This window comes from Sturnira hondurensis, unplaced genomic scaffold (genome assembly GCF_014824575.4).
Source record: "Sturnira hondurensis isolate 20B ecotype Veracruz unplaced genomic scaffold, ASM1482457v3 Scaffold0004136, whole genome shotgun sequence".
Lineage (NCBI taxonomy): Eukaryota > Metazoa > Chordata > Mammalia > Chiroptera > Phyllostomidae > Sturnira > Sturnira hondurensis.
Genome location: NW_028076767.1, coordinates 4,768,399 through 5,854,655, shown reverse-complemented (window position 1 = coordinate 5,854,655; position 1,086,257 = coordinate 4,768,399). Strand labels below are relative to the sequence as shown.

At 39.9% G+C, this 1,086,257-nt stretch overlaps 17 protein-coding genes, 5 long non-coding RNA genes, 4 other non-coding genes and 8 pseudogenes across 63 annotated transcripts; 19 read left to right on the top strand and 15 right to left on the bottom strand.

The window, feature by feature from the left end:
- Positions 1-10,209: 10,209 nt before the first annotated feature.
- On the bottom strand, positions 10,210-81,247 carry HYCC2 (hyccin PI4KA lipid kinase complex subunit 2). 6 transcript variants are annotated; one of them, XM_037043639.1, is made up of 15 exons: positions 81,170-81,247; positions 80,314-80,347; positions 66,695-66,794; positions 49,371-49,449; positions 48,444-48,545; positions 47,644-47,699; positions 44,066-44,245; positions 41,039-41,119; positions 37,908-38,023; positions 33,898-33,993; positions 31,164-31,280; positions 28,325-28,412; positions 23,004-23,163; positions 22,082-22,249; positions 10,210-17,590 (listed from the first exon to the last, which is right to left on the bottom strand). In XM_037043639.1, exons 7-15 carry the CDS (start codon positions 44,150-44,152, stop codon positions 16,989-16,991), a joined length of 1,515 nt encoding a protein of 504 aa, XP_036899534.1. In that variant the 5' UTR covers positions 44,153-44,245; positions 47,644-47,699; positions 48,444-48,545; positions 49,371-49,449; positions 66,695-66,794; positions 80,314-80,347; positions 81,170-81,247; the 3' UTR covers positions 10,210-16,988. The 6 variants fall into 6 exon arrangements, with proteins under 6 accessions (XP_036899534.1, XP_036899528.1, XP_036899529.1 ...); XM_037043633.1 differs by lacking the exon at positions 47,644-47,699; XM_037043634.1 differs by lacking the exons at positions 47,644-47,699; positions 81,170-81,247 and adding an exon at positions 81,003-81,158.
- Positions 81,248-81,345: 98 nt separating this feature from the next.
- On the top strand, positions 81,346-90,479 carry NDUFB3 (NADH:ubiquinone oxidoreductase subunit B3). 2 transcript variants are annotated; one of them, XM_037043641.1, is made up of 3 exons: positions 81,346-81,536; positions 87,070-87,217; positions 90,188-90,479. In XM_037043641.1, the coding sequence occupies exons 2-3, from the start codon at positions 87,072-87,074 to the stop codon at positions 90,342-90,344; spliced, it is 303 nt and encodes a 100-aa protein (XP_036899536.1). In that variant the 5' UTR covers positions 81,346-81,536; positions 87,070-87,071; the 3' UTR covers positions 90,345-90,479. The 2 variants fall into 2 exon arrangements, with proteins under 2 accessions (XP_036899536.1, XP_036899535.1); XM_037043640.1 differs by having other exon boundaries at positions 81,536-81,622.
- A 21,015-nt stretch (positions 90,480-111,494) lies between these two features.
- Positions 111,495-113,231, bottom strand: LOC118985245 (programmed cell death protein 2-like; annotated as a pseudogene).
- A 2,093-nt stretch (positions 113,232-115,324) lies between these two features.
- CFLAR (CASP8 and FADD like apoptosis regulator) lies at positions 115,325-156,099 on the top strand. Of its 8 annotated transcripts, none has more exons than XM_037043622.1 (10): positions 115,325-115,432; positions 126,574-126,994; positions 132,181-132,292; positions 134,083-134,218; positions 134,964-135,049; positions 138,096-138,153; positions 140,795-140,844; positions 141,544-141,625; positions 153,451-153,961; positions 155,749-156,099. In XM_037043622.1, the coding sequence occupies exons 2-10, from the start codon at positions 126,624-126,626 to the stop codon at positions 155,885-155,887; spliced, it is 1,545 nt and encodes a 514-aa protein (XP_036899517.1). In that variant the 5' UTR covers positions 115,325-115,432; positions 126,574-126,623; the 3' UTR covers positions 155,888-156,099. The 8 variants fall into 8 exon arrangements, 7 of the variants coding, with proteins under 7 accessions (XP_036899517.1, XP_036899520.1, XP_036899521.1 ...); XM_037043625.1 differs by lacking the exon at positions 115,325-115,432 and adding an exon at positions 115,728-116,160; XM_037043626.1 differs by lacking the exon at positions 115,325-115,432 and adding an exon at positions 116,167-116,547.
- CASP10 (caspase 10) lies at positions 141,225-205,857 on the top strand. 3 transcript variants are annotated; one of them, XM_037043631.1, is made up of 10 exons: positions 141,225-141,237; positions 160,421-160,586; positions 165,002-165,056; positions 166,355-166,708; positions 167,843-167,936; positions 181,275-181,410; positions 189,252-189,391; positions 196,232-196,340; positions 197,226-197,718; positions 200,768-205,857. In XM_037043631.1, the coding sequence occupies exons 4-10, from the start codon at positions 166,362-166,364 to the stop codon at positions 200,922-200,924; spliced, it is 1,476 nt and encodes a 491-aa protein (XP_036899526.1). In that variant the 5' UTR covers positions 141,225-141,237; positions 160,421-160,586; positions 165,002-165,056; positions 166,355-166,361; the 3' UTR covers positions 200,925-205,857. The 3 variants fall into 3 exon arrangements, with proteins under 3 accessions (XP_036899526.1, XP_036899524.1, XP_036899527.1); XM_037043632.1 differs by lacking the exons at positions 141,225-141,237; positions 160,421-160,586 and having other exon boundaries at positions 164,635-165,056; positions 200,768-200,873; positions 200,929-205,857; XM_037043629.1 differs by lacking the exons at positions 141,225-141,237; positions 160,421-160,586 and having other exon boundaries at positions 164,633-165,056.
- Positions 142,359-160,548, bottom strand: LOC118985247 (uncharacterized). Its single transcript, XR_005066083.1, has 3 exons — positions 160,224-160,548; positions 153,363-153,367; positions 142,359-142,368 (listed from the first exon to the last, which is right to left on the bottom strand). It is a non-coding gene; the product is annotated as an uncharacterized LOC118985247 (long non-coding RNA).
- On the bottom strand, positions 182,285-183,075 carry LOC118985246 (PC4 and SFRS1-interacting protein-like; annotated as a pseudogene).
- Positions 187,251-189,220, bottom strand: LOC118985244 (septin-10-like; annotated as a pseudogene).
- Positions 205,858-224,417: 18,560 nt separating the features above from the next.
- CASP8 (caspase 8) lies at positions 224,418-264,296 on the top strand. 4 transcript variants are annotated; one of them, XM_037043617.1, is made up of 9 exons: positions 224,418-224,515; positions 247,343-247,680; positions 251,216-251,324; positions 252,019-252,157; positions 253,305-253,414; positions 254,998-255,139; positions 259,334-259,835; positions 261,258-261,509; positions 263,477-264,296. In XM_037043617.1, exons 2-8 carry the CDS (start codon positions 247,376-247,378, stop codon positions 261,391-261,393), a joined length of 1,443 nt encoding a protein of 480 aa, XP_036899512.1. In that variant the 5' UTR covers positions 224,418-224,515; positions 247,343-247,375; the 3' UTR covers positions 261,394-261,509; positions 263,477-264,296. The 4 variants fall into 4 exon arrangements, with proteins under 4 accessions (XP_036899512.1, XP_036899511.1, XP_036899513.1 ...); XM_037043616.1 differs by lacking the exon at positions 224,418-224,515 and adding an exon at positions 236,088-236,436; XM_037043618.1 differs by lacking the exon at positions 224,418-224,515 and adding an exon at positions 236,443-236,970.
- A 261-nt stretch (positions 264,297-264,557) lies between these two features.
- FLACC1 (flagellum associated containing coiled-coil domains 1) lies at positions 264,558-300,081 on the bottom strand. 3 transcript variants are annotated; one of them, XM_037043620.1, is made up of 15 exons: positions 299,700-300,081; positions 294,183-294,337; positions 293,614-293,685; positions 288,453-288,501; positions 286,985-287,118; positions 285,096-285,189; positions 283,465-283,526; positions 279,806-279,903; positions 278,722-278,774; positions 276,930-277,029; positions 275,175-275,278; positions 271,683-271,745; positions 266,510-266,599; positions 266,285-266,394; positions 264,558-265,628 (listed from the first exon to the last, which is right to left on the bottom strand). In XM_037043620.1, exons 2-15 carry the CDS (start codon positions 294,293-294,295, stop codon positions 265,514-265,516), a joined length of 1,257 nt encoding a protein of 418 aa, XP_036899515.1. In that variant the 5' UTR covers positions 294,296-294,337; positions 299,700-300,081; the 3' UTR covers positions 264,558-265,513. The 3 variants fall into 3 exon arrangements, with proteins under 3 accessions (XP_036899515.1, XP_036899514.1, XP_036899516.1); XM_037043619.1 differs by lacking the exon at positions 299,700-300,081 and adding an exon at positions 296,973-297,403; XM_037043621.1 differs by lacking the exons at positions 266,285-266,394; positions 299,700-300,081 and adding an exon at positions 296,973-297,403 and having other exon boundaries at positions 265,510-265,628.
- A 5,377-nt stretch (positions 300,082-305,458) lies between these two features.
- TRAK2 (trafficking kinesin protein 2) lies at positions 305,459-369,208 on the bottom strand. 2 transcript variants are annotated; one of them, XM_037043613.1, is made up of 16 exons: positions 368,994-369,208; positions 346,168-346,463; positions 341,762-341,956; positions 333,180-333,256; positions 331,163-331,279; positions 329,722-329,931; positions 329,042-329,120; positions 327,460-327,590; positions 326,516-326,590; positions 325,304-325,438; positions 323,244-323,323; positions 322,734-322,937; positions 320,983-321,281; positions 317,674-317,940; positions 311,813-311,930; positions 305,459-309,309 (listed from the first exon to the last, which is right to left on the bottom strand). In XM_037043613.1, exons 2-16 carry the CDS (start codon positions 346,256-346,258, stop codon positions 308,613-308,615), a joined length of 2,775 nt encoding a protein of 924 aa, XP_036899508.1. In that variant the 5' UTR covers positions 346,259-346,463; positions 368,994-369,208; the 3' UTR covers positions 305,459-308,612. The 2 variants fall into 2 exon arrangements, with proteins under 2 accessions (XP_036899508.1, XP_036899509.1); XM_037043614.1 differs by lacking the exon at positions 368,994-369,208 and adding an exon at positions 351,041-351,145.
- A 188-nt stretch (positions 369,209-369,396) lies between these two features.
- Positions 369,397-391,905, top strand: STRADB (STE20 related adaptor beta). Of its 4 annotated transcripts, XR_005066079.1 has the most exons (13): positions 369,397-369,610; positions 373,466-373,563; positions 377,826-377,906; positions 382,319-382,418; positions 384,790-384,911; positions 386,581-386,689; positions 387,511-387,634; positions 388,856-389,027; positions 389,322-389,426; positions 389,585-389,829; positions 390,257-390,289; positions 390,528-390,570; positions 391,075-391,095. XR_005066079.1 is itself a non-coding variant. In XM_037043611.1 (12 exons), exons 2-12 carry the CDS (start codon positions 373,552-373,554, stop codon positions 391,219-391,221), a joined length of 1,260 nt encoding a protein of 419 aa, XP_036899506.1. In that variant the 5' UTR covers positions 369,398-369,610; positions 373,469-373,551; the 3' UTR covers positions 391,222-391,905. The 4 variants fall into 4 exon arrangements, 3 of the variants coding, with proteins under 3 accessions (XP_036899507.1, XP_036899506.1, XP_036899505.1); XM_037043611.1 differs by lacking the exon at positions 390,257-390,289 and having other exon boundaries at positions 369,398-369,610; positions 373,469-373,563; positions 391,075-391,905; XM_037043610.1 differs by lacking the exon at positions 390,257-390,289 and having other exon boundaries at positions 369,398-369,610; positions 391,075-391,905.
- A 3,591-nt stretch (positions 391,906-395,496) lies between these two features.
- Positions 395,497-475,550, bottom strand: CATSPERT (catsper channel auxiliary subunit tau). The gene is made up of 16 exons (XM_037044685.1): positions 475,314-475,550; positions 464,253-464,339; positions 461,033-461,084; positions 459,373-459,533; positions 453,389-453,511; positions 444,152-444,196; positions 443,185-443,253; positions 441,416-441,495; positions 437,729-437,875; positions 433,609-433,714; positions 431,042-431,108; positions 428,601-428,644; positions 427,207-427,497; positions 407,865-407,945; positions 402,742-406,221; positions 395,497-395,863 (listed from the first exon to the last, which is right to left on the bottom strand). Exons 1-16 carry the CDS (start codon positions 475,317-475,319, stop codon positions 395,576-395,578), a joined length of 5,127 nt encoding a protein of 1,708 aa, XP_036900580.1. The 5' UTR covers positions 475,320-475,550; the 3' UTR covers positions 395,497-395,575.
- Positions 475,551-478,203: 2,653 nt separating this feature from the next.
- TMEM237 (transmembrane protein 237) lies at positions 478,204-494,139 on the bottom strand. Of its 2 annotated transcripts, none has more exons than XM_037043608.1 (13): positions 494,046-494,139; positions 492,101-492,132; positions 491,499-491,509; positions 490,601-490,657; positions 488,293-488,430; positions 486,909-487,026; positions 485,972-486,129; positions 483,995-484,118; positions 483,583-483,774; positions 482,438-482,511; positions 481,705-481,798; positions 480,650-480,771; positions 478,204-478,833 (listed from the first exon to the last, which is right to left on the bottom strand). In XM_037043608.1, the coding sequence occupies exons 1-13, from the start codon at positions 494,082-494,084 to the stop codon at positions 478,766-478,768; spliced, it is 1,227 nt and encodes a 408-aa protein (XP_036899503.1). In that variant the 5' UTR covers positions 494,085-494,139; the 3' UTR covers positions 478,204-478,765. The 2 variants fall into 2 exon arrangements, with proteins under 2 accessions (XP_036899503.1, XP_036899504.1); XM_037043609.1 differs by lacking the exon at positions 494,046-494,139 and adding an exon at positions 493,328-493,436.
- A 596-nt stretch (positions 494,140-494,735) lies between these two features.
- Positions 494,736-541,108, bottom strand: MPP4 (MAGUK p55 scaffold protein 4). Of its 6 annotated transcripts, XM_037043606.1 has the most exons (23): positions 541,006-541,108; positions 539,861-540,031; positions 535,646-535,755; positions 534,593-534,714; positions 532,465-532,542; positions 530,232-530,312; positions 528,853-528,984; positions 528,122-528,203; positions 526,889-526,974; positions 525,296-525,367; positions 524,684-524,880; positions 521,925-521,989; positions 519,682-519,699; positions 516,351-516,389; positions 514,111-514,131; positions 512,779-512,793; positions 511,627-511,668; positions 509,376-509,546; positions 508,047-508,127; positions 504,858-504,951; positions 504,382-504,490; positions 497,909-498,043; positions 494,736-495,481 (listed from the first exon to the last, which is right to left on the bottom strand). In XM_037043606.1, the coding sequence occupies exons 3-23, from the start codon at positions 535,719-535,721 to the stop codon at positions 495,290-495,292; spliced, it is 1,908 nt and encodes a 635-aa protein (XP_036899501.1). In that variant the 5' UTR covers positions 535,722-535,755; positions 539,861-540,031; positions 541,006-541,108; the 3' UTR covers positions 494,736-495,289. The 6 variants fall into 6 exon arrangements, with proteins under 6 accessions (XP_036899501.1, XP_036899500.1, XP_036899497.1 ...); XM_037043605.1 differs by lacking the exon at positions 539,861-540,031; XM_037043602.1 differs by lacking the exons at positions 539,861-540,031; positions 541,006-541,108 and adding an exon at positions 536,279-536,416.
- A 2,096-nt stretch (positions 541,109-543,204) lies between these two features.
- LOC118985232 (uncharacterized) lies at positions 543,205-546,344 on the bottom strand. Its single transcript, XR_005066078.1, has 2 exons — positions 545,310-546,344; positions 543,205-543,371 (listed from the first exon to the last, which is right to left on the bottom strand). It is a non-coding gene; the product is annotated as an uncharacterized LOC118985232 (long non-coding RNA).
- On the top strand, positions 545,957-546,833 carry LOC118985231 (uncharacterized). The gene is made up of 3 exons (XR_005066077.1): positions 545,957-546,123; positions 546,317-546,319; positions 546,370-546,833. It is a non-coding gene; the product is annotated as an uncharacterized LOC118985231 (long non-coding RNA).
- ALS2 (alsin Rho guanine nucleotide exchange factor ALS2) lies at positions 546,630-620,088 on the bottom strand. 6 transcript variants are annotated; one of them, XM_037043595.1, is made up of 34 exons: positions 619,996-620,087; positions 607,561-607,636; positions 606,094-606,248; positions 602,387-603,324; positions 594,401-594,758; positions 592,681-592,849; positions 591,302-591,398; positions 585,632-585,709; positions 582,061-582,243; positions 580,020-580,191; positions 578,053-578,233; positions 576,056-576,121; positions 570,511-570,673; positions 566,504-566,635; positions 565,980-566,108; positions 565,538-565,608; positions 565,075-565,141; positions 564,518-564,720; positions 564,338-564,403; positions 561,521-561,619; positions 560,780-560,944; positions 560,333-560,444; positions 560,052-560,129; positions 559,137-559,270; positions 558,030-558,197; positions 553,956-554,073; positions 553,020-553,177; positions 551,820-551,942; positions 551,165-551,341; positions 550,282-550,327; positions 550,015-550,076; positions 549,327-549,476; positions 548,815-548,911; positions 546,630-546,877 (listed from the first exon to the last, which is right to left on the bottom strand). In XM_037043595.1, the coding sequence occupies exons 2-34, from the start codon at positions 607,578-607,580 to the stop codon at positions 546,839-546,841; spliced, it is 4,974 nt and encodes a 1,657-aa protein (XP_036899490.1). In that variant the 5' UTR covers positions 607,581-607,636; positions 619,996-620,087; the 3' UTR covers positions 546,630-546,838. The 6 variants fall into 6 exon arrangements, with proteins under 6 accessions (XP_036899490.1, XP_036899492.1, XP_036899491.1 ...); XM_037043597.1 differs by having other exon boundaries at positions 558,030-558,194; XM_037043596.1 differs by lacking the exon at positions 619,996-620,087 and adding an exon at positions 619,601-619,853.
- LOC118985230 (non-histone chromosomal protein HMG-14-like) lies at positions 595,674-596,727 on the top strand (annotated as a pseudogene).
- An 18,369-nt stretch (positions 620,089-638,457) lies between the features above and the next one.
- CDK15 (cyclin dependent kinase 15) lies at positions 638,458-720,271 on the top strand. The gene is made up of 14 exons (XM_037043594.1): positions 638,458-638,680; positions 639,408-639,557; positions 639,730-639,827; positions 647,232-647,311; positions 657,092-657,186; positions 657,921-657,983; positions 665,729-665,852; positions 667,427-667,547; positions 679,175-679,268; positions 685,961-686,024; positions 698,676-698,724; positions 705,062-705,201; positions 715,837-715,978; positions 718,382-720,271. Exons 1-13 carry the CDS (start codon positions 638,558-638,560, stop codon positions 715,944-715,946), a joined length of 1,311 nt encoding a protein of 436 aa, XP_036899489.1. The 5' UTR covers positions 638,458-638,557; the 3' UTR covers positions 715,947-715,978; positions 718,382-720,271.
- On the bottom strand, positions 697,071-697,203 carry LOC118986061 (uncharacterized; annotated as a pseudogene).
- Positions 720,272-727,625: 7,354 nt separating the features above from the next.
- On the top strand, positions 727,626-774,833 carry LOC118985846 (40S ribosomal protein S15-like; annotated as a pseudogene).
- Positions 774,834-810,960: 36,127 nt separating this feature from the next.
- On the top strand, positions 810,961-811,073 carry LOC118986021 (uncharacterized; annotated as a pseudogene).
- Positions 811,074-816,849: 5,776 nt separating this feature from the next.
- On the top strand, positions 816,850-818,660 carry LOC118985868 (uncharacterized). The gene is made up of 3 exons (XR_005066212.1): positions 816,850-816,956; positions 818,382-818,424; positions 818,510-818,660. It is a non-coding gene; the product is annotated as an uncharacterized LOC118985868 (long non-coding RNA).
- Positions 818,661-844,475: 25,815 nt separating this feature from the next.
- On the top strand, positions 844,476-849,269 carry FZD7 (frizzled class receptor 7). Its single transcript, XM_037043592.1, has one exon. It carries the CDS (start codon positions 845,441-845,443, stop codon positions 847,166-847,168), a length of 1,728 nt encoding a protein of 575 aa, XP_036899487.1. The 5' UTR covers positions 844,476-845,440; the 3' UTR covers positions 847,169-849,269.
- Positions 849,270-885,644: 36,375 nt separating this feature from the next.
- Positions 885,645-1,000,688, top strand: KIAA2012 (KIAA2012 ortholog). The gene is made up of 18 exons (XM_037043590.1): positions 885,645-886,094; positions 887,278-887,562; positions 911,793-911,976; positions 912,611-912,744; positions 915,428-915,596; positions 920,762-920,911; positions 926,823-926,993; positions 947,772-947,848; positions 961,082-961,219; positions 969,808-969,880; positions 985,334-985,424; positions 987,565-987,730; positions 989,288-989,393; positions 991,581-991,918; positions 994,224-994,426; positions 995,617-995,789; positions 996,585-996,804; positions 1,000,545-1,000,688. The coding sequence occupies exons 1-18, from the start codon at positions 886,011-886,013 to the stop codon at positions 1,000,681-1,000,683; spliced, it is 2,901 nt and encodes a 966-aa protein (XP_036899485.1). The 5' UTR covers positions 885,645-886,010; the 3' UTR covers positions 1,000,684-1,000,688.
- On the top strand, positions 909,859-911,187 carry LOC118985814 (mesoderm-specific transcript homolog protein-like; annotated as a pseudogene).
- Positions 1,000,689-1,002,922: 2,234 nt separating the features above from the next.
- Positions 1,002,923-1,028,672, bottom strand: SUMO1 (small ubiquitin like modifier 1). The gene is made up of 5 exons (XM_037043591.1): positions 1,028,522-1,028,672; positions 1,014,771-1,014,845; positions 1,011,608-1,011,685; positions 1,007,778-1,007,849; positions 1,002,923-1,004,089 (listed from the first exon to the last, which is right to left on the bottom strand). The coding sequence occupies exons 1-5, from the start codon at positions 1,028,531-1,028,533 to the stop codon at positions 1,004,021-1,004,023; spliced, it is 306 nt and encodes a 101-aa protein (XP_036899486.1). The 5' UTR covers positions 1,028,534-1,028,672; the 3' UTR covers positions 1,002,923-1,004,020.
- A 14,539-nt stretch (positions 1,028,673-1,043,211) lies between these two features.
- On the bottom strand, positions 1,043,212-1,043,782 carry LOC118985867 (uncharacterized). The gene is made up of 2 exons (XR_005066211.1): positions 1,043,472-1,043,782; positions 1,043,212-1,043,328 (listed from the first exon to the last, which is right to left on the bottom strand). It is a non-coding gene; the product is annotated as an uncharacterized LOC118985867 (long non-coding RNA).
- A 79-nt stretch (positions 1,043,783-1,043,861) lies between these two features.
- NOP58 (NOP58 ribonucleoprotein) lies at positions 1,043,862-1,070,454 on the top strand. 3 transcript variants are annotated; one of them, XM_037043587.1, is made up of 15 exons: positions 1,043,862-1,044,115; positions 1,046,600-1,046,676; positions 1,049,257-1,049,309; positions 1,053,916-1,054,037; positions 1,057,371-1,057,507; positions 1,058,948-1,059,012; positions 1,060,103-1,060,237; positions 1,060,978-1,061,123; positions 1,061,741-1,061,867; positions 1,063,094-1,063,257; positions 1,064,040-1,064,174; positions 1,064,410-1,064,471; positions 1,065,717-1,065,850; positions 1,069,709-1,069,866; positions 1,070,166-1,070,454. In XM_037043587.1, the coding sequence occupies exons 1-15, from the start codon at positions 1,044,071-1,044,073 to the stop codon at positions 1,070,214-1,070,216; spliced, it is 1,611 nt and encodes a 536-aa protein (XP_036899482.1). In that variant the 5' UTR covers positions 1,043,862-1,044,070; the 3' UTR covers positions 1,070,217-1,070,454. The 3 variants fall into 3 exon arrangements, with proteins under 3 accessions (XP_036899482.1, XP_036899483.1, XP_036899484.1); XM_037043588.1 differs by lacking the exon at positions 1,049,257-1,049,309; XM_037043589.1 differs by lacking the exons at positions 1,043,862-1,044,115; positions 1,046,600-1,046,676; positions 1,049,257-1,049,309 and adding an exon at positions 1,049,493-1,049,629.
- LOC118986055 (small nucleolar RNA SNORD70) lies at positions 1,048,618-1,048,706 on the top strand. Its single transcript, XR_005066288.1, has one exon. It is a non-coding gene; the product is annotated as a small nucleolar RNA SNORD70 (small nucleolar RNA).
- LOC118986056 (small nucleolar RNA SNORD70) lies at positions 1,049,406-1,049,490 on the top strand. Its single transcript, XR_005066289.1, has one exon. It is a non-coding gene; the product is annotated as a small nucleolar RNA SNORD70 (small nucleolar RNA).
- LOC118986063 (small nucleolar RNA SNORD11B) lies at positions 1,061,181-1,061,266 on the top strand. The gene has a single exon (XR_005066294.1). It is a non-coding gene; the product is annotated as a small nucleolar RNA SNORD11B (small nucleolar RNA).
- On the top strand, positions 1,062,014-1,062,097 carry LOC118986062 (small nucleolar RNA SNORD11). The gene has a single exon (XR_005066293.1). It is a non-coding gene; the product is annotated as a small nucleolar RNA SNORD11 (small nucleolar RNA).
- Positions 1,070,455-1,086,257: the final 15,803 nt, after the last annotated feature.

Here is a 1,086,257-nt window from a genome sequence, read left to right as displayed (position 1 = left end):
TATGGAGTTAGGATAAGACTGCTAATGGAATGAAGAGACAGGGAAAACAATGATCAGGCATAGAAGTGGGTAATGAGGAAGAAAGGAATGAGCCTGCTGGGATACAGTATTACCCACTAACAGAATGCTCATTCATTTGGATTCAGTCATTCATTCAACACGAAACTGCAGAGTTCCCTATGAAGAATAGCATGAAGAAATAAAATAGAGTCAGAGTCACTATAGTCAAGCCTCTAAATTACTAAAATCAAGTAGGTGGAGGTGTGAGGAAACAGTTCCATTTTTATTTAATTAGCCTGGGTACTTAAACTTTTGCACTTCCCACTCTTGTGGCAATGCCTGGATATACATCAAACCTCCATGTAACCCTCTGATTACTTCCTGGACTAAGGAAAGAATGTTCCCATGTTTAGGCCACTAGACAACCATTATCCAGACCACTAGCTGTCTATAGCAGGGGTCCCCAGCCACCCCCGTCCACAGTCCCCGCTTCCTCCAACCAGCTGTGGACCAGTACCAGTCAGTGACCTGTTAAGAACCGGGTGGGAGGGAAGCTCGCCTGAACTCTGCCTTCTCTCCAAGCACCTCTCCATGCCCACCCTGCCCTGAGCTCCACCTCCTGTTGCTCCTGCCACACACCCCCACCTCCGCTTTTATGGAAAAACCGGTCCCTGGTCCCCAACCAAAAAGGCTGGGGGACCTCTGATCTAGAGGATTATCATCTTGGACCTGTCCAGAGACTAAATGGAGGACCAATTCTTCTCAAATGTACTTTTCACTGTTAAAACTCAGCTTTTCTTGTTTCTGTGGATGACTCTGGGTGTGGCCTAGTTGTGCTTATGGTTTGCAAACCATAAAACCCTTGAATAAATCTTCATCATTTATTTCTAGCCAAAGCCACCACCAGACTCTTTTTAAAGAGTTCAAAACCTACTAAATAATAAAGGTGCACTATTAAGTGAGCCAACATAACTTCTGTCCTCACAGTAACTACTATATTGGAAGTTAATGAAAACACAACAGTGAGGCCCTGGCTGGTGTAGCTCAGTGGATTGAGCACGGGCCTGTGAACCACACAATCGGGGTTCAATTCCCAGTCAGGGCACATGCCTGGGTGGCAGGCCAGTTCCCAGCAGGGGACTCACGGGAGGCAACCATACACTGATATTTCTCTCCTTCTCTCCTTTCCTTTCCCTCTAAAGATAAATAAATAAAATCTTTTAAAAAAAGAAAAAGAAAACACAACAGTGAGGAAAATGCTGTGATATTGTAAGTCCAGTGTTTATTAGACCATAGTGTGGCAGGAATATCTAATTAAAGGATAGAAGGAATCATAATTTCCTTGGAGAAAGATATATTTAAACTAAATCTGAGAGTTGGATAGATTTAAGCCAAGGGAAAAAAAGGAGTAAAATTTTCCAGGCAGAGGGCCCAAATCAATATAGCAAGTGCATAAAGTACCAAGAAGCAAGTGCCAAGTTTTGGTCTGTTGTTATAAAAGGCTAGTTTGTACTGAAAAATGACTAGTCAGATTTGTACTGAGAGATTACTAGATAAAGGGGGTAAGAGTGGGAGCAGAGGGAAAGGAGAGATGGAGGTACAACCATTTTTGGAAGCTGTTCAGGACATCCAGCTGAGAAATTGAAATGACGGTAGCCTGGATAGCTTTCTCCCTGAATTCCAAACCTCTTACCTACACTTTTTTCTTCCTTATAAAAAAGGATTGGTTGAAAATGGAATTTAAGACAGTCTGTTAGGGTACATAACCCTCTGTCTTCTCAAATCACTGGCCATCTGAATAAAGCGCCCATAAAGATTTAATCCCTATTTCTGCTTATTGGTTCTGATAGTGACAGGCAGCATGAACACCAGGTTTTTTGGTTTCAGGTTTGAAATTTAGGGCATGGCTTTAAAAGTCTCTAATATAATCTGATTAAACATGGTGAATTGAACACTCTTGAAATGTGACTAAAATAACAAAAAAATTTTAAGTTGTTGAGGAACAAAGACTCAACTGAATAAGTTTAACTATCTAATTGGCTTTATTGCATGATTGCCATGAATTGATTGCCATGAATCTGGCAGCATTCCATCTAATAAACAGAAAGTTGCCCTAAGGAATTGCACAAAATGGAAGGTTTTTACAGGCAGAAAGATGGTGGGACAAGGAAGTTAAAGGAGTCCATTATTTCAGGCAAGTTGATACTTCCCACAAGGCAGGGGCGGAGTCAGGATTCTTATCAAGCAGATTACCTCACTAGTGCTGACCAGGAAATTCAAGGTTGATGGCTTTAAAATCCTACTCTTGGGAGAGGCTGAAATTGAAATTAGGTTGGTTATTGTCTCCATGAGAGGGATGGGATTGGACAGATTATGTGGAAGACTAAGAAACTTCTCTTTTGTCTCCTAGAATGATGGCAATTAGTCATATATCCCCTGGTTATTAAACACTTATAACACTAAATTTAGATTTAACACAAGTGACTCCATTTCAGGTCCATTGTTTGTTTTTAACAAAGTATAAACAACACACAATTAATATAACAGGCCCTGGCTGGTGTGCTCAATGGATTGAGTGCTGGCCTGTGAACCGAAAGGTTGCCAGTTCGATTCCCAGCCAGGAAATATGCCTGGGTTTTGGGCTGGGTTTCCCATTTGGGGGTGTGTGAGAGGCAACCAATTGGTGTGATCTCTCACACATCAATGTTTCTCTCCCTTTCATTCTCCCTCCCTTCCCATCTCTCTAAAAATAAACAAATAAAATCTTTAAAAATTTGTTTAAAGAACAGGAAAAGAAATGAGATAAATTAACAAAATTTTAGAAGATGTGCAGTGATTAGGCAAAACTGAATGAGCTAAAACCCAAGCCTGTGAAGGAGGATGCAAATAGGAAGCCTATTTCTGTCACAGAAGTCCAGGTAGTCTTAGGAATTAGTCTACAGGAAATTTAGAAGAACAGCACAGGGCTGAGAAATGGAGGGTAGGTTAAAATCAGAAACAAGGAACAATTAGTTCTCACATCCCTTGTCCTACTTAGCAGAGGGCCAATAAATTACAAGATGAATTACAACAGAGTAGGAATGAGAAGTCAAATTGTAATTGGAGAGGGATGGGATTAGACAGATTATGTGGAAGACTAAGAAACTTCTCTTTTGTCTCCTAGAATGATGGCAATTAGTCATATACCGAGAAATAAATCCTTGAAACCTCTGACTGAAAAAACCTGTGGGGGTTGAGGCAGCAGGCGAAACTCTCAGCTTCACAGGAGAGTTTGTTGGAGAGACCACCAAGGTCCTAAAATGTACACAAACCCACCTCGGAATCAGCACCAGCAGGGCCCAATTTGCTTGTGGGTGGCTGGGGAAGTGAGTGAAATCTGGCCTAGAGCCAAACAAATGGCATCGTTCCTTCTCAGATCCCTCCCCGACTTACAGCCCCATACCACAGAGATGGGGGTTTCCCCACCCTGGCTAATACCTAAGGTTCTGCCCCTTACTACATAACAGGCCCACTGAGACAAAAAAAAAATGGCCCAAATGACAGAACAGATTAAAGCTCCAGAAAAAATAGAACTAAGTGATGAAAAGATAGCCAACCTATCGGATACACAGATCAAAACACTGGTAATTAGGAGGCTCACAGAATTGGTTGAGTATAGTCACAAAATAGAGGAAAGAGTGAAGGCTATGAAAAGTGAATTAAAGAAAAATGCACAGGGAACCAACAATGAAGGGAATGAAACCGGCTCAGACTCTTCCTTCCTTTGGACCAGAAGAAAGAAAAAAACATTCAACCAGAACAAAATGAAAAAGCAAGATTTCAAAAAAAAAAAAAAAAAAGATGGGGAAAGGCTTAGGAACCTCCGGGACAACTTTAAACATTCATTACAACATCTGAATCATAGGGGTGCCAGAAGGAGAAGAGGAAGACCAAGAAATTGAAAACTTTTTTGAAAAAATAATGAAGGAGAATTTCCCTAATCTGGCAAAGGAAATAGACTTCCAGAAAGTCCATGAAGCTTAGAGAGTCCCAAAGAAGTTGGACCAAGCAGGAACACACTAAGGCACATCATAATTACATTAGCCAAGATTAAAGAGAAGGAGAGAAGCTCAAAAGCAGCAAGAGAAAAGGAAACAGTTACCTAGAAAGAAGTTCCCATAAGGCTGTCAGCTGATTTCTCAAAAGAAACCTTGCACACAAGAAGGAGCTGGAAAGAAGTATTCCAAGTCATGAAAGGCAAGGACCTACATCCAAGATTGCTTTATCCAGCAAAGCTAAAGTGCTTCCCAGATAAGGTCAAGCACTTCCCAGATAAGTGCTTCACAGATAAAGTGCTTCCCAGATAAGGTCAAGTTAAAGGAGTTCCTCATCACCAAGCCCTTATTATATGAAATGTTTAAAGGACTTCTCTGAGAAGATCAAAACTCTGAACAGTAAAATGACAACAAGCCCACAACTACCAACAACTGAACCCAAAAATCCAAAAACAAACTAAGCAAACAACTACAACTGAGTCAAAATTACAGAAATGAGATCACATAGAGGATTATCAGTTGGGAGGGAGTGGCCTGATGTATATTTGCATTGCCTCTGTCGATGAAAGAGCAGGCAGATCATGATGGTTTGTCACTTCTCAGACCTACACCTTCTGTAGCAAAAGGTTTATCCTAAGACATAGTGCCCAGGTATATCCCCTACCCTTAAGGAACTTAGATTCTGGCTGATAGAATCAGGCAATTTCAATGCAGTAACATGTTAAATGGAATCATAGAATTTTATGAGAACCGTTAGGAAAACTACCACTTAGCTCAGCCTGGCAGGTGGATGTTAAGGTGCAGATAGCAGAGGTGAGATGTATCCAGCTTCAAAGGATAGAGAATGGGGCGGAGAGGGATTTCAGGAAGAAACTATGGTAATACAAATTGGATGGGTGTGGTAGTACAAAGCAGAATGGTGTTACTTCAACCTTAAGTGAAGTAAGAATAATAGGGGGAAATGAGCTGGGAGAAGTAAGCCTCAGGCTAAGGAACATAGACTTTATCCTCTGTGATGGAACCATTGAATAATGGTTCAATGGTTATACCCAGGAGAATGATAGGTGTTTCATATCAAATACTAAGGAACATACATTTGAGAGGAACAAGGGGTCTAGTAAGAAGGCTATTGAAGCAATCTGGATATGAAGATGAAGACACAAGTTGTAGTTGTACTAGTGAAAGTGGAGAGGTAAGAATGGGTTTGAAGAAAAGACAATCTCAATAGAATTTGGAGGCTGAATATAGAGGTAAGGAAGAGGAAAGATAATCCCCAGGCTTTTAATTTGGTCGCCAGGACATCGGAGTATGCTGTCAAAGAGAGTACAGATAAAACAAAATGAGAGTCGAAGAACTGAGTTTGGCTTGGGGCATTTTGCCTTTGATGTGGCTGAGGGATATACAGTTATCTTGCAAGCCGTTGGATATGAGTTTGAAATTCATTCAAGAGGTCAAGACCTAGAAGAGAAATCTGGGGATCGTCAACACATAAGTTAAAACCAAAGGAGAAAAAATGAGAACTGCTCACAGATGTTAAGTAAAATAAAAAAATGAAGCAAGAAACCACATCTTCTGAGACAGGTAGTAAGGAGGTGAGGATAGTTGTAGAAATAGTTGATGTGGTAGGGGAGAGCAGGAAATTAAGAATGTTCTAACTTGATGGCCTTCATTTTATGGAGTTGAGGCGACTGAGAAAGTGGTACATAAAGTGATGAAGCATTGAAACAGAAACCGAAGGGAGTGAGAAAAGGGGCAGGCCAAGAAATTCAAGGACCTCAAAGTGTTGGGAGCCTAAGTTTTGGGCCAACTGAAATTGTATTGATGTGAATAGTGTTCAGTAACAGAATAGAGAAAGCAGATTTCAGCATTGATACGAATTAGTCTATTTTATAAATATTTATGGAATGGATTAATATCTCTTTCTTATATTGTTACACAGGAAGAAGGAAAGCTTCAGTATGAAGGCCAGAGGTTGCTAAAGGATTAAAGAGAGTTTTCAATGCTGATTGCATGAGAGAATTATCTGGGGAGCTTTTAAAAAACTGCTGATGCCAGATCACAATCCCAGAGTTTGAATGTGCCCTGGTCATGAAAATGTAAAAAACAAAATTCCCCGATGATTTTAATGTGCAGCTAGGGAGAACTACTGAGCCAGGGGGAATGAAAAATTGACAATAAAAATTCTTGTTAGATATGCTCTGACCAGTCTGGCTCAGTTGGTTGGGCTGTCATAGTCCTGCAAAGTGGAAGGTCACTGGTTATATCCACGGTCAGGGCACATGCCTGGGTCATGGGTTGGTCCCTGGTCAGGGCATGTTTGAGAAGCAAACTGATTGATGTTTCTCTTTTACATCGATTCTCCCTCATTTCCCCTCTCTAAAAATAAATTTAAAATAAAATCTATAAAATTTATTTTGTCAGATATGAAATGACCTAGATTCTATACACTAAACACATACTTGAAGCAGATGCCTTAGCAAATAATTTCTACCCAGATTATTTTTGTTCCTTTTTTCTTTACCCAGAGATTTTTTAAGATATCAATTTGATTTCAACCATAATCAGGAGAGAAGTGATTATTTCTATCTGAACATCTAACAATAAAGGAGAATATAGTAACCAGAGCCTCCTTCTTCTCCAGGATTTAAAAAAATTGGTTTTAGAGAGGGAAATGTTGATTTGTTGTTCCACTCCTCTGTTTTCATTGGTTGACTCCTGTATGTGCCCTGCCTGGAAACTGAACCTGCACCTTTGGTGTATGAGGACAATACTAATCAATGAGCTACTTGGCCAGGCTTCTCCTGGATTTTCTTGTACCAGAGGTCATAAAGCCCTAATATAGCACACAAAAATTAGTGGAAGATTTAGCAAAGTAAGCCTTAAAAAATGTACACATACTAATTCAAATTTTGGGAAACTAGCTTTAAAATATCTCTAATACAGCAAGTTTTAGTGTATATTAAAAGCCATGATTATAACAGCTGTTTTTCTTTAATTTCAAAGCATTTTATTTTGATATTATAAAGTTAGTTTACTAAAAAAAAACAAACACACTTGATCACCTTGCTCTATTTCCTAACTGTAATAGCTGTTAATAAGTTAATTATCTATAGATTTTTTAAAACCCTGTAATTATTTTACTTTAAGAAAATGGGAAACCTATGTTTGGGAAACTCCTACTCAATATTGGAGAGAATGAAAAATCTTTTTGACTGTAATAGTGTTTTTAGTTAAATTATATGAAGGGTTTTCAGGAACCTTCTAATACAGAAAGTATTAACCCACGTATAAAGGACACATGGACAAAACCAAAGAAGGGTTGGGTCAAGGGTGGGAAGTGGGAAGGGCCGGGGTTGGGGGGAGTCGTGAGGGGAATGGAGACAACTGTACTTGAATAATAATAAAAAATGTGAAAACAAACAAACAAAAAACTTAAGCCTGTACTAGTCAGCATGACCTGACCACAAAAAAATGTTTCCATTCTTAATGTGTATTAAACATTATCCTTTATTAAGATAAAGTTCCAAAAGTGACTGACTGGCCCACCCAGTGTGTTTTAGTTTGGTTCCACCCCTTTCTAATGTAACATCTTGAACAAAACAAATACTGTTTCCATGGATTATGTCCATCCTATATATTTGGATTATGGCCCAGGGCCAGATTTAAAAATGACTTTTCTACCCTCTCCCATGTAGTTTAAAATAAGATTAAATCATAAAATAATTGCAAGTCCAACAAAATTCTGATTTCCTCCCAAGCCATCTGGAAGCTTTTTTCTGGAGTGACTGGGGCCGAGGGCCTATAGTTTTATTTTGGGGAGTCTGCTTTGCTTTATTATGATCTAAACTAGCTTTTCTCAACTGAGGCAGGTTCCTTGTATGAATCATACAACAACTGTCTTCTCATTTCTCCCAAGAACAGTACATAATTAAGGATAATACACAACTAGAACCACTATATGTGTAGAAGTTTGGAGTATTAGGGCTTCTTTCATGGATTTAATTTGCCTGTTAGCAATCTAACGCTACTGAGATCCAATCTTCCTTCCTGTCCCTCACAGGAAGGAAGGGCCTTGGCCTTGTGGGAGTAGGGCAGGTGTACTAACACTGAGAATAGTCAACACTGTGTGAAGCAGCATCTTACGAGGTTAAGTGCACAAGTCCATGAGCCTGAGTAGGTTCAAGTCCAGTTCTATCACTTACTAGCTCTGTGACCCTAGACAGATGCACTTCCTTTTTCTTATAAAAGGAGAATAATAGTACTTAATGGATATTGTTGTATTAATTATTGAAGTAATGTATTTTCTTTAAAGTGTTTAGAACAGTGCCTGACCTATCCTAGCACCCAATTAGTATTAGTTGTTATCGTGTAATTCACATGGAAAAAAATCTTTAGCTCATAAAATATTGTGACCTGGACCAGAGTTGTGTGTGTGTGTAGGAATATCTTATTAATATTCACTATTTTATTACAATATCTTAGTGCCTTTTCTTTTTGTATTTTCTCTACATTTCCTAAGGTTTCCAAAATGAGCAAATATTACATTTTTGTTTAGATTTTAGAGAGGAAAGGAGAGAGACCTATTTGTTGATCCACTTATGCACTCACTGGTTGATTCTTGTATGTATTCTGATCAGGAATTGAACCTGCAACTTTGGTGTATTAGGATGATGCTTTAACTGAGTAAACTACCCAGCCAGGGACCATTACATTTGTAATTAAAGGAAAAATCTTAAACTGTCAACTGGTGAATTGTATTTTTCCTAACTAATGCAGATCCACAGTCAAGGAGAAAAGGAGAGGCTTGGTGAATTGTGTAATTCCATCCTCTTCTGGAACTGCTAATCCATGACAGATATAAAGAAACCCAACGTGTTCGATCTAGCTGGTATGGTCAGTGGTTGAGCAAACTGAAAGACTGTGGGTTCAGTTCCTGGTCAGGGCACATGCCTGGGTTGTCGGGTTCAGTTCCCAGCTGGGGTGTGTGCAAGAGGCAACCAATCAATGCTTCTCTCCCTTTCTTTCCTCTCCCTTCCTCTCTCTTTGGAATCATAAAAGAAATCTCATGTACTTTATATTGCTTGAGTATGAATAAAAAAGAGAACAATACCTGAGTCTGTGAGTAGGGAATAATAGTCATAAGGGAAAAAAGCACAAGAGACTTTTCTAGGAAGTGCATGAAAGGAAAAGAAAGACGGTCTGGGGCTCAGCCCTTCATTAAACCACTTTCCAAGGGAAAGCTAATGTATCTATTAGAAAACACAATGTGGGGAAGATGAAGATTAATGATGAAAGAAAACAGGCATTTTCAAAACACACTGCTGAAGGGAGTGTACGTGGTACCATAATGATGATGGCTACTTACAATGGCTCATGAAAGAAAATTTTCTAACATTTCAGTAACACAAACAGTTGTGCTTCACAAGCAAAACTGATTTATCTTAAGAATACATGGAAATCACATACTTAATTGTACTTCTCTCTGCAGTTAGCTACTTTAACATTCAGAGATAAAATTTGTATCTCAATAACATACAGAAACGTAAGGCAATATTTTATGTATTAATTTTACTTCTATCTTCATGTTCATTCTTACTTTTTTTTTCTTTTTAAAATATCTACGTATGGTTGCCTCTCATGCGTTCCCTGCCGGAAACTGGGAACTGGCCTGCAACCCAGGCATGTGCCCCGACTGGGAATCGAACCGCGATCGTGTGGTTCACAGGCCCGCGCTCAATCCACTGAGCTACACCAGCCAGGGCAGTTCTTACTTATTTTATGGTGCTAAATGTAGGTTTATATATTGCCTTATTAATTTTATAAATTACTTTTATTTAATAGGGTGTCATATGAATAAAAAGTTCAGATGTAAATAAAATAGGTCACTTTGAAGAAATGCAATAAAAATGCAAAAGATATTTTAAGATATAAAATTTAGGTTAAGATATAAAATCAACTCAGAAATCCAGTCAAAAGCCAAATAAAGCTGTATTTTTATACTGTACAAAAGAAAATTTACATTCTTAATGTAACTAGATACAACTAGGGAAAAATTACACATCTCTCAAGAAACACAATATTTAACATCTTAGATATGTTTCTGCATTGCAGACTGATCATTGAATTTTATACATCTTTATTTACAATACCTTAAAATAATTTTTCATCTCTGGAAGATATTTACAGGTCAACAGTGACTACATTTCACATTTCAACAATCAACAGTATTAACCAGTTCAGTAAGACAGTTAAGATAATGGCTTACATGCACCAATAAATATGATCTTAAATGTGCGGTGTTTTTTCTTCAGCTCTGAAAAAAAAATGAAGATTTTCACTAGCCCTAGGTTGAAAGGACATCAGTCAATGGAGATCATATTTTCTTCATGCCTATCACATTTAAATTTTCACCAGCACTATTCTCTGAATATTTGGGAAGTTAAACCAAATAGGTTGATGCTGGTTTAAAAAAAAGAGAGCTGATCTATATACTCCGTATCCTTTTATGAAGCAAACATATGAAAGTGGGTTATCTCCTTTTTACTTGTCCATTTTGACAGAGATCAAACTACATAATGCTCAAGTAGTTAGACTTCAGAAATTGTAGCACAGGAGAGCCAATTATTATGGGGAAAATCATTGCACCATAAATACTGCTTTACTTAACCACTTTAACATTATTTAATGTAAAGCCAGCATAATTTTTAGAACAAGAAAAAAAGATTCACTGTAAAATAGTTGATGTACTTATTACAAATATTTTAAACAAAAAGAGCATTCAGCATTATATCCCAATTCAGTTTAGATGATAAACCCCACAAACCTATATTAGTAATTGTTAGAAAACCAGTCTTCTCTTTCTAAGATAGCTGGACAGATACATTCATTATTTTTTAACTACCATCTGATATGGAAAAAAATAATACATAGAACCTGTTTGGAACATCAGTTAATATACAATTACACTTCATATTTTCCAAAGAAATTATTATTTAATAGCTTAAGTAAACCTTTTAGTTCTTATTGTTCTATACATTAAAAAGGAGTATTTCAGTTTTTCATAATCCAATCATGTTTTTCTGCAAAGTAAAAATACACCCAGAGTGATCCTGTGCATACATCATGTAAACATACCATTCTAGCCCATACTTAGTAGAAACAACTGCCACTGCCCACTTGAAAAGGGGCATCTCCATAATTTCCCCCTCAATTTTGCTTTTAAAAAGTCACAATATCATACGATTTATTAATTTTAGGAACTTGCTCACTTTTTTCTTCAATACTGATGGAATACAATCCTTAATCTGAGTTAAGGAGACATGATAATGTGTCACAGCAATAATATTTTGATTTAAGCTTTCACTGGTACTTTTGCTGGAAGTATAAGTGTTGATATTTTACTAATATAATAAGAACCTCAAGTGGAATCTTGTAGGTACTATATATTTATGTTCCAGATCAAAAAGTATTTTAATATCTATTTCCCTTAAGGCTAGAAAGCCATCCTTCATGTTAAATTCATCTCATTCCTTAACAATTAGGTACTTTAAAATTATATTTGGTTGAAACATTTTCTTTGGTAAATTTTGAAGTCAATGAAGATGTAAAGAATTTCCTCTGATATAATGAACACTAAGTTGCTGACACAAATATAGCAAACCAGATTAATAGCAATTCTGTAGTTGGGGATAGACTGTCCAATTAAGTTAATTTCTCTTTGAAAATTTAAAAAAATTGTATTTTACCTACTTCTAGATACATAATTATTTTTAAAAGACTCATTTATACTTTAAGCCACACCTAATGACAATTTGGGGGGTAAAGTCTGTATTAAGCATAATAATAGCAGACATTTGCATGTGTCTTAGTTTGTAAACATTTTCTCAAAATCCAAAGCAAAACACAGAACCTGCATTTCTGCACTATGCTGCCAGGTATTTCACTCACATCATTCCTGCTAGCTTTTATCCTGAATTGTCTGTCTTGCCAGACAATTTTCTCCAAATTTCTCCTGTGACCAATGCCTAAGAATACAAAAATACTGATGGGATTAAAGTTACCAAAATTTTGTGATTTTATGGTTAAATTTAGAAGAAATGTGCTTACATGGGCAGGAGATGTTTAGGTGAGGAGGACTCCCCTGATTCTCATGGCTTGGGGCCACCACACAAATTTCTGGCACTGTCGAAAATCTAGAACAGTGTGCGTACACCCTGGATGATTCTACAAATAGTATTTTCTGTGTATGTTCAGTGCCAGTATGATATACCCATTAGGTACATAACATAGGTAACACCTAAAATTTATGTCTTTCATTAGTCAACATAAACACCTTGGCAACAGAAAATCATACCAATCTACTAACACATTATGATTTCATTTGCACTGTTAAAAATTTTACACTGCATTCCATTTTCTTATAATCTGGCAAATATGCTAATATTTAGAATTTCAGTTATCAATAATATCTAGTTGTTTTTCAAACAACTTGTTTCTAAAAAGCACTTTAGAAAAAATTAAAAGTATTACAAATAAGGGCCTCAACTGACTATAATCATTCAACTTGAAAGATAAAAACCGTAATGTTTAACATAGCCATAGTATAGAAAAGTTGCTCTAAAATTCTTACAGATTTTCCAACCACTGGCACGACCTATTAAATATTTTTAAACTGAAAGACAAACATGTAACAGAAATACTGATTTAAAAAAACACAGAACAAAATTTACTTTGTAATCCAACATCAGAAATGGAGGGATCCTCCTTGCCAGTGTTTGTGTAAATAGTGTGCTATCCCGAGACACATACAGTTTTTTTATTTACAAATGAACATGCAGAGCACTAAATAAGACAACCAATTGTCAGACAACTAAAGTATTCAAAAATGGACCCATGACAAACCTCACAAAGTGAGGTAGGAAAAACACCCTACTTCATTAAAATATTCACAAATATAGTGCAAACAAACCAATCTGAAAAGTTATTTTCAGTATTCCAGTGTCTAATAAATAATTATAATTAATTTAAAGCTACTGAGTAGAATTTAAGAATATAGGTTGAAAATATTGAGCTTATATAGCTGAAACTACCACATTTAAGATATTTTATATGGTATATACACTCTGAATAACATGATGGTCACCATTTCATTACACATCATGAACTTTTGCACTAGAAACCTTTTTTAACCCAAAAGGACATGTTGCTTTCATCTATCTGCTCTAAGCACAATCTTTTGACATTAGAAATTAGTGGAATCAAGTTTCATCTTTAGTTTCCAATACTCTGTTGTGCAATACAATTAACTTGCTAGCTAGGTGACTGGGAAAGCTGGCTGATTCAAAAATTACTTTAAAATAGCTAGAAACACTGATCGAAGCCATTTCATTGGGTTTATTTTTGCACTTCAATAAATCCCCATCAATATAGTCAACTATAAAATGGCAGCATACACTGTTATGTGGCAGAAAATAGTAAGGCATAAATTAGAATAAGAAAAATGTATCTATCCTTATATCTATGGTATAGATACTTACATTTCTAACACTTCTCCATTGATGTTTAGTACTCTACATTTTTCTGGATTTAATACTTTCCTTAATGTGCTATATTCACCAACCACTAGTCCAAAACTGCACAGAACTGCAGAAGGAGGAGTGTTACGTAACACATTTACCAGAGTACGAGTAAAGGGAGGCAGTCGGGTGCTAATATGCATGTGACAGGAGACAGGAGTTTTATTCTGGCTCTGCTTCTTAGTTATGTGACCTTGGTTATGTCACAATCTTTTTGAGCCTCAGTTTCCTGAGGATGGATATGGGGGCGGAAGGAGTGGGTGTTAAGAGACTATCGAGATTATCTCTAGGGTCTTGGCTAGCACAGAAAGTCTGACTCTGTAATAAATAGGCACAGAAGAGTAATGAGGAGAATAGGGGTTGGGATTTCAAATTACAACCACCCCTCCAGCTTCTAAAGTATTTTTTATTTAAAAATCTCACTTCTAAGTTAGCTTTTCACTTTAGATTCTAGTTTGCTTTTTAGTAACATGATTTCAAACTAATGTCATAGAGAAGAGTTCCCAAAACCTTCAGATATTTCTTGATCCGACCTGGTACAGATGGCATCAAACTATTTTATTATAGAAAACAAGTATTTTCTCCCTAAACAGCTTTTCCACAGAAGAAAAAAATTTAAAAAGTTAGGAAGTATAAAACAAAAGGATGTTAAATTATAAAATATGAATATTGTTGGCATATATTTCTAACAAGTATTGTATATCTAAGAACTATTTTTGATTGAATCCAATAAATAATACAAATGAATACCAAAACTCTTACAAAATTTGACTTATGGTTTAAACCAACTCATCCCCTTCAAACAATATCTTGCACAGGAACTCTGTTGTAAAATCCTGAATGTAAAGTTTGAACTAAATTAAATGCTTCTTCATTGGGGCCAAATCATCTCTCTTAAGAGAATGAAACATAAATGTTAAAGGCCATGCGACATTAATGAGTTATGTGCACATAGAAAAAATATACATATACACACAGGTAAGTGAAATTTTCTAAGTTGAAAGTTTTCAAACCATCTTTGCAGATAAAGATTTCTAACAAACCAAAGGGATCTTATAATATTTATTACAGCTTTTGCTGTAATTTGATATTATTAGTTTTTTTAAGTGTGTGCTTTAAGTAAAACTTACAACATACAAACAATTCTTCAGCCTCCTAAATCAATTGGGCATTTCTGCCATAAAAGTGAATGACCTACAGCCATAGCTAAGATCTCACTCCCTGGTAAGTAAAACGCTCTTTTCCTTTCACACCTAAGCTTTGCTTTCCTTCTATGTTACAGATCTTTACATTTTACAGATCTTTATTTTGGCTACTTTTAAATTCATTTTTCTGATATCTCTTAGTTAAATTAGAAGGGATACCTAAAATATGTCTTTGTGATACACACACACACACACACACACACACACACACACACAAATCAATAAAGCTCTCTCAACTTTTAGCTTTATGCTGGACTTTGGCAATTTTGTAGACACTAGTTCAGCTTCTAGTTTTCCATTCTAAGATGAGCTGAAAAAATGTTACAGACCACCAAATTCAAACAAGCATTTTGCTGTCCTTATAAAGATTCGAAATCCCTTAAAAAACAAGTAAAACAAACAAAAAATCTCTTACAATTGAAAAAAGGGAAGGAGATTTATAGGTATGGGGAAAATGAAGCATTTTTAAGTTTTATTTATCAAAATCTATTGTAATTTTAATTGGTAGAGATGAAATTCTAAACTTTGTTAATTAGGAGAATACTTGCTTTCTATAAATTCAGTATGTATTTTTCACAATAAAATAAAAATGTCTAAATGTACAAAGCACTAATAATTCTGATGTATTTGTGGAAGGGATAACACATAGCAGTTCAAGTCACAATATACTAATTTTCAAAAACCAATATATTCTTTTCTATTTCAATCAAGTATTAGAACCTGAGACCCAGAAAAGGTCATAATGAAATCTTAACGAACCAAATCAGAATTTTTTTAACCAATAATGCATTTTTGTAGCACAGTTACCAAATGCTACTTTACATACATTCAACATTTACCTTACTGGCATGATCTCAAAGTTTTATAAAAATGAGAAACTTTTTCAGATATATGATTAGAAGGTACACAAATTGCATTACATTAAACACAAAGGCAGTGTGGTCCTTGTAGGAGAAATCAAGTCAGTACCCCCTGGTAGAAATGTTCTATAAAAATGTCTCACATTGAAGCGTCAGTGTTTTCAGCCAATTATCTGTCCCTGATGTATTTCCTTGGAGTATATAATATGTCAGGACTTCAGGTTTCTTAATCCAAAACATCTGACTGAACTTAGGTACATCTAGAAAGCAGCTGAAAGGGTTTCTCCAATAGTCTGACATCACAGAAAGTAGGTTGAGAAATCCCTCTCTTTACCTGAAGACGTACTTGTTCTACTTCAGTCATCAACTCACAAAGGAAAAGAAAGAAAACCAACCAAAACTTCCCCTCACATACACGATCCCACACAAGCTAAACAAAAACCACCCCTCCCTCCACAAAACCCCAGCACCAAAGTGTCAGTCATTCCTGGAAAATAGAACATGCCCCTTGGATTCTCTGATTTGTTAGTTGTTCAAACTTCAAGGACAGAAATGACCTTATGTCCTTGTAGGGAAGTGGGAAGACAAGTTAATGACTATAGAGCCATTGAGAAAGTGCATTATCAATCACACAATCAATTTAGAGCCCTGCTCTCCAATGGAGGTGGACATAACTTGATTTAAATGCCTCAGTAACTAAACTTTTGTGTCCTCGAGATAAAGGAGATGGGAGAAAAAGAGCCACTCTCATTTTAATGAAAAAGTGCAGCAGTCTATCACCTCTCCCCATGCTTCTCAAGAAAATGATTGCACAGACACAGAGAAGTCCAAAGTCATAGCAGAATCTCTGAGGCACTCCTGGTTAAGAGAGAAAAATATATGACCCAGTAATCATAGTTTATAGATTATGAGAACCCGTTTTTTCTTTTCTTTAAGAAAGCTAAAGAATCATTTCATAGGGATCATATACACCATTTCCTCTAATGTATCCTCAGTCTCACAGTGTTGAAATGGGACCGATCAGCCTACAATGGATTGCACATCACCCAAGGAGAAAGGAAGGCATGGGAAATGCAGACATTTTATACTGCTTCACAAACACCTTTACAAGGAATAGGTGAAGAGAAGATCGAGGAAGGAGGGGAAAGAAAACCTTATTGCTGTTTCCATACAAAATACAGTATGAACATACCTAAACTAAATCAAATCTGACTACGATGACCAATATTTTCACAATGTGGGATGAAGTTTCTTCTTGTACAGTGAAATGTTCAGTTTAAAAGGTAAGCAGAACGATAAGAGAGGATGTCAAAACTACACCTGGGATATTAGCTGCATATTGAAACTTGGGGATCGAGACTGCTTGGTTAAGGGAGCCCCTGGGCTGAGGAGCTCTTTACCTTCTCCAGCTTGACCTAGCCGGTCTTCCTGTAGACTGATAGTCGAGTATCGATTAGCATTGTTAGCTGCTAAATTAGTAACTCCCTCAGTGCCAACCCCAATGCTGGTACTTGCTTGACTGACATTTACATAGTCAAATGATTTACTTGAGGAAGCACTGGCTGTCCGGATTAAACTCAAACTATTGGTTTTTGGCACCACCTGGCCAGCAGGCAGGCTCAGGTGTTTCTTCATCGGTGTCAGCTCAATGGAATCTACACTAAGATCAGTAGGTTGCTGTACATACTGTCTGCGGACTACTGAATCTCGAGGGCTCTCATTGGATTTGATGGCAGAGGCTGTTTCTTTATCCTTGACTGAACGCCCAGTTGCTACTTTCTTTAAGCTTCCCCTCTGAGAAGAGGAGGATGGTTTGGTCCCAACTGGCTGACTGCTAAGGGAAGCCCCTGATGAAAATCCTTCATCTGCATCATTCAGGTTTACTGGCTCCTCTCCTCCATTTACACCTTCGGCACCTAAAAAACAAATCAGAAAGACTCAGCAATACCTAAATTAAATAAGCAGCAGCTCTGAATAACAACTCAACTGACTATCTCTTGGGTAATGTTTGCTTTGGTTGGCAATGGCTTTGCTATCAATACTTCCCCTAAATAATTTAAGGGAAGAAACCTTAATCTACACAGAATTCTAATGTTATTTGTTCTGTTTATTTAGCTTTAATTAGTCCAGTTTAAAAAAAAAAAACTATCCACAAATGAACTTAATATACTATGAGTATTTAGGAATAGAAAACAATTTTAGGTAAAATACAACATTTTATCATCATAAATCTTTATAATACACCCATATTAATTTTAAGTGACCATATTTATTTAAGAAAACAAGAACTTTTCCTCCTATCTCCCTTAACCCACAATAAAATTGACATCTAATTTCAGTCACCCAGAATAATGCCAAAAACATTTATCCCTAAAATGCCAAATCCTTTTTAACTACAATAAAAATTTGTATTTCTTCAACACTAACTGCTTCTAAATGGCTTTAAAACCTTTAACATGGAACTAGTAAATTTTATAATCTAAAAGTAAAAAAATCTTTATATTATTTCAAGTTACTTCCTAACTGTATTTTGTCTTATGGACAAAATGGACATATCTATTCACTGGTTTCCATATTTCCTTGATCAATTAATATAAAGAAAATATTTGGTTATCAGAGGGCAAGCTAGGGAACCAGCAGGAATATTTAAGAAGGATTTTTACTTTCTGTATTATTTAAAATTTTTAGTTTGAGATGTATAATTTTCATAATAAAAAATACTACAATGCCCAATTATGTTTCATGCAGAAACTGCAGTTAACAAAAGAGTTCTTTTCTTGGGATTTTCTAAGCAGGGGAGAAACATATATAATACATTCAGCTTGGGGTTTCCAGAAAGCTCAATTCTCTTACTAAAAGTATGAACAACATTCTCTTAGAAAGTAGTACATTTGTTTCCGTCAAAATTTGATAGCAGTGTGCTGCAACATTAAGTATGTTAACCAGACTGTGAAAAGTTTAATCTGAATCTATATACAGATATCAACATTATAGTTAAAATGTTAGGAAAGAAATCTAAAAAAATATTACCTTGAGATAGGGTTAACTAATTAAACTATACATGAAATATTTAAATACAATTTTTATTTAACATAGTACCTGAAAAAAATAAGAATATTTTCTTAATTATATTTCCTCATAGGGATTACTTATTTCCTTCCTTCAAAAGAAAAATGAAATCAGCTATCCTTAAAGCAAAAGGCACGTTGTTATTTTTATCTAGCAGTTTAATAATCTTTAGTCATGCAAAGCCATATGAAAATGCGGCTAACACCACTTCTCTCAACCCCTTATTCAAAACAATAGCATATAATGTATCTCAAATAAAACTTTAAATTATATTCATGTGATATCATCTTAGCCACTTACTTACAGTTCATATAAAAACTCTCAAATGCCCAAGAAAAGACAGTTACTGGTTCAGAATTAATATCAATAATATAAAGCCAGGAGTGAACAGAAATGTATTATTGGGTACACACAGACTTAGGAAAGGAGACTGAGAGACTTAGTGCTAGCTTCGGAACTGTGCCACATGCAGATCTGATGCACAAGCAACATGGCCATAAAAGAGATGTTGATAACATAGAAGCTACCATGCAAGAGAATCTACAGGTATTTCATATACCAAAAATGCTGTTTCAGTATAGAACACTGACTATACTTTAATCACAGGTATCCTCAGCTTAATAATTTTAAAGCCAGCTTTAAAAGTCACAAATAAAATGTTACTTGACAATCAAGTTAAAGACAGGTGATGGGCTCACATTCCCTTCAATTTCAACACACAGTAAATACACTTTTAATTGTAAAACTATTTAAAACCACATACTGAAAAACAGGTTTTCTTTTTTAATTTGTTTTTTTAATGCGTTCTTTTTTTTAAAAGATTTTATTTATTCATCTTTAGAGGGGAAGGGAAGGAGAGAAGGAGAGAAGTATCAATGTATGATTGCCTCTCGTGAGTCCCCTGCTGGGAACTGGCCCGCAACCCAGGCATGTGCCCTGACTGGGAATCGAACCGTGCTTGTGTGGTTCGCAGGCCCACACTCAATCCACTGAGCTATGCCAGGCAAGGCTGGTTTTCTTTTTTTAAAGGTCAATTACCAATGTTTATCCAAGAGCTCCAGCAAACTTCAGAATTACTAAAACTTTACATAGGTTTTAGTAATTCCCTTCCTTCCGTTTAAAGAAAAACTTTAAAGAGCAAAAGGTAATTGTGCCTCACAACTTTTTTCCTTTCTAATTTTCTCCCTGAGTGGTAACAATACTATTGATGGTCCAAAGGAGAGACAACCCAAAAAAATTTTTAATGAACTTTTCCATTCATGTCTACCTCTCCTTATAAATTTGGTGTCTACTAATACTGATTTAAAACTACAATTAATCTAGATAAAGGAAAAATAATTTTTGAGAAACTTCAAACACAATGAAGGAACTCACTCTTCTTTCCTTGTGGCTACACTCCACCCTCACAAACTGAAATTTTCTACTAGTGATAGGATATATTTAAATAGAATATTTTAATATTTAAAAAGAACTATCTTTTTGGTTCCTTTTTCAAAGTGTATGACTTTTGATGAACGGTAAGAAATGTTTCAACCTTATCCCATACTTTGTAGAATACCATCAACTGTTAATTAATATAGCACAGCTACATTTAGCACAAATACTCCAACAATCTAAAAATGGAAGGACACACACATTAAGTGGCTCATTTAGTCACCTAGAATGTTGAGAAACACCTAAAACCTATACAGGGTCCGGCAGAAGTAACGCCTGCTTGAGTGTGGCAGGTAGGGTAATAATATGGGTGTAATAATTTAGTTTTAATTTGAACATTTCACCTAAAATGTCATGCGATGTGCTTGAGTGTGATAGTGTTATGTTATAGAATTACATGCTTATGATTTTGTAATAGAAAAGGGGTGTTATTTGTGCCAGACCCTGCATAATTTTATTAACCAATATCACTCCAATAAGTTCAGTTTAAAAAAAAAAGAATGTTAAGAAATAGGATGTTGTTCAATTTACATTAACTCTGGGTTCAACATCTATTCATACACTTATTTTTATGCCTTTATACAAGACAAAACTGACTCCCAGAGATAGCAAAGAGACACAGAAAAGATGAAAAGGAAAGGCTGCACTTTTCACAGGATCTCGGTAAAACAGCACCAACTCTTTGGGTACCTAGATCATGCACATGCGACACCGGTAAAGGACATCAGGTCAATATAGGCGAATGGGCAAGGGAACAGAGGGTTGATGTACAATAAATTCTTACTGAGCATGCTCAAAATTTTAATGCACCAAAGAGCAAGAAACTTCCTTAAGATGGAAGTAACTGCTTCACGTGTGTTTGGTCTTGAAGTAAAAATTTGTACCCTATTTTAAAAGTACTTGCTATATTTCATAAATTAGTGTAAAGGTTCCACAATAGCAATACATTAAATAATGAAAAAATGCTTAAGCTACAGTTCCCTCTTTTGCAAAGCCAACTCCTATGGCATCACATGTAAAGCAGCAAATAAATACTTTCCTATAAGGGAGAAGTGTTCTTTTACAGATAGTGGCGGAGGTGGTGGCGGCGGCAGTGGTGGTGGGAGGAGATGGGACAGTGGGGAGTTTGAAGAGAGGGGATGACTCTTACTTTGAGATTCCTATGTTGTAGAAATAAGAATCTATTGGATACCTGACCTCTAAATAATACATTTCAATTCTGTCTGGGAGCTATATAAGATAATCATTACTTAGTAAATGTTTAATGTGGTGTGACTAGGCTGGTACATTTATAGAGGAAAGATGTAAGTTAGACCCAGGCAATTTGACCTGCAGATTATAAAAAGCCAATCAACACTGGTTTACTCTTTAAAGAGATAAGAAACTCTTGTTAATTGACAACCTTGGGATTAGAGATAAATTGCTGGCTCCACTTTAGTTCAATTTCTCAAAGACAATATATTAATGTGTTAAAATTATCCTTACATATTTTTAAAGAATAAGTTGCTGCATGGATTAAATCAACTCATAATGAGTAATAAGGCTCACGTTCATTGGGTGCATTTTTCCTTTCCTAATGTTAGAATAAACATGCTCAGTAATGAGAAAATTCCAAGCATTTGCAGACCTTTTGGAGACAGGCCGCTGCCTTGTTAGTAGCCATGCCAAGCTATTTTTGATTACACAGGGATGCAGACTCCAGGCCAGCACAAATGGTAACTGAAGATTGTACTTGACCTGGCACTAGGCATATGGGGATTTGTGCTTTGCAAGGAGGAGCTAATATACTGTGGGGTAGTAGAAACACACACTAGAATGGAAAGATGTTCTGCTTGGAGTTAGAGAGCCAGGATCCTTCTCCAGCAACTGCCTCACTGACTTCTGTTTCCTCATCTCTGTCCTACCCTCTGTTGTGGCTGCTGCTGAGTTGGGCTCCGGTGAGCCGTGCTCAGGGGTCCTGCGCACCAGCACCTCCCCCTCTTGCACACGTTTGATCCCTAGGTCAGTGGAGCCGTGTTGGGTCGGGGAGCCAGGAATACTCGAGTCAGCCTCGTTTGAGAAGTCAAAGCCATCTGGGATTCAACATATAAAATTTTAGTGCTTTCATGCTCCTCTATTCTTTTCTGAGCATTTTGACCCAGGCAGATAAGAGAATGTATATATGGATATGATATAAACACAAATGCTACTTATATAGTTACATGTGTGTGCACAGCATACACACACATAAGGCACATGTGAGGATGAACAATGTGAGGTTTGCATATGAATAGGATAGAAAAATAGGGATCATTAAAATGGTAATTAATATCTCTTAGGCAAGACAGGTTGACTATTCAAGTACCATACGACTATGAAATACTGCTGGATTCAGCACTTCTAAAACAGGAAAAGCAAAAAGAATATAAAAAATAATAGTAACTTCTTTTATGATTTCATGAATAGCCTGCATTATACCATGAGTTTGGCTAGTTGCACAGTGTTCTCCCACAATGCTCACACATGCACCTTTTTTCCATTATAGTAAGAGGCTTACAGAAAATTCTTTCCTATTGTTATTACTAGTTCAAAAAAAAAGACAAAGATTAACTTGATTTTCTGTTTTAACATTCATAGAGCGTTCTAAATAACATCTTTCTACTTTATTAAATATTGTATTAAAATAAATTTAGGCATTTAAACCAAATTTCTAATGCTATTTCTAAAAACTGAACAATTTTACTTTAATCATAAAGACTACTACAATATCATGTTCTAATATAGTCTATAAAAACAGTGATAAATTTACTTGAATCTGTGAGTGAGCTATAGGGATTCTGTACTCACCTTCTCTCCTCCATCTATGGCGACGGATGGAGGCGGTTGTAATCGCAGTCCGAGAAATCCGGGGCACTGTTGGAGTGACTTCTACTTTTAGTACTTTCTGGCCTTCTTGTGAAGAATCAGGAGCATCAAATGGTAATGAGTTTTTCATGGCGTTAGCAACCTAAAATGATAATTTAAGTCTATATATATTTACACTCTATATACAATTTGTACTTATTCTACACTTCTTTGTGCCCATGACTTTTTGAGTATGTATTTAAAACTTGTACTATAAAATATAAAAGAACAATGTGTCCAAATATTTGTATTTTTATTGTTCTGCATTCTTCTAGGTAGGCTTTTCAAATGAGAATTTCTTTTAAAAACTGTCAGTCGTCCTACCAATTCCTTGAAGTTGTTGACTTTCAAAGAAAAATCACATTCCAAAGGAAAACAATTGTTTAACATTTGAACCCTGACATGAGAAAAACTATCGTAAGTTTCCAATTCTTCAGATGATAAATAACACAAAATCTAATCTCTGATAAAAAAACTAGCTCCACTCCTTGGTTTCCATTATGAACTTTTCCCTAAGTATGTCTGGCATTTTGTCCCTTCACTTTTTGCCCTTCATCACTTTTGAAAGTAATTGTCATTTATTTGTTTATGTTTCTAAATTGGGTAGTACTAATGTGGCAAAGATCTTGAAATAGAAGTATTTATTTTTCTCACTCCTCCACTTAAACAAGGACAAGTGGAATGTAGCAAGCCTTCTCTACCAACTCAAACATTCTCTCCTGGGGGCTGTTCCAAGGTCTAGCTTGAGGGGTAGGGAGTAAGTCTTTCAATGTAGCCATTATTAGTAGTACAGATGATGTCTGTTTCTGTGCCAACTATTTCATCTACTTATTTCATCTGGCTCTAGATTTGAATAGAGAAGAAGAGTGTTATTTATTGGGTTCCTCAGAGATTCCAATAATAAAGAACTATGCCAGGCCTAGAGACTACAAATCTCTTTAACTCCATTGCTTTGGAAATGCCCCTTCTACATAATTTATAAAATAAATTTAGTTACAAAGATAAAAGTATGAATTTAAAGAGTCTCACAAATTATTATTATTTACAAGGTATTATTATTATAAATTTGAAAAATCTTATCCATTTGTTCTAATGTAACCCTTAGATTAAAATTAGAGATGATGACTTGGAAAACAATGGAAATTTAAAGTATAAAAAAAGATGTAAAGAAAATGGCTTTTATAAAAAGTATTATTTTAAAATATATTTTATTGATTATACTATTACAATTGTCCCATTTCTCCCCTTCACTCTCCTCCACCCTGTATACCCTCTCCCACCCACATTTCCCCCCTTTATTTCATGTCCATGTGTCATACTTAAAAATTCTTTAGCTTCTACATTTCCCATACTATTCTTACCCTCCCCCTTTCTATTTTTTACCTACCATCTATGCTACTTATTTTCTGTACCTTTTCTCCCTCTCTCTTCCTCCCACTCCCCTGTTGCTAACCCTCCATGTGATCCCCATTTATGTGGTTCTGTTCCTGTTCTAGTTTTTTTGCTTAGTTTGTTTTTGGTTTTGTTTTAGTTGTGGTTGTTAATAATTACAAGTTTCCTGTCATTTTACTGTACATGTTTTTTATCTTCTTTTTCTTAGATAAGTCCCTTTAACATTACATATAATAAGGGCTGGGTGATGATGAACTCCTTTAACTTGACTTTATCTGAGAGGCACTTTATCACCCTTCCATTCTAAATGAAAAAAGTATTATTTTAAAGTGCTGTGAGTAAAAAGAAACAATATTTTTAAAACACCGTTACAAAAATACTATACAAAGTTTTGAAAACAGAAAATTGCAAAGAAATAAAAATCATCCACAGTTGGATCACTTAGACAACTATTGGCATTTTCTATGTTTCATCTGTCCTGTCTAGATTTAAAAAATAGTTGTATACTGCTTTACAATTTAACACAAACTAGCATCTTTCTTTAATATAAATTTTCAAATACATAGTTTCATCAAGGAAATATATAACTTAATTATTCTCTGCTGTGGAACATTTAAATTTTTTTGATTCCTTTGAAATAAAAATAACAGTAATACTGCGGTTACAACACATTTTTAACATTTAAAGTAGTTCTATGGGATATGTTGCTAGCCATGGGATAGTGGGTCAAACAAAACCAACACTCAGTACAAAACTGCTGCTGCAGAGGGGAGTTTAGAGTTGCGCTACACTGCTACTGGGACATAAAGAACACCTTCCTTAGCCCACTACCAGATATTTGGTTTTATTTTTTATTTATTTATTATTTATTTAATATATTTTATTGATTATACCATTACGGTTGTTCTATTCCCCCCCTTCATTCCCCTCCACCCGCACCCGCACACTCCCTCCCCCACCATTCTCCCCCCCTTAGTTTATAACCACGTGTCTCAAGTTCTTTAGATTCTATATTTCCCCCACTATTCTCACCCTCCCCCTATCTATTTTCTACCTACCATCTATGCTATTTTCTGTGCCTTCTCCCCCCTTCTCCTCCTCCCACCCCCCTGTTTCTAACCCTCCATGTGCTCTTCATTTCTATGGTTCCACTCCTGATCTAGCTGTCCTCTTGGTTTGCTTTTGTTTTAGGTGTGGTTGTTAATAACTGTGTGTTTGCTGTCCTTCACTTAATATTTTTCATCATCTTTTTCTTATATAAGTCCCTTTAGCATTTCATATAATAAGGGCTTGGTGATGATGAACTCCTTGAATTTGACCTTATCTGAGAAGCACTCCATTCTGCCCTTCCATTCTAAATGAAAGTTTTGCTGGATAAAGCAATCTTGGCTGTAGGTCTTTGGATTTCATGACTTGGAATACTTCTTTCCAGCCCCTTCTTGCCTGTAAGGTCTCTTTTGAGAAATCCGCTGACAGTCTGATGGGTACTCCTTTGTAGGTGACTGTCCCCTTATCCCTTGCTGCTTCTAGGATTCTCTCCTTCATTTTAGTCTTGGCTAATGTAATTATGATGTGCCTTGGTGTGTTCCTTCTTGGGTCCAACTTCTTTGGCACTCTCTGAGCTTCCTGGATTTCCTGGAAGTCTATTTCCTTTGCCAGACTGGGGAAGTTCTCCTTTATTATTTGTTCAAATACGTTTTCCACTCGTGGCTGTTTCTTTCCCCCTTCTGGTACCCCTATAATCCGGATGTTGGAACGTTTAAAGATGTCCTGGAGGTTCCTAAGCCTCTCCTCATTTTTTTGAATTCTCATTTCTTCATTCCTTTCTGGTGGGATGTTTTGTTCTTCCTTCTGGTCCATTCCATTGATTTGAGTCCCAGTTTCCTTTCCATCACTATTGGTTTCCTGTGCATCTCCCTTCATTTCAATTAGTTTAGCCTTCATATGTTCCTCTAATTTGTGACTATGTTCCTCTAATTTGTGACTATAATCTACCAGTTCTGTGAGCATCCTGATAGTGTCTTAAATTGGGCTTCTGAGAGGCTGGCAATTTCTCGGTCGCTTAGAGTTATTGGCTCTGGGACTTTGAGTTCCTCTTGCGCCATCTTTTGGGCTGTTCATGCCTGTTAAGTAGCAGGATCGGAGCCCTAGGTTTTCACCAGAGAAGGGCAACTCAGTCGCTTGGTTGTGACGTTGTATGTGGGGGCGGGGTCAAAGAGGTACAATGGCTTCCCTCTGCCGCCCACTGCCACGACCCCCACCGGCACCGCAGCCACCACTGTCACCAGGCCCACGCGTTTCGTTCCACTGCACGCGAGTGTGCCACCGCTGTCGGCCCTCCACCACTGGGTTCGTCCCCTGGGGCCTGCGTGGTCCGTCTCACTGTGCGCGAATGTGCGACCTTAGTCAGTCTGCCCTGCACCCCGACTGGCTTTGGGCTGCCCGCGTGCCTAGCGCCTAGGTCGGGGGATCTGTCCTGCCCGACCCAGCTCTGCTGCTGGTTCCGCCTCTCTTACCATACCCGTTGAACGATTCGTAGCTGATGGACTTCCGTATAATTCCGTATTCTGGTCTTTGGGTGTGTTCTAGCTCTCCAAAACTTTTGTTGTAGTCAAACTTGGTTGTGGGAGAAGGCACAGTGTTTCCACGTATGCCTCCATCTTGGCGGAACCGGATATTTGCTTTTAGATCGATCATTTTATCTTTTGGAGATAGAGTTATTTTTTGTGGCATAGTATAAAATCTTTCATATAACCAAATATTAAATGGCTTTCTTGTCATGCTTGTTAAAAATATCCTATGCAGCCCTGGCTGGTGTGGCTCAGTGGATTGAGCGCGGGCCTGCGAACCACACAATCGTGGTTGGATTCCCAGTCAGGGCACATGCCTGGGTTGCAGGCCAGTTCCCAGCAGGGGACTCACGAGAGGCAACCATACAAATATTTCTCTCCTTCTCTCCTTCCTTTCCTCTCTAAAGATAAATGAATGAAATCTTACAAAAAAATCCTATGCACTGCATATTAATTTTGTTTTTAAGACTCTGATGGTTTTGAATTTAGATGTTTATATGGTTAAAAAAGTCATCAACCTTTTTTAGTGACTTGTCACATCACCTGAGCTTAGAAAGTCCTTCCTCCTGTAGAAATCTGAATAAATATTTATAGCCTTTCCCCCTCTCCTTCCTTAAAGATGTTTCTTTCCCTGTCTTTTTCCTTCCTTAAAGGAAAATATGTAATTCTTTAATTAATTTGAAGTTTATTTTGATGTATGGTAAAAGGAGAGGTTCTAAACCAACTTTTTAAAAGGTTTTATTTAGCCTTGGCTGGTGTAGCTCAGTGGATTGAGTATGGGCCTACAAATGAAAGAATTGCGGTTCAATTCCCAGTCAGGGCACATGCCTGGGTTGCAGGCCAGTTCTCAGCAGGGGATGCATGAGAAGCAACCATACATTGATATTTCTCTCCCTCCCTCCTTCCCTTTCCCTCTGAAGACAAATAAATAAAATCTTTAAATTTTTATTTATTTATTTTTAGGAAGAGGGGAAGGGAAGGAAAAAGGGAGAGAAACACCAATGTGTTGCCTCTTGTACATGCCCCCCGACCTGGGGCCCTGGCCCACAACCCAGGCATGTGCCCTGACTGGGAATGGAACCGGTGACCCTTTGAGCACTCACAGGCCAGTGCTCAATCCACTGAGCCATACAAGCGAGGGCAGATCTAAACCAATTTTGTCTTCATTCCAACAGTTAACCAACTGTTACTGTGGAATAAACCTTTTTCCTTGGTGATTTGGATTGCCTCATGTTACATATTAATTTTTTTACCCTCGACAGATATAATTATGTTTAATAAAAAGTAAATATTTTCACTTACCAATAGCGGTTGAGAAAAGAGTTCTAGCTGAGCTCTATAAATGATGTCATCAAGGACTTCCTGGCCAAGGTCCCATTGTCCATTATACCTAAGGAGAAGCAGATTGTTTACTATCTATAGCAAATATCTCTGATATTCAACAACAACCTTTTTATGTTCCATGTCCATTATTGTGATTCTAAAACAAGATTTTCAAAAATTTTCACATCATTCCATTTTTAAACTATCCCATTTTTAGTTACAGGAACAAAATGAAGATTTCAGATATTAATATTTAAAATAGCTTACACCTAGCTGGTGTAGCTCAGTGTATTGAGCATAGACCTGTGAAGCAAAGGGTCACAGGTTTGATCCCCAGTCAGGGCACATGCCTGGGTTACAGGCCAGGTCTCTAGTGGGGGCCAGATGAGAGGCAACCACACATTGATATTTCTCTCCCTCTCTTTCTCCCTCCCTTCCCTTCTCTCTAAAAATAAATAAACAAAATAAAAAAACAGTTTATAGATGTCTCTTCAATAAACTGGTTTTTATCATGTGTTGATATTTAGGGTACTTTATTGCATTCATGAAAAACTGGGTTATAAACTACATAGAGAGACACAGTTTTCCATAAAGAAAACCTCAACAATTTCTAGCCTCTAATTTAATAACTACTTATGTTATATTTTGGCTGTTTTAAAAAACTAAAAGGATTATGAATTATATACCAATAAATTGGACAACCTATAAGAAATGGATAAATTCCTAGAAATATACAACCCACCAAGACTGAATCATAAAGAAATAGAAAATCTGAGCAGACTGATTACTACTAGTAATGAGACTGAATGAGCAATCAAAAACTTCCCGATAAACAAAAGTCCAGGACCAGACAGCGTTGTGGGTGAACATTACCAAACATTTGAATAAGAATTATCAACAAACCTTCTCAAACTCTTTCAAAAACCAGAGAAAGAGGGAATACTTCCAAACTCATTTTATGAGGCCAGCATTAACCTGATACCAAAAACATGCAAGGACACTACAGGAAAATTACAGGTCTATATCCTCAATGAACAGAGATGCAAAATTCCTAAAAAGTATATTAGCAAACCTAATTGAACAGTACATTAGAAAGACCATAAACAACGATCAAGTGGTATTTAGCCCTGGGATACAAGGATGGTTCAATACCTGCAATTCAATCAATAAGACACCATATTAACAAAACGAAGGATAAAAATCATATGATCACCTCAATAGATGCAAAAAAGCATTTGACAAAATTTAATATCCATTCACAATAAAAACTCTCAACAAAGTGGATATAGAGGGGACGTACCTCAACAAAATAAAGGCCATATATGACAAGCCCACAGCTAACATGATACCCAACAGTAAAAAACAGGCTTCTCCTCTAGTCACTTTTATTCAACATAGTACTGGACAATTCTTGTAAGAGCAATTAAGCAAACCCTGGCTGGCAAGGCTCAATGGCTTGAGCATTGGCCTATGAACTGAAAGGTCAGTGGTTGGATTCCCAGTCAGTGCACATGTCTGGGCTGTGGACCACGTCCCCAGTTGGGGAATGTGAGAGGCAACCAATTGATGTTTCTCTCGCACCTCTCTTTCTTTCCTTCTCTTCCTCCCTCCCTTCCCTTCTCTCTAAAAATAAAGATAAAATCTTAAAAAAGAAAATCCTAAAAATTCCACCAAAGAGCTGTTAGAACTAATAAACAAACACAGTAAAGTAGCAGGATACAAAATCAATATACAAAAATCAGTTGTGTTTCTGTACATTAATAACAAACTGTCAGAAAAAGGAATTAGGAAAACAGTCTCATTTACAATTACATAAAAAAAAAAAACCCCAAAAACAAAAAACTAGGAATACCCTGACTGGTGTGGCTCAGTGGATTGAGCACCAGCCTGCGAACCAAAGTGTCATGGGTTCGATTCCCAGTCAGGGCACATGCCTGGGTTGCAGGCCAGGTTCCTAGTGGGTGGGTGGGGCATGTGAAAGGCAACAACACATTGATGTTTCTCTTCCTCTGACTCCCCTCTCTTCCCCTCTGTCTAAAAATAAATAAATAAAATCTTTAAAAAACGTATCTAGGAATAAGTTTAATCAAGGAGAAAAATGACTTGTACACTGTGCACTTATAGCTTTTATATAAGATACTGATGAAAGAAATTGAAGGACACAAATATATGCAAATATATTCCATGCTTATTAACTGGGAGAATTAATATTGTTAAAATATACTACTGAAAGCAATCTACGAAATCAGTGTAATCCGTATCTAATTTGTGATGGCATTTTTCACAGAAATAAAACAAACAACCCTAAAATTTGTGTGGAACCACAAAAGACCCCAAACAGCCAAAGCACTCTTGAGAAAGGAGAACAAAGCTGGAGGTATCATACTTCTGATTTCAAACTAACACAGTATTGGCATAAAACCACACATAGATCAATGGCACAGAATACAGACATTGCAAAGAGTATAATAAGTCTTAAAGTTCTCATCTAAAGAACAAAAGTTTGTAACTAACTAAGTGTGGTAATGGATGGTAACTAAACTTCAATTGATGTTTCTTTCTCATATTGATGTTTCTCTCTGTCTACCCCATCCTCTCTTTAAAATCAATAAATATATCCTCAGGAGAGAATTTTTTTAAATAATAAAAAAAATTAAAATGAAAGAGTACCGAGAGAAGTTTGTATTAGAAAAATAAAATAATGGGTCCATCATGGAGCAAAAAAATGCAGTGTCATGCAAGTGATAAGGAAAAAAAGAAATACCAGGTTTCTAAACATTAGGAAGAATCCTCCCAATTTCATATTCCACCTACTTACATGGCATAATAAACCCCTGTGAGGAGTTGCACCATAAATTCAGGATCCAATACTATGCGACCACAGAGTTCTTTCCAGTGTTTTTCATGTTGCCGTGGAAACCCACTCACACAAACCCTAGGAAAATATAGTATTTATCATGTGTGATTTCCTGTTTCATTGAATCAGATATTTTTGCTTTTATAAATTCCTCAAATATTTACTGAATACCTGCCATATTCTAGTAACTGTCCTGGGCCTCAGTATATAGTTGTGAATAGACAAAAAAGGAAAAATAAGTAAAAATAAAATCTGTGCTCTCATAAACACACACATTCTAGTGGACTATATCAATAAAACAACTTTTTCAAATAGTTGAGTCTTTCAAATTCATCTTTCTCTCTCTTCACAAAAATAAATGCATAATTTTCTCACATCCCAAATTTTATCGTGATGAATTAATGGGAGATAAAGCAAATAAAAGGACATTTAAACTATTGATGTCAGTACTATAAACAATCCTCTACCATTCATCTTTTTAAAAGATGCTTCCAGAAAATTATGCATAATAGTTATAAAAGGTTGTATCTATATTACTTTAACTAATTAATTTATTAGAATAACGGCAATGGTGAGTCCAGAAGATATATTTTAGTTTTCAGTGCATCACAGTCTCAGGAATTTTTTTCAAATTTCTGTTTACATATACATACGTTTGTAGCAGAGATGTATAATTAGGTGATCAATAAAAGACTTATAAGTATAAAATAGCATTATATAAGTATAAAATACGTGGGTAAAATATAATAGAAATTCAATTTCAGGAAGGAAATGAATAATAAAGGGTGGGGCAAAAGTAAATTTACAGTTGTATGGAAATACAATAATTAGTAACTAATAATAAAAGAATAAATTGTGTTTCATGTACTCACAACTGTAAACCTACTTTTGCTCCACCTTCTATAATGTCAGATTATTAAAGAAAAGCTTGTTCATTTATTCCTCAAATGCATGACGGTGAGCACTTAGATCACTGCAATATTCACTTTATGCACATCTGACCCAACCACTAGTTGTACTATGATGTCAATATTTACATATTATAAATAATACCAATTTCTACTATTTAAGATAGAATGAAAAAATTTAAATGTTAACTTAAAAATGTACAAGGAGTATACAGTTTTTCAAAATTATTTTATGGGATGTGTGAACAAAAGTTTGAGAACCATTAAACTTTGCCATCACTTCTGTTGTCAAGAAACTTTCTTAACTGCCACAATAGTGCTGCCAATTAAAGATTCAGCAGTTTGTTTTAATAAACCAAAAATAGTAACTTATAAATTTATCTGTAGATAGGTAGTAAGTGCTTAAACAGTTTATTCTCTTGATAACAGCATCTAGGTCAGAGACAAGAACTTTGTTAGTCATTAATCATGTTATTATAGGCAAGTGAAAATAATATACCTATGTTAAATTAAGATCATCTATAAAATCAAACTTACAGCTAATTTGGATTGGCCTTCCTCCAATTAGCAAATTTTAATTTTCTTATCAACAGGAGCACACTCTCTTCCCAGTAGCACAATAACATGCACTTGAACAAAGAATCTGTGGTGAACAGACCCCCTTGGGGGCTGGGACCACTATGATCTCTCCTTCCTGGTATTCAGGCCCTATGTCATTTTCTCTTCTTGAGCATGGGTGGGACCTGTGATTTGCTTCTAACCAATAAACCATGAGAAAGGTGATGTGATTTCCATGATTAGGTATATTTGATTATGTTATTTAGGAATGCAGTGCAGGTCTTTCTTCTACTTTGAAGAAGTAAGCTGCCATGTTATAGGTAGGCTATGTTGAGTGGGCCCACATGCCAAAGAACTAAGACTGGTCTTTAGCAGACAGCCCACAAGAAATTGAAGCACTCAGTCCTACAACTAGGAACTGAACTCTGTCAAAAGAAGTGTGTAATTCCTCAATCAAGCTTAAAGACTGCAAATCTAGCCAATGTTGTAATTGCAGCTTTGTAGACCTAAGCAAAGGAACCAACTAAGTCATATCTCCTGACACACTGAAACTATAAAATGATAAAGGTGTGCAGTTTTAAAGTGCTAAGTTTGTGATAATTTGTTATGAGGCAATAGAAAATTAATATATTATTTAACACTCTGGAGGGCTCAGTTTTCTCAAGTAAAAATCAGTTGAATAGTATGAACTCAGGGTTCCTTCTATAACTAAAATTCTGTGACTCTAAATGTCCTCCATCTCCAAACTGATTTCTATTACTTAAATTGTCTTTCTATAGTGGCTATTTCAGCTCAAGCCTGTCAAAAGTATTGGAAATTTTGCTTTAGCAAAAACTACAAAACACAAATACAAATGAGATATACAATTGGTACTATAACTAATTTCTTATACAAAGCAGTCATAGTTTATTTGTGAAACAGAGAAACCAGTTCACATTTCTTAAGACTTCCTTTACATATAAAAATTGGTGTATCACTAAACCACCCTAAGCTTAAGACACCTTGGCTAAACTTGATGTTCAGACAGAAAATACTTTTTTAATGCTGAAATATTTTCAAGAAGTCATGATACCTAAGATGATAAGGATTCCTACAGGAATATAAGCTCCATGAGTTTTATTTACTGCTATGTCATCAGAAGTTATAACAGTGCTTATCATAGAGAATATGCTCAATAAATATTTGTCAAATAAATAAATATGAAGGGTAACGATAATTACTTCTCTCACCTGGAGCCCATCCGACAAAGAGATTGATAAGATGAAGCAGGCATATATACAATAGCAGAATTGTAACACAACATGAGAAAACTCAGGACTTCAAACCTAGAAACAAACAAAAACAAGGGGAAAGGATTATAAACAATCACTTCTCCTAGAGATTCTAGTAAGTGATTTCTTCACTGGATGGTTATAACAACAATGCCTTAATATTGACTTTCATGATTTCTTAGTCTTATTACTAGTCTCTTCCTCAATGCTTCCCATTTCCATTTTCCTTTTTAAAGGTCATATCTCTTGCTGTCACTTATATTTTCTTCCTCAAAAAATAAACCATCATGGTTGAACAGATGACTCCCCTATCTACATTAGTCCACTTTCCTACTGACTGAATGATGAAATCCAAACTCATCATGGCATACAAGGCCCTTTACAATTCACCCTCAAACTCCCTCTCCAACCTTGCCCTCCGCACTGCCTACCACATACACCACAGTAAATCGGTCTTCTTCCCACTCCACAAATATGCCATAACCTTTCATAACAACTTACTTCTATGCTTGCTGTTCTTTCTTACCAGAACATACTTAGGAAACTCCTGCTAAGGTTTCAAGTCCTAGTTCAAACTTTATGACCTTAGACATAAAGCTGTTCATAATTCCCCCAGCTGAAGGAAACTACCATTTTTTGCCATGTATAATGCTCACTTTTTGCCCAAATTTTTGAGGGAAAAATAAGGATGTTTATTATACATGGGTATAATGATGACATAGCATGGGCACAACAAACCCGTGTATAATGCTCACAGAAACGTGGGTGTGCATTATACTCAGCAAAATACAGTATTCCCTTATCTGGGTAGCTCTAATATAGCCTTTATTCCACTGAATAATAATTCTGTCTTTATGTCTGTTTTACCCATTTGGTAATAAACAACTTTAGGGTAGAGACCCTGATTTATCATCTCTACCTCTAGTGTCCAACACAGTGTCTAATACATTATGATATTATAATAAATATTTATTGAATGAGTAAATGAATGATTTCCTAATAGTTACAATGTAACTAAGAAAGTGGCTCCCAAACCTGAATGAACATTATCATTATTTAAAGACTTTTTGGAAAAATACATTATTGTGTCTCAACCCAGACTGACCCATTATAATCTCTGTGGGCAGAATGCTAGGGAATTTGTGCTTCTAAAAAGCTTCCCATAGGTGGCGAAGAGTATATTGAAACTATTTGTACCATTTTTGCAAGTCTGAAATTATTTCAAAATAAAAAGCTAAAAAGTGAGTTGAGGGGAGGGGTAGGGGAAAAGGCAGAAAACTGTACTTGAACAAAAATAAAAAAATGTTAAAAAACAAAAAACAAAACAAAGCTAAGTTGAAAGTCTGACTCAAGAAGCAGTCATGTTCAGGTCCCTTCTTCCCTATATCGTTTGGTTTATTGAATATTTATTTCCTGAAATTTAAATTTTCTTTTCAGGAAACTTCTACCTAGAAACCACCAGGCACAACTGTGACATGGGGTGGGGGTTGAAGGAAAAAGAGACCATACTGAAAAAAATCAAGATTAAGTGAAACACACCTTACTGGAAATCAGGACCTCATGCGCTCCTTCCCCACCTCGCCACCAGAGTGCTAGCAGCTGGCCCTGTAGTTAACAGACTACAAGAGTTTTCTCTAGGGAGTTTGACCACCCTAAGAAGAAAGATCTAAAGACATGGACTTAGAAAATTCCCTAACTGAACGGCCCAGAGAACAATTGTGAAGTTGATGGTCAGCTATTAACATGGTAAAAGCTTCTCAACCTTTATTCCCCTACTCTTAAATTTAAGGGAGAGAAAAAATACCTGAGGAAATCCACTAACATGAAAACAAGATCAAAAACAAAAAAGTAGAAAAAAAAGTACAATTTCAAGGAATCGTAACAAAGAGAAAAAAACTCTGAACAAACCAAATTATCACTAATATTCTCAAAATATATAAGAGATGTTTCTATACAAAAAAATGCTCAGCAAAGCAAAACCAGAATCTGTTTTAAAAACCACTCAGAAAAGAAAAACCTTTATATATACAAAATAATTGCACAAATTAAAAACTTACACACACAAAAAAGAACTGGTGAAGTTAAGGATGTAAATAAATTAAAGCAGAAGAAAAGAGATGGCAAATAGGAGAGAGGACCACTCCAGGAGTTTCAACATCCAAATAATAAAAGCTCCCGAAGACAGATAATAAAAGACCAGGTAAAATGGACAGGCCAAACTAATTAATAAAAATAATTCAAAAAATCTTCTCAGCCTCAAAGACATAAATTTCCAAATCAAAAGAGTCCATTTAGTGCTCAGCACAATGGAGGAAACAAATCCACCCCAAGGAGTATCACGGTGGAATTTCAGAACACCAGGAACACAGAAGGCCGATCTAGTGCACCACCAACAGTAGATCCACACAGGAAAAAGACAGAAGGAATTTGGGGCATAAGAAGGAAGGAGATCCCAAGATAAGTGTGTACCAGGCAAAGAGGGTAACACGGTCCAGACTGGAGTAAGTGAAAAGACTTTAGGAGCTCCCTTTTCAGGAAAATAAAACAGAGAATGATCAGTATGTATGAAGACTTGACAGGAAATTATGACAGTAGATAGAGAACTTGCAGGGACTGGATTACAAAGCACATAATAAACAAAGAAAAAAAACAATTATGAACTCCAAGGAAAATAAAAAAGGTACAAAGGAAAGGCAAAGTAACCAGTTAATCACAAAGCTCAGCACTGAACAGCTAGCTCTGAATGAACCATGGTCATTCATAATAATGAGAAATCTGAATAATGAATTCCCCACAATGACAACATAACTACCTTGAAAATATAGGAGAATGAGAAAGATAATGGACTAAATCATTATCTTTCCTAGAGATATGTTAATAAATAATGCCTACAACTGAAAAAGTAAGAATCAGCAAGTTACTCAAAGATGTGGAGGTAAATGGTCAGTTGAAAGCAAGATTTTTTAACCCAATGCACTATTGGCATTTTGGGTTAGATAAGCGTTTGTTGTGGGGGCTGACCGAGGCATTGTGGAATGTTGAGTGACACCCCAACCTCTACACATAAGATACCTACAGTAGCCCCTCCTCATGCAGTTGTGATAATCTGAAGTCTCCAGACATTGTCGAACGTTCCTGGGGTGGGAGTGATGGGCCCAGGTCTGCCCTGGTTGAGAACCCTTGTTGAAAGGCATTACATTTGGGAAAGGAGAAATGGGAGAGGGAGCTGTTGAACGCAGTTTTTTATGATAAAATGTGTAGAATTAGTGCATATTTAACTTTGAAATATATATATGAATGAATATATTCTGATATAGTTGATTGCATAAAAAAACTAAAACATATGCAAAAACAAAACAATAACACAATGAGATATCACTCTTCACTTAGGGGTAAGAAGGCTATTATAAAAAAGGTGAAAAATAAGTGTTGGTGAGGACATGGCTGATTTCAATTTCTACCTTTTCCTTGAAATAAACTATAACTGTCAATATAAGAGCTTTCATTCATTGAGTTTTGTGAGTCCTTCTAGTGGGTTATCAAACCTAAGGGTAATTACAGGAGTGCCCCACCCAACTTTGCAACTGGTATCAGATGTGAGGGTATTTTTGTGGACTATGCATTCAAACTTCGCAGTTTGTCAAATTTCAAGTCGGTAGGTACTCTCATGAACCCATTCTACAATGAAGAGCAAGGTGTAGAGAGTAGATAAACTGCCCCTGAGAGTAAGCTTTTAAGTTTGGCTGACTTCATGCCTACACTTTCAGGTTTTACATTGCTTTATATAAGATAACCATAACACAGTAACCAAGCACTGAGTGAACAGGTATTTTACTGCTATGGTGTATTCACTCATATCACATATTTAACTTTTTGCCTCTTCCCACATCAAATCTGAACCAAAGTAGTTAGAGTTAACTATTAAGCATAAATTAACAATTATGACTCTCTACAGTTTTGACCATTACCGGTTTTGGGCAGTGAATGTCTCCCTCTGAGGATGAAGATCACTGTAAACAACCCTGATAAGATCGTGCTGACACAATGCTCCTTCTGTCAAAGCCATGGATCCGATTGTCGAGGGCTATAAAAATAAGGTAAGTATGAGACAGTGTCTCTAAAACAAACAAAAAGTCTGTACCAAATAATGATATTTAATTTTGTTCAACAAAAGGCAGCTTCAGACCATTTCTTTTTTTAAAAAAAACTCTTTCCATTTTTCAATTATATAAGCAGTGACCCCAAAACACTGGAGTTTATTTGTCAAAAGTTATATATTTATTCTTATGTTTAAACCTCAAGTCACCTTCAAAATACTACCCATTTGATGCAATACACCTGTGGAGATGTTTTTCCCACTGCTCAGTTTCTGAGCTCATTGATTTTGATAACTTTTAGTGCATCTGTTATTTTTTGTTTCACCTCTCCCACATCGGCAAAACATTTCCCTTTGAGGACCTCTTTTTTTCATCCATGGAAACAAAAAAAGTCACATGCAGCAAGATCATGCAAATAGGGTCAAAAACTGCTGAACATGCAGCATGGTGTGGGCAGGTGCACTCATAAATCACCCATCATGAAATGGGCAAATGAGTCGAAAGAGTCTTCAAAAAAATTCACTGAACCTGAATGCAGCCTCTCACAACACTGCCAGCTGGTACACTGATATAGATGGGTTCCTAGAACACTCACCTAGCAGGTGAGGCCTGTACTATAAGGGGTCCACCCTCCAGAAGATAATTCCAGGAGTTTCTGGGTCCTTCCTATTCTACAGCTATCAATCTATCTAGATATCTGTTTGTTTGTTTATTTACTTTTTAGAGATAAAGGAAGGCAGGAGGGGAGACAGAAACACTGATTTGCTATTTCACTTTCTTATGCATTCATTGGTTGATTCTTGTATGTGCCCTGACTAGGGATGGAACCTGCAACCTTGGCATGTTGTGACAACACTCTAATCAAGTTCTACAGCTGTTTTTGAAAATTATACAGAAAATACACTGATTTAATTTTTGAAAGATAGGAAATAAATCTCTATTTAGGACATAGATAAGAACAGTTGCTAAAAAACTAAAGATTACAAATACATCAATTTTAATTTTTTTGTACTCTACAACAGTGGTCCCCAACCTTTTTGGCACCAGGAACCGGTTCAGTAGAAGACCTTTTTCCACAGACCAGGCCGGGGGGAATGGTTCCGGAATGATTCAAGTGCATTACATTCAAGCTCACCTCCTGCCATGCAGCCCAATCCCTAACAAGCCCGATTGGTACTTTCTGTAGCACGGAGATTGGGGACCCCTGTTCTAGAAAACAAGCAGTCTTGGGGACTGTACATTCAAACTATGAAGTTGTACTAACTTCAGGTAGGTAAGTACTCCCATTAATCTCATTCTACAATGAAGACAGCAAGGTGCAGAGTTATAATTATAAAACACAAACAATATTGAAGGCTATGATTAAATGTCTTGATTGATTGATTGATTGATTTCACGTTTCTACAGTTAGAAGAACCATCCATTCATAAATGTTTCACTATCCTCCATTTTATTTCATAATATGATACACAAAACTTAATTAAAATTAAATTACTCAGAAATATTCCATGCCAGAATGAGTCCTGGCTAAACAAGAGGCACTCTATTTCCAACACACGAAGTCCCAGAGGGCTTTATTACATAAAAAAATAGCCTCGTAGAACTATGAAACAGAGGACACTGATTGTTGATAAGAAAATGGCATATAGTTGTTTTTTAAAAGACTTTTATTTATTTATTTTTAGAGAGAAGGGAAGGGAAGGAGAAAGAGGGAGAAAAACATCAGTGTGTGGTTGCATTTTACGTAACCCCTTCCAGGGACCTGGCCCACAACCCAGGCATGTGCCCTGATTGGGAATTGAACTGGCAACCCTTTGGTTCGCAGACCAGCACCCAATCCACTGAGCCACAGTAGCCTGGGCAGAAAATGGCATATAATTTTTAGACTACTCATAAAGTTTCTTTAAATGCTTTCCTCATGACTTTATGCATAAAAAGCCACTAGAGACCAGAAGCTTAATTCATAACAGATATTGTTAACGAGAAGATGCAGAAGGAGTTCAGCTCAACAGGAGTCATCTACCTACATGACAATCAGTATTTTTACATTGTTCAACCAAATAAATATAAACAAAAATCAGAAATGTAACATTAGCCCTGGCTGACGTGGCTCAGCAGATTGAGCACCAGCCTGCGAACTAAAAGACCACTGGTTCAACACCCAGTCAGGGCACATGCCTGGGCCAGGTCCCCAGTTGTGGGCCTGTGAGAGGTAATGATTGAGATGTTTCCCTCGCTCTTTGTCTCCTTCCCTTCTCTCTAAAAATAAATAAATAAAATATGCCTTGGCTGGTGTGGCTCAGTGGATTGAGTGTTGGCCTGCGAACCAAAGGGTTGCCAGTTCAATTCTTAGTCAGAGCGCATGCCTGGGTTGCAGGCCAGGTCCCTGGAAGGGGTTATGTGAAAGGCAACCACACACTGATGTTTCTCTCCCTCTTTCTCCTTCCCTTCCCCTCTCTCTAAAAATAAATAAATAAAATCTTAGAAATAAATATAATCTTTTTTAAAAGTGCAATGTTAATGAACAGCTTTAGAATGCATCAATTAGAGTCCTTCAAATGGAAATGAAATAATAAGTGATAATATTCTTCTAAGTAGTCATTTTCCCTAAAAATAATAAAACCTAAATAATCTACCATATCATTTTCTAATATGATTTCTAGTTAAAAAGTATAGAATATTATATGTCAACTGTAATAAAAATGTTTTAAATTTAAAAAATTAAGAAATATTTTTGAAAATTCAAAAAAGTAATAAAAAAGGCTGAAAATGCTATAGGTGAAGAATACAAAGAAATAAACAAGAACTAGAGGAAAATGTTCCATTAATTACTTTTCGTCTCTCTTGACAACAGCTTAACTTTATGTCACTAATAGTAAACATTCACTTTTAGGAAGTAAATCAGTACAGATGTATTAGGAATATTTATCTCCAGTAAGAAGGTAAATTTTATCTTTATTCAGTATAACTTTAAATAATTCTACCTTTTCAATCTTACTTACCTCATGGTATATTGAAGGCTTAGATAAGGAAGGGATAGTGAAAGACAGAACTTTATTGTTTCCATCTTTATCAGCAATTTCCTATAGTTAAAGAAATATACAAAGATAATGAAATAATCACAGGACTTTAAGAAATAATGCTTTCTTAATTTACCAAATATATCATTGGCAGCTGAGGAAAATTTTTATGAAAGTAATATATTAAAAAATATCACTACCCTAGTGTATCTTTGCTAACCTATTAGCAAATTTGTACACTTGGTAGTTGAATCATTCTTTGAAAGATTTGAGTGTAATACTAAAATAAATCAAATACACCATGACAGCAAAGACATAAATCAGGCCCACACCTCAATTTTCATGTTAAATTTACATACAGGTCAGACAGAGTACAAGTGATTTGATCTTTCAGTAGAAACATGGCTGAGTTAAATGGAAATTAAAGGCCTCAGCCAAGAAATCCACACTTATTGAAATAAGAAAAACAAATTATTCTAACACAGAATGAATCTCAACTAAAAATAACTCATAATTATTCAGCAATAAACTAATGACTTGAAATAAGCTACATATCGTGATAACCACTATTATTAGTCCAAGTGACTAAAAATAAGTTCACTTTTAGGCACGTAATTACTAAACTGCATGAAAATCCTTGCAAATTTTAAAAGCACTTAGGCTTTCAATGAATAGGACAATGGTGTCCTTTATTTCTACAGTCTCTGGCACATCCAAACTTCTACAGGTATCAATAAAAACCTGCCTACAGGTGCCTGCAATTAAAGGGATGAAATGCTCCTCCTGTATCAATCCCTTTCTCTACTGCCTCATTTTAGTTCTATGTTTCTTTTATAACACACATTAGCACACATAATGGACATACAATTCATAGAAAAGACTGTCCTTACTACACCTAACAGGAAGGTGGCCAGAGAGAGACTAAGGGGTTGAACAACATAAAAGAAAGAAAACAACTACCATCACCAAAACACAAACCCAAAAGGACATCCCTATAGGGCTCATTTCTGAGTTTTGTATGTCATAGGAGAGTACTAATTATATGTGAATTAATGGTCCTACCTCTAATTCCGGCAGGAAAATAGGTTTAAAAATTCCTTAGAGAGATTATTTAACTACTTTGTAGTCAAACTAGTTACTACCACATCTGGGCCATTGTGCCTCGCAGAAAGTCTATGGTAGCTAAGATGAATGGAGTTGATTAAGTTAGGCAACAATTTTTAACTTCTCTTCCTAAAATTTTAATTAATTAAGCCAAATACTTTTGATGTACATTCGTATTTGCGGAGAAGGGTGTTCTGAACTTTGTTTAAGCTGAGGACAATATAAAACTCTCCTGAGGCTATCTTAAACAAAGAAGTGCTAGGGAGGGAAAGGAAAAACAGAAATGAATATATAGAAGAAAACCAGTGTGATAAAAAATGAGAACCACAGAGAAGACAGAACACAGATATCAAATGAGTTAAAAGACAGAAGCCTGAGGTTATATTTCTGGCATATAATTGAGCATTTTTTTAATAATACACTCTATCTGAGATACCAAAAAGTAATTAAACCACAGCACTAAGTACTGTCAAGAACTTGTCAAGCTTTCCACTAGACAAAATATTTTTGGTTCATTTGTTCCACTACTGAATTTTACTACATTAATAAAATTAATAAAAATGTCAGCATAATGGTAAATTAATCTGAAACACTAAGTTCAATGATTAAATCAACAAACATGTACTGAGTACCTGTGTTAAGCACTAGAGAGGACACAGTGATATAAGAAACAAATTTCCTGCTTTTAAAGAAAAAAACAATCAGACAAATTAGCAAAATGGAGAATTTTATACCTAGAACAGCTTTTCATTTAAAAAACTCACCTTCAATTTGATACTACTGCTAATAATGATAAACATTTATCAAACACCACAGGCATGATGTTGGGTTTTTCTAATTGTTTTTAACCCTATAACAATGCTTTACTTCTGCTTTACAGAGGAGGCAACTGAAGTCAAAATATTAAGTAACTTGCCCAAATTTAAAACAGCTAACAAGTGGCAGGGCCTGGTTTTAAACAAAATATAAATGACTCTAAAGGCCATGTATGCTCCATTCTTCAGATATATGTCCTAGTGATGGAAATGTTTTCTAATTTTTAAAAAAGATTTTATTTAATTATTTTTAGAGAGAGGGGAAGGGAGGGAGAAAAAAGGGAGAGCAACATCAATGTGTGGTTGCCTCTCATGTGCCCCCTAATGAGGACCTGGCCTGCAACCCAGGTATGTGCCCTGACTGGGAATCAAACCAGCACCCCTTTGGTTTGCAGGCCAGCACTCAATCCACTGAGCCACACCAGCCAGGGCTGTTTTCTAATGATTTTTAAGGGATAATACTTAGAGGACCAAGTACTGGTGCAGAAGAATATTATTTATTGTGAGACTGGATATTTTATGAGGTACTTTATTACCTCTCAACTATATGATGCTTCAATCAACTGGGCCACCCGGCCAGGGCTTAATTATAAACCTTTATTTTATTATGTGGAGTGTTTGTTTATAAGGAATACTGAATACACAAAATATAAGACTTCAAAGGGCAGTTTCAATACCAATGTTCTAAAATGGGCACCATGAGAAATAAAACAGAAGAATAATGTTTAAGGTTCTTAAGAATTCCTCTGAAAAAGTTTCATAAACAATGTAGTATCAGAGACATAATACATTATCAAATAATTATTAAGAACAAATTTTAAAAAGTTTAAATGCACAGCATTTATAAATAATGGTCAAGTAAAATAACTTCAAGAAATAAGTCACAAAATACTAACAATACTGTCATTTATAATAGTTGTACCTATTTTATAAAACGTGTTATCAGCAATTACTTATTAAGCACCTCTGTATTCAATTGAATTAAGTCAAATAGATTATTCAGTAGATATTTCAATTTTTTCCTCTAAATATTCTTTAAGTACTGGTTCAGAGCACTTAAAAAAATCCAAAATTATCATTTTCAACTTACCAAATTATAAATTCCTAACAGAAGTGCTTCAATGCAACCATTACTTTGTCTGTCTCGGCTAACTGTAAGCCGTAAATAAACCCACATCAACTCTGGCAAGAACTGCAGTGTGAACCTCTTAAGTCGAACCTCAGAGCTACGATAGAGTTCAAACAGCTGATGGCAGACAGGCTCCAGGAGCTAAAAGAAAAATGAAGTGCATTAGTTATTTCCATTCTTTTGGCTATAACTGTATTTTTTAAAGACACATACATGTTTTCAAACTAAATTCTCAACACTAACTCTTACATATTTTGAATCAGTGCAACCAAAACCTTAATCTCTATGTAGAGAGACTATACACTAAACTGACCAATATACTAACTATAAAAAGTACTTTGTGTAAATTTAATATCAACATAACTTTTAAAACACTGTACTGTCAAATTATTAGATAATTAGTTCTTTAACCAATGTACCACACTTGTATTTAATGAGCTCCCTTTTCTTACCAACCCTTACTTATTACCCATTTTTTAAAAATATTTTATTTATTTATTTTTAGAGAGAGGGGGAAAGGAGGGAGACAGGGAGAGAAAAATCAGTGTGTGGTTGCCTCTCACACACTCCCTGTTGGGGGTCTGTCTCAAACCCCAGGCATATGCCCTGAGTGGAAATAGAATTGGAGACCTTTTGGTTTGCAGGGCAGCACTCAATCCACTGAGCCACACCAGCCAGGCTCACCCCCATTTAAAAAAGTTTCTATTGAAAGAAAATAATTTCAAGTAATCTTGTTGAAAATAAACTTTAAATATTCACTTGAGACTATTATTTAAACAAATTATACACCATTCAGTAGAGACAGGGATTTTTTTCAGTATATAATATTTAGATATCCAAAATGCTAGCTAGTATTTTAAATTAATGCTAGTAAATATGTAAAACAGAACAGATTATTTTTATGTTTGAAACTGACAAATTCTACTAATTGTATTTATTTGAAACATTTTAAAAAGGAGAAAATTATACAGAAACAGTTTTTCTAATATTTAATTGGGTAATTCTTCATATGATATCATACAACATGACTTATGAGGTACTTTATAACCTTGAAAGCTCAAAAAAATTAGTTTAAATAAATCTTCCCCCTTTCCCTAAACATGTACTGCCAATTTAGAACAGTTTTGTCAGAATAACTGCAGACTAAACAAAAGTATGATTTTTAAAATGTAGGCAAAACACTGACAAAAAATGATATTTAAAATTTAATACTAGCTTTAAAAATGAATTACTGACCAAATTATATGCTTACCTCTATTCTGAATGATTAAGATAATACATATACATTTGGAACCCTGTCAGAAATACTTATACATATCTGTAATAACCTAACACTCTAGAATAAAGTCATTATTTTCACAATTGTAAATTAAAAGTCAACGAATTCTACATTGATTGTACATATTACATATTTACATGCGTTAAGTTTAGCTCTTAAGGAACAACTCTACAGGTAAAAAAAATTTATACACACACATCCTAGTCTAGTAACGTCTAATCCTTTTATGTGAAATTACTATCACTGCATTTGAAATCTTAAAAAACATTCCAGCTTTCCTGTTACAATGAAGTCTAGATGGGACAATTTGCCCAAGTTACAGAAGTTAGTGGTGGAGGAAGACACTGCAATTCGGGTCTCCCAACACCAGGCTGATGTTCCCAATTACCCATTTCTTTTATTAGAGCAAAAGTAGAGTAGGAGGTGAGAGCTGTTTAATTACAAATAGTATATTCCACATAGTGTCAGTAATGAAGTCATAAACTTTTGAAAATGGTCAATTGCTGGCATCTTTTTAAAGTACTAACAATAATATTCAGGTCTTTTGGGAAATTAGAAAGTGTTGCTCTCATTATTTATTGAAAAATATATACAAGTTTTAAATTTACTCTTTAGTAAAAGACTCTAAAATTCCCTTCTCTAAATGTTATCATCCATGGAACAATTATGATTTGTTTGTTATAAGGATCTTAACTTCTGTTCCTCAGTAGTGAGAACTGCACTGGCATGTAGGAGACTATATTTTAATTAAGCATAACAAAGAAATATAGAGTAAGAAAAATTATCACTCGTTTTTTAAAAAATGGGGAGAGGGGTGGCTGGCAATCCAGTAACTTTTAATGAAATAACACTGCAAAATTACATTGTCCAAAACTTGCCAATGCTATCTCTTAAAATTGTTAATTCTTAGAGTATGTATCGGGCTGCTGTGTTCTAAATTTTCAGTATCATAAATGATGCTGACCTCCCCTAAATGACACTATCACCCACATCAAAAGGTGTTAAAAGTCATTATATTATCCTCTGGCTAAAAAAAAGTTTAAGAATAACTGACACCCAAATTTAGCAAACAGTTTGAAATGATAATTAGTACGAGGCAAACTATCTGATGAACACACTGAGACAGTTTGGGTGGAACAATGGAGACTGAAGCCCAATTTGGGTTAAAGAGAATGTGAGGTGAGGAAAAGGGGTCAGTAGAAACAGACTATATAAATAAGCAACACTTTATAAGGTTCACCTATGAAGAGGGACAGCAAAATGGGAGAGATAATAAAAAATAGGCAAATCAAAAAAGGTTTTTAAAAAATAGAATATGACTGTTTACCATATTCCATTCATCAGAAAAGGAAAAATCGATCATGGAGGAAAGAAAGGAGGTAATTGCAGGATTAATCTTTGAGGTGCTAGAGAAGATGGGCTCTAGGCCTAAGTGAAAGAGATGGCCTCCGATACAACCTGGGATACTCCGTCCACTGAATAGCAGGAAAGGCAGGAGAGGACGGGCAGAGATGCTGGTCCAGTGGTATATATATTTGAATGGGAAAGTAAGAGAGCTCCCAACTACTTTCTTATTCTTTTTTAATGGCATACAAAGTAAGCTGAAGATGAGTTAGGAGGGTAATGATGAGGTCTGACACGTTAACATTTTGAAGTAAAATAATGTGAATAACTTTTTTTTTATTGTCATAGCTTCCAAGTATAGCTTCCAAGTATGGTGCTTTTTACATTACACACTTGTTGAGTCCCAATGAAAATGACAGCGTTTCAGAATCACATGTTGCATTCACCATTCTTCTAATCAGTATTTATCAAGTGCTCATTATGTACATGATAAAATACTAGGTTCTAGGAAGTAGCAAATACAGAATATATGGCCACTGCCCATGAAGAGCTTACAATCTAAAGAGAAAGCATAAAACAAATTTTAAAAGCTTGTATGTTAAGACAGTACAAAACTAGGGGTGGGAAATACACACATTCATTATTCAAACAGAATTCTGAAAACTCCTGACCAAGGATATGGATACATGTATATTACCACATCTAAAGTTATAAAACATTCATAAATGCACAGCAAGAGAAAAAAAAGCAAATGAATCCTGCAACTGCTGCTACAAATAGCAACAGGTGCCAATCTAACTGAGAGCCAATCCAAGTTTAGGAGATAGGAGAGAAAGAGGTCAATAAGCAAGCTTTTAGTGATAAGACAAAAATGAAGATGCACTTTAAGTTAAGCTGCTGGTTAGGAGATGATTACCTGAACTTCTTCAAACTCACTCCAGTACACAGCAGAGGCACTCGTGGAGGCTGTATCTGGGAAGATAAGAAGCTACTTTCCTGTGTGTTCCTTTCATTTTCATTTTAAATCATACACGAATCCAGTGGTGACAAAACTGTATGTCACACTATTGTGTTAATGAAAAGATAATGTGTGTATTTTGCAAAAATTAACAAATAGATTCAATAGCTGCATTTTTCCCCTCTAATGACAAAATTGAATATAGGACACTCTTATTCTAAGTTTTTAAATCTTCACTATTTAGGTTAAAAAGTGCTTTCTCTGATCATTTTCAAGCTAAATTTACTAGTAGTATCATGTTACGTTCCTTACCAGTCTAAAGTTCACTGGTTAGGTGGTTATACACAGTTCTATATTGTCGATAAAATAACTGCAAACAATACTTCAAAATAAATAAATCTTAACCAGTGCATGGTTAAAATTTGGCTTCTAGAAAAGAAAACATTATAGAACAGAAATCAGAGAAGAGTTTCAAATTAAATAAATAATCTAAGTGATGGCCATTCAGATGAAGAAGCAAAACATACTCTTCTCAACAGTAAAAAATTTGATCAAAACATTTAAAAATATGAAGAGAGAAGGCATGGGGAAAGCCAAAGCAACTATCAGAATGAAAAACAGCAGAAAGAAAGTTTTTCAGTCCCTTAAGAAGGATTTTAAAAAAAGAGTAGGGAAACTACAAAATTTAAATATATGTGTTTTACTACACATGTTTCATTTTAGTATGCTGAAGTTATTTTTCTCATAAACTCTCCTACCTCATTATTTGAATCTTGAATAACTTTATAGAGGGCTGGTACCAGTGCTTTTTTCCGATGTAAAGTAGCTGCATAATTGGTGATTTGAGTATCAGGTAATGCCTAAAAAACATCAAAGGAAAATAAAAGTGAACTTAATATTTAAGAAGTCAGAAACTTTATTTTAAAGGAGTTCCTCTTAAAAATATTTGTAATAGAGCCAACTAAGAAAAATTAATTAATACAAGAAATATCCATGAATGTCAGTAAAACAAATTAAGCTATACAGGGTGGGGCAAAAGTAGGTTTACAGCTGTAAGTATATAAAACATAGATTTTATTCTCGTATTATTATCTGTTAATTATTACATTATTTATTTGTATTACAACTGTAAACTTACTTTTGCCCCACCCTGTATAAATTTAATTATTCAACCAAAAAAATGATTAGAAATCACATATCATGCCAAGATTTGCTGAAATGGCTCATCTTAAACTAATCTACTCTAAAAAAGTAGTGTAGGATGTATTCCAGTTCTTCCACGTTATGTTTACAAAACCCTCATTTCCATATTGTTCATAAATTATAGATTTCAATCATTGGTTTTCAATCAACTCAATGAAAGGTTTTAAATTACAGGAAATAAAATATAAGGCAACAGTCCTATTTCTAAGCCATATTAAAACTTGGAGGCTTCCCCTCTTTTATTCAAATAATTTAAAATTTATATCCCCTCAAAAATCCTAATAACTATTTTCATTTTTACATACTATCTTCTGATCATTATTCATATTAGTGACTTTTTGAACAGCTGCAATTATAGAAATGTTATTTCATATTTTGCCATTTCTACTTCATATTTCAGTCTCTCCAAAGAACACAAATCCATTGTCTGAATTACTGACATACAGAATCATATGATACATCTCAGCCCCAAGCCACTTTACCTTGAATTCTGATAACCATTCTTCCACAACACCACGTTCAGATCCCAGCATCTTCTTCTACTGTCTGTTACTCTTAACTCTGAAAGAAAAAAAGCACTGAATTGAGGAGAGCAATTCTATTTACAGAAACTACCAAAGGTAAAAGATGTGTACCTTTCACTAAAGAAGAAACTCATTTAGTATATATTTTAGAAGAGGAGGCTTACTTTTAGGTCAGAATTCAATTAAACCAAATTATTTCAAGAAAGAAATTCTATTTTTAATGGTATATTTGAAACCTATTTTCCTAATGCTTTTATATTTTGCACAATGATGTGGACACCAGCCTGCAGTGTCCGAGTCATTATGGATGAAATGAGACATTCACATGGACTACTACGTCCATGGAGGAAAATGGACAGCATGGCTTCTCTCTCAAGGGGAGTTAAAAGCCTTGGCCCTTGCCATGACCAGCCTTTATTGGGTTTCTCGGCACACTACATTATCATCCTCATTTACTATGCACAGGTTCACTTTAGGTGGTTACCTTTTACAGACAACAAAGGAGCCAATGCCGCTACTCACATCACAGAAGGATATTTGCAAATGAAAAGGCAATAGTGGTTGAACCGGTTACACTCATCCTTGGAAGGTTTAGCATGGATTTTAGGAAGTTATTTTGCAGTAAATGTTTGCCACAAATCCAGGTGAGGGAGTTTTTAGCAAAAGCAAGTCTCGCAGCAAGCAGTCCAGGCACAGTGCAGGCCAGATTCCCCATGGGAGAACCTATCCGTGGGCGTGGTCCTGTGTATCTCCGAGTGGGAGCTAGGCCCACGCCACACAGAATGGTCTCCTACAGCACAAGTATACTTTAAGGTGGCAAAAAGAAGTTTATTGAGTGAAATTAAACTTCCATTACCCAATGCACAGTCTGAAATAAGTTACACATCACAGAATAAACCATGCAACGGATTACAAATGTCAAAGGTAAAAAGTTAGAAATCAAGGGGCATAAACTTAGCAAACTGATTATAAATGTATATATACTACACAAAATAAAGCCTTTGAAGAAGGTAGATTTCTATGTTTTCTAAAATGGAAAAATGTCCAAGTAGAAAAGCAAGTTATACAATAGTATGTAAACTATAATTCTTTTAAAAATTTACATAAACTGTAACAACAAACCAATCAACCTGGAAGCATATACAGGCATGGGCAAAGCAGATTTACAGTTGTTCATATGAAAAAATACAAATAATATATATAACATAATAATTCATAGATGATACAACTGTATTATCTATTTTTACATTTCACAACTGTAAACCCACTTTGCCTGCCTCTGTATACACCAAACTTGAAGTGTCTGCCTCTGAAGGATTACTGAGATTATATTAATTATGTAACTTTGAATTATTAAAAAATAAATAAGCATGTATTATTTTTATTTTTAAAAGATTTTATGTATTTATTTTCAGAGAGAGGAGAAGGGGAGAGAGGGAGAGAAACATCGATTGGTTGCCTCTAACACATATCTAACTGGGGACCTGGCCTGCAGCCCAGGCATGTGCCCTGACTGGAAATCAAACAGGTGATCTTTTGGTTTACAGGCTGGAACTCAGTCCACTGGGCCACGCAAGCCAGGGCATCATGTATTATTTTAAAGTGAGAAAAACAATAAAAGGTTTTGGTTTTTTTTAAGTTTTTTTTTTTTTTTAAGATTTGATTTATTTATCTTTAGAGGGGAAGGGAAAGAGAAAGGGAGAGAAATATCAACATATGGTTGCCTCTCATGCGTCCCCTGCTGGGAACTGGCCTGCAACCCAGGCATGTGCCCTGACAGGGAATCGAAACATGATCCTTTGGTTTGCAACCCCGTGCTCAATCCACTGAGCTACACCAGCCAGGGCAAAAGGTTTTGGTTTTTAATTTGAGGCTCAAAAGGTAACAACTAGAAGAAATAAAGAACTTCTTGTGGGAAGAGTGAAGTATCCTCAAAACAACTTAAAGTTGCTTTACTAAAAAGACAATATTTCCTAAGAGTGTCTCGAATTCCACACTAAATTTCTACCTAAAAAAAGGGAATTGGATTTTCCAAATCTGCCCCCCAAATCCCAAAGATAAAAATATCCCTATATAATGCACTCTACCAAGTACTATGTAAGAAAGGAATATAAAAAGGAGTAATATATGACCTTTATTTTCAAATAACAAGTGTTCTTAAGATACACTGATAAACTGAAACAGAAAAAGAGATGGTAGAGAAACCTACAGATTAAAAGAGACATAAAAAGAAAAATCAATAACCAAAGTATGAACGTCATTTAGACTCTGATTCAAACAATTAAAAAGAGCATGACAAATGAAGGAAGTTGAACATGACAGATTATTTAATGATATTAAATTAAGGATTATAGGTTATTTTTATACTTGATAATTATATCATACTCTTTTAAAAACAGTGCTTATGTCTTAGAGATACATACTGAAATATTTGTTAGTGAAATAATGACTGGAACTCACTTTAAAACAATCAGGGACAGAGGGGAGAGCCAAAGGAGGGCAGTGCAATGGGAATGGATGAACTATGACTGGCATGATGAGCTGATAGCCACGGAAACTGAGTAATCGGTTACTGACACTTATGCCTCATTACACTATTCTCTCTACTTTGTTACAGGTTTGAAATGTTCCACAATGAACTGTAAGAAAAAATAAAGAATTGATGAACTAACTCTACATATAAATCATGATATGTAAGATATAAAGCAACGATTCTTAATCTTTTTGAAGAGGCAAGAGCAGAAGTCACAGACCCTTTCCCCCTTTAAAATATGAACTAAACTGCCCAGGCTGGTGTAGCTCAGTGGATTGAGTGCGGGCCTGTGAACCACACAATCGCGGTTTGATTCCCAGTCAGGGCACATGCCTGGGTTGCAGGCCAGTTCCCAGCAGGGGACTCACGAGAGGCAACCATACATTGAAAAAAAAAATTAACAAAACTATGGATCCCTAATTAAGAAAAAGATAAGTATGATGCTCACATGTATACGATTCTGCAAATAATTTTAGGGAGTTCATGGATATAATAAAGCCACAGTAGACATGGATCCCATGTTAAAACTCTTGCTGAAGAAATTAGACTCTTAAAAATAACTGCACAAAACAGAGTACAACTACACATTCAAATGATAATGTCCTTCAATGAAGTAATTTCATCAGGTTCATTCATTTATTATAATGACTGTTCAAATCACTGTCAGAATTCCTATTCAAATATCAGTTAAGTGGTACTAAATACTCTTTAAAAACTTGTTCACCTAAAAATGAATTTTGATAGAACTATAATTACTGTGCATTCTATGCAAATTATACCTCAATAAAAATAACAAGCATGTATTCACCATACATTATAATTTCCAGTTTGAACAACTGTCTAAATATGCTAAGGTAGTTACCCTGGAAGCTTTTCAAAACTCAAGCAGACATCTGAGCAAAGGAGAGTCTGGTCAGAAATTCACTGATCTATTCCATAAATACTTCTTTTTTTTTAAAGATTTATTTATTTATTTATCTTTAGAGGGGAAGGGAAGGAGAGAAGGAGAGAAATATCAATGTATGGTTGCCTCTCATAAGTGCCCTGCTGGGAACTGGCCTGTAACCCAGGCATGTGCCCTGACTGGGAATTGAACTGCGATCGCTCGCGCTCAATCCACTGAGCTACATCAGCCAGGGCTATTCCATAAATATTTCTTAAGTACCAATTATATGCTAGGAGTTGGAAATACAATGGTAAACAAAACCAGATGTAGACTCACTATACTGGAGCATTTATCTAGTGGAGGAGATTATATTTTTGCAAAGAGATATGTAAGAAGGAAAGGCACACAAAACCATAGAACAAAGGAAACTAACAGCCATGAAAGCAGAAGAGGCTTCTCTGAGTTAGTGCTTAAATAGAGATATTAAAGACCAGTAGGAGGAGTTAAGTAGGAAAAGAACACTCTAGAAAGAGGGAACAGCCTAAAGGTCATGTGGCAAATAATACAGAATTTTTGAAACGTCTGTTGCATATCTGTGAAATATGTCACTGGCATTTTAATAGGGATTGCATTGAATATATAAATTACCTTGGGTAGTATGGACATTTTGATGATGCTAATTCTTCCATCCATGAACAGGGTATATGCTTCCATCTATTTGTGTCTTCCTTAATGTCTTTCTTCAGTGTTATGTAGTTTTCTGAGTACAGGTCTCTTAACTCCTTAGTTAGGTTTATTCCTAGCTATTTTATTGTTCTTGTTGCTTTAGTAAATGGGATTTCCCCCCCAATTTCTGTTTCTGATATTTCACTATTGGTGCACACAAATGCCTCTGATTTCTGCATATTGATTTTGTATCCTACTGTTTTGACAAATTCACTTATTAGGTCGAGTAGTTTTTGGTGGAGTCTATAGGGTTTTCTATGTACACTATCATGTCATCTGCAAACAATGACAGTTTTGCTTCTTCTTTTCCAATTTGAATGTCTTTTATTTCTTCTTCTTATCTGATTGTTGTGGCTAGGACTTAAAATACCCTGAAGAGCTGTAGAAATTTTGAGAAAGAAGAACAAAGTAGGAGGGATCACAATACCTGTTATCAAACTATATTACAAGGCCACCATAATCAAAGCAGTCTGGTACTGGTGTAAGAACAAACATATAGATCAATGGAACAGAACAGAGACCCCAGAAATAAACTCAAGTCTCTGTGGTCAATTAATATTTGATAAAGAGAGCAGAAGTATAAAATGGAGTAAAAATAGCTTCTTTAATAGATGGTATTGGGAGATCCGGACAGCTACATGCAAAAAAATGAAACTCGACCACTAATTTACATCATACACAAAAATAAACTCAAGATGGATAAAAGTCTTAAATATAAATCACAACACCATAAAAGTCCTAGAAGAGAACACAAGCAGGAAAATCTCAGATATTCAATGCAGCAATATTTTCTCTGATATGTCCCCTAAAGCAAGGAACATAAAGGAAAGAATAAGTAAATGGGACTTCATCAAAATAAAAAGCTTCTGCACAGCTAAAGAATGCATCAGTAAAATAAAAAGGGAATTAATTCTATGGGAAAATATATTTGCAAATGATACCTTGGACAAGGGTTTGATCTACCAAATATATAAAGAACTTACCTGACTCCACTCCAAGAAGACAAACAACCCAATTAAAAAAATGGGCAAAGGACCTGAACAGACACTTCTCCAAGGAGGACGTACAGAGGGCCCAGAGACATGTAAAAGGATGCTCAGCATCACTAGCCATTGGAGAGATTCAAATTAAAACCACAATGAGATACCACTTCATACCAGTCAGATGGCCATCATAACCAAACCAACAAATAACAAGTGCTGGCAAGTTTGTGGAGAAAAGGGAACCCTCGTACACTGTTGATGGGATTGCAGACTGGTGCAGCCACTGTGGAAAACATTATGGAATTTCCTCAGAAAACTAAAAATGGAACTGCCTTTTGACCCAGCAGTTCCACTGCTGGGATTACACCCTCAGAATCCTGAAATACCAATTCAAAAGAACCTACGCACCCTAATGTTCATGGCAGCACTATTTACAATAGTCAAGTGCTGGAAGCAACCTAAGTGCCCATCAGTAAATGAACAGATAAAAAAAAAAAAACTATGGTACATTTACACAATGGAATACTACACAGCAGAAAGAAAAAAGGAGCTCCTACCCCTCCCAACGGCATGGATGGATCTGGAGAGCAGTACATTAAGTGAAATAAGCCATGCAGTGAAACACAAAATACCATGTGGTCTCACCTACAAGTGGAACCTTATCAACAAAACAAGCAAGCAAAATATAACCAGAGACATGGGAATAATGAACAAACTGACAGTAACCAGAGGTGAGGTGGGAGGGGGATGATGTGGGAAAAAAGGGGAGGGGTTGGCAAGGAACATGTATAATGGACATATGGACAAAGCCAAACGAGGGGTAGGATGGGAGGTTGGGATGGGTGGGGAGGGGGAGAAAGGTGAGGGGGAAATAGAGACAACCGTACCTGAACAATAATTTAAAATAGAAAGTGAATGAGGATTTTAAGCAGATGGATAGTAAGATTCAAGGTTTGAAAAGCTCATTTGGCTATGACACAGAGAAAGGCTGGTGCTCCTCTCAGAGCTAGCTACAAATTTAGTAGTATGAAGACTAAAAAAAACCCCAGCCTTACTGCTACCTATACTCTGAGAGTTCCTATGAAGTCTCTGGAAATTAAAAAACTTGAATGGTTACTGACAATAAAAATGGTTTTCATTTACAAAATACCTGAAAAATAAGGAAGCTAGGTTCCATTTTCATTAAGCTTCAAAAAAAAAGTATAAAAAGTTAATACAAAGCCTATATTAGTTACACAGGAAATAGTTTTTTAAGGGATATATTCTAACATCTTTTTTTTAAAAAAGAGAGTAAAGATTTTATTCACTCTCCAAGAAAGGAGAGGACCATGGTGTGATACACCAGCCAAATTCTCACATCCTGATCTTCCTTCAGTATTTCTCTTTCCTGCCCTCAGTGGATTGAGCACAGGCCTGCGAACCAAAGGGTCACCAGTTTGCTTCCCAGTCAGGCCACAAGTCTGGGTTGTGAGGCAGGTCCCCAGTTGGAGGTACATGAGGGGCAACCACACATTGATTTTTCTCTCCCTCCCTTCCCATTTCTCTAAAAAGTAAATAAATAAAATCTTTAAAAAATTTCCCTTTCCTCCCAAGTCTCTTAAAGTATAAGCAAAAGGGACTGTTTTGTTAATATTACTTATATCACCTCTTTCTTCTATCACCTCCTATCACTAATAAGTTCAGTGGTCCACAAAATTAAGAAAAAAAAAAAGACTGAATTTGACATTCTCTTTGAGAAGTACTATAGAAAAGGAAGTACTTTCAATGAATTTATTCTCATGTAAGGAAGAAAAGCACAATTTCACTGCAGTGGTGACAGAAAGGACATATTTTTCCAAAATAAACTAGGAACTTAAAAAAACTACTATATATCTACTGCTGGATATTAAGTTATAGATTTTTATTGTTTATTTACTGGAAAATTAAAAAGCTATTCCTGATCTGTACTTTAACTATTATATCTAATTACACTACCTACAAATATAAATTAATAGTTGATATTCAATTGTTAAATGATTTAAAAAATTTATTATAAATAGCATATGCCTGTAAAACAAAGGCACTAAGAAAGCCCAACTACTGCCCTGGGTGGTGTGGCTCAGTGGATTGAGCGCGGGCCTGCGAACCACATGATCGCAGTTCGATTCCCAGTCAGGGCACATGCCTGGGTTGCAGGCCAGTTCCCGGCGCGGGGCCTATTAGAGGCAACCATGCATTGGTATTTCTCTCCCTCTCTCCTTCCCTTCCCCTGTAAAGATAAATAAATAAAATAAAAAAAAGAAAGGCCAACTACTTACACCACCCACAAAGATAAACAGAAAAACAGAATCAACCACTTTAGTATGTACTTTTCTTCCAGATATACATTTATGTATATGAATGCATATATGAAAATGTTTGTACATATAGTTTAAATATAGTTGTGTATTCATCATACAGAGTATTCTATAATGTTCCATTTCAATTGTTAAAAATATATGTGAGACCTGCAGAGATCTTATTCTTTTTCAGTCATAGAGTAATTAATTGTAAGTAAAATCTTGTAACTTGTTAAATAATTGATAGATTGTTTTCCACTTTCTTATATTATTAAAAAATGCTGCAAAACATCCTTACACATATTTATGCATTTGTGTTCTCTTCTGTAGTATAAATTCTAAGAATTAAATTAGAAATTTTAAGGTCATAGTATATAAATATTAATATGTCCAAATATAAATTCTCAAAAAAGCATGATTGTCACATGTACAGAATAATCTCCTCAGCCCAGAATTCTACCTAAATACAAAAATTTCAATTGTTCTATATTTATTATATTTGTATATGATTTTTAAAACCATGACAATAAAAATTGGCATCAGAACATATGAGTACCTATAACCAAAACATTCAAAACTTAGTGCACAGCTTTTCCTCCTTGCCTGCTTGATGATTGGCCATAATCATGAACAACACAGTAGCTATCTGAACCAGAAGTTCATGATTAACAGACTACTTCAGTGGAAACAAATGGTCATTGACATCGTTCAGCCTGGGAAGGTAACAACAGTACCTAACAAAGAAATTCGGGCAGAACAAGTCAAATGTATAAAACAACACTTGATGCCATCTTTGCATTTGGTTTCGGAACCCATTTTGGTCGTGGCAAGACAACTGGCTTTGGCATGATTTAGGATTCCTTGGATTATGCAAAGAAAAATGAGCCCATACACAGAATTGCAAGACATAATCTACGTGAGAAAAAGATCTCAAGAAAACAAAGAAAGAAATTCAAGAAAAGAATGAAGAAAGTCAGGGGGACTGCAATGGCCAATGTTAGTGCTGGCAAAAAGGAGGAGGAAAGCCCTGACCAGTGAGTGTGGCTCAGTTGGTTGGGCATACTCCTGGCAAGGCGAAAGGTCGCTAACTGGATTCTCGGTCAGGACATATGCCTGGGTTGTGGGTTTGACCCCTGGTTGGGTGCTTATGAGGAGCAAATCAACAGATGTTTCTCTCCATCTCTTTCTCCCTCTCTCCCCCTTCTCTATAAAATAAATAAATAAAATCTATAAAAAAAAGATTCTTCAGTAAGTTTATTGATGTTAATTGTGCAGGTTTTTCATGCAAGGGTTAATAAACTGAGAACTTTTATGTGAAAAAAATAATACACAGGATGCTGTAATATATATGGAAGAAAGGGACACGGCAAAAGATATATTTTACTGTATTTTAACAATAACTCTGTTTAGTTGAGGCTTGAACCTTCTAAAGTTAAAAACCACATATATAGTTTACTCTTCAATAATCTGGAAGTTAATTTACAAGGTGACATGAGATTAAGATCTAACAATGTTTTTCTCCCAAAAGTTCTCAATTGTTCTAATAGTGTTTGCATGTTCATTTTTTTCTCACTAGCTTGAAATGCTATTTTTATCATATACTAACTGCCTCACATATATTTGAAACTATTTATGAGTTACATTTTCCTTAATTTTGAACAAGGATTAGATTGTTTTAAACACCGTGGCTTTACCATTCACCTTAATATGTAGTAAGTCCAATTTTAATTGTTTTTCATAAAAAGGTATTTTATTATTAGTGCCTGCTTCATTCTCCCAGATAAATATCAAGTTACTGATAAGTTTCTTGAAACTTAGATTGATAAATTTCATTCCCATACTCCATCCTTACGTGAATTAAATTCACAAATTAATTTCAAATGACATCTTCATCAGACCGAGTCATCCCACACAGAAAGAATCCTAACATTACTTTTCACTAAAAATCCTCTTATATATATCGTCGTATAAATATTTTGTTTTCTTCATACATGTCCACACATGTCTAGTGATGTTGATTCCTAAGTAGGTAATATTTTTCTTGCTGTGACTGTGATTCTTCTTCATTACGTTTTGTAACTAGCAATTGTTACACATAAAAATAAATCCTTAAAAAATCAAAATAAACAAGTTTTAAATAAATGTTTAAAACATTGGGTTGGCCAAAAAGTCCATTTGCTTTTTTCTGTAAAATAAAAGACACATTTTTCATTTTCACCAATAACTTTATTAATGTGGATATTTGAAATATTTTGGCCATCTTCTGCTATTGGCTTCTAGTGGGTAGAGGCCAGTATTGCTAAACAATAGCAATACTGCTAAACACCTTCCAATGCCTAAGACCGCCTCACAGCAAAAGAATTACTTGGCCAAAATGTCAATAGTATCAAGAAATTTCCCAAACCATTTATGGCACATTTCACCAGTCACAGCATCTTTCCTACCTACTGCACAAATCTTTTTTTGCATTTCAACTGTTTTTACCTTTCTTGAAATAAAGCATAAAGCACCAAAAATGTTCCATATTTTCTTCCATCTTCAATTATTAAAATAGCTACACAAAAATTCACCAATTTTGGTAAGCATTTTTTAAAATTCATCCTGATATGACAGCTGTCACAGTACAATCTAACAAAATTGTTTCAAGTGAAGTTAAAGACAGCTAAGCACTACTAGAGCCACTGGATGGAAACAAACAAACTAACTAACTAACAAACTTTTTGGCTAACCTGATACTGAAATGCTTTCAGCTGAGATTTCTGTTTTGGGAACAATTTATAAACTAGTAAGTTATCCTTTTGCTAACTATAAAGAATTAGAACATTTTAAAAATGCATACCACTGTTGTATAGAAAAGGGGAAAAAAACATCTACAATTGCTGATTTTCTTCAAATTCTCTACAAAGAGTATCAACTGTTTTTAAAGTAAAAGAGAATCCCCAGAAACACAAATCTTTTTAATCTGATATATATTGCATCAGAATCCCTATCTGGAATAAGGCCTGTAATACATATTTTGAAAAATCTCCCCAAGTAATCCTGATGACAACCCTCCAGTTAAAAAAAAAAAGAGGTATTATATCCAGGTTAAATGTCTCATTTTAAATTCCTATCTGTATCTCTCCTATAACCACAAATTTGGAGCACCAAATCACTTTTGTTTCTATCAATACCATTTAAAAATGACTGCAACCTCAATATCTTTTAAAAATATATAGTGGTATCAATAATTATAATTATTTGACTTTGGGTGGTGGGCACACAATGCAATATACAGATTGTGTTATAAAAATGTATACTTGAAACTTTAATATAATCTTATTAACCAATGTCACCTCAATAAACAAATAAAATCAAAACACCATCATATTTCTTGAGTTCTTTGATACTACTAATTTTAAGACAGTAATTTATTAACAAATTTAAGTAGAAAAGAAGCAATTATTAAAATAAAATAGGACTGACTATAGGACAAGAGCATAATCTTATCAGTAAAATCACATAGAAATTTTAAAAAATTATCTTTTATGTTTCTAGCCACCGTTGGTCTTTCAACTAGCTACTAGGTACACATTCCCAGCTCTCATTTGGCTGGAACAGACTCAGTTCAAACGCCAACTCCTCAGAGAAGCCTTCCCTGTGTACTTAAATTGGCACCCCCTACTTCCTCCTCCCTCCAATCCTTATTACTCCATTCATTTCCTTCATAGCACTTGGCAAAACATGTAATTATTTTGCTTATTGCTTAGTTATTATAGTCTTGTCTTTTCCACTAGAATCTGTACTTCATCAAAACAGGTGCCATATCACAAGTGCTAGGCAGAAAGCAGGTACTCAAACATCTACTGATTTAATTACTTGTACTCATGAACTCAATGACAGTTTTATTTTTGGCCATAACAAAACCTGAGAGTTCTGCCTGCATTTTCAACTTAAGCTTAATAATTTTATTTTTGAAAATTAAATATAGACAGAAGTTAACAGCTTCTTTAAAATCACTCACAAGCTTTGACAGGTAGATATTCTCCCAGATGCATGAATCAGTCATACCAATCTTGCCCAGGTTTGAAATTAAGAGACTGAGATATTTGCCAATTTTCTGTCTTTGAATTAATTGGCATGTGTCAGGCAATCTGCTGAGACAATTATTGTTCATAACAAACCTGTATTATACTATTATATTTTGTATTCATTTTAAGCTACAATTAGGGATGTAAATTCAATTAAAATTTCAACTCTATGTGGTGCTACTAATATCAATTGAAATGATAACTGAACAAATGAATACATAAAGCTAAAGTCTCGAAATACACAATAGGGCATGACTTACTGCTATTTCACAATTCACTTGTCTAGTTGCTGAAATGTTTATTCAGACAAGGCATATTCTTATTTCAAAAATGTTAAAATGTGACAAAACTGTCTTAAAAGTTATTAATGAGCCTATCAAGCATAAACATGGTATCATGTTTTCTATATTTTATCTGATTTAATGAGAGACAACAAAACAACAGAATCTAGTAGTCTGGAGCAGCAATTCTCAAATTTTTGTCTCAGAACCGCCTTTCAGTCTTATATTTTAACAGTTTATTAATTCATTTTAAGAAACATGGCCATTACATGTTAACATAAATAAAATTTTTAATTGAAAATTTACTTTTCCAAAACAAAAACAAATTTAATGAAAAAGTAACATTTTACATTTTTGCAACTTTCATAATTGCTTCTGTATGACTATATTAATCAGAGAATGACAGTAAAGAAGGCAAATACTATCCAAGTATTAATATGAAAAATCATTTTGATGCCATGGGCCCACATAACAGATTTCCAGGACATTTTGAGCATGGACTCTGGAGCAAAACTAAGTTTAAGGTCCCTTCCTCTAGCTATGTTTAAACCCTCTTACCTTACCAGCTATACTTAAACTGTCTGTACTTCATGTCTCTCATTTCAAAAAGAGATAACAGCAGTACTGTGCGTATGTCATATAGTTATTGCATATTTGGAACAGTTCTTATCATAGGGTAAACACCAGGTAAGTATTTCTTACAAGTATTATATAATTAATCTTCATAATACTATGTGCTATAAAATAGGTTCTGTTATTTCCAGCTAATAGATAAGAAAATTAAAGTATAAAGAGGTTGAATGACCTACACAAGGTAACACAGTTTAAGTGGCAGAATTCAGATTTGAATTTAACACCTACTGTGAAGCCTATGATTGAAAAAACTGAACTTCTGGCCAAGATGGAGGCCTAGGTGGAAACACTGTGCCTCCTCGCACAACCAACCTTGTGTAGGTCATTCAACCTCTTTATACTTTAATTTTCTTATCTATTAGCTGGAAATAACAGAACCTATTTTAAAGCACATAGTATTATGAAGATTAATTATATAACACTTGTAAGAAATACTTATCTGGTATTTACCTTGTGATAAGAACTGTTCCAAATATGCAATAACTATATGACATAAAGCTTAAAGACAACAAAGTTTTAGTAACAAAAACGCAACCAAAACACAGAAAATTGAATTGTACCGAAGTCCCACAACAATGAACCATTCAGCCAGACCAGTAAGAGGGAGAGAGCCAGCAGCTGGTGGAGCTGGGTCGCACAGGAAAAAGCGGCAGGACCGACTCAGGAGCCCAGGCAGCAGTTGGCAGATCCCAGGTGCGGGGTGGCAATGGGCAGACTCAGGTGGGGCAAAAGGTGGCTGGCTGACTGCGGTCACACAGTCATGTGCAGACAAACCAGGCGAAGGAGCGAGTAGTGAGACAGACCTTGAAGGCTAGGGCCCCAGCGATGGGAATTAAAGCCTAAAAGCACCAATTGGAAAAACTTTCGGGGTCAAGGTGCCGGGAGAGGCTCCCAGGCCCACAGAGAGTTTGTTGGAGAGACCCACAGGGTCCTGGAGGGTGCACAGGCCCACCCACCTGGGAGCTCGCACCAGGGGGGCCCAGTTTGCTTGGGGGAAGCAGCAGAGGGGACCAAAATCCAAGAGAGAGCAGAACAAATGCCATTGCTCCAATCGACTCCAGCCCCCACACACAGCCTCACAACTCAGTGACTGGGTCGCCCCTACCCTGGTGAACACCTACGGCTCCGCCCCTCATATGTAACAGGTGCTAACAGACCAAAACATTATGGCTCAAGAAGAACAACTCAAAGCCCCAGAGCCAATACTTCTAAGCAACAAAGAGATAGCCAACCTATCAGATGCACAGTTCAAAACACTGGTGATCAGGATGCTCACAGAACTGGTTGATTATAGTCACAAATTAGAGGAACAAATGAAGGCTAAACTAATTGAAAAGAAGGGAAATATACAGGAAACCAATAGTGATGGAAAGGAAACGGACTCAAATCAAGGGAGTGGACCAGAAGGAAGAAAAAAATGACCAAACAGAAAAGAATGAAACAAGAATTCAAAAAAAAATGAGGAGAGCTTAGGAACCTCCAGGACATCTTTAAACGTTCCAACATCCGAATTATAGGGGTACCAGAAGGGGAAAAGGAAGAGCAACCAGTGGAAAACTTATTTGAACAAATAATGAAGAAGAACTTCCCCAATCTGGGAAAGGAAATAGACTTCTAGGAAATCCAGGAAGCTCAGAGAGTCCCAAAGAAGGTGGACCCAAGGAGGAACACACCAAGGCACATAATTACATTAGCCAAGATTAAAATGAAGGAGAGAATTCTACAAGCAGCAAGACATAAGGGGACAGTCACCTACAAAGGAGTTCCCATCAGACTGTCAGCTGATTTCTCAAAAGAGACCTTGCAGGCAAGAAGGGGCTGGAAAGAAGTATTCCAAGTCATGAAATCCAAAGACCTACAGCCAAGATTGCTCTATCCAGCCAAGCTTTCATTTAGAATGGAAGGACAGATAAAGTGCTTCTCAGATAAGGTCAAATTCAAGGAGTTCATCATCACCAAGCCCTTATTATATGAAATGTTAAAGGGACTTATCTAAGAAAAAGAAGATGAAAAATACGAACAGTGAAAGGACAGCAAACTCACAGTTATTAACAACCACACCTAAAACAAAAGCAAACTAAGCAGACAGCTAGATCAGGAGAGGAATCACAGAAATGGAGATCACATGGAAGGTTAGCAACAGGGGAGTGGGAGGAGGAGAAGGGGGGAGAAGGTACAGAGAATAAGTTGCATAGATGGTAGGTAGAAAATGGATAGGGGGGAGGGCAAGAATAGTATGGGAAATACAGAATCTAAAGAACCTGTAACACATGGCCCTGGCTGGTGTGGCTCAGTGGACTGAGCACAAGCCTGTGAACCAGAGGACTGCAGTTCGATTCCCAGTCGGGGCACATGCCTGGGTTGCAGGCCAGTTCCCAGCAGGGGACACACAAAAGGCAATCATACATTGATGTTTCTCTCCCTCTCTTCTTCCCCTCTAAAAGATAAATAAATATAAACAAAAGGGGGGGAATGGTGGGGGAGGGGGAGTACAGGGTGGAGGGGAATGAAGGGGGGAATAGACCAACTGTAATGGCATAATCAATAAAATATATTAAAAAGAAAAGAAAATACATTAAAATATAATGTATTAATGTATTAATAACCTAGCCCCTTTCTTATAGCTCATACTATTCCCCCCACCATCTTCTATGTCCTGCCCATACTCTTCTTTCGGGTTCTCTATGGCTTTACATTACATCTTCACCCCAGGATTCTGGGTAGACTGATTTAGGACTGGAATGCTATTTTACTCCTGCTATTTAAATAGGTGGTTCTCACCCTGGTTGAGTTGCTACTCAGTTGATTAGAGTGTGGTCCCAATACACCAAGGTTGCAGATTCTATCCCTGGTCAGTGCACATATAAGAATTAGCCAAATCACTGAATACATAAAATAAGTGGAAAAACAAATCAAAGTTTCTCTCTCTCCTTTTATCTCTCTGGCACTATCTAAAACTACATACATACATAAATAGGTGGCTACTTTCAATCCTGTTAGTATCAGAAGACCTTCCTTGACCACTTTAGCTGTTCTTTCTCCCTTCTCTAGTAGTTTCCATTCCAATAAATATGGTTCATCTCCTTCCCAGAGCTTTGGATTTTGTACCTTGTTTATTAGACCTTATTACTTATTGTCTATCTTCTCCATCAGATTGTAAGTTCCATAAGAACAGGGTCCATTTCTGCTTTGCTCACATTTGAGTGTTCACTATGCACTCAAAACTAACAAGCCTACTATGGTATCAGGACATATATCAGGTACTTAATACATATTTGTTGAATCAATGAACCACACCACTTCCATGACCTTCAATAAATCACTTAAATTCTTCGGGCTTGTTTTCTACAATGATAAGTTACTTTCTAAATCTAAAATCCTATAAATATATTTTAGTACCTTCATTTGAAAAATAGAATAGTACTAGATACAGAAAAAAATTTTAAATATGTATTTCCTAACTAGACTCAGTATCTTTTAGTACCTGCAGGTAGCTATCTATGAACACAGGTATAAACACACCACAAACTTTATTTAAGCAAATGACATAGAATTCTGAAGATCATTTCTCCTCTTTTTTAGCACACCCATTCCATCACCTGGTATATATAAAAACTCTATAAAAGCAAAAATCAAACTAACATTCCAACATGCAGCTCAATTTAGCCCATACTGCCTTACTCCCAGTATATACAACAAAGAAGGTATCACAGATGATAATTTCCTTTTTAGGAACCATGGAAATGGCGACCTTTATTATCTGGTCCTAATAAAATATAATGAACAAAATAATGAACTGCTGGAACATGACCTGAAGGAGGTCAATAACTAATTGCTGGGGAGCAAACTCAGAGTACTTGTATAGTATGATAAGCTCTTCATTACCTACACAGATAAAAATTGTCTTAGCTGACAATCAGCATGTACTTTTCAGGAATTGTCAATTTACAGAGAATCAGAATATAAGCGATGGTACAGTCAAGTGGTTGAAGAGTATGGGCTCTGTCCAGTGTAGAGTCTGAATTCCAGCTCCACGACCTACTAGGTACAGGTCCTTGGGACACTTACTTATCTTCTCTTTATAAAATGGGGATACTATAAGTACCTATGTCAAAGGTTTTTTTTAAGATTAAATAAGTTACATCAGTGAGCAAAATTAACTATAACTGCTCTTAAGGGTTTCTGGTGGACCAAAAGTTTGAATAAACAAAGCTACACAAGTATCAGGACAACATATAAGAATAAAAAGTAAATTTTCTACTGCAAATTTTCAGAGTTAGGTCAAAGACTATTTAGATTAAGTTTGAAATTTAAACATGAAAATGTGGTGTTATTTGTAAATACCAAGTTCCCTAAGGAAAAACCTATAGCTATACTGTCCAATGTAGCAGGCACTAGCTGCAAGTGGCTATTTAAATTTAAATTAAAATAAAATAAAATGTAAAGATTTAATTCCTTAGTTTACTAGCTACATACATTTCAAGTGCTCAGCAGCTATATGTGGTTTGTGTCTCCCATACTGGACTGTACAGATAAAGAACACAGACATCATCATGGAAATTATACATGAATTTAGATATAGCTAAATAATACAGTTACACTGAGTCAATTGGATAAATCAATACCTGTAAAGTTTAGGCCACGAAAAGGTTAAAAGATACAACTATTGAAAAGAAAACACTTTCAAAAGTAAATTTCAAAATGCATTAAGATGTGATTATTTAAACTCTCCTAGGTAAAATTGCTTTAAAAATAGAAGATACCCACCAAAGATTACTAAAAATTCTAACCTATCTAACTGTATGGGAAATTCATGCTTGATCCTTTAAAAGTTAAATTATATAATTTTTACCTCTGTTTTGAGATCAATTTTCTAAAGGAGGAGGTGGCACAGGAATGCAGCACAATTCAAGTATGGAATTCATTTGTTGAGGCTTAAATATTTTCCAACCCTATAAAAAATGAAAACAGAAAACTGTAAAATACTGTAAAATATTCTCAAGAATGTAATACAAAGAAGAATAATTTTGGTAAGACATTTATAATGTAGTTTATCTAATTTAAAAAATAATTAGGGACTCAAAAGTTTCCATGATAGCTAGCATAAACTTTTGTGCTCTTACCAAACCTAACTAAAAAAAAATTAGACTTAGAGAGATGAAGTATGAGTTTTAATTTCATATTAGTCATTAATTATCTGTAAGACCTTGAGCAGGTTACTTAAATTTTCTGGAGCCTAGCTTGACTAATCTAGAAAATTAAGATATCCAACTAATAATTCTTTGAATCCAATAGTATACTGATTTCTTTCTCTCTCTCTCTCTCACACACACACACACACACACACACACACTCATTAAAACTTTAACATACACCCTGGCTGGTGTGGCTCAGTAGATTGAGCGCTGGTATGGGAATCCAAGGGTTACTGGTTTGATTCCCAGTCAGGGAACATGCCTGGGTTGTGGGCCAGGTCCCAAGAAAGGGATGTGCAAGAGGCAACCACACATTGATGTTTCTTTCCCTCTCTTTCTCCCTCCCTTCCCCTCTCTAAAATAAATAAATAAAATATTTAAAGAAAATTTTAACATACAGTATAAAAACAAGCTTACACACTAAGTTTCAATGAACATAAAATCATTTTAGATGAGTTTTATGAACTGAAAATTTTATCATTTTAAAAAGAACAAAAAAAATGCTATTACTTGAATTTCTGGTACAAAAAAGTTAAAAGTTTTTTTGTCAGAGAGCATCATTTTCAAATTGCTAATGGTATACTTTTTTTTCACAAACTGATAATTATTTTCATGTAGTTGTTGATCACATGATGTTCTACTTCTTTGATTCAAAACTGTCACACAGCTTTAAATTTAGTTTCTGAAAGAAAATTAACACTTTAGGACTTCCGCCATGATGGAGGCATAGGTGGAAACACTGTGCCTTCTCCCACAACCAAATTTGAATACAACAAAGGTTTGGAGAACAAAGACACAGCCAAAGAACAGAAAATTGAATTATACGGAAGTCCGACAACAACGAACAGTTCAACCAGGATGGTAAGAGGGGCGGAGCCAGCAATGGAGCAGGGTCGGGCAGGACAGATCCCCTGACCTAGGTGCGCAAGTGGCCCGGACCCAGTCAGGGTGTGGGGCAGACTGACCGCAGTCACACATTCGCGCACAGTGAGACGGACCACGCAGGCCCCAGGGGGCGAGGGCTGATGGCAGTGGCACACTCACATGCAGTGGGACGAAATGCACGGGCCCTGGTGACGGTGGCAGCTGCCGCACCTGTGGGGGCCACGGCGGGAGGCGGTGGACGGGCAGCCATTGCTCCTCATTGACCCCACCCCCACATACAGCGTCACAACCCAGCAACTGGGTCACCCTGCTCTGGTGAACACCTAGGGCTCCGATCCTGCTACAGAACAGGCACAAACAGCCCAAAAGATGGCTCAAGAAAAACTCAAAGTCCCAGGAGCCAATAACTCTAAGCGACCAAGAAATTGCCAGCCTCTCAGAAGCACAGTTCAAGACACTGTTTATCAGGATGCTCACAGAACTGGTTGATTATAGTCACATATTAGAGGAACATATGAAGGCTAAACTAATTGAAATGAAGGGAGATGTCCAGGAAACCAATAGCAATGGAAAGGGAACTGGGACTCAAATCAATGGAATGGACCAGAAGGAAGAACAAAACATCCAACCAGAAAGGAATGAAGAAATGAGAATTCAAAAAAATGAGGAGAGGCTTAGGAACCTCCAAGACATCTTTAAACGTTCCAACATCCGAATTATAGGGGTACCAGAAGGGGGAAAGAAACAGCCACGAGTAGAAAACTTATTTGGACAACTAATAAAGGAGAACTTCCCCAGTCTGGCAAAGGAAATAGACTTCCAGGAAATCCAGGAAGCTCAGAGAGTCCCAAAGAAGTTGGACCCAAGAAGGAACACACCAAGGTACATCATAATTACATTAGTCAAGACTAAAATGAAGGAGAGAATCCTAGAAGCAGCAAGACATAAGGGGACAGTCACCTACAAAGGAGTTCCCATCAGACTTGTCAGCGGATTTCTCAAAAGAGACCTTACAGGCGAGAAGGGGCTGGAAAGAAGTATTCCAAGTCATGAAATCCAAAGACCTACAGCCAAGATTGCTCTATCCAGCAAAACTTTCATTTAGAATAGAAGGACAGATAAAGTGCTTCTCAGATAAGGTCAAGTTCAAGGAGTTCATCATCACCAAGCCCTTATTATATGAAATGTTAAAGGGACTTATATAAGAAAAAAAAGATGAAAAATATTAACAGTGAAAGGACAGCAAACTCATAGTTATTAACAACCACGCCTAAAACAAAAGCAAACCAAGAGGACAGCTAGATCAGGAGTGGAACCACAGAAATGAAGAACACATGGAGGGTTAGCAACAGGGGAGTGGGAGGAGGAGAAGGGGGGAGAAGGTACAGAAAATAGCATGGACAGTAGGTAGAAAATAGATAGGGGGAGGGCGAGAATAGTGGGGGAAATATAGAATCTAAAGAACTTGAGACATGTAGTTATAAACTAAGAAGGGGAGAATGGTGGGGAAGGGAGTATGCAGGTGGAGGGGAATGAAGGGGGGGAATAGAACAACTATAATGGTAATAATCAATAAAATATATTTAAAAAAAGAAAATTAACACTTTAAAATATGTTACTTGAGTGCGATTTGTTTGAATACAAAAAATATATCAATAAAATTCTCTTGAAACTTAAATCATTAAATTCAATGGTTTTCAAACTAAAGATGTGTCAGGACTTCCTACTCCAACCATAGCAGTTCACTTTCTTATTTATTGGGGTCAGCAGAATCATAGTACTAATTATTCTAACAGTACTAACTAGTCTAACAGAACTAACTAGTCTTACAGACTACGATACTTAATATCATCAGTTCTCAGAAACCCGTATACAAGTTTATTACTCCTATTATCAAACCTCTCTAGAGCAGGAAGTATTTCTCAGTTGTGTTTGTATTTCTAGTTCCTAACAGGGCCTGGCACATGGTTAGCACTAATTCATGTCTACCAAATAAATGCTTTAACAGCAACAACTGGTCAGTCGGTAGCAGACTCAGCAGAGAAGTCAGGAAGCAAGTACGGCAATGATCACTAGTTCCCCAAGACAAGAATATCCACTCTCACCACTCTTAGTCAACATAGTACTGGAAGTCCTCACCACAGCAATCAGACGTGATGAAAAAATAAAAGGCAACCAAATTGGAAAGGAAGAAATAAAACTGTCATTATTTGCAGATGACATACCTTATATAGAAAACCCTAAAGATTCCACCAAAAAACTACTAGGACTGACAAATGAATTCAGTAAAGTACTAAGATACAAAATATCCAGAAATCAGTTGCATTTCCATAGAGCAATAATGGCTATCAGAAAGGGAAACTAAGAAAACAATCCCATCTACAACTGCATCAAAAAATTTAAAAACCTTAGAATAAATTTAACCAGGATGTAAAAATCTGTACTCAGAACATTATAAGATATGAAAAAAGAAGTTGGAGAAGATGCAATTAAGTGGAAGCATATACTGTGTTCATGGATACAAAAAATTAGCAGTATTAAAATGTCCATACAACCCAAAGCAATCTAGATAGGTTCAACTCAATTTCTATCAAGACACCAGTGGTGTATTTCACAGAACTAGAATATTCCAAAAACTTATATGGAACCACAAAAGACAAAATAGCCACAGCAATCTTGAGAAAGAAGAACAAAGTTGGAAAAATCATGCTACCTATATTAAAACTATACTACAAAGCCATAGTAATCAAAATAGCATGGTACATCTGGTCAAGATGGCAGCATAGATAAACACGGCTCACTTCCTCACACAACCACATCAAAATTACAACTAAATTACAGACCAACCATCACTCAGAACCATCGGAAATCCAGTTGAATGGAAGTCTGAAAACTATGGAATTAAAGAAACCGCATCCATGCAGACTGGTGGGAGGGTGGACATGCAGAAGTGGTTGGTCCCAAAAAATTCCTCTTAAAGAACCCAAACACGTACTCAGCTACTGAGACTCCCTCCCTCTGAGCTCCAGCACGAGGGTAGCAGCTTGAAAGGCACCAGTGACATACAGAAAGGAAGTGAAGGGTCTGGCATTAAGGCAAGAGCTAAGGGACAGCTTTCTCCCAGAGAGGCCACTGTCCCTATTCTGAACCTTCCCCTCACAGCGCCACAGAGCTGGCAGACAGGTACCATTATCTGAGACTCCATCAACCTGACTAACACTGTATGCCCTCCCCTGGAGATCCCGAATCTTCTTCATCCCACCCAACTTATGGGCCCACCCAAGCTGTTACAGAGACTTTTCCATGTGAATGACTATTATTTGCTCATGCTTCACAACTTCCTAAATCCTCTGAAACAAGCAACAGCCAGCCTCAGTGAGCTCCCAACTCCTGTACCTCTTGCTAAATGGCCCCAGGCCTGGAACTAGCTGCAGCCAGCCTAGATTTGAAATTTGTCTTCTCCTGGGAATCACCAAGCTCAGCACCAGCAGCAGCCAGCACAGACTGTTTTATAGCCCAGGCAGGGTGGCTCTGGGCCAAACATAGGTGGGGGCTGAGTACCCTGACCACCCAGAAAACCACAGAACCTGTGCACCAGGTGGATGGGTTAAGAACAGCATAGAAAACTGAGAAGCCAAAGAACTTATATGTACAACCCATGGACATAACTCGGGAGGGGAGCTGGAGAGTGGGGGGGGGGAGCTGGAGAGTGGGGAGTACAGGGAGGAGGGAGATATAAGAGAAAAAAATTGGGACAACTATAATAGCATAATCAATAAAAAAAGAACTAAACGAAAGGGAGATAAGCAATCTATCAGATACAGAGTTCAAGGTTTCTAAGGATGCTTAAGGAACTTAATACCATAAAAAGATCCAGTCAGAAATGAAGGATTCACTCACTGAAATAAAGAACAATTTAAAAGTAGAGAAGATGAAGCTAAGAAACAAATCAATGATTTGGAATATAAAGAAGCAAAAAACAACCAATCAGAAGAAGAAGAAAAGAGAATCTAAAAAAATGAGGATAGTATAAGCAGCCTGGGGGACAACTTCAGGTGTTCTGACATTTGCATCATAGAGGTGCCAGAGGGAGAAGAGAAAAAGCAAATAAAAAAAAAAAAAGGAACTCTATTAGAAAAAATCATGGAGGACAACTTCTCTAATTTGGTGAAGGGAATAGACCTACAAATCCAGGAAGAACAGAGTCCCAAACAAGATGGATGCAAAGAGGTCCACTCCAAGGCACATCATAATTAAAATGCCAAAGATCAAAGATACAGAGAGAATCTTAAAAGCAGTAAGAGAAAAGCAGTTAGTTACGTACAGGGGAATTCCCACAAGACTGTCAGCTGATTTTCCAAAACAAACTTTGTAGGCTAGAAGGGACTGGCAAAAAATATTCAAAGTCATGAAAAGCAGGACATACAGCTAAGACTGCTCTACCTAGGAAAGATATCATTTAGAATCAAAAGGCAAATAGATAGCTTCCCAGACAAGAAAAAAACAAAAGGAGTTCATCATCACCAAACCATTATTATAGAAAATGTTAAAGGCATTTTTTAAGAAAATAAGATTATCAAACTATGAACAATAAAATGGAAAAAAACATATCTATTAACAATTGAATCTAAAATGCAAACTAAGCAAACAAGAACAACAGAGACAGAATCATGGATATAGAGAAGGTTATGATGGTTGCCAGGTAGGAGGGGTTGTGGGGGAATGGGTGAAGAGGTGAGGGAATTAAGAAGTATAAATAGGTAGTTACAGAACAGCCATGGGGATATAAAGTACAGTATAGGAAAAAAGTAGCCAAAGAACTTGTATGCTGACCCATGGATATGAACAATGGTGTGGTGACTGCCTGAGGGAGTGGGGGCTGTTGGGTGCAGGCAGGCAAAGAGGGAAATACTGAGACAACTGTAATAGTATAATCAATAAAAATAATTTAAAAAACATTATGGTACTGGCATAAAAACATATAGTCCAATGTAACAAAACAGAGAGCCCAGTAAATACCCATGCCTTTATGGTCAATTAATATTTAATAAAGGGAACAAGGACATACAATGGGGTAAAGACAGTGTATTCAATAAATGGTGTTGGGAAAATTGGACAGATATATGCAAAATAATAAAACTAGACAACCATGTTCTTACACCACACATAAGAATAAAACCAAAATTGATTAAAGATGTAAATGTTAGACTCGAACCATGAAAATCCAGAAGGACAGACAGTGAAATCACAGACATTTTTGTAGCAACATTTTTTCTGACATAACTCCTTGGGCAAGGAAACAAAAAGAAAAAATAAAGGAATGAGATATCAAACTAAAAATTTTATGCACAGCAATGGAAACCATCAACAAAATGAAAAGGCAATCCACAGAATGGGAGAATGTATTCACCAGTACATCTGAAAAGGAGTTAATATCCAAAATTTATAAAGAACTTATGAAACTTAACACCAAAAAACCAAATAATCCAATTCAAAAATGGGCAAGGGATCTGAATAAATACTTTTCCAAGGAGGATATACAGATGGCCAATAGACATATGAAAAGATGCAAGATGCTCAATGTCACTAATCATCAGAGAAACACAAACTAAAACCATGGTATCTCACCTCATACCTGCCAGGATGGCTATCATCAATCAATCAACAAATAAGTATTGGCAAGGATGTGGAGAAAGGGAACACCCATGTCATGTTGGTGGGAATGCAGTCTGGTGCAGCCACTATGGAAAGCAGTATGGAGTTACCTCAAAGATTTTAAAAATAGAACTACTTTATGACTCAGTGATTCCACTTCCAAGAATTTAGCGGAAGAAACCCAAAACACTAATTCAACAGAATATATGCTCTACTATGTTCACCGCAACATTATTTGCAAGAGCCAAGATTTGGAGGAGCCCAAGTACCCATCAGTAGTTGAGTGGATAAAAGAGCTGTGGTAGAATACTACTTAGCCATTAAAAAAAAAAAGGAAACCTTGCCTTTTGTGAAAACATGGATGGACTTGAAGAGTATTATGCTAAGTGAAATAAACCAGTCAGAGAAAAGTCAAGTACCATATACTTTCACTTACATGTGGAATCTAATGAACAAAATAGAAACAGATTCATAGCTGTCAGAGGGGGGGCTGGTGGGGGTTGGGTGGAAAGGGTAAAGGGATTAAACCAAAAACCAAACCAAACCAAAACAAATCTCTCATAAGACAGATAACAGTACAGTCATTACTGAAGGGAAATGGGGGAGGGGCGGGTAAAAGAGGAATAAATGGTGACAGAAAGAGACATGAGTTGGGATGGTGAATACACAATACAATATATAGATAGTATATTATAGAACTATGTATCTTAAACCTATATAATATTATTAACCAATATGACCCCAATAAATTCAATTTAAAAATTTCAACCATGTGATTTTTCTCTTTAACCATAAATTGTTTATTAATAAATTTTCAAAGTTTCTAGCCCCCCCAAAGATCACTAGCCCCCACTTAATACAGGTCCCTATCCCAGACCCCACTGTTTTAGTCTATGTGCTCAGCTAAAAGCCATTTCTGAACCTTACTTATGGCCAAATGACTTAAGTCTGGATCAATCAGATCAGAGGAAATACTGTATGGGGAATTGTAGAAATGTTTCTTAAAAGTGTAAGGCATGCCCCCTTTGTCCTTTGCCTTTCTTTCTCCTTCTTTCTGCCTAGAACATGAGTGTGATCACTGGATAACCATTCTTTGATCTTGAAAAATAGAAGTCACATGCAAAAAAGAGAGGAGACTGGGTCTTTGACAACTCTAGAGTTGCCATATCAGTCCTATACAGCCAATTTCTGAATGTTTTTTCACGAGCTAAAAATAAATTTCTCTTTTTTTTAAAAGATTTACTTATTTTTAGAGAGAGGAGCAAGGAGAGAGAAAGAAAGGGTGACAAACATCAATGTACATGAGATACTTCAATCGATTGCCTCTTGAATGCCCCCAACTAGGGACCTAGCATGCGAGCCAGGCATGTGCCCTGATTGGGAATCAAATTGGCGACCTTTCAGTTCTCAGGCAGCACTCAATCTACCGAGCCACACCAGCCAGGGCTAAGTTGCTATTTTGTTTAAGCAATGGTTATTTCTTATCCTTGTTTCTAGTAGCCAACCACAATTTCTAACTAATAATATAAGAAAGAGACTCAGGCAACAATATAAGAAAGAGACTCGGGCAACAAATATGTGGTCTAAGATACCAACAGCCATCTCAGCTATGCTCCAGTCTAATGCTGATAAAGTGTGAGGTATTTCCACAGAAATGGGAGTAAAGAAGAAAGCAAGCCTGAACAAAGAGCCTGTACTCTGTGAAGGTACACCACCATTAGGTTCAGTTGGAGGTATGTTATTGCAGTTTAGTACACTGATAAGATTTCATAATACAGTACTATAATTTCTTGCCAACATTTGGGAATTATGTTTTAGAAAAGTAATTTGGCATATAAAACTATGACCATAAAGACCAAATTATATAAAAATAAGAGGTTAGGTTTTAACCTTTTCAAATAAAAAAATGAGTGACCTTTCTTCAGATTAACCTTCAAGTTTTTAGGAAACACTGCTATTGCACAACAATCAGATAAGGCTGATCTCTTACATACCAGGCAGACTACTTCGAGATTTCCAAATGTCTCACCTTGCTTGCCACTTGACGTCTTTTGTACTTGGGTATTTGATTTTACTATTAAGCCTCAGCAAAACTTTTCACAATTCTTATCGCAATTGTGTCATTTTTTAAAAAGAATTTATTTATTTATCTTTAGAGGGGAAGGGAAGGAGAGAAGGAGAGAAATATCAATGTATGGTTGCCTCTCATGAGTCCCCTGCTGGGAACTGGCCTGCAACCCAGGCATGTGCCCTGACTGGAAATTGAACCACGATCGTGTGGTTCGCAGGCCCGTGCTCAATCCGCTGAGCTACACCAGCCAGGGCTGCAATTGTGTCATTTTTTTAGACTGTTTTGCATCCTTAAATTAAGAAAATAGAAAATAGTCCCATCTCTCCATGGATCACTGTTATGGACATTTTTGCATCTCACTAAAATTCATATACTGAAATAGTAACCTGCAATGTGATTATATTAAAAGGTAAGGTCTTTGTTGGGTGATTAAGTCATAAGGGCAGGGCTCTCCTGAATGAGATTACTGCCCGTATAAAAAGAGGCACCCAGAGAGCTCTCTTACCCCTTCTGCCATGTGATGGCACAGTGAGAAGACAGACATCACAGAATAAGGAAGTGGGCCCTCAGCAGGCACACAATTTTCTTGTACCTTGATCTTGGACTTACCAGCCTCTAGGACAGTGAGAAATGTTTGTTGTTTAAGACACCCAGTCTGTGGTACTTTGTTATGGCAGCCCAAACTGGTTGAGACCGAGGTCCTTCCAACAGAATATGGTAAAGGGCCATTATATTAACATAAGTTCAAAGCCTAAGCCTCAAACAGGCCTTGCAGCTTCTACCTTCACCTGTTGAGAACACTACCCTGAGAAGCTTTATAAGGATGCCAGTAGCCTACTAGAGGATGAGAAGCCACACAGAGAAGACTGTAGCACTTTAATAACAGATAAGCAAGACCAATTGCAAACATGTGAGTGAGGATATCTTGGACCTTCCAACTCAGTCAACTTTCCAAGTAGATCCAACTGCATGGGGCAGGCAAATGAAACCAACAGAGGACCTGTTCAGCCAATCTACAGAATCATGAAAAATAATAAATCTTTTTGTCTCAGGTCATTTTGGGATGGTGTATAAGGCCGCAATACCAAACAAACTCTAAAACAACAATACTTAATAGTTTCTTGAAACTGAGAAAAATTACTTAAGATTTTTCTGTTTTTATCTTTAATTGACCTATTATAATATCCTGGAGGTCATGCTGACTCCAGTGTTTCATTCCACTATGATTAAAAAACAGAAATTAATGTATGAAGGTACCATGGGGAGACATTAAAAGAGTTTTGTGTGAAGTGACCACAATGTGATTGGTACTCTGGTTGCATTATAGAATGGCCTGGAGGAAAGAAAGACTGAGAATAAGGTGACCAATAAGAAGACTATTAGAATGTTCCTAGTGAGAGGCATAGTAAGAAGCCTGATATTTATAAGTAAATATCTATGCAAGTTAGCACAGGTCTGAATCATGAAAGAAATTATCTTGGTTTATGGAAAGCAGCTAAATGCCAAGTAAAAACTAATCCAAACCAAAACATTCAGCAAAATTTTTATTTCTGCTAACTTTAGCTCCTAAGTAGAAAATCTATCCCAGCTATGACATTTAAGAGTGAAAATTTATTGAGCTATAAAAATACTGGTAGATTTGGCAGCCCTTTCTCTCAAGCAAAAACTACTGTTACTGGTTCATAGCACAAGTAAGAGAGCTTTGAATTAGATCAATGATCTGAAAGTGGAAGTCGATGACGTACCATATCATCTGGAGATTTTTTTTCTTCAAAATATGTGTATCTACCTTCCTTCACATTCATCCTACCACTAAGATTCTGAAGGGCAGTGGAGATGATGTGTGTGTGCCTGTTTAAAAACACTCCTAGATTATTCTGAATATATATATATATATATATAAACTCCACTTTCACAGAGATTTTCTGAATTAGGTCCAACTCTAGTTTAACATTATGTCAATAGCAGGCAAAAGGAGCAGAGCTACAAAGTGACAAGGGTTCAGTAGAAGGCTCTGCAGATACGGGGCTGTAATCGCACCAGCTGTAAGCCGCCTTCAGAGCTTTCTGGGCCAGCTCCCTCCAGAATCCATTGTATCACATTTTGGACAACAGCAAATGTTCAGTTCATCATTCTGAGAAAAGCACATAGTCTACTAGCCAGATAAAAATGTAAAAAAGAAGCTATTTCGGGTACCAAAAAAACTAAGAAGCCATAGACATTGAAACACAAAAATTCATCTGTCCTTGCATGGAAAGAACAATAACAAAGCACTATTTTGTGCAGCTGTTAACTTTTTTGGACTCATTAATTTCTGCTCATGTTTCATCATTTTACTTACTATCATCGCTTTTTTATTATTTAGCATCCATTTTTCTATTATAAAGCTCAGTCAGGCTGAAAATCTTAATTATCCTAAAACTTGTTAAACTACTATAAGATGCCAGAACTGTATTAAGAACAATCACATAGACTAAATCTATTGGGTGTGAAGATGGCTTAAGAGTTGGATTTAAAAATAAGCTTTCAAGGTCCATTTTAGAGCAAATAATTATACTCTCTCACAGTCATTGTTTCAAATTCCTTATAGCCATTATTTCAAATTCCTTATAAGAGCTCCAATACTGAAATGTATCAGAAAAGTGGACCTCTGTCCAGGAAGCTCTGAGAGTCCCAAAGAAGGTGGACCCAAGAAGGAACACACCAAGGCACATCATAATTCCATTAGCCAAGATTAAAATGAAGGAGAGAATTCTACAAGCAAAAAGACATAAGGGGACAGTCACCTACAAAAGAGTTCCCATCATACTGGCAGCTGATTTCTCAAAAGAGACCTTACAGGCAAGAAGGGGCTGGAAAGAAGTATTCCAAGTCATGAAATCCAAAGACCTACAGCCAAGATTGCTCTATCCAGCAAAGCTTTCATTTAGAATGGAAGGCCAGATAAAGTGCTTCTCAGATAAGGTCAAGTTCAAGGAGTTCATCATCACCAAGCCCTTATTATATGAAATGTTAAAGGGACTTATCTAAGAAAAAGAAGATGAAAAATACGAACAGTGAAAGGACAGCAAACTCACAGTTACTAACAACCACAACTAAAACAAAAGCAAACTAAGCAGACAGCTAGATCAGGAGGGGAGCCACAGAAATGGAGATCACAGGAGGAGGAGGAGAAGGAGGAAGAATGTACAGAGAATAAGTAGGTAGAAAATAGACAGGGGGAGGGTAAGAACAGTATGGGAAATGTAGAAGCTAAAGAACTTGTGATACATGGACATGAACTAAAGAGGGGGAATGGTGGGGGAGGGGGTGTGCAGTGGGGGGGGATGAAGGGGGAAATGGGACAACTGTAATGGCATAATCAATAAAACATATTTTAATATTTTATTTATTTATCTTTTTAGAGGGGAAGGGAAGGAGAGAGGAAGGAAACATCAATGTATGGTAGCTTCTCGTGCACCCCCTGCAGGGAACTGGCCCCTGCCGGAAACTGGCCTGCAACCCAAGCATGTGCCCTGACTGGGAATTGAACCGCGATTGTCTGGTTCGCAGGCCCGCGCTCAGTCCACTGAGCTACACCAGCCAGGGCAACGCATTTTAAAAAATAAAATAAAACAATATCACAAAGGCAAAAAAGTGGACTCCTAATTATAATTAATAATAATAATTGGCTGTATAAGTAATCAGCCAATTATTATTTTAACTTGGACTAGTGTTTCTTGAATCACTTGATAATTTCCTACTCAATTGTTCAACTTTATTGCATTCTACGATGACACCTACTGGCCATTCAAAATCAGCCATTAGTTCTCCAAGACAGCTCTAGTAGGCTGATTACATAATAAGAACACACACACACACACACACACACACAGGCACCACTACATAGAAGCAGATTTGTTCACGGGTACTCACACTACTAAAATAGAAGCAGAAGAATTCTTTGTGACTGAGAGATAGTATTATCCTTGCAAAAAAGTAAAAAGGCAACGAAACACCAAGTGTCAACATTTTAATCAAAAGCATTGATAAATATCGCAGTACTCCCAACATTTCAAAACTAAAATAAACTCCAAGGATCCACCCCTCCTTACCAAATGATATTTAGACAAATAAATAAACTTTTGATTTAGGTTCTGGTATACACTAATATAAACTATTAATAGAAAATGAAAATTATAGTATACTTGCTAATACTACATTAGTCCTTATCTTCTAAGTAAAAGGCAACACTTCAATCAGCTTACATTTTAGCAATTTATAATGCTTCTTTTAAAACTGTTTTCCAGTGAGCTATAGAACCAAGTTTTTAATGTAATTTGTTCTTCCACAACATGCTTAATGAAATTCTTATATTAATTGTACATTTCATAGTGCAAGGAATGAATTATTAAAACCCAGGAAAAAACATAATAATTCAGTTATTTATGTCTGTAAATACATTTTACATGAGTCAAGAGGTTCACAAAGCATACTTTTTAAACCTAATAAATAATCCATAACTAGTTTCTCAGATTTACACAGGAAGTTACTTAAAAGATGACTTTTTTGCATTCCCCTTCTCCATTTAGACCACCACCTTATTTTCAGACCTCTAACATCCCCAATATCTAGGGGTAAAAATCTAACAGCGATTTTTCAAGTCATTTTCCAACCTGCACTTACCTCCCAGTATAGATTTTTGAGGCTCCCCACTTTCCTGAAGATGAGAAAAAAGAAGTATTTGTATTCAGCCTTGACCCTCAAAACAAATAAATTCATGAACTACAAAACGTGAACCTGGCCACGCTCATCTCAAACTAACGAATCTCTCAACCTAAGTCCATATTTGGGATAAGGTCTTCGTGACTATCCTATCCTTCACGCGTCTACGCTTACAGAGCCTGCAGGGCTCTCTGTAACCAACGAAAAAACTATTCGGACACATCAATAGGTTACCGGATCTCCTTTTCCAAAAGGGACAACCTAGTTTTTAGGGTATATAACAGCCAAGGGTTATATAATGTACTCGTGTAGCTTTTTAGGGTATATAACAGCCAAGGGTTATATATAAAGAGTTTCAGGGATCTGACGGCCAGCAAATATCTTTCTTCTTCGCTTCCTCTTCCCACCTAGAGAAAAGGCCTAGGATTTCTCTCGGGTGCCTGCAATGCCGCATCCTTTTATCTCAGCTTCGTGCAAAAAATTCCACGAACAAGACACGACACTGTCTTGTTCCCGCCTCCCTTCCCTGGTTGCTGGCTCCACCGCAGCCCCCCACGCCTAGGCACCCCCAGTCCCCAGTCGCCGTACTGGGCTCAGCCTCCACCCGCCTCAGCTGCCTTCTCCTCCCCACGACCCTCCCAAGCGGCTACCTGGTCTACGACAGGTTCCGGAACCACCGACACTGCGGCTACCACCTCCCCAAACCACCCTCGTCAGATCCTCTTTGTATATGCAGATTCCCATCTGCAGCCGGAGGAGATGAAAATCCCTCTTGATGAAGCCCTCTGCGTCTGCCAAAGACAGCGTAGCTACCTACCTGTCACCCCGCTGTCGCTGGCTTCTAACCGCCACCGCCTCCCGCAGCCGCCTGCCCACTGCAGCGCAATAACCAGCCCACCCACTGGGTGAGTCCAAGCTCTAACAACAGCCTCACTTATTGGCTGCAGGATGTCCAAGGCCCACCCCTCTGTTCAGTGGCTAAGGATTCCGGTCTCCAAGCAAGGAAAACAGCCCCTCTCTCACGCCCTCCTGCCCTCCGCAATTTATTTTTTTTTTTGAAGTTAGACTAGGGATGCACAGATGTGCGGAAACACTGTCGGCTTTCAACCCCCTTCGCATTACCTCCATAAACCCGTGATCCCTTACCGGAACGTTAAATGACTTCTTGGCTTTCCTGCCGAAAGGTACTCGAGATGACAACTTCCGCTTCCGTTTGGCTCCAGCAGGAGGGTTGAATATTGAATGTCCTGAGAGGTCAGATTGCTGTCAGGTAAATTAGAGAGTCGGTGGGACATCTTTTGAATGCGAATAAGAACGAGACTCTATTCTGGGGAATTTAGAAAGGGAGAGGCTAAATAAAGAAGGGTGATAAGGGAGTGTAGGTCCAGAGGGAAGGAGATGGAAGAACTAGCGGGAGAGAACTGTGAAGTCCCGGGGTGGTGAAGGGTGGTTGTGAAACGATGCTGGCAGAATTACTGTGGTCGTTAAGTCCAGATGTTTTTTTTCCTTCCCTTCCACCAGCACTGCCTCCCCTACCTCGTGTTTTTTGGTTTACCTTTGAATTGAATAAAGCCTTCATATCGAAAAATTATAAAGTAGGAATGATCGTAATGCCTGCCTCACAGATATGTGTAATTTTAAGTGAAATTCTTCTGGTACGGATGCTTTTGGCTAGCGTTAAAATGAAAAAAGTAGAGTACAAAGTCACATTCATTTTTGTGGTAACTTACTCTAAAACTTGTACTGTTTTAAAGTTGCATCGTACACAGATGCGGGGACCGGAAAAGACAGGAAAAGTCCATTTGTCTTTTATTTTCTAATGCTCTAATAGTATGCACAATTTTAAAAATGAGAGGAAATGAGATATATACTTGAGTCTTTGGTAAGCCATAAAATTACAGGTAATGAAGTGGCATCCTCTTATTCTTAATTAGGAATTCCAGTCCGTTTTAGTGGAGGTTGATCTTCACGAAATTTACAGGTTCACACCAAACATAAGTAGATAGCTTTTTAAAATTTCATGATTACATGGTTTTCTTTTTCTTCTTTTTAAAAATTTCATTTATTTATTTTTAGAGAGAGGGGAAGGGAGGAAGAAAGAGAGGGAGAGAAATATCAATGTGTGGTTGCCTCTCACAGTGGTCCCCACTGGGGACCTGGCCTGCAACCCAGGCTTGTTCCCTGACTGGGAATCAAATTGGCCACCCATTTGTGGCAGCCCCGACACAATCCACAGAGCTACACTAGCCATAGCTAGGTTTTTCTTTTTAAAACTAATTTCCTTGCTATTCTTGTTTGAACAGCTCTGAACTGGAAATAATCACCTGTTGTTGAGTCCTTGGCATAATTTGTCACTTTATCTAGTTTTACTTTTTATTATAAAGTATACATAACAGAAAGATGTATAAAACATACATATGTTTTAAAGAATTATAATTAAGCAAAGGCTTGTGTAAATGACCTTTCAGGTTAGGAAATAAAGCATTGCCTATGACTTAGAACGTGCATTCTCAAAAGAGGTAATTGACCTTCAAGCAGGTGAAAATTGATTTTGCCAGGATGGAAGGGGAGTGAAATCTTGGATACTATAATGGTTTATGCCCTTCCAAAGAGCCATAATGCATACGCACATATACAATATGTCTGTGGCATTAAAATTTCATTGGGAAGGTGGGTGAGAATGTGATAAGGAAAACAACTGTCCAGGAAAAGCTCCTCTGGGGTACAAGAATTAAAAATAGGTTGAAAAACACCACCTTAAAAGCTCCCTATAGAGCTCTGATTTTATCTCCTCCACCACTACCATCCTGACTTTGATAAACATTTACTTTTTTACTTTAATTTTCCATCTGATGCATTCCTAAAAAATGTGTTAGGTTTTTCAATTTATATTAATGGGATAAAAGTATATGCATTTTTTATGACTCACCCCTTGCCCATTATTATAGTTGCAAGGTGCATTCATACTGTTGCATGTTTTTCATTTTCTAATATTCTTTGGGGGACTATTTTATAATTAATCAGTTATTGTTGGATATTTGGGTGTTTACTGTTTGGGGCTACCATCAACAGTGTGGTTAAAAGATTCTTATAAAATATATCGATATCTACCTGCAAGAGTTTCTCTAGAGTAGTGTGTTGAACCAAGATCGTGTGGTTCGCAGGCCCGTGCTCAATCCACTGAGCTACACAAGCCAGGTCTCAAAATATTTTAAAATGTAATCAGTGTTAAAAGTGATTGAGGTATTTTTTCTTCATACTGTTTTCAAGTTGATGTAATTTATACTTGCAGAATATGTTTGTATGCTAAATTTTCACAAATATAAACACTTGATCTGTTTATTTTATGAAGTTTACTGTTGATAAAATAAATCCATATATTTTTCAATAACTAATTTGAGAATCTGTTTTTAAATTTAAATTAATTACAGTGAAATAAAAAGTCTAGTTCCTCAATTGCATTGGCCACATTCAAGTGCTAGTGGCTACCATACTAGCCGGTGCAGACTTAGAATATGTATACTGAGGAGTAGAATTGCTAGGCCATAAGGCATTCAAATGTTCACTCAGCTTTTCTAGGTCATGCCAGTTTTTCAGAGGGGTTGTGCTAAGTCATATTCTCACCACCAGGGTGTGAAAGTGAAAGGCACATCACGATGTGCTTTCTCTGTTTCTCACACTATTGCAAGGTAGCTTTTATCCTCATGTTATATGAATAAACTGAAATTTAGAGGGATTAAATGATTTTCCCTGAGTTTTACAGCAGTTAGTGGTGCATCCAGGTTTTAATGCCAGATCTGTGTAGCACCAAAGTCTGCACTTAAGTAGAATTCCAAACTGTCCCTCAAGTGGTAAGGATAAACAAGTAGATTGTTTTATTTATGGCTGTTCTGAAGTAGACATAATTTTTTAAAGGAAATGAAAAGTTTTCTGCAAATAGTGTTGTTCAACTTTTTGAAAGGCCATTGAAATATTCTATTTAGTACTGAAATATGTTAATTAGGTATAAGAGAAAACACATTACATTTATTAAAGAAAATTTGTTTAGGGAAAATTATGTATACTGTCATGTTTTCTTCAAAAGATTTATCTTCCAAATTACTTAATATTTTGAGCATAGTGATATAAAATTGAGACATACTATGGTAATGTTTTGATTTTTATTTTCAAAATCAAACTATTTTTGTCAAAAAAATTGATGTTTGTTTTGTATTCTCTTCTAAGTACACTGATACTCAATTAGGGTTAATATTCTAGATTTGACATTTGCCAAAATAAGGCAGATAATCTCTTCAAACATTTTTGGAATGAAACATTGCTTTAAAATATTTTTTAAAACATGGTTTGAAGAAGCCAAGGCATTATTATTGTTATTAAACCATTCTAAAAGTTTTTTGTAATATGGTACTGAATTTCAAAAGTCAGTCTGAAATCTAAAACTGTAATTTTTCCCTTTGTATTATTGAATCTACCAAATAAAAATGAAGTAATTAGCTCTGGCTGGTGTAGCTCAGTAGATTGAGGGGGGGCCTGGGAACCAGATGATCGCGGTTCGATTCCCAGTCAGGGCACATTCCTGGGTTGCAGGCCAGTTCCTGGCAGGGGCCAGTTCCCAGTAGGGGATGCACAAGAAGCAACCATACATTGATGTTTCTCTTCCTCTCTCCTTCCCTTCCCCTCTAAAGATAAATGAATAAAATATTTTTAAAAAATGAAGTAATTGATTAAATGTTTCATTCAAAGTTATGAATGTTGTAATTTTAACTTGTGTTTGGTGGATATTGGTTTTTATTCTCTTTTAAATGTGAAAATCATCAAGGTAATGTTTTGTGATATCTTAACATGTCTTTAGATATAAGTATTAAATATTAGTTTGTCAGAATTAGTATGTACAGTTTTTTTCCTATATTCTGGGAAATATTGTTTAATGAAATGAGCACTTTACATAATATATTAGTATACACTGTCTAATGATTACCATTATCTTCTAAAATGCAGTTTAAGAATCCTGCCTTATTACTGGACCTGTTCATATTTATAAATGCAAACATAATAATTATTTGATTTGGCTTTATTTCTGGAGAACAGCAATTATGGAACTGCTACTGCTAACCTTATATAAATTTACAGTGTAGCATTATTAATTTATTCCCCCTTAATTTGAAATTCAAAGCAGTTTAACTGGGTACTGAGCTGAAGTTTGTTTTTATATTATCTATACAATAATGCTAGTAAGATGTTTCAAATAGAGGAAGTGGAGACGCTTCCAGCCAAGATGGGGGCGTGGATAAATGCAATACTCCCATCCTCTGCAATCACATCGAAATTACACATAAAGTACAGAAGAACCATCATTCAGACCTCCTGAAATCTGGCTGAATGCAAGTCTTACTAGATTAAATAAGAAGCCGCATCGAGACTGGTGTGAGGGATGGAGACACAGAACAGGCTGGGCGTATATCTACAAGCCCCAGATAAAAATCAGGAGGGATATCTCAGCCTGAGTTACCCCCTGAGGAGCAGAGGGTCCCAGCTCCATACTAGGCTCCCAGGCTCAGGGTTCCAGTGCTGGGAAGAGAAGTGCCTATAACTTCTGGCTGTAAAACCAGCGAGAATTCTAGACAGAGTGCTGCTGGAGTCTGAGGCAGTTCCTTTTAAAGGGCCCGCACACAGGCTAAATCTTACTTCCTAAGCTCTGGCACTGGGATAACAGCTTCAAAGGCACCAGGGACAGCTTTCTCCCAGACAAAAGCACTGGCAGGAGCCATTGTTCCTTTGATGAACCCTCTCCCCACAGAGCTGGCAGGTGGGCACCATCAACCCGGCTATCACTGTTTGCTCCAACTTGAAAAATCCCTGAGATAACTCTCCACCAGACTTGCAGACCCACCCAAGCTGTTTCTAGTGGATTTTCACATGAATGGGCCTGTCTTAACTCAAGCTTCAGACTTTCCTAAAACCTCTCAAACAAGCAGCATCTAGCCTCTGTGTACCTCACACCTCTTGCTAAGTGGCCTCAGGCTCAACACTGGAGGCACCTGGCCTTGGTTTGCAGCTTGGCCAGGTGTCCTCCTGGGCACCTCCAAGCCCAGCACAAATAGCAGCCATCTGCAGATCCTTCTGTAGTTCATGCTAGGTTGCCCCAGCAGGACACAGGTGGTGACTGACTGTACGTCGTGGCTGGGAGGCCCCAGAGCTGGTATACCCCATGGACAGCTTCAGACCATGCAGTATTATAACTACCACCACCACAGGCCACATGCTCAGGCAGTGGACTCCATGAGCACCAAAACCCCACTGAAGCAAGCCCTGTTCCATAGGATCAACTCTAGCACAGTAGCTCCTCTGCTGTAGTCACAGCTGGTCCTCCCAGCCAGTCAGTCTGGGAATTAATCTCTTCAAGTGATGCCAACAGCAGTCAAGGCTCAGCTACAACAGGACAGTGCACACAGCCCACAGAGGGGCACATCTGGAGCACCCAGCTTGGGTGACTGGGGACGCTGTGCCACTGGGCCCTACAGGACACCTATTACACAAGACAACTCTACCAAGTCCAGGAGATAGCAGCTCTATTTTATAACATTTTATATGTTATTTTATAAAATTTCAACTCTGAATTTTCAAGTATTTGAATTGGTTCTCTTTTTAAAATAATAGTAAACTTGGTTATTTAATATCTACAATGAGCTATTTCTCTCTTATATTAATCTTCTATAGACATGGCCCATGGACATGAACATGGACATGAACATGGTCACAGTAAAATGGAACTTCCAGATTATAAACAATGGAAGATAGAAGGGACACCATTAGAAACTGTACAGGAGAAGCTGGCTGCACGAGGGCTAAGGGATCCATGGGCCCGGTAAGGATAATTAAATAATTCAGAATTTAAAGAATTTGTCATAGAGAATCAGTATCTTTCTTTTTTGATGTATTTCTCTTTTTAAAAAATCTTTGAAAATGATTTTTACACTAAAGTTTTGAAATCATTTTTATTGAACTATTTACATACAGTAAAATTCACCCATTTTAAGTATTTAATTTCATGAGTTTTGACAAATGTATACAATAATGTAACCACCACCACAATCATGATAGAGTCTATTTGTATCAACCCAAAAAGTTCCTTCTTGCCCCATTTCTATTCAGTGTCATCCTACCTGTGGCTCCTGGCAACCATTAATTTGCTTTTTGTACCCATAGTTTTCCCTTTCCTGAACTTAATACAGTTGCAGTCATACAGTATGTAGTCTTTGTCGTGAACACGTTCACATAGTATAATGACTTGGAGACTTATGCATGTTGTTAACTTTGTAGTTCTTTTTTTATTTCTGAGTAATATCCATTGTGTGCATATACCTCATTTTGTTTACAGTTCATCAGTTAATTGCCTTTTGGGTTGTTTTCAGTTTTTGACTACTGTGAGTAAATATGCTATAACTATTCAAATATAAGTATGTGAACATAATGTTTTTATTTCTCTTTGGTAAATTCATAAGAGTGGAATTCATATAATAAGTGTGTGTATGTTCATTTAAAAAACTGCTAAACTTATTTCCCAAAGTGGTGGTACCATTTTGCATTCCCACCAGCAATATTATGAGTATTTCCATTGTTCCATGTCCCCATCAACACTTAGTATTAAAGGTCTTTTAACTTTAGCCATTTTAGTGAATATGATACCTCTTTATGCTTTTAACTTGCATTTCCATGAAGACTGATGATCATAGTGATCTTTCCCAGTGTTTGTCATTTGTGCTTTGTGTGTGTTGGGGGGTGTGCAATGGCTGCTCAGATCTTTTGCCCATTTGTTGATCAAAGGTTTACACACCTTGTTTATCAAGGTGTTTGCCTTTTATTAGAATTATGAAAGTTCTCTCTGTTTTTAATATTTAAGTCCTTTATCAGATATGTTTTACAAATGTATTTATTTGGGATCTCATTGAATCTATAGTGCAATTGAAGATCACTGATATCTTAACACTGTAGAATTTTCTAGTTCATTGACAATTGAGACCCTCCAATTTTTCAGCAGTGTTTTATTGTATTACTTTATATAAAGTCTTGTACATATTTTATTAAATTTATCCTGAATTATTTCATATTTTATACTATTATAAATTATTGCTAATTGTTCTAATATATAAAAATACAATTGAGTTTTATATGCTGACTTTGCGTCATATTCCCTTGCTAAATTCACTTTTTAGTTCTAACAGTTTTTTTATAGATTCCTTAGACTTCTTAAATGATCATTTTGTGTTACAAATATAGTGTTATTTCTTCCTTTTCAATTTATAAACTTTTAATTTCTATTTTCTTTGCATTATTTTACTGGCTAACGCTGCTAGTATAATGTTGAATAAAAGTGGTATAAATGTACGTTCTTGCTTTTGTCCTAGTTGGTGGAAAGTATTCAGTCTTTCACCACCAAGTATAATCTTAGTTGTAGGCTGGTCATAGATACCTTTAGTCAAGTTGAGGAATTTCTCTTTTATTCATAGGTTACTGTGAGTTGCTATTATTATTATTGTTGTTATTAATGGGTATTGAATTTTGTTAAATTCTTTTTTGCACCTATTGAGATGCTCACATAGTTTTTTTTATTCTGTTAATATGATGAATTACTCTTACTGATTTTCAATGATTAAACTAAAGATTAAACTAATCCAGTCTTGAATTCCTGAAGTAAATCCTATTTCATCAGGATATATTGCTAGATTCAATTTTCTAAAATTTTGTTAAGAATATTTGAGTCTCTGTTTATGAGGGATATATCCTCTGTAGTTTTCTTTTAATGTCTTTGTCTGATTTTGGTATCTAAATGATGTTTGGTTAGCTCTCATATTTTCTAATAAGTCAGATCTTTAGAGTTAAGGGCTTTTATTCTTCATAACATGATTTATTTCCACTCACTTATCCCCAGCTGTGAGAGAAAAGTTTTTTTTCCACTAGAAGTCTCTGACATCTGTTTATGTCTTTGTTTAGGGTACTCAGAAGAATGATTGCCAGAGTAGGAAGTCAGTCTTCTAAAGCTCAAACTGCTATGACAGGGAAATTTATTAGCAGTGGTAATAATGTCCAATGTTACATACTCTCTGTGCCAAAATATATCATTCTTTACCCTGTTTATTCTTTGTAACAACACTATAAGGTAGATAGTAATCATCACTGAGTAGGAGAGGAAACCAACCCTGAGAGGTTAGGTAAGTTGCTCACCCTAAAAGATTGTGAATCCAGTGTAGGTGGCAGAGCAAAGATTAATACGCTCTGACTACTACCTCTCTCCATGATGCTGTAATGACTAGTATGGGCAAAGCCACACAGCTTACCTGTGATGCATAGGGTCAAAGAAAGTTTTACATTTGAGAATTTTGTAAAATCCTGGGCATTATGATTGTGAATGTGAAATCAAGTGTTTTTCTTCTATTTTGTATGTGAAACCTGGGCATAGAGATCTAATTATCCCACAGAAAGGTTCCTGCTATGGTCCACTTAGATTATCTTACAAGGTTGCATTTATGTCTGTTAGAAAGATGAAAATTAGCCCTGGCTGGTGTGGCTCAGTGGATTGAGTGTCAGCCCGTGAACCAAAAGGTCGCCGGTTCAATTCCCAGTTTAGGGCACACTCCTGGGTTTCAGACTAGGTCCCCAGTAGGGGATGCATGAGAGGCAGACACACGTTGGTGTTTCTCTCCCTCTCTTTCTCCTTCCCTTCCTCTCTCTAAAAATAAATAAATAAAATCTTAAAAAGAAAGGTAAAAATTAAATGTATTTTACTCAATTATGTACATAGTTGTGTGTGATTATAATTTTCCTTTTTTTCTTCTAGCAATGAAGCCTGGAGATACACAGGTGGCTTTGCAAACAATGTTTCCTTTGTTGGTGCATTATTGAAAGGATTCAAATGGGGATTTGCTGCATTTGTGGTAGCTGTAGGGGCTGAGTATTTCCTAGAGTCCCAGAATAAAGATAAGAAGCATCACTGAAGATGATATCTGGAAGTATCTTAGTGGCTTCTTAACTCTCATAAAAACAAGATTTCTTTACTGTAGCCCACTCATCTATGTGTGTGTCCATTAAAGAATACTAGTAAGATTTAATAAAGAATACATGTGCCAGTCTGTTTTTGTCCTTCTTTCAAAAAAAAAAAAAAAAGAGTGTTTCCAGCCATTCAGATTTGCTTTGGAACACATGGAGGCTGAGTAGTACAAGTAACAATGTATTCTGCTTACAGCAGGCAGCCAGCATATATCTGAACAAATGGATATTTCTAACAGGATGTTTTTAATTTTTAAATTATAAAATTTTCCATCTTAACTATTTTTTAGTGTACAGTCAGTGGTATTAAGTACATTCATTACGTTGTGTGATCATCACCATCATCTGTCTCCATAACTATTCATCCTTTAAAACAGAAAGTCTACGCCCATTAAAAATAATTCCCTATTCCCCCTTCCATCAGCAATCACCATTGTATTTTTCTGTCTTTGTGATTTTGACCATCTCTGTCTAACCATCTCATGTAAGTGGAAGCATACAGCATTTGTCTCTGTGACTGGCTTATTTCACTTGGCATAATGTCCCCAAGTTTCATCCGTGCTGTACAATAGATGGGTCAGAATTTCCTTTCTTTTTAAAGCTAAATAATATTCCATTGTATGTGCATGTCAAATTTGCTTAGCCATTCATTCATTGGTAGACTTGGATTACATCTGCGTTTTAGCTGCTATGAACACGTGAGTGCTCTAATAGGTTTTTAAATGGCCTTGTTGCTTTTACTATCTTCTGTAGCTGGTTTAGAGACCTAGATTACACTACTAAATACTGCCTGCACAGTTCTGGTTGACATGTCTATATATCATGTTCATTTGTCTTGTGATGTTTTCACTCTTACCGTAGTCCTCTTTCCCATGTTGTGAAAAGTTGGACAGTTTTTTCTGTATGGCTAACAATATACTAGATGTGTTCCCCACATCACTGAATTTTAAATTTTAATTAAATCTCTAAAGTTGAGACTTAAAACTGTTGAAGACGGCTACTATATTTTGCTTGAATAACAAAGCTAATATAAAATGAGTGTTTTTTTCTTTGTAAATTTTTGTTTGTAGATATAAACTTGAAAAATCACTAAATAAATGAGGCAGGAATTCCTAATAGCCATAAATGGAATGTGGTAAAATGCAATTAAAAAAGACTGAAAGAAGATGAGGAAAGAGTTTAACAAAATGCTGGGTAGAGGGAAGCAAAGGGGGAAAACTTGGGACAATTTAGTAGCATAAAATATAATCTAAAAATAGAACAAGTAGAAATAGCAAGATGGCAGATTTAAACTTAAATGTAAATGGTCTAAAATTTAAATCCTAAAACACTCCAATTAAAAGACAGATTGTCTTGTTCTGGCCAGGTAGCTCAGTTGGTTAGAGTATCATCCCTAAATACCAAGGTTGCAGGCTCAATCCCCAGTCAGGGCACATACAAGAATCAGCCAATGAATGCGTAAATAAGTAGAATGATAAATTGATGTTTCTCTTTCTCTCTACCACCCCCCATCCTTGCTGTCTCAAGTCAATACAAAATATTGTTTTTGCACGATGCTCTCAAGGTCCATCTGTGTCACAAATGGCAATATTTCACTTTATGGCTGAGTAGTGTTCCATTGTATATATTAGGTACCACATCTTAATAAAAATAAATAAAAAAGACAGATTGTTAACTTGGGCAAAAGCAAGGCCCAATTGTAAGCTGTTTACATGAAACCCCCTTTAAAGACACAGTGGGAACATTTGAGATCTTGCTCCTCAATATATGCTCATCAGTTTGGCTCAGATGAACTCATGAGAATTATGTACAGGTTTGGACATTTCTTACATCGACACCACAGTCTTAGAAGACCCTCACCAGGATCTAGGTGTAAGAGGTAGGCAAGAAGATTGATGGGTCACTTGATGAGTGGACAAAGAAATTAGGGCCCTTTATCCAGGAAAAGAGAACTCGGAGCAATGGTGTGAAAATAATCTTCAAATATTTGAAGGAAATCAAGATGGTTCAGTGAGGGATGGCAGTTACTTGTGACCATGAGGGGAATCAGCCTTTCCTGAAACTGATACTGTGGATTGCTAAGAGGAAAGGAGAAGAGAACCTGGGATTTTAATGATACGGTCCAGCTCACTGAATAGATCTGGCTGTGAACAGAAAAGCATGTGTCTTTGTGTCCTGGACTTCTTTCATACTGTGAACTTTGACTAACCTCACTGTCCTTAGCAAACATGAATGAAAACCTTCTAGTTGATGATTACCTGTATTCCATAAAAAGTAGCCATAAATATTTCTGTTAGTAAAGGCCAGAGTGGCATGACAACCAAGATAAATATCAAAATGGTGCTAGTGCCAATTGTAAACAATCATCCATCATAAGACCACCAGGAGGTATGGTCTCCAGCTCATACTGCATTCTTTGTCCCTTTGTCTTGTCAATCATTAGTACCTAAGGTATACTAGTAAACAGTATTCAACCGGTTTCTGGTAGTGAAGAATAATTTGTTCAGGATTGCTGGGTCATCTTTCTGCTCTGACCTTACATCCCTGTAAGTAAATTACCCTATGATAAATTCTGTTATATTTTAAAATATATTTTATTGATTATGCTATTACATTTGCCCCATTTTTTTCTCCCTTTATTCCCCTCCACCCTGCACAACCCCTCTAACCAGCATTTCCCACCTTAGTTCATGTCCATGATTTGTACGTATAAGTTCTTTGGCTTCTTCATTTCCTATGCTATTCTTAACCTCTTCCTGACTACTTTGTACCTACCATTTATCCTTCTTATTCCCTGTACCTTTTCCACCATTCTCCACCCTCCTGCTACCCACTGATAACCATCCAGGTGATCTCCATTTCTGTGACTCTGTTCCTGTTCTAGTTCCTGTTCTAGTTGTTTGCTTAGTTTGTTTTTGTTAAATTGTTACTTTTTTTAAAAAAAAAAGACGTCAAATCGGTGAGTGAGACCTACATTAACATGCTAATTACCTCTTGTAATTAAATTAGCTTTAGGCATTCACTTATCAGAAACAGAAGTTATCTTCTGGCAATGCATTGCTCTTGTTACTTTGGCTGCTAGCATTTCAAATCAGTGCCTCCTCACAGGTAACGTACCAATAATTACAACAAAAAATAGCTACTACTATTAAGAATTTTATCATGTATCCAGCCAGCTCTATGCCAACCTCTTATATTCATTACATATCATCTTAATCCTCAAACGACTCTGTGAGTAGGTACTGCTCACTATTGAAGTGAGGCAGTTATAAGCCAAGGAACGTGGAGGATAGCCAGGAACTACCAGAAGCTGGGAAAAGTCAAAGGAGGATTTCTCCCAAGAGCCTTTGGAGCGAGCACAGCCCGGCTGACGCCTCAACTTTGGATGTATGGTTCCCTGTGAGAATAAATTTCTGTTTTTAAAAAAAGGCAGGGTAAAAATAAAAAAATGGGAAATGGTATATTGTGCAAACACCAATTAAAAGAATATTGACAAAATAGATATTAGAATAAATACTGTCATAAGGAGACATATTTCATAATAATAGGAGTCAGTTCAATAAGAAAACACCCAAAACAGACCTCCAAAATATATGAAACAAGAACCAAAAGGAGAAACAGGCAAATCCACAGTTACAGTTGGAGATTTCAACATTCCTTTCTCAGTAATTGATAGAATGAGTGGGTAAAAAATTAGCAAGATCATAGAAGACTAGCTTGATGTAATATTTACAGACCACTCCACTGAAAAACAACATGCATGCTTTTCAAGTGTACCTGGAACATTTACCACAATAGTGTATTCTGGGCCATAATACAATATATTAAGAAGATTGAAATCACACAAAGTATATTCTCAGATCACAAAGATATTAGACTAAAATAACATCTAAAAAATCTACAAATATTTGGAAATTGGATAGCACCCATGTAAATACCTCATGCTCTAAAAAGTTTACAAAAAAATTAGAAAATATTTTTAACTCAATAAAATGAGAACAAAATATTTGTGGGATGCCATTAATAAAATTGACTTCTGGCCCTGACTGGTGTGGCTCAGTGGACTGAGTGCCAGCCTGTGAACCAAAAGGTCACTGGTTCAGTTCCCCATTGGGGCACATGCCTGGGGTGCAGGCCAGATCTCCAGCTGGTGTGCAAGAGGCAACCAATTGATATATCTCTCACACATCAATGTTTGTCTCCCTGTCTTTCTCCCTCCCTTCCCCCTCTCTATGAATAAATAAATAAAATCTTTTAAAAAATTGACCTCTAGCTAGACTGTTAAGGTAAAAAGATATAAAATAGAAATATTAGTAATGAAAGAAGAGCCATCACTACAAATTCTAGAGGCATTAAAAATAATAAAGACATTTTACAAACAACTTTATGCCAATAAATTTTGATGCAATTGACAATGTCCTTAAAAAGGACAAATTAACAAAGCTCACTCAAGAAGCAGATAACCTGAATAGTCATGAATAAACTCATTTGCTGGGTTAGGCAGAGGAAAGAGAGAAGTGCAGTGCTTAATGCATCGGTACTGGGGAACAACAGTAGTTTTGCTCTCCCATCTTGGAGCTGATTTTTCTTACCCATCGTAGTTTGTGCTAGAAGCAAAGAATGAAGTTTTTCTTATATTTTGTTAATTTGAAAATCATTGCCTGAACTCCATAGGAGCTGCAAAACACACAAACTACTGGCAACTGTAGCCATTACTTGGACTAGAGACAATTAATGCAATTATTTGTTCTTAAGATTTATGATCAAATCACAATAGAAAATAATGCTTATTATGTGTTTTCAAGGCTCAGAGTAAGCCCTGTAGATTGTGTGTGTGTGTGTGTGTGTGTGTGTGGGCGCGTACTAGTCCCAATTTGTATTTACGGCAAGTCCATAGTAAAGTAACAAAACCAAAGATGGCATAGCTAGTAAGTTTCAGAGTTAGATTTTGAATTCAGGATTGACTCCATAACCCACAGTAACCACTATATTATACTATCATGTCGTATGTGATAAGTACTATATAAGATGCCATAAAATTATTCTTTGGATCTTTTTTAGGGGAGGGGTTGTAGGTAAAAAGTTGTATTTTCAGTTCTTCTTTGTAACAATAATCTGGTTATGAGCAAGATAGTTTGTATGATACAGAATAGACTAATCGAGCACATTTTACACTATGAACTTTCATAAGGCCAAGTATGAAGATTGTGGGAAAATTCTAAAACCATAGAAATGCTAGTCAGAAAATTGGATAGCTATAACATCTCTTATAATCTTAAGTCAAAGGAACTCTATATCTAAAGCCACTCTATATCCACAATCCTTATGTATGCTAAGGAAAAGCAATATGGCTTAAAGAAATGGAGGACTGGACCTCAGGAGCTATAAATTTAATTCCTAGTTCTGTTACTAACCAACAGGAATATTTCCTCATACTAAAACACATCTTTGTGAGCTATGAGTGTGTTATAGGGGAAGATGAGAGGACCTGGATGAGTGAGCCAGCTATAACCTTACAAGCTCAAAAGCATTGCAACCTAAAGTATTACTACAAAATCATATTTAAGAGATGATTTATGATTCCAGGTTTACATTAGTTCCTTTGCTACAAAACAGTAGAATTGGTTATAACTAACCTCTGCATTTTGGATCTTTTCCTGGAATTACATACTTTCTAATTATGCTTGGTATAACCAGTAAGAATTTTTAAAAATCTGAAGTACAGCATGTAATATTTCACGAAAAGAGGAACTAATGAGTACAATAAATTTACTGTATACCTATACTTTGAAGGGAACTGTGTTTTGACATACCGAATGAAACAGATTCAGACATTTTTTGAAAGTAACACAAGAAATTCAGTGGCATTAAAAATGTGTACAAATACAAAAACATGAAAAGACTAGGAATTTACTCATGTGGAAAGGTAATATGGTGGAAGAAACAAATTAGGAGAAAATAAAAAAGGTAAAAAAGGGGTTTCAGGATACTGACATGATGGAAAGAGTAAAGACAAGCCCAGTTTGGTGCACAGTCGGGGTATTTACAGTCATCCACTTGCTGCTTCAATCAGATGCAGACCTTCACAATACTGTGGGAAGGAAGATGCTGTATATTAGGTGTTAAAGGAAATGCACAGTCAGTCTGCATATTAATGTGAAATTTGTTTAACTTCAGAGAGAGAGGACATTGGCAAGGCACACTGGAATAGAGGCTAGGTAGAAATATTCCAGTAGAAATAAATTGACTCTTAACCTTCATTCTTCTCTCTTTCTTTCCTGATACTCATCATATTTGCCATTTTTCTTTATAAGAATCTGGTTATCAGAGAACAGATTCATTTTCTAACACAGTGATCCCACAGATAGAAACATATAATTCAGGGAATGTGCAAGCCCACCCATTGGGATAAGAAGAAAACAATATTTAAACTTCTATTTATATATTTTCCTGTTTAACAAAAATGAATTCAATTTTGCTAATGTTTAAAATACAGGTTGAAAATTGGGATTTCCTTGGTGGAAAACAAGTGGTCACATAGAGTGTATGGTGGGTAAAATATTCTGAAGGGAAAATGAGAGCTCTACCCGCTGCAGAGAACAAAAAGGGACTTTTCAGCAAATTGTTACAGACTATACTTGATATGTGTTCATGGAACCTATTATCTACTACCTTTAACAAAACTAACTTTCATGAAGTAGATAAGTAGCTTAAGAAGATTTTTACAAAGAAACTGCTGATTGAAGCTACTACTGCTAATGCAAGAAGGGGCAAACAAGAAAATAAGAGCTATGAACTCTTTGTCAGCAACATTACCAGGCAAACACAATGATCTCATCATTAAAAAAAGTCAAGCAAAATAATAGTAATAATAATAATAATCAAGAAGACTAAAATATGGACTCAGACTCACTATCAGGAATACAATGAACCTTGCCTTAAGTGTGTATTGATTTGATATATTAACTGATGATAGCATATAGTCATCATGTTCAGCAAAACATTGAAAAATGTTTAGCCCTACCTGGGTCATAGCATCATCCCAATAGCCAAGGTTGTGGGCTACACCCTGGTCAGGACACATAAGAATCAACCAATAAATGCATCAATAAGTGGAACAACAAATCAATTTCTCTGTCTCTCACACACAAGAATTAACCGATGAATGCATAAATGAGTAGAACATAAATCAATGTTTCTGTCTCTCTGTAATCAATAAGTAAACAATTTTAATGTTTAATTTTTGTCTTACCTTTAATTTCTGTTTGTGTATTCTTAGAGTACTCAGATGATAGTATTTATATATTACATATAGATTGTTAAGACAAAGATGAGGGTAAAATGTGATTTCTCCCCACAGTATTCAGTGTCATTACAAAATAACATTCAAAGAACTCATCAGATTTTAAAGTGTTTTTTAAATGTATAGTTTACTATATATTGTAAAACCCAGGTAGATTAGCAAAAAAATTAAATGTTACTTTATACAGTTTCTCACTCAGTTGTCAACATAAGTTTCAAACTTTCATAGTGTAATCCTCATGGGTTCTTGGAATCTCTAGAGTTGCAAAGTATTCAAATTCAAAAAGGTACGCTGAAGAGAGCAGACTCTTCTAGCTGAGTCCTGGTTTACCTTCAATATTAGTTTGCAGGGGGGTGGGAATGGGGTGGGGGAGGGCTTACATGACTTTTTGTTTTTTTGCTTTTGCTTTTATTTCTGTTTTGAATCAGAACATCAGCTTCAGAGACTCAGAGGCTAAAACATGCAATGGACATTGCATTTACCTGCCTATAATTCTATCAGAAAGGATCTACTGCAAAGAGAAGGTTTATTTTAATTTTTTGTATTATGTTAAATATAAAATATATTTTGTATTTTATTTTATATAGTATTATATTATCATATATTGTAAATACGGGGTGTGGCAAAGGTAGGTTTACAGTTGTCAGTAGGGAAAATAATACAATAATAAATAATAATACAAGAATAAACTAAAAAGAAAAGAATAAACTCTATTTTGTGTACTCACAATTGTAAAGCTACTTTTGCCCACACATATAAAAATTAACAATTATTCAAAATGCTAACTCATATAAAGGTTAAATTTTATACCATACTTGATTTAATTACTTTTGTTACATATAGAAAATTTAAAACATGGGTTTAGCCATTAGAAAAAGACAAAATCCTTTGTCTCAAGCTCTGTACATTTTTCTGATTAATTTCACATGCCAAAAGATTAAACTCTCCTTTTTTAAAGTATTTATTTATTTGTGTCTAGAGAGAGAAGAAGAGAGGGAAGGAGAGGAAGAGAAACAAAGATGAAACAGTTCACCTCCCACTCTCCCCCAGCTGGGAATCTAGCCTGAAACCCCCACACGACCCTTGACCGGGAGTAGAACGGGTGACCTTTAGGTTTGTGGGATGACGCCCAACACATGGAGCCACACCAGTCAGGGGAGAGGATGAAGTAACTCTTTTGAAATGTTCTCACATGTTACAAAACTAACTGAAAAGAATTTTGGTTGTTGCTAAACACATGTTTCTGGGAATCATTACAAAATAAGGACATTATCTATAGTTCAGCTGTAAGTCAGAAGTTTTTATGTCATTGGAAAATGTTACCTATTTCCTTTTCTGTGTTAAAATTGAATGAATAATTCTTAATAATGCTCCAGTGCTCCCTAAAGCATATTATGGCTAAAAAGAAAAAGTCGTCTTTTAGATTTTTATCAGTGAGAGTCCTTGTAAATTATTAATTAAATCTCATTGTAAATAAAGTGTTTAGTACCTCCTACTCTAATTTTAATTACTCAGTTCCTAAACTGAATTTGGAAATGATAACAGCATTTCATTTATATTTTTCTGCTGACTTGATAAATTAATCAAACATCTTTCTTTTTTTTAAAGATTTTATTTATTTATCTTTAGAGGGGAAGGGAAGGAGAGAAGGAGAGAAATATCAATGTATGGTTGCCTCTCATGAGTCCCCTGCTGGGAACTGGCCTGCAACCCAGGCATGTGCCCTGACTGGGAATCAAACCACGATCGTGTGGTTCACAGGCCCGCGCTCAATCCACTGAGCTATACCAGCCAGGGCTTCAAACATCTTTCTATATTTACTTATTTTAAATACATTGGTCATTTTTACCTTTTACAGAATAACTAAAAAAATTTTCAAAGTCTTAACAGTATACATTTAAATGAATTGCACAATCAAGTGAGTGTTTTGTGATTATAGCTCTTCTTGTGCTGTATTTGGGATGTATTTTATTTCACTTATCCTCTTGCTACAGAATTTCCATGGGAAATACTAACAGTTCAGGGACAATACTGAAGGCCAGCTCTGAGGTTCACAGTAACCATAGCAATAACTGTCCTAAAAATAAAGAGTGCTTGTGTCAGCACAGATAGGATCCTCTTACTGAGGAAGAATCAAGTTCACAGGCAGTGGTATCACCTGGTCCTGGGAATCCCACTTGATAGTAACATAACACAAGAGCATGAGGGTTTAATACAAATATAAAGGCATATATTTAGTCCAAACTTTCTAGTGAAACATACTTAAAAGCTAAAACTATGTCTATAGATGCTAGATAACTTCCAACAAGGAAACATGTCATAATTCATATATTGAACAACACAGGGATTAAACTCAAGGTATTAATTTCAGGATATTAATTTCTTAATTCACGACCTATAAATGCTTCTTTATTTGTATTAGATCTGGGTTTATCAGCAATTGTAATTTTGATATACCAATTTCTACACTTATAAGTAAATGAAAGGACTTTGTACAGCCTTAAGACATAAATTTCTACTATAGCATTTATCATAATGCATCCCAATTATTCACTTATTTGTTTGACTTTCTCATTAAACTGTGGCCTCCTTAAAAACAGGGCCTATGCTTGTGTACCTGTGTGATAGGTAAATGCCTATTTAGGATGTCCCTGATGAATGAATTAATAGTTAGAAATCTAAAAGTACGAGTGAGGTAAGAGATGATTTGTCACAGATTAACACCTCCTTTATTAATCTATAAAGGTTCAGTGGGAATGAAAGAGTGGAAAGACATATTTCCCAAAGTGTTAGAGGCTCCTTGAACTCCAGTTGCCTATTAGAAAACTGAGACTATTTACAAAAGACCCGTGATGGTGACTTGGGTACATATTCTGAGATTAGAAGACACTTCCACAGTTCCAATCCAAGGCCGTTAGAATTGAGCTAGGCCTAAGCTTTCTGACATGTCCTACACAACCTTCTCTACTTATTGATGAGTTGGTGATAAAATACTAACCATCAAAGGTCCAGACCAACTTCTGCTAAAAGCAACCAATTATTGTATGGTCATTGCATGCAATAAATATGTCTCCTTTAACACATCGGTCATTTTTTGTTGTTTGTCAAAATTACAAGAAACTGAATCCCTGCATGCAAATAATGGGGCATGTTTGCCCAACCTGCCTCCAAGGTCCAAGGCAAGGAGCTCCAGGGAATTGCAACTAGAATAGAGGCAGACATCCCAACTTTTTTTTCAAATTCTATTCACTCACTTAAACATTTATTGAGCACCTCCTTTGTAGGAGGTGCTTATTCTTCTCTAGCAGGTTATAAATTCTTGAAAATCTTGCTTTATATATCCTTTTATCTCTTACAGAGTGCCTAACACATGGTAAATGTTCAACATATATTTAATATGAGTTTTTATAGTGAGCATAAATTCTTATTTAAACTTCTTATACACAATTACACTTTTCCCCCCATAGTGCTTTGTGGAAAGGAAATCCACAATAAATATTTACTGAATTGAACTGAAAATGTTGAAAGTAATTTTACTTTTTAAAAATGTTTGAATCAGTTTTTGTGAGGACTATACATTTCCCTTTTGCTTGACCACCTAAAATTAATCTTCAAAAAAAGAAAGAGCCCTGGCTGGTGTGGCTCAATGAACTGAGTGTCTACCTGCTAACCAAAGGTTCATCAGTTGGATTCTCAGTCAGGGCACATGCCTGGGCCAGGTCCCCAGTTGGGGGTGCTCAAGAGGCAACCACGCATCTACCTCTCCTCTTTTTATCCCTCCCTTCCCCTAGCTCTAAAAATAACTAAAAATAATTTTTTTAAAAAAGGAAAGAAAGAAAAGATAACTAAGAAAATAAAAGCACAACCATCAGATGTTAAGAGTTTTAAAATATGTCATTTTTCTACTCTATGTATACCACTCTTTTAAATCACAAATCTCCATCTTTATCAAACTGGATAATTTTACCTAAGTTATACATTGACTGTCTCTCCTTTTTATCTACTTACAAGCATTTATTATACTTGCTTCATATATTAAATAATTCATTTCTCCTTTTCACTATCCTTTAAGGTCAATTGATTAATATTACCAATGGTAATAAAATGTGTAATTTTTAAAAGTGACAAAATCTAAACTAAGTGGCTTGCACATGCAAACTTTGTGGAGGAATGTAGTGGGTTTGTGTGGCTGTCTTGGCTATACAAGAGGTGGCCTGAGTATATCCATGATAGAGTGAAGCTGACCTGGTTGTGTACATTATACAAACCATTCTCTTCTGTTCTTGGGATCCTACAGTCTCCAAAGGAGGCCGCAGGAAAACAGAAACATCTGTTCACTAGGCCACAAAGCACAGATTGAGCTTTAGTGCCAGAAGAAGTCCAAAGCTCAAAATCTAGCAACTGCTTTAATCCCAGGTTATTTTTCTGATTTCCCCACATTCCCTTAGAATTTCTTGGAAATTTTTCATGAGCATACTGGTAGGAAAAGTGGTTGGCCTATCTGGGATCAGTCCTGAGGGTTGGGGCAGAGAGCATTTATAAAACCAGGTCTGGAGAGAATACTTGAGAACCAAAGCCTGAGAATCCTGTCTAAGTAGATTGTGCAAGTAAAAAGGACATGAGCATAGATTAAAATTCATAGAGATAGCCAAGCCAGGCAGGCAAAATAAATGGAACAATTCTGAACAGTAAATGGCAGGTTGTTTGGATGAAATCTACTGACATCTGGTATCGCTTGAGACTGGATCTCATGTGTTAGGGATGATCAAATTCATTAGAAGAGTCTGGAATGGAACAGACACTAAACTTTATATTCTGGCAAAGTTCCAAGAATACTGTTTCTTTAACTCAGTCAGCTCCTGTCCAAAGGGAAAATTATGGGTCAGGTTAACAGGTCATTTATATCTGGGGGCATGTCACTAGATTTAAGTAATTTATCGTGTTATTTGATATAGTTTTATGCATGAGTCTCATACTTCGGGTTTTTGAGCCTCTTTGATAGTTTTTATCTAATTTGTAGTTTTCAACCATTGTTTCTCCAAGTATTTTTTCTGTCTTCTACACCCTCCTTCAGGGACTCCAATTACATGTATATTAGGCTGCTTGTAGTCATATTCCAGCTTCCCTAACAGGATTGATTTATTTTCTTTCCGTCTTTTTTCCCCCTGTGTTTTATTTTGGATAGTTTCTGTTGCTCTTTCCTCAGATGTACCAATTAATTTTTCTTCTTGATACAACAGATGATCTAATCTGTTGCTAATTATATTGGCATTTCTGGTTTACGGCAGCAGGAGAAACTCCAAGCCTCACAGGAGAGTTTGTCAGAGAGACCCACAGGGTCCTAGAATGTAAACAAACCCACCAACCCAGGAATCAGCATGAGTGGGGGTGCTGATTGTGGGTAGCAGGGGAAGTGACTAAAAGTGAGGTGAGAGACAAGCAAATGGCATTGTTTCCTCTCTGACCCCTTCCCCACAGACAGCACCACAACTCAGTGACATGGGTTGCCCCACCCTGGCGAATACCTAAGCCTCTACCCCTTACAATGTAACAGGTGTGCCAAGACAAAGAAACATGGCCCAAATGAAAGAACAGATCACAGCTCCAGAAAAAATACAACTACGTAATGAAGAGATAATAGCCAACCTAGCAGATGCAGAATTCAAAACACTGGTAATTAGGATATTCACAGAAATGGTTGAATATGGTCACAAAATGAAGGAAGAAGTGAAGGCTATGCAAAGTGAAAGAAAGGAAAATGTACAGGGAACAAACAGTGATGGGAAGGAAACCATGACTCAAATGAACAATTTGAAGCAGAAGGAAGAAATAAATATTCAGCCAGAACAGAATGTTCAAGAATTTTTTTAAAAAGAATTCCAAAAAATGAGGAGAGGCTTAAGAACCTCCAGGACAAGTTTAAACATTCCAACACCTGAATCATAGGGGTGCCAGAAGAAGGGGAAGAGCAACAAATTGAATATTTATTTGAAAACATAATGAAGGAGAACTTCCCTAATCTATCAAAGTAAATAGACTTCCAGGAACCTCAGAGAGTCCCAAACAAGTTGGACCCAAGGAAGGACACACCAAGGCACATAATAATTACATTAGCTAAGATTAAAGAGAAGGAGAGAAGCTCAAAAGCAGCAAGCGAAAAGGAAACAGTTACCTATAAAGGAGTTCCCATAAGACTATCAGCTGATTTCTCAAAAGACATCGTGAATGCAAGATGGGGCTGGAAAGAAGTATTCCAAGTCATGAAAGGCAAGGACCTACATCCGAGATTGCTCTATCCAGCAAAGCTTTCATTTCGAATGGAAGGGCAGATAAAATGCTTCCCAGATGAGGTCAAGTTAAAGGAGTTCATCACCACCAAACCCTTATTATGTGAAATGTTAAAAGGACTTATCTAAGAAAGGAAAGATAATCAAAACTATGAACAGTAAAATGACAACAAACTCACAACAATTGAACCCGTAATAAATACAAAAACAAACTAAGCAAACAACTAGGAACAGAATCACAGAAATGGAGATCTCATGGAGGTTATCAGTGGGGAGGGGGAAGGAGGAGAAGGGGGTAGAAGGCACAGGGAATAAGAAACAAATGATAGGTACAATATAGACAGAGGGCAGTTAAGAATGGTACAGGAAGTGGAAAAGCCAAATAACTTATATGTATGACTCATGGACGTGAACTAAGGGTGGGGGAGAATCCAGTGGGAGGGAGAGTGCAGAGGAGAGGGGAATAAAGGGGAGAAAAAATATTACAACTGTAATAACATAATCAATAAAATACACTTTAAAAATTAAAAAATGAAATGAAAAACAAATAATATCCTGAATATTTCCCTCACTCCAAAATTTTTCTCGTGTCCCTTTATAATCAGCACTTCTTACTAGAACCACTGATGTACTTTCTGTTAGTATAGATTTGTTTTATCTATTCCAGAAGTTTGAATAAATAAACCACACAGTGTCTGGATTCTTTCATTGAGCAGAACGTTTTATTCTGAAACCTTTTGTTATAAAAATGTGCAATCATAGAGCTAAGCTGAATTTTATAGTGAATATTCACATACTTACCACCAGATTATATCATTAAATTCTACTACACTTAACACATCTTATTTTTCCATCGTATATTTTGATGTACTTTAAGATATCAGTATATTTCCCCTGCACATCAGGCATAATCATCCATGTTGTTGCACAAATCAATTGTTTTTTTTCCTTTTTACTACTGAGTAGCATTGTATTGTGTGATGTACCATGCTGGCTTCTCCATTTAATAGATATTTAAGTTATTTCTGTTTTTTTTTTTGCTTGTTATGAGTAAAGCTGTTAAGAATGTCTGGATATAAGTCTTAGTATAAATATGTGCTTTTATTTCTCTTGAGTAGGTACTTAAGAGTGCTTTTTTGGAGGGTCATATGGTAAGTGTACTTTATAACAAATAGCCACACTGTTTTCCAGGTTTTTGTACCATTTGACATTTCTGCCAGCAATGCATTACAGTTGTAGTTGTTCCACATTCTCACTAAAACTTTGTATTGTCAGTGTTTCTTTAGTTTTGCCAATCTGGTAGGATATTAATTTACATATCCCTGATAACTAATGATATTGAATACATTTTCAGATACTTATTGGCCATTGTATAACCTACTATGTAAGTATATGTTCCAATCTTTTGCCCCTTTTTAAAATAGCTCATTTGTTTTTTATTATTCAGAATAGATATTATTTACATACTCAAGCTTTGTGTCCATTGGGAAATATGTGTTCAAACTAATTCCCCCTAGTCTATGTTTTGCTTTCTCATTTACTTAATGGTGGTCTTTTGAAGAGAAGATTTGAAAAATTTTGGTGGACACCATTTTATAAATTTTTTTCTGTGAGTACCTTTCCATGTCCTGACTAAGAAATCTGTGCCAGCCCAAGGTGGCAAAACTTCTTCTCCTGGGTGCCTCTAAGAATTTTATAGTATATAGCAATGAAAAATGAACTGTACCAACATATAATACAATGAATCTCATGAACATGATGCTGAGCAAAAAAGGAAAACCAAAAGAATAACATTTGTTTTCATTCACAAAGAGTGAAAAAACTGTCAGAACTAAGCTACACTATTTAGAGATGCATACATGAGTGGTAAAACTTATAAGGGAAATTATTATCTCTGAAGTTAGGACAGTGGTTACCTTTCAGAGGAAGAAGTGAGTTATGATGAGGGAGGAGCCCCCCGGAGACTCTGAGATGCTTCTGTTTTGTGCCTCAGGTGATGATTATCTGAACGTTCTATTAAAAAATTCGTCATTAGTGTGTGATTTATGTGTCATGCACTTTACTGAATTCTTCACATTTTACAATTTGGAAAACATTCAAAGAGCTCTAGCTTCATTGTTAACTCTTTATGATTAAAAAAAAAAACCCTCAATAAAAGCATTGGAAAATAGGGGGGGAAAGTCCCAGAAAGTAGAGTTAAAAAACAAAGAAGAAAAGAGAACATAGGAGGAAAAAATACAAAATAAATTCAGAAGACACAATATTAGAGGGAGAGGGGAAGAGAGATAGAGAGAAAGATGGAGAAGGAGAGAATATGAAAAATGGATGGGATAAACTACCAACTAAATACTTAAAGAAAGTCTCCGGGAACTGAAGGTTGTGTTTCAAGACTGAAGACCCTGAATGTCCAGCACAGTGAATGCAGATTGTGGGTGCAAAGCATGTATTGTGAGATTTCAGAATATTGAGGGCAAAGAGAAGATGCTACATACTTCTTATATTAGAATTCTCCAGGGAAAAAAAAAAAACAGAACAAACAGGATATATAGAGATAGTTTAAAAAAAGATTTCTTATGAGGAATTGTCTCATGTAATTATGGAATTTGACAAGTCCCACAGCCTGAAAGACTGAGGCCCATGAAAGCCAATGGTGCAAGTCCCAGTCCAAGTCCCAAGGCTTGAGAACCAGCAGCACCAATGTCCAAGGGCAGAAGAAAATGGATGTTCCAGCTAAGGCAGAGATAAAATTCATGCTTTCTCCTCTTTTTTTGTTCTAGTCGGGCCCCCCAAGGACTGGATTATGCCCACCCACCTAGGGAAGAGCCATCTTCTTTACTCAGTCTAACTATTCAAATGCTAATCTCTTCAGGTGAGTCATCACAGACATACCCAGAAATAATGTTTTACCTCCTCTCTGGGTTTTACCTCCTCTCTTGGCTCAGTCAAGTTGGCACACAAAATTCACCATCACGCTTCCAGAGAGGAAAGTGGGGAAAAGTTCACACATAAAAATAAGAGTCGAAATGACTTTGGATGATTCAATAGGAAAATTGATTGTTAGAAGACAGTGAGAGATCAGAGATCCCTCACTGATTGAAGGAGTGAGCGGAAGCTGCACTAAACCTCCTCCCAGGACCAGTCTGGAACTACAACTGAATTGTAGACAAGTCATCATGAATAACCAACTGAAACCCCAGCTGGAGAGTAGCCTTATAACCAAGGACAGACAGGAGAAACCACTTCACCATGAGACTGGGCACTTAAAATTACAAACAACTTTTCTTGCTCACCCATGTCTACTTTATGAAACTAGATGAAATAAAAATTTGAATAATAAAAAAGAAAACAATGGGAGGAATGCTTTCCATATTCTGAAGAAAACTTACGTCCAATTTAGCATGTGTTATCCCAGAGAGGGAATAATAAAGACATTCATAGATTATAAATTCTTACCCGTTTTCAGGAAACTTCTGGGGGCTATTGCTGCACCTTAATGAAGGAACAAATCAAGAAAGAGAATGACATGGGGTATATGATACAGAAGAGCCACATGTAAAGGAGATAAAGGGAATTGCCAAGTTAACATTTTAGGGAGATCCCGGGATGACAGCTGGACGCTCTGTGTAGAAGTGAACCAGTACAGCCTGAAGCATGCTCAACAGCTTTAGAAGTCACTTCTTCAGGAGCCTGAAATTAATAATATACCTTATGTATCAATAAATTGAGACGTGATTTGGATAACTGACAAAGAATCTAGCTAGGGTCAAATTATTTAGAAAACCAAACCAAACAAGACAATTATTAACTCCAGGGAAAACTAAAAGTTGCACAGGTCCTCATTTTGGTACATGTCTTAGCCATGACTATTGTTTGCATGATTATAGTTGTATAAGTACTAAAGATTGCTCTAACCAAAATCAGACTATAAGCATTTGGAAAGCTGGTGAGATGAAAAGCTTTGAGTAACATGAAGTGAAAGTTATGGGAAAAGAGTGCTATAGTCTCAAACCTAAAATAATCAAGAAGTAACAATATAGGCATGTTATTTAGAAAAGTAAATATAATAATCATCTAAAAGAAGTGATAGGTTACCTTTGAAGAGGGGTTAATTAATACAGAAAAAGCACTTTATTAAATTCAGCATTTGCCCTGACTAGTGTGTGGTTCATTTGGTTGGACACTGTCCCACAAAGTAAAAGGTCACCAGTTGGGTTCCCAGTCAGGGCACATGCTTGAGTCTCGAGTTTGGTCCCAGTCGGGGCATGTAGTACAAGAGGCAACTGATCAATGTTTCTCTCTCACATCAACGTTTCTCTCCTTCTCTTTCTCCCTCCCTTCCCCTCTCTCTAAAAACAAATAAATAAAATCTTAAATAAAATAAATTAATAAATTAAGCATTCAATCATGATTTTTAAAGTTTCTCTTCCTTCTTCCCTTCCCCTCCTAATAATCCAGCCCTAAAGCCACTATGTGGGGCAAGGCAAAAAAGGCACCCAAGCAGATGGCCGTCTTGTATGAAGTGTCAGGGCCTGAGCAGATTGTGGACAGTATCCATGCTCGGGGAGAAGGGTGAAAGTGGGAATGGTAATCTCAAATTTTTTTTGCCATTGATGTCCCCTCTTCTGGGAATTGCCTCTTTATATATTTTCTCACACACGTTTTACTGTACATTTTTCTTTTTGATTATAGTTTAAGTACAAACTCCTTATGTATATGTATACACACACATACATATACACATACACAAAGCAGTACCTTGGTACTTACTATTAATTCATTCTGGAACTCGTGACAAGTGCCAAAACCGATGAGTACCGCATGATGAAGCATTTACTCTTGCTGGGTGGTACTGTGACTCATACAAGTTCTAGCAAGTGTGACAAGTCCCAAGTGAGTGCCAAGTGCTGAAACATTTTTTTTCTTGTTAAAACATGATGTGTACAGGGTTTGATGAGATCTGGAGTCAACGAGTACTGAGGTATGAATATATATATATATATATATATATATACACACACACACACACAACATAGTATTTCCAAGGTTTATCCATATTATGGCATGTATCAGTACTTTATTCCTTTTTATGGCTGGATAATTTTTCATTGTGTGGATATACCACATTTTGTTTAGACATCCATCAATTGATGGACATTTTGGGTGTTTTTGGCTATTATGAATAATGCTGCTATAAGCATTTGTGTACCAGTATTTGCATGGGCATATAGTCATTTCTCTTGGGAGTGGAATTTCTGGTTCATATAGTAACTCTCTTCAATTTTTTGAGGACTGCCAGACTATTTTTCAAAATGGTTTCACCATTTTACATTTCTACTATCAATGCATGAATGTTTTAATTTCTCCACACCCCAAATACAGTACCTGACTTTTTGATTCTAGCTGCCTAGTTGGTATGAAGTAGTATATTATTATGATGGTTTTGATTTGTATTTCCTTGATGATTGATGATATTGAGCATTTTTCACGTACTTATTGGCCATTTGAATATTATCCTTGGAGAAATGCCTATTCAGATGTTTTGCCAATTATTTTATTTTTCTATTTATTATTGAGTTGTAAGTGTTCTCTATATAATCTGAATACAACTTCTTTATGAGATATAGAATTTGGAAATATTTTCTCTCATTCTATAAGTTGTCTTTTCATTTACTTGATTAACTTTGAAGCACAAAAGGTTTTAATTTTGAGGAAGTCCAATTTATCTAATTTTTCCTTCTGTTTCTCACACTTGAGCTATATCTAAGAATCCTTTGTCAAATCCAAGATCATTAAGTTTTACTCCTATGTTTTCTTCTAAGAATTTAATAGGTTAGTTCTGACATTAGAGTCTTTGATCCATTTTTATTTGATTTTTTATGGTGTAAGGTAGTGGTTTAACTGCACTCTTTTAAAATATTTTTATTGATTTTGAGAGAGAGAGAAAGAGAGAGGCTTGTTTATGCATTCATTGGTTGCTTCTTGTTTGTGTCCTGACAGGAAATCGAACCTGCCCCCTTGGTGTACAGGAAGGATGCTCTAACCAGCTGGGCTACCTGGCCAGGGCTCACTGTGCTCTTTTACATGTGGAAATCCAGTAGTCCCCACATCATTTGTTGAAAGAACTATTCTTTCCCCATTAAATGATCTTAGCACTCTTTTGTCAAAAATCAGTTCCATTTTATTGATCTACATGTCCATCCTTATGCCAGTACCACAGTACTTTATACTTCCTTTGTTAAATTTATTCTTTTTAAATATATATATTTTATTGATTATACCATTACAGTTGTTCTATTCCCCCCTTCAATCCCCTCCACCCTACACACCCCATCTCCCACCATTCCCCCTATTTAGTTTATGTCCACGTGTCACAAGTTCTTTAGATTCTATATTCCCCCACTATTCTTGCCCTCCCCCCTATTTTCTACCTACTGTCTATGCTATTTTCTGTGCCTTCTCCCCCCTTCTCCTCCTCCCACTCCCCTGTTGCTAACCCTCCATGTGTTCTTCATTTCTATGGTTCCACTCCTGATCTAGCTGTCCTCTTGGTTTGCTTTTGTTTTAGGCGTGGTTGTTAATAACTGTGAGTTTGTCCTGCTGTCCTTTCACTGTTAATCTTTTTCATCTTCTTTTTTCTTATATAAGTCCCTTTAGCATTTCATATAATGAGGGCTTGGCGATGATGAACTCCTTGAACTTGACCTTATCTGAGAAGCACTTTATCTGTCCTTCCATTCTAAATGAAAGTTTTGCTGGATAAAGCAATCTTGGCTGTAGGTCTTTGGATTTCATGACTTGGAATACTTCTTTCCAGCCCCTTCTTGCCTGTAAGGTCTCTTTTGAGAAATCCGCTGACAGTCTGATGGGTACTCCTTTGTAGGTGACTGTCCCCTTATCTCTTGCTGCTTCTAGGATTCTTCATTTTAATCTTGGCTAATGGTCATCAGGGTGCTCACAGAACTGGTTGATTACAGTCACAAATTAGAAGAACATATGAAGGTTAAACTAATTGAAATGAAGGGAAATGCACAGGAAACCAACAGTGATGGAAAGGAAACTGGGACTCAAATCAATGGAATGGACCAGAAGGAAGAACAAAACATCCAACTAGAAAAGAAAGAAGAAATGAGAATTCAAAAAAATGAGGAGAGGCTTAGGAACCTCCAGGACATCTTTAAACGTTCCAACATCCGAATTATAGGGGTACCAGAAGGTAGAAAGAAACAGCCACGAGTGGAAAACTTATTTGAACAAATAATAAAGGAGAACTTCCCCAGTCTGGCAAAGGAAATAGACTTCCAGGAAATCCAGGAAGCTCAGAGAGTCCCAAAGAAGTTAGACCCAAGGAGGAACACACCAAGGCACATAATAATTGTGTTAAATTTATTCTTAAGTGTATTATTCTTTTTGATGCTATTGCAAATGGAATTTTTTTCTTGATTTCATTTTAGACTGATCATTAAAAGTGTATAAAAATAAAATTAACTTTTGTGTATTGATTTTTTGACTTAATTAGGTATTAACCCATTTTTATTGAAGAAATATACACATACAAATTATTTCACTTAGCCCACCATTCAGTTAACCATTTCACACCTAATATGTATCTTTCCTGATTTCCGTCTGTGCACATACATATGTTCAAATATTTTTAAAAATATACAATCATACTAGGAATCCATCTATAATGGTGTCTTGGTGTTAATTCAGGTCTGTACCTTATTGGGTACAGGCCCGTATCACTAAAACTGTATAGCCTCTCACTGTACAGATACACCAAAATTTATGTAATTCCTTGTTACTGGGCATTTTTGTTTTAATATTTAGACATAGTACACAGTACCTAAAACAACATCTTTGTACCTCTCTCTGGTATAATTATTTCCATAGGATAAAGTCCTAAAAATGCAATTGCATGGTTTAAGAGATTAGGAGCATTTTTAAGCCTTTTTTACAAGGGTATTTTCACTATGTATCTGTTAACATCGGGCTTCCAAACACTTTCCTCTGTGCAGCCAGAGTGCCCAGGCTGCAGCTTTCAGCACAGATGAAGCCAGTCAGGACACTCAGGATCAGTCTGTCGGCCTTTAGGCAGTTGAGCAGCTGAGGCATGTCCTAGAATTCAAATACTACATGTACCACCGACATATCATTTTCTCCGGGGCGGGGGTGGTATTTTCACCAGAGATCCACATGGGGGCAAGCCCTCTGTCTTATCTGAGAATCTGTTCTTGTTCCAGGGCTATTTTAGTTTTAAACTTTGGGAAAATTTTATCTTCCCTGGATTCACATTTTGGCGTGGAATCAAATAATTCTTTCTCAGGTACTTCACCTGTGCTCCCTATAATCTCCACTTCACCTTCCCCCCTGGAAACTTCAGGTGTGATCTCATCTTCTGTTTCTGTGCCGATTTCAAATTCTGGAAGAAGGAAGTTGTGGTCTGGAACTGTATTATCCAAATTATCTGTCTACAAGCCTGCACAAGCCGTGATCTCCAGTCCAGAGTCTGGTGCTCCTTACTGCAGAGATGTGCCTGGTAACATCCAGGGCACGTCTTGGGCCTGAGCAGCCGCAAAGCCCGCAGAGATGGAGCCCCCCTCCCGGACTTGAGCTTGAAGGCACACGGACTCCCCGGTCTCTGGGGGAGGATCCTCCTGTGAATAAGTCATTTTTCCCTCCGTAGCTGATTTCTTAAAACGCTCAGGCCTGCGTAGCAGCAGGCGAGCGGCAGAGGAGGAAGAGGTTGTGGTGGAAGGCGCACGCACAATCGCGCAGGAGCGCCCACAGCAGCAGCATTTAAGTCGGTTGGGGCAGCACAGCCCGCAAGCCCAGCCCAGCCCAGCTCACGTGGCTGGGGAACTGCAGGCGGCCCCGCCCCCGCGAAGCCAAGCTTAGCCTCCTGTCACGCTGGTCTGCCTTTAGCTCCCAGACTGATTTGTGCATATTGATATTACATCCTGAAGCCTTGCTGAACTTGCTCATTAATTCTAATGGTTTGGTGGGGGGCATTCTATATACAAGATCATGTCATCTGTAAATAGAATTACTTTTACTTTTCCAATATGGATGTCTTGTTGAACAGAAGGCAGGACAGCAGGATTTCTTTTAATTGAAAATTTTCCGTTACCATTTAATCCCCTTATACACCACCCCCCATCATCACACTCTTTCCCACATCCATCAGTCCTTTTTATGATCCCTTCACCCTTAGCTGTCATCCTGTTCTATCTATGTCTGTCTCTAAACATTTTGCTTGTTAGTACAGTTTGTTCACTAGATTCCACATGAGTGAAATCATGTATACGTCTTTCTCTGACTGGCTTATTTCACTTAATGTTCTCCATATCCATTCATCCTGTCACAAAGGGTAAAATTTTGTTCTTTTTTTACTGCTAAGTAGTATCCCACTGTGTAAATGCCCCATAGTTATTTTATCCACTCATCTACTGATGGACACTTGGGCTGCTTCCATGTCTTGGTGACTTTAAATAATGCTGCAATAAACATAGGGGTGCCTATGTTCTTTCAAATTAGTGTTTTGGAGCCCTTGGGATATATTCCCAGATGTGGGATGGCTGGGTCAAAAGGCAGATCTATATTGTATTTATTTTCCATTACCATTTAGTCCCCTTATAACTGCGCCCCCCAGCAATCACCACACTGTTGTCCATGTCCGTTGAGTCCTTTTTTGTTTTTGTTCAATTCCTCCCTCCCAGCCCCCATTTTTAATATTTTGATGTATCTCCATACTTCTTTCCACAGTGGCTGCACCAACCTGCATTCCCACCAAGAGTACAGAAGTGTTCCCCTTTCCCCACATCCTCACCAGCACTTGTTTGGGAACAGCAGACTTGCTTGTCTTGTTCCTGATCTTAGGGGGGAAGCACCCAGATCTTCACCATTAAGTGTGTGGTTAGTTGTTGGTTTTTCATAGGTGCTCTTTGTAAAGTTGAGGAATTCCTTTCTATTCTTAGTTTGCTGAGTGCTTTTATCATTAAAGGGTGCTAAATCTTTTCAGATACTTTTTCTGTATCTATTGTCATGATCATGTAAATTTTATTTTTTTATTTCATTGATATGATGTATAGCATTAATTGATATTCAAATGTTAAACCAATCTTGCACTCCAGGTATAAATCTCACTTGGTCATGATGTATAATTATTTTTATATATTGCTGAATTTGGCTTACTAGTATTTTATTGAGAAACTTTGCATCTCTATGCTTAAGATAATTGGTCTATAGTTTTCTCTGCCTGTGATGTCTTTGTCTGGTTTTGGTATTATGATAATAAGCCCTCATAAAATGAGTTGGGAAATGTACCCTCCTTGTTCTGGGCTGAATTTTGCACCACTGCCCCCACCAGATTCATAGGTTGAAACCCTAACCTCAGTACCTCAGAATGTATTCAGAGATGAGGTCTTTAAAGAGAGGAAGTTAAAATGAGGTTACTAGGATGGCTCAATCCAATCTGACTGGTGTCCTTACAAGAAAAGGACATTTGGATACACTGAAAGACACTAAGAATGTGTGTATACAGAGCTAAGACCACATGAAGACAAAGAAAGAAGTTGCCATTGGCAATCCATGGAGAGAAGGTCAGGAGAAAGCAAACTGGATGATGACTTGATTTTGGACATCTAGCATCCATAACTGAGAAATAAATTTCTGTTGTTTAAGCTACCTAGTCTACAGTATTTTCTTATGGCAACCCTAATACACTCCTCTTTTGTTTTTTTGGAAGACTTTTTGAAGAATTAGATTTAATTTTTTCTTAAAATTAAAAAAATGGAATTCCAAAGTGAATCTGAGTGGGCTTTTCTTTGTGGGCAGATTTCTGACTAGTAATTCAATCTCTTCACTATTTTATAGGTGTGGTCCTATTGTCTATATCTTTTTGAGTCAGTTTTGGTAGTTGGTGTCCATTTCATCTAGGTTTTCTAATTTGTTGGCATACAATTATTCATAGTGTTCCTTTGTAATTCTTTGTATTTCTGTAGGATTAGTAGTAATGTCCCATCTTTCATTTCTGACTCTAGTAATTTGAGTCTTTTCCCACCCCACTGGGTCAATCTAGTTAAAGACTATCAATTTTGTTCACCTTTTTGAAAAAAATCAGCTTTGGGTTTAATTGATATTCTCTATTGCTTTTCTCTTTTATATTTCGTTAATTTCCAGTTTAATCTTCATTATTTACTTTCTTCTGCCTGCTTTAGGTTTAGTTTGCTTTTCTTTTTTCAGTTTCTTACAGTGGAAGACACATGAATATTACAGAATACACCACCGCATAACGACGATATGGACCTTGTGTGCTGCCACGTCCGCTCCAGGGTTTTGCTTTCTTTTTGTTTTGTTTTGTTTTGTTTCTGTGCTTCTCAAGCTTCCGGGGTAAGGAATCCTCCTGAAAGCACGCAGCGCCGTAGGACATGCCCCCGCGGACAGAACGGTACGTGGCCCCTCTCAACCCGCAACTCCAACCCTCCTCAGAGTCTCAGATCTAATTTTAGGTTTTAGTGTCCGTGTCGCCTACCGTGGCCCCGCTTGCCCCTGTCGTGTCGCTCGCCGAGCTCTCCAAACTAGCACTTCCTGCACCGGCCCTGCTGGGGTGAAGCGGGGAGGGGAGCGGGGCAAGGGTCCGGAGAGGGGTGGGCCTTCTGACAGGTGACTCAGTCTTGCAGATTCCTTATCTGTGGTTTGCCCCTGGGCACTGGCGGGGGCGGAGTCCCCCCCTCCGCCCCCGCCCGCCGGGCTCCCGGCCCCTCGCCCGGCTCTCCCCGCACCTCGGATTTTCAGATGCGCTTGCCGAGGCTCCTGGGATTCCCGGGGAGGTTCGCCCGATCCACCGACCAAATCATCTTGCGCCCACTGTAGCAGAAACAGGCCGCAGGTTTTGGTGGCAGGTCGCCAGCGTCCTGTAAACTTGGCTTAAGATCATTTTGAGAGTTGCTCAATACCCGGGGGAACTGTTCAAAAGATTTGTCCGTTTTCCTTTCGAGAAGTTGTTGAGAAAGACTTCCTGCTTTAATATGTGCGCGCGCTTGCATTTATGTGCAGGAGCCCCAGGCCTGGCAGGAATTTTCACTCTTTTGAAATAGCCTGAAGTGTTTCAGAGCAGTGTAATACTGGTATTTTGGAAAACTGCAAGAAAAAGTTGCCCTGGGACAGTTCAGCGTAGTAAGATTTTTGTAAAGCTTCGGATAAAACTTGATTTCAAGATGTTCTTGCCTGACGATGTCTGGATTTGGGAACAGCATGTTCTTTCAAATATTAAGTGGGTTGCAACAGAACAAAGGCCACTGAAATTCAGACTAAGGTTTTGGTTCAAGGAACAGAAAGTTCCAGGGACAGACCGTGAGTTCAAGGCCGCTGAAAGCTCTCATGAACATTTTCATTAGTTGACTTTGAAATTTATTTACTCAACGAGAGGTAGTATTAATACGGCGATAGAATAAGTCAAGCATTTTTGGACAATGGGCACATCCGGATAGTCTGAAATCGGTCAAATCGGTCACAACAGGCTCTGTCTGGCCCGACCTGCTTTACTTATGTAAGAGATTTCGGATAAGACGAACAGACTTCTGGGTATTTTCCCTCCGGTGGTTTACATAATCTTATGAAACGTTTCAGTGGAAAGAACAGCAAAAAACTTGACCCAACTCCAAAACCAACCAACAAAAAAAATCCCAAAACTTGTTTGCCTTACTGAACTTTTCAGTTTTTATGCTAACACTTGTGCTGTTTACAGCTTTGTAGTTCGGACGTTCGATTAAAATGGCGTTTTTGAAGACTTAATGTTTCCTAGTGTTTGTAACGGACATTTGCACTTCCTTTAACTATTTTTACGCCCAGTCTTAACACCGGCTTTCTTTGGTGAATGCACTGGCAGGCCCGCAGGAACTGGGTGCCACTCGCATGGTGGGGAATCTTGCGCAGGGGGCATTGGGAGGGTAGTCACTGGCCGGTTTTTAGTTTTGTTTTTTAAACAATAGCAGGAACCTACTAGAAGCTGAAACTAAAGTATGTTTTTGTTACTGAGACGCCCCGAGCCCCCTCGCCTCGGCCCTCAGGGGCTCGGTGGGCCGCAGCAGCGGCGCCCACTCGTTTTCCATCTGCTGCAGGTAACCTCGGGCGCCAGGGAGAGTTTACTATCCCCGAAAACAAGTCTGACCTTTGCAGGGTTTCTAGGGAGGGTTGCATGGGCGGCGCTCCTATGCAGTTTCGCCCTCGGAGGTGACGCGCAGGGGCTCCGCGCACACAGATTCCGGACGCCTACCCCAAAGGCCGTCTCCAACCCTCTGCCCCAGTTCCTCGAATTTTTCGACTTCGGTTTTTCGGAGCGGCAGGTTTGAGGGTGCCTTTTCGGGCGGAGATCCAGCTGGAAGAGCCGGCGGCTGCCCCGGCGTGAGTAGACCGACCTATGCCCCTGTGCTGACATCGCCGTGGATTCGGGGTGTCAGGACACTGTACCCCTTATCGCGCAGAAACAGCACTCCTAGTCACCTGGTGTGTCGCTTTTTTAAGTCTCCGGAATGGATTCTGTTTGGTTATTTCTTCCTTATGGAGGCCCCAAAGGCTAATTAAACTCGTGTTTATGTGCTGAAATGCCTCCTTTCCTTTTAATTCATTATAATCCTACCAATATTTATTAAGCTTCTCTGGAGGCAGAATTCTGGGTGCTGAGAACACAAAGATGGATCTGAACTTGGTTCCTCTGCTTTCCTTACCAGAGGGACGAGAAATACTATTTTTATTGCCCTGTTTCTCCTTATATTCAGCTCCTGTCACCTCCTGTGGGAAGACTTCACAATCCACCCAATGGGTTCTTTTCCCCTATAGTTTTATATACTCAGTGGCTATCTTTGCACTTAATAGGATTGCACTTAACTCCCTGTATTGTCATAGTTATTTATCTATTTATGTATGCATTTATTTATGTATGTTTTGGAGCCAGGGGAAGGGAGGGAGAAAGAGAGGAAGAGAAACATAAGTGTGCAAGGGATACATCGATTGCTTGCTTCCCTCTCACTCCTTCCCAGCTGGGAAACCTGGCCGGCAACCCAGACATGTGCCCTAACTGGGAAACGAACCTCTGACTTTGATTCTCAGGCAGGAGCTCAGTCCACTGAGCCACACCAGCCAGAGCAAAAGTTTTTTCCAAAGCTTTTAAATCAAATTGTATTATAATTATCTGGGTTAAAATACATGTGGAGTAAATAGAGGAAGTCCCCAGGAGTGCATTGCTTAAGATAGCCAAAGGTTACAATCTTTTTAAAAAAATATTTTATCGTCTTTTCCCATATTTTGTGTGATGTTTCTACCATTGCATTTCAGAGCTGCCGGGTTTTTTTTCCTTTTTCTATTAATATCTCTGCTTTTCTCACATGTAATTTCACTTCTCTCTGGCATCAATGTTTCTAATGAAAAAAATTTTTTTGTTCTAAAGACCACTTTTCTTGTTCTTAAGAATGTATATATCCACAGTTTATGTTTCATAAATCTGCTTGTTCAGAAGCCCAAATGTTTTTCTTCCTCAACTTTGTGTTTAGAGAAATAATTTTTTCTTTGACCCTATGCACGTACAAATGAATAAATGAATATATAAAATATATATATTCTTGAATATTTTTTTCCAGATAAAACCACTTTGCTCCCACTCCCACTTTGTACCTTGTTCAGTATTTGTTTCTCTGGTGTGTCTGTTTTTAGCCACTTTGTCTTTTTTGATCATTTAAGTTTTAGTGCAGAACAGACAAAACGTTTCTTCATTATTTTCCTCTTATTCTAGATATTGGATTGTCATCTTTAGAAATTCAGTACTTACGAAAGAACTAACTCTACCAGTTTGATACCACATTTCCTGCGTACTCAAGATGGTTTATGTCTTCTGCTATAAACTCTTCAATTGGAGACATTAACTGATTATATATATTTTTATTCTATATTTTATTTTACATTATAAATATAATATAGTTTCGATGTATATATCAGTTTTATAATTATTATTTATATTTATTTCAAAGTAATTGAAAAACTCTCTTGTAGCTACTGGTTCTAAGGTTTAAAATATTTCCTAGGGTAGTAGCATCTGATTTTACAAGTGGGAACTAAAGCTTCATTATTTACTTGTGAAATCTTAGAGTTTTTTTACTTGAACTTTTTTTTGGATTTCCCCTTTTCCTTATATATCTTTACTTTTTTTTACTTGAAGCATTCAAAAATAGTTTTAAAGTCAATGATCTTTGTTTTAAAGAGCCCTGGCTGGCATGGCTCAGTGGATTAAGTATTGGCTTGCAAATCAAAGAGTTGTTGGTTCAATTCCCAGTCAGGGCAGGTGCCTGGATTGTGGGCCAGGTCCCCAATTGGTGGTTCAATAGAGGCAACCACATGTTGATGTTTCTCTCCCTCTCTTTCCCCCTCCTTCTCCTTCTCTAAAAGTAAATAAATAAAATATTTTTAAAAAGAAAGAGTAGGCAAGAAACAAATATTACTTCAATTCAGAGAAGTTGCTTTATTTTTTGCCAAAGAATTGATTCTCGTAGTAAATTGATGAATGCAATAAATGCCATGCATTGTTCTCTGTTTTTTCTCAATAATGTGAGTGAATACAGCAATAGCTCATGGAAGATTAATTGTATATTACACTTACACCATCTTATACATGGTATTAGTCATTTTGATGGTGTCAGAAGACTATCCTATTTGAGAAAAAATTAAAATAAATTTAAATTTCAGCACTTTTGAGTTCATCTTAGGAAAATTATGCTACATGCGGATGACTGGCCTGGATGTTTGGGAAAGATGGAAACTTTGACACATAAATCGTACAGTTTTAGAATTTGTGATAAGTGCAGAAGACAAATTTTTAGCTAAAAGTATGAGGAGATGTACCTTTTGCTTAAAGGCCAGAGGATGTCTGGTGAGCATGGCTGGAGACATTGTATTCTACCAGCTCCCGAGATGCCCTGCATGGGGGTTCACTAGCACTTACATTAAAAAAACAGCATGGTTACCCCCATATAATTGTAAAAGCTTTCTTCTATAAGCTCTGTCTCCTGAATCTAAAAAACAAATTCCAAGTAAAATACCTTACTCCACCAGCAGCTACATCTTGCTTCATTGCAAGTTATGGAAGAATGAGTAGGTATTACACATGTGTAGGCATGCTGAAGCTGTGTAGTGTTGACCAGTTTGTTGGTTCAAGGACTAGGAGAGTGAGTTTGGCAGGCCTGGCCAGGCTACCACAGCCTGATGAAGATGAGTAAGAACTTAACCTATCTTCAAGGATGTTAACTACATATGACAGGGATCCAACTAGAATAAGATAAATGCCAGAAAACAGTAAAACAATGCTATAAAAGAGGAGGAGATGACCTCACTTGGGAATCAAAACAAGCTTAGGGAGGACATGCCTGGAAAGCTGGGATAGAATTTTACTAGGCAGAGACTGAGAAGAGGGAAAGAACTTTCCAAATGGAGGGGGGAGGGGAGAAGACTTAAGCAAAGATGTTGGGACAGAAAAACACTGTCTGGGGAACAGTGAAATTTTTATTTGTCTTGAGTTAGATTATGGGTTGGGCAGAGGTGGGATAAACTTTTAGGTGTTTGGGCTCTGTATGAGAAATTTGCCCTGGTGAAAATTTAACTTTGGTTAAGAAGGAGTGGGCCACTATATTAAATGGATTTAGCTTTAATGTCCCCAGGGACCCTGCTCATGTTTCTGTATTCAGTTTGATAATTCATGATCTCTTTTTGGTCTACATCCTTTCTCATTCTGTGATCTTTCATTCCCTTGTTTTCTCCAGCCTGGCGGTTGGCACCAGGGGAGTTACTGGAGGTCATGTTGTTGGAATTCGTGGGAGCTTCCCTGAGAGTCATGGGGCTGAGCCTCATCAAGGAACTTTATAAAATATACCTTCTAGTTTTATGTCATTTTATAATTGAGATTGTTCGTTGTTTGCAGGCAATTTGCTCTAATTGAAATGCACTACTTGTGAAGCCAAATAACTTTTGATGAGTATTTTTAGCTACTGATGCATAAGAATGACTAGTGACATCCCAAATTGAAATGTGTTTATACTCCAGGCTCAGTACATGGTCCGTTAGACTCTTGTTTGGTATATATCCGCATTTCAGGAATTTCAGAAACCTTGTGGTGAATAACCTCATTTTAAATATTTGTGGGTGGAGCACAAAATGACATTTCACAGTTGTGAGAGGAAAGATGGGTTCATCACATTGGCTGCTTGAATTGTTACTCACACAGCCCTGACCCCCAGGTTCTGTACACGAATGGAGAGGGAAGGCGGGTTCTGCTATGTTCAGGGTGAATGCACAGAGCTCCTGTGAGATGGCCACACTCTGTGTTGCCCACAGAGTCCTGTCACCCTTTCTCCTTTTTCCTTAATCCTCACCCGAGGATATGTTTATTGATTTTTAGAGAGGAGTAGAGGGGAGAGAGAGAAAGAGAAAGAGAGAAACATTGATCGGTTGCCTCCCGTGTGTACCCTTGACCAGGGAATCTAACCTACAACTTAAGTATGTGACCCAACAGGGAATCAAACCAACAACATTTTGGCCTGTGGGACGACATTCCAACCAACTGACTCAGCCTGGCCAGGGCGTGCCTTCTCCTTTATGCTTTCAGAAACTTCAAGTGACTCCCTTAGGGACTTCATGTTCATATCTCAGTGGATACTCCCAGACATCTGAAAGTTGCAGGTTTACATGCTGCTTTCTGCAGCTGGCAAGGCAGGCACGTTTCTGGAAACTACATTTGCTTCCCTGCTGTGGCTTGGTGGACATGACCTTGCCATGCCATGCCATGACCTTGTTTCAGGTAGACAAGGTATATAAAGAGTGGAATCTTATGTATATCTCTGGATAAGTTATGGTATGATGGGAACCAGTTATGCTGGCTGCTGTGCTGCTGATTACAGAGGCTATTGTGTGCTTTGGATACCAGATGGTTTGGAGCAAAGTTTACATTATTTGAGAAAGACTGAGAAGCCTGACTAAAGCGAACCACGTTTCACTGTCACCAATTAGAGTAATGCTGGATGCTAGGGAGTTAGTGTACTTGGTAGAAGGTGTTACTGACCCAGTCTGTGTGTGTTCTTCCCAGGAAAGCTTTACACAGCAGGAGATTCTTCAGCTGGCCTTGAAAGCTGAGAAGGGTTTTGCTCAGCAGGTAAATGGAAGAGGAAATCCAGGCAAAGGCACAGAGTATGCATAGGAAAGAACTTCTTGTTTGTTTGAAGCCAGATGGCAAGGTGTGTGTTAATGAGAGATGAGGGCAGGCACTGGACCACGAGAGACCTTGAATGTAAAGAAAATTGGAACTTGCAATGGGAGATGAGGAACCATTGGAAGGTTTGAATTAGGAAAGTGATATAGTTCAAGCATGAACTTCAGAAAGTTTATTCTGATGGGAGATTGGTTTGGAGAGGGTGAAAGCCATAGGCAGGGGGAACAGAAAGGCCAGAGGAACAGTCTGGGTGAGAAATGGGTGCTAGGGCACACCCTCATTTAATGAGCAGGTGCAGAAAGAGGGTGTTGAGGAGAGTCAGAGGTTAGAGAGGGACTGCCTGGGATATAAAGGTGTGAGGTCACCCAAGGGAGGAGGGCTTCAGGGAGGGGTTAGTCCATTGGTCCTGGATGTGGCCCCTGGGAGGTCAACAAGGCCTGTGCACCAGCACTGTCAGTAGGAATGAGACATTAGGGTGAAAAGAGGGAGGCACTCACCTCTGGCACAGCAATTAAGGATGTACTTAAAAACTCAGTAATCAAGATGAATAATATTTTAATGCAATATTTTGAAAAATAATTGACATTAGTGCAAAAAATCTACAATGAACAAAACATCAGAATTTAAAACAGAGACAGCATCAGAATTACTCATTTTCCCTTTGTTAGGGCCTAGTATGGCTCTGCACAGAGTGTCAATGTGCAAGGGACATGCAGAGAGGGAGGATGCGGATGGAGGCATATTGGGGAGTGAACTGAAGTAATTGAAGCATGGAAGCCAGACTCTTCCTTTATAAAGGCCCAGCTCCACTTGAAAGAAAAAAATAGAAAGGATGGTCCGTGTAGGGGATCTCAGGCTTAAGGATTTTTTTTAAAGATGGAAGAGACTTGGCACCTGCTTACTAGATGAGGGGAGGAGTCCCCTCAGGTAGGGAAAGATTGACAAAAGAGTAGGAGCTCATGGAGACAAGAGGGCCCAGGGAGAGTGGGTGGTTCTGGGCAAGCCCAGGGACAACAGGTGCCAGCCCCACAGTGGGAATGTGGAAAGTTGTGGGCGCTTGCTCCTCACAAGTGGCAGAGTCATTTGACAAGAAATCATCTGATGTGAAAGGGCACCAGTGGGTGGTGTTAGGGTGGAAGAAAGCAGTAAAGGTGGAGCCCTTGTGCGCAGCTGACCAAGGTCTTGTAAAAACAGTTGTGGAGCAGCAGCAACAGGGGGCCTGCTGAGGTTGAAAACCTCAGAGTGTGGTGTGATCTTTTTCCATCCCTTCAGCAAGATTTGCTACTCTAGACATGAATGGAGGAGGCTCCTCAGTGAGGATGGGGTGCTGGGGTGATGAGCCCTCCTGCTTTCCCAGGACTGAGGAATTTTCTGGGACACAGAACTTTTAGTCCTAAAACTGGAGAGAGAAGGAGGAGAGAGAGAGAATGAGAAAGAGAGAAGACATCGCGATGTGAGAGAAACATCAATTGACTGCCCTGACTGGGGATTGAATCACCTAGATATGTACCCTGGCTGGGGATCAAACCCCAAACCTGCTGGTACAGGGGATGATACTCTAGCCAACCAAGTAACAAGGCCAGGGCTCACTGCAGGTGTTCTCGAGCTCATTCCTCTCTGGGGCAGCCTCCTGATTCTCCACTGTCTTGGCTGGGACTCGGCCCTTCTGAGAGTCCCAGGGATCTTTCTCAGGAGCCCAGCCGAGAGCCCCTTCCTCCAGCCCTTGCAGCAATGTTGTAAGCACCTGTATTAAAAGCATTTCTGATGAAAATACCTGGTTTCTGTTTTTAATACCTGGCACCCTTTCTGTTAGCCAGTTTGTAGAAATTAACTCTGGTAATTTTAGAGCAGCTTTGTTTAAATGATACTTAGGACCTCCCCATGACTTCCACTTCAGAAATGAAACTGGAAGTGGTCTTAGCTTTAAGTCATTCAATTGTGAAGATCAGAAACAGTTTGTACTAGAATATGGGTGGGGGAAAAAGGAAAAGCATAGTCATTCAGGTGAAGTTTGATAGTTGGGAAGTCCGGGGGGAAAACAAGAAGAATTTTTAAAGAATTCTGAAGCAGTCACACAGATGCCAGTTGTGTCTGGCTGGAAAAGCCTTAAAATAGTGGAGTGAAATGAAACCGACATAATGTTGATCAGGAGGACTGGGCATTTGAAAGAAGGAAAGAAGAAGACGGGCTCACATAGCTCCTCTGTCCTTCCCCTGCGTGAGGCGGAGCAGGTGACTCCAGAGGAGGTGAGTGGATGCTGAGCAGGGCAGCTTCAGCAGGATGGAGCTGCAAGTGATGGGCAGTGTCCTTCCTCTAAAGAACTTATTCCATCTGCTGCCACCCTTCTTCACCCTCTCTGCCTTATCTTTCAAGAGTCATGTTAATTGAAATCTGATCTGTTCTTTTTGAGCATAACTTTGAGATGCCTCTAGGCTTTCTTGTTCTAAGGTTTATCTATACATACACCAAGGAAGCTCTGCAAGCATTCTGAATGCTGGGATATGTGAGTAGGGAAGAGACAGGAGCTAGTTTTTAATTTTAAAAACCTATAAGGATTCCTTTTGGTTTGCTATTGTTTCCTAATTTTATTGTACCGTGGTCAGAAAATGTGGTGTGAGGAGTATTTTAGTGTCTGCATACCTGTTGTCCAGCTTATGAAGCAAAATACTACAAATTCAGTTCTTTCCCCCGCCTGTGTTTTTATCTAGTCATGTTCCATTTATCTGGTTATAGAAAACAATTCAATATTTATTATTACTATGTATGTTTTAATATTTTCACTACACATGCACACACACAAAAACTCCCTAAACAATATATATGTTGGAGCAAAAGTAGGTTTACAGTTGCTTAAATGAAAAATAATACAATAAGTAATAAATAATACTGCAATGAACTCTGTGTTTCACGTACTCACAGCTGTAAACCTACTTTTGTCCCACCTTGTATGGTATTATTTTTGAAACATTTTGCCTAGGCAAAAATATTTATTTTGTTTGCTTTTTGTTTGTTCGTGAGATTCATGTAGTTTAGGTTCATTTTCAGGACTGCATAGTACTCCATTAAAGGACTATAACATTTTATTTAATCTCTTGTTGATAGCCTGGCCTATCACTCTACCATTCCCACCCATTTTTACTTTCTAACTTAATATCGTCCCTTTGTTTTCATATAAAATTTTTTTTCTACTTATGTATTTTTATTTAAGATGCCTCAAAACTTTTGTGGACTGAGATTATATATAAGTAAAAATAGAATAGATTTAGGGTTCCATTCACTAAATATAACTAGATAAATGTATAAATATACTTGTATGCAAATATGTAGCTGTAGCAGTAGTTAGCAATTTGCCTGTTGGGTTGGGTTCCCAATTATTTATTTGCTACGATTAACTTTTAACCAGACATGTTCTCTGATAGAAATAGACATAGCAGTCTCCCGGAACACTAACACTTTTTAAAATGGAAAACAGAAATGAAATTGAAATTTTAACGTAGATAGTGACTGTCATTTGCAGCTTAATATTTGAAAGAAAATCCTTTGCTTTCCAGTGGAAGAAACTAAGAACACACCGTAGCATGACCCTCCCACTGCTCCCACCCAGACCCCAGCCCAGGACTGGGATCTCCCCCCAGATCTCTGTTCCCCCTCCTTCCTGCCACTGGAACACTGGTAATTCTGGTCTCGCAGCAGTGCACGGAGAGGCAGGGGCTGTTGGCACCTTTGGGGGAGGAGGGAGGTGCTCCTGGTCTGAAGAGGTGATTAAAATTCGCCAGGGTTCAACTGTGTTGGCAGGCCCCCTAAGCATTCATGACGAAGCTCTGGTAAGGGCCTGGGACTTTGGGAGGATGGCAGTGAAGGTCTCTGCTTACAGGTAGAACGAAGGGTTGTAAAGTAGGAGAAACGCGGGAAAAGGGGATGGGGTAGGAACACATGCCTCTTTCTCCTATCATTTTTGTGTTCCATAGAGGGTCCCTTTTGCTGTGACCAGGCAAGGTCACTGGCTTTTTTTTTCTAGACAATTGCTTAGTCATTGGGCTTTTCCTCCCCCAGTGTGCTTCCCCCTTTACGATACTATGTGCTCATAATTTCTGATAAAGTATGTGGGGGCAGTTTTGGGAAAATTTGTCTCTGGTTTCATTTCATTTAAAATGTAAGGTATTTTCTTTGTATTGGTTTTCTATCAGTTTCTTTGTCAATTGAGGATCGCTTGTTGTAGACTTTACAGTATGAATCTAATCTGCTGAGCTTGAGAGTCCAGCAAGAAGGAAGAGCCCATATTTTGAGTTTTAGGCTTAAATTATGTTGATAAGAGGTTTTTAAAAATTCCCTTTTAACCATAGAACAACTTCATTGGAGAGGATTCTGAGAGAAATGAAGAAAGCCATCAGAAATGAAGTCAGTAGCCTCGGGGCCTCCTGTTAACTGGGCTGGAGTCTTATTACTGCACTTCCATGCAAAGACCCTCTACCTGACCTACATGATGTCGGCTGAGGTCATCCATCAGATCGAAGAGGCACTCGATGACGATGAGAAGGAGATGCTGCTTTTTCTGTGTCAGGATGTCGCTGCAGATGTGGCTGCACATAATGTCAGGGACCTTTTGGATAGTTTACATGAGAGAGGAAAGCTGCCTGCCATGGGCCTGGCTGAGCTGCTCTACAGAGTGAGGCGGTTTGACTTGCTCAAGCGGATCTTGAAGATGGACAAAACGACCGTGGAGACCTACCTGCTCAGGCACCCTCATCTTATTTCAGACTACAGGTAATCCTGAGACTGGGAGGCAGGATCCTGAGACTTCTGAACGAGAGAAATAAGGACAGTAAGAAAACTGGCCTCATCACTGTCTCTGCTCGCTGATCTAGCTGCTTGATGAGTTACTTCATTCCTTTAAACTCTTTGCATTTTTTAAAAGATTTTATTTACCATATTTTTTTGGACTATAAGACGCACCCCCCCAAATTTGGGGGGGAAATGGGGGTGTGTCTTATAGTCCAAATATAGCTTACCTGGCTCACTGTGTGGTGGGAGACGGCGGCCTGTGTTATTTATGTTACAAAATATTTTACCACATTTTTTGCTTCAAAAATTTTTTTCTATTTTTCTTCCTTTAAAACCTAGGTGCGTGTTATGGTCTGAAAAATCCAGTATTTACTTTTAGAGCAAGGGGAAGGGAGAGAGGAAGAGAAATATCAGTAGGTTGCCTCTCCTATGCTCTTTGTCAGGGGACCAAACCCACAACCCAGGCATGTGCCCTGACTGTCAGTCAGACCAGTGACCTTTTGCTTTGTGTGATGACACCCAACCGAGCTGCCTGTGTCAGGGCAAACTCTTTGAATTCTTAGATTGTATTTGCGTGAAGTAATCGGAAGGAATGGATGGTATGTGTTTGTCTGATGGGTATAACAAGCAAGATAGGAATTCACTAAAGACCTAAGGAATCCCTACCAGCCTCTGTGAGATATACAGTGGCCTTTGTTTCCTCGATTTTCTATGATGTCAGGCCTGGCAATTTTCTGACTAAGAAAGGGAAGTAAGTCTGGGAGTGTTTTTTCCTGACTGTAGAACTCTGTGAGCCCCTGGAAATTCCCACTGGTGTTTCCGTTGCTGAGGCAGCTAGTGAGTTGGGTTTCCTCCTTGTGAAGTTCCTGCATCCAGAGACTCTGGGGAGCCTACCTGGAACATGTCTGCAATTCACTGCTGCTCAGCCCTCTTCAATTCAGAGAGGAATGTCTGCTGGAGTCCCTTTTAGTTCAGACAGCCTTTAAATTGTTCCTTCCTTTTGTTCACACAATACTCTCTTGGAGCTTCTGGGGTGCACAGAAACCACCAGAAAGGCTGTTTTTGGGAAAATGAAGAGAACTTAAATTAGCAGTTCCTTTTTCTTCAGCCCATCAGCCTTAGTTATATTAATAGTGTATCTTTTGAGATGATATACATTATTAAAGCTATTTTAAAGAGAGTTGAAAGCAATGTGGACCTTGGAAAGTGGCCGAAACTTGAGGTCTGAAGGCCTGATTCAAGCCTCATCATATAGGCCGAGTCAGCCATTAATATTGGTTGGGCCTTCTTTTTCCTACTTGTAAGGCTAAGAATAATATAATTTCACAAGTTTGTTTGTGAGGATCAACTGTGATAATTTAGCTTGTGAAGTACCTTTTAAAACCATGAAGCACTTTAAAATGTAATTGATGCTGTTATTCTTGGTTATCTTCCACCTCTCCAACCATCATATATCTGTAATCAACCTTTTAGGAGGCACCAGCTGGGTTTTTATGAATAGGTTAGTGGGCCCTCCCTCCCATTCCTGTTTCCTGTCTATGGTGAGTGGAAGCAGTTGCTAGAGGCTTCTGGGCAGAAAGGCCAGGCAGTGGGAGGTGAGTGCTAAATTCATTTACTCATCTGTTCAGTAGGCCTTTTTGTGGGTTGACATGTGTCAGGTATTTGGGAAGTGCTAGAGCAAAATGAATGAAGACTCTTCTATCCTCAAGACTCTGAGAGTCTAATTGGGAAAACAGCCCTCTAAGCAGTGATGATAATTTTAAGGTAATAACACTAATCATGAAGTGTCTTTGAGCGCCAGCAAAGCGTGGTGGGAGCTCTGAATGGAAAGAGGTGACTGAGTCAGGAGGGGCTTTCTAGACCAACACATCTGCGGTTACAGTTCCGAGACTCTACGTGCCCTTTACCCTTTGAGTTTCAGAGTGGGCTGGACTATGCCCAGGTGTTACTTTGCTTTAGAATTTTGTGACTCAAAGAATGATGGTCACGGGGTCATCAGCATCACCTGGAAGCTCGTTAAACGGAGAAGACAAGATCACTTTCAGTCCTATTTCTGCCTTCGTCTTAGTCATTCAGGTTCTTTACTTATTTCTTCACAACTTCTAGGGGAGCTAGGGGATCTTCAGGGAAGTTTTTATTCTCTGAGTTGTTTTCAGAGCAGTTAGTGGAAAGAGAGGTACCATCTCCTATTGAAAAGTGGAGAAAAATGAGTTTCCTTAAGATTTTGGGGTGATCTAGGCTTTCAGTCTTATGGGGGGTACATTGAAATGGGGACAAGAATTTGTCTTTTTTTTAAAGATTGTATTTATTTGTTTTTTAGAGAGAGGGGAAGGGAAGGAGAAAAAGGGAGAGGAACATCAATGTGTTGTTGCCTTTTGTGCACCCCTACTGGGGACCTGGCCCAGGCATGTGTCCTGACTGGGAATCAAACCAGAAACCCTTTGGTTCACATGCCGGTGCTCAGTCCACTGAGTTATACCAGCCAGGGCAAGGATTAGTCTTTTTTAAAAAGATATATTTTATTGTTTGTGCTATTAAAGTTGTCCCAATTTTTCACTCTTTGCCCCCTTCCATGAAGCCCCTCACACTCCCTCAGGCAGTCCCCACACTGTTGTCCATGTCCATAGGTCATGCATATATGTTCTTTAGTGGCTACTCTCTTCCCTATATTTGTACTTTACATCCCATGACTGTTCTGTAACAACCAATTTGTACTTAATCCCTTCACTTTCTTCTCCATTACTCTGACACCACTCCCATCTGGTAATCATCAAAACATTTTTCTGTAACCTTGACTGGTGTGGCTCACTGAATTGATTGCTAGCCTGTGAATGGGAAGGTTGCTGGTTCAATTCCCAGTCAGGGCCCAAGCCTGGGTTGTAGGCCAGGTCCTCAGTTGGGGGCATGCCAGAGGCAACTGATCAATGTTTCTCTTGTACACTGAGGTTTCTCTCCCTCTCTTTTTCTCTCCCTTCCCCTCTCTTTAAAAATAAATAAGTGAAATCTAAAAAGAAAAAAAACATACTCTGTTTATATAAGTCTGTTTCTGTTCTGCTTATTTATTTTGTTTGTAGATTCAGTTGTTGGTAGATATGTATTTATTGCCATTTATTGTTCATATGTTTGATCTTCTTCCTAAAGAAGACCTTTCAACATTTCATATAACACTGGTTTGGTGGTGTTGAACACCCTTAGCTTCTTGTCTGGGAAGCTCTTTATCTATCCTTCAATTCTAAATAATAGCTTTGCTTTGTAGAGTAATCTCGGTTGTAGGTCCTTGCTTTTCATCACATCACACTTCTTGCCAATCTCCTCTGGGCTGCAAAGTTTCTTTTGAGAAATCAGCTGACAGTCTTATAAGAGCTCCCTTATAGGTAATTAACTGTTTGGGACTCTCTGTGCTCCCAGGACTTGTGTGTCTATTTCCTTCACCAAGTAAGGGAAGTTTTCTGTCATTATTTTTTCAAATAGGTTTCCAATTTTTTGCTCTTTCTCTTCTCCTACTGGCACTCCCATGATGAGTATATCAGTATACTTGAAGTTCTCCCAGAGGCTCCTTACACTAGCCTCAATTTTTTGGAATCTTTTTCCTTTGTTGTGTTCTGATGGGTTGTTTTTTGCTTTCTTGTATTCCAAATTGCTGATCTGATTCTTGGCCTCATCCACTCTATTGTTGATTCCCTGTAAATTGTTCTTTATTTCAATTAGTGTATCCTTTGTTTTTGACTGAATCTTTTTTATGCTGTTGAGGTCCTCACTAAGTTCACTGACTATTTTTATAACCAGTGTTTTGAACTCTACATTAGTGGATTACTTGTCTCCATTTTGTATAATTCTTTTTCTGGAGTTTTGTTCTGTTCTTTCACTTGGGCCATGTTTTTTTGTCTCTTCATTTTGGCAGCCTCCCTGTGTTTGTTTTTGTGTATTAAGTATAATTGCTACATCTCCTAGGGTTGGTAGAGTGGTCTAATGTAATAGGTGTCCTATAGGGTCCAGTGGCACAGCCTCCCCTATTATCCAAGCTGGGTACTTGAGGTACTCCTTGAGGAGGGTATACACAAGTATACACAAGTATACACAAGTATACACAAGTATACTTGTGTATACCCTCCTCTTGTAGTTGAGCCTTGATTGCTGTTAGCACATCAGAGTTCAGCCACTAACTTGTGTTTTGTCCCAGGTCATACAGCATAAACTACAAAGTGATCCAAAGATGGCTGCTACTTGTGCTGGGTTTGTAGGTGCCAGGGAGAGGCCAAGCTGTGAACCCAGGCTGGCTATTGCTAGTACTGGACCTGGGGCAACTTAGTGAGAGTTATAGGGCTCAGGGAGTCCAGATGCTGCTTGTTTGAGAGAATTTAGGAGAATTTTCTCCTGAAGCATAGCCAAAATAAGCCATTCATATGGAAAAGCTACTGGAAACAGCTTGGGTGGGCCCTATAGGGTGGGGCAGGGCCTCCGGGAATCACCAGCGTGGGGCAAACCATGTGAACACATTTGATGGAGTCTCAGATAGTGGTGCTTGCCTGCCAGCTCTGTGACTCTGTTGGGAAGGGCTCAGAAAATGAACAATGGCCTCTGCCAGCACCTCTCTTTAGAAAAAAGTTGCCTTCTAGCTCCTGCCCTGAAGTTTCCCCATATTGTCTCTGATGCCTTTTAGTCTGCTTCCCTGCACTGGAGCTCAGAAGGAATGAGTCCAAGTAAGTCTGTGCATGGGCCCTTTCAAAGGAACTAAGACTCCAACAGTTTCTGTCTTCCACAGCCTCAATCCCTGTTGGTTTTATACAGCTAGAAGTTATGGAGACTTATCTCCTTGACACTGGAACATATTGGGGGCATATTGTAGGGCTGGCACCCCTCACTCCTGAGATGTCCCTCCTGATTTTTATCTGCTACACATGGGTGTGGGACCAGCCCATAATTCCACAGTTGTAGGACTTCAGTTCTTCTTGATTTCTGATGGTTCTGAATGATAGTTGTTCTACAGTTCAGTTGTAATTTTGATGTGTTTGTGTAAGGAGTCAAGCTGTGTTTACCTTTGCCACCATCTTGACTGGGAGTCCAAGAATTAGTCTTTTAACCAATTACTGGTGTAGAGGAGGCACAGGCTCTTGGTGTTCTCATTGGGACTTGTATCTGAATTTTAAAGAAACTTGTCTGTTTTACAGAGTACTGATGACTGAAATTGGTGACAATTTGGATAAATCAGATATGTCCTCATTAATTTTTCTCATGAGGGATTATATGGGCCGAAGCAGGACAGCCAAGAATAAAGATAAGGTGAGTTTTTTTCTTGCTTCATGTTTCCAAGAGCCTGTCAGAAGTTGGAGGATACTCTCTACAGTGTGAAGAGAGGGAAGCAGGCATTTCAGCAGGGAGGCCCAAGATGGGGGTGAAGGCAGAAAGTGAGAAGAGTATGGTTTTTAAAAAAATGACTAATTAAAGATTTTATTTATTTAGTCTTAGAGAGAAGGGAAGGGAGAGAGAACAAGAGGGAGAGGAACATCCATTGGTTGTCTCTTGTATGCTCCTTGACTGGGGACTGGGCCGACAACCCAGTCATGTGCCCTGACCAGAAATTGAACAGGTGACCTTTTGGTTTGAGGGATGATACCCAAACCACACTGAGCCACACTGGTTAGGACATTGATTTTATTTTGTTTTGTTTTTAAAATTTTTTAATAATAACATGATGGTAAGAAAATTGGTTTATAAATTGAGAGGAAATAAAGTGATATCTTATGGTGTGGCCCTGTTTGTTTCTCTCAGCCATGTATTTTATCCTTTACCTTTGTTAAATTCATAGGCCTGGGTTATACATCAGTTTTCTTCCCAGTGTGACAGATCATCGGGTGTACAGGTAGTTTCATCTGCTCATGCTAAGTAGAAACAGGTGAGAAGTGGTAATCCACTCTCATCTTGTTCTCTTACTTACATGTCTTCCTCTTCAGCTAGCTCAAGGTCAGCGTAGAGTCATTAGGCTGCATGTGGAGATATGTCCTTTTGACTGATATATCCAGGGAATGGCAGAAGTAGAGATTTGGAATGAAAACTAGGTAGGGGTGAAGATCTAAGGGATGTTGTGATTTCTAGGCAAGTATTTAAATTTCAGTTGGCCTTATATGGTACTGCTGACCTAAGGACAGGCCAGGAAGAGCTCAGGCCTCTAGTATTTGACAGTTCATCCGTAAAGGACCTGCTTCTGAGAGTGAGTCATTGCTTGGGGATTTCCTCATGTTTCTCAATAATTACGGATTCTGAAATCCAGGAATGCAGAATGATTGTATGCCCCTACATCAAATGGAAAATAGGAAGGAAAATAAAAAAAATTGAACTCTTTTTTGTGTGTGTGTCCTCTAATCAACTTACCTCCCAATCATTTCTCCCAATCATTTATATGGATTTAATTATGGTTACTATATGTAAAAATAGATAGCACTTAAGAAAACAAATGTTAAACAGAAGGGAAATAAAACCAGAAGCAATGCCTGTTTTTGCAATATAGTTCTTTCACGATTGCTGTGGCCTGGGGTGAAGAGCAAAATGCCCTAACTTTGAGATTTTGCTACTTCATGTGCTCTGAGTTGGAGTGAATTGGAATATCCAGCATTGATTAAAACATATCTTTGGGATTTCTCTAGTAATAACCTTCCCCAAACTACCTTCTCTCTTACTTTTCTAGGAAAGCCCTTAGAGTTTTTAAGCAGAATACCAGCTTGACTTTCAAGAGAAAAAACTCAGGAGTATTTTACTGTATTTTTAGGCCTACTCTCTCACCATAGTCCTTGATGACACAAAATGGCCTAAGTGTCCATCTCCATCCTAGGTACAGGTTGGCCACCAAAAGACTTCTCACTACCTCTTTACTCAGTAAAATTCAGGAGTGTAATTAGCATCCATCCTTAGAGGGACTATCAAACAGAGAGATTTGGTTTAGGATCCCTGAAGGTCTGAAGATGCTCTCCACTTGCTGCCTTTTCTTGCTGTTATGAACCACAGCCTGAAGTTTTGCATCTGGGACTTAATAGGCAGCTCTACTGACATTTATTTCTTGTTGGTGCTTCTCTTAGAGTTTCTTGGATCTTGTGATGGAATTGGAGAAACTGAATCTGGTTGCTCCAGATCAATTGGATTTATTAGAAAGATGCCTAAAGACCATCCACAGACTAGACCTGAAGACAAAGATCCAGAAATACAGGCAGTCTGGTAAGCAGAATTTTGGCCTCTCAGTGCCTAAGTACCCTGTGCATGATAGATTCGGTTGGTAAATATTCATTGTCGGCTGGGTAGATGTAACAGAACTTGAATATTCACAGCCCCTGCTAGCCTATGATTAGGGATCATATCCCTTTATATCCTTATAGCCCAGATCCGCTGACTCCATCACTTCAGGCCCATGACCACAGAATCTTGGCCTTTCCCAACATGCCACCAAGCAGTTCTGAACTCTCCCACCTTCAGGAGAAAGTTTACACTTCCATTTTCTGCACCAGGTGGAGGTTCTGTGGAAGTTTGGGGCTTTTGAATTCATGAAAAATGGTGCCTTTTCTGTTGATAGCCCCTTCCTTGGTAAAAGGACCAGATTCACACTGGCCTTCTCTTCCGTGCCACCCCTCCCCCATTGTCTTTTATATGCAGCCTCAGCTTGGGCTCTGCTAGCAGTCTGCTGCCACCAGAGCCACAGCCTGAAGGGCATGGCTGACACCCAGTGATCCATAGATTCCCCCCCACCCATCCCCACCCCTAAATGAGTGATAAGAGTAGCATTTTTAGTCTGTTCTTAAAGACATTGGTAGAAGAGTCATCTGATCTGATATTTTGAATTAAGGAGGTTGCTGGAAAGGTTAGGGTATTTTCAAAGATGAAGATTGACCTTGGACTGAGCCATTGTTGAAGATTCACTCGATAATAATCGGAAAACCTTAACTCAGAACCTCTTTTCTGCTTACAGCTCAAGAAACAGGAACAAGTTATATAAATGCTCTCCAGGCCTCTCTCCCAAACCTGAGTCTTAAGGATCCTTCTTATAACTTAAGGGTGAGTCTGGAGCCATGTTATGGACCCAGCATGAAACAGCTTCAGAAAGTTAATTAAAATACACATATTCTCACATCATGTACTTTAATACCTGGAAAAATTTTGACAGAAATATGCATTTATTTTAATAAAATGTGTATAACTTCTTATGACTATAAGCAATCACATGTTCATTGGGATAATTTGGAAGACACAGAGAAATATAAACAAAGAAGAGTAAATTACCCCACAATGCAGAGATAACCACTGTAGTGTCACTGTGTTCCTCTCTCATCATTTTTGTATGTCTGTTGGTATATTACATTGAAACATTTTTTTCATTGTTCATTTGTTCCTTTGAAAATTTAGCCTTTTAAATAAAATTGGGCAGGACATGCCCATGGACAAAAATAATTCAAAATGGTACTAAAAGTCTTTTTGAAGTATATTTTCAAAAAGCAATCACATGTTCATTGGGATAATTTGGAAGACACAGAGAAATATAAACAAAGAAGAGTAAATTACCTCTACCCCACAATGCAGAGATAACCACTGTAGTGTCGCTGTGTTCCTCTCTCATCATTTTTGTATGTCTGTTGGTATATTACAATGAAACATTTTTTTCATTGTTCATTTGTTCCTTTGAAAATTTAGCCTTTTAAATAAAATTGGGCAGGACATGCCCATGGGCAAAAATAATTCAAAATGGTACTAAATATACTTCTTTTTGAAGTATATTTTCTTTTAGAAGTAACTGTAATTAACTATTTTCTTCTCTAACCATCCAAAGATAGTCTATACACATATCAGATTTCATTTTTGTGTTATGCATTGTTCTGATTTGGGAATTCTTGGAAATTATTCCATATGATCCTATGTAACTGCCTATGTTTAATCATTGTTTTAATGGTTACACATGGTTCTTCTTCTCGTTGTATAACAATGCGTTTAACCTTTTCTTATGTATGTGTATTTAGATTATTTCCAATCTTTTGTTACTACAAATAGTGCTTCAAAATAAATACCTTTGTATTTACCTCTCTGGGCATTTGCTTTTTATTGAGCTTATTTTCATGATTTCGGCACATGTGTTTTTGTTACTAAGAGATGTTACTGATTTGTGAACATAAAGATCACATAGTCACTTCTGGTTTTTGTGATAGTAGGTGGTGCAAGGCATTCTCAGAATTGTTCTTTGGTTAATTTCTCTATCCTGAGAAGTTAATCTTATTGTAATCTCATCCTCATCCCCGTATAAAGACAGGATATATCCCCATATATCCTGTTTTATTTTTACTATTGCCTTTCTATTTTGTTAATGAAAGTAAATGTTCATTGCCTATATAGCCTATTGAAAACTCAGATGCTCTGTGTGTAAACTTCTTAAATTTGCTGTATGAATCTGTGACCCTGATCATTCACTGATTTAGTAATCAGGCACTGTAGCTTAGGAATTCAGTGAATTTCTCACAAGACTTAGGAACTGAATACCTGGCTATGAACTCATACAAGCCTGCAAAAGTGCTTTAAAAGTTACAGTGGCATTAAATGACTCATGATACCAACATATTATAGAATTGAGTGCTTTTCATTTGATATTTTTCTTTTAAATATTTTATTTATTTATCTTTAGAGGGGAAGGGAAAGAGAGAGGAAGAGAAATATCAGTGCATGGTTGCTTCTTGTGCATCCCCTGCTGGGAACTAGCCCCTGCCGGGAATTGGCCGGCAACCCAGGCATGTGCCCTGACTGGGAATCAAACCGCGATCATCTGGTTCACAGGCCCGCACTCAATTCACTGAGCTACACCAGCCAGGGCTCATTTGATATATTTTTTGCAATATAATGCTTTTAAAATATATCTTTGATGTAATGTTATGTAGTTTTAATCGTATGTAAAAGTGAATGCATATCCATATGGGGCTTGAACTTCTATTTGGCTAAATCATTGGTTATTAGGGATAAAAGGAAGTTTTTTACATGTTTTTTCTTAGGATTTTAGTTATTTATTTTTAGAGGGGAAGGGAAGGAGAGAAGGAGAGATATATCAATGTATAGTGCCTCTTGTGCATCCCAGGCATGTGCCCTGACTGGGGATCGAACCATGATCCTTTGGTTCTCAGGCCTGCGCTCAATCCACTCAGCTACACCAGCCAGGGTGTATTTTCCTTTAATTTAGACACGCAGACTTAAAGTCATAGCTTAATGAACAGTCTACTTCTCTTTTTTGGCTATAATAGCTTCAGAGGAGAACTGTCATTTGAAAGCTGAGCGTATCAAATGACGGACAGTATGTGATAGGTGTGCCTTACACAGGACCTGTCATCTGAGAAGAGAAGGGATCGGTTCAGTCTTCATTCTCTGACCAATCCCACTGTAGCCCTCACAAGTGGTAGCTGTTGTCAAGAATCAAGCCCCTATGTGGCTTAGTATAGCTAGGCAGTTATGGAAAAACAATAACTGGACATTTATTAAGCACTTCCATACGCTAGGCACTATCCTGAGTATTTTGTATACATTTATCTTACCCCCAAATTTATAAGGTAGATACTATTACTGTCCTCATTTTGAAGACTAAGAAACAGACATATAGAAGTTAAATAACTTGCTTGAAGTTACATAGCCAGTAAGTGGTAGAACTGAGATTTATAACAAGGTTTGTCTGGGCTAGAATTCCTACTCTTACTCATACATACATTGTCTCTATGTTAAAGGATCAGGTTGAAGGTTAACTTGTACAGTCTTGGAATTTTTATAGTAACTCTACCATAACATCTGACTTCATTGAGCTGTTTTGAAACATTCTAACAATGTGTGCTAGTTTAGCATATTTACACATTAATTGTATTTTCACTTCTTGAAAAAAAGAGTTGCCTTGTTCTTTGGCTACAAGATACAGGATTCATGGAGTTAATGGCTCTCGTTATTCTTCTTTAGGTAATTTGACAGTGAATGTGGTATTTCCTTTTCCTGGGGTAAAAATCTTACCAAGATCTTTAAAGAGGTGTACTATAATGTGACTCTGAAAACCTAACAGGGAGTATGACCTTATTCTTTATATTTGAAGCTTCAGAATGGGAGAAGTAAAGAACAGAGACTCATGGTGAGACAGCCCGACATTCAAAGTAAGACGGACTTCTCTGTATGTTCATTCTTTATAAATGCTTGATAATTCCAGTACAAAGTGTTTTGTTCTTTAGAGTTGGCCATTTTCTTTATCTATACATTCTAATTAAAAGCCCTAAAAAAAGCAGTTAGACTACTAAAATGTATTCATTGGCATTTCTAGTTATTTACTGAATTCACTTACAGTATTTGAATTTAAACACCTCTTACTCTATCAGCTTCAACATCTTGGCTATATATTTTGTAGAAATGTGACATTTCTACCAGAAACAGAGCAGTAACTAGGCCATGTTAAACATTAAGCTAGCCACGATGATGAGCCATGTTAAGCCTAGTATGGTATAGCAGGAAGAAGAAAGGTTGCTAGGGTCTTTTATAAACCCATTTAATACATTATGTACTCTCTAGATGACATCCTCCTCCCCTAAAAAAATGCAATGAAAATCTAGTTATTTCTACCTGTACAATCTCTCTCCTCTTTCTTAAAATATCAGCAGTCCATCTCATTTTTTTTTTGAAGTGTATTTCTTTTGCTTGTCTTGAGTCCTCCTTTAAGGCTGAGACTCTGCAGTGGAGATGGTTGTGCTTCAGAACTCCTAGAGGCAGGCAGAGATTGACAGGCGGGTAAGGAGGGCTCGCTCAGTCTTAACTGAGGAGCCTGCACTTTGTCCTTTGTGCAGTGGAGATCGTGAACATTGTAGTAGGGCAGTGCTTTGATGGGAGCTGTCTTTGTGTGGCAGCCTAATGCTGCCCACGTGCACCTGGAAACAAAAGCATTTTGCCCAGATTAGCCAGATGGTGACACGCTTGCCTGTTGTTTCCTACCTAAAATTCCACTCTCCAGGAAAAGTTACTGAGAAGTAAATTAATTCCTGAAATGACAGCATTTTTTAAACTACTGGTGAGGTGGAAAGAACTAGCATTCTGGAAGCTGTTTAAAGGGATATAGGAGAGCTGGTAGATTTGGACAGGAATTAAAAACAATACGAGTTCTTTCCATTGTGCTCCCTAATGGCAGGTTGAGCCTTGATTGGAATTATACAGGTGAGGTAACTGAGGCTCCCCACACCCTTGGTGATACTTAGGGGAGCTATTTACCTGCTTTTGTCTGGACATGATTTATTTGCTAATGAAAGAAGAAAACATTCCGATAACTTGAGTGAAATCTAACAAAAGTTTAAAATAGTCACACCAAGTATTTATATTAATTTGGATTTCTAATAAGAGAGTTCATCATCATTTGGATGATGATGAAGATGATGATAACTCTAATTTATTAAGCTCTTACCAAGCACCTTAAACTGAGATGGATAGATATATTACACAGATTTTGTGATTTGATCATCTGTTACCTATGATTGCCAAAATTCAAAAAGATAAAATGAGATTTCCTCTTAATTCTAAGTATCAGACATAACCACTATTAATGTTTGATTTATATGCCTCTAAGGTTCTTATTTTTCACATGTGGATGTGTAAATATATGAACACAAATACATATTTTGAGTACATTGGATCAATATTATTTAATAATCCATTTTTACTTAATATAGCCTGTGTATCTTTTCATGTCAAATACATAAAGATCTCTCTTATCCTTTTTAATGTTGCATAGGATTCCATTATATGTACCATAATTTATTTATCCTGTTTCATCTTGGTAGACCTTTAGTTTCTTTCTAGTTTGGGACCGTTGTAAACAGTCATTCAGTAGATTCATGCCCTTGACATTTTTGCACACTTGCTCTATTATTTCCATTGGATAAACTTCTAGAAGCAGAATCTTGTTTTAAAGGGTGTTGCTAGTTGTTTTTTTAAGAAAGGCTGTTTCGACCTTTACAGCTTTGTGCTCATTTCCCCCAAATCTTATCAATTTAGACACTATCTTTGCCTGTCTTTAGACACTGTCTTTAGACATTATATCCCATTTTTGCAAAAATATTATAAAAGTGGATATTGGTCTGTTCATCTTAGAGATTAAAAAGAACCCTGAGACTGCAGGAGGGAACTTGCCCAAGATCACAAAACTTGCCAGTGATGGGGCTGAGCCAACCCTCTATGGCTTTAAAACTGGTGGTTTCTCTACCTCCTTGGTAGAGAAAAATGGGCTAATAGCCATTTTTATTTAACAAAATGTACTAAAGCCTAAAGGCTCATCTATACTTGCTAAGCTCAGCGTCCTTTATCTTGCCATTGACATTTTATTTTATGATCTCCCAGTATCACTGGACTGAGAAAACATGGCCATCTGTTCAGTCTCTAAGGCCTTGCGTGTTGTCCACAGTTTTAGTACATGTAGGAAATAGTGATATTGTTTGCAGTGAAATTATTGGATTCTTCCTATCAGGTTAAAAATTCACCAGTCACCTGGTCTTCACCTGGAGAAGGGCAAGGAAGAGCTTTCTTTTACTCGCTACTTCAGTAGTTTTTCTCCGTAACCCCTGTTTAAAATGGGGACTTAGGTTTTCTTATCAGTTTTTTGCTGAGAGGTTAGAACCTTGGGGCTGAGTATAGCTGAGCAAAGGAGATTGGGGACAAAAATAGAGGAAGAGACAATTGTGAAATGAGGAAATGCAGCCAGCATGGGAGTGGGCTTACTTCTCCTTCAGCTTTGTAAATGATTTCTGTCTCGTTCTCCAGGAGAACCAGTGAAGACATCCATTCAAGAATCAGGAGCATCTTTGCCTCAGGTACAGAATAAATGATCTGATTTGGTACTGTACTGTGTGCACAGTATCTGTGGAGTATACTGACTTCTTTAAAAATATCTGTCCATTAAGAATTGTTTTTTTGTGACAACAGTGGGATTTTGAGAGTGTTATTCTCCTGAGTACTTTTCTAGAGAGGAACCTTGTTTGTGGCAATGAAGTAGATTGCATTAGTGGAATGTAGGAAAATTCCAAAGTGTCATTTATCTTTTCAGCTGAGTGATTACTGAACAAACTAGGAGGCAGTGAACCTTGACTTGCTCTGGCTTTTCCTTAGGCTGATGACCTGTCTGTAAGGAGAGGCAATAGAAGGCCTTGTTTTGTTCTAATTTGGAAACATCTCACTTGCACAAACTCAGATTACTGAGAAAAAGGGTCATCTATCTTTTCTCTTTGTTTCAAATTATCTTTATCCTGCAAAGCTAAGACACATGCAAAGAGACTACAATTCTCATTAAAATTAAATAAAAACTTAAATAGCTTGTTGTCTTAAGTGCATTACTTGAATAGAGGAAAATTTTTATGTTAATGGGAAATGCCAACTGTGATGACTTCAGGCTCAGACGGACTTACCTGCTAAAGGAATGTTTAAGAAAATCCAAAAGAAAAAATGGTATATAGGTGGGACCTTGTGGAAATAGCAGTATCTAGAGTCTTAACAATCCCTGCTTTCTTTTCTAGCATATACCAGGAGAAAGATACAGGATGCAGAGCAAACCCTTAGGAATCTGTTTGATAATTGATTGCATTGGCAATGACACAGGTAGGTCTGGCTGCTACAGATTCACTGATGCCTCCGCAGTGAGATCGTGGCACAGGCAAACTGTATTCATCAGTGTGATGACGACTACGCTGATGTAACAAACCACTGCCACAATCTGTATAACGGGGAAATTTCATTTATACCACAGCCTACTGTGGATTGGGCTATACCCGATATTTAGTCAGGGCATTGACCTCTTTTCCCTTAGATTGTCAAATAAAAAATGACAACAGCCAACATAATAGTGTCTGGTATAAGTGAATCAAATTTATACCTATTTTTTGTCAGATCAGTAAACAATGTATTTTTCTGCTGCTGCAGAATTTTAGTAATTAGTTTATGTGTGCCATGAGATTAAAAAGGTTGAAAATAATTGCTGCGCTAGAGGGAGCTTTATTCCATGCGGTCATTTAGTGGCTTTGTCATCTGAGGCCTTAGAGTTTTCTGCAGGATTTTCTAGATCTAGCTGGTGGATGAAGGAAGTGCATGGTCTCACGGACATTTGGGAACCACGCCTCAGGGTGGTGTACATCGTTTCCACCCATATCCTGCTAGTCAGAACTCACTCATATGGCCCCATCTAACCCCATGGACTGGGAACATAGTCTAGCTGTGTGTCAGCAGGAAGCTCAAAGAGGATGTGGGGAACACAGAGCCTTTGTCTGGCACAAAGGCGTAATTTGTGAAGCTTAGTGAGCTTTAGTCTTGTCTTTCCATGCTGGATGCCCTGGCAGGGAGAAGTCCTGGGCCTCTGGGGGGTTGAAATGGAAGGCTTTCTGGTTGCAGTATTACCATACCTCATCATTTCCCCCACACAGACCAGGAAGCTTTTCTGGAGTACATTAAAGGTACGATAAATGAATGTTTTCTTAGGGGCAATGTATCACTTAGTCTGTCAGCCTGCACTTTGGCTGTTGCCCAGAGTCTGCTACCTGTATGTCACTATTATTTGGATCTGAATTGATTCTTTTATCCAATTGTTGTTGGATGTCTGACTCAAATGAGACCAGTCACTGGTGATGCATCGAAAAACAATGAGAAGAATCTAGATAAGTGGAATATGGTTAATTGTGTTTAATTATTCACCTCTTCTTTGAAGAGGTTGATCATTCTGTTTCCTTCCATATTTCCAACATTAAAAAAAATACATTTCATTGATTATGCTATTACAGTTGTCCCAGTTTTTGCCTTTTGCCTGCCTCCACCTGATATCCCCCTCCCCTCCAGCAATCCCCCCACTTAGTTCATGACTATGGGTCATGCACCCAAATTCTTTGGCTTCTCCATTTCTATACTCTTCTTAACATCCCCCTGTCTATTTTATGCCTACCAATTATGCTTCTTCATCCCTGCACCTTTGCCCCCATTTTCCCCCTTCCCTCTCCCAGCTGATAACCCTCCAAATGACCTCCATATCTATAATTCTGTTCCTGCGCTGCTTGTTTGCTTAGTTTGTTTCATTTTGTTTTTTAGATTCAGTAGTTAATAGTTGTGAATTTGTTGCCATTTTAGTGTTCATTTATCTTTTTCTTAAATAAGTCCCTTTAACATTTCATGTAATAATGGCTTGGTGATGATGAACTCCTTTAGCTTGACCTTGTCTGAGAAGCACTTTATCTGCCCTTCCATTCTAAATGATAGCTTTGCTGGATAGAGTAATGTAGCTTGTAGTTCCTTGCTTTTCATCACTTTGAATATTTCTTGCCAGTCCCTTCTAGTCTGCAAAGTTTCTTTTGAGAAATTATCTCATAGTCTTATGGGAATTTCTTTGTAGGTAACTTTCTGCTTTTCTCTTGCTGCTTTTAAGATTTTCTCTTCATCTTTAAACTTTGGCATTTTAATTACGATGTGTCTTGTTATGTTCTTATTCGGGTCCAACTTGTTTGGGGCTCTTTGTGCTTCATGGACTTGTATGTCTACTTTCTTCACCAAATTAAGGAAGTTTTCCTTTATTATTTTTCAAATAAGTTTTCAACTTATTGCTCTTCCTCTTTGGCGTCTCTATGATTCAAATGTTGGTATGTTTGGAGATGTCCCAGAGGCTTCTTATACTATCATTGTTTTTTTTTTTGAATTCTTGTTTCTATTTGCTATTCTGGTTGAATGCTTATTTCTTTCTTATATTCCAAATCATTTATTTGAACCCTGGCTTCCCTTCCCTTCCCTGTAGATTTTTCTTTATTTCACTCAGTATAGCCTTCACTTTTTCCATTATGTTCTTGCTATACTCAGTGAGTTCTTTGAGCATCCTGATCACCAGTATTTTGAGCTTGCATTTGATAGGTTGGTTATCTCCATTTCATTTAGATCTGTTTCTGGGGTTTTGTTCTGTTCTTTCATTTGGGCCATATTTCTTTGTATCCTCAATTCGGCAGCCTCTCTGTGTTTGTTTCTGTGTATTAGGTAGAACTGCTTTGACTCCCTTAGTAGCATGGTGTATTGTAGAAAAGCCACCAGTAAATTGTGTGGGGTGGAGCCTTAGGTAATCTCCAGGGCAGGGTAGGGCAACTTACTTTTCACTACTGTGTGGCTCTGTGTGGGAGGAGGGCTTGGAGAGGGGACAGTGCCTGGCTTCTGGAGGCTTGCCCAGAACTCATCCTGTCTCCAGTCACTTTACCCACTCCCCATATGTGACTGGCACTTTTTTTGCTGTTGTTCTGGTGCTGAATCCCAGAGTGGGTGGGTTTGCATATGTTCTAAGAGCATGCAGGCCCTTTAAATGGAGTCTCCTGAAAATCCCATAATTTCTTCCTCTGCCCAATCCCCACTGGTTTTTACAGCCAAAAGTTATGGGGATTTATCTTCCCAGTGCTGGAACCCTGGGCTGTGCAGTCAGGCCTTGCACTGGGATCACTGGTTCCCAATTTATCGCTCCCAATTTTTCTCTACTACAAGTGAATGTGGGACTGCCCATTCTACAACCACCACTTCTCCATGCCACACCTCATCTCTTCGCCTCTCCACCGGTTTCTGTCTCCACCCCTCCTACTTGTCTGGATGAATGTGGCTTCTTTAAATTCTTGGTTGTCAGACAGTTCTGGGTATTACTTGTTTTGAGTTTAGTTGTAATTCTGTCTGTGGTTGCATGAGGCCAAGCATGCCTACCTATGCCTCCATCTTGACCAGAGTCCTTTCTTCTTAAGGAATGCTCTCCTGGTCTCAAGTGGGCTCTGGTGGACATGGAAATTCTGTAGAAACCTCACTGCTGTGGCTCTCATGGCTCTCAGTGCATCACATTTTCACTTCCTGGAGAAGAGTTTGTCCTTCCTGGCTGCTTTGCTGGCTCCGAGGACACTGTCTTTCTGAGGCCTAACTAATCTTCCAACATTTTCTTAGAATGAGTCAAGAGGTATCTGTTAGGTTCATTTAAAATGTTATCATGGTGAGATTTATGGGAAAGAGAATCTAACAGAATATCAAATTAGCAAATACTAGGCTGAAAGTCCCAGTATTTCCCAGGCTAATTTCAGATGTGATCTGTTCTCATGTCCTATTTTTGGTTAAATACGACAAGTGCCGTTTCCTTAGCTATAGATAAATGTCCTTTCTTTGGTAGCCGTTAGTACCCATGTAAGGAAGAGGAGATATTTTCTCAATGAGTAATATATCCTGTTTTAAAAGAGGCTGTGTAGTTGACTTCTACTTTCTACTTTAATCAGTTCTGTTTTACTCATTAGAGTTTCCCTGGTGTAAGATGTATTTCTGTTGTATAAAGAGAATTATAAAGATAAGCCATAGCCTGCTATGGATTAGTGGCTAAAAGCCGTTGTCCATGCTTGCTTCCCTTGCTGGGTTGTAGGGCTCTTGCCAGCAAGGACTGAATGAATATTTGTATATTTCTGCATTTCAGCAGTATGGTTAGAGTTGGACCCTATAATATGACTACATGGGTGTGAGTCATGGGCATGTTCTAGCTTGTGACCTTGGGCAATTTTCTTCTCTATGTCTCAGTTTCTCTTTTGTAAAATGGGTTAATAACAGGACCTACCTCACAGGGAAGTTGGGAGAAGTGAGTGGGCAAAGGGCTTAGAGCGGTCCCTGGCACATTTTAAACACATACTAAATGCCAAATAATATTTTTCCAATTTGTTGTTTAATTTTAGTTTAAAATTTAGTTTAAAATTTAGCTTTAGTTGCAAACCACTAAGCTAAAATTTACATAGCTGTGTGCATGGTAAATGGAGTCTGATCCCAGATGAGTGGGGGCCTGAAGCCTGCACTGGTCTCAGCTGTGTAGGGCAGGTCCCCACAGACTAGACTGAAGTGGAATGGAAAAGACAACTTGAGAGGACATTAACTTCTGAAGAAATTCCCAGTGGGAAGCTAGGCAGACCACTTCTACCAGTCATCAGTATGAATGGGCTTGGCAGAGAAAGAGGATCTGAGTGCCAAGGCCAAGGCAGGGTGAGGGCAGGCAGGAAGTCCTGATCAGAAAGGTGGAAAGGAGGGTAGAACTGGAGATGAGGTCTGGGGCACTTGTGTCGCTGGACTGAGGTATGAGCAGGTTTTGGCCTCCGGTGCATTTTTACATCTGCTTCCTTGACTCAAGCCTCTGGGAACAAAACAAATAAAGGCTTGACATCTCTTATACAACTCCTTCTGGGCTCAGGTGGCTAATTAACAGGTAAGAAACAAGACACAACGCTTTACTCCCATCATGCTGTGGCTTTTTCCTGCCGAGGGGTCCCGGATCGTCACAGGCCCAGCTGAGACTTGGTGCAGCAGGAGAGTGTTGATTAATACGAACTGGGAGGCACAGTTTCTTCTCACACCCTCTCTGTAGGCCTCTGGCTCTTCATTTTCCAGCTGCCCTCCTGGTGACTTTTCACTGAGGCCTGGGGTCCTGGTTTGGTTGACAGTAGTCTTAATTATGCCCAGTACTCTTTATTTCCGTCTAAACAGTGGGGGTTGAGGGGGGCACTTTATCTGGAGTGATTATGAGGGGCTTCTTTGTCTCTTGCCTAGTTAACTTCATCATGTTAACATTGAACATTTGGGAGGATTGTAGGAGTCTGGTAATAAACATTGTTGCCAAGAGAAACAGGGGATCTGAAAGAACCTAACAGTCATACAATAATACTGACTTGGGAGTGGTAGTGATTAGAGTACAAAACTAATTAAAAATCTACCATGTGCCAGATGTTAGGGTGGTCGAGGCCTGTGAAAGAATTCATAGAGAAGAGAAGAAAGTGCAGAGAGCAAAGTTTTTTTTCCTTTGTTACTTTTGCAAGAGAGGGAAAGGGCTGGGTGTTGGAGACAAGCACCTGCCCGGAGGGGTTAGGGCTTTGGGCTTTCATAGGGTGATGGGGCGGTTGGAGAGTAGGATGTTTCCGCTGGGCTGCAGCTTGTCATCTTTGAATGACATGGATGTCATCTTTGGGTGCAGGGTCCTGGTATGTCCTGTTTTTTAAGTTTCTGGAGCATCCGTGCCTTCAGGGTGCTTCCAGCAATGTTTTAGTCCTGGGGATAAAGACTCATAAAACAATTAGGGTCAGTCATCCTTTGTGAGTCCAGCCGGCTCTGGCAAAGAGGGCTTGAGAAGGGGGCTTTTGTCCTGTCACCATGTACTTTCCTAATTCCTTTACATGGGTTCTCACTTAATCTTCATAAATAATACTGTAAGATAGGTACTATTGAAACCGCAGGGCTGGTGCTGGCTGTCACCACTCAGCCAAAAAGCAGAGACAGGGATTGGGTTATGATTGCACTTTTACTAATATCAGAAGCCAGCAGTCTGAGAAGGTTGTGGGTAAAAACCCTGACATTCATTTTACCTTGAGCTTTCAGAAGCAAGTTTATACAGGGGGCAAGTGGGAATTTGGGAAGGGGAATCACTCAGGGGGAAGCACAGACTTGCTGTTTGTCTCGGGAGGGGAAGCTGAAAGGGGATGCCCACAGCTCCTCCCCAAGCTGGCTCCATTTCTTCAGGTCTTATCTTTCCTGTTGGCATTAGGATGCCTCTCTTCCCCCAGGCCTGTGGTTGATAGGCTAGAAGTTACTGTACTCTCTGGTTAGGAAAGATAAAGTCTTCTAATTCACCGTTGGCTGTAAATTGCTCAAATTATTTGGCTTTGTTTAATTTTCAAACAACCAAAAAGTCTCAGTTTCCTCATTCCACTTGCCCAGGAATTTTCCTAGCTTTTTCCTGTACAGTCTATTATCCCCATCTTCAAGGTGAGCAACCAGAGCCCAGAGAACTCCCCTCCTAACTTCTCTACTAACTAACACAGCTGGGATTTGACAGCTTGACTCCAAAGCCTCTGCTTTTAGCTGCTTTGCTATATCATCTTGTTCCATGAGGGTGGGAAGCTTGTCCATCCCTTTTACTGTGTCTCCAATACCTGAAACAGTGCCTGGCACATAGGACCCCAATACATATTTGGTGGGTAAATGAATGGAAGAATATGTGCTTCTAACCTCAGTGTGTTTTTAAAGCCATTCCTTTGTATCTGCAGAATTTAGCAGACTCCTATACCTATTTTCTGTCCTCAAAAAAAGAGAGACTTTTATCCAGAGAGTATGCAGGTCTCGAAAACATTCATAAGTTCATTCTTCCTTTAATGTCATAAATGTTTTTAAAAATATTTATTTATTTTTAGAGAGAGGGGAAAGGAAGGAGAAAGAGAGGGAGAGAAATATCAATGTGTGGTTGCCTCTCACTGGGGACCTGGCCTGCAACCCAGGCATGCACCCTGACTGGGAATCGAACCAGCGACCCTCTGCTTCACAGGCCCACGCTCAATCCACTGAGCTACACCAGCCAGGGCTAATGTCATAAATGTTTATTGAGCACCTACTAGATGCAGAACAGCATGCTAGGCCCTATGTGAAGCATATATGGAGGCAATCAGATGGAGTCTGTTCTCAGAGCCACGTTGTGAAAGAGAAGGTGATTTTTGGAGTGGCTTGTTCTCAAGAAGAATCCTTAGTAACCTCTTCTTGGAGCAGATGTGAAGGTGTAGGGATTTGGGGCCAGTTCTCTCAGTTTGGTGGAATTAAAAAACAAGTCCTGGTGTTGTGTCATCTGTGTCAGTGACCTTGTAAAGTGAGGCCTGTGTCACATCCTGGTTCTTGCAGTGCCCTGACATAGTGCTGACTTTTGATCTTGTCAGGAATGGAGGAGTGAATGTCCTGCGTCACAGGCCCATGAGCTCTCAGCCTTGATCTAGAGCTCTGGTTGGTTTGTCGCTCCTGGATAGAAGATGGTGTTTGCAGATTAGGAAGTGTTTCCTCTTCCCTCTTCTCCCCCTGGCTCTTTCTGAGAAGCTTGGAGAATTTTCTGCACTTTTCCACCAAGCAAAGACTTTGCTTTTTCTAGCAGGTGCTATTTCCCATGTAAATCTTGAATAAATAAACTTCATCTTCTAGCAGAGCAACAGGAAATGCGAAAACGTAGAGGTAGTTTGCTGAGATTCTTTGCAGCTGCTGCTGACGCTTTGAAACAGGAAAAGACACAGGGGTTTGTGCGTGCCAAACCCAATAAGAGACAGGGATTGAATCTTTAGGGTCGGTTATGCAGATGGCCCGCAATCTGAGAAGACGGTGGGTCAGCACCCTAATAAAACCATCTTATATTTTCTTTCAAAGCCAGCCTTTTTATAACAGGGAATAAACGAGGTGTGGTGAGGGGTTTAGAAATTCAGGGAAAATTAGGTGAAAGAAACCGCAGCATTCTCATCCTGGGCAGTTAGCTGTTCCCAGGGGCGATGGTCGTCTGGAACACAGTGGCCCGGATGCCTCCACTTGATCCCCAGGCAGTAGTATCTAGTCGTGCTCCAGGAGGTCAGCTGTCTCTCCTGGGCCTTATGATGGGCCTTATCTGCAGATCTGGAAACAACAGATTTAACATATGCATTACCTACTAGACTTATTAACTGTTTACCTTAGACTAAAATGTTTCAACTCTTGAGTCCCCACTGTCACCTACACTTACCAGACCCACCCTAACTGCACTGCACAGCCTAACCCCACCCTTGCCTCGCCCCCAACTCATCATATTAGAAAGTTGGTTTCTGACAAACAGTTCAAGTTAACAAAGAAAGGGCTGGGTCAGGAGTGGAATTTCTGAGGAGAGTAGAATGAGAACTGCAGTGGTCGAAGTTCTATATTCTCCTCCACCCCCGGGTTTTTCTTCCCTATTTGTGGGAAAGGAAGCACAAGGAGGCTATGATGCTATAAAAGGACACAGAATCTGACTGCTCTGAACCTTTGTGGTTTTGAATATAGAGACCTGTCTGGGTTCTGTGGGAGAGGAACACTGTAGGCTCTGTGATTTGCCATTTGAGATGGCTGCCTTTGTGTTTTTTTAAATTACTATGTTATGGTTGTAAGCACTCACAGTTTGCACAGTGTCTTGACAGAAACCTCATGGGATCCTCACAGCCACCTTTTGAGAAATGTAGTGTAGGCATTAGTATTAATCGCAATTTATAGATGAGTAAACTAAGGCTGTAACTTGTCACGCTGTTACTACCCGCTTGATCCTGTGAAATAGCCTGAACTATCTCTGCGTTCTTGTTGACCCAACAAAGAACATTGCAGTTCCTAGCTGACATCCGTCACCATGCTGCCTCACTGTCTGATAGAGGAAGCTATGATATTAAGGGGAAATGTCAGCCTCAATGATTATAGGCAAGTCCCTTGAATGACTCTCTTTCCAGAGGGATATTTAAAGGATGCTCCATCTTGGTCTGAGGCCCCGTCCAGATTTGAGTTCTTATTGTCCTGTTCTTGGCATTGAGGACCTGAATGGGTTTTGGCTTCACCTCCAGCTTTAGCCTTTTCTCTCCTGTTTTATGTGGTAAGGACTTCTTGCCCTGACCTCAGATTCCCATCCCTTTCTCAGCCTCTCTGCTGGTGTAAGCTACTTTCTTTCAGGACTAGGCAAAGTTCAGACCCAGCAAGTAGGGTGAAGAGCCAGGACTTCAACCCAGAACTTGTAGTTCCAAGATGGGGTCCTCTTTTGCCCTGTGCTGTGCAGCTGCCTGCTCACTGTTGCATGACAGCTGCTGTTCCAGCAGGAACCTGCAGGAATGGGGAGCCCTGGTAAAGAAAGGAGGCGAGAGGCACAAGTCAGCATTTGTCCTGAGCTGACAGTTCCTCTGTGTGTCAATGTGGAAACACAGACATGGCTTTCTTCCTTTTTCTGTCTTTGGTTTAGCCTTTTTTATTTTTTAAAAATATTTTTCTGTCTTTTTTTTGTGACACTTGACATACAATATTATATTAGTTTCAGGTGTATAACTGAGTGAAAAGACATTATATAACTTACTAAGCAATCAGCCCAATAAATCTAGTACCCATCTGACACCGTACATGGTTATTACAATCATATTGACTATATTTTCTATGCTGTACTTTCCATCCCCAGGACTGTTCTGAAACTACCAATTTGTACTTTTAAAAAAATTATTCTTGTTTACTCTATTACAGTTGTCCCAGTTTCCCGGTCTTGTCCTCCTCTGCCCAGCCCACACCCTGCTCCCACAGTGAATCCCCACACCGTTGTCCATGTCCCTGGGTCATTCATTCATGTTCTTTGACTGGTCCCTTCCCTCTCTTCCCACCCTTATCTCCGACCCTTTTCCCCTCTGGCTGCTGTCAGTATGTTCCACGTTTCCGTATCTCTAGTTCTGTTTTCCTTGTTAGTTCATTTTGTTCATTAGATTTCTCACAAGTGATATCATATGGTATTTGTCTTTCTTTCAAGGACTTTGATAAGGGAGGAAATCTATCAGCCCAGAGTCGGTTTTGAAAGTGAACAAGCAAACCAAGCTTTGAGCCTGGTATTCCCCTATTTGCTTCTGCCCCCTAGAGGAGGAAATATTCCATGATTAGAGATAGTCGAGCCCTGAAGGAAACCGCTTGGGATGAAACAGCAATGGTGGAATTGAGGACCTAGTCCAGGTGTTCTTGATGTGCACTCCTGGGCTTCATCCTGAAGATAGTGCTGGGAACCGAGGCCTTGCCTGCCGCCTCGGAGCCGTTTCTGCTGCGCTGAGTTTCTGTGAAGACCTGCAAGTTATTTAATAGAATGTCAGCAACCTGTGTATCATGTCCTTTATTTCCCTGATAATACTTATTTATCATAGGGTTTTAAGGAGCTTGGCACCTTCTTTATACCTCTTCATCATTATGTGATATGCATAATTCATTTATTTCAGCTTTACCTGTGGGCTAGGCAGAGGAGTAAGTAGGCCCACTATAGTCTTAAGTCTTCGTTATTGCCATTCCCTTTTCCTGACAGGAGAGACTAAAGGACTCTGAGCTGATGACTTACTTATCTAATAATGTGTGCAAATCACTCCAAAATTTAGTGGCTTAGAAGACCAATACTAATATCTCTCCCAGTTTCTGTGCATTGGGAATTTACGAGTGGCTTAGCTGGGCTGTTCTGGCCTATAGTGTCTCAGGAGGGAGTGTCCAGATGTCAGCCAAGGTCATCTGATGTTCAAGTGGGATTAGAGGATCTTCTCAGGTGGTCACTCACGTGGCTGGGAGTTGGTGAAAGGCTTTCCTTCTTCGTGTGGGCTGTCCGCAGGACTGCTTGAGTGTTCTCGGGGCATGGCAGCTGGTTTCCCCTACTGTGAGCAGTTCAAAAGAGAGAAAGAACCAGGTGGAAGCCATATCCTTTTCAGGATCTAGCTTTGGAAGTCATAGTATCCCTCCTGTCACATACTATGCATTAGAAATGAGTTACCAAGTGTGTTTCACATTCAAGAAAAGGGAATATCTCTGTATTTTTATGTAGTACCTCCATTTATGTATTTCCTCTTGATGCTTTTCTGTGATGCCTAAACTAGTAGGAGATGGGATCCCTTTGTTCTGGGAGGGAATATGGGAAGAAATGTCTGTTCTAATTACTACTGTGTTGTGTGGTTTGGAGTGAATGCAGTGATAGGCTTCTGGGAGACCGTTCCCCAGGGGAAAAAGAGAGGGGGGCACGTAATCGTTAAGACATGGAAACAAACCCAGAGAAGTTCATGAGCTAATAGTGTGGGTGACAACCTGAATTAGTTGGTGCTTGTTTAGCCTCTGGGCTTTGGACAGAACAGTTTTTTTTTTTTTGCCCTGCAAATGAATAAAAACTGGAGGCATCTGTCAGACAAGGAACAGAAGCCAAATGGGTGAGTCAAAAGAGTGTGGAATTTTCAAGTGAGGAAGAGAAATATGTCTCTCCACTGTTAGAAAGATAAAATGATTCAGGAGGCTGTGTTTATTTCTCCAGCGAAGGTAAACTGACCAGATGGGAAAGAAATGGACTTCGCAGAGTGTCTGGGATTCCAAGGCTATAGAGACTTCTAGAATATGGACACAAACGTCTTAGAAAAGAGAATAGGAACTAATTGTCATTGAGCACCAGGAGCTTTATTTGTATTATCTCGTTCAGTCCTCATGGTGTTCTCATAGGGTGGGTATCACCCCTTCCATTTAGAGCTAGGAAGACCCACTTCCTAAAGATCACACTGCCCCTCTGCGTGGCTGGGTCAGCAGACACAGTCTGCTTTTCCTACTGCGTTCTACAGCCTCTGGAGTCAAAGTCAAAGTCATTGCTGGAAACTAGAAGAATCTCTGGGGACGCTGTAGGGAATCTTGGCCAAGGGTTCTCACTGCGTAGTCGGAGGTTACACTGGGAAGCAGGTCACAAGAGGAAGGAACTGCAGAGTCTGGAAATGACTCAGGGCCTCCAGATGGTCCCGCAGCAGGTGGCAGTGAGGGGTCTCGTGACCCATGCCACCCTTTCTGCAGCTGTTTGGATCTAGGTTTGGATCTGAGCTCTGCAGATGTATCCATCCTTACATACTTGTCTGTTTTTTTTCCCCCAGAGCTTCTTCGGAATACCTTCACTTCCCTGGGCTATGAAGTCCAGTGTTTCTTGCTTCTGACTATGAAAAGCATAACTCAGATTCTCCGCGAAGTTGCCCATATGCCTCGACACCAAGACTACGACAGCTTCGTGTGTGTCCTCATGAGCCGAGGGAGCTCCCACAGCGTGTTTGGTGTGGATCCGTCTCCCTCAGGTTTACCTTTAGATCACATCAGGAGGATGTTCATGGGAGACAAATGCCCTTATCTCGTAGGAAAGCCAAAGCTCTTTTTCATTCAGAACTACGTGAAGGCAGAGCACCATCCAGAGGACTGCGGCGTCCTGGAGGTGGATGGGCCAGCAGTGAACAACGTGGATTCCAGGGCAAGGCAGCCTGGGCCCTGTGTGGTTCACCGAGAAGCTGACTTCCTCTGGAGCTTGTGCAAAGCGGATGTGTCTCTGCTGGAGCGGCCCTCCATCTCGCCATCCGTGTACCTGCAGTTTCTCGCCAAAAAACTGTGGCAAGAAAGGTGAGCCACCCCGGCCATGGCTGAGCCCTAGACCACTCGTTTATTTTTCCTGCTACTGACATGGAGGCGCCCCTCTTGGCAGAGAGGAAAGAGGATTTTTCGTTCCCTGTTGGAGGTGCCTTAGGAGTGTGATACAGACCCTGCCCAGAGTATCAACACTTTGAGCTTTAGGAGGTCGCTTAGTAGTCAGCTTATAGTTTGGATATTTTTCTTCAAAACAAAGAACTTTTAAATTATTTTTTCTTAATTACAAAAGTAATACATACTCCATATTGAAAAAAAATCATTAAAAATAGAAGCTGAGAACAGAACATAAGAAGCAGTTATAATTCTACTTTTAGAACCAACCTCTGTTAATCAAATCTTGGTATATTGCCTTCCTGATCTTTTTTGGATACCTGCACAACCATATATTAGTATTTTTAAAGCCAAAATAGAGTCATCACCTACTATTACTTTATAATCTGCTTTTAGTCTTTGCAACAGTGTATCATAATTTTTACATGTCAGTATTCACATTTTTACAGTATTGTTTTAATGTCTGCACAGTAACCCATGATGTGGCTCTAACATAATTTACTTGTTCAGTCTTCAAGTCACTGGACAGCATTAAGCTTTCACAAAAAGAAAGTATTAATATCTTTCTAGCTCAGTAGTTGTGTTGACCTTTGTTTTCTTGGGGATGTTCCCAGGAGTGGGATCACTGTGTTGAATGACATGCATTTTTCAAAGCCTCTGATGCATCTTCTCAGACCACCCTCCAGCACAGTTCAGTCAGCTTTGTCCGAGAGCACCTGCGTCCCCAAGTTCTCATCGACACTGCAAGCTCTTATATTTTCCCAGTCTTGACAAAATTTTTTAGGAAGATTACTTATGTTTCTTCTTTGTTTTTTTTTTAAGATTTTATTTATTTATCTTTAGAGAGGAAGGGGAGGAGAGGAGAGAAATATCAATGTATGGTTGCCTCTCGTGAGTCCCCTGCTGGGAACTGGCCTGCAACCCAGGCATGTGCCCTGACTGGGAATTGAACCGCAATTGTGTGGTTCACAGGCCCGCGGTCAATCCACTGAGCTACACCAGCCAGGGCTTGACAATTTGATAATTAAAAAATGGTACCTGACTGTTCAGGCCTGCAAGTTTTTATTGTGTAGAGTTTTTGATATTTATGGGCAAGAATACTTTTTTAAGGGAAATATTAGTGACCTCATCTCCATTGAAGCTGATTGACCCACCCTGGAAACCAGAAGAATCAATGTAAGATTGATTCAGCTCAAATGTAAGATTAGCAATCTTTTTTCACTTACTCCCCAGTTATAACTTAAATTGATATTTCTGAGCCATCTGTGAAATGCACTCTGTTGTATCTCTGGGGACCCCAGAAATAGATCTTGTGGCCTGCAGCCCCCAGCCCCTCATTGGTGGTTCAGCAGCACAGGGGGTGCTAGAGCAGGAGCGACTGAGTCTGTCTTCTGACATAGACGCTCGGTGGGCCAGTGGTATCACTGGCTTTTTACATGAATCTTGCATTTGCATAGACAATCCAGGTGGGTCATCGTTTAGGTGGTGTGTCTCCAGAGTAAGACTCAGTGGTCCCTTGGGAAAGGGGACTGATGTCGCTGGTCCGAAGTGCTGCAAGCTTGTTTGAATCACTCATGAAGCAGCTTGTAGAGTAGAAATGAGCAATTTCAAAGCACTTTCACCTCCGTTGGCTTATTTCATCCTATGACAATCTGTCTTGTCTTTGATATTTGCATGGCATTAATCTTTGTCTTTCTCCTTCCCTCCAGAAGACGACCACTTTTGGAACTTCACATTGAACTGAATAACAGTGTATATAACTGGAACAGAGGAGTGTCTGATAAGGAGAGGTATTACGTCAGTCTACAGCATACCCTGAGAAAAGAACTCATCCTTTCCTGCAATTGAAAACCCAGTGACTTTTCTGGCTACAGAAACCAGCAGAGATTGAGTCAGGAGAAGAAACTGTTGGAGCTCCCAGCAGTTCCCCTTAAAGAACCGACACACACACACTCAGGTGTGCAGCTCCGGCAGTGGGGTGGCGCTGGAAAAGGACCGGCCACCAGGAGGAGAAACTGAACTGTCTGGCATCAAGGTGAGCAGAAACCATCGTGCCTTTTCTAAGATGGAAAAAATTCTGGAACTGTAGCCAATGTTACAGAATGTTAACTGCGTCGATGTTAACTAAAATATCTTTTTGATAGTTTCAGAAGGGTACAATGATGAATCATTGTGTTATTCACCAGAAATTAATTATTAAAATTTTATGTACTCATGGGAATGTGTACCTATAGGGAATTTTGAGTAAACTTGTATTATTTGTATTAATTGTATTATTTGTTTTGTTTTATACAGAGTGTATATTATTGTAATTAAAAAAATAAAAATTATTGTAAAGTGGTCTAGTTTCTAATATATATATATAAACACAATGTATTTATTTTATTTCAAACTATGTTGAAATAAATAGTAAAATAGTATTTTAACTGTGTTCTCTCCTTTCATTCATGGAGTCATGTCTCTATCTCTATGTCTTTGTAGGATATTTAAGTTGTTCAGTTTTTCACTGATTAAATGATGATAAGAAAAAGCTCTTTTTTGCTCTTATTTGGTAAGAACTTCCTACCCTAGACCTAGGCCTGTTCCCTTCCTAGTCCCTCTCTGGCATACCTCAATCCTCTTTCAAGACTGTGCATTATTTAAACTATCTTGTAACATTAATATCTCCCTTTGTCTTTGATTCTTCAGTCTAGCCAAGATTCGATTGCCCTATCAAGTAAAGTTTCTCTCTTTTAAACCACTGTCTTATGTAAATTTTAGGCAAGTGTCTACTTCTTCTTCTGCATTTCCTTCATTTCCTTCATACTTGCCTGCTGTCTGGATTTCACCTTAATTATTCTACCAAATCTACAGGATCCAAGGGTGCCATTGACTTTAACTACCAAACCAGTGGTTCTTGGATTCTATGGGGTTATTGTCCCCTTTCTACTCCTCCTCCAGGGTATTTTACTATATAAGTTGTATCAAGGACTTCTCTGGCCAAGTCTCCTTGGGATCTTTCTCTTCCTGATCTCTAACTGTGGATATTCCCAAGGATCATTCCTTTTTTCTTTTTCTTTGTGGACAACTTTGTAGCTTAAATTACTACTGTCATGCCTCTAACAGGATGTACCTTTCCGGCCCAGATTCGTCTCTTTAAGTTCAGATCTCACTCCGCAACTTTCTGGCAGATGTTTCCACTCGAGTTTCCTTCTGTCACCTCAAACTCAACCCACTCCAAACATTACAGACAACCCAGCAAACAAACAGCCTCTATTTCAAATAGTTCTTCTTCCTGTTGTCAGTTAATCACATCTCAGAACATCATTTTCACCCTCCTCCACCGTCTCTTCTTTTGCTACATCCAACAATTTTCCAAATCACGTTGTTTTGGACCTGTAATGACTTTTTCATTTCTCTTCGTTGGTGTACTTTCCCTGCCTTCATTACCTCTTCATTGAAATATGTACCACATCTTTATCTCTCCATCCATTCATGGGCACTTAGGTTGTTTCCACACCTTGGCTATTGTAAATGAGGCTGCAGTAAACATAGTGGGCCTCTTCATTGAACCAAGGTAATAGCTTTCTCACTTATCTTCCCCCTAGCTCCTCAACCCTACAATTATTTCATACATGGCAACCAAAGAATCTCCCTAAATACAGCTTTGTCACCTCCCTCCTCAAAACCTTCAAGATTTTCCAGTGCAGCCCTGACTGGTGTGGCTCAGTGTGTTGGGAGTCATCCCACAAACTAAAAGTTTGCTGGTTCAATTCCTGGTCAGGGCGCATGCCTGGGTTGCAGGCCAGGTCCCCCAGCTGGAGGAGTGAAACAGGCAACCAATTGATATATCACAAACATTGATATTTCTCTTCCTCTCTTTCTCCTCTTTCTAAAAATAAATAAATAAAATTTTAAAATCTTGATAAAAAGATTTTCCAGTGCATACACAATAAGATTGTGGTTGGAGGGTAGGATGAGGGATGGTGTGGAGGAGTGAAATCATGGAGAAGACTGCTCTTGTAAGTCCTGGAGTCCAAAGGCCCAGAGGTCCAGGAGCTCCAGTATCTGAGGGTAGGAGGAGATGAGCATCCTTATCAAAGGAGAGAATTTACCCTTGCTCCTTTTCCTTGGCCCCTTCTTGCATTAGATGCTGCCCATCCATTGACGGGAGTAGATTTTATTTACTCAGTCTACTGATGGAAAATGCTAATTTTTTCTGAAACACCCTCACAGACATGCCCAGAAATAATACATACTGGCTCTTTGGGCATCCCTTAGTCATTGAGTTGATAAATAAAATGAGCTATCACAAGGTTGTGATATGATTGTGGCATATCCTAAATCTCTTTTTCTTTTTTCATTGAGATATAATTCACAAATCATCACTATTACTTAATTTCAGAACATGTTCATCTACCTAAAAAGAAACCCCATATGACCCTGCCATGTAGCTCAGTTGGACAGAGTGTTGTCCAGATAGGCCAAGGTTGGGGCTTCAATCCCCAGTCAGGGCACATATAGGAGTCCGCCAGTGAACGCACAACCACGTGGAGCAAACAATCTCTGTCTCTGTCTCCCTTTCTCTCCCCATGCTCCCAAAAAGAATGGAAGAAAGAAAGAAACCCTTACCTGTTGGTCACCATTCCTTACTCACCCTGCTCCTAGTCCCTAGCAACCACTGATCCACTTTGTTTTTTTGTATTGCTTATTCTGAATATTTCATATAAATGAATCATACAACATAAGACTTTATGTATCTGACCTTTTTCACTTAGTATAATGTTTTCATCCATGTTGTGGAATATGTCAGTATTTCATTTCACTTATGGTTGAATAATATTCTAGTGTATGGATATACCACATTTTGTTCATTTATCTATTGATGAAAAGTTGAATTGCTTCCACCTTTTTGGCTATTATGGGTGATGCTGCTATGAGTATTTATGTATAAATTTTTGGGTGGATATATGTTTTTTAATTCTCTTGGGTACATAGGTAGGAGTGGAATTGCTGGGTCATATAGCAGCTTTATATTTAACTTTTTGAGAACTGCCGGACAGCTTTCCTAAGTGGCTGCACTGCTTTACATTCCCACCAGCAGTTTGTGAGAGTTCCAATTTCTCCACATTCTTGTCAACACTTGTTATTGTCTTTTTTAGTATAACCATCCTACTGGGCATGAAGTGGTATCTCATTGTGGTTTTTACAATCCCCACCTGAGGATATGTTTATTGATGAGAGAGAAAGAGAGAGACTGATGTGAGCGAGAAACATTGATCAGTTGCTTCCTCTACACGCCCGACCTGGGGATCAAACCTGCAGACTAGGCCCTGGCTGGCGTAGCTCAGTGGATTGAGTGTGGGCCTGTGAACCCAAAGGATCATGGTTTGATTCCCAGTCAGGGCACATGCCTGGGTTGCAGGCCAGTTCCCAGCAGGGGACCCGGGACCCATGAGAGGCAACCATACATTGATATTTCTCTCCCTCCCCTTCCCCTCTAAAGATAAATAAAAGAAAATCTTTTAAAAAAAAAAACCCCTGCAGATTAGTTTGTGCCCTGACCAAAGGACTCAAAGCTGCAACATTTTGGCCTATGGGATGATGCTCCAACTAACTGACCCACCTGGCCAGGGTGCATTGTGGTTTTGGTTTGCATTTTCCTAATGACTAATGTCGTTGAACACCTTTTCACATGCATTTTGGCCATATGTGTATCTTCCTTGAAGAAACATCTATTCAAATACTTTCCCATTTTTGATTGATTACCTGTTTTATTGTTCAGTTGTAAGTATTTATAAATTCTGGATACTAGTCTCTTATCAGATATAAGATTTGCAAATATTTTCTCTCATTCTTTAGGTTGCCTTTCCACTTTGATTCCCAAACTTTGTTTTAAAGTTTGGCATTGTCATCTCTTCAGATTTCAGACTTGTTCTATTAAACTTACCATTTGTTTCCTATCTTTTCCTTTGAAATATTTCTTGCTTGTTCAGCTCCCTCTGCAGATATTCAAATCAATTCTTACATCTTTACCCTGCCGTCCCCGAACTCTCGCCCATTCAGTTTTGGGTACTGGAAACTCAACTAGCCACCTGCTCCCACCATAGAGTCCACAGACTGTCATCCCTCATGAATTTTATCTTGGGAAGTACAGGTTCTGTGACAGTAACCGTCATAGTCATGCAGTGGAAGGAATGGTCACTTTTTGGTTGTGGATTTTCCCACCTTTGTGGGGGAAGTTTCAAAAGTCCCCTTAAGAATTTTCACAGGAGGGGAGAATATCTTACATGACTTTCTCAAGGTTCCTTTGAATTTGAATATGACCATTTAAAATGAGAACTAGATACAGAGTGCTATAAAAGTTACTGATTAAACTGAAGAAAGCTATGTTAGAACAAGGGTCATTTGAAAGTTTCAGCCTCAGAACCTGACCTTTAGTTAGTAGACTCCAGAGAAAAATAGGCATGAATAAAGTGACTGAGAGTGTAATAGGGAAGAATAGCCTGGCTGTCCATCTCCAAGCCATAAGGTCATCTAGCTATAGCTAGATTTCAGAGAAATCAGGGTGAGTCCCAAAAGAAAGTTCCCTCCAGACTTCCTAAAGAGTTAACTTGCAATTATTGGGGTGGAATTTTCTGGGCTATTGGTTTCTAAAGTAACTGCACAGCACTTTTTATTTTTCAGGACTTCTAGAAAAGTCTAATGCCTGGAACAGAGGAAGTTGAAACTGGGAGAGGGCCTGGGAAGTTGAAGTTCCATGTGTCCCCTTTATATTCGTTGAGGGTGGGGATTTAGACCAGAGTCTGGCTCTAAAAGAAAGCCAACTACCGCTACCACCATCCCCTCACAAAGCAGAACTAAAGAGAAACTGTCCAGTGTTTCCCCTTTGTCACCAGGGCAGTAGTTGACTCCCACCACTGCGAGACTATAAAGACTGTGATTGGCTTTTCATGTGGACCCAGTCAGGAAACAGGTGCTAAGAAATGTTTATTCTTTCCATCAGCTCACCATCAGTATGTCCTTGGTAATTACGTTCTAAATGGAAGGAAGGCTAACATGCTGAATACAAATCACATGGCACACAATCTCGCCTCTGCAACTTGGTTCAAGGGTTTCCCTTGAGTACTAGGAGCACTAGCGTAGAAGTTTAAGTTTACTTTAGGTGTCTCTATTCTGCCTCTACCCTTGAACCCTCTACCTTCTACCTTTAGGCTTAGTTCAAATACCTCCTCCTCCGAGGCAGCCCCATCTGGATTTATCCCTTGCTCCTTGAGTCTCCTGTGGCACTTGGGTGTAGCCTCATTGCAGCATCACTCTCCCCAATAGTTACAGACATTACATTATATCATAAATAGCCTTGGGATCAAGAGCATGGGATTAGGAATCAGAGAGGCCCAGGTTTGAATCCTAAATTCCCACCTCCTCCTAGCTCTGGGATGATGGCAAGATACTTTGTTCTCTGAACTTGATTTCCTCATCTACTGAATGTGTAAAATAGTGCTGACTTCAGACAGTTCATCAGAAAACAAGGGGTTAGCCCTGGCTGGCGTAGCTCAGTGGATTGAGCACAGGCCTGCGAACCAGAGGATCGCGGTTCGATTCCCAGTCAGGGCACATGCCTGGGTTGCAGGCCAGTTCCCAGCTAGGGGACTCATGAGAGGCAACCATACATTAATATTTCTATCCTTCTCTCCTTCCCTTCCCCTCTAAAGATAAAATAAATAAAATCTATAAAAAAAAGAAAACAAGGGGTTAATCAATGATAGTTATAATAGTTATTATGGAAGGCAGACTCTGTGTTTTATCCAGTTTATCTTTCTAACTGTGCCCAATTCAGTGCTTTACACATAAGAAGAGCTTGCTAAATATTTAAAATAATTGAAAAACCTATGAGCAAGTTAAGAAGTGATAGTTTCACCAACTGCCTCCTGATATGGCCCCCAAAATAAAATATTTATAGTTGAACAATTGAATAGAAGACCAAGATTGAGGTCCTGTCTATCTTTATCTTTTTTCTAATTGTGCTAATGTGCACATTACATGAAATTTACCATTTTAACTATTTTTCATATTTATATGCAAGTAGCTTACAGATATTTATTGTGCATGGAATCAGAAATTCTCTAAATCTTTATCCAAAACCTACCTTTAGGATTTAAAAAATATACATATTATTTTGTATTTAGGGACCTTGTTATATCCATTTTCTCTATTATTTTTTAATTTAAATCATTTTTATTTTAAATTGCATTTGATATACAATATTATATTAGTTTCTAGTGTTTACCCCAGTGATTAGACATTACATAACTTACTAAGTGATCATCCTGATAAATCTCGTACCCATCTGGCACCATACATAGTTATTAGAATATTACTGACTATATTTCCTATGCTATATTTTATATCCTAATGACCATTCTGTAACAACCAATTTGTACTCCTTAATCCCTTTACCTTTTCACCCATCCCTCCAACCCCCATTCCATCTGACAACCATCAAAATATTCTCTGTATTTAGCTATGAGTCTGTTTCTGTTCTGTTTGTTCATTTATTTTATTTGTTTAGATTTAATTGTTGATAGATATGTATTTATTGCTATTTATTTCTTCTCCTTCTTCTTCTTCTTCTTCTTCTTCTTGAAGACCCTTTAGCATTTAGTGTAATACTATTTGGTGGTGATGAACTACTATAACTTTTTGTTGTCTGGGAACCTGTTTATATGTCCTTCAATTCTAAATGATAGCTTTGCTTGATAAAGTAATCTTGGTTGTACGTTCTTGCTTTTCATTACTTTAAATATTTCTTGCTAATCCTTTCTGGCCTGCTGCTTTTAAGATTCTCTGTCTTTAAGCTTTGGCGTTTTAATTATGATATGTCTTGGTGTGACCTCTTTGGATTCATCTTGTCTAGGACTCTGTGCTTCTTGGACTTGTACGTGTACTTCCTTCACCAGGTTAAGGAAGATTTATTTCATTTTTTCAAATAGGTTTTCAATTTCTTGCTCTCCCTTCTCCTTCTGGCACTCCCATGATACAGTTGGTATGCTGGAATTTGTCCCAGAAGCTCCTTACACTATCCTCAATTTTTTTGGATTCTTTTTTTTTTTGCTTCCTGATTTTTTTCTTATATTTCAAATTACTGAGTTGATTCTCAGCTTCATCTACTCCACTTTTGATTCCTTGTAAATTATTCTTCATTTCAGTTAAGTAGCCTTCATTTCTGATTACTTCCTTTTTATGGTTTCCATGTCCTTTTTTATGCTGTTGAAGTTCTTGCTAAATTCCTTGAGCATCCTTATAAAAATTGTTTTGACCTTTGTATCCGGTAGTAGTTTGCTTGCCTCCATTTCATTCACTTCTATTTTTTGGAGATTTCTCTTGTTCTTTTGTCTGGGACCTGTTTCTTTGTTTCCTTGTTTTGGCAGGTTCCCTGTGTGTGTTCCTACGTATTAGGTAGAGCTTCTTTGTCTCCCAGGCTTGGTAGAGTGGCCGTGTGTGGTAGGTATTCTGTAGGGTCTAGTGGCACAGCCTCTCTGATCATCACCAAAGCTGCACTCCAGGTCCCTCATCCCCACCCTGTGTGGGCTGTGTATCCTCGCCTGTTGTAGTTAAGTCTTGATTGCTGTTGACATGTAACGGGAGGGTTTTACCAATTTCATGGATTTAAGTACATTTACATTGTTGTGCAACCATCACCACTAGGGTTTGTCTTTCTTTAACACTGAAGTTCTCCGGATGATGCATAGGATATAGAAATGGTACTTCAACACATTTGCTAATTAAACATCATAATTTTTACTTTTATTCAGAGATAAAATATCTTTCTAAGATTCTATATTTCTTCCCAGACTTAGCACATTTGAATTAGCTGAAATGTAGTGCAGTGACTTACAGCCAAACTCACTGATTTAACTTTTGGCTTTCTTACTAGGTCATTTTGTGATGTTGGAAAAATTACCTAACCTTCCTGTGTCTTAGTTTTCATGTCTTAAAAGGGAGGTCATGGCCCTGGCCAGGCAACTCAGTTGGTTGGACCACCATCCCACGCACTGAAAGATTGTACGTTTGATTCCTGGATGGGGCACATACCTAGGTTGCCAGTTTATTTCCCAGTCAGTGTGTGTTTGGAAGGCAACTGATTGATGTTTTTCTCTTACACTGATATTTCTCTTTCTTTCTCCCTTCCTCTTTCTCTAAAATCAATAAACATATCCTCGGACAAGGATTACAAGAAAAGGAGGCCTAAATAATAATATTTACCTTAGAAAGTTGGGATGATTAAGTGAATAAAGCATGCTTGGCACCTAGTAATTGTGGTATGTGTTAGGTATTGTTTTTATTCTTATAAAGTCTTCAAAGTGTCTTTCCTGCTGGACTGAATGCTCTGAGAGCAGAAACTTCATGAATTTTGCCCATTGTTAGTGGAGTTCCTTGCACATACCTCAAATTGGCTTGTTTTCACTCCTTCTCTTCTTTATTGCCTTAAAATTTTTTTTGTTTATTTATACATGGACTTATTGAGAAAAGATTAAGATGGCTTACTACTATTCATGGGCTTCTGGATTTTATTTTAAAACTTAAGTGAATCTGGGGAAGGAGGTGGTTGAAAAAATTGACACTTTCCTCTTTGACTGAGGGAGGGAGGTGAGTGACCCAAGGCGAAGGTCAGAACAGAAGTGCCTTCTAGTTCTTTTGTAAGAGAGATCGGTTTTACCAGGGAAAGAGGTCCTGAGCTCTAATGTGGGAAAGTTGCGGTCATGCCTTTAGAAGGCGCTGTTTAACCAGGATCATCCTAATGCCAGGGGCGGGAAGGGAAAGGCAGTGGTGACATCAGCAGGAAACCAATCTCAAGCCTAAGATTCGGTTTGCATTTCCATAGCCAGCAACAAGTCTTGAGTTTTCTCCCGCGTCAGTTGGAACTTTCTTAGGACTTGGAGCACACAGAGGATTCTAATTTCTTCAAAACTTTGTTTTCAGGCAATATCCCTAAGAACCACTTGCCTCCAGTGGATCAGTGGAATTTCATTTGAAGGTATGTAATTAACACCTTTGTCCCCGCTGGGGTCTTAGACGCCAGCATTTTCTTTCACTTCATGTCATAGAAACTTGCAGAAACTCTTGTTTTCAGTAGTGGTGCTATTTCTTCCTGGATTTATCAGCTTTCCTAGGGAAAAATGAACAATTAAAAAGCCCCAGGAAGGCTCCGGCATAGCCTTTAATGGCAGAAATATGCTTATCTACGAACAAGAGACGAAGTCTGGCTGAAAGATTTAGGTTCTTCAGAAAACTTCAAGGCAAATATATGATGTATTAGAAAGGGAGATGTCTCCAAGAAACCAAGACCCCATGGGTGATCACATTAAAATGGCATTTTTTGGTTTCTGTTTTCTAATAATATAAGTAATATGTGTTCATGGCATAAGATTTGAAAAACTCAGACAGGAGCCCAGAAAAACATTTATATTTTATGTAATTATATCAGCTAGATATAACCACTCTTTGTCATTGATGTTTTGTTTTTACTATGTTCTCTTTGCTTTAGAAAGTAGTTTCTTGTTCCTAAATAACTAAGTCTTGTATAGTGACTATGTACCTGTCCTTATATTATGAATAATACTACACTGAAATTTTTTATCACTTTATTGCTCCTTTTACTAGAATAAAATTCAATGTAGAAAATACCACAGTTTATGAACTGGTCATGTGGAAATATTGGTTAATTTGCGACTTTTTACATTGATTTGAGCAACTCTTGTCTAAAGCTTCCCTTTGTTTCTGGGATCTCAGCTGATGGCTGCTCTTTCTGTGGGTTACATACCTGTGCCGTTAGGGTTAACAATGTTGTCTTGTTGTCCCTGGGTTGGTAGGCACTTCGGAAATATACACCTCCAGATTGCTTTATTTCTAAAATGTAGGGCATAAATCTAAGTGCCATTTCTGCCATTCCTGCCATTTGGTGGGAATGAATTAAGAGCTCCAACTGGGACTCCAACCAGGAGCTGTTGTGCTGAGTTGGCCTCCATTCTGACCAGCTTCTCTGGTGGACACTTCCATTTCAGAGAAATCACGTTAAACGAGTCCCAAGAAAGTCTCTCTCCAGACCTCTAAAGAGTTAACATACAAGTATTGGAGTCCAGTTTTCTGGGTTATTGGTTTTCTTAAGTAACTGTCCAATAATTTTATTTCAGTAATTTTTACTTTTTAGCACTTCTAGGAAAGTCTAATAATGCCTGGAACAGAGGAGGCTGAAACTGGGAGAGGGCCTGGGAAGTCAAGGTGCCTTGTGTTCTTACTCTCTAACACACTACCCCACATCTCCACCTCTTTCAGACTGGCCATGTCATTTCAAGGTCAAAACTGGACTTCTAGTTCATTTGATAATAGAGCAAAGAACTTTCGCAGGAGGCTACTGGCTATTGATTCACAGCTGGGAGATAAAGAAGTAGAACAATTAAAGTTTCTCTGCCAAGATTTCATCTCCCAGAAGAAGCTGGAGAGGTCCAGCTCAGCCTTAGACGTTTTCGATCATCTCATAACAAAGGAGCTGCTGAGTGAGCAAGACCCCTTCTTCCTAGCAGAACTCCTATACACCATGAAGCAGCCCTTGCTGCTGAAGCACCTCAACTACACCAAAGAGCAAGTACAGAGTTTGCTGCCCACTCTGAAGAAGGTCTCTCCATTCAGGTGAGGAGGAGTCTGTAATCAAGAAAAGAGGGTTTTCCATTTTGAGTTCGTTCAGGTCATTGGGCTTTGAAAGGAGACTGGGATTAAGATCTCTTTCTTATCTACAACCTCTTTGGATTTTACAGTGATTTATAGTAGGAGATTTCTCAGCTCTAGGTACTAATGAGAGGAGAGGTCACGCCTCTCAGGGCCTAGCACTGGCTTCCCGTACTTTTGTTTCTTGCTGCCAAGGGAAGCTTACTTAAGCAGAGCAGGCCTACACTTTTCTCTTTTCCAGTCTCCGATATTGTTTCTTCTGTGAGCCACTGGGTGTGTCTGCCTTCAGTCATTTGAGAAGAATGCAACCTTGGAACAAAATAAGCAAAGTGAAAACGATGTCTCCAGGGTAGAGAGGGACATCATTTATGCCATGTCCAGCTACATTTTGGGTGGGGAACACAGAGAGGTAAAATGTAGACATCAGGCCTATCATGGTGACCTTAGACATCACTTTTAAATTGTCCACGGACGTAGTACCTACAGAGAACTTTACAAGAAGGAGACTTCAAAGTGTTATTTTACTTAATTGCCTGGGCAATTATGTCCTTCAGGCTTTACACTTGGACTGGCTTCCAGAATCTGAGCTATCCTTGGGTAAGTGAGGGGATTCTGGAAATCACTTTTTTTTTCACTTTGCTGTTAAAAAACTGATTTTTCAGAGACCAAGGAATGGTCTCTGGCATATAGAGACATTAGTGTGTGAATGAAATATTCAGTTTGGCTGGTTTTTCATTATATGGCTATCCAGAAGTTGGGAGAATGTCCTTCCTTTTTCAATAGTAGACTCTACATTGCCTGGCATTGTTTCTAAAGTGGAGTTGCAGGTGAAAGTCCATAATTGTATTTTATGTTTTTATAGCACTGGACTTGGAATCAGAAAGCCTGTCCCTACTGTTTACTTTGTTATCCAAATTTAATAGGTCACACTGAAGCTCAAAGTTTTAGTTTTGCAGTCTATAGAGTGGGATGAATAATTGTCTACGTACAGGATTGTGATCATTTACGTAGGAGAGAGCATAAGCAAAAGCACTTGATTCACTGTGCTGTCCTCTGCAAGTGTGAGACTTCATTAGTCTCTTTGGGTATCTGTCTTAGAAACCTGCTCTACGAACTGTCCGAAAGCATCGACTCAGATATCTTAAAGGAAATGAGCTTCATTATGAAGGAATCGTTACCCAAAATCCAGCTGGTGAGTGGGTCATATAGAATGGGATCTTTGTGAACATTGTCCCAGTTGGTGTTTGGGAAGAAGCTGGAAAGGTTTTCAAGATGGTTTGTTTATTTATTTATTTATTATTTATTTTGCAAGAAACAGTATATACAATGGTTAGGAACATTGACTTTTGTGTCAAATGGGCCTGGGTTCTAGTGCTGGTTCTTCAACCAGCTCCATATATGATTGGACATTTCTGAGTCTCCATCTTCTCACACACCACACCACTTTCTTTTAGGACTATTTTGAGGATTAGAGAAAATAATGTTCATAAAGCATTATCTTAAGGCCTATATTTGACACACAATAGCCATGCAGTAAATGATTAACTGCTACTGGCATCCACCGCATTTTATGATACAGAAATGTTCAGGGCACAACAAGGACACGAGAAGGTGGCAAATAATGGTAGAGTGGGAATTAGTTGATTGTCATCTACGTTAATTGAGACGTCTGAGGGAGTCGTGTGTCCTTTTCAGTGGACCCTGCAAAGTGTCGCCCATGTAAGTGTGCTGTGAAATTCAAATGAAACAATTTGAGGATGGGCTTTGTAAAGGGCCGTATAGATGTAATGTTTTTAATATTAATGTAATAATGTTATTTGCTAATATTTTTACTATATTGGTCACATTTGCCAATATTCTTTTTTAAATTATATTTTATTAATTATGCTATTAAGTTGTCCTGATTTTCCCCCCAGCCCTCCCCACTCCCTCAGGCAATCCCCACACCATTGTTCATGTCCGTGAGTCATGTGTATAAGTTGTTTGGCTACTCCATTTCCTATACTGTAATTTACATCCCTGTGGCTATTCCATAACCACCCATTTGTACTTCTTAATCCCCTCACCTCTTCACTCATTCCCCCATACCCACCTCCCATCTGGCAACCTTCAAAATGCTCTCCATATCCATGATTCTGTCTCTGTTCTTCTTGTTTGCTTAGTTTGTTTTTAGATTCAATTTTTGATAGATTTGTATATTTTTCCATTTTATTGTTCAATATTTTGATCTTCTTTTTCTTAAGTCCCTTTAACATTTAATATAATAATGGTTTGGTGATGATGAAATCCTTTATTTTTTTTCTTGTTTGGGAAACTGTTTATCTGCCCTTTGATTCCAAATGATAGCTTTGCTGGGTAGAGCAATCTTGGCTGTAGGTCTCTGCTTTTCATGACTTTGAATACTTCTTGCCAATTCCCAGCCAGCAAAGTTTCATTTGACATCAGCTGACAGTCATATGGGAATTCTCCTGTAGGTATCTAACTGCTTTTTTCTTGCTGCTTCTAAGATTCTTTCCTTGTGTTTAACCTTTGCCATTTTAATTATGATGTGTCTTGGAGTGGGACTCTTTGCATCCACTTTGTTTGGAACTCTCTGTGCTTCCTGGACTTGCATGTGTATTTCCTTCATCAAATTAGGGAACTTTTCTTTCATTATTTTTTCAAATAGAGTTGCAATTTCCTGTTCTTTTCCTTCTGGCACCACAATGATGCAAATGTTGGACCTCTTGAAGTTGTCCCACAGGCTAATTACACTATCTTCATTTTTCAGATTTTCTTTTCTTTTTGTTGTTCTGATTGGGTTGTATTTTGCTTCTTTATGTTCCACATCATTGATATGAATCTCAGCTTCATCCACTCTACTGTTGTTTCCCTGTGAATTGTTCTTGTTTCAATGAGTGAATCCTTCATTTCTGACTGGATCTTTTTTAAGCTGTCGAGGTCCTCACTAAATTCCATGAGCAGAGTTTTGAACTCTGCATCTGATAGATTGCTTATCTCCATTTTATTTAGCTCTTTTTCTGGAATTTTGATCTATTCTTTCATTTGGGCCGTGTTTCTTTGTCTCCACATTTTGGCAGCCTCCCTTTATTTGTTTCTGTGTGTTAGGTAGAGCTGCTTTGACTGCGTGTCTTGGTAGTGAGGCCTAATGTAGTAAGTATCTGGTAGGGTCCAGTGGCACAGCCTCCTCTATGACCCGAGCAGGGTACTTGAGGTGTGCCCTTTATGTGGGCTGAGTCCACCCTCCTCTTGTAGTTGAGTCTTGGTTTCTGTTGGCGGATCAATGGGAGCGAATCACCCAGGCCAGTTAGCTGCAAGGATTGGCTATGACCATTTACCACCAACCTCAGCCCTCTGTGCAAGATCAGTTGTGCAGGGGCAGGGTGGTGGTGCTGTGATGTGGTCTGTAGCTGTACACTGGGTGCACTGGCCCTGGGTTTTCCTGGGTGGTGCAGATCAAGGTCATTCCCTACCTGTGTTTTGCTCAGGGCTACTCTTCCTGAGCTATAAAGTAAGCTGAAATGGCTGCTACTTGTGCTAGGCTAGGAGATTCCCAAGTGAAGCCAAGTTTTGAATCTAGGCTGGCTGCTGCTAGTTAGTGCTGGGCCTGGGGCTCACTGAGGCCAACTGTTACTTGTTTGACAGGATTTAGGAAGCTCTGAATCATGAGTCAAGACCAACCATTCATGTGGAAAAGCAATGTGGGTGGGCCTGTAAGCTGGGTGGGGAAGAGTCTCTGGGGATCTCCAAGGCAGGCAAACCGTGTGAGCCAGGTTGATGGAATCTTAGATGTGGCAAAATTTGCCAGCTCTGTGTATGTGTGGGTTGGCGGGAGAGGGCTTAGAAAAGGGACAGTGGTCTCTGCCTGCCTTGATGCCAGATACTTCAGTTTTTCTATGTGCCACCAGTGTCTTTCAAGTGCTGTCATATTGCTAGAGCTCAGGAGTGAATCTTATCAGGTGATTTTTGTGTGTCAGTTCTTTAAGAGGAACTGCTTGGGGCTCCAGAAGGTTCTTCCTCTGATTCAATCCCTGTTGGGTTTTGCAGCCAGAAGTTGTAGGGACTTACCTTCCTGGCACTGGAATCCTAGGCTTGGGAGCCTGGTGTGGGGCTGGGACTCCTTGTTTCTGAGATATCCCTCCCAAATTTCTATCCACCACACATGGGTGAGGGATCAATCCTTCCATGTCTGTGTCCCTACTACCTGTCTGGATGGATGTCGTTTCTTTAATTCTGTAGTTGTCAGACTTCCATTCAACTTGATTTCTGATGGTTATGAGTGATGGTTTTTCTATATTTTAGTTGTAATTTTTATATGGCTGTGTGAAGAAGCAAGCCATGTCTTCCTATACTGCCATCTTTACTGGAAGTCACTACTATTTTTCCCATACTGGCAGGAAAGTAGCTGCATGTCTCTCTTCTGGGCCTCAAAACTTAATATACCATATATATTTTTATTTTGACTTCAGTAGCAGCTTGTGACAAGCAAGTTAAATTTCAGAAATACCATTTTCAAACTTTACCTTGTAACATGATTTTCATTGTGTTATTCAACCACTATTTTGATTAGATTCTAAGTTATGTAAGGTTTTATAACCAAAAAAGTACATGTAACATATGGAAGTTATAAAATGTAGCACTAAGTGAACAGCCACAAATTCCTCCAGCTTGTGAATGAGAACCTCACTGATGCTCTTGAGACTATATGTGTAGTCCTCCTATATCACATTCTCTCCAATCAACTGCTATTGACAATGTTTTTCCCCCTTAACCATAACTAAGGAATGGGAAACTGTTTTACATGTGGTAGTTCAAATGAAGACCATGTTGGTAATTCATTAAACATGTTTCTTGGTGTCAGATCTGTAGACCTAAGCAAGTTATTTCTCTGTTTTGGCCACACTCTTTGAGAACTTATCTTCTCCCTTTTAGAACCCTCAGGGATTTTAGCCCTTTGCATCCTTTGATTGGTCATCTCTAGAGGTCCCTTTCTCCCAAAGATTGGTTGTGAGTTCCTTGGGGGTGGGCACTGAGTCTACACTCATCATTATAGCTTCAGAATCTTGCAGAATCTGTTACAAATGATGCTGTGAATAAAAGCGTGAAAGAAAGGAATGATGCAATCTACTTCCTTCTATTTCTTTCTGAAAAAAAAAAAAGAGGTCCAAACACTTTCAGAGTATGTGATTTTACAATGAATAACTAGGGGGATTAGCAGGATGAACTAAACCACCACGATGGGGATGTGAAAAGATATAAATTCTCATCATTGTTGCCCTTTGTCAGAATCTATTAATTTTCTTCCTCAGATAGCCCCTGGAAGTTTTCGTATCCTCCTGTTATTTTTTTTCACTTTTTCCTTTTCTTTTTCCTTTTTTATTATTGAAAGAAAGCACCAAAATATAATATAAAAGATGACACACACAAAAAAACATACAGCTAAGTGAATTATTATAAGGCTAATACTGGACTTCTGGCCAAGATGGAGGCATAGGTAGACACACTATGCCTCCTTGCACAACCAAAATTAAGGACAACAAAAATTTAGAAACAAAAAAGCATATAGAACTGACAGAAAATTAAACTGTACGAAAGTCCAACAACCATTCATCCAGACCAATAAGAGGGGCAGAGTTGGCAGCCGGTGGGGAGGGGTTGCGGCAGGAAAAAGTGGTGGCTGGCAGACACAGGTGCGCAGACAGCAGTTGGCAGACCTTGGGCGTGGGGTGGCAACGAGCAGACCCAGTGAGGCATGCAGGGAAGCTGGCTGACCCTGGTCCCACATTTGAGTGCAGATAAACCAGGCAAAAATGGTCAGTGAGACAGACCAGACAACCCAGGGCCCCAGCGCCGGGCAATAAAGTCTAAAAGCACCAATTGGAAACACTTGTCAGGATTGAGGTGCTGGGAGAGACTCTCGGCCTCACAGGAGAGTTTGTTGGAGAGACCCACAGGGTCCTAGATCATACACAAGCCCACACACCCAGGAACCAGCACCAGAAGGGCCCAGTTTGCTTGGGGGAGGTGGAGGAAGGGACTGAAATCCAAGAGAGAGTGGACCAAGTGCCCTTGTTCCCTCTTTGACCCCACCCCCCACATACAGCCTCACCACCCAGCCACTGGGTTGCCCTCCCCTGGTGAGCACCTAAGGCTCCACCCCTCACTATGTAACAGGTGTGAGCAGAACCCCCACCCCCAAAATGGCTCAAATGGAAGAACAGATTAAAGCCCCAGAACCAACACATCTAAGGGACGGAGAGATAGCCAACCTATCAAATGCACAGTTCAAAGCACTGGTGATCAGGATGCTCACAAAATTGGTTGATTTTAGTCACAAATTAGATGAAAAATAAAGGTTACACTAAGTGAAGGAAAATGCACAGGGAACCAATAGTGATGGAAAGAGAACTGGGACTCAAATCAATGGAGTGGACCAGAAGGAAGAAAGGAACAACCAAACAGAAAAGAAGGAAGAAACAAGAATTCAAAAAAATGAGGAGAGGCTAGGAACCTCCAGGACATCACTAAACATTCCAACATCTGAATTATAGGGGTACCAGAAGGGGAAGAGGAAGAGCAACAAGTGGAAAACTTATTTGAACAAATAATAAAGGAGAACTTCCTCAATCTGGCAAAGGCAATAGACTTCCAGGACATCCAGGAAGCTCAGAGAGTCCCAAAGAAGTTGGACCCAAGAAGGAACACACCAAGGTACATCATAATTACATTAGTCAAGACTAAAATGAAGGAGAGAATCCTAGAAGCAGCAAGACATAAGGGGACAGTCACCTACAAAGGAGTTCCCATCAGACTTGTCAGCGGATTTCTCAAAAGAGACCTTACAGGCGAGAAGGGGCTGGAAAGAAGTATTCCAAGTCATGAAATCCAAAGACCTACAGCCAAGATTGCTCTATCCAGCAAAACTTTCATTTAGAATAGAAGGACAGATAAAGTGCTTCCCAGATAAGGTCAAGTTAAAGGAGTTTATTATCACCAAGCCCTTATTATATGGAATGTTAAAGGACTTATCTAAGAAAAAGAAGATAAAAAATATGAACAGTGAAAGGAAAGCAAACTCAGTTATTAACAACCACACCTAAAACAAAAGCAAACTGAGCAAACAACTAGAATAGGAACAGAACCACAGAAATGGAGATTACATGAAGGGTTAGCAATAGGGGAGTGGGAGGAGAGAGGGAGAAAAGGTACAGAGAATAAGTAGCATAGAAGGTAGGTAGGAAACAGACAGGGGGAGGGCAAGAATAGTATGGGAAATGTAGAAGCTAAAGAACTTATGACACATGGACATGAACTAAAGAGGGGGAATGTGGGTAGGAGAGGGTGTGCAGGGTGGAGGGAAATGAAGGGGGGAAATGGGACAACTGTAGTAGTATAATCAATAAAATATATTAAAAATAAAGATAGATTTTGGTAGAAAAATAAGAAAAAAGGTGAAATAAACAAAACAGAAAACCAACTTGATGTTAAACTCTGTCTCATTCTAATAAAAACAATATTTATCTGTTAAACTATTTAAAAAACTCCATATCACACACAATTTCAATAGAATTTTACCTATGTTTAATAATTATTTGACAAAATTTATCATGTATGTTGATCAACTGTATGGATATATAATTATAACTCAAATGAGAAAAATTTTATGGTTAAAGCTTTTTAGTAAGAAAAAATTAAATTTTAAAAAAGTCCAACTTAAAAAAATGGCTAATACCCTTAAAATCACTACTCAGGTCAAGAAATTGAATTTCCCCAATTATTCCAGAAACTCCTCCATTTGCTCCATCCCAATCACCGCTCTTTCCCATCCCTTAGAAGTAACCCTTGTCCTGGTGTTTATAGTAATTAGGTTCTTAGGTTTCTTTATGGTTTTATCACTTTTCTGTGCATCTCTAGACCTCAGTTTAGTCTTGACCAGTTTTTTTCTTTTGAATCTCCCTTAATCCATAGGTTAACCACCCCCCCCCCCCCCCCCCGCAATTCTATTCTTTTGCTTAAAATTTATCTGCTGAAGAATTCTAGGACAATTGGCCCCTAGAATTTCCCCTCATCTAGGTTTTGCTGATGTGTGTGCTTGGTGCAGTTCAGCATGCTCTTCCATCTTCTGCATTTCCTGCAAACTGGCAGCTGAACTCAGAGGCTCCATCAGACTCAGGTTAGATCCTTTTGGCAAGAACATAGTGGCCTTGTGTTGCATTCTCTCATTGGGATGTACACAATTCCTGGCTTTTTAAAAAATACATTAGCAACTGTTGATGTTTTATATATTGATTCTTTGGGTTTACAAAATGGGGATTTTAAAATTTCATAATTTTGTTTCTGCCTTGTCTATTATTCGGTTACCTGGAGATACAGTTTATATATCAATGCTCTATTCTTTCTTTTACTTGCCCGGTGTTTGTGATAATTGAGTGTTTTTCTGTCATTCTCTAAAAGTTATACATTAAAAAATATAAATCTGAATTCATAGATTTAAACATATTTGATGGGTTTCAATCCATTGCGATTATTATCCTTACTGAAGTTTTTAATCTTTGTTAGTTCTCTGTTTACAAGTAAATATATGTGTGAAAACCTATAACTCCCTACAAATGTCATTTTTGTCCCTCTAGAGTGACTATATGAATTTAGAACCCTTCCTTTTTGGATGAGGGGAATTCAGGCTCTTCTCCATTGGCTGGTAAAGAATTTATTTCTGTGATGAAATCTTTTTCAATTGCAACCTCAAATAATGCAGTCTTATTAATCCCTGGTATGAAAACCCAGGTGAGTTTCTTTTTTTTTAAGATTTTATTTATTTATCTTTAGAGGAGAAAGGAAGGAGAGAAGGAGAGAAATATCAATGTATGGTTGCCTCTTGTGAGTCCCCTGCTGGGAACTGGCCAAGCAGTTCACTTGTGATCACTCGTGATCACTCGTGATCATGTGGTTCACAGGCCCGCGCTCAATCCACTGAGAGCTACACCAGCCAGGGCCCAGGTGAGTTTCTGTACCAGGGCTTAATAAGGCTCCATTTTGTAAATACATATGGGACCTCCCCCAAATCGGAATTACGTTCTGAAAGGTAGGATCCTTGTAGTACAGGCCTCTCCCACTAGGTGACTGTTCTAGGAACCCATTTGTATCAGTGTATCAGCTGGCATTGTTGTGAGAGGCTGCATTCGGCTTCATTTCTTTTGAAGACTTTTGAATGCATTTGTTCATTTCATAATGGGTGATTTATGAGTGCACCTCCCCACACTGTGCTCAGTGTTCAGCAGATGTTGGACCACAAGGGCATGGCCCCTATGCCCTACCCTCCTTATTCACGTGATCTCACCCTGATGGAAAAAAGCCCTCAAAGGTAAACATTTTGCTAATGTGAAAAAGGTGAAACAAAAAATGGCAGAAGCACTAAAAGACATCAAAATCGACAAGTTTAAAAACTGTTTTGTGCAGTGGAAGAAACGTCTTGATAGGTGTGTTGAATCAAATGAAGAGTACAATAAGATATTTTGAGAGAGACCACACTTGCATAACTTTTATTACAGTTTATACTAATAATAATGCCATTTTCTAAATGACATTATTGAAATAGAAGTAGGAAATTGTTCTATTTTATTATTCATTTTTGTTGTTTATCTCTTACTGTGCTAATCTAGAAATTTAAACTTTATCATAGGTATTTCTGTAGAAGAAAGTGTATGTAAAGGGTTAGCTACCCTTTCAAGGTTTCAGGAGTCTAGGGGGCACCTTAGAATGCATTTAACTACAGATGAGGGGAAACTACTGTATAACACACAGGCACATACCATATATCCTAAGGGTCCGCGGGTTCTTGGAGAATTAAAAAACCAGGGGACTTGTTTCAGATAATAATTTTTTAATATGCTTGTATTTGCATTTGTTCAAAGCAAAGACTATTCAAATGACAGAATTTAAGTCAAATGCAGAATTTCTCAACATTAGAGGAGATTTCTGTAGTTTGAAAGCTCTCCGGGTTATTCTGTTACTATTCTTCTCCAGCTTTGCACATCCTTTGGCAATTTTTTCATTTTCTAGGTTTATAAATAAAATGAGACCACATTCTTTTTTTACACTTCTGATGCCGTGGACAGAAGTACTTACTCCCTACAACTGAGTGGAGGATGAGTTGCTTTTTAAAAGGAGTCCCTGATGTGCTGTCACTGAGCAATGATTTTGTCCACTAAGAATAAGCAGGGACTGTACCTCTTCTTCCCCATCTGTTTCTGCAGGTTTTAGACATATTCTTGAAGGCATTTGCTGCTACAAAAACATTCTTATGGTCAGCATTTCAAACATCTCTCCCTTGCTGAATTAGTTTTTAATTCATAAAAAGTTCATACTCGAGTAGCCAAATGATTTTATGGTTTTTTTTTTCACTTGGTATAACAGTAACAGGAGTTGTTATGTTTAGATGTGGCATAACCTGGTCAAACTCAGGAAAACTGTACTGCCTTCTCGGGTTCCGAATGATCTCAGCTTTATTTCAAAGGAAGTCTAATTCTTCACTCAAGAATTGTGGTTGAGTTATACACCTCAGATAATCCAGTTTGATCTCTGTTGGACTTTGGGATCAGGCCAACTTTCTGAAGTGTGTAAAGGACAATCTCTAAGCAACCCAGATGAGTTTCCATATTCGGGCTTAATAAGGCTACATTATCTGCAATTGCAATTGCAAAAGATTTGATCACAGAAATAAATTTGTCACCAGCCACTAGAGGAGAGCCTGAATGACCCTCAGCCCAATACGAAGGTTTCTTTTTATTTTTTAAAATATTTTATTTATTTTATTTTTAGAGTGAGGGGAAAGGAGAGAAAAAGAGAGGGAGAGAAACATCAAATGGTTGCCTCTCACAGGTCCCCAACTGGGGACCTGGCCTGTAACCCAGGTGTGTGCCCTAACCTGGAATCGAACCAGTGACCTTTCGGTTTGCAAGTAGGTGCTCAATCCACTGAGCCACACCAGCCAAGATGGGAGGGTTCTAAATTGATATGGGTGTGCTAGAGGGACACACATCCCTCAAGCACAAGCTTTGTAGAGTGTCTTAGGTTTCCTGTTTGATAGCTTTCATACACACTTATAGCACTAGAGCTGCCTTCAACTTTCAGGAAATCCATTTTCAGTGTAGCTATCGACATAGAATGATGTAAAAGGAACCATACACAAATCTACTAGCTTTTTAGAAAAAAAGCAAATCAAAAAGCTTTGTTCTTTTATTTTAAAATTTATTTTACATTATAGTTGACATACAATTTCTTATTAGTTTCAGGTGTACAATATAGTTAGTCAACATTTGTATACCTTACCAATTGATTACCATAATAAGTCTAGTAACTGTTTGTCACAAGGTGGTGTTCTTCAACTAGTGTAGAGACGCCATCTAAATTGTGTGTGTAGAAGTTGTCATTTAATAAACTTTCTACAAAGTATAACAAACTATACCTTGTCTGGAATTATGTCATAACCCCCTTTTTCCTCCTGATAGGATGCTGTCAAGATAGGAGCATCTGAAAAAAAAAGATAGGAGCATCTGTTTTGAGGTTCAGAGAGAACTTATTTGTACATAACCTACCACAGCACCTTGTATGGGGTTCTCCCCAACCCCTTTGCCCAGCAGATTGGCTTTGAATAAGTATGCCTTCACCCTCTCCTCTCTTGCTTTATTCTCTGGCCAAGCTGTGGGTGTGCTGGTGCTGCTTGTGGGGCCACACATACCTCTCTGCCTTTTGGGGTCTTTTACCTGTGTCTGGAATTTCTTGGAAATTTATAATGCCTCTTTTGATTGGGTGAGTTTGTAATTCTGGACTTTTCCTTCATCGTTAGCATTTTGAGTGACTTCTTTTTAAAAAAAATATTTTATTGCTTATGGTATTGCAGTTGTCCCAACTTTTCCCCTTTGCCCACCTCCTCCCAGCCCGACCCCCACTTCTGTAATCAGTCCCCACACTGTTGTCTGTGTCTATGGGTCCTTCATATACGTTCTTTGACTACTCCACCTTCTTTCAATCCATCAACACCTGCCCCCTCCTCTCTTTCAGCTGTCAGTCTGCTTCATGATTCTATGCCTCTGTTTCTATTTTGCTCATTAGTTTATTTTGTTCATTAGGTTCCTTTTATAAGTGAGATCATATGGTGTTTGTCTTTCACCAACTGGCTTATTTCACTCTAGCATAATAGTCTCCAGTTCCATCCATGCTGTCACAACAGGCAGGAATTCTTTCTTTCTTTCTTCTGCATAGTATTCCATTGTATAGATGTACCGCAGTTTTTTTTTAATCCATTCATCTACTGATGGACACTTTGGCTATTGTAAATAGTGCTGCTGTGAACATAGGGGTACATAAATTCTTTTGAAACTGGTGTTTCAGGATTTCTCAGGGATATTTCCAGGAGTAGAATCATTAGGTCAAAGGGCAGTTCCATTTCTAGTTTTGGAGGGAAGTTCCATTACTATTTTCCACAGTGGCTGCATCAGTTTGCATTCCCACCTACAGTGTGGTAGGGTTCCCTTTTCTCTATGTCCTCACCAGCACTTGTTGTTTGTTGATTTATTAATCATGGCCATTTTGGCAAGTGTGAGGAGATATCTCATTGTGGTTTTAATTTGCATCTCTCTGGTGGCTAGTGATGTTGATCATTTTTTCAAGTGATTTTTTTTATTTTTATTTTTTAATATTATTCAAATTTATTTCATTTATATAATACTTTTCATTGCTGCTCTAGATAGTTTTTGTCAAGCTTATAAATCTTTTTTATTGTTGTTCAATGATAGATTTCTCTATTCCCCCATTACTCTCCCTTGCCCTACCCACCCCCCACCTTCCACATGGAATGACTTCTTTTAAAACACACATTGTAATGAACTCTTCCTCTTCCCTCCTATGTTACTGCTCTAACTTTCTCCTTCCCTCTACAGCCAAGCTTCTTGAAAGGATAGTCTACACACACACTCTTTCTCCACTAACTCAACTCTCGATCATGTTCCAATGCATTCCAATATGGCTTCGGCTTTCATCACTCCAATTAAACTGTTTCTGCTGAAGCCACTGCAAACATTCACATAAACAGATTTTTAGTTTCTCACAATTTTTCCCATATGGTTTTCTTCATCTGAAGTGTCCTTTTCCATGTTGTCAGGGAAGGACTAGTCATCCTCCAAGATGCAATTCAAGTATCGCCTCTCGCACAGCTTGTGTGAAGCCTGCTGTGTTGAATAGATGACAAATAAATGAGTGGTATCACTGCTTAAGTCATCTTTGACTCTTCCTTCACCCACTGCAAACTGAGCTTCAAAACTCATCAAATTATAATTCAGAAATGTTCTCAAACCCAGTGCCTCCTCTGCTTTTCCACCACCAGCTTCAGACTAGGTCTTGTTCATCTCTTCACCAGAGTATTTAATCTTTCTGCCAACATTTTCTCTCTAATCCATCCCTCCTCCAACCTATCCCCAAGACTTCTGTTTAAAAACAAATCTGTTCATATTACTATTCTTAAAGCTACTACTGGCACCCTTTGACCCATGGCACGCTTGCCCAAACTTATCACATGCTGTGTGTGTTCTTTCACCACCTGATATCAGCCCACTGCTCCTGCCGTGATCTAGTGCTCTCAGCCATGGTTCGTACTCAAAGCCCTCTTCTCCATATTCCTGAACACACTGTCCTTTTTCAACTTTTCAGCCATTCAACACAACTGGAGACCTCTTCCTCATATCCCACTCTGCTGATAATGTTCAGATTCTGAGTAGTTCCTCTTTTTTGAACACTCTATTATAATTTTGTTCATATATGTTTTTTCATAACCATCTTAGTACACTGGAAAGCCCTAATCATGGAAAAGATTATGATGCCTTAAACTCCATGTGTAATTCAATATTAAAATAATACTAATAAATTTGCAGTTTTTTCTAGGAGTACTTAGCAGATTTTTTTCTTTTAAAATAGCAAGTGTAAAATTCTTTTAGAGCATTTTATGTTCATTTCCTTTGTGCCTCTGTTTTGATGCTGCTCTAATCTATTATATTATCCACAGCTGTGAGTTAAAAGTAGTGTAGCTCAATGGTTAATAAGAGAGATTTGACATCAGACAGCCAGGGTTCAAATACCAACTTTGCCACTTATTAGCTCTTTGATGGTGGACAAGTTATTGAATCTTTCTGTGCCTCAGTTGTTTTATTTTTAAAATGGTGATTAGAGTGGCATCTACATCATTAAGTTGTTTTTGAGGTTCATATGTAGCAAGCACTGTCTGGTGTGTGTGTGTGTGTATAAAAAACCTGGTATTTATTTATATAAAATCTGGTATTAATGTAGATTGTATAGAGATTGTATAGAGAAGGGGCATTGGTAATGCCCCTTCTCCCGCACTATTGAACTCCTCTGGGATAAACAACCTTCCTTATTCATCAATGCAAAACCTAGTGCCTGGTGGCTATGCAGGTAGTGTTTAATGAATGCATGAATGATCCGTAGGCAAGTAAATATGACTCCACTGATTCTCTTGCAGACCTCTCTAAGTTTTCTGGGACAACTGGAGAAACAAGCTCTAATAGATGCAGATAATCTGACGTTACTGGAGAATCTCTGCTCAGCTGTTGTACCTGTACTTACGGAAAAGATAGAAATATATAAAAAAGAGAAAGGTAACTAAATTATGCTTGCTTGCTTGCACCAGACCATGGGAATTCTTTTTTGTTTGTTTGTTTATTTAAAAAAGCTTTATTTAAAAATTTTGGTTACAGTTTCATTTTTGTTTTCTTAACAAGGCTATGTTTAATCTCTCAGGATTAAAAAAATAAGATTCTAAAGAATTAAGCAACAAAGGAATATAAAGGGAAGGGCAAAACTATCCCATTTTCTGGGGTATAATAACTATTCCAGTTTAACATCTAGCTTCAAAACAAAATTAATTTTTATATTTTCTGAATGAAATAGTATAAATTTAATAATAATAATAATATAAATTTCATATACATAATATAAATGAAATAAACCACCATCTTTTCAGCTTATTCTAATTTTCATACACAACACTTCATTTTAAGCTTGAAAAAAACTTTTGCTGACCTTAGTATGTAGTATGTACCTTACAGAAAATTAACAATGATAACACAGTAATAATGCCACTAATGAAGTCCTCAATTTAGAATCTGGAACATTCTTCCATCAAAGAGCAAGAGGGGGCATTCAGTCCAATGAGTCTGTCTCAAGATCTTCATCTCTTATTTGTTCTACTTGCATTTTCTTTTCAGTAACTGGATTATTGCTTGGAGCCGAAAATGAGATATATTTTTTTAAAGATTTTTAAAAAAATTGTTTATCTTTAGAGGGGAAGGGAAGGAGAGAGGGAGAGAAACATCAGTGTATGGTTGCCTCTGGTGTGTCCCCTGCGGGGAACTGGCCTGCAACCCAGGCATGTGCCCTGACTGGGAATCGAACCGCGATCGTCTGGTTTGCAGGCCCATGCTCAACCTACTGAGCTACACCAACCAGGGGGAAAATGAGATATATTTTTTATCACTGAAGATTACATGTTGTCTGGTGCTCAGTTTCCATTTGTTCTTCTTACTTGCATTTTCTATCTGCTGCTTCTTTCTCATGTTGGCCTTCAAGCATAATTCTTCCATGAATAGTCTCAAAGTTTCTTCCACCTTTTCTCTTCTTTTCACCTTCTTGATCATCTCCTTCCTCTTCAGAATCAGAGGTTGATGAAACTCCTGTTTTAGCTAAATTTTTCCTTTTTGATTCAACTTCTTTCTTCCCCTATTTTTTGTCTGGCTCTTTCCTTGGCTTATCTTCTTCTTTCTGACCCTCTTCCTCCTTTTAAAGCTGCTTTTTAGGTTGTTTTTCCTCTTGCTCCTTTTTCTTACTTTTGTCTTCTTTAGTTACAATGTCACTCTCTGAACAACAGTTCTGTTTGGGGTCTGCCTCTTAGTTTTGGAACCTTGACTTCTGTAGCTGCAGGGTGTCCTCTCTTAGGACTTACTTTTAGATTAGCAGATGCTATTGCTGTTGTCATTGCTCCTGCCTCCTCGATTTCTACTTGCTTTTCTGCCTTTGTCTTTCTTCCTCTTCTGGCAGCTTTTGAAGTGGTTATGTCAATTGCATTAGTCACATCCTCATCTGCTGGCTTTTTCTTTGTGGTCAGTATCTTCCTTTGAAACACTAATTTCTTTTTCTTCAGCTTCAACATCAGTGGATGCATTTGATTGCCTTGTTGATGCCTGCTGACTTGAAAATTTCACTTTTGGATTGTTATCTGTCTCGCATAAACCTTCATTAAAACATTTTTGTTTATTTGCTTTTCCTTATTTTCTGAAAAAGCAGTGCCATGAGTTCCAAAATAGAAAACGGGTAGTTTGTGGATGGTTTTACAGCTCCATTGGTAACTTCATCTACCTTATCTGAGAAACACTTTATCTGCCCTTCCATTCTAAATAATAGCTTTGCTGGATAGAGTAATTTTGGATGTAGGCCCTTGCCTTTCATTTCTGAATACTCTTTCCAGCTCTTTCTTGTCTGCAAGGATTTATGAGAAATCAGCTGACAGTTTGATGGGAACTCCTTGGTAGGTAACTGTCTCCTTTTCTCTTGCTGCTTCTAAGATTCTCTCCTTTAGTCTTGGGTAACTTAATTATGATGTGCCTTGGTGTGTGCTTCCTTGGGTCCAACTTCTTTGGGATTCTTCTTTGGGATTCTCTCAGGAATCTGGGATTCCTGAAAGTGTGTGTGTCTATTTCGCCAGATTGGGGAAGTTCTTCTGCATTATGTTTTCAAATAAGTTTTCAATTTATTGCTCTTCCTCTTCTCCTTCTGGCACCCCTATGATTTGGATGTTGGAATGTTTGAAATTGCCCTGGAGGTTCCTAAACCTCTCCTCATGTTTTCCAATTCTTGTTTCTTCATTCTGTTCCAGTTGGATGTTTATTTCTTTCATTCCAAATTGTTGATTTGAGACTTGGTTTTCTTCCTGTCACTCTTGGTTCCCTATGTATTTTTCTTTATTTCACTTTGCATAGCCTTCTTCACTTTTTCCTCCATTTTTCAACCATACTCAACCAATTCTGGGAACATCCTGGTTGCCAATATTTCGAACCCTGCATCTGATAGGTTGACTATCTCTTCCTCACTTAGTTCTATTTTTTCTGGTGTTTTGATCTGTTCTTTCATTTGGTCAATTTTTTTTGTCTCCGTGCCTGTTACATAGTAGGGGGCAGAGCCTTAGGTATTTGCCAGGGTGGGGCAACTCACATTGCTGCGTTGTGATGCTGTATGTGGGGGAGGGGTCCGAGAGGGAACAGTGCTGCTTGTTCCGCTCTCAGCTGGCTTTCAGTCACTTCCCCTGCTACCCACAAGTAAATTCCATCCTTCTGGTGCTGATTTCTGGGTGGGTGGCTTTGTGTACATTCTAGGATCCAATGAGTCTCTCCAATGAAATGTCCTGTGAGGATGGGAGTCTCTCCCATCACTGCAATACCCACAGATTTTTACAAAGTTTTTGAGGCATTCTTTTCCTGTGCTGGAACCCTGGGTTGCTCACTCTGGCTCACTCCCCAGTTATTCTTTCTGGCTTATCCACACACAAATGTGAGACTAGCCAGTCTACCCAGTCCACCAGCCACTGCCTTGGGGCCCTTCCTCTCTGCTCCAGCTGTGCATCTCAGGCCCTCCTGTTGGTCTGGACAAATGTTTCTTCTTTAACTCCTTGGTTGTTGGACTTACATACAGTTCAATTTTCTGGCAGTTCTGGTTGTTTTTAAATTTGTTGTCATTCTTTTGGTTGTGCAGGGAGGCAAAGTATGTCTACGTATGCCTCCATCTTGGCCAGAAGTCCCCTTTATTTCTCTTTCAGTCTCGAGATGGCCAATGAGGATAACCTTGGCAAAGGTTATAATCTTGGCAAAGATGTGGTTTCCAGGTTTAAAATCATGAGTCATGTTTCATGAGGGGCAATGACAGGGATCTGGATCCAAAGACCAGCAAGGAGGTGCGGAGTATGGACGGTGCAAGGGATACAGCAGGACCAACTGGAACCGAGGTTCTGGGGATGGGGCAGGAGCCCGAGGATGCCTCGGGGTATTCCAATGCACCTGCCATGCTGCAGACACTGAAGCTGGGGTGGCAGGCCGGCCACCACTGCCAGTGTCCATGCAAGCCACCTGTGCTACCATCTCCCTATAGAGGCATATCAGTGGCTCAGAACAGCAAGCACTGCTGTCACCGTTGCTGTGCTGCTCCAAACCATGGGAATTCTTAAACTGATCTGTCATGTTATAATTGGTCATTCTAATAATATTCTCTTGGGAAAGCCAGGACTCTCCTGAATTTGTTTATCCAACTCATTTATTGAATGCATACTTTGTACTAGACACAGTTTTAGAAGCTCCTCTTAGGAACTTATATTCTAGTGGGAGAAAGTGGTTTTAGAGAAATATCTTTTCATTATTATGTGAGAGCGAGAGTATAAGAAACCAGTTAGAATGAAATAACAAAAAAGGAGGCAGAATGGCATAAGGGTTATGCTAAGGAGTCAGATCACCAGGACTCTATGTATTAGTGGCCCAGAGGTCCTTTCCTCAGCGTTTTCATGTTTCACTTTTCTGGTCTATAAAATGGGGATAACGATAGTACTCTCCTCATGGTTTTTTTCTGAGGTATGAATCTGATAATTCATATAAGATATGTGTCTAGGACAAAGTAAAGCATTCAATACATGTTGCTATGAATATGTTTGTTGGAGAAAAAAGTCATAGAAACTTTCATATGGTATGCTCAGAAATTCTGTCAGAGAAGAAATTTATTATTATTATTTTAGTCCATCCTGTAAAAGTGTTATTGCTTTGGTATTATATAAAGGTAATGGCACAGAGCAGAAGCGAAACCTGGCTGCCTCATCAAATATCAAGCCGCGAAAATTTGTGTTTTTATGACTCTATTTCTCCACTGTTAAGCAACAGCTATCAGTAACCACACCCATATTTTAGTTCAGTGAGTCAACCTAGTGTGCAAATTTCTCTGCTTAAAAATGAAATGAGCCCAAAGGAAACTTCTCTTTAAGAATTCTACCAATGCAAAATGAATTGTGTAGTAATATATATTGTTAAATTGATAAAATTTCAAACCATAACTAAAGCAATGAATAAATGTATAATTTAAGTAAAAGTTATGAATAATAGAAATAGGTTTCTAACCATCAAGATTTCAAGCAAAATAAAAAGCAGGAAGTGGATGTTGAAAGTATATTATTTATAAACCTCACTTGAACTCTGATCACCGAGTTTTTTTCCTACACACATTGCCATTTTCCTGTAATGTGCCCACACAAAGTAAACATAGGGTGGGTTGTCAGATTATTTTGAATATCTGAAGTCTGCAGATGTCACTCTAGTTTTTATGTATAAATGCCTCCAGGAGTCTTGGGGACTGAGCTTCATATCAGAAGAATTCTAATTTTGATTTTTCTTTTCTACAACCTACCTGCTGTGTGATCTTCTCTGAATGTTGAAAAAGAAAGAAAAGAAACTCTTGTTTCCCTCTACTACTGTCATACCAACCCTTCTGGAACACTTCTGATCCCTGGTGTGTGCGTTTTTCCACACCAAACAATTCTCCAGTTCTCTGCAGACACCTACTGGATGTCCTACATTTAACTCAATTTTGACACTAAAAAGTTAGCACAGACCCTAAGGTCTCAGGACCCCAACACTGACCTCCACTTCAGACACCAATTACAATGAGTGGGACCTCAAATTACAGCATCTCTCCTATTTGGGTACAACCTGGTGGTTCTCATGATCCCCCCCTTGGGTTCAATATTTTGCTAGAATGACTCCAGACTCAGACAAACAGTTCACTTACCAGATTGCTGGTTTATTATAAAAGAAACAGCCAAATGGAAGAGATGTATAGGATAGGTATGGGAGAAGGAACATGGAGCTTCCAGGCATTCTCCAGACAATTCATCTTCCTCACACCTCCTCCCATTCACCAACCCAGAAGCTCTCTGAACCTCTTCAGTTAGGGATTCTTAGGGGGGATTCAACTGCAGGTATGATTGATTAAATCATTGCCCATAGTGATTAATTCTACCTTTAACCCCTCTCTCCTCCTAGAGGTCTGAAGGAAGAGTCTTCCAATCACATGGGTGGTTCTCCTGGGGACCTGCCCCCATCCTGAGTCTGTCCAGGAGCCTCCAACCACCAGTCACCTCGTAGGCACATGAAAGACGTCACTTCAGAGTCTAAGGATGTCAGGAGCTGTGTGCCAGGAAAGGGAGCAGAGGCCAAATATATATTTATTATTATATTATAGGTGTCAATTGATAGTTTAATAGTGACTTTTCTGTAGAAAGTGTCAATTGATACTTTTCTGTATAGGTGTCAATTGATAGTTTAATTGATAGTTTAATTTCCCAAGAGAATATTATTAGAATGACCAATTATAACAACTATCAATGGCTTAATTTTGCCATTGAGAGTGAAGGACTAGAGGATTGAAAGACCGTAGGTATGTGGATTTTAGATTTCTGCGAGTGAGTGTGAGCCAAAGACAAAGTCCATTGTATTTGATTGGGACACAAGCTCCCATTTGCCATTTGCTATATGTGGCCATTTGCCAGATATAGAATAAGTGACGAAGCAAATAAAAGCAGCAAGAAAATCACAGCATATTCTTAACATTTTAATAACTTCTGCTTGTAATTATCTTCTGTGATCTGGAACTTTTGTTTTAGCTAAAACTGGAGTTCTTGCAGTCCTTGTCCATCTTCAGGCTGCTACCCATTTCTGTAAAAGTCTGGTTCTGGTATACCTCAGAGGTAACTTTCTTTATAGAGACAGATTATTTCTTCTTCCAAGAGTCTTCAAGTTTCATTCTCTCTTCTTGGTGAACACTTTTAAGATGCTCGGATTTAGCCTGTACTTCTCCTTTAGCTTCTTCCAGAATGGCTTCTTTCCCTTTTACTCGCTGCACAAACATCTGTTTTGTTTCTTCCTTCCTCTGACGTTCTCCATAAAATTTGCGTCCTTTGGTTTTGTAGGTCTCTTGAGGACTGAGTGGCTTATTTTCTGGGCCCACGTGCCTATTTCCTCCAGTTTGAAAGCCTGTAAAGTTCATAGTGCTTAGTGTGGGTTTGTTCTCCCAGATCCTTCATGTACGTACAAAGGAGCATTTCCCAGAGCTTTACAAAGTCACAGTGGCTTTCAGTTTCCACTTGTACAACACCCCAAAGGTACTGGTGAATTTTGGCTCTCTTATTTCCAACTTTTAACTTATCCATACTTCTGTCAACTGATGATCATTGGTGCCAGTTTGAGACCAAGAAGAATCCCCAAATTGGGGTGTGGCAAAGAAGGAAACTTTATTCAGTGCAAACAGCGGTACAGCATGGCTGTGAAAATAGTGCTACATCGCAGCTGTTAAAACAGCAAGGCTCTGAGGCTGCTCCCGTGGCCCAATGGCCCTGGGGTCAGGCCTTTCTTCAGCTAGGCAGCTCCGAGATGGTCTGTTCCACTCTGCGCTGGTCTGTTCTGCTCTGGCCAGACATCTTTCGTGTCTCAGCTCTAGCCTAGGAAATGGGATCTTCAGTCTTTAAAGATTCCAAGCTAGAGAGGCACTGATTTATAAGGACAGAAGTCCCTGCCCCCGGTCCCTGATTGATCTGTCCTCATGGAAATGAAGACTGTATCCTCACAATTTACGTGTGAGGCTCCTATGCAGAAGTGGCTACTAGGCTCTGCTTTTTAAAATTTTGAGCCCAGTTAGCCCCCAGAAGCCATTCTTAGTTCTCATGGTTCACAGTATCTACAACAGCAAATAGCAAGTATCATTCATTGAAGCCTTAACTTTAGCCATAGTTTCATCATCTGTTGGGGACTGGTATATCTGGAGGCCATTGCAGACCAATTCACTCAGGAGCTCTATCTTAAACTTCTGTAATTCAGTATATTAGACATTGAATTTGTTTTGGCAATCACTGGCACCATGTTCACCTCACTGTCAAGGCTCTTTATGGTTAAGAGATCAAGTATCTTTAGAGAGTGCCTTGTTGGTGAAATGAAGTCAAGGCACACATGGATATGAGAATTGTGGTATTTAAAGAGAGAATGCTTACTCTTCAGTTCTTCTTGGAGACAGGTGTCAAAATGACCATTTATGTAGTCACTATATGTTGGTGAGTCTCTTCTTTGTTTATTTGGTCACCAAATCCCACTGTACTCACAATGGTCCATTCTAATTGAGAATTCTTGGAGATCATATGTCTGAGTTTTAAGTCTAACATGTGGGTAAAATGTGAAGATTCATGGTCTTCAAAATTAGTATTAAACAGTGTATTAATCAGCATTTTCCATTTCCAATCTCCCCAACACAGAAAATATTAAAACAGAAGGCTTGCTGAATGGATCTATTGACCAACTAATCAGGCAAACTCTTAAAACCAACATAGCCAGACATAGTTAAAAGAACGAATGTTTTCCTTTTGCAGAAGCTGAGCAAAGGCAGCTGCAGGCCAACGAAGTAGCAGCTTTCGAGGAGTGTGTCCCAGTGGTGGAGGAAGCCAATGGGGGCCAGAAGGAAGAAATATTTTCTGTTTCAGACATTGAGCAATTCCGTCAAGCCTTACCGGTAGGTTCATTGATGTGTTGGAAGATGTTTAACCATTCTCTCCATTGTCCACCCCAAACCCCCAAGAAGAGGTGGCAGTGGGGAGGGAGAGAGACACAGAGAGGGAGAGAGACTGATTTCAATGGCTGATTTCAAGTTACCAATATGGTATCAACTGTATTGCAGAAAATCTAACAGTGGCTCTCACTAGCTAGTTCGAGGCAACTCCGCTATCCTGCTCTGTTGTACTATGTCATCTGTTCTTCTCTTCGGGGGTTCAGTCAGGGCTGGCTTCATGGGCATACAGCCTGTGCAGTTGCTGGTTTGAAATTCTTAATAATGTATGAACTTTTTTTTTCACAGTGAGTTCCACAAATTATGTAGCCAGTCCTCATGAGAGTACAAGAACCAAGTTTCTGTAGTGCCCAGAAAAGGAAGGATGGGAAGGAGAGGGAAACATCAGGAGACAATGCAACCTGTTCCTCACCATGTGGTCATCGTCCCTGGGAGACATATGACATTCTTCCTGGGATTCGTTTCTTTCCAGCAGACTTGGGCAGTTCTATTTTCCAGCCTCTGTCAGCATCAGTGAAGTTACCTTGGCCTTGGAAATTTTTGGTTTTGTTTTTAATTGTGGTAAAACACATGTAACATAAAATTTATCATCTTAACCATTTTTAAATGTACAGTTCAGGACTGTTAAGTACATTCACATGGTTATGCCACCAATCTCTAGAACTCTTTTTGTTTTTAAAAACTGAAACTCTGTATCCACTAAACAATAGCTGCTCACCCCCCTCCCCCCACCAGCTCCTGGTAAACACCATTCTAGTTTCTATGAATTTAATTACTCTATGTACTTCATATAACTGGAGTTATACAGTATTTGTCTTTTTGCAACTGGCTTATTTCATTAGTATAATGCCCTCAAGGTTTATCCATGTCAGATTTTTCTTCCTTTTAAAGGCTGAATAATATTCCATTTTGTTTATCCATTCATCAGTTAACGGATACTTGGGCTGCTTCCACCTTTGAACGTAGTACAGATGCCTCTTCGAGACCTTGCTTTCAGTTCTTTGGGATATTGACTCAGAGGTGGAATTGATGGATCATAGAGTAATTCTGTGTTTTGTTTTTTGGGAAAACGCCATACTGTTTTCCACAGCAGCTGCACCATTTCTACCAGCAATACACAAACATTCCAATTTTTCCACATCTTTACTAACGCTTATTTTCCTGGTTTTTGATAGTAGCCGTCCAAGTGGGTGTGAGGTGGTATCTCATTGCGGCTCTGATTTGGACCACATCACCAGTGATTGGTGATGTTCGGCATCCTTTCATATGTTTGTTGGCCACTTGTATTGCTCATTTGGAGAAATGGGTTGTTTTCAAATTAGGTAGTTTGTGGAAGTTTTATTTTAAAAAATTATTTATTTTTAGTTATTTATTTTTTAATTGACTTTGTTGGGGTGATAGAATTTCATCCCTTATTAACCCTTCATGGGTTAATGGAATTATATAGGTTTCAGTGGTCCATTGACACTTTAAAAGAATACAGTTTCCTCCACCACTGTCTTTTATTAAAAGATGGAATTTGCCTCATTTTTGATGTGTGTGGTGTTTCCTCATGATTAGGTTCAAGCTATGTATTCTGGCTAGAATTTTACATAAATGGTATACATTTCTCAACATTATATCTGAAAGCAATGGTATCCATCTGCTCCTCATTTTTGATGCTAACTTCGATTATGTGGTCAACATGTTGTCTGATTTGTTCATTATATAGTTAATTTTATAGAATTACTATTTTCCTTGCAATTAATAAACAACTGTAGGGGAGACGTTTTAAGGTGAAGCAAATACACTACTTTCTATCAAAAGTTTCCTCTAGATGGAGCATCCACTGGTCATTCTTGTGTGATTGAGTAGTTACTATGTTGATTGAAAAGCGATGATTCTCAATCTCCTGTATTCTCTCTACACTCACAAGTCAACATTCAACATTATACAGCATTAAGCAAGAGCCCCTTTTCTTTTCTCTCACAGTTTCTTTTGCCCACTAAACTGAATTCTCCCCTACTCTTTCAAGTATTTTTGTGTGTGCTCAGATAGTGATGTGTATGTGCAACATACGTACACACAAACACACATGTTAGGCTTGGCTCTTTGTCTCTTAGAAAGTCAATAGTTTCTAAGGGTTGAGGCTCAGCCTTGGTCTCTAAGTGCTGTTGTCCTGCTGACATCGGATGACTCTGGCCACCGACAGATGAAGATAAAGAGGTTGTCAGGTGCTGGGAGGACAGGAGGCCTTAGGGGGCAGCACCTAACATTACATATGTTCTCATAGACTCTCGGGGTTGGAAGGCGTATCACAAGTTATCTAGGTAACTATGCCCCTCTGCATAAAGTGGGAAATAAAATAACACTTGGAAAATCATCTCATGGTTCATATGCACCCGCGAGATTTTCTTATATAAAAAAGCTCTGTGAACGACTGCATTTAATGGGAAAAAAACTGTATTTCAAGCAGTGTCCCCTAATTTATTCCAAAAGCAAGTCAATTATTTTCGAGTGTGGCATAGGATTTTCTTACTGAACCATCCTGGAAAAATGTAGAAAGACCAAAGACAGCAGGCAGTGGTCATTCATTCATTCCTGTCTGACACAAAGACTTGGTGGGTGCCAACGGAAGGTACAGCATCCTCTGAGAAAGAGAGCCAGGCAGACCTTAAAGCTTATTCTCCATCCCTGTTCTGGATGATTTTATCAGCACAAGGAAGTAGACAGACCAAGGAAACCTGGGGTCTGGAGGTGCTGGGCAGAGCCCACTTCTGCAACTGTGATTCCTCTAATTCCAGGAAACGTGCCCAACTGATTTTAAAGCCATCCAGATAAGCAGGAAATACCCTGCCAGGCCTTTGGATATTGCTAATAAGAACTCCAGATTTTTAAAGAAAGGGAAATGTGGCTTGCAAAAAGAAAGGCAGGAAGTCTTCCAAAGTGAAACTAAACTTCCTTTGCATTTGTTCCTTCAGAGCTGGGGAATTCTGCTGTTGTGCCCCTTGAGAATGAGGCAATGCACCTTTAGTCTGAGTTGAAGATAAGACGCCCTCCAGTAGCCATACACCTGGTGGGCTCAGCAGGGGGGTGTCCTCAGTGACTTGGACGTGATTTAAACAGGTCCCTGGTGCTGCTCACCACACAGCCAGTGGCAGGGTGAGCCCCTCCCCAGGTCACCTTGGTCATGTCCCCTCTGGGGCTTTCTGCTGGGGACTAAGGGAGGGGGGGTAGAGTGGTTGGGGAGGATGATGCAGAAAAGCTGAGGGTTTCAGTTTTGCGTTTAATTATATAGAACATTTAAGTAGGCCCAAAGTCAAAACTATGATAGAGTATACACAGAGAAGTCTGGATTGTGTCCTTGCCCCTCTGCCCCTCCCCCACAGGTTACCATTTTAGTTTTATGATTTACCCTGTTTTTTTGGTTTTTTAAATTTTTTTTAAAAAGATTATTTATTTATTTATATTTAGAGGGGAAGGGAAGGAGAGAGGGAGAGAAATATCAATGTGTGGTTGCCTCTCATGCATTCCCTGCTGGGAACTGGCCTGCAACCCAGGCATGTGCCCTGACTGGGAATCGAACTGCAATTCTTTGGTTCACAGGCCCATGCTCAATCCACTGAGCTACACCAGCCAGGGCCCTAGTTTTAGTTTTAAAAAAGAAAACCTACCCGTATCTCCTCTGTCATACCTCATTCTAAAAGAGGTGTCACACCAAAATACAATTCTTCACCTTACTTCCTTCATATAAGAGTATCTGCTGGAGAAGTTAATAGGGATCGCCTTCTGCATCCTACACTTACTGTGTGGATAGTTTCAGCCGCTCTCTGTTGGCAGACATTAGATTTACTTCTGGTGGTTAGAATAATGACTAAATATCTTTGTGCATATGTTGTATCATATTCCTGCCACTGTGCCATGGTGAACATTCCCCTTTGGAGGAAGGAAGTTGATTTTCTTCTTGTCACCTGCCAGTGACCTTTTCTATGGCTGGGGATTAGGTATCTTTCCTTTTCTGCATCAACTTTTTTTTAACAGTTTACTTATTAGGTTTATTATAAGGGATACAACTCAAGACCACCCTACATGAAAGAGATCCATAGGGCAAGATGTGAGAGTGAGAAGTAGCAGGGGGCTCCCATGTCTTCTCAGGGCACGTCACCTCAACGGATTCACCAGCCCATCAAGTCTAGATTTTCAACCCTCCTCCTAACTCTGTGAATTTCCCAAATTTTACGTATATCCTGTTTCCTCAACAGGAAGGGCCCTGGTAAGATGAACCTGCAAAGAGTAATGGGAGATGTTCTTAACACAATTTTTATAACTTGGATCACTATGACAGAAATAGATATATTTGATAACAATTATTCAAGGTGACATGGGAGACAGGTTACAAATTAGTGAAGAATTCATTTCTTATCTCAGTTGAGAGCAAGCTACTGAAGGCATGCATTATACCAGGCTTTTCTATGGGAAGATGGAGAGATGGTTTCTACTCTGCAAGGCTAGCATAGCAGCTTCTGGGGAATAGAGGCAACCCTTTGGAATTAGGTTGCTCTCTGCAGAGGGAAGGAATCCCTGAAAGGGCTGAAGCCCCAGGCCAGCAGCGAAGAGGGAGTGTTGAGTCTGAGAGAATAACCGCTATGGTGTGGTTCCACGTGCTGCTTGAAGACAGGGAGAGGCCGGAGGGAGGGACTTGGCGATGGTGTGTTTACTTTCCTGAATCCTTGCCCAGAAACGACAACCTCAGGAAAATATTTCAGAATCTGCCATTGGGCCAACCTGCTTATAGACAAGCAGGTTTTTGGTGTTGTCTCTCTGTGATGTGTAAAGTTTAACAGATCTAATTCCTCATTTTTTTCTGCAAATTTAAATTTCAGAGTGCAACATACTCCACTTTTCTGGAAATCTCTCTCTCTATCTATCTTTTTTTTTTTTCCTTAACTGGGAGGTTACATGATATGATGTTGGTGGGAGTTACCATCATAGAGTACTTGCCGTGTGACAGGCATTGTTCTAAGAGTTCTCTAGGGCTTATCTCTTTTAATCCTCCTATCACCTGGACACAGTTACCACTGTTATTGTCACTTCATAATGAGGAAACCAAGACCCAACAAGTCTAGCCTTTTGCTCTAGGTCATGTGGTTAGAAAGGAGTGGAGCTGGGATTTGATCCCAGGAGTCTGACTCCAGAGCTCGCACTCTAAAGACCTGGCTGTACTGCTGGGCAGCTATAGGAGCTTAGGCAACACCTTCACTTCCTTGAGAAATAAACAAGTTCTTTTCAGTTTTGCAATTCTGCAGTTTCGAAGTTTGGGCCTGGCTTCCCTGGAGCGTTACCTTCTTCCAAGGTGAGGAGGAATGTACAGGTGCTCCATGTGACTGCAGCTCTGGTCCTTTTTGGTGTGTTTTCAGGTCTGCGGGATACTGGGCTCACTCAGCCTGAGCTGAGCGCCCAGGACTGACCCTTAACCAGAGTTAATCACTAACTCAGGCCTCCTAGACGCAGGCAGAGTTTGCTGGATGCTACTGAAAACTGGCTGGTGGGAGAAGAAAAGCTTCAGGAGAAATTTCCTTGTTACTGTCATGTGACAAATAGGTCATCATTGGCTTCCTATCTATGATGGATTCTTATTCAGAGAAATCAGGGAGTTTGCAGCAACCTTTAAAGCACTGCAATCCTCAGCTAATGCCAAAAGCATGACTAAGTAATCCCAGAGCTATGGACTGACTTTTGTCCTTCCCAGATTGGGTCCCTGGGTTTTTTATTTCCTCTTTCTTCTTCTCGTATCTGGCCAGCCTCTCTGTAGCCAGTGACTGGTAAATGCTGATTCCACCTAACCAAGCTTTCCTCCATGTGAGGTTGACTCTCAACACATCCTGTGTAAGGCCATCTAAGTGTTTGGGGAAAGATATTTGAAGAATCTGAGTGCTTCTCTTTCTAGGTGACAGAGTAGCCCTGGTCTCCCTGGAGATGTAGGGACCATCTGTTTACATTCTAACTTCGGAAGCCAGCACAGCAGTCTGGGCAGTTTCCTCAGGGCATCTCTAGCTGGGGTCCAGCCGTTAATGACTTTGAGGGCTCAGAGTTCTTTGTGTCTGTCTTGGTTCTTCTTCCACTCTCTGTGGTTATCTCTGTCTTTCCCACCTTTTTTTATAACTATCAGAGTGTGTTGGCCTTGGGCTATGGAGGGGATGCTATTCCCCTTTAACTATTTCAAGAAAGGGAAATTTCTCTTGTATTGGCTGATGCCACTTCTTTCCTGCTTGGACTCAAGAGGTACCATGTTTTCAGATCATTCTAGCCACACAGAGGCCCTGCTGAAGTCAACCCAGATCATTTGTAATCGTCGGCTGTTTACAATAGCCTTCCGAAATAACTGCATGTATTTTACAGTTCCCAGTGTCATCTCTACCAAAGGGATTTCTCTGGTTTTGGAGGAATCGAATCACTCTGAATCCTACTATCCAACAAAAAAAATGATCATTTGATAGTTTTGTCGTCTTGTTAGATCCTTACTTATGGCTTCTTCACCTTGCTAATCCAAAAAGGAAGATGCTTTTGCATAAACCCTGGGTTTTCCAGAGTTAAAGTACATAGTCTGTGTTATTTAACACTAAGAACTGACATTTTGCAATTGAATGAGGTGAAGTCTGATTTTTAATCAGGGGCTGGCAATTGAGTAATTCCAGACCAGGGCCAGGATCTTAAGAATTCTCTGATCATTTAGGTGGTTGGTTAGAAACATTAAACTCTTAAAGTGAGGATTCCCTAATAAGTGGCTTTATCTCTTCTTTTTCCAAGGAGGAGGCTGTGTATAAGATGGATCGTAAATGTAGAGGCCACTGTGTTATTATCAACAACCAGAACTTCACCTCACTGAAAGAAAGACGAGGGACCCAAAAAGATGCTGGTAAGAAAGGCCTTAAGAGTATCTTAAGTTGGGGATCTTAAAATAATTTTTTATTTCATATTTTCTTTTGGTAATTTTTATCTTCCATTAAATGTAAGGATGATATTTTAAATGTTTCTAAGCCCTGGTGTTTTAGTCCATCCAGGCTGCCATATTAAACTACCAAGACTGGGTGGCTTATAAACAAGAAACACTTATTTCTCACAGTTCTGAAGGCTGGGAAGTCTAAGATCAAGACTCTGGTGTTCCAGTGTCTGGTGAGAGTGGGCTTCCTAGAAGGCTACCTTCTTGCTGCTCTAACCTCACTTGGCAGAAGAGGCAAGAGAGTTCTTTGGCGTCTCTTTACACATTCATTGCTCATGGCCTAAGCATCTTCCAAGGCTGCACTTTCTAATACCCTTCCTTTGGGGGTTAGGATTTCAACATATGAATTGGGGGGAGACACACACTTTGGCACCACAGCACCTGGGGTGTCACCAAGCGGCTTAAGGAATGACAAGAATCCCTGACCATTTACGATTCTGTGGTTTGGGGACGAGCATGCTGGGTCAGTATGGGAAAACCTTCATTTGAGCTCTGGCTCCACTGCTCACCAGGTTTGTGACTGAGGGAGACTCACTGGACCTCTGCTTCCTCATCCATGATATAGAATGAAGTACGGCTTCTGCGGACCCTCAGGACCATTGTGATAGCGCTGTGGGTACTATAAAAAGTCAGGTTACTTATAAAATTTTATTGTCGGGAAAGTAAAAAAAATTCCAAAGCTTCAAGCTATTTGCTGTGCAATTTTTATAACTATTAGCATTGTTTGACTAATTCATTTTATTTCATTTCAGTCAATTTTATTTCATTCCATTCTTTTCTCTCTCTCTCTCTTTTTGACAGACTTCCTGAAGCACGTGTTTCAGTGGCTTGGGTTCTTCGTACATATACATGATGATGTGACTAAATCAGAACTGGAGGAGCTTCTGAAAATGTATCAGAATCATGCAGGCCATGATGAAGGAGACTGCTTTGTGTTCTGTGTTCTGACCCATGGGAAATATGGAGCTGTCTACTCTTCAGATGAGGTCCTCATTCCCATTAGAGAGATCATGTCTCACTTCACAGCCCATCAGTGCCCTGCTCTGGCTAGCAAACCCAAACTCTTTTTCATCCAGGCCTGTCAAGGTGAAGAGATACAATCTTCTGTATGCGTTGAGATGGATGCTGTAGATCCCAACTCGACATACGCTCCCCTTCAGGACAGTGTTCCTGTTGAGGCGGATTTCCTTCTCGGCCTGGCCACTGTCCCTGGCTATGTGTCCTTTCGTCATACTACAGAAGGCAGCTGGTATATTCAATCTCTGTGTAATTATTTGAAGGACTGGGTCCCAAGGTAAGAGTTTCACATTGTTCTATTCACCTACCTGTTTATCCATCCATCTATCCACCTTCTTGTTCATCCATCTGTCTTTCTACATACCCATGCATACATTCATGCATCCACCCATCCATCCATCATAACATCTGTCCATCCATCCATCCATCCATCCATCCATCCATCCATCCATCCAAGCTGTATTGAACACCAGGATATAACTGGAAAGGAAGGTATGGAATAAAAAAAAAAAAAAGACACAGTCCCAGCCCTCAAGTTGCTCACAATCCAGATGGACAGACAAGTATGTGGGAAGAGCATCCCCCAGTGGTAAATACATATTGTAAAGCATGAGTGTTATGGGAACACGTAGAACTAGTACCTCGACCAGATTTGGAGGATCAGGGGAAACTTATTGAGGTGAAAGACATGTTAAGCAGAGGGAACAGTGTGAATAAAGGCATGGGGGTTTTACTTGTTCCTTCCACTATTCATTTAAAAGTCACTCAAATTTACTGAGTGCTTATGCGCTGCTTCAGACCATATTCTTGGATTTTTGCCTCTGCTCTGACAGATGCTCTCTGCCACATGCTCCTTACCTGGTACCCTGGAAATGGGCCCTTCACCAAGGCCTGGGCTGCCTCCTCTGCTGTTTCTTGGTAGCCCTCTTGGCTGTTTTAGCTATACTTGGAGGCCACTGGAACCTCCCTAAAAATGTCTCCCAAATTACCATCTCTGAGTTTCTGGAGGGGTAACCTCATTCAATTTTATATCCTGAGTGCCTGGCATAGTATCTGATACATTGTTGAGCTTGATCACTATTTGCTGGACCAATGAATGACTGATCAAGTCGACCTCATTCTTAAGGTCAGTCTTGCACATTTTTTCACAGCCTGCCAGATGACCTACTTTTGTGTTGCCCTTGGACCTTACAGCCCAAAGAATAGGCCTGAATTTATCTTCTCAGTCCTCTTCAGGAGCTTCTACTCCTGAGTCCCATTTCTAGAAATGGTCACAATGCTCTTCTGGGAATTTAAGACAGGGAATCAGAATTGTAGCCTTGAATTACCTAACCTTTCTCCTCTTCTATACCAACCTCTACATCCCCACCAAAACCATCAGAGCCCAATGTCCTATGGCTTCAAGGGGATACTGTGTGCCTGCTATACTGGTTACTAAGCCAGTGTCTAGAGGAATAGCTACTGTTAACACGAGAGACAAAAATCTCTTCTCCATGGAGCTTACAGTCTAGTGAGGTGAAGACATATAATACAAATATAAGTAAGTGAATATTTAAATTAATAAGATAATTTCAGGCAGTGATACCTGCTTTGAAGAAAGCAAAACAGGATAATGATACAGAAAGTGGGGGAAAGGAGCTACTTGAGAAGACTTCTAGATAGAGGAGATAGTTCAAGTGTGACTGAAGGCTGAGAAGGAGTCAGCTACAGGAAGATTTGGGGACAAAGGTAACAGCTAGTGTGAAACAGGATAGAAGGATTAAGAACCAGGCAGGGCCTGCATTCCCATCTGAAAAATAACGATGATGATGAGAAGTAGTAGTGATAATAGTTTAGCCAAAAAGTCCATATGGTTTTTTTCCGTAAAATAAAGTACACATTTTTCATTTTCACCAATAACTTTGTTGATTTGGATATTTTGAGTATGTCAACTATCTCCCAAGTGGTATGATGTTGATCGCTCTCAATTAATGTCTCAGTTTTATCACTGTCAACTTCAGCTGGGCCACCCAACCACGGAGCATCAGCCAGCAAGAAATTGCCAGCATGAAACTTCCCAAACCACTTTTGACGCATTTGATCAGTCACAGCACCTTCTCTATACACTGCACAAATCTTTTTTTTTTGCACTTCAGTTGAGTTTTTCCCTTTCTTGAAATAATAAAGCATAATATCCTGAAAATGTGTATTTTCTTCCATCTTCAATATTAAAATGGCTCTCCCCAAATTCACCAATTTTGATTTTTTAAAAATTCACACTGATATGACAGCTGTCACAATACAATCTAACAAAATGGTTTCAAATGAAGGTAAAGACAACTAACCACTACCAGAACCAGCTTATGGAAAACCAAATGAACTTTTTGGCAAAATCAGTACTACTAATGACACTAAAAATGATGGTCAGTGGAGTATTGTAGCCAGGGTTCTAAATGCTTTACATAAATTACCTCATTCAATCTCATGGTCGTCCCTAAAGTGAGTATTATTATGGTATTCATATTAGAGCTGAGAAAACTGAAGCATAGTAAAGTAGTGACCTGCCTAAGACCACACCATCAGTGAGAGAGAGAGCCATGATTCAGACTTAAGTCTGTCTCGTGGGCCTTTGCTTTCCTTCCAGTACTATATATCACCCACCCCTGGAACATTCATTATAGTAAGTACTACACATCCTGCAAGGCCAAGTTCAAATGTTATCTCCTCTCTGGAGGCTGTTTCGCTCCAAGCCAGAAATTCTGTTTTTCTTCTTTGAACGTTCAATGGAACTTTGGCCTTCTTTTCATATGGCATTGATCACATTCTGCCTTGTGTCATGAATTTGGTGTGTATGCTATTCTTGGTACATGGTTTATGTCTTCATTTTAAGTGTTTAAGATTGGGAATCATATCATATTTATTTTTGTATCCCTCCCCAAACCCAGAATTGAGAGGATATTATTAACAGTAGGCTCTCTTTCTCTATCCCCATCAGCTGCCTATTTTATCTATTTACCTACCTACCTATCTACCTATCATCTACCAGTTTGAAGGAAGAACATGGAGAAATAATTATATGTAAATTTCCTTTGTGGACTAAAAACATTAACATGGAAGGTGTAATTATTACAATTTTCTTATGCTATGAATGTAGAATTGAAAATTTTATATTGTTTAACATTTGTCTTTCAGTTTCAGAAGTATTTCTTTTATATTTGGCAAGATTCCAGTTAGAATCTGGGCATGTAAGGCTAGGAAGAAGACACATGTTTTAGGGTTTTATTTCTAAGACCTGGTACCTGATTTCTGTCTCCCGATTGAAAATATATTTTCTTCTCTGCCTGTAGACATCAAGATATCTTATCCATCCTCACTGCTGTCAATGATGATGTGAGTCGACGAGGAGGAACAAAGAAACAGATGCCTCAACCAGTTTTCACACTACGTAAAAAAGTCATATTCCCTGTGCCACAGAGTGAACTTTCCCATTTTCATACTACGTGAAAAAGTCATATTCCCTGTGCCACAGAAAGAACTTTTATTATGGTAGAGAGTTTTCATTGATTCTTAGACTTGAAAGGAACTTTCTCTTCCAACTTCCAACCTAGCTTAGGAAATCATTGACAGATAGTGAGCTGGTCTCCAGTCTGTCAGTCCAGTAATAAGAAATGCTCTATTTTCTGACACAGTAAATTCTGTTCTTTTTCCCCCCTTTCTAAACAAGTATAAATATTACAAAACTTTTTTTATCGATGCCTTGGCTTATAGTCTTGATTTTAGCTGTGCACCCTCAGAAAAAAAATAATTGGCCTTGGTTTGTGTATCTGTAAAGTGAAAAGTTGGGGCCAAGAACATTTTAAGGTTCCTTTTTGCTCTAAGAACCAATGTTCTTAGATTCCTCCTCCAAACGACCACTCCTTGTTATAATTCTGTGTTCCCTCTGTGTGGCCTTTTTTGGGCATTGGCTGATGATAAGATCATGGTTTATTGACTCTACTTCTGCTCCTCCCTTCCCAAGGCTTCCGTTCTGGGGGAAGGGAAATTTGGTTTATGCCCCACCCATTTCCTGCTTTCGTGTTAGGGCAGGTGTTCCTGCAGGAACCGGTTTTCTTGGACTGGGAAATGGACTGACAACTCTGTATAAAGAGAGACACACATTCAGCTACTCTGAGAGCAGAAACTTTACAACCTGACATTACTTCCCTGTTGGCCAGAACCTTTGACACTGGGGACAGACCTCTCAACTCAAACTGACTAAAGCAAAGAATAGATTGCATCTTTCACGGGAAAACACGAATGCATAGTGCTGGCTTCCAGTGAGGCATGAATCAAGACTCAAGTCTTCAGTACAGCATCTGTCTCTTGGCCAAGGGCCCACAGGATTGGCAGCCGCACTGTGCTGACTGCAGTCAACAGCCTCCCCCAACCTCACCCCCACCGCCCCCATCACAACACACTCTGCTCCTCTTGCCCCAAGGATGAGAGAAGCAGCTTGAGGAACTGAAGCTGTTCACGGGGAGTGTTGCTCTCTCCTTAGCCAGAGAGGTGTCTGGCTGTGCCTTGTGGGTAGGGTGGCTCTTGATGGAAGCCTTGACACTTAAAATTTAGGTTTTTAACATTTTTACATATGAGAACTCTTTTTTTTCAATTTCAGAAGGAATTTTTCTTTTTTATTTCCTGGAAAGAGGGCAATTGAAAGCGCAGTGGTTAAGGCCTTCGTATATAGATGAAGAAGCTGAGGGCCCAGGAGGCAGGGCAGTTGGCTACTGCCGTTCAGCCAGCTATTGTCTACCTGATGTTGTTTCCCATGTAAGTGAACTGGACTGTCGTGGGGCAAACAGAACTCTAGGAACACGTCCTTGGATATGCAGGTGCTCACAAAGATGTCAGGGAATGAAGAATTCCCTTGGTGATGTCTGATTTTGTAAATTATTTCTGTGAAAGTCAAATTTACTTATGGTGAACTTTCTATGAAAAAATAGAAGAACCTTGTTATAATGTAGCTAGTAGTCACATGTATTCAAATGCAGGTTGGCAAAGGAAATGAATCTAATACATAGGTCAGGATGGTCTTCCCAAACTATTGTTCATGAAAGTCAAAGCTAACAGCTGGTGATTATAGTCTTTGTTCCACTGGATATGCCCAGCTGTTGGCCATTCAGCAGACCACTGTGCAAGGGAAGCGTGGTGTGCTGCAAAGGAAAGAGCAAAGCATTTGCAGATGGAAGCCTTGAGTTTCCGTGTTGCCCTGTGACTCCTTTGCTCAAACACAATAACTCAAACTAGTTGTTTTGAGCCTTATGCATGAAGTAGAGAAAATATTATCTGTTGAAGAGATTAAGGATTATATATCTATATAAAGTTGGGCAAAAGTAGGTTTACAGTTGTGAGTATGTGAAACAGAGTTTACTCTTGTATTACTACTTATTAATTGTATTGTTTTCCATGAACAACTGTAAACCTGTTTTTGCAACATTCTATATATGTTTTAGATTTAATGGATATCTAGAGATAGTTATTTAGATATAGATAGCTAAACACATAACTATATATGTGTATACATACATATATATCCATTTAAATTTAACTGTGGTGCTGTGCATGTAAGGCCTTTAGATGGCACAGACTTTTGGTAGTAACCTAAATGGACATAGCAGAGTTTGAATTCTCTGACATCTGAGTCCAGCTGACTTTTAGCTGCAAACAGACACTAGCAATACCTACTGCCATCCTGTGACTGAGGAGCTGGCTCTTCCCTCACTGGTTCGCAATGTCTCCAGCAGAAACAGGCTGGCTCCTGGCTCTGAGTCCAGTTGGAAAAAAGCACTGCTGATGAACTCTCCGTCATCATGAGCACTTGGGGTTCGATGTTTGATTCCTGGGCCCAAGGTTTCTCTCATATTTCTGTTTTGCTGGACCTTAGCACATGTGTGAGATTAAATTCTAGAATCACAAGTGCTCCGTGACTCTCTTATCTGAGGCCTCTGGCCAGCACTTAGGAGTGACCAGGCCTTTATGCCTGTTGGTCATGGGCGTGTATACAAACACCAGGAGTGAAGTTGTTTTTGGTTCATTTTTCTTCAGTGGAGCATGTACACTCTTGTCTCGTGTGTGTGTGTGTGTATAAATTTAGAGTCTAGGAACAACAGGAGGTGACTTGGTCACGGCTGTTTGGCTATAGCCATTGTCTGTCCAGACTTTTATGAAGGAAATGGGCTGTGTGATGTTTCTGTATATTTTGTCTAGTTTTGCTCAACCTATAAAAGGTATAGTTATTTTTTCTTTCTTTCCCTTCTTTCTTCCTCAAAATAAGATACAAAAACATTCCTCTGTATCAAACAAAATAAGATACAAAAACATTTGGTAGAGTATTATGCAAATGTTAGTTATTTAATAATGGTGCTGTGGTTATTTATTATTATTAGAGCTATTAGTCACTACAACATTTTACTGGCCTCTGCTTTGGGGACTTACCTTGATGATGGGCAGGTTTGATATCAAGGAGATGCCCCTTAGCAATACATTATATTCTGCCAAGGCTCAGGTAATTCAATCATATAAGCAACTGGTGCACTGTGGATGCTGACCAATCAGAATAGACACTGACCAGCATAACACAATGGTAAATGCTGCTGAATAACAGCCTTTATCAATGATCAAGTATCCTCTGAGGTCAACCAAACTAGAAGTTTAGCTCGTTTTCCAGATAACTTTTGCACCATATCTAACTCACAAAGTCTTCCAGGTCAGATACTTTCTGAGTGATCTAGTCAAGTTGTTCATAACATGGAATTCATGGTCCCAGAGGAGTTTGTGGATTTATTCTCATGGTCTTTGAGCTTCCACCTTCACTTTTTAAATGTTGTCATTCCTTTTGGGTATTATTTTAAAAGGCAGTAGAACTGCGTCCTGGCCTTTCTGTTATGACCACTTTATACTTGAGATCTGCCACCATCTCTGTGCTCACATCCTGGTGTCCACAGAAAGTGAGGAACTTTACACTGCACTTTCAAAAAGTTAAATGGGGTGACATTGGTTAGTAAGATTACATAGGTTTCACGTGAACATTTTTTGATACATGATCTGTATATTGCATTGTGTGCCTGTACGTTGAACTTCTTAATGTAGCATGGGTGAGGGCCTATAGCTGGGGTTCCTCAGGTTTATTGTCAGGTGCCGGTGGTTAATTTATCTGAACCCTGCTCCAATCCATCCTCTCACCTATGACAGGGTTGCAAATCCTCCATTATCCTCCACCTCTGCCTGACTCTTCCAGCACGAAGGGAACTCAAACCACATGCAGAGTCTTGGATTTGGGAGCTTAAAACCGTAGAGACCCTGTGGTCCAGCCTTCAGAGTGTTCAGTGACTTGCTGAATTCTCACAGCTGTTCGTGGAGGATTTGCAATCCTGCATATCTACTGCTTTGCAAACTGCCTCCTGGTTTCACGTCTGGACAGCTTTAATTGTTCTTTTCTCTATTGGGTTTGAATCCACCCCCTTAGAATGTGCTTGAAACCACTGGTTCTCATTCTAAACTCTCGAGCTGTATCAAACAGGTATAATTATCCTCTAGGAAGGTGTAGAGGGTCTGGCAGAAGTAAAGCCTGCTTGAGGGTGCTTGCTAGTTAATAATACTATGGGTGTAATGATTTATAGTTTTAATTTGGACATTTCACCTAAAACATCATGTGGTGTGCTTGAGTATGATATTATTATGTTACAGAATTACATGCTTATGATTTTGTGCTAAAAGATTTTATAATAAAAATGGACATTATTTGTGCCAGACCCTGTATATTGTGAAAAGTTATTTAACTTTCTTTCTGGGAGAGTATGGGTTGTCAAAGTCTGCAGTTTTCTTTCAAGGTTGTGTTAAGAGTATAGTGACACATTTGTAACTTAGAACAGGAACTAATTAAATAGTACTAGGGGAAATTCCCTGTTTAGAGAAAGATTCATTTGTCGATAGAAACAATCATTTCTTAACATAACTTTTGCATATATGATTTATTAAAAGAGTTTTTCTATTAAAATATTAGAATTGTATTCTTAATTTTTTAACTTATTTTGAACGGGTAATATCTTTACATTGTGCAAACATAAGAAAATATAAAAAGATGCCCAAGAAAAGCCTCCCCTCCAGTTCTGTCTGCTGTATGCCCAGTCCTCCTGCCTCCTCATCTCACAAATAATGTACAGGTTTCTTAATGATAAGTACGAATATGTATGTATTTTAAAACAGATATTGCTTGAAGCAAAGTACATACACTGTGAAACTCACATATCTCAGTTGGTCTCATTTTAAGTGATTCTACGCAAGATGCTTGGGAATACTTGTACAATTCTGGAACAGTAATAACTTTATGAGCTTGTGGACTAATCCTTGTAAATAGTAGTAATTGACTTGCAAATAAATAAAGTGATCTTTTCCTGTTTTTCTCTGACTAATAACTTTGATTTTGCTTAATAACTTTTTTCCTGCCTACAATGTATGCTCATTGTGGAGTATTGGGGAGATACAAGAACAAGTAAAGAAAAAGTTCGTAATTAGTTCGTAATTCCACTTTCCTACACACTTTGCCATTATTTCACTAACTTCCATGTCTTCCCAGTCATGCAACCAGTAAACTTGGCTGTCATCAATATCTGTACTTCCACCCAAGGCTCAATTTTGAGCCTGCCCCTCCCTCTCTGACAACCACCTGCTACCTTTCCATCTGCCTTCCTTTAGGACCTTGCTTCCACAGTCTCCAGTGCCCGCCCTGCCCCAGGGCCTCTATTAGTCTGTTAACCCTACCTGCCATCTTTCCTGTGTCAACACCACCTCTTCTCTCCCTCTCTGCTCCCCTCCTTTCCTCTTTACCCAGCTACAGTGCATGTGTCATCATTAAATTCTCTTGCACCACCCTAAACACCCTTGCCTTTCCTTTGTTCCTACTCATGGGCAGCATCCAAACTCTGGTTAAACTCATGTGTCTGCTAACACCACATTTGTTCCGGAAGTCCTGGCTGTGGCTGCTGTGAAAACATACACTGTTCCAGACGGGTCTCGTTTAAAACCAATGACCACAAACCTCAAACAGGCTTTCATTGGTTCCTGGCAGTCCTGTGACACTTTTCCTAGTTGTGTTGTTCTTTTGTTCTCTTGGACTTTCTCAACTTCTTTTGTCTCCTCAGACCCCTATCTTCCTCTGCTCTCCTCACCGTCATTGGATGGTCCCACTCATTCACTAAGAGAAGCAATCAGAAGAGACGTCCATGTTCCATCACCAAGTCTCCTGCTCCACCTGCACTTAACCATTATTTGCTGCTTTCTCTCCTGTCAGCAGTGGGTGAGCTGTCTGTGCCACACCCACAAGTGCACGCCTCCTCCCGCGTAGAGACCATCCCACCCTGCTCACTCACGGACATCACCCCCGAAGTCCCCCTTCTCTCCTGCTATATTAACTTTCCCTTCTCTCTCAGATCTTCCCCTAGGCATACAAAATACGCTATGATTCCCCCTTCCTTCACAACCAAACCAAAACAAAATCCCCCCAATGCCCATCTTCAGTCAGGTACTCAGAAGAAGATCCTGAGAGGAGGATTCTTATGCAAGTGATTTGTTCAGGAATTGCTCTTTCGGTACAGGACAGGGAAGAGAAGGCAGGGGAGGCCGAGGCCACCCATGTCATCTCAGCCTGGCCTGGCAGGAGGAGTGCTCAGGGAAGAACGTTATGCTCAGAGTTCCATTCCACTGGAGGCAAGGGGACTGGGAGTCCGTCCTCCCTCACCCACACCCTTCGTTAAGAGCTGCCTCAGCTCAGGGAACTTCCGGTGGTCTGAGGGCAGTCCCTAATATGGTTCCCTCACACATAAGCTGGCAGGGGGAGGGGCGGTGCAAGGGGGATAGAGAAGGATGGGAAGAGACCTGCTGGGGGCACTAACAGCACCCTGCACTCCTCTGGACCCCACACCTCACCTTCCCACTCGTTACCCATCCTCAGGCCTGTCCCACATGCGCGGGGCCTGGGGCTGCAGTAAACTTGGACATCCATGAACCATGTGTCCAAATATAAACACCCAATAAACCGCTTTGGGATGACTTGAAAGGCCGGGTTAGAATTTATCATTTTTATATTTGCAGAGTGTCTGTCCCTTCTCTTCCCACCCCCAGCTCCTTCCAGATCACCTGAAACCCTAATGTAGACAAAAGAACATGAAAAATGTACACCAAGTAAGATCAGTGTTACCCTTGAGCTCAGAATGCTGTGGAATAATTTTCTATGACCCCAACCTAAACAGAGTTATTTCTTAAAAAGCCCCACCTTTCTCTTTAACAACCCACTAGGGATCTGTCATTTTGAATTATCCAAGTAAGAACACCCTTTCACCTCCTATTTCAAAATATCAAAAACAACACCAAAAAACTTCAGAATATGTATTCTACAATTGCATAAAATAACTAAAAGTCCAGTTAAATGTGGGAAAAAATGAACTGATAATGAAAAGAAAAGGAATATGCATGAACAATAAACATATGAACACACAATTTATTTCCTTAGTAACTAGAGAACTGTAAAAACAAAGCCTGCAGTGAGATGCTATTTACACTCATTGTACTGACAACACTTCCAACCCTGTCAGTAGGAGGCGCTGGTGTGGAGATGGAGCAGAGGGCCGTCTGTGATGCTGAGTGGGGAAATGCCAATCAACACAACCACCTTAGAGAACTATTGGCAATAACTGTAATGTTGAAGACCTGCACACAGTATGATCCAGCCAGTCCACTTCTGGGTCTGTAGCCTGAAATAAAGTTTTGCACCATATGCCCAGAGACGTGGAGAATTTTCAGAGTGGCATTGTGTGTAAGAAAAATGAAAAACACAAACAACCTAATCAACCTAAATATAGAAGGTTAGATGAATCTCAGTCACACGAGGAGCATTACTGAACTGTGAAAGAAAGTGAGCTAGAATTATTAGAGTGAACCATATGAAATGATCATTTCTCTATGTCAGAAAGAGTCATATATTGGCAATTTCGTATGGCTCAAATACATGTACCAGGGCACATTGCTTCCTAGAACTGGATGGTGATAGATATGAATATAGTGAATCTCTTCAATGCCACTGAACTATTCTCTTTAATATGGTTAAAATGGTAAATAAAATAGAAAGTCTATGTAAAAAAGAAACACAATCCTGAGCAAATGAATAAATACAATGTGATACAATTTATACAATGTTAAAAACACAGGTAGTATTCCTATATATTGCTTATAAATTCACACCTATATTGTCCAAATACAAAGATATGCATATGGGTGATAAATGAAGAGTTTAGGGTAGTGGTTACCTGGGGTGGGGCTAGGATTTGCGAGATGGGAGAGAAGAATGTAATGGAAAGAGTTGTGCAGAGGTTTCATGTTTTATTTCTTCAGCTGGGTGCTGAATCTGTGGGTATTCTCTTCCTTCTAAAATTGCATTGCTTGTCAGTGGTGATTAATGTCATTTGGCCAACAGATGGGGTGATTTCTCAACTGGTTGCACTGTGGAGCAATGGGCCAGGTAGGGGGTGTGCAGGGTGGCTTTGTCCTCTTGGTTGGAAGAGAGTATGTTCCTTCAATTCAGCACACGTCTGTATTTTTGGAGCTGGTTATTTCTGTGGTGGTGATATAATTAGCATTGCTCAAATAAGGATTAGGAACACTCACTCCCTTTTTTTGCCCTGGGCCACCTTTGTTACAAAGTAACCACCCTGGGAAATCTGCCTTGTCATGCCTCTGAGCACCCCAAACTTGCACGGATAAATTAGTGTAAATCAAATCTTCCAATGCAGACTCAGGCTGCTTCATCTGGGACCCACCCCTCCCCTGACTCCTACCCTATTGCTGCAGACATTTCTTTATTCCCAGGTGTAGAGGCTCAGCACTATATTGGATCATCCTACATGGCTGCTTATTTCATCACTTGAAAGAGTCTCCTTGTCCCCCTGCACACTCAGGCCTTCCTAAATCCCCAGCTCTGGCCAGTGAGTCAAGTCTGGGCTATGGGTGTCATGCTGCTGTCAAATTAGCAACTCCAGACCTTGGGTCTAGGCTCTTGCTGGTTCTGAAAATGGTGACTCCATGACAGTGACAGGGAGGTGTTACTGTCCCATTTTATAGATCAGAAATTCAAGACTCAGAGGAGATAAGTAATAAATAATTTCACACTGCTAAAAAGTGGGAAGGACCAAATTTGAACTTTATTTGGCTTATCTCCACCCAGCTCCAGAGGTCTGTGCTTCCTGTCTGCACCACAGTACTCTTATGAATGCATTTCCTGAGGAACAGTGGGGGTGGGGGTGGCTACATGCAGTAATTTCCATCCCATCCCCAGTCCTGGTTGTGGAAGCTTGGCCTTTCCACTTAAGTTATCACCCTACAGTGTCAAGGACAAGCCAATTTCATCAACAATTTCAGGTGTGTGAGAAATGGGCTTGGCCAGATTAAAAAATATTGAAGGAGGAAGTTCTGTTACTTACGAGAAAAGTGACTCATTCTGCCAGGAATTGAAAGCACAGCCTTCCATAGAAAACATGGGCTGCTTTAAGCTCCTCAGGCCCCTGACGTTGTTTCTGCTTTAGGTTTGGGACCCTTGCATGTGACAAACCCTTCAACCAGACCCCCCCACCCCCGCACCTCTTTTTGTTCTTTGTGTTTAGTAAGGGGGTTGTAATTTCTGGAAAGGAAAATGAAACTGATTCAGTGGCAGGAAGAGAACCCATGTGGGGACACTGAACAGACTATGCCACCTCCCTTCCCAGGTCCACCTTTGCTCAGATGTCTCAGCCCCTCCGGGGCAGGCGGGGCAGTGTTCAACAGTCCCTTCCAGAGGCTCGCTTCTCTGTTCCCCGCGCAGCCGCGCTACCTGAGATTTCCAGGGCCCTGACACAAGAAGTGAACCTGGTCCCTTTCCAGCCCCACCTTTTAATTTTGGAGCCATGGAATTTAGAATTCTGAACTTACCACTCTTTTATCATCTTATTGTTCACACTTTTTGTTCTTTATTTTTAACTTTTAATTGTAGTGTACATTCAATATTATTCTATACTAGTTTCAGATGTACATCATAGTGGTTAAAAAAAGTCATGTACTTTCCAAAGTGGTCCCACAATGTTTCAAGTACCCACCTGGCCCCACACATAATTATCGTGATATTATTGACTATGCTCCCTATGCTGTAACCTACATCTCTGTGTTCATGCTTTTGTTTCATATATATATGTATGAATGTATATATAAATGTTTATATAAATATTATATAATAAATATAAATTCAAATTTAAATATATAAACATATATGTGTGTGTGTGTCTGTCTTCCTCATATCATTGTAAACACCTTTTAAATTTTTCTATTTTATTTGGAAATACAACACAAGCAGGTGATAAAAATTAAAACAGTACAAAAGGAGAAACTGGGAAAAGTAAATTTCACACCAACCCCTGTCCCCCAGACCTCCAGCTCTTTCCGTAGAGGAAATGACCAACTCCAGTGTGTTGAGCCCTGCAGAGATTTCACAAAAGAAGAAATAAAAATGGGAAATGGAATTATGAAAAGATGTTCAATCTTAGTAATTGCACAAAACAAATGAAAACAATGAGATACTATCCCTTGGAATAATAAAAATTAAAGAAAAAGAGATTGGCAGGGGTGTGCGGAGATGGGCACTTCTAAGTACTACTGGTCCTATAAATTGTGCAGCCTTTGGGGAAAGCAATTCACATCTCTCAAAAACAAAAAGTGCAACCCTATACCAGAGTAACTCACGGGAAAAGCCGGCGTTCGAACGGCCTGTCACTACCTGAACCAATGAGCACAGACACGGATCGAATCTTTAAGGGCGCTTTACTCAGATGGCCAGCCATCTGAGAAGACTGGATTGTGTACACCGGGAGTCCGTCTTAATTTCCATTTTAAACCGACCCTTTTCAAAAGGAGAAGAAAAGTGGAGGTAAGGGGGTTGGAATTCAGGGAGAAAGTTAATCAGATAAAAGCGGCAGCCTTCTTTCATCTGGGTCCTGGGCGGTGGGCATCTCACCCTGGAGCACAGTGGCTCAGATGCCCTCTTAATGGCTGGCATCCTCCTGAGCACGAACGTGGAACTGCCTCTTGTCTCCTGGAGTCAGGCGGGTCAGACCTCCAGTTCTTGGAACCACAGCTTCTACATGCATTGATTACTCAGCTTATTAGCTGTTACCTAAACTAAAAATTTCCAACTCTTAAGTTCCCCATCAATTATTCTCCTAGAATTTCTTCTTCAGTTATAGTCATCTTTACAAAAACACATGTTCCGTCCTGCAGGTATGTAACAGTCCCCAATGAGAAACCACTGTCTCCTTAAATAGGGGAATGATTAAATACAATTTACAAGCTTTATAATAATATACTAGGCATTGAAGGTTAACTACTAAAAGCAAAATCCCTCTAGGGTGAGGAAGAGTACTGAGTAAGAAAGACCTGTGGAAGACTCTTCCCCACCCACCTTGTTGGGCAATCAGAGCTGGGTGAAGAATGTGTGGCTGTGCCCAGTGACAGTGGGGACGCTCACTGAGGTGTCATGAGCCAGAGTAGGTCTGCAGTCAGCAAGTGGGAGCTGGGGGGAAGGAGGGTGCCCTGACGGGCGACATAGTTCTCTGGAGGGTGAGCACCACTGAGTCTTCTGCAAGCCTCTGCAGCTGTGCCTGAAGAGGGAGAGGAGCGCACCCTGAACCAGGAAGTGAAGCCCGGGGATCTGCTCTGCCCTGTGCTGTCCCTCCAGCGCCCTCTGCTAACAAAGTCTGAAATCGTGGCAGCTGGCTAAGGAGACATTTTTCTTTTTTTATTTAATTCTTGTTCAAGTACAGTTTTCTGTCTTATATTCCCAGCCCTGCCCCCCCCACAGTGCTCCACACCTCCCTCCCATTTCCGCCCCCCACCTTAGTTATTGTCCATGTGTCCTTTATACTTGTTCATGTGAGTCCTTCCCCTTTTCCCCTGTGATTCTCTCCACTCTCCCCTCTGGACCCTGTCAGCACGTTCTGTATTTCAGTGTCATTGATCATATTTTGCTTGCTTGTTTGTTTTGTTGTTTAGATTCCTGTTAACGGTGATATCACATGGTATTTGTCTTTTACTGCCTGGCTTATTTCGCTCAGCATAATGCTTTCTAGGTCCATCCATGATGTTGCAAAGGGTAGGAGCTCCTTCATCCTTTCTGCAGCATAGAATTCCATTGTGTAAATGTACCATAGCTTTTTGATCCAGTCATTGACCGATGGGCATCTAGGTTGCTTCCAACTCTTGGCTATTGTAAATTGTGCTGCTATGAACATCGGGGTGCATAGGTTCTTTTGGGCTGGTGCTTCAGGGTTCTTAGGATATACTTCCAAGAGTGGAATTGCTGGGTCAAAAGGCACGTTCATTTTTAGTTTTCTTAGAACATTCCATACTGTTTTCCATAGTGGTTGTACCAGTCTGCAATCCCACCAACAGTGAACTAGAGTCCCCCTTTCCCCACAACCTCTTAAGGAGACATTTTTCTACCATGCAGCTCCAGTATCACCAAGCAGGATAAAGAAAAGATTTGGAGCTGAGAGACAACACCTTGACTGATACCAGCATAGGGCACACAGGTCCTGCTTTTGTGAATGAAAGAAATGGTGTTTGTGCTGTATGTACATAGGTGCAATACTATTATTTGTTCCTTATGCTGTATTTACTCTGCACGCCAGAACCTGTTCTAAGGATTTTGCATGTATTAACTCATTTTGTTATTAAGCTATTGTTGATTTTCAGATTAACCTTCAAATGCAGGAATTATTAATATTTCCATCTATGAATAATATGAATAGAGGAAGCACTGAGTTTTTATGTAACTTGCTCCATGTCACACAGCTAGTATGTGGCAGAACAAGAAACATTATGGCTTTGGAAGCACAGAAAAAAGATGAAAAGAATACAAATGTTACAGCTCTCTAGGCGGCACTGAAGAGGCCACAGGAAAAGCTCTCACTTTTTAACTGGTGTTTCAAATACATACAGTGATAAAACCACTACTTTTAATTTTGGCTTTGTATATGTGGGTGGGGCCTCTGTGGGAGTATTTTGCAAAGAACAAACTGAGGTAATTAATAAGTGGCAACGCCCCACGTAAGAAACAAACGTCCCACGGGAACCTACGCTTACAGCAATCTTCGGAAGGGGGGGCTCCTGGGAGGGAGCCTGAGCAAGGCTTTGCAAGAAGGTGAGTGACACACTCTGGGTGTTGTTTGCCCACTCACACTGCGACTGGTCTGAGCTGTGCCTGGCTATCTGCACTGAGCTGCCAGCCTGCCCTCCCCACCCCAACAGCTTCAGGGAGAAGGTGGTTAACTGCTGCCTGAAGGAATGGCTGCCAGTGGGCAAGGGAATTAGCACTGATGATGCACCGGCCTTCTGTAAGGTAACATGCAGCAGGACCGTGGATATTGCCTTACTTCCGGTAGCAACCTTATCAAGCAGTCACTATTATCTCTATTTTCTGGTGAAGCAAATGAAGGCACCCAGCAAGAGTCAGAGCCAAGATTTGTCTCCGGATCTGTCTGATCCCAATGTCCAAGTTCAGCTCACCACACCCAGCTGCTTTCCAGATACTAAAGGGCCAGACCGCTTTCCCCAGTCATCTGCTTCTGGAAGCCTGACCCTGGTGGTTGCCCAGCAACTTTAGATCCTTCCCTGGAGGCTGCAGGTCAAGGTGTCAGTAGCGGGAGAGCAAAGCCAGAGGTGCTGACATTGGCTTTCAACTCAGCTTCATGTCTTAACTTCCTTCTAGGAGCAGCCCTTGGGCTACATCCACTTTCACTGTGTGGGGTTGGGCCTGGGCAGCCTGAGCACAGTTGGCCCCTTGATCCTTGGGAACATTGAGGTGAACCTGGAATTTCTAGACGAGGTTGGAGGAAGTGGTGAGTACCACTGCTGTGCTCAGTCCAGACACCAGATTGGAGCTGGAGTGCATTGGGTTCTACCCACCTTCTCCTTGGTTATTAGTCTACTGTTGTTACCTGTGGGTGTGCAGGTGGAGGAGGGCAGTATTCAGCCAAGTTCTTGATATTTATGCTATGAGCTAGTGCTGTGTTCCCCTATAGTGTGGGGCCCCACAGCAGAGGAAGGACCGCCAGTGATACTGGGAAGTACACAGACATTACGCATTAGACAATGATGGATAATACAGCGTAAAGTTTTCCTCTTTATAATTTCCTTTACACCAGTTGGGAGTGGGGGGAATTCACAGCCAGTGCCAATGTATCTTGACTGTGTTTCAAAACATCCTAACTTCCTTTTTTGACAAAGGAGAGGGTAGGCAATGGTATCTAGCTTAAATTTTGTAACACTGTTACATTTTCTTTTTATTTATTTCACAACTCCTTTTTTGTAGCAAATGTAATGCTTTTTCATCTTTGGTAGCAACATGAACTTTTCTTTTTAACAACATTTACTTATTAAATTTTTACTTAAGTAAAGAAAGTGAATCAAATAAACATTAGACAAATAAAAGAATAAGCGAGTAGGGAATATGATAAAAATTGTCCATCATCCAAGAATGACTGAAGTGGACATCTTGGTGCCATTCATGCTGAAGGCCACACTGTTGAGAGACAGGACCTGAAATACCTAGTTCATGACTCAGCTATGCAAGCATAGACACCTTTTTTTAGGTTTTAAACTAACATTTATTTTTAAAGATTTTATTTATCTACTTTTTTTTAGAAAGAGGGGAAGGGAGGGAGAAAAAAAGGGAGAGAAACATCAATGTGTGCAAGATACACGGTTGCCTCTCACACATGCCTCCAACCAGGGACCGGGCCTGCAACACAGGCATAGGCTCTGAATGGGACTGGAACCTGCAACCTTTCAATTTTCAGGCAAGCGCTCAATTCACTGAGTCACACCAGCCAGGGCCAACATTTAAAACAGTTAACATGTCCATAGGATAGGAAACTGAGAAACACAAAAAACAAAGAACAAAGTCATCCACAGTAACAAGCAGTTTACATTGTGACATGTCCTTCTAGGTCCCCTGTGTGTATTTACACAACGAAGCTTCCATTTTTATGTGATTAAGATCATACAGTTAATGAATCACACTTTCTCAGACATCACGAATATTTACCATTGCAAAGACCTCAAGTTATATGATTATTTTGATAACCAAGAATGCACTATACCACCTCAGTCTGGAAGAAAAAATATGTAATCTTGCCCTTCTTGGTGACAAAAATTTCATGAAGGACAGAAAGAGCAAGAAACCTCTAGATAATGGCATTGGCTGAGTTACAATTAGAAAACTGCTTTCCTTAATGCCTAGTTAAAAATGAGACACAAAACAACAGAATACACAAAGCATCATGCTTCTAATAGAATTCATTATGACCCATACTTTTAAAACATTAGCAGTTTGTCACTGATACACTTAATGTATTCCTAAAGTACAGCCAAAAAAGGTGCACTTGTCAACTGTTATCACCACGATGCAACGTGAACACACCCCTCCCACTGTCCTTCTTCCTGCCCAGCTTACTGAGCAAATCCTGATGTCCATTTCCCAGAGATGGTTTAACAATTCCATGTCCGAGATGCCTCTTTTCTATTATTTATAACAAAAGGATATTTGCAAATTTGTTAATACACTAGCTCTACATTTGTTTTTGTTTTGTCATAACATTGTCATGTCAGGACAACTCCAAAGTAAATAAAGAATGGACCTGGTCCACAGTAAACACAGGTACTTCACAAAAACGTGTGTATAGACCTATGGCTCTAATCTCAAATCAGTTTCTAGAAATGGGGATACTAGCCCTTCCCCTCACCTTTCCTCTTCTCCCTCCCCTTCCACCCCAGTGAAGAAGCACAGAACCACGTGCAGCTCCCAGAGGCGGGTTAACAAAGACACTCCCAGAAGACTAACAAAAGGGCATTTGTAAAAGGATTAGTTTGCTAGCTCTACTTTTAATATACTTTAGACTTGACAACTGGTTTATCCTTGAATACATTGCAATGTTAACGAAAATGCACATATATAACAATGCTTAAACAGTCTGAACTCGTCTAAAGACCCATGGGCACAGCCCCTTCTCTCTGTACTTCCTTCCCTCCCCCTCCTCCACCATCCTGTGAAGGGTCCGCGGACTCTGCGAGACATTAAGTTTAACAATTCTATCCCCAAAACACAACCATTCCTATAAATTAACAGAACAAAATACTTAAAGGGTGTTATTTTAACTCTCTACTTTTTAACATATGTTGTGTACTTTTAAACATCTAGAAAGACGACATGTTTCAAAGAAGGATTTAAGTTTGGCCATCATAAATATCATGGAACAAACTGTGCAGAAGCAGCCCAGACTCTTTAGGAATGTTCTGGAATGAGCCTTGGTTAGCGATGAGTTCTTTTTAGGGTGACATGAAGGAATTCTTTTTCTATCTGAGCCTCACTGCACATGTGCGTTTTCAATCTGGGGAAATGAGGAAGTGTGAAAACAATGGATCGCTAACAACTGACTGGAAGTTGGTGGCTGTCCTTGCGGTGCACGGGCGTGGACACTGCTTACCAGGGGGACGCCCCCACCTCTCAGTCCTTCTCCTGTGGCACACTTTGAACATTTAAAGGTGTTTCTTTTGGTATTTAATTCCATCTTTGTATATAAAATGCTTATACTTCTGTTCCTCGATTAACCAGTTTTGTCATTTAGGATACGTTGTTAATTGTGTTAGCGAAATCCCCTATAGCTCTACGGCTTGCTGGTTATTGAGCGAGGTGCATGAATATCTCATTCCAGGGTTGTGGACTGTCTCCTTCTCATTCTGTTCTGATCACTTTTGCTTCATGTCTATTTTGTTTGATATCAGTTGGTACATCGTTCCTCACATTATATTTTCAGTGTGTCAGTTGTTCTTATGGGTATCTGCTACAAGCAGTGTGCAGTTGGTTTTTTAAAAAAATAAAATAAAATCCAGCCTTATCTTTAACAATAAAACAATAAAGCTTTTTAATTCATTTTTGTTTAATGTAATTATTGATATAATTGGGTTTGAATCTAATGTCTTTCTAGTTGGTGTTTATTTTTACTTGTGGCACCAGTTTACTTTTCTACACTTTTCTGACTTCCTTTCAATGAATTAAGTAATTTGAAGTCATTTTTTAAAAGTCCATCTCATCCTTTCACTAGCTAGTTAATTATACATTTTAGTTTCATCTTAGTAATTGCTTTCAACTTGCACTGTCCAATAATGTAGCCACTCGCCACATGTCTGTTTAAAGCAGCTTTACTGAGGTGTAATTAATAAACAACAAATGGCACGTGATGTGCATAACTTGATAAGGCGTATGTATGTACACGTGTGAAACCACCAAGGTAGTGGACGCATCCACTACCTCCACAGTATACCTTACGCCCCTGTGGCTCCTGCCTTCCTGTTCCTCCTCATTCCTGCTTCTTTGGGACATTTAGTGCTGTAAAATTTTCCTACGTACTGCTTTAGTGACATCCCCAAATTTTATGTTTTGCTTTTATTTTAATTCAATTCAATTCAGGATACTTCCTAACTACCTTTTGATTTTTTTTTTTTTACCCATAGGTTATTTAGAGGTATATTATTTAGTTTCCTAGTATTGGAGACTTTCCAGACCAATAACAAATTCCTGACCCCATGAAATTAGATATCCTATTGCCCAGTGGGAGGGTGATATGCAAAAACCACAGGTATTTTATGTCTGTGGTCCTTGCCAGACTGAATTCCACTACGTGTGGAGTAAATGTTTAATAAACTCATCAGAGGCCAGTGAATCAACATTTGAAAATTCTATTAAAGCGTCCTGTTTGGTCCAGTCAAGCAGATGGGGCCAATGCAGATGAGGAGAGAAAGTAGCTGGCAGGACGGACCCTGCTCAGGATTAATCTTTAAAGGAGGTAGTGGTGAAGAAGGCTGGGGTAAAATGGGGAGAAAGTTGACATTACGATGCATTAATTCTTATAAATACATGTATACCCAAAGACAATGCCTTTGGATAGAGGAGCTGAGGCCAAATTTTATATTTCTTCTTCTTATTTTTGGCATTTTAAAAATTATCTGATGTATGTAATACTTTTATAATCAGAAAAAAACTTTAATGATCAAAAAATTTGAGTGAGGTTATTAATACTTATTTATTTGTTTCTTGTGGGTTGGAGTGGGATAGCTCTCTAGGCAGGGTTCTGAGTCAGGCATAGTGACTGTCTGAGTTGACTGAAACATCCATGGTGGGATAGGCAGATTCAGGGGCCTGCGGTCCAGGAGGAGTGAGGCAGGCCCTGTCTTACTGGTGAAGGGCTTGAGAAGAAGTATGTACTGGAGCCGAAAGGACTCATATGCAAATGGCAGATTATTTTTTTCTAAATTAACCGAGGATATATTTTTAAAAGATTTTATTTATTTATGTATCTTTAAAGAGGGGAAGGAGAGAGGGAGAGAAATATCAATGTATGGTTGCCTTTCGTGCGTCCCCTGCTGGGAGTTGGCCTGCAGGGAACAGGCCTGCAACCCAGGCATGTGCCCTGACTGGGAATCGAACCTCGATCCTCTGGTTCTCAGGCCTGTGCTCAGTCCACCGAGCTACACCAGCCAGGGCCCTGAGGCCATTTTGAAATACATTTTGAACTGGTATATTTGGTTAATAAATGCAAGCAATTTGGAGCAGAATAAAGACACTCATGACAAACTCTGTTTTAATTACTTGACAATGAAGGGAATTTAGCAACTCACTTAAATTACACAAACAGGCCTTGGCTTTTTCAACAACCTTCAGCTTTCCTTCCCAGAGCAAAAATACCAAAACAGTTACTGAACTTCGCTTCTGTCAAGCATGCCTATCAAGAAGTGCATGGTAAAACACCAGGGTAAAGGTAAGGGAATGACCCTAATAAATAAATCTTGAATGCTCACCTAGATCTCTTTCAGGGCACGTTCTCCTTCAGAGTTAAAATATTTAAAAAATTATATGAAACAAACAAATAAAAAGAATGGTGTGACATGATTTTTCAGTCAAAAATAAATTTAGTTGAGACAGCATCAGGAATTTCTACCCTCCACTTAAATTTTCATAGTCTTTGGATCCCTTCATTAATTTCTTAACTCTTGGAGTCTTTTCAAGGTGTACGTTTCTTTTCTCTGACAGTGTCCTTTTCTCTACCTTTATGAAAACATCTAGCAAGGCTAACCAGGAGACTGAAATGAGCCATACTGCTTTTTTTCAATGTAAATTTTAATTGAAATATGACAGAAGTAGTAAAGAATACACAAGTTGTGTGACATGAACCACACTTTAACTTAAAAATTTTTCATTTCTTTTATTCTTCTCCAAACCGAGGGTCTTACACATTCTCGATGCAAGAAAACAGGCTGGTTTGTAAAGTCATTAGTTTACTTTGTACAACAATTATCCTGTCCTCTGGCTTCATCCTGGCTCAGCTCAGGAAGAAGTTAAGAGTTGAGAGCAGTCAGCTTTTTTGGTACAGTGCCATCGCCACCTGTGGGCCAGCCTTATGTGATAATTAGCCTTACATGTCAGAAATAAGGGGTTAAAAAGCTAGCCTGGGGAACAACGGAAAGAGGCATTTTGCATTCTCATCAAACAACTTTTGGAAGCAGGCTGTTGGCAAATAGAGAGCAGCAGAGGGGTCCTGACTGAATGTGTAAGAAAAACTTGGACAAAAGAGATACCCTAGGCTGTAGTAGTCAGGGTGGGCTTCCTGGAGGAAGCAGACAATTTTGTGTGGATTCACCCTTTGGAGTGTCACATGGAAAGAGTATTCCCAGCAGAGACAACAGAGAATGATGAACAAATGAGAAAGCTGAGTGGAACAGTAAGCTGTTATCAGGAACCCAAAGCTGAGCTTTAGTAAAGAGCTCTGAGAAGACTATTTTGGAACAAATGGAGAACTTGCTTTATTTGAAGAAATATGCCTTGAATACTTGGGATTTCACTTAAAATTTCTAAAAGTTATTTATGTGATAATTTCAGGGAGTAGTAACCTCCTCTCCCAACGTAGGAGGCACTTAAACTTTTATTCTCTCCGCTTTTCTGAGATGCATTGTTAGGTCTCTTCATCTTATTCCTGTGTTTTGTTGCTTGATTCGACTTTTTTTTTGATTAATAACTAACCTTTTTAGGCCTTCATAGACTCCTACCTGCTTACTTTTCTAATATGTTTCCTCTTTAATTCTCAGGTCTCTCAGGCTGATTGTGCTTTGGGTTCATTTGCTTTCCCTTAGTGATGACTTCCTTCAGTTTCCCTCCCCCCGCACCCGGCTTGATGATTTCCACCATTTTTGTGCAAGGAAATCTTCCCAGTTCAGGTGTCACTGGTGATAGGCCCCATTGTCTGTGAGCTTGCTCCTGAGAAGCTCCCACTGCAGCAGAATCATGAAACTTTTGACCTTGTCCCTGGTGGCCTCGGATGCTACCTGGTGTGGCATTGGCCTGTTGATAAAGGAAACCTAGTTCATGAAATCTGGCTCTCCTTTGTCTTTTTTTTCTAATACCAGGGAGCACCTAATTTTAGCTTTGGGGGAATTTTTGGTCCCTTTTAGTTACCTGTTCACCTGTCCCTCATGCCCTCCTGAAAGGTGAGTCTATAACTAAACAATCTCAAGTTATTTCCTAAATATTCTTGAAGTACCGTGTTATTGAAGACAAGACACATCTAGCAGGTGGGAAATAAGGCCTAGACCTGCAGTTGCATAAAGCAAACAGACTGAATCGTGGAGACGCAGATTTGACCCAGAAATGGTCTTCTCCTTCAGGGAGCGTTGTCTTAAAGAACAATAAAGAACAGAGAAAAATTGTAAGACCCTTCTCACATTCTGTTTCATTTTTCTGCTCCTTCCTTTTCCCTTCACTTCCAGGAAACATTGTCATCACCCTTAAGAAGAGCAGAAAATAATGACGCCTCCTGTCAGCACTCTTATTTACCTGGTGAAACAGCTCCAGCTGGCTATCTAAACAGGGAAAAAAGAATACAGGAAAAAAATTAAACTTACACTCTCTGTTGACCAGACAAACTATACATTTTTAATAATTAGGATATACATTTGTTAAGAGAAGAGCTATATGAACAGAAAAGTGGAACAGAAAAGTCGAGAGCCCAGAAATAGTCCCTAAAATACACCGAAGTGTGATGTGGGCAAAGCAACATCACAAATCAGCAGTGAGTTTGGGGATGTTCAATAAGCAGAGCTGAGACAACTAGTTAACCACTTGGACCTAAACACAGTTGTACAGCAAAATTAATTCATTAGATCAGGTATTTAAATTTAAAATAGAAACAAGTAAAACAAACATATTGAATTTCTTATCTCTGCATGGAAAAAATTTATTGAGGCCTAAAAGCAGTGAAATTGACAAAGTAATATAGAAAGTTATGATTTTATAAAGATGAAGCATTTTGGTACACTTGAAAGCCAAATATACCAAATAGACCAACCTACTAACCAAACAGAGACCAATACCAGAAATAAACTCGATATTTTTGAATACCCAAAGATTTAAAAAAACACATACACTTTCTCTCTTGCAATAAAGTGAAGGAAAACAGCAGAATTGGAAAAATAAGGATGCTAAAAGAAATAAATAAAAGCTGAAAAAACTTGTAGCAAGAATTCATGCACAATAATAAATGACAAATATAAATAAACAGTCAATTTATACACAAGAAAATTTATGCTACTAAAGCAGTAACAGAACATAGGGAAAGACATTTCCCGGGTAATTTAGTGAGGTGTAAGTAGCCCTGACTCCACAAGCTCAATGCAAGCAATTTACTTATAAGAAACTGAGCTTAATCCTATAATCATCTTAAAAGATTCTGAATATTTTTTTATAATTAACACCCTTTCATGATTTAAAAAAATGCTATGGAGCTAAGATGGAAGGAAGAGTCTGCAGCTCGATAAAAATATCCACCAAAAACCTAAATCAAAAGTCATACTTATTAGAGAAATTTTGTAATTATTCTCATTAAACTCAAAGTTGTCTGTTATTGATGCTATTATTCTAGACTGTTTTGGAGGTCCTGGCCAATCTAATGTGTTATACAACGTAACAAGTTAATTTAACTTGTGTATCTGGTGTGTTGAGGGCAGTGTACCTATGAGGTTGACCAGGTAAAGCCTCTGTAATTGCCTATGTCTGGGTCTGAAAGGTCACATATCGGATTTTGGCCTGGAGCCAGACTCTCAACATGATCTTTTGATTTCTTCAGAGCTCAAGGGAGAAACATAGGCTATCCCACCACCAACCTGAATGGGTCAGACATTGAGGGACTGTGTCAAGAACCAGGTAATTAGTTTGAGGTCATAATCAGTATTGCTCCCAGTAGGATGATTAGACTTGCCTGGCGGATTGAACATAACCACGAGTCCCACTGATGGCCAGGTCAGAAAGATGTTCGATAGTCCTTCTGGGTCTGCATTGGAGATCCAGGAGCTTTTTTACCTAAGCCTAATGGTGGGCTTTTCACTTTGCCAGTCTCATCGAACCAGGTGCAACACAAATCATCCTCAATCGCACAGACTCCACCTTGGCTGGCAGCAGGGAGCCGAGGCCTATGCAGGTACCCAGCACTACTTAGGCCCGGGAACTGAGGCTTGTCTCTTGTGCCCCCAAAGCTGCGGTAGTGCCAAGAATGATTTCAGCAACAGTCCAAGACAGGTTGTGCACAGCCCTTTCTAACTGAAGGACCCTGACAGTGGAAATAATTCCCTGGACTTGGTAATGCCTCCCATCCCCGCCCGGCAATTCCCCTGAGTAACAGGGTCCCCCTGGTTTTGATTTTCCATCCTACTCATTGTAGTCCAATACACTCAATAGGTGAGATTGTTTTGAATATTTGGAAATCTCTTATGAATACCCCATATACATGGTTACATTGCTAGAAAGAAGGCAGGTGAAGGCCTGTGATAACACTCCACAGGAAAACACATATGGCTGAGAGTGTAAGAATCATTGCTGCCATTGGAGTTGACCAGCCCAAAGTCATGCCCAGTGGGCAGGATCCTTGAGTGAAATTGAAAAGTTGGTGTACGACAGGGGCAAGTAAAGGGGAGGAGAAGGCCTTCACTACTGAGGATCAAAATAGCCCTAAAGCATGCCCCTTTGTTGAGATGTTCCAGTGCCCTCATCTCCAATAGGAGTAATCTGACACCTAGAAAGACATTTGCTCCTGTATTGTGAGAGTCCAATTGCAACAACACATTGGATCCAGAATAATAAGGTTGGGTAGGTGAAGTGCCAGAAAGGTCCGTGTTTAGAGAATTGTTTTTTTGTAATATTCAGCAGCAACACAATCAGGTATTTGTCTGTGGGGTTGGGTAGAGGGTGACACATACAGCAGTTTGTCAAATACAGGGCCAGAGCCACTTCCTGGGACAGGATGTGAATGAATTTGATTAACAAGTCACATAGGTTACTTTGTGGGAGAGAGAGGGGAAAGTTTAGATTCTTACCTCCCCCTTCCCCACAACCAAGCTCACAGGTCCGAAGGTACTCACATCCTGTCAGGTGGAGGGGCCTCTCCCTATGCACAGTAGGTGGACAATCTGTTCTACCCCATGAGCAAGAATTACACCTTTCACCCATCATCCAGGGTGGCAAACCCTTATACATATTTGAATGAATGAATGTACTAACTAGAATCCTGTAAGAAAAGTTGAGACCCTAAATGAAAAAAAAAAGCACATTACCACACACTAATTAAGTATTTGAACTGAAATGATCTTAGAGATAGTCTAGTCTAACTCCCTCTCTTTGCGATGTGGAAATTGACAGATAGCTAAATTGACCAGTCCAGATGCAGCCTGGGTACGTCACTTCTGGGCCAGTGTGCCCTGCTGAGCTCTGCATGCAGCCATGATACAGAAAATAGTGTGTCTCATTTCCTGATCAGAGCCCCACCCTCTCACACGGATTGTCAGAGTCTAGTCCAGCTTTGGAAATTTCAGAAGTTCTTTGCACTAGAAGGGTGTTCTTCATTTGACTTTCATTTCCAGGAAGAAGTATCTGCATTTGCCCACTGGTAAGATTTTTCCAGAATTTTGAGGATAAATCAACTTGTTTCTGGAATTGTCTAAGCTGGAGGTAATGGGGTATCTAGATAATACTTTTCTTTTAACTGAACATATATAAATCACAAGTTTGGTTCCTTGCAACTTTCAGCTCTGCTTTTTTGCAGGTGTGGCTAGATTTCTCAGTATAATCAACCACAACGTGTTAATGAATAACAGTCTCAATTTTTGAGCTCCAAACACCCTACTTACTTAATCACAGTAATTCATTCTCTCTTTTTTTCCTACCATTTAAATAATTAACTAGATAAAAATATCCAGCCCGGACTGGTGTGGCTCAGTTTGTTGGATCGTTGTCCTATAAACTGAAAAGTCACAAGTTTGAGTCCCAGTTGGGGCACATGCCTGTGTTGTGGGTTCGATCTCTGGTTGGGGTACATGCAAGTGGCAGCTGATTGATGTTTCTCTCTTACATAAATGTAGCTCTCTTTCTCTCTCTCCCCCCCCTTCCTCTGTCTTTAAAATCAATAAGCATGTGATGTGCTTGGGTGAAGATTTAAAAAACTATATCCTGAACAGTATTATAGAAAATGTAGGGCAAGAAAGTCATGGGGAACATTACCTTCTGTATTTAGTGTGCTGGGTTGTATTATGGGGGCTCTGTGTGCTAAGTAAATGACTCAGATCTGGTGCGAATGTGGCTGACGGAAGTGGCCATCATGCATATTCTAAAGTGGCAACATTATCAGGTTAGGTTTTCAGACTGCATGTTTCAATTAATACTCACTTCAAAATGAGATGCAAATTTTCCCTCAGAAAGTTGTTTGTAGGTTTTTCACTTTGGAGGCACTGAGCCATGCTATTGAAGAAGCTGAAATGCGGAGGAGGCACCATTATGTGATTTCTAGTGGCAGCCCCTTAGGTATCTGTTTATCATTCTAGCTATGTTGTTTTCCAACACCACTTTCATTTACCAACACATCTTTTTTAAAAAGTGTATTTTATTGATTATGTTGTCCCAATTTTTTTCCTTTGCTCCCCTCTGCTCAGTACTCCCCCTTCCAGCAACCTCCCCACCTTAGTTCATGTCCATGGGTCATGTGTGCAAGTTCTTTGTCTTCTCCCTTTTCTATACTGTTCTTAACACCCCCCCCACCCCCCATCTATTTAGTTCCTACCAATTATGCTACTTGATCCCTGCACCATTTCCCCCATCCTCCTCCTTCGCCCTCCCAGCTGATAACTATCTGCATGATCCTCATACCTAGGATTCTCTACCTGTTCTGGTTTTTTGCTTAGTTTGTTTTTGCTTTTAATTTTTAGATTCAATTGTTGGTAGTTGAGAGTTTGTTATCATTTTATGACTCACCAGCACATCTTGGAGATTGCTCTATGCCATCATATGTCTTCTCCTGTTCTCTGGCTGGCCTTTTGTTTAAAAAATTTGTTTTTACTCTCACTGAAGGATATTTCTTCATTGCTTTTAGTAAGGGAGAGAAAAGAAGGGAGAGAGGAAAGGAGAGAGAGAGAAACATCGATGCAAGAGAGAAATATCTATTGGTTTCCTTCCATAAGCACAAGGACCCAGGATCGAACACACAGGGACCAGGATGTAACCCGCAACCTGGCTTTGTGCCCTGACCAGGACTCAAACCCACAACTTTTCAGTTACAGAACAATGCTCCAATCAACTGAGTCACACTGGCCAGGGCTCTGGCCTGCCTTTTTACTCTCTTAATGGTATCAACTTTTGAAAAGAAGCTCTTAACTCTAATGTAGTACAGCTGATCATTTTCCCCTTATGGTTAGCACTTTTTGTGTTCTATTTAAGAGTCTGTTCACTAAACATTGTAATGACATTTTTAATTAATTAATTTATTTTTAGAGAGCAGAGAAGGGAGGAAAAAGGAGAGGGAGAGAAACATCACTGTGTGGTTGTCTTTCACGTGCCAACCCCCCCTACTGGGGGCCTGGCCTGCAACACAGACACGTGCCCTGACTGGGAATCAAACCAGCCACCCTTTGGTTTGCAGGTGGGCACTCAATCCACTGAGCCATACTAGCCAGGGCCAATTAATTAATTTTGAATTGTACTTCCTCTATTACCATTTATCCCCCCACCCCACAGTTATCACACTGGTATTCTTTTCTATGAGTTCTTTCTATTTTTTCTCTTTTATGCTCAATTACTCCACTCCCTCAATCACCCCTGCCAAAAGTCCTCAATTACCTATGAATCTTTCTCTATTTTGCTTCTTAGTTCACTTTGGTCATTAGATTCCAAATATGAGTGACATCATATGGTACTTGTCTTCCTCTGGCTTATTCACTTAGCATAGCATTCTCTAGGTCCATTCATGCTGTCACAAAGGGTAATTTTTTCTTTTTTATGGCTGAGTAGTATTCCATTGTGTAAATCTGCCATAGCTATTTTATTGACTCATCTACTGGTGGACACTTGGGCTGCTTCCAAATCTTGCCTATTGTACAAAATGTGGCAATGGACATAAGGGTACATATTCTTTTGAATTAGTGTTTCATATTTTGGGGGGTAAATTCCCAGAAGTTGAATTGCTGGGTAACTCCATATTACTTTCTGCAGTGTCTGCACCAATCTGCATCACCACCAACAGTGCGCGAGGGCTCCCTTTTCTTCATATTCTCACCAATAGTTGTTTGTCGACTTATTGATGATAGCCATTCTGACTAGTGTGAGGTAATATCTCATTGTGGTTTTAATTTGCATTTCTCTGATGATTAGTGATGTTGAGCATCATTTCCTAGGTATATTGGCCATCTGGATGTCCTCTTTAGAAAACTGTCTATTCAGGTTCTTTGCCTATTTTCTAATTGGATTGTTTGTTTTCTTTTTGGTGCTGAGTTTGAAAAGGTTTTAATAATTTTTGAATATTAACCCCTTATCACATGTATAAGTGAATGTGTTTTACCATTCAGTGGGTTGTCTTTTCATTTTATTGATGATTTCCTTTGTTGTGCAAAAGCTTTTTAGTTTGATGTAGTCCTGTTTGTTTGTTTTCTTTTGTTTCCCTTGCCCAAAGAGATACATCAGAAAAAAATGTTTCTATGAGAAATATCCAACTCTTGACTGCCTGTGTGTGTTTTCTTCTAGGATTTTTGTGGTTTCAAATCTAACATTTAAGTCTTTTTTAGTTTATTTTTGTGTGTGATGTAAGAAAGTGGTCTAGTTTCATATCTTTGCATGTATTTGTTCAATTTTCCCAACACCATTTATTGAATAAATATCTTTAGCCCACTGTATGTTTTTTCCTCCTCTGTCAAATGTTGACTATAAAGTCATGCACTTATCTCTGGGCTCTATGTTCTATTGCATTGAGCTATATGTCTGTTTTTATGCCAGAACCATGTTGTTTTGATCACTATGGCCTTATAGTATAGTTTGATATTAGGTATCATGATTCCTCCAACTTTGTTAATCTTTCTCAAGATCACTGTTGCTATTTTGTGGTTCCATATAAATTTTTGGAATATTTTTTCTAATTCTGTGAAATAGGCCATTGGTATCTTGGTAGGAATTGCTTTGAATCTATAGCTTGCTTTGGGTAGTAAGGACATTTCAACAATGTTAATTTTTGCTATCCATGAACACGGTATATGGTTTCACTTATTTGTGTCTTCTTCAATTTCTTTCTTCAGTGTCTTATAATTTTCTACATGTCTTTTATCATTGGTTAAATTTATTCCAGAGTATTTTATTCTTTTTGAAGCAATTGTAAATGGGATTGTTTTTTTAAAATTTTCTTTTCTGATAGCTTATTATGGGCATATAAAAGTGCAAATGACTTCTGGGTATTAATTTTGCACCCTGCTACTTTACCTAATTCATTTATGAGTTCTAGTAGTTTTTTTTGTGGACTCATTAAGGTTCTCTCTATACAGTATATGATGTCATCTACAAATAATGACAGTTTTACTTTTTCCTTCCCAGTTTGGATGTTTTATTTCTTCTTCTTGTCTGATTGCTATGGCTAGGACTTCCAGTACTACATTGAAATAAGAGTGGTTAAAGTGGACATCCCCATCTTGTTCTTGATCTTAAAGGGAATGCTTGTAGTTCTTGTCCATTGAGTATGATGTTGGCTGTGGATTTGTCATATATGGCCTTTATTACTTTGAGGTATGTTCCCTCTATTCCCACTTTGCTGAGAGTTTTTAAACATAAATGGGTGCTGGACTTTATTCAGTGTGCTTTGGATAAAGCACAATGAGTGCTTTGCCCAAGAAAGGTGGTATGGAGAATGACTAAGCACAGGGATCCTCGCTGCTGAACTTTCAGCTTTCTCTCCAGAGCCACCAGCCCCAGACTCTCCTCATGCAGCTCTAGTCTACCCTGCCCTCCATCCACCAGAATTCAGGGTAAGTGGCTGCAAACAAAATTTTGTGTTTTGGCACTTTAAGACGGTGGCTGTGTTTCTAGTCATCTCTCCCCAGTGGACCAAAACCCTGCTGCTTTTCAGAGCCCTCTGTTATGTGGGTGCCTTTCCTGGCTCTGGTGGTCTAGGCTGCGGAACCAGCTTGAGGTTTAGACCCCAAACTTCTCAGGGGGAGCCCTCCGCAACTGAGATTTGCCTCTGGAATTTCAGCTGCTGCCTGTGGGAGCCCAACCAGACATCCTGTGCCTCTGTCCTCCTTACTAATTAATCTCAATGTGCCTTCTTTGGTAAGTACTTGGTTTTAAGGCTTTTCTCCAACTAATCATCAGTTGCTCATTCTGGATGATTTTTCTATGATTTAGTCGTAGTTCTAGTTTGGTCCTGGGAGGAGGTTAGTGTAGCTTCCACCTACTCCACTGTCATTTTGGATCTCTGCTTCCCTTTTTATGTTTAGGTTTATGTTCCGTCTGGATTTGAATTTCTGAAGATAGAAGATAAAGGTTCATTTTATTTTTTATGGCTCTCCAATTGATCTGTCATTTATTATAAAGACCATCTGTTTCTTTGTTTCACTGCAGTGCCATTTTTATCCATTATCGAGTGATATTATATGTATGAGGCTTTTTTAAAGCAATAGCTTTAGGTTTACAGAAAAATTGAGCAGAAAGTAGAATTCCTATATACTGCTCTCTTCAAACTTTATTATTAGCATCTTGCACTAGTATGGTACATTTGTTCAAACAGATGAACCAACATTGACACATTGTTATCATTAACTGGAGTTTATAGTTTATAGTGTGCATTAGAGTTCGCTCTTTGCATTGTACAGCTCTCTTGCTTTTGCCAAATGCAAAATATCATATATCCACCATTACAGTGTCATGCAGAGTATTTTCACTGCCCCCTAAAAATTCCCTGGTTCCTCCTAGTGCACTGTTGGTGGGATTGCAGACTGGTACAACCACTATGGAAAACAGTATGGAATTTTCTTAGAAAACTAAAAATGGATCTGTCTTTTGACTCAGCAATTCCACTGCTAGGATTATATCCTAAGAACCCTGAAACACCAATCCAAAAGAACCTATGCACCCCAATGTTCATAGTAGCACAATTTACAATAGCCAAGTGCTGGAAGCAACCTAAGTACCCATTAGTAAGTGAATGGATCAAAAAACTATGGTACATTTACACTATGGAATTCTATGCAGCAGAAAGAAAGAAGGAGCTCCTACCTTTTGCCACAGCATAGATGGAACTGGAAAGCATTATGCTGAGTGAAATACACCAGGTGGTGAAAGACAAATACCATACGATCTCACCTTTAACAGGAACCTAAACAACAAAACAAACAAACAAGCAAAATGTAACCAAAGACACTGAAATAGAGAACAGGCTGACAGGGACCAGAGGGGAGAGGGTGGGGGGAATTTCAGGGGAATTTCAGGGGAAAAGGGGTAGGGTTTACAGGAACAAATATAAAGGACACATGTCCAAAAACTAGGGCGGGGGGTTGGAAATGGGAGGGAGGTGGGGAGGGATGGGTGGGTGGTCTGGGATGGGAGTAAAAGGCAGAAAACTACTTGAACAACAATTAAAATAAAATTAAAAAATTTTTTCCTGGTTCCTAACCTCTGGCAACCATTCTTTTTTTTTTAGTGTCTCTGTAGTTTTGCTTTTTCCTGAATGTTATATAGTTGGAATCATATAACATATAACCTTTTCACACTGGCTTCTTTCACTTAGTAATATACATTTAAGGCTCCTCCACATCTTTTCATGGCTTGATGGTTCATTTCTTTTTAGTACCGGATAATATTCCATGGTATGCATGCACCATAGTTTGCCATTCACCTATTGGAAAACATCTTGGTTGCTTCCAAGTTTTGCCAATTATGGATTATGCATAAAGCTGCTATAAACATTCATGTGCAGGTTTTGTGTGTTTTATGGAGGACATAAGTTTTCAACTCATTTGGGCAAATAGCTAGGACCATTATTGCTGGATTGTATGGCAAGACTATGTTTAGTTCTGTGAGAAATTATCTAACTGTTTTCCTGAGTGGCAGTGCCATTTTTCATTCCCACTAGTAATGAATAAGAGTTCTTGTCGCTCCTAATTCTCACCAGCATCTGGTGTTGTCAATGTTTTGAATTTTATCTGACTCTAGAAGGTGTATGATAATGTTCTATTGTCATTTTAATTTTCAATTCCCTAAAATCATGCTATGTTGAGCATCTTTTCCTATGTTTTTTTCCATTTGTATATTTGTTTTGGTGAGGTGTTTATTCAGATGTTTTGCCTACTTCATAATTGGGTTGTTTGTTTTCTAATTGTTGAGTTTTAAGGATTCTTTGTACATTGTGGATAATAGTCCTTTATCAGATGTGTTGATATTTTCTCCCACTCTTGGCTTGTCTCTTCATTCTCTTTTGAATAACAGAAGTTTTAATTTTCATAAAATACAGTTTCTTGCCCTGGCTGATGTAGTTCAGTGGATTGAGCGCGGGCCTTCGAACCACAGGATCGCGGTTTGATTCCCAGTCAGGGCACATGCCTGGGTTGCAGGTCAGTTCCTAGCAGGGGACACACGAGAGGCAACCATACATTGATATTTCTCTCCTACTCTCCTTCCCTTCCCCTTTAAAGATAAATAAATAAATAAATCTTTTAAAAACCACAGTTTCTTGAGTATNTCTTGGCTTGTCTCTTCATTCTCTTTTGAATAACAGAAGTTTTAATTGTCATAAAATACAGTTTCTTGCCCTGGCTGATGTAGCTCAGTGGATTGAGCGTGGGCCTTGGAACCACAGGATCACGGTTTGATTCCCAGTCAGGGCACATGCCTGGGTTGCAGGTCAGTTCCTAGCAGGGGACACACGAGAGGCAACCATACATTGATATTTCTCTCCTACTCTCCTTCCCTTCCCCTTTAAAGATAAATAAATAAATAAATCTTTTAAAAAACACAGTTTCTTGAGTATGTTGTTTCATGGATTGTATTTTCAGTGTTGTACATAAGCACTCATCACCAAATCCAAGGTCACCTGGGTTTTCTCCTGTGATGCCTTCTAGAAGTTTTAGAAGTTTGTGTTTCACATTTCTATCTGAGATCCTTTTTGAGTTAAATTTTGTGAAAGTTACAAGGTCAGGATCTAGATTCTTTGTTTTTTTCATTTGTTTTGAGGATTTTTGTTTGTTTGTTTTACAGGTGGATGTACAGTTATACCAGTTTCAATCTCACAAAAGGACTATCCTTTCTTTCAGCTAAGTCACTTCACCTTTCTGAGCTTTGGTTTCCTAAATGTCTTTGTAACACCTGTGCTGTCCATCTTAGACTAAAAAATGTAGTTACCGATGATGGCCAAATGACTTAGTAGGGAAAATGTTTTAAAACTGGATCGTGTTTGTCCTAGCCAGGTAGTTCAGTTGGTTGGAGTGTTGTCTTGCTATGCTAAGCTTGTGAGTTCGACCCCTGGTCAGTGCACAGACAGGAAGCAACCAATGAAGGCATAAATAAGTAGAATAGCAAACTGATGTTTCTCTTTGTTCCTCTTCCTCTCTCTAAAAATCAATAAATTTAAAAAAGAAAGTAGATTAGTGGTAGAAAATAGCTTAGGTCTGGGGCCCTGTGAGGAAAGTTGGAATGACTGCCAAAGGGTATGGGTTTCTTTGGGAAATAATGCAAATGTTCTGCATGTGATTGCACAACTCTGCAAACATATGAAAACCCACTGAATTGTATGACATGTGAATTATATCTCAATAAAGATGCTTAAAAATCTATCCTGCTTAACAAAAGTGTTCTTATTATATCATTAAAAGTGCTTGTGGATGGTGGTGATGGTTGCACAACAATGTGAATATACTTAATGCCACTGACCTGTACACTTAAAAATGGTTAGGATGGTAAAACTTATGTTATGTATATATTACTGTTATAAAAATTTTTTAAATGACTCCTTACACTTGTCCTTAGGGTTTGAGGTGCTCTGTATCTTGGGTAGGGACAGACAGTAAAGTAAGAACATGAAGGACTCTCTCACCTTGTCTATGTTCAGACCTTCAAGAAAATGTTGAAAAACCTAGATTGGTGACATGAATATTGGCATTGCAGCCCAACAGTTATTTCAGCCCAACAGTTATTTCCTCCTATCTAGATCAGTGGTATAAGTCTTAGTTGGCAGTAGTTTTTGATAAGTAGAGAGGGCAGGTACTGGCCACCAGCAAGTTGCAGAGCATACATGCTGAAGTTGGTGACTGCCTAATCATCTCAATACCAAAACAAAAATAAAAAAAAATTAAATCCCCGTGGTTAAAAACTTTTAAACAGCTAGTTGAGTCTCTTCAAGCAAGGCCCAGGGGGAGGTGACATAGATTGATTGGAATGCAATCTTTTTTCCTTTCCTCACCGCTTCCTGGAGGGTGTCTAAGGCCCAGAACCAAGCCCGATTGCTACAGTCAAAGAAGGGTGGGGACAGGGCTTGTTATGTGCAAATTAATGTAGAAGCAACAAAAAAAATGCACATTCAGATTTCTGCTTCATTGTCAGCATTAATCCTTGACTATTGTCCTGTGGATCAAATTCAGATGAATGGGAAGAGTGCGCTGCAGTGAGTTGAGAGACGGTTTAGTCCTGCTTGGCTTTCTTAGGGAGGCTTACAGATCCAATTCTGCTTTTAGCAGATCAGTAAACCTGACTCTCCAGAGCCAGCCTTCAGGTGGGAGCTGAGACTCAGGGGCTGGAAAGTGCTTGGAGATTCAGTCAAACAGGCTGTTCTTGCCCTGCACTAGGAGGACACCACCTCCCCTGAATCCTGCTGCTACTGCAACACCTGCAGGTTTCCTAGCTACCCGAGGATGAAAGACCACTCATTTTAATAACAAACAGACACAGACATATATCTCAAGATTGAGGCAAGAAACTGTTTAGAGCAAGAGACTTAATAGTGATCCCTGCAGATCACAACAGGAATTTAACTTCTGGTTCATGACTCACTAATTAATTATCCATCTTCCTTTTTTAAAAGAGTTAAGACGGGGGAAGCCTAGGATCAATACCTTACAAATGACAGAAGATGAAGCCCTGAGACACCCCCCTTTTTCTACAGTCATCCACAGCATCGGCCCCTGGATGCCCCTGTTGACCTTAACAAGTGGATAACCAGATATTCCTCCAGCGAAATGATTTTATTCAGGAACAGCAAAGAATTGAAATTCAGGACATGTGGTCTAATGGCCTATTGCATGCAAGTCCAGAGAACAAAAGACAGGCACACTCCTCTATGCATTATGGACTTGGGAGGGGCTGGTGTAAAGAAGTCTGTCAAAACAAACTAAATATTCAAAGTATAATGACTGTGCATTGGCTGAGCTGAGTCTCCCATTGGCCAAGCTGTTACTGGGCAAGGAGGGATCTCTTCCTCCTGGTGCAGAGGTAGTAATGTAGTACCACTTCCTGTTTGAGATGGAAGGTACTCCTCTTCCTGTTGTGAGGACAATGGCACACTTCTATCTTTCCGACTCTATTTTAACTGACTTTTCTGTTTATTAACTTTCACATCTCCAGTGGCTCATCCTTTTCTGCCAGGCTGGCCTCAGGTGCAGACTAGAGGATGAGCATAAATTCTTGAGTGAGACGATCTTGGGTTTATTCGCAGGCCTTGTCATGTGTCAGCTGATTGACACTGAACTTAGTTTCCTCATCTGTACACTATGTCTAATAATTAAAATAGCCCCCTTACAGATGTTGTGAATTAACAATGGTGGTGAATGTTTATTGAGAATAGTGGAAAGCCCAGGCACTACTCTAAGTGCCTAATCTGTTTTACCTCCCATAATTGTGCTCAGGTAGGAATTTCACAGCTGGGGCCTGACAACTGGTATTTTTGAAATTTCTCCTGTCAAGTTGAGAACGATGGCTGAATTCAGGCCATGGTTCTCAACATTTAGACAGCAATTAACCGTTCAGGGTCTCCCTGACAAACAGACCTCATTCTGTCACTCACTAGCTCACTTGGCCAAGTCTTTCAGCCCTTCCAAGGCCTCAGTTTTCTTATCCACAAGATGGGAACTAAAACAGCATCCACTTCTGAAGTGAAATGAGCTAGTTGAGGTGACTCTATCTGGCACATCAATATTTGATAAACATTAGCTGTTACTATTAGGCCAACTCCTTTTTCTTAGGTGACTGAGAATCCAAAGACCTTCTGACTTTTGTGCCTAGGTCATTCTCAATTAGTTTAAATTCATTGTTTTTCCAGCCACATTGTTTATTTCAAATCCTGATTATTGGGGGAAGGGAGGCTAGTATGTTATTGTGGGAAAATCCTGTGTTTGGTCCAACAGGGCTGGGCTGAATCTTTGTTTGAGCCTCAGTTTCCTCATCCATAACCTGGGATTAACAAAACCCTGCATTGCTGTGAGAATTAGAGATAATTCATGCAAAGGACACAACACCTAGGTTTTGCACTGTTGTCAATGTTTTGTTTATAAAATATAGAAGATGTGGACAAAAAGGAGGGAAATGTTTTAAAAAAATTCAAACAGGAAACAGGCAGAGCACGAGGAGCCGATGGAGAATGAAGGAAAGCTGGGGAAGGCCTGGAGCTCAGAGTCCTGAGTCACCTGGGTCACAGACCTCCTCCACATTAGCACCTCCCAGGCTTGGTGATGGACAGGCATTGGTGACTACCAACCTGAGAGCGTGGCCAGGGTTGCGAGCAATGTTGTTATCCCTGCATAGGGCTAGGCCAGACCCACCCCTGCCTTTTTGTGCAGAATCTCCCCACATTCCACTGGAGGCCTGTTTTGACCCGAGAAGAACCCCTGCCATCTGATTTGAGGAGCTGACCCTGGGCTTCAGTGCAGATCTGAGCTCCTACACGGAGGGACAATTCCTCCCCCCAGACTCAAGGGAAAATGGCATTTTATCTGCCACAGGAAGTCTGGAGGCTGTCTTTAAAAATTACAGGGGTTATTAGTACTAAATGTAGTCCACATAAATGCTTTCCAGCAAAGCGTGTCCAGCTTCCTGGTTGTCATCTCCCTCTTCTGAATGGTTGGAAATTGGGCATCTGTTCCTTTAAATAAGAAACATTTCTTGTGAGTCACCTCTGTTCTGTCTGAGAAATAAAGTTTATTATCTAGTTCTTTCTGTTGAAGAATTTTCTCTCTCTCTCACTGAACACCAGATTCTGCCCCTCTGCAGCAGGGAAACGCTTTCACAGTTTTCTCTTGTGATTTTTTTCAAGCCCCGCTGAATTTGCTGGTAAATTAAGAACAGAGAAACAGGAAGTGAGTATTGGAGGAGGCACAAGAGCCTGGTAGAAGGATCGAAAGTGAAAGAAAACTTCTTGGAGGCAACTCCATCCAACCCTTTCTTCCTGCTCTGTTTTAAGGGATTTTTCTCTGGTTGTGTGGACACGTCTTAGGAATGTGAGCATGTGGAATTAGGCAGTTCAGGGGCATCTTGGCATCGGGGACTTGGTGACTGAGATGTTGCTGGGACAGGGTGGAGCAGGTGAGTGCCTGGTGCAGAAGCGGCTTCTGGATATCACGTTGCTGGGACTTGCTGAGTGAGGACACCTGTGGGTTCCGCCAGGATCTTCTCTCAGAGCTACAGCCACTGGCCTTGCTACTTCTTAACTCTGGAAATCTCCAGTTCCTCTGCTACATTTCTTAGTCTCCTCAGGATCTCCTCAGCAGCCTCAAGTACAGACAGTGTCTCTCCTGCCAGATCAGTGTGGAGATTCCACAAGACTTTATTGTTTTAATTTTCTTTTCCATTCGGTCCTGGGACAGAGGACTGAGTGGAACCTTCTTCTCTCACCCTCCAGTGCCCCGGGGTCCTCGGTCTCTAAGGCCCACAGTCCCCTTCTGCCTCTGCCCCATTCGGGGAACTTTCCTGATCCCCACTGCCTCCTCCTTTTGATGGCTCCCCAAAGACAACTCTTTAAATCTTCTGATACATATCCCTGAATTGATCTGTATCTTGGCAAAATGTATCGTTGCTTTGTGTGTATACACTATTTTTTAACTATATGACTTGGAGCAAGTAAGTACTTTCTCTATGCTTGTTTCCACTTCATTAAACAAGTTCACGCTGCATCGTGAGGAGATTGTGAGGATGTGAGATGTGCATTTAATGACTTTCAACGGTGACTGGCTCTGTACCCCAAAGTGTTACCAATTATTGTTACAAACGTAGTGCTTGTATTAGTTCCTCATTCTTTTTCTCTTCTTTCTTTCTTTCTTTTTTTTTTTAAAGTATGTATTCTGTATATTTTGCCAGGCTCTACTTTCTACCACTGTGTAGTATTGCATGGTGGGCAGTCTCCCTAGTCCTACGTGAGGACTTGCCCTCCAGTCCTTGGCTTGGTCCAACCTACAAAACTTTTGCAACGTGATAGTTCTGAAGTAGGGATGTCATTGCTTTATTTTGCATTTCCTACATTCCTGACAAGCTGGAGCATCACCTCATACACTTGGGCTGTTTGAGTAACCCCATCGGGGAACTCCATATCCATTGTCTGTCTACAGGGTTTCTTTTTCTTGTCGATTTGCAGGAAACATGTTCTAGATATTATTAGTCCCGTGGCAGGTCCTGGGAACACGAACATGAAAAATGCAGGCTCTGCCCCATGAAGCTCAAAGCCTAGGACAGGAACTAGTCACAAAACGGTGGGACAAATGCTGAGATGGAGGCTCCAAAGGCATCAAGAGAGAGTTAGGGACACCTCCTGGCTGGGACTTAGCCACTAACAGAATTTCATTCTATTGCTGTGTTTTCACTCAGACTTGGGGAGCAGAAGCAAGTGGCAGCAAAGGACATCGATGTAACTATGGCACCTTTACCTAGCCCTGCACAGGGTTCCAGGCACCTCACTTTATCCTATTAGCTAGAAGATGGGTCTATGTCCCCTGGAACTCATTCCATCTAGGGAAAGAAAAAAGGCAGTTTCAAAGAGAGGTGTTTGATCTTTTTGTTGATGTTGTTTCTACTTTTAACATCAGAAAACACTTCAACTGACTCACAGCAAAAGGGCAGGGCTAATGTGTGTTTTGTTCACTGTTGTACCTCCCAGGCTCAGACCATAACTAGGGCCCCAGGATTTACTCTTTGGTAAGGCTGGCTGGTTGATTCTAGGGTTTTCTAAGTCACTGAAGGTGAGATCTGGTGGCCTTGGGGACCGTGGAGCTGGTCATTGTATTTGAGTGTGGATGGGAAAACCACAAGGTTAGTGGTGGGAGTTAGCAGACCCTCTGTGAGCTGTGGTGAGGGACCCCACCATTTCCAGATTTCAATATCTCTCAGAATTGCTCAATCAATATTTACTGAATGAAAACATTAATAATAAAACCAGAAAAATCTGTAAATTCCTGAAGTATGAAAAGAAAGCATTCTTAGCATTCAGTCCAACTTTCCAGTTTTGGAATATGGTAATGAGGCCCCTGAAATAAAATGATCCACCCATAGTCACACGGCCGGAGCCAAACGTGTTTTATGTTTCTAGAAGCTGTAGGAGGAGTTACTGGGTTTAAAACAGGAAGTCAGTGCTCTTAACCCTTCATTCAGTTTGCACTCCTGCCTTAGCTGCACGGGCCAAAACCAGCCAGCTGTGAGGGTCCCAGTATTTGCCTTCGGTAAGTCATTTCGGCCTTTTGAGGGGAAGACCTTTGATTCTAGAGTTTTCTAGGCTGCTGAGGTTGGGATCTGGTGTCCTGGACCCGTGGAAGTGAGCCTTCTATTTGAGTGTAGGTGGGAAAACCCTTTAGAACCCCTTTAGAACCTCCAGGCCCACAGATTCCAGATCTCAAGGCCGGTCTAGCTTAGAGTGATGCCTTCCTAGGGGGGTTTCTGGAATGCTCTGAGTACAGTGCTGTATAGAGAGGTCTTATCCTTATGCTAATGAAACTTGTTGAGGAATAGAAACCAAAATTTAGAACTCAATGGACTTTGCTGCTCCAGCGAACCCTTCGTCAATATATAGCCACCCACATATATATACACACTAACATGAACACACACACATGACATGCACAAGTCCTAATCATTCCGTTAGTTATTTTTTAAGAAATTAAGATAGTACAAAGCAGTACAGAGAATAATGGCAAGCATAAACCGACAAAATTGGAGTCCATACTTGTGGGGTTAAGCGTTTATAGGTGAAGTTATGAATTGTGTTCAGTTTGAAATTTATAGGTTTGGTTATACATTTTGTTGAGATTTGAACACTTTTACTAGGCTGTGTGAAAGCGCTGGTCTCAGGGCCCTGGGGTGAGTGTGTAGTGTTTGTGTGCAGAGTGGACATCTGGAGTTTCTCAGGGGGGTGGTCCTCACTTTGCTGTGGTCATCCTGGATGGGATGGAATAGCACGTTATTAGGAGTTGGGTCTAAGAGCCATTTTAGTGCTGTTGAGCTTTGAATGAGATACAGGTTTTTGTCTCAGAAGATTCATGTAAGTTTTGGATTTATTTTACCCAGTTATCCATATTCCTAGAAGAACTAGGATGCTGCTAGAATATCGCTAGAAGAATTGTTTGTAATTAGATGAAACTTATTTGTCATTAAATTGTGGCCTGTGAGGCAGTGGCGGGGTTGTGACTCTGAAATTTAGACACTGGGGTCTGCCTTCAGGTTACAGCACATACTAGCTTGGTTTGTGAATCTGCACTCGCTCTGCTATAGTGGATTTGTTAAGAATTTCTGTTTTTGTGTTTCAGGGTAGGCTTTGGTCTTTCAAAGTTTAAAAATAATTTTAATCTTTAAAATATTATGATTATATATTTTCCTTCACTGACTTTCAACTGCAATTAGAATACAATCATAATCTTTGCAGAGTCTGTCATTGAAACCTGCGAGTGAGATGCTCAAATCTGAGTCTGACTCATTTCTTATTGGCTTATTTTTAGGTGATTTTTCACAATTGTAAAGTGAGGATGATAATTGCAATTTTAGAGACTTGTAGTAAAATGAAACAAGAAAAAAATTGTATATTCATATGGATTATGTTTTACAAACATGTATTTCAACATGAATATTTATTTATAGTTATATTCTTTTGGCATAAATATATTATAAATATTTAATGTAATTATATATTATAAAACATTTAATATACTTATATGTTATGTAATGCAAATATATTTGTGTGAATTTATTGTTTACCAATGCTGTTCATAGATAATCCAAAGCAAAAGAAAACTTCCTGGAAGTGTCTCCATCCCCATCCTCTCCTCCACCTTTTGTGCATTATATATAAAATATTCAAATGAAAAATTTTTATCTATGTATATGTGCACACTATTGAATAAAAATGTTTAAAAATGTATATTCCTTTTGACTCTGTAATACTACTACTAGGCAATTACTCAGAGTGAATAATAACCAGAGAAATAATCAAGAAAATAATCAGAGTGTACAAAGAGATTTGTGTGTTAAGATCATCCTAAATGTAATCAGAGACTGATTATATAAATTATGATTCATTCATATGAGTAGATGCTTTACAGATTTTGAAATCCATACTGTAGAAGAAAAAATTAAGACATCAAGATGTACATGCAATATTACCAGTAGAAAAATACACTTATACCTCAGGAATATGATATGTTCAATTATAAGGGAGGATATATATGCGTATATATATTTATACACACAAAAATATTTGGTAGGGAAGACAGTAAAATATTAGGTGCTTATTTTTGGATGATGAAATTCTAGGTAATTTTAATTTTTCTCTTTATCTATTCTGTATTTTCTAAACTGAAAACAGTAAGGGTTGTTATCAGAAAAAATAATTGTGGTGGAAAACAAGAAAATGCTGCTTGTATTAGACTATTTGGTTGATTTTACTCTGTAAAATAATGTTTACAGATTTTGTTCTGTAAACTTTCTCTAGTGGATGCTCCCAGTAGCCTGTGCAAGCAACTCTCACTTGTTTTTTTTTTAAGATGTTGTTTATTTATTTATTTTAGAGAGGGGCACGGAGGGAGAAAAAGAGAGAGAGATGTATCTGTATGGTTGCCTTTCCTGCTCCCCTTGTTGGGCCCCTGGCCCACAACTCAGGCATGTGCCCTGACTGGGAATCTAACTGGCAACACTTTGGTTCATAAGCTGATGCTCAATACACTGAGCCACACCAGCCAGGGCTGTAAAATAAAGTTTTAATAGTGATTAGAACTGATTTAAAATTTGAAAGACACTGAACCTAATGGTACTAAACAGGGCTGGACCTTGCTTAGACCCATTCCAGTATATGAGTGAAAATGTGTCTTTAAGTAGAGATTTTAATTTAGATATATGTACATTTATAATGTGCATCGTAAAAAATTTAAATGGGGAAAAATGTTTCACTCTCCTGTTCACTCCTAGGCCTTCCCACACTCACCCCCAGGCCTCCATTTCCTCTCCTCTGCGGCAACTACTGAGCAGCTTCCTGTGTGTTTTGTTCAAAGATCTGTGACTATACAAATCTACGTACCACTCAATACTACATTATATAGATCACACATATCCAACTGTGTTGCCCTCTTCATTCTTTTTAATAGTTGAATAGAGTGCCATCAGATGGTTAAAGCTTATTTAACACTTCTAATATCAATTAAATAGTTGTTTCTGCTCCTTTGTTATTTTAAGCAATGTTGCCATGAATAACCTTCCATGTATATTTTAGTACACTGATATTTGAGCTAATGTAGGGGAATACACCTGGAAGCTACCTTGTGGGGTTGAAGGATATGCACACTTTATATTTTGAGAGATATGGCCAAGTCACCCACCTCTTTATTTTATTTCCACTGTCTCACAACACTGTATATTGCAAGTTTTGTATTTCACCAATTTGGTAGCTGAAAGTGGTCTTTTGTAATTCCAATTTGTTTTAAAAAATTTATTGTAAATGAGGTTGAACATCTTTTCAAATGTGCAAAAGCCATTGTTATAAAAATATAAAGCTACTGGTTCTTACCTTTTTCTGAACTCTCTGCTTATGATCTTTACCTGTTAGTGCTTTGGATGGTTGGTCTGACTTTCTCTTTTTCTTAAACTGCCTTATAGGACCCTTATTTTAAGAAATGAATTCATTTTCTATTATATATCATATTACTGTCCATATTTCCCAGTGCGAGGTTAATTTGTTTTTTTGCAGAATATTTTTGTTATTACTTAAAGACATTTATCAATGTTTCTTCAATGACTTTCAGGTTTTCTGTTATGCTTGGAGAGGTTCTTCACCTCTGTAAGATTATTTTTAAAAAATTCTCCTATGTTTCTTTCCTTAGCATTTTAATTTTAAAGGTTAAATTTTTGATCCATCTGCCCTGGATGGTGTGACTTAGTGGATTGAGCACGGGCCTGTGAAGTAAAGGGTTGCTGATTCGGTTCCTGGTTGGGGCACATGCCTGGGTTGTGGGCTGGGTCCCCAGTGGGGGACACATGAGAGGCAACCAAACATTGATATTTCTCTCCCACTCTTTCTCCTTCCCTTCCTCTCTCTCTAAAAATAAATAAATAAAATCTTTGATCCATCTGCAGCTTATTTTGATGTAAGGAGTTTATTAGGATTAATTTCAGTTTGTTCTAGAAGTCCACTCATTTGTTCTAATGCCATGTGTTTAAAAGCCACCTAAATGTGGATAACCTCTTTCATAGTGCGTTAGATTTGGCCATTTCTCATTGTTAACTTCTAATTAATATGTTAATTTCTAATTTAATTGTTAACTTCTAATTTACATGTTGATTTATAATTTTGTTGTTGACTTCTATTAGCCAGAGAACATAGACTATACAGTTTCTGCTTTTTGGGAAATCTGTTAAGATTTTCTTTGTGGACAGTTTTCACGAATATTTTGTTTGTGTTTGAATGGATGTGTATTTTCCACTGAGAGGAAATGCTTGTTAGATAGAGTTTGTCAATTTGTTACACAGGTCTTCTGTAGTCTTACAGTTACTGTACTAGATTTTTTAGTCTCTGAGAGAGATGTGTGAAAGATTCCTGCTACTTTGGAAAAAGTAACTTCTTTGAATTCTCTGAAGTTCTTTTGAAAGTTTAAATTCTAATTTTTGTGGGGTTTTTTGTTTGTTTAAATTATGTTTTATTTATGTTACTACAGTTGTCTCTTTGATCTCCTCCTTTCAACCCCTCCCCCATTCCATCAAGCCATCCTCATACCATTGTCTATATCCATGGGTTATGTATATATATTCTTTGGCTACTCTAACCCCTAGGCTGTACTTTACATCACCGTGACTATTCCGTAACAACCAATTTGTACTTCTTAATCCTTTCACCTTTTCCACCCATCCCCCTGATCCCCCTCCTGTCTGGCAACCATCAAAAAGTTCTCTGTATCTATGATTCTGTTTTTGTTCTGCTTGTTTGTTTATTTTGTTCTAGATTCAATTATTGATGGATATGCATTTATTGCTATTTTGTAGTTCTATGTTTTATCTTCTTCTTTCTCTTAAAGAAGAGACCCTTTAACATTTTGTGTAATAGTAGTTTGGTGATGATGAACTCCTTTAGCTTTTTCTCATCTGGGAAGCTCTTTATCTGTCCTTCGATTCTAAATGTTAGCTTTGCTGAGAAGAGTGATCTTGGATGTAGGTCTTTGCTTTTCATCACTTTGAATATTTATTGGCAATCTCTTCTAGCCTACAAAGTTTCTTTTGAGAAATCAGCTGACAGTCTCATGGGAGCTCTCTTGTAGGTAATTGCTTTTCTCTTGCTGCTTTTAAGATTCTCTCTTGTCTTTAACATTTGGCATTTTAATTATGATGTGTCTTGGTGTGGGCCTCTTTTAGGTTCATCATGTCTGGGACTCTCTGTGCTTCCTGGACTTGTATGTCTATTCCCTTCACCAAGTTATGGAAGTTTCCAGTCATGTTTTGAAATAGGTTTTTAATTTCTTGTTTTCTCCCTTCTTCTGGCAACCCCATGATGTGAATGTTGGTATACTTGAAATTGTCACAGAGGATCCTCATTTCGGGGAATTCTTTTGTCTTCTTGCTGTTCTGATTGGGTGTTTTCTGCTTCCTTATATTCTAAATCGTTGATTTGATTCTTGGTTTCATCTACTATACTGTTGATTCTCTGTAAATTGTTTTTCATTTCAGTTAGTGTATCCTTCATTTCTGACTGGTTCTTTTCTATAGTTTCCATTGCTTTTTTATGCTGTTGAAGTTCTCATTAAGTTCACTGAGCATTTATAACCAATGTTTTGAATTCTGCATCTAGAGATTGCTTGTCTCCATTTTGTTTAGTTCTTTTTCTGGTGTTTTGTTTTGTTCTTTCTTTTGGGCCATGTTTCTTTGTCTCCATGTTTTGAAAGCCTCTGTGTGCTTGTTTCTATGTACTAGGTAGGACTGCTATGACTCCCTGTCTTGGTAGCATAGCCTAATCTAGTAGGTGTCATTAAGGGTCCAGTGGCACAGCCTCCCCTGTCACCCAAGTTGGGTACTTGAGGCATGCCCACCATGTGAGCTGTGTACACCCTCCTCTTGTAGTTGAGCCTTGATTACTGTTGGCAGGTCAATGAGGGGGATTTACCCAGGCCACTCATCTGCAAAGACTGGCTGTGACCCCTGACCACCAATTTCTGACCTCTGTGGACCATCAGCTGTGCAGGGGTCTACCTCATGAGGCAGCACTTACTTCAGCAGAGCTCTGGTGCCCAGTGAGTTTACCCCTTGGGCGTATTGCTTGTGGAGGTGTTTGTGTGGTGGTGCTCCAACATGGTCTGAAGCTGTCCATCAGGTATGCAGGCTCTGGGGCCTCCCAGGAGGTATAGGCCAAGGTCAGCCATCACCTTGTTCTGACTGGGGCCAACTGGCATGAGCTACAAAGCAATCTGCAGTTGGCTGCTATTTGTGTTGAGTTTGAATGTGCCCAAGGGAGTCCAAGCTTTGAACCAAGGACGGCTGCTGTCAGTGCTGAACTGGATTGCCACTTAGCAATATGTACAGGGCATGCTGAGGCTAGATGCTACTTGTCTGAGAAAATTTAGAAAAATCTGAAGCATGAGCCAAGACAAGCCATTCACATGGAAAAACCACTGAAAACAGTTTGGGTGGGACAAACGGTGTGAGCCACGTCGGTGGTGTCTCAGATATGGTGCCCCTCTGCCCACTCTGTTGAGGAAGGGCTCAGAAAAGGAACAGTGACCTCTGCCAGCACTTCTGTCTGGGAAAAAGCTGCCCCCCAGCTCTTGCCCTAATGCTGGACAATACAGTCCCTCCCCATATGTCTCTGGTGACTGTCAATCGGCTGCTCTTTTGCTGGAGCTCAGAGTCAGAGAAAGGGGGTGCATGGGATCTTTAAGAGGAACTGCCTGGGACTCTAGCAGTTTGTCTTCCACAGCTTCCACCCCTATTGGTTTTTACAGCCAGAAGTTATGGGGACTTATCTTCCTGGCACTGGATCTCTGGACAGGGAGGGCCTAGTGTGGTCCCTCCCAGGAGGGAGGGAGGATTTCCCCGAAATCCCAGGAGGATTTTAACAGTAGTTTTATTTACACAGATAATAGCTGCATAGTTTCTCTTGAACACATCACAGGAAAAGGTAAACTCTTTTTCCCAACTCTTTACCCCCAAGTTGTAGTTTTCTCCTCCATTTCCCAGAAGGGACAACTTTAGAAATCTGGTATGTTTCTTTCCAGGGCTTGTTTTTACACAGATGTCTGTAATCACTGAAAATCTAATTGTATTGCTTTGATTATTTTAAAAAAGTAGATGTATGATTTTTTTTGCTATATTGCAACTTGTTTTTCTCACTGCCATCCTAGTATCTTGAATCTCTATCCATTTTTATTTCAGAAGGAATGCATTTCCTTAAACTCTACCTAATATTGTGTAGTATGACTATACTTTAGATTATCTAACCATCCTTTTATTACAGGACACATAGGATATTTCTGGTTGTTTGGGTTTACCCATCATGCTGTGGTGAGACTCCATGAACATACCCTGTTGAGCACACAGGTGTGTTTCTAGAGAGTGTGATTTGAGGAATGAGCTTGCTAGTTTGTCCCTTTGTGTGCCCAGCAGTTTTTGTTCATGGCACTTTGAATACATGCTCTTTGGGGTGGACCCCTTAGTGAAGATATCTTTAGTAAGTAAATGTATTTTTATGATAATTGATTGCTTTTGCAGTGAAAGATCTTGTCTCTGCAGCCCTTGTGAATTCAATGCAAAGTCTATCTTTCCAAGATACTGTCATTTTAGTTTCCTGAATTAAGAAAACTTGCCTAAACAATGCCGTAAGCTCTAAATTAAAAGGGAGAAAGAAGTTTTTGCCCCAGAATTCCAGTTCTAAGAAGAAAATAATCAGAGATATGTGCAGGATATATGAAAAAGCCTCTCAATGCAACATTATTTTTAAGAATAAAGAAATAGAAACGGCTTAAAATAAAATTTGATATATCCATATGCTGAAAAATCTAGAAACATTAAAAATATACCAAAGAAGAATATTTAATTATAAGGTTATAATTTTATTATAAATATTAAGTGGGGAAAAAACAGGTGTGCACATCCGGTTGTGCAGCCTGGTTCTAATTTTTACCTAAGTGTGTGCATGAGTGCTGTATGTAATGCTAATTGAACTGATGTTATAATTTATTTTATATGGGGGATAAAATTTTTTTATTGTTGAAACTTTATTTTAAATATTCACATTGTTTTTATAATCCAGATGTGGACAGGAAAGGGTTTTTTTTTAAGTTTCAAAAGCTTTTTGGACACTTTAAAAGTTCATTAAAGCTTACCTTAATGTGCAAGTTAAAAATATTTCTATTTTAACATCATATGAACAAAATATATGGGTCCTGGCTCATTACCTTTGACTAATACCTCTGAGCAATAGTTGGGATTTGTGTTTTCATTCAAGTAAATGCAGGGAGTTTTAAAGATCAAGGCTCCTATGTGCTTCATTTCAGGAAGGAAATAGGTCCACACAGGCTGAGGTCATTTGGGGTTAAGGGGAGTGCCGAAGGCACAGAGTCTGTGGAGTCAAGGAGATGATGGAGCTGGAGGAAAAGTTAAAGGTTTCCTACCTCAAGGTTCCCAAACGATATCTCTCCAGGACCACCTCCTAAGTTAAGGGTAGAGCCTGAGTAAGAGTTCAACAAACAGTTCTTCAGCTTTGCAAAGAGTCTGAAAACCATTACTACCAACTGAACTTTCATATTTATTACTCCTGCTGCACCCTGCTCACAACTCTCTGACCATGGACTAGTTTGTGTGCCTGCCTTCCCAAATAGGAAGCCTCGTAAGGGCAGGAGCTTGGCCTGCTTGTTTTTAATTCCCTGTATTCACAGAAAAATGTCTGACATGTGTTGTAGTAGATGTAACAGCATTTGACGCAGGAACAAACCTATTAATAGTACTTTTCTTCTTCATCTGAATATAATGTTGTCTTTTGACCTAGGCTACAACTATATTCAACTAACTCTGGACAAGTATGGATTTCAACAATTGTCTTTATGAAATTGGGGAGAATCTCACCAGTGAAGAGGTGGCCTTCCTCAAGTTCCTAAGCCTGGATTACATACCACAAAAGAAGCAGGAACCCATCAAAGATGCCTTAATGTTATTCCAGAGACTTCAGGACAAGAGAATGGTGGAGGAAAACAACTTGTCCTTCTTGAAGGAGCTTCTATTTCGAATTGGTAGACTGGATCTCCTGGAAAAGTACTTGAACACCAGCCAAGAAGAGATGAAGAAGGAGCTTCAGATACCGGGCAAGGCTCAGATCTCTGCATACAGGTGGGGAGATTCTGTATAATGTGAGCGTGGGGCGGTGTTTGGGGTAGTGGACACGTCTTTGTGGGAAGGTTGATTGCAGGTTGTTGATGTACTATGAATTTGGGGGCTCTGGGAAGATGTTTGACCAGGGCCAGTTTAAGAAATTTAGAGTCCTGGTGTATAATTCAGGGGAAAAAAAGCTAAAACTATAAAGTAAAATTTTTGAAGTGAAACATTACCTGGAAGTATGCTGACATTAAAATAGACTTTTAAAAATGTTTAATTCTCTTTCTGTTATGTGTCTATTATCTTGGTGTTTCTGCTTTGCTGATGCCCACGTTGTGTGCTTACTTTGTCTATTTTGGATAAAGCACCTCTTTTCACCCTGCAATCCTCCTCCCACCTGCTTGTGGATGAGTGTGGAAATTCTCAATGGAGTTTCAGGCTTGTATCCACACTTGCATTACGAAGTCCTCCAACGAGATGTATGCTGCCCGTTGTTCAGGACTGGCCAGGCCAGAGACTGCTTAGCCCCTGTGAGGCTGGCTACTGCTGAGAGAAAAACAGCGACTTGGGGGTCAGTTCTGCCAAAGGCCTTGCAGCTCAGCCTCTCTTCACCTGTGGGATAGTGAGTAAGCTAGGTGTGGTAACAAGTCACATTCAGTTACATCTTTGTAATTCTTAAAACTTTAAGTACAGAAGGGTATTACTGACTTCTCTCTTTCAATGTCTCCTGTTCTCAGACACTCCTTAAAGTTATTTTTAGCTTCCTTTCAGAAAACTTCTACTCAAGAATTGGCTATGGCCCATTTCACTGTCTCTGCTTGCTTCTCAGTATCTGTGGTCTGTGAAACATGAAGTCCTCAGATTCTGGCATGTTCTTTGTGCCAGAAGGCACAAGGAGATATGTAGAGAAATCTGTTTCTCTACTTGAAACTTGACCATTTTGATTTTAAATCAAATTTTAAAATGATTTTGAGAGACTTGGGGTATATGTGTGTTGCCATAACAAAGTATCATAAACTGGATGGTGTAACACAGTGGAGTAATTAATTCTCTTATAGTTCCGGAGGTTAAAAGTCTGATATCAGGGTGTCAACAGGGTTGGTCCCTTTTGGGGTCTCTACAGAGATCCGTTTTATTCTTTTCTCCTAGTTTCTGCTGGTTATAGGCAATCCTTGGTGTTCTTGTCTTGTAGACTCATCCATCCAATCTCGGCCTTCATTCTTCTCTTTGTGTTTGTCTGGATTTCCCTCTTTTTATAAGGCCTCCAAGTCGTTGGATTAGGACCCACTCAAATCTAGTATGATCTTATTTTAACGAGATCACAGCAGCAAAGGCCCCTTTTCAGACTAAGGTCACATGGACATGTTCTGGGTGAAGGTGAATTGGAAAGGATAGGGAAGGAGGACACTATTCAACACTGGGTAATTTTGGTTTAATAAGATTGTGAAGTTCTTCAGATTATGAGACTGATGTGCTGCCTACTGTGCTAAGAGGGCACCTTAGATTGTGAAGTTCTTTTAAGGAATTTTTAGATTAGGCACCAATTAATCTTAAAACAAACAAACAACCCCCCCCCCCCCAACCAGCCCCAGCACTAGGAAGGCTGGAAGGTTTCATCTTGTGCCCACCATCTTGGTCTTCTGGAGGCTAAGTTAGACTGCCATGCGAGTTGCACTGAGACCAACTGCCGATGCCAGACAACAGTCTGTACCTGCCTGTGGGGGGTGGGCCGAGACCCCTAACAAGGCAGGATCTTTCTGTTACAATATTCAGTGTGTTAGTCTGATCACAGAAGAGTCAGCACAAGTGTAGTCTACTGCTTCTTCATCGTTGCTAGTCATTAGCCAATAAATAAAAAATGCGCTGGCATGGTTGTGTTCATTTATATAAAACATTACCATAGGTGGCAAACACAAGGCCCGCAGACTGAGTCCGGGCCTCCACCTTGTTTTACTCAGCCCGGCACCTGGTTTCTATCTGGAGGCAATGCCAAGCTCCTTGCCCCTAGTGAAGGAGTAGTTACATGTATACAGTCCTAAAACTACAGTCCTAAAACTACTTGTCTTTGAAGGCAACAATGAGGCTGATGTGGCCCCCAGTGAAAATGAGTATAACACCCCTGTGTTAGACATTAAAATGTTCAAATTATAATTTCTGCTTATAAAATAAGTATCTTCTAACTTATCCAGGTTCATTTCTAGACAACAATGCTACAGGAAAACCAGTGGGTTTCAGTAATGAGCAAAGTAAGAAGGCAAAATACCTTATAATAAAGTTAAAAGGGGCAATAGCTTTTGACTGGACCCAGTCTTGGCCAAAGTGAGAAAGCTTTAATGAAATTCTTCTAGGGTAGAGATTTCATGAGAACAAGGATAGAACGAATGGTAATACCGAGTAACTTCTTTTTACACTATTTTTATTTTCAGACCTTTAATTTTATAATTCAACTTTGATGTGTTTTTGTATTGAAGTTATTTGCTTTACACTATAATAATGTAAAGGTTTCTGACTTATAAAACATTCCTTTGCTCATTGAACAAATATACCCCGAAAGCCCATCGCAGGTTAGGAAATAATACTGCCATGTATTGAGCACTAACTGTGTTGCCAAAGATTGATTTAAAACACTTCAGATAAACTTATTCATGCAATCCTCAACACATTCCAAAGGTGTATATATAGACTTATCTGCAGTCTATAATGAAGAAAAATGTGTAATTCGTCTGAAGTCACACTGCTCATAGGTGGTAGAACCAAGGTTCCAACACTGTTAGTCTGGGTCCCCTGCATTTAGACACTCACTGTACCTCACAATCTTCTGAGCTTGTGGCAACAAAAAGGTCATGGACCCTGCTCTCAGGGGACTTGGGCATCTTTGTAAACAGACAATTATATGTGTTGCCTTTGGGTGATCGAAAGGCACAGTGAGGTGGATGCACTGCTTGAGGTTACTTAGGCAGTGCTTGAGCTGTTAGTGGTTGTCTGGAGATAGACAAGGGAATAGGAGTGTGGGGGTACAGCACTAAAGGCGGGGTAGGCAGTTGGGTGTGTCTGGGGAACAGAGTGGGAAGGTGCTGAGGAGTGGCTGAGATGAGGAAGTGGGCTGGGCTCAACTCACAAAGGTCTGTATTCCTGAACTTGTGTGGCCTTCCTACTGCAGGTGATGACTAGGAGAACACTGACAAGTTGTAACTGGGAAGTGATCATCTGATTTGCATTTTTAAAAGCATAGTTTCTAAAATCAAAACTTATTTTTATTGCAACTAGATCTTGATTTTACAGCGAAGACAAAGGAAAATCATTTAACGACATTAACTGACGGACCAAGTTAGAACTTTACATTCTGTTAAAGGTAGGGGTGTCAGGCATGAGTCCATAGTCTTCTGTGTCACTACCCTAGCCTCTTTTCAAGGACTCAACTCAGAAATCATGTTATTAGCTAGCTTTATTTGAAGGGAGGCCCTTGGAATGAAATCCATTGTGATTCCATATACCAAATGGGAAATTATTTAAGAGAGCATTTCTCAAGTGTCTCCATTTCCCACCACAGGGTCATGCTATTCCAGATTTCAGAAGATGTCAATGCATCAGAGTTACAGTCCTTTAAGTTTTTTTTGAACAATGAGATCTCTAAATGTAAACTGGATGACAACAACATGGTAAGTCCTGGTGTCATGTTAAGACTTAGTCCTGAGGAAGAGTCAGTTAGAGGGGATTTCTGAGATAGCAGAGAAGGCTATTCCAGTAGAAGCAACCTGAATTCTCCTTTTTTACACATCTGGGCTGGAGAAGAAGGCTGTCAGGCAGAAGTGTCATAGGTGTGATTCCTTAGTATACCATGAAGGGCTGGTTGCATTCATTATCAGGAGCAAGGCAGTGTCAGGAGAAAAGCAGAGGCTGGCTGTGGGGGCACAGCCCAATGTGGGACCCTGTGGTGGCAGCTGAGATGTTTTGCCCGCTTCCGAAACAACCTGGAACTGTGTGTGTATGTATTGCCAGAGGAAATGCTGGGTGTGAGGCAGTTCCCAGAGCTGTCACCTTGGGGACCATGGCTGTTTCATAACTTTCATGTAAATGTGTGCACAGGTGGTTTCAGCACAGAGCCTGGGCCCTGGGGCTGATGTGGCTTCTTCTCTATCTTCTCACTTCTGTATTTGTGGACCAGAAACTACACAGTTACCTCCTTAGTAGTGTACTGGCTTTGTAAAACCAGCATGTCTTCTCAGGAGGGTCTGCTTGGAAAGCTAGGGTGGACCTTTTGGCTTGGAGAAAGTGAAAGTAAAAAAAAGAAATCTAATCTAAAAGCCAATATGGCCCATTTCCATCTTCCAACTTTATCTCTCCTCCCTTTAGAGCTTGCTTGATATTTTCATAGAGATGGAGAAGAGGGTCCTCCTTGGGGAAAGAAATTTGGACACCCTAAAACGAATCTGTCAACAAGTCAACAAGAGCCTGCTGAAGAAAATCAATGATTATGAAGAATTAAGCAGAGGTAGAAACAGCCCGATAGCTGTGAAACAGCAAAATGTACTTTTAAATTGACAAATCCCACTATGTCATAGTGTTTTTTGAAAAAAATTATTTACTTATTTTTTAGAGAGAGAGAGGAAAGAAAAGTGGGGGAGGGACATTGTTGTTCCACTTATTTATCCATTTATTGATGCATTCATTGGTTGATTCTTGTATGTGCCCTGACCAGAGATTGAACCTGCAACCTTGGAGTATTGGGATGATGCTCTAACCAACTGAGCTACGCAGCCAGGGGTGTCACAGTGTTTTTAATAAAAAACTGTGTTTCTGTTTCAATTCAGAGGTTCATAAAGAGCCAAAGTAAAATCAGCGAATCACTGTAGTGATTAATACAAATTTATTCTTGTATTTTAAAAAAGACACTAAAAAAGTTTGCAAACTGGAAGTATTCAAAGCAAAACATGGAATGGATCTCAGGAGTGAGAAAGCAGTGACCATTTATTCTTCACAGTGATTGGTTATGTTAGCATTTCCTCAGATGATAGGGGATTGGCCAGTGGTTACTTCATATCAAACTTGAAAAAAGATATGAAAAAAAAGTCCAAGTTTTGCTCATGATTTTCAGAGGCGTAAACCAGGTCAAATTATTCTTGCAACATAAGCTAAATTAAACTGTGCTTGTATGATTAAATTGGTTTTGTCTGAGCAGGAAGTTTTGTTGTTGTTGTTGTTGTTTTTGTTTTTTACATTTTAACACCTTGAAAGAAGTCGAGATGAATTTTCAAATGTTAATACCTTGAGATGTTTTCAAGAACTATTTAGCTAATTTACTCTTCAATATCCTCATTCCTTCCTCTCTACAACCTCTACCATTTATAACAACATTTTGATGGGTCTGCTGCTGAATCAGGTGAAGGCGTGGTGGCTACTTGTTGTCACCTTTAGTTATAAACTAAAAGATGTGTCAAAAGACCCAGACTGTGACCTCAGGCCAGCAAGTTTGAAATAGATGCAGAGTTAGACAGTAGTGAGAATGTTTTTATTCTGTGGATTCAAGGATATTGTGTTCAAGGCAGCCTGTGAATTTTCCTTTTAAATGAGACTTTATGTTGTCCTAGGTGCTACATGTTTCTTTCCTAAAGTATCCTGTCTGCCATGTCTCATTCCAGATATGTCTCCGTCATTTGTAAAGGAGGTGTCATTTAGGATGCTGTCAGTGTCAGACAATTCAAGAGAACAGGACTGCGAATCTTCAAAACAGGACAGTGCGTCACAACAGGTACAAGGAACCCTTCCGCCACTTCTTCCCTTTCACTGCAGATTCTAGTTAGCCTTGTTCGCTTCCAGATAAACTAGTAAGGGGATGATATTTAGTGAATATTTTGAGAACTGTAGAAAAACTGCACAAAAGGACAAGCTTAAAGGGAGACTTTTTAATTTAAAAATATGTGATCTCTTTGGTTTATTATGTATTAAGTTTCTGTTTTAAAACCAAAGACAAAGACATACACCCAGCTGGAGGGCAGAGAGGTGAGAAGTCTCCTACTGAACCCTTTCTGCAGCTGCATTGGCCTGAATGGGAGAGGGCTTTGGGGAAGCATCCAGCAGCACTGGAAAAAGCCAAGCTTGACATTTCAAAATGGTTTCTCCTTTGTGTTAGGTGTGGGTAGCAAATGCTCATGATCTAGCCATCTCTGCGTTCTCACCTCAATGAGCTGATGCAGGATAAATTCCCTTTCTAGACATAATCACTTCTGTTCATGTGACCTTCAGCAATTCACCAAACACATTCTGACTCATTAGCTCACTCACTCCTTTCTGTGGTGGGAAGCAGAGGAGTCCAGAGGGAGGCTTGAAGTTAAGCTTGAGAGAAACAATTTCTGAGTGGGCTCCTGAGCACACTACCAGACCTCTCTGTCTGAGAATCAAGGATCAACCAAAGTCATGTAGCGCTTCGCAGAGTAAAGCACACCACCAGTGCTGCCCCCAAAGAACAGCTAGGAATATTGAGTGCAAGAGAGATTAGATAACTTGATCAAAGTTTTAAGGTTACTTAATGTATACAGCCAAGAATTTTATGCCCCACCCCAGCCCAGAGCCCTTTTCTCTGCTTAGAGAAGCTTCATGGATTTCCCAAAAAAACTCTGAGTATCTGAGCACTGAAACAGTCCTGGGAGAAGAAGGACAGCCTCAGGCCACCATTGGCCGTGAGCGTCAGGTGCTAGAGTCTGGACATTGTAAGCCTCGGCACAGCCACAATCTGCCTGACCAGTGCATCTCTCACCTTCACTGTGGTCCTGAGAGCCCAATTAATACATCAGCTTTAAAAGTCCTCGGACACTTTGTCAGGTGTGAACAGCAGGCCCTCAGCTGTAAGCCTGAAAGCATGGATGAGTTGAGGAGATAGCCAAGGAAATCACACGCAAGGTCACAGAAGGGCGGCCCAAAGAAAACCTACGACATCCATTCTTTGAGCAACTCCTGACTGAGCTCTCACAAATTAGTAAGTCCTAGCTCCTGACAACAGATGTCATCTGTCTTGAGCAAAAATGCAAACAAATAATACATTGTGATGACAATATTAATGTAAGTGCAAAGTACTCTCAAGGCCCAAGTTTGGGACATTAACTTTATACACTAAAGGTGGAGCAGAAGTCTGAGAATTTTCCTGTTTGAGGAGAATAGGTAGAAACTAGCTAGTTCATTAGGGAAACAATGTGATCTTGGGTTGGAGCTGTGGAATGAGCACTTGCAGCCCACTCTGGTTTGGGGGACAGCCTAACCTTGAACCAGGGAGTTGTTTATTCACGTCTCGTGTTTGACCCACAGAGTCAACTCCTGGGTTGCATTTTTGTTTTTCAGACACTGGACAAAATTTACCGAATGACAAGCAAGCCCCGGGGGTACTGTGTGATCTTCAACAATTATGACTTTAGCATAGCAAGGAAGACTGTGCCCAAGCTTCACAACATGAAGGACAGGAATGGAACAGACTTGGATGCAGGTATAGTAGAACCAAAAAAGAAGGAAAACATTTCTAACACTTATGTTTTTATCGAAAGGGAGAACAAAAGCCACACCAACAGGGTCATATGTTTCAAATAAAATGGATATAACCACATTTTCCTATGGAGGTAAAGGGCATTCTTGTATTTTTGCTAGTTTTCTGCTTTTTCTCTTTTAATTTTGAAAAGTAAAGCAATATATATATATATAGATAGATAGATAGATAAAATATTAAATCTTATTAAAAAGCTTATACTAGAAAGCAGCAATAAGTTTCGCTTTTAATTCAACTAAATGATTAGCGCTTCTGTTGAATGTGTCAGGTATTACAATGTTGGCATCATGCCCACTTAGAGAAGTTGCATTTATAACAGAGACTGCAGCAAGTGTAAGTCCTCAATAGAAATAGCATTTTGTAAATGTTAAACTAGACAGAAACTATTTTGCTCAGCTTATCTCAGCTAAGATCGAGAGTGGACAAGTTAAATGAAAACCTAATTTTCAGTGTGTGGACACAGAAATGGCTACAACTAAAAGCAGTAATAGAAATAATCTGACCCAACCATTCTGATATTAATTTTTACTTGATCAAATAATTTTTAAAAGTCATAACATCAGGTAACAACTTATTTTTTAAGTTGAGTAAAACTTAGAAAAGTGAGGTAGGCTGATTTTATCATCAGGACTCTGCCAAAGGTCTCTGTTAACATTTGTTTATTCAAGCAAATCTTTTCTGTAATTTTAAAAAGCCACAGAGCATAAGTCCATTGATTACACCATTTATCACCACACATCTTGGTACTGAAGAAAAGGTTTCAGGTCTTTGATTTCCATTCATTTACTATTAAAACACATTTATTAAAATAATACTTGATTATATTTCTGACATTTCGTCAAAGGGTACAAGCATGCAGTTATGTAGGGTGAGGAAGTCTAGTGATCTAATGGACGGCATGATGACTATAATTAATAATACTGTATTAAGCCCTGGCCGGTGTGGCTCAGTTGGCTGGGTGTGGTCCCACAAACTGAAAGGCCACAGGTGTGATTCCCAGGCAGGGCACGTGACTGGATTGTGGGTTCAGTCCCCACTCAGGGTGCATGCAAGAGGCAACTGATCGATATTTCTCTCTCACATCAATATTTCTGTTCCTCTCTTTCTCTCTTCCTTCCTCTCTCTCTGGAATCAATAAAAATAATACTGTATTGAATACCAGAAATATGCCAGGAGACTATTTCGGGTGCTGTCATCACACATACACATATACTTGGTAACTATGTGTGGAGATACGTTATTAGCTTGTCTACTTTAATCATTTCACTATGTATATCATCATATTGTACACCTTAAGCACATATAATTTTTCATAAAGGAATCAGACAGGCAACCAGAAGATACTGAAAGACTTTGACTGGCTCTATGAGCACATTATGGGGGAAAATAACATTAAGCATATAGGAAACAAAGCAATACAAAAATAGTGCAATTACTAATTCCATGAAAGACAAATGTTTAATAAGAAAGGAAGTATAATTAAATAATACTATGTTTAAATAGCACTAGTAATACAAACATTGCTAATGATTGAACTAAACATGGTAAATAATTGTATAAGAGCACCAAAAGCTCATTACCTGTAATAGGAATTCAATACAAAAGTCAAACATTATCAATGAGTAAATAGTATACCCAAATTTATTACAAAATGGAGGTTAATTATACAAAAAAGAGTAGTTAAAAGTTGAAATTGGTTACCTTCATGGAACATGACTGGGTAATACGGAAGGACAGAGAGGGGGTAGTTTTTTTGCATAGGTCTTTTAGTTCTACTTGACTTTTGAAACTTTCATATATTGTATTTTTAAAATATATTTTATTGATTATGCTATCACAGTTGTCCCATTTCCCCCCCTTTATTCCCCTCCACCCCGCACACTCTCCCACCCACATCCCCCCTTTAGTTCATGTCCATGTGTCATACTTATAAGTTCTTTAGCTTCTACATTTCCCATACTATTCTTGCCCTCCCCCTGTCTATTTTCTACCTCCCATCTATACTACTTATTCTCTGTACCTTTTCCCCATCTCTCCTCCTCCCACTCCCCTGTTGCTATACCTCCATCTGATCTCCATCTCTGTGGTTCTGTTCCTGTTCTAGTTGTTTGCTTAGTTTGTTTTTGGTTAGTTTTAGGTATGGTTGTTAGTAATTGTGAGTTTGCTGTTATTTTACTGTACATGTTTTTTATCTTCTTTTTCTTAGATAAGTCCCTTTAACATTTCTATAATAAAGGCTTGGTGTTGATAAACTCCTTTAACTTGACTTTATCTGGAAAGCACTTCATCTGCCCTTTTATTATAAATGAAAGCTTTGCTGGATAGAGCAATCTTGGACGTAGGTCCTTGTCTTTCATGATTTGGAATACTCCTTTTCAGTCCCTTCTTGCCTGAGAAATCAGCTGACAGTCTGATGTGAACTCCTTTGCAGGTAACTGTCTCCTTATCTCTTGCTGCTTCTAGGATTCTCTTCTTCATTTTAATCTTGGCTAATGTAATTATGATGTGCCTTGCTGTGCTCCTTCTTGGGTCCAACTCTTTGGGACTCTCCGAGCTTCCTGGAAGTCTATTTCCTTTGCCAGATTGGGGAAGTTCTCCTTTATTATTTGTTCAAATAAGGTTTCCACTTGTTGCTCTTACTCTTCTCCTTCTGGTACCCCTATAATTTGGATGTTGGAACATTTAAAGATGTCCTGGAGTTTCCTAAGCCTTGCCTCATTTTTTAAAATTCTTGTTTCTTCCTTCTTTTCTGTTTGGTTGTTTCTTTCTTTCTTCTGGTCCACTCTATTTATTTGAGTCCCAGTTTTCTTCCCATCACTATTGGTTCCCTGTGCATTTTCTTTTATTTCACTTAGCTTAGCCCTCATTTTTCTCATCTAATTTATGACCAAATTCAACCAATTCTGTGAGCATCCTGATCAGCAGTGCTTTGAACTCTGCATTTGATAGGTTGGCTATCTCTTTGTCACTTAATTATATTTTTTCTGTAGCTTTGATCTGTTCTTTTGTTTGGGCCATTGTTTTTTATCTTGACGCACCTGTTATGTAGTGAGGAGCAGAGCTTTAGGTGTTCACCAGGGCAGGGGTCCCAGAGGGAACAATGGCACTTGCTCCGCTCTCTGCTGGATTTCAGTCTCTCTCCCCCCACTTCCCCCAAGCAAACTGGGCCATTCTGGTGCTGATTCTTGGGTGGGTAGGCTTGTGTACATTCTAGAATCCTGTGGGTCTCTCCAGCGAACTCTCCTGTGAGGCTGAAAGTCTCTCCCGGCACCTCAGCCCCAACAGGTGTTTTCAATTGGTGTTTTGAGGTTTTATTTCCCTGAGCTGGAGCCCTGGGTTGTGTGGTGTGTCTCAGTCCCCAGTTTCACCTGGTTTATCTGTGTGCAAAGGTGGGCCACCCAGTTTGCTAGTGGCTTTGCACACCACACCCCTCTACAGTCCACTGCCTCGCTGTGTCAGCCCGCTGTCACCCTGAGTGCCTGGGGTTTGCCAGCCACCACTTTTTTTGCCTTCATCCCTCCCCTCCTCTCCGCCCGAGTCTTCCCCTCCTACGGGTCTGGATGAATGTGTCTATTTGAACTCCTTGGTTGTGGGACTTCCATACAGTTCAATTTTCTTCAGTTCTGGTTATTTTTGTGTCCTAAATTTTTGTTGTCCTTATTTTGGATGTGTGAGGAGGCACAGTGTGTCTACCTATGCCTCTTGGCTGGAAGTCCCTATATTGTATTTTAACCATTTTGAGAGGTTTCAGAATAAAATAAGTATGAATCTTTTGTTCAAAAATCCTTTTGGTTTTTGTTTTCTGGCTATGTAAATTATACAAATTTTTTTTAATTGGTTTGGTAGTAAGCCTAGAAAATAGCTTACTGGTCTTGTAGAGTAGTTGAGATAAAACAACAGGTCAACAATACTGCTGTACTATACATCTTTTTATTTTTGTATTCGCCTCAAGACTCAGAAGTTTTTTCAGCAGGTGGCAATAACTGTTACAAGTTTATGGAATCCAGCCACTAATATAAAGGACCTTATTCTTAAGATCTGGTTCAGATTTTTATCTGATCAATGTTCTCTTTAGCTCTGGGCTGTAGTCTGGGAATGATTGTGGTATAATATGACTCTTTGTTTTTCAATTTTCAGAGGCTTTGCGTACCACCTTTAGTATGCTTCATTTTGAGATTGTGCAGTACAAAGACCTCACAGCAAAGAAAATCTGTGAGGTTCTGGAAGTCTACCAAAGCAAGAACCACAATAACAAAGACTGTTTCATCTGCTGCATCCTTTCCCATGGAGACAAGGGCATCATCTATGGCTCTGATGGGCAGGAAGCCCCCATCCATGAGCTGACTTCTTACTTCACTAGTTCAAAATGCCCTTCCCTTGCAGGAAAACCCAAAATCTTTTTCATTCAGGCTTGTCAAGGGGATAACTACCAGAGAGGTATAGCTGTAGAGACTGACTCAGAAGAAAAGGAAGACTATTTAGAAATGGACTTAACACTTCAGAAGAGATATATCCCAGATGAGGCTGACTTTCTACTGGGAATGGCCACCGTGAACAATTGTGTTTCCTACCGAAACCCCATGGAGGGGACCTGGTATATCCAGTCACTTTGCCAGAGCCTGAGAGAAAGATGTCCCAGGTAATTCTTGTCTATCCAACCCTTCATTCACCCATAAATGTCTAGCTGTGGATCATATAGCTGTATTTAGCCCAGGTCAGCTGCCAAGTGGGAGAGAGGACAAGTCTTGAGTTTACAGATAGAAAAAAGTGAGATACTTACTGAGGAGTTTCCTTTTTTGGTTTTAAAGATTTTATTTATTTATCTTTAGAGGGGAAGGGAAGGAGAGAGGGAGAGAAATATCAATTTATGGTTGCCCCTGCTGGGGACACACAATGTATCGTGTGTCCCCTGCCAGGAACTGGCCTGCAACCCAGGTGTGTGCCCTGACTGGGAATCGAACCGCGATCATCTGGTTCACAGGCCCGTGCTCAATCCACTGAGCTACACCAGCCAGGGCAGGAGTTTCCTTTTTTTAACACCTCAGAGGACAATCAGGGTATCATGTTGCTAGGAAGGATGGTGAAGCTCTGTATTTAGGCAGAAATGTGACTGTGACCATTCAACTGGAAAACTTCCAAGAAGGTTTCCAAAAAGGTATAACCTATTCCAACATTTAACATTCTGTAACCGTGTCAAAAGTTCTATAACAGCTAACCATCCTCAAACCTTCTTGGTGTATTGTGAGAGAAAAATACCAAAGAGTGGAAACCCTTTATAGTTTTACTTATTTGGCCTGCTCTGAAGCCACAAAATGTAGGAAAATATCCTTTTCTCATTTAAATTTCTTGTGTTTCCTTTAGTTAAATGATGGTTTTGTGAGTCACAGTTCAGCCAAATGCACACACAACTGACAGATAGGAAGCAACCTTCTGTAGGTTCCTTCTAGTTCTATTTATCATTACGTTTTAAGTGTATGAAGAGTGAGAATTTTCCATGGCAGATAAAGGAGTGAACCATGATTTCAACACCATGTTTTCATTTTGTGGTTCAGACTGTGAATCCTTCAAGGTTCAGGGGGTTATTTGCAGAGGTGGATAAATAGGTTGCCCAACTAAACTGATTAGAGGCTCGTGAGAAAGAAGTGAGGTGACTGCAGGAGACATTTGATTTTCACCTGCCTGAAGTTTGATTACATTACAGATGAACCCACAGAAGCAATGTCAATTTGGGGCAGAGGATGTTACAGGTCATTGAGGTGATTATGAATGTCAGTAACATAGTACAAGTCGTCGAGTGAGTACAGACTGGGAAGGGAAGAAACCAAATCTGATGTTAACACTGAGGTTTCTAATGGTCTTTAGCGATCCTGAGTAAACCAAAGATAAGTTATTGAGCTCTGAGACAACTCCTTTATTTGAAAAGCTGTGGTAGGTCTTGGTTTAGCAACTTTATCACTTCAAATGCCTGATGTTTTGAGAGCAGTAACTATCACAAGCACAGCAAGTAAAAGGGTTTACCAGTTGTTTTCCTAACAGATGGTCACAATGTTATGTTTTTCAGGGGTGATGATATTCTCACCATCCTCACAGAGGTGAACTTTGAAGTGAGCAATAAAGATGACAAGAAAAATATGGGGAAGCAGATGCCACAACCCACTTTCACTCTGACAAAAAAACTCTTCTTCCCTCTTAATTGATGTATAACACTATGCTTAATATTTTATTAAGATGCTGCTGTTATGCGTGTACTTTATGCTACTATTTACTTGCATAACACTAGGCTTAATTTAAATAATATTGCAATCCCTTGCTCTTGCTTTTCTTAAAATATATTTTATTGATTATGCCATTAGTTGTCCCATTCCCTCCCTTCACTCCCCTCCACCCTGCACACCCCTCCCCCACCATTCCCCCCTTTCCTTCATGACCATGAATCATAAATTCTTTAGATTCTGTATTTCCCATAGTATTCCTGCCCTGCCCCATGTCTATTTTCTACCTACTGTCTATGCTACTTATTCTCTGTACCTTCTCCCCTCTTCTCCTCCTTCCACTCCCCTGTTGCTAATCCTCCATGTGATCTCCATTTCTGTTTCTGCTCCTGATCTAGCTGTCTTCTTAGCTTGCTTTTTTTTTAGGTGTGGTTGTTAATAACTGTGAATTTGCTGCCCTTTCACTGTTCATCTTTTTTATCTTCTTTTTCTTAGATAAGTCCCTTTAACATTTCATATAATAGGGGTTAGTGAAAATGAACTCCTTGAATTTGATCTAATCTGAGAAGCACTTTATCTGCCCTTTCATTCTAAATGAAAGCTTTGCTGGATAGAGCAATCTTTGCTGTAGGTCTTTGGATTTCATGACTTGGAATACTTCTTTCCAGCACCTTCTCGCCTGTAAGGTCTCTTTTGAGAAATCAGCTGACAGTCTGATGGGAACTCCTTTGTAGGTGACTGTCCCCTTATTTCTTGCTGCTTCTAGAATTCTCTCCTTCATTTTAATCTTGGCTAATGTAATTATGATGTGCCTTGGTGTGTTCCTTCTTGGGTCCAACTTCTTTGGGACTCTCTGAGCTTCCTGGATTTCCTGGAAGTCTATTTCCTTTGCCAGACTGGGGAAGTTCTCCTTTATTATTTGTTCAAATAAGGTTTCCACTTGTGGCTCTTCCTCTTCCCCTTCTGGTACCCCTATAATTCGGATGTTGGAGCGTTTAAAGATGTCCTGGAGGTTCCTAAGCCTCTCCTCATTTTTTTGAATTCTTGTTTCTTCCTTCTTTTCTGTTTGGTCATTTTTTTCTTCCTTCTGGTCCACTCCCTTGATTTGAGTCCCAGTTTCCTTTCTATCACTATTGGTTTCCTGTACATTTCCCTTCATTTCAAACAGTTTAGCCTCCATATGTTCATCTAATTTGTGGCTAAAATCAACCAATTGTGTGAGCATCCTGATCACCAGTGTTTTGAACTGTGCATCTGAAAGGTTGGCTATTTCTTGGTCACTTAGAATTATAGGCTCTGGGGTCTTGAGCTGTTCTTGAGTCATATTGTTTGGTGTGATTGCACCTGTTATGTATGAGGGGTGGAGCCTTAGGTGTTCGCCAGGGCCGGGCGACCCAGTTGCTGGGTTGTGACGTTGTATGTGGAGGTGGGGTCAGAGGGGAAAAAATGGTGCTTTGCTCTGCTCCACTCTCTCTCAGATTTCTGTCCCCTCTGCGGCTTCCCACAAGCAAATTGGGCCCCTCTGGTGCTGGTTCCCAGGTGAGTGGGCCCGTGTACTCTCCAGGACCCTGTGGGTCTCTCCAATGAACTCTCTGTGAGCCTGGGAGCCTCTCCTGGCCCCTTGACCCAGAGAAAGTCTTTCCAGTTGGTGCTTTCAGGCTTTAATTCCCATCACTGGGGCACTAGCCTGAGCTGTCTGTCTCACTGCTCGCTCCTTTGCTTGGTTTATCTGCGTGCGAATGTGTGACCGCAGTCAGCCAGACACCCTGTACCCTCACTGGGTCTGCCTGTTCCCACCCCACGCTTGGGATCCACCAACCACCTCCACCTACGCTCCTGGGTCAGACAGAACCACCTTTCCAGCCTGACCCCGCTTTGCCTTGGACTCCGCCCCTCTTACCGGTCTGGCTGAGTGGTTCGTTGTTGTTGGACTTCTGTAGAGTTCAATTTTCACTGTTTTGGCTGCGTTTTTGTTTCTAAAACTTTGCTGTCTTTAAATTTAGTTGTGGGAGGGGGCACAGTGTTTCCACCTACGCCTCCATCTTGGCCGGAAGTTGCTCTTGCTTTTTTTGATGGCAGGAAGGGGAGAGAATGGGAGTCAAGACAATTTAATTTGTATGCAAATCATGCTCAAATAGCTTTGTAACAATGGCTAGATATTTATAGCCACAGTCATGATTTTAGTTGTACTTTTAATTTGATAAAAAAGCTTTTAAAAACTATAGTAGATACAAAAAGTATAGTAAGTTTAAAAAGAGAGTAACATCATAATGGTTCAAAAACAGTGACAGATGTATTTCACATGTCTCTCATCTGCTTTCAACCCATAATGATTCCATTTAATTCCCTTCAAATTGTTATTTTTTGTTTTGTTTTGTATTTTCAGTCCCTCTCTTTCCAAGTCATCCTTCACACTACTTTACAAGTCTGAGGGAAAAAAAGACTTTTCCTTTTTATCCATCTAGGTTCTTTGGCTTATCTGTTAATTAAATTGGCATAAGATAAATTAACAGAAGAAAAATTGTTAACTTTTATACATATAGGATAGCAGAGAAATCTAAGACACAAAGAAATGATTAAATCAGGCAGATTTTATTTTTAGACAGTGTAACAATAAATTTGTGAAGAATTTACAAGACAAAGAAGTTTGGCTTCCAATAGTAAATTAGAAAAGAAGCAGTGAGTTTTGTTTACAAAGCCTTCGCCATATTCCCTATCTCTGGTAATACAGTGGCTTCTACCCTCTTTGCACAGGACGGTGCTTTTCACATGGAAGATTTATTTTCAGTTTTCAGGGGAATAAAACAGGATTAGAGTGTCCATCTTACACTAACTTTCTCAAGTAACTTTAATTCAAAATAATTAATATTCCCTGAACCCCACTGAAAGTTGCTTTAAAATACAAGTTGAAGAAGATTATTTCTTACATTAAAAGCTTTAATGTAAGAAATTCTTAATTAAAATTAAAAATGTTTTTACAAATTTGCTATAATCTTTTTCCAAACTCCTTTTTCGGCCTTTTCTCTTATTGCTCTTATAATATATGCATGCTTTTGTAAGGTTTGATTTTATTTTTTGCTTTCAATGCTGTGCTTCTTCCATGCTTTTAAATTTGTAATTTATATCTATAGTTCACTTGAATTTTTTCAAATAAAATGTAATTTAATCTTACTGCTCCTTGGATGTTGTTTCGCTTATTTTGTTTTTAGCTCATGGCATTTCACAGGTAGAAAATATCTAAGTCACAGTTATTTCACTTGAGCCTCCCAATGTTGACTCACACAGTTGTATTTTTTAGGAAATGGTTGTTCATATTTAAAAATTGGGAGATGTCATGTAAAAACCAGAATACTTTCTTTTGAACAATTTAAATATTTGACCACATTGACCCCATGCTCCTGTATGGCAGCAATGGAATGAGGTCTCTCACTGCCCTGACACCCCAACCCCTCTACTGAAGCTGCTGCCAGTTACTAATTGCCAGTGTGTTTGTGGGGTCGTTTTTCCGTATGTCCAGCCCACTTCACTTATTTATGTTGCCTATCCTGTGGGCACTTGAATTCTAACAATGGTTTGGAGAAGGTGGTGAGAATCATCAGAAACTCTTCCTAAATTATAGTTTAGAAAACATGATTGGGAGGTGGGAGAGTGGGGAACACATGTAAAAAAGAAAGGTTTTTGTAATCAAACCAATTAATTCTTTCTTCCTAGCTAAATACCCCAGGGGGGCAAAAGGTATAGTCCAAAGAGTCAACATTTAATAGGAAGAAAATTTTCAGATCAGTGTCTTCACAAATAAATATGTAAAAATGGAAGAGAAAATGGTACACCCAGAGAAAGCTCAGCCCTAGGTATAGAGAACATCACTTCTCACAATGAAGAGTCATGAAAAATCTATGTAGTTCAGATGAGAATATAGTTCAAAACAGTCCCAAACACTTAGAGGAAAGCAAATGGTGAAAAGACCGGAGTAGAATCAAGGCAACCCCAAACCAAACTCATCACAAGCATTTCTCAAGAAAACCTCACATGAGTCCTCTAGGCTTACAGAGATGGTATTCCTACCACTTCTGATAATGGAGAACAACTTTTCTGCTCATAATTCTTATTTTTTGTTGCCACTATCTTCTACAGTCTCAGAATCATCCTCATAAATAGTAAAGGTTGATCTTCCAGATTGTTCTTCATGTATTTCTTCATTCTTGGCAATTATCTTTTGCCTATAAAGAAAGAGAAGATGTATCACTATAGGCTCTAAGGGTAGAAAGGGGTGTGAGAGAGAAATGTGATTTCATTCTTTCACTGGAGGCAGTTTCACACATTACTTGTAGTGGCTTTGATTTTAGTGAAATATATTTGGGTGACCAAATGCCCATATGAGGAATTTTTCTACTAAATCAACACAATGAATAACTTCCCTTTATCAAAGTATTAACCAAAATTTAGTTTAGTGATTTAAGATGCATCTTCAGGTAGCAGTATAATTTCTGACCTGAAGACAATTTCCACAGGAAGCAAATGCAGCTGCCTCTAAGGGTAAACCACTAATACCCAAACCCCTACACCCTCAGGGGAGATGGATTTAAAAATAACCTTCAGTCACAAAACTGAATACACTTAGAGATTCTCAGATAAATCTCACATGTCATTTTGTATAAAAACTAAGATGTAGGTAAGGAGAAGAGTCTAGACACACTCCTAGCACCATTTCAAACGAACTGTTCTGCCACGGCAGGTAAATACTGTGACCAGGCTCACAGAGAGTATCTTCCTCCTGAAAGTGGCTTTGCCTGGGTTCACCTTCACCTCTTCCTCATCCCAACTCCCTCTCACTTCCTAAAGACAAGTGAGTCATGTTTTTGTGAATCATTCACACCTCAGATGAATGTTTTCCTGTGTGAGGAGCTGTATGGTGTGTTTAAACTTCTCTTCAGATTCAGCAAGCTTGGTCTGGAGTGTTTTCTCCAGATTTCCCACTGCAGCTTTCTGAAAGACATGTAAATTTTAATAGCTACCTTTCCCAAACAAGAGCTGAAGGCAGAGCTGCACAGAGGTCTGGGATCCTCCCATGATCTCCCATCCCATTCCAGCCAGGACTCACCTCTCTCTGGAGTTCTATCTGGGTTTGGTAGAGGGTTGTGTTAAGTGATTCTAGGATACTAGCTTGAGCAAGCAACTCTTCCTCTATGATCTGTGTAAGAAGAAACTGTTTTTGGGATATCATGATGGTATCTACCCATTTATTCTCTTCTTTAGGTACCTGGGCTAGAATGAGAAGCATTAACTCTAGCTCCTCCTCCTCCTGCACCACTGAGTCACTGTGCCCTGTGAATTCTCCCCATTCTATGTCTCACCCGTCTATGCATACCCTCCTCTATAAGCCCACTGCCACTGCCCCAGAGCCAGCCCCCAGTGGATCTCACATGGGTTATCACAAAAACTACCAGTCTTCGTTTATTAAACAAGTAATTAAGTATCTACTGTGGATCCCAAATATATGACATTCTGGAAAAGGCAAAACTATAGAAACGGTAAAAAAAGATCAGTCAGTGGTTACCAAGGGTTGGGAGGGGCAGCGAAGAATGTATGGGTAGAGAACAGAAGAATTTTAGATCAGAGAAACCCTGTAGAATGTAAAACAAGAAGAATGAACCCTAGTCTAAACTATGAGTTTTAGTTAAAAATTATGTATTAATATTAGTTAATCAGCTATAACAAATGTACCACACCAAAGCAAGATATTAATAATTGTGTGGGAGTGGGGAGTGCATGGGAAATCTCTGTACCTTCTGCTTAATTTTTCTGTAAACTTAACAGTGCTCTGAAGAATAGGCTGTTAATTAGGGAAAAAACCCTTAACTACTGTATTAGTCACTAGGAATATTATGATGAACAAGATTAATATAACTCCTACTCTCATGGAGACATATTCTAGTGAGGGAAATATTAAAAAATTAAATAAAAGTAAATAAAATAGTTACAATAATAAGTCAAGAACAAACCCAGGATGCAGGTGGAGGACGTAGTGTAAATGATGGGAAGGCATAAATGTGGGATCTACTTCAGAAAGATGCTGAAGAAACTGTAACAGTGAACCAGATGGGGCTCACGTTTCAGGTGTCACCTCATTTAACTCTCATCCATCCTTACAGCTCTACCTATGTAATGAGGCCCCTCCCACTGTGCATAAACTTCAAAAGTACCCTCATTTACTGCAACTGCATTGTACAAAGCATGTCATTTTGCAATTTTTATTTTTTTATTCATTATAAAAATCAGTTGCTATTTACTGAATGTCTGAAATGTGCCAGTCAATATTCTAGAAACTGGGGATAAGTGGTAAAGAGAACAGACCAAAATCCCTGACCTTGTTGAATTCATCAGGTTAGATGGCTATAAGTCTGTGTGGAAAAATAAAACAGGGAAAAGAAAGTGTCAGGTTGTTTGGTGGCCCCTGAGAAGGTGGCATTTGAGTGAAGACTGGAAGGAGGTAAGGAAGTTAGCCATGTGGATATCTGGCAAAGAGTGTTCCAAGAAGAGAGAAAATCAAGAGCAAAGATTCCGAAGTAGGAGCATCCTGGCCTGTTAAAGAGACAGCAAGAAGTCCAGTGCCACTGGAGTGGCATGATTGAGGGGAACAAATCAAAGGGGATGAGGTTGGGGGAAAGAACTGCCAGCATGGAGTAGGTGGAACAAGCCCTAGAACCAACACAGGGTTGGAAATAGTTCGCATCCCCACCAGCCAGGGCAGGACAACCTTTCTAAATACACACAGTATTGAGAAGATTGCTCAGGAGGGTATTATCTCAGCAGTGAGGAAAAATTAACCCTAGACTAACGACTGCTGTAATCTGTCTAACAAAACACAAAAAACAAAACTTGAAAAGCTTAAACTGTTTCCAAGTAACTTAACTGATTTCTAAAACAAAGCTCAATGTTATTTAAAAGAATACAAAAATATTCAGCACCCAACCAGGTAAATTTCACAATGGCTGACATTCAATTAATAATTATCAAATCAAGAAAAAAATCCCATTTGATATAGTAACAAGAAAAATAAAATACATAGGAATAAACCTAACCAAGAAGGTAAAAGACCTGTACTCAGAAAACTACACAACACTGAAGAAAGAAATCAAGGTAGACATAAACATGGAAACATATACCGTGCTCATGGATCAGAAGAATTAACATCATCAAAATGTCCATACTACCCAAAGCAATTTACAGATTCAATGTAATGCCTATTAAAGTACCAATAGCATATTTCACAGACATAGAACAAACACTTCAAAAATTTATATGGAACCATAAACAACCCTGAATAGCTGCTGCAATTTTGAGAAAGAAGAACAAAGTAGGAGGGATACCTGATACCAAACTGTATTACAAGGCCACTGTAATCAAAACAGCCTGGTATTGGCATAAAAACAGGCACATAGACCAATGGAACAGAACAGAGAGCCCAGAAATGAACCCAAGTCTCTACGGTCAATCAATATTCAACAAAGGGGGCAGCAACATAAAATGGAGTAAAAATAGCCTCTTCAACAAATGGTGTTGGGAGAACTGGACAGCTACATGCAAAAAAATAAAACTTGAGCACCATACACAAAAATCAATTCAAGGTGAATAAGAAATTTAAATATAAGTCATGACACCATTAAAGTCCTAGAGAAGAACATTGGCAGGAAAATCTCAGATATTTCACACAGCAATATTTTCACTGGTATGTCCCCTAGAACAAGGAACATAAAGGAAAGAATAAACAAATGGGATCTCATCAAAATAAAAAGCTTCCGCATGACTAAAGAAAACAGTATTGAAATAAAAAGAGAACCAACCATATGGGAAAACATATTTGCCAATGATACCTCAGACAAAGGTTTAATTTCCAAAATATATAAAGAACTCACATAACTCCACTCTAAGAAGACAAGCAACCCAGTTAAAAACTGGGCAAAGAACTTGAACAGACACTCACCAGGGAGGCCATACAGAGGATCCACAAACACATGAAAAGATGTTCAGTATCACTAGTTATCAGAGAGATGCAAATTAAAACCACAATGAGATACCACTTCACACCAGTCAGAATGGCCATCATAAACAAAGCAACAAACAAGTGTTGGAGAGGTTGTGCAGAAAAGGGAACCCTAATGCACCGTTGGTGGGATTGCAGCCTGGTGCAACCACTATGGAAAACAGTATGGAATTTTCTCAGAAAACTAAATGAATCTGCCTTTTGACCCAGCAATTCCACTGCTAGGATTATATCCTAAGAACCCTGAAACACCAATCCAAAAGAATCTGTGCACCCCAATGTTCATAGCAGCACAATTTACAACAGCCACATGTTTGAAGCAACCTAGGTGCCCATCAGTAAATGAATGGATAAAAAAACTATGGTATATTTACACAATGGAATTCTATGCAGCAGAAAGAAAGAAGGAGCTTCTACCCTTTGCAACAGCATGATGGAACTGGAGAGCATTATGCTAAGTGAAATAAGCCAGGCAGTGAAAGACAAATACCACATGATCTCACCTTTAACAGGAACCTAATCAACAAAACAAACAAACAAGCAAAATATAACCAAAGACACCGAAATTGAGAACAGGCTGACAGTGACCAGAAGAGAGAGGGGAGGGAATTTCAGGGAAAAGGGGGAGGGGTTTGCAGAACAAGTATAAAGGACACATGGACAAAAATAAGGGGGATGGAAATGGGAAGGAGATGGGGAGGGCTGGTGGGATGGGCTGGGGTGGGGGTAAAAGGCAGAAAACTGTACCGGAACAGCAACTAAAATAAATTTTAAAAAAGAAAAAATTATCAGGCATGCAAACAAGCAAAAAATTATGACCATAATATTTCTAATCAATCCACAGAAATAGACCCAGAAATGACACAAGTGAGAGAGTCAGAAAAGCAGTTATAAGAATACACTGGATCTACCTTGCTCCCAAACCTATTCCTTTACTTTGTAAGACACTTCAGTCTGTTTGTCCAATAATACTGAAGCCCTGCATGGATTCTAAGATATCATTCCATTCTTTTGTAATGGCTAATCATTTCCCAAACATGTCCATTCTGGATTCAAATCAAATTCTCAGTGAAAGAAGACCCACAAGACACTTTGTGGATTTGAACAGTTTCCCTTCAGGTGTCTCCCACATGGAAGTCTCAGAAGGAGAAAGTTCCTTGAGGAGGCTGGGGGGTAAGGTACACTCAGAGTTTTAATGACAGGATTGGAGTCAGAGTTCCAAGGTGGCAGTATTCTACTTTTCAGAGGTTAAAGGAAAGAATCTGGAATTTTACTATTTAAGACCCTTTTGTGGTTTGAGCCATTCTAAAATGGAAGACATTTGATATTGAAGAGCACACAGTATATTGCTTACATATTTGTTGAAATCAGGCTCTAAAAAGATACCAAATGGCTTTGTTTTACAGATAGTTCTAAAGTTCTTTTTGACTTACTGCTTCCAGCAAACTCATCTTTAGCTTTTCTATTTTTTACCAGTTTTGAGGAAATTATTGATTTCATTGATTGACAGTATATGAGGTCTGTCCAGAAAAGTCCAGTTATTGTTAATATAACAAGAATGGTTTGCATGACATCAGTGTAATCTGGCAGCCAAGGAGAGTGGACTGGAATGTACATTTATGAACAATGATGACTTCACTGTACTAGTTAGTGGGGGTGATAGACACCTTCGAGTGAGCATGTGTACTGTGTGGCCATTGCATTCATAATGACTGAACTAGTAGAGCACTGAATCTGCATCAAATTTTGCCATAAGCTTGAACATTCTTCCACAAAAACTATTTGGGTGATTCAGAAGGCTGCAGTTATGGGCAACTGGTGATTGGCAGCTTCATCATGACAATGTGCCTGCTCATGCACCACATCCTGTGCAAAGTTTTTTAGTGAAACACCAAATCACCCAGGTCACTTGGCATTTCTATAGCCCAGATTTGGCACCCTGTGATTCTTTTCGAAACTGAAATTGACTTTGAGAGGGAAAAGATTTTAGACCATTGATGTAATTCAGGAAAATATGACAGGGCAGCTGATGGCTGTTGGGAGAACCGTGTGCCTACTTTGAAGGGGACTGAGATGTCATTGTCCTATGAACAATGTTTCTTGTATCTTCTTTAATAAACATCTCTATTTTTCACATTACATGGCTGGAAACCTTCTGGGCAGACCTCATATAATTTTTACTGATGTATTTATAAGATGCTAATTCCACAGGAAAAATGAGAAAGCTTACCTCTTTGGTCTTTTTTAGCTCCTCTAATAGCAAGGTGTCCTTTTCATGTTGCTTCAAGAGTTCCTAGAAATAATTTTATTTGGAAAGGTCAGCAGTGGGGTTCTGGAACTTCTTTCAAAAACTAGGAAAACCAGAATAGGACGGAGAAACATAATATTTTTTTAAAACATTTTATTTATCTTTAGAGGGGAAGGGAAGGAGAGGGGGAGAGAAACACCAATGTATGGTTGCCTCTTGTGCATCATCCCCTGCTGGGAACTGGCCTGCAACCCAGGCATGTGCCCTGACTGGGAATCGAACTGTGATCCTTTTGTTCACAGGCCCACACTCAATCCACTGAGCTATGCCAGCCAGTGCGAGAAACATAATATTTACCAAAGTTTAGATATTGGTTTCATGAAATACATGTTATAAACTAATGACATCACATGTTGATCTTAAATAATGGAAATCTTACTCGTGTTCAACATTAGTGCACTGACAAATATTAGAAAAATATTTTCATCAAAGGCTTTTCTTGCCTGTACAAAAATTTAATACTGTTAAATATACAATTCTCCAAAAATTGAACTTTATATTCAATGTAGTTCCAGACAAAATACCAGCAGGCTTTCTTGACAAGATAATTCTAAAATTTATATAGAAATACAAAGAATACAGAAAAGCAAAAGTAATCTTGAAAAACAAGAGCAAAGTTGGAAGATTTTTACTAGCTAAAAATCTTGATTTCAAGCTACAGTAATTAAGACAATGTGGTGTTGGCTTAATTAAGGGTAAATAGTTGAATAGAATGGAGAGTCCACCCCACCCCTCCCCAAATATAACAAAGACACAAAGGCAACTCAATGAAAAAAGAAAAGTGTTGTTGTTTTTTTTTTCAATAAATCACTCTGGAAAAACTGGGTGTCATTCTGGAAAAAATGATCTCTGACCTCTATGTTACATCCAAAAATTATTCAAAATGGATCATAGAATCATGGAAGCTAAAATAATAAAGCTTTTTTTTATTTTTTATTTTTTATTTTATTTTTTTTAAATATTTTATTTATTTATTTTTAGAGGGGAAGGGAAGGAGAGAAGAAGAGAAAGAGAGAAGAAGAGAAACATCAATGTATGGTTGCTTCTCGGGCATCCCCTGCTGGGAACTGACCCCTGCGGGGAACAGGCCTGCAACCCAGGCATGTGCCCTGACTGGGAATCGAACCGCGATCGTCTGGTTCACAGGCCCGCGCTCAGTCCACTGAGCTACACCAGCCAGTAAAGCTTTTTTTTTTAAAAAAAAAATGGGATATCTCCATGTCCTTGGAATAGGCAACAATTTCATAAAGAAGACACAAAAAGCTGTATCCATAAAAGAAATATTTGATAAGTTGACTGTTATAAAAATTTTAAACTTCTGCCCATTGAAAGAGAAGATGAGCAAAATGAAAAGGTACTTGTACAGAATATTTATAACCACAGGTTGGAAGACAGAATTTGGAACACATATATTTGACAAAAAATTTGTATCCAAAGTACCAAGTACTCCTACATATCAATAATAAAAATATAAATAACCCATTTTTAATATGGCAAAAGACTTGACATAATAGTTCATAAAAGAAGACACATATATGGTCCAATGGGCATATAAATAATTGTTCAACACATTTAGTCATTAGAGAAACCAACACTGTAATGAAATACCACTTCAGAACCATTGGAATGGTCAAAATGAAAAGATTATCAATGCCAGCTGTTGTCAAGGATATGGAGTACCTGGAACGCTCATATATTTAAGATGCAAGAGTGAAATGGTACAACTACAGTTGAAAATAATTTGGTAATGTCTCATAAAGTTAAACTTATAACTACCCTAGATCCCAGGAATAGCACTCCTAGGTATATACAAGAGAAATGAAAGCATATGTCTACAAAAGCACTTTACAGGATATTTGTAGAAGCTTTATAAAAGTAAAAAAATGGAAACAACCAAAATCTCCCCCAAGAGGAAAATGGTAAATGCATTATGTGATACTCCTAGAAAGGAATACCACTGAGCAATAAAAAGGAAGAAATAACAGATATGAATAACAGATAAATAAATTTCACAGACATTATATTGAGGATAAAGAAGCTGTACACAAAAGAGCATATACTGTACAATTCCATTCATATAAAGTTTAAAATAAGAAAAAATAATCTCTGGTGGTAGGAATCAAAAGAGTACTTGGCTTGGGACAAGCCTTAAGGGAGACGGAGATTAACTGGAAAGGAACAGTGGAGTGCTTTCTTAATCTGGGTGTTAGTTACATGAATATATACATTTGTCAAAACTCATAAAAATATACATTTAATATCTGTGCATTTTGTAAGTGTAAATCCTATATATGAGAGAGAGAGAAAAAGAGAACACCCATTTACAGATTCATGGTCAGTGTCATTACAGGAAGAAGAGATGCACACAGATGATAAAATCTCTTCCCACTGAGAGGAACTGCTACTGCTTGTTCAGACACCTGAGCTTTCTAGACCCTAGAAGCACTACTGCAGGGCACACCCCATCTCCTCATTATTGTTTTGCTCAGTAATATAGTGAATATCAAACATGGGCTCTTATCGGTGAAATTAGTGGCTTTTCAGTTAGCATGCCAGTTTGAAATAGGCTCTTAAACATGGAATATACAAGATATCTAACATATTTCAGAGACACTGTCCTCTCCACTTTGCATGAAATGGGTACAACAATCTAACAAGCCTATAGCTTGTACATTTAGGAATGGGGTCTAAGATTTGACTCTCAAATGACTCCCTTGACTCTGTGTCCTGCTGAGAAGCAGCTCTGGTTGCCTGATGCTGACTACAATAGTTACAGAACAATCACTGGAACCCACTTCTGTAATACCACCACATACACCTATGATGAATCTTTCATGCACCCAGTAACTCGGAGAACTGTGATACAACTGCTTGGACCTGCTGGCAAACACATGTTTGTATAGTAAATGCCCACATGTCTGAGATCTGTGGTCTGAGATCTGCTTTCATTATAACCTGCTATCAGTGTCAAGGTTGCAGTGGAGTGACTCACAGGAACAGCTAACCCTCACACCTTCTAACTTTTAGGTAGCTGCCTTCATTTACTAAGAGTTGTACATGACCAAATTTGCTTAGTTTAATTTGCAACAGTACCCTTTTTCTTCAGCCACAGTCAAGAATGAAAAGAACATTCAGAGACTAGTATTTTGGCAAAATAGGAAATTTTAGCATCTATTTTTCACATTCTGTTATTTTTTGTTAATTATAATTTTCATTCCAATAACCCTGTGGTATGGCTATCTAGATAAAGGACAGCAAGACTGTTAATCTACTTGCATATTTTCTGGGGAAGCTGGGAAAGGAGAAATATTCCTGGAAAGACAAAAGCTTGCCTAATCGCAGGGGCACACCTAGGAACTGGATGTCCCACCAAGACTACACATCCAACCATGGATGAGCTTTGGGCTGAGTTACCTCCTTCTCTCGATTGAGGTTCTCAAACACAGCACTGTAGGAATCACTTATTTTCTTCTTTTCTTCTTCTGATTCTAGCTCAAACTTTTTCGTCATCTTATTTTCTGTGGAGGTGAGAAGAAATCACATAGAGGTGTAAACATGGAAAAAAACAGATGCAGAGAAAAAACCAGCATATCTATAGATAATAGAAAGTCTGGACTGGGTCAAGGCCAAGGTGCTTTCAGCCCGGTGTTTAGGCTGATGCACACCTGGAGAGACTCAGGAGTGAGGCCGACATGGTGGTGGCTCTCAATCACATCAGCCGTGTGGGATTTATCTCTATTGTGTTTTGTTCTTTTTGTATAGTTTATTTTAGACCTGAAGGACCTATAGTTTATTTAGACTGTTGCTTATTATTTTGTTTATTCTCTCTGCTGAAGTAGCCACTATGCTTTCTTGAATATCTTTTCTCCAAGTATAGCTCTATGACTTTTCCAGCAATAAAATTTAATCTGTACTCTGGGCAGAGATAGGCTTAAAATGGTTTGGCGGAGAGGCAGTGGTTGGTGGGGGGGAGTGAACCTGTCAGCAGAGACCCAATCTACACTGAACAGGAGGAACAAGAAATGAGAGGCTAACACAGATTTCTTCTTCAGCGTTACGGTGCTGGGGATGGATAAGAAGTCAACTCCTGGCTTCACAGGAAAGTCTGGTCTGAGCTACACTCTGAGCAGCCCAGGCTGGTCTTCTAAAACTGGCTGTCACATCTTTACTTGGACTTTGACAACATGGAATGAGTGTAATATGAGTAGCTAGGAGTTTGGGAGGGCTATGCTACACCAGGATTCTAGGCAAAGCCTCAAACAGGAGCAGGTCCACATTTCATTCCCAGCCTTAACTCTGGGCCTTCATGCTCACTTCTAGTGGTCTAGCATCCCTAGTGGGGTAGGAACAGCCTTAAGAATTAACTTTCCCAGGCAGTATCTGTATTTAAATGAGTAATTTGTTAAAATCAACTAAGTTTGATATGAATTAGTTTGGGGTAGGATGTGGAACATGTCTGTAGAGGCCCCACTTCTACCTCAACCAGTCCTTTAGGCTAGGAAAGCGTCTCCACAAATTCCTCTCTTTTTCATTTATGAAGATGCTCAGCTGAGTAGGAGGCTCACCTACAGAGCACTTTGTATGATCCCAACTCTGTGCTAAGTGTGGGAAATATTAAAAATATATAGCAATATATAAATGCATCAAATCAATATATTATATACTTTTAACTTATACAATGTTATATATCAATTATATCTCAATTTAATATATATTTATATCCATATATATGTACCAAACATGGCTTACTTAGGGGTGGGTGGGAATATAGAATACAATTCAGTACAATGGATTATAGTGCCCCTCCCTCAACAACTGAATATTTAAAACCTAATTTAAGAACTTGTTTTCTGGAACTTTTGGATCAACCTGTATTTAGATAATAATCCCTCATTCTTACAGATGTCCCAAAGCCTGTTCCAGCCTACTGTGGTCAAACTTGGAATCGGTGAGTTTTGGAAGGTACAGGCTTGGAACCTCAGGTGGCTGAACTTCATAAAACACTCCATTCTTGTGTCACTTTCTTGAGAACTCCAGGCACCTACCATTCAGGAGTCTAGCCATGTGGCTCATACTATTAGTGAATCCATGGCTACCTTCCTTGAGTCGAGACTAAGCTTAATGGCAGTTTTTTGGTGCACCTGTCATCAAGAAGTCAGAAGTACTCACTTTGCTGTAGCAGGATCTTTTCCCGCTCCAACTTCTCATCCTTCTCCCATTCTGCCTTCTTCCTTGACCACTTATCTTCCATTTCATCATAAATGCTATCCTGTGGAGGCACAAAGGACTCATGAAGAAAAGGCCCCTGAAAAAGACTGCACGCTGGCCCAAGGCATAACACTGGGCCCTTTGCAGCCTTCTTCACCTGGGACCCTTCCTGGGGTGGGTGGGGAGGGGCAGCACAGGGTCCTATATGGGTGACTGGTGAAAGTAAATTCCAGCCCAGCCGTCTGAGAGCTAGAGAAGCCTCCAAGTCAGACACATGGTGTTTGCCCACTGGGACTGGGCTTCCTTCCAACACAGGTAGGGTTCCCCATGTTGAGGATTCTCATGTCAACTCCCTCTGAATTATGCGTAAATCACTCACAAATAGCACATGAATAAATAAGGGAAATTCCTAGAAGTTACTTTGAACATTTAGAAAACAATAGGATGTTTTTCAGAGAGTGTCCATTTCCTCAGCAAATGTAACTTCCTTTGTGGTTGAAGTTAAATAAGCCTAACCAGATGTCAGCCCCTGTGGGTTGGCTCAGACTTCCTGACGGTGGGACCTCAGGAGGGGAAAGGCCCATGCCCCAGATGCTGTCATAAAGTTTCAGAATACTGACTCCTTTCCTTGTCAGGTCAGTGGCACAATTCACACGGTGCTCGGGCATCAGAGCTCACTTGTAACTGTGGCCATTTAAACAGAGGTTCTCTAATCATCTTCAAGGCTGGTGGGCAGCTCAGTTTCCAGAGACATCACACTTTCTGAAGAGGCCCAGCTTAAAGCAAATACAAAGCATATGTAGGAAACTGGGGCAGCTTACCTGCTTATCAACCCGATACTTCTCTTAGGCTCCAGTCTATGACATTTTCCCTGACTGTAACAAGGTACATCTTGAAAAATGAGTTTAAAATTCAAGCTCAAAACTTAAACTGTGAGTGGTTCATTGAATTGCAGAGGTGGTGCTGGTGCTTAACTTGATTTCCTCCTTTGATAGGGTGATCAACTATCCTTGTTCGCTTGGAACTGAATTGTTTCCTGGAACTTCAGACTTTCAGTGCTAAAACCCCAAAGCCCTGGGCAAACTGGGATTAGTTGGTCACCAAAGGGCTTTGCTGCCCCAGCCCTTCCCGGTCCACTCCTTATCATCCATTTTTCATCCCCCTAGGAAGAAATCCTGCCCTAACTTTGTCCCTCGGCCTCCATCAAATTAGCTGATCAAGTGAATGGGTTACATTCTAAGATGAATAGAGCATCCCCAGGTTCAGCTAGTGGGAGTAGTGCAGTATTTCTGGATGGCAACTTGATGACTGCATCAAAGGCCTTTACAACGGTTATTCCTTTTGACCCAACACTTGACTAAAATCAAAGACGTCACAAAGTACACATATTAACAGCTGCTGTCTTGGGGTGATAATAGTTTTTTTCTTTTTTGTTGCTGTTGTTGGTTTTTATGCATTTCCTTAAAAAAAAAACACTGAGCAGGTATTACTTTTGTAATCACAAACATACTTTTCAATGGGTTCCTTTAGGGTCGAGATGCCGGACTTGCCACACATGGAAGCCGTCACAGTCCAAAGGTTCACTCTTCTCTCTGGGCCCAGTTAGTGTATGTCACTTAGGTCGAAGGATGCTAGGAATCTAATGAAATTGTTTTCTGGGCCAGAGCTCTAGATTCATCCCAACATCATCAAGCAAGAGACTGAGCCTTGCTTCTCTTACTCTCATAATCCAACAAGAAGCTCTGAATCTCACCTGATACATAAGAAACATAGTCTTCAAATACTTGTATTCCTTTCCCATTTCCTCTGGACAAAAGGAAAACAACAGCATCATCCTACTGTTCTGAAATGCACATCTTCAAATTCAAATGTGAGCTCTCTCACATATTCTCCCCACTTCAAACTCATCCCTTAGGAGGTAAAACCATGGTGTGCCTCAAGAATCACTCTCGAAGCTTATTAGAAACTCAGGTGGGGGTGGACATACCCCCCCTCCCCCAACCTACTGAATTGAGCTCTCAGAGGAGAGGTCCAGTATCTGTTGATAATACGCTTCTCAGGCATTATGATGGACACCAAGTCAGAGAACTAAGCCCCAGGGTAAACCTGAATCTTTGGGAGAAGAGAAACAAAATCTTATAGCACATACTTGCCTCTCTCTTTTTAAAATAGAATTTCTTAGTGTACATTGATTTTGAAAACAATGCATGGTCTCTTTTAAAAACCAGGAAGTCAGCAAGGTATAAATACCATCTTTCAAAAAATGAAAGGCAATAGAAAGAGAGAAAGTTATAAAATTTCTCCTTCTCTCTGTTGGAGATTAGTCTATAAACCCAGAATTCTGAAGAAGACACACTTTGTTCTTCTCAAGGGCAGCATAAACAATGGGATAAACGGCCAGTGCAAGTTACAGTGTATCGGTTAGCATTTAATGAAACATCGTCATTTTGCAGGTGATAAAACTTGCTGAATTAGAATAGTATTATATTCACAGAACTTTAAATATACTTTAAAAAGTGCTTTTTCATTCTGATAATGGCAAGTACTATTGTCCTCATTTCCCAGATGGGGAAACTGAGACTTGATATTAAAAACTTGCTTGTATCTCAAAACTTGGTCACAGGTCTTTCTACCTTCCTGGTGTAGGAAGGACACTGGTAGACATGGCTTCCCTCTTTTCAGTTTCATTCTCAATCACTCTTTCCCTGAGCTTCAGGAGGAAACTCTGAAAGTCCAGCTCTAGCCCATCTGTGGCCATGAGAGTTCCTCAGCCCTAGACCCACACGGTCAGCATCCTGCCCCTTCACCACCACCATTCTTCCAGGTCCTGAACGTACCTAGTTCTTCCTGGGCAGCCAACTTCTCTGCTTTCAAGGCTGCTTTGTAGTTGTTCTCCAACTCCTTGAGTTCTACTGCGTGAGCCTCTTTGAGCTCCCTGTGGGACCCCAGGAGAAGGCCACAGTCATCAGTGAAAAAAAGTCCAGAGTTGAGTTGTTATATTCACCTGAGCCCATCTCTCCTCCCTCACACAGGAAGCCAGTGGGCAGGCTGGGAGACCTTCACTTTTTGATGCATACTTTTGGCATTTATCCACAGAAGGGGGGAAGGACTCTTGTTTTTACCAATAACAACTCTGAATGGAGCTGGTAGGTGCCACAGATGGTCCCTAAGAACACAATCTTGAAACTGTGGGCTGCACTAGCTCCTAAGATGAGTGTTGAAATGAAAGGTTATATGAGTTGTCCAGCCAGGAAAAGACATGGAAGAAACTTTAATGCATATTATTAAGTGAATGAAGCCAATGTGAAAATGCTGCCAGTGTATGATTCCAACTATCTGTCATTCTGGAAAATGCAAAACTATGGTGACAGTCAAAAGATCAGTGGAGTGGTTGCCAGGGGTTAGAGGGAAGAGAGAAATAAACAAACAGATCATAGAGGATTTTTAGGGCAGCAAAACTATTCCGTATGATACTATAATGGTGGATACATGTAAGTATGCATTTGTCAAAACCCACAGAATGTGCCTGGGCAGGGTCGTAGCTCAGTTGGTTAGAGCATTGTCCCAATACTCCAAAATTGAGGGTTTGATCCCTGGTCAGGGCACATGCAAGAAACAACCAGTGAATTCATAAATAAGTGGAATAACAAATTGATGCCTCTTTCTGTTTCTGTTTCTGTTTCTTTTTCTCTTTCTCCACCCTCTCTCCCTCTCCTACATCTCTAAAAAATCAATAAATAAAAAAATTTTTTAAAACACAGCCAAGATGGAGGCACAGGTAGATACACTTCACCTCCACACACAACCAAAAGAAGGACAACAAATTTAAAAACAAAAAATAACCAGAACTTCCAGAAAATCAAACTGTATGGAAGTCTGGCAACCAGGGAGTTAAAGAAGAAACATTTATCCAGACCCGTAGCAGGGGCAGCGATGGGCAGCCAGGTGGAGAAGACTCACAGCAAGGCAGCGGCTGGAGGACTAGGGTGGGAGAGGTGGGAGCCAGCAGATGGGGTGGTCCCACATTTGTATGCAGAAGAACCAGGAGGAACAATTGGGGAGTGAGACAGAATATGCAAACCTGGGTTCTAGCATGAGGAAATAAAGCCTCAAAACCCTAAGTGTAAAAACCTGTGGGGGGTTTCAGGAACAGGATAAACTCCCAGCCTCACAGGAGAGTTCATTGAAGAGACCCACAGGGTCCTAGAATGTACACAAACCCACCCACACAGGAATCAGCATCAGAAGGGCCCAATTTTCTTGTGGGTAGTGAAGGAAGTGACTAGAAACCAGAAGGAGAGCTGAGCAAACAGCATTGTGCCCTCTCAGACCCCTCCCCCACATATGCAGTGACCTGAGTTGTCCCACCCTATCAAATACCTATGGTTCTGCCCCTTACTATATAACAGGTGTGCTGAGACACATAAATATGAAAGAACAGATCAAAGCTCCAGAAAAATACAACTAAGTGATGAAGAGATAGTCAACCTATCAGAGGCACAGTTCAAAACACTAGTAATCAGGACGCTTACAGAAATGGTTGAGTATGGTACAAAATAGAGAAAGAAGTGAAGGTTATAAAAAGTGAAATAAAGGAAAATATACAGAGAACCAACAGCGAAGAGAAGGAAACCAGGACTCAAATCAATGATTTGGAGCAGAAGGAAGAAATAAACATGCAACTGGAACAGAATGAAGAAACAAGAATTCTAAAAAATGAGGAGAGGTTTAGGAACCTCCAGGACAACTTTAAACATTCCAACATCTGAATCATAGGGGTACCAGAAGGACAAGAGGAAGAGCAAGAAATTGAAAATTTATTGGAAAAATATAATGAAGGAGAACTTCCCTAATCTGGCAAAGGAAATAGACTACCAGGAAGTCCATGAAACTCAGAGAGTCCAAAAAAAGTTGGACCCAAGGAAGCACACACCAAGGCACAGCATAGTTACGTTACCCAAGATTAAAGATAAGGAGAGAATCTTAAAAGCAGCAAGAGGAAAGAAGAGTTCCCTACAAAGGAGTTCCCATAAGACTACCAGCTGATTTCTCAAAAGAGACCTTGCAGGCAAGAAGGGGCTGGAATGAAGTATTCCAAGTCATGAAAGGCAAGGACCTACATCCAAGATTGCTCTATCCAGCAAAGCTTTCATTTAGAATGGAAGGGCAGATAAAGTGCTTCTTAGATAAGGTCAAATTCAAGGAGTTCATCATCACCAAGCCCTTATTATATGAAATGTTAAAGGAACTTATCTAAGAAAAAGATGATAAAAACTACAAACAGTAAAATGACAAATTCACAACTATCAACAAGTGAAACTAAAAAAACAAACCAAAAAACAAACTAAGCAAACAACTAAAACAGAAACAGAATCACAGAAATGAAGATCACATGGAGGGTTATGAGCTAGGAGGGGATGGGAAAATAGGGGAAAACGTACAGAGAATAAGAAGCATAAATGGCAACTACAAAACAGACAGGGGAGGTTAAGAATAGTATAAGAAATGGAGAAACCAAGAACTTACATGTATGACCCATGGACATGAATGAAGGTTGGTGAATGCCGGTGGGAGAAGGGGTACAGGGTGGAGGGGAATAAAGGGGAGAAAAAAATGAGACAATTGTTATACAAAAAAATTTAAAGAAACATAATGTGTTTTGGCAACACCAACCCTGAACTCTAATGCAAACTATGGATTTGGAGTGCTAATAATTTGTCAATGCAGGGCCATTCATTGTAACAAATGCACCATGGTAGTGTGGGATGTCAGTAATGGCATTGGCTGTGACAGTGTGGGGCAAGGGGGGTATGTGGGAATTGTCTACACTTCACACTTAGTTTTAGTGTGAACCTAAAATTGCTCTATAAAATAAAGTCTATTATAAAACAAATAAGTTAATTAATTTAAAATGTCTGCTTGAAAAAAGCAAGCTTATGGCTCAATTATGAAGACTTCTCTCCACCAGGGCTTCTGAGGCTACTCTGGTGCCCATCAGGTAGCAAGGAGGGGATTTTGTGGGTATTCTCACCCACACAGACAGCACACCTCATTAATTCCCCTTGGTTGGACTTTGGGGCTGTGGCTCCTGCCTCTCCTATACCTTCTTTTCATTTTGCCCAGGCCTTGATGTAGCAATAGGGAAAGTAGGAGGAGAAGAGGAGGAGGCTGGGCTAAGAACAACAGTTGTTTATCACAGAAATCTCATATAGAATAAAAAATGGCTCTTCTCAGGAATCAGCAAAAAAGGGAGATTGTAATGGAAATAAATAATTGAAAGAGAAAGTGCAAAACCAAGAATAACCCTTTCTGTGCTACATTTCAGTGGCCTCAAATCAAACCATCCTGCTCTCCACAGACATGTATACTATCTCTCCCAACTCCTTGCCACCCAATCCCATTTGGCTCTGTCTGAGATTGCAGTGAAATAAAATCCTGCAAGGATGCTGAGGACTTCAGGCCTTCAGTACACAAGGGCTTGTGCCAGAAAACATACCTGTTCTTGTTTTCAAAGTGCTGCTTCATTTCAGCACAGTGGAGCTCCATTTCATTGGAGAGCTGGAAATGAGGCCATCATTAGCAACATAGGATTGAGGACTCTACTCCCATTCCAGTCTGCAACTTCTAAGAAGCCTTCTCATTCATGGGGAACACCCCACTCCCTGAGTTTCTCCATCATTACTGAAGGAACAGAACAATTCCTGCCTTGCTCTTTGTTGTCTGGTATGTAATCAGTTCATAGTGCTGGTGCACGGAAACCATCTCTGTCACTACAAAGTTTTGTGAGCAGGTCTGGTCTCTGCTGGGCTGTAAACTCTTTGTAAGAGCATGGATACATAACTCAATTGAACAGTCATTTCTTGAACCAAGGGCTTGGCCTGGAAAAGCCAAAGAAGTTTAAGACACAGACTTGCCTTCAATGAACTGTAAATCAGTGTTAATAAATCCTCGTTGGCAGAATGGTTGTATCCCAGCAGGCAGGATTTGCTTACTTCCACTCTAACACATGAGACCCTCTGGTCACTGTCTCAGGAGGAATGGACATTTCCAAACTAGTTAGCACCTGCTGCCAACTGAGACAAGGGTTCAGGGCCTGTCCTTGTCCCTCTCTGACTAAACAGTGGCACCAGCACTACTCCCTTGCACAGGGTCACACAACAATTTGGGGTGTTCAGAGATAGGAGAATTTTATTTCATTTTTTTAGATGAAAGAATTTTAAGGATTACAATCTGACATCCCTCCATGGAAATAATTTCTAACTATGTTTTCAGCAGGACTGATGCTTCAGTGAGTGAAAATGAGTGTTTTGCCCAATAAAGGTTCTTTCTGTAGAAAGAAACCATAAACCTGGCAGTGTTTTCAGGTAAATATAGTAATGACTCAATAATAGGGGAGGGCTCAGTATGAGTCACAAGCTGGGTCCCTGTAGGATTCAAAAGCATCTGGGGGGGGATGAGAGGGTGAGGGATGAGCCTGCTGGGGATTCAACCTCTATAAGTGCGTTTCAATAACAACAGGAAGATGGTGGGGGGTTCTGATTATCACTTCAGACCAGGCCAGCTGCCACACCTGCTCAAAAGGGGAAAGAAGAGACTATAATAAAATAGATGTCAAAATCTAAAGAAAGTGTCACCAAAATCCCCAGGTAACACAGAGTGCAATTGACATCAGCAGAATCTGAAGTCTGGGTAGTTTCAATAGCAACAGGAAGTGGTCACTGGAGGCTTCTGGGTAGCTTTTGAGCAACACTGTAAGCAGTGACCGTGCTGGTGCCCTAAGCAAGAGCCTTCACAACCTCTGAAGCTTATCTCACCACTAAGCAGGAAATGGCTGGCATCCTCTAATGTGGAGAGGACAGTGGCACTGAACACACCTGAGGCATCAGGAGAATTCCCAGAAATTGAGTTAGGACTCGAGGAAGAACTTGAGTTCTTGCAATTATGGATGAGGATGGGACAGAGAAAGACCACTGGGTAACCACAGTCCTACCTTCAGAGCTCTTGCCTGGACAACATGGCTCCCATTAATCAAATCCTTGGCATCATGCCTGACAGATAGCAGGTGATCTGAAAATCTTGGTCTTTCTTATACCCATAGAGATGTCAGCTAACGTAAGGATGACTCACTGATTTTTCGGCAGACTGGTGGTCTCTGTTCATTTGCTCTATTATCATCGTCAGCTCTGAGATCTGCTCTTCTAGGTCAGTAATGATATCAGTCCTATGGGATAAGTAGTCCTTCAATCATCCACAGAGCTTGTACTTCATGCAAGTCAAGCCTCTTCCTGAGCATGAATGGTGGAGGCCTGGTGAGAGCCGAGCCATGTTGTACACCTATTCCACCATCACTCGGGTGGGAGAGGAGGAGTAGAAGAGTGGAGAGAAGGAGTTTGGCAGTAGTGTAGTTGAGCCTTAAACATGACCCTTTTGGTCAAGCTAGTCAGAACTGAGTGGGGTTTGGTTGCCTATTAATAGAAGGGAAAGAGGATATGTCACAAATCTATTAGGGTTTGACCTTGATTTAGTAATGATCGTTGAAATGGAGGGGAAGAATTTCAGAAAATTAGAAAATTAAAAGGTGGGGAATAAAATTGATGCTGACAGTGAATCAGACAAAAAAATGGGCCAGAAACTGGATGAGGAGGGGATCTAAGAGTGGCTTTCAGACTTGATAAGGGTTTTCTGTGCTTCTGGATCTGGAGCCTCCACGATGTCTAAGATTATTCAGCTGTATGTGTTTGACCTGGAGTAAACAGGGTGGTAAGCCATCCTGTGTGCAGTGCAACAGAGAGGAGGTCCTTGGTTCAAGAGGTTGAGAAAAACAAAAGGATGTAGGAGGAAAGGGCCTCAAAGTATGCAAAGAAGAAAGAGTATGAGAAGGTTGAACAATAGGGCACTCATAACACAATTTTCAATAAACAATACTCACAGCTTTACCAGGGAATAAAACAAGTATGGATTATGTATTTTGTTATGCCAAAACTGGTAACAAGTTTCTTATTGAGGCCAAGAAGTAGTATAGAGTGCTGGCCTGACTGTGGATACATGACCCATCTCCTTCTGCAGAGGGCCTTGGATGAGCAGGGCAAAGAAAACAACGCCTGAATGTTCCCACTGAGGGGAAGATAGAGACTGGAGTTTGTTTCTCTAGGCCAGATCAGATCAGGGTGGCTCCACACATAACCTCTCTCAATAGTGGGCTTATCCCCAGTCTGAATCCCTTCTCAAATCCCTTCCCACTGCTTACAGTTTGACAGTATCCTTTCTACATACTTACAAACAGTTAGGTGATTAGTCTGTGTGTGTGTTTTCTGTTGTTATTATTGGCCTTTTAAATTTTTGTCTTGGGAAAATACTTTTTCACAGCAATTTAAAGCCCAAGGAAGAGATACTCCCTGGGGGACCATTGCAATAGTGCAGAAAGGAAGTTACCCCATGGGGATGGAGAAAGTATGAGAGACTTTGGAGGTAGAATGAAAAGGATGTGGGGACTGCCTTCACATGGCATTATAGGATAGTGGGTGGGATTTGAGCAACAGAAAGGCTGACAGTGAACTCAACTGGGATGGAGTTAGGCCAGAGTCTTCCACACTGCATCTCCCAGAGGGAGAACTGAGTGATACCTTTGTACAAAATGAAAAAGGGAGGCATACTTGGGCTTCCCAGGACCCCTGACTTTACTCTGAGTTCTTGACCAACAAATTTGGACTATTTTATGAATATTTCATCAGTTCATTAGTTTCAGGAAAAATCACTCTCTAGTACGAATCGCACCACACCCGTCGTTTTCCAGATCAGCTGACTGACCTGACCTTCACCCCGATTAGAATGGGACTGATGGAGCAGAGGCAGTGTGGAGAGGAGCGGGCTTATGGCTGAGGCATGAACTGATGCTATAGAACCTCCAGAATAGGGACTCTGCAACTGGGAGTGGATGTTTGGGGCTTATCCTTGGGGCCAGGCCCAGTCAGGCAAGGATAGGAGTGGGGAGCTGGATGTTGGTGCAAAGACATTACCTGGAAATTTTCACTTTGTCCATGGTCTCTGATTTCAAATGCTTTTTCCTATCAAACATCTCATCTCCCAAGGTGACGGAAATTTGCTCCCTATTCCGAAAGAGGCGATAGCCAGGTGACACGTTGATTACTTCCTAAGCATCAAGGTGGAAGGTAAGATAATATTGCAGCATCCTGAGATTCCTCCAAGTCTACTAGTGCCCTACTCACATCTAAAAACACAGAGATGAGATGGGAGTCCAGCGCCCAAGTCCATCCTGTGCCCTCTCCCGGTTACCACTCACCTTCATATCTCTAGATTTCTTTCCCGAGGTCCAATTGCAAGATTCAGCTGGATCCAAAACATAACTGTTGACACCCACTCCATACTACATACCCAGCCCTGTTCCTCCTCTATGTTCTCCATCATGGCCAGAAGCCTGGAGGTAGCTGAGTATTGTGGAAATCACTCAGTTTTCAAAATTAGACAGGACTGAGTTTAAATCCTGACTCTGCCACCAACCATAGTTACTCAACATCTCTATGCCCTAGTTTTTTCTTCAGACAGTAAGGATAATAACTTCCTCAAAGGGATTAGTGAGAATAAAACAAAACTACATGTGAGAAAATGCCTAGCACAGTTAAAAAATGTTTTTTAAGTCAGCTTTTCCTCTGTCCCTTGCTAGATGCTAAGTTACAACAAATCTGGGCAGGGCTACCGGCCGTCACAGACCCAGAAACCACTGTGCCTCCTAGAGTTGTGCAGGACAGCTATGCAGGACACAAGCCCCTGAATTCATCGTCCTCTCCTCCTGGAAGGCTATGACATTTTTGTTTATTTTTTTCCTTACCATTAGGGATTACATGATCCTGTTCTAAGAGGCTTGGGGGAGAAAGAAAAAAATAGATAAAAGCAGAAAGTGGTAAAAAAAAACATCAATTATACCCCACCAAAGGGTTTTTTTTTTCTTCTAAAATGTAAATCTTACCTGGTCCTTTGCCTGTGTCAGACCCATAAAGGCTCCTGGACATCAAAAAGATCAAGACCAAACATCTAGGCAGGTGTTAAGATCCCTCAGGGATTGGTCCCCATCTCTTTCTCCAAAACCTCTTGCTCCTGCTCCCCTAGATGCCCTGATGGTCCTTCGCCCATCACTTGTGGATTTCCAAGTGCAGCAGAGGGTTCCCTGCATCGGGTATGTGCTGTCCCCTGGCCTGGACTGACTGCCACCATCTAGTTTCCCTGGAACATTCTCCTTGCCCTGTACAAGGCAGTAGAAAGGTAATTAAACATCTGGGGTCTGGCTGAGGCAAGTCTGAGTCCTGGTCCTGATATTTAGCAGCCGCCTACTATGAGGAAGGCATAGCACCTCCTCATAGGATCATTGCAAAGATTCAATGGCATAAGTACATGTAAAGGACCCATGCCCACACACAGTAGGTACTCAATAACTGTTAATCCCACCACCCTCTTTCCATTTTTACTCACACAAGGTAAATTATTGCTCTCCTCTTGTTTTCTTAAACGGCTTTTCACTCTGTAAGAGAAAGGTGTGCTCAGAAGCAACCAGAGAACAAAGGGAAGTTCCAAGCTCAGGAGCTATGCCCTAACCCCACCACTCATCTGTAAAAACTGTCATTCCTGGGATGATTTCTGAGGCCCCTTTCAGCTCTCAAAATATTATGCTTTAGAAAGCCGAGAATATTTAATGGTCCAGGGGTCATTAGTACACAGGTTGTGATAAAATGGCAGGTAGTAAAAAAGGCGGAAATCAACTAGTCACTAGTCTAATAGAACCATTCCTAAAATAAGGGCCATTCCTAAAATAATAAGCCCTTTGGAGTGAAGATCCAAAGGGTTCTCCTATGAGTGGTGCATAATCTTAAATGTGCACATTTTTTTAATGACACGTACTTTGTCTACACAACTGCCTTTCTTCTCATTTGCACCAGAATTTGGTGTTCTAGGATTCTGAAAAAGCCAGTTAAGTTAATTCAGGATAAGCAAAGTATTACTATTTTGAGATCTGGTGCTAATCCTGACCATAATGAATTTTTGTTTTCAGGTACAGAAACATGAGCATGATATCAGGTATCTAAATACCAAAAGAGTATTTATAAGTAAGTTCACCTAAAAGGTTGAAAGAGTATAAGAGTAACTACCTTTTGACATGCTGACAGAAACAGGTAGGTCTAGGTATATGATGTGGAGGCCTCTCCCCTTGGCACCAACAGGCCAGTATACTGACACATGCATGCGTACCATAGGGCAGCTGCTGTGGCATAGACAACTGAAACCTGCTCTAGAAGTTCCATTTACCCACAATCAAAACTACCACAATATCATTAAGGGTTGTGGAGTTGGTTGCCAGGGTGGGACAGGTTCAGAATCTGTGGCTGACTCTCGATGTGGTGAGTGGGGTTGGGAGGACTTTTCCTGGTAGAAGCAGTTCCATCTTAGTCAATAACCACCAGTCTGGTTTAGACCCCAGGAGGCCTCCAGAGAGTGTTAGCCACCCTAGATTTGGCTACGTTAGATATGACTACCAACCTTTGAATTTAACTTTCACTGGCAAAAAGAGTCTGTGTGTTAAAAAATGGGCATGAGTGAGCAATATACACTGATGATACAGTGAGGTCCACATGTAATTTAAGAGTTAGAACCATTTAAATGAACTTAAATCAACCATATGTTCCCAATTACAATGTCCACAATGATAATTTGGTCTGTTTTCTTTGAATTCAAGAAAGCCTTGTTGGGAATCACTGGGTCTCTTTAAAAAAGCTGACCACGGATTTGAATTTATGTCCTTTTTTTTGCTCTTAGTAAATGTTATTGGGCAAACAGACCTTCCACAGCATTGCATTGACTTTAGAACTTCTGGAAGGGTCAGAGTGTGCCTACATAGATACTCATTTTGTCAGATAATTGGGTTTCTCTCACTGAAAAGTAAAAGGTAGGATCAATCCAGACTGACTCATCTTTACTCTTTTTGTCCTTGTGAACCTGTTACTCACCTTACTCCAATTATACTGACCAAATTTTGACACTTTGTTGACAACAATCAACATTTTCTCATTTAATGAATTCAATGAATGGTTAATATATGCAAACCACAGTGCTTTGTACCAAGAGAAGTGGAACAAGAGTAAGAGATAAAAAGCACCTAAATACTGAAAATAGAAGAAAAAAAGTTAAGTGCCATAGAGAACGGAAGATAAAGTGATTTGCTAATTGTGTCTCTCAGGGGTTGAGAGCATCCAGCTTTCAACTGCCATTTTTCAAGGCTCCGGATATCATAAAAAACAAAAACAAAAACTCCCAAGAACTGCTGAAACATGGTTACAACAGTTGAGTTAGAGTTCATGTTTAAGAATTGAAAACTTTATACAAAAAGCATATTATATGTTTGCAAGAAAATCAGAGGATTCACAAACAGGATGTAATTCAGAGAGTGGAGATGGCATGTTTGAAGACAGAGCCCCAAGTTATAAACTGACTGGTGAGCAGTTTCTTCCTGTGCCCACTTGAAGGTTATGTCAATGTCGTCTACCTTAGCCTCTTCCCAAGAGTGAGGGCAGGAGCAGCGGGCCCTCCTGTGCCTGGCTGCTCCACTTCCCTTCCCAAGCGCTACCTGGGCAGAACTTGGAGGCCAGCTGACATGGAGTCTAGGACAGACTACAATGACCAAGTGTGCATTCTCTGAATTGGTCTTAGAGGATGGCAGGGAATAATTTGCCTTGAAGGATCTTCCAGGAAAGTTATAGATACAGTCAGCAGGTCTTTGATAGAGGATTTTAAAAACATCCACAAAGTGTTCATCACTGTGTTGCAAAGCCAGAGGAGGACAATACTGGCAAGGGTTAATGTTGGCAGCCAGAGTGGAGCTGTGGATGTTAGTGAGGTCCCTCCCAACAACAGGCACTGGGTGACGGAGGCCTTGAGCTTGACTATTAAAATGGAAGTTAGATAAGATCCACAGGTATGATCATGCAGGCAGGGTGCCAGCACATAGAAGACAGACAATAAGGAACTGTTTCACTCATACACAGGCATTTAGTGAATTCCTTGTTATGAATGGATCCAGTTCCCATCAGGCTTTGCCAGTACGACTCAACTGAGATCATTCCCTTTGCTGTCACCAAGATGCAAGCTACTATATCCAACAGTACTGCCCAGGCTTCATCTTAATTGACTAGCAGCAGTTTTTAAAACAGACGATCAGACCTTTCTTTGAATGCTTTTATCTTTTGCTTCTAGGACACTAGGTAGATGATTCTCCCTGGCCACTCCCTCTCCGTGTCCTTTCTGAGTCCTCTTGTCTTTCCCACCTCTCAACAGGAGTGCTCTGGGGCTCAGTTCTGCCCCCCTTCCTACCACTGTCTCTACTCCTTGCCTTGGAGATCTCACCTGGGTGCAGGGCTCTAAGTACCATATGCTGATGATTCTCAAATGTGTATCCATAGCCTAGACCTCTCTGATCTGTTCACCCAGCTGCTTACTTGACATTGCCACTTCAATATTAAGAAACAATTTGAACTTACTAAGCTCAATGCCCTATATATGTGCACCTCCTGTAGTTTTCCTCAATTGTAGAAAACGGCAACTCCATCCTTCCTGTTGCTCAGCCAAAAATCCTGAAGTCAGGATTGACTTTTTAAATTTTTTCTCATACATTATACCCATCCCATTAGCAGACATTATTGGTTTATACCTTCAAAATATATTCAGAATACGACCAGTTTGCACTACTGTTTCCACAAGGTCCAATCACCATTACCCCTTGCTTGGATCCCTTACATTTTCTCTGGTCTCCCCTGGCTTCTCCCAAGGCTTCTACTCTTGGCCACTGTAGTCCTCATTCTCAATGCCAGATTAGTCTTTCCAAAAATGTAAGTTGGATCATGTCACTCTTCCTAGAATCCTCTGATGGCTTTCCAGCTCTTAGGGGCTAAATGTTGTCCCACACCCCCAAATTCATATGTTCAAGCCCTAACCCCTGATATCTCAGAATATGACTATTTGGAGATAAGGCCTTTAGATAAAATGAGGCCACTAGGATGGGCCCTAATCCAATCTTAACAGTTGTCTCATAAGAGACATGAGGACAAACAGAGAGGCCCCAGAGATGGACATATACAAAGGAAAGACCATTTGGAGAGGCAGTGAGCAGACAGCCATCTGCAAGCCGAGGAGAGAGTCCTGAGAGGAAACCAACCTGCCAACACCTTGGTCTTCAACTTCCAGGCTCCAAAACTGTGAGAAAATAAATTTCTGTTGCTTAAGCCACCCAGTCTTTTTTTGTTGTTGTTATGGCAACACTACCAGATGATATAACATCCCTTTTGGAGCCAAAGTCTTTTTTACAGTGGCCAGCAAACTTCACTGTATAAATTTCCTATTGCTGCTGTAATAAGTTACTGTAAGTTTAGTTGCTTTAAACAACACCAATTTATCTTACAGTTTTAGAAGTCAAAGTCATCTTACTGGGCTGAAATCAAGGTGTTGGGAGGGTTTTATTCCTCCTGTAGGCTCTAAGAGAAAATCTGTCCCTTGCCTTTTCCTCCATCTTCAAAGTCAGTGACTACATCTCTCTGACTTCTGCTTCTATTGTCCCATCTCCTCTGACACTCTGACTTCCTCTTTCACATATAAGGACCTTTATGTTTACATGGGGCCCAGCTAGATAATCCAGGATAATCTCCCTGCCTCAAGTCAGCTGTTTAGAAATTGCAGATAATTCCATCTGCAATCTTAATTTCCTCTTGGCAAGTAACAGAACATGGTCACAGGGTCCAGGGATTAGGATATGGACCTCTTTGGGGACCGTTATTCTGCCAACCACATTTATTGTATCTGTTACTTCTCTGAGCTCATCTCCCACCACTCTAGCCTCACTTTCTCCATTCCAACCACATGGGCCTCTTTGCTTTCCTGAAATAGGCCAGATGTGCCAAGCAAGTTCCCACTCACAGCCTTTGAACTTGCTGCTTCCTCTGCCAGGAGTACTTGGCCCAGACGTCAGTGTGGTTTCTGCTGTCCTCTTTACAGAGGGACTTTCCCTGATGTCCATACATAAATAACTGTAAGCTCCAAGAAAGCAGAGCCTTTGTTGTGTTCACTGCCGTTTTCCACACCTGAAACACTGTTTAGCAACTAATAGATGCTCAGTAAATATTTTCCAAATAAGTAAACAAATGGAATACAAAGACTCATGGAAGACATAAAACTAAGTTAAATTTCTGAGTTTATAAAATGTGGGCAAAATTTTAACTATATAAGAAAACATAGAGTTATAATTTATATAAAATCTTAGACACAGGAAAGTAATCAGTAAAAGGATAAACACTACCAATGGGAGGCTCTTTGCCTGTGACAGGAATCAGGAATTGTACCCTTTTAGGGAAATGGTTATCAGGGCACCTCAGATGAGAGCTCATTTGTGGTCATTTTGAATGCTGTGGGTACAATGGGCCATAGAAGCTATATGTAGGATCTGAGGTTAGGAGGAAATTGCAGTAGGTTCTGGCAATTCTCTGACCTTCTTGGCAGGAATTAGTTCAAGTCAGGCAAGGGTGTAAAGGCCAAGGAGAAAGATTGTTGTATTCACATACTTCATTCCCAACCCAACAGGCGTGCAAATACTTACTTTGGGGAGACAGCAGTTTCTGTTGTTGGTTGGACATGATTTTGTTTTTTTGAAGCTGGAAGAAGAGTTAGACTGAAAGGAAAAAATAAATAGCAAAAAAGGAGAAAAATGGAAATTAAGAAGCCTGTTTTAGTACTCCCAGATGAGGTAGATCAGCACAGAGACCCAAAATTGAAATACATGGCTGACAACAGTCTTTTTGCAACCTCAGGCTGAATGCCTAGGCACTTGTTCACTGTTCTGGGGGGTCCCTGGGTTGGCAGCACAGGTTGTCCTCCAGTTCCCAAAGCTCTTCATCCCACATGGAGGGGTAGCTGCCATGGTCCCTTTGGTTGGAACCCCCGCTTTCTCTGCTCAACTAACTCTGAGACACTCTCATTTAAAGCGACACTAAACCTAGGCAGGACTGGCAAGAGCAATGTGCAGCTAACAGGCTGGCAGGTAAAGCTGTGCAAAGCTAGGCTTTCTAGCCCTCTTGGGATTTTTGCTACCAAATTGGTTTGAAAATCTTGTGAAAGAAAGAAGCCTGTAGATGGACCCCAAGCCTCCAGGCCATAGTCTATCCTTACTGGGGCTTCCCTGTGGAGGTCTTTCTTGGTGGCTGAGGTGTCTTGATTAGCTTCCGTGGTCCCAAGTTGCAAGGGTCCCAGCAGGTGCAGTAGACGAGAGGGCTGGGGTACATGGCAGGAATATGGAGCTGTCTTGGCTTCTAGGTCAGGAGGCCCTTGATGAATTATGGGGGGAAAACAGAGAGTTACACCAATTAGAGTCAAAGCAACAATATTTAGAGACAAATTGGGAAGAACCCAGGGAAATCCCAAAGCACAGATGGTAGATTCTGGAAGCTGTTGATCTGGTACAGCGAGGGTCTTGACTACAGAATCACACTTCATCCTTTGCCACCCAGAAGGTTTGACTTGAAAGCATTAAAACTTGCCATAACTGACTGCTTACTGTGAGCCAGGCACACAAAAAGTGGTCAATTATTTTTATTCCAATTTTGCAGATGAGGGTAATGAGGATCAGGGAGGTCATGGAGGTAGCAAGTTGCAGAGTTGGGAACAAACATAAGTCTGCCTGACTCCTAAGCCCTTGCTCTTCCATCAGGTCACACTAGCTCTCTAGAGAGTAAAGAGAAATTCTTACAGCAGGTTCTGCACAGAACTTTCTAGAAAATTAGTTCTGTTACTCAAATTAAACTGGGCCTCCCAGTTTTTTATTCCTGGCTCCCTGCCTGAATTACAGTCAAAACTCTTCCTTCTTGGCTCCATAAAAATAAAAACAAAGATCCCTATAAATTGGTATGAAAGACAACTACCAGATAAACATGATCACACTTGTTTATCTTTTTCTTTCCAGAATCCCACTAAAATCAGAGTTCAGGATTAAAAGAGGGTTAATCTCATCAACACAAAGAGAATGAGAGAGGAGACAATATTGCCCAAGTGACGTCAATGCACGTTTGGCACAATAACCTCCTCACTTCGCATACCATAAAATGCTATAGCCTATGTATATGAACTAGAAGGAACCAGATTCCATGTGCAAGACCCCAAGACTCAGAACTTGACACCAGTAGATCGTCTAATAATACTGATAGGCATTTCACAGATCTGTTGGAGCCTGTGGTAGGTCAAATAGTGCTCCTTCCCCCTCTAAACAACCATGTTCTAATCCCTGGAACCTGTGAATATATATATATTTGTTCCAAAGGAGCTTTACAGCTGTGATTAAGTGAAAGATCTTGAGATGGAGAGATTATCTGGATTATTAATGCGAGCCCAAGCTAATCACAAGCATCCTTATAAAAGGACAGTGGGAGAGTTAATCAGAAAATGTTCAGGTAGAAGTGATCTAGAAAGGGTCATGAGCCAAGGAAAGTGGTCAGCATTTAGAAAACTGGAAAAAGAAAATGATTCTTCCCTAGAGCTTATAGAAGGAACAAAGTTTTGTCAACACCTTGATCTGATTTATAACAATAAACCAGTGCTGCAAATTACCACTAAATCTGTGGTAATTTGTCACAAAGCATTTGCAATAAAAACCCAGAAAATTTAGCAATAGAAACATAGGTTTCATAGAAACCTAAGAAAAAAATTATATAATTACTCCAGGTAAAAAACTGTATAAGAAAGCAGATATAATCATAGCAAGGTACATACACACATATATTTATGTAAACATAAACTGATTTAACAAAAAAGTAAATTGTGACTGTAATTGGTGGGAGGGCAATGGCAGGAGAATGAATATGTGAAATCCTCATCTACCACAGCAGGAAGTCAATAGAGAATGTTTAAAATTGAAAAATTAACAAACAGAGACAAATTATTTAGAAGCATGAAGTTCCAAAAGAAATAGCGAAAAGAGTTGAAAATAACTGTCTCTAGGAAATCTCTAGAAAGCACACTGAGGAACATAACCAAGAAGAGGGGTGGGAAGAAATTGTAACATTTCATTAGTGAATTTTTAACACGATTTGATTTTTGAATGTCTGTGGATTATTTGATAAAAATTAACACCCAAAATGCTATGAGACCCAAGCGACCATCAGAAGCATTACGTCAACAGATTTAACTAAAATTTCTGTCAGTGACTGGTTTTCATTAGTTCACTGAAATAAATTTGCCTAAGAATCAGCTGAAAAATGAAAGAAACCTTTTTTTCTAATGTAACTGATGCTTGAGAAACCTAGTTAGAGCTAAATGGGACCATAACATTAAATCCATTTTTACAGATGAGGAAACTCAGACTCAAAGTCATGAAGTGACTCTGGGACACCTACACATGCTCACTTAAGAGCACAAATACAGCTCCTGCTGTGAGTACCATGCTAGATGCTGGGGATATCAAACATTTGCACCTTGCCTTCGGAAAGTGTGCAGGTACTAGGGTCGTCTCAGGAAGGGAACTGAGTGAGCTGTGGAGCCAGGACAAGAGATAATACCTTGAAGAAAGGTAGGATGTGCACATGGTCTGAGCCCAGGGTCGGTGTGGAGTGGAGATTAGGGCTAGAAAGGAGGCCAAGAGGCTGGATAAACAGCAAAGACCTAAACCCCAGGTGACAAGGCCGCCTTACCTGTTTGTGCTCCCTTGTGTTTGGGGCCCTAGCCAGGAGATCTTAGGGAGAGGAGGTCAGGGAAGCAGACGGGGTGCAGCACCCCAGGCTAGAAGACAGTGCCACAGGGGTTAGAATTGGGGTGACAATCTGAAAGGAGGATGCAGCACTAGCAAGAGTAGCTTTGCTTCTGCTTAGGACGTGGTATCTGCTTTTTGTGAGGACGGGCCAATGCTGAGGCAGAAGTGACAGGCGAAGGCAGGCCAGCTCCCAGCAACCAATTGCCCTCCCTCTTCCATTCCTGCCTGTCCGGACTGTACCATTCTTGAAGGCGTGGATTTTGCCATGTCATTCTGTGCCCCCACGGGGACTGGCAAAACAACTTGTACAAAACGCCTATTTGATAAATATTTGTTGCTGGATTATAAACTGGGTGATTATAACCACAGGGACCAGCTCAACGAGGAGAAAATGATCCACAGATGAAACTGCAAAAACGTAACGGTCATTACAATATTATAGATAATATTAAAAATTAAAATTAAAATTAACGCCAGAGGACCACAGGCGCCGTAGAGACCTCGGGACCGCCCACATCCGATGTGGCGGCGGCTGTGAGCGGCGCCTAGCAGAACCTGCGGATACAACTGAAGCAGCGCCTGCGGGCCATGCGCATCAAGGAGGGGCTGCTTCAGTACCCACTCTTGACACTTAAAGTCCAGGGACTGTCGCAGACACCTAACCTACGACCAGAACGGGGAACTCGCCTCTGGCCGCCGGGTTCAGCCTTGCGAGTCTGCGCAGGCGCAGAGCTGCGGCGCGCGCACGTCTTCCCCTGCGCCCACGTCGCGTACGTTTCCCTCGCGCGCCAGTGTTTCGGAGCGCCTTGGAATCCCTGAGGGACCGTGTCCGTTGGGTAGGCATCCCTGAGCGTGAGCCGGCTAGTGGGAGGGCGGGGTGGGTACGCCCCCCTTCAAGGGAGAGTGGTGTGATGAAGGGTGGCAAAAAAATTTTAAAGCTAAAATGTTACAATCAATGGAGTTTTTTACATAGATTTTATTTGACCACTTGAGAGCCTGTGGAAACATGAAGAAATGCTCATGCACAAAGCTATAAGATGGTATGTATGCAGTGAATACAATTATGTAAAAGTATGTACCTACACGAAAAAGGGTTAGGGAAGAATATATTTTAAAATGGCAATTAAATTGGGCCAGAATGTCAGGATTATGATTTTCTTCCTCCACAACATTGTTTACTAAAATTTTTTTTGAGCATTGGAGTCGGGTGGAACCGACTTTGCATATAGGTTCCTCTGCTTACCAGCTCTGGGACCTGAAGAAATTAACTTTCAGTTTCCTGACTCGGTTTGCTCATCTGTAAAATGGGAGTACAGTCCTCCCTTGGCAGTCCTGCACACGAAATGAGACCATGTCATCAAAGTTCCTGGCACACTGCCTTGCACATATTAGGTTCTCAGAAACTGGTAACTGAGTTTAGGAATATAATGAACCTCAGTGGTATTTTGTTTATGGAAGCTTTCCTTTCTAACTTTTGGGGGAGAATAGGTTTACTTTCTCTGTGAGTTAAATAGGCTGATTGTAAAGAAAATTATAATCCTAAGGAAGTAAATACTAACACCTAGAAAAGACCACTGGAGATATTTTGGTTAGGGTCTTCTAGAATGTTCTCTAGTCTAAAGAAATAGATTTACAAAATTGTCCATAAACAGGAACAGAATCTACTTAAATTGTAGTAATCTTTTTAAAAATTATGTCATGAGGTTCTTTGAATGTCACTATACATATATTATCTTTAAACATGATTACTGTGGAGTGACTTTTTAAATATACAAAAATAGAGAAGAGAGTATAATGAATTCATCAGTCACCTAGCTTCAGCAGTTAGAAGTTAAATTTGTAACTAATCTCATTCATATAGCCCACCTCTCCAACACCATCTTATTTTAAAGTAAATTTAAAGCAAATCTATAATTTAAATTATACTTAAAATCTTTAAAGCAAGTGTATGATTTGTTTCTATATCATCATGACAATTTCTGTTTTATTTACACATTTTCCTTTTAAATTTATTTTTTATATTTTTGGTAATTTTTTCTTTGCTTTTTTTTTTGTTTTGTATTTTTCTCCATTTACATTTTTTAACCAGTTTTGTTTTGAAAGTTTTGTTTCCTTTTTTTCCTATTATAAACTATGCCATGGTGTGTATTCATTTGCTCAAAAAGTAAAGGCCTCTCCCTCCAAACACCCATGAGTATGATACTCAGAATATTTAATAACCAGTAAGACAAAGTTATCAAATAATCAAAATAGACATGGGCTACAAGGCTGGAAGAGGGTCCTGGAGGACTCCACTTCTACCTCATATGCTAGGCATTAACCTCTTAGTTATGGGGGTGAGGAGTCATGAGGAAGTCTGGGGGTGCCAGGAGGAGGAGTCGGGCAACCCTGGAGGACATTTGAGGGCCTTGGACAATGTATACTTATAATCAGAATGGCAGTATTTCAGTATTTCGATAATGTGCACACCAGCTAAACATCAGCCTTTGATTTTATGTACTCTACCAAGAAGTAACCACTGTTAGTTTTTTTTAGTATCCTTCCAGGAATTATATATATAATGTACATATAAAGTCTTTAACATTTTTACATAAATTAGCATACTTTACACCTTATGGCATGCCTGGTTCTTTTTGCATAAGAGGTTATCTGGTAGATGTTTCCATATTAGCATAGATAGATCTAATACATTCACAGTGATGGATATTGCATTGTATGGCTCTAAGATTACAGGGATGTGTGTGCACGCATGCATGATGTGATTTAGGGTTCTTTTTTCTCCCCATTATTTTCCTGCCTCTTCCTGATGGTTTTACCTGTGGCTGAGTGGACTGAATGTGCCACCTGGTGGTTATCAGTGAGCCAGCCAAGTCTTCAGTAAGGTCACTGGTTAGTATTAATAATCAGAAAAAAATAATTATATAAAACATCTTTTCCAAAGAGCTTACCTTGGACTGCCCAAAGATTTGTTTTTCCCATATGGTTTCTTCCCACATCCAGAGTCTTAAAGACACCATAATGGTATAAAGAAATGGTTTTCCATCAACACAAAATCAGAATTCATTTTAGCTCAAATCCAGAAGTTCCAGAATTTAAGACTCTAGTGGTCGTTCCAAGTGATTGAAATTCCAAAGCAGAAATTGCAGAGTATGTGTAGAAAGACAGACTTCCAGTGAATCCAGTCACAAGCTTTTACAAAGGCTGAATTGGCATGAACACAAATGTCCTTTCAAAAGACAATCTAGTTTGAGTCTTCAATATTGCAATGAAAGTCAAAGCAGGGGAGAAAGTCACTCATCTAGTCAGACTTTCTTGAGATGGGCCTTGAGTTGTGAGGTTAGCCCTTGGTAGAAGGTTGGCAAAGGTTTGTTTCTTTTATTGCTATGGAAACAGAATGGCGGCACCTCATTTGCTCAGGCATTCTGCTCTTATAGAGAGAAGACTGGACGAGCATTCTCGAAGACATAGGACAAAACACACTTAAGCTATACTTTCAGAGGAAATAGAATTAAGCAGCACTCCTAGGCTTAATTGGCCTATGGCAGTAGAATGCCACATAGAATTGCCACATAGAATCCGTGATGGACTTTAAGCTTCTGTCATTTGCCCACAGAAACCTAAAACTCTAAAGTGGGCACTTTCATCCTTGAATTTCAGGCTTTGAAATCTGTAAAAGTGCAAATCTCCAAGAGTAGGAGTCTTTCAGTTGCTGGGAGTTCAGACTTTTTTTCCCTAAATAAGGCTGTTTTTTTCTCATTGTAGGAGAAAATACTTATAGACCAATGACTTTCATTATATTTTACTGAAACTCACTGTAGGAAATATATTTTACATACTTTGTAATAAAAAGTTGTATGAAATAATACGCTTATTTTATACTATTCTCATCTATTCTCTTTTAAAATGAAAGCTGATTATAAATCCACTAGATTAATTTCATAATCTACTGATGAGTTACAACCCATAGTGTGTAAACATTGTTTATAAATCCATCCATTCATTCTACTCCATATTATTATTTACTGCATAAATAATATGCAGGTGTGGGAATACACGAGGTCTGTCTGGAAAAAGTCCAGTTGAATGGACTGGAATGCGTATGTGTGAACAATGATGACGTCACTGTACCAGTCAGTGGGGGCAATAATTGCTATTGAGTGACCATGTGTACTCTGTGGCTGTGGCATTGAAAAATGACTGAGTGACTAGAACAATGAATCTGCATCAAATTTTGCCATAGCTTGCACATTTCCCTGCAGAAAGAAGGCTGCAGCTATGGGCACCTGATGATGGGCAACTGGTGACTGGCAGCTTCATTACAACAGTGTTCTCAGTCATGAAACTCGATGGAGTTTTTTGTTGAACATTAAATCACCAAGGTGACTCAGTCCCCCTACCACCTAGATTTACCACCCTGTGACTTCTGGCTTTTCCCAAACTAAAATCATCTTTGAAAGGGAAAGAGATTTCAGACCATCGATGAAGTTCGGAACAATGCAATGCGGCAGCTGATGGTGATTGGGAGAACTGTGTGAGGTCCCAAGGTGCCTACTTTGAAGGAGACCGAGGCATTGTTGTCCTTTGTACAATGTTTCTTGTAACTTCTTCAGTAAATTGCCGCAGCCCGCTGCAGCAAGGGTGGTCGCGAGGTGAGGCGAGGGACTTAAAAGAATGGAGAGGACCAAATGCTCTGCTGGCAAATGGCAACTTTATTCAAGGAACAGCTGTCTTATATACAAACTGCTAACGCCTGAAGCAAGACCGCAAGGAACTAGAAACAATGTTGTTTCTCAAAGTTCGTGCACTCCCTTAAGTTATCAAAAGGGCAAGATGTTCTCATAACCGTCTTGGAACATGACACCTATGCCAAAATCTTGTTATATCCTTCAAGGCTGGGAACGAGAAGGTTAGGAAAATGTCAAGGTACCCGCCGGCTCCAGGGACCAGAAACCAAGTTCATCCACCATTTTCACAGTGGAGAACTCTGTCCTTGATCCCCTGTGGCCTAGCAGGCCCCCACAGTAAATGTCTCTACTTTTCATAGCACGTGGCTGGATACTTTCTGGACAGATCTTGTACATGAGTTTCAGTGCTCCTTAGAGATTAGAGACTAGTTAGGGGAAACACAATAAATTGAATAAAAGCACAATGAAACTTACATTAAGGTCCTTACCAGATGCAATGGGAGTGTATCACAGGAATTTCTCTTCTAATGAGTCTGACACAGTTTTAATCAGAGAGGGGATCTGACTAGTTTTGCATGTTAGAAAGATCATTTTGACTGCAATGTAGAGAAATAATTGGAGGGACCAAAACAGGAGGCAGGGAACCTAGTTTTGTGGTCAAATGAGGTACAAAGGTGGCCTTAAACTAAGGGAGCAGCAGTGGGATGGAAAGTAGAGAGTATGCAACAGGACTTGATGATCAATTGGATGTCAGGGCGAGGGAAAGGAGGCAATGATGATTCCTTGGTTTCTAACTTAAATTGAGTAGATGGTGGTGCCATTTATTGAGACAGGAGAGTCTGGAGGATAAATGGGCTCAGGGGAGTAAGAGCCTCACTTCAGGCTTGAACATGTTGAGTTTCATTGGCAGTGAGACATCCAAGTGGTAAGGTCTATTACATGTTTGGGAATTCCAAAGAAGAATCTGGGATAGATACACTTTAGGAGTTTTCCGAAGTGGGTATTTAAAGCCAAATCTTTGAAGTGGCTTAAATCAAAGAGGTTCGTTAATTTCATGAACTACAAAGTATGGAGGCAGTGCTACCAGAGTTGAGGCATATTCAGCAATGTCATTGAAGAACTGTTTTTTTCCCCATTTTTCTGTTATGCCAACCTCAGTGTGTTGACTTAGGGTAGCCGTGGTTGTGTTGGCAGAGGCAAGTGGCACGAGATGTTAGATGGTGGAGTCAGACTGGACCTTAGTTCAGCAACCTTGGTACTTGAGTTCTGGCTAGGAAAGAATTCAGAGCCAAGACTCAAACTACAAGAGAAAGTTTATTTAGAAAGTCGCAGATGTTGGAGAAGTGAGCAGTAGAAGAAATCGGCTTGGGAAACAAGTTTCTTGCTTGGGAGGCAAGAAAAAGGGGCCCTTGGAGCTTAAGAGGGAAAAAGAGGAGGGGGACAGGAAAGGCATGCTCCCAAGGGGGAAAGCACACTGGGCCTTCTGTCCTAAGGGTTTTTAAGGGTGGTGATTTTAGGGGAGGTCTCAGAGGAGGATCTCAATAGAATGTTCCATCAGCTTTCCAGGTGTGCCCTTTCAGGGCTGCGGTCTCCACTGATTGCTGGGTGCCAAGGGAGGAGGTCATTAGTCAGTGCAGCTGGTCCTGATGGCAGCCACGGCATCACTTGTCTGGTTTTGCTGCTTTTCTGAGCCTAGAGCTAAAACATAGCTGAGGCCTAAATGTTATCCCTAAGGGTTAATGCTTAAGGGAGTAGCTGCGCAAGGGCCCACATGGGAGTGGCATGAGACCACTCGTCTGTCCCATTCCTCCTCCTAGGGGGTCTACCACATGATTAGCAACATGCCAAGGGAGGAGAGGACAGGGGAGGGCCCGAACTGCATAACCAGCTATACGAAAAGTCAGGGGGCCTAAACTGCATGGCCAGCAATATGCTAGGGGAGGAAAGGTTACCCTGGGGGTGAGTTCCCTGTTTTCCCAGTTTTGCCCATTGCTACCCACCCCGGGCTTTCCATTGTGGTGCTCTCCTGTACCTGCTCCATTGTCCTTGCTCTGCTCATGTATGTCTGCCTACCACAACTGCAAGTACCATGAGCAGATTAGATGGAGACAGACTTTAAAGGCTAGAAGGGAAAGATGTTACAAAGAGAATGATGGATAGATTTGACTAGTCATCTAGTCAAATCCATCTCCAGCTGGAGATCAAATATTTACTTTGTGTCTGTTTATTGTTAAACTTTATATTTAAATGCTCTCTTTATGATTTTAAAAGAGTAGGATTTGGGTCTTATGTGATCACTGGCTATAAACAAAGGTGAAGTTTCTGAAGGAAAACCCCAGCCACTTGACTTGGTCAAGGCTTAGCACTAATTAACCACTACTTGGGGATTTTTTTTCTTACTTTACTCATTTTAGACATTAGTACAACTCTGTCAGTTCTAAATGGCAGACAGGAAAGAAATGCAGGCTTTTGGGGGGCTAAGTGTAAACTGCTCTTTGATTGAATTTAGGAACATTTTGGCATTGCATTAAAGGTTCCTTTTTTCCCCAAAGACCCAGAAAGAGGACCATTAATGATTTTGCTAAGGCAAGACAAATACATTTTATGAAATAATACTTTGATTTTTATAATTTGCCTTTTTTTATTTTTTTCTCTAACTAATCTCACATCACCTTTGGTACATTTTCTCATACTTTCTTGAACTGAAGAACAAAACCTTTCATGTTATTGCTGATAACACAGCCTTGTATTTTACAGCATCTTTGCCAAAACTGCACAATAGCATTTGTTCATTTGAAAATTTTATGGCATTTGGCTCTTATTAAAAAAAAAAACTAATGAAAAACAAAACTTGATACTAGCATAACTCAAACTTAATAAAACAGAGATGGAAGTCAATAGGATGCTGAAAGTATCAAATCTTTACCCTCATCAAAAGATTATTGGACTTACTTTGTATATCTACTGAAAATGGTTTGTGAAAGAAAACACAAAGATGCTGGAAGTATCTCTAAATATTTTATCAAAGAAATAGAGACTCATGCTTCCTTTACTCTTCACAAAATGTTCACAATTCTAAATGGATATTAAATGAATTTTAAAAATATACTGCAACTAAATTGTGACAGAGAAGAGAACACCAAATAACATTTCCTATTGGAGTCTACTAAATTTTCAAATTCAGTTTCTTGGAAAGTTTTTAAATAGCTAAAACTTGTTACCAAACTAAAGGGGTCCATTTGCCGGTGTACATCAAAGCCCAGTAAAAAACATGAGCAGGAGTTTCCAGCAAAGAAAGCAAGCTTTATTTTTAGGAGGTGACCCAGGCCCAGAGTCACAGGTGAGCTAATGCTCAAAGACCTGGCTTCTAGGAGATAGGTTATATAGGGGAAAAATAATCATGACGACTAAGGGAGTTACAGTCCTGGTCTCTACGGTTGATCAACACTAGCGTAGGGGGTAGTTGGTCAGTGCTGATGTCAGCCATAGCCTTGCTTAGTCTGGTTTTGCCACTTTTCTAGGCCTAGAGCTGAAACAAAACAGACACCTAGTATTATCTCTAGTTTGATGGAAACCCTTGTCTCTGTGGTCACTCTTGTTCCTAAGACTATTTGATGCTAATCAGAATCTCACTACCCTGAGGGCTTAATGATTAAGGAAGTGGACTTGCAAGGGAGGAGGAAACCATTGAGTCAGATGCTTGATGAGGCCAGTTTGAATGAAAAGGAAAGGGAGAAAATTTCTGCTAAAGAAATGAAACTTCTTTGTGGTTACAGAATGAAGCTTCTTTGTTGATAAACAATACACTGTGGACACCAAGAAAAGAATTGCTTCACACTCCCTCTATTCTGTTTTTTAAAAATATCTTAAGAAAATATAGTAAAGATCTGTTCAGTACTTATGACTATTGTTGGTTTGGTTAATAGAGGTTGTTTTCTGTACAGAAAAAAAAAACTATAATGAAAAGACTTTATGCAGGACTATCTGCAAAAAGAACTGGGACAAATATACAGGAAGACAAATGAAAATTTAAGAAGATACTCATATTTATTATCTGATTTACATTTGACAAAGCAAAGCTGGGTGCCACAAAGAGCTGTTTGACAAAGTCAAGCCCAGATAGCAAACATCAGTATTTCCCCGGCTGCCCCAGAGGGTACTTTGCCACTCCTAGGTAGCTGTGCTGTGCAATGCAATCCACTCAGTAAAGACACTTGCTGCATTTGGAGTATAAGCCTGCAGGCACCCAACATCAAAGGAGTGGACAAACGAACACTCAAGAGCCCTGGTTCAGATGTCAAAAGTCAATGTTAGTAACTAACAAATACTACTAATTATGTACTAGAATGGTCAGAAAAAAATAAAACAGGCTTTGAATACTGTACATAATACACATTCAAGAAGTGGCTCTCATGACCTCTAACTTATTTCTCCCCTTTGACAGAATCTGTTCATTTGTGTCAAATGAAGACATATAGTATAAAACTCTTTTAAAAATTACTTTAACAATGATCATTAACTTTTCCCTAAGATGCATGCCTAAGATTACAGAAGATTTGGGATCATCACAATTCATGAAAACCTCTAATTCTGATCTTAGGAAGGTATCTTTCCCAGTATATCATAGGATACTCAAAAATACCTGCAGTATAATCACTGGAAACCTTAAAGGAGGAATAAAAGATTGGTGTTTCCTATACTGGCATAGTAGTACATACACAGTTGATATAGAAAACCTAAAATGTTAAGGAGGAACTTGCTACAAGGCTCCAGTTCTTCTTACTATGCTTTGCACACAAGTTGTTATAATAGAGATTCTCAGGCCATACGAAAAATGATTTTAGGCGGAAACTTCAGAAAACAGTAAAATCCAATTCAAGATGGAATTCATTTCTAGAGACAAGCATGCAACAGTATACAATGATCAAGTTTCTGGTGGAACGGCAACATCAATTTAAAACTTAAGTTGATTTTCTTTAATCAGATGTGCTTTATTTGGTGTGAATATGCCCTTGCCCTGTCTCCAAATTGATCATTTTAGCACTGATTACAGAAAAGTATACTAATTATATAGAATACTCCAGAATCTTATAGATATTTATATTTATATAATATACATAAATCTGACAATTTAACATTTTGTATTACTCTCTGGCCCTACACTTTACTTCCTGATGTCTTAGAAACTGGCAACAGGAAGATTACTTTCTTAGAGAATAAATAAAAAACTAAGAATCACCTAAAATAAGCACCCCAGAGTTACTTATGAAGTAGAAACTCAGACACCATTTTTTAAAAAGCAAATTGGGATATTATGGAAATATAACATCAGGAATTCTTCTGGCCAATGCCTACCACATTCAGGGACACTTAAATTCACTGATACACCTGATGAAATCTTTTCTAAACATGTATGTGTACCGTCTGCTGACCTCAGCATGACCGAGAGAAGAGAAAAAGGGAGGAGGATACTTTCACTTTCTGTTTTTAAGAAATTTATCTAGAAAAGCTTTGTTAAAAGATTACAAAAAGCATGGAAAACGCAAACATTCTTACCACTACATGAACGTGGGTTTTTCTACCCCTTTGAGCACATAGCTCTTCATGTAGGAAAGGCACCTCAAGAGGAAAGAGGAAGGGAACTCCTTTGACTTGGGAGTAAATATATTGGTGGGAACCAGAGGAGCAAGACTAATTCAGAAAATTCAGTTAAGTAACAACCAAAGATCTGCAAATTAACCACCAAAAAGTCAATGCCTCCCATTTTCAAAAATGAATTAATTAGCCCCTTTCCTCACCTCTCCACCATGCCTTTCACATAATGGTACTCTTCCTGAATGGCCCTGTCGAGATTAAGCCAGGTCAAGCACCCAGAAAACAGATCTATTTCTTCCCAATTCACAGCCAATTTGTCACAAGGCTGAAAACTCATTTCTCAAGGTTCATGTTGTTATTTCACATATTTTGTAAAAAATAAACAAAGAACCAGAGAAAAAGCAAGAGCTTTGACTCTCCCTTTAAAAAGTTCATTCTATAAATTCACAGATACCTAGAAAAAGGCAGATGTGTTTTAATTTTATTTTACATTTAAAACACAAGTCTCAAAGCAAGCACCTGGGTTTTTACTTCAGCTTAAATAAATAAGTTAATGTGCCTGAGAATTTTTGTGCAAATACATGTTATCTTTCATTAAAAATATGCATAGAACACTTTCGAAAAAGCTTAGTTGCAACCAACTTTCCTTATTAAAAAATGTACAGACATACATAGACAATCTCTAATTCCTACTGATTGTACTTCTGATTTAACCCCATCCAGCCTCCAAGGAAATTCAATTATGTTCATACTCCTTGGCCACTACACTTACCAGAAGAAATATTCTGAAAACAAGTTTACTTGATTCTAATTTGCCCGTATTTCCTTCTTAAAATAAATTCCTCCTACCTCCACACATGTTGTGTTTTAGGATGTTGTATAAAAATATAGATTTAAAAAATGAACTTTTGTTAATCACAAGTACAAAAGGAATTTGGGTGGTGTTTGGGCTCCCCGAGATTCAAAGGCCTGAAAACAGAAACCAAAATGAGAGTCTGCACTACTCTGATTTTATGAAAAAAGTAAAATTCCTTGCTTGCTAATGCTGTGAGCTTGCCATTTGATGGAAGTATAATTTAGCAAGACATCAACAGAGAAAACATAAGAGCCACCTCACTGTTGTCTCCGTAACAGACCAAGCTTACTCCAACCTTCCAGAACAGCTTTCTTTCAGCAACAAAGCTGTTCCTTGTCTCTTCCCACCTCCTCCTAACCTGGGTATTCTATGCCTATGCTCACCAAAAAGTAAATGTGCTAGTAAATTAAGTATTCCTGGTGTATTTCAATATTACTTAATTTATTTTCTGGTCACTTTTTATTTTCAAGACAAGAAAACCCAACTGAAGGAGTGTATTAAGTCTTTTTTCCTTTTCTGTCTCCAAATACTCATGACCCATTCATTTATACTTTCAATTTATTAGACCTCATTCATTAAAGCCTCCCTCATCCCAAATGTTTCCAACCTTTCACTTTCCTCTTTCCACATTCACAACCCATCTACAACATTCCTTTTCTGTCCATCAGACCAGACTACCTGTATCAGTGCAAATCTATCCTGCATGTGCTGATTTGTATAAGAGGTCAGTTATCTGCTGAATCTCGGTCCTCCTTCAAGATACCCATTTTGGATGAGGATGTGCAAACTGAGGTGCCAAAGCTACCCATCATGATTGGAAGACTCTGATTCCTTCTCAATCCACTCAATAAATTACTACCTGACTTTAAATAAACAGTAGAGTCTGTTCTTTGAAGACCAATTTCTGCCTCTTGGCTTCTTCCATTTTCCTGGGCATTGGGGGTCTTGATCACTCTGGCTATCCCCAGTCTCTTCAGCCTGTCTACTAAGTTCATCTTCCTTTGGCCAACATCAGGAGGGTTCTGGGAAGGTCTCAAGCCATACATCTCCTGGAGGAATGTTTCAGCTGGTCGGGAGGCCAAAAAATTTTCTGAAAGATGTACTCGAGGCTCAATGGGCAAAGGAGAAGAGCAAGGTGAGTGAGATGGTGAATTTGGAGGTGTGGAAGGGATAGCCAGGGCTTTAGGCAGAGGCTGAAGGAGGGAGTTTGCTGAAACTGGGCTATGGTACACTTTAGCAGAGATGCCTTGCTCTTGTAGAAGTTTGGCCAAGCTCATGGTGCTACTGCAGGTTACAGTGGAATCTCGTCGGTTGGTGATTGATTCACCAATGCTTAGTCTATAGGGCATAGCAGGAGAATTCACCGCCGTGTTTGATGAACTGCTACTGCTACTTCCGCAGGATAATGAAGGGAATCCAGAGCTTTAAAAAAATGCAGGGAAGACAGTTTAAAAATAAAAAGCCATCTCTAAGTCAGTATTTAAGTAATTACAGTAGTTATCCCCAGTAAATATAGAGGAATAGGCCAGTAACTGAACTCTGTGGTAGAGATCTGTGGAATGAAAATTTTGATGTTACTTCAATGACTGGCTAATTATTTGTAATTTGTAACTTAGTTATAAACTTACTGAAACATTTCATAGGATATGAAAGTTTACTATACTCAAATAATCTATTCTTAAGTTCTAACTTTATATAATTATGGGAATATAATTAAATTTTATGACAGAAATCAAAGAAATTTAAATATTAAAGACAGTAACCTCTAGAAATTTTTATTAGTATATCCATTCCAAAAAGTGAAATACTCCAAGAGACAATAACCTATGAGAAAACAATTAACATTTTAGAAAATACAATCTTTCATAATTAAATCAGATGTTCTTCAAAGGAGAAATTGATTTCTTTTTAGTCTTTCAATTTTATATTACTAAGAATAAAGTTCTAATTGCTATATTTTAATTTTCAAGAATATTAATTCCAAAGAGTAATAGTATAAGGATATCATCAAACAAATGTGTCTCAACCTTAACTTAGAACATATGTTTCTGGACAATTAAAACTTAAAGCTTTAACACCTATTAGAATCTTTCTTTTTCTTCTTCTCTTTTTTTTCTAACAAAGAAAAAAATTAAGCAAGAAATGTTGATAGAATGGGGAGGATATTTCTTTAGTCAATTTATCCCCCAATGTTACCATATTTAATAGGTGAACTTTCACTTCAAGAGAAAATACTCAGTATATGAAGATATCAAGATTTTTAAAGGTTATGAACAAAATGCAAGTGTAGAATTACTAAATAAACTTTCCAAAGTACTAACTAGTATAAAATAAGCAAAATACAAACAACTGACTGTTTGGTTAAACTAAAAATCTCTGAACTGATGAGGTCCATACACTGTCCTGTCAGGGTCCCACCTCCTTGTCCCTACTTTACAGTACAATTTGTCTGTTCTTTTCCAAGTTGTACACTTCATATGATGGCAACAACCTGAGTTGAGAGTCCCCTCAGGAACCAATTTTATAAAATTTGTTTTGTTGACTATAAGAACAATGTAGAGAGATTGCAGATATATCTGTTCATTACAGACTTTATTGAGATCACTGGATATCACCCAGATGCTTCCCTAAATAACTGATTTGCTTCTATCTAATAGACACTGTGAATCATAATGTTATTTCCCTCCACACCAGTAGCTGGAAGGTAAAGACTCAAATACAGGGCTCACCTTAGCAAGTATATAAAACTTTATGGTACGATTTTCACACTAGCTTTATTCCTCTATCCATTTTATAGCTTTACTCTTGATTATTCTTTGCTTTATTTTTCTTCTCTCCTTCTAATTAATAGTATCACTACAATGTTATACATATTTTTGAAGACTACCTTAGATTCTATTTGGGAGTTGCTAGGCTAGGAATAGCAGCAATATGGCTTATTAAGTTGAGATTCCTCAACTACATGTTGGAATATCCATGCTCTTGCCTGTGTTGTAAATACTTTGGCCTTGTCTAGAGGGATCTGGCCTTTGCTCTTAGCTTCTGGGAGGTAATCTATGCCATATCTGACAGAAGTGTCTTTTTTTAGGTCGGAGGCTGGCCACAGTAAATCCTGGGGTGGTCTGGACACACCCAACAGTTGTAGGTGGGGGCCTGGCCATGTCAGAAAGATTAACCATGTGAATTAGGGTGGTGGCTTTGGGTGGGTGGACCTGGAAGAAAAGTCAATCATAAAGGTAATCAATTAATCAATCAATCATCCTATGCAATGAAGCGTCAAGCAAAATCTGGACACTGGCTGGCAATACTCTGTGTGAACTATCATATATCAATGCGAGAAGTCATGAATCCTAAGGACAAGGGAAGCTTTGCAAGTGAAACCCTCCCAGACTCTGATCTATGCATCTCTTTCTTTGGCTAATTTTAACCTGTGCCCTTTCTTTGTAATAAACAGTTACCATGAGCGTAACAGCATTCAGTAGGGTTCTGGGTCCTTTTAGCAAATTAATTGAACCAGAGAGTAGTTTTGGGAATCCCATGATCTTGCAGGTGCTGTCAGAATTGAGGACACTCTGGTATGGAGAGGACTGGTTCTTTAATTCCATGATCAATTCTACTGATCACTATGCCTACAGTTTGGCTAACTGTAGGCATAGTCCCTGTTGGGCCATTTACTACCTGTCTGCCCTGCACTAGTCACATGAACTTTCCATGCCTCATTTTCTTTGTTTACACAACACATACTCACTTCCCTTGCCTGCTTCAAAGACTTATAGTGATCAAACAAGAAAATACAGTGTGAAAATATTCTAAAGACAAATTATCACAGAACATTAAAATTCATTAAAATGAAGGTAATTTTTAAAAGAAATTCATAAAAACATAGTTGAGGAAAGAAGTAAAGCCTCAAATTGCCCAGACCTACCTGGGGGTAACCTGAGTGATATCAGAGGGATGTAATATCCTACAGGTGGTGAAGGTGAATGTCAAGTTTGTGCATGACAGACACTTTCCTGGGTTTGAGGTTGCAACTGAAGTAGAGACTTTTAGGGAATCAAACACAAAATTGAAAGACCAGGTTAATAATATAAAAATTTCATTATTATTTATTAATAATACAGCACTTTTCCAGTATCATTTGTACAAAAATCCCCAAGTCTAAAATAAAATATATATAATATTGTATTAGTATTGATTGTTTGCATGTAGCCGAATCCTTCAATGCTTTTAAAAAAAACTAATTTAAAAAGATTACGAATAACTTAGAAATAAGAGAAAAACCCATTCTGAAAAAAAAAAAAAACCATTAACAACCACCACCAAGATCTAGTCATTCAATCTGTTTAACCAAACTACCCACTCCAGTGGTTCTCAAAGTTTACAGACCTTGTTGTAGGAGGCTATAGATCAAAACTACTTTCAAGCATTGCAAAGATACTATTTGCCTTTCCAATTGGGTTGGCATTTGCACTGCTGGTCCAAAAGTAATGTGGGGTAAGACTACTGACTCCTTAGCACAAATCAAGGCAATGGCACTAAGTTGTACTAGGATTATTCACTGTTGTCTACTCATAGCATTAAAAAACAACAACAATGGGGTAGTGAAGAGGGGTAGAAGGAAAGGCAGAAAACTGCACTTGAACAACAATAAAAAAATGTTAAAAACAACAACAAAACAAAATGTCAAATTCACATAAGAATGTCTTTGATGAAGCAGTAAAAAGTATTCATTAAATCTTGACTATTGAATCTTTTTTTATTTAGTTTTTCAAAAGATTTTATTTATTTATTTTTGGAGAAAGGGAAGGGAAAAAGAGAGGGAGAGAAACATCAATGTGTAGTTGTCTCTTGTGCACCCCCAACTAGGGACCTGGCCCACAATGTAGGCATGTGCCCTGACTGGGAATTGAACTGGCAACCTTTGGTTCACAGGAAGCGCTGAACCCAGTGAGCCACACCAGCCAGGGCTCTTGAATCTTTTTAGTATTGTGTGTGACAAAATGGGAAGGAAGTATTAAGAACTCTGTGGCTTACCAAGATACTAGAGGAAAAGCACATGTGCAACTGAGTTAAAATTTTTTGTGGGACACCATTTTCACTTGAAAGAACTAATAGACAAACCATTGTTATTCAGACTTAAATATTAGGCAGAAATTTTCTTAAAAATGAATGTAGTGAAACTGTCTCTTCAAGAAAAATAGATGACATAGATGAAATGGACTTAACTGATATAATAGAGCCCTTCATCCCCAAAAAGCTAAATACACATTCTTTTCAAATGCACATGGGACATTTTCAAAGGACACAAAACGAGCCTCAACAAATTCAAGAAAATTGAAATCATACCAAGCATTTTCTCTGACCAGGGACTGAAAGTGGAAACCAACCCAAAGGAAAAAACCCCAAACACCCAAAATCATGGAGATTGAACAATGAATGGGTCAAGAATGAAGTTAGGGAAGAAATCAAAAAGTTTCTGGAAACAAATGAAAATGAACTCATAACAACCCAAAACTTATGAGACACAGTGAAGGCAGTCCTGAGAGGGAAGTTCATAGCAATATAGGCTTACCTAAAGAAGATGGAAACATTTCAAACAAACAGCCTAACCCGACGCCTGCAAGAACTCAAGGAACAACAAAAAAAGACAGCCCAGAGCAAGTAGAAGGAAGGAAATAACCAAGATCAGAGCAGAATTAAATGACATAGAGACTAAAAGCACAATTCTAAGGATCAATGAATCCCAGAGCTGTTTTTTTAAAAGATAAACAAAATAGACAAGCCTTTAAGTAGGCTCATCAAAAAAGAGAGGACACAAACACAATCAGAAATGAAAAAGGAGAGATTACAACTGATATCACAGAAATAGAAGGAATTGTAAGAAATTACTATGAATTGTATGCCAAGAAATTTAAAAACCTAGGTGAAATGGACAAATTTCTACAAAAATATAATCTTCCAAAACTCAATGAAAAAGAAGCAGAAAACCTGAACAGGCCAATAACAGCAGATGAAATTGAAACAGTAATCAAAAAACTCCCATCACACAAAAGCCCTGGACCAGGTGGTTTCACAGGAGAATTCTACAAAGCTTTTAAGGAAGAGCTAACCCCGATTCTTCACAGACTATTCCAAAAAATCCAAAATGATGGAAAACTCCCCAACTCTTTTTATGAAACCAGCATCATCCTAAGTCCAAAACCAGATAAAGACACAACAAAGAAAGAAAACTTCAGGCCAATATCGCTGATGAACATAGATGCTAAAATCCTCAACAAAGTATTGGCAAATCGCATCCAACAATACATGAAAAAGATCATACACCATGACCAAGTGGGATTCATCCCAGGGATGCAAGGATGGTTCAATATTCGCAAATCAGTAAATGTAATACATCACATAAACAAAAGCAAAGACAAAAATCACATGATCATATCAATAGACGCAGAAAAAGCTTTTGATAAGGTACAATACCCATTTATGATAAAAACACTCAGCAAAGTGGGAACAGAAGGAGCATTCCTCAATATAATAAAGGCCATATATAGGAGACCTACAGCCAACATCATACTCAATGGGCAAAAACTAAAATCTCTTCCACTAAGATCAGGAACAAGACAAGGTTGCCCACTTTCACCACTTCTTTTCAATATAGTATTGGAAGTTTTAGCCACAGCGATCAGACAAGAAAAGGAAAGAAAAGGCATACAAATTGGAAAGGAGGAAACAAAACTGGCATTATTTGCAGATGACATGATAGTGTACATGGAAAATCCTATAGACTCTACCCAAAAACTGCTTGACGTGATAAATGAATTTGGCAAAACAGTGGGATACAAAGTCAATATCCAGAAATCAAAGGCATTTTTGTATACTAACAATGAAACAGCAAAAGCTGAAATCAAGAAAAAACTCCCATTCAATATAGCAAAAAGAAAAATAAAATACCTGGGAATAAACCTAACTAAGGAGGTAAAAGACCTGTATACAGAAAACTACACAACACTAAAGAAAGAAATCAAGGAAGACATAAACAAATGGAAACATATACCGTGTTCATGGATTGGAAGAATTAACATCATCAAAATGTCCATACTACCCAAAGCAATTTACAGATTCAATGCAATACCTATCAAAGTACCAATGGCATATTTCACAGGCATAGAACAAACACTTCAAAAATTTATATGGAACCATAAACAACCCCAAATATCAGCTGCAATTTTGAGAAAGAAGAACAAAGTAGGAGGGATCACAATACTTGATATCAAACTGTATCACAAGGCCACTATAATCAAAACAGCCTGGTATTGGCATAAAAACAGGCACATAGACCCATGGAACAGAACAGAGAGCCCAGAAATAAACCCAGCTCTCTACAGTCAATTGATATTCGACAAAGGGGGCAGTAACATAAAATGGAGTAAAAATAGCCTCTTCAACAAATGGTGTTGGGAGAACTGGACAGCTACCTGCAAAAAAATAAAACTTGAGCACTGACTTACATCATACACCAAAATAAATTCAAGGTGGATAAAGGACTTAAATATAAGCCATGACACCATTAAAGTCCTAGAGGAGAACATTGGCAGGAAAATCTCAGATATTTCACGCAGCAATATTTTTCACTGCTATGTCCCCTAAAGCAAGGAACATAAAGGAAAGAATAAACAAATGGGATCTCATCGAAATAAAAAGCTTCTGCGTGGCTAAAGAAAACAGTATTAAAATAAAAAGACATACAACTGTATGGGAAAACATTTGCCAATGAGACCTCAGACAAGGGTTTAATCTCCAAAATATACAAAGAACTCACACGACTTCACGCTAAGAAGACAAGCAACCCAATTAAAAAATGGGAAAAGGACTTGAACAGACACCTCTCCAAGGAGGACATACAGAGGATCCAGAGACATATGAAAAGATGCTCAATACCACCAGCTATCAGAGAGATGCAAATTAAAACCACAATGAGACATCACTTTACACAGGTAAGAATGGCCGGTGTAATCATAAACAAAGCAACAAACAACAAATGTTGAAGAGGTTGTGGGGAAAAGGGGACCCTAGTTCACTGTTGGTGGGATTCCAGACTGGTACAACCACTATGGAAAACAGTATGGAATTTTCTAAGAAAACTAAAAATGGACCTGCCTTTTGACCCAGCAATTCCTCTGCTGGGATTATATCCTAAGAACCCTAAAACACCAACCCAAAAGAACCTATGCACTTCAGTGTTCATAGCAGCACAATTTACAATAGCCAAGAGGTGGAAGCAACCTAGGTGCCCATCAGTAAATGAATGGATCCAAAAATTATAGTACATATACACAATGGAATTCTATGCAGCACAAAGAAAGAAGGAGCTCCTACCCTTTGCAACAGCATGGATGGAACTGGAAAGCATTATGCTGAGTGAAATAAGCTAGGTGTTGAAAGACAAATACCATATGATCTCACCTTTAACAGGAATTTAAACAACAAAACAAGCAAGCAAGCAAAATAAAAACAAAGACACTAAAATAGAGAACGGGGGAAAGCAACCAGAGGGAAGAGGGGAGGGAATTTCAGGGGAAAGAGAGGAGGGATTTAGAGGAACTAGTATAAAGGACATATGGACAACAACTAAGGGGGGTGGAAATGGGAGGGAGGTGGGGAGCACAGGGGCAGTGGGCTGGGATAGGAGTAAAAGACAGAAAACTGTACTTGAAAAATAATTAAATAAAAAATAAAAAAAATTTAAAAAAAGAAAAAGAAAAATAGATGACAGTACTTGCTGTCACTGACAAAATTTGAGCTTTTGAGAGACAATGCAATTTTGGAAAACTTGTATCTACCACTGAGAGCTTGAAAGCTTCCTAATACTAAAAGACTTATCTAGTAAGATATGTCATATAACAAAAAGTACCAACATTTGGAAGATCTGTACTTGCAGTGAATCAGTATTTTCCAAATGACCAATGCGTAATGTTACAAAATCATGCCTGGGGAAAAATGCATTAAAAAGGTAGGGTAGTCCAATAGATTTTAACACAACAAAGTATGAAAAGTTCACTGATAGAATTCATATTACTACAATATTGAATCCAATAGATTCCATATTGCTATAAACCTTAAACTACCACTTATCATATTTTGGTGTAAAATTAAAGAATGTCTGCAAATACCTGAAGAGACTATTAAAATACTCTTTCCTTTTCCAACTACATATCTGTGTGAGGCTGCATTTTCTTTGCACTCCTTAACCAAAACCAAAAATTACAAGAAATTGAATGTGGAAGCTGAAATGAGAATCTATCTCTATTAAGCCATAAATTAAAGATTTGCAAAATTGTAAAGTAAAACCATTCTTCTCACTACTTAAAAAATAGCTTTTTCATAAAACATATTTGTATCAACATGTAATTATTATTTTTAAGTGAATTAATACTTTTAGAATTTCTCAGTTTTCATTTGTAATATGGTAATTATCAATAGACACAATCCACATAGATAAGCTCTCTGGAATTCTCAATGATTTTTAAGAATGTACAGAGGTCGGGGGCCCAGAAAGTTTGCAAACCAGAGACTGAATTGATCTCTCTCTGCTTAATCTATTTATGTGAGCTGGCTAAGATAAGTAGAATTAGAAAAGCCATTAAATGCTATAGATCTTTATTATCTTACATTATGTTACAAGACTATGTACAATGCAGTGAGACTTAGTAGAGGTAGTCGGCTGACCACGTATTAAGTCAGGATGCAAAGCACACTAGTTATTAGACTATATTCAAGCACTCTTCTCACCTGTAACTGGACCGCCTACTGAAGTAATAGGCGGTAGAAAGATTCCTGTAATGGGCTTGGGATCTGGAGGTTTCTGTTCTACTTGGAGAGGTTGCTGAACCTGAAAAGTGATACCTTCCTCTTCATCCTCTTCTAAATCTGAGAGGTGATACATGGCATCCTTGGGCAACTGGGTAAAGCCTTTAGTGATAACACCTGGTCGTGGGTCGAGAATGGTTCCTAAATTTGGTTGAGCAAGCTGCTGCCAGTGGTGCAGAGTTTGTGATCCTGAATATGAAGACAAAAATAAACAAATAAATAAATGGCATGTTATAAATTTCTCACAATATTAAATCTTAAAGCAGAGCTAAAAATATATGTGTAAAAAATATAATAGAGGGGACTTCCGAGCCAAGATGGAGGTATAGACACACTCTACCTCCTCACACAACCAAAAGGACAATTTAAAAACAAAAAACAACCAGAACTGACAGAAAATCGAACTGTATGGAAGTCTGAAAACCAAGAAGTTAAAGAAGACACATTCATCCAGACCAGTAGGAGTGGAGACAGGCAGCGGGGCAGAGAGAACTCTCGGCAAGGCAGTGGCTGAAGGACCGGGGCAGGCAAGGCAGCAGCTGATGGACCCAGCGAGGTGGTGGATTACAAACTGGGAGGTCCCACATTCTCGAGCAAATAAACCAGGAGAAACAATTGGGGAGCAAGACGGACTTCGAAACCCAGGGTTCCAGTGTGGGGAACTAAAGCCTCAAACCTCTGATTGAAAACACATGTGGGGGACAAGGCAGCAGGAGAAACTCCGAACCTCATAAGAGAATTTGTTGGAGAGATCCACAGGGTCCTAGAACATACACAAATCCACCCACATGGGAATCAGCACCAGAAGGCCCCAGTTTGCTTGGGGGAAGCAGGGGAAGTGACTGAAATCCAGAAGAGCATGGAGCAAGTGCCATTGTTCCCTCTCTGACCCCTCCCCCACATACGGTGTCACAACCCAGAGACTTGGGTTACCCCACCTGTGAGAATACCTAAGGCTCCGCCCCTCACTACACAGCAGGCGCATCAAGACAAAAAACAATGGCCCAAACGAAAGAACAGATCAAAGCTCCAGAGAAAAATACGTCACTTAGTTAAGTGATAGAGACATAGCCAACCTATCAGGTGCACAGTTCAAAACACTGGTGATGAGGATGCTCACGGAACTGGTTAAATTTGGTCACAAATTAGATGAAAAAATGAAGGCTGCATTACGTGAAATACAAAAAAAAATGTACAGGGAACCAATAGTGATATAGGAAGGAAACTGGGACTCAAATCAATGGAGTGGACCAGAAGAAAGAAAAAAACATCCAACTATACAAGAATGAAGAAACAAGACTTCAAAGAAAATGAGGAGAGGCTTAGGAACCTCCAGGACATCTTTAAATGTTCCAACATCCGAATTAATAGGGGTGCCAAAAGGAGAAGAGGAAGAGCAACAAGTGGAAAAGTTATTTGAACAAATAATAAAGGAGAACTTCCCCAATCTGACAAAGGAAATAGACTTCCAGGAAGCTCAGAGAGTCCTAAAGAAGTTGGACCCAAGAAGGAACACACCAAGGCACATCATAATTACATTATTCAAGATTAAAATTAAGGAGAGGATCCTAGAAACAGCAAGAGAAAGGGAGACAGTTACCTACAAAGGAGTTCCCATCAGACTGTCAGCCAATTTCTCAAAAGAGACCTTACATGCAAGAAGGGGCTGGAAAGAAGTATTCCAAGTCATGAAAGGCAAGGACCTACAACCAAGATTAATCTATCCAGCAAGGCTTTCATTTACAATGGAAGGACAGATAAAATGCTTCTCAGATAAGGTCAAGTTCAAGGAGTTCATCATCAACAAGCCCTATTACATGAAATGTTAAAGGGACTTATATAAGAAAAAGAAGATAAAAAATACGAACAGTGAAAGGACAGCAGACTCACAGTTATTAACAACCACACCTAAAACAAAAACAAAAACAAAAGCAAACTAAGCAAACAACTAGAACAGGAACAGAACCACAGAAATGGAGATCACATAGAGGGTTATCAATAAGGGAGTGGGAGGGGGAGAGAGGGGGAAAAGGTACAGAAAATAAGTAGCATAGAGGGTAGGTAGAAAATAGAAAGGGGGAGGGTAAGAATAGTAAAGGAAATGTAGAAGCCAAAGAACTTGAACTAAAGGGGGGGAATGTAGGTGGGAGGTGTGTAGGGTGGAAGGGAATGAAGGGGGAAATGGACAGCTGTAATAGCACAATCAATAAAATATATGTAAAAATATAATAATAATAAAACTATTTGGTCTTAATATTTTGGTAAAATTTGAAAACTGAAGGTCTCTGTGAAAAACTGATAAGTTGTTGAAGATACAAATAATAATCTTTCTACTTCAAAAGTTAACTTTAAAAAGGACATCTAAAGCAGGGGTGAAAAGACAAGACAACACCCTTAATAGGAAATTAGATCAGAAGCAGTGTTGAGAAGGAAGATATGTGCCTCAGAGGATGTCACCCTGTGGTTCCTGTCTATAGGCCCTGTTGAATGATTATCCCAAGAATTTGTACCAGACGCAATGTCTAATTATGAGTATAGTCATTTCATCCTAAAAATGGCAACTCTGACAAATACTAGCACTGATCATTAATGAATAAAACTAAGATACAGAACCTTTGAGTTTGAGGGGGTCTTCATAGGTTTCCTACTCAAAGCTTTCTGTAATACATACTCTCTTGTGATAATAGCAGAGAATAATTTGAAGACTGTCATTTTCTATAAAGCAAAAATTTATCTTGAATTCAAGTTCTGACTTAGGAGAGAAGAGAAAATGAACTGAAATGAACAGACCTGAAAAGAAAAATAGAGGCACATATACCTCTAAGTAGAAGATATTACTGGGGTAAAGAACTCTTTTTTGAAAAGGTAGAGGTGAAGTATTCCAACTAGGTTACTTTTACTTATCATATCTCATTTATCTTACTATAAAAATGTCATCAATGATATTCCTTGGCAAAGGACAGGAAAAGCTTACTCTTCTTCCCTCAGCTTTATATTAAAAAAATAATCAGTAAAAGAGAACTGCTGGCTGATGACCTGGAGAATGCAGATCTTGTCATTCATTTTCCACAAAGTACTGCAAAGCACTGTCACCCAAACCTCAGTATTTAGGGATAATAAAGGTATCTTCTGCACACGGTGTTCTTATAATTACAATACAAATCTCAATTCTAGGAGAAGGGAAGGCCAATGAGGAGAATGGCTGAAAAATGGCCTTTGCTGATTTATTACCTTCAAGGGGTTTGACGATTTGTAATTTTTCAGGCATAAAACACCGAAGGCAACTGGCACTACTGAAGTCTGTGATCTCCGACTGGTCAGTGCAAAGAGAGGCAAGGCTCTCTGTGGGGGTGCCACAGCCACTGACCCCTTCTTTCTGGTCAGCCAGAACCTGGATCTTCCGCTCCCATTCTTCAGCAAAGAACTGCTTCTCACTTAAGTAGTTCTGTCGCCGCAGACTAAGGCGATGCAGGGCTGTAGCCAAATCACTATCCCCAGAGGGTTCCGGTTGAACCACCTTATGAATGTTCCTATGGGAAAGTCACATCACTGAGTAAGTCTGTAAGGGTCATGAATACAACCTACACTTCTCCGTTTTATAATGGTGAATGTTCAAAAGACTGATCTCAAAAACACAGTACTTTCTCTTAGGCATCTGGAATAAACAGTTACAGAAATAGTAACAACAAACCAAAATCATCTGTATTACATATCACTTTTATAGATTGTTTCAAGTGACTTCAGATAGGCATAAATATACATATTATATTGTGCTTACTAACTTTTCTATTTCATTTGATATATGAAATATGACCATCTATAAATTCAGTTTAGTCAAAAAATATTATCATAATCATGAATCTATAATACCTTTGATTACAAAAGGCACTGTTATTTTATGTACTACATTATTTTATGTACTACTCTGAAAGAAAAAATGCTACCCATTAAACTCTGTCATATAGCTGTAAAACATAATTTCAAAAATATTAAAATGTGAAAAAAACCTTTTCAAGCCATAGAATCCTCTATGGATATTATAGAATATTTAAAAAGCAAAGAACAAGACTTATAAATACTGCATTTTCATAGTCCCGTGACACACATTTTTTCACTTTCCACCACTTTGAAAATTAGAGGTATGTTACAATTGAATATCAAAAGAAGGAGCAACAAGCTGAGTTGCAGTTGCTCCTGGCTACTATGTGAGAATTCACACAGATCTGTTGGTTCAGCCTCCCCAAGTAAGGCAGTATTAATTCATAAAGCTACTGTGGGTGCAGAACATGATCATTACAGACAAGGCCATGCAATTGAAAATCCAGAATAATGATTTCTATGTTGGGAAAGGTTTCTCTCAGGTGCCAAACATTTACATTTCAAAAGCTTTCAGCTGACTTTCCAGTAATTGCTGTTTAATTTCTAGTTATGTGTACATCAGTGGACAGAATTACATACTCAGTTCAACGAAAGTGGAAAAATATCCAAGTTTAAACAAATAGGAAATTAAGAGCAAGCTAAGTTTTCCTCAACAGGTATTCATGCTTATTGTTTATCCTAAAGGCACCAAGCAGTTGAGATTATGAACATGGGTTATGAGGTGTCATGTGATACCATGCATAACTACCAATGACCAAACACTTTCAAACAAATTTGAATTTGAACATGAAGATTTAAATCTAAACTGTGACACACCAAAGAAGAAAGTAGAAAAGAATTTCAGAGTTTAATGCAAGCTCCATTCTGAATTACTTAATTAAATGTAGCATTTTTACTCCAAATAACTTTTATTATATGAGCGATCAGTCTTACCAACAAAGACATATGGCATCATTACTGAGTGGAAAATGACAGTTCCAGAACTTCCGTGGGAAGGCACAGAGCAATGCCAGAATTTGGGTATGTGAATCCGTTATGTTGATGCCACAAGAAACATGCCATGAAACTTAGATTTTTTCCCACTGCCATGACCTATGTCTTACCATGGAACCTCCTCCGAGTTGCTCCCCTGGCTCAGCAGTGTTTTGTTCTCTGTTTGTTGTAAGCCAGACTCAAAAGGTTTTGCTGTCATGATGACACTTGAACGGTTGGAGCCTGGAATGGCTGGCAGAGCTGGGAATAGGACAGAGCGGCCCCGTGTGTCATTGGCAATCCTGACAGTATCGAATACCCGTTTCTGCTGGGCTCTGTTTAAAAAGAAGTGTTCATTATTGCCACTCCCTACTGCTTAAGCGCTTTAGAAAAGAGATGTGTGTGTGTAACTAATTAAAAAAATAAAGCCACCCCAAACAGGCTCTAAAGGTTAGGACAGATCATTAAAAAACAAAATCCAGAACAAGAGAACTCCCACAAATGTGAGTATTAGGAAAATAACTGTAAAGTAAGCAGATTTACCACTGAATTTTGTAATACCTATCAGTTTTGATTGTGACTTCTTTTAAATTTCCATCCCAACGGTTGAGTAACAACTCATGTATGTGATGTGTACTTACTTTTGTTTACAGAGCAAAGAGTCCTCATCCAAACTCAATTTTTTACGCATGGTCCCCTCAATCTCAGATGCCAGAGATTCCTAAGAAAAAGAGTTTGAGATTCCTAAAATAATTATGTAAGAAGCCTGCTAGGAGAAATGATTTGTCCTTATAATTAATTAACAGAGTCTCCAAAATCCAGAACTTTTAGTGTTATAATACAAGAAATTCAAATATAGAAGAAAAGAAAGACATCCTGGAAATGTAACTTTTAAACAAAAACCAATGACTTTTGGGGGAAAGCAGTGACAAAACCAATATGATAAACAGAAAATATTACACGTGCAGACACAAAAATAAAAGGTACAAAAGGCTATAAACCAAAATGTTAATAGTGATTCTGTGGAGGGCAGGATTTGATGGTATTTAACAATTTCTTTGAACTTCTCTGTAACTTCTAACTTTCTATAATAAAACATGTACAGCTTTTATAATATAGAAAAAGCATTAAAAGAAAAATAAGCAGGCTTCTCCTTCCCCTGGGCAGAGGTGAGAATTCAACTAGCACGGCAGCATGCTCAGGGGGCTGCGCTGACCGTGACTGGAACTGGAGGTGCTGGTGTGAACAATATGGATGGAAAGAAAGATACAGAAGTGTGTGTGGGTGTGTATACAAGCATACGTCTATTTCTCAGCTCCATCTACTGAAGGGCCTGGAGGCAATGGACCCACAGCATCAAGATCTTAGATTCTAAATACCATCCCTCAGTAAAAGTAACCAGAGCAAGTTGGAGAAATTGCTGATTCCAGGACCGGGAAGGGGAAAGGGCAAGATGAACTTGAAGGTGATACCCCTGGCCATACCTGGGACAACTGGAATATATATAAAAAAAAAAGAGGTATAATCAATTGACTAAAATAGGAATATATGAGTCCATACTGAAATAACTTAATGAACAAATGAATAAATGAGACAGAAAAGCTCTAACTTACAAAAGAATGATAAATGTTGAAAACATGATGAAATTAGAAAATCACCATCTGGCAATTATAGTATTTTATTGATGTCAATTTTCTGACATTGGTGGTGGTAGTGTGGTTATATAGGAGAGTGCCCTTGTTTTTAGTGAATACACACTGATGAAGTATTAAGGGGAAATAGGGTGTATCTACAACTTACTGTTAAATGGTCCAGGAGAAAATAAGAGAGCAATATAGCAGATTGTAGCAAATGGTTAAAAACTGAGGAATCTAAGTGAAGCATATGTGAGAGTTTTTTGTACTATTGTTGGAACTTCATTCTAAACTTAAAATTTTTTCAAAATTAAAAAGTTCAAAAACAAAAATGTGCCCTCAATATTCTTCAGAAAATCTACCATGATTTAATTTACATTTTTAAAAAAATTTCACAGGATTACATGTACATGTTTAAGAACTAGATTGCTAGAATAAGCCTTTGAACCAACATTACAAATTCTGGCATACTCAGACGTTTTCATGAAATAAATATAATTCCCTGTTCCCATAGGGCCTATATATTTTTTTTTAAAGATTTTATTCATTTATCTTTAGAGGGGAAGGGAAGGAGAGAGGGATCGAAATATCAAGGTATGGTTGCTTCTTGTGTGTACCTCGCTGGGAACTGGCTGCAACCCAGGCATGTGCCCTGACTGGGGATCGAACCGCGATTGTGTGGTTCGCAGGCCTGCACTCAATTCACTGAGCTACACCAGCCAGGTGATAGGGCCTATATTCTAACTGAAGTTAAGTATATCAAGAAACTCAAGATTTATTATAAAAGATTTTAGATGCACAGAGCACTATTTGAATAAGTGGGATGAGTGGGCCTAGGGTAAGGATGACCCAAGTTTAAGGAGCTTGAGGTCCTTAAACAAACCTGAACCTAATCTCCCTGGGGTTTATTGCATATATTAGATATATTGCATAAGGTCTAAATCAAAGGACAATCCATATTATCTCTTCTTAAGATGCTTTACATCATCAGAAACTGTACCATTCTCAGGACAATGTAATTTTAAGCAAATTTCCTTAAATATATAACATCTTTCTCAGTTTGTTACCCCAGAAAAAGCTCCACATGACTGGGAGTAGAGATGAGCAGCAGGGCCAGATCTATTACGAAGTTCCTTTATTTCTTCTTGGGATTCATGTAACATTCCTAGACATTCCATATTCCTGTCTTGTAACTCATGCAGCTGAAAGAAAGGATGGTAATTAGTGCAGTTTATTATATTCTAAAATGACAATGGAAGGAAAAACACCCATTGGGATAAGTATTAATTTTATCCAGAGGGCTAGCTAAGTTTATGAATATAATTCATTTCAATACAAACACTCTAAAACAAACTAAGCAAGGAGAGTACATACATATTTCAAGCTGCCATGCTTGAATTATATATAAACACGATTTCTTAAAATTCCAAAATGTAGCTGGGACAACAATAACTGTCAGTTCAATATTTAATGCTTCATACATTTAAACAATCTTATAGAGGAAATACAATAGTTATGGTCAAGTCAGATTTAGCACACTGTTAGATATATATATTTTAAACATTATTCTGAAGTCTGTAAATGGTAAGACCAAGTCTATAAAGTATTGTATATGACTTCAGGGTGCTCAACTGTCCTAAACAAGTAGTTTCTTCTCCCTTGTTTTAGAACCGTTTTCACTGTTATATTCACAACATGTTAAAAGATATATGCTTTTTACAGTACATTTTAACTTCAAAAATTTCTTCAAGTATAGTATACACACTGTATTAACAGCACCATCAGGGCCGGGATACTTATCAAACATGTAGGCCCGCACATTCTAGGCCCTCATTCCAGACCTACTGAATTAGAAACTTTTGGGGATCATACTTGGGAACCTCCATTCAAAATTCACCCTGCCATGTGATTCTTATGTTTGCTAAAGAACCACTAAATTATATCTAACATATAGAATTTTTATGTAAGTACCAAATAAGAGATTTTTGCTATTTTTCCTGATATTTTAAAAACTATTGGGTTAGTTAAGGTAAACAGGTAAAAGGGTCACTTATTCCTAAAGAATCTTATAAAAGTCAAGGTTCTCCCCATTAGTCAATAAGGATGTTGCCATGTTATCAGTTTTAGGGATAGAATTTTTTAAATGCTTTACTTCTGAACTTTCATTATTTCATCCTGAGTCTTTGTTGTTGTTATTTTAAAACTTATTCACAAAGATGAAAGAAACTATTCATTCCTGCCCACCCCGTATAACACAAAATAAAGCAAGATTTCGTTACCTCCATTGTCAGTTGTTTTTGGGCATCCTTGGAAGCTTGTAGGTGAAGTCTCAGTTCTTCCTTCTCAATCACATGCTAACAACATATGATAAGAGACATGTGAAGCCTTCCCATATAAAATAGAGGCTACTCTCTTTAAGGGTGCCCCTCAGGGGTACAGCCTATGTTGAGGCCTATAAAAAGCTTACCTTCCAAAAGCCAAATAAGAGCAATAAAATGGGAAGAACACAAAAATCCATCAAGGTGTTCAGAGGACAATGAGCACAAGTCAATAATTCACACCCCGACTGGCTGAGGAAGACCCAACCCCCTTTTACTGTAACCAACCTCACCATTCTTTCAACATTATTTCTGTACATTATGGCCTGTTAACTAATAGGTGACTTTAGATAAACATCCTGTCTGCTTAAGAATTCTAGGAACTAACTTCAAAAGAAGCAGACTTCAGCCTTTAGACATTCCAGCTTTGGGAGATTTGCTGACCTTAAACCAGTTATCTGAACAGACTGTTAGCTTGCCTGTAGTCCTCTCAATGGAGAACTCTCTACCCCCTTGTTATGATTTCTTTGTTCTATTGTTTTCCCTTCCATCTCCCTCCTTACAAAGACCCCTGCCCATGTCCCACTGTTAAGATGGTCTCTGTGATGGGAGTCTGCCACCTTCTCAGGCACAAGGTGAACAAACCTTCCTTCCTTCTACCAGCCCTTGTCTCTTGATCACTGGCTGTTGAGCTGTGGGTAGCCAGCCTTGGGTTTGGTATCATTAAGGAGAGAAACAGTGACTTGAAAGCAGTTATCCACACTTCATGACACAGAGAAGACTAAAACAGTGATCACTGTAAAAGGGCAGGGACCCGCTTATTTTGATTAATCTAGTACTTAGCGCAGTGCATGGTATTAGGTCAGGGCTTAACAAACATCTGTTGAATGAAAGAATGAACTTACTTCTTTAAGTTTGTGCTGAAGATCTACAATCTGAGACAAGAGATTGGAGATCTCTTCTTGGTATCGAATCAGTTCATCACTCTTCCCAGACAATTCTTCAGTCATTTTGGACATCTGAGCATTTGTTTCACCTGAAAAACAAATAAGAATTTTAAAAATTAATATAAATGTAGAATAGGGGTTGGCAAGTTATGGCCTGTGGGTCAAATCCTATTTAAAACAAGCACTAAACTATCACAAATATATTTTTCTTTAACATAAACTTAAAAAATAAAGATTCTTTTGAAATAGGCTAATCTTAGGAATTAAATGAGGCAAAAAAGCTAAAAAGAGATGACTGGTAAAGGCAAGCTAAAAGTTTTGCTTCAATCTTTTCATTATTAAAAAGATACATACTTAATCTTTTTCTTTACGAAGGACAATAAAGTTTGAAAAGATATAGGTAAATTATATTTCTTCGCAAGTGCCAAGATGAAATCTCATTTATGTCTTTGAAAACTCTTCAGGGATGTGAATAAACTCCCACGAGCAATGAAAATTAAACTTAACAAGTCTAACAAAAGAGTGTTTCCAGAATGGAACAGTCACAATCCCTTAAACCTACTGACAAAGCTACTGAGATGCTTCTGTAGGAGATTTTCTGGGATACCTGTCAAACTGAACGGGGCCTCTAGCAATTCTTACAGCCTAACATTCTTGAATACATACGAAATAGAAACTTTAGAATTCCATTGGGGAAATAAATCTTTATTTCACATAAAATTTTTGATATCTAAACACAAGTGGCAGAACCATTTCTCAATGTCATATAAAACTATTTTTTAATTGACAGAAAGCCAACATTTCATAGGATGGCAACAAGAAGGAAGGAGACCAGGATCTGAGCTCTTGGGCAAGTAGTATCTTCTCTGCTTTTTAAAGTGTAAAAGGTAGGTAACGACAATGTAGATGGAGAAGATTCAATTTATTGGCCCTCTGGTTCTCTAATATTCCGTTATTCTAAGTGAACACATTCTGAGGTCCACAGCCCACAGGAACTGTGATGTTACATTCTCTCTTTCAACACAAAAGGTTATAAACATATAGAGAAATTGAGTATCTTTCTCCAGAAAAGCTGATCTTTTTCCAAATAATTTATTTTAAAAATTATTTTAGTTAACATTACATCAAACCAAAATATATTCCTTTATAGACACACAGTTGGCACTTAAAAAATTACACATGGAATGTAAGACCTGGCTTTACCACTAATCTATCCTTTTCTGACTATGGCGAATCACATTCTCTACAGGACTATTTTCTCATCAACAGCTTAAGAGCTTTGGTTTCTTTCACTCTTAACATGCTATAGCTGACAGAAAATAGGTCTTTATTTAATGATGATGGCAACTGAAACAAAGATAGTTCTTAGAGGTACATATGGTATTTTATGTACAGTGTGGGCTCAATGTGATATTCCAAGATCTCCAGTAATTATTTAATACTGTTTCTTGAGATGTTTCTACTAAAACCATTGATTTGTGAGTTGGAGATATTGCACCAAAGAACTGTCCAAAGGCAAACAGAATATGTTAATACTTACGAAGTTCTTTAACACAGTCATTGACAAGCTGTTGTTCCTTCTCTTCATAGGTAATAGTTTCTGTCTTTATGTGACAAGCCTTCAAAAAAATAGTATGTGATATCTTCTAATTGTTTTACAGTATTAACTTAAAAAAACCTTTAATCCTCATTTGAAAAGTTAATCATTTATAAAGCCTTTTCTACCATAAAATAAAGGTATGGAAAAGGATATGACAAACATTTCTCCCTCACTCCTCTTAGGGCCTTTGTAAATGTCTATTTATCTCTCCAACCCACACGCCACCCCCCATACATTTCTGCAGGGCTTAATCCCTAGCCTCAGTTAAAATATCACTTGCTCAAGCAGGACTTCTTTGATCCCCACCCCCATCATACAAGCTCACAGAACCTTGAAATTTTCCAACACAGTTCGTACCACAGTTGTATTTATTTAATTATTTGTTTACAAGCCACAGGATATATATTCTATGCTGTGGCTTTTTCTGTTTCATCTGTCAGCTTGCTATTATCCACTTTTTCAGTGGGATCTAAGAAATAATAGAAGGCAATAAATACATATGTCTTGGCTGTCACTCCGTAATTGGAATGTCAATAGTAATCCTTAGTTATGTCACATTTCACCTAAATGCCATCTGGGTTTAAACCGTTAAAGGAAATTGGGAATTAGGTTGAATGTACCTTGGATCGAAGAGCCATATTCTCTTCTTCCAGTTCCTTAAGCTTTTCTTGCAGCATGTCCAGCTGCAGCAAGCCTTGAGATAAGCTAAAGGACTCATTGAACCGAAGAGGTGTAGAACAGCTGGAATCAGTTTCACTCTCTTCAGAAGCAATGGAGACAATTCGAAGTAACTCATCTTTCTTGGATAGCTCATGCTGCAGCTGATTAACCTGCACAGCAAAAGGGCCTGACTTACAAGATGTCTTTTATATTGCATTCTTTAATATATGTAAATATAACTTCTAATTCATGAAGCAATTATTTCTCACCATGAAACAAAGTAATATGATTAGCTGCTAGATTTTATTGACTAAAGTAGCAAGTGCTAAAAAGAGAATAATAAACCTCAGATACTTCCTAAGCTACAATTTTTGAGCACTGACTCAACAAATACAGCTTTTTTGGTACTAGGTAAGAAGGAACGCCAATTTTCATGTTCTATGCAATAGACACATACAGGAAGAAATTTTCACATAAGATAATGATACATTTGCAGTTAAAAACAAAACAAAACTGAAGAAACTTCCAAGTATCAGAAAAGATTCCTACTTTAAATTCTCATCCTAAAGGCTTGTACTTTTAAGCTGTATAACTCCACATTATCTCCTAACTTTAGTTCTAGGAAATAAATATTGTCAACATAAAGGTTCAAATGTTATTAAATATAATGCATATATTAAGTATAAATGAAACTAGATAAAAATAGCAAATTTCAGAGTATCTAAAATTTAATCATTAAAGTTAATAGTAATTCAGTTTTCACTAAGAATATTTTTTTCTCCAATTTTTTTAATTAATTATTTTTCAAGTACAGTTTTCTGTCTATTACTCCCATCCCATCCCACCCCCCATTCTCCCCCCTCCCTCCCATTTCCACCCTTCTCAGTTGTTGTCCATGTATCCTTTATATAGGTTCCTCTAAACCCCTCCCTTATTTCCCCTGAAATTCCCTCCCCTCTCCCCTCAGAATATCTATTCTTTAATAAATACATTTTCAAAAATTTCTTCTCTTTTTGTTTGGATTTTTGCATAAAGATACTTCATTGGGTATCTATTATTTGGGTTATCTATAGTTTTGAAAAATCAAGTTAAGAAAAGATCACACACAAAGTCTACACAAAGGGGTGAGGATAAAATGTCAGAATCTAAGCAGGGTGCCACAGGTATGACAGGCATTGAATACAGGCTCTTATATTGACTGAGGTAGACTCACATAAGTATCCTCTGTACAGTATCATTTCATTTCTCTACTGGTTAGTTCAATGGTTACAAACAAAGTCCACATGTACTGGTATTATTTAGCGACTTACTGTCATCAATTCAGGGACACCCAGAAAAAGAAATTCCTCCACTGCGCAAGACCTAATTATTTCATGCTGCAAAAACTTATCAAATACTTACTTGATCAAAAGCTTGTCCCAGTTGCTCCTCCAGGGCTTCATTCTGCTCAGACAAGACATGGTTCCGCTTTAAGAGTGCTTGTCCAATCCGAGCAGCTAGCTCCAGATCACGATCCCTCTGTTAAAATGCCAAACACACTTTTCTTTGAGTTCCAACAAAATTAAATAGTAGTTTAGAGATTTCTGCAGTCGATTTTGCTAAACACAAAAGCAATGTTCCAGAAAGCATCAAGATTCATTTTAACACCCAGATACCAAATAAACACAAGGCCTGGCACACGGGTGGTATTTAATATGGGAGTGGGCAAAAGTAGTTTTGTAATACAAATAAATGATAATAATAATTAGTAGATAATAATACAAGAATAAATTCTGTTTCACATACTCACGGCTGTAAACCTACTTTTGCCCACTCCTGTATATGTTGGTTAAATGGATAACCACCATAGTTATAAATGAAAGAGGGCATTTCTTGATATTAAGTGAGATCAATCAACCTTATTAATTAGAATGTAGCAACCCAACCTTTAAACTTACAACTTTGGGGAATTAGAAAAATCAATGTAGTCTTTAAAACTGAGGATAGGATCTGGCACACAGTAAAAGCCCAGCAAATATTTGTTGAATGCATCTGTCTATCATGGTAATGATACAGAGAATAAGAAGCATAAATGGTAGGTACAAAATAGCAGGGGAGGTTAGTAAAGTATAAGAAATGTAGAAGCCAAAGAACTTACATGTATGACCCATGAACATGAAACTTACATGCATGACCCATGGACATGAACTAAGATGAAGGAATGTGGGTGGGAGGGTGAGTGCAGGATGGAGGGGATATAGGGGGGGAATGGGACAACTGTAATAGCACAATCAATAAAATATATTTAAAAGAAAAAATTTTAAAAAGCATGGTAATGATACAGAATTAGGTATTTAACATATGGGATCAGGTAAGTATGCTAAAAAGTCTCATTTAGGGCAAACTTACATGGATTGAGAGCTAGAGGCTTAGAGGAAAGCACAGTCAAGAATCCTATGGCAACTGGTGCAAGAATGATGATGGGAAATAAAATAGGGACAAAGATCTGAAAGTTTTGAAGCTACAAGGTTTTGCTTAGAGTTTAGAAAAAAAAAAAGGGTCTAAAGAAGTTGGTGGTAATGATGCAGGAATGACTACAGAAAAGCCAACCAAAGCAAAAGTTACTCTTTCTGGGAACATAGAAATCCCACCTACATGGTGGTGGTGCAGACTATATTCTGTAGGATAGGAAATTGTCAATACACATTTAACTGCCTTACATGAGAGTATGGGTTCTGCTTACATTAAAAACTATAAATAAAATTAAGCTTCTTTTCTTTCACTCCATAGTCCATGAAAACAAATTGATGGGTTATTTCCAAAACATAAGGCCCTTTTATTTTTAATGGCTAAGTGGCATATACAAAATAATTCTGGGGAGCTGGGGTGGAGGGAGAGAAAGAGTATTTTTAAAGAGAAAGACAGTCTTCCATAAGAGCAACTAAAATGGAAGTCTAAGGTCTTTTCCCTATGACTGCAGGTTGAAAAGATACACTATACACATTAAAAACATCATGGACAAAGTGAGCTAAAAAAATAATCCAAGCAGAGCAAAAATCTTTGGAAGATTCTCCAAACTGCAGGTGTAGATTTTCAATGGAACTGTTTTTTAAACAGGCAACTCTGCTCCAGATTCAGTAACAACATCTACTTTTCTGGGGTAGGGATACTGGCCAGCACCATTATAACACAAAAACAAACAAACAAACAAATAAGCAACCCCCTAAACCTTCTATAATTCCAAAACAGTTAACTTCAGGAGCCATTCTGCTTTGGAATGCCAGCTGGTATGCCAATTGTTCCAACTGTAACAACCTTATACTAAATAACCCACAGCCAAGACAGTATCAGTTTTCATTCAATACAAAAATTTGACAAATTCCAAACGATCTTTAAGTTTTACTTTTTTGTACTACAAAAAGAAAAAGTATATTCCTACCTCTGCCAGCAGATGTGTAACCATGTCGATGTCATTATAAGTTCTGGTCATCTGCTCCACCCTGTCTGTACCTAGAACTAAGATAGTTAAAAAGTGTTTATAGGATTTAGAAATAAGAGAAAAATTTTAACCATTCCTAAGAACTGAAAGATACAAACAACAACAAACCCTGGCTTTCACTAAAAGCTATTCAGAAGAATAAAAAATATATAAAAAGAAAGGGAAAGAAATGTTTCATTAGACAATCTGGAAACAGACTAATTATTACAAACAAATGTGTGTCATGCAATACATTAAGAAAGTATCATATGACTACAAGGCAGTCACCTCCTGACTATTTCCTCCTCCCTTGGTAAAATTAGAGCTTTGGCCCACTCACAATAGAGAGTGTGACCATGCATTAAGTCACCAATTGTTTTATATCCTAATCTAAATTAAAGTTACTGGGGGGCAAATAAGTATTGGTTTACATCCTAATCTACATTAAAATTAGTGAGGGGCTGGTTTTGCTATTACTAAGGAATTCATTTAGAATTCTATTGTGATTATCTCGATTATCATCACCTATCACTTGAGTTAATTTTAATAAACAAAATAGAACTTGTAGGAATTCTTGTAGCTCTGTTATGAACCATACTCCTTTTTAGCATCATTAAAAACCCTTTATAATAATCTTTATATCTATGCCTTTGCTATAAACTAAATTGTATACTACACCGTTACTTGCACAATCCAAGCCCAGTATTTCTGCACTTCATGAACTCAGGAACTGTCAATGCACTTGAATAATTTAGCCTCAAAGAGAAGCAGAAATATGACTCCAGTGATTCCACAATCACAACAAGCAACATCTTTTTAAGCTAAAGATTGATGCATAATACAAAAGGAATCTTCTTTTAAATCCTCTAATCCTCATCTGAGAGTGTATTTATTGATTTTAGAGGAACAGAAAGAGGGCAGGGGGAGAGAGAGAGAGAGAGAAAAACATTGATGAGAGAAAGATCGACTGACTGCCTCCCAGTCGTGCCCCAACAAGGGATTGAACCTGAAACCTAGGTATGTGCCCCCACCAGGAATCAAACCCTCAGCCTTTAGTGTATAGGATGCCGCTCCAATCAACGGAGCAACTCAGACTGGGCTACAAAAGGAACATTTTGACTTTGAAGTGCACTACATGAAACAGATTTGTTTCACTTAGATTTTTACTAGCTTGTCTTAAAGAAAACACAGACTTTGGAGCAGAAAAACTGCATTCACATATTTGAGTAAGCTTAAACAAATCACTTAACCCTTGTGAGATCTAGACTCCATATTTATAATATGGAGGTGATAACATTCATCTCACAAGGTCCTTAGGAGGTTCAAATACGATAATTTATTGAGCAAAACAGCTTAGTATCATACAACTATTTACAGTTATTCTCTTTAAACACAACTGGTATGTATGAAATAGTCCTGGTTTTAAATTCTCTGCAAATAATTAACTGAGTTGGCAGCAGATACTATGAGACACATTGTACTTTTATCTGAGCTTTTAATTCTCCCTAGCATAATTTTTAAAAGTGAATCTGGGAATTACCTAGACCTTAATTATTAACAATAATCTTATTGTTAATAATTGTTTCCTAGTTTAAGGAAAACAAAATGCTGGGTTGATGATATTAGGAGATGGCTAAAGAAAGTTTTAAATCAAATATAAGAAAATAAAACAAAACAAAATGAAAAAGAAAACTACCCCAAACAAAAAACTAAAAGGAAACAGTTACTCCAAAAGAATTTATATTTATAAGTAGAGAAACTGGCTCCATAATTTAACCATTAGGGATAGGGAAAGAGACATTTGGGTCTAAGAAATCTTCACAGCTTAATCTGGTAGCATAGCAGGAACAAAGGATTAAGGTGTATTTCAGGATTCTTGCTTGGAATACTGGTGAGGCCTAGGGTGCAGATGCAAAGCCTGGAACTGTTGCAGCTTTTTTAACATTAGGATGGGAAGCACAGCTTGGGATGAAGCTGGTACAGTAAAGGGCAGAATGCAAAAAATGAAGGAAAAAAAACTGCATCTGCAGTAACAGTATTAAATTGCTAGATTGGTAAAAAAAAATGAGGCAGACACATAGTGTGGTCTCCTACTTCTGGTCCTGATAATAAGATGAGGGTGAAAAAAATCAAGTCATATTATCTATGCTCTAAACTAATTACAGAAAACCAGCCAACAGCTACAAAACCAAATTTAAATTAGGGCAGTGGGTGTCAACTCCAGATTCTGATTGAATTGGTTTGGAGGCAACCCAGAGCACAGGTAGTAAGATCCCAGGTGTTCTGATGTGGAGCTAGGGATGAAAACCACTGACCCAGGATCAACACTGATAGCAAGAACCAGGAGTTCTGGAGACTGTGAAAAGTTGACATAAGTGGGGCCATTTTAAAATGGAGCCAGGCAGCCATTCCAGAAGAACCGCACTGCATGTCTTGCTCCTTGGAATGTCTGAACTGGGCAAAATAACCTTTGGACTGGGACGGACGGGGCCAGAGCAGCATTTTCTTCTAAGTAACTGTTTATAAAGCTAACAGGAGAGCAGATTTTCTGACTACAGAACTGAAAATCGAAGGAGATTCTTTAGAATCAGCACCACCATGTACAGCTAAAGAATAACTAAGCTTATTTGTACCTACAGACATTCCTTCCTTCTATGCACGTAATTACCTTCCTTCCCTTTCTCATAAAAACCCCTGCCTTTGCCCCATAATCGGAATACCATTTGGGTATCTGCCTGAATCAGTGCTTTCTGAACAGCAAATAAATGCTTAGTTTTAAAATTTTACTTATTTATTTTTAAAGCTTTATTTATTTTTAGAGAGGGGGATGGAAGGGAGAGAGGGAGAAGAACATCAGTGTGTGAGAGAAACGCTGACTAGTCACCTGATCAGTTGACTCTCGCACTCATTCCCAACGGGGACTGGCCGCAACCCGGGCAGATGCTCTAACGGGCCTCGGACTGCTGTCCTTTCGCTTTGTGGGACAAAGCCCAACCAACTGAGCCACGCCAGTCAGGGCTCAGATGAACGCTGGCTCTTACCTTGGCCTTTATTTTCAGATTAACAAGACTCAGTTAAAAAGAGTTTTATACAACTAATTTAAAAACTACATAACATGGCTTATATTTCATGACTGAACAGAGGTGGAAAGGAAGTGGCAAATTTAATTCGAAATAAAGCCAGTAAGTTAAAGATGTAAACAGCTGTGAGCTATATACAAGTCACACATAATGAAAGAGGAAGAGACAATGAAAGACAGTAATACATAAGAGAAATATTTAGAATAAAGCATGTTTTAGTGCAGTGTACTTCCTATAAATGTACTTCCTACAAATGCTTACCATCTGTCACAGTCTGAAAATTTAAAGCTGACTCTTAAGAAGTTAATCTCATTTAATGATCTCATTTTCTTGTATGAGGAATCTTGACTGAAAGGAATTATATGATATGCCCAATACCACAAAGTAAGCCACTAGAGGCAAAGCTGGGATAATAATGGGGTGATTAAAACCCCCACCTCACAGGGTCATAAGCTAAAACCTGGGTCTGCTCATTCCCAGTAAGGGGCTCTAACATCATCCTGCCATTTCTCCCACAGTGCCACCAAGGTCAAAAGGCCTTTATCTCATGAAGTACTAGAGTTCCCACCTGTTACAGAACAGCACAGATCCCAATTTTGTTCTTTAAAGAGTGACCATACCTACATACAAGAGAGACTGGAAGGATACATTAAAGTGTTAATAGCGGTTATCTCTGCGTAGGGATTATAGTTGATCTACTTTTTGTTTGTTTTTTGCTGGTTTTCCATGAAGAACAAATGTTAAAATTAACATTTTTTAATTTACAATTTTAAAAAAAGCTCTTGTTAAAATGTTTCAAAAAGCAAAAATAAGTTTTAAAAAGCTTAAATATTTATTATAGCAAAAGAAGTTAGATAATGCAACCAGAATTCTTTAATTTCTATGTTTTATGTGAAACAGGCTATATACCACCACGCCCCACAGGCTGAGCCACTTCAACTACACAGTTCCCGAATCAGTATCAGTCACACATGAAGGAAATGGATTCTTCTCTGCAGCCTGATAAATTCTGTCTTCTCGTCCTTATTACAATATTCCTGATAAGGAAGGACAAGTTGCTTGGGATGATTTCAGAAGTACTCAGAACAAAGCTCTTATATGTTCTCTTGGCATTTAGGCATTGTGATTAAATGCTTCTAAAACCATAGAAAGATTATTCACCTTAATTCTGTAACTAGGAACAAAGAGAGTCAAGCAGGCTGACTTTATTATAATCAATCCTATCAAATTTTTCCCCCAGTTCCTATTTTCCCCTCAGTTCTTGGCTGTTAAAATAGAAATATGTTAAATGGCACAGAAATTAGCAATGACTCTTGCTTGTTTCCAGACATGAAATTCCCTAATCTAATTCTCTCATTGGGGAGATGATAAAAATTTATTTTTAATTTTATTGAAGTATAATTGACATATAGATAAACATTTTTTACATAACAATTTTGTAACTTGGTTTTGAAAGGTTGTTAATTCATGTTCAATATTTTGGTATAATATTTAGAGAATCTAATATTCCTAAAAATACATATGTATAATATATATTTTTATATGTGGGAGTGGAGGGTAATGCATGTAAGCACTTCTTTTTTTCAGGATAAGAAATGCCAATGGTAATCCATTTTGATATCTCTTATTTATATGAGATGATGTCTGATTATTTCCTCAGATGTCCCCTTTTTAAGATTTAGAGTTTTTACCACAAAAACTAAAATTTAAAAAGACTTCTAATCTTTCATCACTCTCCAACTCTTCCACGGCAATAAGCAAAAACAAATAAACAAGAAACACATGAAACATAAAAACACCATCCACGTGGTATCGTAAAAGGTCCTGACAACTACAGACAGGCCTTCAGGTTTAAACTCCAAAGAAGTAATTGCAACTCTTGCTGTTGTAATACAGAGCACATTTCTGCAATACAAAAAAAACTGCCTTCCGAAGAACTAAGACAGACTAAAAAGGAGACTGATATACGAGAGTATGCCATCTAGGGCAGCCTTTCTCAGCAGGGATCCAGGGGGAATTAAGCCCCACAGATAATGATTTGAGTGACAATTTTTTCAATTCTCTCAAGGATAATACTTAGCTAGTGCATGATGCATAGCTGATAAAGTAACCCATTATACACAGATGTTTCAGGGCACAGGGCTTAATTCTTTTCTAGAACTAGCTGAGAAGGAAGGCTGATTTAAGGAATTACATATCTGTTCATCTCCATGATCTGACTATGGTTAATGTTTCCTGAACATTATCAGTTATAGTTCCTTTCCTGAAATACGGACCAATAATATTTGAGAGGAGAATTGAGGAAAAATATAACTACCAACTAGAAGTAATAATTTTTACAATGTATTTTTCTACAAAAATGTATTCCTAATTTTAAAGTTACTGTCATTGTGTAATGGCCATTTAGCTTTGTTTGACAAAGCTTTGTATTAGTGGTTATTAAATCTGATTAAATTAATCTGGTTATTAAATCTGTATTAAATCTGAGTGTGCATCAGCACTATCAGGAGGATGTGTTAAAACAGACGGCTATGCCCAACCCCCAGTTTCTGATTGTGTGCAGCACTGGGGTGGGGGCCCAGGAATTTGTCCAGGTTCCCAAGTGATGTTGACACCTAAAATAAAACTTATACAATCATTCTTCCCACCCTTTTTCTTATGCATTAGGAGTGGTGCAGGTGATTCCTTATTCCCAAATAAAGCATATCTTGAAAGGTAGATGAGGTTTCTGTTCTGAGCCTTTACATGAACAAAGAGTCCTTTCTGTCACGTGTGCTCTGACTGCACTGCTCACCCCACAGTTCACTCCAGGTCTCGCTCTTCATAAAATGAAGAAAAACCTTGGAGTGACTGTTTTGCATAGAAAACATCCTTTTGAGTGTCTTATACTTTGTGTATGGTGGGGACTAAGATGGAATTTTTTTTTTGGACCCATCCATTGCTCTTCTGTTCTATTTTAGAAATAAACAACCTCTTCCTGGTTTCTTTGGTGAACCTCCAGTGAAGAACCAGCATCATTTCATTCATGTGAGACAGGGTCCTAGTCCAAAACCTCGCTCATTTTTCCTTCTAAATTTCTCTATTTTCTTCTCATGGCTCTTTCAATTTCTTTACCTTATATAAGAGAGAACATACCACCTCCTTTATTTGTTGTGAAAATTCATTTTAATGATCATAGTATCTATGGGTATGTGTGGGAAGTAGAGATAAGAAGGGGCTGAAGTAGCACCAGGGTGCTTGCCAGGGTACATAATAATTACTTAAAACCAAAATCTTGAGATATCAAAGTGATAGAAAACTGTGGGAAAGGGTAAGAGAATGTTTTGTATCTTGTTTTTTAAAACCTTGGTCAAATTGCTAAATAAATCACTTATTTTCTACATTGTGAGATACAAATTCATAATGAAATTTATTTATATTTGAGTGCACTGTTAACCCAAAGAATTAACACCTGTAAAAGAACACTGAAATTAAAGTACAGACAAAGATAAAGTATTAGTGGACCAATTATATTCCCAGCTTATTTGCTTCTTGATCTTAGGTATATCAACATACAGTATATCATTTAATTTTCAAATTGCTGAAGTGAAAGTAGTACCATTCCACTGAAGGAACAGGATAGTTTTCCAGAACCTAGAAGGATAGATCTGTATCATCCTATTAATTTTAAGTTTTTCTTTTTTTAAAAAGATTTTATTTATTTTTAGAGAGGAAAATGAATTTTCTTCTCTAATAAGTGTAAAATCTAAAAATATTTTTTTATTTATTTAGAGAGAGGAAAGGAGGGAGAAAAACATGATGTGTGAGAGAAACAGCTATTGGTTCTCTCTCTCAAGGCCCCAACTGGGGACTTGGCCAGCAACTCAGGCATGTGCCCTGACTGGGAATCGAACTGGCAACCTTTTAGTCTGCAGGTCAGCATTCAATCCACTGAGCCACACCAGTGATAGTTAATCTTAAATTTTAAATTGTTCCCTTGAACATTATGGTTTGTTTTGTATAAAGTCCTAAAAACCAAGTTTTTAAAGATTTGCTTATCTTTTATTTTTGTTTTTTTAATATAAAATTCATCCTAAAAATAACTCCATTAAATCATGATCAAAAACATCTTTCTAACTACAGTTCCTCCCCACCCCCACCTCATGACTTACAGGACCAAGAACAAGTAAACTAAGGGATACTTTCTGTGTCACTTCATCAAAATAATCACAAACTAAATTTACTGTGATAAAATTTCACTCTGAAATTTCTCACAAATCTAAAAACTCATGGAACAAAGGGAAATGGAATTCAAAAACATTATTCCTTCAAAAAAGCATTTTCTAGAAAAGTTCAAGGAAGCAATTTCTCAAACTAGAAAGTTAAGAAAACTTTAAGAGTTATTCAGCTATTTTAAAAAATTATTGAGGACAGAAATACAATTTTACTTGAGTTTCTTGTTATTCAAATGCAAGTTTAAGCAATGTTTAGAATTATTTTTCTGAGCAGTGAATAACCTTGTTCTAGAAAACTACTATTAAAAGCAAGTTAATGATTACTATGAAAATGAGTATTTCACAATCATTCTCCAGCCGCAATCTTCAAAAACACTGAAGCACTGACTGGGAAGATGCCTAGGAGCTGAGGCAACCCCATACCGAATTCAAATGGAAGGAATTTCACAAACATATCAACACTGAATTTACAGACCTTTATAATATATTACAACAGCTATTATACACTTAACATTTGTATAAGGAATAAGAAATAAAGTAAGCCCAGCCTGAATGCAGATGTTTGGAAAGCAGTCAAAGGCAAAAATATCTCCATACTTTAAACAGCATCCAATTTAAATTGTCATTTCTAAGAGCTTGGCATAAAATAGATTTATTTTCAGGACAAATTTGGCTTAGCCTTTCACTGACATATTCTCTATGAGTTCTTAAGTAATAAAGTTTACTGTATAATGTACACTTATTTTTCCTTGGCATTACTAAAACTACTTATGCATCTAAGAACTATGCTTCTTAATAACTGACATAGTTTCTATAACTGTGTTTAATAGGGAAGATAAAGAGTCAAAAAGTAGATGGCTTAGGATATCAAACTGTTGGGATAATACATGTCAAGAGATATAAATAAATATTAAATTTTTAAATGATTTCACTACTTAAAACAAACAAACCAACTTTCCTTCCTACTCAGCCTGAGGAAGTATCAAGTAAGAGGTGGGAGAAGTGGGAACATCTGAATATGCTTGCAACCCTGGACACGACAGTCAGAATCCTAAGAACAACAAAACTTTCTGCATTCAGATGTAAGACAATCAGAATCATCACTTTGTGTTGTTAAATTAGTTCAGGTTAAAGTCAGCACACACTGAACAATGGGTAGGGATGCCAAACATTGTGAAAGTCAACACTGAGATAGTCATGATTTTTATTTCAATGGGCAAATTCTAAGAAGGTGAAAAAAAATACTCACTCATATAACGGAACGTCTCTTCAGCAAGGACTGGAGAGAGGGCACCAGAGGCATGATGCTGCCGATGTGGGGATTGAGCCCAGTCTTGGTTTTCGTATAAAAAGAGAGAGTCCACTTTTAGTCTATACTGGGGTAGCTGTTCTTCTAGCAGACTGACCAGCTCAACTTCAGGGAGATCTTCATTGGAGCAGACATCTAAAGAGGAGTCCATGTAAATGAATCCAATATATTTCAATTACTAGGCTACAGAGAAAGATCACTGAAATGAGTTTTGCAAAAGTAGAAAAATCAAAGATACATGAGCAAAGATGAATTCTCCACTGACGTTTAAAAAATGTTTTTATTTATTTATTTTTAGAGAGAGGGGAAGGCAAGGAGAAAGAGTGGGAGGGAAACATCAGTTCTCCCCCACTGGGGAACTGCAACCCAGACATGTGCCCTGACTGAGAATCGAACTGGCAACCCTTTGCTTCACAGGCCTGTGCTCAATCCGCTGAGCTACACCAGCCAGGGCTCCACTGACTTTTATTAATATATACTGGCACTATAGTTGGTCTTTCTCTGTGTTTCTTTGATTTGAGAACTTCTATAGTAAAAATAATACCATGAATATCTAAAAATATATTGCTTAGTGTACATGTTTTTAAAGTTTAAAATAAATTTAGACAGATTTATAATTTCCCCCTTATCAATCTGTTTAGTGCTGGTTAAAAGGGATTTGATCTCTAATAACTTAAATGCTTGGGTGAAAGAAGGCAGCACAAAATAACAAGCAAAAGATAGTTCTAAAGAAGTAAAACTACATGTTCTTTAGTAACAGAATTTGAATTCTGTAGGAAGAATCTCCAAAATTTGGAAAAATTATATTTTAGTATATTTTCACAGTAGCTAGATATAAAAAAATTAACATACACTGTTTAAATATTAACCATTAATGTTAACATTCTACTGAAGTGTTCCTGCACTGGTCCTGGACTAAGTAGTTCATTTCCTTTGGAAGATGTGGTACATTTAAAGTCCCAAATACTTTTCACATCTCTACTCTCCTGCACACCTCTAACTCCCCTCCCCCACCACATACGTATCTCTGAAGACACCTGGGCCTCCCTGCCTCTGCGTGTTTGTGCCTGAGTTTCTGTCCCAAATAATGCCCATCATTTAACACCTCCTAAATTTAGCTGTTTACAAGAAAAGGAAAGTTATCCCTTGCAATATGCCTAAAATACTAGGGCTGAAAATAGAGAAAATACAGGATGTCACACCAACCCTCTCACTTTTTTAAGAGATCTAGTATTTCCTTTGTGGGTTGTATAAAGGAACATGTCCTAACTCTGACAAAGAACAACAAAGTGAAAACATACCCTAAAAGAGTAACTTTCTACTAACTGACCTTAACTTAACAATAACAATTGAATAAGTCAATTACAAGGAGGATAACCATCAAACTACCCTACCCACTGAGAAGGCCATGCTGTGGCTCCATAACCACAAAGATGAGAGACATTTAAAACCTTAAATATTGTTCTAAAGAAGCTCTTAGTAGCAAGATTTCTTAAATTCTGAGCCCTTAAATTACATCAAATTCTATTTCTATGAATTCCATGTGGTAATCCAAATTTTTCCTGCCATAAATATATCTCATACAGGTTGTCACTGTAACACTTGCAGGAAGAGAAGTTGATAAAATACATGCAGAGCTAGAAAGGACAGTTACACATTCAATGGTATAATGGAAATGAAGAACAAAAGTGACATTTAAAAAGCAACTATTCCCTAGAAATGCTCTTTTAATAAGGATTAATGAAATTCTTTGAAAATTCAAGGCAACAAATTCCCTATTTCTAAAAGGTAATTTAAATAATGAGAATACAGTTCAGTAAATTAAACTACATATCCTTCGGACTAGTACTTTTGCTTCTGTATTTCTGATAATCTACTAGTTGTTACTCTCCTGATTGTCCAATCTTAACAACCCACCCTCTGCCATTTATCCTCCAAATGTCTCTTTCACATGAATACTTTAGCCAACTTGCATTTAGGTTCTAGGCCTCCTCTTGTTCCTTTTGAATATGGCCTCCAAACTGGTCTGCTCTCATTACACTCACATTTTCCTCCACATCTTCATATCTTAATTACATCACTCTCCTACACAAGGCTATGAGGTCTGAATTTCATATAGCCAGAGCAGACAAACCTCATGAACAGTTGGGACAATCAGTAAAGATTCTAGAAGGGTCATGCCTACTGGTAGTAGGGCTAAATTAATGCTAGAATAAAGCATACCAGGAGGATGGTCTAAGAGTATGATCTAGAGTCCCACATACTAAAGATTAAAAACAAGCTTCAATAGGAGCCACCTCATCAGTAGGTGACTTAAGGACCTGCCAAAGCAAATTTTAAGTCTTCCAAGGAAGACAAGCAAATCCAAACATCTAATAATGTATTATGCATTGTGTTCATCATTCAATAAAAAATTACTAGATAAACAAAGAATAAGCACACTGAAATCCATTAGCAGTTGGAAAATGAGTCAACAGAAACAGGCCCAGTAATGACAAAGATGATAAAATTAGTACACATACGCTAATTACTAATACGCTCAAAGATTTAAAAGGAAAACATGACTTGATAAAAGGAGAAGCAGAAGATACTTCTATGTTTATAAAACCCCAAATAGAACTAGAGTACACTATCTAAAACAAAAAGTTCACTTGCTAACATTAATAAAATTAGACATTCTCCAGAAAAGGAGAACAGTAGACTTGAAGGCACAGCAATGGAAACTATCTAAAATGAAGTACAGAGCAAAAAGGTCTGAGAAATAAAATGAACAGAGCATCAGTGACTCGTACCACAATATCGAGCAGTTTAACATACAATGCAACTGGAGTCACAGAAGAGGCAGGAACAGAAAACATATTTTAAAAAATAGTGGCCCAAATCTTCCAAATTTAATTAAAACTATAAATTCATAGTTAAATAAGCTGAACTACTTCAAACAGAATAAAAACAAAGAAAGAAACACAAAGAGAAAATCTTAAAAGCAGAGAAGAAAAATAAAAGTCATTACAATAGAGGGAACAGGGCAAAAATGACCCATGGGAATCAATATACAGCAGATAACAATGGAAGTTCATTAAAGTACATCTAAAAGTCAACTGAGAATTCAGTACCAGTGAAAACACACTTTTTCAGACAAGCAAAAAATCACAACCATCCATTGCCAGCTGAACTACAGTACAAAAAATCCTTCATGCAAAAAGGATATAAGACAGACACAAATTAATTTATATGAAATTCTAGAAAAAAAGCAAATTTTATCTGTAACAACAGAAAGCAGATTAGTGGTTGCCTCGAGTCAGTGGTAAAGGGTGGTGACTTCTGGGTATGAGGCAACTTCTGGAGGTAATAAAGATGGTCTATAATTTGGCTGTACTGGTGTTTACATAAGTGTATATACGTGAAAACCAAAATGTACGTGTAAAATGAGTGTATTTCATTGAATCGTCATAAAGATATCGCAATAAAGCTAAATTTAAAAATTGGGAAACCTTTGGGTTTAGATGGATTTCATAATTTTTTGGAGTTTTAGTAAAGTAGTACTGTGCATTTACTGTCTGTTATTTAACATCCCCAACTGGTTATTCAGCAGTACCCCATACTTAAAACACATTAATACACTTGCAGCAAACATAAATATCTAAACTAAAGTGAGGTAGGTATAGAAATAGCTATTTCTTTTTTTATTTAATTCTTGTTCAAGTACAGTTTTCTGTCTTATATTCCCAGCCCTGCCCCCCCCCAGTGCTCTCCACCTCCCTTCCATTTCCACCCCCCACCTTAGTTATTGTCCATATGTCCTTTATACTTGTTCATGTGAGTCCTTCCCCTTTTCCCCTGTGATTCTCTCCCCTCTCCCCTCTAAATAGGTCAGATTTTGTGGACCAATGAGTTTAACCAAAGTTTAGAAAACACTTTGTATGTTCAGAGGTTTTTTTATTTAGTCTTGCCAATAGGACTTATAGGTCCTCACCTGTATTTGTACACGCCGTGTGTCCTGAGTACCCCTTACATGCCAAGTGTTCTTGTCAGGTGCTTGCAGGGTATAAAGCACAAGCAACTCTGTCCTTGACCTTTGGAAGTAGTAAGACCAGTACGACAGTTCCTGCTCACCAGGGAAGCTCCCGGTAAAGGAAAGGGAGTCAGACACAGACAAGGAATGGCACACAAGGCATATTTTGATAATATGGTAGGAGACTCAGGGATGAAGGAATTAATTCAGTCAGTTTCTGAGAAGAGGAGGCTGAAAGGGAAGCCAGTGTTTCATCACAGGGATATTATACACTGGATTAAGGCACTTCAATTACATGCTGTAAGCACTTCAATATTTATTGAACTGGACTCACCAGTGATGCTCTCTGAATCTTGGTGACTGCTATTCATGAGGTTTTCTTCACCCGCTGGTGATATAAAAACGGCATTCTGGGATTGATTCATGCAGGATCCTTTTTTGCTTTGGTTGAGAAGGACAGCTTTGGTATGAATTAAAGCAAAGGAAATCCATCAAGCCATTCAATAAAAAAAATGAATCTGGTTGTATGGGTATTTCCTTTTAACCAGATTTTTTTTTTCCTGATGAGACAAATGACATCTGCAGCAATGAGTGCTCTCAGCTCATTATCATACCCTGGATGGTCATAACCTAAAACAAAGAACACATCAACGGGTTTTGAGAATCAGCATGCTCTTTAATAACAGCAGTCCAATTACCTACCATGTTTGTCATTAAGAATGCTTCCCTCATGATGCACACAACATGGGTACACTTCAGAATAATTATGCTGGATGAAAGAAGTCAGACAGAAAGAGTATATAGTGTATAATTCCATTTATATAAAATTTTAGCAAATGTAAATTTATCTATAATGGCAGAAAGCAGATCAGTAGCTGCCTGAGGCTGGGGAAGGGATTATTATCAAGGAGCAGAGGAATAGTTTTGAGGATGATGAATATATTCATTATTTTGATTGTGGTGATGATTTCACAAGTGTATATATGTCAAAACTTACTAAACTGTACACCTGAAGTATATGCACTATAATGTATGTCAATTAGAGTCAATAAAGCGATTTAAAAATTTAAGATAATCGAATGTTTAAGTTAAAATAATATATTGTGGGACCTATAATAAATGTAGAAGTAAAATGTACTACACAATAGTACAAAGGCCAGGAGGAGAAAACTGGAAATATATTGTTGTAAATCTTTCATATAACATGAAAATAGTAACATATTGCTTGAAGGTAAACTGTGATAAGTTAAAGATGTACACTATAAACCCTAAAGCAACCAATAAAATAACTCAAGAATTACAGATAATAAACCAACAAAGGAGATGAAATGGAATAATATAAAACACTGTTTCTCAATCATGGCACTACTGACATTTTGGGCCAGATAATACACTGTCATGTTCTTTGTAGGATATTTACTCTCTGACTCTTTATAGAAAAAATCCGCCAATCCCCGATCTAGTAGCAACATACAACAGATATCAACTAACCACCTGTCTAAACCCATGATTTCCTACAGCCACTTCTTAAACAGGGTTCCCCCTACATTTAGATATGTGAAATTAGATCACCACCTCTAGAAGAATCCCAGTAAACTAAAGAACAAACTTCTTTTTATATCTACATGTATATTTAAAGTTATTTTCAATTTCTAAGAAAGCATTTTAAAAAATAAGTCACAAATTTTTCTTGTGAAGAGGAGAGGGGAGGGAAAGAGAAAGGAGGAAGGTGAAGAGGGAGAAGATAAAAGCCAAGTGCCTCTCGTACGGGTCTAAATTGGTTCTTAAACAGAACTGTGGTTGTTAATCATATTTTAACCAAAGATCACTGTGAAAATTTAATGATAACCTCAAGACCTTCTGTGTGACACTCTGTTTAACACCAGCTGGTTTAATCTTATATTTACATTATCATTCCTGTTTTCCCTGTGTTTTTGTATTTACATATTCCACATATGAACGCATATATGCACACACACACAAACCTTACATATATTTCAACTATGGACTCCAGGTCTTTGCTCTAGAGAATTGCTTCTTGATCAGTTTTGGAACTTTTGTTAATGGTTTCGTCTTAACTCTTGCATACGAGAACAGAGAAAACCAAGCTGAACACAGACCTAAACCCATCTCCAGAATCACGCAGGAGGAAGCTAGGCCTCCAGGGCAATCCAAGAATCTACCCAACCTGTAGACTATGGAGCAGGTCAGAGATGATTTGGAAATATGTTCTTCCTAGTGACTCTTTAGAACTAAATAAACTCTTTGATTATGCTTTGGTCTAGATCTGAGCTCCTCAGTAGGACTAGTCTGGAGTAGCAACTGTGAGTATAGAATAATGTCTATAACTTGGCATTAGACAAGCCTGAATTTTCATCTTATTTACTGTTTTTCTGACTCAAAGTACATTATCTAACAGTTCTTCATTGTCAAGATAGGAGCTATAATTAGGTACTTACTCTTCATAGGGAGGGTTGGGTACGGGCACTAAAATGCTTGTTCCCTTTAGTTTCCCCATTTCAGTTGGGACTGAAAAGATGATGTGTTCAGCCTAATACTTAAGTTTCTGACTCACAGCCAACTCTAAGCCCAAAACAGGTACCTTGGATGAGAACAGAACAGACATAGTCTAAAGATTTCATCTGAATAACCTTCATAAACAGGTAAGAACTGAGAAACTATGTCATTAATGAGACAAGTACCATAAAGTGGGACTACTGAAGGAGATTATTACTGAAGCTTATTTCTTCATGGCAAGGGGTGCTGACACTAAAATTCTTAGCTATAACTGGTACCACTATCCATAGCACAGCGGCAATATTAGTTTCTCCTTGCAGCTGCAACAAACTACCACAGGTTTAGTGGCTAAAAACAACACCAACTTATTACCGTATACTTCTGGATGTCAAAGGATGAAACGAGTTCAATGGACCAAAATCAAGGTATTGGCAGGGCTGTGCTTCCTCTAGAGGCTCAAGAAGCCCTTCCTCCATTTTCAAAGCATATTTAAATCTCTCTTTCTTTTTCTGTGCACATTACCACCTTCTGCCAAGTCTGCCTTATATCTCTCTTCTAAGGACAAATGTAATTACATTTAAGGTCTAATGGGATAATCCAGGATAATCTCCCCATCCCCCAAGTCCTTACTTTAGCCTCTTCTGTAAAGTCCCTTTTATCATATAAGGTAACAGTTACAGGTTCCAGGGGATGGGATCTAGATATCTTTGAGGGCCATTATTCACCCTATTCACCCTACCACAGTGGTTAAAAACACAGACTCTGGAACTAGACTGCCAATATCTGAACCCCATCTCTACCACTTACTAGCTGTATGACCTTGGACAAGTTACTTAACCTCGTTTCCTCATCTGTAAGATGGATCTAATAATGAGGTCTACTTTATGAGGTTGCTACAGAGATTAAGTGAGTTGAGAGAGGAAAATAACAGCATCTACCTCAGAGGGTTCATCAGGGAATTACATGAGTTAATACATGTGAAGCTCTTAAAACAACGCTTTAGAAACAGTAAATATTATGCAAATATTACTTATTTCTATTATTACCAGTTAGTAATATTTTATTGTCAGTACTGTTATTGTACTTTACATAAGGTTAAGCACAATGTAAACCCTGCTTTTGACTCCTTAATGGCAGCTTCCCTCAACATCAAAAGTCCCATTTACTTCCTACCCTCTGACAAGTGATTTTAGTGTTTAATCATTTTCGTTCTACTTCTCTGATACATGAATAAAGAAAAAGCATGCAGAATCAGAGTCTTAAATGTAGTAGAAACTAAACTTTGGCAAGCCAAACAACACACTTTTAGTGCCTTCTCTACTTTGTATACATATATACTAAGTAGTACTTACTATATATGTATACAAAGTAGAGAAGGCCATCTACTTTTTTTTTTTAAAGAAAAAAGACCACTTTTATTCTGGTAATAAAAATTAAAAGAACAAAAAAGAAAATAAGAATCATGAAGATTATTACTCATCATGTTAAGCATTCAATCTTGATTTAATTAACTGAAATTTAAAGTAGTAGAGGAAGAGAAGGCCATCTACTTTCTATGCTGGATCTCTACTCACTCTTTTTAAGAACAACTTTGCTGCTTTTTTATAAAACAGTCAATCAAGCATGCTTTATTAACAAGAAGCCAGCAGGGCAGGGAATATAAAACAGAAAACTGTACTTGAATAAGAATTAAATTTAAAAAAAACACACACACACACACAAAAAAACAAGAAGCCAGCCTTTGTAACTCACACACATTTAGGAGAAAAAGAAATAAAATAGCCAGGTGACTTATTTTAATAAGAATAAGACTTTAAAAAGAACAACCAAAATGTGACATTGAGATAAATATTGCTGGCAGAAAGCAACATGGCGAATAACTTAGTTTAGCCTAGCCATGGAAACTAAAGGTCAACAGTGAGGGCCTAAATATAGGCCCTGTGCCTTAAAAAAACCTTGATACTTCCTTAACACAGCCTGGTCAAAACAGCCTTTAAGAAAGACTAAAATAACTCAGGGAAGCTTGACAAGGGTGCAGGTGTACAATAAAATTAAAGTTTATTGCACAAATAATACTTTAGAGATTAATTTAAAATATATGTTGGCTGCTGATCACCATACACAAGTAGGAACAGTGCCAATCACCAACTCTAGCAGCAACCTTTTTAGGTAGTGGTAGCCCTAATTCAGACAAAAAAATAAATTGTGTAATTTAAAAAATAAATGTACATTGTCCCTACATTAAATAATAGATTTTTTAATAGAGACTCACTAGTTTTAATGTATCTGGCTACATCAAAGTAATACTAAATACATAAAATAAAAAAACCACAATAATTTAAAAACCAGACAGTGAACCACAAAAGACTACATGATGGCTTCAGTACTTAGCACTGAAAAGAAAGAAGAGTGGGGAGAAACCACCAACAAAATTCGCCCTGGAGAGTGAGCAGCAGACCTGACAAAGGCCGAGGCCAAACACCAACACCAAGCCCAGGCGCGCCAACGTGCCACAGCACATCACACTGGCTGCATTGAGCGCAGCTATTCCACCAGCAGCTGTAAAGTTCATCCTGAAGAAACAGGATTTCTGCCCAGCAAATATTTTGTCTCTCTCTATTTAGTGCCATTCAATGTAAAGATCAGTAAGGTTTTCAGAATATGAAATATATGGAGGCAGTTCTACTTACGAACAGGTTGAATTCCAAAAGGCAGTAAAATCCACTAGTTTAAAAGCCCAAACCGTGAGTGAAATTTAGCCATATAGGGTCCATGTTTTCTTCTGATATTTTGGACATTAAAAAATTGCCCTGTTATGTTTAAAATGAACTTTTGCTGAGGTAGGTAACCCCTCCCTGCCATAATCTCTACCAATAGGAGAAGGGAGGGGACCTCTGGCAGCTAAGGAATGCACATCTGCAGATTAGAAAAGGCCTTGAACCCATGTGCCAACTGTGGTTTTTGATAAATTTCCACAGCTGCACTTCCCTTCACCATGCTTAGCGGTTAAGCTCCTGAATGCCTAATTTTGACCTTCACCTTTGACTAAAAAGATATCCCCACTTTAACAATGATCCTCTGCCAAAATCATCCGTGTGCCTTCAGCCATTTGCGTGCCTTCATCCTTGGCCGATTGCCAATCGCACGGATACATTTTTTCTATACACTGTGGAACTGTTCTTCATAATCATTCTTATTGTCCAATCATTTATTTAGTATGTGTAATTTTCTCACCTTGACTTTTTACACTGTTTCTACTTTTATAGATATCAGTTTATCATAGCCCTGCTTTTAGAGAAAAAAGTAAGTTTTGTGATACCTACAAAATACCTCAGAACTATACACATGTAAAACAAACATACCATCAATATAGCATACCATGCTATATATCTCATCTGCTGCCTCCTAGCAGTAATTCAGGAGTCTTAACAATTATTCTTACCTAGGGTAACCCTTTCTTGTCACTAACTACAGGCCTTAGAGAAACTCATAAAAACTCACACGGTGAGACTGCAGACCAGTGCGGCCATTCAAAGAAACCATTGGAAACTATGTAGTCAAATTAGGTACATATATGTACCCTAAGACCCAGCAACTGGGTATATGTACCCTGTGCTCCTGGGTATATGTACCCTGAAGAAATTCTCATATCAGCCCGTGAACAGAGATTTCTGAGATTATCTCCTGGATTTTTGTTTGTGATAGGTGAGGGCCTACTCCCTGGAGAATTGATAGGCAAAATGAGCAACACAGCACAAAGACAGTCCTAAGGGAATAATACAAGAAGCAAAATAAGAAAGATATCACAATACCACAACTGAATTTATATAAATTAATTTTTTGTGTATTATATTTATGGACATATGAAAATGCTTGTCTTGGGGGAAGGAAGTGAGGAGGAATTTGGAACAAAGTATAGTGATAAAAGGGAAATTTTAAAAACCTATGGAAATTCACTATTCTTTTTGCAGCTATGTATTATATAATTATTGCATCTCTTCAATCCTTAAGGTCTGATTGCCAGCCTGGACACAGAAATATTTACTGGAGACAATCTATGAAGAACTAGCAGTCTCAGCAATGCAAACTATGTGGACACAGCCCCTGACAATTTCTTTTTTATTTTTTTAAAGATTTTATTTATTTATCTTTAGAGGGGAAGGGAAGGAGAGGAGAGGAGGAGAGAAATATCAGTGCATGGTTGCCTCTTGTGAGTCCCCTGCTGGGAAGTGGCCTGCAACCCAGGCATGTGCTCTAACTAGGAATCAAACCGCGATCGTGTGGTTTGCAGGTCCACCCTCAATCCACTGAGCTACATCAGCCAGGGCACCTGACAATTTCTTTCTTTTTTTTTTTTAGATTTATTTATTTATTTATCTTTAGAGGGGAAGGAGAGAGGGAGAGAAACATCAATGTATGGTTGCCTTTTTGTGCATCCCCTGCTGGTAGTTAGCCTGCAAGGAACCAGCCTGCAACCCAGGCATGTGCCCTGACTGGGAATCGAACCGCGATCGTCTGGTTCGCAGGCCCGCGCTCAATCCACTGAGCTACGCCAGCCAGGGCCTGACAATTTCTTAAAAGGCCATGTTGCTTTATATTACTACCTAGTTCCTCTAAAGCAGTATACTTAGATTTCAACTAAGGAAATGGTAAAAAACAAAAACAAGAAACAAGTGAGATGAAGCCTCAATGTTGATATTTTCAGGTATTTGGTTATCTGGTAAAAAGCTTTGAAGGGAAAATGTTTAAGTTTAAAAATTATAAAAGTTTAGAAAGTTGTACATAATAAGCCACAAACTCCACTGGAAATTTCCATTTGATTTCTCTATTTCTCTTTAAAACACAGAAACACAACACAAACATATGCATGTGTGCACCTTTGATTCTCATTATAAATAAAGTAATATGATCATTTAAAAAATTCAGGGAGTATAATATGGCAGATGAATATGAAGCACAAACGAAAGCCAGTTGTAATCTTTTACCAGCTGTCACTGGGAAGCAGAATATTAACATGGTGTTTACCAGGCTATTCAGTTATCTTTCCATGTCAAATTATTATCAATATGTGCCATCGATGTGTATATAGCACATTATTATGCGCTATAATATTTAGAATATACAATTATATAATCACTGATAGTTTCCTTTAGGGACTTTATAAAAATGAACAGGTTACTCATTCTCTTTAGAACTCAAGAATCAATAACAAGGGCCAGTAAACTTTTTTGTAAAAGGCGAGTAGTAAATATTTTAGGTTTTACAGCCATATAAGGCTTCTGTTGCCTTTTTTTCCCAACCTTTTAAAAATGTAAAAAACATTCTTAGCTAACAGAACTTGCTAGATTTGGCCCACCTATAGTTTCTTGACCTCTGGTCCATATCATAAATCAGGGTGTCAAATTCATTTTCACCAGGGGGCCACATCAACCTTGAGGTTGCCTTCAAAGGGCTGTAATTTTAGGATGGTATGAATGTAGTAACTACTCCTTAACTAGAGGCAAGGAGCTTGCGGGTATAGGCTGGATAAAGGTATAGGGCTGGGTTTGTCCTGAGGGCGTTGTGTTTGCTGCCTGTGCCCTAAATCATGGTTTTATTTATTTATTTATTTATTTATTTATTTATTGGGATGGTATAAATGAAACTACTCCTTAACTATAGGCAAGGAGCTTGCAGATACCGGCTGGATAAAGGTAGAGGGTTGGATTTGTCCTGAGGGCCTTGTGCTTACCACCTGTGCCCTAAATCATGGTATTATTTATTTATTTATTTTTATTATTTCTTTTTTAGAGAGAGGGGAAGGGAAGGAGAAAAAGTGGCAGAGAAACATAAATGTGTGGCTGCCTCTCATGTGCCCCATACTAGGGACCTGGCCTGCAACCCTGGCATGTGCCCTGACTGGGAATCAAATCAGCAACCCTTTGCTTCACAGGCCCGTGCTCAATCCACTGAGCTATACCAGCCAGGGCTAAATCATGGTATGTTTGCAACACAGAATAAGACTACAACAACATCAAACTCTTGTAGAAAATACCACAAATAGGCAAATAATAAACATTAACATCTTTTCAAAACTACTTCCAGACAGGAATTCCATCTTTTGCATTTCAAACTTGTTTCTATAAAAGATCATGATTGGCTTAGCAATATGAAAATCAAAGCACATTATTATTTGGCAGTCAAATAATTTAGTGATGTCACATAATATAGTTTAGTCAAAGAAAACAGAATAGAAAATAGTTCAAAAATACTAAATGCAAACCTCAAAGGGTAGTAGACTTCAGCTTCACATTCACAAAATAGTCTTGATTTATTTCTCTAAGAGAAAGAGCAGTTTGATACTTAAACTCTATCTGAAATCCTTTATCCTTTTAAGAGAACACTGTCTCCTCCGTACCACCTGGCAAAAAGGCTACAAAGAGTCATATAGTATATTCAATTCTGACATTGCAAATGCTTTTAAGATACGTTTTCCTATTACCTCTAAAGAATGGAGGCTTAAGTTTAATATGAACTATTTAAATGTATTTATGAAAGTTTGATAAATGGAGAAAATAATAGTTACTTAAAGGGTTACCATTATTAAGTTATATCAAATAAGGCACACATTTCATCATCTTAATGTAGGACAACAGAGCTCCTCTGAGGAAAGATTTAGGAAAATACAGGGAAAACCCACTTATGGTGGAATGGGAGGCCTGTAGCATCAAAAGCCAAAATCCTCTGCATCAGACTAGCAAAGTCATTGTTTGTTCTCTCTCTGGAGAGGGAGAGAGAGAAGGGAAGGAAAAGAAGATCCATCCAGATGGCAACAGCTCAGAGGCCATAAGAACACCAGGAATTTGCAGAAATCTTAGGGTGGGTTTTGGCTTCCCTGTAACATGAACCTGAAGGTTTAAGACAACTTTTTAATATTTAAAGTCTGGACACTCAGCTGACTTTTGTTTGGGTTACTGACATATTAAAATACCTGCTCACAAGAGCAGCTGCTGTCAAGAATTTATATTCCAGGATATTAACAAAATCATCATAACTATTATATTTTAAAATATTTTTAAACATAGAAAATTATGCCCTTTTAACTGAAGTACTGGATAAAAAAGGGTGGGGACAATTACATGTCTTCAAAAATGAGTAATGCAGAGTACATGCCATTATAGAATCTGTGTGTTTCCTGCTCTCTTAACCAAATTGGGGAGGAGGATGCCTGGAGCAGAGGCATTTTATACAATAGATTCTGTGGGTACTAAAGCATGTACCATACTTCTAGGACCAAAAGATTCTTCCCCACCAAATTAGAAGGCATTGTTTTTTTCAATGCTGACTGAAATTTAGGTAGTAAATTAAACCAAGAGACACCATCACCCGAAAACCTACAACACTTCACAGATTAAGAAATAAACTGGGAGGGGGTATAAAGGGGCTAAATGGCGATGGGGAACAAAGGACATAAACTGAACAGATGTGACGACGCTGGCCAATCTAAGATTACTGTGTAATCTGCTCTTCAGGATTTATCTTCAAATCAAACCCTTAAAAAGACCCCTTGAAGCAGCACTTTCACACACCAGTAAATACAAATTTTAAAAACAGAAATATTTCAACAGGTAGAAAGTCTGTATCTTCACTTCTATTTGTCACCTTTAACAATTGAGTGTAAACACGCTTTTGCTGGCTTATGAGAATGCTAAATCTTTGTTATTTTAAATTTATAATACTTAAAGTCTGCAGAAGCAGAAGTTTCCAAAAGGTGCCAAAAGAAAACTGTAAGCAATATAGCTCTTCAGATCAACAAAGTAATCAGTGGCACCAGGACATGCAATCTTAAATGACCAGGAACAGGGTGTAACTGTTAAATGGGAGCAAGTGATGTCAGGGTTGCATATTTACTATATAAACATATTTATAAACACGTATAATTCTAAAATTACTGTATATCTAAGAAGTTCTGTATACAGAACTCTGTATATCTAAGATATGTAACCATTTTAGTAATACAGTTTTAATGGGCAAAAAAAATGTTCAAAGTACATTATGGTTGAGATGTAAAACTCATTAATTTCGTTTGCCACAATCAATTCCACAACTTCATGATAAAGTTGCCTTTTGAGGGAGAATTGCCATGTAATGAATAATTTTGGTTTGCCAGTGAAATTCAGGAACCAAATAAGAACATAAAAATGTTGAAATATAGGTGTTGCTATCTGCAATTTAGGAGACAATTAAGATTCTTAAAAAAGCCTGATGGGTCCGATAACTAGGTGGCTGATGAAACTTAGGAATCTACTCTTCTACCTAATTTTAATAGCTAGTATCCCTAGTTCTTCAGGATTTTATCATGGGCCCTCTCCTTTCTCAGAAATCTTATTTGTTTCAAAGGCCTTAATTTCTAATTATATAATAATTACTCCCAAAATCTCTGCCTTAAGCCCAAATTGCCATTTCCTGACTTTAAACTGGAACTCTCAATATCAACTTATAATTAAATAACACCATAAATTTACCACATTCTAAACTGAACTCATTATCCTCTCATGAAATGTTTTTTTTCTTTACTAATTAGCTAATATCATCAATTCACCTGATCAGCAGGGCCAAAAACCTAAATCATCTTTCTTTTCCTCAATCCCTGCACTCCATGTAGTTACCAGTTACTACAAATTTATTTTCAAAGCCTTTTGCTATGGCCTTATCCAAGCCCTCCTCACTGTCCCTGGCTACTGCAACAGCTTCCCACCTCAGCCCTCATTCTCACTCTAAGCTATTGTGGTTCTTGGAATGCACACAGTTGACTCAGCCCACCCCTCCCCATTCCTTTAGCTTCAAATGTCCTCCACATCTAAATGCACACACGGGAAAATAACTTCTGGTAACTTGGTTTCTCATGCATATTTTCCTATAAGGGAAAAATATACTAACCATGGGAACCAAAACATGTGGTCCACCTAACAGTTCTACTGTATATTAAGGGCAGGCACTCTGGCCTATTTATCATTCTTTAGTGAGTTTGGTTACTGTATCAACCAGTATCCAGAGAAAACTTCAGTTTCTAGACCTGAACAACTGAAGAGACACCACTGCCCTCTGAAACTTTTCCTGAGTTCTTTTGACACTGACAGCAAAATCCAAAACCTCTTTGTTAAATTCATGACTTTACTGTAGAATACACCCAATAAAACTATTAGCCTTACAAAGTTTTCTGAGACTGGCTTATAATGGCAAACAACTGATAATAAGGACAGAAGAGTTCTGTATTTCAAATGGAAAACACAAATGATAGAGAAACAGATTCTCAATTCTGTTCCTAATTCTGCCTTTCCTAAAAATAGCTAACTCTGATAGAACACTTACTATGTGCTAGGCATTGACTTTCTTCCCCCATGAAATGCTTTTGCATTATGCACATGGATCCCCATCTCATCCTCACAACAACCCCATGCTGTAGGTATCATTGCCACAGTTTTGCAGACAGAGAAAACCAAAGCTTAGAGGTTAACAGGAACAAAGAACCTCAAAAAAAGAATAAGAGCCAAGAATCAAACCCAGCACTTCTTCCAGGGCTGGAGTCTCTCACCTCTGAGTGCTATGGAGAGAGCTGAGAGTGTGGGGAACTGGAAGTGTGTGTGGTTTGAAAAAGTCTCAGAGATAATTCTAAAACAATCCCATCTCTCCACTCCATTTTGTAAAAATCACATATTGATTACTGAAAGAGGATAAAAAAGGCAAATAAGCCCTCAATTTGTTTTTTTTTACTGTTTTATTTATTTATTTTTAGATAGAGGGAGGGAGGGAGAAAGAGAGGCAGAGAAACATCAATGTGAGAGAAAAACCTGCAACCCAGGCATGTGCCCTGACTGGGAATCAAACCAGGAGCCTTTAGCTTTGTGGGATGACACCTAACACCCTGAACCACACCAGTCAGGGTGCCCCCCATTTTTTCTTATGTGGTTTATATTAATGTTTCCTTTTAGAAAAAAATGAGTCATCTGACCTCAAAGTTGTCTGTATTTACAATGAAGCAGAGTGATCTGTGTTTTTATATTTATTATGTTTCTTTAGTAAGACAATTCCAAATATGAGTTTGATTTTGCCATTAAACAATTATTCAACAGTATTGAGAAAATACTGATAATCTGGATGTAGTACTGTAAATGGGGAATAATCCTGTGACTTGTCCTGAGCTGCAAGATATAAGTGGAATACAGACCAAATCAAATTTCTGTTGCAATAAATTAAGTCCACCTATATCATAATATCTTGCAAATGCCATATATTCAATAAATATCTGTTAAATGAATAAATCCACTGGTAGGTTATACATCCTTGCAATTTCTAGCAAAGATAAAAAACAAAACTATATGAGAAACTTAAGACTGTTAGAGTATTTGAAAACTGAAGGCTTTCTTAGCCCAATTTACAAAAGTCTACCCAGGCCTCTCGGGGGTTTTAGTAAGAGATGGGAGTGTATGTATAGGGCTCTGCCTATCAATTCAGCCCATCAGTGACAATGAAGTTGCAAACATTCTCTGGGGAGGAGTTGTTGAAAATGCTGTGGCAAAACCCACAAAATCTTTCATTTCCGCCCTTGACCCCATTTTCTTATTTGAAAAAAATTGGTAGTAAGATGTTTCCCTACTAAAGGTAAGACACAGTAACGACAAAAGTCCAACAAACTGCTGGGGCGGTGGGTAGAGTCCTGAGATAGAAAAGACTGATCGAAGTTGATGACTCATGGTCATTACGATGATTAAGCAATTACTGTAAAATATAGTGACTATAGTAGTATCCTCCAAGATTATAAGCTTTTAAAGAGCTCTTTTTCCCTACACTAAATTGTCTCAAATTAGGTGGGGTTTGGGTTTTTTTTGAGATTTTAAGTCCACTTATAATTTTGTTTTCTGCCTCACTGTGAGGCAATCAACCATTACACTTTACTACAGCCAGTGTGCCTCTCTCCTTTCTAATCTGCTGTTAGCTGAGAAACCAGATAAGCAGGTTATCAGAGAGTCCAGAAGGTGTCTGCTTGAGATTGAGCCTTAGGACCTGTTTTTCTGACCCTTAGCTGGTTCCTCAAGTACCTTTCTTTCATCCCTCCAGCACTAGGGATTTAGCTGGCTTGCTTCTCTTCTTTGGCACTGTTGCCAAGTTCTTTTCTCAGCTGGTGATCTTTTCCCTGGGCTCCTTACCAATACACTTTGTCCTTTCTTCACTGTCTCCCAAGAAAAGTGTCAAGTCCTCCTCTTTTGTGAGAATTTAACTGTTAATTGTTACAGAGAAATGCAGAGTACATTACAAACATGGAAAAAATTGTTTAAGAAAGCCTAAAATTTTTCATTGCAATTTTCCCCCTCAATCAGTGTTTACAGACTCCCCTCTTCAATGCTCCCAGAAAGACGATGTGCTCACTGTCTTCCTCACCACACTGTGAGCTCCTTGAACGAAGGTATCTTATTCTTTCATGCCCCAAACTTAAAGACAACTGACACACAGTAGGCCAGCAATACCTTCTTAACTACAAGCTTAATGATTTAAAATGTCAACACATGGAATTATAGAATAATTTAAAAAATGAAATTGCTTATTAATACATTTCAGTCCAACATCAACTAAATGAATTGCCTTGAAAAACAAAATCTTAAGCTAAGAGTGAACATCTGAAAGAAAACACTGCTTTTGCTTTATGAAAAACTGTATGAGTTTGTTGTTAAAGTGTGCTTTATCATTTTTATAGCAATAACATGGGACCCACTTTTTTCCTGTAATACCTAAAAAGAAGTGGTGGTCAATTTCATAGGAAAGCTACAAGTGAATTTTTGGCTCACAGTTTAGTTTTATCATGTTTTCCACTAAGAGCATTTGCAGCTGTTTACGAATTGCATTTAAAATTAAGTCCCATATCAAATAAGAAACGAGCAAATATCTACTTAAAAAACTCACAATAGCTTATAGAAGTCTCTTTTGCAGTCTTTTGATTTTTGCAACTAAAAATAAAACAGCGGTTAGACTAGCAAAAAAGATGAGAATGATGGGGAAAAAAGTTTAAGCTGTTGAATTACATGCTTTAGAAATAGCTGTACAATCTCAGAGATGTTTTAGTTGGCTTCCAGTCTCTTCCTTTATTCCTTCAGACAGAGACTGCTCTTTCTTAACCAACAAACTTCTCTTTGTTTTGATTTATACCACTGGCCTGAATAACCCCACAGCACCACACACAACATGCCTGTGACTAAAAGCAGTAAAACAGAAAGCGGAGCTTTTGGTGTTTGGACCCCAAACCTGTACCTTACATAAGGGATGAACTTTTAAGTCCAATTTCTAAACTGACAAGCATTTGAAATATGAAGAGGTAGTTCAGTTCTACTGAAAAGGTCACAGAACCACCTGAATGGGACTGTTGCAAACTCGGCCATCACCCAGGGCCTCACACCACAGGCGTGCCCTTCACTGTCCTCTTCAGTGTCTTTTTCTGAGACAATTCCATACCATGCCATTCACGCTCATCTCTGAAACTCTGTTCTCTATTCCTTTTACTCTCATTCCTCCCACCAATAAATCCACAAAATCAATAGCTAGCCTTCTCTCCAAACTCTGAGAATTAACTACAAACATAATCTCAGTCTTGCACTTGCATGCTTATTGATGGGAGTGCAAATTAGCAATCCTCCTAGAAGACAGATGGATGGGAGCCAGAAGGGGGAGAGAAACTTAGGTTTCATAATATACCTTTCAATTCTTCTACCGTGTGTATATGTCCACCCAGTTAAAAAAAATAATGAAATATGTGAAATATGTGATAACACCTAAAAATCTCTATTCCTGCCTTTTCTAAACTTTGCTCCACTGGTTACCCCTTATTCTCCCCTAGCTTCAACCTTTCCTGTGGCCTATTATCATGTTTGAAATCTTCCATTTCATTTAAAAATAGATAATAAAATGTCAAAACCTTCCGTTCTTCAAGAATGTTCCCCCTCTAATATTTCCCTCTTGTCTCAGCCATGTTTCTTTACAGCTTATTTACTCTCATTCTCTTTCCTCAACCCTCATTCAGACCTCGACTCCATGACGACAATCTCAATTTTCCCAAAACCACTTTCCCTTTAGTCACCAGTGGCCCCTGCTAACCAAGCCGATAACACCTTCTTGGTTATTACGCATCTCTGGTCCATTATCGTCCATTATCGTTGACAGCTCCCCACTTCAACTTTCCTGCTGTGGCTCTCACAACGAATGCTTTCTCAAATCCTTTCATTGGATCACCAAGTTCCCTCCCCTTGATCTGTAATGTCAGTGTTTCCCAGAGTTCCAGTTGCAACCACAGTCTTTATTGTTGCTGTTTTTCATTTCCCTTTCTGCGAACTGGCCATTGCCACAGATTAAACAACTTTTTATCACTCCCAGTCTGGCTCTAGACCATTCTTCTTCCTAGAGCCACACATTTATCACAGGCTGATTATGACCCCCTAAATTGACCCAATGAACAATAGATGCCTACTTTCTCTCATCTTGCTACATCTAGCCCATTACCAAATTCTGTGTGGGCAAATGCCATTATATATCTCAAATTTACCCACTTCTCTTCAAACCCTCTTCTACCATCCTAATTCAACCCATCATCACCTCTTAGACTACACACCAGCTCCTAATAGGACTTCATGTTAATCTCTTATTTCTCTCTATTCTCCATAAGGTGACAAGAAGCATGTTTTTGAAACTGAACTCCTTTTAAAAAATAAATCAAGGGTTCCCATAAAACCTTGAATAAAATCCACACTCCAAATCAGTCTACAAGGTCTCGCGTAGTCTGGTCCCTGACTACCCATCCTTCTTGCAACACTCTCCTCCTTGCTCAGCCACAAAGACACAGATCTTTTGTTACTCCTTTTTCTTTTAAACATTTTTTTATTGTTGTTCAAGTACAGTTTTCTCTCTCTTTGCCCCCCAAGTCTCCCCACCACCCCAGCCCTCTCCACTTCTTTCCCCTGTTTCCACCAGCCCTTGTTATTGTCCATGTGTCTTTTATAATTGTTTCACTTTCTCATCACATTCTCTTATCTCTGGGCCTTCGTAACTGTTAACTATACCTGGAATACTCTTCCCACTTGTTCTTTACATGGTAATTACTTCTTACCCTTCAGGTTTCAGTTGAAAAGTCATCGTTAAGGGACAGGTTACCAGCCTTCTGTAGTCTCTAAAGTAGCCCCCCTCTGGCCTCTTAATTTTCTAACTCAGAATCTAATTTGTTTCTGTTGCAACATATATTACAATTTACTTCCAGGAAGGAAAGGGGAAGGTGCTCTCTTTTCCTTTTCCTCCTCCTTGCTGATCAGAATGGCAATATAATGGCAGGAGCTCAAGCAAGTCAGCAATACATATTTGTTGTTGAACTATCGACTGAACTGGTAGGCAAATTCTTTCACCATTAACATGCATAATTTATCAACTCCATTGTTACACAACATGGTGTAACACCATTAGGCCCTACTTTATTCAAACCATTCCTTCCTTCTTTGTGACTTGTCAGAAAACTTTCTGAAGAGAAAAAACTCAAGGTATGGCAACCACCGACAGAGATATACAGGTAAGTTTCAAAGACTGCAATGATTTTTATAATATGAATTAGTTCTACCTCTCTATCACGAATAGACTTTAGATGCTCATTTTCTTTGCATGAATAAGCCATAATACAGAGTAGTCAAATAGGATATGCCCACAGTTACTTGAGTTCACAGTAATAAAATCAGAACATTACATATTAAGAAGTCAGTTGTAAAAAAAAATTTCAATAAAATGACCTCAATTAACAACTGGTCAATCAGCTTTTTATTGGACAGCTTTCAATGCCTCTTCAATTAAATTAAAAACACTGAAAGGAGATTAAAAAATAGGCCTCTGCCCTATGGGAAACTTAAGATCTAAGAAATCTAAGAGCTAATGGTGAGAATTCTAATGATCTCTATGATTTACATTCAATGTGAGATTTAATAATCTAAAGAAATCTAAGAAAATAAGATAACACCACCTGATTTATTAAGTAGAGTGTTATGTCAGAATATAATACTCTATGTCAGTAGAGAATGGGTGGAGTTTTTTTTCTAGCTGACATGGTCTGGCTTCACATAGGAGTAAGATTTAGGTGTGTTCCTCAAGGATGGAAAGATTTGGATAGTGAGAATGAGGGTATCTGCCAGGTGAAGACAAAATAAAAACAGGCCCCAAAGCTAACAGCAGACAGAGCCAGTCTAGCAGCAGCCTATAGACCAATTTCAGTGGGAATGATTATGAAGAAAGTACTTGGAGCTTTAAATTTGACTAGCTCAGATTAAGAAATCTAAATTTGATCCAATAGGGGACAAATTTCTAAATGGAAAATGACATTTGAAAAATTTAGAGTCAGAATAGAGGATTAACTTCAGGAATGGAGAGAGTATGGACAAAAGAATTAAGGAAGTTTATCAAAAGGTGAATGGAAAGTGATCTGGGAGACAGTGAAGACAGGACTTGTTACTGAAGAGCTGGGACTAGATGAACTTTATCCTCTCTTACAAGATCATGACATTTAGTATACATCTCAATCAACTGACTTAAAACCTCATAATTTTCCTTGCTCCTCAATCCCTAAGAGTTCTCTTTCCCAGACATCTGCTATCTTCCTAGCCCTCAAACTGGCTTCTCCAACCACATACTATACTCCAGCCAAAACAAAGAATTGCATTTACTACTTTCCTAGACACATCAGGAAATTCCCAATCCTGTACCTTTTTCATGCTACTGTTTCTACCTTTAATGTTCTTTTTCTCTCCAAAGTCTAGCCATTCTTCACACCCTAGTTTAAAGGGGCGTTTTTCCACCAAGCTTCCCAGAAGCCCCAGTAATCACTGATTCTCAGTACTCTACTTTTCTTTAAAACACTTAAAGAAATCCCAAAACTTATGATTGTTCCTACCTCCCTTGATAAACTGTATACTCCCTATAGAAAACATACCCAATTTATTTTTGTATTCCTCCCTCCTCCTTTCATAGATGGTTGAAGACCTTAATAATATATGGTAATAACAGAGTATAATGCCTAAGAGGACAGACTCTGAAGACTGGCGGCTTGGGTCTGGGTGTTAACATTGCTATTTTTCAGCTCTGTGACCATGGGCAAGTTTCTGGACCTCTCTAAACTTCAATATCTGTATGTATAAAATGGATATAGTAATAGCAGATATTTCCTAAGATTGTCAGAGGACTTGGATTAGAACAGTGCAAGCACCATAAAGGTGTCTATTAGATACAGTGGAAAAACAATGAATACACTGTGAGCGCTGAGTGAAGATCTATTTATGAAAAACAATTTGTCAAAATAGCCCTGGCTGGTGTAGCTCAGTGGACTGAGCGCAGGCCTGAGAACCAAAAGATTGAGGTTCGATTCCCAGTCAAGGCACATGCCTGGGTTGCAGGCCAGTTCCCAGTAGGGGACATACAAGAGGCAACCATGCATTGATATTTCTCTCCCTCTCTCCTTCCCTTACCCTCTAAAGATAAATAAATAAAAATCTTTTTTAAAAAAAGCAAAATGTCAAAAGCAAAGCTAGTCTCTAGGTACAAAACAGGTATATACAAATCCTTTCTAAATCTTATCTATGCCCTAAAGGTTAGCTGTGCCCTTTAAAATCTTCCTTAACAATGGTTCTGTTTTAGTCTGACATGTGACATTCTAAGATAATATTTAGTTCAGCTTCTTGTGGCAATAGACACCTAAACTGGTATTCTTGCCTCCAGTCTTATTCCCTTTAATCTATCCTCCACAAGATTCACGGAGTAATCTTCCTAAAACACAGATCTAACGTTTTTCCACTGCAACAAACTCTCTCCATCTCATTCCCTTAAGATAAAGATTAAACTGCTTAGCATCTCACACAAAATTGTCCTAACATGGCCCCAGTCCAGTTTCCAACTTCATTTTTCAACACTTCTTACCACAAAACCTAATTACCCGGCCTCACCTAAAAAGCTATTTGTATGTCATTTAGTTTGTCTAAACATTCCTGTAATTAATCTGCTAGGGCTGCCATAACAAAATACCACAGACTGGGTAGTTTATAGAACAGAAATTTATTGTCTCCCAGTTCTGGAGGCAGGAAGTCCAAGCTCAAAGTGTTGAGAGATTTGGTTTCTCCTGAGGCTTGCAGATGGCCACCTTTTCCATGTGTTCTCAACATGGTTCTTCTCTGTATACATATTGCTGGGGCCTCTTTTTGTGTCCAAAGTTCCTCTCATAAGGACACTAAACCAGTCAAAGTACATTAGGACCCACTCTAAAGGCTTCAGTTTAATTTAATCACTTCTTTAAAGGCCCAACTCTAAATATAGTCGCATTCTGAGGTCATCTGGATTAGGGCTTCGCCATTTAACACAAGTTTTGGAGGGATGGAATTCAGCCCCTAACAACCCCTTTTTTCTTGTTCAGGCTAATTCCCATTTGTTTTTCCAAACTGGCCCAAGGCTTCCCACCCCTGGAAGATTTAAGTGCCCTTTCTCTGTGTTCCCACAGTTCTCCTGTATGCTGCTATCCTATTACCACACTATCATAATTGTCTCTTTCCCTATTTAGATTGTATTTCTTAAGAGCAGAGATTAAATCTCTAGCATTCAGTACTTAGCCTGGTTTCTTGTAGGTATTTAATAAAGATTTGATTATTGAAAGTATAAAAATCCCACGAACTTGAACAAAGGCAAATGTGGGTTCAAATCCTAGCTCTACCATTTAATTATCTTGTGACTCTGGGTAAGGCACTAAATGCTGAACTTCTACATAAGGTAGTTGTTAAGATAAATGACCTAATTATAATAAAAAAACTCTAGTTGTGGAGTTGGTACACAGTAGGTTCTCAGTAAATATTGAGAGTAAAGATTGTGAGATGCCTGAATTTGACACCCAGTTCTACCACTTGGTAGCTAAATGGCCTTGGGTATGTTAACTTATCCTCTGCTTCAGTTGCAATAGTTCATCTTTTTTTTTTAGGCTGAGTTGTATTCATATGTGTGTGTGTGTGTGTGTGCGTGTATCATATCTTCTTTATCCAATCATCTGTTGAGGGACACTTGGGTTATTTCCATGTCTAGGCTATTGTAAATAATCTTGCAATGAACACAGGGGTACATATATCTTTATGAATAAGTGTTTTCAAATTTGGCGGGTAAATACACCCGTAATAGGGGTCGGTGGGTCACATGGTAGCTCTATTCCTTGAGGAAGCTTCGTACTGTTTTCCACAGTGGCTGTACCAATTTACATTCCTACCAGCAGGTATGAGGGCTCCCTTTTTACCACATCCTCTCCAACACTTACTTGTCTAAATGATAAGAGCCATTCTAATGGGTGTGAGGTAGTTATGTCATTGTGGTTTTGATTTGCATTTTCCCTACAGCTAGTGTAAGTCAGATGGTAAAGAACAAGAACCAAGAACCACATGATTTTAGTCATATGTAGGATATAAAACAAAAACAAATGAATAAACAAAACAAACAAATTCCTAGACACAGACAACAGAGTGGTGATTGCTGGAGGGAAAAGGAAGTGGAGGGAGGACAAAGAAGGTGTGGGGGGTTAAATACAAGGTGATGGAAGGAGACTAGATTTGGGGTGGTAAACATACAACAGAGTATACAGATGTTGTATTATAAAGTTGTACACTTAAAATTTATATAATGTTACTAGCCAATACATATAATTTAAAAAAAACACCCCATGCATTTCTGTAAGTTAATATAGGTAAAACATTTAGATGGTTATCTAATGCATAGTAAGCATTATCCTTATATAAGTGTTTCCTATTATTTCATGAGCACAGCAGGTCTGAACAAATATGACTGGAAACCATGAATAACTTAGTTCTTTCAATACTAAGCCATTTAAAATATATTACTTTGATTCCGCTGATTTCTTACCAACTAAACAAGGTGGTAACTAAAAAGGTACAAAAACTGGTGCAGATAACAGAGCTCAAAATAAATAAGAAATAATATATCTGTCTCTTTCCTTATATTGGTTTTTAATATATATATGGATACTGAAGTAAAATTTTTAAGAAACAAGGTTTTCTACTCTTAACACCTATAGATATTAACCATTTTCAGTGGATAATAGCACCCCTTGGCTCATGTTTTCAACTGCAGATTCACTAAAATTTTGAACCAGAAAGGACCCCTGAGATGAAAAATCTAATCCTGTGTTTTACATAAGTAAACTGGGGTTGGTCTGGAAAGCTCTTGTAGGGTCTTAATGAGCAACCCTCTGGGGGAGAGAAATCACAAGTAGAGAGAACAACTTGTTCAAAAGCACTAAAGTAGGGGATTGGACTTATTGTAGATGTCTAAAGTATAGAAAACATTATTGGGAAATAATACTGAATAATGCCTTTAAGAAAATTTCTGAAGTAGATACAAGTTACTTGACCTATAACTTTGAAGCAAGGCAAATCTTGGTTTCAATATCCAATTATTGTCTTTGAGCCTCAGATTTAGTGCCAGAGTCATTACAATGATTACGTGAGTGAATGTATGTAAAGCTCATAAATGGGCTGCCTGGTGGATCGAAAATACTCAAATGTTTGTTCTCTCCAACCCCATTCCATCATATGAATAAAAACCTGTAAAATAACAAAACAGTGTCTTTCATAAAATGTATGCTTGTTGAATGTCTGAGACTTGTTGCACATTCCTTAATTTTAAAACTAGAAAGCTGGATGAATATTGAGATGATAAAGTATCTTCATCCCTGTCTTTTCTCACCACCAACTGTCCTTCACAATTTGTTCTGAAGTGTCACGTCACCACCATTAGCATGCCCTTTGGAGACCAGTATAGCTCAGGCATCCAATTCTACAGCAACGACTTGAAGGTGGAGAAAAAATTACTGAAATATATATATTTTTAAAAACTGAACGAATCCATTTCATTTTATTCCTATGGTCCATTCTAGCTTGATAAATTTCCAATGACTAGTTACTGTTCTGTCTTCGTTTTACGGTGCAGAAACTGCAGGTTTAAATGAAAGGGTTGTGGGTAAACTGAGTAACTACTATTATGACCTAGAAATCTTTTAAGTGTTTGGGAGGTTATCTTTATGCCAGCACTAAAAAGGACACCTGCCAGTATCCATTATTTGCACTTGAAACTCAAGTCAACCGTCTCTTTGAAAAGAAGTGTGGTATCTGCCTCAAAATCAATCCCAAGAAAAGTCCAATTCAACTCGACATAGAAAGAGCTCTTTCCAATACCCTCTCCTCTCGCTCACATCACAGATGGCGACCGATGCTTAAGGTTTAACCGCCAGACACTAAAGCCGCTCTACTCTCAGGGTTGGGGGCCTCGATGGACAATGTCCCGCTGGGCATAAGAATGCTGCCAAACGTCAGAAGTGGGGTGCACCCGGAAACCGGGGCACAGTGTCCATCACTTCGCACCCACACTTGGGAAACAAACCACTTCCCGGGGCGGGGACACGGCGAGACCCTGCCCTCCAGTATCCAGTCTTGGGCTTGGGTGTTTGTGCGTGACCTCGGAAGACCGGGAAGAACGCGGGTTGGGAGAGCTCCTCGGTTTTCAAGGGAAGTTGGCAAGGGCAAGTTCGAGTCGTGCACGGGGAAGGTTACTCACAGGAATGGCCCGGAGTCCTCCGCCCCCGTTCCCTCAAGGAAAAGCTTCTAAAGCGGCGGCAGCCTCAGAGTTGCAGCCGAGCGGCTGCCACCGCCTGGAACCGCCCGGGCGTGGCTGGGAAGGGCGGGCGACTTCACATCATTAGTCCGCGACTTCAGTTCTATAGCGACACCGGGTCAATGGCAGTCCCCAAGAAGCTGGAGAAGAGCAAACTAGCCCCACTCTCCCAGCAGCCCCCACGGCACCGGCCTTCGACTTGCTGGGAATTGTAGTTTCCCGTCGGCCCTGCCCCCACATCCTCCAGGGTAGTAGTTTTGCCTTTTCCCCGCCCCCAAGCTCGAAGGCCACGCCCTCAAGTCTGTAGCCCTGAGGCGGGAGGCGGGGCCGGGACCCCAAGTCGGGGTGGGGCGAATCCGGTCTGGACAGATCTCCCGGGGCAGAGTTCCTGGCTCACCGCCCCAGTCCGGGTCGTGCCGGCCTCCTGCGCCCCGCGGCCCGCGCTGGGAGCGGGCCTTGAGCGCCTTCCTTACCCCTGAGCGGACCTGGCTTTCACGCCCGCCCAGGCCCCGCACCGCTGGCCACCTGAGGAAGAGTCACTGGCTGTGATCGCCTCCAGGGTAATGAGGGGAGGCCAGCCCGGGTGGGGAAAGTGTAGGGGTCGGTCTGGGACGGGAAGGAGGACGGCTGGGTCTGCGCACGACACGGGAATCCCCAGGCTAACTCGCCGCTGAGTCTGGAGCGCGGCCCCTACCTCCAGCGCAGCCCCGGCTCTGCCGGGATCCCCTGGCGACGCGGTAGCGGAGGCACCTGCGGCTCCTGTGGGCGGTGCCCGCTGGTGTTGGGGGCGCCAGGTGCACGGGGTCAGAGCTGGCCGCAACACTCTCTACCCCCAGCTCTCACCTTTGGCCGCGCTCACGGGCCTGGCAGTTTCCAGACTGAAGATACCTCTGACCCGGGCTCCATGTGCCACCTTCTGCGAGTGCTCTATACAAAGCCCGGCCCTCTTCCCTTCCCCGAAAAAGCAGGACTAGGAAGGAACTTTTTGCAAAAGTAAATGTCTAAGTTTCGTTTTATCCTCGGTATTTAAGTTTAGCATTGGGTTTTTCCCTCGTGGGTTTGTTGTGTCAGGTACCCTTTTCCTCTAATCTTGATCAGGAGTCGTGACACAATGCCTACCTAGCACAGAGCACACAGTAGGCGTTCAGTGTATGTTTTTTGAAAGCATGAGTCACGATGCTAAGTTTGGAAAATTCTACTAAATTGTGAGTCTACTAAATAGTTTTTAAGGTATTATGGGTTCCCAAGATGACTTTGAAAATTACAGTAATTTTAAAGCTTAGCAAAGAGAGTGGTGTGGGTTTTTTTTTTTCATTCCCTATAACAATGGACTGTTGGATGCTAAGATTGACTCAAAACCAGAGTTGTGTGAAAAAGACACAGCTACTGAAAGTGTCAACCTTTCAGTTTAAAACCTTCGTACTACCATTTTATTATAGAACAAATTTAAATAATTAATAAAGCTTTATCCTAATTAGCTTTTTGGATACCAGTGCAAGGGATCACATTGATGTACTTGTGAGTACATTTAGGAAATTAGGTTTCTGTAATATGAATTTTTTAGAAAGCATTTATTTTTTTCACATTTTTAATTGTTGTTCAAGTACAGTTGTTTCCATTTCCCCAGTCACTCCCCTCAGCCATCCCCACTTCCCACTCTTGATCCTACCCCCCTGTGATTTTGTCTGTGTGTCCTTTAAACATGTTCCTGAAAACCCTTCCCTCTTTTCCCCCCATTATCTCCTCCCCCTCCCCTCTGGTTACTGGCAGTTTGTTCTTAATTTCAATGTCTCTAGTTATATTTTGCTTGCTTGTTTGTTTTGTTTGTTGATTAAGTTCCTGTTAAAGGTGAGATATGGTATTTGTCTTTCACCATGTGGCTTATTTCACTTAGCACAATGCTCTCCAGTTCCATCCATGCTGTCGCAAAGGGTAGGAGCTCATGCTTTTTTTTTTTTTTCTAAATCAGGGCATTCCATTATGTAAATATATCATAGTTTTTTTGATCCATTCATTTACTGATGGTCACTTAGGCTGCTTCCAGCACTTGGCTATTGTAAATTGTGCTGCTATGAACATTGGGGTGCATAGGTTCTTTTGGATTGGTGTTTTGGGGTTCTTAGGATATAATCCCAGCAGTGGAAGTTCTGGGTCAAAAGGCAGTTTCATTTTTAGTTTTCTGAGGAAATACCATCCTGTTTTCCACAGTGGCTGCACCAGTCTGCATTCCCCCCAATAATGCACTAGGGTTCCCTTTTCTCTACAACCTTGTTGGCACTTGTTTGTTGCTTTATTTATGATGGCCATTCTGACTGGTGTGAAGTGGTATCTCATTGTGGTTTTAATTTGCATCTCTCTGATGGCTAGTGATGCTCAGCATCCTTTCATATGTGTCTGGACCCTCTGTATGCCCTCCTGGAGAAGTCTGTTCAAGTCCTTTGCCCATTTTTTAATTGAGTTGTTTGTCTTCCTAGAGTAGAGTCATGTGAGTTCTTTATATATTTGTGAGATGAAACCCTTGTCCTAGGCATCACTGTCATTAAAAAGCATTTATATTCATACCTAGTGAAAGAGCATGTACAGAAAATTATGATAGCACATCACCCCCTCCACCACACACACACACACATACACACACCTCCCTGCCAGTTACTAGGTGCAGCTGCTGCCTTGACCTCAAAATGTCTTGTAAAATTCTCTCAATAGACTGGCATATCTAAAGCAAAAACCTCTAGGATTTAACTACCCCATGGGGACAACCCCTTTAGTACTAACAATTCTCATAGATTGTTTACATTTCTTCTCAGTTTCCCTGAAAAGTAGGTAAGGTAGTAAAGCTTAAAGTTTTTGTTGTTACTGTTAAGAAAGAACCTAGTGATATTAAGAGGAAAAGGAGGAAACAAAACCTTATAACCAGAAAATTCAGTTCATCCTGACATCCCATGTCTTCCTGCTTGTGGAAAGGTAAGTTACAAGTTAAAGTGGTCAGGGCTTTATCTGCCCTACCACCAGTGAGTGTCCCCAATGCCCAGCATAGTGCCCAATCCATAGTAGTCATTTATTAAACAACTGTGGAATGAATACTTGGCTGTTTCATGTAACAGTATAATGACTTTCTATGTATATGTGGTTTTTTCATTTATTTGCATATTTACTTAGATTACCAGAAGTGAGAATTTTACTGGGTCAAAATGGATGAATATTTTCATGCTATCAAAATAGTGCCAACTAGCTATCCAAATGAGCTGAACTGTTTTACGCCGGTATATCTTGAGTATGCCTTTCAGAGCACCCTCTCAAGCTCTTATATTGATACAGTGTCGGGTAGTTATGGGTATTTTCAGTAGAAGTATTTCATTTGATCTCAGTTACCCTGGAAGATGGGCATTCCTCTTTTTGTAATATAGCAACTTCCAGTGCCTGAAATTGTTACAGTGAATGACAGATGACAAAGTAATCATACAGTTTCAGGTTCTTCTTCCTCCCTACATCTTTGGTTTGTAGTGAACATCCTGAATAAATTCACATCTGTCTTTAGCAATAAAATATGGAAGAATAGATATTTATTAGGTATAAGGAAACAACCAGGTACTAGCAAATTTAGAACATTACTACCCTTTCTATTAGGAAAGATCTGGAAACTTGGTGATGTTTTTGTAGCTCCTTGAGTCTGAAAAAAGTCACTCTTTTAAATCTCTGAATCTGTTGCAGAATCTTCATAAACTATTGAGCTTAATACTCTGTTAGTGAAAGTGGACAGGGCTCATTTGCATAATAATCTGCATATTTTCCATATCTGTCAGTAAATTCCAAGGATAGAATTGAGAACTAAAAATAAGATAAAAATATTCTACCTACAAAAAATGTTATTATCACATGAAAACCAAAAAAAAATTTTTAAATGTGTGGCAACAAGAAAATATTATTAATTCTTAGTCTTTTACTAATCCTGATTTGCTAGTCAGGGAACCCAAATGATGTAAAAGTTAATTAATCTGATCAGGAAGTTTTGGAAGCTTCTTATATGTGGACTTATAAGTTTACTTATAAGTGGACTTCTGGGGCACGATTTATATCAAAAGTGGGTCCAACATTGTATTTCCATATTATTTTCACATTTGCTTAGGGATCTTTTAAAAAGTACAGACAAAATAGGGAAGGAGAGATACAGGTATATTGAGGCTTTGAAAATATCCAGAACCTACCTTCAATTTCCTTCTACCTTTCTGTTGTGATGTCAGATCCCAAATATTGTTCAGTAAACAGAAATACTCTTCAGAGACACTTTCCAGTAATGTTTCTATCTAGTCCTTGTGTCAAAGAACAGCTGCCTAAATATTGTGTGGGTTTATGGCAATTAGTTCTTCAAGAAACTTTTATGTAAATCTAAACTATTTTGCTTTTGTTTTTTATAGTAGGATATTTCTGCATCTTGAAGATAAAGCCAAAATCTCTGTTAGCAGATGGATTTTTGTCACTTTCTGTGAACTAAAGCGATTCAATGTCTCTTCTGGTAAGTTTTTGTTAATAAGGATCTAATTTTGTAACATCAGAATAGTTTGATGTTATTGCAGAATCATAAGAAAAGGCATATTCTGCTGAGATATTCTTTACTCTGAGATGTTATTTTGATTTGAATAACTATTGTTTTAAGAAATGAGTTAAATTCTCATTGACTTTTTGTTTCTTCAAAAAAGAGTTTCTCCTAACACTTTTCTGATATACTCATTATTCTGTTCCTTTGGCCCATACCCTTTTCTGCATATCCATGCTGCACTTGGAAATGCCTCTTTCATCCAGTTAGCTATGATTTATTATTTAAATCTTTCAAAAATATTTTACAAATTTCCAACCGACTAAAGGAAAAGAAAAAATATTTAAAGCCCCTTGACTTAACAAGACAAAAGAACCATTTGGATCAATGTGCAATATGAGGTATAGATACCGACTCGTTTTCTGTTGATAGTAGATCCATGTCTAATGTACTTTAGATATTGGCGCCTACTTTAGATTAAGTAGTTTTAGGACTTTCATCATGTCTTATATATTAAACCACTGATCTTTTAAAAAGTGATGGATACATTTGTATGAGGATTTGTAGTTTACAGAAAACTTTTATACATTATATCTCTTTCAGTCTTCAGAGTTGTGAGTGATTGGCAGGGCAGGTGGTATAATCCTTATTTTGAGTTTGGCCCAAGATTGCAGAGAATTAGAGCTAAGGCTCAAACTCATATCTGCCAATCAACACCTTTATTTGCCAAGTCTAAGAGGCAACTAAGTAGTTAGGAGAAGGTATTATTAGTTGTATAGAAAATACAGAATGCATTTACTTTATTTTTAAAGTGTAAGTTTTCTACTTTAAAGGAGGAGCTTTATATATCTGGAAAATACTTTGAGATGAGATAGCTATCTCATTTTCCAAAGCAAGCATCAGCAAACTTGTTCTGTAAAGAGCCAGATAGTATTTGTGTGCCATATGGTCTCTGTTAAATTACTCTTCTGTTTTATTCAGTGTAAAAGCAACCATAGGCGATACGTAGATGAATGTGTCTATGGGTTAGTTTAACCATAGTTGGCTGATCCTTGCTGTAAAGGGTTACTTAAGACGTAAAAGGGCATTTGATAAAGATCCTGAGATTCAGAGGCTTGTATGGTTACAAGGGCTTCCGAATTTTGGAAAAATTATATATATAATTTTAATTGTTGTTCAAGTACAGTTTTCTGCCTTTTACTCCCATCCCCGCCCACCCCCCAGCCCTCCCCACCTCCCTTCCATTTCCACCACTCCCTTGTTATTGTCCATGTGTCCTTTATACTTGTTCCTGCAAACCCTTTATTTTAAATTTATTGATTTTAGAAAGTCAGAGAGAGAGACATCAATTTGTTGTTCCACTTATTTATGCATTCATTGATTGATTCTTGTATGTGCCCTGACCAAGGATGTAACACCCAACCCAGGCATATACAGATGAGCTCTAACCAACTGAGCTACCTGGCCAGGGCCAGAAAAAGGATATTTTAATCTATTCCATAATTATGGATTTTGTGAAAAATAATAGATATGATAATGGGTGACTTACAGTCATTTAATTTAGTAATAATTTTACTTTAAATGATATTCTTTATGCAATGATGAAATATTTAGAATCCTTTGACTCAAAATATTCATGTTTTTCCTTCAATGAGATATTTGTGCAACTGAAAATTGATATTTTTACTTATGAAGGACTCTTTCCCGTTTAAATTTTACCTTCTGATTGATAGTTAAGAAATGATGTTTTCAGAGGAGCAACATAAGTAATATATTTTCCTTTTAGGATCTCTGTAGGACTAACTGCTTTTCACTTTGGCTGTTATGATAATGAAAAATAAGTTACATTCAAAAATATTTGGGATGATTTATATCATTATACTGCCTAAGATATTCATGTATACATTTTTCATGAGCTATTGTATTCAACAGCATTCAATTGGTTAAATATGTATACAAAAATTTTTTTAAGGACAAATATGACTATTTTGTGATTTTGTTTTGTAACCTGGGCAGCTTTCTCCCACTGTGAAAATTTCATATAAAGATAATAAAATGTAAGTTTACTGTGGCAGTTTATAAAGTGGTTTCCATATTTCTGTGAACTGAAAACATGGATCATGATTCTTATTTTAGAAATAAATTTGGGTCAGTTTAAGTTTTAAAAAATATGCCCAATATGTCTTGAATTAAGTTCTTTTCCATTGGAAATAGTGATGATCATTTGTTAGAAAGTTTTTTATATGCTTAAATGTATTTTGATAGCTGTGTCAGAGGGGCACCTCCGCCAAGATCACTTCAGAGTTTGGTGATTTGCTAGGAGGACTTGCAAAACTTAGCATTTAGACATACTCACAACTAAGATTTATTACAACGAAAGGATACAAAGGTACAAAGGGAAAATGTGCATGGAGTGAATGTCGGAGGAAATCAGGCACAAACTTCCAAGAAGCCTCTCTCAGTGGAGTCACACAGGATGGGCTTTATTTCCACAGTGTTATGACAACACATGTGAGATATTGCTTACTAGGGAAGCCTATTAGAGACTCATTTTCAGGGTTTTTACTGGGCATTGGTCATGTAGGTACCTTCTGCTAGCAGGTAACTAATTCTAGACTCGAAGAAACAAAGCAGGCATTCAGAATAAATCATACTGTTTGCAGAGTTTAAGCACTGTGAGTCATTCTTAGCAGGGAATGGTGGGAACTCGCCTCAAATTTAAATTCCTAGATAGTAACTAAGGGTCAGACTTGCAAGCCGGCCTTTTCTGATGATAGCAGTTTTAGGCCCGCTGTATTCACTCTTTTCTGCACAATTGAGTTACTTATTACTATGAAAACTTGAGAGCAAATGTTGCCAAAAACACATAAATATAAAATATAATATATAAATGACCTAACTGATGGTTATTTTCTATATGAGCAACAGTAATAAGTATCTTCCCAAATGGTATTGTCAAGTTTATTCACCGTAGGCAAATCAATAGATTTGCAAAGGAAATGATTCTACAGCTATCTTGACATTGTTAACTTCTATTCTTCAGGGGCAAAATTTACTTAAAACAACAGTGGGGATATATATCAAATCATTGTGATAAGATTGTTAGGTATGCCAGCTGTAGGAATCTAACTTAAAATAATCCATAATTCGCCCTGGCTGGCATAGTTTAGTGGATTGAGTGTGGGTGGGCCTGTGAACCAAAGGGTGGCCAGTTTGATTCCCAGTCAGGGCCACATGCCTGGGTTGCAGGCTGTGTCTCCAGTAGGGAGCACATGAGAGGCAACCACACATTGATGTTTTTCTCCCTCTCTTTCTCTTTCCCTTCCCCTCTTTCTAAAAGAAAGTGAGAAAGTGATTAGTGAGAAATTCTAGCATATTTTAAAAGAAAGGAAGTTTGACTACTCGTAAATAACTGACTACAAGTATTAATAAGTGGATTTATAAAGACCTATTTGATGTTAGTACTTTAATGTGCCTATAAAAATGAACGTTCATGAGATGCTTGAAAATAATTTATTATGAAAATCTCTTTCATAGAATTTCTTTGTATTTTTCTTTTGACTTGTCCTGTCTTTCTAAATAGTATAAGGTCAGCTGCACCCCACTAATTGATGTGATAAATCACATATAGGTGTCACATTTCTTTATTGGAAATATGTAGTGATAGGACCATGGGTTAAAATGCAGGAAAATGTAAATCATGATCATGTAACTAAGTCTCCTAATTTGCTTTGAGTTGAAGTTAAAGATGTTTATCACCTTAAGAAACAAAAGTGGTTCCAAATATACTCAGTGTGTGGTTTAATGTGGATTAAAATGGTTACGCTTAAGGAAAAAAAAGTCTGAGGATCAAAATGAACATGATTATAATGGGTACAGCAGAATAATCTTTAGGTAAAAGTCAGAACAAAACTGCAGAGATGAGGGGAAGTATTAAATATCAACACCAGCTGTAAAAATGAATTCATACCATGATCTCCAGAGAGAGGACAAGGGTCAGAGATAGCACCAAGTAGAATGATAACAGACGAAATTTGTCCTCTGCACATGGCAGCTGCTTCTCTCTTGTCTCCCAAATTGAGAACCTCCATGGTATGAACCCTGGCTTCATTTCCCAGTCCCTGCATGCTACCCTTTCCCTCTGCCCCTCACTCCAGTCACTAGACCTGTGTGTATCCACACATCACCTCTGCTTGTCCTGTGGCTGATTTTTCACTTATGTGTCATTTTTGCATTTCCAGAATTGCTTCTGCACTTCACGAACACAAGTTGAATCACTCAGACCTGAGAAACAGTGTGAAACTGGTGTCCATCAAAACTTGGTAAGAAAATGATTGAGTACACTGGATGCTCCTCTTTTGCCTTCTGTAATGCCATTCACTCCTGGTTCTCCTCCGTCTGTTCTTTACAGTGTCTTTTACTGTTTCTTCCTCCTTTACTGCTGCTTTTCTCCAGAAGGCCTGTAATTGGCCTCTGCCTAAACCGTCTCTCCTCGAGCAGTCTCACCTATTCCTATGGCTTCTGTTGCTCAGATTTCAGATTACCGTGGAGCTGCCTCAGGTTTTCCTTCAAGTGAAGAGGGAACTCTGGCATGAAACAGAACTGATGATTTTTGAATTTTTCCCTACCACCCTGGCTCTTTCTTGGGCACCAGAGGTATCTATTGAATACCTCAGATTAGGGTTTTCAAAGGCATTATCACACAGTTTGAGTAAAACCTTAATCTTTTCTCAGACTTCACCAACACATTGTGTTTCTTGCTTTGGCTAATGAAAACCATCTACTAAGTCATCCTAACTAGAAACTGTGGGATTATTCTCACACTGCATCTTCCTCTGCTCCCACATGTAGTTATACACCAAGTCTTATGAATCTGTATCTGAAATACCCTTGAGTCTGTGCCCTTCTTCACCTGATCACCAGTGAAACTCAGGTCTCATCACCTGTCACCTGGACTATTGCAGGTAGACTCATTGCCTCTAGTTTTCTAGACACGCATACCACCTCCTGTCACCACTCAAACCAGTATCCAGCACTGTTACCAATACAGGCTTGCTTGTATCACTTTCCAACTTTGAAGTTTTCATTGGTTTCCAAAAGCCTATGGGTAAAGCCTAAACTTTTTTCATGTAGGAAGTTTATTGGGAAGTTCCCACTAGACCAACACTTGTGAGGGGTGATGGGGGCAGAGTTGGTTATACCCAAGAAATCTGAAGAGAGATTTTAGCCATTCCCTTGAGCATGTCTGGAGCTGGTGTGGCTCTACCTGACTGTCGTACTTGTCCAAGGGCCCTGGGCTTTTCTACTCCTGTATCCATCAGCCTTGGATACAGGCTGCCCCCAAGAAAGTGGCATAACCTGGGCTGGGTAGCTTCTTTCTGAAGAGGGCAATTCCCTGTACAAGACTCAGTTGTCCTTGTAGTTGGGGAGATAGGTGCCTCAATTCTGAAAGGGGATCTGGCTGTGCACCACCATATCCACCAGAGGAAGAATCAGATAGGAGATGTTACTAAGAGTCTTGGGATACTAATAGAGGTGTTCTGGCTAAGTGAAAGGGAAGACCTAAACTTCTTAGTGTGGTATAGGGACTCGTAGTGATACGGGTAGGTATAGTTTTTGAGTGTTATTTCTTGATACTGAGTTTTAGCACATACTCTTTTTTCTGCTTGAAAATACTCTTCTCTCTTTCTGCCTGTAAAATTTCTCCTCATTCATAATGAGTTGGCTCAAACATCACATCTCCGAAGCCTTTCCTCTTGTACCTTCTATTTCATTGTGCTCCTACAGGTCTCACACAGCCCCACGTTTATCACATGGCACTGACTGCAGCGTCTCAAAGTGATTGCCGTACACACCAGAGGCCTCCTGGCTTTTTTATCGTTGTCCCTCCCTGGGCAGTGTCTGATGTAAATGATATTTAAAGAAACATACTTGGTAACAAATACTTCTCTTTCCTCTCCTTAATCCTGACTTTATACTGTAATTCTCACTATAAAAGGAACCTGCCTTGCAAATGACTTATTTCTTACAAAATAAGGTAGTCCCATATAATCTTGCTTATCCATTTATCCTGATTCTGTCTTCAGTTGTCTTCATTTTTGTCATTTCTCTTTTTACCCACTAATTCTCTAAAGCCGTCCAGGTATCTGCCCTTTTGTACAATGGGATATAGTGTCTAATCCTAGTTTTCATTCAGGTATTACCCTTCTGCCCTGACCAGTGTGGCTCAGTTGGTTGAGTGTTTTCCTGCAAACTGAACGGTTGCCAGTTCAATTCCTAGTCAGGGCATATGCCTGGTTTGCAGGCCAGGTCCCTAGTTGGGGGCATGTGAGAGGTAACCGATTGGTGTTTCTCTCACATGCCATTGTTTCTCTTACCCTCCCTTCCCCTCTCTCTAAAAGTAACTAAATAAACTTTTTTAAAAAATTATTCTTCAGATTGAGATAGTGTTCAAATAGTAGAGTATCTGTTATCAAGAAAGAAGCCTAGAACTCAGGAAATTTCCACATGCACTGCCTTTTTTATATGTGCTAAAATACATGTAACTTAAAATTTACCATTTAAGCATTTTGTGTGTACAGTTCAGTGGTATTAAATACATTCATAGTGGGCAACCATTACCACTTCCATCCCATAACTCTTTTCATCTTTTAAAATGAAAACTCTCTACCCATTAAACAGTACGTCCCCATTGCCTCTCCCTCCCGTTCCCTTGGCAAGTCTGTATGTATGATCTCGACAACTCTTAGTACCTAATATAAGTGGAATCACACTGTATGTGTTTTTTTGTTAGTGAGTTATTTAACTTGGCATAATGTTCTCAAGGTTCATTTGTGTTGTAGCATATTTCAGAATTTCCTTACTTTTTAAGGCTGAGTAATATTCCACCATATGTATTTTGCTTATGCATTCATCCAAGGATGAATATGGGTTGCTTCCACACTGTAGTTATTGTGAATAATGCTGCTGTGGACATGGGTGTACAGATACCTCTTCAAGACTTTGATTTTTTGCTTTCTAATTCTCTCACTAGTGACCACATCAAAAAGAAAAGACAGGTTAGTTTGTGATGATTTATTCTTAGTAAACCTACGCTGTTCTCTTATTATTACCATGTTGTTTTCTTAAGTGTTCATAATTCATTTATCTAGTAATTTAATATCATACTTGACTGGGTAAATGCAGCAAGCTATCCCCTTTATAGTTGTCTCCCTTATTTGGAAAATTGGGTTAGCGTTTTGACTATTTCCATTCTGGTTTCTTGCTTGAGTTCTACTATGTCTGCAGAATTAGTATCCTAGATTTAGTTGTCTTTGGCCTGGAGGTTTGAACCTATTTGAAATAACCTGTTTTGGGCTTCAGCAAATTTTTCCACAACATATGTGCCCCTTCTGGTTTCAAGAAGACTATTTCCCTAATGAAGAAGATGAAAGCAAAGTACCAGTTACCCATCTGATTTCAACCCATCAATCATATGCCATTTTTTTCAACCAGTGAACTGTAAGCCTTAGTTCATTCTGTGCTGTAGCCTGCCTGCTGGTTTCTAGGTTGTCACTTAAAACATTTTTTAAAATTATTATATGCTCTTCTTTCTGTCTCTTACATGTGTTCTTTAAATCTCAGTTTATTTAAAGACTACTTCTTCTAAAGAAATTAGATTGATTTATTTTGATTTTTTCTTCTTTGTTTAATTGGGATTATTTCCAATTGTATAATACAATTTCTTTTTATAATCTTTCACCTTTCTTTAACAATATTCACCTTTATTCATCTTTAGCCATGAGCTTATAATTACATTTTTTTGCTCTCTTAAAACGTTAGGTAATGTGTAGCATTAAGGATATAAAAAGTACTTTGCACAATTCCTGGCACGTAGTAATATAATTTCTAACCCACGTCTTCCTTCTCCTTGCCTTGGGTACAGTAATAAGATTCTAGCCACCTGCTGGTGTCTGTAAGGTTCCTAAGAGTCTTTTGGAACAGTGTTGTCCTTTGGGAGAACCTCATGGCTGTCATATGACACCAGTGGCACTGGCCTCCTCTTTCTCCTGTGTGCCCATTTCATTACCACTGGGATCGGTGCAAAGCTAGGACTCTGACTCCGGAGCACCCTGTGAGCCACACCATATTGCTTCATGGTCATTAACTCAGGAGGTCTGATTGTTTGTTTTGTTTCTTTCTGATCTCTCTTCTGATTCATTTCATCTTGTGAAAAACATCTTCGGCAATTTTAATGGACTAGGGCATGGACATTGTTCCGTGACTGCCAGTACGTCCACTAACTGAGATATGCCTGTCTGAGCAACGGACAGAACTTGTGATCAGTTGAAGCAAGAGCACAGGCACAGGACATTACGCACAGGTCCCCACGACTCTTCCTTTGATATATTTATTTATTACCTACCTTGAAGAACTAATAACCATTCTTAACAACTACTAAAAATGCTTACTGGAAATTATGATGGAGAGTATTCGTTGCTACCTGTGAATCTGTTTCCCGCCTTCTCCTCCTTTATAGGCTGATAGCTTTCTAACTGGCATCAATCATGAGCAATTATAAATTCTTTGTAGACCTTAAAGTAGTGTTTTAAGTCAACTTTCTGTGTGTCCTTCTAATGAGCACTTGTGTGTCTGCAAATACAATATCTATATTTTATAGTGGGACAGGGTACCAAATTGGGGGACCACAAAAGTGTATACCTATTTTGTTTTCATCTTTTCTAAAACAACACAGGTTGAAGAGCCAACACGTTCCAGGTTGCCTCCATCCACTCGGTTCAGTGAAGTGATCTGTTCCACCAACATTTCTCAGTATGAACTCCAAGTGGAAATAGGTAATATGGATTTCACATAATTAATCCTTCATTGTTAGAAATGAAATTGATTACAAAAAGATGTTTTTAGTCATAGTCCTTTAACCACACTACTTTTTTTTAAGCTTAAAAACTTACCTAAAATCCCATTGGTAGTAGAAGTCTATCTCTGTTAAGTTTGGATGGGTATTATTTACAGCCTTAAACATGTGAAACATTTGCTCTGAATATTCAGAAACATCTGTTAAGCACTACAAACAGTTGCAAGGGATACAAAGCCGTGTAAAACACCTGAGGAGTTCGCATTCTCTCTGGGAACATGAATGCATAAACTAGCTCCACTTTATCCACCAGAGGCTCCTATAGTAGAGGTGTGCTGAGTGTTACGGGAACAGAGAAGATGAAGTAAAAAGGAGCTGGATCCTGAAGAATTAGGAAGACTTTGCTAAATGTTCTAGTCAGGGTGTTTGTTACAAACAACAGAAAACAATCCTGGCTAACAAGCAAAAGAGAAATTTTTTAAACAATACTGCTAACTCACAGAATTATTGGCTGGATAAAGAAATGGCTTGGAAGAAGTCAAGAGAAGCTACATGACTGGAACCATTGCCACGGCCATGGCATAGGAGCAGCCCAGGTCATGTAGTGTCTAGTAGGTACTGACAGCCCCCTGGGATCCTGCAGCAGCTCTGACTGCCCTGCTTCTTTATGTCACTCACTCCATATTCTGGGGGACCAGCTTAGGTCATTGACCCTTCATGCCAGGGTCAAGGAGACAAAGAGAGAATAAGGATCTGACCTTTTCTAAAATAGCACTAGTGGAAATGCTCTAGTATTAGACAGAAGGTTCAGATGGTGTCAATTCAAAAAAGATAAAATATAATGGTCTGGCCAAAAAGTTCATTTGTTTTTTTCTGTAAGATTGCTCTAGTGGCTCTTAGTTGTCTTTAACTTCATTTGAAACAATTTTGTTAGATTGTTTTGTAACAGCTGTCATATCAGCATGCATTTGAAAAAACTTATCAAAATTGGTGAATTGTTGTGTAGCGATTTTAATATTGAAGGTGAAAGAAAGTATGCAACATTTTTGGCATATTATGCTTTATTATTTCCAGAAAGGTAAAAACACAACTGAAATACAAAAAAAGATTTTTGCAGTATATGGAGAGGTGCTGTGACTGATGAAATGTGTCAAAGGTGGTTTGCAAAGTTTTTGCTGGAATTTCTTGTTGGACAATGCTCTTCGGTCGGGTAGGCCAGTTGAGGTTGACAGTCATCAAATTGAGACATTGATTGAGAATAATCAGTGTTATACTACACAGGAGATAGCTGACATACTCAAAATATCTAAATCAATAAAGTTATTGGTGAAAATAAAAATGTATCTTTTATTTTATGGAAAAAACTAAACAGACTTTTTAACAAACCCAATATTTACTCCAGTAGATAACTGAAGAAGGATGGTTAGGAAGAGACTACCACATAGCTGCCTAGCAGAGGGAACAAGAGGAGAGTAGGCAGTGGGAGGAGATAAGGTTTGGAACACATTGTGAAAGACTTTGTGTGGTATATTTAGAAGTTCAGACTCTCTGTGTCAGCCCCCACGATTTATCCATTTTATTACTCAAAGGATTTAAGGCAGAAATTTGGGACCTCTCTCTGTGCTAGAAAGGCATTGTGGAATAGTGATGATGGTAATAATGGCATCCAAATAAGGTGTTGTATTGAACATTTTATATAGAATTTTTATTTTACCCTTTTCTTGCTCCCATTTTGCAGGTAAGAATACTGAGACTCCAAGATTTGAAAGCAGACCTTTCTGTGACTGTAGGATCTAAGCTCTCAGTTGCTGCACTGTAGTATCTTCCTACTGATAAAATGCTGAATTTAGAAGGACAACTGCTAGCAGTTCTAGGCAGCATTCTAGAAGATGTAGTAGATTAGTTATGAGGAAATATGATCCTCATCACCTGACTCTTTTTAAAAATTACAATTCCTATATCCCATTACAGGCTTATTGAATCAAAATTTCTGGTGAATGGAAGCCAGCCATATGCTTTTGAAGTAGTTTCCTCAGTGATGTTGACGCATGCTTGGCTGGGAATGCAGGGCATAGTGAGAAAGTCACTGCATCTCTCCAGGGAAAGAGGATGGGACTTGAACTAAGGCAATGATACTGATACTGTGGAGGAAGGGATGACTTTGAGATTAATGTCTTTTTAAGGATAAAAGTGGCAGAATTTGGTGACTAGAAAGTGGGGGGAACTAATGTTTATTAAGTACCTATTAACAGTGTTTTCTTGAAAAACTGAAGTTTTTTATTTTGATGAAGTCCAAATTATCAATTTTTTTCTTCTCTGGCTGCTAACACAAGTTTTACATCTGATTATAGGAAGAGGATTTGACAACTTGACTTCTGTCCATCTTGCACGGCACACTCCTACAGGTACACTGGTGACTATAAAAATTACAAATCTGGAAAACTGCACTGAAGAGCGCCTCAAAGCTTTACAGGTAACAGTACAAAAAAATAATACATTTAGTGTACTGTCTACCTGAGGAGTTAACATCTGCAAAAACTTTTCTTCCAAATTAACCATTCTGTTAGAGAAAAGTAGATTTCTGTCTTCTGGTAAACATGCAGTTACAGAGTTGGAAAGAAACAATAGAAAGCCAGTTCCTGGAAGAACAAATATATTCAAACTTTGGTAACTACTATGCATTCCTTCAAATGAATATCATATTTGAACTGCTGGTCTGAAGATGTACACTATCCCCAATCACATGTCATACAGAGAAAGGGAGAGACAGAAGCAAACAGTTTCCTTGCCATCCAGTTAAGTAAAATTCACTTCTATATTGATACATTTTAACAGAATTGCCTTTCAGGAATGTTATAATACTATTTTCATTGTCACTAACCATTTTTGATGTAAAGAGGGAAAGGATTTTATTTTGATATTGTAACAAATGTTTATGAGAGACCCGCAGGCTGCGGAAGGAGGAATGGGTCGGTGGGCCCTTGGTCCCTCTATTAGGGTAAAACACCGCCCCATGGTCCCCTAGTGTTTCTCAGGCCAGCTGGGGCCATGTCAGTGCTCGCGTGTCCCTGAAACAAGAGCCTCCATGCCAAGGAAAAATATGAGAGTTGAGTTATTCAACTGAACAAGAATTGTAATCAAGGAGCCTCATCCACCTGAACCTGACTTTGATGAGATCCTGGAGTTGAAGTCAGTTCTATGAAAGATCCATGCCTTGTGGTATACCAAGAGGTGAAGTCTAATTCTCCTCTTCTTTGATATGAGCTGGACTTAGTGTAATGTGGCAGGAGTGACAGCCTGGGACTTCTAAGGCCAAGTCATAAAAGGCTTTACAACTTTCACCCAAGATTTCTTGGGATTCCTACTCTTTGAACCTTGCAGCCATCCTGTGAGAAGTTGGGATTTCCACATGGAGAGAGAACAGTGCTGGCCAGACCCCAGCCATTTCAACCGTGCCAGCCCACACATCACCCATGTGAGTGAAGGAGCCATCTTGGACACTGCAGTCCCAGCAGACACTACATGGAGGAGAACCAAAACTCCAGGCGTACTACCTCACGCAAGCTGTCCCTGCCATCTCCGTCCATTCGAGCCAACCCAGCTAAGGCCACACACACTGGGAAACAAAGACAAGCCATCCCTTCTGGGCCCTGTCCAAACTTCCCACCTACTGAATCATGAGCAGAATAAAATGGTTCTTTTATGCCAAAAAAAAGTTTGTATGTGCACATATATATTGCACAGAAAAAAAGATTGGAATAGTGGTTTTCTCTGTGATGTCATGTTAGCAGTGACTTTTATCTTCATATATGTATGTATTTTTAAATGTTTCTGTACTAAGAATGTAACATCATTGAGTGTGACCTCTAGAATCAAACTAAGGTCAAATCCCATTTTCACTTTTATTAATTATGAGCTCTTGGACAAGTGTTTTCACTTATTTCCAAGTGTCCTCTTCTGTAACATGGTAATCGTGCTATCACGCTGTGTAGCGGTTGCGAGGTCTGAAGAGATGACAACGCTAAGAACATGTGGTTGGTACCAGGAAGTTTCACTGTGTACTGGCTGCCACTGCTGCTGTTACCTTCATTGTAAGGAGAGAAAGGTTTTCAGATGTCTTCTCTCTTGTGTGTCTCTCCTAGAAAGCTGTGATTCTGTCCCACTTTTTCCGGCACCCCAATATTACAACTTATTGGACTGTTTTCACTGTTGGCAGCTGGCTTTGGGTTATTTCTCCATTTATGGCCTATGGTAAGAAAACTCATTCTAGGTAAAACAACTCATACTTTTGCCTGGATGCTATAATTATGAGGATGAGTGGGATCTTAGATTTATGATTAACCCAATTCCAAATTTCATGATATATTTCTGTTTCGGGGTCATGTTGAATTTTGGTCTTCAGAATAAGTAGAATAGGTCTGATGATCAGCGAACCACCGCTGCTTCTCCAGGAAGCCCAGGCCTTTGCACCAGCTTCCCTTCAGTTTCCTTCCTCTTTCTCTCAGGGGAGAGCTTCCCTTACTCTTCAGGGACACATCCCCATCCCTGTTTCTCTACATGGTAAACTTTTTCACTGTATTAGAAACATCTGTGTATGTACCCGGCTCCTTCACTGGATTTGAGCTTTTTGAAGGCGGGATTACATATGTATTTATCATATGGGGTACCTGGGTGCTCATATGGTACCTAGTACAAAGTAGTGTTCAATAAATAATCGAATAAATAGTGTTGAATAAATAATCGAATGTTCTAGAACTTTGATTTTTAGGACAGCTTTTGTGAATTGTCTCTGGATTTAAAAGTATTTACACACGTCTATGCACACAGTATCTTTTTAGTAATATTGAAAATTGTTAATTTTCTTTTCTGTTCTCTAGATTATCATTAAAAAAGTCTTTTTAAATATTCTTGAAGGAAAATTACCTTAGCATAGGAAAATGGTTAGACTCTAAAATGTAACAAAGGGGTGTGTGCGTGTGCGTGTGTGTTTATGGTTGAAAAAAATATTTAAAACATAGCTAGAAGCAAATCACTTTCAGTGTTCATTTAAAGACTTCAGGGGTTTCTTTCAGGTTCAGCAAGTCAACTCTTGAGGACTTACTTTCCTGAAGGAATGAGTGAAACTTTAATAAGAAATATTCTCTTTGGAGCTGTGAGAGGGTTGAACTATCTGCACCAAAATGGCTGTATTCACAGGTATTTACTTATTTGTATTTTGCAAAATGAAAGAATTTTAGTGGAAGACATTTTTTTAGGGAGCTTTTAGGAAGGAAGGAGCAGTTGAGTGTCAGGAGGAGGAACAGGAAACTTGTAAATAAAAATTGAGGGAGGAAGGGGCCAGTCACTACTGTTGATGTTCACATTTTTGTTCATTCGCCCAGTGTTCAGACCACCTTCTCTGTGCCAGGCGCCACGCTCCGTGCTGGCGTGGAGCACCTGCCCTCACGCAGCCCACACTTCAGTCTAATGAGGGATGTAAGCTGTAGGGAGTGAGACCCTAGGTAGCTTTTCCCCCCATTAAGCAAATAGCTCCTTTATCTGTTTTGCATCCTTAATTCATAGTTATATCATGTACAAATTGTAACTAAACCTTTCTTTGATTTCTTAAATATTTTGCAGCATCTTGAAATTTTCATACTAAATATCAATTCTTGTTATCAAACTGTAGATGAAAAATTGGCTGAATATTAAAAGACAGTGTTGTTCTAAGATACATGGGGCTTTGTTTTCCTTTTTAATTACTTTTAAATAAGCTTTTTAATTGTTTTTTTTCTATTTCCTTAAAGCTTTTATTCTTACTATTTGGTGTTTTTAGCAGTATTCTAGTTAACTGAGAATTTATAACAGACTGTATTGTAATTACTCAAGATTTTATTATACTTTACCAGACTATTGGTCATCCTACTCTATTAGTCTGTTAGAAACTCTGTTAGTTTCCAAATCCAGTGATTTGGAAAAAAACAAGGCTCTTTTATAATTTATTTGACAAAGGAAGTATTTATATGAGACATATCTTTATAAATAGTGTTACTACCATGAAAGGCTATCTTTTTTGGATCATACTGTATTTAACTTTATACTTTAAGTATTGAGGCTTTTTTTAGATTTCTTTGGTGTTTTGCAATAGCATCCTAAAAGAGTGAAATGAATGATTTGATTCCATTCCAAGTTTGAAGAAAATATGACCACTTCCAAACATGTAGCTGTCAGTTATATATTTCCTTGTCCTGATGCTACATTAAACAGCTGAAAGGATTCCTTAATTTCCTGAACATTTCCTAAACATACAGAGTAGTGTGCTATTTTATAGAGAGTATTTAATTTCCAAGAGGATACAAGGATTTGTTCTGACCAGATTTTTATTCTTTCTTTATTGGCCAATTTCCTAGCATTTAGGATTGTTTCTTTTTGTTCTAGGAGTTTTAAAGCCAGCCATATCCTCATTTCTGGTGATGGCCTAGTGACCCTTTCTGGCCTGTCCCATCTGCATAGTTTGGTTAAGCACGGACAGAGGCATAGGGCTGTGTATGATTTCCCACAGTTCAGCACATCAGTGCAGCCGTGGCTGAGTCCAGAACTGCTGAGACAGGTCAGGTGTGGCCGTTGCATTGGGTTGTCTGTGCGTCTCGAGTGTCTTATAAGCTTGACTATAAAGGACAACTGTGACTTTATATTTGGATTGGTGAATGGACTGCTACTGCAAGACGGTTTTTTTTTTCTTGTCAAAATTATTATCTCAGGAATTTTAAAATGTGTGCCATATATTAGGTATAGCTTGATTTCTTGTTTTCCTACGATTGTTCACCATCCTTTGTCAAAAAAGCACAAGCATGGAACTTTTAAAGTTGTTTATACTAAAGAACTCCCAATTAATTATTTACAGGATTTACATGGATATAACGTAAAGTCAGATATTTACAGTGTTGGGATTACAGCATGTGAATTGGCCAGTGGGCAGGTGCCTTTCCAGGACATGCATAGGACTCAGGTAAATGCTACTAAAATCCCTGAACTACCTGCCTTCATATGATCCCTTATATTCTGGATAATATCTGTTGAACATCCCTGCTGTAAGACTCTGAGGATCTTGATTGTTGATGTTTTACTATTTTGCCTGAAAACGATTGAAGGAAAGTTTTCTTTTAGATGCTGTTACAGAAACTGAAAGGTCCTCCTTATAGCCCATTGGATGTCAGTATTTTCCCTCAGTCAGAATCCAGAATGAAGAATTCCCGATCAGGTGTAGACTCCGGGATTGGAGAAAGTGTGCTTGTCTCAAGTGGAACTCACACAGTAAATAGTGACAGATTGCAAACACCATCCTCAAAAACTTTTTCACCTGCCTTCTTTAGCTTGGTACAACAGTGTTTGCAACAAGATCCTGAGAAAAGGTAATATTGTTTACTTCTAATTAACATAAAACATATTTGTTTTATATTTTATACAAGCTTTCTGATCATCCCTTCCCACCAAATTCAAATTTTTAATCACTCTTTTGATCAAAAAATTATAGTCTGTTCTAGACAGTATCAATGCTAAAAACAAGTAGAGGCAGTGAGCAAATGGGAAGAATACAGGATTCAAAGTCAGAAAACTTGGCTCCAGTCTCAGCTGTTTTATTTCCTAACCAAGTCACCTTGTAAAAATCAGATAATCTTTCTGAACATTAATTACTGCATTTATATTAAGGCATTTTAGAAATTTCTAATCAGTATAAAGATGTTGGTTGCTGCTATTATAATATAAATTATTATCATAGGTAACTATACATTATCATTAGTATTTTGGAAATAAGATGTATGTCTTATCTTTTTTTAGCCCCTAATGCCTAGCATAAGCTCCTTATCATTGGTAAGTGCCCAGTAAATGTTGAATTATGGACTAATTGAAGGGTATCTCTAGAATTAATTCTTCTTATTAGTCAAGGGTGAAGCTAAGAATTAGCCTTCCTGACATATATTAGTTTTCCTTTTAATTTTTAGTTTTGGATTTTATAGCTCTCAACCTAATTTCTAATATATTTTTATATCTAAAAATCTACATTCTAATATGAGGTTCCATTTTTTTTATAATTTTAAAAATTTTTCAGGCCATCAGCAAGCAGTTTATTGTCTCATGTTTTCTTCAAACAGGTAAGCTAATCTTTTTTCTGTTGTCTAGAATGATGTTTTAAAATACTATTAAAAAGTCACTTTATTTTGTTGGCTTAATGGGACAGTTTGGTTACCAAGTTTCTTAATAACTTTCTTGCAAAATAAAGCTAAAATCAAGAAAACATTTTGGTAGTTCAGTTACAGACTTATTAAAATACATCCATTCTGCAAAACAAGTAAAAACAAATGGAATATCATCATATATTACTATATCCTCAGTTTATATTTTGATTAATTTAAAGATATTTTATTTTTTCTATATTATCTAGAAATGACTTAAAGACAAAATAATTCTGATAAAAATCAGCATATTGGCTATCACTTCTTCCTGTTTTCAGATGACCAGAATCAATGGCATTTTTAGTGAAAACACCTGAAAACAATTTTAAACACTTAATGATGCCTTTGGACGTTATTTATTGCTAACAAAACTAATGTATTGAACTTATGTACCAACAGACTTATTTTGAGTTTCTTTAACAGATGAAAGAAGACAGCCAGGATTCCCTGCTTTCACTGTTGCCTCCTGCTTCTCACGAGCCACCACCAATCACACTGCCTCCAGCATCAGCTTGGACTGAGCCAGAATGTGATTTTCCTGATGAAAAAGACTCAGACTGGGAATTCTAGGGCTGCCAAATCCTTTTATGTCCTATATACTTGACAGTTTCTCCCTGCTGCTTTGCTTCTGTATTGCTAGGTACAAATACTAGAATTATACTTGAAAATACAGTTGGTGCACTGGAGAGCCTCGTGTTTAAAACCACTCTATTCAAAGGAGCACAAGTCTGTGGCCCCTTCAGTTAGCTCAGAGTACTGTTGCAACTCTAGCAAAACTTCAGAATTATGAATCCAGTCACATTTAGTGTCACCTATTCTCAAATTTTTCTCCCAAAGCTGTGACTCACTCTTTTTTAAAAAAAACTCTCAATATAGTTTTTGAGCCAGTTAATTCTTTCAGCATTTTGCTGCCCTCAGGGGAATGAGCCCTCAAAGGACAGTGCTTCCAAGTACATTTTTTTTCTTGCTTCCAGATTCTCTACCCTTTTTGATCAGCTATTGTTAGACCAACAGGCTAGTTTATCCTGGCATCAAACTCTTTTCTGGTAACAGGGAGAATGTTTTACTTTCCCATTTTCTTCTGTTAATATGGTAATATCAAACTGAGCCTCACATTAAATGATTCACTTGAAATATATAGACAAGTTGTGGTTTTTTTTTTAGGGGGCTAAAGTAACACTTTTCTACTTATGTAAATTATAGATCCTAAATTCATGCACCCTGTGGGAGCTTAATAAAGATTTATTGAATTGAGTTTATGCTTTTATTTATTTTCTTTCTATGGTTTGATAAACCTAAACACAGATGCTAATTTGTTTTGCCAAGGAAAACCAGTTTGCAAACAAATAGATTTATTTATATAACCTGTGAATTAGGGACAACCTGGTATTTGATTCAATGGAGGGAGATGATGTTCTGGTCCTTTATCTGATTATTCTTGCTCCTGTAGGTGATGCAACGTAATGACATAGAGATCTTAATGCATGGTATTACCATAATAGCAAAAGAGATGCTGTGTCTCAAAGAGCACATGGTTTGAAATGTGCTAAATTGGGACCTATCTCTGGATTTTAATCTGTATGCTCTTATTTAACATTCCATTAAAATTATTTTTAAATGATTGTCTTAAGACTAAAAAATTAAAACCAATTAGTGTGTACATTAATAGACAATTAGAAACACAAACCTTTTCATATTTATTGGCCAGCCCCCATCAAGAATGTTTAGGTCCCTCCATCCAGCAAGCCACAAAGACCTGCCCAGGTGAAGGAGGTAAAAGAGGTGAGTACCAGCAGTGGCCCCCAGGCCACATGTAGTGTTAGGGGCTACAGTAGTCCTTCTAAATTTCCCTTCAGTAAGACAGGCTCACAGGAACCATTGAGGAGGTTCTCCTGAGTGAGGGTGGAGCACCGATACGTGTACTGCAAAAGATGGACTGTGGAGACTGAAACAGTGCCTCTTAGACCTGTGAGTGTATTTCTGTTCTCCAGGAAACAAGCAGTAGGAGAAGTATTACAGGGAACTGCCTCACACGATTAGGGACACTAACAAGGCCCAGGATCTGCAAGGTGACTGGGAAAGCTGGAGGGAGACCTAGCAGAGCCAGTAGTGTTCCAGGCTGAAGACCCAGGGAGAGCTGCTGTTTCAGTTTTGAGTCCAAAGGCAGAAAAAAGCTGATGCACCTGTTTAAGGCACTCAGACAGGAGTTCTCTTCCTCAGGGGAGGGTCAGTGTTTTTGTTCTCTCTAGGCCTTGAGCTGAAGAGGCCCACCCACATCAAGGAGGGTAATCTGCTTTATTTAGTCAACAGACTTAGATATTAATTTTGTCCAATAGGGCTCACAGAAACACCCAGAATAATGCTTGACCAAATATGGTCACCCTGCAACCCCATCAAATGGACACATGAGATGGACCATCAGAGTACCTACTGTATTAAACAACACTTCACTGGTAACCTTACCCTAAGAATGTCTTAAATTTTGTACCACAGGTTCCTTGCTTGCTGTATTAGCTCTCTGTTGTGTTGTAACAGTCTACCACAAATGCAGTGGCTTAAAACAACACATTTATTTTATTGCAGTTCTAGAGGTAAGAAGCTTCAAATGGGTTGGCAGGACTATGTTCCTTCTGGAGGCTTGAGGAGAATCTGCTGCCTTTTCCAGCTTCTAGAGGCTGCCTGCCTCCCTTTGCTCCCTGGGCTAGCATTAGTCCAACTTCTGTTTCAGCAATCACATCTTTTCTGCTGTCAACCCTCCTGCCTCTCCCTTCTAAGGATGCTTGAGATTATTTTGGGCCTACCGAGGTAATCCAGGACAATCTCACCTCAAGACCCTTAATCATGGGTGCAATGTCTCTTTTGCCATGTAAGTTACCATACTCAGGTTCCTGGAGGTAGGGTGGCTAGATCATTATTCTGCTTTCCACTCCTGTCCAATCATCTCAGTGTTGGCTTTCTGAAGGACCAAGCTAGCACAGTTGCCTTAGCTAAAATGCCACCCTATGAGCTTCTATGGTACTTTCCCAAAAAAGTGCTTATACAACTCTACTTCTGTGTGTATGTCCCTAACAGGCTGTGGACTCCTTGAAACTACTGTCTTATTCACTAGAATATTCCTAGTGTTTAGCAAAATGTTTGGTATATTATGGACAGTTGATAAATATTTAATGAATTCAGCATTGAATAAAGGTTATGAGATTTTATATTTTATTTTAAATAACTTGAAAATTTGGGATTCCATAGTAGGAAATTTAAAACTCTGTGTGCTATAGTATTACCACTAAGAGTTTAAAGTGAGGCAAAGGGATGTGAGATTTCTATCTAGTATTTCCTCCTTTACTGTAAGCCAGATCGATGGCTTTTCTTATTAATACTGCTGGTCAATTGCCTGTTAGCTCTTAAATCCAATTTTCCACTCTTCCCTGCCTCTGCTTCACTGGGAACTGCAATGCATTGCCCACGCACCCTCCCTCTCTGGTTTCCAGGGAGGAAATACTGGGAGATCAGAGGGCAAGGAAAGAAGGGAGAAATGTGCTGCTCCTCACCCTTTCCCCACACTTTCCTGTTCCTTCTGCTGTCTCTGGCAGTGACTGTGTTCTTTGTCTTTTGACTTTAGGACTCTGGTGGCACCACTTGCTTCTGCTCGCTCTTCCCTGCGCGAGGCAGGAGCACTTCCTGCTCTCGAGAATCTCTGGATTGACTCACCATCCCTTTTGGTTTCTTAGCCTTGATTCCATCACTCATGAAACCAATTCCCTGTGTTCCTTCTACATGAGTCATGTTTTCTCCGTTACAGTGTGACTTATATAACTTTGAGGATTACTAGAAAATCTTGGTCTCAAAAAAAAATTGCTACCTTGATTATACCATTAAGTGAATGATCAAGAATTAGGTTTTCTACCATTCAATGTATCTAAATCCCATAGTTTGTATAATTTGTGGGGGGAAAATTGAGGCTGACAAAAATTCTATCAACTGAAGTTTTTGCTTCTCAAGAATGAACCAAAATTCAACAAGATCCAAATATTGGACTTGATGGGAATAGAACCAATTCTCATAAGTCTCTGAATTAAATCCTAGGTTGTTTAGTTAGATAACTTTTTATACAGTTACTGTAATTTTATGCAACTTCTTGAGTTTTGTGTTGTTAAAGAGGCCCTTTCATAGTTTTCCAAGTAAGAAAGTCACTACAGTGTAAGAGATGCTTCAGGAACTAGTATTAAATCTGTTCTTTGTTACCTTTACAGTGTAAAAAGTTGTAATATCTGATATTAATATTAACAAGTTCTATAGGTCTAGAGAATTGCATTCTGTTGAATCAAGAAATACAGGGTCCGGCACATATAACACTCCTTTTTATTACAAAAATTTATATAATCATAAACATGTAATTCTGTAATATAATATCATACTCAAGCACATCCTATGACAGGTGAATTTTTCAAATTAAAACTATAAATTATTACACCCATATTACCCTACCAACCACATTCAAAGTTGTTACTTCTGCCGGACCCTGTATAACTAAAGCTAAAGAGTAAAAGGCTAAACAACTGCAAATACAGAGCCTGAGAACTTGGTAGGCAGGGGTAATTTGGAGCGTAACAAACATTTGAGAAAACAGAGAACTATGAATCAGAATGATATTGTTACACAGAGAAGAGAGGAAAACTAGAAATACGACTTTGCCAATAAATATGAACTGAATATATATTTCTGGGTTTGTCCCTGAAGGAAACGAAAACACATTTACTTCAAAAAGTGTTTCTTTTCATTTTAATTAAAACAAAATGGTTCTAACAAGGTGAAATTTGGTTGCTGATTTGTATCGCACAAGAGGACAGATCTCCAAACCATTTTGTTAATTGGAAAAATGATATTCCAACTGTTAGCCTCACATGTCATTCTGAACTCTAGTTGGATATCATGAATGAGCAAACATTTTTTTGGGCTGTGTTTTATGGATATCATAATCTGGGATTGTATCATTTAAATGAACTAAGCCTGCTGAAACCATTCGAGGACTTGTAACTTTTCCAGTGTAGTTTTCTCGTCGTTTGTTAACCTCTGGAGCAGTATATGGCCTTGCAGAGTGTTTTAACCAATCATGGCTATCATCTGAGCTCTTTCCTAAAAGGCTTGCTCTTGATCTCAATTTTTCAAGATGCTGAAAAGAGGTCATAGGTGAATCCTCAAATCTATCCAAACAATCCTAAATATTAAAATAAAAGGTCAAGTTGATGAGTTAGGCCTCTGATGAAGAGCAGGTTGACAGCTAGTGGGGGTGGGGATAAGAGGGTGGGGAGCAAAAAGGACTCATGGACATGGACAACAGTGTGGTGACTGCTGGGGGAAGGGGGTTATATGGGGACTAAGTGGTAATGGAAAAATATAATAAAGATTAAATTCGAAAAGTGTATTTTAAATTTATAAGGACCAAAGTATGTAATATCAACAGTTAAAGAGAAAAAAATGAAAGCTTCAAATGTTTTATAGGTGAATTCAGACCCTACACCCAATACCCCCCATTGGAAACTATAATACTATAGAAATCATGCTTTTGGAAAAAAAAGTTATTGTTTCAAATGATCTGTTATTTCAAAAGGGAAAGAAGATATACAGCTTGAAACCAGGTAAATTTAGGGCAGCTGTCCTCAGGGTTCAGACTCCTAGGCAAAGCCGACAGCCTATTCTATAATCCTTTTCCTCCAAAATACATCTTCTCCAACCCCAAGAATAAATTATGAATTCTTACATTTTACTATTTATATCATCCAAATGTTCATTCTTTAGAAGTTAATAAACATCTTTAATACACACACAGAGCCCAGCATCTAAGAATATGGTTATGTTTATATTAAAATAATAATTTCATGTACACTTTGAAAGTAAACAAGTAAAATATTTAAGAAAATAACTAAAAGACATATACCAAAAATAATTTTTTAAAAGGTAGCTGTGTTAGGGTGGTGGGATTATGGGCTTTGTTTTTCTTTTCTCTTTAAATTTTTTATATATGATTATAGTTTACTAATATAATAATCTACGATTGGGCATAAGAAGACATGGAGCTATTAGTCATTCTCAAATTAGTTTCCTCTGCAGTTGAAGCAGCTTGCCTTGTAACACTTCACAGAGATGGCCAAAGCCAGGGAGTGGCTGCTTTCGTTTGGAGAGAAAGTGGAAATGGATTATTAGAACTGGAGGGTGAAGGGAGGTTCACCAAAGACAAATTTGACCTAGTTTACATTTTTTCCTGGGTTGCAGAGGGCAGGGAAACATTCTTCCTCTTCTCTGTGAGGTACCCAGAGCAATGAGGCAAGTCAGATTACTAAGGGAATTTCTGTTACACTGGTGAGCAATACATAATTTTTGCTTCACGGTAGATGTAACAGATTGCTGGAGTTCCAGCGGGAGTGCACAGGGACCCACCTACCGGTTATTTTCCTGGATGCCCCTACAATTCGGTTCTCAGTCTTCTGTTTCGATTCCTTTGGGGAATTCTTGGGTTTTAGAGAATCAGATGAGCAAAGCATTCTGATGATCTAAAAAACTCCCTGTCACCATGCAACTCTCTGTTACCAAATGTCACTAGAGAAAAATTTAGGTACTGCTGGTTCAACAGAGGGAAATAAAGGTAACTCTATCTCCCTTGCCTGCTCTTAGAAGAAGAATTCTGAGATCCTATATAATCTCATACCATGTAACAGAAACACAAGTTCTTGTTTTGTTTAAAAGTGTACTAATGATTCCATTTGTTTGAAGGTACTTCACAATGTCTTTCCCAAAGACTATAAATCCCTCTTCTTTCTACACCTGACCTAGTGAGCACAAACCTTCACTTACTGAATACTAAATTACTGAATTTAGATAGAAAAGAGGAATCCAAAGTTGAGAATGTAATAAGCTATCTTAATATTTACCCTGCTACTAATTTGCTTTAATAGAGCTAAATATTTGGTTTATTATGGAAAATCAATTTACTATAGAAATTCAACTGTTTTAAAATTAGATCTATTTTCTCAAAAATAAAATTAAGCATATCAAATTATCATTATATCATTTTAGGATGTATTATTTTCCTAATTGCAGGTCATGCCTGTTTATATATACCAACAAATAAAAGCAGTGATCAAGAAAATAAAAATACCGTCCTTCCAGAGAACCACAAGGCTTTAGTGGAGTAGGGACACTGAGTCTTGGGCAAGAGTCAGGACCATGTGTCTTTGGGGTGCTCCTTTTTGCCACATGGCTTAGGCAGCAGGAGAGACTTTGCTGGGAAGGAAAGGGGTGAGAGGACTCTGGCTGGTGGGCCATGAGAAGGTGCCACATGACTTTGGATTAACTGGAGATCATGGAGGCGACACAGCTGATGGTGCCAGGAGCCTGAATCATGGACTTCTACTTCTTTTCCTGAAATACAGTACCCTGGACTGGGGCAGAGGGAGAAGGAAGGACTGTGTGTGTCTGACTTACATTTGGCTTGTGCCAGTGGCTATATGGGATTGGCCACTCTTCTAGCTGATAGAAAATGCCTGTTGGACCTTGGTGACAGTGAAAACAGGACAGCTCTGATTAAGGCTGTGCAATCCCAGCAAGAGGAATGTGCAAAAATTCTGCTAGACTGTGGTGCTGACCACAATATAATGGACATCGATGGCAACACTGCTCTCCACCAGGCTGTCCTTGGTCAAAATACAGCTATAGTATGTAGCAAAGCTGCTTGTAACAAGGCAAATATTGAAGCAAGAAACAAGCAATCATCAACTAACTTCTGAATGCAAAGGAGAAAGGAGGTGTAAAATGTGTTCTGAAAGTAGCAAAAGTGTTGATTCTGTTAGTTTACTGAAAATTCAGGACACCTTTCTTATGAAAGATTAATAGAATGTAAGAAAAATCACTGTGAAATACTTACAGGAAAAAATAAAAAAATAAAAAATAGGGTTAGTGTACTACAAAAAGAGCTGTCAGAAACAAAAGAAATGAAATCACAGAGCATCAAAAAGTGGAATGGGAACTATAACCCTGCAACTTGGGGTTTATATTAAAAGAGGAAAAAGAGAAGAGAAGAAATATGGATGTGTTATATGACAAAGTTAGGGAACAGTTAAGAAATTAAGAAGAGTAATATATATAAGTAGTTGAAATGAGCCAACAACTTAAAATCACTCTTAGAACACTAGAGATGGAATCAAAGATTGTAAAAAAGAATTTAAATCAGGTTTCTGATAATTATGAAATAGAAAAGAAGTTGCATGAAAACCACATGTTACAGGATGAAACTGCCACACTAGACTGAAAATAGACACAGCAAAAAATCACAACCAGGAAATGGGAAAAAATATTTTGAGGACATTGCAGTTGTCAAAGAAAATAGTAACCTTCTTCAAAAGACAATAAAACTGAATGAGGAAACATTTACAAAAACAGTATCCCAATATAATGGGCAGCTTAATGTTCTGACAGCTGAGAATACAATATTAAAGTCTAAACTGGAGACTGAAAAACAAAACAAAGAAAGACTGGAAACAGAAATTGAATCATACCAGTCTAGACTGTCTACTGCTATACAGGATCATGAGCAATGTGAGACATCAAAAAGAGACCTGCGATGTGATTTCCAGAGAGCAAGAGATGAATGGTTTCATTTATAAGACAAAATAAATTGTGATATGTCTGACCTGGAAGACAGAAATGAGATTCTTCCTCATTTCTAAATCTGAACAACTTTCTAAAGCTGAAAGTGAATTCATTAGCCTAGAAACTGAGCTTCATCACACAAGAGATGACCTCAGAGAAAGGACATTGGTTTTAGAAGGTGTTCAGAGAGATCTAAAGCAAACACAATGTCAAAAGAAGGAAACTGAACACATGTATCAAAGTAACAGGGTAAAGTGAATAAATACATTGGAAAACAGGGCTCCTTGGAGGAAAGGCTATCTTACCTACAGAGTGAAAATGTGTTGCTTCAACAGCAGCTGGATGATGCCCACAATAAAGCTGACAGTAAAAACAGTAATCAATATTCAAGATCAGTTTCAGGATAGCATAAAAGCATTTCAAGCCAAATGTGAAAAACAAGCTCTCATGCTGAATGAAAGAAATAAGGGGTTAATCAATGAATGCAATCATTTAAAAGAAAGAATGGATCAGTATGAAAATGATAAAGTAGAAAGAGACCCAATGGTGAGACAACTTCAACAAGAACTGGCTGACACCGTAAAAAAACAACCTATGTAAGAGTCCTCACTGGAGGTTACATCATGTTATCATATGGATTTAGAAGAAGAGACACAGGATTTAAAGAAGAACTAGATCAAGTCAGAAGTTAATTACAAGAAGCACAGGATCGATGCACAGTGGCCGAAAGGTGCTGAGGAGACTCGAGATCACATGCAAAAGCTTGAAATTGAAAATGCCAACTTAAAAAATACAATCAGAGACTTCTGGCCAAGATGGAGGCATAGGGGGAAATACTGTACCTCCTCGCACAACCAAATTTAAGGACAATAAAGATTTAGAAACAAAAACACAACCAAAACAAACAGAAAATTGAACTGTACAGAAGTCCAATAACAATGAACCATTCATCCACACTGGTAAGAGGGGCGGAGTCAGCAGCCAGCAGACAAGGGTCCTGGCAGGAAAAGATGGTGCTTAGCAGACCTGGGTGGGCGCAGGGATGAAAACACAGTGAGGCTCGCACGGTTGCTGGCTGACCTCAGACACACATTCACCCACAGATACACAAGGCAGGTTTAAAAAAGGACAGTGAGACAGACTGTGCAACCCAGGGCCCCAGCAATGGGAAATAAAGCCTAAAAGCACCAATTGGAAAAACTTTCAGGGGTTGAGATGCTGAGAGAGGCTCTCAGCCTCACAGGAGAGTCCACTGGGGAGATCCACAGGGTCCTAGAATGTGCACAAGCCCACCCACCCAGGAACCAGCACCAGAAGGGCCCAATTTGCTTGTGGGAAGCGGTGGAGGGGACCAAAATCTGAGAGAGGAAGAAGCGCCATCACTCACTCTGACCCCACCTCCACATACAGCATTACAATCCAGCAACTTGGGTTGCCCCACCCCGGTGAACACCTAGGCCCCACCCCTCATGCGTAACAGGCTTAACCAGACCAAAATATTATGGCTCAAATGGAAGAACAGCTCAAAGCCCCAGAGCCAATACTTGTAAGAGACCAAGAGATAGGCAACCTATCCGATGCACAGTTCAAATACCGATGATAAGGATGCTAACAGAATTGGCTGATTTTAGTTGCAAATTAGATGAAAAAATGAAGGCCACACTAAGTGAAATGAAGCAAAATGAACAGGAAACCAATAATGATAGAAAGAAAACTGGGACTAAAATCAATGGAGTGGACCAGAAGGACAAAAGAAACAACCAAACAGAAAAGAATGAAGAAATAAGAATTCAAAAGAATGAGGAGCGGCTTAGGAACCTCCAGGACATCTCCACCACCACTGGAATCTGATCTCTCCAAAATAAAAATTTCTCAAAACTGTAAAGAAATAACTTTGGAAAAATAGAAGCAACTCTACCTGGAAGAAATAGAAAGTAGAAAGTCATTAGCAAATATACTAGACAAGACTAATGAGAAGCTAGCAGAGCACAGCACTGAACTTCTGCAGAAGCAGCAGAACAGATCTTCACTCAGCACTCTTCGCCCAAAGCCAGGCCTGGAGATGCCTTGTGTTGGAAATCTTAATAGTAGTTTGGTGCTCTATGGAAACTTTGCTCCAAGAGAAAACTTGGTGATTCCTACCTCAAGCCCACAGACATCAAGTAAGAGCATGGAGACTTACTTGATCATGATGCAACAGGAGTTTACAAAAACTCTAACTAGAGAACTAAAAGAAGATGCTGCTGAATTTGAAGCTGAAGCCAATAGAGCTTATCCTGTAGCATCAACTGATCGGGCAAATTCACGTCAAGATCTCCTTTGAACACATCATGAGAATATGCACAGATTTTGCAGAAAAATGATATGATCTGAAATATAAATAGTAGTTTATGTACTGGGCTGTTTACATAATATTTTAATTATTTTCCACTGAACCCATGATCTGTAAAATCTTTATTAAAGAAAAGTATTTTTGGAAAAAAATACAGTCCTTCCATTCCCAGATTTTAATTTTCTTTAGAATGGTTTGCATAAAGTCTAGTAGGAGATTCACCTTTATATTTTATGTAATACTAAAAACTAGATTTGAATTCCCAAGTTTGTCAGCACACAATATACAGGGGGGTGGGGGGAAAAGAAGAGTAGAAGTTAAATTAATATTCTGCGGATCACGATCCAATTGTGAATTTTACATATCCTAGTGCTTAGCAGATTAACTGGCACATATCTTTGTTTACCAAAACAAACAGTTCAGTGACCTGAAAAAGACTCTATACTTATATTTGTGTGAAAAAAAATCCCAGCTGTGTTTTCTTAGTATACAGACACTGCCAATGGTTGTACAGATTGTACAACAGCCCCCGGCTCTGAAATCCCAGACAGGGTCATGTACTCTGGCTCCAGGCTGGGTCAGCCAGCAGACTCTTCCTAGAGCAGGGGTGTCACACTCATTTTCACCGGGGGCCATATCAGCCTCTCACTTGCCTTTAAAGGGCTGAATGTAATTTTAGGACTGTATAAATGTACTACTCCTTAATTAGGGGCAAGGAGCTCAGTGCTGCCACTGGGTAGAAACAAGATGCCGGGCTGGATAAACTAAGGTGAAGGGCCAGATTCAGCCTCCAGGCCTTGTTTGCACCACCTGTGTCCTAGAGGAAAGGGTATCTTTTTCTAATTCATACTCTGTAAGTGGTGCCCTTTATCTATTTTATACAAAAGTACTCAGTGTGTTAACAGTTCCCCGATTTTGTGATTGCAGTGTGAATCAGGAAAGGTGATATTTGAGTGTCAGAAGAATTTTTTTTTTAAATTTGGAAGTGTATATATCTTGGGGCAATGAAGGTTGCACGCACATTTGCATGCAGGTATGTATGTGTGTGTATCCTAAATTAGATTATTTGCAGAACTTTGCAAAACACAGAGGTAGAAGACTCAGGAAAACATTATTACATGTATCGCAGTTCTTGCAGTCCAATGAAGCACTCCCCTTGGAACAGATTTCCTCAGCGCTCCTGTGGTGGGCGGTGTGGGTGGTAGGACCTTAACTATCGTCAGTGACTTTTTTTGTTTGTTGACGTGGTCTCTTTCTTTCTGGACCTTGGGCTGTAGATTTTCTCTCTTTATTACTTCTGGGAAGAGGGATGGTTTTGAGTTTTTCTTAGTTTCCACAACTTTAAACAATTGTGATTCAAGGGTCTTGGCATACTTTTCATTGCAAATTTCACTTGGTTTTATACAAAGAGCTTGTATTTCTTTTCTGTAATGTGCAAATGTTACTAAATGTTGTTTTTTATTATTGTTATTATATCCTTTCAGTCTCTGACAAAACTGGACTTCCACTTTTGAGTTCTCCCCAGCCTCCGAATTGAAATGAGGAAAAGTGTTACCCTGCCTGGAAGGAAAAGTGAACTCACTGATGCATTTTTCATCTTCATTTGCCTTTTTGCAGCAAAGAATTCTAGGATATGGTGACAACATGGCTTCAGGTGTTTCCGGTACCACCGAGTTAGAGATGTTATTATGTTCATTTTTTCCAAGGGACTTCATTTTTAGTCTCCTTTCAGAGGAAGCATTTGATTGAGTTAGTTTTGATTTACCACTCAAACTATGTGGGTCTTGAATTTCTGTTTCAAAATCCAAATTTTCTGCTTGAGGAATCTGCATACCACCATGTTCTTTCCTTTGTTTCTTAAGCACTGTGTCTGCAAGTCGTTCTGTTGACCTCTTCAGTGGAGTTGCTTGGCTATTTTTGTTGCAAGCAGCTCGTAGTTTTATTAAAGTCAGTGTTTTAGCTCCTTCTTTAGAGTAACATCTTTTCTGTTCTCTAATTGTTGATGAATTTTCTTTAACAGTCTGTAAGAGAAAATACTCCTTTTCTTCCTTTTTGGTCAGTTCTGTGTCTACAACACTATCCTCTGGAACCTTTTGTAAAGTGGCTGTATGAGCAATTTCTGAATATTTATTTTGCTTTTCTGAATGCTCCTCCACAAATTGATTTTCAACTCTAAAAGGTAAATATGGCTTTATACATTTTAATGGTGTGGAACTAGAATTAATCAAATTCATATGGTTGCTTATTTCTTTGAATTGCCTTTCAGTCATTAGCCCTGATTTTGAAAGTTTTTCTATAAAAAGTCTCTGTAGGTATTTGCTTAAATCAGCTTTTAGATTTAATAGTTGATTTTCTGATAAAGCTATGAGATCGTTTTGCAGAGATTTATTTAAAGGATATTTCATGTTAAATTCAAGCCTTCTACCAAAACTCCCCTTTGAAATATCTTGTAACTCGTGAAAAGATACTGAAGCACTTTTAGTTCTAAGAGAAGATATGTTTGAGTGCATATGTTCAGATTCTGTCTCTTTAAATAAATTGCTTTCTGAAAGGTTTTTTAGGAAATAGTTTTGAAGAATTTCATTCAAAAAAGATCTCAACTTTATTTCCAAATGCTTATTTATGAAATAATGATTAAAATTATTTACAAAAGACATAGTTTCTTTTACAGTTTCTGAATATTTCTCCAGAAAAACGTTTTGCCCTTTTGGTTCTGCTTTCTCATTCATCAAATAAAGACTTTGATAGATTTTTGGTAAGTCTTCTGTGGTAATATGTCCTGATTCTGAAAGTCTCTCTACCAGATAATGCTGGATGTGTTTACTTAATTCAGATTTTAGGTTTTTTATTTCTGACTCTGAGAGTGTTTCTAGAAATACACGCAGCTTTGGATTCAAATTAGGTTTTCTATCTAATTTGTCTGCTGTATGAAAATTCTCTTTAATTCCTTTAAAGTCTTCTGTATTATTTGGAAAAGGGTGTTGAATCAGCCTTTCTAACTCTTTTTCTGGTTGTCTTCTCTTTTCAGACTGATTATATTTTAAAAAAACATTAAATATACTTTTGAAAAAGGATTTTAACATTATTACATCTGACTCATTCAGTTTACCCATTAACAAAGTACTTAAATTTTCTAAGGTAGAACTTAGATCACTTTCTTCTCTGTCAAGCCTCTGACTGCTACTCGGCAAATCTGTTTTGGTATCTGTTGCTGATGGATATTTTGAATCTTGTGGGGATACATCTTGGCCTTTGTTTATAAACTCGATACTATTTAAAGAAGTGCTTTCTTTGGGAATGATGGGCATATTCTGTTCTGAAAGAGAACTTGTTCTGCACGTGATTCCTAAATAATCCTCTGTGGAATCTTCTGGCTTTTCTTCAGCAAAGGCTGCCTCTGTATCCAGCAAAGAACTCTTCTGGTATTCTTGACCTAATTCTATCACTTTGATTTCCCCAGATGCTAAGAGAGTATCAAGAGGAAATGCTTGCGTTTTCTGGCTTGTGACAGATTTGGCCCTTGGCAAATCTATTTCGTCATTTTCTTTATAGTAAACTAGAATATTTGAAGATAAATTCTCCCAGCCTGTGGGTGACTGGTTCTGCCAGTCCATCTGTGTCTCACTGGACTCTTGCACTCCCATGTCTGATGTGGAGAAGTTTTCAGTAGTGAATATTTGCTTTATAACACAATCCTGTGCAATGCCACTGAAACCTGGTTTAGAAATAGATGTGTCACATTTTAAATGTTTCTTTTTGGCGCTACTCTTTTTTTTCACTGGAAAAGCTTTCTCACCAGCCTCTAAGTGTTTTTCAGAGACAAGTTCCCTTTCTACCTCTGGAGAATTTCCTGGCCCCCCTTCTGAAAGTGAAACTGCAGGAACATCTTTAATTATTGGATTTACAAGAGACTTTGAACACAAAAGGTCTCCTTTTGAAAGCCAGCGATTTAAATCTTGGATTTTTTCAGATATCTTGTCTTCTAAACTACTAGGTGGTTTATCAGGAACACTTAGAAATAGAGAACTATGACTTTTCTTGCTTGCTTCAGTGTCTGTAGAGACTTCTGGTTTAGAAAGTAATTTCTCTGAAAGGTCTTGCAGATTTTTACATAAAATTGACTTCAGCATCATTGACTGTTTTAAGTTTTCTATGTGGGAAGTAAGACTTAATGATTTTGAGAAGTGACATGTATGTATGTTCGCATTTCCAGTTAGTGAGGATTTTCTTTTCAAGTTTGGTAAGGATATACTGGGTGGTTTTTCCTTTAATTCACTCTTAACATCTAAACTGTTTGTTGTGGTGATACTAGGATCGTGGGCTAAATTATCCTTAATGTGAAAAGTCTTTACTGTGATGATATCAGGGCCACAGGTTAACTTTTCCTTAGTGTCACCACCATGAGGCCAGGTTTCATCTGTAGGTCTGGGAGTCTCCAAATGTGTCGTGTAAGGAGGATCTTGGTCTTCATGTTCTATAACCTCTGAACTTGAAGTGTTTCTACATTCAAACATATCTTGGTCCTTCCTTTTTCTGACTGACATCTTGTTGTTTACGTCCCTTAGAAAAGGATCAAAACTGTCCCTGGTGTTGAAATTCTGTAATGTTAAAAAAGGTAAGATATTCTATTTCATTTATTTTGAATTTATAATAACTTTTCTATCTAATTTTCTTTGACCAATCTGTTGATTTATCTATTCATCCTTGTACCTTTATGAAAACAAAACTAACTTTATTTTTAAAATATTTGAAATTTTAATGGAAAACTTTCAAATTCCTAACTCTAATACTATTTAGTGTCCAAGAGCTTTTTGCCACCTGGAATGTTTGTAAATAATTAAAAGGCACTCACAAATTGTTTTTTTGTAAGAATTCAATTTCTAGTGTTAGCTGCATCTGCTTAGACAATGGTTAACATCAGGATCTAAGTCCTAACCATACAAATATTTACCATTTAGTGTCAATGTAGGAAATTTTAGAAAATGCAAAGTATTATATGCATAATTAAAAGTATCATAAATATTCTTTAAAGGCTGACTTGGGATATATATCATCTGAGAACTTCAACAATGATGAGTTGCATTCAATCCTTAGCATAGCACAGTAAAATCTTACTTTTTGATGAATACTATATTGGTTAAGAGATACTACTAACATGGTTAAGAGATGGCAGTATACAAAATTCTGGATTACAGTGAAATTTCAGTGTCATGTCCACAGGTAGTTTTGTATTTCTCACTGAAATAGCTTCAAAATGAAGTCTCTTATTCAAACTCTTTGTTCATACAACTTTTACATTATCCAATTGAAAAAAGCAAATTGTGAAATAACTGGCCTAGAATATATTTTACTTTATTTCACCTTAGTAATTCAAGCTTCATTTTATTGGATACAATTCATTACAACTGGTATTTAAATGGTAGTTGATACCCAGGTGACAGCATAATGATCCCCTCAGGTTTTTTGAGAAGTACAGATTCCTGGGCTCTGTTTCCAGACTGAGATTCATTTGGTCAGAGGTGAGACCTGGAAATGCGTGTTTTTAAAAGATAGCCTGGTGTTTCTAAATGGTAATCTGGTTTTGGAGCCATTGAATTGCATAATGTATCAGAGAAACCTAGTATTTAAGTATGAGGGGGAACCCCCCAAACTGGAACAATCTTCTGGAGGGTGGGCTCCTTGTAATACAGGCTTTCCCTGCTAGGTGAGAGGGTTCTAGGAACCCATCTGTATCAGTGGAGCAGCTGCCATTGTTGTGAGAGGCTGCATTTAGCTTCAGTGAATGTTTTTTGAAGCCTCTTTCAATGCATTTGCCCATTTCATGATGAGTGATTTACAAGTGCACCTACCTGCACTGGGCTGAGTGTTCAGTAGTTTTTCACCAAAAACAGTATGACTCCTGTGCCCCCCCCTCCCTATTCATTCAATCTCACCCTGAGCGACATTTTTTGTTTGTTAGTTACCCCAGATGAAAAAAGTCTTCAAAGGGGAACATTTTGCCAATGTGGAAGAGGTGAAAGAAAAACCAGCAGAAGCACTAAAAGGCATCAAAATGGACGAGTTAAAAAACTGTTTTGTGCAGTGGGAAAAAAAAATCTCTACAGGTATATTGCATCAAATGGATAGTACTTTGAAGGTGACTAAAATTTAAACATGTAAGAATTAATAATTTTTTATAAATACATTCTGGATTTTGGGGAGTCCTTCTAGTATAATTAGTATTGGGATGGGACAACTCAGCACTCACCTGGCATTTTGGCTTGAATTCTGCATATTCTGGCCTCAAAGATGATACCACATATCCTTTTTCTGGAAAAGCCACCTTATGAAAAGAGAGGTTTTAATTTCTGGCTGCTTGTAATAAAAGGATATTTCCCCAAATAATTTTATTCTTTCAATAGATATTAAAGATACGAAAATTGTTAAAACTTAAATAAATTTCTCATGGAGGGGGGAAGATGGCAACAGAGTAGGATGGAGCGGATTCCAGCTCCTGTACACATGGGAGAAAATCTTGGCAGATCTACTGAGGAACAGCACAATCAACCAACGGTTCCCCAGCATTTATGAAAATAAGTGACCAGAGATTGTGACGGATGCTGAAGGACCAGACAGCTGACCAGGTCAGTGGGGTCTCGTGGATCTGAGTAAAGACAAGAGTGGCAGTGGCGGTGGCTGGCACCCTCAGCCAGTGCCTAGCAGCCTCGGTGCCACCACTGCAGTCTGGGTTCAGAGGCCCTGGTCTGCGACCAGCCGGGGGCATCTGCCACGGAGCACTCTTTGGGAGCCCAGCACCCAGTGGGTCTACAGCAGACTCTTTGGGAGCCTGGGGCCTGCTGCAGGATCCTCAGGAGAGAGCTGGGGCATCAGCTCACTCCCTCCCCATCTAAGAAAGGCTGGGCAACACCAGGCAGAGACCTGTCTGCTTGAGTCTATAGAGAGGGTAACAAGGACAAAGGGCTGTGTTCAATTGCAGACTCTGTGGCCACCAGGCCAGGAGAATTGAGGGGCGCATTGTCATCACTGGTCTGGCTTGGGATTGGGCTGGGCTGAGAGGCAGGCTTTCTGGAGAAGTTTATTTTTGGAAAGTGGACTGAGGTGTTCTCCTGCAATGGCAGCTTGCCTTACTTCCCACCCAGCCTGGCAGCCATCCAGAGGAGGGGGGGAAGTACTTAAGTTCCACCACAGAACTGGGAAGGACCGTGACAGATCCCGCGGGACCCAGGCAGCCTGGCTGGTGCACGCGCACCTGCACCCCAGCCCACAGAGAGGACCCCCGGGGAAGGTGTTCTGAAAAGAACCTAGATCCCCTTCATGGAGCGCCGGAGAGAGGCTAGCTCTTGGGAGAGCACTCTCAGAAAGACCACAGTAATCGACCCGCAGGCTGCTACAACCAGGAAAACTGGTTTGGACAGGTTGAAACCAACAAGAGATTTTTTTTGGGGGGGGGTTCTTTAGTAACTTTTTTTTAGTATTCTTATATCTTTTTGATTTTATTGTTATTATTGTTTTATCTTTCAGTACATTTTCCCTCTCCTTTCTTTTTTCCAGTTTTAGTCCTTCTTCCTTTCTTTCCAAACTTACCACTTTTTCCTCCCTTCTCCTGCTTTTTTCTTGTTGTTTGTTGCTTCGTTTTCTTGTACCCACAAGGGACACAAACAACTGGGAACCGCAAAAAGACCAGAGTGGGACCCAATTAGGGGGCATCCCAACAGTAGAGACAGAAAGACAAATTTCATTTTGCTATAGCAGAGAAGCCACAAGTTGATGCATATTTGTATTCTTATTTTTCATTATTCTCACTTATTTTATATTTTAATAGCATCTTTGTATTCCTCCTCTTTCTGTATAGGCTTCTTAGTCTTGGCTGGTTATATTGTATTATTTGACAGGTTTCCCCTGTTCTTTCCTCCACAGTGTATTGCTAACTTTCTATACATCATGGCACTTGTTTTCCTTTAGCACACTACCCAACGTTCTATACCCCCTATTCACACAGATCGCATAGAGTCTGTCATATGATTGTTGCTCTAATATTATTGTAATTAATAGCTGTTCTATACATCTGTAAATACTTCACAACACATCTCCCAGATCTTAGCTCACTTTACAGGTTCCTAAATTCTATTACTGTAGTGATTAACTCTATTTGCTCACACACTACACCTATTTACTATTCTTTACTCTCTCTTTACCTCAAAATCTGACCGCCCACAACCTCACTGCTTTCTAGATCCAACTCACAAGCCTTCCCTCCCCAACAAGAGACTTATCTTTTGTCCATCCTTTCTTAAAAGTGGCAAGTTGGACTGAAGATTATGGTTAACACTATATATGGCCTAAAGATCTTCTATCTCTTCTCTACTGGTTGTGCCTGTAAATACCATAAAATACTCTTCTGGTGTCATAAACCATTTTGTCTCCCCCTCCAACTGATCACACACACTCACAAAAAGGAGTAGGTGGAAGCGGAGAACATCAAGATACCTGAAGGAGACTGCACCACTGAATTTCACAGGTATTCTACCACAGAAGTTCACTCCATAAACCCAGGGAGTCAGAACAGATCAATTTAAGAAGCTGAAGCTAACAAGAAGAGTCTCACAAACAGTGGGAAGACAAAGAAACAATCCCCAAATGAAAGAACAGGAGGAAGTCTCAGAAAGAATGTTAGATGAAATAGAGGCAAGTCAATTATCAGATATTGAATTCAAAGCACTGGTTATCAGGAAAGTAAAAGAGCTCACAATGAGCTACCAGAATCTACAGGGGAGCTACAATGAACTCACCACAAACTATATCAACATGAAAAAGGAAATAGAAACTATCAGCAAAGGCCAAGAGGAAATGAAGAATACAATTTCTGAACTAAAGAACACAGTAGAAGGAATCAAAAGCAGGATCAATGAAGCAGAAGATTGGATCAGCAAGTTGGAGGACACAGTAGAAAAAAAAAACTCCCAGAAAGAGCAAGAAAAGGAAAAGAGGCTCAGAAAGAATGAAGAGGAATTAAGAGAAATGCAAGACAACATGAAATGTAATAATATCTGAATAATAGGGATACCAGAAGGAGAAGAAGAAGAAGGGATAGAAAATCTATTTGAAAAATAATGATGGAAAACTTCCCTAATTTGGTGAGAGAAAAAAATCACACAAATCCAGGAATCACAGAGAGTCCCAATCAAGAGGAACCCAAAGAGGCCCACTTCAAGATACATCATCATTAAAATGGCAAAATTCCAAGACAAAGAGAGTATCTTAAAGGCAGCAAGGGAGAAAATGGAAGTAACATACAAGGGAGTCCCAATAAGGTTAGCTACTGACTTCTCAATGGAAACACTCCAAGCACGAAGAGAATGGCAAGAAATATCCCAAGTAATGAGAACCAGAGGCCTACAACCAAAGCTACTTTACCCAGCAAGGCTCTCAATCAAGATAGAAGGCCAAATAAAGAGCTTCCAAGACAAAAGAAGTCTAAAAGAATATGCCTCCAGCTCTGCAAGAGATGCTAAAAGGACTGCTCTAAGGAAAGGAAGGAAAAGAGAGAGACGGAGAGGAACACAGGTACAAAAATGGCAATGAATAAATACCTATCAATAATAACCTTAAACGTAAATGGATTAAATGCTCCAATCAAAAGACATAGAATAGCTGAATGGAAGCATCATAATGAACCTTCACACTAGCAACCCATCTAGTGAGAACCTGACTCCATCTCTTTGTAGAAGGCTTTGTGGCTGGATCCTTGGACCCTTCAACGCTGTTCTCCTTCCTGGTGCACACTCAGCACATACTGCTTCCACTTCCTACACATTATCTCCTTCAGGCCCCAGGGGGTCCACTATATGTCAAGTTAGTTGAAATAACAATTCAATGAATGATGTTGCTGTAAGAAATACTTTTTAAAACATTGTATCTTTTTATCGAGGTAACATTGCTTTGTAACATTATATAAGTTTCAGGTACAACATTCTTATGAAACATCTGTATAGTATGCTCACCCCCCAAAGGACTAGTTTCCATCCCTCAGTACTGAACACTTAGGTGTTCATTAACATTAAACAATTAATAACATGACTTTATTTTTAAATCTTCAGTGGCTTCTCACTTTTGCTGGTATTCATTGCTCTCGCACACTGACGCTAAAGTTTATCTCTGCAAGTTTCTCGATATTCCCCACGTGGTTTCTCTCTTCCAGGAACACGTGTCTAACTTGGAATTCTCTAAATACAGCTCATACATTTCCACATCTGCAGTTTTTCTCATTTTGTTTGAATTTCCCTTAATTTCTAACATTTGAAGGTTTAATGACTTAAATAAATTACCAGAGAAATTAAAAAATAAATGAAATATGTGTGGCAAGAAAGTGCAAGAAAAAGTAGTAGTAAAACATCCCATTTTTATAAAAAATACACAAAAACTAATCCCCCTCTTCATATAAGCATGGAAAACTGTGTGAAAGGTTACAAAATGCTAACATTGTTTTCTCAAGGGAGTGACTCTGGAGGACAGGAAAGAGAACATTATTAACTTTCACTGTTAAACTCTATGTTGTTATTAGATAACCATACAATACTTTTGTGAATAAAAACCTCTAGTATAGTTATACTTGAGGGAAATGCTCTAGGTATTCATCTCAGGAAGATAGAAAGGACAATAAACCAATACAGGAGTTTCAATACAGTAAACTAAACAGGTGGGTTTACTCTTTCTTACCTCCCAAGGGTCAAGTAAATTAACATAAAATAATACATATATTTTATTGTTGTTCAAGTACAGTTGTATCTATTTTCACCACACACCCCTACTCCACTCATTCTCACCTCCCACCCTCAAACCCACCCCCTTTGGCTTTGTCCATGTGTCTTTTATACATGTTCCTTGATGGCCCTTCCCCTGTTTTTCCCCATTATCTCTCTCCATTCTCCCCTCTGGTTACTGTCAGTTTGTTCTTTATTTCAATGTCTCTGATTAAATTTTGCTTGCTTGTTTGTTTGTTTTGTTGATTAGGTTCCACTTGTAGGTGAGATCGTATGGTATTTGTCTTTCACTGCTTGGCTNATGGCCCTTCCCCTGTTTTTTCCCATTATCTCTCTACATTCTCCCCTCTGGTTACTGTCAGTTTGTTCTTTATTTCAATGTCTCTGATTAAATTTTGCTTGCTTGTTTGTTTGTTTTGTTGATTAGGTTCCACTTGTAGGTGAGATCGTATGGTATTTGTCTTTCACTGCTTGGCTTATTAATGTCCCCTAGAGCAAGGGACATGAAGGAAAGAATAAACAAATGGGACTTCATCAAAATAAAAACCTTCTTTATGGCTAAAGACAACATCAGCAAAATGAAAAGGGAATCAGCCATATGGGAAAATATATTTGCAAATGATACCTCAGACAAGGGTTTGATCTCCAAAACATATAAAGAACTCACACGGCTCCACTCCAGGAAGACAAACAACCCAACTAGAAAATGGGCAAAGGACCTGAACAGACACTTCTCCAGGAGGGCATACAGAGGACCCAAAGACATGTGAAAGGAAGCTCAGCATCACTAGACATCAAAACCATAGTGAGATGTCATTTCACACAGGTCAGAATGGCCATCGTAAACAAAACAACAAACAAGAAGTAGTGGCGAGGTTGTGGAAAAAAGGGAATCCTAGTGCACTGTCAGTGGGAATTCAGACCACTGCAGTCACTGCGGAAAACAGTATGAAATTTCCTGAAAACACTAAAAATGGATCCGCCTTTTGATATAGTGATTCTACTGTCTAAGAATCCTGAAAAACCAATTCAAAAGAACCTATGCACCCCAATGTTCATAGTAATGCTATTTGCAATAGCCAAGTGTTGGGAACAGCCTAAGTGTCCATCAGTAAATGAATGGATCAAAAAACTATGGTATATTTACAATATGGAATACTACACAGCAGAAAGAAGGAGTCTATGGTCATACCACCGTGAACATGCCCAATCTTGTCTGATTTCAGAAGCTAAGTAGGGTTGGGCCTGATTAGTACTTGGATGGGAGAAATAAAGAAGGAACTCCCACCCTTCACGGCAGCATGGATGGAACTGGAGAGTATTATGCTGAGTGGAATAAGCCAGGCAGTGAAAGACTAATACCATAGGATCTCAATTATAAGCAGAACCTAATAAAAAAACAAAAACAAATGAGCACTAAAGAACCAGAGATGTAGAAATAAAGAACAAACTGACAGTGACCAGAGGGGTACGGGAGAGGAATAAGGGGGAAAGAAGGGTCAAGTAAAGAAACATGTACAAAGGACCCATGGACAAGGACAGTGGGGTGGGGATTGTCTTTGGGAGCAGGGGGTTGGATGGGGCAGGGGATAGCAATGGGGGGGGGGGAATTGGGACAACTGTAACTGAACAACAATAAAGAAAAAGAAAGAACATCAAAGCCTTAAACAGCAGAAATCAGGTAGGCCTGAGAAGCAATAAATTCAAGGTCCAAAAATACAAAGCAAGTCAGATGATGGTGCAATTGTCACAGTTGTTAATTCAAGAGCTGAATTTGGAAGAGCTGGATCGCTTGGCCCCTTCTCCAACACCATGCTCTTCCTCAGTGCACATGGAGCACACACATGAAGCAGCGCCTCCCCCAGTCACTGACCAAACCTAAAAACACTGCTCTCTGAGGAATACGTGCCTCTGTCTAGGTGGAGATCCTATATGAGTTTTGCATCTCTATAGAGAAGCAGAGTAGGACTTGCCGTCACTCACATTTCCACATCAGATAACTGAAGGGGGATAAAAAGAAAGGAAAGGAAGTTCCATTTGGGACAGGACACATTGGTTCCTTGGAAATGCTGTAGGGTGCCCAGCCACCTGCCTGCCCTCTTCCATCCCAAACATCTTCCAGGTGAGCCTGCCTGCCACACAGAGCATGCTTGTATGGTCGCCATACTCACTCCTTATTCACAAATATGAGTCAACAAAGTTCACCAGATACATGAAGGAAATCAATACATGTAAGTGAAAAATCAGTAAGAACAAATGAACTAGCTCCAGAGTAAACATGCACATGCACATGCATGAACAGTAATGACTTCTCTGTACTAGTCAGAGGAGGCAGTAGATGCCATTGAGTATACTATGTGGCCATTGCCTTAAAAGTGACTGAGTGAGTAGAGCCCTAAGTCTGCATCAAATTTTGCATTAAGCTTGAACATTCCTCTGCAGAAACTATTTCAATGATTCAGAAGGCTGCAGCTATGGGCAACTGGTGATTGGCAGCTTTATCACGACAACACACCCACTCATGCATCACACTTCATGCAGCGTTTTGGTGAAATATCAAATCACCCAGGTGACTCAGTCCCCATATGGCCAAGTTATGGAGCCCTGCAACTTCCAGCTTTCCCCAAAACTAAAATCAGCTTTGAGAGGGAAGAGATTTTAGACTGTTGATGAGATTCAGGAAAATACGACAAAGCAGCTGATGGGCAATTGGGAGAACTGTGTGAGGTTCCAAGGCATTTACTTTGAAGGGGACTGAAGGATCATTGTCTTGTGTACAATGTTTCTTGTATCTTGCATCTTCTTCAGTAAATGCCTCTATTTTCCACGTTACGTGGCTGGACACTTTCTGGACAGACCTCGTAGACCGTGCTGCCTGGAGGTAGAGTCCATTTTGTGTTATCTATAGTAACATGCCCATGATGAGGACTGCTGTCTAAAAAGAAAGGACATCTGTGCTCCTGGTGACATCATGAAACCACTGCACCACTATTTAAGGCACTGTTTATAAGTTTTTGTTACTCATAACTAAACATAATTCTAAAATGATCCAACAACTCCATACACACCAAGCCTTCTATAAATGGAACGAAACTAGAAATCAAAAATAGAAAAAAAACAAAAATCACCAACATGTAGAAATTTAAAAATTTTTAAACAACCAGTGGGTCAAAGACTATATCTCAAGGGAAATTAGAAAATATCTTGACACAAATGAAAGTGAAAATACCATATACCAAAACTTGATGGTATGCAGTGAAATTGGTGCTAAAGAGAGATTAATAGCTGTAAATACTTACTTTAAAATAAAAGAAAGATCTCTGCCCTGGCTGGTGTGGCTCTGTGGATTGAGTGCCAGCCTGCAAACCAGAGTATCAGCAGTTTGATTCCCAGTCATGGCACATGCCTGGGTTCATGCCTGGGTTGTAGGCCAGGTCCCCAGTGGAGGCCATGTCAGAGGCAAGCACACACTGATGTTTCTCTCCTTCTCTCCCTCCTTTACCCTCTCTAAAAATAAATAAATAAAATCTTTAAAAAAATAAGAGAAAGATCTCAAATCAACAACCTAACTTATAATTTACAGAAATAGAATAGGAAGAGCAAACTAAACACAAAGTTAGAAGAAAGAAAGAAAGAATACAAATTAGAGTGGACATAAATTAAAGAAAAGAAAGGCAATCAATGAAACTAAAAATTGTTTGTTTGAAAAGATGAAAAAAACAAACTTTTAGCTAGATTGACTAAGAAGGAAAGATTCAAATTACCAAAGCTAGAAATGAAAGTGAGATAGTACTACCAATTTCACAGAAGTAGAAAGGATTATAAAAGAATACTATTAGCATTGGCACACAGCCATCAAACTAGATAACTTAGATGAAATGGACAAATCCCTTAAAAGAGACAAACTAACATAAAGGAAAGAATAAACAAATGGGATCTCATCAAAATAAAAAGCTTCTGCGTGGTTAAAGAAAACAGTATTAAACTAAAAAGAGAAGCAACTGTTTGGGAAAACATATTTGCCAATGATACCTCAGACGAAGGTTTAATCTCCAAAATATACAAACAACTCACATGACTCCACTCAAAGAAGATGAGCAACCCAATTAAAAAATGGGCAAAGGACTTGAACAGACATTTCTCCAAGGAGGACATACAGAAGATCCAGAGACACATGAAAAGATGCTCGATATCGCTAGCTATCCGAGAGATGCAAATTAAAATCACAATGAGATACCACTTTACACCAATCAGAATGGCTATCATAAACAAAGAAACAAACACAAGTGCTGGAGAGCTTGTGGGGAAAAGGGGACTCTAGTTCACTGTTGGTGGGATTGCAGACTGGTACAACCACTATGGAAAACAGTATGGAATTTTCTCAGAAAACTAAAAATGAACGTGCCTTTTGACCCAGCAATTCCACTGTTAGGAGTATATCCTAAAAATCCTGAAGCACCAATCCAAAAGAACCTATGCACCCTGATGTGCATAGCAGCACAATTTATGATAGCCAAGAGTTGGAAGCAACCTAGATGCCCATCGGTAAATGACTGGATCAAAAAACTATGGTACATTTACACAATGGAATTCTATGCAGCAGAAAGAAAGAAGGAGCTCCTACCCTTTGCAACATCATAGATGGAACTGGAAAGCATTATGCTGAGTGAAATAAGCCAGGTGGTAAAAGACAAATACCATATGATATCACTGTTAACAGGAATCTAAACAACAAAACAAACAAGCAAGGAAAATATGACCAAAGACACTGAAATACAGAACAGGCTGACAGGGACCAGAAGGGAGAGGGGAGAGAATCACAGGGGAAAAGGGGAAGGACTCACATGAACAAGTATAAAGGACACATGGACAATAACTAAGGTGGGGGGCGGAAATGGGAGGGTGGTGGGGAGCACTTGGTGGGGGCTGGAAATATAAGACAGAAAACTGTACTTGAACAAGAATTGAATTAAAACAAGAGAGAGACAAACTACTGAAACAGACTCAAAAGGAAACAAACACTCTGAATAGACTTGTGACAAATACAAAGTTGAATCTGTATATGATGAGCTAACTCCTCTGGACCTTAAGATAATGTTTTATGTACCTTTACCCAGTATCTCTTAAACCTAGGACCTCCATACTGTTTTCATAGTAGCTGCACAAATTTACATTCCCACCAGCAGTGCACAAGAGTTCCGTTTTCTTCACATTCTTGTAATACTTTTCTTTTTTGGGTAAAAGCTAAAGAGGTGATATCTCATTGTGGTTTTGAATTGAATTTCTCTAATAATTAGTGATGGTGATCATCTTTTCATACACTTGTTGCCTATTTGTGTATCTTCTTTGGAGAATTATCAATTCAAGTCCTCAGCCCATTTTGTAATTGTGTTACTTGTTTTTATGTTGTTGAGTTATAGAAGTTCCTTACACATTATGGATATTAAATCTCTATTGGGTAAATGACTTGCAAATATTTCCCCCCATGAAACAGGTTGCCTTTTCACGCTATTTATTGTTCCCTTTCAGGTGCAAAACTTTTGATGTAGTCTCCTTCTCTATTTTTACAATTGGTATTAAATGTACTATAATGTAGACCTCTCAAGTCACACCTGGGGAATGGCTTTGCTAATTTTCTCATGAAAAGAAATAGAAACGCAAAAATTATGCTTATTTGTGCTTAGAGTGAAAGTTCCATATGATATTGACTTCCTACAGGAAATCCTGTCATTTAAAGAAAATCTACCTTGGTCCTGGAGAGGTGGCTTGGCGGGAGCACCCTCCCATACACCTGGGAGGAACAGGGCGATTCTACCTTGGCAGAACTGAAGTATCTTCATATTTTAATAAAAAGCTTCTGATGATTCATAGGTTTCTTTAGCACTTTTATTTAATTGGGATGTCATTAGGAATGAGATGATCTCATCTTGCTTCCTGTTCTATTGATATATGTGAAGGTTGTCCTTTCTCTTTCACTAGCCACAGTGCTTCTCCCTAATGCCACAAGTACCCCTGTTTCCTTTATCTCTCATTTATCTTTTCTTCTTCTGCATGTATCTTAAAGTGGTAAACTTTTATATACTAATTACATAAATGTTGTGTATGTGTGTGTGTGTTTTATACCCATCATTTGCAGGGTTTTAGCTGAGTTGAATACGCTCCTCCCTACCTGGGCCCCGACACCCACAACCTGGGTCCTTGTAGGATCAGGGAGTGCAGTTCCCCACACACACAGGTGGTTTTAGACCTTGGCTGCAGGTTATCTTAGAGGGAGTGAGGAATGTTGTGTATCTGGGAGTAGGAAAATGGAGCACACTTGTGAGCATTTGCTCATCACTTCCAACAGCTCTCAGGGAAAGTCACAGGGCAGTTGGTTCACAGAAACTATTAGTGGTAATGCAATAAGCCAAAGCACACATGGCAAATAGACAAAATATATCTAACATCTTTATACCATCTACCACTTTATATCATCATGCCAAGTGCCTGTAGATAGAAAGATGAGTGAGATGAATATCTTGCCCCAAATTTGTAAAGGCTGTGGTCAGTTATAAAGGATGTGATACTACTCTAGTGCCAGATCACCTGAGGTGCTAGCGTTAGTATGGAGTCAAGCCCAATCTCGAGCCAGATCATCTTTAACTGTTAGTTCAGTTAAGTCATTACAAACTGCAAGGAAAAGCACCAATGTTTGTTTTGGGGCTTAGACTCTTCTCCCTTGTGCGAGCATGGTTCTTATCTACTGAGTGAAAAATATGAAGTAGAAAAAGCTTTTGTTTCTCTTCTTCTCACCTTCATCTCAGTATTTCTTTCTTGCCTGGTCCTCATCACAAGCCTCACAAGCCCTGTTCCATGTCTGAAATACTGCTGGTAGCCTGGCACATAGACAGTTGAATCTTGAACAATCAGAAATTTTCAAAGAAAGGAATCCAATATAATTAATTTCAAGTATTATTGGGCAATTGGGATGAGGAAAAATGGCTCTTTAAAATAGTTCATATCACAACAGATGGCAGAAAGAGTCTATGCTTTCCTGGTAATATCGTTAGTTGCCTATTAAGCAATAGCTATTTTGGAGGAAGGAGAAGCAATGAATTCAATAGTGTCACCTGCTAAAATTAATGTTATATTTACATCATTTTATAATAGTCTACACATTTATAATAAATGATAGATGTAAAATGAAATATTAATTCAAAACAAATAATGGTTTTAAAGGATATATTGTCTACTTACTGATTTTCCTTTTTTATTTGTATTTAGCCATCCATAGGTATTATCTGGAAAACAATTAATAACTACATAAATAAGTTGGGCCTTGTGGCATTTGATACACATGTTCTATAAAGTCCCTCACCAGTGACTGTGTAGCACAGCTACTAGGAGCACATGCTCTGGAGCCACACAGACAACCCGTTCCCGGACAGTCTCTGCAACTCACAAACCATCTAACTTCGCACGAGTTATCTCGACTCAGTTTCCTTATAAGTCAAGTAATGAAGATTCTCCTTCATGGGTTGTTGTGTGATTCATAATAAGCACAACACAAGTGCCAATTTTGTTGTTACTGTTACCATCATCACTACTCCCTTTAATCCATGACACATTGGACCCTTCAGTCTGTCACCAATAACTTTAATTACTATTTTTAACAGTAGTGTCAAAATGCATACAGGTGATTAGAATAAATGTCATCCTGCTCTGTGCCTCCATGTACATGAAAGATCATCTTTTAGTCAAATTATAGTCAATGTTTGTATTCAGTACTTCTACTTTTCTGGCTCTTTATGCCAGTTCAAAAAATAAAGTAAAAACTAAACAAACAAACAACTCATCATTGCACCCTATGTGGTTCTGAATGTTTTTGTGGCTGTTAAAAATGAAGCATGTGGGCTTCTGGCCAAGATGGAGATGTAGGTAAACACACTTTGCCTCCTCACACAACCAAAAGAAGGACAACACCAAATTTAAAAACAAAAAATAACCAGAACTGCCAGAAAATCAAACTGTATGGAAGTCTAGCAACCAGGGAGTTAAAGAAGAAACATTCATCCAGACCGGTAGCAGGGGCGGAGACAGGCAGCCAGATGGAGAGGACTCACAGCGAGGCAGCAGCTGGAGGACTAGGGTGGGAGAGGTGGCAGTCGGCAGATGAGGTGGTCTCACATTTGTATGCAGAAAAACCAGGAGGAACAATTGGGGAGTGAGATAGAATATGCAAACCCGGGTTCCAGAGTGAGTAAATAAAGCCTCAAAACTCTAACTGTAAAAACCTGGGGTGGGGGGTAGCAGCAACAGGAGAAACTTCCAGCCTCACAGGAGAGTTCATTGGAGAGACCCACAGGATCCTAGAATGTACACAAATCCACCCACCTGGGAATTAGCACCAGAAGGGCCCAATTTGCTTGTGAGTGGTGGGGGAAGTAACTGAAGGTGGGCTGGAGCCCAGCAAGCAGCATTGTTCCCTCTCAGGCCCCTCCCCCACATGTAGCAGTACAATGCAGTGATCTGGGTTGCCTCACCCTAGCAAATACCTAAGGTTCCACCCCTTACTACATAATAGGCACTGAGTCAAAGAAATATGGCCCAAATGAAAGAACAGATCAAAACTCAAAAAATAGAACTAAGCAAGGAAGAGATAGTAAATCTGTAAGATGAAGAGTTCAAAATACTGGTAATGACAATGCTCACAGAATTGGGAGAGTATGGTTGCAAAAGAGAGAAAAAAAGTGAAGGCTACGCAAAGTGAAATAAAGAAAAAATACAGGGAACCAACAGTGAAGGGAAGGAAACCGGGACTCAAATCAACAATTTGGAGCAGAAGGAAGAAATAAACATTCGACCAGAACAGAATGAAGAAACAAGAATAGAAAAAATGAGGAGAGGCTTAGAAACCTCTGGAACAACTTTAAACATTCCAACATCTGAATCATAGGGGTTCCAGAAGAAGAGGAAGAGCAAGAAATTGGAAAAAAAAAAGAAGGAAAACTTCCACAATTTGGCAAAGGAAATACACTTCCAGGAAGTCCAAAAAGCTCAGAAAGTCCCAGAGAAGTTGAACCCAAGGAAGCACACACCAAGGCACATCATAATTACACTACCCAAGATTAAAGATAAGAAGAGAATCTTAAAAGCAGCAAGAGAAAAGGAGACAGTTAACTACAAAGGAGTTCCCATCAGATTATCAGCTGATTTCTCAAAAGAAACCTTACAGTCAAGAAGTGGCTGGAAAGAAGTATTTTAAGTCATGAAAGGCAAAGACCTGCATCCAAGATTACTCCCTCCAGCAAAGCTTTCATTTAGAATGGAAGGGCAGATACACTGCTTCTCAGATAAGGTCAAGTTAAAGGAGTTCATCATCACCAAGCCCTTGTTATATGAAATGTTAAAGGGACTTATCTAAAAAAGATGATCAAAACTATGAACAGTAAAATGACAACAAACTCACAACTGTCAATTGAACCCAAAACAAAACCAAAAACAAAGCAAACAGCTACAACAGGAACAGAATCCCAGAAATGGAGATCACATGGAGGGTTATCAATGGGGAGGGGGAGAATGGGGGAAAAGGTAAAGGGAATCAGAAGCATAAATGGTAGGTAGAAAATAGACAGGGGCAGGTTAAGAATAGTATAAGAAATGGAGAAGCCAAAGAACTTGTATGTATGACCCACCGACCAGAACTAAGATGGGGAATTGCTGGTGGAGGGGGGTGGTTGCAAGGCATAGAGGAATAAAGGGGAGGAAAAAATGGGACAACTGTAATAACATAATCAATACAATATATTTTAAAAAGAACAGTATGGGAAATGGAGAAGCCAAAGAACTTATATGTATGACCCATGGACATGAAGCAAGGTAGGGGAATGCTGGTTCAGGTGGTATAGGGCAGAGGGGGATAAAGGGGAGAAATAAATGGGACAACTGTAATAGCATAATCAATAAAATATATTTAAAAATAAAACTAAAAAAATGAAGCATGTTACTCAAAGCTGTGCTTGACTGAATGTTTAAGACTGCTTTTACTCATCCTTCTATCCTCTGGCAATCCCTTGGGTAATCTGCTATACTAACCCACTCTGTAAAACTGTGCACAGTAATCTACGTTCTAGAGACCTGTCGTGAATAACACTGCCGTTTCCTTAAGAATTCAATTCATGACCCTAGAGAGAATTCTTATGTAATAAACAAATAGCATTTATGAAGTATGGAGTGGAATTACCATAGTCTTCAATGAATTGTGGTTCCAGGAAAATGCATGTGCCTAAACATCAGGAGTCAGAGAGTATCTATGAAAGTAGCTCCAAAGTAACTGAGCTAGGAACAAGCTTTTAATCTGTTTACAGGTAAGGTAATTCAGTGAATTCAACAGGAGTGCTACAGGAGCCCTACTAAGTAAAGTCTTTAATGTGTCTGCATTTTATTTTACATAATGTATCTACATACATTATATAAAATAATGTATGTACATACAATATATAAAATATAAGAAGTATTGGGTTGATGATATGAGACTGGTCTGCATGAGTAAACTGAAAAGTACAATGCAAAGCACCACCAAAAGCATTTAAAATGTATATTAGAAACATACATTCCCACAGGAAGTCCACAGGAAGGTGGACTTTTCGATAAGTAGGAGATCCCACAGTCTTAAAATCAGCTATCTGACTTTAAAAATGAGAAAAAATCCAGTGAACTTAATGGCCTGCCTAAGAGCAAGATAGGAGTGAACAGTAAGAAAATAAGCCCTGTTTTCCACCATACGCTTTTGCTCTTTTTAAAACACACCATGGTTGTTCTTTCCAAGTCTGCATTCGATGTGACACCGCTTCCACAGAAAGGCTCATCACTCAGCAGTGCAGACTGGGCTCCTGGTTTGTCCTCCCTGCTTTCTACAGAATTTTAAAATTACTCAGCCTTTCCATACTTCAGCTGCCTCCTCTGTAAAGCTGGCATATTAGTGTTGATCTCACAGGGTTGTAAGATTACATAAATTAATATATGTAAAGTGTTTACAAAGTTATGGTGATTAAATAATGCAATATAAGGCAACCACAGGAAGTGCTCAAATACTCATTTTTTAGTATCTAGTTCCACTCTTTCATTTTTAAAATGGGAAATTTAAGGCTTTTGTAAGGCAAATGATAGCCTAAGGTCACAGAGGCAGTTGGTGGCTAAGCAGGGGTGAGCTCCAGTTTATATCTCCATTAATAGTTCAGTTGAAAATAACAGAGTAAGGAGTTTGCTTGCTGTTCTGTTAGATTTGCTCCCAAAGTTCTTCTGGGGTTAGAAGAATCCAGAGGATATCAGAAAAAAGTTTTATAGAAATCATACAGTGGTTCCCCAAGTATCCCAATCTCCCAAAATGCTGTATTACTACTGAGTGTTACAATAGTCACTTTTTCTTCTACAATAGAATAAATAGTAGCTTAGGTATACTTTCAATTTTTCCTGACATTTAAAGTAATAGTTCTGAAACAGATATCATGTTCTGAAATTACTTTCTAAACCCAAAAATGTTTTTAGAACTGTTATCACTGTATAGAACAGATGTGTAAGTATATATACATATGTATATATATATGTGTAAATATAAAAAACATGGTTAATTTCTAATCATTTTTGTTTCCAACTATTAAACTATTTAAGATACACTAAATTTCTCTTTGGGTACTTTGTTCTAAAAATATACTTCTCTACAAATTAGTAGTTACAAAATTATCATGTGGGTGTAAATTGTCATAGGGAATATATTCAATAATGCTGTAATAATGATGAATGGTGCCAGGTGGGTACTTGAATTACCAGAGGGATAACTTTGTAAATTATGTAATTGTCTAACCACCATGCTGTATACCTGCAACTAATAAAAAATAATACTGAATGTCAACTGTAATTAAAAAATTATAAAATAAAAACATACTTCTTGATTACACTTTCATTGATACTTTTCCCCACACATTGATAGTCAGAGAATACTCTCTACGACCCAGGGATGCTTGCATGTTACAAAGAAATATGCTTGCTCATCTTCCCTGTCAAGTGTTCTGGTTATCTTCTTATTTTAATGATATTACTGCAGTCTCCTCTGGATGGATATTCAGTCACGACACAGTTATGACTGTTCCAACTATTAAGTATTAAAACACTTCTGTACTAATTTGAAAAAAGTGGCTGCTTAAAAATACTCATGTGCCCATTGTATATTCGTTGCCCTGGCTACCTTCTCTTAGGGTTTTTCAGTTTCCTTCAACCCCGTGTGGCACAGCAGGAAACCTCTGGAACTCTGACCCAGCAGCACTGTCTGATTTGGTTATTCTGTGCTCATGCTGTAGTAGTTGTTAAATATTTTGATTATCACCTTTGGGTTTACTGATATGTTGAACATCTTCATAGTGATACCATGGAACAATTCCTTGATTTAGAAAAACCTCTGGGTAGATCTTCAGCATAGCCAAATTGTTTGTAAACACAGATAAACACAATAAACATATTATGTTTATTATGATAAACACAGATAAACATATTACTTAACCATAATGGTTAAATAATATCATAATACATAAAAAATAAACTATCTAGGATTTTAATGCCATCTGTATTTTGCTTTGTTTGATTTCCTACTAATATTGTAATTCCAAAGATTTTTCATGCCAGCTATCATAAAATAGTGTGATTTGTATTTTGAAAGTCTTGATAATCACTGTTTTATATCAGTTCATATTTCCAATTTCCCTGGATATTTGAAAGTTACAACTATATGTAAATAATAACATACCTACATGATCAGAGTCCCTTATATATTCATTCAGTGGGCTAAACGAACAATAGGAACCCTGAAATAAAATAGAAAATACCAGAAAATGTCAATAGAAACAATAATTAAATATCAACATGAATTTTGAACAGCATTATTTATGGCTATAAATAATTAAAAAATGAGATCCAATGTTACCATTTGGCTTTATCTTATATAAGGATAAGAATTCATTTACAATTTAACCAGTGCAACTGAAGGCAGTGAGGTAACTTGTATGACTGAAATTTTGTATTAGTAGGTTGTTGAGGACATTTCAAGCACCAAAACAAACAAACAAAAACTGTGCATGCTATTACTTTGTATATCATTGGCCTCTTCTTTGATTCTCTCTAAGAACCTCTATCATTGGTTCTCTCTAAGCCTCAGGGGGAAAAAACTAATATATAAAAGATAAAATAAAAATAAGATTAATATCAAAGAAAACATATATCAAGAGGGGACAAGTTATAGAAGATGGTGGAGCAGGCTGCTCAAAGAATTGGTCCATCTACTGAAACAAGTAGAAATTGTCAGAGACTGACAGATCAATTATTTCAAACTCCAAAATCTAACACGAAATTTATAGTACCAGGGGACTGTTTAACTTTAAAAGGACAACTAAATTTTGGAATGTTAAGAAATCCATTGGGTCATTACTTGACTACCAAGACAATGGAACAAAGACTTCAGTGACTGACCAGAAATAACAAGAAATACAGTCTTCTCAAAAATAGTTTGGATAAATCATAAAAGAAACAGATGACTGCAGTCCTCATAAATTAATAATAATATCCACTGGAGAAGAAGGGTAATCTAAGTTCTACAGTTATAATATTTATTTTTTCTTTTTTAATAGTTCATTTTTATTGTACTTTTCCTACTACCATTTATCCCCCTGTGCCCTCTTCCACCTGCACTCGCTCCTCTGCCCACCCCAATCATTACACTGTTGTCTGAGCCCCTGCACTGATCAAGTCTAGCGGCCCTATTTTTCCAACAGACCCAACTATAGTTAGTCCTTTGTAATGCTAAAAATTTTCTGTAATGACTATATTACTTCCACATTCAGTAAAAACCACAATGTTATTAAGTTACATTGGTTGGGTTGTTGATGTAGGTAATTATGAATAATTCCCCAATTAGAGATATATAATAAAATTATCCTTTTGAATTTGACAGGGATTTTAGGAATGACCTAGTATGATCCATCATATTATAGATCAGGAAATAAGCTGAGAGACTTAAGTGCCCATGCTTGTTGAAGTATTTAGAGGCGGAGCCTCACTGAGACGTCAAATTGTTTACCCACTGACCAGTACATATTTTTATACTGTTTTATGAGCTACCTATAATATAAGATATAAAGATTTAAATAGTAACTGTCATTTTGAGAAAGGCTTTACCCTTGTGTACCTTTACATTTACTTTCTCATAATTCTTATTTTAAACTATAAAATTATTTATAATAGGGAGAATGTTGTTTCCTATCATATAAGTTTTATTAAAAATTTCTACTGAAATAATTTCCCAGGCTTTCAAATTTCCTTTGAATTTATATTTTGTTACTGTTTTTACACTTTCAGCTGAATTTTACATCAACCCATGAGACTAGCTTGTATTTCTGGTATTTCTGATCACTTTGCTTTTTTCCTTTAAGGTTTTTCCTCCTTACCTGAGTATAAATAGGGTAGGAATGTTTAATATACTGAGACACACTTCCACTTAGAGATATTTAATTATATTTTCAATTTACTTGTATTTAATTATTTATGTTAAGTGAATTAATTTTGTTTTCCCTAGTCTTATAGGTTCAATATGAGGGCAAATACCTTTAGTTCAAGGTCTTGCTTTGGATCTTGGCTTTGAAAGCTACCTTTTGATTTTGAATCTGGGGAAACTAAACAGTGCTCTTCCTTCTAGCTAAGCTTAGGTTTTTACTTTGCCTCTTAATTTTTGTTGGAGATGAATCTAAGTTCCTCCTCTTTATTCCACTTGGATTTATTAGGAATACTTTTTAAGGTTACCTCTGATGCAGATGAGTCTGTTCTAAAAACACCTGGATGGTTATCTTTTAATTGTACTTTTGGTTGAAAGTGTACATTACTGGGTTTTCTGCCTGTTGCAGGTTCTAACTGGTCTTCCTCTAAAGGTAGTATTTTGTACTCTTCTGTGATTGTCAGGCTAGGAATAGTGGGCACTGGAGTATCTCTTTGTTTTGTTGATTCATCACTTTTAGGAGCAACAGCATTTGAATTATCTGGATCCATCTGGTTCAGAGTTGGTAGAGCCAGGTCCTTCTTATCATTATCCAGTAACTAGAAAATACATCAATAAAACAAACTATCAATTAAGCATCACTGACTAGAAAATGTTTAAAACTGACAAAACAGGACTCAAAATCATTTGTACTCTTTCCTTTATCATAACAAGTTACCACCAATATTTGTAACTCATTCCAGTCCTTATTAAAAGAGTTGAGCAATTCTCTACTTTCCCGACACCATGGACTATTATCCATGAAAATGATTAGACTACTTTATAAATCAGTGGTACTCATATATCAGATTTTATAAATCAGCAATATCTCAAAAAAGAAGATTGAGGAGTCTAACATTTTATTGTTACACTACCACCAGTATATCATAAAATAAAGGATATTTAATAGCAAATAGCTCATATCAAAAAATCATAGCTATACCACAAAGGAAATTTTAATAGGAAAATATTACAAACAATGGTACCTTATAAAAAACAGACTGTTAAGCTAAATAAACTTAGCTCTGTGAAAAATTATCCATATTGTCTTTTTTCACTCTCTCCTAGGACTGGGGAACACAGTTCATGTGACTCTTCACCTGGTATTTGGAAGCCGATGACCCACAGATGGAAATCATTAAATCCCACTTGTCAAGTGGTAATAGAAGAACCTTTTATTTTTTATTGGTTTACATACAGATTCACTATTTTATGGAATGTACCTTCTGGAAAATTAGATAAAAAGCATATAATATCATGTTAACTCTATTTTTGCTTATTTATATTATAAAAATAGATTAGCATTCCATACAAAAAAGTAAAGAAAGTGGTCAGGTCTGTGGTATCCATTTCTAAGATCATTGTGCAGAACTTTATGCTTTTGTTTTACTTGTTTTTCCCTTGTCTTTATCAACTCTTTTTGTCCACCGTCTTCATATATATTTTTTTTTAAATGCTACTATTTTATGCTGAAACTTCCTTTTTAAGTGTGTAATTTTACTTAAATCATGTAACTGTAAATTTATTGCCACAACAAAAATAACCAGGATAACCTGAATAACTTCTTGAGTGCTTTTTTCATCTATAAATATTTCTCCATTTATACATATTTCATCCCTTCAAAAAATAGTGATATTAGAAGTCATCTTCCAAGTTCCCTTACCTCACTTGAAATAATTTCAGCTTTCTCATTTACAAAAGGAACATCTGTTAACAAATTAACAGAATACTTTATTATATATAAAATAAACATGTTATTTATATGTATATACACTAGTAAATTATTATTATAGTTTTTCTCACCAAGAACAAAGAAAAATTAAATCAAAACAGCTATACAAACAAACACTATTTGGTAAAAACAGACTTGAGATCTCTTGGAAGATGGGGGAGTAGTAAATGTACAGAAGTGAAGATGAAATGAAAACATATAAGGTGATGAGATTTCAGATCCATCAATTAAGACACAAAACCAGGTGTAGAGTATATTTGATCAAAAGTGAAGAGGAAATAAAATAAATCCCAGAGGGTCAGTGATTAGATTGGGATTGGTAAAAGAGATTAGAAAAAAACCAATGAAAAAAGGACCATTCAAGAAAGGCTAATAAAAACATTTGTAAAATTCTCTTAAAAATACAAAGAATACATGTTTAGCAAGTAGAAAACCTAAAAGAAAGAGGAAATAAAGAATTGAGATACAAAGGAATGTATAAGTTTAGTAAAAAAATTTATATGGTTATTATTATCAGCTGTGTGATAGTGGTTAGCTCATTTTTCTGAGCCTTGGTTTTCTCATATGTAAAAGAGGCTAATGGCATCTTATAGGTATGGTACACGTATATGTAAGATGCGAGCATCAACATGGTTCAATGTTTGAGCTTTTTGGTTAAACAGACTAGGCTCAAATTCAACCCTCATCATTTAATGGTTGTGTAATCACTGATTGGTTTGATCCTCAGTTTTCTCATCTGTAAAAATGTAGGTAAATAATAACAGTGCCCCCGAATGCTGTGAGGACTGATTTATGGAATCCAAGTAAAGTGCCTGGAACACTAACCACTAAATGTTAGTTATAACTATAGGAGGCAAGCAAAGAAGTCACTAGATGATCCAATAAACTTTAATAAATAATTTTTTGGATAAGTGAAAAAATATAAATTAAAAAAGGGAAAGATGGCCACCATCAGTGAGTAAAAAAGATTAAATTACAATCTTCAAAAATAATATCAAAGAAGTAAATGTGACTACCCTACACCTAGAACTTGAATGTTTCAGGTGGAGAGTAGGCTAAAGATACAATAGTTATGCCAGGCTGGTTGATTCCAGCGATCCCACTTTTGGATATATATTCTAAAATCCCAAAACACCAATTCAAAAGAATATATGCACTCTTATGTTCACAGCAGCATCATTTACAATAGCCAAGATCTGGTAACAGCCCAAGTGCTCATCATTAGATGAGCAGACAAAAATGCTGTGGGACATTTACACAATGGAATACTACATGGCCGTAAAAAAAAAAAAAAGAAGGGAATCTTACCTTTTGTGACAGTACAGCTGGACCTGGAGATTATTACGCTAAGTGAAATAAGCCAGTCAGAGAAAGGCATAATACCATAAGACCTCACTTATGAACGAAATGTAATGAGCAAAATAAACTGATGAACAAAATAGAAACAGAGGCATGGACATATGCATGCCTACAGCTGTTAAAGGGGTCAGGGGAGGGGAAGACTGGATGAAAGACAAAAAAGGATTAGCCAAACAATATATATGCATAACCCATAGACACAGACAATGGTGTGGTAATGGCCAGAGCAGGGTGGTAGGGGTGGGGGCTGGGTAGGGGTGGGTAAAGGTGGCAGGGAGGAATGGGGACAGCTGTAATAGTGTTGACAATAAAAATAAAGAAAAAAAGTTCTGTTACTAGAAAAGTCTTGCTGATAATTGTGGTATATTTACAAATTTAATGCTAATTTCTTCTCTCTCTTCCCCCTTTCTCTCTCTTTCTCTCTCTCTCTCTCTTACACACACACACACACACACACACACACACCCCTACATAATAGACCAACAGCTGTACCAATAACGTTTAACAAAAAAACCTTTATTTCTTTTTTATTGTTGTTTTGTTACAGTTGTCCCACCTTGTCCCCCATTGCTCTCCCCTACTCCTACTCCCACTCCCATAGTCAATCCCCGACATTGTCCATGCCCATAAGTCCTCTATTCATGTTCCTTTGTTTGTCCCTTCCCCTCCTTTCCTCCATTATCCCCCTCTCCCTCCCCTCTGGTCACTGTCAGTTTGTTCTTTATTTCCAAAAAAAATACCTTTGCATAATTCATAGTTAAAATTTAACTTTTTTCTTGACTTTAAAGGAATAAAGGACAATTAAAAAATTAAAATAACTCTTAAGTCTAAACCTTTTCTTTGAAGAGTTATAAAATAAATAGCATGCACCAAACTATAATGAAACACACATGTATTTCCTATCAAAATATGAAATCCACTTAAAGAAAATTACTAATTTTATATTTGTGATACAACCACTCTGTTTTTAATTATCTTAATAATAAATACAAAAAGTAAATTAGTCTCTTAACCTGATGTTACAGTATTTTCAGGCTTCTCTTCAAACTGGCTTTCAAGTGTCTCATCGGTATCACTTTTCTAGAAGCATAAAAAAAATACATCAAAATACATTGGGTGAAATGTTTAAAGAGTTAAAACATTTTTGTTTGCCTTCATAACTTTTCATATATTTTTTTAAATTTAGAGAAGACAAGAGGATAAGTGCTTGTGAAGAAAGCAAACCAAACAGCACTATTTTAAAGAGTCTATGTGTTGTGTATATATGTTCTTTGGCTAATCCTTCCCCTTCTTTCATCCAGTCCTCCCCTCCCATGACCCCTTCAACTACCTGGCTAGGAGCTGAAGTTCTAGGGAAAGGATACCTAAGAATTGATAAGGTATTTAAATTATGGATGTGTGATAGAAAAAGATTACAAGATAAATGACATAATGTAATCTCAAGGCCTATATGATGATACCTCCAGGAAACAAATTACCTTTTTATTAAAATACATTATGGCTTATGAGTTGAAAAGTACTGTAGCTCTTTACAAAATTCCAAGAAGAATTATATGGTAGAGTGATCACTGGCTCTTATAGAATACTGATCTTTCAATAAGAACCCAAAGTCCATAGTCCCATTAATAAAGGATTCCCTAAAATTTTCCTACAATACCAATTCTGTTTCGTATGTTAATTAAATTATTCTATAGCAACACAACTCTGTCCAGTTACAGCAAAAGCATTAAAAATCATGAACATATGTCCTCCTTGGAGAAGTGTCTGTTCAAGTCCTTTACCCATTTTTTAATTGGGTTGTTTGTCTTCCTGGAGTGGAGTCATGTGAGTTCTTTATATATTTTGGAGCTCAGACCCGTGTCCGAGGTATCATTTGCAAATATATTTCCCCATACAGTTGGTTCCCCTTTCATTTTGCTGATGTTTTCTTTAGTTGTACAGAAGCTTTTTATTTTGATGAGGTCCCATTTGTTTATGCTTTCTTTTATGTCCCTTGTTCTAGGGGACATATTGGTGAAAATATTGCTGCATGGAATATCTGAGATTTTCCTGCCTATGTTCTCCTCTAGGACTTTTATGGTGTTGCAACTTATATTTAAGTCTTCTATCCATCTTGAGTTTATTTTTGTGTATGGTGTAATTTGGTGGTCGTCAGTAAATGAATGGATCAAAAAACTAGGGTAAATTTACACAATGGAGTACTACACAACAGAAAGAAAGAAGGAGCTCCTACCCTTTATGACAGCATGGATGGATCTGGAGAGCATTATGCTAAGTGAAATAAGCTAGGCAGTGAAAGACAAATACCATATGATCTCACCTATAAGTGGAGCCTATTCAACAAAACAATCAAGCAAGCAAAGTATAACCAGAGACACTGAAATAAAAAACAAACTGACAGTAACCAGAGGGGAGAAGTGAGAGGGATAATGTGGGAAAATAGGGGAAGGGTTGTCAAGGAATATATATAAAGGACACATGGACAAAGCCAAAGGGGGAAGGATCAAGGGTGGAAGTCAGTGTTGGGGTGGGGCATAGCTGGGGAAAATGGAGACAGCTGTGCTCGAACAACAATACACAATAATAATACTAAAAGAAGTTAAAAATCATGAATATATCAATATGTTATAAATACCATTTCATTTCAATGTTTTAACTATCTACTGAAATCCCCGAGTCTTTTATTGCCAGACAAAAATGTACAGGTTAGACTGCATTTCTAAACATTAAACCTTACTTATATATCTGATTAAGGTCTAGTATCTAAAATATCTAAAGAACTCTTACAACTCAAAAATAAAAGTACAAATAATCCAATTAAAAATCAGCAATTGATTTAAATAAATATTTATCCAAAAAAGACATAAAAATCACCAGTAAGCACATGAAAAGATGCTCACATCACTGGCCACTGAGGAAACACTGTGCTAAGTCAAGGAAGCAAGTCATAAAGGACCATATATTGTATGATTTCATTTATGTGAAATGTCTAGAAAAAGCAAATTATAGAAACAGAGAGCAGGGTTGGGGGACATGGGCATTTGGAGGGTATAAACTAAGGTGTGGGGTTTCTTCTTGGGGTAATGAGAACGTTCTAAAATTAATTGTAACAATGGGCACACAACTCTGAATATAATAAGGGCCCTGAATTGTATACTTTGAATGGATGAATTATATGTATACAAATTATATCTCAATAAAGCTGTTAAAAAACTAAATCTTATAAATTGTCAATCAATATTTAATGAATTTAACATTACCAAGATAATAAAGTGCATGAAATACAGTTCATGAAAAAGGTAAGTTTGTATTTTTTTAAGATTTTATGTATTTATCTTTAGAAGGGAAGGGAAGGAGAGAGGGAGAGAAATATCAATGTATGGTTGCTTCCCGTGCGTCCCCTGCTGGGAACTGGCCTGCAACCTAGGCATGTGCCCTGACTGGGAATTGAACTGCGATCCTTTGGTTCACAGGCCCGTGCTCAATCCACTGAGCTACACCAGCCAGGATTAATTATCATAATCTTTTAAAATAAAAAGTATTAAAAGCTACATATGGGAGAACATATTATGTTAATTACCTCAAGTTCATTAAATTCGAATTTGGGGGTAAGAACTTCTTCTAAATACATAGCTTTTTCTCTCCATGTACGCAGATCTCTATATTCTTTTTTCATTTTTTCCAGCCTAAAGGAAGAAAACACAGAGTTACGGATTTAAAAAGCAAGAAAAATATATATGATAGATTCACACACACAAAAAATACAGTGATCCATTTTTAAAAGGTCCAAAAGAGGCAAACCAACGATATATTGTTTAAAGATACAGTCAAAGCAGAAGGAATGATTACAACAAAAAACAGGGTAGTAGTTACCTGGGAGGGTTGGGGAGGGAGATGTAATCTTCTGAGGGCACAGGAAACACAGTTCTGATATTGAGGATATTGTGTTTCTTAACCAGAATTATAAATATATAGGCAATGATTTTATCTTTAGTTAAGCCATACATACATGTTTTTAAAATTATTCAATACATATTGGTCTTGTTATTTAAACTATATACATATTTTATAAATTATTCAATATACATATGGTATCTTTCATAGTAAAGTAAATTTAAAAATAGGATTTTAGCTTCTAATCCAAGAAATAACCCAAGAAATAAACTTTTAATCCAAAGGCTTTAAAAATTTAAAGATATAACTGGCAAGAATTAAATGAAAAAGAGTTAATGTTTCCCAATTCATTTTATGATAATAAAACCTAAGAAGGACATGAGAAAAAAGGAAAATTAGTTTAATCTTATTTATGAATGTACATGCAAATGTTACAAATAACATAATCTTAGTGCAAAAAAATCCAGTGTCCTAAAGATATTACACCATAAACAAATTGGGTTTATTCCACAAACACAAGAATATTTTGAAATTAAGATTTAAAAATATAATTTAAATACAATTTAACTGACTAAAAAAGAAAAAGCATTTGGCAAAAATCCAACATTTACTCATGAGCAAAATAAAAAGAAAACTCTTAGAAAACTAGAAAAGAATGAAAGAATTTACTTAAGCTGATATGGGATATCTACCAAAAAACCATATAAATAATGCTTTTGACTGTTATTTATGTGCTAGAAGCACTGTTGTTAAAGACCATAAACAAAACAAAGATATCGCCCAATGCCCTGCTATTCATATCATACACTGACTGGACTTCTAGCTGTCACAGAAAGACAAAACAAAATTAAAGAGTAAAGAATATGAATAAAGAAACAAAATTGTTATTTGTAGGTGATTGTTTAAACAAATTCCCCCTACAGAAAATTTTTTATAAATGTGAAATATGGCAAAAAAGGGAAATTCTAAAAGATACTGGCAGCAGAGGTAGCATAATTTTTGGATCTTCCCAAACACCTACATAAAAATATTCAGAGTATCTACAATAACCAAACTTAAGAAAACAAAAACAAAACAAAAATGAATTAAGGAAACAATTAGAACAGGAACAGATTCACAGAAATAGAGATCACATGGAAGGGTATCAGCAGGGACGGGGACAGGGAAAAATGGGGGAAAAGGTATAGGGAATAAGAAGCATGAACGGTAAGTACAAAATAGGGGCTGGTTAAGAACAGTATGGGAACGGAAAAGCCAGAGAACTTATATCTATGACCCATGGACATGAACTAAGGTGGGGGAATGCTGGTGGGAGGAGGGATACAGAGTGGAGGGGAATAAAGGGGAGAAAGAAATGGGACAACTATAATAGCAAAATCAGTAAAATATATTTAATAATAAAAATAATAGAATAGAATAAAATATGCAGAGTATCTAGATAGCAAACCCCAAAGCTTACATTTACAGCAAATGTAAATTAGGCAACATTTACAACAAAATCATGTGACAAGGTATTCCTGTGAGCTCCCAAGCACATATAGGGGTCTGGTAGAAGCAAGGCCTCTTTGAGTGTGTTGGTAGGGTAATAATATGGATGTAATAATTTATAGTTTTAATTTGAACGTTTCACCTAAAATGTCATACGGTGTGCTTGAGTGGGATATTGTTATGTCACAGAATTCCATACTTATGATTTTGTAATAAAAGACTGTAATAAAAAGGGGCATTATTTGTGCTGGACCAGGTACATAACATTCTTGTGGTACAGCGTATACACGGGAGAAAGCAACCAGTATCTGATCAACTTGAGAATAAGAAAACCCCAAATAACTAACATTAGTCACAGGACAGCACAGCTAGCCAATTTAAGAACAGCAATTAGAACTGGGAGGGGTTTGTTCATTCAGAAAGTGAGTGAACGCAAAGGATTCATGCTAAGAACTAAAAAAACTGAAGCAGTTTAACCACCGTGAGTGCTTAAAGCAGATCGGCCAGGTCTCTACTCCAGTACAGGGCCTCAGAAAAATCTTAGAAATCAGCTCATTGCATTTTTTAACACCAGATGAAAACATCGGGAGTGGGAGCTCTGTGAACCTAAGAAAGCTTTCTAAACCAAGTCTCCTACCAAAAAAAAGCCAGGAAAATTAATTTCATATAAACTTTAGCAACAGAATACTATCAGGTCCAAATTCCAAAAACAAACAAGCAGGCAAAATATAACCAGAAACATTGAAATTAGGAACAATCTGGCAGTAACCAGAAGGGAGGAGGAGGGGGATAAAGGAAGGGGGGGTGGTTTTCAGGAACAACTATAAAGGACACAGGGACAAAATCAAGGGGGTGTGGGATCAGGGGTGGGACGTGGGGATGGCTGGAGTTGTGGGGACTTGGGGGAAATGGAGACAACTGTACTTGAACAACAGTAAGAAAAAGAATAGGGAGGATAACATCTCAAGATTATGAAAGTGCACAACAAAAAGATACATGTGAGTCAGCCAGCAGAAAGTGAAGATGATGATGACTCACTGTGTGACCAATGCTGCTAGAAAGAAGGGAGTAGAGTGGTATCGCTGTCAAAAGAAAGCCAAGCAAAACCACGGCTGTTACTGCGAGCCAGACAAGTCAGAGTTCTGCAGCTGGGGCTTGGAAAGAAAGAGCCAGTGAATTACAAAATAGGTGAGAAGGAAATATCTAGATTGAACTACAGAGAAAAAAATGAGATATACAGAGCAGAGAGTGAGAAACCTATATAATATATTGTTGAGTCAAGAGGCAGAGCAAATGTACTTTCTCCGGTGGAAGACTTTCAATCTAAAATAGAACCGGAGGATTTAAAATAAAAAAATCTCACACATGTGACCTCAGAAAAACAAAACTTAAGAACTGAAAAACTGATTTCCCATAAATCTCCAATTTACAGAAAACTGAAAATACTGGAATTTTCTTAAATGATAGGTAATTGGCCAGGGGTTGCCTCAAATCAGCCTTGGGAAGTTTTGTTTATGGTTTCTAGGTCATGAATAAGAAATGACCCAAGGCAAGTTGGTCTTTAAAATTAAGCTAAATTCAGCACTGGCTGGGTGGATCAGTTGGTTGGAACATTGTCCCATATACCAAAAGGTTGCAGGTTTGATTCCTAGTCAGGGCAATTACCTAGGTTGTGGGTGTGATCCCTGGGCAGGGCACAGACAGAAGGCAACTGACTAATGTTTCTCTCTCTTTCTCCCCACCCCTGCCCTCCCCCTCCCTTCATCTCTCTCTAAAAGTAGTATATATATCCCAAAGTGAGGATTAAAAAGAAAAGCTAAATTGAGCTTTGTTTGTATGACTGGCTGACTGGTTTTGTCAGCTCAAAGAATTTTCAAAGCTGGTCTCCATTTGTTTCTTATTCTAACAGACTCTAACTGAACTTCCCCCTCCTTATATTCCCTGCCCACAAATACAGCCTACCCCAAGCCCTCAATGGATTCACTCATAGCTTGCTACAACTTGCATGTCCTGAATTGCAACTCCCCTGTTATTCCTGAATAAACTCATCTTTTTACAATTTTGAGCTTGCCTGAGTTTATCTCTTTATTTTGTTGACATTAACTTATAAATGAGTTCTCACCTCTTTTCTTGCCATATCGCTGACTTTTTGAAACAAACACCTAAGTACAATAAGCAAAACTCAGGAATAACCTCTGAAACCATGAATTATTAACCACAATGAATGTTTCTGGACTAATAGCAAGCCCATGTCTCAAAGAAAAAAATTAATATACAAACAACACACAAATAAGATTTTAAAACATTTTGTTTACTACCTTTCCCGAGGTTGTTGCTGAAGGTTTTCAAGTCGCACTACAGAGGGCCGGTTGGATTGGGGTACTGATGTTGGCATCCCAACGGTAACATTCAGGTCTGGGGATAAGAATGCTGGATATTCTATCGGCTGTGGTATAATAACATTTCTGCAAAAGGTAATAAAGTTAAATACTGAAATTATACATAAGTGCATGTCTAAAACCAGTGGTAACTATCACTTTTGAATCACTCTCTTTTTTACACTGTAAGCTCACCTATCTACTTTGTATGGTTCACAGGCCTGCGCTCAATCCACTGAGCTACACCAGCCGGGGCTTCACTTACCCACTTTGGACCATCAGAGGACAGAGCTAAGAAAGACGACAGAAGTTGAGAATCCTGGGAGAAGTGTTGTTTGGAGTACTCTTACTATTAAGTATATGGGCAACAGAAATGGGTTAGGAGAGAACCCGAAGTTCTAAAGAGAAGTTGAAAGTGTTTGAGCCCAGATTTCTCTCCCAATCTCTACATCCAAATCTCTATCTCATGTGCAGTCAAGTTGACATATAAAATTAACTATGTTACATCCACCCTTTGTCAACTTGGCATCCATTCATATTTCCTTAAAACACATTTAATCTCCAAATGAAAGCAACAACAAGGTCATAATTCCTTCTACAACTATCCTGCACAAACCAAAACTTTCTCATTCCCCAGAAAAGGTGTAGAGTCCTTGGGTGTTAACCCTTCTCCTCAATATCCTGAAACCTAAATACTATGATATAACTTAAATATTATGATGTAACATCAAAGTATGTTACATCAAAATATGTTTGAGTAGCACACCCCAGTGTGTTACTCAAAATCCAGAGGCCCAGCAGACATTGTGTATCTTTTTTTTCGGTTTAGCAGGACCCAGATACACTTTGACCTTTACCTTAGCAGGGACATCTTGACAAAACCCATACCACTAGATTCCTAACATTTTTCTGTGGTAGAAAGCCCCTGAATTTTGTCAGACGTATTTTCCACCCTGACATGCAAATGTCTCATCAGTAAGTCTAGAGCTATGTATAGTGCCAGGAAGGTACTAGAATTATAAGGGAGATCACTTTGTTAACTATGTAATTGTCTAACCACTATTCTGTACATCTGAAACTAAAATTTCTTTTAAAAGTGTAGTTCTTGCTCACTTGATTCAATCAGCATGATGTTGTTACTGTAAGGGGCCATCTGATAAGGGAAAGGTGATGATTCCTGTGAATTAAAGTATAAGACTGGAGAATGGATACACTGCTCAGGGAGAACAGTGAAGGTGTGTCCTTGGTCTTGCCAGCTGAGAGGAAACTGCTTGAAGGTCTTTATTAAGGAGCATGGAGAAAAAAGCATTTGCCAGATCAATGGTTGTACACCAGGTATGAGTGGGTGGGGGGAATGTGTTAAGTTGCTCAAGCAATGAAACTACATCTGGAACAGGAGCTGCAGTTGCAGTCACCACCTGGTTTAGCTTACAATAATCCACTGTTGTTCTACAAGTGCCATCTGTTTTAACCACAGGCAAATAAGCAAGTTGAATGTAGATGTGATGGGAATGACCTGTATCATTCAAGTCCTTCATGGTGGCACCAATCTCTGTAATCCCTCCAGGAATGTGATGTTGCTTTTGTTTTACTATTTTCCTAAGTAGAGGCAGCTCTAGTGGTTTTCATTTGGCCTTTTCCACCATAATATCCCTCATTCCACAGGTCAGGGAACCAACGTACAAATTCACCAGCTGCTGAATGTGTCTATTCCAACTATGTATTTTGGAATTAGGGGACTGGAGGATGGATCAGGGACCCACTGGGTCTGCTGTGAGATGGATCGCAGTTAAAATTCCATCAATCAACTGACCTCCATAAGCCCCTACCATGGTCAACAACAGAAATGTTTTTGATCTTCTGAAATTAGTATCAGTTCAGAGCCAGTGTCCAGTAGTCTCTGCAAGCTTGGATTATTTCTTTTTCCCTCGTGCACAGTCACCCTCATTAAATGCTGGGAGAAAAATTAACATAAAATTTTGGCAGTGTGCCAGATTCTCTCCTCAAGAGACCAGGCCTCTTCCTCTTTTAAGCGAGACTGGCTCAGACTGGGAATTCACTGAGGGGCTGTTATTGTTTTTCTGATTCAGGTTAGGCTTTTGTTCACTTTACCTAGAACTTTTCTGCTCATACAGATCAAGTAATAATTTAGTAGGCTTCCTATATATATATATATATTTTTTAATAATATCATGATCAGCTAGCCAGTGTCATAGGTCTGTGTGTCACACTATTCTGACTGCTGCTTTGACTTTGTTGTCCATTACAGTAACCACTCCACCTTGCCTTCGGTGGGAGAGTCCCATCATTTGGCTCCTGCCACACTGGAATACAGTTACTCCCAATTCATTCAGGTCTCCCAGTTCGGTGACTGCAGTTCCCATCATAAGGGCTGGGCTACAGAAAGGGCAATCACAGAGCTAGCTCTTCAAGAACAGGTATGAAAGTTCCTTGGCCAAGATCCATAGTACTTATGTTTCCCTCTAGAAGAGCTCTTATCTTCTTTAATAATTTTTTTACAGGTTATGTCTTCATTAAACCACAAGTTACTTGAGGGCAAGGGCCAGGCCTCATTTATATTTATATTTGCAGTGCCTTGGGGTATAGCAATCATTCAGTAAATGTTAGTTGAATCAATGAGCAAATGGATAAGGAAATAACAATCAATAAATATAAGGAAAACATTCCACTTTACTATTTCAATAAATCACCAGTATCAAATGGACAAAATTTATTTTTTAATAATAATACCCAGTGTTGGTGAGGCTATAAGACAATAAACACTTCAGAATATAATTTCTTATCCTATACCCAATTCACTAATTCCATTTCTGATCTTTTCCATTTCTCTTTCTTAACACTATAGATTAAAATGTCTCTTGCAGGTGCTCATTTTTCTTTGATCTATTTTTTACTGTTGAAATTTCAAGACTGGTTGACATATTCTATTTTACATTACTTTTGTTTTGCTAATGGCATTTATTGACCATAGACACACTTAGCTGGATTTAGAAATAACAAATGGAGTATGTGGAAGTCGGGTAAACACTACTGTACTGTGGAGCAGAGAATTAAAAACTATTAGACACCTTGATCTTAAAAGTCCTCACTTCTTTCTACACAAGGAATATCTCACCGGCCAACTTTCCTCATCAGGGTACTCCTCCCCTCCCGCCCTCAGCCATGAAGCTGGCACCCACCTCCTTTACTTTCCTTATCTCCAGAGCCCCCCGACCAGCAGCTCTCTTCAGGGCTATACCCAGAAACTCTAACTTTCTCCCCATTTTTAAGCAAACAAAATTCACTGCTCTCTGTTTATAGTCTAACCCAGAGATGTCGAACTTATTTTCACCAGGGGTGACACCAGTCTTACGATTGCCTTCGAGGGGCCAAAATAATTTTAGGACTGTGTAAGTGTAACTACTTCTTAACTGTTAAGGAGTTGAAATTACATTTGGCCCTCTGAAGGCAACTGTGAGGCTGATGTGGCCCCCAGTGAAAATGAGTTTGACAACCCTGGTCTAACCCATTCTGACCAATGTCTTAACAACCAAATGCTCCATCAAATGGTGAAATGTTTCAAAGGCCACGTGATCTGACTGTGCTACCAACACTTCAAACACTTACGTCACAGGGTCTGTTCTTTCTGGAGGTGGTGCAATATTCATAAACATGGATGGCTCCACAACTTTCTGAAGAGGTTTTAACTGAAGAAAATGGTAAGTATATTTTAACACTGCTTAATGACAGTTAGAGTTCACCCTAATACTGCTATGCTCCAGGACTATAAAACAGGCCTTAAAAAATACTTAAGAGGGGAAGAACCAACATTCATTGAGCGCTAAATATCTGTCAAGAATCTTCTTTTATATTATTTAATCCTCTCAGTAATCCTATGTGGTAGATAACTGTGCCTATTTTACAGATAATACTTGAAGTAAGTAATATGCTCCAGGTTACCCAACAGGCAGGAGAGCCAGGATTTCAATGCAGCTTTATCTGCCCCCAATGTGGTACTTTGCTTAGACATTATCATGATAGGTAAGTAGGGAACTATATTACTGAAAAATTCATAGACAGAAAATCAAGTTGAACTTTTCTTAAATTTCCCACTCATTTCCACGCAATACCTTTGTTCCTTGTGTTTAGTAGAGTCCACCTACATAAAACAATACTTGTCCAGTTTTACTTGAAAGGCTATTTCTCCCTAAGAATGGAATTGTTACATGTTATACTTACATTCAAACACAAACCTGCCTCTGAGGTTGCTGCTCATAAACTGTGACTATTACAAAAGAAAGTCTAAACGGTTAGGGGCCCCTATAAGACCTAATTGATAGTAAGAAAAGATAATAGGCAGAAGGGGAAAAAAGCAAAGCAGAGAAAGAAAAAACTTTGTGCCAGTGGGTTTTCATTTCTATATTACTTACTTCTGACTGAAAAGGCATTAAAAATCATTATGATCTACCACAGGCAAAATTTAAAAATATATTTTACAGCAATTTCTCAGTTAACATAATGGCAGACTTTTTAATGAGTTACTCACTTTTGATTTGCAATTAAAAAACCACCAAGACTATAAAAAAGTGAAAAGTAAAAATGAAAGATTGCTTGAAAAATATAGGGGTCCTTTCCCCTATATAACCACAGCACTAATATGACTGGGTTTATAAATGCCCCAAAGCTGTGATAATGCCCAGGGACACCAAGAATTCTTTCATACATTTGATGAGAATGTATATTGGTACAACTTTTCTAGAACAATTCCTTGAAAAGTTCATTGTTTTGTATAATAATTTCCATTCTAGAAATATAACCTATGGACACAATGAAAGAACTTACATTAATATACAAAAACTTTCACTGCAATGTGGATATATGCAGTGAATTTAAAAAAGGGCGGGCCAAAGTTAGGAAGACATCTTCTTTGTGCATATTACTTTCTGGATGAATCAAGGAAGATATCAATGGCACCAGATACTGAAGTAACCATGGGGGAAAGGAGCATGTGATCAGAGCACAAACAATATCTGAATGACATCGATGAATCCATTTTAATACATATTTCTATATATAAAAATCCACACTCACTTCTTAAATACTTAAAATAATTTTGTTTTAAATTATATAAGTGTGTGTGTGTGTGTGTGTGTGTGTGTATATATATACACACACACATGCACAAATTTTATAATAGATATTTGGAATAAAAGATCATTATTTTAAAGTGGATAAGCAAATAATAGCAATGTTTCACTTTCTTTAGGCTGCAGAAAAACAGCGTTCTTTTTAAAATATTTATTTCAAAGAATCTATCAAACTGGAAAGAATGGAGGCTCAGAGATGGATGACTGACTGAAGAACTGCAGGAAAATGATTTTTAAAAGGGAACTAACCTGATGTGAAAATCCAAAGCCAAAATTTCCATAGGAGAACGTAAATTCCACCTCCATCCTGCAGATAAACTAAACATGTGGCAAATGCATTTTATTATTTGATCAGAAAGATATTTTAACAAAGTAAGAGGGTTGGACATTTTTACTTCACTAATCTATTAAGTTAGAAAACCAAAGCACGAATCTCTTGATTAAAAAATAAAATTATACAAGGAACTCCTATAGGAGAATCTGTGGAATTCCTGAACTTTAAAAAAAATTTATGTTCAAGTTAAGGAATACTGTATGACAAAACATGTGGAGAATATCAATTTATAATTGTTAATAGAATTATGATAAGATACATATATATGTGTATATATATTCATATATATGTATATGAGTTATACATTTTAAAGTATTTACTCACACTTCTCCCACCTCCACTTCCATTTTCAGAAATTATTTTGATTTAGATTCTGAACCTGGTTCGCTTATATGTGAAATGAAGGAGGGTCTCAGAGGTTATGACCTCAAATGTCCATCATTCTGTTTTTTACGTTCCTTGTCCCCGTTTTGGCTTTTGGCAGCAGAAGTTTCTCTAAATAGAAGATTCATTAATCAAGATAATAATTTTTAAGTACTTAAAAATTCAAGTAAGACTTGTAAACAACCCTTTAGAAACTCCTCATGGGGAAAAACAGTTTGTCACCAAGTGGGGTCCTGAGCCTGTGCAGCCTCAGAGGCATTTTACTCTCCTACCCCAAAGTTTCTAAATTTCTTGTTCACTATTTAGCAGTAAGACAGAATTTTTTTCAAAGAGAGATGAAAATTTTGTGAGTAAATACTGTACTTTCCGTTTAATATATTTCCATTAATTCAAACAGTGTCTAGTAGAGTAACAAAAAATACAAACAATATCAGAGTACAGTTATATGGGATGTTAAGTGTAGGCACAAAACTTTGGAAGTTTCAGTAGAGCTCTTACTGTGTTTTTATTCAATACTTGAAATTCTTCAGTAAAGCACCCCTTCTAGAACAAATAAGTAATAAAATTCTTAAATACAGACTCACTCATGTATATAATCTAAACTGTTTCACACATTTTTTTAAAAATCACAATTTTTATGCACATATTTAGTAGCTAAAACACAGATAAAATAAATATTTGAAAGAAAATACAAATTCCAGGTTGTACCAAAGATGAAAGTTAACATTTACATTTATATTTTAGACAAAAACGTCCCTGCCAGTTATAGTCCTCCTTTTTGAATTCTTAGAGGAACTGCCTACAGTACTTTTGGAGCTCATTTCTATAGCTAGTTTCTGAAGGGTCACTACACATAACTCTACATGATAAGCTACCTCTTTTTAAAAATATTTTTTAATTTAATTATTGTTCAAATACAGTTTTCTGTCTTTTACTCCCTTCCCAGCCCACACCCCCAGTGCTCCCCACCTCCCTCTCATTTTCAACCCCCTTAGTTTTTGTCCGTGTGTCCTTTATATTTGTTCCTGTGAATCCTTCCCCTTTTCCCCTGAAATTCCCTCCCCTCTCTCCTCTGGTCCCTGTCTGCCTGTTCTCTATTTCAGCGTCTTTGGCTATATTTTGCTTGCTTGTTTGTTTTGTTGTTTAGTTTCCTGTTAAAGGTGAGATCATATGGTATTTGTCTTTCACTGCCTGGCTTATTTCACTTAGCATAATGCTTTCAAGTTCCATCCATGCTGTTGCAAAGGGTAGGAGCTCCTTCTTTCTCTCTGCTGCATAGAATTCTATTGTGTAAATGTACCATAGTTTTTGGATCCATTCATTTACTGATGGGCACCTAGGTTGCTTCCAACACTTGGCTATTGTAAATTGTATGATAAGCTAACTCTTGACCGAACGGAGGCTTCTTTCATCTTTTGGAAACTATTGGGATCTTTAAACCAGGTAAACCTGCGGTATCCTTGGTCACCATCTCTGGTCATCTCTGCTGTGCTATCAGTTCTCCCAACCAGACCAACATCCCATGGTTCCCTTTCTTCCCAACATTTTCCACTGCAGCTTGTGGAATTCCCATTCCATGATTAACAAACAATCTTACATCTTTAACTGATCTACTAAATAATCCCCCTTTGCTTTACCTGAGCCTGGTTCACTACTAAGGATGTTGCTTCCCTTATAAACTCAAGTGAAGGCCCATATACTTCAAGGTCAAGAGGTGGAATAACACCCTCCACAATTCCTTCCATTGCTTCCATGTATATGTAAACCGTTTTCTTCTTTTAGCTACCTGGAATGTTTCCCAGACATTCTAGTCACTAATTCTCATTAGTGGAAAGATTGGTATCTGGTTCCCATGTCCTTTGTACTCCTTTCACTCCCAAAACATAACAATCCACGAGAACCTATTTAACATGTGCCCTCTCAATTCCTGGTAAGACATCACAGCAAGGGAAATTACAGGTAGTTACAATGGCAGACATCACACAGAATTAGAATATCATAAACAGCAAGTCCTCACTCAATGCCAATAGGATATGCATCTTTAAGTCAAATGACATATAATGATACCAATTTTACCATAGGCTAATTGATATAACAAGAGTTAGGTTCCTATGGTACGTCATCAACATCATATCAAAATGATGTTATTTGAGGATCTGCTATATGTTCTTCACATAAAAATCACTAGGTTTCTCTGGAAATTCATAAGTAATTGAAATTGATTATCTCAATGATTCTGACAACCTACTCTTTATAGCGTCTTTTTCTTGATAACTTCCCTTTTCCAAAATGGGGGTGGAGGTGGAGGTGGGGAAATATCTGTTTCAAGACTGCCTTTTTCTCCTTCTCCTTCTTCTTCACTTTTATACTCTTTGTCTCTGCTTTTGATCAAATATCTCAACCTACTGATTCACCTTCCTCATATAAAAGTAAACTACTGTAAAAATATTTGAGTTATTTCTGGAGATCCCACACAGATCTGCCCAACTGAGTCTTCATTGGAGCCTACTAAAATATTCATTCTGAATGAACACCTCATCAAAATCCACTGAGTTTTAGGCTTGCATTCACTCAGCTCCTCTGGTGAGTTTCAGTGAATGACAGTGAACTATTTGGGTCCCTGTCTTGAATTTGGCTCTGCTCTGCCCGAAGCAAGTTTCATGGCTAAGCCTAGTGGGGAGGGGAAACCCATAGACTAGTCAAAGGTACGGATACAGAAAGATGTGATCCTTTAGGAGACATTACTCTAACAATATTCCATACCTTTGGATTCTCTATTACCTTTATCAAATAATTACAATGGCTATCAATTTGCCTGTTGAATTTATCACCTAATCTTAGGCTCGTCTGGGAAGGATGATAGAGCCAAACCAATAAGCACAAATAATACTACAATGCATGCCAAATGTGATAATCACCTTTCCTTTTATAATCAATACAGCAATATTATAAACTCAAATACACTGACTGATATGCTTTAATTGGACTCTAAGCTTTAATAATTAGCTCATGTTTCTGATTTCTCCCAACACCTCAAAGGAACCCCACATGTATCAGGGATAGGAAGGACACAGGGATTAATGATTTAAGCCACAGATCAATTTTTCTAAATAAAGCTATTCAACACCTATCATGTGATTTGTTTAATTCAGTTCAAGGTGTTTGTCCTCCATAATCAGGCTGAGTATATTCAGAGAGCAGTCAATAATAATTGGTAGCTATAAATAAACACGTGTCCTCTCCACGGACACCAGAGCAGATCATTGTGCTTCCAAACATGATCTGCAGTTTTGGTCTGGTCACCAGGTCCTTCCACTTCCCCCCAAAACTAAGTTTTACCAGTATCCATGAGGATTTCCACTGATCTAGTAGTTCTAGAACTAAAACAGAAGGTCTTTAACCTATCCCTGTATGCGACTCAAACAGCAAATGATATAGCTCAAGCTTACCTAACATATAGATCAATATAAATTTGTTGACTAGAACAGTAACAAAACTTCCCTTGACCCTTTACTATACAGCTGTGATAGAGTCTGTGCAGTACCTATGCATCTTGTTGTAACTAAATAAACATTTCAAGAGACATGGAATAATGAATGAATTTAAAAATCCTCATAAAAATATGCTCAATGTTATTAGCTAATAGGGAATTGCAAATACCACAATGAGATATCACTACGCACCTATCAAATTACCTAAAATAAAGAATATGGCAATACTGATAAGGATGCTGAGAAACTGAATCATTCACATGGTTCTGGTAGGAATGTACAATGGCACAGACACTCTGGAGAACAGTTTGGCAGCTTCCTTAAAAACTATACATGCAACTACCTTACCACCCAGAAATTTATCTGAGAAATGAATATTTATGTTCATGCAAAAACCTGTACATGAATGTTTATAGCAGCTTTATTCACAACAACCCCAAACTAAAAACAATCCAGATGTCCTCCAGTGGGCAAATGGTTAATCAAACTGTGGTACCTTCCACCATGGACTATCACTCAATAACAAAAATGGAGTGATAAACTTTCAATACATGCAGCAACCTGGATGACTCTCCAGAGAGTTATGTATGCTAAGTGAAACACACCAATCCTAGAAGGTTATATACTGTAGGATTTCATTTATATAACGTTCTTGAAATTAGAAAACTGCAGAAATGAAAAATAGGTTAGTGATTGCCAAGGGTTCAGAGGGGTAAGGGTCGGAGAGAAGAAGGTATAGCTATAAAGAGGAAACATGAGATACCCTTGTAGAAATGAAAATATTCTGTATCTTCATTGTGATGTTTGACTACAGTTTTGGAGGATTTTACAATCATGGGAGAAATACAAAAATCTTGCAATTTTATAGATTCTTTATACTCCAGCCCCCTTCCCTGTCCTTTATGTGGTACTTGTCATATGCATTACATTCACAAATATTATAAACCCTACAAGACAATGTTATAGTTTTTCTTCTGAATAGTCATATATTTTAAAGAAATCAGAAAGAAAAGAATATGTTTTCCTCTTATATCTCTATTCTGCAAAGTCCATCAGGTTATTTTTTATTTCAGATATTGAATTTTACAGTTCTAGAATTTGTATTTGGTTCTTTTTATTTGTATTTTCTGTTTTCCTCCTTATGCTTACAGAAAAGAATTGAAAGTAACTTCTGATCAGTGAAAGGTTCTACTAGAATTATGGGATGGTAGGTGTTATTTTTCATTTAAAAAATTTGCCCTCACAAAAATAAATCTGAAGTGTTTACACATAAAATGTCCTAGCTCCTTCAACAAAATGTGACTAATAAATATTGTCACATTTTTCTGATGCCTAAATTGCCATGTAATAGAAGGAATTTTAGTCATTTCTAAGGTCTTCTTCCCCAAATTTTTCTGAGGATCCGCAGTTGCTTACTCTTTTAAAATTAAATTTATTGGAGTGACATAGGTTAATAAGACCACGTAGGCTTGAAGTCTACATTTCTACAATACCTGATCTGTACATTGCATCGCATGCCCACACCCACAGTCAAACCATCTTCTGCCACCATGTATTTGGCTGTGCCACTGTCCACTCCTTCCCCCCGTCCCTCTTCCCTCTGGTAACCACCATATTGTTGTCTGTGTCAATGAGTTTCAGTTTTATATCCAAAATATAAGTGAAACAATTTCGTTCTTAGCTTTTTCTGACTTAGTATAATGTTTTAGTATAATGTTTTCAAGGTCCATCCATGTTGTCACAAATGACAATATTTCATCTTTTCTTATGGCTGAGTAGTATTCCACAGCATATATATATATTACATCTTCTTTATCCAGTCCTCTATCAAAGAACACTTTGGTTGGCTTCATGTTTTGGCATGAATAATGCTGCAATAAACATAAGGATGCATATATCTTGCAAATATGAGGGGGACCCCCAAGACCCAAAATTTGGGGGCCCCCCAAAATTTTGTAAATGTTTTTTAAAAATTTATAAAATTTTAAATAAATTTTTATTTATAAAAATTGTGTACTTATTCTTACATGTTCAAATTTCAGTCACCCTCAAAGTACTCTCCATTTGATGCAATACACCTAATTGAGATGTTTTTCAACCGCTCAAAACAATTTTGACCTCAATTTTGATGCTTTTTAATGCTTCTATTGTTTGTTGTTTTCACCTCTTCCACATCAGCAAAACATTTTCCTTGAGGATGTTTTTTAATATAGGAAAAAAAAAAGTTGCCCCAGGTGAGATCAGGTAAATAGGAAGTGGGAGGCCTCATGCCGTCTTTTGGTCAAAAACTGCTGAACACTCAGCAGGATGTGGTAAGTGTGCTCGCAAATCAGCAGTCATGAAATGGGCAAATGTGTTGAAAGTCTTCAAGAAACACTTAACTGAAAGTGAACGCAGCCTCTCACAACAATGCCAGCTGGTACACTGATACAAATAGATTCCAAGAACACTCACCTAGCTAGGGAAGCTTGTGCTACAAGGGGCCTCCAGAAGATAGTTCCAGTTTGGGGGGGGGGCCCTCTTGAAAATGTTTTTGAGTTTTTCAGGCAGATACCCAGAAAAGGAATTAGTGGGTCATATGGTTACTCTATTTTTAATTTTTTGAGGAATCATTATACTGTTTTCTATAGTGGCTATACCAGTCTGCATTCCCTGCAGCAGTCAATGAGGGTTCCTTTTTCTTCACAACCTTTCCAACTTGTTATTTACTCAGTTGCTTACTCTTACATAGTAGTCAATTTGTTCTTCTTCATCTCATGCCTCTTGATAACATGTTGAAAAACTATTGGACTTCCCACTGCATTCTTACTGTGACAATTTTCAAACACATAGATCATTCAAAAGACTACAACTATAAGTGCCAATATACCCTGCACGTGGATTAAACATGTTCAAACATTATTTTAATTTAAGAAGTGTTAAAACTGTTTTGACATTTTGCCACATTTGCTTTACCTGTGTGTGTGTATATACACATTTACATATATTTATAAACATATATATTTTTACTGTCAATTCGTAAGTTGCAGCCATCATGTCCCTTCACTCCAAAATGTTAAATGTCACCATGCATACTGTAAAAATAAGGATATCATAGGTAGATACCCTTTACCTCTTCACACAACCACAAGGACAACAACAAATTTAAAAACAAAAAATGACCAGAACTGCCAGAAAATTGAAATGTTTTGAAGTCTGACAACAAAGGAATTAGAAAAGAAACATTCATCCGGACTGGTAGAAGGGGTAGAGATAGGCAGCTGGAGGAGAGAGGACTCGTGGTCAGGTGGAGACTAGTGAACAGGCGGTCCTACATACCCATGTGTATAAACCAGGAGGAACAACTGGGAAGTGAGCCAAACTGTGTAACCCAGGGTTCCAGCTCAGGAAAATAAAGCCTCAAAACCTCTGACCATAAAAAGCTGTGGGGGTTGAGGCAGCAGGAAAAACTCCCAGCCTCACAGGAGAGTTTGTTGGAGAGATTCACAGGATCCTAGGAGGTACACAAACCCACCCACCTAGGAATCAACATGAGGAGGGCCCAGTGTGCTTGTGGGTGGTGGGGGAGAAGTGACTAAAAGCTAGCCCAGAGTGCAGTGAGCAACATCGTTCCCTCTAGGACCTCTCTCCAACATATAGTACCATGGCAACAAAGTGGGTTGGCCTGCCCTGGCAAATACCTAAGGCTCCTTCCCTTACTATGTAACAGATGCACTGAGAAAAAACAATGGCCCAAATGAAAGAACAGATCAAAGCTCCAAAAGGAGAACAAAGCGAGGAAGAGATAGCCAACTTACTAGATGCAGGGTTCAAAACACTGGTAATCAGGATGCTCACAGAAATGGTTGAGTATGGTCACAAAATAGAGGAAGAAGTGAAGGCTATGCAAAGTGAAATGAAGGAAAATGAAGGGAACCAACAGTGACAGGGAGGAAACCAGAACTCAAATCAATGGTTTGGACCAGAAGGAAGAAATACACAATCAACCAGAACAGAATGAGAAACAAGAATTCAGGAAAATGAGGAGAGGCTTAGGAACCTCCAGGACAATTTTAAGTGTCTGACATCCAAATCATAGGGGTGCCAGGGGGAAGAGGATGAGCAAGGAATTGAAAACTTACTTGAAAAAATAATGCAGGAGAACTTCCCCAATCTGGCAGGGAAAAAAAATAGAGGACTAGGAAGTCCAGGAAACTCAGAAGAAGAAGAAGAAGAAGCTGAAACCCAAAGAAGCTGGACCCAAGGAAGCACACACCAAGGCACATGATAATTACAGTACCGGAGATTGACAATAAGGAGAGAATCTTAAAAGCAGCAAGAGAAAAGGAGATGGTTACCTACAAAGGAGTTCCCATCAGACTATCAGCTGATTTCTCAAACCTTGCAGGCAAGCAAAGATTGGAGAGAAATATTCAAAGTCATGAAAGGTAAAGACCTACATCCAAGATTACTCTATCCAGCAAAGCTCTCATTTGGAATGGAAGGGCAGATAAAGTGCTTCCCAGATACACTCAAGTTAAAGGAGTTCATCATCACCAACCCCTTATTATATGAAATGTTAAAGGGACTTATCTAAGAAAAAGATGATGATCAAAAATAGGAACAGTAAAATGACACCAAACCCACAACTATCAACAACTGAACCTAAGAAATACAAAACCAAAAACAAACTAAGCAAACAGCTAGAACAAGAACAGAATCACAGAAATGGAGATCACATGAAGGGTTATCACCAGGGAAGGGGAGGGCAGGCAATTGTGGGAATGGTACAGGGAAGAAGAAGCATAATTGGTAGGTACAAAATAGGCAGGGGGAGGGTAAGAATAGTATGAGAAATGGAGAAGTCAAAGAACTTAAGTGTATGACCCATGGACATGAACTAAGGTGGAGGGATGCTGGTGGGAGGGGGTGTGCAGGGTGGAGGGGAATAAAAACAAGGAAAAAAATATGGAATAACAACAAATTGTAATAGCATAATTAATTTATATTAAAATTTTTAAAAATAATAAAATAAAGATACCCTTCTACATTACCACAATATTAGTATCATATTTTAGAAAATTAACAATTTTAGAATTTCATCTAATATTCAGTATATATTTAAGATTTCCCAATTTTCACAAGAATGTCTTTTGTAACTTTTTCAAACATGTACTCAAAGTTGTTGTATCTCTTTTAATCTAGAGATACAACATTTTTGTTTTTTCAATGACCTTAGCTTTTCGAAGAAGCAAATTTGGTATTTGTCACATTATGTATTTACCTTATCATGTCATCATGGCATTATTTAACTTTTTCCCTATCCCCTAAAAGTTAGGTCTATACTCAGGTGGGTTAAACTTGGGTTAAACATTTTTTATGAGAATAATTCATAGGATGTGTACAACATATTGAACCACCTTAGTTATTAAGTTTTCCAAGCTCTTGGTTAAAATGGTAACAACCACATATTTCTATTGTACAGGATTATTTTCCACTTTGTAATAATCTGTGGGCTCTTACTATAGCACCATGCAAATACCTTATTCTCCGAGCACCTTTTACCTAATGTTTTTAGTACCATCACTAGCTTGAGACTGAATCATTATTCACTATAAAATGTTGCAAAAATGCTGAATTTGTAATTATATTATTCCTTCTACATTTATGAGCTGGCATTCTTCTGTTTAATAGTAAAAAGCTTCATTTTTCTTTCCCATGGTCTCTCTTTTTTTTGAAGATTACAAAAAAATTCATGGGTTTTTCTTTATTACCCAAAGAAAATATGGGTATTTCTTTGTAATGGGGGGAGTGGGGAACACTCCTAGGAAAGAGAAAGCAAGAGAGAAGGAATCACAAAATCTGTGTATAAACTCTGCCCAAAACTTCGTGTGAGCCCTAAATGACACTGCACGGGGCAGAGAACAAGCAGCCCAGCTAAGGAGAAAGAATTGAAATTTATGCTGCCAACTAATAGATAGGGTTTGTGTTTTGGGGTCTTGTTTTAAAGCATTTCAGAAAACATAATAAAACATCCTTAGTCTTTCAGGTTGTATCATTGACCTTCCAGAAAATAAATTTTCAAAAACATTATGTTGTTATAAACCAAATCTTTTTTTTAATAGCCAGAGGCAGATATTGTTTCTTGAGCACATGAGTTTGAAACCAGATAATAAATTAAAGGAATCCATCAGGTATAGATAAGCCTTAACAATAAACACCAATTGGATAATATGATACCAAATAAAATTATTTTGATACATACCTGAATTATTTCATAAAGGTGTATCTGGACACTCCCTAACATGAAATTATAACTGTTTTCATTGTCACACTGCATTAGATCCAAGTAAATATTATTTCGCACATCATCTTGACGTCTGGGAACCTTGATTCAAATACATATAAAAAAGCATTAAATTTTCAGTAAGAATTTCGTATATAATTTCTGAATACAGGATCTATCTGGAAAAGGTCTAGCCATTGTTACTATAATGAGAATGGTTTGTGTGACATCAATATAACCTGGCAGCCAAGGAGAGTGGACTGGAATGTGCATGAGTGGACAGTGATGACTTCACTGTACTAGTCAGGGAGAAAGATGCTATTGAGTGAGCATGTGTACTGTGTGGCCATTGCATTCGAAATGACTGAGTGAGCAGAGCAATGAATCTGCATCAGATTTTGCTTTGAACTTGAACATTCCTCCATGGAAACTATTCAGATGATTCAGAAGGCTGCAGCTATGGGCATCTGGTGTTGGCATCATGACAATGTGTTCTCGCATGCATCATGTCTCTTGCAGAGTTTTTTTGTGAAACATCAAATCACCCAGGTCACTCAGCACCCATAGAGCCCAGATTTGGTGCTCTTTGACTTCCAGCTTTTCTCAAAAGTAAAATCACCTTTGAAAGGGAAGAGATTTCAGACTATTGATGAGATTCAGGAAAATATGAGGGGGCAGCTGATGGTGATTGGGGAAACTGTGTGAGGTCCCAGGGTGCCTACTTTGAAGGGGTCTGAGACATCATTATCCTATATACAATGTTTCTTGTATCTTGCATCTTCTTCAATAAACGTCTCCATTTTCAAAAGTACATGGCTGGATACTTTCCGGACAGACCTTGTACATCCATAAGCTATATTATATTACGTGCATATCTAATGATTAGTTTTCATGTTATTAACCTTATACTTTTCAATCTCAGAATCACATATACCCTAATGCCAATAAAAATCAGGATCTTGTTTATGTCTAATGTCATTTACAGTCTTTTTGAAACACCTATGCTTACATTCTCTCTTTAAACTCTACTCAGAAGTTTGGCTTCAATACTCTACTGAAAATGTAATATAAAAGGTAATCCAATATCCAATCCAATCCAAATAATCTAGGTAATCCAAACATCCAATACCAAAAGATACCCAACATCCATTTCAGTCTTTTTTCTTTAACTTTTTGATAAAATGTACACCATTGTCTCAACTTGGAAATTTGAAATCTTTAATACAGTACCATATTGACATCACCTTTAAAATTCATACACTCTTGCCCTGACTGGTGTGGCCCTGACTGGGACGACTGGGCATCGTCCCATAAACTGAAGGGTTGCCAGTTTAATTCCCAAGCAGGGCACATGCCTGGGTTGCTGGCCAGGTCCCTGGTTGTGGGCATGCAAGAGGTAACCATTTCTCCATCTTTGTCACTCCCTTTCTCTCTCTCTTCCTCCCTTCCCCTCTCTCTACAAATAAATAAATTAAATCTTTTTTAAAAAAGTCCATACACTCTAGCTTATAAGAAAGAAATTTTATGCCTGCCCACCCCAAAATTCTAAGTGTATTTTAAAAAATTTATGTGAGATATAACTGACATATAACAGAGCATTACTTTTAGGTGTATAACATAATAATTTGATATTTGTATATATTGCAAAAAGAGTATTACAATAAGTTTACTTAACATCCACCACCGCACAGCTATAATTTTTTTCTTGGATGAGAACTTTTAAGATCTACTCTTTTAGCAACTTTCAAATATACAATACAGTATTAACAACTATGTCACCATGCCACACATCAGATATCCAAAACATATTTATTGGATTGGCAAAAAAGTTCATTTGTAAGATGGTCCTAGTAGCTCTTATGTTTTCTTTAACTTCATTCCAAACAATTTTGTTAGATTGTACTGTGGCAGCTGTCATATTAGTGTGCATTTAAAAAAACATCAAAATTGGTGAATTTTTGTGTAGCCATTTTAATACTGAAGGTGGAAGAAGATAAGAAACAGTTTTGGCATATTATGCTTTATTATTTCAAGAAAGGTAAAAGTGCAATAGAAATGAAAAAAAAAATAGATTTGTTCGGTGTATGGAGAAGGTGTTGTAACTGATCGAATGTGTCAAAAATGGTTTCCAAAGTTTCATGCTGTAGATTCCTAGTTGGACAATGCTCCACAGTTGGGTAGGCCAGCTGAAGTTGATGGTGATCAAATCAAGACATTAACTGAGAATAATCAACATTATACTACACAGGAGATAGTTCACATACTCAAAATAACCAAATCAATAAACTTGTGAAAATGAAAACTGTGTCTTTTATTTTATGGAAAAAATAAACGGACTTTTTGGCCAACCCAGTATTTTATAACTGGAAGTTTGTACATTGCCCCCACCTTCACCCATTTCACCCACCCTCAAAACTCCACCTGTGGCAACCACCAATCTGTTCTCTGAGTGAGAACATAGTGAGGTTTAGGAATTTTTGTTTAGATTCCACATTTATGTGAGATCATGGAGTATTTGCCTTTCTCTAATTCATTTCACTTAGCATAATGTCCTCAAAGTCCATCCATGTTGTTGCAAAGGGCAGGAGTTCCTTCTTTTTGTGACTGAATAACATTTCATTTTTTAAATTGTTTAAATGCATTCATCTGTGGATGGCACGTATCTTTTGTTTTTTCCCCCATGTATTGGCTCTTGTAAAAAATGCTACAATGAACACGGGGGTATAGATATCTTTTCCCGATAATAATTTTGTTTTCCTTGAATAAAAACCTACAAGTAGAGTTACTGGATCCTATGGTAACTCTATTTTTAATTTTTTTGAGGAACCTCCATACTGTTTTCCACAGTGGTTGTACCAACTAACATTCGTGCTAATAGTGCTCAAGAGTTCTGTTTTCTCCACATCCTTGCCAATGCTTGCCATTTCTTGTTTTTTAGATCACAACCATTTTAACAGGTGTGAGGTGATATCTATGGTTTTGATTTGCTTTTCCCTGATCATTACTGATGATGATCACCTTCTCATGTACACATTGGCCATTTGGATGTCTTCTCTGGAAAAATGTCTATTCAGATCCTCTGCCCATTTTTCAATATATTTCATTGATTGAAAAATATTGATTTGCTATTACAGTTGTCCCATTTTTTCTCCCCTTTATTCCCCTCCATCCTGTATCTCCCCTCCTATCAGCATTCTCCCACCTTAGTTCGTGTCCATGGGTCATACACTTAAGTTCTTCGGCTTCATTTCCCTTACTGTTCTTAACCTCCCCTTGTCTATTTTATACCTACCAATTATGCTTCTTCTTCCCTGTACCTTTTCTCCCATTCTCTCCCCTCCCTTCCCTGCTGATAACCCTCCATGTCATCTCCATATCTGATTCTGTTCCTATTCTAGCTGTTTGCTTAGTTTGTTTTTGGTTTTGTATTTCTTAGGTTCAGTTGTTGATAGTTGTGGGTTTGGTGTCATTTTACTGTTCCTATTTTTGATCATCATCTTTTTCTTAGATAAGTCCCTTTAACATTTCATATAATAAGGGGTTGGTGATGATGAACTCCTTTAACTTGAGTGTATCTGGGAAGCACTTTATCTGCCCTTCCATTCCAAATGAGAGCTTTGCTGGATAGAGTAATCTTGGATGTAGGTCTTTACCTTTCATGACTTTGAATACTTCTCTCCAATCTTTGCTTGCCTGCAAGGTTTGAGAAATCAGCTGATAGTCTGATGGGAACTCCTTTGTAGGTAACCATCTCCTTTTCTCTTGCTGCTTTTAAGATTCTCTCCTTATTGTCAATCTCCGGTACTGTAATTATCATGTGCCTTGGTGTGTGCTTCCTTGGGTCCAGCTTCTTTGGGACTTTCTGAGTTTCCTGGACTTCCTAGTCCTCTATTTTTTTTTTCCTGCCAGATTGGGGAAGTTCTCCTGCATTATTTTTTCAAGTAAGTTTTCAATTCCTTGCTCATCCTCTTCCCCTTGGCACCCCTATGATTTGGATGTCAGACACTTAAAATTGTCCTGGAGGTTCCTAAGCCTCTCCTCATTTTCCTGAATTCTTGTTTCTCATTCTGTTCTGGTTGATTGTGTATTTCTTCCTTCTGGTCCAAACCATTGATTTGAGTTCTGGTTTCCTCCCTGTCACTGTTGGTTCCCTTCATTTTCCTTCATTTCACTTTGCATAGCCTTCACTTCTTCCTCTATTTTGTGACCATACTCAACCATTTCTGTGAGCATCCTGATTACCAGTGTTTTGAACCCTGCATCTAGTAAGTTGGCTATCTCTTCCTCGCTTTGTTCTCCTTTTGGAGCTTTGATCTGTTCTTTCATTTGGGCCATTGTTTTTTCTCAGTGCATCTGTTACATAGTAAGGGAAGGAGCCTTAGGTATTTGCCAGGGCAGGCCAACCCACTTTGTTGCCATGGTACTATATGTTGGAGAGGGGTCCTAGAGGGAACGATGTTGCTTACTGCGCTCTGGGCTAGCTTTTAGTCACTTCTCCCCCACCACCCACAAGCACACTGGGCCCTCCTCATGTTGATTCCTAGGTGGGTGGGTTTGTGTACCTCCTAGGATCCTGTGAATCTCTCCAACAAACTCTCCTGTGAGGCTGGGAGTTTTTCCTGCTGCCTCAACACCCACAGGTTTTTATGGTCAGAGGTTTTGAGGCTTTATTTCCCTGGACTGGACCCTTGGGTTGCATGGTCTATCTCACTCCCCAGTTGTTCCTCCTGGTGTAACTGCATGCAAATGTGGGACTGCACAGTCCTGCAGCTGCCCCTCTCCTGCCCCAGTCCCCTAGCCACCACCTTGCTGCATTTCCTCTCTGCCCCAGCTGCCTTTCTCCAATCCTCCTGCAAGTCTGAATGAATGTTTTTTTCTTTAACTCCTTGGTTGTCAGACTTCCATACAGTTTGATTTTCTGGTAATTATGGTCATTTTTTTGTTTTAAATTTGTTGTTGCTGTTCTTTTTGTTGTGTGAGGATCCAAAGTCTATCTTCTACTCCTCCATCTTGGCCAGAAGTTTCTGCCCATTTTTTAATTGGGTTATTTTTTGTTAAATTGCATGAGTTCTTTATTATTTATATAGATTTGGATACTAGTGTCCTATCAGATATATGATTTACAAATATTTTCTCCCATTTTGTAGATTGTGCTTTCATTTTGTTGATACTAATGAGAGTGCATATATTAGGGGGATTGTTATAAGGCCTGAAGAGATTAATCCATGGAAAAATAATTGGAAAGATTTTATATGAGAAAAAAGGATAGAGGGAATGGGGAGATGAGAAAAAAGAAGTGGTGTACAACAAATTGAATGTCTGTGTCCCTTCAATATTTATTCGTTGAATCCTAAATTCCCAATGTGACATTATTTGTAGGTTGGGTGTTTGGGAGGTAATTAATCCATGAGGGTAGAACCCTCGGTAATTTGATTAGTGCCCTTAGAAGAAGACACAGAGAAAAAGATGATCTCTCTTTGCTCTCTGCCATATCACTATAACAATAGGAAGATGGCCATAGGCAAACTAGGAAGCAGGCTTTCACCAGACCCTGGATCCTCCAGTACCTTGATCTTGTTTCCCCTTCTTCAGAAAAGTGAGAAATAAGCATTTGTTGTTTAAGCCCCCAATCTACAGTAGTTTGTTATAGCAGTCCAAACTGACTAAGCTGAGGTGGAGATGGTAGATGAGAAAGAAAGAGCAAGCCAGAAAAAAATGCATGTGTGACAAACTAGACAGTAAGATCTCAGCGGAAAAGACCAACAAGAGTGTGCTTTTTCCAGTAAGCTCTTCATTTTTTCAAAAGAACATTAATTAGTTTAAAATACATAAATGGAATACTGTAAAATATCAAGTAAAAAGGTACTGCGTTTGTTTCTTTCCTATGCCCCCCCAAAGATACAATTAATTAGAATATTTTAAACAAATCCATTCTTATATCTAGAAGAAAACATTAACATTACCTGTACAGAAAAATACTTCACTTCATCAAACTTAACTGTAGTTTTCTTTTTATCATTGCTAAATTGTGTGTTTTGATGTAGCAAGCTATACATTTTTGTACATTTGACAACATTGTTTATGAAGATGCGAATGCAGAAATTATTGTAATGCTGTAAGTTGACTGAAAATACATAGGTATTTAGGAAGCAAATTTTGTTGTAATTACACAATAGCACATTATAAAATTAATCCATTAAACAATGCAGGCCAAAACCTAAGAATCAACCAAATAAATAGACAGGTAATTGTAGAGCATGTTAAATAATGAAAAAGTTCATTAGAAATGTATTTTTGCCCATCAATTCAGTTAGCTACAATATAAGTAGGAAAAGGCTGTTCGTCCTTAGAGCAATTCTCATATTTTTATCCTCACATTCCCATTATAAATCTTTTGCAATTTTTCTATATTTAAGGTGAATCAACATTTACAATATAAGTTGAAGATTTTTTCTAAGTATAATTATATAGAACATCAAAAATATGTCATTTGAAGATAATTCATTTTTAATTTTAAGACAACAAAATTTAAAGCAGCATTCTACTCTAACTTACTTCACTACGTACTTCACTTATACTATATTGGCCCACATTTTTACCTTTCATAGCACTCTATGCATTCAAACAATTTTGTTTTTATGATTTAACTAATTATCTTTAATAATCTCTTCATATAGAATTCTTTTCACTAATTAATTTATATAAAAAAGAAACACCAAGTCTTCAAATTGAGACTGGGTTAATGCCATGATAAATCTAATAATAGGTAGGAAGCTTATTTGAAGGTCCTGAGACAAATAAATCCTTTAAATAATGTTTAAGAAAAGCATAGTTGTTACTATGGATAAATAAATTAGTATTATATATTCTAAGAAGGTACATAGTTTTCCCTTAACTTATATGGTGACCGAGGTGGGTGACAGATAGCTGAAATCTTTTATCACTCTCCACATCATAGAGTGGAGTTTATTTTCCTCTGTTCTTGAATCTCGCCCGGACCTGTGACTGCTCTAACACGCAACAGACATGACCAAGGCAGGAACTAGGATAGGGTCAGAGAGACATCAGCCAGGGTGCAAAATTTAAAGGGACACCAAAAACTTCAGTAATAAAAATAAATTATATTTAACACCTAAAACAAAAGCAAACCAAGAGGACAGCTAAGAAAAGGAAGATAAAAAAATATGAACAGTGAAAGGACAGCAGACTCACAGTTACTAACAACCACACCTAAAAATAAATAATACTTTAATGTAATATATTTTTAAAATTTAAATGAATACAGAAAAAAGAATAAAAGTCCAGACCCTGGGACTACATGGAAAGTGAGAAAGGTCCACCCACCATGTCAGTACACCCTCTGAGCCCAGTTTTCCAGGCAGTCTTACTAAAGCACCAGACATATAAATGAGCCACTTCAGATATTCCAGCTTTTCTGAACCTCCGTGGTCATAATGAAGCAGAAGTACTACCTAGTGAATGCACAGATAGTGATTAATAATGAAATAGTAAATGTTTGAAGCCATTAAGTCTTAAAACAGTGTCTTGTAATGCAGTAGCATGTAAGAATGAAATAGTGATTCATGATCATAGCATAGTTCTTAAATTTTGAAAAAAGGATACTCTGAGGTGCAAAATGTCTGCAGCTCTTTAGATGAATAGCCAGACAGCCAACCTACAACAATCAAAATAAAAACATAGTGAATGAATTTTTTAAGTTAACTTTTCTTCCACTTTACTCTACAACAAACTACATATTTTTTTAAAACTTCCACTTTGTTAGTCTTTCTCATTATAAATATCTAATGATTGGAAAATATAAGAAAGCAGAAATACAGAAGAAAAATAGGTAGGATTTGTTTAAAACAAACCTAAAATGAACAAGACTATAAAGGAATACAATAGTTCATTACCAACCAAAATCCAGTAATCACTCTTTGAAGTATTTATATTTTATATTAGGTTAGAAGAGGTAAAATGTACCATTTTACATATAATAATAAGAAATATAGGCCTGGCTGGTGTGGCTCAGTGGAGTGAGCACCAGACTGCAAACCAAGCGTTGCCAGTTCGATTCCTAGTCAGGGCACATGCCTGGGTCTTGGGCCAGGTCCCCAGTAGGGGACACATTAAGGGCAACCACACATTGATGTTTCTCTCCCTCTCTTCCTCTCTCCCTTCTCCTCTCTCTAAAAATAAATGCATAAAACTGAAAAAAAAAGAAATATGCCTTCCTTGAGAAAAGCTTTTTTATCCAGTATCTTAAAACCACTTTATTCATTCAACGATCATTCATTGACTATAATATGCCAAGGACTGTGAAATATTCATTTTCTCTCATACAAGGTATTTCTAAATGTTAGAGAAAATTGTGTCTTGTGTTTAACCATAAAATTAAATATACAGTGAATACAGAAACACTTAAAAGTAATATGCAATATTAGCCAAATATGTTTAGTCATGTTCATTGTTTTTTAAAGAGTAAAAGTAACAGCAATATTATATTAAACATTATGAAACAAAATAAATGGCCCAACAATATTTTTCAAAATAATTGTTCTGATAACAATACAGAAAAAGAGGTTTGCATTCACTATTTAATTAAAAGAATACTGTATCTGAATGATGAAATCCTAAAGAAGAAAATATTATGGTCTACTTCTTAAGGAAACATAGGTATGAAATATTAGGGTAAAGGAAAGAATTTGAAAGATTTTCAAATTCAAAGTTGGGGGGAGTAATGCCTATTATACAGTCTGGGAGGGTTGTATAATAGGCAATACCACTTTAAATGGTATTGCCATAGGTGATTCCATAAATCATTGTTTATTTCTTAAAACCAGGTTATACATAGGAGGATAGAACAAGAAAGTATAGCTTTCTGTTCTAATTTTGCATTGTGTCATTCTATACACTGCAAATCACTGCCCGCCTGCCAAGTATCTTGACATGAAGCCATGGGCAACAACCTTAATTTTCTTTATAGTTCAATAGCTCCTTATACTTTTACACAATATATCCATATAATATAGAAAAGAGAATTTCTATTCAATTATAGAAAAAGATTTAACACTGGAAAATATAATAACAACTATTCATAGACTGTAGATAACAAATATTGCCACAGAATCTGAGACCCACCTGCAGCCCAAAGCAATAACCATGTCAATATCTTCACCCCCAAACAGTCTCAAACAGGCATTTAAAACAGGAAAGCAACCAGAAAGCTATTCACAAAAGCACTTTTCTGTGACCAATTTTAGGGCACAGCTTTTTCACATTTTTTTCTTAAAATAAGATGTAACTATCAGAAACATGAGTAGTGGGTAGTGATGTAATTATTGTTTACATATGTGCAAACCCTGCCAAATACATCATAATAAATCATAGAACTTTCAAAGAGAAAATGGTGAGACTGAATCCTGCACTGGGAGGAGTTATCAGTCACATGCCAAATATCTGTCAAAAACCTTCAGTGGAGCCCTCGCTGGTGTGGCTCAGTGAGTGGAATGCCAATCTGGGAACAAAAGGATTGCTGGTTCGATTCCCAGTCAGGGCACAGGCCTGGGTTGTGGGCTCGGTCTCCAGTTGGGGGAACACGAGAAGTAACCACACATTGATGTTCCTCTCCCTTTCTTTCTCCCTTCCCCTTCCTCCTCTCTCTGGAAATAAATAAATAAAATCTTTAAAAAAACTTCCAGTGGACCTTTAAGAGAAGCTTTTTCAATCTAGCAACATGTAATTCAAATAAAAAAATACAAACTATGAAGTTAGAAAATATGAGTGAAACCAGAATGTTTTCAAAATGTCAGTTCTAAAAAGTCATAGAAGTCATATTCAAGAGTATGGATTACAGGAATTGGTATGTCAACATAATGACGTGCATAGTTGCTTTGGACAAAAAAATGATTTCAAAGAATCACTTGTAAGCTTAGATTCCAACAGTGGAGACTTATACATCAACTTTGATTGTGATATAAGAAAGAAAAAGTTACATGATTAAATAGATAAGTGCACACCATGATCGTTTTGTAAAAACAAAAATGTATACATTAATATAGCTTTACTATTTCCCCCCAAAGGGAGGTGTTAAATTAATCATGGTCTTTAATCAAGAAAATGTATTAGTACATGATAGGAGCTAGAGAAGAGGAATAAGAGAAACTCTTATTTCGCAGCCATTCACTATTCTCACGGCGTTCAGAGAAAAAAGATATCTATAAAAGAATACCACAGTATACCACAGCTCTTTTTCAGAGCTGACAGCTCTGAGTGTACACAGATCCTCATATCCTATGCTCTATAGCACCCAAATGAGAAAACAGATTTTTCTGGTCCTCAGCCTAGATATTAGGTCTTACCTGTGTGTTTTTGTGTGAGTTTGATTTTTGTTTCTGGGGTTTATTGCATTTTGAATGAAAGACAGGTGTAGGGTCAATTTTCAAACTATAGTTCAAAGGTTCCTAACTCTGACAATAAATACAATCAATAACCTGAAGAGCTCAATAACAATACTGATTCCTATGCCCTGTTCTCAAATTCTAAGTTAGCAGATCTTAGGTTGAGCCCAAGAATCAATGTTTTTAAAAATTATTTCAGGTAATTCTTATGTAACTTGAATTCGGAAATCCCTAATAATATAGAAAGTTTTCTCTTCTGTGAATAATTTCACTGATTATCAGAATGCTTTTTTGATTCATAGAAATGAAAAACTGATGAATATATCATCAGAGAGTACCATTTTTATACATACTTTTCCACTACCAAATAATAAACATTCACTAGTCTTAATGTAAAATAAGAAATAACTTGTACAGGTTTGTTAAGGATTAGTCATACATACCACATCCCCAAATGGCACTAAATTTGCTGTTCCAGGTGTTATTTTCAGTTCACTACTTTCAGAACCTTTAGGAGTTTTTCTCAGCATCTACAATGTAAGTAAATTAAGAAGACTTTAGAAGGCAAGGAAGACCATAACTAAAAGTTTACTTCAATTTTCTGAGTATCTAGTAAGTATTAGGTATTACATTAGGAAGTGGGATGTTGATATGATTAGAAAATTCATCTCTACCCTCAATAAATTTATCAATAAGTTAGCAGAGAAACAAAGGAAAAGTACATAGTAGCATAAACAATGACTTCTTGCTAACTAAAAAAAAAGACCATTATTATGACATTCCAGTTAATCTGATGTGGACTAGGTACAAGTGTAGTGATTCTTCTTGCAAGTTATCCCAATATTCTTTCACTTATCAGTCAAGGAAGGGACTGGAATTTAATCCTTTGTAATAGTTAGTGTACTAGAATGAAGCAATGAACAGATGGTTTGGGGATTTTAGTTGTCAGTGGATTGCCATTTAACTTCGTTCTAAGAGCTCCAGTTGTTACACACAATGGTTAGCTTTTAAAAACTGTAAGACATTTTAATATAGATTTTAAAAATAAAGAGAAAGGGGAAGGGAGGATGAAGGGGAGAGGCAAAGGGAATAAGAAAAAATTACCAATTAAAAACATAACTTAAGCCCTGGATGGTGTGGCTCAGTGGACTGGGCACAGGCTGAGAACCAAAGGGCCACCAGTTCGATTCCCAGTCAGGGCACATGCCTGGGTTGCCAGCAAGGTCCCCAGGGGAGGCCATGTGAGAGGCAACCACACATTGATGTTTTTCTCCCTATTTTTCTCCCTCCCATCCCCTCTCTCTAAAAATAAATAAACAAAATCTTTAAAAAGTTAAAAATATAACTTAAAAGCTGCCATTTGCGAAATCATGAATGGATCTTGAAAAAACAATGCTAAGTGAAATAAATCAAACAGAAAAAGTTAAGAATCAGGATTTCACTCATATGTGGGACACGAAACTGAAAGCCACAAATGAACAAGGAAAACAAACTCACAGACATAGACAATATGGTGATCAGAGGGAAGGGGGTAGGGATAATAAAGAATAAAGAAAATAAAATATATGGTGATGAAAGAAGATTCGACTTTGGGTAGTGAGCATACAATACAATACACAGATAATGTATCACAGAAATGTACATTTGAAACCTAGACAATCCTATTAACCAATGTCACTCTAATAAATTTAATTTTAAAAATCTAACTTGAAAAAAAGTATATTTACCCCAAACCTTTGCTGAACTTGAATTAACATGACCTTATTTATAAACATTAACATCCCCAAATTCTTTGTTATATCTTTCAAGAATCACTGTTTGATTTTTACACTATATGAGTAATCCTTAGTTATGCTGAAATTTTTGTTTTAAAGTATATGATGCCTTAGTTGTATTGAAAATTTTTTTATATATTTTGGATGATTTTGTTATTGTTGCATCTAGCTGGCTTAATGTGTTCTATATACAGGGTGGGGCAAAAGTATATAGAAAATAATACAATAATTAATAATAATAATAGAATAAATTCTGTGTTTTGCATACTTAAAACTTTAAATCTCCTTTTGCCCACCCTGTATATGATTTAATTTGTACTTTAAGAAAACTGAGTGACAATTACTACACTGTAATTGTCAAAAGTAACAAACTCTGGTACATTATATGTATATTAAATGTGGAACCTCGTGCTTTCTAAAGTTTTGATAACCTTATCATGGACATCTACTTTGAATGTGCTTTTATTACTTTTTTGAATGTACATCTTCTTAACAAACTCAAATTACAAAAAAAAAAACCCTTTAAAATACTGATGCTCAATTTATCCTTAAGAAACTGGCAAAAACTCCACCTTCCCCTCATTTTACTACCTTTTTACTTTTCCTTCCTCACCTGAAAAAAGAGCTCTTCAATGAGAGCAGCATGAGCTAACCAATTATTTGCCAAAATTCTATTAGAACTTTGAACAAAAGTTCCATAAATCAGTCTCATATCCTTCTGACACCACCTAGAATTTCCCCTGAGCCTGAGAATTTTGATTTTAGTTAATTCTGCTATTATCTCTGTCACTTTTGGCCATATCCTGAATAGAAGTCCCTTGGCACATCTATTAAAAAGTCTGTACATTCACTCAGTGTTTTGCACTTCTTTTCTAGTGACCTTTTTGACCCACTCTCCTCCATTCCACAGTTTTCTTTGAAAACCACTAGCTACATGCTTACCTTTCCCTAGGAAAACCCTACTTCCTGGCCCTAATGGATACCTCACTATCTTTACACTATGCATCTTTTATAACTGTTTGCCTGGCATTGTGCTGATTCTGGCTTGAAGTGTTCCTGTCTTTAAGAAATTCAGTCTAGTGTTGAAGACAGGCAGGTGGAAAAACAATTACAGTTTCACTGTAAGAAAATTAATTGCCGAGAAGAGAGAAGTTTGTTTTTACTCTTTCTTTGCCCAACGCAGATCCTCTTCATGGGAAAAGAGTAACTGATTTGAATAGCCAGATCTTGCCATTCATTGTGCAAGCTACAGGTACCTGGAGTTACTAACTCTAAAAAAGATCTGTTTTAATCCTCTTTTTCCCTGCCTAAGCTCAAGAGCAATGGATTCTTTTCACCCTCTGCCCCCCCCCCAAATAAGGATGCTCATAGCAAGGCCCAAGGATTATCCCCTAGAGTAGCAAGAGAAAATATCAGAATTTAGCACTTTTCTTTAACAAGTAAAAAAGTATGCATATACAGCTGACTGTAAGCAGTGTACAAATAATCTGAAGAAAAGTGTGAGTTTCATGCTCAGAGGGCTTCATATGAATGCCCTCATGCTTTCAGGGCATTGTGTTTGCTAGTTAGCTGGATTGAGCAATTATATGAGTTTAAGTAGTAGACCATTTAGTCTACTTTATCAGTAGATGAAAATTGACCATGAAAAATTTCATGGAGCCCTGGCTGGTATAGCTCAGTGGATTGAGTGCAGGCTGTGAACCAAAAGGTCACTGGTTCAATTCCCAGTGCACATGCCTGGGTTGCAGGCCAGGTCCCCAGTGGGGGCCACGTGAGAGTGATTATTTGAGAGAGTCAACCACGCATTATTTGTTTGGTGTTGAGTTGTATGAGTTCTTTATATATTTTGGATATTAACCCTTTGTCAGAGCTGTTTTTTGCTAATATCTTCTCCTATTTGGTGGGTTGCCTTTTTGTTTGTCGGCAGTTTCTTTTGCTGTGCTGCCAGCAATTTAGTTTGAAGTAGTCTTATTCATTTATTTTTGCCTTTACTTCCCTTGCCTTTGGAGTCAAATACATAAAATCTTCTCTCAGACCAATGTCCATAAGTACATAGGTATTAACCTATGTTTTCTTCTATGTAATTTTTTGTTTCAGATCATATATTTAGGTCTTTGATCCATTTTGAATTGTTTGCGCACAAGGACAAACTGTAATCTATTTCTATTTTTTTTTGCATGTTGCTCTCTGATTTTCCCAGCAGCATTTATTGAAGAGGCTTTATTTCCTCCATTGTATGTTTTTGGCTTCTTTGTAGAAAATTATTTGACCATATACATGTGGTTTTATTTCTGGACTCTCAATCTGTTCCACTGCTCTGTTTTCCTGCCAACACCATACTGTTTTGATTACCATTGCTCTGTAGTATAATTTGAAGCCGGAAAGTGTGATACCTCCAGCTTCATTCTTTTTTCTCAGGATTGCTTTGGCTACTTGGGGTATTTTATGATTCCATGCAAATCTGATGATTTTTTTGTTCTATTTCTTTCTTTTAAATGTCATTGGAATTTTGACTGGGACTGCATTAAATTTGCATATCGCTTTGGGTAATATGGACATTTTAACTATGTTGATTCTTCCAATCCATGAACATCAAATATCTTTCCATTTCAATGTATCTTTTCAACCTCTTTTAAAAATGCTTTGCGGCTTTCAGAGTACAGATATCTTCACATCCTTTGTTAAGTTTATTCCTAAGCATTTTATTTTATTTTTGTTGCAATTGTAAAATGAATGCTTCTTTCATTTCTTTTTCTGAAATTTCATTGTTAGTATATAGAAATGCAGTGGATTTTTGAACATCGATTTTGCATCATGCAACTTTATTGCTTATTGTTTCTAATAGTGTTTTGGTGGAGTCTTTAGGGTTTTCTATATGAAGCATCATGTCATCCAAAAAAAGTGACACTTTTACTTCTTCATTCCAATTCAACAAGACAAGTAATAACAAATGTTGGAGAGGTTGTGGAGAAAAGGAACTGTAAGCTGGTATAGCCGCTATGGAAGACAGTGTGGAGGTTCCTCAAAAAATTTAGAATAAAGTTACCATATCACCCAGCAATCCCTTTTCTGGGTACCAACCCCCAACATTTGAAAACATTTGTTCACAAAGATTTTTTTTTAATTTTTTAATTATTTTTTAAATAATTTTTTTATTTAATTCTTGTTCAAGTACAGAGTTCTGTCTTATATTCCCGCTCCCCACCCCATGCTCCCTGCCTCCCTCCCATTTCCACCCCCCACCCTTAGTTATTGTCCATGTGTCCTTTATACTTATTCATGTGAGTCCCTCCCCTTTTCCCCTATGATTCTCTCCCCTCTCCCCTCTGGACCCTGTCAGCCTATTCCGTAATTGAGTGTCATTGGTCATATTTTGCTTGCTTGTTTTGTTTAGATCCCTGTTAATGGTGATATCATATAGTATTTGTCTTTTACCACCTGGCTTATTTCGCTCAGCATAATGCTTTCCAGTTCCATCCATGATGTTGCAAAGGGTAGTAGTTCCTTCTTCCTTTCTGCAGCATAGAATTCCACTGTGTAAATGTACCATAGTTTTTTGATCCAGTCATTGACCGATGGGCATCTAGGTTGCTTCCAACTCTTGGCTATCGTGAATTGTGCTGCTATGAACATTGGGGTTCATAGGTTCTTTTGGATTGGTGTTTCAAGATTCTTAGGATATACTCCTAAGAGTGGAATTGCTGGGTCACAAAGATATAATACACCCCTATAGTCACTGTAGCATAATTCATGGTGGCCAAGACATGAAAACAACAAAAATGTACTTTGTTTTTTATTAACATTTTAAAAAATATATTTTATTGATTATACAATTAAAGTTGTCCTATTTTTTACCTCTTATTCCCCTCTGCCCTGTACCTGCCTCCCTCCAGCATTCCCCCCCCCCACCCCTTAATTCATGTCCATGGGTCATAGAGATAAGTTCTTTGGCTTCTCCATTTCCTATACTACTCTTAACCTCCCCCTATTTTGTACCTACCATTTATACTTCCTATCCCTTTTACCCTTTCCCCCATTCTCCTCCCTACCCCTCTCCACTGATAGCCCTCCAAGTGATCTCCATTCCTGTCATTCTGTTTCTGTTCTAGTTGTTTGCTTAGTTTGTTTTGTTTTTTAGGTTCAGTTGTTGACAATTGTGAGTTTATTGTCATTTTACTGTTCATAGTTTTGATCTTTTTCTTAGATAAGTCCATGTAACACTTCATATAATAAGGGCTTGGTGATGATGAACTCCTTTAACTTGACCTTATATGGGAAGCACTTCATCTGGCCTTCCATTCTATTTTTTAAATATATTTCATTATGCTCTTACAATTGCCCCATTTCCCCCCTTTTATCCCCTCCACCCTGCATGCCCCTTCCCGCCCACATTCCCCTCCTTTAGTTCATCTCCATGGGTCAAACATAGAAGTTCTTTGGCTTCTACATTTCCTATACTATTCTTACTCTCCCCCTGTCTATTTTCTAACTGCTATTTATGCTACTTATTCTTTGTACCTTTTCCCCCTCTGTCCCCATCCCAATCCCCTGCTGATAACCCAGCCCCTTCTTGCCTGCAAGGTCTCTTTTGAGAAATCAGCTGACAGCCTGATGGGAACTCCTTTGTAGGTAGTTCTCCTTTTCTCTTGTGCTTCTAAGATTCTCTTCTTATCCTTAATCTTGGGCAATGTAATTATGATGTGCCTTGGTGTGTTTCTCCTTCAGTCCAACTTCTTTGGGACTCTCTGAGCTTCCTGGACTTCCTGGAAGTCTATTTCCTCTGCCAGATTGGGGAAGTTCTCCTTCATTATTTGTTCAAATAAATTTTCAATTTGTTGCTCTTCCTCTTCTCCCTCTGGTACCCCTATAATTTGATTGTTGAAATATTTAAATATGTCCTAGAGGTTCCTAAGCCTCTCCTCATTTTTCTGAATTCTTGTTACTTCATTCTTTTACTGATTTCTTTCTGCCTTCTGCTCCACACCATTGAGTCCCAGTTTCTTTCCCATGACTGTTGGTTCCCTGTACATTTTCCTTTATTTCACTGAGCATAGCCCTCATTTTTTTCATCTAATTTACCACCATATTCAAGCAATTCTGTGAACATCCCGATTACCAGTATTTTGAACTGTGCATCTGATAGGCTGGCTACCTCTGTCACTTAGTTGTATTTTTTTCTGGAGCTTTGATCTGTTCTTTCATTTGGGCCATTTTTTTGTCTTGGTGCACCTGTTATGTAGTAAGGGGTGGAGCCTTTGGTGTTCACCAGGGCAGAGTAACCCACGTCACTGCACTGTATGTGGGGAAAGGGTCCGAGAGGGAAAAATTGTGCTTGCTCCACTCCATGCCGTATTTCAGTCACTTCCCCCACTACCCACAGCAAATTGGACCCTTCTGGTGCTGATTCTCGGGTGGCTGGGTTTGTGTATGTTCTAGGCCCCTGTGGGTCTCTCCAGTGAATTCTCCTGTGAGACTGGGAGTTTCTCCCATTGCCGCCGCAATCCCCATCTGTGTTTTCAATCAGAGGTTTGAGGCTTTATTTCCCCACACTAGAGCCCTGGGTTGCAAGGTCTTTCTCGCTCCCCATTTGTTCCTCCTGGTTTATCTGCATGTGAATGTGAGACCACCCGCTCCACCAGCCACCACCGAACCAGGTCCTCCAACTGCTGTCTTGACTGCCCCAGTCCTCCAGCTACCATCTTGCCCCGAGTTCTCCCTGACTGGCTGCCCGTCTCCGCTCTTCCTACCAGTCTGGATGAGTGTGTTTTCTTTAACTCCTTCATTGTCAGATTTATACACAGTTCGATTTTTGATTTTCTGTCAGTTCTGGGTTTTTTTTGTTTTTAAATTATTGTTGTCCTTTTTGGTTGTGAGAAGAGGCACAGTGTGTCTACCTATGCCATCTTGGCCAGAAGTTTTCACAAAAATGTACTTTGATAGAGGACTAGATAAAGAAGATGAGGTACATATATACAATGGAATACTACTCAGCCATAAAAAAAGATGGAATTCTGATATTTGCAGCAACATGAATAGTCCTTGAAAATATCATGCTAAGCAAAATGCTGGTCAGAAAAATCTAAGAACCCTATGATTTCACTCACACATGAGATATAAAACTGCAATTCATACAGACACAGACAACAGTATGATGGTTACCAGAGGAAAGAGAGTGGGGGGTAGTAAAAGGTAAAAGGGGCCAAACATATGGTGACAGAAGATGACTTAACTTTGGGTGGTGGGCACACAATGCAATATGCACAACATGTATCATAGAAATGTATACTTGAAACCTATACAATCTTGTTAACCAATGTCATCTCAATACATTTTTAAAAAAAGATGTATCACTTTGCTTTTACCAAAAACAAATATTCAAAGTTTGCTAACCAGTAATGTAAACCAGCAAATATTTTAAAATATATATATTCCTTAATCTCTCCTTTCAGAGTAAGGTGATGATATTTTAATGGATGTGAAAATAACCGTTTTTTTTAAGGGAACCCTCATTGGTGGGAATGCAGATTGGTGTAGCTACTATGGAAATCAGTACAGAGTTTCCTCAGAAAATTAAAAATGGAACTGCCTTATGTATGACTCACTGATTCCACTTCTGGGTACATATCCAAACAAACCCAAACACTAATTTGAAAGAATATATGCACCTGTATGTTCATTACAGTGTCATTTACAATAGCCAAGATACAGAAGCATCCCAAATGTCCATTAATAGATGAGTGAATAAAAAAGAGGTGGTGCATATATACAATGAAGTATTACTCAGCCATATAAATAGAGTGAACTCTCACCATTTGCAACATCATGGATAGACCTAGAGCATATTATGCTAAGTGGAATAAGTCCAAGAAAACAAATATGATTTCACTTATATGTGGAATCTAAAGAACAAAATTAATGAACAAACAAAATTGAAACAGACTCATAGATACAGAGAACAGACTGATAGTTGCCAGAGGGAAGTGGGGTTGGAGGACTGGATAAAAAAGGTGAAGAGACTGAGAAGTACAAGTTGGTAGTTACAAAATAGTCACGGGGATGTAAAGTACAGCACAGGCAATACAGTCAACACTACTGTAATAACTGTATGGTGCCAGGTGGGCACTGGAAATATTGGGGGAACACTGCAAAGTACATGATTGTCTAACTACTATGCTGTAAACCTGAAGCCAAAGCAAAATAATATTGAATGTTACCTGTAATTGAAAAAATAAATTTTAAATTAAAAAAACAAATGAGAAAAAACATATCTTTGCAATAAACATGTATTAAGGTGGTAAAATTTTGAAAATGATTGGAAATACTTTCATCTAATGTTATTTTATGTGTATGCAAATGTGTTATAACTAGAAACTCATGCTATTACATTTTAAAAACTTAGAAACAATTTTATTTGTTTAAAAATCTCACAAGTGAAAGTTTCATCAGGTTAAGAGACCATTTTTCTCCTTTTAAATATAAAAATGCAATGCCTTCCAATTAGTTTGCCAGAACTAATTAGTCAAAAAAGATTAATTTTTTTTTACTTTACTGATGAAATCTGAATTTAGAAGTTTGCAAAACCAAACAGAAATGACAAATAAATATTGTGATTTACTAAGCACAATCAAGATGCACCTCTTTCATTTTGGAATTGCAAATTCCAGTATGACAGTTTGACAGTATTTTTTTGCAAATATAACAGCATTAACAACAAAACTGTAATAAATGTGCCTTAGAACCAGAACCTCAAATCACTATATCACAAAGTATGAAATCAAGCATTTCAAATATAGAAATCCTTGATGAGTTTTTACCAGTAATATACAAAATAAAATTTAAAATCATTTTTAGAAACATTCATTTTTTATAATTCAAAAAATGTATTATTTTAATTTCTATTTTTTAATATTTTTGTTGTTCAGTTATAGTTATCCTACATTTTTCCCCATTGCTCTCCCCTGCCCCACCCAACCTCACTCCCACAGTCAATCCCCCACCATTGTCTGTGCCCATGAGTCCTCTATTCATGTTCCTTGACTTGCCCCTACCCCTTTATTCCCGTTATCCCCCTTCTCCTCCCCTCTGGTCACTGTCAGTTTGTTTTTAATTTCCATGTCTCTGGTTCCATTTTGCTCGCTTGTTCGTTTTGTTGATTAAGTTCCACTTATAGGTTGAGATCATATAGTATTTGACTTTCAGAACCAGGCTTATTTCACTTAGTATATAACTCTCCAGTTTCATTCACACTGTCACGAAGGGTAGAAGATCCTTCTTTCTTTTTGCTGAGTAGTATTCCACTGTGTAAATGTACCGGGTTTTTTGATCTACTCATTTAATGATGCACACTTAGGCTGTTCCCAGCACTTGGTTATTGTAAATTGTGCCGCTATGAACATTGGCGTGCATAGGTTCTTTTGAATTGGTGATTCAGGATTCTTAGGGTATAATCCCAGCAATGGGATTGCTAGATCAAAAAGAAGCTCCATCTTTAGTTTTCTAAGGAAATTCCATACTGTTTTCTACAGTATTTCTTATTTTTAATTTTGTATGGTATACATCTTATACAGTAAATTTCAGTATGTTATGTAATGTGTAAATGAACATAGAAACATTGGTGATAATACTCACATGATTTTTACTGACAAGACTGTGCAATGAAAGAAAATTGGAGATCACTGATACAGAGTCACATCTGTGTTCCTATAATTATGTCTCACTGTCCTAAATCTGCCTTTTCTGGAGGCTTTAAGCTGCCAGTTTCCATGCATATGCCCACCTGGGCACAGTCTGCTTAGAATGATGGAGGTTCACCATCTTCATTGACAACCTAATAGTTTTCAGATTAGTTTCATTACCAGAAAGCCTTGGATAAAGCTGAGACTTACTTTCTCATGTGATTGCCCCCTTTCTCACAAATACTGATGGTCACAAAGAGGAGCTAAAGAGGAACAGGGGGTAAGATTCCAGTACCAAGCCCCATTCAGAATGCCTACGAACTATGTCAGAAACACAAGGCAAATATGGGGTTGGGGAGAGAGTATTAGGAAAGGAGATGATGATACTTCAAGTGGGTTTAAAGAACTAAAAAATTAAGTAGGAGAGGAGCCTAAATGGGAGAAACAAATGTAAAAGCACAAAGAAGCAAGGCACGGTTTATATTATGTTAGGTTGACATAGTATACAGAAATTGATGAAAAGACCAGTGGAATAGATACAAAGCCCAGGAAAAAAATACATAAGATAACTTAGTGTAAAGGTGACATCTCTAGTCATTAGGGCAATGACAGATTTTTTAAAAATGATATTAGGACATTTATTTGGAAAAAGAAAAGAACCCCAGGTACTGAAAACAAGGGTAACTAAAGTGTCTGGAGTTCAGTGCTCTAGCCACTTAAATGAAATCTCAATGATGATGAGAACGGCAGCTAACATTTATCGACCCTAATTTGTGCTTTGCATTGTTAAGCACTGTACATCATGAACTCCTTTGGTTCTCCAGGTAACTCTGTAAGTAAGGTAGGCAGTTACTGTATTCATTTAATAGTTAATGAAACAAGGCTCTGACAAGTTAAATAACTGTCAAAATCTTTCTCAGGTATTACCACCTCCTAATTTCAGACAGGTCGCCCTCCCTCCTATTTGCCTACGATGACCCCTTTGACCTTCCCTGTCCCTCTGGGTGGTTGGGTAGCGAGCAGGCCCCTCTGGGGGGCGGGGGGCGGCACTCACATCCATCAGGCACTGCCCTTTGCCCTCCTTGGCCTGGTCCCCCGGCTGGACCGAGGTATTGCTGACTCCTGAAAGCTACCAACTGAAGAAAACTGACCCTCTGATGTGCGTGGTTTCCAGGGAAGTATGGGAACTCCTCTGAATGCGGGGTCCGTGAACAAGGCCGTGGTTATCAGCTGTGTTGGAAACCTTAGGCATCTGTTGGGGAGGATCCTTCTCTCCATCCTCTGCCCGGAGGGTCTGCGCCTAACTGACGGCTGGCTACTGCGCAGGCGCAGCCCTCTAACGTCTATTCCCGCTCTAGCCCCGCCCCCACCTCCAACCCCACTGCCACGCACCGGCTTACAACGCTGCGTGATGCGCATGTGTAGGCGAGGTTCCGGTGCAGGGCTCGCTTCCGGGGCGTGTGGATTTAGCGACTTGGGAGGGTCATTCCAGTTTCCCTTGCTGGTGGGCAGCCAGGCTCCTCAAGCACGGTGACCGATCCACCGGGTTCGTTTTCTAGTCTGCCTGCTTGACCCATCAGAAGTCCTCCGTGCTGCACCAGTTCTTTCTGGAAGACTTAAAATACCAATCGCTACTTCCTTACACTGTCCCCTCAATGAGTTCCCGAGGAATTATGCTGAGTAGAAAAAGCTAATTTCGAAAGATTACACTCTCTATGATTCAATTTATAAGTACAATACTTCCCTAGATTCTTCAACTCCCATACCTGTCTTCTGACTAATAGATTATGAGCTTCTAGAAGGTAGGTACCATGTTTTACTTTTTTTTGTTTTTGTCTTCACACAGACCTAGCAACTTGACCAGGATTAAGTCATCTATTTCAGTCCAGGCTTTATGTTTCATAATAGATTGCAAATAGGCCAGGGGTCCCAAATGCCAGCTAGTTTACTTGGCCATATCACAATCACCTGAGGTATCTTCTAAAAGGTAATTTTCCAGGCACTACCTCAGCTCTATTAAATCTGAATCTCGGGATGGGGCCCAGGAGTTCATGTGTGTTTTGTTCTGCTTGAGGGGAGTGGTGGGGGTGGGGGGGTGCATAGGTATTAATTACTGAGGGGGTGTGTAGGTATTAAACTTTATTTTGCACCCCCCAAATTAAAAACCCACCAGGGATCTTCTCTGTTGACACCTAAGACACTCTTCTAAGTATATCACTGTACCCACACTTGATGAGAGGAGGAAGGTGAGGAAAATGATTATTTTAAGCTAATCATGGAAATATACATTGGTAATGAAATTCTTCCAACTTTCCCCATCATCGTGGCCAAAGGTTTTTTGATAGACACTACTGGATGGTCCCTGATGAAAATGTATGCAGATCCACTAGTACTCAGATTTAAAGTCCAAATCACACTGCCAAAACTTGAAAACTCAAAGGCAACTATGCCTACACTAGTTACAATATTATCAATGTAGCTAGCTTTCCCAATGGCATTCACAACAGCTCCAGAGCTTCTCTATTTTCTAAAATGTGGGAACAAACCCCCTTCAACCCAATATTAGTTTTCTATTGCTGCCACAACAAATTACCACAAATTGCAGCTTAAACAACACACATTGCTACCTTACAGTTCTGTGTGTCAAAAATCTGACACCAGTCTCACCAGGCTGAAACCAAGGTTTCAGGGCTAAATTCCTTTCTAGGAGCCCTAGGGGAGGGTCTGTTTCCTTATTTTTGGCATGTTGGCAGAATTCAATTCCTTAAAGATGTAGGATGGAGCTCATATCTATTTCCTTGCTGGCTGAAGGCCAAAATTCAGCTTATAGAGGTCACCTGCAGTCATTGGCTTGTGGCCCCCTCCTCTTTCTTCAAAGCAATCAACATCACAACTCTCTGACCCTTTGACCCTTCTTTCATCATCAGATGACAATGGAAGTTTGTTTTTAGGGACTCAGGTGTTTACACTGGGTCCACCATATACTACAGGATAATCTCCCTATTTCAAGGTTCACAACCTTAATCACATCTGCAAAATCCCTTTTGCCATGTAATGCTCCAGGAATTGGAACATGGACAGTTTTGGAAGACGTTATTCTGCCTACCACAATCCCCCACATTGGTTTTCTCGTATTTCTCCTTGATGACATTGTTCAGATGCTAAGCCTCAGCTCTAATGAGCATGGCTTCCTTGAAGTCTGCTGACAAGGGGCATCATGAACTCCTGCACTGCCAGCTTCCTGCCACTGTGAAGACCATCATCGCTGATCACAGTGAAAGCTGGAACTGGCAGGATGCCAGTGGACTCACAGTTCAGTGACTGCATGGGAAATTCCCTTTTCAGCAACTCCAGCCTTACAGACAGCAAAATACTCCTACTATGATGCTTACACCAAACTCAGACCTATTCTCAGAGCCATCTCTCTCTATCACCAATTTCTCAACCCTCTTCTTTGCTACAACATTCAGTTGCTTGCTACTCAGGGCTAGCCCAAGTTTTATTGATGCCCTCCAGAGCCTTTGAGACACCTTTCCCCATAGAGTTGCATTATTATCTTCGGTTTTAGGGTTTCATGTCAGTTGAGGCACCACTGGATACAGCTCTGAAGAGACCTTTTCCAGTGCAGGACCCCCATCAAGAGTGAATTTCAAGAACCAAAGATCTCTCTGACAAAGAGCTTAGGAATAGGTACAGTGAATTTCTACTCGTATTTCTTGTCAGAAGTCAATTGAGTGTTAGCTCAACAAATTCATTCCGCCTCTCCTTTAGTTCCCTGAGCTTTTGGCCTACTCAGCTACTCTTTTGCTATATTGTGTTTTTAAAGCTCCCTAAATGATTCTGATGTGCAACCAGCTATGGGAACCACTGATACAGGTTTTAAGGGAAGTAAGGTAGCAAGAACTGTAAGGTAGCAATGTTCGGTTAAAAGACTTTTCAAATGAAAAAGATACATTTTCTTTTTATTAACCATAAAGTGAAGCATCTTTCAAACCAAATTATATTACATTATACTTATTACATGATACACAATGATTAAGTCTGTTTCAAAAAAGACAAATTTCATATTTCAATTAATTCAGAAAGGAGACATCAAAAATAAGTAATGAAGGTCTTTTTTGCCCTTCTTCCCTATTTCCTAAACTTATGTTTAAACCTGATATATCTTTGTAACACTAAAGTTACAGCTTTTTCTGCATTAGTGCTTTTTAAGTTAATGATTATAAATGCACTTAATTTGAGAGAACAGGAAATAAACACTTTCACCTACTGTTTTCTAGCTCATTATCTTCTTTGTCATTAAGATGATAATACTATTGAAATGAATGGGTATAAATTACAGATATAATTTCAACATTTTCCATAATCTTGAGAATTTTTCAGTATTATATAATCAAAAAATCAATTCCAAATATAGCTGTACATATCTTACAAAAATACATTTAAAAGCAAGAATGAGAGAAATTCTAAATCCTGGGTTCTCATTCCTCTGAAGGTGAGCTGGCATTAGGAGGAGGCTTTGATTCCTTTGTCTTTATCAGGATATTCTTCCACATCAGAGGAGAACATCAACTCTGGAAAAGGAAGTGAACAGATCATGTTTAAAATGGTTTGCCAGTACCTCAAAAAGACTTTTATAGTTTAATCATAAACAATCCTTTAAAATAGTGACATAATATATATGAAATATTGACACATATATTATAAAATATATGACACACTGACATATATATTACAAAATAATATAACAACAGAAAATCCTCAACTAAAAGAATTCTTGATAGTAAGATCTGATTTAAAAGGTGAGCTGACAAATGTATGAATTTTGCATTTAAAATTTTGCAAAAGGTAAAAATAAAGAATTTCAAGTTTTAAATATTGTTAACCCCTGGAAAATAAAACAATATATAATGGAGATAATAGAATAATGCTCGCCAGGAAAGTTAAGTCATTTGGAGAATACAGGATCATCACACATCTGAAATGTCTAATTCTGCAGTGGTCATGACAACCTAAAATGTAGGGCACAGATACAGAGGAAGGAGCTGGAGCTAACAAATGAGGTGTTTGCCAGGATATCTTAAATGTGTTATCTCATTTAATCACCATAATGACCCTATAAGGGAGGTTTTAGCATTTCCATTTTCCATTTACTTTTTAGTCTCATGGCAATAAAATGTTATGTAATTCCCAAGGCCCTAAAAGAGAGCACGATTCAGTAAATATTTTGTAAGTAACACACACTTTGTCATTTAGACTGAATACTGCATAAGCCAGCTCAGTCCCAACTACAGTATAGAATATTATTAGTTGACATTTCTACATTTAAACTATTACTTAGCATATATACATAACTTATTAAAATACCAAGAAATATTAAAAAAGAAAATCTCAGGAACCTAATAAAGTTTTCTGATGTAAGTATTCAATGAAAAATATATTTGAATGACTAAAAACTATACTGAGTGAAAGAAAACAGCAAAATACATAAACCCTAAGAAGATTTAAAAAATACTTTACATATATCAAAAGAAATAAAGCAACAGGATATTTAGTGAAGCAACATAAGAATGATACCAAAAGGTACATATGTAAATGAAAATACAAGACTACATTTTTTGTCTTGATTTTTACAAATGGAAATGCTGGGGAAAGTCTCAGTTCTAAGACTTTTGAGACAGTTTGTAATCAGATCATCAAATTGCACTGGTATTTTGACCTTGTGAAGTATAAGACTGAAGTATTAGTACACCTGCAACTAATACAAAATAATGTCAAAAGTAAACTGTAATAAAAAATAAAACAAAATAAAATAAAGAAATACTTTGATTGGAGAATAGGAGAAATGAAGAGCAAGGATGTTCTATAAAATTTTCAAAGGGTTCCAAAGAAAACCCCCTAAATACACACCAGGGCCACAGAAGGCCCTCATTTAATGCTTTGGGATTCCCACCCGCCTAGACACTCCTCCCTGTTTCTCTTGACACTGTTTCACCACTTTACCATCACTGTTTTTGTGTTACTTTAACTATGTCTTTGCTATGACAATACTATAAGCTATAGCCATTAAAAGATTTCTAAAATCATTACAGAAGATTTCATTATATGTCCATACTATTTGTTCTTTTTAGAAATTATTTATTTATTTTCTTTTAGAGTGAGGGGGAGGGAGAAATTTATTTTCTCCAATCAGTTGATTGGAGAAAGAGGCTAAAGCTGTTGGAGGTAAACATCAGTGTGTGGTTGCCTCTCATGTGCCCCCCTACTGAGGACCCAGCCTGCAACTCAGGCATGTGCCCTGACTGGGAATCGAACTGGGGACCCTTTGGTTCACAGGCCAGAACGCAACCCACTGAGCCACACCAGCCAGGGCTATTTGTTCTTTAATACCTTCACTAAGATCCATGCCTGGCCTATAGGACAAAAAAAGCCAAGATAATCCAACCAGAATGGCCACCACCAGGTTCACCACGATCCATGGCTGCAGAACCCGTTCCTCAGCTCCTGCTGCCCTAAAGATACAGAAATACTCATTATTAATGTCTTTATTTTTGTTCATATATCTAAATATATCCATTTAATAAACTTTAAAAACACAGCAGTCTTCATCTACAGGGATAACAAAAGAATGAAATAAAATGATACCCTATAAAATATACCATATATATTATGAATATATATCATGAGAACAAAGGTTCAAAGGTTATTATCGAATTCTAAACAGATGTGCTTTGTACACTGAGATAAATTGAAATTCAGTGTTGCCAAAAACTTTTCTAAATTTACCTTCCAACTATGTTGTTACCTACTCTTCACGAAGTATCTTTCCTTTCTCTCTTTACCTCATGCTTTTAGTCACTCTCTCAAAAAGACTGCCCCTCTTGAGTTTTGCAAACTGGAATCTCAGCCTCCTCTTAGCGTCTAGGTTGGCCAGTGCTCTGAGGAGGTTGGCACTCCCTGGTCTGCTCTCTTTCCAGCACTGCCTGGTTTTCCTACTCTCTCCCAGCTACTCACTGTCATCACTATTCTTGGGTATAAGGCTCTGGATTGGGGGTAAGGGTATAGGGTTTTTCCAGTTCATTGTGTAATGACATATTTTAAAACCGCAACTTAAAGAGATTTAAAACAGATTTGTAAAAAGAAGACATTTCATTAAAAATGTAAGTGTTTGTAACAATACTTATCCACTAACCAAAGGAATAGACATTTTCTTGCCACAATTTTGGAGATAAAGACAGGGCCTTTATTATTTTTTATAGATAATGATATCATTCTAATCCTTCCACTCTTTTACATTTATCTATTATTCACATTATCACTGTTATTACCATCATTACTACCATTATCAGTGTTACTACTCCCATTACCACTGTTATTGCCATCATTACTCCCATTATCAATGTTATTTTACCCTCAACAATTGCCAGTGCTACTGTGGATCTTACCAGAGGCTACCATTAACAGAAGAAGGTGTGTAAAGGTGTATTCTGTCACTTGTCATTTGCTGACTCAGAGATAGTATGAGAGCAGTAAAGTACACTGAGAAAAAGATAAATGAAATTACTAATAATGTATTTTTAACAGCCAAGTTTATTTTGAATGTATAGATTACTTTAAGGAAGAAAAATAATCTGTACTTTAGGGAATGACAATATAAAAATAATCCATTTGATCAATTTCAACAGGCTGGATTATTTTTCAAGAACACAAAGTGACCTTTTGAGATACTCACTATTTCATCATTAGAACTGACTAGAATCTAGATTTCTTAAGAAATTAAGTAATTGACTCAAGGTCCTAAAAGTAGTTTTATTAATATTTTCATAACTTAGAATAAAATGTGTTCCAAATTATCCAAAAGATAAAAAATATTATTTATTACTGGAATGTCATTGCCAGCTCAATCTGTTTAATGTCAAGTAGAAAATTCAAAAGTTAAATATTATTTAACATAGAACAAATTAACTCTTAAGTTATTTAGTTCAACCTCTTTTGAAAAATAACTTAATCAAAATTATGCTTAACATGTTTTTTTCAATATAAATTCTACTAAACATCTATAAGTAATGTTTATAGGTAGCAGTAATATAAAATCTCTTAGAAAATAAAATTAAACTTTTCCTTGTTCAAAATTACAATGTAACTCAAGTACAACATCAAATTAAACTATTTACTCACAGAAAGAGGCTAAAGCTGTTGGATCCAGAGCAAGAAAATTTCGGATTGCTACTGATGTTTTGGCAAAGTCAATCCTAGAAAATACAAAAGTCTCTTGTCACAGTGCAACTGTAAACTTCTTATAAAACTGTATTCTCTTTAGTGTTTCCTTCTCTATTCTAATGCTACTACATTTATTTTCTCTTACTAAGCCTTAGATAGCCACAGTTTATTTGGAAATTGGGTCTTTACAGATGTGATCAAGTCTAGACAAGGCCATTAGAATGGACCATGGCCTTGGAATCCAATATGGCTTGTGTGCTTATAAGAGAAAGAAACACATTTCCTTGGCTGGGTGGCTCAGTTGATTGGAGCATAGTCTCACACAACAAAAGGTTGTAGGTTTAATTCCCAGTCAGGGCACATGCCTGGGTTATGGGTTTGATCCTGAGTCAGGGTGTGTATGGGAGACAACTGACTGATGTTTCTGTTTCTCTCAGCCTCCCTCTCTCTCTCAAATCAATAAAAACCATATCCTCAGGTGAGGATTAAAAAAAGAGAAAGAGAGGAGGCCCAGACACAAAGATATACAGAGAAGACTGTTATGTGACAGAGAGGCAGAGATTGGAGTGGTACATCTTCTAGCCAAGGAACACCAACCAATGCCAGCAACCAGGAGAAGCTAGGAGAGAAGCATGGGACAGACTTCCTTGGAGCCCTCCGTAATGGAATGAACCTTGCTAAATAACCCTTTGATTTCAGACTTAGCCTCCAGTTCTGAGAGAATAAATTTCTATTGTTTTAAGCCACTCAGTTTGCTGTATTTGTTATAGCAACTGTAAACTGATACAATATCCAAACTCCCATCTGTTCCTGATTCAGGTGATTTAGATTACATTTGGGACTTTTTGAGTTATTACATTTGGAAGAAATTTTGAACTTAGAGTTGATGCTGAAATGAGTTAAGACTTTGGTTATTTTTTTCTTTTACAGTATAACCACTCCCAACCTCCCAAAATAACAAAAACAGACTGGCCTAAAAGTCAGTCAAATAATATTAATATCCTATAATTCTGTTTTGAAAACTGTCATAGTCAGTGACAGACATTGCTCAACATTTGCTCCTGAAGAAAAGTTAGTGGGACCTATAGTCAAAACAGTCTTACCTGTCAAAAGCTGAAATTGTACTTAGAGCCAAAAGCAAGTAGAGAAGACTCTGGAATGGATATGCTAAGGGCTTGTATTGTTGCAGAAGGTTTGAGAGGTTAGAAAGCTGACTTCCTGCTAGAGCATATATCACAGTAATATTCCACACAGCACAGCCAGCCAAGAAACCATGGGAACAAAGACCAACCATCCTGAATGGAAAAAGGGTTTTATTATTATACATGAATTACTACAGTAAAAAGCTAAAATATTTTAAGATTTTATTCCCATAAGAGTAAAATTTGCCATTTCACAAAAAACAAAAACATGCTTTTTATTTTTACTACATGGAAGGCAGATTATTAACCAGTGGTGAACAATCAACACTTTAAAGAAAATTTGTTTTAAGAAAAGTCCAGCAAAAGCAGCCACCTGAAAGCCCGGTGCACTGAAAGTGCAACATCTCTGGTCGTCCAGGAAGGCTTTGTGTCCAGGGTCACATCTATGTTTTCTGTGGTCTTTATCAACTCTGAACGGTCAGTGGCCTGGAATCGCCCTAAGAACACATTACACAACTATTAATTAACAAAAGAGAACCTTGATAGTCTTTTTTTATTATTCCATACTTAAGAATCCTTAGATGAATATGAAATTTTGCTGTTTTTCTCTCTAAAAATCCTCCCTGACTCAGTTCCTATTTCAAAAGGCTCTTTACTTTCAGTTGCTTAAACACAGTGCTTTTTTCATCTTTAGGAAAAATAAACAATGCCTGTGTGCTTTCTTCTCAAACCAAAATGATGTTGAAGTAACAGTTTTAGAAACTGATTATATTTAATGAAATACAATAATGAACTTCCAACTGAAAAAAAAAGTCTAGCAACCTTTAACACGACAAAGTCTAAAATATTCTAATTTATAGATTTTAGAAGTACTAATGTTCGAATGTCAACCAAATAAAGGCAAGTCAACATTTGAAAACACTTTACATTTCTTAGAAGATACCAGTGTATGTAGATGGTACTCTGTGATGACAGAAAGGAAATGGGTTGTTTCCTAAATTTGTTTTAGGAAGATCCCTGTGAAAAGTATCAGTTCAAATGTCAGCACTGCAACACTGCAAGCAGAGCTTGACTCTTTCACTGTTGGCAAGGAGGTCCCTCCTCATTCGCTTACCAACCCAAAAATGGACCTCAGGCAGCAACAAGGTCTGTTTCAATCATACTTGCCAACCCTGGCTGCCAGGTAGTTTGGAGAACACAGGCAGAGGTGCATCACATAATTTTCCCTAAGCAAAGATAACTTCTGGACAGACACTCATATTTTTTTGATCAGTTACACCTAGTGGGGAAGTTTCTGTGCTAAGGGAGGCAAGAATAAAAACAACTGAGTGATTATGCTTGATAATAGTTTGAAGTAAATTAAATGGCTGCCTGGTATGCTAGTAAAAGCACGTGACTAGAAGTCATGAAAGCCTGAGTTTCAGTTCTGCACTAATCAACTGTGAGACCCAGGTAAGCCCCTAGGTCACAGTGAGGGACCTCACTGGCAAAGGTCCCTCAGATGGGATACTACAGAACCACAATTTTAAAACAACTTACATAAAATCTAAATTGTAAATGTCTAGGACTAAGCTTTTTTTCAGAGGCGTTCTTTATAAAAGCGGGATATTCATAGCATACACATATCCACGGGAGGAGCATGTGGCCATGATCGTGCCTCTCGAAAGCTTTTCTTAAAACACTGCAAATGCAGTCTTACAACCAGTGCGTGCTACAGAACATCAGAACTGTTGTCCAAAAGAATTTACGGCTATAATGGTGTACTTCTTATTTAATATGGTAATATAATCATGTATGTTCTCTCATTTGTTTTTAATTATAGAATTTATATCATTATCTGGCCCACCACCTACACCATTACTAACTGCAGAAAACTAATAAAGTAAAACAAAGAATAAAAAAATGGGTGGAAGATAAGAGATTTTTTTAATTACCCAAAATACTGTAACCCAGAAATTATATAACAACCAGAATTAATATTTTGGCATATTTCCTTCTTTTGTCCTATGTGTTCTATAGTTGAGATCAAAGTATATGTGTGTGTATATTTATTTTTCATTAGACTCCACAAAATGTAAAATTCTCCCTAAATATTGTTTTTAATGATACAAATTTTATTGTATATATAGAGCATACCTTACTGAAATTATTCCTTGGCTTTTTTATGTTTAGGTTATTTCCAGTTTTTTGTTCTCATGAATTACAGTGTGATGAATAGCACTGTGCATAAATTTGTCTTTGTTTTTGCTTATTTCCTTAATTCAGATTTCCAGAAGTATAAATCCTAGGTCAGGTGATATCCTTGCATACTTCTTAAAGTGCTCACGTTTGAAAACAATGAACCACTTACGGCTTTTTTCCACAAACACTTTGCCTACAGGCTGGCTAATGCCAGTGGGTGCAGTGAACACAGACTGTTGTTCGGGACTACTTTGTTCATCAGTAATTATGTCTTCATCTTCTACTCCCAGCTCGTTGGCATACTGCAATTCTGCTGGCTGTTTTCTCCTGTCATCAGGGAGAATGTTAAAAAAAATCGATGATTATTGAATTTTTACAGACTTACATAAGGAGGTACCTTTAAGTAGAATGAAAAGAGCCCTGGACTTCAAGTGTTTTGGATTTTACTCAAACAGATCAGTTATTAACTGTCATTTGCCGCAAGTCACCTATATTTCTGTTGGCTTCAGTTTTCTCTTCGGGACAATGAAGTGACTAAATTAGATTTGTAAGGTTCTTTTCAAACTTAAAATTACATCATTTCATATATATACCAATTACTAAGCATAGGGTCATTTCTAAATTCAAATAACAGTGTTATATAACTTCCAGCGTACTTATTTAAAGCATGCCATTCTATTTATCTGATACAATTCCCTATGCTAAAATACACATTTTTACTTCTTGCTGAAATAGTCATAATTTGAATTCTGTTAACATGAGAAAATAAATTGTAATCACCTATTTTATTATTACCTTTAATTTTTAATATCTTTATTATGTAATTTTTTGCTACTTATATGGAATGTTATATTTGTGTTATTCCTTTTTAAGAGACTGTTCCTAAGAATTCTTATTTAAGTACAATATTTTACCTTTCTCAGTGGTTTACACTTTTTGAATTTATCATCAGACTGGTTTAAGTGATATTTTTGTAATACTACTTAACCTAGAGATATACAACTGCAAGTATTTATAAGACCTAATCAGAAGCTTTTGTTGGCAAGAGCTCCAAATCAAGCATCAGAGCCCCTGAAGAATATTTAGAAGATACAGTAAGTTCTTACTTAGTCTTCCTGCGAGGTTTTTGAATAACTGGCTCCTCAGCTGGCTCCCCATCGATGCCATTTTCATTTCGTAACAAAGGTGGACTAGACGTCTTCTGGGTGAAGGCAGTCTCCAATTCTACAAAAAGAGTAAATTTTCAAATTACAATAATGTAAAAAGAAAAGTAATGTACAAGACTTTCGTAATACAAAAGAACTTTAAAAAATTTAATTGGGCAAATCATTTTTTAGTGTCTTACACATCTATTTTTAAAAATTTACACCTTTAAACACACAAGATTTGAAATTGCAATGCTAAAAAATATGGAAAAACATTGCATAATTCAACAGGGGCACACATGAAAAAATGTGAGAACAAGAGGCACAGAATGACGTTATGCTGTCATAAGCCAAGGACAGCTAAGAACCACCAAAGTTAGAAGAAGGCAAGGATGGATTCTTTCCTAGAGCCTTCAGAGGGAGCGTGGCCCTGTGCACACCTTGCTTTTGAACTTCTATCCTCCAGAACTGTCAGAGACTAAATTTCTGTTGGTTTAAGTCACCCAGTTTGTAGTAATCTGTTATGGAGCCCTAAAAATTAATACAACATATTTTACAAAATGGGATCCTCTATACATACTCTTTTATAGCCTTTGTTTTTGACTCAACAATATATTACTGATGGTTTTCCATGTCACCATATCACTTTAACAATCCTGTTAATGGTTATTTGTTTTCTATTGAATGAATAAAATGTTTTATTAGCCAGGATCCCATTGTTAAATGTTTGGTATTACTAGTTTCTACTCTTATAAATAATATTGCAGTTAACATCCTTTAATTACTATAGCTATTATAGTTATTTCTATTCCTATAAATTCAAACAGGCTATACCAATTTATACTCTTAGCAGCAGCATATGAGTGTTCCCATTTCTCATCAACACTTTTGGATTTTGTAAGTTTTAAAAAGCATTGCCAATTTGATAGGCAAAATAAATGATATTTTGTTTATCTTGTGAAGAGTGCCTGGGACATAGTATTGTTTATCTTGTGAACAGTGCCTGGGACATAGCAAAACTCAATAAATGTTGGCTGTTGCCTTATATCATTGTTAATAGAGAACCAACCATTCTCCACTAATCTCAAATGTCCATTTCATCATATGCTAAATTCTTATACACATCAAGATCTAAACTTTCTATTTTAGTCCTGAATTCGTACCACTTCCCTTACAGAGACACTCTAAAGTGTTCTTAACTTATCACATTAGAGTTACTCTAGTGATAAAAATTTTAAGAAAGAAAAAAAATGAATATAGGAGGAAAAAAATGGGAACAGACAGGTTTTTAATAATACACCCGAAATCACAATTGCTTTCACAACCTACCCTTGTTTTTACATACCAAGAGGTAGCCTTGTCTTCTTCTGTCTTCTTTGAAAAGGAGCTTCTACATGCTCCTTGGGTTCTTTAAGTGGTGGCTCACTGCTCTCAGATGGCCTCTGAACAGCAGTCTGAGCAAGGCCTTCCAAAGAAGCACTCGCTAAAGAAATACAGAGTGGAAAACATGGGATAACTTGAGCGGAGATCACCGAGTCTTCAGAAGATGAAAAAAGAGAGAACTGGAATGTTCCCTATATAATCACTCCTTCTCCTACAGAACTGATTATGCCCCAAATCTTGATTTCTTTCTTCCTCACCTGTAACTTCAGGTTTTAAGTTGAGAAAGGAAATAAATGAGGGAACAAGGGAAAATGAACAAGAAAAAGGGGTGGGTGCTAGGACGAAGAACAAAAGAAGGAGAGGTGGAGAATCTGCTTCAGAATTTTCAACAAAGTAAAACATAATAGTAAAACATAAACATTACTGTAGAGAATTTTCCTATTTGTCTTATGCCTTAAGAATTATTAGCCTTTATATAGTTTAGTACTTCATTACTAAATTAACACATGATAACATCATCATGGACAACTGGGGTTAACAGATAATTTATAAATCTCTTCATTTGGTCATTCATTTCAGTCTCTCCCTTCATCAAGTCTTTGAACAGATTTTGACACATTTTGCCAGATTTGAATTTTACTTGACTATATTCCTGTGTCCATGTTCTTCAAAAAAGAAATATAAATGTATTAATAAACAAAAATATGCTTAAACTCATTAGTATTCAGATAAATGAAAACTAAGCACATTTTGCCCATTAAATTGATAAAAATTTTCAAAAAATTGATATTGTCCAATGTTGTCAAGGGTTTAGTGAATGTGATACTCAAACTGTTGATGGCGATAAATAACTAAAGCTTCCTTGAAGGCAGTTTAGCACGATCTTATCATATTACTAATGCACATGTCCTTTCTCTACTATTTTACTCCTAGCAACCCATCCTGCAAAAACAGCTCTTCTTCTCCACCACCCACTATTGTAGAACTAGAGCAAAACTAGAGCAGTGAAAAACTGAAATAATCGAAATGAACAGTTTTAGTGACCTAGCAACATATCCTCTTTTACGTCTAGGGCACCGACTTTTACCAAAAAAAAAGTGCTGGCAGCTGGGACAGAGCAGTATTTGTGCTCCAAACTCTTGTCTTTATTGCATCCTCCACCTGAGACCTTCCTAAATCCAGATGAGCATGTCTGTATTTAACGGTGAGTGCATTTTTAGAACCTGGCATTTCAGTATCTTTGTGAATCTAAGTCTCTTTGCACCTCTTTTCTTTTTATCTATGTCTATATGTTTTTCTCTTTCTATGCATCCATCTCTATTTCTTTTTTTCTCCATTTATTCCTCCATCTGTTATGAAATCAATGGTAAGCCAAAGTAAGTTTCTGACCAAGTGTAAGGTCTGAGCAGCTATGAGATTTAAGCTTATCCAGCTGTGGAGGCAAGACCAATGAGAGTGAAAAAAAGCTAGAAGCACAATATTGGAGGCTACCACGATAGCTAAAGTTAGAAGAGGATAGCTAAGGTCTAACAGTGTAAGGTTAGAGCTCAACTACCTACAGTTGTGACAGTGGAAATGAAAGGGGAAAGGGACAAAAGATGCCACAGAAGAAGCAAGCAAGTAGAAACAGCAAGTAGAGTGAAGGGACCAGTGAGAGGTGACCCTAAGGTTTCCAGCCTGGGTGACTGGAGAGTGGTGGGTTCCATTAACAGAAATTTGTGGGAAGTAAAAATTGATTTATTGTTGAAGATGATGAATCCTGAATGAGTGAGTCAGAGTTACTGACAGAACATCCAGGATCATTAGTGCATAACTCAAATGAAAAGGAGTTCACAGGACTTGCACATTACTGAAGCTTAATACCTGGATGGCAAGGTCCTGTCTCCAGACTCGTGTTCTATTCTCTGACTACAATGACATACCCAAGAACCTGTGACTCTACATCCAGTATCCTGTTCAAGGGTCTGAAACCAATCATAGCTTAAGACAACTTAATGTTTTCTAGAGATAAAAGGCTTCCCAGAGTCCAAGACTGTAGTGGAAGTAAGAGTATTGGTGGCCCAACCCTTTGTTTTATGAATCCTTCTAGACTCTCTTCAGGCTGTCCACTGCCTTGTCCCTTACCACCATCAGGAACCCCTTTGCTTCAAAGTGACCTTGATTCTATCCTCAAGGCAGCAGTGACTTGTCTCTCCCTGATCTGTGATGTTTATTGTGCCTGAAGTCCTGGAAGAACTTGGGATTCCATGTAGCAAAGAACAACTTCTTACCTAGTGTAGTTTTTGTTCTTGGCTTCTTTTTCTTAGGACGACTAAGTGGAATATCATCTATAAAACAAAAAGAACAACAGAAAAGACTGCCTAAAATCCTATGAAGGGAACAACCAAATGGGAACTTTTAATAGGGGAAGAAGGCAAGAAAATGAAAAAGGTCAGAGAGACTTTGACACAGTTAGAAACTGTGACATACAAAGTGTGCTCACCAGATAGTCATCTTATCCCCTACACTTCCCATCCCCCTAGCTCTCAGGTGTGGCTTATGATTGCTTCTGGCCAGCAGGCTGTGAGAGAAGTGATCTGTCATTTGGAGGCCCAAGCATTGAAAGAGCCAGTGAGAAATCCTCTGGCTTTCTCTTCCTTTGGTGTGGCAACTGGGGAGACCTCATGTTAAGATGGCAGAACCACAAAAGGAAGTAGACTGAATCACTGCCATCATTAGTGAAGAGGTAGTAACAGGCAAATGCCCTGATTTGTTGCCATAATGGACTTTGGACTAACCAGAAATAACCCTGCATGATATTAAGTCACTGAGATTTGGGGGGTTAGTGTAGCATGAGCCAGTCTATCCTGACTAAAAGAGACAAAGGAAGATGCGATCTCTAAGACAGTACTACAAACTAGCCAAGAATTATGACCTGGGGGACTCATTCAAGGATGAGTGCTTTTATACTTTTATCATATTATTAAGGTCAAATATCAACCATATCACAGTGTTATTTATTAACAATCATATAAAAAGGGTGCCATAGATTATTATGATAAAAAGATATTGCAGTATTATAAATTATATCATTCATATTAAATTTTAAGAGAAACATTAATAAATTAAACTTTTAAACATCAAATAACTACATTTAAAAAGTTTTACATTAACAGTGAACTAACTCACCTTTAATATCACTTTACATGACACCGACCAAATTTAACAGGGCAAAGACAAAAAGAAAACTCTATTAATTAGAAATCTATTATGTTGTCAGACTGAAAACTGACTTAAATAATTACAAATCTAAAATAGAATTAGCTTTCACACAAAGTCTGCTAATTTACAAATTAGTTTATTTACAAATAATCTTTTAAAATAAGACTGTAAATAAAAACCCCAATATTTTCTGAATCTACATGTACATATTCCCTACTACCTATGAATAAAGTGGATTAAACAGATTAAGAACTCTTTGTCACTGATTAAAATCAGCTTAAACTTGGAGAGAACTATTCTTGCAAACAAAAGGTCAGAATTCTGACAAACAAGATACTTAAACATTTAGAATGGATCCATTATTCTGACATTCAGGCTTTGAAACGGAACATTTAACTGTCATCCTAATGATTCATGGATGTTTCACCATTAAACTGTTAAAAAGGCTTTTACTAAAAATTTCAAGAAGTCTTTTCTGAAGCATTTAGTTTTGCAATGGTAGTTGATTTTTCACTTTATATTAATTTTGCATTTGAAAAAGTAATCAAATTACTGTAAATTACTTTTACCTTGGCACAGGTGGAAGGGCTCGTGGAGGACGCTATGGAGAAAAGAAGAAAATTACTTGTAAGTAAAAGCCTAGAGCATTTTTACATCTGATAGTTCAGATCTTTTGATTACCCTGTTCATCAGTGAAATCCACGAGTCTCAAATGGGCAATATTTAAATTTCACCTACCTATTCTAAATTACATATAAAATTCTTTCCCTTCTGTGTGCCTTTTTATCTACAACCCAGGCACTGAGGATACATTAATGAACAAAACAAAGAGATCCTGCTTTCATGAAAAGGGTTCATGACATTCTAGTGGTTCAGTATATATATATATTAATAAGTGGGGAGGATGTGGGTTTCTACTTTAGTTAGGAAAAGTCTCTCTCAGATATCTGAAGTGAAAACTGATTTTTTAAAAGAGCCTACATTTTTGACAAAGGAAAGCAAATACAAAAGCCTTTAGGAGAGAATGGACTTAAGAGTGTTCCAGGTAAAAGGAGTAAGGCTGCAGCAGTTATCATGGAAAGGTAGGTAGGCAGAGGCCAAATTAATTAGGGTTCGGAAGACGGAGGGAAGGAATCTAGAATTTGTCTTAATTCAGTAGGAAGCCAAAGGAGGTTCTAACCCACACAGTAACATACTTTTTGAAAAGATCGCTCTGAGTACAGGATGAAGAATGCATCTCAAGACAGAAAGAGTCAGGGGAGGGGGAGACTTTTGCCGCACTTGACACGAGTAAGAAGAGTTGTGTTTGCAGTTCGGTGAGAGTATAGTTAAGAAGCATTCTGAAATCTTTCAAAATAAAATACTAACATTAATGCCTAGAAATTATTTTAATGTTCCAAGTATCTCATGCTGCTTGCAGAAAACCCTGATTCAAAAGGGGTAAATTTTAGTCATTTTTGTAGTTCTGCAGCTGTCCTGTTTAGCAATCCATTCGTTTAAAATGTGTTTTAATATAAACGCTACAAGATGAAGGCAAGGCATGCTGTGTTAACACTATCCAGTAACCAAAATTACAACAGGGAAAGTACGGTAGTTAACACGACAGCGCTTTTGTTCTAAAGATGCTATGAATAGCCTTCTATGCAAGGCTCAGTTCACACAACTCCACATTTTAAAAGTCTCGCAAAAATCGCGAACCACCTATCCAAAAACCCAAACTTCAAGCCTCTCGAAAATAGAACGGTTCAACAGAACACAGAATCCAAATAACTTAAAAGTAATTAAGGCTCGCTTACCACCTGCTTCTTTCCCATTCTTTCTAAACTCCCCCGCAGCGCTCAAACCTGCCCCAGCGGGCCCCGCGCGCAGGCGCAATGCGTCAACGGGCTGTTTCGCCCAGGCGCGGGGGCCCGAAGCCCCCTTCCGTGCCAGGCCGACGAGAGCGAGTGAGGGGAAACAGCGCCCTTCGATAGGGTTTTGTTCTACCCCCAGCCAGAAAAGGGGCGTTGGAGTCGCGACTGAGGAGTCCGGAAGGCGAGACTCCAGAAAGCGTGGGGTAGTGATCACGGTTTTCTCTATGGTTTCCCAAGTGATTTGTTCGAGACGTGAGAGAAGACCACGATTAAAAGTCTCCGCTGGCCAAAAAGCGATCTCTTTCCCTGGCGGGTAAATGCCCTCCGGGAGGAATTGCCTCGCCGGCAGCGCGGAACCCGCAGAGGCCGGGGCCACACGGAGAGGAGGCGTCGTCATGGCAACACGCTCAACCAGGCCCGGGAAACGTCACTCCTGGCTGCGGAAGTTCGGGTCTCCGCTTTGGGATGAATTTACTGCCCTGGCTCGAATCCAACCTCGTCGGCGCCGAAGGCGGTCGAGGCACAAGTCTACAATCCGGCCTCTCCAGTTTTGACCAGCCAGCGCGCTGGCGTCGGCCCCGCCCCAGGGGTAGCTTCGGCATTAGAGCTGCACCCTCCTTCCCGACCACCGCTCCTGGGGAACGTGCGGCTCACTGCTCACCGTGTGGTTCTCCAGCGGAAGCCCAGAGTGGTCCCTCATGGTGCCCTCCCCGCTGCGCTCCCTCGGCGGGGAGACTAGGCCCGAGCCTAGTTCCCCGAGACACCGTGGCCTCCTGGACCTGCGGGAGGCGGGAACTTTGTGGCTCCTAACTGCGCCACCGCCCCCGGGACTGGGTCTCTGACTGCCTCCGCCCCGCCCGGAGTTCCCGGGATTCAGAGTTCGGGATGCACGCTCTTCGCCACCGGGAGGACTCAGTTGCACTTCGGAAGCGGCGAGGGAGGAGGGCGGGTATTGATTTTTCTCCAATTTCTTACCCCTCGGAAAACCCTTTTCTCAAAGAAGCACAACATAAAATCAGATCTGGCCTCACTAAGTTTCAATAAGAATGACCTAATTTTCGTTATGTTTGATTTTTTAAAGAAAGATAATATTCGCTTTAATAAGAAACTACAAATATTTTGAAGCATGCCCTCTTTTATAGTTAAGGGTAGGGGATGGCTTGGATGTGGAGAAAATGCAGTATATACAGGGTCAGGAAGGGACTGGAAGTCTCGGACCTAGGGAAGAAAAACAAGACTTCTTGGAATAACATTCTCATCTTGTGGTTTCCTCAGATTATTGGTCTCTAGGACTAAAATTCATTGTCCTGTCCTAATTTAGGCATAAAAGTAGATACTAATTTTCAGGAAAATTAATGATTTGCTGCAGCTCTGATCAGAATACTTTTTTCTTGTAACCTGATGTGTAAAATGATGAGGGCAGTGCGGTTTATATAGATAGGTTTTGATGTTAAATGTGAATTATGTGTATTAACCCGCATTTCTTGCTGAAGTAGTCCAGTATGCACTTTTTATGTCATTTTCATAAAACAAATTTCATGAGGCAAAATGCAGTTTCTGAAATTAAATATTACTTGTTTTATTTATGAAAGCTTTTTATCTGAATCATACAGACTATATGAAATCAGGGAAAGGTTCTCAAACTCAGCGACTTGACCTTGTTCGTAGTCTACCAAATGCTGTAAAAGTAAAGGAAAACAAGTTTTTTTCTCTTCCTCTAAGAGCCAAATAGATAACTGAATAAGCATACAATGCAAATATTTTTTCAAGTAAGAGTAATTAAACTGCAGAACTTTTAAAGTTGCATATATTAAATAGGGCAAATACTGCTGTTTCAGATTGCAGCTATTCCAGAGCTCTGTAACAGATGAACACTGTTAAAACTCCAACATTAAGCAGAAGCCCTTAAGACTCAGTACCAGAAGAAACCCATGTTGCTGGTACCCACTGAGGCTCCTCCTGAGCCTTCTGAACTGCAGACAACAACTGGGCACATGCATCTTGCAGGTTGTCATTGATAATCACGTGATCAAAAAACTGTCCATACTGAGTCTCCATTTTTTGTGCTAAATCCTCTATCTCTTGTAGATCTTCATCCTTCAGGAGAAGCAGAAAAATACAAATACCACAAACTTAATGAGACAAGTAGAAATAACATGCAGTTTATGCTGTTACATTCAGTTTCACACTATTTATTTAAAAATTAAGTCAAATAAATGTCCTTTATTTTAAATCACAAAACTTGTATGTCTCTCTTTAGTCTTACATATGTCTCCCTGGTCAAGGTTTTACAAAATTAAGTAATAGTTTGTAGACAGACCAATCCTCTCAACTTCTCATTTGGACGACGTTATCTTATCCTATTATCTAAACACAACATAAAACAAAAAAATTTGTTTATACACAAATTTGTATATATGTGTATATGTTTATACACATATATACACAACATAAAACAAAAAAATTTTACACCTTAAATATAAATAAAACTTAAACATAAATTTTTAAAAAGATTTTATTCATTTTTAGACCAAGGGAAAAGGAAGGAGAAACAGAGGGAGAGGAACATCAGTGTGTGGTTGCTTCTCACGTGCCCCCTACTAGGGACCTGGCCTGCAACTCAGGCATAGGCCCTGACTGGGAATCAAATCTGTGACTCTTTGGTTCAGAGGCTAGTGCTCAATTCACTGAGCCACACCAGTTAGGGCAAATGTAAATTTCAGGTGGACATTTAAATAGAATGTAATTGATAAGAATGATAATATTTTGCAGATATAAAATGGTCACTTTTAGCATGAGAATGGTATGACATGTTCTATTGAATTTGGTATACCTAGATTATACTTTACTTCATGATGACTTAATTTACCTGTAATATTATCTATTTCTACTATTGTTAAATGTTCATTCAGTGAAGGGCCTTTGGCCTTCACTTGGCACTAATGCATTAAATTCATACTGTTATTTTCTCATTTTTTATAACAATACAATAGTATTTTACAATACTACAATACTATCATATGTACTATTGTACTTACAACAGTACAACTTGTTTCCAATGCAACCATAAACAAATAAATGCAGGTGCTGAAATCTTGTGGCAATACTCCTTCACAAGGTATCTATACTCATGATCTAAATGTAATTTTGTTAATTTGTTTAGATTGCCATAGACATGAGAATATAATTGTAATTTTAAATGCCCATAGACTCAGACTCAGAAACTATATCCATGGACTCCAATATCTGAAATGCAAATTGGAGAATCAGGCTTTCATTGCTTCTTGGCCTTTTGGCTAAGATCAAGTGGAGAATCAGGCTTTCATAGAGCACGCATCAAAAAATATGAAGATCAAAAGTAATAAAGGGTAATATAAAGATATCTCATGCTTACTATAGCAACACACATACTAAAATTGGCCAGACACAGAGGTTGGCCTGGCCCCTATGCACAGATAGGATGTAAATTTGTCACATATTTCAAGTGTGACAAAATTTTAATTTTGATGAGAAAAAAAAGTTTTGCTATTTTTCACAATGTGAATATACTTAACACTACTGACATATACTTACAAATGGTTGAGATGGTAAGTTTTGTGTTTTATGTTATGTGGTTTATTTAGTTTATTTACCACACATACAAAAAATAAATGGATGTAATATCTTAATCAAGGTAATGGTCATCTGGGTGTAAAAATTCATTGAGGGGTACACTTATGATGTATACACCTTATTGAAGATATGTTATGACTTAGAATATTTAAAGTGAATTTAATGAAAAATATACATATAAAACTGGGGGGGGAGGAATCACTTATTTTACAAAGAGTTCTCTTATTTTATGATTAATTCCACCTGGCTTGGCCCCTCTATTATTAGCATCATCATTAATAAAATATTTTATGTTTAGAGAGATGTATAAAGATACATCAAATTACAGATCAGATACATATATTCGTTAATGTATTTTCATTCTTTTTAAAGATTTTATTATTTGTTTTTAGAGAAAGTGTAAAGGAGGGAAAAAGAGAGGGAGAGAAATATCAGTTGGTTTTTCTTGTAAATGACCCGACCAGGAACCACGCAACCCAGGCGTGTGTCCTGATCGGGACTTGACCTGGAGACCTTTTTGCTGTGTGGGACGATGCCCAATCAACTAAGCCACACTGCTCAGGACCGCCAAAGCATTTTAAAAGTCAATTCTCAAATGTTTTTGTAAAATAATTCATTTTAAATACAAATTTCAGGCTTGTGCCTGAAAACACCCAGTTTCTGTGTGGGTTTGCAAACTGATTTGAGGGTCTCATTTTAGAGCTAGACCACCCAAAGAGAAGGAAAAAATAAGAGTAGCATTATAGCAGTTATTAAACTTTATTTTAATATTTATAAATTGTATTCAGAAAAAAATAAATGCATTCATTAGAAACAGAAATTATATCCCATAACAAAGGGGTACTGAGGAAACAATATAGTGATTTTTGACTAGGAGAAAAAATGCATTTATCCATTTCCTCCATGTCTTACCTTGAACTTCATGTCCACAAAGTAGTCTGTTATGATCTTGGCATTTTTCCGAGATTGTTTCATACAACTCATGTTAGATGGCTTTATAAATATGATGTAGGGCTTCAGTTCATGGGTTCGAGCCACTTGAATACCCTACACAGAAAAATTAAGGCAGTTTCAAAACAGAAGTCAAAATAATTTTCTAGAGTCAACATGAATGTTTGCCAAATTTCTAAGACCAGAAATTACTAATTATTTTTTGCCAGGGTATATTCTCATGTGCCCTTAAGATTTCACCTCTAAAAAAGACATTTTAATAATAATTAAGAGATGGGGGTTTTAGAATCAAAACTTACTACATATCCTGACTCTTCCTCTTACTGGCCATGACACCCTTACTGAAGAGAGTAGGATTCTATATATGATCTCACAGGACAAAGGCCCAGACAGACTCTCACAGAAGATCACCTCCTGCATCGATACTGCTGAAATCTTCATACTGAAACCAGCTTTGACCCAAGTAAGAACAAACTTATTGCCTCATGATTCTCTTTTTTTAAGTATATTTTATTGATTATGCTATTACAGTTTTCCCAATTGTCCCCCTTTATCCTTCCTCTGCCCTGCACCCTCTAATCCTCCAGCATTCCCCCCTTCAGTTCATGTCCATGGGTCATACATATAAGTTCTTTCCAGCCCCTTCTTGCCTGCAAGGTTTCATTTGAGAAATAAGCTGATAGTCTGATGGGAACTCCTTCGTAAGTAACTGTCTCCTTTTCTCTTGCTGCTTTTAAGATTCTCTCCTTATCTTTAATCTTGGGTAACTTAATGGTTATGGGCCTTGGTGTGTTCCTCTTTGGTTCCAATTTCTTTGGGACTTTCTGGGCTTCCTGAACTTCCTGGAAGTCTATTTCCTTCCACAGACTGGGGACGTTTTCCCTCATTATTTGTTCAAATAAGTTTTCAACTTCTTGCTCTTGTTCTTCTGCTTCTGGCACCCCTATCATTCGCATATTGGAACATTTAAAGTTGTCCTAGAGGTTCCTAAGCCTCTCCTCATGTTTTTGAATTCTTGTTTCTTTATTCTGTTCCAGTTGGATGATTATTTGTTCCAAATCATTGATTTGAGTTCTGGTTTCTTTCTCTTCACTGTTGGTCCCTTGTATATTTTGCTTTATTTCACTTTGGGTAGCTTTTATTTCTTCCTTCATTTTGCGACTGAGCTCAGTTAGTTCCGTGAGCATCCTGATTACCAGTGTTTTGAACTCTGCATCAGATAGGTTAGCTATCTCTTTGTCACTTAGCTCTTTTTCTGGAGTTTTGATCTCTTCCTTCATTTGGGCCATATTTCTTTGTCTCAGGACACCTGTTTTGTTGTGACAGTGTGAGGCCTTAGGTATTCATCTGGGTGAGTAGGTATTCATCAACCCTTTTTGCTGTGTTGTGGCATCGTCGATCTGGTGAATGTTTGTTTAACTCCTTGGTTGTCGGAGTTCTATGCAGTCTGATTTTCTGGCACTTCTGGTTGTTTATTGTTTTCAGATTGGTTCTTATCCTCCTTTCGGTTTTGTGAGGAAGTGAAGGGCTTCTACCCAGGCCTCCACCTTGGCCACCACCCCACTCAGGAGTCTCATCATCCCGGCCCCAGTCTTGGTCAGCATTTCCTCTTGGAGTAGCCACCACAAGCCTATTGTCCCCTGATTCTCTTTACCACACAAGATATGTGTATACATTTAAATGACTACAGAAAATGCAAAGAAAATAAAAGTATTATAGAGATTGGCCCAAAACACTAACTGAAAAGGACATAAGCACCCCATGTTCATTGCAGCATTATTTACAATTGTCAAGATATGGAAGCAGCGCAGTTGTCCATCAGTAGATGAGTGGATAAAACAACTATGGGACATTTACACAGTGGACTACTACTTGGCTGTAAAAAAAGAAAATTTTACCCTTTGTGACAGTGTGGATGGACCTGGAGAACGTTATGCAAAGTGAAATAAGCCAGTCAGAGAATAGTTTCACTAATATGTGGAATCTGATGAACAAAATGAACTAACAAGGAAAATAGAGAAAGACTCATGGATAGAAAGCAGGGTGACAGTAAGGGGAGGTGGAGGATAGGGGGTGAAGGGATCAAACAAAAAGGAAAAAAAAGATGCGTGGACCTGGACAACAATGTGGTGATTGTTGGGGGTAGGGGTGGGGGTATAAGGTTATTAAATGGTAATGAAAAAAATGCAATACATATTTAAAAGAAAAAAAAACAAGAAATTGAGCCTACACATTGAGTGTTTTTTTTGTTTGTTTTTTGTCAATTTTTGCCCTGGCTGGTGTAGCTCAGTATATTGAGCACCGGCTGAGAACCAAGGGGTTGCTGGTTTGATTCCCAGTCAGGGCACATGCCTGGGTTTCAGGCCAGGTCCCCAGTGGAGGCCATTTGAGAAGCAACCACACATTGATGTTTCTCTCTTTCTCTTTCTCCCTCCCTTCCTCTCTCTCTAAAAATAAATAAATAAAATCTTTAAAAAAGAAACTCAATTTTATTTTAGTTTTTTAATTCAGAAAATATAAGCATTAAATCACAGACATTTTCTTGGAAAGGCAGTTTAAAATACAGTGAGATAATCTTTATTCTGTAATTATTTAAAAGTCCACAAAAATACTTTACTTGAATATGACTGCGACAGAGAATCGTCTTAAAACAGTCCAATACTTGTTTAACTGAACATACAAATTTTAGGTTCAAAATAACCTTAATTACAATTTCTTTGCATTTATTTGTGACTTAAAGTAATATTTTCCATAGTTTAATCTTAAATACTTAAGAATCCAAAAAAGAGGAAAACAGCCCTGTCATTTCTGGTGAATTCACTCAGAGCATTTAAGAACCTAGCAACAGTCAACACCATGAGTCAAGTTAAACTTTTTGACATTAAATTATTATAACAAAAAGAAAACACATAGGTTGCTGAGACTTAAACTACACTTAGGTCCTGAGTTGCTAAAACACTTCTGCCAGTCCTCAGGCCTAACCGCCATGTAATTTATTTCAGGAGAACCACTTGGGACTCGGGCCTCGTAGGTGCTTCTCAAGTGCTTCTGTGCCCCGGACCTCAGCCGTAGTCTTCTCACGGGGTGGGGGTGGGGGGCAGCGGGAGGCACCAAGACGCCTGCAACTCCTTCGCCCTTCCAGCTGGGGTTATCACCGTGGGGTCCTGCCTCCGGCTGACATTTGTCAAAGGAAGATTTACTCACAATTTTTACTTTACAGAGTCAAAGAATCACTTATGCTCTCCTTTGTCTGAATATAAAACACGTTTGCTTTTTATGTCACTCAGAAAAAAGCATCCTTGGAGCTGTGAAGACAGCGTCTCTGAGGCCTCAGACCTGAGGGGCTCTGATGGGGATAGAAGCCTGGAGTCTCTGCATGGCACTTGTCCCCTTTGTCACTCTGCCTGCCCAATGGACGGGGACCTGCCCAAGGCCCAGTGCATCGTCGGAAGGAGGCAACTGCTGGGATCCAAAGTGATTCAAAGTCCCAGGCTCTCAGTCTTCCCTGCTCCGGGGACCGACTGAGTGGTCTGTTTCTCACGGTTGCTTACGCCGCCACCCTTGACCGGAACTCATAAGTTTCTGTTCCGTGAATCCTGGAGAGACTTTCCTCTAGAGGCCTGGAGCATCTTAGCTACCGGGAGGGCTACGGTTCACAGACTCTTCTGTACGATGCAATCCCAGGGTGTGGGCCCCAAGCCTCCAGCAGAAGGGTCCATCCGCTCAAGGTGCCGACCCACAGACTACCTGGGTGCCAGGCTCACGACCCAGACAACGTAATCCCCACACCCCTGCGTCTGCAAAGCCTATTCACAGCACGACCTGTGCGGCTGCTCAGTCTTTCCAGAGTTTACAAACACATCGCCCTTTCCATGGCCCCTCTCGGCCACCTTAGGCAGTGACGTGTAACAGTCTAACGTCTCTTTAACGGTCTGTAAGGCCCTGAACACCGTTACCACCCGTGCTGGAGTTCGCCTTCCGGGAAACAAATTTCCTTTCCAAGGGTCATCGCCTTGTCTTTTGCTGTTACTATGGAAAGTCACTCTCAAGGTCTCTGAAGAATTGATGTGCAAAAAGAATTAGAATGGATGCCAGTGGAAGTTGCTGTTTATTCCAGCATCTCTTTACTCAGGGAGAAGACGAGGATCTTGAAGTCACTCGGTGAATTTGAGTGGATGAGAGAGGAGGGATTAAAAGCTAGGAAACAGCTCCTGACCTCTGGGCTCGCCCACACGGAGCCCCAGTCTGGGACCCTGACCCAGCTGGTTATCCCTCTTCTCTTCATTCCTGTGCAGGTGCGCACAGTTTCACACATGCTGGCGACAGGCTGAGAATCTGCTGTTAGCAGCAGTAGTGGAGCCAATGACACAGTGTCATTTCTGTGAAACCGTGTCCCATGGTGTCTGATGCATGGACTCCCGTCCCCGGTTTACAGACCAGGGAGCAGGCCCGCCCCACGCGGAGCAGAGTGTCCTTCCTGGAGACGCACTTGACCACGGACACGGAAATGTGTCCATGCACCGCACTTGACCAAGGCGGCTCACAGACACTCGCGGACGGACGAGGTGCTCACACTCACCCTCATTCATCCTCTCAGCCCTTGAGGGGCTCAGGGGCAGGGTTACAAGCTCTCTCCAGTTACTGGAATTTCTCCGGAAATCGTATTCAGTGGCAGTTTATAAGCCGTAAAAAAAAAAATCCAGTCTTACAACTCTATTGCCTCATTTTGGAATAAAAACTACTTGCCAAGGGGCTTTTGCTTAGGCTTCTGAGGCGTTGTCTCCTCCGGCAGGCCGTGACCCTCCATGCCACATCGTTCCAGGATGCAATACAAAGAATCTCCTCATTTCATAACCGTATAAGCTTATTCAACCCATGCTGATTAAAAAAAAAATTTAAACAGAGGAACATAGTCCAGTGCACACTATTTAGAAACTGAGGCTCTACTACCTCGCTGGCGCCAACAGAGGAAAGCTCTCAGAAGTCCTCTGCTGTCACCTGGTCTTTGACCGAAGAGCGGCACCTGCTCCCAAGTCTGTCCTCACGGTAGCCCAGGGCAGCTGCCTTTCTGGGCGTGGTCACTGAGGACTGGAGACACTGCAGCAGCTTCCAAATCTTTTCCACCCGAGGAGTCAAACTTTTACTCGTTTGAAGTTTTACTCGTTCTTTCATATTCTGTTTCAAACTGGTGTAATTCAAAGCCACAACAAAATAGGCACACAGTGCTTGGGTTTTATTTCGCATCACTTCTGTGACCAAGAGCTAGCTGGGAATCCACAGTTAGGACAGAGCCGGGTGGCCCCTGCCACACCCACATTCTCCTTGCTGCTACAAGGACATAGGATAAGGGGCCCCAGGAAGAAGGTTTGGGACTCAGTTCACTTATAGGCTTTTAGTTCCCTCGGGAAATGAGCCCTTAGAACCAGCCACTTCTCCTGGAAGCAGAGAGCGGTGGGTGGGTCCATGTGGGCTCCTATCTGCCGGTGGTGGTATTTCAGTTTTAGCTTGTTTCGAATCCTCTCCAGGCCACTCTTCCCATGAAGAAGGTGATGGCAAAATCACATTGACCAGTCTCTATTATAATAACATTCTTCTGAAAAATTTTACTTAAAAATTCCTTGTACAAGTCAGTCATTTCTTCTGCATTCAATGTTGCTTTTTGACCTCATCCAGCTCTCAGTTCCAGGTATGTAGTTTTTAGTCTTGAGTGAATAATTCTTCTTTTTCCTTGCAGAAAGTCGAATTCTGGTTTGCCCGGAACTTTTGGTTTCATTCCTGCATTTCTTAATTCTCCGAGCTTTTGTTGTGGTAGTGATTTGTCTTCATGGATGTAAAAATGAGTGGGATGGAGGTTTAAATATTTATCTGGAGGTCCTACCCAGTCATGGTCAGATTTTCTTGGAGGACTGAATCTGCAGGTCCTTCAAGAAATCTTTGGAGGAGGGAGATGGCTCTTCCTCAGGACCCGCCAGGCCCACGTGATCCAGGGCCCCAGCTCTCACAGTGCACCAGCAACGTTGTATGTTCTTTATGTTACCTTAATTTGCTCACGTCTGCTCTATCTCCCATACAATCTTGGAGAGGTAGCTACAGATATGACAATATGGGAACCTCCTTGTATAAAGCACCATCTTACTCTCTCTAGAAGAAGGTACCTTGATGCTTTGGTGATCAAGGTCAAAGCAAGATTCTAAGTTTTCTTTATGGCCAGCTGCTCAGTTCTGTTATTGTGCCTGAGAAACTAAATTTCTTCCCGAACTAAAGACAAGCTATTGGCAATTGATCCATTACATAACATCCTGGCCCTTAGACATGGAAAGTGGTCTTATCCTTAAAAGGATAACAGTAGCAGAATAAAACCTGTAGAATGTGCACAAAATGGATGGCATACATTTGTTACTTTGGGAAGATGGAAAACAGTCTACTATACCCACCTGAGGTTCTAAGTCCATGACACAGATCTTCCCTTCCTTAAGGACAGCGTGAACCGCATCCACACTGGTGCCATAGAAGTGGCCTTTGTACTCACCATACTCGAGCATCCTGCAAGAGTGGGACAGAGAAAACAAGAACTCTCTCTACAAACACAGTATTAGTAGTAGCATGAAGATAAACTCTTACAGAATAAAATGAAATATCGGACTTCGCTAACTTGAAAACAGCGGACATTTGGCAGGAGAAAAAATACTCAGAGATCTAGGACTATTGTGATGACTTCTCCTAATTATCTAAAATTTGCACTTCGCTTCTGCACCCTCTCATAACCCTGTGATTGGTGTACTAGCGTATCAATGTACATTTCCTTGGTTATTTCTTCAGAAATAAAGATAAGTTACCTTAGAAGCTTTGGGCAGTGCATAAACTGTAAAACAACTGGAGGCAAGAATCAGATTCTGAATATCTAACTTACCTGTGACTATACACGAGGCTTTCAAATGTTTCCTTTGACACATAGTGATACTCACGTCCATCCATTTCATAACTCTTTTTGGAACGAGTAGTATCTGTCAAAAAAGTGAATTTTTCCAGAAGATTTTAGAGTTTTCAAAATGATTTGATTTATTAGCAATGTGCATTTGAATAAAAAAGTCCAATCAAGATAAATGAATGAATATATAAACGGGTAGATAAATAAAATGCTGGAACCAAAAAGGAGTTTGAATTGGTGATAAGAAAGTAGTTCTCATATAAAAATGTTTTAACCTGTAAACCTTTATGTGCTGATCATGGTGTGGACAAGTGTGCATTAGGTATTAAGCCAGGATAGGGAGGCCCTAAGGGAACAGTTGCTCTAACTTCTAAACAAGTTAATTATGTGTGAGCCCTAAGACACCTAAAGGCTCCAGAGCTGCAATACCAGCAATATCTTAGGTTTAGAGAGTGCATTTCACAAGACCTCATTTCATCTCTCATACTCCTAGTGAGGTGAAGTGTTATTACATAGTTAACTGAAGATTTTAGAGAGCAACTTACTTGCTCACATACATAGACTAATAAAAAGCAAAGTTGAAAACAAGAACCTCACTGTTCTGACTCTCCCTAGACTAATCTTTTCTACTAACACAGATTGTCTCAGATTTGAAATGGAGAAAGCCAATGACAGTCTGCAATCTTGCTCAGATGCACTAAAATGCAAGTGAAGATGGTGATTAGTTTTAGAACTCTCTAGAAGGGAAAGATCGGTGGAGTCTTTAATTTGTTAATATGACCACTTTGATTATAAAGTCAACTTAAGTAGCACCTTGTATCGAACAGAGGAGTTCATCAAATCCCTAAAAGTGCTTCATTGTCTGCTCATGCATTTAGTCAACTAACACTTACTGAGTGTCTATGTTTCAGCTACCATGCTAGGTTCTCACAACACAAAGATAAATAAGGCACAGTTCCAACTCTGTGTCCTATATATGCTGCAAGGCTAGTCTCTCAATCTGCATTACAACAAATTGTCCTTACTCATGAAGTATTTGTGTATTTGCATTTGACAAAGTTTAAGGATAAAAAAGGTCAACATCTGATTTATAGTAGGAGCTTTAAAAAGGTTTTAAATGGTAAAAGGAGTTAAGGATATCCAAGAGGCTCAAAAAGCAAACATTATGTGGGGGCCATTTTTGTTTTTTCTTTATTCACACCTTTCTTCAGATTCTTAGAGTTGCTATAATTATGCCACTTGTCCCATAGTTTTGTACTAAAAAGAAATTCTAGTAAAAACTGTTGTTCTCAGGTGATAGTAAATTACGTTACTATGAACCCATGATGATCCCTTCCCCTTGGCTTCTATTGGACTGCATTTTATATAGTATGTTAAAGCCTGTGAATTTGTGTTTACATAACCTGAGGTATTCATTTTAAGCTTAATACCAATCAATTTAAAAGCAAAATATGATAAACACTTTCTCACTTTGAATGATGGCAATCCATACTCCTTATAATGTTCTGTGAGCATTTTATTTTCATCCAGATTATTGACATACGATGATTATTTGGTAGTTTTTAAAAAATTTTATTTGTTAATTTTTAGAGAGAGGGGAAGGGAGGGGGAAAGAGAGAGACACATCAATCAGTTGCCTCTCATACGCACCCTAAATGGGGGCAGAACCCACAACCTGGGGCTGAACCCGCAACCTAGGCATGGGCCCTGATAGGGAATTGAATCCATGACCTTCCACTTTGTAGACAGTGCCCAACCAACTGAACCACACCCATCAGGGATTTTTGTTTTGTTTTGTTTTTGTAGTGTTTGTTTTTGAGATTAATGCCCATGCCAAGGATACCAGGAAAGCACAACCTATGGGATGTGATCATAAAGCAGTGTTTTCTTTCTTTGTCTGTCAGTGCCCTTCTGTGGAGCAACCTTCCCCTGGCCCTAGATAAAAATCTAGCCATTCCCATGACTCTGCTGATCACTCTCAGGCTAAAAAATAAAAAAAGTCCATCAGCCATGCAATAAAACTCCATCTCAGTTTAATAATTAAAGTCCATCCTCATGTAACAATTAAAATTATGAACTTCATTTGTATTTTAGGCTTCTCCTCCCCAATCAGGGAGTCACTGAAGTCAGAGAAGTGAGTAACATTCACTTCTTTTCCATTTCATGGCATTCCTACTGCTCTTCCCATGGTTTTATAACCCCCCCAAGGCTGGAGTGCAGAGAAAGCAGGGCAGGAAAACTGTTACTTAACTGAAGCTGGCTGCCATTGGCTCCTTTAGAATTGGAAGATATTTACTCTACATTTCGAGAAAGATCTGGCTCTTTCTCTCCCAGGGGATGTTTGGGTAATTTTGCAAACCCTACCAGCACCATACCACCACTGCTGAGTATCTCAAACCCACCCCTATTCCAGTTAGTCTTTTGTGATTTCTACCACACACTGAAGTATCTGAGGGTCCGCTTTTGGCCTCTTTCTGCTGAGGCTTCCTCTTGGGCAGAAACCAAGACAACCTCAGGGTGACTTTCTGCCACATTATCCACCTGGATCTGGTCCCTGGGAAACATCACAACACAGTTGCTGTGACAGACTCTCAAAGGGCAGCTACTTCCAAACTACAGCCATTGGTCACTTCTTCGAAGCTCTCCTCCTTTAGAATTTTTTAGGTGTAGTTTGATACCTAAACTTCAGGAAACACATATTAAGCTCTTTAAATGGTTTCCCTAAGTTCCTCTGTCTTTCTTTGAGGCAAAGGGGAAGCAGCTGCAGCTCTTCCCACCAGGTATGGTAGACTCATACTTATAAATGTAAACGTTACATGTGCATATATTATAATTTTTAATAAAAAAACAAGAGTCAAGAGCAGTGCCAAGAAGATAGTAAGTGCTGAATGAATGTTAGCTATTATTGCTAAATTTTAGTGTTTTTGAAATGTCATTTACATAATTGTTAAGAAATGGGGGGAAAAAGACAAAATTGCCCTTTGATAGCCTCATTAGAAAATCATTTCCCTCTATTAAAATACATATAGTTAGAAATTTTAAGATCTATCCCATGTCTTATGTTTTCATGACAAAGATAATATGGTATAACTAAGTGAGCTCAGTGCACCTGTAGACGCAAAGAAAATTTTACCAAAACGTGAACTGCAATGAAAGAAAAATGAAACATACGCGGCACAGCACTTTGAAAATGGTTAGGATTAAGTTCAATAAGTTGTCTCCTCAGTTCATTCACTCCAACACCAGAAGGCCCTAAATACAAACAGTCACATACAGAAATCATTAGATGTGGATAAGTGTAGTTACGTGGTGAAATTATCATTTCAGTCCTTCTACTAAAGATACTTGAGAGCAAATGTTCTTAGGGAAATTACACAGCTTTCCACCTTGCAAATTGGAACGACCCCAGAAGACTTCTGGGAACTTTCCTGGTGAGCTGTGGAAGAACCCACACTTTTTCAACATTCAGAAATGAGGCAGGGAATTGCCAGAACCTGTCACCCCAACAAACTTCGTCTAACGTTGGACCCTGTGTGAATTCTCTGGTCTCGTTTCAGATCATCTGAGACAACCTGCCTCTCCTCTCTAAATGAAGTTTCTATCATGTCACATCCCAGAAATCAGGCTCCACACTGACAGGTCCTGTGACTTACAGAAGTCAGGGGCACATTTCCTGACAGGCAGGTGAGTCAGCACCGCCTGTGCCACTGGAGACGGGGCTGACTTCGTGCACGTAAATCCTTTGCAGTTTCACAAGGCCCACACTTAGGATACTGCACTTGGTGAAATGCTCTTCTTTTGCCACATTACAATTAATAATTTTTGAATGAGGGGCCCTTGCATTTTCATTTTGCACTCTGCCCTGCAAACTCTTTAGCTAGTCCTGGCCAGCAGCCGTGTTGTTTGCTCTATGCAGACCTGCCTTGCTCACAGCTGGAACATGCAGAGAAGACGTCAGTAAGGTGGAGGTTATTGCTGCTGCAGCAACCAGCTTTGGGGAGATCTTGGTAGCAAAAGCAGGTGGCCCCAGCACTGTATTTGCTTTGTTCTTTAGCACCAATGATGCAGTCCAGGACTTTTTTGACATTTTTCTAAAGGAAGTACTTACAAATATCTTAGAAAAATGGATCTTAAGAACTTGTTTTCTTATACAGACTAATGATCTAGGCTGGGAGAACACTCATCTATGCTTATAGAACAAATTCTAAACAGGAATAAACACAAAACAAAACAAAACCCTCAGCTACGACCTTATCACAATATAACTTGCTATGCAAATTCAAATACACTATGGCATATCGAATTGTAGCCAATAAAAGCATGATACAATAATGTCTTGTTTATAAACACACATACAACAGACGCTTTATTTTTTTTAAGGTGTTTACATGGTTACCCACAAAGAGTTCAACTTTTACTACTACATCCAACACAAGACTAGTGAATCAAGAAGGAAAACTTCACTGTGGATGAGGGGAGGCACTGCCTGCCTGGACCTACCCACGAGCACGATGAGGCGGTGGTTGTCTGAAGGGCGCCGCTGGTACCTCACCACCTCCTCGTAAGTGGCTCCCAGGGCGCTGCTGCAGCTGTTGGCACAGCACACACTGGCGCGCAGCTGGCTGAGGTGCGACTTCCGGCGACAAAGGCGCATGCTGCGGCGGAAACCAGCTGGGGACGGTGGAAGTGCACAAACATTAGATGCAGGGTAGGAGAGAGTCCTTCCAGCGTCAAACCTGATGGAGCATGCAGTGACTGAGATTCCAAATTGTTAGTTAACACAGTCACATCTGTCTAAAAGTAGAAGAAAGGAAGCAATAGGAAGGAAAAATAACAAAGCGCCCCATACATTACCTCTAGGTGGCCCCCAGCGCCCACTATATGCCAGGCGTTGTACTTGGTGCCGGTCATACAATGGTCAACTAAACCAAGTCCATTGCCTCATGAAATTTACTCTTTACAGTGGAGGAGAGACCAAAATCAAAACAACAAAAATAAGTGCTTAGAAGGAGGATTGGTGGTTAAAGAGTTGACAAGGTACTTCTTCAGGTAGGTGGTTAAGTGTCTGAAAAGCCGACATTGAGCAGGCATCTGGTTGAAGTAGCAGAGCCAGCTGAGGAGGCATCTCAGGGGAGAGCAGTCCGGGCTGAGGGAACAGCAACTGCGAAGGTGCAGGGCAAGGAGTGCACTCGAAGCACTTGAGGAAGGTGCAGCACGGGGGCCTGTGTAGCTGTGGGCAGTGAGCAGTCGGGCTGGTGGTAGGAAGTGGGTTGGAGAGGAAGCTGGGGATGCCACAGAGGGCCTCGGTCAGTGTTAGGTTGAGGTCAAGGTGGGACGGGAAGTCACTGGGTGGTCAAGAGATGGGTGTGACATGATTTGACTGATGTTTCCTCTGGTTGCTGAAGGGGGCATGTAAACTGTAGTTGAAGGTGCAGGGATAGCAATTAGGGGCTACTCCCAGATGAGGGGGGCTAGTGGCTCGGGCAAGGGTGGAAACAGTGGGGCAGGCTCATTACTCACATCCCAGAGATGGAAACACTTAGACACAGACAGGCTCAGTGGTTGCTCAGAACTGTGTGTTTAGTGGCAGAGCTGAACATTTTAGTCGTGATTTCCAAACTCCCAGAATCCTGCTTAATCTGCCCACCCAACCACAGGGCTTTCTGGTAGTTCAGAGGTGTTCCCAGGTCCTCTCAGTAGATAGAGCTAGGGACTATATGTATATATCTCACACACAAACACACATCTGCATTTTTATCTATAATATTAAAACCATGAGTTAACACCAATACCTACAATGACAATTCAACAGTACGGGTTTCATTTTGGCATGCCCACCCCTTCCTTCAATATGTGTAACTCTTTCTCTAACAAAGAAAACTGGCACTTATTATCCTCAATATACTGACCTACTGTATCAACAAAGAGCACCTGTGCAGAGTGGGACAGACAGACGATGTCAGCAGCCTGGCAAAAAGTGTCAGAGCCCAAGCTGGGGGAGGAGGGCATCTTTGCAGAGGCTATGAGGTGTCAGGGAGTGTGACGGCAGCTGCCTTCTCCCTCTGCCCCTGACAACCTGCACCAGGCTGCATCGTCGCTGCTGCGTAGGAACCCTCCTCACCCTGCTCAGGCTCCGATGCCTCACCCCCCGCCTGTTTCTTCCCCACCTTTGTGCAGATGCCTATCCTGCTTGGCCTACCCGATGGCATGGTGATGAACTATCCTGGAATGGATGCAGAAAGGTGGCCCAGTGTCTCGTTTCTAAACTCCCCCAATGATTCCAAGGAGCACCAGGTCTGGAAACCAACATGGCACTTGTTGACCCTGCAGCCCACCCCTCTCTCACTGCAGGAGGAAGCCCAGTGCGGTTTTAAATGAGCCTGGTCCTTCAGAAAGCTCTGCCAGGCTGACAGATTATGAAAAGGTGGCCCTAAAAACTAAGTTTACTGGTCAGAGAATTGGTTTCTTAACAGTAAGATACACATGTTATGGGACTGTCTGAAAGAAAACAAAAGATTTATATTTGATAAATAATTAAGAAATATCCTGTGGAAACCAGATTAATAACAATAAATGATCAACACATCACAATAGAGAGCCCCCCGCCTGGCAAAAAAGATATAGGGAAACCAGAACAAGGAACAAGTTTGGAAATGCCCATCAGCAAAACAAGCTTTCAGAAGAATGTCAGGCTGGTATGAATACAACTTAGGAAATGATGAAGACCCACCTCTTATTAATCCATACTTACCGATAAAGAACTTCTGACCATAGCCAACAAATTCTTCCTTGTCTGGAACACAGAGAATGGCAGGAGCGGAATAAGTGGAGGAAGAAGAGAAGTTTACTTAGATGCATGAAATCATCTACAAGTCTCAGTGACACTATTCCAGTAGGTGGCAGCACAGCTGTTTTAGCCCTGAGTGGCTTGGTGAGGAATGTCCTAAGCCCTTTCCACCCTGTCACGGCTGCCAAACTGTGTGGAGACACTCTTCAGAATTGTAGCAATACACTGAATATATTCTGTCTAGCATGGTTAGGAACAAAAGCCTATTTTAGGCTTATGTAAAGTTATAAGAAAGATTGAATCACTGCAAAACTTAAAAATTGGGTATACATTTTTAAACATACCCAAAGTAAACTGATTTTAAAAAAGAGCAGATAGACTGGCTTTGGCTATAACCTGTAGATGTTGATTTCTGTGGGCCCTGTAATTACCTTCTTTGTTAGAGATGGGTTTTTAGTTCTCCCTTATAAAATATTTCTTTCTGTATAATCAGCATTTGCTCTACAGCTGCCAATTACTCCTTACTGTCCAAGAACGTGCGAGACAAGGAGTGAGGGAAACTGTGCCCAGTGGCTCCGAAACTCCTGTCTCTGCGTTCACTGGGGTCTCAGAAACATTGTCATAAACTCCAGGGGAAAATTATAGAAATATCATTTTCAAATTACTTTTTACTAATATATGTCTCTCTTCACTTATATGACTGTTCTGATCATTGAAAAATTACATAAAGAGCGTGCGTTCATAGAACGAACTGACACATATAATCTTTTTTCTTAACCTTTGTTTTAGTTTTTAAAAAACACACATTTAAAAATATTGAATATAAGGAAAATACGCCATTATCAATTTCATCTCTGGTAAAGTAAGCACAGTTTTCTAACTGAAATATGTCAGTAAGTTTAAAAGGAAATATTTACTTAGGGATATATCTATCAAGCTGAATTTCTTTCATTGTTCATTTTAAAATATTATCAATGAAATTGAATATTTCATCACTAATTTCACCCTTAAATCATCATGTATCTTAAAATTTATTGTGTCGAGCATTCACTTTGAGGTGCTGAAAGACCTTAAGCATAGCTTTTTTCAACTTACCCAGCAAATAAAAACAATTACCTTCTGAAAGTTCCTCTGGATATTGGATAAGTGTAGAAAAATGACATGAAAAAGTTAAGCGTTTGGGAAGATCGAGGCAGCCATCCAATAAAGACAAATGACAGAAGGGAGACATTCATGTGCCCCTTGGAGAAAGTGGTCACTTGGGTGAGTCCTGGCAGAACAGCACACAGCAGGGGCCCCAGAGACTCACTCGCCCTGACTGCTCCTCGGGAGACAGTAACCTTTTCTGGAAGTTGCTTATCTGGACTCTTCCTGAAGGCTTTTTCTCCATGAGACTCCTCTCTGCTTAGCATAAAATTAGGCTCGGAAGAGATAAATTATAGGACGGGAATGGACTTGAGCCTCCGCTCTCCTTGCTCACCAGAGGCTGCAATGGCTGTGGTCCTGTGAGGCGGAGGAAGTGGGCCGGGGCCCCGGGGCAGATGCTGCAGTGCCTCTGGCCTCAGCTTCCTCATTCCTTACCCCTCCCTCGACCGATGCACACAGTGCCATCTCCAACTGGCCCCTTGAGGACAGGTGAAGCTGAACACACACATTTATTTGTGTATGATAAGAGGAAAAGAGAAATCGCCTTAATTGAACTAGGGCTAGTATGCCAAAGCAGTTATAGGCTGATGAAATGGAGCTAACGAAAGAGGGTAAGTGATGTACACATGCCCCAGAAGGTTGCCAGTTTTTCAAAACTGTTCTGTGGGATCTATGTTGTTACTAATGATGTTGACATTATTTTGAGGGACAGACACTTGATGATACTGTATGTCATCCATAATAACAACATATCAAAGAAAAAGAAAATAATTGATTCAGTATTCATACCTCACTTTCCAGGTTATTTACTATCTGAATGGAGTAGACAGAATGTGTAGGATAGGTTATTCAGTAATTGCAAGACGATGTCTTTATTCTGTTCAAACATTTCTATGATAACTGTCTTCTAAACCACCAGTCTTTTCATGTTAGTTGTATGAAAACTTACGTAACTATTGTGTATGTATTAATGAGCTACTCACTTATATTTGCAATGAGCTTTGTTCAGCAGGAAATTCAAAACGCCATGCAGGATGGTGTCAGAGACGGCAGGATGTCTAGCACTGCAGATTCCTGCCAATTCAAGGCCGGTAGTGCCCGTAATCAACTGACAACCAAAATGCCCTCAGAGTTCCCAAATGGCCCTACTGGTTATGGTGAAATTTGCATCTCACAACTAAACTGTTGGTGAATTTAAACAGTTATTGTATCCTATCCCAAAATATGTGTTTAAATTACACCCACATCTGAGATACTATATACATTTTAAAACCAGCGCCAAATACCCATTTTTTTACTTACCAGACTCAAATGTTTCTTCATCTGTGCTTTTCCATGGAGGCAAAAACCCAAAAGTGTCATTATGTTATTGGCCATACTGAACCTGTGTCCTAACAGTGTGATTTCCTGACCCTATGCTTTTGCACCCACACCAACATTTAAATTTTCTTCCTGAATCAAGGCCAAGTCAGTGGTGTCTCTATGGCATCTATAAACCTTCAAGGAGATCGCTGGTGGTAAAAGTTGGGCCATGATGACAAAGCAGGAGGACAGCAGGCACTTTAAACAAACAAACAAATGGAGAGAATAAATACAATAAAACAAGAGGCTCAGAGGGGAGGGAAGGGTGGAAACACTGGGGAAGCTCCTACAGACTGCCGGATGTTGCACAGCTTCGCCGCTAGGGGACCTGCGGGTGTAGGAGGGATGCGCCCTGCCTGAGGATTGTGGCTCCGTGAGCCTGGGCAATGTGTCAAAGAGAAGTATATGAATATTTTGAGTGTGTAGGCTTGTTCAAGTGACAGGAAATGATGATAAAACCCAACTTTCTCATCATTTAGAACATTCTTGTTATTGTTTTAAAGAGCTACTAAGGATTAAGAAGCTAGATTTTATACGGAGAGCAACTTGAACCATGTAGCATCATTACCAATGCACACACTGTTATGGGGCATTGCTGTATGTAAGGATTACTCACATGTGTGAAATGAAGTATTTATAAAGCTATTTACTGTAGCATTGTTTATTTAAAAAGGACTGGACATAGATCAAACATCTTACATAAATGCATACTTACTTAGCCAAGAAGCTGTTTATAAAATATGAGATGGATTTTTATGTACTGAGATGGAATCATCTCCAAGATATATAATGTTAAGTAAAAATGCCAGGAAGAGAATACTTTCTGTAGCATACCATCAAAGGGCATTTGTATTTTTTAAAGGTGAGGATGAGGGTGGAAGAGAGGGGAAAAAATTATACATCACTGCTTTTATATGCATAGAATATGTCTGGAGGAATCGTGGAAGAAACTGAAAGCATTTATTGCCTCAAGAAAAAAACTAAGGAGGGCAGTGGGAAAGGAGGACTTTTTTACTGAATATAGTTTTGTGGTTTTTGAATTTGAAATATGTGAAACTATTTCCTAATAAAAGTTTTAAATTGAAATTATAGAAAGAAAAAGAATATTACTGAAAACTTTTAAAGAACAGAATTTATACTTACAAAATATCAGCATTATTCTGTAGTTATTCTAGGAAGTATGTGTGCACCTTTGAAATACCTACTATCTAAAGATTTCATATTGTTCTTCAGTTTCTAAAAACTAGTTTCGCTTATTGTTAAAAACAAGACAATAGTCCCCAAATGGAGTCACTTATGCTATGCTTCACATCACCAAACTGAGACTTACCTTAATTATAATTTGACCTCTCCTGACTGACAGACCCCTGCTATCCCCAAGGGAAAGGGACCAATCCACTCTTTAATAAATGATCACATAAATGAATACTGATCTTTGCTCTTTCCACTCTTTGATAGTATAACTTCCTTGTTCTCACCCCCCCTTTGTCCATGAAAATCTTGCGTTTAGTGTAGCTCCTCAGGGTTCCTTTCTGTCTGCCAGGTGAGATGCTCACCGATTCATGAATGGTTGAATAAACCCAATAAGATCTTTAGAACTTACTGGGTGGAATGTCAATTTTTAGCACCATAAAGCCAAGACAAAGGTTCTCCAACGAGTCTCCCGACAAAACCCAAATGATTCTTGAAGCAATCTTAGTTCTGCCACTAAGCATAAAAAAAAAAAACTTTTCCCAGTTTATAAAAAAAAATAAGTATAGAAATGTAAAAAGGTTTTATATATTTCTCAAATTTGTAACCTACTGTTTATCTACACTAGAATCTACTAGAAGATAGTATCAGACAGTAATAAAATACATATTTTGCTTTTCAAATGTTTGATATCTTAATATTTTATAGTATTTCACAAGGAGCGTGGTGGTTCCCAGACACCCCACCCGAATGTTATTGAATGTGACATCTGAGTGTTACTAGGTGTTGCTGTGATCATTTCCAAGATACTGATTTCTAGAACATCAGTTTGGACCTGGAGACAGGTCCACGGCTGTGCTTCCCTTCCAAGTGTCAGAGCCACAGAACAAGGACAGGGTGCACATTCATTTCACACACTTCTTCCAGCAGGAAGGCCTGTGGCCCCTTTGGCTGACTCTGCCTGAGAAACTCTACAGAGGAAACATTACCTGCTTCCACACATTTCTCGTCAATCTTCATGTCATCCTCTATAAAAGAACATAGAGAAGAATAGAACTTAAAATGTGTTAGCACCACAAACAAAAATCCCTCTCTCTAGGCTTATGCCAATAAAACACAGACCACCTTATAATAATGATACTCTACAACCATTGCTAATTCAGAGAGATAGAAAGAACTCCACTGTATTAAATGAAAATATATGATATGGGAAGCTATATAATATAAAATGGTTAAAATTTGAAAAGCATAGGCTTTTGAGTGCTGGACAGATTATTATAATTTACCTCTAAGCTTCTGTTTTCTTTCTATATTTCTACCCTATACCTACTGTATAGGGTAGAAATAAGTGAGATAATGTATGAAAAGTTCAGGCACATGGTAAACACTCAATAAATGTTAAGTATTTTTACCTTCAGCTTGGGTATGTATAAGAGAATAAAAGAATATAACTTTTGATCATTCATCCTAATACTGAAAACTCTTTACAACATCGATTTTCAACCTGTGTGCTGCAAGAATCTTTAAAACATGTGATAGCTGACTATTTAGTCAGGGGCCCTGACCTCTTCTCCCTTAGATTTTCAGGTAAAAAAAAATGACAACAGCCAACACAGTAGCATCAGGTGTGAATGCCCTGTCTTGAACCATAAATATATAGGTCAAATAATAGACCTGCATCTTATTGATAATGTTGCATGATAAGGTTGCATAAAGATTGGTTAATTCTTGGTACCAGAAATTCTTATATGAATTTTTTAAAATTTTTTAAAAGATTTTATTTATTTACCTTTAGAGGGGAAGGGAAGGAGAGAGGGAGAGAAATATCAATGTATGGTTGCCTCTAGTGTGTCCCCTGATGGGAACTGGCCTGCAACCCAGGCATGTGCCCTGACTGGGAATTGAACTGCGATCCTCTGGTTTGCAGGCCTGCGCTCAATCCACTGAGCTACACCAGCCATGTCCTTATATGAATCTTTAAATAACCATTTTGGAGTAAAAAAGGTAGGTTACTACCTTATAATTCCTATTATTTATAGTAATAATTACTATTATTTTTATAAACTAATCAAAATTATACCTGTTTTTTTTGTCAGATCAGTTTTTTGGTGTGCTGCAGAATTTCAGTAATTACTTTATGTGTGTCATGAGATAAAAAAGACTGAAAGTCACTGCTTTACAACAGGACCCAAACCCAACTGTGAGGGCTTTTGTCCACTTCTCCATGTACCGTATGCCCCCGTTAGAGGAGGCATCACTGGTCCTCCCTCTGTGCCTGTACTTACGCTGTTCCTTTTGCCCGTAATGCTTCCAGCTCCATCTCAAACACTGATCAGAACAAATAATCGCGCCGTGAACAGAAGAGCGTTTTCTTCCTACGACCTTGAGCTTTCTGCTACTGTATGCCTATCTGCCTTGTAATAGGATCATTTAGGTCTTCGCCTTATTTACCCTTCTGTAGAGCTCCTTGAAGGTGGACATGTCTCATTTTGTGTATACTTTACAGATCTTCATACAGTGTCTTGCACATAGTAATTGCATGAACTAATGATTAAACTGAGTTGAATTTACCTTTTAATATCAAAACAGTGATGTGAATATATATTCTGAAACAATATTTTTTTTATTTCAGCACCATGCATCCTGTGCCTAGTGCAGTGGCCAGCACTCCCCCAGTGACCAATAAATAGTGGTTTAATAAATGCCCTATCTATGTTCTAAAAGTACATTCTATACTCTCCATAATAAACTGTGATATTATAAAGTAACACTTGTTACTACTTTAAAAACACACATCATTAATGTTTTTAAAATAAAATATTCAATATGAAACATTTTCTGAACTATTTTATAGAGGTAGAGACACAGACAAACAAGCAAGTAGCTGAGATTTTTGACAGTCATTCAATGTCTTATATCGATTTAGAGATTATTTTCCAGATTAGTAATTTATAGCAACAATGAATTCATTGGTTCCTAGGACACAAGAGGTTCGTTTTTTTAAAGGCAAACAAGAATTACCATTGTCATTCCTGTTTTAGAGGCCAGCAGTGAGTCTTCCATGCAGTACAAGTAGTCCTGATTTTTCAAACTTGTAGCTCTGTGATCTAATAGAGCCACTGACTGTACTCTCCCCAGATTGGCAATTCCACACTATTGGCTAGAGTTGCTGTTATGGACTCATTTGTGCGCCTGCCCCAGCCCCCCCACCATTCATTTGTTGAAGTTCTAACCTCATCTGGAGACTGGGCTTTTGATTAAGGTTAAGTGAGGTCATAAGGTTGGGGCCCTAATCCAAAAAGAATTAGTAGTCTTATACAATAAAAAGAAGAGAATTCACCAGATTTCTTTTTTTCTCTCTTTTTCTCTTTGTGTATTTACTGAGGAAAGCCCATGTGAGCACACAGAGAGAAGTTGGCCACCTGCCAGACAGGAAAAAAGGCATCACCAGAAACCAACCCTGCCAGGACCTTGATCTTGAACTTCTAGCCTCCAGAATGGTGAAAAAATAAATACCAATGTCCGCTATATGAGCCACCTGGTCTGTGGTATCTTGTTATGGGGCCCAAGCAGACAAAGACAGTGGGCCCATTACCACCAAGACCACAGAGGCCCAGCCCTCTCCGAAGGCCTGCCCATGCTCCTCCGTCCCCCTTCCAGTGTCAGGGACAAAATGGGGTGGCAGCCAAGGGAACTGCTCTTCTCATTTCTCTCTCCCCTCCTCAAGCAGATAGCACCTGACTATCTTGCTTTTGTGAGTGTGTGTGATGGACATCATGAGTCACCTGGGTGTCTAGGCACACAGAAGGGCAGAGGAAATAACTGGAGGTCCCACCTGCCCTTGGTACAGGGCCCTCAGATGGACAGAAGCTCCAACCCAGACTGCAGTACTTGCAACTTCTGACAATGTTCATCTTACCTTCCCTGAACCTCAATCTTTTCATCCATAAAATGGGACTAATTCTTTCCTTACAGGGTTATTTTGGAAACAATGTATATAAAGCACCTGACACAAAACAGAGGGGCAATTTCATGACTTTTGTTGAATTCTTGCAATGCGCTGTGTTAGACTCTGGGACTGCACACTGTAACTGTTGGTTCTCTTCTCTTTCATTCTTCCCAGTGTTAGGACAATTACACTGTGTGTTCATGTGTACATTCTTTTGAATGACATCTTTTTATAAATTAGGGTATTAATAACTAGAATACTACTACTAGGTATATCGTGAAAGCTTAATAAATAGCTGAACTGAATAAGAACTACAGGAAATTTCTAGGAGACTTTGGAGATGAGAGTTTTTTCCAAATACTATTTCTTACCTTCTTCCATAGATGTCACTGGGAAGACAAATGATTGAAGCAAAGAAAGAGTGAGAGAGACAGACAGACAGAGAAAATGCATATATTAGTCTGTACTCAGTTTCTCAGATTAACTTACTTAAAATAAGAAAAGCAAAGCCCCAAAATTATAGTAATTAATATTTTGGACTTATTCTGTAGACATTTAGTAAAGATTTAGTAACAAAATGATAAGTGAATAGCCTATAGAACTAATATATTTATGAGCCTTGTTTTTTAAAAATGGGGGTCTACTTGTTTCTGGTGAATTCTGCTCCTTTTCATCCCAATAAGCTATAAAACATTGCATTCTACTCCCTTCTGAATTAATATGCTTAGTACAGCATATTTTAGAAACTAGTGTCTTGACTGGAAAGAAGGAAAGGAAGAAGGAAGAAAGGGAAGAAAGAAGGAAGGGGGGAAGGAAAGAAAGAGGGACGGCAATCCCAAGTGACCCTTCAATAAATAACTTTTTTTTAAAGATTTTATTTATTTATCTTGGAGGGGAATGGAAGGAGAGAGAGAGAAATATCAATGTGTATGGTTGCCTCTCATGCGTCCCCTGCTGGGAACCGGGAACTGGGAACCGGCCTGCAACCCAGGCATGTGCCCTGACTGGGAATCGAACTGCGATCATGTGGTTCACAGGCCCGCGCTTAATCCACTGAGCTACACCAGCCAGGTCAATAAATAACTTTTTAATAACCATCTGCAAACTAACATAGTCCTGGAATTTTTCAATAACTCTTGATTTTAAAAAAATGCCTAAATTCTTTGACTCAGTCAACTGCTCCTGAGATTTCTTTTTCTTAAGGTAACATTTAAGCAGAGCAGAAAGATATAAAATTATATCTATTGCAGAATCGTCCACAACAGTTAAAAAGAAATGACCTAATAGTATAGAAAGTGATCGTGCCCATCCAAAACCTCCCTGTGAGGAATGACCCTTCCAGTCCATGGCTCCAGTCCTGGTGTTCCTGGACTTAGAGATCTGTGGGGATAGTAATACGGTCTGCAAGCTCTTTTTGGGGTGGACTTTGCAAAAACTCTGATAAAAATTGCAATCGGGCCACACGAGCAAATTAAGTGTCAACCAGTGGCCAGACTAGTTACCAGATGCTGATTAGAAACTTTATTAGCATTTCCATGTGTCTTTGAGAAATTAAATAGAAAAGTGAAGTAAGAAAGTATTTCAGTCTGGTTTGGTAAACAACAAACTTTTTCAAAACACAAGGGACACAACTAAGATGTCACTATGAAAATTATACCTTAAAAATGTTTCTTATAATATGTTAAGATAAAATAAAGATGAAATGTGGTATTGTAGCTGCTAACTAGAACCATGCAAAATATATTTTCATAACTGGAAGGTGGTATAAAAATATAGTCAATGTGAAGAATTATAAGAGCATTTTTTTTCTTTCAAAAATGTCTTCATAGTTGTCACTATATCTCTTCGAGAAAAAAATGAAAAATGATTTTTGGCTTAGAGAATTGAGAAATAAAGTGACAACTTTCCATGGTCAAATCTGACGCTGATGCCAAGTTGTCTCTTCTGTGCCCCTTGCCCTCCTCTGGGCCCCCCATCCCCCTCGATAAGTCCTTTCCAGGGGCCTGCGTGAGGGCCGCTTCCGACTGGCCTTACTGTGCGGGTTCCAGCCGGGCTCTGCAAGCTGCAGCACCCTTTGTGAGGCAGTGTGGAGCTCATGAGCGTTTGCTGCCATGGATCCCTTTACTGAGCGTTCCTCCCCTGACATCTGAATGATACCTCCTAGCAAACGAATTACATTCATTAGGTGATTATTCGGTCCCCTGTTTATTCATCAAAGACATGCACAACTTGTTAATCAGAGCTTCTGAACAGTGCAAACTTTAACCACCCTAAAGAGAAACCGTATGAAGGATGGCGTGTGGCTCTGCAGCCTTGCCTGTCAGTGCGTGCATGTGCGTGCTCGCCTTAGCGATCTCAGAGGACTTCTCGTGCAGAGTGATCCCTGAAGGCGTCACAAACACAAGAACATGTGCATTTTCATTAGCTCAAAATTCTTCTAAATCCAAAGGAATGAGTGTCTGTGGTAGGATTTCAGATGGCTCCCTGGTTATTTGGAGGCAGTGGGGACATTTAAAGACCCTCTTGGGCAGGAAGCCAGCCTTGGGAGAGAGGAAGCCGGCTTCTCCAGGGTGCACATGCTGGGTTTGGGGGTTTGAGGGGGCGGCACACTCACAGAAGGCTGATTTGAGGTGGGTGTCAGGCTGGTATGGCTGAGACCACCAGAACTCTCGTTGCTTCCTATGGGGGGAAATACACTCTGAGAAAAAAAGAATCAACCCAGGTAAACCCAGGTGAAATAGATCCAGGATTCCGGACTAGCATTTTCCCAGAATTCTGCTGCCTCTTCCCAAGTATGAAACATTTCTTCTCCAAACATATGGTCAAATTCCTTCTCTAAATACACAGGCTTCCCCCCCCACCTCCACCCCCCTTGGTTCATGGGATATTTTTGGAGCCACACTGACTTAAAGTGAAAATCCGCGCGGGTGACCAGTAGTTCACAGGCCACAGACTTCAGAAAGGAGCCGTGGCACCCTGACCCCTAGGCTCGCTACCCTGGTCTTGTTAGAATTTTCGTAGCATGTTCCAGTTTCTCTCGCAGACTGGGGATGCCCTCTACGGTTCCTTTAGAGACCCGCCATCTCTGTGCCTTCTGTTCCTCATTCGGGCACTAATCCAATAAACCTGCTGTTGCTGTGTGCTCCTTGCAAGACCCCCACCAGGGCATCCTCACCGCTTTCTGCCTGTTGTGAGCCCGTGATGACTAATCTCATTTGGCCTTTATCCCTGTTCCTGTCCTCAGCCCCCAAAGCCCAGGTCATCCCTTATCCTCCACACTCTAATCCCTGAAGCCCATTCTCTTGTCCCCTGGAACTCCAGTAAACAAACCTCTAGCAAAATCAGACCTCGACTCAGCCTCTTCTCTGCGTGAGCTCTTCAGAGAATGTAGATTCTAGCTCTAACTAAAACCCTGGTCTCTCTGAGTTCACGGCTTCCCCTGCCTCTTTCAAGGGGAAACTGGGTTGTCTCCCACTGCTGGTGGTGTGCTGGTCCGGCAGCTCACGGTCAGGGGCGGGGGAGCCCTGATGTGTAGCTTTTGCCAACTTCTCTAGCAAAAGTACTGATGCGTGGCTGGTTTCAAGCTGACCACGGATGTGAGAAGCACACGCGACAAGCTCTGGTAGCTGGCTCCAGTGCACCACTGCTCACGGGCTGGGGGTGTGGGGTCCCGGTCCCCGCTCCTCATGGCCATCTCCAGACCGTGCTCCCTCTTCCCTAGAATCCCTAGCTCTTGACTGTTACTCCCCCCACTTTCCTGGTAACCACTCCCAGATTACTCCTGCTCACTCTCATGCCCTCAACACTGTTGTCATAATTCCTGATGGTTTTATTACACCCTGGCCTCTCGGTTCCTCAATCCCCTTTTTCTCAAAGCCCTTCCCACCTTCTACCTCAGCCTCCCTCTGTCATACCCTAGAACCTTCCAGAACCAATCTCCTTAATTTCTCCTTAATTTCAATTCCCAGCATCCCTTCCTTTCACAAACACCTCCTATCTTCCCAACCCCAGTAATCTGTTGACCCCATGGGACCTATAATCCACGGACCTTTCCAGGACCTTCCCACTGACCCTTACCTCCTCACCTCCCTCAACAGCTTACACGTCATGTTCCTTCATTTTAGTCACTCCCTTGGCTCTTTCTTGACTTACTGTTAGATCTAACTCTGTCTTACCTGGACCTTTCCCCAAGGAAACTGACTGGAGTCACTTCACATTTATGACCTCTAACCTTTAGAGGCCCCTGACTGTTGATCACACTGTATTTACCTAATCCCTTTGCTCTCCAGCTCTCATAGAAGCTTTTCAAGCTGTCTCCCCTCTCCTTCCCCGTGTACCTTCTTACCCACCCTGACTCTCAGCCTATGGCGTGGCCTCTTTTCTCACTGAGACAATAGCGCGGTTGGAAGAGAACTTCGCAAGCTCCTCCATAGCCCACCAGCTCTGCCTCACTCTGGACTCCCCACGGTCGCCCTCACTGTGGGGGAACTGTGTGAGGTCCCACATAAGCCAGCCCCTCTTCTTCTGCCTGCTCAAGGCAATCCTCTCCTCTTTCTCCTGACACAAAAGATTTCCTTCTCATTCAATCATTCCCACCAATATGATTTACCCCATCTAAAACCAATTCTCATACCATTCTACTTTCCCCTCTAGCTATTTGATCTGCTCTGCTTTACACCAAAATGTGTCAAAGATTTTTCCATGTTCATCGTCATCAATTTTTTCAAATCTCACTCCCCAAGGTTGGTGGCCCCACCCCTCCACTAAAATCACTTTCATCAGGATCACCATTGATCTCTGTATTGTTAAATTCAATGGTCACCTCTTAAGTCCCCTCGATAGCAATTGACATAGCTAATCAGAATACCATATGGTGTTGATTTTTATGCCAACTCACTGGTCATTTATTTTCAATGTCGTTTGCTAGATCCTTGTCTACTTCCTTGTCTAGTTCCTTTCTACTTAACACGGGCTGAGGCATTGACCTTTTAAAATCTTTTTTTTTTTGTCTTTACTTGCCCCCTTGGATCTCAATAGCACAGAAGGGAGGGTGGTGGGTTAAGATTCAGCAAATGAGGTTTCAACAATTGAGACTTGAAAGATTTACAGAGGGAGTCAGAGCTACCATTTTCAGTTTAATTTAGTTTCCTACATGTTTTCTCTCTTTTCCAGCTAGTATTATTATGATCATTTGGTATTCAAGATGCTTAGGGCATGTGGATAAGTTGACACTTGGATTTATAACCCAGTGTGTGAAGTTGTTCATCTGCTTGTCTCTCTTTATTTTATCTCAGCTGCAAGGGCGGGAGCCTGAGACATTGCTCTATTTCCTTATGCCTCAGTCCTGAGGCCAAGAGTTGTAACTTTTCTTACCTCTTCAGAAGGTGATTAGAAGGGATTAGGCCTGCACAGGCACTGGGGTCTGAGATTTTCCGGGCCTGCCACCAGAGGGCATCGTTCTGGTCCACAATCTGGAGGATGTCCCCCTTCTGGAAAGGCAGCCCTGCATCCATGCAGGGGATGGTGGGATCCTCCTGGGGCCAGTACTCAGTCATGGCACGAACATACACCTGACAGTGGGTACATAACGGCACTATCAGAAGAACCCGTGCATGCATGGGGCATCAAGATGAAACAATTTCTCCCTTCCTTCCTTCTATTGTTCCTATCTTTCTTCTCCATCCTCACAAAAAAAATAACTTGCCTCTTGAACTGAGTCTAAGAGCTATGAAAAAAATGACTTTGGGAATATAATCTCTTGGCACTGAGAGTTTTTGCTCAAATGTCCACCATTCTCGGTGTGACTTCTTAACTTCTTGGGACATCATCTCCTTGTATTGTATTGATTTACTCATTTGCCTCTCATGCGATCAGTATTGAAAAATATACAACACAGTATTGAACAAATGTTCAACACATTATAGAGAACAGTAATGTGATACTTGATACACTGTGTGAGAGTATGAAGGCTCGTTAAATTCTTACCATCTTCTGGCTATTAACAGGAGGGTCAGAAACTGGAACCACCTTGAACATGATTGTGCCACGGGACATAGCCTAGAAAATGTCAAAGGGGAAGAACGACAAATCTCAGAGTCCAGCAGTTACTGAAATTCAGCACATGGCATTTCAACTCAAATGCTCAAGTCTAATGGTGATTTCCTCCATGGGACTTTTACAAGGATTCAACAGCTAAATGGAACCCCAGAAATGGAAATCAGGAAGGAGGCGAGCTCTGCTTCTGCCCTGCTTTATAGTCACCGGTGGGGCTCCAGAGTCACTGGTCTGCTAAGACCTGCACCGAGGCCTGGCAGGGACCCTCCATCTCCCTGCCATTGGCTCCACCCCACTTCTCTTCCCAAAGAAGAGGAGATGAACTCAGTCTACCACCTCCTCTTCATACCTCGGTCAGTAATTATTTCCTGATTCTGCACCGGGAAGCCCAGTCTAATGGGGAGAATGAGGGGCCTCCAGTCTTCTGGGGGGACTGACAAGTTCCAAGCTAATAGGGGGCCCTAAAACATTTGGAGGAGAAAGAGACCCTGTCAGCCCAGTAGGGGAGATAAGAATCACTCTCTCAGCCACAACTGTGACAAGCTTTGGAGATCCAGAAATTAACAAAACCTCTTTTTCACTCTTCTTCAGAATTTCACAAGCCCATCATCCTGGCAACTCCACAGCTGGCACCAGGACCGAGGTGGAGGCCTGTGGGTCTGTGATTGACACTTTGAGCTCCCTTTGTAGTGTCTTGTGTACTACACAGTCTTACAGCAGTGGTTGCAATATTTAGCTGCTTGATATACTCCTTATATCATCTCTCCCCTCAGTCCTGAGCATATAAAATTTGTAAAAGTTCCCCAGAGAACCCAGTATGAGAACAACTAGTGTACTTGATATACAGTGATCGACCTCTGCCCCATGGTTGGGGTGTACATGGCGGGGGTGGGGGGTGGGAGGGTGGGGGCGTGCTGCTATGTTATTGCCAGCTGCCTTGTGGTTCAGGCAATTGTTTAAAGGATGGGAATGGGGACCTTAAAAGAGAAAAAAGGTAACAATCATGGCAGAAATTTCCAGTTCAAACCACCAAGGACAGTGGCAGAGCCAGCAAGAATATCCCCTCTCCATGCTGCTATCCGGTGATGTCTTTCCTACCCCCAAAATGCCTCAAGGAAGATCTCAAGCGGATTTCAGCTGTACGAAAATGTTGGGGGAGCACGGGGTGGTTTTCTCAGCTCCAGACTTTCTTCCACAGTCTCACTCTGCCCACCTGGGCTGTTTGCAGCAGAGCAGCCCAGGTAGTGAGAGACCTGGGCAGGGAACTGGCAGGCTCTCTGACTCAGAAAGAGCAGTTTGGGCAGAGAAGTAAGTCTCTTACCAAGGGTTGGGGCAGGTGAGGGGGAGCGGACGGGTGGTGTGGGGCGCCCAGAGACAGACAAGTTCTGGGATCTGGAGAGAGGAAGCTGTCAAGAGCAATCAGGTTCCCCTCATATTACAGTGAAGCCGCACACCATGGGCTGGTTGGGCCCTGTTTGGCCTGCCTTTCACGGAGTCATGAAGAAGGCCAACAGGGGCTGTTACCAGAATATGGATCACTTGCTCAGGGTCCAGTCCTTCCACTGAAATTCCATTCACTTCCACCAGTTTGTCTCCAGCATACAACAAACCTAGGTAAACAGAAACACAAAACAAGGAAAGGGACAAAGATACTGGCAAAAATAGAGGTACCGATCCCCAAACTGTAACAAACTTGCTAACTCACGCATGCTCTAATATTTCAAGATTTATTATGAAATACTAATACTACTGCTAATAAAGCAAAATGATATTCTAATTTACACCACCATCAAAGTGCATGAGAATTGCGTTTTTCCACTTCCTCACCAACCCTGGGGCTAACTGATTGATGATAAGATCTTTAGTCTTGCTACCCTGATGTTGTAAAATGGAACTGGAACACTGGTAAGAAGATAACACTAAACATGAAGATGTCAGGGTCATGAGGAAATGATCCATGAAAAGGAAGGGGGGGAACCCCTTGAAGAGACACTGTGGAGAAACTCGGGAGTTCAGATTAAGCCTTGAGAAATCTGGAGTAAAACAGTGGGACTATCAGAGAGGAAGCAACACGGGATGCTGCCATTGAATAGAAACTATGATGATTTCAAGAAATGTGTGGTCAACAACGATCAGATATGCTAGAGAAGAACAAATACAACTGAGACCAAAGGAAGGGCCCATGGACTTGGCGACTAGGAAATCCTGGGGGCAACGACTCTAAGAATGTTGGGGTAAATCCCTGTGCCAGGTTTCTGGGGCCGTGGACGGTGAGGACAGGGGCAGCAGGTCATAGAACTGGCTGCTTCTAGCAGAGCAGTGAAAGGGTCACTGGTAGGAAGGGCCAGCAAAAGGAGTTTCAGGATGGGGAAGAGCTAGGCCTTTTTGAAAGCAGACGGACCAAGTAAAGAATGAAAGTTGGCAACAGAGTGAGGCCGACCTGGACTTGAACCTGAATTCACACTGAGCAAGTTAGTTATCTATTCATTTTAAGCCTCAGTTTCCTCATCTATAAAACAGTATGATAATACCTACCTCATTTGGTTGCTACAAGAATGTGAACTGAGAGAACATTAATATGCTGCCTAGAATGGAGGAACTCACTGAAGGAGGGGAAGAGGATTTCCCCGGAATATTTATTCCTTCTTTCTTTAATAACCAAGCAGTGCAGTGTCCCCTGTTTCCCTGCAAAGGAGACTAAACAATGAAGGGGTTTCCACTTTTCTGGTCCCACTTGTACCCTGACACCCAGCTTACCACTCCTTTCGGCCAGCCCGCCGTGGATGATTCTGGCCACCAGGATGTCCCCAGTCATCTCGTGGCGCTTGATGGTAGCTCCCTGGGGAGAGGGCACAGTGAATCCCTCTTTCAGCTACCTGACCGTTCCCCTGGCGGCTTCCCTCAGTGCAGCTCTGGTCTTTCAGACGAGGGTATTCGTGCTGAGCGGGGCCACACCACGCCATCAAAGGGGAAAGGCCTTGCAACCTTGGCTCCTGAGTTCTCTGTCTAACCACCACGTCCACAGAAAAGAATATTTAGATCTTTCTGAAGATAAATGAACCTCCCACAATGACAACCTAGTCATGGGGGCTAGTCTCAAAAAATCAAATGAATGCCTTACTTAGCTTCCTATGAATGGAGGAAAAAAAACTTAGGCAAATACATTGAAATTGAGTGAAATATATGTACTTGTCAAAAAGCCAAATAATAAAATAAATGTCTTATCTCTCACAGCTGTGTCAAAAACACACACGCACTCAACAGAAATCTTTCCTAGTGAAAACATTACATGTAATATGTTTGAAGCCACAGGCAAAAAACTTTAAGTTACATGTCAGCCTTTATTATTATGGAGTCCCTCACATTTTCTGAATGCCTCGAACTCTGTGACCACAGACAAGAATACAGCCCGAGTAACTACTAGGGATTATTAGTTCACAACTGACCCTGGTATAATTCTAAAGAAAAATACAAAACAATTTCCTTACCAGGGGCTGTTGATTTTTCACCAAACAAACAATCCTCATTGCTTCCTCACTCTCAGGGATGTTGTCTGGCAGTGGGGGGAGAAGGGGCTCGAAGTCTCTCTGAGCAACAGTGTCATGGGCGCTGAGCAAGGCCTGGGAACAGGGAAGGAGAAGGCGAGCAGAGGTCACACACAGGGCACACACAGGGTGCACCCACCTAGAAAACAGTGTCTGGATGCGATGTGAGGCACAGTAGTAGGAACAACCAACATGTACATGCCAGGTGCAGTTCTAAGCATTTTCTGTGGATTGACTCAATCTTCAGGATTAACTGCGAAACGGGTACATTTATTGTCCTCAGTTTACAGATAAACAAGACACAGAGCGGTTGTATGTATTTTGTAAATTTTATCACCATTTTATTAATAAAGAAAACAAAGATCAGAGGGGTTCTATGATTTGCTCCAGACCTGAAGCCAATACATCACACTGGAATCAAACCCATGTCTGTGCTACGTGTATTGTTATATCTGATATATTCTTTTATTTCTGTTAAAGTGTATTATTCTATCACTTTCTCATTTTCTGGAAACCCATGTCATCCATGGTGCTCCTATAATTTTGAACTAAAAAACAACTTTTCTAATATTTTCCCTAATGAAGGGGAGGCAGTAATCAAAATACCTTGCTGGTTTAACCTGTCAGTGACATCCAAAGGCCCATGTAGGGCCAGGTGAGGAAAAGCAGTTCCCCAGTTTGAGGTATGACCAAAAGGCTCCTTCTAACGACCCACTCTGCTAAGTTTTTCACTTCGTGGGGTGGGGAAGCCGTCGCCCTTGGCCCTGCCCAAGTTTGTCTGGAAGAACTTCACCGGAACGCGGAGAAAATTCTACAGGGCTATCTTGTGCACTAAACTTTTCGATTCAAATTCCATTGCTCCTAATGCAGATATTTTCTTAAAGTTCTAATTTGCTAATAAATTGATCTCAAAATCCACAAGTGTTAAGAGGTAGGCTTCTGTTCTGCCATCAAATATCTTTCACTTATTCCCTCTCCCATAGCAAAAATCATCATTATACCGTGGTTTCCGAATACCTTCACGTGCTTTATCCAAAACTGAAAATATTCCCAAGATGGAAAGGAAGGGTGCTACCCTGATCGCCCCAGAACTTCAGAGGCTTTGTAGAGGGGACATTAGAAAAGTTCTAGACGACTCCTCATAACTATGTCAGGCTTGGCTCACATCTGAGTCCCATATGTGTTGGTACACACGGCTGGGAACCTGTGTACAGTAACAGGGCATGTACTCCCAGAGCACATTTCCCACCACGTTTCTTTCTTTCCCCCACTTTGTCTCTGTGCCAGATGGGTGTGCCGTGTCTGTGTTGGTGAGCACTCGCCTGAAAGTGTGGAGCCTGGAGGATTTGTCTCAGTTCTTGGATCTCAGGGGAACTAGAGGTTGCATGTAATATCTCCATCACCTGGTTGATGAAAAAAGCATACACTGTGAAATCTTTAAAAATCTTTATCACCTAGTTACCCTCACCCAGACTACAGAACAGATATACTCACTAGCATGATATTGACCTAGGAAAAGCTGTTATGTAAGCTTCCTTTTTCATCTTTAAAGTCAAGACCTACAACCTTTTTTTATTTATTAAGCTTTGCTACAGCAGGTAAAATTCAAGATTTGGAGTAGATCTAAAGGCCCTGGCCCCAGGCCCGGCACTTCACAGGCTCTAAGCTTCTGAAGAACTAACATCATTTTGTGATATTATATGTTCCAAGGCAATTTCTCTCTAGTGGCTCTAAAACACCTGTTTGCTCATATGAGGGCTTTACGGGCAGGTTAAGGTTCTCCAGGCACGAGCTCAAATATCTGGAGAACATCGGGGGGAGAACAATTGTTAATCCCATGGGATATTCCAGGCTGCTATTGGAAAATGGGAATAGTAATTTATATTTTAGGGCTTATTATTTGATTAACAATTTTAATATTTGTGCAAAGGAAAAGTGCTTAACGAAATAAATTCTGGTCTCTTTGCTGTGGTTTAGGTGTAGAGCTGCTTTCCAACAGGGCATAGACCTTTCAAGACTTTAATCAGCCCCATGAGTCTTCAGCAGTTGAGTGCCCTTGCATACAGCCAATGAAAACAGGCAGTTTACCAAGCTTCACCTCTACTCACCAGGAGTACAATTGGACAACTAAGCACAATTTGACTTGCTGACTACTGAAATCGAGGGTAAAGTTTTCTCCTTTTTTTCCTTCTATTTCTTTTAATATAGGTTGAGCAATAAGTAATAATAAAATAGATAACATTATTCCTTCATTCAACATTTATTGACCATCTACTATGTGCTAGACACTGTTTGGAGTGATGAAAATAGAGCAGTGAGTTAGGCAGACAAAAGTCCCCATTCTTACAGAGTGTAACTTCTAGTGAGGAGACACGTGCAATACAAGTCAAAGAAATAGTTCTATTTGATGGTGAGAAGGGTTAAAAGAAAACTAAAACAAGGAAGGTAGATAGGGAGTGCTACCAGGGGATTGCAATCTTAGATAGGATGACCAGGGAAAACCTCAGTGTGAAGGTGACATTTGAATGGAGACAAGAGGAGATGAGGAAGGAAGTTGTGACTACACAGGCAACAGCATTCTGACATAGGGAGTAGCAGGAGCAAGGAGGAGCTGCCACAGGAATATGTCTGGTTCAGACAATCACAAGGGGCTAATCTGGCTGGAGCAGAGTGAACAAGGGGGAGAACAGAGGGTGGAACATCACAGAGGTGATGGGGCTACATTCGGTTTGGCTGTGTATGGACTTTGACGTTTCCTCTGAGTTGGGAAGTCATTGGAAAGGTTTGAGCAGAGAGGTGACCTGATTTGACCTGCCCTTAAAGTGGGTCGTTTTGGTAGCTATGCTGAGAAGAGACTGCAGGGTCAAGACTAGAAGCAGGAGAACAGGTAGGAGGCTATATTGCAAATATCTATGTAAGATGACAATGGCTTACACTATTCGGTGGTACATGGAGGTGGTGAGAGCTGGTATTCCTAGATTGGAGAGGACTTTCCATTAGACTGGGTGTGAGGTGTGAGAGAAAGAGAAAGTCAAAGTTGACTTTGAGGACTTTTGGCCTGAGCACTGCAAGAACAAAGACAGACTTCCTGAGATATGAAAGACTGAGAGAGGAGTAGCTGTGGTGGAGGTGGGGACGGTCAGGAGCTCAGTGTGGGACACGCTGAGTTTGAGGAGTCCACTAATATCTGCGCAGGCTGGGGAAGAGGCGGTTTGATATGACCCCACAGCTCAGGGAAAAAGCCCAGCCAGAGTTGTGAACTTGGGAATCATTACAATAACATTACCCTGTTTACACAGGGTAAATTGAGTACAAAGTTTAGAGAAAAAAGAGAGAATGGATACATGCTAAAACTGTTATTTTTATTTGTTTTAATTCGGGAGATAGCAGGCCAACTTTCTTCCTTCTAGTAAAGCTCAATTAGAAACACTTAGTAGATGCATAATCATAAATCAGACTTTTCCATTAGAGCCTTTAATTCATTTAAACTAGCACTGTGAGTAAAATGGCATCATATTAAAGCTCTACTATTCTGTGAACCAGAAATCAGCTCACCTCATAGCATAACCCTTGTGCATGAGAGCTGGCAGGAGCGAGTTGTTTTTCTTTAAATTCCTGGAGGCAGTCATAAACCTGCAGAAGGCATGTTGATAACAGAACTGTTGACATTTGGGATTTAAGAATCTCCACGGGAAGAAACAGCCTGGGAAATGTGAACAGCGTGAGTGTGGGCCGTTGGGAAAGTGTCTCTAGTTATGAAAGAGAAATGAAGTCCAGTTGGTGTTTCTAAAGCTCCACAGGCTTGATCACCAGCTGCCATTGGAAAGTGGTCTATTCTAACTGATTCCATTGAAAGAAATTCAAACTTTTACTCTTGCTAAACAAAGTAAGAGAGGGGTGTCTAGGGCTGAGACCAGCGGGTGTTTGGGGCCAGACACCTGCAAGGACCTGGGCTGGGCAGCTGGGCGGGACACAGGCTATGGCACCAGCGTTCCCCAGAGGATCTGAACAAAACAAGCACACTATATGCTTATTGGCACTCTGCTCTTACCTTTGGTTGGTTTCCCTCTCCTCCCTTCATTCTCCAGTAAAATTTCATTTATAAAAATTCCAACTTCGTCTCTGTTGACCCTTGGGAATTTTCTTCCATACCAGGATCTAGGGTTGGGCTGAGTACACCAAGGCCTGCCCACCTCCACAGGGCAGTCCTCAGTCTTAGTTCAGCAATAGTTTCTCTAACAGACGCTGCTCGCGCTTCCCTGGGAAGGATTAAGCGGGAGGATTGGTACAGGGGGTGCAGAGCACAGGCGGCTCCTCCAGTGACATCGCAGCTCGTGTTTTAGCTAGTCCTGGGAGGGAAGTGCCTGACGGGAACCAGGTGGGGTTCCCCCAGCTTTATCAACATATAATTGGTATGTGACACTGTATAAGTTTAAGAAATAAACATAATTATATATATAATTATATGTTTTATGTATATGTATAAAACACATGTTTTGAGATATATATATATATCTCTTTCAAAATGGCTGCCACACTAAGGTTAGTTAATACCCCTATCACCACTTACAGGTACTGTTTTGTGTGTGTGGTGAGAACATACATGATCTTACTCTCCAGTTAGCAACTTTCAAGTACATAGTATGGTTTTGTTAACTGTAGTCATTGTGCCATGTATTAGATTCCCCGGAACTCACTCATCTTAAACTGGAAGTTTGTACCCTCGACCAAAATCTCCCCGTTTCCCCCACATTCCAGCCCCTGGTGGCCGCCATTCCACTTCATTTCTGCAAATTGAGCTTTCTTAGATTCCATAGCAGTGAGAACACGTACTATTTCTGTTTCTCTGTCAGATTTATTTCACTTAGCAAAATGCCTTCCAGAATCATCCATGTTGCTGCAAACACGAGGGATTCCTTGTTTTTATGGCTGAATAATATTCCCCCATATACCCCACTTCTAGATATATATCCCAAGGCAATGAAGTCACTGTTTCAAAGAGATTGGTGCACCCCATTCTCATTGCAATAGTATTCACAAGAGCCAGGAGGACATGGAAACAACCCAAGTGTCCATCAGTGGACGAATGAACAGAGAGGTCAGGAGTTCTGAAACAAGAGCTGTGAGGCATGCTTCTTTGCTTATGCTGACCACACTTCACATGTAAGGAAACACCCACATCACCAAAAATAACTTCTAAAGGATCTTTCTTAATAATAACGCTTGTTCAGAAAAACAAAATTATAGTCAGATAGTAGATGCTAGTGTATGGTATGTGAAATGTTAACCCACATTTAAAAAAGAAGAAGAAATGTCCAGGGTAAAACCTCATTTCCTGATTTAAAAAAGAAAACAGAAAGGAATAATATGTTTAGAACCTTTTTAACTTGTCCCACGTTGGCCTCAAGGACAAAGTGTTGCAGGTGGCTACTAGGACACCCTGGTGGTGGCTGCTCTGTGCTCCCAGGGGCCTCAGGGAGACAACAAAGGAGCTTCCATGCTCTTTTCCTTCAAATTTAATTCCTCCCTAAACTAACAGGTTTGATAGCTCTCTCTGAGAACTGTCTCCTAAGAACTTCTTCCAAGTTGCAATTTCCTGCCCCTGACGAAAGTGACATTGTTGGGAGAGCAGTTTGTGCTCCTACAGCAAGCAAAGGCTTGCAAGGTTCTGTGGGTCGCTCACCTTCAGCAGTGCCTGCAGCCACGGGGAGTGGAGGAGGTCGTACAGGAGACAGAGTCCGTTCACATCTCGGCTGTAGAACAGATTTAGCTCTTGCAGCACAAGCCGCAGGATTTGGGAGAGACCTAGGACAGGGAGAGGGCAGAGCCGCTGTGGCAGGCAGGTGGGGGTGAAAGGCAGGTGTAAATGTGAAGGACAAGTCAGCTGGGCTGTGCCACAGGTGTTCATGAGAAGTGGACGTGACCCTGGATTTAAGGCCAGAATATCTACCTTCAAGCCCTATTCTGTCACTTGCTTGCTTGTAAACTTCAGAAAGTCACCCAATTATCTGAAACTCAGTTTTCTTGTGGCAAAACAAGGACGTGCTAGCTTTCCCACAGGGGTGTTGCTAATGTTAGACAAAATGATGGATCATAGTACACAGATGTAAGATATTATGAGAGCAATACCGCTTCCTCCTCCCCAATCTTACTAGCCTTTGGCTTATTCCAAAATTATCTAGTTCTTTTCTGGACTCTCCATCTCTAATTTGTAGAGTCATTTGTGTTTACCCTTTCTGAAAATTCTTATGGAAAGTGTTATTGAAAAACTCTAACTCCCAATAAGTTTTGTGTGTGAGTCTGTGAGGTCTTTTTACTTATCCCCTTCGCCTTTTCCACCCAGCCCCACATACCCTGCCCCTCCGACAGCTGTTAGTCTGTTCTCGAAGTGAATTTTTAAATACACATCTCAGGATTCCACTGATTGAAGGGACTGAACAGATTTTAGTAAATGCTTGATTTTCTTACAAGTGTTATCAGAGAAATTCTATTTGTTGCAGTGATATTCTGAATGTAAGTTATGAAGTTCTAAGTTTAAGTAAAACATTGTGTCAATTTCTTTCCTTCCTGCCTTGAAAATTACTTAGCCTTATGTATAGGACACTCAAAACTGTACAAGTTTCTTATAGGAATCACAATAAATCTATCAGAATTTCTACCCATTCATTTGATCACATATTCTGAGGAATATTATCAGACCTTCCTAGTTTTGAAAAAGAATCCAGGAGCCACATACCATTCTCTGGACCGGGTGCTGTAGAACAATTCACGTCCTTACCCGGTGGACCTGCTCCTTTGTCTGACTGGATCATCCTCCTGGCCCGAGCTTCTAGACGGAATTCAGGCCTAGGGAGTAGACGGCACACAGTTCGTTCCATCATGATTGTCTGTGAAGGTCTTAGTGCATGGGAATATATTTTCCACAGCATTTTTGGATATAGTTCAGGTGCTATTCTACACACTGGGATCCTCATGATAAAAAAATTCTTGTCCTGTGGCCTTTACTCTCTAACCATCACCAGCTGTGAAAAAGAGAAAACTAACTCCATAAAACACTCCCTCTACTCCCCCCTTTTTTTCACTAGTGATGTTTTATTTGTTTATTTCCCACCTCTTTACCTAATTGATTTTACCAATTCAGAGCTCAGATGAGCCTTCCTGGCCCAGCTACCCTCATGCCCTTTCCCCTCCCATTGTGCCCTATAGTTAGTTCTTCATGGCATCGATCACGGTTGCAAGAGCCATGTGTTACTGCTGAGGCCTACTCTTAGAGTTTATTTCCTATATTGCGTTAGGTAGGTTTAATTTCAATAAACAGAAACCCGAAATAATAGTGGCTTAACAGGATAGAAGTGTGTATCTTGCTCACATAAGGGTCAAGAGGCTGACAATCCAGGGCTGGTAGGGCAGCCTTGCTCTATGGAGTTCTCAGAGAATAGGCTCGTTCCACTTATCACTTCCCCACCCTGGGGTGTGGGGTGCTCATCCTCCTGCCCCAAAGTAGTGCCTGGGGCTCCAGCCATCGCTTCTACATCTTGGGTAACAGGACAGGGGAGGGCTTAAGGAAATGAGGGCAAGGGGAATATGCCCACTGCTCTTTGAGGAACTTTCCCACACTAAGTTGCCCTACACAATGAAAAATCATCTCCTGCTCTGTATAACCTTCAAATGCCCCACTGGACTTCCATGTTGCTAGAAGAAAACCTCTACAATTATCTGAGCCTAGAACTCAACTTTTCTTTACATATTCTATAAATACAAAGTATTTTTGCACAGTTTTAACACACGCTGAATATTCTGGACTACTACTACCACAACTGAGGGATTAATTTATTTTGTTTTGCTTGGACTCTATCAAGTTGCCCATCATTTCAGGAAATCATGTCATTGATGGCACAGTTTGCTGGGGCGGGGCGGGGGGGGCGGTTACCACTGCACACCACTCTATCTGCATCTGCATCTGCATTCAGAGCTGCTGCACCTGTGGTGGATTTTTTATAGGCGTAAACATGTGTTACTTCTTTGTATTTCAGGTATAGTGGTATCCCATATTTACATATTGAAACGTGCCATGTCTTATCAACTATACTTATTTAACTCTGCTATATATATATATATATATATGAATTTTTTTGAAGTTTTGTGTAGGCAAGTTTCTTAGTTCGGTTTCCCACAGAATCAGACACAGGATAAGGATTCTAGGGAGGGGGTTTGTTTGGAAAGTGATCTCGAGAAACACCAGTAGAAGCCCTGGCTGATGTGGCTCAGTGGTTAAGTGCCAGCCTGTGAATCAAAGGTTCACCAGTTTGATTCCCAGTCAGGGCACACGCCTGGGTTGTGGGCCAGTTCCCCAGTAGGGGATGCATGTGAGAGGCAACCACTCATTGAGTTCCTATCCCTCTCTTTCTCTCTCTCTTCCCCTCNCTCATCCTCCTGCCCCAAAGTAGTGCCTGGGGCTCCAGCCATCGCTTCTACATCTTGGGCAACAGGACAGGGGAGGGCTTAAGGAAATGAGGGCAAGGGGAATATGCCCACTGCTCTTTGAGGAACTTTCCCACACGAAGTTGCCCTACACAATGAAAAATCACCTCCTGCTCTGTATAACCTTCAAATGCCCCACTGGACTTCCACGTTGCTAGAAGAAAACCTCTATAATTATCTGAGCCTAGAACTCAACTTTTCTTTACATATTCTATAAATACAAAGTATTTTTGCACAGTTTTAATACATGCTGAATTTTCTGGACTACTACTACCACAACCGAAGGATTAATTTATTTTGTTTTGCCTGGACTCTATCAAGTTACCCATCATTTCAGGAAATCATGTCATTGATGGCACAGTTTGCTGGGGCGGGGCGGGGGGGGCGGTTACCACTGCACACCATTCTATCTGCGTCTGCATTCAGAGCTGCTACGCCTGTGGTGGATTTTTTATAGGCGTAAACATGTGTTACTTCTTTGTATCTTAGGTATAGTGGTGTCCCATATTTACGTATTGAAATGTGCAATGTCTTATCAACTACACTTATTTAATTCTGCTATATATATATATATATATATGAATTTTTTTGAAGTTTTGTGTAGGCAAGTTTCTTAGTTCGGTTTCCCACAGAATCAGACACAGGATAAGGATTCTAGGGAGGGGGTTTGTTTGGAAAGTGATCTCAAGAAACACCAGTAGAAGCCCTGGCTGATGTGGCTCAGTGGTTAAGTGCCAGCCTGTGAATCAAAGGTTCACCAGTTTGATTCCCAGTCAGGGCACACGCCTGGGTTGTGGGCCAGTTCCCCAGTAGGGGATGCATGTGAGAGGCAACCACTCATTGAGTTCCTATCCCTCTCTTTCTCTCTCTCTTCCCCTCTCTAAAAAATAAATAAATAATTTTTTTTAAAATAGAAGAAAGAAACACCAGTAGAGAAGTAGTGTATTGAGGCAGGGCAGAGGGAGAAAGCCAGGAAAAGTTTTATCAAGCAAGTAACTACTATGGGCAACTGGAGCTTAATCCCACGAGGAACAAGGAAGGAGGTGGGGGTAACTATACACCAGTGCTACCCGTCATTGGTTGAGGGCTGTTCCCAGGGAGCATTGCTTCTGGCACTTGCAGCCTGCTATGTGGGTACTTTCTGAGGGTCAGTGCAGGTGCTGGCCATTGGAGGTTGGCCCAGAGTGCGTCAAATTCGTAAGGACAGCAGCGACATGGGCAGGGCAGCATTTGTTACAATAGGATAATGCAGAATGAATCTGATAGGAGCATTTCTATCAGTAGAAATGCTGATAGAAGGAGCATTTCAAATCAGTAGTTAAAGACTGGGGTATTGAATCTGATATGATTTGAAAATCACTCTCCAGAATCTAGACAGATTGTGGGGTTGAGTCAGGGATGCTACCTTGAAAAAGACACCATTATTGTCTCTAAATTCTAAGACAGTGAGAAGAGCAACACAGAAAGTTGTTACAGAATTTTAGACAATTTTCCATACACATGCTTCTTAATACCACATGCTTTGCCATACTCATCACCCTTACCTGCCCAGCCCTCACTGAGTCAGGTTAAACGCTGCCTTTCCCTGTGTTCCAGTTTTTGAGCCTCTGCTCAATCATTTAGCACAACAATTGCATGTGTGATTCATCTTCCTTTCCAGAGGGGACTTCCAGGGGTAGAGGACAGAAAACTGAGCTGGAGCGTCTGCCCGACAGGCCCAAGTTGGAGCAAATGGGTGGGTCTGACTCCCAAGTCGTCATACTCATCAGGCAACCTTTTAAAACCTGTTGCCCAAAGGACATCTCAAAATCACACATCCCTGGTGGGGGCAGTACAGATTGCACAAGCCAGATGCTGTTTGTGCATCATTAGGTGGGCCACACTTCTCCCGTATTTAATGCCCAACTCCAGGGCCACACAGATGATTCACGTATTCTAAAAAGCCCATTTTGACTAGTTTCTCAGCCATAGAGGCATAAACAGTGATTTTCATCACCACAACTTGGGTGAATTCTGAAAACTGTGCCTGCCTGGTCAAACTCAGGTTTCTGTGATAAACTTGCTATGGACTGAAATTGTACCCACCCCATCCCCCAATCCATATGTACTGATAGATGCCTTACCCCCAATGTGATATCTGGAGATGGGGACTTAAGGGATTATTAGGGTGGGGCTCTCACCATGGCATTACTGACCTCCTAAGAGACACCAGAGCTTGCTGGGAAGGAGGCGGTCTGCAAGCCAGGAAGAGAGCCCTCGCTGGAACCGGACCATGCCGGCACCCTGATCTCAGACTTCCAGGCCCCAGAACTGTGAGAAAATACACTTCCGTTGCTTAAGCCACCCAATTCCTGGTATTTTGTTTCAGCAGCTGCAACTAAGACAAAAATTCATAGAAATGCCCAGAAAATGATTTTCCCTTCAGGTGGCTAAGAAAACTATAGTGATTTATTATCTTCAGAGCACTTACCATGCCTCACAGTTCTCTTCCTCATTAACCTGTTCAGTGTCCAGCCCCTGTGTGGGTCATGTTTGTAGATGGTCAGGGAGTGGACAGGTTGCTTGTCCTGTTCACTGCCGTGGCCTCAGCAGCTCTAAGAGTGCTCAGGTTGTAGCAAGCACTTGATATTCCCAGTTTTCACTGGGAAGGAGCAGAAAACAGGAGGCCAAGAAATGGAAGGAAAAGGCTGATGCCTCCCACAAGGAGTTCAAGAGAATCCTGAGAGGGGAGGCGGCCAGACTTGGGAGGCCTGTGCCCTTCCTCTCCCCCTCAGCCTGGTCACACTGATTTTGACCTTCTTCCCTATCAAACTTTGACGTAGCAGCTGAAGGAGACCTTCGATGTCATCAAAGGCAACCTTCATTTTACAGATGAGGAACTGGACCCTCCAAGAGGCATTCAGTGGCATCATCGAGCAGTAAAATCGCGTTTTCCTCCTTTGTTTCCATTAGTCCTGAAAGACGCCAGGTGCTGGCAGAAGACTGTGATGTCACAACCTTGCCTTCCTTTTCACGCCTTCTGCACCAGTTGCCTGAGACTTCCCTATTTCTGCTGTCTTGAGTACGAGAATTCTCGAGACTGTTAAGTTAAATACTGAACCACATGCAATTCTGGATGAACAGAAAGGACAGCCAGTTCCATGGTTAACTCAGAAGCTGTGTTAGTACCACTGACTCCTAAGGAGTTTATCCTAAACACTACTTAAAAACCATGAACTTTTAAAAACTGTAGTGATTGCTATTAAATGCTACACTCTCTACCCTTACTACACTTTTTCAAAATGACGCTATTAAACAAAACCTGAAAAGGACTTGAAAACTGAGAAATGGCCTGTAAAAAATGGCTGGTTTTCTCTGGGTCACAATTCTGATTAGGATTTGGACAAATGCTCAGTTTTATTTTATCTTCATGACAACTCATTATTCTATACTTTAAAAATAGCTTCTGAGAGCAAAACCCCTTTCAGAATCATAAAATTTCCCACATAAATTGGATTGCAGTGAAACTAAATCACTTAAATCCGATTGCCCACAACTGCATCTTTATTAAAAATGGACAGAGGGGCAGACACACAGACCGTGGGTAACCGAGGGTCATTCGGCAGCGTCCCTTACCTGCAAGACTGCAAACGTGGAATGGTGCTCCTACCCAGAGAAAAGCTTCGTAGGAAATACTGGTGAGCTATTAACTGCCAGTTGCCTCACTGTTCTAGAGAAAATCTCTGCACATCCTCTTTGATTTAATCCACAGAAGCCGAACCACTAAATTACTCACGGGCCTCCTGTCCCAGATCTTAAATATTCCTTAAACTGAAGAGTCGAGTAATTTCTATCATTTTCAACCTTCCCTTTAGTTTTTCACATAGTGTTTAGATGTCACTTTAGTATTTTCTCTCAAATTGCTGGCACAGAGTTAATAAAGATTAATATTTTTGTTGACTATTTCAGGGTAAAAGACACCTACAACAGAAGACGGCATTTTTATTTTAATGAAAAGAAAAACTGTGGAGGTACCTGAGAATAAGCTGACCTAGTAACCGTGATCATTTTCTCACGTGACACTGAGAAAGCAGTGATAGACTCTTGAGCCAATAATGAAGTCTGGAGTGGTTCCTTCTGAAAGGCCCCCTACGAAGGCCCTGTTGAGTGAACTTAATACTTAGCCCATTGTCTATCTCAGACTGGAGCTACTTCTTTATTTGAATATTTTATATTGCAGTGAGGGGGAGAACACCTGAAAGTAGGTATCACAAAAGAACAAGAGAAACGCTACTGCCAACGGCAAGGCACAGGGTGAAAAACAGCAATTAGAAGAGGGTTATCAATGTTGTATCCTAAACATTCCTATGGCTTTCCCCTGCTCTCCACAGTAGATGAAAACCCAAGCTGGGAATGTGATACACTTGTGAATGTTTTGAGCACAGCATATTTTATCAAAAGCACTTAATTTTACTAAAAGTTTTCATTTCCACTCATGTTTTACTTTCAAGTTCATGTGGAACTTTAATGCATAGTCCACATGAAACGACATCTCTGGCAGCTGTAGTAGAAAGAGCCCTGGGAAGTTCTAGGTCTGAGTCCCAGCTCTAACAGTGAGCAGATCACAGCCATGCCTTGTCTGCAAAACAGGGATGGGGGGGGGGGTGCGTCTGCCTCACGGCTGCTTCAAGCATTCATGTGACACTGTGCAAATTGCTGCACGAGACCTAGGTATTTCTATTCATAGACATGGGCCAGGAAGTTCACAGCTTTCCCCCAAGAAAAATGAAATTTTATTAATATGCTATTGGAAAGGTATAAATATACTATAAAAATCTAAAGTAACTGGGCAATTTCATTCATGACTCCAATAAAAGGATGAGTTGTATATATATAGTTTTTAAAGAATTGAACAGCCTACCAAGCATTTGACAATTTCTCAGTGGGTGCCAAGTGTTTCTGTCCATTTCCACAATTATGATAGGTTCCCTCTCTCTCTCTTTTCTTATACTTTTCTAAAATAACTTTTTAAAAAAGATTTTTATTTATTCATTTTTAGAAAGGGAAAGGAAGGAAAAAGAGAGACACATCAATGTGTGGTTGTCTCTTGTACCTCCCATAATGGGGACCTGATCTGCAACCCAGGAATGTGCTCTGACTGGGAATCGAACCGGCAACCCTTTGGTTCACGGGCCAGCACTCAATCCACCCAGTCACAGGCCCAGGGTCTCTCTCTTAAGGGGTCAAAGGCATTCAGCACATTTGTGTTTATAAGTCATATGTGGAATTAATGTGAAGTACATAACATAAACTAATCTTTAAGTGTTGGTCTCATCCCAAAGCACCAGGGAAATGGACAGGCTTCTTGAGAAGACGTTACAACAGGCGCATGATTAACTGAGGCCCAATATTTCTGCCAGAATATTTTAACTCCTCACTCTTCCCCTCCCTGAATCTGTCTCGGGGGCGGGGGGCGGGGAGAGGGAGAGAGGGGTGTAACTATCAAAATATGCCTTTTGTCTAAAGAAATAACTGATTTCTTTTAAGACCCTTGTTCTTGTGGGGAAAAAATGGGGACCAATGCAATAGTATAAACAATAAAATTAAAAAAGACCCTTATCCTCAGGTTATTAGGATCAGAAAGTTAAGCTTATACAGGGGGAAAGGGGAAGGATTTGCAGGAAATAGTATAAAGGACACATGGACAAAAACTAAGGGAGGTGGAAAAGGGAGGGAGGTGGGAAGCACTTGGGGGGGTGGGCCAGAATGGGAATAAAAAACAGAAAACTGTATTTGAACAATTAAATTTTAAAAAAACCCAAAAACTAAAAAAAAAAAAGTTAAGCTTATATTTATTCTAAAGAGAGATGTCTAAAATCCTAAAGGATCCTCTGAGGCCAATACAAAGAGGTATGGATTACAATGTAAGCAAAAATACTAAACCTGGATTTCTTTTAAATTTTTAGGCTGCCCTGTGCCATCTCTCTTGTAATCAAAACAACCTCATAAAGAGCTTTGTTGGGACTTCCGGCCAAGATGGAGGTGTAGGTGGAAACACTGTGCCTCCTCACACAACCAAGTTTAAAGACAACAAAGTTTTAGTAACAAAAATGCAGCCAAAACACAGAAAATTGAACTGGATGGAAGTCTGACAACAACGAACCAATCAGCTAGACCGGTAAGAGGGGCAGAGTCAGCGGCGGAGGGGAATTGGCCAGGAAAGATTAGCCAGACCAACCCAGGGGAGGCAGCTGGTGGAACCCAGGCGTGAGGTGGCAACAGCAGACCCAGTGGAGGCACAAGGCAGCTCGCTGACTGCAGTCACACATTTCCGCACAGATAAACCAAGCGAAGGAATAAGCAGTGAAACAGACTGTTCAGGCTAGGGCCCCAGTGATGGGAATTAGAGCCTGAAAGCACCAATTGGAAAGACTTTTGGGGTCGAGGTGCCGGGAGAGGCTCCCAGACTCACAGAGAGTTTGTTGGAGAGACCCACAGGGTCCTGGAGGGTGCACAGGCCCACACATCCAGGAGCTGGCACCACAGGGACCAGGTTTGCTCGAGGGAAGCAGCAGAGGGGACCGAAATCTGAGAGAGAGCAGAACAAACACCATTGCCCCTCTCTGACCCTGCCCCCATACACAGCGTCACAACCCGGCAACTGGGTCGCCCCACACTCGTGAACACCTAAGGCTCCACCCCTCATACGTAACAGGTGCGAACAGACCAAACATTATGACTCAAGAACAGCTCAAAGCCCCAGAGCCTAAAATTCTAAGTGACCAAGAGAGAGCCAACCTTTCAGGTGCACAGTTCAAAATATTGGTGATCAGGATGCTCACAGAACTGGTTGATTTTACTTACAAATCAGAGGAACAAATGAACGCTAAACTGATGGAAATGAAGGGAAATGCACAGGAAATCAATAGTGATGGAAAAGAAACTGGGACTCAAATCAAGGGAGTGGACCAGAAAGAAGAAAAAAATGACCAAACAGAAAAGTATGAAGAAACAAGAATTCAAAAAAAATGAGGAGAGGCTTAGGAACCTCCAGGACATCTTTAAACGTTCCAACATCCAAATTATAGGGGTACAAGAAGGGGAAGAGGAACAGCCATGAGTGGAAACTTATTTGAACAAATAATAAAGGAGAACTTCCCCAGTCTGGCAAAGGAAATAGACTTCCAGGAAATCCAGGGAGCTCAGAGAGTCCCAAAGAAGTTGGACCGAAGAAGGAACACACCAAGGCACATCATAATTACATTAGCCAAGATGAAAATGAAGGACAGAACTCTAGAAGCAGCAAGAGATAAGGGGACAGTCACCTACAAAGGAGTGCCCATCAGACTGTCAGCGGATTTCTCAAAAGAGACCTTACAAGCAAGAAGGGGCTGGAAAGAAGTATTCTAAGTCATGAAAGCCAAAGACCTAGATCCAAGATTGCTCTATCCAGCAAAGCTTTCATTTAGAATGGAAGGGCAGATAAAGTGCTTCTCAGATAAGGTCAAATTCAAGGAGTTCATCATCATCAAGCCCTTATTATATGAAATTAAAGGGACTTATATAAGAAGATAAAAATATGAATAGTGAAAGGACAGCAAACTCACAGTTATTAACAACCACACCTAAAACAAAAACAATTTAAGAGGACAGCTAGATCAGGAGTGGACCCATAAAAATGGGTTAGCAACAGGGGAGTGGGAGGAGGAAAAGGGGGAAAAGGTACAGAGAATAAGTAGCATAGACAGTAGGTAGAAAATAGACAGGGGGGAGGGCAAGAACAGTATGGGAAATACAGAATCTAAAGAACTTGTGACACATGGACATAAACTAAAGGGGGGGAATGGTGGGGGAAGGGGTGTGCAGGGTGGAGGGGAGTGAAGGGGGGGAATGAGAAAACTGTAATGGCATAATCAATAAAATATATTTTAAAAAACTACCTCATAAAGATCAATGCCTTTTATTATGAAAATTGCCATTACATTACAGCCAGCATTCCAAAACAATATTTTAATAAACATTTGTCTTGATTATAAAGTAGAGCAGAAACCATGATCCTTTTTCCAAATTAACATCTGCTGATGTTAGTAAATTAGGAGGATACTCCATACGCTCACCATTTGTGTAGATGAGATGAGGAAGAGCACCTATGTTATCAGAACAGCTACTAGTGTTATACAGTATAAACCAACCACTCACAATAGGACATAAAAAAAACAAACTCTACAACATTGAAGTGTCATAATACTTTTGAGACAGGAAAAGCCAAAGCTTGTTTCCTTTTTCTTCCCCTCTGTGAATTTAATGCGAGGTACAGGGAAGAGCCACAACACTAGGTAGGATGTAGGAGGGATGCAGTTCTTTGCTTCCCCGTCTCCTAGTCTCTTGTCCTGCTCCAAAACACAGCCTGCATGCAAAAGCTCTTCAGGCTCTCTCCACAGGCCTGGGACACAGCGTTTGCACACAAACAAATGAGGATCCATAGCAGTGCAGAGTCAGTATCTGAATTCCAGTGTAATCACTCTGAAGAACAAAATTCCTATGTTGTTTTTTTTCACTCAGGAGGCAGAATACTCCTATTTAGATGCATTCCGTGTTTGGGGTAGTGGTTTGCTGGTCACTATATCAAATGTCTCCCATGATGAACACCATGGTGGAAAAGCTTAGAAAAAGTTAAAACTGTTGAAAAGTTCTTTCCTCTCTCTCAGCAAAGAAACACGATGCACGCATGATTGCAAGGGATTCAGGAAGGCAGTGTGGTTACCGCAGTTTCAAGTACAATCTGCTCCTTGCAAAGGGGACTGGGGTAACTGCAGGCAAACCAGAAACTCGAAATTATCCATCATCTTCTATAATGTAAGAAACTATACTGAGAACTTTTCTTGCAATGTCATGAAGCTGGCATAACCTTTACTGTAGGAAGAGATATCCTCTTTTTTTCAAACAGTAGGTGTACAGTATTTTAAAAACTTATTGGCCAGGAACTGGNCAGGAAGGCAGTGTGGTTACCGCAGTTTCAAGTACAATCTGCTCCTTGCAAAGGGGTCTGGGGTAACTGCAGGCAAACCAGAAACTCCAAATTATCCATCATCTTCTATAATGTAAGAAACTATACTGAGAACTTTTCTTGCAATGTCATGAAGCTGGCATAACCTTTACTGTAGGAAGAGATATCCTCTTTTTTTCAAACAGTAGGTGTACAGTATTTTAAAAACTTATTATTGGCCAGGAACTGGTCAATTCTGATTTCTATGTCCTTTTCAACTCTCCCTTTAAACTGCAGGGTCTTTTCTTCTGGGTCTTTTCTTCTGGGCTCGTGGATATTATCATTAGTAAGGTTCAGAAAAAAAACACCAAAGTAACACAACATCCTAATTTCAAGACCATCCTTTTTTGCCACTACGGGAAGATGCCAGATGGTACTGTAACACTCTGTATAGATAATCCAGTTGTCAAGCTGTTATGCAACCTAGTTAAGCTTCTCACGCTGGATCTGATAATAACATGCCTGGAAAAAAAATTCAATACAATTTCAAATTTACTCTGAGAGAAATTATATAAACATAGCAGTGCACATAAGACTAAAGAAAGGAAATCCCTTATTAATTCTAATAGCCCAACAAAATCAGTTACTTTCTTTTTTCCTGTTTTCTTCCAGCCCCCTATCCAATGTCTTTACTGCCTAGTTTAATTAATAGATAAAATTTTGTACACTTTTCTCTAATTGTAAAACACACACACACAAAACTTTTTACAAGCTGCATAATATTCTTCACTAAGTAGAAATACTACAATTTGCTAAGCCACTATTAATTGGACATTTAGAGTATGCTGCTCATTATAAGGTACACAAATAACTGAAGTCGGAATCATCTAGTGTGTTCGGTAAGCACACAGATTAAGCATCCTTTCAGACCTAATGAATCGGAACTTCCGGGAATGCACTTTTAAGCAGCATCCCCAGGTGATTCTGCAAGTATCCAGGCCTGGGAGCCACTGGCACTACAAAGAGCACTTCATCCAAATCATACAGAATGTTTTCCATTCTTTAATAAGAACAAGTCTCCAGAAGTAGGACGACGCAAACTCCACAAACAATTTGGGTGTTTTTGATAACAATGTTAATAACAACTGTTTTCCAAAAGGGTAACTTAAATTTATTTTAATCCATTATGAGCAATATGCAAATAATATTGATTTCACTATAACCCCACCAGCACTGGTTAAATTCTAAAACATTTTTGTCAATTTAGCAGGCACAATATGACATAGTTTAAATCTGCAGTACTATTATATTCAATGAGGTTGAGCATCTTCTTACATATAAAGGTACTAACTAAGTTTCCTCCTAGGTGATATGTTTAGAGATGCTCTTCAATAAACATAAGTAGTTAGCAAGTCATTGGTGGTATTTTCCTTTCCCAGGACCCTTTTTCAGTTTATTTATTTAATAAAAATGGTATTTACTTTGAAAAGTTTAAAAATTAACCCAAACCATAAAACTGACATTAAATTCTAGGTTTTTTCTCATTTTAACTTGTCTGTCTTTCCTTCTCTCTTCCTTTTTTTGTATTTAACCCTAAAGAGCCTGTAATTTGCAAGGTGAGTGATTCCACCCTGATTTCACTCTCCTTCCAAAATTCTTAATGAGCTATTCCAATACTTTGACCATTTATTATATAAACCTCTTTTCCATTTGTGTCTGGCTTTTCCATTTTCACATGTGAAAGTTTTATCATAATAATGTCTACATGGGGGCTATCCTTTCCATTTACTGAATAGTTATTTGTCTATTCCTGTGACAGTAACATACTACCTTAATTATTATAATTCTAACCTGGCAGAGTGCGTCTATTTTCCCTCTCTTTTTTCAGAAGTGTTTTTAGCATTTTCTATCTGTTGCTCTTCCAATAAACTTCAGAATGACTCTACCATAGTTCAAGAAAAACTGAAGTGACTGTCAACAACCCCCAGAGGGCACCCAGATCAGAGAACCTCATTTGTAATCTATTGGTTACAGTAAATACATGAAGAAAAAAGAAGATGCAATTCATATTCATTCTATTCACACTGCCTTCTGAGTTGCCATCTTAGTACCACTAAATAGCTCCATTTTTAATACTTTTTTTTGACACTAAGAATTCTTTGTTTCTTTCCTAGTTACATTTATATGGATGGTCTACACTTATAGGCATCTGTAATAATTTGAATGATCAATTTATAGAGAATATTGAGTGGTAAATAATTTGCTTTATGCATAATAATTAACTGATTGGTACTTTAATATATTATATTTTACAATATTAATAATATGTGCTCTAAAAGTACTTAAAATGTTTGCATTAAACTTTTATAAAGAAGAAAAGTAGCTAGTGACAGGTTTATATTACGGTAAATGAAGGACAGATTTCAAGATAACAAACAGTAAGTAATACCTACACTTACCTTCAAGGTGGTGAACATTATGCCCTGCTCCCCATGCTGAAGATACGGGTCCATCAGATCCTCAATGAGATGGACCTCAGAGCCCAAATTCCTAATCCTGCCCAGGATAAAAGATACTGAGTTATTTATACTTATGTAAACATCCTTCTTTAAAATCTGTTTGAAGGGAAAAAAATAGCTCAACGAAGAGGTAATGCCACAGTTAAATGGGTTAATAAAAATAGATTTTTTTCTAGTGGAAGAACATATTCCTGTCATCAATTCAAAAAAAGCAAAAGAAACCCTGGCTGGTACAGCTCAGTGGACTGGTTTGCAGGTTAGATTCCCAGTCAAGACACATGCCTGTGTTGTGGGCCAAGCCCCCAGTTGGGGGCGCACAAGAGGCAGCCACATATTGATGTTTCTCTCCCTTACCCTCCATGTAAAAATAAATAAAATCTTTAAAAAAAAAGCAAAAGGCATACATGTTAAAATAAATAGTCACTAATATTAAAGTCGGAAAGATTGATCACCTGGCCCGCAGCACCACGTATAAGAAAACAGGAAACAAGTCATCCATGGACCATAAGAAGTCTTCCTGCAGTGACGCCAGGACACTCTGTGAGATCTCTTCGAACGTCTGCTGGATGACTTTAAGTTTGTCTGATGGAGTAAATGTTGTGCTGTTGGGGGAAAAAAAGGACAAAAAGATACCTTATAATCTTCTTAATAGAGCCATTTGATAGTAATTTTTGAACGAATACTCTCCTGGGGTACATGTGCCATAAACTGGATACATCAGGCATAATGAATTGCTGGAAGGGATCACCTTTATGACCCTATGGTTCTTAGAGAAAAGAAGCTCCCAATGATCTGTGACCCACCTGCAAGAATTCCCTGAGTCACACATCATCTCCTTTTACAGGAGTGGATCTTACTTTCCTAATATTGTTCCTCTGAGTAAGAATTTAGTTAATTTCCATTTGGCTAAAGATGTGATTATATAGACAAGTTTCTGGGTAGGCACTCTGCCACTTTGGAAAGTGCAAGGGCGGTGCAGAGTGAACAGGTAATAATCTAAACGTCTCAGAAGAGGCTGAGACTGACACCATCTAGGAGTGGAGGGGCTGCTTAAAGCTTAAGTGAAACGAAGATCTCATTAATTTTTTCATAGACTAACCACTACTTTGATTTATGTGATTTTTCAACAAATCAGATTACCTGATCTGCTGGAGACATTCTACAGCTGAGGCAAAACAAGCATCTTTTGTGGTTGGCAAAACCTGCAAAAAAGAGAACTGATGAAGCTCAATGAGAAAAGCTGTCCTTTACTGTAACAGGATGTTGTGGATGGCAGGGCAGAGATCTTTGGTGAGTAACTCAGGCTTGGGTTCTATTCCAGTGAAGTAAGATGGGAATTTCTTAGTATCTCAAATCCCCCATTCCAAAGAAAAGAAAAGTTGCTGAGAAAACTAAAATCTACTATACCTTTTTAGTCTCTCCAAGGATTAACAAGGTCACTGGCCAAAATTTCCTACAACAGAATCCATATTTTGTTATTACAAGTTGTTACTGATGGCAAATTAATCCCCATAAAAACAGGTCATGGCTATACTAGCTTCCCTGTACCCCATTTAAAATAAGTGCCACAAACAGGGGAAGTTTTCACAAACATTCCAGAAGTAATTCAAAAGTTTCTGTCACATCCCTGACGAATTTCTCATTCTACACTCTAATAACCCTACATATTACGGATATGACCCAACATTAGCCAAAGGCTTTCCTCCACTCAGTTTCATCTCATTTTCACTGATTCCACTGGAAAAACGTGTGTTCCAATTCAGGTTTATTCACTTTTTTGATAGCACAAATATGTAATTATTGGGTACTGGGGTGATTGGCCTTATCACAGCACTAGCAAACAAGCATAATTACTTAATATTCCCCTGAATAACAAGAAACAATGCCTTACAACAAAAAGAACACTTCTAAAACTTTTAAATTGGAAATTATACATGAGGAAGGAGGAAAGAGAAATGAAGGAAGAATGCCGAAGACTGAATACAATTAGCTTTTTCTGAAGATGTGGATATATGTATTTTGCTTTAAAGAAGTGCAAAATATCAGGTGGGGTAACTCAAATTTAAATATATGTGTGCTTGTGTGTGTGTGTATATATACACACACAAATAAAAAAAAATTCCAAACAATTGGGTCCATACTCATTTTCAAAGATTACTAAATATCACTATTTTGTGGAATAAACTACAAACCATATACATAATCAGACATCAAAGTACCAAATTCCTAATAATGTTATTTTCACTTTAAATTAAAACCACTTGATTCTACCAATAACTACTATACTTACCTTTGTACCCCAAGGAAGCCCAGAAGAGCAATATCTGGCTGCTTATTTAGTCGCAGAACACACTCCCAGTAAATGTCCTCCTCACGGTCGTTATCCAGGGCATAGAGCATGAACAGTGGTGGGTACAGCCGAGGTAGGAGCACAGGAAGCAGTAACCCTGAACTTGTTACCACGTAACTACAAAATGTCAGAGAAAAAATCGCTGATATTTAAATTCAATTACAGAATCAAAACTGAATGTAAAGATGGGAAATCCTGAGTAAAAAGGCAGTTATAAAACTATTGTATTTTACATATGGAGTTTACATGAATGAGGAGCTTTAGCCTCCGAGTTTTAGCTTGGACTATGAATTCTTTTCATAACTCGAAATCTAACTGAAAATCTATTAGGTTTCCATTTTGAGACTGATTTCTCTGTTGTTATTCTAGGTCAACATGATGTTACTTTGCTCAGCTGACTTTGAGCCCAGTCATTAGTGGCTGTACTTTCATGAACTTGGGAGCTAAAAAGAACTTCAGAGATTACCTAGGCCAACCACATCATTTTAGAAATAAGGAAACAGAGATCTAGAAAAACAACTTTTCTAGGATGCTGAGGATAGGATCATTTGGTCCCCACCGCCTTTCTTCCCTCTCTCCACCTAACTCCATTTACCCGGGCTCTGGCGATTCGGATCTGGAATCGGACATCCCAGTGCAAAAGGGTTTCCTTTCAGATGGCAGAGGAGCAGAGAGAGGAATTGTGCTGCCCTCTTCAGGGAGCTCAGGAAATAAAAACCTAAGGAGTAATAAAAAACGTAATTATGCAATTATACCTCTAGAGTGGCTAAAAGAGTAAAAACACATTTTCACTATTTTATCTATTTAAGGACTTATGATATCAAACTTTGTATTAACTAAATATTTTAGTTGTCTGAGATTCTTAACGGATGCTTCTTACAAAATAGAATTAAGAACATAGCTAATGATACCACTAAAAATTTTCATGTACTACGGTTTTTTTCTGTCTAGTTGTCTATGAATAAAGAATTGTGATCTATATTATATATATTTATCTTACTGGCAAATCTCATCTGAGGTCAATCCGTATCAACTCTTTTAGCAGAGACCATTTTCTCAGAGTATAAGTAAGTATCAGTAGTCAGGTCTCCTTGACTGTCTATTTACAACAGCAGCAGCATCTTACCTTCAGTCCCATCTTCTTTCCCTCTATCACACTTATTGTCATCTGACATATTACACATTTTGTTCCACTGCAATGTAAGCTCTATGACAGTACAGATTTTAAACATTTTGTTGTTGCTGCTTTATTCACTGATAAATTCCTCCAGGAGCCAGAACGGTGGCTAACACACAGATGCACTCAATAAGTATTTGTTGAATAAGTGAACAAACATGTTGTTGCTGTCAAGTGACAATAAATACTCAGGGGCAAAACTTTGTATTAGACTTTATCCTCTCTGTGGTTAGGTTTTAGAGACATTATTTTGCCTAGAGATGAAATCCATGTAAGACTATTGTATTTCATACCAAAATTAGAATTAAATAACATTTACTTTAACCTTCTATTATACATAATGAGTAAGACATACATAAAGGAAATAAGTAACAATGGCTAAGGTTCTTTTTTTATTCTCATAACATAAACATAAAGTAAAACCATATTGCCATTATTCAATCTATTTAAGGATCTCTGGCATAAAACCATTTTCTTAATGAATAATTTCTGTGATAAAGGGAAACACTAAAGATTCTTCATAAAGTTGTAATCTCTAGATTCAGAGTGAAGATACCCAAGCCATTAGTATAAACTAATATCCCACAACTTACAGACTTCAATGAAAAGATCACTTACCTGACCAGCTGGAAAATTCGCTTAAGGTAGGACTTAATCTCCTTGACAGCCTCCTGCAACAGCCTGCGGTTGGCGCCCACCCCCACGTACGTCATTCTGTACACTGCAACCAGCGTCTCCACGAGCCTGCCCAAGGGGTGCAGAGGAGTGTCGCAGGCCTGAGCAGGAAGAGAATCAATGCAGCTGGTCAATGTGCACTAACAGAGAAACAATCCATAAATAATAAACAACTTTCAAAATTTCAGGAGTCAACTTATGGACCAGGAAAATTCAAATACTCAACTTTTCTGAAAGTGAAGAGTCTACCCAAATTATACAAAGTAGGAGTTCCTAATCTTAATCAAAAAATCCTTTTAACATCTTGGGAAAATAGCTTTGGATATAATGATAAAGAGTATCATTAAAAGAAAGGTTCTAACATACTTCAAACTTCACAAAAAATATATACAGTGTTACCTGGGAGAAAATGAAATAATTACTGTTGATTATGCTCTGAAACAGTAGTTCTTCAGTTCCTGATTTCTCTCATAGTCCTTCCTGTACCTCGTTTTAATACATGTCAGAGTTAAACTATAGCTGATTGTACAGCATTTAAGAAGGAAGCAAAGACAGCATAACCAGGGGATGGAGGCAGCCTACTTTAATTATATAGTCTCTACTTTGCTAGTGTTACTAATAAAAGCCGTTTTAAACTCTGACCCTAGTTCTTAAGAACCCCCTTGAACATTTTATAAAACTTAAAAGTTCTATTGTTATTATACAGCAAGATTCATACAGAAATGTGCTTTTATTAGTCAGAGTATTAACAAAATACACAGAAAGCAAAAACAAGACTTGTTTTAAGGTAAAAATAAGCTGTGAACAGATTTGAATGACATATTGTGGTAGCTGCATCATTAATTGACAAGACCAGTGTAACTGTGACTCTAGTTTTACCTTTATTAAATATTTCCTGATGTCGTCATATTTCTCTACTGAGAAGGCACCAACATGCTGAGGGATGAATTCCAAACTCTCTAGTGTCTGAGTCTGTGAACGACTTAATACCTCTGGACTAGTAAAAGGGAAAAGAGAACCTATTATGAATTTTTAGTCAAGAAAGCAAGATAACTGTAATGTGCACATAAAACACAGTCACCAAGTAAGGATAAAACAGAGCACCCAAAAGCGTGTCTGGCCCAAACGAGCCTGCTATGAAGTTATGCAACGGTCATCCAAAATAACATTTAATGATCTTCATAACAGCAATAAATTTATAAAGATTTTGCTCTAATATAAACCATGGTGTTGGAAGATACTGTAATGTCAGCTTGGAGAGAAAATTTGCGATAGATTTGTTAGTGACAAGAGAAAAACAAAATATCAAGGAAAAAGGAAATCAAATCAAAGGGCAAAGGAAGCAATAAAAATAAGCTCAAGAAGTAAGGAGATAATGAGGATACTACAACAGGTAGTGAGGTAAAGGGAAGCTTTGGATGAAGAGTTAGGCAAAACATGTGCTAGTGGTAATCAGCAGTAGTTTTGGGTAATGGCACCCTATCATTAGATTATAACCAATCAGAAATTAGAAACAGTGTACAATCATTATTATTATAGCATTTTAGAGAAACAAATAATATATGGTTTTACACAAAAATTCATTCATTCTCCTTGGAAATGTTCAACAAGTTAGCCAAGGTCAACTGGAGGTCTAAAATATCAGGACGTTTACAATAGGCTCCATCAGTGAAGGCTGACTGCCTGCATCACACAAAAGGGCAAGTCCACAATTTTTATCAATTCTGGGAGCTTCTATTTTTTATACTGAGAGGGAGAGTAGAAGGCAAATATCATGAACTTCATGAATGAAACACTATAATCAATTGTCATGTATCCCAAGTATAGGAAAAAAAGACCCCAACTTCTTTCTGCACTGTAGGTTCTTTAGGTCCAAACGCTCAACAATCTTGTGGAAGTTACTGGCCAAGTGAAGGAATAGGATGTGAAAAAAAAAGGCAAACAGTGGAAAGAAAAGCAGGAGAAAAGGGGGTAAAATAAGAAAGAGTAGAAAATGGAAAGAGAAATAAAAAAGCACATATGTAATTTTTCTTTTAGCACAGGATAACTGTTGTGCTGCTTTTTTAGGTCCACAAAAGATACTGATAAATGTGAAGGCATTTGAACTGCAGTTACCCTATATACAAGGCATCATTTTTATCTAGGTGCTTTCAATATTATTCCCTTTCAATTGGAATATGATGCATTTGTACATGGATATCTTTGCTTTTTTTTCTAGGACACAGTTTGCTCAGCTTCTTGAATCTGTAGGTTTATATCTTTCACCAACCTTGGGAAATTTTAAACCATTATTTCTTCAAATACGTTTTTCGGTCCTGCAATTTTTCTCTTCCCTTTCTGGGATTCCAAGGACACAAATATTAGATGCTCAGGTCTTTAGAGCTCTGGTTATTTTTTTCTATTTGTTTTGCAGTTTGAATAATTTTTATGATCTACTTTCAAGTTTACCAACTCTTCTGCTGTCATCTCTATTCTGCTATTATATTTACTCAGTGATTTTTAAAAAGTTTTGGTTACTGTATTTTTCAATTCTAAAATTTTGATTTGGTTCTTTTTTTCAAAGTTGAGAGTTTTAAAAAATATTTTATTCATTTATTTTTAGAGAGAGGGGAAGGAGGGAGAAAGAGGGAGAGCAACACTGATGTGTGAGATCAGCAGGTGCCCAGACCAGGAGTCAAACTGATGATGACCTTTCAGTCTGCAGGCCAGTACTCAATCCACTGAGCCACACCAGCCAGGGACTGGCTGATTTGGTTCTTCTTTGTAGCTTCTATTTTTTGGCTTGTACTTATCAATTTTAAAATTTATCTAAAGTGTTTGTGATTGCTCTTTTGAGCATTTTTACACTAGCTGCTTTAAAGTTCTTGTCAGATAATTCCAAAATCAATGTTAGGGTGTCATTGAGGTCTATCGCTTGTCTTTATCCAAATAACATAAGATTTTCATGGTTCTTTGATTGCCAAGTAATTTTGGTTTATATCATGGGCATTTTAAGTATTATGTTATGAGTCTTATTTATCTCTTATGAGTACACACAGTACTAATAGAGTACACAGCATAATAAAGTACACACAGTAGGCTTGAAATTATTATCTTTAGAAGGACATGCTTGTCAAGTTGACCCCTTGCCGCTACCTGGGAATTAAGCTCCCTCAAAGTTCCCTATACAGATATGAAATATCCCCTAACCGATAAGGGTATTTTGTTGTCCACAGACTATACTAAGAATGTGCTTTATGATGGACACCTTTCCCTCTGAGACTAGAATCCTGGTAGCTGGTTGCTAAGCACAGGCTGCCAATATGACCAGCCCCCATTAAACACCTTGGGCACTGAATCTCCAATGGGCTTCCCTGGGCAGAAACACTGAACATGTGTGGCTGCATTTTACTCTTGGGGGAAAGAGTATGCTCTGTGTAACCCCCTCAGGAGGGAGTGAGTGTAAGAATCTTTTACATGAATTCCTCCACACTCAGCTGGTGCCCTCTTCCCTAATGATTTGGCTGTGGATACTTACTGTGTTTCTGAAATGACTCTTAACTGAGAGTACATCTACATGTGGAGTCTTGTGCATCCCTCCAGGGAATCTCTCTAGCGAATCCCTCTAGTGCATCCTGAATATGCAGCCATCTGGGAAGCCCCTGGAGCAGCTGATGTATTTTTTTCAGCCTGCTTTTGGCTGTGGTTCCAATGTCAGTTCACTTCTCAAAGCCTTAGTAATCCTGCCCTGGCTGGTGTGGCTCAGTGGACTGAGTGCTGGCCTGTGAACCAAAGGGTCACTGGTTCGATTTTCCAGTCAGGGCACATGCCTGGGTTGCAGGCCAGGTCCCCAGTAGGGGGCATGTGAGAGGCAACCACACACTGATATTTCTCTCCCTCTCTTTCTCCCTTCCTTCCCTCTCTAAAATTAAATAAAACCTTTTTAAAAAGTGACTGAAATTGAAAAAAAAAGAATAAATTTATTTTTGAAAAACAAAAGCCTTAGTAGTCCTATTTGGATCTGTCTGTGAATATACCACTTAGGGGTCAGTCTGGGACCTGGGTGGGAGTCTCCCTATTAGCTCACTTCTCAAAGTGTTGATATACAAATTAGGATCCAATCCACTCTTGTGCAAGTATGGGGTGAACCCAGGAATTCATAAACAACTTCATAAGGCTGCTTTCCAGAGCTCCTCTCTCTGCATGACCTGACCAGCATTTTCTGGTTCCCCTTTTATTTCTTCTGGCCAGAAACCGCCCACTTCTACCAATGTGCCACATCAAGAGCCAAGTGGTAGAAGGACAGAAAGAGAAACCAGAAAAAGCAATGGGATTTGGCCAAGACTCTTGGCCCTGAGGATCCACCAAAGGGGAAAGAATCCCCTTGTGAGTTTTAGCACCTGCCAGCTTCCTGTCATGGCTTCTCAAGCAGCCGTCATCACTGCCCCAGCCACATAAGCACCTGGGGGCTGGAGCATGAGAAATTGGAGGAAAAGGAGAGAAAGAAAACCCAGTGTATCTCCTCCACTCTATCTGAGCTTGAAGAGTCTCTTTTTCACAACTTGAGCCAGGAGCGGAGGGTTTTTTCCGGATCTCTGCCAATCTGGGGCACTATGCTTACTTCAAGGTTTCAGGTTACACTGAGCTCAGGCTGAGGAATACTGAAGTTTAAAAACACAGTAAACTTATGGCTGGTTTAGTGGCACTCTGAATTCAGGTGTTCTTCCCCAATACACTGCACGATATCTACTTTTGAGAGTTTTCTAATAGCTATCCATATATTCTGTGTGGGTTTTACAGTTGAGTTCAGTAGAAGATAAAAGCAGATGCATTTTAACTCTTACCCAGAAACAGAAGTACATCATTGACTTTTAAATTATATTATGTTAAACGTGGCAAGCCTTAACTACTTACTGATTTTAAGTTTTCTCTTCCTACCACACTCTGCCCTGTGCTGAGCAGGCGCGCACTCACCTGTCTTTGTGTTGGCGCCGACTGGCAGTCAGGGCCACAGCAATATTTTCCCAGGCTTTCCAAACCTCCCCTTGGCCTGGATTTTCACAGCCCAGCTGACGCCAACATTCATCGAACACTGCTTTCCACTTCTCGTCAGGAGGCACTGCCAGATTTCCCAGCTTCCTGCTAAAAAAGTCACGTCAAGCTTTAACTAATCACCTTTCATTGGTGTGTGTGCAAAAATCCTGAACAGAAAGTAACGTATAACTGATAGTGTTTCTGTGTCAAAACTTCCTAGATTTGATGGTGGTTCTATTTTAAAAACACTGAATACAATTTTCAAAGAGACAGTTTTTTAACTACTTCATGTTCATCAGATACTAAAGTCTATGACTTATTAAGTACAAAGCACATCAGAATTGACTCCTTTGCTTGTTACATATCCACAGAATTGATTCTGTAAAATTGATTGCTGCTAAAACAAGGACTTCCTGTGCTTTGCAAGACTCATAATAGGAACTGTGAAATGAACTGCATACTGGGTTCTAAAAATACTCTAAAAATAAACATGGTATAAAAATATATCAAACTTCCATCAGAAAAAAGAACCTGAGATGCTACCAAAACACAAAAACAAAGTGATAGCTGCAATCAATAAAGAAAAATATACACATGCCAAAAACTTGTCAGAAGACAAAGTGCAACTTGGAGACTTGTATTTTGCCTTTCTTCCCCATTTGTGCAGAGTATACTATGCTACTTGGTGCACGTATACATGGGCTTGATCTCTGCTTTCCAAAAGCAAGTTGTCTAGGGTTCCATTTAAGAAGGCCCTCTTTCAGCCAGCTTGGATATCTGCACCATTAACAGTAGCATTATTCCCACACACATATTATTCCCACACTTCCATTTTAAACAACTATGCTGTAAGGCTTTCATCTAAACCAAGACTCTAGATTTAGCTATCTACAGTAGTGTCAGTTGACAAATCAAGTGTAACTACACTTTGTTAAAAAGGAAAACTTTAAAACCTTGTTCTTCATTTAAAATATTAACCAGCTTTGATAAAAGCAGGACAACTAAAACCATTCAATAATTAACCCAGAATTAACATTAGTCACTCACAAAACTTTGGGTCTGTCTTTATCGCTCTCATACAGACTAGGCTTAAAGTAGGTTCCAGTGATTTTTATCCCAGATCCCCATTCTCCACTAAAACAGCCTTCAATGTAATCTCCATTTGGCATAGTCAGTGTTCCCTAGGGCAGAATTGGAGAAAATGTGAAATTAGAGAAAGTATTTTCAATGTAAAAATTCAAGAGGAAAAAAAAGCACTAAATGGTTAACATTTCCCTTTTTTAACTTACCCTTTACCAATCCCCAACTGTTTTTTAAAAAGTATGCATGTGCAAAGAGAGTATGTAAAAATAAACCCTTGGTAAAAGGGAAAAAATCACAGAAAACTTTAGTAAAATATTTTGAGCTGACTGAAATGAACAACTTAATCAAACTAAAGCAGTGCTTATATTAAAAAATAAGAAAGATCTCAAATGTTTACAGACTGTTATTCATAATAGTTCAAAATTGGAAACAATAGAATGCACATTAACTGGTGAAGAAAGAGATAAACAAAATGTGGTTTTGAAATACTATTCAGCAAAAAACAGGAATGAAGTACTGCCATAATGTGATAAGACCTCAAAAACATTGTGCTAAGTGCAGAAGCCACACAGGAGAGACCAACCATTGTATGATTCCATTTACATAAAAGGACCTACACAGGAAAATCTATAGACTGATCAAGTCCATTAGAGGTTCTCTGGGACTGGGGGTTACAGATGAGGGGGGACTCAAACGGGTAGGAGATGGTGACAGGAATCTTTCTGGGTGATGAAAATGTTCCAAAACTGAACTGCAGTGATGGTTGTACAACTATGTATATTTACAAAAACAATCTTTGAAGTTAGCCTTTTTAAAAAGTAAAGAAATAATTAGTAAAAGATTGCATTAGGGAGAGAAAGAAGGAAGTTAGTTTCCAACCTTTCCACTAAGAGTCCAGTCATCTGAAAATTCTCCCTCATAGATGGTATCATCTTCAGAAAGTAAAACCCCATTTCCCTATGTGAAGACACAAAACAAAAATTGCAATACACAAAATGCAGCGTAACTTAAGCGTACATATTCCTCAAAGTCTTACATAATTTTAAAAGACAAGAAAAATAGTACTAATAAGGCAGAACATTAACAGATAAATTTAAAAGTTAATTAACATAGACGTTTTTAAAATATCAATAATAACTATGTGTAAATATCAGACTCACCATCATTTTATTAAGGTGAAAGTTGCCTTCATAGTATAATCCAAACTGGGTAACGACCACACCATTCCCTTGACACACATCATCTTGCCACATTCCCATATACTTCTCCCCCCTTCACACAAAGAGAAAAGTGGTGAAATTTTAAAAAAATCAATGATAAAGATGAAGTGAGGAAAAAACAACTATCACATGGAAGATACCAACCATCACCCTAGGTTGGCATGTGTTCAATTCCTCTAGTTCAAGTGGTTAAGTCCATCTCCTCAAATGTAAGCCAATGTGAGGAAAAAACACCTTACTCAGAGCAATGTTCTCTCAGGAATGAAATACTATAGTCAACCTGGCATAGGTCTGCACATACTCCATGTATTTTTGTGATAACTCTAAAATATATAATTATAAAAAGCTTGTCCCACTAAAGTTTGAGATTAGAAGTAGATACTGTACCTTGTGATATCATCAAAGACACCATATCCTGCTTTCTTATCCATTACCCATTGGCCAATGAACATACTGGGAGAAGAGGAAGTCAATTTTCCACTTCGTAAAAGGCCATGACCATGACGCATGTTATCTTGAAAACATCCCTGAAACACTTCGCCAGAGGCATAACTGTGGATAAAAAGAATGGACAAACGTCATGAGCACATTGAATTCTGATGCTTATCTTCGCAGAGTTGGGAAATAAAATTATACTCATGTCTTAATGGTAATTATAATTATTTGTATATACAATTATTTTTCACCAATCAAAATCTTATTCTTGAATGACTGAGGTTAAGAAATTTAAGATGTCACAGGTGGTATTCTGTGGTTACATGGGGGGAAAATGTGCATTTAGTTCCTTTCAGGAAAACGAAATGAGTGATCTCTGAACAAATGATACATCTGTCCATGTAAGAGTGCTATAATAAATATAAGATAAATTTATAGGCAAGATATTTAGGAAATTTTATGAGAAAGTTAGTGTTTATAAGGTTTGAAAAGTTTTGCTAAGAACTAAATAATAGCCTAGTATTTTTACCTTGTGATAGATGAGAGGAACTTTAAAATAAGACTTCATGCAGTTTCAGTCATAAGAAGAATAATTAATGTCTACTCCTTGAAGTTTTTGGCTACACAGACATTTAAGTTTATATGATTCTCGAAAAAAACAACACCAGTCCAACAACATTTCCATGTTATTACCTATAGACTCCCTGACCACACATTTTTCCTTCTTTCCAATGGCCCACATAATGGTCTTCTTTGTTTAGTGCTTTGTTTGGGACTCGGTACTCTCCATACCTGCCGAGGAGAATAAAAAATGGCAGAAGATGCATTTATGACCTATTCACCTTTTATCAGTACACACTTGTAAACATTATAATGTGGAGAAAAGGGAAAAGATTTACCAACAGGAGGAAAGGAGTATATGGAGTCTTGGTTTAAGCTGTATCTACTACCTAAGCTACTCGGCAAATCTTAGAGGGGTAGGATATCAACCCCACTACACAGACAGATTAAATATTTTATCCCAAGTCCAATGAAAAACAGAAAACCTGGTCCTAGACCTATCCTGCCACTTACTAGTCACATCATGTTGGGTAACGAGGTCCTGGAACCCAGTTCCTTCAACTCTATAGTAAATGGATCAGGTTATCTGAAGTTTCTTCTCATTGTAAAGTTTTAGTAAAAGAAAATTAAAAGATATCACACAGGAGTAAGACAGACTGTGCAACCCAGAGTTCCTGAGCAGGGTAATAAAGCCTCAAAACCTTTGGCTATAAAAATCTGTGGAGGTTGCAGTGGCAGAAGAAACTCCCAGCCTCACAAAAGAGTTCATAGGAGAGATCCACAGGAATCTAGAATGTACACAAGCCCCCCTACCTGGGAATCAGCACCAGAGGGTCCCAATTTGCTTGTGGGTAGCGGGGGACATGTCTGAAAGTGGGCCAACAGCCGAGCAAGTGGCACTGTTCCCTCTCTGACCCCTCTCCCACATACAGCACCACAACATAGCAATGTGGGTTGTCTCACCTTGGTGAATACCTAAGGCCCTGCCCCTTACTACTTAACAGGTGCACCGAGACAAGAAGTATGATACAAAAGAAAGAACAGATCAAAGCTCCAAAAGTAGAACTAAGCGTGGAAGAGATAGCCAGACAACCTATCAGTTGCAGGGTTCAAACCACTGGTAATTAGGCTGCTCACAGAAATGGTTGAGTATGGTTGCAAAATAGAGGAAAAAGTGAAGGCTCTGCATAGTGAAATAAAGGAAAATGTACAGGGAACCAATAGTGATGGGAAGGAAACTGGGACTCAAATCAATAACCTGGAGCAGAAGGAAGAAATAAACATTCAACCAAACAGAATAAAGAAACAAGAACTCAAAAAAATGAGGACAAGCTTAGGAACCTCCAGGACAACTTTAAGCATTCCAACATCCACATCATATGGGTGTTGGAGAAGGAGCCAGAAGGAGAAGAACAAAAAGTTGAAAACTCATTTGAACAAATAATGAAGAACTTCCCAAATCTGACAAAGGAAGTAAGACTTCCAAGGAGTGCAGAAAGCTAAGAGAGTCCCAAAGAAGTTGGACCCAAGGAAGCACACAACAAGGTACATCATAATTAAGTTACCCAAGATTAAAGAAAATGAGAGAATCTTAAAAGCAGCAAGAGAAAAGGAGAGTTACCTGCAAAGGAGTTCCTATTAGACTATCAGCTGATTTCTCAAAAGAAACCTTGCAGGCAAAAGGGGGTTGGAAAGAAGTATTCCAAGTCATGAAAGACAAGTACCTACATCCAAGATTACTCTATCCAGCAAAGCTTTCATTTAGAATGGAAGGACAGATAAAGTGCTTCCCAGATAATGTCAAGTTAAAGGAATTCACCATCACCAAGCCCTTATTATATGAAAAGTTAAAGGGACTTCTGTAAGAAGAAGATGATCAAAACTATGAACAGTAAAATGACAACAAACTCACAGCTGTCAAAATTGAACCTAAAAAATGAAAACAAAAATAAACTAAGCAAACAACTAGAACAGGAACAGAATCACAAAAATGTAGTTCACATGGGGGGTTATCAGTGGCAGCAGGGAGAGTGGGGGGATAGGTACAGGGAAGAAGAAGCATAACTGGTAGGCACAAAATAGACAGGGGCAGGTTAAGAATAGTCTAGGAAATGAAGCAGCCAAAGAACTTATATGTACAATCCATGGACATGAACTAAGGGGGTAGGGGATACTGGTGGGAGGGGGCTGCAGGGCAGAGGGTAATAAAGGGAAGAAAAAAATGGGACAACTGTAAAAGCATAATCAATAACATATATTTAAAATAAAATAAAAAATAAAAGATATCACAAAAACTTACATTATCACACACACGCAAAAAATCACCTACCTGACCTAAATATATGGTAATCCTTATCGTAAAATAAGTTACTTCTCTAACACAATACAAAACACTTTATTGCCATAAATTTATCATGTAAATATATTTAAAGGTTAGAAAATATGACAAGCTTATACAAAAATAATGCCACTCAGTACCATTAGGATAATATATCACACAGGAGACTGTCCCTTTAGCATATCATAGAAATTAAATGATTTAAAACTTCTGAAAGGAAAATTTCTGTATGTCCTTTGTGTAAAGAGGGCAATACTATCTCAACGGTGTTACCATCAATGTTGCCCAAGGTTCTCAGTCTTTACAACTGAGCTGTATATTGAAAACATAGTCCCGTTTTAATAGATGCAAGGCTGTGTAATTCGAGACCACATGGCTGTCAAGGTATTTGGTGTTTACCTATTTGCTCTAGGTAAATCAAGGCTGCATCCTAGATTCCTAGCTTTCTTCTTGTTCACACATCTGCATTATAGGCCCTAATACAAGGTATGTCTTTCTAAAAAAACAAAAACAAAAATCTACTATTTGTTTTGAAAATAACTGAACACAAAATACCATTAATTTGTGACTGAAGTTGAATTTACCCCTCATGTTTTACACAATTTTCTTACCCATCTTCCAAGCCACTCCTGAACATGCCAGAATACATCTTTCCATCTGGCCACTTCAAAACCCCTCTGAAATGTGTAAGCAAAGAATAATACATGTCAATCAATGTCTCAGATAATCATTTCTTTCTCAGTAATTAGACTATCAACCTCACTCTAGGCATAAATCTTTAGTATTTTCACCTGCCATGAGGCTTCCCTGAAAACCAACGTCCATCATAGCTTGCATCCTTCAGGCGAGGATCCTTGTAGAAAGTATATTTAGCACTTCGAGAAATGGGTGGATCCTGCCTCTGAATGCTGCTGCCGCTTCCATAAGGTGGAAGATCCGATGTCCCCCTCAAAGCCTGATCCACAGCTTGGCTTATAGCTCGTAGCCACTTAGTCTAGGAGCAAAATGTACAAATAGGCTTATGGCAATAACTCATCAAGCACTGCTTTATATTCTGATAGTTTTCCTTGGTGTGAATAATTTTTGTGTCTTCTAACGCTTTCCTTATTAATTAGGTAATGCTGGTTGGCTCTTGGAATTCATTGCTCTATGTTTAAAATAAAGCCATGTAAAAACAAACAAACAAACAAACAAATGCAAACGCCTACCGTGTTAAGTTAATGAAGATTTATCTGACATAATTATGGATCACTAGCCAAGCAAGTATCATTTTTGTCTCTTCTTTACAACCGTTAGAGACAGGAATATTTAAGTCAAAGATTGAAAGCAAATACTACAATTAACTAACCTTTTCCTGGGGTGTTGATGAAATGAGAGTGAACTGCTCCTCAGGTGTGGTTATCTTTAAGCCATTCCTAAAACATTCATATAGATAAATACCAGTAGGTATGACAACTTGTCGTTACAATATCAATTTTCAACATGAAAAGCAACTTGTTTATTTTAAGAACAGAAGTCAATTCAACACAATGCAGTCGTGCCCTGGGTTTGGGTCCCAGAGTGGAAAAAAGGACACAGAATTACTTTGCTCTGTGTTGAGTAACGGGGATGTAAGCAATGGAGACCCCCTTCCGCCACCTCTGATCTGTCGTGCCTGTCACAACAGGCCACTTCACTGCCTACATGCTGGAAGGGTGAGCCTCATTTTGCAGAATGGGGAGGCCTCCTGATCTTTTTTTTTCATGTCTAAGGAAACAACCTGTGTAACAGAGGGAAAGAATTAGGGTGGAGGTTGGGGAGGACACACTTACACACCACCAGCTTCTTCGGAAAGTGGCTCTGCCCATAGTGTGGCCAAAGGGAAAACATGGTGTGTGGAGAACTGAAACAAAGAACATGGAGACACATCTGAGAAAGCCCATGTGGGCCCTGGGGTCTCTGGGGGATAACCTGTTCCAAATGGCTAAGTCCACAAGGGTGTCACCATCTCAGCCATAACATAGTTGACCCTAATGGGGCTCCCTATGTCTGTTGCATGGACCCTGTCACACAGCTGATATTCATTTCCAAGATGTAAACCAAAAAAGCTCCCTGAAATCTGTCCCATACCAGATGCAAGCTAAACATCCTTGTTTATTCAACAGCTGCAGCAAAATCACAATTGATTTCAACACAAACTGATTGTATAATTGATTAAATAAGTACAGCACTCCACTTTCCAGTGCCTTTTTTAAGATTAGGAATCTGGCCCACCTGGGCATGGACCAGGGCATCGTTAAAGAGAATGAACCAGTTCACAGAAAACCTCCCGGCATGCTGCAGAGATAGGGCTCGGTTACTGCTCTCACATAGCAGTCGACGCTCTGGCTTCCTTAAGGAATCCTGGAATTAAAAACAAATATAAAATCAAATAATCAAAATTACCTTAATACATAAAGAGAAAATGAAAATATACAAATCACATTTAGAGAAATCTGATGGTCATAGCTTAGCTTGGTGTTAAACTAACATTAAATATAATCCAAACATTTCATAAAACCAGCACCCGAAAGAGATTAAAAAGAAGACAGAAACAAAGGGAAGTGAGATACACATTCAGAGAGAATTCCTAGGAATGAGGAAAGGTGTTGATGTTTCCAACATCCATTGCTGTGGTCCTTAGGCTGCCCTTAGAAAGGGACTCATTAAGGCATTATTATCATGAACAAGCGAGGAATGAAGGAAACAATGACAGCTGCCTACTGTTTGCTGAGGTAATGACAATTGGCATGGTTTACCGTCATTTTTCCCGGAAAGGTCTTCCAGAAGCCCAGTGTGTATTCTGCTTCCTTCCTTTTCCTGCCGAGATGGAGAGCAAGAGACTCATAACAAGAACTGGAATCCTGCAGTTTCTGGTATTCTGGTGATGTCTGGAGGCCAATATATTAAAGGGGGAAAAATAATATAAAACAATTGTCCAGATTCTGTAGCCTCAGTGTGGTCTGGATGCACATTATTAAATTTAGAGAGGAAATCCAGCCTAAGCATAGACATGGTACACGAAGTACAGCTGAACAAAAAGCACTTTGGTCCCAGAAAACTCTGTAACATACAGGTACATAGGAAACAGAGAAGTAACTCATGGGGAAAAGAAACAAACTGGCCAGTACCAGTGAGGACAGAATCACAGAGAACTCAGGATAGACCAGTATTCCCCTGTTTTGTTTATGTGGGTTATATCTATTGATATTTACCACATTTGAAGATATAGTTGAGAAATAAAAATATCTTCAAATACAGTAACATTTTAAATAAAAATAACTATATTTTCAAAAAATCTTTAGTGAGAAAAGGCATTTTTCTACATTTTTTTCCAAATCTCTTTATTGTCTGGCTTAAAAGATGGCAGCTGGATTTCCATTTCTGTCACTGCATTTAATCTTTTATGGTTGATGGCGGGGGAGGGCAGGGCAGGGAATATAAAACAGAAAACTGTACTTGAATAAGAATTAAATTTAAAAAAATCTTTTATGGTTGAATATATGAAAAAAACTGGCTTTATAAAAATATATCGTTGGGAAAGTGAGGAGTATTTTAATAGCCATTTCAAATAATTGTGGAGACTCCTTTGAAACTGTACCAAAACTTGTGCCATAATTTCTTAAAGAGTAGCTGAAATGCAGAATTTGAAGCTACATTGAGTGAACTTTTTGTATCCTGTTACATAAAAAAACACCAGTCCATCTTACATTTTGAATAGAACTCTTATCCATGCATGATTTTATAACGTGTAGATTAGACATTTGGATATTGGTTCACTGAGTTACGCAGATCTTCCAAATGTTGACACAAAATCACATGTTAGTTAATACTGCCAATCTCATCACTTTAAGTACTAGAAAACTGCCAGGCTCACAGTGATATGTACCTATTTTCCACATTTTAATTTTTGTTTAAAAGTCCAGATGTTATCACTGGCAACAAATACTGTCAGTTTTCTCCTTGAAGTGACAGGCTCATCATGAACTCAATTTTGAGAAAATATTTGTCAAAAACCCAAATCTGAATAACGTTTAACTGTTCTTTCTAGTTAAAAAAAAAAGTAGCTCTCAACTCAAACAATCACCACCTTGTACTCTTCCTTGAGAAAACTCCCTACTCTGGTACGCAGCAGGGCTGCTTTAAGTGGGCTTCCCATTTCATCACGCAGAACATTAGAAAGCTGCATGCTTCCCTGTATGGAGATGAACGTTAACTAGTCTTACTGTGGTGATACCTGCAATGTACACGTATCTCGAAACATCATACTATAATCCAAAACTAATATAATGTGATATGTCAATTAGATAACAATAAAAAATGTATACTCAATGGTTGAAGTTAAAAATAATTTTTACTGTTTCATCAAGATTATTTTCTTAAGTGAATATTCAGGGTGATCATTTTGTAAGTCAGTAAATATCTAATCACCGTTGTATATCTGAAACCAGTATTATATTGTATGTCAACTGTAATTAGATTTTTTAATTTAAAAAAAAACAATTCCTAAGTGAAACTGCATGTTTTTTGTTTAGTTGTTTTTTAATGGCAAATACACGGCAGCAAGGAACACAGTGACTATGACTACAGCTGGTGCCTCCACCTGGACTCACGCCCGGGAACCAGCCGTCTTGCTCACCTTCCCTCCGCACGGTCAGTACAAATGACAGCACAGTGAGAAAAGCAAACATCTTAGCACTGCCCTGGGAACAGGTGGACCTTGCGGCCCTCCTGCATGGGTCTCTGGACTCCTCAGGGGTCTGCAGAACCAGTCATGGGATAGGGTATAACTGCTGGGCCTTGTGGGGAGTGGGCAGAAGGTAAGATGAAAGGATGATCTTGTATACTCATGAGTAATTATTTTATATTCCCTAATTCTTTGGGGGGTCAATCATATTCATTTTTTCTTTTCATTTAATGAAAGACACATTTAACAGTTTCTACCACAAATAGAGTATTCTGTTGAGTTTTAGGGATAAAAAAATAAGTAAGGTACAATGTTTGTGTTCTGGGAACGTATAACTAGGCAGAGAAGATAGAAAAACACAGCATACCAGAATAATGCAGTAATTTTGTTAACAGATTATCTATCAGAAAAGACAACATAGTAAAATGAAAAGAACAGACTCTGCTGCCAGAGTGAATGGACGTGAATTCTAGCTCTACCAATTCTCAGCTGTGCCTCAATCCTCCTGTCTGCAAAAGGAGGTAATAATAATAATCTACTTCACAGGATTAATATGGGGATTGAATAAATATACATAACATACTTAGAACAGTACCTGACACAGGAAGTGCATTTAATAAATATTAGGTATTATTTTTACCTAGTTATGTTTACATATATATATCTAAATTGTATCTTAGACTTAATAAATAGCCATTTGAAGTGACAGAACATAGTCATGTGTTTTGGGAAAACTTCAACAGATGAGTTTGATCCTCAACTCTGGTTAAGGACCACTGGCATAATGTGATAAGAAAATGATGGAGAGAGAAAGTAGTAGCAAAGCACAGAGGAAGGAGTAACTAATTCTTAAGGGGTGGGAAAGGAAGGAAGTGTGGTACAGTCAAAGAGGACTTCATTTGCACGAAAAAAATGACTTTTAACCCAGGCATTGAAGGTTCCCCATTAGAGGATGGAGATAGGAGTGTTTCAGGAAAAAAATATAAAGCATATGAGAGCCACCTCCAGGGAATCTGAACTAACATGTAGGACACTGGGTAGATGAAAGAAAAATGGGCATCTGATTGTGGAGTCTGGATTTTTTACACAGAATTCAGACATTGAGACTGGAAATAGTACAGTATCAGACTCTTTGAACATTCCAAGTTGATCTAGGAGGGATGAGTTTTTAATTGATTGAGGATACATTAAGGTAAAATCTGTATCTCATTGGGTTATTTATCTAGCTCAAACTAATTGCTAAAACTAAGCCAGTTTGGGTTAAACTGAAGAAAAGACCTGCAGGGCCACAGTACGAGTATGACCAAATGAGGAAGCCCACATCAGCTCTTGGGTCACTCTGGAGACTGAAATCTATCCAGATAAGGAGACAGGGACTTAAAGATTAAAAGATTCTAAACTATAAGGAACCCTGAAGTTATGACAGCTTCTCTGGGGCTCTTTAGACAGGAAATGATATGAAACTACACATTTCAGTACAATTTCAAAGGTAAATGTCTTAGGACCTGCTTTACCATACACCCACATACTAGAGTAGTGCTAATTTTCTAGGACTTTCTGCCTAACTTTATATAGAAAGTAGGCCAGTTAACACATGAGGAAATTCTCCAACACTGTGATTCCTCACAGCACATGCCAAGGTGACCCAGATACCTGGTATGAATCTAGCCTGAGTCTAGGCCAGGTGTTAACCCCACTGCCTCACAGGTGTGTGTTGTTTATACAGAAAGCCAGGGTTGTAAAGAGCTCTAGTAACTCGTCCTCAGTGTGCACTCAATAAACTTTGACAACTACTCATTGAGAAGCACTCATACTTGGCTCTCAACTTTAGAACGGTTTCATAAAATGAGTACAAGTCATCTTGACAACATCCTGAAAGTAAATCCACAGCAAAGAAAATTAGATTTACCTACAGCTATATGTTTTTCTTTCATTTCCCTTTATTAAGAAAAATAGTTATTAAAAATGTAGAGATATTAAATTAGTGGAGTTCCAGACTATGGGGTGGCATAGTCCAGACAAACACAATATAATCCTTGGCTTCCCAAGTGTTCAAAGAGGGTACCCATGGGAGCTTACCACTTCAAAACAAGTAGCAAGCTTCAGTAGGACTTCTGCATAATTATGAAGTCGTCTGGTTGGCATGAAAAACAAAGTATTCAGTATTTCTATCAACTGGGTGTTTTCATCAGTCACTTCTGATAAATCTTGCAACAGCTCCTGGTTTTTATTTAGGAAATCACTGAAAGTAGAAAAAAAAAGAGATTCAGCTAATCATTTTGGTAATGACAACATGCATGGTATTGATTAAAAACATTTCACTAGATCCTACCTTTTTCACATTTTTTTCACATTTTTAGGTGCTGTGAAATAGTAGATGATGAATACAATAAAATAAGCCAGATATAATTAGAACAATTTCCCTGTGTATAATGAGATATTTTAAGTACAAAAACTAGCAAATTGTAGAATAGTAATTCTATAACAGAGATGGTTAACCACAGACTTGTGCCTCATATTCTAGAAAATAAATCATGCATCCCAGTTTCAGGGAGTAACTGGAGACCAGCTAATATCATTACCTATTAATTTCCAAACCAAAAGTCATAGTGATAAATGGCAAGGCTAATTGCTCTAATCAGTTGGGCTAGAGAGAAATACTGGAGGAAAAACAAAGTTCTTTGCCACAACAACACTGGAATGAATTAGTATTAAAATACTTCTAATTTCTTCCTTTATTCTTCAATTATTGATCACCCAAATTTAAATTTATTACATGAAGAGTTATAAAAAATTATAGGTACCAGTACTATAATTAATAGAAAATAATAAAGCAAATGATATGCAAAGATTTCAATGCTGTGCTCTTCAAAAGCATTTTAAAGCTGAAGCCAGCACTCAGGTTTTTTTTTTTTTAATAAGATTTTATTTATTTTTAGAGAGAGGGGAAAGGAGGAGAAAGAGGGAGAGAAACATCGATGTGTGAGAGAGACATTGATCTGTTGCCTCTTGCACGCCCCCAATTGGGGACCTGGCCCACAACCCAGGCATGTGCCCTGATTGGGAATCAAACCAGTGACCATTCAGTTTGCAGGCCAGCACTCAATCCACTGAGCCACACCAGCCAGGGCCAGCATTTAGTTTTATATTCAATTTTATACATAAGTTCTTCATTAAAATTTTACTGCAGATTTTAATGCTGATCATCGCCCACTGAGACTATACTCACTTGACCAAAATACTTTCATAAAAAAGCAAGAATCAGTATGACAAAATATTAAGTATCTGCCACTTAATGAGCAATAATTGTGTGTCAGGCCCTGAGTGCTTTACAAGAATTATAATTCTTAGCTACAAGGCCTCAAATAAGACAATGTCACACAAGAAGACTATAAGGCAAGAATGAATCATTTTATAATTCCTTAAAGAACTATGAAATAAAGATATGTTTAATTCAGAAATTATGACATACTATTGCAGAAAGATGGAAAAATGTGTAATAACTTCTAAGAACCCAAAAGTTTAATGGCACAAATTGGATTCTTTTATAATGCAATTAAGAAGAGATCTGAGAGAGTGCTCTGGGGCACACGGCCCAGATTTTTATTTATACGTGGCTTGTGCAAATGTTACTACTTCCACCTCCACGTTCTGTGGCTGAGCTCATCTGAGGACACTCGCTTGTGCCTTTCAGAAGTGTTCTGCTCTCTCCTGCTCCCAAGAGGAGGAGGTTCTACATGGTGCACACACCCCCCTGCCGACAGTTCTCCCAAATGCCCTGTACTAGACAGAAACATTCCAACTCTTGGGAGCCCTATTACTTCTCAGGACTCACTCATTTCCTTGCCTACAGTCTTTCCCAGCAGAGGCCTTGGTACTCTCTAAGGAAATCTGAACCAGATCCTCTGCTTAGCTTCTCTTGGGAGTTTTTGATCAAATGGGGCAATACTGCTTTTCAAGTGTCCACCAAAAGATGAATGGATAAACAAAATACGTTGTGTATATACAACAAAATGTTATTCAGCCATATAATGGAATAAAATTTTGGTATTTTCAACAATATAGATGAACCTTGAAAGCCTTATGCTTAGGGAAATAAGTCATACACAGAAGGACAAATGTATGATCTCACTCATAGAATAGGCAAATTCATAGACAGGAAACAGAATATTGGTTATTGGGGGCTGTGTAGGGAGAGGAAAGGTAAGTTATTGTTTAATGGGTACAAAATTTTTGTTGGGGATGCTAAAAAAAGTTTTGTTTGTAGGTAATGGGGATGGTTCATAAAACCATGTGAATATACTTGATGCCACAGAAATGTACACTTAGGAATGGTAAAATGGTACGTACTACGTTATGCATATTTTACAATACTAATACCACTATTATTATTAACCCTGGAGAATGATCAAACCACTGGGCTAGCCTGAAGTAAGCAGCTAAGTGACAAACCAGCTAAGTGATGAGAGCTTGAGCATTATTATCCAAGATCCACACTGCCAGCTGGGCTCACCAGCTGTGCTCTAGAGGTTCTCACACTGTTCTCTTTTCAAATAAATTCTTTAAAATAACTTAAATATTGACTCCATAAGCAGAAGTTGAAAAACACATTATTACTGCCTTTAGCCATGTAAGACCCTGGGGTTCACAAACCACTGCTTGGGAAATGCTGCGCAAATCCAGATTCACCACCTGCTGCCACGGCCCGGAGTCACCCAGTATTCATTCACTGCCTTCCCTCTGCCCAGGCTTTAGCCAGCACCTGTCGCTTACATCACCCGATTTCACTGCTCTCACTTAAGAAGTCTGGTCAACTCTTAAGTACAAAACTACGAACTCAACTCTGAAATACCAAAGGTTAACCATAAAGTAAAATAAGGCACCAGGGTCAGCAACTGCCACAGTCCTTTAAGTCCAGAAGCTTCACCATTTAAATTGCCACATGTATCCACCAATTTTGCATTCTCCTGTAATTAAAGTTGCTTTTCTCCAGGAATTACTATTTGTAAAATAACTATTCACTTTCTGCGTCATTTAATTACTGCTTTGGCAGTCATTTTCTCCTATTTTCTTCAAGATTCAGCATTCCACCTACACTTTTAATCATTATAATATACAGACAACTGAAAAAATACCAAAGTAGTAAGTCCATCCATCTGTTGCTTACAAGAAATATACAAAAATATTATAATACAATGTAGAAAGGCTGAAAGTAAAAGAGTAGAGATGGTGTCATCATATTACAAAATACCAAGATTAAGGATTTTAAAATTACTACATAAGGTTAAAATATAACACTCTTAACCTGTCATTTAAAAAAATGAAGGCCAAACCCCTATATTTTGGAAATAAATGAGCACATGATAGGAACTGAAAAGGAAATCATGATGGCAATTTTAAAAAAATTATTACTGAAATCTATCAAAACAAAATACATTAAAACTTTTAAAATAAAGCTAAAGCAACACTTAGCGGAAAATTTATAACCTTATATAAGTACTTAGAGCCCTGACTGGTGTGGCTCAATGGGTTGGGCATCGTCCTGCAAACCTAAAGGTCACCAGTTCGATTCCCTGGTCAGGGCACATGCCTGGGTTGCGGGCCAGGTCTCTGTTAGGAGCATGTGAGAGGCAACCGGTCAATGTGATGTTTCTCTCCCTCTCTTTCTTCCTCCCTTTCCTTCTCTACAAATAAATAAATAAAATCTTTTAAACACGTTAGAAATATTAAAAAGATTGAAAAATTACCAAACTAAGTGCTAAACTCAAGAAGTTAGAAGGTGAACACAAAGAAAGCAGAAGGAGATAAAAAGCAAAAGTTAATGAAGTAGAAAACAAAGAAAATATTAACTAAAGCATAATTTTGGAAAAGAATAATAAAAAGGGATAAACTTCTGAAAAGACTGACCAGGATAAAAAGATAAAAGGTTCAAATAAATATTATGAACAGAAATAAGGGGCACAGCTACAGTTACTATGGAGGTGAAAATATCTTAAGATAATCATAGGAATAATATGCTAATACATTTAAAAACAAAGATGCAATGATCAATTTTCCAGAAAAATTGAAATAAAATAATTAAAGCCATGAGAAAAAATAAAGACCTGAACAGATCTATTCATTAAAGAAACCAAATCATGCCCTGACCAGTGTGGCTCAGTTAGTTGGGCATCATTCCACAAAGTGAAAGGCTGTTTATTCAATTCCTAGAGAGGGGCGCATGCCTGGGTTGAGAGGTCGGTCCCCAGTCAGGGCAACCGATAGATGCTTCTCTCCCTCTCTTGCTCCCTCCCTTCCCCTCTCTCTAAAAGTAAATAAATAAAATCTTAAAAAAATAGGAAACCAAATCAGTAGTTTAAAAATTCCCTATAGGAAACACTCCAGGAAGACCACACATTTTTACAGATGAATTCTACCAAATGTTCCAGAATTCTACCAAATGTTCCAGAATTCTACCAAATCTTCCAAATATAGAGAATTGCAATCTCTTGCTAACTATTCCAGAAAACAGAAAAAGAGAGAAAGCCCCGCAACTCATTTTATAATTGCTAGTGCAAACCTCTCACCACAATTGGGTGAAAGAAAGAACATCTCATATTCAATTAAAATGCAAAATCTTACGCCCTGGCTGGTGTAGCTCAGTGGATTGAGCACAGGCCTGCGAACCAGAGGATCGTGGTTTGATTCCCAGTCAGGGCACATGTCTGGGTTGCAGGCCAACTCCCAGCAGGGGATACACAAAAAAGGCAACCATACATTGATGTATCTCTCCCTCTCTCCTTCCCCTCTAAAGATACATAAATAAATAAAATCTTAAAAAAAAAAGCAAAAATCTGGAATATCAGTAAATCAAATCCAGCAATATATTAAAAACATAGAGACCAATGATCTTACTTTTAATATTTAAAAAATCAATCCTATTCAACTTTTAGGAATAGAAGAGAGCTTTTAAACCCTACAAATGATGTCTACCAATAATCTAAGGCAATCATATTTAATGGTGAAATATTAAGTGTTCCCTTTAGAAGATCAAAAGTAAACATGGCAGACATTAACATCTATTAAATCTGGGTCATGAGTGCATATTTGAAATGTTTCCTGTTAACATAAACATTTGACTAATTTTTTTAACCTGCCTGTGTTGTATGTCAACACTTGTTGAGAAACTGCACAGTTTGGAATGATTGGCCTTATGTAAGGGACTTTGATATCTATTACTTTTCCAGAAGCTGAATGCAAAAACATTATACTTGTGCAACACTATGTACTCTTCTATGTAGCATCACACACACATTCCCATTTTTCAGAGGAAAAAGTTAAGTTCAATTTGGTGAAGAGAGCTGCCAGAAATAATACGCGGTAGCAATAAAGAAAGACTCAGATCTTGTCTGAGTCTCAGATCTTGTCTAAGTCTCAGATCTTGTCTTCTTGGCTTTTTCAATACCACACTACTTCCAATGTTAATCAGAGGCTACTAACACCCACACTTTATAAGAGTTAGTAAAAGTCTACATTTTGATTCATTTGGAAAAATAACCGGGTAAAAGCTATTCATGGGCACTCAAAAACACAAAACACTTCACAACATGACCTCTGGTTGATAGAAGGGTAACAGAATGCTTACATGGCAGGCTTAGCAAGAAGCTGGAATCCTCCCATAACCAGGAAATTTGTAATAGATGTACAATACCTTAAGCAAAAAAGAAAACACATGTACATTAGTGTTAAAATGTACATTAGTTCTTTGAAGTTTCTGAACAAGCATCCAGAATGGATACTTCTTGGTACCTCACCAGTGAGTTTCAGCACTTTTGTGAAGTCCACACTGACGAACTATAAAGGACTGAAGAGAAGGGCAGGTCATGCAATAATCACAATAATCAGGGGAGGAAAAAAACCATTTTAGTAAAGCTGTTAACATAATAGGAAGTTTAAAAAACACTCAAAGTTATGCAAAAGTTACCAGAATTTATCGGGCAGATTTTACTTTGTGACTTAAATTTGAGAAAGTATGATCAAAATTGTTGGATTTTTAATGAAAAACTTCTCTAATCTGCACTTTAGGTTTTCCAATTAAGTCTTCAGAAATAAAGAACAGAGATGAAACGGTAAGAAAATATGTTTTAAAAGCTTGAGTGAAACAGCATTACAAAATGTTGGTTAAAGTACTGATCTACTGCTAGAGATTAACTCTTGATATAATGCTTTGAACCATGTACATTTTTTCTATGCTGCTGGGCTGGCAAATGGAATCAACTGCCTTTGAAAGAGAAGGCAAGATCAAAAATAGCCCAAGGTAATAAACAGTTAAAAATAGTTAAAATGGTAAATTCTGTTACATGTATTTTACCACAATTAAAAATAATTTTTAAAATTTACAAATAAAATTTTCTTACTCCATCTATATAATTTGTTAAAAATAGCCTATCACATCAAAATAAAAAGCATTTTGAGCATAAATTCTGAAGTATAACAAGAAAAAAGAACAGACTGCAATGAATACAAGTCAAAAAAGAAAAATTATACTAATAAAACCAAAACCTTCACACAAAATTTAGCTTAAAAAGTAAATTGATATCAAATTATGTTATTTTTATGTCTGAAAGATGAGGAGTTAAAGGACTCCAATCAGGGCCTTTCCTTTCAGACACAGCTTCAAGTATATTAAACTTGGCTTAGAATTAAAATCACATACATCTATTTGTACATGTATGTTAAATAAAAAAATACATTAAGATGATAAACAATGGTTATTTCTGATGAAGGTTATGGGTGACATAAAGATCTTTTGATTACCTTTGTTTGCATAGTTTTCTACAATAAACCTACATTATTTATATTATACATAACCTAAGCAGAACACCAACAGAACATGAACTAGAGGCTGGTGCTTTTTATTGCCTCTGCACTGTGGCTGCTGTGGTCTGGGAGCTTCACCCAGAGTCTGGCCCTTAGAGGGTATTCAAAGGAGAAAACCTTTCCTTTAGATCAACAGTAACAATTAATATACATTAAAATAACATTTAAATTATGTCCTATATCATAATGTCAAAATTCAAATTCGGAGAAGTGAGAAATATTTAAAGTTTCATATTCATTTGGGATACTTTACTTGAAAAACATGAAAAGAGCCTAGATAACTATCCTCAGTTTTATTAAGGGAATATCTTTATTTTAAAGACAGCTTGGTTTTTAAACTTTCTATTTGCACAACAGTAAAACCAGACATTGGAACAACTTCATATTTACAATCAGTAATCTTAAAACAATTTTACTTATTTCCTCAAATTTTAGTATAATATACTTAACAAATTTGTTCTCTAAAGGGAATTTTTACATATTCATATTTATTATAGTACATTTTATGTAAAGTATACTATCAATCATTCTGCTAGAATATAGAAGGAAATATGAGAATTATTTTTAAACCTTTTTTCCCCTTAGAGAAAACCAAAATTTTAGCAGTGCAGAACTATAATTGGTTTAAGATTAAAATACTGCTTTGCAATTTCTATTACCTTATATCACTCTCCCTAATCTAGTCTCTTCTGATTAAGGAGCTGTTCTCCTAGGCAGAAGAACCCTGCAGAGACTGAACATGACACGGGACTGGATACTTGCTCTGTATAACTATCCAAGAAGAGACTTGCATGCTTCAGAATGACCAAGCTCCTGGCCTCCTTTATCCCATGAAGGAAGCTGCTCAGGGAGGCTCCATGCTGACCAATTAGGTAACATAGCTTACTGAATCGGCTTGCCACCTCTTGCAACAGCTGGACAGTACTTGCGGTGCCCAAATTTTCTGTAACAAAATGATGATGGTGATGATAACAAAGATTCATTACCTGAATACTTCCGTATGATCAAGATTATGAATTCCCCTTTTTAAAAAATACTTAACATGTTGAGATGTATTCACCCAAATAATCACAGTATTAAAGAAGGCAACTTTAGAAATCACAGAATCCAGTCATTTGAGGAACTTGTTAAAAACACATTCACATTGATCTCATGGGTTCTGACTCAGGAGGCCAGGGTTAAGACCCCAGGATAGGTATGTTAAAAAGAAAAGTTTTCCAGGTAATTCTGAAGACCAGCCAAATTTAAGGACCACTGAGCTAATCCAACTCTCCTCTCATTTTGAAGATAAGTAATCTGAAGCCATGAGAAAGGGACTGTCTAATTTCATGTAACAATTAGTGACAGCCAAAAATTAAACTCATAACTACTTGAAGTAGTTATATCTTTGCTAACATTTTCAACTTCTTGTACTGACTTCTGTTCAACTTGTCCCTTGGACAAGCCCAACACTTCAGTACAGAGAGGGCAATCCAAAAACCTGACTACCCAGGTTGCTCTAAACTTTACAGAGGGTATCAGGAGATTATTTGCTTTTTCCCACTCCAAAACTCCTAATTTCTAGGACTTCTCACCAAGTAGTGAGGCTGATGGGCAGACCGGGTAAGACCAACATAGAAATCAGAACACAGGACAGAGAAAAGGCAGACTGCACTTTCCTTTTGAAGCAATGCAGGAAAGTCTGCAGCTTGGATTGCTTCCTTTCCCTTGCCAAAGTCCTAGGGTATTGGGTCCACCCACTGAAGAGGATTTATAGAGCAGGGCCTTCTACAACATTTAAATAAACAATGCATTTTTTAAAAAATGCAGATACTCTCCAACTTAAAAAGGAAACACTGAGTTAGTTATTTGAAAAGTAGATGTTTTCCCACTAAAAACAATGAGCTTGTCCATAAAAGCCAATGTCACCTTAATGTGGAAAAGCTGATATACTAACAAGGTAGCATTTAATTACTAGAGTATTGGCCTGAATTCTGGGTCCTCAGAGGGGGCCAAAGAATACAGGGGAAGGAAAGAGAAAGAAAACTTTCTCTCCATTTGCTGAGTGCAAGGCCAAACCTAGAAAAAATTTTAAAGGCAAGTTTAATAGCTGCCCCCTCCAATCTCCACTTGGTACTCTTTTCTAACCTCCTAGAGGCCCCAGGTACCTAGCATATCCGGACAGTAGCACACTTTCCAGGACCATCATAGTCCTTTTCCTTGGTAATATCTCCTCACCTTCAATCCTCTTCATAGCTGATTATTGCTAAGAAAAGGAAACAGATTTACTCAATTCATGCTAATGTGGGATAAGACCCTAACTATTATAGTTATCAACAATTTCAAGAGACTACATGTAAATCCAAATGAATCTCTATTTGACATAATTCTAAGAGCTAAAACAAAAAAAAATGAAAAATTAGAGTAGTATAATCTAAGATATCTTAGGACTGCTGGGGCTAGAAATATTGTTTAGAAGTCTAAGTGCCTAAGATCTACTTTCCCAAAAAGCTGTTCCTGCTTCTCTGGCATGTGTATTTGGAAAGCTCCACTTTCTACTTCCACAAGTACAAGGGGCTCTGGGAGTGGTACGCTAGGGCCGTGGTAGCTAGGCTACTGAAAAAGTGGGAATAGTTTTTAAGGTGTTGACTGCCTGTGTACAGAAAGAAGAGAATGAAAAGAAAGGAATAAACCATAACTCAAAGGTTTTATTGTGATGTAGGAAGAACAGATAAGAGCGCTCCACTTACCTAAACTGAGAAGAGGCCTAAGAATCTGAGATTTGATATCACTAAGTTTTGAATAAAACCGTCTTTCCGTAGTAGCCAATTCATGGAGACTGGCAATATATCCCATAATGTTCTTGTCCACCAAGGCCAGATAGCTGTCTTTTCCTGCCGTCACTCTACTTATATATCCAAGCTAAAACAGAGGACAAAAAAAGATTAAAGATAAAATATAACTTACTAGTAGCAATTTGAGCATTAGCGGTGGCTTATATCACCTGGCAAGAGCCAACTGGTAAATATTCAGGAATTTTGCAAGTTGATAATGAAACCATTGGAGCTTCAAATTGGCAATAATAAAATTACCCCCCATTCCAATGGCAAACACTACAAACCACTGCTTTTTGGTCTTGCTTTGATTTGAATTTTAGAGATGGCTTATCAGTACACCACTGTTATATATATACCTGGATCTATATATAACTACATGTACAATACTTTTATTTATGGCCAAAATACCTTTTTACTTTATATTACATGCGTTTAGAACCAGAGACATATATCCTAAACAGACAAAAATCCAAATGATGTGGATACATGTCTCAGGACTCCTTTTTGCATAAAAAAGGATAAATGAGAGCAGAGAAGAATCTGCTATAGATCAAAATATCAAAAGTTTGGGAGTTATCTTGTCTCTTAAAAATACTTTACAACATACAGGGACTTTCTTTAAAAGATACTTTTTTCATTTATCTATGATACCACTAAAGAAACACATTCAATGTCTTCATCACATATCACTATTAAACTAGGCGACCAAGCTGCAGACCCAACAGCCTATTAAAATTCCATCGTAACTAAAGGCACATTTCAGCCTCATCCCTTTCATTAGGATATTTCATCCTTTATCTGGACTGTGGCATCTTGGATGGGGAATGTGGAGTCAGGGCCAACAACTACAAAGAGTCAATTAGTATGTCTGGCATAACAGGATATATATATACATAGGTTAAGAGCTAAATCTTGGCCAGTGTTGCCTTTAGTAAGAAAGATCTTGTCTCTGTAACATTCATAGCTCACATGTTTAGTCAGAAAAAACGAAGGGTAAAAAAAAAGTCCATAGGATATATTATTCAATAGGAGTAAGAAATCCAGAATGTACTAGCTTTGAAGGTTAATTTCCTGGAGGCACATCACTTTGACACGGTGAGTTACCTTAGTGGGGGGTGGGGGGAGGGGATGACACAGAAACAGGCCAATGATTTAAGTTTATGACAGAGTTAGAAAGTAGGAAAGCAAAGAAATTCAGATCAACAAATGAAGAAGAGATAAACAGTAGTAAATAAAATGAAAAGCTAAGAGAAACAGGGAAGCGATGATAAACAGAGCACTGTGGGTGGACTGTCAGGCCCCTGAAACTTTTACTTCCCACTTATAGTTAAAAATTCATCTAGTCTCTTTATATTCACATTCATCTCTGAGAGATCCACAAATGTAGTCAGGAAACATGACCATGAAATGTAGTTTTTAATATTCCTACATGAGGGTGTTAATTCAACAAGCCTTTATAAAGTATTTACTACAAGGATACGAAGTAAATAAGAAATCCTAAAAGCCCTACTCTTATGAATCTTAAAGTTAAGGACAAACAATATATGGAGTAAGTAAATTACATAGTGTATTAGATGGTGACAGGCAGCATGGAGTGAAATAAGTCAGAAAAAGGAGATAAGGGATGAAGGAGAGAGAGTGCAACTTTTTCTTTTACATCCTCAGTAGAAGATATGTTTACTGATTTTAGAGAGGGATGGGGGAGAAGAACACCAACGTGAGAGAGAAACATCAATCAGTTGCCTTCCACAGTGTCCTGACCGAGAACCCAACCTGCAACCTTTCAGTGCACAGGATGATGCTCCAACCAACTGGGCCACCTGGCCAGGGCGGGGCTTGCAATTTTAAACACAGCAGTCAGAGATACTTAATAACAGGTATACATACAAATAACAAAAACAAAATACTTCTTGTGTGCTATAGAATGTGGCCTTAGGATCTAATTCCTGTTCACCTTACTACAGGAGAGAAGTACTGGAGTCTTAGTACCACTGTGATTCTCTGGAAGGTTGTCACCTTCTGCAGGGTCCTGTCGGCCACTGTAATATAACCCAGGCTGGAAGTCTTCTGTATCCACCAAAAACAGGGAATAATCCTGGCCTGCAGCTACACTCCAGACTCCATTTTTACCGTTTACCTGCAACGACAGCAAAATACTGTCTGTCCAAGATGAAGGAATAAGACAAGAACTTCAGATCCACAGGAACTGAAATATTAGGTTACTTAAACAAGTGTGGTGCAAAGTCAATTATATCTCAGAGGGCAAAATTTATCAGGCAATGTACCTAACCAAATGCAGAACAGACACAGGGGTAAGAAGAAATCCTTTGTTTAGTTTTTAATTTAGAACTGGATTGTTTTTATAAAAATCTAAATAATTGGAATTAAGAAAAACACAGATCTGATTTTTTGAAGTCCCCATAGGACTTGGCCTATACTACAGTCAGGAAGATCAGAAACTTCTAAAATCTTATTCCAATAGCTAGCACATACCTTTGTATGTTCTCATTTGGCTGTGTGCACAAAACTCAGGGTTAAAAAAAAAATCTAACAAGGCTAAATTCCATTCTGGCCAACTGAATGCTAAAATTCAGTTTTCCCACTGGGAACTCACTACCTCTCTGATGTGACTTCACTGTGCCAAACCCTGGGATGCTGAAACAGACAGGACCCCCTTATAATTTTATTTGCATGGATCCCCTAGACCAGTGGTTCACAAGTCATCTTTGCAGCAGCAGCAGCAAATACTTAGAAATATGTTAGAAATGCAGACTCTGCAGCCACAGAGCTTCTGGGGGTTGGGACCTGGCAATCTGTAACAAGCTTTCCAGGTGATTCTGATGTGTGGCAAAGTATGTCTTAAACTAATAGTTTTCAAACCTTAGGATTCCACTTAGTGATTCAGGAGCCACCATGGAAAGGCAGGTGCCAGGGATCTGTCGCCACCCCTCTCCACTCTTCAACAAAAGTAGTTCTATGTGTATCTGTTTTATGTATGGAATTCCACATAAGATTTCATTTGAGGAAAGTGTTCTGCTATGAAAACTACTGCCCCCAACATCCAGATCCAACTTCAGCCATGTCTCCTAGGCTCCTAGACCCATGAGCAAAATAAAAACTTCTATTAGATTCTTTGTGTCTAGCTAGGTTCCAAATACTACATTAGGTGACTGCATGAATGAGTGAGTGAATGTGTGTGCACATCTCAACTACTTTATAGCTGTCCTCTCCCACAGGACATTATCTTCTCAAATTCAGGCTCTCCTGAAAACTGACTCACCGTTATTTTTACAAGGAATGAGTTTTTTTTCTCCAGAGAATAGTCTTCTTAGTCTCTAATCAAAACTAATTCAGATCTCACTCTACCTTGACTTTAATTAAAATGACTTCAAGTTGTTTTTCTCATCCTTCTCTCAAATTAAAAAAAAAAAAGCCAACTCCTAACGCTCTATCTTTGTACATACATTGAAAGGGTAATGAAACTAAAATCTTGTATTTGGTTGTCCAAAAAGTTCATTTGTTTTTTTCCCTAAAATGGCTCTAGTAGTGCTTAGTTGTCTTTAATTTCACTCCAAACAATTTTGTTAGACTGTATTGTGACAGTTGTCATATCAGCGTGCATTTTTTTTAAGATTTTATTTATTTATCTTTAGAGGAGAAGGGAAAAAGAGAGGGAGAGAAATATCAATGTATGGTTGCCTCTCGTGTGTTCCCTGCTGGGAACTATCTTGCAACCCAGGCATGTGCCCTGACTGGGAATCGAACTGCGATCCTTTGGTTCGCAGGCCTGTGCTCAATCCACTGAGCTACACCAGCCAGGGCTCAGCATGCATTTAAAAAAAAATAAAAAGCTGGTAAACTTTTGTGTAGCTGTTTTAATGTTGAAGATGAAAAAATATGCAACATTTTCAGCATATTATGCTTTGTTATTTCAAGAAAGGTAAAAACACAACTGAAACGCAAAAAAAAAAGATTTGTGCAGTGTATAGTGAAGGTGCTGCGACTGATCAAACATGTCAAAAGTGGTTTGTGAAGTTTTGGGCTGGAGATTTCTCTCTGGACAATGTTTCACAGTCAGGAAGACCAGCTGAAGTTGATAGCAATCAAATAGAGACATCAACTGAAAACAATCAATGTTATGCCATGTGAGAGGACAGCCAACATACTCAAAATATCCAAATCAATAAAGTTATTGGTGAAAATGAAAAATGTGTCTTTTTTCCCCCAGAAATAACCATATGGACTTTTTGGCCAACCCATTAACAAACTCTATTCTTTCTTGCCTGACTCTAAGATGATAAATAAAAAACTTATTTCCAGGGTCTCCATGCTACATTACAAAACCTTCCTAAGTATGAATAAATACATGTTGTAATTTATTCAAATGAACAAAGAGGAACAATGATTTATCATATCTTTGTTAGTGATAAAATAGCAGAAATTAAGTAGCTTACCATTACAATGTTTTATAATGAAAACATTTAAGATTGGAGTTACAAGTAATAACTGTTCCCTGATGTTTTATTTAAATCTTTCCTTCCCAGGAAAACTAAGTCTGCTGGAAGAAAAGGCAGCATGTAAAACTCATACAGTGGTACATGCAAGTGCACACTGAATACATGGGTGAATACATGGCTATGTATTAACATGAGTCACTGGATTGTGGCTAACTATCCTTTTTTAGTCTCCGTTACTTTGAATACAGGGAGCATGTCTTGGGGTGCGGGAGATACCAGAATCAAATCACAAATACATGATGAGCTCCATATTCTATTCTGTTAGGCTACCACCAGGCATACTCCCTACTCACTACCCCACCCCACAAAAAAAAAAAAACAAATCTTGCATAAGGAGTCAGTACTATTGATGAGGACTTAGTATTTCTTCAGAGTGTTGGGGAAAAACAAGGTTGAGAAACATTCTTCTATAATTGCATCAAAAACACTAGAAATGACCAATATCTGCATAGCATTACATAAACTAAAACCAATTCACACAGCAGTGAAGAAATCATCTATACTTTGTTTCACTACAGAAAACAAGAAGGTTCAAAAAAGGTTTTACTACCATGACTATGTATATAAAAGAAACCAAAACAAGACATAACACCACCAAATAATGTTATGTAAAAGCCAAAACTGAGTGAGAAGTCAGAGAGTAGGCAGTTGGTAGTATAAAGTTCAGAAGTCTACATGGACTACCTAGAAACACTTGTTTTAAAAGAAAGAACTTTATCATTTTTACTTTTATATAAGGGTAAAGAAAACTATAAATGTTCAATGAACAGTGGAAGCTAAGAAGAAATATAACACATCAGTAAACATAAATATAACACATCAAAAATATAACATTTGGCTTGAAAACATGTGGTTTCATATATATTTTTTAAATTAAGTATATCAAAACACATTTAGGTTACAAATTTCAATATCTTGTTTTAAAACATGACATTAAGAAATATAAAGTGTTATAACCTAGAATTCTGGAATAAGTTGATAACAGTTGTTTCAAGTTCACAAAAGTACCTTTGCAAGACGAGGGACTGTTGTTGGAAAATCAGAATGCCCAAGTTGACCAAAGGTATTGCTACCCCATGAGTAAACCTGTTAGAAAACCACAAGAAAGTACGTAAGAGTTGTGAATCTGACTTTGCATGTCAATTCTGAACCTTTATAACAACATACACACACACATATATATATACATACACATATATATATATACCAATAGTTACACATCAATTACTTATACAAGTCTTTTCACAAATTACTTATACTAGTAATTTACACTAGCCTTTCTATTCTTTAAAATAACAGATATTAAGAAATATATTTTAAACAAAACCATAGAAAATGGGTAGATAGAGTACAGAGGAAGACAGAGTCCAGTGGTTAACAATAACTTTTTCAAGTGTTGACTATTTGCTAGGTATTGTTCTTAATACTTTCTGTGTGTTAACTAATGTTTCCTTCTCATAATTCTTTTTTTTACAGATAAGAAAACTGGCCCAGATAGGAAACTAATTTGTAAGTAGCAGAGCCAGGATTAAATCCCAGGAAATTATTTTATACTGTCGCTTATAAAGAAAGTAATAAAAAGATAGCTAAGTGCTGCCCAAAAAAAGTAATCATGATTTTTGCTCTGTGTATAGGAGCACTATGGAATGACTAGAAAGCCTTTTCATACAAAAGTCACTGAAGGAGAAACACAAGTACTGATGCTCCACTATAGACCAAAACAAAACAAAATGGAAAACTAGATTAGTGGGAATGTGTAAAATAAAAGTAGTTTTGTTTCTTCTGATTATCAAAGTAACTCATGGTCAATGTGCAAGAATGTGACAGTATAAACAAATTTTTACAAAGTGAAAACCACTGGTGATTTGACTACTTATAAACAACTACTATTTTGTTTTGGGAACACACAAATGTATGCTTCCATAAATTTTAATGCCTACTAGATAAGGTGTACCTACAAAGTGTAAAGTGTAAAATGAGACTATATTGTTAATGCTGTTTTGTGACCCATTTTTTTTTTTACTTAATGCTATGCTTTGACATTTTTTCTATGTCAATAAGCATAGACATCAACTCATTACTACAACATCACTTATTACTACATAAAACCTTACTATGAGCATAGTTTAGTCAATTACTTCATATGTATATATATTAATAATTTATTTCAAATTGTTAATATAAAGTTATATTAAAATTTTTGAATATACATATTTGTGTATCTATTTCCTTAGGATAAATTCCTAGGCAAGGAACTGTGGGTCAATAAATATGATTTCTGATTTCTGATATATACTGACAAATTGTCTTCCAGCAAATTCCCATGCACATTCTCACTAGCACAATGTATGTACCATTTTCCCACATCTTCACTAACACTTAGCATTAAATGCAATTCTTGCTAATGTGATAGGGAAATAGATGTTACTCTTATTTCAATTTCAATTTGTTTACTAAGTGGTTAACTACCTTTTCACTCATTGCTGGCCATTTCTATTCCTTCTTTCATGAATGGAATACAAATATTCTATGACAATTTTTCTCTATGTATCAGATAACATTTTATCATGTATGTTACAAATGTTTTTTCCCAATTTCTCATGTATCTTAATTTTGTTTGTAGGTGTTTTTTTTTTTTTTTTTTGCTGTTCAGGATTGTTCATGAAGTAGACAAACATATCATCTCTACCTATTAATTTCTAATTTTGATGTCATGTCTTTTTCTACTCCTAAGGTTATTTCTTACAAATCACCTAAATTTGTTCTTTCACATGTAAGGGTCTATTTTGTAAACATATACATCTTTAATTCATCCAGAAGTAGAATATGTAAAGCTATCTTAATTTTTTCCTGCAAATAGCATGCCAGTGGTTCCAACAGCACTTATGGAACACTTAGTTTTGTTTCTCCAACTGATTTGAAATGCCCATTTTCATCCCATATACTTGGGTCTATTTCTAGTCTATAGGAATATTTCTGTTCCACTATCTTTTTGTACTTTCAAAATATATTTATATGACTAATTCTAATCCACCCCTTCCATTCACTTTCAGAATTTATGTGGCTCATTGCCTACTTCACTCTACTAGAATAGTTTTGGGGTCATTTTATGAAGTTGTAAATATCATACTGGACTATTTTGGGGATTGTACTGAATTTACTCTGAACTTATTTAATGATCGAGGAAGAAGTAGCATTTTTGCAACACTGACTCTCCTCATCTGAAAATAAAACCTCTCTCCCTTTATTTCTATCTTCTTTCGTGACCTATTAGAAGAGTTCTTGAGTTTGTGTCATATAGGGTCTACACATTTCCAAAGGCTACTCCTATTTCCTTAACACTTTTGCTATAATTGTGAACTGCTTTTTTCATTGGCATGTTTTCTGCTTTACTTTGTGTACACAAGAAGGCTAGCAATTATGTTTATTTTGTAACTAACCACATCCCTAATCTCTTACCTTTAAGACTTTTAGATGATTCATCATGTTAATAACAATAAATTATCCATTTCCTTCCTAATATTCCTAGTTATTTATCTGTGCTATGGTAGTTTTTGGCTAGCCTGCTATGTGAAATTTAAAGTAATATATTTAATGCGCTTAGAATCCTTCAGTTACTGTTTCTAAAAAGATAAAAGAAATGATGAAGAATCATTATATGTATATATTTAAGAATAACTTAAAACAACTACTTTTATAAGGAGGGTTTATGTATATGGTCCTGGCTTTAAGTGATTCTGGAGGTCACTTTCAGGTTCCACAAATTATTTTTAAAAATATATTTCATTGATTATGCTATTATAGTTGTCCTCTGATTTCTCTCTCTTTGCCCACCTCCAACCAATATCCAACACACCCCCCCCAACTCCCTCAGGCTATTCCCCAAGGAGGCAGTTCCTGTCCATGAGTCACACATATAAGTTCTTTGGCTACTCCATTTCCTACACTTTACTCTACATCCCTGTGGCTATTCTGTAACTAGCTATTTGTACTTCTTAATCCTCTCACTCTCCACCCATTATCCCCCATCCCCCTCTCATCTGGCACCCATCAAAACATTCTCCAAATCCATGATTCTGTCTCTGTTGTTCTTATTTGCTTAGTTTGTTTTTTAGATTCAATTTTTGATAGATTTGTGTTTGTTGCCATTTTATTGTTCATAGTTTTGATCTTTTTCTTAAATAAGTCCCTTTAACATTTCACATAATAATGGTTTGGTGATGAACACCTTTATTTCTCTCTTGTCTAGGAAGCTCTTTATCAGCCCTTCAATTCTAAATGATAGCTTTGCTGGGTAGAGCAGTCCTGGCTGTAAGTCCCTGCTTTGCATGAATTTGAATATTTACTGCCACTCCCATCTAGCCTGCAAATTTTTTTTGAGAAATCAGTTGACGGTCTTATGGGCATACCTTTATAGGTAACTAACTGCTTTTCTCTTACTGCTTTTAAAATGCTCTCTTTATCTATAACCTTTGGCATTTTAATTATGATGTGTCTTGGAGTGGACCTCTTTGCATCCACCTTATTTAGAACTCTCTGTGCTTCCTGGACTTGTATTTCTAGTTCCTTCACCAAATGAGGTAAATTTTCTTTTATTATTTTTTCAGAAAGTTTTTGCATGTCTTGCTCTTTTTCTTCTCCTTCTGTTACTTTTATGATGTTAATGTTGGTCTGCTTGAAGTTGTCCCAGAGGCTCCTTACATTGTCATTTTTTTTGGATTCTTTTTTCTTCTTGCTGTTCTGATTGGTTGTTTTTGCTTCTTTATGTTCCAAATCATTGTTTTGATTCTTGGCTTCATCCATTCTACTGTTGATTCCCTGTAAATTTTTCTTTATTTCAGTTAGTGTATCCTTTGTTTCTGACTGGACCTTTTTTATGCTGCTGAGGTCCTCACTAAGTTCCATGAGCATCCTTATAACCAGTGTTTTGAACCCTACATCTCATAGATTGCTTATCTCTATTTTGTTTAGCTCTTTTTCTGGAATATTGATCTGTTCTTTCATTTGGGCCACATTTCTTTGTCTTGTTTTTACAGCCTCTTTGTGTCTGTTTCTATGAATTAGATAGAGCTGCTTGGACTTCGTGTCTTGGTAATGTGGCCTAATGTAGCAGGTGTCCTATAGGATACCAATGGCACAGCCTCTGCTATTACCCAAGCTGAGTACTAGAGGTACGCACTTCATGTGGGCTGAGTACACCCTCCTCTTGTAGTTAGGCCTTGGTTGCTATTGGCAGGTCAGGAGGGACTTACTCAGGCCGGTTAGCTCCAAGGACCGGCTGTGACTACTGACCACTAACTTCCACCTTCCACAGAGAATCAGCAATACAGGGGCAGTGTGGTAGTGATCTGACATGATCTACAGCTGTCCCTGGCACTGGGGTTTCCTAGGAGGTGCAGGCCAAAGTCAGCCCCCACCTGTGTTTTGCCCAGAGCCACCCTGCCTGAACTATAAAGCAATCTGAGATGGCTGCTACTTGTGCTGGGTGGGCTTGGAGATTCCTAGGTAAAGCCAACCTGTTAATCTAGGTTGGCTGCTGTTAGTGCCAGGCCTGGGATTCACTGAAGCCGGATGTTGATTTTGGAGAGGATTTAGGAAATTGTGAAGCATGACCCATAACCAGCCATTCACAAGGAAAAGCAACTCGGATGGGCCCCTATGTTGGGTGAGGCAGAGTCTCTATGGATCTCCAAGGCAGGTCACAGTCACACAGTGTTAACAAGGCTGATGTAGTCTCAGGTGACACCAGCTTACCAGCTCTGTGGGGAGGAGAGTTTAGAAAAGGGGCAATGGCCTCTGCTCACCTCGATACCAGATATTTCAGATTCTCTCTGTATACCAATGGTCCCTTTCAAGCTATTACCCCAATGCTGGAGCTCAGAGGAAGTCTAGGGAGGTGAGTCAGTGTGTGGGTCCTTTAAGAGAAACTACTTGAGGTTCCAGAAGTTTTCTTCTACTGACACAAGTGCTGCTGGTTTTTGCAGTCACAAGTTGTGGGGACTTGAATTCCTAGCATTGGAATCCTGGGCTGCAGGGCCTTGTGTAGGGCTGGGACTCCTCACTCCCATAATATCCCTCCTGAATTTTTATTCACCACGCATGGGTGTGGGACCAGACTATCCACATCTGTGCTCATCCTACCAGTATGGATGGCTGTGGTTTCTTTAATTCCTTAGTTGTCAGACTTCCATTCTACTTGATTTCTGACGTGATGGTTGTTCTATAATTTAGTTGAAATTCTGATGTGGTTGTGTGAAGAGACAAGCCATGTCTGCCTATAGAGCCATCTTAACTGGAAGTACCCAGGTCCCACGATTTTAAAAGAGAAAAATGCCTTTGTTTTCTTTTTTAGTGTCTTACTTATGGAAACTCACCAATACCCTAGAAAATTTTGAGTTGTTTTTACATGAAAGCACATTATAGAAAGATTCTTGGACAGGTAGACCAGTGTTTAATCCAAACTCTACTATCACATGTGTGACTTTAGACAAGTTACATAATTTCTCTAAATCTTCCTATAAAATGGAAATACGGCTATGCAACCTTAAACACTGAAGAGATCAAGTGAAATATGAGATTGTTGCCTGACGCACAGCAGATATTCAATAAATACTGTTTAATCTTGTTATTCAGGTCTTCCATGAAATTTAGGTAAGCTTTCAATAGTTTGCCTCCTACCTGGGATTTTGCAGTAAGTGCAAGAGAATGGTAAGCACCTGCCTCCAAATGGATTACTTCTTTCCCATCCAGACATTTCACACACAATGGTTGAAGCCTTAAAGAAAAGCACACACACACAAACTCAAAGTATTTGCGGAAAGAATCAAGACTTTTCTCAAATTATACAGTAAGTGCTTTCAAGTAATAATAAATATTTCAAAAGAAAACAGTGAAATAAAAATGATGGATATATGTTTAAGCTACTCCTACATGGAAGTAATTTTGGATGGTTTTAATCTTTGTCTCTCAATCACTAATTAACCACCATAATTCAGAACATGTTAAGAATCATATAACTTCTAAACCCTGGCTGGTGTAGCTCAGTGGATTGAGTGCGGGCCTGCGAACCACACGATCGCAGTTCAATTCCCAGTCAGGGCACATGCCTGGGTTGCAGGCCAGTTCCCGGTTCCTGGCAGGGGACGCACGAGAGGCAACCATACATTGGTATTTCTCTTCCTCTTTCTTTCCCTTCCCCTCTAAAGATAAATAAATAAAATCTTTAAAAAAATGTGAATGTAAGTACACACACACACACACACACACACACACACACACACAAAGAATCATATAACTTCTAAATGAGTTGTGGTAGAGAGACTACTTAGGACACAATGAAATACAACCACAGGGAGGAGTTAAGTCTTCTTTTTTTAATGCCACAGTTGCCTACACTCTGCTAAGAATAGAGACATTAACTGACTGTTTTAGATAATCATTCAATTTGTACACCTTGACAAATGTCTAATTTGTTAATATCATAAGAGTTCCCCTTAAACAACAGTTTTTCCCTGAGGTATGTGGGCAGACATGGTTTAATACTGTGGTTATAGCTGTTCTGGCAGCAGCTGAGAAATACCTTTGAGGCTAAAACAATGTTGGTTCTTTCCTTATGTTAAAAATTGGAATCATTCAATGAAATGCAACCTTATCCCAAACACGCTTTTCTGTTTCAAGATGAATATACAGGGTGGGGCAAAAGTAGGTTTGTACAATTGTGTACAAACTGAATAAACAAAATGCAGTTTATTCTTGCATTATTCTCTCTTAATTATTGTATTATTTTTTTATACAAACAACTGTAATCCCACTTTTGCCCCACCCTGTACATCGAAGATGGGATGGAAAGGTACACCATGCATATTTAAGTCCTTTATTGCTAGGAACAAACTCAAGACTAAGATGACAGCTTTTTTAAAAATCAGAGTTAATAGTGTATAATAATTCTGAACTAGAAGAGACCACATTTGCTCTATGATGAAATAAAGATTTAGAGATCTTTGTAGGAGACAGGTTACTTAAGTCACTTCCTAACAGTAAATACTGACAGCACTCACCTAGGCAGAACATCGCCATGGCCCAGCTGCCCTTCCTTCCCTTTTCCCCATGTCCACACCTCTGTTCTCAGAGAAGGCAGCAGTGCATCTGCTTCTCCACTATAAGTAGGAGTTAGAACCACCGTCCGTGTTTTCACCCGTGCAGCTTTTCTTAGCAGCCTGGGGGAAACTGAAACAAACCAGAGACAGGGTGAGGGAGCCGATGAGGAGTCGGGGAGGGGAAAGAGATATCATTTTGATAAACTATTGATTTTCAAAGAAATACACTAACATGGTTTTGTAAAGCTTATTCTATATGCTCTCTGCAAAAATAGTCAAATGAGTTTGGCAAATGCTGCCTATTACACTGTCCTCCACTACCAGCCTGTAAAGTCACACATATATTAACATACTAAAGGGACTGACAAGTCCTGCGATTAAAAGCCCTGCTTATATATGTCTAATCCAGGCCCCTTCCAAACATCTGTCCATAGAACCCTATTCTGTATGACATTTCTGTGTAACAAAAATCAATATTCCACATTTGTGATAAAAAATATCTCAAAGATAAAATGGTAGAGAACTTTTAAGAATAAGAAAATTTTGGCACAAGATTCTCCTTCAGACTTAATACAATTCATGGGCTTTCTTTATACACATATACTCAAATTCATAAAGGCGATGGGTTTTATTTGCATAGATTGAAAATCTAGTGGCAATGAGAATTAGGAGGCAGGATAATTTAAGTGCTCAGTGGCACAAGAAAGTGTAATGACTTGAGCAGAAGAAGTATAGGAAAAAGGGACAGAGAAGAAAAGGTAAATTTTATTACAGTATAGGAACTTTGCACAAAATGGTGCAAACCATGGGTTGGTAAACTGTAGCCAGTGGGTCAAATACAGCCCAATGCTTATTTTTGTAAATAAGGTTTTATTGGAATATGCCTTTGATCATTCATTATCTATTATCTCTGGCTGCTTTTAAGCAACAACAGCAAAGTTAAGTAGTTGTAACAGAGACTATGTATATTGCCTGCAAATCATAAATATAGCTCTTAATTCTTTACAGAAAAAGTTTGCCAACTCCTAGTCAAATACAATACTTCTCAAACTTGAAAGCACACACTAGTCACCTGGGATCTTGTTCTAAGGCACATTCTGATTCATTAGGTTTGAAGAGGGGCCTGACACCCTGCATTTCTAACAAATTCCCAGATGCTACTGAAATTGCTGGTGTGCAGGACACATTTTGAAAAGTCTAGATGACTAAGATTCCTAAACTGATTGAAAAATGTAGGCCCAAATACAGAATATTCTTAATATTCCAAGCATTTATCGCTGGTGGTTTAAAAAAATGAAGTTTTTCTCTTAAAGTTATCTTTACTTTCAGGTCAAGTATGTAACTACGCATATATCCCATGGTCACATCTGCAACTCCACCTACCTGGATTATAGGCCCCAACTAGGAAATAAGGAAGCCACTGCTACATTCCAGAACAAAATAAGGCTCATAATAAAGTTCATAGGCAGGAACAAACATCACTAAAAAAGTTAGGCTCTCAACTTACTTCTAGAGCACACAAATAAGTAACTTTCTTTTAAAACCATCATTAAATAAATTTTGACACTTCAATGTCAGCTTTAGCAATTTGGAAAGCTAATTTATAATAATATAGTACGTGAGGTCAGGAGCATCTTGGATCCAGCACAAGTCAATTCACAAAACCTGTCTATTTCCTTACCTTGTGACAGCAATCCAGGGAGGGAGAGTCTCCGGCTGCCTCCCTCCGATTCTTCTTCTCTGATATCCACAAGACTGGAACTTTTCTTTCCTTGCATTGATTCCTGTTTCACCTGTTCTTCTCTGCTATCTTTCAGACTTTCTGGTCCTATGGAACCACTGCCTGCCTGAGCTCCAGGTTCACAAGGGGCTGTATTATAAAAGTTCATAACTTTCTTAAGTGACAAGGCCCCAGCTTCATACGTAGCAGCCACTCGCACACCAACAGCAGACGCACATGAGACCACCAGGCTGTTTAGGGCTGAGGTGCTTGTGGTTGGTGGGCTGTGAAGATTGGGAACTGCTTCTTCTACAAGAGGCTAAAACACATACACATAAAAAAATATATAAAAATATGATCCCTTATACAATAGCAATCAATAAAAATGTTTAACATTGATCACTATTTGCATATACAGGAAAGTACGTAATATAAAAGTCTCATTATCTCCAACTTAAACAATATTGCTTTCTTGATCATCGATTTGACTTTATATGAAAATGAGCCCTGACTGGTGTAGCTCAGTGGACTGAGCATAGGCCTGAGAACTCAAGGATCATGGTTCGATTCCCAGTCAGGGCACAAGCCTGGGCTGCAGGCCAGTTCCCAGCAGGGAATGCACAAGAAGCAACCATACATTGATATTTCTCTCCCTCTCTCCTTCCCTTCCCCTCTAAAGATAAATAAATAAAATCTAAAAAAAAATTAGTATGCAAAATACAGTTCCTTATCAAAAGTACTTCCTTTTTAGTGTTATATTTTTCTACGGTATTTAAAAACAAGCCTCAGCTACTTTCATAAAGTCATGCATAGTAAAAAGGGACAAGAGAAAAAAGATGCGAAAACATAATCTTTAACATGAAGTACACTGTGACAGCCCTGAATACAAAGTTGAAAAGATGACAGTTTTATTATATATCACTTTTATGAAAATTTACATAGAATGCTCCTAAGAAATATCAGGGAAAAAATTATATGTTTTTAAAAAAGCTTTTCCTCTCCTGACTGGTGTGGCTCAGTGGATTGAGCATAGGCCTGCGAACCAAAGGGTCACCGGTTCTATTCCCACCCCAGGCACATGCCTGGGTTGCCGGCCAGGTCCCCTGTGGGGGATGCATGAGAGGCAACCACAGATTGGTGTTTTTATCCTTCTCTTTCTCCCTCCCTTCCCTTCTCTCTAAAAATAAATACAAACTTTTAAAAAATAAAATAGGAGGAGCAGTTATCAACCAGGAACTCCAGGTTTGCAAAAGTTCCCCACGCACCTCGGCTCTCAGGTACCCGGCAGGCACCCGCCCCACCGCCAGGATGCCCAAGAGGAAGGTCAGCTCAGCCGAGGGGGCAGCGAAGGAGGAGCCCAAGAGGAGATCGGCGTGTCAGCTAAGTAAGCCTGCTCCTGCAAAAGTGGAAACCAAGCCAAAAAAAGGCAGCAGGAAAGGACAAACCTGCAGACAAAAAGGTGCAAATGAAAGGGAAGAGGGGAGCTAAGGGGAAAACTGGCTGACCTGGCTAACCAGGAACCTAAGGAAGATCTACCTGCGGAGAATGGAGAAACTAAAAATGAGGAAAGTCCTGCCTCGGATGAAGCAGGAGAAAAAGAAGCCAACTCTGATTAATATCACATATCATGTCTTATCAGTGGTCCCTGTCTCCCTTCTTGTACAATCCAGAGGAATACTTTTATCAACTATTTTGTAAATGCAAGTTTTTTAGTAGCTCTAGAAACATTTTTAAGGAGGGAATTCCACCTCATCCCATTTTTTTAAGTGTAAATGATTTTTTTTAAGAGGTGAAATCATTTGCTGGTTGTTTATTTTTTGGTACAACCAGAAAATAGTGGGATATTGAATATGGGAGGTTTTGATTGTCTTGGGTGCCGGCTAAACATTCCATGGATGGGGAGCATTTTTATATCCTATAATACAAAGCACACTAAGTGGCAATTTGGAGTCAGTTGTGCATTTACTATGTCTCGAACATTTTAAATTACTTCTATTCCCATGTTTTTGGTAGACGTGTTTCCTAAATAAAGCCACTCCTTGATCTTGACTCCCCCCCCCATCAGAACCGTGTGCACTCTGTAACATCTTGTTGTAGTCCAGTTTTCTAGTAACTTCGTTAATGTGCTGTGAAAGATTGAAAATTCAATTATGTAGTATATATATAAAATGGTGAATTAGTTGGGCTTTGATGTAACAGCGTATCAACATTTGCAGATATTGGTACTTGATACTCTATTAAGGAAATTAGTCCCCAAATTTTAAGCTGGAAAGTCACTGGAATAACTTCAGAAAAGAATCATAACTACATGACTACATTTTTGGTATGTATGTCAAGAACTGTGTACAAATTGAAATGTCTGTGTACTTCAGAACACCAATAAAATCTCACTTATGAAAAATAAATAAATAAAATAAAAAATAAAATAAAAAAGCTTTTCCCAAAATGTTTTATAAATATAAATTTAGAAACAACATATATAGGCAGAAAAATAAGTTATACCTCTGGCCTATCAGGCCCTAAATTATGCTCTTAGTTCAAGTCCTTCTATTATTTCATCAATGAGTTATTTTCCATGACCCAGGGACTAAGTAAACTGAGGTTATTACTTTTGCTCTCACTACCACAAAGACTAAATGTGGTAGGTTAATAATTAAACACTTGGAACCAATGTTCTTTGTGTTATTCATTGCTGTATTCGAAAGTCAAACTGAAGTTTTCTAATATCTTAATGAAAAATCAGTTCAAATTTATTGTGAACTGTCAAGCACCATTATTTATTAAAAAGTACCTAAATAACTACATACAAAAAGCTTTTGACTTACCAGCTCAGGTCACAGTAAACAACTTGCTTCCTATGCTACCCTAAGGTCAAAGGGTATATACACATTCCTTAATTTATCCTGAACTAAAAACCAAACCCCCTCAAAATTTTTTTAACATTGGCTTTTGATGTTTTAAAAAAAAATCCTTACCCAAGTTTTTTTGTTTTTTTTTTTTCCATTTTAGATATAGAGGAAGGGAGAGAGAAGCATCAGTGTGAGAGAGAAATATCCATTGGGTGCCTTATCTTATGGGCCTGACTGGAGACTGAACCTGCAGCCTGAGTATGTGCCCTGCCTGGGAATTGAATCCTCAGCCTTTGGGTCTATGAAACAATGCTCCAACCAACTGAGCCACAGTTGGCTAGGGCAGCTTTTGATTATCTTAAAAGGAAATAACTACTGTTGACTACTAGCACAGTGCTTGACAGATACTCAATACATTTGTTGAATTAAATACTAAATTCAAGACAGCTATTTCTGTGCAAGTGAGTCATTAAAATACAGCATGGAACAAAAGTAGGTTTACAATGGTTAGTGTGCAAAACAGCTTATTCTTTTATTATTATTTATTAACTACTGTATTATTTTCCATACAAACAACTGTAAAACTACTTTTGGCAATCCTGTATTTAATAAATAAATGTTCCATTTAAAACAAAAGTTCAATATAAAGCCTGTAACACAGTCCCCATGATATTGTTCAGAAGAACCAGCATCACTGGTTTTCTACCCTTTGTTTATCAAGGCACCTAACAGAGGTAGCAATGGCATTTAGGGGTGACTACTTTAGGATGTTCTTACCATTAAGTAAAAAAAAGTCACAAAATTCTATCTTATATAAACTTTAAACTATTGTTTTTAAGAGGCTCCTCTACTTAATTATATTTAACAATACATAAAACAAATAAACAAAACAACACCAAAAAACATAGCTAGCAATGTTGATGAAAGACATAAGTTTAGGAGTGCCATTCCCCCAATAATGAAATTCAACAGTGAAAATATAAGCTTCACTGACAAATAGTTTGGTTTATTTCACAAAATTAAGATGCTCTTTCAGTTATATCTGGCCAAAGGAGAAAATATCTGGCCAAAGGAGAAAAAAACTGTCCTAGAAGTTGCCATATAACACACAGATTATTTGCAAAAATTGAATTAAATATAGTATAAACACACTACAGTTTTTGCCAAAACTAGCACTGGTGGGAGATTTTCCTAAATGGCAGTCTAGGTAAACATGCCTGGCCTTGCCTCCTCACACAACTACATCAAGAACAACCATCACTCAGAACTGTTAGAAATCGAGCTGAATGGAAGTCCACAACTACAGAATTAAAGAAGAAACCACAGTCATCCACACTGGTAGGAAGGGGAGGAGACCCAGAGACCCAGAGATGCAGAGACACAGAATGGGCTGATCCCACACCCACATGTGGCGGATAACAATCAGGAGGGATATCTTGGGAGAGAGGGATATCTTGGGAGAGAGGGATATCTTGGGAGAGAGGGATTCCAGCCCCACAAGCCCAGGATTCCAGTGACAGGAAGGTTAAGTCCCCCATAACTTTTGGTGGTAAAAACCCGTGGGGATTGAGAGTAGAAGAAATTATATATTCTCAAGCAGTTCCTCTTAAAGGGCCCATACACGGACTTACTCAGACTCACTCAATCCTGTGAGCCTCAGCACCAGGACAGTAGCTTGAAAGGCACCAATGGCATATGGGGAGGAACTGCAGTGTCTGGCATCAGGCAGAGAGCTGGGAGACAGCTTTCTGCCAGGCAGAAGTGCTAGCAGAGGCCACTGTTCCTTTTCTGAGCCCTCCCCCACAGAGCCATAGAACAGGAGGCACCATATCTGAGAATCCAGCAATCTGACTCACATTGTTTGCCCCACCCTTGTGATTCCTTGTCACCCAACTTACACCAAGAGTTTGGACCCACTCAAACTCTTAACTGTCACTTTTCCATATGAATAGCTTGTCTTAGCTCATACTTCAGATCTTCCTAAAGCCTCTCAAACAATCACCAGCTGACCTCGAAAAGCTGAGACTCAAATCAATGATTTGGAGCATAAAGAAGCAAAAACAACCAATCAGACCAGCAAGAAGAAAAATAATCGAAAAAACAATGATAGTGTAAGGAGCCTCTGGGACAACTTCAAGTGTACCAACATTGACATCATAAGGGTGATGGAAAGAGAAGAAAAAGAGCAAGACATGCGAAAACTTTCTGAAAAAAATAATGAAAGAAAATTTCCCTAATTTGGTGAAGGAACTAGAAATACAAGTCCAGGAAGCACAGAGAGTCCTAAATAAAATGGATGCAAAAAGGCCCACTCCAAGACATATCATAATTAAAATGCCAAAGGATAAAGACAAAGAAAGAATCTTAAAAGCAGTAAGAGAAACACAGTTAGTTACCTATAAAGGAATTCCCTCAAGATTGTCAGCTGATTTCTCGAAAAAATTTGCAGGCTAGATGGGAGTGGCAATAAATATTCAAAGTCATGCAAAGCAGGGACCTACAGCCAGGACTGCTCTACCCAGCAAAGCTATCATTTAGAATTGAAGGGCCAATAAAGAGCTTCCCAGACAAGAAAAACTAAAGGAGTCCATTATCACCAAACCATTATTATATGAAATGTTAAAGTGTCTTATTTAAGAAAAAAGAAGATGATCAAAACTATAAAATGGCAATAAATACATATCAATCAATGATTGAATTTAAAAAACAAACTAAGGAAACAAAAAAAACAGAAACAAAATCATACATGCAGAAATGTTTTGATGGTTGCCAGAGGGCAGAGAGGGTCTAGGGGAAAGAGTGAAGAGGCGAAGGGATTAAGAAATACAATTTGGTAGTTATAGAACAGCCACGGGGTTGTAAAGTACAGTACAGGAAATGGAGTAGCCAAAGAATTTATATGCATGACCAATGAACATGAATGAAGGTGTGGGGATTACCTGAGAAAGTGGAGGGTGCTGGGTGGAGGGAGGCAAAAGGAGAGGATTGGGACAACTTTACTAACATAACCAATAAAAAAATAATGAAAAATAAAATCAAATTAAAACATTTAAAAATTGCAGTCTAAAGAACAAGAAAAACTAGCACAGGTAGCAAAAAATTTAAATGTTTAACAAAAAAAGCCCAAAGAAAAATGCAGTTTCAATAATGATAAGCTAGTAATCAAATAAACAACATATAATAATCTTTAACTTCAATTTAATAAATAAGAAGAATGACTTTTTAATTTTTTAATATGTATTTTCTTTTGTTTTGGTTAAAGAGTTTATTTATTTTTAGACAGAGGGCCAGGGAGGGAGAGAAACATCAATGTGTGGATGCCTCTTGTGTGACCCGCACTGGAGACCCGATCAACAACCCAGGCATGTGCCCTGACTGAGAATCAAACCAGCAACCCTTCGGTTTGCAGGCCAGTGCTCATTCCACGGAGCAACACTAGTCAGGGCCAGAGGTACGACTTTTAAAAAGTCAAACTTTTTCATAAACATGTACAAGTCTGGAAATTCTGTACATGCATTCCTGCTAAATTATTCTTTTTGTTTGCATTTTATCATATCTTTCTCCAAACAGCTTATTCTTAATTTTTAAAAATCAAACATCCACTAGGTTTAATGATTAGGCTATCAAAACTATTTTTAAAAACACTTCTAAGTCATGTTCTCTTTCTGAGGGAGTAAACAACAGAAATAAACAATCAAAAGCTTTGTCATTTCACAAACCTGAAAATAAACAATCAAAAGCTTTGTCATTTCACAAACCTGAAAAACACTCCTTTTATGATGAGATGTTTTTATTTTGTTTTGTTTTTGTTGTTGTTGTTGTTTTATTATCTGAGAATTTTGGTAAAGCTAAATCAAAAGGCTTATACTAAGAGAAAAAAAATAATTTTAGAACAATTTGTTTTAATCAGGAGACTAACTCTACTGTATGCCACTGGTAACTTTTCCCCATTTATTACCAGTTTTCAAAACGAGAGTAGTTTAAATAAGATGGAGAAATATTAACTACCACCACCTCTCCAAACAAAGTCTGGTAAAGACCAAGGTACAATTGAAAAAAACTCAAAGTAATGCCAGTAAGGTTTTTCATTTTTAAGTCTGCTTACAACTGAAGGATCTGCTACATAGCAATCATCTCTGATAATGAAAGACTTTATTCTTCAGAATCTAAAATGTGTACAAATACAAGCCAGAAGAATTGAAACCAAGGGTCTTTATGACTTTGATTAAATTTAGCTTGAAGTCCTAGAAATTATATTTCTCTCTCTCTTTCTAGACACCTAGCCCTTTCCCTGGATAATAAGCAACCCCCGAGGAAGCCCAGACCTGACTAACGATCACAAGATCTGGCCTCTGGCAGGCCAAAGATAACATCTTCACCCAAGTTATGTTCCAGCTCCTGAGCCCTAATGTGGAACCACCCCCTGGCTACTTTCCCATGAGACTAGACAGAAGAACACCAGAAGAGACCTCAGAACTGTTCTCAAGATCTGAAAAAATGATTTAACTACTCTTACCACACTCCTGACCAACCAGCTCCCAGCATGACCCTGAACCTCCTAACCCATGGTGTCTTGTGATTTGGCCCTGTATAATCTGTAACCTACATGCCATCTTCGGGGAAGCTCCAGCTTTGGATCATTAGCTTCCTGTTCTCCTGAATGGTGTCATTCATAATAAAATAGCCAATATTTCTCCACCGCAGTTCTCAGTGTTTAACGTTTGGCTTTGCTGGCACTGGGTGGTCTAACTCTTTCAGTACTATAACAGAATCTTTGTTAAAACTATTCAAGGGCCCACCAATATGCAGTCCTTTAGTCGTGGATGGGGGGAGTACTAAAAAAATTTTTTTTGCTACTTATAAAACAAGTTCAGTATGGCTTCTTCGAACATCATAAAGGACAAGAATTTGAATATAAAATGTAATTTTGAATCAATCTAGGTTTTTCCTTATCTGGGCTTATATTATGAGACAGATTTATAGACAAATTCAAGAAATTAAAAGTGCTACCAAGCCTTAGTCAATTTGAAGTTTCTAAAGAAAAACTCAGATGGTTCAACTCCAGAAATAGCTTTATATTATAAAATTGAGCAGGTACCTGGGATGGCACTGGTTTTTCACCGTCCTCTGAGTTCTCTCCTTTTGAGTGATCTGTCAGTTTCTGCATGAACTCACTCACTGCCTGACAGTTAGGGTATGATGGTACATTTCCAGCAGAAGACACTCCCGTTGTTCCCATGATGTCTAGCTGGGAGGAGATGGCATCGCCTCTTGTGGTCTGAACATTTTCCACACTCACTTTGGTAGCTACAGGTAGAGCATTTTCTACAAGAGCATTCTCAAATACTTCTCCTTGGCTGTCAAGGGTTTCAGTGGGGGTGCTGATGGCAGTGCTTGGCTGGTTTTCTGCCTGGGATTCCGACAGGGTCACACCTAATGGGCAACAATGACTGTCTGATATAATCACATGGTCTTCTTTGTCAGTCATAGTAATTAGGAGCTGGCTGCACTGGTTGCATCTTTCTGGGACTGGCTTCAGATCCTGGGAAGGGAGGCATTGTACAAGTGCTAAACTGTGGAACGCGCCACAGGCAACTTGTAGCACTACACGCCCAGCAAGATGTTCCACCTTTTGTGGCTTTGTCACAGGGAAGGTAGTGGTAATGAGGCCCAACTGACAACCGGTACCCCATGCCCAAATCTCTCTGCTTATTGACAGTGCCAGAGTGTGCTCCTCGCCACATGCCAACTGCAAAATCCTGACTGCTAACAAGGAACTGGCCTCAGAATCAGAAATGCTGACAGGATTAGGTTCTGGAACATACGGCTGGTTAGCTACTGCACACTGGCCAGCAGAGTTCTCTCCCCACATGTATACTACGCCACTTTCTGTCACTGCTCCACTGTGGAAACTCCCTGCTGCCACAGTAACAGCATATTGCCCAACCAGGGCATTTTCTAGAATGGGGCTACTTGGACAAATTTCTGCTGGTTCATTTCTCCATGGAAGATTCCCAAAGCTGTAGACTGCACCATCTGAAAGTTAAAACAAAAAGAAAAAAAATGTGGGGGGGAGGGAGTTAGTGAATTAATCAGAAATTTTATCAGCAAACTTTTAATCCCCTCTAGGTTTAACAAAATAGAATTTTTAAAAAATTAATCACAGTACAGAGATTAGGTTCAAGCACATAATATTTCAAATTCATTCATCTTTTAACATTCTGAAATATAGTGAGAATTTCTACAAATTGTAGAACGCTACTTTCAAATGAAGGGTATTGCTCCTTTCCTTCAGCCTCATGCTATAAACTCTAGCAGTGACTGTAGGCTAGTACCAAAGCAGAGTCCAACTGTTTCGAGACAAAATGATCATGGCACGATAAAATGAGCAGAGGATAAAATTTGTTAATCATAAGACACATTTGTTAATATCTACAACATCTGCTACTACTCAATAAGTGAGAGCAGCAGAAAATGTATGCAATGGCATAAAAATATTAGGAGATTCATTTTGGCCAAAATTAAGAAATTATCTTTATACCTCCAGGTTGCACAGGAGGCACCAGTGTTAACAAGATGTGGCTGCCTTCAGGTTGTGTACCACATGATGTATAATTGTTAAATGATATATATATGTAATATACAGTCACCTGCTGCTTAACAACAGGAATACATTCTGAGAAATTTGTCGGGCATTTTGAAAAAACAGTGAACCAATTAAGTGTCCTCCGTGAGTTATGAGCTAATGGTCGAGTCAAATAGAGACAAAAAAACTTGAAATTTTCTAGCATTCAATCGGTACCATTTTCTCACCAAAAAAAGATAGCACTGGAGATCTTTTTTCCATTTCAAACTACACACTTCTGTCAGGGGAAGATTTTTCCAAACTTTGACACTTAAAACCAGAATAGTAAAATTTCAACACAAACAGTGGTAGGCTATCCATTTTTTAAAAGTTTTGCCTCAGTTGTCCCAGCCTTTTAGGTATGATTCTACATATTTAAAGATATCATATTCTTGAAGATTCCTAAATATCTTACTGAAGGGCTAATAAAACAATAACAGAATTTCACCTACATATGCTTAAGAACTATGTATCTTAAGCCCATAGGCAGGTATTAAATATAGTTCACATTTTTAAAATAAGGCTTTTGCCAAACTCTAGCTTAATATAATATATATTATTACAAGAAAAGTTATTTAGTGATTAAAAAGTTTTAAAAATTCATGTTAAAGCCCTGGCTGGTGTAGCTCAGTGGATTGAGCGCGGGCCTGCGAACCACACGATTGCGGTTCGATTCCCAGTCAGAGCACATGCCTGGGTTGCAGGCCAGTTCCCAGTTCCTGGTTCCCGGGAGCGGACACATGAGAGGCAACCATACAGTGATATTTCCCTCCCTCTCTCCTTCCCTTCCCCTCTAAAGATAAATAAATAAAATCTTTAAAAAAAAATTCATGTTAAGCTTGTAAAACCACCAAGGTCAGATTTACGCTTTAATTCCTAGAATCTGTCTTCACTTAGTGTCTCCAAGGAAAATGTAATGTAAGTAATGTAATGTAATGTAATGTAAGCATTCAATAAATGCTTACAGAACAGAAATTTATAAATCAGTGAAGGTGATGGCAGTTCTGGCCCAAATCAAATTCCCAATTGAGTGGGTAAACTGCCACTAAAATTAAAGACAACTTTCTATACAAACTTCAGTCTATATTTCTATCTGTTATAGATTTATAGATTGTATTACTAGCAGTTCCAATGAGCTGTTATTTATACCTGGAAAAACTACTGAGACAGTATAACCAAGTGGCCTAAAAAGCAGGCTTTGAAATTAAGACGTTGGGTTCCAATCCCAACTCTGACACTAATGTATAGCTAGCTGTGATTACAGAATTATTTAACCTTCCTGACCTTCAGCCTCCTCATCTGTGAAGTGGGAATAATAAGAGGAGTTAATGAAAACTGAAGAGATAATACATATAAGGTGCTTGGTGCAGTGGATGGCACATAAAATTGTTTAACAGACATTAGCTACTATTAGTATTATTGTTCTGGTACATTTAATGAACAAAGGTATATAGTAAAAGAGTCTCTGGATAGGTAATCTTGCAAAAAAGTTAATTTTTCATGTACTTGTTACTATAAAATTGAAAAACTATCCTTCTCCCTTTTATTCTTAGTATGGTATTATCTTAAATATAAAAACTATTCTGACCTGGCTGGCGTAGCTCAGTGGATTGAGCATGGAATGTGAACCAAAGGGTTGCTAGTTTGATTCCCAGTCAGGGCACATGCCTGGGTTGAGGGCCAGGTCCCCAGTGGGGGCCACGTGAGAGGCAACCACACACTAATGTTTCTGTCTCTCTTTCTCCCTCCCTTCCCCTCTGTTTAAAAATAAATAAGTAAAATCTTTTAAAAAATTAATTAATTAAAAAAACTAATCTGATTTCTGATTTAGGGAATAAGAACATACTTCGAAAACAAAAAGAATATAAGCTGCAGCAAAGTTCATTAAAAACACCCATCCAGTAACTCTCTCACCTGCTCGTAAACACTCAGGCATTTGTTAAAGAGTTTCAGACAGTATTTGATAAGCCATTCTTTTTTTTTTTTTTATCTTTAGAGGGGGAGGGAAGGAGAGAGGAAGAGAAACATTAATGTATGGTTGCTTTTTGTGCATTCCCTGCTGGGAACTGGCCCCTGCCGGGAACTGGCCTGCCACCCAGGCATGTGCCCTGACTGGGAATCGAACCGCGATCCTCTGGTTCGCAGGCCCGCACTCAATGATAAGCCATTTGTTTCAATACCTTCAGTCAGAAGAACTCCGTGTTTCACTCCAAGGGCTGCTTGAAGAACTGTCTTTTCTCCCCAGCCTGGCAATCTCTCTGGTGTTACAGAACAGGATCCTGCCTGCCAGACATGGACCAGGCCTCTTTCTTTGGATCCTTCTGCCTCTGTTGAGCTACAAACATCAAGAAAAATTGTTTGTGCGTTCCTGCAATTCAGAGTTGTAACTTTTGTTCTTAGTATTTTCCTGAAATTTGTACCTTTTTCCAGCACAATAGGAGACTGGGTTGGATCATTTAGCATCTATTTTATGCTTTGGTTCGACACAGGAGTGGAGACAAAACTAGTTATATAAACAGTGATAATCTAAACCCACATATTATTTATCTTTATCTAAGAAGCAAATAAAACCTGGGTTATTTTTTGAAGTTTTATGATTCAGTAGCATAAAAAGTCAAGAATCTAAATTCTCTATATGTTAACTACTTGTTTAGATATTAATATTATAACATGGCCCAAGTTGGAATCTTATTTTAAAATTTAGTTTTTAACGTGGTTAAAAAAGTATTTGATGAGAAAGATAGAAGCAACAGGGATCCATGTTTCACTTTATACTGAGTTTAGTGTATAATTGCTATTACAATTTTTTTAAGTTTAATCTTTACTGCATGTTTTTCCATCACCATTTAATCCCCCTATACTCCCCCCATTACAATTAAGAACAAAATTTATAATAGGTACCAATAAAATCCTTCACATTCTTCTCATGCTCTAACCAAAAAATTCTATCTATCCATCGAATACCTCTGGTCCAAAGAACACAAAACACACAGCTACATAACAATGACCACACCCTAACTGCCTCCCCTTCTAAGAAAAGGGCATATTAAGGTACCCTGGGTTTCCATTATATGGAGTTTTTCTATGTGTCACCACTGACAGCACATTTGTTTCATGTTCTTTTTTATAGAACACTGATGCCAATATTTTAATAAGGAGCAGAAACTTTTTTGGTTTTCTTTATTTCATAATACCTAGTAATTTTTGCCAAATAATATTTCTCTAAATTATAATTAGGCATAATTATACATAAACCATGGTTTCATGGAAGGAAAGCCACAAACTTAACCTTTCTTTTAAAATATCCATGACCAGTTTTCTAAAGATAGAAGATAATTACAATTAATATGGCTATTTCTAAAAACCCAAAATTATGTGTGAGAAAAAATGTTTTCAAAGGCTTTATAAAGGAATGAAGATATTGTGTGCCTTGTATAAGCATAAGAAAGGAACTAGCAACAAAGCTGATCACTAATCAGCTTTATTTTAATATCTTTCTTTCTTTACCAATGAACACAAACATCACTCACTATTCCTGCTTAATAACTATCAACAAGAAAATTAAAGTGAAAAGAAGCTACACGTATGTGGAATTGTTTGTTGTGTTTTCCTAGAAAGATGGGGAAGAAAGAAAAAAATGGTTTTACCTTCTCTTCTTTGAGTCCATGGGTCAGTGGGAGCACTCCATCACCAAATCATTTCCTCTTTACAGTAATTAAAGATCTAAATGGTAAAACACAAAGAACAGTAAAAGAATATTGTGCTATTTTATCCCACAGATTTTAAAAAAAGAAAAAAAAGGAACCCCTCTGACAAGTGCACATTCACTGGGCAATAAATATGCAGTGAAACTATTTAAACTATTTCATATCTTGCCTGCCAAAGAGGAATATCTACACTGAGCCTGTCCACTGGGCTTATAAAAATGCCTGTTGATTGTCCAAAGGAAGACTAGCTACAGTTAAGTTGTACTTTATCAGGCAACAAACTTTAGTTTGTTTTTTATTATAAAGAAGGCGGTTCAATCTGGAAACTCAATGTGTTAATAAGTTCATTTCATAAACATTGGTGTTACTTTTTAAATGCCTCTGGAACACATGAACATTTAAATACCAATTAAGTAAGAATTCCTAAAATCTCTCTAGTAATGTATCATATTTAAGTAGTTTTAATGTGTATTTTTCAGAATGCACACAAAAAATTACATTTTAAAACAGGAAGTTTTTCATTTATTAGAACTAGCAGTATTTTCCTAAAATCAACCTCAATTCAAAACCATAATCCAAAGGGAAGAATGAAATATGTTTTAAAATCAACCCCTGAATAGAAAGGAGCTATATAAAAATTACACTACAAATATCATGACCCATCAGTTCAGAAATGAAATATTTAATAAAGAGATAGAAATATAAACAGGCAGACAGAAATGCTCAATGCATTTCAACTAAGAAATTCTCATATTTAAGGGCAACAAAACTCATGAAAATAAAGGCAGTGAGGTTTTTTTGTGTGTGACCTACAAAAATACTGGGGCCAAATGTAGGACTTTTCTGCAGAAGACGTGGCATGGTCACTGTGCTCTGGAAACTGCCCATCGCAGCAGGAGTGATGTAAGGTCCATCTGTTGACTCCGGGCTGCCTGTGAATTCTTACAGTTTCCCATCTGTATACCTGGAGGAAATTACTCTCCACCTAATACTTGTTTTAGAATTATTTTGAATCATTCAAAGCTGGGTGAAGGGTACTATGTAAACAAAAGATACATCTGAATAGATTTAATAAATGCTTTTAATTTGATAAATATGATTAAGTGACACTATGTTTTATGTGTGATTGTTATTAACTTCATGTAAAATGTACAACTCGTGGTATACAGAGAAATTCTGAAGCCATATCTATCTCGTGCTTATCTATCAGAGATCCGGAAGTAACTGTTCCCCTGATTAGGGTTAAACAATACCCAACAGAAACCTGAGAACTCCTCCGGGAGGGTGTGGAAGTGCCGGAGGAAGCTTCGAAACTGATTAACTGGATGTAAACAATTCCGTCCTACTGCCTAACGTTAAAAAATGTTGAGAATCTTTTGGGAAATTGCATAAACAGTTAAACTCTTGTCTTTCAGTCCCCTATTTTTTTAATACAGTTTTTTTCTAAGGAGGATTTCACCTTGCAGCATATGATTTCTCACTACCACTCATTTTTTCAAATCCAAAGGGAATTAAAACTCTCCAAACTGTTTTATAACTTCCTTCTGTTACTATGTATAGCAGGCACAATAATTATCCCAAAGGTGCCCTTATCCTAAGGCCTACAATTTTTGAATGTGTTAGGTTATATGGCAAAGGGAGGTTAGGTTGTTAGTCAGCTGACCTTGAGATAGGGATATTATCCTGGTTACCCAGGTGGACCCAATGTAATTAAGTTACAAGACTCCTTAAAAGTGGAAGAGGGTGGCAGACAGAGAGAAAGAGATGTGATGATGGAAATGGGTTAGAGGTGCTACAATTGCTGGTTTCAAGATTGGGCAGGGAGAGGGGGGGATAAAAAACCCAAGAATGTGAGTGGTCTCTCAAAGGTACAAGGCAAGAAACAGATCATCTCCTAGAGCCTCGGGAAAGAATGCAGCCCTCTGACACCTTCGTTTCAGTCTAGAGACACTGGACTTTTAACGAAAGAGGTGTAAGATAATAAATGTATATTATATCAAGCCACTAAGTGTGTAATAATCTGTTATAGTAGCAGCAGAAAGCTTGCTAATACACTACCTCATAGATATCTTTCTGTATCAGTTATTATAGATATATCTCATTTTGTTTTAATGGTGTTTAATGTTTGGCTTCTTTCAAGAAATGTCTGCCTGAAACTCAAATAGGACAATGAGAAAACGAGAAAAGACTGCCAAGGAAACATAACTAAGAAGGAATATTGAAGCTAAATACTATGGGAAGCTTATATCATAAAGTTATACCTCACATAAATTTGTTTTTTAAATATTTTTATGATCCCCTCTCCACAAAATCTGTAAGACTTGTCTCAACCAGTCAAAAAACACTTAAACTGCCTTTTGTTCTTTCAGTGCATCATGTTTCCAATTGTTACAAAATTGCCTAACCACAAAGCTTCCTCTGGGGAGACTGCTCCTCAGGTGAGCTTTAAGGTTCTTACTCTACATTCCTTTGGGGGACAGGACCCCTGTACTCTGCTACAAGATCTGTGTACAATTAGAAAATGTGGGGTCCTCTTGTGCCTTGCGTGGCCTTTCCAGAGATCAATGACATGTGTGAAATGAGCAAAACAGACGAGCACCTCCTCCAGGTATTATGATCTATGAGCCACAGAACAAAGCTAGCTTCATTTTTAAAGCACACCACTCTATACTTCAAATTGTTATCTTTCAGAGTGAAATGTAAAGTAATTACTTTCAGATAGCCCTTTAACACAAAAAGCCAACCTTGATTCTTAAAGAATTGACTCCACTTTGAGATCCCACTGGTATGCACCCTACTGCTAGATTTAACTGAAAAATAAGCCACCTCATACATCCAGAAGACATGATCTGGGAGTGTCCTAAAAAAAATCTGGTATAGAAGTCCTAATTATTACTAGAAAAATACAAACCATGCACAAGTCTATAATTCCTTAACACTCTGAAAGCTACAAGTTTTTTTTTTTTTCCATAACTCTTTTGGTGGTAAAATTTAATCTGATCTGAACTCATCTGATAGCAAAACCTGAACTAATATGAGGTTATTTAATTTGACCCCTGTAGTGTGAATAGTCATATATTTTGCTACAGAAATATTAATATGATTATGAGACAGTACCAAAGGTCCCATGGGAAGTGTTATATGTGGCTTATGTACCATATTAAAAAAATTTAAAAATTTGGCCCTGGCTGGCATAGCTCAGTGGATTGAGCACGAGCCTGCGAACCAGACGATTGCGGTTCGATTCCCAGTCAGGGCACATGCCTGGGTTGCAGGCCGGTTCCTTGCAGGCTAACTACCAGCAGGGGATGCACAAAAGGCAACCATACATTGATGTTTCTCTCCCTTCTAAAAATAAATAAGTAAATAAAATCTTTAAAAAATAAAAATAAAAAAATTTGAATTTCAAAACATATCCTGCCTCAAAGGTTTCAATAAAGGAACTAGGAACCTGTATTTTAAAATAACAACTATTGTTTTTGGTAGGGGTCCCAAACTTTTAACTATTTTATACTTCAATTAGTTTCTTTTATGTACTTTTAACATTGACTTCATCTTGGAGAATTCAATAGGAAGTTGCATGGCTTACAAGACATTTTATAAGTGCTTTGATGATTTATTTTAATGGTGACAATTTATATTTGTTTCAAAAGTTTTAATTCTATGGTAAACATACTTACACAGAGGGTTCAAATTAATTTTGCAAGACTATCCTATACTTATTTGAATCATCTTCTCAGTTGAAAAAGGAGGCCTGAGCTTTTTAATTTCAGACAAGGCGTCCAATTTGGTGGGAAGAGTTAAAAGGTGTTTGTCCTAGAACAACGAAGACCTGTGATGTATTGGACAGGTGGGGGATAATCTAAAAGGGGGTATCAAAAATGATCTCTAGCCTTGCCTAGTGTGGCTCAGTGAATTGAGTGCAGGCTTGCAAACAGAAAGGTCATTGGTTTGATTCCTGGTCAGGGTGCATGCCTGGGTTGCAGGCCAGGTTCCGGTGATGGGCATGTGAGAGGCAACCAATCAATGTTTCTCTCCCTCTTTCTCCTTCCCATCCCCACTCTCTAAAAATAAATTAAAAAAATTTAATGATCTCTAGGTTCTGCCTTGAACAACCATGTTTTTAAAGTTGATTTTAGAGAGAGAAAAAAGGAGGGAGAGGGAGACAGATATCTATTTGTTGTTCCACTTATGCACTCATTGGTTGATTCTTGCATTTGTCCTGACTGGGGATCGAGCCCTCAATCTTGGTGTACAGATATGATGCTCTAACCAACTGAGCTACCCCAGCCAGGGCTCTGGCTTGTGCAAGTCTATGTTGGAGATACCATTTACTAAAATGGGAAAGAATGAGAGAGCCTTCTGAAGTGGGCATTAAAATTCTGGTATGATAAAATTTTTTTGTTATGTTTAAGATGCCTGTGAGAAATCCAAGAGTATATATTAATTGAACTGATGAATATATGGGTATGGAGTTCAGACAAAAAGGTTTCAGCCATAGATATAAACAGGAAGTCATGTGAGTAATATGTGAAATCAAGACAAAGGATAATATCATTGTGCTGTGTATTATGAGAAAGGAAAGACAACGATCAAGCTGTGAGGAACTCCTGAACTTAGACTGGAAAGGATGAGGAATAAGGCAACATGGCTGAAGTGAGAAGTGGCCCGAGAGATGGAAAAACATGAGCTTGGTGTGAAGTAAAGCAGAGAGTGTTTCCAGTAGGAAGGACTGGTCAATTAGGTCAATGCAGCTGGGATCTCACACAGAATGTGAACTGAAAGTGCCCACTGGGTATGTCAACACAGATACTGTTGCTGAGCATGGACACAGTTTCAGCATATGGGAGAGGACTGAAAATTAGATTTGAGTAGGATGACGATAAATGAGAGGAAAGGACATGAAACTAAAGTTCATGGAATTGATTCTTGCAAAAAATGTTGTTGAAATGGCAAACAGAACTGAAGCAATAGCTGTAATGTGAAGATCAAAGGTAGGAGGTTTTTTATGTGTTTTGGGGGGAAATAATCTAACATGTTTGCAGGACAATGACATTGATCCTAGATGCAAGGGAGATAAGGACAGAAGGCAGAACCAAGTCCTGGACAAAGTGAAACAGAAGCACTTGTTGTGGGATTGATCTTTCACAAGAGAAAGGCTCTATACTTTAAAAAGAAAGGAAACAGCCCTGGCTGGTGTGGCTCAGTGGATTGAGTGCCAGCTTGAGAACCAATGGGTTACTGGTTCAATTCCCAGTCAGGGCACATGCCTGGGTTGCAGGCCAGGTCCCCAGTTGGAGAATGGGTGAGAGGCAACCATACACTGATGTTTCTTTCTCCCTCCCTTCCCCTCTCTCTAAGAATAAATAAAATCTAAAAAAAAAGAAAAAGAAAGGAAACAGCAGGTGAAGGTAGGTATAGGTAGTGTTACAGATTTTGTGGTTGGAGGATAACAATCCCACAAGATGGCACCTGAAAGTGACTATGACTTTACAGTAGGTATGCTGTGTACTCGAATCTCACTCCTGGCTTCATTCATTCTGTTTCTTTATTTTATGTTGCCATATTTATACATTTTTGTAAACTGCCTTATCTTTTTTTTATGAACAAGGGAGAATCTAAATAATTTTTAAATGGGAAGAGAAATGTGTTATTAGACTATTATCCCAAGTGCAAAGAGAAAATTAAGTCATGTAGGAGTCTATAAATTCATCTCTAATAATCTATATTCTCTGGATAAAGTCCTTTTGCCTTAATAATTTAGTGAAAGGTGAATTTTGCAAGTCATAAATATACGAACTTTCAAATGTTTAAATTTCAGCAGCTAAAACTACATGTATTTTTTACACCTACTATGTTCCAGGTTTGCTAATCTAAAACTATCATAGAAGCCAAAAAATATCTTATTCCCTCTTATATCCCAGCTACTTAACATAGTCTTGATATATCACAGGTACTCAATAAGTATCTGTAGACAGACTAAGCCTATGTAAATAAACAAGTTCCTGCTCTTAAAGAGCTTACATACTAGTACGCTCTGTCTTTCTGACTACAAGAATAACTCTCTGTAAAGCAGACCACCCTCAATACACAGAAAGCTAACACACACTTGCACAGTTGGGCCCTTCACGTCTTATTCTCCTGTCTCACTTACTGGTTTAAAACAGGTGTATTAGTTAAAATAGTAAAATAATAGCAATAACTGTACTTACAAAAGTAATGATTGGTGTTTTGAATAGCAAGACATTAAGATATAAAGACAATAAAAATAGTAATAGAGAAGCAGATTGCATCAAAATGCCCTGAAGATAAAATTGGACATAGAGTGAATCTGGTATGAAATTAGTGTAGAATATATGTGGTATTTACACTCTATTTTTAAAGTTTGACTACATTTTATTGCAATGTAGTAAACTGGAGTTTATGCTGTGAATGTGCCCATTGAGTATGATGTTGGCTGTAGGTCTTTCATATATGGCCTTTATTATATTGAGGAATGTTCCCTCTATTCCCATTTTTCTGAGTACCTTTATCATAAATGGGTATTGTACCTTATCAAAAGCTTTTTCCACATCTATTGATATGATCATATGGTTTTTGTCTTAGCTTTTGTTTATGTGATGTATTACATTTACTGATTTATGAATATTGAACCATCCTTGCATCCCTGGGATGAATCCCACATGGTTATGGTGTATGATTTTTTTGATGTATTGTTGGATGCGATTTGCCAATATTTTATTGAGGATTTTAGCGTCTATGTTCATCAGCGATATTGGCCTGAAGTTTTCTTTCTTTGTTGTGTCTCTATCTGGCTTTGGAATTAGGATGATGCTGGCTTCATAAAAAGAGTTGGGGAGTTTTCCCTCCTTTTGAATTTTTTGGAATAGTCTGTGAAGAATTGGGGTTAGCTCTTCCTTAAAAGCTTTGTAGAATTCTCCTGTGAAACCACCTGGTCCAGGGCTTTTGTGTGATGGGAGTTTTTTGATTACTTCTTCAATTTCATCTGCTGTTATTGGCCTGTTCAGGTTTTCTGCTTTTTTTCCATTGAGTTTTGGAAGATTATATTTTTCTAGGTAAACAATAATTTAAGACATTATGGTATTCTACACAGGGTACATGTTTAACAAATATTTGGTTTTAGAAGCTCAGGCAATATGTTTACACATAGGTTAAGGAAACTTTTGACTCAACCACCTGATTTGCAAGTAATCTAAACATCAACAACTGCTATTTTCTGCAAAGCTTATCACCAAAGTCTCTACCAACACTCCTGAAAGTCAAGAAACACTCACATATTGCAGTGAAGCCTTGACAAACCAATCACCATCAAAGGTCAAGGCCATTTCAAATTCCAGTCCTTTCAGACTTAACTGATGCAGTGGAAGCACTGCCTGATAACATTACAGAAGCTCACCAGCCTCCTAAATCCTGACCTAGAGTTCAGTGATTCAGAAAATTAATGCCTTGAATAAAGTCAGTAGGCTGGCCGAAAAGACTTGTTATTTACAATGTTGTTATTAATGAGATAATGCACTAAGTTATTGACTCAAAATATATTATATACTCCTAGAGGTCAGAAACTATGACTCATTGGTATACTCCTGTACCCCCAGCAACCACCTAGGTACAAGCTGAGTAATCTGTGGAAGACAGACCTTGATCTTAGGTTCCAATCCACAGACTTCCAAACGAAACAGAAGATTTCTAGTGCTTGTAATAAAAATTACAAGTCAATATGAGACATAAAAGGAAAGTGTCACCTCATAATAGAAACTCCCATAAGTAATTTGTTAATGGTATTTCCTAAAAATAAAGACACTTTATTTCATGTCACTTCACAAATGTTAAGACACCCAGGAAAGAATAGTCCCTTTCTCCTTATTACATGGAGACAGTTTTTGGTGCAATCAAGGACACCAGTCTTTTATACAGCCTACTAATTTCACCTTGAAAATTACTAAAACTATACTCTAAAATGAATACTACCCATGGAGGGAGCTGGTAAACATCGGAGGAAGGCAACCATAAATGCTCAGCAATGCCCATCAAGCTCCTTTTTGTACCCACTGCATATTTTAAAAGTACATTTTTTTCAGATTACTAAAATTCTCATGAAACATGTTGGTGGATATAATAGTAGCAATTGAATTTCAAAGTCCTAGGTACTGCAATAATTTGTGCCTGTTATTACATGTTGCAGTATAATTTCTGACACAAATTGTTTATTCCTTTAATATTTTGCTACTATGCTTTTATTAAAATAGCCGCAGTTTTTTTAAGGCAATATTACAGAAACATAGTTTCCAGTATGTTGGCTTACTTTACCAATCAGTAACATCTAATGCTCAAGATCATCAAGGGGTCACATAACTGAACAGGGAGTACACCTGCCAAAAAAATACTTCTCTGGAGATATGTTTCACTTATTTTGAAAATGCTAGTAACGGGTATTCTTGATTAGAAATGAAAATACTGTTTAACTCACAAGTTTAAATACTGAGGTCATATTACAGATCAGATATTAAATTTACTATTCATTCCACTACTCAGCCACTTAACACATTGTCATTGGGTTTACTTACTAATACTTAAAAAGAGAGAATTTTTTTCTTTGAGCAACAACTAGGACACCTGCATTCACAGTATAAACTGAAGTTTACCACATTATAATAAAATGTAACCAACCTAGCCCTGACTGGTGTGGCTCCATTGGTTGGGCATCATCCCACAAACTAAAGGTCGAAGTTCAATTCCGAGTTGGGCACATGCCTGAGTTACAGGTTCACCCTGGTCAGGGAGCATGCAAGAGGCAGCTGGTCAAGGCAGCTGGCTGATGTTTCTCTCTCATATGAATGGTTCTCTCCCTTTTTTTCTCTTTCCCTTCCCCTCGCTCTAAAAATAAATAAATAAAATCTTTAAAAAATATATAACCAACCCAAACTTTGAGTGTGAATAACCAGGTGGTATCTGTGGTAATTTCATATCTGAGTCACCCTGTCAATCTGCTCTGCAACACTTTGAGAGTTCATGATAGGTATATGCTTATATTTCCCAAGAGTCTCTACGATTTAAATTCCCCTGCAGCCTCTTAAGAGAGATCATTTCTCATATCCTAAGAAAGGCATTTCCCCAGGAGCACAAGTCAAACAGCAAAGTAAAATTGAGTAAATAATTGGTCTGTCTCTTCACCTTAGAAAAGCTTTAAACAGTGGCTACACAGGCACATTCTTTTTCTATTAGAGGGAGAAAGTGACTATTTCTCCGGAGTCAACTACCTTGAGATTAGAAAACAAAATAAGGAAAGCAATATTGGGAGAGAGCCCTGATTACAAATAAAAATATTAAAGTGCTAATTACATAAACCATCTTAATCATTTGTAAATGTAAAAAAAAAGAAAGAAATCCACGCATCTATCAGTTTTAACAGATATTAGCATATTTTCATGTGAGATCTAAAGGAGCTCTGTCCAAACTTTTCTTCTAAGTTAATGTGTTTTATTTCCCTGTATGTTCTTATACTTTTATGGACTTTCATTAGATACAGATGCATCAATAAACAATGCATGCTATATTACTTTAAAAGTCTACATAAATTCATCACACTGTATATACCCTTTGACAATTTGCTATTTTCATTCAATCTTATGCACTAGAGATGCATCTATGTTGAAAAGCATAGCTCTAGTTCATTCATTTATACTAGGGGATAGTATTCCATTAAATGAATAAACTATAGTTTATCCATTTCCCTACTAAAGTAAAGCTGGATTGTTCTACTTTATTGCCATTTTAAGAGCTGCTACAGTCATCTTTGCTACATGTTTATTTGGGCAATTGCCCCAAGTTAATTAAGAATTCAGCCCAACAAAAATTCAAGTTATAGAAGGAAAGAACCCTGGAATGAAAGTACCAGGTGTCACTGTTAGGTATAACCACCGCCTTCCTAATAAGGAGATCGTGGGAACTCTGTATCAGCAAGTTGATTACTCAGTAGAAAATATTTAAATAGTATGTGATAAATAAGGGAAACATGAGTTGATCAATTTTTAGAATTAATGAGACTAAAGCTGACCTTCTCTCTAAGCATTACTGACTGGCAGCCAACTAAAACTCTACCAAACAGCCCAGTCTTTTTCCCCCATATGAGATGAGAGAATTGTTCATCTTTTTTTCCAAAAAAAAAAAGGACTCTACAATAAAAACCTAACTCAACAAGAGCTCCTAAAAGTACTCATTACTTTTAAAAAATATTTTTGCTCTACCCATATAGATTAATTTAGTTCAGCTACTTTATCAATTGCTCATAGCCATTCTACCAACTGCACGATACGGGCAAACATCAAGACATAAGACAGAGCCATTAAAATATAGAGAGAAACAGCAGATGGGGATAGAAAAATAAATGCAATACTAAACAGCACCAAGTCATAGTTTGTTTTTATATTACTTGTGGTTATCATGCATTTTCTTAAAGACTGATATCCTATAAAATTTACTATTCTCATTACTGATGACTGATTTATTTGGTCTTCAAGAGAGAAGAATTAAAAAGAGAAAAAGAGAGAAAATTCTGTATCTCTAACACAGCTGGAATATATGGTAGGTGTAATGCCACAAAGCAATAAAAAATGCTAAATGATTTAAAAGTCATTAAAATCCTCACAGCATTCCTCGAAACCATGCCCCCAACTGGGACTCCTCCAGAACCCAGGAATGTGACCCTATGGGGAATTGAACCTGCAACCTTCTGGTTTGCAGGATGACACCCAACCTGCTGAGCCATGCCAGTCAGGGCCATGGTACTTTATTTCCTTCATCATTATCTTTTCAAATGTTAATACTGTGAAACAGCTTTGAATTTTTTTGCTCTAATTATAAACTTTAAATCTGTCGATAATCATACTTTGCAAACTAAGCACTAAATTCAAACTTGGTATAGATTCCATCAGCATCTTTTCCACTTCAAAATACCTTTATAGAATACCAAAGTTACTACAGATCACCCTGAAATCCTATTTTCTCTAAGTATAAGAATGTATCATAAAATTATCTGGAAACTATCCCAACTTTAAAAAGTGAATTATAGTTATTTTCTAAAAATATTCAGTTCTCTTTCCCACCATTTAGGAAAAAAATGTTAGTTTGGCTCATGATATAGTGAAAGAAGAATAACTATAAAAATAACTAACATGTACTGAATACCCACCATGTGCCACGTACTATATGATAGTTGAACCATTAGATGTGAAGACATTATTATGAAGAAGGTACTTTCATCCCCAATTTAGAGATAAAGAAACTGAGACAGAAAACTTAAGTAACTTTCTTAATGTTAAGTGGATATATGTCCAGATTCAAATCCTAGGATCTTAACCATTATGCTTATATTAATAAGATTAGAATATTGCAATTTACTACAAAAGCAAACTTTTCACTGATTTAAATTCTTTTAAGTAGACATTAACTCAAAGGTCAAATGGTCACTCCAAACCATTCATACTAATGACAAACTTTAAAAATACTGAGCCAATAAGTTTGCACAGGTATAAGTTTATACCAGTCTTTATTTTACCTGTTCAGAATAAATACACATCACACAATTGTACAGCCTTTTAAAGAATATTCACAGCCACCAACGAATCTAAAAGGCAATAGACTTAAGTATGTGCATTCGTGTACAACACTTCTGCCAATATACAGTTGCTCATCTCCAAAGCAGCCCTAATATCCAAGAGTACTAACACCAGCGTCGCGTCAGGACTATTTCCTCAAGACAGCCCCTGTTAATTTCCTGTCTTCGCATCTCAAAAGAACTTACCACCCTATGGTATCACTTGAAACACCAAAGGACTTGGCTAAACTACTAACTCTTAATATCATTTTCTTTTTCCGCAACCACCTTTTCAAGCCACCAAAACCCTCGGTCCATTCTCCACTGCGATCTGTATCCTGGGGCAAACCCGCCTGGTACTCTCACCGCTGTTCGCGCTCAGGGACCCGGGTTTTTCTGCTCAGCACCTGGAGTGAGCATTCGACAAATCCCCACGAATGAATGGGTGGAAGGCGGAGCCGGGAACAGAGTGGCGTGAAGGAATTTCACACAACTGAGACCACGGCGGGGGTGCCCCATCTTGGGGGGGAAGGAAATGCAGCGAGTGCAAAAACCTGGGGCCCGGGTGAAGGGGCGCCGTCGATCGGATGCTGGCTTGGGAAAACGCGGTGCCGTTTCCACAAGTCCCCGCAAAGTGCTCTCGGGCCTCGACCTGCACCAGTGCCTCCCTCCCAGACCCCGCCTCCCAAGCACACCGGAGGCCTCGGCCCATCAGCCCTTGAAAGCGGAGGGCCGCCAGGGACAGACGCGCGCTAGCTCACCTGACGCTCCAACGGCAGCAAAGCAGACTGCATCCGGCGCGATTTAGCAGCCCAGGGAGTCCGTGAGATCAGCTGATTCACGGGGGGCGGGGCGTCAGGCCCAGCACCGCCGCAGGGTGGTGAGCTGTTGTCAAGGCGGCTGGGCTTTGCTCCGGGAAGTAGGTGGGGTTAGCTGCCGACGGCGTCTGATATGGATCAAAACTATCCGGGAGGCGTAGAGCCCGGGGAGTTTGGTCCTCAGACACACCTCCTGTTTCTTAGCGTAGGGCGGAGTCACCGGTCCTGAAGCAGACTTGGGCGATGACGTAACCTACAGTCGCCGGGGGTCTAACTACTGCGGTGACTGCTAATGGCGAGAGTGGTTGGTAGTTGCAGTCGTTTTGTTACCACCTCAAACTGCAAGAATCAGAAGGCTGAGTTCGCTACTTTTGACAGAGAAAAGGCTAAAATATCTTAAGTGTGTTTGTATGGGCTGTACCCTAACGGTGGTCGCTTCCTGCCCCTGCAAATGACATTATCGCCTCGAGGTGCAGATTGGACTGCTTAGTGTCAACCCCAAAGGATGGAGTAGGGTCAGAGGAAGTGAATTGGCCTTTGCTACGATTCCTACAAGGCTCTGCAATATACAATATGAGTAAAACCAGTTTGCCTGCCCAGCACACAGTTTCACCACAGTGTGCTTTCCGCAGCCGCAACCCCATTCCGACTCAGCTCGCACCCAAGTCTTCTGCTGAAGATTATTAGCCCAAGCGGAGGCGCCGATCTTGGCACACTGGGTGCGAACTCTTTGCTCTAGGCAGTGTGCCATCGCTGAACCTGCAAACCTGTATTCAGACCACCAACGGCACGTGTGCAGTCAGGGTCTAAAGCTTCTGGCACAAATGGTCTATCACATTCACACCCTCAAAGTGAAATGTCTCCTTCATCCTTCGCTCACTTGCAAAACCGTTAGTCCTCAGCAATTCAACCAACTCGGCACCAGTCCACTCTGCACCAGTATTGGAAATCACGTAACCCTGAGAATTGCACCAGTGCACCAGAGGTGTACAATATCAGTCGGGAGTTCCATGGGACCCAAGCGATCTTGCTAAGCCTAAAACAGTCTTTTAAAACTGCCACTCTGAATTTCTCCTATTCTCAGTCCCTTGATATTCCCAACCCTCACACTCCTAACATCTTACTGAATTCTACCTACCCCTTCCCTTTGGTAAAAATTTTTTTAAAATTTGCCTCCTACGTTTCTGAGGAAAATGAGACCACTGCGAAGGAATTTCCTTGACTCCTGCCAGACACAATTACAAAATGTACCTGCAGCCCTTCCTTCCCTTCTCCTTAAAAGGGGTATTCTGTCCTCTCAAGGTTTATTTCTCCACCAGAACCAAGATTCTTTCCAATACCCTTAGAGACTTTGCTCCATTATTATCCCCTCTTTTGTGCATGACCTTTTTTTTAACATGTTAGTTTTTAATGCCCAAATTGCATAGCAGTTATTTCTTCCTTAACACATTTTCAGATGTTATTTATATAAAGTTTTCATTGAATTTTCAAAAAATATAATGTAAGAGAAGCTACTGCTGTGTGGCTGAGTTTCCTATCTGTAAGAAGCAGGAGGTGGACCTTTGTACTGTAATATTTTCCACTTTCTTAAAATGGCACAAGACAGCCCCTCTGAGTGGCCTGACCTAGGATGGGGGGGTTCACCCCACCAGAGGGTCCGAGACACACTCCTACATGAGCCAGAGGACCTGGGATCAAGAGGGAGGGTCACATCCTCAGGCAGATGTGCTGGGACATTTTCTGGTCTGCAAGAAAGAACTCTAGAGTATTTTTAATCTCCACCTCTCTGTTGCTCTTATTCCTCAGTATATAATCCTGTTCCTGCCCATCCCATCTTTTAATTTCTTTTTCCTCTGTCCTCATTTCTTTGCAACCTACTTTTCTAGCTCTTACATTCTGACCTCCCACTCTTCCTTATCCCACACTGTAATCTCTACTTTTTCAGGTCTAGAGACACCAGTAGTCAATTCCTACTTTAGAAATGTAATGGTACAGTCTAAGAATGAAAACATTTTATGCAACCATTTAAATGAAAGGATAAATCTATCTGTATTGATACTATGGAATGATCTGGAAATTAGATTGTTAAGAGAGAAAATACTGGATACTGAGTCATGTGTATTGTAATCCACTAATTGCATATTACGTGTGTATCTTTTTAAAAACTTTTATTCATTTATTTTTAGAGAGAGGGAAAGGAAGGGAGAAACAGAGGGGGAGAAACATTGTTCAGTTGCTTCTCACAGGCTCCCAACAGGGACCTGGCCCACAACCCAGACATGTGCCCTGACTGGAATTGAAACTACAACCTTTTCGTTTGCAGAATGATGCCCTACCCACTAACTCACACCAGTCAGAGCTATGTGTATGTCTTTGAGAGAGAGAGGTGTGATATATATCCTTGTCTTTGTATATGTATTTATTAGCTCTGAAAGTACACAATAAAAAGTGACTAATGCTGAGGAGAATTGGGAACAAAGATGGAAGGAAAATTCACATAATTTATGCAATATTGCACTGTTTGAACTTTACAAATAGAGTTTGAATATACCTTTTCCTTATTTTTAAAGCTTTTAAATATGAAAAAAGTGTAGTCTTATCTTCCTTTTCCTTTTATTTTTCTAGACTCCTGGGACAGACTCCTTCTGGGTTTTCCTCCCACTCTTTCTGATCTTTTCAGACTGTCTCCTAAATTCATGGATTAAATAAATATTTATTCCACATATATTATATGCCAGGCACTGTTCTTGGCCCTAGAGACACATGATGATAGACAAAACAGACAAGAGTCTCTGTTCTCATGGAACCTGCCCTCTGGTGCTATGGAATATAATCTCCAGCGATGGCAGCCATCAACTCCTGCCTTCCTGCATACAAGTGCCACTCTCAACATCAAGAGACGGGATCTATTTCTTTTTTCCCAAATGGGCTACACTTGTGCTTTTTTCTTTTTCTTTTTCTTTTTTAACTAATAGAATGTGGCAGAAATAAAGTTCTGGGACTTCCAAATTAAGTTCTCAGAAAGAATGGGCAGCTTCCAGATTTCCCTCTGAGAAGCCAGCTGCGATGGTCTAAAGAAGCTTCAACAATACTACAGATTGATAAGAGAAATTGTAAAGAGTTAAGCCACCTGGAAGAGCATTGAAGTGTCAGAATGTGAGTGAAGCCATCAAGTGCCTTCCAGGCTAGCCCAGTTACTGGCTGAATGCAGCTGAATGATTGACATCAGCTAGCACCCAGTGGAGAAAAGCAGCTTGATCAAGCCCTGCCTGAATTCTTAACCCAAATTACCAACAAATTGCTTTAAGCCACTAAGTTTTGAAATTTTTGATTATGCAGCAATAACTGAAACAAGTGAGAGATAATGAACAAATATAGTACTGACTAGGACTACAAGGAGGCAAAATAGTGTAGTAGCTAAAAGTGCGTGGTGGTGCCAGAAAGCCTGATTTCAAATCTTAGCTCTAGCACTTACTAGATTTGTGACTTTGACACAAGTTATTTAACCTTCATATATCTCTGTTTCTTCATCTATAAAAGAGTGATAATAAAAATACCCAATTTATAAGGTAATGTGAATGTTAAATGTAAAGTACTTAGAAAGACACCTGGTACATAAGTGCTATATATGTGCTGTTGTTCTTATTTTTGCTGTTATGAGCAATTAAGAAAAGTAAGGGAAAAGACAGGGAAGAGAGTGCAATTTTATATAAGGTGAGCAGGGAATGTCTCTCTTCTAAGATGTCTGAACAGAGATCTTGGTGGATCACTCAAATTTTGGGAAAAAATTTAGTTTCTGGTAATAGCTAATAAGCTTAGTAATCAATGTATGTAAAAGCTATTGTTTCAGGAACTGAAGGTATGACTCACCTTAACTTCAGGAGACCAGAAGCAATTCCAACTTTGTGCCTCGGGAGGATGCCAGCAATCAAGATGGCATCTGAGCCACTGTGCTCCAGGGTGAGACGCCCACCACCCAGGACCCAGATGAAAGAAGGCTGCAGCTTTTATCTGATTAACCTCTCCCCTGAATTCCAACCCCCTTACCTCCACTTTTCTTCTCCCTATAAAAAGGATCAGTTTAAAATGGAATTTAAGAGGGTGGTCTATTAGGGTACAAACCCGCAGTCTTCTCAGGTCACTGGCTGTCTGAATAAAGTGCCCATAAAGATCAATCCCTGTCTCTGCTTATTGGGTCTGGTAGATGACAGGCAGGCATCACAAATGCAGGCTTTTCCAGTTTCAATCTGAAAGAAAGTGAGAGCAGAGCCCTGTGGTTATCTGATAGTCCAGGCAAAGGGAATAAGCAAAGGCTAGGAGGGCAATGTGGCTAGAGCTGAATGAGAAGGGGTTTAAGGAGACTGAATGAAGCTAGAGCTGTATGAGAAAAGGTAGGAAGGTAGGAGATAAGATCAGGTAGATATGGATTTGATAGTGGGGACAGATCCTTTGGACCCTGGAAAGGAAGTTGGGCTTGTCTGAGTGATAAGGGGAAAATTACTAGAGGGCCTCAGGCAGGTGTCCTAAACTGGCTTTCATTTTAAATGTGTGACTCTTACACTCTGTGGACAATTATCATAGTACAGGAATTTAAGAACGGAAGCAGGGAGATCAGTAAGAGGTGATTGCAGTCGTTGAGGCAAACAGTCATGATGGCTTGGCCTGGAGTAGCAGTAGGGAGGCAGGAAGGAATTCAATTCCTGATGCATTTTGAAAGTACAGCCTACAGTATTTGTTCATGGATTAGTCATGAGCTTTGAGAGAAAGAGAGACAGGAAGGCTTGAGTTATTGGTAAAAAGATGCTATCATTTACTGAGATGGAAAAAACTAGGAAAAACAATGTGTTTGGGGATAAGGGGTAGAAGTACCAAGCATTCATATTTGAACATGTTATAGTTTACATGGCTATTGAGGATCTGAATGGAGACGTCAAGTAGGTAGTTTCACATAGTAGTCTAAAGAGAGAGGAAAGGAGGAAGAAACAGGGAGAGAAACATCCGTGTGTGAGAGATACATCAATCAGTTGCCTCCTGCATGCCCCCACCTAGGGATCCAGCCTGCAACCCTGACATGTGCCTTGACTCAGAATCGAACTATGACCTTTTGTTTCTCAGATCAGCACTCAATCCACTAAGCCACACTAGCCAGGTCCAGCACATACAACTTCGTAAATTGTGAAGGAAAATAGAAACAGTCTGAGCCCTGAGCCCTGGGGCACTCCTCTTTTTAGAGACTGAGAAGACAGGGAAGATAGAGCTCAGAATCCTGCTGAGTTCTCTGAGGGGGAAAGAATGTGTGTTTTAGAAACAGAAAGAAGGGAAAAATGCTAGTGGAGAGTGTATAAAAAAGAAGAGTAGCAGAAAATGAGGTTGTGGTGATAATGTATGGGTTGGTGGGCGAGAATATGAGTTTGCTTTTTATTCTAAATGCAAGGGAAATCATTAAAAACCTTTAACGGAGGAATGAACTGATCTAGTTTGTGTTTTTGAAAGTTCAGTCTGATAGGGGATCTCAAGAGTTAAAGATTTTAGCCCTTAGTCAATAAGCTTAAGTAATTAATGCCTGTGGAAAGCTGTTACTCCAGGAACTGGAATGCATGACCTATGTGACTCTGGGAAGTGGACAAGCAATTCAACCTTTGTGCCCCAGGGGATCTGCAAGCAATAGAGATGGTATCTGAACCATTGGGTTCCAGGGAGAGAATGTACATGATGCAGATGTATAATTGTTGACCAACAAATAAAGAAGTGCTAAGAAAATCATTCCAGACTGCAACTCTTATCTGATTACATTTTTTTAACCCCCTTACCTACTCTTTCTTCTCCTTATAAAAAGGTCAGTTTGAGATAAGATGTTAAGACTGTTTTTGAGGGTACGTAACCCACCATTTTATCAGATCACCGGCATCTGAATAAATCACCCATAAAGACTTCAATCCTTGTCTCTGCTTATTGGTTCTGGTAGTGACAGGGAGCATGAGTGCTAACTTTTCCAGTTTCAATTCTGTCTAGTGCTTCATGTGTACTTCCTCCTTCATTATATATATTAAAAAGAAGTGAACTCAAGGGTTGAGATTTAGTAACATTCACATTTTTTGTGTGAGTCCATTCTGACTGAATATAGGAGAGTAGGGATAGAAGCACAGAGACCAAGTAGAGGTATTGCATTAGGCTAGATGAGAGGTGATGTCTTGGCCTAGGGTGATAGTAGTACAAGTTAAGAATTAGATAGATTTACTCTGGCTGGTGTGGCTCGGTTGGTTGGCGAATCATCCATAAACTGAAAAATTGTGTGTTCGAGTCCCAGTCAGGGCACATGCCCAGGTTGCAGGTTTGACCCCTGATCAAGGTGTGTGAGGGTGGCAAAAGGTTGACGTTTCTTTCTCACATCGATGTTTCTCTTCCTCTCTCTGTCTCCCTCTGTTCCTCTCTCTCTAGAATCAATAAATATATATTTTTAAAAATAGAACTGGATATATCTAGATACTCTCTGGAAGTAGAGCTGGCATGATTGATTTAACGATGGATTAGACATAACATTTGATTTGTATGCTGCCTGCATTACTTTCTAAGCAACTGATTAATGAGAGTTCCATTTACTGAACTTGAGAAGACTAAGGAAAAACAGACCTCTTGAACCAGACTTCGCGTGGTTCAAGAGGTTTGTTTCTAACATTGACTTTGTGATACATCTTTGGCATCCAAGTTGAAGTGTGCTAGGATGAAGTCAGAGCTGGAGGTAGAAATTTGAGAGTGATTTGCACATAGGTGCCATTGAAAGATAAAGAGAAGTAGGTTAAATTACCTGGGAGGAGAATGTAGACAAGGCCAGGCCTGAGCACTGGGTTGCCCAAACTTGGAAGTTGAGCAGAGGAGGAGGAGCCAGGAAAGATGATTGCAGGAAAGTCCCCATAGAGGTAGGAGGACAACTAGGAAAGTGTTCCCTTCACAGAAATCAAAGAGGCTTTCAAGAAGTGTGGTGTGGTACATGGTGTTGAACACAGATAAACAGTCAAGTAAGTTAAGGTCTGAGAAGTAGCATGTGGGTTTGATAAGACAATCTCTGGTGAATTGGCAAGGGCAGATTCAGTGGAGCAGTAAACACAGAGGCTTAATTAGGGTGAGTTAAGGAGAGAATAGTAGGTGAGGAAGTAGAGACATCTCCTTCAAAATGTTTCATTGTGAAGTGGAATAAAAAACTGGGGCAGTGGCTGGAAGGGGTGTGGTGTCAAGATATCAAATAGATACCCCAAACTAAAGCCTTAAAAAAGCCAAATGGTTGATATGACAGCAAACTTAGATTTCCTATTTCCATAGAATCCCAGGACACTTCAACTCCCATTGGATCAAGGTGGTGAATAGAGAGCTCACGACTAAGATAAAAAGAAGGTTCAAAGCAGAGATGATAGACGATAACAGAAAAGGAGTAAAAAGGTCAGTGCAGGCCAGTATTAGAAACTGAGAATAAGACTCATGGAGAGCAGTGCACAGGGATGAACAGGAAATACACCCTGGTTGTAAGCTTTCATCCTCTATATGTATGTGTATATGTGTGGGGAATGGGGGTGCCTTCATACACATGTATAAATGCTATTATTTACTTTAACAGCCATTTATTAAGAATCTGAAAGGAGTATAAGATATAGTTCATACTCTCAAAGAATGTACTTACTAACTTGTTAGGGAAACAGAGAAAATAGTAATTAGAATACACAGTCCAGACAACCAGTGATCCAGGAGCTCAGCCTTTAAGGAGAAGGAGGTGGGAGTGGGGAGAATCAAAGAAGCAGGGAAAAGTTCAGAGCAAAGATGGAACCTTAGCCAGGACTGATAGGAGGAATAGGTACAGCCAAGAGAAGAACGTATCAGATGAGAAACACCTGGAGGTTGAGTCAGAACGTCAAGGAAGTTTTGTTGGGCAGTGAGGCTACTGGTGTGGTTACAGAGACCTGTACACGAATGACTGGGGAATTGTGGTGGGCGGGGCAGGACAGAGTCAGGCTGTCAGAAGCCAGGCTCAGGAGTTTGAAAAGTGTACCACAGAAAGATCTTCTGGCATTTCAAAGTAGAGTTGTAGTCTGTGTATCTCATTCTACCTAACCATTGAAATAGAGGCTGCGTCTGTGTCACACTTCGTATTCTTACTGAATTAGCTGGCATTGCTATCCCAAGTTTAAAAGGGTAGTTCGAAAACAACTTAGACCTTTGTTTTAAAAAATGGGTGCTGAGATTCTGAGTGGTTCGCATTTTAGAAAGGGGCAACCCAAGTCCTATTGACATCTGGGAGCACTTTTCCTGTGGCTGGACTTCATGCAGGAAGATTATGGCCAAAGTGAGGAGCAAAGACCTGTTGATGACATACTGTGATTTGGGGGAATGATTTATGTAGAAATGCTTCTACTCATCTCATACCAAAATAATTAGTGGGTTGAATGACTGATCAACAGATGCAGGTAAGCAAATGCTAACTTATTTTTAGAACGGAAGCACGAAGCTCTATGAGAGGTGTTGAGACATATGTTCATAAATCCTATATTATTAAGTAACCATCAGAGCAAGCATATTTTGATAAAATGTAAATATCTATATTTAAATAATATAATCATGTATATTGAATTTTATTTGATTTAGGCCTAATAATGTTCCAGTTCTCGCTCTTGTTCTTCACTTGTCTCAGTTTTGTTAACAAAACCGTTCTGACATATCTCAGCATTCTGATCTCAAGCTGGGCGTTACAGTCAAAAAGAGCCATAGTTTAGGCTAAAGGACCTTTGTTTTGTGTGTGTATCACAATGTATAACACGGAAATTGTTGTAAACATTTAAAGAAAGCATTTAGGCCCAACCTATAGAAAATAGTGTCCCAAATATTTATTTGCAAGTGCATTGTTTAGAACCTAGAACATGTTTTTCCATAGAGACAGTGAGGTAAATAATGTATTAGTTCCTGGATTAAACTACAAATGTTACGTGACTTAAGATGTTTTGCATTTGAAATGAAAAATATGGGGAGAAATGAAAACAATACTTTATAATTAAAAAAGAGAAGGAAAACCCCTTGGCATTAAGTACTTTTTCACGGGTGCACGTACTTAAAGGAAAGCTGGAAAGGGACAAAGGACGAAGAATTCGATGAACTTTGGGGAGCTCCGGGTGCAGAGGGGAACACGTAGGTGTGTGGGGCGCCACTGGGGACGCAGCCACCCTGGAGCCTGAGGCAACAAGAACCCCGTGCGCCCTTATAATGCGTACACGGGTCATCGTAGCCTCTCCTATTTGGAATCAATCGGGAAAAGTTCATAAAAGCCTTACAGTTCGGAAAAACCTCTAGGTATAAACCCGCGTTGCCTATCTGTCCCCGTTGGTACACCACGGTCAACGCTCATAAATGCGCGGGTCCTGCCCAGGTGGGGTCGGAGGTGGGACGGGGGCCCGGGGACCCCCGCAGCCCTCGGCGGGACCATGGGCTGTTTGGAAACGACTGTTTCCTTGGCGCAGGGGCGTGGGTTTTTGACATTAATTTTTATTTTAATTTTTAGAATTTTGATTTAAATTTACCTCATTGACATTATTTATAATTTTGATTTGTCTTGATTATCGAGGGGTGTGTGCGTCCCCGTCTGCCTTATCCCAATTCGGGCACTGGCGGGCAGTGAGGAAAGAAGCCGCACCAGAGGCCCCCAGGTCAAACTTTTTCCCCCATTTTTCTTTCTCTCTCTTTTCCCCTCTCCCTGTCTCTCCCTCTCGCTCCTCCTCTCCTTCCCTTTCCTATCTTTTTTATTTTTATTTTTTGTTTACTTTTCTTATTTTAGGTCTCAGCTCCATCAACTTTGCTGGGCTGTTACCAAAGGCTGGGGAGGGCAAAGCAATTCTGAGAGGAAGAGGCCTGAAGGATTTGCACGGATTTTGAAATACTCTTTTTTTAATTGTGTAAATTTTAGAGACGTGGGGCCACGTCTGGTTTGCCCAGCCCCAGTAACTGCTAGGCTTTTGTATGTGATAAAGGCGGTTGGAAGGATAAGAAAAACTTGTGAAGTCACTGGATGGGGCTAAGAAAAAAGATTTTTGTGAAAGGACGTGTGTCCACTTCAATGATTGCCTGAGGTGGAATCGCCTCAGCTAAGAGTGTCAGAGCCCAAAGAAAACTGGGGTGAATGGGTTGTGGGAGGAGTATTCTCTTAAGGAAAAAGTTTGGAAGAAAAGGTGGTTTGGCCAGTTCTCCGTCCTGGCCACCAAGTGGTGCTGTCGGCCCAAGGCTGGCTGCGTTTCCGGCAGGGGGACCGAAGGGGCTCAGGTGTCCTGGGACGGAGATGGTCCCCGAGGGCCTGCCTCACAGTCTGTGGGTCTCAGAAATTTACAAGTCGGGTTTGGTAAGTTGTGATTATTTGTATATGCACAGTATGTGGATATTTTAAAGTAACAGTAACTTGCAGGAGACGTTTTCAAACAGTACTAAAACTCGAGGGCTTCTCCTACTGTGGAATATGGTACTCTTCTGCATCAGGAAGGGTGGGATTCCAAGCTCTCACTTCACTAACAGAGGAAGAAACTTTAGGGCAATGTTAAGGAAAGTTATGGAGCATTCACTGTATTTCACAGAAATTAACAATGACAAGTTGTACAAAGGTATCCTTATTCTTTAGTCAGCAGCCTGAGCACTTCTACAGTGAACCAACCAATTGTTTTGATTGTACATGGACTGTGAGGGGCTGCCAGAAAGAGAGGCGTGGAGTTGAAAATGGCAGAAGGAAGGCATTCACCTCAGCTTCTACGTTCAGGCATGCATGTTTCCTGTCAGAGAGAAAGTTCTTTCAGATGTGTTAAGATACCATCCTGAGTACCGAGAAATGAAATTCCCTTCCATGTGTAAGGGAACAGCATGCTGAGTTGATGGGCCCACTATGTGACAAGAAAAAGGGTGCTCACAGCACCTGAGTGCTCACTGTGTGGAGACATGGTTAAGAGCATAGATCCTAAAATCAGTACTAGGGGGTTCAAATTCTGATACTTGCACTCTTAAGAAACTTCAGACAATCCCCAGTTTTCTCATCTAAAATTGTGGTAATAGATAACCATGTCACAGAATTTAAATGAGAAAATACATATAAAGGGCCTGTTTAGAACAGATCAAAAAATGGTAGCCATATTAGGTTGAATTGCTTAATAAAGAAAGGGAGGGCCAAGAACAGGCATGGAAACTCTGATATGACTGATTAGCTCCCAATTTTTTAAAAGATTTTATTTTTAGAGAGAATAAACATAAAAATAAGGGAAGGGAAGGAGAGAGAGAGAGAAGGAGAGAAACATCGATATGCTAGAGAAACATCTATCGGTTGCCCCTAACTGGGGACCTGGCTCACAACCCAGGCATGTGCCCTGACTGGGAATGGAACTGGTGACCATTCATTCACAGTTCGGCACTTATCCCACTGAGCCACACCGGCTGGGTCAATACAAATCCCCAATTGTTAATTTGTATCAAGAAGGAAATGAGTCAAGTAGGTTTAAAGTATGGACTTTAATGCTGCTCTACCTTGGTTTAAAACAGTTTCTTTCTTGTGTGACCTTGGGCAAATTATTTAATACTTCTGACTACAGAATTGTTATGAGTAAATACAGGTAAATCATGTGTTCCCCTTACAATTGCCACTTTTTTCCTACCTATAGCCAGAAGACTGGCACTAAATATGTAACAAGTTGCCTTACCATGGAACCTGATTATATTTACAAATTAATTCTTTATAAAAAAATTTAAACCACTCTTTAAAATATCATGCTGTTATGTTGAAAATTAAATATCAAATTGGTTCCTTCCATTTCAGTGGGCAAGAAATCTATCAGTTCAAGTCTTATCTGGAATTTTCCCTGAATGCATTTAGACTGAAGAAATTAAACAAACAAAAAGTCACACAAATGAAAATAACAGAGAAAACACCTGGTCTGTAGAAGCATAAATTTATTTTTTGCTTATACTGGTGATAGGTAGTCTTCTATTTTCCCGGCACCTACAGATTCTCAAAGATTGAAGAGAATCTATACTGTTTTACACAAAGGGCCATTTTTAGGTGTAGTGTTCAGTATAATTGCATTGTTTCACAAGCTAAGCTATTTTGTGACAGGAACACCTTGCAGTTAGATTTCTTTACCTGCCTGTGAAATGTCTCTTTTAACCTGTCATTGCTTCCCAGTAGGTTTAGAATGTGGACATGCACATATGGAATCACTCAGCATTCTCGAGCGTTCCATCTCTAGTTCACAGTTTTGATCCACCACATATTAAACTCTTTCTAAGTGAAGGCCGGGATGTGGGGAGAGCCTGAATGTGAGGCAGAATCTAATATTACAGCCAGGAACACAGAATTTAAGGCTACAAAAGTAGTAACCAGGGCAGTTGGCATTTCTGAGCAGATATTCCCAAGGGCTCTAGAAATTATCTCTTAAAACAATAGAACTTGTGAAATTTGGAAATACGGCCATCTTGCTCCACATATTTTTCAATAACTTATTAGTTTTGCATCTTAGTTTTTCTTGAAGGCAGTGAAAATAGATGATAACACAAACTTACACTATTAACTTCATTGTGAGTACTAAATACAAGTAAACAAATACCACACTACTATGCAATAATAAGATAATGTAAACACAGATCACAAATGCATCTAAAGTTGCAAAGGAGACCCAGACACCATGTGCCTGCAGTTCTGATTACTGTCAGCAGACAGCACTCTCAGCACATAAAGTTTTGAATAAAACGAAAGTACTCCTGGAAGAAGGAGGGCATGTGATTTAAGAATTGTACTCTGTAGTTTTTATTTGGACCAAAGATGATGTCACAGGACTTCTGATTAATGAACCAGAATCACTTAACTATTACTGGTTCACCTGAAATATAGTAACTAATTTAAATCTAGTCTTAATAATTGACCAAATGAGACCAAACAGAGAGATTTTGTGCATTTTGTGCAAATACAATTATCAGTGTCCCCTCATTCAATAAAATTAGAAAACTATAGTAGTCTTTGGGAGGCTTTATAATGTTTTCTACTATTTGCTAGTTTAGTAACCTTGGGAAAGCTACACCAATTCTCTCAGACTAAGTACCCTCGTAAGTGGAGATAATAAAGGTGCCTACTCATCGTCATGGAGTTGGAGGATCAGCATGAAGTCGGATGCAGAGCAAGCTGTTATCACCACAACTACTGAGACCGGCTGAGTCTCTGTTAGATGGATGGGAATGTCCTTCAGTTATTTTTTTTAAGCCTCTCCTAGATACGTTTAAAGTTTCTCTTCAGGTACTCCCCCAAAAGCTCTGTCCTGTGCCTGCTCCAGTAGGTACCAGCTGACTCTGGGAACCTGGAAAGTAAGAGCTACCTCTGCACCTGCGTGCAGAACCGAGCTCTGTATATGCCAGATGCCAGCCTCACTGAGCTCAGGGGAGCCATGCTGTCATTGGTCTCTGCTCCCTTGGTGCATCAAGCTCCCTCCCTTTCTCCTTTCTCTTGACTTTGTTTTCAGTAAACCTCTCCTTTTGAGTTTGTTTTGCCTCCTCTCCTAATTTCTATCTTGGGGAAGGGGGCCAACAAACTCTTGGGTAGTGATGCTACTATTGTACTTTGAGCTAAAGCCTCACTCACACACACACCCCCCATTGGGAGTAGGCAGGAATAAATATAAGGAAATAAATAAATTATCAAAATGTACGGATTTCATATAACTGTGTTTTTAAGAATATTGTTTTATTCTACTTTCTCATCTAGAAAATTCTTATACACTTATAAGAATTCTTATACACCAAAATGAATCTGCATTAAGCCATCACTTAGCTTAAACAATCATCATTTTACCAATTTTGTTTTTTTCCCTTCAACATTATTTTTCTGGAATATTTTTAACTAAGGAAGTTATATCATTCTACCTATAAATACTTTAGTATGCATCTTTAACTGTAGGATTGTTTTCAAATAATCACCATGTAAAATTAAAAATAAATTCTTTTTTATTTCAATAACACCTTTCATTTAATTCAGCACATCTAAAATATTATCATTTTGAAAAATAAATTCTTAAGATCATCTAATACCATAATTAAATTTTCATACTGGTCTCAAAAATGTTGTTTTTCAGTGGTCCCCAGAAGCTGGTGAGTTGGGGAAGTGAGGAAGTGCTGGCAAAGGTGTGCATATATGAGTTCAGATGCTCCTGGTGAATACCTGCTAGAGATCTGATGTACAGTCCAGGTGACCATAGTTAGCAATGCTGTGATGTACACATGGTAGGGAAAGAACGGATCCTAATTGTTCTCACACACACACACAAAGTTAACTATGTGAAGGGATAGGTATATTAATTAGCTTGATTGTGGTAGACATTTTGCAATGAATACGTGTATCAAAATGTCATCTTGTATACCTTAAGTATATACAATTTTTACTTTCTATATGATACCTCCTTAAAGCTGGGGGGAAGATGTTGCTTTACAGTTGATTTGTTCAAATCAGGATTCAAACAAGGTCTGCATGTTGTATTTTTGCATCTCTTAAAGCTTCTGAATTATCTTCTTTTTTTATGCCATTGATTTGTTAGAGAAATCAGATTATTCATCCTTTCTGATTTGGCTGTTTGTTTCCTTGCAGCATTATTTAATTCCTCCGTCCTCTGTATTTCTTGTAATTTGGTTTCAGACCTAGATACTTGATTAGATTCAGATTAAATATTTTTTCTTTGGTCAGAAATACATCACAGGTGGTGCTGTGTTCTTTCTGTTGTACCACATCAGGAGGCACACCATTTCTCGATGTGCAAGATTTAGTGGAGCTAAGATTGACTGGTGGAAACAGATGGTGTGTGCTTGACCCTTCATTGCAAAGTTCCCTATCAATCTTTCACCTAATGATTTTATTGTAGCATCCATTGATGATCGTTCCTTAGGTTTATTATTGCCCTAGGGATTGCATAGTAGTGAATTTCTATTTCTATCATTTCTTCTGCCTTTACTAGCTGAAAATCTTCTGTGAGGAAGAATTTTCCCCTCATTAACTGTTTAATAGCCCCAGAAAAATAATCTGCATAAAAAAGACTAAATAAATACATGATTTTCCCCTTTATCAATATTCACAGGCATTGAATGCTGCATTAGAAACCTCCAAGAAACCATTTTTATTTATAATCACCATAGTCATGGATTTTACATATTTTGTGTTCAATACTTGACAGTCATTATTTTTCATATTCAAATTGTCCCATCTTAAGCAAAATGGGAGTCCCTTCAAGTTGTCTCCTATGTTATTTTGACAGGAATCCCGCTGACTTAAGATGAGCCAAAGATATTTTTCTTGGTAACTTCTGAGATTTCATGTCCCAGACTTTCAGACACTATTTCTCCATAGGCACTTGGTTGTTTTTAATAAAACATAGTATTTAGAGACCACAAATGCGCACTGGAATTGCTCACTGCTATTGAGTTGTCACTGTTTCCAGATCTTTTTTAAAGGAAAAAAATAAGTTTATTCAATATTTCCTAATCAAATTTAAGATCGCATACTTTTCACTTGATTTCTTTGATTTGATATTTATGTCTATTTTCTCTTATGCTGAAAAGTTTGGTTTTAATGACATTAACACAATTACTTGTTTAATCTTAAAATATATGAATAAGAGTTATAATAATAGTAATAGTGCTACTATTAGTAAAACTACTGATTAGACTTTATTTTCCCTCATTTCTTTGCCACAAAAGGTGACATACAAAAGCATTTTGCTTTTTTCACTTAACAGTACATTCTGATTATCACTGCAAGTCACTTTTTTTACATCTCCCTTTTTTATAGCTATATGCTGTTGTGTGGATGTACATGGATTATTTTTAGTGTTTCTGACACAAACTTCACATTATCTATCATGTTATTACCTGTTTACTGCTTGTGAAAACCTACATATTTTAGAAAGGTTATAGTGAGACCATAATTTCTAATAATCTGGCTACATTAAATAAAGGCAGGAATCCAAAGATTGGAAAAGTGCAAACTTTCAACTAAACATTGTAGATTGAATACACACCAATTAAGAAAGGAAAAAAGCCTCCAAAAATGTAGGATGGGAGTAGCTAGCCTAAAATTATCAATAACTTATTAATTTTACTACTAATTTAAAAAAGCAATTTGTCTTAACACAGATTCCCTGGAAACAGAGCCTCAAACAAAAGCTTTTGAGACATGATCAAAATAAAAAGTTTCTGCACGGCTAAAAAAACAGCATTAAAATTAAAAGAGAACCAACTGTATGGGAAAACATATTTGCCAATGACACCTCAGACAAGGTTTGATCTCCAAAATATATAAAGAACTCACATGACTCCACTCCAAGAAGACAAGCAACCCAATTAAAAAATAGAAAGGACCTGAGCAGACACTTCTCCAAGGAGGACATACAGAGGGTCCAGAGACATATGAAAAGATGCTCAGTATCACTAGCTATCAAGAGATGTAAATTAAAACCACAATGAGATACCACTTCACACCAGTCAGAATGATCATCATAAAATGACAAACAAGTGCTGGAGAGGTTGTGGGGGAAAGGGAACCCGAGTGCACTGTTGGTGGGATTGCAGACTGGTACAACCACTGTGGAAAACAGTATGGAATTTCCTCAGAAAACTAGAAATGGAACTGCTGAGATTATATCCTAAGAACCCTGAAACACCAATCCAAAAGAATCTGTGCATCTCAATGTTCATAGCAGCACCATTTACAATAGCCAAGTGCTGGAAGCAACCTAAATGCCCATCAGTAAATGAATGGATCAAAAAAGTATGGTACATTTACACAATGGAATTCTATGCAGCAGAAAAAAAGGAGGAGCTCCGACCCTTTGCCACAGCATGGATGGAACTGGAGAGTATTATGCTAAGTGAAATAAGCCAGGCAGTGAAAGACAAATACCATATAATCTCACCTTTAACAGGAACCTAATCAAAAAAATGAACAAGCAAGCAAAATATAACCAAAGACATTGAAATTAAGAACAGGCTTACAGTAACCAGAGGGGAGAGGGAAGGGGATTATAGGAGAAAAAAGTTAAGGGTTTGCAGGAACAATTATAAAGGACACATGGACAATAACAAGGGGGGGGGTGGAAACAGGGAGGGAGGTGGGGAGGGTTACAGGGAAAAGGCGGAAAACTGTACTTGAACAACAATAAAAATGTTTTAAAAAAGAAATTCACAATATCCTTCTAGGTACAAATCAGTATTTTTCATAAAATATAATCTAGTTATAATAAATTCCAATGGAATTATTAAATATCCTAAGAAACTAGCTTTTCTCACTCTCTGTTGATTGCCAATCAAAAGTTGAATAGTCTTTAGCCAAATATTCTTTTTTGTATTAATGTAACTTACTCACTTTTTTAATAAAAACTACACATCTCTAATTTGAGTGACTCTTTGAATTGTCCTCTTCTAGGTCTTTTCTCTTGCAGCAATTTTGAAATAAGACTTTAATACATGCTCACAATTAAACTATCTGAAAGGCTTTTTAAACCGTTGTGAGGTTCCTATAGCAAATATACATAAATATTACTGTGATAATAAAGCATGACTTTTTCCTTTCATGATAATGGTTGTGCATGTGTATCCTGCATTGTCTCACTCAGATTGGTACATTGTAGGGACAATATCCAACCTTAGGAGTCTATGACAGTAGAAAGTTTTGTTCAAAGACTACAAAGTAGCTTAAGCTAGATCCCCAACATCACATTCTATTAACATAGTAAATATTAATTATAGTTATGTGAAAGGAAGGAGAGGGGAGAAGAAAGCAGAGAGGGAAAGATGGAGATATTTCATGTAGACTCCTCTTTCTCCACCATTGGGTAACTGTATCTGTGTGGTAAGAACAACACAGGTGCTCACTAGCTAGTTTTTAAAGTGATGAATGAATGTGTGAGCTCCTCTGGGAGTATTAGATACACAACCACTCGAAGGTGAAGCAATGGAATAGGTATCTTCAGCTTTCTTCCTATTCTGTGGTTTCTCTGACTATTAAGAGTTGGCTAGGTTGCAGATGTATTTTAAAGCAAAATTCTCTCACATGAAAAGCAGGGAGAAAATACTTCTCAACGTGTCCACTTTAGCACCGGGGAAGCCTAATAAACATCATTATTATTTACATGGATAAGCAATGTAAATTCCTAAAAACTATGTATACCAATAGAACTAACTTGTGGCTGGAATATGAACCTAAACCGTGCCAAGTTTCATTCTACCCAGTACTAGCCGTCCTGTTTTCAGTTACGCATACAAGTGCAGGCAGCTGCCTTTCCAACGTATGCTTTCTTGTACCGGTAAGGAAAAACTGCTGAAGTCATGAGGCTGCTCCAGCAGAGCCCTCATGTGAGTCATACGAAAGCTCCAGCCTTACTGACCTCTGGCAAAAAGGGAGTGAACGAGGACAGGAGAGGCAGAGAGGGAGAGGTTCAAGTGCGAGCTTTCTCCTTGAGCCTAGAAGATTATGGGTCAAGAGCTGTGTGCAAAGACTCTGCAGCCTGGATGCAGCTGCCATCGCTGTTGGGAGGGAGGCGATGCGCACAGCTGTCAGAGGAGTGCGCCTGTGACGATGGAGGCTGTGATCGAGGTATTTGCATCCCAGGAGCAGCATCTTTCTCTATTGATATGCCGAGGAGTTCAGAGGCTCCTTTTCTGTAGCAGGGTCTCATTTTTCTGCAGTAGGTCTAAACCAATAAAAAAGAAAATGCTATTAAAGTCACAGAGAATTTATGGCCATTGTTATCAAATTTGGAATTATTATCTTTTTTTTGTAAACCAAGAGGGAAAAATAATTCTATGCTTTGGGCTGCCTGAAACTCAATTGATTTGAAGTCGAGAAAGTAGTTTTTCTCTTGAAATCTCTCCAGTACTAACTACAAAGCTGAACCTTAAAAAGCAAGCTGCAGTATTGCATGCCATGGATTAAAAATTTCAATAATTAGCTCATGATTATAAGCAATGCCAAACTAGAAAATTATTTCCCTAAATGACAAATTGAGGGGGCATGAAGAAAAAGTGTGAGTTACACAGAGAAAAATTGGAAGCTATCCATCAAAGAAATTTGGGTTAAGCTAAGTTTTAAAGACATATTTTTAGGTAAAGAAAGAATGTAGTGTTTCAACTACTGATATTGTTCAGATTTTTTTCTAAAGTGATCTACTTTCAGGAAAAGTGACTTTGGGGAGTGCAGAAGCTTAGAAAACATTTGAAAATAAAAATAAGGAAACAAAAGGAAAAATGGTTTATGCCAGCCACTAAGTCTTGACTTTGCATAAATTTTATTTCTGCACTTTCTTTTTTCTTTTTCCCTCTAGCTAACAGACCTAAAAGAAGCATCTTGTTCCATGACTTCATTTCACCCCAGGGGACTTCAGGCTGTCCGTGCCCGGAAGTTCAAGAGTAAAAGGCCACGGAGTAACAGTGATTCTTTTCAGGAAGAGGATCTGAGGCAGGGCTTGCAGTGGGTGAGTGAGCAGCTGATGCTGATCAACAAGGATTTAATGTGTGCTTGTCCAGCAAGGCTGGCCCTGTTTCCAGGGCAATTACTAAGCAGACCTTCCCGAGTCCACTCTGGCAAGTAATTAAAGTCCTCTTTCTTTTTCTCCCAACCTCTCACCCCTACCTGTTCCTCTTAAGCAGAGGAAGAGCCTCCCTTTTGGGGCAGCCTCGTCTTACTTGAACTTGGAGAAGCTGGGTGAAGGCTCTTATGCTACAGTTTACAAGGGGATTAGCAGGTAAGTGATGCATAGCTGGGTGAGTCTTTGGAGACGAGGATCCCATCCCCCTGATTTGACATTGTAAAGCCAGGTGACACATGGATGTGTGCAGGACACCACGGTCAATAGAGAGAGACACAATAATTTAAATAGCCTTGGAAGAAAAACTTTTCCTGACCCAATTAAAATCAGCCCACTGAGATGTCGTTCAGCTTTTCTTGCTTTTTATTCAATTCAAAGTAGAATTCCTCTACTACTGAACCAAAGAACAATTACTGCTCTTTACCTGATGGGAAGTGCAGTTGGTAAGATGTCTCTAAATAAAGTGTCTTTCATAAAGACAAGAAAGGTTTGCAGTGGTAACCTCAAGTTTGCTCCCTTATTCTGCCTCTTTGCCTCATAGAAGAAACTGAAGCTGATTTCTACAAAGTAGGGTATGTGCAAAAAAATGGTTAATTCTGGATTTTCTATACTTGTAAAATAGACAAAGTGGCTGGAGAATAAAAATATTGCTAATCCAAAAACCAAGTGCCCATTTGGCTAACGATAAACTTTGTTAAACATCTGAACGATCCATGAACTTCACTGCTTTTCAGTAAAAAAAAACCCCAAAACTTGGAGCTCTGCTTCCTTTATGTTACTTCAAGTTTGAAAATAATGGCTCCATAGTGGTTAAGGGTTAATTAATTTTTTTAATATTCATACTACAAGGCAAAACATTTATTATTTATCTTAGTACTTGTGTTATTATTTTTACTTGTTAAAACGGGGTTTCAGGGGAAATATTTTAAACACATTATGTAGAAACAGGATTTAATGTGTTTCCATGGACTATCTTAGGAACTGAGAATGTAAGATTTCCTTCAGAGGACTCAGCCTAGTATTAGGATGAAAAAATACATTAGAAATACTTGTCCAAGTGCATAAACATATATGTAAAGTATATTCATTGAAGCAAGATTTATTTTAAAAAAGTAAAAATGTGACCACAAATATCCATTAATGAAGGACTGGCTAAATAATCACCATACAAAGAAATAATATGCAGCCACCTAAGGTATAAGCGAGATCTACTAATACAAAAAGATGTCCAATATTTTAAGAGACAAGAAACAAATTACAGAACAATATGTACTCTACAATCTCATTTAGAAAAAAACACCCAAATGTACTTACTATGCATGTATAAATCGGTATGTGCATAGTGGAGTCTGGAAAAATCCCCAAGATATTGTTAAAAGGAGATACTTCTGGTAGTTGATACTGAGGTGAGGAAAGAAAGGTCACCAAAACTTTTCACTTTATTCTCAAAGCCATCCATTATATTTAGTATTTAAAAACAAGTTTAAAAATATCATAGAGATAGACGCCAAAAAGACATTTGATAAATTCAGCACCAATTGCTAGTTTTCACAACTCTGAGTAAAACAGGAATGGGATAGTACTTTATCGGTATGATAGAGAAATTTTCAAAATCTACAGTCTACATTAAATCTACATTAAGTCCACATTAAATCTACAGTCTACAGTCTACACATTTTTTTGTTATTAAATACTAGAGATATCACTGTTAAGTTAGAGATAGGGCAAGAATGCCTATTATCTTGTGTAGTTAAATATTGTTGTTAATATTCTAGCTGATGCAATGAGGGCAAAAGAATGTATATCACTTTTGTGGATTATAGGACTGTCTACCTAAAAACCCAAGATAATCATCTAAGAAACTATTAAAAATAGTGTGATAAACAGTAAGATCAGTTGCAAAATAAAAACATACTTCTCAAAAGTTGTCTTTATGTATTAGCAATAACCATTTAAGAGAAAATGTAGTAAGAGAAATTACTCTCACAATAGCAAAGACAAAAATCATTAGCATCAACACACAGGCAGGATTTATCCAAAGATTTATTATGAGACATAGAACACATGAAGAAAAAGCCAGAAAGGCATTCACTTTTTTTTCATACAGGAATCATTCAGTTTACTAATATTTTTAAGCTCCTACTATGTGCCAAACACTATTTTAGCCAATAAGGGTTCACCTGAAAATAAGGGACAAAAATATTTTTGTTATGGAGTGTACATTCTAGTGCAGTATGATAGGCAACAAACAAAGTAGTAAAACACTGAGTTTGTTGAAGAGTGAAAAGTGCTTTAAAAAAGCATAGAACAGGGAAGAGGGTGAGGGGGTGCCGATGTGGGGTGGTGGATTGGCATTTTAAATAGAGTGATGAGAGGAGGCTTCACTGAGAAAGGAACACTTGAACAGAGACTCTGCCATGGGACGTGTGAGCTGTGCACATGTGTAGTGGAAGATAGCTTCAGGCAGAGGGAGCAGCATATAAGAAATCCCTAAGGCAGGAGTGGACCTGGCACTGGGAGCAGACAGGGACAGGGAAGAGATGCACTTGCAGTAAGGGCATATACAGGGTCTTAGAGCATTCCAGGGACCGCTCTAAGAATAATTGGATTAGAACAAACATCTAATAGTGCAAAGATGTCAATGATTCTCTAATTTATAGTCATAATGTGTTGTAAATGTGTCCAAAAGCTACAATAATTAAAATACTGTAGCACAAGTGTAAGAAAAGACAGATTGGCCCTGGCCAGGTAGTTCAGTTGGTTAGAGCATCATTCCAAAACACTAAGGTTGCAGGTTCCATTCCTGGTCAGGCCGCATACAAGAATCAAACCAATGAATGCATAAGTAAGTGGAAAAACAAATTTCTCTCTCTCTCAAGTCAACAAAATTAAAAATTTTTTTAAAAGACAGATCAAAGAAATGTGATTTTAAAATATCCAAAAACGGTAAAAAATTCAAGTATTTGCAAGATGTAAAATATAATCATGGTGGTATGTCAAATCAGCAAGGAAAAGAGGACAGTCCAATAAGTGGAGCTGGGACAATTGTTAACAACTTGGAAAAGGTAAAAATATGCAATATAAATTTCTTAGTCCTGGGGTTAAAGAGTTACATGGAAAAAATCCAGGAACCAGAAGGGTAGATACGAGAATTCTATGTGACCTTCGGGTTGGGAAAGGTCTGTCTCCACACAACACTTAAGTCAGACCCTTAAGAGAAGATTGAAAGGGTCTGTGGTGCCCCATCTATCCAAGTATGTTCTAGGGAGCCTCAATTCTGAGACACCTTAATAGAGGGTGCATTGAAACAATCACCATTGTCAAATTGACAAAGGAATGCTAGAACAAAATTAAATGTGATCCTTCATTATAGGTGCTCCCAACATCTTTAAAATGTTAACAAATACCAGTACTATCTAAGAAAGATTAAGAAAATTTAAAAAGCATAAAGCATTTTCTAAACATGTTTGACCAAAAAACTTTTTTAGAGGGGTGGAGAGATATTTACAGAGCTATGCACTGAATGAAACATTTTGGAAAATGCTGACTATCATAAAGTTGTTAAAGTTCAGAATTTCAAAGACATGCTAAGGCACAAAAAATTGATGGAAAGAATATACAAAATATTTTAATTAAAAGATGGGTGAATAGGCAAATCGCAAAAGAAGAGGAAAGAGCAATATATTTATGAAATTTCAGTTCCAAAAGTAAAGAAATAGAAATTAAAATGTGAGGATCCTTTTTACCTATAAATAGGCCCCATGAATGACGATAAAAGCATGCTTCAGAAAACAAATCCCATGTTTGAGGGGGTATGACAAAGGGACACAGGAGCCAACTGAAAAAGCTCCCAGAGGACAAAGGTAGAAAAATTTGAGCCACAAGATAAACTACTTTGTACTGCAGTGTTGGATTATAACTCAAAGTATAAAAGAAGTATCTATGAGTCCACACTGATATAAATAAATGGTTCAATAAATTAATAATTGGAAGAGAAGAGACACATTTCCCATGCAGAATTCCAAATAATTGTGTAGCTAATTCACCCCAAGGAGATGGAGCATAACTCCCCACTCCTTAAGTGTGAGCTACCCAGCGTGACGTTCTTCTGTAAGTGCAGTGTGGGGGTGGGAAACCACGGGGAGGAAACCTGACAAACACACCCTCAGCCAGGTGATTAAGGCCGACATCAAAAGTCGTAAATCATGATGAGAGGCACCCTTACCATGGTGTAATGGAAATGGTACTGCACTTCCCTCAAAACCTATAACCCCAGTGTAGTCATAAGAAAAATTCCAACAGAGAGGTTTCAAATATAATTCTTGATCAGTACTCCTCAAAACGGTCAAGGTTATCTGAAGCAAGGAACATCTGGGAAACTGTCACAGCCTAGAGGAGCTGAAAGAGCTGTGACAACTAAATGTAATGTGGTATTCTGGATGGGATCCCAGACAGGAGAAGGACATTAGGCAAAAACTAAAGAAATCCTGGTAATCATATTGCAATACATAAATGTATCAAGTCAACACATTGTACACCTTTAACTTACACAACACTATATGCCAATGATATCTCTATTTAAGAAAAGACTAAGATAAATTGATTTCATAAATTTACATATCTACTGATACCTACTCTAAAAGAGATAAAAAGAAAAATAGTTGTTGTAAGAAAATATATTGTAATAAAATTCATAGTTCACAAATGCCATATAAATAAAAAAGAAAAGGTAGTATATAATAGTCAATGGATTTTTAAAACTTAAAAAATCTATAATCTATCACTTTCATACAGAAATTGCACATGTTCATTCTGTCTTCCACATGCACACAGTACACAGTTGATCTGAGCAACATGGGTCCAATTATACAAGGATTTTTTCTCATGAATACTGTAAATGTATTTTCTCTTCCTTATAATTTTCTTAGTAATATTTGCTTTCCTCTAGCTTACTTTACCGTATGAACACATTATATAATACATAAAGCATACAAAATATATGTTAATTGACTGTTTTATGTTATTGGTAAGTCTTCCATCAACAACAGGCTATTAGCGGTTAAGTTTTAGGGGAGTCAAAAGTTATATGAGGATTTTTGACTGTTTGGGGGAGACAGGATGGGCGCCCCTAATATGCCAGCATTGTTCAAGGGTCAATTGTATTTAAAGTTACAAACAGGGTATGCTTGCTGTTTTGTATTCTATTATCTATTGTATAGTGAATTTTTCTGTTTTTTTTTCCTGTGTGCTTCTAGATATAAGCTTCTGTTATGAATGCAAAATATTTCTTGTTTTGATGTATGACAAATTTTTTAAGTTTAATTAATTAATTTATTTTTAGAGAGGGGAAGGGAGAGAGAAAGAGAGGGAGAGAAACATCAATCAGTGGCCTCTTGGAGGCCCCCAGCCAGGGCTCAGGCATGTGCCCTGACTAGGAATTGCTCAGCCCAGTGAGCCTCAACCAGTCAGGGCCATATGACAGATTTTTAAACTATCATTTGCTGTTGGACATTTCTAATATTTCTATTTTTCTGTTATAACTAACAGTAGAGGATATTTTTGTCCATTAGGAATTTTAAAAATCTTTATTAAATAAGTTTATTGGGAAAAATGCATAAGTATGGTAGTTTTATGGATTTTCTTATATATTATGCTACATTCTCCTCAAATTTTACCAATTTCAATGCAAACCACAATAAACAATATGGTTGTACTGCAAAAATTAAAGAATTTATAATAAACTATGGGCTTTAATTAATAATAATGTATTGACATTGGTTCATTAATTATAACAATTATAACATACTATATATGATGTTAACAATAAAAGACATTGGTTGTGAGGTATATGGGAATTCCTGTACTATCTTCTCATTTTTTCCATAAATCAAAAGCTGCTCTAAAACATGAAATCTTAAAGAAAAATCAACAACTCTGCCCAGTGTGGGCAAGGGAGTGTTGGGATGGCCACTTTCACGACCAGTTCGTGGCATGATCAGTCTGTGGCATAATTTGTAAACATGCTACTAAAACAATAAAAACACATGCACAGCCTACTGTTTGACTTAGGAATTACACCACTACCCCAAGAAAATAACACGACTGTGCGGAAAGATTGATCTACAGGTATGATAATCACTGTATTTTTGTAAGTCAAAAAAGTTAGAAATAATTTAAAGGTATTTGGAATTGTCTAAACACATCTTAGCATATGTGATAAAATATCATGTCATTATTAAGTATCACATAATACAAGAATGAATGACAATAAGTTAAATGGAGGGAAACAGTTTGTTAATAAGATGATATGATCTGAACCCCACTGTATTAAAAATAATGTATTTATCCTCTCATTAAAATCTTCTCTGTTCTATGGTGCTTAGCTTACTTATATCAGCGAACAAAACAATTAATAAATAGAGAGTAGGAGGAGATGAAGAGAGAGAGAGAGAATGGTGGGATTAGGCAGATCAGGTAGCACCTAGGAGGCCACAAGAATTTGGCTTTTATTCAGGGTGATAGTGAGAGCAGAGAAGTGACTTGTTTTGACTTTCAGTTTAGAAGGAGGCCCCAGGGTTCTCTGTTGAGAGTAAACAATAGGGGTACCAGTGTACAAGCAGGAAGACTGTTAGGAGGTCACTACAATAATTCAGATGAAAAATAAGGATGGCTCAGATAAGTGCACAAAGAGAAGCACCAGGAACAAGATACATCAAAATATGATGAGGATGGATTCTGCCTTTTGACCCAGCAATTCACTGCTGGGACTGTATCCTAAGAACTCTAAAACACCAATCCCAAAGAACATATGCACCCCAATGTTCATAGCAGCACAATTTACAATAGCCAAGAGTTGGAAGCAACCTAGGTGCCCATCAGTAAATGAATGGATCAAAAAGCTATGGTACATATACACAATGGAATTCTATGCAGCAGAAAGAAAGAAGGAGCTCCTACCTTTTGCAACAGCATGGATGGAACTGGAAAGCATTATGCTGAGTGAAATAAGCCAGGTGTTGAAGGACAAATACCATATGATCTCACCTTTAACAGGAAGCTAAACAACAAAACAAACAAGCAAGCAAAATATAACCAAAGACACTGAAATAGAGAACAGGGGGACAGTGACCAGAAGGGAGGAAATTTCAGGGGAAATAGGGGAGGGATTTAGAGGAACCTATATAAAGGATACATGGACAACAACTAAGAAGGGTGGAAATGGGAGGGAGGTCGGGAGCATGGGGGGTGGGTTGAGATGGGAGTAATAGACAGAAAACTGTACTTGAAAAATAATTAAATAAATTTAAAAATATGATGAGGATGGATTCAGTTGGTGGGGAGTTCTCAGATATCTGTGTTCTTCAAAATTTTTAAATAATGAACATGGATCACTTAGGTAAAGAGAAAAATATTTTGGTGTATATATATATATATGGCTTTTAAAACTTTATTTTGAAAAAATTTTAGATTCATATGCTAGAATATATTTTGAAGGAAAAGTTCTTTTTGTTAAACTGCTATGCACCATCCTAATGTGTGACCTTTCACCTATTCTTCTAGAATAAACAGGCAACTGGTGGCTTTAAAAGTCATCAGTATGAATGAAGAGGAGGGAGTCCCATTTACTGCTATCCGGGAAGGTAAGAACAGTAAAATGGACCCAAAAGATCTGTTTTAATTCCTTGTTTGGGGGAAAAATGCATTCAATCTATCCATTCAGCATCTAGCTTTTGATATTTTTAGAAGTAATATTCTAATTGCCATTTTATTCTTTATACTAGTTTTCATATTTATACTATCATTTTACTACTTATTCTTGAGGGAAATCAGACTCAAAAGTATTATATTAGTTGACCAAGCCCGTCAACTCAATGAGTATTTACTAAGTACCTCTGTGTATTTGGCTACACACTAAGAGCAAAGACTACATCTATGTGACCCCAGAAAAATCCATATAAAAGATAAAAGAAATACTATAATCCCACAAATCATGGGTAAGCAATTTACTTGAAAATAAGTTGTTTGAATAGCATTTGAAAAACTCTTTGGGAAGGCATGTGTTTTTAGTGTTGTGCCTGGGTTTTCTTTGTGCCCTGGGCAGTACCGCAGGTGGGTCGGGGTAGACTTGGGTTTGGATCTTAGACCTACCAATGACTGGTGGCATGACTATGAGTAGGTTACCTATTTAAGACTCAGTTTATTGCAGAAAGAGGATAATTTCTCTTTCTCTGCTACCTATTTCTTTGAGTTGTTATGAGGATTAAATGAGAATATGCTTTGAAACACTAATCAACCCTGACTGGCGTGACTCAGTTGGTTGAGCATTGTCCCGAAAAGCAAAAGGTCACCGATTTGATTCCCAATCAGGGCACATGACTGGGTTACAGACCAATCCCTGGTTGGGGTGCATGAGAGACAACCAATAGCTGTTTCTCTCCTTCTCTTTCTCCCTCCCTTCCCTTCTCTCTAAAAATATATAAATAAATAGAATCTTTATTTTTAAAAGCACTAATCTTAGAATCCATTTTCAGAATTCAACAAGTGCTAGCCATTATTATTCCATTTTTGTTCTTTTCCCTTAGTGATGACTTGTGCACCATCAAGAAGCCACTATAGTGAAAATAAATCATTAAAAATTCCATTTATTAACCTTTTACCATGGCCTTTTGAGACAAAGTGTTAATAGGATTGTTATCCATTTCATCAAAAACCTAGAGAAATGGCTCTTCCCTGGCCTTACTTTCTCCCTGTTTAACCACTTCCTTTTCCTGTCCCTTCTTTCTGTGCACACCCCGTATGCAAAGCCTATGGCTGGGTGTTGTGATGGATGAGAAGAAAAAGCCTGATCTTTGCTCTATATCATTTTCAGATGGACCAGAGCAGATGGTTCCAGTTACAACCAGTGTTATTATGGACGTAAAAAAGACATAAACTAAGATGAGAACCAGTTAGCATCAGTGTGGCTAATGGAGTCAGGAGATTTTGGACAGAGCTGGGAAGAAAGGGTTATGCAAACAGGCATGGAAGAAGCAATTCAGAAAATGAGTTTATAACTGAATTTGATGCCATTTTCAACAGTCTTTCAGAGCCCCTGGGAAATGTGTTATTTTGAATGTAAGCAGAAGGGCCAAATGGCTATCAGGTTAGCCGGGGATTCAGCCTGGTAGGATCAGGTGCATTCTGGAGAAAAGTATGGTTTTAAATGTTTAATATAATGGAAGTTGCATTTACTAATGTACTTATTTTGGTCATCATTAAAGAATGACCAGATTTAGACAGAGATGTATATAGGTTAAGGAGTATTTATGAATGTAATAAAAGTCCCCAGGTCACCTCTTCTTTATGGTGTTTCCTTTATGCACTTGTCTATTGCTTCAGGTTTGCCTCACTCAGATTTTGCCCACAGCCAATTTTGGGGGGTTGGTATTTGACAAAACCTTTTACCAGTTTTGCTAACAGATGGTTCTTAGCGGGGTTCAGAAAAGTTGGATAGGTATTGTTCTGTGTGCTAAATGTTTCTTTTATTGCATATTTACCAGGACTTGGCTCTCCATCGCAGGTGTTTGCAATTACAGTTAGTATTCAACTGCGGACTTCCTTGGTTTCCTTCACGGACTTACCTTACTGAATGCTTTGCTTTGTAATATTAAAAACCACAAAAGGATTTTTGACACATTAGAGGTTGTTAGGTATCTAATTTCCTACAATGAATGTTTCTTTTTCCACCAGTGTAAAAGTGGGGAGCCCTTGTTAGAGCAGTCCTCTTCCCTCCAGAAGATGTGAGACCTCGTTTGAAAACTTTGGCACTGTCCCACTTTTCTCGAAAGAACTTTAAGGATGTGAGACCAGGGAGACAGGAGGTTAAATGAGAAGGGCTGGAAAGCAAAATAAGAACAGCTGGAATTCATTAGTTAGAATCCAGGGTCACTAGCTAAAAAGGCAACTGAGAGCCACGTGCAGAAAGACTGAGCAAGTAATGCAGACTTCTTTAAAAAGCCTTGAAGAAGGAATTACTTTTCCTGAACATTTTGGCTGGACTATGATATATCAGCCAAAGATTTATTGAGTAGGATGTTATTATATGTACAGTCTCTACATAAGTAGAATACACAGGGCAGTTTATTAATCTAGTCATTTGGAATACTATTTGATCTTAACATGTAATGTTATGAAATTAGCAAAAGTATGAAAAGCACTAAGGGAAATATATTTTAATACCCATGTCAGATAATTTTTATGTTACCCCTTTCAAAATCCTCTTAACAATCTTTGAAAATAGATCATCGTCTTTTTCTTGTTCTAATATATAGATATAATTCAAACCAAATTTCTGGTTCAAATTTTATGCACTCCTTGCAGTCATTCTACAAATATCTATTGAGCACCTACTACATCCAGGTACTCTGCTGGCTACTAGATACATAGTAGTGCACACCATGGGCATGTCCTCTACCCTCATTTTTTTTGTTAATTAAAAAGATTAGCTACCTTCATAGCAATTTAGAAAATCTTTCGTAATTAGCTCTACAATTATATTTTAAATGTTTATTTTTACAACTAGGAGAAAACACTTTTATTTGAATAGACTAGTATTTTAAGTTTTTACATAAGAGCATGTTCCCTAGTTTTATGAACTGCATCTCAACATCTTAATAATGCACATTATTTTAAATTTTTTCCTATAACATTAGAAATTTTTGGCTTAAACCCAGGACATTCAGCCTGTTTGCAGCATTTGTTTAGGAAGCAGCCATATAACTAATCTTTTCTAGGGACTTGGCATGTGACATAACCTCCCTTGCACGTACATTATCTTGTTTTAAGACCCTTACACCAACCCAAGGAGGTGAAGTGTGTTGTTTCTGCAGTAGAAAGGAAGGTATCTAAGCCTCAGAGAAGTTAGGTAACTTGTCTGAGATCTCAGAACTAGAGATTAGAGTTGTTAGGTAGCAGAATCCAATCTCTTCTATTTAAAGTCCTGCCTATTTTATTGTGATAAATTAACTCCTTAACTCAAACATGTCTTCTTTAGCAACAGTAAACATGAAAATCTATTTTTATGATATATTCTGTATAAATGTTAAGCAAAATGCAGAAGAAACATTTTAAAGAAAATAATATGTAATATTGTATATTTGTCAATTCTGATTCTGTCATGGATTGTACAACACCAGTAATTGCAGTGTTTAAATTAGAAACAGTTTTAGCTAAGAATCTTTTAAGAGCATTCTCTAGTATAAAACATTACAAAGTAATTATTCCCAGTCCATATATGTGAAAACAGCCAAAAATAGACTAAGAAGCCTCCCTAAGGTCATACAGCGAGGTACAGAATACCAATTAGAACCGCTGACTCATTGGTTATCACAAATAGATTGCAGCAGGGCCAGGCTGACAAGAAGTTCTCCATTGAACTCGATCAAATCACATCACAGACGCAGCATATCTACATGTGCGTAGTTACACTTTTTATAAAACACAGTGATGCCAGGGTGGTGCTATGTGATAAAATTATAATTCCAAAGAAATCAGACAATAACTACTTATCTAACATTTGCCTTAATATTTGTTTTGATTTATTTTCTTGGAATTCATAACTGAACCCACTGACTTGACTTGTGACACCCAGACCATAGAAAATGTAACATCATGAACCACAGACTCTTAATTTGATGCCCAGTGGGGGTTGGGGTAGGAACTGGCTCCATTACTGACTCCTACATAAACTCATTACAACTGTCTGGTCTTCATGAATTCACAAGCACTTAGTGAGCACCACATGCCAGGCCTGCGCTAGGTGCTGGAGATACAAAGACACGAACAGGGACAGTCCATACCTTCAAGGAGCTCACAGCCTAGAAGGAGCTTTGACTACCAGGCACTCACTGTATGTGACTATGCCCTAGAACTTTGAGAGCCAGGCTTGTTCTTTCTGGACATCATCATCTTTTACCTTTCCTTCTACCAGGGGTGTCCAACCCATGGCCCGTAGGCCGAATGTGGCCCAGGATGACTATGGATGTGGCCCAACACAGAATTGTAAATTTACTCAAAACCTGTTTTTTGCCCATCAGTTTTTGTTTGTGTTTGTGTATTTAGTGTGTGCCCCAAGACATTTCTTCTTCTTCCAGTGTGGCTCAGAGATGCCAAAATGTTGGACCCCCCCAAGAACCTTTAGAGTTTAAACTAAAGCAGAACAGAATAGAGTAGCATTAAATTTTTATGACCCACTGCTCCTGTAAAGTATCAATTTTCATAAAATTTTACTGAACCACAAATACCAATGAAATTAATGAAAACAAGAAATTAAATATTCTCAAATAATTGCAAGATGAAAATGACATTTTTCTAAATTAGTAAATATCTTAACATATATGAGAATCAAGTTAAATTCCATGTAATGTGAAACTAGTTAGTCATATTAAACACCTTTTTGGGTATTTAAAATAAAGAAATACTTTGCATTTTTAAAACAAGCTTAATAACTTTAAGTCATGGGTCATTTTTTTTCATCTTTGGGATTATGTTGTTTTCTTCAAGTTTTGTCTTTGGCTTTTCTGGGTGTTCTCATGATCCTACCAAGTTAACATACATAGAATTCTTACAACAATGCCTGGCATCGGCTAAATGCCCAACGAGTGCTGGCTCTCATCATCATCATTATCATCACCATCATTATAAAAGTATTTGGGAAGCACTCAAAGAAATTCCATTGTGGTTCCACTTGTCTGGAGCTTTAAAGACTCCCCCATTTATCTTTGTGTCTTTTCCTTGAAAAGAAATGAAAATTAGTAGACGTAGAAAATGTGAACTATAAAAGCAATAATTTTACAGGAATCAGAATGTTCTGATTTTAAGATCTTTCCTTTCTCAGTTGGCTTTGCATCCCTCAGCTGATTAGCCTGCAGAGCACATCACATCCTGCTGTGCATTTTATGAGGCGGACTTGAAATTAGAAGCAATATCTTTCCTTTCCGGGTTTGAGACCCACACATCTGAAGCCATAGGCATTTTTGATCCCTCTAATAGTTGGACCAAACAACACACCAACACCATGAGATAAATGCTTTAAACACCATCTACTCTTTCATGTAAATTCTCTATTATTCATCATCAAAAGCCACTGTTTTCATGTATTTCAGTAGTTCTGGGGTGTCAAACAACAGCGGTTGTAGACATGACCATAACAAACACTACATTTATAAAAATGAGAATAACAACTAAAAGAAACAGGAGATAATAGAATCTTCAGCAGAAATACCCTACACCAACCAATTAGAGGTATAGAAATGATATTAGGCAACTAGTGTCCACTAATTTGATAGTAAATGTTCATAATAGAGCAGACATTGTTCTGGACACTGAAGATATAGCAATAAGCAAAAGACAAAAGTGCCTGCTCTTAATGGAATTTATATTCTTAAGGATGAAGACAGACAATAAACATATATAACATGTCAGGGGTAAAAAGTGCTATAATATGTCAGGGGTGACAAGTTGTATGAAGAAGACTAAAGCAGGGCACAGGAATAGAGATCACCAGGGCAGAAGGTGTCAGGGAAGCCAAGACTTTAAGCAGAGACCTGAAGAAATGGGGGAGGAAGCACACAGAGAGCTCAGACAACAGGGTTGCATGCAGAGGCAAAGGTAAGTGCTAAGACCCAAGGAGGAAATGTGTTCGAAAGTGTCCAGGGAACAGATAGAAAGCCAATGTGACTAGAGTCAGTGAGCAGAAATTATCAAGAAAACTGTCTGAAATAAAGATTATACCCACTAATGTTAGCAGTGAGTCTTATCCTAAGTGAGTATCATTCTTTGAGCTTTTTAGCAAATGATAGTCCAATCAGAGCACATCAAACCATTATAATGAACAAATCACGCCCCCATGCTTTTAAAAATAAGCACCAGGAGTTTTAGTAATATATCTCACTGAGAATAAATTTTATATTAAAAATAAATCTAAATATCTTTACAATATTCTTAGCAACTTCAGCTTTACTCTATCCTTTTTAAAAGATTTTATTTATTTTTATTTTTAGAGAGAGGGGTAGGGAAGGAAAAAAAGAAAGAGAAACATCAATGTGTGGTTGCCTCTCCTGCATTCCCTACTGGGAACTGGCCTGCAACCCAGGCATGTGCCCTGACTGGGAATTGAACCAGCCACCCTTTGGTTCACAGGCTGGCACTCAATCCACTGAGCCACATCAGCCAGGGCTATATTCTTTTAAATTTTGGCACACATTTTGTAATTGTGTGTGGAGGGTGGGAGATAGAAAGAGAGAGAAAGAAAAATGAACATAATTTACAAATAAAAATACACATAAAACACAAGAATGTTTAACTGAAGTCAGAAGTCATTGTAAGTATGGAAGGTATTGAGAACTCTAGCAGAAAGTAACATAAATAAACTTTAAAAAATGAAGTTGTAATTGAATACAATAAATACAATATTATATTAGTTTTAAGTGTACAACATAGTGATTAGACATTTATATAACTTACAAAATGATAATCTGGATAAGTTTAGTACCCATAGCTAACACTATACATAGTTATTGCAGTATTATTGACTATGTTCCATTTACTGTGCTTTACTTTCCCATAACTGTTTTTATAATTGGCAATTTGCACACCTTCATCCCTTCTCCTTTTTGCCCAACCCTCCATCAAATTGTTCTCTGTATTATGAATTGGTATAAATAAAATTTTAAGATAATAATCTAGGAGTGGGGAATTAGTGAGGTTCAAGGTAAAAGGGAAGGGCAAGTATTAATTCTTTTTTCTTTTTTGGTTTTTTATTTTACTTTTATTAAAAATTTTTTACTGTTATTTAATTACAGTTGTCCCCGTTTTCCCCCATTGCTCTCCCCTGCCCTGCCCACTCCTCTCCCCCCACATTCAATTCCACCTCCTCCCCCATTGTCCTTGTCCATGGGTCTTTTATACATGTTCCTTAACTTGACCCTTCCCCGAGACATGGAAGTAAAGAGCAACCTGACAGTGGCAAGTATTAATTCTAATTTGCAACTGTGTGATGCTTGACATTTGCCAGGGATCCACGCATAGGATCTGGTTCCATCCTCGTGTCAACCCTGCGAAGTCAAGTCAGGAAGGGCATTATCTCTGTTTCACAGGAGTGAACTGAACCGGGGGTTGAGATACTGCCTGGAGCTCACTTGAATAGAAAGTGACAGGGCCAGGATTCACATTAGGCCTTCTGGCTCCACAGTCAGCTTTCTGTTAAGACACTCAATAAATATATTTGATAAATTAAGTGCTTACTCTTGGCTGAGCACTGTACTAGGTGGTGTGGCAGCATCTGAAAGAGAAAGTCACTCCCTCTATTTGCATTTAGCCTTCAGTTTGGGAGTAGGGACACTAAACAGATGCCTATGAAACTGTTTACTTCATTTTCAAAGCAATGTACTTGTGAGAGTAAAAATAATAAATTTAGCACATAAGGATTCAGGGGGCAAAAACTAAAGTTGAGTATTAGTAGAGATAAGTAGGGTTAACGGATGTAATAGGGCTCCTTAGGTGGTAAGAGGCTGCCAGCTCAAGCTAAGGTGAGTAAAGAAGGAAATTCGCTGGCTCAGAGATCTGATAACTGCAAACTAGCAGGGAGCAAATGATGTCTCTAGAATCCACGCCTGATTTTATCTGCCTAGTTTTATTCCCAGGTATTGGTAATCTGGCCAGAGCAGCTCCTGGCTAAATCCTACAAGCTCAGCCCTCACAGTAGAGAAGAAAGCACTTCTATTCTGATGGCACCAGCAAAATAGGGTTCACCGAGGAGTGGGCTTTGTGCCCATCTCTGAACCAATCACTGTGGCAAAAAAAATACTGTGCTCTGATTGGACAGGCCTTGGTCACATGCCCAGTCCTGTGTAGGGGTGGGGTCAGCCCCATCAGAAAGAGCATCGGCTGAGTAGGGATTGCTTCCCCAGAGGAAAATAGAGGTTCCATCTACACCAGAAGAGAGAAGGACTGTCAGGAGAGCAAAACAACAAAGGATTATTACAATGGATAAGATTACTGAAGGAAATAATTTTGTGCCAAAATTTGAAGGGGGCATTTGAGTTTGTTTTTAATTTTACAGAACATTGATTTGAGTTTTAACTTTTCCTTTCCTTTAAGTCTTAAGAACACTATTTGTTTATACAGGGATGTCTTGAGTTGAGATTCATCATCCTCTTTTTGTTCCTTTTCTGTTCTCTTCCCTTCTGGTCTTCTTATCTCTGGAACCCCCAAAGACAGCCTTTTAAACCCCCTGCCAGCCATTTGCTAGCCTTCTGAGGGGACTTCTACCCCTTCGGGATGTTCTTAGTGACCTANTAACTTTTCCTTTCAAGTCTTAAGAACACTATTTGTTTATACAGGGATGTCTTGAGTTGAGATTCATCATCCTCTTTTTGTTCCTTTTCTGTTCTCTTCCCTTCTGGTCTTCTTATCTCTGGAACCCCCAAAGACAGCCTTTTAAACCCCCTGCCAGCCATTTGCTAGCCTTCTGAGGGGACTTCTACCCCTTCGGGATGTTCTTAGTGACCTAATAACAACCTGTTATTGGAGATGCAAGAGACAGTCCTGCACCCTCCCCACGCTTACTCCTTTGGGCTCCCAAGTTTACATCTTCTTTCCACAGAAGTTGGTGATACTCCCTTTAAGAAATCCCCTCCGGGCCCTGGCTGGGTAGCTCAATTGGTTAGAGCATCATCATGATACACCAAGGTTTTGGGTTGGTCCCTGGGCAGGGCACATAAACGAATCAACTGAGAATGCATAAATAAGTGGGCCAACAAATAGATGTTTCTCCCTTTTTTCCCCCTCCCCTCTCTCAAAAATATCAATAAATAAAGTATTTTTATAAAAATCCCCTTCGCTCTTTATTATGTTGTAACAGTTTTTCATCCCATGCTCTTATCCCTGTCTTCTACCAACCCCATCCACCAGCCCTGCTGAGCTCCTGTGGGATTTCGGATTTTAGAAAATGGTCACGTGTTGCAAAGTCCTGCTCTAGAAGGCAGAGCACTCTGTCTCCTGCCCCCACCCCCATCCCGTGGCCTTTATCTCTCCAGGCCTCCTCTCCTGTAACTCTGAAGCAGAGATGATAAGATTCCCAGAGGAAAGCATTTGCAAAGTGCTCTGAGTGCTTTGATGAAATTGATTGGGTAAATGGAAACATATCTTTTTGCAACTGCTCTAAACTATTAAAAAAATAAGGTATGCAAATGCAATGACTCACCATTTAACAAATAATGAAGTCCTTTGTAATTTAAATATTATTTCACAAGAGATTTTTCCAGCAATGAAAAACCATAATGCTTTATTTGAAATGTTTAAAAAGTAAATACTGCTTGATATCTTTAAAGCAGTGCTTTCATTATCAATGACTGAATTAACATTTTGTTTCATTTGTCTAGCCTCTCTTTTGAAGGGTTTGAAACATGCCAATATTGTGCTCCTGCATGACATAATCCACACCAAAGAGACACTGACATTCGTTTTTGAATACATGGTGAGTTGCCCCAGCATTGTACAAAGCATGAGGGAAAAGCCTGGTGCTTGTATAATGAGTCTGTTAATATTTTATGGCATGATAAAATTTTCATTACGACGTGGAACGTGTCATGGAAATTTTCATTATTATGATTAACAGAACCTATTGTTCTCATGCTCATTCTTTAATCTTGCTTCTTTACCCACTATATCTGCTCTTTTGCCCCTCACCAGCAATAGTAAATAAGAATTTTGAGTTTGCCTCCTAAATAAAACTTTTACACTTTTTTGAAATCTATTTTTAATCACTATCTGAGCAGAACTCAACATTTTTTCATTGACATAAATCACAAGGTTCCTAAAAATTGTATACAACTTTACTAAAGGATAACTCATTTTTGCATTTTTGAGAGGAAAAACTATTCAAATATTAACAGAAAGAAATCGTGAGATATGTGTACTTGACTTGCCTCCAAGAAGAGTGAAAAATCTTTCTGTCAGCATGTTTGGTGACAGTCATTTAAGATGAACATCCCTTTGTGCTGAGATACAAGCCTCCTTCTAAGAGCAGCCAGTTAGAAAGACATGGTGTTTGACCTTAACAGCAGGGTCTTGGAAAACCAGATTATGTAGCTTTTGCACCTTATTCTAAAAGAATCTGAGCTTTGTAATGCCTCTGACAGTCAAATTTGTGCTCTGCTTTGGGAGCTGCCCGAGCACCACTAACATCAGTCTGTCCGCTGTTTCATCTAGCACACAGACCTGGCCCAGTACATGTCTCAGCACCCAGGAGGGCTCCATCCTCACAATGTCCGGGTGAGTACTCTGAGGGTCAGGATCTCTGGCTTGCCCACAACAGGCGAATTTGGAAACGGGCTGCCAGGGCAAAGCAAAGTCCCAAGACACTAAATAAGATGGCTATCACTGACATTCTAGAAAAAAGTTAAAAACAAAAAGTTGCCCCTCAAGGAATGGAGCAATGTGTAGCCGTTTTCTGGGCAGCCCAACCTTGTCAGTCATTGCATCGTGTAGGTGTGTCTCCAGAAGCATAAGCCAATTAAAAAGGAAGCAGTGAAGGCAGGCCATCATAAAATAAATACCTTTTTCAGGGCAAACTATTGTGTTCTCTGATAAAGTCTGCACTGTATTTATAGTTCTCCACTAGAATTAGCAAACAAACTACTTTTGTTAGATCTTAATCAGTTACCCTTTTTCCTGCTCTGTCAGATCCTATTACCTGTGAGACTAGCTTCCATTTTTCCAGTCATTAGAATAGAAAAAATAATAAACTCTTACCTAGCTGTAATTCTACATGTTATAAAATTTAGAAACCATTTGTCTTTTATACTTTTCATTCCCTAAGGTTTTATTGACACTAATTAATTGATTGCCACTTAACCTAACCACATGAGATTTGTATACTATGTACTCATTCATTTAACTAATAATTTATGTATTCATTTATTCATTCATTCAAGAAATATTTATCGAGTACTTAGTAAGTCCTAAGGTTTTACTAATGAATATGTGGTTTTTTCTTATTTCAAGTGTGTTTAAAGCCTCAGATACAAGGACTTACAGAAGCAGTAAGAAGCAAAGTGATAAGGCTATAGCCATGTTAGTAGGAATATTATGAGAACTATTTTTTTAAAGATTTTATTTATTTATTTTTAGAGGGGAAGGGAAGGAGAGAGGGAGAGAGAAACATCAATGTATGGTTGCTGCTTGTGGGTCCACTGCTGGGCACTGGCCTGCAACCCAGGCATGTGCCCTGACTGGGAATCGAACCACGGTTATTTGGTCCACAGGCCTGCACTCAATCCACTGAGCTAAACCAGCCAGGGCTGGAATATTATGAGAACTCTTAATGAGGAACTCAATCTACTCTTGAAGCCAAAGGGGAAAAGGCTTGAGGACAGAGGAGTTGAGGAGAGTACAGAAATTTTAATAGCTATTGGAGAATGATAGAGGAAACTAACTTGGGAAACCAAGGAAGTCTAGTAGTATGTAAAGATTCTAATGAGAATTAAAGTCATTGAATTATCTGCATGATCGTGGGACTTTTTAAAATGGCAGCGCTTAGCAATTTAAATAGAGGAGCAGAGAAAGTCCACAGTTGGATTGATTCAAAGTTGGGGTTTTGCCAGATAAGTGGGAAGAAAAGATAGTTTGGCAAGATAATTGAAGAGGATGTCCAGTGGTTAGAATGATGGTTGGTGGCTTCTAAACTTAGGGGAAAAAGTGAAGATAGGCAGGTTCCTGATAGTTAGGTAGAAAGCAAAAGAGACAAAAAACTAAACTAGAGGTGTTAATTAAATAGAAGAATGGTTGGAGGAAAAAAATTACCATGAGAAAGATTTTCAGGCTTATGTAATTGACGTACCAGACGCTGTGGTAAATGCCAAAGAGGGAAAAAAGAGAAGACAGAGTTCTGCTCTCAAGGCACTTACATCCAAAAACAAGGTAAAAGACGTAAATGCCAATACAGGACATTGGTGAATAATTCCAAATAAGAAATAAGACCTAGTATTGTAGGTGTATAAAGGAGTAAAATGTATTTTCTCATTTTAAGTGGTGTCATTAAGATGGAACTTAAAAAATGCATGGCACTTTAAGAAGCTGAAATAGGCCCTGGCTGAAATAGGTGTGGCTCAGTGGACTGAGTGCCGGCCTGTGAACCAAAGGGTCATTGGTTCAATTCCCAGTCAGGGCATATGCCTGGGTTGCAGGCCAGGTCCTCAGTAGGGGGCACGTGAGAGGCAACCACACATTGAGGTTTCTCTCCCTCTCTTCCTCCCTTCCCCTCTCTCTAAAACTAAATAAATAAAATCTTTAAAAAAAGAAGCTGAAATAGGGGAAGATGTTAGAGAGAGAACTGTTTCCGCCAAAGGTACAGAACAGGGAAATAGAAGACAAGTTCGAGGAAGAGGATCACAGAGTCATGGATTGTGAGGGTTAGGGGGCTAACAGTGGTTTTCAGTCTTCAGGTTCTGACCCATTAGTGGGTTATGAAATCAATTTGGTAACTAACACCCAACATTTTAAAAAATGAAATGGAATGGGTGAGAAGAGAATAGAAAATGTTTTTGCAACTTTTGTTCCAGTCGAAACTGTACTCATGTGTATGGATGTGAATGGTGGGTGCATATGTATTTCTTACTGTGGCTCCGGTGTCAGGGGTGGGGAAGCTTTAAAAAACAATGGGTTGATGTAACTTTCTTGTTTTGCAGAGTTGCAATCTAAGGTTTGAGAGGACAAACATTTTGTCCGAGGTTATAGAACCATCTTTTGCTAAATGACTCTTGGTTAGGGTACTTTTACAGTCCTACTACATTGCATCTCCAGTCCTGTTGGCCTGACATATATTAATAGACTGTGTTAGTGAAGTAGGGTGCACCAGTCTGGGGAAACAGATTGGGTAGGTGGTGGAGAGCCTTACTTTCTAAGGTGTGGACTTTATTCCTTAGACGTAGACTCATTAGAGGGGTTTGAGTTGAGAGAGAATGATGTGATCAAAAGGAAATTCATGTAATTGTGGCTTGTGGATTAAAGTGAGGGAACTGGAATCAGGGATTCCAGCTGGAAGTTCACTAATGTAGCCTGGCCCAGTGCTTCGGAAACTTCAATGAGCAGATGAATGACCTGGGGATCTGACTCAGTAAGTCTAGGGTGAAGCCTGAGCTTCTGCTTCTAACATGATCCCAGGTGATATAGATGCTGCTAGTAGAGGACCAAACTTTGAGTATTAAGGATCTAGGTAAGGAGTAATAAAGGCCTAAATAATGGTACTGAAGGTAAGAATGGAAAGGAATGTGAAAAATGGTAACAGTGAAGAATTCATCAAGGACATGAGGAAGGTAAGGGTAGGACCAGACATGACTGATTTGGGGTCTGATTGACCAGGAGAATTATAGCTCTATTAATAGAAATAGGAGAAGCTAGTTAGGAGAAGAGGAGGAGTCCTATTTTAGACAGAATGAGCTCCTAGGGAAGTGAGCAGCAGGCAGCTGAAGAGGAGATTGGTGGGCAGGGGCGACATGAGCTGGAGATGTAGATTTGAAGGTAATGGGCGCAAGGAGTTTGTGGGTAAAGACAAGAGAGTGGATAACCAAAAGGGCAAATCCACAAAGGGAAATGGACTAATGATAGAGCTTTTGCCTTTAGAGGCCGAGAAGAGGAACAGGGCAGCAAGGGACCAAGAGAAGCAGCTTTTAAGAATGCAGATGACCCAGAAAAATACATTTTCATGGAAGTCAAGGGAAAAGACAGTTTCAAGGAGAGTATGACGGAGGGTGCCACAAACACCAAGAATACAGTTGAAAATTATACTGCAAAGACCATGTGGTTGTGTGAGGGACACACACTAATAAACAGAGGGATGTGTTTTGGGCATAGGGAGACAGAAAGGAAGAAGTTATCCAATCAAAGCAGATGGGAGTAGAGATGAGTTCCCCATAGTAGAGGCAGCAGTGAAAAAACTGGGATGACAGAGAAGGCATGGTCTATTGCAAGAACTGATGATAATTCAGTAAAGCTGGAAGTTTGGAATTAGCAGAGTTGGGGACGATTAGAGATGAGACTTGAGAGGGAAGTAGGAGCCAGTGCATGAAGGGCCCAGCTGTGTCATGTATCCAATTTGAGGAGCCATTAACAGAGTTTAAACAAGGAAGTTATGACTTTGGATTTTCTTTTTGTAAAGCTTACTCCGATGACTGTAGTAAATAGTTTGGGAAAGGGCACTATGTTTTTGGGAAATGTTATAGTCCCCTGACCTCACTCTCTCCTTGTGTTTCTTCTACTCCCATCCCATCCTCCCATTTCCTCTAGTCATTCCCTAAATGCTGGTGTCTGTTAGGGTTCCCACCTTGACACTGAGGCTAATCAGCACAACAGTGGTACAGATGTGAGGTGATGGCGGAGGAAAGTGGGCATATATGCAGTCAGTTACTTAGCTAGAATTCACAACAGACAAAAGAGTCAGCAATAATTTTTCTGGCTTTGCATGTTTAGATGGATAATGGCACTATTCATTAAGAAAGAAAAAAAGAGGAGAAAGTGAATTTCCAAGGTAAATAGTGAGGTAAGTTTTAGCCATTCTGAGTTTGAGGTGATTATGGAATATCCAAGTTTGAGGTGATTATGGATTGTTCAGACTACATGGGTCTAGAGTTCAAGAAAGAGTCTGAGTTGGAGATAAAGATTTTGAAATCTTCAGAATACCGTTGTTAATTGAGTGGATAAGATGGCTGAGAGAGAGTATGTGGAGTGATAAGAGAAGAATGTCAAGGATGGCACCCTAAGGAATTTCAATATATTAGAGATCAGAAGAGGAAGTGGATGGAACCTATAAAAAGAGCAGTCAGAGAAGTAGGAGAAAAATTGAAAGATTGTAGTACCAAGGGAGCTTCAGGAAAGAAGGTATAGTCAACAATACCAAATGCTGCAAAGAGAAGGTGTGAGAGATAGCTATTGGATTTCCATAGCAAAAGGCATTGATGACCATGATAAAAATAAGTGAACTATATATATATGAATGATGTGATCAAAACAGATGTGTATGATGACAAGACCCACTGTGTTAACATGGAGTGAGGGGCTGAAGTTGATTGGAGAAGCAGATCACTGGAACTGAGGAAGTCAGCATAACTGGTTCACATGGCCGCCGATATCAAGGGAGCAACAGCTGTGATCCAGGAGCCCAAGTCTTCAGTGAATAATGGAGCATGGTGGGGACTTGTGTGGATGAGAGTAAAAAGAGGAATAGAAGAAAATGTAGCTGGGTGGCAAGAAACAGGGGTTTTTGTTTAAGGGTGGAGAAGTAATGGTTTTAAAGTAGTATTAAGGAGTTGGGACACAGTTTACCCCACCTCTCTGTGATCAAACGTATGAATAAGCTGTAGAAAAACTAACATCCACTTGAGGATGCTATAGGGAAGCAGTGAAATCAAGGCCCCATTTAAGGAATAAAGTCAGAAGGAAATTCATCAGAGGTTGAGTTGTAGAGGGTTTTTAAACCAGGATTGAGGAGTGAAGAGAGCAGTGAAAAAGTTTGGACGAGGAAGGAACTATGGTTATTGGATTAAATAAGAAGAAGCCCAGAGCAATATAGACATGAGCTTATGAGAAGAAAAAATAGTCAGAGAGGCTTAATTTTTGTCTAGTAACCACAGAAGACATAGTGAGACGGGGGGATCAGAGTGAGGTTCACCAGTGTTGCATTTAACAAGCCCCAGGGATCCCTGGTGAGTGGAAGGACTCAAGCTTCCCTGCAGGAGTTGGCTGACTGTTCTGATTGTGTTTTGAGGGATTCCAGCCCAGATGGCAGTAGCCCAAAGGAATTACATTTTGTTCCCAAGAGTCTCATTGTGCTGGAAAGAGAACTCAGCCCTGGGGTATGGGATGCCTCTCTGGAAAGAGTCACCCACAGATCTGGCTTGATGTGAACTGAAAAAACACCATCAAATTGGGTCATATTGTCAGTGAAGCTTTGGCAGTGTTGAAGGAAGAATCCAGGTTGTAAAGGATTAAAGAGTGAGTGGGTGGTGAGCTTAGTCAGCACGCACTGCAGTTTTGAGAAGCGTGGCTGTGAAATACCATACCTTAACACCAGAGTGCTTTACCACTTACAAATGCTTGCAGACAGACATATGCGGAGACAAGGAGGAAAGAGACTGAGAGCTAGAAGGTGGGAGGCAGGCGTGACTAATTAGTGAGAACAGGCCATCCTTGGGACATGAAAGGCATTTCAGCCTGACCCACTGAGAAGCTCAGCTTCTGACTCAGCTGACGACTCCCTCTCTGCCTGTCATGGTTTAATTTTCTGTCTTTTCTCTGGCTTCTCAGGATGGTGTAGTAGAGTCAGGCAGCCCTGGTTTTTGACACCTGGCCCTGCCTTTTTCTAGACGTATTTTTTAGGTTTCCTTTTTTTTTTAAATTTGTAAATTGAGGACAAGCCTATCTTCCTCACAGGGTTGTTTTGAGAATTATAAAAAGTGATAGGCATTCAGTAAATATTATTTTCCCTTTCTTCCTTCTTCTGTTCTCTTCCTCATTGATCACCATCTTTCTGTCTCCTGTCCCTCACTTACCTCCATCTTACTATTTCCTGTGTACTTTCCCATTGAACAACATATACTATGGCATCTTATTTTTCACCCAGAATTTCAGTCAGTTTTTTATATTGTCTTTTCCATGAACATTATAACCAATTAGAAGGTTTAAATGATGACACAAGAATTTTGTACTTTGGTAGCTTAGTGATTTGATGAATGGAAAAAGCAAACAGTGTGTGTGTGTTTGAAGCACCAAGAAGATAAAGCTTTGGCAAGATTCATAGAACCAGGGAGCATTTGAAGTAGAAGCCTCAAGAAACTTTCAGCATTCTTAAATAGCCTGTGCAACTGATGCGTGGCCTGCATCAAACCTACACCACCACAGCTATGCTGTGGTGGCTGAACTCCCCAGGCTCCTGCTTCAGTCAGACCATGCTGTGCATTACTATGGCTATGATGTCTCCAAGTCATTGGTAGATCAGTACAGGTCCCAGCATCTCTGAAGTTCCTGGTTTCCAAGATGTGATGGAAAACGTGGGTTTATCCGCATAGCTCTGTATCTGTTACTTTGCCTGTGTCCCCAGGAATGCTGGGGCTGGTCCTTTCTTTTCTAAACTGTCAGAACATGTTCTCAGTTGGCATAGGTTTTTGTAAACACTAATGTTGGTGTTTAAATTCTCAATTGCCAGTGGCACTGGAAAATAGCAAAAGACACTTGGAAAACTAAGCGTTCATTTTTTTAAATCTTAAACTTCTATAATGATGAGAACCTAAAAATGTCTGGTTTCTGTGCCTTATTATAACGTGGAACATTTTTAAATTTAGGCCCAGAATGTATTTTTCCTGCTGTTTCCCCCACCTTCTTTCTTCTCTCTTCTATTTACTCCTTGTTCTCTTTTGAATTTGTTTGATCTAATTTCTTTTAGTCTCTCTTCTCTCTTAATTTGTGTTTATTTCCCTTATTTTCAACTTTGAACCTAAGACTTTAAAAATAGGTTTAAAAAGATAATGGTTCCTTTATTTCCTTTTTACCATCTAAGGGTATATTTTCCAGTTTGGTCTCCTTGTGTTGTATTTTTAAAAGGGTTTCATATCAGAGAGCTTGGAAAGCTTAAGCAGTTGTAAACCTTCGTGTATCATTTCCAGGTCAACTTTGATCTCATATGCCAAGTTCATCAGTGGGGAAAAATTAAATCTCTTACATCTAAATCAATAACTAGTGTTCCAAAGGAAACTTGCTCTAGATTTTTAAGGAAGGATAATTCCTTCAGTATCAAAGAAATGAGATGTCAAGGAAAGCCAGAATCTCTTTGTTTAGGACATGGGCTGCTTACCTGACTTTCCTTGTCCTTTTCCCCGCTTTAAACATAAAATGTTCTCTCTCTGCCCCCACTCCCCATCTCTCAAGAGACACTTTTACAATATTCTTACAGATGAGTGTTTTTGATTTAGTGGAGAAACCCACATAGTGGCTCAAATCTGTTTAGATAAGGTGTTCATTCCTTCCAGCTTTTCATGTTTCAACTTTTGCGGGGCCTGGCGTACATCCACCACCAACACGTTCTTCACAGGGACCTGAAACCTCAGAACTTACTCATCAGTCACCTGGGAGAGCTCAAACTGGCTGATTTTGGTAAGCTGCCCCGTGAGTCTTTTTCTAGGCTGTGAACAATGCCGCTTTTGTGTACGCATGTTTAAAGCATTGATGAGGCCTGGCCTTTGAAAAGTTAAGGCCCACAGAGGGTGATGCTTTTGATATTAAAACTACCATAGAGGGAGTGTGAGGCAAGAAACTGGGAGAAAATGGTAGCTGTAGGATTCTATCCAACTCCAGTCTAATCAGACCTGAAAACTTTTGCACCCCTATTAGCCACTGCCATTTTTTATACAGAGACATCTGTAAGAGTGAACTACACTTGGTAGGTTTCTGTAAATCTAGGTGGATATACAAATTCCATCACAGTGGATTGGGGATGTCCCAGGACAGCAGGGTAAAGCTCTGGATTGTCAGACAGACTCTGCAATGACAGCCCCAGGACGCTTATTCCTGCTCAACTATGTCTCTAGATAAGTGTGACTGTAAGGCTTTTATTTCCACTGAAGTGATGCAGATTTCTCCTGAGTGTTACTCTAGCTTTCCATTTTAGTGCTTACAAATGTTTATAATCACACACACACACACACACACACACACACACGCCTGTGTGACAATTTTGACGCCTCCACTAGATTAGAGGCATTATGTTGGCAACCTGGGTCCATTTTTGCCTATCGTTGTATCCCTAGGCCTGGCGCCATAGCAAGTACTCAATAAATATCTGTTGAAAAGCTGGTTCTCTGTGAGCTGAGGAACCGCTCTTCTGTTTGGCAGATGTCAAATAGTTGTACTCTAGCTGCAGTACTTCATTCTGAGATAGTAGCTTTCATCTGGGTAGGTAAGCATTTAACAGACTTCCATTTATCAGCTCCCCGCAGCAGTGACTCATCTATTGAATATTTTTCCAGCTATAGATCATGTGATTCCGTGAGATCAGCAGCTGACTGAAGAAGTACTCTCACTGCACAGAGGAGTGCTTTGAAACAGACTCTTCTGGAGTCCTACCAAACTAACTAATTTGGGTCAGCAATCCCCGCCCTGTCTCTAACTGGGGAGCCTGCACTGCAAAAGCGGAGGCTGGCCACGTTAGTCATGAACTGAGTTCTATTGCTGTTACAGAGACCTGAAATCACAAAGGTGTAAATTGACTAAAAGCTGAACTTACTCTCACATACCATCAGACCTAAGCAGTCAGAACTTCTAAGGAGGCCCCGCCATCCCTAGGATGTCGCCCCAACTGTATATTTCAAGATGACTGTCACCTCCTTCTCATGACAGCCCGGTGGAGGGAGAAAAGGAAGGAACTCTTATCCTGACCATGAAGTGCACGATCTGGAAGTTCACACATCACTTCTGTTCATATCACAGGCGAGAATTTAGTCAGGAAGCCTACATCTGGATGCCAAGTAGGCCAAAATTTGAGAAATTCACTTGATAAAGAAGTACACAAGGATCAAGACAGCTGAGTAGCTTTGTTAAAAGCACCCAGAGTTTGTGTATTAGTGTTAAAATATTGTTTACTCAGCCAGTTATACCCTCTCGGTAGAATGTGTCACTGGGTTCTCCAGGAAATCCCAGGACGATGAGTTCTGTGCTTCCCCCTTTGTCAGGTCTTGCTCGGGCCAAGTCCATTCCCAGTCAGACATACTCTTCAGAAGTCGTGACCCTCTGGTACCGCCCTCCTGATGCCTTGCTGGGAGCTACTGAATACTCCTCTGAACTGGACATATGGTAAGAACTAGTGCCAAAAAATGAAGAAATGTGAGTCATCCTACCCTTGAGGGTTAGTATTTCATCTGTATTACATTTTTGATAATAATTCTAATGACAATCACATTTGTCTTCAGAAACATAAAGAGCTTTCAGATAGATAGCTCATGTGATTTTTTTCAAATCATTCTGCAAGTTTTTACAGTTGAAGAAACTGAGACTCAGAAAGGTCTTGCCCAAGGTGTCTTCTGAATCCTGTACTCTTTCTACCATGCCACACCTCCTAGGTTTTTTTTTTTTCTTCAGTCTTTTGTCTCTTCTCCTGGTCCTTAGAGAAACACACATACACTCCCAAACCACAGATATGCACACACACACTCACTCATCTGTCTATGCATGATCACACATGCCCAAATACAGTTCTGAACCTGGTGAAAAAGCATAAAGACCAAGAATCAGAAGACCTGATTTTTATGCCAGTTCTACTCCTAATCAATTTCTCTGGATTATGTTATCTTGAAGAAGTCACATATCTTCTTTTTGTCTATGCTCCTCCATTTTGAAAGATTTTCTCTATTTACTTTTTTTTCCCAAGAGGGAGTAATGGAGGGAGGAAGAGAGGGAGAGAAACAGCAATGGGCGAGAGATACATGGATCAGTTGCCTCTTGCACACACCCCCACCTGGGGACCTGGCCTGCAATTCAGGCATATGCCCTGACTGGGAATCAAACTGGCAGCCTTTCAGTTTGCAGGCTGATGCTCACTCAGTCCACTGAGCCACACCAGCCAGGGCTGTTTCTCCATTTTTCAATATGAGGTTAACAAACTCTCCCATGAGAGGTGAGATGGGACTGCAGCACAAGTATAAGAACCAGATGGAAGCTGTGGAGCAGAACCACAATGTCGGGGAAGCTCTTAGATTAACGGATACAGTGATAGTGTGGGATCTCAGGCAGTCCACATTCCTAGAGCAGCACTGTTGTGTTATCTAGACCCTACTCCTGACGTATCCCAGTCATCTGGGGGCCACAGTTAGATGTGTGGTGACTGCAGCCACAGCCGCCTCCTCAAAGGTAACAAAATCCATGGACTTCTTTCAAGATCTTAAACGGTCGTATATAAAGAGAGGGCCCTGTTGTTGTTGTTTTTTTAAAACCAATAATGGATTAAAGAAATTAAACAGTATCTTAAAAGGCTAAACTAAGATTTGGATTTCTTAAAGAATTGAGAACGGTTGCAGAAATTGTCCTCCGGTGTATCTGGAGCCATTGATTTTCTAATACCTGGTGCCATTTCTGCAAGTATCTCTGCTAGTCAAAACCCTCCCTGCACTGTCAGTGCTCACTGTCACTTCAAAGGCCTTTGGTGGGCTCTGCTTTCTCAGCTCTTAATGGTCACTTTCTAGATTTGCTTCACAGACAGAGTGAAACTTATACTTATCACTTTGAAACTTTGTTTTATTATGGAACATTATTTAAAACATTCAAAAATATATATAACTACATTTACATACGTGTTTCTCAGCAGGGTCAGTTTTGCTTTTCAGGAATGTTTGGCAATCTCTGGAGACATTTTTTACTGTCACAGCTGGGTGGGTGGTACTACTGGTACCTAGTGGGTAGAGGTCAGGGATGCTGCTAAGCTTCCTACAGTACCCAATATAGTCCCCCGCAGCATAGATTTATCCAGTCCAAAATGTCAACAGTATGAAGACTGAGAAGACTGATGTAGATTGGGAAGCATAATGAAGTGATCGCCATAAACCATCTTTCCAATGGAACAACTAGAACGAAATACTGTCACACCTGCTTGGGTCCCATTCCCATCAATCTGCCGCCCACGAGAGGGACCTCTACTCTGAATTTTTTTCTCTTGCATCATTCCCTTGCCCCTTTTAAAAATAATATTTTTACATTTTAAATGGATTCTAAAAAAGATTATTTGTTTCATCTGCTTTTGAGTTTTTATAAAGATGGTGTTATATTGGTTTTAGTTTTCTGTAACTTTCTTTTTTTTTTAACTCGCTATATTTCTAAGGTTCACTCATTTGATCTGTGTGGTTACACTTTATTTCCTGTTGGTGAATATTTCATTTAGTATGTTTATTGTCCTGCTTGTTTTTGCTATTATGAATATACTTGGTATTTACATTTAAGGATTTCTCAAGGGTACTTAGGAATATATTTGCTGTGTCACAGTATGTGATGTTTAACTTCACAAAATAGTTTCAGGTTGTTTTTCAAAAGTGGTTGTAATAATTTATACACCAACAGTGTATTGTGTTAGAGACATTATCCTTATCCACGTCTGCACCAACTTTATGATAGCAGATTTCTTAATATTTGCTAAATCAAGTGGGTAGAATAGTATGATGTTATGATCTAAATCTTCTAATTACTACTAATGAGGTGGCACATCATCTGGGGGTTATTTACCATTTGTGTTTTCTCTTCTGTGAAATACCTGTTTGTCTTAATTTATTTTCTTTTGGTCCCTCTGTCTGCCCCTGAATGTCTAGCTCTTCCTTTCTCTCCTCCTTCCCGTCCCTCTCTTTCTTTATTGATTTATAGGAGTTCTTATATTCTGGAATCTTGTATCAGTTGTGTGTGTTGTGAGTAAGCCTCCCTGAGTTCATGGCTTATGTTTTCACATGTTTACACTTTATTAACATAAGTTCTTAATTTTAATATTGCTGATCATACCAATCTTTTCTTTTATGATTAGCCCTTTTGCTTTTTCTTTATAAAGTGCTTCCCTTCCTGAGGTCAGAATGATACTATCCCGTGCATTCTTTTAATAGTTGTAACAATTTTTCCTTTCTCTTTAACTCTCAAAACATTGGGAATTGACTTTCGTACATGCTAACAAATTGACCCGTTTCTTCAGCTCTCTGCTCTGCCAGATCTCTCGCATATCAAGTTTCCGTAAACGCAGTGGCCTGTTTCCGTGCTCTCCATTCTTTCCCACTGGGGTCAATTTATCTGTTCCTGTGCCAATGTCCCACTGTATTAATTCCTAGACCTTTATAATAATACTTTAGGTTTGGTAAGACAAGTTTCCCCACTTATTCTTCTTCCAGAGTGTCTCGGCTACTTTTCCCCTCTGATTTTTCACATAAATTTCAGATTCAGTGTTTCAAGTTTCATGAAAAATCAAGTTAAGTGAAAAATGAGATTTTCACTGGAATTTCATTCCAATCATAGAATACTATGAAAGTGATTAACATCTTTGTAACATTGTCTTCCAATTTTTAAACATGGTATATCTCTTGCCCTGACCAATGTGGCTTAGTTGGTTGGCATCATCCCACAAAGTGAAAGGTTGATGGTGAGATTTCCAGGTTAGAGAAAAACCTGGACATCGAGATTAGATTTAAAACCTTAGATTTCAGGTTCGATCCCTGCTCAGGGCCTGAATGGGAGGCAGAAGCAACCAGCAGATGCTTCTCTCTCTTTCTTTCTCCCTCCCTCCCCTTCTCTCTAAAAATAAATAAATAAAATCTTTTTTTATAAAAAACATGGTATAGCTCTTAATTTGTTTAGTTCTTTAATGTCTTTTAGTAAGATTTTATAATTTTCTCTCTAAGATCTTATATTACTGGGGCAAAGATTGTTGTAAATCTATTTCTGTTGTTTATTGTTTCTTTTAGTTGTTGCATATGATATCTTTTTTCATGTGTATTTAGTTGTTTTTGAGAGTGATATGCTGGTTTTCTTTTAAATTTCATCTGTGGGATTTTTTTGAGACCTTGAATGATGTGGGTTCTCTCAGGGAGATTTGCATTTGATTCTGCTAGGTGCATTTTTAAATAAAGAACTTTATTATTGTATCTTACATATATGTTTGTCTGCCCCCCCTGCCCAGATCTTAATTTCTTAATATCATTCTCTACTAAAAAGAACTAGAACTTTTTGAAGAAACAGTCAATTCTAAGGCTAGGGCAGAAAAAAAGTACAAGATAGGTCAAGGACATCTTATTGGGTGGGAAAATTTTTTTACAAAGTGATAGAAAAAGGATGGAAATATGTCAAAAGGACACAGAAAGCAGCTTGAAGAGACTCCCACTAGCTGGAGCTGGTACAATTTAAGCATCAACCTCAATGATTAGAGTAGTGGATTATAACCCACTGGAAAAAAATAGGATACATAAGTCTATATTAGAGATAGCCAGGTGGTGGAAAGGAAGGAAGCTCCTCCTTTCAGTAGAGTGACAACTAATAACTGGAGAAGAAATGACAGAGTTCGAAAATCACTATTTGTAATATCATAATAGTACCTGATTCCAATAAGCATCATCACTGCTAAACTAAAGGGGAAGTTTGATGAGGAATAAGATACTTACATAGTCTCAAAGTATCTCTCCACAAATTACTTATTAACTACAAAGAAAAAAATAGTAACTCTGTGGTAGAGAAACATGGCAGATGCCACTTTAACCAAGTAATTAGAGGTTGTATTGTCAATAATGAGACTGATATTTTATACCTCATGATATGATGCATCAAGAAGGATATAATATCACCCAGGTTTTCCTGCCGAAAAAAGAAAAAAGGCAGCATAACCTAAATGAGACCATTAGGAAACATCAGATAATTTCAATTGGAGAGACATTCTGCAATATAACTGGCCTATACTCTTTAAGTGGTGAAGGGGAAGAAAATTTTTTTCTCTATTCCCTTATGTTTTATGGATGAGCCTGTAAAATAAACTAATGGAAAATCAGATTAACAGGAGAGAGGCGCACAGATTAGATTTGATGTTTAAAGTATTACATGGTGTGGAGGAGGTGGCTTCCTAACAAGAAGAGAAAAACCCCAAAGAAGCAGTTAGGTTTGGAGGCTTTTATACCATCCTGACAAAGGACGGTACATTGTAAAGAAGTGGTGAGACAAAGGAAGAACCTTTCAGGGTTCTGGACCTTTCAGGGGCCATAGAATGTGGAAAGGTAAATCTATGGGGACCCTACTAGTAAATAAAGGTTACTTGGCAAGTTCTTCAGTGCAGATTTTTCTTGGTGCCATCTCTCTCTCTGGTGATAAGGTTGTACTCTCTGCTGGTGTAGAAAGGGTGGGAGGATGAGGGGACATCTTCACAGGGGGAATTTATGGCCTGCTTTCAGGCAAATAGAGGGAGGTAGAGAGCTCATCCTGTGTTTGCTTTTTCTCAGTTGCCTTTAGCACAAAATAACTCTTACGCCAGAGTGGTGTATTTCAGGTGGCATTTTTCTGTTCCTTCAAGGTCAAGGTTTTGGAAGTCAGTGAAACTGTTCCAGATTAAAGGAGACTAAAGAGACACACCAGCTAAACACAATGCATGGTCCTAGATTGGATCCTGCAGGAAATGGAGCTGAAGAACACTATAGGGACAAAAGGTGAAATTTAAATATGGATTGTGGAATAGGTAGGGGTATCAGAGCAATGTTGAATTTTCTGATTTTAGTAATTGCACTGTTTTTATGTAAGAGAGTGCTTTTGTTCTTAGAAAATACACACAAAAGTCTTTAGGGATGAAGAGTCAGGTATCTGCAACTTACTCTCCACTGCTTCGGAAAAAGATAGAGGTAAATGCACAGGTAGGTAGTTAGATAGATAGAAAGAAAGAAAGAAAGAAAGAAAGAAAGAAAGAAAGAAAGAAAGAAAGAAAGAAAGGAGGGAAGGAAGGAAGGAAGGAAGGAAGGAAGGAAGGAAGGAAGGAAGGAAGGAAGGAAGGAAGGAAATGATGCAATGAAAGCAGTAAAATGTTGGCAATTGGTGAATCTATTTGAAGGGTGTTATTCTTGTAATTTTAGGCTTGGAATTATTTAAAAAATTAGAAGTTAGTAAAAAACTGAGAAAAAACTGGTATTTTACCAAAGATGGTGTAAGAAGCACTGGCTTAGTGCTTCTAACCCTGACCCTGTACTGGCCTAGTACAGGGTCAGTGTTTGCAATTATTTAATGTGTGTTCAGGAAGAATGTTTATTCCCAAATTGTTGGGTTTGCACTTTTACATATGTTCAAAAATTCAAGGTTATTAATTGTGTTATTCCAATCTTTATATCATTTTTGTCTGTTTAGCTTAGTGAAAGGTGTTGAAATTGCCAGTAGATTTTGTTTGCCTTAAGATAAACTCTCATTGTTGAAAGGAAAGATAGTCTTGCTGGGGACATAATTCTGTATTGACAATTACTTTCTCTTAGAGCTTGGAAGATAGTGTTTCACTGTTTAGTCTCCCATTGTTGTTCTTATGAATTTGCTTTTAGCTTTATTATCTTTCTTCTGTAAGTGATCTCTCATTTTCTCCAGATGTTTTCCTTTGCCTTTGTTATTATGCAGTTGTCAATGTAAGTTGTCTAATGTGGATTTCTTTTTTACTTATCCTTGGTATATATTTGTGCTTCTTCCAGTTATGAATCCATGTTTTTCATCAGTGTTTTTCTTTCTGGAATGTTGCCTCATTCCCTTTTTACTTTCTGGAACATCAATGAAAGATTTTTAGACTGTGTCTATCTCTTATCCTATCCTTCGTATTTTTCGTCTACTCAACTTTGTGTGCTGCATTCTGGGTATTCATTCCTGAAACTCTGACTGGGTCATGCAGCCCAGTTCTGTAAGTCTCTCCTAAACTAGGTATCCCTTATCTTGTTACTGCAACTAGAAGGATCTATATTACTCCACTGATAAGTGTTTTATTAATTTAATCATGAATAATGATGACAAAACAAAATTCAACTTTAAAATTATTGTCATTACTCTTACTCATTTCACTATTATTGTTGTTTGCCCAGTAAAACTTAAAAGTGGTGTAGAAATAGAGAAGTAGCCATCTTCCATTGAATTTATTGCATTTGTTCACTCTCTATGTCATTGTTAGATATTGGGTATTTACACTGGGATACCCCTTCATCCACTTTTCCCCCCTTTTCACAGCAATAAGAAAGAAACTGAGCAGGGAGATTTCCAATTGACAAAGGAAAAAAAGAAAAAAGTCCTATTCTGCTAGGCCATTCAATTCTATCAGGTTCAAACTGAATGCCTTTAAGGAGGCCAATGATGGTGGTGAGCATTAGACCTCTGTCTTGAAGAAACTAATTGTAACACAGTAGTGCAAGAGCCTCTTACTCACAATGAGCCCTGGTAGCAGCTGGGCCAGTGGGAGGCCCAGAGAAAATGGCTAGATTTTGGAAAATGAACAAGTAGGACATATTGGTTATTTCCAACACTAACCACCAACATTCTCTAATCCCCCAGTATCTTGTCTTCTCTCTCTGCTACCTTATCAAACTTTAAAAGATCCCATTAGCAATTTCAGTGAGGAAATTCAAAGTTTTAGGATGATCACCCTGTTTTGTTTTTATTTTTTACAATGCGTTAAGATTTATATAACATATAGCTTACCATTTTAAATATACAATTCAATAGCATTGACTGCATTCCCACTCTTGCTCTCTTGTTCCACCATCTCCACTACCTGTCTCCAGCACTTACCATCCTCCCAAACTGCAGCTCTGTACCCGTTCACCAGTACTGCCTATTACTCCCTCCCCTTCAGTCCCTGGTAACCACCAATCTACTTTATGTTGCTACAGATTTGACTTTCTAGGTACCTCATGTAAATGGAATCAAGCAATGTATGTCATTCTATATTTAATTTATTTCATTTACCATAATGTTTTCAAGGTTCACCCATGTTGTGGTAAACTGGGTTTTAAAGGAGGATTTATTTCTCTACACCAAGTCCTCTATTCAAAACTGACTTCAGGCAGCTGCTGGTTTTAAGACCACAGAAAGTCACGTCTGAGAGATTGCAGATTTCTCCCTGCAAACTTCCAAATATAAAGAGTGGCCAGGGGAAAAGCAAATGGAAATACCACGTCACTGCCACATACAGCATTGTGTTGTTCTGAATTAATTACAACAGTGGAAAATGAAATACTGATTTATTTCTCCTAACAGCATTTTTATATATGCTTGCACCTCCAAAAACCCGAAACTCCTGAGATGGTTTATGTCCCCAGAGATTGCTTAAGAAATTTGAGGAATCATTTTTTTTCTCTCTTATAGAAGAATTTGTTCATGCTCAGAATAGGGAAAAGGTTAGGAGGAGAGCCAGGAAAAGCAGGAAATGCATAAGCTGTTTTCTCTAACTTAACTGAAGAAGCCCAGTTGGAGCAATAAAATGGCCCAGTGCATCTCTCCTAGAAAGGAGAGATGGAAGGACTCACTGTTTGAGGCCATTGGGTCCTTTTTTCCCTTTCGTGTGAAGTTCCCCTTCATCTACATGGGCTGCCTCAAGGGTATCTCCACAGAGCAGAAACCCTCTCAGAAGCCTAAACATATGAAGGGTAAGAAGAGCCACAGGAATAAAGATTTAAGAACAAAAACAGGAATAAAAGGAAATGGGAGCAGGTTCGCTATAAGGACTTCAGTGTTCAGCATATTTAAAATGTTTGCTTAAGGCTAGTCTTGGGTGGGCAAAGTAGGTGATAGCCACATAACTTGTTTAAGAATCAAATAAAAAATACAAAAATGACATGACTTGTTTATAAAGCAAATAAAAAGTAGAACAGCTCTGAAGAAAAAAATGAAAAAAATAGGAAGATGAATTGTGTAGTTTTTAAAGAGCAATGCTTTTTCCTAGAAATTATCCTTTGTCTTTCAAACTTGAGGTACACGGACTTACTTTCTTACCAATGCATTGATATTTATGGTGTTTAAGATATTCCAGGTACTAAAATATAATCGACTTATGAGTTTTGTCTTGTAAGTGTTCTAAGAGCATGCATATATGTACGCCAGCGCACATGCACATACGTACTATCTGTACATAACCTTAGGCTCTAGATTTGTTAGATGGGAAAGGTTTTGACCTGCTGTTAAGTGAAACTTTGAAAAAAAGGACTCCATAGAATGCCTATATGATACCAACGATGTAAATGAAAATGAAGAATTTTAAACAAATATTAGTATTTTAGTCTGTAACACAAATATCTTATATTACTGTATAGTACCTGCATAATGGCCTTATTGTCCAGCCTTCTCCAGTATATTTTACATAATTTTTTACACTGTCCTAGTGGAGTAGAAGATAAAGGACACTAAGAAATTGGGTAACAAAAGGACTTCCTTCTTGTTTCCCTACAGCCACTAGCATGAAAAAGCACAAGAAGGCAACAAGTTTTTATACTCATATAAAAAATTTTTTTTGATGGGAGGAAAAAAGTGGACTATGGTTTTGAACCTTGCTTAAAATGCCCAGGCCTCCTAGTGGTTCGTGAGACCCTGAGGTTTCTGGAAGGTGTCAGGGTGCTGGATAGAGAATTGATTCAAGCCTTTAAACCTCAGCACATTTCTATTTTACGTCAGTCAAAAAACAAGTGCATATGTGTTTAATGTATAAACATACATACATATGTGTATGCATATGTATTTCTTTCACTTCAAAATGAAATGATTTGCGACCTTTGAAGCACATACAAAGAAAGTGTGCAGGGCAGTGGGCGGAGACTCGATGACACACGCCAGCTCGGGTTCTGAGTTGGTTTATCTCATAGTCGACCACTGCCAGCAACCACGATGATTTTTAACCCTTTGACAACTTTTCATTACTTATATTCTTCTCCATATGTTGTTTAATTTTTACATTCTATATCTGTTGTTTTAAAGACAAGAAGCAAAAAGAATATGGATATTGAAAGACAAGTTAATGAGAATGTTTAAAATGACAATAATTCTAAAAATTTATCTCAAGCTACTACTCACCAGATTCTTAAATTACACTTGTCTGATCAAAATTCTTGTACCACATATTAAGATGTCTCCTGTACGTAAAAAAACAGTGAAAAGTGAACATGGTGGCCACTGTACACAAAGCCACTTTTCTAAAATTGGGGGTGAAAACAACCTGTTGTTAGAGAGGGGAAAATCTGCTCATAAAACTCAACCTGGTACTATGTATGTGTCTGTGTTTGCATGCATATACACATATACATATATATATGGTGTATGTATATATAATTCATATATATGTATATAATTCTAAGAATAAGCCAGTTCATTATTTTAAATGCAAACCAGATACTAGCTCATGAAAACAGCTTTTGTCTCTTTAGATATAATAAAATACAGTTAAATTTTCATTTTTAAAATATATATATTCTGTCTCTATACCAGATGCAAGATAAAAATTACTCTTAAACTTGTTTATTCAAGATATCTGCTTTCTCCTACACAATCAATTTAAAGTAACCTAAATAGTATGTGTTTAAAGTCATATGGAAAAAGTAAAAATGTATCATGTGGGATATATACATATGAATAATATTATAAGACCATATTTAATATGAATTTTTAATAATGCGATTTATAATAAAATTTTCTACTTATATGTTCTTCTATATTATGCCACACAAAACATGTCAAGATGGTTAAAGAAGTTTGCAAATTGATGTGTTAGTGAAAGGGACTCTGGGTGAAAGTTTTGGAGCATGGGGATAATCAGTATAGTCAGTCGCCTGAACCATTTTATCTCTCAAAAGATTTATAAGAATAAAAATATGTATTATTGGCAAAGTAATCTTACTTTTTACTATCGCTCAAGAATTACCCTCTTGTTTGACTACATAGGAAGGAAGACATATGTCACCCTATTTAATATATTTTAAGATGCACATTCTTGGCGCATCTTACATCGGAATGCAATTTACAATCAGTAGCATCTCACAACACCCATCAGCTGAGCTGCACTTCCGACTGCAGTCACCGCTGCAAGTGTGTGAACACTGAACACGCCAGCGTCAAAACTTGCAGAATGTGTCTTGGTGACTTGGAATAGTCTTGTAGACAGAAGAGCTTTTTTTTTTTCCTTTTCTTTTTTAACCTCAGGAACCAGATAGCTGTGGAAAGCGAGTGAGTGAATCAGTCATGTTTAGCAACATTCTTTAAGCAGGAGTCAAAAGTAGGCTAACACTGGGTAATTGCAAGGTCAGCTTAGAAGCCCAGCACCCATGACTCTTTGGTCTTTAATGGATTATTTTAAGACATGCTGTGTCATCAAACTCCTGATACAGAGGACGATATCGTGGATAAACACAGACATCAAAGGGTCTGAGTCAAATGCTGAATGTGAAAAAGTTTCAGGATCACCTAAATCAGTTTCTTTCACTTAATGTTCCAGTTTTTGTATGTGCAAGTATGACATGTGATAAAATAATCTTTCTAACTAAATGTATAAGAGCCCTTTTAATAAGAATTAAAGAAACATTCTGAGCATGTCATAGTTTTACCTGCAGGCTTTTTGTTTCTTAATAGAACAGACAATATTGGTGCCCCTTACAATCATGGCATCTTACATTCAGGGAGAGTATTCAGTTCATAGGTTTAGTGCTTTCCCCTCCTCTCATAAAACGGATAGTTAAGGAGCTTGAATGAGCTAAAATGTTTGCTATCTATACTCAGTTCCTAAATGCTGGTTGCATTCCATTGTAACAAAAAGCTGCAGGCTACTCTTATATTTGGCTGACAAAGGGACTTTTTTTTGCCCAAGACTTTTGATAGCATGTGGCCTCTATTTAACCCCCAAATATTTTGGGGGAGGAGAAATGCTAGTAATTGTTTCCCAGGTATGGTTTCTTTGAAACTCTCAGGTTGACTCTTATTTCTTTTGCTAGGGGTGCGGGCTGCATTTTTATTGAAATGTTCCAGGGGCAACCTTTGTTTCCTGGGGTTTCCAATGTCTTTGAACAGCTGGAGAAGATCTGGGAGGTAAGAGAAGAATTTCTCTTAGGAAGAAGAAATACCTGCATTTCAAACTTTAAGTCAAATATGCCTTTTAGACAAACGATACAGTCCATCTTCTTTGAGGTATTAAGCTATGTATTAAGGTTGTGGAGACTGTGGTATTTGCCACAGGTATAATAAGCACCTTGGGAACGAGTGGTCAGGAACCCCCCTGTCATCCTGTAGCATTCCATGAATCCACTTGCTCCTGTTATTATTGGCTCAGTCTCCCAGCCAGTTTCTGCCATTATTGCTTAAGCACATTTCTGTCTTGCTGCTCCCAGCTCTGATTCTACTATATGTTTGGCCCTGGATCTTTGTCAACCGATAACAAGAAATTAAATTTTCATAGAACTTCAATAAGAACAGAGTCTTTACCATGTTAGTGTGAGAGAAATACAGTGTTTATTATGTTCCTCCAAAACCAAATCTCTAAGATGTCAAGGTGCTTTTTGTGTGGTTCCATTTTTTAAATTTTATTTTTCAATTACAGTTAACATTCCATATTATTTTGTATTAGTTTCAGGTGTATAGTATAGTGGTTAGGCAGTCATATACTTTAAAGACTTTATTTATTTTTAGAGAGAGGGGAAGGGAGGGAGAAGGAGGGAAACATCAATGTATCAATTGGTTGTTCCTCAACGTTTCCTAAGGTGTTTTCCTTACCTTTATGTGTGTATTAATGGTGTAGAGAGGAGTGAGGGAGGGAAATCCGGACAACCATAATAGCATAATTAATAAAGTATATTAAAATAGAAAAAAGGAAGAATAAGAAAATGAATCAGCTGTGCTTTCAAGTCTAGGAGTAAAGAGTGAAGTATAAGTAGATATATGTGAAATGAACATAAATTGTATATATATATATACACACACAATAAAAGGATATAGAGATAATTGGTATAAATTATAATATTGGAATAAGGTATATTTGTTGGGACATTTGAAAATTGTGTATATTGACATCTGGCCAAGATGGAGGCAGGTAGAAGTGCTTCGCTTCCTCACACAACCAAAAGAAGGATAACAGCCAATTTAAAAATAAAAAACAACCAAAAATGCTGGAAAATCAAACTACATGGAAGTCTGACAACCAAGAAGTTAAAGAAGAAACCTTCATCCAGACAGTGCCACAACCCAGGGAAGTGGGTTGCTCCGCCCTGACAAATGCTTAAGGCTCTACCCCTTACAACATAACAGGTGTGCCAAGACAAAGAAATAAGGCCCAAATGAAAGAACAGATCAAGACTCCAGAAAAAGAACTAAGCAACAAGAAAATAGACAACACATCAGATACACAGTTCAAAATACTGGTAATCAGTATGCTCACAGAAATGATTGAGTTTGGTTGCAAAATGAAGGAAGAAATGAAGGCTATACAAAGTGAAATAAAGGAAAATATATGGGGAACCAACAGTGAAGGGAAGGATACTGAGACTCAAATCAATGATTTAGAACAAAAGGAATAAATAAACATTCACTGTAATAGAATGAAGAAACAAGAACTCAAAATAAATGAGGAGAGGCTGAACCTCTGGGACAACTTTAAATATTCCAACTTCCAAATCATAGGGATGCCAGAAGGAGAAGAAGAAAAAGAAATTAAAAATAATTTATTTTGAACAAATAATGGAGGAAAACTTCCCCATTCTGGTGAAGGAACTAGAAATGCAAGTCCAGGAAGCTCAGAGAGTCCCAAAGAAGTTGGATTCAAGAAGAAACACACCAAGACAGATCATTATTAAGTTGCCCAAGATTAAAGATAAGGACAGAATCTTAAAAGCAGCAAGAGAAAAGGAGACAGTCACCTACAAAGGAGTGCCCATAAGACTGTCAGCTGATTTCTCAAAAGAAACCTTGCAGGTAAGATGGGGCTGGAAAGAAATATTCAAAGTCATGAAAGTCAAGGACCTACATTCAAGATTACTCTACCCAGCAAAGCTCTCATTTGGAACGGAAGGGCAGATAAAGCGCTTCCCAGACAAGATCAAATTAAAGGAGTTCATCATCACCAAGCCCTTATTATGTGAAATGCTGAAGGGACTTATCTAAGAAAAAGAAGATAAAAAATATGAACAGTAAAATGACAATAAACTTATAGCTATCAACAACTGAACCTAAAAAATAAAACCAAAAACTAACCAAACAACTAGAACAGGAACAGAATAGCAGAAAAGGAGATCACATGGAGGGTTATCAGTGGGAAGAGGGGGGAGAGAATGAAGGAGGGAAGGTACAGGGAATTAGAAGTATAATTGGTAGGCACAAAATAGACAGGGGGAGGTTAAGAATAGTATAGGAAATGGAGAAGCCAAAGGCTTTATATGTACAACCCATGGACATGAACTAAGGTGTGGGGGGAAATGGTGGAGTGTGGGGGGCTGCAGAGCAGGGGGTAAGAAAGGGAACAAAAAATTGGGACAACTGTAATAGCACAATCAATAAAAATACTTAAAAATGTTATATATAAGCTGATTTTTTATATTATATACTATCTTTAAATAATCATGTTCTTAAAAGCATTTAGCACAGCACTTAGAAATCATAGAACAGAAAGAATGGGCTCAAGACCTGATGGCTCTCTAGTTAATTCGTTCAAATTTCCAGGACTGGCTTTGCTGATTGACACTGGCCATCTGAAGATGTTTTAGGTAATTCATTAAGTGAAAGAATTTGAACTTGAATCTGGATATAAAGTACCAAAACATGAGTGATGCAGCAAAAACAAACATGTCTCAACAAATCAGTCTAATAGTTCTTGCCCAGAAAGCCATGTTCATTTCTACATTGTCCTTATCACACTGCAATAAATCAAAGGGACTTTATTTTGACATTTATGACAACTCATTACAAATTTAAAACAAGTAAACATATTAGAAATAACACTGGCCTGCAGTCAGAAGGCATGAATTCCGAACCCAGCTCTAACTTCATGTTATGAGGGAAAGCAATTCACATAACTGACCTCCATGGATTTCCAGTGTCTTAACTGTTACAGATGCTCCTCAACTTATGATAGGTTACCTCCTGATAAACCCATCGTAAATTGAAAATATTGAAAGTCAAACCATACTAAGTCAGGGATCACCTGTATTTGGTTTTCTGACTCCATGACATCATGACTTCTTTGAAGAAAGTGTAAAGAAAAATAAACAAACAAGAAACAAAATGTAAAGAAAATATTGTAGCTCCCATCATTTAAGATCACAGTATTCTTCTCTGTTTATGTGATTCCCCCTCTCCCCCAGGTAGTTTTTTTCTCAAGTCTGTCAACGTGCCTAGTTCATTGTTGACTTTTGATCTGCACTGATCAAGGATATAGTTCCGTATTGCTTAGCTATCCTTTGTGGAAATCAGGAGGTCAGATTCATTACATCTCATTTCCCCCTTGGTCCTGTTGAAGGAGGACCATAGTTTTGTTATCATACCTGTACTTTCATACTCTGAGGACAAAGTGGAAAATCACCACAGTCAGCAGAGTGTTGTCTTTAATACTATTCTATCTCAAACAGGTTAGAAAATTCAACATTACAAACAGTTCCTGAATTTGTGTTTTACTAAACGTGGCCTACACAGATGAAAATAGTCTATGATATTGGAGGTAGGAATGGCTTCTTTGGAAGCAATGTCCATTCTAAACCTCCCCACCTCTAAACACACCTTTCCTCTGTACTTATCCTGAGATCTCATTCTTAGGAATAAAGACATAACTAGAAGTCCTGAGTTTTTCTTTTTCCATCTTTCTGAAATTTGTGTGTGTGTATATATTCATATATGAGTAGCTGTCACAGCTTTCTGAAATCTAATGCATTCAATAAGTGTTTTTTAACAAATAATCCCAGCTGTGGTTCTAAAATCAGAGTAAAACAAACTATGCAGACCTTGAATCCATTAATCAAAATGCCTTCAGTTTCCATTCCGACAAAGGCAGAAAACAGCCCCTGCAGCCCACTGTGTTTTCCAATATAGCACTCACTAGCTGCCTTTTTAAGAGCCTTTAGGGAGGGCATAAATCAACAATTTTTGGTTTTCAGTTTCCCAGACAGTGAGGTAGAGATTTAATAATTTTCTAAAGGGAAAACGAATTCAATAACTTTCAAATAGAAACTCAGCATCAGATTTCCAAATAAAGGATATTGAATTTTGTTTGAACTTTTTAAACCTCAAGTTTAAAGCCTTTAGCATAATATTTAAAAATCATTGGTATCCATTTTGCTGATTTAATTAAACATAATGCAAAATAACCAACAAATTCTGGTAACTTGTACCTTAGAAAAATATGGATGTGATAATTACTTATTTCTCTATTGCTTTCTTCCCCTCATTATCTTTGCTTTCTTTTCATTGTACTTGGCCAGTCAACAGAAGACATATGGGTACATGTAAGTCACACCCACTTATTTACATGCACATTTATGCAAATACATAAGGTGGTAGGTTTAAAAAGCGGAATTAGCTACCCATCCTCTGGCCCATTTCTACAAAAGAAGAATTAGTCCATTTGGTTTTTCAAAATGGATTCTAGGATTCTTAGTGTTCTTCAGGCTCGGGGTGGTTGATAGGAAAAGTCATCATTTAAAATCATACAAGCTTTTAATAAGACTTTCAGTTAGTTTAGGGAATAGATCAAAGAAAAGATTTTACTGTGTGGCATGATTTTTTAAATCATTATTATATGAGGGAGACACGGAGACACTTCCGTGTCTTTGGTTTGGAGACATGCTTAAAAAGCACCACAAATATACCTTTCAGCCAGAGTCCTAGTCAACAAACTGGTGGGTATTGAGATTCGTGGTTTCTCATGGATTAGCATCGGTCAGTAGTTGGCCAGTTGACTTCCTGCCATAACACTTGGACTGCTGTTTTACAAATGGATTCTTTAGACTCTTTGTACATGAGATGCTTCTAAGAAGAATTACATTGTAGTGGTATAATAAAGGGTACTAGTATTTTATAAAAACAACATTATCGTAGCCCTGGCTGGGTGGTTCAATTGGTTGGAACATTGTCCCATACACCAAGAGTTTGTGGATTCAATGCCCAGTCAGGGCACATACCTAGGGTTTGGGTTCATGGTTGGGGCTGCACATGGGAGGCAATCGACTGATATTTCTCTCTCTCCCCCCCTTCTTTTCTCTCTAAAATCAATAAACAAAACCAATGTTATTCTAGCTCCCAGATATAACTGACACTGGGCTTTTATGATTATCTTAAAAGAATGGAAAGATGATACCTACAAGGGAACACACAGAAACAGCACCTTCCAAAATCTGAAATGTATTCACTCTGTACTCCAAAGACTTCTATTTTCCTATTAATTTTCAATTTGGCAATCCAGAGTATAAATGAGATCTTATTTAGTGATATTGTTCTTTAGTGATATTGTCCACCAGTTAAAAACCAAATACCACATTCCAAGCTGCTGGGCCACAGAAAAAACAAGTAGATGCGATGAATTTGGTAGAAAAGACTAGAGTTAGGTTTGGGATCACTTTTAGCCAACATTCCACTGTCTAAAAGTCTGTAATCTGAACCTTTTTAATTTCAGCACATTGTGGAACAGCTGAATGCCCATGTTAAGACATAATTTAAGCTGTCAAGTGCCTCCTGTTGTTTGTGTGTGGGGGTGTGTGTGTGTGTGTATATACACACACACACCCCACACACATATATACACACACACACAAAGAACAGGATACACACACATATGTATATATATACATACACACACACAGAACAGGAGAGAGATATATACATATGGCCTATCATTACTAGTGACATCCTTTTGCCTTAACATCAAGTATCTGCTGTTAAGGCAAAAGGACATCACTAGTAACTCCCAACATAGCATCCTAATGCATGTTAGTCATGTAATAGACATTAAATTATGAGAATATGACTTGAAGCAAGGTTGTATAATTTGCCTGAGGTCAACAAGTGAGTTAGTAAAGATACGGGCTGAGGACCTATATTAGGATTCTCCAGAGAAACAAAACCAATAGGATATATAGAGGTATTTAAGAGGAAATTTATTGTGGGAATTAGATTGTGTGATTATGGAGGCTGAGATACGCCATTTGCAAAATGGAGAACCAGAAAAGCCAGTGGTGTGATTCAGGCTGAGGCCAAAGACCTGAGAACTGGGCGGGGCGGGGGGGGCTGCAGGTGGTAAATTCCAGGATCTGAAGACCCACAGACCAGAAGCACCGATGTCTGAGGGGAGGCGAAGATAGACGTCCCAACTCAAGAAGAGAGAGAATTAGCCCTTCCTCTGCCATTTGGTTCTATTTAGGTCCTCAGTGGGTTGGATGATACTTGTCCATAATGGTGAGGATGGGTCTCTCTACTTAGTCTACCAATTCAAATGCTAATCTCTTTCCAAAACACCCTCACAGACATACCCAGAAATAGTATTTTACCAGCTGTCTTGGCATCCCTCAACCCAGTCAAGTTGACACATAAAATTAACCATTGTAGAGTCATAGGAATGTACTAGTTTTGCCCATGAAAACTACAAATATGGGAACACAAAGTTTCTTCCCTGTATGTATCAGCTGGTGTAACATGACCTACATCTAAGTGTTCCCTATTCCTCTCTGATCTTTTCTTCATGTCTCTCTATACCTGTTCTGTACACCTCATCACCCCCTCATTTTTCTGTCTTTTTTGGCTACATATAGGTATTGGGAGTCCCTACAGAGGATACCTGGCCTGGAGTTTCCAAACTACCTAACTACAACCCAGGTAATATTTGATTTGAACTTCTGAATGCTCTAAGAATTAGCAGTGTGAGAGATTTAGCTACACAGTGTGTTCTTTTGTTGTTAACTCAACAGCAAAGATAGATCTAGGCAGATTTTTAGGTCTTATATTCCTTAACTAACCTTTTCCAAGGAGGACACTAAAATAGTAGTTGAGTTTAGACTAGTTCTCAAACTCTGTAAAACACAAGTAGCAAACTGAATGAGAATTTGATGTGACTATTACTGTGGATTCCACACTCATTCTAAATACAGAATAGCTCAAGAAAATAACTCAAAAGACAGTCACTTTTGAGCCCATGACTGTCATTGATTTACATGCTAAGACATGACAGAGGAGAAGTAGAGACTAGGTCCAGGACAGGACAGGTAAGTTGTCTCTAGATTATACAAGAGTTCACCCAGTTGGTCATTTTCTGTCAAATTTTGTCCTCCAAGCCTGGCTCCTAGGGTGAATTTGGAAGTTTTGGAAATGTTGCCCATGGGGGAAGTCTTTGAGAAATGGTCCCAAGGCCATGGCGTAGGGGACAGATTAGCCAGTCTTCACATCAAAGATGTTGAGACAGAAGGGAGGAGACACACAGGGATGAAGGGATGTGTCAGATGCTAGAGAAGCAAGAATGGCTTAAACGAGAGTTAGATATGCACAGATAAGGACAAGATTAAGATGAATACAGCCCAAGTCATGTCTTCTACTCTTTATATTCTTACATTGTCCCGTTATTAAAAATGTTCCCTACCCCCCAAATTGTCATTACTAACATTGGTATGACAATATTCTGCAAGGGCTTCATGAGAGCAAGAAACTGTACTGAGATTAAAAAGTGATTAAAGAAAAAAAACAAAAGACATAGGAGACTAGGGATTTTTTTTCTTCTGTAACAACTAATATTTTTGCTCAAACAGCTATATATAGGGATCAGGTATCTTGAACTAACCATGATTATGAAAGCATTTTAGCAAGCTAAAGACAAACTGTAAAGTCATTTCAGTTTTTGTGAATGATCATATCCATTGGCAAATGGCTTTAGGGTCATTTACAAATAGTTTGCCAGCTCTAAATTTTGCTAGTTTAGTACCTGAGAAAAATGCTGCTATCTGGCCACAGGGCTTCCCTTTGGTCTGAGACAGAAAAAAGAACAGGCTTCTTGTGGAGACCTTGATCCAGTCTGCAATAGGTCCTATCTCCTGTTGCCATGGTTTCTAGGAGAGTCTGGCTTTCATCTTCTCCCACCATACCTACGCCTCTCCTTACCCTGCCTGTACTCTCTTCTCCACATGAGAGTGGGAGCCCTCAGTGTTCTAGTGTGGAGGCAAGCATGTTATATCATTTAGTCTCGCAGATGGGTTGTAGAAAACAATTTGGATACTCTTAACACAAAACTGCCATGGTGAACCTATGTTGATCCCCCAAACTTAAAACATTTGGGTCTTGGGTTGGTCCAGGCAATAATCAGTTTCGTAGTAAAGAATGCCTTGATGAGGACAATGATGATAGAAACTTAGCCAAAATGGTCCCCTGTCAGATTCTGTACTAAATAAGGTAACTGGGTTCCAATAAAACAGCAAGGAATATGCTACATTTTTTCATTTTGCTGTCGTCAAAGTAATGTGAGATTTTTTATTTATAAAGAGAAATTCTCCAGGTACAAAATCAATAGGGTTTGTACTTTCCATTGTTTTCCTAGTAAGCATTCAATTTAATTCAAATGAGTCAAAAAACATTTAAGCATCTACTATCTTTTCTCTAAGATAAATCCACCTTATCTTGGGCCTGGGGTCAGTGCTATTAGTAACTCAATCATAAGGACCATGTTTTTAAAGGCCCATCCACCTCTGTGTTCCAGGAACATCCCCTATGGGAATCAAGAAGGTCTCTTTGAGCCACCTTCCTCACCCACCCCCATCCCTGAGCTGCTGCTGCTACCCTTGAACTCCAGTGATTGAGGGAACAGAAGAGGGGATGGGAGCCAGAAAAATGTCACAGAGCAGAACTGTGAACACCACTCTGGATGAGATTTTCATTCTTTTCCTTTTCATTCTAAATAGTAGTAAGAACCCCAAACTTTGAATTCAGCTGGTACAGCAATTTCAAGGGAGCCAAAGAGCTTAGAACTTGGGAAAATCATCCAGTGTCAATCTGTGCCCACTCTGCCATTCCCAGGCCTTGTCTGGGCTATGTCTAGGAAGACAACACAGTCTCTCTTTGCACAGGTTAGAACGAAACAAAACCTGACCCTGCTGGACAGATTCATCTGGTGAGCAGGGTTGAGGGTTTTTTAGCCATCAACTCTGACTATTGTGCATGATTAAACCTGGGCAATGTAAGAGAAGTGTATAATTTTAGAGACTGGTCTTTCTCTCTCTTTTCTTTTTTCTTTTATTTTCTTTTCTTTTCTTCTTCTCTCTCTCTCTTTCTTTCTTCCCTTCCTTCCTTCCTTCCATCTCTTCAGCAACCCCCTCGCCCCCCAATTTTAAGCAAGCTGGCTGGAAAGCCTGTGTCCTCTACTTCAAAGGGCCAGTTGTCTTATTTTGATGTGGGCAGATTAAGAAGTAGGCTTTGAAAAGTAGGCTTTTTTGCTTGCTTGCTTGCTTGCTTGCTTGCTTTCCTTTTTTTTTTTTTTTTTAATGTTTTCTCCTGGGATAGCTTTCAGAGCAATATATCCAAGTGTCAGTGAGGGGGTTCTGACTAGCACAGGTTCCCAGACTCTCAGCAGGATCATTCTCTAACAGAAATATAAAAGTGAAATATTAAAAACCCTGGAACGTGAACTCCATCTGCAGAGTAGCCAGTGTCTTGCCTGCTTGCACCATGGGAAAAAAAGATCTTGAAAAAAGAGGGAGGAGAAAAAAAAAAGTCCTTTGAGTAAGAGGTTTACAGGTTTAGTAGAGCATAGTAACATCCCCTCAAAGAAGTGGGTGTTGCTCTGTGACCCCCCAAAATGCTCCTCCTTTGACTCAGCCGCCAGAACACTCACCCTCCCCTGGCAACACACCCCCTTTTCACATGCTAACTGAGGTGCCTGTGATTGGCTGAACAATAAGCTGGTCACACTTGCTAAAGGACTGCCATCTTTCACACAATTAGCCAAGACACATTAATCAAACTGGCGGGGAGCTGGGACTGTGCGGGCCTCCTGCAGTGGGGGAGGGGAGCAGTTTTGCTGATCCTTAATAAGAGTCCACAGGAAGCAATAATAAAGGACAGCACGCTGGAGGGGATTCAATCCAGAAAGTCTGAAAAGGTGAAAGCTCCATATCTGTGAGGCCAGAGGATCCCAGGAGCTTAGAGCAAGCCAGGTACTGGTCCTGGCTAAAATCTGCTGATACAAGACCGTGGCGTGAATTTAAAAGTTGGACCCCCATACACATTTTTACAAAGTTCCCTTGCCTCTTAGGTTTTCCTTTGCCCCCCAAGAAAATGCACTCAGGAGTTCCTTCCCTTTTGAGCTTTCAGCACTTCAGGTCCAAATGAAATCAACAGGAGTGAAGCATATATAAAAAGTAGAGAACAATTTTGAGTCAGTTAAGATAAGGTATTAAATGGCAAGGTGTTGGTTCTGAACTCGGTATTTGAAGGACCCTGAAAATAGTTAATATTGAGAGGAAAAAGTCGGTTGACATTTGTGCATTCAATGGCAATCTCTTCTGGCTTTTCTTTTCCACATTTCCTCTAACTAGATTTTCCAATGGCAATCTAGAGCTAATAAGATCATACCTTAGAGATGGGTTTGCTACAGAATCGTGTAAGGCTTTTAAAAAGACTCGACTAAATATTTAGACATTTCTCAGCTAAAGTAAACAGAGGGCTTACTCCTCTGGAGGTTGTCCAGTCACCATCTCATTAGATGCAAAGATCCTGTGATAAAGAAAAACTTTTTTTTCTGCCCACACGATTACAGCCCAGTTGTGGTTTTTAATGTGTCATTGATTGTCTCATCCAACTTCTTTTGCTCCACTCAAAGGGTCTGTCGTGGCTCTGTTTGCTTCCTTAAACACGGTTTTTGAAAGCACTCATGCTGTGTGAGCTCAAATCCTAGCATTAATGTACTGCTGGGTTCATTTCACCACACTCAAAAGCGCTGAGTTTAAATCCCTCTCAATTCCATTTGCGGCACCAGAAGACTTTATCCTTCTCCACTAATGGTTCCAAGTTTACATCTAGATACTGGGGTCAAGGACAGGAGAGGATTTAGAAATAACAGTGCATGACATTAGTCAATGCATTTGCCAAATTGGCAATTAGTTCCTGATGTGCGTGCAAAGCATCTTATTCCTGACTCTTTGATGCTTGTTCCCATTGAGAAGGGAATAGAGTCCACAGAGGCCTTCAAACTTTTAAAGAAATATCTGCTGAAAATCATGCCTGATTTGTGACAAGAGCTCAGCTGCAGGGAAGCATCCGGGATTATCCTGGTTCTTTCAGCCCCAGGAAGGAACGCTGCACATGGTGAGATTTTCCACTGGAGGAACTTAGTGGAAATCAAAAGGCAGGAAAGCGGTACTAAAAACCCTACGGAGACCCAGACTCACATGGACTATGAACCATAGACAAATGGATCCTGCTCATGCCCAGTCGTTTTCAGTATGCCTGCTTTTTCAACTGTTGGCCACCAGGTGGAAGCAAGAAATAACAGGGACAGAACTACTCTAACAGGAATGCTGACATCAGACAGCATTTTACTGGAGCCTTTCTCTAGGAATGTTTTATTTTGACCTGAAATACAGTGTAAGAGCTTCACTTCAGCTGATACTGCTGTGGAACAAATGATGACTAGAGTCTAAAATGATCCTCATCCCTATTGGGATGGTAAAGAGATACCATGCTTTGGACTCAGAGGGTTCTGTGCATGTCTTTGTTGTGACTGGTATCAGTGCCCCTCAGTCACCTGAACTACTAGCCAAGGGAGTTTTTCAGTGGGATGAACTAAGGGGAAGGACACTGATAAGAGAAGCTTTAACTATGAGCATGAACCCTTGAAGGACCAACAAGTCCAAGCTTCACCTTGTACTCCCTGGGGGCATTTGTGGAAGTTACTTATTTTCCAGTTCCCTCATCTGAAAAATGGGAACAATCCAGTCCTTGAAAAAGCGTTCCCTATGTGCCAAGCACAGGACATACATGATTGCTAATTCTTACTTCTGCCTACCAGGGTCCATGTGGGTGGCATGGAACCGGGGGAAGGGGCCAGAGAGAAGGATGGAGGGGGGAGTACCATGATTTTACACCAAGAACTGAGGCTTTCTCCCAGGTCCCCACAGAAGCACTTTCTACATTGGCAATGGGTCAATTCGCAGCCAGATCTTGTTTTCCTTTTGTTAACCGTGCCATGTCCCTGTGTCTCATGTTGTAGTGCAGTTCTGGGAAATAAGTGAAATTATTAACCTGCATCTGCCATGGTACCTAACTTTTGGATATACTTGACATATAACATTCTATTTGTTTCAGGTGTGCAACATAATGATTTGTGTTATTGTGAAATGATCACCATACCAAGTCTGGTTAACGTGAGCCACCACACAGGGTGCATGACTTTTGGTGGGTGCTCAACAGAAGTTGGTTGTCATTCTGTTTTTCACTCGGGGTGGAAGTTCGTTGAGATGCTCAGTGACTCACCAAGGTTCAGATTCTTGGCTTCCTTCTAGATGCCAGGCATACCTCCTAGCTCCAGAACTGAATTTTGCTTTCATTTGCTTGGGCCTAAATATTGCCTGAATTCACACACCCTCAGAGCTGACCTGCAGTTTTCAAACTCTTACCTAAGTCAGTGTGAGGGCCTGTTAAAGCAGTCCCTGCTAGTGAAGGCTCCATTCTGCTCCTCCCACCCCTGCACTGTTGTGAGGTGCCTGCCCACTCTATGGCTGCAGGCCTCTTCCCTGGCAGGACTCTTGCCACCTACATGCTACATAATGGGTGTCCAGTAAGGGCTACTAAACCACAGATAGAACTAGTGTTATGATGACTGATTGCACCCCCCCCAAAAATGGCTTAGTGGAAAGAGAGCCGAAGTTCTCTACAGAGCAAACCTGACCCCTTTCGGTGTTTTTAATATTTTATGTATGTCCCTTAACTGGCGCATAATAATCACTAATTATCTGTTAAATGAAATAATCAGTGACTAGAAGTCAGAGAACCTGGGTTCTAGTCCCAGCTATTCACTCTAGGACTCTAAAAATCCTGTTTTGCCAAGAAAGCACACGTAAGTTATTATTCACCTTATTACTGAGTAATAGTAACTCTGTCACTATTATTGAGCGCTAATGATGAGTTTGACACTTTACGTATATTATTCTACCTTGATTTACAACAGGTCTGTCATTTGGGGCCTGTGTTCTCACAGCCGTGCGTCACTAACCTCTGTAAGACACAGAGCAGGACATGCGTGTGGGCTTTCTTGAGATACTTTTGCATTTTAAGAATAGGGTTTAGTACATTTATTTCACTTTTATTTTTTATCCAAGCATCAATTTTTCATTCACTCAACAAATATTTATTGAACGCTAGGTGTTGGGACTGGAAGATTAAAGACTAAATAAGACACTGATACTTGCCTTCAAGGCATACAGTCTGGAGGGGGAACAATAAATAATACCATGTGGAAAGTATTAATACCCCCTGGGGATCTCTAGGAACATTAGAAAAAAGGTACCCTTGGTTTGCCTGGGGAATTTTAGGGATTGTTTGAGAGAAAGAGGTATGAGCTGGGTCTCAAAGGTGATTAAGTGGGCTTTTTCCAGGTGAACAAGAAGAAAAGAACATTCTAGACAAAGGAACTTGATACAGAGGAGTAGGAAAGCAGCTATATTTGCTAATCTACCAAGCAGGTAAATTGTTCAGGGAAGCTAAAATGTTGGTTTTGTGGTAGGACATTGCTGGAAATTAACCTATAAGGGTAGACGGGGACCAGATAGAGAAGTGCTCTGTGAACATCCTAAGGATTTGGACTTGACTAGTAAACAAAGAGAGGCATTGAATGATTGTTAGCAGGGAAGTGATATGGCAGGACTTAAATTTTAGAAGAATTGCTTAGGAGATTATAAGTAGAATTAAATTGGACAGAAGCATTGTGACAATACTTTTCAGGAGTGTCCAACCCACAGCCATCCTGCATGCAGCCCAGGATGGCTATGAATGTGGCCCAACACCAAATCGTAAATTTACCTAAAACCTTTTTTTTTGGCTCATCTGTTTTCATTACTGTTTGTGTATTTAATGTGTGGCCTGTGACAACTCTTTCTTCTTCCAATGTGGCTCAGATGCCAAAAGGTTGGACACCCTTGCTACATTCTAGAAGACAAATGGGAAGTCTCAACTAGAGCCGTGGCAATGGATAAAGAATGGAAGGGACAAATCAGTAAAACATCTAGGAGGAAGAGTGAAGGAAAAGTTGTAACTGATTGGATTTAAGCTGTAAGGGAAAATGCATCTGCAGTGGGTGAAAGAATGACAGCACCTTCCTCTGGTACATGTAATAAAAGGGGGAAGAAACAGGTTTGTGGAGAAGGTAATGAGTATAAGGTTTGGACATTTTGAGATTAGGTTATTTCCGGGGCCACCAAATGGAGATACCTAGAAAGCAATTAGAAATACAGGCCTATGATTACATGAGGACTCTTGAATCTAGAAATACAAAATCTAGAAATACAAAAGTGGAAGTCATCTGCTTAAAGTGTTATTTAAAGCCCTGGGGATGAATTCAATTCCCCAAGGGAGTGTGTAGAGAAAGAAGACTGTGTTGGACCCCTGGGGGACCAGTACTAAGGATCAGGCAAAGGAGAAAGGGGTCTCTGGAAGCTGAGAAGGAACATCCAGAGCCACTGCCGAAGACCAGATGATGATGATGGTGATGATGACAATATACCACCAAAATCACATGGCTGTAAGCTCAAGTTCAATACATGTCTGTGTATTCCCAGTGCTGAGGACAATGCCTCTCTGTGGGGAGCCTTAAACATTTGTTGAGACTCCTACAAAACAGCAAATGTCATCAAATGCTGCATTATTAAATACCATCAACAGCGAGTGGCCGAGCTATAGCTCAAACACCATCTGTGGGTGTGGACAGGCATTAAACATGGGAAGGTCCTGGGCAAAGAGGAGAGACTCCTGGCTTTGTCATCCCCTCCACCCACAGCAAGCAAGGCCTGTCTTCCCCTTCCTCTCCCGAGACCATTGCCTTAGGAGTAGGCATCAGAGCATGAAATATTTTCTTAAAATCCACAGAAAGTTTTGACGCAGGTTTAGAAAAGTGATAAACCACAAATGTGTGTGGGAGTGCCAGGCTCAAATGCCAAGGAACACCCTCAGTGAGAACATTGCCTTTTGGCATCCTGATGACGCCCAAACAGGAGTCTAAAGTCTGCTAATGCAAAGCATCAGAAGAGCCAAATTTAGACTCTTTGAGCCAAAGACTAAGGAAGCTTCCAGACCAGGCACCAAAGAAAGAGGGAAGCAAGCAGCCGGAAGGGTATAAATGTATGTATTGGGGGTGAGGGGGCAGGTAGGGACAGAAGAGCTACAGATTTTTGTGGTGTGGTTTTAAAGTTACTGCTTGAGATAGTGAAATAAGGCTAACAACATTATCAACTATTTAAATATACGGTATCTGAAGAATGCATTGTATTTGGGAAATTCCAGAGGTGTAGCTCAGTAGACAGCACTTATAAGATAACCTTAGGGTGATTGTGACAAGACTATAGTAACTAGAAAATGTTTTACCTTGAGGTAAGACTTGGAATGGTCCTGGTGATATTTTATCAACCAACCAACAAGTCTCTGTTAACCAAGGTTACTGTTCTTGAAATATTCACGAAAAAAAATGTGTTATTTGACTATGGTAACAACAGTTCTGCCATCATTTTAATTTTACTCTATTTAGCTGGAAAATTTAATGTTCAGCCTTTTAAGTTTCTTTTTGTAGGTCACTTTGCTTTTCCTACCTCAAATTTCAATTGAACTCCAAATCAAATTCTTTTAAAGAGAACTGCAGGAGGAAAATCTGGTCTCAAGATTTACTGTCAGCTTTGGTAGGGGAAGGGAAATAAGCTGCCTACAGACTTACAATTTTTAGAGACTCCTGGAGCCAGAGAAACAGACTACTCTTGAAATGGGACTGTGTAAAATGTGTGTCTATTTGTGGATCATTCTCTCATTGATCACTTGCAGCTTAACTACTGGCAGAAAAATCAATGGGAGAGAGACAAGGTCATTCAGCATCAGGTTATCTGCATAGGAGTGGGACAGGAGGCCATGAACAGGCGCTGGGCTTCATAACAGCAACCTGAATGACTCTGGACACATTAATCCCTCTATCTCAGCTAATGCAGCCACAAAATAGATGTGGGAAGAGAGGCCCAGTCTATGCAACACATGGAACCTCAAGTTCAAAGTTATTACATTGCATCCTGGCGCAACTCCTAACAGGTCATCCTTTACTGGTAGAATTTATGCAAACTGATTTTTCTCTTATCAGGCTTCTTCTTTCCCATCCTTGAAAAACATCTCGTAAGAGTCAGACTCTATGTTCTGCAATTTTTATATGCATTGATTAATTGAATTCTCCCAACAAGCTCACTGAGAAGTGTGTGGGAGTTGCTGGTGAGGGGTCACCCCTGCCATTCTTGCTCGACCAGCCTCGTCTGCCTCACTTAGCACCACACTGGAAACATCTGGAGACCATTAAAGACAATAATAACCCACCACAGTGGACTAATACTGGGTCCTCCCCAGGACTGGCGAATCAGACTTTCTTAAGCAATGGCTGCTAATGTACAGCTTGGCTGGAGAAGCACTCTGTTAGACCACGCTAGCTCTCTCAAATGAGAGGTAAAGACGAGAAGAAAAAAAAAGCTATAAGACTAACATTTATTGACCTCCTACTACACATCAAGTGTGTAATCTTCTCTAATCCTTCCATACAAGTGGGAATATTCCCATTTTATGGATTTGAAAACTTTGGGGTTACTTAGAAATAATGAGAGGAGAGAGAAAAGTGTGGTAGGTACATCGAACAAGAGAAAAGACAAAAAGAATAGAGGCAATGCGTCAGGAATTACTTGTATTACACTCATGATCCTATTTCTCACGGTGACCCTATGCAGTAGGGACTAGAATTATCCCCCTTCTGCAGATGGGAAAACTGAGGTCCAATGGGGCTAAGCAGCACCCTCAGGCTACACAGCTGGTAAGTGGCACAGTGTGGATTCAAAACCTGGGTCCAGGGTCTTAACCACACACGGTTTATATTGCCCATCACTTTTCAGAGGAAGAATAAGAAGAAGAGAAGCAAACAGGATTAATTTTGTTTAGTGCCCTGGGGAAGGCACTTTATATTCATTATCTCAATGAATCAATGAATTCAGCGAATCTCTTCATCCTTTGAAGGGAATGTGACCTCCAACTTGAGTTAAGGAAACAGGCTGGCTATGGTTAAAGTATCTTGCTTAAGGTTTCAGTGAAACTGAAGCAGCAGTTTCAAACCCTAGGTTCAGTGTTCAAACCCTAATTCAATTTATTCCAAACACATGTTCCACAAGGACAACGCCAAGGTTAGGAATAGTGGTAAATGCTGACAGCCAAGCAACACACAGGGCTCCGAGTAGGGAAAAACAGAACATGGGAGAGGATTGAAATGGATCTCATTATGTTCACTGGAAATCGAGATGTGACTGAACGAGGAAATATTTTAATTTGGTTTGGTCAGGGAAGGACTGTAAACAGGCAGCAGAAAGTGATTTGGAAATTAAACATTTGAAATGCCAGTGATTCTTCTCTTCACTGGTTATTTGAGTTTACCACACAGTCATCTGAACACAGACCTTTACCTACAAGTGCTTCCCTTGGTGCCGCCCTGGGACCGTCAGACGCCAGCAGAGGGGTCCACCTTTGATTGTATCCGACCTTGAAAACTCAGCTTTGATCACTTTCTTTAACCGCTCCTTTTACTCTGCCACTGTCACCACTATAATTCCATTTCTTAAAAAAATTTATTGTTGTTCAGTTACAGTTGTCCTGCCTTTTTCCCCATCATGAAAACAGTGGTCAGAGGCCACAAAGGAGGTGGCCATGCCGGAACCCGGAACCGTATGCATGTGGTTAGGCCAGAGGGCCCCTTCCATCCTTGTCAAGGGGGGTGCTAACCTTCTCTCCTTTCATACAACACTATAATTCCATTTTTAACTGAAATTACTTTTTATGTTTCAAAATAATATGTGATTTTTATTGAAAAAATAAATTTAAGAAAAGAAATGTAGAAGTAAGAAGGGGAAAGCCCCATGTAACCACTATCAGAGTCTGGTGAGCAGTCTCCTGGGTCTCATTCTGTACGTATATGTAGATGAATTTGTCAGCATTAGCAAATCAGTTTTTGCCCAAATACAATTAAATTCTTTATTGGGTAAACAGTCTTGGTGTATTCCATTACTGTAGCAACTGGAGTAAGAGATCTTTTAAAACCAAAACAATTACACTTCAGGCCCAAGAAAAGTATAAGACAAAAACATCCATTTACATGAGAGTTGACATACACTCTTTTCACTGGAGCGGGAAACAGGGATCTGATGAGGAGCATCGGTTTATGTCCCCTGCCGCTTCTCTTATGGCCCTGAGATCCAGGAAGCATTCAATTAGTATTTCCTGAATGAATGGGAATTGTTTCCTTTGTGGTGGTTTTATTTTGGGCTAGTGTCAATACCAAGAATAGTAGAAACACATGTAACCACATGTAAATGTTACAACCAGTGCTCCAAACATAATCACAAATTTTATTGTCATCCATTTTGAATCATTCAAGTCAGGATTCACTTCCAATTTTACTGCAAGTGACATATGAAATTTCCCTGTTACTTTTTACCATTTGTGTGACTTTGCCCCATCAGGGGAAACGAGCTCAAATGTCACACGATTTTTCACGGGGCAAATGAATTATAAGCTTTGAGAGAATGGGGAGATTTCTTTTTATTTGTTTTGTATTCTCCAAGCACTCGTTATATGCTCTGCATACAGTAAATGCTAAATTAATGTTTGTTGACTTTTACTGAACATAGTGACTATATTAGTTTGCTAGGGCCACCATAACTAAATACCACAAACTGGATGGCTTAAACCACAGAGATTTAACTGTCTCACCGTTCTGGAGGCTGGATCTGAAGTTGAGGTGTTGGCAGAATTGGTTCCTTCTGAGGGCTCTCGGGGAAGGATCTGTTCCAGACCCATCTTGCAGATGGCTGGCTTCTTGTATCTCTTCACATCGTCTTCCCTTGTACATGACTGTCTCTGTCCCCCTTTTTATGAGGACATCAGTCATATTGGATTAAGACCCACCCTAATGACCTCATCTTCACTAATTATGTCTGCAGTCACCCTCTCCCCATATAAGGTCAAATCCTGAGGGGTTAGGACTTCAACATACGAATTTGGGGGAAGGAAGACACGATCCAATGCACAATAGTGACCTTACACAGATTCATCAAATATTCGTAGTAAAAAAAGGCCTTAAACATCATTTACTTTGCCTACCTGATACCTGAATTCTCTCCTACTCCAAGCCAAGAAGAACATTTAGGATTTGAATATTGTTGGAAACAGGATTTTAGGGTTGTTTTGTTTTTTAACATGTCTGTCTATGCTTTTCAGAATGGTTCCCGCTGTCTAAACCTCAAAGCCTTCAGCGCATCTGGAACAGGTAAGCACCACCTCGGAAAGCCTATCTTTCAGCAGGATTTGGAGAGTCGTTTCCCTGAACCTCAGGCCACTGAGCACCTCAATCTGCAGGCCCCTGGGAGATGCCTCTGGGAGAGCCAGCCTCCTGTGAGTCTGTTAGTTTTTCTCTATGAACCATTTTACATTCACTAAGATTAGTCATTAAAATTGTTTTGTGCCCCTCAACTATGCCCAAGGCCCTGAGAATGAGGGAATGTTGGCCTGCAAGAAAACCTAGTGGGTTTATTATTCTCTGACACAGAGAAACCAAATAGCATCATCAAGTGGCTATTGGAGGGGGTGGGGGGAGCTTGATTCACGGAGGTCATGCTTTCCCAGGCCCTCTCTACGCAGACTCGCTCAGACCAGGGCAGACTTTTATTACCAGCTTTCAACAAATCCCTAGTTTCTTTTGCAAAGTAAAACAGATAATAGAGACATTCTCGGAATAGTTAGCTAACTAAGCCGTGCCAGGCAACCTCAGGGCTAAGAAGAACTCAGTGTTTTCGGACAATGACCAATTACAATAACCAGTATTATTTGATCTGAGAGTAATTAGCCGAGGCTCTGTTCTTTTTGCTTCAGTGAAGAGGCAAAAAGGGCGGCGAGGAAAACATCAGAGACAGGGGAAAGGAGCTCAAATGTCAAAGAAAAACACACTCTTGCAGGTGGGGAGAAGGGGAAGAAATCCCAACTGAACATTCAAATGTTGTTCTTCCCTGCAAATGTGGTAGAGTTTAATTCAACCCCATTTTGTTTGATTTCTCCAGGCTTAGTGTTCATGTGCTTCAGAAAGCCTCCGCGTGGCGTGACAATCAGCACAGAGTAGAATACAGAACTATGGGTCACCAAAGGACCTGTTATTGGGAGGCACATTCCCCAGCCCCCATTGGGATGTCTGCACCCTCCACACTTATTTTCAGGCACACTGTACCACCTGAAAGCCCCTGCTGTTTGGGAGACAGGCACCAGGGAACTGTTGTTTATTATTTCTTTTTAAATGTCCAAACTTTCTCTTACCGGCATAGTCAGGCAACTCCTAGCTGGACATAGTTGTGTTTTAGCACTGTCCTGTGGCTTCCTTCCATTTCACTGTTGGCTTACCGGTTAACTGCAAACCTGCAAACCACCTTAACATGCTGTGCAGCTTCTGCTGGCACTGTCGCATGGCAGAAGAAAGGGCCTCCAGCCTTCGGCTGTCATCCTACCAGCCCTAGGGCTGAGCAGGACTTGAATTAGCTGAACATCCCTCTGACTTTTCTGACCATGTGCAACACCCAGCACCTCTGCCCATTGCCTGGCTCCTGGCAATACCTTTGTCTTAGTCCAGACTTCTGGCTTCTCTCTGCTCAGATCCTTGGAGCAACGAGTAATGTCTAGAGCTGTGTGGTCCAGTACACTAGCCACATGTGGCTAGCCAAATTCAAATTAATTAAAATTAAAATTCAAGTTGCTCCATCACTCTAGTGAAATTTCAAGGGCTCAATGGCCACATGTGAGTAGTGGCTACACTATTGGATGGGGCAGAAATAAAACATTGTTATCATTATGGAAAGTTCTATTGGGTAACTCTGGCCTACGTTATCACCCAAGACAATTCCTGGCTCTGGCAAGGTCTTTGACATTGAAAAAGGTCTAATGTTAGGTGGGATGTCTGCCATGCTGCCTATGTTATTTCATGTATTCCTCACAAATTTCATTCCCACTTTAAAGAGGAAGAAACTGAGGCTCAAAGAAGTTAAGTCACTTGGCCAAGGTTGTCAAGCTAAGAGATAGAGCCAGGATTCACCTAGTACCCAGGGTTCTGTGGCTTTGTCAGTTGAATCAGGTCATAAGTGTGATGAGTGAAGAGCAGCCAAGGTGTCACTGGCTTTTCTACAAGATTTTAGCAGAGGTGCATCAGATCTGTGCAGGGCTATAAATGCCCCCAGGGCCTGGAGTGTGCCTGGGGTTTGGTGGTGACCTGATTAAAATGGGCCTGGCAAGTGCACACGCACATGCTAGATGGATTAGGATATTACAGCTTCTTTGGTGGTGTTTCTTCCTGGTGTCAATACATTTCTTACTGGGGGCGTACTAATTTGACAGAATTAAAGAAGTACCCATTCTCCCAAAACAACAACAAAAAGGTCCTTCTTAGGGAAAAAATTAAGATATTTGAATAAAGCCCGCAGCTTAGTAAATAGTATTATGCCAATAATAATTCTTGGTTTTGATCATTTTACTGTGGTTAGGGAAGATGTTAACATTAGGGGAAGCTGGTAAAACATTTAAGATCACTCTCTGCATTTTGCCTGCAAATCTTCTGTAAACCTAAAATTACTTCAAAATAAAAACAAATTGAAAAATAAAAGTGCCCACTCTATCCCTGCCTTTTTTCTCTTTCTGTGGCTCCAGGGGAAAGCAACAAAGAGCCCAGCTGAACTCAGTGACCAGCCTTGTGCAGCAAACAGACAAAGCCCTTCCACTGTCAAGGTGGATACCAGGCAGCAGTGGCAGTGGGAGATTTTTATGCTCAGAGACCGGTTGTGCTGTTGCCCCAGGTTCCTGAGAATCACCAGATTTTAGATGTGTGGAGTGATGAGCTGGTTGGTGGTGCTTTGCACCATCACAAAGCTTGGGCTTTATTTGTTCTCATAGTTTGTGTTGCTATTCTGAACTTCAAATATTAAAGGTGGATGTCCTCTCACCCAGCACATCTTGTAGGATCAATTTACAATTTTAATCTTTCTTTACAACTCGTATAGGCAATGGGGCCTGTGGCAATTCAGGTCAGCTGAAATGAGTTTGTTTTCCTTGCACACAGAGGCAGGAACTCTCCCAGAATGCTGGTAGAAATAGAAAATGATGTTCTTAATAAAATTTTTAACATGTTGTATATTATTCAACCTGGGAATTTCAATTCTCAGAATGCATACTAAGAAAACTATCACACAAGTACACAAGGTTTTCTCTTTGAGGATATTTGTCACAACATGATTTCAATAGTAGCCCCTCACACTCTAACAAAAAAGAGAAACAACTTCAACAGCGGGCGTTTGCCTGACCATGTAGGTCATGGCATGTCTACATAATGGAGTGCTATGTCCTAGGAAGCTATTCCAAGTCTTGGGAAGGTGATCAAGACAGTCAAGTGGAAAAAAATGGTTATAACAACATGTAGAGTATGATCCCATTTGTAGGTAAAACAAGAAAAAAACAGCATAAAAATAAAAGACTAAAGAAGAAAAAATGAACGTGAAAGCAATGGAGATTATCTTTGGGTGAAGGGAGTTATCTAAGAGTGACAGAAGAGTTTTAATTTTCTCTCTGTATTTTCTAAGCGTTCTACAATAAGTAGAACAATGGACCACTTCTCACTTCTTGAAATGTTACTGGAAGGAGAGTTTCACCAGAGGACTCTTTGTCTTTATTAACAGACTCTCATTAATTGGCTGGGTGGATTTTCTTAACCCTGCAAGATACTTCAAGTATGTTTGGTAGTTGTTAACATCACAGGCCTAACAAATAATATGTATTAACATTTAGCCTATATGGAAAGGCGCTGGTAAGCCAACTAACATTTGTATGTTCACTTTTCATGCCAACTTTCGTATTCAAAGTAGAGGTTGAACCAGTGGATAACTGTTGGAGTTGGAGTGGGTCTCAAACTATACAAATGAGGCAATAAAGGTAGTCCGCAGTAAGCAAGACTAGAGATGGCAGAAAGAAGCAAAATGAAACAAACATGGAGGAAAAAATCATCATTTGTGCCCAATGAAGCAACATCTGTATCCCTGGGGCTCTCTTTTCAGCTCCCAAATAAGAATGCAATATGCCGAGAGCAATGGATTATTAGGACGCTTGACCAGATTGAGAGGCCCCACTGCGAGCTGCTAGTAAAGTCTTGTATTCAAGGAGGGCACAGATTTGGCTTACACAGGAAAGACCAACATGAAGTTGGCTCACAGAAGGAAAAGACTTCATTTGTATGCTTTGCCTTGGTCACTGCCTCTGCCAGCTAAGGAGCAGGAGAAGTGGGTGGTGGCAGTCATAGTTTGGAGGCCATAGGACTGACACAAATCCCAGCACCACTAGAAGCCTCGTGGGAAGAGTTGGGAGAGGGTTAGTTAGAAGAGGAAAGTCCTAAAACAGAAGTCCTTATATTACCACTCTCCTTTCAATGTTCTGTTAAAAGTGGCCTGTCCTTCCTATGTGTCCCTACTATCCCTGTGAGCTTTTTGTGGCTTCCCCAGCCTTCCGACATAAACACAGTCTAAATAAAAACAGCATGCATGCTATGCTAACACCAGTTCAAAACAGATTCTGATGCCTTCCTTATCCAATCAGATTGCAGCTCCTCAGCCTCTTCTACAGAGGAGTTCCGTGACATTTCAATTATGAGCCATTGGATGGGAGTGTGCAGTGAGAACAAATCACTGATTAGGGTGGAGGTGGATGTTGATAGATGCATCACTCTGTCCTCACCACAATCACTTATCCACCCACCCACCCCCTGGAAATTCACAGAGTGGGTTCAGACCCCAAATTTCGCATATGTCCCACTTCACTACCCTGTAGCAAGGGTGAACCAACGACACTTTCTTTGCAAAGTTTTCCCTGAATCTCCTTCCAGACTAATACTGGGCCTCAGTGATTTGTACCAGCTTCCCCACCCCAAACCCCATTTCATTAGCCCTGAAAACCTATGCTGGGCAGGGTATCCATACCCACCAGCCTCTCTTCAGGCCCTAGCTACTAAACAGGCCTCCATCCCAGATTTCCTTGTCTCCTAACTGGCCTGGAAATTTGCAAGGACTGGGGATTTGCAAATTTTCTCTTTAAATCTACAAAGCAATTAATTCTGAATTTGAGGATAAAGTTACCTGTTTGTAGACAGTTTTATGTCCTGGGAATTAGATACCTGAAAGTTTCTTATGTTAAATCCTATGCAGAAATTAGGCAAATTACCACTCTGGGCCAGGACTTCCAAACTCACTGCCTCATGGAAGGGAAAAGGTATCAGTTCTTTGTCACTTCAGATTGGTATGTATATTTGACATTAAATCAGCCCATCTATTTTTGTTTAATTGGGGATTTGCATGGCCTTAAATTTAATTCTGAATGTCAGGCATCAGTCCTGTGGTTAATTGCCTCCTGGGACCTGCAGTTTTCTGTCTTGTGGTTTTCCACTTGTAAGCCCTTCTGTGGGCTCTAGAGATGGGTGTATGTACTTAAACAATTGACAGTAGATTAGCAAAGATTTTCAAACATTATAAGTACATAGGAAATGTGAAGACCCACAAGCCTGGAGGATTAGCCCCTGCAACCCTCTCTAGCTTCATGTCTGGCCCCTCTCCCACTCTTTGTCTAGGCCAGACAACTGGCCTTTCCTCCTTTAAACTCGCTCTTTTCCCTCCCGCCCCAGGGTCTGTATGAGCACCACAGGTCTCTGCCTACGTCACCTACTCCAATTCCTCAGCTCTCAGCTCAAATGTGGCTTCCTCAGGGAAGCCTTCCCTGACTAGCCCCTCCCACTCTCAGTCAGATATCTGGGCCTTTTTCTTCACAGTTGTACTTATACATTTATATGGTAAGTTGACGAGTATCTGACCTCTCTACTAGACCAAGCTGCCAGAGGGCACAGTCTTGCCTGTATCTCTCAGTAGCCAGCCCCTCCACAGTAGTTGCTCAATTGATGGATTTGTGCATCCCAAGATTTATAATTCAACATGAGGTCAACTTGAGGATCTGTCCTTACTGTAATTTGGGTACTTACTTATCTCTCTTCTTATGCTCCATCGTATGGAGAGTCAAGAGAACATCTTAGCTAATAACCCTGGGAATTGAGCTTCAGAAACACTATATATAATGGTGTTTTCCACCCAAGCTTTAACCTCCAGAATTGCCTCTCTCCCTCTTCCCCTTCCAGTAGTCAATGCTTATTGGCCTTGGAGTGTATTTCCAGTCTGGCTTTTCTGCTTGGTAGAGGCTGCTGTGTCCCTCAAAGGAGAATTCTTAATTATATATTTCTGCTTCTATAATTATAATTTTGCATCCTTTATGTATACATGGTGCCAGACACATTACAGAGGCTGGGAGTGGGGGTAGGTGTTGAATGAGAGAATATTGAGCTTTTCCCCTTCTTAGTAACTGGACAGGTAAGAAGTGTCACTGTGGGGGTTATTTTCCCACTTGCCATCAACTTTACTAAACCCAGGAAAATTCTATTCGAAACCCTCTTCCAGCGATCTCCTTTTCTTTACTTTTCTTCTTTCCCCTTTTATTTATCAGAAGGGAGGCCTCTGCAGAAACTCTCTTCTTTTCTTCCATTTTTTCAGGTTGGGCAGAATCCCTGAAGCTGAAGCCCTGGCCTCGCTGATGCTGAAAGGCTTTCCCAGAGACCGCGTCTCCGCCCGGGAAGCCCTGGCTCATGATTATTTCAGCTCCCTGCCATCTCAGTTGCACCAGCTTCCTGATGGTCAGTGAAGGAGTGTGTGTGTGTGTGTGTGTGTGCGCGCATACACATGGTCTTGGTGTCTGAGTGTTTCCTCTGAGCACTGGTGAATCATAGAATTTACAACCAAATGTGAGCTTAGTGGCCAATTGGCCCAGGAGAAGCAAGGTGGGACGCAATCTTGCTTGAGTGTTGCATGTGATTCTCTAAAACTCAAAAGCACCGGTGGACTGAGGTGACACAGACCTCTTTGTAATGATCAAAACACTTCCCATTTACACACTTACACTTAGAAATTGGATGAGATGAAGGTTGCCTCTGAGTTTACTTTCACCACCATCTGCCAGGAAAAACAAAACCAAAGCTTCTAACAACCCCCTTCTCTCTTTCCATAGAGAGTAAGATGATAGGTGACACGGATATGTCAGAGAAGAGAGCTGGGCCGTCTGGATTGGTAATCTGATGCTGCCTCGGGAAGTACTGGGGTGGGGCGCTGCGGGGAGGGGAGCACCCTCCCAGGCCAGACGCCCACGGGAAACACAAGTTACCCTGAAATCAGCTTAGCTGCCTGGGCCTGAAGTCATCCTCCAAATCTGAAATCTGCTGAGGGATCATGTGGCTGGAGCGCTCCTCATGTTTCTCAGAATGTGGCCAGGAAGCGCTATGCGGAGGATGTGGGCAGCGTGGTCACGGCCCAGGCTGTTGGGGGAAACTATCCTTAGGTGGGGTTTCTTTGAAAACACCCACCATTCAGCTGGTTTGAAGTCCTAAGCTGGAAAGAAGAAAGCTAGCAAGGAAGGCCTATGGACTCGGACTGGGAAGAAGGTATTTGAACGGGATGGGAAGCTTCCGCGCAAGATCCTGGGACATACGGCCTCACCAAAGTCTCCAGGGTTTGCAAACACAGTACCGCACTGTATTGAGATCATTGTCCTGCAAGGGTTCAAAGCTCTTAGTTTGGGATTTCTTGAGTTGTTTTATTATTAAAGTGAGTCATTTACAATCTCCAGAAATAACTAGAATCATACGACTGGGGTTAATGTGTCTTACTTAACCTTGTGAGAAGAGTCAGTCATCAGTATTTATTAAGTTGCCATTAAGTGTCAAAAACATATTAAGTGCTATAAAAATTGAGGAAAAAAAGAGGCTTGTCCTTGACCTCAAGGATCCCACAGTGTGGGAGGAACAGAGGGTGAGGAAGAGGAAACAAGGCACCCTCATACACATATTAGCACAAATCATATCTAAACAGCTCCAGTCTGTGCATAATCGGCTGCAGATGTTCAGAGAATGTGTGTGTGCTAAAGGCAGTTCTTTGGAGGAACCAGAATAAGTCAAGTGAGATGGATTAGACTGGAGGTGAATCTGGAGTGGAATTTGAAAGGAGGGAAGGGACATGGTTTGGCCTGTGGGTGGAATAAAAAGCATTCCAGGAGACCTATAATTCTTACTGGTACCCTCCTGGTTCCTCTCTCCTCACTTCATCCCATCCCCTCCCCAACTCCCATCCCATTCCCTCTTCCCATGCTGAGTTCCTAGATCTCCCTTTGTTAGCTTTCTTCTCTCAGGCTTAGGACTTCCACTTCAGGCAAGTATACAAGTTGGGGTGTACACACACACACACACACACACACGCACTCTCTCTCTCTCTCTCATGCTCTCACGCTCTCCTCTCTCCACTTAAAGAAACTTCTCTCATTGGCCCTCCTCCAGGATCTATCATTCCACATACAGAGAACTGCTGGGATCTTCAAAGTTTTCTGGGCATCAGCTTTTGCCTGATAAAGGGTAATTAGGAAGAAACAATCACTATCCAAACTGAGGTGTTGTTAGAAATTTGAGTTTTGGGTTTTCCTGGCCATCTAAAACAAAGCCACCAACAGAGGGGCTCCGCTTGCGTGTGCACGCACGCATGCAGGTGTAAGAGAGAGACCCATCTGTATTCCTTCTCTGTTCACCCAGCCACAGAACCCAAATCTACTTTGACACTTTTAGAAAAATGAAAAGATGGAATCTTGCAGGAGGCTGCCTGTGCTGGGGGAGACGAAGAGCGCTCACAGCAGGAGGGAAGTTGACTTTTCTTTATACATATAGGGGTTTTTCCATGCAGAGTTTAAATTATGCCTGATAAAAGGAGTTTCATGGATGTTTCAGGTCTTTCAAATTCTCCTGGCTTCCTCCCAATTAAATGAGGTTTGTCAAAGCCACGGGGCTCTGCTGCTGCTGCCTGGGCCGACAAGCACTTCCTGCAGCGACATCTCAAATCCCCGAGGGAGAAGATGAAAGGGCCGGTGCCAAGAGACAGGGGAAGGGGGGTGGGATTGGGGGTTTGTGTGTGTCTATGTGTGTGTGCATGTGGGAGGGGGTGCAGAAATAGGTTTAGAGACAGACTGACAGATGGGACTTGGGACAAGTAGACAGGGAAAGCAAATCTACCAGGAAAATTGGAAAGAAATATAGAGGAAGAGAACGAAGCAGCTGGGGCCAGTTTGTGCACCTCAACGGCAGTGGCCGCTGGGCACATCGCCAAGGGCACATCCAGTGGAGCAGGGGTGTCCAATGCATTTTCACCAGGGGCCACATCAGCCTCACTGTTGCCTTCAGAGGGCTGAATGTGATTTTAGGACTGTACAAATGTAACTATTCCTCAACAGCTAAGTGAGAGCTTGGCACTGCCACTGGGTAGAAAAACAAGGTGTTGGGCCAGATAAAACAAGATGGAGGGCCGGATTTGGCCCGCGGGCCTTGTGCTTGCCACCTGTGCTCTGGAGAATGCATTCCCTTGGCCTGGCAGCACCAGAGTACTTTTTTATCACCCATGGTAATAAGCTTTTATTAAGAGCCTCCTTTGCAGACAGGGAACACCAACCAGTTATCATAGTTCCCAACCAGTAGAGACACAGAAGGTATATCCTCATCCCTGGTGGGTTGCCCCAGGCATAAGAATTGTGCAAAAATAAGACATGCTCTTGTGAGTGGTTTGTAAAGAGAGTTTCCCCACCATAATTATGCAAGAAATTTTGCTCTCTGGTGACAATTCAGTATGGAATGATTTGGGGGCTTATATTTATATCATTTTATTATTCTGGTTGCAGAATAACAAAGTTGTCACTTTTAAATATATTCTTTTTCCCCTTTGATCTGGGAAATGCCAGCTCTTACTGTCTGCCCTCTGAAGAAGACAGTTTAAGCACGAAACCTGTGGGTGGGAAATATGTGAAGAGTGGAAGGACAGCCTAAATCTCAGTGCAGGAGTGACATAGATATTCTCCCCCAAATGCAAGAATTGCTCACATCCATCCATGTCCATTTTCACAAAGCCTGAGAAGTCCTGAGCAACCCTTTCTCCAGGTTGTGACAGTAAGCTTATGGCCAGTGGATATCAGAGGGTTACTTGCCATGAAAATCCAGGAATTCCAGGATTAGTTCCCCTTTGGAGAGAACTCTGAAGTGGAGAAGCGTGAATATTAGAATGGCAAGCGTGTGGGAACTCCTGCCCAGCCGACATTTTCCCTTATTGACTCCTGAACACCTGAAGAAACATTTGTTGAAGGAGAAATTATGGGGAGTCTCTCTCAAAACACACCATCACCAAGCTAATTGCTTTTGCAGATGGCCAGGGAGACGCTCTTCTCACACAGCCGCCAGCCAATGGCCACACTTGTGGTCCTCAAGGCTGAGCCAGCAGAGCAGGACGTCAGCTGGGGCAGCAAGGACCTAAAATTAGGCCCTTGGCAACTCCCTAATCTTAGCTGCAGTTTCGGCTTCTTCGTTTAATTCCCTTTGCCCTCAGCTTGAACTTGGGCTCTGGGAAAGGAACACTGCTTAATGATTTGGGGGTGGGGGGAGTAGGAAATCATTAAGCTGCCCCTTGTAGAAACTGGCTCCACTCTGCTCTTGCAGGGGGCCTTCCAAATGTTACCCTTGGAGAGTTAAGACTGATTTTGGAAACCTGCCATTTTGAACCACAGACACTGATCCACAAAAGTATTTTTTTTTAATCTAGGGCAGTAAACGGCACGTGATTTAAGAGTCTGGTCCTTAAGCCCCCGTCCTTGATCCTCAGGACATCAAAGGCTCCCTCTCTCCATCAGTTGGTCCCATTTTGCTTTCCAAATCCCAGGCTGAGTCTCTCCCATTCTTTCATGGGCTAAATCCCCCTTCTCCTTTAAAACAGGTTTCAGCATCTTGGGGGAGAAAAATTCTAAAACTTGAAGACTGCAATTGTTTCACGAGTAATTTTGCAAAAACAATTTACCACAGTCCTTCTTGTCATACTTGTTGGGATGGAAAAAAGCATGGCATTTACCTCAACCCTTCATCACAGCACCCTACTATCTATACTGTGGTAGGTCTTCAGCAGGCTTACTCGTGTTTCCCACTAAAATCTGAGTAATTTTTTTGTTTTGCTCCATTAAGAGAACTTCAGGCTTTCTTTTAATATTATCTCTTTAATTATTCAATATGTTCAAAGATCCCTTGGTATCACTTTCCCAAGCTCACTTCTCTAGGTTGAACTTTGATCTTCCCCCACCCCCAGATATAGGTTCTGTTTCTCTCACTCCTTCAACATTTTGTTTCCTGATTCTATTCTAAACCTGTTGTGACTATTTTGCTTATCTCTAAGACTGTGGGCCCAGCCTAGACTCAGTTTCCTAACACGGTGGAAGTATTATGTTCCAGTTCATTCATCACAGATTTATGGAGCATCTATTAGGTGTGATATTGAGGGATGCAAAAATGAATTAGTCACGGACCCTGTCCTCAAAGAGCTTACAACCCTTAAGGAAATGAGACAACTATCTCAACAGCTGCAGATCAAGTGTGAAGTGCTCTGGCTGCTCTAAGGAGGTGAGATTAACTCCAGCTGTGGGGATCAAGGATCGCCCTGTGAGCGGGGCATGAATGATGACGGGCTCTGGGTGGTTGGGGAGGAAGAATACCCAGGGACAAGACCGGCATCCTCCTCATATTAGCATTGAACATTGTTCTGAAGGTGTCTTTTTACAAAAATAATAGTGTCACAGTTCTGACTTATATTTCATCCTGATTTTTACCCCTTATCAATAATTTAAACGCTCTTAACATGTATTAGTGAAATTTAGTCCAGCTCTGTGTATGCTTATGATATCAAACCATTCTATTTATTGTTTTTATTGCCTGATCTATTCAAAATTTCAATATTTTGTCATTTTAGAAGCCAGGTTTCATGGGTTAGGCATGGTGGGGAAGCAGGCTGGTGGATTCTGAGGCAGCTCTCTCGACTCTGTTCTGCTTCTAGGACAGACCACCCTCTCTACCTTTTAAATTCTTCATTAGCCAGTACCTAAGAAGCAAGTTAGGAAGTGTCCTCCATTACACACCTCTTCACCTTCTATTCTCACAGTTGTCCCCAGCCCATTCCCATACCTAAGGTGAGATGCTGGGTTGAGACACAGCTTAGAGTTGTTGCATAGAACTGTGTTGCTAGGAAAAGTCTGGGTCAGCCAAGTCCCTCAGCCTCACCAAGCCCTTAAATTGGTTAAATTTGTTAGCATGAAAGAGTCTCCAAGTCAAGATAAACTCTTCAGGAGGGAATTAGAGACCTTTGAGTGGGAAGGGTCTTAGAGACTTGTTATTCCATATCCTCATTATATACATGAATCCCAGACACCCAGGAAAGAATAACAGTGGTTGCCATTCATTGAACATTCATGTGCTTTACATAAATTCTTTTTTTAGATTTTATTTAAATATTTTTCTAGATAGAGGGAAAGGGAAGGAGAAAGAGAGGGAGAGAAATATCAATGTGTGGTTGCCTCTTGAGAGCCCCCTACTGGGGACCTGACCTGCATGTGGCATGTGCCCTGACTGGGCATCAAACTGGCAACCCTTTGGTTCACAGGCCCATGCTCACTCCACTGAGCTACACCAGCCAGGGCCTACATAAATTCTTATTTAATCTATACAGTAACTGGTGAGGATAGAGTTATTATCCTCATTTACCTAATAGAAAATTGAGTCTAAGAGAGGCTAAGTAAATTGCTCAAAGTCATACAGCTAGTAAGTGGGAGAGCCATGATTTAATTTCGGACTCCCAAGCCACTCATTACTCATTGCTGCTCACTGAAGATCACATGGGAACTCACTAGCAAAGTGAAGATGGGAACTGAGATTTTGATTCCCACTCCCATGACCTCTGCCCTGTCTCATTCACTACCTATGTTTATTTTAAAGCCTTCCCAGGAAAGATTCCACATGACCCCAGGTAATATCTCACTCTTCAGAGAGCTCCGTTTTATGTTTGACAGAGACCCCTGACCTGTTGTCTTAGTTTCTGTTCTTCTCTTCTTTAATACAAAGTCCCCCTTGGGTTTTTCCATCTCTTAATCCATGGTGGTTTATTTTTTGTTTCACTATAATTCATTCAATCTTATAAGAAACATATCAGGAATCCAATGGAAAATTGGTCAAAGGCATAAAATAGCAATTTCTTGCAAAAGAGAGAAAAGAGCATATTAACACATGGAATAAATAGCCTTACTAGTGACTTAAATAAGTACACGTAACTGTTAAATCAGTTATTTTTCTCTTTAACCTAACGACTCCCAGTGTTTGTGAGGTTGGGGTAAAATGATTCTCTGCTGCTGGCGGTGTCAGTTGGAGAACTCTGTGCAAAGTGTTATGGGATATATATCAGGGGCCGTACAAGTGCTCACAGCCTTCAACCCTTTGCTTAGGTTCTTGGAAATTATACAAAGAAACAATTGAACAGAAATAAACCTAGGTGCATAACGTGTTCATTACAGTGTTGTCTGTAATTTTTTTAAATTACAAAATAAAAAGAAGAGATAAGAGGGGGTATAGCTTAGGGGTAGAGCATTTGACTACAGATCAAAATAGAAAAGAAACAATCTAAATATTCAACACTGGAGAACCATTTGAGCAAATGTTGGCCTACTGACTCAGCATACGATACTGCATAATCATTTCAAATAATTCTCAGTCTGTGGTAACATGGAAGTGTTCGTGCTATGACATGAGCTAAAAGGAAGCAGGCTACAGAATTCCATATTATGATGTATCTGTGAAATATACTATGCATATCGACAAAATTGAAAGGATTGTGGATAATTTGTTTCCATTTTCAAAGTTTTTCTTTCAATGCTGATGTTACATTGCCTCTATTGTTCAAAATAATGAAGTATGACAAATGGTACAGGGAGTCAGAGCTCTGGATTGAGAGGTAAAGGATCCAAGTTTTCTTCTTTTTTCCCTAATATAAGATACATTATTGACCTTCATAAACCTCAATTTCTCAACCTACACAATGGGTTAATACTAGTTTCCTTTATCCCAGATTGACAGAATGTTTATTTTATAAAGCTTTTAACTGACTCTATGTGACAGTTCATAGAAATTTGGTCCTGGGGGAATTCAGGGTGCAAAAAAGAGGAAAAGATAAATCAGCACTAATTAATTTTACAAGGAAAGATCATCTGCTTTTATTGGAAATGCGTATGTGCTGTGCTCCGAGTCAGAGTTTTAAGTGCACTCCTTGTTGGTTAGCAACTTCGATTTAAAGTGCTGTGTGATCCTTTGGGCTTTGAAGATATGAAACTTCTATGCATACACATGAGCTAAAATTATCATGTACTCATGAGGCTGTGTGCACTCTGAATAATTAAATGCACTAAGCAACTCCAGCTGATGGATTGCTGATGTGTAAGAGTAGTGCAAAAACCACGTGACAAAAGAAATTATAAGGCCTTTTGAAACAATGGTTTCGTTTCCAAGCTTTCTTTTTAACCTGTGCTTTCTCTTTTAGCCATTGCAAGCAAGTGAAAGAGATTTGATTATCTTATTTCCTGTGAAAGGTTACTTAGCTCCTCAGTCCCATTAAGTCACTTTCTGCACTCCAGTGCACTGCGCCTTCACCGGATTCTCAGCCCAGGAAGAGTAAATGGAGACACCAGGATCAGATTTCTAAAGGAAGGAAAGTTAAAGCAAAGTTTGAAAGGGTGACAGCCAACAGCCAGGAGCTTAGGAACTCAATTAGACTGAAAGACAACTATCTCATTATCTCGTTCTGAAATGATCTAAATACATAAGAATCTAAAAGTTTTAAATAAACTTGTCCTACTGACTGTCTAGATGACTGAATATCCCTTCGCAAAAAATTTTTAAACACCCACTTTCGTATTTATTTATTCTAAGCGCGAAGCAGCTGCGATAATTATGCTGTCAGATTCAGTAAGCTAATGAGGAGTCAGCCGAATGGAAGGTTTTGCATTTGTGAAATTGCTGCAGGAGAACTGCTCTGGTGCTTTCTTCCTTCTTTCTTTTCCTCTCTTTTCTTCTTTCTTTCAGTTTTTTTCTTTTCCCCTCTATGAATTAGGAAGGAGAATCAAGCAGTCCAGGGCCAAATTGGTTGGAATCCCTTTTATTAACTGTTTGCTTTCCCAGCATTGTTCTGTCAGATAACATACCTCTCTGTCTCTATCTTTATCTCTCTCTTTCTCTCCATACTTTTTCCATCTCTCCCTTACTTCTTTTTCTTCCCCTCACTCCATCTCTTTTCCCTCTCTCTCCTCTCTGTTTCGTTACTTTTGAGGGGCTGCTGTGTTTGAGGGGCAAGGAAGCCTGAGGGAAATCTTCATGCCACTGTCCCCAAGGCAGAAGGACACTGCTCCCTGAAGAAAGTTCCTTGGACTTGAGTTGATATGAGAGTAATCTGTGAAGTTTCTGTACTGTTTATTTTAGCTATTTGAGTGTTTATGCTATGGCATGAGCTAAAAGGAAAGTAGAATATAAAATTGCATATTATAATGTACCTCTGAAAATGTATTATGCATATCAACAAAACTTGCTGTCTCCCCTTTCCATCCTAGAGGAGATGTACTTCCAAACCCAAGGAGTCAGGGCCACGGATTACTCAGTGCCTAAGTCTAGACCAAGAAGCAGAGCTCACATTGCATGATTATTTCCCTGCAGGTGTGAGCAGCTTCCAGCAAACAATATTATTAAGGCATTTTAGGCTCTTGGTGTGCCAAATCTAGAAGTTTCTCTTTTTGTAAGTTGTGCAATATTTAAAGCATCCTAAGTTTGTGCTCTCTGTGAGCCTGGCAGAGCAATGCCCAAGTGGAAAAATGTCCTGAGCTGGTGTTGGATGTGCCTCGTGGCAATGTGGTTGTTGCTTCTTGCTGTTTTTCTCAGATGATGGTTATGTTGATGCTTGTAACAATGGATACTACCAGCTAAAAATGTATCATGTATCAGGAACCACCCAATATGTTTTGCATATATCTTCTTCAAGCTTAGTAAAGTCTGCCAGGAAGTTTTATTATCCCTATTTTGCAGATAAGCCCCTTAAAACTTCAACTTTTGGAGGTCTTGACCCATAACTTTAGCACAGAAAGCACCCAGGAACAACACTTAACAAACACAGGCATTTATAAAAATATAAACAGCCAGCACTCTCAACTAACCAAATGCATGAATCAGAGGAAAAATGCAATATGCATATATGTTACAAATATATGTTCAAATTTTTTTTAATTTATAAAAGTTGCACTCAGAATCTATTTAAATAGATTGCCTAATGTGTCTAATGTAACATGATTTGAAACCATCCTACACACCTAGCCCAATGAGATGCTCATTGCCTATCAGCACTGGCACAGATGTTCAGACTCCTCGGCTTGGTAATTCCCTTCATTGTGTGGTCCTAACCTATTTTCCCAGTGTTATCTTCTAGTGTGCCTTGCTCTAGCCATGCACAGTTGCTTGCAATGTACTATTATTTTAATTTTTTTGAATTGATTTTGAGAGAGAGAGAGAGATTTGTTATTCCCCTTATTAATGCATTCATTTGTTGATTCTTGTATATGCCCTGACTGGGGTTCAAACCCACAACATTAGTGTATTGGAATGAAGCTCTACCGGAGATATCCAAGCTTTTGGCGTCTCTGGGCCACATTGGAAGAAGAAGAGTTGTCTTGGGCCATACCTTAAATACACTGTGACACATAACCACAAAAAATCTCATGTTTTAAGTAAATTTACAATTTTGTGTTGGGCTGCACTCATAACCATCCTGGGCCATGTGCAGCCCACGGGTGGCAGGTTGGACACCTCTGCAACTGAGCTTCCTGGCCTGGATCTCACTTGGAATTCTCTCACACACTTTCCTTCCTTCATGCCTTTGCTCATACTGATCCCTCAGTCGGGAATGTCCTTCTACAAGTATTGGCTATGGGCATAGCCATCCTTCAAGGCTCAAAGGGTCTTTGTCCATGCTTTTCCTGTGCTCCTTAATAGACTCAGGAGAGCGGCTGTCATGCACCTCACTTTTGATCTTTGTTTGTTACTGTTCTATTCCTAATTTTACAGTCTTGAACACCTAGCATAACACCTAGCATAACAGTTGGGAAACCCCTTACCCAACTGTTCATTTAGTAAATATGCATTGAACCATACTGAATAGGAGCCGCTTGACAAATGTTAGTAGATTCAGTAAAGCGAGTTATCCATGAGTAAGTATAAGTTATAGGTAGGTAAGTGTGGCTCATGTTTTGGCATCTCTTCAGGTGACAAATATTAAAAAGACATAAAAAGTACACTGTGAAATCCCAGGAAATAATATGTTGGTGGTCTTCTCTCTTTTTTTTTTCCATACAGAGGAGTCTTTGTTTACAGTTTCAGGAGTGAGGCTAAAGCCAGAAATGTATGACCTTTTGGCTTCCTACCGGAAAGGTCACCACCCAGCCCAGTTTAGCAAATGCTGGTGAAAAGAAAGGGTGACATCACCATCTCCTTCCAGGTAAGGGGTTTCAACAGAGAGGCTCCTTATGGACAGAACTGAAAAGTGACTCAGGCCAGCAGGCTGCTGAGCACCTCTGTTCTGCATCTAGCTCTTCATTCCCACTCTGGGGACAGGTCGCCTGGCCTCTTCAGGCTGTGAAAAGAGGGTGACAGCGTCCATCACCTGTCTGTCCCACTCCCAGAGGAGTGGTAAGGCTCCTAAGACAAAATGTGAAGGTCTTTGTGAGGCCTTCAGCTGCCATGTAGAATAAAAGATTACAACTGCCTTATTGTATTTCCTTAACTACAAAGTTTCCTCTGTCAGCCAACAGGCAAAAATCAGAGGTTGGGGTGACCAGATGTCCCCATTTGCTCGACACTGAGGGTTGTCTTGGAAATGTGGAATGTTCAGTGCTAAAACTGGTGCAGTTTTAGGTAAACCAGATGTTTGGTCACTGTGGTGGTGCAAATTCCCACCTGACCTGCTTCCGGGTGCCAGAAAAGACCTGGTTCAGAGTCTGGCCCTGCCCAGGAGATGGCCTTAGAGGCCTATGAGAATCACCACTGCCACAGGCTTCTTAGGCTATGCCTTCTGCACTCAGGGTGAGCTCTGGGAACCAAAGGGGACTGGTGGACAGGCAGGAGCCGCCCAGCAGTCACAGTGTCACAAACACAGCTGCTCTCAGGAGTCTCCTCAACCAACCAGGGGTAGTCCAGCCTCCCCAAGTAATCTTGAGGAGGAAGAGGTGTTGTGAAGGATTTTCCAAAGCTACCCTAAGGGTAGCTCTGCTGGTAGGCACCGGAAGCCAGGTTGGACAACTCCCAAAGCTGCCATAGTGCAGACACCCCTAGATGAGAGCACTTCTCACACTGGGCCTTCCGGGGTGGGCAGAGGGGAAGTTATCTGAATAGAGAAACCAAGGTGGGACCCATGCATGGAGCCAGCCAGCCAACTTTTTAGGTGACCCTGGCTATATCCCAAGCCACAAACATCAGACTATGACTTGGCCACCCATTAGGCAACCACAGCTTGGCTGTGCTTCCGAACAGAACTTTTGGGGCCCAGATGGTCCCCACTGGCATACTCCCTACACCTCCCCCACACCCCAGCATGGTTCACAGGATGGATTTAGCTCTTTGCCACTTTGTCATGGCCATCTCTTTGGCTCTTGATATTTAAAGACATGTATACATCAAGGAGTCCCTTTTCTGGATCTTCTAAGATCATTGTATTTAGAAATTTAGAAATTATTCCTTAGAACTATAGCTATTCCTCAGAGCATTTTATGAAATACCTAAGTTTGTATTTTGACAATATGCATACAATTGGAATTACAACAGGCAATACAACAATGTAGCATTGCCTGAGCAAAATATTTTCTAGAGCAGAGATTGCACATGAACATGCAATCATGCCATTTTTAAACTCACAAGTTAGGAGAATAGAACTACTTTAGCTACATTCTATAAAGTGAAGAATTTGTACTTCATAAAATTATCGAGGACTTTGATGGAAATGGTTTCAGATGGCAGTGCTACACAAAGCATTATTATCATTTCTGTTGTTGTTATTTTGCTTTATTTGGCAACCAGACCCAGCCTCTGTAATCAATAGTGACTTTTTGTGAAGAATTGTTACCTGGAGATGTGAATTGGTCACAATAGAAAACCAGTTATTGGTGACTGTGCCAGCAACTGAAGTAGGAAGGATGCAGATTTAGCCTCTATTAGAGTAATTTCATGATGTCCCTAGGCCCTTGGTACTAATGCAAGGAGATAAAACCTGTAGGGGATGGACCACAAAAGGGGCAAGCTAGAGCAATTAAACTGTTTAATAAATGGCTTGGGGTCAGCGAAATCTGGAAGTGCCAGAGCTGGAGAGACTGTAAGTGGTAATCAGCGGACACTTGGGGCCTGTAAATCTTTCCCACTAAACGGAATTAATGTTAAAATATTCACTTTTCAGGAGATTTAAAATGTAAATTGGGATATTAGGATGTGTAACTGCCAGCAATGCCTCAAAATTAACTCTTAAAACATCCTCAAAATGTCAGTTTCAGGTATGATAAAAATGTGTACTGATGTCTATGGTGGAGAAATAGAGGGACACTGTAATTTCCTGGGTACATACCATGTGCCAGGCACTTTACACATATTACCTCAAAGCTTGGCGTATTGTGAACAGTGGAATGTGGTGTAGTACAACTGTATTTTGTAGATCCAAAGACAGATTTTGGTTATTTTACTTAGTTCTTATCACCCGTAGCAAGATGCTGCCTCTGTTCTAATTTATTTTCCCCTTTTCTATCAATAGATATAATTCTGTCAAGAACTTTGCAATGATGTTAAACAGGTTTTTCTTACTCAATCTATATGATGTCACTTATTATTTTGATTTTGTTTATTCTTCATTTACATCTAGGGCAACATTACTGTTGTTTCCGTTTTAATTTGCTCCAGCTTACTGAGAAGCTTCAACGTTAACTACACACTGGACCAGGGGTTTTACACTGCTACCTGTGATCTGGAATGTTTTCAGTATTCTAAATATTATGTCCAAAGCAACCATACATAATACTTGAAGAAAAAGCAATGGAAGATTATTGCTATTGTCATTTTCCCAGAATTTCACAGTGATGGGCTTGAAAATTAGACATGGATGGAAATTGTCTGAGAAGAGGACTTCTGAATAATTCCATCCGTTTTGTCATTTGGTTGATCCACGGGCAGGAAGGGCAACGGGACAGATGGGAGATGGACAATGGGAGGAATCTGTGGGCAGAGCTTGTGCTTCCAGAAGCCTGTCACCCCTGTGTTCCCTTACAATCTCTCCCAACAGAAGGGCTTCTGTGGCAAGGAGATGATTAGTCCAAAGTTTAAAACGGTCTCCAGAGAAGATAGTGTCTTGGATAAAGTTGTCAAAAAGGACTTGCTTAAGTCTCTTTGTTATGATTTCCTGGGAGCACTTCTTCCTTTGTTAACTGTTCTATCAAAACACATTACCACCCTACCCCAGCCAGATTTTAGGAGTTTGGATTGAGCTGCTGGTTAGAATTAAATTTCAGGCTATCTCCTTTTGCTGAATCCTAACCGTCTGTGATAATGGCGAAAGTGATGAGGAATCTAAGCTCTGATTTGATGGTGGAGATACTGAATGGAAAGATAGGAGCAGAGAGTTCTGAAGGTGTAATTCAAGCCCTGTTGCACCATCAGACACACAGGCATGTGCGCACACATGACCCTCAAAAAAATGAGAGATTCATCTCAGCTAACACATGTATCATTTTTCTACAATGATTCCTTCCGAAAGAAGCCGAGGAAACTCAAATTACTTTGTCAAAGGATCATCTACTCAGGAAATGTAGTAGCCTAGAAACCAAAGAACTTTATATACGTTTTAGAAGAACAAGGAGGAACTAATTAAGAGAGAATTAAAAAATAGTGCCTATCCACCCAAAATCTGAGATGGAAGAAAGGAAAATGCATACAAATAGTCCAAAGAAATTGACCTTAGTGAGTGTTTGGTTTTGCTAAGGCATTTGACAAAGCCTGTGCAGATATACCTGAAATACAAAACTGTGTGGGCTGGATAATGGGGCCGGTATCCGAGCTCAAAGAACAGTTATTCAGTCTAGAGACAGTCTGATAGCAGCATGGTACAAGGTTCAGTCTTGAGTTCCATTCTGGTTGAATATTTTAATCACTTGGATAAAAATCAGAGAAAGTGCACAATTTACTTATACAACTCACTGAAGTGAATACTGTTATTATTAATTTATTACTTCCATTTTAGAAAGGAGGAAGCTGAGGCTCAGAGAAGTTAAATAACTCCTCCATGGCAGTACACCAGAATTAAGTTACAAAGCTCAGGGCTGGCTGTCTCTGGTATCGATGATCTTTCCAGTAATCACACACTTTATCAAATCTGTAGAATACACAACTCCTGAAGAGGCAGCTGATACTTAGTATTGGATCATGATTCAATGATTCAGAAGACTGAGACCTTTCTAAAAGCCAATGTGTACCACTACATGACAGTTGAAATGGCCAGATTCCAAAACATCAACACCACCAAATGTGGCTGAAGGTGCGGAACAATAGGACCTCTCACTCACTCACTGCTGGTGGCAATGCAGAATAGTGCAGCTACTTTGGAAGACAGTTTGGTGGTTTCTTCCAAAACTAAACATGCTCTTACCATATGGTCCGGCAGTGGCACTCCTTGGTGTTTAACAAAATGAGTTGAAAATATATGTCCACGGAAAAACCTGCACACAAATGTTTATAGCAGCTCTATTCATAATAACTCAAACTTGGAAAAACCAAGAAGTCCTTCAGTAGGTGAATGAATAAATAAACTGTGGTACATCCAGACAATGGAATAATATTTAGTGCTAAAAAGAAATGAGCTATCAAGCCATGAAAAGACATGGAAGCAACTTAGATTTATATTGTTAAATAAAAGGAGCCAATCTGAAAAGGCTACATACTATATGATGCCAACTATATGATGTTCTGGAAAAGACAAAACTATGGAGACACTAAAAAGATCGGTGATTGACAGAAGTTAGGAAGGAGGGAATGATGAACAGCACAAGAGGATTTTCAGGGCAGTGTAACGATGTATGATACTGTAATGGTGGGTACATGTCATTATGGATTTGTCCAAACCCATAGAATGTACAACATCAGGAATGAATCTTAATGTACTCTCTGAACTTTGGGTGGTAATGGTGTGTCTATGCAGGTTCATCAACTGTAACAAATGCACATTCTGGTGGGGATGTTGATAATGGAGGAGGGCCTGTATACATGGGGGTAAGGGGTATATGGGAAATCTCTGTAATTTCTGCTGAACATTTCTCTGAACCTAAAAGTACTGTAAAAATAAAGTGTTAAAAAAGCAAGTAAATAACTAATTTACAACAAGCCAGCACAACCTTTATTCCAATCAAATTTCATCTGATTTAACTTCTTACACTTAAGGTTTAAAATGTCAACAAGTTAAGTAAGCCTATGACTTAGTGGAAATTGAAACTTTTAAGGACAATATAAATTAATCGCACATTTGACTATCTACAAAGGATAATGCTAATACTTTCAAGTGATTTAAATGAAGGAATAAGATGTTTTCCCAGAGAGGGGAAATAGATTACTTTCTACTGATGAAATCACATCGAAATTATTAAGTTTAACTCTACCCATCACACTTTAAAAGAAATACCACAATGAAGTAACAATTTCTTATGCATCTATTAGTTTACAGATCTAATGTTGTTTAATCTTCCTAAAACTAAGAAGTAGGTGAGCATTATTCCCTGCTTCACAGAGAAGAACACAGAATCAAATTTAAATAACCAGGATCTGATACTCAGACTCTCTTTTTGCACCCCAGCCCCAACCCTGCACTGTATGCTCCAAGGAGGGTTACTAGGAGAAGACAGGGCCTCAGGGACCAAGGCACAGGGAAGAAAAGCCCAGTAGAGAAAACCCAAAGGACAGAGAAAATCCTTCCAGAGGGTTGAGGGTTGGCCCTCTACCTGGTGGCTGTGGAGCCAGGACAGGTACATAGAAAGCTCAGAGGTACTACTTTGATACAGCAGGAAGAGTTCTTGAACAATTTCTCCTGTCCACCAATGGAATGCCCTCCCTAACATTAGCGGGCTTCCTCTGCACCCAAAAGATAAGGAAAGTTGTAGGAGGGTTCCTCATATTGGAGATTAGATTAGCTAATCTCTAAGGTCCCCTCTAGTTCCAAGATTGCCTAATAATGACTTTTGAACAGCTATTGTCAAACTATGCTTGGAATTATAGTGAGATCCTCTTGTTACAAGAATGGGTAGATTTGTTTTATTGTAAAAAAGGGATTTTTTAAAAAGTGGGAATTGTCAAAATTATCTTCTTTAATTATAATAGATGATAAATTATGCCTTTGCTTCCTTCTTTTTCTTTAATTGATAAATTTGCTTATTTAAAAACTTAATAAAATTATATATAAAAACACCAAAACATCATTCCAATCTTCCTTCCCTGATTTTGTAAAAGGAGCTTTCCTGGTGTTTGTGCATATGATTTTCCTTCCATGCTTTTGTTGACTCCTTTGTATGACATACACCTGACTTTTAAAAACATAACTTAATTTTGTTCAAATTTGATATTTTAGTTATTTTAGTGATTCTTACTCACCTAGTATTTGTCTCCCATCCAATTTGGGTGCTATAATTGTTTTTTTTAATTTTAAATATATTTTATTGATTATACCATTACAGTTGTTCTATTTCCCCCTTCATTCCCCTCCACCCTGCACACCCCTCCCCCACCCTTCCCCCCTTGGGTTTATGTCCACGTGTCTCAAGTTTTTTAGATTCTATATTTCCTCTACTATTCTTGCCCTCCCCTTATCTATTTTTTACCTACCATCTATGCTACTTATTTTCTGTATCTTCTCCCCGCTTCTCCTCCGCCCACTCCCCTGTTGCTAACCCTCCATGTGTCCTTCATTTCTATGGTTCCACTCCTGATCCAGCTCTCCTCTTGGTTTGCTTTTGTTTTAGGTGTGGTTGTTAGTAACTCTGAGTTTGCTGTCCTTTCTTTCACTGTTCATATTTGTTATCTTCTTTTTCTTAGATAAGTCCCTTTAACATTTCATATAATAAGGGCTTGGTGATGATGAACTCCTTCAATTTGATCTTATCTGAGAAGCACTTTATCTGCCCTTCCATTCTAAATGAAAGCTTTGTTGGATAGAGCAGTCTTGGATGTAGGTCTTTGGATTTCATGACTTGGAATACTTCCTTCCAGCTCCTTCTTGCCTGTAAGGTCTCTTTTGAGAAATCCGCTGACAGTCTGATGGGAACTCCTTTGTAGTTAACTGTCCCCTTATCTCTTGCTGCTTCTAGGATTCTCTCCTTCATTTGAATTTTGTCTAATGTAATTATGATATGCCTTGGTGTGTTCCTTCTTGGGTCCAACTTCTTTGGGACTCTCTGAGCTTCCTGGATTTCCTGGAAGTCTATTTCCTTTGCCAGACTGGGGAAGTTCTCCTGTATTATTTGTTCAAATAAATTTTCCACTCATGGCTGTTTCTTTTCCCCTTCTGGTACCCCTATAAATCAGATGTTGAAACGTTTAAAGATGTCCTGGAGGTTCCTAATCCTCTCCTCATTTTTTTGAATTCTTGTAACTTCACTTTTTCCTGTTTGGGCATTTCTTTCTTCCTTCTGGTCCACCCCCTTGATTTGAGTCCCAGTTTCCTTTCCATCACTATTGGTTTCCTGTGTATTTCCCTTCATTTCAATTAGTTTAGCCTTCATGTGTTCCTCTAATTTGTGGCTAAAATCAACCAGTTCTGTGAGTATCCTGATTACCAGTGTCTTGAATTGTGCATCTGAGAGGTTCGCTATTTCCTGGTCACTTAGAGTTATCGGCTCTGGGGCTTTGAATTCTTCTTGAGCCATATTTTGGTCTGTTCCTGCCTGTTACGTATGAGGAGCAGAGCCCAAGGTGTTCACCAGGGCTGGGCGACCCAGTCGCTGGATTGTGACGCTATATGTGCGGGCAGGGCCAAAGGAATGCAATGACGGGCACCCTTTGCTTCCTCCCGCCGCCACCACGGGCCTCACGATTAGTCCCACTGCTCGCAAATGTGTGACCATGGTCAGCAGCTGCTGGGTTCGTTGCTGGGAGCCGTGCAGTGTATCTCACTTCTCACTCCTGCCATCCCGAGCCCTCACTGGGTCCACCCAACGCTACCCCAGATGCCTGGGCGCCTGGTGTCGGGGGATCTTTCCTGCCCGACCCTGCTCTGCTGCTGGCTCCGCCCCTCTTACCCTCCGGTAGAACGGTTCGTTGTTGTTGGACTTCCGTATAGTTCAATTTTCTGTTCTTTGGCTGCGTCTTTGTTCTTCAAACCTTTGTTGTATTCCAACTTGGTTGTGGGAGAAGGCACAGTGTTTCCACCTACACCTCCATCTTGGCGGAAGTCCTCTGGGTGCTATAATTGGATCACATTTCCTGGCCCTCTGGTGGGTGGGTAGGGCTATATGATTAGTGCTGGTCATGAATTGTGAGTGGAGGTGGTGTGTGTTCCTTCTAGGCCAAGAATTCACTTGATTGCCTATACAGGACCCTCCAGATAATTTTACCATATCCCCCTGTTACAGTGACCCAGCAGCATTCAAGATGGTCACAGAACAAACAGATGTGGAGCAGAGTCCCCAGAGGACATGTGATGGATGGGTAGAGGGGAAAAGATATGTTCATTTTATTGCTTTAAGCCACTAATATTTGGGGGTTACTACTGCAGGATAACCTTGCCTACACTGACTAGTACCAGGGCAAGTAAAATATATGCTCGCATCGTCCAACATGGTAGCTACCTACTACATGTACATATCTGCATTTAATTAAGGTAAACATTCCATTTCTCTGTCCCATTAACCACATTTCAAAGGCTCGATAATTATGTGTGGCTAGAGGCTACCATAATGCACGATGCAGACATACAACATTTTAATCATTGAAGGAAGTTCTGTTAAACAGTGTTGACATGAATGCTAGGATTCTTATGAGCATTGGCAATACCTTCTACCATTTCTTAATAATTTAAATGTGCATCTAATACCACTGTGAAGTTATTTTCAAAAAGTTTCGGCTTTTTAAAATGAAACCACTGAGAGTGTCTAGTGGAGGTTACCTTCTGGAAGAAAATAAATCACTCAGAACCATTACATTTCTTAGAACCAAAGGTCTTTCCCTGAAGATAACATTGACACAGAGGATTAACACCTTTTTGTTACTCTTAACACCTTTCATAAGTGAATTCCCGGATTAGTTTTATTTTAGTCCATCCTGTCTGAAGCTATCCACATTCTCTACTCCTAACTCTTTTCTGTGCCGAAGTAGGTTAACAGCACCTGGTATAAGATCTCAGGTGTTCAATAATGAATTCATCCAAGTTTATTATCATGCTTGTAAAATTGTGTTTTTATTGTAAAGACTATCATTGGATATTACAATAAAATCTGTGGGAGCCCAAAACTAACCCAAAATATAAACTAAACCTCCCCATCTATTCACTAATTTATTCAACAAACATCTAGAAATACAAAAATGAACAGTTCCCTCAGGGTTCATATAGTCTAATGCAGAGTTAGATGGAAATAAATACAAGAGCCAATGACAACATATCAGTATGCCCTATCACAGAGGAGATGACAGTTAAGCCTTATCTTGAAATTTGAGTTTGCTGGCAGCAGTTGAGGGGGTGAGAAGATAGCCCTATGTGAGGAAAATATAGAAGGAACAACGTATATTTGGCCAGAAGGAACTGAAAACCCTAATTCAATGGCTTAGTCCATAGGGATATTATTTCATATAAGAAGTCCAGAGGTAGAAGTTGGTTCCAGGATTGATTCATTTGACGGGTCAACATCATTGACAATGCAGGTTCTTTCTGTCTTTCTTTACTGCACCTTAAGTGTCCTTTTGCCTTAATTCTCAGGCTGGTCCCCATCATGGTCACAAGGTGCTGCCACAGCTGCAGACGTCACATGCAGGAACGGCAGTGTCCAGCTGAAGGAGAGGATATCTTTTCCTGCCTGCTTCTTTTGCAAAGAAAGCCCCATTCTCTTCACATCTTCCCATTCAGACTGTCACGCTCTACTCCCAAAATGCTAGCAAGGGAAATGAGATGGCTGCTCTAGAACGGTCACTAGTTACTCGTAATATGAACCTAGAATCACTTCTCCTGAAGTTCATATGCCTGAATAATCAGGTTTCTTCCAACTGAGGAAGAAGTGGAGATCAACAACCAATAGAATCTGCCACAGCCACTAACCCACTGAGGGATCTCGCAGTGCAGGGGGCAGTAGGGGGCGGGGTTGAAGAATGGCTGCCCGGCTTCCCGTCTGGGGGTCTGGCTGATGTGTTGAATCGTTCAGAGTCAGGTAATTCGTTTGGGAGAGAAGGTTATGAGCTTATTTCTAGACATCCTGAGTTGGCCGTGTAATTCAAATAATTGGAACTGCTGGTCTGAGGCCAGGAGATAAGGACTAACTATATGTGGCATCACCTACGTAGTGATGTCCTTGATGTCCCAAAGATGTGATGGCCCAAGAGAACATATACAAAGAGAAAAAACAGTGTGTAAAATAAAGAAGAATCAGCAAAGGAGGGAAAGCATTAGTGGCTAAAAATTGTTTAGGGGAGTGTGGGGTAGGGCACAAAATTAGAATTATTCTGTGTTAAGAATAGCGTTTTAAGACTGAGTGACCAACAGGGAAAAACATCAGGAGGAGGTAAACTAAGGCAGGGCATGGATTTGGGTGGCGACTGGTTACTGGTGACCTATAAGGGAACAGTTTCCGTGGAATGATACTCATAGAAAAATACAATGGACCGAAGAGAGAGTAAATGGTAAGAAACAGACCAAAGGGTGGAAAAGATGGAGTGCTGCCTGGAGGATAAAGAAGGTTCTTATTTAACAAGGTTTTGGTTAGCACAGGAGAGATCTATGCATTTTTATGGGCTGAAGAAGAAAGAAAGAAAGAAGTTGAAAGAATCAAAGGGTAGTCTAAACACACAAGGCATGCATGATCTCTTCTTGGGCTTTTGCCTGGCTCTTCCTCTGCCTGGAGCCCTTCCTCCTAAATGTCCACACGGCCAACCCCCTTGCCCGCTTCAAGCCTTGGCTCCACTGTGCCCTGTCAGGGAAGCCTCCCTCAGCCACACTACTCAATAGCCAATCCTGCTGCACGCCAATCCCTTTAACCCAGCTCCATTTTCCTAAAGCTTGTTATCAGTGGATTTTTATGCTTTATAACTTACAGTTTAGATATTTATGAGGTTTATTATGTACCTTGCCCTTTCTAAAATGTAAGCTTAATGAGGACAGGAAACTTCATTTCATTCACTGAATTGTCTCAAGCATCTTGAACAGTCTTTTGCACGTAGGAGGTCCGCAATGAATGTCTTGTGAGTGAATGAGCTCCTCAACGATGCTGTTCAGCACTCCTTTACTCCCTTGATCCATTCTGGGTTTGTTTGTTCGGTGGTGGTGGTTGTTTTCATGTATTGTAGTTCTGCATTTATTGTTTATTTTCTATTGCTCCCTCTGGAGACTAAGCCCCACAGGAACAAGGATACTGCAAATTCTGTTCACTGACGCATCCCAAGCATCTGGAATTGTGCATGACACATAATCAATGTCCATTAAATATTTGTGGAATAATAGATGAATACTGAAGATCCAGAGATTAGAGGAAATGAGATTAAGGGCCTGTGTTTACCTGAGAAAGAATAAGATACACACACCCTATGAGACAGAAAAAAGAAAAGTACTTTTCAAAAGACTTTGCAACGTTTTGAAGACTGCTCAACCACTGAGCAGTGTGCAGAGTGAACAGCCAGACTGCCTCTGTTCAGATCTGGCTCTGCACTAGTTAGCTGTGTGACCTTGAGCAAGTTACTTCACTTCTCTATGCTTTCACTGCCTCCTGCGTAGAATGGGGGTGATAATAGTATCTATCTCAGTGTTGCTTATGAGAGTTAGATGAATTAATACATTTAACGTATTTTAAACAGTTTCTGGCATGTAATAAGCACTATAAAAATTAGCTAATAGTAGTGGTGGTTGGTGGTAGTGGTGAGGGTGATGGGGGGTAGTCATGATGATGGTAATTGTGGTGGTGATGGTGGTGGTGGTGGTAGTACTGGTGGTGATGGTAACAGTGGTGGTGGAGATGGTGACGGTGGCAGCAATGGCCGTGGTGGTGGTGGTGGTGGTGGTGGTAGTGGTGGTGGCTATGGTGGCAATGGCTGTGGTGATGGTAATAGCAGCGGTGGTGGTAGTGGCTGTGGTAGTGGCAGCGGCGATGATGGTGGTGGTGATGATACTGTTGGTAATCATGGTGGTTGGAGAGCTAGTCATAGTAAAGTGGAAAAAAAAAGAAAACAAGGGAAGTGATGGTGCCAAAGCCATGGAGTCCTAGCTAGCAAGGTAAGACAGGAGTCCAGGGGGCAATAAGAATCCAAGTTAGAGAGTAAAGGAGTTAGACTGGCATTTGGAACAAAGAGGTGGGGGAAAGGTGACAATACCTCGTTCTAGTTCTGGTCCAGTTCTGCTTGTGACGATGGTGCAGCACACTGAGCCTGGCTAGTCAAAATTGCAGGCACTTTTATAACAAACCTGGGTTTTATTCACTTCCTGCTCTAATAATCATTCTAAAATGAAGACATGTGTTTTAAAATACATATATTTTTCTCTCCAGACAAATTTTAATTCCTGTAAATTTGTATGAAATATAATAACATCATTGATATTTTTGTTTTCTCTGAGAGTATTTGTCTTTTAGTTTTATGGGTGTTTTGTCATTTACTACATTTTAATAATGTTTGAGGAAATACCTGGAGGATTTGAGGCAGGATACACAAGAAAACAAGCTAACAGCACTAACGGAGCCACTACAATGACCACAGCGGCCGCACGTCTTTGGGAAAGACAATTCCCTAAAAGTGTGGCTGGGGAAGGCAGATAAAAGACCCAAGTTGGGTCATGTGACAGGTGTCACTTGAGTAACAGTACTGGGGCCAGAGATAAAAGCCCACTCCTCTGGGTCACATGACACACCTTCATTACTCTCCCAGCAGGGGGTTAGAGAGTCTGGATGCCATTTTTACTTATTTATTTATTTGTTTTTTTCCCCCCTTATTCTGTGATAATGAGAAAATGTTTAAACTCCCATCTCTGTGTTTAAACATTTCTCCCTGCTGACAGCAGCGGGGTACCCCTTGATCAACTGTCAGATTGGATAGTGCAATTTTTCTGGAAAGTAAACAGCATGTTAGCTGGTTGGAAATAATTTTCTGTTTATTGGTAGCTGTTAGCCTGGGAGTGATGGAGCCCTGTGACAGCACTTGTCAAGTGAGGAATGAGAACCAAGCTGAAAATACCTTTAAGACACAGCTCTGACAATAAGGCCTGACTATTTTTTGATGGGAACATACTCTAAAAAAGTTAAATTAAAGTGGGCAAAAAAACTTTTCCAGTGTTTCCAGCCCCTGGAGATCCTTCTGGCAAAAATGACGAAGAATCAAAGGCAAACTCATAGAATGCTGGAGTTGGAAGTGTCCTTGGCAGTCACCAAATCCATCCCCTCTTGTTCACCCCCAGGGAAACTGAGACTGGGCCAGATACCTGGAACTCATCTCACAAATAAAAGGCAAATATAATAACTCTCAATATATACAAAGAAATAAAGGTTGTAATTTCTTTTCAAATTCGTGTATGAAGATACACGGAAAAAACTGGTGGAGGCAGTATAACATTTGACCTATGTGTACCTAATAACTGGGTTTAATGGTTTATGTATAATGTGATCCTTTTTTTGAGTAGTGACTAAAAAGATATCCTCATCATCTTTTATTGATTAGTCATATTGTCATCAGGAAAAAATGACTCCAGTAGAAGTAATATACAGTCATTAGCTATTTATAGCCATCAGTCCTTATATCTGTCTTAAACTAGGGTTTGAGGTTCTGATTTGTCCCAAAATTTGCCTCATTTCTTCTTAATAACTAAAAAATTATTTCCCATTGCCAACTGGCTGCCCTCCCCTAGATATTTCTAACAACTACGTCAAGTGCCCCACGTCCGAATGTTCTTTCCCCTATGTCACAAACAAAACACAAAGGGCCTCTTCATTCCCATTTTGGTTAAAAGAACCACCATCCACCCAACTGACTGGGCCCCCTCCTGACCTCTGAAATACTGTCTAGTCTGTTTTCTCTTCTCCATCTCCACTGCCAGGCAACAGACCTGTGGTTCACACAGTGGCTCGCACCAGCAGCACGGACATCCACTAGAAAACAGTTAGAGGTGCAAACCCACGGTCCTCAGCCTGGACCTACTGCCCAGAAGCTGAGAGCTGAAAAGTCTTAGGTCCACCACCCTGGCAGTGTTCTCTAGGCCTTATCCAGTGTCCCCTGCTGTCCTCCCAGCCACCAATTCTTTTTCTCTGGAGCATTCTCTATACCAGTGGTTCTTAACCCTGGCTGCACATTAGAATTACCTAGAAAGCTTTCTTTTTAAATACCTACATCTGGGTCCCACTCCTGGGAACTCCTGTTTCATTGATCTGGTGTGCAGCATTAGGCATCCGGATTCTTTAAAGCTCCCCATGTTATTCTGACATGCAGCCAGCGCTGATCATTATGACTCCACACTGAAGCCAGTACTCTCTTGTTAAAACAAAACAGATGATGTCACTCTCCCCCACGCCCCCAGAAAAGTCTTGATCAGCATAGGATAATTCTTAATGGACTCTTCAGTGTGGCCCCCGCTGACCTCTCCCACTGGCTCCACCATCCTTGAGTCTCACTAGCTTTCCCTACACTCAGCCACACAGAATTTCTCGTCATTGACCCAAAGCGGTATTCTGTTCATATCCCTAGATTTTTGCACTTTCTGTTCCATCTGCTTGGAATGTTCTCCCTTCTGTCTGATGAATTCCTATTCATCCTTTAAGGCTTAGTTCAAAGGTCACCAGGTCACCTCCCCTGGCTGCCTTGTCCCAGAGTTAGTTGCCCTCTGCTTTGGGTTCCCAGAGCACACTGTTACTATTTCATTGCAACTATCAGCGACACTTCTTTCTCCGTCACTACAATTCACTGCATGGGGACCCAGTCAGAAGTATGCCTAGCTTTTTCATTTTATTCCCCGTGTCTAGGACATTGAGAAGATGCTCAATAAATGTCAGTTGAGTGAATGAACTGAAAACATAATCAACTATTACTGCCCCCTTTTTGAGATCAAATATTGGTGCAATTAGGCTTTTCTGTCTAGAATCAGCAAAGCTCATTAGCTCTTATTATATATATGACCAGGAGTCGACTAGACCTACATTTTGTCACTTGCTGGCCTTCACTTTTTTAATCTTTGAAATAGTATCAACAATATTTTTGTAGAGTACACAGATTCATTGTGTAACACCCAGCAGCATGCTTAACATAGGGCAGGAATTAAATAAAGTTGTTATCATCATCATAATAAATAAAACTGACTGAAAACAAACAAACAAACAAACAAAGCCGAGCTAAGCAGCCCATCTGTTCCTACGTCTCCCCTTCAGAGTATGAGTTCTCGACAGTCGGAAACAGTCTTATTTATCCCTGCAGCTGGGAATCCAGTGGCATTCATTAGTGACTTGAGTCCCTCAGTCAACAACATTTACTAAGCTAATAAATGCAATGAGTAGTATTTGGGTTAGAATGACAGTTAGCTATTGGGGGGAGCAGAGAGAGACTTCACACATTTGCCCATCTCACAAAACAGAGAATTACAAACTTGGCAGCTGGAAGGGATCTTAGAGATCATCTTCAAAGCTCCTTATTTACAGATGAGCATATAGAGATAACCAACTAGGAAAGCCATTTTGATTTCAACAGTGAATAAAGAATTTCTGGGTTAAAAATCGCTGCTGACCAAGTAGGAATTCCAGTCCCTGTCGGTCAAAGTCAGCCTAACAGTGACTTGTTGAGTGAGCACATTGCTCACTCAACAGGACAACACCAGATTTGTCATGTGGTGAGAAACAGGGAGGTTCACAAGAATTTTAGTGGGGGAAATATCACTGGCAGCACCTTTGAGTGTTATCGGTTCCAGATTACACAGTTTCTCTCTTGGAAAAAGATAACACCTTTTACCCAATATGCATTAAAATTCATGTAACTGTGTCCTGTCAAAGGACAGGTAGAAGGCACAATTTGGGTCATTTAACAGATTTTATTCAAGTAACAACAAAGAGTGGATAAAAGCATTTAGCAGATATAATCACATAAGTAAGTTTCTTTTTCAAATTAATCACCTCAATAGATGTGCCTGCTCCCCACCCACCACCCCAGATCTGAGTCATTCCCAAGAGGTCTGAAAGCAGTTCTGAGCTGGAGTGACTGGAGTTAGAAGTCAGGAAGGCTGCCCGGGGTGTGCAAAGGTGACAGCCAGGAGCGTTGGTCATAGGTGTGCAGGAGGAGAGTCCAGGAAGCTCGCTGTGCCACATGCTCAGCCCCACTCGCTGGCGCCCTGTTCTCCCGAAAGTGTCTCCACTCAGGACTCTCCCTGGGAAGCATCCACACCAGCCCCTAACCCTTGTGTGTAAGCCTGAACGTAAAATTTAGGCCTCGTATTAGTTGGCTCGGGCTGCCATAGCAAAATGCCACACACTTGGTGGCTTAAACCACAGAAACTTGTTTTCTCACAGTTCTGTAGGCTAGAAGTCCAAGATCAAGGTGTCCCTGGGTTGGTTTCTTTTGAGGCCTATCCTCAAAAACGTGTGCTCACGTGGTGGTCCCTCAGGCTGTGTCCTAATGTCCTCTTCTTATGAGGGTACCAGTCATATTGGATTAGGGCCCTATATGAACTCATTTTACCTTAATTACCTCTTTAAAGGTTCAGTCTCCAAATACAGTCACATTCTGAGGTGTTGGGGGTTAGAATTTTGACATATGAATTTGGAGGAAATGCAATTCAGCCCATAACAGGTCTCTTAGCTGCAAGACTGATTGCTTACTTCTCCCATGCAGATAAAAGGTAATGAATGAATGAATACTCTAGACCAGCCAGGCACTAAGCAGCAAACAGTGTTAAATTTTCCTCTGGCAACTTAGGGTTTTTCTTAATGTCACTGTGTAAGAAGGCACTATTTGAGGGGAAGGGGGGAGGTGGGGAGGAGTCCCAGGCAGGAGTAGGGGTCAGCAGGCAACCCCCAGCCCCAGATAACAAGCTGCACTCCAGGAACACATGTTAGGAAAAGTGCTTGATCAGAGAGTCAACTTGTGGGCTGAGTAGGAACACTAAGTGGTTTTGTCTGTCACCTTCTCCACCCCCTCTGGAATTCAGCCATAATCTGATGGAAACACTTTGCCCACTTTCAGGAGAATTTTCCGCTATCAGTAAGGCTGTTTTTCATACTTAGGCTATCACCAAAGGCTTTCAGAGCAGCGACACCACTCTCTCCTAGAGGCATGTGTATCTCAAGGGTAGGGGGACGTGGGGCCAAAAGCCACTCTGTGCAGGATGTTCTATTAATTGAGGTTTTCATTCACATTTTTAATTGCAGCCCCGTTTCCTGAGCACCACTGACTGCGCTAGATGCTGCTCTTCAGCCTCTCTTCGTCAGCCCCACATTCAGTAGGGAAAGCGGGAGGCACCACAGGGCAGTAAGTGGCTGAGCTGGGTTTCAAACCCAAATGCAGCCCATGTGGCTCCAAAGTCCATGCTCAGACCCCTACCCAGACTATCCTCACGTCACTGTGAAGAGGACCAACAAGCCTTCATAACCAGCTGTGTGAGGAAGGGTTAAAGGTCAGAGTTAGGGTTTAGAGTGCCTAGGTTAGGATCCTGACTCCACAGCTTTGTAGCTGGATGATTTGGGGCAAGTTACTTAAAGCTCATTGGGCCTCAATTTCCCCACCTGTAAAAAAGTGAGTCTAATAATAGAACCTACCTCTAAGGACCCTTTCAACCCTCTATAGAGGGTATTACAGGTGTGTGTGCATTGCACAGGTTGCACAGGTGTGTGTGAGTGCCTGTTTGTACACAGTGCGTGGATGAAGTAAAACAATAGCCACTATTTATTAAGCACTTATTATGTGTCATGCAGTAGACTAGGTGCTTTATATGCATGACCTTATGTTTTGCATATGTGACTTTATTCCTCATAGCCATCCTCTGAGGTAGTTAATATTATAGTCCTATTCAGATGAAGAAAATGAAGTTCAGAGAGGTTACATGACTCACTCGAGGTCACACAACTGAAAAATGACGGAGCCGAATTTTGGTTCCAGCACCAACTCCAGATCCTGTGTTTCTAACTACTAAAATGTAAGGACTCTCTGAAGTCATAAACTTAAAAAAAAATTCCAGAATTTGCTACCTTCAACTACCGGTATGTAATCTTTTAAAGAAATTGCTTTGAAAGTTGCCAACTTATCTCAACAATGTGGCCATTGTTCTTACTCTGGCCCTCAGAACCATCCCCAGCCCTCACGAGCAAACTAGTCTCATTTAATTATATCAGCCTCATCTTCTAATCTAAAATGGTATTACTTAACTCGGTTATTCACTGCACTCCCCAGACTTTGATCTAAATGAATTTTGGCTGTTGTTAAAAATCAAATCCACCTTTAAAGAATAAATATTTGCCCCATCAAGATCCTCCAAAGAATGCATTTAAGTGTCTAAAAAGAAACGATCCAGGGTGTTTTTAACAGTACCTTTGGAATAAGTGATTCATCTTCCAAGGAGACTGCTTTGAAGGGGAGACTCATGTGGGATGCATAAGCTCTGGTATGTTTATTTAAAACATACCTTTAAATTTCCTTATATATATTCACAAGTAACTTGCCTCCGAGCCCCAGACGCTCCACTCTGCTAAGACAGGAGAAATTGATCAGGTCACCGAGCCCTTTTCAACTGTGTCTTGTCTGGAGTTTTAAACATTTATTGCGTGGATTATAAACATAAACAAAAAGGTCCATTGAGGAAAGAGACGCCCTCCCCCCATGCCTAAAAAGAGACACCCCCACATATACACCTTAAACCAGCTCTCTGTTTTGCAGTGCGGATCCCTACACCGGAAATGGTAGTTAGTAGCTAGAGAAAGAGTCCTGGGCTCTGAAGAGACAAATGAGAGTATTGGGTAGAGATTTTTGGAGAGGAAGTCAGGAAATTCTCTCATTCACAGAGCTATGCTGAACTTAAATGCCTCCCAATTTCTAGAAACCCAGTGTTATATCTGATCCCAGCTAGTGCTGGATAACCTTAGACAAAAATTCTCTATTTAATTGTTCCATGGCCTGCCATTTGCTAATTAATTTAATGTCAGGCATGTGGGCCCATCTTTCCATAACCTTCCTCAATCTCCAACACTTGATGAGCCAGGCTGGCTAAATCAGCCCAAAGACATTCTAACTCGGTTTAGTCATTACATTGGACTCTACTTCCAACCCTCATTTCAGATTTTCTCAAAGCACAGCCCTTCAACTGCTTGCAGTAGTATAACTCTGGTTCCATTAAGCTCTTGTCCCTTTTAGTTTTGTCTATACTGCTGCCCAGTTCCTCCCAAAGCAACCCCCCTCCACCATACTGTGCTTCCCAGATGTTCACAACCCTGAAATATCCCAGATGACGAAGTGTATACACACTGTAATTGTCCAAGTCAGTCCATCTTCACTGACTTTGGTCTGGCTCCCATTTGTCTTATCAGGTAAGTAGTAAAACTTTGACTAGAATGGTAGGCAGGATAATGACCCTTCAAAGATGTCCACATGCTAAGCCAGGAAACTGTAACTGTGTTATACAACATGACAAAGAAAAATTAAAGTTGCAGATGGAGTCAGTGTTGCTAATCAGCTGACCTTAAAACAGGGAGTTTATTCTAGACTATCCGGGTAGATCTTATGCTATTGCAACATCCTTAAAAGTGTAAGAAAGAGGCCAAAGAGGAGGTCAGAGTGATGCAACACAAAGCTGGACCCATAGTGCCTGGCTTGAGGATGGAGAAAGAAAGCCGTGAACCGAAGAGTGTGGGCAGCTTCTAGAAGCAAGGAAGCCTAAGGCTACGGACTCTGCCCTAGAGCCTCCAGAACGGAAGGCAGCCCTGCTGAGACTTACTTTGCCTAGTGAGACCTATTTCAGACCGACAAACAACAGAAGTTAAGATAATAAATTAGTATTGTCTCAAGCCACTGAATTCATGATTATATAATTGGTTATTTCAGCCAGAGGATACGAATACCGTTAGCTAGGACCTAAATAACCAGAAAATACAATTCAGTAAAAATTTTTTTGCTTATCGCTGTTGAGAGAAATAGCCATATCTCAAGAAAAGTTTAAATCAACAATTTGCTTTTAAGCCAAATTTTATATAAGGTCTCAGTCTCTTGAAACAGACTCTGACAAGTAAAGTTGGGGGTGGGGTACAGGTTTATGGGGAATAGGTCTGAGAACATGCACTGGTTAGAGGCGAGGACTCTGCTGAGTGAGACGCTGGCCCCCAATGCAGCTGCATCTGACGCCTCAGCTGAGTCTACAGGCAACTGTGGAGCTGGGACAGCCCTTCTCAGTTGTCCCAAACAGAGGCCATGGGGCTGAACTTTTGTGGGCACATCATCCATTCCAGGAGGGAGCAGAATCTTGGTCCAGGCATTTCCTGGTGACAGAGGGCAATGTCCAGCTAAGAACACACTGTAAGTCATCAGCAGCTGCTGTTCCCAGCTGCTGGGGACCAGGCGGGTTAGCAAGGAGGAGGGATCTGAGCAGGTACTCCAGTATTCACACGCTGAAAGCAACCAGTATTCCTGGGGTATGTCCTGAGACTGGTCTGTATTCTATCTCACGTTGATAGGACAGAGAAGAGCTATTATTATTTGGCGCTTCCTATGCAGCAGATACCACTGTACTTATGGATGTTACGTTCATTATCCCTAATCCTAGCAGAGTAATAGTACTAGTTCCATTTTACAGATGAGAACACCAAGGTTCAGAAGTTCAGCCTAATGAAGCAAATGTCCCAGGCCAGCCAAGTGGCAGGGCTGGGTTTTAACATCAAAGCCATCTAAGCCGGCCCACTTCATCGCTGTCCCCCACAGGGCACAGGGATCCCCTACACATGGAAGCAAATCACATGTCCAAACACCCACTCACACTGCACCATTCTTGGCCCCCAAAGAAAGATAAGATTATATTTGGTAAACTTCGCTTCCTAAATAGGAAAAAGGGCCAGAGACGAGTTGATAAGATATTAAACAAGAGTTGAAATGAAAGAAAAAAAAAAGCTTCTGGTGGCCCTGAGAGTTGAGCAGATGAAGGTTTGTGCTACACATTGTAAATCAAAGTTAATTACATTTTTGCTCCACATCGTACATAGTGAATTGGGTTGTAACTTTTACATCTGCATCAGCGTTCACTTTCCAAATGGAAGCTCCAAGGGGAAAAGCATCAGGACGGTCTGCCTTTCCTGGTGTGGCCCTAGCACCACGTCAGCACAGGGCAGCACACAATAAATACCCTTTGCTGATTTGCTTCCCTCGCCGTCGTGACCCGGACCCTGTGTGACAGCCTATCATGCAATATCACTCACTGTAGCACTTTCTTCCCTGAGGGATGGGTTTAGAAAATATGCTGTTCTGAAAAACGCTGTAAGAGCTCTCTTCTTTAATAAGGATCCTGGTGTCCCGTGATGGATGCTAGGAAATCGCGGACCAGCTGGGGTGTTCGATAGCCATGTGGGCCCATTAACAGTGTCTGGTTCTGTGAAAACCTACTTCATATCCTGGAAAGAAGGAGGCGGTCGCCAGAGTGCAAAATCGAAAGCATTTGTTATAAATAACACCAGTGACCCTGGAGTAAACACAGCTGTGCCCTCATGGTGTCTTGTCAGTGGTGCTCCCTCAGTGGATTAAAGAAATCCATGTTTTATGGGGCTGCCCCCTATTCTGTATATATTCCACAGAAGGCTCCTTTTCCCTTGGACCTCACTCACTGCATATAAGGTTTCAGGTCCTGGAAATGTATGAAGCAGAGATGCTTCACTAAAACACACATCCTTGCATGTTGTGGTATTTTCAAATGGGGATGAGGATTGGTTTCCATTTGTTCCTAAACTATTTGCACAAGATTTCTGGCTCTGCACAATTTCTAGCTGCCCTTCCATTTTCTTGCAGACTCTTTTCACACCTGGCACCCTCCCCTGCAATTCGGGCCAGTGGAGTGAGCATGAGACTGACTAGGAAGTTTGGGGCCTGTCTCTGTCATCCACTAGCTGTGGGGTTTGAAGTGATTCCTTTAACTCCCAGAGTCTGTGTTTCTCATCCTTAAATTGGAAGAATGAGCTTCCTGGAATTGTGCTAAATTAGATGAGTAGAACCCAAATTTGGAGCAGAATGGGAAGGGAATAGCAACACAGAGTAAGATTCTTTAAGCCACTGGGGAAAAAATTAGAATATCTGTGAATATCGTTACATTTACTTGATATTATATTGTGTATTAATAAATACAAATAGTTATTAAATGTATCGATTTAAATTCATGCAAGGGTCAGATCTATATTACCTGTGTGTGTGTGTGTGTGTGTGTGTGTATGTTTACATAAAGCCCTCAGGTGGTTTTGCCTGTCTACAGTGAGTACAGCAGTATTCACATGATTTATAATGGCCCAGGCATAGCTACTGACTTGTGCTGCAGGCCGGGGTGGTGACCAAGGGCACGTGGTAGTTTTCCCACAAGGTTTCCATCACATCTGCAACCACTTCCTCCTCATTGGTCAGAATTAGACTCAGAGATACTGTACCTTTCCTTCTTTTCTTTATGAAGATATTTCCTACTGACTGAAATGATCGAGAATTTTCCTCAATGTTGAAGAGGATTGTCCTGAATCAGAGGGAAGAGCCATCCCTAAGTAGGTAGGTGGGATGTCTATATTCCACACAATTGGATTTTTGTAGGAAAAGCTATAATTGGAATGAAACCAAACTATTGAAGGTTCCATTTGCACATGAACTTAGTTGTCTCTCCTCCAATCCAAAAGAAAAACAAACAAATGTACAACCTACTAAAATAAGGCAGTTTTATTGTCACAAGCTCACTGGGCGTTTATCCATTCACTTAAGTTTGCAGGGCCCACTATGTGTCAGGCATGTTGCTAGGCCCTGGGAATTAATAACTCTCTGTGACATCTACCTGCCCTCGAGGTGCTTACAGTGGCATGGGGCAGATGGACAAGTCAACAAAACGTGTGTCAAGTGATGCAATCTGTGAAAAGTTCTGGGCACAAGTACCCTGCCTGGGGATCCAAAGAAGGCTTCCCAGAGGGAAGTTTTAGCTTCCTGAGGATTGAGTAGAATTTTGCCAGATAAGGAAGAGCAGAGTGTCTGCAGCTAGGCATTAAGGTCAGAGGCAACCTTATCTGTGGAGGCCTGGAGGGATGAAATAGCTGCACCAGGATGACTAGATAGATAACAGGGGGTGGAGGGTGGGAGTGCACCGTTCTGGATGACTACAGAACAGAAGGTGTTAGGGGAAGTGACCGGAGATGATCTAGTAAATATAAGCCTGTTGAGAGTTGCATGTGTTCTGACTTTATCTTATAAGCCAAGGAGAGGGATCAAAGGCTTACAAGTTGGAGACAGGCATGATCATGCAGTGGGGTACCCAAGTGAGGGTCAAACACATATTTTCCCCCTTTTGCATCAAGTTAAAGGTATCGGGGATGGACTGGGACAAATTAATCAAATCTTAAAAATCAAATCAGTGCTATTGAATGTAAACTGTAACTGAAAAATTTTTTAAAAATCAGATCAGTGTTTAGTTGTGTTAATCCTCAGATCACAGGACACTTTGGAGGGGTCCAAGAGGGAACAGTGCCACTTGCTCAGCTCTCAGCTGGCTTTCAGTCACTTCCCCCACTACCCGCAAGCAAATTGGACCCTTCTGGTGCTGATTCCCGGGTGGGTAGGTTTGTGTTTGTTCTAGGACCTTGTGGGTCTCTCCAACGAACTCTCCTGTGAGGCTGGGAGTTACTCCCACTGCTCCCGCCTGAATCCCCACAGGTTTTTTCAGTCAGAGATTTTGAGGCTTTATTTCCTGCACTGGAACCCTGGGTTGTGTTCACTCCCCTGTTGCTCTTCCCAGTTATCCACATGCAAACATGGGACCTCCCAGTCTGTCAGCTGCCACCTCCCCTGCCCAGGTTGTCCCGCTGCCATCTCACCACGTGTCCTCTCCACTCCGACTGCCCATCTCTGCCCCTCCTACCGGTCTGAATGAATGTTTCTTCTTTAACTCCTTGGTTGTTGGACTTCCATACAGTTTTCTGGCAGTTCAGGTTCTTTTCCGTTTTTAAATTTGTTGTTGTCCTTCTTTTGGTTGTGTGAGGAGGCAAAGAGGACCCACCTACACCTCCATCTTGGCCGGAAGTCCTCATGTACAGGTTTTTGTGTGGACCTATGTTTTTATTTCTCCTGGGTGTATACCTAGGTATACATTGCTGGGTCCTATGGTATCTCTAAATTTAACATTTGAAGAATTGCCAGACTGTTTTCCAAAGAGGTGGCACGGTTTCATATTCCTATCAGCAGTGTGTGAGAGGAACCTATTCATTGTAATGCCAAATTCTCATTAACTCCTATAGGAATTCCCCTTTGGATAAAGAAGTGGCTCTTGCCCCTGCACCCTGAGGGGAGAAGTAGGCAGCGGCTGCCGTGGCTGCCTGTGCATTCAGCCCTGCTTGGGACTTGTTTTAGAGTATCCAGGCCATCCCTTTTGTTTCAGGCAACTTTAACCTCTAGGATGGTTGGAATGGAATGCTTATTTTTCAGTTTCATAGGAGTGTTTTAAGGAGGGAAATTCTTTGTGATTCTTGGAATGGACTACCACAATTTCATGGAGTCTGTGGTGGTGGTTGCCACAATAAAACAAATAGCTGTAATACTTAAAATTGTCGAATGTTAGTCTTGGAAGGAACAGTGAAGAGACCATCTAGTCCAGGCAGGGTAAATAAGCCGCAGCTCAGAAGGCAGTCTGATCCATTGTAGGTGCATGGGCTTATGCAGCTCTGTCCAGACTCGGGAAAAGGGCTGGCATTAATCAGCAATGTCTGCCCTGGTGACGGGAGGATATCAGTGGTGGCACACATGCTACCTGATTTGTTTTCCCTGATTGAAGCCAGCCATAGTATAGCTGAGGCTGCAGCCAAGGTTGCACAGCTGGTTAAGGACAAATTTGGGACAAGAATCAGTTCGATATGTTTTCCTCTGTCCCATACTGCCCCCAGTTCTGAAAAGTGCTTCATAAAGGGCCCTGTTTAAGGACAGGACTGGAGTGACCAAGTCAGCAGGTCATTTTCTATCCTGATATGTTCAGCCAATCCTCATCAATGCCTGCAGGAATTACTCCATCAGGGTAACTAGTTAATGATTATAAAGGTTTGGTAAATGCTAACTAATAAAGAGGGGCCATTCCCACCTCCCGAACCCCCATATCTCCAGCACTCATGTGGAACACCCTTTGAAGTCTATAAACTTCATGCATTTGTACACAGGGAGTGTTAAGGTGGATGGGTTTGGACCAACTAAAAGAAGTTAAGCCCCTCTGATTTGAGAGGTAATGACTGGATGTGTACTTTCCACTTGAACAAAGAGAAAAGAAACTCCATATTCAAACCCCATTTTCCCAGAAACAGGAAGACCAAGGTCATTCTCTAGGAGAAAATAAATATTCTTCGGGGGAGAAATGAATACTGACTATAAAAACCAACCACTTAAAAGTCCTCAGATCTATTTGAATGGCATTAAAATGCAGAATATGCCTTTCTCCTTTTCCACTTTATTACTGAATTAAATTACATACCAACAAAAAAAAACTTAGAGACCTTTCGTGATGAATTCCTTTCCCTGCTTTTTAAATGGTAGTGTATAAAAATAGGAATCATCTAAAAACAATCTCCCTCTTTCTTCTGCTCCTCTGACTTCTTTTTCTTTTTTTCCTTCCCATCATCACTTGAGCACGTGCTCTATGTTCTGCATTGTGCCACGATTCCAGTGGGAGAGCCACAGTCCCTGTGACTGGGGAGCACGCAGCCCGGCAGGGGCTGTACTTGTTCCCTACACAGGGGACAGCCACAGACTCTACCACAGCCTGAGGAGGACCTGTGGTCCAAGCAAGGAGAAGTCAGGGAACTTCCAGCAGAAGGAGAAGTTAGGAAAGGCTCTGGGAGACAGGTAGGTGGTCATTGGGCAGAGAAGCAGAAGAAAGGCCTTCCAAGGTCAGGATACAGTCTCTGAGGTCTTCCAGAACTACACAAATTTGAAGATGCTGAAGCAGAAGGTGCTACGGAGGAGGGACATTAGAGTAACAGCAGGGGTGAAGCTGGGAGAAGGGACTTCTCTTCCTAGGCTCCTGGGGTAATCCTGGATCCAGACCCCTTTTATGGAAGAAGACTCCTGGTATCTTCATTAAACTATAGAAACTAAACCTGAAACGCAGGCAGAGATATGTGTGTATGTGTCTGTAAGACAGAGAGAAGGACCACATTTTTTTTTTTAATCCATTCATTCTTTGATGGACGGTTGGGTTGTTTTCACTTTGGGACTATTTTGAATAATGCTGCCGTGAACCTTTATGCACAAGTTTTCACTTGGCCCTATGTTTTCAGTTCTTTAGGGCATAGGAATGAAATTGCTGGGTCATGTGGTAACTCCGACATTTTGAGGAACTGCCAAACTGTTTTCTCATATGCCTTTTAAAATCTGAATTAAAAGGCTATGTTAAAGCTTCCAAAGATGTGGCTTTCCTCTAACAATTGTTCTCAAAATCCATGCTTCTCCAGGGTTATATGTTTACTGTATTAAAGGGACATCTTTCAGTTTAAGGCTGGAGTATCCTGGCACTCAAAGGAGCTAAGCCTAAAGGGACATCCATGCCCATGAGGGGATTCCAGCTTAGTGCCTCAGGCTCATGGAAGAACACTCTCCTTCTCGCCTAGCCTAAAATCTCTCTTGGTTTTATAGAGAGGTATAAAAGGAGGCCTTAGATCCTCACTCCCCCTATATATTGACCAATGTCTATCAGATCAATTAGGTTGAAGATAAAGCCCTAGATAGTTATGGGGCTTCTGAATTTCCATGGCAACACAGAGAAGGAAACACCAAGTGAGACCCTCATCATGACCAGATTGTCTGGGCAACACTTCCTTGACTTGCTGGGTCCTTGTAGCCCAAACTGGGGAGGGCAATGGAATGAAGAATGTGTCACTGAGCCAGGCAGCAAGCCTGGGGTGGAGAATGGCCTACGTTGCAGAGCAGATTGCCCACCTACTATGCACCAGGTGCTCTGGGACTAGCTCCTCATCTATTGCCATTTTTATAGAGGAAGAAGCCAAGCGCTGGGAAATGGGAAACCAAGAGATCAGGTACCCTGCAGCAATTGGAGGCAAAACTGAACTAACACAGGGTAGGTCTCAGTGCCCAGACTGGCCTCAGAAACTGGCACCACCCCTGTGCTCCAGAGCCTAGAGACTGGAACATGAGCAAGGGCCTGGCTGCATTTGCCTGGGCAGCCATTCAGCGGCCCTCAAGCACCAGCACCTGGCCCTGCCCAGCAGAGCGGCTGTCACTGCTATTTTGGAGGTAATCATATATTTTTAATGACCTGCAAAATCTCCCTGTGAGAAGGGAGGGAAGAGTTGAAATTACAGCAAGTGATTTGCATTACGAATCAAGTTATCCTCCCTCTTGCTTTCCAAGAATATGCAGAAATAAATGTCTCCTAATGAACCCTGGGGGGCTGAGGCTTTGATATGAATTCTGCTGGAGGGGTAAAGAGTTCTAACCAGACTGAGACCCAGCAGGAAGTTAGAGCAGGAGGGCCGGGGAGTCCCCTTCAGAGGAGGGAGAAAGGAAATTGGATTATCTTGCGGGCAGCTGGTGTTTTCTATCTCTTAGAACCACAGATGAGAGCTCCTCCCCTCCTTCAGACAGGGGGGTGGGAGAGTGGGGATTCCATTTAGCCCTATTTAACCCGCCAGCTCCTTACCCTACTCCAGCCTGCCCATCCTAGCATCACTAACCTTCCAGCTCCTTCCACAGACTCACTGGACCTACATAGACCAGGAGCTCCAAAGCTTTTGCCTTTTCCAGAACTAAAGAAGACCTATTAAAGGTAGATAGATAGATAGGCAGGCAGGCAGACAGACAGACAACAGACAGACAGACAACCTTTCTATCTGAAGTCAGGTAGCCTTTAGTTCATTCTGCCACCAGGAAACCACCCTCCTCCGCTCCCCCCTCCCCCCACCATGGCCTCTGGAGTCTGTGTTTATTCAGCACACTGAGGTGTGTGTCGGCAAGTTTGTGCTTGTTGGAATGAGCCCTGTGGGGGCTGGCCTGCTAGCTGAGTGGTGTGGGTCTGAGGGCATGTGGATGTGGTATTTGTGTGGGCTTGAGAGTGTGTGGTAATGATGGTTTGTGTGGACTTGTGAAACAGAGGAGGTGGGGAGGCCTGTTCACAGCCTCCCTGGGGGAACTCGCAGAGATGGCGCAAGCCCAGCTTGGACAAAGGGAACCCGAGGAAGATCTGGAGCTCTGTGTTGGCTATGCCTCTCTGCTGCCTCCTTGCCCGAATCTTTCCCTCAAACTGCAAACACATCCTACCGATCAAGATTCTCATCTACCCCTGCCCACCCTGTCTGAGAGGAGCTTGGAAGCCCAGCCAAATCCCTGATTGGAAATGAGACCTTGTACCATGAGGTAGGGTCTCTCTATGGTTAAACAAGCACGTGACTACATCAGACAACCTGATTTCAAAGCCCAAATCAGAAAGAGCAGAACATTTTCTTCTATCCCTCTACATCCTCATTTGGAAAACAGAGATAGTAAAGGACCAATTCTAGTGCGTTGTGGTAAACATTTATGCACTAATAAATATGAGTTATTATTAGGGTGAATGGGTTGGTAAGTGCAACCAGTATTGGGACAAGATGATTTAACCTTCTTAACATGTTCTGAGGGGATAGCAGGCAGAGGCCTCTGGGTTAGAGCCCTATGTAAGGGGTTAAATAACTTAACCCATGGTATAAGGAAGGTCTGTGCTGACCAGGATGCCTTCAGGACTTCCTTGTTGGCAGTGGTACAATATCTGTATCTTTGGGGCATTTGTCTACATAAAGACACCCCTTGGTGGGGGGTAAGATACAGAAAACTGTCACAGATTGAAAAGAAACGCAAGCATCATATTAATCAAATACAACTAGGAACACTGATTAGATCCTGACATAAATGAATCAAACATAAAAAATAATTATGTAACAATAAAAAATTTGGATACTGAGTAGATGTTAGATAATATTTAGGAAATATTGTTAACGTTTTTAAATGTGATCATAGCGTTGTGGTTATGTTAAAATGCCAGGTGGTCTTTATCTCTAAGAAAACATACTGAAATATTCATTGGTGTAGTGATCAAATGTTTTGTGTTTAATTTACAAATATGTAGCTGGTGGGGGCAGCTCTGGAAGCAGGGAGAAACATAAAACAAGTTGTCAGGGGGATAGTCAAGGGATTCCATTATATTTGTTAAAATTTTGTGTTTGAACTTTTTTTTAAATTAAAATATGAAGAAAAAAAGAAGCTCCCTCTGGAGTTGCTGCTTGGAGAATAGGCTTCTGCTTCCCACAGTGTCACCTGGACAAGACGTCTCAGGTAGGCCCTTGGACCAACTAGGACAGCACTGCTGAGCTGTGCTCTCTGAAACCTATAAATCAACAAGAACATCTTAGGTCATTTAATAGAAAGCTTGTTAATAAGAAAAATCTGGTTTAAATAGGCCATTTTATTGGAGAGAAGAAGCAGAGGATGATGGAGAACAGGGATGCCCTGGCAATGAGCAGGCTGATAACCAGTGCCAAGCTCTCCCTCACAGCAAGGATTGCATTGAGTCAACTCCATCACCGCCTCATACATTTTCCAGGAGGTGAACAGAGGGTGGCAGCAGCAGGAGTGGGGGATTGGCCTGGGGAAAGTGGAGGGGAGAGAGCACGTTGGGTTGTCTAGCTCACCATAGATGTGGTAGCCTTCAAGGGGGTTCTGGGAGATCACATCTGGGATATAGCATAGACCCTCATGCAAGACACAGGGCAGAAAAGTAAAGGGAGAAACAGTTAACATCATAAGAAGGTTTCAAGTACAGTAACCTGAGCCAAAGAAAGAAGGAAAGCTTCCTGGAGAGGTGGACTTTGAAGGGGCATCTTAATGGGCAAGGACCCAGGAGGAACCCAGAGAAATAGTGTAGCCAAACCAAGGTGACGACAATTGTGATTCAGTTGCACTGGAAGGTGATTGTTTGATGATGGGTGCCTTGAAGGTGCCATCTGATTTAGGCTGCTCAGCCCAAGAGTAAGAAGATGCACAGAGTTGAGTTTAGGGCTTAGGTAACGACAGGCCAAGGCAAGGGACCCTGGAGGAACTGTGAACTCAACTTTCTGTTATTTCTTATTTGTCAGTGACCCAGGGCTGCTGCAGGAGTCAGGGGAAGAACACTGAATTTGGAGTCAAACACCCAAGTTCTACTTCCAGCTTTGCCATTTCCTAGTGGCAAAACTTTGGGCAGTCCTCATTTGGACTCTCTAAGCCTCAATTTCCCTATTGGCTAATGGGATGAATAGTACCTGTTTCACAGGGTTGCTGTAAAGGGTATTTGTGCAATAAAAAGTGCATAGGATTTGGAGACAAGGTGTGGGAAGGCCCAACCACAGGCCTCACTGACTTTGAGCCATGTGCTTCAAGCCAGTCAGTGCCTCTGAGCCTCTATTTCCTCTTCTGAAAAATGGGAGAGAAACGCCAGCTTAACATGAAGACATCAAAAGAAAATAAGTAATTGGTTTTGCCCAGTGCCTAGCACATGGCAACCACTCAATAATGTTAGCAATTAGTATTAATGATATAGAATATCAGATATAAATGGGGTTAAATGGGGGAAGTCACTGACAGTGGCACAGAGAGGGCACCCTGGGCTGAGAGAAGGAAGCACAGATCTCCCCAGACTTCTGGTCATCTCAGCATTTATGTTCTATACTCTGTTACTATCTTTTCCCTCGGCACACAGGGACTGCCTGGTTTTAATGCAGGTGCCCTCCTGCTCTGACATGCAGTAGACTTGGTAGGGTCTATTAGGTCAATACAGGCTATTGAGTGATTGAGATCTTTCTCCATGAGGGGAAAATATACAGAAAGCATGGAGCATGGGCATGATCCAAGTTTCAAGAGAGGAGAAAAGGAGTTTAGGAGTTGGGAATATAAAGGAAGAATATTGGTTTTAATTTTGAGTTAAATGGCTGCTTTAGAAATTTTTTTAGCCTAAACACAGTGATTTTCTTTTTGCCCCAAAATCTTAGTATTGGAGCAAAAAAAAAAAAAAGACCAGTTTGCATTATTAATACTCATGGGTATATATGGATCTTTAAATAAATACAAGCAGACAGTCATCTTTTCCAGAGTTTGTACCTTGTGGTTACTGAAGAGACAGTTATGACACTTCCCTTGCTAAATTAAACTTCATCCACTTCACCCACATTTGTTCTGGCTCCTGCCACCCAGTAACACCCTTCCCTGCCCTGGTCCAGGCCTCTGCCCTGGCTGGTCCCCAACCCTCCCACAGAGCAGGAGGTGACCCCAGCTGGATCCCGGGATGTTTTCCTTCCCGTCTGCCCCATTGGTCCCCTGATGGTAGATGCCACGGGTGTGAAACTGCACACCTACAAAGTTGGCCTTCTGGTTTGGGAGATTTCAAGAGGAAACCCACAGTCCCTCCATTTCCTGTGGATGAAGGATGATGTGATTGAAACAAATCGCACCCTCATTGCTTTTCCCAAGTCACACAGACCCAGCCCAGTGGCTGCGAGTTAATGAGCAAGTGACATCAGATTGAGGCTGGGCTGAGAACCCTGAACTTTAAAATAGGTGTTTGGACTTCCAGAGGCTTGTTTGTCTTCCTCAGGCCCCATCTCCATACTCCTTCCCTCCTTGAACCTTCTCAGCAGGGAAAAGAGTAGCTGGAACCAGACCAGAGTGCAGAAAGAGTTCACTCCCTCCTGGGGCACAGGGGTGGGGGAACTGCCATCTCTCTTTCTTGTGCTTGCTGTTGTGTTCCTATTGCTTTTCTCTCTCTCTCTCTCTCTCTTTCTCTTTCTCTTTCTCTCTCTCTCTCTCTCTCTCTCTCTCTCTCATTAGCAACTCTGAGTTTGAAGGGGTTTGTGTCACAACAGCTCTGCGGCTGCCAGCTGGGCACCAGGCAGGAAATGTGCACCCTGTCGATGTGGGACAGCACAGGCCAGGAGGCCCAAGGGCCTGGAGAACTTTTTACATGGAGATGAGCTGCCACTTGGCTCCTTCTGTAACTAATCACCACTGTTGCTGAAATACTACTAGTTCTGTTACAACCACCGATGCCCCAAATGAAGAACAGGCACTTTAAGGTAACATCAAACACAATGGTCACTTCCCATTTGGCACCATCCATCCCTCCCAGTGAACATCCAGGGAACCCCCAGTTTGATTACAGGGTCAGGTTGCTGCCTCTGTTCATGGAGTTGGAGCAGTGCTGGGATCGTCCTCTCATCTGTTTAAAACAGGGCTTCCCTGATGAAGGTTCAGGGCTGCAGAAACGGAAAAAAGACTTACAGAGGAGGGAGTACAAAGAGCATGGGCCTCAGGGTCACCCAGCCCAAGTCTGAGTCTTAGCTTCATCCCTCACAAGCTGTTTATGACCTCGGAGCTTTATTTGCCCTCTCTGAGCTCATTTCCTCACCCAAAAACAGAAATGCTCATAATGTCAATGTTGTTACGAGAGCTCAAAGTCATGTAGACAGGAGGTTAGCACAGTTCTTGGCCCTCAGTAGGGGCTCCATCATGAAAGCTATTACACTTATGGTGATCTGGGTGTCGGATGCTCTTCACAGACAACCCCCTGCCACCCTAGCTCCACGCACCATGCCAGACACACCCAGTGTCCCTAGCAAAGTAACTAGCTTATGATTTACACTCCCCACACAGGCCCTGGATACTGGAAAAACACATGGAGATTACAGTAATGGCAACAACCAACACTTGCATTTCCCTTCCTGGTTTGTAAAGCGGGAGCACCCACATTCTACTATTTAATCCTATGGAGTGGATGCGTATCCTCATTTTCTTGTTTGTTTGTTTTTTTAAAAGATTTTATTTATTTTTAGAGAGGGAGAGAAACATCAATGTGTGGTTGTCTCTCACGTGTCCCCTACTGGGGACCTGGCCCATAACCCAAGCATGTGCCCTAGACTGGGAATCAAACCAGCAACCCTTTAGTTCACAGGCAGCACTCAATCCACTGAGCCATGCCAGTCAGGGCTCTTGTTTGTTTTTGCGTTTTTGGTTTTTTAATCAGAAGAGAGAGCTCAGGCTCAAAGGGATTAAGTGGGGTACCCCAGGTCGCGTGTTATAGTAATGGCAGATCTGGGACAGTTCAGTGTTTTTTTCACTCCAGACTCTCTTTGTCTAGCGCCCTTCTCATGCAGGAGACAAGCACCAAATTCCACCAAAACAACACTTACCATCCACCCCCAGCACTATGTTAGGGAATAAACTAACCTATAACGATGTAGAAACAACTGTCAATGTGTTACCCCTCCCAGGCTAAATATGTGTATTTGGATGGAGCTCTTCTATTGACTAGACCTTGACCCAAAAGACTGCTATAATGGGGACTTTCAGGTCTTGTGTGATGAATTACATTAACTCCATGGGTGAGTACCTTTTCCTTCCATTCATTACATTCACTCAGGCTGGACCACATGAAATAAGAAGGGAAACATCACACAATTATAAAGTTGGCAGCAATCTTTATCTCAGTAGAAAATAGCCCGAGGATTGGGCCACTGCATCCTAGACTTAATCCCATCTTCTCACCCAGCTAGGTTCAGCCACTGGGCTCTGACCAAAGAGGGCCACTTTAAAACTGGGAAGGAGTGGTGAGCTTTTCCATGACATCCATGTCTCCTTTGACTTTGACAACACCCTGTGAGGTTGTGTGAGGTAGGTACCATTTTCCTTTACATAGATGAGAGGTTTAGAAGCCTTTCACTAAGATGCCCAAGATCCCAGACCAGCGTGCAGGGTGTCCAGAGCAGTCGCATCCTTTCTGAATGGTGCCTTTTCTCCTTCTTCCTGCAGACCCTGCACTTTCTGGGTTTTTATGAAATAAAGAAACCACAAGATTATCCTCCCACAAGACTAGGCACTGGCCAACCCTTGACTCTGCAGATGGAACAGTGAATCATGAAGACTAGTAAAACACACTCAGACCACCCTGTCCACCACCACATTGCATTCGGGTGTGGACCCTGGAACTCTGCTATGATGTGGTTTTGGAAAGGGCACAGAGGCAACGCCCTCCCCAAGTAGAAGCAATGAGAAGTAAGCCCCAGCTGTCTTTGTAGGTGGAAGGGAGGTCAGAGATTGACCTCATCATACTCTCTAAGAAAGTGAAGGGTTAACGGTGTCATTTTTCCCTAGGACAAGGCAAGAAATTGTAGGTTTAAGTCATAGTAGGAAGGTTCAGGATAGACACTGCTGGCCATGAAGGCCACAAGAAGCTGAGGCAGACTCATATGAGAAAAGAGAGGAAGCTACTTCTTTGGAGAATTATAGGAAATAGGTTAGCCGCTGGCTAGAGCAGCATAGCCATCATGGAGATGAGGAGATTGAAGTCTAGGATTACTAGACTTCCCTTTGAGCCTCACAGCTAAAAACTGCTAGGAGACATCATATAAACAGAAAGTGTAACTACACTTATTTTTAATTGAATAATCATTGCTTCCAATTTGGGATGATTTCAACAATGCTTCTTCTTGTATTTCTATTTTGGCTCTCTAGGGGAAATTTAACGTTTCCTGGTAATTTATAATTTTAACCACAGATTTCCTGAGGCAGTAAGTTTATATGGAAAATAGTTCACTCTGAATCTTAAAATTTTTTGCTATGGTATAATTTGCCATCACACTAAACACACATGTCATTATTTCATAAGCTCATAATTGCTGACTCCTCCAACCCTGACATCTTCAGAACAGGTAGTTCTCCTTCAAAGAACATATCATTGCAATACCAGTGCAAAATTCAGGTGCCTCTGCATGACAGATAGAGAAGGTTTTTTTTTTTTTTTAATGAAAACAACAGCCAGGAAATAGAGAAATAAAGGATAGCCTGTGATCCTGACCTTGGTGCTTCCTCCTCCTTGGATTGGAAGTTCTTGTCCTTTGTAGGTACTGATGCGGGTGCTAACCTGCACTCGGAGGGCATGTGCTTGATGGCCTTTCTTGGAGGTGATGGGTTTACACAGATCCAGATACATCCTTGTCCCCTCTTCCTGGGATTTATGAAATGGCTCCCAGAGAAGCAGGTGGAGACTGGGAGATGAAATCACCTCAACCTGTGGCTGTATTTTGTCCTGAGTTAGCCAGACAGCAATACAGAAATTGACTGAATTATCCACCAAGACTATATTATAGAACAGAGTAATGCTTCCCAACATTCCCCACATTGCAGCACATGGAGACCACAATACAATATCGTGATAACACAATTATAATTATCCTGGATAAATAAGTGAGGTTGCTTACAACCAACTAGGTGGCTCCAGCCACTCTAAGCCTCGCCTAGATGCCCAATGGCTAAAAGGTCACTATTTTATGTCATCTATTGGGAAGCTCCAGAGTAGAGTAAAATGATTAGGGCAGAGTGGCACCAGGTTGGAGGGGCCTCTGAAATTAGATGGCTTGGATCTGAGTCCTGGTTCAGTCACTAAGACCTTGAGTCAGTTTCCTTGCCTCAGTTTTCTCACAGATGTAGTAAGGTTAATAATAGTACCTACTTCGTGGAGAAATTCTCGGGATGAAATTAGTTAATCCATGTAAAGTGCTTAGAAGAGTGTCTGGCACAGGGCAAGCCCTGGATAAATGGCACCTGCTGCTGTTACTCCTGTTTTAGCTCCACAGTCTAGGGCCTGCTTCCCTGCAGAGAAGAGCAAGCATAAATAGTGCAATGCTCCAAGTCCAGTTAGAAATTATAGTCGGATGAGTCATTACTTTCTCAATCTGTGCCTCTACTCTTCTTCTCTCTCACCCCTTTCTTCCTTTCCTTCCATGATATGTCTGCAGATGGCTAAGGCAAAAGAGGATTAACCTGGGAGCAGGAAATGAGCATCCGAATTCTGGTCCTTCTACCAACGAGTGGTTTCTGCTGGGTAAGTCACCTCACCTTTCTGGCCCTCAACCCCTCACAGTGAGATTGCAAAATGGAAGTTGACCAGATGACTCCAGAAAGTCATCTTTGTGTTCTAATATGCCATAGTTACTTTGTGGTGCAGAATTATATGGGATGGTGTTGGATGTGCATGATAGCTGGTACCTAGATTGGCAGCATCAATGTCCAGGAAAACTAACACAACATGAATTATTTCCTTTGAATCAAAACTGCCTAACACATCCTCACCTACAATAAAAACATGCCTTCAGTTTGCCACTGTTGCCCTCCCAATAACTGAATTCTGAATTGGAGCCTTTTTTACCTCTAGAATAAATCTGTAAGTATGTCTCTAAGGTAACATCTTGTTAGCTTTATTACTCAATGCTCTTGAAAATAATAAAACTGAATTTCTTTTTTAAAATAGTAACACCAATATCTCACTTGGGTCTCCTATCCAATTAGTTTGAACCAGTAAAGTATGTTTATTTCTGCTCAAATAAGACATTGGATAAATATACCCAGATTTCTATTCATCCATGAGAAATACATGAAAAATACCATTTTCTAGTATCTGGGATTATTCTTTCCTTGCTCTCTTTTATTTAGAGGTGGTTACAACATGTACATTTTTCTTGTAGGCTAAAAAATTGATAGTTTAGCACAAATAGTCACTCAGGAATAATAGCCAGAGCAACAGCTCAATTTAATCCTGATCCTGACAAGCACAGTCTCCCACCTTCAGGGTCTGAAGAGAATGTTCTCTCCTTTTCTCTCGCCTGTCCTCCGGAGAGGATGGGCCTCTGAAACCCTCTTCCGCCTCCTGGGAGCCAGCTGTACTGCTCCTGCCCAAGCCATGCCAGAATGAATGTCCTAACGAGGGGAGCTGGGCAGAGCTGTGTGGCCTGAAGGATTTGGCAGAACAAAGCTCCAGCCAGCCAGACCCTGTGGTTTCACTTTGTTCTCACTGATATAAATGCCCTTCCTCCATGAAGCCCAGACCTGGCCTGTGTGAGAAGACTTTCCTGGGGTTAGAACACCTACCACAGGCTTAAAAGTCTGCCAGTCCCATCCACTGAGGAGAAAACTGTTTTTGAAGCCTTGGAGAGAGCCCAGAACTGCCTCTCAGGAATGGATGGGCTGGCAGCCTGGAGAAGAGCCATGTTCAACAACTGGGCATCCTCAGAGGCTTCTTGTGGGGCTATGGGAGGCAGAGGGGTCCAGGGCCTGCAGCTGTGGCCTTCATGGACCTGAAGGGGGAGGGGAAAGACAAGATGAATGTAGCCAGGACTTTTATTGCCTGCTGCTTTTGACAAATGACGATGGTTAGGACAATGAGCTCACCAGCAAAGAAAACACTCACAGGGCAGCCACAGAGCCCTCTAAGAAGCACATTTCATCTCCTCTAGGGGTACAGCCATCACTAAGGCAGCCTGAGTGTGGCCTGAACCAACCAGGCATCCCCAGGGCTTGGTTCCTGTGGTGGGCTGAATAATGATGCCCACAGATCTCTAGGCCCTAATCCTTAGAACATGTGAATGTTACCTTATATGGCAAAAGGGACTTGCAAATGTGATTAACTAGGATCTTGAGATGTTGGATTACCCTGAGTTATCTGGGTGGACCCAAAAGTACTCAGAAGTAGCCTTATAAGAGGGAGGCAGAGGGAGATTTGACCACAGAAGAGGGGAAGGCAATTTGAAGATGAAGCAGAGCTGAGAGTGATGCTCTTTGGCAAGAGAGGAAGGAGCCTCAGGCCCACAAATAAGGCAGCTACTAGCTAGAGCCTCCAGAAAGAACCAGACTGCCAATACCTTGACCTTAGCCCAGGGAAATATTTCAGACTTCTGGCCTCTAGTAAGTGCTGTGAGAGTGTACTTTTGTGTTGTTTTAAGCCACTAAGTTTATAGTAATTTGTGTTAGTAGCAATGGGAAACTGAGAGTTCCCCAGCATTACAGTTACAGGGCCTCCCTTTAGGACAAAAATACTCCCTGAAAGACCAAAAAAAAAAAAAAGAGAATGTCAGTGCACATCTGGGCAAATATTCCCAAAGCCTGAACACTGCATCTTTAGCCAACACCAGTGCTCAGGGCAGGAATGGTATGAGGGAACTGACATTTCCTGAGCACCTACCGTGTGCTCCACCATTCAAGTATTATCTTATCTAACCTTCACAACACCTTGTAAGGTAGATGTTAGCACTTCATTTTCTGATGAAGACAATGGGCTCAGAGACTTCAGGCCATTTGCTCAAGGTCACACAGTTAATCAGCAGTCATTTCTCCAGGGACATGTAATTGTGGCTTCTCCCCTCCCCTGTCCTGTGTACCCCTTCCTTTGGGATCTTCCACAGTGAGAGATTGGGCGAGGCACTTGCTATGGCTACTATTCAAGGAGTTCATTCATTCATTCACTCACTCATTCAGTAAACACTTCGCCAGCACCTCCCAAATGTTAGGTCCTATGCCTTAGAAGCAACCTTCTGCCTCAGGTGGCTTGCAAGCCAGAAACAGACTTTTTTAAAACAAGTTATGTTAGCACTTCCCTCTAAAAAATCTACCATCCACCTCAGGTGAGGACACCTGGCACAGAGGATCAGGCATGGTCTATAATGAGAATTATTTTATTTTACCAAGCAGGAGCTAAATCTTGGCTGTATTGGTGACTTGTCCAAACAGAGGGAAAAGAAACTGAGATTCCTCATGCAGCGGGGATGCCACTGGTTTGCAGTCAGAGTTTTCCCAGAGATGTGCAAATAATACAAATAAATTTGTATTGGGCCCCAACGCTCCCTGCATACCAACGGTGAGTGTTAGTCCTTAGCCAGCATAGGGGTACAGGCTATGTTCTGAAACAGGTCTGTTCAACTTGATCCAGAGTCTAGCCTGGACTTACTTCCATAGCATCAGGCTCTATGACAGGCGAGAATAAAGCCTACATCAGCTGCTCTCTACCTAGGGTGCAACACACAGGCATGGATGAGTTTTCAATGGGCGTGTTTTTCTTTTTTTTTTATTGTTGTTCAAGTACAGTTGTCTCCATTTTCCCGAGTGTCTTTTTCTTCATGTTCTCTCCCAGCAGTGATGCTGATTTTGTTTCCACTTGGTTTTTTGTTGTAAGTTGTTTCAAATAGGATGCTTTCAGTCGCAAACAGAAAAACCAATCCAAAGTGGCTCAGATAATCAAGGTATTTTATTGGCTCCATTTAACTGAAAACTCTAGAAGTAGGGCTGGTTTCTGGGGAGGCTTATTCTTGAACTTCAAACAATGCAAACAGACCTTTATTTCTCTCTGCTTTTCTCAGCTACATTTCTTCATTAGGCTCTACCAACATGAGGTTCTTTTCTCATGAACCCCAAGGTGGCTGTCAATACCCCATAGTGAGTCTTGTTGGCCTTGACAGGCAGAGTAGGATGATGTTCCCAACTGGAAAGCCAGGAGAAATGTAATGCTGATTCCCAACTGATGGTCCAGAGCTGGTCACAGGCTCCCTTTCTAGCACTGGGGGTGGACTCACCTAGGAGCACACAATTCAGAAGGGGAGGAAGAGTGATCCCCCCCCAGGAAATTAGGGATGTTATTAAGGGGAAAGGGAAAATGGAGAGATACTAGGGAACCAACCAAGATACGTCTATGAAATGTCTACAAAACTGCTAGAGATTTATTCTTGTTGTTTTGATCTTAAACTAACAAATTTCTACTCTTCTTAATACTTCCTTGGAGTCCATAATCTCACAAGGGCTTCCTTAATTGGGTCCTTAGGATGCCGCATACTCCTTAACACTCCGGTGAACAGGTTTCGTCTTCATTAAGGACCCAGGGCTTTTAGATGCCAGCTCTTCCCTCTGTTCCTTCTCTGTGCTTCCCCTAAAAGCAGTGCTGAAATACTGCCCTTGATTAATCACAGGCCAATTATCTAGTTCGTGGATTATCAAGACTCCTCCTTTTTCTTCCCACAACCTGCCTGCCTTTTAGCCATGCCCCTGCTCATTAAAGAGCCTGCCTGAAAAGATAGGGTAAAAGAAAAAAAGGTACTACAACTTCGGATCAGCCAGTTTAGCTCCCTACCAACCCTGGTAAAATTTTCGAGGAGGAAGTTGAAAATAAATGACGGTGTGAGATTATCTTGAATTTCCATGATTTGTGATAACTTCGTTGACTCCTTCCCCAAGCCCCTCGTACCCCTAGCCCCATCCCCCTTACTTAGAGATATTGAAAACAAAGCATATTCTTTAGACACCCAGGAATTTCAATGGCTTCACTCTTGTTTTCTCATTTCCCAAGCATTTCAATAACTTTTAAATAAACTTTTAAAAATTAAGACAATTATTTTTGAGACCTGTTGAAAGGATAATAATAGCTCAACCCCATTGCCGAAGTTGAGAGCTCAGGTTCCCGCGTCTCAGCTTCCTAACAAAAAGGAGTCAGATAAGCACAAGAGCCCTTGCTAACTCAGGTAAACAAAGTGAAGGTGGCCAGTGATGGTGCTGGGGGTCCTGGCTACTTCTCCCAGCGAGCCCAAGTGCTTCCATCACCTTTATGGAGCATCTGGTCACTATTGCCGCCCACCATCCACATCTAACTCCTCCCAACTCTGACAGCTGGACAGGAATTGGTGATGACCTCCTAGGTCTTGGTCTCCTTCCTAGAATTCAAATAAAAAGGAAAAAGATATCTCTTTTATTTTTTAAGGAACACTTTCCCCCCCCCAACATCTAAAACCAAACCATTTCCTGTGGGATTTGTCTTTCTCCTGGCTGCACCTGATGGAACAGAAACTTCCAGCTTGGCTGTTAGATAAGAGCAGTAAGAGTAGTTATTAGAAAGATCCAGCTCATGTATGCCATAATGTGAGAGTAACCCAAGGGCTTTAAATTTAGTCATGAAACTGGGGGAAATGTTTTCAAATCCAAGTCACTATTCCCACATTCAGCCTGTAAGTCTTAGTAGAAGTAGAGGGTCAGGGGTTTCTCTTAGTTTATTCCAACTGCAATAACAAAATTGACTGGGTGTTTTATAAACAACAGAAATTTATTTCTCATAGTTATTTCTGGAGGTTGGGAAGTCCGAGATCAAAGCACCAGCAATTTGGTGTCCAGCGAGGCCCACTTTCTGGTTCATAGATGGCTATCTGTTTGTCTGTTACTGTGTCCTCTCATGGTGGAAGGGAAGGGACTTCTCTGGGTCTCTTTTACAAGGGCACTTATGCCCTCATGAGGGCTCCACCCTCATGACCTAATCCTCTTGCCACCTCCAAATAACCAAATGGGGATTCAGTTTCAACAGATGAATTTTGTTGAGACACATACATTCAGTCCACAGCAGGGCTGGCACTTCCTTTTACGAGCAATGTGGCTTGGCCTAAGTGACCTGTACCTTTATAGGCAGAGAGTCAAGTTACCCGTGGACAACCACTCTCAGCAATATTTAGAAGGATCATAAGCAACCCACACCCTTGGCAATGTTACTGGCAAACGTTAGGGTCCATAAAGCATTGCTGGACTCAGAAACAGGAAAAAACTAGACTTCTGATCCACCTTTGCACCAATGCTGTGACCATCTGAGGCAAGGAACAACTTTTCTGAGCCTCAGTTTTCTCATCTGTAAATATGAACCTCAACAATGCTTACAGGATTGTACTGAGGATTAAATGCACTAATGTACACAGACACCTGCAAGCTGCACCTCAAATTTGGATAATAATGACAGCCATCATGCCTCCTTCTAGTGGACACAACAGTAAGTGAATAAGCGTGGGGAGAGGGCGTTGCCCACACTGGAGCACCCACAGAAGCCTTCCCTCATGAGGGTAACTAGCCCACAAAAATTCAAGTTTGGGCTCTGGCCAGGTAGCTCAGTTGGTTAGAGCATCATCCCAATATGTCAAGGTTGTAGGTTCAATCCCTAGTCAGTGTATATACTATTACAAGAATAGATCAATGAATACATAAATAAGTGGAACAACAAATCAATGTTTCTCTCTTTCCCTTCCTCTCTCTCTAAAATCAATCAGTAAACTTTATTTTAAAAATCCAAGTTTCAACTCTGCTCAAACTTGGTTTACTTTATAGCTGCCTGCCATCCCCCCTGAGAGACATGACATCTCCTCATTGCCCATTAGTGAGAGTTCCCTCTGCCAACTGAAGGCTGACAATATCTGCCTTTGGCTGTATGTTTTCGCTTGCTTCTCCAATGTCACTACTAAGGATCATCAGCAGGCACTGTGCTAAACACTTTACATGTACAGTATTATGTAATCCTTGTTTGTAGGTGACGATATAATAATAGTTGTTGCTGTTGTCCCATTTTTACATGGGAAGAATCTGAGGCCCAGAAAACATTAGCAACTGTAACTTTCCCAAGATCACATGGCTAAGAGAGAGAGCCTGGTTGCAAACTACCAGGGCCTGCCTGTGTGTGTTCTCTAACCATCGAGCTTTACTGCCTCCTTGCTCTCTTTGCTCAGGCTGAAGAGAGGAGCCCCAGACAGGCCTGCCTTCACTGGGCCCTAAAGGAAGGTTAGAGTTTCCTTCTTGGGTTCTAGCGCCTCCTCCTTAGGATGGCTGGTCTCTGACACCCACTAAGTTTCAGGTGGGACCTCTGGATGAGAACCCACACCCCTACCCCCACCCAACAGGTTCACAGATAGAAGTCCAGGAAGGGAACAGATCCTCCCATCAGCTGGGGCTCGGGAACCTGAGGATTAATTGCCTGCCAGCAGCTTGTTAAAGACCGTGCTGGCAGATGAGGAGAGCAGCAATAGAATCAGCCAATTAAGCAGCCAATGGTGCTGAACTAAACGTGACCTCGAACTTAATTGTGGATGTTGTTTCTCAGCAGTTTCTCACCAGTCTGGGTTTAGGGGAAAGAGTGGGATGACAAGGGGAGGGTGAGGAGCAAAAGGAGGGTCCTGTTCCTCCGGACACATCTGCTCACTGACTTCCGTTTCTTTCTCTCTTAAGGGGACAGCAACATCAAGGATTTGGAGATTCCCCACACAGGAGAGTTGGGGATGGGTGGCCAGTCTCTTGACTGAAACCTAGGAGCAGCAGGTGAGTGACAGAGGGACCAGGCCTTGTCAGCTGAGTAAAACATTTCCAAATAGGCCAGAGACCCAAACCCACATCCCTAACAAGGCCACATCTCTAACAGGGGTTAGGGACAATGCTAGAGGGATACAGTTTTGTCCTTGCTGAGGCTGTTTACTTCCTGAGTTGGTTATTTTTAACCCAGAGACAGAACATACCTGGTATTTTGGGGTGTTTCTGACCTGAATACTGCTAGTAGAATTATTTGGCAACACCAAAATGTATTCTCCTAATACTTGGCCTTGTGAATCTTGGCAATCCCAGTATCTCCCACTGGTATTCTTCTTTTTACCTGATGAAAACTATGTCCCCCACTGTATTTCCTATTTGGGTGTGGCTGCCAGAAATCTCAGAGCTACATTTAGTACTCAATTACAACAAATATATCAGCATAGATTTTTCTTATATTTATATCTTCATTTACCATATATGTATATATTTGATTTTCATATGTATGTATCTTCATTTTTATATCTCTTTGGGCCTTTATGTAACTATCTACATATGGTTTTACTGTACATGTATCTTTAAGGTTGGACACCCTAAAATCATTTTGGGAAGCAAATGGGGTGTGCCTCAAAAATGTATAGTTCCTCACAGGACACTTGTCTCATTCTGGGCACTTTTTCTGCCCATTCCATATATAAAAGCAAGTCCAAAGTATTTTTTCTCATGCCTATTAGCTATCTCTCCTGGTCCCAACTATAAATGGCCTTGCCACAGACAATATGGCTTGGGGCAGGAGCTCTCAGTTAAAATAGAAACTTCTCTCCTTGGATTATATCCTGAGTCCTTGTGTTTATTTAACTTCTTCTGGGACTTTCCAGTCTGGTGCTGACAGAAGCCAAAGGGAATGTTGGTCCAGAGGGATACTACCTTCCCAAGCTGATTTCTGGGGAGGCCAGTGTTCCCCCAGCCACGGCAAGGAAAAGAGCATGGGTTAGAGGGTCACCTGTGTTCCCACAGGTGTAGACTCCTAACTGGTTATTGGCTGGGGCCTAAAGAGTAGGACCAAGAACCAAGGACAGATCTGTATGGAACCTTCGAGGCACTTTCCCTGTCACACAGAAAACACCATAAGACAGAGAAAATAGTTTCTGTGGTGGTTGGTTTTAGAGCCAAGTTTACACTGGCTTTCTGTGTGCTTCTAAGAGGAACCTGAGAAGTATTAAAATAGATATGTAGGTGGGGTCACTTTCCTCGGTCTCCACCATAGAAAATAATAATGGCAAATAGACAACAATTGTACAGACTATGGAAGAGCCAGGTATTGATCCACGCACTTACAAATGTGCACAGGCACACACACATCACTGATGAGATAGGTATATCATCATTATGCCCATTTTACAGAGGAGAAAACTGAGTGTCAATGAAGGTAAATAACTTGCCTAAGGTTACACAGCTAATAAGGTGGCAGAGGTGGTTGTTCTACCCCAGAAGCCTTGCTCCTTAGTTTGTAATCCCTAGCCCCCTACTACATCAGTTTTAGATTGTCCCTATCTCATGTAAGCCACGGGAAACAGACTCCTGAGCTCCAAATAGTATGTAATATTGGTCTCCAGCCCCTGAAAATATTTGTTCAGTAGGATGGTGTCTGCCCATTTTCTTATCCATGGGCCAGAAATGATATAAAGTGTGCCAATTTAGAGTCTAATTATGTCCCTTTTGAAGAATTTCAGAGACATCACTCTTGATCATTCATTCAAAACACATTTATTAGGCACCTACTGCTTTCCACACACTTCGCTGGGTTCCAGAGAGATGATGACTCAGCCTCAGGGGTCCCTACCCACAGAACACTACTGGTCCTGGGACATGAGGTAATGGGGTGGAGAGAGAAGAATGCTTCACCAGGTAAGGGAAAGCCTGAGTTGGGGGTCCCATTATGCTATGAACCTCCTGTGACCCTTGGTTTCCACAGCTGTAAAGAGAGGGGGTGATTCTGGACGATATCTGAAGAGTGCCTCTAGCTCTGAAGTATGATTCTAATGGCTGTTAGTTGCTGTTAATGCTTATAAGTAACGTTTTTAACATCTTTTGTACCAGCCATTGAGGTAGGCTGTCACATACATTTCTAATTTTTCAAGACAAAGTCTTGAAAAGTCGTGACATCTTTTTTAGATGTCAACACAAAAGGCAGTGAACAATTAAGATGGAAAAAATGCATCAAAGAAAATGAAGGGAGCAGATTTGAAAGCCTTAGGAGGAGAAAGTAGACCAACCAATTTGCTTACACTGAAAATATTATTAAATGAGATTATACATGCAAAGCCTGGTATATAATAAATACCCATTAACTTCCAGCCAAGATGGAGGCACACACCGTGCCTCTTCACACAACCAAAAGAAGGACAACAACAAATTCAAAAACAAAAACAACCAGAACAGACAGAAAAACCCAACTGTATGGAAGTCTGACAACCAAGGAGTTAAAGAAGAAACATTCATCCAGACCTGTAGCAGGGGCAGCGATGGGTAGCCAGGCAGAGAGGATGCAAGACAAAGTGGCGGTTGGCAGACCGGGTGAGGAGGCAGCTGGCAGACAGGGTGGTCCCACATTCAAGTGCCAATAAACCGGGAGGAACAACTAGGGAGTGAAACAGACCACACAACCCAGAGTTCCAGGGCGTGGAAATAAAGCCTCAAAGCCTCTGACTGAAAACACCTGTGGGGGTTGAGGTAGCAACCTGGGGAAATGCCCAGCCTCACTGGAGAGTTTGTTAGAGAAATTGACTGGGTCCTAGGACCTACACAAACCACCCACATGGGAATCAGCACCAGAAGTGCCCGATTTGATTGTGGGTAGCAGGGGAAGTGACTGAAAACTGGCAGAGAGCCAGGCACATGGCATTGTTCCCTCTTGGACCCCTCCACCACATACAGTGTCACAACGCAGTGACGTGGGTTGCCCCACCCTGGTGAACACCTAAGGCTCTGCTCCTTACTATGTAATAGGCACGCCGAGACAAAAAAAAAATGGCCCAAATGAAAGAACAGATCAAAGCTTCAGAATAAAATACAACTAAGCAACAAAATACAACTAAGGCCAAAGAGATGTGCCTACCAAGGCACACAGCTTAGGTAGTCTGAGAGCCACCTATCAGATGCAAGGTTCAAAACACTGGTAATCAGGATGTTCACAGAACTGGTTGAGTATGGTTGCAAATTAGAGGAAAAAGTGAAGGCTATGAAAAGTAAAATAAAGGAAAATATACAGGGAACCCACAGTGACAAGAAGGAAACAGGGACTCAAATCAATGGTTTGGACCAGAAGGAAGAAAGAAAAAACATTCAACCAGAACATAATGAAGAAATAAGAGTTCAAAAAAAATGAGGAGAGCTTGGGAACATCTGGGACAATTTGAAACGTTCCAACATCCGAATCCTAGGGGTGTCAGAAGGAGAAGAGAAAAAACAAGAAATTGAAAACTTATTTGAAAAAATACTGAAAGAAAAATTCTCCAATCTGGCAAAGGAAATAGACTTCCAGGAAATTCAGGAAGCTCAGAGAGTCCCAAAGAATTTGGACCCAAAGAGGAACACACCAAGGAATGTCATAATTACATTAGCCAAGATTAAAGAGGAGAGAATCCTAGGAGTAGCAAGAGGAAAGGAGACAGTCACCTACAAAGGAGTCTCCATAACACTGTCAGCTGATTTCTCAAAAGAAATCTTGCAGGCAAGAAGGAGCTGGAAAGAAGTGTTCAAAGTCATGAAAGGTGAGGACCTACATCCAAGATACTCTATCCAGCAAAGCTATCATTTAGAATGGAAGGGCAGATAAAGTGCTTCTCAGATATAAGGTCAAGTTAAAGTCCATCATCACCAAGCCCTTATTATATGAAATGTTAAAGGGGCTTATCGAAGAAAAAGAAGATAAAAAATATGAACAGTAAAATGACAACAAACTCACAGTTATTAACAATTGAATCTAAAACAAAAACAAAAACAAACTAAGCAAACAACTAGAACAGGAACAGAATCACAGAAATGGGGATCATATAGAGGGTTAGCCAACAGGGGAGTGGGAGGGGAAGAGAGGGGGCAAAGGTACAGGGAATAAGTAGCATAAATGGTAGGTAGAAAATAGACAAGGGTAGGTTAAAAATAGTATAAGAAATGTAGAAGTAAAAGAACTTATGTGTGTGACCCATGGACATGAACTAAAGCAGGGGAATGTGGGTGGGAGGGAGTGTGCAGAGGGGAATAAAGAGGGGGGAAATGGGACAACTGTAATAGCATAATCAATAAAAGATATATTCAAAGAAGTACAAGTAGGTAGTTCCAGAATAGCCATGGGGATGCAAAGTACAGTATAGGAAATAGAGTAGCCAAAGAAATTACACCCATAACCTATGGACATAAACAATGGTGTGAGGATTGCCTAAGGGAGGGGGAGGGGGAGGGAGGTAAAGAGGGAAAACTTGGGACAACCGTAATAGCATAATCAATAAAATATCATTATAAATAAATAAATACCCATTAAATGAAAAATAGAAAAGGAAAAGGAGGGGACCTGAGGTTGTACAGAGGCAGGTAGACCAAAAGTCATCTTGAAATCTTAGGTGAGTCATATGAAAAGATTATCTCTGGAAGAGTCGCAGGCTGGCGGGGTTGTTCTCTACAGCTTCCCATTTCCAGAACACAAAGGAGGTGGGGGAATTTCTTTGCTGTTCTTCAGGAACATAGGGCTAAGGTAAGTTTCCATATTGTCACAGGGGCCACATATTTCCGTGATGTACAAATCTATAACCGGAGAGTACCCGAAACCACAAAATAAACATGGAAAATCTTCCCAGAGCATCTGTTTTTACCTGAAATTGTGGGGGAAGATTTATTATTTTACCTAAAACAAATTCCTAAATAAAAGAATGAAAATATTTATAATTTTAAAGGTAAACTCTTCAAAGAGATTTCATCCTTGAAATAGGCCCCTTAGGCTACCACGGTAGGACTTTCCCTCTCTCTGCCATTGGGTACCTCTGTAGAAAAGTTTGAGAAGCACTGGTCATTTATTTTCTTCTTGAAATCTCACAGTTCTTTGATAATACATACATTTTGAAATTCTGTTATATTTTATGTCATTTTTTCCTTCATGTGCCCCCATTACTATCTTTTGCTCATCTCAGAAGGTTTTTAATGACAAACTTTTTATTTTGCAACACTAAAGAAACATTGCAGGGACAGTACAGAGTTCCTGTGTACCCCTGTGTATACCCAGTTTCTGCCAGTGTTCACGTCTTACCTAACCATGCTACATTGGTCAAACTCATAAAATAAACATTGGCCAAAAAAAAAAAAAAACATTGGCCATGACTGTTAACTAAACTATACAGGCTTGATTTCAGTTCTGCCAGTCTTTCCTCTACTATCTTTTTACTCTTCCAATATCCTCGCCACAATCCCACGTTGCAGTTCACATAAATGCCTTTCAATGAACTGAAAGAACATTTCACGAGGCCTATTAGGGGCCAGTCACGGCCCAGTGCCTTGGGGAGTAGGTGACACCAACACTCCTGGGTTTGCAAGCACAGAAGGGACTTGATGGGGTAAGTGGCTGGTTGTCTGCTCTGTGCTACACAGCAGGAGGGGCCTTTATTACCCAGGACTGTATGTTTGGACCTGCAAGCACATGCAAACAGGTGTGCCAGCCCTGGTACACACCCTCAGGCCATCAGGTAGAGGGGCCTCGGCAGTGGCGTGGTTGGCTTTCCCAACCCCGGCCCCCCAACTCCAGGCAGCATTTCTGAGCCCACAACATGACTTCCATTAGTCTCCATTGGGCTGCACCTCTGGACCCCAGTGATGAAAGGTTAGCACCTTTGAAATCACATAAAGGGCATCAAACCACAGCTGTGTTTGTTTTATAAATTAAAGGATGGAATCATTGAAATGATTGTTTTTCTGAAAATAAAGAGATTAAACAGGTCTCGCTTCTCCCCTGCTGCCTCCCTCCTCTTTTTCCAATTTGTTTCCAAAGGACTCCAACTTCATGTTAAAGAGCAAAGAATTATCTCTGTTTCCATCTTTGGGACTGGGCAGGCTCCATAGCAATGATAATTCTCATCTGAACCCCCTAGAGGCAAGGGGGTCACTAAAGCCGAATTCTTTCCAGTATTAACTGCCATTCATATGGATACAGGAGGATAGCAGAGCCCTTTCCTTGAATGCTGGGGCGCTCTCAAGTTGATTCCGAGACTTTCCTATTTAGCACTTTTCCCCTAACCCTCTTCTGTGAAAAGTTTGGTGCATGTTAAGAATTTAAGATTTTAACACAGAAAAGGGGAAAAGATGATAAAATAAGCATAAGGAAAGTGCTTAGAAAAGGACCTGGCACTCATTAAGTACTCAATAAATGTTCGTTATTTCACTGTATTTAACATGTCCACGAGAGAGATTTGAACTTAATTTGGAAGAAAATGGGGATGGTTAGGGGTTTTTTGGAGGATGACAAGGTTGGACCAGAGCCGTGGTCCTCAGGGAAATTACAAGCTAGTAAGGTCTTAAGTAACACATGCAACAAGTTACAATGTAGTGAATATAGTAAGTATTAATAATTATGCAAAGTTTCTTTACCTGCATGATGTCCTTGTATCCTCATATCAAGCATATTTAATAGCCATTATTTCATCCCCAATTTACAGATGGAGAAACAGTTTAAGGAAACCAGTAAAAGCAGAGCTCTGAGTCCGTGTGGTACCGACACCTTCTATTTTCCTAGGGAAGGAGTGGTGGGGGTCCTACCACCTAGCCTGCTCCACACACCGCTTCACCCCAGCAGCGTCTGCATGCGGTGCAGCTGTTGGCGCCTCTCTCCCCACCTCACTGGGAGCAATTTAAGGCCAGAGTCCCTGTCTTCTCATAGGGGCACCTTGAGGACTAGGTGCCCAGCTTGTGTGGATACTTAATAACAAGGATATGGAATAAATACAAGAAAGGATGTGAGCCCCAGGCATCCCTGCCTAAGACGTCCTTGTGTTCATGGTCTGTGGACTAAACTCTTGTTTCCTGTTCTGGGACAAAGGGTGAATCTGTGGCCTGTTTTACCAAAACATCAAGGACGATTAGCAGTGGGAACTCTAAAATGCTCAGAGAATGCAAAAATGCAGCCAATGTAATTAATTGTGGTCAGTTCCTTGACCTCTGTAATGAAAGAAGATCCTTAGTTTTTAAAAATGGGAAAATAAAGAGCTTTCCCCTTCGAGCCAGTATGGAGGGTGTTATACTTCACAAGAGAATGATGAAGCGGTCCAGGAGATGAGGTTGAGAATAGACATCAAGCCTGAAGTTTTCCTGGGTCAATCTATAAAGACCGTGTACTGTGAGAGTCATCCTGTGCCCATGTGAGACTTAGGGAATTGGGGAAACCTCACCCCTAACCCTCTCCCCCTCCAAAAGAAAACAAAGTGACTTTTATCATTAAAAATAATAACAACAAGAAGACTTGCAGCATACGCAGTGAACAAAAGAAAAGGATCTCTCCCAACCAACTCTAACAAAATGGACTCTTAGTTGACATCAGAAATTTTTATGTGAAGAGTCAACACTGAGCCCTTGCTCAAGTTCTGGAGCTCTCGCCCGGCCCCTGAGTTGTCCATCAAAAAATCCCTAAGGAGAAATAAAAGAATGAGGAAAATGGCTAAGGCCCCTTTGTATGGTTAGGCAACAATGAAGTCCTACGTTTTAAACGTATTAAAGGGGCTCAAAGGGAAAGCCCAAGCAGTCCTCTGGGACTGCTTTCCTTTGGGACTTTCTTTCCTTTGGGAAGAAGTCCCAAAGGCCAGGCTAAGCCAGGCCAGCATCCCCTGGGGAGTAGGCAGCCCCTGGGTGAGAGGCTGGGTGGGAGCAGAGAGCCGGTCCCCTTCCTTCTGCAGCATGTGATCCCCTCCCTGGGGCCTGTACTGTTTAATGATGCAGAACTTCCCTCTCCCCTGAAATTGAGCCTAGGCTCGGCCTTTTCTGCCTCCCATGGGTGTGTGCAGGACTCAACCACTCTGGCTGCTGTGAAGGCTTCAGGCGGCAAGTTGGAATATGAGCAGACGGGTGCACCGAGTGGGCAGAAGAGGCTGAGGGGTTCTCTAGATGCTGCACCCAGGAGGTAGCCATCTCTTTAGCTTACCCCAAGGCAGTAGCCAGCTTGAGGAGGTTGGTTTTAGCTGAGCACTCGACATTTGTTTGCTTCTCAGCTACTTTCAAGCTAACTTTTTAATTTCGGCTTCGAGGCCTACCTGCCAAATAAAATGGTGAGGTATTTAAAGTGTACATCATGATGATTTGATCTACATATACAGTGGGAAAGGATTCCCCTCTAGTTAGTCAACACATCCATCCATCTTTCTTTCTTTTCTCTTTGTCTTTCTTCCTTCCTTTCTTTCTTCCTTCCTTCCTTTCTTTCTTTCTTTTCCTTTCTTATCTTTCTTTTTTTCTTTCCATTTTGGTGAGAACATTTAAATTCTATTCTCTTAGCAAATTTTGATTAAATACAATGAATACAGTAAAAGCAAATACAGTATTGTGAACTGTAATCACCATATCTTACATTAGATACTCATGCTAACTTTTTCTTTAGAAGAAAAATATCAAGCATACAAAGAAGCGGAAAGAATAATACCATCGGCCCCATACACATCTCACCCAGATTCAGCGATTAGAATCTTGCCACATTTACTCTGCCCCTGTTCCCTTTTTCCCTTTTGGTGGACTGTTTTATTCAGAGCAACTCAAAGATAACATGTCATTGCAGCCCTACAGACTTCAATATGCGTCTCCAAAAAAAATTTTTTTTCTTACAGAACCACAATGCTATTATCACACCCAACAAAATAAACAGTAATTATTTGGTATCCTCTAACACTAAGCCTCTCCCTCTAACTATAAGGAATGATACCTCAGGCTTAGAATCAGAGCTAAGGAAAAGCCCCTCCCCACCCCCTATGTTGTTTGAGGGGTAAGAAATACCAGCCCCAAGCTCATTCTCCGAGCCTCAACCCAGACCGTTTGGTTTTGCAAGGTGGACATTTCCCATAGAAATCTGCCTTTTAGGTCTCACCCTTAAAGCAGCCTCTATGACAAGAGCTGGGGCTTTTCAGCTACAAGGGTGTTCTCGAACTATAGACTGTATCTGAACCACCTGGATGGTTTGCTTAAATACAGATTCCGGACCCAACTCCAGAGTCCCCAGTGTACAGAGCCTGCGACAGACCTGATTGCTAACAAGTTCCCAGATGATAAGGATTCTGCTAGTCCAGGAACCAAACTTGGAGAGCTCCTGAACTTCAGTAAACCACCCAAATTGCTCTTTGCTGGACAAATCTAGAGCCTACCCTGCTGCCCATCACTTAATGCCCAACTATGGCTTCAGCAGCGTCTTGTACTAGGCACCATCCTTGTGCATGGAGGGACTGGGGATCTCTTCATTACCCTGAGTTATTCCAGCTGCTGACACACTGGGGCCTTGATGTACCAGTGCCCTCTAACTGGGTCTCTGCTACCTATTACCCAGCACCTGGTGCCTGGCTTTGCTGGCCATGACTGGGCTCCTTGCCATCTCCACTCTTTGCGGGGCCATAATTCTCATCCTCCCACCTCAGTCTCCTCTGGTCCAGTGACCTCACACCAGGTCCTTTGTCCCAGAGGTTGGCTGAGTTTCTCCTTTCCCTTCCGACCACCTCCAACAGTTGTGAGGAGACATCCTTTCCTTTTGTCTATCCAGAGCAGCACCTTTTTCTAATTCACATGAAGGGGGAGTGCTGGGCCCTAGTCTGGTTCTCTGTCAATTGCTCGTTGCACCCTGATTCCTGGATTCAGCTGGAGCATAATTCAGCTCCAGTACTGTTGAATAATGAGTCCTACCTACCCCCCCACCCCCAAACATGCTCATTATCCTGTCCTTCCCTGCCCCAATCCTTGCCTGAACCTACAATGCACTCATCTTTCTGCTGGTTCCTTCCCAGCCTAGACCACACAGGGGCTGCCTGCCTGTGGTTCTGTCAAGGCCCAGGCCTGAGGCAGGTGGGCTTCTCCAAAAACCACAGTCCTATCCATTGTCTGGCTGCGCAAAAGCTGGAAAGAGCTGGACCAAGCTATATCTTATTTGCCCCTGAAATGTAAATACATTCAAGGTCTGGACCCCAAGCGTTATTAAAGTCAACACATGATGGTTTATGAACCAATGGCCTGCCCCAAGCAGGTGCAGTGGATCTCCTGAGATCAGGATCCCGCCCAGGACACGTCCTCACCCTAGCAGCAGCGCCTGGTTTGTTTCTCAGAATAGCTGCTTTCCTGAAGTATGTAATGCTAGGCCTGGTTTTCCTCTTTTGTCAGAGGAGTCGCTGCTGGGGCCCAGACAACAAAAACCTGTTGGCCAGGCAGTCAGTGAGCCCATGTCACAAACCCATTAACCCCCAGAAGAGGCCTGGTGGACAAAAATTGAGGAAGCAGGTATGAGGGCCCCACCCTGCAGGTATGAGGAGATAGGTGGATGCATCCATCTATCCATCCAACCAATAAACACTCACTGAGAACCTATGAAACCAGGGACAATTGTAGACACTGGGACCACCACGGAGAACCAAACGAACAAAATCTTCATCTTTGTGGATGTTACATTCCAATGGAGGAGACAGAAGTAAATAAGTGAGAAATACATGGTAAAATAATGCCCTAATATAATGCACTATGTCAGAGTTCAAACAATACAACTGTGTAAATGTGGGTTATTGTGAAATTAATGGAACATCAGGGTGAACCTGCTATTGAGGACAGAGACCAGTTGCTAATCAAATGCTCTCTGCTCAAATTAAAGCAAAGCTGGTGTTCTACTAAAGGGCCTCACTGCGCAATGAATGTAAGAAGAAAACACTAAGAAAATAATAAAACAAATCAGGAAAATATAAAATGTCTGAGGGCAGTGAAAATTTTAAATAGCTTTATATAATAAATAGAATGCCTCACTAAGAAAGTAGCTCCACAAAGATATGCACAGAGAAATCCAGAAACTCTGAGGACTGAAAAGTGCCAAAAATAGAAGAGGAGGAGGAGTGTCTCTGAAAAGAAGGTAATGCAAGAGTCAAGGATTCAGTCTTGAAGGAACCAGAAACAGATTGTCTAGCCATTGATGGTGTACTTTCTGGTGTCCCTTCAGATAAAGAATGGGACCTTCCAGTGAGGGGGACCAAGACCGATGACTCAGAGGTGAGAGAAAGGAATGTGTTTTCAGAGGGTAAGGCTTTTCTTGGCTGGGTCTTAGAAGTGCCAGAATTAAGCTGAGCCAGAGAAAAAAAGGACTGGGGAATGAAGTGTGAAAAATCCAAGATCGGGAAGAATGGTTTTATTTCTGGCAAAAGGTCCTTGGGTGGCATTGCAGAGTGGAGATGCAGAGTGGTTCCTACAGATACATAAGAAGCCTGGCAGGAGGGCTGCTGCTGCGGGCTTTGTGTGCTGTGGAACAGCCTGGCCCAGAGCTGCCTGTGGAGGGCGAAAGGCTGGAGAGGGTGGCAGCCAGAAACTGTGGGCCCTTTGGGGCCCCGTTGTCTCTCAAAATATGTGTAGGAGGCAGCAGGTGTCAGAGGTATACTCAACTCTGAAGCAGCTCCTCTATTTCTGTTTATTCTTCTTCCTTTAATGATGCGGTGAACTCATGGTCCCCAGAGGTGCCAGGAGTGAATTAGCCATTCTGCTCACTTCAACATTAGCAGAAACCAAGGAGTGTCCTGCAGCAGGGAGGTCTCAGCTGTGTCTGGGGACAGCCAGATGACAACACCACACGGATGTGGTTCCTGCCCTCCTGAAACCAGCCTATCATGCCAGCACTGATAGCCAAGAAAGAGGGGTGGGGAGTGAGGTGGGAGGAGTGGGAGGGTGGGCTGGGGGTCAGGCCACTGGGAGGGAGAGGCCAGTGGCTACTCCGACCACCAAGGAATTAAATGTTCCATTCTCTTCAGGGGAAAATAATTCAGTAGATTCATTTCCTCTTTCTCTTCTCTTCTCTTCTCTTCTCTTCTCTTCTCTTCTCTTCTCTTCTCTTCTCTTCTCTTCTCTTCTCTTCTCTCCTCTCCTCTCCTCTCCTCTCTCTCTCTCTCACCTATTCTTGTTTGCTGTGGCCACAGACTCTCCAAGGAGAGATCTCCTAAACTGCCTCCTCTTTTTCTGCGTCTCAGTTCTTCCACCAGTACTAACTGCACGCACGTGAACACCCCACACAAATCCTCATTTCTGACCAGTTGCATCTAATCTCCCACTGGCTCGCTCTTAACTCCCTACCTTTCCACAGTAGCCTATAGAAACCCACTTCATCGTCCATTTACTCTGAATTTTTCTCTCACTTTAACCCAGCCCAACATCCTATCTCACACTGCCTTGCCTCCTCCCAGGCTCTTCAACACAAAGGGGAAGGGGGAGCACATCGAGTACAGGTGTGCCACCAGCCCAATCCTTATCATGTGGTTACACCACCTTCTCCAGGCCCCTGTCACTTCCCAGTTTACATTTTTCTCTTTTCCCTGTTATCCTCGGTGACTTCAGCTTTCATGTCAATGACCAACCCAGTACCTCAACCACCCTATTCTGGTCTGTCCTCCACCCTGGTGACCTTTGTTCCACAGTATGATGGCCACAGCTGGACCATATTTCATGGTTCTGCCTTCCCCAACGACCTTGAATGTGATGTTGTCTCTCTGCAACCAGGGTCTCACCTGCCAACATTCCCCACTTCCTTACCCCTTATGAATAGGTTCTTTGTTTGCATTAGTCCTCTCATTTCTTGACCCTTTATAATCCACACAGTCTAATATCCCTCTTCAGTCTACATTTCCAACATTCATACACATACACACAGTCACATGCATGGCCCTCTGGGGTCTGCCACATCTCTCCCGGTCTCCTTCCTCCCCATCAGTTAACCCGCTGAAGCAGAGGAAGAAAACCCTCTCAATGCAAAGAAACAAAACACTCTATGCAAAACTACCTTCTTTCCCAAAATGATAACAATATACAAGGTCTGTCCAGAAAAAGTCCAGCCGTTGTTAATATAACAAGAACAGTTTGTGTGACATTGGTGTAAATTGGTAGCCAAGGAGAGTGGACTGGAATGGGCATGTGTGAACAATGATGACTTCACTGTACTAATCAGTGGGGACAGTAGACACTGTTGAGTGACCATGTATACTATGTGGCCCTCATGTCAAAAATGACTGAGCTAGTAGAACAAGGAGTCTACATCAAATATTGCATTGAGCTTCTTGAAAATTCCTCCACAGAAACTATTCAGATGATTCAGAAGGCTGCAGCCATGGGTGACTGGTGATTGGCAGCTTCATAACGACAATGTACCCGCTCATGCATCACGTCTCAAACAAAGTATTTTGGTGAAACATCAAATCACCCAGGTGACTCAGCCCTGCTATAGCCCAGATTTGGTGCCCTGTGACTTCTGAATTTTCCCAAAATAAGAATCACCTATAAAAAGAAAGAGATTTCAGACCATTGATGAGATTCAAGAAAATTCAACAGGATAGCTGATGGCAAATGGAAGAACTATGTGAGGTGCCTACTTTGAAGGGGGACTGAGGCATCATTGTCCTATGTACAATGTTTCTTGTATCTTCTTCAATAAATATCTCTATTTTTCATATTACATGGCTGGATACTTTCTTCTAAGCACTTTGCATATATTATCTCATTTAATCATCCCAATAACCCATGAGGTACGTACAATTTTTACCCCCCACTTTACATAGAACTAATCTCAAAACAATAAAAAGGGACTTTCCTGTGGTCATACAGTTGGAGGCAGGATTGGATTCAAACCCAGAATTTACTGTGCTTCACTGCCATCAACTAACTCTCACCCCCAAATTACATAGAACAAGTGCTGGTTTCACTAAGATTTTAATGGCAGTACCTAGAAAATGTTTGGGATTTGTTCTAATCCATTTAGTGCATCCTACAGTGGAGGACCACAATAGAGATATATGGAAAGTATTCAAATTATAAAAATCAAATTTGTGCATAAAATTTAAGACAAGTTGATGAAGTAAGCTACAAAGTGAAATAGCTAAACAATGGGAAGCTTGGATGAAAGGAATAAACATGCATATTTGAGGGAGGGAAGTTTTGTTCTACTTGAATTATCAAACTTTAAAATGTTGATGACACTAATTTATGCTCATTCAAACACAAATTTCCAATGATTGATGCATTCACATACATTTTTTAAAAATCAGCACTTGGAATAAATTGCCTTGCAAATATTATCAGAAATTTCTTAAACTCAGATTCTTCATGTGATCCTAGAAAATGTGAGGTTTTCTGTATCTGAGAACTAATCCTTGGAACAAGATAGCCAGTGATAAGAAAACCCACTGTTAACATAAGCATACAAATATAGGCATTGGTGCTGAGGCAAAGGGCATCTGGGAACTGTGTGGAGACCCTGAATGGCTTGTGGTTTTCCAGGCACTCGTCATTCCCTCTTGCCATGTGGAACAATGGCTGAAAAAGACCCTCGACCACTGCCTGCAAGATAGGCTTTGAATCAGCCAAGTAGAGACATGTCTGAACCTCAGCCTTCTCTCACAACCTCATTCCTTCAGCACCAAGAATATTGCTACTCAACAGCAGCTGCTCCCGGCCAGACAGGTGACCAACCGGGCAGACTCCTGACACATCTCTCTGAACTGGTCAAAGGCAAAAACCAAAATCAAAACAGAAAGAAAACAAACAAAAACCTTCCAATATATTCTTGTAACCAAACACAGGTCCGACTGCCTGCCACAACAAAAGCCAAAATCAGGAGACACATACTGTGAAAAGAAAAGTGGCTTATTTGAGTGCTGGTCACCTGAGAAGATGGGGGACTCAAGTCTCAAAGCCTGTCTAACATTTCAGTGCAGGCTGAGGTTTTTATAAGGAGGGAGAAGGAAAGCAAAATGAAGAGGTCAGGGAGACGGGGTTGAGAAGTCCTCTGTGTGCAGACCAGCACAGTTCATTCCAACAAGGACCTCAAAATTGGTCAAGGGTGGTCTGGTGTGCATCATCCTGGCTTTGTCGTCCTGATTCTACACCATCCCAGCTCTACAGTTGAAGGTCAGCAAATCTCCCAGAGCTGGGATGACTGACAGTTAGAGTCTGTATTTTTGAAGTTAGTTCCTAGGATTCTTATACAAACATGCTGTTCCTCTGCAAGCTACATATTAGTTATAGTCAGCATTTACAGAAACAATGTCAAAAGAATGGTGGGGTGAGTTACAATTCCCCACTGTTACATTCTAAGAAGGGGGAACGCATGAGATATGGGGGCTGCTTTAAGAAATGTCTCAGTACCAGTGATTTACACACAAGTAAGGGTAAGACACATTAGAGTGTATGTACCAGTAGAAGAGAAAGAACCTCCTAAAGCAGCAAATTGAGGATCAAAACTCAAGTTTCACAGATTGTGGCAAATGCAGTTTTGGCAAAACCTGTCAATCCCAGACCAGCCTCATTTGTGGTTTAAGAATAGATCCTCTGTCCTTTCTGAAGAACCCAAAAGATGGCAGAGTGGAGCAGAAGAAGCAGACATCCTGCAAGCTCACCCACTGCAGCATGGATCTCAACCAGCTGCTTGACATGCCCTACAAGCAGCTGATGCAGCTGTACAGGGCGCAGCGGCAGTGGCAGCTGAACCGAGGCCTGCAGAGGAAGCAGCTCTCGCTGCTGAAGCACCTGTACAAGGCCAAGAAGGAGGTGCCATCTACAGAGAAGCCCGAGGTGAAGACGCACCTATAGTATGTGACCATACTGCTGGAGATGGTGAGCTGGGCAGCATGGTGGGCATGTACAAGGGCAAGACCCTTCATCAGGCAGAAATCAAGCCAATCAGCCACTACCTGAGCAAGATCTCCATCACTTACCAGCCAGTGAAGATGTTAAGGCTGGGCATCATGGCCACCCACTTCTCCTGCTTTATCCCTCTGAAGTAGCCAATAAAGGCACAGACTTCTTGAAAAAAAGAAGGAAGAGGATCAGGAGGATAGATATCTTTTAGGAGTCAAATATCTGAAGGTAATTAACTAGTACCAATGGTCTCCAATTTACAATGGCTTGACTTATGATTTTCTGACTTTACAATTGTGTGAAAGACTGTACTGAAGACTATGCTTGCTAAGCTTCCATCAAGTGTCCATGCCCAGTGCCTCCCACCAGGTTTTCCCCAGCCTCATCAGAACGGGGGCAAGTGATGGCTCTGTCACGGTAGCATCACCAAAATCCAGCAATTAATTTTAGTGCAATGCTTCAAACATTCTCAGGCCCAGTGAACTTTCAGCTGTACACATTAATGGTAAGCACCCAAAAAGCCATTCTTTCTTTCAAGTTCAGTACTGTATTCAGTAAATTACATGAAATATTCAACACTTTATTGTAAAACAGGCTTTGTGTTAGATGATATTGCCCTACTGGAGGCTAATGTTCTGAGCATATTATAAGTTGGCTAGGCTAAGCTATGGCATTCAGTAGGTTAGGTGTGTTAAATGCATTTCCAACTTATGGTATTTTTAGCTTATGATTGGTTTATTGGAATGTAACCCCATTGTAAGTCAAGAAGCATCTGTACTAACTCAGTGGGTCACAATAAACCTGTCTGCTTGGCAGTCAGCAAATGCTTTCCAAAAGGGTGGTGGCAGAGTATGACGGGAAATAAGATGGAGACATGTAGGAAGACTGGCTCTCCCACCCATTGCCGGGGAGTGTGGATGCCGCAATATTTTTGGCAGGAATTAGACAGGACATACTAAAATAAATGCACATTCCCTTGGTACCAGCAGTCCTGGTCTGGGAAATCTGACCTATAAAATGAAAGCACCCAAGGGTAATAATATGTGTGCAGAGCTATTTATTGCAGTGTGTGTGCATAAACAAAAAACAGGAAACAACCTGAAGGTCTCTCTGTATAGAACTGATTGAATAAACGTGCAATGGGCATCTGTAGCTGCCAATTCATCCTCATCTGTCCCCTTCTTCCTTGCTCACAGAAACTGAATTTCCTTTAGGTATCCATTCCTGGAGAAAGGAGACCTGCAACCCCAGCTCCAGAGGAAAACCCATGTTAGTCTGAAGTGAAGTAGACTTGAAATCGATGGTTCCACCCTGGAAGTGCCACCACTTTGAAGCTGTCTGAACTAGGTGTCACTCCATCTGCTTAAGTCCCAATTTTCTCACCTGAAAAAAAAAGGCTCATTTCCACACTTGTCCTTCCCACATGGTAAGGTTTTTAAGGGAGATGATGTGAAAGCATTTTGCAAACTTCTAAACACTCTACCTTTGAAAATCACTGTAGATTTTGGAAAAACCAGTTTCTGGGTGTGCACGTTAAACTGTGTGTCTACATTCACCCCCTGGCCCACGGTCACACCCACCCCTCCTCCACCCCACATCGCTCCTCCGCGTGAACTGAGGAGCAGCCAGACAGGTCCCTTAGCTATGCCAGTTCACCACCGGTCTTTTTGTGCGTAGGAATCCAGCCAACACCTTACCTTTTTTTGTTTTTTGTTTTTTCCAAGGACAGTTTACATTTATTTGCTAATGACTCTGACTAAACATACTTCAAACATAGCAGAAGTTAAAGAATCTGTCAGGTGAAGCCATTTCATAACAACAGCTAAAAGTGGTCCATGGAGAGTGATGCGAGCATCATCTCAAACTGAGGCCCTGGTTTGCGCAAACAGCGGGCAGGTGGGTCTGGTCCTTCTGGCCTTCATGGGAGCCACTGAGGAACTAGTGCTCAGACTTGTGCTTGCTGTGTTTCCACAGCTTGCCCTGGATGATGTGTTCATAGATCGCATCCCTGCCTTTATGGAAGGTGAGCTGGAAGAACAGGGTACCCATGGCGATGATGAGGGGGAAGGTGGAGGTTCTGCTGAATAGCAGGGAATGAATCCTCCCAGAGCTGCCGTGTTTCTCCCTTTGACAAACTTCTAATCAAAAAGGGTGATGGCTGTAGAACCCACCTGCTCTTCCTTAAGAAGGAATTTCTCTCAGGTTTTCTTGCTCCTGACCCATTACTAAGATATTCCACCCACATCCATTCTCTTTCCAAGGAAGAACATTTAAGATATGCTTTGAGGATCCCAGTCATTTCAACATTTACAGTCACAGATGCTGCTTTAGTCTGAGGAGATGTCCACATTCGCTGGCTTTGCTCTATTGATTCCCATCCTCCCGACACTGTCCCCACCCCTTCACACCACTACGATTCTCTCCTTTTCTTGACACTCACTCGTCCACAATGCCCTGTGCTCCCTGGGTTTTCTCTAAGCGCTGTTTGTCTGAAATAGTTTTCCATTTTCTCCCATCCAAGTACTAACCAGGCCGGACCCCGTTCAGCTTCCGAGATCAGACAAGATCAGGCACATTCAGGGTGGTATCGTCATAGACCAGTTTCCCACTTTCTGTATGTAGAAACTTGCTTGCTTCTCCTTCAGTGGGGTAGGAATTAGCAAAATGTGCTCCCAAACTGCTGTTTCATCTTCTTTTTTCCTAACAGAGACACCAGTCTGATGCGTGTGTGCATGCAGGTGTGTGTATATCTTTAAAGACCTAGGAGCTGGGTCACTTGGGGATGAGCTGGGTCACTTGGGGTCACTTGGTACACTGAGGTTGTGGCACCAAAGTTAACCCAATTGGTTTTAACAAAAAGTTATTCTCTACAGAGAGTAGCCTTAAGGCCTGAACAGAGGAACAACATATGGGAAACAAGTGGAAGCGAGAAGGGGATCTCAGGGGACCTGGAAGAAACAATGGGGTGGCCCAGGGTGAAAGGGACACTGGGTTGTGTAGCAGAGAGCCACCTGGCACTGATATGCAGGACCTCTAGAACCCCTTCTGCCTGGCTTCACAATCCTTCCATAGCCCAAGGCAGAGGACCCACAAAGACACATCACAGAGAGCACGTGGGTGACGCAGTCAGACAGACCTGGGTTTGAGTGTTGACACTGCCCCTTGCTATGACCTTGGTAAAGTCACCTCTCTGGGCCCTAAAGGCGTCCTCTGTGAAGAAAGAATAATGAGGGGGAAAATGCCGATGAAGACCCCTGTCAGAAAAGAGTTTGTGGTAGAATAAGGCAAATTCATTCTGCCTCAGGGAGAAAAACGAGTCCCAGTAGAGGAGAGAGCAAGCAAGCCTGGGGCAGCAGGTGTTCGCGGCAGCCCTGCATATGAACTGCTGGGCGACAGAACCTTCGACGAGTTTGCTCCAGTTTTGCTGAGCCCCAGCCTAATCCTCCAAGGTTAGGTCTGCATTTCTTGATGAATGGCAGTTATTTCTTTTTTAAAAAGACAGTTGTCGCTTGGTAGACATACAGGTAAGAGCAAATGATTTGTCTCCATCCACATTACAGACCTCCTCAACAACTGCCCCAGGCTACCTGAGGATTTATTTACACCATGCCCCGGAAGAAAGACCTGGTCCCCAATCCAGATTCTGACACTGCTTGTATGACCACAGGTTGGTCATTCACCCTCCTCTCGGGGTCTTGTTTATTTACATGAAATAAGATATTTGAATCAGGAGCTTTCTAAAGTTTCTTCCATCTCAACCACCAGCGATTTTGGCCCTCAGGGATAAGCCTTGGCCTTGTCTCCCAATAGTGAACTCCTCCCCCAGGCTTGGGTCTCCCCCAGGAGTCTGTGTTAAGTATGAAACGTTCTGAAAAACCAGAGTCCAATCGTCACAGCCACCACAAGAGGAAGACACCACAGGCTGGGCTAACTGTCCCGAAGCTCTGGTGATGGGTGGCAGGGCCAGTCCTGAGTGGTGGCAGGGAGTGGATCAACCCTCCCCACCCAAATCTTGCCCCATCTGAGCTCTTCCACTTCTCCATGAGGGGACTGAATCTTGGTGGCTTTCAGGTAGAAGAGGCTCTTTCCTGCACAGCTCAGTTCTTTATTATCTACAGACATGTCTCCACGTACATTCGTGAATGTGCCCTGAAGGCAAGGTGATCAAATATTCCAGAAAGAAACAGCTGCCGCCATGCCTGGGGTTGGGAGAGTTAGGACCACTGAGCTCCTACTGGCTCCATTATAAACAGGCTTATAGAGACAAAGAGGTCAAGTTCCGTGGGAGCCCATTCGTTCACTGAAATTCACCACAGGCCTCGTGGCAGCCCAGTGCCAGAAAGGAACAGCCTCTGCCCATTGTGAATGCACGACGCAAGCTGGGTTTGGAGCAGGAGCAAGTGGGGTGGGAGGTGAACCTTGGTGTCACCGTGTCTTTTAGAGTCACAAAACTTCTAGTGGCGGGCAGATACGGCGTTTTCATGGATCACAAGGCAAGGGGGTGATGACACGGCTCCTCTGTTGTGTGCTGACAGCTAACCCACCCTGCCCCACCGCTCCTCAGCTGGTCCCACGCCCTGGGCCTCTGTCCATGGCCCCCTTCCCCTCAATAGTTGCCATTGTTCAGGGAATCTCTTCCTTTTGTTTTTCCATCCACTTGTACCTCGGCTCATTTGTTTTTCATTCTTGGGAGCAATTCATCTGCCCTTGGGCCCCACAATGTCTTTCTCCCCTTGATTCCTAGACAAGATGCTTGGACAGGTCCATTGTCTTAACAGTAGCCGACTCACGACATTTAGTGAAAGTCGTGTTTTATAAAGAAAAACCAATAAGGATTCCAGTTTCTACCCATGGTAACTTCGGGGAAGTTTGGGAATGCTGCTGCTGTGGCACAGCTTGGCCTTTGTCCTCTGGTCTTCGACAGGACTTTGGGGTAAGCCAGGTTCCACCGGGAAATCTGGAGGAAATTCCTGTGATGCCAAGACAATGGGCAGAGCGCCCCCTGTTCCTCTCTGGCCTTGTAAAGTCGTTATAACATTATGCCACATGGAGAGAATGAAGGGCAAAGGGGGTAGGGTATTCCCTCCACTGCCCTGAGGACAGACAGCCCTTCCTGGCTGTTCAAGAGAAGTGGATCAGAGGAAAAACAGAAAAACTCAGTGGAGTTCAGTGCAGCTTGGACTCAAGCAGGCCTGTATGTGGGAAGGACAGAGGCTGCAAGAAGAGGTTTGTCAAAGGCCTACCCTGGGAGTCCCCTAACTGTGTCGCATTTTGTCAGTTCACTAGCAGATTTTGCCCTGGGTGCACCAGAGAAACTACTGTTGCTGGGATCATTATGGGTACAATTATCCCAGTTATTAATGAGCCACCAACCGTGAGAGGGCTGGGTGTGTCTGGCTCCATCCACGGGCTCTTGCGCTTCAGGTTTTCATTTCCCTGCAGTGCAGGGTGACTCTCAGTTACCCACTGAACTGTAAAGGGAGCTAATGGCATCTCTTATCTTCAACAGAAAGTTGCACAGAATTATTGACAAAAGAAAGGCTGCAGAAGAACTGGTTGTAAAAGTCTTAAGGGTTGGTTCTTCTTCAGGAATAAAATAAATCCAGCAAGCATAGAAAAGATATGGCTCAAGGGGGAATCATTCTTTTCCCAAGCCTGGGTTTTTCAGGGAAAGTGTGTTACTGGTAAGGAAAGTGTTTCCAAACAGAACTTTAGGGCTGCAAGGAAAGGATCAGACCCTCTTCTTTCCACACTAGCCTTAGGGCTCACAACGTGCGTGTATATGTACATACTCGTGTGTGCGCACGCACACGCTCTGCTCTAGTCCCGGTGTCCATGCAGCGGGCAGGGGGTACCTCTGGCCCCGCTGAGCTGTGGGGAGGCCGCCTCACTGAGACTGCGCAAAGGTGTCTCTTCAACATGGCGGAGACTCAGCACTCTTGGCAGAAACACTTGGCACTGGCAGGAAATCTCAGCAGGGCAGCTTGTTTCCGCTCATCAAACACCGGTAGCTTTCACCAAGAGCAGCAGAAAATAGGAGAAATGCGTCTGATCGCATCCGGGCCGTGTGTCAGCACTATTCTGAGGCAGAGTTACTGGCTTCTAGCTTTGAAGAAAAGGTTGTTACACTCTTCTGCCCCACAGCATCAGCCAACTCGGAAACAGTTGGCAGGAACCTACCTGAAACTCAGCTGCATTTTCAGTACCTCTGGCACAAACTTTGGAGGGTCGATTATGGAGAAACAGAAGCTAGTGACAGAGCTCACCCTCTCCCTGCTAATCATGGGACTCCCAGCTACTCTGGAGAAATGACTGCCCAGCACAAATTATTGTAGACTTGGCCCTCTCCCGTACCTTCTCTCTGACCGGCCCACTCCAATAGCTTCCGGTCTGTTTCAGTCTTGTTGGTCCCACCAAAGGCTGGGGGAAGCCACTGTAAACTCCGTGGATCAGTATGGCTTGCATCCGCTCAGCAGCTCCAAGGGGGGAAATCTGGTGCATGAGGAGACAGGATCTGTGAATTATCGATGGATCCGGTATTGGAGGATGCCCAAACATCCTCCAACAAGTATTTCTCCTTGTAACTGCAACTCCCCCGCTCACAAGAGCTACCCATGACTCTTCTCCTTACGCCACAATGTCCTGCCCAGGCTGAGAAGGGAGTGGTTATTGGGACGACAGGACTCATGCGTTCCACACTTGGATTCACTCCTGTAGGTCCACCTCATACATCCATCAGTACAAAAGGACTTCTTTGAGGAGTATGAAGCCGCACACTCTCCAGAGTGCTGCCTTGGCAGGTCAGAACTGTTAAGAAGAATGAGTTTAAACAGAGTGCCAATAAACGTAATCTCTGAAATACACCCTCTCGCATCCTGAAGCCAAGAAGAGTAATCGCCCAGGGAGCATCAGGACAAGGGACTCAGGGTGGTGGTCGAGGGCAGTACTTACCCTGCTGCTTGCCTCTTATCCATTTTATGCTTCCTCCTTTTTTTACTGAGGGAGATTATGTGCATTAAAGTGCCCAAATCTTACGTAGACAGCTTGGTGCTTTTTTACAGTTGCCAGTAGCCCAAGAAGCTCCCTCCTGCCCCTTCCAATTTAACACCAGGCTCTGGAGGGAACTGCTCTTCTGACTTCTGTCATCAGAGATAGTTCTGCCTGTTCAGGGCCCCATATAAATGGGGTCCATACATGCTCTTTTGTCTGCTGTCATTCAGTATTTCTGTCTGTGACGCTGGCTCATGTGGTCGAATGGAGGGGCGATTTGGTCCTTTTCATTGTTGAGTTGTATTCTGTTGTATGAAAATCCTTACTCTATTTCAGTCCCTTCTGGCATGAGTGAGCTGTTGTGGGCTTAGAGCCTCTGCTGGGCGACCCAGGGATGCAGGCCAGAATCCAGGCATGGGGGAAAGGAAATGAAACGAGAAGGCTGACCTCAGAATCCTCAGGAGGGGTGGGGGGGCCGCAGTGCTGTCTCAGACGGACTCTTTGTCCTGGGCACTCCCACTGAGTGGGGAGGGAAAGTTTCAGTCAGCCTCTCCCTCCCAGCCCCCAGGAACAGCTGACTAGTCCTAGGCCATCGGCCCCCTCCCCAAAAGTAGGTTCCCCAAGGGCCAAGGGGGATCCAGAGCCCCAGAGGCTGCTCCACAAGCAAGCATGAGAACAGGCCTTTTATTTTATTTGTTTCCCCCTGGCTGACTAGCCAAACCAGTCGAGCATGACAACAGTCTGCCCATTAATGCTGAGTGCCAGCCCCAGCATCTGTTTCCATTTCTCTCCTGCTTCCCGTGGGTGGTGGGTGGGAGCTCACTCCAGCCCTCTCCACTTTTCCCTCCTAATCACCATCATTTGTTTTAACAGCACTGCGAGCGACTGTGGCTACAAACCCGGCAGTATCCACACAGAGCGCCGGCCTTTCCCACATCCCAGGGCCAGTCTAAAGGGAAATTAAAACAGCCCACGGTGGCGTTATCCTCTTTCTTGCTTCTTTTGCAGGAACTCTGGCTACTTTTAGAACTTCTTTACTGCCTGGGGTGGCCTCTTCATAGCCAACCCTTCCTCCTCTGGTTTCCAAAGACAAATGCCGAGACCTCATTTACCCATGACCAATGCCTTAAAGGTCTGAAGATCAAAAAACTGACCTTTGCAAGGTGGCCTGGCACATCTGCTTTGGAAAGGAGAAAGCACTCCCTCTGTGGCCTGGTCTTAATGAAGACAGAAGGGAGCTCCAGAAAGTGTGAAAGGGATTGATTGCAGAGATGACGGAGCGTCCACGGCCACCCTCTCCACCTTTCCTTTTCCAATCCAAACCCAAGGGTCCTGGATGGACACTCTCCACCAAACCTCCAGCAAACACCAAGTTATCAGGCCAGCCCCCTTGTCACTGCCACACGCCGAGTCTGATTCCAGGCCCAGCTTCCACACCTCTCTCCTTCAATTCACTACCCAGCATCTCCCTACACACACACCTTGCCGTAAGGCCAGCGCTTTATCCTTGAGCTCAACTTTTCCATTCACTTACGAGTAGAGTTGCTGTGCGTGACTCACGTGTGTGATCTCAAGAATGGTAAAGTGTGGAGTGCTCGCTGCACTTGGATTTATAAAACCAGAGTTTGTCTTGACTCCGATGCTTAACACATGTGACCTTGGGCTCAGTCCCAGGGCTGAGCTGGTGTTGCTACATCTCCAAAATGGGGTTATCGATACCCTTCCAACTACTCTCATTACAAAGCAGTACGTATTTGTTGCAAATGATTCAAAACACCCTGGCCAAGAGGAGTCGATGTGCATGTGGAGGTGAATCTGTGCCAATCTTAATTGCTGCTTTTTTCTGTGCTGGGTCCAGGGAGCTTCTGCTTATCCAAGTTCCTCCTTCTTTGGGGGTTTGGGCCAAAAGGACGCTCCCTAACTATTCAGGAATAATAGTCAAGTTCCCAGGCATTAGGCACTCACTATGTGCCCAGTATCTGCACCATGCCAAGTTATACCCTCATCCCATTTAATCCTCATAAAAATTCTTTGAGGTAGGTATTATTAATCCCATTGTATCAAGGAGGCAACAGGCCCAGGGAAGCCAGATCACTTGCTCAAGATCACACAGGTAGGGAATGGGGGAACCAAAATTTAACTTCAGCATGACTTCTTTCAACCACCAGGTTATACCGACGTTATGGGTTGAATTGGGTCTCCTCAAAACTTTCATGTTGAAACCCTAACGCCCCGTATATCAGAATATAACTATATTTGGAGAGAGCAATTTAAAGAAGTAATTAGGTTAAAAAAGGACTGTTGAGGTAGACTCTAATTCATTGTGATTGGAGTCTTTATAAGAAGTGGGACGGACACCAGAGACATGCATGCATAGAGAAAAGGCCATGTGAGGACACCAGGAGAAGACAGCCATCTGCAAGTCAGAGAGAGAGGCCTCAGAAGAAACCAAACCTGCAGACACCTTGATCTTAGATTTCCAGTCTCCAAAACTGTCAGAAAATAAATTTCTGTTGCTTAAGCTACCCAGCCTGTAGAATTGTGTTATGAAGTTTCCAACAAACTAATACAAATGCCTCCTATCTTCTTTTGAAAATCCCCCAAACCTGGTCACTGCTCCAGCTGGCCCTATAGACTGACCAGCACTCAGAGTAAGAATGAAAAAAAATCTGGGCAAAGACAGAAGGAATGGAAGAAGAAAGCTAAAACCATCACCCAACCCTTAGCCACTCCGACTATCCTAAATCATTTTCCACCTGAGTGTCCCTGGGGCTCACTATTCCCTTTTCACATTCCTGCTCAGAACTGGACGCTCCTCCAAGTCCCTGACCCTGCCCAATGGGAGAAGACTTCCTGTCTCCTTCTAGCCAACAGGACCACAGATGCATATGGTCACTTGGGAACAAGCAGTGGATGGGCATCTGTGCTGAGATAAACAATCCTCGATGCAGAGCAAACAGGTGAAGTCCAAGAAAGATGTTGTGAAGATGAAAGACAGTGCCAGCGGGGCTGCTGCAGGCATTGGGGAGGCCTGTGGAAGGACAGAGAAGTTACCCTGGGCCCCTGTGTGCAAACAGGCTTCAGAGGTGCCCACATGGTCCCCTTCTCTGTTTTATCAGCCACGCTGGCTCTCTCCCTTCCCACCACTTTCAGGCCTGAGGCCCTGGAATTCAGTGACATTTAACCCAACCTCTCCAGGTTAAGAACCAGTACCGTAACCCTCCTTGGGTCCATAGCAACATGGACAATAATTTCAAGACTTTTCTCTCCTTTTACTCCTAAGACTCTGCCTCAGGCCTGTTATATAAGTTTCCTATTATTGCTACTACAACAAATCACCACGCATTTAGTGGCTAAGACTAACACAAATTTATTATCTTTTTGTTCTGTAGGTCAGAGGATGACACCAGTCTCACTGGCCTAAAACCGAAGGGAGTGCAGGACTACGTTCTCTTTAGGAGGCTGCAAAGGAGGAACCGTTTCCTGGACGCTCAGCGGCCCACACTCCTGGGCTCCTGAGCACTTCCTTCACCCTCAAAGCCAGCAATGACTGGTGGTCTTCCTCCCATTGTGTCACTCTGACCTGACGCTCCTGCCTCCTTTTTTTCATTTACATGGACCCTTGTGATTACATGGCTCTCAGGTAATCCAGGATCACCTCTTTATCTTGAAGTCATCTGATTAGCAACCTTAACTTTCCTTTTGCCATGTAACATGTATTCCTGGGTTCTGGGAATTAGGACCTAGATATCACTGGGGAGACATTATTCTGCCTGTCACGCCCCTGGATTTACTCACCTTCCAGGTTTTTTTCTGCACCACTCCCCCATCCTTCTCTGCCGTCACCCACCTCACTTCCCTTTCATAATAAACCCTGTAGCCCAGCCCAACCAAGTGTGGAAGCAGTACCGGCAGGCTCAGGTGTCTTTCTGGACCCAATGGACACTGCCTCCAGGATGCTGTCCACCCGTGTGGCCTGAGTCATCTAGAGTCAGGACTGGCCATGAAACACAGGGCTGCTACCAATGACTAAGGAGGTCAGGCCATTTCCCCAGTTTCTTACACCTCATGGTGAGGACATCACATCAGGCTAAGATCCCATTTCTCAACCTTTGTGTCTATGATGATGATGGTCCAATCACCCAAACGTAATTGATTCCTGGGGAACTTTAACCCACCAGGTTGCTAACCCCAGATGCAGGGCCCACTGGCCATGCATATCAGAACCCCTCTTTTCCAATGTGGAGCCAGAAGGCTGTTTGGTGAGCACAGAACAATAGGAGAAAGAGCTTCATTTGTCTGGAGGGTATGTTTCCATCAAACCATGAAAGCTGGATGACTCATATTTTCCCAGCATACAAATACTCTTGTTAAGTGGCCTGAGAGTTTCCCACTGGGTGTTTTAAATAAGTGCTTCATACATACACCCTCTCCCACCCTCATAGCCCCACGATAACTCCAAACTTGTGACTTCTTCCTCCCTACCCTGTCAAATTCCTCAGAACAGGCACCCAAGGATCACACGCTTTTACACAAGGATCATGCTGAAACTATACCCACCCACAGGTGTCTGGGGCCTTTGGGTGGGGTGTTGTGGAGGAGCAGGAGAACAGGGGATGGAGGGGGAGAGGTCCATTGTTTCAGTAGTTAAGAACTTTTCTTGTCTGCTGCCAGATAGAACCGCAGAATGGAAAAGTTGGAAGAAAGAAGGGGGACCTCAAAGTTCATGTCACCCAACCCTACCATTTCACAAATGAGGAAACTGTAAAAACAGTTTGGAACATTAAAGGCTGTATATAATTATTGCTATTGTTGTAATCATCTTCATCACCATCTTAATCACCATGGTTTGGGAGTCGGGATTCCACTGTCCACTGATGAGTCACTTTGCTCAGGGTCTTTTTCAGGAGAGGGGCGTTCTCGCCTCCCCTAATGAAGTCCCGACAGGCTCCTCTGGCCGTTAAGGAAGAAGTGGTGGCTGTGAGATGCTGAGAGCTTACCCTTGGGCAGGGTCCCCAGACCAAGGTGGAGAATCCTGCGGAAGCGGGGACTGTCAGGTGGCTTTAACTAGTCACTAACCCACCTGGAGCACTTACTGCTTTCTAGACCCTGGAGCCTTATAGGCGCTATTTTATTGGATCATCACACCAACCCTTCACAATCACCCAGTTTTGCAGATGAGAACCCTGAGGTACCCAGAGGATGAGTAACCTTGACTTTGCCAAGGTCAAGAGGTTGGCAAGTGGCAGATCCAGCATATGAATCCAGGAACCAACTCCTAATCCCCAGCTTCATTTCCAATTGGGTGCAGAACATTCTGGGGCCCACTTTCCTCACCACTTTTCTTTTTTCTCTCTCATCACTAACCTTCCCTTCCCCGCAAAGTTGCAGGGGCGGGGGCGGGGGAGGGGGGTGACGGTGACTCACATACATTTCTTTGCCCAGTCCCCTCCACCCCGCCCCCCAAGCCTGACATGCTATTTCTGGAGGGAAGAATCTGGGGAGGAGCCCAAGAGAGACTGTTTTCAATTCTAAACTCTAAAGCAGCCAAAGCCAGCACAAGGCCTTGCCCGCTAGGGACTTCCTAAGGAATGATGAAGATGGCATTGGTGGTGATGACAGCTGGAGGGAAGCAGGAGACTGAAACGTCAGGGACAGAGTAGGATGATTTGAACAAGACTATCATTTGCTAAACCCTACACTAAAATCTTTGCCACAGAATTGCTATGCTTGTGCCTGGACTTCCATTCCAACCAGAATGCTCTGAGAAGCCATCCTGGGGTCTTCCAAGATCCGGGGTATGAAGCAGAAGGGGACCCAGGCTCCCCACACTCCCACAGAGCTCCGGGCTGACTGGAGTCGGAAGCAAAGCCCTCTGTTGTCCCCAACCCTTAAACCGGTTTCCAGCTTGTCAAAGCCCCTCGGAATTGCCCGGGTAGGCACAATATAAACATTCATGTAGTTACAGGAGAATAATTACACCTTCCATGTACAGAACACCTTTCTTCCCCAGAGCAGCCAGCTCCTCACATTATCTCATTAATCCTCCTGTCCCTGGGAGGCAGGGAGGGCCCATGAGATTACCTGAATTTCACGGAGGGAGAGGGTGGGGAGGGAAAGAGGGAGAGAGAGAGAGAAGATGCTTGCCCGGGGTCAGGCACTTAGTCACACAGTTTAGGTTTAGTCTGTGCTAGGGGCTTGGCCAAACGTCAGAAAAATAATCGTGGGTGCCTTCGCTTGAGTGCTTCTGTGCATGAGACAGCCATGGGCACGGGTCCCTCACTCCTGGAATTGGCCTTATGAGGCTGGGATCATATGGTCCCCATGCTATAGATGAGAAGACTGAGTTCAGGTGGGTGCAGATCCTCGCCAAAGGTGTCAGAGGCAGTGTGGCACCACACACTTTTCTTTCTTCTTTCAAGCAGACACCTAACAGCCTGCTCTGAATCAGGCCTCCTTCCAAGAGCAGTGATGGGTAAACAAAAGCAGAGCACCTGAAATGGGAGAGGTGGTGATACCCTTCCCTGGCCCCCGGAAGGTCAGAGATTTAGCAGGGCAAACAGGAGGCTGCAAAAGCAACTCATTATTTAGAAGTATGGAATCAATAGAAAAGGCCTTATTCACTGAGGGCTGCACCCCACCCCATCCCCCTCCTCCAGTCCCATTCCTGCGTCCCGGCTCTTCCTTTTGACAATGGGGACAATTACAGCTATTCATGCCCACCACCATGAGGCCACCTGCCACAGGCCCATTCTGATGCTCATGGAGCTAAAGATCAGACACAAAGCAGGCCAGCCTGGGGTTTTCCACCAGACCTGGGAGTGGACCCCCTCAGTGCATTCAGAGCAGCAGGGGTCTCTGCAGATTCAGGGGATCCAGCCCACCCTGGGAGACCTAGTCAAGGAGCCTGATATTGGAGACTCCTCAGGCCTACTCACCACGCATCAGCCTCACATTTGTAATGCAGGTTCAGCCCTTGAGAAACTGGCCTTTGGAATTACAGCTGGGGTAGTTGTCCTGGGCAAGCATGTACTTTGAGAGTCCAAGTCCTGGCACCCACACAGAGTGCCCTGGAAGTGGCTCTAGAGCCAGCTTATACTGGCTTAAGGGAGGACTTAAATTTTCAGGAATTTTGTGAGATGGTTCGTGTCACACTGATGATGGCTTGAAACCAGCCATAGGGCGGGGGGGGGGGGGGGGGGGGGGGNGGGGGGGGGGAGGGGGGAGGGGAGAATTTAAACCATGTTAATTGGCAAATGCTACAAATCAGCTCCACCCTCTGTTAAGCCAGTACCAGCACACCACTGCCTGGACTCAGAAGCAGCAACCTCCCCAGAGAATCTGGGACAGTCTGCAAAACTAAGGCTGCAATTTCACGGAGGCCAAGTAGCAAGTGAGTGGCTTCCTTTATTACAGCGCACACCGGCTGTCTTCTTGCTGTGTTTCTGGGCACGTCTTGCTGCCTTAGAGAAATGTCCCGGAAGCTCATTCTTGAAGAGAAACATTACTTGGACCCAAAGAATGACTTCTCAGTGTGGAGAGACTGTCCATCCTTGACTGTCAGACCTTTGCATCGTCACCGAGAGCAAAGGCACCAAGAGCCATCCAACCATTGCAAACTTTTGGGGAATTGAACTGAACTAAATTTTTTTTTAGAGTTTCACTTTGCTCTAGTTGAACCAATTTATAGGTGTTAGAGACAAACTGTTATAAAGAGAGAAAGGTTTATTTGCTGCCTTTATCTATCGCTGCCTTTGAATCTGGGATAATGAAATGGTCTTTCCCAGCTCAGCCCTGAGAGCCCTGCTCGTGCTGAGACTTCACAAGGAACTTCTCAGGGTGCACCTGAGTGACTGTAAATGGCCTAGCTGATTTTATCAAAACATTTACAATCTCTGCAAGAGGAATGAGGAGGGCCAGGGAGAATCCTCCCTGGGTCATTTTGAAAGTAATTTTCATGCTGAAATGCCTTGTAAGACCGAGGATGGTGACGGTCTCCTGCCTGGGATTGCTGCCTTATGCTTGGGTCTAAAGTAATTAAGAATGGGAATAAACAGCAAGGTACTACCGAAACCTCCAAATGCCGTCTAGTGAATGCCCAGTCAAAGCATTACAGACACCTTATCTTTACCAAGAGTTTACAATATTTTTCCATGTTCATTCCCAACTCTGAGCCCCCCTTGTCCCTGCAAACACCCTACTCCTCAAATCCAAATCCCAAAGGTCCCTGCAGCTCCCAAACCCTGTGGCTGGGGGAGGAGAGCAAATCATTTCCAGGACACCAGGCCTCCTTGCACCTGGCCTCTGGGCTGCACATTTAAACACTGTTCCCTCTTCACCAGGAAAGGAAGAAACTTCAATGCCATTCATTCATTTGACACATATTGATTGATTGATCACCTATCATGTTCCAGGCATGGTTCTAGACGTGGGGGATGGAGCAAAGGACAACAAGGACCTGCTCTGCCCCGGAGGAGGCTGATGGGGGCCGGGGCTCCACCCCCCAGATTGCAAAGGCTTCCCAGGAAGCGTGTTTTCAGGTGTGACCTACAGGGAAAGTGGGAAATATCTAGATCAGGGGTCAGCGAACTTTTTTCTCCAAAGGTCCCTACAGCCCCACAATAGTGAGAAAGCCCGGGAGTAAACATTCACGGCTCCGCAGGATTTACAGTGTCTGGGGAAACTCAGTTTGCTGGTGGCAGCGCGAAAGCAGCAGCGGGTTGTGCGGGCAGGAGTGGGTGTGGCCACGTTCCAACGGAACTTCCTTTATGGACACTGACGTTTGAATTTCATATAACGTTTAGGGTCACAAAATATTATTCTTGTTTTGACTTCTGTCTACCATTAAAAATGTGAAAATTGTTCTTAGTTTGTGATCCAGGTTTGGCCCGTGAGCAGCAGCATGCTCGCCTCTGACAGAGCCGGACCGCATGGTGCGAAGGTCAGGGTGGGGAGGGCGCAGGCTTTTCCAGGGTGAGCGGGGCCGGGAGGGGCAGAGAGGGAGGTAAGCCTAGGTGGAACCCCATAAGCCTTGAAAAATAATTTGGGCCTTACGCTCTGGGTCAGTGATTGGTTTTAAACGAAGCTATGTTTGTTAGACAAATATTTATGGAGTGCCTCCTGAATGCCAGACACTCCTAGGAGGCTATCCCAGACTGAGTAGTCAGGAAAAGTTTTCTGAAGAGATGGTGTTTGCACTGAGACCTGGACTGCAAGACCAGGCTGACGAGGTGATGTAACCCTAATTCCGACAATTAACTTGAAGGAGGGTTGTAAATTCTCCTTTTACAAGTGAGAAAATGGAGACTCAGCAAGGTTAAGTAAGTTGTCCAGAGTCACAGAGCTAGTAGATGGCAGAGAGTCAGGGTTTTAGCTGCTCTGGGTTCAAACGCTGCCTCTGGCATTTATTAACAATGTTAATCTCGGAGTCCCTATACACTAATTATGAGTTCCTTTTTTTTTCCATCGAGAAGCATGTCTAGCAAAGCTTGTGCATTCCAAAGAAAAGTACTGAGGGCTTAGTATGTGCCAGGATTGTTCTAGGTGCTTGAGACAATGAACAATAAGTGTTTGAGACAGTGAAAAAAACTAGGATTGCCGGCACTCCGAGAGGGCAGGGAGAGGGGGTGGAATTTTTAGATGGGGTAGTCAGGGTGAAACTTGTTGAGGAAGCGACATTTGAACAGACTCAGAGGAGATGAGGGCGTCGGCTATGTGATGATTTTGTAAAAGGGTTCCAGGCAGAAGGGAACGGCCCTCGCACAGGTCCCCGCGCTGGAATCGAGTGGTATGTTCAGGGAGCAGCCGGGAGGTTGGAGTGGCCGGAGCAGAATGAGGAACTCTGAAAATGGTAAGAGATGGTGCCTGAGAGGTGATGGCGGGGGCAGTCAGGGAATCAAGAAAGCTCACTTTGACTTCACTCTGAAGTTTTTATCTCAAGCTTCAAGCATCTGGATCCTGTCTAGGGTCCCTCAAAGCTCCGTGAGTCTGTGGCTATATGACAGAGGGAGGGCCATCTCCGAATGTCGGCCCACCATGGATGTCAGCCAGGCTTGCCCCCGCACTGGGTAGTCACCCAGAGAGAGAGACAGGCATTGGGAGAAGACTGGGAGAGCTGGCCACCAGGCCACAGGTTGAGAACATGAGCTGATGGGGTGGTTCTCTGCAGCCTGAGAGGGCCTAGGTCACACGCAGCTCCCTGACCCTGGAAGCTCCCTGGCACTCAGACAGTGGGGTGCAATACAAGGGGCACGTTGGGCTCAGGCAGGCACATTTCAAAGTTTTCTTTTCTTCTTCTTCTTCAAAGTCTTAGTATTCCGCAAGACTCACCTGGTTCTAGTCCAATCCTAGGGGGGTAAGAATACACTGAGAGGTAGGCTAGGGTGCAGGCTGTGCCAGAGGACCATGAAGATACCCCCCCTGAGCCAGGTCTTAGTTGGGGAGGGTTGGAATGGGGGTTAGAGGAGAGCGGGAGAAAAGCTTTCAGACCACAAGGAAATAAGCTGGACATTCACCCCCCAGTCCTATTGCAAATCTAGTTTATTGTGTGTCCAGGTCTTCTGAGTTTTCTCTTTGGGGGACCTTGTTTTTATTTTCTTATGCGCCTGTTTCTGAGTCAACTTCCTTTGCCCTGAATAGATTAATAGTGGCCTCAGACTGGGTATGGGGTTTAGACGGAGACTTCTGGGCTTCCTCACGGCCTCCCTCATGTTTTTCCTGCCTCCTGTCTCCCTGAGAAAGTAGCACAGAGGCCGAGAGCATGGACCAGCATGAAAGTGAGGTGTCCTTCATGAAACTGGTGTTAAGACAAATAGAGTGACAGCTCCTCTGGACTCTCCAACAGCAGCAGACTCTTTTGTGTGTGTCTCGGGGAATTTCTTCTGTGCTTAAGCCAGGTCCCATTTCTGCCAAGACATCCACTTTCTAGTCGAGGAAAATTCTTGGAGCCAAATGCATGCTCCACCACCCCGCCCCAACATGTACCCCAGGCCACCTGTAAGTAAATCCATTGTCTTGTTTGAGCTCAGTGTGAATTCCTTAGCAGTTAAAAATGTTGGTTTGTTTTTTTCCTGCCCTTACTGGCTGGTATTTCATTAGATATATTTCCTTCATTCTTTCCTTGCTACCCCTGATTAAGAATCCCTTTACCTTCTGACATTCTCCTTTTTTGCATCTCTGAGCTCCTAACAGGCCTTGTTCTGAGTTATTCCCCCACAGAGAGCTGCCCAATGACCAAGTATCTGGTCCACTTGCCGTTGCGTCTGTCCCTGAACTCAAGGAATGTGCTCATTTACCTGAGGCTTTCTGCAAACATATCTAAGGGGGTGTGGAGTTGCACAAAGAGACAAAGATAGCTTTTCTTCTTTAAAAAAGTTATTTTTAATCACATAAGTCTTTTCTTTTAATACGTAGGATGCAAAGAAACTACTTCCTGGGGAGAAAGATGACTATTTGCAAGCCAGCAGGGAAAGATATCACTTTTTAACTTGTTTTTTATCTGAGGCTTAACTGGACCGTCTTCCCTTAGGCTTTTTGTTGTTGTTGTTTATTTATTTGAGAGAGAGAGAGGAAGGGTGGGGAGAGGGAGAGAGAAGAAAACATCAGTTTGTTGTTCCACTTATTCATGCATTCATTGGTTGATGTTTATGTGATTTCTGACCAGAAATCAAACCCACAGCCTTGGTGTATCAGCATAACACTCTAACCAACTGAGCTACCTGGCCAGAACCCCCTTAGTCTTTTGACAGAAAAGGCTCTTGTCGCAAACACCAGAGACCAGCAGGCTGAGAACTGGATTGTTCAGCACTGCGATGAAAACTCTCCCACCTCAGGGGCCTCAGGACTTGTTGGGGTGCAGCTGCATTTCTTCGAACAGGAGTCCCTAGGCCTGGTGTGGCGGGGCCCGGTGATCTAGTGGCTAAGGGCAGGTGCCCTTTCCCCCTGTGCTGGCTGGAGTAGGTTATGTAACATCTCTGGGTCTCAGGCTACTCGTTTGTAAAGTGAGGGTAATAAAAGTAGCTACCTCTTAGTATTGTTGCAAGGATTGAATTGGATAATCTATGCAGAGCAATTAAAATAGTGTCTGATGCATCATAAGCACTAGCTATTTATTATTATTATTATTGCAGTAATATCTGATAATAGATTAAAAATGAATATCTCTCCTATGGGCTGCACAAAGCAAGGGTTGGACAAATTCTTCATTTCTTTATACAAAGACACACACACAGAGTGTGGCCCCACATACAAAGCCTTTATCAATCCATCAGCCTGTACCAAGATGCTTATTAATCCTAAACCCTCACTTTGAGCCCATCCTCCATCCTGGCACTAAGCTGGCAGCCAGTCCCAGCCCCACATCAAGGTCAGAAAAGAAAAAGATGGAGGGCCAGCTGCTTCACCTCCTTCACTCAGGGGGAGGTGCGGCGGCAGGGAGCAGCAGCAGTTGGGACTTCGGCAGGAGGAGTGAAGTCCTCAGCCATAGAGTGACCAACTACGCACGAGACAGCCTTGCTCTCCTCCTGTCACACACAACCCCACAACACCCTCACAATACCCCCAACACACACACAACACTTCTAACCCTACATAACTCCCCAATACACACACACTGTTCCCAACACACATGCCACAACACCCCCAATACTATACAACACATTACCACATACAACACCCCAAGAAATACAACACCACATTATACAACACCACAACACCCCCAACACTACACAACACACACACAAAATACCTTCACTACTACACAAAACAGCAACACATGTAGCACTGCAACAGGAATGCAATGTACCCCAACACTAGTCAACACCACGACACACACAAAACAGCCCATTACTACACAGTACACCAACACACGCAGTACCTCAACACACATACAACACATCCCAATAATATATACCACAACACCCCCAACACACATACAACACCCCTACACTACACAACACCCCTATACTACATAACACCCCAATACACATAGACACTGACAAAGCTGTTCTGTTCTCTATTCCATCCTCTTCCCCTTTTTCTCTAAGACAGACCCTGGCAGGAAGCCCTCTTAAGTCCACTTAAGAGGTGGACCGAGTGGACCACTGGGCTGTGGTGTAGGACCGGAGTAGAAGGAAGGTGGCAGGACAGTACACAGACACTGGAGTCAGAGGGACTGTGTGAATCCGGGCTCATCTGTGTACTGGCAGTGGAACTTGGAAAGGGAACTCATCTCTCTGAGCTTGTTTCCTTGTCTGCAAAATAATAATAATGCCTACATTAGACACATTCAACACAGGTGCCTGGTCTGAAGCTTCTTTCCTATAGGTGGAAATTGTTGGTGTTGTCATTGTGCATGGTTCTTACCATTGCTGAGAATGGGACAGGTGAGGGAAAAGCAAGGGATGGTGGGGAGGCTCGAGGTAAACCGTTGACTGAAGGGAACCGCCCCCCACCCCCGCAGAAAGAAGCCATTATCCCTTGTCCTCTCAGTAAGTTTCTGCAGTGTCCTCAGAAGCTTACATCTGTCACAGTCTCCACCTTGGGTCCTCAAGGGTGCAGTCTTCAGCGAATGTATTAATTAACATTATATTATCAACCCAAACCCCTGATTTAAACAGAAGAATCCTTGCTTTATTGCCCCACCTGCCCGCCAGCAGGAGACAAAGTGGTGGTTTCTCAAGTGATCGAAGAGCCCCCTCATATTCTCACACGTGACCACCCCCTACAGCTGAGCACTGGGCAGGACCCCCAATTCACTGACTAATGACCATGCTATGTGGAGACATTCCGCCCAGGCTCTCACTCCCAGCTACAGCTGTCCCATCTTTCTGACAGTGGCTCTTTCCCTTTTTAGGGTCGCAGACCTCTCTGAGAGTCTGGTGAAAGGGTCAAACTCTCCCTTCCCATTGCGTTCAGACTGGTGTTCCGGGAGCTGTGGACACCAGTGCCTGCTTCCTGTCCTGGCAACTCCATGTGGCGTCAACAGGAGTTTGGCTTCCCTGAGGATCAGAGCGTTCTTCCACCTGTGCCCTGTGCACAGCCAACTTGTTAAGGTGAAGCAGCTCAGTGTGCGCACCAGGTGGCTTTGCTTAGAGCTCCGGATGCTGGCGAGGAACCCAAAGATGGCTGGGCTGGGCAGAGTGTACACATCCCCTCTTTCTCCAGCAACAGGAGGGAGTTGCAGGAGCTTGTGTGTCTGTCTGCACTATTTTGAGATTTGCTAAACCATCCCACATTTCTGGAAAACAGAACAAAACAAAAACAGAGGATGGGCCACTCCCTAATGTTCTACAGCCAGAGAAAGGTATGCTGTCCTGACAGATGTTGGAGGGAAGGGAAGCTCTCACCTATGCCATAAAGTGGGAACTCAGTAATAGTACCTAACACAGAGCTGGCTGCTCATTCTGTGCCAGGTTCATGTAGCTGAGTCCCTTCACCAGCCCATGTGGTAGGAACTACTATTATCCTCATTTTATAGATAAACAAACAGTAGCACTGAAGTAAAATAACTTGCCAAGATCCCAGCCGGGAAGAGCTGGGATTTGGCCCCAGGGTGTCTAACTCGAGGCCAAACTGCTAACCTTTACGCTATACGACCTCTCCTATCCTTTACCTCATCAGTGTTATTGTAGAAGTGTCAGGGGAACGCAGGAGCAAACACAAACTTTCCCACACTGTTCACCTCTGGCATCCTCTCCAATGATGTTACACTCCCAGGAGATTTGAATCTGGAGAAGTGAAGTAACTGTCAAGCAGGGTTGGTTCCCTGATGCCCTCTGGTCTCTCTTGCCCAGAATTTCTCTCTTGCCTGTGAATTTCAGGTGCCTCAAAACCACAGGCATTCAAAAGGAACAGGCGTTGAGCTCAATAGCAAAGTTCTACCAAACCGGGCATTCAGACTTCCAGACTTGGACCAGAGCACCTCACTGCCCTGTTATTCTCCACCCAAACCCACTGCTTAGTGAAGCACTTTTGTGTGGCCGCAGGCCAATCCCTTACTACACCCACAATAGCCAGCAGAACCATGGCTGGAACAAGACCCTAAACACATATCCTGGTGGCCACCAAAAAGTCACCAGAACACTTTCTCTAAGAACTAAAAAATAAGATGCTCTGAGCCTAGGCCTTACTATAACCTAAGTCACCCATTGCTCAGAGGACCTAATTACAAATTCCTGTCTCAAATCCCTGCCATGAGCACACTCCCTACAGTATAGGCGATATACAAAAGCCCAGGAGTACACTTCAATCACATGTCAATCAGCTATATTCTGGTGTTAAAACAGGACTGCATTTTTTTGACCCAGATCACACACTTGTACACATCTGATAATGCCAGCAGCAGCTCCTACACTCAAAATGCCAGAGGGTGCCTATGCATATATTCCAGGTAGATTTTATAACCATTCTGATTGGCATTTGAGAACAAAATCCGTCTTTGCCACCATGCTGGGAACTTGATGTAAAACCCTGGAAGCTACTCAGATACACGACTTGATTTCTTCCCACAGTATTGACACACTCCTCACACCCCTTTGGCTGACTTTTTCTAGTGAAGGACCCAAGTGAGAGAAGAGTTTAGGAGATCAAAACGGAACCTTGAGAATAGCCTTCTTCTACAAATTTGGAAAATGAGGCCCAGAGAAGTTAAATCATATTACTTAGTATATTTGCTGGGAAGGTCCCTGTGTTTGGAGACAGAAATCTGGGCTGGAGTGCTAGTATTGCCTCTTCAATCTCTCTCTCTCTGACCTTGGTGAACTTACTTACAAGCCTAGGTTTTCCCCTCTGTAAAAGGGGACCATAAGCCCGATCTCACAGAGTGGGTTACACGGGATACTGTAGCATGTGGAAGTGCTTTATAAAACGTAGCACCTTGTGCAAACAGTGTGTTATGAAAAGCACACCCCAGCGCAGCACTCCTGTCCCTTTCTCTGGGCAAAGGAGCAGAGAAGCGCTGGTGGATGCTGGGAACGTTTGTGCTAGCCCTCCACTGTGGGCTCTTTCTTCATTGAGATCCTATCTTTTCTTTCCCTTGGGGGGTGGGGAGAGCCTGGCCAGGCTCTAACAGCCTCCAGACCTGCATGTGTCACTGCTGTCAGGGCAGGACAAAACCCAAAAGGAGAAAGGGGAAAAATGAATCTTTTGTTTTTGAAGCTAAATTGCCCAAAATGCAGCTAGAAGAGGTTCCATAAAGGTTTGACTTTCACCAACAGAGACTGGAAACAAAGCTGACCCCTCCCCTGGCCATGTCCTCTGACCTTTCTGCCTGGAAGACTTCTGCTCTCTTAGCCTCCGATCTGGTTTCAGGATCTCCCTCTAGGGCCATGTGCCTTTTCGGGTTGAGGGCGGAGTGAGTTAGCAGCAGCCTCAGTTTCCCAGTGGCCAGGGCATCACTGATTACTCTTCATGAGCAATGCTTTGTGCCTGTTGCAGTGTCTCATGCAAGGTGGGTTTAGAGGGAGGAATATACTAAAGAAATGACCCTCCTTGCCACCACCGCTGGAAATTCAGGGCTCAGGGCTCAAATCGAGTGTTTGACAGGGCTCACCCTCTTTCCTCCTGTTTTCTCCCCGCCACCCCTATCCTCACCCCATGTACATTAAATTTTTTCCCATTTAAAAATGGCCACTGTGTTTCCTCTGAGCTCTGTTCAGTTTGTGTCTGTGTCCATAGATTTTTTTTTCCCAGAAAACATCCATAAATCACTTCAGCCACTGTAACACAATTGACAGTAATTCTCTATTGGTTGTTAAAGTTGCCACTGGCCGCCGACCTGGAGCTGGAATTGCTTTCCATCATTCCTTCAGACACAGCCCTCCATGGTCAGACCGGAAGCCCAGACCCTCACTTCCAGGACCTCGGGATGAGCTCAGGAGAAACAGAAAGGGTAACAAGGCTGAGATCCACCCATTTGTTGGGGAGGTTCTTCCCCCTCTCCCACAGCCAGTCCCAGCATAACTGGGACATTCTTTGAGCAGGAATATTCTCATTGGCAGAAGGCAGAGCGAGCAGAGAGGGAGCTGGGAAATAGAGGACTCCATTTTGAGGCCCATCTTGGAAATTTTCTCATCAGGAAAGTGGAAGAAAGATCTGCCTTCCCTGCCTCTTGGGAGAACAGGGAGGACAGAAGGCAGCAGTGACTTGGGAGGTGCTAGATGAACAGTCATGTGTGGGATGCGGGCTGCACAGTCCTGGCTTCCAAAGTCTTAATGCCATTGCTGTGGCGTTATTGCTGCCTTCGGTGCGCAGCAAGGAAAAAACCACGATACTACAGATTCTGAGGGGGACATGAGCAGAGGCCCCAGAATGAGCCCTTCACTTGGGTTATTTCATTTAACTCCCACATTGGCCTTGTGAATTAGGTTGTTTTCTTAATCACTGCCCCCCCCCCCTTTATTGGTGAGGAAACAAGTCCAGCAAGTTTGAGTAATTGGCTCAAGGCCACACAACAGAGTGGTGGAGCCTTGAACCTGGGTTTTCCATGTGACCTTGGGCAAGCCATTTCAGATGCCCCAGCCTCAGTTTTGTCATCTGCAAACAATTAAGGAGCTGCCTGAGATGACCCACCCAGACCCCTTCAGGCCTGAGATTACTGGACTACCATCTCCAACAGTTCCGCCTGAGACATCCACGGGCTAAGTCTGCATGCCAGTGGGGGCGACCCTCAGCAACTAACTGTCGAGTGGACCACTGGGCAGCTCACTCAGTCCAGCCCCACACACTTGTCTGTAGGCCCCTCACTCGTCACCTCTTCCAGGACCAGCGCTGCCTGTTAGTCACAACCGAGACCCAGCCTGTGGGGTCCATGCCCAGTGACAGGAAAGCTGCTCTGCTGAGGAGCCACAGGCTGCAGGGCCAGCCAGATGGACACAGCTTTTCCCAAACAGAAGAAACACTCTCCCTGGCACCCAGCCTCCCTGGCTCTGTGAGCAAACCCAGAAGAAAAGCTACCCTGCGGCCTGCTGACAGACACCATGGTGGCGGCATGCCAGCTCGTGCCCACATCCCTCAGTCGGTTCATGTCCCCCACATCCTCCCCGGGGCGCCGCTCGGTTCCTCTCACAGGGCCCCCCAGAAAGGAAGCAGGCAAGTGCAGACCGAGGCAGCCCCGCTCCCAGTCCAGTCTCCACAAGGCAATTTCAAAGGCTCGACTCTGTGGGAGTTGCTGGGGACGCTCCAAAACCGGAATAGCTTCAGAGCCTCCAGAAAGATTTCCTGTCTCACCTTCACCCCCGCTGCCTGCTCTTCCCAGAATATGAGATGCACGTATTCCGGAAAGCTCATGCTGACATGTGAGATTACCTTCTGAGCCGTGGAGCTGTCGTAAACATACCAGGAGGGAGAGTCATACTGTGCTTCCAGAAAGGGAACTTGGCCACCAACCGATCGCCTTGGCATGACCTTCAAGGGAGGCCTCCGCAACTCATTGCCTCAGTTTCCTCCAGGGTAAAAGTGAGGCCCTGTCCGATGGGTGGCCAGCTTTGGGAGAAGCCCAGAGCCTTAATACCCACAACCAGGTACAACAACATGGCCCAGGGTCACGCACACCTGAATTTTATAACATAATTTTTTTCTATTTGTCAACTCTAGCCCAATCTGCTGTCATGACTGATGAGCGCCTGGTGTGAGTCCTTGAGATTCAGAGAGAAGCCTCAGTTACCATTTCATCAGGCCTGACCCAGCTGAGAGGAGGTGATATTTTTTTTTAACCTCGCAGAACAACTTGTTTTCCGCAAGAGCTGGCAAATGAACTGCGTGTGAAAAATGTTGGTTCCCGTGGGCCCCCTGGAAGCCGGGTATAAAGTGCCAGGGAAATGCTGAGTCCTCATTAACAACCCGAGTAACCGGTCGGTTAGTCAGCCCCAAGTCGCTGGGGCTTCTCCTCATCCCCTTCTTCCCCCCACATGGTGCAGAATCTCCTCTCCAAAGACAAAGGGCTCCAGAGGCCTTCACACCTTCTGAAATCTATGGAATCCCTATTTCCTTTGCTGGCCAAGGGTAGGGAAAGTGTGTTACCGTGAGGGTCTGAGGATTTACGGGCACTGCTTCTCCAACAAAGCATTTCTGTGGGTGTGGGGGCAGCCAAGGTCTGATAAGCAAGTGAGTCATGGGACCTGGCTGCTTCTTTTTCCTCCACCTGTGAAAAGGGAGACGCGCCGCCTCCATTCTTTGGGATGACAGAAGCCCACGAAATACCTAGGCAAGCATTTGGGCAGTGAAAATAAAACCCTACTTGAGGATTTCAGGGGTATTTTTTTATTTCATTCTTATTCAAGTACAGTTTTCTGTTTTATATTGCCTGCCCTGCACCCCCCCAGTGCTCCCCACCTCCCTCCCATTTCCGCCCCCCACCTTAATTATTGTCCATGTGTCTTTTATACTTGTTCATGTGAGTCCCTCCCCTTTTCCCCTATGATTCTCTCCCCTCTCCTCAGGGGTATTTTAATAATCCTTTCTTTTGATAACTGAGGGAGAAAAAATTATGGTTTGTGCCCAGATTTGCCTGGGCACCTGCTGACCTTTGCATGGACTTGGGAAAAGTAAGTCAGGTAATCTTCCTTTGCCAGGCACCATCTCTGGGGCCCAGGGGGTGTCTCAGACCAAACTCCGCCACCAAGAGGCCATCACCCGGCACCCCATCTCCATACACTCACACTCCTCCTCCGCCACGACTGCGTGGTCTTCAGACACAGCAGCTGGCTTTGAAGTGAATTCATGCTTGGTTCCCAGGCCCAGCCATGGGTTCTGTACAGTCCTGTGCATCTCTTCTCAAGGGGTCTTCTTGGAGGCCACAGTCATGTTTAGACAGGGGAGGCTGGCCAGGGTGAGCACCACAGGTCTGCAGTTGCAGCAAAAACAACACTGACAGATTCACTCCGGGCAGGAACCTGTGACCTCAGGCACAGCTGGGCTGTAATCAACGGGCTGAGCAGACAATCCCCAGGGTTAAGACTGACACATCCCAAGACATACTTAACTACCACTTTAGCTATTAGATAAGGCCACTTTCCTGCCCAGACCTGGGACTACAGCTCTTTAATACATTTTTAATAATTTTTGGTATGTCTCACTACATGTGATTTCAGAGTTTCTTTCTTTTACAATCTAAGAAAAATGTTTGGTTATGTACATTAAAAATCTAAGACAATGCCCAGCATGTTATTGCATGTGCAATAAATACTTATTTTAAAGATAAAGTCAGTCATTCGACATATATTTACTGAGCACCTACTATATACCAGGCATTATTCCAAGATTTGGGGGACGCCATTATGAATAACACAGAAAAAAAGTTCCCTCTATAAGAGAGCAGTAAACAAGTAAATACATGTCAGATGGGAATGTGTGCTATGAAGACAAATTAAAGAAGGTAAACTAGAGTGAAATGGCAGCTACGATCTTAGACAGTGAGGGAGGAGACTGCAAAAGCATCCAAGAGAGAGCCCCCCAGGCATGAGGAACGGCAAGGTCAACAGCAGGAATGCACTTGGCATTTCTGAGGAACAGCAAGGAGGTTGTGGCTGGAGCAAAGGAAAGAAGTAAAGAGTGAGAGGAGGTGACCTTGGCTGCCAGGGCCAGCGCAGGCTGGGTTTTGCAGGCCGTGGTAAGGCTACGGGGTTTTATACCCAGTGCAGAAGGGAACCATGGTGGGGTTTGAGCCCGGATGTGCTGTGTGGCTATGCTCTAGAGAATCCACTGCAGAGAAGTCAGGGTGGAAGATGGGCGGTCATGGCAGAGTCCAGGTGAGAGATGATGGTGCCTTGGGTTGCGGAGGGGCAGTGGAGGGTAAGACGTGGTTATACATTGGATGTACTCTTAAGGTACAGCCAACAGGATTTACCACGAGATTGGAATGAATGAATTAAAACCACTTTAAAAAAATATCTCAACAAATGAGTCAAGTAGGTCTTTTTGAGCTGAGAGAAACTTCTGTGGTGGCTTTTTATTTATATACCCAGTTTCTTAATTTTACTTATTTATTTGATCATGGGCTATTAGGTTAACTATGGCAATACATAGAGCTTAGTTATCGACCCAGATCAAACTCTCCCCGACCATGTTCCTCACAGGCCACGCCCAGGAGGTTAGGACCACACAAATTCATTCTTTAGACATTCCATCACTGGTGTGCTCATTCGGTATGCTACCTTGAGATAAGTGGGCCTAGAAATATTTGACTTGTCTAGAAAAACATGTTGCTAAACAATGAAAAGGATTAGTGGGAATCGTGGGGCAAAGGCTGTGTGATTTTTCTAGCAATAAAAGCTACGGGAAAACACGTGTTTTTCTTTTCCAAAAGAAAACATTTTAAAAGTCTAAACACATGAAGGGAAAAATCCATGAGGTTTCAGAATCTAGGAAAAACAAGCAAAAATAAAACAAACCCCAAAAAACCTCATAACTCAATTACCGATGTCACTGTGAATTATCCTCTTGTCATTTCTACCCACAGCGTAATGACAGACAAATTACATGCCTGAGGTCATGCTCCAGGCTGAGACCTACACCTCTTTTCCCCTTTTTCCCAAATCAGACACAAAATGGATCTAAAGGAAACTCGGTAAGGATAAAAAAAATCAGGGGTTGGGGGAGCCCAAATATGCTGTTTGTTGGTTTTAATACAACATGCTTCATCTTGCACTTTATACAAGGTGTGCTTAGATGAGAGTATCAGGGATTATAAAAAGATCAGATTTCCCCTGCCTGGGATCACAGAATGACAGATACACAAGAATGTTGAGATTAGCTGGTCCAAGATATTTGACAACTGGAATGTCAGGCCAGAAGGCAGCAGAACCCTGGGCTGACGCACACTATTCAGTAGCAGCCCTGATCTTGACCAGCTCCCTCACTGCCCAGATGAAGAGCTGGACACCCAGGGAGGTGCAATGGTTTCACCACGATCACATAAGTAGCTAATGAATGAGTTAAAAAAAAAAACAGTACTGTTTCCACCACAATCTCTGTCACTTACTTAAAATTAAACATCAAACATAAATACCAGATGATGAAATACCATCATCTCCAATTAACTCTGGCTCATTTCCTAAAAATTTTAGGAGGGAGGCTAACTTCAGGTGCAGCTCGAGAAAAAGACCAGTTTCTCTCTCCCCACTTCTTGGGTCAGCTTCTGTAGGATTTGCTTCTTTCTCAGATGGGCACTTCTCTCGTGGTGACAATGTGGCTACTTAAATCTCTAGACCTAACACATTATCCCCTCAGGTTAAATCCAACAAGACAAAGGGTTCTCACCACCCCCCCAGTCCCCCCTAGCACACACACTTTCCTGCAAAACCTCACGATGTCCCATTGGCTGTGGCTGGGTCGTATGCCCAGATAATTAGGCCCTTCCCCAAGCCCCCACCTCCAAACCTGGCCTGAAAATGAAGGAATGGTGGCTCCCCCAAAGGCAATTTGGGGATGGTAACCAGAAGTGGACTTAAATGGATAAGTGAATATGGAAGAGCCAAAGGCAACGAATGTCACAGATTGCAGTTACACATGTTGCGACATTTGGGAAGGTGGACTGCAGGGAGGTCCTCAGGACAGAATTTGGCAGTGGACAGGGGAGAACAGGAGGGCCCCGTTAGAGACTGCTTCCTCCATAATGTGGGCCTGTGGCATTAGCAAACACTAACTCTGGTGAGAAGCTGTTATAAAGAATACGGGATTCCAAACAAAGGAAGAACTGTGATCAGGTTGGGGTTGAGCGTAAGATTTGTGGAATTGCTGGGTTGTGAATCAAATTTTGAAAACCAGGGGAACAAGATGACAAGGGAGAAGTGTTTCAAGTGAGGCATGAAGACCTGCTGCTGGCAACAGTCATGTGTGTGAGAGGTGGAAAGCCTCCGCTCGCTCACTCATTCATTCCCTTGTTCAGTCAGTGAATATTGATCGAACACCTACCATGGGCCCACACAACCGCAGGTGCTGAAGCTAGAGCAGTGGATAAGGTCACAGTGCCTCTTGCAGACTTGAACCTAGAGGTGTCTACAGCAAAGAGAATGGAAAAGTGTCCCAATAGGGAAAGTTCAGGGTCCTGGGGGAACACATGTGGGACACCTCGCCGAGACCCAGGGAAAGGAGAACATGAATCTAGCTGAGACCCAGAAATGAACCACGGTGAGCCAAGCAAAGTGGGAGAGGGGCTCATTCTGGCTGAGGGAAGAAGATGTGCAAAGACCAAGTGGGATGGAAGAGCAAGGACAGGTTGGTCGGCAGCCATGAGGCCAGGTGGGAGACTTTAGATTTGATGAGACAGAACACAGGACACCAGTGCAGGCCCTCAGTGGGGTCAAACATCCTGACAAGAGTGTAGAAGCAAAACGATTACCCCAGGTAAGAGAAGGACAGTCTTTGGGATACCGTCTTGCCAGAAAGAGGTAGGATTTCTGATCTCAGGACATGAAGTCCAGTTGGAATGAAGCTTGAGGTTAGAAAAACACAGAGCCCAGCAATGCAGACAAGAAGTGCTTGTGGCTGTAAGGAAATAGAGGGTGTGTGAAGTGAAGATGAGAACTGAGGAGAGCCAGAGAAGGACTGGGCCATAGATAACAATGGCAGAATGTTATGTCCACAAGAATGCTGGTAACAGCAGCCAGAATACTCTGCCACAAAATCCAGGGAGCTGGATAATGCCAAGTGTTGGCAGGGGTATGGGGATTTAGAGACTCTTGCCCATGCTGATGGGAGTGTGAGTGGTTGCAGCAATCTGGGGAGCAATCTGGCATATTTGGTAAATTACAGGCAGACCTTACAGCACAGCGATTCCACTCCTAGGAATAAACCCCAAATGCATTTTCTGACCCAGAATGCCAACTGCAGCGTTATTCATGTGATGAGAATTTGGAAGCAACCTGAGCGTCTATACTGTGAGAGTGAGTCATTAACAGTGGTAAACGCACACCATGGAATATTATGCAGCATTTAAAAGCTTGGTGCAAGGCAAAAACCAACCAAACAAACCCAAAAGTCAAATGAGATATGTAGCCATACCATGCACAAAAACAAAAAACAAGTGCTCCGAAAACTTACCACTGCAACTTGCCCAGCCCCTTCCAGTCAGCACTTCTGATTCCCTTTCTCTGGATTATTTTTTCCTTAGCACTTACCACCTTCTACCATCCCGATAATTCTCTGTTCTTTATGCTAATAAATCATTGTCTTCCCTCCCCTGCTAGCATATACATTCCACAAGGGCAGTGATCCCTGATGGTTTCTTTGCTAATGCATCCCCAAATGCCTGGTACATAGCAGTTACTGCATACTTGTTGAATGAATCCATGAACAAGACAATATACATTTTGCAAGAACACATATAAACCAAAAGATCCACTTTAGGCCTGTGAGATGGCACTGAGATAAGAGCTCGGCCAGGAAGTTGTATGAGGTGTGAAATGGAGGCTAGAGGGGCTGCACATCCTAGACTGAGACGCATGTTAGTGGCTTCTCAGTTCCATTCTCCCCTGACTGCCAGTGGCTGGTCTTGAGCTGTGGTCAGCCATGCCTGACTCTTCCAGGACATCAGGTCTTGAAAACATCAGCCCCATGACACTGTAAGCCCCTGTTCTGGGAGACCAGAAGTCTGAAGGGCCCCTGGTGAATGGGTCTCCCTAAACCCATCTTGGGAAAGCTGTTAGCTGGTAGGGTCTGCCCTGGGGTCTACTCAGGCCCCTTAGAAGTTTGGCCAGTTTTTGGATTTGGGATTCCCAACTGGTTCATACACATTAGTAGGTTTAAAACAAAACAAACACTGGAGTCACCCTGGAAAGTACTTAACCAGTAGCTTGAGAAATATCTGGGAAGTTTTGGAAAACACAAATTCCCAAGCCTAATCCCCACGGAGATGCATAAGATCTCCAGGAGCCCAGGAATCTGGTTTGTTTTGTTTGAACTCCCCAGGTGGTGGTGGCCCAGCCAGAACCTGAGCCTCACGCTGGGCAGTCAGAATCCCAGTCTGCCCCCAGCAGCCAACCTGGCTCTCTCCCCAGAGAGACACGAAATCAGTACTTTCCTCCGCCTCCCATCAGGAACGCTGGAGGGGGCTTCAGAAGCTGCAGAAGTCAGAACTCTGGGTGGAAGTGGACAGGTAATGGGCCAACCCCGCCCGCACCCCTCGGCCTTGCCCTACTATCAGCATTCCAGGCCCACCCACCTGGGCTCTTGGTCACCAGGAGACCTCACGAGTACATACAGGTCCTGACCTGCCCTGAGCCCAGATCCGGAGCTTCACAAGCCGCTCTCTCAGCCTGCTTTGAACAAAGGCGATTGTTCTCCCAGGAATGCACTGAAGGGAGATGTCTGTCTGTCCTTTCCCTTCTCTCCATCTCTTCCGTCTCTGCTCCCACCTTTAATCCCTGGCAGGGAAGGTCTCCTGAATATGACTGCTCTTGGCTACCTTTTCCTCTCTGACTTGAAAGCCACACGCTCTTACTTGTGGTTATCTGTGCACGAATCCCTCCAGCAGTCAGAGGCACATTGTCAATACTGGAGGCTGAACTTCAAGCAGAGGAGGGTTTTTTAAATACACCTTGGGAGTTGCCGACCTTCCTGTGGGAATCGTCCTATTATTTAAAGGATAGATTGTGCCTGTCCCTGCCCCCACCTGATGAAGCAGTAAATTGTAACAAGAGAATCTGGCTAAACAAGTTTCCGATTCAAACGTTATCTTGTGGACAAAGAACTCTTTGAACATAGTTTCTGTGTTTGGCTTCTTGTGACAGAGTGGAAAGTTGTTTTCGCCGTTGCTGGAATCCTTCTCTCCCTTCAGTGTGTCCTGGGTTCTCACTGAGAAGGCAGCCTTGGGCCAGCTGCGGGCAGGGAGAGGACACGTGGCCAGGGGAGCTGTGGCCAGGCCGTTCCCAGCTCCTTAACATGTGGCTATTGATAATATTTCTCTCTAGGAAGCTGCCACTGAGAAGGCAAGTTGTCCACTTGGGTCACCACGTCATCAATAGGCAGAGGGCCCCTTTCTGGAAGGGCTCATAATCCAAACATGCTTGGGGCTGGTGATAGAAAGCTCCTATTTTAAAAGGATTTCAAATCTAAACAGAATGTGTCTGGTTACTGACAAAATTAAATTACCCTCTGCTGGAGAAACTTCCCCTTCCAGTGAAAACAAAGTTCTAGTTACAGATAAAATAGTAACTTGGGCATAAATTCCTAGAGGTTTCTAAGAGCAAGCAAGTGTGATGTTAAATGTATGTGCTTAAATTCATTCTGTTTGTCTCACTTTGATATACTTCATAAATGAGAAGGCACAAAAACCTTTTTGTTGTTGTTGTAGCAGTTGAAGGGTCAAAAGTTCCATAGACTTTGGTTAAAAGCACCTGGAGGCCCGGGTTTAACTAAACTCTCTTCTCTTGGCTGCTCTGGGAAATCTCTCTCTCTCTCTCTCTCTCTCTCTCTCTCTCTCTTTCTTCCCCCTAGAAACACAATAACCAGGCTGCCCAGGAGCAAAGGAAAAGCTAAAAACTTTTCCTGTTCTGTGTCCTCTTTTTCTCAAGGAAAGATCACAGTTAACACGCTGCCTTCTTGGACATTTCGCATCAAACTTTCTCCGCAGCTTTTCTTGTCTCCAGAATCAAGGCCGATGCAGTGAAACGGGATTTCAGTGTTCAGAGCGGCCAACAAGAGAGCCCTTCCAGTCCATCACTTCATTTACCCCACTGGTCTTTGTTGAGGTCCTGCTCCAGGCTGTCGCTGTGCTAGGCTCTGAGTCTACAAGAGAACTAATATTTGTCAAGTGTGAAGGGGATCAAAGTTTCGCCACCCTAAAACTCCCTTTGGGGATATCGATTTTTAAGCTAGTTATTAAGAAACAGAAGACTCAGAAAAAACATTTGACCCTCCCCCTTTCCTGTCTAAGAGATTCCAAGAGAAACCCAGGTCCCCCGTGTCCTGGTGTTTCTGGGTTGCCTGGCAAGAGCCTGTCTGCCACCTGTGTTTGGCTCTTCCTAAGCTACCTGTAAACTGCCTGAGTCCTTTGAAATCTCAGATCCTTGCCCCACCCTCCTTTTCTCCTTTGTCCAGAATGGCATAAAAACCTCAACTCTCCCATGTGTTTCGGGTCTCATTATTACATGGCACCCCGAATGTACATTTGTATAATCAACTCTGTGCTTTTTCTCCAGTTACTGAACACCTGTATGGTTTTGTGAACTGATGTGACCCCAATAAATTCCATCTGAAAAATAAACAACTAAATCTTTCTCTGTTAATTTGATTATAAGCCCAGCTAGAAGAACTTAGAAGGTGAGAGGAAAAACAAAAATTTTTTAGCTCCCACAAGTAAGTACATTCCCTTTTACAACTCCCTTTCAACCTTCTGAGCAGAAGGAAAAATGGCCTCTGGATTTGAAATGCTTAGGAGCAAAAGCGAGGGAGGTCGGATTCCAGAGAAGAAAACTCCAGAGAATGGCACGAGGCCTCCATTAATCCAGGCCTAACCTGGCAGAAACACATTAAAAGTGCTGCAGCCTGGAGAAGAGAGATCAGAAAGACCCGGGCCCCCAGGTGCTTTCAACCAAAGAGTCTAGAATATCCAATTCTGTGGGTTTGGTTTGTTAAGCGTTTCGGCTGGAAAGACATCTTCCTCTGAGACCCAAACCTCAACAATAACGCTCCTCTCTTTCTTTTGAAGCCCGTTTCGAATCTCTTCCCTGACAGAGAAACTTTATCTCCTACATCCTCTGCTCTCTTCTTAGTTACATCCGTGGACACGGGGCCGGCAAGCCCAGCTGGACCCTGCCACAGCCCCATTCTAAAGAGAGCTATGTCATCAACATGGGTTTACATTGGGGGAAAATGTGCTATTATTTTGCTTTTGATTAATGTACTAAGATGTTACATTAGGGAAGGATCCTCTCCCTCCCCTCCATTTGTGGGCCCCACCAAGCTGGGTGGGTTCTCCGCAGAGGCAAATGTGAGCATGAGTGCTCCCGGGGCTTGGCAGGGCTGCATGGCTGTGAGGCAATGGCTCTTCCATCACACTGTCATCGCGTTGCGGAAAACACCCTGAGCAGCACAGCTGCAGCACCACTGGCAGCACAGAGCTGCTTGTGAGGGGGAAGGCCCTGGGTCAGCCCCTCCTGCCTGCCACAGCTTCCCAGAGATGTCTGTGGTTAGGTGGTAGGTTCATCACTAGCCCTGAGGCCCCTGGCCCATTGCTGGAATGGGTACTCGGTAGCCGTGCTGAGCAATCCTGTGAGGATTTGGGTGTGTCCCAGTTACCATCATTACCATTTATTACACTGTTACCAGAGCCACCCATCTCTTGCTATGCTCTGACACAGTCCACCTAGGCCTCCTCGCAACTAGATCGCCATTCCTTAAACTCTTCCTGTGTAGAAATTGCAGACACCTGACTGTTGGGGTGGCAGTAGTTTTAAAATTTAGCTCAGGCCCTAGCTGCTGTGGCTCAGTGGATTGAGTGCCAGCCTGCAAATCAAAGGGTCACTGGTTCAACTCCCAGTCAGGGCACATGCCTGGGTTGCAGGTCCCCAGTAGGAGGTGCACAGGAGGCAACCACACATTGATTTTTCTGTCCCTCTCTTTCTCCCTCCTTTCCCCCCTCTCTAAAACTAAGTAAATAAATAAAATCTGTAAAATACGTATGTAAAAATTCAACTCAGAACAAATCCAATAAGTATCTATTATTTCCATTTATTTCACACTTATTGATCTCCTATGTGCCTGCCAATGGGAATACAACAGTGAATGAATACAACAGTCTTCAAAGGTTAGTGACGGAATGTTTGGACAGCACTAGTCATTTATTCCTCAGTCTTCCAGAAAGATTCCCACATACCCTCTCCCTACTTCTTTGATTCCCCCAGCAAAGAGAAATAGCCACAACAATTGTCTAGAGGGTGAAAAAAAGAGTGCGTGTAGTCAGACATCGATTCAAGCTGCTGCTGTATTACTTCTTTATTATGAGACATTACACTACTCAACATCTCTGGCTCACTTTCTTCATTTGCAAAATGGCGATAACAAAATTTTTTTTCAAAAAAAATTGTCTTTCAAAATTTTTTCTTTAGATTTTATTTATTTATCTTCAGAGGGGAAGGGAAGGAGAGGGGGAGATAAATATCAATGTACGGTTGCCTCTCATGTGTCCCGGTTGCCTCTCATATGTCCCGTGCTGGGAACTGGCCTGCAACCCAGGCATGTGCCCTGACTGAAAATCGAACCGCAATTGTGTGGTTCGCAGGCCCGCGCTCAATCCACTGAGCTACACCAGCCAGGGCTGCAAACCTGTCTTTCAAAGAGCGCTGTGAGGTGCTCACTTCGGCAGCACGCACATGTACTGAAACTGGAAGGATTCAGAGAAGACTGACACAGCCCCCATGTGCAAGGGGGACACGCAAATTCGTGAAGCGTTCTGTATTTTTAACAGTCCCTCGGATGGGGAAAAGGAAGATGTTAGAAGATAAAACTCAAGTTAACAATGTGGACACATTCAGTTCGGCGCAATTAGGAAACAAATGGTTTCCCCACTTGAAGATAAAGAAACTGTAAACCAAACTAGAAGCAGTTAGGAATGTTTTTTCTCAGATGACACATTGCCTATTTGAATAAATCTGTGTGTCAAAAAAAAAAAAAAGAAAGGAAGGAAGGGAGCGCAATGGGGACAAGCTAAGGAGTGCAGGCTGCCCAATTTGGTGCCAGACCGCCACCAGCAGACCCTGTCAATGGTAGCTGCTGTGGTGGTGGCAGTTATCTGTCATTGTTACTATTGCCACCACTGCTGTTACTAACAGAGCTGCGCCTTGTGAAGAGTAACAATAGTCTTTCTGAGAAAACAAATATGGGGCAACTTTAGGGGAACATCTCTTCTAGGCTGTAGCATAATCTAAGATTCAACTAGGAGAAAAGCAAATGTTCTATCTTTCTGGAGAAAAAAATGATTGAGTTCTTTTGTTTGTTTGTTTTTAACTTAAATGGGATCTTCAGTTGATTAGTCCATCCCTGGGGATCAGTCCTCTTCTTAAAAAAAAAAAAAACATTAAAGTGCTGTCTGCCTAATCTGTCAGTAAGTTCAAATAAAAGATGTTGGGTTGGAGCCCTACTCTGAGTTAGCAGAGGAGGAAGGGAGTTATCACAAACACTTTTTCCTTATTTTTCTTTTAAAGGGTTGGCAGATCATAATTTTTTTAAAAAGTCATCACCACCTAAAAATGCTTTATAAGTGAGTGAGTATTGTTTGTCTTTTTGGCTTTCCTTTTCTTAGCTTGGGGAAGTTGCAAGGGACAATTGCAACTTTGTGTCTCCTTTTTTCATCGTCTTAGACAAGCAGAGAAAGTGATTCACTTTCAGAATTCACCAGAAATCAGTATACTCAGACTTGATCAATAGCTGAGCTTATAAGTGGTCAGCAAGCAAAAGTATAAAAAAACTAATATGCCAATTTGGGTTTTTGTTGTACAGAAAGGATCTCTATTTTTTTAAAGATAATCTAGTTTTGGCTTATAAGGCCCAAGAAGATAAACTAGATGAATAGTCCCACTTATTAAAATTTTTTTCTTCCAACACAATAACCATAAAGTGGTTTCCATGACATCTATTTTCAGATTTTGGTATAAAGCCCAATTCACAATTTAAATATAGTTCTCCTATTTTTATGGCCAATACATTGAGTATATATCTTTCTCCCTATTTAAATCAGAGTGAAATTTTTCATCTAGAAGTATTTATTTTCACTCTTTAATTTTGATTCATGTGCCTCTGGAGAATGTATCTCTTGTATCATTCTAATTCCAAAAATGAAAGGAAAACAGAAGATGGAATGCTGTTGGTTGGTTCCTTTAAAAGGTTGTTTCGAGGGGTCATTCCTGAACTTTTTTTTTATAAACTATATTTCAAGTCTTTGATCTTGACAGCCCTGAAATACTACCTCACAATTACATCACAACTATGAAATAACTTTTGTTGGCTAGTGAAATGACTTTTCAAACGGTTCCTCTAAACACACAAATATTACAGTGAAAGGATGTCAGAGTGTCCTGAATGATTAGTGACGGCATTGAAATTGCCAGGATTGCTATATCTTGCACGGTTAAGAGTTTTCTCAGGTTGAACTAAAGGAACATAGTCATTGATAAGCTTTGGAACAACATTAGGGGTGGGTTTCTCCTTTCTTTCCTTCTCTCATAACATAGAAGCTGGTTGTCTTCTGCCATAACACAGAGAAACTGGAATAGGCTCTAGCAAAGGGTTTATTTGATCAACAAACACTGCGCAAAGAATACTGTGCATTTCCCTGCTTTCCACATCCCTCCCTTCTGTAGGTTCATCCCTAACCCAAATGTCCCCTTTTCTTCAACCCTCCCCGCAGCTTTCCTAGAGGAAAAATCTCCCCTTGCCCAGTAGGATAATTATCAGGTGACAGAGTGTCGGTGGGGTCAGCTTCAGAGGAAGAAATGTTTAGCCAGAGAGAAAGAGAAGTCTGCTTGTGCTGTCATCAGCAGCACCCACACCCTTTCTGTTGCCATTCACTCCTCCATCGCACATTTCTCACCCCGGAGAACCCTCAGGCCTGTATCCCACCCCCACTCCACCTCCTAGAGCACTCTGCTGCTTGTTGATGAGCCCTGGCCCTGCTCTGGCTGTAGAGTCCGCCCACAGCACAGGGTGTGTCCTGCCGGAACCTTGGCTCTCTACTCAAAGCCACGTGACAAATAAAAACTTTAAACATTCTTTGGATGCTCCTGGTATTTAAATCACTCTCTAAATGGGTTTCACATTAAAGACTTTAGAAACTGACTGCTGGTCAAGATAGAGGCGTAGGTAAACACACTTCAGGTCTTTGCACAACCACAAAAAGGATTTACAACTAAACCTCAACAAATAACACCCAAAACTGTCAGAAAATCGAACTGTATGGTAGTCCAACAACCAGGGATTTAAAGAAACCACATTCATCCAGATGAGTAGGAAGGGCAGAGATGTGGAGATGGGGTAGAGAGGCAAGGAGTCATGGTGTGGCACAAAAGGCGACGGTGGTGGCATGGACATGGATGGTCTCACATTCACGTGTGGTAGATAAAAATCAGAAGGGATACGGTGGGAGCGAGCAATCCCAGCCCCCAGCCAGACTGCACAGTCCAGGATTCTAGTGCCAAGAAGATAAATCCCCATGACTTCTGGCTATAAAAACAAGCGGGGGTTAGGGCAGCAGAAGAAACTGCCAGATTTTTTAAAAACTTTGCTTAAAGGGCCCACACAGCCTTAAAAAATATGCAAACCCACCCACCCTGGGATTCAACACCAGGGCAACAGTTCGAAGGGTGCCAGCTGCATATGGGGAGTGGGTGAAGAACTGGAAATGGGGTGATTGCTGGGAAAATACCCAGAAGCCAGGCAGCAGCACAGTCCCCTCTCCATGTCCTCCCGCAACACAGAGCCGCAAAGCAGTGAAGCAGGTTGCCCCACCCTGGTGATTACCTAAAGATTCCACCCCACAAAGTTCACAGGTGTCTTTTACAGGCAGTCAAAAGCTCTACCTAAATCCCAGAAACAGACACCGGGAGGTTGCCAAATAGAGGAGACAAAGAAATATGGCCCAAATGAAAGAACAGAACAAAAGCCCAGAAAAAGAACTAAATGAATCACAGATCAATAATCTATCAGATGCAAAGTTCAAAATATTGGTGATCAGGATGCTCAAAGATATCATTGAATGCAGCAACAACATAAAGGGAAAAATGAAGGTTATACTAACAGAAGTAAAGAATAATCTACAGGGAATTGAGAGTGATAGGAAGGAAGCTGGGATTCAAATCAACAATTGGAGCATAAGGAAGAAATAGACATTCAACCAGTACCGAATGAAAAAACAAGAATTCAAAAAACAAAAAAACTGATGACAGTATAAGAAGACTCAGAGATGCCTTGAAATGTGCCAAACATCTGAGTCGTACGGATGCCAGAAGAAGAAGAGCAAGAGTAAGGAATTGAAAACTTATTTGAAAAAAATAATGAAAGAAAGCTTCCCTAAGTTGGTGAGTGAAATAGACATACAAGTCCAGAAAGAACAGAGAATCCCAAACAAGTTGAACACAAATAGGACCACACCAAGACACATTATAATTAAAATGCCAAAGGTTAAAGGTAAAGAGAGAACCTTAAAAGTCACAAGAAAAAAGCAGATAGTTACCTACAAAGGAGTTCCCATAAGACTATCAGCTGGTTTCTCTAAAGAAAGTCTGTAGGCAAGAAGGGACTGGCAAGGAGTATTCAAAGTGATGAAAAGCAAAAACCTACAACCTAGGTTATTCTATCCAGCAAAGCTATCATTTAGAATGAAAAGACAGATAAAGTGCTTTCCAGACAAGGTAAAGCTAGAGTTCATCATCACTAAGTCATTATTACATGAAATGTTAAAGGGACTTATTTAAGGAAAAGAAGATGATCAAAACTATGGACATTAAAAAGGCAACAAATTCACAATTATCAACAGCTGAATAAAAAAACATGCAAACTAAGGAAACAACTAGAACAGGAATAGAATCATGGGTATGGAGATCATTTGGAGGATTATCAGTTGGGAGAGGGAAGGGTAAGAAAGGGAGAAAAGGAACAGGGATTAAAGAGTATAATTGGTAGGTACAAAATAGACAGGGGAGTATTAAGAATAGCATAGGAGCTCTGGCTGGTGTAGCTCAGTGGATTGAGCACAGGTTGCAAACCAAAGGGTCGCCTGTTCGATTCCCAGTCAGGGCACATGCCTGGGTTGCAGGCCAAGTCCCCATTAGGGGCCACATGAGAGGAAACCACACACTGATACTTCTCTTCCTCTCTTATTCCCTTCCTTCCCCTCTCTAAAAATAAATAAATAAAATCTAAAAAAAAGAAAGAAAGAATAACATAGAAATGGAGAAGCCAAAGAATTTATATGCATGGCCCATGGACATGAACAAAGAGGGTAGGGAGATTGGTGGAAGAAAAGGGGGGTACCAGGTAGCGGGGTCCAAAGGGAAAAAGTGGGACAACTGTAATAACATAATCAACAAAATATATTTTTAAAAAACTTCAGAAACTTTTTTAAGAAGAAAGGGGGGAAAGCAAGGGAAAAGATGGGAACTCTCTGTCCAAAGTAGGTGATCCTTTGTTTTGTCACAGCAGACTCACACAGGAAGCCAAATGGTGGTTTCCCTGAGAGCATGTGTGGCGTGAAGCATGTTTTCACAGTCCCATCAGAGACTATATTGACTATTAATAGGGCTGCCACCCTTCTGTCTGGACTTTCCTCATAACATCCTTCAACGTTGCTATAAATCTGTATGATTCTAAATCTCTGTGGCTACATGGAGGAAAATGTAGTCCAGCTGAAGTAGAAGTAACATTACTGTCTTGTAGTTTTCCTTCTTACTGAGTATTGGAAAAGAAGGAAGTTGAGAAGGTTATAAGGGAGGTGTAGCTAAGGCTGGCCCACCAGAAAGTCCTCCGAAGTGAAAGGCAAGGTCTGTAGTGCTTGCTGGAGTTGCCAGGGAATCTTGCCTGGAGAAAGTCAGCCCAAGTTGGCCCTTAATTATAAATGCCTCAGATTCATTGTCACACACTAGTTAGGGAGAGCAATGCGACATGGCAATGGATACGGAAAACAGGGTGAGGGCCAAGGAAGAAAACGGAAAGGACCAGAGCTTTGTGGATATAATGAGACATTAATAAGGACTGTGGATAAGTGTAGAAGGATGGTTAATGTTGAAATTATGGAGAAAACAATCTTTCTTTTAACAAATCAACACCGGATTCCTGACATAGGGATAAGAAAAGTGGTGATGAACCAGCCCAATATAATCTCCAAAGGCGCCAATCTTTTTAGAGATATGGCAATCTAGCTATAAAGTTTCTGGTTTCCCAACATTCCCTTTCTGCTCCTTACAGTGCAGAGTGACATTGGTATATTAAACCTCAGTAAATCAAAGTTAACTCACTTCTGAGGATTTCTCAACAGACTTCAGGCTGTAAGTTGTTATGGAACTAAAGCTGAAATTCCCTGCCATCCCAGAAATGTAGACTTAGAGGAAGAGATAGATCACCTCAGAAAAAAAAAAGGACAGAAACCCCTGTTTTGGGGTAAGGGTAAGTAACAGTAAAAAGAGGAAACAAGTTTATTTAATAAGTGACTTTATGACCTATGAGATCTACCCTTCTAGGATTCAGCTGTGGCTCACACTGTCGTGCTCTGGTCCTAGAGAGTGACCCTGCCTGAGCCCAGGGCCACAGTGGAATTGGAGACAGCTGAGTAAAGGCCTGGCTGAGAGCCTTCAAAGGTAAGTCAAGTGAGTCGGTAAGTTTCCCTAAACAAAGAACACACACATGCACAAGTATTTGATAGAGAACAAATTTCTGTAAACATTTCCTTCTGAGCAAAGCTTGAGGCACAGGCCAGATTTTTCCCATAGAAAAGGAGAGAGATGAATGGAGATGATTATACTCACTGGTTTTCTTTGTGAGGTCATAATTTTTCATTATTTGCCAGCAATAATCGTGCACATGCACAGTGAGATAGACAAGCCACCTAATGCAAATACCACCAAGCTTACAGCTCAGTCTCCTGTTAGCAAAGAAGTCTCTCAAGTTCCTCCACTCTGAAGTGAGTCCTTCCAATACCCTCAGACCAGGCTTTTCTGAGAGCAGCCAAGGAGGTTTTCAATCCTCTTCAGCTCAAGCCTGCATTGAAAGCAGAGATAGGCTCTGTTTCAAAAACAGAGGTTGGAGAGCAGACTCCTTAGTGAATATCTGCCTTCTGCATGTCCAGCGCCACATGAGGCTCCAGGGGAAACACAGAGGAACAGCGCCCAGTTTTTGCCCTTGAGAAGTTCATGGTGTAGTGCGGGAGTCAGGCACCAAAGCTCTTCTCAGGGTAGCTCTTCCTGAAAGGGGACCATGGTTGCTAGGCAGCGGGTCCGGAACAGTTATTCAAGTCTGGAAGTCAAGGCCTGCTTTTAGCTCTGCTCCTTGACATATGAGATAAGTCACTTGTCTCAGGATCACTTGCCTACAGTGTAATACATATAATTAGGGAATTACTTAACATCTATAATGAGCTGCAGTTACATATGCCCAGATATATTTTAATGATTCAAATTAAAACAGAATATAATTCTGTTCCCAGGTCATCTTGAGTAAAACCCAAGTACCTTTCCCCACCAGTCTTACGAGTCATTATCGTATTTCTTTGGTGTCCTCCAAAATGCCATTCACAAATTCAGTAAGTACTTACTGAGCAAATGACTCAGAACCATTTTGATTTCTTTGAGTCACTCATTGGCCCCTCATGCTCCAAAGTCTGGTACTGAGACAACTTTGCCCTTCATTCTGTCATGGACATTTGCCTGGTATCCATTTCACCTTTCTATATTAATAGCCCCTCATTTGGTTTTGGAAACAATCCTTCCCTATTAGATATACTCATGGTTGTTCCTTTACACACGCCTAAGGTAGGCGAGAAACATAACACCAGAATTTCAATATTATATGTTCTTGAGAATGATCTGAGTCCAACTGAAATTGCTGTACCCTGAAGAGACCATTTCTTAGTTCCTGCTGCCAGGACCCCAGGACTTCCCCTGGCTTCTGTCTTCCTTGCGCCTGTCTTTTCTGCTTTCCCTTTAGTTCTGTGTCCTGTCTTCGTATGCTTACAACAAAAACTTTTTGTGCTTAAAATAACTATATTTGGTTTCTCTTGCTTGCAGTGGAAGTATTCTGACTCCTGCCCATACCTTACAAAAAGTCCAGGTAACTTAACTGGGATAACAAAATAAAGAAAGACTTTCCAAACTAAAAGAAGTCTTCAAAATCTAATCAAACTCTCATTTGGCAGACAGTCTGACCCAGAGAAGTGAAGAGACTTGATCAGAATCATGACATTGGTTGGTGATAGTCCAGCCAGAACCCAGGACACCTGGCTCCCTACGTAGGAGCCGTTCCACTTTTTCACTCTGTTTCCTGCCCACAGGTCTCCTCTTCTACGGTTATTGCCTATGACTGCTTTCATGCTCAGCAACAGAGTTAAGTAGTTGCTATAGTAGTTAACTATAGCAGAGAACATATAGTTTCCAAAGCCTAAAATATTTACTATCTGGCCCTTTACAGAAAAAGTTTGCCTGTACCTGCCATATATAATTCATAAATGAATGAAAATGGCTGTATTCCAATAAAATTTTATTTAAAGGCACTGAAATGTGAATTTTATAAACTTTCAAGTTTTTCAAAATGTTCTGTTATTTTTTTTCAAACATTAAAAAATGCAAAACCACTCTGGCTGGTGTGGCTCACTGGATTGAGTGCTGGCCTGTGAACCAAGGGGTTGCCAGTTCAATTCCCCTTGGGGAACATGCCTGGGTTGTAGCTGGGTCCCCTGGGGGCGGGCACATGAGAGGCAACCACACACTGATGTTTCTCTTCCTCTCTTTCTCCCTCCTTTCTCCCTCTCTCAAAATAAATAAATAAAATCTTTTTAAAAACGTAAAACCATTCTTAGTTCATGGACTGTACAAAAATATGCAGCAGGCTGACCTACATGCTATCCTCTACAGATCCCTGCTTAAACCAGGTTTATGCTGCTTGCAATGAAATACATTTATTGATTGTCTACATTGCAGTAGATATACAATGAGGAATGACACACAAGCCCTTCCCCCAAGGACTTCACGATCTGTTTACAGACTCAAGGCCTTCCATGATAATAGGCATTTATTGAGCATTTACTACGATGTGCTAATCACCTTGCCCCTTAAATGAATTATTTTATTTAACCTTCATTAACAATACTATGAGATGGCTTATGTTATTATTTCTATTTTACTGATGAGAAAAGTGAGAGAGAGATCAAATATCACGTCCAAAGACACCTAGCTCACTAGTAGAAGAGTGAAGACCTGAACCTGGGCTGTATGACTCTGAAGACTGGGGACCTAACCACTGTGCTAGGCAAACCCTCCACACTGTGGTTCCAACCCGCACTATAATCCCCACTGCTCACCATCTGTCTTTTCCTGTCTCATCCTCACAGACTGGAGGACTCACTGTGTCCCACACCTGTCCCATACAGCTTTCCCTACAATGCTGCTCTGCTCTCCCTCCAAGTCCTCTGAATATCCTAACTACTGATTCTTACTAATTACTCCTTCAGAACACCCACTGCAAACCATGTCTAAAGGACTCACCTTGAGCTTGTAGAGGGCTTTGATTGTCATTGCATTGTTTATGTGTTTGTTCTCTCTCCTCAAGCTATTCTACTGGTGTAGGGTGGGAAATGACTCTCCAGCAGCCCTCATAAGTACACATAAGCTCAAAGTTAAAAAAAAAAAGAACTAGCAGAAAAATGAGATAAAAGGAGACATTGCACAACTAAAGAATCAATTAAGAACCAAAACATTATCATTTCCCTAAATGAGAAAAAATAAAGGCATAAAAAGTTCCACTCCCCTCCCCCCTAAAAAGAAAATAAGCACATCTGGGAAATTCTTAAGGTAATACAAGTTAAAACAAAGAAACAAAACAAGTATTAAAACAACCATAAATAAAGGATTAGAAATATAGAATAAAGTGGAGTCTATATCTGAAAGAGGAGCCTCCCCTCCACTCCCCCAAAATAGAACCAAAAAATATTTATGGACATAATACAGAACAATTTCTCAAAACTCAAGGGGCACATCAGATTAGAAAGGGTTTACTCAAAACTATGAAAATCTGATATAGACCCATCAACAAGACTTCAAGAATAAAGAATGATTTATTCAAACATCCAAGCAGAAAATCTAGAGCCTTACATGGGGGAAACAATGAGCTTGGCTTCATCCTTCTAAATAGCAGCATTCAATGCCAAAGATAATGAAAGAGTGCCTACAAAGTCCAGAGGGAAAGAAAAGGTGACCCCCAAAATTATACTCATCAAGCAATCATTCACATACAGAAGGTTAACAGTCATTGTCAAATACAAAGGGATTCGGGGGATATATCAATGAGCCCTGTTACTGGGGGGAAGAGGAGGAGGAAAAAATCTACTTGACAATAAAATATAACCTGTCAAAAAAGCTGATCAAATTACAGAATTAGTAATGTGAAAGCTTAATAAGAGTACTAGCAGGAAACATTGAATCCAGAGAACTAAACCTCTGGAGATATAAATGAATGCAAACCAGAATGTAGGTGTAAACCAAAACAAATGAAAAAATAGTAGAATCATCAAAAATTGGGAGACAGAAAAAGCATGAGAGCATTAAAACAACTAATCACCTGGCAGGAAGGCAATCAAAATGAACCACCCAACTTTCAATTAATTTTTATCATTTTTTTCCTGAACCTTGGAGTAATCATTTAGGAACTAATGTATCTTGTCATTTAGGAATTAATATTTGAAGTTTATCAGTTTCACCTGAGTGCCTTTCTTCTCTTAAATTCAGGTAGAACTAAACCTAATGTTTAAAATTATTTTTGTATTACAATACATATAATATGATGCTATTAATATAAAATGATTTTGTTCTCCCTCAATATCTCTCTCTCCCTCCCTCCCTTTCTCTTCCCATAAATACAAAGTGAACTCTGAAATATAGTTACTCATTGGTTGTATTTGGATGGTAATAGAAGCAATCAGCAATTCCTGTTATGGGCTATACTATATGTCAAGCACTATCTTCAGTACTTTCTGTGCATCTACATATTTAATCCTCGCAAGATTCCTAAAATACTGTCATCACTCCCATTGTATAGGTGAGGAAGAATGTGGGGGACTCTTCCTATGATGACAGTAACTGGGAGAGCTGAGAGTCAAATCCAGGGCTTCAGATTCCATGCTCCGACCTATCACCCTACATTGCTTCTCTGCAGGTGGGCAGGTAAGTTATTTGTTGCTTTTCTCGTACTTTGAATTTTTAATTAATTATTTTGTATTTTTTTTCTAAAAAGTCAGTGCCAAACTATAAAAGAGATTCTACTTGCAAAACAGAATAAATATTCTCAGGTATCATATAGGACAACTGAGCAGAACAGTTCAGTTCACCTGCCCCCACAGTCCCCACCCTCTTCCATTCAGCTGTCCCAACTACTAATCAAGAAGACTCCTTGGAGGGAGAGGGGAGTGTTCAGAGGATCAACTCCTTAATAAACTAGCACAGGCTTTGGAACAATAAGTGGTCTAAAACTGTAATGATAAACATTGCAAAGGGGTGAATCGAAATTCAAAAGAGCATGTCTGATTCTTTGGATCCAAGATGGTAGTGGAGTAGTAGAAGCCACACTTACTGGAGTTAAGTAAAATAGTTACTCCCACACCAAACTGGAGTTACAACTAAAATATAGAACAATCATCCTGAATAACCAACTGAAGACTAGCTGAAGAGGAGTCTAATAACCAAGGATTTACAGAAGAAGCCATGTAAAGACTGGTAGGAAGAGTGGAGACATGACAAGTCCTGGCTCCACTCCCACAGGCCATTGCTAAGATTCAGGAGGGAAATCTCAGCTGCAGAGGGGTTCCACTGAGAAGTGTGGGGTCTAACTCCCAAGCCAGGCTCCCCAGCCCAGAACACTAGGGCAAGGGAGAGGTGCTCATGTAACATATGACTGTGAAAAGCAGCAGGAATTCTGTCCACCAGCAGGTGATGGCAGTCTGCTGGAGACACAAGTTACCTCTTAAAGAGCTAATACACAAAATTTCCTTTGTAGCCACTTACCCTGGGCACCAGCAGAGGGAGGGCTGAGTGGACTAGAGTCATGTGAGGAGTGACTAAGGTTTGTGCTCTGCGGAGAGAGCTAAAGAGGCCGCAACCAGGATCCCTGTGCTGAGTCATTCTTCCACACTGCAGACACAATCTTTCTTGTGTGGAGCACATCCCTCCTTTTGGCATGAGTCTGGGGGAATGCAATAGCCCCACCCTCTAGACTCCCTCTTGCTCCACCCTGTGGAGTTTATGGCTGCTAAGGAGTCAGCTGCCTGGGCTAGAATACAGAGGTCTGATCAGACTCAAGGAGTGTCAGTGATCAAGTTGCATGGCTTTGAGGTGGGGGCCATTTCACCCACTTTTCCATGAACCTGACTGGCATTTACCCTTCATGGAAGATCCACTAGAATCATGTTGTAGGCTTGTGCAGACCTAACCTCTGGGCTCCAACTCCAGAGGCCCCACCCACCTGACTCCTAGTGGCTCCTCCATGCTAAGGTAGGGTCAAAATCTGGGACAGATTTAGCTGTGTGGCTCTGGGGTAGAAGGCCACATGCCCCACTTACCTGAAGCCTGGCCAGCACCTCCCCATCATGGTAGATCCATTAGCTCCATCCTTCCAACTCCTAGCACCCCTACTTTACTGAGCTCCATCTCCTCTCATCAGAATCTGAGATAGACTGAATTCTGTGGTTCTAGGACAGGGACTATTTTTTTCCCTCACATGCCTGACCAGAGCAGAGCCCTACTTTCACACAGCCAACTCTTGGTCTGTTTGGGCATGATAAACTCTGCTGGCCTCACCCTAATGACTCCCTAAGACCCTGCCTCAACACAAAGGTGTGTGAGCACCCAGTGAGTGGCAGCTAGACTTGGTATACCGAGGAACATTTGCTGAGTGACCTCAGACCCAGCACTGGCACCAACTTTGAATCTGTATCAAGCTAGTGAACACGACTTTGCCCTACCTGGTGACTCACTGAAACCTACCTTATACAACTTGAGTACTACCAGAGGCTATTTTAATGAACATATCTACCTAATACACAGAAAAAAACTGAAAAAGCCAAATTGAGGAGACAAAAAAACATGCTCCAAATGAAAGAACAGGAGAAATTTCCAGATGAAAAGCTAAATAAAATGGGGGCAAGCAATTTATCATATAGAGTTCAAAGCAATGGTTGTAAAGATGCTCAAAAGGATAAAAAAAGAATATAGAAACCATTAGAAGAATCAGTTAGAAATCAAGGATACAGTATCTGAAATAAAGAATACACTGGAAGGAACAGAGAATAGGTTGAATGAAGCAGAGGACTGAGTCAGCAATTTGGAAGACAAGGTAGAAAAAAAACACTCAATCACAACAGCAAAAAGAAAAAAGGATTTAAAAAATGAAGATGTTTAAAGGACATTTGGGACAATAATTAGGGGCACCAGAAGGAGAAAAGAGAGACCAAGAGATTGAGAACCTATTTAAAAAAAAATAATGACTAAAAACTTCTCTAACCTGGTGAAGGAAAAAGATACACAAGTCCAGGAAGTAGAGTCCCAAATAAAATTAACCCTAAGAGGTCCACACCAAGACACATCGTAATTAAAATGCAAAAGTTAAAGACAATAGATAATCTTAAAAGCTGAAGAAAAACAGCTAGTTACCTACAAGGGAGCTTCCATAAGACTGTCAGCTGATTTCTCAACAGAAACATTTCAGGCCAGAAGGGATTGGCATGAAGTATTCAAAATGATAAAAAGCAAGGACCTACAACCAAGACTACTTCACCCAGCAAGGCTATCATTAAAACTGACTTTCCCAGACAAGAAAAAGGTAAAGGAGTTTATCACCAAACCAGTATTACAAGAAATGTTAAAGGGCCTTCTAGAAAAAAATGGAGAAGTAGGAAGAGGGGAAGGGTAAAAAGGAGGAGAAGGAGAAGAAAAGGGAAAAAAGAGGAACATAGTTAAAAAAATAAAATGTCAATAAATAAATACCTATCAATAGTTACTTTAATGTAAATGGCTTAATGCTATAATCAAAAGACATAGGGTAGCTGAATGAAGAAGAAAATAAGACCTACAATGTTCTGTCTATAAGAGACCCACCTCAGAATGAAAGATATATACAGACTAAAAGGATGAAAAAAGATAACTTATGCAAATTGAAATAAACAAAAGCTAGAATAGCAACACTTATATCTGATAAAATAAACTTTTTTAAAAAGGCCACAGTAAGAGACAAAGAGGGATACTACAAAATGATAGAGAGCAATCCAACAAGAGGATATAACTTGTAAACATTTATGCATCCAACTTAGGAGCACCTAAATATATAAAGCAAATCTTAATGAACATTAAGGGAAAGATTGACAGTAGTACAGTCACACTAGGGTTTTTTTTTTTAACACACCATTAGCATTAATGGATAGGTCTTCCAAAAAGAAAGTCAATAAGGAAATGATGGCCTTAAATGACATAATAGATCAGATGGATTTAATTGATATCTTCAGAACATTTCACCCAAACCAGCAGAATATACATTCTTTTCAAGGGCACATGGAAAATTTTCTAGGATAGGCCACATGTTAAAACACAAAGTAAGTCTCAATAAATTTAAGAAGACTGAAATCATATCAAACATCTTTTCTGACAACAATGCTATGAAACTAGAAATCAATCACAAGAAAAAAAAAACTAAAAAACACAAAAGGATATGGAAGCCAAATAACATGTTATTAAACAATGAATAGGTTAATAATGAGATCAAGCGAAAAAAAACAAAAGATACCTTGAAACAGAAGAAAATGAGAACACAACAACCCGAAATCTATGTTACACAGAAAAAGCAGTTTTAAGAGGAAAATTCATAGCACTACAGGCTTACCTCAAGAAAAAGAAAAACTTCAAACAATCTAACTTTATACTTAAAGGAACTTAAAAAAAACAACAACAAACAAAGCCCAAAGGGAATAGAAGAAAAGAAATAAAGAGCAATAAATAAATAAAATACAGTCTAAGAAAACAATGAAGAAAGGTCAATGAAACAAAGAGCTGTTTTTTAAAGATAAACAAGATTAAAACACCTTTAACCAGACTCACCAAGAAATAAGAGAGAAGACCTGAATAAATTAAATCAGAAATGAAAGAAGTAACAACTGACACCAAAGAAATACAAAGGATTGTAAGAAAACATTGCAAACAACCATACACAAAAAAACAGACAATCTGGATGAAATGGATAAGTTCCTAGAAACATATAATCTTCCAAAACTGAATCAGGAAGAATCAAAGAATCTGGACAGACAGAGTACAAATAGTGAAATTAAAGCAGCAATCAAAATCTCTCCCAAAACAAAAGTCCTGGGCCTGATGGCTTCACAGATGAACTCTACCAAACATTCAAAAAAGGAATAATACCTGTCCTTGTCAAACTACTTCAAAAAATTCAATAGGATGGAAAACTTCCAAGATTATTTTATGACACCAAGATTATCCTAACTCCAAAACCAGATAAACACACTACAAAGAAAAAAATTGTAAGCCAATATCTCTCATGAATATAGATGTCAAAATCCTCAACAAAATATTAGCAAACTGGATTTAGCAATACATTAAAAAGATCATACACCATGATTGAGTAAGTTTTATTCTGGGGAATGCAAGGATGGTACAATATCCACAAATGAATAAATGTGATATATCACATAAACAAAACAAAGAATAAAAGCCGTATGATCATAGATGCAGGGGGAAAAAGCATTTGATAAAATCAGCACCCATTTAAAAATTTTAAAAAACCCTCAGCAAAGTGGGCATAATGCAGTAAAGGCCATATATAATAAACCCACAGCCAACATAATACTCAATGGGCAACCTTCATACACCAAACTGCATGTGTTTCCCTTAAGTGTTTCCCTTAAGATCAGGAACAAGACAGTGATGTCCATTTTCATCACTCTTACTCAATATAATACTGGACGTCCTAGCTACAGCAATTAAAACAAGAAGAAGAAATAAAAGACACCCAGATTGGAAAGGAAGAAGTAAAGCTATCATTGTTTGCAGATGACATGATCCTGTGTACAGGGAACCTTAAAGATTCCACCCAAAAACTACTAGAACTGATAAATGAATTCAGTTAAGTTGCAGGGTACAAAATTAATATCCAGAATTTAGTTGCATTTATGTACACCAATAATGACCTATCAGAAAGGGAAACTAAAAAAAAATCCCATTTACAGTTGCATCAAAAAAGATACCTAGGAATAAATTCAACCAAGGATGTAAAAGACCTGTACTTGGGAAATTATGACACTGAAGAAAGAAATTGAAGAAGTCACAAATAAGTGGAAGCATATACCATGTTCATGTGTTGGAAGAATTAATATCATTATAATATCTGTACTACCAAAAGCAATCTCTAGATTCAATGCAATTCCTACCAAAACACCAATGGTATATTTCACAGAGGTAGAATTAATATTCCAAAAGTTTATATGGAACCACAAAAGACCTCAAATAGCCAAAGCAAACTTGAGAAAGAAGAACAAAGTTGGAGAAATCACACTACCTGATATCAAACTATGCTACAAAGCCATAGTAATCAAAACAGCACTGTGCTGACATAAAAACAGACATATAGATCAATAAAACAAAGTGGAGAGCCAAGAAATAAACCCACACTCACCTTTATGGTCAATTAACATTTGACAAAGGAAGCAAAATGTAGAATGGGGTAAAGAAAATCCATGCAATAAATGGTGTTGGGAAAATTGAACAGATATGTACAAAGAAATGAAAGTAGACCACTTTCTTACATCACACACAAAAATAAACTCAAAATGGATTAAAGATTTAAATATTAGCCCTGGCTGATGTGGCTCAGTGGATTGAGTGCTGGTCTGCAAACCAGAAGGTCACCAGTTTAATTCCCAGTCAGGGCACATTCTTGGGTTTGGGGCCCAGTCCCTAATAGGGGGCATGCAAGAGGCAACCACACACCAATGTTTCTCTCCCTTGCTTTTTCTCTCCCTTCCCCTCTTTTTGGAAATAAATAGAATCTTTTTTAAAAAGGAAGACTTAAATGTTAGAGTCAAAACCATAAAAAAAAACTAGAAAAAACAAGCAGTTAAATTTCAGACATTTCTCTTTTTTTAGATTTTATTTATGTATTTTTAGAGAAAGGAGAAGGGAGGGAGAAAGAGAGGGAGAGAAACATCACTGTGTGGTCACCTCTCACATGCCCCCACTGGGAACCTGCCCTGCAACCCAGGCATGTGCCCTGACTGGGAATTGAACCAGTGACCCTTTGGTTCACAGGCCAGTGCTCAATCCACTGAGTTACACCAGCCAGGGCTCAGATATTACTCATAACAATATTTTTCTGACATATCTCTTCAGGCAAGGGAAACAAAAGAAAAAATAAACAAATAAGACCACATCAAACTAAAAATGTTTTGCACAGCAACAGAAACCACCAACAAAATGAAAAGACAACCTACTAAATGGGAGAACATATTTGTCAGTGATACATCTGATAAGGGGTTAATACCCCAAACTTATAAGAACTAAAACAACACCCCAAAAAACCCCACCCCAATTAAAAAACAGGCAAAGAACCTGAACAGACAATTTTCCAAAGAGGACATACAATTGGCCAGTAGACATATGAAAAGATGCTAAACATCACTAACTATAAGCCACAATGATATATCACTTTATACCTGTCAGAATGGCCATCATTAATAAATCAACAAACAACAAGTGTTGATGAGAATGTGAAGAAAAGGGAACCCTTGTGCACTGTTTGTGGAAATGCAGGCTAGTGCAGCCACTGTGGAAGCAGTATGGAGACACCTGAAAAAATTAAAAATGGAATTGTTTTATGGTCCAGCATTTCCATTTCTGGGAATATACCTGAAGGAACCCAAAACACTAATTCAGAAGAATATATGTGCTCATATGTTTATTGCTGTGTTGTTTACAAACACCAAGATTTGGAAGCTGTCCAAGTATCAATCAGTAGATGAGTGGATAAAAAAGGTGTGGTATATTTATACAATGGAATACTACTTGCCATAAAAAAAGAAAGAAATCTTACCCTTGGTGACAGCATGGATGGACCTGGAGAGCTGTATGCTAAGGGAAATAAGCCAGTCGAGAAAGACATGTACCTTATGATTTCACTCAAATGTGGAATCCAATGAGAAAAATAAACAAATGAAATAGAAACAGACTCACGGATAGAGAACAGACTGCCAGCTGTCAGAGAGAAGAGAGGTTTTGGGGCTGGGTGGAAAAGGGTGAAGGGATTAAGGAAAAAAAAAACCCTCATAGACACAGACAATAGGAATAGTGATCACCAGAGGACAAGTGGGAAGCGGGGAGGTAGAAGAAGGTATAAAGGGGATGAATGGTGATGGAAAGAGACTTGACTTGGGGTGGTGAACACACAATACAATATATAGATGATGCATTATGAAATTATACATCTAAAACCCATATAATCTTATTAATCAATGTTACCCCAAATAAATACAATAAAAATATTTTTATTAAAAAACAGGGTATCTGTGTTTTATTGCCTTTGGGCAGATTAACTGGAGGAAATCAGCATTCTTAAGACATCACTTCTGTGAGAGAAGAAAATGTGTGATAAGCAAGAGGTTGAAATGGTCCCAGGTGGATGCAGTCAGGTATCCAGGTTACTGTATCTCTAAACAGTTTGCTGGACTGACACTGCTTCATCGAAAATGCCTTAACTTAACCGGTGCAATGCATTCTGCCGTCCAAGCGCTATATAATAAGGGTGGTAATGTGGAGCAGCTCCCGGGAGGGCAGAAGGACAGCTGTTGCTGTCACCTGGGAATGGCGCCCACATAAAATTCTCATCCCTTTGACAAGGATTCTAAAGTCCCTCTGTCACTGTCACTCACCCGCAAAATTAATGACTAAAGGGGAGAAAGAGGGGAAATGCCTAGCCCCTGAAACAGAGAAAAAGACAGAGAGAGGGACAGAGCAAGTTAATAAATAAAACAAGAGCCTGAAGGGAAGAGCTGCTTTGTCAGAATATAAATATTTCCCTTCTCCTTTTATCTTTAATGTAGTGTGAGAAGCTTATTAAAGGGAAATGCATCTGTGTCCCTGGAGCCCCCACACAAGCCTTGCGGGAGCTGCCTGCAGAACGGGCTCGCCTTAGCCCCACACTATGAACTCTCCCTGCTGGAAGTGAGCGTTGTGCACAGAGCAATAAAGAAGGGCTGAGGGAAGAAAGGGAAGCCATTGTGGCCATAAGGATGCTTATCTTGATGGGCCCGGTGTCATGTTATATTAATCCCTGGGAGATGCTGAGAGACTGAGGATGAGGAATGCCTATCTGCTCAAAGACTTGGCTTGAGAGTCTAAGGAAAGCTGGCATAGCTAGACTTTTACCCCACTCCATTAAGAACAATATCCAAATTTAGACAAAGGGGAATTTGTCTCCAAGAGTAAGACTGACAGAAAAGCTGACAGGGGTGGGGATCTAGAGTCCTGTGAGCACTCCTCCTCCAAGGAGCCCTCTTGGGCTGCTGACCTCACATCTCTAAGAAGACAGCAAGGGTATCCAGTCCCAGCGTCCAGTGTTCCTGAGTCTAGAGCCATCACTATTCCAAAGCACAGATTTCCACCCTCCACATCTCCTTAAAAACCCTAAAAATAGGGTAGGATATTCAAAGCCTGCATACCAATTCAGGCTAGCACAGAGCCTGGTACACGGTGGGTACCAATCAGCTTCCATGGCATGATGCTGGGATTGTGCTGGTCATGCTTACCACTGTATGTGTAGGGCCAAGCACGGGGCCCGGCACCCATGGGTTTGGATGGATGAATAATACATGCGTTCTTCTTGGTCATCTTTGCTGCCTCTCCAAAGATCTCTGGTCTGATCAGGATTTGGGTTCCACCACACTCTGGGGCTATCTCTCATCTTTGCTGATCATTTTGAGATATTCAGCCACATGGTTACACCAGGATAAGCTATCCATTCATCAGGTGTCATAGTCTAGCCAATGGCAGGCATGGGAGAGCCCCCCACCAATAGCTGCCAAAGGTGCTTCTCCTTCATTCATATTAACTGTTCTTCCCCAGGGGAGCTGACCCCAGTTGCTTTACTACTATATCCACTGCAAAACATACTCATGCATTTTTATTTCTACAATGTAATGAATGGAGAGGACAGACATTTTTTTAATCAGCATTTCTGGCTCTCCCCAGGGTATTCATTTATCATCTTGCACTTAGCAAGGGTTTGCTGCCTTTTCAGACCCATCAGGCACTGAATATCACTCTTGCTGCAGAACCTACTTTGCATCCTCACAGAGATTCCTCCCATTATGATTTCTTTTTTGGTCTCATTCTCACTAAGTTTGTGAATCTGGTTCCCTTTTCCACTGAACCTCATATAGGTTGGAATAAAAAGCAAGTTACAAATCAGAGGGCTCGAGGCATTGCTATTCCACTGTGCTTACCACTTTCAGGACCAATTACATCTTATGGCAATGTCTGTGTTACAGGGAAGGGTATAATTCAGGGATGGTGAGCCATCCTTAGCTGCTTCCTAGGGAATTCCTGGCCCACCATTCTGAACATTGCCTTGGAGCTATTTACAGTACCTGATTTAACATTCCGCCTCCTGCATAAGCCTCCTCCAAACGCCCCCTCAGCTGTGGCTGCTTTGGGGGCCTGGAATCTTTCGAAGGCCTATTTCCAGGGTTCCCACAAACAGTCTGCAGGAGGAGAAGGCATTGGAGGAGGGCGGCACATACTTATCCAAGGGGCCTTTGTATGGAAGAGAGATTAAATTTGTGCTATGAAGATCAATGGAAGCCTTGGAGAGGCAGAGTTCAGTTCAATATCATGAAGGACTTTCTAACAATTAAATCTGTCTGAGAAATGGAATGGGAACCCTTTAAATAGACCTCTTTCTCCCAGGAGTTCAGGCAGAGGTGAGGTCTCTCTCCAACCAGAGCTTCCCATGACACATACCTGAGATTTGTTGGTGTGATTAAGCAAGGCCTCCAGTTCTTGAGTCCAACTGCCTGGGTTCAAATCCCAGCCCTCATGCTTACTAGTTCCATGATCTTGGGGAAGTTATTTAGCCTCTCTTAAAAATGCAGATAAAGACACATTAGATTTTCTTGGCAAACGTGAAAGTTGGTGTTTTTGTTTGCATGTTTGTTGTAATGTTTGTCAAAGGAATCAGAGGTTTTGTTCTGCTTTGTTTTTTAATCCTAACCAGAGGACATGTTCATTGACTCCAGAGAAAGAGGAAGAGAAAGAGAGAAACATTGAAATGAGAGAGAAACATCCATCAGTTGCCTCCTACAAGCACCCCAACCCTAGATCAAAACCCCACCTCCCACCCCTGCAACTTAAGTATGTGCCCTGACCAGGGGTCAAACCCAAGATATTTTGGTGAATGGGAAGATGATCCAACCAACCAAGTCACAGAGCCAGCGCAGGAATCTGAGGTTTTTAAACAGTAAAATAATGTTCTAAACCTTTGTATGTGCTAAGCTCTTACTGGTTTATAGGAATCATCAAAGAGAGGCCACCATTTTTTCACTAGCTACAACATAAAACAACATTTTGTAATTAATGTTATTCCATATACATATGGTATATAAACACAAATATTAGCATTTAGGCTTTCAGAAACTGTGATGAGGAAAATTCTTTTAAACCAACAAATTGAACTGCACAGGGTAAAGAAAGTTAAGAAACAACAATTCATTTATTCAGCAAATATTTATTAAGCACCCACCTAGGGCAAAGCCTGTTGGGAAATAGAGATATGGCCTAGATGTAGATGCTGTCTGTTGGGGGCTTGCCATGCACCAAATAACTACTTCTGATCCTTCCACTTGCAAAACTGGACAGTGTTCCACAGGATCTATAAATGCATGATGTTCTGTAGGGAATTTTGAGCTTGTTTGTATTCCAAATGAAATGGACGGGACAATAGTATTAAGCATGGTGGAAAATTTACCCCTTTCATTTTGTCCGTTTTCCATTAGAAGTTCAGCTTCTCTAACGACTGTGATCATGTTGACAAACTCTCTGTGCATATTGCCTGGGAATGAAAAATAACTTTTTTTCCTTTCACTTATACTTAGCACCATTCTTGGTTCTGAGAGCCCTCTGCCTAAAAAGGACATGGGTAGAAATAAACACGGGATGCCCAAAATATCTTTTACTGTGGGTTATAGGCATCCGGATTTGGAAAAGAAAGCTTTCTCTTCAGTAGTTCCTGCAGTCTGTAGCAACTTGCAAATAACCATCTCTTCAGCTTATTAATCCATTGGAAGCACTTAGATGGAAACATGACTTTTCTCCAGGTCCTCCCATTTCTATGGGAATTTTGATTCTTCATTGAGTGTAGCGGATGCTGGCAGCCTTCTGAGAAACCAGAAACTTCCATCCCCATCTACCCAGAATAAATTGTCTCTTCAAACCATTAAAGAACAATAATAATAACCCTTTACTGAGCATTTACAACATTCCAAGTACTAAGTTCATTGCACTATCTCACCTGATCTTCACAATCCTATGAGACAGGTGCTAGTATGATCACCGTTTCACAGATGAGAAATGTGGGGTCCAGACGAGGTAAGTAGCTTTTCCAAAGCCACATAACTTACAAGCTGCTGAAAAAGGATTTGAATCCACAGAATCTATGTTTACAACTATTATCTCCGAAGATAGGAGAGTCCCTACTATACCAAAAGTAAGAGCTTTCAGCAAATAGTTAATGGGAAAACGACTCTATCACTCTTCCTACGAGAGTGAGAAACGGGAGACAATTGCTAGGAGAGGCCCAGCAGCCCATGGATGCCCTGGTCTTGTGATATCCTCTTGCACTGCTGGCTACACAGAAGGTAGATAGAAATGTGTCCTCATAGAGGCTTCCACAGAACACAGGAGCTCTCTGGGGGCTTCCTTGAGAACAGACACACTTAGGTGCTATACTCTTAAGAGCAGACTCAACTTCTTCCCTTTTCTTCTTTCCTTACCACAAGGTTTTTTTTTCTTCAAAGCCAGAGCTAGGTCCGAAGTTCTGTTTTTTACTATCTGTGTGATTTTGGAACTCTCTCTGTCTTGGTTTTCCCATCTATAAAAGGGATCCCATAGACAGAAGCTATTTCAAAGGGCTTTTATGAGGATAAAGATTCAAAGAGTGTGGGTTAAGGTCATGCCTGGCCGTGGTAGGCACTCAATAAATGTTAGCTGTTAATACATGTAATGATATGACTAATATCAGACATTGGAATCCATCCACTAGCTTTCTCTTAACTGTTCAACTGCAATTGAAGTCAGGATCTCATCAACCCTGAGTGCTAAGGCACAGCAAGACCAATATGATCCTGAGAGCTAAGGCCTTAAAATAATGGGTCATCTCTGGAGCTGTGGACCAGCTTATAAATTTTAGGCTAGGGGAAGAGGAGGAGTGAAGTTTCACAGGTAAACCAAAGCTCCTTTTGGTAGAGTGAGAAGTCTATCGCCTCTTCTGTTTATCTCTTCTTTAAATGTTTCCCCTCCCCCACCTTCTGGGCTGTTTTCAAAACTCCTCCATTTTGGTAGCAGTTCTTCACAAGTCTGCAGGAAGCCACTGAAACAGGCCAACAGCACTGTCCCCAGCTCACACAGCCAGCAGGAGCAGCCACATGTCCCTCCCCCAGCCTCTGGGGTCTGACTGGCCCAGCAATCTCCCTTCCCTTCCTGTTCCTTCCCAAAAAACACAGCTGTGGGGGCCCAATTGAGGCTTTGGCCCAGGAGCAGGGAAGGCACACTAACCCCATTCCATGAATCTTCCATGGACACAAGCCAACCAGAAGCCCCGTGCGTAGTCAGTCACTCTCATCTTTCACTCTGGAACTCACACAGCCATTTCCAACATGAGGTGAGCAAGAAGCAGAGATGAATAAATAAATAGATACATAAGTAAAGTTGGGCCATTTATGTGCAAAGCTCTTGGACAAAGCACAGGACCAGGAAACCAAAAATGTGGGTTTCAGTTCCAGTTTTTTCTGTGAACTGGGTAACTCAATCTGCCATTTTGGGCTTTGGCTTTGTCACCAGTAAAATGAAGGTGAAGAATTAATGACCTCTGATGTCCTTTCTAAAATAAATACTAAATCATTCTCCAATCCAGCCCCTTCTTTTTATTTTTTTAAAGATTTTATCTATTTATTTTTAGAGAGAAGGGAAGGGACAGAGAAAAATATGGAAAGAAACATTGATGTGTGAAAGAAACATCAACCGAATGGTCACCACTTGCATGCCCCAAATCAATCGTCTAAGCCACACCAGCCAGGGCAGCCTGTCCTCTTTAAATCGCAGCATGGGCTGGCTCCTAGCTCAGTGCCAAACTCCACCATAATTTGGAGACAGATTCAAGATCTTCATAGAAAACCGAGTCCATTTTGTTCATCAAGACTGTACATTCCTTGATTGTAGCAACACATTATATTCCCAGCATCTCACACAGTGCCTGGCACATGACAATCTCTAAACACATTTAAAAATAAATAAATAAAGCCCACGTGGTTTTATTTCAACCTTTTCAAGTTAATATGTACCTTATTCATTCATTTTGGGCATTCTTTCAATCATTTATTGAGCTCCCGGTATTCGCTTAGCGCTCCATCCCACAGCACTGTAACTACCCAGGATTTGAATACACTTCTGTGGCTCCTTCAAAATAAAGTAACCGGTGACTGAGGAGGGGAATTAAAAATCAAGGACAAATTCCTCAACATATTAATGAGTTAGCTAAGAAATAAATGGCTTCTCTGTCTCCATCCCAGAGACTTCTTTCTGATAGCCAGCATTCTAATAAAAGTTGCTTTTAACCAGCTTCAGACTTCCAAAGCCAAAATTAACACCACACAACGGAAGGCCCCAAATAAATTCAGAAGGTAAACCCGAGCCGAAGAGGGACTTCGACTACTAATGAAAAGGAAATCTCCAAACCCTCTCCAGTCTCAACCCAGCTCCTTCCACCTTCTCTTAATCACCTCCTCAATCCGAAGCCTCCCTTTAGAGACCCTGCCAGGGCCAGGTCGCTGTCGCCCCACCACAGCTCAGCTCCTCTCTCAGGTGGGGCTATTCTCAAATTAAATCACAAAAGAGGGGCAGTCAGTCTGCAATGATCTGTGTTTATTTAGTAAATGGGTTGATTGCCCTCATTTGTGGAGATTAAGAGTTAACTTCCCCAAACAAAGAGAATAGATTTCTCCTAGGGCAGCCCCAGATAATTAAGAGAAAAAAATAAAATTCAAACACTGCTCCCACTCCCTTCTCCCCCCACACACACCACCCCTCCCCATCTAGTTTTGGCCTTTCAGTGGCCCCTCCTGCAAGGTAGCCACAAGCCCTAGTTTCAGTGACCAAGGGGAGGCAGGATTTGGTAAACAAAGGCTTAGGAATTCTTTAGGTCCCTTTAAACTGACATCTGGCAAATTTGAGAGCCCAGAACAGTTTCTCTGTTTCCCCTCTTCAGGCTTTGAAACGCAAATGTTTTGAGGTTTGTGTTCTCTCCCATTCACGGAGTTTGTAATCCAAATGGAGTCAAACCACTTTGTCTACACCTTAATTGAAGAGCCTGGCTCTAGGGCTTAAAGTGCCATTTTACAATAATAAGGAGGTGGCAGGGAGAAGGAGAGGGAAAGGGGACTAAGTGGAAATGTGAAAGGGAAGAAAAGCAATGGGCAAGTGGCCCTTAAGCACACACTCAGGGTTGCACACACAGCCTTCTGGGCGCCTGTGGGGAACAGGTGGTGAGCCTCAACTAAGTGGACAGCAGGAACTGGAAAGAGACTTGCTTGGCTTTGTGGGCAATTTCCACAGAACACAGGAAAAAGCCCTGACTATGGAAAGGTCTGGCCCAGGTGAGGAACCCCCGAATACAGCCATAGGCTCTCAGAACCAGGACAGATCACTAAGCCCAGCTTTCTGGCTTTACAGATGAAGAAACAGGCTCAGAAAGGTTAACTGACTTGCCTGAGGCCAAGAGGTTAGTGGCAAGACTGAGACCCACAGAATTCTTCTCATTTCCCTGGCTAGAACTGAAGCCTTTCCTTTGTTTGATCCTCAGGAGAAAGAAATGTACCACAACCATCTCAAAATAAACTTTCATTGACTTGGGAAGACAGTTTAATGACTTCATATGTTTTTCCAAATGAAACAACCAAATATTTTCACTTTGTCTCCTCATCAGCTGCTTTGGATCTTGGCTGCTCATTAGTGCCTGTGGGGAGATTTTTAGGCAGATTCCCCAGGGCTGGGCACCGGGAAGTAGTTTCCTAAAGTATATTTTTATCCTTGTACCACTACCTGTACCCCCTTTGAGAATCACCTTTTTCACTTATTTGAGTTACTCTTTCTACTTGTTCCTCATGCCACTTAATTTATTTCATGTGTCCCAAATTTACATTCAACCTAAAAACAACAGCAGGGCATCCTCGACACGTTTAGCTGTGGTCTAATGTGATTCCCTGGTCTTTTGTTCCTAGCTAGCCGTTCACCATCCAGTATTTCTGCAATTTATGGTTTCTCATTTTCACTGGACTTCATCTGACTGATGAATTGCACAATTTGCTTGAACAAATCAAACATCTACCCGATGAAAGGCAAAGGAGGAAAACAAGGCACAGATCTTACTCTCCGGGAACTTCCAGATGAATAGGTGGTGCAGGCAGGGAGGTAAATTAAGCACTAACATACAAGAGAATATAAGTAATATCATAAGAGCTATAGAACCTTCAAAGAAAGATGACGAAGAAAACTGACATTTGATGAATGCCTACTATGTGCCAGGTACCATGAGATAAATTAGGATTAGGCTTGGCTGGGAGTCACAAAACACCCTAAAACAATGTTGACTTGAACTAGACATAAGTTTATTTTGATCTCCTATTTGAGAAATCCAGACAGAATCTGTCACAGGCTGGTTCAGTGCACCACAGTGTGAGGGACCCTTCTATCTTTTTCTCTTTTCCCAAGATTGCTCCATGGTCCACAGTATTCTCTGGAGTTCCAGCCATCAGGGAGAGGGGAGACAGGATGGTACATCTACTGCCTTCATGTTGCTCACAACACCACTGCTGACATCCCACTGGCAAGACCAAGCTAGATGGGCCTAAGGGAGGTTTTTATGTGGAGTCTTTATTTCAAGTGTTCATATGTCCTGCTAAAGACTGGGGACTCTGTTACCGTGGAAGAAGAGAACAGATATTGGGGGACAACTAGCAATCTCCACACTATGCTAAGGACTTTACATACTTTAGAGCTTTATTTTGCTTAAAAACTCAAGAGAAGGAGGTCTCTGGGTCTCTACAGAGAATTTCTATCTTGCAACGCTTTTGCAATCACTCAGTCGAATCAATTAAATATCAAGTGCAGTCCTAAGAGGTATCTTTTAAAATTCTTTCTATAAAACATCGAGCAAGCAGAAGGTGGCTGCAAGGCTGAGCCTTGCTGGCAACCCTAGATGGACGCCTCTCCTTAGCTGGCGCTAACCCTAGGAGTCGGCCTTCCACAACTGTGGGCGCACCTACCAGGCGAAAGTCAGAAGAGACCTGTGTTTTCACCCTTTTCCAGGCACTGACACTACGGTTAGTGAGGTTCTCTCTAGTTGCCAGGAATAGACAGGTGGGCAGGTGGCTTCATTAATGACCATGGTAGGACTGCAAAGGAAGGAGCTAAGAAACAGTTCTTGTGACCTAGTCTTCTTGTCTTCTCCTTTTGAAACGTGTGCATTCTTTCCTTCCTTCCCTTTTCCTTCTTCCTATAATGTTCCATTATGAGAGGACTTTGCTATCCTCTCTGTCCTCCTACTTCTCCTATTAGCACTAATTGTTTTCTCTGTTCACCTCACTGCTTCATGCCTTGTGCTTCCTCCATGCTTCTACTACTTCCTGGTTTCTGCTGCTTCCCTTCTCAAGGAATATCTATCAGCTTCTGCCAGTATATTTTACATTCAGAACTTCCAAATGAAAGGATCTAACTGGGTGGCCACTCAATACCCAGAAGGCATACCTGTTGAACACAGAGGTCTCATGCCAAACAAACTCAAGGCTGGGTCAGAGACTTACCTATTCCTGGCTCAGTCACCTGAGGTGAGGGGTCATATGAGACAAAGTACAAGGATGGCCATGTTGGTCTGAGGAACTGCTGTGAATGAACCATGCAAGTAACAGCTGTTGCATTATACCATAGCCACTGTAAACTCACCCACAGGGAGCGTCAGGTTCAATATCACACCATGCGACCAGACATTTATCCAATGTACCCACTCACCGTATTCTCTTACATACATACACACACTTCCCATACCTCATTCTCCATCATGGTTCTCATTCCATCCTTCAGCTCAAAATGTAATCAAGTACAATAAGGACTTTATGAAAGACTAAAGACATTCTATAATGCACAATGCACTGCTTTGGAATACAAGTCTGGGTCTGCGGTTCTCAAACCCAAGAACATTTTAAACAATAAATCCCCAAGTCCATTGTCAGAGATTCTGACTCAACATGTCTAAAAAACCACAAGAACAAAGAATTTTAACTCCCCAGGTAATTCTTATGACCATTCAGATTTGGGATCAAATGCTCCAGTTCCCACCTCACTCTTCTAGAGGTTTCCTTGGGGGGTTTCATTACTATTGTCTTATTACTGCAGCTTCTTCTGCTATCTCTCTGCTGACTGACATGGCCTGCCAACATTTCCTGGTGGAGAGGAACTGCCAAGTCTCCCAATGGTCCTGGTGGGCAAGAACAGCGCCTGCATATCCTAATCTAGATGCCCACTGATGCAGTTTCACCAATGGAAATTGAATTGTTTCCTGAAAAATTATCAAACATTTGTGAACATTACCACGTCTGTTTGAAACCTGGGTATGTATAATATTCAGGGGGACATAACCAATTTGGGGCTTATCTAACTATGGGAATGGCTTTCGATAAGACGTAGAAAAGGACAAAAATTAATGACATTAACACGAAGGCACCCAATAGCAGTGCAGTGTAAAGTGAAAAATGTTATCTAGATCTGGGTTTCAGTTCAATCTTTACTACTATGAAAAGGAACTTACACCTGGAACTTTGAAAGATCATTATAAAATTAGAGACGTTGTACCTAAAGCACCTGGCACCTTATAAGTGGCAGTCCTTCTATTAAAAATACTTAATAATTGCTCAAAATAATCTGAGCATCAAAATTTTCGATGCTCAAAATAATATCAAAAGAGTAAACTCTGTAAACCCAGTGGTGTGCTCGAGTCAGCTCTTGTGAGAGGTGATCACATGCATCTTTCCAAACTCCAAGTTCACGTGTTCAGCAATCAGTGATAGTAGCAGTATTTACATCGTGGAAATTGACAAATGTATATAGATCAGGGCTTTTTTCCTAAAAAGCTGGTCATTAAACATTTACCTGCATACCACTGTAAAAAGTCACAACCTTGGCAGAAAGCCAGAGCCACAAAATATGCACCTAACTTGGTATTTCATTTTATCTGTATGATTTGCATCCATATAACCAAGCCAGGATCCTGCCCTAATGATGTTTTTGCCCATAGACCACAAAACATTTTGTATTATCTCATGAACTCCCCCAACACTCTGAGGGAACCATGGAGGTTAAGTGACTTGCCTGAGGCAGGACAGGAAATTGATGGTGAAGAGCAGAACTAAAGTGGTCTGTACTAACTACTTCTGCCACCCTTCCTACACATCAGTACCCTGCAGACTGTTATTAAAGGCATGGGTAGCAATTACCAGCAGTGCTTTTACCTCATAACCCAAATAGCCAAAGTCTCTTTCTTTAGGCTGTAGTTTCAACGCTCTTCCCTTTGCATATATATTTCACTCCCCAAAATGACCCACTGTCTGCTCTTGGAGGCTTTTCCCCAAGGTTACATGTTGTCTTCAATTAGTCGACTTCCTCTGCATTCTTTCTCTCCCTAGTCCAAAGGCCTGTGTTGGAAAACACGGTTGCCCAGAAGTAGGATTCTGTTCTGACTCCAAGAAAGGCAGGTGGCATCATAACCAATCAATATGTGTTTTCATTTGTGACTTTTTCTCTGGACTCCTAAGGGGCAGAGACCCAAAAGTTGTTTCTCTTTCTGGCTTCATCTCCATAATATTTCGGGAGTGAATGAATAACTGCTATGTTAAACAGTCTCTAAATTGACTCCCAGTGATCCTCACCCTCCAATGGATTTTCATGTGCAAGTGTAGCCCCTGTTGCCCCTTGAGTGTGGGCAGACCCAGTGTCTCGCTTCTAATGAGTAGAATATGGCAAAAGTGACAGGATTTCACTTTCAAGGATAGGTTACAGAAAGACTACAACTTCTATCTTTATTGCTATCTTTTGTGTGCATGCTTTCTCTCTTCTTCATTTATTCTCTCTCTCCACCCCCTGCGCCACCCCCCCCCCCACACACACACACACACTTGCTCTGAGGGAACAAGGTGCCATGTCTGAAGTGGCCTTACGAGTCAAGACACCCACATTGCAAGGAATGAATGTCTTTGGCCAACAGCTAGTAAGGCCTGCCAACAGCCACATGATGAATTGGAAATGGACAGTCTGAGGCCTGCCAATAGCCATGAGTGAGTTTGGAAGTGAATCCTCCTCCAGTCAAACCTCGATGTAACTAAAGTCCCAACCGACACCTTGATTTCAGTATCATAAGAGACCCCAAGCCAGAGGACCCACTAAGCACACCCAGATTTCTAACACATTGAAACTGTTAAATTAATGTTTGTTGTTTTAAGCTGCTAAGTTTGGGGGTAATTTTTTATACAACGATAGATAACTAATACAACCTTCAAGCAACAAAGAAAATAGTCAAACATTTTCATGATATAAATCACCAGCACTGAGTGGGGCTTAATACATAACAGGACTTTAGCATGGCCTCCTCTTATTCAGTCTAGATATCTCTAATGTTCATAACTCTTGAAAGTCTGCATTAGGGACAAGACTGTTCCAATTTGGGGAATAATCCAACACGTCAAACTAACCTGAAAAGAAGTCAATGGCAACCTGGTAACTGGAAATTCTAAGTCCTCTGTATAATGAAGTTACAAGTTGTCTGGTAAAAGAGAGGCCAGAAGGGGAAGGAGATGCCATGCTACAAGCTGCCCTTCCTGGTTTTGCATGAGTAATTCTTGAAGCTGGTGTTTCACGGCAACCGCAGGCTTGTGGCACTGCAACGATGGCCATTTTCAAATATGGCCTGACATCAGACTATAATTCAACTAGATGAAGCTGGGACTTGGCCAAAATAAGTAGCATTTAAATAATTGGGGCCCATTAATAGCATCACTTTTCTGTGGAACCACATGACTATGATGTGAAGAAATAAAAGCCTTTGTTGTTTTAAAGGGCAGGGGCAACTAGAAGTTTTGCAGCAGACACTTAAAAACTTTCCACCCTTAGCTCACCAAAGAAGATATCAGTCAGTTAGTGGCTTCAGGAGTTGGGTGTGGAAGGTGTTGTTTGGGAAAGAAAATTAAACTGATCCTAGACAGAATGCGGACCAATGTTCCATGTCTCACAGAACCTAAAACAGACTCTTTGGCCCTACATCGTAATCTTATTCTCCTGATCTAACCTATCTCTGAAATCACAGCATTCCCTATCAGGCAAGGTACTGAAAGCTACCCCACCTCCTCAAACAGCAAGTTCTGATTTTCCAGAATAACTTTGGAGTGAATTTTTTAAAAATAGTCTTTTAAAAAAACACTTTCCAATAAATTGGGGTTTGCTCCTCTGATTTTTAGACTTGTCTGCCTGAGACAGAACAAGAGGACTCTTATCTGTGCTATTTTCCACCTGGGATGGACTTTCTGCATCTTATGTGTAGATTGTTTTAAAAATGTTTCATTCATCTTTTGTAGATTTAAGAGCTTTCTTTTTTTTTTCTTTCTAAATAATTACCCTATTACCTAACATCAGGGAGCTGTCTGCATATAGAATTGAAGCTCATCAACTAAACTGATTTCAGTTGTATTTCAGACGTCGTATTTCATCCTGTTTTCATTTTATTTGATGGCAGTGCTTGCAATTTCTCCCTCAATAAGCAAAGATGACTTAGATCTGGGGCCCGATAAATAAGCATGCAAATTTGATTTAGAAAAGGAGGATAACCTCAAGTTCCTGGAGAGAAAAAAGGATTTTCTACTCCCCACCATTCACACTTTAAATGACAAAGCAAAGCAGCAGCATTGTCCTCAGACAACATCTTTCAAAGCAACATCAATGCTCCCCGATGGTAGGCAATACGAATAAAAATTCAGAAAGAAAAAGAGGCGCCCTTAAGAAAAATACAAGGAAGGAAACATTTTTAAAGCAAATATCATTAATCCTTCATATTACCTTGAGGCAGAACCTGGCAAAGAAATTTAAAATACTGCCGCGGATTGGGAGAGGGAAAAGATGCTTTGGAAGAATGTGATGAGGACTCCCGTTGAGGACCCGATAGAGAATGTGAGCGTCTGACGCCCTATATCGGCCCAACTGACTCAGCCCTCTAGACCCATTAACAAAAGTGGGAAACAAGTAAGAACTGTGAAGTGGAAGGAAAGATGCCCAGTAACTCTCAGTAATAGAGAATAAAAGAAAAACAGAGGAAACCAAAATCTCCAGTGGAAGGGAAGAAGCCCAGTGAATTGTCTCCGATTTCAGGGTCAGTGTTTTTTTCCCCCCCGCTGGAGAAGAGGCTCCCCGAGGGCAGCGGCAGGGACAGCAACTGCTATAAACAGGCAACCTGACCAGAAACCTCTCGGGGCTCCAGCTCTCGGGGCTCCAGCGCTCGGAACTGAGACTGGCAGAAGGAAGGGCTCGGCCAGGAGTCACGTTTTTTAAAGCATATAATTTCTCTGCGACTGTATGTGCATGTGCGTGTGTGACAAAGAAAGAGGACGAATTTTTCCTTTCTCAACATGTGTCTTTCCTGCATGGCAGTTTCTGATATTCCTTGCTGTCCCGCGAGGGGGAGAGGCACCCGCGCCCCCGACCGCTGTCACTTCTGACCTCGAGGAGAGTGATCTAAGAGCGCGCGCGCGCGAGCGCCCAGTGCTTTGAGCGGGGCGAATATTTGACGGAACAAAAGAACGCTTGCCAATCAGAAAACTCAGAAAACGCTACGAGAGAACAAGGATACCCTCTCTTTGTGTTTTGAAAACTCTTTAATTAGCAAATGCCCTGGTTTCGAATACGTACTAAAACATTTCTACCCATATTCCAAGTAGGGATCCAATTATTGCTTATGCAACGAAGATGGGGTCCTAAATGACCACACGCCCGAAGAACTAGGGAAAACAGGCAATTCAAGACTTGCTTTAAACCGTACAGTGTTCCTCTGCATTCGGTCTCAGGTTACTATTATAACCATTCACTGCACCAACCCGGCCACGACACTTAGTTTTCTCCTAACTTCACTAAAGCTACATCAGATCCCTATACTCTGGGCTGTGCGCAAGGTTGGGGCGTCCCGGGGCTGGGGGGTCCCCCACTCCCAGTGCTCCCGTAGGAAGGATCTGCTTTTCCTCCCGCCTAAGTGGGCCCCCTCCAACCGACTCCGATTTCTCCTCGGACGCGGCCCCTCCTCCTTTTTACAACCAGGAATGGGAGTGAGAGGGGATTGTAACCTCTCGTCCTCTGTTTGGGTCTGGGGAGAGAAAAGCGATCTGAGAGATGCACCCGCTCTTGCCCCATACCGAAGCCTACATTTAGGACCCGGATTCCTAAAAGTCCCGGCGAAACCCAGCATTTTCAGACCAAGTAGGGCTAACGTGACTCCGGGTCACGTCTCTGTCTGCTCAGGCTCTGCGTTATTCTCCGCTTGGTTGTCCCTGCAAAAGTCTATCCCGATGCACCATTCAGGAATGTGTATTATAGTGCGCTCGGAAAAGAAACAAATCTTTCAAGTAAACCCCTTTCTGGTGCGTATACCTGCCCCCACCCCTCTGAGCAAATTCAGGGTAAAAGTTTTTCCTAACTTTTCTCTCCCAGCCCCCTGCCCCTCCCCTCAGGAATCCGCCCAGAGCGCTGCAGACACCGCCTCTCAGGTTCCCTCGCCTGCCCCTTCCGACTTCCACCCAATCCAGAGGCGGCCACACAGAAAACAAACGCTGCTATTGGGCATCCCTGAAACTCAAGGACCCGCCCCCGGAGTGGTTTGTGAATGGGGGGAGGGGAGGGGGTGGGGCAGCCCGGAACCCTGCGATCCCGACGCTTCTTCTGGCGAGTTGCGCGGCTCCGAGGCGTTACTCTGCGCTTTCTCCTGGCCGGCGGCGGTGGCGGCGACGGTGGGCCCCGGGACTCACAGGCCAGGGCTTCGCGGGGCTGGAAAGGCCAGGCCCAGGCCGCGGGCACTCGGACCTCGCAGCTTCGGACACGGTGCAACTGGATTTCGAAAAGAACTCGCTGAGCTCTTGGTTCCAAGGCACGCACCCGACTCAGCGAGAATCGGCCGTTTGGCTGAAACTTGGAACCGAGCTTTTGGAGCTGAAGAAGGAGCGGGGAGTGTTGAAGACGAAAAAGGAGGAGGCGGCAAACGGAGGGGAGGAGGCGGAGCAGCACAACCTAGGCGGTGGCCTCAGCTAGCAGTCGGCTACTCTGGGCTCTCCCCTGCGGGGGGCTGGACTTGGTTTGGGGGGCGCGTGCGTTTCTGTGCGCTGTGGGTCGGAAGACTTGGCCAAACTTTCAAAGGTAGTAACTGGAGACGCTTGTTGCTCCTCGCTGCGGAAAAAGCCGCACCGTTACGTCGCGGTAGGAGGAGAAGGCGGCGCCCCTGGCCCAAGCCAACGAGTTTGGGCCCCCGGCGGCCGCGCGACTGCAGGGTGGAGGCGGCTGCGGCGCCCCCGCGGCGCAGGCACCTCAGCCTCAGCGCCCTAGTCTCTGCACCGCCCACGGCCCGGCCCCGGCGCCGGGAGGACTCTCATGAGCCCGGCGCGGTGGCGCCTCCCGGGATCCAAGCCTCTCTTAGCTGCCTAGTCGCGCTTCTCCAGCTGAGAGCGCCGCTGCACCCACGACTGGTGATGCGGGGGCCCGGCGCGGCCATGCCGCGCTCTCTCGTGGGCCTATGCACCTTGGTGTTTGCGCTGTTGGGCGCGCTCGTGCCCGCGGGTGCCAGGGGGCAGCCGTACCATGGAGAAAAGGGCATCTCGGTGCCCGACCACGGTTTCTGCCAGCTCATCTCCATCCCGCTGTGCACGGACATCGCCTACAACCAGACCATCCTGCCCAACCTGCTGGGCCACACCAACCAAGAGGACGCGGGCCTCGAGGTGCACCAGTTCTACCCGCTGGTGAAGGTGCAGTGTTCTCCCGAGCTGCGCTTCTTCCTGTGTTCCATGTACGCACCCGTGTGCACCGTGCTGGATAAGGCCATCCCGCCGTGCCGCTCTCTGTGCGAGCGAGCCCGCCAGGGCTGCGAAGCGCTCATGAACAAGTTCGGCTTCCAGTGGCCAGAGCGACTGCGCTGCGAGAACTTCCCAGTGCACGGTGCTGGCGAGATCTGCGTGGGCCAAAACACGTCCGACGGCTCCGGGGGCCCGGGCGGCGGCCCTACCGCCTACCCCACGGCGCCCTACATGCCGGACTTGCCCTTCACCGCGCTGCCCCCGGGGGCTGCTGACGGCAGGAGCCGTACCGCCTTTCCCTTTTCCTGCCCCCGCCAACTCAAGGTCCCTCCCTACCTGGGCTACCGCTTCCTGGGCGAGCGCGACTGCGGGGCCCCGTGCGAGCCTGGCCGCGCCAACGGCCTCATGTACTTTAAAGAAGAAGAGAGGCGCTTCGCCCGCCTCTGGGTGGGCGTGTGGTCGGTGCTTTGCTGCGCCTCCACGCTCTTCACTGTTCTCACCTATCTAGTGGACATGCGGCGTTTCAGCTACCCGGAGCGGCCCATCATCTTCCTGTCGGGCTGCTATTTCATGGTAGCGGTGGCGCACGTGGCCGGCTTCCTCTTGGAGGACCGAGCGGTGTGCGTGGAGCGCTTCTCAGATGATGGCTACCGCACGGTGGCGCAGGGCACCAAGAAGGAGGGCTGCACCATCCTCTTCATGGTCCTCTACTTTTTTGGCATGGCCAGCTCTATCTGGTGGGTCATCCTGTCGCTCACTTGGTTCCTGGCTGCCGGCATGAAGTGGGGTCACGAGGCCATCGAGGCCAACTCGCAGTACTTCCACCTGGCGGCGTGGGCGGTGCCTGCAGTCAAGACCATCACCATCCTGGCCATGGGCCAGGTGGACGGGGACCTGCTCAGCGGGGTGTGCTACGTGGGCCTGTCCAGCGTGGACGCGCTGCGGGGCTTCGTGCTGGCTCCCCTGTTCGTCTACCTCTTCATCGGCACGTCCTTCCTGCTGGCTGGCTTCGTGTCGCTTTTCCGAATCCGCACCATCATGAAGCACGACGGCACCAAGACCGAGAAACTGGAGAAGCTCATGGTACGCATCGGCGTCTTCAGCGTTCTCTATACCGTGCCGGCTACCATCGTCCTGGCCTGTTATTTCTACGAGCAGGCCTTCCGCGAACATTGGGAGCGCACCTGGCTCCTACAGACGTGCAAGAGCTACGCAGTGCCCTGCCCGCCCGGCCATTTCCCGCCCATGAGCCCCGACTTCACCGTCTTCATGATCAAATACCTGATGACCATGATCGTGGGCATCACTACTGGCTTCTGGATCTGGTCCGGCAAGACCCTGCAGTCTTGGCGCCGCTTCTACCACAGACTCAGCCACAGCAGCAAGGGGGAGACTGCGGTATGAGCCCCGGCCCTTCCCCCACCCTCCCTTCCTCCACTCTCGAACCGAGGGAAAGGCGAGGTAGGGAAAGAACTTCTGGGTGGGGGGCTTATTTCTGTAACCCCCTCCCCCTCGGATGAGAGGTGACTTGGAAGTGAGAAGACTTAATGTGGACGTGGGACGAGGGGTGGGCTTGGACAGGAGGCCTGAGTGGAAAGATGGTTCGGGTGAAAAGACTTCTGGCAAAGACTTGCGGGATAATGATAATGAAACTAATAATGATGGTGTTTATCGTGTACCGTATGGACCGACCTGGCCTCTCGAGAAGAGAAGATGGCTCTGAGTTCTTCCCAGATCCGACTGAACTGGGACTGTGAGCGATTCCCCTGCTGCAAGACAAGTGGCCTGTCCTCAATCCTGTGAGGCCCGGGTGAAAGGTACAGCTCTGTCTGCAGTGGCTGCTTTGTTGGAAAAAGGGAGGACTCCCTGCGGTGCCCTTGTCAAGCGGTGGTCAAACCATAATCTCTTTTCACTGGGGCCAAACTGGAGCCCAGATGGGTTAATTTCCAGGGTCAGACAGTACAGTCTCTCCTCCCCTGCCCCCTCCCGCCTGGTTCGCCCCTCCCCACCACTCCTTTCAAGTCTTGTAAAATAAGCATTGGAAGTCTTGGGAGGCCTGCCTCCTAGAATCCTAATGTGAGGATGCAAAAGAAAAGAAGATAGCTTTTCGAGATGATGCAAAGGAGATGAGTAGTAGGTATTTCTGCTATTTTTAAAATGTTCTGTGGAAGGCAGGAGAAAGAAACAAGGGTGTTTTATTTGGTTTAATACTATGAAAAGAAGTGATGACTTGTTGCTTTTCAAAGCAGGAATGCATTTTTCCCCTTGTCTTTGTTGTGAGAAACAAAAGAGGAAACAAAAGTGTCTCTCTGTGGAAAGGCATAACTGTGAAGACAGCAACTTTTATAGGCAAAATCGAGCAAATCTGAGGTCTCTTTGGATGTTAATTCGGTTGAGATAAACATTCCTTTTTAAGAAAAAGTGAAAGGGCCTGTGCGTCCATACCCCCATTGGGTCAGAGGTTCTGACTTGGTTCAAGGAAATGCAGAAGGTTTTGTTGTTTGTTTTACATAAATTTAATTCAGAACACATGGTCCAATGGGCGCTGTAAAATGTTTAGGGTTATCTCTCCCTTTATTTTTTCCTTCCTATAAACCTGTATTTAGGTTCTCTCTCTCTCTCTTTTTTTTTTTTCAGTTTGAATCCTTCCAGCTAAAAGGAAGAGCATAATGTCTCAGCCTCCATAATACAGGAAAGTTACATTTAAAAAGTAAAAACAATTTTTTGTCCTGTTTCTGTAGTCCCACAAATCTACTTATAAAACATCATGGGTATGCTGACCCTGTCTTTGTGTGGCTGGGTGGGGAGGTGACCTCCAGAAATGATAGTGAATGAAGAGGACAGTTCAAATCGTGGGCCCCCCGTTTTAAGGAAAATCATTAAAAGAAGGTAAACTTCAAAGTCATTCTGGAGTTCTTTGAAATGTGCTGGCTGATTTAAATTTATTAATCTTAAATCATGTACTTTTTTTTCTATGACAGAACTCTGATTCTTTTGCATAATGGTCTAAAGCTGAGCAGAGAATCATGGGAGCCAGCCTTCCCCAGCTTTGACACCACCCTGCCATCTTGCAACACTGTCCTGTTTCTTAAAACAGTTTTTAAACAATGTTTTAAACCGTGTTTAAATCATAGAGGGTACTGTCAGGAATACAAGTTATTTTGTATAATCTAATGTTCAGTTGAGTGGAGCTGCTTTTTATATTCAAGTTAACATTGACCTTGTGTTTCTTAATCCTCCCAAACTGTCTTATTTGTCAGAATTTTTTAAACTCCCACCATGCAGTTTTTCAGGATATTTTTTGTTGTATCTCTTGCATGTGAAATTTGTAAAATAGAGACAAGTGCAGTATGTATATTTTGTAAATCTCCCATTTTTGTAAGAAAATATATATTGTATTTATACATTTTTACTTTGGATTTTCATTTTGTTTTGCCTTTAAAAGTCTACAAGGAAGCCCCACTTTATCACATGTACAGATCACAAATAAATTTTTTTAAAATACGGAGTGAACAATTATTTAGTTTACAGTGCCTATATATCATTAAGCCAAAGAACTAAACTTTGTGTTATGGAAACAAGGTGTGCAGAGACACCACTGGATGGATCTCTGGAAGAGGAAGAGGTGATATATTAGTGAGGTCTTTTTTCCTTGCCTTTTAAAATATGGTGTGATGAATGCTTTAATTGTCCCTTAATTTTTTTTTCTGTTGTTGCTGCTTCCTGCCACCCTCCACACCACCCACCACACACTCCCCTAAGCCTTTTCACATCCTGCTTTGGATAACTTATTGAAGGTACAGAATAAGTGTCCCCTTTAAAGAGGTGCTATCTGATCCACATTATTACTACCCTTCAGAGGTGAAGTACCTATCTGAAAGAGGACTAGAAGATATTTTCGGTCTGCTTTTTTGGGGGAAGAATTCAGTGAGTTGTTCTTTTTTTTTTTTTTTAACTGATTTGTGTTTTCATATCCTGATGAACCTTATCTAAATAGTTGATACTTACATCCTTTGGCTTCAGGATGGCCAGGAAAGTCAGTAGACAATTCCAGATATCAGGAACCTTGCATGTGGAGCATTCCTCAGCTATAAGCTTCACTCCACCTTCTAGGTCACTGGAACCAGAGGTCAAGTGATTCCCCGAGGTGACAGTGAAGGTGACAGTGACTCAGCAGCTCTGGCAGGAATAGACTCTATGCCTAACCCCAGGATGGCCTCAGAAGTCACCGAAGCTATTCTTTCCTCTGGTCGGAGAGGCTTAGGAATCAGATTAGACTAAGAAGCCTCCACTATCCAGGCACTTTGATATTAAACAGTCTCTCAGGGAAATGATAAAGGCATTCTGAATACTTCCAATTCCAAGCCTCCCTAGCTTGCTTCCCCCCACCTCTCTTCTTTAATTCAGGTGCCTGTTTCCTGGCTTTTCATAATGTAGTTGCCTCATTCTTGGGCAGCTATGGAGACCCTGCAGCAGACTGGATGCTGCTGTTTCCCTTCTCTTCTTTGGCCCTACGTTTCTGTACTTCTAAAGCTCAAGAGAAACAGTTCTGTTTTTGTTTTAATTAACAGGCTCACACACATGGCTGGTGTGTTTTACAAACACACGGAATGAAAATCAGTGACAGACGGTCCTCCCCAGGAGGAGGAAGTCACGCCGCTGCACTCTGGGCAGAGCCGCTTTAAGACCCTCCAGGGTTTTCATCACAATGGGTGTGAGGCCATCTCAACCTGTGAAGATTTGGGCATCAAGGAAGGAGAAAAATAGTGACTTTAAGTCTCTTAAGGTTTATCCAGTTTTTGCTCATAAAATGTCACCTTTTAGGTTAAAGCATGCCTTTTTTAACACCACACTAATACCGCCTGTTAAGAATGTTTGCTTTTAGAGTAGGTGGAAAGCTCCCAACAGGGTTTTTTTGCTCACAGATTAACTGCTAACGGCACTTAGACCCTTCTGTGGGAAGAGCTGCGTGACTACTCCTATAAATATGTCCCTTTCCTCTTTTCAGCTCTGCCTGGTCCTCTGAGGCTCTCAAAGATTGAAGAGCATTGCTCTTTAGCGAGGGAACAAAGACTGTGTATGAATAAATTACTACCTGCTCTTTTGTAAGCAAAGATAAAAATGCTCAGTTTAATTCATTTCACATTGTGGTGTGTCCTTATGTAGTGGATTTTTACCTAAGAATTTTAGAAGCTCAGGGATTTTTTAAGGGGGCACCTCTAAGGCAGAAAATATGTGAGGGAGAGTGTTTGTGCAAGGGCACGTGCAAAGGTTAAGAAAAACATTGGCAGGAGTTTGGTGTTAATCCCTAGATAAGGAGCAGAAACACTTGTGAAAATTTTCTGCAGTTTATAAAACAAAATTGGTCTACACGATAACTACACGCAACACCTGATCTTTTAAAGTAGGTATGTGAGATCTTGGCAGGAAATGTCTTGTCTCTTACCATTAAAGAAAAAGTAGAATTTTTTAAATGTGCTTGACAGAAAATAGTGATATTAAGAAATTTTCTGGGTAGAACTATGAAAGTGTAACAGCTGTAGGTTTGAACCTGTAATTATACTGGGAAATTCTCTTCCAACTCTCCCATCTTTAATTTCACTGAAAAGGCAGGTGGCTATTTATAGATGGTATATTTTTATATATGCATATGTGGATGGCAAATAACAGTCCACAGGCCCCAGGAAATCCTAGAAGAGACCAAACACAGTCCAAAGTGGACTTGAACAATTTGTAGATCTGTTCTATTTTTCTCTTACTTCACCCTCAGTGGCCATTGAACTGCTTTCATAAAACTTGGTTCTCCAGCTCTTTTCAATTTGTGGCACTTCTTACATCTCAATCTGTATTCCTCACATTTCACACAAAAGCGAACTACTTAAAAGGGTACCATTAAAATGTCAGGTCTTGGGTAAACACACATTGTGACTCTTACTCTCTTTGGTTAAAAAAGTTCAGTCACTTGGAATTTTCTCAATTAGTGCCACAGTCTTAGGAAAAAGGAAGTTTGACCAAGGCAATAGTTTATGATAAGTGACCCAGTTCAAGAAGTACCGACCAAGCAAGCAGCCACTACAGAAAGGGTGCTATGACAGGAACTGGTGGGATAACAAATAAAGGTAAAAGACACAGTCCACCTAAACAACTTATTACATAGTTCAGGGTGAGGAGGGCATTCCCAAGAAGGAGTAAGCAATTAATTATATTTCTAGACAGAGCTTGGCAAGTGCCATTATAGAGCCCAAATGCTATTTAGAAGAATATTACGTGACATTTGGTGGCATTTACTGTTTTTAAAAGCCACTTTCACATTCATTATTTGACTTTATCCTCACAATTACAATAACAACCCCATAATGTGGAATAATTCCCATTTTAAAGGTGAAAGTTATTATCCCTCACCCTCTTTCAGAAAACTTCAAACTAACAATAAAATTGAAGCTATTGTGAGGGATTCAAAAGTAGGTAGCTGGGGGCCCACGTCACTTTACAAGGAACTTTAGGGAGCTCAAGTCCACCACTTTGCTATTTAACTCTCTTTAATACTTCACACCTGCGTATCTCTTTATGCAGCTTGGCCCTGGCACCAAACTCGGTTTATAGTTTAAGAAGTGGTTTCTCAGAGATAGACATATTAGGAGCAAAAAAGTGGCATTTGGGAGGCAGAGACTAAGTATGCAGGGAGAAGGGGCAGTGAGGCAAGTTCCACACAGTCATGAATGAAAATAAGCTGCTCAAATGATCTGGGTCAGACAACAACCTAATACTACTCACCCTTAGAAAATATGATCCCCAAACTTCAGCTTGGCCTTGCAGATTCCAGAGGACAATTCAAGGGGGGAAATATCTTAGGGAAGGTACGGCAGGACAGGGAACCGGAAATATACTACCAACAATGAAAGCTTGTGTGGCATAGCCTAGTACCAATTATACTTTTGGATTTCTTAAGGAAAACAAACGGCATGTGGCATTTAGTTCCCCTTTCCCGGTCTGGGGTGGCTGCAGGAAGACATGGGTGGCAGCTGCTCCCTGAGTTGCAGCAGATGAAGAGAACAAGTCCTTGAACTAAAATCATAAATTATCTTCAGTGCCAACAAATTGTTTCTTGAGGACCTGGGACGTGCCAGGCTGCTGTGCTAGGCTCTGGATATAGCACACTGGCTTCTGGAATGTGTTTTTCTGAACCTTCTTAGCCAGACCTAAGCATACACTTCTCACTTGCTTGTTTCCCACACCAGTCTTTCAAATGCAGAGTGGGCCCAAGACACCTTCCTTTGTGTTTGCAAACTACACAGGGGCATACTGTGTCTTATTGTGTTTCACCGTATTGTGCCTTGCAGATACTGCGTTTACACACATTGAAGGTAACACCCTCCACCAGCAAAAAGATTATGACTCACTGAATGCTCAGATGATAGTTAGCATTTTTTTAGAAATATCTTTGAATTAAGGTTTGCATTTTTAGACAGTGCTACTGCACACTTAATAGAGTACATATACTATAAATATAACTCTTATATGTACTGGGAAAACAAAAGAAATCATGTGGCTCACATTATTGGGATACTTGCGTTATTGCAATTATCTGGAACAGAACCCACAATATCTCTGAGGTATGCCTGTATCTTTCTCCCCATGATCCCCAAGTACTGACGACAAATGGGTAGCTATATCATAATCACATTCTGAAGACGGGAAACCATGAGGCTAAACACAGCTTGTTCAGTGTCACGAGCAATCACAGGGCAGCCCAAAATAAAGGATCGAGGCAGTCTCCCAAAGACTCTGAATCTGGCTCTCTTTTCCTCAGAACAGTGTGCTTAGAAGATGTGGTGTGTCTAGGAGAGGAACACAAGAGGATGAGGGAGTGATGGGTGTTTGAGCTTTGCAAAAGGAGCGTGATTGCACAAACATGCTGCCAAGGGCACTGAGGATTGGCTCTTTGTGCTTTGGTGATAATGATCATTATCTTTATAACCGCTCAAATTTTTCAAACACTGACTCTGTGCTAAGCCCTGGGTACAATATGACCTATTAGTTAGGATAATCTACACAAAGCCCTAACCAGGATACTTGGCATCTAAGAAGTGATCGATAAACATCAGCATTATTGCTAACATATAATTGTCTCACTTATTCTTCACAAAAACCTGAGATAGGTATCATTGTTCCCAATTTCACATGTGAGGAAACTCAAGCTCTGAAAGGCAAGCTGAGAGCAGCAAAAATGACTACAGCCTGTTCCTCTGATCACTGAGCTACAAATATTTACTGAGGTCTTAATGTCTTCCATTCCGTTATTATTATTATTATTTTTAATTTAGTCCAGGATTGAAGTGACAATAGGTAAGGAAAAGAATTTACATCAGAACAAAATGGAATTGAGGAGGCAGGCATTCTCAGTGTTCGTCCCCAGGAAGAATTCTTATTTTTCCAGTGAGAAGCAGAAAGCTCATTGATGCTGTTTGAATTCTGGAAGACTAGATGCTGCCTGTTCTTGTGTGAGTTTCTACACTGGGGTCTGAGGGTCTGGCAGCAAGAATGAGTCTGAGGAAATGCTTCCCTGATACCACCTAGAGCCCTGGGAGGGCTGGTTTCAGAGTCCCTCCAGAGTCTTCTTCCATTGTTGCAACTTCTTTCCCCACCCATTCCAACCTGAGGGTTGGGACAGGGGCTAAGTGAGAAAGCTCATCCTCTTTGCTGACCAAGAGTCAGTGAACAAGAGCGTGAGGAAAACAAACCCTAGCACCATGGAAATCCTCTTTCTAAAGGTCTATTGAAGAATCACAAGAAACTTCAGAGTATTTTTATCATATATATCATGCCACTATTATCACAATAAAATGATAATATCATAGCTGTCTTTTAATAAGTGCTTACTATGTGCACATTCTGTGTTAAGCACTTACACTTATTCATTTAATCCATAAAACAGCATGATAAGGTGGAAATTTTCTCATTTTGCAGGCTGTCAGTATAGAATTCTTTTTTAAAAAGTTTAATCTTTATTGTATTTTTTCCCATTATTGTTTAGTCCAGTGGAATTGGGAATCATCCTGCGCATAAGTTGGACATGAGCTCAAAAGAGAGCTTGTGCAAGCATGCCCTCCTAAGTACACTTTTTACTACCCCCAGTTTCCAGAAGGAGCAACTAAAGCACAGAGAATTTACCTGGACCTGAAGAATGTGGGATGGAGACTTTTAGGATTACTTTCCCTCAGAGCACTCTTTAACAAACTGGAAGCAACTGAGAAAGAGTGAAAACAATTCCAGAAAAGTAATTAAATTCTCTGGCTCCAGAAAGTGTGAATTCTGATGGCAACATATTTTTTGTTGTTGTTGTTTGTTAATTTTAAAAAACACACATAAACTAATTTCCTGAGCTGCAACAACAAATTCAGTGCATTGGCAGAGAAAGAAGTGGGTCATCGCCTCTGTCCTGATGCTGAATGTCAAGGTGAAAGGGCATCTTATACCCTGAGCCCACTGCACCTCCTCCCCATTATCACATTTGTCAGCAGCATAACTGGATTTCCAACAGGGGGACAGGTCCCAGTCACAGGGGACTTCATAGCAGAAAGTGTGAAATAAGAAACAAAAGGTTTTTTACCCAGTACAACTATCTGATAATCTGCTAATTATACCTGTTAGATATGATGGGGATGGAGAGTCCACTTTTTGGTTTACAGGCCTATGTGAGCTTTAGGTTGCTTAGAAATGATAGATTCTCACAGAAAATCAAGTCATGTGTAAAAGAAATACAAGGCAGTAGTTGCTGGGGTGTGGGTGTGTGTAGCAGACTATTTTAAATAAAACGAGATAGTTCAAACTGGAACTATCCAAAGAGAGACCGACTCAAGGAGGGAAAACCTAAATGTTAAGATAAGATCGTTGTTATTTAATCTGTTATTGAAACTCACTTCCCTCTCTGTCTCTTCCTTTGTCTCTCTCTGCCTCTCTTTTTGTCTGTCTGTCTCTGTCTCTGTCTCTGTCTCTGTCTCTCTCTCTCTCTCTCTCTATCCTTCAAGATCAACACTGAAACACCATAGTTAGAGCTACATTTCTCATGGTTAACTTCTGGGTCTCAGTGCACAAGGGTGGACGTGGATGTCAAATGGATGCCTTTTGACATGCTTGCACAAAGACACATACCGGCCTAAAAAGGGATCATATAATTTTTAGTAGAAAAAAGTTCATTTTAAGAATGATTTGTTGCCATTTTCATCACCATTTGCACTAAGCATTTCTAAGAATTAAATTCATAAATAGCACACTTTTTAAGAGAAGAAGTCAATGCCATATTAATTTGCCATCAGTACCTCCAGCTTCCAGGATAGCATGCATTTGCCAATGCTTCTTGCAAATTCTTCAAAAGCCAAATGGCTTGATAAAGTCAGAAGAGCCCCAGAAAATGAGAACAAATGTTCCAAACCAAACCAACCTCTCAAGTCACAGAGAAGTTTTATTTTGCTGTTAGCACAAGTGGCTGGGGAAAAAAAGGCTAAAAAATTAAACTTTCAAGTTCTTCACTCGGGTCCACTGTAGGGGATCTCCCCTACAAAAGTGGATTCAGATTCCATTTAAAGTGGAAATCTGTTTCACTATATGAGTTAAGGCGATGTACAATTCCTCCATTCACCTAGTGGTTTGGGGTCTACGAGTTGTAGCGAATGTTTACTTCAGATAACTAAGTCCCCATTCAGAGCACACCACCACTCATATTTATAACTGCTCTGTGCTGTCTCTCAGGATTGTTCAAATCTGAGTGGTTGAAGTGGCTGCTGAAAAAAAATCTATGCAATCTCTGCCATCCAATAAGAATGCTACCTAACTTGCCTTTTCGTATTGTTAAAGTATAAAGCACAATTTTCTCCTAGTCGAAACACTAGGTTTGGGTTCTGCTTATGAATAAAAATATTCAACAGGTTCCACCTCCAAAACATTATTGTGTCTCTTAATCCTGGATATTTGATTAAGAAAATAAAAGAATTTAACCCAAGCTTAACCTTTTGCATAAGATCAGCCTTCAAGAAAAATCAGAATGGAGCTAGCCCCATTTTTCTCCAGTACAATTCTTTTAGCCTAGAGAGCTTTCTACCTGTCACTCTGCACCAAGAAAAAGGAAACACTGAGTTGAAATGTATTTTTTTAAAAAAGATCAAAGGGAAAACCAGGAAGGAGGGAAAGATTGAGAAAGAGCAAGGTAGCAAAAAAAAAAATCTGAACACAGACCTGCTTCTGAGCCACTGACACCTTAATTTAATCATTCCTTTGACAACTATTGACTTTCCATCATTACTCTCATTCCCTGTATCCCAGAGTTATAATAAGCAGTAACGGTAATGGAGGGTTTTGATGTACTGGACACATATGTACAGTGTAGTACACACTCTATATCTTACTTCATTTGATTCTCTCAACAACACTCTATTAGAAAGATAGAAACTATTGCCCCATTTTAAAGACAAAGAAAGCTGAGACACCAAGGTGTTAAGGAACCTACCCAAGACCCTTGACTCTTATATTGTAGTACTTCCCTCTTTCTGCTGTTTTCCAACTCTGACTACTGAATTGCCGGTACCTATAGAGTTGACTATGTTTCTTGGAAATGCCACTAAAACTGTGATTAGTCTTTTGGGGAAATTGTGAAATGCATTTATTCTAAGCCATATGTTACTTGAGAGTGGGAAATTACACCCTTTTCCATGATCTATGTTTGATGACCTCACCTCACTTGACAGAATATCACAGAAGAATCATGACAACCACTGGGGAAGCTAGAGCCAAAGGGAATTTGGATTTAGCTCATCTCATTGTGTTTTTACATAAAACAAGTTGTAGGGGTGGTGGATAAGAACACCCCCACCCAGGGTAAAGTGACTCCGAAATGTCAATGTCCAAGTCCAGATGACTCACTGCATGTGCTTCCTGAGTATCCACTGTGTCTGGTCTCCAAACTTCCCCTGAAGTTGAGGGATTTGAGAGATAATAACAGAGTCCCTAAGGAGTCTGGGCATTGGAAAGGATGAGTGAGTGACTCCCTCTGAGCATGGAAAAAGTCACCACTGTTATTCCAGTTTGGGAAAATAACTTCAGTTCAGTTGTTGCGTGTGTGGTGCTAGGATGGTCAAGGGACACAGGAATGTCTCTCGGCCAATGTAGGCTCTGTCACCCTCAGCCTGAGATATCCCTTTTCCCTCCCAGGGTGTCTCGGAGAGGAGACCATGGATATCTAAAAGCCTACTCATAACCATTGTCGGGAGAATAAGGCAAAGCAGGAACCTTTCACCAGAGAGCCAGTTACTGTAGCTGCCTCTGTAGGACTTGTCTTGGGGAGAGGGAGCATGTACAAGGGAATCATGCTCCCCCTGCTATTTACAAGTAAATCAAGGGCTTGCTTAGTTGCCTTCCCCTGTAGCCCTGTAGGTTCTTGGTGTTTAAGAGGCATCCTGGACTGCCGGGACTGCCGGGACTGCCGGGACAAGGGCAATGGTGTGAGATCCAATAGCTGGTGCTACATATTTCATTCTACCAGCAACTGCAATTTATCCCTGGCCCTGTCCTCTCCCTTAACTTCTACAATTGGTCAACCAACTTGGATTCCAGTTCCTCCCTATGGTCACCACCTCTTGTTTACATCACTATAATGGCTCCCCAACTTGTCTCCCTACCTCCATTCTGGTCCCTCCTCCCTCCACCAGAGGGAATCATGGTATATGAACTATGACTATGTCACTTCCTTATTTAAAATCCTAAGCATAGCATACAAGGCCTCCCATAATCTCTACATAGATCTCCAGCCTCAGCTCCCACCATTGCTACTCTGATCCATTTACAGTTGCTCTACATACTCATTTGCCACAGAAATTCATTTTTTAGTCACATTTTTAAATATTTTATTTATTTATCTCTAGAGGGGAAGGAGAGAAGGAGAGAAATATCAGTTTATGGTTGCCTCTCATGAGTCCCCTGCTGGGAACTGGCCTGCAACCCAGGCATGTGCCCTGACTGGGAATTGAACTGCGATCGTGTTCTGGTTCCCAGGCCCACGCTCAATCCACTGAGCTACACCAGGGCTCATTTTTTGATGAAAGGAAGAATTTGTAGCTATTTCAGCCACTGAAAGCTAATTGAACCCACTATTGGATGCACTCCAGCTCTCCTGCTCTGCAAAAATGAACAGTAATGTGGATTCAGAAGAAAATCGGAGTGAAGGCACAGATATCTACATCATCACCCTGGGGCAACTAAAGGAATCCCAAGAAGAAGGGATATTGCTGGACTAAAAAAAAAAAAAAATCAAACAAGGTCATTAAGTATTATTAGTGCCTACACAGTGATTTGTTGTACATTTGATCTCTAGTGCTATAACAACATCCAGTACAGAGCAATGCTCAGTATACTGGGTTGTCTAGTGTCTCACCAAAATTTATGTCCTTCCCAGAATACCAGAACCTGACCTTATCTGGAGATAGGTTCAAATGGAAATAGTTAATGTAGTTGAGATAATGTCATACTGGAGTAAGGTGGGTCCTTAGTACAACATGACTGTTGCCCCCAGCCCCCAACCCCCCCAAAAAGGCAGAAAAAACTCACAAGGAGAATGCCATCTGATGGCCGAGGCAGAGATTGGAATTATGTATCGAAAAGGAAAAACAAAACAAGGATCACTGGCAACCACTGGAAGCTAAGAGACAAGGAAGTTTGCTCCCCTGGAGCCTCCAGGGAGAACATGGTCTTGTTGACATCTTATTTCAGACCTACAATCTTCAGAATGGTGAGAGAATACATTTCTGATGTTTTAAGCCAAGTAGTCTGTGATAATTTGTTAAAGCAGTCCTAGTAAAGTAGTGCCTCAGTGATTATCTATTGGATAAACAAATAAAATGAATCACATGTGGAAAATTACTTGAAGCCAAATAAAGTATTAGGAAACTTAGGAATATGATATAAATCCATTTTTCCTGCCCCATGACCCCATAGGTAGATTAGAACTGAACATAAAGCTGGAACTCCAAATACTAATATTGCTATAGATTGGCTCTAATACTCTCCACTTAGTAGACAATTCAAGAATTCATAAATGCTTTTGGAAATCTGATAGAAAACAATGGGCTTAGTCTCCCCACCAAAATGCAAATAGGGTCATGTATGCCCAAGATTGCAGACAATTTCCTCCTGCCTCCCCAAACCCATTGAACCAAGATTAAGAACTTCTAAATTAAAAGACACAGGTAGATTATTTGGGATTTTTCACCAATTATTTAGACACAGTAAACACAGAAAAGGGTAACAGAGTTTTTTCTCCTTCTTAAATGAGGTCATGTCAAAGCATGGGGCCCCCCGTCATTTAGAATGGGCTTCCACATCTCATGTAAGAATGGCAGTTGGCTCAGGAGAGCAACTTGGCCTGGAGATGTAGAGACTGGAACTGCATCCAAATCCAGCCTTGCCATTTACTTCTTTTGTTCTTTCTCTCTTCTATTCAACCCCAGTCCCAGTAAAAATGTGGATGCTTTTAGGGTCAGAGGACAGGTTAATAAGATAATGTTGGTAAAGCACTTTGCCCCCAGGAAAAGGTTCCTGTGTAAACATGAGATATTATTAGACATTATCAAACTTCAGCCCTGCCAGCAGTGACCCAGCCAGGGGTGAGCCTTCTTCCTTATCTACTGTTTGGCCAAATGGGGTTTTTTTCTCCGAGGCAGAGTGTGGGAGGTCTCCTGTTGACTGGTGTTGGGGACTCTCTGATAAGTGGACCCTATCACCTCCCCTTGAGCAGTACAAACAGATCATTTGATTACATTTGACTAGAGGCTCCCTTCTTTACCAGCAATGAGCCTCAAATCTCTTTGTGCATACATATTAAAGCAATAATCTTCAGGGGATTCTTTTCCTCTGTGTATAACACCAGTGTGCATTATTAAAAATGTATCAATAGAAAAATAAATCTTATTTCATATTGGGTGGTTGTAATTTTTTCATTACCTCTTAGGAGTGATTACATACAATTTCCCTCTTCTGCTGTTTTTGGCCAATTTGAAAAAAGAAGAAAAACACAGTGGTTTCAGGGACATTGGTTTTAGAACTTGCTAAAAGTAACAAAAAGAAAAATGTAATTTCTACAATTACTAAATTGTAATCAAACTTAAATGTTTCAAATTTACATTTTCTTTTCTTCATCCCCCACCTACTGCCCCCCACCCAAAAAAAAAGGCAAAAAAAGGTTGGGGGTGGGCAGAGAGCAGTTGCTTGAGTTCTATGGGAATTTGTTTTTTAAAAAATTTCAAGGGAACTATCTTCATCATTAGAATTGACAAGGACATAGTGAACTGAGAGAAACCTAAAATGACAGCAATAATTTTCATCAACATGAAGACGACATAGAATCTTAACTCAGACCCTTAAGAAATACCACTACAAAAGAAAAAGAATTCACCCACAATTACTGCCTCTTCCTCATGCACACATACTGAGGGTACCTGACATACGACATTAGCCAGTGCCATCAGCATCTGGTCAAACTACATTTCATCAAATTTCATCAAATTTCATCAGTCATATTTTTCACCTAGAAGGGTGACTTTTCAAAGAGATAGTTAAATCCTAACCATGTAGAATATAAGAATCATCCCTTCCTTCCTTCCTTCCTTCCCTCTCTCCTTTCTATTATGTACCAGACACTGCTAAGTAAATGTGAATGACACATTCTACTACCTGTAGGATCGCACTTAAACTATTGGGACTGCAGATCTCACAACTTTTGGATGGATAGATATGTACCATGGGAAGAGAAAATGGTCTTTTCTGAGTGAGGGAGACAGGGAAAGTGGAGGAGCAAGAGGAAGAGAATTGATAAGAATGAGTGCCTCTTGGAAGGGCTTGTTTCAGACAAGTCTGAAAGGCATAGTTATGATTGCCTGCTAATATTTTCACTGTTTTATTTTCTCCCCTTTCCCTCCAGTGGATCAAGCATTGAACAGTTACCCAGAACCACCTTAGATGACCCCCCTCACCAAACCTATGATATATGAACTAGGTGTTTGTACCCAGGACACAGGTATTTATATCTCAGGCTAAATTATGGAGGTGTGAAATTCTCCTAGCTCTTTTCCTCTCAGAGCACTGAGTCCTAGGACCATTCATACCTCATCAAAAAGCAAGAAGGATGAATGAAAGAGACCCCCATTAGATTTTAGAAAAAATATACATTGAAGTTATTTAAATACATATTTAACATTTGCTAAAAATAACTCTGATTGCAGGAGGAAATTAATTAAAGCAGACGAAAAGCTTCTAATCAGATTTATGCTATCTGATTGTGTAATTAGACCTGGCTTTTAAGCCATCCTAACAAGTTTATTTGAACAGGAAGAGAGATCGTTGTTTATTGGAATGGCAATAATTTGTGTTTTTTTAATTGACTCCTGGTGTGAGTACGTTGATGCCTGCTGTTCTCTAAGAGGCAGCATGGAAAGTTTCCAGGAAAAGTTCACATTCCAGGGGCAGCTTTGGAATCTACTTTCCATTGCAACCCAAGTCTGCCACTGGGGTTTGAGTTCCTCCCAACGAAATGCCAGCTTTCAAAGGCAGCCTCCTCGACAGGCGGCAGACACTGCAGCGGTGCCAGGGTCTGGATAAGGGGCCCAGCTTTGAGTTCAGCCATCACGATAATGGAGGGCATTTCCGAAATCTTAACTTCACCATGTCCTAAAGCACCAAAAAGCACTAAAAAGCACCATGGTCACCAAAGCCTGTAACTTCAGAAGCCAGCAGGGAGGACCTGGAGACAGCATTAACGTTCTGACACGAAGTCTGCCCAAAAAAGAGCTGCAGTGAAAAGGGAGAAGGGAGTACTAAATCTCTCTCTCCCCAGTGCTCCCAAATGTCTAAAAGCAGTGTTGCCAGTTACTTGATTAAAATGAGTACATTCCATAGGAATTTAATAAGGTGCAAAATAAAAATAATCCATAACCCACTTAAAAGTAGAGACATTTTCCAGTCCCTCACTACTATACGCTATAGATTAAAAATACCTAATTTTCTTTATAAGGAGTTTAGGTAAGAGGGGAGATAGAGACTGGGGGTCCTGAAAGAGGAAGTGGGGATTTCAAAGCCTGGTTTGATCTTGAAGGCCTAACAGATGACCAATTCTTTACACATACTCATAAAAGCAACCCTCCTTCTTTCTTCTGAGAACATCCAGCAAGCACATAATGACCATGAACCTCACCATGTTGGCAGAACACACACTAATCACAGTCCTTCCCCAACACAGTCCCCCTGAACACAATGGATTGTTGTGAGGGTAGGTAGTTGACCTAAGCTGGGGTAAGCTGTGCTTTCCCCTGGGCATTGGAACTGGAACCGAAGAGAAGCCAGCCTTTCCTTGGGTCCCAGGGCTGTAGGATGTAAGTCCAGGAGCCATTAGTGGCTATTTGATGGGCTTGAGAAATGAGAGGCAGCAACAACACCCTAGTGCCATTTAGGTCCCTGATTCTGTTTGTTCCTGAGATGCAACTCAATATCATCATAAAGACTGCTAACAAATTCTGCTTAAAAACAAATGAACTCTGTTTAAAGGAATAACCAGCACAATAAGGAAAAATTAGTATGTTCTTATAATCATCCTTTAGGTCTACTTTCTTTGCTCCTAGGCAAAGTCTAGACTCCTAGACTTTCCTATAGGCACTGCTTCCTGAGTATCTTACCTCTTTCCTGGAGACTACCCAGTAGTGCTAACCTCTGAAACATAGCAGTAGTTGGGAAAGGAATGGGAAATAACAAAGCAAATGAAACAATAGATGAGGAATCTATCGAGGACACCTACATGGCACCTTGCTCACAAGGACTGGGTGTCTATGTAGGTTCTCCAAGAAGCAGATACCAAGACAGGGTTAGATTGCAAGAGATTTATTAGAAAAAAATGCCTGTATGGGAAAATGAAGAGGGAGCCAGAACTGTCAGAAGAAGGACAAGTCTGACCATGTGAAGGAGAGGGGAAGGAAAAAAGTTATGACAGAAGTATCTTACACTGCTGTGCAGTTCTAAAAATGTTCAGCAGGGATGCTAGAGAGTGCTTGAACCAAAGTCACCCACCAGAGGAGTTCCATGTCTGTAGTGTCCTTCAAGAACAAGCCTGCTTGCTTACTAAGGAAATCTTGACTTGGATACTCAGAGTTTATCTCCTTTAGATATCTGCTTTATTCCCTTTCTTCTCAGACTCATATTTGTTCACATCTTAACATTTCTAAAGTTAGGATGCAGCTTATAACTTATATCAAAAGAAATTTGCCCCTTCTAGCAGGAGAGTAAGTTGAGACATAGTAGTTATTGTCTGCCCATGGGAGAACTTAGCAAGGCACATTTATAGTAAGTGAAGCAAATATTTATTGCTGAAGGCATGACTATACTTTCATGTTTTCTAGCAAAACAACAGTTGAGTACTTCAGAGAACACAGGAAGAGGACTGCCAGACTATACAATGGATACTGTAATTACACGCAATAAAAATTGACAGATATCTCAGGAGAAAGAGCAGAATTTTTAAATTTAAGGGAGGTTGGTGTGATCCACTCATTCGTTGCAAAGTCATCCTCAGGGGCCCAATATCTTTCAGGACCATCTGGATGACTTTCAAGAGAAGCTGTTTACCTTCTAGAAAGGAATAATTTAATTAAGGGTAGGATAAAATTATGAGCTTAACCAAACAGGGAACACATATGAAACCCTGGCATCCCACAATATGACTAACAATTAGATCACCTAAGTTTACATTTGATAAGAAGGTTGAACTCAACAGGCCAGGTAATAAGAAGCAGAGAATCCTGATAATGCTATGCATCACTGCCAAAGGTCACAAATGATTCAGGAGCATCCCTTAGCTGAATTTGAAAGAGGTGTATTCTCAAACATTGAATAAAGTACTGAAAAAGAGTATGTAGAGTAGTCATAATGACTGCTGGCAAAATAAATCTTATTTTTGTGTTAATATTAATGATAGTGTTTTTTCCCTTAAGTCCTGTTATTAAACAATCAGTGTTATCTTAAAATATATGGCATCTTAGCCCTTGCTGGGTAGCTCAGCTGGTTGGAGCATCATCCTATACACCAAAATTTTCTGGGTTCAATTCCCAGTCAGAGCACATCCTAGGTTGCAGAGCACCTGTCAGGGCACATACAAGAGGCAACTGACTGATGTTTCTCTCTCACATCAATGTTTCTCTCTCTTGTTCGCTCTCTCTCTCTCCCTTCCTCTCTCTCTAAAATCAATAAACATATCCTCAGTTGAAAATTTACAATTTTTTTCAATATGGCATCTTATATTTGAGGAACTAGGGTTTCTATAATAATAAGTTATTAATGAAATATAATAAAGTGACTTTATGTTGGTGCCAAAAGGATTAAGAATGGTTAAACCCAGATCCTGTAATGGGAATTCTGTGCAGTTTACAACACTGAGGTGGCAAAGCCCACAATGTGTACCACAATTCACTCTTCCCCACCTACGGATGACATAGCTAAACAGCCATGAAACTCTTTTTTCACTATGCCAGGACTCTGCAGAATTATTCTCAATCAAATGTTCTAAGCAGCCACTACCAATGGATTGGATTTAGTACATAATAGGAAACCTATTTCCTTCACTACACTATATTTTATATGGAATTATTTCCGAGGAGTATACAAGGGGTTCTAACACCAGTCTCCTCTTTCTTCACTCTAAAGAATTAATGAAAACTCATGATCGCATAGCTAAAAGAACCATTTGGGGATCAGTTTAGAATCTTCTTGTAGGTTCTTTACACCTGGTGTTCCATATTGCTTTGGGCCACTCCCCCTTGTTATACCAACCACAAACCTTTCTGGTTTTGTTTATGTATTTATTTATATTTGACCTTTAAGTGCCAAGCATCTTTCAACTGATACATGCAAAAGATTTTATTCCTTAAAATATGCCCTACAAATGCTTGCTGTTTGTTCTGCTAACTAATGAAAATACCACTGTGGTATTTTATAAAGTCTAACACTAAGGGTTCTATGTTTTTGTTCTCTTGGTCTTTAATCAGGGTGCTGTCCTTTGTTGGGAAGATAAAAATTGCCTCCTGCTTAGAATCCAAGCTGGAAATGTGTCTCTCATTTCACAATATCTTTTAAAAATATTTCAAGATAAATAATTATCTTTAGAGAAAGAGGAGAAAGGGAGAGAGGGAGAGAAACATCAGTGGGTGGCCACCAGTCACACACCCTGTACCAGGGACTCGCCAGAAACCTGGGCATGTGCCCCAACTGGGAATTAAACCAGCGACCCTGTGGTTTGCAGGCTGGCACTCAGTCCACTGAGCCACACCAGTGAGGGCTCATTTTATAATATCTTGAAACTTCCTATGTCACATCATCAGGGCTCCTTCAGGGAAAAGTAGCTCAGGGTATTACTATTTAATTACACCAAGCCCAGTATTATATAAACTCACTTTTTTTCCCTTGCTAGGCTGTGAGCTTTCTGAGCATTATACTGTTTGCCCACTTCTCCTTATCATACTTTCTCTTATAAAAATATTCATATTGATTGAGACCCATCTCAAAAGGACTCAAGAGAAGAGAATGCTTCCACCACACTAGGCTACATCTCCACTCCTATCTACTGTAACTCACACATCTGAGGAAGAACTAAGATAATTTTGTTTCTACAAATATTAACCCCTTCTCATCTCCATTCCAAAGAAGCCCCGACCTTCAAGAAATTCCTCAACCTGAAAAATAATCATAGAGAGCCTCCACATGCTGCATCTGTTGTTCTCACTGCTGGCAAAACATTAGAATCACCTGAGGAGCTTCTAAACTTATCAGTGAACAGGCCCTACTTCAGAATAAATTAATCAGAATCTGTAGGTGTGGGGTCCAGGCACAACATTTCTGCAGCCCCATGTGATAGGTACTATTATCCCCATTTCCTAGATAAGGAAACTGAGGCTCAGAGATTAAGAATTTTCCAAGTACACATCTCATGAGAAATAGAACAAAGCTGGAGGACAAGGTAGAAAACAAACTCCTCAACAAAGCAAAAAAATGAAAAAAGACTCAGAAAGAATGAAGAGGGTTCAAGGGAGCTTTAGGACAACAAGAAATGTAATAATATTCATATCATAGGAATACCAGAAGGAGAAGAAGAGGAGCAAGGGAAAGAATACCTGTTTGAAAAAATAATGACAGAAAGCTTCTTAACTTGATGAGGGAAAATGTCATGCAAGTCCAGTAAGCACAGAGAGTCCCAATCAAGATGAACTCAAAGAGGTCCACTCCAAGACACATCATAATTAAAATGATAAATTTAAAGACAAAGAGAGAATCTTAGAAGCAGCAAGGGAGAAGCAGCTAGCAACATACAAGGGAGCCCCAATAAAGCTATCAGCAGATTTCTCAACAGAAACATTGCAAGCCAGAAGAAAATGACAAAAAAAATATTCCAAGTAATGAAAAGCAAAGGCCTGCACCCAAGACTACTCTACCCAGGAAGGCTTTCATTTAAAATGGAAGGTGAAAATAAGGCATTTCCCAGCCAAAAGAAGGCTAAAAGAATGTGTCTCCACCAAACAGACAATGCAAGAAATGCTAAAGGGACTGCTTTAAGAAGATGAAAAAAGGCCCTAACTAGTGTAGCTCCGTGGATTGAGCACAGGCTGCGAACCAGAGGATTGCCAGTTCAATTCCCAGCCAGGGCACATGCCTGGGTTGCAGGCCAGGTCCCCAGTAGGGATCACATGTGAGGCAACCACACATTGGTGTTTCTCTCCCTCTCTTTCTACCCCACTTCCCCTCTCTAAAAATAAATAATTTTTTTTAAAAGATGAAGGAAAGGGGAGAAAGAGAAACTCAAGTACAAAAGGGAAAAATGGCAGTAAATAAGTACCTATCAATAATAATCTTAAATGTAGATGTGTTAAATGCTCCAATCAAAAGACATAGGGTAGCTGAATGGATAAGAAAACATGATTTGCATATCATATTTTGCTTAGATAACATGCATCCATGTTTTGGGCTCAAACTTTCAAGAAAAAGAATCTTTTGTTTTAATGCAATTATTTATTTATATTTAGAAAAAAATGAATTATCATATTCAAGGGTAATTATCTTGCATATGGATATCATATTGCTTTCTAGAGTTACACTCTTAACACATAAGCATAAATAAAAGAATCAAAAACATTTATATAGATGAATAATTAGTATCACCCATGTATAATACATACCCTTAGTTTCTCCTCAAAATCTGGGCAAAAAAGTGTGCATTATGCATGGCAAGATATGCTATATCTTGTCTACAAGAGACCCACCTCACAACAAAAGATGTACACAGACTGAAAGTGAAGGGATGGAAACAATATCCAAGCAAATAGACATGAAAAAAAAGCTAGGGTAGCAATACTTATATCAGATAAAATAGATTCCAAAACAAAGTCCATAAAAAGAGACAAAGAAATACACTACATAATACTTAAGGGAGTAATCCATCAGGAAGATATAACTCTTATAAACATATACGCACCCAACATAGGATCATCAAAATGTATAAGGAAAATCTTGGAGGAAATCAGGAAAGATATCAACAGCAACACACTCTTAGAAGGGGATTTTAACACTCCACTGTCAACAATAGGTAGATCTTCCAGGCAAAGAATCAATAAGGATATTGTGGCATCAAACAACACTTTAGATCAAAGGAACTTAATTGATATTTACAGAACATTTCACCCCAAAGAAGCAAAATATACATTATTTTCAAATTTACATAGAATATTTTCAAAGATAAACCACATGGTAGGACACAAAACAAGCCTCAACAAATTCAAGAAAACTGAAATCATACCAAGCATCTTCTTGGATCACAATGGCTTGAAACTAGAAACTAACCTCAAGGAAAAAACTCAAAAATATTCAGATTCATGAAGACTAAATTACATGCTATTAAATAATGAATGTGTTAACAATGAGATCAGGAAAAATTTAAAAGTTTCTGGAAACAAATGAAAATGAACACACAATAGTCCAAAACCTATGGGACACAGCAAAAGCAGTTTTGAGAGGGAAGTTCACAGCAATACAGGCTTACCTAAAAAAGATTTTAAAATCTCAAATAAACAACCTAACTCAACATCTACATGCACTAGAGGAACAACAACAAAGAAAGCTCAGAGCAAGTAGAAGGAAGGAAATAATCAAAATCAGAGCAGAATTAAATGACACAGAGACTGAAAAAAAAACACAAAACAATTCAAAGGATTAATAAATCCAGGAGCTGATTCTTTGAAAACATAAACAAAATCAACAAGCTTTTAATCAGACTTATCAAGAAAAAAAAGAGAGAGGACCCAAATAAATAAAATAGGAAGCAAAAGAAGTTGCAACCAATACCACAGAAATACAAGAGTTGTAAGAAATTGCTATGAACAAGTATATGCCAAGAAATTGGCCAACCCGGTCAAAATGGACAAATTTTTAGAAACATACAACCTTCAAAAACTGAGTCAAGGAGAAGCAAAAAGCCTAAATAGACTGATAACAACTAGTGAAATTGAAGCAGTAATCACAAAACCTCCCAGCACTAATCACAAAAACCTTGGACTGGATGACTTCACAGGCGAATTTTACCAAACATTTAAAGAAGAGCTAACTCCTGTCCTTCTCAAACTATTTGAAAAGGTTCAAGAAGAAGGAAGGCTCCCAAACTCTTTTTACAAGGCCAATATTATCTTAATTCCAAAACCAGGTAAAGACACAACAAAGAAAGAAAATTACAGACCAATATCACTGCTGAACATCGATGATAAAATCCTCAACAAAGTGTTGGCAATCCAGATCCAGCAATACATTAAAAAGATGATACATGGACTTCCACTAAGATGGAGGCATAGGTGGAAACACTGCACCTTCGCCCACAACCAAGCTTAGAGAAAACAAAGTTTTTAGTAAACAAAAACACAGCCAAAACACAGAAAATTGAACTGTATGGAAGTCCGAATAACAACGAACCATTCAGCCAGACGGGTAAGAGGGTGGAGCCAGCAGCGAAGCAACATCAGGCAGGAAAGATCCCCGACCCTGGCATGCAGGCAGCCGAGGGCGGAGCCCAGGTGTGGGGTAGCAACGGGCAGACCCAGTGAGGGCACAAGGCAGCAGGCTGACCATGGTCACACGTTCACGAGCAGATAAAACAGCGAAGGAGCGAGCAGTGAGACAGACCTCACAGGCCCCAGAAGCGGGAAGCAGCAGAGGGCACCGCCATTGCCCCTCTTTGACCCCGCCCCCACATACAGCATCACAACCCAGCGACTGAATTGCCCCACCCTGGTGAACACCTAGGGCTCCACTCCTCTAAGTAACAAGCACGAACAGACCAAAATATGGCTCAAAAACTCAAAGCCCCAGAGCCAATAACTCTAAGCGACCAAGAAATAGCCAACCTCTCAGATGCATAGTTCAAGACACTGGTGATCAGAATGCTCACAGAACTGGTTGATTTTAGCCACAAATTAGAGGAACATATGAAGGCTAAACTAATTGAAATGAAGGGAAATGCACAGGAAACCAATAGTGATGGAAAGGAAACTGGGACTCAAATCAAGGGAGTGGACCAGAAGGAAGAAAAAAACCGACCAAACAGAAAAATATGAAGAAACAAGAATTCAGAAAACTGAGGAGAGGTTTAGGAACCTCCAGGACATCTTTAAATGTTCCAACATCCAAATTATAGGGGTACCAGAAGGGGAAGAGGAACAGCCACGAGTGGAAAACTCATTTGAACAAATAATAAAGGAGAACTTCCCCAGTCTGGCAAAGGAAATAGACTTCCAGGAAATCCAGGAAGCTCAGAGAGTCCCAAAGAAGTTGGACCCAAGAAGGAACACACCAAGGCACATCATAATTACATTAGCCAAGACTAAAATGAAGGAGAGAATCCTAGAAGCAGCAAGAGATAAGGGGACAGTCACCTACAAAGGAGTACCCATCAGACTGTCAGCGGATTTCTCAAAAGAGACCTTACAGGCAAGAAGGGGCTGGAAAGAAGTATTCCAAGTCATGAAATCCAAAGACCTACAGCCAAGATTGCTTTATCCAGCAAAACTTTCATTTAGAATGGAAGGACAGATAAAGTGCTTCTCAGATAAGGTCAAGTTCAAGGAGTTCATCATCACCAAGCCCTTATTATATGAAATGCTAAAGGGACTTATATAAGAAAAAGAAGATGAAAAATATGAACAGTGAAAGGACAGCAAACTCACAGTTATTAACAACCACACCTAAAACAAAAGCAAACCAAGAGGACAGCTAGATCAGGAGCAGAACTATAAAAATGAAGATCACATGGAGGGTTAGCAACAGGGGAGTGGGAGGAGGAGAAGGGGGAAGAAAGTACAGAAAATAAGTAGCATAGATGGTAGGTAGAAAATAGATAGGGGGAGGGCAAGAATAGTAGGGGAAATATAGAATCTAAAGAACTTGAGACAAGTGGTCATAAACTAAAGTGGGGAATGGTGGGGGAGGGGGTGTGCAGGGTGGAGGGGAATGAAGAGGGGGAATAGAACAACCATAATGGCATAATCAATAAAATATATATTTTTTAAAAAGATGATATACCATGACCAAATGAAATTCATCCCAGGGATGCAAGAAAGGTACAATAGTCACAAGTCAATAAATGTAACACTTCATCAATAATGTAATAAATGTAATCAATAAATGTAATACACAAACAAAATGAGAGAAAAATCACATGATCATATCAATAGATGCTAAAAAAGCATTTGATAAAGCACAATACCCATTTATAATAAAAACACTCAGCAAAGTGAGAATAGAGGGAGCATTCCTCAACATAATAAAGGTCATATATGAGAGACCTACAGTCAACATCATATTCAATGGACAAGAAATAAAAGCTTTCTCTTTAAGATCAGAAAAAATAAAAGGGTGCTTACTTTCACCACTAGTATTCAACATAATATTGGAAGTTCTATCCTCAGTGGTCAGTCAAGAAAAAGAAATAAAAAAGGCATCCAAACTGGAAAGGAGAAAGTAAAACTGTCATTATTTGCAGAGGACATGATAATGTACATAGAAAAACCTGTAGTTTCCATCAAAAAACTACTTGACCTAATACTTGAATTTCACAAAATAGTGAGATACAAAGTCAATATTTAGAAATCAAAGGCATTTTTATATAGCAACAATGAAATATCAGAAACTAGGGGGAAAACCCCGTCTACTATAGCAACAAGAAAAATAAAGTACCTAGGAACAAACTTAACCAAGGAGGTAAAGACCTACATAGAGAACTACAAAATACTGAAGAAAGAAATTAAGGAAAATACAACTAAATAAAAGCATGTACTATGTTGATGGATTGGAAGAATTAATTTCATTAAAATGTCCATACTACCAAAGCAATTTATAAATTTAATGCAATCCCTGTTAAATTACCAATAGCATATTTCATAGACCTACAAAAAATATTTCAAAAATTTATATGGGACTTCTGGCCAAGATGGAGGCATAGGTAGATACACTGTGCCTCCCAGCACAACCAAAAGAAGGACAACAACAATTTAAAAACTAAAAACAACCAGAATTGACAGAAAGTGAAACTGTATGGATATCTGACAACCAAGGAGTTAAAGAAGAAACATTCATCCAGACTGGTAGCAAGGGTGGAGACAGGCAGCTTGGGGGGAGAGGACTTCCATCAAGGCAGCATTGGTAGGACTGGGGTGGGCAAGGCAGTGGCTGGTGGACCCCGTGGGATGGCAGATTGTGCAGTGGGGTGTGCAAGGCTGCAGCTGACCAGCAAGGCAACAGCAGGCAGACCTGCCAAGGCATTCGGCTGGCAATCCGAGTGGTCTCACATTCTGGCGCAGAGAAACCAGAAGGAACAACTGGGGAGTGGGATGGACCACACAACCCAGAGCCCCAGCGTAGGGAAAGCCTCAAAACATTGACTGAAAACTCCTGTGGGGGTTGAGGCAGTGGGAGAAACTCCCAGCCTCACAGGAGAGTTCACTGGAGAGACCCACAGTCTAGAATTGGGTCCTAGAATGTACACAAACCCACCCACATGGGAATCAGCACCAGAAGGGTCCACTTTGCTTGTGGGAAGCAGAAGAAGTGACTGAAATCCAGCAGAGAGCAGAGAAAGCACCATTGTTCCCTCTCAGACCACTTCCCCACATACAGCAGCACCACAACACAGTGACATGGGTTGCCCTGCCCTGGTGAACACCTAAGGCTCCACCCCTCACTACCTAACAGGCACATCAAGTTAAAAAAAAAAGTGGCCCAAATAAAAAAACAGATCAAAACTCCAGAAAAATACAACTAAGCAACAAAATACAACTAAGGCCAAAGAGCTGTGCCTACCAAGGCACACAACCTAGGTAGGCTGATAGCAATCTATCAGATGCATAGTTTAAAACACTGGTGATCAGGATGCCCACAGAATTGGTTGAATATGGTCACAATTTATATGAAAAAATAAAGCCTACGCTAAGTGAAATAAAGAAAAATGTACAGGAAACCAATAGTGATGGGAGAAAAACCAGAACTCAAGTCAATAGTGTGGACCAGGAGGAAGGAAGAAACATCCAACCAGAACAGAATGAAGAAACAAGAATTCAGAAAAACGAGGAGAGGCTTAGGAACCTCAAGGGCATCTTTAAACATTCCAACTTCCTAATTATAGGGGTACCAGAAGAGAAAGAGGAACTGCAACAAGTGGAAAAGTTATTTGGACAAATAATGAAGGATAACTTCCCCCATCTGGTGAAGGAAATAGACTTCCAGGAAGTCCAGGAAGCTCAGAGAGTCCCAAAGAAGTTGGACCCAAGGAGGAATATACCAAGGCACATTATAATTACATTATCCAAGATTAAAGATAAGGAGAGAATCCTAGGAGCAGCAAGACAAAAGGAGACAGTCACTTACAAAGGAGTTTCTATCAGACTGTCAGCTGATTTCTCAAAAGACAACTTACAGGCAAGAAGGGGCTGGAAAGAAGTATTCCAAGTCATGAAAGGCAAGGATCTACATCCAAGATTGCTCTATCCAGCAAAGCTTTCATTTAGAATGGAAAGGCAGATAAAGTGCTTCTCAGAAAAGGTCAAGTTCAAAGAGCTCATCATCACCAAGCCCTTATTATATGAAATGTTAAAGGGATTTATCTAAGAAAAAGAAGATAAAAAATATGAATAGTAAAATGACAGCAAACTCACAATCACTAACAACCACACCTAAAACACGAACAAAAACAAACTAAGCAAACAACCAAAACAGAAACAGAACCACAGAAATGGAGATCACATGGAGGATTATCAACAGGGGAGTGGGAGGGGAAGAGAGGAGGAAAAAGTACAGAGAATAAGTAGCATAGATAGTGGGTAGAAAATAGAAAGGGGGAGGGTAAGAATAGTATAGGAAATGTAGGAGCCAAAGAACTTATATGTACAGCCCATGGACATGAACTAAAGTGGGGGAATGTAGGTGGGAGGGGGTGTGCAGGGTGAAGGAGAATGAAGGGGGGAAATGGGACAACTGTAATAGCATAATCAATAAAATATATTTTAAAATATTTATATGGAACAAAAATGGCCCCTAATAACCTCAGCAATCTTGAGAAAGTAGAACAAAGTAGGAGGGATCACAATACCTGATATCAAACTATGCTACAAGGTCACTGTAATCAAAACAGTCTGATACTGGCACAATAACAGACACATAGATTAATGGAACAGAGTAGAGAGCCCAGAAATAAACCTATGTCTCTCTAGTCAATTAATATTTGACGAAGGGAGTAGGAGCATAAAATGGAGTAAAAATAGCCTCTTCAATAAATGGTGTTTGAAGATTTGGACAGAAAAAAGTTACATGCAAAAAAAAGAAAAAGAAAAAAGAAACTAGACCACCAAATTACACCATACACCAGAATAAACTCAAAATGGATGAAAGACTTAAATATAAGTCATGACACCATAAAAAACCTAGAGGAAAACATAGACAGTAAAATTTCAGATATCCTTAGATATCTCTCTGATATATCTCCTAGGGCTAGGGAGATAAAAGAAACAGTAAACAAATGGGACTACATCAAAGTAAAAAGCTTCTGCACAGCTAAAGAAAACATCATCAAAATGAAAAAAGAGATTCAACTATTTTTTGCCAATGATACCTCAGACAAGGGTTTGATCTCCAAAATACATAAAGGACTCCTACATCTTGACACCAAGAAGACAAACAATCTAATTAAAAAATGGGCAAAGGACCTGAACAGATATCTCTCTGAGGACAAATGTCTCCTCGGAGACAGAGGGCCCAGAGACATATGGGATGCTGAACATCACTAGCTATCAGAGAGATGCAAATTTAAACCACAATGAGATACCACCTCACACCAATCAGAATGGCCATCATAAATAAATCAACAAGCAACAACTGCTGGTGAAGTTGCAGAGAAAAGGGAACACTAGTACACTGTTGGTAGGAATGCAGGCTGGTGCAGCCACTGTGGAAAAGAGTACAGAATTTCTCAAAAAACTAAAAATGGAACCGCCTTTTGACCCTATGATTCCACTGCTGGGATTATACCCTCAGAATCTTGAAACACCAATTCAAAAGAACCTATGAACTCCTATGTTCATAGCAATGCTAATTATAATAGCCAAGAGCTGGAAATAGCCAAAGTGCCCATCAGTAAATCAGTGGATCAAAAAGCTGTGGTATGTTTACACAATGGTATACTACACAGCAGAAAGAAAGAAGAAACTCCTACCTTTCATGACAGCATGGATGGAACTGAAGAATATTATGCTAAGTGAAATAAGCCAGTCAATGAAAGACAAATACCATATGATCTCACCTGTAAGAGGAACCTAATGAACACAAAAAACCCTAATGAGCACAATAGAACCAGAGGCATGGAAACATGGGACAGACTGGCAGAGACCAGAGGGGAGGAGAGAGAGAGATAATGGTGGAAAGAAGGGGAAGGGATTAGTCAAAGAACATGCATGAATGACCCATGGACATGAACAAGTGTGGGGACTGACTGTGGGAGCAGGGTGATGGGTAATGGACTCGGTGGAGGAGGGCAAAGGAGGAAAAATTGAGACAACTGTAATAGAACAACAATAAAATATTTTTAAAAAGAAAGAAATAGAACAAGACCTGTCCCCAAATAGCTCGCAAATGTATGTTGTTTTTGTTAAGTGCCCTCCATAACATATGTGAGGTAGCACCACCAAGAGCCCTTACCGTGCTAAATTGCAGACAAACTAGTAGACCAGACACAGAGAACTATTCATACACACACACCGCACAGGAGAGGACTTTCGCATGCCCAAGCAGAGCAGCCACAAACCCTTACTGACTCTGAATTGTCGACTGTTCCATTACATCTCAACACTATGACCAGAATGCCTGTTTTCTCTTGAGGAAACAGAAGGCTAGAGCAGCACAAATATTTGGATGGACAGCCAGGCCACAAGTCAACTTCTTTTATACACAATACTGTGAACTCTGAACATTTCAATTCCTGAATGATGCTATCTGTTTAGATTGTAGTGAGAATAAATGCATGAAATGAAATCTGACTTGAAAAAAGATAAAAATGAATTCAGTAGATTTTTACTAGTGAATCAGGAGTGAGAACAGCTTGCTTTCTTCCTCATCTCTGCTCTGTTGCGTTCATGTTATTTATCCCCAGATGAAATAAGAAAACTCAAAGCGAGCCCTGGCTGGTGTAGCTCAGTGGACTGAGCACAGGCCTGTGAACCAGTGGATCGCGGTTCAATTCCCAGTCAGGGCACATGCCTGGGTTGCAGGCCGGTTCCCTGCAGGCCAACTCCCAGCAGGCGATGCACAAAAGGCAACCATACATTGATGTTTCTCTCCCTCTCTCCTTCCCCTCTAAAGATACATAAATAAATAAATAAATAAATAAATAAATAAATAAATAAATAAATTAAAAAGAAAACTCAAAGTGATTCTCCTTAAGACTAAAGAATTCACCTAAAAATGCCCATCTTCATTAGAGAATCTCATCAACAATTTTTTTCCCCTAAAAGCTTTGTAGGGGAAAGAGCTACTTTGTCCTGCTATTCTTAGCAAATCTGGACCTGCCGAGACTTCTTGGGACAAAGTGGAGCAGCCTCCAGATGCCCTGGGTTCTAGCAGAGGCAGACTTCTTTCCCCAGCTTGTGGCTGACTGGGGCCAAGCCTCCCACAATATGGATTTCCTTGTCTGAACTCCCTCAGCTGAGCAACACCCCTTGTCAGAGCGAGGGGGCCCGCAGTTGTATGACAGATCAGCCCAGGAAACAGCTAGTCATGAATCACAGAGGCTCATGGATGTCTGCCGAACAAAGAAATCCAGCTCTGGGGAACTTTTTGGCCCAGCCTTTCTCTCTGTCCCAGTGGAAAAATCAGGTAATTTCCAAAGGGTCCTGTAGAAAACCAGTGCAAGCATCACGCAGGCAGGTGTGTTCAACCCAGTCAATTGCTTTAGCTTCTCACATCCACAAATGCTATTTTTCATACCAGCTGCATCCTCAACCCTGAGTTAAGATGGTGATTAGTGGTGGTGGTGGGTGTCTCAGTAGGAGCTTTCTTGAGAAGAAAGGGCTTTGACTGAGCCAATGAAAGCTGTTGCCAGGGAACCAGATGCCATGAACAGGCCACTCCAGCAGCGTAAGAACACAAGCTGGGAGTGCTGGACTGAGCAGTAAGTGTACTTGGCAGCCGAGTCCCAAAAGCCCTGTTAACCCTTTGTGTATCGATGTCTAGACAGTGAATCAAGAGATGGATTATCATAAAATCTGAAAAAACTACCCCTGCTAGCAGTACCTCCCACTGGAACGTACCATTTCAAAGATGTTCTCTGCTTGACTGAGCTGCCCCAGGAAACCTGCTTTAGAGTGGACTGGCGTCAGAGGTGGACACGAGCAAGCGCTGGCTGGGAGCATGAGGTTCTCTGGAGGGCACTGCTCATATCTGATCACACTTATTGTAACATTATTGATGCCTCTCAATTTGTGGCAGAGTTTTATCTGGCCTTTTGGCCTCTGGAGAAGGGATTTTGTTGCCCAAGGTGGGTTTGCTCTGTGAGATAAAAAGGGACTAGTTCTCTTCCTCCTTAAATGTGTACTTACAGAGCCTCCTGGGGCCAGCCAGAGGTTGCCTCGAGGAGTGTGGGCACCAGCTGGCTCTTTGAGAAAAAGGGGAACAGGAAAAGGTTCTGGGATGCACCTTCCAACCTGCCCCCATGGGGTACCATCCCATCTTGCCTTATATCTTTCTCTCCCTCATTTCTCCCTCATCAGGCTTCTTCTCTGGGTCCCATTTCTGTACTGCATGGTTGAGTCAATCTCTACACAGGGGACTGCACCTTAACTCAGTTCCTGAGGAGACCTGAAGCCTTTCCCAAATGAAACTGTAATGGTTGGATAACAGGCAGGGAGGTTCGCTGTGAGTTAGGGGCTCCTGGGTTCACAGGGTGAGCACTAGCAACCCATGGGCCTTCAGGGGAAGGTTCTTTCAGGATCCAGGCTCCTTGACTCCCTTTCCTGTTCCTCAGACTGGCTTCTCCAACTCTGAGACTTCTCACCTCCTGGGGCTGAGGGTGGAACATCAATTTGTACATAAAAACCTAACTATTGTGGGCAGTTAGTGGGAAGCAAATTTGCTTACATCTTGGGTGATGAATGCAATATACACGCCCCATAAAAAGATATGTTTTGTGTATCAAGTTAACATTTCTTTAAGGCAGTTAGCAGAGAGCTCACCAATTTTACTCTGTGGTAATTAGAGAACATAAAAACTCTTCTCATCATAGAATTTAAAGAGTGAACTGTAAGCCAGGTGCAGAGTGAAGGCTGGTTGTATGGCCCCGAGACTTCTCATCCACTACGCATGAGATTCCCTTGTGGGAGGATATGGCTCTCAGAGCATCATTTTATACAGCAAAATAGCACCACTCTGTGCTAATTGTAGGGAGAATTCGTGTGTATTGTGAATTATGGAATGAAATTATTTGGTAAACAATAATTTCTATTTATTGAGTACATACTATGTGCCAGGTACTATCCTCAGTGCCTTACATAAATCATTTTATTTGTTAATTAAATTAACATCACTGTAACAATATTTCATGAAAGTTAAGTGAAAAAGACTTTGCCCACAAAGTTCTTTTCTAGCAATATAGATAAAGCTAATCTGTTCTGAGAATTAAAATCACCCCTGTTCTCATCACCCTCCATGGGTTGGTTTCCATTAAGTTTTGTTACTTTTGTCCCCAGTGACTAAGCTGCTAGCCAGGCTAGTGATTGATTTTCCTCATGTTACTAAAGCACCAAGAATGTGTGATTTTTATTTCTTCTCCAATCTTACTATCTTTCACCATAAATTTAAAAGCTTGCAATTACTATGAGCACGTCTACTAATAAAATGAAGCCCTGAGCAAAAGCATAGCTAAACAGAAGACTCCCAAAGCAAACCCTTCAGAAATATCTAAAATAAATAGCTCTAGTCCCCTCCCTCCTGAACTAGGCAGGCTATGTGGTCATAATTTATACTTAAGGAGAGAAAAGAAGCAGAGAGCCGTCAGCAACACTTTCTCCCTTGCTATGATTCCAGAGTATTCTTTATTGCCTTTTGCCTTTTTGTTCAACCTGACCTGGCCACATGAGAAATCAGCCCCCTGAACAAGCCAAGTAGCCCATCCTCAGCAAGTCTGCAAGCATCCAACAAGTTTAGAAGGCTGAATCTTCCACACTGATTCTCTTGGTACTTTTTCAGTCTTTGAAAACCAAGTTTTCATTAAGCAGAGTCTTTAACCTGTGGCGCTAAGCTTTGTACTATAAGCAAACTACCAGCTATTAAAACAGGCTTTGACATAATTCTCTTCTTCCACACATCTTACATACTGGCTCAAAGTTCAGTACACGTTTGTCTGGGAATGTGAAAAAGAAAGCAACAAATATTTATTCAGCTGTTATATCATACAAGGGGTGCTATGGGAAGTGCTAAGAATTATAAGGTCTAGTTCCTACCTTCCAAAGACAGTCTAGTTGGGGGTGTGAAACAAGCAGATGGAAAGCATCTTAATAATGGAAGGTGATGCTGATTGTCCTAAACATGCCCTTGTTTTTAAATATTCTTTGTGTTCAGTGCTTATGGTAGATAACCAGAAATGGTTCTATAAACCCTCATTCCATTTTCCCTCCAAGGCAGATTAGAAAGCTGAAAATGTGATTTCCCAAAGTCCTTTGAAACTAGACTTGCAAGGTAAAGTGAGGAGAAGCAAGGTAAGGAGGTAATGAGTGTTTTGAGCCAGCCATTAGCCAGACACCAATCCAGTGTCCCATCACCAGCTTTGTGGCTAAATAGAGCACTGTGGTAGCCTCAGTCACAGCAGTTTTTTGACTGCTGGATATCAGCCACGATGTAGATCCTCATAAATGGATGTTGCTACTTTGTTGCATAAGTGGGATGAACAGCAGGCCGGGATTAGGACAGGTCCTATACCACCTCTGGTTCACTGGAAGACTTTGTGCAAATCATTAAGTCTCTTTATGCACTGGTTGGTCCTCCTTGGGTAACAAGGACAATACCAATGATCCTTCTTGTAGACTTCCCCTGCAAGTGAATACAATTCCTAGAATTGTATTCACCCTTTAAAGTGAGGAAGTGATTATCCCATAAGCCACTCCCCCAGAGTAGCATCCATTTACCCCAAGGACTTTGGAGCAAGGGACAAAATCCTGGATGCAGTGGGGACATGCCAAAGAAACATCTCTTTTCTTTGTTTCATGTGGTTTCTATTTATTTAGGGCACCATGGTTATTCATGATGCTTTACAAACCATAAAAACCAAGTCTCCACCCTATAGAATTCAAAGTGTAATTTAAACAGACAAGCTGCATGGGCTGACAGGTCAGGCATGCCAGGAGATGGTGTTGGTGTTATATAACATGGGTGTGGAGGGTTTCTTCTTGAGTTATAAATACTTTCCAGTTACAAGGGCCTTTCATCTGGGATCCCCAAGCACTTTAGAATAGCAATAATCTCGATTGCTTTCTAAATGCATTTTCCATAAACTGCTGTGGGGACTGAGTAAATGCTTTTAAATGTCTATTAATTGATCTGTACATCTGTTCATTGTCCATGTTAAACAGCGTGGATGTAAACAAGACAGTTTAAGAGAGGCCTGTTTGGGGCTGTAGTCTTGCTGCTCGTGGATTACAACCCCGGAGGCCTGGTAGCCTGGCCGTGGTGTTGGGAGGGTCGGATGGGCACCTGGGTGTTTTCCCAGGTGAGATGCTCACTGAACTGAGACTCAGAAAGGCCACTTCCTGGGGGCCTGGTTCACCATTTACGGGTAAGTTTATATTTCCATGTCAGGTGAGCTCGGAGGATGACTTTCCCCAGTGAAACTTAGAGCAATTCTTTGGCTGACAGTAGTGTTTCTCCTTCAGGTCCCAGATGCTTTATCACTTTCCTCTCATGCTACCTACTCTCTTCCATGAGCAATGGCGTTTTCAACATGGCAGCGTTTATATTTCACTGCGGCTGGTATGGCGTTCCCCACTTTGTCTCATTCAAAGGCCATTTAGCAGGCAGTTTACTCCTGATCCATTTGACAAATTCATTCAAATCCAAGGGAAGGTTGGCCTGGGTTGCAAGGTCCTGAAATTTGGCCCAGAGGTTTGTGAGATAAACATCTCTCATTCTTCCCATCATTTACACTGTTCTCAGAGTTATCTTTTTAAACCCAGATAGAATCACATCACCCCCCCCCCCCCACCCCGCTTTAAAAACTCTGCCTGAAGAATAAAGTCCAAAGTTCCTTAGCAGAATACATGGGGTCATCATGGCCTTGGCCAACTGGCTTTTCTCCCTGGCTTCATCTGTGGCTTTGGCTACACCAGAGAAGCTGCCCCTTCCCCAGAGATCTCAAACTTTCCTGTCCATGCCTCCTGCAATATCCTCTTCCATCTTCCCTCCTTGCTATACTGTCCATTAAGGCTCACCTCCAGTATCCATCATCTAGGTAGCCTTCTACAGGGCCCACTGCCATCCATCTCCCCTCCACACACACACATGCACACATACACACACACACACACACACACACACAGGCCCTGACCCTTGTCCCAGAGCAACTACTTATCTCCACTTCCCTTATCACAGCTGTCAGGTCATCTTTCAGATACTGGCTCACACACACCTGTCTTCCCACCCAGCTAGGAGCTTCTTCAGGACAGCAACCATCTCTCCATAAAGTAGTCTCTCAGTAGAGTTGAAAGTGCTAAGAAGGGGAAGGGAGAGAGCAACTGTAGCTTAAGACCCTTATAAACTTTGTAGGCTTTTGTCTCACTTGCTTTGAAAAGGTCATTCCACAATAACGCTGACCAATCGGCTTTCAGATTATAAAATGCTAAATTCAGTTTTTTATTCTCCTTGCTATCATTTTTTAGATTATAATTGTGGTTAAATATGCATAACATAAAATTTATCATTTTAATTATTTTAAATGTGCTGGTCATTGACATTAAATACATGTGCAATGTTGTGTAACTATTACCACCATCCATCTCCAGAACTTATTCATCTTCCCAAAATGAAACTTTGTACCCATTAAACTCTAGCTTTCCACTCTCTCCTCCCATATCCCCTGGCAAACATCATTCTGCTTTCTGCTTCTGTGAACTTGACTACTTTAGGTACTTCATATAATTATAATCAAACAATATCTGTCCCTTTGTGACTAGATTATTTAATTTAGCATATGTCTTAAAGATTCACCCATAGAGAGAACCCAGAAATAAATCCAACTCTATACAGTCAATTAATATTCGACAAGGGGGGCAGTAACATAAAATGCGGTAAAGATATCCTCTTCAACAACTGGTATTGGGAGAACTGGACAGCTACATGTAAAAAAATGAAACTCGAGCACCAGCTTACATCATACACCAAAATAAATTCAAGGTGGATAAAAGACTTAAATATAAGCCATGACACCATTAAAGTCCAGAGGAGAACATTGGCAGGAAAATATCAGATATTTCACGCAGCAACATTTTTACTGATATGTCCCCTAGAGCAAGGAATATAAAGGAAAGAATAAACAAATGGGATCTCATCAAAATAAAAAGCTTCTGCACAGCTAAAGAAAACAGCATTAAAATAAAAAGACAACCAACTGGATGGGAAAACATATTTGCCAATGACACCTCAGACAAAGGTTTAATCTCCAAAATATACAAAGAACTCACACGACTTCACTCTAAGAAGACAACTAACCCAATTAAAAAATGGGGAAAGGACTTGAACAGACACTTCTGCAAGGAGGACATACAGAGGATCCAGAGACACATGAAAAGATGCTCAATATCACTAGCTATCAGAGAGATGCAAATTAAAACTACAATGAGATACCACTTTACACCGGTGAGAATGGCTATCATAAACAAAGCAATAAACAACAAATGTTGGAGAGGGTGTGGGGAAAAGGGGACTCTGGTCCACTGTTGGTGGGATTGCAGACTGGTACAACCATTATGGAAAACAGTATGGAATTTTCTCAGAAAACTAAAATTGGACTTGCCTTTTGACCCAGCAATTCCACTGCTAGGATTGTATCCTAAGAACCCTAAAACACCAATCCCAAAGAACCTATGCGCCCCAATGTTCATAGCAGCACAATTTACAATAGCCAAGAGTTGGAAGCAACCTAGGTGCCTATCAGTAAATGAATGGATCAAAAAACTGTGGTACATATACACAATGGAATTTTATGCTGCAGAAAGAAAAAAGGAGCTCCTACCTTTTGCAACATCATGGCTGGAACTGGAAAGCATTATGCTGAGTAAAATAAGCCAGGTGTTGAAGGACAAATACCATATGATCTCACCTTTAACAGGAAGCTAAACAACAAAACAAACAAGCAAACAAAATATAACCAAAGACGCTGAAATAGAGAACAGGCTGACAGTGACCAGGGGGGAGAGGGGAGGGAATTTCAGGGGAAATAGGGGAGGGATTTAGAGGAACATATATATAAAGGATACATGGACAACAACTGAGAAGGGTGGAAACGGGAGGGAGGGGGGCAGTACGGGGGTGGGATGGGATGGGATTAATAGAAAACTGTACTTGAAAAATAATTAAATTTTAAAATTGGGGAAAAAAGATTCACCCATAGGGTGGCATGTGTCCAAATTTCTTTCTTCTTTAAGGCTGAATAATATTCCATTGTGTGTACATGCCACATTTTCTTTATGCATTCATCTGTCAATGGACACTTGAATTGTTTCCACGTTTGGGCTATTGTGAAGAATGCTGCTCTAAACATAGGTGTTCAAATACCTGTTTGAATCCTGGACTTTACTTCTTTTGTGTTCTATACCCAGAGGTGGAACTGCTAGATCATACTGTAATTCTATGTTTAGTTTTTTGAGGAGCTGCCATACTGTTGTTCATAGTGGCTACACCATTTTACATTTCCACCAACAGTACATAGGAGTCCCAGTTTCTCCATATCCTCACCAACACTTGTTATTTTCTGTATTTTTTAAAGATTTTATTTATTTATCTTTAGAGGGGAAGGGAAGGAGAGAGGGAGAGAAATATCAATGTATGGTTGCCTCTCATGCATCCCCTGCTGGGAACTGGCCTGCAACCCAGACATGTGCCCTGACTGAGAATCGAACTGCAATCCTCCAGTTCGCAGGCCCATGCTCAATCCACTGGGCTACACCAGGTAGGGCTATTTTCTGTATTTTTAATTTTGTTCTTTTCCATAATAGCCATCCTAATGAGTGTTGAAATGTTATTTATTGTGGTCTTCACTAATTTCAGTTTTGTGTCTCTATTCACTATCTCCCTTCTCCGAAATAAACTCAACCTAATTTGGAGCATGACCTCTATTTCTTCCTCATGAGATCTGAGCCAGCTCCCTGGGAAAGGCGGGGCTACAGAGGGAGATTGAAAAGGAAACTGGGCCTGTAGCCCAATAGGCTTCTCCCCACAGGTCGTCAGTGGGCACGCCCACAAGATTGCCGTGGAGGTTCCGCAGAACAATGACAGGCCAAAGCAGGCTCATACATCACCAGCAAAGGCATCTTTCTGTTCCCCGATACTCCTAACCCCCCACCCCTGCCCCCTGTCCTCCTCACAGTGTCAGCTCGAGGAGAACCAAGCAGCCCAAGCACTGGAGTGTTTCTCAAAAGGGCTGCTCCTAGCATTCAGGGTAAGACAGCTTCATTATTCAGGATAGTCCCACACACCACAGGACATTCAGCATCCCAGACCCGTGCTTGCTAAACTCCAGCAGTCGCCTCCAACCATCATAATGTGCCCCTACCTCCTTCTCCCAAGTACACCCACTCTGGAGATGAGATTCACCCAGGTGAGAGCCAGGTGTGCAAAGGAATCTAGAGATTCCCAGTACCTCACACTCATGCAGAGCAGCAACCAGCATCAAGGGACTCATGTCCACTGGAGGAAATGCAGATGCCCAGCCAAGGAAAGTGTCACAGGCTGCTTTAGGTGACCTTGATGACTCCTCTGAATCTGTTAATGGTGACTTGACAGTGAAAGGCTCTCATATCAGAAGGAGGAAGATGCTCTAAAAGCAAGATGAGTACTGTTATAACAGGAAAAATATCTCAACATGCCTCCCCCATCAGCGCAATCAGGACTTGAGATCTGATCCCGGTCCCTTCAATGTCCATTTGACCCTCCTTCTCCCCGCGTGTGAACACTGCCCTCAGCAGTCTCCGCCTTGCCTGGGCTGGTTTAAGGGACTTCACTTCCCTGTGCTGCCATAGCAACCAGGAAACAACCTCCACTGCCGTGAGAAGGATGGTGCTTGGGGCGATAACAGAGCAACAAGACCCGGGAACAACAAGGGCCCAGGCGAAGGGGAGAGAGGCTGCCCAGAGAGTAGACAATCCAGGGCTTGAGGAGTTTGGGTTTGCGGTTTATTTTTTCTCCCAACAAAGACACATACTGTCTAAACTGTGTGGCTGGTTGTTACTAAGAAGCTGCTGTATGAGGGGAAAATGTATTTAATAAAAGGCCCAGTGTTTGTGGTCTTCTTGGGCTCCCTGCTGAGCTCAGGAAATCTTGAGGTGTGACCAGTTTTCAGCCTTCAAAACCAAGATGAACTGCCCTTGAGAAGGGTGGTCAGAGGGAAAGCATGTTCGCGCTCTCTGTCCTGAGCCGGGGACATGGGAAGTTGGTCCAGAGCAAACAGAAGTTAGAAGTCTATTTTGAACCAGAGGTGAGTTTTACAGCTGAATAAAGGCGTGTTTGGAGGGGTGGGGGAGGAATGCTCTAGCTTTCCATTTGGAGCTGAGCCATGTGTGTCTGGGTTTGCTTAGTTAGTGAGGTGGTAGGGGTCAGTGATAGATCTTTCCTCCTCGGTAAAATCAAGAAAACAACGGAGCTTGCCTGATACACCAAGGTTGCCATGGGGACCCTTTTCCCTCCCCTTGCACACTGACCTGCAGCCTCCTTCATTTTAGCCTGAAGGAGATGCCAGATTGCCTAGAATTTGGCTGGTTTGGTTCAAGACCAGAATTTCCACCTGGGTTCTAGGCAAGGTGATGGTATTTGGTGTTTAGAAGCTGTGCTCTGTAGTTGAAACGCTGTGTGTTCTAGTCACTTCAATGGTTTCCTTGAACTTTCTGGAACTCAACCCACAAGGCTCATATTTAACATGGGCAAAAAGAAAAATTTACTTTAGAACATTTTAAAGTGGTGGCAAAACTCCCTTGTTGTATTGCAATTTTACTTCATTTAATTCTGCCAAGAATAAAAAATTCATTGAGGGTATTTTGAAAATTTTTGGATCTCACAGAGGTTTCAGTCTTCATGGTAGTTTGGCATGATATTTGACCTTTGCTGTATTAAAAGACATATACAGTTTCAAAGGACCTCTGTGGCCAATGGCATTTACTTACTTACAAGATATGTAACTACTTTATAGTCTCCTAAATAGCCAAATTAGATAAAGTTACATAGCATCTGGAATGTATAGAAATTCTCCCTGTGTACAGCTGGAGTGATGGCTGGAATGGCTTTCTCCTTTTTAAACTGCCAGCTACTCCAGGTCTAATTTCAAAGTTATGTGCTGCCCTTGATAATTCTGACTACTTACGTGTATAGCAGGAAACTTTAACTGGCCTGTAACCTACACTCTACCCTATTTAAGCCTCTAGGCATGAGTGGCTCTCCTGAAAGTTATATGGGGTAAAACAGAACCATGCCCTGGGTTCTACTAATTCCTAGATGCGGAGAACAAAACCAGTTGCTCAGAAGTGTGACTGTGTTTTGTGCACTGTGTAAGCAACTGAGAGAAAACCACTCACTAAAAAAAAAAGTGCAACACCTTGCACAAGCAATATTTGTTATAAAAGTGCTATTCACAGTGAATCGATCAAGGTGGTTTCTTTCCATTGCAGGATTATTTGAATTGGAAGTCTCCAGAAGATTATGTCCTGGTCAGCAAACCGCAGGATAAGGGCAACCCCAGCCAACTGACATGGAGCCTCTTTCTCCCTAAAACTTTCAGCACTAGAAAGGGTGCCCTCATCCTCTACTCAGAAGGTTTAGCCATCTCAGCATGGACACCCAGAAAGAGGAGAAAAGGCCTCTACCACCCCCAAGGCCACAGGAAAAGGCTGGGTCTTAAACTGCTCCCACTTCAGGACCTCAAAGAAGCTATCCTGGTACACAGAAGGAGACAGGTAGGCAGAACACTGTCATAGAGACTGGCCTCTGTGTCTACAAACCCGTTTGTAGCTTTGGGTGTAAGTTCTCAGATCCCAGGAAAAGTAGGGGACTCTCAGCCTACACGTCTTCACCTCGATGATGGGATGGTACTCTCGGCCCTACCTGCCACCCACGACTGTGACGAGGCTTCAGGGAGGTAATGTGAGTGGAAGGGCACTGAAAAGCATAAAGGATTGTATTATCATCATTTTGTGCTTTCCTTTCCATTTGAGCAACACAGAGCCCTTTTCAGCATTCAGACAGAGCCAGGCCAGCGGATGTTTCATTAGAATCCTTGAAATCCTGCCTCATAAGCCACAAGCAGCAGCATCACACCTCTGATGTTCTTGGCTTTGTAGAAATGAGAGAGAGAATATTTCAAATATTTACCTTGAGTCCTCCGGTGTCTGCAGGATAAGTTATGACTTTTTTCCATTTTGTATTTAATATTAAGGGAAAATCCCTGTGCTCATTTTTCTGATTTGTACTTTCTGATGTCTTATGAGAAGGACACATGGCCCCTGCTTTATATAACTGCATGCACTAGCCCATCGACTGAAGCCAAGAGAGAGGCTGGGAAATGTGTTACTTCATGAAATTCTAAGTTACAGATGATGGGTTACTCCTTAGTTTAAAAGTCCCTGCTGGCTTCTCATTCCCCACAGGATAAAACCATTCGTTTCTTACACCAGGCCCTCCACATGCTGACTTTCGCTTCCATTTTTAGCCATATCTGCCACTTTTTCTTACCTCCACCTTGACTGTGGACCTCTCAAGGCTGCACCCGTGGAAGTAGCTCACCATCCCACAAACAGCTCACATATTTCGTGGCTTTACACTTTCATTGTTTTTACAGAGGGAAACTGCTCATCCTTCAAAACACAGCTCAAATGTCACCTCCTTAATGAAGCTTTTTCCCACTTCCTGAGGCAAAGATGTCCCTCCTCTGTCAACATTCCCATACCATCATGCACTTTGATTTATCTCTTTGCCTATCTGTTGCCATCTCCTTGAGTCAGGGACCATGTCTAAATTACTTCCAGAAAGTACTGAGGACCCATAAATGTTTGTGGAATGTAGGCATTGATCTTGCATGATACTTTCCACGTTTCTTAAATAATCTCTCAGTATCGTTATTGGGGTACCTACCCCACCCTAGGCAGAGCTTCCAAAAGGGAAGAGTCCTCTACCCCTTTTCCATCTTTCAATATATAAAGAAACATAATGACCTTGGCCAAACCACCCAATTGCCCTTTCACTTAAAATCATAAAGTCTTTTTTTCTTTTTAAAAATATTTTTGCCCTGACTGGTGTGGCTCAGTGGGCTGAGTGCTGGCCTGCGAACTGAAAGGTCACCTGTTCGAATCCCAGTCAGGGCACATGCCTAGGTTGCAGGCACATCCCCAGTTGGAGACTTGCATGAGAGAAACATCGATGCGCCTCTCTTTCTCCCTCCCTTCCTCTCTCTAAAAATAAATAAAGTCTTTAAACATATTTTTATTTTTAAATTACAGTTGATGTATATACTATTAGTTTCAAGTACATAAGACATTTATAGAACTTAGGAAGTGATCACTCTGACAAATTTAATACTCATCTGACACTATATATAGTTATTATAATAATAAATTCTTCAATGACAGGCAACTAGTTGTTGTTGAATGCTTACTATTGTTTTATAGCTATTATTTTATTTAATCTTTACAGTGACTCCATGAGATGTGGTTTCTCTTGCCCCCTTTTGTTATGAGGGAACTGAGGTTCTCAAACCTTCATTAACTGAGCTCCAAGTTAAGCAACTTGGCCAAGGTGTGAGAGCTAGTAAATGACAAAAGCAGTATTGAAACCTGGTACTGCCTACCTCTTCAGGGAAAACATGCTGCTGCTGCTTCTTCTTCTTCTTCTTCTTCTTCTTCTTTTGTTTTAGAGAGAAAGGAAGGGACACAGAGAGAGAAATTTGTTGTTCCACTTACTTATGCATTCACTGGCTGATTCTTGTATGAGCCCTGACTGGAGATCAAACCCACAACCGTGGTATATTGGGATGACGCTCTAACCCACTGAGCTACCTGACCAGGGCTCCAGGGCAAGCATGCTTTGCACTTTGCCCTGTTGTCTATGGACTTGGAAGGACCTCCAGAAGTCACTGTGCCTGGCCTTGGCCTGTTTGCACTCCCATCCACTCTTCACCCTTACCTTACTCTGCTCTGCAGCACAGTGGGGTTGACCACAGCCTATGTATAATTCTATTAACGTCTGTGTCAACTGGCTTTTTAAACTGAATTTGCCAGCAGAAGACACTGGAAGGAGATTGGAGAGGAGGGAAAGAAACATCAGAATATTTCTCCCCTCCCATTCTGACTATGGTGGTGAGAAGCCCCTGCATCAGCTCTGTGGTCCAGCTCCCAACAGACAGGCCCACTGTAGCTCCAGTTCCTCCAGGTGACCCCACCGGCTCCTCCTTCTGTCCTTTAGTCTAAAGGTGGCGCTGGCTTCCTAGTGTTACTAATCTCAGTGTTACCTCATCATCTTTTTGGATTTTGATCACCTGTGTAACCAGTTCCCCAAATTAAATTCCTTCTGTGTTTAAATAGGTAGAGGGGCTTCTGTTTTCCGGGTTGGACACTGGTATGTAGGTTAACTTGCTACCCAGAGGAGAATTCCTCCCACAACTTTCACACACTTGTTTTTATGGTTTACATATTTGGGGCAACAGGGATCTTAGTACTTTATAAAGGAGATGAGTTTGGGGGATGGGGAGACTGCTTCATTTTTAGTTAGATTGGGCCCAATGAAAAAAAGAGTTCTTGTCTTCCTATTATATTTATCTACTACATTTATAACACATACCTGAATAAAACAGAACACTGTACTTTAACTCCAAATAGGTAGAAGAGAAATGGTATGAAAAATCAGAAAGGAAAGAAAAGGTTAGGAATAGTAACAGAACATGAATTTATAATGAAGACATAATAGATTAAAATAGGAGGAGAAGTTACTCAGAAGGGGCTTGGGATATTTTTTTAAAGAGTGAAAATCTCAGGAGAGGTTCAGAAACTACAGAGCACTATCTGACTATGAAAACTACAGACTGGCAAGAAAGTTTTTAAATCACAACATCCGGCGCTGGGAAGGCTACAGGGAAATGAGCTGTCTAATATTTTAGGAGCACAAATTCACATGACACATTTGGAGGGCATTTTGGCAAAAGCCTGAAAAGTGGCTGGTACTGTTTGATTCATCATTCTACTTTTAGTAATTTGCCTTAGGATATAATCAAAGATGTGCCCAGAGATTTATGCACAAGAATGCTTACCACAGGGCTTTTTGTTACTGTATAAAATAGTGAAGACTTCCGCCAAGATGGAGGCATAGGTGGAAACACTGTGCCTTCTCCCACAACCAAGTTTTAATACAACAAAGGTTTGGAGAACAAAGACACAGCCAAAGGACAGAAAATTGAATTATACGGAAGTCCGACTACATCTAACCGTGCAACCGGGATGGTAAGAGGGGCGGAGCCAGCAGCGGAGCAGGGTCAGGTAGGAAAGATGCCCCAACCTAGGCTCTCAGGTAGCCCAGAACCAGTCAGGGTGCAGGGCAGACTGACCTCTGTCACACATTTGCGCACAGTGAGACGGACCACACAGGCCCCAGAGAGCAAACCCAGTGGTGGAGGGCTGACGGCAGTGGCACACTCGCGTGCAAACGTGTGGCCCCGGTGATAGTGGCAGGTGCACCACCTGTGGCCTCCGTGGTGGGAGGCGGCAGACGGGACGCCATTGCTCCTCTTTGACTCCGCCCCCACATACAGCGTCACAACCCAGCGACTGAATTGCCCCACCCTGGTGAACACCTAGGGCTCCGATCCTGCTACGGAACAGGCATGAACAGCCCAAAAGATTGCACAAGAAGAACTCAAAGTCCCAGAGCCAATAACTCTAAGCGACCAAGAGATTGCCAGCCTCTCAGACGCACAGTTCAAGACACTGTTTATCAGGATGCTCACAGAACTGGTTGATTATAGTCACAAATTAGAGGAACATATGAAGGCTAAACTAATTGAAATGAAGGGAGATGCACAGGAAACCAATAGTAATGGAAAGGAAACTGGGACTCAAATAAATGGAATGGACCAGAAGGAAGAACAAAACATCCAACCAAAAAGGAATGAAGAAATGAGAATTCAAAAAAATGAGGAGAGGCTTAGGAACCTCCAGGACATCTTTAAACGTTCCAACATCTGGATTATAGGGGTACCAGAAGGGGGAAAGAAACAGCCACGAGTGGAAAACTTATTTGAACAAATAATAAAGGAGAACTTCCCTAGTCTGGCAAAGGAAATAGACTTCCAGGAAATCCAGGAAGCTCAGAGAGTCCCAAAGAAGTTGGACCCAAGAAGGAACACACCAAGGCACATCATAATTACATTACCCAAGATTAAAATGAAGAAGAGAATCCTGGAAGCAGCAAGAAATAAGGGGACAGTCACCTACAAAGGAGTTCCCATCAGACTGTCAGCGGATTTCTCAAAAGAGACCTTCCAGGCAAGAAGGGGCTGGAAAGAAGTATTCCAAGTCATGAAATCCAAAGACCTACAGCCAAGATTGCTTTATCCAGCAAAACTTTCATTTAGAATGGAAGGACAGATAAAGTGCTTCTCAGATAAGGTCAAGTTCAAGGAGTTCATCATCACCAAGCCCTTATTATATGAAATGCTAAAGGGACTTATATAAGAAAAAGAAGATGAAAAATATGAACAGTGAAAGGACAGCAAACTCACAGTTATTAACAACCACACCTAAAACAAAAGCAAACCAAGAGGACAGCTAGATCAGGAGTGGAACCATAGAAATGAAGATCACATGGAGGGTTAGCAACAGGGGAGTGGGAGGAGGAGAAGGGGGGAGAAGGTACAGAAAATAGCATAGATGGTAGGTAGAAAATAGATAGGGGGGAGGGCAAGAATAGTGGGGGAAATATAGAATCTAAAGAACTTGAGACATGTGGTTATAAACTAAGGGGGGGAGAATGGTGGGGGAGGGAGTGTGCGGGTGGAGGGGAATGAAGAGGGGGGGAATAGAACAACTGTAATGGTATAATCAATAAAATATATTAAAAAAATAAAGTGACATGGGCTTACAAAAAAAATAAAATAAAAAATAAAATATTGAAGATAATAAATATCCAACCATGGAACATTGATTAAATAAATCATGTTTCAATCAGATAATAGATTTTGGGTCAGGCAATAAAGTCATATATTATTCATAAATAACATGAAAAACTCACACTGTATTTTTAAAAGCAGGTTAAAAATAATATTCATACAATAGAAATACCAATGTTCATTAACATTTTTGAGTATTTACTAGGTTCCTGCCACTCAGTGTTTTTCCTATATAATTCATGCATGCTTCCTACGAATACTGGAGGCACAGAAAGTCTGAGCAATTCACTCAAGATTACACAACAGGTGGATAATTGCACCAGAACTCGAGCCGAGGCAGTATAGAAAAATGTAACAGTAAAGTATAGAAAATTGTAATAGTAATGTAATCCCAAATTTTAAAAATTAGTTATATAAGCAGAAGGGTACACATCAAAATTTAACTATGGTGAGTGGGATTATGTCATGTTTTTATTTATAATATCTTTTTACCAAACCTTATTTTTTAAGTCAGGGAATTAAAAAAAAATCTATGATTTTGAAGGAGGTAGGCAGTGAACGAGAGAGCACGGTTGACCCTGGAGAGCCAGATGGGATCAGGAAGGGAAATGGACTAGAAACTGCTATAAACTGAACTCATCAACAATTACACCATCTGCTCTGTGGGATCAGTATCTCCTTGTCCAAATGGAATAGCTCAAGAGTAAGAAACACCATACCCAAAGTAAATGAGCCAAAATGGGGAAGGAGAAAAAAGGGAGTAATAGTTAATTAATAAAGTAGTACTGCTTATGGAAGAACATAGACTGGCTGAACCATGAACCAGGAAGCCTTCAAAATGTAGGCTTCATTCAGACCTGTGAGAATTGCAGCCATCACAGGGAGGTACAATTAAATTTTTAAAGCATCTGACCTCACCTCCAGTTATATATATGAATCTGATGACATGCATGTAGCAATACACCTGGGTTTATAGCTCAACAAACACCTACTCTTTAACTCACTCATGATCCAACTTCCTAATGAGAAAGATAAAGTCTAAGTCAAAAGACCAGATATCAGAGTTCTGACACTTCTAGATACACAGATAGGTTGCTTGGGTTTTTTTTGTTTGTTTTTTACTTGTTTTTTTTTTAAATAGGAGGACATATTGTGCAAATATTCTCAAAGTTAAAACCATTCTTCTTGAGGCCTTTAATTCTTTGGCTTCCAACAACAAGAACATGAATTAAATAGTGTATTAAAAATAATTTGTTTTAAATGTTCGATTCACAGAACATCTTATGTCTCTATCACAGTGAAGGATAAACAGGATTTAGATTACTATGGCTGATTTCAACCAAGATTATATTGCTTCTGCCATGTCCCTTATAAATGTGGTTACATTTAAGAGTTTCATCAACCTTGTTCCACTGAATATACCCCTACTTGTGTGATACTTTCTCATTCCTGCCCACAATACTCAAGGCACTTCACTCTAGCTGGTGTTTCCAGCTACTGTCCCACCCATAAAAGTACCTGCAGGCTACTATTTTACCGAGTAATATTATGAAATATATGTTTTTTTAAATAAAGTTTAGCTTTCCATCCTAAGCATAATGGCTCATCATGCAAAACAGAGAAAAGTAGAAAGAATAATAAGTTATCCTTTCAGCCAAAAATCAGGAGAACAAAGATGCCTTTGCAAATCCTGTTCAGTAACTTGCTGCTCAATAAATGGTGTTGGGCAAGTTGGACAGACACATGCAGAAAAATTAAATGAGACCACCTTCTTACACTGCACACTAGAATAAATTCAAAATAGCTCAAAGCCTTAAATGTTAGACCCAAAACCATAAAAACTCTAGAAGAAAACATAGGCATCAAAATCTTGGATATTGCTCATAGAAATTTTTTATTGGATATATATCCCCAAGCAAGGGAAATGAAAGAAAAAATAAACAAATGGGACTACAACAAACTAAAAAGTTTTTGCACAGCAAAGGAAATCATCAACAAAATAAAAAGACAACCCACAGAATGGGAGAACATATTCACTGATATATATGATAAGGGGTTAATACCCAAAATTTATAAAGTACTTGCAAAACTCAACACCAAAAACCCACAAACCCACCAAATAACCCATATAAAAATGGACAAAGGATCTGAATAGACATATTCCAAAGAGGACATACAGAAGGCCAAAAAGCATATGAAAAAAATGTTCAACATCACTAATTATCAGAGAAATACAAATTAAAACCACAATGAGATACTATCTCACACCTGTCAGAATGGCTATCTTCAATACATCAACAAACAAGTGCTGGTGAGGATGTGGAGAAAGGGGACCTTTGCACTGTTGATAGGAATGCAAGCTGGTGCAGCCACTGTGGAAAGCAGAGTGGCCAAACATCAAAAAATTGAAAATAGGTCTGCCTTTTGACCTAGCAATCTCACTTCTGGAATCTGTCCGTAGGAACCCAAAACACTAACTCAAAAGAACATAAGCACCTCTATGTTCATTGTAGCATTATTTACAATCACTAAGATATGGAAGCAGCCCAAGTGTCCATCAGTAGATGAGTGGATAAAACAACTTTTATACAATGGAATACTACTCGGCTATAAAAAAGAAGAAAGTTTTACCCTTTGTAACAGTATGGATGGACCTGAAGAAAATTATGCTAAGTGAAATAAGCCAGTGAGAGAAAGACAAATACCATATGATTTCACTCATATGTGGAATCTAATGAACAAACTGAACTAACAAGCAAAGCAGAGACAGATTCATAGATGGAAAGCAGATGACAGCTAGTAGAGGCAGCGAGGTTAAGGGGTGGAGGGAATGAGCAAAAAAGAAAAAGGATTCATGGACATGGACAACAGTGTGGTGATTGCTGGGGGCTGGGAGGTATAAGGAAACTAAATGGTGATGGAAAAACAATACAATAAAGATTACATTCTTTAAAAAAAAATCTTGAGACATGTTTGACAATGTCCCTAAGAAGTGACCAGTGCCCCCCCAATGCCCATCAGCAAAGTATCGAGTAAGCCCCAGAGCAAAGAAGGGGAGAAAGAAGGACTAGACAGCACTGCTGTTGCCCAGAACCCTTCATCTGAGCAACTACGGAGCAGTTGTCCTTGGAGCCTTTAATAAACCTAGAAATACCAAAGATCAAGAAAGACTCATGTGTCAACCATGACAATGAAGCCAAACGTATCGTCAATATAGCTAACACTTACTGAGTGCTTAGGGTATGCCAGGCATTTTAACTCTATAACCTCGATCTACACAAGCCTAAGAGGTGGGTGCTAACATTACCTGCATTTTGTGGAACAAAAAAATAGGTGTTGAAGTTAATTAATTTTCCCAAAATTACACCTCTAATTTGTGAGGCTAGGATTGGAACCCAGACAACTGATTCTAAGCCCCACTCTTAATTGCCCCCTAGAGGGCCTGTTGGAGATCCCTCAGCTCCAGAGCAAAGAAGTGCCTTTCCTGTTTTAATAGCATTTTAAAACCCTTTACAATCTTAGGAGAATAAATCAGATTATCATGGAAGTCAATCTGGGTTATATATAACATGTTCATAATAAGTCGTGTATGTGATGGAGTAGACTCCTACTTTCTAGGTTTTCTGTTATTTTATTATTGTGAAATATAAAATGTACTATTTTAATTATTTTAAGTATATAGCTCAGTGATAGTAAGTACATTTACATTGTTGTACAATTATTACCACCATACACCCCCAGAACTTTTTCATCTTGTAAAGCTAAAATTCTGTAACCATTCAACAATAATTGCTTGTTTTTTCCTCTCCACCAGACACTGGAAACCATTATGCTGCTTTTTGCCTCTATGAATTTGACTGCTCTAAGTAGCTCTTCTGAGTGGAGTCATATAGTAGTTATCCTTTTAGTGTTTTGTGTCTTGCTTATTACACTTAGCATAATGTCTTCAAGGTTCATTCATGTTGTAACATGTATCAACATTTCCTTTCTTTTTAAAGCTGAACAATAGGACATTGTATGTATATGCAATGTTTCGTTTATCCATTCATCAGTGGATGCACACTGAGATTGCTTCCACGTTTTGGCCATTGTGACTAATGCTGCTGTCATCACAGGTTACAGATTTGCTCATGTCTCTGCTTTCAATGCTTTTGAGTACATACCTAGAAGCACAGTTGTTGGATCATATGGCACTTCTATTTTTCATTTCTCTGAGGAGCCACTAGACTGTTTTCCAAGGTGGCTGCACCAATGCACAATCCCATCAGTGCGTACAGGTTCCCTTCCCCCACATCCTTACCAACACTTGTTTTTTGTTGTTGATTTTAATAGTGCGAATTAAAACCATACTGAGATACCACTTCACACCCATCAATAGAAGCCAGGGCTACTATTGATAACTACTATTCCCTAATGATAAGTAACATGAAGCATCTTTTCAGGGGCTTATTTGCCATTTATATATATACATATATATCTTCTTTGGAGAACTGACTATTCAACTCCTTTGCTCACCTTTTAAATCAGATTGTTTGTTTTTGAGTTGCAGGAGTCCTTTATATATTCTGGATATTAATCCATTATCAGATATATGATTTATAAATAGTTCTCCCATTCTGTAGATTGCCTTTTCACTCTATTGATAGTGTTCTTTGATAAACAAAAGTTTTACATTTTTATGAAGTCCAGTTAATCTATTTTTTCTTTTATTGCCTGTTCTTTTGGTGTCATATTCATGAAATCATTGCCAAATCCAATGTCATAAAGCTTTTCCTCTATGTTTTCTTCTAGGAGTTTTATAGTGTAGCTTGAATCCATTTTGAGTTAATTTTTTATATAGTAGCAAGGTAGGGGTCCAGCTTCATCTTTTTGTACACAGGGTATATTCTTTTATCACACTCATTTGATCAAGAAACTGAGGCACAGGTTAGTCAAGTAATTACCCCAAAGTCAAATAGTTAGTAAGTGATGGAGCCAGATTTTAAACCCAGGCAGACTGAATTCTTAAAGGAACTGGAGCTTAATTTGTGCTGTTTGCAATTATAATTGTTGCACCTTTGCTTTTGTGGCAGATGGCTGGTCAAATCTTTAATGTAAGAGTCAGGAATCAAGCCCTTTTACATTAAGACTATGGGAAAATTCAGATCACTTCATAATCCTCTTCTTAATGGCCTCTTATCCAGGAACACAAGGCCACCAAACACATATCAGAAAGATAGTATCATTCACACAGAATCTGCAGAGAAAAGGACTGGCTGAGAGTGGTGGTGTTTATGCCCGACTGATTAAAGTCAGGCTGGGGTTGCAGAATGCTTTCCAGGCCCAGCTACAAGTGGCCACACATCTCTCCCCTCCTACCCTGCCCCCATTCTACTCCTATTGTATCACCTGGCAGCTCCAAGGCTGTCTCCAGTCACACCTACACAGGCGCAACAACCGTGATTAGCTGTCCTCCTTTCTAAGCCTTGGCCTTTGGTGGAGCACACTGACTCCAGCAAGCCCGACTGAGGGTCAGGAGACACCAACTGCACTCCTCCTGAGGGTGGGCAGCTTGAGGCACTCTGGTCAGTAGGCAAGTACAGACATTTTTGGGATTTCCATTCAACTGAACTAACATCTTGAGTCATTATTAACTAGTCAAGCCTAGAACAAAGCCTGGCACATGGCAGATGCTCAACCAATGGTTGAATGAACGTATTAGCTGGCAGAGTGTGGCAGGGGAGGCCATAACCTGCACTCAGCAGGAGTGGACAGTGCGGTCAAGGAGGCAGACTTGTGCCCCCGTACTACTTGATACAAGGTGACCTATGAGAGGAGATAGACTATAGTTTTTTAATATGCTGTCAAAATATAAAGAAGGTAGAGACTGATTGCTTCTTACTAGGAAAATCTACAGTGGTGTCTTGGAGGAGGCAAGAGTCTTGTGGAAAAAATAAGTGGAGAAAGACCTTCTATGCGTAGGTGAGTGAAGGCCTAGAGGGCAAAGCAAGCAAAGAAAGTCAGGGTAATTAGATAGTTGTAGCTCTTAGGTGGAACTGTACCAGGGGAAGTGGGTGTGGTCAAATTGTGAAAGAACTCCCAGACCAGTACTGGGATTTCTGGAGCTCTCTCTTCACTCCTCTGTCCACTCCTACACACAAAGACTGACCACCCTGTGGGGTAAGAGGGTGTCAGAGCCTTTCTGGGCTTCCTGGGGACTCTGGCACCCTGCCACCCTATATCTGCTGGGTGGGAGCACAGCCTGTGCCAGGTCCTTCCATCCTCTGGAAATGCTTGCCTGCCAGCACTAGGGTAAGGTGGACATAACAGCAAGCTTGGAAGTAGGGACTGGTGCAGGGACTCCTTTTTACCCTTCTGCATTCAGAGGTACCAGGAAGGTGGCCAGCAGGAGCAAGCCCCTCATTCAAGGAAGCATTCTTGGCTGAGTATGGATAAAAGGCCACTCCGCACATACTAATTATTCATTTTGAGAAAAAAACAGAGTGGCAGGTGATTGGCAAAGCCAAGGCAGGCCTGAGCAGTCTGAAACCATCTGCAGCCAGCCTCCTGCTGTTGTTTATTTCCCCGTTCCAGAAACTCCCTTCCCAGCACCCTTCGGTCTCTTTTTATGTTTTAGAGTAACTTTTGGGTGGGTGGTTAGTTGTCAAAGATAATGTTGGGGAAGTAATGGGAAAGTATGTATGAGAAGATAGTGAATGCAATAGAATAATTTAACATACTTTCAACTTATAAAGCTCCTCTAATTATATTACTGAAATGTTTTATTTCATACCAAAAAAGAAGAAAACTATCTGTAATCTTATGCCTAATACCCTGATACCATTGTTATTAAAATTTTAATGTATTATCTTCCAATATTTCTGCTATGTTTATATACCTATAAAATAAACTTTTGTGAGGTTGTAGTTGTACTATACATTCAATCTTCTATCTTGCTTTTTTCCCACTTAACATATTATTCTACACATTGGAAATGAGTGAATAGATTTAACACTGACTGGTCTTCGTGGTCGCCTTGGGCAGGCCTTGGACTTCTCTCAGTGTTCAGTCATCCAGTGAGATGTAAAATTTATCAACCAGTTTCACAGGTGTACTTTGGGAAACTACTAAGAGGAACCAGAAAATTAGAAAAAACTTCAATAAATTGTGGTAGGCAGAATAATGCCCCCCAGCCAAGATGTCTATGCCCTAATCCCTAGAACCTATGTATATACTAGGTTAAATGGCACAGGGAAATTAAGGTTGTTAATCAGATAGTCTTAAAACAGGGAGACTATCCTGGATTATCTGGGAAAACCCAGTATAATCACACAGATTTTCATGAATAGAAGGACTCAAAACAGAGAGCCAGAGAAATGGCAGAATGAGTACTCAGCTCAAAGCTGATGACTTGGAAGATGGAGGAAGGGGTCACAAGCCAAGGAATGTACGCAGCCTCCCAAAACTGGAAAAAAGCAGAGGAACAGATTCTTCCCTAGAGCCTCCAGAAAGAACACAGTCCTGCCAATACCCTCATTTTAGCCCAGAGAGACCCATTTCAAACTCTGACCTCCAGAACTATAAGATAACAAATTTGTATTGTTTAAAGTCACTAATCAGGTGGCCATGTTATTGCAGCAATAGGAAACAAACATAGAGGTCAAAATTAGCTTTCAAAATCAAAGCAAAAAAAAATACCCCAAATTCCAGGATAAAGAATTCTCTAGCTGTTTTGGGCAGTTCTCTACACCACTGATCAAGCCAGCCAGTAAAGCTCCAGAACCATGCCAGTGCTTCAGAAATGCCCATTAATGAGAAAACAAAGGGCTCTTGTCCAGATCAAACAGTGCATCGTGCCATCTGAATGGGGGCTGCTGCATCTTACAGGAGGCTTGGTTTTGCTGCATTCACAGAAAAGTCATTTGAAGCAATGTTTTACAGGAAAGAAACTAAGTGCCAGTTCAAAAAAGACCTTGAATCTAACGGCACCATAATTCCAGGCTTAATACTGTGCTTGGCACATAAAAGGTGTTCAACAAATAGTCATTGCATGACCAAAGAAAAAATGGAGTGAGTGAGAGAACTAAGTCACTTTGCTTCTATGGCCCTCCCTACAATTCTTTCTTTCTCGTTCTCTGGAAAAAGCCTCAAAATGTATGTGGGGCTGAATTTTTCAGGCTCTTTTTGCACTTGAAGTACCTGCCAATAAACTGTCCCGACATCAAGGACCATTCAATGCTCTGTGTTTGGATTCCAAGGATTCATTTAATTTACAAATCCCTGGAGTGTAAAGCCAATTGAATAATCCATGCCTTCATGTGTTATTCACTTTATTTATGAAGCATTAGTCTGATTCATGAATCATCAATCTATCTTATTCATCCCCCTTTTCTCCCGTGCTTGGCATAGAGTTTGGTGCATTGTAGGTCTTTGAGGAATGAACGAATGGATGGGTGGGCGAATGAATGAATGTTCTCTTTCTCAGCAGAAGTATTCTCCCTCACCTTATGGACTTGGCTTCCCAGCCCTCTCTTTATCTGGAGGGTCTCTCTGGTTGTCCTGAATCTCAGCTACAGCTGTGGGCTGCTCTTCTGTGGCATTTCCATGTCCTAACACATCAAAATGGAAGCAAACCACAGCTTCGCTCAGCAGAACAATGATCCAAACCTCCTCTCTTCCATCAAGCAGGTTTTACATTTTCATCAAATTTTTCTTTCTTTTTTTTTTAACCATAAATCTTCCTTGGTAAAATCTGGCAGGATATGGCAAGGAAACTCAGGCCAGTGACTTACTAATCTAACCTGAGAATAATAATTATCTGGTTGGTGGGACAGCATTGACCAGAAAGTGGCATGAGAGAACTTTCTGGGCTGATGAAAATGTTCTCTATTTTGTTTTGTGTGGTGGTTACAAAGGTATATACAATTGTCAGATTTTATTAAGCTGGACATTTAAGCTTTGTGCATGTTATTGTATATAAATCATGCCTTAATTTTTTAAAAATATTAGAAGGATTCTGAGATCACAATCAGTTACTAGTCAAGAATGCCATTATTATCTAAGAAAAAGAAGAAGATCAAAAATACGAACAGTAAAATGACAAAACACTCACAACTATCAACAACTGAACCTAAAAAACAAAAACAAACTAAGCAAACAACTAGAAAAGGAACAGATTAGCAAATATAGAGATCACATGAAGGGTTATCAGCAGGGAGGGGGAGGGGAAGAAAGGGGGAAACGTACAGGGAATAAGAAGCATAAATGGTAGGTACAAAGTAGACAGGGAGAGGTTAAGAATAGTATGGGGAATGGAGAAGCCAAAGAATTGATATGTACGGCTCATGGACATGAACTAAGGTGAGGGAACGCTGGTGGGAGGGGAGGGTACAGAGTGGAAGGGAATAAAGGGGAGAAAAGCATGGGACAACTGTAATAGCATAACTGATAAAACATATTTTTTAAAAAAGAATGCCATAATTAATTGGTGATGTTGGCCCTGGACAAGGGGAATGGGAAGGGATGTCAGCACAAGTATAACATATTTGCTATTCTTGTGCTTAACTGATCATCCTTAGAGAGTTTCTGCATCACTTAAGTGGTTATAATATTAACTTATCCACCTTAAAGGATCATGATGAGGTGAAAGTTCCTTGTATAATACAAACCCCTAGCCCAGCATAAGATGTTACTATTCACATTTGCTCCCCATGATGTCTTGCACAGTGGGACTGAATTTGGCAGGTGGGTTCCCAGAAAATTCTCCCTGGCTGAAATGAAAGTCAGCAGAGCCAGATATTTTTAAAATGCCAGGCTCCCCATGAACATGGACATAGTTTTTGTGTCCCATTATTCATTTTACAAACATTAAATGATGATGCTGATTTGTCAAGCTGGCTTTCCCACTGCTGCCCAGGGCCACTAAAATGATTTCCACAGACTGAACTAAGCAATATGTTGTCTTCTGAGGCTGTTTATCCTTTTCTGATGCTCTATCTCGAGGTGGAGTCTGGTATTTCTCATTTTTCCTTCTCCTTCCAACTGAAAATCTGCAGGGGCCTTTTAGAGCTGTTCTCTGAGGGATCGTGGTTTCTGTCTATTGGCTGAGGTTTCTGTTTTTGGTACCTTCCAGCACCTTTCAGGAGTCTCCTGGATTACTGATGAGGATTGTGCTAACCAGCCTAAATCAATGGGAGGCTCAGGGCTCATCGGCCATGCTGTTTCCTGGCTGGTGTCCTCACAGAGGGAGCAGGACAGAGCCTGGCAACTCTACTTGTACTTCTGAGGCCAACCAGAGAGCCAAGCCCTCTGAGGTTTCTTGACATGGCCCTCTGACACCATGATAGGCTCCAATGTGCAGGTCAGTGGGAAAGTGAGAGGAGGTGCGCCTTGAGCTGCCCTGCCTCACATTCTGGTGTGGGAGAGTGTTTTCCATCAAGGCTTAAACACCAGAATTTCAGGTCCAATTTTGTGTTAAAACAAAGGTACTCAAGCTCAGTAGTGTGCAAGCCACTCTGATACCTTTCACTCTTTATTCTTATTTCCAGAGGAACATAAATGCGGGGAGGAAGGAAAGTCCTGCCTTCACTCTAGCTCCTCTCAGCAGCTTTACCCTCCACATCCCCACTAGAACTTTCTTCCCAACCTTCCCCACTCCGAGACTTCAGATACCTCAGTTCAATCCCTATGTTTTACAAGGTACAGAAAAGGAGGCCCAGGGGGCAAAGTAATTTGTCCAAGGCTATATAGTCAAAAGCAGAGCTAGGACCAGAAACCAGATCTTCCCCACACCTCTGGCTCAACATTCCTTAGTTTCCCTTCTGAGTGATCTCAGATCCTCCAGAAAGGGGAAATGTTAGGCCTCCTCCTCTTAAAGATGGCGGCTGTCCAGCACAATGCACTTAGCAGTAAAACGGACACTCTTCTGCTAAATAGAGACCCCAAAAGCACTCTGTGAGTAAAGGTCTAAAAATGAAAACAGGAAATGGTTGGGGATTAGGGAGAGTTGTTTGATTTAGTGCATACACACACACACTCACACTCATACACGCAGAGAGATAAACTTGCAATAGTTGTACATATTTCTACTAAAAAGTATTCATTGTTTATCTGAAATTCAGTTTTAACTGGACATTCCATATTTTATTTGGCAAACCTATTAGGATGAGAGGGGTGAGCAGTAGGATTTGCCAGTGCCCACTTGGCTGTTTGCCATTTCTTCAGCACCAACAAACAGACAGGACTGAAGGAAAACTGACTTTCTTCTTGCTTGGTAGGTTTACCTTAGGAAAGAAGAGAAAATTCTCTCCCCAATAAATGATGACTTCAAAAAAATGAAAGATGTGGACTTGAATGGCAATTGGTTTTACTTTCATGGCAGGCCCACAGTTCCTGGAAGTTCCATTTATTTAACACTAGTTAGAAAGAGCCTCTTAACCAAAGGTGTGTTTAGCATTGGGTGGGCAGAGGGCAGAGCAGGCGACCGCTCCGCAGCCTAGGCCCAACATCTTCAATGACAAGAAGCCTTCTTCACATCAAAAAATGCCTCAGACTCTACCTCTGTGGAAGTCATATGGCTACAAGGGGCAGTTTAAGAAAAGATCCATCCTTGGGACCCTTGCCATAGTTTCTCACCAAAGCACCTCTCAAGGATGAAACCCTCACCCTGGAAGACAATAGCTATACTGTGGTATGAGACCACTGGGCCAATGGCCTGCCTGTGCCTAGCCTTCCCTCACATCTCAGAGCTCGCCACCTTGGTGGTGTTAACCTGTCCTCCGGTCCCATCTTTTCACCCCTATGATAAATCCTCCCCACCCTTCAGGCCCACATCTTCTACAAAGGCTTCTCTGACAACTTCAATCAATACTGAAGCTCATTTTCTGACCTTACATCACACTGACAGTTGAGGCCACACAGTTGAGCACAAGAGAGCTTAGTCTCCAACAAACTGCCAGTGCCTTAAAAATGGCCTATGGCTGGTTCTTCTGTGTCTACTCAACTGCCTAGAAAAGATGTAGGCCCATTGGTAAGCCCTCAATAAATGCTTGGTATTTATTGGATTGAGGATCAAGAAGCATCCAGAAGCAAGCAGGATACATCTAAGAGAAACCTTTGGATTCTTCTCCTGAAGCAGGAGGAGCCTTTTCCCCAGCCCCAAAGAAGCACAATGTTTCTCCCACCAGAGAGACCCAGTTCTTGGAAAGAATTCTTGAGAAGAATCTCACATGTGGCACAGGACCAGAAGCTCCCAACACACTGAGTAAAGGACCCTTTATGGGTTCCATCTGATTTTTTTTAATCCCTCATTTCTAATTGTCTTCCTTAATGGGCAATGTTCAAAGCCAAGACTGGTGTTACCTGTAAGACCTTGACATGGGTGACCATTATTTCTACCAATAGCTCCTGACCTACTCTTCAGGATACACCAAAGATTTCATGTTGCTCCAAGAAAGTCACTTTAATGTACCAAAGAACCAGAGGCTACGACAGGATCTCTCAGGTGTACCCCCCAAATACCATCTCCTGCCTGTCTTCCTTCCATTTTTGATTCAACAAAAAATGCCTTTTGAATAAGGTACATGTCGATTTTATGACTGGGTCTCAAATATCTGGATTTTTAACGCCTTAAAATGGAGTTTCCCAAAATAAGGTCTAGGGACTCTGGGTTTCACTTTCCTCATCTGTAAAATAAGGGCGTTAGTCTAGACCAGCACCGTCCTACAGCACTTTCTTCAGTGGTGGCATGTTCTGTATGTGTTGTCCAGTGTAGAAGTCATTGACTGCATGTGGCTGCTGAGCACCTGAAATGTAGGTAGTGCAACTGAGAGGCTGAGTTTTTAAATTTTATTTACTTTTACTTAATATCCAAATAGCCACACATAGTGAATGGCTACTAGATTGGACAGTGCAGGTCTACATTCTAGATTTTAGGTGATTTATTGGGTCTGTTCCACTCCAACGTTCTTTAAGCTGGTGCTTTAGTGGTGATGTCATAAGAAAAAACATAGACTTTGGAGTCAGAAATCTTGATTGCACTGGCTATTCTCTCTCTTACTAGATGTGTATCTTGCTTGAGCAAGTCACTTAACCTCTTTGAGCTTCTGTTTGCTTATCTCTGTAATGAACATAATAAGATCTACCTCATTACTGCACAGAAAATTGTTGTGAGCCATCTGTAAGCTGTTTAGTACTATGAAGATTTTACTTGTCAATATTATTCTTGAAAACTAGAAGCATTAAAAGAGCCAGAAGTTGCCTTTGCTAAATTAGGAGATGGGAAAAGATAACAGGGCAGCAGAAATAGACAAAGAATGGGCCTTGCCTGGTACCAGAGTTTTTGAGAAAAGAGAAGGAAAGAACAAAAAAGTTAATTTTTTAAAAATTAACATAAAGTTAATTAACATAAAACTAACATAAAGTTAATTTTTCTGAAATTAAAAAGCAAATTTCTGGAAACAATGGCAGTTCCCAACCAAGCCCTGTCCTTGGAAAAGGATCTGGTCTGGATAAGTAGAGGATCCAGTCTATCAGATGAGTGGAGAGCCTGGTACCATTAAATATTCCTGCAGTATACCTCCCTTGAGTCTTGACTACTGCACCAGGGAATTTGGTCATAATCTAATACCAATGTAATTCATCTGCAGGAAATATGCTGGTCAGTCCATTGTATTTCTCTTTGTAAACTAATACCCTATTCTATGCATCAGTCTCCATGCACTTTGTTAAGATGGGTCAACATCCCTGAGACCAGTTGATTCGGGGGCACTGAAGGGATCGAGTTTTGGGGCTACCCATGCCATGGGAGTGGTAAACTCACCCAGGAAATGCTACTGTGTCTGGACCCTCTGCTTTTCCCCAGACGGCACCCCACCTCGTCATTGCCTTAATTCTTCTTTCTATAAAAATCCTACTGTCTTCAGTTAATATTCTTAGACTTTTATGCCTTGGAATCTAAAACAACTGGACAGTGAACGGAAATATTTCCATTTTGGGGGTGGATCACCACTGTGCACCTAAGAGATCAAGTGACTGCCCTAATTGATGTTCCATATTCCAAGGAGCTATCACAATCAGGCAGAAAACAAAAAGGAAACATAACATAAACAAGTGGACATGTGGCCATTAGCACCAGATTCCAAGACACGTGACCTCTCTGGGCCTCAGTTTTCCTCATTTATAAAATGGAGATGACCATTTTTACCTTTACCTCACAAGATTAGTTATGAGAGTTAAAGGGGATAATGTAGTATCTGGCATATAGTAAGTGCTCAAGAAATGTTAGTTCTAGACCTCCCTAGGTTGTATTTTTTAAAGCATAATTACTAATTGAATGCAATGCCCAATTTCCCACAATCACACAACCAATGTCAACTTTTTAAGAAATAAGAACAGTTCCAAGTCTACAACCTGAATTTCAAACTAATGATTTTATTGGTTTTAACATCCTCTCCTCTTGGCCTTCCTCTCTTTGCCAGACTCTCTATTTGGAAAAGTAGCAAACTTCCTGCCGGCAAATCCCAGATCCCCCAGCAGTGTGATGTCGGCCAAGTCGCCTACACTCCCTGCATCCTTAGTTTGCTCATCTACACAATGGGAGTAACAGTAGCTGCCTTCTACCATCTCTGGATTGTTGTGAAAAATCACAGGAGAGGATGGAAATTTTTTTAAAAAGCAAGCTTTCTAAGAGTTCTAAATTGCTACCACAGTCCACATTATTTGGGTAATCTGAATCCATATTTGACATATAGAGAGACCAAGTTTTGTGGTCTCCTTTCACCAACTGAAACTTCCAATCCTTTGCTTGCAAATCCATTTTTGTTCAGCATAAACAAATGAGCCAGAGCTGATGCTTACTGAGAAGAATCTTGGTTGAGCTACACAATCAGAATCACCTGGGATACAGCCAAAGGGAAGAATGCCTCTCTATATTCCTGGACCCATAACACCGGCTCCTGCAACTCAGTCTGCTATGAGAGTGTAACCATTTGGCCAAAGTTTTGCTTCCTCTACCCTCAGAATTCGGTTCCCAGTGAATCTGACCAGGAAAGATGAACTTGAAGTCTGGCTTAACCCCAAAGGATCGCTGTGAAACACACAAGGTCTTGCAGGCCATACCCTGTAAGGCAGGGGTGTCAAACTAATTTTCCCCGGGCGGGGGGGGGCACATCAGCCTTGCAATGACTTCCAAAGGGCGGGATGTAATTTTAGGACTGTATAAATGTAACTACTCCTTAACAGTTAAGCAAGAACTGGGCACTGCCACCAGGTAGAAACAAGGTACCAGGCCAGATAAAACAAGGAGGAGAGCCAAATTTGGCCTGTGAGTCTTGCATTTGCCACTTGTGCTGTTAGGAGTTCAGGTCTTCTTGGAGGCAGGCCTAATGTGGACTCCTCAGATTGAGGGGTCCCCAGGGTTCCTCAGGCTTCCCTGGGCCACTGAAACCTGAGGAGACTCTTTTGAACCTGAGCTCAAGTCCACATCTGTTCCAGCAACACTCTCAGCATCAGCTCAGCCCAAAAGTAGACTTAGAAGCCAATGGACAGAGGAAGGAGAGCTGGAGGGAGGGAGTAGCCGCACAAGTAGGCATTTGGCTCTGGATGCAACGACACCAAGGATGGGAATGACTTAGAGAAGGACAAAGGTTGGAGAGAATAGAGGGAAAGTAAGTCTGGCTGGGAGCCTCCAGAAGTCCAGCACTCCAACAGACAGAGACCCTGAAGGCTTCCAGAGCCCCTGGTTGAAAGACAACCCCACATTGTTCCACTGAGCTGTACACTGAGCGTGGAGGTGTTGAGAAAGCAGCTCCATACAAAGGTTTGCCAGACCATTTCAGCAATAAATCTACCTTGAGTAAGTGATGAAAATAGCTGCAGGACCCTTTAAACCATCGATGAAAGATTCATTAAGTATGCTGGAGTCATCTGTTGACTCATATTCTTCCTGAGGGTTGTGCAGACAGGCTAAGTTCAGGGAGTTAAGCAGCCATCCCACCACAGTGCTTTCAGCAGAGGTTTTTCCATAAGTAAACAACCAGCAGACAACCAGAAAATCAAGGGCTTCAGACCCAGCATCTCAGTGATGACAGAGCAGGGCTGCAAGTCACTCCACCATGATCACAACTCTTATCCACTAGTCCCTCACAGTTTACAAAGGGCTGTCAAATTCATAATATAATTTGAGCTCCGTACAACTCTGCAAAGAAGGGAGGGCAAGAAATCGGTATTCCCATTTTACAGACGAGAAAACTGAGTCCAAGAAAAGAAGACTCAACCCTGAGCCTCCTGGGAAGGGTTGTTCTGTTTTTCTGGTGTGGCTTCTACTTCCATGAAGGCACTGGCAGATATAAGGAGAGAAGAGGAACCAGGGCCTTGGTCCACACTTTTGCTCAAAAAAGCAAGAAGAGAAGTAGCTAATGGGACCATGTCTACCTCCCATGTTACAAAGATGACCCACTGTTCACCTTTGCATGTCAGCCGGGCCCAGATGAATGGAAAGTTGGGGCTGGTGGACACGTGGACCAGGGCTCTTTAGCCAAGAACCACAGCAATCAGGGCACTCATTTGCTGGACTCAGGGAGCAGCCCTGGCAAGAAGATGAAATCCAAGCAGAGATACCATTTCTAATGGGCTCCCCTCTGTCATTGTTCTTCTTCACTTCGGAGGGAATGCTCCCTTCCTTCACCATTGCTGGGGGCCCTCCAGAGAAGAGAAGAGTACTCTGAGCCTACTGACCACTATTTCCCAAAGTGTCACCTATAGGGCATTGCCAGATACTTCATGAAAAGGGGGGTAGGGATCATAGCCAAACACATTTGGGAAAAGCTGCCTAATGTGTTTCCCTCATGGAGAGTCACAGCACACACTTGAATACAGACAATTTTCAAGAAGTTCTATAGGTAAAGTAGCCACTTTAACTTATGGGCTCCCAAACTTATTTAATCACAGATCTTCCCTAGACTCTTTGCCCCACAGAGGCATCTGTAGTCTCTCAGGGGCAGGGGTGGGGCAAGCTCTTGGCCTTAGTATTGGAAAAGTCTTGGTTTGAGTCTTGCATCTTACCAGTTGTGGTGAGCCTGTCCAAGAAGCAATTAACTTTGAGCCTGATTACCCATTCTGTAAAATGGAGCTCTTATCATACAGATCTCACAAGGTACTGTGAGAATGAAATGAGTTAAATGTAAAAGCACTCTCTGAACTCTAAGGCCTGTGTGTGTACAGATGACAATGCTTTGGAGCCACACAGATGACACAAGCTCCTATCTTGAATAAACTTTTTTGACTTTCAAGGAGGTCATATGCCGATGGGAACAAAAAAGGAAGAGAGAGAAGTGCCACATAATGGAAAAGGAGAGGGAAGGGGCATTTCTGGTGGCCAAAGTCAACGATACTAGTATTTCCTTGTTTTAACGTACTCTTTTGCACTATAGACATGCACAACCAGTTCCCCAAACAGGGGGTCTTGTAGCCCAGGTCTCACCTGAATGAGGCTGAGCCTGTGGTGAGTGCAGGTGGACTACTGGCCACACCCCCGCCTGCAGCTTATTTGCACATCCTGCCCACCCCTGCACCCCAGCTTTTCCCTGCTTCGCTCATGGACATCGTCAGGCAAATTTTTCACCTACAGGGGACTGTGCATCTTCTACCAAGACTCTGGATGTGGTTGGAAGTCCAGAGAGTGTTGTGCTTTTACACAGCTTTCCAACATGCAGCTATGATTGGTACAAGATCTAGAATGATATGATGCTGAGGTTTCATCAAGTGATTGCCCCCGATTTCTTAGGCTTTGGCTTCAGTGACAAACCGAGGCCATATCACCACTCTGTACTTGAGCAGGCCAGCATCATGGATGCACTTTTGTAGCATCTGGGACTCCAGAACTGCAGGGTCAATCTTTTGTCTCACGATTATGGAGACATCATTCCTTGGGAGCTGCCCTAGAGGTCCATGCAGAATCAATCTGGGTGGCTTGCCATTGTCTCTGTCTCCCCAAAGGAGGTATATCTCCTGAGAGACTCACTGTCCTCTCCTTCTCCAAAAGCTTCTCAGAGATGGAGGCAGGCTGTCACCCATCCTCACATGATTGATGAACTTCTTTGTATGCTGTAGAGAAGCATACATCTTCCCACCCCAGTCTTTGGGCCCTACCCCTGACCCTCTGAGAGTGAGCAGTTATGGGACATGTGGGCAGGGCTACGCAACAATGATGGGAACTTAGTTATCAACCGTCTCTTACAGTACATCAACCAAGGAGGAGTTGAGAAGATGCTGGGTGAGGGTTCTTGCTTCTGTATCTATTTTCATTCATTTTCTCTATGGAACTCTGGATCTGGTGGATCTTTAGCCAGAGTTTTTGGAGCTGTACAGGACGACGCTACTGCTGTCCACGGTGGCATTTCTGGATGACCACATTAGCTACTACCCACAGCTAGTGGCCCCAAGGGCTTCTTGAATGAAACAAGGGCTTCAGCAACTCCTGAGCTGAAAAGAGGAGCTTTCCTGTATTATTAGCTCCCAACCCCCTTATCTGTTGTATATTCCATTTAGGAAGAAATGCCCCAAAGAGGTCCTGACCACCAAATACTATTATCTCACAAAAGTCTACCTGACTTCTATTAGTGAACAGAATACAGTAAAAAGCTAGAAGAAGCTCCAACTAAGGGCGACCTAATAGTCTACCTCCCATTCCTTTGACATCTGATTGAATGTATGGACTTGCCTTTGTGTTATTAGGAAATTCTGATGCACGATACTACTCACTGACACAGAAACATAGACATTCTTCTGCATAAAAGTCTTTTAACACTTCAAAGAAAAGAAAGCACTATATGTCGGGCCTGGTTAAATTTCATTCTTTCTCTCATCAATAATAAAATGTTTCATTGTAATAAACAGAATTAGAGATTTTGCTATTATAACTATGTCTTTCTTTCCAAGCTGCAAGGAAGATTTCATGCTTGGAACCACAAGTTTAGCCACAAGGCCTGACTGTTAAAGGAACCTGCTCTGTTCCTTTGCACAGTCTATTGACAGAAATGTGTATTTGTCGTTCCCTAGGATACATCAATAGACAACCACCATCGTATGCACATTTCAAAGGAAAGCCACAATGAAAAAGCACAGCAAACCTCCAGAAGGGCCTTTGGGCATGCCCAGATTGGTCATTCTTGGCTGCTGAGTGACAAATCCCACGTTACATTCTATGGCAACGCTTTCCCCAATAGGAAGGCAAATATCAGCGGTAAGAAGTCAAATGTCTTGTTTGTTAATCTGGGTAAGCCTAACCATGCAGAGTTCATTGGAGAACACTGAGGCAGACTGAGTGTTACTTTCTCATGCCACTCAGCTTCGGAAGTAACAGCCAAAGTTCAGGTGGAGGTGGGAATGAGACTGACAAGCTCTTCTTTGCCTAGTACTCAACTACACACATTCTATAATCAGACTGCCTAGGTTCAAATTACCCTCCTCTTCTAGCTCTGATCTTGGATACATTATTTAATTTTTCTGAAGCCCGGTTTCTTCATCTGCAGAATGAGGATAATAATAATACCTCCATAAGTCCACTGTGGGAATTGAGTTAATGCATGTAGAATACTTTGCATAATTCTTGTCCCATATTTAGCACTCAATACGTGAGTATGTCAACTATTATTATTACCATCCTCTCTATCACCTCACTCAGCTAGCAAGAACCCAACCAGATAATGAGATTAGGACTCCCCAAACCTGCTTCATCCAAAGCCATGGCTGTCTCAGCACCTCAGCACTCTCTTTGCCTCTCTTTCCATTAACCCCACAATTATGAAAGTTAAAAGTCAACTGTTCCTCCTCATGCCTGCAATTAATGAGTTCTCATGCCCATACTGTTTCTACAGGGAATATGAAACTCCACCAAGGCAGCAGCAGCCACTTGTTACAGGAGCCACCTGCTGAAAGATGCCTTTTCCCTCCTGTAGCATCTGCCACTGACGCAGAAAAGCACACAGCTGGGGAATTGAAGGCGGAAAAGGTTGTATGTGTGTGTGGGTGGGTGTGTGTATCCATGCATGCATGCATTTAAAAGATTAATTTCAATTTAGGAATGAGGTGATTCAAAGGGATGTCTCAAACAGAACCGGCCTTCCTCACTTCTCAGCTCTCCATGTGGAGCTGGAAGAAAGCTGTAGTAATTTACGAAGTGTTGAATATAGTGAAGTCCCAGGAATTTTAGATGCCCCAATTCTACCATAAAGCATATGATGCTACTGCATTCTCTAGTGGAAACAGAATCCTCTGTTCTAATAAGGGGGTGGGGTTATCTATAAACTGAGTTTGTAAGCAATTGATCCACTTCAAACTGAAAATGCTGGAGATCTCAAATCCAGCAATGCTTTTGCTTAATTGAGGGTCTGTCCCCCCTTTGAAAATGCAGGGTAAATTTTGCAGGTTTATCAACACCTTCAGAAGTCATCTACACCATCTTCCTTAAAAATGTCCTTAGCTGTCTCTGGCCTGGTCCTGCCTTGCAATTCTGTAGGGGTCTTTGGTAGTTTGGAGGCACCTGTGCTGAGTGGGAACCAGCAGGGGCTCCAGAATGCTCTGCCCCAAAGCAGCTGCGTGAACTTAAGCAGGTCGCCCACCCCTCTGAGCTTTAGCGACCTCAACTGTGTGCATGGATAATAATGCCAACCTCACAGGGCTAATGGAAGGAAAAAAGGAAATGATGTGTTTTGGTGAAAGTGTCTTGTGTCCCACTGGGAACTATAGCAATGTTATTTAATTGTGGGCATTTGTGTCATCTGAAGTGGCCTTGGCGGAGCCATGGGCACTCCATGTTGTTCTCATGCCAATGAGGGAGGCTGTTTTCAGTCTGTTCAGGATTTTCTCAGATTCCCTGTGTCTAAGCTGATTTTCACATTTCCAACCACCCAACCTGTCTTCTCAGGTTCCTCTGGACCAGCAGGCATGACCTGCCAGACCCCTGCAGGCCTGAGGAAAGCCCCCAATCTCACAGCCCAGGCCAGCCTAGAACTGAACAAGCCTCAGAAGACAGGAGTCCTGCACCTCAACACATGTATATGGTTTAGCACAGGAAAGCAATATGTTCCACTATATTAAAATGCTGTACATTTTTAATTAGAATAAAGAAATTAATGTTTGGCTTGTTAGCCATGCCTCACACAAATCATTTGAGTTTCCACGTAGATTTCTCAATGCAAACCTTGTCACACAAAATGCACAAGGTCAGTATTCAGAAAAGGGCAGTTGGTGGGCGGCTGGCACCTGGGCAGTGAAGGTCTCCAGGAACATAAAGATCCTATGTGCTTGCATTTGGTTAATCATTTTCTTACTATCTCAAAATTGTAAATATTACTCTGCATGTATTTGGTTGAATTCCCTTCCTCATTCAACTCTAAACATGTAGGATGCCTATGTGTGTTTCTGATCCTTTTTTTTTCTTTTTGAATATTAAAAAGTTGAGGAAGGTTTTTATTTTTCCTTCTGTGAAATTGAACTCCCTGAAACCCAGCACAAATATACATTTCATAGAGCCAAGTTCATACGTTAAAAGCTGCAAACCTTCTGACAGGAAGCTCAGTTGGTTGGAGCTTCGTCCCGTACACCAAAGGGCTGTGGGTTCAATTCCCAGTCGGGGCACATACCTAATTTGCAGGTTGCATCCTTGGTCAGGGCGTGTACGTGAGGCAGCCAGTCAATGTTTCTCTCTCACATCTCTTTCTTTCTCTCTCTCTCCCTCTTCTCCTTTCTTTCTCTAAAATCAATAAATATATCCTCTGGTGAGAATTTTTTAAAACAATTTTAAAGCTGCAAACTAAAAGGATAATTTTTCTGTAACTTTTGAATAATTGGAGACAGGAGGTCTAAGTACTACCTAGTGTCTCTGTACACACACAAACACACACATACACATTTTTGGGGGGGGGTTAGACACAAAAACTGGGCTAAAGTTGTAGCTGATTCTGACACACAGTGGTTCTTTTTAGCTAGCTCATATTACAGAAGTGTAGAGATACATAGATATTCCACTAATGGAGAAATGGGAAATTAAACCCCAGTGAGAGAGAGTCTACTCTCAAAGAAATATCATAGACATAAACCTAGTTCTGAACACTATTGTAACTACGTATCATTGGCTCATTTAATCCTCAAGGAAATCTACCTACCTCTTTTGACGTAGGTAGAGAAATGAGTACTCTTATTTTCCAGAGGAAGCAATCGAAGCTTAGCAAGGTTGCACAAAGTAAGCAAACACAAATGTGTATTTCTCTTTTCTGCTCATTCTTACCTAAAAGGTTGCATAGTCAATGTTCTGCTCCTTGATTTTCTTCTATAATGACATTATGCTGGGATTTCTCCCCCTCCATACGTAGAAATCTCAGCTATACCATTTCAGTCTGGTTTAGTTCCCCTAGCTATGAGAGAAAGAAAGACAATATTTCCTCTCAAAGGCTCTTGAATTGATCACATATATACCTCTCAGAAGAATCAGAGGCTGGATAAACAGGCAGAGCTGAGTTCCCACCTAGTCAGATACCTGGTACCAGATTGGTTAGTTTTACTTCTCGGCTATGGGTACTGAAGCCACACTCAGCAGTACTTAGTGCTAGAGATAAAATAAGATTCCATGCCACTTGTTCCCTGAAGGCAGCAGGGTTTGAATTGGTTGTATTTTGTTTTTATATTTTCTCCAGTACTCAAAGGCTTTGAAATTACCTCCTATCTCAGAAGAACCACCCAGAGCTCTGGATACCCTGAGGAGACGATGTAAAGCCAGTGAGGCCCCAGCAGAGCTCCTCATCTTCCCAGTGGAGATTCATTTCCACACCCAACACCCCTCAAGAGAGAAAGCACACAGAAGAGGTATGTCCCCTGCGGAAAGGTAATCCTGAGGGAACTCAGGTCTGCCAGGGAGAACTGAAATGTGAGTCCTGCTAATACAGCCTCTCCTATATCATGGCTGACCCTCCCCAGGGTCATCCCCTTCAGAGAATGTTTTTCAAAAGGGGAAAAAGGTAAAATCTAGTAGTGGGTCTCTTCCTGTCATAGTCCATTCGGTTTTTTAAGTATCTATTGAGTCCTTCAGTAAGCAGTGCATTTTGCTAAGCTGTGGAAGAGAAAGCAAGACAGACATACATATAAATAACTTTGATGCACTGCAGATGTTATAAAGCTACAAGAATTCTCAGGCAGCTTACAAAAATTAATATAATACCAACTAAAAATTGAAAGTAAGAGAAAAAAAGAGAGAAATTTTGGACTTCCAGTCAAGATGGAGGTGTAGATAAACACGGCTTGTCTCCTGGTGGAACCACAGCAAAAACTATAACTAAATTACAAAACAACTATCACCCAGAATCATTAGAAAGTTGAGTTGTGTGGAAGTCCAACAACCAAGGAATTAAAGAAGTCACATTTGCCCTCGCTGGTGTAGCTCAGTGAATTGAGCACTGGCCTGTGAAGCAAAGGGTCGCCAGTTCGATTCCCAGTCAGGGCACATGCCTGGGTTGCAGGCCAGGTCCCCAGTAGGGGACACATGATAGGCAACCAAACATTGATGTTTCTCTCTTACTCTTTCTCCTTCCCTTCCCCTCTTTCTGAAAATAAATAAATAAAATATTTTTTAAAAAAGTCACATTCATCCAGATGGGTAGGAGGGGCAGAAACACAGAGACATAGGGACACAGAATTGGTGGTCCCACATCTATGTATGGTGGATAAAAATTGGGAGGGATATCTCAGGAATGAAGGATCCCAGCGCCATACTAGAACACCCAGCTCAGGGTTCCAGTGCCAGAAAGATAAGCCCCCATAACTTCTGGTTATAAAAACCAGTGGGAGTTGGGGTGACAAAAGAAACTGCAGGATTCTCAGGCATCTCCTCTCAAAGGGCCCGAGAAACTCACTCCTTCTGGGCTCCAGCACCAGGGTAGCAGCTGAAAGAGCATCATTGACACACAGGGAGAAACTGAAGTGTCTGGCAGTAGGGTAAGTACCAAGAGACAGCTTCCTCCCAGGAAACACTCCAGAGCCCAGGCAGTAGCCATTATGCCTTTCTGAGTCTTCTCCCACACAGGGCCACAGAGCAGCAACACCATGTCTGAGACCCCATCAACCTGGTTCACATAGGTTGCCTCCCCCTGACTGGTGATTACTTAAGACTCCACCTAATCCAGCTTACAGGTGTGCTTTTCTACAATAGACCATGCTACTAAGACAGGGAGTCAAAGCAGCTCTACTTAACACATAGAAAAAACACAGGGAGGCTGCCAAAATGAGGACACAAAGAAACATGTCCTAAAAGAAAGAATGGGACAAAACTCCAGAAAAAGAACGAAACAAAATGGAGATAAGCAATCTATCAGATGCAGAGTTCAAAACACTTGTTATTAGGATGCTCAAAGAACTCATTGGATATGTCAACAGCATAAAAAAGACCCAGGCAGAAATGAAGTTTACACACACAAAAAATAAAGAAAAATTTATAGGGAATTAACAGTGAAGTGGATGAAGCTGAGAATCAAATCAATGATTTGGAATGTAAGGAAGAAAAAAAACATTCAGTTGAATAAGAAGAAAAAAGAATTAAAAAAAACAAGAAGTAAGCAGTTTGTGGGACAACTTCAAACACACCAACATTTGGATCATAGGGGTGCCAGAAGGAGAAGAGAAAGAGCAAGAAACTGAAAACTTATTTGAAAAAATAATGAAAGGAAACTGCCCTTATTTGGTGAAGGAAATAGACATTCAAGCCCAGGAAGCACTGAGCATCCAAAAAAAGATGGACACATAAAGGACCACTGAGCATCCAAAAAAAGATGGACACAAAAAGGACCACACCAAGATCCATCATAATTAAAATACCAAAGGCTAGAGCCCTGGCTGGTGTAGCTCAGTGGATTGAGCGTGGGCCTGCGAACCAGATGATCGCGGTTCGATTCCCAGTCAGGGCACATGCCTGGGTTGCAGGCCAGTTCCCAGCAGGGGCCAGTTCCCAGCAGGGGATGCATAAGAAGCAACCATACATTGATGTTTCTCTTCCTCTCCCCTTCCCCTCTAAAGATAAATAAATAAAATATTTTTTAAAATACCAAAGGCTAAAGATAAATAGAGAACCTTAAAAGTAGCAAGAGAAAAGCAGGTAGTTACCTACAAAGGCATTCCCATAAAACTGATAGCAGATTTCTCAAAAGAAACTTTGCAGTTTAGGAGAAACTGGCAAGAAGTATGCAACGTGATCAAAAGCAAGGACCTACACCTAGATGACTCTATCCAGAAAAGCTATCATTTAGAATTGAAGGGTAGATAAAATACTTCCCAGACAAGGTAAAGTTAAAGGAGTTCATCATCACCAAGCCATTATTACATGAAATGTTAAAGGGACTTATTAAGAAAAAGAAGATCAAAACTATAAACATTAAAATAGCAATAAATTCACAACTATCAACAATTGAATCTAAAAAAAACAAACTAAGCAAACAAGCAGAACAGAAAGAGAATCAAATATGGAGAACATTTGCAGGGTCATCATTTGGGAGGTGGAAGGGGGAGAATGAGGGAAAAGATGCAGGGATATGAAGTACAGATTGGTAGTTACAAAATAGACAGGGAGGTTAAGAAGAGTGTAGGAAATTGGGAAGCCAAAGAACTTACATGCATGACCCAGGACATGAACTAAGGGTTGGGGGATTGCCAGAGGGAATGGGGGTTACTGGGTGGGGGGAGGCAAAGGGGGAAAAATTGGGGAACTGTAATAGCATAATCAATGAAACATTTAAAAAAAGAATCTGGTTAAAAGAAGTCAAGAAATAGATGTTATCAGACATCTGGGATGAATTTATTACATTAAGTAGGCACTGGATTTAGTGGAGTTTCCTGGCAGCCAAGGTATAAAGGCCAAGGTATAAAGGGTGTTTGGCTCCTTGGATCTTCATTTTAATATAAATAAATAAATAAATAAAATTTTGTTTGGCGAACCATTTTCCTGATTTTGCATTAGGTTATTATGTAACAGATGGTCTCTAAGATCCTTGTCAGAGCACAGCTTTTGTGCTTGTCATCAAAATGCTAAGAGACTGTGAGTAAGGGAAAGATCAGTTCCAACTGGTAATTTAGGATGGCTTTATGGAGAAGACATCTGAGTGACCACTAACCCTATGTCCCAAAGAGAAATTCTGTAGCACCCTTGCCTAAGACACACTCTTACTCCTGGGACTTCTCTGGGCATTCTGAGGCCAAAGGTGACTCTCTAAACAGCAGCTCCAAATTCGAGGGGCTCCTAATTCCGAGCTTTCTCAGCAGAAACTACCACTGATTTCTCAGAAAATTTTGTTCTGAAGGTGTTTGGAATTCTCACTCTGAAGAATGCCTAACTATTGAGCTTAAATGACCAGCCAATGGAAGGATACATGAGAGAACTTTCTGAGGTGATGAAAATGTTCTAAATCTTGGTTGGTTGCATGGATATGCACATTCTTCAAAACTCATTAAATTTTACATTTAAGATTTATGCATTTCACTGTAGATATTACATTTCAAAAAATTATTTGGCTCCTTAAAAAATACACAGCATTTTAAATGTAGGTTCTATTATTATTCAGGCATGGTGAAGCCAACAGATCAGGAGACAATTGCCAATAAAAAGGTAGTTTTCTCACAGTTCCTGAAAGGAGGGGATAGACTGTGCTATGCAAGGCCACATGGGGAAGTGTGAGGGTCACTTGGAAGGCAGAAGGGCTGGGGAAGTAGGAATGGGTAAGAGTCTTAGTTGTGGTTTTGCAGGAAGGAATGAGTGAGGTTGGGTCAGCAGGCTAAGCAGGTTTGGGATTGGTTAGTTTGGGTGGGTTCTGGGCATAGGGGCCATCCCTCATTGTCTGGTATCTGGCCTCGGGATGCTTAAGGCAGGTAGATAGTGGCCTGAGGGTATAAGAGCTCCATAAACAGGGTCACTTTGGGTTAGGGACTCTGGATTGGTTGGTTTGCATATAGAAGGCATGCTCACAGGTGGCCCTTTACTACCTCTAGGAATCAACTAGCCCTGGGAGGAACAGTCTCACCAATAAGAACCCAGATGTCAAAATATCAGAATAAAAAGACCTACTTAATACATATAAGAATACACATTAACAGGATTGGGTTAAATCCTGATTATTTATTATGATAATCCTGGCAAGACAATCGGGAAGACCACCAGGCCAATCATGAACCAGACTCTTAAAGCTGTTAGACACACTAAGCTTGCCAACACACTGCCAAGTGAAAAATAAGAATAAAGTACAGAGAAAGTGAACCCACTGAGTGCTTACTGCTCTTGTGCATCAGTGAAAACTCCTTCAGTAACAGTTCCAGAAACTTAAACTGTTTTAAGCAAAAAAGAAATATAACTGGGTAGTGCAAGATGAGAAAACCTCAGGCTCAGTTGGATCCAGGCCTCAGAAATTGTCATCTGGGCACTATTTGTCTAACTCCCTCAGTTGTGTCAGCCTTTCCTCTCAAGCAAGCTGTCACATGCAGTGGTAAAGATGGCCTCCTGCAATGCCATGCTAACTTCCTACCTGAGAATTCCAGTCAAAAGGCTATGCCTCTACCAGGGGTATCCAATCTTTTGGTGTCTCTGGGCCACACTGAAAGAAGAGTTGTCTTGGGCCATACATTAAATACATTGCAACACATAATCACAAAACAATCTCATAATGTGTTAAGTAAATTCACGATTTTGTGTTGGGCCACATTCATAGTCATACTGAGCCTATGCAGCCTGCAGGGTCTTGCAAAAAGTACAAGATCTTGCAAAAGTACTAGAATTGCTTCTGATTGAGCTACATGCCCACCATGGACCAATCACTGTGACTAAGGCTACAACATGTTTTCATTAGCCAGGCTTCAACTCCAGGCCCATCCATGGATTCAGGAACTGGACACCAAACTATATATGGTGCAAGCAGGGAAAAGATGGGTCCCCCATAAAAGAGGAAACTGGCAAAAACCACAGACATTTTATACAACTTGGCTTTCTTTTTGTCTCCCAGGGGCTCCATGTACTGAGTCAGGACCAGAAACAGAAGAAGAGGCCAGTCCGTTGGGGAGGCCTCCCCTGGAGCACGCATCCTTAGAAAGGCTGGGGGAGTTAACGGTGCATCTACCAGTGGACAAGAGCAGAGACATGCTCTCACCTGAAGGTAGCTACTCCCACTCTCCAGCATCCCACAGGAATCTTACCCCAAAGGGAAGCAAGGCAAGGTACACAAGGGTCCTTAGCCATGGAAAAGGAGGCTGGGAGAGAGGTGAGCTCCTCTCTGGCCACTTGAAGATGGCTTTTGTTCAGGCAGCAGCTGCCATGACCAACATGTTGCAGTAAAGCCGGCTTAGTGTCTAGCTTGCAAGTCACTCATTATATCATCCCCTGCTAATATTCTCTGGTTGCAGAAATAAAACAGCCCCAAACTGATTAAAAATTAGTCGCATGTTCTATTCTTTATTCCATGATTTTAGGCAATAAAATTTCATTTCTAAACTGTTTAGAAATATGTATTTCTTCATTAAAATGTCCATAATATCAATAATAAAAATCTTCACTCCGATCGTCCAATACATCATATGGACACTTAAAATTGCACCCGTGGGTGTGTGTCTGTATGAGTTGGACAGGTTGGAAGTAACAGGCCATATTTAAAAAGCTCCCTGTTCTCAGAAAACTGAACCTCCTTTCCAAAGAGCAAGTGCAAGATGTCAGTGTCACAAGCGTTAGGTGATCTCTGACTAGTGGCAATCAGAAGATGCCAAGGGTTGGCATTAATACTTAAGAAGTTCTCCCTCTGGGCCAGGCACTCTCCTTAATTTTTAACACGTGGTATCTCACTTCTTCCTAAGATCAACCCTACCCTCACCTCACAGATTAGAAAACTGGAGCCCTGAGGGACAAGTCATTTGTTTGAGGTCACGCAACTATAAGTGGCCCAGCTGGGACTGAAGCTCAGGCCTCCTGGTGCCAGGATCTGTGTTGTTCTGACTCCTTATGCTGCACTGCCTTTTAGCATAAACAAAACATCGGACCCAGGTCAGGACCTTCATGAGACATTTTGGTTTTGAGAACTTCTAATTATTGTGGCAAGGGCTTTTTTACTCTATGTGTTAAGTGAGAATTAATCATCCTAAAGACTGTAAAGTTTTATTAAAAAAAACACAGACTTCCAGTCAAGATGGAGATATAGGTAGATACACTGTGCTTTTTCACATAACCAAAAGAAGGACAACAAATTTAAAAACAAAAAACAACCAGAACCGCCAGAAAATAGAACTGTATGGAAATCCGACAACCAAGGAGTTAAAGAAGAAACATTCATCCAGACCAGTAGGAAAGGCGGAAATGGACAGCCAGGCAGAGAGGACTCACGGCAAGGCAGTGGCTGGCAGAGCGGGTGGTCCCACATTTGCGTGAGGATAAACTGGGAGGAGCAACCCAGAGTCCCAGCATGGGAAAATAAAGCCTCAAAACCTCTGACCAAAAAAACATGGGAGAGTTGTGGTGTCGGGAGAAATTCCCAGCCTCACAGGAGAGTTTGTTGGCAAGATCCACAGGGTCCTAGAATATACACAAACTCACCCACCTGGGAGTCAGCACCAGAAGGGCCCAGTTTGATTGTGGGTATCTGGGGAAGTGACTGAAGGCCAGCAAAGAGCAGAGCCAGCAGCACAGTTCCTTCCCTGACACCTCCCCCACATACAGCATCACAACCCTGAGACCTGAGTTGCCCCACCCTAGTGAAACACCTAAAGCTCCACCCCTTACTATGTAATAGGCACACTGAGACTAAAAAATGGCCCAAATGAAAGAACAGACTAAAGCTCCAGAAAAAATACAACTAAGCAACAAAGAGATAGCCAACCTATCATATGCACAGTTCAAAACACTGCTGATCAGGATGCTCACAGAATCAGTTGAATGTGGTCACAAAATAGAGGAAAAAATGAAGGCTATGAAAAGTGAAATAAATGAAAATATACAGGGAACCAACAGTGACAAGAAAGAAACTGGGACTCGAATCAATGGTGTGGAGCAGAAGGAAAAAAGAAACATAGAACCAGAACAGAATGAAGAAACAAGAATTCAAAAAAGTGAGGAGAGGCTTAGGAACCTCCAGAACATCTTTAAACATTCCAACATCCAAATCATAGGGGTGCCAGAAGGAGAAGAGCAAGAAATTGAAAACGTATTTTAAAAGGTGATGAAAACGTCCCCAATCTGGCAAAGGTAATAGACTTCTGGGAAATCCAGGAAGCTCAGAGTCCCAAAGAAGTTGCACCCAAGGAAGTGCACACCAAGGCACATCAAAATTATATTATCCAAGATTAAAGATAAGGAGAGAATCTTTTTTTATAATTCAAGCATATTAATTTTTAAATATATTTTATTGATTATGCCATTATAGTTGTTCTATTCCCCCCCTTCATTCCCCTCCACCCGCACACTCCCTCCCCCACGCTTCTCCCCCCCTTAGTTTATAACCACGTGTCTCAAGTTCTTTAGGTCCTATATTTCCCCCACTATTCTCACCCTCCCCCCTATCTATTTTCTACCTACTGTCTATGCTATTTTCTGTACCTTCTCCCCCTTCTCCTCCTCCCACCCCCCTGTTTCTAACCCTCCATGTGTTCTTCATTTCTATGGTTCCACTCCTGATCCAGCTGTCCTCTTGGTTTGCTTTTGTTTTAGGTGTGGTTGTTAATAACTGTGAGTTTGCTGTCCTTTCACTGTTCATATTTTTCATCTTCTTTTTCTTATATAAGTCCCTTTAGCATTTTATATAATAAGGGCTTGGTGATGATGAACTCCTTGAACTTGACCTTATCTGAGAAGCACTTTATCTGTCCTTCCATTCTAAATGAAAGTTTTGCTGGATAAAGCAATCTTGGCTGTAGGTCTTTGGATTTCATGACTTGGAATATTTCTTTCCAGCCCCTTCTTGCCTGTAAGGTCTCTTTTGAGAAATGAGCTGACAGTCTGATGGGTACTCCTTTGTAGGTGACTGTCCCCTTATCTCTTGCTACTTCTAGGATTCTCTCCTTCATTTTAATCTTGGGTAATGTAATTATGATGTGCCTTGGTGTGTTCCTTCTTGGAACACAAAGAAGTCCCAACTTCTTTGGGACTCTCTGAGCTTCCTGGATTTCCTGGAAGTCTATTTCCTTTGCCAGACTGGGGAAGTTCTCCTTGATTATTTGTTCAAATAAGTGTTCCACTCATGGCTGTTCCTCCTACCCTTCTGGTACCCCTATAATTTGGATGTTGGAACGTTTAAAGATGTCCTGGAGGTTCCTAAACCTCTCCTCAGTTTTCTGAATTCTTGTTTCTTCATATTTTTCTGGCTGGTCATTTTTTTTCTTCCTTCTGGTCCATTCCATTGATTTGAGTCCCAGTTTCTTTTCCATCACTATTGGTTTCCTGTGCATTTCCCTTCATTTCAATTAGTTTAGCCTTCATAAGTTCCTCTAATTTGTGACTATAATCAACCAGTTCTGTGTGCATCCTGATAAACAGTGTCTTGAACTGTGCGTCTGAGAGGCTGGCAATTTCTCGGTCACTTAGAGTTATCGGCTCTGGGACTTTGAGTTCTTCTTGTGCAATCTTTTGGGCTGTTCATGCCGGATACATATCAGAATCAGAGCCCTAGGTGTTCACCAGAACGGGGCAACTCAGTCGCTGGGTTGTGACGCTGTATGTGGGGGCGGGGTCAAAGAGGAACAATGGCGTCCAGTCTGCTGCCTCTCACCGCCACCGACGCCACAGGTGGTGCAGCTGCCACCGTCACCAGAGCCCACGCGTTTCGTCCCACTGCATGCAAGTGTGCCACTGCCGTCAGCCCTTCACCACTGGGTTTGCCCTCTGGGGCCTGCATGGTCCATCTCACTGTGCGTGAATGTGTGACCACGGTCAGTCTGCCCCACTCCCCAACTGGCTCCAGGCTACCTGCGAGCCTAGGTCAGGGGATCTGTTCTGCCCGACCCTGCTCCACTGCTGGCTCCACCCCTCTTACTGTCCCGGTTGAATGGTTTGTTGTTGTCGGACTTCCGTATAATTCAATTTTCTGTTCTTTGGCTGTGTCTTTGTTCTCCAAACCTTTGTTGTATTAAAACTTGGTTGTGGGAGAAGGCACAGTGTTTCCACCTATGCCTCCATCTTGGCGGAAGTCCTGATAAGGAGAGAATCTTAAAAGCAGCAAGAGGAAAGGAGACAGTTACCTATAAAGGAGTGCCCATAAGACTATCAGCTGATTTCCCAAAAGAAACCTTGCAGACAAGAAGGGGCGGGAAAGATATGAAAAGCAAGGACCTACATCCAAGATTACTCTATCCAGAAAAGCTGTCATTTAGAATGGAAGGGGAAGATAAAGTGCTTCTCAGATAAGGTCAAGTTAAAGGAGTTCATCATCACCAAGCTCTTATTATATGAAATGTTAAAGGGACTTATCTAAGAAAAAGAAGATCAAAAGTGGGACTGTCCCATTGCCTCAGAGTTTGCACATATACTTTATTCACTGAGCCCTGTATCATTTCACCTCTAATGTCATAAAAATAAAGCTAGGTTTTATTTATGCCTATATACACATACATATTTTATTGATGAACCATCTGAGAGTAAGTTGTGGACTTTGTACTTTTTATCTCTTTGCAGCACATTTCTATTAAGAGCAAGGACATTCTCTCTGATAATCATAATATAATTATTACAATCAAGAAAATTAATATGTAATACTATTTTCTAACACATACTCCTTATTTAAATTGCTCTAATTATACCAGTAATGTTTCTTATAGTGCCCTTTCCCCCAATCAATTCAAGATTCAACTCAGGATCATGGATTGTATTTAGTTCTTACTTCTCTTTAGAATCTTTTAATCTAAAACATTTCCTCAACTTTTTTTTCATGACATTGACTTTTTGGGGGTGGATACAGTGACTTTTAAAAAAGGCCCATTTGCTACCTCACACATCTATAGATCTGGACATGGTGTATCTACGTTCTTTGCTCAGTGTCTCACAGGGCCAAAATCAAGGTGTCAGCCAGCTGCATTCTCATCCCAATCTTGGAGTTTTCTTCCAGGACCATTGAAGAGGATAGGCCAGTCACTTTACAGAATGAACTCCAGTTCAGATGTGTCTGTTTCCTTGTGATTAGATTCTGATCAAAAACATTTTTGGGTAACAACAGAAGGTGATATTGTATCCTTCTCACTGCATCGCACCAAGGGACACAAAATATCCCTTTATATTTATTACATTTGTTATATCTCATTCCATTATAAGTGACGTTAAATTTTATTATTTGGTTAAAGGTGGCTAGATTTCTCCTTTGTAAACATAATTTTGTTTTCCTCTGTAATAAACAAGAAGCTTGTGATTCTTTGAGACCATGTGGGAAGCCAGCTTTTACATACAAACATCAACAATGTGTTAACATGAAATAAAAACCACTCCCTCTCCATGAGATTAAGACCAAGTCTCAATCACTTAGATTATTGGGTTTCACCTCCCTGGAGCCATCCCTGCTGGTTTTGAGAAAGAGAAAGAGCGAACAGAGGTGGAGTGTCATCATCAATCCCATTACCCTCTAACCGCCATCCGGAGGGCGCTACTTTGTACTTCGTGGCCTTGAGGAGCCATGTGATCATTGGTTCTGCTTAGGGAAATTGCTCTGTGGTTGGAACTCTGTAGTCAATGATCCCAGGAGCTCTAAAGCTGAGGTTCCTCTAATAAGGGCCTTCAGACTCAGGGCTAGAAGGACCCTGCAGCCTCTCTGGTCTTTCTTCTGTATCAGGAGCCCATCAACAGAATGAGAATAACAACCACCACAGCTCAATTCCTCCCAGTTCTTGGAGTTTTCCCCCAACTGAAGAAAGGGCACTGTTTTAGCCAAGAAGAATTTTGCCTTGGCCAAGGAAGTTACCTGGCTCTTTAGCAGGGCTGGAAAAAAGGACAAACTAGAGAGCAAGTAGAATAATCCATCAACCAAGTTAGAAAAGAGGTTGCTTCTCCTTCTTGCTGATTCAAAAGTTCCCCAACTCATGCTTTTTCTCCTTTTGCTTTCGAAGATGATGATGCCCCACTTCAGAATGTGACCCCACCACTGCCCCTGATTGAAGGAAGAAAAAGTCCAGAGGGCCAGCAGAGCCTGGACAGCCTCCAGACATCAAACCATAGCTTCTCTGCAGGCCCTCCAAATGTGAGATGGTCCAGGGCTGCACTCCCAGCAAAAGGACAAGGTAATCTCTCTAGGGATGGCAGGGCCTGGATGCCCCCACCTTGGCTTGTCTGTGGCTTCACGCTCATTTTTAGTCATCTTCCAGGGCCACGAGGTACCCATAATGTAAGCTGTCAGAAAGCCGCCCCATCGAGAAGGGGAAACCAGTAGTGCTTCCAAAATGTCAGGGGAATTAATGCTCACCATGCATATTCCCAAAGAGTCAGTACATGTTTTAAGGGTTTGCTGCACCAACACGCATTGCCAAGCTGTTCTGTGCTTTCCTCACTGCTGGCAGCAACACGTGATGACACAGCTCCCTGGGCTCCCTGCGCTCCTCAGGAGACACACTGCTGGGTTTACCAGGCAGGCTCAACACCCAGCCATAACCCTCCAGGGCCAGGGAGCCTGGCAACATGGGCAATGGGAAGTCATCCTGCAGCCCAGGGCAGAGCCTGGGACCTGTTCACAGAGAAAGAAGGACTCCCAATTTCTATTGAGGGTGAGGTAGGGCAAGACCACACCCTCTATGACTTAGTTCTTACCCTTAAGAGCTGACAGTCTAGGAGACTAAGATGCTTATACAAGAGCAATGATGCAAAGACAGTATAGTAACAGCTTCCATGAGGGCTTTGATCTAAAAGCAGCTCATAAAATTGCTTAGAGTCCAAATTGCCTCTGAAAATCCCATTGGGAGGTACCATGCTGGGCACAGACGAACCATTTTCTAGAAATTGCAGCTCAGCCAGCTATCCCTCCCTCTTCGGAGCCTTGGGCTGCTTTCTCTGGTTGAGCACCAGATGAAGGAGAAGGGGTTGTTTGGGCGCCAGACAATGTGAAAAAAGTATCTGTTAACAGCAGAATCACACCCAGGGCTGAAAGAAACACTGTGAGAGGCATGTGAGAACTGAAAAGCACCAAGAAGACAACAGATACAACGTTTTTCATTTTCATCTCATGCTCACCCAGAGACAGAGGCCTCACTGTTTAAATCTCTCTCTCTCTCTCAGTTTCTTCCTCTCTGACTCTCTCTTTCTCCCCCCAAACACCCCCTCCAAGCATGTGTACTTGAAGCCCTGTAAGTATAAATTAAATGCATAGATCCACAATTAAACACATAACTCCACTGTGTTTACAGCTTCTCTGTTTAAGGCTGAAATGGTCAAAATTAAATCCCCTTCCCCCCACCTCTCTGTTTTCCTCCAAAGTCATCAGTGTCACTTACATCCATTTCGGAGAGAAAACCTTTCGTTTACAATCCCCTCCCTTTTATATTTGCATGCACTGACGCTTTCTTAGTTTTGATACAAAGGAACCAAACGTTGGCTACCTCATGACAGCACCAAGGGCATTCCTAGGAGGTTGTACAGTCCAGGACACATAACACCACACACGCACACGCACACACACAGCCATCCTGGTAAAGAGAGAATCTGATTAGAAGAAATGCCAGAGCCTGACTGTAACAAGAGTACAGCCTGAAATCCTAAGAGTGTAGGTTGGGTGTGTGTTAGTGAAAGTGTGTAGGAGGACACATGCTAATATGCCTGTGTTGGTGCGTGTGTGTGCTTGTGTACATTCATGCACAACTATGTATGTGTGTGTGTGATTATACAGGAATGCATGCATGTCTGCAAACAAGGTGCACACACTGGTGTAGGTGTTCCTGTTCATGTGTGGTATGTGTGCGTGCATGTGCACACTTACCTTGTAGGTGTACATGTGCTCATGTGTATAAGTATGTGTGCACATCTCTGTGAATGTGTGTGTTTTCTTGTGTGCATGTCATGCCTCTGTGTGTTTGTGTATCTTTTTGTGTACTTGTAAATGTCTCATTCGCTGCTGGTTAACTCTATTCCTGATCCCTTCACCTTAGAGATGGGGGGAAGCGGGATCGAACAAGCACTTTCAATCTTTCTAAGCAACTGAGGGAAATATGGCTTCCTTTTCTGCCCCCTCTCCAGCCTAGGCTGGCCCAATGGAGTTGCTTGAGCCTAGAGGGGCCACCTTTTCCAGACTCTCACAAAATCATGGTATCAGCCAGTGGCAGGCCCACTCTGTTCATTCTACCTTTACCTCCAGGGGGCAGGAACTAAACAAGGATCTTCCTCTGCCAAATCCCAGAAATGGAGCTGACCTTGTACTCTGAACAGCTCCTGAGCACACCAGCATTTTTCCCAGAGATACAGGGAGCGCAGTCCAGCTTCAGCCTCCCTCCCTCCACTGGTGCTAACACTGCCCATGCTCGTGTTTATTTTCAACAAGAGTCCAGAGACCTTTCACTGGGACACTTCTTGCTGGGTCCAAATGGAGAAGACATCTGCCTGTCCCTCCCAGGGCCCACCCAAACTAATAAGCTTCTGTTGAGTGAAGGCAAGACGATGCATCCCAAGTCAGGCTCATTTTCATAGGGAAAGATTTTTACCTGCAGCTTCCAAAACTACCCAGCAGCAAAGACATCATTAAAAACAGACACAAGTCAGCCAGTTTCTCCCCTCTCGCTGACACAGAGGTGCTTCTGTAGCTCAGACATAATAACCCAATGTTTGCATAACAAGTTTACTCTTGCTAGAGCATCTGCAGAGAGCAGTTCCCGTGGAATGGCTTGGAGGAGGTCTAATGGGCCGTACTGATGCCTTGATGAGAATGATAAGCCCTTTTGGTATTTGCCCAAACTAAACATCACCTTTTCTCTTCTTTCCAAGCACTCTCCAGGGGGAGAGATGGCTAATTGGTAATCCAATCAGGTATCCTTGTTATGTGTGTTGATTCATTGCCGTGAATCATCTGGCTCCTGACAGATATCAAGGCAGTTTCCAAAATCCCTTTTGGCATGTTAACTTTTTGGAAAGGAGATGCTGGCTCTGTGCAGCAGCCATTTTGCAAAGGGGAAAGAAATGAAGTCAGAGGGTGATGAGCGTCAGCCACCCAGGAACCATGGGATGTGTGTGTATGAGGAGTGCAGCCGGCAGGCCTCTTGCTGAGGGAGATTAAAGTCTGTGCTCCCTTGGTGGGTTATGTCACAACCAGCTTCATTAAGAGTGTGTATTCAGAGCTGAGAGATTTGAGTAGCCCTAGCTTGTCCTCTGTGTCATCAGAAGACTTTGGGTCAGTCCTTCCCCGTGTCCAAGGGTCTTTATTCCATCTGAAATGAGAGGGCCGACTCCTCCACTGACAGCAGTTGAAAAATTCCTTGTCTATTATTTCTGCATTGTTCGTGTTGTGTCTTTTTTTGTTGAACTAGCCACCTGATACATGGTTTCCAGGAACCAGATGGCATTTGGTTCCAAATTCAGTGTTAAAGAACTCCCACCACTGCTTGGGTTGTGCTATGATATGAGTACAAAAATAACTCGGTTTTGACTTGGCGGAAGCAGGAGTTAGACAGGTGGAGGGCACTGTCCTGGTGACATAGCTGGTACAACAGCTGGAAGGCAAATATGATTCTGTCCACCTGCTGCACATTTGTACACTCTGTTCCAGGAGAAATAGCTCCCCTTTTGGCAAAGCAAGAGTCAGAAGCATAAAAGGAATCCCCCTACCACAGCTCCTGATGCATACGTAACAGGACCACAATAAATGTTGACTAAAAAATCTTTCAATATTGTTTTCTACACAAAGAAAGAGAAAGAAATTAAACTTACGCTAAATAAATAGAGGTTGGCCTGCCATCTCGTACCAGTCCCACGAACGATAATCCTACTTGCCTCTCAAACCTAAAGGTATTCGCTGTGAGCTTGTTGAATGAATGAATGAATGAGTGAATGAATGAATCAGTCCATCACTGGCCTCTCTCTAGCCTTTCCTCCACATACAGCTGATAGACTTTCTGTCTTAATGGCAATTGGATGGTGCCCTGGAATATGAGGCAGGAACTTAAACCCACAACTCCCTACAAGGATCCAAAGACTAGATCTAGCTTTCTAAGAGTCTCTATTAAACTGTTAATGGGAAAAGTTTGTTGTTTTGTCTTGTTTTCCTTTGCTTTGTTTTGAGAAGCAGTATACTGAAAAAATTTTTTAATTCTTGCAAAGGATTTGCTCCAACCACACCAAACTCTTTGCAGTTAAATGTGTTCAAATCCATCATGATCGCCATCCCGACTTACCTGTCCAATCTCATCTCCCACTACATTCAGGCACACCCTTTTCTCTTTCCTTTGATGGCCCAACCATTCAGTCTTCTTTCTCTTATCTCCCAGTCTCTGCTTAAATTCCCCCAAATATTTAGAATATGTTTAAGTTCCAAGGGAAGGCTTATCTTTTCTGGGACATTTCCCTTAATAAATCTACCTCATCTCATAGAACTGCCTGGATGTAGCCTCAGATCATCCCTCTCTCTCACTCCCACTTTGGTGATCACTGTATTTATCCTCATATGTTTTCTGTTTAGCTCCCAAATGTATGAGTCCTAGAGAACCTCTTATTCTTATCATATGTTCAAGACATGCTTGTTGATTGACTGAATATCCCAGGTGCCACAAGGAAAATGCTTTTAGAATCATAGTTGGTTGGAGAGGTTTTTAATTTTTTAAAAAATCCTCAGTATAGGAGTAAATATGATCTGTCTCTTTTTTTCTGAGACTTTCAGACTTTGTCAACATCTATTTGGAAATAAATTCTTAGGCAATTAGATCATGATATCTTGCTTTCAGACAGAAGAGAAAAATGAATATAAACCTTCAGAGAAAAAAGGATGTGAAGACTGGAGATGGAATTTGACCCTCTTAGTCACGTTGGAGTATTGTAACACTTAGAAAATTCAAAGGCTTAAGAAAGGAAAAGTTGACTTAAAAGGATACAAGTCAAAACACTGGATGTAATCTCTAAATTGCTTATTCTTTATTCAAGTCCTTCATCTATTCTCCTCATTACAATGGCAGCTATAGAAGTTTTTTTCAAAAGTTCTTTTATTCAAAAATTTTTTTACTGCAAGAATTTCAAGGATATCTGTGCCAATGATTTAGGACTTTAGGTCCCATGTAAATTTAAATTCCTGATCTCTTTCAGGGTTCCCAATTAGCACTTGTTCTTGTCCTAGATGAATTTTCACCTCCAAAACATGTTTTGGTTTTGGTAATTTAATTAGCATCCTTCTCTCTTGCAAATCTTGTTGGTGTGGTGGTTTTAAAATACCAGGGTGGTGTTCTGGCCAATGTGGTTCAGTTGGTTAGAGAGTCATCCCACTAACTGAAAGGTCATGGGTTTGATCCTGGTCAAGGCACACGGCTAGATTGCAGGTTCCATCTCCATTCAGGGCATGTGTGAGAGGTAACTGATCAATGCTTCTCTCTCATATCGATGTTTCTCCCCCTCTTATCCCCTCTCTCTGAAATCAATAAGCATGTCCTGGGTGAGGATTTAAAAGATGAAATAAAATAAAAATAAAGTAAAATAAAATACAGGGGTAGGCAAAAGTAGATCTACAGTTGTGAGTATGTGAAACAATGTATTCTTATATGTATTTATTAATTATTGTGTTGTTATCATTAACCTACTTTTGCCCATCCCTGTATGTCTACAAATCCTCTGACACTTACCTCTTCAAAAGGGAGAACTTAATTCTCCTCCTGAGTGTGGGCTGGACACGGCAGCTCCCTTCTGGTAAACAGAACATAACAGATGTGATGGTGTATGACTTCTGAGACTGGGCCACAAAAGGAACTTCTCCTTGCTTTCCCTCTTGAATTACTCATTCTGGGGAAAGCCAACCACCATGTCTATTATGCAGCCACTCAAGGAGTGTCATGGAGAGGTCTGCGTGGCAAGGAAGTGGAGCCTGCTGCCGACAGCCAAAATGAGCTCTCCTGGCTTGTCAGTGAGCTACCGTACAATGCTCCCACACCAGTGGAACCAAAACCTTCAGATGACTGCCTCCCTGGCTGACATTGTGACTACAGGCTCCTAAGGGGCTTTATACCAGAATCACACACATAATCCACCCCCAGATTTCCACAGAAACTGTGTGAGATAGAGTAAAGGTTTGTTGTTTTAAGTCACTAGATTTGGGAGTAATTTGTTTTCAGTTATAGGCGATATACTTGGTATCATTCCCTGATGGTCTGCAATTTGGTAAACAAAAAGATAAAGCGTCCAAGAATATCCCATCTGGTCTCAAAACACTGATTATTTGGGGGGCAAACATATGCTTAGTGGCTGACTTTCTCTTTGTTCTCCCCATTTGTCATTTGTGATAATGCTGATTATGGGGACGAATGTGGGTGGGATAGTTGACAGAATATGATTTTCCTGGGGTAGCCTTTGTGAAAATGCTTCAGATTTAAAGGACAAAGCCATTCGATGAGGCAGTATGAGGAAAAAGAGAGAACTCTAAACTAGATTTTTGAAGTCTTGGCTCTACTACCACCAATCTCTGTGATCATGGGCAGTTTCACTGCTTTGGAACTCGGCTTCCTCATATAGCAAAAGAGAAATGGGGTTTAGATCCAGCCTCCCAGCATATGTCCCACAGAGCTCCAATTCCTCATAAGGGTACCAGGAATTGCATAAAATAACAAAAGGTCCTGAGGCCAAACAAGTTATGCAGATTCCTTACTGCAGGACTTCAGACAGCCTCTAATATGCTAACTTGAATAATGGTTCTTTGGAATGAGGACAGCAATGTTTCCCAAACTTATCTGACCACTGAATACTTCACTGTTCTTAGTGCAACATCATGTGGATCTAAATAGTTTGGGGAACACTATTGAGCTTTGGTAAATGCTCAACTAATGATTTCAAGATTCCTTCCAGCTCTAATGCAGCACGTTATTAAATAAACTCCTTTTCCAAGGAGACTCAGGGGGGCAGTTCTGCTGCCTAAATCCTGGAGCAGAATCTCAGCCATTTGATCGCTCATGAATATTCTTTTTTTCTTTTCCAAACATCGGTTCTGAGTCAGCAGATTTGCTGCAGCAACTTTGTAAGCCCCAAGTTCTCTATAGTCACTTCATTCCTTCTCAAAATGCCTGGTGCTTTCTGTTCTGTGCTGAGCCTTGACCAATACACTCTCCTTGCAGAAATCATGGGGCTAACTCATCCATCCCATGCAGCACAGGGCGGGTTGTCAACACTATGTTTGTCCCAGACTTCAGAGAGAAGCAGAGCTGTTTACCTCACCACAGTGACCCAGCAGTCTCAGCAGCCCACACTGGAAAGTGTTCCAACAGCCACCAGCTGAGAGCCACCAAAACACTCCAGGGAGTCCCCTCTCCCATGACAAAAACCTCTCCTGGTTTCTGTAAGTACAGAAACACCCCTACCTCATATGGCTGAAGATGTGGTATCATTACCATTTTTTCCTTTTCAAAGATGGAAAATGTCAAAAATAATAGTTTTCTCTGAATCTGCTAGAAATTTTTTAAGAAAAAAGTCAACATAAAGTGTTGAAAAATATTTCATTTCTTTTATTTTTTTTGTATAGGATGGCACTTACATTTTTTACAGAGTCTGGGAAGCCATAAATTCTGCCTCCCTTGGCATTTGTTCTGTTTTGGAAAACGCTAGAGTTGAGAGGGAATGTAGGCATCCCCTCCATCCGTGTTTAAGCAGGGGAAGCATTTTGTCCGACTTGTCGAGGACATTAGTGGATGAAATGGATAGGAGCAGAGCTCCCTGGTTGAAGTGGAGATGGTGTGACTGTCCTCCTAACTTCTCCACAGTCCAGCTAATTCTTCCCCTCCTAAGCTGGTCCCCGAGAGGTGCAGGTGGTATCCCATAAGAGCACATTTTGAAAACCCTGTCATTTTATAGATACGGAAACTGAGGCCCAGAGAGGTACAGCGATTTGCTCAAAGTCACACATCTTTTATGTGGCAAATCTAAGGCTCAAACCCAGATCTTCCTGCACCCACTTGGGTCAAAGCTCTTCCCACAATATCACGCTGCATCTCATCCCTTTTGGCCAGGTTTCCAGGCTGAAGTCCCACCTTCATCGTGATGTCCTCCCTGACCACCTCAGCCCACACTGACTGCTACTTCCTTAGCATCTCACCAGGCACTCCCTCACTCCCTTGATTTTTCTCACTCTTTCTTTCTTTCCTCTCCTAGAGTTAAAATTCCTGTAGATCCTCCCTCATCTACTTCTAAATATCCCAGAGAACATAGTAGGTACTCCCAGAACATTGTCTATAAATACGGATTGGAATCATGAGTAGCAGAGACTCGTTGTTCCCCAGGATCCACTCTTCCATTATTCCTTTCCTCATTAAATGCCCCACCCTAACATTTAGCTGAACATATGGCAGTGCAGCTAGAAATTACATCTCCCAGCCTCCCTCACAAACAGGTATGGCCACAGGACTAAGTTTTGGCTAATAAAATGTGAGTGGAAGAAACATGTGAAACTTCCAGGTCACTTCCTTAAAAAGAAACTGCTCACCCTCCTCCTTCTCTTTCCCCTTGGGTTTGGTGGTGGTGGTGAAACAGCTTCGACCATGGAAGAGGGCAATTCTCTGCAAGCTGATGGAACCGTTAGATAGAAGGAGCCATGATGCCCTGATAACCTCATGGAGCAGAGCCACCCCAGTCTGCCCGCCTCTCTCTGCACTCTTAGGGAAAGAGAAATAACTCTTCAAGCTTTGCAGCCTCTGTTACAGCAGCTCACCATGTTCCTTAACTCCTAATGCATCGATAATAATGTCTGCCATCCCAGTTCACATTGCTTTGTGAGAGTCAAACCAGATCACACTTGCAGTTCATTTTGTAAAGAATTAATATAAAATTCCAATATAAAGTATCATGGGCCTAAAAGAGGGGAGACCTATTACATGTGTCTTTGACTCCCTTGATAAAATGTACCGAACACCTACCAAGTACAAGAGACGAGGAGGGGGCTAATATTGAGACTGAACACCCTCAGGCACTCTGCCACACATGGCATGGCATCTCATTCCACCATCCCACTAACCCTGTGACATGAGTATTTTCATCCACACATCATTGGTGAGGAAATGCAGACACAAGAAGGTTAACGCCCTTGCACACATTGAGGACCCTGGGTAGATGGCAGTGCTGGGATTTTCTCCTAGGCCTATCTGTCCCACGGGCTCTTCCCTCCTCACCCCACACCCCAGGGCTCCTCTCTGAGCCCTGTGGCTATTCCCTTGGGGACCTCACAGTCCTCGTAAGAACATATTCTCAAGGAACTAATTTTGCCACAAGGAGGAATAAAATGAGTACTGTAATAGAAGCCTAAATAGCACAAGTCCGGGGCATTCAAGGAAGGAGCCATTAACTCTAACCTAGGGGACTAGAATGGGTTTTTGCAGAAAATCTCCATTTCTCCATTTGCACTGACTCTTGGGAAAGAGTAGAAGTGGATAAACAGAGATGAGGGAAAGATATAACCCACTGAGGGAGCAGCATGAACAAAGGCAAGGAGATGCGAACGAGGAGTATTCTCAGGGTTGATGTGAATATGGAGCCTGAGGGAAGGGTTTGGGGAGGGGATTCATGGCAGGGGATGGGGCTGAAAGACAGGCCAGAGCCGGAGCAGGCAAGGCCTCCTGTGCCAGGATAGAGCTGAATGCTGCTATTCAGGCAACAAGGAGCCACAGATATTTGGGGGGGGATGTCATACAACCCAACATGTGTGCCAGCATGAAGGGACAGGCAAAAGAAAAGGTCCAGCACTTAGGCTACTGCAGAATTACCCAGATGACAGCTGAGAGGACAGTGGACAGATGCAGGAGACACTGCAGCAGGAAGATCCCCAAGGCCACTCACTGGACGCAGGGACCAACCAGCACTCTGAATCGAAGCAGCCAGAGACGAGCCTGTTTGTAGAGCCTCTTGACAAAATTGGCTACAATTCTCATCTCTAATTTTCTACTCACAAATACCTTTTCTCTGTTTTCACTTTCAGTTAAGAGGATTAGTTTGGGGTGAGGGGGTGTGTGTCGTGTATCTTAATTAAGATAAAACAACAATTAAGGCCCTGGAGCCCGAGTCACTCCCACGGGGCACAACCCTCTCCCGAAGGGCACTCGGCCCCAGCCGCCTCCCTTGTTTTAAGTCAAACTCCCACCAGCACACATGAAAAATAAATTCCAGTGTCATGCGCCTCTAAGCCTGTCAGTGGAGCAGCGTGGTAGTTTTCTGGCTTATGTGCTTTTGGGGGAATGGTAGAGCTTCCTAGCAGAAAACTGTGGTAAATAATCAGAGTTCTAAGGAAAACCCTGATAGCAAATTTCTTGGGAGCTGCGAGCGAGGCAAAGGGCAAGGTGGAAGAGTGATGGAGGGTGTTTATATAACCCTCCTGCAGCCTCTCGCCCTATCACACATGGAGGTTTCCCTTTCATGACTGTTTTAGCCTCTTTTCCATCCCAACCACTGAGCACTCAATTCTTTGAGGGAAAATTAACATTCATTATGCAATTTATCTCTCTCCTTTTAATCCAGAGTGTCTGTCTCCAAGGTCCCTTACTCAATAATTAATGTTTGTTCTCATTTCCCATTCTCCAGAGCATCTATTCTTAAACTGAAGGGTGAACAATTAACACTAATTATGGCTTTTTTTCCCTCTCCAGTGTTGGTTCTCAGAATCCCAAGCTGCCCCGCTCAGCCTAAGCTATGTGTGTGCGTGTGGCTGCGTGTGTGCACACCGAGGTGGAAAAGCACCGAGGGGCAAGCTTTTCCAAGCCCCACCACACTTTAGCAAACCAATAAACCTGAACATTCATTGTTGGCAGCCTCTCTGGTGTAGTTATTATCAGTAATGAGACAGTGAGGCAGAAATACGTACATAAATGTATTTGGAAATTAGTTTTAGTGGGTAGTTAGATGGAAGATCTAGAAATCTTTCCCAGTTTGTATTTTCCACTCTTTCCTGGAACTATTCCTTCCTATTGCTATCACCTCGATATCTCACATGTCTCTCTCTCTCTCTCTCACACACACACACACACAGCACCACCACCACCAAATTATCTTCTAAAAACTATTCTTTCATTGCCAATCCACTCAGTTGACCTCTTTGTTATCTGTTACCTTACCTTTAACTGTCTTCCTCTGGCCTGTCATCCTAATCCTCTTTGGCCATTAGAACCGCATTGTTTTAACTAATGTTCATTTTGACTGACAAGGACAGCTAGGAGAATAATTCTCACCCATGGTGACTCTAAAAGATCACACAAAAAAATTCATCAGGGCTGTGCACAAGCCTGTCTGTCTCTTCGGCTACAATCAGAAGGGCTGCAATCCCTCATGTCTCCCTGAGTCCAAACCTTGTATTCGTGCTACAGCTGGAGACGGGTCCCTCACTCGAGCCTGTCATCCTGCCATTACTGCACACACTGGGCCCGCGACACATCTGCTGCTCCAATCTGGGCAGCTCCTCACAGCACGTCAAGTGTTAACTGTTTCATGCTCTTGCTCTGTCAAAAGTTCCGCTCTCAGAAATTTAGTGTCATGGTCCCTGCAGGGTTTCACCCTTATACATGTTAAATAAAAATCCTGCAATGCTTTTTAAACCCTGTCAACCTTCTCTCCATGATACCATCTATGTGTTTACAAAACCATCCAATTCATTAGGACGCTTAAGCATTGGGCATCCACTTTGTGTTTTCCCCTGTCTTGGAGTAAGAAAAATAGCTTATTTTCAAGACTTTTTCACACACTGTCAAGGTAAAACCCTATTGTTTTCCTATCTATGAATCTGTTGGTTCAAAAAGGAGGGGTCTAGTATTCCATGTCTCCTAAAAGTTTAGCTTTTCCTCGAAAAATCACCCGTACTTCTCATCTATGTCATTTGACTTACATACATATAATACCATACCTAGATCTTCACAAATCCACAATTACTCCCCAAATACAGCAAGAAGTAGGAAAGAGGGTTCACTTCTTGGAGAGCCCAGGAAACGCGGTGTCCTTGTGAGTTACACAGGGGCAGCCCTGCGTGCTGTGGTCTGAGTGTAAATAGAGGGAAGAAGAGAAGTTGGGTTGAACCAAGTACTTGTGCTTGACTGGCCCAGGAAGGAGGAAAAGACTCTCAGGCTTGTATTTTAAATGCCTCTTCCCAGCTTTTTTTAAAAAAATATTTTGTTTCTCCCATACAGAACTAAGCAAAAACCAGGAGCATAGTTTGGCTTTGTAGCTCATCCTCCGCACACAGCCATTGCTGCCTCTGCTTTAGACCAAGGAAAAAGGATGATCATGTAGAGACTTTCTCTCTCTCCTAAAAATAGTCTTTGATTAATAGGAAAATGTGTGTGGTCTTCCTTGCTGCTTTTTGGGGGGGCAGGCAGCGATGAATCCTGAGGGAGGGAGGGACCTGCTCGAGTAACAGGAAGCAAGGCCATAGATGGAGGGCCAGCGCTGGCTAAAGGGAATTATTTTTGCCCGAGACTGCAAAACTAGAAGGAGGAAAAGGCACAAGCATATGCTTGCCAATCTCAAAATCTGTAAGCAGAGAACTACTTGGGAGCCTGGCATTCTGTAGTACCCTTCCTGCCATTCTTGGGTGAACATACCGACCATGGTGGGAAGCGTTTCAGCGTCACTGGTCTCACTCCTCAATTGGACATGGGCCAAAGCAGCTCTTAAATAGGAGCCTCCAGTAAAGGATGGTGATGATGGTGATGGTGATGATGGTGATGATGGTGATGATGGTGATGATGGTGATGATGGTGATGATGGTGATAGCCACCATCAGGATCAATCTTTGATGTGCCAAACATTGTGCTGAGTGCTTTACATTTATTTCACTTCATCCTTACAGCAATGATATAAGATATATTCTATTATCTTCATTTTTCATCCAGGACAATGTGGCTCAGAGAAGTTAAGTGACTTGCCAAAGGTCACACAGCTAAGTGGTGAAGCTGGAATTTGAATAGTAAGAACCTGCATTGTTACCACTATGCATGGTTAGTGGTGATGTCTGTCTAAACAGGCACATTTCCATCTGACAATATATGAAAATTTAGGAATTTCCTGACTTTAAAATGACCCATATAAACGAATGGCTTCTGCTGCTCTTTTCTCCTGTCATTTCCTCTCAACCAACAGCAGACACTCTGAAATGATTTGCAACTTTTGGAGATGTGGGAGAAGGAGAAAAGCTGAAAAAAAAAAAGAAGACATTATTTGGGAGAACCAAACTCTTGAGACAGATATTCAAACAAGATAGGCCTGTTTACAGGCTAGCTCTCCAGACCAAAAATGTTCTTCCTAATATGGCCAAAATGTTATCATGTCACTTCTACTAGTGTACTATTTAAATTCCACTAACAACAGATTGACTTTACAGTCAGAAGTATTCTCTTAAAATACTGATACTGAGATGCTAATTGCCATTCACATTTCAGTAAAAGAAAAGAAAAAATTATTTAATTGGATGACTGCCTTCTTGCAACCTAAATGAGAATAGCTGTGCTGAGGGACTGAAATTTCTGGCAGGGGTAGAAACAGAGGTTGATAATTCTAGGGTGAGTAGAGTTATAAGGGTTCAAATATGCCTAACCAGTACAGTGTCCCAGAGGACTTGGGTTAACAGAGAATATTAGCTCTGTGGGGAAAGAAGCCGAAGAAGGAGAAATGTACAGGAAGGGAAGTGGTAGATGCCAAAGAGAAACAATTTCAGAATTGCTCCGTAACAAGCTCTATATCCAGGAAAAAGAGAAGGAAAAAAAAACTTTTATTCCGCTCTTCTTTATTCCTAGTAACTAAAAGACCTTAGGCCAATGCAAATCTCCTTCTTATTTCTAAGCTTTTGAAAATACTGTTCACTCTGCCTGAAGCACAATTTCTCATCTCCTATCCCCCGACATTTTTTCAAATTGTGATAAAATACACATAACATAAAATTTGCCAACTTAACCATTTTTAAGAGTAGAGTTCAGTAGTGTTAAGCATAGTCATATTAGGTGAAAGCAATCTCCAAAATTCTTTTCATCTTGCAAAACTGAAACTCTATACCCATGACATAACAACTCCCCATTCTCCCCCACCCCCCAGGCCCTGGCCACCTCCATTCTACTTTCAGTTATCCCCCAGCTTTTACCCCTTTTCCTAGTCAACTCCTAATCATTCCGTTCCTAGTTAGTTTTCAAGTCAACTTCCCTCACAATTTTCTGTGCCCCCCACCCAATGCTCTCCACTGATTGGGTAGCAGGCCTCTTCCATCCACTCACACTGCACTGGGCCCTTACCCCATCACAGCATCTCTTTTACCGAATTGTCTACTAGCTAGGCTTTTCTCTCCATTAGACTGCAAGCTTTTCAAGGGCAGGGACCCACTAGTACCACTGGTACCTGGCAGAATGCTGCTGGCACTCACTGACTGTATGTGTTTCATACATATTTGAACAATAAAAGACTTCAGCTACAATACGAGTTAAAAAAGCTTTTTAAAGGATGACTTGGGAGTCTCACCACCATGCAGAACATAGTCTCTACAGAAAAATGTATTCCAATGGGACTGCCTTTATAAGCACAGAGTTCCTCTTTCAGGGCTGAGATTATGGGACACTTATTCGTTCCCTTGATTTGCTAAACAGCAGTAATGAAAATCTCTCACATCTCCTGTATTTAACATTCCCCATTTGTTTTTAGGGAAATGAATATAATACTAATCTGAAAATACTCGATATCCCCCGGAATTGAGTTTAAAAGGCAATTTAAAATATCTAGTCATTGGAATCACCCACATAGAGTCTTTACAACTTTTTGGGTTTATTTTAAGGTTGGTGGGTTTTTTTGGTCATTTGTTTTTAATACACATTTTCCGATACAATGATAGGATTCTAAAATATCATACAGATGGTTGACTTTGGGTATTTGCGGACTTTAAGATCAGTTTCAACTATTTGCAAATGACTTCAGAAGTCAGAGACACATACAATACGCCATTTCTCAGAAGCATGAAGTCAAATCATAGATATCGTGAGGGTGGGAGATAGAAGACCACCACTAAGCTTGTGAGTGCACCTACCCAACCTCCTCACACCACGTCTCAGTGTTGTGGTCTATATTGTAATATCTGCAATACCTTTTGTGAAGTTGCTTTTTAAAAAGTAACATTGATTTAGTCCCAGGCAGCATGGCTCAGTTGGCTGGGCGTTGTCCCGCAAAGTCAAAGGTCAGGGTTCATTCCTGGTCAGGGCACATATCTGGGCTTCAGGTTCAGCCCCTGACAGGGCACCATCCAGAGGCAACCAGTCAATGTTTCTCTCGCTCTCTTTCTCCCTCCCTTCTCCTCTCTCTAAAAATAAATAAATAAAGTCTAAAAAAATTAAAAGAACATTTATATGTGTGTTTGTGTGTGTGTATATATATACATAGATACACATACACATACACATATACATATACATATATATAGTTTTTTTTAATGGCCATTAAAAGAAGGCCAACCGCTGGGGTTAGTGACAGAAATAAGAGAAAGTGAAGTGGTCTAACAATTTGATGATTCTCTGCCAAAAAATAGTTTTGTAAAGTACTCTAATCCTTTATTTACAGACTCATTTATTTATAGACTCATTTATAGACTCACCAAGAGTCTAAAGAACTCCCTTTCTTTTTTTCATTTCTACTTTAGTTTTATTGGGAATATGATATCCTAGGGGTAGTCACAAATTGAATGATCCTTGAAATTCTCAGATGTGTCCCTCCCAAAGGAGCCCAGATCTGCTGATCACTTAGTGTATGACATGCATGAGGGGTCAGAGCCTTGCTCATGCAGTGACATAGTGCCTAGTGCAATGCATTTTAAGGCTGGTATGGATTTTGAGATGTCTGTGTGTATGTGTGTCCTTTATATTTCTCAACCTGTAAAAAGGTTTAGTATATTAATTTTAGTTCTGTCAAATGATCAAAAAGTATAATTTTCATTGACCAATAATTCACAAATACTGTTTTCTATTTTCTCACCCTTCAGACATTTATTATATTCTCATCAAAAAGACCATAAAGAAGCATGAGGCTTTTCCTAAGGATTTGTTTCCCTTGTGGTTTCTCTCTTGCTTCTTTCACACATCTCCCTGTGACCTAAGGGTTTTTACTTGCTACTGTCTTAGTTCTCTGCAATTTCTCATTTGAAAACTGATGAAGACACCAGCATTGGAACATGTCCAATAGAAAGAATTAGTGATTCTGTTTTACAGGGGACATAAAGATTGCTTATTCACTTGTTCATTCATACTTACCTTCAACAAACACTAACTGGCCATCTGCTAATATCAAATACAGTGCTAGGTGCAAGAATACAGTTGAGGGATAAAAAGCTGTGCCTTAATGTAGTGGAGTATGCTTAGAGCTATGAATGAGCTCAGCCTACCTTAACCAGAAGGCTGAGAAGGCTTTTGGAAGGAGAAGACACTTATGCTGAGTTTCTAAGGATGTATGTAGGAACTGGCCAAGTGGAAAACAACAAAGGAGGCTCCAGGGAAAGAGACCACATGACAGCTAGAAACAAAATGGCAGCATGGGAGAATGGGGAGCAGCTTATAATGCCTGGATACCAGCGCACATGTAGGGGAGGCACAGGGGAGAAATGCAGCTGGAGGGGTAGGCAACAGTTAAATTATACAGGGCTATAGACAGCAACTATGGAATTTATCTCAAAGGCTGTGAGATCTTATTTACACAGGAATTGGCATGACTAGATTTTTAAAAGATTTTTATTTATTTATTTTTAGAGAGAGGGGGAGGGAAGGAAAAAGAGGAGGAGAGCAACATCGATGCATGAGAGAAACATTGATAGCCTGCCTCTTGTCCGCACCCTGACCAGAAACCAAACCCAGAACCCAGGCACGTGCGCTGACCCAGAATTAAACCAGCAACCTTTCACTTTGTGGGACAACACCCAACCAACTCAGCCACACCTGCCAGGGCAAGCACATTTTCACTCTAGAGGAACAATTCTTCCAGCTATGTAGAGAATGGACTAAAGGGGTTAAGACTAGAGGCTGGAGACCAGGTGTTTATACTTGTTTGAGAGCAAGTGACCAAGAACAATATTTTCTGCAGAATTAAGACCACCACATGAATTGAATGGTTTGACTACTTTGTATAGAGCTCTACCTTCAACCTTGTTTTGAATTGCCTTCTTCCATAGTCTTCCACCACAGGTATCCTTATTAATCTTTTTCTTAATGTTTTGTTGTCATTGCTGTTGTTTTAATCCTCATCCGAGGACGTACTTGTTGATTTTAGAGAGAAAAAGAGGAAGAAAGAGAGGAAGGGAAACATTGATGTAAGAGGGAAACATCAACCAGGGTTGCCCCTCATATAAACCTCTACCAGCAACAAAACCTTCAACCCAGGCATGTGCCCTGACCGGGAATTGAACCTGCAACCTTCCAGTTTACATGAGGATGCCCAACCAAACTAAGTGACACCAGCCAGGGCAAATCTTATTAATGTTATGATGTATCTTAATTGGAGGGTTTCTTATGTAGCACTTTTTTTATTGTTGCTGCACAAGTTGAATTTAAATTCTATCATCTATCTTGCCTTCCATTTGGGCTTAGTAAACTGCCATGTACCATTGAATCTTTCCATAAAAAATTATTTATGAATTTGTGAGAGAAGTTGGTGTTCCCAAAGCTAAAGCCAGACCCTTGAGACTGAGCTAAACTTGTTCTAAAAAGACACAAGCAAGTGAAAGAGCTGTTATGCCAAAATGGAAGAAAAATATTGCTTTTGCATTTACTAGGCATTTCATATTTAAATTCAGACTGACTCGTATCTTCTAGATTCATCTAGTTGGCTCCTTTAATACAGGTCCCTGGGGTATGTCTTTCGCCTGGAGACTTTCTCAGTTCTTGAACAATGATTTGATAGGCCCATCTCACCCTCATCACCCAGGAAGATTTAAAGAGAAAACATGCAGCATTGACAAGGTCTTAAATCTTGTCCCAAGAATTTGATAATGACAATACCGAAAGGCCATCTTGGATCTCCTAACCTTAAACAAGCAGACTTGAGATTTATTATAACACAATAAACATGGTATAGTTCATAGGCGTCTTGAGTCATATCATATAAAATAAGTATTTTTAGATATCATTCTTAAGGAAAGGTCAGCAGGGCTATATAAAGGGACAAGAATTATCCTTCCTTTTATGGTTTAGTTTATACTGGGAATAATTTTTTTAGTAATCTGGAATCTGCCTTTGCATCTTCCATTTTTGACCAAAACTACAAAGCCATGAAGGTCCAAAGGCTGACTTTTAGGCCTTCTCCTGTTGGTTTCTGCTGCGAGTCCACGCAAAATATCTCATGCAAAGCTATGAGAGGGCAAAGGTGCTTTCTGAGGTCTGATGGCAGCGAATAGACACCTCCTCAATGATGAACCACTCACCGCAAGTTGTGGGGGAAGCTCCACGACAGCATCCTGACAATCAAAGGCTACTCCTGCCTCAGAAATGGTATGTGTGGGGAAAGGCCATGACCAAATTTCAAGAGGCTCCTGCCAGCACCTCCAAAAGCTCCTGCCCTCGTGACAACAGAATGTTTGGCCACTTGAGAGCCTACGGGCCTGAATTTCTTCCCCAAGCCCTAGGGACACATCTATGAAGGAGTCAGGTGGCCCACTTCACCTGATAAGGTGACTTTAGGGAGTTTAGTCTCCATTCTGACAACAGATGGGGCCCACCAGAGCACCCACACCAAGGGAAATAAGTGTTCTGAAACAGTGGGTGTAAATATGACCATCTTTCATTTTTATCTAAAACAAGGAACCACAGCAGCTTGGCAATTAAACATAATCGACATAGGCTTAAATAGGAGGAAATTTTAAGGCATCTTATTCCAGGCTAGAATCAGATGCTCTTTCCTGCTCTTCAAGTTTTGAGTGTTTGGTGAAGGATCCCATGAATTGAAGAAGGCAAAAAAGGCTTGGGAGGAGACCCCATCTAGTAAGGGTCATCTCTGAAACTGCCCGGTTATCTGCTGGGAAGGCTATCTCCTTGCTAAAAGCCTGTGGTTAGATTAATGCTGGCAATTGAAAATCTGTACAGGCCTGATGGTGGGCAGCCAGAGAAGGAATGTGTTTTCTGTTTATCTCTTTAGTGGCAGAAATGTTCATCACAGAAAGATCCCGAGTTCCCAGTCTCAGGCAGGCCTGGAAGTGGTGCAGCCTGTATCTACGCTTGCACACATCACCTCCGAATGATGAAAAGAACCGGGTCTCTGTTCACAGCCGGTTGTCTGAGTTGGTCAATGGGTTAGTCAGTTTCTTCGGCATGATAACAGGGGCAGATCTTCCCACATTGTTCAGAGAGGAAGTTTTACCACCCCCATTGCTTTATCTCCCAGGAATGCAGTTTGAGTTGTGTCTTCTCCTTGACAGCTTGGACCTCAGTAAATTACCAGGGTCTTGACCCAGAAGATGGAGAAGTCTTAAGCGATTTTTCAGCCTCCTATCTAAAAATGTGTTTACATTTCTTGAACTCTGGCTGACTGATTCTTTCTCGTGGTGTTGCAAGAACTTTCCTTATGCGTTAGAATTTATAAGTTTCACTTCTAAGAGACCCATGGTTCCTTTCAAGCCACAATGAAGTGAACCTCATCACAACACAATTCTGCTGGGCTGGATTTGTCCAGAGGCCAAGCAGCTGGGTTGTGGCAAGCTCCAGTGAGGCTAACAGGAGACAGTGTGATGTGGAGGGGAAAGTACAAGATGCTAAATCAGGAGATCCGGTCTTGTGCTATTTCAAGGTATGGCCTTGAGCCAATCACACGGAATCACTCTCTGGGCCTCAGTTTCCCCAGCTGTTTTCAATTTAAAAATGTTTTAAGTCTGTGCAGAAGCCATTTTCAAACAAGACAGAGGAGGACAGCTGAGAAACAACAGAAAAGGAAAGGTCAGCCCGCAAGGAATGACTAGAGGCTTCAGGTCAAAGAGACAAAGATGCAGAGTCACATATGGCCATAGATTCTTAAAAGAGCTACTTATGAGTAGCAAGCATGGAAAGAACTTTTTGTTGGACACTCATCCCACACAAGAAGCTACAATCCTTTGTCACAGCAGCCATGTGCCTGGCTAAATCTGTTCCTCAAATAAACAGTCCTTTAAATTTACTTTCTAAGGGGAATAAAAGAAAAACAAAATAAATCCTATCCTTTTGCAGCTTGGGGGTTGAGGCAGGCAATCTTGGGCTCAAATCCTTAGTCAAAAGCTCACTAATGATACAACTTTGGGTGGGTTACTTTACCTTCTGAGCCTCAGTTTCCACACCTGTGAGAGCTGAGATGGCACAGCGGTGGAGGAGGGCCTTGTGGATTACTTGCCAACACCATGTCGGTGTCTGTGCGGCATGTGCTTCATGGGGAGCCCCGTGATTTCTGTGGGCCCCCTCCCACCAGCCCCACTCTGGATCATGTTTCCTCCTCTCCTGTGGCCCCTGAGCACTGTGAGGGAAAAGAGGGGTCTCTGATCTCTCCGTCTGGAAGGTTGCAGAAGCATTTTCCTGCTCTGTGAAGTACCATCATACAAAATTTATGCTCCACAGCATCAGCAGATTTTTTTCCATCAATATTTCCTTTTTAATTTTGGCTGCATCTGAGTCTTAGTAGCACAAAGATTTAAGATTTTTGTTCTCTTAAAGATCAGTCAAAACAAGAGAATAGAAATTTGAATATAAGGTCTTAACATTACATGTGATGTGGTGTTTAGACTGTTGCCTATACAAATCATGGGTATTATTTACTGGGTAAATCTGGATGCTATAAGGATATGCATGTGTGTTTATAATCTTACACATATGAATTGCGTGTGTATATAAATGGGGCTTATAAAAATTCATGAGACCTAAATCTGACAACCCTGGTTCTTTTCTTTCTAATTTCTACCATAGCAAACACTGAATCTGGAGCCAATCTTCACAAGAATCTTAATGAAACCTCACCTTTGACTCAAAAGCCAGAGAAGCAGGTACAGTATTGACTTTAAATGAGCAGGAAACTGAGACAGAACTTTTGGGTTCTTATCCTGGCTTGCTGTGTGACCCTGGATGAGATTCTTTACCTCTCTGGGCCTCATTTGCTTCATCAGTAAAATGAGACAAATGAACTATAATATCACAGAGGTCCCTTAACTCATAGACATGGAATGTTTTGTCTGGCTCTTCATTTTCATGGATAAACTGCATAGGCTTTTCCCTTCATTTTCACTCCTGCAAAGTCAAAAAGGGAAGTAGGAACACAAAAAAGAATCATCCAGTCGGGCTGTAGCCACTGTGAATTTGTTGCAATGGGCCCATTTTTTTTCTACTCCAATTCTCACTCCTAATGGAGAGAGAAAAACTAGCTATCAAGAAAAAAAAGGCAAAGATACCTTAAAGAAAGGAGAAAAGTGCTTTGTCTAGATAGATTAGGAATATATATTCTATTAGCGATTCAAAGGCATGTGTTCACAAATATTTATAATTTTGTTCCTTCACTTGAAACTCGGAGGCTGGGACTGTCTTCCAATCCTCTCTGGAGAGACAACTAGGGAATTCCTGCAGCTGCACCCGGGTTCTCAGTGAACCTGAACCTGAAGCAGAAGCAGCGCAGCTCCCAGCACGCTCAGGTCCCTCCCTGCTGTGCGACAGCCTGGAGGAGAGAGGGGGCTTGATCTCTCTCTCTCTTATCTCTGACTTCCTGCCACAGCCTGGCTTTCTCCTCTTCCCTCGCACTCATTAAAAAACAATAATAATAAAAGTAGTTTTGTTTTCATCTGTGGGACTAGCTGGGTTCTATGGAAGGACCTGAACTTTCACTGTTAGAAACCCAGGCCAGGTCAGGCCTCCACTGAGGTAAAGCAGAGCCGTCCCTTCCCACTACTGAGGAACAGCAGAACCAACATTTGCAGTTTTTCTTGTTTTTGGTTTTTTTACATTCCCATTTTGAAAACACTCTTTATAAGGGAGCTATTCTTTTTTTAATAGTCTGTAACTACGGAAAATATAATGTGTTATATTTTGATAATTCTAGAACTCCCAAAGCCTTGCAAATACCTCACAAACCGTAAACACACTCCCAATTCACACAGCCCGTAGCTGTATTTCAGGGGAACTAAGGTCACCTGTAGTGAAGGAGCAGCTCAGTCAAGTCCAGTGAAGCCCTGGACTGAATTATTAACCTCACAGTCAGAAGGAGGAATACCAGACCCGGGGTCTTAAACTCTCACCCTACGAGGCTGTGGCAAAGCAGCTTGCTCTGAGAACTTCACATGCCTCCTCTGTGAAAGGACGGGGTGATACCTACCAGAAGCAGTCGGCTTGTTCAAGCCATTGTAGTCTTATTTCCTTACATAGTAGCCTCCAAAAGGAAAACCATTTAAGAAAAAGTCTAGGAGGTCCCATCTGTCCCTACACACAGAGGAAATGGAGGTGGGGTGGGGGAGGCAGTATCTCCCCTACCCCTTACTTTTGGAGGTTAATGGCCTTTATTAGATTAATCACTGACTTCAATTTTAACTACTTCCTCAACCTACTCCATGTAAATGACTAATTTCAAGTTTACTATACAGCATCTGGAAAGGATTTAGAAACAAATTTCTACCCAGCAGATTTCAGATACATACCTCGATGGGCCACTGGCAAATCCAGTGGGTTCCTCTCATGGTCGCCTTTCCACTCTGAAGCAGGCTAGAATATCACACGAAATTGATCTTTATCAGCATCAGCAGTTTCTGCTCTTCCTTCCTTTCCCTTAATTCCCCACTGACTCACCTTCCCCATATTAGGAGTTGTCACATAAAATGGTTTTACTTTTTTACCAGCTGCGAGGAGAGAACAAAAACTCAAGGGTGAGATATTTTGGCATCACCATGCTTTAAGATGTCACAGGCCTGGATTTGGAAAATAATTTCTGAGAGGTGTGTAAGAGAGAAGGCCCAGATGGTGCCTTGCAGACGTGATTAGATTCACGGATGCTCCGGGTCCTGGAGGCTGCCTCTGGGTGCCCCCTACTGGTTGGATTTAAACACCTCTGCAGTGCGTTTCCCAGTGGTGTCTGCGCTGAGGAAGCGAGCGGGATGATATAAGTGAAGGGTTCCTGTCTCCTACACACAGGATGGCAAGTCCTGGGACCAGCTCCTAAGACACCCCTTCCCCACCTGGCCGAGGATCAGGGCCTTGGAGGTAAATCCATAAATAGAAATGAGAGTAGCAACTGTTATCAACTACTTCCAAGGAGTTAGAGGAGGGGGTTAAGTCGGGGATAAAGGAGAAAGAAAACTACAAGGGGAAATGTGGAGATGAAAAGAGCAATGAAAAAAGGAAAAGGAGACAGGCAGACGTGTTTCAACTCCAAGCTCCCATTTCCTCTTTCAAATGAACTGCCTCCCCACTGGGAACAGAATCAAGTATTTATAAGGCATTTTTTGCATATTAATAATAGCTGCAAAGGGAGCGTCGCCAGTTCCGCAGTCCTAAAGGTGTAGTGCCCTTTTTAAATGCGGGGCCTCCAAACTCCGCACCCAATGTGATACTCTCCTTCGCATTTCGTTTCCTTTCTGCCTTGTGGCTCCTCCTAAGGCCTTTCATTTGATTAAGGGAAATTCGTTCCCGGGATATCGTCAGAGACCAAGCACTGTTCCTACCTGGCTGGCTGACATCAATCGCTAGAGAAGCTTTTCCTCTTCCCCAGGGCCTCTGTGTGGAGGCTGCAGCCTGGGTGAGGTGACCAGCACCTAAAAAGAGTATTAAAATTAAAGAGTAAATGAAAATTCTAGGAGGGAACATTAACATATTATGCGGGGGTGGGGGGGAGAAAGTAAAACTCTTTCAAAGAAGTTTTAAAATAATTGCATTAACTAGCGCAGCATTATTATCTATACTCGGTGAAGATCACAGTCAATTTTAAAAGAAAAACATTGGGAAACAGAGAAATAAGCAAAAGACAAACAATTCAGATAAAACATAATAGTAATAGAAAGCAAGTATAGAAAAATATTCCTCCTGAGTAGAATTAAAATGCAAATTGAGGCAAACTGGAGACAGGATTTTTGAGATGTGTGTCTCCTCTCACTTTTTTAAAAGGTAATACTCAGTCCTGCCAAGGTTTTGGTAAAGTTTGCACACTTCTGGTGGATGGTAATTTGTTTCAATCCATTTGTAAAGCAAAATGCCGATATGACTTGTGAAACATGAAAAAAATATTTATACCCATTGATTCAGTGTTCCTGACTTCTGGGAATTTATCCTAAGGAAATAATTCAGCAAGAAAAAATAAGTGAGTGAAGATGTCTCTTGGTGGCATTATCTGTGATAGAGAAAACTTGCAAACAGCATAATAGTCCAACATTGGAGAGATGATAGCTTAATTGTGACACATCCCTCTTAGTGAGAGGTTTCATTCAATCGTTAAAAAAAATCATGCTTCTTCAGACTAGAAATTGTGATTTTAATACTAATGATAGAACACAGGGTTTCTCAGCCTCCACACCACTGACTTGGGGCCAGAAAGTCCTTGTCGGGTGGGGTTTTCCTGTGCATTGTAGGTTTTTGCGCAGCATCCCTGGCCTCTGCCCACTTCCTGCCAGTTGCACACCTTCTCTACCCCCAGTTGTGACCATCAAAAGAGGTCTCCAGACATTGCCACATGTCCCCAGGAGGGAAAAATCGCCACCAGTCGAGAACCACCAATTTAATTTTAAAAGTGAAAAGCAAAGTGGTGTCAATTAGGACTGTTGCAATGCATTTTTAAAAAATATTTATTTATCTTTAGAGGGGAAAGGAAGGAGAGAAGGAGAGAAATATCAATGTACGGTTGCTTCTTGTGAGTCCCCTGCTGGGAACTGGCCTGCAACCCAGGCATGTGCCCTGACTGGGAATCGAACCGCAATCGTGTGGTTCGCAGGCCCGCGCTCAATCCACTGAGCTACACCAGCCAGGGGGCAATACATTTTTTAAAAAGTTATCTTTAAAGAAAAGGCTTGCAAATAATGCATTCAAAAATGTGTAGTCACGCTAATTTAAAATTAGGAATGTGTTGGGTTGAGATTTTTTGTTTGTATTAACTGTCTTCCTGGTTTTTCATTTTTGACAAAATTCTCCCTGTAAGAAGGAAAAATAGATCACGAGGGTACCTGGTTTTAAGTCAGACTTGAAATGACCTGGGGGTCATGGTAAACAAGTACACTGAGAGCTCAGCAAGGCCCCCCCACGGTGCCATTACTTTGCAACTACTGCTAGTTAAAGTTATTTAACATTAGTTCGGTTTTTATTAGATTGTTGGACAGGGCTATCAGAAGTCTCCTTTTAAGGATCTTGGCCCATTTCCTCATTTTACCCCTCTGATCCTAGACCTTAGGGACCAATGAACTTGCCTCTTTTTCTGAAAAGGTTGGATCTCAAGGTCTGAAACTCTCTGGTCCATCCAGACCCATCGATGTAATGCTGGGACGAGAGGGGCCCTGAGCCCACTGCTTTTATAGAGCTGTCAGAGCAGAGATTGTCCGTCAAGAGTATCAAAGAACAAGCTCAAGCCCTAATTAGATTTCCCAAGAACTGTTGCATCTCTTTGTTTAAGCTAAGAAAGAAACCATCTCACCAGTGTTCACATTGTCAGTTCTCTCTCTGTTACAGAGAGCAAACATCCTTTCCCACACGCTTTATCTTGGGCTTTGTTTTGTTGCTTTGTAGGGATGAGAACTCTGGTAGTGCCCTAAAAATCCTGTGAAACAGGACTTAGGTCCTCCCTTTTTCTCATTTCACAAAGCCATTTCTGTTTCGACCCAGATTATCTCTTGACCTCGGGTTTCATGAGTTTACAACAGTATAAATTCATATTTGACCTTATGTGTCCTAATTTTGCCTCTTTTGGATTTCAAAGAGTACCCTGTAACTCTAACACACTGGGATTTAGGTTGAATAAACCTGTGTTTACCCATCTGTTTCCTTGGTGGTTTCACAGATGGTGTTCATATCACCTTTCAGCCTTCCTCCTTCAGGACAAAGAAAAACCACACACACACACACCTGTAGACACCCTAAGTTTTTGACAAAGGTACAAAAATAGCCTTCTGTCTCAGTGTCCTTCTGAGCTATTCCCTACCTTCGGTCGAACTTTTTGACTGTTATCTAAAAGAACAACCTACCACTCTTTACAGACACTTTTTTCCTAAACTGCCGATCCACCTTTGTATGCCACATGGTTCGCATTCAGCACAGTTCCTGGCACGTGGTAGCTATGGGGGTGGGGGAAGCTGATGAATCTTTTGTTGACCTTAAGGTCCACGTTCTGGTTAGAGAAAGCCTCTAACCTTCTCAATTGGATTTGGAGACTGTGCTGTTTTATTTCCAGTGATAATGATAGGGAAGCTCAGCTGGCATTTCACGGACAGTCACACAATCTCAGGGTACTTCCTTCTGTTGGTTGCCACAATTTGGTATTTCTCTCTCTGGAAAAGCTTTGTGTTGTGTGCAGACTGCAGATGTCATTAGGCATCCTTCTCTGAGGTCTTTTTGAGGCTGATAAGTAAGATTGAGCGTAGCACTGGTCCTGAGGAGAATTAACTGTCTTCGTTTCCCCATCTGGAGAAGTAAGCTTTACTTCCCACTCTGTGTTTCTCCTTTCTAAAGGCTGGGCACAGCATTTCCCTGGGTGCTAGGTTCCTTCTCTCTCCCTCCCCCTTTCTCTCTCCCCCGTTTTGTAAATAGCTTCGACTGTAAAATTTTGCAATCTTTTTTTTAAATCTAAGCAAACTTCACCTTTTGTTTCAACCTTACCCACAGGATTACTTTGTCAGCCCCAAACCTTCATTGACAATTTAAAGATAATTTACAGAGAGGGATTTCTTTTTAATTACAAAATCAGGGCTTTTATTTGTTGAATTTTTACTTAGACCATTATTTATTCTAGTAAGTCTGTGTTTGTTGAATGTTGGGCTGCTGGATCCAACCAGACACCGATATGTGCCTAATTAACTTTTTTTTCTTTTTTCTTTTGTATTTTTATTATGGAAAATTTCAAGCACATGCAAAAGCAGAAAGACTAGTATATTGAACTTCCATGCACCTATCCTGAGCTTCAACAGTTACTTCCCATTGTCTTGAGAAGGACTTTCTAAATGGCAATAGCAGCCAGCGTGTTTGAGGTTAACGCTGTGAAAGGTGTAGGATCATCTCCTCTGACCTTTACAACATCCCTATGAAGTAGATAGAGTTATTATCCCCATTTTGTGGATGAGGAAACAAACGTCACCCCAAACAGAGCCCTGTTCTACTCCTGGCCTGTTCTAACTAAGAGGCCGACCAGGCTGGGAATCCCACAGACCTGCGTTGAGGTCCCAGCTTCTCCCATGCTGCCCCTGTGGTTGCCGGTGGGCACTGAGGCTCTGCTTCCTCATCTGTAAGGGATAATAATATTTCCCTCATGGGGTCACAACAAGGATTAGATGAACAACATATGGAAAGGGATTAGCGCAATGTCTGTCACTAAGCAATCCCAATAAATTATAGTAGTAGTTATTATTCTATTCCTACAGCCTCTGCCTTGAAAAACATTATAAATACAATCTAAGGGTTCGAATATGGAAAAAGAGGAGTTCGAAAGACAGGACTATGAGTCAACTGTTCCCCATCCCCCAGCCCGCAATAATCTCCATGCTGTCTGGAATTTTGTTTCACTGCTTACAAACCTTTGGGTTTATCATATCTCATTGTAAAGTTTTTTGGTTTTTTAATTGTGTTTCTACCCTGCACCTAAGGGAGCACAGCTGAAGGCCAGTGGGTGGGGAGGGGAGGCGGGGGATTTTGGAACTGGAGGCACTGTGTCCAGCAGGGCCCCAACCCCCACAGACCTTTGCTGCTGAGGAAAACTCAGAGGTCAGAGGACAGCAGGGCCTAGAGCCAGGGAGGGGGCAGAAAAGAAAAGGAAAGGGCATCTTTCTCTTCTCCCAACCCTGCCATCCCCGCATTACCAGGGCTAGTTCAACTGCTTAGCCCAACTAAAGTATGAGTTACATAAGCTTTTATGGGCCAGTGTGGGACTCAAAATACCATGGGTAACATTTCTTTTTTTGTTTGTTTTATTTTGTTTTGTTTTAAAGATTTTATTTATTTAGCTTTAGAGGGGAAGGGAAGGAGAGAGGGAGAGAAATATCAACGTATGGTTGCCTCTCCTGTGTCCCCCGCTGGGAACTGGCTGCAACCCAGGCATGTGCCCTGACTGGGAATCGAACCACGATCATGTGGTTCGCAGGCCTGAGCTCAATCCACTGAGCTACACCAGCCAGGGCATAACATTTCTTTTTTTAGTGAAAATCAACTGATTTTCAATGACCTTTTTATAATGGAATCAGTTTGCAAGTTGAGATCCTCTATCTCTGGACTGTCAAATTGGAAAAGTCATGTCAGAGCCAACATAACAAGGAATTCCCACAATTTGGGGTTGAAGTAAAGTTTGGAGTTAGAAGGAACTAGGGACTTGTTCAGCTGTCCCTCCCTGCACGCCCACCTCCCATCTCCCAGTAAAATAGGGTGCGTCCTCTCTCAAACACAGGCAAAATTCCAGCCTAGACAGAGCCAGACTCCCCCTCACAGAAAAAGCTAGTTTCTGCCTCCCCTGGGGCAGAATAGATCACTATTTTGGCTTAATTTTTTTTCCTCCAGCTCCTGCTAAGCCAGATAAACAATGATTCTGGTGTGTCAACAAAGCACCTAATTAAACTTAGAACAATATCAATTAGAATTCACAGATAAGACTTATTTCCAGTTAGTAGAAGCCCTGGAATTAGAGTGTCCTGGGTTTCAATAATTCCCTGAGGAGAGCAGTGAGGTAAGGAAACCGAGGCAAGGAAAGCTGAATGACTTGGCGAAAGTCACCATGAGTCTCTCACAAAAGCTGAGACTGGAGATTGCAGTGTTCCTCTTGCCGGCCCAATGTTTGCTAGCTATGACGGTAATTTACTAACACTCGGGAGGATGTAAAATCTCCTTCCACAGAGTTGAGGCATAAAAAGTGAATGGAGACCTACATTCATGACAGGGAGGAAAAACTGGCCAGTCAGCGCATTTCGCCAGCACCAAATTGCCATCAGAAGTAAAAAGCAGGCCGGGGTGTCAGGTGGTTAAGAGGAGCCTGATGAACCCAGGCACCTGGGCAGCCTTGTGCTAGGTGGAACCACACTGTGGCTTAGGGTCCCTTTGGCTCCACATGAAGAGGCCAGGCAGACAGGCCAGGCTTTTGAATTGAGAGCCTGATGTTTCATCTGGCCTCCTGAAGACTAGAGGTTTCCTGCTTCTCCAGGCCAGGGAAACCTAGACAGAGACAAGGTCTCAGAGTGGAACCTGGGCGTGGTCAGGGTGGCCAGCCTTGCACAAGCTGGGTGCCCCCCACCCCAAGTTGATAGGATATAAGAAGCCCACTGGTCCACTCAGATCCCTCCAGGCAGCCCAGTGGTAGGAAGGCGGATAGAGTTCTATGTCCCTCCCACCCATGTCCCCAGTCCTACTGCCCACTCTTAGTCCCACAGGCTATTGTGGGCAAGAAATAATAGCCTGAGAAGGCCAAACACAGGGAAGATCGCCAGTCCCTTCAGCCCATAGCTTCCAGCAGGGGGGCCCTTTCCTGGATTTGGTCCTCACCACCCAGCAGGAGACGTGGCCAGAGGAAAGCTCAGAATCTCAGGTCTCCTTTCCCCGACACCCAACTCCCAGAAACTAAATCTCTCAGATCTATCCATCTCCACCGGGATTCAGAGCACCCCCCACCCCTGCCATCCACCCAGGGAAGCTGAGGGACAGACTCTCGGCCAAGTAGGGGGCTTAGTGGTCCAACGGAGAGACTGACTCTTTTCCTTTTGTCTGCTCACAGGAGGAGGACAAATGCCCTGTGTGCACAGAGGTTTGATGTGACAACCTGATAGACCACATAAGGCTTTCAGCAAAGGCCTCCCACCCTTCTCTCCATGCATTAAGATAATGGTGGGGGGTGTGCCCCAGCACATTTCAGATCCTGGCTAGGAAGGCCCTCCTTCCTTCTGTTTCCTTCCTCCAGCTCAGCCGGCCCACAGGTTCCCAGAGACTCTTGGCGGTTTGCTCTGAGGCAGAATGAAGTTGTGAGCTGCGTGGGAGGCAGTTAGACAGTGAGAGTGTTGCGGCCTCCTTAATGAGAGACAATAGCTCTTCTCGGAGCCATTACGCCACGGCTACAGGGTTGGGGAACCCCAATTAGAGAGAATTGAGAGAAATAAAGAGGAGGGCCTGAGAGACCCCTGTAGGACAGATCCGTATCTCTGGTGGCTCTGTGGAACCCATGGTTAGACATCTAGCTCCTTGGGTTTAGGATCTCCTTTCCTTCTTATGGTTAGATATCCCAGTGACTGGAGAGCCAACCCATGGTATTAAGCTTTCAAAATACACAAATTGAAAGGAGGAGGAAAAAGTGTTGGGGAGAAGCCTTTCTTCTCGAGTTTGTAGCTCAGTTATTATAATCCAAGAGTAAGAAAGGAAGTGGTATTTGTTTAATTTAATGATGTCCTCTGTAAGTTTGGCTACATTACATATATGTGCATATGGATATTTGTACACAGATGATAGCTCTCTTCTGTTCTGGCTTTCAGCTGAATCACATTATGTGTACGGCACGATAGTAATCCTGGATTTTCCATGGCTCAGTCTGTCAGAGTATAAGATTAGCTCTTGAATTCATTAACCGTCATCTCCCTTTAAATGTCAGATACCATTTTAAATGCCAAGAACTTACACAACACCTTCTGTGCAATTCAAATCAGCTTTACCAAATTAACTCATTAATCTTCATTGTTTCCTTTACTGAAGAGAAAGGCTTCCAGGTGATTTTAGCAGAACATAAAAATATTAAAGTATTTACAGTACAAGGTAGGTGAAGGATGGGTTTGATTTTCTGCTAAACATTTCACCCTTCCATCAGCTTCGGGATCATTCCATTCAAGCGTGCACATAAAAGAGACAAAAAGCTTCCGGCATCTGTGCTTTCCTCCCCTTCCCCCCTTGTCATTCCCTTCTGTCCAACCTCGTGCTCTCTGCTCCCTTCTGCACCTTCAGAGACCTGGACTCCTGTCCACGACTTATTCTGCCGTCTTTGCTCTGCAAATAGCCCAGGAGCTGCATGTGTCAATTGTGATGGCTCAGGAGACAGAGGGGTGCCTCGCAGGGTCAGGGATGGAGCCCAGAAGGCTGGGGGCAGCACAGACATAGACATCACGGATTCTACTTTCCTTTTTGAGGAATCCCTGCCTGGTTTCACCTCTGCATAATCAGATACACTGACTGCTAAAGATAGATCCTTTTAGGACCGACTCCTTATTGTCACCCAGCTCTTTGCTCAAATGTCACCTCAGCTGAGAAGTCTTCCCTGATCACCGGAAGGCAAGTCTCACCCCCTCCCCATCAACCTCCATCGCCATTTTGTTGTCTTCATAGATTTAACACGACCTAATATCATCTTGCGTATTTGTGTGTTTGTTTGTCTGACACATACAATATAACTCAAAAAACATTAGTTTAATGAATAAATGAAAAAGCACCCCCAACACGTGGCTTTCTTTCCTAGCTTTAACTTTCTGACTTCCTCTCCTCTTCTCACTGCCTCTCAGCATCCTCTTTATATATTTCATCTTTTCTTTCTTCCTGTCTCCCAAACCCTCTTCACTATCACTTATTTGTTAGAACTCCTGAACATAATAAGCAAAAACAGCACTTCACATTCCAGTAACTACAGAGCCTTCACTGAAAACATTCCATTAAGCTACAATTGATGGCCCCTAAATATTAGAGAGATAAGCCATACAGTCAAGAGAATTGTTTTATCAGAAGATTTATAGGTCGAGTGATTCAGAGGGACTTTTCTCAAAGCCTCCCAACTCCCTGCTCTTCCCTCTGAACCCCATACGGAGTTAAAGTGATTCCAGCCGTTGGAACTGGTCTTGGCTAGGCCTTTTGTCCTCTAGCCTAACACAGAATTGTCTCTTGGAGGTAACGGAGAAATTTCCCTTAAATCAATATTGTCTGATTTCTATTATTCCACCCAGTGATTAATGGTATGATTTTGGAAGCTAGAAAGCTTGAAATGCTTTGTCTGATTCCAGCTTGGATGAAACGCTTTCATTTGATCTGGAAATGGGGAGGGGCTGTCTCACCCTGAGAAGCTAATTAGATATATGGCTGAGATGACCAAAAAAAAAAAAAATTGGATCTGTATTTGTCCAGAAAATTCTTTATCTCTAGCTACATTTCAAAACAAAGGAAAAGGGTGTAGATGTTCACTGAGATGATGTCTGCTTAAAGGGACCCATCAACTGTTAATTCATCATTAATACTTAAAAGCAATATAAATGTTATGGGAGGGAGCATTTGTGACAGCCCAGAGGGACGAACATTGAGAGTTGGTCTCCTAAAATATGTGGAAATGATCAACTCCACACCCACGGTGATCTCATGGTACACTAATGTATGTGACCCCAATAAACCAGCCCTGAGAAGTGACTTTCCTCCTTGGGAATGAGAAGGCAGAGCTACTCAGACGACAGGACTCTGAAGATTAGCACATACTTCCTGTAAAGGTGTTTTCATTGGCCCTCCGCATTTGAACCGTGTTGGGTCATGATGTGTAGCTTGTCCACGAGGTGATCGTTATTCTTTTGTCCAGCAAATACATATCGAGTGTGGATGCATTCCCAGACCCTGTGCCAGGCACTGCTGTTATAAGGGAACGGGATGGTCTGGTTCCTGCCTTCATGAAGCTTATAGTCTGCTAGGGAGGGCAGGTGGCTACCTATGCATGAGCATCATTTGGACAATGGCGGGAAGTGCTGAATGCTCTGGGATGTCATGGGCAGCTTTGAAGAGCCAGACCTGAAAGGTGAGGAGGAATTAGAAGGGAGGAGTGTGTTCCCAGGAGAAGGAAGGGCATGTTTGATAGCCTTGTCAGAGAACTGAAAGGTCAATATTGATAGTAGCCCTTTGAACTTGCGGTTCCCACAGTGTGGTAAACATTTCCCTCACAGAGCCCCACAGAACCTTCCTTCACCTTCTGTAGAGCTCAAACTTTGCTTTCTTATGGAGCCTTCCCTGGCAACCCTGCTTAAAATTGCACCTCCACCACCATTCCCAGACACCCCTCACTCCCCTCTCTGTTTTATTTTTCTCTATGTCATGAATCACCTTCAGACATAACTTCTGTTCCACTTGCTTATTATCTCCTCCCTCTCGGTGGAATGTATGTGCAATTTTCACGAGGTTGGAGACTTCTGTCTGCTCCTTGCACTGACGTATCTGCTCTGCCGGGCATAGAAAAGGCACTCAATAAATATTTGTTGAATGACTAAATGAGGCAGGAGAGATAGTCCAGGGCCAGGCAGGAAGAGTCTTGAAAACCTTTTAAGTGGGTTGGCCTTCATCCTGAGGGCAAGGCCTTTGAAGGTTTTAAGCAGAGGAGGGTTGTCCAGTTTGCATCTTGGAACAATCACCAATGTTGCAGTAGGGGCGGGGCTGGAAAGCCACTTCAGATCCAGCTTTGTAGGCACTGAAACCAGACACCATCAGTGACAGGAGAAGGTGTGGCCCAGAAGATGGCACAGCCCCTGGGGCCTCCCAGACTCCTCTGTTAGCCCATTCTTCCTTCCCTCTCTTCTAGGTTTATTCAGATCATTCTTCCTAACACAGCAAACACATTTTAAGTTCAGAAATAAACTGGAGCCTTGCTATAACTGTATTTGCTGCAAGGCAGATTTGATAACTATTCACAAAAGCTATAGACATATCAAAAAGATCTCATTAAAATAGGAGTCTTGGGAAGATGGTGATTTCAGCTCTGCCATTTACCAACTATGTGGCTTTGGGCAAGTTACTTAACTTCCCAGAGCCTCTAGTTCCTGGTCTGTGAAATGGGAATAACAATACCTGCCTCACAGGGTTGTTGTGAGGATGAAATGAAGTAATTACAACCTTGGAACATAGTAAGATGCCTTCTCCACTTTTCCCATTACACCAGATCCAGGCATGAATTAATAACCAGTCTCGGATTATCCTGTGTACATATGGGCCCCCCATGTCTTCCCAGGTAAAAATAGTTGTTACTATTAGAGTTCCTACAATGCAAAACCACTTTCTATAAATATTTGGGGATTTGGACTAGCTCTGGTCGCACTATGTATCATTCCTATGAAAGTTGGGCTTTCTGCTTCTCTTCACAGGCAGCCCAGCAGTCCTTGGAGGCAGCAGCTCAGAAGACAGGAGAGCCTCAAAGTCGTATAAATAAAGGGCCGATATGTTCAAACAGAAAAGAATTTTACACACGCAAGCTGCACATCGACATGACGCCGTTCCTGAAGGTGATCTCACACTGAGAAGACGAAGGGTTTTATAGGCACATACACAGGCAGTCCAGTTAATACACTTCTGCATGGTACAAAAACAGCTTCAGAAGTCCCTCAGAGTTCCTGCTTTATCAGAAGGGAAAGAAAATAGGCAGTCTGTAGCAGATGAACAAAGTACAAATTAGGACAGTAATCACAGCCAGCCATTGGGGACAAATCAGTTGGGTGTCTGGTTTGGATGGTAGGGGACAGGGAACAGAGAGGAGAAAGGATAACCTTGAACTTGAACCACCTCATAAAAAGGCAAATATAATTCATTTTATCTTGATAGTAACTCAAATCACTGTTACTGTTTCACCACTGTGATAGTCCTACTATAGAGAAGGACTCTTGAGTTAACTATTTAGAAATCAACTGCAAATCCTCTTCCTGATGTCCAGTCTTGTTTTCTATCCTCCCAAGCTCAGCCTCATACCCAGTTAAGGGTACTGAGGGGTCTTATAGTGACGATGTCATTTGTCCTTCTTTGCAATACTCCTTCCTGACCCACCTAACAGCACCTGGCAGGCACATGGGAGGTGGTCTGTAAATACCCCATAAACTGATCTTCCTTTCCATCCCACAGCCCTCTGGCTTAGGGTCCTCTTCCTACCCATTCTTTGTGCCCCCTCAGAGCTAAAAGAACTGAAAATAAATGACCACGGAGTAAAAGGAAGTGATCAGGAATAAAGCAACACTTGGTATGGAAGGATCTCGGATCCTTCCTATTATCCTAGAGGACAAAATCTCAGCCCTTTGATAAGAGGTGACTAGGAAAGACAGAAACAGAGGAGAAGAAACCAAACACTTTGTGGCTTTTAGCCAGCACTGTTGACTGGCAGGAACTTAGGAGGCTTCATGTGTTGTGCTCCTAACCTCAGCTAATCCAGAGTCCTTGTGTTACATCTCTGGGCAGCCCCAGACTCAGCTCTGCAACAGGGGGCTGTAAGAGTCATCTTTTGCCCCAAACCTTTTCTCTACATGGCTAGGCTCTGCTTTCCTCTGTTTCTTCTTAGACAGGCTCTTTCCTCATGGTCGCAAGATGACCACCAGCTTCTGTTTTCTAGATCATTCCAGAACTGAATCTTATTGACCTGACTCAAGTCACATGCCCATGCCCAGATGAATCACCATCACCCAGGGAATAGAATACACTGACTGGCCCAGCCTGGAGCCACAGGAACTAGGGGTGGGGAGGGGAGCAGTGTCTCAAAAAGGAAAACAGGGTCTTTTTTTTTTTCCATTTTTTTCTTTTTTTTTAAGTTTAATTTTTTTATTTAACTCTTGTTCAAGTACAGTTTTCTTTCTTGTATTTCCAGCCCTGCCCCCCAGTGCTCCCCACCTCCCTCCCAGCTCCGCCCCCCACCTTAGTTATTGTCCATGTGTCCTTTATACTTGTTCATGTGAGTGCTTCCCCTTTTCCCCTGTGATTCTCTCCCCTCTCCCCTCTGGACCCTGTCAGCACGTTCTGTATTTCAGTGTCTTTGGTTACATTTTGCTTGCTTGTTTGTTTTGTTGTTTAGATTCCTGTTCAAGGTGATATCATATGGTATTTGTTTTTCACCGTCTGGCTTATTTTGCTCAGCATAATGCTTTCCAGTTCCATCCATGATGTTGCAAAGGGTAGGAGCTCCTTCTTCCTTTCTGCAGCATAGAATTCCATTGTGTAAATGTACCATAGCTTTTTGATCCAGTCATTGACCGATGGGCATCTAGATTGCTTCCAACTCTTGGCTATCGTAAATTGTGCTGCTATGAACATCGGGGTGCATAGGTTCTTTTGGATTGGTGTTTCAGGGTTCTTAGAATATACTCCTAGCAGTGGAATTGCTGGGTCAAAAGGCACGTCCATTTTTAGTTTTCTTAGAGGAAAACAGGGTCTTAAAACCTGAATAAGAGAATGATTCCAGGTAATAAAGGATATTTGCTTACAAGCATTCAAAATAATTGCCTTGATTTATTACATGTTATATGAGTTTGGTAGGGCTATTATAACAAAGTACCATAGACTGAGAGGCTTAAACAACAGAAATTTATTTTCTCACAATTCTGGAGGCTGGAAGTCCAAGATCAAGGTGTCAGCAGGTTTGATTTCTTCTGAGGCCTTTCTCATTGGCTTGTCGATGGCCATCTTCCCCCTGCATCTTCTTCACACCATCTTCCCTTTGTGTGTGTCTGTGTCCAAATCCCTTCTCAGGAGGCCAGTCATACTGAATCAGGACCCACTCTGATGACCTGATTTTACTTCTTTAACAGCCCTATGTCCAAATGCAGTGACATTCTGAGGTGCTGAGGGTGGACTTCAACATACGAATTTTGGAAGAACACAGTTTAGCCCAAAACACTTATATTAATGAATCTAGCCTTTTTTCTCTTTGCAACAGTTTAGTCCTTCTTTTAGGGCTTGAAAAATTGTGGTTGGTACTTTCTGGGATGAGGTCTCACCAATATTATGACTGTTCATTCATTCAACCCATAATGAGCATCTACTCCTTACTATGTACCTGGGCCTTGGGGATACAGCACCAGCAGACAAAACAGACTGAGATCCTTATCCTCCTCCAGACAATGTGTGTAGTATGTTAAAAGGTGATAATGCCATGGAAGTGAGATAAGGATATATTTACAGAGTGTCTAGAAACCAAAGAATTCAGAGTGGGGAATTTTATAATAATCTTCTGTGTATTTAGGGTCTACAAGGCTTTTGTGTTGCACTTTTTATCCCACAATTTTGGCATCATATTATTACCATAAATTATATCATATACCATGTATCATATACATTTAACACACATATTATACAACATATTATAGGGGGAAAGGCACTGTCATCCCTAAGGCCCACTTTCCAGACCACCCTTTTCAAAACTCACAGAAATTGTAACACAGCCCACTTCTGCTGGTCCTAACACATGAGGCTTTCTGATTCCCAGAGCAGCCCTTTCCCAAAAGACAACTTTTCTTGGGAATGTTCAGTGTTTGTAGCTCTTCATAGGTAGAACTTCTTGTTGATATGGTAGCTCCTGGATTCTTAGGGATTGCCATATAAAAAGACACAAACCTCAAGGCTATATAGAAAAGGACAGTGAGTTCACACAGAGGAAGACATCCAGGCTGCCCTCAGCACCTGGAGCTATAGAGAAACCAACTCATTCTACACATTTCATTCCTTCATTTCCTGCCCATGCACAGGGCACTTCATTTATTTTTGCCTGGTGCATGTAAGAAAAATTGCACATTTCAAGACACGAGGGTAGAAGATAAAAATATTGAGACAGCAAAGGGGGATGGAAGAAGATGTAAATAATCACAATTGCAACATCACTGAACACTTATTCTGTGCAAGCCTCTGTTGTAAGTTTTACATGCAAGACCTCATTGAATTCACAAAATCAATCTAAGAAGTAAGTGGCATCACCTCATTTTACAGATGAGAAAACAGAAGGCACTGCAAAGTTAAATCACTTCACAAATATCAGATAGCTGGTAAATGACAGAAAGAAGATTCAAAGTCAGGCAACACGATCCAAAGCCCATGTTTTCAACCATCTGTTACAAAGCTTCACTGCAGACCCCAGCTGAGTCCTATACAATCAAATGCACCACCTACCATGTTAGCCAAACAGCTAGCATGGCTTCTTCTAGAAAATTCCATCCCTGAGTACTCAACCAGTCTGCTGCAGGAAGATTTTCTGACCCTACAGGACTCTGCCCTTCCCCCCACTCCCACCTGCATTCTGTTGGGCCAATGTAAAGCTTCTCTCCCTGTGATTGTTTGGTTAGATAACGTATATCAAACATCCTCTGTGTATCATCCTAGCACATCCTCTGTGCTAGGCACTGAGAGTACAGAGATGAATCATCTCCATCCTGGCCTCCCAAGGAGCCCACAGTCTAAGAGAGAGAGAAACAGAGAAGCAAATGCTGTCGGGACAGCACGGTACCCGAGGCAGGCCCAGCCAGGTTGCTGTGGGAGAGACTCATTTGCTTCTTATTCATTGCATGTGGAATCCTCCTCAGATTTAAGAACCTCCTTATAACACTGAAGACAACACTATTAGCCCATTTTGGAAGATAATCTTATCAGACTTAGATTTGGGGAAATGCGATTGATCCAGACTACATCTGGGTTCACATAACAATGGAACCATGTCTTTAAAAAATCTATTTCTTGAAAAAGAAATGGTAATTGATAAATAAATTATGATAGGGATTTTTTTCCCCAAGAACTTTAATAAGTTGTCGGGTTAGGTAGTGGGGACTAAAATGGCAATAATAAAAATGAATGTAGATGCAGAGCTGAATACGCTCACACTCGACACTGATGTCAAAGGCAGGCATGTTGCACCCGGAGGATGAGAGGAACAGGGGAAGGCTCCACCTTACAGTCATCACCCAGACAGCTGCCACTTCGTGCTCGAGCTAGAGGAACCCACCCGAAATCAGTTATGGGACTTTAAGCAGCACTCCCCAACCCCCCGCACACCCCAAGTTTAAGGACAGCCCCAGGTTTTACTTATGCAGGCAGGTGAAGGCACATCTCACCAGGCAGAGGGTGACTGTCACTGCCACTGAATCCTATGGTCATGTGGGGGAGGGACGCCTTGGATTTCAATGACTAGAAGTAAGAGGACAATGATGTTAGGCTTCAGACATTGTCCAGAGATGGAAGAGCCCCCTCGGAAAAGAAGTTCAGTGCCTGGAGTCCTTTAAACTTGCTTTCTTGGCTACTGGAAGGACAGCCGCAAGGGGATCACAAGCTGGTTTTGAAATGTGATGATTCCAGGACACTTGAATAATATTTCCAGGAAAAATATTTGGGGTATTGGGTCTATTATATTTCCAAAAGAAAGAGGCCCAGGATTAAGTAGATTATTATCTATATTCAAGTATCAGACTAGAAGTGACTCCTAGTAACCTTGTATCACTCCTGGGACTCCACTTCCCCTTTAGGAAAATAGAGATAATAATCCTGGGATCTCCATACCTGCCTCTCAACAGTGAGGCAAGAGTTATACAAAATAATAATTTTCAAAGAACACTTACATCTACAAAGGACTCTATTTATAAAGGAGATAGTAACATTGATTGATCCTGGTAAGAGCCAAGCCCCTCACATACTGGACCTTATTTAATTTTTTCAACCCCCTCAGGTTAAGTGTGCCAGTTGCCACTGAGCGAATGAGAAAACTGAGGACTGGTGAGATGAGGTGGTGACTGGTGACAAGGCTGGCGGCAGAGGGAGCTAGGATTCAAAGCCAGGAAACCTACAATACCTGATATTGATGAGGTCCAGCCACTCTGTTCCAGGAAGACTGATTGTACATCTTTTTTTCTGGCTTCAGAACCTGTTGTTGAACTACAGGTCATGGCTCACAGCTGACAGGATACCCATGTCTGACTCCTGCACCCCATGTTCCCCCTTCCTTCCCACAGTTCCTTACAGAAGCCTGCCAGGGGCCAAGAAGTACCACGCACAGATGGGGAGCTGTGCGTGAGGGTAGACGGCAAGTGTGAGGTTCTCCAAGGACAGATGAGAACTTAAGGTTACCTGGCTCAGGCCCTGTCCGCAGAAGAAACTAAGGCTCGGAGGTTAAGTAATTTGCATGATCTGTGTAAGGCAAAAAGAGCAGGAATCAGGGCTTCAGCGCACGCAGTCGGGCTCCCAGACCCGCACCCCAACTGTCCTCTCTGGTTTTCAGGTGCAGTTTGTGTTCACAGAGTGTTGCCCACCCTCAGCCCTCCCCAGCCCCACAATGCCACACTGCTGCTGCCAGTGCTCATTCTAAATACAGCTTCCTCAGATCCCTGGTTTGCCTGAAATTCCTTATCACATCCCCACGAGCCTTCCAATTAAACCCCAGCATCAAAGATGTATTTCTTCTATAAATAGAAAAATATAACATGCACTTTTTTTAAAAGTCCCAACTGCAACATGTAAGCTCTGGCCCGTGTCTGATTCACACTGTCCATGCACATGCACACCAGACTACCCCTGAACCAGCACACGCTGCTCCCTCTGCCAGGAACTGCCCTGCCTCCCCTTCTCCGTAAGACTTAGCACTGGTCCACTGGTAAACAAACCTTCCCAGGCCTAATTTAGCTTCACCTCTGGTGAGGTCCTGCTGAAACCTGTCTTAATCTGTCACAGTATTTATCACACTGCATTGCAGCGATTGAGATGTCTTGTTTCTCCTCAAGTCAGCGAGCTTCTTATAAATAGATCTTTCTGCTTAGTGCCCCCAATGCCTAGCACAGCGCATGGCACACAAGAGACACTCAGTTGTTCTTGAGCTGAATGAGCAGATGAAGAGCAAGTGGCTTGCCAGAACAAGAGAGCTGGGGTTTGAATTTTCAGCCCTTTAGTTTGTTTTACTCACTCACTCACCAAATATTCAATCACTAGGTTTAGCCATGGCATTTGTAACTAATATTAAAAGTGACAGATAGCAGTTTGCTTAGTTTTAGTTTTTAATTCAAATTCTGAATCCAAAATACACTCAGAAGTTCTCATTTTTTTTAAGTTTTAAAGAGTGTGTCTCCCAGCTCCTGAGTCCCCTTCCCCAGGGACACCACTGTTACTAGTTCCTGAGTTGTAATGCGCATGTAAAAGCCAATGCAAACAGACAAACACATAGATAGATAGATGCTTCATACACATTTTAACATATTACACACATTGTTCACAGTCTTATTTTAACCCAATATACTTGGCATTCTTTCTGTGTTAATTCATAAAGAGATGCTTTTTAACAGCTGCACAGTGTCCCATTGTACTCGTATGAATCACTGTGATTGGTTTGACGAGTCCCCACTCAATGAAATATTGTGGCTGTTTCCCATCTGTCGAAATGAATGACTTTAGTCATTTTACATGTGTGTTCATATATGTAAAAATGATAGATTTTTTAAACACTTTTCTAATCAACAGACAAAATTTTAAATTAAGACTATTTCTTTTTCTAACAGGGACTCGCCAAAAGATTCCTTCCAAAGCCCTGACTCTCTCTCTCCATCTTCCCATCTGTGAAATGAGCACATTTCTTGCCCCTGAAGATTCATACCTGCGTGTTGTTAAGATTCAAGGTTTATCCTTTGGGCACCAGTATTCTTTCAAAGAAGGAAACTCATTTCTCCCTTTTCATCCAATTTCCTGTTAGATTAAAGGAATTTATAAATAGGCTTTTAAAAAAAATTACCTCCTTTCTAGTTTTCTAACTTTGTAGTTTACTATGACTTAGGCAGTTTTTTCCTGCAATGGTTTATTAAAACCTTTCCATCTATTAAGGAATGAATTTTTTACTGCATTAGGCCCAATTTGCTTTGTCTCCAAAATAAGAAGTACAAAACCAAGAAAACTACTTAACTGCTTGCTCTAGCTTTTTTGTGTCAGAAGAGCTCATCAGTTAACAAGTGAGAAACATGCAGGGTAAAAGGCCATTCAGTGAGAAGAGAATGTCGAACAAATTAGCAGATAATTAATTGTCTCTTCCCAAAGTAGCTTGGATATTTAATAATAAAGTGAAAAACTGATGGTCACTAAAGGAACTTCCAGGAGAGAATTCCAGGGCCCTCCACATCAGATTCCTTCTCTACAGCTGAAAAGAAGCTATGGATTAATCAGAGATCCAGGTGACAAAGGCCAAGAGCTGGCTTCATCCGATACACAGGGCATTACTTGGGTCACTGACTACCTGCCACATACATCTTTTTGGCTACTAAAGAGATGCTCTTCCAACACATTCAAGGCTTGTGATTCTCTATCCTGACTGCATGTTGGAATCACCCAAGAAGACTTAAAAATGTCTGATCTTCAGAAAGTCTGATTTTAATGTTTAGAGTTAGGTCCTGGGAATCATATTTTTTAAAGCTCTGTGAAGAATTTTAATACGCAGCCAGGATTGTGAAGCACTGTTATGGAGACTTCTGGGCAGAGGGATTGCAAGCAGCTTGTGTGACTCAGAGAAAGAAGGAAGAGGGCATTAAATGTGATAAGATACCCAATCTGTGATAATCCTGGAAACTCCACAAAAGTCCAGCCTCACTCTTTTGCTCTCCTACTTTAAACCCTCAGTGCCCTCTATGTGTTCCCAAGATAAAGACCAAAGTCCTTATCCTACCTTCAAGGCCTAGGAGGTCTGATTCCTCCCCATGCTTCCCACTTCTCTCAGTCTCTGCTCTCATTACACACTGGTCCTCCTTCAAGTCCTGGGAGGTACCCTGCTTCCTCCCACCAGTTGGCCTGTGCCTGGGATGTTCTCCCTGACACCCAAACCCTCTGCCCCTGCCCCAACCCTGTTAACACCTATGAATGCCAGGCATTGAGCCCAGCACAGATGAAAGGGACAAACCTCCCACAAGAGGATGGCTAAGAACCTAAGCCACCTAGCTTTTCAAGGCTAATCACACTTGTAACAGACTTCTTGGTCACTTAAGTTAAACTAAGTTGGTAAAGGAAAAGAAACAACTAAGAAAATTGTATTCTCTTTTCCCAAAAAGCATGGACCACAGAGTATTTGCACTTATTTTGTCTTATGTACTTTTGTTGTGTGTTAACCGAATAGGAAAGCAAAGATGAACTGGACTGCTATCAAGAACAAGGAGGACCCCTCAGAGAAAACCATCAAGACACCCAAGGTAGAGACAGCTGGGTTGAGTTTTATAATCTTAACATGATAATTGTCGGATGAAGTTTGCCCCTCTGATTGACGTTAATGGGGAATGATCCTTCCATTTCCCTCAGGTTGTGGGTTGGAAATCAGAATTACAGCCCGAAGTGCTGAGTTCTGACTCTGATGTGTTCTTAGTGACTGCAAATAGATGGAAAAGAGTGGAGACTCTGTGGGCATTACAAAAGGTTCTACAGGCACTTCTACCTTTCTATTTCTCCTGCTTTCACAGGGCCTTGGATATGCAGGTGAGGGAGCTGAGGTTCCCTGCCTGGTGGGATAATATTCCAACAGATGGGAGAACAGCATCTTTACAGACCCAGCCCGCAGCTCTAGAGGGCCAGAGCTACTTGAGTATGGCTTCCTCCAGAAATGATGCTCCATTTGATAGTGATGATGATTCCAGGAACTTTGGGCCCAGAACTGGAATAGTTCTTATTCCCAGATGTTGGCGTAGTTCTTATTCCCAAACACTCAGCTCTTCCCTGGGGGTGCCTGGGCATGCTGCTGTGTGATGCTACAACTGGCTAGGCCCAGAAAGCAGAGCTGATCTGTATCCTCATTACTTCTTGCAGCAGCGGAAACCTGTGTGAAAAACTCTTAAATTCTCAAGGAGGGGATGCAGAGCCGGCCAGCCAGCCAGAATTGTGCTTGTAGTTTGCTGTACAAAGGCATCTGGCAGAGGGAGCAAATACAGGCTGAAATCCTGCTCAGCCAGCTGAGCCGTATTCCCAGCCCTGGGTGCATCCACCCAGAAGGGGCTCCCGTTCCTACCTGGTCCTCCTACTGAAGAGCCTTCTCTAATCCACATAAGGTGCTCTGTTGAGGCTGGCGGCAGCGATCTGAGCAGCTGACTGGAGAACATGGGCTCTGGAGTTGGACTACCTCCACCTTAACCTCTCTGTGCCTCAGTGCCCTCACTTGAGGCTAAAAAACATTACTCCCCTCATGAGATTGCTGAGGAATAAATGCAGTAATTCATATATAATAGTCCTCTAATGAATATTAATCTTGAGTTGGATATCACAGTGATTACCAATCTGAAATGATACCACAACTCTCCCTATGGCAGCTGGACCCTTGTCGGGGAGACCATAGGAGCTCACTGGAGACGAATGTGCAAAGTCATGGATTTGGGGTTTCACCCTAAACTTGATATTTTTCTATTTACATCCCTTACATTTGCTTTCACTTGACATTCTAGACAAAAATAACTTTTATATTCATTTAAAAAGATTTCAGACCTTCCAGACATCGGACAATTAAGTATCATGGTAGCCCAATCCCTGGGTTCGGTCAAGTTGTTAAGCAAGGTTTCTGCTAACATAGGTATTCTGCCACCTCCATTTTCCAAACGGAGTCACCTCAGCCAGGAAACACACTCCAGTCCTCAGATCTTTGATATCGTCAATCATGTGTAGAATGTGAACACTGATGAGCCTCTAAGGTCTTGACTGAGTGCAATAGGGGTTTTAGGCAGCACAGAACATGGCCGGATCTACACAACGACCAAGTCAGTCAAAACAGATTACCTGTCTCACGACAGAGGAACAGGCTGCGGCTCAGCTCCGTAAAGATTATTCACACGGTCTTCAAAGCTGCAAAATATCACTGCAGAAAATTAAAGAAACCGTTTGCCTGTCCTGAATGATAAATGCTAGTGTTTAAAAAGGATTTCAAATCTTTTAAACACAATGGGTGTAGGGGATTGGAGGGCACTGTTTAGGCAGCATTACAGTGATCAAGAGCACTGATTATCAAGCCTGAATCCCTGGGTTCAAATCTTTGCTTCACCATCTGTGTAGTTAGGGATTACTAACTGTGTGACTTTGAATAAGTTATTGAACTTCTCTGGCATCTTTTTCATCATCTGTAAAATGGGGACACTAACAATACTTATCTCATGGGGTTGTTGTGACACAGAGGAGTTGTTAATATGTGTAGTGTGCTTATGAGTGCCTGATGCAGAGTAAGTTCGAATTAAAGGTTAGCTATTGGTCTATTTCTGGAAAACATTAATATTTTAAATTATATTTTATTGATTATGCTATTACAGTTGTCCTGATTTTTCCCCTTTGCCCCCCCTCCACCCAGTACTCCCCACCCCCTCAAGCAATCCCCACACCATTGTTCATGTCCATGGGTCATGTGTATAAATTCTTTGTCTACTCCATTTCCTATACTGCACTTTACATCCTCATCACTATTCTGTAACTACCTGTTTGTACTTCTTAATCCCCTCATCTCTTCACTCATTTTCCCACACCCCCTTCCCATCTGGCAACCATCAAAACATTCTGTGTATCCATGATCTGTCTCTGTTCTTCTTCTTTGCCTAGTTTGTTTTTTAGATTCAATTGTTGATAGATTTGTATTTTTTGCCATTTTACTGTTCATAATTTTGATCTTCTTTTTAAATAAATCCCTTTAACATTTCATATAATAATGGTTTGGTTATGAGGAACTCCTTTATTTTTATCCTGTCTGGGAAGCTCATTATCTCCCTTTGATTCCAAATGATAGCTTTGCTGGGTAGAGCAATCTTGGCTGTAGATACCTGCTTTTCATGACTTTGAATATTTCTTGCCAGTTCCTTCTCACCTGCAAAGTTTCTTCTGAGAAGTAGTTGACATTCTTATGGGGAACTCCCCTGTAGATAACTACCTTCTTTTCTCTTGTGGCTTTTACAATTCTCTCTTTATCTTTAATCTTCAGTATTTAATTATGATGTATGTTGAAGAAAGCCTCTTTGCATCCATCTTGTTTGGGACTCTGTGCTTCCTGGACTTGCATGTATATTTCCTTCACCAAATTAGAAAGTTTTTTCATTATTTTTTCAAATAGATTTCCAATTTCTTGCTCTTTCTCTTCTCCTTCTGACACCCCTATGATGTAAATGTTGGACCTCTGGAAGTTGTCCCAGAGGCTGCTTACACTAGCTTCATTTGGGGGGATTCTTTTTCCTGTTTGTTGTTCTGATTAGTTGTCTTTTGCTTCCTTATGTTCCACATCATTGATCTGATTCTCAGCTTCATCCACTCTACTGTTGATTCCCTATAAATTGTTCTTTGTTTCAATTAGTGCATCCTTCATTTCTGACTGGATTTTTTTTTATGCTGTTGAGGTCCTTACTAAGTTCCTTGAGCATCTTTATAAACAGTGTTTTGAACTCTGCATCTGATCGATTGCTTATCTCCATTTTGTTTAGCTCATTTTCTGGAGTTTGGACCTGTACTTTCATTTGGGCCATGCTTGTCTCCCCATTTTGACAGCCTCCCTGTTTGTTTCTATGTATTAAGTAGAGTTGCCTTCCGAGTGTGACCTAATGTAGTAGGTGTCCTGTAGAGTCCAATGGCACAGCCTTCCCCATCACCCAAGCTGGGTAAAAGGTGCATCCTTCGTGTGGTTTGAGTATATCCTCCTCTTGTAGTAGAGTCTTGGTGGCTATTGGCAGATCAATGGGAGAGATTTACCCAGGCCAGTCAACTGCAAGGATTAGCTTGACAATTTACCACCAACCTCCACCCTCTGTGGAGGATCAGCTGTGGAGGGGCAGGGTGGTGGCACCCTGACTTGGTCTGTAGCTGTCCACTGGGTGTGTGGACTCTGTGGTTTCCCAGGTGGTGCAGGCCAAGGCAGCCCCCACCTAGGTTTTGCCCAGAGCCGCCCTGACTGAGCTGTAAATCAATCTAAGGTGGCTGCTCCTTGTGCTAGGCTTGGAGATTTCCAGGTGAAGCCATGCTGTGAATCTAGGTTGGCTAGTGCTAGTGCTAGGCCTGGGGCTCTCTGAGTCCCACTGTTCCTTGTTTGATAGAATTTAGGAAGTTGTGAAGCATGATCCAAGACCAGCCATTCATATAGAAAAGCAAATTGGGTGGGCCTATAATTTGGGTGGGGTGGAGTTTCTGGGGATCTCCGAAGTGGGTCAAACAGTGTTAGCCAGTTTGATCAAGTCTCAGACAAGGCACCAGCTTGCCAGCTCAGTCTGGATGGATGTGGTTTCTTTAATTCTATAATTTTCAGGCTCCCATTCAGCTCAATTTCTGATGGTTCTGAGTGGGGGTTGTTCTTTATTTTAGTTGTAATTTTGATGTGGTTTTTGGAAGATACGAGCCATGTCTGCCTACACTGCCATCTTGACCAGAAGTGAAAAACTTTAATTTTAGTAGCCATAAATTTCACTTTGTCAGGAAAGACTTGTTCTACCTTGATGAGACAGTGATATCTTTATTTTCCAAATCAGTCTCTGTGGGGTGGGGCTTGCTCTCAGGGGGAATGATTGAATCCTCTGTGTAGAGGATTCCTTTTTCACTTAAATCCAGGTGTGGGCAGCAGACCCAATCTTAACAAAGCAGCCTTACCAATATCTGCCTTCTGTGAAAGTTTATGTAGTTGTTTATCTCATTTTATTCTCTCAAAAATCTTATGAGGTAAAGTATATTATTCCTCTTTCACACATGAGAAAAGTGAGGCTCAGGGGGTTAGGTAACTTACCCAAGGTGCAGCCAGTATGTAAAGAAGCTGAGATATGAACCCAGGTTTCTGTGGCTCCATGCCACTGAGGTGGGGTTTTTTTTAGATTTTATTTATTTATTTTTAGAGGCAGGTGGCAGGAGGGAGAAAAAGAGGGAAACATTGATATGTGAGGGAAACATTGATTGGTTATCTTTTTCATGCCCCAACTGGGGGCCTGGCCTGCATCCCGGGCATGTGCCCTGACTGGAATCAAACCAGCCACCTTTTGGTTTTCAGGCCAGTGCTCAATCCTCTGAGCCACACTAGCTGGGGTACTGTTGGCTTTTTAAAAGAGTTGTAACTCTATTCACATGTTTCTAATTAGGAAACAGGTACAAAGTCAGAAACATCACAAAATTATGGCAGCAATTTTGTAAGCCAACATGAATCTGGGAAATTATTTAAGATCTCTAGAAACTGTTTTATTTTTTATTATCTTTTATTGTTTATCAACTCTACAGTTGACCCCACTTTGTCTTCCTTCGTCCCCTCCCCTGAGTTGTCCTCCCCTCTCCCAGGCAATCCCACATCATTGTCATATGGGTCATACATATATGTTATTTGGCTAATCCCTCTGCTTTCTTTCATCTACTTTTCTCCCCTCATCCTTGCTCTTAGAAATGCTTTTATATTATAGATAAAGGAAGCTGAGGTCTAAAAGCCAAGACAATTATGCAAAATTATCGCCAATTATTAACATCAAGGTCATCCAAGTCTCTACCTGGTGTGCGTATTTAGTTCATTTTAGTTTCATTTTCAAGGCCTTTCCTCACATCGGTCCCTGGCTCCAGGAGAAAACAGCTCCAGAAGAAACAAATCTAATGACTGCCCAACCTGTGCCACAATGTGAGGGGTAGCCAGTGTCGCAAAAGTGTCTCTTAAAGGTGTAGAGAAAACAGGGAGAGTGGCAGTGTGTGTCCAGGAGTTGAGGCAGTGCCACTGCCCCAGAATCTATAGACTGGAAGGTGGTACCTCTGCAGACTGTCACCTCATGATGTTGGTCAGAGCTTCTTGCTTCGCAAATTGGTCTGTGTGAGGCCTGCAGAGTCACAGAACACTGTCACCCTCCACTATCTGGAGCCATGGTACTGGGTTCAGAATACCCTGCTAGTTCTTAGCAACCTACATGATCTACACACTCTATTACTGCTTTATTTTTCCTTGGGGAGAGTATTTCAGAGTTCTCCTCCAGTGTGGGAAGTGGTGCCTCCTTAAGAAGGTTTTTGGCTCACTCCACTCAGTTCAGGGTGGTAACCCCAGGGAAGTCCCCAGAATCCTAGAACATAGCTATTACCCCTTGATCCTGAAAATTCTCTTTGCCTTCCATAAAGCTCATTTCTAACAAAACCAAAAGCAGTTGAAACTAGAGACAAAGACAACATAAGAAAGGAAATTTGTAGACCAATCTCATTTATAATCAAAGATGTAAAATTTCTAATAAAATATTAGCCAATTAAATTCTTAAGCTTATATATAAATCCTTAAACATATATGTGTGTGTTTGTGAGTATGTATCATGATGAATTCAGTTTATCCCAGGAATTCAAAAAAGATGTTCTAACATTTGAAAATCTGTTTAATTCATATCAAGAGGTTAAAGGGGAAAAACCTTAGGGTCACCTCAGTAGATGAAAGAAGAAAAATAAATTCAGAAAATTCACCTTTATCAAACCAGGACTGGCCCTGGCTGGCGTAGCTCCATGGATTGAGTGTGGGCCTGCGAACCAGGCGATCGAGGTTCGATTCCCAGTCAGGGCACATGCCTGGGTTGCAGGCCAGTTCCTTGCAGGCTAACTACCAGCAGGGGACGCACAAAGGCAACCATACATTGATGTTTCTCTCCCTCTCTCCTTCCCCTCTAAAAATAAATAAATAAATAAAATCTTTAAAAAAAAAGATGCTCCTATGTATAATGTGCACCCATGTTAAAAATAAAAAATAAAAAATAAAAACAGGACTAAATGAGTCCTGATTTTATAATGAGTATCTACCAAAACCCTGCAGTAAACATCACATTTCAATGGTAGAACTTTAGATGCATTCTCTTTAGAGACAGGACTAGGATAAGGATCCCTCTCTCGTGTTTCTATTTCAACATTATACCAGCACAGCAGGGAAAGGAAAAGTAAAAGGATAGAAAGGAGGAAATAACACTGTCATTATTCCCAGACAATAGTATCCCTTAACATGGAAAATCTGAGAGCCTCTCCAGATAAGCTATTAAAAGGCAAACCATTAGAAGACAAAAAAAAATCAGCAAGATGACTAAATATAGATTACTAAATAAAAGTCAATTGTGGGGAAAATACTGCTTTAAAACATAAAGCATGATTTATGATGTAATTGTGTCCATAACTGTTATTATGGAAAGCCCTAAACAACACAAAAGTGGACAGAACAGTACAATGAATTTCATATCCCTATCTCCTGGCCAATGTCATTCACCTACATTCCCAACCCTTTCCTCCTATCTACATTATCTTGAAACAAATTCCAGGATCATATCATTTTATCCATATACACTTGAGTATATATCTCTAAAAGATAAGAACAGCCTCTTTTGACATAACCATAGCAGTACCACTATTGCACCTAAGATTTAGAAGTATTCTTTAATATCACTGAATATTCAATCAGTTTTTTCAATGTTCTAATTGTTTCACAATTATTATAATTGTTTGAGAATTTGTTTGCAATGGGTTGATATGACCTTTAAGTCTTATTTAATTTATAAATTCCCCTCCGTTTCTTCTGCCCCTTGCCTTCTAGTTTACTTTTAGAAAATCAGGTCACTTGACCTATGAGTTTCCCACATTCTAGATTTTGCTGATTGCATCCTTATGTTGTACTTTCACATTTCTGCCTTCTATATTATTTCCTTTAAGTTAGTGCTTAGGCCTAGAGACTTGATAAGACTCAGGTTTGGGTTTTCCTTTTGGCATGGAGGTCACTGTGTTCTTCCATGAGGAGACATAGTATCTGCTTCTCTCCCCATGATGACAGCGACTACAAACCCATTAATTCATGAGAGGCTGTGAAGTAGTGACACTGAAATTCTATCATTCTTTCTTCACTTATTACTTGGGAAACTCTTACTAAAAGGAACTTGTCCCCTTCTACTATTTAATTATCCAATGGTACAGTTTATGTAGGAAGGCCATTAAATGTAGTTTTTAAATATAATATTATAGAACTTCCGGCCAAGATGGAGGTGTAGGTAGACACACTGTGCCTCCTCGCACAACCAAAAGATGGACAACAACAAATTTAAAAACAAAAAACAACCAGAACTGCCAGAAAATCAAACTGTATAGAAGTCCGACAACCAAGGAGTTAAAGAAGAAATGTTCATCCAGACCAGCAGGAAGGGCAGAGATGGGCAGCTGGGCAGAGAGGACTCACAGCAAGGTGGTGGCTGGTGGGCAAAGCAGCAGCTGACAGACCCAGTGAGGCAGCGGCTGGTGGAGCAGGCGGTCCCACATTCACGTGCAGATAAACTGGGAGGAACAACTGGGGAGCGAAACAGACTGAGCAACCCAGGGCTCCAGTGCAGGGAAATAAAGCCTTAAACCTCTGATTGAAAACACCTGTTGGGGTTGAGGTAGCAGGAGAAACTCCCAGCCTCACAGGAGAGTTCACTGGAGAGACCAATGAACATACACAAGCCCACCCAACCAGGAATCGGCACCAGAGGGGTCCAATTTGCTTGTGGGTAGTGGGGGAAGTGACTGAAAACCAGCAGAGAGCAGAGCAAGCACCATTGTTCCCTCTCGGACCCCTCCTTCACATACAGTGTCACAATGCAGCCACCAGGGTTGCCCCACCCTGGTGAACACCTAAAGCTCTGCCCCTTACTATGTAACAGGCCTGTGGAAACAAAACAAAACAAAAAAAATGGCCCAAATGAAAGAACAAATTAAAGCTCCAGAAAAATACAACTAAGTGATGAAAGAGTTAGCCATCCTATCAAATACACAGTTTAAAACACTGGTAATCAGGATGCTCACAGAACTGGTTGAATATGGTCGCAAATTAGAGAAAAAAATGAAGGCTATACTAAGTGAAATAAAATAAAATGTACAGGGGGCCAACAGTGACATGAAGGAAACCAGTACTCAAATCAACAGTGTGGACCAGAAGGAAGAAAGAAATATTCAACCAGAACAGAATGAAGAAATAAGAATTCAAAAAAATGAGGAGAGGCTTAGGAACCTCTAGGACAACTTTAAACATTCCAACATTCAAATCATAGGGGTGCCAGAAGAAGAAGAGCAAGAAATTGAAAACTTATTTGAACAAATAATGAAGGAAAACTTCCCCAATCTGGTGAAAGAAATAGACTTCCAGGAAGTCCAGGAAGCTCAGAGAGTCCCCAGAAAGTTGGACCCAAGGAGGAACACACCAAGGCACATCATAATTGCATTAGCCAAGATTAAAGATAAGGACAGAATCTTAAAAGCAGCAAGAGGCCCTGGCTGGTGTAGCTCAGTGAATTGAGCGCAGGCCTGCGAACCAGACGATCGCGGTTCAATTCCTAGTCAGGGCACATGCTTGGGTTACAAGCCAGTTTCCGGCAGGGGCCAGTTCCCGGCAGGGGATGCATGAGAAGCAACCATACATTGATGTTTCTTTCCTCTCTCCTTCCCTTCCCCTCTAAAAGATAAATAAATAAAGTATTTAAAAAAAAAAGCAGCAAGAGAAAAGGAGACAGTTACCTACAAAGGAGTGCCCATAAGATTATCAGCCGATTTCTCAAAAGAAACCTTGCAAACAAGAAGGGGCTGGAAAGAAGTATTCAAAGTCATGAAAAGCAAGGACCTACATCCAAGATTACTCTATCCAGCAAACCTACCATTTAGAATGAAAGGGCAGATAAAGGGTTTCCCAGATAAGGTCAAGTTCAAGGAGTTCATCATCACCCAGCCCTTATTATATGAGATGTTAAAGGGATTTATCTAAGAAAAAGAAGATAAAAAACATGAACAGTAATATGACAACAAACTCACAGTTATTAACAACTCAACCTAAAACAAAAACAAAAGCAAACTACTAGAACAGGAACAGAATCACAGAAATGGAGACCACATGGACGGTTATCAGCGGGGGAGTGGGTATGGAGAGAGGGGAAAAGGTATAGGAATAAGTAGCATAAACAGTAGGCAGAAAATAGACAGGAGGACATTAAGAATAGTATAGAAAATGTAGAAGCCAAAGAACTTGTATATATAGCCCATGGATATGAACTAAAGAGGGGGAAGTGTAATGAGATTGGGAGGGAATTAAAGGGGGGAAATGGGACAACTGTAATAGCATAATCAATAAAATATATTTAAAAATAAATAAATATAACATTATACATATCAATGCTGTATAATGTTCATACATAGGAAGATTCACTATCATGAAGATGACAATTCTTCCTAAATTAATCCATAAATTGAATGCAGTTCCAATTTTTAACGTGCCCCAGTAAGGTTTTTGATGGAACATGATAAGTTGATTCCAAAAGTCATAAAGAAGGGTCAAAGATGCCAATACAATTTTGCAGAAAAGCGAAGTGGAAGAGTTTTCCCAAGAAAATATTAAAAATTACTTTCAAGCTAAATGATATTGCTTAGGAATAAACAGAAGAGAATAGAGAATCCGGGGGGCAGGGTGGGGAATGCACTCATATATGGCAAAAGTGNGTATTCAAAGTCATGAAAAGCAAGGACCTACATCCAAGATTACTCTATCCAGCAAACCTACCATTTAGAATGGAAGGGCAGATAAAGGGCTTCCCAGATAAGGTCAAGCTCAAGGAGTTCATCATCACCCAGCCCTTATTATATGAGATGTTAAAGGGATTTATCTAAGAAAAAGAAGATAAAAAATATGAACAGTAATATGACAACAAACTCACAGTTATTAACAACTCAACCTAAAACAAAAACAAAAGCAAACAACTAGAACAGGAACAGAATCACAGAAATGGAGGCCACATGGATGGTTATCAGCGGGGGAGTGGGTATGGAGAGAGGGGAAAAGATATAGGAATAAGTAGCATAAACGGTAGGCAGAAAATAGACAGGAGGACATTAAGAATAGTATAGAAAATGTAGAAGCCAAAGAACTTGTATATATAACCCATGGATATGAACTAAAGCGGGGGGAAGTGTAATGAGATTGGGAGGGAAATAAAGGGGGGAAATGGGACAACTGTAAAAGCATAATCAATAAAATATATTTTAAAATAAATAAATATAACATTATACATATCAATGCTGTATAATGTTCATACATAGGAAGATTCACTATCATGAAGATGACAATTCTTCCTAAATTAATCCATAAATTGAATGGAGTTCCAATTTTTAACGTGCCCCAGTAAGGTTTTTGATGGAACATGATAAGTTGATTCCAAAAGTCATAAAGAAGGGTCAAAGATGCCAATACAATTTTGCAGAAAAGCGAAGTGGAAGAGTTTTCCCAAGAAAATATTAAAAATTACTTTCAAGCTAAATGATATTGCTTAGGAATAAACAGAAGAGAATAGAGAATCCGGGGGGCAGGGTGGGGAATGCACTCATATATGGCAAAAGTGGCATTATAAAACAGGGGAGGGGATAAACAAATACAAACAGTGGGGAAAGAAGGAGCTGTCTTCAGAGACAAGGATGCTCCTGTGCTGAAGGGAGGGTACCCCCATACGAGGGTTTTTATGACCTGCTTTAGGGGAGAACAGGGATGTGAGAGAATCCTATCGGCACTTGCCATTCCTCAAGTTCCTTCAGCTTAAAATGGTCAGTGTGCCTATTTTGGAATAGCACGTTCTGAACCCTGTCAACTGATAGATACCAAGTCTAGGACAATGGTTCTCTCTGGGGGAGAGTGAGGGAAATGGCACTGTATGGGATCGAGTGAAGTCTTGGACTACTTCTGAAAAGGTTTTTTTTTTTTGGTAAAATGTGAATCGAATATGGCAAAATGTTAAGATTTCACAAAACTAAGTGGTAAGTACATGGATTATCATTATGCAGTATTTTTCCTATACTCTGCATTGTCGAAATGCAGGGTCCACCTGAAGTAACACCACTGAGTGTGGCTGGAGGGTATGTGAATGTCTTGCATGAGATGGACAGCAACTTGAACATTTCATCTCAAACATTTTATGGTGTGCTTAAGTGTGACATTGTTATGTTACAGAATTACATGCTTATGATTTTTGTAATAAAAGATTTGGTATAGATTGCTAGCACATAAAAAACGGGGCATTATTTGTTCCAGACCCTGGATTTTACAGCTTTTATTTTTAAAAAAAGAAACAAAGAAAAAAGGGAAAAAGAAAGTTAACCTGACTGGCGTGGCTCAGTGAATTGAATGCCTGCCTGCAAACCAGAGGGCTCACAGTTAGATCCCCAGTCAGAGTACATGCCTGGGTTGCAAGCCAGGTCTCCACTCGGGAAACGTGCAAGAGGCAACCAACCACACGTTGATGTTTCTCTCCCTCCCTTCCTCTCTCTCTAAAAATAAATAAAATCTTTAAAAAAATTAGAAATTGTAAATATTATTCAAAATACTACCTTGGTGTATTTCCGTACTTCCTAAATACTAGATTATTTTACTAGAGAAAAACAAATTACCCTTCTATGGTTCACATGCTAAAACTGACAGTTTCAATTTTAATCTAAAGGGTGAAATTACACTAAGGGAGAACCTCAGCTTTTGGTCAATACAAACGCGCCCTCTGCTGGTCCAATCATGCCATGTCACAAAGTTCGAAAAGGGTGAAGGGCAGTGAATGTCCAATGAGACAGCTTTTTCTGAGCCAGCCATGTTGAAAGAAACCCTCACAAAATCCCCCTTATCGTGAAAATACCATAATCCGCTCCCACGTTCTGTTAATACTACATATTATTCAAGGCAAAATAAATTCTAAGATACCACCTCAATCAACTTAGTTTAATGTTCGTTCAGGAATGACAAAAGAGAGCCCAAGATGAAAAGAGGCTCTGGGGTGGGGGCGGGGCAAAGAAGGGGGCACTGGACAATAATTGAACTCGGAAGAATAGATTAATTGCATTGTTAAGAGAAAGATGCTAGTAGGGTAAGAGAACTTTTTCTTTTCAAATTTTTCTTTAAAGTATAAAATTCTTAATATAAACTTGAGGAGAAATAAATTAATTTATGCAAGAATCTGTTGCTCAAAGAGATGAGATAAAATGGGAATCCAATATTAGAGTATGACTTTCAAAACTTTTTTTTTTTTAGTTTTAGTTTTAGTTTTGTTTCGTTTGGTGTTAACATCCATGAGACCTTAAGCTCCCTTAGCCCAGGTGTGTATCCAGCCTATTCACTATTCCCAACACCTAACACAGAGCCAGCATAGTAAGTATTTCATGATAAATGAAGGAAGGAATGATCATTTCCATAGACAGTAAACTGGTACAAATATTCTGGGGGACAATTCAGCAGTAGATATTGTTCCTTAAATACTGTATACATCCCTTAATACTCATAGATGCAGACAAAAAGTCTTTTAATAATCAAAAACATTCCTTTCAGAGATATACTATACAGAGTGCTTCACAGTTATAAAAAAATTGAAACAATCTGACTTTCAAAAGTTACATTTGGTTTTAGTCAATTATAGTACATCCAGATGATGAAATGCTATGCTGCTATTAAAATCATTTTTAATAATATTTATGATAGAGTACATTCTAATAACATAAAAGTACATTAAAATTATATATACACTGTATAATTTGTATATGTGCATGAAAGTAAATATGCCAAAATATTTGCAGTAGTTTTATGAGGGGAGAGTGATCATGGGTGAGTATTTTTTGTTGTTTGTTTTTACCAGGTGCCAGGACTGTTTTAGGCACTTTATTGTATTAACATACATTTTGTTAGGCTTTTAACAGCTTTATCAAGAGACAATTGACATACATAAATGGCACCTATTTAAATTGTACAATTATATAATTTTTGTGTTAAATATTATGATTTCATTTTTCTGCAAAGATTTTAATGCAATCAACTTAGAGTGAATGTACCATTGTATTAGTTTAAGGTATATAACATGATTTGGTACATGTACATGTTGTAAAATGATTGCCACAATAAGTTTAGTTAATGTACATTGGCTCACATAGTTAACAAATTTTTTCTTCTGTGGAGAACTTCTAAGATTTACTGGATAAGTTTTGATATATGTATGCACCCATGAAACCATTACCACAATCAAGAATAAAACATTCATCACTCCCAAACGTTTCCTCACGTCCTCCCTCTCCTGCCTCTCTCATCCCCAATCTGCTTTCTGTCACTATAGATTTGTTTACATTTTCTAGAACTTTATGTAAATGGAATCATACCATATGTACTCTTCTCTGTCTTAGTTCTTTCGCCACATAATTCATTTGAGATCCACCCACGTTGTTGAGAGTATTGATGCTTTATTCCTTCTCACTGCTGAGTAGTATTGCATTGTATGTATACACCAGCCTGTTTGTCTATTCACTTGTTGATGGACATATGGTCTGTTGCAAGTTTTCAGCTATTAAAAAGGAAGCTTCTATGCACATTTGTGACAAGTCTTTATTGAACATGTGCTTTCATTTCATAAAGTACTTAGAAGTATAATGGGTACATGATATGGTGTATATAATATGTATTTTTTTTTAAACTGTCAAGCTATTTTCCTAACTACGTGTATCATTTTACATTCCAACCAGCAGTGTGAGAGTTCCAGTTCCTCATGTCCTTGTCAGCTCTTGTAGAGTCAGTCTTTTTAATTTTTGTCATTCTAATAATTATGTGTTGGTGGGGAAGGGGTCTTCTTTATGGGTTTTTTTGTGTGTGTTTTCCAAACTTTCTGCAATGAAGTATACCTTCTATAATTTAAAAATTGTTTAAAGTAAGTAAGATAAGAGGTGGCCTAGTGCAATGTGGAGTCTTAGTCTAGAGATTCTTCTCAAAGAGCTACCCAGTGTGGTCTCAGAGCCCCCAGTACAGAGCGCCAACTGTGACCTGCATATGCCTTCCGCATAGGACAACAATTTTTTAATCAATTTTCTTTCAATGTCACAACCACACTGGGGTTTTAAGAAAAATATAAACATACATAAACCTCCCAATTTAACATTTTTTTAATTTTCTCCTCCAGACCTTATTCATCTAAATATATATTTTACAGAATTCTAACATACTATTCTATAGTTTATACTTTTATTTGTCATTATATCTTATATTCCATATTGCTTATTTATCTTGTAACCATAATTTTAAGTGTCAAATTAATGCATCACAAGTACCTTCCTAATCTCCCATTGTTTGACCACTTTAATTTGTTACTATTAATAATAATTTTGTAATAAATAAGTTGGTACAAAAAGCTATTTCTTCCTCTGAGCTATTTCCTTATGATAAATATCCAAGCGTGAGGATCCTAATCAAAGAGCAGACATTTTTCTGGGTCTTGATACATACTGTGAAATCGCTTTCCCAAAGGGTCTTACTAATTTTAATGTCATTTGCCGTGTGCCAGCAGTAATACCTGCAGATTTGCTAATTTTCTAGGTATAACATAACTCACTGTTTGTTTGTTTTTAAAGATCTTATTTATTTATCTTTAGAGGGGAAGGGAAGGAGAGAAGGAGAGATATCAGTGTATGGTTGCCTCTCGTGAGTCCCCTGCTGGGAACTGGCCTGCAATCCAGGCATGCGCCCTGAGTGGGAATCAAACCACGATCGTGTGGTTCGAAGGCCTGCGCTCAATCCACTGAGCTACACCAGCCAGGGCAGTATCTCACTGTTTTAATTTGCATGCTGTTGAAGACTCATCAGAGAGACATTTTCCCTGGTAGCATTTGGGATCATTGACTGTTGTCCTGATGAAGGATGCTCTCTGTTTTCACAGACCCCGAGCCAAGGAATGTGACCCTGGGCCCTCTCAGCACTTCCTGGGCTGAGCACACGCAGAGGCCTGAGGCAGATGCTGTCCAAAAGGCGTAAGCATTCAAAGTCGTAACATGTGAACTTCTTTTTTATTTTGTTTATCCTTGTTTTTAATTCATTTCGTTTCTGTGTTTTCTGAAAAGTCTCAGCTGATAGCATACTCTGACAGAATTAAACTGCTATCTAAAAAGATTCTTGGGGACGACTGTACAGTGGTGTGTTTCCTACTTAAAGCATACTTTTTGTGGGTGGGTGATGAGTGAAGTTTAACTTCAACAGTGTGGAAGCAGTTTTCTCCATTTGTCTATTTAACTGACATCTACAGATATGCCTAAAAAGCTGAGGTCTGTCAATTCAACCTAGGTTTCTCCTCTCAGCATTTACTCTGCTCAAGCTACAGAAGTACAAGAAATAACACTAATAGTACTCATACTAATTGCTAACGTATATTAAGTGCTTCCTATTTTCTTCTCCTCCCTGTAGAACTATAACCTACTGTGACCTCCCATGAGCATCAGAACCTACCCTCACCTGCCTTGTAGCATAGAGATTCCCTCCTGAATCCCTCAAAAAGGCTTTGTGTTCCCTAGCAACTAAGGGAAAATGGCACTTGGATGGTGAGGCAACTATCTGAAGAATTCCATTTTCTAACTTTTATACATTTAGATTTAAGTGAATAAAATAGACTTAATCATAGATTTAAACCACTTACAACAAACCTTCACCAAAAAGAGAGAGCCCTGACCAGCATGACTCAGTTGGTCGGGTGTCATTCCACAAAGCAAAACGTCAAGGGTTTGATCCCTAGTCAGGGCACATGCCTAGGTTATGGGTTTGGTCCCTGGTCGGGGTGTGGGTGAGAGGCAACTGACTGATGTTTCTCTCTCTCTTTTTCTTCCTCCCTTCCCCCCTCTAAAACGAAATTAGTTTATTAATTTAAAAAGAGAGAGATCAAAAAAATTTTTAATTGGAAGGAAACAAAAAAACTATACCAAATTCCACAAAAGTCATTACAGACATTGTAATTAAAGATCAGACTTCCAGCCTTGGCTGGTTTGGCTCAGTAAATTGAGCACTGGCCTGTGAACTGAATGGTTACTGGTTCAATTCCCAGTCAGGGCACATGGCTGGGTTGCAGGCCAGTTCCCTGCTAGGGGGACTTGTGAGAGGCCATCGATACGTCTCACACACTGCTGTTTCTCTACCTCTCTCTCCCCCATGCCCCCTCTCTAAAAGCAAATAAATAAAATCTTTAAAAAGAAAAAAGAGCAGACTTTCAGACTTGACACAGAGATTCCTGAATGTGAAAGGGAAGGAAAAAAAGCAGCATGATCAGGTTTGCAGTTCTCATTTATAGCATACCTGTTCCTCAGGGGAAATAAATGTGTTCCTAGCACTAAATTCTAAAGGATAGTTCTTCTCTGAGTTTTTATAGAGTGACATGGAATGATTTAAAGACTCATATATTTACAGGAAATTCCATTTACCTCATTTGACAAATATTTCTCAAGTTTCTATAGAAGGTCCTGTGCTAGCACAGCATAGTAAATATGATACTGATGGAGCTAAAAAACATAAAATGCCCAAAACCAGGCCTGGCACACAGTAACTGTAGCTGCTGCTGCTGCTATTGAAATCCATATGGCTGTTTTTCTTAGGGATCTTTGTACCCAGAGAAAGTAAGTCAGTTATCCTGAAGGCACACTGTCAGTGACAGCAGTTCTACAAGGAATCAAATTGACAGCGCACATGACATTTTGGTAGCTGAATTTGATCAAGAATAGAATTCAGAGGGCATAAAAGAATAGATGGATAGTTGCATCTTCTCAGACAATCTTTCTTAAAGGTCACCGTATTTTTCAGCTATGCCTTTGATAGAAGAAGTTTCAGTTAGATAATCCCATGTCATTCAACTGAAAGCATAAACATGCAATCCCAAGAGGCAACCTATTTTTCCTGCTACCTAAGTTTTAGTTTAGCCTGAGACAACCTCAAAAGAGAAGACCAAACTTTCTCATCTTCCTTATTCAGAAAAAGAGGGTCAACCAAGTATGTGAAATGCCCACCGTTGTGTAAAATGACTAAGTGTGTGAAATGGCAGAGAACAGACACTCAGACAATGTTCACTTTTCCTCTTTCTTGTCCACCTGAGTTTTCTCTTTAGTTCATCTTGTTGAATTGCTTTTTTCAAAGGGGCAAAGATTATGATGTACACCATCGGCATAGAGGACTCCCAGAACCTGGACCTGAGTTCCCAGAGAGGTTGGGTTCTGTAGACACATCTCTTCTTCCAAAAGAAAGAGGAGGGAAGACTGAACCAAGAGTGTCCAAGCAGGAAACACCAGCCAACATCAGTCATGTGAGTGCAAACACAACAACCTAGGTACTTGGTCAAAAGGCCCTACGTGGATCGTGCTCTCACCAGAGCTACCAAGTACAGCTGTGTAGATTGCCTACTATGCAAAGGCACCTGACAAAGTAGGCAAGTCAGAGCTGAAATCCAGTCTGTGGCCTGTTCACCACGTCCTGCACCCCAGCATTGGGTTGCATCCTTTTGAAGGACGAGGTGCCCATTTCTAGTTCTTACAAAGGCACTAAAAAGAAACGTCGGTTTTTCTACACTTACACCACTTCTGACACCGAACGTCTAGAGGTTTTTCCCACAACAACCAATCCTCCAACTCTCTGGACACCAAACACATGTCCTACAATTCAATTCTGATACTAACTACCCAGAGTTAGGCCAGGCCCTACAGAGGCTTCCCACCCCCCACTTCCCATCAAGTTTGATGATTTGCTGGGATGGCTCACAAAACCCAGGGAAGCATTTATTTACTGATTTACTACAAAGTTTATGATGAAGGACACAAGGGAATGGAAGATGAAGAAATACACAGGGCAAAGCCCAAAGTGGTCCCAACCGCAGGACCTTCTGTCTCCACGGAGTCCGGGGTGCGCCAGCCTCTCAGCATGTGGCTATGCTAACCAGTCCAGAAGCCCTCTGAACTCCTCTGGTTGGGGTTTTTATGGAGGCTTCCTCGTGCAGGCACAGTTGATTACATCATCGGTGGATGGCTATTAACTCAAACTCCAGCCCTTGTCTCCCTCTCTGAGGTTGCGGGGGCAGAGTTGAAAGGTTCAGTCCTCTAATTACCTAGTTGGTTTCCCTGGCAACCAGCCCCCCCTCCTCAGAAGCTTTCCAAAAGTCACCTCATTAACATAATCTCAGATGTTGTTGAAAGGATCCTGTTATGAATAACAAAACATACTGCCTTTATACTCCAGAAATTACAAGGGTTTCAGGAGCTTTGTGCCAGGGACTGAGGATGGAAGACCGAATATATATTTCTTATTATGTCACAATATCAGAGGTATGGAGTAGACAGCCCTGACCCTGCTCTGCCATCCCCTTTTAGAGGGAACCTGCATGTTGTCCCAGCCCACAGGGAACTTGAGGCCTGACATGGCTGCAGTCATCTGCTTACAGTTTCCTGAAAGTTAGCGAATGCTGCAGCAGTGACTAAAGCTGGCTTTGATTTAAACTACTTAAGCATTAATCGTGGCAACAGCAATCTGTCAAAGGTGAAAACTGCTTCACTTTGATCCAGGTCTGTAGACCATGATTTAGTATCAAAAGGAGGGGTGGATCATAAAATGCATTTTATTCCTCCACTGTCCCATGAAATTATACCTGGCAGTTGAAAATCAAAGGCTGAACCTTCGGCTTTCCTCACCAGCTCCACACTCTTCAGGACTTGCTCTTCTGCTTCAGCTGGAACCCACACAAATTCTATGCCAAGCCATTCTGCCTTGTTCAATATAACCTTCCTTTGATGTTTTTGTTTGTCTGTTTGTTTCAGTGCCTGTGTGTATCATCCCTGTATCATGGTCCCTTTCTTTAAATGTTCACCTATAGTTGATTGACAACACCAAGAGAAAGAAAAGAGCCAAAACAGACAAGTCTAAGGTGCCAAAGGAAGAGAGAGAAGGAAAGGCCCACACAGAAACAAAGGTTGCCGTTGGTGAGTAAGCATGCCCACAAGAAACGGCCAAGGGCCGGGAGTGGTGCTGGGAGGTGTCACTGGCGATCAGTGTGGATTCTATGGGACAAACTCTCTGTTTTGAGTCTCCTTGACCAACTAAGATGGTGTTGCAGCCTTACTTCATGTCAATATCAGGAGACAGGTGTAGAGGAAACTGGCATGCCTAGAGACCTGTGTTCACCAAAAAAGACAATGATAATTATATTAGCACCTATTTACTGAATACCCACAGCATTAGGAGCTCTGTACATATGATATCATAAAATCCCCCACAACATCTTCATAAAGTAAGTGCTATTATATCATGTAGTAGTTGAAGCTGAGAGAGGCTGGGTGACTTGCATGAGATCAAACAGATCAAGCAGTACAGTGGCGGGCCCAGGGCCTGCCCCTGCCACTTGATTCCAAACACAAGCTGTTACCACCGCCTCCATGAGTGAATAACTGCACCACAATCTGAGAAATGGGCAGGGAGAGCAACTGGGGAGGGGAAAAGATGCAACCAGCTCTGAGTGATTACCCCAGCTACCATTTTTCTTCTGGGTTTCCTATGTTTACACCTCACAAGAAATTCACATTCCTGTGCTTCTGAAGACATTTTTTTAGCCTAAAAACTACACCGTTTTTTTTCCCTGGCCACATGATGCAGGATACTCTCTAAAGAAATAAAAATAATTGCCAGCTTGTGCTTCAAATAGATTTTCCAATTTAAATCTATGACAGAAATATAGGAGGAGATTTTTCATTTAAATAAGAAATGTAATTATTGAATAGGAGTTAACATTTAAGAATGCCTGCATTTCTTTATCTGGGAGCCTTCCACCCTTTTGGCACTGTAAAGTTTTTGTTTGTCTTTTTTTTTACATTCACTGTTTTTAATGAGTAGGTATGAATCAAAACGAAAGGAATTTGCCACAGACTACCAAAATAGTTTTCAATTAAAAAAGTAACAGGATCATTAAAAATGTATAAAATATTTTTAAAAAAAGAAATAAAAATATATGTGGAAAAGGATGACATTAAATAGTCTTCTGGGCCACATTTATTTTTAAGGTTTGCTTTTCAAAGTAAAGCAAACCTTACTGTGAAAGCAAGGTTTTCAAAGTAAACCTTGAAAACATGGTTTACTTTGTTTTGAAGTAAAACAAAGTAAGGTTTGTTTGTTTTACTTCAAAACAAAGTAAAACATGACTCCGTGTTGATGTCATCCATGACTCAGACAGCATTGGCAGGACTGGGAAAAGAAAATGCTTGTGACCCCCCAGAGGTAAACTGAGGAAGAGTCCTGAGAGAAAGGAAGGCTTAAACTTTTCCGGGTTACAAACCTCACTCTGAAGGCATGACCATCCAGCTGTGTCCGCAGGTGTCCCCTCTGGAAGGTCTTGCCCTCACCACACATGAGGGCATAACAAAACATTTCTAGTAGCAAGATTGCTGAATTATAGTTGATCCAACTAGAATAAGGCAGTTTCTCAAAGGGTACTGGAGAAAACAGTACCCTTCTTAAAACAGTTGGAGTGGTTAGTGAAATGCAACTTTCTGCCAAATCAGACTCTTGAGCGGGGCTCAGGAATCTGCATCCCATGTGACTCCATTGCACACTGGAGTCAAAAAGTTACTGAAAAGGATTCATAGAGCTCTGGCCGGTGTGGCTCAGTTGGTTGGGCATCATCCTGCAAGGCAAAGGGTCACCAATTCAGTTCCTAGTCAAGGCTCATGCCTGGGTTGCAGGTTCAGTCCCTGGTCAGAGTGCATGCAAGAGGTAACAGATTGATGTGTGTCTCACATCAATGTTTCTCTCCCTCTCTTTCTGCCTCTCTTCCCCTCTTCCTAAAGATACATTTTTTAAAATCTTTAAAAAAAACGATGCATGTCCTGGCTGGTGTAGCACAGTGCACTGAGTGCCAGCCTGCAAACCAAGGGGTCGCCAGTTCAAGGGTCACAGTCAGGGCAATGTCTGGGCTGTGGGCCAGGTCCCCAGGTTGGGGGGCATGCAAGAGGCAACCAATCAGTGTGTCTCTTGCACATCGATGTTTCTCTCCCTCTCTGTCTCCCTCCTTTCCAACTCTCTAAAAATAACTAAATAAATAAATTTTTAAAAAGAAAAGGATGCATAGAGACCACATTTACTGAGCTATACCTTTGTCCCTGATTATTGTCACCCAGGAAAGTCAAAGGAATTCAAGACTGAAAAACAATCAGAGCTAATTCCCAAAGGAAAACACACAGGAGACGAAAGGAAAAGGACACAGGAGGAAAGGAATCTGGAAACAGCAGCAGAGCTGAGTAGGCATGATGCCATTAATTCTAAGGAAACAGAAGACGCCTCAGATAGAGGTTTCTTTCCTTCAGCCTCTGTTGTAGAGGACCCTCAGCTCTCTCCCAGACACGATGCTCAGGAGAGCCAAGTTTCGATAGACAGAAAGTCATCGCCCACCCAGACTGTAGCTGTCACAGAACACATGGCGTCTGAAAAAGAGAGAAGCCATGAGGATCCTCCCAAGGTAGGATGCAGTGTTCTCAAAGAAATCCCTCTGGCCCCACTGGTGCAAATGCAGAAGTGGGAAAAACTGCCCCAAATTATACTGCTGTACAGAAATAGTTCTAATACAGACTGGTTTTATTTATTATTTTTTATTTATTTAATTATTTTTCAAGTACAGTTTTCTGTCTATTACTCCCAGCCCATTCCACCCCACCCCGGTGCTCCCCCCTCCCTCCCATTTCTACCCTTCTTAGTTGTTGTAGAGTGGTTTTATATATTCCACTTTGGTACCTACCAACTTTTTGAAGAAGCCAGACCTGACCAAAGTCGTAAGGTGGAAAAGACCCTCTGAAAGGATGCATTCCAAGGCTCCCAAACTTCCAGGGCATGTACCCACCCCTGAAAGAGCAGGAAGGTGGTACAGCAGCCATCTGTGAGGAGTACAGGCCCCATAATCACCTGGAAGGGTGGATTCGGGCCATCAGAGCTGAGCACATATCCTTGACTTGGCCTGAAGCTCAGGCCTTGCTTGCCTCCAAAGGCTGTGGATACCTCCTTTCCTAATCTGCTATTCTGTGGCCCACAGCTGGCCCACAGGCAGCTCACACAAACACACTCACATCTGCCTTTACAGGGTGCTTCTGCATGTAAGAGTCACTTTGTTCCAGAGACCTTGATTCCAATGTCAAGTATTTAAGAGAAAAACTAAGTGAGTGTAAAGAAAATTACCCTTGAAAATTCCTGCTGTTAACCAAAAATAATACCCTACAAGTTCATTGTTCAAAGAGACCCACACAGACAATTTTTCCCCTGCTGTTGGAATAGATCACTATTTCTTCCACTGAGATGATGGTGTTGAACTGCATTTAGAGATCTTGTACCAAAAAAAAAAAGAGTATCTTTAAACACTACATTAAAAACACCCACAGTTAAGATACTATGGTTAAGCCCTGGCTGGTATAGCTCAGTGGATTGACCACGGGCCTGTGAACCAGAGGATCATGGTTCAATTCCCAGTCAGGGCACATGCCTGGATTGCAGGCCAGTTCCCAGGAGGGGACCCATGAGAGGCAACCATATATTGATATTCTCTCCCTCTCTCCTTCCCTTCCCCTCTAAAGATAAATAAATAAAATCTTTTAAAAAAAGATACTATGGTTAAACTTACATAAGTTACATGTATATGGGACAATTCTACTGAATCTCGTTTAATCTTTACAGCCAAACTCTTAGGTATGATTAGTCCCATTTTACAGACCTAGAAACTGGGGCTTGAAAAAGCTAAAAGCTCTGTTGCCACAGTTATACAACCATTGAGTGGTGGAGCCAAGACTTAAACCCAGATCTTTTGACTTCAAAATCAGAACTCTTGTCACTATTTTAAATTATTATGTATTTTATAGTCCATGGTCTTCCAAAAGGATTTCAGAAAGATGTCTCAATCCTCCTAGCTTCCTAGATTGTGAAATGCTGCTCTCCACAGCAGACAACAGTTTCAAACTGTGCACAGAACTTTTCTGAGCCCACTAGGTTATTAGAATTTCATAGATTTATTGTCAACCCATAGTACCACGCTGTCCCTGCAAAGGCTAAAAAGCAAGGAAGTGTCACCCCAAGTTGGGTACACAGGGAAGAGGTGCCTTTCAAGGTTCCCCTTGTAGGCATATTTCTGACTGACAAGGAGGCACCAGGAAAACAAAGAAAGGTAGGACACCCTTCACATAAACTGAGAGACTCTTTCGTGGAAAAAGTGAGTTTGTTTGGACTTAAATGTAAGTCTGACACATCTATACCTAAGACTGCCCCTAGTAAAATAGCCTTTATCAGGAACCTGTGGCACCTAGCTGACTTCACAGGAGAAGCTTTTAAAATCAGGGATACCTCCCACCTAAATATTCTCACTCAATTGGTCTGGGTGAGGCCCTGGCCTCAAGTAATTTTTAAAAATTCTTTGGGAAATTCTATAGCGCTGCTAGGGGTGAGAACTCTAGACATACAATGTACCAAACATTGTGTTGGCACTTTCACTGTTTCAGTTAATCCTAGTAATAGCCCCAAGAGAAAGAAGATATCAGAGACATTAAACTGTGATCTCCAAATCCTGAAGCAAGTAAGAGACTTGGATCCAGATCAGTCAGACCCCAGAGCCCAAACTGGTGGCAGCAGAGTTTGTGCAGCTGTGGTCAGAGTGTAACAACCACTCAGTGGTTCCATCTTGGATTAGAGACAATCTCATCTGGGGTGGAGGAGGGGCTCACTGCTGAGACAAGCTCACCCCTGATCACCATACTCTGTGATGCACCAAGAACTTATTGGTTTCTTAGGACCTCTTCGCCAAGAGGGAGCAAGAGAAAGCTTTCCGGGACAGGCTGCGAGCAGAGAGAGCTAAGATGAGACAGCTGGAGGTGGAGAAGAAGAGAAAGGAGCAGGAAGAGCAGAAGCGGCTCCAACAGGAGCAGCTGGAGAGGGCAGAGAAGATGAAGGAGGAACTGGAGCTGGAACAGCAAAGACGCGCAGAGGAGATGCGGTGGGTTGGAGAGAGCAGCCTCAGAGGCTGTGGCCATGTTAGGAAGCGGAAGAAAAAGACTGGGGTTGACTTCCACTAGAGACAAAGTTTGGTTCTGAGGCTCCTGCCCTGAAGTAGCGTGTCTCATTTTTCTCTATCCTCAGCTATACCAGGAAAAACCTGAACCAAAGAAAAGATTCAGCATCTTGACCATTAGGCTTACTGGATAGCTAGCTGTTCATGAGATCTTCCTGGCAGGACCATGCATTTCAGTCCAGAAAACATTTGTTGAGTCCCTACCACACCATCTGGTTTGCACTAGGCCCTTTTATAGACCTTGACTCATTTCATTTCACATTTATAACAACCTTGTGAGATGGGAGTTTCAAAATCCATTTTATGAAAGTGGAAAAGGAAGCTCTGGGATCTTAAGGCCCTTATTCCAGAGCACAGAGCTGTGTGTTGAAACAGGTAATCTTCTATTGGGTTGGCCAAAAAGTTCATTTGTTTTTTTCCATATGATAGCTCTAGTAGCGCTTAGTTGTCTTTAACATCAAGCAAAACAATTTTGTTAGATTGTATTGTGACAGGTGTCATATCAGCATGCATTTAAGAAAAAATTAAAATTGGCGAATTTTCGTATAGCCATTTTGATATTGAAGATGGAAGGAAATACACAACATTTTTGGCATATTATGCTTTATTATTTCAGGAAAGGTAAAAACCCAACTGAAACACTAAAAAAAAAAAGATTAGTGCAGTGTATGGAGAAGGTGCTGTGACTAATCAAATGTGTCAAAAGTGGTTTGAGAAATTTTGTGCTAGAGATTTCTTGCTGGATGATACTCCATGGTTGGGTAGACCACTTGAACTTGATAGCAATCAAACTGAGAGATTAATTGAGATCAATATTTATAACATGTGGGAGATAGCTGACATACTCGAAATATACAAGTCAATCAAGTTACCAGTGAAAATGAAAAGTGTATCTTATTTTACAGAAAAAACCATATGGACTTTTTGGCCAACTCATAGTTCCAGGCCCTATGTGTTCTTGCCTCTGCCCTTTAATTGGGTTTCCCTCCTCAAGCAAAATGCTCCCCATGGCCCTTCGCCTGCAAGTCTCCACCAGGGGGACTGCCTGTTGGCTTGTCTCACAAGGATGCCCCATCTTCTTCTGCCGTTTTCCTGACTTTCTTGTGTTTTCTCAGCTTGAGGAAACAAAGACAAGAGGAAGAACGTCAGTGGCAGGAGGAGGAGGAGAGAAGGCAGTGGCTCCAGTTGCAAGCAGCCCAGGAGAGGGCCAGGCAGCAACAGGAGGAGTTCCAGCGGAAACTACAAGAATTGCAGAGAAAAAAGCAGCAGGAGGAAGCTGAGAGAGTTGGTGAGGAGGGATTCTGAAGCTCTCTCTGCCGCTCCTATCTGGGGCACAAATATCTTTCTCCCACTGTGGGTGTTCATGTGAATCTCCCAGGAGTTAGTCCTCTCCCAGCCCTTACTGTGTGAAGCACTCGAAAGCACAAGCTCCTTTTATATGTGACCATAGCGAGCTCGGATTCACCAAAATAAGACTCCCTTGTGAAACAACTCTTGGCTCCTGCTTGAAATTCAGCAATCCCCTGAACAGGGGACCCTGCCCCTCCCATTGCCCTTTCCACATTGCTCAGGAGGAGCCGCTTAAATTAGAGTCAGAGCCCTGTTCCTAGCTTCCTTCCCTAGCAGATGGAAACAATCAAACATCTGGATAGCTTCAGGGCAGCCATTCAGGTGCTGATGTGGGGAATCTCTGCAACCTCACTTTTGAGGAAGAAAAAGAAATTTCAGCAGACGACACTTTTTAGACTGAACGGGTCCAGCTGAGTAAGCACCAAGTTTCTCCAGAACCTCATCTGATCCCCTTCCTCAACTCATCTGCATACCACCCCACAAACACACTGGGCTCTGGAAAATTTTCCCCCAAGGTTTTGTGTTAATTGTAGTATACTGCACATAGTAGGTGCTTGACAATGGACTCTTAGTTAACCCCAGCGTAATCCCCACAGAGGCTCACTCTGGCAACCTGCTGGCCGGGCAGCCTTTCTCCTGAGGAATCCCTGGGAATCACGGACTTGAAAGGTGGATCAGAGAATTTTCTCCAGTAGAGACCCCTGATGAGACCACCCCCTTTTCTATTCTGCAGAGGCAGAGAAGCAAAGGCAGATGGAATTGGAAATGAAGTTAGCAGAAGAACACAGACTCCTGATGGAAATGGCTGAAGAAGAACGGCTAGCACACCAACAGCAGAAACAGGAAGCAGAAGAGAAGGCTTGGCTGGAAGCAGAGCAGAGAAGGCAAAGGGACGAGGAAGCATCCAGGCTGGCTCTGGAGAAAGCCATGAAACAAACCGAGGAACTAGCCAGGTACTGGGTATTTGGGCAACGGTTACCACAGGGGAATTGTTCAAGGGCTTCACTGCCCGGTGCTAGTGCTTGCACTGCCTTTGAACAAGTGAAGTCCAAATTATGCTCCCACTTTCTTCAGCATAATTTGGAAGAACTAAAAAACAGAGGTGCCTTTGCTGCAAATGTCACAGAATTTCTTCATGGCTTATAGAACTTGTATTGAAGCTGGAAGTTTAGAGACTATTTCAGGCCTCTGGTTTACAGATGAGACAAACGAGTCCCAAAGACAGGAAAAATCTTGATCAGGGCCAGATAGTAAGTTAGGGGCAGTGCCCAGGCCAAAGACCCCCTGATGCTGAACCACTCCTTTCTCAATATTTATTGGGTACCCATTATTTGCCAAACACTATTCTGGACACTTCCTCAGAATTCAGGGGTAAGCAAGAGGGATGTCTCTTCTACCATGCCATTTACAGTCTAGGGGTTGGGGGGATGGCAAGAGACTCTAAACAAATATATTTCTATTTAGCTGGCAATAAATGCTATACAGAAAACTTTTAAACCTGTGACAGGATTGCAGGCTTAAATATCTTTAAAACTTTTTTATTGATTGATTGATTTTACAGAGAGGCGGTGGAGAGAAGGGGGCAGAGAGAGGGAAACACGGAATGTTTCCCACTTATTTATGCATCCATTGGTTGATTCTTATATGTGCCCTGATCAGGGATGGAACCTGCAACCTTGGCATATGAGGATGATGTTCTGAGATACATGGCCAGGGTGCAGGAGGGTTAGTTTAGCTTGATTGGCAAGGGCGAGGCCTCTCAGGAGAGGTGATATGTAACTTGAAATGTGAATGAAAAGGAGTTAGTCACATAAACATCTGGGAGAAAAGTATTTCAGCAGGTAAACAGTAAGTGCAAAGATCCAAAGAAAGGAATGAGACTGGCATGCTGGAAGAATAAAAAAAAGTTGGCATGGCTGGAACAGTGAACAAGGCACAACTAGCACTTCCAGAGGGGGTCAGAGAGGTAGACTAAAACCAGATGGCGTGAGGGCCTTGTTAGGAGAAAAGACCCAGAATCAGTCATCAGGAACCAATGGCATTTCCCCACTTTATTCTCACCAAATAGTAATGATTATCACATATTTGTGATAACAGAAGCTTTTGAGTAATAAGGCTGTTTTTTTTTAAGATTTTATTTATTTTCATTTTATTTTTTTTTATTTTTTTTATTTTTAAAGATTTTATTTATTTATCTTTAGAGGGGAAGGGAAGGAGAGAAGGAAAGAAATATCAATGTATGGTTGCCCCTCCTGCGTCCCCTACTGGGAGCTGGCCTGCAAGCCAGGCATGTGCCCTGACTGGGAATCGAACTGCGATCGTGTGGTTCACAGGTCCGTGCTCAATCCACTGAGCTACACCAGCCAGGGCAGATTTTATTTATTTTTAGAGAGAGGGGAAAGGAGGAAGAGAGGGAAACATCAATGTGTTGTTGCCTCTTGCATGCCTCATACTGGGAACCTGGACCACAACCCAGGCATGTGCCAAATGGGAATCAAACCAGTGACCCTTTAATTCACAGACTGGCACTCGATCCACTGAGCAACACCAGACAGGGCATTTGAGTAATATAGTTTTAATCAACTCTTTAAGCTGCATCTAAACTAATAGTCTATAGGGGACTGGAAAGAAAGGCAACCAGAACTCTTTTCAAGGTTTCTACCTAACCTTGAGTTGTACCTCTCCTAGACTTATGTGAAGCTATGTGAAGTACCAAACAGATCAGTGAAATGTTGATTCAATTTCAAAATTATGTATTCCATGCATCATAGCAGTAGGGCCAGATTCATAAGTACTGAGACCAAAGAAAGCTACCTGAGTTCTAATTTTTCACAAAAATAAAACTGACAAGTCATATGAGGGGAAGTTGAGCAATTTTCTAAGGCTTAGAGTATGCCACAGAGCCCCACACCCACCATGGATGAGAATAAGTCTACCAAGACATGGTCTGTTTGGGGAGGAAAGGTGACCAATCTCTCAAAGGGCCAAGAGCCTTTTCCTCAATGGGCTTTTATTGGGTTCACTTTGCACAGGAATACAGGTAAAGCTCATTAATCATTGTCAGGCAGTAAGGATCAAACAATAGATAGCATACAAAGAACTATGAGGGCTTATTCTGAGTCAGGGTCTGTTAGCTAAAGGGCTACAAAACATTGGGGAACAAACTCACTTCCTGCTTGGACCCTCATCATTTGAGAGCCTTCTAAACAAAGCAGGTTTCACAGGATTTTACACATTCTTTCTTAGATCTGATCACCCTAGGGGACCCACCTTTTCCAGCATAGGGCTGCATCCATCACCATCGTCTCAGGGTTAAGGCATTGTTTCAGGCTTAAGTCAGGCAGGGGTGTTACAGAAAAATGAAGCGACCAGACACCGAAGGTTCAGGAGCACGATCTTTATTTATGTGCACGGGCCCAGAGGAGGGTGATCTCCAAATTCTGAGCCCCGAACAAAGGGCTCTTGGGGTTTTTATAACCTGTAGGACCTTCCTGTCTACATAGCGAAGCAGGTTACAGAAGTGGAATGCGGAAGTCATGTCTATCTCCTTATTTGGAGCCTGCAGGACCCTCTCATCTACGTGGCAGAAGCAAGTCACAGAAACGGAATGCGGAAGTTGGGTTCTCCTACCGGGCATTCTTAGGCTAGCAGAAAAGCGGCTTTTCTCTATCAGGGGAAGTAAAGGCAGCCAAGAGATTAGACTTCTTGCAGACAGAAAGAGGACTCAGGCTATGTCAAAGCTGAGGGGCAAGGGTCCATCACCCCCTTTTGCTATAGCCCCCCAAGTCCTTCCCTGGGGCCTCCCCATGACCATGCCTGTCTTAGGTCATTCCCCCTTTGGGGAATCTTACCCATTACTGGCTAACTGATCAAGCATTTGGGGCCAGGTAGGTGAAGAAAAAGGAGCAGGGGCAGCACCCCTACCTGGGAGATAAGCTTTGTCTCCTTAGTGGTTTATGGTCCAAAGGTCACTCACTCAGCCTTAGCCATGGTGGGGTTACAGCTTCTGAAACCACGCAGGGAGGTTTCCAACATTAGAACAATTAGCTGAGAGCAGAAAACCATGTAGTAAAGGGATATGTTAAGAGGGAGAGCCTCACTCCATCAAGGGTAGAACTTAATGCCAATTGGATGTATTTCCTCTCCACTGTGTGTCAGACACTGGCCCAAGTACTTGTAACTTCTCTAGCCTGTTTTTTCCTCTAAAATAAGGGAGTCCTGCCCTGGCTTGTGCGGCTCATGGGATTAAGTGCCAGCCTCTGAACTGAAAGGTTATGTTTGGCCCCTAGTCAGGGTGCAGCATACCTGGGTCACAGGCCAGGTCCCCGGGTCAGGACTTGGGAGAGGCACGGAATTGGTGTTTCTCTCACATGTGGATGTTCCTCTCCCTTTTGCTCCCTCCCTTCCCCTCTCTCTAAAAACAAATAAAATCTTTTTAAAAATAAATAAGGGAGCAATGCAAGTTTAAGAACTGTTGAGTTATGCCTCTTTTGCTTCCCCAGTAGGAAGCTCATGACACTCTAAACCTCATACATAACTCAATGAACTGACCATGATGCAAGACGCACACTAAAATGTAAGATCAGGAACCCCAAGTCCTACTGATGATTACTCAAGTCCAAAGTTCTTCTACTAAGGACCATTTCTAGGATGCTTAAACAGGATTGGGATTGGGGTGGGGATGTTTCCTTAGGCAAAAGTCTGCTTTGAAGAAACGTCTTCACTTCCATCGAGAACTCCGTAAGGAAGCCAGTGGCCTGCAGTGGGCACACAACATCTCCAGACCATGGGTCTACTCTTACTTCCAGTTCCTACAAACACCCAGACCTTAATGCCAGAAGAAAACTAAAAAGTAAGTTGGGAGGTGATGACAAAAAAACACTCCTTCTGTGATGAAGTTCCACCCCATCTTGTTCACCTCAACCCACACCTAACTTCACTCTGGGAATTTCACTCCATTCACTACCCCTCCCCGCCACTATGAGTTTACTCAAGCCACTTACATTCTCCACTCACGTAAATCCTTTATGTTCTCTAGCATTACATAACTCCGGCAGCTTTGATGCTTGATTCCAGTCAGATGTTATCATAGTCTTAGGATAGTTCAAGTATTTCATTTTCATCAGTGGCTGAAGGAGTTGCAGGTAAATGGAAATTCTTCAACATAAATAATTCTGAATTGGCTAGAAGCTAATTCATATATATTAAGAATTATTATATTGTCTTTATAAAGCAAATCTACATCCATTTCACCCTAAGAATCTAAAACCTAATGTCTACTTAAAACAAGATAATCACTTGATAAATGTTCATTTCACGACATGAGCCAAATTAGAGTTTCTAGAACTACACTCTCCAATAAGAAACCATTTGTAGCTATTTAAATGTAAATTAAACATTCTATTCTCTGGTCACACTAGCCACAATTCAAGTGCTCAATGACCACCTGTGGCTACTGGCTACCATTTTGTATAGCACAGATATAAACCATTTTTATATCACAAAAATTCTCCTGGACAGCAAAGTGTTCTAGAGTCCGGAAAAATCTAACAAATCTTAAGGTTTGCCTTTCAACTGGGATTTGAAGAACCAACAACTCACATAACTGCCCCACTTTAAAAACTATACTTACTCTGTCAAGGAGCAATCATGATTAGATCATTTGTCTTTGACATCTACTTGATTAAGTATCTAGTTTTATCATGGAATTATCATTAGAGGAAAAAAGAGCTTCAGCAAAGATCTACAAAAGGATATTAAAAGCATTATCTGAACCTAAATTCTCCCACAAATTCCCTTTGCTATATACTTCACTGTCCACAGCTGAAAAATTTGATATTTGCAGATGATTTCCTCAAATTTCCCACTAATACTTATATTTGTCTTCTACAGAAATTGCACTTCTACAATCCAGAAATCAAGCTTAATTTTGATTCCATATTGCTGTTATTGAGCTTAGATCTGATGCTTATTTTTAATTCTTTGTTTTATGTAAAACAGAAATAAAATGACCCAAACACTGGCTATCAGTAGTAGTGAATTAATTGATGGCCCTACTTACACATTCATTCATTCGTTCTTTCTTTCAATTACTTTATCAGATGAGAAAGAAGCATGTCAAATAATTCAACCAAGAACAGAAAAAAGAATACTCAAGGAAAACATCCCTGTGGGGCAAATTACCATTATTGACTTTATTTTCTTCCTTCATTTACAAATTTAGGGTGTTGCAGTGGAGCACTGTGTAGAGTGGCTACACTAAATGCTATTCCAGGTCCCTTCCAAATCCGATAATGTATTCGACTACTGCTGTGAAAGGCCTATTTTACCAGCACTACTACACCAGATAATCACATTTGAAAGTTAACCATAGCAGAATTCAATGCATTTGGAAGAATCCAATTAAGTGAAAAGATAAAATTTATTTCCCCAGTAGCTAAGCTTTACAACCTAAATGCTGAGAGCCTTCAGAGATGCAATCAAAAATAAGATACTAAACCACATATTCACGCATTCTGAATTGTTCAAATAGTTTATCAGCTTTGTTACTCAGGCCTGAAAGAAATACACAATTCAACCAGGGTTTTCTACAACTGGGCCTAATTTCTAGTCACTGTTTAATATAATGTAATAAATGCCAGGTGGTGGTCTAAATGCACTAATTTACCTAGACTATGTATGCATAATACAAATAATTTTTCAGATAGGGTCAAATACAGGAATTTATAAGGCAAGCCAATTATTTTTAATAGGTGACCTGGATTTATAACAGTTTATAAAATGCCTTAGAGATAGGTTTTACTTTTCTTTTCAAATGCTCAGATGACATTCTATTTGGGATAACATGAAACTGGATTATGTGTATGCATAGATATACTAAATTCTGTGATTCATTAAAAAGTTAAAAGGTTAAGACCTCTAATAGAAACTTATTTGGTACTTTAATCTTACACAATTTAAGTATATAAAAGAAATAAAGGGAAAATATAAACAAAGTATACCAAACCTTAAGCAAGCAGAGAAACATTTTGTTAAAGGAATAACTGAAATTATCAATATAAACCAATTAAGAAGTTTTAGTGTGCCCATTTATTCAACATGATTGGGTAACTGTATCATATATATGCACCATACAGAAATATCAAGTATTTTTAAAAAACAGAACACTGAGTATTTAAGAAGGTATTGTGGCCTTAATCAAATTCTTAATTCAGAAGGCACTTCAGTAACTTTCAGTGATTCAAAGCCATGATGATCATCACTGTACAGTACTGAAAAAATATTTATTTGTACTATGTACAAACAATAATTTCCAGTATTATGCAAGAAAATCTTGTTTCAGGCATTTTCTTTTTCTTTCTGTACAATTAAAAATAAAATGGAACATTAGTGTGATTTTTACAAATATTTTGTTTATTTTACTGAAGCTGGTACAGACAATGTCCATTTAAAACCCATATCCCAGGCCAAAAAGTACAAATTAAAATAAAAAAGAGCAGTGTTCTGTTGTATACACTTCTGCATGAATAACTTTATTAACTGCTAATGAAAATTAGACCTTTTCTGGGATCTTCTGACAAGATTTTTCTTTACTCTTAAAATGCTTTTTCTTCAGGGAAGCCATCTTTGGAGTTAGTCTTTACTTTCGCTTTATCTGTCACCTTGACTCCAACCTGATATTTCTCTTCTTTTGGTCCAGACCTTCAGATTTTAAAAGTAGCTTCAAGTTAAGGAAAGGTCATTTTCCACAGTTCAGTTCTCTGCAAAACCTCCATCTCCCACTGAAAGTCATAGTCCAGGAGTGAAGCAATCACAAGCTAGAACTTCCCGGCCAATTAGAAATGTCATTATGAACACTTGCATTGGTCGACCTCATTTATCACAAGCCTGAAAATGCACAGTCCTGAAAAAGGTGGCCTCTCTGTGCACACATGTAATATTTAAAAAGGAGAGGGCAGTATGAAGGGGTCTAAGGTTTGATCACCAAAAATCAGCACAATGAAAACAAAACAATAATGAATGGGCACTAGAATTCAAATTACCAGGTGTTTCAAAGACATAGGGGGTAGGGGTCAGTTTTCAATTCAATTCTGAACACCACATTACAAAAGAACTATTTTTAAAAATAAAAAAGGACTGAGGGAAAAGTAAATAAAATAAAAAGAATATCTAAACCGCTGAATGACCCCCTGTTTGTTCCTGATAAACTTCAATCACATCTTCTTCCTCCATTCCCAGCTGTAAGAGAAAATAAAAACATTTTAAGAGAATATAAAAGCATGATTTTTTAATTGATTGCAATTGTGCAGCCACTGTTTCAAGGTACAAAAAGATACAAAGGGGAGCCATAGTTGCACTATTCTAAGATTAAGAATCCTGTTTCTTTAAAGACACATGGAGATACATGTTTCCCTCAGATTCTATGTCAATGAAGTCATTTATTACTTTGCTGAGTCAATTTCACTTTACAGCTTATTCACTATATAAAATTTAAGTCTTTTATTGGAAAGGACCGTAAAAGAGTACTAAATCTAATGGAACATATATTTAATAGTTTAAACAATAGTTTGATGGCATATTTTCTAAAAAGCATTTTATTTCTAGATGTAACTACCTGATAAAAATTTCTTTTTCAAAAAACCTGATCACTTTGAAATATATGTGATTTTAGTTAGAAAAGAGATGCCTAAGGATTCATTTCTATGTAGTTTGCTTGTCATCTAGAATTGCTTCTGGCACACAATTATTTTTTTTGACAGTGACCACTCTCAATGCAGAAAAATTATCTATATATCTACTCTTATTCAATTCCTCCAGTTTTATAAGCTAGATTATTTTTCGGCCCATCCTTTCTCAATTCTTACAGGGAAAAAAAGGGGAATCCTTTAAATGCCTTTTATAGAACATTAAGCAAAGTATATAGGCAATTATCTTTACAAGTTTCATGTGCACTGAAATATCATGGAATTTTTTTCTTACAGACATTACACTTACCTGTGGGGATATGTTCCAAGACCACCTAGTAGAGGCCTGAAGCCACAGACAGTACTGAACCCTATATATATATTTTTTCCTACATATATACTATATTTTTTCTTCATTGGCATATCCAAATTGCCAGTATCACTATTCTTGCACTTTGGGGCCATTATTGAGTAAAATAAGATTACCTGAACACAAGCACTGAGATACCAAGACAGTTGATCTGAAAACCAAGACAACCACTAAGTGTCTAACAAGGGAGCAGTATATAAAGCACGAAAACACTGGACAAAGAGATGATTCGCATTCCAGGCAGGACGGAGCAGGATAGCACAGGACAGCACAAGATTTCATCACACTACTCAGAATGGTGCACAATTTTCAACCAATGAATTGCTTACTTCTGGAGTTTTCCATTTACTATTTTATGACTGTGGTTGCTTGCAGGTAACTGAGACTGCTAAAGAGAACTATTTTATTAATAATGTTTCTCTCTCTCCCTCCCTCCCCCCTTCTCTAAAAATAAATCTTAAAAAAAATTTAATGGTTGCTTGCTAAACGGGAATGCAGATATATTCAGAGTATATTTTCCATTTTATATAGTTTAATAGTTTGGTTTTATTACTTTTATTTTTAACTATGAGAAGTCTTTACACAAAAAAAGAACAGAGTACACAAAGGGGCACGGTGTTACACTGTGACCCATGTACACCCTTCAGAGGGTAAAGGACTCTGAATCTGTTGTTCCTGGGTGCAGCCAGGATTGAGAAGCGATAGGTAGACCAAAATAAAAAACTAGCATTGTGGTCACTGAACTACAATGAACCAGAAAAAACAAATGAAAAATAAAAAATTTTTTAAGTCTAAGATCAATAATCTGATAAAAAAAGTTTCATCTTTTATAGGTGATGTTTTTATGCAGAGTTTCAAAATATGAAAAAATTAAAGTATTCTAAGAAAACTGAAAATAAAATAGAGGCTTCTGTGGATTTAGAATTATTAAGTGATTAAATTGGTACATATATGAATATTAAATTATTAAAGATGCTATAAGACTTCATTTTAATTACACATGTAGCCTGTTAAATACTGCAAGGAATGAAATTCCAAACATTACAAGAGAACCTTGAAATCAGGAAGGTAGCACGTGTCCTCTAACTATGTACATTAGTAGAGATGAATGAACAATGGGGCAAGGAAGCCACTCCCTAAATATCTACTCTTTCTCACTGCTCCATTATTTTTCTGAAAATACAATCTCTTAGCAAAAATAAGTAAGTTGTCACTAAAATACATTTCGTATCTATTCTGTATTAAGAGGTTATTTTAAGCTGAGACAGGGAGAAATCGAGATGAGTGTGGAACATCTTACTGTGCTGAAAAGTAAGGAAATGCTCAAGTCAGTGGGTAGAAACTAAACCTCAGGGGGAAGTTGATAAGAAGACAATCAAAGGTATGTACCCGCAACTTACTCAAAAAGGGAAAAATAACAACTACAGAGTAAAGAAAAAAGCTAAATTGAGTGAAAAAATTAACATCACCTATCATTACACCCTGAGAAAGACACATTGACTATGTAGTATTCAGCCAAAAACGTAATACATAACCCAGCTCCAGGACTTTCTAGAAAATAACTAATACGTATTTTTCAAAGATGTAAATGTCACAGAAGACAAGAATAGCATCTAAATGTTCCACATTAAAGATGATTAAAGAGGCACTTGAATAAAATATGTTGATACTGAGCTGGATCCTGTGACAGGAGAGAAAATTTATTATAAAAGACACAACTGGGACAAATGACAAAATTAGGTTGTAGCTTAAAGTATTCTGATAATATTAAGTGTCCTAAATTTTATTAACAGCACCGTAGTTACATAAAATATACCTGTTCTTAAGAAATATGCACTGAAATATTAAGTAGTAAATGGCTATGGTTCTTGCAACCTACTTCCAAGTGGTTCATAGGGTATACATACCTAAATATATACAAGGGGGTTAGGGAAGTATAATAAGGTAGCAGAATATTAAAAATAGGTGAATCTAGATAGAAGAGAGTACAACTTTTTGTACTGTTCTCACAACTTTTCTGTAAGTTGGAAATTATTTCAAGGTAAAAACTTTTTAAAAGATGGGGGAAAAAGGTGGAGACATGTCAAAAAGAACACAGACACCAACCTGAAGAAGTCTCTCACTGGCCAATATCTTAAGAAGAATACTCACAGTTTCAAAGTATCTTCCCACAAATTATTAATTACAAAGCAAAATGACAACTTTGCAATGGAGAAGCCTGGCAGTTACCACATTAAATAACTACATCCATAACAAGACAAAGAGCCATCATGTACCTCCCGATGCGATACACTCAGAGGTACATGGCTTCACTCTGTGCCACTCGTACCAAAAATGCAAACCTGAATCTACGTAATCATGAAGAAACATCAGACAAACCCAAACTGAAGGAATTTATAAACAAAGAAAACAGTCCACATAATACAATAAAACAAATTAAGACATAGAAATATTAAAAAACATGATAAATCAAGATGACAGAGCCAAATATATCAATATACACTAAGCTTCTGTGTGAAGTTCTCAAGATGGGTCAAAGTCAAAAATCAAACCATAAAGGTCACCGTCACCATGAAAGTGTACCAGAAAATCTGCCAAATTTGAGGAATATCTGTCCATCTTCAGGAAGACACAATATGTGCCTTATGACAATCTCCATACCCCATTCTACTTTCAACTTCTCTTTTTATTGGCACTTTTGAAGGCAATATATAAGGAAGTTCAACTCAGCTCAAATGATTATTTTTTTCTCTGACAAGTGATATACCACTTAAATCAGAGAATATTCAAGAAATGGGCAGTTTACCATGAATGAAATCATTCAATGCAGAATTTAAAATTTTTCTTGACTCAAAGAAGAAATTTTACTCACTTCTTTTGGAGTGTGATTATCAGCAATTCTCTGACCTTCAAAGAGAAACCTGAGTGAATTCATTGGAACTCCCTAAAAAGGCAAAAAACATACATATATGTATATATATATATATATACACACACACGCACACACAGATCTTAGAAGAGATAATAAAAACTCTGATGCACAAAAAAGCAAACATGAAAGCTTCAACAGAATACATACAACATAGAATCAGCTAATTGTATCCATCGTAAGTATAATTTATTGAGTACCAATTATTTGCAAGGCCCTCGCTGTCCCAAGCATTTTACATACATAATCATAACTGTTCATCACTTTATCTTCATTTTACAGCTGGGGAATCAAAGGTAAGGAGAGGGCACAGAGCATGCCAAGATTTTAAGGTCAAATCTGTTCTAAGCCAGTGCTCTTGACAACTATTTTATAGTTTCCTTTGAAATCTATAAGCTAACATAAAAGATAAAATCAGAAACTGGATGATCACCCTCACTCACTTCCAACTGTACAAGTAAAACTGGTTTTAAAAATATTAAATCATAGGAACTTGATAAAAGCATCAATGCTAATCAGATAAGCTACAATAAACCTGCAATGGCAGAGATATCACTGTAAGTATCACAAAAGATATTAAAATAATTTTTAAATCACGTATTAAACAAAATAGCTAAGATATGACTCATGTAAAGAAAAGTAACTTCACTAAGCACAAATCAAGAATCATTAATCTAGTTCAAAAGTATTATGAAAATTTTGCTTAATACTTAACATATTAAGATTTTCATTGTTTAAACATGGTCCCAAAAGCAACCCACAAAAATTAAAACTATCTTTCAATATGTACTACACATAAGTACATAAGGCCATACACACTTACCCTTCATCTCACTAAATTCATTAAATTTCATACTTAAATTCTTTTTTTTTTACATATTTCTTTTTTTAAGATTTTATTCATTTATCTTTAGAGGGAAAGGGAAGGAGAGAGGAGAGAAATATCAATGTGTGGTTGCCGCTTGTGTGTCCCACTGCTGGGAACTGTCCTGCAACCCAGGCATGTGCCCTGACTGGGAATCGAACCGCGATCGTGTGGTTCGCAAGTCCGCGCTCAATCCACTGAGCTACACCAGCCAGGGCCTAAATTTCATACTTAAATTCTTTCCAGGGAATATATTAAATAAGATAAATATAACTGACTAAGGTGGAATATTCTTTGATTTTAATTTAATTATAGGACACACACTGAATTATAGGTCAAAAATGTTTCTATAGAAACCAATCAATAAACATAAAATGGAAAAATGACTCAATAAATATTTACTTTTTGTACTTTTCAATCTCTACTGGGTATTACATAGCTCCAACAAATTAAGTGTCCTATTCCTTGCATGTCATTAAATAAAAGAATATTATCAAGCCTCTGTGAACTAAGTATAGACATTTTTTTCTAAAGACTGAATACTCTGAAGCATAAAAGAAAAAGCATACTCTGAGCCACCCTGTCCAGAGTGGCTCAGTTGGTTGGAGCTTCATCCAATAAGCCCAAAAGTGATAGATTCAATTCCCACTCAGGGCATATGCCTGCGTTTCAGGTTCAGTTCCCATCAGGGCATTTATGAGAGACAACTGATCAATGTTTCTTTCTCACATTAACATTTCTCTCCCAGTCTCTCTCCCTTCTCTTCTCTCTAAAATCAGTACACGTGTCCTTGAGTAAGGAGAAAACAAGTTAGAAATAATTCTAAGTTGATATTATATTTTAATTATCTCCCTACACCTAGCACCTTCCATAAACTTTAGTTTTGTGATTTTACTTCTTTACTTTGCTGTTTCTCCTCATAGTCAACTCCTTGGTATGTAGATGAAGAGAGAAGACTATATAATTTTCTTCAGAATTGTGAGGATTAAATACAATGTGTCTTAGTACCTAGCATAGCACACTTAATATTTATTTCTTTCCCCTGGTGAACACACAATTTTAGTGCCCATCAGTATTATTACAAATGTGAACTAGTTGAGCACCAATTAATAAAATTTTACCAAGTTTAACAGTATCAAAAACGGAAGAGACAAAAATGTTTACTGTTTTACATATCCTAACACCCTGGTAATCTCTTTTTCTTCTAGCCAAAGCAATTTTTACATAAGTTACAAATTTAAATTGTAAAACGAAACCATCTAAAAAACTCACAATACCTGTGTTAATATCATGTAACACAATTTGATTACTAAAATATATCTTGGTTGTCTCCTATACCTGGATGGTCCCCAACTTTCAGTGTTTTGACTTTATGATGATCCATAAGTGATGTGTAGAAACTGTACAGTTATACCTTGAACATGGGTCTGAGCTGCACAAGGCCACTTATATACAGATTTTTTCAGTAAGTGTGTACAGTATTCTAGATGTATTTCCCTTATGATTTTTTTCATAACTTTTTTCTCTAGCTTATTTTTTGGTAAGAATACAGTATGTAATACATATAACATATAATATAAACCCTATGTTGTTCAAGGATCAACTGTACTTCAGATTTTAAATTTTGATCTTTCCCCAGGCTAGTGATATGCAGTTAAGATAGTTTTTCATGATGCTGGGCAGCAGCAATGAGCTGCAGGTCCCAGTCAGCCATGCGATCACAGGGGTAGACAACCAATACTCCACAAGAGCACCGTGGTGCCAGCATTTTTGATTATTTAAAATTATATTTATTATTAATGATAATGAGTAGCATTTATTAAGCATTTTTTCTTCTTCCTTTTTTTTTAATGTGTGCTTGCCTTTCACTCACTCACTACCAGGGACCTGGCCCACAACCCAGGCATGTGCCATGACTGGGACTCAAACCAGCCACCCCTTGCTTGGCAGGCCCGCATTCAATCCACTGAGCTACATCAGCCAGGGTGATTAAGCAGTTTTTATGCATCATGTTAAGAGCTTTATGCAGGTCATCTTATTTCATCTCCATGAGGGAGGCTCTGTAATATTCCCATTTTACTAAGTTCCTTGTTTAAAAAAATATTTTATTTATTTATTTTTAGAGAGAGGGGAAGGGAGGGAGAAAAAGCGGGAGAGAAACATCAATGTGTGGTTGCCTCTTGCATGTTCCCCACTAGGGGGCCTGGCCCATGACCCAGGCATGTGCCCTGACTAGGAATTGAACCAGCAACCATTTGGTTCACAGGCCAGCACTCAACTAACTGAGCCACACTAGCCAGCCAGGGCTAAGTTCCCATTTTACTAAGGGGGAAACAAGGCACATCACTTACTCTTGCTCAAACAGTGGTGGAGCCCATATCTGAATCTTAGACAGGTTAAAGGAATTAGTTATCAACTTAATAATCTAGTTCACAAAGGCCAAAATCTGTAAGAATTTGGCATGAATATATTAATCAGATTTCTATATGGTTTTTAAAAGAGACATGCTTGATATGAAAAGCATGGAATGCAATCAGCAGTAATCTGTACTATTATGTATAAAAATAATAAACAGCCCTGGCTGGTATAGCTCAGTGGATTGAGTGAGGGCCTTCGAACCAAAGGATCACGTTTTGATTCCCAGTCAGGACACAAGCCTGGGTTGCAGGCCAGTTCCCGGTTGAAAAAAAAGAAAGAAAGAAAGAAAAATAATAATAATAATAAACAGTACTTAAAGATAATATTGTTAGCACTTAAATTTAACACATGGCTAAACTTTTGGTTACAAACAAGGAAATTTCATACTGATCAACAAAATGTACTTGCCTTAATTATATATACTGGTAAGCCATAAAGATAAAAATTAGTGACAAAGAAAGCACTGTATTTAATACAATAATATACAAACCTGTCTTTGACAGTATGATTCTTTGAGTTTCTTGAGATGTGTTGTCATTTTCACTTTGAAGTGAATCTCACTGCTATCCTAAGGAGATACAAGAAAACAATTATCCCTCTTTGTGTAAATTATTTGCTTTGCATGAAATGAATTATTTAACTACACAAATAGAAACAAACCTTGTCACTTGTATTTTTCCCACCAAAATATGTTTTAACATTCATAACAGGTATTATTAAAACACTCTAATCACTGCTTTATACCCATTTTAGTTTTTTATTTTTATTTTTTTTAATTTGGGTTTGTGGTGTTTCAGGTGGTGATTTTCTTTTTAAAAATTTTATTTATTCATCTTTTAGAGGTGAAGGAAAGGAGAGAGGGAGAGAAATATCAATGTATGGTTGCCTCTCATGGGTCCCCTGCTGGGAACTGGCCTGCAACCCAGGCATGTGCCCTGACTGGGAATCAAACCGCGATGGTGTGGTTCGCGGGCCCACGCTCAATCCACTGAGCTACGGCAGCCAGGGCTGCTTTATACCCATTTTAAAAGAAATTTAATAAAACAAACATAAAGACAATCTGTCTTTAATTTTTAAATTAGCAGCGTAAGTAAAAGCATGTATGTCAGAGAATGCTTTGCTTCATAATTTTATGTCCATTCTACATTTAAAATAAAAGGTGAATTATCACAAACCCCCCAAAAGCAACTCAAAACAAAAAAGTACCTCCCCGACAACCGAAGTGTTATTGAAGGTGGTCAAACTACAAGAGACATACAAGGCCTGTCCAGAAAGTATCCAGCCATGTGCTATGAAAAATGCACACATTTATTGAAGATACAAGAAAGATTTACATAGGACATTTATAATGATACCTCAGCCGCTTTAAAAGAAGGCACCTTGAGACCTCACAGAATTTTCCCAGAGTCTCTTCCCTGTTCAAAACACTCTACAAAATCCTTTGTTGGAATCGCCATCAGCTACCCCATCATATTTTCCTCAGTTCTCACTGACCATCTGAAATGTCTTCCCTTTCAAAAGTGATTTTAGTTTTTGGAAAAGCCAGAAGTCACGGGGCACCAAATCTGGGCTGTATAGGAGCTGAGTCACCTGGGTCATTTGATGTTTTTCAAAAAAACTCAGCATAAGATCTGACGCATGACCAGCTGCCCATACCTGCAGCCTCCCGCATACCCGCAGCCTCCCGCATACCTGCAGCCTTCTGCATCATCCCAGTAGTTTCCACAGAGGAATGTTCCAGCTTAATGCCAAATCTGATGCAGATTCATTGCTGTACTCACTCACACAGTCATTTTGAATGCGATGGCCCCACAGTACACATGCTCACTCAATGGCATCTACCACCCCCATTGACTAGTACAGTGAAGTCATCATTGTTCACACATGCACATTCCAGTCCACTCTCCTTGGCTGCCAGATTATATCAATGACACGCAAACCATTTTCATTATGTTAACAATGTCTGGATTTTTTTTGCACAGATCCTGTATACCATAAAGTAACACACTGAAAAAATTTAATCCTGCCATAGAAAGTCACCCTGGAGTCTGGTTTCTCTCTCACGATAAAATGATTAAGAACCTGAGTCAGTTAATTAGATTTGTGGGACAAATCTTTTTTGGTTTTTTTTTTTCAATTCTTTTCTTCTACCCAGACTGTCAAGCAAGCTATCAGGTAAGCATCAAAAATAAATACTGACACATGCATACTGTAAAATTTCAAAGCTAATCCTTATGCCTCCATATCATATTCACAAATTATATTAGTAGAAGTTGAATGTTTACAGTATTTTTGTGTCTATAATTATAAAGAAAAACAAATTCTCTTTCTATGGATATCATTAACAGACAAAATATCTCTACCATAATTTCACACCATACACTAAAAATCACATCCAGATGAATTAGAGGTAACACTTAAAAATTTTTTAAATATTTTCTCTTCTTCTTAAAGAGAGATTTCCCCCTAATCTTTACATTGACAAATCCTCATTTAAAAGCAAGTTTTAGACCCTGGCTGGTGTAGCTCAGTGGACTGAGCACGGGCCTGCAGACCAAATAACCGTGGTTCAATTCCCAGTCAGGGCACATGCCTGGGTTGCAGGCCAGTTCCCAGCAGGGGACGCACAAGAAGCAACCATACATTGATATTTCTCTCCCTCTCTCCTTCCCTTCCCCACTAAAGATAAATAAATAAAATTTTTTTTAAAAAGAGCAAGTTTTAAACCTAGAAACCATTTTCTTAAAAGGAGATTGATAAATCTGTCTCAAAAACATAAAGACAAAGTGGATTAGTGGTTGCCAGAGGCTAGGTGGAGAGGAGGATGGGGGAGTTACTGCTGAGTACAGCATCTTCTGGGGGTGATGATTATGTTCTGGAATTAAACAGTGGTAATGGGTAAAAGCCTTGTAAAAATACTGAAGTCACTGAATTATACACTTTAAAATAAATTTTATGATATGTGAATTGTATCTTAACAAAAACTTTCAAAGTAAGATAATCCCAGAAAATAAGAAAAGAATATGAACACATAATCAATGGAAGAATATAAACATAGTAGACCAAAAATTATACCTTATTAATCAGAGAAATGTAAAATAAACAAAATTTTACCTATCATACTAGCACGACATGAAGGACTAGTAACATTGCATGTTTGGTAGAATGTGGGGAAATGGAACTCTAATATTTTGATGGTGAGAGTCTACCAATTCTTTTACCCTTTAAAAGAGCAACTATGAAGATGCATTCTTCCAACAATTTTCAGCTAACCTTAATTATCAATTAACATCTCAAAAAGAATCAATAAGATATAAGTCAGCAGCTAGAGAAATGAGGTGCAAGAAAAGGGAAGTGGATCACAAAAAGAGCTGAGACAGCACTCTGTCTAAGGTGCGCCCTGGCCTTATCACTCAGTAGTATTTCATGTATTTGCCACTGAAGCATACTAAGAAAAAGGTTTTATTTGGAGAAATTAAAGTGACCTAAATCTGCCTTGAAGAACAATTAAAAAACAATTGGCCTCTTCTACCTCCAACGGTTTACAGCAAATTTTAAAACACCATTTTAAAATAACTTGCCTTACTTAAATCATTTCTCCTGTGTGTCAGAAATTATTCACATATTCAAGAGTCAAAAATAATGAAACTCACCTGTCCAATAACTTTGAGTTTAATGTATTCTCCTTCCTTCTTATCGCCCAAGTCCTCAGTTGAAGGTTTTGCCTCCTGAAAAAAAAAAGTACTTTTAGAGATAAAAGTTCCTATATGCTATTTTTATTACTCTCTTACAAGTATTCATTACTTCAGCTCCGAGTACAAAATCTGCACCTGAGAATACAAAGATCATTTATTTTCTCAGCCGGTCAATTAAGCAAAAAAGATCCTAAGTAAATTTTTGGCCCAAATACCAGTTCACTAGAAATCAAGAGAGAGGTCTCTTGTATTATACTATTCTACAGTAATGGTGGTAAAATTTCACCGTCCATCAGAATCACCTGAAAGACCTGTTAAGCCTCCCAGTTTATTCTGTGGGTCTGGGTTGGCCTATAATTTGCATTTCTAACCAGTTACCAGGTGGTGTTCCTGCTGCTCATGCAGCAGGACAGAGGGGCAACCTGGAGACCATTAGCCAACAGTCAAGTCCTATTAGTCAAAGGAAACTCACACTCCATGAATTCTTAACCAAACACTACTGCAAAATTATCTTCTCACAGCCTTTTGGGAGAAGTTAACTACTCCAATTATAAAACTGTACTAAGAAATGTAAATTAATCATATCAGCATAGGCAGTCTATTTAGCAAGGATTTAAGAAGAAAAATCAGATAGCAAAGTATTGCCTGATGCATCCCAGAGTCAAAACAAACCAGTTTTATATTATCTATTATTTTAGACATCTGAAGCAATATATCCAATTTTAGATTAGGCTTGGCTGAAAAAAAAAGAAGGGAATTTGAACTGAAATAAGAAAAAAAGTACAAACAGGCTAAGCAGGAAAAGGAAAAAGGAAACAAAATTGGAAAACAGAAGAGGGTCATAAAATACTCTCAAATGAAGGGATACTGAAAAAGAAAATGAAATTAACAGAATAAATTATCTCTGTCATGAAGTAAAAGTTAAGTCATTTTTAGTAAAGGAGATAGGCTGGAAATTTTCACTTGGCCATGAAATTATCCATTTATTTAAATATATACTCTTATTCACAACAATTTCAAATTGTAAATCCACGCTTGATAAGAATATAACCGAAGATGTTATATTTTACAAGTAAAATCACAGGGCCACTACCTGTGTATCTCATGCCAATAACTTAAAACTAGCAAGCAAGCTATTTAACACTCAAAATTTAACAGAACCTCTTAAATTAGAAGTACCTTTTAACATGAACATACAGGTTAGAGTCTAGGGGAATGCTTAGAGTAACAGAATTGACTTCCTTAGTGTGAATTTTTGCCTGCTTTTCATTCCGCAGAACTTTCAACATTTGCTGACTACCGCATATTAGAGCAGCAGGCAAAATTAACCTTCTTTAGTGAAACAGTATTTCACATGAAAACAAGACTGTCTTTAAAAAATAGCCTCACTACTCTATTTCCATGAATTTGTATTCATAGTAAAACAGTTGCTTCTCCCTTTATGTTTTTCTACAGAGGACGAGGAAAGCTTTTTCTATGCAGTGAAGGGCAAAAAAAGCAACAAAGCCCTGAGTTCTCCCTAACTGGGAGGAGTGTTAGTAAAGAAGCTTTGTCTGAGTTAGCACAAAGAATCATCTACCCCCCAAGCCCAGCAGCAATACATCAGCACAATAGGGTGATTCTGCTCTAGTACTTCCTAGATAGGATAGCTACAGAGGCTGCTCAGGACAAGAGATCTTTCCCTTCCATCATCCGCACTGGTTCAGAAAACTCTTTTTAAAAGCACAGCTTCTCTTACCGTATAACTACCTTGATCAAAAAGCATTAGTAGCTGCCAGTACTTTAAGGTCTATAACCAAACCCCAAAGCACTCCACTGAGTTCCACCATTACTCTCATTTTTACTCTTACCAGTTTCTTTTTGTTTATTTTATTTTTTCTTCTTACCACTTTCCTTGTAAACCTAAGGATTCTGTTAAATTGGACTATTTACTGTTCCCCAAATATGTAGCATTTTTCCACCTTCGGTGGTCTCTGTTTCCTTTACCAGGATTATACCTCCTCCCTCAGCCTCTCCTGAAATCCTCTCAGAAACCCATCCCAGGCATCATCTAAAGACCAGTACTTAAAAAACTCTTCTAGGAATCACAGCACTTCTCAGCCTTCCAAATGAGATTACCGTAATATTTTCCTTTAATGCTCCTATTGTAATTTATTCATACCTTTTATAGCATTTATTCTCAATTTAAAAATACTCATCTCAACTGGCTTTTCTAATTGTCCTCTTTTTCATCAGACTTCTTACAAGAGTACTCAGCATTTGCTATCTCCACTTTCACTCTCAACCCACTGTAATCTGATTTATTCCTCACCATTCCAATTGACATTGCTCTCACCAAGATTACTAGTCCAACTCCTTACTGCTAAATCAATGGACAATTTCAAATCTCATCTTCAACTCTCTAATACAACAAACACTTCCTCCTTGATGACTTCCTTCCTTAAATCTCCACCTTTGACCTCCAAGATTCCATTCTTTCTTCATCTTGGCCATTTCCTTAAATACTCATGGCTCCTCTAAATTCCATGTCTTCAATTCCCTGCTTCTTTGTCTCTCGAGGTGACCCATGATTACAACTATTTCTAAGATACAGCATATCTCACTCTACTGCACTTCACAGATGTTGCAATTTTACGAATTGAAGGTAAGACCTTCCATCAGCAAAAAGATTACAAGTCATTTTACTGCAGTGGTATGGAACAAAACAGGCACTACCTCCGCCTGTACAAATAACTGTTAATCATTCTCTTCAACCTGACAATTTTCTGAGTTTCACACTCACTTATCCAAGTGCTTGAATACTTCCACTTTGGATGTCCCACGGGTACCCTCAATGTAAGTGTCTAAAACGAAATGCTTTCTTTCTAACTTTTCTGTATGCTTTAACTCCTGGTCCTGAAAACCAAAATCAAATTAAAAAGCCTGGATTCCTGGATTCCCAATTACAATAAACGACTACCATACATTCAAATGCCCACAAAGAAACTTGGAGGAAAGTTATGACTGCCTATTCTTCCTCTCTTAAATCTCACACTTAGCCCTGGCTGGTGTAGCTCAGTGGATTGAGCGTGGGCATGCGAACCAGAGGATCGAAGTTCGATTCCCAGTCAGGGCACATGCCTGGGTTGCAGGCCGGTTCCCTGCAGGCCAACTCCCAGCAGGGGACGCACGAAAGGCAACCATACATTGATGTTTCTCTCCCTCTCTCCTTCCCCTCTAAAGATAAATAAATAAATACAATCTTAAAAAAAAAATCTCACACTTAATCATTCATCATTTTGACAATTGTCTTCAAGGCTCTCAAGTCTAGCCCATTCTCTACTAGACACTGCCTTAGTTCAGGCACTCATTCCTGCCCATTAACATTATTGCAATAGCATAACAGACACAACAATCTTGGTCCCTTCCATTAATTCTCCAAACTTCCACCAAAGCCACTGCTCTAAAATGCAATCCAATCAGCCCAGAAACCTCAGGTTTGAGTTCAAACTCCTTAGCTGTCAGACATTGGTCCTTCATGAGCTGGTCCCTGTCTGGCAATCCAGCCTTATTCTTCTCTCATGTTAATACTATTCTTTGCTGTACCCATACTGAACTATCTACGATTCCTTGAATAAGGCACCCTCCACCCTATCTCCACTATCTCTGCACAAATTCCTTTTGTTTGAAATACTCTTACCTGTGCCATTCCCCTTTCAAGACAACTCAGGCATCTCTCCCTACAAAATTATGTCCCTGAAAACTCTCCTAACTGTTCCCATACTGCTTTTGTCTTTTATAACCACATGTTATTACATTTATCTGTATCTCCCAGCAGACCAAGTTCCTACTGGTGTGCCTTACTCTTCTTTGCATTTCTAGTCAAGTATAGTGCCTGGAACTTTGAAGATATTCAATATGCTTGTTAAATAAATTAATGTTTTCTGTGACCATTTTGTATGTCTTGTCTTCCCTGTAAGTTTCCAAGGAGAGAATCCAAGTTTTCATCTTTATAATCTCTATAGTGTCAGGCAAATAACTAGGCAATTGTTTAATGTTGTTGAATTAAGTTGACAGCACTATTTTCTGTATTGTACCACAAAATCTTACTAATGCTTTATACTTCTACTATATATAATAGTCCAAACAAAAACACTTCTAGTTTTTTTTTTTGGGGGGGGGAGTTAGGATTTTTTGTATTTTAATTGTTGTTAGAGTACAGTTTTCTGCTTATTACCCCAACCCAGCCCACCCCCCTCATTTCAGTTGTTTATAGTCACAGTTGGGTAAGAGATAATTCACCTCAATTTCCAAGAATACATAAAGACTAGGATTTGAAATTTCCAAAAATAAGCTGCCAGTTTCTCTATTCACTCCATTTTGAAGATCTCTTCCCAACTCTGCAGCACTATAGCAGTGTCATCTGTACCACTTGTTTAATAGCCCCATCTCTGCCTAATGCAGTCATCCAACTTTTCATATGCTCTTTTTTTCCTTTTGACAAACTAGTCTGGAAAATGAGATGATCTTGGACAAAAAAGGCCAAAGTTTGTCTCCAGTGATCTCAGTGTCTTTTGTATGCTGCCTTTCCTTCTCTCCCCTGTAAAAAAGCAGCCAATACAGAATGGTATGGCACACCAGCTACAAAACAGTGAAAGCATTCAGCACTGGGTCCAGGACACTAGGTCATCAGAGAAAAGAGAATCCCAGAGAGGGCTGGTTGGTTTGGCTATAAAGGATATGCAGCCCCAAAGCAGAAGAAACTGGCAATGGAAAGAAAAGTAAATGTGTGTGCAAGATCAAAGAGAGGAACTAGAAACCTCCACATTTTCAGGTACCTGTCACCCACAGACAAATCATGTTAAATGGAATGATAAAGGAATTTATCAAGCACCAAGCACTACCAACTCTTCTTTCAAAGACATAGAAGGAACAGCTTGGAAATACAAGATGGCTAAGAATCTGAAAAGAGAACTTGACTGGAAAGGAGAGAGGATACACAGCCTCATTTACAAATGTTAAAAATTCATGAGAAGGACTTTATTGTGCAATTTCAAAGTCAAAAGAATAAGAAGTCTGCTCAAAGGCACTCCAGCGATCAGTATGTTGACAATTCAATCAACTGGAAAGAGCATCACACTTAACTACCCCCAATCTGTCACTGACCCTTCCAGTTATACAAGGGTTGTTCATCCTTCTATAAGAGGGGGCAGCTCTGAGGGGATCCAAACATAGAATACATTTACTCTATTTGATGACATTAACAAATCTGTTCATTTTTCTTTTTAAAACTTTTTTTATTATTGTGTTTTTTCTATTACTATTTTGTTCATTATTCAAGGTGTGGTAACAGTATCCTGGTTTTATTAAAAGTCCACTTTTAGAGATATATATTAAAGTATTTATAAATAAAATAATGTGATGTCTGGGACTGGCTTCAAAATAATGAGGATAATAATAATAATGAGTGGAATGGGGCAGTGTAGACAAAGTAAGATAGGCCAAGAGATCAGTCTATGGATATAATTATACATACTTTAAAATTTTCCATAATAAAACATTTCATAAAAAATGCAAAGTTTCCAAAAATTCTGTTAACCATAGGTCTTATAATACATCAGCTTATTTCCTAATGAAGAAAACTCAATAAGAGTTAAATTGAGTAATTCTAATTATCCACTACTAAAGGATACAAACCCCAAAACTACAATAAAGTCATCTTCCTCACAGTTCAGTAGATATAACACTATTCTACAAACACAAAAATACATATACACCTTCATTTTTATGTTGTATATGTTCAAACTTAATGAGAGTACTAGAGATTGAAATGGAACCGACCAGATTTAGCTCCGTAACTTCAAGGTTTAAGTAAAGCTGTCAAGATACTTGGGTATACCGGAAATTTACATGCAACCCTAGAATTGTGGTTAAATGCTAGATGCGCACAGACATCACAGAAACTAAAAAAAAATTATACCTGAAAATTGTACTGGTTTTGTAAAATCTCTTCTTTGAGCCTCGACTATGCAAAACCTGGAAAAAACTGGCTTGACTGTACCCAAAAGTACTAGGAAACAGATTTAGAGGTATGGCAGATTTTATTAATTACCTACCCAATATGCATTTTCTTGCATATTCTCCTCCTTCTTTACAAAGGGAAACCTAAATCTGGCCAGCTAAAAAACATATTTCTCAGTTTTTTAATGGCCATGTGATATAATGCTGGCCAATGAGATAGGAGATGACATACTTTTTGCTGGTACATACTTTCTGGCATACTTTTTTCCTTTGCTTCTTCCCTTTCTCCATCCCCTTCTCCTCCCTGATACAAAGACACAAAGTAACCTTTTTTTGTCACAGCAAGGAGACAAACATGAGAGTGAAGACATCTGTTACGGATAAAGAAGAAAGGAATATGAGGGCATTGTGGAACTGCCTTATCAGCCCTGAAGTACTAATATTTAGACTTCCTGTTTCATGAGAAAAATAAATTGCATATTTAACCTAATATATGAGACTTTCTGTTATTTAGTCCAAAAGCAATTGGAACTGACATACAAGGTGCTATAAATAGGTACCATTTGACATATGTTAAAATCAGGTCCCAGAAACTGCCTCTAATGTGCATCAAAAGCAGAATGTTAATAACTTGTGGTATAGTCTGTCACACAATGGAATGCAATATAGCAGTGAGATTTAACACCATACAAATCTTCAAACAATCCTGAGCAAAAGAAGCCAGACACAGATGCACAATACACACTGTATGATTCTACTTACAAGTTAAAATGTATACAACCAGGCAAAACTAATCTGTGTATCAGTAGTTAGGACAGTGGTTCTTAACTGAATACTGGTGGCATGGATGTGATCAGTTTGTGAAAATTCAGCAAACAGTACATTTACGTGCAGTTTTTCATACACATATTAATCTTCAGTAAAACCCTTAAAAACAACTGGCCTGAGATATTCAGAACAAGTCCAACAAACAACTCCACCCTTCCTTCCTTCAGGTCTTTCCTTCAGATTATCATTAGCTCAGAAAAGGCAAATGAATGCAAAAAGAATGGCCAAAATAAAAAAAGTATAACAAATACAACATATCTAAATAAACCTGCCCTGGCTGGTGTGGGTCAGTGGACTGCGCGCCGGCTGGCTCCCCAGATTCCCAGTCAGGGCACACACCTAGGTTTAGAGCTTAGTCCCCAGTTGGGGGTGTGCAAGAGGTATCGAATCAATGTATCTCTCACACATTGATGTTTCTCTCCCTCTCTTTCTCCCTCCCTTCCCCTCTCTCTAAAAATGAATAAATAAAATCTTTAAAAAAAACCACCTCGATTTGTCATTCCACTTATTTATGCATTCACTGGGGACAAAACCCCCAATCCAGGCATAGCAGAATGATACTCTATAACAAACTGAGCTACCTGGCCAGGACCCACATGACTTTTTTAAAGAAATAGAATATCTGCCAGGCCGGTGTGACTCAGTTGAAGTGTCAGCCCATAACAAAAAGCTTGCAGGTTCCATTCCCAGTCAGGGCACACTCCTAGGTTGTGGGTTCAATCCCTGGCCTCAGTGTATATGGGAGGCAACCAACAGATGCTTCTCTCTCACAATGATGATTCTCTTTCACGTCCTCTCTCTCTAGAAGTAATGAAAAAATTTCCTCAGGTAAGGATTAAAAAATAAGTAGAATATCAGAAAATTATCTACCCCCCAAATCACAACTTTAATAAACTCCAAAATGAGATACTAAACCAGTCTTAGAGAAAATTACCCATAACAAGCCCAATGATCTGGAAGAAGTAAATGATTTCATCTTGGAGATAAAGTTATCAGGTAACGATTGCTAACAGATTCAAAGATCAGAAAAGTATACAAAAATATCAGAAAATAAAAACTGCCCTAACAACCAATCCTTAATAACAATGGGAACTGAAAGCAGTGGAGAAATATACCTGCTGCTTCATGTTTTAGAGGCAACGTTCCAATTCCAGGGTCTAGAATATTGCTTTGAACATATTGTGGAATTCAATAAATTTATTAAATGAATGAATCCAACCACTTCGACAAGTTTTAGTAAGTATCCAGTCACTGTACTGTACACTTCTAAAATGAAGGATGAACATAGTTTGATTTTTGACTTTCAAAAGTGCACAGTCCAGTGGAAAAAGGTCCTTAAATAATTTTTAACACTATTTATAAAAAGCTATAAAAGAAACATTCTAACTGCTATGGGTGTCAAACCATAGTTTATGGACTACTTTATAGTTCTGAAATTTGAACTATTCAAACAACCTTCATGAGTAACTCTAACCATAACAATCATATTCAGTTTCAAAATACTATATTGTTTAGGTCACATTTTCTTTAAAATGTTTTATTATAACCTATACATTTGCAATATCCACTAGCAGCAACCCCATGTTTCTATCAGAGAGAAGATAGAATATATCATCCTTCCAAAAGCATGAAATGCTTAATTACCACTACATGCACAAGCCATAGCTATAGTTCAACATATTTATTCTATGACAAATAGTATACAACTATGAATCCTAATATATACCCAGCTCATCATATTCTCCTGCTATCTCAAACTTACAGTACAACCAATAAACATCAACAGAGAAATATAAGGAATACTGCAAGGAACAATGCTACCCTGACAGAATTAACACAATTAATGTGGTAGATGAGATAACTTCAAATTCTTCATTCTTCTTCCCACTGAGAAAAGGAATCTCAATGTTTTTCCCTTGGTGGCTACAGTTAATAATGCTGAATTGTATATATATTTAAAAGTTGCTACGAAAGTAAATCTTAAAAGTTATTACAAGAAAAAAATTGTAACTGTGTGGTGACAGATGTTAACTAGACTTAGTCTGATCATTTCACAATGTACACTATCGAATCATCACCTTATACAAATAAAACTAATACATGTCAATTGTATCCCAATAAAAAATAAAGTCAGGAAGAAAATAAATAAATGCCTTTCCCCTGAAATTAGGCTAGCCTTAGTGATAGGCCTGACCAACAAATGGCAGCAGTAGCTTCCAAGGACAGGTCCCAAGAGGCTTGAGGTTTCTTCCACCCAGAGTTCTTTGGGAGCATACACTCTCTCTGTGGGCCCTGAGATGGTGTAAGTATGAATATACTGGGGTCTCCATGCTGAATTATCAGCATGGAGAAGAGAACAGATGATGAGACCACTCAGACCTTAAGACTCCATGAAGAGCCCAGCCATGGCAGCACCCAGTCAACTGAGTACTGTAATCCTAAGCAGAGGCCCCACACACCAAAGAGCAATGATGAGTCCAACTCACAGAGTCCTGCTCAAATTGCAGATTTACGAGCAAAACAGAAGGCCGTTGTTTTAAGCCACTAAGTTTTGAGGCAGCTTGTTAGGTACTAACAGGTAACCACTATTACATAATGCTTCCAAATCCCTGACTAACAATAAAAGAAAATCATCCAGTGAATCTCTGTCTGAGGTGGGGAAGGGGAGCGTGAACCCTATTGTAACAGCTTCAGTTAAGATGTGAAATAAATCAGTCATCTAATTACTACAAATTAACAGACCTGAACCGAAGACCTATGCAGTCCATGCTGCCACTGATGATTTTGGTAAGGAGAAGAAACCCTATAAACTTGAACACAGCGAAGTAAAAGGGGAAAATATTTGTACAAATTACCCTTACTGATTTGACAACAACCTCTGGTTCTATATACACGCTTATTAGTGTTCCTGCAAGGTAAGATTAAGAGTACCCAAACAGATCTCTGTTATTTGTTAAAGGCTAGTCCTTAAACTTTTTGAAGGAGCATATACTCCTAATGAAAGCTATAGGCCTTTTCTCCCCCAAAAATACACAAGCACAAATACTCACAAAACACTCTATACAATTTCACTGGATTTTCAGCCTTTTAGGGTCCAGAACCTTGGGTTTAGAATCTATTTTAGAGGGTTATTCAATAATGGCCCAAAAACCTATTGGATAATGCTGGAATTGTTAGAATTATAACAAAGTGTTTCACTCAATTTCCAAAAATAACATTCCATTAATCAATGGAAAACCCAGCAATTTAAGTCCTGTGTGAATTTACTGTCTAACCGAGCGTCCAACCTTTTGGCGTCTTTGGGCCACACTAGAAGAAGAGTCGTCTTGTGCCACAAATTAAATACACTACAACAAGTAATCACACACACACACACAAAAAACCCCTCATAATGTTTTCAGTAAATTTACAATTTTGTGTTGGGCCACATTCATAATCATCCTGGGCATGTGACCTATGGGCCATGTGTTGGACACTCCTGCATTTAACCTGAAGTCATTACTCAATTTCAGTATCTTAGCACCAAACAACAGCCTCCTAAGGGTGCCTCAGAAAATACATTGTGCCCTGGCTGGTGTGGCTCAGTGGACTGAACACCAGCCTGCAAATCAAACAGTCGCTAGTTGGATTCTTAGTCAGGGCACATGCCTGAGCTGCAGGCCAGGTCCCCTAAGTAGGTAGCATGCAAGAGGCAACCACACACTGATGTTTCTCTCTCTCTCTCCTCCCTCCTTTCCCCTCTATCTAAAAATAAATAAATAAAGTCCTTTTTTAAAAGTAAAGGCATTGTCCTGATAAAACTTTCTTTAAATAAAAATTGTCTTTTAGGGACAATGGATGATACTGTACAGTAGTAACTTGGGATTCTTATACCCTTTTTAAAAGCATTTTAAGGGTAGGAGCTCAGCTTCCTATCTCCTTAAATCCTTAGCGCCCAACATGACATTGTACTGAGTCCCAATTATCAACAATGATACTGGTCTATCAGACCAGAACAAGTTCTTAAACTTTTTGGTCTCAGGACTTACATGACCTTAACAATTATTTAGAATCCCACAAAATTTTTGTCAGGTTAGTTATACCTGTTGAGGTTTACAATATTAAACATTGAAACTGAAAAATGTTTTACAGGTAAATATTAATTCATTTTAAAGTAACAGTAAACCCCTCATATATTAGTAAGTAGGGTTTTTTTTCCTTTTTTAAATGATTTTATTTATTTTTAGAGAGAGGGGAAGGTAGGGAGAAAAAGAGGGAGAGAAACATCAATGTGCAAGAGCTACATTGATGGGTTGCCTCCCGCAACTGGGGACCTGGCCTACAACCCAGCCATGTGCTCTGACTGGGAATCAAACCAGCAACCCTTGGGTTTGCAGGTGGGTGCTCAATCCACTGAGTCACACCAGCCAGGGCAGCAAATGGTTTTTATTAAAAATAGTTTTCAAGGCCCTGGCCAGGTAACTCAGTTGATCAGAGCATTGTCGCCCTAAGCCAAGGTTGTGGTTCAATCTTCACTCAGAACCCTTACAAGAAACAACTGATAAAGGATTAAATAAGTGGAACAGCAAATCAATGTTCTTCTCTCTTCCTCCCTACCTTCCTCACTCTCTCTAAAATCATTTTTAAAAAACCATTTTCAAAACAAAACCAGTGAGAAGAGTTGACACTGTTCTGCATTTTTTCGAATTTCTTTACTGTCTGGCTTAATGGAAAGGAGCTGGATTTTCACATCTGCTTCTACATTTCAATCTGTTGTGATACCACAGGTCATGTTAGTCTTTAGAAACTCCACTGAACATTCATGAAAGAATCAAAATGAAGAAAGACAAATAATGTCCTCGTATTATAGTGAAAAAAGTTTTGGCCTTGAGTACCCCTAAAGAATCTAAAGACCCTCTGGCATAAGACCACCTTTTTAAGTGTCTTAGGTCCTTTATTTCTTCCTTCATATATTTCTTAAATGACCAAAGGTAAAATTGGAGCAATACATTCTACAATTTACTTTATAATTCCTTCTGTACATTGCTTTTTCAACCAACTAGTAAATTTCAACATGCTTCCTAGTCACTTCTGAGCATCAAAATAAAAGGGTGATGAAACTAAACATTTACACCTGTTCTTTCCTCCCTGGCAACCAAGTAAACAACCATCTAGGGAGATACTTACAATGCCATTCCCATACCAACTTGGGAATTAATCTAGACTGTTAGTAATAAGATCCACCCAAAACTAATCTAGATTATAGTTAGGCTTTAAAAATGTAAATATATAAGACTATACTTTCAGGGATCATTTCTATAGTTCCTTATTAAAAATGTAAATATACATTGTGCAAAACAGTACAAATCCACAAAAGCCTCACTTGCTATGGCTAAGATATAAAACTGAACTGGATTACAAGCCAAGGAAGTATGTTGAACTTTAAAGTTCAAGCACATTATGGAGTTGAATGAGAAACAGTTTTCTAGATAACTATCACTAAACAAACAAAAGGTACAAAAATATTTTAAAGAGTCAAAGTTGCCTTAGGAAACAAAACAGAAGGCCAGACACCACCACCACCACCACCACCACCACCACCCCGCCCACACAAAAAACCAAAACGCTTAATTCAAAATTAGCCATAATCGTGGTTAACTAGAAAAGGATGAAGAAAAACTTACCACGGACAATCGGGACTCTCCTGATTGAGTGCAAATCCCAAGAATATTCTTTTTCTTTTTTTTTAAAAAAGATTTTATTTACTTATCTTTAGAAGGGAAGGGAAGGAGAGAAGGAGAGAAATATCAATGTATGGTTGCTTCTCATGAGTCCCCTGCTGGGAACTGGCCTGCAACCCAGGAATGTCCCCTGACTGGGAATCGAACCGCGATCTGTGGTTCGCAGGCCCGCACTCAATCCACTGAGCTACACCAGCCAGGGCAGAATATTCTTGATATTAACATTGAGATGGAGCACTTTGCCATAATAGTCAGCTTCCCACACATGTTCTGCAACTGCTCTATATACCCAAAGCTTTCCTATCTTTTCCTCAAAAAATCAGTCATCTTCAGGTTAATGCCCAGAGGAAATGTTTTCTGTTGCTCAAGCAGTTTTGCTCTACTTTGTTTCTTGATTATTCTGAGTGCTCTCTCACAACTGGAGGGTTGCTGAACCAATCCAGAGTGAGAAATGGAAAAGCACAAGAAAAGAAGCAACAGCTCTGCACCCCCACACGGAAAAAGACTCCAAAAACAGCAGCGGCGGCCCAGCCCCAGTTGCAATCTGGACGGAAAGCACAGCTTTCTAGGTTCCCAGCAACACCCGACAACATCTCCCTCCCCCCCCCACCCCGCCCCCACATCCCCACTTCGGGACTAGCCAACGATCGAAAACCAAGAAAGTGGAGTCTACCCGCTTCTAAGAGCCACAGAACCTCCCGGGCAGAGGTTCTCTCCCGTTACATAACTGGGGCCTAGGGCCATGCTTCTGCAATCAGTCCTTCAAAGAGGGAGGCAGATGGGTTCCCCAGAGACTCACCCTCCCAGAGAGGTAGCAGCTGAGTTCTGCAAGGGGCGACTTAAGGGAGGCCGTGACCAGAGGAACCGAGACACGGAGAGTGATGAGCGAGCCCGGAGAACCTCGACGGACCCTGGAAACCCAGGAGACCCGGGGAAGGCGCCTCCAGCCCTAGCCCACCCCCATCCCTCGCCCGCCGAGTCCCCACCGGCCGAAACCCCCCAACACACACACACACACACACACACACACACACACACACACACGCAGCCGGCGCTCCCCTCCCCCCGCGTCCCCATCCCCACCAGCCCCAGCCCAGCGGCAAAGCGGATCTGCCAAGTAAGGCCTCGGCCACCACCATCAGACGGCTCCCAGTCCCGTACCTGGTCAGACATGGCGATGGTGGCTCACCCGGGGTCTCCGCACAGCAGCGGCCTCGGGAAGGCAGAACCTTGCTCCGGGGTTTACAAATCCGTCTCTCTTCCCTAGAGCACAACACCGCGTCTGGAGGGACTTCCGCTATGTCTTACGTCACTTCCGCTATGCAAGGGGGAGAAGGCATGGGGGGAGGGGGGAAGGAGAGGGGAGGCGGGGAAAACGGGGCGGGGTGTGGGCCGTACTGGGGGCAGCAGGGTTCGGTAGCTGCTTTGTGGTGATTGTGTTAGTGAATTAAGAACAGTCCGGTGTGTTACACTAGAAACCAGGCCTTGCGCCTGGATCTCGAGCCCATCCTCCGGGGAGAAAAGTTCCTGCTCCCCAGACTCGGCACCGTTCTGGCAGCCCGGACTCCTCCTCCTCCTCGGACACCTTGAGCGTTTCTGAAGGCTGAGCCGAGAGATTTCTATTGTCTCCTGGCCTTGATCGTCAACCTGCAGAAATAAACTGAGTTGGATAGCAGCGTTGGATAGAGCTAGCATTTTTGGTTAACCAGCAGCCCCCCTCCAAACTCATGACTTTGATTTGGGGAGAGGGGAAGCAAAACAAAACAATGATCCCATTGGACTGTTGTTTTGGTGACTACTGTTAAAAAAGTTCTGAACTGATGGGGGAAAGGAGTTAATTCTGATCCTGGAATTTGTTGCTTTGAATTAAAGAATGATCCTTCTATGATTTCTTCTTTAAAATACAATGTCCCTGCTGGCGTAAGCATAAAGGATAAAAATACAGACTAGCCTGTGAATCAGACAATCACGGTTTGATTCCCAGTCAGGGCACATTCCTGGGTTGCAGGCCAGTTCCCGGCAGGGGCCAGTTCCCAGCAGGGGATGCACAAGAAGCAACCATACATTGATGTTTCTCTTCCTCTCTCCTTCCCTTCCCCTCTAAAGATAAATGAATAAAATATTTTTAAAAAGTACAAACTAATGAAATAGAATAGAGATTTGGAAATAAACCAATAATCCCTCAAGCATCAATTTTCGACAAGAATGCCAGCACAATTAAATGGTGAAAGAAATCTTTCAACATACGCTGCTGGACAACTGGATATCCATGTGCAAAATAATGAATTTGGATCACTCCCGTGGAACTTATGAGCAATTAGCTCAAGAGGAGTCAAAGGCGTAAATGTAAGAGCTAAAACTATAAACTCTTGGGAGAAAACAAAGGCATAATTCTTTCTGACCTTAGATTAGGAGATGTCTTTTAGATGTAATACAAGCAACGAAATGAAAATAAATTGGACATCATCAAAATTAAAAACTTGTATTTTGTATTGAAGAGACAACCTAAAGAATTGGAGAAAATATTTACAAATATTTTATCTGTAAGGGTCTGTAAGTAAGACCCTTATGAAATATCTGTAAGGGTCTAATATTCAGAATACATAAAGAACCACTAAAATTGAATAATTAAAAGATAAATCCAATTTTAAAATTGACAGAAAATCTAAATAACTATTTCTTTAAAGAAGAGATACAAATGACAAATGGACACTTAAATGCTCAACATCATTAGCGATCAAGGAAATGTAAATTAAAACCACAAACTCCGAAAAAAAAACCCCACAATAAGATACCACTTCACATCCCACTAGGTAGAATATCTATAACTGAAAATACAATTGATAACAAGAAGTGTTGACAAAGGTATGGAGAAATTAGAACCCTTATATACTACTTAGTGAGAATATAAAATGCTTTGGTAAACAGTCTGGCAGTTCCTCAAACCATTAAACATAAAATTAGCATGGCCCAACAATTCTACTCCTAGATATACACCCAAGAGAATTAATAACGTATGTCCACTCAAAAATATGTACTCAAATATTCACATATTCACAGCAGCATTATTTACAATAGAAAAAGGGTAAAAAAAAAACCCGAAATGTTCATCAGTGACTAATGGAAAAAATAAAAGTGGTATATCCAAACAATAGAATATCATTAGACCATAAAAAGAAAAGAAGTACTCATACAATGCAGAAAAAACTAAATAACATGCTAAGTGAAAAGAGCCAGTCATAAAGTATCATTCCATTCATATGACATGTCCAGAATAGGCAAATCTATGGAGACAGGAAATGGATGAGGAGGCTACTACTCCAGCCTTCTGATAGGGCTGGGGGTTTAGGGGGAAATTGGAGAGTGACTACTAAGAGGCACAGGTTTTCTTGTGGAGGTAGTGAAACGCTCTAAAATAGATTGTGATGATGATTGCAAAACTCTGTGAATATACCAAAAAACTAAAAATTGTGTATTTTATATAGGTGAACTGTATGATACATTAATTGTATCTCAATAAAATTGTTATTAAAAATAAAATATAATGACCCTGAGAAGAGTTGCTAATAATAAATAAGGTATTATTAATGTAGCACACAGGACACTCACATCCAACCAGGATGGCCATGAAAAGCTCCCCCCCAAATAAAATCTAAACTGAAATCCAAAGGATAAGTTGGAATCAGCTAGAGCAGCATTTCCTAAACATTTTGGTCTCAAGACTCCTTTGAACTTTTAAAAATTACTGAAGACCCCAAAGAGCTTTTGTTTTTTTGTTATTTCTGTTGCTATTTAACATATTAGAAATTAAAACTGAGGAAAAATTGTAATCCTCAGCCATAGATGTGTTTACTGATTTTAGAGAGAAAGGAAGGGAGAGGGAGAGACAGAGAAACTTCAGTGTGAGAGAGAAACATCAAGTGGTCGCCTCCCTTACAACCAGCATGGAACTCACAACCCTGTGGTGTAAGGGACCATGCTCCAACCAACTGAACCACCCAGCCAGGGCAAAACTGAGGAAAAAAATTACATATGTATTAACTTGTTAAAAAATAATAAGCCTTTGATGTGCATAAATAATATATTTGTATGAAATATGACCATGTTTTCCAAATACAAAAAAAAAATACTTAGAAGAATGACAGCATTTTTTCTTTTTGCAAATGTCTTAGTTTTTTTAATGCCTGGCTTGATAAAAGCAGGGTAGTTGTATCTACATCATTCAATTGTTGCCCTCATATTTGTTATAATTTGTTTATGTAAAGAAAATCCAGCCTCATACAGAGATATAATCAGGGAGGGAAAAGGACTGTTTTGATAGCTTTTTCAGGTAATTGTGAATATTTTCTTTGATAGTAAACCCAAACTCGACAAGTGGTAGTTTCTTAATGGAAATATGGCACTTGAAATCATTTCAATGAACTTTTTGTATTGTATTACATTAAAAATCCATTGATCTATCCTGCACTTTAGGTAGACATTTTACCCATGCATAATTCTGTAACATCATGACTTATTCATTTAGAAAACATTGATTCACAGAGCTATACAGAATTAAATGTTGACACATTTCATTATACAATATATAAAAGTCTAATTCAGGACTTCCGACCAAGATAGAGACATAAGTAGACACACTGTACCTCCTCCCACAACCAAAATAAGGACAACAAAAATTTAGAAACAAAAAAACCACTAGTACCAACAGAATATTGAACTATATGGAAGTCCGACAACCAAGGAATTAAAGGAGACACATTCATCCGGACCAGTAGGAGGGGTGGAGTCGGGCAGCCAGACAGAGAGGGGACAAGGCAAAAAAAAGCAGTGGCTGGAAGACCTGGGAGCTCAAGATGGCAGCTGGCAAAGCCAGCGAGGCAGACACAGCAAAGCGTGGGATTGTGGAGGGGCTTGGTGCGCAAACGGCTGGCAGACTGGGTGGTCCCACGATTAGTGCATAGATGAAGCAGGTGAAACTGGGAAGTGAGACAGACCACATAACCCAGGGTTCCAGCGCAGGAAAATAAAGCCTCAAAACACCAATTGAAAACACCTGTGGGGGTTGAAGTGCCAGGAGAGACTCCCAGCCTCACAGGAGAGTTCGTTGGAGAGACCTACAGGGTCCTAGAATGTAGACAAGCCCACCTACACAGGAATCAGCACCAGAAGGACCCAGTTTGCTTGGGGGAAGTGGCGGAAGTGACTAGAATCCAGCAGAGAGCAGAGTAGGCAACATTATTCCCTCTCAGACCCCTGCCTCCACAAATGGCATCACAACTCAGCAATTGGGTTGCCCCACCCAAGTGAACACCTAAGACTCTGCCCCTCATTATGTAACAGGTGCTTCAAGACAAAAAAAAAAGTACCAAATGAAAGAACAAATCAAAGCTCTAGAAAAAATACAACTAAGCAGTGAAGAGATAGCCAACCTATCAGATGTACAGTTCAAACCACTGGTGATCAGGATGCTCACAGAATTGGATGAATTTGGTCACAAATTAGATGAGAAAATGAAGCTTACACTAAGTGAAATAAAGGAAAATGTATATGGAACCAATAGCGATGGGAAGGAAACTGGGACACAAATCAACGGTTTGGACCAGAAGGAAGAATCAGCCAAACAGAAAAGAATGAAGAAATAAGAATTTTAAAAAATGAGGAGAGGCTTAGGAACCCCCAGGACATCTTTAAACATTCCAACATCCAAATTATGGGGGTACCAGAAAGGGGAAAGAAACAGCCACGAGTGGAACACTTATTTGAACAAATAATAAAGGAGAACTTCCCCAGTCTGGCAAAGGAAATAGACTTCCCGGAAATCCAGAAAGCCCAGAGAGTCCCAAAGAAGTTGGACCCAAGAAGGAACACACCAAGGCACATCATAATTACATTATCCAAGATTAAAAATAAGGAGAGAATCCTAGAATCAGCGAGAGAAAAGAAGGCAGTTACCTACAAAGGAGTTCCCATCAGGCTATCAACTGATTTCTCAAAAGAGATCTTACAGGCAAGAAGGGGCTGGAAAGAAATATCTGAAGTTATGAAAGGCAAGGACCTACAGCCAAGATTACTCTATCCAGCAAAGCTTTCATTTAAAATGTAAGGGCAGATAAAGTGCTTCTCACATAAGGTCAAGTTAAAAGAGTTCATCATCACCAAGCCCTTAATATATGAAATGTTAAAGGGACTTATCTAAGAAAAAGAAGATAAGAAACACACACAGTAAAATGACAGCAAACTCACAGTTATTAACAACCACACCTAAAACAAAAACAAACAAAGTAAATAACCAGAAATGGAACAGAACCACAGAAATGGAGACCACACAGAGGGTTAGCAAGAGAGAAGTGGGAGGAAGAGAGAGGGGAAAAGGTAGAGAGTAAGTAGCATAGATGGTGGGGAGAAAATAGACAGAGGGAGGGCAAGAGTAGTATGGGAAATGTAGAATCTAAAGAACTAATGACACATGGACATGAACTAAAAGGGAGGAATGTGGGTGGAAGAGGGTGTGCAGGGTGGAAGGGAGTGAAGGGGGGGCAATGGGACAACCGTAATAGCATAATCAATAAAATTAAAATATATCAATACTTTCCCCATTTCAGTGGAGAAAGCAAAAATGGTATTAAAGTAGTACTATTATCATTACTAATACAGTAATCGCAAACACCTACCATTGGTAAAATGCTTCCTTAAGCTGTGTACATAAATTATTTTGTTTAACCTTCACAATGACCTATGAGGTAAGCCTATAATAACACTACTGGTATTTGCAGATGAGCCCAGTGGAGAACAAAAGATTAACTAACTTGCCAAAGATCTCATAGACAAAAAGATGGAATTTGAACCCTGGCCATCTGGCTCTAAAATCCATCTTCTTAACCTACTATGCCAAGTCGCCTGACATATGTATGTAAGCATATACATACAAAATTTACAATTATATACATCAAACTCTTAACAATGATTACACACTATGAATATACTAGTTTTATAAGCAAATAATTGTTTAGTTCCTGCCACAAACCAGACATTGTTCCAAATACTGGAGAGAGCAGTGTTTTAATAGTAAGCTAACTAGCTAGGAACAAATAACTCAAACATTTCAATGTCTTAACAAGATTAAGTTTTAACTTCCATTCACACCACAGATTGAATTGGGTGTTAAGTAGTCAGCCTTTCATACTTGGATTCAAGGATTCTGTCTCCTATCAACTTGTGGTGGCACCATCTTCTTGGAGAGAGATCTGCAAACATTTACTATAAAGGGACAAATAGCAACTATTTTAGGCTGTGTGGGACATACTGTCACAACTACTCAATGCTACCATTGTGGTATGAAAAGAGCCATAGATAATTCATAAATGAATAGGCATGGTTGTGTTCCCATTAACTTTTTTACAAAAACATATGGTGGGCTAGATTTGATCCATGGGCCATCGTTTACCAGTCCTTGTTCCAGGGTCTTCTCAGAGTCCTGGACTGGATCCTGTCTGCATTCAAGAGACCAAGAGAAATAACAAGACAGTTTTAGAAACAGGACATGACTTCTACCCATTTACAACTGGCCAGAATCCAGACAAATGGGCCCAACCAAATAAAACTGGGGTATGTAATTTTCTTGCGACTCAATGAAAGAAAAAAGAGATTGGTGACTATTTAGCAAGCCTGTGGCACAGTAAGCTCTTTTAGTCACCAAATATCCTTTTTACTATTTTTCCCTTATATAGATATTACTCTTCCCATTACCAAACAGGGCAACCCAAACTTCTACCCAGTAAATACATCCAGCTCAAAGTCCAAGCTCTCCAGGTGATGTCCACTTTTGTTCACCACGTTCAGATATGGCTCTTTATGATCTAGTGACCTATGAACTAAAAACACAAATAATCTGTCAGATATATTTTGTTTCATATAGAAATGAAACAAAAACAAGAAAACTGTGAAGTACATTCTCATTCGGAACAAGTAAGAATTGAAGACACAGTTCTCACTGGTCCCCTCTCCAGGTGACACTATGTTGGCACTTAGTTTCTCATCTCTACCCAATGGCTTTGAGATGGAATAAATCAGGAAGGGAGATAAAGAAAAGAAGAAGAGAAAGGGAAGGGAGAAAAGAAAGAGGGAAATGAAGAGCTCTTCCTTAGCTAATTTCTTACAATTGAGATTTAGAAGCAGTCAGAATTTTTTATCTACAAGACCCCAAATTTTAGACTCTATTCTTTCCTGTTGCTTCTTACAAACCCACAAGGGAATTCTTTCCTGATCTCCTCTCTTTCTTATAATATCTTGCCACACACTACTAAAAATAACATCTATTAAGTTTCTATTTTTTACTCTCTTCCCCCAGGGCTCAGTAGACACACCGTCTGCTTCTCAAGTAATCATGGGCAACAGTTTTTCGAAATGTTTTGCCACTGTGTCTCATAGTTTACCATCTTTTCAGCCATTGATATTAGGTTTATTCAGGCCACCACCCACCTGCTGTGTAAATGTCACATAGGTTTTTTTTTTTTTTTTCAGGAGCATTCTACCTCAAGCAGTGAACAAAACAAATAAAGCCTCTACTCTCATTGAGCTTACATTCTTCTAACACTTCATATGGTTTTATTTGAGGAAGGACGTGCTTGTTTTAAAATGTACTCAGGGTTTGTTTTAATGAGTTATGGTAAGACATGCAGACATGGAAACCACTGTCATGAAGGAGAAAGTTTTTACACTCACAGATCCCTGAAAACAGGAGGCCCATTTTGGACTTCTGATATCTAGAACTATAAGATAATAAATTTGTGTTGTTTTAAGCCACTAAATTTGTGGCTATATGTTACAGCAACAATAGGAAACTAATACACTGTCTTTATAAATGAACAAAAGAATGTTTCTAGCCAACCTAAAAATACATAATTATTAAAACATATTCATATCAATAATTTATATCATTTTGATTATATATAATTAACTTATAGAAGTTGAGCTCTCCTTTTTTTTTAGCATTTCTTCTCAAAAATGTTTTAAATATTTTATTTATTTATTTTTTTAGAGAGAGGGGAAGGGAAGGAGAAAGGGAGGGAGAGAAACATCGATGTGCCGTTGCCTCTCATGTGTCCCCTACTGCGGACCTGGTCTGCAACCCAGGCATGTGCCCTGACTGAAAGTCGAACCAGTGACCTTTTACTTCACAGGCCCGTGCTCAATCCACTGAGCTACGCCAGCCAGGGCTCTTCTCAAATTTTGAGCTTTAGATACAAGAGAACTTTAAAGTAGTGTTAAAATAATTAAATTTCTGAAGAATGTCAAACATTTAATTGTAACTAGCATTATCTCCTTTTATTGGGTGAAAGAGAACTCTGTTGTTGCCCACTGCTGTCTAAAACTCAAAATAAAGTGTAGGTATAAAAGATATCTGAACATCACTGACCTGTGCAGCTCAGTTGGCTGGGCATCATCCAGCAAAGTGAAACTTTGCTAGTTTCAATTCCCAGTTAGGGCACATGCCTGGGTTGTGGGCTGGTCCCCCATCAGGGATTGAGTGAGAGAGAATGACACATGGATGTCTCTCCCACTCTCTCTCCCTCCTCCTCCTCTCTCTCAGAATGAATAAATTTTAAAAAGCTTTTTAAAAAGTCACTTGAACAGATATATTACTTTGATTATTTAAACAGGTTTTTTTTGTTTTTATTATTTTTAATTTGAGCTTTAAATTTGAAAAAGGACAATATTTAAAAGATATTTTTTTCAGAAAGAACAAGATATGAACTTGTCATATAAGTAATTTAATCGGCTTACAAAGTAAGTAAACTTTATAAGCCAATTAAAACAGAAGCTCTGTTAAATTTAAAATAATTTATAGTCCAATTTATTACTTTTTAATTATTATATTTGCTCAGAAAACATTTCACACTCACACAATAGAAGAATCTTATCTAAATCTTGGGCAAGCTAGAGATTTCTAAAGAACTTTATAACTGGACCTCTCCCTGTGCCATTATGAACTGTGTTTTTAAATACTTGTTCAGTTAGATTATGGATCAATATGGGGGCACAACTTCAGGATTTATTAACACCTTGTTCATATGTAGATCACACAGAGTATTCTTTCACATCTTTACTTAGTTCATTTGCATATTTTTGTGGACTTTTTTATTTTCCTTTGAGAAAGGAGACAGGAAGTCATGCTTCCAGAACACTTTTGATTTCTCAGATTACTAAACTCCATTCAAGTCACAAAGAATAAGTCCTACTGTATTTGTATTTTCATTGTATCACACATTCAATTTCACTTATATAGTTGTTATATAAACTTCCAAACAAAGTTATTACAGCCAGTTTCTAAATGGTTTGCTCATCAAAAAACAAAATAAAACAAATAAATAAGGCATGCATTAAAAGAAAAATACAATGTTACCAAGGTTGCCAAGTTTACAATTGGTTTGTTAGTAAAAGAAAAACAGTAATTTTTCTCACACAATTATCTGTAAAACTTTCTTCCATCTTCAGATATCAGCAGTGCAGAAGCCAGGGGTAGAGTTGATTTTCCTTGGGGGGTCAATAATTTACAGAAAGGCTCAAGGTTTTAATTTAGGATCTAGAACTAGACCTTGGTTTTATTGTGTCTTGTTTTTGTTTCTCAGAGGACAAACTAGTGTGTAAGTTTCCTTTCTGTGGTATGTGATATGGGTGTTTAGTGGAAGCAGGTAGTGTCAATTTTGTTTCACATTTCTTTAGCTTACTTCTTGCTATCGCCCTCCTCTGGTCTATTTGGATTATTGTATCAATTCAATTGCATGGAAAAGGTTGCCATTTAGTGAGCACTTAATTTATGTCAAACAAAAATATGATTCTGTTTAATATTCACAATAACTCTGTGAGGTAGATATTACTCTTTTTTTAAGTATTTTATTTATTTATTTTTTAGAGAGAGGGGAGGGGAAGGAGAAAGAGTGGGAGAGAAACATGAATGTGTGGTTGCCTCTCATGTGTCCCCTACTAGGGACCTGGCCTGCAACCCAGGCATGTGCCCTGACTGGGAATTGAACTGGTGACCCTTTGCTTCACAGGCCCATGCTCAATCCACTGAGCTACACCAGCCAGGGCATATTACTCTTATTTTACGTACGAAGAAAGTGCCAGAGAAGTTAAATCATTTACTCAAGGACCCATAAATAGTAAGAGAAGAAGCTGAGATTTGAACTCATTTTGCTCATTACTTACTTCTTTTGTATTGTAACTCTGCTGTACTCATCTGCTTTCTCCATCAATTGTCAGCTCCTTGAAGACAGGGATTATGCCTCTCATCTCCTTAAACAATGAGAACAAATTATAGGGTCCAGCAGGTAGTAGGAATATAAATAAATGAGCTGTCATTTGGTATTTTACAACTGTTTAACATGCATAGATACTATTTTTTATAAAGATAATGTAAGCTCCCTGTGGGCAAGGAATGTGGAAGTTAGAGCAAAGATATGAATGTCAAAGATAGAGGCCAGCTAATCATTTATTCAGGGCCATACCACAATATGGCTCCTTGTGTGGACAATTGCTTTATAAGTGAAAAGCCCAATTTTGACAATGCGTCCAAAGTTGATTAGTTCAGAGGAAATGACTCATTTTGTCCAACCACGTAAGAATGTGATGAGTGGGTGTAACTATATTTTAGCTGGTCAGTAATGAGACTTCCTTGGGCTGCACTTCAAGGTTAGGTGACACAGCTTACCAGAATCACAATTAGTTATTTGTTCTCTAGGTAGACTATCTCTCAAACACTTATGTCTCAATGTTCAGGAAATAGTCAGGAACTCGATTAAACAAATGCTCTTGATTTATAGGGACCACAGGGTAAAGCGAAGGAAAGATATCGAAGTTCTTATAGGAACTTGTTAGAATGTACTGGGACATGGAGGACCTAAGCCACCACCTATGCTGGAACAAAGAAGGTATGTGTCACTGGCCAAATATCTGACTACAAAGTTCCCTATTATCAGAAGCTGCTCAGACATAGCCCCCGGCCTCTTGCTGGAAACCTGTTGAATCCTCACTGCCCCTCTCCTCTCCCTTGAACTTTTCCCAGAAACAAGCCCCATAAATCTCCTGGACTTTTTATCACCGAATCAGCCATCCCTGGCCAGAGGACATTGTCTTGGAAACACCTATACCTTGGACACCTGGGGCAGATCAGCAGGGTGACTCACCCTCCCTGGGGTCTGCTACACACCCTTAAAAACCCTCCTACCCTTTCCCTTGCTGCAGCAGTCTGCTCACATTCAGCCCACCTGACGGTAGAGTCCTGCCTCAAATAAAAGCCCTTAATTGGAACTTTTCGGCTCCTGGTCCTTGCTTAGCTACCTTAGTTATGAAACAGTACTGATTTGATGGCAGGAAATCCTCAGAAAGTGCTGAAGTGGAGGGAGAGAGACAATAGGGTCATGAGAGAAAATCATTGTAAATATTTGCATGAGCCAGACCAAGCAAGAAAGCATGGCTACTAGAACAGATGGTCTGAAGCTTGAGCCTGTTTCTATCCATCTTGCAACATATATCCAAATATACCTGTTTCTTCCAAGCACCCATGGTCTCTTGGAAAGAAATGTCTTTAGCAAAAAGAAAAACATGTCACAAAGAGCTGACATCTTTGACAGAACAGGTTAGGAGACACAAAAGCTGATTCCCTGCTGCCTGGAGAGGAACATGAATCGCGTAAAGGTGGTGATCTACAGAAGATGGGAAATAGTGTGAGCAGCACCTGTATTCAATAAAGTGGCAGCAGTCAACAGAGCAGAAGGACAGCAACACTAGCTGGAACTAGAGTGAGGGAATACAGAATGGTAGGCAGCACCTCAGGGATTGTACAATAGAAACCCCCATCTCCATCCTTTGGCAACTCCTAATGGAAGCAGGGAGGGGGGTTGTATTATCTTGGGTTATTTAACTTCTCTGACAAGAAAAATGAAGGTGATAATAAGAGTAATTTCTGTTTAGGTTTGTTGTGAGGATTGCATCTTATGATGAGCACTGAAGATAACCACATATACTAGTCATTACATTGATAAAAATGTTAATTCATTCATTTTAAAGGGAAATCATTTACAAGTCACTCCAATACCAGTCTTACTGTTCTGAGAATGTACCAGGCACACTCTTGCCTTTTTGTCTTTGAATACGCTGTTCTCTTGGCCTGGAATGGTTTCTCTAGACAGCTCCTTAAAGTCCTTTACTCAAATGTCACCTCCTATAAAAGACTTTCCTGGCCATCCTGGAACATCTTATTCCCCTATCTTGTTTAGTTTTTCTTTGTAGCACTTAGTATTATCTAATACTCTATTTATTTTCTGCTTCTCTTCATTAGAATATAAGTTCTATAATATAAAGATTTTTCTGTGTTTGGTTCACTATGTCCTAAGTACCTGTAAGAATGCCTGGAACAGACTAGATACTGAAATATGTCAAATGCAGGAAAGATGTTCACCATTCAGAACATCTTTCAGTTACAAGGCACATAGGAAGTCTCTGAGCAAAAAGATATCTTTTGCTACTACCAGTAGGTCTCGAAAAGTACCTGGAGCCTCTGCTAGCACCTTGAAATAATTTAATCCCATCATTCATTCGTTCCAATTGTTCATTTACTAATTCATTATTCATATTTATGGAGTCCCTATTTTTATAGTTATCCTGTTTTTATTTTTTATTTTATTTTTTAAATATATTTTATTGATTATACCATTACAGTTGTTCTATTCCCCCACTTCATTCCCCTCCACCCGCACACTCCCTCCCCCACCATTCTCCTCCCCTTAGTTTATGACGTGTCTCAAGTTCTTTAGATTCTATATTTCCCCCACTATTCTTGCCCTCCCCATCTATTTTCTACCTACTGTCTATGCTATTTTCTGTACCTTCTCCCCCTCCTCCTCCTCCCTCTCCCCTGTTGCTAACCCTCCATGTGATTTCCATTTCTATGGTTCTGTTCCTGATCTAGCTGTCCTCTTGGTTTGCTTTTGTTTTAGGTGTGGTTGTTAATAACTGTGAGTTTGCTGTCCTTTCACTGTTCATATTTTTCATCTTCTTTTTCTTATATAAGTCCCTTTAGCATTTCATATAATAAGGGCTTGGTGATGATGAACTCCTTGAACTTGACCTTATCTGAGAAGCACTTTATCTGTCCTTCCATTCTAAATGAAAGTTTTGCTGGATAAAGCAATCTTGGCTGTAGGTCTTTGGATTTCATGACTTGGAATACTTCTTTCCAGCCCCCTCTTGCCCGTAAGGTCTCTTTTGAGAAATCCTCTGACAGTCTGATGGGTACTCCTTTGTAGGTGACTGTCCCCTTATCTCTTGCTGCTTCCAGGATTCTCTTCTTCATTTTAATCTTGACTAATGTAATTATGATGTGCCTTGGTGTGTTCCTTCTTGGGTCCAACTTCTTTGGGACTCTCTGAGCTTCCTGGATTTCCGGGAAGTCTATTTCCTTTGCCAGACTGGGGAAGTTCTCCTTTATTATTTGTTCAAATAAGTTTTCCACTCGTGGCTGTTTCTTTCCCCCTTCTGGTACCCCTATAATCTGGATGTTGGAACGTTTAAAGATGTCCTGGAGGTTCCTAATCCTCTCCTCATTGTTTTGAATTCTCATTTCTTCATTCCTTTCTGGTCGGATGTTTCGTTCTTCCTTCTGGTCCATTCCATTGATTTGAGTCCCAGTTTCCTTTCCATCGCTATTGGTTTCCTGTGCGTCTCCCTTCATTTCAATTAGTTTAGTCTTCATATGTTCCTCTACTTTGTGACTATAATCATCCAGTTCTGTGAGCATCCTGATCACCAGTGTTTTGAACTGTGCGTCTGAGAGGTGTCCTATTTCTTTTTTGCTTAGAGTTACCGGCTCTGGGACTTTGAGTTCTTCTGGCGCCATCTTTTGGGCTGTTTGTGCCTGTTAACGTAGCAGGATCAGAGCCCTAGGTGTTTACTAGAGCAGGGCAGCTCAGTCGCTAGGTTGTGATGCTGTATGTGGGGGCAGGGTTATGGAGTCCCTATTATGTGCCACATACTAGCCTAGTACTGGGGATCTGGCAATGAACTTTCATGGAGCTTATAGTCTACAGTAGTTGGAACAGGGATGGGTTGGGGGTGGAGAGAGATCAGAAGAACTGTTTCTTTTCCTTGTCATTGCACCATGTTAAGCCATTGCTAAATTTATCTGCCCTTCTGGGTTATCTATACTCTTTCATTTTCTTAACCTTACACTTCATTGTGTTGTCTCCCCTGGATCTACTACTTAAAGTATTGAAACTCTTACTTTTTTCTTGCAACAGGGAATCATCAATTACCACATTTGGTCAAGATGCAAATACAAAATCAGAGTCAGCTCTGAACCCCTGAGCTGATAATATGTATTGGCATTGTGCTGACAACTTCTAGGAAATGACACAGGAAAGAAGTTTCTCACTGAATAAGTAGTTTCATGTCTCTTTGTGTGAAGGGTGCAAGGTTAAGGAAAAGAACTTTACTTCTTGCAGATACTCATTCACTAAATATTTACAAATGACTTAATGACATCCTACTTCATGTCTAGCACATGATGCCCTATAGGGATACAAGTGAAAGACATTCTCTAGCAGATGGCACTTCCATTAAGGAGACCAGACCAAAAGGGAAAAAAGGTAAGTTTTATGACACCATAAACAGAAGTGTTTCTACTTTATCCAAATGCCCTCTCCCTCTTCCCACCCTCAAGTCTTTTTGGTTTCTCTTGCTTCACTGACCACAGTGAATCCTATGGCATAATCAATTGTGCTCTTGTCTGTACCGTAGCTTCCTCTACCCCTTGATTTTCCCCTATTTTCATCTTTTCTGTTACGTAGTTCAGGATTTTCATTTCTCTTGATGCCAGGTTTCAGAGCTGCTTGTGAAAATCAAGTTACTTAGTGTTCTATAACTTCCAGGAGGTTGCAACTTAATATTTGCAGGCACTCCGGGTATAGGGCCTGGGAAGAGAGGAAAGAAATATTACTACTATTTTACTGCCAGACTTGTGAAAGAATTGGGGTATTTAAACCAGTCACTGAGACGGAAAGTTACCAGAAAAGCATGTTAAACCAAGAAAAGAACAGAAAGTCTCAATTCATACCGTAAGTCATTGCAGAAAAAAAATGGGAGAGTCCCACATATATTCGAAAGACATCTGTGCAAAAAAAATTAGTTTGGCCGGAGAGTCACTACCATAGTGTCACTCTGAGGATTTCATTTCAAGGTAGGAGAAAGTCTAGTGGCTGGCATTTCCCTAACTACGTATGCCTGAGGCAAGTACTGAGATAATTCTGCAAGTGTCGCAAACAAAAATGTATCGTAAAAGGGAGTCAAAAATAATGACAAGCAAAGTTTTCTTCAGGTTTCTCTGCAGTCAAGATGAGAAGTTTGTTCCCTTAAGAGATCTCGCGATATTTTCGTCGTCCTCAATGGCGCGAATATTGCGGAAGTTACGGCCCCTATGCGTCGTCACGTTGTTCGTCGGAAGTGTGTTGCATCCCAGAATCCTTGGAGAAGGAGAAGCGCGTTCACGCGTCTGCTTGTAGTTCAGTGAGGAGCATTTAGACAGTTTGGTGTTGTGCTTTGGAGGGAAGCGTGCGCGTTTGTGCTTGGCCAGCCGCGGCCTTGCGCCGCAAATCTGGTCTTTTTCTATTGAAAGAGCTCAAGGCGGGCTGCGCAGCGCCCCTACCCTGCCGAACCATGTTGGTGCTGTTTGAAACGTCCGTGGGCTACGCCATCTTTAAGGTAGGTGGAAGATTGAGCCGTTGGAGGGGGAAGGCGGGTGTTGGGCAGGCAAAGAAACGGAGAGACTTGAAGAGAGAATGGCACTGCTCGGGATAGCACGGATACTTTTCATGTTCCCTTGTTCTGAAAGGAAGAGGAAGGTTTTGGGCCACGTGTCGGCGAACACGTGGCCCTGCCTTTTGGCATGCTGGGTTCTGGGTTAGAGAATTTGGCGCGATTATAGAGGTGGACAGAAGCCGTATTGGGATTTTACAAGTTATGAAGGGATTTTACTCTGAGTGTTTTGAAGAATAACTTAAAGGTTTTAAGGAGAGGAATGGTGTACTTTGTCTTTTAATGATTACAGGAGAGCAGGAAAAGATGCAAGGGCTTTTTTTTTGCATTAATCTAGACAAGATAAATAAACATGGGTAGTTTTAAAGGTGGAACTGACAGGATTGGCTGATGGGTTGAATGTGGGGTTTTGGTTTAATAAGTGGGTGCGTGATGATCAGGAAGAGAAGGGAAACAGGTTTTTGGGTTTTTGAACGAGAGAAACTAAAGAGTTAACAGGTTGGTCCTGTGAACCTTGCAGCATCTATTACACGTGGAAATGCAGTAGTCATTTCAAATTAGGGGAGCAATCTGGGCTGGTGGTAATCGAGTTGAGATCGGGTTGTTTTAATAGGGAAAGTTTGAAGTTAAGACTTAGCACAGAAATGATTGAACAGTGTGACATTCATATAGTGGGATGGTACTGAGAGGTTAGGAAGAATGAGGTGAATTGAGTGTAGCCTGCATGCCAGGCACACTTCAGAGTTCTAGGAATACAGCAGTAAAAAAATAAGTTTTCACATATGCTGATATAAGGCCCCCCAAAAGTTAGGTAAGATGTATAATATGTTTCTGGTTGTCTGTCAGAAAACTATATGATACAGGTGTAGAAGGTCTGAAAGGCTACATACCGAAGTATTGATTTGGGAGAGGTCTTCACTCTCTTAAGTTTCTCTCTCTTTTTTATGCTTTTCATCTTTTTTTTAAAGGTTTTATTTATTTTTAGTGAGAGAGGAAGGGAGGGAGAAAGAAAGGGAGAAAAACATCAGTGTGTGGTTGCCTCTCACGCACCTGCAACTGGGGACCTGGCCTGCAACCCAGGCATGTGCCCTGGCTGGGAGTTGAACCTGTGACCCTATGGTTGCAGTCCGGGCGCTCAATCTATTGAGCTACACCAGCCAGGGCCCAGATTTCTCTTCTGGTATTTGAAAGTATACTCTGTTTGCACTTACTACATTAAATACTTGTTTTTAAGAAAACCAATAAAATAACAATTAAAAACCAAAAGTTGGCTTTGCTTATTTTTCCTCATTGGAGTTGTCTGTAATTTCAGCATTACTCACTCTTGATTTAAGTGATACTAACAGAATGTCTTGAAGGCAAGTTGGTAACATATGTCAACATAAAATGCGCATATCCTATGTGATCAATTAAGTCCACTTCCAGTATTTCTATAGAAGTGCAACGTGTGCATACAAAAAAGTGTTCGCTGAAGGATAAGGGAAATTTGAAAATGACCTAAATATTTATTAAGAAAAACATAAATGATGGTGTATTGAGACACCACAATTCCAGGTTGTTAAAACCTGGAATTGTACATTGACGATATGCTAAGTATACAGTAGGATAACTAAAAGTATATATAAATAAAATGTCACGATCAAAAAAAGTCTCGAAGAATATATCACTAAATGTTAATGACTTTCGTAGATTTAAAGTACCCCTTTTTTCCTTTGCATTTTAAATTTTCTTACTTCGGGATGTCTTGGAATTGATGGTGTCTTAGTTTTAGAGCAATCAGTACTTTCATGTTAGGATGATTATAGCAGTAAATAACAAAATGTATTCTGTAGAAAGTAGTTAATTGATCATATAGGATGTGCATACTTCATGTTGACAGATGCTACCAAATTGCCTTCAAGAGAGTCTCTTAGTTAAATCAAGAGTGAATAAAAGTTATTTCTGTATACTCTCACCAGTACTCTATGTGATAAGTCAACTACTGCTCAAGTGCAAGATAGGAAAGGATCAATCCTCATATGCATTTGCCCCCATGTTTAGCATCCCTGAAATTGGGCTATCTTACAAATTGGTGGTAGATTATTTTAATTGGCAGTGTAAAATAATGGCATATTTAAAGGATTCTAAAGAAAGTCTGTGAATATAATGCCTTTTGGAGGGATTAAGGGGTCCTTAAAATGGGAGGTTTTCAGTAAAGACACCACACACAATAATAAGATCTGAATTCCATCTAGTTATTAAATGTGCTATTTGAGCTACTAATTTGACCCAAAATTTATGCTGGCTAAGCAACTGGTTCATTATTTCGGAGAGAAAAAATAGCTTTTGCCACCCTTATTTTACATGTACAGTTGTACTTAAAGAGTATAAGCCATATATGCTTGCCTAGGCTGTGCTGTTTAAAGAAAATTATTCAACTATTTATTACAGGTTTTGAATGAGAAGAAACTTCAAGAGGTTGATAGTTTGTGGAAAGAATTTGAAACCCCAGAAAAAGCAAATAAAATGTAAGTCATCTTAAGACTAAGAACTTAGCAGTTCACATTTAGGGGATCTTTTTACATTTCCTCCCACTCCCCTTCACATATGTTACATTCATAACATTTTTTTTAAATCCTCATCCAAGGATATGTTTGATTTAGAGAGAGAGAAACATCAATTTGTTGCCTCCTGTTGTTCCCTCACTAGGGGATTGAATCCATAATCTAGGTAGGTGCCCTGGTTGTGAATGAAACCTGCAACCTTTTTGGTGTACAGGACGGTGCTCCAGCTAACTGAACTGCCCGACCAGGGCTATAACTTTTGTTTTGAAATGTATTTCAGTAATGATATTGGTATGAGTCTAATCATTAGATTTCTTTATTTGGAGCATAGGTCATCAGTACTAATTTGTATTAGCTACAGACTAGATTGAGCAGCAACACAAAATTCCTATTTCATAAGATAATTTGAAAACACAGGCAGATAAAGAGCTTCCCAGACCTAAAAAAAAAAACCCTAAAGGATAACAAATAACAAACTGTTACTATATGAAATGTTAATGGATTTATTTAAAAGAAAAAGATCAAAACTAGGAACAACAAAATGGCAATAAGTACATATCAATCAACAACTGAATTTTAAAAAAACCAAGCAAGAGCAGATAGAATTGTGGATACTGAGAGTGATGGTTGCCAAATGGGAGTGTGTAGGGGTTGGGTGAAGAGGTGAGGGGATTTAGAAATTCAAATAGGTAGGTACAGAATAGCCATGGGGATGTAAAGTACAGAATAGGAGATGGAATAGCCAAAAAACTTACACGCATGACTCTTAGATATGAACAGTGGTGGGGGGTTGCTGGGTGGAGGGGGGCAAAGAGGAAAAATTGGGACACCTGTAATATGATCAATAATATCATGACCAAATATAAGTGTAAGTAAAAAATAAACTTAAAAAATTTTAAAAAATGGATTCTAAGTATAAATTTCTATTAAAAGTAATACTTAATCAAAAGTATAGACTGCTGATTGACTTAACTTTTAGTTTCTCTTAAGTTAGTGGTATTTAAATGTTTTTAATGTAATGTACAGTTTTATTCATTCTTTATGACTTCTACTTCCTAGCTCCCTTAGGAATAATAAGTAGCTAGTAAATTCTGGAAAAAGATATACCTGAGTTCCCCAAGGTCTCTGGAGTTGAAAATAAAGTATAACGTTGATGCCCAGCTTAAGAAATGAGTGGTAAGAGAGTAAGCTGGCTTTTCAAAGTAGTCAGGGCAGCTATTTCACCAGCTGTGGATCACCTTTTGAAATAGCCCATTTGGTGAATGTGATCCTAGCAAGGACTTAACTGATCTCCTGACAAATACGGATTTGGGTTATGTCCTTGGGTACTAAGGGGCATTTAATAATTCTTCTGCTAGTGCTAAGAAAAACTTCCAAAAATAGAAGGAAACTTAAAGCTTGCCGAAGAGTGTTGAACTCAGAGAAATGTCATACTAAATAGTTTGAGAAACAAAATACATAGTTTTTGAAATTCGTGGTAAAGCCCAAAATTTGAAATAAATGTGCATCAGTAGTGTAATTGTTAAACAAATTTTAGTATATTTGTAGATCTCTTCCAGATCTGGAAAGAGGTTCGTGATACTGAGAAAATCATGCTTCAGATTTTGTATAATGTGTTCCCATTTTCGCCATGTTCTCGTACATCCTGCAGTTATGCACACACAAAGAGATACGAACAAATGCCACTTCAGAAGGGTGTAAATGGGGGTGTGGTGAGGCAGAATAGATGAAATTATTATTATTTTTTCTTTAAATCATTGTGTTGTTGAGCATGTAAGGGACCACCAGGATGTTTTCTGACCAGGTAAGAAAATCTTGATTAAGATCATATTGTTTTAGACACAATGGCAGTCTAGTTTTCTCTTTTTAAAGGGGTATATTCTTTAATTGACTGGGTTAACTTGATTCATTGTTGTCAATGATGTATTCTTGTTGGGACTGAATCTAAGTGATCTCACTCAAGTATTCGTCACTACCACTGAGACAACAGTGGATTAAATGTATGTATTTGTTTCCATATAAAATTATGTTACTCTGTACATAAGTGTATGCAGAAGAAGAGGATAAAATAACACTAATAGGAATCCAATCTGACAATAAACTGTTGTTTAATGGCATTTTTACTGGATGGACAAATCAGTGCCATCAGATTGCTAACCTAAGATAAACTCTTACACCTGTTCTTAGACCACTTGTATGCTTTATAGTAAAAGGCATCTGTGTCTAGCTTTTAGTAGCAGAGATTATGTTGAAGCTTCTGCATATTTCCTGTGGTTTCGATTCATAGGACAAACCTTTTGGCTGTTCTATGTTCCCTCCAAAGCCTATAGCTTTGTCTATAATAGTTCAAACGTTGCTAGTGTCCATTTAGAGAACTGGTCGTTTTGGGAAGAATATCTACCTTTGTACCCTGATATCCATTGATAGGAAAATTTTTTTCTATCAGTCTATGCTTTTAAACAGTCTGACACTTCTTTTCCTAAATATGTGGCTTTTGCAGAAATCAATGTGCCCCCATAACATTTTTTTCTTTCTTAATTCTAGAGTTAAGCTAAAACATTTTGAGAAATTTCAGGATACAGCAGAAGCATTGGCAGGTAAAGTCAAAGACAAGCTTTTTTGTTTTTGTTTTTAATCTTGGCAATTTGTTGTCCTTATTTAAAAAATTGCTTCAGTTGCCTGAGTTAACCTTACTCAATGTTGTCAATGATGCAGTGTTTTTGGAAATGAATTTAAGTGATCTAACAAATTCGTCACTACCACTGAGACAACATTGAGTTAGCTTTTTTCACCATAGGGCTGGTTTTTTCCCCCCATGTGATGAGAGCTGAGAAGTGGTTAAATTGATCTCCCTGTGGAAACCAACAGCATAATGCTAAAGCACAATTCAGTAAAAGCTGTTCTACAAGGGACCCAGGTAATGTGGCCAAGCACAGAGCTCTGATCATTTTAATACAAGGGAAAAGTTGAGAATAGCCAGGAATCACTGTTGAAGAAATAATAAAGCAGGGATATACATTTTTAGTTTGCAAAAGCACATTATTAAAAGTTTTAGGGCCATGACTGGTGTGGCTCAGTGGGTTGGGCATCATCCTGCAAACAGAAATGTCCCCAGTTGTGGGCCAGATCCCTGGGTGCAGATGTGTGGCACGCAGCTGATCAGTATTTCTCTCCTTGTCTTCTCATCTCTCTAGAGTAAATAAATAAACTTAAAAAATGAAAGTTTTAGGGAAACTAGTACTTCTAGATTTGTGTGCATTTTAATATGATGAACACTAAGACTTAAGAGTTATCTTAAAAGGGTGTGGTTTTACATGATTTAGAAGAATGGATGACTAATTCTTCAGTTAGCCCTCATGATAGGACTGAAGACAAACAGTAATAGGGTTTATTAATTTGGTTTGGCTTGGCTTTAGTAGGCGGTTTTTTGTTTTAATCTTTATTGAAGGATATGTTTATTGATTTTTAGAGAGGGGAAAAGAGAGATATGAGAGAAACATCGATTGGTTGCTTTTCTGTATGTGCCCTGACCTGGAATTGAACCCACAGCCTTTTGGCTTATGGGCCACTGCTCCAACCAACTGAACCACCTGGATAGAGCTTTTGAGGGATTTTGGTATGTGTGTGTGTTAAATGTACTTTTAGAGAGGGAGAGAAACATCAGTGTGTGGTTACCTCCTGCACGTCCCCTACTGGGGGTCCACAACCCAGGCATGTGTCCTGACTGGGAATCAAACTGGCGACCCTTGGGTTCGCAAGCTAGCACTCAACCCACTGAGCCCATTAGCCAGGGCTTTTTAAAAACACATTTCAATGTTAGGAAAACAAGACCAGATATAAAACCCTAGTCATAAATTTTTCAGTTGCTTAAATTCTCAAGTCAGCCAACTACTCGGTGATATAATTTGAAAATGAAGGGCCATAAGGAAGAATATGGCTTAAAATTAGGCAAGAATTTGATAGACCCAAATAATTTTGTTCATCAGCCACAAGAGAAGGGTGCAGTTCTCTTGTGAAAATTAGGAATCCAACTAAATTATACTGAATATTAACGGGCCATCCCAATCTTGGCAGAAGGGTGTGCCAAAGGAAGACCCAACGGTGGGGCCAATTTTATCATTTATTTTCCCGTTACCACTTAGTCTCCTTATAACCCCACCCGTCTCATCCCCCTCACCTACCCAGCAATCAATTTTTTAATTTTTAAAAATACTTCTAGGGCTACTATTTTGGTAATGAAAGCCTCATAGCACAGTAAAGGACACCTGTGGTAATTTTTGCCTGGGGAGTTTCTTTAAAGATACTTCTGTTCATCACAGCTTTAAAGTTAAATATGGGTAGAATTTTGGTAAAAATCCCAAGCGCGATTGTGTTAGTTATTCTCCAGTTCTAGGGTGAGTGCATTATTCACATCGACTGATTTGTACAGCACCTCCTGGAGTTGTAATGTGTTCTAGCCCTGATCCCAAGTAGCCTATTTAACATTTCTTTTTGCATATAACTTCTTTAATCTTTTCAAGATATTTCTGACCCGTCCTTATTAAACTATTAAGTGAAGAAGTCTAACCTCTCGCCAAACATAAAGCAAGTTTTTAATACAGCTAATACATTTGTTATATAGTGATTGTCAGATTTTGCATTCGTTATTCCAAAATCTTAAAACAATCCTGTAAGGTAGGTGATACCACTATTTTACATATAAAACTGAGATGTGGGAGGTATCACATTTCCCTCCCAAGTGTATAATGTTATAAGATAGGTAAGGGAAATGCTGTATTAGATGAGAACCCTCTGACCCTCCCCCTAATCTAAGTTCCATGAGTGTAAAGCCTATGTTGTTTACTGTCAGTTTTTAGATTCTGGCACATAAATACTTTGGGGTGAATGAATGAAAGTAGAGCTCTGTCAGGAATCTGGTTGTAGAAACCTCTACAATCAATGCCTTTTCCCATCTGTTTTTTAAAAAGATTCTATTTGTTTTTAGAGAGAGGGGAAGGGAGGTAGAAAGGGAGAGAAACATCCATGTGTGGTTCCCTCTCATGTGGCCCCCATTGGGGACCTGACCCAAAACCCAGGCATGTGCCCTGACTCTGGGAATCAAACCAGTGACCCTTTGGTTCACAGCCCATGTTCAATCCACTCAGCTACACCAGCCAGGGCTCCCGTCTATTTTTATCAGAAATTTGAACATTGGCTTATTACTAAGAGAACAGAGTTCTTCCTGAGAATTCAACTTCCAGCTGCCTATTACAAGGCAGTTTAGTGTGACAGACCAAAATTCAGTGGTTGTAGATGTCAGTATGCATTAAAAAAAACCCCATAGCCTAAGAAAGAATCTGATGGGGTGTGATGTTGATTTATATTGGTCCCAGAAGTTCAGATTTGCCATTTGCATGAAGAAGTTTACTTTTACTATTGGTCACATTTTCAAAATGCAAGTCTTCTGAATAGTCACAGTAAATTTTGGGCCAGCACACTTTCAGATGAAGTGGGAAAACTGCTGTGGAATGGGGAACAGCGGCCAGTAGGAAAGAGAAGTAGGGGAAAGACTCAGTTTCCCCTCTCTGTCACCATCTATATATCACCTTTTAAAAATACATATTATGGACAGTAGTGAACACACTTTTTGATAAAGTGAAGATAAATGCAAATGTTATAGTAGATCTAGAGTAGAAAGATTAGTTTTTTAAAAAGGTTTTATTTTTAGATGGGGGGAAGAGAGGGAGAGAAACTGATCAGTTGCTTCTCGTTTATACTCTTATCGGGGACCAAATTGCTACCCAGGCATGAGCCCTGACTGGGGGTGGAATGGGACAACAGATGAGGCCCAGCCAACTTACCCACACTGGTCATGGTGAAAGTTTTACTTTTAAGAGATAGTAAAGTGCAAAAAAAGACATGGAAAATTGAGAACTAGGAGCAGGAATTTGAATAAAAGTTTTTAATTATGAAAGATAAACTTTTGCCCTGGCTGTTATGGCTCAGTGGATTGAGGGCCTGCGAAGCAGATGATTGTGTTTCGATTCCCAGTCAGGGCACATGCCTGGGTTGCAGGCCAGTTCCCGGTGGGGGTCGCACAAGAGGCAACCATACATTGATATTTCTCTCCCTCTCTCCTTTCCTTCCCCTCTAAAGATAAATAAATAAAAAAATTTTTTTAAAGGTAAACTTTTAAGGAAAGAATACAACTTTTATTAGAAAGGTAGATAATTAAGGAGCCAATGTTGTACAAAATATTAAAATAACAGTAAATTTGTATTTATTTTTAAAATAAAAATAAATTGAATCTTATTTTCTTAGAATGTAGGGAACTCTGAAAGAGCTGTGTGGTAGCCAAATGTTCATCTTTCGTCTTCCCAGATAACAGAGGAAATTGACTTGTAATTCAATTTCCAAAAGAGATGTGGTCAGGAGGGAAGAGCAAGTATGTGGCTGAGTAAAATGCTTGGCCTTAGACATGACCGACTTCCTTTCTGACAGGCTTACTTTAAATCTAACTACAATCCAGACAAATACCAGGAGAGGTGTTCATGTGGGTCCAGAAGAAGTAAGCATAGGTCTAAGGAAGGGCAAGAGTTATAAAAGTAGCAGGTTTAGATAGAACTTAGCCTAAAATGAAAGCTGTTCTGAAGTTGAACAGGCTGCCTTCATAATAAGTTCTCCATCATTGAAGGTTTATAAGCATTGGCCTGATGATATCTGTGGATTTGGGTATTAGCAAAGATTAGATCCCACTCAAATATACTTACATAGCAACAGAACCTTCAAAATGAATACACTCCTTTTTTTTTTTTTCTAACCAGAGTCTTGACAGGATTTTAGGGTATTTCACAATCCAGAGCATCAGGCCAATCTGTCATATAGGAGAAAGAATCTATTTGTCATTCCAAAGTAGAATGTTTCTGACATGGTTCTGGGTCTGAGTTCAAAGGAAGATTCGTGTGGCATAGGCAAAGGAAGGCTGGATCTGGTGTAACTCCTGGTTCTGGAATGGAAGTGAGGGAGGCAAGATCAGATGAGATGGTGAAATGGGTAACTTGTAAATATTTTTATGTCTATCGTTTCATTTTAGAAGTACTGTTAAACTTAGCCCTTTTGAAAGGGAGTGTTTATTTTGCTTTATTTTTTTAACTTAAATAAGATATTAAGCTCTTACAATTAAAAAATTGAAAGAGAACTCTTGTTTTTCTTTTTCCTGAAAAGCATTCACAGCCCTGATGGAGGGCAAAATCAACAAGCAACTGAAGAAACTTCTGAAGAAAATAGTAAAAGAAGCCCATGAACCCCTGGCTGTAGCTGATGCTAAACTAGGAGGGGTCATAAAGGTAGAGTTACGATTTTCTTTCATGCTTGCTGATCAGAAGTCACCAAAAGCATGGTGACTACAAAGCCGAGTCTTTGCTTGTCGTGAGTTCTCATACTTTACCATTTTCCCTAGGCTATATAATAATTATTTCCAATATGATTATCAAGACTAAGCATATACATTCATTGTAAATACAAATACGCCGCCCTAGCTGGGTAGTTCTTTTGGTCACAGCATCATCTCAATATTCCAAGGCTGTTGGTTTGATCCCCAGTCAGGGCATATATATACAAGAATCAAGCATAAATAAGTGTACTGTAACAACAAATTACTGTTTCTTTCTCTCTCTCTTACTCTCATTAATAAACTTAAAAAAATAAAAAGTAAAAGAAAATACAAATATACCAAAAATTGATTCCAAAAAAATAGTTTTAAGCCCTGGCTGGTGTAGCTCAGTGGGTTGAGCACGGGCCTGCAAACAAAAGGATTGCAGTTCAATTCCCAGTCAGGGCACATGCCTGGGTTGCAGGCCAGTTCCCAGCAGGGGACGCAGGAGAAGCAACCATACATTGATATTTTTCTCCCTCTCTCCCTTCCCCTCTAAAGGTGAATAAATAAAATCTTTTAAAAAAATAGTTTTAATCCTGCCAGCCAGAGGTAGTCTGTTAATACTTTGTGTATATCCTGCCATACTTTGATTTAGCTATTTCCTGCTCCCCAACATCAATGGAGTTATGACATTTCTTTCTTAGTATATGTGTTTGTTTGTAGGAAAGCACTAAAGGGATTTGAGGCTTTTTAAGTTAGGATTCTGAATTTAAGTGGTTTGTGTAAACATTATTTCTAATACAGTCAAGTCATAAAGTTTTCTGTGATGGCACATCCTTTGAAGTGCCCATAAGTCTTAGTTTATATTTACTGTTGAACATTAACTTTTAGAATAATAAATATAGACTTCTGCCAAGATGGAGGCGTAGGTGGAAGCACTGCCTTCTCCCACGACCAAGTTTGAATACAACAAAGGTTTGGTAAACAAAGACGCAGCCAAAGAACAGAAAATTGAACTATACGGAAGTCCAACAACAACGAACTGTTTGCCCGGGACTGGTAAGAGGAGCGGAGCCAGCAGCGGAGCAGGGTTGGGCAGGAAAGATCCCCCCGACCCAGGCACGCAGGCGGCTGGGGTGGCATCGGGTGGCAACGCGGACCCAGTGAGGATGCAGGGGCAGGCTGGCCGCAGTCACACATTCACGCTCAGATAGGCCAGCAGAGTAGTGGGCAGTGAGGCGGACTGCACAGGCCCCAGTGGGTGAACCCGGGGAGTGCGCAAAGAGGCGGGCTGACCGCGGTTGTACATTTGCGTACAGTGAGATGGACGTGCAGCCCCAGCGATTGAGTTACCCCACCCTGGTGAACACCTAGGGCTCCGCTCCTCATACGTAATAGGCATGAACAGTCCAAAATATGGCTCAAGAAGAACTCAAAGCCCCAGAGCTGATAACTCTAAGCAAAAAAGAAATAGGACACCTCTCAGACGCACAGTTCAAAACACTGGTGATCAGGATGCTCACAGAACTGGATGATTATAGTCACAAAGTAGAGGAACATATGAAGACTAAACTAATTGAAATGAAGGGAGATGTCCAGAAAACAAATAGTGATAGAAAGGAAACTGGGACTCAAATCAATGGAGTGGACCAGAAGGAAGAAAGAAACAACCAAACAGAAAAGAAGGAAGAAACAAGAATTCAAAAACATGAGGTGAGGCTTAGGAACCTCCAGGACATCTTTAAATGTTCCAGCATCTGGATTATAGGGGTACCAGAAGGGGGAAGGAAACAGCCACGAGTGGAAAACGTATTTGAACAAATAATAAAGGAGAACTTCCCCAGTCTGGCAAAGGAAATAGACTTCCCAGAAATCCAGGAAGCTCAGAGAGTCCCAAAGAAGTTGGACCCAAGAAGGAACACACCAAGGCGCATCATAATTACATTAGCCAAGATTAAAATGAAGGAGAGAATCCTAGAAGTAGCAAGAGATAAGGGGACAGTCACCTACAAAGGAATGCCCATCAGACTGTCAGCTCATTTCTCAAAAGAGACCTTACAGGCAAGAAGGGGCTGGAAAGAAGTATTCCCAGTCATGAAATCCAAAGACCTACAGCCAAGATTGCTTTATCCAGCAAAACTTTCATTTAGAATGGAAGGACAGATAAAGTGCTTCTCAGATAAGGGCAAGTTCAAGGAGTTCATCATCACCAAGCCCTTATTATATGGAATGTTAAAGGGACTTATATAGGAAAAAGAAGATAAAAAATATGAACAGTGAAAGGACAGCAAATTCATAGTTACTAACAACCACGCCTAAAACAAAAGCAAACCAAGAGGACAGCTAGATCAGGAGTGGAATCATAGAAATGAAGAACACATGGAGGGTTAGCAATGGGAGTGAGAGGAGGACAAGGGGGGAGAAGGTACAGAAAATAGCATAGACAGTAGGTAGCAAATAGATTGGGGGGAGGGCAAGAATAGTAGGGGAAATAGAGAATCTAAAGAACTTGAGATGGGTGGTCATAAACTAAAGGGGGGAATGGTGAGGGGGTGTGCAGGATGGAGGTGAACGAAGTGGGGGAATAGAACAACTGTAATGGTATAATCAAAATATATTAATAAAATAAAAAAATATATACCCACAGAAACATGCAGAATGACAGATTGTTGAATGAAGGGATTGTGAGCCTCTTTAATATTTTCAGTTTCTCCATTTAAAAAATATAAACTTAATATTACTCATGTTCTAAATATTTTGTTTCTTAAACATAATAATATTCAATTTTGTATATTTGTATTTGATGGGCTAGAACTGTAGATTTGTATGAAGGAGAAGCAAATACACTACAATGTGACAAAATGAAGTTATAGAGAAAAAAATTTATCCTGTCTGTGTGGGGTATGTAAAACCTTAAACTGTATTATGAAAATTTGTATATGTATGTATGTATACATATAAACACATGTTTGTTTGGAGATCAGGCAAGTTTAGGAAGGTATGGCCTAAAATGCTAGTGTCAGTTACCATATGTACATATTTGGAAGTACTTAAGGGATGCTAACAGTTATTTATCTGTAGGGAAAGGACCTAAGACTCAGAATTTTGCTTTTTATTCAGTGCCCTTTTCTATAGTACTGTTGATTAAACTGTTCTGTGTGTTTTACCTTTAACTTTTTTTAAAGAAGCTAAATAATGTAAGTAAAAGATTTCTCAAACCAACAAAAAGAAGAAAACTAAATTAAACCGTATTTCTCATTTTACAGCTTGTGTTTATTTAATACAAATGTTCTTGTTTTCGTAGGAAAAGCTGAATCTCAGTTGCATCCACAGTCCTGTTGTTAATGAACTCATGAGAGGAATTCGTTCACAGATGGATGGGTTAATCCCTGGGGTAGAACCACGTGAAATGACAGCTATGTGTCTTGGGTTGGCCCATAGGTGAGATTTACTAGAAAATAAAAGTGGCTTTCATTTAGTAAAAAATTGTGTAGTAGTGTTACAAGCATGTTACACATACTAATTCAGTTCTCTAGAATTGCTGATTCTAATAGTGAGTAGTAAAGATGAGAAAATGGATGCCCAAGATCAGTACAGTTGGTATATGAGGAGGCCAGGATTTGAACCCAAGCATTCTGGCTTCATTGCTTGGACTCTAAACCCCACTGTAGGCATTGGACTCTACCCCTCTGGTGTTGGATCCCACAACTTTTGGGCTTTCCTTCCCTCTCCCCCCTCTTAATCTGCTGCATCATTTGCTACTCTGTTCACTTAATTTTCTAACCTGCTGTGATCTCCTTTTTGTGTATGTATGTGTCTATCTGTGTTGCTTGTTTTACTCCGAGTTTTATTGTTTTTTTAATAAGGCAAAGAAAAGTACATTAACCTATCATATTTAACCAGAATTTCATTAGTGCTGTACTGTACTATATGTATGTGTTTCTGAAAAGCTTGACATCCTGTGAAGTTGCATTGAAATGACAGGGTTTGTGAAGAAACAGTAAGATGAAGGGTAGACTACTCAAAACTTAGCAACTCTGTGAGCAGAGCACTATCAGAAGCAATAGCTCTGAAAAACATTTACACAGGGAAAAAAAGATAGAGTAAACAAAGGTCTGTACCTTTGAACAGAAAATATTGAGCATAGATTGATGGAGGGTTAAAGCTCTGCTGAGTTACAGAGATATGTAAAATGACCAAAAGTCAGGAGAACTTTGTAATAAGCATTTCTAAGAGAGCACAAGTAACTAAACTGGGTCGATTCAGACTTGTAATGAAATTGGCATTGATTACAGCAGTGTGAACATAGCCCTTAGAAGACATTTGGCAATGTGTAGAGACATTTTTGGTTGTTAGAACTTCAAGTGGGATTTGTCGTTAACATAATGGGTAGAGGCCAGGTATATTGCTAAACATCCTACAATGCACAGAATGCCCCCCCTGGCCCCCCAACAAAGACTGTGAGGCTTATGATGTTTATAGTGCCAAGATTAAGAAAGCCTTATATACAGTATTATTTCTCCATAGCTTTCTGTTTTCAGGTGTTACAGTGCTACATTTTTTTCCCTTACTGCTGATTAAAGCATTAATATGCTGCAAAAATAATTTATTAATCCCTGTGACTGGCACTACACAGCATTATCCGAGATGTCATTCATAAATTAATGTTTCAGAACTTTAGGTTATAGCAGGACAGATGTATTATTTTCTTATTAAATGTGTATTTTCTGATGCTGCAACTGATTTTCCTGTGTAGAAAAAAATAAAAATAAAATGATGTAGCTCTGAGGAAAGGATATGGGTTTTAAGAGCTTTTAAGATGTTAGTTAAATGCTTTTTATAAATGCTATCTTAGCAATTTGTTTTCTTCCTTTTCCCCAGCTTGTCCCGTTATAGATTGAAATTTAGTGCTGACAAAGTGGACACAATGATTGTCCAGGCAATTTGTAAGTACAGTGCATGTGAGATCTACTCTGTTCTACATGGTTTTTTCCTACTCTTAAAACTATCTTTTATAATTCTCTAGAGAAATCCAGGTTAGCTAGGATTTTTTCAAGATTTTTAAAATTTATTTTTAAAGAGAGGGGGAGGGAAGGAGAAAAGGGGGACCAAACACGCAACCCAGGCACATTTCCTGACCAGGAATGTAAATCACTAGCTTGGTGGGACAACGCCCAACCAAAAGCCACAGAGCTCCCCAACAGAGCCACACCTGTGAAGGGGACTAGCCAAAATTCTTAATAAGAAATTGGATCCAGATTAGAAAAAGGAAGAACTGCCCATAATTTGACTACTTGGAGATACTGTAAATTACACTGGAGGGTAATTTGTCTTTTTCCATGAAAAATCCTAAAACCGTAGTGGGATTAGTATTGTGGTATGTTTTGCTTTTTTGGCCTGGCTTTATTAGGTCATTCTCTCATATCATTAAATGATTTTTTGAAATGTCACAGTCTTAACTCTCAATTTTAAAAAATCCCTTTAAACAGTGATTATATTTCTGGGTATATACCCAAAAGAATTGAAAGCAGCTACTCAAACAAATGACAATCCACCTGTGTGTATAACAGCATTATTTACGATAGCCAAGAGGTAGAAATAACCCATTGAAAGATGAATGGATAAATGAAATGTTGTATATATGTATAATAAAATATTCTTTAAAAGGAATGACATTCTAATATATGCTACATACAACATGGATGAATTTTGAGCATATTATGCTAAGTGACATAAGTTCCACAGACAAGTGCTGTGTGGTGCCTAGAATAGGGAAGTCATAGAGACGGTAGAAGAGATTACTAGGGCCTGGGGGGAAGTGTGGGTGGGGGGTTCATGGGTATAGAGTTTCGATTTGGGATCAAGACAGTCAGTTGTGGAAATGGATAGTGGTGGGTAGTGGTTGTATAGTATTGTGAATGCACTTGATGCCACTGAAATGTGTACTTAAAAATCATTAAAGTGGTAGATTTTAGGGATATTTTCACCACAATTAAAGCGTGTAACTTCATGTTTTTTCATTTTAATCTACTGCAGCCTTGTTGGATGACTTAGATAAGGAGCTAAATAACTACATTATGCGATGTAGAGAATGGTATGGCTGGCATTTTCCTGAATTAGGAAAAATTATTTCAGATAACTTGACATACTGCAAGTGTTTGCAGAAAGTTGGTAAGTTAATCTTATGCTTTAAGGCACTGAAAATAGTTTATTTGCATACAAAAACATGAGTTACAATTTTTTCCTTAACAAACTTCCCAGCGTTTTTAATAATTTATGTTTTAGGAGTGTGGCCATATTAATATTTCTTAGATTTCAAAAACAAAATTAACCTTGATTTTGAGGGCCTGTGCTACAAAATGTTGGTCTCTAATTTGATTTTTCTTAAAATGGCTTTTTCTGGTGAATGTGTCTTATAATGAATTTACCATTAATAGGGGCAACTGTAGATGGGGGGGTATCCTGAAGCATATTAATAATTAACATTAAAGGTAATATTGCTGTCTGTAGCATTATATTCTATACTAATAAAACAGTATTAGTAGAGGGTGCTGAGTATTAATAAATGAATTATATTACATTTTACAATATTACTCTAAGAATTCATGGTCCTAGCTTCAGTATAATAACTGCAAATTGTCACAATGTCATTAGTCCTAATGAATGGGTATTTGTAGGGGTTTTTTTGATGGTGGTGGTTGGTAGATTTCTCTTGAGGGAGGTGATGGGGAGAGATTACAATCTCTAAAATCAAGACTTTATAACAGGGAAAATTACTAGGTCAAACTTGTTTGATTTTTGTTTTGTTAAGTACCCTTTTCATTGGCTTATCTCTACTTTTGACTGTTTGGTGGATTTTGTATAATTTGTTGAAGAGTGATTCTCCTTCATCCTCTGCACACATTCCATAGGCGATAGGAAGAATTATGCCTCGGCTCAACTTTCTGAAATACTGCCAGAGGAAGTTGAAGCAGAAGTGAAAGCAGCTGCAGAGATATCTATGGGAACAGAGGTTTCAGAAGAAGATATTTGCAACATTCTGCACCTCTGCACTCAGGTAAACTATACACGTAAAGAAACTGGTTGCGATATCAGTACTATAATAATAATTTTCTGATGGCAATGATGATTTTTAAACTTATTGTTCCACCTGATAAATAATATGAGGGTGTTCAGTCACTACCTCATCTGATGCCATCTTGATTTATATACTTAAAGAGAGAAATATATACTAAAATAAATTTGAGTACTAATATATTTGTATTGTTACATTGTCAGAATAAATTCATTAAGAAAGCAGAGGATAACTTGAGTTATTTAATTCTGACTTTTATGTTTATAGCCTGTAGTGACTTTTTCTTTCTCCTTTGAAGATAGCTGTACAAGAATCAGAGGGTGACACAAATGTCTAGTCCTTGGAGGTTTTTAAAATAACAGTATTATTGGCAAACATTTTTAGCATTATAATACTAAGTTGTTTAAATGCATTATCTAATAAAAAATCTTCAGAGCAGCCATTTTAAAGCAAACTGAAGTGAGGAAAGAATAGTTTTCCTAGGATTGCACAACTGCCCTAGTGAGAGATGTAAAGCTCCAAAGCTTTAGACATGTGAATTGTACACTGGTTTTGCTCTTAATCGTTTACGAGTTGTTCGTTTTTGTTCCTTATACTAGGTGATTGAAATCTCAGAATATAGAACCCAGCTCTATGAATACCTACAAAACCGAATGATGGCCATTGCACCCAATGTTACCGTCATGGTTGGGGAATTGGTTGGAGCACGGCTTATTGCTCATGCTGGTGATGATTTTAATTAATTTGTAAACATGGGTATTTAGAATTGAGTGTTCTAGCAAGGATTTGTTTTTAATCTTTAAATTACAGTTGTTAAAGAAATTTTAGATAATAGAAGTAGTAGGTAGTATATGGGTGAGGACTAAGGACCAGTGTTCAATGATGATTTTTATTTGTATGCCTGAATTCCTGTTGGATAATGAAGGCATCTTTAGTCACTACCTCTTCTGAGACACTTGTCCATTGTCAGAAGTTTGTTGTGGTTCAGTAGATAGTCAGATGAATACAAGAGGATGAAATCAGCCGGTATTTCATAATATTACATAGTCATCAACTGATGCTTGCCAGGGGTTTAGGGGGTTGGGTGAAAAAGTTAACGGGATTAAGAAGTACAAATTGGTATTTACAGAATAGTCACAAGGATGTAAAAGTACAACACAGGGAATATAGTCAATACTGTAATAACTGTTAAGGTGCCAGGTGAGCACTTGAAATGTTGGGGGAATCATGTGCATGACTGGCTAACCATAATGCTATATACCTGAAACTAATATAAAATAATAATTGAAGGTCAACTTTAGTTGAAAAATGAAATTTAAAAAAACTCATCAGATTAAAATTTGAATAGTTTTAAGAACTCACAACAGATGGTGATGATACAGCCATGTACTGCTATGTGATGGGAATACGTTCTGAGAAATGTATTGTTAGGCCATTTCATCATTGTGTGGTCATCATGAAATGCACAAATCTTTTTAGATGGTATAGCCTACTGCACACCTCGGCTATATGGCATACCACTGTTGTATATGGAGTCCATCATTGACTGAGACGTCATTGAGAATGTTTTAACAATTGAATTTGCTGTTTTATATTTTAATGTATTTGGCATAAAGTATATTTTAAATAAGGGAGTTATATATAATAAAACTTAATACATGTGTATGGTGATATTGTAAAGATGGATGCTATACAAATGGTATAATTGAATACTCATGATACAGTGAGGTACTAGTTCATTATTTTACTGGCCATCACAGAAGATCTCAATGTGTCATCTATAGCAAAGTATTCAAATTAGAATAGACCCTTCATTGATCACATACATCATTCAGATATCCTCAGCTGCAAGGATGGAATCATTTGGGCTGTAAGTCTTGTGTTTATTTAGTGTATGAAACTTTGGAATAATTAAAAACTGATTTCTGGTAACTACTTTTTTTATTTTGAAGGTTCTCTCTTGAATTTGGCCAAACATGCAGCTTCTACAGTTCAGATTCTTGGAGCAGAAAAGGCACTTTTCAGAGCTCTAAAGTCTAGACGAGATACCCCTAAGTATGGTCTCATTTATCATGCTTCACTTGTAGGCCAGACAAGTCCCAAACACAAAGGAAAGGTAAGTTCGTTGTTCTGAGGTAGGCCTTTTTCTCTATTTTCCTCTTACTCCATAGTATGCAATAAATCTTTTTTTTTTCCCATTGAATAGAGAGTGGTGAATTCTTTAAATAAAAAGCACTTTGTATACTGAAAGAAAAAGTTTAAAGAAAGTGTATTGGTCCTGTTAAGCCATTTTTCTTTCACTATGTTAGTGTTTTCATAGAGTTCACCTGTTGGTAAGGGGAAGAGTGGCTGGCACATCAAAAGTCCTGACTGGTGTGGCTCAGTGGGTTGGGCGTCATCCCACAAACTCAAAGGTCACTAGTTAAATACTTGGTCACAGCATAAGCCTGGGTTGCGGGGTAGGATCCCCCATTGGGGGCATGTGAGAGACAACTGATTGCTGCTGCTTTCTGTCTCTTCATCTGTCCCTTCCCCTCTATAAAATTCAGAGCAGAGAGGAAAAATAAGGGTTTAATAAAATAAAATGTTAATTAGCTTAAAAAGGGGACTACACTCTTTCTTGTTGACCTCATGGTATAGAAATAATGTCCCTGAGTTGAAACTAAAAGGGGGATTTGGAAAAATAGTTTGCACTCATTTTAGACATGAACCACTAAGAGGTCTTTTCATCTACCAAAATGATGCTGGTTAAACATAACATGTTAGCCATTATATTGTGGCAAAGATTTCAAATATAAGATTAGATGGCTTGAGTTGTATGATTGAGAGTACTTTTATAATTCCTGTTTTGAATTAAAATCGTAGTGTGAATGTTTCTGACTTAAAGTTCTCTGTTAGATTTCTCGAATGTTGGCAGCCAAAACTGTTTTGGCTATCCGGTATGATGCTTTTGGTGAAGATTCCAGTTCTGCAATGGGAGTTGAGAACAGAGCCAAATTAGAAGCCAGGTTGAGGGCCTTGGAAGATAGAGGGGTAAGAAATGTACCATGCTTATTGAAGTGTTACCTGTTGAAAGTTAATCAGCTATAAGTGGTTTATGTACTTACTTTATCTGCTAAGCAGTTTTGTAATACATTTTAATATGTCTAATATATTTTCATGTGCCTAGTATTAACAGTTTTTCTTATATTTACCAATAATTGATATATTAGAGTATATACTATAAAGAGATTATGCCTTAGAATATTAATGATTTTTCTTTTCTTAGATAAGGAAAATAAGTGGAACAGGAAAAGCATTAGCAAAAGCAGAAAAGTATGAACATAAGAGGTGAGTACATGGGGAGGATGGATGAACTGTTCCTGCTTATTTAAATGTTTGTTTAACAGTTTTGTGTTGTAAACAGAAGCATCTTTGTTCCTCCCTCTTTCAGCCATTTACAATTTTTCCTATTTCTGGTTTTTAATCAAAAACATATTTACATTGTAATTGGCACATATTTGCTTCGGCTTTTTTCTTAATATTTACCTTACTCATTTCCAAGTGTTTGATAGTAAATATTTGTCATTCGTAGTTCCTGTATAGTATGCCATGAATCAAAAAGGATATTCATTTGGAGTTAATCTAACCTATTTTTTAAGAGACAAAAGGAAAGTCTAAAAATAGCTAAGAGGCATGGTAAAGTTTGTAGACCTCACCATAAAAGTAACAAAAAGATATTGTGGGAAGAGGCTATTGTGTTTGGGTTATTATTTGAGGTGATGCTTAACGCTGATGGGGTTGTTATGATGGAGGTGGAATGTAGGACAGCTTTTCTGGGAACAGACTGCATCAGAAGTCTTAAAAATATGTTTATATGTTTAAATACACACATTCAGAAAAAATGTTTTATAGTTCGTGAATTTTCCAAATCTGGTTTGTTGTCCTTAGTTGACAAATGTTTTTGTTTTTTAAATTGTTTTTTTAAATTATAGATGGTTTTAATCTGTAAAAGTGAAAGTCATGAGCCTATAAGTCACTTTAAGAAATAGAACACTCCTCCTTAGCTTGTTTTGAACAATTTTCAATACTTTCTTGTCATTATGCTTATAATTTCAAACACATGCATTTAAAGTACCAGTTACGAGAGTAAACCTGATTGAGGTCCTTTGCTTTGGTTTGGTTTTCCCCGAATTTACCTTAAATTGGTAAGGTAAATTACCAATTTAACTTAAAACTTAAATTGGTTCAGTTTTTGCTTTTCTGGTATGTAATCATTTGGTGTAAAGAGATTATCTCCCATTTTTCTTTTCTGGTGATTGAATATTTTTCTATACCATAGTCACATTGGTTACTCAGAGTTCATTTAGCTCACCACTGCTCTTGAAGTATAATTGACCTACCTGGAATATGTTAATACCTCTTTTCCTTTTGGAAACTTTGTTTTCCTAAAGTGCCCCAAAGCCACTAAAAGGAAATAGCATTTTATAAAGCTCATGTAAGTATTAATCTAATGGCATTTTGTTTAAGTCTCTTTAGAGTTATTGCAGTTGCAAATATTGGTAGAGATTTTCTAAAACTCTTTTGCTCTTTTAGTGAAGTGAAGACTTATGATCCTTCTGGTGACTCCACACTACCAACCTTTCCTAAAAAACGCAAGATAGAACAGGTGGATCAAGAGGATGAAGTAGTTGAAAAGAAGGCCAAAAAATCTAAGGTTAAAGTTAAAGGTTAGTTTGAATTTTTTTTTCTTTTTCAAAAAATATTTTTTTTATTATTTTTTAAATATATTTTATTGATTATACCATTACAGTTGTTCTATTCCCCCCCTTCATTCCCCTCCACCCACACACTCCCTCCCCCACCATTCTCCCCCCCTTAGTTTATAACCACATGTCTCAAGTTCTTCAGATTCTATATTTCCCCCACTATTCTCGCCCTCCCCCCTATCTATTTTCTACCTACCATCTATGCTATTTTCTGTGCCTTCTCCCCCATTCTCCTCCTCCCCACCCCCCTGTTTCTAACCCTCCATGTGTTCTTCATTTCTATGGTTCCACTCCTGATCTAGCTGTCCTCTTGGCTTGCTTTTGTTTTAGGTGTGGTTGTTAATAACTGTGTGTTTGCTGTCCTTTCACTGTTCCTATTTTTCATCTTCTTTTTCTTATTTAAGTCCCTTTAGCATTTCATATAATAAGGGTTTGGTGATGATGAACTCTTCAAACTTGCCCTTATCTGAGAAGCACTTTATCTGTCCTTCCATTCTAAATGAAAGTTTTGCTGGATAAAGCAATCTTGGCTGTAGGTCTTTGGATTTCATGACTGGGAATACTTCTTTCCAGCCTCTTGCCTGTAAGGTCTCTTTTGAGAAATGAGCTGACAGTCTGATGGGCATTCCTTTGTAGGTGACTGTCCCCTTATCCCTTGCTGCTTCTAGGATTCTCTCCTTCATTTTAATCTTGGCTAATGTAATTATGATGTGCCTTGGTGTGTTCCTTCTTGGGTCCAACTTCTTTGGGACTCTCTGAGCTTCCTGGATTTCCTGGAAGTCTATTTCCTTTGCCAGACTGGGGAAGTTCTCCTTTATTATTTGTTCAAATACGTTTTCCACTCGTGGCTGTTTCTTTCCCCCTTCTGGTACCCCTATAATCCGGATGTTGGAACGTTTAAAGATGTCCTGGAGGTTCCTAAGCCTCTCCTCATTTTTTTGAATTCTCATTTCTTCATTCCTTTCTGGTGGGATGTTTTGCTCTTCCTTCTGGTCCATTCCATTGATTTGAGTCCCAGTTTCCTTTCCATCACTATTGGTTTCCTGGGCATCTCCCTTCATTTCAATTAGTTTAGCCTTCATATGTTTCTCTAATTTGTGACTAATCTACCAGTTCTGTTAGCATCCTGATAAATAGTGTCTTGAATTGTGCTTCTGAGAGGCTGGCAATTTCTCGGTCGCTTAGAGTTATAAGCTCTGGGACTTGGAGTTCTTCTTGCGCCATCTTTTGGGCTGTTCGTGCCTGTTAACGTAGCAGGATTGGAGCCCTAAAGTGTTCACTAGATCAGGGCAACTAAGTCGCTGGGTTGTGACCTTGTATGTGGGTGCAGGGTCAAAGAGGGACAATGGCTTCCCTCTGCCACCTGCCACAGCGACCCCCACCAGCACCGCAGCCACCACCATCACCAGGCCCACGCGTTTCATTCCACTGCACACGAGTGTGCCACCGCCGTCAGCCCTCCACCACTGGGTTCGCCCCCTGGGGCCTGCGTGGTCCGTCTCACTGTGCGCGAATGTGGGACTGCAGTCAGTCTGCCCCGCACCCCGACTGGTTCCGGGCTGCCTGCGCGCCTAGGTCGGGGGATCTGTCCTGCCCGACCCAGCTCTGCTGCTGGCTCCACCTCTCTTACCATCCCCGTTGAAGGGTTCGTAGTTGTCGGACTTATGTATAATTACGTTTTCTGGTCTTTGGGTGTGTCCTAGTTCTCCAAACCTTTGTTGTATTCAAACTTGGTTGTGGGAGAAGGCACAGTGTTTCCACCTATGCCTCCATCTTGGCGGAAGTCCTAGTTTGAATTTTTAAATGTCATTTATATTCTTACTCCTTAAGTTCGAGCTTGATAAGTCTGAAAGTATATGCCATTGGACTTGATTGTGAAATCACTCACATTGAAAGCTAATGGTATTTTGGTAAGCCACTGTGCTTTCTGAGAATAGATAGGATATTGTTCAATTTATCAGATTTCATAGAGGAATGTGAGAAGCATTTCTATGAATATTGGAATTTCATATTATACTAAGTATACCAATGAGCTATTTTCAGAATCAGCCTAAGTTAAAAGGAAAAAAATTACTGAGATACTTTGTTATATAGTTAAGTATGTAAATGATGTAGCAGTGGTTTTCTTCAGTGTTTCTGTTACATGGAATGAACTAGAGAGAGTGATAACATGCTAGGTAGCCTGCCATTGTATTAATGATACTTATAAGGTACTTCAGTAAACTAGGCTGTCTTGCAGAATTGATAAGCAAGTACCCCCATCCGTTTATTAGCTGGACCTATGTTGAGTGCCTACCAGATAGTCTCGCAAGACGGGCATTAAAGCAATGACTGACTAAATTTTTGGTTTCTAAATAGCTCAGTGGTCAAAAGTATACTGTCAGCAAATGTGCACTCCTGCCTCAGATAAGGAAAACATTTATTTAACTACTGTGCTTCTATTTTCTTACTGAACAGTGAGGACTCTCTAAAACCCATTGGTAATATTTGAAAACACCAAACTGCAGATTTGTATCTTCACTTATAAATCTAATAAGCTTTTCAAACTTAACATTCATGGATCCTTGCCACTTCCAGTCTGTTGCTCCCCAATTTTCTCCATCTTACAAATGGCAGTTCTGGTTACTTTGACCTTTAATTCTTAGATCGTTTCTCCTATGACCCAAATCTATTCTTGCAGAAGATCCTCTTTAATTCTACTTTGAAAGTATTTAGAACCTAACCACCTATAATACCTACCACTTCTTAATGTAACAGCCACACTGGCTCTTCTTAGTATTCATTGAACCTGCCATCCATCCTTTTTTTCCAGAGTGTCCTTAGCATTTTTGTTATCTCTGCCTAGAATGTTTCCCTCAAGATTGTTGCATTATTCATATACTTATGCCTTCTATGTGTTTCTCTTCTGCTTTATTTTTATCCTTGGCACTGATTCTGTATAAAAAGACTGTATAGTGAGTGTGTCATGTCTCTCCCCTTCTACTAAAGTAAAAGATTCATAAGGACAGGGACTTGTGGTCTGTTTTGTGCCTTGCTATATCTTCGAGTGATTAGAATACAGCCTAATATGGTAGATGCTATTGGGAATGAATTTCCAATGATAGCTACCTATTAGTCTTTGTTCTAATGTGCCAAGCATTGTGCAAAGTGTTTTATATGTTATCCCACTAAATCCTAGTAATCCAATGAGATGCACATTACTAAATTTTATAAATGGGGAAATTGACTTTATGGAGGTTAAATGACTTACTCAGGGCCATTGCTTAGGTTGAATTAATGCATGTCTTGACTCTATAGCACAAACTCTTAAATTTCTAATAAAATTCACTATCTTCCCAGAAAAAACAGTGGGTATGTGGATGAGATGATCTGTTTTAATTCTGATTTCTCTCTTTTTTAAAATTTATCTTTAGAGGGGAAGGGAAGAACAGGAGAGAAATATCAATGTATGGTTGCTTCTCATGCGTCCCTTGCTGGGAACTGGCCTGCAACCCAGGCATGTGCCCTGGGAATCGAACCACGATCGTCTGGTTCATAGGCCCACGCTCAATCCACTGAGCTATACCAGCCAGGCCTAATTCTAATTTCTATGCGTAGCCACATGATTATGAGAAATGTACTCTCTGAGCTTGATATCATTTGTAAAGCTAGTGGTATACTACATACACTAAGTGTTGAAAGGACCTTTTCAGTTAAAAATTATATAAAATACTGAATGATTGACCAGAATGACAGAAAAAAACTAAGATTCAAATTGTTTGGGAGGACTGAGGTCTGGCACCATGTTAATTGTTGTACCTTTACACTTACCCTGTTCAGTTGAAGAAGAAGTAGAAGAAGAAGAACAAGCAGAAGCAGTACTAATGGTGGAAGAACAGGAGATATCTGTGAAGAAGAAGAAGAAAAAGGACAAGAAGAAACACATTAAGGAAGAACCACTTTCTGAGGAAGAACCATGCACCAGCGCAGCGATTCCTGTATGTTTGTTTTTAATTTCCACTACTTTATTGGCATGGGCAGTGTCTCCATACTTTATTCTACTCTGTATATCAGAAATAACCAATCAGTTAAAAAATAATTTTCTTCATGGTGAGGTAAAAATAAAATGACATTATTGTACTTATTATAAAAGGCTATTTTTCTTACTATAAAATGGGTTTGCTATCAATAAGGGAGAGAATAAAATCTAAGAGGAATCAATCTACTTTAGTTTTTTTAGGAAAAGTTACTACTCACCCATATGTTAACTCTCAAAAGCATTCTTGGTTATTTTCAGAGTCCAGAGAAAAAGAAGAAAAAGAAAAAAAAGAAAGATAATGAGGACTAATGTAAAGGAATCATAATTGAATAACCTGGATACTTCGCGATTGAGATTCAGTCAGGATTATACCACAGATGCGGTCTAAAATGAGCGAGGATGAACAAAGTTTGGATGAAACAAAGTGATTATTCATCTACAGCTTTTCAAACCTATTTGTGTCCTGACATCAACTCTGTTAACTTTATTAATGTCATTATTTCTTAGTCTTTGTTATATAAATAAAAATATTTTCTTTGTATTTTAAGGCAGTTCTGTGATTCCTGTTTTATTTAGAGAATCTTTAGTCCTTAGCATTTGATAATTACTGTTTTGATTATCATATATGAAAAGTGAGAGTTGTGAATCATTAATATGAAACTTAGCCTTTGGTAAGGCAGGGGTTAGACCTACCAATTTAAGAATCTCTAATATGTTTCTGTTGTCTCTGTAGACTTTTTGTTCCCTTTTTTCCTCTCCTTCTCCATCTTTATTTAAATAAAGCTATGTTTTGTGTTCAAAATTTTAAAATTAAGTGAGCAAAAAGTTTGGGCATCTCTTCAGAAGGAATAAAATTGTATCCCTAGTTTTATTTACTTGGTTTGTAGTTCCAAAAAGTACAACAAAAAAGTTGTTACTAATCTAGACCCTGATTTGTTTCTAAAGTAATCTAATACAAACTCATTTTATAGTAAAGAATGCGGGGGAAAGGGTAAAACAAATTGAGCAAAAATAAAATGTCAGTAGACACGAGGTATAAACCAGCACATGGAGCACCAAAGAGAAATCTTTATTTCTAAAAGATAGTGTTTAATATGTGAACAGCAGCCTGATTGAGTGCCATATAGTCATGACAGTCACAACTTTCACAGGCCTGTCATATCTTGCATTTCTATTTAGGCCATGAGCATTTAGGCTGACACCCAATTCAGTAAAAGCATTCAGGAGTTTGAGGTAGTTAGAATGATTGTAACTTTGAGTTCCATCCCTGCTTTTAATGTAATTCTGAGTAAGTGAATAGCCCCTCTTCACTTTCTTATTTGTAAGTCAGAAATAATGATCAACTTTACCTCTCATAATTGGTTTGTAGAAAATAAGATGGTACAAATTTCAGAGCTGTAAGTACATTTCAAATATAGATATTTTGATTGAAGTAAATGCTGCATGAAGTACATGTAGCCATCTGTAGACAAAATTTTAAAATATAAACCTGGTTATATTTCCCCCCAGACAATGTTGTTATTTTGCCTCACCCAGACACTTTATTAATTTGGGGACTTAACAGATTTTTATTTTCAACAACTTTTAGATGAAAGTGCCCCGTAGACTACCAAGGGTGGTGTATAGTCAAAGCTTTGTGTCTGAAACAAGATAGACTTTGAGAATATTTTAGTATTCTCCTAGTTAATTTGAGTGGTCTCCTACAGGCCTGGGGAAAACTTACGTTGAATCACAAAGCTATCAGCTTTCTTAAATGCTAAAGTCTGAACTGTTGATCATGAACTGCCTGAAAGTGATCATAATTAAAAGTCTTTATTTTTTAAAGTAATAACACTTTTGCTTTAATTTGGAGTTCTTTATCTCTGAAATTTTCTGAGATATTTGTACAACATTCTTTTCTTTTTAAAATATTTATTTTTAGAGAGTGGGAAAGGAGGGAGAGAAACATCAATGTGTGGTTGCCTCTTGTGTGCCCCCTACCAGGGATCTGGCCTGCAACCCAGGCATGTGCCCCAACTAGGAATCAAATCGGTGACCCTTTGGTTCAGAGGCCCTCTCTTAATCCACTGAGCTACACCAGCTGGGGCTGTACAAGATTCTTGATCAGCAAGCATTTGGGGTGCCCACAAGAGGCCAGGTACCTGTTAGGTAGCCAGGGAAATTCAGGGAAAAAGACCACAGCAGCTGCTGTCCTCAGGGAGTTCACAAAGAGAACTTCAAACTTTCCTGATAAAGAAGGTTTCTACTTAACACTACTTGCTTGAAGAAGGGGGGATGCAGGGAAGCAACAAGTAGAGATCTCGGTAAAAGATAACAAATAGTCCCGGCTGGTATGGCTCAGTGGATTGAGTGCTGGCCTGCGAACCGAAGGGTCAGTGGTTTGATTCCCAGCCAGGGCACATGCCTGGGTTGTGAGCCAGGTCCCCAGTTGTGGGTGTGTGAGAGGCTACCACATACTGATGTTTCTCTTCTCTTTCTCCCTTTCCTTCACTCTAAAATAAAAGTTAAAAAAAGAGGAAGATAACAAATACACACCTGAAAGCAAAAGCTATGAAGAGGAATTTGAGTTTATGGAAGAGAAATTCCTTTTGCTGTATTAGCAAGATATACACTGAAGAAAGTACAAAAACGGCAGAAAGGGCAGCAGAGACCTACCCCAGGGCAGGTAATAAAAGTAGTACCTATAGCTGCATCCCATTGTGTTCCATCATTGCACTATCACTCATTGTACGCCTTATCTGCACTGTAAAATTTCCCAGCATTATTTTGAGATTTGGCCATTTGGTGCTCACCTGAATGACCGTGTTGTGCCGTAAGTGTGAGTAAGCAATCACATGAATTAGGGCCTCAAAACTGCCTTACTAACCTGAGCCAAGAAGCAGACAAGGGCTTGGTTTCTAGCAGGAGTAAAAGTGCCTGACTCCAGGAAAAGAGCTGGTTGGACAACAAATGCATCTATTTATATCCTATAATTTGCTGGGCCAGCAACATGCTAATAACCAGCTGAGCGTGATGAAGAGGCCACAAACTGTCAGAATGGGAAGATCCTTGCACTAGTGGTCAGAGAAAATAGTATACATGAAAGTGTTGCATAAACCAGAAAGCACTGTAGAAATTAGTATCCTGTGGCTGTTAGAGCTGGTTTCGTAGTTCACATCCTTGGACAAATCAGTGTGCCCTCTCTAAGCCTTAGTTTCTTCTATGAAATGGAAATAATTTTTACTGATAGGACTGTTGGAAACTCATCATTTATGCAAGAATTCCTTATAACTGAACAAATATAAAGTAATACCACTCCAAATCTGTTCTACTTATAAAGAGGGAGACCCAAGAGTAACATTTTCAAGGGGGAAAGTCAGTGGAAGGGATTAGGGAACCTATGGTAGCCCTTAGCAGCCATTTATTTACCAGACCCAGTTCTCTTAGCCCTGGACACCCAACTACACTGAATTCCTGTCTTCCTTATAGTTGGATGTTACTGAGTTCTAGCTAATGGAGTGGTAGGGGTATAACATATCACTTACCAGCCTGGTCCATAAAAATCCCCCACTACAGTTTTCATTGCCCTGTTCTGTCCCACCTGCTCTGTTGATAGCGAAACAGCAACTTTGGGAGCCAGGTGTTAAGATACAGGAGCTATAAGGCATGAAACCTGGGGCTCTGAAACCACCACTGGCTTGGACGACAACTACCCACAGATTAGGAATATCCGTTTTGGACTTTTATAGAGGAAGAAAGAAGCTTGTTACACTTTGGGTCATTATATTAGTTTGAAACATGAAATTGCTGATTTTTTTGACTTATAAAAATGATTCAACAATAGAGATTTTTATTTGTTTTTGGCAGCTAGTGTAACCTTAATAAACCATCTTAGAAAAAGTATTTTTTTAAAGATTTTATTCATTTTTAGACAGCGGGGAAGAGAAGGAGAAAGGGAGAGAAACATCGTGGTTGCCTCTCTACTGCCCCATCCTGGGGACCTGGCCCGCAACCCAGGCGGTTGCCCTGACTAGGAATTGAACCGGTGATCCTTTGGTTAGCAGCCCGTGCTCAATCCACTGAGCTACACCAGTCAGGGCAGAAAAAGTGTTTTTAACAACCATGTTTTCAAAGGTGAGAAAAATTAGGATTATTGATCTTGTGGGTCAGATTCTATTGGTTTGGCAAAAAAGTTTATTTTTATCCCCATAAGATGGCTCCAGTAGTGCTTAGTTGTCTAATTTTAATTCAAAACAGTTTTGTTAGACTGTATTGTGATACCCATACCAGTGTGCATTAAAAATAATTGGTGAATTTTTGTGTGTAGGCATTTTAATATTAAAGATGGAAGGAAATATGCAACATTTTTGGTGTATTATGCTTTATTATTTCAAGGAAGGTACCCTGGCTGGTGTGGCTCAGTGGACTGAGTGACAGCCAGAGAACAGAAATATTCCGTTTGATTCCCAGTCAGGGCATGTGCCTGGGTTGCAGGCCAGGTCCCCAGATGGGAGCATGGGAGATATAACCCATCCATGTATCTCTCATGCACTGTTGTTTCTCTCCCTCTCTCTCCCTTTCCTTCTCTTTAAAAAGAAATCTTTTATTAAAAGAGATGCTGGGCCCTGGCTGGCGTAGCTCAGTGGATTGAGCGCGGGCCTGCAAACCAGATGATCGCGGTTCGATTCCCAGTCAGGGCACATTCCTGGGTTGTAGGCCGGTTCCCTGCAGGCCAACTCCCAGCAGGGGACGCACGAAAGGCAACCATACATTGATGTTTCTCTCCCTCTCCTTCCCCTCTAAAGATAAATAAATAAATAAAATGTAAAAAAAAAAATTAAAAAAAAAAAGATGCTGGGACTGATTGAACTTGTCAGAAGTGGTTTGTGAAGTTTTGTACTGGATGTTGAAGTTAATAGTGATCAAATCAAACATTAACTAAGAACAATCAATGTTCTACTCAGCGAGAACCATAATCTCTTTAATAAACAAAGAGCTAAACTGTTAAGGTCTTAAAAGAGAGACATAGAAAGAAATTTATAATTATGGGGGGGATGAGTTCTAAAACATGTGAAATTTAGGAAACAGGAAAAGATTGATAAAGTTAACTACCTAGAACCTTGTATGGCAAAAATAGTATAAAATAGTCAAAATATGACAAGGAGATAAGATTTCTTTAACATATACTGAGGTTAAACTAACAAAAATATTTTTTTTAAATCCTCACCTGAGGATATGTTTATTAACTTTTTTAGAAAGAGAAAAATTGATACTATCAACAGTTGCCACTTTGGAGAGAGGAATTGAGGGTCAGGATAGGAAAGAATACTTGCTTTTCTTTCTGTATTGTTTAATTTTTAAAGATACCTGTACCTACGTTACTTTTCACATGTATTGTTTTTATTTTATAAAAATCTATAATGAAGCTACCCCTGACTAGTGTGGCTCAGCTGGGTATCACCCTGCAAAAATTGCCACAGTAAGTTTTACTTTAAGCTATGATACCAGCTGTTTGTTTTGTTGTTTGTTTTTTCCCTGCAGAAATAATGATTTTTTTCCACAGGTTTGTGGTTCATCACTGTAATCACCAAGTCTTTTCCACTAAAGAACAAAGTGGGAGGTGTAAAGTAGAAATGAATAAATTATTCAAAATGTATCAGTTCCCCGCACATGTCCTCCTTAGTCCCCAGTTACTAGTCACTCCGCTTCAGGCTGAGAAGTCACCCCATGGTTTTGAAGGTATTGCGGAGGTCCAGAGTGAGTCCCCAGAGTGTGCCACCCTGGCATACACGTTATTCTGAGCTAAAAACATGTAAAACCGAACAAACTCCTCCCCCTTAGCCACCTAAAGAGATTGAAATAGAAAAATCTGCTTCAGGAAGGGAAACCTAACATATTTACCTTAATACAGATGAATAAAGTGCCAAACAAGGAGAAGCCAAGGAAAAATATGTTCCCTAGATTCCCCTTTGTGTTCCATTGTTTTGGGGTGACCCTGCAAGAATTTTGTTTGCCAAATGTTTGCTATTTTTCATCTACCTGAGAATTGCCCACTGCTGCCCCAAATTGTATATATACCATATTTTTCGGACCATAAGACGCACCTAGGTTTTAGAGGAGGAAAATAGGAAAAAAAGTTTTGAAGCAAAAAAATGTGGTGAAATATTTAATAACATAAATAACATAGTATTTCACCAATGTGAATGTAAATAGAACTCAACAGCAGCATTAACAACCATTATTCCTCCCAAGTTTGCACGGGGTAGGGGCAGGGGACATCTTATAGTCCAAAAAATACACTATATATCATCTTGCCTTGCTGGAATTTTCATGCTTGTATTAATTCCCCGTGTGAATTAATTAAAATTTGATTTTCTCTTGTTACTCTGCTTATGTCATTTGAATTATCTGACCAAGTGGAAGAATTAAAGGGGTAGGGGGAAAGTTTCCCTGACCCCAACAGTATTAAGGTCTCATCCCCATTTTATGGCAGAAGAACCAGAATCACAGAAGAGTTATTGTGACAGAATAGAATTCCAGCTTCCACCCCTTTAATATACTGGAGAAACATAATGTGTAAAATGCTGGATTGGAGACCAAAGAATTGTCATGTCTTAATGCAAATTATCTGATTTGATTTAAATGATAGGTAGTAATTTCAAAAGAGCATTATTATCATTCTCTACTTGTAGATCTGCTTTTCTCTTTTTTCCCCAAGATTTTATTTATTTATTTTTAGAGAGAGAGGAAGGGAAGGAGAAAGAGAGGGAGAAAAACATTAATGTGTGGTTACCTCTCACATACCCTGTTCTGGGGGCCTAGCCTTGCAACCCAGGCAAGTGCCCTGACTGAGAATCAAACCAGTGACCTTTTGATTCACAGGCCCATGCTCAGCCTACTGAGCCACACCAACCAGGGCTGCCTTTCTCTTCTTTATAGTCTTCCTTAGCACTTTCCTCTATCTCTCAACAGTTCCTAAGATTGGATTTTCTTTCTCCTTCCCAAATCACAGATGTTTTCTCACCCTGTGAAATCTAGAGACTGGCTGGCTAGAGCTTTACTGCAATTGTATTCTTCTGAAGGAAATCCTTTTCTGAACTGCCGGGAATATAAGGCTCCAAACTGGAAAAGCAGAGTGGGTAGTAGGGTTGGCGTTCTGCCAGGTAATTGCCTTCCTTTCCCTTTAGCCATCTGCAGGCGACTGGCTGGAGCCCAAGGGTGAAACCACAGCCTCCCAGGGCTGAAGACAGACTTTCAGGGATCCTGGGAGGTTTGAGACTAGTCATTTCTCCTCTACACAAACAGGACCTCTTTTAAACCACAGCCTAGTCTAACTTTAATGCCTTCCAAAAGGAGAAATCATATGAGTTAATCTCATATCCCAGAGTTAAAAACAGTACAATTTCATTTAAGCCTTCCATCCAAACCAGACTTTGGCAAACTTCTCCTGCAAAGGACCAGTAAATATTTTAGACTACACAGAAAAGAAGATCTCTAATGCAACTACTTAACTCTGCCACTGTAGTGCTTAAAAGCAGCCATAGACAAATAAGTATGGCTGTGTTCCAATAAAACTTTATTTATGGACACTGAAATTTGAATGTCATGTAATTTCCACATATCATAGAAAATAATTTTTTCTTTTTCTCCTGCCATTTAAACATGGGGGAAAAAACACTGGCTGGGTGATTCAGTTGGCTGAGGGTCACCTTGTGCACCAAAATGTTGCAGGTTTCATTCCTGGTCAAACAACATACCTAACTTGCAGCTGTGCTCCCCAGTTGGGCAACCAATTGATGTTTCTCTCTCTCTCTCCCCAAAAAATCAGTAAACATTCTAGGGTAAGGATTCAAAAAATAATAAGGGGGAAAACATTCTTAGCTTATGGTCTGTACAAAACGGCTGACTATAGCTTTGTTGACTTGATCTAAACCACTGATTTTCAAACTGCTTTGACAAGTTTCTCCCTCTGAAGGGAGAAAGAGCTGGCACATGTAGGCAGTCCCCACTCAGGCTCCAATAGGCACCATTCCCTTTTTTAAATTTTTCATAAATATATTGGGCTCCCAGGTTCTCTTTCATAGGAAGGAAAGGTTCCGTAGCCCAAAGTGTAAAAGATGCTAATCTAACCAGAATCACTTTTTCTGCAACTGCAGACCTTTTTAAAAAAATTTTTTTATGTTGTTGATTTTTTTCTTTATTTTTATTGTTGGCACTATTACAAATGTCCGATCTTTCCTCAGTGGAGATGGAGAATAGTGTGTTATCTAGTTCAATTTAAGGTTAAACAAGCCATGTCCTTTCCCACACTTCATAAGTCTGTTACATTATTCCAAACCTTTACTTTGTATTTGTGACTTTCCTCTCCAAATTCTCAGAAGTACTAAAAAAGTCCACAAAGTACCCTGGCTGGTGTGGCTTAGTGGACTTAGTGCTGGCCTGTGAACCAAAGGGTCACCAATTTGATTCCCAGCCAGGACACATTGGTTGTGGACCAGGTACCCAGTAGGGGATGTGGGAGAGGCAACCACGCATTGATGTTTCCCTCTCTCCTTCCCTTCTTCTCTCTCTAAAAATAAATAAATAAAATCTTTTTTAAAAAGACATTTTAAAAAATTCCACAAAGTGAAATAATACATCAGAGGAGAGAGCACCTTTCTGTGTATTCCAGTATGTTTTCTCTATTACTCAGGGTGGCCAACAGCACTCTAGCCAGAGGGAGAGCCCACATTGTACTAGAATAAAGAAACAAGTGACAAGGCCAAAAGACTGTTTGGAGTCTGGTCTGAGGAAAAAAGAATCCCTTTGTGGTGAGGTTGGGGGCGGGGGATCCCATGAAGTCAGAATCCAGAAAGATCTTCACAGGAAGCGAAGTGAGAAGTTGATCAGAACAAGCAGTTTAGGATGGATGCACAGGGGAACGTGGGTACCTCAAGATGCTTCCTTCATATACAAATAACAAAAAAAAATACATAGAAATTGATCACAGAAAAAATTATAGGTATATGAAAGAGAATCAAATCACTCACAATCCTATCACTTAGATATTAAAGACTTGGTTTGTATCCTTTCAGAACTTTTTCTGTAAACATACAAATGTATAAATTTATATACTATACTTAGTATTACCACTTGGATGTCTTGTAGGCAACTCAAATTCACCATGTGCCAAAACATTTTTTTTCTTCATCTTCTCCAAATCTGCTTTACTGGCATCACTGTCCATTTCAAAACCAGAAGTTCTTGACCCTGCACCTCTCTCACCTCCTCCTTGGAGGCTCTTGCTGTCTTCCAGAAGTCAGAATAGTCACACTCTGACCCATGCTTTCTAAAACCTAAATATGATTCCTAAGCAAATATAGAAAATATTTATTTCAAAAGAGGGTCTTTACATTTGCATAACTAAAACCCAGGCCCCCTTAGTGCTGAGTAGGCAGTATTCTGCTAGCTGATATTCTACCTGCTGGACATCTGAAAGTTGTCAGGGAAACCAATAAAAGTTGGCACAAGGGCATCTTTGACCCCTATGAAGTCAGGCATCTGTACTTGAGAGCTGAATCCAGAGACTACTAAATGCTCCAGAAATAGAAGGAATGCAGCCTAGCTCCTTCCTGCAGGGGTTCAGAGCAAGCCGCTCCAGGATGTGCTTCAGTGGTATGCAGATTATTTTGACCTCAAGGCAACTGAGACCCTGCAGGCTCAAGATAAATTTTTGCTGCTCCAAACTTAACTATTTAGAAAATTTTAAATTAGGAGCCAGGCCCATGATAAGAGTTAAAATTAGCCCTAGCTGGTGTGGCTCAGTCAGTGGATTGAGTACCAGCTTGTGAACCAAAGGGTCGCAGTTTGATTCCCAGTCAGGGCACATGCCTGGGTTGCAGGCCAGGTCCCAACAGGGGGCATGTGAGAGGCAAGCACACATTGACATTTCTCTCCCTCTTTTTTCTCCCTCCCTTCTAAAAATAAATAAATATTACCGAATATGTGCTATCCCTGCAGTTACCTTCTCAAGTGCCAAGGTGCATTCAGAATGTCTTGTATACCTCAGTTTCCCTTTTGGTCTCTGAATCTCTCATATATGTGTGGTCTCTGCCTCTTTCACCTATGCAAGGTTCCTATACATATGAATGTAATTAAATTTGGTTATTTCCTCTTTCTAATCTGTCTCATTCCTATGTTATTATTAGACCAGCTGAAAGAACCTTAAGGGTAGAGGAAAGTTTCTTCCTCTCCCATACTCCAAAAAGTGTTGGTTATTACAGAGGTGTCAAAATATAAAGATGTTGAGTGAATTTAGTAATTCACAGTCTAAGCACAATTTGGAAGTGAGCAGTTAATCTCAGCTAACATTTGTGCCTTCTCTTTATAGTCTCAGAGACTCTGGAGGGAGGGGTCATCCCTAGGTGACAGATGCACTCTCCTACTCTGATGTACTAATAATGCGTGATATTAATTGAGCAAATTACTGTGCACCAGGCACAGTTCGAGGAGCTTTGATTTCATGATCTGTTTCTCCTCTCATCACCTCTCTGAAAGAGACATGTGTGTCAGAAAAAGAGAGGGAGACTTAGAGACTAGGCAAAGTGAAGTAATTTCCAAAGCCACATAGCTAGAAAGCACAAGAGCTGGGAATGGAGCCCAGGCTATATGACTTAAGAGTCCTAACTGTTACAACATTTTGTATCTGTTGTCTATATATACCCAAGATTTCACAGTGAAGACCAAAGTCAGACAGAAGAGGTTTTTCCAGCAGAGCAACCCTCCACACTCAGGGAAGCTAGGGTCCAGGGATAAACTCCACTCCAAAGATACTGAACTCCCTCAGGCCAAACTATTATTATCCCAAAGCTTCCATATTTGAACTATGGCCTGAAAAAGACAGAGACATCCATAATGGAATGATCCAGTCTGGGCTGTTGAAGAGACTCTGGGTGGGGAGTTGGTGCCTCTGGAGAATAAGGTCATACACCCGCCAGTTATCCAGTCTCCTGTGTCCACCCACTGCCTTCAGTGCAACTTCATTACCAGCTGTTTGTCTCCTAATTTAACAATTCATTTGCAGAGTTAACAGAAAGTTTTGGGATTACAAAAAACATTGTCATCGTATATAGCTCTCACTTCAACAATATATTGCCCTTGCAAGCTACCAAGTGAGTGAAGATCAGTCGTAGGTGTATTCAGCAACTGTTTTTATTGAGCACTGTGTTTCAGATGCTAGGAATATAGTGATGACCAAGAAAACTGGAGTCTCTGTTTTCGTGGAGCACAGGGGAGAGAGTAAGTGGTATGTGGATAATGCACAATAAGGTGTGAAGAATGAAGCACTGGGAAAGGACTAGGAACACAGAGATTTTCCAATTTAGGGATCAGGAAATATCTCCTCAAAAGTCTTCTTGAAGAAGTAACTTTTAAGTTAAGACCTGAAGAAACAGACCTTAGCCAAGTGAAAGGGGAGGTAATAAAGGGTAGCAATCCAGGTAGAGGGTGGGTAGCCTTGAGGAGAAGCTGCGAGAGGGTGTGAGCTCAGCAAGGAAGGGAAATAGTGGGTTCAGGGAGAGGTTTTTGTTGTTGACATTTTTGTTTTACCAGACAGAGAAAACAAATGAGGGAAAATATAAACAATTGGTAAGTTTTAGTAAAGTGTGTATGGAAAATGTTACCCACTCCAAAGAAAAGTGACTGACAGATCATATTAGTGCTCTGCTTGTAACTGTAATAGCTTCCCACGACTATAACTGAATCCTCCTTATTACAAGGACCTGATATGGAACCCTGTCTATCTCTCTGGCCTGTATCCTTTCATTCCATTGCTTGATCTGGGCCTTCCAGGGCCTTCCAGTTGGGGGTGCTTTAGTTCATTTCTGCCTCAGTCTTAGGACTCTCGGTTCACTCTTCTGGAATACTCTACCTTCAGCCCACAGGGCTGATTCCTCATTCAGGGTGTAGTATATAAATTACCTCCCCAAAGGAGACTTCCCAAGCCACTCTTCTAACATTTCTGTCATCCCTCTACCCCCAATTTTTCTGTATCATATCTCATTTTTTAATCTTTCAAAAAAAGATTTTATTTATTTTCTTTTAGAGAGAGGGGAATGGAGGAGGGTAAAACAGAGGGAGAGAAACATCAATGTGTAGTTGCCTCTAGTACATCCACTACTGGGGACCTGGCCCACAACCCAGGCACATGCCCTGACTGAGAATCAAACCAGAGACCTTTTGGTTTGCAGGCCAGTACTCAGTCCAGGGCTCACATCTCATTAATTTATTCATGCAGGTATGTCTGCCTCCTCCAGTAAATCCACTGAATCCCTGGAGTAAATCCCTGGAGTACAGGATTTATTTCTCCCTGTACTTCACTATATCCTGCACCTACCTCATTTAGCATAAGAGGACCTGCTCAGTTAATAGTTTTTGAATGAATAAATGAACACATGAGGAAAGAAACTGTGGCCAGAGAGCACATTAGTGAAAGAAGTGGAGCAGTGATGATGGTGAGGTCTTGGTGTAAAAGTGGGTGTGGATCCCTGAAGTGTGTGGAGGTAACTCTTTAACTACAAATAGAGAAAGTAGATGTCTATGAAGTACAAAACAATATGTGATAAAGGAGGAAAAGACAGTTTCTATTGTTTTCCTATTTCCCTCCTTCCTTGGAAGTTGAAAAAGGAGCTGCCAGGGATTAAGGCATTTGTTTCTACTCATTCTTGGAAACCATTAAAACTGCATTTGAATCTTTGCTGCACTCCTAGAACACAGAAGCTGGAAAATAGCCCAGGGGAGACAAAATCCTGACTTTGATGTAAACGTGTTTTGGAAGGAAGGAAGGAAGGAAGGAAGGAAGGAAGGAAGGAAGGAAGGAAGGAAGGGAAGGGAAGGAGGAAGAAAGGAAAAGATTGTGGTTATGACCTAACCATAGTCATGAAATCTCTTCGACTTGCATTGATTGGGTATTAATGGAAGCCTTTTATCTTCAGAACTGTGTACTTGTGCTGCCAAGCAGAGGAAGGGAAAATGCAGAAAGTTCTGTCTGCATAATCCCCCCCTGCTGCTCCTCCCCAAATTCAGAGCTCCACTAGAAGGCTCACCCTGCTGGTTCTCAGAGGCCCCAGGCTAGCATGAGAAATCAGTAAGAAAATGTTCCTTTAGATGTCAAATCCTCAGCTTCTACCAAAAAACAGGGACAGATGAATAAAGCCGCAGGCAAGGACAGGCAGGCCCTTATATTGCTTATGTGAACATTCTAATAATTTCCTCATAAATGCTTAGCTTAGAGTTTTTAGACCAAATGCTAATATGTTTGACTTTAAAACACAATTTATAGCCCTGACTGCTGTGGCTTAGTGAATTGAGTGCCAGCCTGAGAACCAAAGGGTTGGTGGTTCAAATCTCAGTGTAGGGCACATGGCTGGGTTGTGGGCCATGTCTTCAGTAGGGGACACTCAAGAGGCAACCACACATTGATGTTTCTCTCCCTCTATTTTCCCTCCCTCCCCCTCTCTAAAAATAAATAAAATAAAACACACACACACACAATTTATAAAATTAAGGGACCACCCTGGCCAGTTGGCTCAGTTGGTTGGAATGTTGTTCTGTGAGCCAAATAGTTGTGGGTTCAATTCCCAGTCAGGGCACATACCTAGGTTGTGGATTCAATACCTGGTTAGGGCACTTAGGGGAAGCAACCAATTGATGTTTCTTTTTCTCTTTCTCTCTAAAATCAATGAACATATCCTCAAGTGAGGATTAAAAAAATTAAGGGATATTTTTCAAGGGCATCTCATTCTTACTCCAATGTCTCTTAATATCTTGGTAGGCCATTTTCAAGGAAGAATAACTTATTTTAAAGTGTGTTTTACAATCTGTAGCTTCCTCCAAAGAATTATCTTTTCTCCCATTTTCCATAGAAATTTTTTAAATAAAAGGTTTACTTTTCGAGTAATTTTAGATGTGCAAAAAAGTTACAAAGATAGTAAGCGTGCCCATAGACCCATCACCCAGTTTCCCCGATTGTCAACATCTAAAATGACTATGATACTTCTGTCATAGCTAAGGAACCAGCACTAGTCCATTATTATTAACTGGACTCCATATTTTATTTGGATTTCCCTAGTGTCCCCTAATTTTTCCCACTCCAGATTGCATCTAGAATACCATATTAGATTAAATCACCATGTCTCTTTAGGCTCCTCTGGGCTGTGACAGTTGCTCAGATTTTCCTTGGTTTTTGATGACCTTGACAGTTTTGAGGAGTACTGGTCAGATATTTTGTAGAATGTCCTTCAAATTAGGATCATCTGATTCTTTCTCTCCCAATCAGTTGGGCATTACGGGTTTTGGAAAAAACGCCTTAAAGGTGAGCTGCCCTTCTCATCATATCAGGGGTAAATAACATTACATGACATCCCTGGTGGAGTTAACCTTCAGCACTTTGTTAAAGCAGAGTTTGCCAGTTTTCTTCTCTATAAAGTTATTATTTCTCCCTTTCTGTAGTCTATTCTTTGGAAGCAAATAGTCTACTCTCAAAAAGGCAGGGGGTAAACAGAGTATAGGGGCATAGGGGAATGAAGATGAAGCTCACCCCCTGGAAGAGAGAGTATCTACATACACTAAATGGAATTTTTCTGACAGGAAGATTTGTTTCTTTTTCCCCATCCATTCATAACTTTGAGTTACAATCCAACATTATGTTATTAATTTTGTTACTCAAATTGTGCCATCTCTGGTTATCTGGCATTCTCTCAGTTTGGTTCTTAAATCCCTTTGACATGCTCTTGTCCTTATAAAAGCATTAAAACATACAAATAAAAGAGAATCATTTATCTTCTGAGGCACTTTATTCTTAACATTACATACACGGACTTGGCAATCCCCCAGTGAATCCGGAAGAGATTTCATTTTAAAAGGTAATATTTTCCTAATTTGATTGTGCTACTATTATAGTAAGTCATGGTTATCTTTAAACTTTCATTTCTTTTTACTTGTTGAAAAGTTTACACTAGTAATGTGAGTTCACTGTAGAAAAATTAGAAAAATCAGATAAGAAATAGAAGAAGTTACCCATTATTTTATTATTTAGTAGTAATTACTATTAATACCTTGCAGTACTTTCCCTGACAGGTGTGGCTCAGTGGTTGGACTGTCATCCTATAGCCAAAGGGTTGCAGGTTCAATTCCCAGTCAAGACAAATAACTAGGTTGCAGGCTGATGTCTGGCACAGGCACATGCAACCCCCTGTTCAGACGTGAACAATCCCTGGTACCGGTCCAGATTCCTGGTCTGGGTGTGTGCAAGAGCAGCCAATTGACAATTCTCTCTCTCTCTTCCTTTCTTCCTTCCTTTCTGTCTTTAAAAAAACAAATGAAAATGTTCTCATATGAGGCTTAAAAAATAAATAAGTAACCTTGCTGTACTATTCTTTTAAATTAAAAAAAATATGTTTATTGCCCTGGCTGGTGGGTTGAGTGCAGGCCTGTGAAGGAAAGGGTCACTGGTTTGATTCCCAGTCAGGGCACATGCCTGGGTTGCAGGCCAGGTCCCCCCCTGGGGGACACAGTGGGGGACACATAAGAGGCAACCACACATTGATGTTTCTCTCCCACTCTTTCTCCTTTCCTCCCCTCTCTCTAAAAAATCAATCAATCAATAAACATATATATATATATATATATATATATATATTGATTTTTAGAGAGAGGAAGAGGGAAAGAGAGAGAAACATCAATGTGAGAGAGAAACACCCACCAGTTGCCTTCTGTATGCACCCTGAGTGGGCACTGAACTGGCAAACTTTTGGTGTATGGGTGGATGCTCCAACCAACTGAGCCACCCAGCCAGGGTGATACTAACCCTAAGAGCAAATTCTATCAACATAGCTCACACTGGGTATCCGGCCCAGTGATTCCCTGAGGTCACACCCCACCCAAATTTCAGGCCCACCCAAGCTGTTTCCTGTGCCTTTTCCATAGGAATGGCCTGTCTTGGCTCATGCTTCAGATTATCTTAAAGTCTCTCAAACAAGCAGCAGCTGGCCTCAGCATGCCCCCATACCTCTCACTAAGTGGTCCCAATCCTGGTACTAGCAGCAGGTGGCCTTGGTCTGCAGCTTGGCCTGGACTGGTCACCTCCAAGCCCAGCACAAGTAGCAGCCATCTGCAGATCACTTTGTAGCTCATGACAGGTGGCCCCTGGGCAGAATACAAGCAACAGCTCACCTTGGCCTGCACCTCCTGGAGGCCCCCGAGCCAGGTCACCTGGTGGACAGCCTCAGACCATGTTGAAGCATCATTGCCCAACCACCTCCAGAAGTGACACACTCAAGGGGAAGACTCAGTGGGCACCAGAACTCCACTAAAGTAAGTCCTGCTCTGTGGGAT

Coding starts and splice junctions, on each gene's coding strand:
- HYCC2 (XM_037043633.1), bottom strand. CDS start 49,421: ATGCTGGGATCTGAACGTGGTGTTGTGGAAGAATGGTTATCAGAATTC. Junction 31,281..33,897: donor CTTTGTCGGATGGGCTCCAG/GTGAGAGAAGTA, acceptor ATATTTTCCTAG/GGTTTGTGTGAGTGGGTTTC. Junction 28,413..31,163: donor ACAGGGGTTTATTATGCCAT/GTAAGTAGGTGG, acceptor GCTTCTCCTTAG/GTATAATGGACAATGGGACC.
- NDUFB3 (XM_037043641.1), top strand. CDS start 87,072: ATGGCCCATGGACATGAACATGGACATGAACATGGTCACAGTAAAATG. Junction 87,218..90,187: donor CTAAGGGATCCATGGGCCCG/GTAAGGATAATT, acceptor TTTTTCTTCTAG/CAATGAAGCCTGGAGATACA.
- CFLAR (XM_037043622.1), top strand. CDS start 126,624: ATGAAGTCAGTAGCCTCGGGGCCTCCTGTTAACTGGGCTGGAGTCTTA. Junction 132,293..134,082: donor CAGCCAAGAATAAAGATAAG/GTGAGTTTTTTT, acceptor TGCTTCTCTTAG/AGTTTCTTGGATCTTGTGAT. Junction 135,050..138,095: donor ATCCTTCTTATAACTTAAGG/GTGAGTCTGGAG, acceptor TTATATTTGAAG/CTTCAGAATGGGAGAAGTAA.
- CASP10 (XM_037043631.1), top strand. CDS start 166,362: ATGTCATTTCAAGGTCAAAACTGGACTTCTAGTTCATTTGATAATAGA. Junction 166,709..167,842: donor AAGAAGGTCTCTCCATTCAG/GTGAGGAGGAGT, acceptor TATCTGTCTTAG/AAACCTGCTCTACGAACTGT. Junction 167,937..181,274: donor CGTTACCCAAAATCCAGCTG/GTGAGTGGGTCA, acceptor ATTCTCTTGCAG/ACCTCTCTAAGTTTTCTGGG.
- CASP8 (XM_037043617.1), top strand. CDS start 247,376: ATGGATTTCAACAATTGTCTTTATGAAATTGGGGAGAATCTCACCAGT. Junction 252,158..253,304: donor TTATGAAGAATTAAGCAGAG/GTAGAAACAGCC, acceptor GTCTCATTCCAG/ATATGTCTCCGTCATTTGTA. Junction 255,140..259,333: donor TGGAACAGACTTGGATGCAG/GTATAGTAGAAC, acceptor TTCAATTTTCAG/AGGCTTTGCGTACCACCTTT.
- FLACC1 (XM_037043620.1), bottom strand. CDS start 294,295: ATGTACCCCAGCCCTCTCGTCTACTGCACCTGCTGGGACCCTTGCAAC. Junction 285,190..286,984: donor GACAAAGTGAAAATTTCCAG/GTAATGTCTTTG, acceptor CTTATCCCATAG/GACTGATATCATTACTGACC. Junction 278,775..279,805: donor GGCTGCCCAGGAAGAACTAG/GTACGTTCAGGA, acceptor CCTTTTGTCCAG/AGGAAATGGGAAAGGAATAC.
- TRAK2 (XM_037043613.1), bottom strand. CDS start 346,258: ATGAATCAATCCCAGAATGCCGTTTTTATATCACCAGCGGGTGAAGAA. Junction 326,591..327,459: donor TTCAGCACAAACTTAAAGAA/GTAAGTTCATTC, acceptor ATATGTTGTTAG/CATGTGATTGAGAAGGAAGA. Junction 322,938..323,243: donor TCTTTGCTCTGTAAACAAAA/GTAAGTACACAT, acceptor CTTTTTAAACAG/AGCCCAGCAGAAACGGGTAT.
- STRADB (XM_037043611.1), top strand. Junction 389,427..389,584: donor AGGACATGCATAGGACTCAG/GTAAATGCTACT, acceptor GTTTTCTTTTAG/ATGCTGTTACAGAAACTGAA. Junction 389,830..390,527: donor CAACAAGATCCTGAGAAAAG/GTAATATTGTTT, acceptor AAAATTTTTCAG/GCCATCAGCAAGCAGTTTAT.
- CATSPERT (XM_037044685.1), bottom strand. Junction 431,109..433,608: donor TCGAATTTAATGAACTTGAG/GTAATTAACATA, acceptor TTATGCTTCTAG/AAAAGTGATACCGATGAGAC. Junction 406,222..407,864: donor AGCCAAAATGCCAGGTGAGT/GCTGAGTTGTCC, acceptor TTAACATTACAG/AATTTCAACACCAGGGACAG.
- TMEM237 (XM_037043608.1), bottom strand. CDS start 494,084: ATGAGGGACCACTCTGGGCTTCCGCTGGAGAACCACACG. Junction 484,119..485,971: donor AGTGTTTGTGGAAAAAAGCC/GTAAGTGGTTCA, acceptor ATGTGTTCTTAG/GGCGATTCCAGGCCACTGAC. Junction 483,775..483,994: donor TCAGTGCACCGGGCTTTCAG/GTGGCTGCTTTT, acceptor TTTTCCATTCAG/GATGGTTGGTCTTTGTTCCC.
- MPP4 (XM_037043602.1), bottom strand. Junction 534,715..535,645: donor AGCACCCGGTCCAGAGAATG/GTATGTGGCTCC, acceptor TCCCTGTCCTAG/GTCTCTCCCAAATCCTGCGG. Junction 525,368..526,888: donor AGCAAGTGATCCATATTCTG/GTAACAGCCCCT, acceptor GACATTTTCTAG/GCTATGTCCCGTGGCACAAT.
- ALS2 (XM_037043595.1), bottom strand. CDS start 607,580: ATGGACTCAAAGAAGAGAAG. Junction 565,142..565,537: donor TCCGAAGAAGCTGGTGGTGT/GTAAGTGTGTCC, acceptor TGAATGTTTTAG/GAATGGCTTAAAGATAACCA. Junction 564,404..564,517: donor TCAGGGAAGCCTCATGGCAG/GTGAAAATACTA, acceptor TACACATTTCAG/AGGGGTTTTGAAGTGGCCAG.
- CDK15 (XM_037043594.1), top strand. CDS start 638,558: ATGGGTCAAGAGCTGTGTGCAAAGACTCTGCAGCCTGGATGCAGCTGC. Junction 657,984..665,728: donor TCCATCCTCACAATGTCCGG/GTGAGTACTCTG, acceptor CATTCCTTCCAG/CTTTTCATGTTTCAACTTTT. Junction 705,202..715,836: donor GTTGCACCAGCTTCCTGATG/GTCAGTGAAGGA, acceptor TTTTCCATACAG/AGGAGTCTTTGTTTACAGTT.
- FZD7 (XM_037043592.1), top strand. CDS start 845,441: ATGCGGGGGCCCGGCGCGGCCATGCCGCGCTCTCTCGTGGGCCTATGC.
- KIAA2012 (XM_037043590.1), top strand. CDS start 886,011: ATGTTCGCGCTCTCTGTCCTGAGCCGGGGACATGGGAAGTTGGTCCAG. Junction 915,597..920,761: donor AGAGAAAGCACACAGAAGAG/GTATGTCCCCTG, acceptor TTTGTCTCCCAG/GGGCTCCATGTACTGAGTCA. Junction 985,425..987,564: donor GCAGATGCTGTCCAAAAGGC/GTAAGCATTCAA, acceptor CTTTTTTCAAAG/GGGCAAAGATTATGATGTAC.
- SUMO1 (XM_037043591.1), bottom strand. Junction 1,011,686..1,014,770: donor AACTCAAAGTTATTGGACAG/GTGAGTTTCATT, acceptor GTATCTCCTTAG/GATAGCAGTGAGATTCACTT. Junction 1,007,850..1,011,607: donor AATCATACTGTCAAAGACAG/GTTTGTATATTA, acceptor TTGCCTTTTTAG/GGAGTTCCAATGAATTCACT.
- NOP58 (XM_037043587.1), top strand. CDS start 1,044,071: ATGTTGGTGCTGTTTGAAACGTCCGTGGGCTACGCCATCTTTAAG. Junction 1,057,508..1,058,947: donor TGTCTTGGGTTGGCCCATAG/GTGAGATTTACT, acceptor CCTTTTCCCCAG/CTTGTCCCGTTATAGATTGA. Junction 1,065,851..1,069,708: donor ATCTAAGGTTAAAGTTAAAG/GTTAGTTTGAAT, acceptor TACCCTGTTCAG/TTGAAGAAGAAGTAGAAGAA.